The following is a 1,054,469-nucleotide window of genomic DNA, read 5'->3' as shown; positions in this document are numbered from 1 at the left end:
TAAACGTCTGTACTTAATGGCGACTATTAAAATACTCCGATGGCTTCTATTCTTCTATAATATTGTGATTATAGTAACTGCGACTAATTGGTATTATAAGGCAAAAGGTGATAAAAAATTTGTAGAACATATCGAATTTACATTTTCTGTTTTGCAATCAACAGTGCAATGTGCTGCAAAGTGTAACGATTGGGAACCTTGTCGAGAATTTGGAGTCAGTCCTCGAATAGAGAATACCACTGATACTGATTATAACTGTATGTTGTCTTCTGGTAATGCTGGATGTAGAGGAAATGAATCGAATTGGCAAAGTTTTAGAAAGTATTTTACTGGAGTGGAAAAGGGAGTAAGTACGGATCTATTCTTTTCTCAAATTATAGACGCCCTAAGGAAACTATTTAATTTCTATAACAAAATATATTGAGATATAAACTAATGAAAATTTGATCAATATATAGGAATCGATATTTAAATATAACTATTTAATTTTATAGATTGTAGAAGATACTTGTAAATTCATTCTAAAGGAACAAGTAGCAAAGAATGCAGCATCCAAAGGAAAATATGCAATATTTTGTGATGGGTATAACAAGGTACCAAAAACTAAAACATTCTTTTTTGAGATCAGGTGATTTTTTAAATTTAAATATTTAAAACCTAATCATGTAAAAAAAATTATTTTTTTTTATTATATTTGAGGTTATCGTATTTTTACTGTTTTACATTTATTCATACACTTCACAATGTAATGTTTACTTACTTATTGAAAATAATATTTTAATGTAAAAATATTTTTGAAAATTATATAAAATATTAAAAACAATTTATAATATAATATATAATAATTAGTGTATTAGTAAATAATTTAATTAGGTTCGTTTTGATATTTAATTAAAAGTTATTTTATTGATACAGTATATTTAGTTTAAAAAGAATATATTTTACACTTTGTTTTTTCATAATATAATATACCCATGTACTGTATAATGTATACAGAATCGGATTTATATATAAACTATTATATTTATTACTACTTGATGGAGGTGTAAAGACACATTTTATAGAGTAGGGACATTACAAATGTTAATTCGGCCTACAGTATACCTCACTTTAAAACCTACTAGTATTTAGTGCTACTTTTACGTCTAGACAAATGGAGACCCGTAGGTTTAGAAGGGCTTGAAATTATCTAAACTTCTAAAGAATTAATTTTTACTATTGCAGTATTAAAACTTTTCAAAGAAATGCTCGAGATCATCGGTTTGCTGAGATTCATCAACGTGTAAAATTAACACTTGTTTTTAATCAACTTAATTATCTTAATCGTTTTATTTAGACAGCCCATGATTCACATTATTTTGTTGAAATCAGCTTAACCTAACCTAACCAGATTATCACCGTAGAGACCAAGGTTCATAACACAAAATGTTTCATAGGTAGTACGATTCGAAAGTTGTTCTCCATTCCCCATATATGCTGTCTAATTCAATTACTGATCAAGTACTCTTAGATGGGCGAAATTGTAATTGGTCTTATAACTTTAATGTATTGATTCTCTTGTTTGTACAGTAAAATCTTGATTTAACGGGCAAAATTTCCGTCTGTTCATTACATTATCAGAAGAGTGAGTACGGAGAGTACATAAGCAACAATACATACAGAAAATTTCTGTGAAATTAAACTTCTCATACATGTTTAATTACACAAGTGTATCTAATAAAAAACCAGATAAACTTGCAAGCTTTGGCAATCTTTCGATACACGCATAATCTATTATATAACGATTTTTCGGCTTTAATGGACCCCTCGATCGAATTACTCCGTTAAATCGAAATTTTAAGTAATTTAATCAATCTTCTTGATATAACAAAGTTTAACAAAATTAGTGTAGTGTAATTAGAAATTAACTCGACATAATTTATGTAGCTTAAATTTTATATAAATAATAATTTTAAATCTTACGAAAAAATATGAATGATATAGTCTATATATTTTTATTTTAAAATTGAGAACCATTTTTCTCGATTATTCCTTACAATATTTTAATTATTAATTTGTGATTTTTTTTTAAATTCATTTCTTTTCTTATACTTAATTTTGCTTTATTTCAGGTTTCTAAATTCTGCTTCTCGAAAGGTTGATGCGTATAATTTTGTCACCGTTGGCAATCACAAAATATATAATATAAGTGCATCTAGAGATAATTTCAATTTTGACAAATCTGAAGAAACAAGTAAACTAGTGTGTCCAGAACAAGCTGCCGTCGTGGGTATGTTTTATATTCTTTATTAAACTTCTGTTAAATATGTGTACAATATATAAAGAAAATTATAAATTTAAGCAGCACACGTATTGGTTAATCCCATTATGTGTCATGTCTACTCGTAATAATCGAAGTTATGCACATAATTAAGAATATTGAAATGAACCAAAATTTTCCGTAATATGAAATTCATTTTACAGATAAAACGAATAGAAAGTTATATGAAAATATAATAATTCTTATAGGAATATATTTTTTTATTTATTAAAGGTTAATATACTAAAAGATATAAGAGTGTTTTCGATTAATTTTGAACGCGAGCAATTCCATTAAATTAAAGTTAGCAACACTGAAGAAAAAATAATACAGTAATGTATTTTCCAACTACATAACATTATAAGTACAGTACCCAGACCCCGAATCAGATAAAAAGGTAATGTATAAACTAGTGCCGCCTTAGACTGTCATGGAGGTCTAAAAAAGTGCACATAACGCGGAGATTGTTGTGTGCTGACTATTTCTGTTAGCTATTTCTGGCGTAATTGCTATTTATTTAGTCTCGGGTATGCGGGAATTGTCACACGAGCATAACAGGAATGCCACCGAGTTGCCGTACAGTTAATTATAAGGCATAGTATGAAAAAGGATCCGATATAACGTTTCATCGGTAATTTAGATATAGACCTAGTTGCTCTGATACTATATCGTTGGGTTTCCATCAAAATCTCGTAACTCCTGAAGAAATTTTTCTATAGTAACATTAAACTTCCTTCAGAAGTTCATTATTACCCTATGTTGATTATTTTTATTTATTTATGTATTAAACTAGATTTGACTTGGGACCTACGAGAGTTTTATAGATCATGGGAAACGTGTTTCGTTATTCACTAATTCTGTAATTCAAATATGAGTTATGATTATTCTAATTGTTAATATGAGTTATGATGTTTTGATCGCCGACCGATGATATGGAATTCTCATTTGAATATAAAACAATCACACGATGGATATTTTGTTGGCAGTGTTTCCTAAAAGCAAGTAACACTTCGGTCGGTAGTTGATAGAGCGTTACAAATGGAAATAGAGCAATAGTAGTGTTCTTTGTAGTCAGCCCTTTGAACCTGACTGTTTATACATACAGAACGGAAACACCTATTTTCATGAAACATCGGTTCTGCAAAGTTTGATTTTTTTTTGGCATCTGCAGAGACAGCCAGTAGTGTCACGAAGATCACTAATGCGAACGTCTTTCGCTAACATAGATGATGATACCCAAGAAATTTATGATACCTATGAGAACGGAGTGTGCAGCAGCAAGATGAAGCTCAAATGCCTGACCCACCACATTTGATAATCAGGCTCATTGTGGTGTTTCTGTAAGACAAATGTACACCAAACTTGTTCATTTTAAAGGTCAATAAATTACATTTATCGATGGGTTTACTGGGTTTACATTTTTCTTGAAGAGAGGGGGTTACGCAAACTTGGACAAACATATCCAGTTTGTCCAAGTTTGCGTAACCCCATCCTCTCTTTGGACGTCCAACAAAACTCAACCCTCCTTAATTTATTACTTTATGAATGATAGATGCCATAAGTAGAACCCCCATTGATCGATATAATTTGAAGATTAGCATTAACATTTCTTTGATGTTTTCATAGTTATAAATTTAAATACAGATACCATATACATTATCGTATTATCACTCGTGTATATACTGTATATACAGTACATACAGGGTGGTTCATTTTTTACCATCCCTGGAATAACTTGAAAAGTACGCATCCTATACTAAAAATACTTTAAATCAAAGTGGGGGTGTGAAGATCGAGGGGTGTCGTGTCATATTTCGAGAAGTAACAATATAACCTTTCGAGTTTTTGAATATATTTTACACTTTATTTTTTCATAAGAATGGGACATTTTACAGATGGGTTAACAATATGACATATATTGTTAACCTATCTCGAGAGGGATGGGATATTAGGTTGCCGTATTCCACTAATGCTACTTTCCCGGCTGTTATTAAAATTTTATTTAAAAAATAACTTTTATTTATTATGATTAATAATATAAATACAATTGTGTGTGGCGTCATCTGTTATGATATTTTGTTATAAAAATTTAACTACAATATTATAAAATGGCAAAATGACAAATTCATTACAATATGATAATTTGATCAATTATAAAATAAGGAGGAACCTCAGAAATTTATAATGGGTAATCCATCCCAGATAGCTGGGTCACGTTTCTCATTACTTAGGCCTCGATTGTGGGTCTATTCGAAAACATAAAGAGTATCATTTAAAAGTGCCTTTTTTAAATGCTCTCCGGGTAGAAAGAGTCAAAAGTAAAAGTGAAAAATAGTAAGTTTGTTTTAAAGAACTTATCATATAGGAACACTCAGGCAATTGATTAAAACAGAATTTAATAAAGGAATGCATATTCATATCAGGCATGTTTAACGTGACCAGACGTCCCGTTTTGAACGGGACTGTCCCTTTTTAGAGTTACGAGTCCCGGTGTCCCCGAAATGAACTCTGGGACGCAAAATTGTCCCGTTTTCTGAAACCGCGCGAAAATTTGAGTAGTCGAGCCGGCCGGACGGCCGTCGCGCCGGCGGCCGGACGCGATCGGTGTGCGAGAGCAAACCGCGTCGTCGGTTGACGCGACGATAGCCGAGAGTGGCGAAGACGTCATCGCTCGCGCTTTGTTGACTAATTGTTTGGCAGATTTTTCGTTCGCCCACTTCTCGATATTTGTTTTGTTGTTGTTTGATGCTCGTGTACCTAGTAAATAACTTAAACTTCTTTTGTTTTGGAATCATAAGTTAAAATGCCGAAACGCAAGTGTACGTTCAATGTTAACTTACAAGCAAAATATCCGTTTATCAAGCAAATAAATACTCCCTCAGATGTCAGATGTGAAAAGTGTCGTACAGAATTTAGCGTTTCCCATGGTGGTGCCAGTGATATTGAACAGCATTTAAAGTCTGAAAAACATAAAAATGCCGATCGTACCGCCGCTTCGAGTTCTTCGATGTTAACCTTTTTCAAGAAATCGGACGCACCAACTTTAAAGGATTTGGATATCGCCGCGGCAGAAGGCGTCTGGGCTTATCACACGATACAAGAAAACCACAGTTTTCGCTCTAATGATTGTGCGTCGAAATTAATTCAATCATGTTTTGATCCCAAATTTACATGCGCGCGTACGAAATCAGAAGCTATTGTAGTAAATGTTTTGACGCCTACAGCAATGAAAGAATTAAAAGATGATCTTGATAAGTCCAATTGTATTACAATACTAAACGACGCTTCAAACCACGGTAACAAGAAAATATACCCTATTCTAGTGCGCTTTTTTCAACCTTACGTAGGTGTGCAAGTAAAAATTTTAGATCTCCAAGACCAACCAGGTGAGACTTCTGACATCATTGTCGATTATTTAAACCAAGTGTTGACAGATAATAATTTGACAGCAAAAGTCGTGGCATTTTGCGGAGACAATGCCAACGTCAATTTCGGAGGTGCGGCTAGGCGAGGAACTAACAATGTGTTAACGAAATTGCAATCATCACTGAAAAAGCCATTGATAGGTATTGGATGTGGAGCCCATGTAATTCACAATGCAATAAAATCTGCTGCAGACAGGCTACCCTTAGATTACGAAAGCATTATTGTGAAGATATATTCATTTTTTTATATTTACACGATTCGAGTTGAAGCTCTAAAGGAGTTTTGCGCCGAAACTGAAACGGAATATCAACAAATGCTCGGCTATAGCAAAACTAGATGGCTTGCTCTTATGCCTGCCTTGGAAAGGGTTTTAAAAATGTATCAGCCATTAAAAAACTACTTTTTGAGTATTGAAAAATGTCCCCTGTTACTAAAAAACTTTTTTGAAGATCCCACATCCGAATTGTGGCTTTATTTTTTACACGCTCTGTCAGCAAGTTTTCATCAAGCTGTATTGAAACTGGAAGGTCAGACTGTATCGGCAATTGAAGCTGCAAAAGAAATCAATCAACTAAAAGACAATTTGACTCAGAAACAGACCAATCAGTTTCTTCCATTTATGGTCCGTCAATTAATAGTGAAATCGAAAGATAATGTTACTGACATAGATGAAGAGTTTGTGAAAAGGGCGGCTACAGAATTTTATCAAACAAGCCGTGAATATCTGGAGCAGTGGACTTGCTTTCTTACCAAAGAAATGGAGATATTTTATTGGGCAGATTTAAAAAAGGTCCCCGCATGGGAAGACGTTCAAAAATCTCTGGATGTATTAATTGAAAAGGAATATATTGACTGTAATAAAGATGCAGAAGTTTTTGACGAATTTTCGTTCATTTGTAACTACATTACATCGGATAAAGTAACCGAATGGAATAATCTAAATGTTTCCACGGAAACTCGTTGGGTGGAAGTATTCAAACACTTTCAAGCCAACAATCTTCAGCATGAAAACTTTTCTATTTTAATTGAATATATTTTATGTTTGCCTGCTACAAATGCTCCAGTAGAAAGAGTATTTTCTATGATGAACAAATTGTGGCCATCTGAGAAGACCCAGTTACAAATTTCAGTTCTAAAGGCGATGTTGATAATTAAGGTGAATATAAAAAAAACGTGCCAAGAGTTTCATTCTTACTTAAAATCATCACCAGCTATATTAAAGCAAATTTGTTCCTCTGATAAATATAAATATAACTAAACGTTCCGGGTATATATATATTTTAATTCGTAACTTTTAAGCTAACTGACTTTTTCTGAATAAATAACTTTAAAAAAGTGTTTTTTTTATTGAGTACTTGTTAATTAACCTAAATAAACCAATGTCCCGTTTTGAGTCAAAAAATAAATGGTCACGTTAGGCATGTTGCCCTTTCCTTAAGTTAATAAATATACGGCAAGATAAAATTATGGCATAAAATTATACTTACGTTTGAATACAAAAATGTTGAATTCGTGTGCTTGATTTAAACAACTTTAAACAGAACAACAAATTATTAAAGTATCAAAAAAAATTGAAATGATAGTTGTCGGGATTAGAATCGTCTGGACGTACGATTCCCGCCTTTTTCTCTACTTCAAACGAGCAACGGTCGACGCTGGAGAAACGACCGTTAGTTTTGAAAGCAGGGTCGCTGATTGGCCGCCTATCATCGAAACATCGCCGGACCTCCGACAGAGCTACGAAGCGCTGATTGATCAATAAAATCCTATCTTCAATCCATGAATGCGTTCTTTTATTCCTCCGCGTAACTCCGCACGAGCAACATCCGTTTAAAAACTCCTGCGGAACACGTTCCTAAATTACGGTCGGAGTGCGCGCCGTCGAACGCCAAAAACGGCCGCTTGTAGCAGTAGTTTACGGTGGAAAGCAACGTGGCGTCCTCCATGGCTCAGATAGTTTCGTTTCAGGGTTCATTATGTGGTTTCATGAATGAAAATTTAGAAATTGTGAAAGCGCAAGTTAGTGCACGCGGTGATGTAAGTGTCTTTTCGAATGGTAGCCGGCATTCTAACTTTTTTCGTGGCTATTTTGAATGCTCTTTCAACAAATAATCCATTTTATGGTTAAATTTTACAATTGGGACCCTTCTTTTGCCTTTAGAAGTGCATATTTTAGAATTATAGATTCCTCCATCACGATACTGTCGATAGTACGGGCGCCGCCTATCTTTCTATCTTTCACAGTCGTTCCTAAATGCCTACAAACAGCAGCGCACTCCCGTAGTAGCGGAGACGCAGAGCGACCGCTATTAACGAACGCACCTCATATAAAAAGGTCGAGTTTTGGCGGGAAAGAGAGGTTGGTCAAACGAAATTGATTAAGAAGGTTGTTGTCGTCTCGCTGTTTCATCGCCGGACGTCGAAGGAGTCTACGACTAGCTGAATCTCAGGGAATTCTTCGCAAGGTGTTTTTCCGACGGACCTGTAAGGATTTTGGTGGACTATTCGAACTTTAGTTTATTCTTGTGTGTGGAAACCTACATTGTAAATATTTTAACGTTGTAATTTTCATCTTTTGTAATCATCGTTGGTTTGTAAACTTTAATTGAACTTTATAAAGTTTCATCATGAAACTTTCATGGTAAACTTGACTATTTATACTAATAAAGAGGAAATGTTTGTAAGTTTGTATGTAACAGGTAATCTCCGAAACTACTCATCCGATTTCAAAAATTCTTTCACGAATATTTAGAATGGACCTTCAGGGTGGGCATAGGCTGTATATTATTCCGTTAAACATTCGTATAAATTATATAAATTAAAAGATATCATCTAGGATTAAGGCTTTTATGTCCAACAGATGGCGCTAACTCCGACGATCTAACTTTGCTTTACTGTGAAGCATCATGCTAGCTGTCATGTCTTAGTGTATAGTCAATAGAATATACACTAAAAAGGGATTTTTCGATATTCCCGCGCGGGGGAGAGAAACAGGATTAAGGCTTACCGTGAAGAACTCGGTAACTATTTTAGATGCGGTTTTTTGCGTTTTAATAGGGTATGTCAAGATAATGTATACTAAGAAGGGATTTTTTGAAATTCCCCCCACGGGGGAAGTGTTATACATTTATATTAATTACATTTTGAGCCACAACAACGCGTGGCCGGGTCTGCTAGTAGTAAATAAAGAAACTTTATTTATGGATATTTAAAATTTTAGGAGCAACACGTCTTTTTGAAAATATACAACCCAATTGTCTTTAATTTATCATAGATAATTGTGGATCGATCCTCATATCTTCGCCCATGTTGGTCAACCCGTTTACAAGTCAGGCCTAGTGATTGCAAATTTACCGGATATTACGTTACCGGTAATTCGGTAATTATATTCGGAATTACCGGTTTATCGGTAATTTACCGGTAAAATCGTATTAAGAAATGATTTAAAACGAGACAGAATTATTGAACAACCATTTATTTTTAAGTTTTCTATCAGTTTAGACCAGCGGTTCCCAACCAGTGGTCCGCGAAAGATTTAAAACTTTTATTCATTTTAAATTATTATTCCCACATTGATACAAACTGAATTTAATTTTTACTAAAAATGTTATGTTTTCTATTATAATAGTACTGTTAAAGCATGTTACTCTCGAGTTTAACGATTGCTTATGTTAAAAATTTTGATTAAAGTTTATTTTTAGATTGAAACAGTTTATTTTTCTTAAACCTTGTGGTCCCTGCTAACAACAAAAGCAACATTACTTGAAATCAAAGTGATCCCTGGTCAAAAAAAGGTTGGGAACCGCTGGTTTACACAAACAAGATTCTTATAATAGTAATTATTATGACATAACAGACATTGAAATAATGTTAATTATTAATAATGTTTTTCTTTATTTTGAAAGTAAGCTCTTAAAAAACATAATACATTTAGGCTCTCGTCATCTAATCTAGATCTAATTTTCGTACAAATGGCAGCTGCATTAGAGAAACCTCTCTCGGAATCAATACTAGTTGGACGTACTGTCATTAGAGCATTGAAAACCTTTTTAAGATGCATTCCTTGTATTTTTTGCTCTACGAAATAATTCATTTCTTTCTTAACTATATCTCTCACACTTTTAAATTTACTAATATTACTGTTATCGGCGTCTACGCTTGTTTGATGTTTAATGAATAAATCCAATTTCTCTTTCATTGTTAAATTTGAGTTCTTTATTGTAGATTTTGTTCTCGCGTCGACGTGAGAAGTTGATGGCGTGGTAAGCAATGAACACCTCTCAAAAGCATCTGAGTCTGAACTAATTTCAGCGACATCGACAGGTCTTGATTCGTTTTCGTTTTCTGATAAGTGCTTAATTATCTCTACAATTCCATTTAAAATTGTATTTTTGTTAACATCATTGAATATTTCGTGTGACTTATGTTTGTTTAATTTTTCTGGGTTATGTAGATACATTAAAATATCAGAGTAAACGGTTCGTCTCTCTTTCACATGAAAAATAATTTCTTTCTTTAGTTCGTTACACAGAAAGAAATCCTGCTTTGATAGTTCTTCTATCAGAAATTCTAACGTTAGATCTGCAACGTACAAATTTGTGTATTCGCAACACAATGATTCGACTGCTACTTTTATAGGTTGTAATGAGTGTATTGTATTAGACAGCGATTCAAGTTCATCTTCAGAAGAGGTTATATCTGAACGAATATCAATTAGACTTTTCTGACAGAATTTCGGACCTCTGAAAAACGTTCCAGCATGGTCAACATACTACTCCAACGTGTTTTTGAGTCTAATAGTAGAGATAATTCTTTTTCTAATTCAACTTTAATATGCTTCTGAAGAATGTCGTTTTTGAGTGGTGATTTTCGAACGTTTTAACTACATTTCGTATTTTCTTAATTAAAAGATTTAAAGTTTCATTTTGAAAAACATCCTTGCGAAACATAGTGTCATCAAGGCTTTCCTGTATTACTTCAAATCCTCCATCATCAGATTCATTGTCTGAGGTTACGGAATCTTCCTCATCCAGTTTCGAATGTATGGGTTCAGTACTGTTTTCTTTAACGTGGCCTTTTTTGTATAGAACTTTCGCTACTGCTAAGTGTAAGCCGTGAGCAAAGCACACTTGGCTGTTTACATTGATTAATCTTGACACTTTTTTCATCACTGCAGCTCCGTCCGTGACAATTGAAATTAGGTTGTTATAATCGACATTGAATTCTTTTAATCTGACATTTAAAATTTCAACGCATTTTTCAGCACACATAGATCCACGTGCGAGAATCAAACCAAGATTCCAAAATTTGTTACTTGCATGGAGATTGACATTCATGTATCGACGGTTGTTAAGTGATGTCCATTCGTCACAAGATATACTGAAAGATTCTCCTCGAACTTTTCGTTCCGATATATCTTTAATAATCTCATCCTGAATTTTTTTTCCAAATTCAGTGATCATTTTTTAATCGAATGAGGAGATTTAGGAAGATTCACATATCCGCTTGCAGAGAAAAGTCGTCTTAGGTCTTTCGATGTGCAAAATTTGGAGAATGGCAGTCTGTCAACTGAAGCCATACGAGATAATACTATAGGCAAAGACTCGTCATTTTCTTTCTTGAAAAACGTAGTTATTTTTTTATTATATTCATTTTGTGCACTTTTTCCGGGTGTCTCCTCAGATTTTCTTTTCAGTAAGTTTATATCATGACGTCACATGAGGTGATTATGCAGCCCGCTAGTACTTCCTCCGACTGCTTTGATTGTTTTAAGAAGGAACATTCTAGAAGGGATAGAACAATGAAACAAAGAAGAAATAAAAGGAGCTATATACTCAACTAAAAAAATATATATATATATAATATGGCGTACTGTCACAAGCTTCATAAGGCACAAACCAATAAACAAGAATATTACTTACTATGTAAGTCGTGTTTTCAGTCAGCACGTATTTGTGAGGACAGAGGTAAACCGGCCAGTCCGATTTTAAAATGTTCTTGTTCGAATCCCCTCGGGAGATAGAGATCAAAATCGGAGATAGCGATCAAGATTCAAAGGATGTGCAGCCTTCCGCCGTCAAACACGCTTTCCTCCTTTCCGGATCCGACTACTGAGTCACGGAGATCGACTCATCACCCTCCGTCGCGATTGGTAATCGCAGCGGACGAGACCTGGAGTATATAAAGGGGGGGAGATATCTGAGGACGGGGTCGCTGAAGGTCCGCATAAGACGCCCGACCCGTAGGATCAGTCCCGAGAATCGAGGGCCGAACCCCCGAAGCCACCGAAGCCCGCCAACGACGCGTCGCCCCGACCGATCCTCCTGCTTACCTCCACGACCGGAGATCCGAGACGATTTCACCTTCGATTCCAACCGAGATATCAGAAGACGAGATATGATCCCCAACCTGTGTAAACTCTCTCTCCCGCGATTAGGGCCGGGACGCGTTAGATATCTGTATTTTGTTTGTCCATCTAAATAAATCGTCATGTGTTGTCATCCTGGGTCCGTTTATTCGAATATCGCCGTAAACTTATCGACGAACCCACACACTTCCTCTACTCGACCTGACAATTAATTACCCGATCCCGACGAGTCGGGATATCATAAAAATTTTCGCCATCCTTGACAGTGGGGTGAGTCTTGCCGACCTGTTCGCCGAAGAAAAAGAGGTACGACTCCGTCCTACCTTCCGGCGTTCCCACATATTTATAAACTATCAAGACTGTAAAAAGTTTCCTTTTGCATCTCAGCTATTTTGAAAACAAAAACAAGACCCGTTTTGGAGTATAATATAGGGAATCAAGTTATAAACAGACTAGAAAATTGCTTTTAGTAACCTTAAATTACAAATGGAATGACCCATTACAACCTGCACTGTTTTCTCGCTATGGTATGGGGTGAAAGAAAAAAGAAATCTTCCCACGGGAAATATCCGTGGGAATTTTAGAAAATAAATATCGGATTAATTAAGATGGTTTTTTTTACCGAAATACCGGTAAAAAAAATTAATTACCGGTAAATTTACCGGGGTATAATTTTCCTATTTTACCGGTATATCGGTAAACCGGTTACCGGTAATGCAATCACTAGTCAGGCCCACCCGTAATAATCGAAATTATGGCTGGACAAGGCCCATGCAGAGAAGTATTAAAAGGGTGGGATGTAAAAACTACACATTTGTTTTTCAAAACGTAGTTTATTAATTTTTACAGTACGGGTTTATAATACGGAGTAACACAAAACACAGTCAATTATTCTAACGTATACTTATTAATTCATTATAATTTCTATATATACAGTATATAAGTATTGTATGTTTTATAAAATAATTATTTTTTTTCAGAAATCGTAGTAAATGCTAAATCGGAATTTACTAGTATGGCTTGTAGATACGTATTGGAGAAGTATATATTAGGAAAAGAAGTTGAAATAGAAATTGTTCAAGATACAGATACCGAAGAATGGTTTGCAAAATGCCCTATTTTTCGAAATGGTATTCATGTCTTGGTCGGTTTTCAGTTTGACGGCAATATAATGACACACATCTTATGCTCTGTTATAAAATATAAGTAATGTAAGATTTCACACAGACCTATATATATATATTGTTTATTTGAAGCCAATTTCTTTCTTTTTCTACTCTTTTTTCTCAAGATGATGATATTAATTTTCTGTAGTTCAACACTTAACTAGTCTTGATTCAATACAGTTGTAAACTTTAAATAAAATTTGTTGTAGATATCAGACCATTTTTACCTATATAAATCTGAAGTGGTTCCATTGTGATAGGTCCACTTTAGAATCGTAACTAAACAGCATGAATTTCTATGCGACTTCGGAGGCCGAGTGGCTTGTCACCCCAGTAGTAACTACTGGGGTGACAAGCCACTCGGCCATTGCCACGCCACTGTTCATCCATTGGCATTTCTTGCATTTCTTTTAAAACAAAAGTGAATTGCTTCCTGGTACAAGGTTAAGAATATTTGAATATTTTTAATTTACAAAATTAATAGATATACGTCATCTAATTGGTTAATTAATTAATTTTTTTCTTTGTAACTAGTCAGATATAAGTTATGTACGTATATAACATACATACGTGACTGTTTTACATTATATATATATATATATATATATATATAGCGTGTAATGAGATTAATAGTTTGCTTACTTTATTAATAATTTCTATTAAAAATAATTTTACGTGCTTTACATTACTGTAGGCTTCTTTTTAAAAACGAATTATAAAAACAGTCATTTTGAGAAATTTTAATTATATACTAATTAATAATTAATTATTGTTAGCCTGTTATAATTAAAATATAATTACATTAAATTAAATTGTTTTGAATGTAAATTCAAATTTTAAATACTTTTATGAATTTAAATTGTGTATAAGTACTGTACAATCAGAAAACACTGTAGATTTTAAGATATAGTAAAATATGTATTAATGAACAAGATAAAAAATATATCAAAGCACCCAAGTAGATAAAAATCTTCAAAGTTTAATATTAAATAATTTACAAATGGATAAAACTCAAGATAAATGATCAGTTTGCATGCTTATAAATTTTAAAAAATGAAAATATTTGATTGTATTTCCATTAAAATTTATAAAAAATCAATAATTAAAGTAATTATTAATCATTTAGAAAAAATTATAGTTTATTGTGTCAAAAATTAGAACATAAATTGAATTTATTGTAATTGAATATAATTAATAATTAAATATTTTAAATAATTATTAATTAAAATAGTTAATAAGTATTTGGAAAACTGTGATTTATTGTTTAAAAACTAGAAAATAACTTGAATTTATTAGCTTTTAATTTATGAAAAAGAGAAAATGTTGGATAAGAATTCAAATATAACTTTTATAGTTTATAAGAAATGTTTATAAAAATATATATATATATATATATATATATATTGTAATTTATATTAAACTATTATATTATGTTTGATGAATTATCACCATACAAACAATGAACTATTCAAACAAATTCTAAGCATATCGTGACATTTAATGTATTTTATTTTCTAACGTGTGATGAACAGATCACTTGCCACAAAATGAAATATTTAATAACATATTTACATATAGCATTCGATTTATACGTACTTATTTAATAATAATTAAAAATGTTTATATATTTCCATCTTTCTGTTCTATAGATTCTTTAGATACTTAAATTTATGAATCATTAAATTGTTATTTTATTATTATCGATTAAACACATTAAAGTTTGATTGGAAATTTTTTTGTGAAGAGATTTATTAAAAAATAGTTTGAAACTTAAAATGTCAAGCCGTTATCTTTGATATTTTGATCTCTAAATAATATACGAAGAGAGAATGTGAGAGTTAAACGAAGAAAAAACTTGGGAAAGTCAACATCTGCAAATATCATAATTCATTTATAACAGAAATCTCATACAGTGTGTGCATGAAAGCCATTTTTCTTAAACGTTCGTACTTAATGGCGATTGTTAAAATACTCCGATGGCTTCTATTCTTCTATAATATTGTGATTATAGTAACTGCGACTAATTGGTATTATAAGGCAAAAGGTGATAAAAAATTTGTAGAACATATCGAATTTACATCTTTTATTGTGAAAACATTAGTGCAATGTGCTGCAAAGTGTAGCGACTGGGAACCTTGTCGAGAATTTGGAATCAGTCCTCGAGTAGACAATGCTAATAATACTGATTATAACTGTATGTTGTCTTCTGGTAATGCTGGATGTAGAGGAAATGAAACGAATTGGCAAAGTTTTAGAAAATATTATACTGGAGTGGAGAAGGGAGTAAGTACGGATCTGTTCTTTTCTCAAATTATAGATGCTAAAAGGAAACTATTTAATTTCTATAACTAAATATATTGAAATATAAACTTTTGTTTGTTTATTTATTTATTTATAAGTTACAATAATCAACAAAAAATGAAATTCTTATGAAATCTAATATTAACATATAAATTAATATTGATTTGTAAAATGTACTTAAAATATCAACATTTAGCTTTTATAAAGTATTGCTGACTATTAATTGGAAATTTATATTAAATAGTTGATACATAAATTCATATTTGAATATAAATTTTTAATTTTATAGATTGTAGAAGATTTTTGTAAATTCGTTGTAAAGGACAAAGTGTCACAGACTGCAGCATCCAGAGGAAAGTATGCGGTATTTTGTGATTCATTTAACAATAAGCCAAAAACGAAAACATTTTTCTTTGAAATCAGGTGATTTTTTTTAAATTTAAATATTTAAAATCTAATCATTAAAAAATTTCATTTTTAACATTTGTTTTTAGTTTTACAATATTTATTTATTCATACACTTCACAATATAATATTTACTTACTTATTGAACATAACATTTTAATTAAAAAAAATATTTAAAGGAAAATTATATAAAATATTAAAAAAGTTTATACTATTAACAAATTGACGTTAGATTTAAAATACATATATTAGTTATATCAATTAGCCTTAATATCTGTTTTCATATATAATACAATATACTTATATAAATACGTAGTGCATAATTTTATTGAAGGGTTATCGTACACTGTAGGAGCCGAAATGCATTTTAGGAGGCATATAAGGCATTAAACGTTTCAAGCGTATGATAACCCTTCAATAAAATTAAGTACTACGTATTTGTATATTTGTATTATACATATATTAGTTGAATTTTACATAGTTATAGCTTAGGTCCTTGCGACCTGTAACATTTATTACTACTTTATGGAAATGTAAACACACATTTTATAGAGTAGGGACATTACAAATGTTAATTCGGCCCACACATTTTAAAACCTACTAGTTTTTAGTGCGGCTTTTACGTCTAGACAAACGAAAGCCCGTGGTTTTAGAAGGGCTTGAAAACATCTAAATAATTAATTTTTACTACTTTCTAAACTTTTCAAAGATTCGATATCATTAGTTTTCTGAATCCATAAACATGTAAATTGACACTTATTTAATCATTTTATTTAGACGGCCCATAGTTTAGAGTAGAATAATTGTTATTTTGTCGAAGTCAGCTTAACCTACTCTAACCACATTGTTGTGATAAAATATAAGCTTATCGCTGTAGAGATTCGGGCTCATTTTTTGTCCATAATACAAAATATAACATAGATAGTACGATTCGAAAGTTGTCCTCAATTCCTTAAACATGCTGTCTAACCCATGTGTCTAATTTATGAACAAAAATTAGTATAATTAAGAATTAACTCGACATAATTTTTGTAGTTTAAATAAAAAACAACCTTTTTTTGATACTTATTTTTGCTTCATTTCAGGTTCCGAAATTCTGCTTCTAGAAAGATTGAAGCGTATAATTTTGTCACCATTACTAAGAAAATATTTAATATAAGTGCATCTAGAGATCATTTTGCTTTTGGCAAATCTGGAGGAACAAGTAAACTAGTGTGTCCAAAACAAGCTGCCGTCGTGGGTATGTTTTATATTCTTTATTAAACTTCTGTGTTAAATATGTGTACAAGATATAAAGAAAATTATAAATTTAAGCACATGTATTGGTTAATCCCATTATGCGTCAGGTTTACTTTAATGATCGAAATTATGCACATAAATAAGAATATTAAAATGTCTTTTTTTTTTGTTATACTTTTTATTTTAAAATATCTCATTTTAAAGTTTTTATGGATTTATAAAGTTATTTAGTTAGTCACTACTAGTGGTGGAGAAACTGTGGCTATTAGGATGACTTTTTGTAGCCCGCAGTGGCGCGTTGTCCTATGGGCAACCCACCAACAGGAGGTCCAAATTAATCTTTTATATGAAAATTTTTTTAAAAAAATTCCTCCGCGTTATAGTTTCATGGAACCTCCAAATTCAAATTTGTCTGGGCCATGTGAAGCTATAACACGTTACAGGTAGCAGTTAAAGAATACCGTACTAACACTAATAAATGTACATTTTTTCCACTGTTCTATAACTATTATAATTTCATTGATCAATATAATTTTAAGATAAGCATGAACATTTCTTTGACGTTTTCATAGTTATAAATTTAAATATAGATACCATATACCATATATATCGTATTGTTAATTAAACCATGGGGAGAATTCCGCTTCTCCAACCCTTCTATTGGTGAAGCTTGCTGTAATCTCAGTCACTAATGAAAATAGGTCAATACTATCAATTGCAAAGTAGTAACACACGAAAAAATGCATACTATTACTTTTTAATCTTATAATATCTAATTCGAAATATCAAATGGGATTCCGGACACAGGCCGTCAAATATAACGGGTATATACTTCAGGTATAGCACACAAGGATAGTAGTGTATCGCTGCATACCACAAATGCAAGAGTGGTTCAATATACGGTAAGGTTAGCAAATATCGCGTATAACACTCTCCCATAAAATAAGACACTGACGTACTATAAAATAGTAAAAAAAAACCGTGATGTTTTAAATAATATTACATCAGTTATAAAATTTTAAGAATTTTTACGTTGATTCGTTTTGTTTGATCGTTTTACATTTTACAAGAATTTGGACCATAAAATTATACGACTAATTTTGACCTTATTAGATACGAGGAAATGTTAGCACTAGTTTATGTTAGTAAACCAGATTTCAATCCAAGAACTAAAATAATAACCATGGCTTTTGAGAGCCTTTTTTGCCTTAGTACGCTTTGTCATTTTGTTTTTATTTTTATGAAGAAATGAAATACGTAAAATCTTTCTTATTAATAAAAAGCAGTCCTAAAGATTTTATTTTTAGTTAGAAAAATAACATTAACTTTATACGAGTAGGAACCATCACGAGCCGTAAGTTTTCTCTCGGCTCGGAAAAAATTCCCAGGTCCCTCTTTCCGACACCCTGATGATAATTATTTTTCTTTATTTAAAATGTATAGATGTAGGATCAAAACAAAAGAAGTAGATGGTAAAGGATGAACAACTTTCGAACACTCTTCTTCCTTGCATCTACTTTCTTTCGCTACGACTCTCCTTCCTCGCGTACCCACGGATTTTCTTTCGTAACTAATAAGAAAATGTTCTTATTAGTTACAAACTAAGGGCCGAAAGTTGCCGAAGCTGCAAAGATTCGAGTCTGAATCAGAAACCTTAGAAATTTATCATGGACGTCCCATCTCAGTTAGATCTGTCCCATTTCTCATCACTTAGGCCGCCCGATTGTTGGTCTGGTCAAAAACATGGAGTATAATTTTAAAGGTCTTTTTAATGCACTCCTGGTAAAAAGAGTTCAAAATTAAAAATTATAAGATGATAATAAATAAAAGCAGTATTTATATACATTTTAAGAGAAGTACATCTTTCTGAAGATATACAACCGAATTGTTTTTTAGTATGTCCTAGACAATTATGAATTGATTTATCATTCCTTATATCTTTTGCACATGTTGGTCAACCCAACAAGTTAGGCCCATCCGTAATAATCGAAATTATGGCTGAATAAGGCCCGTGTATAGAAATTTTAAAAGGGTAAGGTGTTAAAATTACACATTTGTTTCTCATAACAGTTTATTAATATAATATGCAGTAACACAATATCAGTCAATCAATTATTCTAATATATGCGAATATTAATTCATTATAATTTATATAAATGAGTATTGTATGTTTTATAAAAAAAAATTTTTTTTCAGAAATCGTAGTAAATGCTAAATCGGAATTTGCTACTATGGACTGTAGACACGTATTGGGGAATTATAAATTAGGAAAAAAAGTTGAAGTTGAAATTGTTCAAGATGCGGATAGTGAAGAATGGATTGCAAAATGCCCTACTTTTCAAAATGGTATTCATGTCTTGGTCGGTTTCCAGTTTGACGGCCATATGATATTACGTATTATATGTTCTCTTTTAAAACATAAGTAATATAAGACTTCGGAATTATAGCTGGTTTTTCTCGGTTTATTTTGAAGTCAATTAAACTTTATGATTCATTTCTTTCTTTTTCTGCTTTCTTAACGTTTTACCTGAGAAAAACAAAAATGATATTAATTTTCTGTAGTTGAACATATAACAAATCTTGATTCACTATACAGTGGTTGTAAAATTTAAATGGTATAAATGTTCTTAACTCCATTTCCGAACGTTTCACTTTTAATATTTTTTTAGAATCATCCTTTCTAATTTTTAACGTTGACATCTGCTTCCTTAAGCTCGCCAGAGAAATTTGACAGCATTGAGATAATATGATCTGTATCTTTTTTGTATCTTTGAATAAAAACTTTCGTATCCTATAGATTGATTTTTAGTTTAATAATTCAAAGAATATTGTAGGACTATTGACAACATTGTACTGTAATTAAATATATTTGTGCATGACATGGGCGTCTTTCAGGGGAGGCAAAACGTGGAAACAAATAATTACATCAATATATTTTTATTTAATTATTTAATTTTTGAAGGTTTTTCACAAGTAGATTATAGAACGCAATATTGCATCCATACAAAGGCATATAGCATTCCATGTTTGAGGGTGTAAGGTTACTTATCTCAATCACTTTTACGATTATAATTTATATAATTTTTTATTCGATCGCAGGGGAAAGTAAGCGACCCATTTGCCCCTCTCTATCGATACTCATAGCGCCTAAACTTGTCGATAGAAAAACCTTTTTTTTTTTTTTTTCTCAAAGATGCAAAAATCAGAGTCTACATCCTCAATCCTGTCAAATGTCTTTGAAAAGCTTACCTAAGCAGATCTGCACCTTAAAAACAAAAATATAGAGTCTTAAAAATTATTGAAATTTAAGTAACATTTAAAAATGTAAATCACAATAATTAAATTAATGGAAATTTATATAAACTTATAGCAATAAATAATTGTAAAACAGCAGTATAATTTAAATTTGCTTGTCTGTTGTAAAATTCACTCCAGGAATAAAAATGAAATTTACTTTATTACAAAAATATTAAAATAATTAAATATTTACATTAACAATTAATTATTTTAATATATTTTACAAGTATTCATATCATAATACAAATTTCATGCGTTCAATATAAATGTTTCTTAAATTCCTACAGGCCCACATATACGGAATGTTGCATTGAAGGAAAACGCCGCCATGATTAGTCCTTTTTACTCTCCAAAGTTTACTGTTTTCAGCTTTTAATATGTATTTGTTTGTTCATTTAATTGACCAATCATGTAATTTCTGATATATCACAATACGTAATATGAAATGAAAAACATTGTAACTGGATTAAATATGGCGGACAGTGTTATTTGCGCGGCTCGAATGATGATTCTCTACAGATCTATTTCATTGGTTGGATTATAACACATTTTAACATATTTTTTTAAACGAAAATTGCCTATCAATCAAAATATATTTCGGCTATATTGCTCTCGAGTTGACTTATAAGATAGATCATTAATATTACATTATTATTACATTACAATTACAGTTTTCGATTTTGGTATATAATTATCACCAGTATATATCATTGGTACATAATTTGCTGTATAGGTATATAATTATATACATATACTGCATGCATTCTTAAAATACTTCAACTACAATACATATAAATTTAAAAATTTTCACTAATACTTTCCATTTACACTTGTCATGTTCTGTGTATCTAAAATTAAGATTACTTACATTATAATTCATTTTCTTAATATATTTAATTATTTATTTTATAATATTTTACTATATACATTTTCTTTATTTTTATTTATATTATCTATATAAATTTAAACATTCTTTATTTATATTTATTTATAAAACACCCAAAAATGTTAAAATTATGTTAAAATGGTAAGATAAAATGTAGAAATATAAAATAAAATATCTTAAATAAATTATTTTATATATATTTAATAATTTATTTAAGGTAGAAATTAGCTAATTAAACATTTTTATGTACATAAAAAATTAAGAAAGTTAACATTTTATACAGGAAGAATTAATACAATAGAACAGAATAACAAAACATGTAGAAAGTTAATGTTTAATGCGTTGTTAAGGAGATGAATTGTTTTTAAAATGTTATAATAAAATATTAAATAAATTTTTTCAATGTCGTTGAACATCTAACCTTATACAATAATGTAAGAAGTTTTAAAATTTAAAAAAAAAAAATCTATTTGATGATGATTATAATGAAATTTATTCCTTAATATAGTTATGAATATATAAACGAAAAAATCATTTTGTTTGTCCTTTTATGAATTTTAAGTTAAACTTGTTATTTATTAATAATTACAGTACAAGAATAAAATGTTCTTAATATTACTATGGTTTTACATACATACATACATGCGTGCTAACATCACGCATTTTCCCAATGTAACAAGCAAATGGGAGAATTGAGCTTCCACAGTAGCTTACTCTATATCACTCCATTCAAGTTTGCTTCTTTATTTCTCTAAGAAGGCCCTCATTTTCCTCTTTACACGTTTCCTTTTATTTCTTAGACTACTGTAATAATATCTTTCAAGCATTCTTCCACTTGTCTAACCCTTTCAGACTTGCCATTGACAATTCTTATACTCTGTGTATGTATTTTCTGTTTGTTCGTTGGATTTAAAAATAAATTACAAAATATTATTGTAAAATTTCACTACTTATTTTTTTAAACAATTTGAACGATTTTAAATCTTTGTTCACTTTATATTAATTTATAATTTAATTTGTATATATATTTTAAGTTAAATCATATTTTGTTTATAATCTTTTTAAGTTCTGTTTTTACATGATTATTCTTTTAAGTTTTATCTAATCTAAATGAAAACTGAATAGGTTAAAAATATTTAAAAATTTAAGATGATGAATTTTTCTTATTAATTGCAAAATCTTTGATATAATTAAAAGAATTCGGTAAAATCGATGTTTTTAATAGTTAAGTTTTATTATTTAAAGTAATTTTTTTTAATTTAATTCTTAGAAAAATAGATAATTTTTTAAAAAATTAAAGAATTGTTTTTTTTCATGCAATAGTAAAAAAATAAAAGTTTGTTGTAGTTACCATACCATTTTTTTCCATATAAATCTGAAGTCAAGATAATAAATTCCTTATAAATGAGGACAATATATAGACGTACTTGCTGACGTTTTTCAATGTCACGATAAAAACATATTCTTAGTTTTGACACGAATGACTATTCTGAGAGATTTTTTTCTTTCTTGTTAAATAAGTTTAATATATATTTACTTTATTTATTCCTCTAAAGAAACGTATTTATAACAATGACTAATCTAACAATGACTAAAGAAATGAAGAACCTAGAACAGTATACTTGCCTGAGTGCATTAATATAAATGTTAATGCTTTTCATTTGTCCAGCTTGATGTGTTTATTAATTGTAATGAAGATACGGTACTTGTGAAAAGAACGTTTCTGAAGACTCTTCTGCAGTTTTTCATACTCACAGCTTCGGTTAATAAATATCAAAAAGAAAGCTTTTGCGTTTAAATCCTAGAATTTAGAAATGTCATTTTAATGACTGTCTTTAAACAATATTTAGTAAAATGGTGCTCGCTTCCACATTATACAAAATTATAAACGTTTATAATTTCTACAAATAAGCATTAAAGAATTTGGTGATGATGTTTGAAGTCATCATATTGTATTGCTGTATGGCTTCTTTTAAATAGTTTCTATTCATTAGAACATTGAAGGGATAACCTCGTGACATATAGGTACAATACAAAGTGGTAGATTATCTATTCTTCTACCTATATAATTTGATACTGTAATAAAGATGTCTCCAGTTCTGCAGAAACTTCACAATCATTGATCTAAATGTACTAAAACAATAAGTTAGTAGTACAGAGTAACTAGACTCTTATTGAAAATAGTACAACCAATCTATACTGGTCTCGTGCTTTAAATTTATGGTCGTAAACTTATATTTAATGCAGTAAAATTTAATCAACATTATAACTAATTGTTATCAATATGTTACAACACGTTATAGCTTATCTTAACATTATAAACAGACAGGCCTTTCAGAGATAAATAGAAGCCCAAATCAAGTTGGTGAAACCTCTGATCGCTGGTAGTTTATCACTGGTTTGCGCCTCACCAATAGGCTGGCCAGAGTTTTCTGAGTCTTCACGTGTTTAATACTCAAGTAGGGGACAATTTCCCCTAGAAAGTCCTCCGGAAGGCACCTCCCTTGGTAGATCGCCCATGTGTTGCGTTACCTTATTCCATCAAACCTATCTTATCCCCTTATCTTTCTTTAGTCCCCCAGCATATTAAAAATATATATATATAAACTAAAGTAAAAACTTATATAATATTTTTGAAATAATAAAATTTGGCAAAAATACTCTTAATATCCAAAAACTGCAATGAATAATTTGTAACAAATGTTTTTGAGGATCTGTAAATGTGAAATTAGGGACAAACGGACTGGATAGTTCTGCTGTGATAGGTCCATTAACACTTTAGATTCGTAATTAAACAGCACCGATTTCTTTATGTCAAAGGTCGGGTGACTTGTCTTCCGGTTGTTAAACTACCTGTTCATCAATTAACATTTTTGGCATCCGTTTTGACAGGACTCTACAGTTCCTTTAAAATAATGCACGTATAACGCATATTATAACGTCATACGTATAATGCATATTATAACTCCGATACAAATTACTCAACTACAATGAGTTCATTAATTATGTAATAAATAACGTTTTGAGTGACGTTCGTGATGTCATTTACGAAATAAAATGTGAAATTATAGGTCAAGGTTTAATGAAGAAATACCTGATTAATCGATATATTAAATAATTTTATTAATTATTTGGCATGAATTGCAGCGTTGCTCTGTGGCTCAAAATGTATCTATTATAAATGTGTAACACTTCCCCCGTGGGGAAATTTCAAAAAATTCCTTCTTAGTGTATATTCTTTTGACGTACCCTATTAAAACGCAATCAAAAACGCATCTAAAATAGTATAATAAAAGCCGAGTTCTTCACAGTAAGTCTTAATCCCGTCACTTTTCCCGCTGGGGAATATCGAAAAATCCCTTTTTAGTGTATATTCTGTTGACGTAACCTATTAAAACGCAATTAAAAACGCAAAAAACGCATGTAAAATAGTATAATAGAAGCCGAGTTCTTCACGGTAAGCCTTAATCCCGTCCATCTCCCCCCACTGGGGGGAATTTCGACATGTATATTATATAAAAACACGTGCGTATTCGAATGCAACGTTGTGTCAAAATTTCAAAGGAATCGGTAGGAACAAACGAACGTTATATTTTATTTATATTAATATTTATATTAAGTAATAATTTTAATAAAATAGGAATAATTAATAGTTATTCTCCTAACCTCACTCAGACTCTATTACACTGTAAGACAACAACACCTTGATGCTGAGAACCTTTAACTTTAATCATAAACAAACGTTTTCGGCCCATTCCATGGCCATCGTCAGGCTAACAACATTCGAATACTGTTCCGAATAACCAATTTCAAATTTAAATAAAATACAAAAGAACTCACGCGCGATGCTAAACAACGTAAACTAAAACTAATATAAACAACATAGAAAAAAACAAACGAACGTTATATATTATTTATATAGATAGATAGAAAATGATCTGCTTCAGTCCATTCTCACAGAAAAGCATAATGCCTGACAGAAAAGCAAACTTAGTTCGTCGGAAGGTAGCGCCATCTGTTGGACATAAAAGCCTTAATTTATATATAAATATATTTTTGAAAGGAGGGAGATGGTGTAGGGGTATGAAAAATAGATAGTAGCCGATTCTCAGACCTACTGATACGTGATGTCATTTACGAAATAAAATGTGAAATTATAGGTCAAGGTTTAATGAAGAAATACCTGATTAATCGATATATTAAATAATTTTATTAATTATTTGGCATGAATTGCACGTTCCTCATAAAAAGTAATCAAACACAATAACAACTTTAACTCAAGGAATCTATGAAAATGCTCATACCATTTAATTAATTAATAAAATATCTGTTTTTGTTTCAAAATAAGTGATGATTTAAGATCTCAGACTATCGAGACATCCACTTTTTTTCAGTACTTAATCCTTTATACATTTGTTTGGCAATGTGCGTTCAAGATTTTACTTTTCTTCTATTGGCTAAAATACAAATTATTATTATTACATTTATGTACAGAGTTATCGAATTTTATAAAATTGTAGACCTATAAATTCCCACCGTCGTCCGTCCGTCTGTCTCTCTTTAATCTTAAGAACAGAATTATACAAATGAAATTTGGACCAGATATTGAAACTTTAAGGACAGGAGGCTCTGATTAACTATACATGAACTTTCAAAACAAACCGTGAGTCACGTTATTTTAATTCAAAAATTTTTCCCCGAAAGGTGTCAGATAGACGACCGGCACGACTCTATTGTTAAAAGAAAAGTATGATGTACAGGGGCAAGCCGCTGCTGATTTGAGGTGGAGAGCGTATATTTTAAATTAAATAAATTAAAACTTGCAGCCCGGCATTGTGCGATGTCACAATGAATAATTGTTCGTTATCCTTTAAAATATTTGTATAATAACGGAACTCGAATAAAACGGAAACCTGCCAAACAGGAAAAAAATATTCAGTCCCGTGCGATTCCAGTTTACGCATGTTTTACTGTATTGAAATATCACATTATATTTTATTTATCTATTTATTTATTTAATTTGCATATAATTTATTTTACATGTTCATTATTTACGTATATTGTTACATATTTATTTACTTATTTTATTATTTAACTTACTTATCTATCAACTCCACATAGGCTATATATCTGCATATACTACAATATATTTTTTATTTACATACTGTATTTACATTTCTATATATACTTTACCCTTTTACACTTGTATTGTCTAGAACTTTATAATATTGTCCCATCTTTAATTATAATTAATGCCCTTTTATATTTACACAGGTTTTTTTTATATAAAAAATCTATCCAATTATCGTTTAACACTTAAGTTTTCATAATTTCTATACTTTCTTTAGATTTCCTATTATATTTTTTGGGGGTGATTATTTAGCATCATTTTTTTGTTATATATTTTTATTATATATATTAAATATATTTATCTTTATATATATAAATAAATATTTTACTGGAAGCTTATTACTTTTTGTATATTATTTGGTTTTTAAATAAGTTTTAAACTTTAATTTGTCTTTTCTCCTTTGTACAGTATGTAAATATAGTGTGATCGTAATTGAAATACCCCTATTCAATGTGTTCTGGAGGATATACAGCAGTCCAAACTCAACCAAATTTTGCATACTGACGTTTCCGAACATGTGGAAGAGATTGTCATGAGAAAAAAAAATTAGTTCCAAAATTCACTACTACAGAACTTATGGCGCTATGAGCTGTGATATAATAACCTCGGCCCAATTTCTTACTGTGTCTAACTCTCGAAGCGCTCTCGCAGCATTGGCATCGTTTTCATTAAATAGAACAAGAAAGACACATTCAAGCACGGTCGTAATTATTGCTGCTAATTTGCATTAATACAAATGGTATTTTGCACGCTTAAGGTTTCTTTATACCCTAAATCGTCTAAAGCATGCTTACATTATGCATATGCTAGGTGTTTTTTAATCGCTCCCAGCGCCACAAATCCCTTAATGATGGGTTTTGGAACTGAATTTTTTTTTTTTTTTTTTTTTTTTGCAGAAATCCCTTCCACATGTCCAAAAACATCAGCACACAAAATTTGGTTGAGTTTGGACTGCTATATATCCCTAGGGTGTTGAATAGAGAATACTTTATGATTAAGCAGTGCCTGGTCCTGTCTAACGCATAAACGGACAAATTTCTAGGTAGCAATTGCATAACATAACCTAAATAAAACGGAATTTTTTGGCATAACACTAGCTAAATTTTAAATTATAATGCTGTAACTTGCTAGCTCGGATCATGATTAATGCTATTAAATTTTGGTAGTTAAAGTTCGAGGGGTGGAGAGATAAAGAGAAACGAGTGTATCTCCAGTAGGTTCGGGCTTAATAACGATTTTACTCGTTATTAGCATCTACAATTTTTTATAAAACCCATTCCTATTTTCAGTGGCGGATTTAGCATTTGAGAGGCCCGAAATGCAATTCAATTTTGAGGCCTCTTCTAAATATTTTCACTACCCCTACACCCCATAGTGTTCATTCTACGCGCACGTTTTTTACTCTGGTAGGCACTATAAAAATGGCGGAGACATATGGAAATAACATTGAAAATTAACCAATATAAAATTACAACTGATTGGCTGTATTTAAAAGGTTACTGATGTTCAGGTTGTATTAATTATGAAAAGCCAGACAGTTGTAATTTTATATTGGTTGATTTTCAATGTTATTTCCCTATGTCTCACTTTTTCGGACCACCGGTATACGGCTTATTTCAAAATAGGGTTCTTTAATAAAAAGAATACATTAATCAACATATGTTTATTAAACATAAAAAATATATTGGAATATAATAATATCAATAACAAATTTTTTTTTCGGAATATTCAAAACAAACTACATCGAAACTTTTCTCGCTTTAGCTTCAGCAAATTTATCAATTAGACTTTCATCATCTAATAACATAACTATATCATTTTCTATAAACATCATAGACAAGTGACTTAAATGGAGTTGAGATAAGGAATTTCTTAAATAATTTTTAGCTCTTTTAAGAAGAAAATAATAATAATTAAATAAAACAATTTTTTTTTTAACTTTGAGGCCCCCTTGATTTATGAGGCTCCAGGCGCGCGCTTCGTACGCCTGTTCGGAAATTCACCACTGCCTATCCTCAAAGTTAAGCCTTTTGCCTTTTTATAATAGTTAAAAATATTTTTTAAAAATTTTAAACACAATATGATAACAGATGGCGCCACCAAATGTTTCCGGGAAAGTTAGGCAACTCGTTCCTGAATTTTTGTCAAAACGGAAAATTATGACCATTACCGTCGCGTTCCGTTTTAGACAGGTTCTATTGAATTATTATACAGTATATATATATAAGGTATAATGATAATTTAATATATATTATAAGTAATTTTGTAATTTAGTGTTTAATATATTACAAAAAAATGTTATGTTATGTAACATTTTTCAAAACACTAATAATTTCTCACATCGTGAACTTTTATTCACACTTATTTATTTACTTAAAATAAATGAATATTTTATGTGTAAATTAGATAATTTATAGCAATTCATGTAGAGGATGGTCAGCAGGCCATTTGGATCGAGTTATAGACATGGAGATGCCCCCAAAATTTAATGTTTTATGTAAAAAGAAAAAAAAAATTTAACATGATTGTGATTGAAATGGTTAGTCATTTGTATTATTGATTTAATCCATACATTTTTATTGCTTTCGGATAGGGTGGAGTGTCATATTTATGATTCATTCTGACTTCATTTCACTTTCCTCAGTCTTTGATTAATAGTACGGATTGGCTACTTTCTGCAGAAATCTACCGAAATTAAACATAAAAATTAACTTGGAGAATTTAAATTAATATTATAAATCTTTAACCAGACTAAAATAGATTAAATTTAAGTAAAGAATAAATATAATTTTGTAATATTTATCTACAAGAAAAGTGTAGAAATATAAATATTACTAAGCATTGCTTAATTTAAGAAGAATTTTTGTAATATTTGCAATGATTTTTTGTAATAATTTAATATTTGCAATTATTTAAAAATATCATTACTTAAGCCAATATATGACATTACATTCATGAAAATAAAGTAGATATAGCAACAAGAAGGAACCAAAAGGCTCTTCATATTCATTTAACTGACAATAATGACTTTGAAATTCGAACATAAGAATAACAATTGTGACTCTACATTATTTCACAAATTTTAAAACTTTACAAAAACATTAATAAAATTAATAATAAATGTTTTTTTTCAATTCTTCAAAGAAACAGAAAAAAGGCTTAAATAAACAAAAAAAAATTGTACATTTATATAGAAAAGACCTTTCTAAATACAGAAAGTCCTTCCCTGAGTGAGCCACTACAGAAAGAAATTCTAGATACTGCACTGTAGATCAAGGGTAAATTGCAAAATATTAATACAATGATTAGTCTACTTTTATAATAATGAAGTGTTTAATACTTAATTACTCTTTCATAATTTATTTTTATTAAAAAATAATAATAATAATTTAAATAAACTGATGAAAATATTTTCGAAAATTTGCAGTATTAATTTACCTACTAAAGTTTTAATTTCTTCTAAAATTATATGAAGAATTACTAAAGTTAAAACTACATAATCAATTCTAAAGTCTTTTTTAATTGTTTATTTGTTGACTTTTCAATGAATAAGTCTTTGAACACAATACAAAGGTTGTATAACTGGTTTAATCCTGCCTTTAATTGCAGATTGGGCAACAAATGCGGAAACATCTGGATGCAATGTTTGAATGGAATATTCCATAAATGAGTTTTTTTAGAGATTAATTATATCAGTACTTTTGAAGATGACACGATTTCAACACACTGACTTAAGTTTAGAGTGAAGTGGACCGTCGATAAGATACAATATTATAAAAAATTTTTTATTTCATTTTTACTTAAAGTTATACTTAATAAATTATTTATAAAATAGATGAGAATTATAAGCATCCTCGTGTAAATATGATAGTTTATATAATTGTTTGGGTTACACAACTTTAGCCCCTATATACAAAGAACATATTACATAACAAATTCTTCAGATACTCTTACACAACGATCAACACCTTTTGATTAGTCATTGTTATAAATTAAACGACCAAATATAATTATAAAATATACTATAAAAACGTATTAGTTTTTATAAATACAATTTAAATGGTGAATATGTGTACAAAATGTACTGTTGTAGTGTTATTTATATATAAACCTATATAGGGTGAGATTTAAACGTTGTTGTGGCCCTATTCCTAACCTATAATATATATAAGAGACCCTTCTACATTAAATAATCATGAATATAAAAGCTTGAAACTAAATTTTGCCTTTAAATCACGAAGCCATTTAGCCTTTTGTGCAAGTCTGCCCATGTATATGGTGTTGTGTGTGGTGATTGCATATTTTTAATAAAACAATTCCAAAAATTACAATGAACAAGCATTTTTCTACTTGTGATTTCTAAATTCGTAATATTTAGATTAATATAAAGGAATTTTTTATGATTAGCACACAATTATTGCCGTAATATGTCTGAATAGATGAACGAAAACTTAACCGTTTCTAAGATATTAACAATTTTGTACGTTCATATCATGGCTGATTTATTGGCTTATACATGGCGTATACGGCATGAAAAGACAGTATAATATTGCCAAATATTTACCTCAATATTTACAGAAGGGTATTCTACATGTCGTCATTCCATTTCCATGTATGTTTGTTATCTTTTTATAGAGTTGCAAACTCTGAAATTCCAAGTCTTTGTCAGATTATTTATCTCAAACTGTCGAGTTTTTGACCTACGTTTACTAAGAAGTTTTTTACTCAATATGATGTGTAATATCTACCAAATAATAAATGCTAAATACTTTTTTAACATCAAGTATAACTCGTAACGTTGATGTGAGATTCACATAACGTGAATTGAATAAATAAATATTAAACGAAACATTCCAAAATGAGGAAACGTTATTTAAAATAGTTTTAATCTTGAGAATAATTTTTAAAACATTTTAAAAATGAAAAATAAGAGGACAAAGCGAACGTTACAATTTGACTCCCGTCTGCAACACACATTATAGTCAAAAAACTGTTAGTAACTTCTATATATAATGTTAAATCATTTTAAAATTTATGGATTTCATTGTATAAATGTGAAGAATTTTTATATCAAAATAGTTTAATTTATATTTTTTTAGTTAGTGTTGAAAGATGTGTAATGATTCCTATATTATAGCTGAAGCTAATCAAATTTTGCTTAATATTTTATATGTATTTATGTATATATACATATAAAAAGTTAAGCAAGATATATAATATGTTGTAAATCAAAGGTTCACAACCTTTACTATCAACTTTTTCCAAAAACCAAATTTAACTCGTCGACCCTTTCTAAGTCGATACAAAATAATTAAACATAATTAAACATTTCTGTATACTGTCTACTAGGACATAGAGGTAAAAATAATTAATAATTAAACATTACTTTAATAAAATTTTTATATAATAATATCTGATATATCTTTTATTTCTATTATATTTTTAATCCCGTAGTAATTAAACGAACTGCCAGATAAATCTATTGATCCCTCGTAAAACTAGCAAATAGATTGATAGCCCCTATTGAGAATCAATAAATTGATAAAATTCTTCAAACTTCTGCTTATTATTGTAGAAATAATATAAGATAATTAAAAATATATACAGTTATTATCTTTCAAAAACTAATAGAATCTATTGTTATTTATTCAAGGAAAGAATAAAATTCATTGACATTCTTTAACAGAAACGAATATTTATTAGCCTATATAACATATAAGAGGTCTTTCCCCATCAAATAATGATTTAAAAGCGTGAGGTTCTAAATTGTACAAACTGTACTCTCATAGCATGAGAACCAAGCTGTAACTTGCTTAGTTTAGATCTAAATCAGGCTCTGTATAGAGGTATTTATTTTTAAAAAATAAATAAATAAATAGTATCAAGAACAGATTTAACTATTTAATAACCTAATTTTTTATTTCGTCTTTTTGTTACGACGTAATTATGCATAGTTATGCAAGGTTATTATTGTATACGTTTAACCTTGTATATCCATAGAAGGTTAAATATAAATATAATAATTTGGAAATGAATACAATAGTTATATCAATATAAATAGGAGTCTTCTAACCGAATTTAAGAGCTTTTTGTCTTTATTTCACCTTCATCATTCCCAAAATCAATCATAACTTTACACTTAAGTTATATCGTTTATAATGCATGTCCAAATAATTTAAATTTATCATTAAAATTTTATCATTTCATAATATTACAATTAAAACATATAACATATGCACTGGAGAAGAAAGAGGTAGATAGGCCTCACCCATCTCCGAAAGCCCTAAAAAATATGAATAAAATTAATAAAAAAAAGATTTTTTTTCGTCATTTTTTAAAAGAATCTTTAATTTATATCATTATATATATATATAAGGCTAATGACTATGATCTTTATTGCCTGAGGCCTGCACCAAATGACCTGTATATCTTGGCCTGCATATAAACATCTAACAGTCCGACAATAAAATTCCATACAGCTTAAACGTTTTTATGAAACTACATCTTGTATTTTACGTTCCAGCAATTTATTTTACTTTCTATTTTCTATAAATTCCCTAAAATATTAATTAAATTATTATTAGAATAATATATCTTTAAGCTAGTCGAAAAGAAAAAAAAAAGTAATGATACGTTAATGAATTCACTTCTATAAATTATAATAAATGATAAAATTTCAAAATATTATATATATTTTAGGAATTTCTATTAACTTTATTTATAAAAATATTGTCTTTTAAGATTTCAAAAAACGAATAAAAACCTTACACAAAGCTTGCGAAAGTATAACTTACAAAATAATGTTTGCAATATCTCATCGATCAATAAACTATTTCATAACTTAAACAAATATCTTAAATTTGATAATTTATTGTCACAATATGTATCATAGTATAAAAATTAATAATTCGAAAAGTGTAGAAGAAAATAACATCCTTGAAAGTCTAAAAGATAATAACATCCTTGAAAGTGTAGAGTCATGGGATGTGAAAAGTCAATATTGTAGAAAATGATTACAAGCATAAAAATGACATCTAATTCAAGTGTAAAAGTTCTTCTGAATTAAAAATGAACTTACATATCTTATAAAATTTTAATAAAATTTCAAATTTTACACAAAAATTCATTTGGTTTAACAAAAATGTGAGCTATAGAAACAATATGTGTGTGTGTAAATCGATATTTTTTCTATGTAAAGTTACATTAAATGACTTGTCATCAATTCCAAGAATTTATATGCTAATGTAAATATTTTACAAAAATGAATAAATAAATTTTTGCTGATGTGTGTAATTTTTGTTTTCTTGTTTATATTTAAATTTTAACAAAGAAATTTTTATATAAATTCTATAGTATAAACTGTGAAATAGATACGAACAAAGTCGGATTCTAAGCTCTAAACAAAATACGCCTCGCGCTTTTAAATTTATGAATATTTAATGAAAAGACTTCTTATAGTTTAGGGCCACAATGTCTAAATCCAACCATGGATATGACTAATTAATATTTATTGTATGTGATTAAATACTTTTAGTAAAATATTCTTGTTTTCATTTCCTCTTATTTCCTTTTACTTTGGCTTCAGTACAAAACGTTTATCTCCGGATCTTTTATAACTTGGCACTTAAAATTTTCAGGATGCGTTCTAATTGTTTAAGAATAAGTATATTGTTAACTTTTGTTTCTTTATAGTAAGTGTAAATATATATATAAACCTGCAATTTTTGAAAATTCAGACATAAAATATTCAGTTTATAGAGTATTTCATTATAAATCTCTATTTTAAAGTTTAGGGCCGAATTTTATATAAGTTAAACAAGCTACAGTTTAGAGCCCCAGGCTTTTAAATTTATTATTATTTGTTAGAAAGAGAAGGACCTCTTACTTGTTAAAACTTAGTCTAAATCTTACTTTTTAGTTGAATAGGTTTGATTGAAGATATACAATTTATTAAAATATACAGAATATTTCAAAAGTGGCTATTTATTAGGTTAAAATTAAAAATTTTATATATTAGCATAATGAAATGCACAAATTTATGTCTTTCTAAATGTTTAATTTATTTTTATTTCCCTTTCACACCCATATCAGTAACGATAAATGTACAGGAACGAGTTTGATAATAACATACAAGGTAAAAAGACTTGAAGAACAATGAAACTTGAGAAAAGTTTAAGAGAAAGAAACTGACTCTACCGACAAAGAATTAGTAAACAAATTTCTGAAGATTCTATCTGTCTTTAATGATCAGTTGATCATCAAGTTCTCTCATTTTAGCACTCTTGGATTTTTTTTTTTTTTTACCTAGGAATTTATTAAGTCATATACTGCAAAAGAATTATAGATCTAGCTAATGTTCGAAATGGTGCTATTGTAGCTATTGAAAAGATAACATCAAATTTTATAGTAATTTTTATAGATTTAACGTGAATCTCAAGCAGAAAGGGGAAAAAAAGTGCAAGATTTACTACGCAAATTCATGTCCTTCGTACTGTAGGCCTATACTTGTTACTAAAACATTAATTTCATCGACTAAAGAAGGGCAATCATTAAATTTTTATATTATAATTTCGTTAAGAAATCGTTTAAATTACATTATTAAAGTTTAAAATTTTACCACGAATACAACAAACATCAAAATTTCAAATACAAAACATAGAAAACATAGCTCACATATAAGATTTCAGCATTAAATAAAAAATTTCTAAGAAAATAAATTAAATTTATAATAATTTTATGTGATTTTAAACTCGTTTAAATAATCAAAAATGAATTAATTAAGTAGATAGTCTATATTTTTATTTATTTCTATATTTACTACGATATCCCGTTTACGCAATTTGTAATTCTGTAAATAGCTGTTTTGAATGTCAGCTTTATAGGCCAGACGTTAAACCGTCGTGCCAATTTTATAATAAATGAATTAACCAATTACATAACAAAACTTTAAAACAGTGAAAAAAAATCTATAGGCCTACAGACATTTTTTTTCTACACGTGTCACGACCACGCGTTAATAAATGAATCAATTTCGCTACTACGTCAAAATAGCCAACTTTCCGATTGGTTCGATCGTCATTACGTTACGGCGCGGCACGTTGGGAGTTTATTATTGGTGGACACATCCCACGTGATCGCACACCTATTTCTTCTTAGCCTCTCGCCGTTCGGAAGTCTTTTTAATTATGGCCATGTTATGTGGCGTATCGGCAACTTCTAGATACGCAAAATTTGCTTTAAAATGCGGTTATAGATATAATTACGCGATTTTAAGATGTAAATCAAGTTCGGCGACCGTTGTAACGTCAGAAACTACAGTTGTTTCTTCGCAGACGGAAAGAATCAGGCAGCCAGACCCACTGGACCTGACATTTGAAGACACCAAGTCGGCCTACAAGAGTAAAACAACATGGGAGTTATTCAGAGCATTTTTGGTTTTAAAGTTAACTAAATATGATTATCTAGTGGAAAATCATCAAAAGGTGAGTAATTATTGAATGGAAAATCATCAAAAGGTTACTTAGTACACGTATTGTATGTTATATATATATATATATAATACATGTACTTTAATTATTACTTTATGGAAATTCTTACTTTGAACGTGAAAATATTGTACCTTTTTAATTGGAAAAATTTGCGCTTTACTTAATATAAAAAATAAATATTTAATATTTGATTAATTATATTAAATATTTAGCATACTTTTTGTATACGTAATGCTTTAAAAATGTTTAAAAAAAGCAATTTTTTTTTATCTTAATATATATATTTACTGATTTTATATTTGAAAAAAAATATATAATTTTTTAATAATAAAACCTCCTGACTTAATAAAAACTTAAGTTTTTTTATTAAAAAAAAATAAAGTTTAAAATAAAAATCTCTTAAATTTTTATTTGAATAATTTAAACAGAAACTACTAAAACACGACTGTGTTTATATTTGACAAAAGTCGTAACTTTATAAACTGGTTTTATGTTCAAATTTTTGCAAATGATTGTGTTTTTCTCAGTACATGTAACCTTGAAACAGACTTTATACAAAGGTCGCCAGTTCTGTTTCATACTGGCTTTAAAAATATCATTTTGTTGTAGGAAGACCCGCGTGGAAGTAAACAAACAGGCGTGTTTGTTATTCAAGAGAATCCATTCATTTGCTTTAAGCTGGCGATGTCTTTACCAAATTGCTGATAGATTTTTTTTAAAAAAGTGATCAAAATAGAAGCAATTCCAATAGAAAACAACAGATTTACTTCTAGAATAATCATCATCATGCCAGACTTCCTGCTGTGAAAATGGCGGTTGTACCCCACATACCTATAGCTTGTTGACGTTGGTTTTTACATTTTTAAACTCACAAACACTTCTTATCCCTTATTACATCTGTAGTTTATATAACATTTAAATTGTTAATTATTATATATAGCAATTTTATGCTAAAACTGCTATAATGCTAGATTATTGTATAGTGTGCAGCAAAAAATTATGAATTTTTTAATAAGTAATGATTTATTAGAAACAAAATTAAATATTTTTAAGGTGCAATTATCCTACATAAACAGAATTAAATATGCTTTAAAACTTGTGTTAAAAAAATCTATAATAATATTACATAGGAGGCAAATAGGGCAACAAAAACTGTACAGTTTTAAAGCAAAAATAGTATTTTAAAAATGTTTTGGAGAGAACATCAATAAAAACACGTGTTTGCTATAGTTTGTATGTAGTCATCCCGTGTATTTTTAGATAAGAAAATTCAAGATAATTGTTATAAAAATAGACTATTTATCACTTGTAACTGTCTGTGCACTGATATCAACAGTATCATTCTAATTAAATGCTGTACTTCTGCAGGATATGATTTTATAATACTTAAACTATGGTATAATTTTAAAAATGCAGTTACTTTTATTAAATATTTTACATAATAAATATGTAATATATAATTTATTACAAAGTGTTTCAACATCAGGAAATAGAGCTTATTGAATTACTACATCTTAAATGGTATAAATTATGCATATGTATATGTCTTTAAAGTTTGTAATATTATTAATTATTTAAAAAATAAAACAAATTTTAATTGAATTTCCTAGTTATATTATTACAATTCTATTTTTTTTTTTTTTTTTGTTTTTTTTTTGTTTTTAAGGAGAAATTTTATTCCATAAATATAGAATCTGTAAAAAATAGAATTTATTTTCATTATATAATAAAAGTTTCCAGTAAATAGGAAATAAAAGTTGGCCTAGTAATGCTAAAAAATCTAGTTAAATGATAAGATATTACTAATATTGTGAACTAAAAAGAAAATATGAATAATGAAGCAAGAAGTAAGTAAAGCAGAGTAATTACTTAACAAATTCTTTCATAATATTATGTGTATATGTTTGTAACCTTCATAAATGAATTATTGTAACCTGTTTTGGGAATTAAGGTAAATTTGTTTATCAAATTAGGAAAAATTGTATGTCATTGCCTTACGGAAGTTCAAAATTCAGACTTTGGGTATGGCAGCCCATTAGTTGTTCCAGCAATTCAGCTGTCAGACATTACTTCATAGCAAAGTGCACTCACACTCTAAGTAAAAATAGAAGGAGAATCTGATATAGTGTTTTGGCTTTGTAGCATTTTTTTAAAATCTTTTTTTGGCATGACCTCAATTTTCTAATTAGAGAATTGGCATAAAATTCCATGAAAGTAAACTTTTAAAGATGTCTTTTTGAAATAATTTTGTGTAAATAAAATCAAAACGAAATTTGTCTTGAAATTTTAAATTATATCTTATCTACAGAATTTGCTTTTTCTTTCTTTTAATCACAAAATGATAAATCATCATTATTTTATAAATGATTACATTTAATTTTTTATCTTTTTAACCTTTTTCCCCACTTTCTTTATAATAATAATCTACATTTAACTGATTTATGTTCTACAATATTTATAAACATTTTTTTTATGTTAATATAAATTTCAAACTAAACATAATTTAAAAAATTAAAAACTTTATATTTTATTCAGTTAAATGTTAAATAATACTTGTTATTAATTTTAATATAGGTTAAACAGAATTTTTAGAATATATAATCATATTTTTTAAAATTTATTTAAAAAATTTCAAAATATACTTTTATGGTAATTAATATTACATTATGAATATTTTATTGAGATTTTTTAAACTAATTATTATTTAAAGTAAGTTTTTTAAATTTTAAAATGAATTTGCACATTCTGCCAATTGGCAGCATGTGTTAAGGTGTTGTTTCTAGTGTGAATGTGTTAAGGTATTGTTTCTGGTTTGCCAGAAAGCATTGTTTTGAATTCTTCTTGGGGATAGATGTTTGTGATCATCACATTTAAATGCAGACTTGTTTGGAAGAAGCCCTAAAAGCATTAATATGGCATTGCATTAAAAAGAAAACTACAAAACATAAAATACTAATTTTTTTTATTTGACATAAATCATAAAAATTGCATATACATTTTCATATTTTACATTTTTTCTTAATTGTAAATAATAAATACAGTAATTAAAATAACTTTTTAAACTTATTCGTGTAATTATATAGCCTTTGGAGTGGATGGAGTTCCTGTGACTGATTCCTCCTTTCACATTTCAGTGATAATTATTAATAGGATCCTCAGTTCCTATTAATAATAAATTGGTTTTAAAATGTAGAATTTGTTTTAATAATTTTAACTAGTTAGCTGTGATTCATTTATTTATTTTGTAGTAATATTATATTTGTGTTTATAAACAGTATATATATATATATATATATATATATATATATATAAACATTTAGCATTGTTTATATATATTTATTTTATTGAAATGAGAGAAATTGTAGTCTAAGAATTTTGAATTTGGTTTACAGTTTTTAACTTATTTCTTAACCAAGCAAATTTTTTGATCAGTTATAGAACATTTTAATCTTTTTTAAATCCAAAATAATGTTTTAAATTGAATTTCTAATGGTGTCAAACAAAACTGGTCAAAGCAAAGTCCTATGAGTTCATTTAAATGTTATCAAAATATGTTATTTTATTTCTAGGAACTACAGTGTTTCTTTAATCTTGTTATTCTAGGCATTAATTTAATTTTTAAATAAAATTTTATTTCCGGTAATTAAAATTTATCAAAACATAAATTTTATTTTTAAAGATAAAACCAGCCATTTCATAATGAAGTAAAGCTCAAATTTTTTGAAATGATAAATTTTTATTTGTAGTTTATTCCCTATACCATTATTATATTATTAATAATTGGACTGCAATTTGAAAAAATTGTAGACCTCTAAATCCCATTGTCACTGTCTGTCTGCCCATCCATTCGTCTGTCTTTCCTTAATCTTGAGAACAGTTAGATAGATGAAACTGAGACCAGATATGGAAATCTTCGGCAGGAGGCCCCGATTAACTATATACAAACTTCCAGTTGCACCAGATGTCACGTTATTTTAATTCAAAACTTTTCCCCTGAAAGCAGTTAATAGATGACTGACACAACTCTGTTGTTAAAGGAAAAGTACGATGTACAGGGGTAAGACATTACTAATAATTTTGAGATGGAGAGCATATATTTTAAATTAAATAAATTAAAAAATATGATTGTCACAATGCCGGGCTGCAATTTTTAATGTCACAATACATAATTACTTGTTTCTTTTAAGAATATATTTTTAATATGTATAAAGATCTATTCTATATATATATAGTAATCTCTCGCTACTTTATCGCAGCCTCAGTATATCGCAGATTTTTCAAAAATATTCATCAAAAACTCAAAATTGAGGAAGTTGCTTGCACGCTAGCAGAAGGCAGGGAGTGCCCACACAATTCAAAATCCACGTCTCTGATTGGCTGGCTAGCATCACGCCATTTGATATCCCTCCCGACTCGGGAATCTCGCAAGCTGATTGGCCTAGACGTTTCTTCCACCTTCGCTCTCATACCCAGCGAAGACGACCACGCTCATTCAAATCAATGTTTCAGTGATGCTTAGTCTCGAGGTGTGCTAATTTTTGTTGTTTTCTTGTGTCTTTTTGTTCAAAATAGTGCTTGTGATGCCCTTGAAAATGGCTCCTAAACATCCTCCACCCTCTAAATCCTCTAGTGAACCCAAGAAGAAGAGAAAAATGATGACATTGAACGAGAAAGTTAATTTATTGGACATGCTTAAGGCAGGCCATAGCTATGCGTCTGTTGCATGCCATTAAGGATTGAACGAATCGACGGTTCACTACATAAAAAAGGATGAAGTGAATATCCATAAAACTGCCTCGATATCGTTCTCCAAGGACACTAAGTGAGTTTTGACTTCTCGTAATAAGCGAATTGTGAAAATGAAAAATGCCTTATCAGTGTGGATATCGGACTGTCGGGAAAAGAAGGTTAGTCTCGATACCAATATGATTCGGACTAAAGCCAAAGCCCTGTATGATAGACTGGTTCCTGAAGGAGAGTTGAACGAAGACGACGAAAATGAACCTCAGCCTAGTACCAGTGCCTCGAGTGATCCTACCCCACGAGAAAAACGTGATTTTGTTGCCAGCAAGGGCTGGTTCGAGAAATGCAAGAGGAGATTTGGCCTTTGCAGCGTTCCTTTGTATGGGGAGGCCTCCTCGGCAGACCAAGAGACAGCTCTTTGTTACGTCGAGGAAGAGTTTCCGAAGATAATTGATGAGGGTGGTTATCTCCCAGAGCAGGTCTTTAACATGGATGAGACTGGCCTCTTCTGGAAGAGGATGCCAGCCCGGACGTTCCTTTACAAGGACGAATTGAAGAAGCCAGGGTTCAAGGCCCACAAAGATCGAGTGACTCTCCTCGTGTGAGAATGCTGCAGGCTTCATGCTCCAGCCCGGCTTAATTTACAAGTCCTTGAATCCTCGGGCTTTGAAAAACAAAAACAAAGCCTTGCTGCCCGTCTACTGGATGCACAACAAAAAGGCATGGATAACAAAAGCCCTCACACTCGACTGGTTCATAAACTGCTTTATCCTGCAGGTGAAGCTGTACCTCGCTGAAAAGGGGTTTCCCTTTAAGGTTGTCCTCTTCATGGACTGTGCAGGAGGACATGCAACCAGTCTCCATTATGACGGGGTCCAAGTGGAGTTTCTGCTCCCCAACATCACTTCCCTTATACAACCCATGGATCAGGGGGTCATTCGGGCCTTCAAGGCCCTCTACACGAGGTCCACGATGGAGGGCCCATTGCATATTTGCTGTTCTTAGAGATTTAGGTTTGAATGAGTCAAATGTTAAGGAATTTTTTCAGGATAATCTGGTTCAAATTTATCCTTAATTGTTCCTTGCCTTTCATTATGTAGCCATCCCATTACAAGCCTAACCAAATCTATAATGAGAATGACTAAATGTCCTTCAAAATTAAACCAGTGAATATTGGCTGGTTTAATTTTGAAGGTTTTGTTGGTGTTATTTACCAATATATAACCATCTGTGGGAATATTTAGACTAAATGCCCTCTTAATACATACAAGATAGAAATACAGAGTAATACAAGAAAATAAAAACTTATAAAATTTAAGTAATGATGTCCAAGTAATGTAAATTATGTCCAATTAATATCATTACTTGGACATAAATTTACAAAAATGAGACGGTTTAGAAAATATAAATTTATTTTTGAATAATACAAAAATATTACACATGCACATATATATATATATATATATAAAATTTGTATACACCAATACACACACCATGATTCAAATCATTAAGATTTAAACCTAATATTTGTTTCATACTATAAAGAAATAAATTTGATTTCCTTCCATAATCTTAAATTTATAGATTTATAAAATTATAATTTTTTCTTTTTGTGCATTTATTCTCAAGTTATAAAATAATTTTAATGTATCAATAGTTGAATAAATTAAAAGTATCTCAATTTATTAATAATAAGATTATTGTAATATTTAAATTATTCTTTATCAAAAAATAATAAATTTATGACAGGTTTATTTATTAATGATAAATTAATTTTATTATTAATTTAAAAAATAGAATTATTTAATTGAAGATAATGAAATGGTAATTTGTCAGATTTTTAAATTAATGCCATTGATTTGTATAAAATCTTTATTTTTTATTTTTATTTATTAATATCAATAAAAACAATGGTCAATAACTCTTTAATATTTGATTATTAGTGTTATTGACCATTACTATCAGGTGATATGGATATTCCAGATCTTACCATAAAGTAATATTTAAATAATAAATTTTAACAGTTAATTCATTTACAATAAAAATGTGTTTACTATATACATTTAAATATTATTTTCATAGTTGTTAAAATTGGGAAGAAAAATCTTGGGACCAAAACTCTTCAGACTTCTCATGAAACACACAGTTTATGGTCATTTTGTGGCAGGAGAAGATTCTCAGAAAATCAAACCAATTATTGAAAGACTTCATTCATTTGGTGTCAAATCAATATTAGATTATAGTGCTGAAGAAGATTTAAGTGAAGAAGAAGCTAAAGAAGCAGAAATGAAGTTAGTATAAAAGTTTCAGAACTAAATTTTTCAAATTTTAAAATTTTATATATTTCTATAATGCTTTATGTAACATTAAGGATTTTTATTAGAAACAAAAAAAAGTTTGATGCTATAAAATTCATTAATTACTAAATTTTTATCTTGATTTCAGGTTTTAGTTTATAATAAAACAGCTATAAATTTAAACTACTAAAAATCCAATATTGTATTTAATGATTGTAATCTTTAGAAATATAAAAATTTGGGTTAATGTTACCTATGGTAGCAAACATGGCGGCTCGTCTCTGAAACAGTGGGGACACACATTCTAACCTAACCTAACCTATTTTAATAATTTGGTTGGCAATAATTATGGTAATTTATTAAAATAGGTTAGGTTAGGTTAGATTAGAACGTGCATCTCCACTGTTTCAGAGACGAGCTGCCATGTTTGCTACCATAGGTAACATTAACCAAAATTTGTATTATTCAAAATTATGATAGTTGTTCAAAATTAACCATAATTAATGTTTAACCAAATTTAAATTGCTGAAGTAGTAAAAGATTGAATATTTTATTGAAATTTAATTGCAATTTAACTGATTTCATAAACTAATCAAATGATAAACAAATGATCAATTTTAACCGCTATTAGTTAATTATTTGTTTTATTCTGATTTTTCAAGGATATTGTTAAATCAAGAGAAACAAGTTAGCTTAAAAGATTTCATAAAAACTGTCCTGAACATTAGATTCTTTTTACAAAATTGAATTTTTCTGGAAATTATTAAAATGAATTTCAGTTGAATGAATTGATGATGTAAGATTTTTTAATTGGGGTATAATTATAATTTTTATAACAAAATGGCATACAGAATTAATATAATTATATAATTATCTCAAATATTATTGTGTAATTCATATACTTTTTATTCTGAACATAGAAAATTTCTCTTCAGAAATCTAAATGTCTCATTTGTGGGAATATACTGTACTCCACTGTTATAATGAAAGTTTACTGTAGAAAATATAATGAAAATTTTTTATATGTTTAATATGAGAATATGGCATAAATTTATAGTTACTTATGCAAGTTATGGGTGTACTATAGATTGCACCCTATGGAATTTCAGGACTTTGAGTATATATTTGAACTCGGGACTGAGACGAGTTCAACAGTACCCTACTTTTGGACCAGAGGCAAAAAATAAGAAAGTCATCATACTTTTTAAGTTATCATACTTTTTTAATGCTATCATGCAGACAGCACTGAAGTTGCTAGTACCTCCATCTTGTGGTAAAGTCTGCAAACCATGACGTCTGACTATGGTCATCTCTCGGAGGGATAGGTTAGGTTTGTTGGACAAGCCGCGATAGTGGTGCATAGTATTAGTGACCGTGCTAGTACTATGCATTACTATTGCGACCGCAAGCAATAGCATGCGTGTCGGCCGCTGAGGAGCCATAGGCCCCAAGGTCGAGGAGCACAAGGGTGTGCGAAAAGGACTTAACTCCAACTGCAGATGATCAGTGTGCTTGTGGATCAACATCTGCCTCTGTTGAACGTATATATGGCTGACTTGCTGGACTGTTAAGCCTATTGCTGTTAAACACGCGATAGGCTTAGCAGAGAGAGCAACACGACTCCTAATCATCGCACGATCACCAGAAAAAAGTATGGTAACTTTCTTATTTTTTGCCTTTGGTCCAAAAGTAGGGTATCGTTGAACTCGTCTCAGTCCCCTGAGTTCAAATATATACTCAAAGTCCCAAAATTCCATAGGGTGTAATCTATAGTATCCCCCAAGTTATTTATGAATCTAATGGACTTATATCATGCAAACAATTATTCTCACTGCATGTTTATATACATCTCAATTTTTTGAAATAAATAAAAGTAAAATATTTATAACATTTTAGTTAGTTGAATAAGCAAAAATAATGCAATATAAATTTTTATGAATTAGAATGAATAAAATGTTTATGCTGAGATAATATTTAATGTGATGAATGGTAACTGGAATAAATCTCCAAGATTATAATTTAAATGTATGTTTTAAAAATGGATACTATAAATTAATATATTAAGTCAATAGGAAATATTACTCATGTGAAAAAACTATTGTTTGCATAATGTTTTCTAATATATAAGGATTATTAATAAATCTTATCATTGTAATGCTGTTTTAATGTAACAATGTTGTTTTAAATTTTTATTTTAAAATTACTTTGCAATTATGATATATTGTATAACAAATATAAAGCTTCTTGTTTTTTTATCTAATATTTATTAAAAATAAACATAAAGATTTTATTTTGATAATTATATTTTTCTTTAGAGGTTGTATATCTGCTGCTGATGATGACCAAGAAGGTAAATTTTATTTATCATTTCTAGTAAATAAGTACTAATTTCTTAAATATTAGGATGTTCTGAATATTCTTTATTAATAAAGCATATTTTATTAATTTTATATACAGTAGAAAACCTATCAAAAATGCAGTATAAAATATTAACACATGGAAATACAGTAGTTGTCCATGCAAACAAATTGAAATTATTTCATAGCTGAAATTCAATACAAATATTTGTCTTCTATACTATAAATAGTTCTAAAGATTAAACGGATTACTGAAGATTGAAACAATGGTTTTTCAACAAACTATCTTCTCAGTTTCACAATGAAACAATGCATTATTCAGGCTAGGATCCAATTTTCAGTTGAAACGATTCATCTTTTCCCAATTGAAAAATGTCTCCTCCTAATAAGAAGTTATTTCAATTACTTTTCAGAGTTTTATAGAATATAACATAGGGAAAGTATAGTGAGTGATCAAATTTTGATCCCCCTCGGTGTTTTGCATTTCTCAATGTTTTGAAATTTAAGGACCCCAAAAATGTAAAAAAACTTTTTATTTCATTATATCTGTGTCTATTTTGCATTATATCTCAAAATTGGATGAATCAAAAATTTATAAGCGTGGCAGGATTACTTCTATGTATGCTCCATTGATGCCATTAAATTTTGGTAAAGATCAGGGTATGGGGAGTTAGAGGCAATGTTGAATGGGGTCAAACTTAATGAAAATTTCTCGTTATTGGCATTTACAATTTTTTTAAAAACATCTCTACTCTCAGAAGTAAGCCTTTTCCTTTTTATAATAATTAATAATATAAAAATTATTTTTTAATAAACTCTTATAACAGATAGTAACACAGTTTTAACTTTGAGCTGATGTTTTAGTTTTTTTTTAAGCTTAAATATTTTTTAAATAAAGAAATTTATCATAATTTAACAAAATTATTCCTTTTTAAGCTTTTGTTATTTAAATTTTACATCATAATATAATTAAAAATTTATCAGATTTTTTTCCCTGATCTCCTTAATCTCCTGTTCAAGTGTAAGAAAAGCTGAGTTGGAGCCCTTTTAGTTTTTTTACATTTTATAGTTGAGAAATTAGTTTCATAATGCTTCTTCTTATATAGAACATAAATAGTTTTGAGACAGTGGTTTCAAACTAAACAGATTATTATTGTAGTTCTGAAATACACTGTGATAACTTTGCATTGTTTTAATTAAAGTTAAAGAAATTATTTTACATATATTATTATATAAAATAGTTTCATAAAAGATAATGAATAATATGAGATGTTAGTCCATTCATGTCAATTAATTATGCATTATATTATTTGGTAAAACAAGTGGTATTGATATGTAACTGGTTCAAATACTGTTATTCTCTAGGAATTATCACATCCACAGACTCCAATGTGTATAGTCAAAGAGAAGAACACAGGAAAAAATGATTTTATTATGGAAATAGAAATAAACAGTTGGAATATTGAAATATTGTGTAAGAGTATCAAAAAAGTGTTTGTGCTTGATTTGGCTTGTTTGAAAGAAAGCCCACTGATGAGGGAAATATTGTAATTTCTAACATGCATCTGGGCAAAATAAAGTTATTGATTGGCTAGTATTTTTGGAGTTTATGGATATGATAATTACTAGAGAATAACTGTGTTTGAACCAGTTACATATTGATAATTGAAAAATAGAATAGAAGCGGAAAATTAAATTAAAACTAATGGTGATAATGGATTGAAACAATTATTATATTTAGATTCCTCGTATTTTCTCTGGGAAAAAATTGTAGATGCTTGACTTGCAATGCTAGCTGGCAGTGAAGATCAATTTTTTTTATTAATCTCAGTTAATATTGACAAAATAATATTTATCCTATAACATTTAATTGGACTACAGACTAGTATATAAATGAATAAAATACATATTTTTATTTTTTAAACTGTCAGAAGGAATACTTAGCTGGTTGATTGACAACATAAAACTAGATTAGGAAAAACACTGCATTCCTAATTTTAATCAAGTATAATATGTCTTTCAGTAATAATCTTTTGTATTTGCATTTAAATACCAACAATTTTTTAATGACTTATCATTTATTAGGGAAGCTAAAACAGTATCGACCATACAAGGAGTTTGCTGACAGAAGAAAATATCATGTTACTGCAAGAACATACTTTTACTTAAGTGAAGCACAGTGTGAAAAAAACATGGAAACATTCCTTAAATGTATAGATGCTGTAGCAGGTAATTTTATTTTTAATATACATATTTAAAGCAAATGTTTAATAAGAATTAATAAAATAGTTTGATTTAGTCATAAGAATATAATAGTTTTAGCTTACTTGACTAATTATTTTATGTTTTTAAATTAAATGTTATTAACAGTCAGAAATATATGCATATACATACATATAGCCTTTCAAAAATAAAACTTTTTTTTAGAATATATTAACACCATACCTTTATGTGCATATTTAACTTAGAAACTTATACACACATCTACAAAAGGTGATACATTCATTATAGGTGATACATTCATAATGAATGTATCACCTTTTTTCCATCAACAATTAACATAATCAAAAATACTAAAAAATACTCTGAATATATTAGGATTGATCAAATGAAACTCGTTCCTTCCATATCAAGTGGTCTGGTGCAAGAAGAGGGGAATGACGTCACGTGTGGCATGATAAGCATACATCAATGAACGAGTGGGAAGAAGATCAGTCATCTTGCACTTTTTTTTTTCTTTTTTTTTTTTTTTTTGAGTAGAGTAGTGAAAACATGACAGTTATTCAGAATTTATCCAAGGTCAAAACGTGGTACCACCACTTTGAACCAACTAGTAGACAAGCAAGCATGCAATGGAAACATCCTGGCTCACTAACACACAAAATATTCAAGTCACAGGCCTCTGCCTGTTATGATGAATTGCATTTTTTGACATTGTGGAGCCTTTGCTGGTGGACTGTAAAGACCCTCACGTGAGCATTAATGCAAACAGCTTCAATGCAACATTCGACAAGCTGCATAAAGCCACAAAGGATAAGCAATCAGGCATGCTATCACTTTATGTGATTTTGTTGTATGACAATGTTCAACTACATGTTGCCAACACTGTGTGGGATGCTTTAGCACAAAAAGGTTGAGAGATTCTGCATCACCCTTCCTATAGCCATAATCTGTCACCATGTGACTTTCATTTGTTCAGTCTTTTAAAAAAAATATCTTAAGGGACAATGCTTTCTCTTATCTGGAAGTCAAGAGTCAAGGAAAAGTCATCCAATGATTCACTGACCAATCAACATCATTCTTTGAGAACAGTATCCATCATCTCCCCAAGCAGTGCAATCCATGTCTGAATGCCTATGGTAACTTTTATAATGAACAAAAGTGTTTTCTGGTTTTCTCAAATATTGTTTAGTTTAATTATGCCACACTGATGCATATACTGTTTTATTTGTCTCAATAAATTTATTTGAACAGGTTTCATTTGATCAATCCTTGTATTTTTCAGTTATTTGATAGCATATTTTCATTATCAATTGAAGTAGGATCAAAGTAACCATTTACAATAACTAAGGGTGAAACCAGATTATTTTCAGGATTGCAATCTTTCTGATTATACATTTTAAATTTTTTCTGTAAATTATATTTTTTAAATTTTTTTCTGTAAATTAATCATTCCAATTTGATTTCAATGTTTATGGATAAGATACTGCTATCACTTTTCAGTATGTAGTGCAATTGAATTTAAATCAAATTAATTAATAAAAAATGTATTAATTGACATTTGCATAATGTAAATGACATCCACAAATCTGTGTTTAAAGGTGCTTAACTCAAATTAAATAACAAAAAAATTTATTAATATAATATAATATATACTGTATTATAATATTAAGATTTAATTTAATATTTATTAATACTAGGTAGCTCACTAATTAAAACTAAAAATAATAAAATTAAAACTCTGGTTTTGAAACTGAAATTAAAAATAAAATTATTAAAATTAAAATCAAATCAATTGAAACATAATATTTCAAAAAATGTGGATAATGTACTGTACTTGTTGTCCATGTTGATTTGATTTTTTTATATTTCATCCAGGCAGAGTGGCGTTTATAGCACCACTTTGTAAAGTGATGGTTTCGGTTTCAGTTAGAGGTGACAGAACATTTTGCTTTTAATATACATATAAAATGGATATAGATATATATAATATTATATATAAACAAACTTCAACTTATAATATTATATATAATAATGCATTGCATTATGCATGAAATACAGCTAAAAAAGTTATAAAAAAAAAGAGAGAATCTTTGTTTTGGGGGTCAGAAACAGATTAATCCATTTTATATTGTTTCTTATGGCAAAATTTGTTTCAGTTTGAGAACAAATTGGTTTTTGAATTAAGTTTGAAAACCGATGTTTGACTGTAATTAAAACATGAAAAATGATTTATCAATTAATTTTGAAAGATCTCCTAAGGTAATCAATACAAAAACTGTTTTGAATGGTATTAGTAATAAATTAGATTAGTTTTTATATTTCCCATTAGGAACTTTTAAACTTATCAATGATTACAGGATTGTCCAAAATTATACAGTCGAGTGAAGTCCCCAAAATAGTCTTCTTTTTTTTTTTTTTTTTTTTTTTAACCCTTTTAGCTGTATTTTATGCATAAATATTCCTACAAATAGAATAATATAATATATAATTATATCTATATCCATTATATATGTATACAGTCATCCCTCAGTTATCGTGGTTAATAGGGACCAGAACCGGCCGTGATAAGTGAAAAACCGCGAAGTAGTGTCACCCTCTCATTTTTAACACGATTGTCGCAGGCAGCTTCGGATAGAGCTGGATCGTCGTGGGCAGCTTCGGATAGAGCTGGGGTAGCTGCAGGAGGCAGCGTAGAGGCAGCAGAAGGAGTTTCTGCAGAATGTTTTTGGCGCACAAGGAACATCGTGATGGGGAGTTGTGACCGTTGTTTTTTCTTCTGAGTAAAGATGCCCTTGTACAATGCCGTTACACCGTCAATATGGTTACTGAATTCTACGGCTCTGGCCATGTTGTCGTTGATTTCTTGGGCCCTTTGTTGCAGAGTTTGTGCTATGTTGCAGAGCTCTTGCAGGTTTTCCAAGGTAAGGCCACGTTCTTCAGCTTCATTGTCGTCACCGTCATCAGATACCTCCTCTTCTTCCTCACTCGCCGATCTTGTCATTTCGACGAGTTCCTCGTCGGTTAAGGGGTTCGAGTGGCACTTGATCAGTGTGTTCACTTCTTCCATCGTCATGTTGGAGAACCCTTCTTTGGCTACCAATCGAGCCAGCTTCACAGCCTTATCTACGGCGGAGTGGTGAACTTCGTCAGGCGTAAATCTCTTGTAGTCATGGGTGACGTTTTTTGGCCACAATTTCCTCCAACTTGCAATCAGTGTCTGCTTTTTTTTCTCATTAAGAGCATTCTGAATGTTGATCAGGCACGTTGCAATGTTGTATCCCTGCCAATAGTTCTTCAGGCTGAAGACCACGTTGTCTTCGTCGATGGAGGAGATGAGGCCCTCCATTGTGGACCTCGTGTAGAGGGCCTTGAAGGCCCGAATGACCCCCTGATCCATGGTTGTATAAGGAAGTGGTGTTGGGGCAGGAACTCCATTTGGACCTCGTCATAATGGAGACTGGTTGCATGTCCTCCTGCACAGTCCATGAAGAGGACGACCTTAAAGGGAAACCCCTTTTCAGCGAGGTACAGCTTCACCTGTGGGATAAAGCAGTTTATGAACCAGTCGAGTGTGAGGGCTTTTGTTATCCATGTCTTTTTGTTGTGCATCCAGTAGACGGGCAGCAAGGCTTTGTTTTTGTTTTTCAAAGCCCGAGGATTCAAGGACTTGTAAATTAAGCCGGGCTTGAGCATGAAGCCCACAGCATTCCCACACATGAGGAGAGTCACTCAATCTTTGTGGGCCTTGAACCCTGGCTTCTTCAATTCGTCCTTGTAAAGGAACGTCCGGGCTGGCATCCTCTTCCAGAAGAGGCCAGTCTCATCCATGTTAAAGACCTGCTCCGAGAGATAACCACCCTCATCAATTATCTTTGGAAACTCTTCCTCGATGTAACAAAGAGCTGTCTCTTGGTCTGCCGAAGAGGCCTCCCCATACAAAGGAACGCTGCAAAGGCCAAATCTCCTCTTGCATTTCTCGAACCAGCCCTTGCTGGCAACAAAATCACGTTTTTCTCGTGGGGTAGGATCACTCGAGGCACTGGTACTAGGCTGAGGTTCATTTTCGTCGTCTTCGTTCAACTCTCCTTCAGGAACCAGTCTATCATACAGGGCTTTGGCTTTAGTCCGAATCATATTGGTATCGAGACCAACCTTCTTTTCCCAACAGTCCGATATCCACACTGATAAGGCATTTTTCATTTTCACAATTCGCTTATTACGAGAAGTCAAAACTCACTTAGTGTCCTTAGAGAACGATATCGAGGCAGTTTTATGGATATTCACTTCATCCTTTTTTATGTAGTGAATCGTCGATTCGTTCAATCCTTAATGGCATGCAACAGACGCATAGCTATGGCCTGCCTTAAGCATGTCCAATAAATTAACTTTCTCATTCAATGTCGTCATTTTTCTCTTCTTCTTGGGTTCACTAGAGGATTTAGAGGGTGGAGGATGTTTAGGAGCCATTTTCAAGGGCATCACAAGCACTATTTTGAACAAAAAGACACAAGAGAACAACAAAAATTAGCACACCTTGAGACTAAGCATCGCTGAAACATTGATTTGAATGAGCGTGGTCGTCTTCGCTGGGTATGAGAGCGAAGGTGGAAGAAACGTCTAGGCCAATCAGCTTGCGAGATTTCCGAGTCGGGAGGGATATCAAATGGCGGGATGCTAGCCAGCCAATCAGAGACGTGGATTTTGAATTGTGTGGGCACTCCCTGCCTTCTGCTAGCGTGCGAGCAACTTTCGCGCCATAATTCCTCAATTTTGAGTTTTTGATGAATATTTTTGAACAATCTGCGATATACTGAGGCTGCGATAAATGAAACGTGAAGTAGCGAGGGATTACTGTATATTAAAAACAAAATGTTCTGTGTTCTGTTACCATCAACCAACTGAAACTAACTCTTTACAAAGTGATGCTATAAAATGGAGACTCCACTCTGAATAAAATATAACCAAATCAATCAAAACAGACAAGTACTTTATTCACAATTTTCAAAATATTATGTTTCAATTGCTTTGATTTTATTTTTAATTTTACTATTGGTTTTAGGTCAAAATTTTAATTATTATTTTTAGTTTTAATTAACTGGCTACCTAGCATTGATAAATTTTTATGTAATTTGAATTAAGCATTAAAGGTGCTTAATTCAAACACAAATTTGTGGATGTCATTTATATTATGTGAATGTCAATTAACAGTTTTTATTAATTAATTTGATTTAAATTCAATTGTGATACATACCAAAAATCAGAAGTATTATCTTACTTGCATGCGCAATGTAATTTGAATAACTGTCATTAATGGTTCATATCACAAATGTAATGACATGAAGCAATCTCGGCACCACTAATTGCTGAATTGGTAGTCCTATTGTTGATTGGTCGGGCCATCAACTTTCTTTAGCACAAGGAAGTGTAGGGAATTGATCGTCTGCAGATGACTCTTGCCAAGTAGCTTGTTCAGCAACTGGAGCATATATGACATTCAAAATTTTGTTCTTAATTAGAAGTGTTTGAAACCCAAAGTTTGACTGTAATTTGTAATATATCCAAAATATAAAAGTATTAAGCATAAATACAGTTCATTAATTATTGCAGATTAGCACTATCCATTAACAAATGTCTACACAACATATTACATTGTATTTACAAACTTGTTGACGATTTCGGACAATATTCTCAATTTATTGGATATGACTTGAACACAGTGGCGTAGCATAGTGGGGGCGGCAGGGGCGGTTCATCCCAGGCAGCACTTTAAGGGGGCAGCAAAATTTCACAATAAATAATAATAATACCTAAATAAGGGGCGGCAAAATTTTCCTCTGCCCCGGGCGGCCAACACCCACGCTACGTCACTGTTTGAACATTTCCTATAAGCCTATAATCATTACACGATCAACTGGTTATTGCTACACTGACAATATAATGTATTATATTCTATAATAATAATAATAATAATAATAATACTTCTCTGAATTTTTCGTCGGATTGGAGAATTATTTTTACAATATTAGAACAACGTCTGTCCAAAAAAGAACCACCATTTATTTCTTGCGTTCGTAGACAATTCACACATTCGGCAACTGACCTTTCTTTTTAGGCTGCTTTGTTGCCGGAAGTTAAAAATGTCTATTTTTAAAACACAAAAAACGTTCAATTAAAATTACAAAAATTTCTAAAAAAGAACCGGTGACATACAGACTGTTGTAAACATCCATCCATGCTTGGGGTTGTTGCTGCTTTTATCTACTGAGAAAAAGCGCTGGAAAATGTAGATTTTCGGATTTTCGTTTTTTGTGTTTTAAAAATAGACATTTTTAACTTCCGGCAACAAAGCAGCCTAAAAAGAAAGGTCAGTTGCCGAATGTGTGAATTGTCTACGAACGCAAGAAATAAATGGTGGTTCTTTTTTGGACAGACGTTGTTCTAATATTGTAAAAATAATAATAATAATTTTTTTTCCTTCTGTATTAAATAAAAATTTCATTATTGCAAATATTTATTAATATTTTATGTTTGTGTATTTTGATGCAAAAGCTAATGTACATTTAAAAAACATTAAAATATTACTGTCAGTTATTAGCATATATAATAAAATGAAATTAATTTAAATAATATGTTCTTATAAGGATTATATAATTTAACAAAACTTTAATAAATTTTTAGGTACTACAAAAGGTACAGGCTTTGCAGCTATAAAAATGACAGCTTTGGGCAGACCTCAGTTGCTGGTAAGTAACATCCTAAAGCATGCATAGTCAAGCTGTGCAAAATAAATACCTGTACTCCTTTTTTAATAGCATGGAAACTTTTTAATTTCATTTGGAATTTGGAATTAAAATTCAACAGTTCTTATTTTTGGCATTGTAATTTGTCTTTTAAGATTTAATTGAACTTGAATTAATTAATGATTACGATAGCTGCTAGTTTCAATTTTGAATGGCATGTAAACACATTAAGTGTATTATATATAGTAAAATCTCATTAAAGTAATATTAAAAAAAATTCTGCTTTATAAAAATACAGGATATATTTTATAAAGCAATTCTGTATATTAAAAAATTATATTAAACGTATAAACTAAGTATATTTTATGCCAGTTATAAAAATTCGCAGTTATGGTTTAAAACATTTTTTAATGCCACACATTTGATAAACAATTTAGAATTGTTGTTAGTTTATTAATTTCTACAACTTTATAAGATAAATATTAAGAAATTATCTTTTTATTAAGATAAAAAAATATTTATAAAATAGTTTAACCTTTACATGATGATTGATTACAATAAATCATATTATAAATATTAAATCAATATTATTGTTATTTTTTATCAAATATAAATTAACAAGTTTATTTAATATGAAGGAGTAATATTAAAAAAATTACAAAATATGCTAAGAATTAACAAGTTTTAAATTATTATTCATAAATATTTTATGGTGATGAATACAATGATCTTCAGAAAAGACCTTTACGAGTATTTTGTATAAGATCTGTTCTAATCAGTCCATGAATCACATCCTGTATATTTTTACTCTTAATTATAGGCTACATATGGGAAAACAATTCTATGCCAGACATAAATACATGAAGTATTGATTTATGTAGTTCTTGATATTGAATATACTGTAACAATCTTTATTGATAACTCTTGTGCTTATGATGATATACTAATAGTAATACTACTATTACTAAATTTACTAAAGATATTTGGTATTTTAATATCCTAAATAATTTCTAAAGAAAAATTGAATGAATAAAGTCAACGAAAATGAATTAATATTTAAATTATGTGTAAATATTGCTTTTATAATCCCTGGCATAAAAATTAATAATATAAAAAGCACATATTGGAATCATATTGCATTTCTTTTGTATGATCTAATTCAATTAACAGTTGATTTTTGTAAAAAAAAAAAATATATTATAAATTAAATAATAATCAAAAAGTCAAAATTTATAAAATTAATGTATTTTCATTTAAAAATTTTTTGTATAAATGAGATTTTGCTATATATTTCATAATATGTTCCATTATGCAAATAAAAAATCATTTTCCCAACTATTATTTACCGAATATGTATGAATAAGTCACTATTATATTGAAAATTCAATGTTAATAATTTATTTCAGCAATTAAGATTTCGATTATAAATAAATGCTTCATAATAAATAGTTTAAATAAATTGATATACATTTTAAAATATTTGTTATTTAAAAGAATCTTAATATATTCTATAATTCTTTGAATTATATTTTACAAAATATAATCTAAAGTTTTATTTTTACATTACACAATATTAATAATGTTAAAGGAAAATTTTTATATCAAAATTAATAGGTAATTGGAACTTAAAATAATTATTTGAATTTAAATTAGATGGCTATTTTATCAGTAATTATAAAGTATACATTCTGATAAAGTAGAGTAAATTTTAAAAAAATTATCTGACACTTAATTTGAGTTAGCAACTTGCAGAATACAGTTTTAACATCTAATTCTTGTATGAAAGAACTAAATGTATTGTCATAAATGATAATGAAGATGATCATATGATGAACTTACTTAAATTGGAATTGAACTAAATTCAGATTGAATTCCACAGTGTGTCAGTGTTTCATTTTATTGTGCGATAAGCACTAAATTAGAATGTATGGTAATATTGAATTGCTATATTTTTGTTTTGCTTTATATAAAATATAAAGTTAAGATATATATAATTGATTATTCTATATTATATTTGAAAACAGTTGATACAAAAGATAATGCTTATGAAATAAAAAGCAAAGTTACTTGCCATTTTCTCAACATTTTTATAACAAAGTATATACTGTATTCTTAAATTGGAAAGACAAACAAACAATGAAAAGAAAACAATTTTTTTTTCAATTTTATAACATTCAAATGTTTTCATATAAATATTTTATATTTAAAATAATAGCTGGGAAAATTAGATGATAACAATTATAAAAACTTCTTTTGATGAATTCTAAAATGCTTAAACTTACTTTATAGAATAATGAGTTTAAGCATTTTAAAATTAAATTTTATTAAAACATATATATGTAATAAATTTTAAATTAATAATTCATGTTAATTGATTCTATACTATAATTGTTAAATAATGTAAAAATCAATGGCAGACTAGAATTTGTATATTATTCAAAAATGTCAGTATGTAAATTCAATCGTTAATTTAAATAAAATCAATCATAATATAAATTTTTATCGAAAATTTTCAAATAAAACAAAATTCTAGTATGTCAGAGATTAGAATTTTTGATTGTAATCAAATTAATTGTAAAATATTCTCATAATTATTTTGCTAATATTTTTTCATTTAGTTAAATACAGGAAGATAAAGTTAGTAAAAATTATAAAATTTATAATAGTTTCATTTTTAATATATTAAAATGTTACATTTATAATTATGTGGATCAAAACAAAAGTGAATGAATTGAATGAGCAAATAATAGTACTAATATAAAAAAAACCAATTAATTTAATATTAAACAAATAATTTTTAGTAATTTTCAACAAAATGGTTCATAGTACTATGAAAATATTTTTTAAAGAGATATATAATATGTTAATCTTAAATATTGTTTATCTTCACAATTGGAGCTATTATTTAACTAAAATAAATAAAAATCTAACTTCTGTGGAATCTATTTAAAGTTTAAGTATAACGTAAATAGACTTTCTTATTTGGTTATCAGTTCTTTCAAGAAGGGTAAAAATTATTTTTAATACATTAAAAAAATTAAGTTTTACAGTCATATAGAGATTATTCATCTAGTATTATTTTATGTTTTACTTTTTAAACAGAAGTTGCTCCTTACTTCTTAATATTAAAAAGATATTGATTAATATCACATTTCTATACAGTTATTAAAATCTTCTAGATAAACGAATATCGTAATTATTAATTTGATTAATTAAAATATAATTGTGAAAACAACAGAGGCATTCATTCTTACCGAATTTCAAAGTGGAAAATTGATTTATTTATTAATGTTAATTAAAAGAAAAGTCAACGTAAAACCAAAATTTCAATTTTCTCACTCATATTGTAAATTCTCAGCATGTAATAAATTTCTGAAGGCACTTATTTACAATACTTCAACAAAACATATATAGCTCTCGCTTTATGGCTGAAAACATCATTTGTTCAAATTTATACTTTCAATGGTGATTTATATCTTCAGAAGCATATTAAATCAAAAATGAAAAATTTGATTGTCTATCTTTTCAAATAAAAATAATTTAAAACGATCATTATTTATATGAAATCGTTGACTTTTCGATTACTATTACCGTTCTTGTGTAAGATTTATTGATTCCGTTAGTGTGTATAAATATAAAATCTTTGCTATCAAATCTAATATCAAATTCAATGACTTGATGGCCTAATTTTTAAAGACAAATTATATTTCAAATGTACAAATAGAAATTGTTTTATAGCAAGTGCAAAACTAGCATAACTGATGCATTGTGACATGCCATTTTATTATACTGTATATCGTATTTCCTATCTGTATCCTTAAACATTCGCAGTCCATTCTGTTTAAGGAAAAATTTAATATTATATAAAGAAATGTCGAGATTGAAGTAGAATTGAATATCATTATTAAAATTTGTGATATAATTTTCATCCTAAATATTCATTATTCAAATATTAAATTATTTTTACATTTGTAAAGTTTATGAACTTGCACAAAAGATTTTTGATTTAAATAATTATTTACTTTTTTGATCCATATAAATATGATTTTTAATTTTTTTATTTGCTTTTCATATTCATAAAAATTAAAAATAAATTAATTTTCTAAAAAGATTCCTTTCATTTCAAGTTTTTTTAAATAGGAATGATAAATACCTATATTTTATTTAAAATTTAAAAAATTAATTTTAAAAATAATTGAAAATTTTGATAATTTTAATATAATTTTTTAAGAAAAACTGAAATTAGTATTTTCTACATATAATAATAAATTAAAATTGGAATCTTTTTAGGATAAAATACTTTTTATAGAATCATTTTGTCATTCAAAATAGTAGGGAAATAATTTATTGTTCAAAAATTTACTTGAAAAATATATTTTAAAAAAATATATTATGTATGTAAATTTTATTATAAATTCCAAATTTTAAACTGAATAGAAATTTATTCCATGCGTCGTATTCCGATGGCATTGTGAAAGTTTATGCTCAGTTCATTATTTTGAGACGCACAAAATAATGTATTTATTTGCGTAGACTTTCAATTTCCATATGTTTGCAAGAGCACAGCTTCATGCTGGATGCCAGCAGCCTTTGGCAATGTTAACTCAGACTGCTCTTTTCCAGGTTCCATCGCAACAGCTTTCCTAAGTGGACGTATTGAAGTTATTCTTTCTTAGTTACAGTATTGCCTTTAAGGGTTCTTGCTGAAGAGGGGGAACCCAAGAAGGCAGTGTTTCCTCAGGGTGATATTAAATCCTCCTTTAATGGGGGTGGTCAGGTGAGCATGGGATCTGATATCCCATTGAAATAAGCACACCTGTTTGTTACAGTCAATACCAGTTCTAAAATCTGGTTAGGTAAAAACAAAATGTATAAATAAAAAAAATATGAAGCAAAACTTGATTTTTTCATCCTATGTGCTTTTTACTCAGCTTTAGTTATATTTAAATTAGTTTTGTAGAGTATCTTAATTATTAAAAATAAATAATTTTTTAAAACATTAAGAGTAATTTCTTTGGCTAATTTAAAATTTTAAATATTGCAAATTTAATAAATTAAAATAATGCATTTTTTTTTTTCTTTAAAATTTAAAAATTAAATAGCATGATTTTTATTTAATTTTTCAAAATTAAAAATACTAATTTATCTAATCAATACTAAATAGCTAATGTTAGTTTTATATTATTTCTAATTGTAATTTAAAATAATAATTTTTTATTGACTAATTTTATAACATTAAAAAATTTCTTTTTTCAGCTTCAGTTATCTGAGGTCATTGTTAAAACTCGAAAATTTTTCAAGGAAGTTACAGGAACTGAAAAGAATATGGCTTTAGCCAATGTAACCCCTTCAGTAATTGAACATAAATTGGAAGATTTTAATATTAATACAAATCGTGACGAAGTTAAGGAATGGTTGGAACATATGGATTATGATCGGAAAGGGTAAAGACATTTTTACTTACAAAAATAAATCATTTATATTAATATTCTTGACGTGTTGATTGTTACTGCATCGTTAGGTAGATTGCTTCCCTCAGCACATCTCTCAATTAAGCATGTTATTGTGTGCAATTCTCATTTGTAACATTTATTCATCCAAATCCATAACAGAAGCTTACTTAATTTTCTGATCTCTTGCTTATTCAATGATCGGCGTGAAGTCCAACCATTATTACAGTTAAGCTTACTTTTGCCAAAACTATCTGATTTGTCTTGTAGTTGTCATATAAAACAAAAAGCTCTTCAAATAAACTAACTAAAAGATAAATCTATCAGTTCAGATAAAAACTAGTGACAGGACGATTAATCAGAATTGAGAAAAATCGGACATATTCTGGGAATTGGAATCGAGAAAATCTCATCACGATTTCCAATTCTTAAAAACGATCCTTAGCCATTTTATAAGAAAATTAATTATTTGTTTCAGTTGAAGATTAAAAATTTGTAAAATACAATATTAACAATTAAATATTAGTTTATTGGAAACTTTCACATCAATAAAGCAGAAAGTATGCAACGGCTCATGCAAGAGGTGACCTCCATCGTGGTGGACGTTTCTTTTGTGTGGTCAGAGAGACAACAGATTGCATTTCAGTCAGTTCTAACTGTCTCCATTTTAGGGAAGATAGGATGACTTTAGGGTTGCCATTTGGCTGGCATTGGGCCAGCTTGACTGGAAATCTGTATTCTATATATCTATATAAATATTAAAAGTAAAATGTTCTGTCACTGCTGCACACAAATAACATAAATTTTAAAATTAATTTGATTAAGATAAGTATGTGTAAAAGATAAAAATACTACGAAAGTACTATTGTTCAGCACACCAAGAGAAGCCAGTTAGTGTGGAAAAGTGTTCAATAAAATAACATCAATAAATACATTGTATTATTTTTCTGCTAATAAATATATGAAACAGTGTCATTAAAACTCATGAAATTATTGTTTTCTGGTGCCAAATATATAGTATATTATTTATATTTTATATTTATTTATCATGAATATACATACTCCTTTCTTATGCCAGTGGCAAGAATACATTTTACAAGACATGTAGGTGGTGGTTAGTAACAGATTTCCAACCCATGATTTAACTCATTTACAGAAATCATTTGTTTAATAAAGTCACTCTTTAAACATATGACAATGTAAAAAAAGAATATCTAAAATAGTATCATTATTCAGAAGTAAATTGAAAAAATAAGATTAAGACAATTTGTCAATTTAAATACACTTCAAGTTATTTGATTCATCAACAATTGAAGAAACTTTCAAATTAGAGTAATGAAATTTTTTAATTAAAAGATTGTTGTTCCAATGACTAATTTTCATAAAGTTCCTTTGATTGATGACACCTAGGGTGCATTCTTTTATGCAGCGAAAGCGTAGCAAAATGATGTCACGAGCAGCGTTGGCCATTTAGAACCGGGTTTCAGGGGATTAGCTGTAAAGCACTTCTCGAGCACTGCATAAAAAAACGCGCCCCCTATTGATTGATCAAAATGCAGCTATTATCAGCTTTCCAATAAAGGATAAATTTAAATACTGAATCATTCATTACTCACAGTAAAACCATTTTAAAATATTTGACATACTTTTGAAAAAATAAAATATAATAGATTTTTTTTTTAAATAGAAAAATATTATATTATATTCCCATCAATAAATCCAAAACTATTCTATAATTTGTCAAAATGTTTTAACTTGTGTAATGATATAATATGATGTATGATATTTTTATTTCAGATTAATGAATTTATTTTCATGGAGTGGATTAGTTGACATGAACTATCTTATATCTGAATTATTTATAGTGCCAAACATAAAGGTAAAATTATTTAAATATTAAATTAACATTAATAAAACTAGTAAATAGCTGAGGCAATAATTACATTTAAAAAAAATTTTCACAATAATTTAATTGAAGTAAACACAAGAATTTGTCCATTAACTTTCATCCTTTTTTACACTTCAGGAACATGCATTCTTGCAGTTGGGTCAACTCTTATCTGCAATAATAAGTAATCTACCTGTGTTTTCTTCAATTAGTTCCTTGTGAAAATTTTTAAGATTTCCTTGTAAATTTTTAAAATTATTTAGTTTATTCTTTTTAGGTAAAATAAATATGACTAAATTAAATTCTAGAATTTTATTGGTTACTATTATTAATACAATAAAGCTAACATTGCAAAATAATAAAATAATGTAAAAAAATTCTTTAACAGAACAGAATAACTTATAAAATGATTCCAGCACCTTCTACTATTAGTTCAAGAGTTTTCTGATGATTACCTAGTATCAAAAGCAATTGAACCTTTTTTATAATCTATTCTGTTCCATAAAAACTGTTTTCTTATTATATTAACATAATATATCTGATATTAAATTTTGGTTAGTTTGATCATATATATATATATATATATAATAATAAAAAAACAGGAACATTAATACAAAAAATTAGGAACATTTTACCAAACAGGAACATTATTTTAAATTATTTGCATCTGCTTGCAATTTGAATCTTCTATGAAAATAGCAATTGATATAATCTTAATACTTTACTTACTTACGGAATTTAAACTTTTAAAGAACTAATGTTTGTGAAAAATCACTAAATCATTTATTATTGTGCTTTTTACTTGTTGTATTGTACTTTATATTTTTATATATTACTAAATTCTTACGTAATTGTATTGTAGAAAAATACACGAAAAATCAATTTTCTTTCCGTTCTGACTTACAAAGGGCAGATAACTTTAAAACTCTTATTTCGAGTTTTAAAGTTATCCACAGTCCATAAAGTAAGTCAGAACGGAAAGAAAAATTGATTTTTTGTGTATTTTTCTACAATACAATTACGTAAGAATTTGATAAAATAATCTGACTCCATCGTTTTAAATAATTAATTTTTGATATATTTATATATTACATTGTGTTTAATTTAAAAACAAATTGGATAATAATTTTTAATAAAACTTATTATGTGAATTAAAATTTTTTTAAATGTAAGTTTCTTTCAATACTTATGATTTTAATTAAAATATTGCACATACATATTTTAGTCAGGTAGAATGGAATCAATCATCTCTCCATTAACTGAAGAAGAAGAAGAAATGTTCAAAAATATGATGAGACGTTTACATCACATTGCAAAGGTAATTTGAAGTTTTGTTAATTAGAATTATTATTAAAATAGTTTTTATTAAAAATTTTAAATGTAAATTTATTTAATGAAATATATATTATAATATATATATATATATATACAGTAGAGACTCGATTATCCGACCCCCAATTAACCAACTTATCGGTTAACCGACCGCGTTCTAGTCGGCAAATTCAAATGTCCGCTAGTGATGTGGTGCTACAATATTTGGCTATGTCTTGGCTACTTTAACATTATTTTTGTTAAATTTTTGCATGTTTTAGCTGGCAACACTGGCTCGACCATGAAAGGGAGGCTAGTATTTAAACCAGGCCTAATACACTATACTAATAATGTATTTTTTCATACTTTTCAGTTATCCGACCAACCCCAGTCCCCAATTAAGTCGGATAATCGATGCTGTACTGTATATATATATATTGAGTTATTTCATAACCCTTTATGTTGCAAAACATTTTATAAAACATTACATTTGTGGGTGTTCTACTTCACTTAAATGAGTATTAATGCAAATTATATAAGGAAAATATATAAGCATAAATGTTATTAAATGTATATATAGATAAATGTTAAAATACAAACATTAAACAAAAATGAAAATAAACATAAGGATTCAAATGTAATTACAAACCAATAAATTTAGAAACAAATTAAGAATAAGGCTGTTTTGTTTCCTCTTTTTATTTTTAAAAAACCTAGTTGAAGTTTCTTCATCTTAGCTTTAACTTTAATCTTTAACATCACAAATAAATTTAGTAAATAACTCTTGTATAAGTCTATAGGGTTTTATTTTTATTTGCCATGTGGGCAGTAAGATGGCCCCCATTTATTTCCTTTACTTTTTGGCTGAATCTACAATGATAGCCAAGGTTTAATGTATCCAGGACTCATCGGTCAGTTCTCAAACTATAATTTAAAACTTTTTTATATTATAAAATGTTAATTTAGTACAATTTAGAAGCATTTGTATAGGAAAAAATTTTTTTCTTTAATTTATTCAATTAAATTTTAAAAAGTTTAAATTAAAAGAATGAAAAATGATATTGTGAGAAACATTGGTTTATCAGATGATATGTTGTTAGGGCTTAATTAAAAACTGATGGTAATAATTTATTTTTTCAACTAATAAAAAAAATTATTATACAGTATATGTAAGTTTATCTGGTAATGATATGGATAAACATTTAAAAAGATTGTTTACAAATTAAATTAATAAAACCAATCTATTATGAGAGCCATCATTTTTAGTCTCCTTTTTAAGAGACTGATGATCTCATTATGATGATGATAAATATCTGACTTATACCTTGAAAGAAGTAATAAATCAACATTTTTGAAATGAAATGTAAATATATAATTATAGAGAATACATTTTCTTTAGTTTTAAGAGACTAAGTTGTAAGAGATGCAAATTAGCAGAATCATATTTCAATAATGATTACGATGATCAAGCATTTTTAAAATTAAGATTTTTTGGATGATTTATATTTTTAATAATTTTTATTGTATTTAAATTGGAATAGATTGCAAGAGAGAGGGATGTGCGTGTTATGATTGATGCCGAACAAACATATTTTCAACCAGCTATTAGTAGAATAACTATGGAATTAATGAGAAAATATAACAGAGAGAAAGCCATAATTTTTAATACATATCAGTGCTATTTAAAAGTAAGAATTTGATCATTTTGATTTGAAAAATTAACATTCTTTTGTATTATTATGAATGAATTTAAGTTCTTGTTTTTTTAATTTATTTTTTAGCATGTAACTGTATATAATATACAAGACTTCTAATAAATTTCTTTTGTTAAATTAGATCAGAATAAGAAAATATTTTATAACTATTTTTACTCATTTAATAAATATTTTTCTATATTATAACTTATATATATATTATACATTATGTAAACTTATATTTTATATAAATTTGTTATACAAGTTGTCACAAAAATTTCAACAAACAGGAAAATCTAACACTTAGTTTTAAAAAGTCACATGTTTAAAACTCTCTACATGTTGGCTGGCAGTCCTGCAGCAACATCTTTTTTAATGAATAAGATTGAATGTGAAGAAAGTCTTTCTTAACACACTATTGTTCGAAGGTAGTTATTGATCAAGTTTAGCTTTGAAAATGAGTGTTCTGCAGATACAACCAATACCAGTACAATTAAATCATCAAATCAGTAATTATTGAAACTATAAATACTAAAATATACTACCAAATTTGTAAGGACCTAGTTATTATTTATTTTGCCTCTGTGTAGGATCACTTCTGATGACGACATCAAGCACTTCATAAACTTGGAAATTGATGATCCAATTTTTCTGTTTACTGCAACTTTTTAGACACCATATCCACAAGTTTCCTGAGAAGATTCATGTATTTTCCTGTACTGTAGCATCATTAAGGTACTGCAAGAACTACAGAACTGCAGTACTATAGAATTGAGAATATAATTGATTTTGAAATTACTAATAGAAATTTGTTCATAATGCTCACTTTATTAGTAATTGTAAGGATTTTTATATTTGAAAATACTCTCTTTATAATTTAAATCATTTTTACACACGTTTAGATTTTTTAACGTAAAGATAAAAAGCATACTATATGCATCGTCAGGAAATATCTTATAAAACTGATAAAAATTTAAAATAAAATTTAAAACGCCTGAATCCTATTTTTTTGTTTCTAGAAAATAAGTGGCAAAATTGGCTTCTGTAATTTTACTAATATTCCATTGTTATTATCTATCAAGAAATATTTATATTGCCATTTAATTCATAAAGTAGTTCAAAATATTCACAGAATATAATAGAATTAAATCTAATGTTCAAGTGGTAAAGTAGGTAAAATTTTAATTAATTAATAAATTGTCACAATACACTTGTGTCCTTAGGATTTGTAATGGCTCTACATTTGTCTTATCTGCAAGTAATCATTCTGTATGGACTTGTGCTTGTATGTCTTATGATGGCAATTTATCTAGCTGGATGTTCATGCATGACTAGTTACCCATTCTCTTCTTAAATTTTCATCACATGGAAATGAATGTAACTGGAACAGTTTAATACATGGACAATCTCAATGCATCATGTTTTTGTGTACATTGCCACTTACAAAGAACACACTGGCCATTATGGCAGTCAACCACTGCACAATATCTACTCAAATTGGTTTTATAAGGCATGTCACCAATGAAAAACTAAAAGTTGCAGACATACACTAACAACTAGCAGTATTTTAATGGCTGCCAAGACCTCGTGTAGCAGAATTCAAAAACATGTTCTGGAAACTTGCGGATAAAATAAATTTTATACATTCACTTTAACTTTTTTATATAATTTAGCTTAATACAAATTTCTATAGTTCATTATAACTATTATGTTAATAATAGTATAATGAACTATAAAGTTAATAATTAGTTAAATATTATAAATAAAATATTTAAACAAAAATTATAAATTTTAACTATTTATATATCTATCTTCAGGAAGCATATAACAATCTTGTTCTTGATATGGAACTTGCTAAAAGACAGAATGTTTATTTTGGTGCGAAACTAGTCAGAGGTGCTTATATGGAGCAGGTATTTTATCTTTTATATATAGTTTCATGTTTTTTGTAAATTTAAATATAAAAATAGGCAATATTTTAAATATTATTATTATTTTTGAAGATAGATTTCATGCTAATTGTAAATAAGGATAATTATTTCATTGTAGAAAAAATTTTTACTGTTAGTAAGTTATTAAATATTATCTCAATGATAGTATGCCAATTAAAGATTTGAGAATGAAAAAGTTATTAAATATATAAAATATTATTTCAACTTTGTCAATGAAAAACTGCTATGGAAGTTTTGAAAAATATTTCTGCAAATTATATAGTAATGAAAATATAATAATGTATGATTGATGATCAGAATTTGAATGAAATTATTTTTACTATAAATTCTGATATTTCAAATTTGACTTATAAAAGGAACAAACATATCCAGGAAAATCTTTACTGAAAATATATATTTTTAATATTTTGGCAGTTAATACTTTTATCTAATTTATGCCTGTACTTAATTCATATAAGGTAAATATATTAGACATATATATCAAATTTTCCTACTTTATTAATTCTGATTACAAATTTAAAGTAAGCATGTTAATTTATTTTTATGAATACAAATATTTTGAATTTGCATTGAATAAATTTGAAAAGTAAATAAATAATTTATAACTAAATTAATTGTTTGAAAATTATTTCAAATTTTTTTTTAATATAGGAAAGGTTGAGAGCAAAACAAATTGGATATGAAGATCCAATTAATCCATCATATGAAGCAACAAGTGACATGTATCATAAAGCATTAACCGAGGTCATGAGACAGATTATTAATGGAGGAGATCGTAAAGTTGCTGTAATGGTGGCATCTCATAATGAAGATACTGTTCGGTTTACTGTTAATAAGTAAGTAAATAATCTTTCATTTTTGTATATTAAACTATAACAAAAGTAAATGGTTCACTAGGTACACTCTTTCATCACGAGAAATATTAATAAATATTTTAAATAGTTTCTATATAAAAGTATAAATTATTAGAAATAAAATGATTTATTTATTATCTTTTAAAATTTAAATATTTAATTCTTTAGAATGAAAGAACTAGGAATCAAGCCAGAACATAAAGTTATTTGTTTCGGACAGTTATATGGAATGTGTGATCAAGTCAGCTTTCTGTTAGGTAAAATATAAATTATTTAACTACTAATTTTTTATGCAATTCTGAACAGTAAAAAATAATTAAATTTTATTATTTTTGATTATTTTATTTTACTCCATAAGATTTTGTTTTATAATTTAGGACAAGGTGGTTATTCTGTTTACAAATATGTACCATATGGACCAGTGGATGAAGTTTTGCCTTATTTATCAAGACGAGCCTTAGAAAATAACGGATTACTGAAAAAAGTGGATCGAGAATGTATATTATTAGGTAGAGAACTGAAACGCCGCATTTTAACTGGACAATTTCTGTACACGCCAAAAGGAGATTACACAGTTGTGTGAATATGAAACTTTTTGATTCCTAAGTTGTAAGAAAATATTGTGAAAGGTATTTTTGTCTGCTTGAATTGAATTTTCCACAATTCACAGAATTTTTCCTTTCTTGTAAATTAGCACAAAACAAAAATAATAGTCATTTTTAATTACTGAAAAGTAATTTGTATATATCGTTTTGTAACTTTGTATCATTTCTCTATTTTTTTCAAACATAAGAATTAATACAAAGAATCTCAACTATGTGTTGTACATGTTTGAAGAATCTCCAGATTGTTTTTAAATTAAAATATAATCATTGTCAAATAAATTCAATTGACAGTTAATTGTTTTTAGATTACCTCTTCATAGCTTTAGTGTAAATTTGTAAATTGCTTAAATTTCTTTTTAATAAAGATTATAATTCAAACTTTTATTTCAAAAGTTTTATATTACTTCCATGTGTTTATTCTATACACATTTAAGTATAAAAATATATGTAGATTACTCAATAAATTGCCTTATGATAAATGAAGTAAATACAGTATTTAAAATCTTGGCAGACAGTATTTAATTTTTTTTAAATATAAAAAGTTTGTGAATTTCTTTGCTTTCTTTCTGTCTTTCAATACAGCGACAGTCCAAAACAGAATTCTTATATGCGGAGACAACATTTCCTTTGAGGCTACGGTCCTGCAACATCATGTAAATGGAAATTTCATTTACTTCATTTAATGTATTTTATTGTGAATACATTAAATGAAGTAAATGAAATTTCCATTTACGTGATGTTTCAGGGCCGTAGCCTCAAAGGAAAAGTTGTTTCCGCATATAGGAATTCTGTTTTGGACTGTCACTGGATTGAAAGACAGAAAGAAAGCAAATAAATTCAAAGTTTTTATATGCTTTATGATAACTTATGCAATTATTTTTATGCTAAATCTAGAATCTTATATAATGATTGTATGGAAAGATATATATTTTATGGCTTTTTTTTTTTCTTTGTCATCTTTTGAAACAAGGAGGTATATGTCTTTGTAAAATTCATTCAGTATCTGTCAGAAATACTTCACTTTAATAAATCTCATTCTAACTTTTCACAAATGTAACTCTTTAACTAATCAGATGATCTATGATGAATGAGGCAAAACTATTTAATTCAATTTAAATAGCATGTGTTGATCTCAAACCAATATATCATGCAAAAGAAATATTATTTAGAAACATTTTTTAATATTATATTCATCAGGATTAGAGAAAAAAATTGGTTATTAGAAAATTAACATTTGCAATTTGTTCTATTATAAACAAATTAGACAATTTTTAAGATTAATATATACTAAGGCTTTTTGCAAAATTGTTACCTTTTAGTCACTTATTAATATTATCACAGATCCTAACTCTAGAGCTAAGCAGATCCTACATAACAGATTTTTAAGAAATGTCATAAATAATATATATTGATCTTAATATATTTGTTCATAAAATTAACAAGCATTAATGTGGCATTAACAATAGTAAATATAAGCATATAATATACATGGTATACATATTATAAATCTAAAATAGATTTTTATTGCATTTACTTAATATTTAGTAACAAAGTAATGACAAATTAACTATTCTTAATCATGCTAATTTATAATTTGTGATGATTTTAAGTTTAGTTATTACTTTTAATATTGATTAGTTTTCAACACTAGATAAATTTAGAAACTTCTTCATAACAAAATGTTACTTTCAGTTTAAATTTATAATATTTAAAAAAGAAAGTCAGATTCTATTAATTTTGAAATTCTTTTGAGACAATCTTAGCTCCAATTTTAGCAATAATATACTGTAGCAGTTACAAGTTTTATTGGGACTCAATTTGAAAAAATTGTAGACCTATAAATACCCATTGTTGTCTGTCTGTCTCCTTCCTTAATCTCAAGAACAGAGTTAGTTAGATGAAAGTTGGGACCAGATAAGAAAAGCTTAACGGGGCCTCTTTCCCCTAACTATATATAAACTTCTGATGCAAACTGGAATTAATGTCATTTCAATTCAAAAATTTTCCCCTGAAAGGTGTTAGATGACTAGCACGACTCTATTGCAACAGGAAAAGTATGCTATACAGGGGCAAGATGCTACTAATTTGAGGTGTCATTGTGTCAAAAACTTTCAAGGCATCTGTCTATATCAAATTTAATACATATACTTGAAATTTGTGGATTTATATTAAAGATAAATGGCATCTGTTTTATTTATTTGCATTAATTACAAAGTCAAAGTATTACAATATTTTATATTTATTTGTATAAACAGTACATAAAAATTGAAAAGAAATGTTAGATGTTAACAAAATAAAAGCAACAATCAAGTAAATAATTGTTTAATATAAACAATATAAAACATGTAAATTAGTAAAATAACTCAATGTTAATTGTTAATCAATAAGAAGCTGCTAAAAAATATAGCAACATAGAAAAAATACACTGATACAATGTATCTTTGTTAATTTGGTATCTTACGATTGTAGCTTTAATTGCCAAGCACTCTAAATTTTAGATGCTGCCATAACAACTCTCTCTCTTTCCTAGCACCTAATAATACTGATCTGTTTTCGGTGGCTCTTCGAGCAAGGTACGGTAATACCTCTTCCACGGTTCCGTAGGGAACGGATTTATAAACAAGATAGCCCATCGAAGCTAGTTTAAAAAAAATCATCTTTAGTATGTCTTATAATTAAATCATACAGGAAAAGTAATTATATTTACCTAGAGGATATGTTATTTGGTCACACATGCCATAAAGTTGGCCAAAGTATACACCACCAGTTTGTTTATCAATAGCCAACTGATTCATCCTGTTAAGAATAATTTTGAGATTTACTGACATTTAAATTTAGTTTTATGATAAAATGCATTACTTTTTAATTGCAAATTTAATACTCTCTTCATTGTGGCTGGCAATGATGATGTTGCATCTGGGACCAACATTTGAAATGTGTTGTAGAAGATAATTCAAAATGCTAAAATAATTTTTATAATTATTATTAAGATAAAATACATATTTAGTTATTTTGAAAGAGAAAAATATAAGTTCACTTGTTATAATTCTTGCTAGTTAATTCATAGCTGTCGCAGATGGGATATGGTAGACCTTTCTGTAGCGCATAATCGGTTTCTCGAGTTATATACGCACCTCTCACAACTTTTGCACCAAAACAAGCACCAAACTTATTTGCGATATTCATTTCCATTTTTAAATTTTCCCAAGTTTTCTAGATGTGTAAATATTTTCATTTAGTCCTCTACAAATTGAAGAAAATACAGAAATCAATATAATTCTTACCTTTAGATAACATTGATACGTATTCCAAACCAAAGGAGTCGAGGCATTATAACATAACATCATTGCCAATGCCAAAAGACTCAAACCTGGATTTAAGTAGGTATATTCTGCATCAATTAGTAATTTTACATTTTTTTCTTTGGCAATCTGTTGAATAAAAACAGAATAATATGTATCAAAAAGCAAACTTTTTATGATTAAAAATACACATGAATAGTTCTTTGAAATATTCTCATGCAGAAGTTCTTAAAACAGTTGCATGCTGAACATTTTCCAAGTTTTATACAAAATAAACTTATTAAAATAGCAATAAATTCTTCTTTTAAAAAGAGCATAGAGGATAATTTTTCTATAAAGTATCTTATACTTAGTAACAATTATAGAATTTTCATATTATATTTCGAATAGGATCCAAAATAGAAAACACTAAATCCCATTTATGAAACTATACACTTTACAACACTTATCCTCAATGCTGGATCTGGCTAATGTCATAATTCTTTCAGACATAAAAAAAAAAATATTAGCATTGGACGAATGAAATAAATCCGATACCACTTACAAACGTAGTCTTCTCTTCTTACACCTGAAACAAATGATATTATTTAATTGAAAAAACTGCTATAGTTTAAAGCTATTTTGGGACCAATACTTGTCAATTTTCTACCAGATATGATGAATAAATGTGTTTACATATCTGGTTTATCATCTAGATGGACTTATTCTGCTCATCTAAGATAAGTGTAGAAAATTAGACACACTTTCATTACCTCTGCAATTTCTCTCAAACGCTTCACTCCAGATTCTAATTTATCTTTCTGTTGAGATGTAATCTTATCACATTGGAAATCTTTCATCTAAAATACTTCTTTGGTTAGTAAAATATCTTAGATAATTTATTTATAAAAATTACTTAGAAACTTACACTTCCTCTAGTCATGCAATTGGCGATACTTTCTATTAATTGTTCCTTTCTGCTGCTAGCGGTAAATATGTTGCTTATAGTAATCTAGAAAGATAAAATCGCATGAATAAAGGATAAAATTTTCAAATTTTATAGCAATAAGATTTACCAGTAAATCTGCAGATAGTAAACCAGTTAATTTCAATTGAGTCATAGGAATCTTGATTTTGGTGTTTAATGTCATTTTCATACTGTCGAGAATCCTTTCTACGTTTCTATCATAAACATCTTCTTTCCTGATAAATTTAAATTACGTAAAAATCCTGAAAAACATATTGTAATAACCTTTCTACAATTATTATCATCTACGACTCACCTTCCTCCACAATCATCTTCTAAAGTGCATGCTAAGAGAGGTTGCACTCCTGCTTTTCTCAACTTTTCTATACATGATTTGATTTCTTCTGGTGTTTCTCCACCCACGAATTGACTATAAAACGTCGGTTTAATAATCGAACGAAATGCTTTCCTTCCCAAAATCTTCTGACTGTAAGCCATTAGCTGCAACAAGATCATTTGTAGATACAATTTAACTTTAATATTAAATCTGATTAATCGCTAGTTTTTAACTTTATCTTAGGATTAATTCACCGATTTTTGCAATTTTTGCCTCTTCCCCTTGTTTACTATGGATACAGCGCGATTCCTTTAAGCTCTAAACAGAATTAAATTTTGAGATGATTGATTCGTGATTCATTTTAATTACGTTATTGATAGATGCAACTATCTACAAAGTAACTTATCTCAAGTTTTTGTAAATGTAAAATATGTTTATTGGCAATATATTGGCAAATTACATTTCTGTCATGGACGGTGCGTAAGTTAAACATGCTATAGACACATATAGCTTAAGGCCTCATATTTTATATGTATCAATATTTGGTAGAAGGGAAGGATCTGTTATATATTACAGCTTAAGGCTACAGCAAGTCTAAGTACAGCCTTGATCAGGCCCCTGAAATCGAACCCAGAGCTCCTGCTCTGGGTTCGATTTCAGTTTTGATTTTGCTTTGAGCGCGTGTTTCTTTTTCAGAATTCCTAATTTTTTAACTTAAAATGAGATTTTAATAGATAAAAAAACCGCAATTTTCCTTGTTTATACTATTTTTAATGTTATAATTAAATATATTTACGACATGAAAAGTTCAAACTTCTATATCATACGTTAATATTTAAATTTAAAAGACTGTTTATAATCATTGCTGAATTAATTGCCTTGATAATTTCGAAAACACGATAGTTGTCAGGGTTTATTATTAAGTAGATATCCTTGAAGAGAGTAGTTTTATAACTAAACGGCCTTGCGCTTCTTACATAATATCTAATACTCCAAGAAGTGAATATTTTATGTTAAATAATATATACTGTAGACTTTATTCGAATAAATAGAAGAAAAAAAATAATCACTAACCTGTTCGCTATTATCCACAAATTTATTGCATCCACAGAGCAAAAGTATGGCTAAGGAACGTGAAATTTCCCAAGAGGATTTCCTCTGGAAAGCTTTAAAATGATTTTCAAAATCGTTTTGCTCTTTATGATGACGTATTGGTGAATGAGAGGGGTCGACAGATACAGTAAATGCCCCTCCATCTTCCACTTGTCTGTTAAGCAAACGAGTGAATCCTCTAGAGAGCACCTTCGATCTCATGTTTATAATGATGCCACGCTGTTTCTCTACCCACTTATATAAGTTGTATGTTGTGTGAAAGGTCGAACGAACCGGTTCCAGCTGGTTTACCGACTTAAAATGGATAGTCACACCCGCTCATTAACCAATAAAATTTAGCCACCCGGTAAGACGAGACGAACGACAGCAGCGAGTGCTCCAATTACATTCTTTGTTTTTCTCTTAAGCTCCAATCTACGACTCCGTTTTTTTAAATATTTGTTTCTGAATTTAAACGAACTTCGTTTGCATTTATTTTCTTCTTATAAAAGTCACGAGAATGTCAGAAAATTACGTCATTTTTCCTTATTGTGAAATTAAGGTTCGTCTTAGTTTACTCAAAAGTTCATGTTTAGGCTGGTTTATAGATAGGAAGGAAAGTTTCCACCCGCTAGAACTTTTTTTTTTTACGTAAGAATTGCAAGAACTGAGTAATATGTTTGTATATATAACATCATCGACTGAAGAAAGAAGAATGCAGACAAAACATGTCTGTGTTTAGGGTCCGTGTTTCTAAGTGCCAAAAATTAGCAGCAGTTCTTCGCGACTTTAGGCAAATGTCCAATTTTACTCCGACTTCCGGGAAGAAACTAGTACAAATTTTATTTGGTTTTTTAACCTTCCAGCGTAACAGTTGTTTAGATTTTATTGATTCAAGTTTTTTTGCTATAATTTAACCAGAATTTTTTGCATTTTTTTAAAAAAAATTAACATGGAAATGCTAATAAACAAGTTTGAAGTTTCACGCTTTGCATAAAACGTGACTAGCTTCTAGATTGTATTTGTATTTACTAATGTGTGTTTCTTTTTTGTATATTTGTTTACTTTCTCTTTGCTTGTCTGTTTGTTTACATACATAGGCTTGATTTTTGTTTAACAATGATTACAAAGATATATACAGTCATAACCTCTACAGAATATGCTGTAGAATATAGAGAAACAATTTGGGGCGTCAAAATTTATATAGGCTACATAACTGCACACGATGTCGATGGGAATAGAATTACAAATAACATCTTCCTACGAAAATATGAGGGCATAATTGATTATTCGTTATGTAATAATACATAGAAAACATCATTTCGTAATCGTGTCTTCATTTTAAAATGAATTGCTGCAATTGGAATTTTCTCTTAATGAAGTTTATATATATATATTCTTCTTTAACTGCACTTAATTACTAATTATGTATCGACACACAACAACCTTTATAATGCAGCCTTTTAATTCAAATTTCAAACGTTTTCGGTCTTTTTGAAAGACTTTCGTCGGGAATTAAAATCGAAATGATTCTTGCAACCGACAGTTTGTTCTGGAACGTTATAAATTTTTGAATTTTCTTAACTACGCAGGCTCGTATTTAAATACATACAATCGGTGATGGTACTTGTACCAATATACACAACAAATATAATACATGAATAAATAATTAGCTGCTCTGCTCGTCCCTTAATTACTATTCAAAATTAGGCTCGCTCTCTACGCGGCTGATATTTTACTGGACTCTCTAAAATTTATTGCTAGTCCTTCTTGGTACGTCTTATATATCTGCCACGCTTCCGCATATTTCAAGCGCCTCTTGTCCTGGATCTTTTGTATTATTTTAGCCCTTTGCAGATCCACAGTGACTTCTGTCGGGTCTGCAATAGCATACCCTGACCGGTGCTCATTCCGCACGTTCCTTTCATGCTCTTTTCATCCTTTTGAAATTTATTTACTGGAATACACATTGACATAACCAATTAAGTCATTTAGTTAAAACTACGTCAAAAAACTTCTACGTAAACAAATACAGTATTACAAATAATTAGAAATTACTTCATTCCTCAAGAATAAACAAAAAACCGATGACGATAATTCATTTTCTTAACAATTAATCTAGACTTTAAATTCTAAAAAACAAAAAAAAAAAAAACAAGATTTTAGAATTGCAGATTTATCTTCGTTACTCTAGAATTTTGCACGGGACATTACTCTAAAATTTCCAGATAAATTTGCAAAAATGTTTCCAGAATTCAAGATATTCTGCACTTTATAGCATGATTTTCAGATTTTATGCAGATAAATCTTCAAATATCTTCTTCTATGTGTTCTATAACGTCTTGTTTCTATGTTACATATAAATGCCAAATATAAATTTTTTCGCAATAACTTCCTTTTATCTCTAAAGCGATTGACCTTCTTTTTTTGCATATTTTTTTCACTTTTTTGTAACGTAAACTTCAAGATGTCTATGACGAAACTTTGAGACGGAACCATATTTAATCTCTAAAGTAATTTACGACTGTTCAAAATGAATCGCATGCAATTTTATTGTATTCATTTTAGATAATTTTCTAGAAATTATCAAGATTATCATCAGCAGATAGGAATTATGCGCGTTGTTATGTCTTTCGTCATCTGAAAGAACCACGATGATGCTAGAGATGAACTTTGATGGCCGGGTTAATGTCAATATTACAAAATTTTAATTTCGTCGTGAGAATTGCTGATAAATAAATAAATATATGACCTCTTTCAAATCTCACGTATCTAATTTCCGATAATTTTTATTAAGTGATTATAAAAATAAAAATATATTTAATATTATTCATTATAATAATCGTATCCCGTTTTGAGAAATTCTGGATGACTTTTTAGAGAAAATGTCTTATCATCATCATCATCATCATCATCTTTCAATGTTTATTTTTAAGAAAAATGTTGAAATATTTTACTAAATTTTATTCCTTTTTTATTAATTTATGTAATGGCATAGTGATAACCCACTTATATATACTTTTAATTACTTTTACTATATATTAAATTACCGTAATATTATAATTTATAACTTTCACTCAATGCTTTTATGCAGATTATTCATATTATCAAAAGAATTATTTGCATCTAATCAGTTAATTTAGTCTGTCTAATTTCTGTTATAAAATATCCAAATTATTTATCCTTTAAGCGTAAGAGGATTATTTATTTGTCTAAAAAAATATTAAATATAATGTCAGATCACATCTTTATTCACTCTTGTATGTTAATATCCTCTGGCTACACACTGATAAACACCTGGCATTATCAATTGTTTTCCATCCCTTCAAATAAAGCAGTATATACAGTATATTACTTATGAATTAGCGGTCGCACGATGTGGGAATTTTATTGAATTGGTATTAACAATTTTTGGTTAATGTTACCTATGGTTCCAAGATGGCTGCTGGTGTCTGATTTCAGCAAGGAAACAGTGGGACGCACGTTCTAACCTAACCTAACCTAACCTATTCTAATAAATTACCATAATTATTACCAACAAAATTATTAGAATAGGTTAGGTTAGGTTATAACGTGCGTCCCCACTGTTTCCTTGCTGAAATCAGACACGAGCAGCCATTTTGGAACTATAGGTAACATTAACCCAATTTTTTTTTTTTTTTTTTTTTTTTAAATCCTGCAACTCGGCCTCCCCCTATTATTAAACACTGATTTGGAGCGTACGCATTGAATTTTATTCCACAATTTATTTGCTGATATGTAAAATATAGAAAAATTGAATTTAAAACAGAACTGTTGTGGGGATTGCAGTGTTTAAAAGATCAAACATCAGTCCAAAATAGAGGTTTGTGTCAAACAGGCTATATAACATTTCGGTGATCGAATTTTCGTTCATTTTCGTTTCGGGTTCCAGTGAATTGAGAAGACTTTGAAAGGTGATCGCGTGATCCCGATTTGCGTGTTTGGAAAATCAATTATACGAACAGTTTTCAAAAATTAAATATAAAAATGGCATCCGAAGATCGTGATATTTGATTACGGAAGGAAATCTTGTTTGATTGAATGCATTTGCCTCATCTTGTTCCTCGTGAATTTAAAGCAATTTATACAATCATTCGTTTGTTTTATGTGAAGGCATCTTGGCATTTTGTGTCGCCGATCCATGTTCGTGTAATGTTTTTCATTCGTGGCTGTTGAATGACTATTCCACAGTTTCATCACTGATATAATTTTAGTTTATTGAACTGTATTATGTCCGGATGAAATTGCCGATTCAAGTTTTTCCCGTAATAGCGATTCTGTCTCGTCATTACGAAGTTCTTTTTGGTAACGAGCTAGGTTATTCTTTACGCAAAACAAGAAGATATTTCATAAGTTATTGACATAGAATAAGATATAAATCAGACTAAATGAAGTTTATACGCGAATAGAAACTATGTAGCAATTTTAAAAGCGCGGCAATATTAGTGACAAGTTAAATGACGTCACTATTTGTAATTGACGTCATTATGTTCGTATCATTGCATTTGTATCTATACACCAGACAGTATCGGATGATACTGTTTGATGTCGATACAAACAGACCGACAGGCAGTATCATCCGATACTGCCTGTCGGCAATCGAATGACTTCAATTATCGATAAATTATATAATTTAATCAATTTTCCAAATTTATATTTAATAATCAAATTACGAACGTTGTGTGTTATATTTAATATTTCAATATTTATTCTTATTTACGTTAAATAAGATCATAAAATGTTGAAATTTTTCTCTTGTTTTCCGAACTTCGTCGGATCTATTTACGTGCTACTTCCTTACTCAAACTACATTTAAATGACATTTATTTTAAATTTTTAATATGAAATATTTAACATAACAAACCTAGTGAGGAATTTTACAGTGTTTTCTAAAATTCAGATTAAAAACAATAGTAAATTTAAAAAAAACAAGTTTTACTGCTCAAAGTTCTACAGTAAATATCGCCATTGTCATAATTTTTGTTACATAACAATGCTTACTTTTTCTATAAATAATAATGATTAAATAATATTAAACAAGATGGATTTCTCCAAGAATATTCTGAGAAGTAGCTCTTGTCACAAAATTCCTGAACAAAAACATTCGAAACAGAATGCATTTACTCACGTAATGGCTTCTGATTCAAAGATTCGACAATATGCAATCAACGCGAAGACTCGAACAAAAGATTTTATTTCTAAAGTTATTGAAAAAATATTTGTCAGGAAATCTCAGTAAGTAAAATTGATTTACGTCGTCAATTTTTTTTTCAGTTTAATATCTTAAAATTACATTTCAGGGAAGAAAAATGCCCACAGACAAACCTGCCAAATCTCGTTTCAGACGATGAATCATCGGCTGAACAAATTGCAGATAATAAGACACCAACTTATAAAAGTTTAACTTCTATTGTCGGAGCCTTCGATAATATTATTAGATTAAAAGAAAATGATTTGTTGGAAGATGATGGATCTGTTAGTTCGTTTACAGCTCAGACTTTATTTCAGAAAATCAAAATTTCCAAAAGCAATGTACAAATAGAAAAACAAGTAATTGTAGAGCCTCTTCGAGTAAATCACGAGGAATCAGTCAGAGCCACATTTTCCAGTGAAGACGTAAGCGAACAGCATCTCTCATTTGGTACTCAAGAAGTAATTTCTCCATTGAATAATAAGGCAGATGAAATAGTCACAACTGACAATCTTACGAACGAAGAAAATCAACAAGTAGAACTGACAAACGATAAAAATGCAGAAACATTTATTGATATATGCAAACGAGCCATTTTGGAGTCAGATTTTTCCTTAGATATGAAATCCCACACATCGTTTGATTCGCAAGAGGAAAGGAAAAAAGAATACGGTATTGCAGCACTTTCGAACAAAAACTTATCCGAAACAAGTCGGGAAAATACGAAAATAACATCTTTGCCTCAAGAAATCAACGGGGAAAAGCAATTTCCTGAAGACCCTGATATTGAATTTCAATGCAATAGAGTACATACTTTACTAACATGAAATTTTTTAAATTTTTATACTATAATACTTATTCAGGTATTAATATTTTAGTCTATAAAAACAACCCAAATATTGGATAAATTACCAGGAACTTACGAAGATAAAAGATCTGAAGATATGGGATTATCTAAAAGTAGTCTTTTAAATCAAATTTCGTTCTTTGAAAAACCTCTCCAAAATAATGAATCTCGATATACAATTGTTTTGCCGGAATCTATTGAAGATCTGACCTTCCCAATTATAAGAGTTAAATCATACATATCGAAAAAAAGCTGCGAAGAATGGCATTCTGTAGATTCTTTATCTGTTGAAAGATCTTTTACAGAACAAAATAGTGAAATTACAAGACAGGTCTGATTTTAAATTTATTATTAAAATCATTTTAACTATTTTTACTAAAAATAACTTTGTATATTCAGTGTGGGGATGACTGTAATGTATCTTCTGAAGTTTGTAGAAGCAAAGACAATTTGATCGAACCAGTCTTACGCCATCACGAATAATGAAGAAGAAATAAGGATTAAAGATTCTTCATCACTTACTAATACTATGATTTCAAATTGATTCGTGTAATTTCTTTCACCAGTTTTGTTATGAGATGCAGTATAATGATTTTAAAATAATTTAATTAAAATTTTAAGGTCAATGAATTTTTTATTGTAATTTAATGTGTGTTTTTTAAACGTAGAATCTTCTGTGAGGCTGCAGAGGCGTCAGCTTTATTTCAAATTCCTTGGATCGAATCAAGACGATCGATTTAAATTCCAGGAATTTTTCTGTGTTTTTCATTCCTGCTTTGTCGGACCCCATTCTTCGTTGTGGACCAGGGTTCGGCCAGGTCCACAATGAAGTGCTTGATGTGCTTGAAAAACGGTCTCTTTCTACCGCATCACTGTTGTCTTTGTTAATGTTTCGAGAACAATGAAACTATTTAATTATAGAGAAAAAATTGAAATAGGTTATGAATTTTTATTAAGGGAAACTAATTACGTTTACATATACGATTATTTTTAATGAAAATAGTTCTCATTTTTTCCAAAATGGAAGACAGCTGCATGCTACTTACACGCTCCTGTCTTTTGGAGGAGAGTAAAGAATGTTTTTGATGTTGTTATTGTTTTTTTTTCTATGCACTTGGGGCGATTTAACAATAGGAAATGTCTCCCGGGAGGACTTTTTAATAGACACTGGCACAATTTAGATGCTAGGAACATGAAAAAAACACGGAACACTTTAACTACTCGGGTATTGGCGAGGCGCGAACACCTTTCCGGTGTTCACTGGTTTTATCCACTCGTCCACAGATGGCACTATTAAGAAATTAATTGTCGGAATTTTCTTTCTTTTTCTTTTTTTGTTTCTTATGCCGAAGTGGTGCTAAGTGGAGACGGGTAGATATTTGTTTTTAATTGTTCAACTCGACAGGAGTGTTTGATTTTGACGAAATGTGCCAAAAACTTCAGTAACGTGTCGCAGCGACGGGACTGTAAAAGATCTATAGCCTGATAGCTTTATACGGAATATGTCGAATGACGAATATTATGCGAGGTGAGAACTTGAATATGAAAACAGCGTACAACTGCAATATCGCGACGCTGAGTGAACCTTTAAGCATTATTTAAACATAGCCATGGTGACATAAATAGGAAATATTTTTATATGCGATAATGCAGTATATTTTATGATCGATACTAAATACAAAGAAGTGTGAGGTTTCGTGACGAGGTGTAACGGTTTCCGCGAACAGACCGACACAAAATAATAATTGACACACGTTACTTCTAACGAATGTACGATTTTATTCTCGTCAGAAAGAACAGAAGCCGGTTCTTTATGAATCCCAACTTTACAAAAAGGCCTTTTTTCTTTTTCTCAGTCTAAAAAAACCGCGCTCGAAGCGGAACCCGACAAAATTATACGCGTGCAGATCTTAAAACTAACTTATCCTACTTATAATTATAGGGAGAAACAATATATACATGTAGATAAAAATAGTTGAATATTGAAATACTTGGTGGGATACCACTCTTGAGTCCTGTTTGATTATTTTATATCTTCCCGTGTTCTCGGTGAATCTCTCACTTCCCCGTCGTATCCTTCCCTTTGTCTTTGTTGCTCGCTTGTCCGCCTCGGTCAGGAGCTCCCTTTTCACCTCTTCGGACTGGACTGTGGAGAGTGAAGAGGTAAAAAGGGAGCTCTCGACCGAGGCGGATAAGTGAGCAGCAAAGACAAAGGGAAGGATACGACGGGGAAGTGAGAGATTCACCGAGAACACGGGAAGATATAAAATAATCAAACAGGACTCAAGAGTGGTATCCCACCAAGTATTTCAATATTCAACTATTTTTTATCTACATGTATATATTGTTCCTCCCTGTAGTTATAAGTAGGATAAGTTTAGTTTTAAGATCTGCACGCGTATAATTTTGTCGGGTTCCGCTTCGAGCGCGGTTTTTAGACTGAGAAAAAGAAAAAAGGCCTTTTTTGTAAAGTTGGGATTCATAAAGAACCGGCTTCTGTTCTTTCTGACGAGAATAAAATCGTACATTCGTTAGAAGTAACGTGTGTCAATTATTATTTTGTGTCGGTCTGTTCGCGGAAACCGTTACACCTCGTCACGAAACATCACAATGGCGTCCGCGACAGGATCCCAACTGTAACAAAGGCATCTTATTATTGTTTCAAGTATCCACGTGACGTTTTATTGTTAATTTGTGTATAGCAAAATTGCAAATTGTATTGTAATGGCCACGAGTTGCCAAGTCGAGAGTTCTAATACCAATGATGGGGTTGGTTTCAGTCCGCCGTTAGTAGTTACGGGTTTTCTGGGCATGATCCCCATGTTCTCAGGATCACCGAATGATACCGTAAACGTAAAACAGTTTTTTCAAACTGTCGAAAATATAGCGCGCCTAGCCAGCTGGAATGACGAGGTAAAGGTAGCGGTGCTACAATCCAGGCTGAAAGGTGAGCCGCTGACCACTTTTATGTGCCTGTTGGAACAATACCCCGGTTCTTATAAGGATATAAAGCGCGATCTAATCAAGTGCTTTAGTAAAAGAGAGGCTGGCGACAGGGACATCGTCGACCAGCTCTTGAATCTTAGGCAAGGAAGTAGCGAATCTGTGACGGACTTCTCAGTACGAACAAGGACCTTGCTAGCAAGGGCGGTAAAGGATAATGAGAAGCTAAGTATGTTGCGCGATGATGTGATATTAGAGCGTTTTATCAAGGGTTTAAGGGGAGGCCTTAAAAGCAATGTGCTACGGAGAGCCCCGAAAACATTAGATGAGGCGTTTGAAATTGCCGAGACCGAGGAGTCAATAGAGGTCGAATGTAACGGTCGTTTCGACCGAAGGGGAGTTAGCATAGTGACGGAAGAGAGATCTGACACAGTGGTTGGGGGGTGCGATAGCATGGAATCACGAAAGGACAAAGGTGATAAGAGAATTATAGAATTGGAAAAGAAAGTCGATACGCTAGTCGAGGCAGTAAGCAGATTGTTAGATGAAAGAAAAAGGGAGAGTAGGGATACTTCTAATAAACGATGTTACGCATGCGATAATGTAGGGCATTTCGCCCGGGACTGCCCAAGCCGCAAGAACCCCCATTTAAACTGGTAAAGGAGCGTCAGAAGGGTCAGCATAACGTTCCTTACATAAAACTCAGTCTGACCAATAAGATAGTCAAGTCGCGGAATGGCCTTCCCATCGCTGAGGGGAAAATCGGGAATACTAAGCTATATTTCCTGGTCGATACCGGCGCGGAGAGATCAATAATAAGTTCGGCTGTGATAGAGGGCTTGTCGCGGAAGGACGTAAGGGGCGCAACAATAGAGGGCGAGAATGTAGGAATCAGGGGGATAAACGGCGCTGTTACCGAATCCGAGAAAGTCCTAAGGGTTAAGATAAGTTACAGCGACCAAGAATGTAATGCGACGGTAGCGTGCATGCACTTGCCCGACCATATTGATTACGACGGCATTTTAGGAATGGACGCTGTCAACAACGCATACAAGATCATTGATGGTGTGAGGATGGCTGTGAAAGGGATTGCCCCTAACCATAGCATAGATAAGGGGGAGTATAATGAATGCCTTAATGTCACTCCTGTAGACAATTAAGGGTCTGGAGGGTTTGTGCCAAGAGGAGAAAAAATGGGTTTACGAAATATTTGAGAGACACCCGGGATGTTTCGCCGAGTCTATTGAGGAGCTAACGGGTATGATTGGGGTATCACACAAGCCAGAAATTGACCAAAGTAAACCGGTGAGTACACGCCAATACCGGATTCCGGAGTGTTATTTACCGAAATTAAAAGCATTAACGGAGTCTTATTTAAAAGCAGGGATCATCGAGGAGAGTTCGTCTGCGTGGAACTCGCCCATTCACATTGTAGAGAAAGATAATGGGGAAATCCGGATGACCCTGGATCTCCGACGGGTCAATGACCTCACTGAGACGCAAGAGTTCCCCATCGCTCGCGTAGATGAAATCCTGAGCAAATTTCACGGCAGTAAATTTTTCTCAGTATTAGATCTGAAATCCGGCTATTTCCAAATAAGCTTGGATGCATCTGTTAGGCATGTTTATGCTTTCTCCACTCCGTGGGGCAAATTCCAGATGTGCCGCCTCCCACAGGGAGCGAAAAATAGTGGCCGGTTCTTCCAAGCCGTGATGTCCAAGGTGTTGGCCCGTTTTGTAGGGATAAATTGTTATATTTTCCAGGATGATGTTGTACTATTTTCCAAGTCCCTCGATGACCATATAACTCTATTGGGTGAGGTCATAAGCACACTCGATAGGAGCAACCTAAAGTTGCATCCATCAAAAAGCCGCTTTATCGTAAGCGAGGTTAAGTATCTGGGGCATATTATAAGCCAGAGTGGGATACTCCCGGACGAGGACAATGTCAAGGCAATACGTGATGTGAAAGCCCCCCGTAATATAAAAGGCGTCCGGAGTTTCCTAGGTATGGTCGGTTTTTTTAGGTGCTTCATACCACGTTTCTCCGATTTGGCATTACCTTTAACCAATTTGACTAAAAAGAATAGGAAATTTTTATGGGATAAGAAGTGTCAGGAAAGTTTTGATGAATTTAAAACCATGTTATCAAAGCCCCCCCTCTTAAGACACCCCAACTTTGACGCCCCATTTCACCTATATACCGATGCATCGGATAAGTGTGTTGGTGCGGTACTGGGGCAAATGGAAAGCAGTGATTTCTACCCGGTGGGATACTTTAGCCGGAAGTTCAATGATACCGAAGAGAAGTACTCCACAATCGAGAAGGAGTGTTTGGCGATGGTTTTGTCCCTGCGCCACTTTAAACCTGTTGTGTTAGGATATCCGATTGTAGTACACACTGATCATAAGCCACTTGTGTTTATGAGCAATATGAGAAATCATAATAGGAGATTAATGAGATGGTCGATGAACTTTGGCAGAAAGTGGTTGAATCTCAAGGGGAAGATGAATTCTTAAAAAAAATACGGGAAGGCCACAAACATCAAGGGAAAGGCGGATGGGTGCCTAGTGGAAGAGATGGATCTGAATTCCAGTTAGATGGTGATGTGGTCGTACACGTAAAGCCCGGAAAAATGGGGCTCAGAAGGTGGACTCGCATATGCGTAGGGAAGGACATGACCGACCAGGTGATATGGCTATTCCATAGTTCGCCGCTGTCTGGTCACCTAGGTGTGGAAAAAACGTGTGATCTTATTGACAGGTATTACTACATCAAAGACCTGAAAAGCCGCGTTAAGCGTATAATAAAAGGGTGCAAGACCTGCCAAAGGTACAATCTACACGGGGGTCGAGCGCCGTTTCAGGAAACGGAAACTGCAGAGTTTCCCTTCCAGAAGGTGGCTACTGACATAATTGGTCCTCTCCAAACATCTTACGGGGGGAATAAGTACATCCTTACGGTCGTCGATTTATATACTCGGTACGGGGAAGCAATGCCTGTCCCAATCAATCAGCCCAGGTTGTTGCTGAGGCGATCTTTAATAACATCATTTGTAGGTATGGGTGCCCTGAGGTGATCGTCTCTGACAGGGGAGCGAACTTCACCTCCAGCACGTTCCAAAAGGTGTGCGACGAGCTCACGATTAAACATAATGTGACAACCGCATATAGACCGTGTTCCAATTCGGTGTGCGAACGATTTAACAAAACCATCTGTGGTATAATTGCAAAAATATCAGGAGGTAACAACCGTGATTGGGACAGATTCATCAACACGGGTCTATTTGCATATAATAATTCAACCCATTCCGCTACGGATGAGTCTCCTGCTTATCTATTATATGGTTTCGATCCTCGGTTCCCAAGTGCTTTTCCTGAAGAAAACCTAGAAAATCAACAAGGCCGAGAGCACGGCCCGAGGTTTATTGATAAGTTAAATGCAATAAGAGAAGCGGCATATGAACTGGGAAGGAATCGAAACTCGAGAAATAGGGGGCGGATAAATGAGGGGAGGAAACAAAGCGTGTGGAAGGAGGGTCAAAGAGTGTGGTTGATGCGTAAAGGAAAAAGGAAAGGCTTGGGGAAGTTTTCCCCCAAGTACCTGGGACCGTATAGGATCTCACGCGTCTTAGGACCCGTCACGGTGGAGTTGAGGAGCAACCGGCGGAAAGGGAAGTGGGTGGTGCACACCGATCGGATTAAGCCATGCTACTCCCCAATATATAGGGAGAGCAGAAAAGTATCCTCGCACCATCGCAAAGATGAGGAAGTACGGGAAGAAGCCGATGACTTAGAAAGCGGTGAACCGGAGGAATACATAAGGACTTGGATTCCCCGACGGAATATAGGGCCAGATCCGACTTCACTTCAATCGAGAAACGAGGAGAGGGAGGACACGGAAAGCGACCCCACTACCGTGAGAGACGCGGAACCTCAACACCGTTATAATTTAAGGAGAAATAAAGTAAACTACCGTAGGTTGCACTACGGGGTTTGATTCTTCGGGGGGGCGTATGTGGCCGTCGGCCATGTTATTCGCGTATTTTATATGTTTTTAATATGTAATATAACTAGTGTTAGAAATTCCTTTGTTTCTTTTGTATTATCTATCCTCCTTCACTTTCCCCACCACTCCTTTTTACCCTTCGGGTGGGATTATCGTTTCCAAGAAAGAGTCCAGTCCAAAAACTGATTCACCTTTCGTTCCTCGAGACCCACGGCGCCGTCCCTTCTATTGTTCTCTACGTTGACTCTTTCTTGGAAACGATAATCCCACCCGAAGGGTAAAAAGGAGTGGTGGGGAAAGTGAAGGAGGATAGATAATACAAAAGAAACAAAGGAATTTCTAACACTAGTTATATTACATATTAAAAAACATATAAAATACGCGAATAACATGGCCGACGGCCACAGAAGAATACCGACAATTAAGGACATCAGATAAGCACAAAAGACGCATTTAACACTAGGAATATAGTATTTGTTGAAATAAAAAACCTTTTATAATATCACGGGATAGGTCCTGTATATTGTATATATTTATATGAAAAGAGTCCCGTAAGTTAACGATCGTCTAGGGCCTAAAACCTTTACTGCGCGGATTATTCGAGAAAATAAATATACTGATTTTAATCGTATTTAATATTAATTTAAAAAAAAAAACAGCAATAAAGACACAATTCTTTGTTTTTTGAAATAATTTGATGCTAAATCACACTAAATTTTTTATTAATTTTATAAATCCAAAATTGTTTACAGACAGCATGATTCTAATTACATATATATTACTTATGATCTCTTAAACTTTCCTTTTTTTTAATTGAATTATTTCCATTTTTTAAGGATGGACACGATTGAGGAGGGTCGAAACTAGAGCAGTCACAATCGGGAAATGTCAAAATTGGAGTCACAATTGGTAAAACAAGTCAAAATTCGTGTTGTCACAATCGGGAAATGTCAAAATTGCAGTCACAATTGGTAAAACAAGTCAAAATTCGTGTTGTCACAATCGGGAAATGTCAAAATTGCAGTCACAATTGGTAAAACAAGTCAAAATTCGTGTTGTCACAATCGGGAAATGTCAAAATTGGAGTCACAATTGGTAAAACAAGTCAAAATTCCGCTGGAGTCAACAGTTGGTAAAACAAGTCAAAATACGTGGAGTCACAATCGGAGAAATGTCAAAATTGGAATAAATAAATAATGACGAAATAACTATGTACAATGAGATGAAAATCTCTTAAATTCTTCTGTATTCTGTAAAAATAAAATACAAATAATTAAAATTTTTATCTAATAAAATCAATTATTTTTAAATAATTTTCAAATCAATAACTCTATGTTCTTCCAAGATACAAATGTGTACGATTGAAACAGAAGTATATTACTCATGGTAGAGCAGTGGCGTATTTACTATGAAATTAACAAAGCTTATGCTACAGGTTTTCTAATCCCGGGTGGTCCGAAGCAACTACATTTTCTGCAGCTTGAACTGTTATTGGACCTCTCTGTAACCAGAAACGAAGGGTCCCGTAACAGTTTAAGCTGCATAATACCGAAAATGTAGGGAGGCATTGATTGTGAGCAATTATGCGATACCGCGACGTGTAATTTATAATGTATCCAATTATATTACTGTCAATTCATATTCACATCACATAAAGTTACTGAATAATCTTTCTCTATATCCATTTATGCTATTACTTTCGCAGTGTCGCGAGACTACAACTCTGCAGGATTTTGTCTTAGAGGGAACACATACATAATTTAGATCAGTTAACCAACTAATTTACTAAAATTGTGTTCCTTACACACTGGTTTAGACATATGAGTCTTATACTTTATACATCTGGATAAAACCACCGAACACTAGTTGTTAATCATGGGTTCGAATCGAATGTATACACAGATTAATTGATATATAGAAATTCAATCAATATTTTGGAGTGGTTTATACGACATTATCTAAGTTAGAAGTATGTTAACATAACTACCGAGTTTCATAGCAATTTGTCGAACGGTCTATGTGTGCATAGCGAACAAATATACTCATTTATATATACATATAAGTTAAAGATACATACCAGAAGAAGAATCTGAAAAACTTCCTTAATTTAGAAAATCTTTTCTTCTTTGGTGCATGGCCCATTGATTGATTGGCGTGCACATTGGATGTCGTATCCACGATTATCCTATTATATCAAAATGAAACATGTAAATTAATTGAAAACTATTCATAACACATATTTATCATTATTAATTAAAGATTAAAACAGTAAACTAGAATTGAACGTTTGAATGTAAGAAGGAATCGATTTTTCTGCATGAGTGAAAATATTATGTAACAATGGATGTTATTGATATATAGTCTTTCAGACAGAGATATTCGGTAGATAGAGGAGTTGTGTTAAATTGACTTAATGTTTTCAAATGAAAGAACGTGACATGGGCTGATGCTATCTTTTTCCCTCAAACGTTCTGTCGATTCAGAAACGTAACACCTTCATCTATGGTAACAATGTTAAAAGTAGTGTAAAACCTGACTATCATACAATGGCAGTTTTACATTTTACAAGTTGGACATTAATATAATATGCTGTCTAGGACTAAAAAGCTTATACAGTTTGCGCTGGAGTCTATGGAACAGGGCAGAAAATAATACAAATACAGAATATATTAATCCTATTTAACTTGCAAGAACCAAATGGAAATGCCTCTTCTGCAACTTAGCAGTTCTAAAGGATTCTATCTCAGACAAATCTAGTTTTACTATTTGCGAATTCATGTGATAAGGACAAAGCTATATACGAAGGGGCAGAGAATAGTGGAGCAAAGAATAGTGGAGGTACAGAGGATGGAAATTCTATGCTAACTGCTAAGGTCCTACATCAGAAATATAGATCATTTAATAACAGAGAGTGATTTATGGGACGGACAGAACAAGAATTTTCAGATTATTTATCTCTTTTCAGTATCTGTTAGCAAAAGGCTATTTCAAAACTACAGAAGTACAAATCATAAATTTCCTGAAGATAGGTTACTGCTATCTACTTTTAGAAAAATTTCCGATGAATAGAAAATGTTCTATGAAACATGAAATACAGGATAATGATCATTGACGAAATCGAATTTTATCATCAATGGAAAACTTGCCCATTATCATTAAAGTATAAAAGAAATAGCAAAATTTAATTACGATTAGATCTTTCATTTTATTACTTTTCTATAATTATCTAGATAAAATATTTGCAATAAAATGTTATTTTTATTGTGAAAAAAATAAATAAAACGCATTATGTTAGTGAATATATGAATATTAAAATATTAATTTTAATAATAAATAATATCTTTTGTTTTTCATAATATATTAATAAAATTATTTCATTTCAATAATATAACACCAATAGAGGAAACGATATAAAAATACGTATTAAATAAATATAAAAATCTTACCTATTGAAACTATCTTTAATAACTTCGGGCTCAACTTCCTCATCACAGGATACAAGATTATTCTCGCATTCATCGCAAGGAGAATAAACATCCTTTTCATCAACCTGTTGCGAATAATTAGAATCGTTGTCGTTGAAACAATCCTCAGAAAGATCGCGAACGATTTCCAAATAGTCTGTTTCTTGGTAATCTTTAGAGTCCCAACTGAGGAAATCTTTCCACTCATCATTATCCGTTGGTAATTTCATACTGATGTCAGGATCAGGAGGATCAAACCGCTCCTCACACAACTCTGGATTTCTAGAAACAATAACAGAAAATAAGATAAAAATATATATTAAATACGTATATACGTAAGATTTTCATATTTAATCTTACCTATTAGGACAATGATTGACAGCTTTCTGAGCGCGCAATTCATGATGATTTTCGCACTCATCGCAACGAAAGTAAACATCCTTTTTATCAACCTGTTGCGATTTAGAATCGTTGTAACCGAAACAATCCTCGGCAAGATCGAGAACAATTTCCGAATAATTTGTTTCTAGGTAACTTTCCAACTCCCAACTAAAGAAATCATCTCGATCATCATAATCTGTTGGGAATTTCATGCCGAGATCGGGAGGATCAAATTGCTCCTCACACACCAACTCTACATCTCTATCCATATCTGCATCTTCCACAAACTCATCCATGTCGAAATCTGAAAAAAAAAAATCGTGAATTATTTCGGTCTTATTTCGGTCTTCGGTCTTCTCAATGTTATTATTTACTTTGACTATAGTAACAAAATATATTCGACTCAAATCAATTTAAAATATGGAAATTTATCTTAAAATTAATTTCTTATTCTACTTCTTTGCTGTTAGTTCAGTTTAAGAACCTTAATTAAGAACTTAACGACAAGTTTCTAGATGGGTAATTCCATTTTTATAAAATATTTGTACAGTATATTTTGTAGTCTTTCAAAATATTACTCACATTTACATCCAACACAATTTTTCTCAAAAAAATCAAGCACAAACTCGCGAATACGTCTTTTCTCTTCGAAAATATCTACTCAACAAAGCATTGTAACAATTGAAAAATCTATTGTTGCCCACATTGTCACGTTTTCTCGTGACGTGAGCTGACGTAGTACAAATATTCGACATTTTTAATATCCGATGCATATTTGTTTCGACCATCCTTATTATAAATAAGTGTTGTACATTAATTGCTGTGCGTTTATAAACTGTAGATAAATATATTATTAATGCATAAGCATGCATTTTATATTCATAAGTTCTTTTTTCTTCCTTCTTTTGCATCAGTTAAAAAAACATTGTTGAATTTAAAATTTACGTAGAATTTGGAACAAAAATTTTAATCTAAACTAATTTTATAGCAACATTTTGCTTTTAATGGAAATTTCTGGCAACTTGACAACATGGCGGAAGCAAACGGCGCCATATTGGAATTTACAGACTTATTTTGTCAAAATAACTTTGAATTAATACAGATGAATTGTAAAAGTGATGATGATAATGAAATATTTTCATTCACTGCTACTATTGCTATAATGAAGCCTAAAAGAACTCTCTCTATAAAAAAAGGCGTTCCATACTCCATTTTCAAGCGTAGTCTTCTATTTACTACTAGCGACACAGCCGTTATGTTTCAATTAGATATATTTAAAAAATTTTTAAATCATCGTGGAATAATCTAGTATTTAATTACAACGTATGGGATTAAATAATATTACATGCTAGCCATCTTATTCAATTTTTGTGATTATTTTATAAAGTCGCTAAATATAACTATGGTTACTAGATAAACTGGTTGGGGAGCAGAGCAGAATTTTCTGCCTAGAGTCATTTTTTCTCACTAAAAGCGCTGAGGTTAAGATTCGGACCAAGATCTATAAACATAAGGTCAGGATACCAATGTTCCCTATGGAGCCGCCATTTTGGATCTGCAGTTCCAAGGTCACAGTATAGATTTCATACTATCTACGTGCAGGACCCGGGATCGAATCCGAACGGGTCGAAAAATCCCCAGGAATTTTTCGGGGGGTGGTCCGTTCGGATATGTCGGGCCCCGTCCCTCACCACCCGGTCGCCCCATTGTGGGCCTGGCCGAACCCATAATGGGCCTACTAAAAGAGGCCCTCTTAGTGCCCACGGGGCGGAAAGAGTTAAAAAAAAAAAAACTATCTACGTGCTGTAAACTGCACGTTTCTTCTAGTTTGATCCACTGAATTCCGTTTATAATTTCAAATATAAAAGGAATGTGATAAATATATTTTTTTAAACCTGAAAAAGCAGTGTTTAATGTCCTAAAAACATTTGTTAAACCAAAGCTGCATTTGGAGGTAATTTGTAATTTGGAGGTAATTCCCTTTCTCTAGCCCTTCTATGATCGTCTGGCTTCTGTGGGAAGCCCTCTGGTCGTTATTTTCGTGGCATTTTTCCTGAAATTTTTCAAAAAATTTCAAAAAATTTAAGTTCTCCAATCTTTTCGAACGACAAAAAATGCAATAAATAACATTTTTATTGCGCGCCGAGTTTACTCAGAAAAAAATTCCAAAAAGTGCCGGCTTCTAACAAGCTTCCACGCGACTATGCGCAGTAGCAAAAAATTGGGAAAAAAACGAGTTCGCAATAATCACTATCGTCGATCGCGACCATCGACAGCATCTTTTTCGCTATCAATTTTTTTCTCTCAATAATTTTTTTTTTCACTAAAAAGATTCATTTTAGCCTGATTTTGAACCGGGATATCGAGATTTATTACTAAACTCAGCGGTCTTGTTATACTCTGCGAGAAATCGCGTTTGTCCGCGCGAGAAATAACAACGACAAAAATTTTCAAAATTAATATCTTTAATACAAATTACGCTAATTGTACAATTTTTTTTCTTGCGTAAGAATTTCATATAGGTATTGTTGCAAAGGCATTTTTTGATGAAATTTCGAGAATATTTTTAGTCATAAATAGATTAATTTACTCATTTGACATCATGTCGTGAATTGCCGAATTTTCAATGGTCCACACATCATTTTTTTGATTGCTTCATTTCATGCACAGAAAACATTTATATCTATACTATCAACAAAGAATTTTGATGGATTGAATAATATTTTGAGCGATGTCAAGTTTTATATTAGATGATCGAGTTAAGCCTAACACACGACTATATCATATTCAAAATTAAAAATAAAATTCATGCGTAGAAATATAAAGAAAATATCTGTTAAATCTTAATAAAACATTTTATTCGAGACTTTGTTTAAAGTTATATTTAATGCGCAGCCATGAAATACAAGTTACAAATTAAAATGAAATTTGTCTTATTTAATATACAAATATAATACATACGTATGTGTATATAATAATTTATTTAAATATGAATAGTTAAATTAATAACGTTAGTGCGCATCTCTTTGTTTATTTAGATTAAGCTGTAATTTAAAAAATTGTAAACCTAAAATTTCGTACTGTCGTCCATCCGTTAGTCTGTCCTTCTATAAAACGATTATTGATGCTAATGTGTGAAATTCTGTTTAATCCATGCAAGATGTGTAATTACCAGAGCCCCTTCGGCCGCCAATTCAAAGTCTCTTAATCTTTAAAATTGGCATTTCCACTTCCCGGGACGAGGACCCAGGGGTTGGATTTGTGGGAAGCGAGTGTTCGGGTTGTTTCATTGTGTGGAATTACACAGAACGAGGCGCTTGGCGTATCAGTGCGTGAGTGCGAGAATTCGAGTAAATGTTAAACGGTGTATATCTTCGTGTACAGTGATGTTATGTCTGTGCGTGTGCGTGTGCGTGTGTAATCGAAGAACATCTTCGGCATGTCTATAAACAGAAAAACAGTAAATTACAATACGAAAATAAGATGTGTTAAAAAATGAAACGAAAGAGTTCTTACCATCGGAGATTTCGGAAAATATTCACTTGTCCACTTGGTCCTCTTGGTGGTAAAGTTGGGGAGGGAGATTCTTCTCCCTCCCCAACTTTAACAACTTCCCCAAATGTTCCTAGAAAACACAAAGGCAGTGAGAAAACGAGAAGTTCATTCATTTATTACCTAAGGTTAATATTATTAGCTTTATCAGACAGTCTTTCTTCCCGAACAGTGTTATGAGAAGAGCGACAAACCTGACCTGGCCTAGCTTAGCCTAATCTAACCTACCCTAACCGGAAGCTCAATCCTCATAACAGCTGTTTGGGAAGAAAGGTCGGCCGAATGTCGCATCCGGTGAGTAGAAGTGTCAGGTCCGAGTGGTCACAATCGGGAGTCATATCCGTTGTTGCCGGACTTGTCTCCCGAGTGTCACGTTCGGGAGACAAGTCCGTGGGTCACGATCGAATAAGAAAAGTCACGTCCGGGAAAAGGTGTCGAGTCCGGGTGAAAAGTGTCGAATCCGGTAAGAAAGTCGCATCCGGGTGAAGAAGAGGAAATCGAAGAAGATCACCGCCTAGGCCAAGGGAACCGCAGCCGTCCGCAGCAACGAAACCACGGACAGCACAGTCCCTCAACTTCGGCGGCTCTCTCCTCCGATTCCTCCCCGTTCTGGCTTCGGCAAGGCGGTGGCGTCGCCGTCGCGGACGAACGGGCAGAACGCGACAAACCAGAAAATGTCAACTCGGACGAGCTGTCATTCTCTACATCCGCCACAGCAAGGTCTGTGGCCGGATGACCCCCGAAGACCTTCGCCAAGTGCACTGGACCCAGGGTGTAGCGTCGCATCATCCCGACTCCGGGAGGATGCCACGCCACGCGCACTTGGGGAAGGTCTTCTTCACCCGTTGCCTCTCGCTCGTCGAGCCCCCGCTCCTCCAACGGCACGGAACGACAGACTCGTTCCGCGTCGTCCGAGGAACCCCCTCCCTCCGGCGCCACCGTCTGCCTCCGCCGGAACCTCCTCCAAAGCCGCACCAACGACGCCATTCTGTAAAAAGAAAAAAAAAATTGCAATTAGTCCGGTGAAAACAAAAGCTTAAATTAATGCTTAAATTCTTTCGAGAACAAAATGCCTTTTCAAATCTAAAAGATTCGAATCCGAAGCGCAAACGGCCGACCATCGAACGATGTGCCGAGATGTCTTCTGAGACCGATCCTTCAAGTAATATTAAATAAATTCTTACGTCTAAAGTCAATATGGACTAAGACTTACCTGAAAAATCTTTAATCTTCTCTGTAAAAGTCTTCAAACCGCAAAAAACAGCACGCAATCGAAGAGCACAACAAAAGCACGTCCGACCACAACAAGAAACACAATCGAACTGCGAATCGTCATGCGTGACGAATTTCGAACAAACGTTAAAAGACGCGTCAACAATGTTCGAATTACGTAAAAATTCGAATTAAAAAATCAATTTTATTTTTTTTAAAATTAATTTATAATTTTTTTTTTTAATTTTGCTTCAATCATTTTATTGTGTTTGGAATTTGATAAATAAATTATCTTCTGCATTTACATGTTGCAGAATGGCCACCGTGGAGAGGTAAAAGACGATCTTTTGAAATTTTACGTCTCGAAGCTCGACAATCTCCGAAAATTGCCCGAAATACGTTTGAATACGCTGATAAATATCTTTATCGTCCGTTTTCGGCCGAAAAAGATATTAATCGCATGAAATCAATCAAATTCTTAGGATTTCCATTTATTTCGCCCAATATTATTTCGCCTTACGGAAAGATTCATCGGTCGCCGTCGGGGTTGCGAGTTTCGCGTATTAATGCAACGTCAAACTAAATATAGTTAATATTAAAAATACCGAAAAACATTCTTGGTAATACCTAATTATTTGTTGATGTACATTTAGGCAAATCCTTTATAACAATATATCCTAAAGGTATTAACAGTGCCTCGCAATAAATAATGTTGGTTAATAATTGTTACAAAAATATGTAATGCGTATTTTTATCATGTAAACTAATTCTTTAAGTAATACTTGTAAAAAAAAAAAAAAAAAAAAAAAAATTACCGAAGAACCTTATCTCTAAATATAGAAACTTATATATGTAAAACTACTTAAATAAGTTCTCAGTGATTTGGCACGAGTGTACAATTATTATTATTTTTTTCTTTTAAATCGAATTCAACATATAGGTTTATAAATGTAAAGCTTAATTATTCAAATATTCGACTTGAAACAGAAGAATACATTTTTATTTACACTAAAACAAAACCCAAAATTTTTTTACTACTGTATTCAATAGTCCCGTCCCTCGCCATCCGAAAAACTCCTGGAAATCTTTCGACGCGTCCGGACTCGATCCCGGGTTCCGCACAGCGTAGACTGCCACCTCGATCGCTCGGTCATCCGACCGTCGAACTGTTCGGCATTTGTGTCTATCAACCGTTCCGTGGGACCTGGTTTGGATTAGAGTACCTAGATATGAGAGTAGCGACATACCAGTCATCGTCGCCATGTTCTGTCGACTGTCATCACGTGGTCTATGGGTTTACATTGAAAAATGGCGATTTTTTTAGTTTAAATACAACATTTATATGAGTAAAACAAAATAAAAACTTTGCCAATTAGTGGATCGATTTACAAGTCAGAAAGAAGCATTTGAAAATAGGGTCATAAAACAATCAACGTTTATTGACTTTCGCGATAGGGGGTATAGCGAGGTATATTGACAAATTTTTTCGCAGTAGTACGAAATTTTTACTGACTTCATTTGAAAGTGTCATATTTCTTCCCCATTTACAAACAAACCCGATGGCGATCGGTGAAACATGAGAGAAATTACGGCGAGTTGAAATTTGATATGTTTATTTTTTGCGTTTTACGTATCAAATTACATTAAATTCGACACAAATAAAGCATTTGTGTCAATAAGAAAATATTTTACACTGTTTAAAAGTAGAAAAAATAAAGAAAACAAAGATGTAATAATAATTTTTGAAGCGAAGCCAAAAATTTTACAATTTAAAGATAAAAAATGGATTCTGTTAGAAGCTGCGCGATAAAGGGAGGGTGGCATAATCACGTGACTATAGAAGTGCTAGTTGTTTTTCTTCTTAATTGCAGACGGGGTGGAGGATTTGGAACATCAAAAAGGATCGGAATTGCATTCCATTTCAATAATTTTCTTCCATTCGCTCTTTTAAGTTCAAATTGTGACTCCTGAAATTTATTTTAAGTTTTAAGCAAAAGTTATTTTAAACACTTCGTAAATTTATATTTTCAGCATTATTTTATCCACTAACATCACACAGCCTCGAACTCTTAGTTGGTTTCCATTTATCTCTCCTGAATTTGTCAGCGGGAAAACGAAACAATCTTATATCTTTGGCTGTCGAATTTTTACAATTAGGTGCTGAACACCAAGCCATTTTAAAATAAATATATTATAACAAGAAATCCAATTAATTGAAATCGAAAAAAACAATCAGCTTCGCTCTAGAAACACCGTACACAAAACCTCAAAAGGATCCAAAATGGCGACTGCCGCGATGCATCACGATATCGTGTCTTATGTAGACCTTATGTTTATAGACCTCGTTGAAACTAAAAGTTGGTCGAGTACCCACATTTTAATATTTAAATTTCTAAGTATGTACGAGAAAAAAACAATTTTTAATGTAATCGTTTTTAATTTATAGAAATCTCCCATTTAAAGTCTAAAATTTTAGTAAGATCGGTAAATTGGGAATGGAGCAATGTAATGGAATTTCATCAAACATTATGAAAGTTTAATTTTACGTTTATATTACGATTTTCTTCCAATAGAAAATAACATTTCAAATGAAATATAAGACAGAAATATATTTTCATATTTTTATTTAATCAAAGCATAATAAATAATTCAGTTTATATTTACGACGCTAGGGGGAGAATGCTCCGGTAGGCTTGATGGAGTTTGAACGTGAGAGGTGTTATGACATCTGTAAGGCCGTTTTTTTCAAAAAAATAATAATTTAAATCTAAATTAAGCACTAGTTTTATCGCTTAATTAAATTGAAAGTACTGGTTTTAACTTCTTACAATACATTTAACAATTTTGCGCTGTGTTAATGTTATAGCTAAGATTTCATGCTTGAGAGTTAGTTATTAAGGGTTTTAAGGATTTAATAATTAAAACTGTTCTTTCTTAATTCATACTTTCAGGAGCCAACTACTCGATCCGATAATGGTGTAAGAACTTTACCTATACCTACTGCTGCTATCCTTATTCTCTGTGTCTCTCTTTATGTTCTCATCATTTTTATTCTTTACCTAATAAGAAGATATCTAAAGGTACCATTTATATGTTTATTAGAATATAAAATCAATAATATTTCATTTAAAGTAGTAAAATTAAGTATATTGCTGACATGTGCTGCATTATTTTATTCCCTTAGTCGAAAGGAATGTGCAACAATCCCTGTAGTTCCGGTTTTTCCTGCGGATGCGGATGCTGCAATAAATGCAGTAGACTCTGCGACTGTCAGATGATGTCGTGTGACGACTGTTTGGATGTTTGTTGCCCGAGAAAGGTGGGCAAAAACTACTTTACCGCCCATTTTTATAAGACATACGCTTGCCAATGGCTGGAAAAATAACTAATGCCGAATGTGCATTTTTTAAGAAGGCCTCTTACGAAGAGTGGTAGAGTATTGACTTGCTGCTCCGAGGAATCTGGGTTTGCGTCTCGATTGGATCCTCGAAAATTATCACCATCGGACGTCACTGCGGGTTTGACGAAGACGATAATGAACACCAAAATTGGCCTCTTAAAAAAATGCATATTTGCATTAGTTATTTTTTAAACCAATTTACAAAATTTAAAAATTTGCTCTTTTAAATAGAAAATATTGATTGATATCTTTAAATAGTTTTATTTTGAAATAGTATTCATCAAATTTTACATATAACTATTAAAAAATATACACATTATTTTTAGAAACTTCACATGATTGACATCTGTTTCTGTTTAAATCCCGAAGGAATTTGTAAAAATGTAAGTACTTCATCTTAAATTCGGTTTATCTTTAGCATTTCCAATAAGTTAACATTAATTATAATCTGCATATAAATTTATTAAAAGTCTTATCAAAGAGAATTCTTTTTATTGATAATTTCTTCCATATTTTCAAAGATTAGTTTTATTTTAATTAAAATTGAATGCAAACTTTATGAAACTGACTATTTGCTAAGTAATTGATAATTTACGAACAATTAGCTTCATTGTGTGACAAGTTTTTACACTTGATTATATCAGTTCCTACATTTGATAATACCATATTGACACTTTTGCTAATCATCATGTTTAGTTATGAGCAACACTTTTCTTGCTGGCATGATTAGATGTGTCGAGAATTTTTTAATGAAAATGTGGAAACTTACCATTGACTTTATATAAAATATCTTTACAAATTTCTTCTGTAATCATGAGAAAATTCCTGGAACATAATATGGATATATTAAACATTAAAGTATTTGTTAGAGCAATAGTGTGTGAACACTGCAGTTGTGTTTGATATCATTGCAAATTCATAGCAAGCATAAAAGTTAAACCAATATCACCAGGCATAAAATTGTTTTAAATCAGTGATGTTAGTATTTTGATGTCCAGTTGAATGAGAATCATTATGTGAAGATTTGTATTATTTGTGGACAGTTTGTATACTATTTGCAAGTACGGTACAGTACATTCTATATAACTTGATAATACTTGCAGATAATTAATTAAAGAAACACTGTTTTTTTGGCATTAAATACTTTAATAATAATATAAAACAGTTATGCTAGTACTTTTGACATTGTACTGTTATAGTCAGTTTTTCAGTCCTTTTTCTTTGCCTGAAGATGACATTAATACAATGTTGAAAGTACTAGTGTAATTGTTTTTTTTTTGTTACAAAGCACTTAACATAAAAAATAGTGTTTCTTCAATTAATTATTTGCAAGTATTATCAAATTATTGCTTTCCATCAAAATTCAAACTAAATTGCTGTAAAATTCTTGTATTATATCTTATAGACATTATTTCAGTAAAAAGAAATCAAAGGTTTATGAGTGATTCTTTGTGAGATGGAATCCTCCAAAATTTATCTTCTGTAGTGTGAATGATTAAATCACATTGTAGAAGATAAAATCAGAAATAAGTCATAAAATTAAAATAATGTTTTTCACTATATAAGAGAAGAATAAAAATATATTTAGACAGAAGTTTAGACTTAAAAGATTTAGACTTAATAGTTTTCTAGATATCTCTGTAATCATTTTTTGAGCTTTTGAACTGTTGATCACAGTTAATGGTGCACTTTTATATTGTTATTTTAGAACAAACATCAATGAATGTAAAAAGGAGCAAACAACATTATGAATAAAATCTATTTTATACCATTAAAAAACTTCAAATAAAACCTTTGCTTTATTGATTCGATTGCAGTTCTCAATATTTCTTTACAATAAAAATCACACTGATTAATTTAGGTCCTTTGGTGATTATCAAAACTTTTTCAATACCAAAATAGATATTTTTATATTGGAATTTTGTATTAAAGCCATCAGAAATTCTAAATTTCTTAAAAACTTGTTACTTTTTTAAAATCATCAAATACTAATAACATCAACTAATAATTATTATTAGGGCCGGATGGCCGAGCGGTCAAGGTGGCAGCCTACCGCTCTGGGGGACCCGGGATCGAATCCGATCGGGTCGAATAATCCCCAGGAATTTTTCGGGGGGGTGGTCCATTCGGATATGTCGGGCCCCGTCCCTCACCACCCGGTCGCCCCATTGTGGGCCTGGCCGAACCCATAATGGGCCTTCTAAAAGAGGCCCTCTTAGTGCCCACAGGGCGGAGAGAGTTAAAAAAAAATAAATAAAAAATAATTATTATTAAATTTATTTAATGATTGAAACTAAAAAATCAAACCTTCTATTGTTAGAAACTAAATATGCTTACATAAACATCTTAAACCCAATGATCGTATACTATTTTACTATATGCAGCAATGTCAATTTTGTATTCAATAATTTAGTCATTACAAAAGAAATATTCTTTAATTCAGATTTACCTTCCTATTAACATCTTTGTCTGTTATAATAAGAATTGAAATTATATTTAGATCAATATTAGTTAGATACAGTTAATCCTCTAGTTTTGAACAACTTGCTCTTTCCTACACAATACTTTGGTACCTGCAATTCACCTTTTCTTTTACCAGATTCATGTCATACACTTTTTGGGCAACAAACAAAAATCTTTAGCTGTTGTGCAGGGGTGATTTCAGATAGTTTTGATATTGTATCAAAATAATTTGCAAAAATGAATTTTCATTCTGTTTTCAGTTTAATTGCACTTTTAATTATTTAAATAAATTTATACTTTTCATTTTTGACCATTTATGCCCTGTAGGCATTAACAAGGCCTTTTAATCAACCAGGCTCACAATGGGAGTGGCTGTGTGGTGAGGGATGGGGCTTGACATTTATGGGACAGACCACATCCTCAAAAAATTCTAGAGATTTTTCATCTCCTGGATTCAATCCTGAGTCTCCCAGAACAATAGAATGATGCCCTTAACTATCTTGGCCATCTGGTTGTCATAGTTTTATACTTGGTTTTCCAAAAAATGAATACAAATCAACAAATTTATAAAATACATATATCTTTTCTCATCAATTTGATGAAGCTATTTATAAAATAATTGTTACATATTATTTAGCATGATTTTCAGATTCAACAAACTAGTTTAAAAAGTTATTTTTATCTATCACACAAATTTTTTCAATACTTTTCTCCAAAAATTAATAATTTTTGTATTTATTTAATCATCTTATTGCATTCCATTTTGTGTTGCACTTATTAAAGTCAGATAAACATGACCTGGAGATACTCTAAGATATTTTTGGTTGCACAACTTATTGTTCAAATATATTGTCAGTTATACTGCCCAGACTTCTGTCAAATCTTTGTTGCTTGACCAATTACTTCAGAACAGTGATGAACAGTATTTTGTGGGCTGCATGTATTTTTAAATGCTTTTAGTTACTTTGTATTGTACTCAAATTTCATCTATTTATAATTAAGATAGAAGGCTAAAACTTTGAGGCAGTGAATTTTATTTATTTTTTGTGTGATAAAAAGTAACATACATGATGTTTGTTACAATGTTAAAGTAGTAAAAATATTCTTTTTGATTAATAGTAATGGCTTTACCATAAAGGAAAGATATTTAAAATTAACAAAGTTAAATAATAATACTTTTGTTAAGTGGCCAAACCTTTATGAAAGGTTTTATATACACTGCTGGCCATTAAAATTGCAACACCAAGAAGGAAAACAAATAAAAAAAAAGATATTTATTGTATGTAAACAGTATGGCATGAAGGCAAAATGATTACATTTGCAAGCAGTTTGGGGGTTTACAGGGGTGTGAAATTAGTAGAAACAGTTTCCACCCCTGGCAGCTAAAATGGGCCTTATCCAGTTAGGCATGGAGTCAAACTGGGCTTGGATGACAGAAACAGGCAACTCATTCCATGCTGCTTCAAGTCTATGCCACACTTCATCAACCGTATTAGCTGGAGAGGGGTGGCGGGCCAGTCTCTCAGCAACCCATGACCAGATGTTTCAATTTGTGAGAGATCTGGAGACCGTGCAGGCCATGGCAACAATTGAATACCCTCTGTATTGAGGAAGGTCAGAACATGACATGCAACATGTGGCCTTGCATTATCTTGTTGGAAGATGGCATTTCGCAGGCCTCGAAGATACGGCACAACCACTGGACATAAGATGTCAGAAATGTACCAATCTCCATTCAAATTACTGTCGATCTGAACTAGAGATGTGCGTGTCGTGTACCCAATGGCTGCCCATACCATCACACCAGGTGCAGGGCCCCTATGCCGATATCGAATGCAAGCAGGCGACGAGCGGTCTCCTCGGAGCCTCCAGACACGTATATGGTCATCAGAATGCTGCACACAGAACCAGGACTCGTCTGAAAAGACAACATTGTGCCACTCCTGTATCCAGCTTTGTTGTTGGGAGCCCCAGAGTTGCCGTCTCTCTCTATGCTGCATTGTCGAGGGAAGCCGAAGTAATGGTTGTTGTGCTGACAGTCCATGCTAACCAGCTTCACAATAACGTCAAGCACAGGTTTCATGTCCAAAGCAAATTTACACAGGGCTTCTTGATGTATGATGCAATATAGAAATATAGCATTGTTATCTGGATATTTTTCATTAAAGATCCCAACAAATCCAGATTTTTTCCCTGACATATTTCTCGCTCCATCTGTTGTTATACTACATATGCAATTTATAGGTACTTTCAAAGTTGAAATTCCTTCCACAAATTCATGAAAAATATCTGACCCTGTTGTAGTTCCCTTCAACGACCTCATGAATACTAGTTCCTCTGTAATACAAAATTTTTCGTCAACACCTCTTATAAATAATAGCAACTGTGTAGTATCATTTAGATCAGAGCTTTAATCCATAGTAATTGAGCAGAATTTAAATTGGCCAATCTTTGATTCCAACTATGATGATGTTTTTATCTATTGCTTCGATTCTAGAAGTCACTGTTTATGCTTTTTGTTTTCTTTCTTCTTCGGTCATGGCTCTAATCTTGACATCGTTGCGCTTAGAGTTGAAGTGTCGTGAAATGTTACATTTTTTGTACACTGCTACAGTTTTGTTGCAGATGAGACATAGTGGTTTATCCCTAAAAACTGTGAAAAAGTACTTCCAAGTCCATTTATCTTTAAAAACATGATAAACTTGATTCTGAGTGTCATACTCAGAATCAACTTTACTTTTCTTAGGTAACATCTTAGGGCTAAAATTTTTCACAATATGCAGAGTAAAACTAGCAAACCGCCAACGCTAAGACAGGTCTGAATCAAGAAACGTGTTTCGATATCTAGCCGTGTTGCCAATTTTACTTTTCGCTACAAAGTTACCAGCAGCCAGTGCCTCTCACTCTCAACATAACATTGCAATATCTAGGATAAGTCAATAAATCTGTATGTCGTCACTGATATAAAACGAAAGAGAGGAAAAAAGAAGAAAATATTTATTTTTCTTATAGCCTGTATTCTTTTTTATTCGTCAGATTAGGAATAATGTCACGCGGGCCGGAAAGAACATTTCAGGGGGCCGCATCTGGCCCGCGGGCCTTAGTTTGCCCATCACTGGTTTAGAGTATCTTATTAAGCATTAAATAGGGGAAATATGGACTTGAACTTGCATTAAGATCTTTTTTTTGCTTACATCATTAACCCCTTTATTGTGTTTCAGGTCTTTATACAAATTTTTGTATTACCAATTATTTTCATACCTTGTCATATTAATTTAACTTACTTGTATAATAATTTTATGAATTTCAAATTTATTATTAAGAATTACATCTATTTTATTTTATTTACCTAACAGGGTGTTTCAGGGTTTTGCAGCTGTCAATCTGGATGTGAAAATATCAAATGTGGATGTTGTGAAATATCTATAAGGAATACTTCTACGGGAAGATAATTTGTTACATACAACTGTACAGTACAAAAGTTAACAAATGGTTGCTTAGCAACTATTTTTACTCATAGTTAATAAGAATAACAGCACACTTAAACTTTCATAATGTAAGCCGTGCCATTCTGTTTATGTAAATACTGATAAATCGTGAGCAATACCGATACGGTGATTAATGTATTGATCCAAAATCCGTCCACGTTTGTTACTTATACTTTGTCGGTTGGCATTCAAATCGGAAACACGATTATTTTTCTCCTTTAAATAATCAATTTTTGAAATTCAATTTAGTTTGCTTTTAGATATTTTATATATTTATATAATAATTTATTCTTTTTAAATGCATTTTTTAAAGATTGAGAAATTATATAGGGTGATGCAATTAAACAATTGATAACTGGATTGTCACATAGTCCAACATAACATTGCTTTCGACTTGTTTCGTAGGCTCACAATTAAATACAGTATTACAGAAAGCAATTATTTTAAAGATTGAATAAATTATTTCCAATATGTTGACTTGGAGCCAATTTCCTGAACAAAATTGTTATATATTTTTTAATTGCACTGCCCTATATAATTAAATTTATGAAGCCGAGATTATGCCTTCTTAAATGATGATCATTTTATTTTGTAATGCTGCTACAATTTCAACTGATATAATAATGTGCAAAATGATCAAAGTTTGATATTAAAATAACTATTATGTTTGAAACTATAAACTAAACAATTTATAATTCTTTTAAGCTTTTGAAAAGTCTTCATTAATTACTTCCAAACTATATCTGTATTCAATACCTTTAAAAACTGATTATAATGTTATATTTTTATGAATAAATTCTAATCTGAAAAATTTTTTCTGTATTTTTTATAATACGTACAAGAATAAACACACACAAAAAACATCTGGAACATTTGATTTTTGCTGCTGAATGGACTGTCTAACCAATATTAGTTTTCCCTCGTATGTATTCCCGTAATAGTTAATAGAATCACCGCTGAAATTCCAATCACTGTTTTATTTAAAAAATTTTTTTTTTATCAGTGGTTTATAGTGAAAAAAACTCTCTCTGTAATGGTGCAAATTTGTTGTAAGAAAAGTTTTTGGGTTTGGTTAATTAAAGGTAATATTTTAACACTAAAAAATTATTAAAGCACGTATTTTGGGTAAACTTAAGAATCATTCTCTGGTCTATTTTATCGTGACGGTCTAATGTGATTGTAAAAATAGTTTTTATATTAATTCACTTAAGTGGATTTGCATTAAAAACAAATTTATAAACATATATGATACATTTAATTTACAGGGTGAATATTTTTTCTTATAAAAAAATATGCTTTTTTATGATTAATATATAGTATGATTAAATACAACAATATCACAAAGTTTGCTGAATGATGTTTTGATAGTTTGCGAGAGATAAGAATTAGAAGGCAACCTCTCTAATACATCTGGTAGTTTGCCATCAGATTCTTTTAAAGAAAAATCTGAAATAACAAAAAACATTACATTAGACATGAAATTTAACAGTGCCCGAAGCAGTTTAAAATTGCTTAGTTAACTAAATGTACACACAAATTTTGAATTATCCAGAGTTTAAAGAACTATAAAACAATTATCCAAACATTATAACATACCTGGACAATATAACAAAACGCTGTTAATTACACAAGAATGAGACAAACACACTTTTCCTAATTGCAACAACAAAGTTGCCACATCTTCACATAGTGGAGGAAAGGCTTTACACATTCTCACTAGTGCCGGTAGAGCAGGAACAAATAAGACAGGATGCTGTTCGCTTGGGATAACTAAGAAGAAATTTTCGAAATTATCATATTGATTTAATAATGAACAATCATTTGAATATTCTTAGTAATCAGTTGTAAGTTTTATAAATGATCATTAAAGTTTATATGATTATTATGTAAACTTTAATGAAGATTTATGTATGAAGAAATTATTAACAAACTTGTAAATTAAACGGTCTTTTTTTAATTGTTAACTTGTGAGAACATAATTTTTATTAATAATACAGCAACTTTTCTTATTTAATTTAAGTAATACTTCATATCATTATAAAAATGTAATGCAGGATTTCATTTTATACTTTCGATCAGATGTTTGTTATAATGTACAATATAACAAAATTTATTTTTATACTTTGAGAAGAAAATTATGTCATGTAGACAATCCTTGACTTTCCGAAATTCAACAGCACATTTTTCACATGTTTTTGGCTGAAACACAAAAATTTTGTTCATTATCATGCAATGATGCATTAAACCACTTTTGGATTTAGTGACATAGTAAAAATTAATTTTTGCCTGTTTCCATTTCATCTATGGTTTAACAAGGTTAATAATTTTTTATGCATTGTAACATTCACTGTAAAACTCTAAAATCTTCCTCTGATTTTCAGCTCTTTGGGAACAGAACTCCAATAAGCCAAACAACTATTGTATTATATCGGGCTACTGTGATTATATTTAATTAATTTCTAAATAATTTGTCCTAGAGGGAGACGTTAGGTACCATCTCTAAGACAAATTATTTAAAAATTAATTAAATATGATTGTGAAAAAGTAGTCAGATATAATCCGGTAGTTGTTTAGCTTATTATAAATTTATCTAGTTTAGAGATGTTTGTGTATGAATGGAACTGCCTTTATGATATGCAACTCTGTATTAAAGTCAAATGTCCAACAGTTGAACAATATTTTTAGGAATATATTATGTCAAAATATATGCTGTCTCTATCTTTAATATACAGTACGGAAAATTTGGAAATTTTTGGATTCCATGAATTTATTTTATTTTTTTCTGTACTATTAAAAGCATTTAACTTAATTTCATATTTTACCATTGTAATTATATCATAATTATATAATCAAGAACAGAAACACAAAATGTACACAGTAACTTACCTCCTAACAGAGTATGTGCCACATTTATACATAATTTTGCTATGCTAAGAGATTTTGGAATAGCATATTCAAGACATAAATATGATGCGAGTTCTATTGCAAAGACCTTCAATAGAAAATTTTTGTGTTAATATTTTTCCAAATTGTTATATTATTTATTTATTTAAAAAGAAAAAAACTAATTTACCTGCTTTTCTAAATGAGGCTGACTAAGTAATTCGGGTATAAAATCTAAACAGATATGCATGGATGGAATAGATGAAACTGTCACAGAAAGCAGTTCACTAGGATAACCCTAAAATATATATTACATTGCATAAAATTTTAATTTTATATTGTTAAATTAATAAAAATAATAGTATAAAGGTATTAAAATTCTTATAAGTTATAAAATATGAACTACAATTTCAATTATAGCTGAATTATTATAATATTTTAAATATATCAAGAATCGGTGTTGGAGCAAGTGTCGTGGCTCTAGTGAAAAAATTATTTATAGGTCAGCATAAATTTTGTTAATTTATGTGTGTTTGCATATATCCACACTGTATAATTTTATTAGAATTCAGTTTATTAGATTTACATATCCCTAATAGTGGAAAATCTAGCTAAAACCAGGCAGTGCAGAACACAGGGATATTATGTATTATTATTATTAAAAATTATGTAACTGAATCTCCAAAGACCCGAGTCTTTGGAGACTCAGTTACTGTACTTAATAAACTTAGCAAAGAAAAATAACATTTGTAAAAGTATGAAATTTTTGTATATCAATCTGAAATTCTTCTGTGATATGGCAATATGTTCATCCATGTTATTTCTATTTTTGAATTTTTTGAGAAACTAGAGATGAAATTATTTTGCTTTAAGATGAATGATTTCCATGAATTCTAATTAAAATATTATCAAACTGATATCTTTCAGCATCTGTTAATTATATCTACACTTTTGAGAACATGCAACTTATGCAGAAATACTTGAAGTAATCACAAACATCAATGTAATTTAAAACAAAAAAAAAAAAGAAGAATTATGAAAAATGTTGGTAAGGTTTTAATAAATATTAATATAAATTTAAATAATATATAAGATTTTATGATGTACATGTGTTAATTTACTATAATTAAATAGTTAACTTTACCTGAAAATGTACTAATTTAGCTAAATGAGGATCTGATATGAACACTTGATGTACATGAGAACAAATTAAACTTTGAACTTCACGTAATTCTGTTAAAAGGCCATTTTTCTCCTGAAACAAATTAAAAACAATTTATTAAAAATTTTGTTTCCAAATATCCTTCTAAAATCCTTTTAAATAATAGAAAAATATTGAAATTGTTTAACATACCATAAAATTTAACAATTTCGGTGGATTATAAGCTTATATATTCTTCTATTTTAATCAATATAGTCTTATAATTAATGTAGAATGAGTAATTTTTCTAATTTAACATTTATTAATATGTATGCTATTATACATAGCTATGTGGAAGGCATTGATTAATAAATCATTGAGATCATTATCATTCTACATTTCTTGCTGCTTCATAATTTTCAGAATAAAATTTATGACTTTATTGCTTAGAGTAAGATTATACATATATAGTAGGTACTGCTTATTGTAATTACAGATATCATCAGAAACAACATAAATAACTTTTTCAAAAAATGTTTTTTCATAATCAGAAATTTTATATTTACTATTATGTCATTAATGTAACTTTAATTTGCTTAGATGATTAATAACAGCCAACTGACAAAACAAATATGGTTATAAGCTATAATACTCAATAAAAATGTTGGCACAAGTCTGAATCAATTTAAAACCATCCAATCATACAATATATTTACTCTTAATACATTAAAATGTTCATTATAATCTTGTACTCAGTACTGTAGTTTAAATTTAGACTTCTGGCATTTGTTACCTCATTTATAGGCTATTGTTTGCTGTCGTCGAAGACGACGATCTTCATTGCTGTTTAATTAAAATACATCTTTGAATCTCTTATTTGCTTTTTCTATTAAGCTAAGATTTTTGCACAAAAGAACACTATGATACGTTGCAAAAATCAGTCAATTCAATGCAGAGTAAACAATTTCATAGCCAGTACTATGCAAAATTTTGAAAAACAGACTGAATATGGAAATCAAAAAATAAGAACTAAAATCACAAGAGAAATTTAACTGAAAAGTTAATAAAGTTTAGTTAGATTTGAAACTTTAATTTACTAATATCTGTGAAAAAGATTAATCTATTAATGGACCACTAATATGCCATAAAGCAGCAGAATTAGTTAAAAATATGAGAAAAAAAAGTTTTATTGCAATCTATGGGTGATTTAATCTGTAGAGAAAATGAAAAAAGATTGTGGACAAACTCATTCGTGGTGAGGAGAAGAGTTCTGATTCTGCATTGGCTGAATTGTCGATAAAGACAGAATGACCAAAAATTATTTCTAAATATTCATTGAGGAATATCTACAATGCAGATGAAACAGCACTTTATTTTTGTGCAATGCCTGATCTTACTTATATGTTTAAAGTGCTTAAGGATTTAAATCACTAAAGGAACATATTACAGTTCTCATTGTCATCCTAATATGCAAGGCCAGAAACAAACTTCTAGTGACTGGAAAAAGTGAAAATCCTAGATTATAAATCCATGCTTACTGGTGAATTACTGTTCAAATGGAAATGGCTAAATGACATTTTTAACAACTGCTTAGTTAACTGGGGTGTAAACTTGAAACAAAAGATTATTTTGATGGTAGACAATTGTACAGAACATTCACAATTCATATTGACAATGTGTTATTAAAAAACATTATACAGTAGAGCATCAATTACCCAAATTTCGATTAACCGAAAGCGTTCCAGTCGGCAAATTTAAATTTCCACTAGTGCTATGGCGCTGCAATATTTGGCTATGTCTTGGGCTATTCCAATATTATTTTTGTTGGTGTGCATGTTTTAGCTGGCAGCACTGGTGCAACCATGAGAGGGTACTTAAGGACATGCCAGGATTTGAACGAATTTCAACATGGGATAGGTTAATAGATTTTTTCATACATAATTGGTTATCCAAAAAATCAATTATCCGAACAACCCCAGTCACGAATTGTTTCGGTTAATTGATGCTCTACTGTAATAATACTCCTTCCTGCAAATACATCATCACTGATTCAACCAAAGAATAATATCTGACTTAAAGGCATACCTACAGAAATGAAACATATGCAAAAATTTTAGAACTAGATGAAAATCAAAGATGAACTGATTAGTGAAATTCTAGCAGTAGAATAGAAGTATATCTTTTGGCAAGGTCATGAGATCGTGTCTGAGAAGACTATTGAGAATTTTTTTAAATTAGTCTGTTGAAGTTTTGTCTATTGAAAAGGAGATCATAAATAACACACTAGAAGATATTACAAAAGAAAAGTTTAAAAACTGGTTGGTTACTGATAGGAAAATTCTACCATCTGCTTTAATGGCATCATTAGAAATACGCCAAACGTTTACTGAAGAAGACTGAGAATTATCTGATAAAATTGAAGGAAATCAAAATGCAGATAGTCTAGATTAGTGGAGCTACCTTTTTTGGATGATGGTCACAAGTGGACTTTAAAGGCTTCAGCAGGTCACATAAAAGCCTGCTGAATATCAACATATTCCATAACTGCCAGTACTCTAGGTACTAAAATAATATAATTATGTTAAGAATATGAAAACTAATAATATATAGGTTATTTTCATCTTTTCACTGGTCAACTTTAACTTGAATATCCTTCATCGTGAATATCAAATTAATTGAGTTGCGTAATGGCTCAAGGTAGAAAACAGGAAATTACATTGCCAAATTCCCAAGGAGCCATATAGACCAGGTATAAGCAACCTGTGGCCAGCAAGGTCATCTGTTGATTTGTCTAGATCCTTCAACAAATATTCAGATGTGAAAAGCTCTGCAAGTGCTTTATAGTGTACAGTACAGATATATTGCATTTTGAAAATATTATGAAAATGAATATTTTATTAATAAGACATTGCCAAAAAATAACCAGTAAACAATGCTGGATGAACTACTCAAGTAAATTATTATTAGGGTTGCCATGTGTCCTACTTTTCGGTAGGACAGTCTTACAATTACAATAGATTGTCCTATTTTACGTTTGTAAACAAATAAAAACACTTTTATGTTCAAAAATTAAGTCATTTTAAAAAAGAACCAAAGAACATTCAATTAACTTCTGAATGCACATATAGGATTTTGTGAATACAATAAAAATCTTCATTGACAATAATATTTTCCTCCAACAATGAAAGCTTTCATTTTAATACAAACTTCTATTTTTGGTCCTGGTGGGAAGCACTGTAATCACCATTGTATTTTGTTTAACTTATCAAAGCAGAATTGCTTACAAGCATCAGTAGTAAAAGCAGTTGCATACAATTTCTTGAAAAGGTATAGAATGATGTAGAAAACTATTGAAATATGCAAACAATGACAAAAAGTATAAGTTCAGACATAATCAATGAACAATAGATATCTGTATATACAACATTATACAGTGGGTGATCGGTTAATGAACAAATCAGATAACGAACACCTCACAGAACAAACACAAGAAAAAGCAATGTAAAATAATGAATACCAATTAATTAAGACCAATCCGTATTCATTATTTTACCTGTTGCCTGAAGACAAGGTCTTCCCTTGTCTTCAGGCAACAGGCAACAATTCGAAACTTTTTGGAGTGCAGGAGACGTCAACATCAACATTCAACCCAGTATATACTGATCAGATAGTATTCCTCCAAACTTTGTAATTCCTCTTTTATTTTTCTGACAGAAACAATTCTTTTATATTATTCGGGTGGGCACTCATTAAGTTTTGTGTCAGTTTTTATTTTCTAAAGGTGAGAGTATAATAGCAAAGGTAGAGTGGACAGAAGATGTCCAATGTTGTTGTGCAGTATGGCTTGAACAGGTCTACAGTAGGCTGCAGTTCAATCTTATCTAAGAAAGATACTAAGTATAATCAAAAAGACTCAAGCAGCTAAAGGAGTAACAAAAATCACATTTGAGAAATAAAGAACATTGAAGAACTCATAATGGAACTTGAAACGGATCTGATGACAGAAGAATGCCAAGAACTCTTAAATGAAGAACACCAAGAAACTTGGCGACATATGTTTTCTTCTGAAAAAGAGGATTAATGCCAATATCTGCTGTTAAACATCTTTTGAAGTAGTGAGAGGATGTCAAAACAACGGTTAGAACGGTTAGAATGGCATCCAAACCAGGTTGAGGTTAATAGGCTTAGGGATCTCTACAATTACAATGCTATTAATCACTTCTGAAAAATCCTGAAGAAGAGAGAAAAGCAATCAACATTAGACAGATTCTTTAACCCCCACAAACAGAAAACACATGACTAATAAAAATGCAAGACTGTGTATATATGTATTTTTATTATTACATATAAATAAACATAATAAATAGTTATTAGTGTATATTTTTTATTTTTTGGGGTCTCCAGAACAAATTAATCAAATTCCCATAAAAACCTATGGTAAACTGATAATCGGTTGACGAAAAATTTGGATAGCGAACAGTCTTGGAACGGATTATGTTCATTAACTGATCACCCACTGTATTCAATTATTGATAATTATTACTTAAATTATATAGTGTTATGTTAAGTTATTGTAATTGTCACCTAAATTTATCTGAAATAAATCATAATTTTATTATTAATATACCATATATCTCGGCGGATAAGACGACCTTCAGATAAGACAAGGTATACATTTTCGTCAAAGTTTTATAGTTTTAGCATATATCTGTCCTATAAGACGACCCCCAAACTATCAATGGCCTATGAATTTAGTTTAGATCAGTGATCATCATCTGAATAATAATACTGTATAACGTATACGAAATTATAAACGGAATACGTAATTTTTCAAATGAACAAATTTATTTTCTTGCATCTGGCAGCACTGCCTTGTGATTGTTGCAAGCATTCACACTGATTTGGCATTCGGGAATAGCCCATACGATGTTTTTGTGAATGACCTTGCCTATTCACAAAAACATCGTATGGGCTATTCTATTTTGTGGACATGTCCTACTCTCTACTAGTAAATAATTACAGTTTGTCTGTTTTTTTTTAATGGTTTTAATTTATATAAATTTCATTCTAATTTTTTGTATCTGTCCTATAAGACGATCCCGGATTTTCGGGGCCTTTTTTTATGATTCAACTATCGTCTTATCTGCCAAGATATACGGTACTTAATTTTCTTTTATTAATTCCTTTGTTTTTGGATGTCAATTTATCCTACATAGAGCATCTCAATATGTGGCAACCCTAAGTATTTGTTTAACCCTAAGTTTAATTGTTTTAACACATTTTTAAATTATTTGATTCAACAAAAGAATTTCCACTGTGGTCTATTTACATTCACCACATAAAGTTATCACTCAGTTAACAGTATGGGCTATGTATCAAAGTGATTACAATAAGAATCCTACTGTACTGTACATGTGAGCACACACACGTGTACATACACAATTTTTTTTAATACTAAGAAAACTATGTAATAAAAAACTACATACTATTTGTAACATCTTATATAAAGAGCATAGTTTATTAGTGTATACATTTCTTAAACAAGTCTCTTAAAGTGACCAAGCATTGTCCCTAAAATGCTACATTTGGGTGAAAAGATATACAGCCCTCCCTATTCATGGCCAGCTTCCAATAGCACTGAATATCCCTTAGAGATCACCCAATGAATACCTGGTATTCATTGGACCTAAAGGTACTAAAGGAGGCTGGATTATCTTCATACTTGTACAGACCATGAGAGGTAGACTCTACACAATAACAAATTTATAAATTTGATTATGAAACCTATGAAGCAGCATAAAGTTTAAGATGAAATAACAGATTTGTCTAATCATATTAAATAAATTTAAAAATTTACTTTATCTTCAGGAGATGGCCGACAGCATTCCAATAATATCTGCACAGCAGCACTTTCTTGGGATGCAACAAGTGCTGAGCGAAGTTCTTCTCGATTCTTATCGGTATCGACTTGATTCACTTTGTCTATCGATGGATGCTCTAACATGTGATGAGCCAAATGTGTGCGTGATGCAGCTAAAAAGGCTTGCAACATATGAAGAACAATTTCCAATAAGGGAGCACATCTAAAATTTATTTAAAAATAAAATTATAATCAATATCAGAATAATCATAATTAAAGAGTAAGTGTTCAAAGTTTACTGTAGAAAGAACCATTTGGCAAATTTCAGTCAAACTTGGTACATATACTGTCCTGAGTATCCAGTTTTGAAAATTCCCCCAAAATCAGTACAGTGTATATCAAATATGGTTAAAATTTGCCCAATATTCTTTCTTAGTTCTTTCTACATAGAACTCTGAACACCTATTGTTTAATTATGATCACTCTATGCATAAATGAAATATATTTACAATACGAAAGAAATTACATTTAAAAATGATTAAATTACCTAAATATTCTTTCATCACATCTTAAGACATGCAATGGATCTAAAACAATATTATCCAAGGTTAAGGGTTTAACTACTGTAGAAGGAAATCGAGGAGGTTGCAATGCATTAACTGTTATGAGCCAGAGACGACGAGGAAATACTCTGTTTAACTTCCACCAAAGTCGCTTAGATTTTTCCAGAATTTCTCGAGGTACATTGGGTTCGAGTAATTTTTGTAAATTATTCACAAAAGGCAGAGCAAATGGCCAAAGTTGATACAATGGCAAAGTTAATAAATATTCTAATTGCTGTAACAATTTATATGGACAATTTTGTACATTCTGGAAAGCTAAAAGCAAAATAAATAAATTTCATCAGAATAAACAATCAAAACCATGCAAATAATCAAGAAAAATAATTTAACATAATCAAGACAAAAGATTTTAAATCTTTTTGCAGTTCAATATTCAGAAAGATTCAATGATAAAAACTAAGAAAAGTAAATGCTATACAGATTTACAACATTGTTATAATATAATTAAAAATAAACTACAATTAATGAATTGTACAAATTGAAAATTATGATCATATTTTCAATTATAATTATATTTAGTACTTTCAGCTAACCAATAACAGATGGTAATATTAATACATGTAAATTAATTTATATTTTTATATAAAAGATTATGACTTCCAACAAAGCAAAAAATCTGAAAAATAACTTATTCTTTACTCTTAAAAGAAAGTAGGATAAAATCATCTTGGTTTAGATAAGTTTAAGACTTAGAAAGCAATTAGTTAAACAATATTTAGCCTGAGCAATTTTACTGAAGTTATATGAAAAATTCCGAGTGATTTTTGGATGAATATGAATTATAAAATGCTTTTGTTAGCATAATAAAAATTTTGCTAACAAAAATAGTGTTGTATTACAACAAAATAATAAAATTTATTATGAATTATGCAACTAAAATTTTGTTTGTTTTGATATTAAAAATTGATAATCAAAAAATTTCCAAATCAATCATTTTTAAAATTCAAATTAAATAAATTTATTTTAATTCGTGAATTTAAAAATTAAAATTCAAAATAAATTACTCAATTTTTAAAGACTAAGGTTTTTAAAAATAATATGAAATGTTTAATTGTTTTATTTTTTTTATACATTTGGTCAATTCATATATTTTTAATTATTTCTATAGGGTATAACTGAGCTCAGTGCTCATATTCTAAGGATAGATTCTAAGGTTAAAAATAAGCCTAAAATCCTGTATAAAAGTTTTTAAAATCCAATTTTGGAGATATGGCCTACCAAAACTTCCCATCTTATTTATTATATTTAAACCTCTCACCAAAAAGACAAGGTATTTATTTTTCACTTGTGTATTACCGGCATGTACAAACTCAATCTTTTTATTTTAATGTTGAAAATTGTTTTTCTGAATACATGTTAGCAAATGTGCATGAGTCACTGATTTGTTGTATGCAATTATGCATCCACATCTGCAGAGGACATTTTGAGTAGTTCTTGTAAAATTATTCTATTTAAGGAAAGTTGTTCTAAGTTTTGAATCCTGTTTTCAATTAACCTGAAGCAGACCTCGGGTGAGGCCAAAAACATTTGTTCCCAAAATTTTAAGCATTACCGGAGATAAAGGTTTGTTGAGTGGGAGTGTTTATTCTGTTTAATTTTGCAAAACACCAAAATGTTATTCAAAGTAAATTTACATTGAAAAACTCTTGCTATCCAACTATTTTTTTTTTTTACTGTAAAACACACAATGCAAAATCATAAAGTGGATAAGGCTTTGTTAATATTTATTAGAGTAGGCCTTACCTTGGCAACATTTTCTAGCCTTAATCAGTTGACAGAAGCATAAAAATATACAAAATTACTTTAAAAATTTGACAATTCTAGTGTTTGTACTTTAGCAGGCAAATTGAAAAGTATGTTTTCTGGAAGGCCACATCCTGAAACAAAGCAATTTTGAAAAATCTTTATAGAAGATTTTAGGCTTATTTGTGATCCTAGAATCTATTCCTAAAGTATTGACACCAAGTTCAGTTACACCCATGTTTCAAATATAAAAAATATTTTTATATTTGAATATAATTTTTAAATCTTTTTGTTGGCCACTATATTGAAAGGACAATATAATTACAAGTATCCCTCGTATAACATGATAGTTACATTCTGAAAAAGTGCCATGTTATGTGAATCTGTGCTATACGAAACAAAGAACTAATGCAAAACATAGAGTTACATTCCAGAAGTTAGCAAAAGTATACTATTCTTTTCATTACTAAGAGAAATACATTTATTAAAGCAATTGATAATTTATTTCCAATTAATAACTATCTAACAATCACAACTGAAAGTACTGCATTATGCATTAATATTAATTTTAATTAAACGAGGGTGTTTTCTTTTTACAAAGTATCATCATCAGCTTTTTTCTTCAATCAGAAGTATCAGAAAATTTTCATATTTTTTATTTTTATCATAAAAAATTTTTTATGGATGACGAAATAAAAAAATGTTATTAATCAAAAATTTGTTCTAGTGGGTCACGTTTGTTTGGTTGAGTACCGAGTGACTTTTTCCACAATTTGTGTGTGAACACTGAATTGTTGAGTACTGAGATACCGCTGTATTTTGTTCGCCATTTTTACTAATGAAGTAATCATTCATAGGCAATTAATACCTAGGCTTAAAAAAAAGACTAATAATAATAACACTTACCTAAAAATGTTTAAACAAACTTTAATAAGTACAAAGATTAATCTATAAAAAGAAAACACAGTGACAGTCTTAAGAGCTAAAAGCTGAAAGTAACTACAATGGCACCTGGTTGATAGGAAAGTTAGTGCAAATTTTTTCTTCCCTGTCCTATCAGTTAACCTCATTAAAGTAAACCTGACAAAAAGCACAAAATAATTTGAAAATTTCAATATTCTAAAGTCAGTAGCAAATTTGCAACAACATGGATGCTTACTTAAATTTAAAAAAATATATTGAATAACAAAGTTTACACTTAAAAATTGTGAAATTTTGTATGGAGGATTTCCAAAACTGTGTTAGAGCAAAATTGGAAGTCGTGCTGTACGGGGATATCCCAATTTTCAAATTGTGTTAGAGTGAAATCGTGTTGTAAAAGTACTGTGTTGTACAAGGAATACCTGTAATTTAACAGTTTATAAACAATTATTTATACCTTTGTCTAATGTTTCTTTAGTGCATGGAGGCCATCTTCTCTTTCCTCTTATGGTAATAAAATCAGTACCCACTTTATTTCCTTCTTCTGCCAGCCATGATTCTACAAGACACAGATGTGGACAATTAGTTGCTAATAACCTCAATAATGGCGAAAATAATCCAGCATACATCTGCTGATCTTTCTGTGCTTGCTGTAATAAATAAAATATTGGTAGCTGAGACATAAATTCAGATGTGTATTTCTTAACTTTTCTTCCACATGATATGATCATTTTCATGTTTGAGAGACGAGTATCTTCATACAAAAGTAAATAATATAGCAGTAATAACTGAGATGTCAATGAAGCCGGCTTTTCTTCTTTATCAACATCCATAGCTTCAGAGTCAATTTGATTACCAATTTTTGATGAAACATCATGGGGTATAAACACAGAATTTTTAAAAACCGATAAAATTTCTTCTTCGGTGATTGGTTCATTTGTAGTGTCATGTGTACCCTTTGAACTTGGTATAAGAACAGAATTAACATAAACTTCAATTAGGGCAGGAAGGACTGGATGGAGTGGCGGAACTGTATTGCATATTTGTTTATAAATCCAATCTTTAATAGGTACCTATTTCAAAAAATTTAACATTTTGAAGAATTATCTAAACTTAATTATTATATACCTAGATGAGAAATTTTAGTTTCAGAATATTACCTTATGCTTTGTAAATGCCCGACTTTTCAGTAACTGATGTATGCAATGAACTGGAAGAAATCCAGATGTATTTCGACTCAAGTTTGGAGTTACCGGTACTTTCACAGCATGTGCAGTGACAATCTAAATAAAATGTATTATTTAAAGTTAAACTATAATCATTACAATATAAAAATATTTAAAATCTTTAATGATTATACAGTAAAACCTGCAAGAAGTGGAACTTCCCTAATACACACTTGTGAAAGCTAGAAAATTGCATTTATTTCAGTACTATCATCAAATTTTTTTCACAAAATAGTCTGTCTAAGATAGAACATGTGAGACCCAAGTGAAAAGCTACATGTATTATTCTTCTGTTATAACTTGCAATAGTTAGAACCTGTCATGGGCAGAGACTTAAACAAGTACAGTACAGTAATACCTCGGTTTTCATTGACTTCGGTTATCATTGGTTTTGGTTTTCGTCAATTTTTTTGCAAAAAATCTGTCTCAGTTTTCATCAATTGCCTTGGATTTCGTTGGCGTGCCCAAGTGATATTGCTGCTAATTTTGCAAAAACAAAGGGCGACCCATGCATTTTCCAGCTCAGTATGATGTTTTCTCATTGTGTGAGCATTACCCCTCGATGGCCCACCATTGGCCAAAGTTTCCATTCCCTGAACATTGTGAGTTCGGTCGTGGGTTTGTGCTTCACCAGGACGGGCTGGCCGCGTGGAGTTTTCCAAATTTTCTCCATGTCTGTAATGCCTGAATAGGGGCTAGTTACTCTTAAACAGACCTCCTGGAAGGCATTATTCCCTGTGATACGACCATCATAAATGCATACAACTACTATTACATGACAATTACATCACTTTGCCACGAGGCAATATAGGCTAGAAGCTCATGTCCAACTAGCTTCCATAAGACAAGGCATGTCTAACCCCACATGTCTAGCCAAACAATTCTATCGCTTTCCTTTAGTCTTTTATATTAATTTCTTATTGTATTTAACATTATGTTAATTCTCTATAAAATGTGTTTTTGGTATATATTTTGGAGTGTCTAGAATGAATTAATTGGATTTACATTGATTCATATGGAAATAATTGCCTCGGTTTTTGTCGGTTTTGGATTTTGCCAATTGCTTTCGGATGGATTATTGAAGAAAACTGAGGTATCACTGTATTAAATTGAAAAGCCTAACAACAACAATAAGTATGAAATTGATTCTATCAACATTTATTTTGCTTATATAATGATGAATTTTAGAAAATATTTTAGTTAAATAATATAATTGACATCAACAAATTCATAAATTGTTCAAAAGCATGTCATACATGATTAAGGCCTTAGACTTCTCTTGGCTGTACTTAAAAATTTTCCAGTATGCAAAAAATAAAAACTTTGCTCTATTCAATTCTGCCTGACTTCAGTAGAAACTTCAAAAAATATTATTTTTTCTGTTTTAATGTTATATTTTATGTATTTCCTGGCTTAGGTCTGCTCTGGTTTTAAAACAGCAAAGGATTACTCTGTTTTTCCAATCACTTTTAATGTGTTAATCATTACAAAATAAAAACATATTATCAAAAACATTAATCATGACTAAGACAGAAGACAAAAGGAACAAACACAGAAAGGGCTCAAGTGCAACAAAATTCAAACAAGATAGACACCCAAGATAGCATCTAAAATTCTATATTTTGTGAGAAATCAAATAAATTTTAGTTAAAATATGTGCTTTTTTTCAGTTGAGAATATATACATGAATATACATGAATGTACATTTTATTTTCAGGGCTTTTTTTCTTTTATTTTGAGGTAATTTCAATGAATGTAGCAAATACTATGTCTAGATTTAAAATTAGTAAAAATTACATTCATATTTTGAAACAATGATGACTCTCTTATTCAAGCCTGCCTAAGATAGAAAACTTGACTAAACCTGAAAGCTTATAGAGTCTTGCACAATTCTCCTTTCACAGATTCTACTGTAATAAGGAAATATAATAAACTTTCATTTTAAAATTTATTTTTAAAAAATAACCATTAAAGAAGAAACTTTATTCTAGGCACTAAAAACTATGTCCCCAACACTCAAACTCTATTATGTTCTTTATTAGAGACTTTCAGAGTGTTTATTTTAACTCCTTAGTATTTTTTAAGCTTCTTGGTCCATCATCAATGATCAAATTACCATAGAAACTTTGTGAAATTTGACAATATCACACAATGTTATTCGTTCAAGTTCAATGATGTTTGATTAAAATAGTTCGAATTTGAAAACTGATGACATTCTATCTAATATTTGTGAAGTTGACAAAGTTTCTTCAGTAATTTTATATTAATACCAATGATGAGCCAAAAGATTTGAAAGTACAGTACAATCTCAGTAGTCCAACCATTTGCTAGATTGACACATCCAATAATCCGACACTAATCAACTCTCAGGTACACACTGATGCCAAGTTACAGACAAGCTTTCCACTAGTTCAAACTCAATTCCTACTAAATTTTTCCACCTTTCCATTAAAGTGACATGATATTGAGCCTGAGTTTGAGCATGATATTAAACATCATTACATTCATCATCTTAGGCTATTCAAAAAAAGTACAAAATCTTAAAACACAGTAATATATAAATGTAAAAATATATCCCTCAATATTTTCCACTGAAAATACCTTACTGCTACTAAATTTCCTACTAATTTTAATGGAAATCATCTAACTTGGCAACACACTCCACTACGTGTGTGCTCAAATGACAAAATAGCAGAAGACAATTGAAAATTATTTTAAAAGGACTGATGATTAATTTGAGAACTCTAAAATACAGTAACATATGATTGCTCTTTCATATATTATTATTCTATATGTGATTTTGATTAGTACAATGTACTTGTATCATGCAAATGAATAAATGTTTTTCCCCAAATGATTAAACAATTGAATTCACCTTAGTTCCAATAATCTGGCAATTTCCTTAATCTAGCATTGTTCTGATCCATATATGTCAGATTACAGAGATTGTACTATATTTAACACTTCTGAAGATCTTTAATAAAAGTAGAAAATAAATAAATAATAGTAGTGTATAAATTTATTATTTGTTAAATGGATATAACTACAAAAATTCTGAAAGACTTTTGTGAAATTTCATTTTGAACAAAATTTTCACAAATTTATATAAAAATATCAAAATTCTTACCTGATCGGTAAATATTTCTTGGGTAAAAATTGTTTTCATTCGAACTAGATTATTAGAACGAATAGGAATTCTCATTCCTAAAGTAGAGCATACCAAATCTGCAATGGAATTGATCTGATTGCTATGAAAATGTATAGCAATTAACAGCAGCATTTCACCAAATGATGCACTAACTCCACTTGTCCTAATAATATAATAAATTAATTCAAAAATATTTACATAATAAACAGTGTTAATAAGATATATTTGTTTAAAATGTTTCCTATAAAACATGTTAAAACATTTTTAATTTAATAATTTTAACTTTTCTCATTAATATTATTTTAATTCATTAAATAACACAATAAACACTTTATAATTATGTTTTAAGGTATTTAGTCAAACTTCCATATGATAAATTGCCTCTGGGTAAAAAAGAGAAATTTGTTAAATTTTACAATTAACAAATTAGTAAATTTGTTAAATGGAAAATAAATTCATAGTAAAAAGAAACTATAATATACCTTAACACAATGAATATATTCTTGTACTTGCAAACTAAACAGTATTAATGTAAAAGTATTAATGTTGTATACTTGAAAAATTTTGTTGTAAATTAATAAATTTATTAAATAAATTTTATTTGCTTCTTTATTTTCCCTATTTATTTGTAACTTAGCAACAATTTTTTACAGCAAATATTTTGCTGAGTATAACTAGTTCATACATATTTATGTTAAAAATAGTCAATAATTTTGGACTATCTTTTTAATTGAAAGTTATTTTACTAAACAAAGTATTTTTAACTTTATTTAAATAATCAAAAATTCAAATCAATCCGATTGTCAATCAGTTGTGGAAATAAGAATCATAATTAAGAAAACATGGCAAAGTTTTATCAAAACTGACTGATCAAATTTTGAGAATGAAGGCAGTTTTGTATTCCACATAGAAGAGACTTCACTAACACTCTACCTCAATGATACAAAATTTATTAATTCAATTTACATTAGATGAAAATCTGAATTATGCCATAGCATGACTAATATTATACAGGGAGAGAAAGAAAATCACTTAACACACTTGCTACAGAATATAGAATGTCAGTAATCAAAAGTTAATTTGCTCATCTACCTGGCCATCAAGACTATTGCAATTTGCCTCATGTGGCAATATCACCAATGCTGCCATCAACCACCTGCTGGAAGACAACACAACGGAGGAAAACATCAGCATTGGGTCCTTCCACCAACCTACATATGGCCTATCTTGTGTGATGTTCCTTTCAGTGACAGTGACATTTGTGTTTATACTGATGGATCTAAGCTAAACGACAAGGTGGGAGTGTGCATTTGTGGTGTACAAAAGTGGTGAGGAAATTTTTCACAAGCAGTGCCATCTAAATAACAATTGCACTGTCCTGCAGGCAGAGATGTGTGCTATCCATCAGGCCCTGGTCTGGTGCAATGACAATTTTAACCATCAAGCTATCAATATATACACTGACTCAGCCTCCTCTACTCACATCATCCAGAATATCAAATGTACTCTAACTACTGTCAGCAATGTTCCCTCTAAGCTGCACGACTGCGCACTGTTCAAGTTGTTGCCGCGCACAAGAATTTATGTGCCGCACAGGCAAGCATGCACACTGATTTGAATTGTCGTTTACTTATTTCTCGCTTTGTCTGCAACATGATTATTGCTATGTATATTTCGATTAAATACATTAAATCATTGACAAAAGATAATATTTTGTATGGAAGTATGTTTTAAAATAAATTTTAATCTCTACTTTATAATTAATTATTTTAATTTTTATAGGAAAAAATAAGATCATATATATATATATATATATATATATATGATCTTATTAAAACATACTTCCATATAATATATATATATACACACACAGTCGAATAACTCGCACCCTCGGTTAAGTAGTCAGTGGTCCCAGCCAACTTACATAGGCATTAATGTTAAAAAAACTCCGGTTTACTCGACACCGTTTAACTCATCACCACTGGATAAGTCTACATACTTTTGCTGTCCCACACTCTGATAAGTCGTCACCCCTCCTGAAAAAATGAATTCACTCCGCACATGTGGTGCAAACTCATTTTTTCAGGAGGGGAGTTGATTTATTTATTAATATATATACATATTATTAAAAATGCCTTAACATTTTATGTATTTTTATGTATAAAATAATAACAGATAAACAAAAAGAAAATATACAATCTACATCAACGTCACACCAGAATCCAATTTTGCATTTTCTCATGCCAGAGGCATTAAGAATCCTTAGACGTTATTGCCAACAATTGACAATTGCGAAGATGATGTTTTAAAGGCATTCATGATTGTTGAAAAAGAAAGTCAAGACAGTTAAGTGCTCAAAACAAACAACACTAAACGAATTTTTCAATTTTTCGTCTACAGAGTAATTGTAAATGGAGAACACAATGTATTGTAAGCCTATACTACTGTATAACGCACTACTGTATTTTCCTAATTGTAATTTTGTGGTTTTTTCCAACTTTGCTTTAGTCGTTACATCGGATAACTCGACACATTTCCACTTCCTCTTGGGGTATCGACTTACGCAGACTCGTCTGTGTATATATAATCTTATTTTCTGAGCATATATATATATATATGCTCAGAAAAATTTTTTGCTCAGAATCTGCTCAGCAAAATTATTTTTTTTGCTCAGAGAATTATATGTTCCACTCATCTACAAAAAAAATTAGAGGAAACATTGACTGTCAGCAAAATTAATCATTTGGCATTGGAGAGTAACAACAGCTACACCCTTTCCTGGGTTAGAGGGCACCAGGGCCTGCTTGGGAATGACAGAGAAGATGCTCTGGCCAGGCAGGCTGCTGGGGACAGTAAAGGTGTTTATGCTCACAGTGCAATAACAAAGAATAGTGTTAGAGCTATTTTCAGGAGAGAGTAACTGCCCTTGGGAACACAACTGGAACAACAAAAACACAGGTGCAACTACTTGCCTTTTTTCCCCAAGTATCTTTGACAACATAGGCCAACATAGATGCTTCTTTACCCATGAGGAAGCCCAGTTTCTGACTGAGCATGGGTCATTTGCCAGTTACCTGCAAAGATTTAAAATTCAACAAGAAGGTAACTGCACCATTTGCAATATGGAGGATGGGGAACTGCACTACATCTACCAGTGCCCAGTGACTGAAAGCAATAGGCTGAAGCTCCAACTTCTTACTGGTGTGGCTGGCATACATTGGCCTTGCCCTCCACGAGTTGATAAGGAATGACACTTTGTTTCAGGAACTGAAAAGCCTCATCAAAGATTATTTTAAGCATATGGGCAATAATAGAAGGCCTCCATAAAAGTACTATGTTTTCTAGCCTCATCATATTGTCAAAAGTATATATGTAATCTGTATGTTTTGTAAGTGCTACCTTTGCCTATATGTGTGTATATTCATTCTGTCTTATTAATAGCCATGTGTGTTATTCTTTGTCCTAATGTCATTCCACTAATTAATTCAGATTATTATTGAATTTCTATGCATTATCTTTTACTCCTAGGTTACATAGCATATAATGTGCATTGTCATGTACTTCACCTGTTAATTCTTATGTTTTATTTTATAATTCACCGCACTCATTATTTTGGTAAATCTACCTCTCAGGTGTAAGTATATTTTATTTTGCTAGTAGTATTGTATTGTATCAGCTGTGTATATAGTATGCTGCGATGATTCCTGTATATATTTTCTATTTTATAATTGTATGTATGTATGTATCAGTAATTATGTAACCCTTCTGTCTTATTACCTCATTTATAGTTGTATTTTAACCTCTGCGGTGCTCTGCAGGGCAGAAGTCTTTGTAAATAAAGGTAATATAAAAATGAAAAAAAAAAAATGCACATGTCAAGAAAGCAAATTACCCAAAGTTAATTTGCTCATGTCAGGAACACATTAGACCAAGGGGAAATGGATCAACATATGCTATACACATGTAAGCCCTCTTAAATGCAATTCCGAAACTGTAAATGGAAAGGGAACTATGGCATACATATGGCATCATTTAGAGTCAAAATTTCACAAGGAATTGATTGCTGAAAGATTTTATTAACCTTCCTCAAATGGTTACAGAGTTATACACATTACATGATATGCTCAATGTATGTTCTTTGGATACATTGTACATTCTGTAGCAGGAATGTTAAGTGACTTTCTTTCCCACCCTGTAGTATGATAAATAATGAAAAAAGACCAGAAGAACTTTGGACTAGATTATCAGAACACATGCAATCAATTAAATATGGTTATGTAAACTTGGTAGTGGCTATGCATTGCAATAAATATGGCTGTGAAATAAATAAAACATCAATTAAAATATTAAAAAATTAAAATTATTTAATAGATAGACAATATTATGAGCATTTAAGAATACTAGCTAGATGTTGATGAAAAATACAGAAATAATAATAATGAAGGAAGAGTAATATGTAAATCCTGGTTGTAATTTTTACCCAAAAGGGGGAGGAGTAATAATTTTCGTTTTAGATATTGTAGGCGAGTGTTTTTTAAACTGGTGATTGATATATAATTAAAATGTTTGTAATGGGACTTAAATTATATTAATTTAGGCCTCTTTATGATGTAATCTTCATAGTACTGTGCAGTGTAGGGAAAATAAATCTTGAACAGGTTGGTTTGTAAATTGGTATTATATGTATACATTTATAGATTTTTTAAAACTGTTTTTTAAAATTAATTTAGGTATGTTTTAAATTGTAGATTGTAATTAATGTCAATTTCTCTACAAATTTGTTCTACAACAGATTATTTTTGAGAAATTTTCATTTGTAATAGAATCTTAGACTTTTTGGGTTATTTCAATTGTTTATAAACATAATATTTTTTGTTGTAGATATCTATATATTTTTATGTACGACTGATAAGGATCTTGTGTACAGAAATGCATACCAGGAATAAAGTTGCATTCTGTTAATAGAAGTGTCATTTTGATGTTACCAGTAGCAGTGTGATAAGTCTCTGTTATCTCTACTATAGTATTTTAGATATTAGTTTCAACAACTTTTGAGACAAGAAGCTCTTTTATAATGCAATGATAAATAACGTTTATTCATATAACTACTGTTATAAATTAAATAATCTGAAAAACAATCAATTACCTTCCAAAATAACTTTCTTCTTTCACCAACCATTGAATCCACTTTTTGCTTCGGTTTTCATGTTCAACAGTATTAAGAAGAGATGGACAAGCCATCAACATGCAGAGTCCTAAAGATACAAATCTTATTCCTGCTGGACTAGGAGGAGGATGAGATGTCAACAATTCCAATAATAAATTGATTTCGTCTTCATTAAACCTTTTGGGAAAAAAATCACATTTTAATTAAAAAAAACTTAAATTACTGATTATGAAGTAATCAAGATTTATACTATTGATACAACTATTGTTACTAAAACAACTTAACTCTATTTAAGATTTGCTCATTATCAAATCTCAAGTAGATTCTAACTAAAAAATTATCAAATCAAAGATTTGTGGCCTTTAAGTAATACCAGTTTAATATAAATGATAAAGACTGAAAAAAGTAGAGCACTACTGAATTATTTAAAATAAAAAAAATTATATAACACACAATTTTTTTTTTTTTTAATTTATTTAATATAACATCTGATTTTCCATAGTAGGAATGTGAACTATTGTAAAAATAGTAAAAAGAATATATGTGGTGCTTGTCCCTCATGCTGATATGACTTGGTCAAGTCCGATGTCGTGCGCAGGCATCCTGCGCAGGCTGGAAAAAAGACAAACCATCAAAGAAAAGAAAAAGAGAGAGAGTATCTAAGTAATTTAGTGAATATAAAGTTTTGCTTACACATAGTGTTCCAGTCAAAACCAACCAACTAAAATCAACAAAGGATTTTATGTGTGGTTTTCTTTTTTGTTAGACTAAATGCAGACTCTTATTGTCATTAAAAGTGAGATCCTTGTGAATTAATACATTGTTGTGCATATGTTGTTAACTTCAGACACATCTTAAACAAAAAAATTATTTCAATGCCTCAACAGCACTCCAAGCATTCTTCCTCACTTCATCAAGAGTGGGAGGATTTGAGCAATAAACTTTGACCTTTAAATATGCCCACAGATAAAAATCCAGGGCTGTGGAGTTGTTTTAAAATCTACTGATTTGACCATCCCACTCTGACTTCAACTCCAATCAGGGGCAGACTTGTTACAAAATAAACCTGGGAATTTTGATGTCATCACATGACCTCAGAATAAAAGCTTCAATAAATAGAGTTATAATAATGCTAGAACATAGAAACTTTTTTATTCCAAAGCTAAAAGACTCCTTTAAGTAATGACATAGTCAATATATAAATATATATTTGATAATTTTTACTTTCCTGGGGTGTCCATAAAGTCCATGTGCAATTTAAAAAATTTATAACTATTTGTATTTGTGATAGAGAAATTATGTAGAATGTATTAGAAATAAGAAAATAGAAAATCTATTATGTACAGCAACAGTAGATTTCAGTTCATCAAACCAAAGTACAGAGTTTACTTTTTCTTCAGTTTAAGCCATGGATCACACACAATTCTAAAGAAGAAGTATTTTTAAAGTTTCAAAAACTTGTTAAATTATTGTGTTGAAGAGTTACTAAATAATTTTACTTAAAACTAGGTACATTAAGCTTTCTAATACATTTTACAGATTTTTTTTACCACAAATACTAATAAAGTTATACATTTTTTAAATTGCACATGAATTTTACGGACACCCTGTATATAACAGAGGGAAAGTGTAGCAATCAGTCAAAAACGACCTCCAAATTTTTACATTTTTGGACTCAGGATACCTTGAAATGTCAAGATATGCAAAAGATTCAGGGTTTTATTTTCTGTATGTATGAACGTTATAATGTGTGCGTGGGACACAATTTTGTTCGCCCTGTTCGAAGCTTAATAACTTCTATCGTTTTTGAATTAGAGTCAGTGGTTTAACACAGGAGTGAAGCTTTAAAGTGGGTTGAACTAAATCGTACCCCCCCACACACACATGCAAGTCAGCAAAGTTTGACAACTCCGACTCAGACTAAAACACCAAAACTCGACAACTGACTCCACAGCCCTGTAAAAATCACACATTCACAAATCCAGAGTGCTACAAACATTTGTTGGCAATTTGTTCCTTTGTGAAAAACCCATAAAATTGAGTCATTGAATCATCAGATCTATAAAGCATAGCACTATTAGAAAAGGTTCTCATTCTCATGATTAGTTAATTAAGTACTGAATTGTTTGAAAATTTCTAACAGTTTCTGCCAAAGTGTATATTTAGTTTACTAAAAATAAATGAAGAAAATCGTTTCTTGATTTTACTGTGCAAGTGGATTGATTTTAAGTGGAATCTTAAATCACAAAATTAACAACCATTCAAATTATAGATAAAATTATTGTCCATTTTTTAAACATCACTATGATCTTTCAATGGAGATTTTTTAACATTGGTAATTTTATCTTAGCCTAGTAATTTTTTTACAGCTTTAGACAATTCACAGCATTATGTTCAATAGTCTACAACATTGTCTAAAATGGTGAGAGACAGGCCTACAAAGGTAAGACCCTGGTCTACAAAGGGATGGCTGGATACCCAGTCATCCCATTGTAGACATGGCTATAACAAGCTTGCTAAAGAGTCTTCTTAGTCCCCACAGAGCAGAAAGTGTTTAAAAAACTGTATAATTATACTTAAATATATAATTATCTGTTTGTATATGTAATATTTTTATTTTTTTTTTTTAATTTATAAGAAACTTTTTAAAAACTTTTACAAGAAAATGACTAAAGAAAACACCGAAATTGTTCATCTTTCTTGATCTTTCATTCGTATCACACCTCATGAACAGTCTTACAGTGAAATTAATCTTTTATTGTAGACTCTTATTCACCTCAATATGTAAAACATACAAAATAAAATCCTTCAGCAATAGCTAAATTATAAACATATTTATTAACATTAATAAAACTAGTAATAATCTAGTAAAAATGCCATCACAATAATTATATTTTTAAAAATATAATTATTATCATAGTTTTATTAATGTAATATTTCTTTTGATATAATTTATCAGATCAGTTAATTTGCACTAAACTTATTATTCATATTAATTTTATTTTCTTCCTTAACAAAAAATTCATAAAAAATCTTCAATACAAAATTTTTTAGAATATTAAATTATTATATATATAACACATCATCATCACCATGATAAAAATTTCTTCTTTAATATACTTTTCTGTTTGTCAAATTATTTTTAAAAAATGCTTAGATAGATTCCTGATATTGAGTTTCAAAATTAAAATGATATGAAAAATATAAAAACTTAATACATACTTTAATCCAGCTATTCCTCGTAAAGCACAATATAATCTTAATAAAGCACTAGCTTGAACTACTTTGCAATCGGGTAAATTATGCTGATCGATGCTAAACAATACAAGATTTTGTAGTCGCTGCAATAATTCTTCACGTAACTGATGCAATGTCGAGTTTCCTTCTTCAGTTCTCTAATTATAAAATTTAGGAGTGATTCAATAAAATTAATATTTCCAATTACGTTTACAGTTAAAACTTTAAAACAATGTATAATACATTTTCCATTCCAGATGTAACTTTATCAACTTCTTAATTAAGCTAATAAAATTTGTTTTCAATCTTTAAAAAAGAACTGAATTTATCAATTAAATATAAGCAACTTAATCTAAAACTTGTTAAGAGATATTTTTGACATTTAATGGATCATTTATATTTGAAATTAAACCATGAATTACGTAAATCTTGATAATTATTTTTAAAATATATTAAACTATAGTTTTTATGCATTCTGTTTAAATATATAGGTTTGTCACATCATATTGTACTGATAGCTATTCAGAAATTATTGGCAAAGAAACTTTTAACTTTCAAGATGTAAATATTGAAATCAGAATTTACAGAAGAGTGTAGTACTAGTCATTAATTTTCTCTCTTTCACACTGAATCTAAAATCTCATATGAAAAACATTATTAACTTAATAGAAATCTGATTACTTAATAGTTTACCATGTTTTGCCTTTTTATTATTTTTAATTTAATTGTGAACTGCTTACAGAATAAGTTAATCAAGAATAATGTTTTAAAATCATATATAATAGTCCTTCAATTTAACAGACTAATTGGAAGGTGTCTTCTATTGACCTATAATAATGTATTTTTATACGCACAACTGCTGTAAAATTCAATTTCTGCAAAAAAAAAAGTATGATGATAAAGAGATTACTTAACATTAATTAAATGAGAATAAATAACAATGATATTTTTAGCAAAAATATTACAGAACTTTATTTCTAACACACACAGTTTGTTTGTAATCAAAACATTATCATAAAAATTAATACAGCAATTTGTATTTTATATTAAATGTAAGAAAATACAAAAATATCAAAGCAATATTTTAATTTTACATAGTTCCTAATTTAATTAAAGCATCATATTTAGATTTAAGGGAACTTTAGTAATAAGATAAAACAGGAATTACTGCTTTATTTCATTTCTATTTTGTACAAATGCAATGTTAAATTACATAAATAAATTTTATATGTCTAAACAATCATATATATAATTTAAAAAACAGTTATTCATAAAATATTTTATGTATGATATTAGTGTTTCTGTAAATTCTGATACCTAGATTCTCACAAAACTCTTGTATTCATATTCAATGAACGAATAAAGTTTAATTATGGTAATAACAAATCAAAAATCAAATATATGTAGAATATTTTTAAAACTATTTCTATAACAAAACAAAAGATATATTTGATACATATGAATTATAATTATGAGGTATTAATTGATTATATTTGATTAATTGAATATTTTATATTTTATAACTGAAAATATTACTTACCTTCTGACAATTTCGAACATACTGAGCAAACCAGGACCTGACTTTATCATCACTTCCAAGTAGAAGTCCACTAATAAATGCAACTAAATCACCCACAATTGTATTAAAATCTGTCGTATCACCATGTTCGTGACGACAATGGTCTAATGTTAACTGGACAGCCAAGCCTGGCATGCAACACATTTCGACCTATTTTTAATTATAACAAATTAAAACTTTTTAAAATTCTTATAAAACAAAAATAAACAAAGAAAAATGGCTTTAATAGTTAACAGATAATTAAATCAAAACTTTTCTAATAAATTTTCTTAATTATAATAGTCGTATAAAAAACATACTGTTTTTGCACGAATTGTTAATGCCTGTGACATGTTCATCTGACACAGCATATGTAAAGTCTGCATTCTTATTCTTCCGCCAACAGTTTCTTCATCTTGTTTCTCTCCATTTGAAATTAAACCGAAACAAACTGAAAAAAATTTTTATACGATGAGTATAAAACAATTTATTAAAAAATCTGTCTGAATTTTGATATAAATATACTGTTGATCCTCAATTTTATGGAACCTGACATAACAAATTTTGGAAAAACAGACTAAATATCTGTCAGAGTGGAAATATAATATTTGAGAATATCAGACTGTGACTGTCAGTGTGTGAACTGTTTCACATACTAAAATTCTTCCTGGACTAATTTTTATGGATAAAGTAACAAAAATGTATACCTGATGACTCTATTCACCGAGTTTATAATAATTTCAAATCTTGTTTCTTCCAAATTCAACATCACACTTTATATTCCCCTTTAAACTGAGATTCTTTTTCCTCAATTGGCATGTCCTTTTCTTTTGAGACTGTTAAGAAGGCTATTACAGATTTCTCCAACTCTTGAGGCATCCCTGACCACATCCCTGCAATTTTTTATTCTAGTGTCGCTCCAATTGCTGCTGCTGTTTTATCCCATCTTTTCTCTGAAAAAATTAGAATGACAATTATCCCAGATTGATAGAAGGTTTCACAAATTTTCACTCTTCCTAAAAAGATGTTTAACTCTTAAAGACCAATATTCATCTCCTCATCTGTGATGAAATTATTCAAATTTTGTTTATTGTGTTACATTTCTCTATTTGTTCAATCTAAAATTTCCAACTTTCAACATTGAAATTTAAACTGCCATTCTATATGCATGAATTTACTAAAATTACAATCCATTATCATCAATAATTTTGAAGACAAAAAAACTGTCTTATGTCATGTATATTGATATCAAGCAAGCTTTTTAGATTCTATGTTGCTTCAAAATTAACAGAAATTCTCAAAATTTACAACAACATTCATCCCTCATTCAATTTCATGGTTCAATAATTATTTTGTATTGCTTGATTTTTTTAACAAACCTGTGGAATTTCTCTTTTTGTCCATTCTCTCCAGCTTATGGTATTTCTCAAGGTTCAGTGCTCAGTAGTTTATTTTTTAATTCTTATATAGATTATATTATTAACAGTCTCAGTATTAATTCTCATATTTTACCATATGTGCAGACAATCTTAAAATCATTAATTCCAATCCAGCAGAATGTGTGACTTCTGCATTTGAATCTTTTAATTTATCCATTATCCTTCAAAAAACTGTTACAATGTGTTATGCACTTATTAGGAATCCCGCTTCAACTCCTTTATTTTATTCATCAGAATCTAATCAAATAAGTCAACAGTATTAATGATCCTGGTATTGTTTTCAATCAATGCTTAACATTTAACTCTCATATTAATTGCCTAGTTAAAGGTTTGGCTATTCAGAGAAGGATTCTTTGTCAAGAGTTTCTTTATGCATAGCCTTTCAAGCCATTTTTTTTTTCTAATTTTCAGTCATTAATTAATTACTGTCTACCAGTTTAGTCATCTGCAGCTCATAGTCTCCTTCAAAATATTATTTCAGAGCTTAACAAAATTTACCTTCTATTTAATAAACTTTCCAATTTGCTTTTCACCAATTCTAGAGAAGTTGCCAGGTCCAGACTAGAAGCTCCATTCTTTATCTCATTGTATTGAATATTTCAAGACGTCTTATAAATTTTTTATGGATTATTGCCACCTGATAAATTAGGTTTAAGAATTCTTACATGTATAACTAGAAATGACAAGTACAGTAATTTATTATAATCAGTTCTTTACAGAACTTTTACTGATCTTTAGTACCTTTATACTGTTAAATTTACTATTACAAGAAATGAGCTCAAGAGATTTCATGACAGCACAGTATACAGCAGTGTTTCCCAACCTTTTTTGTGCTATGCCCCACCTAAGTCTTTCTAAAATTCTTATGTCCCCCCCACATATACGTTGAACTCTTTTGGAAGATCTCTTGTCGTGTTCGTTAAAGTTTTTCTTGCACTTAATTGCCACACTGTTTTATGGTAACCACGAGAAAACCCGATCCTTTCATCAAAGTCTCTTGCACTTTCCAGTCGTTGCCAAACGCGATCTGAAACACCACAACTTGTGTCTGTCCACCTCGAGGTCTGGGCAAAGAATGTCCTTTCTCCTCTTTCACCAGCCTAAGGGCCTCGTTCATCTCTTTGTTCTCAGTGGTTCCCAGAATTGTTAATCCTACCCAAGGGAAAAGGGTTATAAAGGAAAGTTCTAGAAGGAATGGGAAACGAAGAACAAAGAAAACTAAAACTAACTAAAATCAATATTTACAATAAATATGGCGTACAGCGGCTATATGGTTAACTTTAACTCTGGACAAGTGCATTTTCGAATTGCCCCCCTTAACAATCGAATTGCCCCTCTGTGGGGCGTGGGCCCCACGTTGGGAAACACTGGTATACAGCAATGCACAGTAGTAATTTACCAACTACAGTAATGTAATGTATGGTATCACAAAGACTTCTAGATATCAAAAACATTCATTAATTATTGTAACATTTATAATTATAATAATTATTTCTTAATTATAGTTTTTCTATTGTCAAGAAATTTTAAATTACTGTACAATTTTCAAAAAACTTTATGTTATGCAAAGTCTGAGTTAGCAGGGTTTACTGTATTTTAACACAAAGAAACTCACATTTTAACATAGATGTTGAAAGTAATATCTTTGTGCATCTGTGAACCTTTTTGAACATGTAATCATATTCAAACTGACATTGCATAAAATACTTGTCAACAGCCTCAATGCTTCAGTAAATGCCTTTTAAATATCTTCTATAAAATTTACCTCATTAACGTTTCATAAAAATTTTCCTGTAAAATTTAAATCAGTAATGTTTCATCTTCTCAGTTAGACACCTGTAGGAAAACTAGTAATAAATGCGAAATGCTTTTTTGATTAAAAACAAAACTAACAAATAGTATTATTCATCACAAAAGTTGGTACCATTTTTGCATTTAAGCACTTCAAACTGCTTATTTAATGAAACCAAATTCTTTATTTTTCTTTCAAAAACATTTTCTACTTCTATCGAGTCATCCTCAGTTTCAATTAATGACTTTTAAAGAACTTCTCAACAAAGACCAAACTGTACCATTACTATCATTCTAGTATATATGGTTTTAAAATAACATTCTTTAGCATTTAAATTCACCATTTTACAAACTAGATTGTTCTTAAATTTTATAATATGTAATTTTAAAATTAACACATTAAATACTAACATTGTAACTTTTTACAATTTAATTGTGATATAAACATAAGCCCTTTCTGAAATACAGTAGAGAGTCGTTAATCGGAACATTGGTAATCGAAATTGCCGGTAATCGGCACGATTTTCAGTCGGACTGTGTCGTGCTGAATCAAACGTTTTTGATACTAAATTTACTTCTAAAGTATAATTTTCACGTTTTATATTCTTCAATATATTTATTTTGTTTGTACAAAATAAAGAAATAATTTTTAACGATACGATAGCCTCGATTATTATTATAAAAATTTTCGTTAGGCTTAAAATCGACGAAAATTCAACACGAAGCGACACGCAACGGAGAAAAATTCAACACGAAGCGACACGCAATGGAGAAAAATTTCAACATCGGACAGATTAATATATTTATTCGTACATAATGGGTAATCGGAACAAATGACTAATCAGAACAACCCCAGTCCCCAATTGATTCCGATTTTCGACTCTCTACTGTAGTGCTTTTATAACTTATATCTTACAATCCAGTGGTTTCCAACCCGGGGTACACGATCGGTTGTTTAGGGGTACAGAAAAAAGTTGGTTATTATGGCAGAAAAAATAATATATTATGTATCACAAATTAATAGTATTAAAAAATTATTAGGTAAAAATGTTCCTTGCAACCAGTGTGGTAACTAGGATTTTGGACGCCTATGGCCAAGAATAAAAATAGCATGCCTTTTTAATTTTTGTTATTAAATAAAAATAAAAATGGTGGTTTATTTCTGAAATATATGTTCATAGAAATTACAGATAATAAATACTATAAAATATAATTGTAGAAGTTTTTTGTGTTATTAATTTCGAATACACATTATTCCAAAACCTTCTCATTGGCGCTTTATTAAATCAGCACCTATGGCAGAAGCCACGTTGGCCATACCCTAGTAACGGCTCTGCTTGCAACAATTACAAACTTTATTGAACATTTCAAAATGCTAAAATAGAAATAAAAACTTATGCCGCCAATTGTACAATGCAACAGATCAATAAATGTTGTGAGGTCAGTCAATAGTAGTGAGGATACCATTATGTGTGATTAGTGATTATGCTACAAACTTTTGATGGTGGGGTGTGTTACCATTATTATTATTATCTCTCAACAATATTCCCACATGTTGTTTAAAAAGTATTTTTTATTAGCGAGGTTAAGAGGAAAGAGCTTTTTCTTCCTATCTATATATTAAAAATAAGTATCACAATAAGCTGAAGGCAGTTCCAGATTTGAGATTATACCTCACAACAGTCAAACCTGACATTAAAAAATTATGTGAGAGTAAACAAGGACAAGGTTCACACTGAACTCCTTTAATGCGAAATTAAATACTTTTAAATTAGTTTTTTTGTGCAATTTTATTTTTATTATAATTTTTATATTTGTTATTATATTTGTATTGTAAATGTATTGATTTTTAAATGTATAAATATATTCTCTTTATCAACATTATAAATTAGCTTTTCTTTTTAATTTAAAGTTACAACGTGTAAAATTAACAATATGGTTACTCACTAAATTTCTTAAATGAGGGGTACATCTAGAAAAATGACATGTCACGGAGTACGCTAATGAAAAAAGGTTGGGAACCGCTTTTACAATCAATATACTACCCTTATTCTAATTCCTTTTGTATTCTTTTAGTTTTTTCTAGATTTATTTCATCTAACAGCATTTTCCAGCTGGTTTGGAGCTCTACTGTGTCATTCTAGCCAAAAATTTAAAAAATTAAAAAAATAAATAATTTAGTTTTTTTAAATAAGCAGTTTGAAGTGATTAAATGTAACATATAGTCTTTTGAAAGTGGTTCATAGAGTTTCAAGTATATAATTTGATGATAATTATATTAAACTGTTTGGGAGTAATTGCCAAAATTGCTATGTAGAACTTATCACAAAGGAATACTTTTTGATAAATAATGTAAACTTTATTTTGTAAAACAGAAATGCATTTCAGGCTATTTGCCACTCTTCAGTCCTTCCTGTACAATTTGATAAAAGTAATCTTTAGCAAGTTTTAACTTTTGTTTTACAGTTTTACCACTTATATTTTAAAATATTTAGTTACTCCAGTAGTCAAAACTGAAATAATTTTTAATACTATCATAAGTTCTATGTACCAATTTTATGCTTACTCCCAAAGAACAATAAAGAGAACAAGAAACAATCAAATACTATATTAAACTGTTTCATACGTACCTTCTCTAAAACAATCAGGAGAATTTGCAACCAATCGGCATAGTAATCCTGGTCCATTTTTCACACGTATTAAAGCTTCAGCAATATCAGTAATTTGTAAAAGTCCTGGTAATTCTAAAGAACGAATAAGCATTTGTTGTACAAATTGGTGTTATTTAAATTTATAAATTTCATCAGATTTGTAATTGAATTATATAAATTTTTGAAACTTTTAAATTCACATACTGCTTATAATTGGGCTATAACTCCACTAAAACAAACAATTATAATTATTAATTTACTTAAGAGATGGTGCCTAATGTCTACCTCTAGTAGCAAATTACCTAGTATTAATTATTAAATTTAGCAAAGTTATAGCCCAATTATTTAGGCAATCATTTGGTGGTGATGTAATTTATATTTTAGTGATACAACAGTCTTTGTTTATGTAAGAATATGTTGAATAACAATATAAGGGCAAAAAACAGTTATTAAAAATTACAGCTATCTTACTATGCAAACAATAATTGAAGCATGCAATGCCATAACGTAGTAAATATCATTTTTCTCTAAATACATTTTATTGAAGAATTGAATTCTAAATGCAATGTTTTCTGCTACAAAAAAATATTGTAGTGATATTAACACTGTAAGTGTCTGTATTTTAAAGTTGAATTTATGTAAAGCCATAATGTTTAAAGCACCAAAGGGCAAGTCAGATGACTTTGGCACTTAAAACGTTACAGTTTATATTTACATCATTTTCATATTCTAAAGAATTTGTACCTTATGAGTTTTTTACCATTTTATTGTAAAATTGAAATGAATTCATTAACTAGAAAAAGTGCTTTCTACCTCTCCTGAAAACTTTGTTTTTTGGCACTTATAACATTATGGCATTGCATGCTTAAATTATGTTTTCAGATAAATTTGGCAATAAAAGACAAAAAAATATCTAAAATTCATGTCCTACTCACTGTTTGATCTTATAATAAAAAAAAAAAAATGTATCCAATTCAAACTACTTTCTTTGGAGCAATAACTTTTTAGAAAACGTGAGTGATTTTGAAAATATGACAATTGTTAGAATTAAGAAATTGTTCTCCAGTTGAGTACTGACAATATGCACACAGATCAAAAGTATTTAAGTTTTCTAAAAATTTATTGTTTTGAGAAAAACAATTTGAATTGAATTGAATTTAAATTTGAGAGTGTTTCTTTAATAAATATGCTAAAAGACTTATAATCAATATGTGAATGATACTAGGATATATTAAAAAAAACCAAAATAATACCAGACTAGATTTAAAGTCAGAAGTTAAAAATTAAAAATTTTTGATATTGTATCAAATAAGAATCATCTGAAAATTTCTTTGGATTATGCCCTTCAGTAGGTATGCCTTTTAGAGTTTTGTGAGAAGGATCATTGCAACTATTACACCACATCCATAATATTGCTTTATATCCTCCAATAGTTTATTTTTTTTTAATATTAATAAAATAAAAGAGGGAATTAACCTTTAAACTTTTTATTGAAAAAATGCAGTTATAAGCATCTAGATAATTAAAAATAGATCCCACCATCTCAGTCTGTGTTCCACTTCACACATGGCACATTTAATAATTATATGACTGTTTCTTGAAGACATTTTTACACATTCTTGACAGATGAATTTTGTTCTACTATTCTTATTGTCTATAAAAAAAAGTCATCTGTCTAATTAGCCAATTATTTGGACTCACTGTCCTGATTATATTCTATAATCTCCCAATCTTCTGACTCATTTTCAGTGTCATAATCAATCTCTCTGGCTCTTCTCTTTTTCCTATCAATATCCTGATAACATGTTCCAAAGCATCATCCAATTCTTTCTGGATCAAAGCTATAAGAGTATGAAACATCACAAAAATCTAGGCATCCTGAAAGATGATATACTTTCAAACTAATATAAGTCTAAAAATTTATTGAAACCTATGTTGTTGTTAAACTAAAGATATATGCAATAGATATGCAAAAAGTAAGCAACTCTTTGAAATAAATTTAAAAAATACATAAAAAGTAAGCCTAAGTTATATTTACATTGCAAGGCATGTAGTAGCAATACACTGCAGATACCATATCATCCTAATTCAAAACAAACAAAACACCTGTACCAGCATATATATGCTGATTCAAGTGTTTTGTCTGTGCTTTGAATTAGGTTTTGAATATATTCTGGTTTCAGATCATTAATTACTAGAGTGCATGTAAGGCAGATTTCTCATCAACTACATGGAAGTCACCATATAAAATTAACAAACCACAGATGTGTTTGTTATATTTTAAAATTTTTGAAATTTAAAAATAATAATTTTAAAGTATCAAGATTTGATTGGTTAATTTGCATTTAGGAATAAGTACTTGTTAATGCAGCCCTGGATTAGCCAATTTCACAGACTTCTCATTACTTTATGTGCAAAACATTGTTAAAATTTTGAATTCTACATCATGCAATCAGAGGTGTAATTATATTCAATAAGAATCTTCGACTTTATAATATCATCACAAATAAAAATCACATAAAATTAAACATGAATAAAGTCTCCAGATTATAATTTCAAATTAACAAAGTTTGACTTATTGAGTACTACTGTATATTCCATGTTACAATGTATATTTTAAATATGTATCCTATAGCATATATTTAAATAAATTTCAGAGATTACATCAGATAAAATGATACAAAAAAATTACATAGCTATTTACACAATCATCTTTTAATGAAAAATTGTAGAACTTGGAATGCATTTGTGTGCGCATTATAGAAGAATAATTAATAAAATTATAAGGTAATATAGATATGAATAAAAGATAACAAACCTATTAATTATCTTTAATATAATCATCTAATCTAATTTCAAAAATTAAATGTTCATTCAGTGAGTTTATTAATGAAATTTATTTTTAATTAATATCCATATTGAAACATTTTGAATATTTAATTTTAAAAAATAAAAAAAAAACAAGTAGAAATATAAAAATCCTTTCACAAGTTTAAAAAATCTCGTCAAAATTCAAGAAAAGTCAAGTCTACATAACATTATAAATCCTAAAATACTGAAAATGTTAAAAATTTACAAGGTTTATAATATGATTATTTTAATTGTTTAATAAAGTTATTATATATAAAAAACATGGAAATATGTAATATGTTTATAATTTTTTAATTTAAATTTTAAAAAATTGACTAAATATATGCAAAACTAAAATATTTTGAATAAACTAAGATTTTATGATATGCTTTTAACTTAATCATAAAATCATGATCATTAGTCAATGAAAGATATTTGTATTTTTGCACTTTTTTTTGTATTAAATATCAAATTATACTCAAAGTAATGTGGATAAGATTACATTTCTGCATTTTTTTAAATGTATTGAGTGATTGTACTTTTACACTAAATAAGAACATGAAATAAAAATATACTATTTAAACAATACTAGATAGATATATAGTTAAAGCAAATAAATGTTTTGACTCTTTGAAATAACTATCTTTAAGCAGTGAATTAACAAAAAAATTCAGGTTAATAATCTTTGAAGTTAATGGTATTCATGATTAAAACCGTTATGTGTGTTTAAATGTTATTCCAACATATATATATATATATGTATGTTAAATGTATTTTCTCAATGTTTCCATTGAGAAAATACATAAAAATCATGGTAGAACATACCTTTTTTTAAGAGAATATTTTTTCATGGACTTTCAAAAATTCTACCATACAGATTCATTTAATAAAATTTTCACATTAATTTATTACCTGCTTTAGCAATACAAAGAACATCAGATACTTCTTCAAGATATATATCAGTATCGAAAAGTTCTGATTGCCTTACGTTAACTTCAACTCGTCCATCTTTAATCTGTATCATAATATATTAAAATAAACAATTAGAAATGTTTTAATATAACAAGAGTTTACAATATTTTACTAAAAAATTAATCTAAACAATTTAAAGTAATTTTTTAAAATTATCGTTAATTACCTGTGACATAATAGCTAGTAATTCACTGAGTAGCAAACGTAGTTTTCTAGCAGCATCACTTCTCTCAAATTCTAATGTCAATCCATTCTGTAGAGAAGATACTAAAATACTTTCTCCTAAATGGCCTCCAAGTTTCATTCTATAAAAAAATAAATAACAAAAACTCTAAATTTCAAACAAAACTGATTTTATATAATTTTTAAATTAATAAATAAAAATAAATCAGAAATTATATTGGAAGAGACACCTGAACAGAAACTTTATTTAAAAAATTTAGTATAGTATTACTGTTACTTGTATCTGTTAATTAGTTCACAATAATTATTTCTAAAATATGGATGATTGCATCTTGAGAATATCTGCATTCATCTAAATATTCAAATAATAATGTTTATAGAAATGCCAGCATAAGTTTATTTAAAAGATTTTGTTGTTATTAAATGAATTATGATGATGAACTAGCCATTACTGAATTACTTAATGCACTTTTAAAACAGGATTTCTAAGTACACTTTTGCATATTTAAAAATTTGCACTCTTTATTAAATGATTATTTTTATTTCTAAGATCAAGACCTAGTTGCTAAAAATTACAAGTTACAAGCTAGAAGACTTGCAATATTGACTTGTAGCTTATAGCAAGTATACTTGTAGCTTGTTACCTATTGTACAACTGTGTAATATTTGATGTATAAACACAAACAAATATTGCACTGACCTTTAGCACATTTCCAGAAATTCATTATAATAAGAAGCAAATGTTTTTTGCCTCTTATTATAATGATATATAGTTAAAGCAAATAAATGTTTTGACTCTTTGAAATAACTATCTTTAAGCAGTGAATTAACAAAAAAATTCAGGTTAATAATCTTTGAAGTTAATGGTATTCATGATTAAAACTGTTATGTCTCTTTGAATGTTATTCCAACACATATATATATATATATATATATATATGTATGTATGTTATATGTATTTTCTCAATGTTTCCATTGAGTCAATGGAAGTTACTGTTACTTGTATCTGTTAATTAGTTATCAGATATGATTGTTATGCCTTGCAATGTAACAGTTACAGTAACAGATACAAGTAACAGTAGAACTTGTCATTGAAAGCCTGGCCAGCATCAGGCTTTCAATGACAAGTTTTAAGCCAAAGTTTTTAGAACACTTTTTTAAAAGGAAAGGAAAATCAATTGATCATATTAATGAAAAGAAACAAATACACATCAAAGCTAGAGGATCATATCAAAGAAACAGAATGCTAACTTATTGATAATGACTATGTGAACAGACTACAGAGAAGAGTTATCAGAATGACTAATACAAGCCTAGCAAGAATTCTAAATTTAAAACACACTGCTCTACAATCTCCAGACACCCCAAGGCTCTTTGCATTCACAAAAATGCATAAATCAGGCCATCTTCTCTACGATAATCAACAAAGCCTGATCTCCCACAATTTGCATAGAAAAAGTAGTGCACAAGCTATTAAAAGACCATCTTAATGGGTAAAACTTTACCATCCAGAATTCTTTACAACTTATAGATAAATTTAAAAAAACTAAACTACAAGGAGAAAAATAAACTCCTACTAAAACACCAGATTGTAAATAAATCTTCAACCAAAAACCTAATAACCGGTGCCAGTCCACTTAAATTTTTATGGCAAACGTTTTCGGACACTTCACTTTGGTTGGCACGTGCGTAGCGGAAGCCTTCTTGTCTTCTTAAAACGATTTTCGAACAATCGAACTCTTATTTCCGCTACGCACGTGCCAACCAAAGTGAAGTGTCCGAAAACGTTTGCCATAAAAATTTAAGTGGACTGGCACCGGTTATTAGGTTTTTGGTTGAAGATTTATTTACAAGGAGAATACATTACAGTTCTTAACTTTGTCTCAATATTCCCATCAGTCAAACTGGAACCATGTTTTTGTGAGTTAAGAGACAAAGTGTCTTTTCAGGATTCTACAGGATTTGGGATTATAACATCTCTGTAAGAATACCATCAACATATACTAGAACTAGCCCACATCCTATGCTACATGTCATTTTTTAAATTAAATGGCAATTCCTACCTACAATAAAAAAAGAAGTACCAATGGGCAGCCCGCTATCAGAGACTTATGTGAACTTGTAATAAGACTCTCAAGGCTAAAATCATGTGTGAGTATCTTCCTAATATCCTACTATGTATACATTATATAGACAATGTCTTAATCATATGGAACTCACAACCAGACATCCATAACATCCTAATAAGTTTCAATGACAATCCATGTGGGCTCATAATAAAATTGGATGAAGAGAGCAACAAGGAAGCTTACTTCTAAGACATACAGATATTCCTGCAGGATAACGAGATGCATACTTATATATTCCACAAACTTCCATACATCCCATTTTTATTCATGTTGAATCATGTGATCCACCTCAATACAAGATGGCAGCATTCAGATCACTAGTAAAGAGAGCTTTTATGCATTGTTCAAACATATCTGACACCAACAAAGAGCCGAAGTACATTACAGATGTAGATATAAGATAAGACACAGCTTTAGCAAAACTCTAGTGCCTGCTTTGGCTAAATGCTATATAATGGACGGACCAAAAAACATATGCCATACAAACAATAGAAATCAGGCAACACAAGAAACAAACAGGAAGCAAATTGTAGTAGATTTCATCCTAGATTGATTGCTACATACAAATAGTTCTTTATACCAAGCACTCAGTGGCTTTCAAACATAGCCCTACAATATTCAGACTCCTCATGAACACAAAAGATAATTATATTATTAACAGATCACCAGGAGTCTACTCTTTACCACTGTATGATGATGATGGTAGATTTAACAATAGCCTCATATATATAGGATCTAGCAACAGGACCTGGACACGAAGATTGGCCGAACATAAATACAACATTTCATCAAAGAGCAAGACGACTACCACTCTAGCATAATATGCAATGGAACCCAAAGTGTCAATACTATAGGAAGAGGCCAAATTGATTAAAAATATACTAAACTCAGATAAGCTGAGAACACTGGAGGCATGGGAAATATATAAAAGCTCATAACAGAAAAGATGTATAAACAGTAAGGACACTGAAATTATTTCTAACACATGGAAAGTGCTTATAGACGATCTGATACAGGAAGATAGGTTTTAAGAACATACATACAACATTTATAGTTCCACAATACTTTTTATGTTGGAGTCATAATGTATAATTTTTCTGTGATAACTTACAATGAGGATGTGAAAGTAGTCACATTATGAGCGTTTGGGCGTTACATTCATTGATGATGTAATCAAGAAAACAAATGCACAATTAATTTAAATACGAACTTGTTCTAAATGATTTTCCTTTCCTTTTAAAAAACTGTTCTAAAAAAGTTCAGCTTAAAACTTGTCGTTGAAAGCCTGATGCTGGCCACTGAAAGAGGCCAAAAACGTTTGCTTCTTATTATAATGAATAGCATTTTCAAGGTTTACAAAAACATTTTTTGAAATAAAATTATAAATATTGTTTAATATTGACCTTGGGAAAGTTGAGATTGAGTTCTTAAGTCAAGAGCTTATTAGCTGAAGAATAATTAGGAAAACTCAAATTGGAAAGAGATGGCGAATTCAAATCAGAATAGTAGTAGTCAAAATCTCGATTCCTACAACATCAAAACAGACACAAATGACACGTAATAACCTAATTGGAAGATACTGAATCAGGTTAACTCTGAAAACAAGAATTATTTCAAATGTTGTAGCTGTAATCCATAAGTAACAGTCAATAAATGGTTTTGACAGTTCAGGAAATCTATGAGTAATTAAGTTATTTTTTTCAATTTTTATCCACTCATCTCCTATTGCAAGATGATAAACCCTAGTCTCAAAAAATCCACGAGTCTTCAAATAAATCCCATGGGTTTTACATACAACTTTAAAAACAAACCCTCTAAGGCTAAATCAATGAAATATGGTATATAATTTTATAAGAGAAATACAAAAATAATAACAGTTTATAAACTGTCAAAAAACACAACAAATATCAAAAACAAAACAGATCAAATAATTCAAACATAAATATTTTCTAAACTACAATCTTCAAAGATTTTATCAATCTTATTAGCTATTGTTTTTATTTTTGGTATAACAGTCTATTACACTAAATTGGGAACCAATAAAAAAGCAAACAAATATATAAAGACAAGATACAAAAATAAAAGCGAACAGGTTAAGAATTTATAAAATATAAAACAATGTACTACGTGAATATATGTTGATCTATTAAAGAGACCAGTAATACTGCCAACAAGTGCCAGTCATCAAATTTCCACAGACATAAACGATTCAGAACTGGCAGGTATAAATGCACATCTAAACCAGGCAGTTGGCACCTATCAGTTTTATTTAAAGTCTGTATTAGTTATACATGAAGGCTTATCACACCAGTGTATAATGTATATACGTGTATAATTAATACAGACTAAATAAATCATCATTAAGGATTAGCAATAGATTATTAGCAGTTTCTTTGACTGTTTAACTCCTATAGGCACAGTCTACCCTCCCAACTGACTCATTCTAAGCTGTATTTGTACCAAATGGTGTTTGTTTATATGTTAAATAGCTCCATATTGAATTTACAAGACACAATTCCTAACTTTTTAAAGTATTATAACATTAAATATGTTACATGCAGGAAAATGTATATCCAAATAGGTCTATAAACAATGTCTACCTGAGCTGTTGTTCCTTCTTGACATCAATCTCTAAACCATGAAAGTCAATGGAAAGTAAACCAACCACATGATTTACCAATTCAATTCCCGATAAGAGTCTCAAAATGATTTTTCTTTTCGACGACCATTCGCTGCTTTGATCCAGAGGAGAACATAATGCCATTCGCACTAAACACGGGAGCAATGGTCGAATTTCCTTCTCCGACAAATTTTCTAATTCTTCGGCATTCACCGTTTGGATGGAAGAAAAAGCTTTTGGCAACACCAACAATTTCGCCATACTTTATTAATTAAAATACTTCAACGATCGCAGCTCATAAAAACGTACACCAGACCTTACAGACCGCCATTGTCTTTAAACTAATAGACAATGCATAATTTTTAATTTGTACTCGGTTAGCGCCATCTGGGAACACTCGAGAAAACTATCTACGAAAATAAATGTACTGCGGTACTGTATTGTACTATACACATTACCGTGTAAAAATGCTTGTATTTTTATTGCTTAAAAATTGAAACGACATAAAAAATTATAAAATATAACCAAAAGTTTAAATTTATGTTTTAATATGGCCAGACGCTTTGAATTTTATGTCATTTTAAATAAATTATAAAATTCTGTCATTATGTCATTTGCCGTACGTCCTTTCTTTGGTTTTTCCTTTATAGTCAAATAAAGTGAACCGTAAGAAGTCCGGTAGAATAGTGAACCGAAGAGGTTACACACTTTATTTAACTATAAAGAAAAAAATATATAAAACTCTGCACAACATGTACGATTTGAACAACTCAAATTACTTGTCAGTTGTGATTATTTTAATAAGATATTGTTTACACCCCAGGAATACAATATTTCCTGCTAAATTGAGGCATCTGTCTGTATTTGTTATTCAGTGGATAATTATAATATAAAAGTAAAGGTGTTTTTAGCAGCTCTTGTACAATTTAAATATATTCTATAATTTTTACTCTATTAGAATTTTCCTGTTGTCTATCTTAAAAATACACTTATTTACATTGTATCAATGATAATTTTACTTAATTTGTTTAGGATAGCTGCTGATTAACACCTAAATAGGGGACAGTTTCCTATAAAAGATCTCCCGGAAGGTATTCCCCTTGACAGATCGCTTTTGTGTCGCGTTGCTGTATACCTATAAAACCCAGGAATTTTTTGAGAGTAGTCTGCTTCAAATATGTTGGGTCTCGTCCTCACTGCGCCGCCCCATTGTAGGTCTATCCGAACCCAACGTGAGCTTGGAAAAAAAAAAAGTCCTCTTAGTACCCATAGGATGGAAAGAGTTACCTATATTACTTTTAAAGTGTAAAAGGCTATTGGTAAGTAGAAAAATGTGCGCATTGCTAGGGTAAAGGATACTGTTGTTGGCCATTTAAAAACATTTTTTCTTTTAAAAACTATTTGGCACAACAGAATGATTAAATCGGAAAATGTTATACTCACTGACGAATTCGGATTTTCGTATCCTTTCTACTGTCAACATTTAGAAGAATTTCCAATCGTTTAATTCATAATGTGTCTTGTTTTACGAAGATGTAAAACTGTATAGTTATTGGCCACATGCAACGACAGAAAAACCCGTAAAATATTTTGCAGCAGCAGAAATTTTTATCAATACTGCATGCAATATTTTCAGAATAACTTTTATAGATTTCATTAAAGAGATTTAAATTCGAGAATGTCAATTACTATCCGTTGGCCAACAACTGTATCGTTTACCTATCATAAAATCTGATACTCTAATAACGTAGATGAATGGCATGTTCTGTGATGCCTAAAACTAGAGTACCTAGATATCAGAGTAGCGACACACGAGTCATCGCCGCCATGTTCTGTCAATTGTCATTACGTGGTTTATGGGTTTACATTAAGAAATGACGATTTTTTTAGTTTAATAAAGTATTTTTACAAATAAAATGCTTTATTAAACTAAAAATATTGTCATTTCTTAATGTAAACCCATAAACCACGTAATGTCAGTCGACAGAACATGCCGGCGATGACTCGTGTGTCGCTACTCTGATATCTAGGTACTCTACCTAAAACCATATCAAATCCATACATCTGCATTTTTTAACTGACCGGCCTGTGGGCACTAATAGAGTATTTTTAGCAAGCCCATTATGAGTTCGACGTCACCCACATTGGGGGATCCGAGTGGTGAGGGACAGAGCCCAACATATTCCGAGTGAACATCGAAAAGTTTTTGGGGTTTTTTTAGTCACCAATCGCATAACACATTCCTTTATGAGATCATTTCTGTATTTTCTTTATGAGATAGACAAACTCTATGTTATTCCTTTTATTTAAATTGAAATTTGCTCAAAAATGTGTACAAACTTAGTTCTTTTTTATAATACTCTTCGAAAAATATAAATATTAAATTTGATAAAATAATAATAATTTTTGTTACTTGTTCTTTCGAGGATCGATACCATGAATTGAAGAAAGAAGAAAAATCATCTCAGAAGGAAAAAAAACAGGCAATTTTTCTTCATCTCGCTGTTGGTGAATAAAATAACAGAAAAAATCGAATGAATTCTAGAAATTCATATTTATTTTCATATACGTTGAAAACATATTCAGTCTACGAAGTTGAACTAACAATTTTTTCAATATCAACAGTAAATGAAGTTGATGATTGTATACGATAAAACAACACACACCGCAATTTATTAATATTTTTATTTAATTTCATTAAAATATAATTTCAAAAAAAAATTAATTTAGTTTAATATAATTTATTAGCTACATTACTTAGTAATTTTTTGTTTTGTTTTTATATACCAAACACCAGAGGGCTTGTCGTTCTGTAAACAAAATTGTTAACGATTGAGTGTGATTAAAAGTGATTAATTATGCAAATTGAATATCATTATCTTTAAATTATTGCTTCAGTAAATAAGGCTATTGAAAAAGATAATACATTAACTTTTTTTTATTTTTACTTAAATAACCGAGCCTTTGTAGATGACGTCATATAATACCATAAAGTAAATTCAGTTGCAACCAGCAGTTCTTATATATTTATATTTAATTTGTGTTTACTTCTTTTTCTAGGTGTTTTATTGTTTGTCATTTCTTCCTTTCTTTCTTTTATATTATGTTACTGAATTGTGTTACTGGTATTTAATGTTGGGGTCCAATTGGACAACTTATTGTATTCGGGAATGAATCAATAAAATCAGATTTTGGCAATTTTAATTTATAATCATTAATATGCTTAATTAAAAATTAAAATATTGAAATAATTTTGAATTTAATCATTAAATTTTTAAGAAATTTGTTATTCATTTATATACGATTTTATAATTTAAAAATTTATTTACAAAGTAATTGTATTTTAAGACTGATTTCTGTGTCTTACATTAACCCATATCAATTGAATTGGTTAATCATTATTAAACTTTCAATTAAGTTTATTTAACTTAAAAGAAAAAATTATTAAGCAATTTCAAATACCGTAGATCTAAAATAGATTCAATTGCTACAGTTGCCAACTACAGTCATATTTCGAATAGTGTGCGAAAACCAACTCATAAAAGCGATTAGTAAAACCTACAATTAAACTTGAGAACATTCTTTCCGTTGATGATGAGATAGCCGGATGGCCAAGGAGGTATGGCGTCAGCTTTGGGAACTAAAGATCCAGAAGAGCAACCCCAGGAATTTTTCATGGGCGATTCGTTCCGGATATATCGGGTACTCATTCTTCGCAACTCTTCCTCTCTCATTGCGCGCCTGGCCGAACCCAAGGTGAGCTTGGAAAAAGCCTCCTTAAAGCCTAGCAGAGAAGAATAAAACAGACACACCCCTTCCAAAAAAACTAGCGGGTATGAAAATAATTCTGATTACAGTTAGGGATGCCAACTTTTAATAAGGAAAATCGAACGAGCTAAAACTCCTTCATTATTTTTCAGAACATTTCCGAACAATTTTTCAAACATAACGGAAATTCCGAATAGTATTTCCGGATTTATATACTCGCATTATGAGAATACAGTTTAGGTTCTCACGTTTTTCAATTTAATTCAAGTCTGGTGAAGAGGAATAGTTTATACATTGTAGCTTAGGATCACAAGTTTAAACCTAGATCTGCATTATAAAGATACAGAGCTGAATATTTTATTCATTTACCAATCGATTCAACGTAACGTCATCTACATGTGACTCCAGATTCGATTTCTGATTAGATTGCCTAGAATTGCTTCAAACAATGATCAATATTCTACCAACACGGATATATATGTATACATTTTATACACAAATTTTCCATTTAAAGTTTTTCTATCCTTATAGACGAAGTTTTATTTGAAGTTTTAAAGTTATAGATCGGGAAATTAAATATTTTGAAATAATTTTACACTATATTTAAGCGAAATTAAAGTTGTTCAAAGCTGTTAATTGCCATATAATGAATTGAAACAATTCGTGTATTTTCTAAGTGAATAAGTTTAGATAATACAGTTTTATTCACGCATAAGTAACGATATTTGGAGCATAGCTAATATCATTCATGTTAGGAGTTAAATGAATATTAAAGTTTTAATTAATTTATTTGACCAGAATCGTTTTAGAGGAAAATATTCATTTTTCATGCTTTATTTGCATGATAAATATCTGATCATTAAAGCTATTCTCATCATTTAAATGATAGGCATTAAACACTTATTCCTATTAATTAGCATTACATTCAATAATGTTAATGTGCTACATTTAATTAATTGCTTGAAACTCGGGTATTTAAACATTTTGTTTATCTTTCTTCTTTAATTATTTCTTTAAAACGATTAAAAAGAAAAACAATAATGATAAAATTTTGTAAAGCTCGATATTCTTAATAATAATAATAATTAATATTAAAGCAAATATAAATAATTTTCTATATTGTTATTAATTAGTTTATATATGTTTAAAAATTTTAATATAGATCGTATAAAGCATAAATCTATATTGTTCAAGCTATAGCTTATAGAATATACACATTTTACTTATAACATTTTCTTTTTTCGACAGTTAATTTAGGTATGTGTAGTAAATATAAGCAAAATTTACGATGAGTAACGTCTTGTTTATAATAAAAGACCGAGCGGTTAAAATGGCAGCTTACTATCCTGGGGGACCCGGATTCGAATCCGAACGTATGGAGAGATTGGCCCGTCCGTCACCATTCGGTCGCCTCATATGGACCTGCTAGAAACCCATAATTGCTTGATGAAAAAGGCCCTCTTAGACGAAAAAGACTAAAAAACAAATAAGGGTCCGGAATTGAATCTAATTTGTTTTCGCGATCTATTATTATTCAATATTTAAATTTGCTTAATGATTTATTTATGTGTGGCATCAGTTTCTTCATTTATACAGCAGAATCAAGCTAAGATGGAACGGTCAGATTTTCGAAGTGTAAAAATATCATCCTACTGTTCTGGTGGATTTCAGTTCGAGTCCAAGTCAGCTCAGAAATCTTCGTGATTGAGTTGCCTTGGGTATTTTGAGCAATGTCTCTCACTACCCAGCTGTCTTCATTGTGAGCCTGACCAAACTCGTGATAGGTTTTTTTTCACTTTTGTCTCTTTCCGCTTTGTATTCACAGGGCGAAATACTAAGAGACCTTTTATCAAGCCTATTATGAGTTCGGTAGGCCCACAATGTGGCGGCTGAGTGGTGAGCAATCCAAAAAGACTAAAAAAACATTAAATATGATTATTTTTTCAGTATAGTGAATGAAATTCGTTTAGTACGGTGTTTTACACTGTAAACATCAACGTAATACATAAAATTCATTATAAGTCTGTATACAAAAAATTATATTAAAAAAGTTTAATTTGAAGACAGTAAAATTGAAATAAAATTCATTCTATAAGAAAAAAAGCGTATACTGTAAATGAGAAAGTTGACCTAAATCAAATTTTATCTCTCAGAACAAAAGAGCTTTTTACTCTTTCTTTGGATCTCTCTCATAGCAAAATATTAGCCCGCTGTAGTGGTGGATCCAGATTTAAATCTAGTCTAGATTCCCCTCTAATTTATCACGGATAGTTTGGGTTGAAGCATCGTTCCTCATCCATTACCAATGCTAGTCGATCCCATTGAGGGTCTACCTCGTTCGTAATGGACATAACTATAGCATCAATCATGTAACCAATCTCTTCAAAAAAATCTAGATCAATATTTAACAAACATCATTCGTTGTAAAAATGGTTGATTCTTGTAATAAAATAATCCTTTTGTAGATGATTATGAGAAATGAAAAACAAAATCCTGGATTTTTTCTTTATGCATGGATGTTAGTGTGTGGGGGAACACAATTTTGTTCACCCTCTTTGAAGTTTAATAACTTCTATCCTTTTCGTCGAAATTTTCTGAAATTTTGCAGGGAGGTTTGTGTATTGGGAGAATTGATGCTATTAAATTTTGATGGTTAAAGGTTGACGTGGCATCTCTCGAATAGGGTCTGACTTAATGACGATTTTACTCGTTATTAGTATTTACAATTTTTTATAAAACCCATCCCTACACTCAAATTTGCCATTTTATAATAATTAAAAATGTAAGAAGTTCTTTTAATAAAATATGGTAACAGATAACATCTTCAAGTGTTGCCGGAAAAGTTAAGCAACTCGTTGCTGGATTTTATCGTTACGTCATATTTCGATTCGATTGGCCGATTTAAAATTTCAAAAAAAAAAAAAAATATATATTCAAATTTAAATGGCTTCTGATATATTTATTATATATTTTAAAATCAGACAACTACGAAAAACAATTTTTAACTGAAAATATTTCATTAAAAATCCTTAAATTAAACGAAAATAAAATTATAATTTAAAATTTAAAAATAAGAATTCATAAATTTTACATAACTTTAATAGAATCTGAACTAATTTTCGCTGAATTTAAAAGAATAAAAATAAAATAAATCAATTAAATACCGAAGAGTGTATTTAAGAAAAATCAAATAAAAATTTTTTAAAATTTAATTATTTTATAATATAATGAATTAATATAGGCCTACTCTTTATAATGCTTTAAAACATTTTATATTAACTTAATCGTAAACAAATACATTGAATCCCCTATTATCTGCATTAATTAGTGCGTGGGTATGCTCGGAAAACAGAAAAATAAGGATAATCTAAAATAATCCTCTAAACCCCAAACTTTTCAGAAGGAAGACCACATTACTAATTATACATTACTAATAAGTACAATTTTCTACACTGATGTGTTTAAAACTTCCCATTCTTTACACTGTTCCACGGAAAAATGGGCACAATATTTTGACGATCAAGGACAATTTGTGTTCGGATAATTGGGAGTTTCGTTATACATGCAGTTATATATTGTAAGGGTAATTGCTGACGTCAAATTCTGCAATACTATGTACAATAAGGTTTAATTGAATCACTAAAAACAAAATCAGAAGTTATAGCTAACTGCAGCTAATGATACTTCTAAATTGTAAATAATTGTGGATAAATAGTCGCAGCTGTGTACAGCTATGTACAGTACAACTGTAGCTGTAATTGTACTATGGATTAATGTTACCTATGGTTCCAAAATGGCGGCTGGTCTCTGATTCCAGCAAATAGAAGAAAGGAAACAGTGAAGACGCACGTTCTAACCTAACCTAACCTATTCTAATAATTTTGTTGGTAATAATTATGGTAATTTATTAGAATAGGTTAGGTTAGGTTAGAACGTGTGTCCCCACTGTTTCCTTTCTTCTATCTGCTGGAATCAGAGACGAGCCGCCATTTTGGAACCATAGGTAACATTAACCGTCTTATGGTTACAAGATAGTTGTAGATAAATGTAACTAGAGTTCTTCCAAATAATGTGAGCTGGAATACCGCTCAGAATTTTGACAGTCAGCTCAGCTCTCGGCTGAAATCCAGGATGGCAGATCGGCTCACAACTCAGCTTATTTTGAGGTGAATCTCTTTACCTTACGCCTTACTTTTGCTTTACCTTGCTGCTTTTGTTTCTGTTACTATTATGCATTTCCGTACCGTACTGTGTAATAATGAATATATTTAATATGTACATAAAAATAAAAAATGTAAAAATTTGCTTTAACCTCGGTCCAATCGAGTAAAAGGAATTAGTTTCTTCCCATTTATATGTGAATGCAAATCAGTTAAATGAAACATACATATGTATTCGTTATTACAGGTTCAATTTAGATCTAATTTCGAAAATAGGCTTTGCTTACCCCAGTTCAGCATGAAGTTCGCCTGTCAAGACCACAGCTTAGCTTAGTATTTCCAGATAACTTAGTTGAGTTAAGCTGAGCTTTGCCGAATTCTAAATGGATAGTTGATTCTAATGATAGTTGTAACTTTATATCCAAACAAAAACATCTCAGATGTAAAAATTTATGAAATTTAGATGACGGTCAGAACTTTTCTTAGCAGTTTTTCCTTGGAAAAGACAAGCTTAGAGCTTGGAGGCGATATGTAGAAAACAATAATACAGATAAAAATCTTGTGGGTACTCTTTCAAGCTCCAAGTTTGTCTTTACCAAAGAAAAACTGTTAAGAAAAATTTTGATTTTCGTCTAAATTTTTACTTGGTCAAATTTTTTTACATCTTAGCTGTTTTTGTTTGGATATCAATTGTTTTTGTTTAATAATTGTATTATTACGGAGATGCGAACGAAAAATCGTTATAAAAAGTTTTAATTGGTATAAATTTAAGCTTTTGTAATTCTGAATAATATTTTGAATAAAATTCATTATTTTCCATGCAATTATATTCTTATAAGCATAAAATTAAGCCATAAAACTGAATTAGCTCTTTGGGAAACCCCCGTGAACTTTATCGATCCGAAAGTTTGGCCAGCATTTTACTGATAACGAGAAAAGCTTAAGTTTAAAATTTGAGTTTTCTAGACTCAATAGTTTTTTTTTTTTTTTCTAAGAGCATTTGAAGTGCCGGATGAAGAAAAAGGAGAAAATACAGCTTTTTTGGGGGGGCGATTTTTGCATTTTCAATTGCTTATATTTCGGCAAGCACTGTATAGAAAATCTTGAAATTTTGCACACTACCTAAGAAAACAATTTTCTTTCGAACGAGACATTCGGAATTACTTCGGGTGTTTGAGGGGCGGAGAAATCGATCCCCGAAAATCGGCAACTCTGATTCCTGTATATGTAGTCAGTCAGTGAGTTTTTTTTTACTTGGCGGGGAGTCATTTCCGTGACTCTTGATATATAAAGATAACTGTAGCTACCGATAACTGTAAGAATCGATAGTTGTAACTGCTTATAGCTCTGGATACCAACAACTGTAATCAGTTACAGCTTTACAGATAGTTGTAACTATATGTAGCTATCGATAACAAACTTACTTATAGTTAAAACTATTATTTGTAACTGTAGTATATGTACAATATATGTATGTATAGATAACTGTTACTAAAATCTGCAGACAGCTGTAGTCAGAGCCGGTCCAAAAGTTTTTGGCACCTTTTTACTACTAGACGCCTTGAATAACCTGCATACCTTTATGCGATATTCTGAATATATACATAATATATCTAATTAAAAGAATTTATAAATACAGTATTTCCCTTTAACTGATGCTGGCTGTGGCACTCCTAAATTTTTGCGACATAGGCTACTGCCTAATCCACCTGTAGCTCGGGCCTGGCTGTAATATCTGCTACAGTAGTCTGCAGCATTTAATCGGCAGTTGTATCCGAACAATTGAGCTATAACTGATCGAGTTAATAAATAACCAAAGGATTTACTTAGTTATTATACAAAAAATTTAATTTTGAAAAGTTTTTCAATATATTCGACTGAGAATCGATGGAATTCTACATATTTTTTAATAGACGACCTCAATAGAATATTGTCGTTTAATATGATTAATAATTTTCATATAGATAAATTATGAATTATAAATATCGACAGGAGAGAATGTACATATATCGCCAGGTTAGGTACAACATGTCATTTATCAAAGACATTCTGATGAATGGTGTCGCAGTAGAGAGGCGATAATTTCCTGATACCGCTGGATAATTTCTGGTTATTGTAAGCTTATTAAATACCCAACGTATTCATTATAGACATGTTATGTAAAATATTCTCATAGTCTCACCTATGGCTAGTAAATGATGATTTGTGTTCGTCCAAATATATTTATAATGATAATTAATATATTTATCCTGATAAATATCTTTAATTAATTATACATATGTTATTTTTTTCTACATCTATTACTCTATTTTAGATGTCGATCGGTGATTTTCTTCGTAATATATTAATAAAATTATTTTTTTATTTTAATTTACTTAACTAAGGAATAAAAATGGCTTCCTGTCTTTAAGGAAATGTTCCAGAACGCGCTTTGTTTTTTTATCATTAAATTATATAAAGTATTTTTTATGCAAAAATTTAAAATTTACATTATTCATTCATTAAAGCTCGTATATTTATTTAGATATAGAGAACGGCCGTCATTTTATTTCAGTGTAATTAATGACATTTATCTACAAAGACTGGCAAAGAAATGTGAAAGAAACTAAAATATTATTCAGTTTTGCTTGAGATTCTACAGTTTATGATAATATAAAGCATTAAAATGGTTACCATTTTGTTTTAAAAATGGCAGTTGTTATAATCTTATTTTAAAATTAGAACACAGATAATTTTATTTGAAAATATCATATTGAAACATGGTTATCCACAGAGGAGACATAAGGAACGTGTCAGAGATCTCTTGAGATCACAGATTCTCTCACATGTTTCAAGTGACAGAGTGAAACTTTAGTAGCCTACTTTTCGTTATTCCCTAGCCTCTTCCAATATATGTCTTAATAAGGTAAGTACCCACAGTGAAAGAGTGCTGAGGAAACAATGAAAAATACTAAAAGCATTAATTTGGAATCTCTAAATTTGAAAAGCCAGGTATAAAAATTGGGTCGGGACTCAATTCTTATGAATAGTCAACGAAAATAAAACAGTCCGCAATATGGAGAATAATATAAGGTAAATGAATGTATATTGATTATTTTTATGAAACAATAAATTTATTTGTGAAATATTTCTTTCAAGAAGTAACAGATTCTTATAATTATCTTATCTTATAAACACAATCTCATCATCATTACTGCAAATTTAGGTCACATCATTCTGTCCTACTTTCTGCTCTGTTCTAATTATCACCAGTCGTAAAGAGATGAAGGTACTGGATATTCCTAGAAGAGAATATGATTAATCATTTAAAATATATATATATTTAATAATAAATTAATAAATAAGTGATTAACTTTTACCCAATGACGATGCAATCGTAACGTAGTTATTATTTTTCTATCATTTAAATCTTGAATTGATCGGGAATTTTTTGTAATTAACTTTTCAGGTTTTTCATCTTTCTTCGTGCTTCTTAACATACGTAATTTTGCTAACTTTTTACAAAAATAATTATTTATATTTAAATTGTTGTGATTATACAATAATATATAATATAATTTAACATTATTTTTTAAAAGTAAAGTTTATAGACAGGAAATCGAAGTAAAGCATAGAAAAATAGCAGTAGTTGCATCTCATCGCGTCGCGCCGTGTCGCAAAATAGAAGCGAAACACTATTCAGAAGCATAAATTCCCACTTATTTATAATTTCCTCCATTTTCTTTCACGATATTATATTAAAATTATAAATTTTATAATTCTTCTTGAATCAAAAATAATGCTACAGGAACGTCTACGCGATCGATCGCGTCGCACTGGAGGAAACGAATCGATCGAATCTTTCATTGACACTTAAGTAACACAACTAAACAGACGCCAAACATTCACAATTTGCACAAGACAGGATGTACAACGAGACAAGTCTAATGAAGGAAAAAAGGGAGAAAAACATTTATCAAACTTAATTAAACGGACAGCTAAAATTAATTGTTAAAAAATTCTAAATATTGATTTAAAAAAAAGAGGAAGAGAACCTGTTTGGCTCTTGCTGATTGGCATTTATTGCAAAAATGATTTATCATCTAATCACTCACCTGGTTTTCGCTGACGATGTTGGAGTGGCGGAAGACAATCCACGTGATTGCTTGGTGACAAGGAGGATGTAGTAAAGAGCCAAAGTATTTTATATAAGAATAAGGATTTCGAGGAAGTATATCCTTGATACGTAAAGATGAAGATAATGTTGAATTTTGGCAAGCGTATTTAATATTTTTTAAATTATCAAATAGGGGATCTAATTTCTCATTATCATCCTTTTTTATCTACAAAATTAAATTATAAAATATAATTATTAAACATTTAAAAACTGGGCTCCAAAACTCAATTTGTACGCAATTTACCTGGAATAAAACACTCAGCGCTAAGCCAGCATCTGGTTTATTTGTTGGTTCTTTATATTTTTTATTAAGATGAATTAAAATTATCTAAACGAGAAGAAAAATACCACTTTAACGAGGATAAATTAAATAAAATGTGTCTTATTAATAAAATATTCCTTACCTCTAAAGGAAAATGCTTACTGTCCACGGAATGTTGTGATCCCTTAAAACTGCTATTGCTCCAATACATTTCGATTCTAATTAATCTAAATTTACCTAACCAAGGTATTTCTATACTTACTTTATCATCCTCGGGTATATCAATTTGAGCTATTAAAAATAAAATGATAAGTAATTAGTCAGCGTCGTCGCGTTGCATCGCGCAGCGCTCAGTTTTATAACCGTGCAACTCCTAATTTTATTTATATTTTTACTATTAAGAAATTATTTAATGTGTTAGGTATTTATACATTTTGGCATAAAAAGCAAATTTACATTAAAAAATAATAAATAAAAATTCTATAGTGTAAGCGCCGCGCGACGCGACTATTCGCGCGCCACAGATTTGAATCTTATTAAAATTCGGTATATAATAATAAAAATATCTGTAAATTTTTTAAAATTTATAAATTTACTTATTCGTTTTATATTAGAATAATTATTTTAATATATTTTAAACGTTTTTAGATAACAAATAAAAGTTATATTAATACCTTTCTATAGAACTATACTTAAATTATTATTATCATAAATTTAAAATACATTTTATATTTAAATCAATACCTGTATATCCAGTATTTTTAATGGGTAAATTTTTTAAGGATTTTTTATAATTGTTAAAAACAAATTTTTGGCTTGATTTATTCACTCGAATGACCTCTGTATCTATATTTATAGGAGATTGCCTATTTCCTCTGCATTCTTTATATAGACAAGACCACATTCCTGGATCTAAAAATTAAAAATAAATAAAGTTTTTCTGTTAATTTAATCAATCACTGTATCTTTTCTAAGCGTTATATATAGGCTAACTTATAAATAATAAAAATCATTTTAAGATATTATTAAAAAATTCTTACCTTCGTTGCCTTTATATTCCCAATCATCAGTTGCTAAATTATTAATAAAAAAAATTAAATAAATATCAAAATATAAGATAAAAATTTTTTAAAACTTCTATTATAGTTACTTTTTATTGTAAAAATTATGTTTAAAAACTTTTCTCAATCTAAAAGAATAAGATAGATCCCCCTTTGTAGAGAATTTTTCCTATTTTGACAGCCTAGTTTATCAAAGATGAAGCATAGAGTTGCGCCATACTAAATTTCCTCCCTTTTTTTTATTTTATTTTTTATTTTTATTTTATTTTATTTTTTTTTTTTAAGAAGAAAATTCTGAACTAAAGGAAATTGCTGATGGCAAACTTGTCAGCATCAAAATCGGTTCAAGTTGTCATATTCGATTTTTGTTGAAATGAAGACGTTTCAACTTTCATACAAAATTTTCTAGATGACAAATGCTTTAGTACGAAATGAGTTTTGCTAGAATAAAAGTTACAAACGTCGGATGTTGTAATGTAACTTTAAAAAAAAATATATATATATATTTTAAAAAAAAATACATTCGAAAATTAATATCTTGAACATTTTTATACGATTGAAATTAAATAAATAAATAGATAAAAATATTTCTCGTTCTTTTTATATTCCTCTACTCCTTTGGTTTAAATTATCTTCGACAGATGGCGTCCTATTACCGTGTCGCGAAACAAATGGAGCGATAATTGTCTACACACGTAAAAAAAAAAGAAGAAACTACTACACTTGGCAACATCAAATTATGATGTCATAATACTGAAGTGTGACGTCACACGTCACTTTTACTGACAACGGAGCGTGGAAGTGACGTTAACCTGACGTCAAATTGTACGTTGCTTTCAACAGATTTTGATAATTATCTCATTTATTACTTTATTAATAAAAAGATAAATTTTGAATTTTAATATTTACATTTATCGGGTGGGTCGGGTGCTTCCGTAGTTGCTGGAATATAAATAAATATTATTAAAATATTTTTTTAAATAGCTTTATTTAAATAAAAAAAAAAAATTACTTGTTTAATTTTTATCTAATAAATTTAATTTCATAAACTGTAACTTACTGTCTTTCCACCATACTTTTGGAACATAATCTGAAATATATATATAGATATATATATAATTAAATTTAAAAATTATATTTTAAAATTAATTTTAATTTTTTTCTCCCATATTAAAGATATCTTTAAAATTACCGATAATATAATCTTCTTCTGGTTTCCATGGTGTTTCTTCCACTTAAATTAATAAATAAATAAAATTATTTTTAAAAATATTTTATGTTTTATTCTTCTATATTTTAATATTTAAATATACACACATTCATTAGCGCTTGCATATACACGCATTTCGCATCGCGACGTAACGTGTTTGGTAAAGACGTTATAGACTTCCTGTATTTTTAATTTTTAATAAATATTTTTGAAAAGTATAACATGACATTCAATATTTTAAAGTTTCTCAATCAGTAGGTCATGTCTTCTCTGAGGTTGCAAAAACTGTTTTAAGTGAGTCATATTACACAGACTACCAATTGAAACAGGTTGAGAAATGATCTATTAATCAGAATGTAAAGCTATTTTGACGTTTATTTCTTTAAATAATAAATATAATTTTAAAAAATTAATATAAATACAGTATTTTAATGAAGTCTTGCCCTTTTATCCTTACCTGTAAGCATTTATATATTTTATTTATTTTTTATCTAACCTACATTAAAGTTAATAATTTTTTAAAAAAAAATCATATTTATAATTATTTTCCTCTTATGCAAATAGTTTTGCCTTATTAATTTTCTAAAATATTTCTTAAATAAGTTTATATCTAAATATTAAAATATAGAATGCGATAAATGAAGTTATATTATTACCTTGAATAATTTTATAAATATAAATATAATTTTAAAAATAAAAAATTTAATTTAACTCACCATATTTAGGTATTTTACTAGAATCAATTAGGGACTCTTGATTTATTTATTTTTATTATTATTGAAGAGAAATGACATGGAAAAATGAGAAAATATTATCAAACAAGTTAATTAATTTAAATAATATTAAATTATAACACAATAAATATTTTTAAAGAAGAAAGAAAGCTCTAAATGGCCAACAACATCGTCACTTTCGAGAATAATTTTGTTAAATCGCTTAGAAAATTCACTAAAGAAAACAATTGTTTTAGGTTGTAGAATATATACAGTACATATAACAATATTTTTTAGTGCTTTCGATTTTTTAAGAGATAAGTATTTATTGCTTCTCATAGAATACAGTCAGATAAGCATCACTACGTTGTAAAAATCAGTTAGTAGCTTCTTGATTTTTTAAATTTTTAATAGAAAAATTTTAACAAGAAATAATATGAAAAATGAATATATATATATATATATCAGGAAACAAATTAATTAACTTAGATAACATTATAAAATACCTTAATAAATTTTTTAAACAAAAGAAAACCCCCGAATGAGAAAAATAATTTCGCTTTCGAGAATGATTTTATTAAACAGTTCAGTAAATCCACTAAAGAAAACAATTGTTTTGGATTATATAATATATATATATATAACTAAACTACTTATACATTATAATATTTTTGAAATGTTAAAAACGATAAATATTTATTTCTGTTCGTTTATTTATCTCCATCACCAGATAAGTATCACTCTTCTATACGACTCAGTTATGATCTCTTGAATTTTTATTTTATTTTTTAAAAAACAAATAACATGAAATATTAGGAAATATTAGCAAATAAACTAATCAATTTAGATAAAATTACATGATAAAAAAAAACATTTTATTGAGTTAACAAAGAAGAAACCCCCTAAATGGCCTACAACATCAGCACTTTTGACAATGATTTTGCTAAACGGTTTAGAAAATCCACTAAAGAAAACAATCATTTTGGATTGTAGAATATATATATATAAGATTTTTTTCTAATGTTTTTGGGTTGTTAAAGGATGAGTATTTATTGCTGCTCGTTTATTTATAGGCCATCGCCAGATAAGCATCACTCCGGATCTTCATTAAGAATTAAGGTTGCGTGATACTAGAAGTGGATCGTTTTTCAAGCGAGTAATTTCATCAAGCAGAAAAGATTCTAAAGCGAAAAATGCGATTAATGAATATGCAAGTCAAATGGACACGTGTTTATTCTTTATTAAATTGAAAGAACTTGGAAACTCCAAAGTACTGCATGTAATTAAATTATTGGCCATAGTAGAGAAGGTTAAAAAATAAAATTTCAAACATATGTATATAGTATATATATATATATATATATATATATATATATATATATATATATATTAATAATATCTTCAGGTGAATTGAGTTATTATTTTTAAATCTAAAAACAGAATTAAATTTAATAATATAAAATTAAATAAAATATATTGTAAAGTTTATGGTTTCTTCTTAATATCATTTTATTATGTTAAATATATATTTAACTTATTAAATAGTAATGAAGAGTAATTTAAAATGTTTTTAATTTAATAAAGCATAATCGGATTTTTAATTCATTTTAAGGGATTTATTTGAAATATAATCTGTATTGTACGTTTTTGGCATCTTTGCTTGCAATGCGACGCGACGCGTGTTAACTTTAACGTGTTAGAATTAATCATATACTTTTTTTTTTAAATTTAAAAACATCATTTCTTAAATACCTTCATATAACTTCACTTTTTTCTTAAATTTTTAAAATACTTATATATTTCTTAATGTAATAAGAAAATGCTATTAAGTAGCGGATACTGACGCGACGTGACAAACACGAATTGTATATGTTATTAATATTAAAATCCCTCCTTTTTTGTAATTTTTGATAAAAATATAATTTGGGAAATGCCGGTTTTAAATGTTATACTATTTCATTTAAAAAGTACACAAAAAATTTAAGAGATTTATGCATTTCTCAACACAAATAAAGTAATATTTCAATGCACGAAGCGACCCGAAGCAACACGCGGCGCTGAATTAGACAATATTCTTTTAACAAATCATTTTATTAAATAAAGTTAAACTATAGCAAAAAAAAAGTATAAACATTATCTTTTTCCACTAAAGAATACACAAAAACTTTTAAAAAATTTGTATATTTTTAACACTAATAAACACTATTTTTTAAAGCGTGACGCGACGCGACGCGAAGCGACACACACTAAAAACATGCAGATAATTAAATTATATTTAAAAAAATACTCACTCGGATAGATTTTCCATACATCTGGATCAGCTAAAAATAATATTTTATAACTTTAAAATAATTATTTTATTAAAATATTATAAAATAATGAATTAAATCGTACTTTAAAAAGTCGTAAACAAAGTTATCTCCGCATTCTCGACATGTATAAGAAAAAAATAAATAAATAAAATATATTATATTTTTTTATATATTTAATATTTTAAAGCCTTGATTAAAGGTTACAGATAATAAATTAATTTATTTTTTTTATATATCTATAACCAGTTATTGTATAGAGGACAAACAAGAGGGGTTAACGTAGCAAAATAACCCTTAGTATCATTAAAAATAATCTTAAAAAAAATGAAAAATTAAGTAGAAATGACATTAATTACCTTCATTTTTTTAATTTATACGTCACGCTTTTTAAAAAATTAAAGTAATGCTTTTAATTCTATTAACATTTTTTTCTACGCGTGTAAAAAAATGATGAATTAAATACCATTAAAAAAATAAATGTAAATAGCTTAAGTTACGTTTTAAAATTTTAAAAATTGTAGTTTCTTCTTTAAATTTTAAAATATAATTTGAGTTTCTTTCATGCACTTAACTGTTTTTATTTTATTACAGACAAACCTCTAGACAACGACCATTGTCGGGAGCATTAAAAAAAAAAAAAATGGCCGTTGTTTGGAGGTTATTTTGCATGCGTGTAAGTTCAAAAAATAAATAAATAAAAATAGGTCGCTGTTTACAGATGGTGGCCATTATTTAACATTTGGCAGTAACATTTTTCCTCCTATACATGTGAAAAATTAACAATTATAGGGATTTAATTTATTTGCATGTGTACATGTAAATAAATTAAAGCCACGAAAATTAACTGTAAAAATCTCAAATGTTACTTTAAAAAATTTAATTCAAAAGTTACATTTTTTTTAAAAATTAAATTTAAATTTATTTGCTTTTTTAATTGTTTTTAATCCGTTAACATTATTTTTATATCCACATGAATATAAACTACCTATAAATTTAGATTTTTTAACGGTTAAATTATGTATTAATTTCACCTTTTTTTTTTTTCTTTCTTAAATTTTAATCCTAAATTTGAGTTATTTTATATCTTAAGTTTTCTTCTTTTAATAGCATTAATTTTATATTCATCTGTGTTAAAGCAAAAGAAAAAAATAGAGAAAAAGAAATTCAAATTATAAAAACATACAAAAAACGCTTTTTTTAAATTAAATTTTAAAATATAATTTAAATTTCTCTCTCATTTTTATATCCGTATAAAAAAATGACGAATTAAAAAACATAAAAACTACTTGTAAAAAGTTTTAAAAATTCTAGAAAACAAATTACATTTTTTTCCCTTCAATTTTAAAATATAATTTGAATTTTTACTGGCTTAAATCGCTTAAAATTATTAAAACTCTTACTATAAAAAAACTAAGTGTAAAATTCCCAAATTGTTTAGGCTTATATATAGGCCCTATATTTATTTATTTATTTATTTATTTATTTAAATTTAAGAGAAATGATATTTTTTTAAAATAATCTTTTAATAAAAAAAAATTAGCAAAATTTATAAAATAAATCGATGAACAATTGAGATTTTTATCATCCTAAATGTCATCTATCGTAGTAGAAAATGACACTTACCAGATCCAAATTTATCGTATGTACTCCAATGATCCTTCTCTTCTAAGAATAAAGAAAAAGAATATCATCAATGTCATTCTACTCAATAATAGGCACTGTCAAATTTATCCTAAAGCGGAAAAATGCTGTTCTCATCTATTAAAAAGTAATTTACTTTTTCAAAAACGAATATTTTTCTATAAACGAAAATCTTTAATCCTTGACTAATCATAAAAATCTACAAAAATTCTTCTTTTTTTTAATACACAAGATAAATCGAGGAATTTAATTAAATTTCTTAGAACACTTTAAAAAAAAAAAATAAAATTTATAATTTTTATATTAAATTTTTCTACTCCTGGTTATCCTTTCGCTTAACTTCAAGCCGAATAAAAAGCTTATATGTACAGATTTTTGGCTTAAAAAATTATTTTAAAGTCGTTTTAATACGTTATTTAACGAGTTAAAATCTATAAATTATTAAGGTAACTTAATTATAATTAAATATTAAAATCTACACACCTGAATCGTCGTCTGATGGTTGCCATACGTAACGATATTTATCCCCTAAAAGTAAGGGCAAGAAATATATTTTAAGCACTCGAATTACGTTTATAATTACTGTTTAATAATAACTACAGTAGTATAACTGTAATAATTACCTCTTGCCACAATACACGTCGATAACAAAACCGGTAGGAACCACATTTCAAGAACTAGAAGCATTCAATGAGGAGACTTGTTTTATATATAAGGAGTCGCAGATACTGCGAATTTTTTTCTCAATAACTCTAAAAATATAGGACACAAGAGAAAACTCTTTTTTCAGATAAGTAATAAGGACAAGAGTGCGATACCCGGAATAGAGATAAACCTTATACAGAATATTAAAATTTAATAATTTTTAAAATAATTATATTAAAACAGAAATTATTTTTTTAAAAAATCGAGTTTTAAGAGGTTGAAGTCTTTTTATATGATTTTAAAAAAGTTAAACCTTAAAATATGTAAAATCTTATCAGATATGAGTTTGAAAATTTTTCATTTTGTTCGTCTGTTTGTCTGTTCGTATGTGTGTTAATTTATTTGAAATTAATAGTTTCAGTTTTTCGGAATATTTTTATAGTTTTTAAATATGTAGAATTTATTTCGATAGTACATTTAAAACAAATATTTTAATATAAGTGGTAGCCCGAAACTTGGTTAACCGTATTTCTCGTTGTTTAGGCCTATATTTGTGTGTAAAAATCGTAAATTAAATTTAGAGCAGCGTGTTTTCTCACAGAATTGAATTATGTTACCTATGGTTCCAAAATGGCGGCTCGTCTCTGATTCCAGCAAATAGAAGAAAGGAAACAGTGGTGACGCACGTTCTAACCTAACCTAACCTATTCTAATAAATTACCATAATTATTACCAACAAAATTACAGTATTAGAATAGGTTAGGTTAGGTTAGAACGTGCGTCTTCACTGTTTCTTCTATTTGCTGGAATTACAGACGAGCCGCCATTTTGGAACCATAGGTAACATTAACCCAGAATTGTTAGAAACGTGATGAAAAGGTAAAACTGAATTAGGCTATTAGTATTATTTTGTAAACATGATTTAGTTAATCGGCTTTTGGGCCACCCTGTATAATGAAGAATTTTGAACTGAATCGAATTAAATTCTAGTATAATATGTCAATAATTAGGTCTTGTTTCAACAAAATAGCGGCTTTTGTTTTTTGTTTTTATATTAAATTCATGAAATTTCTATAAATTTATTTTTTTTAAAATATATATATATATATAATAAAATTTATTTAAAAATTAACCTAAAAATTATAAAAATATTATTTCAGAGAATGGTTTTATAGTATTTTATTACATTAATCTTCTAGCAAAAGCAATTAACATAATTACTTTCCATTATAACAGCAAAGCATTGAACGAGCCTTTTCATAGTATACAAAAGTATAAGGCAATTTAAGAATTTTTAAATGTTTTTTATAACCCTTTATATTCCTTAAATTTATAAATTGATGCATATATACACGCCCTTCTTCTAATGAAGTCCTCAATATAGAATAGTTGAAAAGATGTTATTGACAACGATCAAAGTGGAACACTGAAATAACAAGGTAAACTAATAACCTTTCAAGAGTTCGAAGAACAAGCTTCTTTCTAATTTGTAGATATTTATCAGTATAGTACAAATGTACAATCAGAAATTATTTTAATCCGTAACTTTAATATAAAAAAAAAAAATAGCGATATCAAATTAGAATATATCCTATAACCTTTATATTTTAATTTTATTTTCAAATTTAGTTATAGTATATAAATAGTGATGACTTTCGTTTCCGTTAAGCCCTAAGTAAACGCAAATGAAAGGCCTTTTATATAATATGTAACCCTATTAAACAGTACTCGTCATTGACGTCCACAGAGGGGAGCAAACGGAACACTTGCCCTCACTTGGGATCGAGTAAAAAATTCCCAAAATTATAATCGTAAAAGGGATTGAGATGTATAACCTTATATCCTCGTCCCATGGTGGGGGGGTGTAAAATTACGTATCATATGCTTTGATGCAATAATGTGTCTTATAGTCTACTTGAGGGAGGAAAAACCACAAAAAGTAAATAATTAAATGATTTTCGATAATAATGGGCGCCCATGGTACTCGCTATCATAGAGGCCCTAAAAGCACCAGACCATTGAAAGTGATATCAAATAGATCCTGTAAGTTTTATGTTTAAATTTAATTAACGTATATAAATTTACAGTGATGGTTTTTAGATTTTGCAAGGCTCTGTATAGGGATAACTTGCGAACTCCCTTTTATTTAGCTTTAAATAAAGTAAAAGCATATCATACATTAGTCTACTTCATAATACATACTATATGATCTACAATTTTAGCTAATACTTGAATATTGATAAGCACATATTTAGAGGCCCTCAAGAGCACAATACCCTAGGCAAAAGTCTAGATCCCTTATACCAAAACCGCATTCAATATAAATATTTTAAAAAAATTCGCCATTTTAATTACACATCACTAGTAACGTTTACTTCAAGGATTAACTTTAAAAAGTACGTATAACTTTGTAAATACATAATTACCTATAAAAATTGGATTAGTTATACTTGTACAAATAAAATTAAATTAATCCATTGTGTATTTAACATAATATATAATTAAAGCAAATAAAAATCTCTAAATTATCTTCCATAAACATTCATAAAATTTGAAATTTTATTGAGGTAATAATAATAAAAAAAAAATTATATCATACATATGTGCATCTAGTATGAACATTTTGAGTAAAAAATAAACTATAAATCTTGAAGAATATTTTAAAAAAATATGGAACAAACTTCGAAAAGGTAATATATTAACAGAAAAATATAAAAAAAGATAGTTTTTTCAAGTACCCTTCCTGTTTACTAGTCTCGATCTTCTGCCAAGCTTTGCTTTCTTCGCTGCTTGTCTTTATTTACTACAGCTTATGTGTCGAGAAATCCTATGAACTTGTTTCTTTTTTTCTCTTATTTTTTATTTATTTTTTCTCCTTTGCATGCTTTAGAAAGCTATTTGAAAGATTACTGTTTCATCTGGTTGTTAACTACCCTGTTTAACATTTTTCTCGCACTCCTGCAAATTAGTAATACTGATGTGTTGCTACTTTTGGACGACCGTTGTCTGTGGAATTATGTTAAAATTAGAATAGATCACGTGGCAAAAAAACTACCTCCAAATCTAGTATTTTTGTTAAGTTTAAACATTGGTAAAATAATTTTCTTTTACATTATAAAATTCCATCACGCTTTTTAGCTTATAGGTTGATAACCGTGTATTGTTTATTCTATTAATAAAGCATGTTAAAACAATTAAAAGCTTTCTAAAATTATTTTTTTTTGTTTATGTAATTAATTAATAATGATTCAGGTTTATCTAGTCGATAAAATATAACAAATGAATAGCTGATAAAAATCCACAATCTATAGTCGACCCTCGTTATAGTGAAGTTTTGTTGATCCTCCTCTTCTTTATGTATATAGTGAACTACCGATATAGTGAATGATTTAGCTCAGTTCTTTCTTGAGTTCACTGTATTTACTCAGTATTATTGGAATAAATATTTTTGTTTATCATATAGATTTATTCTGGAGAATTAAATTATTATTATAATAAATTAATAAATAAATAAATCTTAATTGTTCATATTATTGACATAAACACTGTTTTATTTTGTATTTAATCTGGAAAGTAAAGTTATTAGCAAATTAATTAGGCTAATAAGTAATTCATTTTAATTGCATTTAACATTATTTTTTTATAGATTTATTCTAGAGAATAAAATGAATAATTACTGTAATAAGTTTTCACTCATTGTGTCATTGAAATAATATTTTATTTATTTCGTAAATTTATTCTGTACGATAAAGTAATTAAATAATAAATTAATAGAACTTAATTGGGCTATTGGAATAAACAGTGTTTAATTTCAAAGATTTATTATGAAGAATAAAACTAATTTAATAAATTAATGTTTTAATTGCCATTATTATTGGAATAAACATATTTTTCTATCATAGATTCACTCTTGAGAGTAAAATAATTAAATGAAACAAATAAATAAATATTCTTTTATTTCCTAAATTTATATTAGAGAATAAAACAAATAATAACTTTGAGCTTCTTCCATTATTAAAATACAATATTTCATAGATTTGCTCTTGAGAATAAAATCATTAATACAATAAATGAATAAAGAATAAAAATAATTGAGTATAAACAAGTTTAAATTATATTGATTCTATTCAAAAATTCAAATTGTTAATAATCTGTAAAATAAATCTAAAGAATAAAATTAAATTTATTCCTTAGATTTATTCTACAGATTAAAGTTATTTTACAGTTATAAAAGGAAGATTGCTATAAAATTAATATAAACATATCTATAAATAACTTTTATAAAATATTTTATTACATGGCATTCGTTTATTTTTACTACATTTATAAAATAGTTTATCTCAAATATTTAAATTATGTTTATACTTTTTACTATATAACCTATATGCAATGAACTAAATTATCTAATGTATACAGAGATAACATGTGTCAACATGTGTCAATGTGTCAGAAAACTCTGTCTTGTAATAAATCTGCTCTTACGTTTCTGTTTAAACAGAGATAAATTCTATTAAGGACTCTAAAGATAAGTTTCGTTGCTAGTTGTCATTCATAAATATTTCTGAAGATAATTCTTCGCCATTAAACTGTATTTATAATCATTTTACCATCTTTTTTTAGTTAGAAAATTCATTTAATTTTATAATTTCTTTATTTTATTGAAATAAAAAATTAAATTTTATTTTTTTTTACTTATTTCTATTTTTATAAGGAAAAAGAATTAAATAATAATTTTAAAAAATTAATTTATTTTTCTTCAATTTTCTTTATTATTTTATTAATTATCTTCATCAATTTTCATTAATTTATTTTTCTTTTAATAAAAATATTGATTTTTCTTTAGAAAATCAATATTTTGATTGTGATTTAGTGTATTTTTTAAATTAAAAATTTATTATGTTATTAATTAAATTTTTTGATGTAGAAAATCCAAAGAATGATTTTTTTATTTATCAATAAAAAAAGTTTTAAAAAACTAATTGATTTTAACTTAATTTAAATTTTTTTTGTTGTTATTGTTAATTAAAATTTTGATTTTTTCAAAATTTATATAAAAGAATTTTGAAAAAAATCATTAAAATATAATTAAAATTTTAATTATATTTTTAAATTTTAATGCTTTTTAAACGAAATAATTATAAAGAATACAATTAAGTTATATATTTAAAAGATAAATTTTAATTATTGTTCTATATTTAAAAAAAAGTGGATTTAAAAATGCCTTCTAACAATGATTATTATTTTTCTTAAAAAAATAAATAAATAAAATTTTTGATTTTATTTATAAGTTATTTTTCAAAACATTTACTTTTTTTCCTTGAAAAATTTACTTTATTTTTGTTCTTAAAAAAAATAAATTTTTTTTTTAAAGAATTTTCTTTCTCTCACAAAAAATATTTTTTTCTTCTTTCAAATTAACTTAATAAAAATATTTTAAAAAATATTATTTAAAATTTATATTTCATCTTCTTAATCACATAAAATAAATTAATTTACAAAGTTTTATTTTTAATTTTTTAAAGTGCTTTAATTAATTAATTAATTAATAATATTCTAAATTTAATGTTAAATAATCTATCAAAAATAAAAAAAGGAATTAAATTAGAATTTTAATTAAGAGAAATTTAAAATAATAATAATAATAAAATTAAAAATGTCTTTTGATTTTTTCTAATTTGTATCATTATATTTATAAATAATATGAAGTGTAAAAGTACAAAAGTGAAATGAAAAATGAAATTGTTGTGAACAAGTAACTGATATAAAGACGTAATTAAAAATATTGGCAATAAATTAAATCTCAGGAGAATTAATTAAAAGACAAGTAATATAAAAGTAATTGGTTCTACCTCATAAGGCAATTATTGAGGTCTATAGGAAATTTAGAAAATATTAATCAATGATGATAAATGAAGCAGATGAGATTTTGACAAAATAATAATTGCTACACAAAGGTCTCTTAAAAGTCATACGTCTGACACAAGTTCACTTTTGCGACATTGCTAATGAAATGACATTAAGAGGATGACAGTTATTGCCTCAATAAATTTACAGCAAATTGCTAGGATTATTTACAAGTTGAAGAAAATTAAGACAAATCACTGAAGTTAGTTTGGCAGGAGAACCTCTTGTACAAAGTTACCTATCTCTTTTCAAGGCTGTAACATCTTTGAAAGCTTTCTTTAAACGTTACTTCGCTTCTCTTATCTTACATCTAAACTCATAATTAATGCATTCTTAGCTATTGTTAATACTGTGAAAACATCCTTACAATATTGTCTTTATTATACACTAGCGAAAATTATGTGAGAATATGTTATAAAATCTTTATATCTTAAGGTATTAAAAAGTCGTATTTTTCAAAGTTTTTAGAATGAATAATTAAGAAAAATAAATTTTTTTAATATACTTTTAGATTTGTATTTTGTATTTTAATCTGTATTTTCCATTTAGATTGATTTGATTTTTGTTGTATTTTTACAAGCTTAAATATATAATAATAGTTCAATTTTTAAAATTATTTTTATTTTACTTTATTTCTTTTACTTTTTTCTTAAGAGATAAACTGCAGGTTAATAAAAACGTTCGACTTCAAACGTCAAGAAAATGATTGCTGTTCTTTGAAGATTGTATATCATTGTGGATACAAGGATAGCTTGAAAGGTTTGAACAGAGATTAGAACTTATCCTCGTAATAGAAAAGCAATAAGTGTCGCTTTATGGTTAATACTTTTGAAGACAAGAAATAAAATCATAAATACTTCAATACCATAATAAAATATCAATTTTTTTCTCTCTTATTTTTGGATTAAAAGTATTTTTTTTTTCCTCCATTTCTGTGCCATACAACGTTTGATTTACTGGTAATTTAATGCAGAAAATTTATAATTCTCTTAGTACTTAAAATTTTATCTAAATTAATTTATTAGATACATAAAATGATTGATTTTTTAGTAAATTGTTTAATTGTGTACGAATTAATTTAAACATTATAAATTATTTAATTTATTGGAAATTCTTGGTGTCGTGATGAGAATGCGAAACTATTCACATTCTCATCATGACACATCGCATTTCGATTCGTTGTTTCAATTGAAATATTTAATGTCAAATAGCACACTTTTTGATAAAATTTCACGAGAAATTAGTCAAAAATTTCACATTTTTCTTAATGTAGAACAATGAAAGAGGCGCCATTTTGAAACAAAAGGGTGCTTCCTTTGTTACTTTATATTATCGAAAATTTAATAAAAATAATAAAAAAAGTTTAGTAGTTTGATAAACTGGTAATTCAAGATCCGTTCATATTGAATGCGAAATATAAGCGAATAAGAAAAGAGATGCGAAAATTGCATCATCAATGACGCGTATCAGTTACATTCGAATATTATCGGTTATAACGTCATTATTGACATAATTTTCTCATTGGCTTTCAAATTTTGTTTACTTTTCAAAACATAAATTTCTAAACATACGAATAAAGATTTGTGTAAAGTATGAATTAATATAAATTAAATATTTAATAAAATAATAATTAATTTAAAAATTATAGTAGTTCTATTCATATTATGTACTTTTCCGGCTGCTGTATATATATAACAGAAGAAAAATATGGCGATAGTGGCGTCAAAAATTTTTGCATTTTTAGGGGACTTAGGGGACCTTGAAACGTCTAGAAATGCAAAAAAAAATTGGTGGGATTGTTTCTATGTATGGCAGTTGTATGTTTGTGGGAGGCATTATTTTTCACCCACTTTCATGCTTAATAACTCCCGTGCCTATTGTAGAAAATTTCTGAAATTTTACAGGGAATATATTAGAGGATTGATGCTATTAAATTTTGGAGATTAAAGGTCGAGGGGATGGGAAGGTAGAGAGGGGGTCACTCGTCATATCTCGAGTGGATCAGAACTTAACGAAGATTTTACTCATTATTAGCATTTGTAATTTTTAAACTAAAACTTATCTCTACCCTCAAAATCAAGCTTTTTGCCAATTTATAATAATTAATAATATAAAAAGTTTTTAAATAAAATCTCATAACAGATGGCGCGCCTCACAATTTTAAAGTTTAGCCTGGAAAATTCCGCAACTTTAGATTTTTTAAAATATTTATTTGAAATTAAAACAAATATATATTATAAAAATTCAATAAATTTTTATACAGGTTGACGGCTTTCATTTAATTAAAATGATTTAAAAATTCTAAAGAATTAATTATTACAAAAGAAAAAACAAAAAATACAGTATTTATTTAAAATAAAAATTTATTTTCCTTCATTTTAAAAACTATTTACATTAGATAAAAGCCATTTGCAATTTTAATTAAATCGTAAAATCGTATCATTTTACAACAAAAGAAAATCTGAAGCAAAGCAAATATACAATTAATCAATTAAATTATATATATATATATATATATTTAATGATTAAAAATATATAAAAAATAAAAGCATAAATATCAAAGAACCCAGTAAAGATGGAAAATATCTGTACGGAATTCTCATAAATCGAAAAAAAAAATCCTGTGGATACAGTCCATAATATTTTTCATCACCAGTCGAAACTAGGAGCATACACCTGAAAAAAATGAATCAATACCACATTGAGAATCAGTCAGCAAACATGGCAGAATAAATAATGAAGCTTTAATATGTACCTTGTGGGGATAAAGTTTATGGACATAAGTATTACGTGGTGGTGGAGTGCTTTCGATAGTTCGATCGTTCAAAGGTTGAATTGGACGAGCGTTGTTACTAATGAATGTTTCAACACTGGCTCCTTCTTCGCTACTTCTTAATTGGCGCAATCTTTCCATCTACAAAGTAAAATAAAATGTTGAAGATGAATTCTGTAAACATTTCTTTCGCCAAAACACATTTATAATTATGTATACCTGGCCTTGGCTCACGCTGTTAGCATGATGGAATACGATCCAAGTCCATCCTTCGTAACATGGAGGAGCGAATGCAGAACCTGTATAACGCACGAAAGAGTTGGTGTCGTAAGGAAGGAGGCCTCTAAGACGAAGTGGTGTTGAGACTATATTAGTTGATGGAAAAGTGATGCTTTCTAGACTATCGAAGATTGGGTTCAGGTAATCGTTATCGAAAGGTTTGATCTAGAAAAAAAAGGAGGGGTTTCAACAACTCGTTGTGTTTCTTTTATGTTTAGATTTAATTTTGAAAGAAAAATCGTACTTTTAAGAGGACACTTAGAGCTAAGACGGCACCGGGACGATCGACAACAGTTGTATATTCACTCTTCAAGAATAATAAAATTGCCTGAAATGAAATATATTGAATTGAACGAATCTGTGCCAGAGAATAGATGGATATATCGGGTATAAATAAGTGCACTTTTTCTCCTTTGACCTTACCTCCATGGGAAAGTATTTGCTGTCAACGGTATGTTGAGAACCTCTTTTGGTAGTATTACTCCAAAAGAAATAAATAGCATTCAGTCGATATGTACCATCCAACCATTCAGCAGTAGCTGTTATATTAGCCGATGCGGGAATGCGGATATTAACTGCAAGTATTTACCAAATATAAAAGTTTAAAAATATAGTAATATATGTATCTAAAATTTATAAAATTAAATTTTAAATTTTAAATCAATGGATTTAAATCAATGATGCGAAGCTAAAAATAAAGTACTTGAAAAAATGCTTATTTTAAGTAAATCAAGTAATTTTTTAATGTATAAAACTTCAAGAGGCTCGAAATTACTTCACAGAAAACTTTAGAATATTTTGTTTGATATGAATGTATTAAAAATAATAATAATTTAGAAAAAAAAATGAAAAAATTTACCATCATAACCGGTATTTTGTATGGTGAGATTCTGAAGTGGAACATTGAGATTGGAAATGGAGAGTGGAGTTAAACTGTTGTTGACAACAATGGCTTCTGTGTCAATGTTGATTGGAGACTGATTCGCACCACGACAACCTCTATACAAGCAAGGCCAAGTCATTGAATCTGTGTGAAAAGAAAAATCCACAATAGAGTTAATTAGAAAGAGGAAAGAGAGAGGGGGAGAAAAAAGCCAAAGAAATTCATTAGAAATCTTCTCTGTTTAATTACAAATTATATTTAAAAGTTTAAAAACCCACCTTCTCCACCTGTATAAGTCCAAACTTCTTCTTCGGCTTTGTGAAAAGTATTAAAAATATTAATTATAAAAAATTATTTAATTAATTAATATAGGCTATAAAAAAAAATGCTTACTCATTGGTTCTTCGGTAGTCGTTGGTGCTTCAGTAGTTGTAGTCGTTGTGGTTGTTGTAGTTGTAGTTGTTGTTGGTTCTGAATATTAACAAATTTTAAATAAATAAATAAATTGGAAGATTTATTTAAAATATAATTTTTTAAATGTTACTGTAAATATATTATTATAATATTTACAATAAAATATACTTTTTAAATTATTTTTTAATAAAAAATTATTTAAATATTTATGAGATGGTTTTATTATTTAAAAATTTTAATTAATTAATTAATTTAATTAAAAATTTTAATTATTAATAATAATTTTTTAAAAGTTATTATCCTTACTTTCTGTAGTTTGTTGTCCACCTAAAAATAAAATTTAAAATTTATTTTTTAATCTTTTTTTTTGATATTAACATCATTTTAAATCTAATTATACATTTTTATTATAACAATAATAAATATTACAAACTATATTTTAGAATAATTTCCTCTTCATTTAAATTTATAACAGGATAATTTCTTAATATTTTTAATTAAGTAATTTTAATATAAAATTTTCCAAGTTGAAATGAGTTAAATGTGAATTTATCACGAAAACATTACAAGTTAATAGTCAAACAATTAAAAATGTTAATTAAAATAAACTGTAAGGAAAATATAATATTAAAAAGCACAATAAACACTAAAAATAAATATTTTTCTTGTTAATTTACTTTGTCTATTAAACGAACAATAGCTAAGAAATTTTTTTTCTTAATTTTCTTAAGGGGGAAAAAAATCATCTTTTTTTATGTTAAATCTTTTTCGATAATTGTTTCCTCGATATAATATTTTTCTCTTTCAATGTACTCTATTGATTTATATTTTAGAAAATATTCTCTCCTTGTTATTATTTATGCTAACGTCCATTATGTGTAAGAAACAGGTAAACGAACCATTTACTTACTTGGATAAATCAATCTCCAACTGGAATCGCCTAAAGCATAAATAAATCGATATTTGTCACTTTTAAAATTGCAAATATATATACATTATATTCTATATAAAGATATCTTTATAAACTATCAATTGCTAAATTACTTTAGAAACTATTAGTATGATAAAACAAAAGGTACAAGTAAAAGATGATGTTTCGAATCATTATATTGTACTGTTCAGCCAGCTTTGAACTTTAACACCTCATAAAACATTAAAAAAATAGTCTGATTCACAGATTAGGGCCTTTATTATTAGAAGGGCCTAACAAGTCTAAATGTGACCTACATTAAATATTTGGCTTCTTTAAGATTTCTGGTTTATTAAACTACTTTATGTTATTTTAATTAATTTATATAGTTAGTTTCTATATCAAGAAGGTAAGTTATATTTACCTTCATCGTCCTTATAAGCCCAACGAATTTTACTTTCTAAAATAATAAAAATTAAAAAAAAAATCTTTAAAAGGATCTTAAAATCTTATTCTTTAATCTTTAAACTAACAAAAGATGGAAATTTATTTATATATTTTACTTTATATATCTTCTTTTTATCACATTTTATAACAGGATAGCTTATGTTTGCTTTATCAATCGATAGAAAGAAAATTGTAAATATATGTATTATGAAAATATTTATATATTTTTTGTAGGAAAATAAATATATGAATATAGATTTTAAGTTCTTCTTACTAGACTTAAGATATTATAGGAATTGAGATATATTAAGACATTTATTACTGACCTGGGCTTGGTCGATAACTCCAACTTCTAACAGCATCTACCAAGAAGAAAACATATTGAGTTTATATGAAAATTTGTTGATAAAAATAATATATTTTTGTTTATTTCGTTTTTATTGAGCTTAAATTATATTTCTTTCTCCGTTTTTCTTATTTTATTAAATTTAGCTCTCAAAAAAGTCTTTTTCTACACTAAATAATTGATAAGTTTTACTCGATTTAGTTATTTAAAATTAATATTTTTAAATTATTATAAGAAATAAAAACATTTAAAATATACTAATACATTTAATTATATTTTTGTTAGAAAAACTTATTTAATAGTCGAAGAGTCTTACCATCATCGTAATTCCACGGTTTGTGTCTTCCTCCTGAAAGAATGGGTTAAAATGTTTAAAATAAAATATAATTTTTAAGATCAAATTTAAATTAAAAATTAGTAATATTATAAAGTATATAAATGTTCTTAAGAATCTCAAGATCTATACCTGAAGTAAGAGTTAAGATTCCACATAAGGCTAAGATTGCTGCACTACGAAACATATTTGAAGATAGTCGAACTAAAACTGATGATTTGGACAATATCCTAACTCCTTATATACTAATTGATGCGGTTCGAAATCTCAGAAGGGAGCCAATGATCGGTTATAGAATTTCGATTGGCTAATACGAGAGCGCCTACAGCCAAATGTAGTTTGGGCAATGACCTCTAGATGAAGACTCATTCATTAGTACGAACCAAAGGAAAAGTTGGGGAAGTCGATAACGAATTAAAAAGTTTTTTCTATCTATCACCCTCTATCAGAAATAGCGGAGTCGTTTGTTATGAGGGGTATAGATCTTGAGATAAAGCATAACAGGTGACGTAAGGGAGCGAAGAAAGCAGTTTTTTTTTTCTTCCTTAATCAGGATATTCGACATGCTCCAAACATAGTAAAAGTAACTATTATGAAATCCTATCATCGATAACATCTATATAATATTAGTATAGACGAAGTTATGTATAGAAATAAGCAAAAATTCCTAACATAATCTCTATAGATACTACAATGATGCAATAGAGTAAAGATTATTCACAGCCACAAATAATACACATTATAACTTAAAATTTAATTTAAAATAAATATAATAAATCTTTAATTAATTTTTAATACAATATCAAATTGTATTATTGATAGATAAACAACTAAGATTAAAAATAGAAGGAAAAATATTTCCCTTTAAAACTATATAGCACGAACGAATACATATCTTTTAATATATTAGATCAGGAAAGAAATAAATAAACATTTTCCTGATTGGATAAAATATATTATGTCTATCTTAGCATAAAATGCTAACTAGTTTCAAACGTTTATCTTCTTATCCTTTCTTTATATGCATTAATATTGCCTTGTTATCAACAAACCATTGTTTTCACCATTATCTAAGCGATTTTGTCGGTTCTATTTAGTCTCAACATCATTCAAAAAGATAGTTAATGCTTACAACAACACTTTCAAACAGATTAGAATAAAATATAATGCTTAAGAATGCTTCTATTTATAGAATTTTTAAGTACGATATTGATAAATTTTCCTGTTTGTATTGTAGTCCCCATAGACACTTTCTTTAAACCGTATTTTTAACTTCTAATTATTAAAATTAATTAAGTAAATGTAAACATTAATTTATAAAAAAATTTATTGATGAAAATATATAAATTACATTAACAAAAAATTCTTTTTAGTACATTAATATAACCAAATATAGAAGAGAAATTAGATTAGTGATAACTGATACATTTACTACGCTTATGTGTTATCAGATAACTATAATTAATGGTCTATTATTGTTTTAGTTTTTAAAATAACTTCTAATTAGTCCTACAATGCTCTTCTAAGATATATTTTCTGATTTTTTAGTTATATGTCTTATAAATAGGTAAGCTTACTTTGGAGAAAAAATACTAAAAAAAAAAATAGAGAAAAAATTCCCATTTGTATAGAACATAAATCATTTTGAATATTGAATATTTAAAGCATAATTATATCTAAATGAAAGTAAACTTGCTTTCATTTAGCTTCAATTATACTTTAAATATATACTGACAACTCCTAATCATAACTTTTGGCACTTAGATTGATGTAATTAATCAATTTTATAGATTATGTTATGACTAATTAGATATAATCATTTACTATTTTTTTTTTAGCTTTTATATCTTAATATTCTTTTTTATATAGAAGAAATACAAATGTAGAAAAATCAGTCATTTTTACAAGTAAAAATCAGTATAAAATTAAATAAAATATGAGGTAAAAACAGCTACTCTATAAAAGAATATTACCAGTTATTATATTGTAAATTGGATTATTTAAATTAAATAAAATGTTTTAAATTATATAAATAATAAATTTATCATTTTAAAAATAAAATATACTTTTGTAATTTTCTAAAAAATTATTTTAAAATATATTAGTCTTAAACATTAATTTAAAAAAAAAAACTGGTTTTATAAACGATTTTTAAGAGCAAATATACAACTTTCTCGATAAAGAGAATATTTTTTTTGTACAAAATCTTAAATGGTAGTGCAGGAGGTCACGTGATAAGAGAAAGAAACAACATATGGGCATCCAAAAAGTTTTGAACAGGATCCCACGAGATAAAACAAGACCAAGAAAGTGTCCCCACGGAAAGATGGAAAAGATGAAATTAGGAACTTTGCTGAAAACACAGAAAACAGATAAGATAGGTAAGAAAAAATGAAAGTAGCTTAAAAAGACCTTCATCCTGCACTAAAACAAACAAAGTTAAATATGCTGATGTTACCTGAATTAATTTTTTTAAACAGTTTATTCCTCCGCATCTTTCAATATCCGTACTTACTGTTGAAGGTTAATGAGATTTTTAATTATATTATTTCCTTTATATTTGTTTTAGTAGAATTAAACTTAAATAAATGTTAATTAAAGAATTTATATGATTAATATTTTTAAAAAAATTATAAATTTACTCTTCTTTTTATATAAGAATGGGTCTAATAAAATTTAATAATGCAGTAATAATAATAAAAGAATTTATCATCAACTATTTAAATTTTCCTTTTATTATATAATTATTATCGATAAAATAATATTCTATATATACTGTACTTCAATTACTGTTAAAATTACACAACTGGCAGTGACGGCTTTAGGCATAGGCGACTTAGAATTTTGCCTGGAGCCTCGTGCTTTTAGGAGCCTCTAAATATATGTTTATGGATATTCGAACTTGCTCCAAGTAATAGTTAGAATCTACACCTTGTACGATATAAAATATCATTGGTATGGCCTTTCTACAATGTAACTTTTTTTCAAAAAGGGCCTCAGAAGTATGGACTTGCCCAGGGCCTCGTACAACCGAAAACAGTTGCTTGAATATATCTTTTTGTTGTTCAAATCAACCTAAATAATAAATTTTTACTGATAATAAATGATTGGTTTATATATATATAAGTGTGTTTATTACCAATTAAATTTATTATTAAATTTTTTTATAATTTTAATAATTATTAATCAATCAATCATTTTTATATACTTTAAAATAGTAAATTTCATATTTCCATGTAAAAATTTATTTATTAATAAATTATTAATAAAAATTATTATTATCATCAATATTTTAATTAATTTTATATAACTTTTCGGGATAAAAACACTTATACAAAAAAAAACTTAAGAAAATATATTAGAATTATTTATAATTTAGTATATTTTTGCATAATAAATACGAATATTTTATTCTAAAAATTATTTTTCCTATTTTCACTTTATTACATCCAAACGATTAAACTTTAATGATATATTTTAAATACATTTAAAAATAATAATAGCAATTAATTTAATACTAAAAAGATGTTTATTTACAAAACAATCTTATTATAAAATTACATTAAAATATTCAAGTAAATTTTTATTCCTTTATTTTCAATCGAATTATTTTTCTAAAAAAGTAAATAAATGGACAAAAATAAAATGTTATTTTCTTTTTTCCTAAATAAAAGAATAAGGAAATTTCCTTTTAAAAAAAATTCCCTAAATTTATTTTAATGTATGACATTTTTATTATAAAAAAAAATGTTTTTTTCGTGATCAAATCAATTTTATAAGAAGCCAATTTTATTATTTTATTTTATATAATAATATAAATTTAAAATATATTTTAATAAGTTTATTGAATAATAGAAATTTTTATTAATACAACTAAACCTGCGAACAACGGCCACTGACGGAAACATAAAAAATGGCCGTCATTCGCAGGTTATTTTGTATGCACTTTTGTTAAATGTAAAAAATTCCTGAAAAAAAAATGGCCGTTATTGGAAGTTCTAAATTTATTTCAAAATTATGGAAATTAACTTCAATTATTGATTATAAAACACTTTATAATCAATAAAATTAATATCGCTACATTAAATTAACATTAGAAATATGCCAATATTAGCATTAGAACTAGTATTAATTCTTACTTAATTAGTAGTAATTATACTAGTACTAATAGTATTATTTTTATTGAATAATCAAGGAATGTTCCTTAGAAGGAAGGGTAGAAATTTAAAATAATTAAAGATTATAAGAAAGGAGTTACACTTTCAACTTGAAATTCTTAAATAGAATCAAACGTAGCTTAAAATAAATATTTTTAAGCACAAAAAAAAACAAATAAGGAAATAAAATTTTAATTATTTAAAATGATTAAAACAATAAGAATTTATTGTAACTTATCTTAAATCTGATATGAAAGGAGGTAAGTAACTTAAGCATATTCTTAGATAATAAATTTTGTATGTACTAAATCTACTCTTGTTTAACGCTATAAAATATCCTGTTTACTTTCAAAACAATAAGAGATTTTTATCTTTAAAATATTTAATATCGATAAAGCTTAAGTAGTTGTCACTTGCTACAGATGATTGAATAAAACTATACTCTTGTGTAAAACTATGGCAAGCTTTGAAGTTTTTGTTTTGTTTTTTTCCCCTGTAAAAGTTGTTACATTTATTAATTTAATAAAATTCTTTATTAATTTTTATCTACATTTTACGATAAATTTATCAATAAATTGCTTAAATACATAATATTAAAAAAAACTTTAAAAAATGCTTAATTTTCTTCCATAAAATCTTTGTTAATTATCTTATAAAACATCAAAATTAATTGATGTAAAGTAACAAATTATTTGAATATTTTAATAAAATAAAATTTTTGAAAGAATATTTATAAAGTAAAAAAAAAATTTAGATTTATTAAATGTCATTTTGATATAGTCTGTATTAAATAAAGTCCATTAATGATTAAATTATGCATTAAGATTCTTTTAAAATGTATAAAAATAATTAATTAATGCATATTTTAATGAATAATTCGCATATTATTCTGCAAAAAAATCAATATTTTATTACTTTACTACTTTTTAAAAAGCTTAAACATTAAAATTTCTTTAATTAAATGATTTAAAAAATCGTTTAAATTTAATATAATTGGTAAAACTAAAAAATTAAATTGATTTTATTTAAATACTTAACTTAAATAAATTTTATATTCAATTTTCTAACGTTTATATTTTTATAAATTAGTTGTTTTACACATAAATTACGTTATAAATCAAAAAATAGAAGATAAAATATAAAATAGAAGTTCTAATATTTGTAAATTTATATTAAAAATTAAATATTTAAATGAATTTTAAAGTCAATTTAATTAAGAATAAAAACTGTTAAAAAATCGAGAATGAACGATCCTCGGATAAATATAATTATATTCAAAATAATAATATTGGGATTGATATGGTGACAAACTGTCTTCAGATTAGTTTTTGGAACTGTCAGGGCCTTAAAGGAAAAATTCATAAGCTATCAACAAAAAAACTAATAAATTCTAATACAATTATTGGTTTGATGGAAACGTGGATAGAAAAATTAAATTTAATTATTTAAACTGTCTAAAAATCATATTCAAATCAAATTATTTTATGATTATTTATAATCTTTTAAGTAATAAATTAAAATATATAATTTTTAAAAAAAATTAATTTTAATTTTTAATTAACCTGTGGTAATTTGTATTAGATTTAATAAATATAATTCGATACAATTATAAATATACAATTTACTACATAAGTACAGTTCAGCAAACTTGTATAAAGATACAAGTATACTGAACTATATTTATGTTGTATACTGTATAGATATAGCCCATATAATTATTATTTCAGGAACTTTAAATACAGTATATACATATTTTAGATATTTTCAGGCGTGCGAAAGATGAGAACCTGGCCAGCCAAATTATAGGACTCACCTTTCTCATCAGGCTGTAGGCTCACCTTTCTCAATCAGGTCAAAGGCTATAAAAATATATAAATTATCAAAAGCAATTTCGCTTTCATAGCTTTTTTAATATAAAGAATAAATTTTGCATCTCCTTTATGTCCGAAACATGCATCAAACATTTTTAATCTCTCATCAAGGTTTACATATTTATTATAAACGTAACAAATGTAAGCTTCCTGAAAACATCAATGCATCAAAATCCTATACACTTATCAACTGAATTTTCGTTAAATATACTTTAATTTACATAAAATCAATAGTATTGATTACAAGTCGCAAAAATTGAATAGTAATTAAACAGTAAATTGTTGTTTCAATATTAAAAAAAAAGTGAACAAATCGGTTTTTTTTTCCTTGTGTTTGATCAGTTTTTTTGTGCAGTGAAGTATGATAAATCGCTTAATAAAATAAAAGTATTAAAGTAATATTTTATTTTTATTATACAATATTATTTTTATAAATACTACTCGAATAAAAGTATTAAAATTTAATTCGAAAGTGGTGAAATCACTAATATTTCACGCAAGACAAAGGCTAAATTAGTCATTGTTACTAAACGTTATGATTAATTTGAAACAAAGTTCCAAAAAATTTTGTAATTTTGTAATTTTATGTTACAAACCGCAACACAATGAAATATTAAAGATCAATATAGACAAAAAGTGAAGAAAGAAGCTGTCAAACTTAAGATATTAATTCATATCTAATGGAAAAAATATACACTTATTTATTTAAGATTATTCACGTGTAAATATAAATTACAAAAAAACTAATTTAAAAAAAATAAAATAAAATATATTTACTTTAAAATTAAAAAAAAATGTATTTATTCATTTACTTAAAATACAATTAAAGTTTAAAAATAAATATTTTTACTTTAATATTTTAAAATAAGAAACTGATATTTAATTCAAATTTTAAAAAAAATAATTAGAATATTTTTATTATTATTTTTTTAAATTATTTAAATTCAGTATTTTACTAATAATAATAATAATAATAGTATCATTATTTTCATTTATTTATATTTGAGTTAAAAAATTGATTGATTTTTAATAGTAAATAAACTATTTTGATTGATTAAATTTTGAAAAGCTAAATTACTCAACCGTAGTTAATTATTTAAAAAATATATTCAAAGTTTTATCATTTTTAAATGTAATCTATAGAAGAAAAAATAGAAAATATTGATTTAAAAAGTTTTTATTTTTTCTGATTTAATTCGATAACTATATATTCTCTAAGAAATTATTTGTATCAGATTGAAAATATTGAAGCGGTTACAAAGTATTTTTTATCATCTATTTATGATCCTCTTTGACAAATATCTTCTGTTGACAATGTAACTACTTAGGATCAACTTCACATAAAAAATATTAAAAAATAAAATAAAACTTCCAAAAAATTTTATATTGAAAAAAATATATATTCTTTCGCATCCACAAACTTTATAACAAATTGAAAAAAATATATATAAATTCTTCAATTGATTATACTATAAAAACTTACAAAATAATAAGAAGAAAAAATTTTCTAGTAAGCAAATACGAAAGAACGTATACTTTAAGAAGAGAAATCGCATTATAAATGTTTTATTTTTTAGAATGATACAAACCTCTAAAGAATTTTAGACTAAAATTATAAACTTCTTACTATGTTTCCGAATAAATAAAATAAAAGTTATAAAAGTTATTGAAAAAGTAATTTAATATAATAATTTTAATATACAGTAGGAGCTCGCTTTACGACGGTTCGTTTTATAACCCTCCGGTTTTACGACCGGTATAAGTTCTCTCTTATGATTGTATTAAATGGTGTGTGTATTTTTGTCGAACTTTTGTGTACAATATTATATAATTGAAACTGTAAGGACAATTTATACATTGAACATAGGAAAAATAATACGCTCGCTTTACGACGGATTTTTTAAAAACCAATTAGAACGTTAAGGAGATAGACTATTGTGGTTTTTATTTACGTTCTGATTAATTTATTATCCTCTTCTAATTTTATTTATTCTTATTTACATAAAAAATAAATTTACAAGTAATTTAATCTATTGTTTATTTATTTAGTTAAGATTTTTGTTACAGTATTATTAAAATCAAGATTACTTTTAAAAATATAACAAATATATTTGCTATATTTATGAATTAGTTAACTATTATATATATAAAGTATATAATAGTTAACTAATTCAAATTGTACGCGTCTAAAGTAGGTTTGGTATTGTTATTGTTATAACTAACAATTATTATGCAAATATCAGTAATCAGAAAAAAAATTATTTCAGAATTAGAAATGTAATTAGAATTAAGATTAAAATTTCATAAACTTTGTATCCTTTAATATTCTTTTGTCTTCTTTCTAGATAATTAGATATTCATTTTTTTAAGATTTAAATAAATACACGAGTAAAACAGATATATATATTCACAATATATTCAAAATATTTTTCAATATTTTGAATACGAATCGTAACTTGAGTTACGATTCGTATTCACAAATGTAACAAGATAGCAAGTTAATTTCTTCTACATGAACAAGAAAATACAAGAAAGATCTCATTTTAAATAATTTTAGTAAAGTTCATAAGTAATGTCCAATTTCTATGTACAGGGTGGCCCTGTACATAGAAATTGGACAAATCATTAAAAAAAAATTTTAATAGAAATTTTGCTACTCGTTTAAAATAATTTTTAAGGTAAATATTGGCTATTTATATACATAAAGACTAGATTAAAAAATCATTTTCAGATCGTAGCCTTTACAGTTTAAAATTAATGATTTTAATAAATTTTTTAGTTAATTTGTTAAAGAAAAAAAAAGTCTCATCGATTTATGTAAATGAAAGTATAAATATTTAAATTTTAAAGAATATATGTAACTTCTTATATCATTTTTTTTATTACAACAAAGTAAAAGAATATAATTGAAGCAAAATGTTACAAAACATGTTGACTAAATTACATTCTATATATATATATTTATTTATTTTTAGGCTCTTATAAGAGAAATTTTGTCAGTTTATTCCTAAAAAATCAAATAAAAATTTATATTTTATTATTTATTTATGCTTTCAATATTCTGATAAGAGGCAGAGAGTTTATCTGTAGACTTCCTCGTGGTTACATCCGTTGTATATATAATGCTGTTAAGTGCTGGAATTTTCCTGTCTCTAGTGTATCAAGTTATAAGTAGATTGAAATTTAACTTTTTAAATTTAGTTAAATTTCTAATTATAAATTTATGAGAAAGATATCTAATATTTTGAATTAATAGAAAATTAGTTTTGTAGTTAATGTTATCGTTCAGAATAGTGTCTTCTCTCTCCTCTTAAGTAATGATAAAATTTATATTTAAATCAAAAGAAATATTATTTTTATATGTTATTAAGATCTTTTGATTATATTCTACATTAAAATAATATATATAAATGGGATTTTATGACTATAAATCTTCCATGTTTTAATGAAAAATCGTTATTATTCATTACGGTATTCAAACAGTTGAGTTATGCTATTAAAAAAATCTAAAAGCTCGTTAGAAAAATTATTGTAAAAGTGAAATCGCTAAGAATTCCGATCAGAGTTAAGACCAAAGTTCTAGATGATTTTATATGAGACTTGAAGATGATACACAATAATTTGAATGAAACATGCTTAATTTCCTCGGCCGTCGAGAGGGAAGAGTTGGGGATTCTTCCCGAACCCTGAGAAAAACTAGGGGCCATAATGGTTTCTATCCCTATAAAATTAATGTCCATTTTTACTATCAGAAAATAAAAATCTTTAAGACTGCTTTTTTATTAACAAAGAAACATTCTACGTATTTCATTTATTCAAAAAAAAATGGCTAAAAGGGCCCACTATACCTCATACAAGCTCTCGACTGCTCTGTTAATTTTATCAAGCAACATCATATCAGACCAATTCCAGAATTTCCAAATTATTACAAGTACATTTTAAATATTATTAAAAAATATTATCATTTTAACAAAAAAATTGAGTATAATAATAAATATTGTAAAATTATTCTCGCTTTATTATATGAAGAAGGAAGTGGTTCAAAAATTCGGCCACATCAATTCTATTATACTTATATATAGGCCAGTCTGTGTACTTGATGTGGACATTTGCTCTAATCACGCCGATTGTACTGTACAGTACAATTCTAAACTTCTTTCGACACAGAAATTATGAGATCAAAGAATAAATCGAAAGGTAAGAAAATAGCATCAGCTTAGTTTTATGTAGTGTTTTACTTCATGCCATATACTTATAATGGCAGACTTTAGGTTGTTCGAGGCCTTAGGCAAGCGTGAAATTGCGAGCCTCTTATACATAAGTTAATGTATTTCAAAGCATGTATCACTCAATATTTAATATTATACAAAGTTCTAAAAGCGAGTATCGATAAGTATATATTTGTGCATGTTTGGGACCCTAAGCAAATGCGAAAGCTGCCCACGTTTAAACCACCATTGAACAGCATAATCTTAACATATATTTCATATTATATAAATCCTTAAAAAAATGCATCCTTATACAGGCTTAAAATACATAATAAGTTTATTAAAAAAATTAAAAACTGAAATAATTATAAAGGCATGAGTAATTAATTATTTAAAAAAACCGCAAAAATAAAAAAAAATATATAGGCTTATATTTTAATAAAAAATTAATTTATCTTATATAATAATAAATATCGATTAAATTTTTATAATTTAAAAATTTATGTATAAAAATTTCGAAAGTAAAATAAAAATAATAATTTAGTTACATGTTAAGAATTTTAAATTGCAGAAGAATGTTCTTATCTTTACTGAATTCTTATTAGTTTTAGAGAAAATTAATTAAAATGAGAAGATAACATTTATCAAAGTTTACCGACTCGTTAAAATTTTAATATTGCTCAATTTAAAAAACAAAATTAAAAAAAAAAATAAAATAAAATAAAATTCTTTTTAACAATGAATAAATAAGAAATAAAATAAATTTTTCTGTTAATAAATAATGGATCTTTTTTTTAACTTTCAGTATTTAAATAAATGAGAATAAAATTTTATTATATAAGCTTTAATAATCTTACGTCATATACATGACATTTCCAATTGTAAAAATTAAATAAATGAATAAAAAAATAAAATGTTTTTGTTTTATAAAAATCAATATTTTCTTCTTCTTATAAATTTTTTTTCTTTTTGCATTTTTAACACAAAATTTTATTTTTATTTTTTAAAATTATAATTAAAAAAAATTAATTTTTTCATATATTTTGCTATTTATTTCTTTTTTATTTAAGATAGTAATAAAAAATAATTGTATTGTAAAATGAGATTATTTAGTTTAAATATGGATATCATTACACTTATTAAATTAAGTTTTTTTAATATTTTAATTAGTTTTAATTATATTAAAAATAGTAAATATACTTTAATAACTTATTAAAGTAATTTTATTAAATTAAATTGTTTAAAAAAATTTTTATGAATATAACAATATTATTTTAAAATAATTTTTTAAATATTTTCAAGAAGTTTTAAATTTTAGTTAATTCTTTGTTATGTTAAATAAATGAATAAAAATACATTAAGTATATCAATATAATAAAATTTATTTAATTTTATATAATAATATCTCGAATTTTTATTTATAAAATTTACACGAAAGAATGCACATCTAGAATTTTTTTTAAATTTTATTTTACTTTCATATGAATATTTAAAAACGTTTTATTAAGTAATAATTGCAATATTTATACTGTATAAACATGGAATTTAAGTGCATAAACATATATGTATATATATATACAATGCACACTTAGTACATATAAAGTGGCAAATTTAGGGCTTTGAGGCTCGTCTCACAGTAAACAATGGAATCTGGAGCCATTTTGTAATTAAAAACCGTAGACCATCTGAAACTATAACAAGGGACAGTTCGTTTTCTATCCGAGCACGAACTACGAATTAAGTCGAAATGCTAGCTCAATAATATTGTTTTGGGGAGCCATCTATGACGATTACTTGACTCTACCACGGCAGTGACGTCGCCGCTGGCATAAAAAGAATTTAAAAAAAAAAAAAAAAAATTGCGCGCGCTCGTGTTAGCGACCTTGGACATAGTTACTTTGACCCCATAGTATCTCGAAAACGAAATCACGAAACCCCGATTTTTATTACATTTTTAATTTCCTCGTCTCATACTATGTCAAATGACAAAGTTTAATCATAATCTACCGATCAAATTTTGAAAACGAAATCGATTTATAAGCCACATAGAAGAGTCTTCATTAACGCTCCATCTCAACTAAACTTCTTTAAGATAATAAAAATAAAATTGATTTTGTTTTTTTTTTCCCACTAAAATCACCTTACAACATTTAAACTTCTCTTAATAAATGAGTTTTTTTCAGGGTTTTTAAATTATCGTTTAATTAAGTAAAACGTTTCTCTTAAAATTAAGAAAAACGCCAGTTTGTTGGGAGAAAATGACGATACTTTGTCTCTAAACACTATATTTTATTGTAATATATTTACAGCTGCAGAGATGACTGCACGTGTCTATACATCAAGAGCTGCACATCTGAATCCGGTCCTTTGTTCCTTTGTGAGTATGACGTTTTATTCAGTGTTGCCACCTTACAATTCGTTAACTTATTTTTTTGAGGGATAATTTTGCTGCTGTTAATATATAAACAGTAATTATTATGTATATAAAATTTTTTAAATTCTTAAATTAGAAAATTAATTTATAATTTAATGTTTTAAATTAATTAATTTGTTTTTAAATATTAAATTAATTTATTTTTATCTGAAAATTTTCAAATTTTATTATTTTTTTCAATTTAATCAAGATTAATTAAATTTAATTTTATATTATTAATTATTAATAATTTATTTAAAATTTTAATTAAATTTAAAAAAATATGAGATCTGTAAACTAAAATTGAATTTAAAATAATCATAAATTAAAAAAAAGCAATTTTAAATAGATAAATTTTATATATTTTTATAATAAAAAATAAATATATAATTAAATTTTTAATATAATATAATAATTGATAAAATAATTTAATAACATAAATTAAAAAGAATAATTATTATAATTATTTTTGGTTTTAATTTATGGAATTTTTAAAGGTCATAAATTTTTTTAAAGTAAATTAATAATAATAATCTCTTTTTATTGTTATTTAAATAATTAAAATAAATTATATGAACTTTTTAATAAATATTTTTCTCGTTATTAAAGAAAATTATATTAATTATAATTAATTTTTTCCCCTCCATCAAATTTCAATGTCACTAAGATCAAGATCGATATTTTCAACGACGAGTCGTTAATTAACCAATTGATCCGGTAGCATTAAATTGTGAATATAATATATACCCTTATTTTAAATTTTAAATGATTATTAATTGACTTAAGAATTAAATTCACTTTAATTGAATTTTATGATCAAATTCCTCACCAAGACTCTCTCGTATCGCAAGCCATTGACAGAAAAGTTACAAGATAACTTGCTATGCAAATTATTTTCATTTTCTTGGTTTCCATAGTCAATCAACCAATTATAACAATTAAATATAGAACTATTTAGCTTATTCACTAAGTAATTTACCTAATTAACTACATTTATTCCAGGTTAATTAATGTTCTAGCATGTTACATTTCACTACAGTTCAATCAGGCCAAACATAAGCACGAACGCATGAGGTACTAGCCTGGGGCCCTATATAACTAACAGTTTCAACAAACGGCCCCACAAATTTTACTATGTAAAAATTACAATATTAAATATCAGGATCATAAAAATCGGAATCTAATTTTATTATTATTATTTTTTTTTTATATCCTTAAAGGGCCCCCCATTAGAGCTTAACGTCTCAGAGCTATTCAAAGAACTATACTCGGACCCCTACGGAACTATATTTCTCTATCATACTTCATATTTTACTACACTTGAAGGGGCCCAAGACGTTAAGCTCTTACGGGCCACTACAGAACTATACTTCACTGTCATAACTCACACTTTACTATATTTGAAAGGGGCCGAGACATTAAGCTGTTACAGGCCCCTTTAAAGAAGTATGAGTATAGTTCCGTATATGTTCGATACACGAAAAAACGATAAAATTACACATATATTTAAATAAATTTTACATAAAATTAATTAAAAATTATAAATAATAGATAATTTTTCCAAAAATTACAATTATATACATAAATATTCCTTTGAAAAAATTAATTGAAAGCGATTTATCAACAGTGAGTTTAGTAATTTTAAATATTGAATAAACAGAGATTGATTGAGAAAGTTACGTTATTTAAAAGATTCTTGGGCTTTAATTTACTTCAATCTTTAATTTCACTGTTCACAAAACTTCGTTTTGTTTGATAGAATGAACCGTGTTGCCAACAACATTACAGAATTTGCATTTTCTGCAAAAGTCGTTGAAAGGATTGATTGACTCAGTTGTAATTACTGCATCTGATTACATTATATTAGTCTGAATCTCTCTCATCGTCCAGAAAATTGAAGACGTAATTTATACCAAAAGATAAGAAATTTACTTATACAATATAAATATATTGAATAAATCGAAAACTTATTTTATTTTTGTAAAGAAAATAAATTCAAAATATTTTCTTCTAAAAATAATACTGGAAAAAAAAAATAAAATAAATAAATATTTAATTGAGTTGATAGAAAAGTTATGCTTTGTTTACATGTACTCGGCCATTCTGTTATTTTTTTTTTCTGTTTTTCTTAAGAATAAAGTCGCTTGTCTGTTTGTTTGTCTGTTGGACTTTTATCTCTTAATCCACTGAAAGTAGAAGTTTTAAACTTCCGGAATTACTTTGTAATTGTTAAAGGTAAAGTGTTATTTAGATTATTTTTTTCCGTTATTTATTTTCGTTTCAAAATCGTTTCAGTTTCAAACTTGGCAAATATTCAATTTTTAAATCATTCGAATTTAAATTCGTTACATTCTCTTATTTAAAATATATCGAATTTATTTATTTATTAAACGTATAATTTTTAAATACTGGCATAAAATTTAAGAATTTTGGGACAAAATTAAATCAAATTTCCATTATATATCTTTTTTCTTTTCATTACGATAAAACAAAAATGGCAACTAATTTTCTACTTTTTAAATATTATTAATTGAATTTAATCAAAATTTTGAATAAATTTATAAAATTATGTATTATTAATTGTTTAACTTTATAATAATTAAACAAAAATGTCTCCAATAAAATCGCATATAATACATTTTTAACACAATTTTTCAATTCATTAACAAATAATTAAAACGTCCTTATATTCTAAGAATGTATGAAATGATTTAAATCTAATTAAAATTTAATTTTATTCGCATAATTTTCTCATTTTCTTTTATTTTTGCTGATGTTTTAAGGAGAAGCAATGAGCTTCATGTCGCATTAATTAATAAGATAGCTTCATAATATTTGTAATTTTAATGGAAAAATATAAAATGTCACAGAAATTCTATAATTTCCTTCTAAAAAAAAACATTTTTAATATAAAATAACTGGATATATATCCAGGGAAATTTATACATAATCTAACCAAAATACAGTTTAAATCCTTTAGGGCCTCACCCTATTAAAATTATTATTACCGTATATAATTGAAGGGATAGGGCCTCTTATACGCTACAGTTTAGGGCTGTAGTAAGTTTAAATAAAGCCCTATACAGCATTATAACCAGACTTTAGTATGCAAAAGAGAAAATCAGAATGATTAATTGCCGTAAACTTTGTAAAAATTTATTAAAAAAAAACTAAAGAATGAATTTAAATCACTTTTATTTACATTAAAATAAGAGATTTTATTAATAATTTTACAATTTTTTTGAAAATTTCTAAGTACTTTTATCTAGAAGTATATCACATCATTACAGATAATTATATAGAACACCCATTATCTCATTTAACAGTCTATATAAATATAAACCTTTATAAATATTTAAATATGTAATAATTATTATATTAAACATTATTAATGTACGTTTTATAAATTAAATTTCACCGTTCTCGGCAGCCAGTGACACCATCCATTAAAATTAATTGAATTTGTAAGCAGTATGGGTATTTAAACCTATATTATACATGGTCAGTTGTTGACTAGAGGTTCATTCTAGCAAATTAAAATAATCTATAATCTCTTCATCGTAACGTACAATATATATATAAAAATATCGTTGGGTATGTGTTGTACTGACGTGTATAAACTGATCGGTAGGACCTCATAATCTCCTCGTCAATAAATTAAGATAAGTCTATTATAGGTGAGCGATAAGGTCGTTTATGATACTTAGGAGGCCAACCAAAGGTTTAACAAGTAAACAGCTCCATAACCTCACAAAAATTATCATTAAATTCATTCGAAAGTTACAGATACATTGTAACAATCCGTAAAATTTGTATTATACTTTGTAAAAGTGTTATAATAGTTTGCGAATCTCCTCGTAGAAAATCCATAAACTGCTTTCTAAATATGACAACACAAATTTACATCCCCTAAGTCATAAAAAAGTCATTTCAGATAAACTAATGATAAGCTTATAGTTTATAGTTTTTGTACTAAAGCCGTGTCTAATGCCATAAAATCATCCTTAATTGTTGTACAGAGGGGACGAAACAACGTTACTCATTACTAATAATATAACGTTACTTAAACACAGTTTGCATTATTTATCGTTTTACATTAAAACTATTACACACAATATAGATTTCAAGTTACAAAATAATTATTAACATTAATCTATTTTTATAAATAAATAAAATTTTCCAATATATTATAAACGGAGGTGAACGTGTACAGTACATAAGTTCATATACAATAAGGCTATCGTATTAATGTTTATATGCGTGATTATACAAATGTAACTTGTGCATTTATATAATAATAATGAAAACTAGAAGATCAATTAAGAGTTATACAATAAAGAACTAAGTGACATTGACATTTATGACAGTTACAACTAAGCTTTATGCATGTTATTAGAAGATAATGTAATGTATTATCAGATGTAAAGTTGTAAAACGAGTTTAAATATAATATACTCTGACAAAAGCGTTATGAAAATGATGTTTACTTTTTATTTTTCTTTTCTTTCTAAAACTTGTTCTTTCTTCCGTTATAACAAAGAAAGAAAAAAATCAGTTAGATCATTATTGCATAATAATTACATACAATTCTTTTAACTAGAGATTCTTGAACTTTGTACTAAATATGTTAATTTTTCCATTCAAAAAACAAGAAAAAATCCATTTTTCTTTTCCTGTATATAATGTTTTAAAATTTAATTTATACTATAATACATAAAAATAATAGTTAATATATTTAAAAAATATTTTTAAATTTGTCATAAAAATGTTTTTAATATAAATTTCTTTAAAGAATAAATATAATACTTTTTTTTATTTATATAATTTTTTTAGATAAATAATAACAGTATAATTTATTTATCTACAGTATTTATTTATTTAATAATTAATTAATAACATTAAAAAAACATTTATTTCATTTTTCGAAAAGTGAATAATTTTATAAAAATATTAACGTTTATTTTCATTTTTTATTACTTAAATAAGTTTTTTATTTAAATAAATAAATAAAAAGTTTCTTCGTTATTTATTTAAATAAATGAATAAATCGAAGAATTTTTATTAATTCAAAATTTTTATTTACTTAAAAAGTTTTAAATAAATAAATAAATAATGTTACTTAAATAATTCGTTAATAACATTTTAAAATATTTAATTAAATTGTTTTTTATGTATTTGTAAATAAATATAAATATTAAAATATTATTCCATAAATGTAGAATAAAATTGTCTGCTTTTTTTTTTGCAATAAAAAAAAATTTTTTCTTCTTCTTTTATTAAATTTATTCAAATATTTAATATTAATTTTTAAAATATATTTCAAGAGAAATTCATTCTTTTCTTTGTTTCTTTGCTAAATTTCATCCTACATATTAAAAATTTAAATTATTTTAAATATAAAGGCATAAAGAATATAAAAATATATATAATTAAATTCTAGGAAATAACGTGTAAAAAATAAACCAACTTTATGTATATTAAATTAACTTTATATAATAAAAATTAATTTAATCATATTATAAATAATAATAATAATAATATAAAGTGAATAAATAATTTATAATGTTATTTTATGAGAAAGTTTTAGTATATTTTTAAATTTACTTTATTTTATTAAATAATTAAATTATACAACTTTAAAATATTTATATTTAAAATGTTAATACAATCTTATTATTTAATTTAATTGTCAAATTTTATAATAATATATGTAAAAGTTTTTAATATTTTTACTAAAGAAATTAAGTTTTAAAAATATATTAGCTATAAATTAATTAATGTTAAATTGTTTTAAAAAATTACTCTATAAGACAGTATTTAATAATTAAATTTTTATATAGTAGTTTTAATTACTTATATTATAATTATTATAAAATTATTCGCGAATATACTCTTAAGTTAATTTTTAAAATTTTAAACAGAAATTTCCATTAAAAATGAATTAAATCTTTTAAAATTTTAATTATTTTATAATTAATTTACAAATTTAATAATATAAAGATTTTATTTTTAAAATATTCAGTTTTTTACATTCAAATCTATAGATTTATTATTAAATTTTAACGATTTTTACTTTTAATAAATGAAATTTAAAATTTTTTAAATCGATTTTTAAGATAGATGTTCTTAGCTTTTTCCTGTGTGTTTGTCTGTCTACAAGTTTTAGACAGTTGAAACTATAAAAATGTTATATACACAAGAAAGATTTACTTGAAGAAAAATTTAAACAATTTTGATCATTTGGGAATAAACAAAGCTAGAAATTTATTTATTTTTTAAATTCTTTTTACAGTTTTTTCTTTTTAATTTTAAAATATATTAAAACATGAAATGAATTCATAAGAGAGATTTCTTAAATAGAAAAATTAGAAAATCAAAAAGAATAATTTAGTTTTATAATAGAGGGAAAAAAGTGAGAGCAGAGTTTAAGTTTTTATTTTTTAGAAAAAAAAAATATTAAAATTATCAGAATGACATTGTTTAAATTCATTATTCAAATTTCTGAACAGAAACAGAAGGAACTTAAAAAAAAAAAAAAAATTTACTCGAGAGAATTGTGAAAAACAAGAACACGAATTTGTTTCGTTTCGATACAAATTCTTTCAAACAAAACGATGAAATTTTTTGGGTTAATTTTACTTTTACAGTCTTATCTTTAATGATCTTTAAATGTGATGTATACAAGAAAATTTACGTTAATTAATACATTTTTTTAAATTTAATTTCAACTTGAAAGACGTGGGTTCAGTTCTTTTAAAGTATTAAACATATTTCTCCCAATCAAACTTTTGTTTCAATTCAGTTTTAATGGTTCAATAAATTAAATCCTTAATAATAGAACTAAACTAAATTAACGTACCGATCTAAACAAAGAAACTAATCGAGTAGGAACTGAACCCATAGTTATGTATCGTACAATTGAAACTCCTAGATTATGTTTGAGAATATGTGTGAATTGTGTAATCTTCGAAAATATGTTTAAAAATGTGTAATTTAATTTTGATAAGCGTAGGTTCAGTTCTCATAGTATCAAATACATTTTTTTCCATTAAACTTTTAATTGTTGTAATAGCTCAAGAAATTTTTACCCAACAGGATTGTTCGAAAGTAATGTATCAGAGTATGCTTCCACGCATAGCACATATGTATGTGCCATACGGGGAAACAATTTATGGTGTCCTTTTCTAAGTTACACGTTCATTAAATAATTTACAATAATTAACTGTACGGTATACCTTTATAATTTCATGTAACGACGATTTATACCACAAATTACATATTCCCCTGATAGAATCTCTCATAGTACTGTACGTATGTACAGTACATATGTATACTGTATATATATAGTACTATGCTAGGAAGCATCCCCAGGCGCGTGCTATGCGTGGAAATATCCTCTGGCAGTGATGTAATAACGTACAGAAATAAATTAATCGAATAGGAACCGAACCCACACCTTTTTATATAGCAAACGATATGAAACACACTTGAAGCTTAAGTTTCTAAAATTAGATACTGTATATAACATACAATATTATTTAACATGTAAATAATATAAGCAAACATTTGTTTAAAATATATAATTTCGTTTTGAAAGAAGTGGGTTTGGTTCTCATATAACACTTTTTCTACCAAATGCTTACTTTATTTCTTATTTGCATATGCGATATATAATTTAGACATTATTTATTATTTTTTAAACAAAAAAAATTATTTTTTATAACTAATAAATTACTTTTGTTATATGATTAAATCGTTTTACATATTAAATATAACATATAATTAAATTATTGAACATATTCTTTTGATATAAAACTTTAATATTTCAAATTTTTATAAATTTTTTGAATTAATGAATTTTAAATTATTTAGTAATATTTTTTATATTATACAGGTCTTTTAGCCTGTTCAGGTATACCTGTACATGTGTAGCCTGCTTTAGCCTTCAACCAGTATTGTTGTTGACGATAATGATGCATCAGATCATTCTAAAGAAACCACAGAATGACACCTTTTATTGTTATTGATGAAGATGACGATGCATTAAATTTTGCAGTGAAATCCTTAATATTAAAGACCATGCAGCATACTTCACATAATATTAAGCTAACATAAACACATTAATTGAAATTAACTTCATCTTATTAGCATCAATATAATACTGTAATTAATGTAAGTAGAAATATATTTATTCTAAGCGTGTAATAATTTCGTATTTTTGAAAATTATATTGATAATAAATTAATTTATTATTTGGTATTAGTTAGTGTTTCGTGTAAATTATATAATCAAGATTATAATTTACTACAAAATTATCATTTTCATCGTTTATACAGAAGAGTAATGAGATAATTTTCTTAAATGAGTTCTAGATATAAACCATACTCGCTTAGAAAATCACATTATTTAGATTAAAATTCTAATTAGTCGCATTCTAAAAATCGTAATTTAAATGATCTAAACTACAATTATACAAGTTTAAGATCTCAGAAACCAGTTAAATTAGAAATAAATAATAACGTTGAACAATAATTAACCATAATAACAGTCAATTATTAAATTTATTTTTATATATTAAACACATAACTATTGTCATAATTAAATCCAAGATTATAAATTGATTAATAATTTTAAAAAATATTAGTTTATGTTGTAAGATATTAAAAATCTCTCCTCACTTTGTGGATCATTGCAAAAAGATCTGATGCATCATCATATCATTATGACGTGAGCAATAAAAGTGCTCACTCCATGAATCGTTGTAGAGAGATCTGATTCATTATCGTCATCAACAATTCCGGTTCAGATCTTAAGACCAGTTTCAAAGATCTGATGCATACTTTTTAATGTAAATCACTACTTGCTTTACTGGTTAAACATTTTTTCTCAGAACTGATAATCATCTTTTTTAACAATAAAGAAGCTTTCAACAGCCTTTCAAAAATCACAGCTTACTGTTTATGAGATTCCGTGACTGACTACACTGTTTTATTTGATAAAATTGACACGTACAATCTACATTCTGCTCTCTTCACGTTCTCCTTTCAACTTCTTATTTACTTCTCCTTGTAAAACTTTATTAATATTTAATTTTCGTCTTAAATCGGGGATTTTTTCCCTCAAATTTATTAGGAGAAAATGGAATTGTAGTCAAATTAAATATATTTGATCTAATTTGTTTCAAATCATAATGTTCTATAATTAATTTCTGTTGTGTTTACTGTAAATTTAATTCATTTCAAATAATAATTTTGATATTTCTACATTTGAAATTGCAGTTTAAATCAATGTTTTAAATTAGAAAAACCTTTTTAACATACTAGAACACCTTGACATTAAATGAGAATGTAGTTAGTTACAGGTTCACACCCAGTAGATCGTGACTTACTGATTGACAAAAATTATTTTCTCAACCGGTAAGATTTACATAATTTTATCAAATCTTGACATACTGAATTATACAGATATATATTTTTTTATTAATTGCAAATTAATTATATATTTATTAACATTTTTATAACATATTCTTATCATTTTAGACCCACATCAAACAGGAGCCATATTGGAAATTGTATCGATTAAAAATGTAATATGTCTGATAAAATATAGAGAAAAATTTTTTGAATATATATTTATACAAAGTATTTTTTTAAATAATTTATATAAAATTTATTAATATGTTTCTTATAATACATAGCATATGTTTCTAGTTAAAAAACTGTACTACCTCTTTTCCTAATCTCACTAAAAATAAATATAAAAAATAATAATTACTCTATAAAATATTTTAGATGTTTCTAAGTAGAAAAAATATAGATCCAGATACGATTTAAAGTCTTTTTTCTTTAATAGCCAAATTATTTTCCTCTAAAAATATCGAACTTTTTCTGTCAAGTATAGGATCAAAGATGTGATTAATGTCTATCTTATCGACACGTTTAGCACTCTAAATGTGTTATTTTTATATATATTATCGTACTGATTGATAAAATAATTATATAATTCTTTTAAAGGAATTCATTTTTAGACAAGGAACTTTTATTTCTATATTTATTAATAGTCTAAGAAAAGCTATATAAATTTTTTCTAAAATTATTATACAAGCTTCCTCTGTAGAACTGCATAGAAAGCCAGATATATGAGCACTTACTTTTTTCATTTGTAAATTATTATAAATTCTCTTAGGGATAAAGAATAATTCAGATATTTTTAATAACTCTATAAATTTTTTTTTTATTATTATGAAATTTAATTAGGCTAAATTTTAAATCTATTTTAAACATTTTTAAACCCAAACCTCAAGGATTTAGAAGAAAAATTTCATTGCCTAAATAAAATAGATTAATAGAATAAACAGGAAAAGTAGTTTTTTAAATTAAGTTCATAAATTTTAATCAAAATAAATCCATAAATAATCACAATTGAAAATAATTAAAATTATGAATAATTCATGTAATAATTTTTGAATTTTTATATAAAAGATAATCTATTATAAGATTATTTTATTTAAAAAAAATTAAATTGGAAGAAAAGATATAAATATAATAATATTTAAAAATTTATTACTTAACTTTTCTCCATATTTAAGTTAGTAATTTATTTTCTAAACTATAAAATGCAGCAAATAATTTAAAGTGATTAAAATTAACTATATAGGCCTATAAATTAATCTTTATACTATATTTATTAATTATTATTTTTTAAAATTAGAATCGTCCTTGTTATATTCAAAAATTAACGACAGCAATTGTTTTAAACGAGTACTGTACTCAAAAATAACAATATACATAAATAGGAAGATGCTTGAAGTAACAAATATTATCAGTAAATCATAAAAGACTTTATTAAAAGAATGATAATTTGCAACACTGCTCGAAAGATATAAAGCAGTTGAACATCGTTTTATAATAAACAATGGGTATTGTTTCATAAACAGCTTCTAACTATAAGGTGTAGTTGTTTGTCTTTCCATAGTGTCACATTGCACGCGAATTATACCAAAAGATGTTGATAACATCTAAGCTATAGGTTATATCCTTAAACAATCGTTGAACAAAGTCTTTTCTTTATTTTTTTCTATCTGTTTTTATTTATAAAAGGAAATTTAAAAATATATGTTAAAGCCTGCAAGCTTTGCATTTTGCTTCAAGTCTTGTACTACATTTAAATTCTAAGTACCGTCGGGTGTTTTAATAGATAAAGACCAGGAAAAATAATAGTTTAAATAACTTTTTGTATTAGAAAAATTGTATAAAAATAAATTTAATTGCCAAATATTGTCGTGCGCTTAAAATAAAGCTTAATTAAAGTAATAATAATAATAATATTCATTTTTTGTGTTTTTAATTTAATAATTATTCATTAAAATATTATTATTTAAATTAATCACTTTTATTCTTTATAATAATTTAATTTGCTTTTTACATATTTTTTAAAAAAGCAATTTTTATATTTATTCTGTAATTTATTTATTTTTTAATTTTTTTCTAATTTTTTTTAATTGTTAAGTAAAGTGTAAATTTTAAGAATATTTTTAAGTGTTAATAAATAATAAATTTCAAATATTTTATTTTATTACTAACTTAAAAAAATTCTATTTAAACATAATAAACACATAAGGAAAATATTATTATTATTATTATTATTATTATTATTTAATTCTAATTTAGTTTCGTTTTTTACTTAATTTAACTCATTAAAATTTACCATACTATTGAATTCACAACGTACAGTACATTCACAATTTAATATATAAATAAATTATAAACTGAGTAGTTGATTTAACAATAAACAAATACATTAAAAGTTCCAAAGTATAACGCATAAATTATTTATCAACGTCAAGAATAAATAAATAAAAGTTTAGTTTCAGATCAGATGCGAACCTATGTCATTATATTACTATAAATCAAATATTTAAATCATCTTAAGAAAATGTTTTCTACCTTTATTCTGGATGCAATTAATTTTAATTATTCCAAATTTTCATGTAATAAATATCTCATTAGACTTATAACTGGGTAATTTTCTAGATAAAAATATAAGTTTGAAGCGTAGGCTTGATACAGAAAACGTAGGTTCGGTTCACTCTTATCAATATTTAGTTTATTTGTGGATAAATACTGTAAAATTATATATGTAGCCTATATTATTTATTTATTTTATATAAAGTTTTTAAAATGTAATTAAAATTAATGTTTATCTATAATAATTATATATTTTATACCTATTGTAAAATATTTATGATATGTGTATTTACATTACCACATTAAATATACAAAATACAAAAATAAGCATTTCTTAACTATTTGATTAATTAATGTATACGATAAAAGCTTAATTTATTTAATTGTTAAGAGTCCTATCAATACAGAAATCGAGGTTCTGCAAGGCCTCACATTTTTACAAGCATCATTATTTGATGAAGAGGAAGGACCTGTTATATGTTTTAGCATAGGACCACACAGGTCTAATACAGCCTTGTGTTAATAAATTTTATAGTTAGATACAAATGATTTAATAAAATTATTAAAATATCTCTTTATAACTGAATGTTAAATGTATTTCACCTTAAAAATAATGTTAATAATGCATATAATTATAGATACTAACTTATAAGGAAAATATTATTTAAATTATATAATAAACATTGTAAATTTTTCCTTATATTCCTACATTATTTTTCTACAAAAACATTATAAATGTGTCACTAATAATAAATTATATATGTATATATTTAAATTGTTTATTATAAATTCCTAATAAGTATTATATATATTTTCAGTTTAATGTAGAAAACTATGGAAAATTATCAAAAAATATCTTAAAATTTATTGCTTTTTTTAATATAAAAAATATATTCTTATTCACGTCCTATATTATAATTTTAAAATAGTTATAACCTGAAAAAAAAATAAAATATTAAGTTAAATAAAATTTAAACTAAAATAAAATATATTGTTATTTTGACCTGATATGATTTTATTTATTATTATACGAATTATTTTATATATAAATATTTAATTACAGTATATAATAAATAAACAAAAATTAAAATTAAAATGGCAAAATTAAAGTAAATAAAATAAAATACTTATTAAAATCTTAAAATTGTTTTTTCAAAAATTTATAAGACTATTCTAAGAATTTAAAAAATATTTTTTATTATAATTTATTAAATATAATTACTTTATACGTAAATATGTATAAATATACAGATATAATGGTTAAAAAAAATTGATTAATTATCAAAATTGAAATTGTTTTGAGTAGTTTAAATTACAGTTAAATTAAGTAATTAATTTTTAACAAAAAATATTTTTTTTTTTCAATTTAAAATAAAATTAATTAATCAATTAAAATTTTAAAAATATTAATAAAGTATTTAAAATTCGATAAATAATATCTTAAAATATCTTTTTATTGTATTTTTAAGATTAAATTAAAATGTTATTAAATTTAATTTTTAGTTTATATAAAGTTAACAATGATTGTTAATATGTTACAGATTTCCATCTATATAAAACTGATTTAAAATATTCGTTGATTAAAATTAATTACTCAAAGTTAATTATTATAAAGCTATATTTTAATGACTAATTAAAATGATCGTGCTAATTAAAATTGAATTTTATTTGTTTTTAATTATAAAATATAACATTTTTTGCAATTATTTGTAAAAAAAATTATTAATTTATAATTGATATTATTTTAAACATTTTTTAATGATAATTAATTATAAGACTTTGCTGTTATTTATTTTTTATCGATTTTTTTGTAATTACATAAAATTAATAATAAATAATTCTTAAAGCAATTTCAATTTATGCTAAGTAATTATTATATATTACACAATACAGAATGCAATTAAGATTTCTTTATTATATTTGTTAAATGTAGTAAAACTTTAAATGATAATATAGGAATTAAGAAAACTATAAGGATTCTTAATTATAATACTTCTTTAAAAGTCCTATGATATCCATTCTACTTCTATAAAAAATCAATATAGAAATCCTTCACTATAAAGTTACAGTATAGTTTTTATACAGAATATTAAAGGATTTCTACAAAAAATCTTCATTATCATGTATAAAAATCCTTATTCTCCTTACGTAAAAGGATCTTTGTAGAAAATCCTATACCGTGAAATTCAAAATTAGCTTACAGAAAATCAAATATACAATTTTTACAGTATAAAATTACAATATATAAATTTTGTATTATATTTTTTTAAATTTCTACCGTAAAATATTTCTATTATTTTACATTTACAGTATAAACGAACGTGTTTTCCTAAACATTTACACGAACATAAACGATATTTAATTAAAAATAACTTTTTAAACGATATCAATCGGTTTTACGAAGAGGAAAAACATTTTTAAAAAATCGATAGGAAACAAAAGAAATGATGTAAGAGATATTTCGAAGAATTCAAAAATGGCGACTAGATATCAATCTTCAATAGTCAGTATTTAATCAATAATTCAAGCGTGCATTCAGGCAATAAATACTCATGTGACAGTTCATCAACCATCAATAGAATAGATACAGCTCGAAGTCGAATCCATTACAGGATCGTCTCAAGAATAAAAATTTACAGATTTATTTCGAATATTTTCCAATCATTAAACTACATAAATCGATTATTAACCTTGAGAATTTTATGTATATTTAAAAGTTATTATACGAAAATCGTAAACAAGAGGTTGAAAGAGGTCAATAATTTTCGAGTGCTTACCTCTCGACTGCAACAAAGATTATAAATCTATTTCGGTTCAACTGACTCAGCTTGTATTTGGAGAGGTTTGCCGTTATTCAATACGCCAGAAGGCAACCAAGCTCACTGAACAACTTGATCATTTAATGACATCTTGTCAATTTGGAACGGGAGCGAAAAAAATCAAAAAATAAAATAAAAAAAAAGAGTTGAATTTAAGTGACGTTTGACAAATTCTAGAAGCAACACACTGTACCAATGTTTAAAAGGGGAAATGTAATTTTTTTTTCCTTAAGATTAATTTCTTCTTAAAAAAAAGCGTGTTGTGGTAAAATCTTGATTAAATTAATTTATTTTTTATGATAATTTAAGTAGGAAATGCCGCTTTTTTTAAATACACATTACGTGATTTTACCCATTTTTTTCCCTCTTTTTGTGCCTATGTATGTGTACTTACATATTGTAATTAAATTAAAACTGATGTTATAGTATGTAAATTAAATGAATTAAATTTTTTTTTTGGGATTATTTAAGTAAAATAATTTTCTGTTAATAAATATTAAATATTTTTTCCCCTACGTCCTATATAAAGGAGAGGATCTAGATATTATCGTTAGGAGGGTATCAGGATTAGGTTTGTGCGTAAAATTTTTTATAGATAAATCTAAAAATTGAAGATAAGAGGAGACATAAATCCTCTGTCCCTCCCTAAATAGACCACTTTATATGTATATATATATATATATATATATATATATAGGACTATAATTTTGAAATCATGTTATGATAAAATCTAGATAAATTAATAAATTTTTTATATAAATTAGATAAAGGAAATCGAGTTTTTAACGTATATTGAGCGATTCTATCGATTTTTTTTTTTACTTTACGAGGCTTGTATAGTAGCTTAAATCATACATAAAAATCACGTTATAATAAAAAATCTATATAAAATTTATTTTTTAATAATTTAAACGTTTATAAAAGAAAACTCCGATTTTATATTAGTAAATATTACACGATTTTATCGATTTCCTTTCCTGATATCCATATATACACGCATATATTTTACTTTAACTTTTCACTATTCCCAACAGGGCCTATAGACTCTATATATATATGTATATATATGACATATGAATTTGCGTATGAATGAGAAAGAGAGGAGTCTTTTTGAAAAGAATTAATTTTTAAATCGTTCCCTTTTGGCTTACATTCGTGTGAATAGAAGCTATATTGAAAATTTGTCATCAAATTGCTATTAAGGATGACATTAATGGATGGTGCTTATCGCGAATTATGAATAATTGTCAGCCACTTAAATTAAAAAAAAAGTATAAAAATAATGTCTTTGATAAAATAAAAAAAAGAGGAGAAAATTTAATATTAGTTTTAAAACAGATAAAATATTTAATTAATAATAAAAATCAACCGAGCGATGTTTTAAGAAATAAAAATTTCTTTTTTTTTTTTAAAGGATTGCCATTTACAAATGATTTTTCCCCCTTTCTTTTATATAATAATATATGACTTAATAAGGTATTTTTTAATAATAAGAAATTAATATTGACGTTAAATTGAAATTACTTTTTTAAAGATAGATTTAAGCAATTTTTATTTGATTTTAGAAAATCTACATTCAAGAAGTAGAATGCATCAGTGCATGACTTAACGATAATGGAAATTCTAAAGTATTTTTTTTTCTTTCTTTTAATAAATTAAGTCATAAAATTGAATTTTAAAAATAAAACATTTTATATAATATTTAAGATTTTATTTTACTTAATATTTATCATTTTCAATTTGTATTAATGAATTAAAGATTTTATTAAAAGCAACATTTAAGAATAATTTTTATCATTGAAATTTTTATTTTAAAAAATATTTTATATAATTATTTTATTTTAAATTTATTCTTTACATTATAATTTAATAATATAGATGTACATAAACTTACATAGACTTATACATTAAAAATAAATATTTATTCTAAAATTTAGCTTTAAAAAATTCACGAAAAAAAAAACAATTATAATAATTTAAATTTTTAAATCATATTTTTAAACTAATTTCATTTTTAAATTAAAAAAAAATATAAGTAAAATAGAACAATTCCTCCTCCATTTTTTTCAAATTAAATTAAAAATTTAAGTGCCATTTTAACAATTTTTAAGTTAAATTTTTAGCAAATTAATTATTAAAACACACACAAAATAAATGTAAAATTAATTACTTTTAATTTTAAAATATTTTTTAAAAATATTCCTTAATATAAAAATTGAAAGGAGAGGAGATTTCCTAATAAAAATATTAAAAAAAAAAAAAATTCTAAGCAATCGTAAATAAAAGCGACATATGGTATATGTGCATTAGATAAAAATCTTGTTTATATGTCAATCTTGCAACAAGATTTTTCCGTTCATCTTTGTGAAATTTAACTGAAACGACATTTCGCTCCAATAGTCTGCCATGGGAATGACTTAAACGTGATCAGATCGATCATAAAATATACTTTTTATATATATCAAATAGGGTCGAAGTTTAGAAATAGGAATGGGATTCTTTCCTATCCATCTGTTTCGTGTCAATACGTTACATCGTTCTACGACTGCAAAACTAGTAGAGTATGTAACATGATTCGCAATATACGAGCCATACTTGTCAAGCTTCAGTGAAAACTTCGACCACATTATATCTTAGTCGGTATCGTGTTCTGCGGCATTATAATCTATCCGACAGACCTCCATTAGCATCACACAACTCCATTCTTTATCGCAAGTGATCATTATTCTGACAAAGCACAAGCTCAACTTTCTCCATCACAAATCCGTCAAAACAAAAATGGGTGTATTCTTAGCTTATTTTTTCTCTCCTATTTTTTATGTATTCTGTAGCCAAAAAATAAATGAATCGGTAGCCAAATTTAATATACTGAAAAAAAAAAATCAAATAAAATTACGACAGAAGAAAATCTCAATTCTTCTTTTAATAGCATTTCTCTTCATATTTTAACTACCAACTATTATTTCTTAGCTGTCAATGGACTTAAAATTTTCAAATAAAACTAATTTAATTATAATAAAATAGCCAAAAATTAACTACCTGGCCATTTTATAGATATAAGTAAATTAATGTAAATTTAATTATTCGTTCATTTATTTTCTGCATGTAGAATAAAGTAGCCAAAAAGTTAACTAAATTTTTAATAAAAATACTAAAAAAGTTAATATTTATATTTTATATTTTACTCCAAAGTATTATTTTGTTAACTGTTAATGAATTTTAACGTTTTTGAGAAAATAAAGGTAATTTTATTGGATGTAGCATTTTGGTATTCTACTCTGTTCTAAGATTTAAAACACTAAATAAATAAATAATCAAATTTTTATTTAAAAAAAAAAAACAGGAATAATAGAGAAAAATCTGTTTATTTCTTGATGAAATTATCGTTTCTTTTCAAATTTTATTGGAAAGCATTATTGGTTCTCAATAAAGTTTTGATGAAAATGAATCAAATTCAATCAAAAAATCAATTAAGTAGAATATCTAACTTGTTTAGAATACACAGTGACAATTTTTGTACAATTTTGGTACTAGGATGGTTAAAAATTAATTTTTTTTTTGGCTATTTCACTATATAGAAGAGTGCCTACCAGTGGCATAGTGGTCACGTGGAGTTTTATTCACGTGTCTAACAGAAACCAGTTTTCTATAGAAGGTCCTGTTGGGGGGGTACGTATCAAACCGAATTCTATAGCCAGAAAAATGAAATAACTAAATTAATACTTAAAAAAAAAAAAAAAAAATCAGGAAAAATTATGAAAGAGGAAACTCCAATTCTTTTCCTACTGAAATTAACATTTCTTTTCATATTTTACTGAAAAGTTGTCAATGAACTTTGAATTTTCAAAGAAAATAAATCAAATTTAGCATTAAAAACCTAAAGGCATGTATAACTAAGTAACCTATTTAAATATAGATTTTTATAGCTTATTGTTTAATGAGATAAAATAATTTATTTTTCACTTTTTGAATCTAAATATCTTTGGTTTTGTAAATTTATTTTTGAATTTTTAAAAAAATTGTATCAAAGACGATAAACTGTTAATTGAATTTTAAATTAGATGCAATTCACATTAAAGATTTAAATTAATTATTAACGAATTCATTTCTTAAATATTTTTATCTACTTAAAAATTAATAACAACAACAAATTTCAATTTAAAATTTATTATATTTTTGCAAGAATATTATTATTTTAAAAGAAAGTAATTTTAATAAAATTAAAAATTTAATTATTTAAAGTCTTTTTTTTAAATTTTAATTATATATTATTGAATGAAATTATTTATTTAAAAAAAAAATTCCTTTTATTGCTGTTTTTAATTTATAAATTAGAATATTTTTTAGATTAAAAGATTTTTATTTAAAACATATAAAGTGAAATAAATAAATTTAAACATTTTTCTTAAATTAAAAGTACATAAAAACGCAATAATAATAATATTTGAAGAAATAAAAATAATTTCTAGTAAAATATTTTATATTTTTATATATAGTTTTCGACAATAATTATTTATCTAATAAAATTTAAATAACTTTTTAAAAATTAATTCTCTGAAAATTATAAAACTTATTCTACAAATTAGAACAACAACATAGGGTGGCCCAGGCCTAATTTAACCACAATAAAGCTTAAATTTCTGTCTTATTCATATACTTCAATACATATTTATGTTTTCACAGTACATTTTAACGCTGGTCCACTTTGATATATCGTCCGGGTCAACCGCTCTAATGACTAAATTACTATCTTATCCAAACATTTTATTAGTTACGAACTTTACAAAATGAGATCATTCTTGTTCAATAAACAAATTACGATGCTTCGATACACTTTTATAAATTGTTTGGGATGAATCTACGTCACATCTCATTCTTCATACTCTGTATTCTTAATAATTCTACCAATACTAATTACATTACTTAATTATACAAAATAATGTTTAAGAATTTTGTATTTTATCTTCATCGTAATGGATAATCTATGAAGAAACTAATTTTTTTTTTAAATTTCACAAGTGTAGAGAAATTTAAACATGATTTTAATTAGATTCTAGATGGTATGTCAAAAGTTAATGTATCAACTTCACATTATTTTTCAATGTACAGCATACAGTAGACGTTTACTTCTTTATTTAAATAAATGATTGTTACATAAAAAATAAATTCTTTATTTTTAAGCGGTGACATTTATTGATTTTTACATAAAAACATGAAAAAGTTATCAAAATATTTTTCCATAAATCTACAATAATTGGTGACAATGAATGGAGCAATAGGTTGATGCAATACAACGTAAGCAAATATAGAATATTCATTTAAAAATACGGCTTCAAGCTGATTTTATGGAAGATATTTTCCATGCAATGTTTAGGGGCCCTTAAGTTGGCTTAAGTATGTTGTCATAAGTTGGCATATAATGTTACCATTATAAAAATTTCGTGGGAAAATATGGTTCCATAAACTGTTTCAATTAATTAGTTCTACAAGCATGTTGCATGGAAGAATAAAGTGGCTTTATGTAATGTTTTATGAAACTAACTATAATAAACTCTTATGTTTTAGATAATTACATTCTTTCAATTTAAACATTTTTTTATGAATAATTTAATTAAAAATTGTTATTTTTATATTAAATAAACTAATTAGAAATATTATTATCTTCATTAATAAATCGACTCATTAATTTTAAAACATATTTTCAAAATTTAGAAAAATTATTAACGCATTTCTGCAAAGATATTTTCATTTCTCTCAAGAAAAATATTAATTCTAATCAATTCCTTAACAGTTAATCTAATTAAGTTTTGATTTCTCGTATTAGTAATATTTTTTAATGTTCAATTTATTAAGAAAATTCCAAATTAAATATGCAATTAATTAAGTGCGCGCAATCAACTTCGTTTCCAAGTATCTTATTCAAATTAAATTTAATTTTAAAAAAAACATTCTAATTACCAAATAAATTTTAAAAAATTAATAATAATGTTATAAATGTTTATATTTTAAATGATTTATATATAAATTTTTATTTTCGTTACCCTTTTTAAAAGAAATTTATGTAATTATTTAATTTGTTTTCAATTCAATTCAGTTCAAATTTATTAGCAAAAGGAGAGATCGTTTACACCTGTAACAGGGGGTGATACACACAGATGTATTGTTATAAAACAATCGTTTTACAGCCCTGTTAACAGGGGGTGATACACACAGATGATATTAGTTAATAAAACAATCGTAATTTAACAGAACCGTACAGGTAACAGGGGGTGATACACACAGATGATATTAGTTAATAAAACAATCGTAATTTAACAGAACCGTACAGTCATTTCGCCTTATAGATATGAACAGAATAAGTTAAAAAATACCGTATTAGGATTGACATAAACAACAATGGGTATTTGAAAAGTTTATGTAGGTATTATTGACAAAGAGAGAATATTTGTTAAGACGTAGCTGGATTATTAGTCGTTTCACGTTCAAATCAATTGGTTGCCACATATATGACTGGGAAGACGGGATTTCAAATAAGTTGATGTACAGTACCAGGGATGATAATTACTATGGTTTAAAGAGAGTTGGTCTTTATTTATAGATTGAGATATGGCAGAGTTTAATAGAGGAGTATAACCGTATTTCCAATCCTGAATGATATCTTTAAATAATAGTTCTGATACGCCAAATGAGTTCAAAATTTTACATAATTTGTATTGCCATAGCTGCTTGTAATTTACGTTTTTGCTCTGCTTGATTATTCCTTGATGTAGGAAAGTTATATTATTGTCACTTTTGAATTTGAATCTATAATAAAATTTAATTATGCGTTTTAACAGCAGGGGAAATGGTCAGATACGATTTGTTTCATGTCGGAGAGCATAACCGGGAATTGTTCTTTTTAGATGGAATAATTTACGTAGGAAATAGATATGAAAGGACTCGAGTTTATATAAATAATCCAGACTCCAGATAGGGCTTGCATAGTAAATAATAGGGTTGATTATAGAATTGTATAGTTTCATATGGATATTCAAATTAGTGGTTTTCAGGGTTGAGCATAGGAATAGAAGATTGAAGTGAACTCACTCAGCAAAATTAAATCACAAACAACCAAACACCTTAAGTTGCTGAGAAAAATTTAATAAATAACAAACGTTTTCAGCCAAATCTGTTGGCCATCATCAGGTTAAACAAATTCGAATGCAAACACAAAATGGAACAAAAAATTTAAATACAAATAAATAAAATAACGGATAAAATATACATATAAGAAAGTAAAAATTAAATATAAATAACAAAAATATATAAAAAAATATGTATAGGTTAAATAATAAACTACACGAAACTCTAATAAATGCAAGAAGTGCATTTATCAATAAATTATACGAAATTCTGACAAATACAAGATATGCAGTGATAACAAAATCAAGGCATTAAATTAAGAGCTATCAAACCTCTTAATTAAATATTTCCATGCCGAAGGCAACCCTTCAGCATCCCTGGCATTAATGCAGGCATTATGTAATCTGCTCTTAAATATTTCAATTTTTTCGGCGCAAAACGCTAAAGTCGGTGAGTGTACAGGTTTAATGATGTCTGCTTCACCCCACTTGACTACCGAGCCTTCAACCTGTGCCATCTGAGATAGAATTGTGGCGTTAGATCTTTTGCTGATGTTGTATTTGTGCTCCCTCAATCTAATCCCTAAGCTTCTATTAGTAACTCCAATGTAGTTTTTATTAATGCCTAGTTCTTGGTTTTCATAAGGAATTTTGTACACTCCAGCATTCTTTCTTTATCAATACGGTCTTTGTCGTTCACTAATAGAAGCTTAGGGATTAGATTGAGGGAGCACAAATACAACATCAGCAAAAGATCTAACGCCACAATTCTATCTCAGATGGCACAGGTTGAAGGCTCGGTAGTCAAGTGGGGTGAAGCAGACATCATTAAACCTGTACACTCACCGACTTTAGCTTTTTGCGCCGAAAAAATTGAAATATTTAAGAGCAGATTACATAATGCCTGCATTAATGCCAGGGATGCTGAAGGGTTGCCTTCGGCATGGAAATATTTAATTAAGAGGTTTGATAGCTCTTAATTTAATGCCTTGATTTTGTTATCACTGCATATCTTGTATTTGTCAGAATTTCGTATAATTTATTGATAAATGCACTTCTTGCATTTATTAGAGTTTCGTGTAGTTTATTATTTAACCTATACATATTTTTTATATATTTTTGTTATTTATATTTAATTTTTACTTTCTTATATGTATATTTTATCCGTTATTTTATTTATTTGTATTTAAATTTTTTGTTCCATTTTGTGTTTGCATTCGAATTTGTTTAACCTGATGATGGCCAACAGATTTGGCTGAAAACGTTTGTTATTTATTAAATTTTTTCTCAGCAACTTAAGGTGTTTGGTTGTGTTGGAATAGAAGATTGTCGATAGCCTGCTTTACTTTGATGTTGATTCTTGAGATTTGAGCTTTGAAGGTTACGTTCCAGTCAAAGACGACTCCCAGATAGTTTACTTCATTAACTGTTTGTAGTAGAGTATTGTCATGATATATTTTGGTTTATTTTTCAGATATTTTGCTATTATTGCGAAAAATAATAATGTTGGTTTTAGCCGGATTTATTACTAAGTGAATTGATTTAAAATAAAGACTTAGCTGGTTAATTTTTCTTTGTAATGATAGAGAAAGAGTTAGAGAGGGGGAAAGGATCTTGCCTTGTTTGATCTTTATGTTATAATTTGAGAAAAGCTTTTTTTATAATAGATACTAATAGGGTACTTGCACCGCAGGCTTTTAAATTATTTACTAGTAGTGGGATGTAGATTGAATCAAAAGCTTTTTGTATATCAATGTAAACAGCATATACTTTTCTATGTTTTTTTTAATAGATGAAGTTGTATTATCATTAGTAATATGAATATTGCTGATTCAGTTCCTTTATTTTTGGTAAAAGTATATTGAAATTTAGCTTTATCAGTAACTTTAGTCCATTGTTGAAATTTATTTGCCAGCATTGAGGTGAAGCATTTTCTTAAAGTTGATAGTAATGCTATTGGTCTGTAATTACTAGGGAAAAGCTGATCACCCTTTTTATGGATCATGGTAAGGATAACTGGATTCCAAGAGTCTGGGTAAGAAGTGGCTTTGTACATGGTGTTAAAGAGATTTAACCTGGAGCTATTTGGAAGCATTTTTAGAAATTTAGTAGGAATATTATCATTTCCTGGGGTTGAGTTATTCTTTGTTTTCTGAATTTCTTCATTCAGTTCTTCAATAGTAAAACTGGAGTCTAAATATTTGTTATAAGCATCAGTGTTTATTATTGGTAGTAAGTTTGAATGAATTTTTGGGAATATTTGATAAAAAATTTTCCAAGTATCGAAGACAATGATTGGTGAATTTTCAGTTAGGTTTGATTTAAAACGGAATCTTCTTATTGTAGACCAGAATAATTTACCGTCTTTACTATTTTTGATTAAGTTTGATTCGAGTTTCCTGAAGTACAGTAGTTTTCTTTTTTGTCTTGAGTAAGTTGTTGTAGGATCGTTGGCTTTCTTGTAATTAATAAAATTAGTATCATTAGAGTTTAGTCTGAAAATTTTTAGTTTAGATTCTTTTCTATTTTCATTTTATGACAATCGAAATCGTACCAGATTTGTCTGAATCTATTATGGAGGTTTCTTTTTTAATTATTATTGTATATATAATCATTCATTATATTTGTCATTAATTTATAAATTTCTTCATTATTGTTTTCAGTAAATCGATTTTCAATTTCTGTTGAATATCTTGAAGTTTTGTATTTTATTCTTTGACTTTTAATTGATAAGTTGTCTGATTTCTTAGTCGAAAATAGCAAAAATTTTGCTATTATAGGTAAGTGATCGGAGACGTCGAAAGTAGTTGTGGTGAAGTCCAGACAGCAATCCAGTAGTAAGTCTGAGCAGATTGTATAATCAATAGTAGATTTTCCGGCATATGTTAAACAAGTGTATTCTGCAGGAATACCAGGCTTGATGCGTTCATTTATTATGTACATGTTAAGATCCGTTATTATTTCTATTAGTTTTTTCCCCAGTCTATTAAGCTGTTTATCTTTCGATTGACGAGTATTTTGTATTAGAAGATTAGGTCCATCATATTTAGAGTCCATTGTTTCACCGATTCTTGCATTAAAATCTCCTAGTATAATAGAGTAAGGAGTCGTAGGTTGCTAAATATCAATTAGTTTGGAGGTTTCATTTAGGTTTGTTAAATCATTAGGAGGGATATAAACGAACATTAGAGTCATTAGTTTGTTAGTTATATTTGCAAGGATGGGTTTGTTGATTGCGATAAGGAGCAGGATGTAGTTGTCGGATTTTTTTGTTTGTATTATTTTATAAAAATCTTTTATTATTAATATACAGAGACCACCGCTCGGACGATCTGGGCCTATTGGTTTATGTGCCATTACTGATTCTATTACAAATTTATCAAAAAAAATTTGACTTATAAGTTAATTCAGAGGTTATCCAAGTTTCTGTTATAGCGAAGATATCGGGTTCAAGCTTGGAATAAAAAGAGTTGATTAGAGAAATTTTATGTTTAAGACCTTGGCTATTCCAGTTGACAATAGTAAATAATTGGTTGTTCAAATAAGTTTTATCGTATTGAATTTTACTTTGCTTCTTAGTATATCAGTTTGTTGTATTTGTTAACCTAGAAGACGGAAGAAAGGTATCCACATGTACTAATTTCCCAGTATTTAAACTATATGTTAATTTTTCACGTTCAATTATTAAAGTGTCATTACGTAGTTTGACCTGAGGATTATGTTTTCGCAGTTCGTAGAAAGTTGGGAGTAGGTATTTTGTCTAATCCTTGAGTTTTTTGTTAAGTCCGGTGATATTTGCATATTTTCCCATTCTTCTAGCAAATTCTGTTGTTTCTTCCGTATAAAGGTGGAAAAAATGCGATGACGAATATGATTATTGCCAAAAGTTAGTCTGACAGTTGAATTTGGTGATTTAGTTAGTTGAACTATTTCCAGGATGTCTTCTTGAGCTATGTTTTGCAAATTTAATGAAGTAGTAATAAAATTATGAATTTCTAGTCTAGAAATAGTTTCAGAATTGGGATAATTATATTATTGTGGTGATGATCATTAATTAAAGAGTCCATTTTAAATTGAATACAGTCCTTATCTACTTTAATTTGTCGACCAGTTGTTTTAGGTTATTTATTTGTTCTTCCATTTTTTTCTGCTGTTCTTTACTTTCACGGATGTTTTCATGTATAAGGTCAAGATCTTCGGTTAATGTTACCTATGGTGCCAAAATGGCGGCTCGTCTCTGATTCAAGGAAACAGAAGAAAGAAAACAGTGGGAACGCACGATCTAACCTAACCTAACCTAACCTATTCTAATAATTTGGTTGGTAATAATTATGGTAATTTATTAGAATAGGTTAGGTTAGGTTAGATCGTGCGTTCCCACTGTTTTCTTTCTCCTTTTTCCTTGAATCAGAGACGAGCCTCCATTTTGGCACCATAGGTAACATTAACCAGATCTTCTTTTATAAGAATCATTTGGCTAAAAAGTTTATCGTTAGAAGTGTTAATCAAGTTGGAGATTTTGTTCCATAGGACTTTGTAGAGGTGTCTGGTAGATTGTCCGGCTTGTGAAGTAAAGTAGGGTCGAAGTTAATTGACTCACCTGAGAGACTTTGGGTGCTTAGTTGTGGCAAATTCAGGTTAGGATTCACGTCCTCTGTGAAGTCTTCATAAGAGTTTTTTTCGAAATTTAAGTTAAAATCCGTTATTAGCCTGGACTTTGACGAGGATAGTTGATTCTTTTTGCCGTCTGGTTTAGAGCGATTCATTGGCGGTCTTCCCCGCTTTGGTGGAGAACGTTGCATTTTTACTAATATTATTATTACCTCTGATGATATTAGTTAAAACAAATATAAACTTTTTAACACTTTAAGTTAGTCAGAATCAATCAACACTTAAACTTTATGCAGATAGCAAAGTGCTCAGAAAAAGTCGCCAGCATTCTTGACGGTTGGAACACGCCTCCATAATTATTTAATTTTAATATTTGCTATTTATTGCATATTTTATATTTAATTATATTTTATTATGCATATAAATTTTATTATAATTGCATTACATGCATGTTTATACTGGATCAGACGAAAGGGCCGTTTAAGAAGAAGGGCCCAAAATTGACTTTTTTTAAATGTAAAAAACATGATATAAAAGTAATTTAATTTCGTTAAGTGATGAAAAATGTGTTTTTATTTGTTTTATTGGTTTTTTTTATCTGCAAGGTGTCAGAGCGGCCAAAAAGTCCGAATTAACTGACTTTTGGGCCTCCCTGACACCTTATATATGACTTTTTTTTAATAACTTTCGAATATTGATGGGGCCTCACATTTGTAGCTGGGTCAGACTCTATCTCACTTCAAGTCTTACACGTATATTTAATTATTTGCATATTATAATAAAAAGCTTATATAATTTTACTTATATAAAAATATAGCCTATATAATAAATATTTTAAAACTTAACAAGTAAAATTCTCTATTAATTAATCAATTTTACTATTTAAATTTTAACTGTAAACATTTAAACTGAAAGAGTAATATATCTAATAAAAAATAATAATAATAATTAAAATCCACATTAATAAGAATTTTAATTAATGTTTTCATTTTTATATATTTTGTTTCTTCGATGAAATTTTTAAATGAAATATAAACGAACATCTTAATCATAATTAAATGATTATAGTTTATCTTAATTTAGCTAATTGCTTACTGTATAAGAAAAATATAAAATATAATTTTTAAATAGTCGTAATAATAATAATTATTACTGTTATAGGAGTTAACAATAATTATAAAACTTAAAATTTATTCGATAATTTTGTAGTTTCTTACACCAATAAAGAAAATGTTTAGTGGCGCGTTATTCTATGTGCAAAAAGGGCAATTCCTGTGGCCCCCACCAACAGGGGGGTATCAAACCAATCTTTCATAAGATAATATTATATATGTATATACAAAAAATAAATAAAATAAGGATTTTAAAGTTTAAATCAATAAGAAAATGTTTTAGAATTTTCTATCATTCCAAGTAACAGAATAAAATCATTGACCGGAAATAATTACATGACTAGGATTTTAAAGGTTATTTCTATTTTACGTAATACAAAATTGCTTCGAGTAATTTTGTATTTGAAGAAACTCAATCACTCCTGTGGGGAGGATATAAAAATAAAAACACTAAGTGAAGAACTCAAAATAGCAAATATACTTTTAAACTCTCTTCTATTACAAGCTTATTTGTTTCTTATAAAAAATCTAGAGCAAATTAATAAGAATAAGCTGAAAAAATGAAATGTTCGAATATACTAACAAATAATTACAAGAATTGCTTCAAAATATGATACACAAAAGTCTTCAAGTCACTTGAACGAATAAACTTCTTCGAGTGAAATTTGTTGATTGCATAGATGGATAAGTAACAAATGAGAAACGGAGACAGTCAAATAAAGATATATATAATAGATTTTATGAGGTAAAGAATTCAGGCTTATTGAAGGTGAAGATAGTCTATCCATACAATTTAATACAGTAATGTATAAAAGAGCTTATGGAGTTAGAGTAATAGAAGGAGATAGTAAAAATAGGCTTATTGTGTAAGCAGAGCAAAAAATTGAGTAGATTTTAAAACAAAACGGATAGATACGAATCAAATTTGATAGGATTTAAAGGAATATGATTTAAAATCATAATTATCATCATTTTTTTTAATGCTTATGTAGAAAGGTATAATTGTAATGTAATGTGTAGGATGCGAGATACACCTCAATTTGATTCAAAACCGTTACTTAAAATATGATTTACAAGAATAATTTGGATTAATAAAAACTAAAAGTAAATAAAGAAAAAAATAATATAAATCACAACGAAATTATTTATAAAGTATGAAAATTTTTGTTCGTGATTCTATATTCTTAAGTCCTGAAGATTTTCTGTAGATAATTTGTTTATTGTTGAATTATTGGGCTTCAATTTGAAAAAAACTATAGACTATAAATTCCCACTGTCTTCCTTATTTAATATCGAGAACTATGTTAAATAGGTGAAAGTCGATACCAGATAAGGAAAGCTTAGGTGTAGGAGGCCCCGATTAACTATATAATAACGTTCGGTCTAGAACAAAAGTCACATGATTTCAATTCAAAAATGATCCCTAGAACGGAGTTACATATGACTATTGTTATCAGGAAAAGTATCATGTACAGGGTTAAGACACTACACCAATTTGAGGCGAAGAACGTATACAGTATTTTAAATTAAATAAATTAAAAATTGCAGCCCGGCATTGTGACGATTTCACAATAAATAATTGTTTCAGAATACAGAAAATTTTAAATAAGATACAGAAAAGAAAAGCAAAATAAGCAAATAAAAAGGAAAGTAGATTAAATGTAATCTAAAAGAAACTCAATTTGAAATACATCCATTAAAATAATTTCGCTGATTCAATGAAGACATTTCGTAGATAAAAGTAAACTGAAAAATAATGTTAAGTAATTGATAAAAGAAAAAAGAAAACGAATTTTTCCATCGTATAGAAGTTTAGATGACATAAATGGTATTTATCAAGATGCGTTAGTGATCCGAAATTGCCAAAAGATATTGACTATCGTAAAGAGAAAAATATGTACAGAATATACTAAGAAAGTAATGAGAAATACTAGAAGAATGCACTTATAAAAATGCCGTTAATAACCATAAAATATAAAAAAATATATATAAATTTTATTTACATTCCAGAATAAATAAGCATTTATTTTGAATGTCCAACCATCTAAATTAAAAAATAAAACTCTTTTAATCCAAAATAACTTGATTGTAATCTATTCTAGACTTGATTTCTTATAATAAGTTAATTGTTTATTTAGAAATAATAATGAAGCTTAAAGTATTTTTTTGTGTTTACAAATGCTTAATTTAAGAAAAACAGTTTAAAAATGAGACGAATAAGGACCTTGTAGTTTTCTGTGAAGTACAGTACCTTATATACTGAATACTCAGTACGAATGGAGATTGATTTGGGAGTTTCTTTTTTAATCTTTTTCATTTTTAATGTAAAATAAACAATAGCAGTGTTTAACATGTTGAACATGCCTTATTGCTTTACAGGACTTATGTTAATGATTTTCAAAAATCCATACGGAGTACAGTACCAAAGAACTGGGAAAGCCGAAGAATAAGAGGCGATTTCTTTCAAATTTTGTTTAAAAATCATTTATTTTTTCAACAAATGAATTATACCCCTTGTTGTTTTTTACGTGGCACACCCTGGTAATCTTTTAGAAGAGTTTAATTACCTCTTGTTTCGTTGTGACACAATGAGTGCGTTATATGTAACCCGAAATGTAAGTGTGCTGTTCGCTTATACGTTCTTTGAATAATGATTCACACCATCGATACTGATTGACACGTATTTATTAGTTTAAATTTTCCTGTACCCAACCTTGAATCATTCGTCATTTTTTTCTTGAATGTCTGTTACAGCTTGCGCGTATTATATCCTAGTAGAATTCTGAGAAATGACTACCTGTACTTGTCCTTTAGATAATAATCGTGGTAAGAATTCCTATTTTATTATCTTGCGTGGTCGTAAAGAATTTCGATCGTTTCTTTTCCTGTAAAGGTGAAGAACATGCATTTGATGTGACCACGGAGTGGCAATGTGCTGTATATAATTTCAATGTTTTATGCAAATTATAATTTGAGAAAAACTGCCATAATTTTATCTTTGCATCATAATATCATAGTTCCTGGTACCATAACGCAAAATTGACAGATTAAAATTACTGGATTGAAATGGCATTTCATTAGTTTGCGTTGGAAGATTTAAATCGCTGGATTTTTTAGCAAAGAATATTTAATATACAGGATAACTGATTTTTGGGGTATTCTGTATTTAATATTTTCGTACATAATTTCATCTATTCATGAATTTATATGAATTATCATCATTATAAACAATTCAGTTTTGTTCTTATAAGCTATAGTAAATTAATGAATTTATTATTATAAACTATCTTTTTAAATAAATATTTAATCATATATTAATATTTTAAAATATATATTAAAAAGTTTTTGAGTTTAATATATTACTAGATAGATATCTTTTACTCATTCATCGTTTTAAAGGATTAAGAACGATCATAGAATGGACTTTCTTAATCCCTTAAAACGACTTAGTCCATTTTGGACTGACAAGATCCAAAATAGGATCAATCTTACGCATGAAGAATGACGATCGTAACCATCAAATGGTTAGCTGAAACTATCATAAAAAATCACTCTGGAGAATTTGGACGAGATTTAATCCTGAATCCCTAAGTTGCAAACGAGATACATTGTTCGGTTTACTATGGATATTCATTAAATAGAAGTGCAAAACCTATAGAAAATTGTAATTAAGTTGCCAAGGAACAAACCCTTTTTTTTACTACGTATAAGTAGAAACCTCTCATTCATTTAGATAATTTGGCCAGGACCTTACATTAACCTTAATTATCTGTCAAATTTTTTTTATTTAAAAAGTATCGTACAATTTTTAACGCCTTTTTTAATATACTGGAAGGCTCTCTTTAGACCTCTGAAAGGCCCGGTATACAAGTAAAGTGTATGGGATGAAAGTTCTACTCACATATGAAGAGTACTTTATTAAAAATAATTTAGTTCCAATATGAATGAATTTAATTTTAAAATTTCTATTGCGATAATAATATTTATTTCATATGATATTAAATTTATATTATTAGAATATATCTTATAAAATAAAAATGTACTAATTGCTGAAAATAAAGTCAATATATCTACTCAAAAACTACATTTCTTTTATTAGATTTTAGAAGTCCAATTTAGAAAAAACACTCCTATATACTATAAGACATACTTAATTCTTATATCGATTGTGATCTATGTTATGATCTCCAGCGATATCGATCTTTACATTGATCGAATGTGATCGATTTCTACATCATTGTTGAGCACTGTCTACTCACAATGAGTAACTTTGAAATGTTTAACATACAAGGAACTTGTTTCTCTCTCTTATAATTAAAAAAACAATCTAAACATTTTATAATTTTAATAAATTAGTGAATCCAGTTTAATTAAAATAAAATAATAATTACTTTAATTAAAGTGTTTGATTATAATTAACAAATTAACCAACTTGTAGATACTAACTATTGATTGATATGGCAGCAACTGTAATAGAAAACAGTAATTGTAGATTCTGGTTTGACAATTATTTTTATTATTTTAAGATTATTATAATTAAGATATCAATTCGTTTAATATGCGTATGATACTTTAAAGACGAAAGAATAACAACAAAAACAAAATGCATCTTAAGACAAAGATTTTATTTTTAAAGCAAATTTATCATTTAAAAAATAAAGAAAAAGCTTCAAATGAATTTGGTAACAGGTAAATTTTTAGTAAAATTATTTTAAAAATTCTTTAGAGTGGTCAAAAAGTCAGTTAATCCTAATTAAACTGTAAGTCATTGATTACTAGTCATATATTTTTTTCAAGAATAGCCAAATTGGCTTTGACCATTCTTAAAATATCTCTGTTAAACTCATATTCTGATTTTCAGAAATAATATTTAGTTACTAGAAGCGAAAAAAAAAAAAAAAAAACTGTATTTAGAAAACCATATGCTGCAAGTGGCCTCACAGATTAAATATTTTGTAGTAGATTTTCATGGCAGACTGGCTTTAATTCTCATCTGGAAACTATTTTTAACAAATCCCATCTCGCAATTAATAATCTAGTTCGGCTGATGGCAAAAATGACGACAAGAATCAATGCAAGCTACACACAACTCCAATGTTATGTTATGCTTCACCAGTTTGGTCTCTAGAATTTACATACAAACTAGAAAGGATGCACGTTGCATTTTTACGTAAAATACTAAGAGTTGATCGTGATGTCCCTAGCTACACCCTCCGTCATGATACAAATAGGGCTTGGATTTTACCCTTTCATATTAAAAGGGACTACGAATTTCTACCAAAAAGGAAGAGACACTCGAGATGATTTAGTAAAGAAAATCATTAAAAAATATTAGCAGTTTATGGTGTATCTTTAAATCTGTTCGACATGACTGAAGAAGACAGCTACTTCGAGTTTAATCTCTTAATACAAGATGCGTTCAATTCACGTATATTAAAGGATCAAGACTTCTTGATGAGATCAAACTTTCACCCTTGGTACAAGGAAGGTTCCCTCTGAAATGGCGTATGTCAAAAGAAGAAGAAATTTATCACTAAAAAGACTTCTCGCCTAATTAAGAATTAATAGATACTCTCTAACGATCCCTAAATACCCCTGACTAATAAAGATTTGAATTTGATATCTCTTAACCAACTTTTGGGCCGTCCTTTGTAAATAAGGAGAAATCACTTTAAAATAATTTTACATGAGAAAAAATTCAACTTTTATGAAGATTTTAATAAAATAATAAAATTGCATGCATAAAAATTCTAAATAGTTTTATTTTCAACGAAAATAAAACTATTTAGAACGAAATTTTCAACGAAATAAAAAATTTTGATCTGATCTTGATTTATGATGAGATTTATATAAAGAAATTGATAAATGGCTCGATAAATTTTATACATAAAATAAAATAGAAAATTCAATAAAATAATTGGTTAAATTTACCTATGGTATACAAAATGGCGGCTCGTCTCTAATTCCAGCAAACAGAAGAAGGGAAACAGTGGGGACCTAACCTAACCTAACCTAACCTATTCTAATAAATTACCATAATTATTACCAACCAAATTATTACAATAGGTTAGGTTAGGTTAGAACGTGCGTCCCCACTGTTTCCCTTCTTCTGTTTGCTGGAATTAGAGACGAGCCGCCATTTTGTATACCATAGGTAAATTTAACCAAATAATTATTTTTATAATTTATAAATTAAAAATAATTATTATTTTTATACTTTTTATATTACTTTTTATATTTCTTACTTTTATAATTATAATAATTATAAAAGTAAGAAAATAAATAGTAATATAAATTCTAGAATCAAGAAAATTCTAAAATATTTTCAGTGTAATAACAAAATGGTATAATTATATTACATAATCTAATTTACAGAAAAGTTTTAATATATATATAATGAAATCCAATTTTGCAATAAAAATAATATATATTTACTATAATTGATCTAAATTAATTCATATATAAATTTAATTTATTGATTTTTATACGAGTTGTCTCATAAGATGACCTACATTTTTTCTGTGTTTATAACAAAAATAATCTTTTTAAGAGCAATTTCTTTTTATTTATCAAAGAAAGACCAATTTAGAAATTAATCAAGAAGAAATCTGATATAATAAATTTAGTTAAAATAAATAAATAAAAATATTTACAGAAATGCAAGGAAAAGACGGCAGACGTTGCGCTTGTTTTCTAGTTTGATGTTGCATTACGTTTATTTCATCCTACTTATTTTAAGTTTCTTGCTTTATTTTATTTCTTTAAAAAAAGTGATTAAAATGTTAAATTAAAACATTAAAATTCTTAATTGTAATTGGAAAAATAGAATTCCCAATTCATATTTTCATCTTTCTCCTCCTCTCGGAAGAATTGCAAAGTTCCAACTGATTTTCCTCCTGTAGAAAGGAGTTCTTTTGCTGGAATTCTTTAAAAATTAAATAAATATATGTTTATTAGATTAAAATATTATTAAAAATTCAAGAAATTATATAAATATTAAAATTTCACAAAAATAAGATAATAGTATTTTAATGAATAAGCATACAATCATAGATATCAATTTCGTTGTTACAAAAGAAGTACTCATAATTCGACGTCTTCTTCCTCTGATATCATTTCCTAATTTGAAAATGATAATTTTAGAAAGACGAGAAAGTGCAAATTAAATTTAAATACAAGAAGAATAAATATTTTAGTCGATATTACTTTATTACTAAATATTAATTTTTGCTATTAACATTACGAACAACATCAAGATGCGATTTCACTTAATTAAGATATTATTTTTCCAGTTAAGAACAAAGTCTATTTAATTTCTGTTTGCTGTTCGGATTAAATAATAATAAATTCTGTCTTGGATAAATGTAGTTATTATTCCGTAATTGATATTACTTAGGATCATCATCATTGTTTTTAATTTGTCCATCCGAAACAGCACAAAATGAAGATTTTTCAATTCTTCTTAATATTATAATTGTACTTACTTTTTAAGGGGGTAATTTCAATATTTTGTGTGGAAAACTTTAATTTTAAGCTCTAATTTTTGAACGATCCCGTGACTTGCTCATTAACTAATGGGCAAGCCATGACTAACCAACCCATCACGTGTTAGTGATAATAGTCTATTCTTCCAAAATTTATCCAAAAAAAAAAAGAAGTGTTATAAAGAAAACAATGTAATTCCAGTTAATAAGATAGTTTAATTTGTTTTCTTTAAATAATGGCGTCCATTACTTAAGATCACTAAAGCAAAGTGTACTGTACAGCACTTCTATTGCTTCACATTACTTTTATAATATAATATTTTAACTATTTATTATATTAATCTCTTCTTTATTAATTTGTAAATTTATTTTTTTTCTGAATAAAAATTTTAGTGAAAAAAATAATGAATACTTTTGTTATAAATACAAGAAATATGCCATCATATTCATACGCGAGTTTTATTGTCCCATAAACTAGAGTTACCCTTAAAATGGAAAAATTAAATATATATCAATTAATTTATACATTTATTATAATCAATATGTCATTTTTATTAAGTTTTTTTTTATGAAAAATATGATCGAATTCTACGTCAAAGGACCGTTTCGAATCCAACACAACCTTATTATTATTTTCGAAATTAATTATATTACAAAATCATATTGAGAGAAAAATCAACTGTATAAAAACTTTTCTATGTTAGTGGAGGAACCTTTATTTAAACAAATTAATTGTTAGAAGATGAGAAAAGCACCAAAGCAACATATAAATAGAAGAGTGGGAATAATTTTAATATTACACTAGAGAGTGATAAACAAGTTTTTAATGCTTACTTTAGTAAATTAATTATAATTATCACACTTTGTGCACTTTGTACTTTTTCACATTAATTAATTTAAATAACATTAGCGTTACATTATGCTTCGGACTATATAATATTAGCATTTAATTTAATTATTAATTAGCCATAATGCGTTGGTGTCTTGCGTTAACAAACCAATCAATCAATCATTAATTACTTTTTGCGTGTTTATAGCGTCCAATTTATTTTAAAATGAACATGTAAAAATAACGTGTATAAAGACATTTTATACATTATTTTGCTTATTTTTTTAAAGTACAGACCACCATAATAGTCGTCTTACTCTCTCTCTCTCTCTTTCTTCGTTATTTCTTAGGGAGTCCCTCGAGCCCTTATCTCTTCCTGCTTGACATTAACGACATCATGGACATTTTCAACAATGATCTCTGTTCTGTACAATCAGGTTTTCGATGATTTGATATAACCTTATTCTTATATAAGCAAAGATATTTATCTAGAAAACATATTTACAGTGCAAACCTTCTTAGTATCAATGTGAAAAAACAAAGAAAAATAAATGATGGAAACTGAAATTGGATATATTATATCTTTCTTTCTTTGTTTTATAACTTAGTTTCTTCAAGCAAGTCTAAATATTTTTTTAAAATTTTTCATCTTATAATTATTTTTCAATTTTGATCTTTAATTGTGTAGGCGTAAAGAAAGAACACTTCGTCGTAAACAATTATTTCCAAGTAAGGTTGAAGAATAAATTACATTAATCGTTGCAATATAACAAAGATGACTGAGTTTATATTTTAAAATAAACCATCTTTCTAACTAGAATATACTTAAAGAGAACCACCCAAAGCTTATGCTCGAGTTAATCATGTGGAGGATATCACATGACACAACTCGTTCAGTAGCATTGGAACAACGTTTTAAATATATTGAGTGGGCTCAAAGTGGGAGTAAAAATTTAAAAGTAAAATAAATATAAATCAATTATATCCTGTGTTAATATTATACGTTTGCCTAAAAAACATTCAGATTAAGTTACGAAATATAATTATTTAACACTAAAATATTAGTGATTTAGTAACAACAGTACAGTTTAAATCGCCACTAAAACAATATGGTGCTATAAAGAAAATTTTCACAAACTAAAGTGTATCTGAAACCTTTGCACCTTTATTTTACTAAACTAAAATATTAAAACTATAAAACCATTACTAATGTACTAAAGAATGATCACTCATTATTGATGTGTTGCAAATGTGTTTATCCCAACTGCTCTTCTTCCTATAAATTCAACACCACAGACTTCTTTCGGGTCCAAACTTTCATCGTGGCCCTAGTGAAAATTCAAAATAGTCATATAATTCAAAAAACGAACGGAGAAACAATGTTAGTAGTCTGTCCAATAAATCATTTTAATTATTTCAAAAATTATTTAAATAAATTTTTTCTTTTACAAGTGTTCAATATACAGTAAAAACTGCTTAGGCGACCACCTGCATTCGACGGGCACCTGTCAAAACGGACAATTTCTGGCAGGAAATAGTTTATATAGTCTTCGTATAAGTTACCTGTATTTAAACGACCACCTATGTAACGTGACCACGGGCATCGATTTTTGGTCCGAAACAACATACAACAACTGTAATAAGCGACCCGCGTCTAAACTATTGTTCGAACCCATCTCAACAACGTTTCCTCCTCCTAATATAATGAATTAGTCTAAACTCTTGTTCGAACACACCTCGGGAAATTCTCTCACCCTTGAAATTAGGTGCAGGTGTTAATGAATTAGTCTAGCAACAAAGGAAATTCATTTCAGTTTGTTCGAAATTGTCCGAAAAACGAAAGAAATACAAAGTGCTGTCTCTAAAAGATCGGGTTAAAGTTATAAGAGAGAGTGAAAATGGTTTATCACAACGGCAATTAGCCGTGAAAAGTTTAACTGTGGGAAAACGAAATTTATTTTACCGTAGACGTACTTAGGGGTATTAAATATTGTATACATGATACAATTAATCGGCTGATCTCATCGTTTGATGAAATTTATTTTATTTTATTTTTTTTAAGCTCATTTACAATAAATAATTTCTGTATCAATCTACTTTATTTCCGCGATATTTTTAGAAAAACAATATTCAAGTAATCTTCGCACGTAAACAATAAACGATTTAACACAAAATCAGTTTTACAGGCAAACTTCCTTTTTCGATTCCGCGATTGTCATTGATGTAATGAATTCGTATTATGAGAAGAAATAATAGAATAGTGTTATTATTAATTAACAATTTTTTTATTGTACTGAAGAAAATATTAAATATTTAAAAATACAATATTTTTAAAGTTAAAATAAGATTAAACTAACGAAACCAAAACCGAAGTGATGGAGATAACTGAGGAGCAAACGAAGAGAACCAACTTGCATTAATTTTCTCAGAAAAAAGAAAATGTGCATTATAATCGAGAAAATGAGAATACTGTATTAATCTTTAACATACTGGTATTAAATCCGTCTTATAAAATCACGACTTCTGTTAATCGAGTTATCGGATAAGAATAAAATACAGTACCAATATAGTTCTATCGTTGAAAAAAATTCGCTTATTTTTGCTCACCTCGAGTTTTGCTTAGTATGTATGGCTTTTAGCCATATCTGTGCGCAAAATACGTGCGGAAATACGATATTACAACACCACCTGTATTGGACGACCACCATTGGAAGACCACTTTTTGATGGAACCGTGGGTGGTCGCCATAGACAGATTTTACTGTATTTATATTTCCACTCATCAATGCTTTATCCACATTTACAATAAATCGTCATATCGTTTTATATTCAGATATATGAAGTTATTTAATAACCTTATCAAAATTTTTCTTTTGTTTTGCATCGAAATCCCCCCCCCGCAAGGGAGAGAGACAAAATTAAGGCTTACCGTGAAGAACTCCGCTTATATTATAACTATTTTAGATGCGGTTTTTTGTGTTTTTGATTGCGTTTTAATAGGGTACAAGAGAATGTACACTAAGATGGAATTTTTCGAAATTCCCCCTTGCGGGTGAAGTGTTATACATTTATAATTGATACATTTTGAGCCCACAGCAACGCGTAGCCGGGTACGCTAGTTATAAATAAACGGTAAACACATCTAGTTCTGGTCCTTTTTTTATGGTAATGTGAAACGTGTTTGGCCAACTTTTAAATTGTTTCATTTAAAATAAAATTAACTTATTTAATGTTTAAAAATAAAATAAACTGCAGAAAAGTAAAAAAATGTCAGTAGAAAAATTTTAAGAGTTCGCTGACAGGCTTCACTAGCAAAGACGATCACGCAGAAAATACGATCAGTCACGCGCGATAGAACAATATTATATACTGTAAATTGTTTTCAATCTATAAAATATCTTCGGCTGTTTGATTATTGTTGTACTCATACCACATCAAATTGTTTATTGTCCTCTAATCTGCTTATATATCGAATCAGATAAAACAAAATGGTAGTCAATAACAATTCGAACTTTCCGTAAAGTTAAAAATCGGAATTTCAGTTCAGTTGCTTATCCTCAACGCGAAAGATTAGGTTTTCTGCAACAACTACTTTCAACTAAGTTTCAAGAACAAGTTTGCTCTAATCATTATCATATAATGAAGATAAAGGTGTTCTTATTTTAAAGAAGAACTACTTTTCAACTGGAATATATTAAAGAAAATTATTCAAAACTTGTTCCCGAGTTGAAGGTGTCATATGCAGGATCTAACTTAGACTTGTGGCCCTAAGCTATAACATATAAGAAGCCTTTCCATGAAAAATGACTTTAAAAATATATTGAATGTAAATTGAATAAGCCACATAGTTAAAGAAGCTTCAGTATTACAAAACTTCAAGTTTAATTTGTAAATAGGCTATTTGGAAATATAATTCAAAACTTACACACATATAGTAACGATTTAATGAACAGTATGAATTATTAATTTTTTTTAGGATAGAGCAGGATTCTCGTAGAATAAGACCCTAAGTTGAAGCTCGTTCGGTTTATCTATAAATCTGGCCCTAGTCACATAGTTCAGTAAATATCTCATTGAACATATGACATCACGCCGTGTTGATGTTGTATAAATAGAAGCTAAATTCCTAAAGAAGAGCAACCAAATGTCTAACCAGAATATTCCTGATAAAAGTCTTCTCTTTACAGTCTCTAACTAATCAACAACTCGTAATTCTACGACAAGTAACACTGATGAACACAAATGTTCATTAATAATGAAAATAAATAATGATTAATGATTTTTCATTAGAAAAATAATAATTACATTCACATATATTTACAACAATCATTAAATTTATAGCTGGTATATTTACAGCAATCAACATTAATGAACATTGATAAATGTTCATTAACGTTGATTGATTATTATTATAACTGTAATTTAAACAAGATTATAATTAAAAATCATTTATAAAATAGAAAAACTTTTACATCATTTCTCTATAATAGGATAATATTTTAACTTAATTTTTGTCTATTTAGATTCATAATAAGATAATATTTTATTCTGTGCAATAAAGTTATAAATAAATAAATATATTTAACATTCATCTCAAATTATTTATCATTTTTAATGATTGAAAATGATAAAAAGTTTAAGCAAAAAAAAGCTAAATTTAATTATTTTACTGAGTTATAGAAATTTTTATTAACCATTTCTTCCAATTTTACTAAAAAAATTAATTTATTAATAATTAATTTAATCAAACTTTTACTTATAATTTTAATAATACATATATAAATATGGAAGTTCATATTAAAATAGCATTATTTAATTTTATAAACATTCAAATTTTATTATAGTAAATTTATACTAAAAAATATTTTATAATTAAAAATCGTTATTGTTTTACTAATTGTTTAAACTATCTTAAATATAAATTAATTTACATATATTTTTTAATGAGGAAAAAACTTTGAAGATAATAAATTAAATTAAAAAATTTTAAATTAATTTTAAAAATCAGTTAATATAAACTAATATTCTTATATAATTTAAAATTTTAATACAATTCATATAAAATATATTAAATTTTTTATATTAATTCAATTAAAATTATTTTTAAAATAATTAATAACTTAAAAATTAATGTTTTATTCAACTTTTAAGACTGAATAAATAAATAATAATTATTATTATTATTCAATAAAAGAAAATTAGTCAGAATTTTCTACAGTAGTCCTATTTCATAGCATATAAAATATGACGGATCAAAGAACTCAAGTCTCTGACTAAATATAAGGAAGTTATAGATCATTTTAAAGATTGCGTGATCTATAGCTACTTGTATTTTGACATAATATGTCATCGCAAACTTCGTAAAAATAATGTCATATTTGTCTGTATCTTTAATAATTTAGGAATTGAAGGGGGAAAAAACTTAAAAAAAAAAGAAATTTTCTTAATAAATAAAAAATATAAGTAGGCAGGCCTCTGTACCATTTATTGCTCTTTAAGTTCTAGAATTTGTTTTTTATTAAGCAAAAAAAAAAGAAAAAAATTGGTGCCAAATAATTGACTTTGGGTAAGGATTTATGAGAATTAATACACGCATCAAGTCGATATTTTAAATTGATAACCTGTTTTAAACTCTTTGAAAAATGTATAATTTTATCTCGATTTTTTAAAAATTCCTGAAATTGTTTTAAAAATAACATTTTATTTATGATTTATATATGATATTTTAAATATATTATCAATCTAGAATGAAGTATGACTTCTAGCTTCCATTATTTGCTTAGACTTTTGTTTACATTTACTGAATTATAATTAAATACAGAAATATATACATACATTTAAATTTATAGTTTTAAGGATTTAAGTACTATTTACTCCTTATTTAACGAAGGATTTTTGAAGTGAATTTTACAAAATATTATTATTATTATTATTATTATTATTATTATTTCATATGTAAATATAAAGTAAAAACAAAAATAATTATTTGTACAGAAAATGAGTGGTAAAATACTAAATTTTGCTTGCGTAAATTAAAAATCAATAAAAATAAAAATTATTTATATTCTAAGACAAATTATGTCAAAAATTAAAATTAAACTTATCGTTTTTAGTTGCTTATAATCTTTCTTAAAATTTATATTAATATATTTTAAAATAGGCCCATTTTAACTCTTTGTATAGTCCCTTATCCCTCATTCACATATTTTACTTTTTAAGGGATTTATGAATTAGTTACATAATAATATTCTTTATTTTTAGATTTAATTATAAAATATAAAAATTAATTACATAAAAAAATATTTTACAAGAATTTTAATAAATTTATAATTTATTCCAGAAAACATTCACAAAAACTTCGAAAAATCGGACGGGATTCAATTTCGGATCCCCCACTCTCCATTAAGTGTAAATGATGTAAAGTATTCTTTCGAGAAAATCGAGAATTAATTGAACAATTTTGCATAATAAAGCTACAGAATAATAAAAAATACGGCAATTTTTAGTTCGATATTCAGAAAATATCAGATATAATGAACTAGAACTATAAAATTGATCGATGAAGAAACCTGCTTCTGATGGACTACGTTAAGAACACATTGATGCGTAAATCGCTTTAGGCATCGACATGAAATTCAAATGTTTTTGATACAAAATGAAAAAAAAAAATGCTTTTTTCAGAAATATAATTGAAATCAATCGAATTGCCATGTGTAAATTTAATAATTCAATACATTAAATGCTAAAAAAAAGATTAAAATTCAAAATTTAGACTGGCAGCGGATCAAATTTAATCGCAAAAAAATCTAAATTTATTTCTATCGTTTCGAGTATTTCAACGAAGATTTTATTTTAAAATATTAATAAATTATTTATTTATTTGCTTTTATTTTCTAATATAAAGCATTAGAACTCAACAGTGTCGAGTTCAATCAAATTCTATACAATGAAGGATATGTTATGAGTTTATATTCTTTTTACTGGTTTACTGGTAAGATATAAAGATTTGTAAAATATTCAAAACGAAATATAAATTTACAATAAATTTGTTTATAATATGAAAGCGAGAAAATATAGAAGAAAAATTTTACAAGATAGAGTTAGAATGACTCCTTTGTCGATAGTTTAAGCTAATAAATCACATCTACTTGCACATCAGCTTCATCCAACAACCAAGAGTTTACAATAAACTGGTTTTGTTTGGAAGCGAACATATTGTTGAAATATATAGAGCTATATATCATTTGATGCTATTATAGGTCTAAAAGTCTATAAGGATTTAAAGAACCTTTTTTGAATTCTAATTCCATTTATAAGAGAAATGAATAAAATGTCGCATGTGACCTTCAAACTCGACATCGATTTTTTGCTGTCACACGTGCATAAAAGTGTCTATAATTCATTCTTTAGATTAATAAGTTTAAAGAAGCTTAGAATTTTAATCAGTTCTAAATAAAATTGACCACTTTTAACATTAAAAAAAAATAAAATAAAATTCTAATTGATAAATTGGGCAAATAAATGCTGAAGAATGTTTCGAGATTTTTTAAGCTTTGTAATAAATTATTCTTTAGATAAATAAGTTTAAAAGAAGCTTAGAATTTTAACAAAATTTATATAAATTTTACCATTTTTAAAATTAAAAAATAAAATCCTAATAAATAAAATGCAGTAAAAAATGTCCAAGAATGCTTCAAGTTTTCAATTTCAAGATTTTTTGAAACGATTGATTGGAGCTATATTATTCAATAATTATATAAATTGCTATAAGTAAATTTTATATATCTGTATATATTTTCGTATGTTTATAAAATAATAAAATTTACGATAACTTAAAAGCATTAAAAAATAAAAAATAAATAAACTTACAGCAATTTAATCAAACTTGAATTGCCGGCTTTGCCTAAGAGCAACTTTTTCGATGTCTTTGCTAAAATGAGTCATAAATCAGAGGATTATTCTACAATAGGGTCGATCAATCTGTAGCTTGGAGTCATTTTGTTTGAAGAGAAGCTATATTACGTTTATAGTGTTCATTTTATAAGAGATTAGGAAAGAGAAACGGTAGAAAAACATTTTTTTTTCTTTTTGTTTTTTTATTAGTTCAAAAAATGTGTTTCGAATTTTACAACATACCAAAAACATCACAAAATATTGTCCCAAAATTTCTTTATTCTATATTTTGTATGAATAATATATAACATAAAGAGATATAGATCAATCCTATCGTAAGAAATTATCTAGAAAAAATACAAGAGAAAAACTGTTTTTAGAATAGCAGGCAATTTTTAGTTCCGGTCATAATAGGTTTTTCTATTTTTTTTCTTTTTATTTCATCCCTCAACAGTAAATTTAGAAGGAAAAATAAAAAAAAAAAAAAACAAATGGACAATCTTCTCTTTCAACCGTAACGACAGTTTAAGAAGAATAGCAATAATATATCGCCTGCTAATTCGTGAAACTGAAGTAAACTATTTATTTATTTATTTTGTCTTTATAGATATTTTATGAATAAATTTTAGTTTAAAAAATTAATTAATATATAAACTTATATCTATTTTTAGTGTATGTGTAGTACATATTTTTCAGAAAAGTTTAATATAAAAGGAAATTTTTAATTTTAAGAATAATAATTGTTTTAGTTTTAGGACTAAAATTAATTTTTTTAAAATTAGAATTATCTAATTTTTTATAGTCTATAGTTCTATAATTTAATATACAGGATGGTCCAAACGTCAGTTAACCGTTATAAAGTCTAAATTCTGTTAATAATTTTAACTGTATTTTTAAAAATCATGTTTCCACCAATTCTGTAAAAGAAAAGCACCATAGTCTATGATATATAGTCACTTGAAACAAAACAAAACGTGGTTAAAAACGTGTTTTTGGGCCTCTGTCTATAATCAACTTCTAATTAAAAATATCATTTAATATTTTTATGCAAATATATATTAAAATAACACCAATAAAAAGTTGTTAGTTAAGATGTTTAAACTGATCAATATTTAAATTTAAAAATATATGCATTTACAGATATAATTTATAAATATTAAAAGTTTATTCAGCTAAAAAACATTCTGATATGAAAATTAAGAACTTTCAAGTTTTATTTTATTTATTTATTTATTTTTTAAATTAAAGTTAATAAATATGAAATCTAGTTTTAAAAATTAATAAATTTTGTAAATCCCAAAATGAATTTTAAATTAAAAAATAAATTAAGTGAAATTTTTGTAAATTATTAATTAATTTAAATTTAAAAGTGTATAAACTTTTCAATTTACTCTTCATTAAATTATAATTTTATTTTTCCTTCATTTATTCTTTATTTTTTGTCAATAAATATAAAATCAAACATAATAATTTAATAAATTATACCTTTTTATAGATAAATATATAACTAAATATTAATTATCAATTTAAAAAATAATATTTTTAATTAAGACATTTTATTATTTAGAATTATCTTCCAAAGCAAACCATCTCTTTTCTCCACTCTTAACCTTTAGAAGTGGAATAGCAACTTTTCCTAGGAAGTCACAACGTTTATCTCTGTCTTCATCATAAACAGTTATTTCTATAACTGAATGAATATCTTTTACCTGGAAAACAAAAATTTTATTCCATTCAGGAGTAAATGTTTTATATTCTGTGTGAGTTTGAAGCCTTGCATTTACTAATTCTACAATACAAAAGGGATCACTTTTTCTTCCAATATTTGCAGATGCTAATCCTTGTGCTTTGAAGACTTTAATAACAAGATGACCAACATCCCCCAGATTATTGAAGGTTTTGAAAATACTATATTTATTAATAAGAGATTGTCTTTCCTCAGGATCAAATTCATAAGCTGTTAAATCAGACACGGTATCGGGTTTGTGCATACCACTAATTGTGATAAGAAAGATATATAGAACCTGCTCCATCTTCAAGCTCTTGCCAAATATTGTGTGTTTTTTTCTGGAGTAAGAATGATAAGATCTATTGTGCATCTGCCCATAAAATCATCTTTTCCATGATAATCTCTATCCCATACAGAGACTTCTAAAATTTTTAGATGTTCTGCATACATATGCAAATCAAACTGTTCTAACCATTGAGGATTTAGAGTTTTATTGGAATTTTTGCTTTTATATTTTTCTGTACCCAATCGAAATTTAACATATGGGTCACTTAAACCATTTTCATCCATTGACAACAAATTTTTACCTTCTACTAACACTATTGTCACAACACTATCACAACACTATCCCATACTTGAGTTTTTTGCTTCTTAACAGCACTGTCTAAAGAGGAATCTAATCTTGATGATTTGTTGAAATACTGTTCTTTTTCTTCTTGAGTTTTTGGAATGAGCGTGAATGCTAACATTAAATAGCCACATGACTTATCATCATCGGATTTCCCCGATTCCGTCAGATATAACGTTACATCTGTAGTTTTATTTAATTCTAATTTAGTAAGATCAAATTCTGCAGCTCCCATAAAATCGTCGGATAAACCAAAATCGTAATCGTAGACGCGAATGAGAAGGGGTTGGAAGACATCTTCAACAGGAAGATGAAAAAATTCATCCCAAAAAGGTTCTAAAGTTTTTGGAATGGTTCTACTTTTATACAATTGTCTTCCTCCTATTTTGAATTTTACGTACGGATCGCTAGTGCCTGAAACAAGTAAAAAACAATTTGTTAGAATATATACAGAAAAATTTCTTTTATTTGCCGGCCCGGGAGATGAATATCCAATTGAAAAAAAGGCATGTTGACGAAGAGCACCAAATTTCTGTCTGCTCAAAGCACTGTTCTGTGTCCATCTTTGTACGGACTGTAGGGGAGATTATTTAGAATTATAAAGAAAGTCAAATAAAAAATAAAATTATAAAATTAAATTAATAAAGTATATTTTAAAATAATATATTATTAATTTTATATAATATATACTAAATTATAATTTTATTTTTAATATAATAATTTAAATTTCATATTAAAGAATTTATATTCAGGAAAACAATTTAACTAAGAATAATAATTGTGAAAGGATCGAAAAAGAACAATACTCGGATAAATATAGTTATATTCAAAATAATAATATTAAGATTAATATGGAATCAAACTATCTTCAGATTAGTTTTTGGGACTGTCAGGGCCTTAAAGGAAAAATTTCATAAATTCTAATACAATTATTGTGTGGATACGTGGAAACGTGGATAGAAAACTTAAATTTAATTGATAAAAACTATGTAGAACAAGAGAATATCTTGATTTCCAGTAACGCTCATCGGTTAAGTAAATTTGGTCGACCTTCGGGAGGCATACTTCTCATCATGAAGAAAAATTTTGGTGAAATCATATATTAAAATATAACAATGTACTATATACTAGCTATAATTAGAATAAATAATCAACTCAAATCCGTGTGGAACGAATCTTACTTAGGAGTTATTGTAATATATCTCCCTCCATCGGTTAATAAGAAATCGATATTCATGAAAATACAACACTGTATTGATAGATGGGCTTTTTTAATACAATTCTGGTTGCTCGGAGGAGACTTCAATTCTCGAATTGGAGAGATGTTGGACACAAAGTTATATTTAAATTATGAAAATATAAACAACAACAGACAGTCTAAAGATAAAATCTTAAACAGTGAAGGTAAAACTCTAGTAGAATTTGTTTACGAAAACCAGCTTATTATACTTAATGGTAGAATGAGAGGTGATGTTCCAGCAGAATACACATACATATCACAAAATAGGAAACCAATCGTAGATTTCATTATATGTTCCGAGAAGCTAATCGAACATTGTCAAACCTTAACAGTTCTTGATGAAGACACATCGGATCATTTTCCAGTAAAACTCACATTATTAACTGAAAAGGATATAAGAAGTAACATTATTAAAAAAGATTATATATCGGAATTCAGCAAAAAATGTGAATCCAGGATTGATAAGCAAAAATGGTTAAAAAGAGTTGATTTTATAACAGCTGAATTACTAAGGCTGGAGGAAAAAATAAACCGATTGTCAATTACCAAAGACTAGTTTCTAAAATAGTAGAATGTTGTGTCATGCGATGTAATCACGCCTCCAAATTAAAATCTAAAATTCAATGGTTTGACAACTCTTGTTATCACCACAAACTTATTAAAGAATTTTTAAATTAATCGAATTTTTATTTAAATAAAATAAATAAAACTTTAAGTTATATAATTATATGCTTCCTTTTAAATTATAATTTAATTAAATTAAAATATAAATAGAATAATAATGATGTTAATTAAATGATTAGGACAATTCCCATAGAAAGAGAAGTTATGTATAATGCAAGTAAAATGTTATTTGCATTATATTATAAAATTCTTTATTTTTTAAGATCCAATTAAAAGTTTTAAATTGTTATTCTAGTGAATTACATTAAGATTAATTAACATTAAATTATATTTAAATACTGATGAATATTAAATAAATTTAATCAATTCTTCAGATAAAATATTACAAAAATTTTCTTATGCATTATCTTTAAAGACGTAAATTGAATTATAAATTAGACTTTTATCATTATCCTTTTTTGACATTTTAAATAATTATAAAACTTCTAAAACGTAAAACATCTTTTATTATAAAATGGACTGACATTATTTGTTTAAAGATTATAAATTTGATTTAAATTAAGAAGAGATAATTGAATAGAAAAATATTCTATTGTGCAGTTTAAAGTAGTTTTTATGTATAGAGTGGCCCCAAAAATCAGTTAATCGTTATATTAATTGAATTTTATTGTACTTTCCAATAAGAAAGTTTTAAGAAATTTAAATAATGCAATCCGTGTTCAAAAAACCACCCTACACATTTTACTACAGCTTGATGGAGGTGAAATGGAAACCCAGACCAATCACAAATGCGAGACAATATCACTTCCCGAAAGCCATAAAAAATATATGAATAAAATCAAATTTGGGATACTTCTGTGTCTAAACAAGGCCAAACGATGCTGTGGCTCCCTATCTGGGCTTGCATTTTACAAAATGTAATATCAATTATGAAAGCTGAAATCAGTAATTCCTCATCCTTGTTGGTTACCTGAATAACGGTTAAAATGAATAAATGCAAGAATAATTTTCAATTATTGCGATAGAAAACTAATCAGAAGATGGAGAAAATCGATGATCTTGATGTTCTTAGCTATTATATTATGTCTTGCATGTTGTACGTATCGAGAAACTGTTTTAACATTTATGAATGATTCAATAAGAATTGTTGTGTATTATAAAATGAAGAGCTTATCAGAAATAAAGCATTCTAGAAAAAAAAAAAAAAAAAAAAAAATGTGGATCCACATTGAAAACATTCCAAACCGAATAAGTGCATAGATATTCAAATAGATAAGCAATAGTAAACTGTGTACATGACTCTAGAATTAAATAATTTAGAGACAATAAAAAAATATTATTGTTCTTGTAAGCGAGTATAGAGATAAGATTAGAAGTCGAGTTAAAGTATAGGATCTTTTATGAGGATTAAAGTGAAGAACGACGCCTCTAAGGAGTTCATATTGTCAGACGCTTCCATTGGCTTGAAATCGAAAAAGACCTCAATTTCGAGCCAATAGAAGTGTACTCAATGTACACTACACGACAGATTTCTAGAGTCTACACATTTCTTACCCGAAAATTATACACTATTTATACTTACACTGTGTTGATAAGTAAGTAGGAGCTGTATGAACCAAATCTTTTCTGTAATATGATAAATGGATTCTGAGATAAACCAGGTTAGAATGTAAGTTAGTATTTAAAAATTTGCAATGTTACGTTCACGAAGAAGATAAATAGGTGCAGACTAATTGGATCTCCCCAAGGAAGGCCCAAAAGAATGTTAAAGGATTTCGAGTAGCTTTATTTAGATAATTTAAAGAAGATAAGTTAGAAAATAGATTATGTAAACATACCATTTAAAATTTTTTTCCTAGAATCACACACGATGCTTATATATTAAAATTACTATCTAATAATTATAGAATTATAAAAAAAAAATTATTTTTACTTTGTTAAATTTATAATTTTATTGTCATTGAAGTAATATTTATATAATAGATGTAGGCTTATATATTCCAATATATTACAAATAAACCTATATTTACAAAGAATATTTTCCAATTTAATTGTTTATTAATTATTTTAAAATATGTAATTTAAATAAATATATTAAATTATAATTTTCCTTAATAAGATAATTTTCTTCCTATCTAATAAATAAAATTATGTAAATAAAAAATAAATTATAATTCTTTAAAGAGTTGACGATAAGCTTTACTCGATTTTTTTCCTCTGTTTCAATTAATATTAATTAAATAACTTATTAAAACTTGTAGTACATTTAATTTAAATTTTAATTAAATTTAAAAGAAGAAAATTTATTTATAAATATACCGTATTTTAAATTAGATTTTATTAAGATTAATTTTTAATGCTCGATCTCCTGTAATTAGATACATCTTAAGTTTAATTTTTTTTTACATATTTTTACGTAATAAACTATCGAAATTTTCTTAATTTATTATTTTATTATATAAAATGCATCTTTTAAATTAATTAATTAAGTCTAAAATGTGGATTAATATAAAAATAAGCTCAGTAAATTCCCTTCCAAAGAACAAATTTGTTGTGATTTTTAGAAAAAGGGATCAAGTATAAAATAAAAAGTATAAAGTAAAAAAAAAAAAAGTCATTCAATTTAAATAGTATATTTCGAACTTCAGATTCTAATTCCATCACACGAGACATGTCACTTCGCTCGGAATGATCCATTAATAACATGTAAGGATGCCAGTACTTCAGGCCATGTCTCGTTCTACTATCCATATAAGTGATGAGGGTTTCCAGCTGTTTCTCTTGGATTAGAAGCTTGTTTTCGAGAATAATTGTATACTACAAAACTAAACTATTCTCGAAGGAAATTATGTTTTGAATTATGGAAAATATATCTAATCGTCTTATTTAAATAAAAAAATAATAATAATCGATTTAAGTTTATAACATTCTTAAATACTCTATTACTTAATAAAGATGATAAATAATACATACACTTGATAATATTGTTGATATTTTTGTTAATATCTTTAGTAATACCAAGCGCGCGTGTGTAATTCATCATCCTTATCAAGTGAGCTGACGACTAAATCGAAGAAAATGTGGATTCTACAACTTAAAAATATCATTAAAAAGCGAAATAAAATATTTAAAAAATCTGTTTTATTTTTAATTTTTATATTATCATATTGTAATTTTTCTCTCTTCTATTAAAATTTATTTTAAAATGTTTAAATTTAATTATTATAATAATTAAAGTGTAGAGAATATATACATATATACATATTTTTTTTTATTCTTAAAAATAAAGTTATTTATATAGAAAGGATGTATTTAAAAGCTTAATTTATCTGTAATTTTAATTATTTTCGGATCGTTAAAATTTCTAATGAATTATAATTAAATTTTAACATAAAAAATAGGAGTTTGCCTGTGTTAATGCTATGAGTGAATTATTTTGTTTACAGAACAACCTTGAAGATTTATTCTTCGCCATACACTCGACTATAAAAGACCGAAAAAAAAAATTAAAACAGGAATTATGAATACATTTTTGTCTTTTTTATTATTATAAATTATTATATAAGTTTTTATATAATCAGTAATTACATATAATAGATTGTTTACGAGTTATAAAATCCCAAACACGCAATAAAGCTTTCCTTCGTTCATTCATTTTGGCTTAATATTTTAACGTCTTTTTTTTTTTTAATTAATAAATTCAATTCTTTTTTAATTTAAAATGACTTAAATATATTTAAAATCATTTTAAACACGGATTTGAAATAAAAGCGAACGATTTTACTCGTTTATTTTTGCTAGAAATCTTTATATTTGCATGATCATTTGCCGTCGTGTTAACAAAATCGACTGTAAAACAGTTGCGTGATGGACAAATGTCTATTTTCTTCAATGGTTAACTACTGAATTTACATAAAATTACATTGACATTTTAATATAATGGATGACGATAAACGATGAAGTGTTTTTAACACGATCATTTTTTGTTTCTTGTTTGTTTAAACCCATTAATTTTAAATTTAAATATAAAATTTACTTATTTATTTTATTAAAAAACTAGATTTTTATTTTAGTATTATTTAAATAAAGAATATGTATATATATAGAGAGAGAGCCTATGTAAACCAGTAAAGTAATTTATTCTTTTTTTTCAATGTCATTAAAGTAGGTCAGACGATTAATTGATCTAATGTGATAAGTTGGCCTATTTCAATGACAAGTGTCAATTGGTTTTGTCAGAACAAATAGTAAAAACAAAGCAAAAAAAAAAAAAATATATTGATTACAGAAAAGTCTCTTCGATCGTTTCGTGCAGACCTAGATTTTACTCGGGTTTATTTCTTTTTCCTAGTTTTTTTTTCCCTATAATAATCTTAGTATCATCCGGTTAAGTTTTTTTAAGATTTTACTATATACCAATAATAAGACAGTGTTAATAATATATTTTAGAATAACCTTATTATTAATTTATGTCCGCAGTTTAATTTAATATAAAGAATTTTTTTAAAAGTTTATATAAGTGTGTCCAAGTGATTAATCGTTTATACTTGTATTACTTAACTTTTTTTATTACATTTAGTAGATTTAATTCAAAGAAAATTCTTTTTTGACGTACGATGACCTTGTTTTATTTTCACTAATTTTATATTATTATTGTGTAATTTGTTGGTTCAGATAAAGGAGAACAACGGAATTATTTGGACAGGGCCTTAGATGCAGAAAGCCCCAAAATTTTGTCTTTAATATATATAAACGATTAAATTTTCTTATGATAAGTGGTGAAAAATCTGTTTTTGCTTCTTTTATTCATGTTTTCTATTCATCTCGATAGGAGTGGGGCCTATACTTGTAACCCCAGAGTCCTATCTATATAAATATAGGCCCCACTCCTCTATAGGCCTTGATAATTTGCACTTATATATATATTTATAACTTATCTTAAAACTATATTTAATCTGAATGAAATCATAATTGAATTTTTAACCTTTTTTTCAGCTATTCTAATAACTGTAGGATTGTCTATCTATCCGTAAAAACTGTCTAAAATTAGAGTTACAGTTAAAATAATAAATTTAACTTTTAAGATATATTAAAAAATAAATAAATGAAACTACAAAAAAGAATAATAATTATTTTTTCTTATTAAATTATAAAGAAAAGAAACTAAATTTAATTTTGTTTTATAAAAGATTATTAGGCTATATAATAAATTCTAGTTACTGGAAATTTGATGCACTAATGATTTTGAATTAGCAGATCAAAGAATAAAGTTCAAACGAATTTATATTATTAAATTTATAAGTCAATGATTTCTCTATTTAACTTATTTACTTTATATTTCTTACCTCAATACAAATCAATTTTATACATGAGATGAAACATATTTATTTACCATCATTTATTTATTTATCAATAAATATTATAATGAAGAATAAAGTATAGTAAATAGTTTATAAGATTTTATATCTCTAAAGTAGGCTCCTGAATTAAATATTTAACAATAATTTAAAATTATCCTATATATTTAAATCATTTATATTAATAAAGTAAATAAATTTGTTCTGTATAGATGATGTGAAAATGTGTGTTAAGTAAATGTGTAGATAATAAATCAGTCAGCTATGCTATTGATTTTATATAAACTTAATAAAATATATAAAATTAAAAGCATTATGCCCAAACCTTAAATTTTAAATATCTTATTTAAAAATAAATTATCTCACTTTATTTATCATTTATTTTAAATACATCTTACTTAAATTCTAAATATTGCTTCATACAAGTTTATAGTCCACTTATAAAGATAAATTTCAAATTAAACTAAAAGTAAAACCACTTTCCCATTCTGATTAATTTACATTTTATAACTTCTGATACTTTAATCACATATCTTCATTTGTTTATAATAAAATTATAACTATTCAATAAGAAAATGAATGTTAACTTTTTAATGGCAAGTATTTTCTTATCTTAGAAAACAAAGAATCTTAATGTTTCTTCATCTCCATGCTTTTAAATATATTAAAATTGTCCTTCAACAACGTTAAAATGTTTATAGTTTGATTAATATCTATCTATCTATATATATATATATATATATATATAATTGATTAATAAGCAGTTTTGAAAAGCTTAATGAACAATAGAAATTATGGATAGGAGATAATAATTAAAGATAAACATGAAAGTGCAACAAAATCATTAATATAAATATGATAAATAAAAAAGTAAAGTACACATTCTAAAATATATTTGTTTAGTAATGGAAAAAGTTACAAAATTTGGCACCATCAACTTTATCAAGCAACAAAAATTGATTAAGTGACGAGACAAAATTAAAGTTTTCGATCAAAGTGTACAGAAATAAACATCAAACGAAATTACAATTATATGTTAATAAAATATAGAAGTTAGTTGGAAGATGATCAAACTTTGATCGAAGATATTTCTTACAATAAATTTTAATTCGTTATTCTCGATTTTAAGTAGTTTTTGTTAATGATAAAATTAAAAAATATGGATGAAATATGGAAAATTGATAGTAATCAGCCTACATAAATTTATTTTTAGCGAGTAAATTAACGCATATTTTTCTTAGATTTCTCAAAATTATAATTCTAGAATTAACCTTTACGTATAAATTTTAAATGTAAATCTGTTTTGATTCCAGAATTTATTCTAGAATTATTTTTATTTTTCTATATCTTATAATAAATCTATTACTGTTTACATTATACAAGCTATATGTATACGTAGGTGTATTCTTATAAAGCAATAGCTTTATAACTCATATATTAATAACTGAACTATATAATCCTATATGGACAGTAATAATATAAAGTTATGTAGTTATATGATTATTAATATAATAGCTGCCTTATTTAATAGTTACGTTTATTTGGTTATAAATAAATTCATAGAGACATGCGTAAACAATAATAATTAAAATAAACTAGTTGATAAATTCAATTCATCGTGATAGTAATATGTAAACGTATACAATTTTAAAACATTATTATTACATAAATTTACAGGCAGCACCATAAAATGGCTGCTTGACCTCTCCAAAATAAGCAATCATACACTCCTACAATCACAAGATACAACGTAAAACATTGTAAAAAGAAAAGGATTCCCCTTTTCCTTTTTTCTTATGAATAAAGATTCGATTTACAATTTATTTTTTAATTTTAAAAATATATAAAAGCAAGTACGTAAGCAATAATGTTATATCTATACAGATCTACATAAATGCCGTAGGATTTTTTTCAAGGAGGCAAACCGGGATCGTGTCTGTTACATGTTTCTAGATGGAGATAACCACTTGCCTAAGTATTAACCGGCAAAGGAGGGTGTAATTGCCTTTCTTGTCCCTCCCTCGCCGGTGCCTCTGTCTTCAAATTTATCACAGAAAATAATGGATATATATACGTTAAGCTTATATATATATATATACACACGAAAGTGTACTCGAAACAAGATTATATAATTACAATCCTAATAAGGTAACGAATCAAAAAATAAGCCAGCTAATATGTTCAATTCAACGTTATAAAGAGAAGCTCATTTTAGAAATTTAATCTATTCACGAGAGAACGTTCATTGATATCCCTTTTAAGCCATCTTTTCTTCTTTCTTTCTTCCTTTTTTTCTTAGCAACAATTACGGCATCAGGGTGAAGAAATCATTAGAAATTTACATGCTGCCGATGCTTTCGCAGCGAAACAATGGAAATTCCTGTCGTTCGGTGGCTTAATTGATTTTTTAACGTTGCAGAATTGAAAGACGTTCGGTATGGCTTCATTAACTCCCCGTTTTATTTTTCGTTGGACAGAAGAAAAAAATTAAAAAAAAAAGAAAAAAGATAATCAGAAAGTTTGCTTCTAAAACCACAATCACAGCACCATCTATCGACAATGGGAGGTATTAATAAGCCCAAGCTGTCATTTAGAAAATCTAAAATCTAGAAAAAAATAAAAAAAAAAAAACTGGAAGGTGATTATAATCTAAACGAGTTATCAATAAACAGCGGCTTACAAAGTAGTAATAATAGAAAAAATTTCGATTTTTTTTTACATATCCATCTAATAAAAATCAGCGAAGTTAATGATTGATGTCATGATCTTTCAGTTTACATTCCGGGCGAGATTCTGCAAAAGGATTATCATTTTCGGAATGTGCGTACGTATGTATATACATTACTTATCTAACATCAAAACGAGCGTAAGTTTAAAATTAACTACATCCAGGAACGGAAGCGAAATGCCCCGAAAGTAGCAACAGAACAGTTTCCTAGCGATCTATCCATGCGATAAATTTTCCCTTTAGCTTTTCGTCGAACGAAGCAAGCAACGTTATTAATATCAAAACGTGACTTAACGCCCGAAGTACTTATACAGTCAACGGATCTTAACGCAGCAGCTTTGGTGATTTATATATCGAACGCAGCGACTCAGGAAATGTCTGAATGATCAATTAATTACACGAGATCCACTTGTGCCTCGGGATAGGACCACTTGGAAATCTGAATTACTCGCTACTTAAACGTCTGTCGATGAAGTATCGATAGATAACGCTTCTCCTTTTATCCCATCTTTCCACTTTTCTATGACGAACCGCAACACTTTGAAGGTTTTTCTTTGTTTATTTATTTGGCTATTTTTAATTATAAGTGAAAGTAATAATGGGATCCGCTTAGATTCGATTCGTGAAAAGTATTTCTACGAGATTTTTCCAGTGATGGGAACTTATTGGAATGTGTAGGTAGTGCTTAAAATCTGAGAGATGATCTTTAATGAATCGTGATCGCACAATTTACATGGGTTAATCTGTTTGGTGAAGTTATAATAGCATTATTTATATAGGATCATTTCAATAGATCCTTTCTAAGGATCACTTATGAACGATCATTTCTATAATTCTTCCAGTCTTTAGATCATTCTTAGGTTTGTTTTTATAGATGACTTATAAAAATTGATCTGTAGAAATGATCCTATATAAGCCATCTACAGAAATGATTCATAGAACTTATAAAGGAATCTATAAGCAGTCCTTAGAAGGGATCTATAGAAATGATTCTATATAAAATAGTTTCTATAGATCACTCACATAGGATCATTTCTATAGATCCCTTCTAAGGATTGCCTATAAAGGAACCATTTCTATAGGTTCTATAGATCACTTCTAGGATCATTTTTATGGATGACTTATAAAGGTCTTATAAAGGTTACTTTTAGAAATGATACCGTGAATAATTCTATAATAAATATATAAGGAAATTTGTATAAAATTATTTGTGTTACTTTTAAATTTTGACGTATAGCAGGTTATTTCTTTTATTACGGTTATACTACATTATAGAATAGTCAAGGCCTGCCTATAACGTAGGTAGGCTTATAACTACATAAGTACAGTTGAAAGAAAGGAAGGATGTCGATTAAAGTAGTAGTTTCACAAAATTTTAAGAAGTGACTAAAAATAATTAATGTTTTTACAAGAAGTTTTACAGCTACAGAATTAGTAGACGATCAATTAATCTTTCAATTTGAAAAGCTTAAATAGAACGTCAAGTAAGTATCTTAATTGCAACTTACTGTATTCATTGAAATCTTAAGTTACAGTAAATATTCGAAACAAGTTTATAGTTTAGATCAAAAATAAAGCAAATATCATTATAAATTAGCGGTATAAATAGAGAAATTATAAAATTATACAAATAATCTTATTTTAAATAAAAATATTTACTCTAGTTTCTAATGGTAAAAAACATAGTTACTAATTGTTAATAACTATATTTCTCACCTTAAAAAAGTGTTTTATATTTTAGAAAAATTTAATATAAATAAATATTTATTTACCGTTATATTAAATTATTTTTTCTATTGCTTGTAATAAAGGATTTACATAATTTTATACATTGTACAAGAAATTGTGTGTACGCTGAATAGCAAATCAAAAATTACATGGTTTTTTCCAACAATTCGAGTATAAAAGTATTTAAATCAAAAAAACTAAAAGTATTAACTTTATATTAAAACTACACCTTGTATGTTACGCACAAGACTTTCAGCAAGTTCAAATATACAAGCATAGAATAAATTAACCATTTAACCCAAACTTCTAAGCGTAATGGTCGGAATTTTTTCACTGTTTTACTCTGTAATTCTTAAATTAAACATCGCGTAAAGATATCTTGTAAAGTTTCTTTAAAAAAAAAAACAAGAAAAATTACTTAAAACGAAAACGTAAGAATCCTGGCCCGATCTATAATATTTGAATAATAAAAGTGAAACCGGAGCCATTTCAACAATGGTTGGATTTAAGAAGACTCAAAAAATTTGTGAACGAAATTATGAATTTGAACAAAGTGTGTCAAGATGTTGACATCAATGGACTTACTCGAGACCATTTTCCAGTTAAATCGTACATTTTTCAACAGGAACTGGCATCGTGCCACGCATCGAAAGAAGGCATAAGATATTCGAATTTTATTATTTTCAAAATTTTGGGGGAATGAAACCGGATACCATTTAACAGAGTGTTATGTCAAGTAAAAATTGCATTTTATTTATAACATTTTCTTTCTTTTCTTTAAAAAAAAAATACTGTAGATATTTTTTTCCTATTCTTCAAATGGAATAATTTAATAAATTTTCACCCCATTTTAAAAACTTGTGAAACATTTTTACCCAAAAATATAAACCTTTTTCAAATATTTAAATTAATTTCTTTTTATTTTAAAAATAATAATAAAAAAGATTATTAACTTTTAAATCGAAAATTTTAATTAAATTATCAAACAGAATTTTAATAAAAATTTTACAAAGATAATAAACACGATAAAAGTAATAAATGTAAGATGAAACTTTTATTAATTATCTTTAAATATATTTTATTACAGAATCATTAACTGGTAAATTTAATTATCGTTAATTCTGTTGAAAATATGTTTTTTTCTTTCTTTCTTTCTTTTTAATTTTTAACTAAGCAAAATATTCATAAAAATTATAGGAAAACTGATTATACAGTGTTAAGCCTCGATCTAATGCTACCCTTGTAAAACGCCAATAAATACAACCAAATTTCGATATAGCGCTATGAATTTGTTCGTGTCTGAAATTGGCACTAAATCGATTGTGACGTTAAACCGAAATACCACGAACAACAAGAATTTTACATAGTAACCAAGTCTAGACACAAGTTTCAATTTGACAGTTTTAAAGTTGAGAATTTAATATTTAATGAGAAAGATCCGTTCCCGAGTAGTCGTTGGCGCTATTTAGGAGAATACTGTATTGAGGTTTGACTATACTTATGAATATTAAATAGAGAATACTGGTATCTCTGAATCACTAAATGTGCAATTTTTCGTTGCAAATGACACTCTTCTCAACAAATTTATGTGACTTTTAAACTCGTACGTATGTGTAGACATCGTTACTATATATTTTTATCGTTCAAAATACTTCACTTTAGCGCCACACTCGATTTAGGGCCAGTTTCAGAGACGAACAAAATTTATATTTATTAATCGTCGGTTTACGAGGATGATACTATTTACGATGGCGTTAAATCGAGGGTTGGGTATACATAATCCATTTTTTTAAAAAGAATTTAACAAGGTTTTACATCATATCTGCTTCCTTTCTTTCTTATCAAATAAAATACTTCATAGTACAAGATAGGTTGAATGCAGTATAAATAACCTTTAAATATTGTTATCGTTAAAACAACATTAGAACTGATAACAATGAAAAACAATGATAAGAAAAACAATTATAAATATGGCCGAATGACTCTATTATCAACGTTCTTATAATAGTAATATTCGTGCTTAGAAACTTGATTTCTGATAAAATTATACTGATTAACCTTATATTTTTATATGAATAGATAATAATAGAAGCATTAAATTATCCTGTTACAATTTTACAAGACCACAAAATAATAATAACAATAAAAAATAAATCTATAAAAATGTTATTGAAGATTATTAATCAATAAAAGTAAACAATAACAAATTTTTTTTCTGGTTTTCTTCAGTTTAAAAAAAAACAGGATATCAAAAGTTATTGTTGATATTTGATATTTTTCATAATTTTTTTGTTGAAAAGTTGAAATAGTGAAAATGCTTTTATATATATATATTTTTGATAAAAAAATATATAAAAAAGTAAATGGAAAGAGGAGCGAGTTGAGCTCTTAACACGGAGATGACAGCAGGAAAGTAATCACTTCCTTTTATATCGATGCAATCTGATCGGAGATAATATCACTGATTAAAAAGTACACGTGCCTTGCATTCTGTACTCTTAATGTAACCTAAAAAATTGTTATTAATAATATAAAAAAAATACTTTCTGAATTAAATATATCTTCGTATAAAAATATGGAAGGGCCTCATTAATTTGAGATTTTAATTTTTTTCATTAATTCATTGTTAACGTCTTACGTTTAGGAGTGAATAAATGCATCTAAAAACAAATTAAAATTCATAACATTTATATATTTTAATGTAAAAATATTTAAATTATTATTTTTACGTTAATTATAAATTTTTTTATATCATAAAAAATATTTTGAAGTCACCCTAAACAGCGCTTTACCTTTAAAGAAAAAAAATAAGCTATTTAATGGCAGTCAATCTTTATGACAATAACACAAATACTACACAAACAATTTATTAAATTTATTATTAAAAGTCCTTTTACTTATAAAATAGATCCAGCTTTATAATTTTTTTTAATGATTAAAATAAGGGTATAAAATTTTCTTTGATGTTGCTAGTTAGCTTTACACAATAAACAATCTAACTATTCCAGCCTCAATAAACAAATATTTACGCTCGAAAGCACAGAGTGGATTTGACAAAGATTAAGAGCTAACTAGAACGAATCTTTAAAAAATCGCCTGTGGTTTCTATAATAAAAAAAAGAAAAAAAAAAAGAATTCTAAATCGAAACCTGAGATTTTTTTATTAGAGAATTTCCTATAGAAAAATTCTTATAAAGAATTTTTATAAAATTCCAGGCTCGTTCATTGTTTTTTGTTCTTTTATCTCGGTCAATCTCATTAAAGTCTGATCAGGTGATGTTAAGAAGATCTATTCTATTACTGTTCTTGTTATAAACCTGACAGCAATTATAAAGGTATTTGACCTAAATAATCAAATAGCATTTCCAAACGGCTAATTTTTTAAATAAAAATTACTAAATTAAAACTTCAATTAAGTGATCTTCTCCGTCTTCAGCATCTTTACGAGATGAAAGGATCTAATGAGATAAATTCTTTAAAATTAGTAGCTTATATTGAAATTGTATTTTTCCATTAAAATATTGAAAATTTTAATCAGTTCTTTAACTTAATTTATAAATTTGTGACTCCTGAATTTAGTACTTCGCGATTGAAAATTTAATCCCAATTATGTACTGCATGATCTTATATAGTAACCACTTGAAATCGTGTCGTGCATGCAATATTTCGTAAATTATTCAAGGCAGAATAGGCTATCATCATGAAGCTAGAATAGTATAATTGATCACTCGAGAAGATCCATCTAAAGTTTTTTCTCGAGATCGATAAACACTATTACTCCAATTTAAAAGAAAACTATGCCAAATATAAGGTTTTTTTTTTTTTTTATGCACTTAAGTACCGGCATTCTAAGAAAAGCTGGCTCTGAAGTACCTTTACATTGAAATCGGTAGTTTTCTCATCGGTGACATCCGTGAAGGACAAAGTCGTTTCCTTATTCTGTTGAAGGTCATTAAACTACTTCAATATTCACGTTACCGGATTAGTTTCGTTCCAGTGAGAAGTGAAACAAGTAGAAACTAGATCCTGTCGAGTAAAATGGTTAAACTGAGAAAACGTATTCGTGCCAACGTATCGAATTAACTTACAACATGCATAAACTAAGTAACAGCTTACAATTACGCTTTTTCACGTTCTAAGTAGTGTTATTTTCGTATAAATTCTATATTGCATTGAATTTTCTATCATTTTATGAATCATGCCACCGTCAACGAGTGATTCAAATCGTAGTTAACAGTCGAGTAGAGAAAGTTGTTACGAATCATAAGCAAAGTATTCTTTCTAGATAAAATCGTAATTTTTAAGTTACGATGAAACGTTATGGGCTTGGCACGATGCGCTTCACTTGTCAAGGCAAACCAGGAAGCAAGGGTGGTGCCAAGTTCACAGCGTTTCATCGTTAAAGTCAAAAATTACGATTAATTTATTTAGAAAAAATTTTTTTTCTTCTCCTCTTTTGCTTGTTGATTTTAACGCTTTCGATGATAAACTAATATTTATAGAATAACATTTTACATCGATTTATCATTATTAAACTTAATTAATTTCCGGTAATAAATTGAGATTTTATCAAAAATAATAGCGAAATTGGACACCAGTTTCCAGAATAGTAATTTAATCGTTTGAAAATTTTTTGAATTTTTGATTTTACGAGTGAATTTTTTAAGATTTAAAACTGTATTAATGAAAGATTTGTATCTGTACTTAATCAAAAAATATATTTTTTTTAAATGTTAATGTAAAATACTACATATTAAAATAATATTACCATTGTTATATTTTGTGAAGTATTAAGATAAATTATTTATAGTTAAAATAGTAGAAAAAATCGTGTATTACAAATTCAAAGAATAATTTTTATACTGTACGCATATTTTTAAATATAAAAGTAAACAATTGGCATAAAGATATAAAATATTAGGTTTTTTCCCTTACACTTTTCTACAATCTAATGATGATTATCTGACAACATTCCTAATAAATCAACGTAAATTTCCTTCAAAGTACACTGTAAAAGTTAGTTATATACGAAAATAGAAAATAAAAACCGAAAATTAATTTCTACATTTTATAAAAAAAAATTAAAATTTTCAAAAATAAATTGCAATTTAGGTAAGAGAATATATGTATATAAAAATATACATCCTTTTTTAATTATAATTTTAAGCTTTTTTTGTACTAAATGTCATAAAAATTATGTAAATTATATATAAGAATCTTTACAAATTTCGTATGGATGAAAAGAATAATGATTAATCATTTAATGATTAATAATTATGCTATTCTTTTTACGAAAGTAATGTTATGATATAAACAGCACCTGTTACAAGATTATAATCCCTATAAATGTTTCCTTCCTATTTATTTATTTATTTGCCAAATCGACCTACAGAAATCCCCGATTACAGGACTGTTTAACATACAAGGAATATAATATAAAAATTGAAACATAATAAAACATAACATAACTTTGTATACATACATACAAAACATTTGAATTGAATTTAATACATAACAAAACAAAAAAAAATTGAAAAATGAAAAAACATATTGAACATGTAAGAACAATTTTCACATTAATTTTAATGTTCAATATTAAATAACTTAAGCAGTGATGCTTGAAACTGTCGCTAGAACTGAACAAATCTAGTTGTGGTCCAAAGTGATTATAGAGTACTGCAAGTTTATAAATAGATATAATATTTTGAACAATAATAGATTTATACAAAGGAATTTTAAATCCAAAATAGTTTCTTGCAGATGTAATTGTTCTAACAAAGCAGGAGCGTCAATTTCAGATTGTAATAGAGATCTTAAAAACTGCGTACATTAGAAATAGTGTCATTAAAGGTAGAAAATATATTTCAGCCTGTTCTTGATTTAACATAAATTTCCTTCTACAATATCATCTAATATGGTTATTAACTGTTTCTACTCTATGTTCAATTGTCACCAGTTGTGTATTCCAGATCACTACCGCAAATAAAATCTTCGAACAAGTAAGAGCCGAATACAAAGATTTTAGACATTTATTTCCGGGCGTGGTCTCAAAAATCTAAAAAATCATTCATTCCTAAAGTTCTAATAGCAGTTGTAATTATCTTTTCCACATGCATTTTAAAAGAAAATCTGGTATCATAATACATCCTAAGTCTCTAATATTCTCAACTCATAACCCTGTATGTAGTAAACTGCAAAAAATCTTGGAATGTAACTTGACAACATTACACTTCCCAAACAATTATGATGTATAAAAGCAATTATACACCAATATATTATTGCTGTATAATTGCATTTATACATCATAATTGATAAATAAATAGATACATTCTTAATAGATTGATACATAAATAAAAGTATTGATTAAGTATATAACAGATATGTTTAATATATATTATATAATAAACTTATATTATTATATAAGTTATATTAATATATATAAATACAACTTATATTATAAGTTGTAGTTAAGATAAGATGTAGCTTTATATTATAATATAAAGCTACAACTCATCTTTAAAATGTTTAAAAAATACAATGTTAAGAAAATTGCATATAAAAAAAAGCGAAATTTAGTAAAAAATTATTCTTTTTAAACATTTTATTTCAATAAATTATATCAAGAAACAGTAAATTATAATAAGCTTTAAATCTAGATCATAATATTCAATGAACTCTATCTTAAAAATGTCATAACAGTTTGTATTTTTTATTATAATTTAATTTTCTTCGAGTTAGTCTCCCAAAAACTACAAATATATATATATATATATATATATATAGTGTGTATATATATTATGTTTATAAACACGCAATAATGTTAAATAATCATTTTGAATATTTAAATTGAATAAACAAAGCATCCGAGTATAATCAATTTAAATGATAAATACTAAAATATTTAAGCAAGACATTAAATCTTAAAAATTACTTAAGCGACAGAATTCAAGCCGTGCAATGGTAATGTTAATGATTCATGCAAATGGTTCTTTTATCATCTCGTGAATCATTAATATTAATGTAATTAAATGTAACTAATTAGTAACATTTTAGATAAATTATAATTTAATTATAAAACTTCAATTTAAAGATTTTTATAGTTGCAACATGAACAAGAAGAGGAGGAGGAGGAAGAAGAAGAAAATTCAATGAAGTTGTCGTCTATGGAAACTTTAGCAATTTTAAATTTTAGAATAAATAAAATTTAAAATATTCTGAAATCTAAGTAAAACAATCCATTTCGAAAAATTTTTCATAGAAATAAAATTTCTTTTGTTGATCAAAGATTGAATGCAATATCGAAATACATTTATTCCAATCTAAAATCATTTTTTTAAGAGTAAAATAATATATTAAAAAATTAAATTCGAAGTTTTTTAATTAAAAAATTCTTATAAAATTAAATTTAATAATATTTAAAAATAAATATTTATTAGTAATATTTAGTAATCGTTTAATAAAAAATTTCTATTAAAAAAACTACCGGTATACTTTCAAAGACAATTCTTGACATAATTATGTTAATAAATAAATGTTTATTATATTTAAAAGTACTTTTATTTATTATTATTATTATTATTATATTTAATTTAATACTACATAATATTAACTTTTATAATATTATAATATAATGTAATTTTAATATCATGCGTAAAGAGTTACATAGAGTCTAAGTTGAATATTTTTATCTTGTAATTTTGTTTAATAAAATCTATATTTTGATTTAAAATTAAAGACATAATATATATATTTTTTATATTTTAAATATAAAATACCTTTTTCATGTATAATATTTATAATTGTATATGTGCTGATAATTAAATAAAATATTTAAAAATTCATGCAAAAATATCTTTCTCTCATATTTCATATGTACATATTTAAAAATTTTATCGACTGTATTTCAAACGATCACTTTAGAATATATATATATATATAATATTATTTAAGTAATATAAGTACGAACATAATAATATTTTTCGATCATATTTAAAATTTAATGAGTAAAATAAGAACTATTTACAAAAAAAAAAAAAAATTTAATCTGTTGAAACGACTCAGATAATTCATGTTACGTGAATGAAGTAATATAATTACAAGAAGAGCAATATCAAGAATAAATGGAATCGGATAGAGATTATAATCAACATGTTTCTTCGAATAACCAAAACATTTGCCTAAAGGGTTATGAAACAATGTATAAATAAATGGTAAAATTCATCTTAAAGATAATACTTTGCAATATAAATGATTTAAAAATTTAAATTTATCACAGAAATTAATGTTAAACGTAACTCAAATCCATTGACAATACTATAAAAACAATATTTTTGTTTCCAAAAGCTCCGTTAAGTTTAAATTAAATTTACTTCAATTATTATTATTATTTTTTTTTTTAATTCTAAAATTTAATAGTATAAAAGAAAGTGTTTAAAAATGTGTAAATAAAATAAAATAATATACATGTATAATTAATTATATTATTAGCATAAATCAATTATTTCCTTTTTAATCCTCACTCAATATATAGGAAAATATTTAAAAAATAAATAATTAAAACCAAACCTGTTGTTAGTTTAATCGATTAAACCTTTTAAAATATTGTTAAACATCACACAAGAATAATGGAAAACCTGTTTGGTAGGATCCAAATCTAATTTATTTCACTTGTTGACACACTAAAGTCTAAACTACAAATCATCTATTAGTTGGATAGATAACGTTCACTTGCTACTGTAGCTGTAGGCTCATTTCGAAAGTTTAGCTTTTAAAATATTAGAATTAAATATTATAAAAAAATATGTATCCATTAATAATAATAATAAAAAAACTATAAAGTAAGCTACAATTATTCAATGACTAACCAGTTATAGATATAACGTGTTACAAAGTCACTTATCACGAAAATATATCCTAGAACTTTATTCTATTAAAATGAATATATAAATTCGAGATTTATTTATAATAATTAAAACATTTTTTTCTCAAAATAAACATAATGAATGCTGGAAAAATGCTCCAAATAATAAATACAGTAGCCTGAACATATAAATTAATACACCGTAAATAATAATTCGTGTAAATTGGCATGATGCCATTTAGTGTGAACAAGGTCAAATGATCCGAATGATGCGAATAATAACGACTTCAGCTTTCACAATGATTTTAAGAAATCTTTTTAAATCTTTTCTATAAAAATTACATTCAATATCACTATAATTTTAATGTATAATGCGCCATTTTCCGGTTTGAAAGTAGGTTATTGGGGCATTTCTAAACTTAAAATGTAAAAATGTTTTAACTTTAATAATCTAACTTAAAAAATAAACAATTTAAAAAATATATCTACAATAGTTTAATAAACTATTAAAAGAGTTATTTTATATATTATAAAAGTAAACTATTGATAGGACAATAAACAGAATTTACTACAAAAACTACATCAATTCTCGCCAAATCCTTTTTTCATCTTCTATAAAACTGAAAAACAATTTTCTGTATTTCATCTAAAGAAACTAGATGACCCGAACCGAAAATCTAAAAAAAACCCCCTCTTAAAAAAACCTTTCTTGTCGTTCGAGTATTGTTCTTTCTTTTATTATTGTCGCACGCTTCTTTCATTTAAACAGCTGTTATCTTTTACATTGAAAACAAATTTTAATTATCAAACAAAAAGCATTGTTTCTTTCATTTTTTCCTACAGTAAATGGGGAAAAAAGTGCTTAGAAAGTCGAAAATTTCATCAGCACGTCCACTTCGTTAAGAAGAGCGAGAGAAGATAACACGCTCCCTTCTTAAAAAGAAAAGAAAGAAAGAAAGAAAAAAGAAAAAGAATTTAAATAATTTGGTAATAAATTATTTTATGATTTATTCGACTAATTCGGTGGGTTGATATTTATTTTATCTGGCTACATATTGTGACGGAAACAGGAAACATTGGCCTTTTCTATGATACAAATCTTTCTTAAGACGTTTTATCGCCTCGACGGTCAAGTGTGTTATGGCGTCTCATCCAAAGTTTTGGTAGAATAAAGATGCTCAAGGTCAACAACTTGCAAGGTTAACTTTTATCGAAAATCATTCATTGTCGTTCACTATGGCTAGGGGCTTTGAATAATTACTTCAGTCATCGATCGATTAAGCTTACATACAAGCGTAAATTTTACAGCAAAGTATATTCAAAATTGAAATAACATATTAACCTGAAATCTATTTAAAGTTATATTTGAAATTTAAAATAGCCATTTAAATTTTAAGATTTTTCAATCTGTGGATAGTGAATCCTTTTACAATGGCAAAGAAATTCGACGAACCTGCTAAGTTATAAAGTTTATAAATGAGCAAATTAAACCAGCTTGCTTTAAATAACCAAAGAATAATGATTTAAAAAAATTAATCAAATTTATGATTTATAGATTTTTAAGTTCAATAAAATAGCTAATATATAGAGATTATTTCAGGAAATAATATACGATGTCCTAAAATGAATTATTTCGGGCGATTATATATGTTATTATCTTAAAAGTATAAGTCTAAGGAATATTATATATTTTTACTTAAATTTATATATAAATTTTAGTGATTGACAGCATCACAAAGTTTGAGAACTCCAGAGATAAGGGATGACCTTATTACGTTCATATTAATCTCATTTAATTTATCAGCTGCTTAATTAGTAATTTATCGAGCGAAAATTCATACAGTCGCCATATTCAAAACAATTTAATTGTAAATTCATCAAACTGCACTTTATTAAAATTATAACGAGATCATTATTAGCAAAAAACAAAAGAAAAGAAAGAAATGTTTATAGTGTTTTCGAATAAATAATAAATATCGAAAATATGTTTATATTAACGAAATAATTTTTTTTATATGCATTATATTAATGTTAGGGTTTATAATAAGGACTTAGAGAATCGAAAATACTTATTACAAATGATAGATCACAATTATTATCTCGAGAAAGATACGTTTCAAAGTAATACAAGTTTCTTAGCGCATATATAAAAAACTTATTATTTTCAAGCGGGTTATTTTCATTTATCTATAAGAGGCAATAAAGATGATTATTATTATTATGGGATACGATAAAACCAGATAATCCATTCTCATCAATCAAGCTATAAAAATACAGGTTGACTTTGTAATACGAGAAAAGACATCCAATGAGATCTTAAGCGGTAGAAAGTAATATTAAGAAGCATATAAAACATTTATTAAAAGTAGGAGTTAAATAAGACAAAAGAGAAAGAAAGAAATAATAATTACTCTAAAATTTATGTTAGTAAAGATAATTAGTTATTCTTAACGCGCAATAAAGAGTATTATTGTTAGTTAAAGAGATAAGAATGAATAGCTAGAGCTAGACAAAAAAAAAGAGAAGAGGACATTATTCGAAGATTTGTCATCATTACGACCATCTGCCCGACTCTGAACAATCTGATCTACTCGTTTGCGCTCATATGATCACTCTCTACATGTTACTAATTACGTTGTTTTCCTCATTGTTTCTCCAATCTCAACAAAAAGCAACACTTGGCACGACGTCGAGATAAATGACGGCATAGCTTGATTTTAAATTAATTAACTCTTCTATACAAGTATATATTTAAACAGTTTTATTTATCGATTCTTTTCTCGCGTTATTAAATGGCGTCCGAATAAGAAGAGTAAGAAAGAAGGAAGAATAAAAGAAAAAAAAACAACGTTTAAAATTTAATTACGTTAATTATTCCATTACATGTCAATTAATCCGAAATTAGTACCATTATAGTATCTTATAAACTAACCGTTAATATCCTTTTCGAGATTCAAACTGGCATTTTTCCAAAAAATTTCTCGCAAACTTTTGTTAATAATTTACTAAATATTCTTAGATTATTTTATTTTTAAGTTTAAATTGTTTATAACTGCTGAGATTTTTATTTTTAGCTAATGAGACGAAATAATTAGAAATAAAGCAATTACATTCCAACTCGTGATAGCATTGTCAATATAATGAGTATTCTCCATAAGTAAACAGTCATTTATATACCAGAAAAATACCATTATATCTGATAATATTGACGTGTAGGCTTAGATAATTAATTTATTAACCATTCAGTGCTACTCGGAGCATTGTTAATTGCTCCGAATTTACTTTAGCTGATGCGTTGCACTTGATGAAAAGGAAAATCACGAAATCTGACAGAGTCTTTAACAATTTCCTCAGTAGGGTGTCATCAATTCATTCGTCTTACATGCGCAGGGCTAGTCAATAGGCGGCCCAAGGGCTACATCCGGTCCTCAAAGTTCCTATTATTGGCCCCATTATGAACGGTTGATTCCCCTTCAAACTACCAAAATGACCGAGTTCTTGAAATTCCAATTTACTTGCAAAGGGAATTTATTTTATTTTTACGTTAAAAACAGTTCATTTTCTAAGAACCTTTAAAATTATCTCTTTTTAGAATTTTATTTATTTATTTATTATTTTTTTCCTTCTTAAAACTATTGTTCTTAACGAACGAGTTGTGATTCTGTATTGTTTAAGCAATCTACCTCTACACACAACTCGACCGAATTAGCGTAATGGAAAGAGCATGGATTGTATACGTCACGAAGCAACGTACCATCGACGCTTGAGGCGATAAATAGTTTTAACAAAATTCTAACTCTAAATTGCATTACTTTAGATGATTAGTATTCTGATATTTATCATCAAAAACCGTTTGGAATTCCGAATAAAAATCCAAGAAAGAATTACGTAAGAAGAAAATTTTCGAGTGTGCTGCAGCAGCAGCAGCTTTGGTTGAGTTCTGAAGAAATGAGCTGGCAACTATAGGGATAAAAGAGGTTAGGAATTGATGGTGGTTTTGCTCCGCCTCTCAGAAAGGACGGGTGGATTTATTGACCATACTGACGATGATTCACTGGATGACTAGAAGCTGATATGACAAGCATGAAACTTTTGGAATGTAGAGAATCGTCCACGCCTTTGATACGAAATTCTTCAAATAAAATAAACATTAATTTACCAGTTTTAAAGTAAAGGAAGTACAGGTTATTAATATATGACTCGGCATTTTATATGAAATTCGGTCGATAAGATGGCGGCTTCCCCCTCGACGTACACTCTCCTATAGCATTAAACCGTTAAGGAAATTAGATTTGCGAATGAATAACATGTATTCCATAATTCGACAGTTGGAAACTATTCATGCAAATGAACAATTACATATCTATTCAAAATATGAATGTGCGTGTTATCTGTAGTGGATATAATCGAGCTTAAACGATAGTTGAACTATGGAACCTTCCATATAAACTGTAGCGTACATCACGTACTCTCTAAATACGTTAATGGGAATGGATTACTATTATTTCTAGTTAAACGTTTATAAATATTTGTCATTTATTATAAAGACATCTTAAAATATTTCAATTTTAATTTTATTTAATAAATGAATAAATAGTAAATCTTTAAACTCCAATTGCTTATTTTTTTATTAAGAATCTGTTAATTTTTTATTTTAGAAAGGTTCTCTCTTGTTATCGCATAACCTATGTATTTTTACAAGAAAAAATATTTTTTTAAATTAATTTTTTATAGTAATTATACAACAGTTCAACAGTGTAAATTATAAAGTATTTTTTTCAAATAGTGGAATTTTTTCTAAAGCAACTATGTATATAATTATTTAAATATTTTTTATATAATAAACATATATAAAATATACAGTCTGTTATTACTTCGAATTCTTTCACCCTTCAGTAAATAAGAACTTCTAAGTATTTTCGACAAGAATTTAATGATTTTATATCAAAATTTTTAAAATTTTTTGAACTAAATATATATATATATATATAATTTAATGATAGATGATAAATGAACTGATCGTTCTTCAGATAATTTATATTTCCTATCATTTAATGATATAAATAGAACGAAACGCAATAATTAAACTTCACTTTTATTTTTGTAAATCGTCGTTACAGCAATTAGATTTTTAAAAACAATTAAATTTACTTAAACAGAATCGGTTAATTATGGGATTTATATAAATAAATATTAATTCCGATATATTTAATCTTGCCACCAAGTAGAATAGTATATTCAATCGAGTTACCGATAAATCTACACTTTGAACCGAATATATTTACGACTTTCAATCCTATTTTATGAAGTGTACGGTTTAAACAAGTTTGCTGTCACTTCCAATAAAACAACCTGTCGAAAGAGAAACAGTTAACCGGACAAGCATACAAAAGTTTTGTTTATTTTACTTTGTAGTTTATGCAATAAGTTGATAAGTCCTTCAATCCCTCAGCAAACAAGATCCCGATAGTTTCTAACTATTCTTCGATGATGTGATATAAGTACTCACTTAATGGTTTTGTAGGAGACTATTTTTCCTTTGATACGCAAATGAAATGTGAAAGAGGCATAAATCATTCGGGTGGTCAAAGCGCCATCTATTGTTATTTAGCGAAACTAAGCACCCAAAAATTTGTTAATGATCCACACTTTAAAAAATTACAATCATTTTTTAAAAAATTTAGAAGCGTAACACGTTACTCTTATCATAAAGAAGCGCTATGTGTACGTATCTAGCTTAATACGAGGGATGATTATTTTTAAATATTCAAGTTTTTCTATGTTTAATTTTTATCTAAATCTAAGAAATAAATTCAAAAGAGACAAAGAAGAATACATTTTAAACAATTCTTTACGTATTTTAGACAAGGATTACTTACAAAGTGGGAGTTTTGATTTGATTCATAGTTCGATACGGATGATGTTTTGTATAGACGAGACGTTTTCGAATGTCAATAACCTCTAATACGATTCCTACAATGTAACATCCGTACTTAATTTCAATCAGTTTATGTGCAGTGTTATTAATCAACGAACAGATCTTGGTATAACAAAAAAAAAAGAAGAAGAAGTTGACCTTGACTGCGATATATCAATTAAAATAACAGCATCGACTACAACAATTTAAAATAGTAAAGATGGCGAAAAAAAAGAAAACATTGAATAGAAATGTGCTTAAAAATAACAGGTGCAGACTACATTTTTACTTAAGGATGCCATGTTTTTTGTTTCGAATTGACAAGAACATTTCATCTGCATTCATTTCATCTGATAACAGCTCTTCCTGTTCTGCCTATTACAAGCACCTGTTTCGGCCATTATCATTAAACGGATTTTTCTTTAACACGATATTATTTTAACATGAAATATAATTTTTTTTTTTTAAATTCCCTATTTTTACAGTTTATAAAATTATGTAATTATATTATATATTAATTTGTTTAATAAAACGTTCTTTTATTTTTATTGCTATATTATATTACTTATTTTCTAAATATAATGTAAGGCAATTTACATTCATCTAAACTTCTAAATGCCGCTTTAATTTTGATAAATAAATGATTATTAGCCTATGTAGAATAAATTTAAGATTATATAATATTTAATATTTATTTATATAAATCCAATTATTTCTAAAGTAAAAAAATAACAAGTGAATTTTATTTACTTAATCATTAAGTAAATAGAATTTCCTATTTAATATAGGCCTATACATATATATTAACATAAAAAGATTAGCCTATATATATTTTTATTTAAAAATTAAACATAATAAGTTATTATATAATAAATAAATGAAATGTTTAAAATTCTTCATTTAATAATTTTTCTTGAATAAAATAAATAAGAACATATTTGAGATGTATCCTTAAAATGAAGATTTAATAGCAGGTTTTTAATATTTTTATATAATAATTTATTATTGTGTAAAATATTAAATCTCTATAGAATATTATTGAAAATTTTATACTTTAAATAAATATTTATTTATTTTAAATTTTTGTACAGAGAATCAAGCAGCTATAAACGAAAAATTGATTGTTATTCCTGACGAAAGCAAAACTAAAAATAAACTTATATTAATAAACTCATTATCATTCGAAACTAATTTAATATATGTTATATAAAATAATAAAACTAAATTAATTTTCTTATATTTTTTTAAATATAAATTTATTCCAGATTATAAATTTCTGTGATTTGAATAAATTATTAACAAGCCTTATCATAGAAAGGGCCATTTGACTCGGGCCTCACAATTTTAGAGGCTTCAAAAATATTTGCTACAAATTATTCATTTCGTTGTATTTCTTTTTTATTAAGAAAATAGTCTTTATTTTTTCTGTCAAGTTTTATTATTTGAAAAGTATAATACAATTTTTTAAACAACTTTAATGTACTGAAGGCCTCAAAAAATTAAGTGATCTGATCCTCTCTTGTTTTGGATAGGTTCTAATTATTAGAATAAAACCTTAAAAAATTGTTTACTCTACATTAAACTTAATTTAGATAAGCAATTTATAGATAATAATTCTAGTGTTTAATAATAATTATAACTGTAATTATTTTTCTTGCAGGAATTTATTTCATTTCTGTTATTCAATTTGTAAACGATCTCGTGTAGATGTATATAAAGAGTCAAAAAGAAGAAAAAAAATATATATATATATATATATTTTCCGAAGAGTTTATTTGATCTTTTCTTAGAGGAAATGTTGACGTTAACATTTAATACCAATGGCTGATGTATCGAATCTCGATGAGTTTATAGATCCAGTTCTAAGTCAAGTGCATGAGTGGATATCTGAAATAACAGAAAAGATCTGCCATAATATACTTTCACGTTGATATATGTTGTATAATATATAACATCGGATGTATATATAATTTTTTTATATTTAAATAACCAAAAATGTTTTAACTTTGATATTACACAAAATGTTTGATATTATAAATTAATTTGTGTATAAAATATCTTTAATATGCATTAAAACTTATAATGTTAAACTATTCAAATTTAATGTTAAAATATCCTTAATTTTATTAAAAACATCATTATAACAGACTTGAAAAGTTTATCTTAATGCTGTTTAATAAATTTAGTTTCTTTTTCATATGGGCTATATTCATGCTCTAAATTCAGTTTACAATTCACAGGTATATTAAGAACATATAAGACAAACCACGATTAACTAACTTCAGAGCAACCATGTATAATTTTAATAAATAATTTCAGAGAAATTTTTCTAGAATATTATATTCAAACACGGCAAATATCAATGCGCCTTTCAGGACTTCGCTTTATGTTTGCAGGTAAATAAATAGATAAATAATTAGAAAGAAAATTTATATGTTTAGAATGTATTTTTTAACTTTAAAAAATTTTACGCTAATTTATACATTTCAACTATTAAATTAATTTATAAATAATTTATTAAGAAAATCATAAAAATTGATCGACTAATTGATAACAAACAAATCAATTCCATAAATCAAATGATAATTAAATTGCTGAGAGTCTTAATATTGAAAATGCTTTAATGATGACTAAAATATTGCAATTAAATCAAGTGAAATAATCCTATACATCTCTCACAAACAGGCTTTTAACGTATTTAATATTAAATAGTTAGATATACAAAGATAAAAATAATTAATATTAAAACTAAAAATTATCTTAAAGATCGATAAGCCTACGGATATATACTTATACCGTATATATATAAAGGTGTCCTAAAAAATTATATATATATATATATTTGCAAGTCTAAAAATATGAATTTTTATTAGGAAAAGTTTAACAAAATGTAATACATATTTACAGCATAAATTTTGTTTTTTCTGTTGTAAATTTACATTTATCCATTGTTGTTATATATATTATATATAAATATAATATTAAAACTTTAAAAAAATATATATATATTCTATTTTTTTTCTAAAAAAAGTAATCATTTGCCATTTAATTTATTTTACAACAAATTAAAGAAATAAAAATAATCTTTTGAGGTTTTATTCGCTTTATAATAAACTAATATTTTTCCTTATTTCGTGACTTACATAAAATTTATAAATTAGGAAAAATAATATTTAAATTCTAAATTCCTGTTGCTTATTTTAACTTGTAAATAGTTTTTAAAAATTATTTTCTTACAAACATATTTATGAATTTATATACTGTATGTATATAAATATGTAGGCCTGTATATTATTATGTATATTTATTTATTTTGTAAATACGAGACAATGATATAAAAGCATAAAGTTATCTTCCCATTTAAAAAAATAATAATAATTATAGCAATATATGGTAAAAAGTGTATAACACATAAAATTATACAATATGTATACGTATATATATATAATATAAAATATATAAAATGGAAAGCATCACAAAGTAAACCGTGGCAGTCTGGCTGCACTTACATCATACAGTTTCTGCACAAAAGAAGAAAAGATGGTCTTTTTCTTGCATGGAAGAGCAGAGTACAAAGTATTCACATTGATTTTAGCTGTTTATCCAGTCAACAGGAATAAGAAACAAAAATTTACTAACATAATTGAAGTTTTTAAAAAATTATCTAAGTCATAAAAAAATCACATATTTGCATGAGCAATCATAATTAATGTCTCGGTTAATATTGTATAATTTCATTAAAAAACAAATTAAAAATTTTTAAAAATATTTTTATAGAGTTAGATCCATATTTTAATATCAGAAAAATCAGTTTTTAATAATTTTTTATATATATATTATTAAAAATATAATAAAATTAATTAAAAAATATATATGTGTACATATATTAAATAATATATTTTTTTAAATTTTATAGTATAAAAAATATAAATTTATGAGATAAATAAATTTCAATAATTTGATTTTTTTTAATAAAATTCAAATTTCAGAATGATAAATTATACCTAAAAGATGTCAGTTATTTCGATTATTAAAAATTCGATAAATACTATATATACATATATATAAAACGATAAAATATTGAAGATATAACCTATATTATAGACCATAAAAATTTGTAATAAAATATTTTATATAAACCAAAATTGACTTAAACTTTAATAGAATGAAAGTATATTTTAGAGGACGTAATCATTAGTGAGTAAAATATAAAAGTTCTTTATTAAATATTAAATAAATAAATATACATATATATATTTATACAATATTTATTTTATTTATTTATTTATGTTCTCGTATATATGTATATTTTTTTAAATTTTTATATAAAATATTCAAATTCAAATAATTTATTATCATGATATGGATTACTCCAGTCATAAGGGGCATACATTATTTTTAACTTTCTACATTTGAAGTTAATGATAAAAATAAAATACAAATTTCTTATAAATTAAGTTAAATAAACATAACAGACAATAAAATTTTAATTATAATCTCGTTAATTATAAAATATAAAACAATATAAAATGCGTCTTTAAAATATCATAAAATTTTTTGGGCCTTCTTTTAAAATAGGGTGTGATATCATTTGTACCTTGATCAATAGATACATAAAATAAAATTCTTCATATTAAAAACACAGTATTATACACACACATCATGAAATTTTAATAATTATTATCTATTACATCGTACAAATTATATAATATGTAAATTAACAACTTGAACTACATATACTGTTTTTTCTTTATTTTTAAAAGTAAAACAGGTATAGTTACTTTAATTTATTAGCATATGTTGACATTTAACTGATTTAAGTGGTAATGTTTAACTCAGTTAAATGTCGAAATTTTTAAATTTTAATTTTAAAATTCAAATTATCAAAAGTAAACACAGGTGAACATTTTTATTCTTGTTTATATATTATCGTGGTTTTCTTTAATTCCTGTTTATATGTTATGAACTCGTTTCATTCCAATAAATTTTTATAAAGAAATTGGATTTTTCGAAGTAAGAGTAATTTCATTTATAATATATTTTACACTAGACCATAAATAATATTCTATTTTGAATGATCAGCTGAAAGGCTATGGAATTCATGGCTACATATAACGCCATCTATCTATTTCCCATAATACTAAATCATTCCCTTAGTTATATGTTATGATCATATTCTTACTTGTCAGTACATAAAAAAAGAAAAAAAATCACAAAAGAAACTACGAAAAGAATGAAATAAAAAATATTCTACTAATTTAGTTACGCTTTGAAAAACATTTTACATTTTAATACTTATATATTTCATGGAGGCCCAGTTGACAATTTTTCTTTTTCTTTTTTTTTTGTGACATTCATAAATGACAGTAGTGAAGTAGGCTACTATTATGTGTCTAAAAATAATCTGGAGATTTATGAATAAATATTGAGTGATATTTTGTAGAATAAACTTGATGTTTGCTACCCGATCCTTCCTACGTATAAAATACCGATAATCCATAAAACAAACATAAGCTGTTGATATATGGTAGTACTAAAGAAGTAAGCAAGACTTACCTTTACAATACGATTCTTTTATTTAATCTAGAATAGATTCCAACGTTAAAAAATCTAAAAAATTCTAATTCTTTTTAAGTTTTCCTTCTGTTTTTCCATAAGTTATATTAAAAATGATTCGCAATAAACTCTATGTTAAAGATTGTATATTAATTTTAAGAATTACAACGTCTAACTCTAAAATTAACTCTAAAAATATAGAATTTAACAAGACTTTATGAATTACTTGTTATAACATCCTATAAGATGAGATAATAAATTACATCGTGTAAATATTTAATTATTGTATACATATATATTTTAATTAATAAAAAAAAAATAAGAAAATATTACTTAAAATAATTTTAAAATTAATAATTAATACTTTCGTATAAATTTTCGACTAAAAGTAACAGATAAATTGAAAAATATACCTTATAAAATTTTAATATTTATTTATTAAAACAAAATTAGATAAAAATCTGACGTTTAAGTTTTATATTTAAACCTGTTCTCACTTTAAAAAATATTTTATTAATATTAATTATCTTTAAAGGTGTAATTATTATTGAAATTATACGTATAATTATATATAATTTACTAAGAAGTATTGAATATTTTTTAAAAGAATAATTTTAATTAATATTAATAATATATTAGAAGATATAATTAATTATTTTAAACGTAATTTCTAAAATAATTGCAATGTTTATTTTTCTTTGATTTATTCATTATAATAGAAAATTTTTAAAAATTACGATAATGATCACATCGATATAAAAATATAATTTCTAGAAGAATAACTCAAAATTTTTATGCATTCATTTTATTAAAGATTGTTAATAATATATCAAATTCATTCAGTTAAGAAAATTCAATCCATAGAGTTAAAAACTCTTATATTATAATGGTATAAATATACATTTCTCATATATATATCTGTGCTTTTCTGATAAAAAAATTATCATAAAATAAGCTAAAAGAAGTTGCATGATAAAATGTAGACTATATTAAAAGTTCATAAAGAAAAAAAAAAGAAGAAAACTTTAAATTCATTAAAGGATACAACCACTTTAAAATGTATAGATAGCTGTAAGCAATATAGGCCTATAAGATCCGTTAAATATATTGTAAAGTTTCAAGAAAATATCACGAACTAGTAATTGGTTTCATAAATTTAATGGTTAAATAATATTAAGAAAGGGAAAAATAAGAATTCACCAATGACACACACAGTCAGTTGAAGTTGTTGGTATTTTTCAATTTGTTCAGATACCAAGTGTTTTTCCAATTCAGCGAAGGTTTGACGAACTACTTTTGATGTCGTCATTTGAATACCGAATTCATAAAACCCAGCTCTATTTCGTGATATTTTCTTGGAATCTTTTCAATACATTATCTAGACTTATACATTTTGCTTTTCTTTTTTTATTTCTAAATTTTTAAAACAGCAGCTTCAACTTAATGAAGAATGTTTTTTCTCCTACGTGTACATCGCCAAAAATGTATGCAAGTCAATATTTATTCCTTATTAAAACTATTTTTCAATAAATAAAATTGATTTGTGATAAGAAACTTTCTATTTGAATTTTTTAAAAGTGAATAATAGCTATAAAAATTTATTTAAAGTACTGAGATAAAAATGATTGAATTCTTTAAAAATTGGGGTTACTCTCCTTTATTTTATTCCATTTCCGCACTACTTGCTTTTTATATTTTAATTTTTTCCTGCAACTTATAATAATTGCATTAATTTCCTCTAAGGACATTTTAATAACCGAAGCAAAAGGGGTTATGAATTGACGGTCACATCCTTATTAATATGTTTGGATGTTAAAAGTGGATTTATAAATTTTCCCAAGATCGATAATAACTGAAAATATTCGTTAATCATTTTACTTAAGATTCGGATTTACGAATATAATTATATAGTAATTGACATTCAAATCAAGCGGGAATTGAAAACAATTGTAATAGTATACACGAACGACAATTTTCTAACTTTTAAGTGCAGAGTTCTGTCATAACAATAGCAGTAAATCGAATTTCCGTTTATAGTGCCGTAATGGTTAAGATATATTGTATTCGTCCAGCTTTCCAAAACTATCTCTTCTCGAAAATAATAAGATTTAAAAGATATCGACTGATAAAAGCTTACTTGATATGATAATCAAACAATTTGTTTTGGTAAGAATGTTAGACAATTCATCAAATACACGGAAACTGTATTGTTCGAAGCAAGTAGTAACGTCTGAAAGGAGTTATTAATCCCAACATTTCAAAACGAAACGCCTCCTATCATTTTAAGTACAAATTACTCACAACTTGAGGGTAAGCAGTCTGTTTCACCATAATATTCACTCCTTACTGCAGTCCTGCAGAAGTAGTGGGGCCGTATTGATTTAACAGCGACGACGCCAGCCACATTTCTCTCCGGTTGTGTTCTAATTCCTTCCTAACATCCCTTCCGGGGAAACCTACAGCCAGCGACCAGCAATATATCTTCCTTTCTCGTTGCTCCAAGCCTCCTCGCCCTGGCCTCGTGCAGCTCGCTGCTATTCCATGAAAAATGACTCTGTGTTTAGCCACCAGTAGCATGCTGGGAGCCTTATGGTTCCACTAGCAAAACTCTATCCATTTGATAACTAAGATTTCAAACTATTCTTTTCGACTGAGATCACTTAATAGGCTCTTTATATTTAAATCTAATTGTTAAGAATTTAATGAACATTTATGTTCTTCTCTGCGACTACATGCGTTTATTGTTCTAAATCCTGACTTGTTCAGTATCTAAATTTAAAATCTAGTTCCTTTTTTCCCCCTTCCTTACTGATTAGATAAAAAATGAATAGAACGAGTTATTAAAATGATACTGTAGGCCTATATATTTATAATAAAGTATATTAATTAAATTTCTAAAAAAAATTAATTAGATTATCTTTTATCATTAATTAACATTACGTGTCGATTTTTATTGTCATTTTTAAATGTGTTAAATAAGTAAACAATAAGAAATCCAACCATTTAATTTTAAAAGAAGTGTAATAAAATTTAATTAAAACTTTTATAAATTAATTAAATATATTCAATTTTTTCTCTCCTTTATAAAAACTTTAAATCGTTTTTTAATAATAAAATAATAAAAATAATAATAATAATTTATGGTTTACATTAGCGACGTTGCTTGACTAATTTTTATTTTTATTTTTTTCAATCACTTAACGATCATAAACTAATCTCTTTAACCTCAAGTTGATTCTTTCAAAGTTTTAATTTTATTATTTTCTCTTTGTAAAGTTAACTGGTAAATTAAATTTGATGACTTACCTTATTAATTTAGTCAAATTGCTTCATATCATTAGGAGTTAGTACTTTATTTTTTAAACAATCAAAAGCTGTATATCTCCTTTCGATTAGGTAAACATCCTGTAATTTAAACAAGCACTGCTGAAAGAATCAATTATATTTTTTTTAAAAAAATATCCCTTTAAATTGCCAACGAATATTTGAATATATATATAATCTATGTAAACGATTAACAAAAAAAAAATTTTTTTTCGGTTTATCATCTTAAATCTTTAACTCTAAAATACTAATTTTGCTGATTCATCGGGTTTAAAGTATTAAAGCTTGCTCGTAAACATCCAACAAAGTTGTTTTCAGAAAAGGATTTGCTGGCAGTTTACATTACACTATGATTTACAGAAACGTTAAAGTATGCAACTGGAAATTTTAGCAAGTTTAAATCTTAAATCATTCTCTATTTACTGATTATATCTGAAAGGTGAAGAGTTTTTTGAAGAGCTTGTATATATCATCGCCTTTGATTCTTAAATTTTTTATGATATTTTTTCATATAACTACTGGTTATCAATATATATATTTATTTATTTTTAATAAATTAATGCTTATAAAGTTCCTGAATAAATTGGAATATTGAACAATTCTCAATTATCCTATAAAATCCTCGTAAACATGAATTAAGATTAGATCTAAAAAGTATTGAATTTCAAGAGATATCATTAGCATTTTTATGTTTTTTGTGGTTTATTATAATACTATTTTTTGGAATTTTATATATATTTTTGAATATCATGTTTGATTTTCAAGTTATATAAACATGACTTTACTTAATTCATGAGTTTGAATTGAATATCTTATTCAACATTGATCTGATCTGAATGTAATAAAATTGATTGTGGCTATATTCAACAAGCAATCTCATTGATAACTTCAAGAAAAGATTTATATAATTGAATTGCTCACATATTAACGAGTAAAAATAATAAAGAAATGTATTTTAGTCCCAGAACACGAATAAAAATACAAAAATTCAATTAAAGATCAGATCTAAACGTGAAAAGTAATATTCTATATCCTTTAAATATTATCAATTAATTCACTATTAACATGGAATTTTAAATTATTTGAAACAAATTTTTTATGGTTTTTTTTTCCTTACAGAATTTAATTTTTAAACTTAAAAGACAGAATTATTCACCATTTTAATAATATTGAAGCATTTCAGTTTTATTACCAAAAAAATGAATTTCTCTTTTAAAAGTTAAACTTTTCTATAATAAAATATTATATAAAAGAATATATTATATAGAAATTTGTTATATATACTGTAATATATTATACAAATTACTGTGTTATATATTATAAAAAAAACTATTTCCATTAATAAGAAATAAATTTATTGAAAATAATTTTTTAACTTCAAAACATATTTTAAAATTTAATATCTATAATTTTCAATAAGTACGTACAGTACATTTTATCAATTTTTATTTATAAAATAATACTATGTTTAATTACAATGAAACCAATTCAATATATTTTACTCAATAGAGACTGTTTTGAAATGTATATTCATTTCTGATCACTAATTTGAAAGATGATTATTAATAATCATTTCGTCGAAGAGAATATTTAAGATTTTAAATATATTTTTATATCTGGATACAATACAATAATGCTGTATTACAATTGTAATTATAGAGAACAAAAGTGCAAGTAAATCTTATAAAGTAATGATAATAGGTGTGGTTTCCTCAAGTGGAACCTATAAATTATATGAAACTAGTAGCCAGTGAATAAGTGATTTGAAACAGTCTAATAAGAAGGGTGGAATACATTGAAACTGATATCTTCAGTATTATTTTTAGATATACCGAGAATGCATTTACTGTCAATTGAAGAAAAATGTTTATTTATTTATTTAGTACAAGATTTTAAAAGGTAATGCTCGAAAGGGCATGAAATTTCCCCCTTCACTATAATGAGTCGGGTTAAAAATAGCGAAAAAAAACTATTTATAGAAAAATTTTAAAATAAATTTATAATATTTATTTATTTTACGTACGTAAATATATGTACGTATATTATGTACAGTACAGTATTGTGGGCCACCCACATACACTATTAACTCAAAAGTCAGTTAAACAAGTTAAGTAACTTAATTATATCTGAGTTAATTGGCTTTTGGGTACTCTATATTTAAATTTTAATCTCCATTAAAGTATTAATGTATAATTATAACGCATATGTATATTATAACATAAAATATAAATAAATAAAAGCAATTTTTATTAACTGTTATCAATTAAATAAATTAACAATATCTAATTTTTTAAAATATTTTTAAAATGTTATATATATATTTCTTAATCCGTTCTGCTTATTTATAATGAGTAATTTCATTTATAAAATAAAAAAAATTTTCGAAATTATCTATCTGCTTGAAAACAAACAATTGTAATTACTGTTATTGTTAACAATACAATATAATATTTGAATGGTCCGTGTTGGCGCAACATAATTCAAACTTGACCCGATTTCGTGACCAACGTTAAAGTCCTACATAAGCAACGATGAGCAAATTCTTATTTACAGAAGTTCCTCTACGTTTGACAACATAATGAAATGCGTGCTTAACGCTACTCTGATTAAGAGCATCGTTTCGATTTAAAACTTTTTAATTGCTTTCCCATTCTCTAATTTTAATACTAAAAAGTACACACATTCTTTTATAATTCGACAGTTTTAATTTTAATTTTTTGTAATTATTATTATTAATATTTTATATTAATTAAAATAAAATTACAATGTCATGTTTTAAAAATATGCTTATCCCATACATAAAACAATTATTTTTAATAATTTAAATGTTTCTTAAAATAAGTTATTTAAACATTTTTAAATATATATTGATGAAAAATAGTATATTATTTAATCATTTATCACTAATTGTGTGTCCTTTTTTCATATATTTAATGTTTTAAAATATCGTTAAACTATTAGTGTATAATTTTTGTATGGAGATTAAAATTTAAATACACGATGGCCCAAAGTAAGTTAACCAAGATGTTTAAAAAGTCTACTTAGCTCAATTAACTAACTTTTGGGTGATCCTGTATTTTAGGTCACGTAATAAATAAATACGTAAATATGCTTATAATTATAAATTATATAAAGTGTATGATCATTTTAAAAATAATGATTTTAAGATATAATTAGCCTATGTAACATTAGAATACATTTCCTGACTTGTAGCGTAAAGTAATAGAAGAGAAATAGCAATATTTCAATTATAAAATCATTTATACGCTTTGTTTAATTTCTTTTTTTAATATTTAAGCATCAACTATAATAAACAAGTAATCTATATATTTATTATATATTTTTTTCTTTTTGTTAACAGATAGGATCGAAAACATAAATTACAATGTATGAACTTATTCAAAACAAAGTCCTAGGTCAAAAACTGTGTTTGGCCCCAGGTGGGAACCGAACCTGGGTCTTTAAATTAAAATTCGTGTGCCGAATGCACTAACCAGATATACTACTGCGACATGTTCATCCTGTTTTTATGATGGTATCACTTAAGTTTATCTTGGGAATAATAAAACATCTTGTTAATAAACCATTAATTTGCTTAGAAAAACAAGTCAATAATCTGTTTATTAATGAACAAAGTTTCTAGTTTAAAATTTTGTTATTTTTACATTAAGATGTTATTTAATTTTTTTATTTTATTTTAAAACTGGTTGTTATATAAGTGAAGCAATGTGGATATTTATTGCCGAATATGGAATGGATAATGCCGAATATGGCATGGATAACAGAAGCTTTGTAAACTTTACTCAGAAATCATTTATAACTCTAACACGAACAAATACGTATTGTTCAGACTATAAATTGAGAATTACAATTCCCAATCTCCATGACTACCATTTTAAATTTCCTTGATGCGAGTTTTCCTAAGTCTTCTTTCTACATTATAAACCTATAGGATCAAGTAGCTGAATATGCATTTATCATAAACTTTCTATTTTATAATACAGATATGTAGATTTTTCTTAGATTTATTATAAACTTTATTGATATTTTTATATATTCACCGGCGTGTAAAGTTTACATCAGAATTTATGAGTATGAATAATAAATGTTTCAATCTAAAACAAAGAAATATAAGCTTAATAAAGTCAATGTAAAAATAATTCCGAGAATAAGATTGATATAGCATATGGTAGCACAATCCGACACTAAAAATCAACCTATCAAAGTAAAACAGCATTAGTTCCAAGAAGCCAATCTAGATAGCAAATGTCCGAATGCCATTGCAATTGTATGAATGGATATTTTACATGCGATAGGAGTACATTAGATATTTCTCTTATAGAAGAATCGAAAAATCGATCGTTGTCTGACACGTGTATGTAAAGATAGTCTACTCAAGATGATGTCTGTCAGTAAGTTAGATGTTATTATTAGACTGCACTTTCTTGTCAGATATATAAGGTAATATTGTAGCAACTTAGACAAATAAAACTTTTTTTAAGTCATAATTACTACAACTTTTTAACTAAACGTATAACCTTTTGTTAATATAAAATCATTCCATTATTTCAAACGTAATTACTGTAGACAGTTAACTGAATAATCGTTAAAAACGTAACTAAAATGTAGAGTTGTAAGTTATAATTTAATCAATTAAGAATACTTCTATTTAAAGATATTTATATCTAATATTTATTTACTTGTAAATTATAGAGATTTTTTAGTAACGAAAATATCAAAGAATCGAAGAAATTTAAGCTAGAAAAAAGAGAAGGAATGAAAGAAAAACCTTAAGTGTCAAGAGTGTGAAAGTACAAGAAATGGGATGACTGGCTTTCTCTCTGTTACTGTCTGACGGTTGAAAAATTCACGATGACATAACAGAAGCAGAGTTGTTTTCTTGAACTAGAGTGAATCGTGGAATCAGGAAAGGAAACATCGCCAATCCAAAACAAACATAAGCTACATAAGAAAAAAGAAAAAATTGATTTTTTCTCCCCATCTATTAGTATGGACTTCATTTGTCTTGCAGATTCTACCAGCGTAACCAGTTGAACTATAAAATATATGGATCTTGACCATTTTTCGCAAGAATATTAAATAATTTATCAGCAGATAAAAAATATTTCGATTTTTACAACCGGTTTACAAATAATTTGTAAATTTTGAATTCGATATTCAATTTTTAAAATTTTGTTTAGACATCATTTCTATTTTATTTTCTAATTCACAAAATTTAAAATAGAATATATGCACAGTAATTCAAAATATTAACATTTAAATAAATCTATTCTTTTTTTTCAGTCTACTTAAAGTTAATTAAAATTAATATTCAGCTAACATTCTCCGTTATTTATTCTAAAGCAATTATTATTATTATTATTTATTTATTTTGTAAGTAAAATAATTTATCAATTTTAACACAAATTATTTATTCAGAAACTATTCAAAATTTAATTAAATTAAGTTAAATAAAGTTTAAAAAGAGTAAAATATTTCAATCATTGAAATGAAAGTAGCGTAGTATATAATAGATAAATTCATGTAATATTTAATTAATTTTCGAAATTTCTTTTATCTTTTTAAAAATGTATATTAATAGTTAAGAATGATGTCGTTAACAACTTAATTAAGATGATAAGAATATATATGTTTTATGAATTAGTACAGGGCCGTGTCGTACAAATTAACAGTAATTTGAATAATTAAATATTAACATCGACTTTGATTAAATCTTTAACATATTCTAACAATAAACATGAAATATAAAGTGGATTATTCTATATTCTTTCGTCTCGAATACTTTTTTATGTACATATTATTATTGTAATTACATATTTCACCATTCACAGACTTGAACTATTAACTTAAGTGTTTCTATCAACCTTTAATTCAGTCAACTTGTTAAAACAACAAAACTTGATTTAATAAATACAATTTATTCATTTTAATTACCTATTTAAAATATATCCCTCTCAATTGGCATATAAAATAACTTAAACGAAATTTTTTCCCAACGTTTCGGGCGTGTGGCCAATAAGGTTAAGCAAATTTATGAGTTAAAAAATCAGTCTGGCCTAAAGCCAAATACTTAATAATACAAACGGGTTTTGATATATTTATATATATATATATATATATGTATGTATAAAATTATTTATAAAAAATTATAAGTTTACTAAAGCGGAAAAAAAGTATTTAAATTAAGATTTATTATTTAATAAATATTTATAAAGTTAATTATAGGGTTTGTTTATAGGAGGTATTACACAAAAGAATATTCTAATATGCTTATTTAATCATATATTTTAATTTTTCATTGATTTTATTCTTCTTATTATTATTATATATTTTAATATTTATTTTCGATATAATTTTCTTCAATATTCTCCAATAACTTTGTTAAGATTGTAAACGAAAGCCATCAAACTAATATGGTTATAATCGTGGTGTAATTTTCGAATAGCGGTGGCCGTGATCGAGTCGTTATGACCAGCCCTCCTAATTATCATTGTTTGTCATCAACTAATGACTATGTAATAACATACACCTTATCTAAAACTAGTTCTCTTCCTATCCCAACCACACACAGCTGCTGGCTTTGTTCGAACAAAAGATTTTCTAAATTCCCCCTATTCTAACATGTTTTTATTTCTTTGTCGATTCACAGACAATAAACATCTTTAAAGTTCTAAGTTTCTTGTGTTTGTCATTAAAATTTTATTCAATTTTATGTATACATTCAGTAATAACTGTATTCAATATACACAAAATTTGCTTGAATTTTTATATAATATACTCAATTATATATATAATAAATATTATTGTTTATATGTCTTTATATAATACTGTGTGTATATATATATATTAATATAAAGACTTTAATAATTTAATTTAAGTAATTCGTATATTATTTATAAACTGTTCACTTAAAACACGAAAATTATAATTTATAAGTTGCATTTAAAGTAATTTTATTGATTTTCCAACTTAATATTTTAATATAACTATAGAACGTTAAAAATTTAAATTACGTGCATAATATATTACATTTTTTTAAAACAATATTTTAAATATCTTAAAATAATTCTATATAATAGAAACTCTAAATCGCATTTTAAATAGAAAAAAATGTCTAGTAAATAAATATATTTATGTTTTATTTAGAAAATGTTTTAGAAATGCATTTTTATAATTTATTTATTATTGAATGAAATCAATTTACTTGACGGTAAATTATGATGCGAAATTTTAGTTTTATATTTAATAAAAGTTAATAATAAAATTTGATCGTCATATTTATTGAATAGATAATAAATTATCGTGATAAATTATTTATAGGTAAAAATATTGTTGACTTTTAATCGTTAAATAAAATCATAAATACATTATTAAGTCATTCTGCATTCATGTTATTAAAATAAAGTTTTAATTTAAATCATCCATTCATTAAACGAATTTTTCGGTTTTAATTACAATAAATTTAAATAAAGTGATATTTCCAATATTGTAAAGAGTTGATTTTAATTTCATGAATAATTAACCGAACAGAAATTTTTATTATTAAATATTTTTAGAGTTATTGTCAATAGAATTTAAAATAGAAAATAAAAAATTTAATTAATTAATTTTGTAACTTTTAATTAAAAGATATTTTATAAAAATTAAATCAAATAATTTATTACCGTAATATCGATTACCCCAGTTACAGGGGGGATACATTGTTTTTAATTCTCCACATTTGGAGATAAAATTTATGTATTATTTTTATCCTTAATTTAAATAAACATAATAAACAATAACCTTTTTATAATAATCTCATTAATTATTTTAAATTAATAAATCCAGGAAAAAATTTAAATGACATTTTATAAAAATTGAGGAAGTTGTTAATTTTATAAAATCGTTAAAAAGTAGAATGATTAACAAAAAATTTTAAATATAAAAATAAATGAAATGTCCTTATATTGATAATTTCTTATAGATTTTAATTGGAACAACGGAATAATTAATTCAACTCGTAAATAAAATTTAAGATTTTAAATGCAAACTTAAATTAAAAATAAGCAATTTCTCATCAAGAATTTTATGAAAAAGATATGTAAAAATATCCAATACTAAAAATAAATATTAAAATTATATAAATTCTAATTTAAATATATGGTATACATCAAAAATCAGTTGAATCATGCGAGTTAAAGGTTTATTGACTTCTACAGAAAATCTTAGCGATAGATTCTATTAATATTTTATATAAAAAAAAACTTTAAATAAATGTTTAAAATTTATCAGGAATTGAATTAGAACTATAGAATTTCAAATAGTACAATGATTTATGATAACGTTCCCAATTATTGCTAAACCGTTCGAAAGATCGATAAATTTATTAATTACTCCTATTAGTTCGAATTTATCGATTAAGCTTGATAATAGGATTTAATTGTCACGAAAATATTAGGATAGTGATTTATTGTAAGCTTTAACTTTTCAAAAACTGCTACTGATAAATTGAAATCTAAAGTACAAGCCAACATTGCTTGAAACTTGGTTCAATATGTAGTTGGGTGGATTTCAGTTCAAGTAAGTTGCTTTTAGATCCATTACAGGCAAGGTTGATCCACGATACGAATGTGAAAATGGAATCGACGCCCTTCAACCGTTCTACCATTAAAAATATATATTGAAATATATATATATATATTTTTTTTTCTGAATACTAAGGATGGATTATGTCTTCTGTATAGAAAGAAGTGTATTAAAAAATTCGCAATCGCACTTTGTAAAAGAAATTTGAAACGTGATAACACGTAAATAATTAAATAAAATTACTAAAATATTCAACTAGCTGGTGTATTCTAATAGATTTATTTTAAAAATATATTGTGCATCCTTATTTTTATTAAAATTTTATTTAATATTTTTTTATTAAATTAATTATTCTGAAAATATAAATATCTTCCGATTAATGAATATCACATTATTAATGAATATCGTCGATACATATAGACACGAGACATCTTTTAGTGATATAAATAAACATTTAAAGACATTATAATCGTGATTAACTTATTTATTTATTTTTTTCAGATTTAAACATTTAAATTTATCTCAAAAAAGTGGCCTATATTAAAACTTGAATAAACCTATACCACGCCAAAAAATGCTTTAATGTAGCATATCTTTGTTATAATATAGTCAAGTATAATTTAGCATAATTGCCTCATTAAAGTTTTTTTTTTTTTGTTATATTTCTTATTAGTTTGGAGTATTGATATGTATATTACTTCATTTAAAAATAATAAAAAATCATCTTACTCATGATGATTAATTGAAATTATTAAGAATAGAACTTTTTAAAACAAACATCATACAGAAATACTGTAAATTAATAACATCTTTTTACATTAAATATATTTTATAATTGTCATACACCTCACAATCTTACTTGAATTCGTAATAAAACAAACAATTAATCTAAATCAAAACGTCCAGAATATTGTATGAATATTTTAAGACGTTTATCTTAATATCACCAGAAAATAATTTTTAAAAATACAAATGCAATTCAAAAATATCAAAATAAATATTAATAAATTTTCTTCTTTTTCAGCATTTTAATAAAGGGGAAAAAACCAAAACTAAGCTTTAAAGCGGTCGTATATTAATCGTGTCATATGTGAATGAAATCAAGTTCTTTTGCTAGAAATTCTTGTAAACAACTTGATATATCAATCTGAAAAACTGATTATCGACATTTATTATATTAATCAGAGTTTATATTTATTTTTATAACAACTAATATCAGAATCTAGTTCACGACTCTTTTATTTTTAAACAGATAGATTCTGTTTCAAGATTAAAATCAAGACTATTTAAGTGGTTTATCTAAAACCAATTAAGCGTTTATGATCTTGAATTATCTGTTTATAAATTTAAAAAGTTTTAAAACACTCCTTGAACTTTAAAAAAAAATTATACGTATATTATAATTACAATAATACAATAATATTCAATACACTGTAATTATTTTGGAATGTACAATTTTTTAATTTATAAATTTTTTCTTGGCATTGATATCAAGAAAGACATCTTAAATCCGTATCCTTAATACTGGATATAGAAGTAAAAGAACTCAAAAAGCAAGTAGAATAAAAGAATTATTATATAGCAGATGTTATTTACGATATGGACAGAGATACAAGGATCTGGTTCCTAATACCATATTGAGAAAGAGCTCTTGTTTGACATTTTTACAAATATTTGGTACACATATCATCCTAACAAGGCAATTAGATTAGAATTTTTCTAAGTTATTATTTCAATATTATTATTTTAATATTTAAAAAAATGTACGTATTAAAAAATAGAATTTATAGAAAAATATTAATTAAAAGTATCTATAAATTCTATTTAAAAAATCTGAAAAATAATGTATAAATAAACACGCATAAATATATAAAGTAAGATATATTTTCAGATATTTCATTTTTAATTCATTTAAAAATGTAGAAATTAAAAATAGATCTTATATTACATGTATATTTTTAAAGCTTTGCATAAATATAATTAGTTAAGTCAATAGATTATTTATAGATCTACTTTAGAATGTTATTATATGAAAGTATAAAAGCTTCCCTTTTATTTATTTTTACTCCTTAAAATAAAATAACGTTCATTTTTATTTTATATATTTAACTTACTTTTAAATAAATTATTTTAAAAAGAGTTATTTATTATTTAAAATAAAATGAATTTTTATATTAAAAGACTACGTAAATCATTTATTTTTTTATTTGCTAATTAAAATTGTTTATAAAATGTTTTTTATCATGAATCATTTATTTACTTTCTATTAAAAAAGATGACAATGTTGTCATTATAATTGAAGACATGACAAAATGAGATGATCAGTTACAAAAGAAAATTGTATGCCTAACTGAAATTATCATTTTAAATGTATAAACTAAACAATGTTATACTTATTAAACAGTTTCTCATTAATAAGTTCATGTTAAATATTAGACTTAGGCCTACAACAAATAACCCGAAGGATTATATTGAAATTCAACTTTAATAGAGACAAACAGGAAAATCAATATAGTTATATAGTAACATTGATTTATATGTATAATATTCAAAAATTAAATCATTAAAGGAATATATATGTATATATATATATATATACTTATGTACAGACCTAATACTATAATTAAAATTTATAATATTTTTAAAAAATCTTTCTAAATTAATAATCTAATTTTTCAATAATCTAATTTTTTCAAATAATTTTTAAAAATTCATATCAAAGTTTCAGTTTTTTCGTTCGAATAAAATGTAAATTAATGAGAGAAAAACGTGTTCACGTATTTACAATGAAATAAAACTAAATGAAGTTGTCCTATTTTACCAAATATAAAAAATGAAACGTCAATTAATGTTTATGTTGAAGCATTTATATTCATTTAACAAGATATATTTATATGTACCTTTTTAATCGAGTCTAGCTTTTTCGATTGATAATATTCCCAATGAGTCATTATTTATAACGTATATTAATGCCTATAATTAATGAAGAACTATTCTATATTAGTTATTTTCATTTTAAATAGCCTGTTGATATTCATTTATAATACCTGATTTTCTACTTCGTTCATTAATTTTTAGTTTTCCTCTCCCTCTTTTCTTTTTTAAATAACGATCTAACTTGCCTTTATACAATGCTAACTCACCTTTATACTGTATAAAATATGCTTACTAAAGTAAATAAATACATTTCTGGTATTTTAAGACAAATTATGAATATTTGTACAATACTTTAAAGGTTTTAGAGTAAAAAAACTTTAAGATATTTTTATAAATAATTTACGCATTTTTTAAAATGTTTTTAAGCGGTTTATTCTGTTTACAAAGAATTGTTTTTAAAAATATTTGTTCTTGCTTAATCGAATTTAATTTTTAAAGTAAACATTTTCTAATAATAATATAGCTTTAAAATTTTTTTGCAGATATTAATTAAAAATTCGACAACATATTAATATATTCATAAATTTACTTTACAAATACTATTTATTATATTAAATAAGAATAAAACAGTTAAAAATACATGATAAGAGTAAAATAAGTATAAAACGACTTTAATTACAATTTTAATTATATATTTTTTTCACTTTTGAAGAAAAATTATTAATAAAAATATAAAGTAACAACAAAAAAAATCATCGTTAAATATATGTTATTGGCTTATATGTATATAGTATACAGTAGGCTATATCTTTCATAAATCATTAAAATTAAAATATTAAGATTAAATTAAACGAAAATGTTTAATTTAAACAGAATTAAAGACTTTTCTACCTAAATAGATATAGACTAATTTATATAATCTGGTAAAATACTCGGGTTCTTATGATATTAATACAGTAGCAGAGAGGCTAATAATAAAATGTGTACCGATTCATAATAACAACTCAAACACATTATGTTATTAATACTAGAAAAGAATATCGAATAGCCTGGCGCACACACACAAAAAAAAATTAGTGAAGTAGAAGTGGAAAGTCCCTATTGTTATGACATATTTAATCCTTGTACAGCTTGTCATGTGTCACACTAGTAGTCATACACGAAGACGGCCTTTTGAAACAGTGGTTAAAGAAGGGTATTAACAGGTTTTAAAGGACGACTACGTAATTTAAAAATGTAAATTTCTCGATGACTATTCTTACATATCGCAAAAATATAGTAAAAATATTAAGATTTTTGCTTTAAATTTAAATAATTTTCCAAAAATTTAAATGGTATAAAATTATTTCTGTTAGACTTTAATACTTTAATTAATAAACTTAAATATCATGATTTGTATGATAATTTAAGCAATAAATTATCATACAAATAAATAACAGTTATTATTATCATGGCTAAAAAGTTATGATAATAGCAATAAATAAATAATGTAGAAATGTAAATTATTTCATAAAGATTATTTCAAATAAATATAAATTGTAGTTATATTATGTTTATTATAAATTGAATTTAATTTTATAACAATACTTATTTTAACATAAAAATAAAAAATAAAATAAAATATGTAGGGTAGCAAACATGAACTAAGTCATTTCAATCGAATTATTTTCCAACATTTTAATAAAAAAGAAAAAAAAAATAGTAGTTATTTTGTTCAATAACTTCGCAAAATTGTTTTATCGATCGAAAATATAGAAAATATCACTAAAATTGGAATAAAATATTATCTTTCGAATTTATAAATTGTGTTATCTTGTGTCAAAATTGAAAAATCTCGAAAATATCGAAAAATACAGAGCAATGATTTATGTCGAGGTCAAACTCGCAAAAATTATGTAAGTATTGTTTGACTTGTGATTTAAGGCAATGTTATTTTTATTTAAATAAATAAACATATATATATTATTTATTTAATAAAGTAACGATATGTATGTTGTACGCTGTAAAAATATAAGAAAATAAAGTTAAACTACAAATTCCTGTTCTATAATGTATTATTTTGTAAACAATTACTCAAGGTTAGTTATTAAAAATTACAAAAGATATGTTTTCAGATATGATTTAATCATCTGTACAAATAATAAAATTTTCAAAATCTTTCCAAAACATCAAGATTTTTGAAAATATTTGCTGTAAAATTATCAAAGTCAACAAAAGGATATTGTTAAACCTTTCGTTGATAATAACATTATTTAAGTTATATTATTAAATAAAGATTTCATTTTTTTCGATATTATTATTATAATTTAAAAAAATACTGATTTAATGTCAAAACTATAGAAGAGAGTTATAGATTTCTTAATATCTCTCCCATATATAGTTCCAATAATGAAAAAAAATCTATTAAAAATATAAGCTCCAAGTTTAAATTCTACAGAGCTTTTTATAAAATAAAAATGTTCTTAACTTACATATTAGAATTTTAATAACTTGCATGCAGACTTATTTGTTTATGATATATTTAAATGTGACCTTTATTGATCCTGATTCTCTCTCTCTCTCTCTCTCTCTCTCGCTCTTTCAAAATAACAACCTACTAATATTATTTGCATAATATGTTATTATGGTTTTAATAAACATATTAATGTTTAAAATAATCTTTCTATTTTTTAATAATTCAATATTATTTTTAAAATACTTTTTAAGTTAAATTGTTTACAGTATGCCGCAAAACGCTTCCCTACTCGAATGCAATAAACAATTATTTAATATTAATGTATAATATTTTAAAACTTTAAACTTGTTTACAGTATATAAAAATTACTTTACTGATAGTAAAATAATTTTTATATACTGTAAACAAGTTCAATTTTTACAGTATTGTTTTTGTTCATTACTTCCTCTTAAGGGTAATAACTCTTAATTGACTAATAATTATAACCCCTTTACCCATTAAAAACCCTTAAGCGCTATAAATGGATAACAACCCATTACTCATTACAATTTTTCTTCATTACTCTCTATAAGGGTTATTACCCATTACAATAAAGGTTAATTGATTGGATTTTACAAAAACTTTACAACTTCTGAAATAAGTTTGTATTATTCTCCCTTTAACACAGCTTTAACTTCCTTTAATATTTAAACAATTAAATCTAATAGTTATCAGAATTCAGTGTAAGTTATATAGGTTTGTACAAGTCGGAAGGAAATGAATCTTTGATAAAGAGGTTGAAAAACAATTACCTCTTCATTAACGAGCTATCACTGTTCTATAAATAAAAATAAAAAGAATATTTTTAAATGTAGCATAATTTAAAATATATTATAAACATATAATCCCAAAAAATATATTATAAAATATTAAAAAAATAATAGAGACAGATTTTTTCTAAATAATTCACAATCAGCTGCAGTCATATATAATACGTAATATATTATGTATATTATCCTATTTAAATATTTTTCAATGCTGAAGTAAATTCTGCTTCGTTGTAATGTCAAATTTCATAAAAACAGGATATCGTATTAACAAAGTGCTTACTACTCAGTTACATTTGAACTTTACATTTCATCAAAGAATCACTTCCTTTCTGTCTTTGCTACCATTTACGGAAACTATACGCTTACGTTAAATTGATTATATAAATTAATTTAATTATAATTTAAATTATATATAAAATATAATTATTTTTATATAATAAAAGCATAAAGTTTCCTTTCATATAGAAAGGAAACTTTATGCTTTTATGCTTTATACTTATATAAATAAGAACGTAAATAAAAATAAAATGTACATAATATATATTTTAAAATAAATACAAATAGAAACATTTTAAAAAAAAACAATGAATAATGGCTGTTAATAAATATTGTTTAAATGATCTTTAACCAATTATTCAATAATATACTGTTTAGAAAAATTAAATTTAGCTACTGAAAAGGATAAAATCTAATATTCAGTACCTCTAATTAATTAATTAGAATTAAAATTCCGAAAAATTAAGTCTATATTATAATAAAATCATTAACTTATTTTTATTTAATAAATAAAAAATTAACACATTTAATAATGGTATTAAAATAATATATTTATTTATTGACGGATATCCATTTAATAAGTCGGTAAGTCAAATTTATAAAATAAAAATGCTTAATTTATAATAATGTAATGATTTATTTATATATTTTACGTTGAATGTATACTAAAAAAAGTAACATTTCTTGCAGTCTTTTACGATTATATGTGTATTTATGCCACCGAATCAATATTATCAACGTTTAGAAGTAGAAACATTACGTATCTGCAAGGGGATCTCGGAGTTCTGTACCCGAGTCTTATTAATGGAATCAGACCATTAGGATTCCCAAACTTCAGGGTAAACTTCTGATTGCCAAAGAATTTCGGTTCTTCTATTTAGGAAATTCCATATTTTCGAAATACATTAAATAGATTTATAATTGTGTCTTTCAATACAAAACATTATAAAAATGTAATATTATGACTTCATTTTATTATTTTCTTTTTACATTTGATTTATCATGGTTATTGAAAGCCAATGATATTCTTAAGGAGTTTTCAGTTACTCCATATAAATATACATTTATTTAATTATCCTATTTAATTCTTAAATAGAAACTCAAATAATTAAATTAATTCGATTTTTTAAAAATTATGTTACATTTTAAAAATTAAAAATTTTCTTGGCCAAATGATCCGAGATCGAATCTGATCCGGAACTTAATGTTTTCTTTGTTGGCCTTCTTCCAGACAGTATGAAAATACTGGAAGGAGAGTAGAGAAACAGGAATGTTCCTCTTGCTGCAAAGGAATTATGGCATCGGCTCTACCTGAAATGATTTAGAAGTTTGTAATGACTCAGTACATTTGCCGCAGATAACATTCTTTGCTTTCATCTTCGAATATAAAACTGATATGTAACTTCTTTAGCTTTTATTATTTTACTAATAATTCTGAATATATATATCGATTTGTAATAGCAAAAATGTTAAAAAAATAGAATTGAATTTTCATCTAACACAGATTTTTATTGAAGACAACAAAAATTTAATAGATATAAGCAAGCTATATCGGTTATATAAAACAGTTATACAAATATAACTAATAATGAATATAAATAAAGTAACATAATATATTGTACATATATAGATTAAAAAATTATTCTAATTCAGTTAAAACAAATAAAAGAAAATCGAAATTAAATTCTCTCGGCGTTAATAAATTAATACATTATCGATTATTATTACAGTAATTAATAATTGTATATAAGAGGATGACGGATATTTTATAATTCAGTTTAATATAAATATTCGAAAATACTATCAAGTATTGTATTTTTTTTAAAAAATAATTACTTGAAAAATTAATCTTTCTCATAGCAATGTATGATACACGCACACACAGACGTTATCTGAGATTAGAAAGATGTAATAATAATAGTTCCATCTTCATTTAATGCATTTGTAATTATTCTTTACTCAATATTTATATTTATTTTAAAAACAAAACAATTACAATGTCATTAATACACAATTGTATATATTTCATTGTTGCTATTTCCTCATTAATACATTCCATGTGTGCGAAGCCACGTACCGAAACTTAGCTTCGGATAAATTAATTAAGTAGAAATATCATTAAAATATAAACAAATCATTAATTCTGTGAGTTTAAGCATTCGTGTTTTAAGCTACTAACGTGCAAATTTTACGTTTTTACTTACTCTAACATGAAAAAAATATGTAGGTCTATGTACTTTACAATATTTTGTAATTATTTTCAGTTTGTTCTAATTATTGTCACGTATGTTTTATACTTTCTTTTCGTTGTATATGTGTGTATTTATATAACGAAGGTTAATTAAAAATATTTAGTTAATATAAAGGTTAATATATATATATTTAAATTAAACCTTTATTCTCTTTGCGTATTTTCTATTTTTTTATATTTATTTATTAGAGTCTACATTGCGTATCGCCGTGCCGCAGGGTTTACTGGTTTTAAAGGGTCATTATTTTATTCTAGAATGTCAAATGAAAAGAAAGAATTATATTCTCTTAAAAATCTCCTAACGTATAAAAACAAAATGAAGGTAAATTTTCAGATATAAAGATATAAGAATACGGACAATCCGAAAATTATATAGATTTATATGAATAGCTCTATATATAAGGAATAAAAACTTAATTTTTTTAAAAGCTTAAATTATGTCCAATGATTTTATCGAAATATTTATCGATTTTGAGTAAGATAATTTCATAATATAGTATAGTTAATATACATAGAAAAAGATAATTTCAATTGCTGACCAGAATATTAAAAAATATATTCTAAATTTTAAACGAGTGGCGTGATGAATATATGAGAATATATGAATAAACAGGAAAAATTATAGTGAATACACGCAAAAAATGTAGATAAAGCGTAGTAAAATTCAAATTATGAAGAAACATCAGTTTATAAAGTAAAATATATGTTAAGGAATATAATGAAGTATAAACTATTTATGGCGAATATTTTAAGATATCCACTAGAATGTTTAGATTTATAACTTATTTGAAGTCTGCAAAGTTATAAGCCTATAAATACGGCCATAATTTTGATTTGTTTAGGAAAAATCTACCTTATTTCGAGGGTCTAAATTTTATGAACAAGAAAGAAAAGACTTACCCGACTCTGTTTATGTATGCTATGTTGTGATAACTGTCAAATATACCGCAGTAAATTATTAATTAAAGTGAAACACGCCCATTATTCCAGAAGTGTTTGAATATTTCGAAATAGTCCGGACACCTGGACCATCCCTCTGGCTATGGTCTTACGTACAAAATAAGTAATTTCATCGGTCTTTTTAGTCTTTAACATTAAAAAAATTTAACAGTTCATTAATTTCAATAAATTATCACAACTTTGAATAATAATAAAATAAATAAATAATTTTTTAACATTAAAAATCTAATTTTATTCGTTTGTATAAACTGATTTTCGTTGTTAAAATAAACGATTAAAGTCTATTACGGAATGAAAAGAAGGTGTTTGCATTTAAATTTTGAATTATGTAAAAATTATATTTGAAAATTAATGATTATAATAAATGTTTTAAAAGATACAATATATCTTATTATCAGTAAATAACTCTTGTCTAGGAGTAATAAAACAACGAGAATCTTTAAGAGATTAAAAAAACTTTTTCTATTCATGAATCATAATAACAACTCTTTAACTGAAAATATTTACCATAATCTTGATGAAGAAATATGATACGTTATTACCATCTATTCTTAGCAAGCATTAAATTCCTTAATGATTCATAAAGAAAAGAAAAGAAATATATATATATATATATTTTATCACTTTAAAAGCCTTAAAAAGATTTTTAAGCAGTGAATGATGTAATCCAGATACGTATCAGAACAGATGGCTTTTGTGTAGACTGTGAGCATTATTACACGAATTTGTTAAAGATAAAAGGAAATTAATATATAACGCAAGAAATGATTCATTATTCTTATACACTTGCTCATATAAAATTATAATAAACCAAATTAACATATCCGATTCACTCTCTCCGCATATTATTCTCATAAAAAAATTAATAATTTTCGTATAGATTTTGATCATTCAAGATATTTTTAAAGAAGAAAAATATATATAATATTTTGTTATTTAAATGATTGCACGGATGCAAAATAAAAACCATTGACTCTATATCAGCAGAGAAGTCTTTCGAGTAATAAACTTATCTAACATTTTACGATGACTTCAACTGCATTAACGATCTTTGCACCTAACAAGTCTTCAGGACAAGAGCTGGAGTGCTGTGCAGAGTGTGTTAAACACTCTGCAAATCGAATATTTCATATGAAAACGAAAACGAATTCCAACTTATATTACATAGATAATAGAATCGTCATTTATAAATATTGCATTATTTACATGAAATTTCCATTATTAAATATTTTAAATAAAATAAAATAATTATATGCCATCATTTAAAAATTTTACAAGTTTTAAGTAAAATAATTGCTTTTTAAAAATGTTATATTGATTTATAAACCATTTCCAAAACAAAACCTCAAAGGCAAAATTATCCAGGAAATATAATTATATTAAAATAAATTTTAAAAATTTAATATAATTATTTCTGTATATAAATATTAAAATAATGAAAATAAAAATTTAAAAAATAATACAAATTATTTGAATATTCTTCAAATATGGATAATTTTCAATAAGAGTATTCAATAAAATAAAAAAAAGTATAAATAATATATATTATATTAATAATTACTACAATAAATATTGTAACATAATATTAAAATTAAGTCAATTTATTATTGATTTTAATTTTATAATTATTAACAAACTAATTTAATGGATCTAAACATGAATAATTAAATACCATATATATTCTTAATTATTTTTAAGAGAGGAGGAAAAAATTATTAAAAAGTAACAATAATATAATTTGAACTGTACCGTTTATTTTCTATATTTTATTAAAATATTTAAAGTAAAATTAAATTAAATCATTTCAAAAATGTTAATGAAAACAAATATTTTTCGATTAAAATATTTGCAGTTGTTATAATGCATTCGCGTTTGAATATTTTTTTAAAAAAAAGAAGAAAAACTAAAAAAGAAATAATAATAATTTCAGTTCTTGCAGTTTTAACGAATATCTTTCATCATTTTTATTTTGTTAAAATATTTGAAATTTTAATGAACATTAATGATGTATTTTAAAAACCAATGATTCTATGTTAAAAAATCCCATTAGCGTATTAATTAATATTTCAATAAAAATTTCCTTATATAAATCTAAATTTAAAAAAGTGTTTAATCTATTCAATTAATTTATTTAAATAAAAATAAAAAAGCCCAAAATATAATAAATCGAAAATGTAATTTTTTAAACAAAAGTAAGAATATTGTTGCATTATTCTTCGTATAAATATACAGGTATTGCTATTGTTTTAATTGACAAAACCTTGTAAAATAATAGAACAAGTTAAATTAAATATTCAAAATTTATTTCAATCTGTAAACAGCATTCATAATACAAAAATAAAGAAGTATTATTAATAGTAGCCTATATCATTTTCAGACATCTAGGCAACGTTATGACTAAAGAAATTTAAAAAATAAAATAAAATTTTAAATAAATTAATATTGATTTGAGAAAAGTGACTAGACATTCTCTCTCTCTACTAGATATAAATCAGTCTAGCTGTAATCAGTTTTATTTTATTTATTTATTTATAATTTTTAATAAAGGATAATAAATAATAAAAATCATAATATGAAAATTTCGAAATTTGAAATGTTAAATATTGATTATAATTTATTAAATTTTAAAATAATCAAGCTATTTATTTAATTTAAGGCATGAATTAAATTATAGTAAATTAGGCATTTTATTTAGATTTATCGTTAGTTATTTTTACTATTTTATTTTTTAATTAAAAAAAATAAAAAGTTATCTTTGTTTTATTATTTTATTTTAAAACTATTTTATAAAATAATACGTAAATCAAATATTTTATCCATAAAAATACCTCATATTTTAATTTTTGTTTATTTGTAAATACATACTTTAAAATCAAATATTAATTATTAATAAATCACTAATATACATATATTAATTAATATAGCAATTAAACTATATTAATATATTTTAATTAACGTATACTATATTAATTAAAATTAATATAGTATGTGTTAATTAATTAATTAATATAGGCCTATACTATTTCGTAAAAATAGTTAAATGTATATCTTTAATTCTAACATTTATTTATAATTTTAATTATAATAAAAATATATAATATATAGTTAATTCCATATTAAATTTGCCAAGAAATATAAAAAAATATATATTTTTTTAAATCAAAGTTCGCATTTATAATTTATGATATGAAGTTGCGTGATAGACATAATACCTTTACTAATTCTTTCTGTTAATTCTTTCCGTCTAGATTACAATACTTTCCCTTCAGTTAAACTATTTGCTAATCTTTTATCAGAAATGGAAATAAATGGAGAGCCGAAATGCAAATAAATTATTAGTAATCCGATATGATTTTAATATTTCTAATCGGTAATCATTTCTGTCTTGTCAGAAAATTGCTTAATAATTCTCTTCAAATTTCTCAATTATTAAGAATTAGATAACACTTTGCAGAATAACTACACCTATTTATAAATTGATTACTTAATACTTTTTAAATTTACATTTACGTTATTTTCTTAATTTTATTTTAAGGATTTGAAAAATAAGAATTTTGTTATAATTTATTTGAATTCTTCTTTGCTTAGAAACTTATAAATCTATTTTGAAGTAATTTATTAGATTTTTATTACGAATTATATTATGAATTAAATGCTTTATTTACTGTATTATTAATTAAATTTTCTAATGTACTGTATTGTTTTTCTTATTTTATATGATTTTATTTATAGTTATTACACTGGAATAAAAAATCACTGACTCTTGTAACTCCGAGTTTCTATCTTTATTACGAGGAGATAATTAAATAAATGCATTTAAAAATAAAAATAAATAGTTTATTAATTAAATATATTATTAGTCAATGTATAATTTTATATTACAATCAATAGAAGTAGATCTGATATATGATACACATGAGATAAGCATTTGATATATCTTATATTGATTTCTCTAACTGAAACGAAAATTTCAAAAAATTTGTATAATTAATAAGCCATTCTTGTTATAGTTAAGCAGAGAAACATAAACAAAAAAAAAATATATTGTATTTTATAATAAATAGACTGTGATATTGCATAAAATATATAATAAAATAGTCTTAAAAACATTTTTCGTGCTGTTATATAATAAACTAATGGAAAAGAAAATTTTTTATAAAGAATTGAAGTTAAATTTTACAAATTATATATCTATTGAATTTTAAAAATACATGAAAGTCTTTTCTAAATATTTTAAAGCATATTTTATATCCAGACGGTTTCTAAGATATAAATTATACTCTGTCTGCATGAAATCGTTATTGGTTTCCACAAAAAGGATCCCGATTCGATTCCAGCACCAGGTGTAAACTATTCATCCCAGAGGCTAATTTAACATCCTTCTCTCCCCAGAATGGAAGAAAAATTACCCGCAAAAAATTAAGGAAAAAAAAAATCAAAACTCATTTAGAATATTGATGGTTTCAACGATATAAATTATGCTCTGTCTACGTGAAATCGTCATTGGTTTCTACAAAGAGTTCGATTCCAAAAATCGGGTGTAAACCATTCACTCCTAGGGGCTCATTTCTCTCCCCCGAGGTGGAAAAAAGATTATTTGCTAAAGAAATTAAGAAGAAGAAGGAAAAAAAAACCATCAAAACTTAAGTCGTAACTCATTTAGAATATTGCACATCTTATCGATGTAAATAAATTTAAAAGAACAGCTTAATGATTTTTGCCAGCATCTTTATTATTAAATTTCATCAAAATCTGTTCAGAAAGTTCGTTTGCGCAGATGGCTAGACGAACAGAACGAGAGCGTTAATAGGTATTGTTAGCATTGATGTTGTAACTTGCCAAAAAAAAAAAGCTTTGATGTAAACCTGTTTATTCTATTATTCATTCGTTTTTGGATAGAAGCCAAGTCATAGAAACTTCAAGTGTATATGAACTTAAAATGCATATATCAAATAAAGTTTAATTATTATTATTTATGATTAATAATTAACGCATTTATTATTATTATTATTATTATTATTATTATTCAAAACTTTTAAATAACGCAACGTATGTGTACTACACGTTTCATAATTCAAAAATTTTCTTAAAAATTTATAAAGTGATATTAATAAATTTCATTACTTGAATAACAATCGAAGTTTGTTGCAGAAAAAATAAATTTATTGTTATTTTATAGGAAAAAGTATTTTTTATTGATAATTAAATTAATTTAATTATGAAAGAAATTATTAATTACAGCGTTGTATAAATCACTTTGTTGTCAACTTGTGCCAACTTTTAAATTACTTATGCAAATGTTAAAAATATCAAAACATAAACCTGTGTAACGTTTATTGCGAAATATATTCTAATAAATAAATATATTATGAATATTTCTGTAGAAATGAAAGTTTAATTGCAGTTTTAAATTTATTTGCTTTATTTATTTTCATTTAACATTAATCTGATTAATCTGATTTAATTGGTTAAAAAAAAAGTAAAAAAAGAAGAAATTTAATGGAGTTCATAACTAATTTTTATGTATTATTATTAGTAACTAATAATAAATTTAATGAATAAATATGCTGTATTTAATTTCTAATTATAAGCAATAAGATCTGCTTTCCTGTAAAAAAAATGAAAGTAAAATATTTCTTGTATTAAAGAATGTATTCATTATTATTAAAATCATTTTTTTAATACCTTTAATCCTTTCTAAAACATATTTCTGTTATCTAAATAAATTATTTTTTAATTAATGAATTGATTTTTAAGAGTTTCTAAAATTTTCATTTTATAAAGAGAGGAAAAACAATTATTTTTCTTTGTATTTAGAACTGTAAATACTGTAAATAAAAATTTTAAATATTCAATTTGTGTTTTTTGAAATAAAATATAAACAGATATTTTAAAATGTTAATTTAATTATTATTATTATTTTTTTAATTGCAAAAACTAGATTTTATCGAAATTTATTTGATATAAATAGCTATAAAAATAATACATTTATCAAATAATATATTCAATATAAAATGAATCTATCCACCATAATATAAAGTAGCTGCAGATTAATTTTTTTTTTAAAACTCGTATCTAATTTGTATAAATTTTAATAATTCGAACGAAGTTTTAGTGACGAAATTCGTTACAAATTAAATATCGATTAACAACCTTCCGACAAAATGACATTAAATTAATTTGTTGTTCAATTGTTAATATATAATTATAAATATTTTATTAACTTGTTTACTGGATATCTCTAGAAGTGTTTGCTTCAATATTTATTATTTCGATTAATAGTATTCATATTATGAACGGATTTCTTGTATTTTCCAATATTGACGTGTTTATTTAGAGGGCAAAGTGAGTATATGTCCCTCCTTTACCAAAAATTTAAAAATAAATACGTAAAAAACATTTGCGATAAATACTTAATGGTCTTCTAATAGTTAAATAAAGATAAATCAATGAAATATTCTTTACGTGTTCATAAGTCTTATTAGATTTACAGTATCTGTACTCAAACCTATTCCCGATGATACCTGGATATGCCATTGACCACGAATATTGTGAATAAGCATTAATATAAATAAATACAGTATACATTTTTTAAAAAATTCAGGCATACAAACTAAGATATTTTCATATGTTCAGTGATGATTTTAGACATACGTAGCCTAGGCTTTTGTAGATCCCCGCGCCTTTAAGAGTCCCATACACGCACAAATACGGTATATGCTTGTCGATACTCTCTGTTGGTTCAGTACTCGGAATCCAGTACTAGCTAGCATTCTAGAATGTGTATGATATAAAGTATCGTGTGATAAGGCTTTTACATTATATAAAAGGTGTCTCGCAAGTCACGCCTAGCATTACCTAAACCTGCCAGTGTTTACATCGTAAAAAATTATATTTAGAAATTTATATATAATAAAACTAGTTATTTTATTAATATGTTTTAATTATCACTCTTAATTTTATAAATTATCAGTAACAATAATTATTAAATAAAATATTTTTAAACGGAATTGTTTTGAAGGAAACATGGTACACTGTAACAAGCTTTTATTTTAATAGTTGGTTCGCCAGTCAAAATATTAAAATTTAACTGTCTGTATATTTGGATATATAAGGAAAATAAACTTATTTATATGAGAAATGATATTTATCTTTGAATAATCGATTGTACAAACATGAAAATTTAATAACATATTTTGAATTAAATATGTCGTATGATTCAAAATTGAAACAATTCAGTAAAGATCAGAAACTATTTTTAACAAAATGAAGAAAATCTATAGACTTAAATTGTTTTTAATGTGAACACAGTACAAAGGAAAGTTTTCGTTTGCGGGAGCAAACATCCAATATATAAATCGATTTCTCTAGTAGCAAGTTAAATACACTTTTTTCGGAATTCTTGAAAGTCGCTCAGAACGAACCTCGAGCCATCAGTGAGATAGGTTAAAGCTATAACATCTGCTAAAGTCACAAAAGTAAGTGATATATTATTCATCTTCAGTACGCTTATTTACTTGCAATAGTCAGATACAAGTAACAGCTCACAAATATATGGTGAGTTCATCAGGTTACTGTAAAGTTAGATATATTACGAACAAGAAGTCTATCGATTAATTTTTGTTCATGTTATTTATATTGTTTACTGTTTATAAACAGTATGCTGAGTACAATTATACATGCGAAATTGAAAGAAACGACCACCTACCTACACAATAATTGTATTTGTAAATTAAGTTTCCTGTATAAAAAACATTATAAAGAAATAATAATTAAATTTAACTATTTTTATTTAAAAATAATGAAGTTTGATTATTTTAATATATTATTCTATATTTCTATCCGTTTTATTATTTGCTGAAAAAACAAGATATCGAATGCTTTCTCTTCCTTTCAAAAGCACTTAGTTTTTATAGCAAAGCTGAAAATAATTTAACTTCCATTTGAAATCAAAATTTCATCAATAGCCATTTCTGTAAGCAATTGTTCATCTAATAAGTCTTTTCGCGTCATTGCGTATGCTGTTGATCGTTAATTTAAAGCAAATATTAAATAATTCTTTTCGAATTTTTATTTATAAAAAGGAATACTCGTTTTATTAAAAATATTTTTCTCCAATTGTTTAAATAATTTTACTTGATTTAAGCAGAGATCTGCAGCGCATTTGTTTAAATGGTTTTTTTTTAATATTTCTTTTGTTTAAGATGACAAAAGAACACATGAATAATTTTTCTGGTTGACTCATTTGTAAAAACGAAATATTTTTTAATGAATACTTTTCGAAGCATACAGCACATCGAAAAAAATAACTGTGATAATAATAAAAGGCTATAATTTCTAAAGTATGTTTACTATAACTTAACATAGTCGATAGAATATCGAGGTATCATCGTAATGGAGGCATCTTATATAGATTTTTGCATAAAATTACTTTTGCAGATAAATCTAATAAGACCTATACACAAATAAAAAAAAATGTTTCAATTTATTTATAGTTATTTCAATATTAAGAGATTACACGAATAAAATCAATGAGCATGTATGGAAAATTTCTTTATATCTTTATTTTAAATTTTTGGTTTAAAAAGGTATATGCTGTTCCCTCTAAATACGCCTATGAGCATAATATGTCAGTCTTTATACAACATAGTATTTTTTTTTTTTTTTAACCAAAAGTGAAGGTACTAATAGACATTATAATTCTTTATTATATTGCGTAGAATAAATATTAAGTTTTCAAAAATTTTTACACTATAAATATTTTGAAAATTTGATATAAACTCATGTAATAGTATTAGTATCTCATTATTAATATGCTTATCATTTTCAATACACACCAACTAATAATCAACCTATTGATCTATATGGCGTTTATACCATATTTTGATAAGCGCATTTAATTTCCATTATAAAGACAAATTATATTTACACACTTATATTACATTTATATAATTTAGAACAATTACCAATTGAATTATATAAATTGAAATGTAATATTTTTAAAATATATTTAATATCATTAATCCAATTTAATTACATTTAATTAAATATAAAAAACAATAGATCGGATAAAACAATATAGATATTTCAAATTTAACTTTATTTTAAAAATTCAGCTAACATCCCACCAAAAATTTACGAAAATTTTTTAAAAAATTTGCGAGATTTTACACGTCCGAATCACAGCAACTCTAGAGTAGTTTACGAACATTTGTTCGTAAACAACTGGCAAGCATGTTTACCGACTACATCAAAACCTCCATTCCAGATACCATTACGTGAACTGCACGCTTCAAGTTCCAATCATGCATAAATATATTGTATTAGCAAGTGCGTGTTTTACAGCAATAAAATTGTTATTACAAAAAAAAAGTGGTATTTCTGAGAAAGAGCTAGTTACAAAGTAAACTGAGATATGATGAAACAAATCTGCTACAACAGACCATTTTTCTCTATGCTTCTTAGTGTCATTGTATAATTTCTTTGAGATGATGTTGATTTTCAGACCAATTCTTATAAGATTTAAATTAATTTAACATATTATACTAATTATAATAAAAATTATTTGTGATAAGTTTCAATCATTTCTAAAACGCGATTCCTGATCGTGCTGCAGATAGAATTTATGTCCATATCAAACTAGATATTTACCACATGTTCATCTGCTCTTCTTTAGGAAATATCGACTCAAAGTCCACAGTATGTCGTTAAGAGTTGTTCTCCAACACCACTTGCGTGTAGCAAATAGTGTTCGAGAACATTTCGTATTCTCAATGTTTCACAACTATTCATGCTTAACCTCCATATAAAGCATAATAAATAGCTTAAGAACTTAGAAATAATGTGCCTTAATATATTTGTCTATGCTTTTATTAAATGAATACGCCTAATACAAATAATTAATTAATGGATTTATTAACTAACTAAACTAAAGAATGACTATCTTATTCATAATATTTATTATATTTGAAACAGTTATAAATAATTTTTACCGTATAATTTATGTAATAAGTAATTATTTAAATAAGTAAATTTTAGCAAAATTTCAAAATGAAATCAATCTGTTGATGTAATTCACAGATATGTTTCTATAAAACTTGAACTCCGCTTTTGACATAACAATAAATAAATTTATTCTATATCATAAATTTCAAATAGTTCAATTCGAGGAAACAAAAAGTTATTTATGATGTGGCGGACAGGCCTCGGATATTTTTACATTTTTAGAGACAAGGTTTATGTCATTTTCGCAAATATTTCAAATAGAATGATGATGCTGATTGCTGAAATCAGTACTATCGATTTTTTGGGAATGTTATTGATGTAAAAAAATATTTTTTTTTCCGTGTATCATTTTGCAATTTATTTATAAGCTATTAATAAATTTACTTCTCGTATTTTTAAAATATTTATATTAAGATTATTCGAACTACTACAGTTATTAATCACATTAAAAATTAATGTGATTAATTTTCATTCGTAGCATTAATTATTTATAAAAACAACTTTGCACATTTATTTTCGTATCATTTTATTTATACATGATTTTCATTCAACCATTTTTTAAAAATTTTTATTTAATTAAAATTGACTAATTTCATATTAATTTTATAAAATTAAATTACTTTTTCTTCTTTATTTTCCTCAGTTTTAATGCCTTATACCTGTATATATTTAAGTACACTACTGTACATGTACAGTACGGTCGCTAATACTTATTTGCTCTGAAATTGGCACTAAATCGAATGTGGGACTAAACTGAAGTACCTCGAACAATAAGAATTATATATAATAATGAGGTCTATACACAAGATTGAGTGTTTGAAAGTCTCACGATCTGTGATAATATAATTTACAATATAAAATTGTATAGTGCCTATTTAGAAATTTATAAATGCCGATGCGTTCTCTATTTAATATGTACCGATACGATCCATTTAAAAGTATTCATTGGCGCTTTAAGAGGGTGGGGCTATTTAGAAGAGCGCTGTATCGAGGTTTGACTGTATATTGTTTTAAAAGTATACGGAATTTATAACTATTTATAACAATTCCTTTCTATATCAAATAAAAGATTACATAACTTTGAAAACATAATATTTTCAAAACAATAAAAATGAAATTATATATATGGTTGTATTTATTAAAAATTCAAAACAATAAAAATAATATATACATGGAGTAGATATATATATATATTTCAATTACATTTAAATATTGATAAATATGAGTAACAATCACCAGGAATCAAATCAGGAAATATTAGTTCCATAAAAAGACATGCTATGAGACATTATGCACGACATAAATGTGGAACATGTCATTCTATGAAACAGATTTGACGGTTTGGGAAAAAATCGTGTCTGAATACTGAAGAATTTCATAACAACGGTGACAGATGTTCTCGTTGCCTAGACTTGATCATACAAAATTTAAGAAATGAATACTTTAAGATATTGACTTTTTCCTCTTTTCATAAAAAAAATCTATCGTTGTCTTAAATAAATAAAATCATTATTATTATTAAATTCACAAATAAGTTTATTTGCGAAAATAAACATTATTAAATTGGCAACAAATATAATTAAAATTAAAATAAATGATGATATTTTTAATGAATAATTTATTGTCAATTCGTTAATTTAAATTTCCAACGAATAGAGAAAATAATAAGAGAGACAATTTATTGAATTTGTTCTTCTAAAAAATTAATTAAAATGGTTCAATATTTATAATTTTTGAAATAAATTAAATTAAATATAAATATTTAGTTTTAAAATTTTAATAATTTATCTGTATGAGTCAATTAAAAAGAAAAAAAAAACAAATAGTAGTAATTAAAACTTTAACGAGGAAACAAGTGAACAAAAATAGCAGGAAAATTTGTGATCAGCAATTAATAACTAAAGTAGAAAAAATATATTTATAAATTATTGTAATTAAAATATATATTATGTATTTTTTTAAATGAAATAATTGTTCAGAATATTCCAATCGATAGCTTAAAAATCTTGCTCAACTTTCACAAAAAACTGGATATTTTAACTAAATATTTTAGAGAATTATTTTAAAATTTCAAAGTAAAATAAAATCTGATTTATCGTGTTTATTTTCTTGCTTAATGTTAATGATCTATATAAATAATACTGTGTATAACATTATCTTTATATAAATTTTTTTTAAAAATGTAAAATATTTATTTGAATAAATTTCATTAATAAGAAAATATAAAATATAATTTAGGCAAATTTCTCAAACGAAAATGAAAATCAATAATTTAATTTTGAGCAAATTTATTCGAGTTATTTACTTGATTTTTCGTTGTATTTTCTAAATAACGTGGAAATTAGTGAGGTCAAGAAGGAGCGGCGAGTACCGCACCCTGAATATAAGTTGAGGGTCCAGACCAATACCCCCATCGGCTAGTAAGGCATGTCGCAGAGGAGTCGGCTGATGTGGTTGAAGAGTGGAAATCAACTGGGAATCAGTGAGGTGAAGCGAACGTTATTCAGCCACCCATTCGATCATCCCATATCCCTTGAATAGAATATTTAATAGTCTAATAACTGGCTCTCGTAGAATTTTAATTAAGCATTTTAAAATTATTTTAAATATATTATTATTTTGATGGTGAATACGATTATTAAAGGATCGTATCTCACTAGATATTTAATTATTAAAAATCAATTCAATGAATAAGAGCTTACGAATTAATTAAAAAGTCTTTGCAAATATATTGTTTAATAAAAACATAATTAATATTATATATATTTAATTTTAAGCATTACACTTATATTGACATTAATGATGATACAGTTGAATTATCTTTGTATTCTAGATACATAGATAAATATCAGATTTGTATATAAAATTGTAATATTAGGTAATAGCGAATACTTGCTTAATATTAACAGAAATTTATCACTAAAAATTCTTATGCCTGAAATAAATCTTTAATATATACTGTATGTATATAAGCAAGCATAACAGTAAGTAATCTATAGGAAATTTTAATCAATATAAATATAATTAATAATTTTTTTATTATTATTAAAATATTATATAACATTAATTTAATTTGTAATAATATTTTAAAATTTTTATAATTTATTGCAATAAATAAATGCAAATTTTTATCTAAAGTTAACATGTTATAAAATAAATAATAATTGTTTTAATTTTAATATTTTACATGTAATTATTTGCTTTAAATTACGTTTTTATACAGGTATTACGATAAATATTACGTCTGTTCAATGCTCAGATGTGCGCCATATTGGACATATGCAGACTAAAATGATAAAAGATGCTTGTACTTGGATAAATACAAGTTGACAGCAACGAACGTTTTATCGATTTTCATGCAAAATTAGGATCTTTGATTGCAATAAACAAGAATTTAATTATTAAATATGCACACATTTTTTAAATTATGAGTTGTTCTTTTACATGAAAATTTTTCAATATTTTGTGAAAAATTGAAATAGTTATTTTCATTTATAATAATAATAATAATAATAATAAACATGAAAGTGATTTATTTAATTCCAAAAAATCGATAAAAGGGAGAACCTAGTAAATTTGAATTCTCCATTTTGTATTATTTTATTTAAATAATGAAACATGAAAATATTAAAAGATGAGAAATTAAAAGTAAATAGAATAATTAGTTTTTTGCACTTTGTAACAAAAACCATCTCCGATTCTTCATTTTCTATTTGTGATATCAAAAGATAAGCTATTTAAATTATGCAACTTGTAAATATATATATATTTACACATGACTTTATAATCCTTATAAAAAGTTGTGCAAATTATAAAAAATCTTAGAATAGTTTTTGTGATATTTTTACATTTTAAATCGCATTGTAAGTTTTATATTTGTAGTTTATTAAAGTTAGGGCGTATATGTTGCCATTTCATAGATTTTCGATATTTTAATTTATCATAGTTGCAAATAAATTACTTCAAAGCTTACCTTTTAAAATATTTATAATACTGATACAACTGAGATTTAATCACGATCTTGTCATTTTGTACATTATACTAAATCACAACGTTAACTCCTTCTTTGGCATATTGGAATCATAGTGATATATATTCATCCTTCGTTATAATTCTTCTTATCATTCCTTTCATTCAGAAAGTAAATATTTATATCTTTAAAAAGTTTTTAATATATTTTACAAAATTAAATCGCAGAGATACATATGGAATATTCAAAGTACAATAAATTTTATTTATTCAAATCAAAATTAAAGGAAAATGTATTCACAAAATGACTTCGGTTGTTATTATCCAGCTGTTACCAATTTTTTTGAGGATTATATATTATTACATTATTGTAAAAGCAAAGTACTTTCAGAATAGTATGAGAACTTATTTAAAACTTTTTGATTTTAAATATATTTTACTTGAAAAGTAAACAATTTAAAAAATGGAGATGATAATTTCGTGTTATTTCCAAATTCAAATATAGAAACAACTATAGATCATAAAATAAACACTAAATCTTATTAACAAAAAATATATATATTTTATACATCAATTATAAAAGTGTATAAAAATATTGATAATAAAAAACATTTCTGAATATTTTTTATTAATTTTTAACTAAACATAACTTTGTACAAATAAAAAAAAAATAAAAAAAAAACACTAACAAATGTAATCTTTACATTGAGTGCCTGAGTTCTTTCCAATTTTCTTCAAAGTTATTGATTTCAAAACTCTGTGAATTGCTAAAAGGAGAGGCTTTATTAAGAAATGAACAGACTGCAAACCGAATTTTATTTGTTAGATATTTTATGAATAATCATTAAATAGCTATTATTCTTAAAATTATAACAAGTAAATGTTTGTTTTATTAAACCAAAATTATACATGTATAATTTTAATTTAAAACTTTGAATTAAAATTTATATATTTTATCATAAATAAAAAGTATATATATATATATACTTTTTATTTATGATAAAATATATAAATTTTAATAATATTTAATTATCTACATATATATATATATATATGTAGATAATTAAATATTATAAATCTATGTGGCCCCATGCTTATTAATATGTATCTCATAGATAGGAAACAACTAATACATGAAATAATAAATAGTTTTGTTATAGATCTACGTCAAACGATCAGAATTGAAAACAAATGAGACTAATTTGTAAATTCCTAGAAATTAAAGAATGTTACAAGAAATAATTATTTGTTCAATATTTTTTTCCAAATTTATAAACCTATTTTTCTATCTAAATACCAAAAATTGATTCTGGTTATCCAGATAAATATTTTTAATTATCATTCAATCGATTAATCAATCAAAAATAAATGAAACTAAACTATTAAACTGAAAAGGGTAAATGTTAATGATTAACGTTCATCGAATGACCTATTTATAAAAATGTATATATTCTATCTTGATCTTATAAAACAGTTTAATTCTGTTGGGAAGTTTGTCGGTGAAATTGGATAAATTGAGCCAGCAAGGATAAAAAGGGGAGACGGATAAAAATTTTATACGTGTTTATTCATCGAAGAGATACAGTCATAAGAACGTTAGAAAAGGGTAAGGTAATAAGTATACAAAGGGTCATAGGTAACGAGAGTAAACAGTGTCATCGTACACCACATCCTGTCTTTCATGCGGCAAACTTTCGCACGTGACAGCCACATTCCTAACAAATTCTACGTAATTTTAACTTTATAATATTAGTCAAATAAAAACGATAAAGTGTATTTTTACAGAAATATACAGTAAAGTAAGATTACTAAATATAAACTTTATTATTTCATTAAAAACCTGAAGATCCTATTTAGCAATGTACAGTATATTACGGTACATTGCTATACTTCTACACAAGTCCTAGAGAGCAAACAGGAAGATTTGACTGTAACATCAAACACAGGGAGAACCCAAAATTTGGCCTTTTATATTAAAAAAATATGATACGAAAGTGACATAAATTAAAATTTTGATGATATTATATAAATTGATATAACTTTAAATACTTGTTAATTTTAATATATTTAAAATATAATTATTAAAAGGCATTTATTTTAAAATTCAAAGAAAGAATGAAACTCGCATAAGTATATCTATCGATAATATACTTTATAGAGTTTTCCCCCCCCTTTTACCGGAAGAAAAACGAGCAATTCGTTTGATGAGAAGCACAAGAAACGTTTACCGTTAAAGTTCTTTCGTTTAAGTTGTCTAACAGACATATTCTTCCTTCAGATGAGCATTATCCGACTTAGCCAAAACTGCTTTCACTGTCTAAAAATCTATCATCTGTCATCTTCGCTTCATTGTTGTACTTTAAAATTTTTTTATGAGTTTCTGAAATTACATACGCTTCGATTTTTTTTCTTCAACATACGAAAAAAAGACATAAAAAGTGATTTAAATTTTATGAACAATTTAAATGAAACGAAATGTATTCTATCTATCTAAAGGAAACTAATTACGGGTTAATTTAAAATAGATTAATTAACATTGATAGCAAAAAAAAAAAAACTGTTTTGGGGATTATAAATATTAAACATTTTATTAATTGAAAATTATAGTCGGTTTATTTATTGAGGATAAATCTTAGCGGATCAGAAGAATGCTTTCCATTAGCTGAAGCTGTGTAGAGGTTGAATAGGATCAATGGATTGAATCTAGAATCTTTTTAAAAATCGAAAAATGAAGTTTAGCGGAATCTGATTTCAGGTTTTTCCAAGAAACAAAAAGCAAGAAACATTAATTTTGAATGATTGTATAGGTAATAAAATAAATTAATAATCTCAGTTTAATATAGAGATGATTAAACTTATGAATAAAAGATGAATAGCATTTAAAAGAAATAAGCACAATATTGTAAATACTAATTTACAATATTATATTAAATATAGAATTGTATTTATATGATTATATCAAAATTTAATAAATAAAAAATAATATAAAACATTATATTGTATGCATTATATTTAATTCATTCGAAATATTTTTAGACATTAATTTATGATCCTAATATTTCATAAAGCCGTAAACTTAAAAAAATATGCTTTTTTTAAATTATAGAAATGATTTTTAATACTGGAAGATAAAAGCAATTTTTACATTATTTATTAAAATATTCAGAAAAATTGTTTTAATTATAATATAATAAAAATAAAAAAAAGTATGTGCTGTTAGTTTGCTTTATGAATTTTAAAGCAGCTCAGTACAGTAAAATTTTTCTATGATCGAATATTTATTATGATACAAAAAATATATGTAAATAGGCCTAAATCTACTTACGCTCTATTTAAATAGTTAATATTATTTTGAACGAATTTTTTTCATACAGTTCAGCCTAAGTAAAAATAATGAATAAATAAACAAAAAAGAATAGAGTTATTCGCTAATCACCTTTATATAAAGCGCATTATTAAATTAGTTACAGAAATAAATGCATCTTTTTAATGCCATTTGAATTTTATAAAGTTATTTTCAACATTCAAATATTTAATATTCTTTTTAAATAATTTATTTAATCAAAATCTCATTTTAAACTATATGTTATAAGAATATTATCACTTTTTATACAGTTTTAATTGACTTATATTGAAAAATAATAATCTTATTGAAATAAAACTGTTATTTAAAGTTCTTTATTTAGAAAAAAGTGGATTATAGAGTTTTAATTATCAAAACCGGCATCATGTTCCTTTAAATTAATAATTTTTTAAAATTAATATTGTTCAATCTTTTATTTAAAATATTAAAAAATTATATTAGGTACTAATTAAATATCCTCATTATTTTATTTCTGTTTATTTTATTTAAAAAAATTAACATTCTAAATTATATATTAATTTATTAAACTTTACAAAATTATTTTATTTTTTAATTAAAATTAACATAATGAGATTAAACTTGAAAAATTTAAATAATAATAATAAACACTTTGTATCTTATTAAACTAATAAAAATGCGTTTAATATTTTATTTACAATTATTGTATCAAACCTATATTATTTATTAACTTTTTATTTATTATAAACAATAAGAAAATGTAGTCGACAAGCAATCACCTAAAACTTCGTAAGATGATATTCCCCTTTCATATCGATTGTATGCTTTAAATTGTGTGTTACTTTATGACATCTCAATTATTTATTCGAGTATATCTTTTACATTTATTGATTTAATTAAATCCTATACCATTAAACAAGAGAGAAATTTAATATTTTAACATAATTAATAATAAAAAGAAGTTTAAATATCCACATAATTTATTTAAAAATAATATCTTTAATAAAATTTTATTAAGTAACTTATTTACATATAAGTTATAATAGAGAATATTTAATTAAATAAACAAGCTGTACAATTTTCCAAATTTATTATTAAAGTATTTATATATTGTCTCCGTTTAAATATATACCTGTATATTTAAATTTTTAAAGATTTGAATGTTTGTGTATGAGATAGGAAGGATGAATTATTATTTATCGAGATAACAAACAATGCTCTTTTCAGTCTAGCTAATAAATACCGATCGTTTATTATTCATTGGCAATGGGACGATGAAAGAGAAGGAATCAGTTTGTCTGGATAAATCCGAGTGACAGAGAAGCAAGTTTAGTGACATTTCCTAATCAGGTTAGACCAATAGCCACTATTTCAGTCCAAATCTTATTTGGTATTGGAATAGTTATTGTCTAACGTATTGCAATTATTATAAAATATAACCGTATTTAAATGTATATAATTTTTTTCCTTAAATAAAGCGTATTTTATTTTAAATTTATTTATTTATTTTCATAAAAGTGAAAAGTCATTCAATAATTAGTAATTTTTTTTTCCTCCCTTGTCTCCATTCTAACGATAATGATTCTTTGCACGAAACATTTCACCAAATTGGCATTCTTGGGAAATAGAAGTTGTCCAATGAATTAAACGGTAAACCTTAGAGTTCTTTTATTGATCTTGATTGCTATGTAACTTGTCAATCTTGTTTTACCAAAACATTGACTGAATCAAGTTTAGTTTTTTTCTTGTTTCTAAACGTGATGGTTACAACTATTGATTAAATATTTTGCGTCATTTTATGGATTATTAAAAAAAATATAAAAAAAATATAATACAATGCAATTATTATCATTTACTATTATTATTTTTTTATTTAAATAATTTGATATTCTATGCATGCTTTAACATATCAATATTAAAAGTATTAATTTTTCAAGCCGATGAAAATAAAGCTATTATTATATTTTTAAAAATAACAAATAACTAGTATTAAAAAATATAGGACATTAAGTATTTTGCAACGTGTCCTTATTTAGTTTTTCCTTCGTAGATTTAAAATTTAAAAATAATAAATTTATAATAGAAGTATTAGTAAATAATAAAAGAAAATAAAATTTAATATTTAATAAATAATTAAGTTACTTTATTTTATTTTTATTTTTCAATAAGTTAGTATACAGTAAGAAAATATCAAATATAAAATTTTATGTATAATAATATAATAATAATAATAATAATAATAATAATTTATATTTAGAAGTGACAGAATCATACCGTACAAACTTCATAAAAATTATTCAAAATTATTACAATATATATTCTATATATATATATTTGAAAATCGAATCATTAAAATTATGTATAGACCTATATATTTTTGTGTTATGACACAATATTATGATTTTAGAATAAATTTCTCATTCCAATGTGTGAGTATCCTAGTAAACATGTTAGGTTTATTTTGAAACATTTTATAAAAATCTTTGATTTAAAAGCAGATAAAGTAATAAAAACCTACTTTGCCGAAGTTTAACCACAAATAACGAAAAAAAAAGGCGTCGTCTACAACATTAGAGTGATTAGACCGTAATTTCTGTTCTTTGTTGCGATTGACTTGGCCGTTACAGTTGATTTACAGTGGTAAAGGAAAATTCATTGCAATATTCTTTTTCTTTTTTGGATTGTAATAACAAAAAACAAAAAAAAACCAGCATCTATATAGGAAGTCATAATAATTTAATACAAGTTTTTATTATGTAAAATACAGAGTATATTCATATTAATTTGAATTTAAATTTAAATGTTGTTTATTTTAAATTGTCTAGAATTTAATCGTTTTTGAAATATTTCATTTTGTAATTATATAACAAAATTGAATATTTAAAAAAAAAGTATTCTTTAAAAGAAAAATGAAAATAAATATATTTTTCTATTTTAATAGTTTCATCCATTAGATTCATTAATTTTACTCAGTGTATTGTATAAAATTTCAGTAATCTGGATATGTTATAGCTTTATATACAGTATGATAAAGTTGTCAAATTAACAGGTTTTTGAAGTAAAAACAAATATTTGATTTAATGCAATAGAGAATATTTAATGCTTTATTTATATTCAGGGTACTTTGAAGTAAAGAAAAAATATTATTATTCAGCCGTTATTCTCGAATATAGGAAGACTGAGAACATCGATTTTTCTTAAAAATTAGGTGTCCGTTGAAAGGCTGAAGTACATTTTGTCGTAGATAGTAATAAAAAACAATGAAATTAGCTATAAATTTATTACATAATCTATTTTTAAAATTAAAACTTAATCAAATTACTCATATTCTTCTTTAGTAAAAACCATAAATAAACTACTACTTATTTCACACAATATATAAGATATAATCTTTGCTTTTATATTTAATAAGTTAAAAACATTGTACAATAAGTACATTATATAGGCCTATACTATTTGTTTTACATCGTTTTGTCTCCCCTTTCGATACCATCATTAAAATCATCTTTCCCTTAGGCATATCAAATGTAATTGCACATTTGCATAATAGAAACCATTTACCCTATAGTTCTTTTGAATAGTCAATAGACTGTAGACCTATTATGTAGGCAATGAAAACTGGTTGCTGAAAATCCTGTAAAGCTTATAACTAAAAAGATATTTAAAAAAAAATAATTTTTGGTTTATTTGAATTCTGCATAATTTCTCTAAAAATAGAACAATGTGTAGGTTATACGGTTATTATGTTTATAAAATTATCGTTCTTTATAATGCCTATGTCCTGTTTGCAATTAAAAGAATATAAAGTCAAATCATTAAAATCAGTCTGAATGATAAATTATAAATTTATTATAAATATAATATATAAATTCTCATTTCATTCTCGTAAAAAATATTTTTAAAAAACTTTCATTAAATAAGCTTCAAACGAATGATTCTTATTAACGATTAAAAATTTATATTCAAAATAATATTAAATTAATTTAATAAAAAGTTGTTTAATTAATTAATTTCTTATAATTTATAAAATATTTTACATTCAATTCTTATTTTTCATAAAAATACTCTATTTAAACTTTCAAAATTAAAATTTTTCCCTAATTTTCTTAATAAATTTAAAGTAATGATAATAGAATAATTAGATTTTAAATAAATGTTATTCTATTTACTATTTAAAAACCTTTATTAAAATACAGAATATAAATTTACATTTATTTAAGTACAATTTTGAATATGATAAAATATAATATTTATAAAAACACGGCGCATTTCGCAATGGAATGTTTCCTATCTTTTTAAAAGAAATCTTGTATCGAGATAATATTTAAAAATTTAAAACTAAGTTAAAAATATTTTATTCTTTAATAACCTAAGAATGAAGTATCACTTTATACACACTTATATTTTATAAGGACTTAAAAATAAAGTTAGGAAAAAAAAGGCTTTATCAAATTAAGTTTAAATTTTAATGATATAGTTTTTAAAAATATGATCAAAGTGAAGTGAACGAACTTTTATTTTAGACAAATTAAACAAAATGTTATTAAGAAATTGTTTAAGATAAGTAGTTAATATTTATGAAGAATTAAAAATAATACATTTAATTTTGATATTATTTATTTGTATAAGAGAATGCTTCTTCTATTTAAGTAAGATTCAACAAAAGTAGAATCTTGCCTGAGGATATAAACATAAAAATTAAATTATCAAAGAGAAAGCGACAAATAAAATATTTAAAAAATGAGCAAATAAAGAAATACGTAATAAAATATAATAAACATTAATTAGAAACGTAGTCATAACAACATACTTTATTTTAAAAAAATGTATAACAAGACAATCTTTCAATATATCTATGGTTATATTTCCCGTTTTAGAGTTGAATAAGAAACGAACAGGACTTCTAATTTCCTGTATGGAAGATGTTCATGGGGATAGCACACGCAAGTGCAGTCAAGCTAGAAGATCTAGGACTATTATCATCGAGGACGGGGTCACAAATAGCATGTTTGGTCGGTGTCAGGGTCTTTTAGTTGACACGAATAACTGCAGAACAAGATTTCTTTTATATTCTCTAAAAACGATCATTCTCATTTATTTGATTCGGATGCAGAAAATTATTTTTTTACTCATTAATTATGAATAATAATAATAATAATAAGCCTTACAATACTATACAATTAATCTTTCATTATAATTTAAAATATTGTATCAAGAACCAAGTTTTATTGAAGAATAAACATAAAAAAACATTCTAATTAATTATATATTTTTAAATTAAGGAATAAAATAATTATATAATAGGAAATTTTATTCTTTGAAATAAAAGAATTTATATTTCATCGAGTAAAATGTATTTAGTATCCGTTTGAGAAAATCGAATTAATTAATCCTGTAGTAATGAACAATTGATGTAGCTTACACTAACTAGTATGGATCTAATATTGCAGTTCCGAATCCAATTATTTAAGCGAATTCTCACGTGTCGTCGTACAATTGGGAAATAACCTTCTCTTTGCTGATAGTCCATAATGCTTCCATGCTTAAATAATATGAAAATGGTGAATAAATATCTTAATTATATTGAGTTTTGTTTGTATTTTAACATTCACATTATGAATTACAAAATAATGATATATGTAAAACAACTCATATTTCCTATTGGCGGAATCATTTACTAACGTAATGAATCTTTCACAATGAAGCTTTAATTAATTGTTGATAAATTTATTTAACGAATCACAATGATAATTTGATTAAACTCTTAACATAAAATTTTATTTTATAATTGGTCATATATTTAATTCGAATTTTCTAAACATTCAGTACAAACATTAAAGCGAAGAAAGATTAATTATAATTAATTATTGAAAGTTTTTTTTAACAGTCTAAAAGGAAGTATAAATTTATTAATAATCTTTAAAAATAACTATTGAGAATATTAAATAAAACTAAAATTAGAATTTTAGCGTATTTAGTTAAAATGTTATAATTATAAGTAATTTTAACGTATAAAATAAAATAATAGTTATTAAAGTAATTGCACTTAATAGTTTCTTTCTTTTTAAATAAATTACTAAAATGGACACAAACGTATACGAATTATACCGAAACCGATTAAGGTCAAAGTTTAATCAAAATAGACTTAAATGTCAATTTGATCTCATCTATCATTATTTTACAATTTAAATATTTAACGTAGATAAATATTTACAAAGCATCCCTTCTATTAATAAAAGGTTACATGGTTTCCTCTGTTGACTATTGACTATTTTACTTAGCAAACAAATATATCTCTGAATGCATTCCGTAAGAATTAAATCTTATGGATTTATTTTAACATATAACTTTTTATATGCTTTAAATCTAAAGATATTGTACAGTTGTTAATTCTTTAAAAAAAAATCAATAAAATTATTTATTATCAAGACCATACAGATATAACACGAAACATAGTTTGTAACACTGAAGATAAACATAAATTTATTTTAAATGAAAACATTTGCGATAGAAATCTTTTAAGCAAGATAAGGGGAAAAAAGGCAGTTTATCGATTAGGATATTAATAAAAAATAAATTTTAGTGTTGATAATGATATATTTATCAGTCAGAAGATATCAAAATGTACAAACAAACATAGTTATGATATTTAAGTTTACAAAAAAAATTTCAATTTTTAGTTTTTTTTTCAAGTAAAGTACTATATAGATTAAATATTTAATAAGAATTATATTTTATCGTGAAAAAATATAGTTAAAAATTGATTTTCCATTAAAAAAATAATAATAAAACTATTTCATTTTTAAAATGCTTCAATAGAATGTGAACTACTTTAAAGAATGAAGATAATTTCCTACCTTTTAAATCTATCTAAACTTACATATTTTAAATTTTGTTAAAATTATTTTTAATGAATACTTAATGATATTAATTATTAAATATAATTAATCTAGTATTAGCAATTTAAATATTAAAAGTTATGTATTAATTAAAAACATCTTTTTTCAATATTGAAGGAATATATTTACATATTTAAAAATTCTTCATGTTAAATACGGATGAATATGCATTATAATTATTTTAATAATATTAAAATTTGAATAAAAATGCTTAACTAATAAATTTCATGTATCATTTACGCATTAAATTATAAATAATATATTGAGAATTAAAGTGTATATTATTTGTTAACATAATTTACGAACAGATGACAAGATTTCAATTGGTTCTATATTTATTAATTATAATATTACCAATTAAATAAAAATTACTTTCTCTTCTAATATGCCATATACGATTATAGTCCAACAAAATGCATTACTTTTATTATACTTATGAAAATAAAAGTATATTTTATTTGCTTATTTATATAAACTAAGTAAACTAAAATTATCTTTTAAAAGAAAAACAAAATAAATAAACAAATAAATATATATACATATATATATATATACACACACACACACACACCTTTTATTTAATTATATATAATAATATTAATAGTAAACAAGATTTATAAATATATAATGCCTGTGTGTTAGAATTTCTACAAAAGTGAGATAAAATGAATGAAAAACTAAAAATATGCCGCAGAATAAAAGTTTTTTAGACAAAAGATTTTATTAAATGATCTCATTCTTTTACTTTAAAAAAATTATTAAACTCATAGTGTACTTGATTTTAATTAATAAGTCCATGGTTTCTATAATGAAAGACTTGCATTAAAATTTTAATAATCGTTAATGTGAATTTTTATAGGGACTGTGTTTATTTTTTATATTACAATAAACATATATGATAAAAGCATACACAAGTGTTTGAATACAATGTATATTTTTATGTATATTAAAAAAAATCAGCAAAAATTATACAATCGGTTTAGCTTTCAAGTAAAACGCGGAACCGGTTTAACCAAATAAATATTCTTGTGGGATACGTGGACCTATGTTGATCTAATTAGGGACATTATATCAGATAATCTTACACATCTAATAAAATAGGTTCTAAAATAAATATAGGCTACCATTCAGAAACAATTAAATGAAGGCTTATGAATTTTCATAGCTCTTTCGCAATAGAGTAAATATCTATTCATCTCTTGAAATTAAAGTGCTAATTTTAAGTATTTTACATAGACTAAGAGATGTTAATTTAATCAGTGTATTTTAATACCATAATTATCATTTAAACTCATAACAGTAAAATAAATTTACGGACCGCATTAATTTTATTAACGATAGAATGTAAAATTTTACATATTATCGATGCGTATATTGGGTCAAAATTATTAATTTTAATATAAAATTGAATTTTTTTTCTATATATTGAATATTTTTAAATGGTAAGTTCAATAAAATTTTTTTCGAAATAATTCGTGTAAAATCAGAATCGTTAATAAAGAAAAAATATAATCAAGTTATGTCACCACAATAATATAATAACCTAATTCGAATAAATAACCTGCAATTTTAGACGGATTATTTTATGTTATTTTACGATCGTGAATTACATTCTTATTAAAATTACATAACAGAAATTCAAACTAGAAAATTATTATTATCTTAAAGAGTAATTGATGATGGATATTTTACGTGGTTACATGTAAAGTTCTAAAAGGGTAATAAATATTAAAGAGGATATTAATTAGAATACTATATAAAGAGACTGAGAACATACAAATCTGAGATAATCATTTTAAAACATGTTTCTAAAAGGGGAAAAAAAAAGTTAATAATCTCACTCCTTTCTATTGATCAAAGAATGTAATTTAATAAAAAAAAAGTATTATTGAAAAATAATATAATTAAAACTGATAAATTGTAATTTCTATAAAAGTAACTTAGAATCATAAGAATTTCTTCTATTAAAAGAGTTCTATAGAAAAACGAATAATTTCCGGAGATAATTCTTGGAGTGGGATGAAATGAACAGGAAACAGTTTTAGGAGAGCATGCGCAATAGTGTTTTCCTCTTTTTTTTCTCCTCTCCCCTTTACGTTTCTACAACGACTATCGCTTAACGATATAACAGAATTCTTCTACTTAAGAAAAAGTAAACGCTTGTTGCTGTAACAAAACCAAACTCGTAAAATTACTACTACCCCAACTATTTTTTTTTATACTTTTATAAATTATAAAAACATCGTCATATATATAAGAATGTATATAAATATTTCCTCAATAAAATTTGAAATTTGAACAATTTAATAAAACAAACATTAAAAAGAAAACCTTACAATATTTTGATTATAATAATTTTATTAATTTAAAAGTGTATTTACTTTAATATTTTATTCATTCAGTTATTATTTTTGTGTAAGTGAACTTATGAATACATTAAAACTTAACACACACACACATATACTGCATATATAGATATATATTAAATAAATTGCATATTATTTACAAGTAGATTTTAAACTATTCATAATGACAATAGAATATAAGATACTAAAATTAATGAAATTTTATTCATTACATATTTATGTAAGATTTTAAAAAATAAAAATTAAAGTATTGGTATAATTTTCTTAAATAAATATTGATTGAAATATTTAAAAATTTCAAAAATTTTTAATTCACTACCGTGAAACAATTAATGGATTAATTATGATTTAGGTAAGAGGCCATAAGAACGGAATTATAAAGATGGATAAGCACGATTACCTTGATACTTACACAAAAATAAAATTCTATAAAAAATTATGAGGAAAAATATTTTAAAATATTATTATAAAATATATTTATATATTACTTGAAATATTTGTATTAGTTTAGTTTTAAGCTTCTCTACAAAATTGATAAATATTCTAAAAATAGAAAAACCCACGACAGAATAAATCTTTTGAAAATAAGTAGAAGAACAACAGATGTTAAAATATATTTTGAAAATATATAATAACAATAATCATAATAATAAATAATAAGCTACTTATTTTAAAAGATTTAAAATATATTTTTCAATTTGTATAACACAAAATAACATTAGAAAAATATAAAAGCAATTATTTTCGAATCGAGGGAGATGAAAATCAAAACGTCATAAATTGTGTTTATATTATTTGAAAATATTTGTAAATAAATTTTGAAAGGTTGTTAATTATAGATTAATATTGTAATACTCATAATAGAATATATTCCAGTAAGTAGCCAAAGATAAATGCTGTTTCACAATTCTAAAACAAGTCATCCGAGTGCAACATTAATTATTGCATGAAGCAAACCCCGCCTATCTCTTCGCAGTTCAGTCAAAGTTTGTTATTAAGGTGCAAATGATATGCACATAACGATAGATGGGAATATGTATTGCGTGGTTTTAATGCGATCAACGAAACGACGATGTCAAAACTACCCACTCTACACATTATCGTTGTTAGGCGTTCAAATACATTTCCTTCCTATATCAGAAATTTCTTCCTAACAGTTTATTGAATTCGTTTTATAGATGCACATCCTCTCAAAGGCTACAAATATACATTTATCCTAAACGACTCCCGACTTTCTTCAGTATAATAATACAACTAATATACATACAATACATATATTTGCCGTCAAATTAGGACTGGATATTTAGAATACAGCAAGTGATTTAATAAGAATAGAAAATTTGAATTATTATAAAAGCGTAATAAATTTCTTTTGATCGAAAATGATAGGAAATTATTAAAGGTGATTAGATTTTTAAAAAACACAACTGTTTCCACTTCCAATTTATATAAATAACATTCTTTAAATTCTTTCCCTTAAAGATTGCATAGGCCTACATGTGCACACCCGAATCTGGTTAGGAAGAAAATAGATCTGATTAAATTTAGACGGATAAATATGTAGTAAAGGTAAAATAGCGTTAAATGCTTAATACAAATTAAAAGATATCGCGCAATTCTTATTAAATCGAGCGAACTCTTTTGTTTGGGTGCAGTGCCACGCGCAGTCACATCCGGTGCTTGTCTAGAAGTGTGATGCGGTCGGGCTGTATTCTCCGCCATTGCATCGGGAACAATCACCGAGTGTAAGGGGTGTTCTTCAAAAAGGTGGTTTTTACCATTATTCTACTTACGGATTGTCCTAAAGGGATATACAGTGTGGCCAGGAGTGCTCTGTGTGGTTAATCATGGGTCGCAGCGGTTCTTGAAGGGTATGGATAGCGATACGAAGCAACGAAATCAAAGGACCAGACGTCGGGTGAAAATGCAGAAGGGACGGGACCGTTCCGATCTTGGAAGTGGGGAGGACGGGGATGAGTCTCCCGGTCGACACAAGTCACAACGGCCGCCTCCTACGAGAAAGAAAAGGTGTAAAGAACCACTTTTTGAGGAAGATGTCATCGATGGATTTGCAATCCTCAGTTTTAAAACCTATGAGGATTTAGAGGTGAGTTTAGCTTGTTGTGATACGGCAGTGACCCCCTTTGACGCGAGTCAATGGATTCTCCCTAGTTACCGTCGTCTTAAAAAAAGATGGTTCGTTTGACTTATTTTCACCTTTGAAGATGATCATTTCTTCAATTTATGCATATCGATTTTCGGATAAGAAATTGGAAAGTGTGTGGATATTCCAGCATTATTTGCATAAATCATTCTCTTGGAAAATTGCACATTATGATACCTCTGCATCCTGAATATATAGATTATCAGTTTAAGTAATATTTCACACGAATTATTATACTTTATAATTCAAACTATATCCAAACTGATCATGCATATATTATATAACAAGTTGTCTATAAACGATATTTAGAAGCAAGATTTAAATTGCATGTGTTTCCATGTAATTTGTTTGAACACTACTGAAAATAAGCTTCTACTTTTCTTCCTTATTTCAATTCTTACATTCAATTGCTTATAAAATCATATTGCTCGGAGTTTAATGACTGATCTCATCAGATAATGCATATAGCTTGTAATTATATATCTTAAATATTAATTTCAAAGTAAATTTAATTGTTCAAAACAAAACATTACTTTCAGTTAATCAATAATATAAAATGTTATATTAAACTATTAAATTTCTCTCTTTTTAAAGAAAAAACAAAAGCTTTTTTAAAATAAAAAAGTATATACATACAAATAAAATAAACTATTAAATATTAATTCCTAGGTGTAGCCTATATATACAATAAACAAATTATAAACATTTCAGATTTTTAAAATTTTCAAGTCATACCAATTGCAGTAATAATATGGATTGCATTAATGCTCAAAATTATAATATATATTATTATTGTGATTTTTTTCTGTTAATTATTTAACTCTGTTTTTAATAACTTACCTAACATAAAAACCTATCTAAAAAGTACATTATCTACTGAATAATTTTTAAATAGTGATTTATATTAACAATATATCCCATAAATAGGATTCATTTTAATATTAAATTTCTTCACTCCCGAATAATAGTGTCTGTAATTGTTTTTTAAAGTACTGTATAACCGAATGCACTTATTAGGCCTATACAATAAAACTCGAAAATATGTCTAAAACAAAATATAATGAAAATTGTACTTAAAATTCTATCTCAGATTTATCTGTAGTGTGTATTTTAATTTTATCATTTCATTAGTTAAGAGATAATATCATTTAAAATTATAATTAGATTAGATTTAATATAGGCCTAAATGAAAATTTTATTTAGGCTTAATAATCATATTTTCACTAATAAATCCTTTAAATATTAAAGATTTTTAAAGTATAGTTGACATATGTAATAATAATAGATAAGAATTATTTTTAATACAAAAAAATAAAATATGTAAGAGTTACTTAGTGATGATTAGAGTAATGACTTAAATAGATTATCTTTTTAAATTATAATTTAGTTTCTTTTTTGTATAAATTTATAAAAGTTGCTAAATATTTTTATTTGTTGAATCTTTCATTTCAAACAAAATCATAAAAGAATTGAAAATTTTAAAAAATTAGCTATTTATTTTTACAAAGATATATTTAATAATTAGTGGTTACAGATGTAAAGCTTAAAATTTAATTCATATATCTATCAAAAATTAATCATCTCACTGTTATTTATTAATGTTAAAATACTTGGATAATGAAGATATAGTCAGTTTATGAATTGAAGTATAGTATTACTAATAATTTATAATTAACAAAAATTATATATATAGCCTATATATTTTAAAATATATAGTATCTATATATATATATATATATATATTTAAAAAATTTAAATAAACAAAATCAATTTACTTAATTTAAAACCACTATATTCTTATATGTATATAATTTAATACATTTATATATTATAAAGTATTTTTTATACAAAATATATTTTTATCTGCCTAACTAAAATCTGGTCATTTGTCAAATATAAACAGCTGTTACACAAATAGATAAATTTATGTTCTATATAATTTTCATAATATAATTTTTAAAATATCAAAAAATTATAATTAATTAATTTAAAACTCTTAGAAATTAATAAATAATAAACTGTTATTAATTTAACTATTATAAATGAATTTATAATAGTTTTTATATTGTTTAAAATTCTTCTTTGAAAATTATTTGTTTCTTTTGTTTAGTGATTTTGATTTGATATACATATCAAAATTCTGCTACAAGAAGAAAATTTATTGATTCAAACAGTTGTGCTTTCCTTTTATTTTGACAGAGATGCAATAGGAGGAAATGTATTTTATTTCTGTTGTCAAATGAAGTGGTTACTGTACTTAAAAATAAATCTTGACATGTTAATTTTAAAATCCTAAAATTTACTTTTTTGTTAAATAATAAGTGAAAGTAATAGTAGTAGTAAGTTAAGATGAAATGCTTAGCTTGATTTAAAAAATAGATAAGACTTCACTAAACATTAAATCATAGATAAATATATTAATTTATTTTGGATTTTATATTTTATTTAATTCCAATCATATATAAAACTCCCATAAAAATGAATCTATTATCAGTATTCATTAAGTAGTTCTAGATTAAAATTTCAAACATTATAGGGCAGAGAATTTTTTTTTTAATAATTTTATATTATTTATTTATTTTATTTATTTAATTAATGTATTTTCAAAACAAGAGAGATGTAATTAGAAATACATAGTACATTTTAAACAGAATTATGCAATTATGTTATATGTGATAATGTCAGGAATAATTAAAAAGTTAAGATCATCAATTACTTTTTCATGCAATTCATTAGCATATAATCATGTTTTAAATATTTTTGAAAGAAAAAATTTATTTGATGTTAATATTTCATTTGTAGTAAAATACACTGTTAATATTGCATTAACTTTATTAGTTTAAAATCATAGAACTGAACTACTACTACTACTACTAAATTATTTAGAATTATATAATTAAAAAAATTTCTAAATTTCTTATTCAAATTTTAAGTTGTGGAATTAGCAATAGATAAAAGATTCATTAATTTTATGTGTATTAGTAATTCATTCAATAAAGTTTTAAATATTTCTTGACAGAATTAAGATAATTCAGTTTCTGAAATGAACATTTAATTGTTGAATAATTTAACTTTCTTATGTAAGAATGATTTTCTTCTTAATAATCGTGAAGAATTAGGTCTTTATTTAATTCTTCGATTTTCTTGTCAGTTGCTTGTTTTGTTCATGTTGATAATCATTTAATGAATTGAGTTTTAATAATAATTTTATTATATACAAAATTTTATGAGATATTCTTAAATAAGATTGATAGGATTGTATTTCAAAGTATGTGAATAAATATGATTTTGTGAATAAATATATGATTTTTTTTTAATATTCTGAATGTTAATAGTACTATATCTTAAATGTTAATAAATATTGAAAATTATGTATTTTATTATGTAAAATATTAAATACTACTGCCAAAATATTTATAGGGATCATATTAGGATAATATTTGAACTTAGCTTTCCAAAATTGTATCGTCATATTTCTGAGACCATAGATGGAGATCATAAGAATTAAACCTTTCACATATCATAATTATATACAGATTAAGCACAAATTAAATTTATTTGATATGGCACTGAACTTAATGAATTATTATAATAATATAACTTTGTCTCAATAAGAAATGAGATAATTTATGACTTGCAATAACTGATTTTTTAAAAATTTATTTGCTTTAAAATAATAATTTAAATTTGTTTTTAGAGCATGATTGTTGTTATATTTTGTTGATATTTAGTTGTTATATAAGTATTTTGAAACTGTTTTCTTATAAAACCCTAATATAAAAATGTAAAATATTTTAAATTATATTAATTATCTTAGTTTTTCCTTAACCATATTTCGTTATACTAGCTACTAAAATTAATTCAAAATAGAAGAAAATGTTTATTCAGTTTATTACAAATTTTGTAAAATAGTAATGATAGAATAAAAATACATTTTATAAAATTTATAAAAATTTATTGTTTATTGGACGAGTTTCAGTCCCAGACTTTTATGTCCTACAGGTTATCATTAGTGTAACATGAATTCAGAAAACACTGCTGTTTAAAAAATATTTTAAGATGAATGCTAAACTTGATGTGTGGCATTATGAGTCTGTAAATGTTATTTTTATGGATTCATATTGCCATATAATATTATGATGAATTTGTTGGTAAAATATTCACTTTTACAATACTTTAGAAGAAAGATTTAGAAAATTAGATATCTATTTATGTTATTGATGCAATTGATATGTCAAGTAACTAAAATGTAAAATTTTATTAATCTTGTAAATTAAAAACTAATATATAAAATTTAAACTGATCTTATTTGTAAAGTTAACTAAATAATTCTTAAGCAGCAAGATAGCAAAACTGTATTGTATATGGATTAAGATAATATAGAAAAAGTTTTAGATTTAGTATTTAAATAAATATTGAATATTAGTCTAAATTTTGAAAACATTTTATTTAGACAGGTCTACATTATATAACAAGATGTACAATAAAATTTATAGTATGAAAGATATTTAATGAGTTCAAAGAAAATTTTTGTAAATTGAGTTTTTTTAATGAATGATTACAGAATTTTCTAATTTTATATAGTTAACAGTGTTTTGAATTCATAATACAAAAAGTATTTTAAACTTTTATTTGAAATTCAATATAAAATCTGAACTATTACTGTTGACTAACCAAACTCCATAATAATAGGATTTAAAGTATTTAAGATCTATAAATTAATACAGACATAAGTTTTTGATACGTAAAATTAATTTTATGGATTATTGGATTGATATTAGAAAATCTAGTTTTTTTAAATTTCCATTTGAAACTGTTTAACTTAAGCAAATGATAAAATATTTTAAATCTTATATTAAATTATACAATAAAAATATTTTATCATTTGAAACTTTACTAATATTTAAAAATATTTCTGAAGTAGATTAAAAAATTAAATTTAAGTTTTATAAAATATTTAAAATTAATATGTTTCATTTGTAAGAAAATATCTAACATAACGAGTAACATCTTTTATTAATATTAACTTTTATTAATTGATATTATGATTCATTTTCATATAAATATTTATTATTATAATTTTTTATTTTCCTTGCATGTTTAATATATTTTCTGTTTGAAATAATTAAAGAATTATTGCTCTATGTATTTGAATAACTGTTTTATGTTAAATTATTTTATATTTAATATTTTAAATACGGTACTAAAACATTAATATTTTATCATTAATTTAATATTATATAACCAACTTCTCGCACAATCCCTGGGAAGGATAAATCGACACACTAAAAATATGAAATCAACACATTTTTAGTGTGTTGATTTCATATTATATATTGTAATTTTTGACCCAAAGTAAAGGAGAATTGTAAAAATTTAATAGAAAATTGAATATTGTTCTCTAGAACAAATAATTTAATGTTATATAGTATAAAATATATTATTATTAATCTATGAAATATAATTTTAACATATTTTAAATAATTTTAATTCAAAATGAAATAGTTACAAAACTAGAAATGGAATATTAATTTTTAATTTAAATTATTCTGTATACCAAAATTACAGTATGTGTGTGTTTATATATACTGAAAACTAAAAATCTTAATAAAGATATTTTACTGTAATAAACATTTCCTATATATCTAATTTATTACTAATATTACAATATCAATTAGAATAAAAAATAAAGTAATATTGCAAAATTTATTACCATTAGTGAACTATTATAATCTAATATTACATGCATATGAAATGTATATAATAGTTTTTTAACCAAATGATCAATTTTTAAGGGAAAAATTGCTACTTTTTAAAATCCTATAGAGCACTTTGTGGAATACAGATCATGTCTGTCATATCAGTGAACATATGTGAAGGAAACAAGCTATATAGAGTTAATGCAAATATTTCTTAGATGCATATTTAAATATATAGGTATAGGAATCATTTAAAAAAAAATGCATTTTAATATTTATATAACATACTTTCAAAAAACTATAATTGTTTAGTTATATTCTTCTTTTTAAATAAACGTTTTTAATTCTGAAAGTAAAGAAATATCTTGTTAATATTATTGCTAGATTGGAAAAGGAGTTAACAGCAAAGGAAAAAAAAGAAAAATATATGAACTGTTTATTGGAGCAGACACTAATAATAAGTTTCTTAAATGTAATAAAGTACCTGTTTCAATAAAGTAGTATATATATTTGTTTTATTTAAAGAGAGAATACATTTATATTTGGTTTTAAAACTTATATTTATATATAATTAAACTATTTAAAAATTTACTCATGAGTATGTAAATAAAAAATTCTTTTACATTTAAAGACATTCAAAAAGAATATTTTATAACATAAATTATTGATTTCATGATATTAAAAAAAACAAAGTAATAATAATGTGTTTGTTTTGAAATAAAATAAAATTATATTATATCAATAGTATTTTGTAAAAGTGTATTTACAATATTCTCATTTGGAAATACTGCAGATATATATCTATATACATTAATAATATATATGTATATATAGATATATTAATTTATATATAATTTTTATTAAACAATCAAACTTAACAAATATAATCACAAATGAAACAAACTTTTATTGTTAACTGTGTGAACAGTTAACAATAAAAGTTTGTTTCATTGGACAGATTTGAATATGTGGTGATTATAGTATTTTGTAAAAGTGTATTTACAATATTCTCATTTGGAAATACTGCAGATATATATCTATATACATTAATAATATATATGTATATATAGATATATTAATTTATATATAATTTTTATTAAACAATCAATACATATTAATTTCCAATTGACTTTTTCTTATTATTTAGCAAATTAAATGATTTTATAATCTTATAAAAGTATACATATTGATTTTTGTCTACTTTTAAAAGTGACATTGACTAATACTATATTTCAATATTTAATCATCATTGTAATTATTACAGCTCAATCACGTAATATTCTGTATAAACTTCTAAAGTCTAAATATTACATATTAAATAAGTTTAATTAAGTAGGCATTTTTTAACATGGATTGAAACATTTTTTGATTAGAAGTTTATGATTGATATTTGATTTACTTTCAAAAATCTGAAAGGATGTTATTAAAGAGTTAGGACTATTACTAATAACTAAAATTATTTATATTGTCAATTAAGATAATTAATATCATTTAATTGCAAAATGGGTGGAGTTTCACTTACTTCATATGTTTTTGTTAAAGAAAATTGGGAATTTTGTTGATTTTGATTATTTAAGTAATTAATGATATAGCTATGTAATTATCTTTTACTTAAATCTCTTAGATTGATTTGGTTTTAAAATTATGGATTTATGTTTTATCTTCATTGTTTCTTAATTTAAAAATGTGTGTTGTTTTTAATTACATAAGCTTACTTTTTAAATAATTTGATAAAATATAGTTTAATTGCTAATTTATTTTTGTTTCTATTTATTCAAATCTTAATGTATGGTCATATCAGATTTACTCAATTGGGCTTAATCACCTTTATTGTCTTAGAGACTTAATTGTGAAATATGCAAAGTTAATAATTATAGGAGAACTTACAAAGTTAATTGTTGTGCTTCATTTTAGCTTCTTTTCATTGTATTGTTAGAAACTGATGTTTTTCAATTTGCAAATAAGTATACACATTACTACTAAGATCAAGTGCATTTTATTTGGATTAACAATTTGTAAAGGAAATAGTCTATTATTAAACAACCTTTTCTTTTTCATCTTTTTAATTTGTAAAGTTTATAACAGTGAGTATAAGGAAAAAGATGAGAATGTAATGTAGTTTTACTGATAGTATGAATTTCAGAGATTTTATTTTCATATCTTTTTATAAAATTTATCATATTGTAGCATAAATTCTATTTTCAGTTTTTCTTTAAAAGATATTTAATGGTTACTATACACTATATATTTATCATCATGAATCATGCATTAGTTAAGATATAAAAATAAAAAAAAATGATAAATTACTTGAATTTCCCAATATCTCATACTGCTGACTAGAATATTTCTATTTGCCAAATAGTATAAAAATATTTAAACTTACTTTATATTTCAATAATTTCTTTTTAGAGGGGTTTTATTAAAAATTAAAATTAGTTTTAAGAAAATGAAGTTCTAAAATGTACCTGAATTTTATAGTTCATATAAAATTTGTATAGGTTTTTAATCATTCTTTTAACTGTAAGAAAAATAACTATATATAAAAGTATGAAAATTTTATATAATATAATAATGAGTTTCATTTTAAAGATATTAAATCACATTCAAAATATTTATTTAATAGACAACTTTATTTTAGAAAATATTTCGTTATGTGGCTTATTTTTCCCTTGGAAAGTTGAAAATAACATTATTTTAAGAATTTGATATAATATTTAACATTGATTATTTGTATGATTTTGAACAATATCTTAAACAATGGGTATCTGTTAGTATACAGCCTTTGTATGTATAATCCTATAAGTTGACACAATGTGACCAATAAAAAGCATCTCGCAAAATAATGAAATTGGATCTATAAATCTGGTATTATTATCCAGTTTTTAATATTTTTAGATTTAGTTGAAATGTTATTCATAGTTAGATCATTAGAAAAGTGAATAGGAATTTCAGAAAAGCTTCAGATAATATAGTATAAATATAAAATATTCTCATTTATGTAATCTAGTGATTACTTGACAAGTCAACAGAAAGTTACTTTTATGTGATAATGATTTTGATTATTGTTTAAGGTTATTACACAAATTAACGTATTTCGTAATATATTAATAGTTTTCAGATATTTAGGAGTCATTTAAAAATGTAGGTAAGCTATCTTTAAAATAATTTTTAATTTTATTTATTCAATATATTTATATTATAATATGTATATAATAATGCATTATATTAATTTTACTTTGGTAAACATGTAATAAAAAATATTGCAGTTAATTTAGTCTATATGGCCTAGTTATTTTTGAATATTGTAATTTATTTAAATTATATATGAAATTTTATTCGTAAGTATGTATATCACTAGTCTCACTGTGAGCATTTGAACTTTTGAAAGTCACCATAACAATTGCACATTAGGAAATAAAATGGTTTATTCGAACAATCAACAATAGTAATACATTTTTATTTAGTTTTAGTTGCTAGAGTGTTGTTATTTCGAAATATAAATTAAGCAAAATACCTTGTTGTTTTTGATTGACCACAACATTTAGGTGAGATTCTATATTATCAAAATCTAAACTAAATGAAAATACTATGTAAATAAAGAAACTTGTTAAACTGTTGGATAAAAAAATTTGAACTTATTTAGAATATCTAGAATATTGTTCTATATTACATATAAAGTAGTAATGAAGTCATCTTTTTCAAATTGTATACTAATAGACCAAGAAGCTTTAAACAAGACAAGTTAAAATTCCATAAATGTTATCATTATAAAATGGAAATTCCTTCTGTGATTCTGTATATTAGGATGCCAATTGGTCAATAAGTGAAAGGATTACTATTTCAACTTAAATAAATATTCAACAGCCATCAATAATAAACATTTTTATTCCCTAATACAAAAATGTCAACTATGTTGTAGTAACTTTAAATCTGCATTTCATTACATTAAGGAATGCAAAGCCTTAGCTAATCTGCAGAGGTTTGAAATAGATTTAATATTTCATATTAATACTGAAAACAATTACAGAAGTCATATAAATAACTTAAGTAAACAACCAATGTATACCTTCTATAATTTCTTTCGTAATATACATAAGGCAGGTAAATTACCACTATCAGATTAATAGCCCTAAAACAGAAAAAATCCTTAGTTCCCTAATATAGACAATATATTTTGTTTATATATTTGCTTTAGATTTTACTGTACTCAGAATATAAAAATTATGAAATGATGAAGGATTATCATGTTTATATGGAATTAATTCATAGTACTTACAAACCAAAATTTCATTTAAATTATGTTATTAATTAATAATGATAAAAATTCTATATGTTAATACTCTCTTTGAAAAGAAAAGTTGGAAATTGTAAATTAATAATAAATGAAAATGAATGAATTATTTCAATCATTTTGAAGGAAATAATATTTAATTGATAATAGGATTAATTTGAAATTTTAAAATTTATTGCATTATATCAGTATATTGTTTGTCAGTATATATCAGTATATCAGTATGCTGTTATTGTTGTAATAGTTATGTGCAAGTAAAATAGATTTTTATTTCAGCCTATATACTATTATTATATTATATTATATATTTAAATGTAATGAAAAAATAAAATGAAAATTGAAGCAGTTATACATTAGAGCTCCGATTAACTGAGATTTCACATTATTTGAGATGAACTTATAAGTAAATAACACTACTTTTTTATACTCAATTCATAAAAGAAGGTTAATATGATAACACGTATTACAAAATGATTTGTTTTTGTTATCTTTTATCATTTAACTTTAGTGTGAGATAAGTCATTCATATTAAGATGCAAGTACAATAATATACATTTTTATTCTTAAAACTATTGCACATGTATTAACTGTATAATAATTGAATTTAAAAATATTCATATATAAGATTAAATTCACTAAGGTGTAGAAAGAGGCTGAAAAATATATCATATAAATCTTTTATATTTGTAATTTTTAATCTGAAATGGTCATGGCCATTCATTTTCTACAAGTTTTCAATTAACTGAGGTAACATTATTCCACATACCTTGGATAATAAGGGCTCTATTGTATTCATGTAATTCTCATAACTTGTTACTAGTTTATTATATCATGTTAAAAAAGGTTTTATAATTATTTTTTTTTCCTGTTTCAAAATTGAATATAAGAATGTTGTTACCAGTTTAATATGATGTTGGTTTTATTCAAATATAAATTTGTTTTTAATTTGAATTATATTGACCCTAACCAAATACAAACTCTGTTCAGATATATTTAAATAATGTAATGACTATTTCAAAAAATCTTATAAAAATGCTTTCTAAGTAGTAGTAGTTCTTCAAATTTTAATAAGTTTTTATTTTAGTTTTAATTATGAAATAAATAAAACATTCTTTGATAAATTATATAAAATCTAAAAAATATAAATACAGTATAAAATAAAAATATTAAGAAATAAAAGGCATTTTAAAATTAAAAATAATAAATTAAAAAATGATATATGAAATAAATAGTTTAGAATTTGTCAATTTAATTTATGTCTGAATCATATTCTTTCTACACCATGATTTCCTATATTGAAGGGTGTTGACTAGAAGGAGCTTGATATTTCACTTCTCTGGATATCCTTATCCTTCTATCTTCAGTGATAAGTAAGATAAATAACAAAATTAAAAGAAGCATAAATAGCTACCCTTGCCACAAATTGTTGTAGATGTGTGTGTTCTTGTTGAGGTTAGTACACCTGTAACTCATTAAAGCTTGATCCAACTGGTTACAGTTGTTTATCAGTTGGAAGACAATAGTGAAGAAGGGGGAAGTTGTGATGAAATTGTTGTAGTGAAGTGAAATTGCAGGAATTCTATTATTGTGGAACTGACAGAAAAGAAATGTTAAACTGAAAAGTTTGTAATAAATATTTTTGTAAGCTGAAAGATTTTTTCCTAGTCCTATGGAGGTTGAGTCAGGAAAAATTTAAACTTCGTTACTACATTACAGCAAGATTTCATTTATTTGTTTTTATGTTATTTATTTCAGCATTATTTCATTATATATTTGAGAATTCAAAAGAATCTGATTTCTTATTTATCAAAATGTTTGTGTATAAGATGATGAAATATATAGTTGTAAGGATTTTTATATAAACTTAGTAATCTAGTTGTATTAGGAAAAAGTAAAATTATTTCATCAATTATATTTTTTCAAAAATAAATATTTTAAGAAGTAATGAAATAATGAGAAAATGAACAACCATTTCCCTCTTGTCTCTATGTTTATTATTTGTTTAACTGTCTCGACAGTGCTTTGCTATACATTTATTATTTATTTATAGAAAATTAAATCTAAGAAATTCAATATACTTTTTGATTTTGAAAAAAAAAATGATGACACGGATCTTTAAACTATTGATAACTATTTTAGATAAAAGTAAATTTGAATTAAAAATTGGAGTGATGAGGTTTTGAATAAATTATGATTGATTAAGAAACTTCTAATAACAACTATATTTAGAATATTTGTTGACTTAAAATAATAAATTAACAGTTTTAAAATCAAATTTTTAATTTTAATATATACATATTAAAATTTAAAACTTTGATTTGAAACTTAAATTGCACTGAAAAACAAGTATATTAAATTGCTATAGTTTTAATTTTTTTTAAAAAGTTATCAGATGCAAACTTTTAAACTTTAACAAATTCATTAATAACACTAACAAACAATCTTTAGATAAAATTAAATGATTAATATTAGATATTTTAAACTTAGTTAAAATATTCTTAGAATAAACTTGATGTGATACAATGAGATACCAAAAACATGCCTTATTGACTTTCAGCAATGAGTTGAATACATTAAAACATCTTGGACCTATTCATAGGTTTTCCTCAATTAGAACCTATATAAATGGAATAAATGGATTGAATACAAAACTAACATCTAAAATTGAAACCTAAACCATAAACTAATGTTTCAAAACCTGAACTTTAACATTTGTATTACTTATAAATTTGTTTTTGTATTAAAATTTTAAAATTTAAATATTAGTAATCTAATTTTTATTTTTACATTTAAACTTTAATATGTATTTTGTTCTAAAAGAGAAAAATATACAATTTAAAGTTTAAATGTAAATTTAATTTTAAAACATTAGTTTTGTGAATTTATTCATTTATGTAAGTTCTAACTGAGAACCTATGAATAGGCTGAAAATGTTTTTAATGTATAAACTCATTGCTAGAAGTCAATAAGTTGTGTTTTAGGATCTCATTATTTTATACTTAATTTTTAGTACGAATAAGAATGATATGAAATTGAATCCAATAATTCTTAATTATACATTAAAATAAATTTTTAATTTTTTAAAATTCAACTTTTGTATCATTATATGACTTGAGAATGATATATTAATGCTGAAAACATCAATGTTAACAAATGCAAATTTATTCCTGATTTGTAATACAATGTATTTTATGCTTAAGATAGTTTTTATATTTCTGTTATTAAGTATTTGAAATTAATCATTATTATTGTTTTTGTATTATTACTTTGATGATGATGATGACATTATTATTGTTATACAAATCTTATTTTAGAAAGCTTGGCATATTTAATAATTTCCAACAACTGATTTTTAAGGAAGCTAAATCTTTAATCTTATCAAAATAAGTTTTTTGATAAGTTTAAAGATTTTGCTTCTTTAAAAAGTGGTTATTAGAAATTATTATTATTACTGATTGTGTAATTTAAAAATGCTTTTTATTATCAAAATATTTAATATTTTACATTGAATTAGGGATTATTTAAAATAAGAGATTAAAATATATATAACATTAGTTATTCTCATTATTATATTTTCCAACAGCTCTAAAATTTTTATGAAGAGAATTTTTCTAGTATAATTAAAAAACAGCTATACATCTCATTTGTTTCAATTATACAAATTGAAATATTTTTATATGTTATGTAATTGTTACTGATTGAACACAAGAAATGGTGTTCACACAACATACACAATTGTAGACAAAAACACTGCCCTCAAGGCATTCCCTGAAGACTACTTAGTCTCTGGGCACACCCTTACCCCTTGCCTTTATTTTTAACAACAAACCCAAACAAACAAATTTAACAAACAATGTGTAAAGTCTCAACATTCTGTCTTCCTTGAAATGAAGTTTCAAGAAAAAAAATAAAAAATCAAAATAATTATTACAGCATTAACAATTCATTTTGACTCAGTCTTTGTTTGTCCTTCAATTGGTAGTTTGTTTAATTGACAACTGGTATTCCACCATGTGTCTTAATTGTCACTACTGACTAAACCATCACTTCCAGGATGAATTTCAATGGCCGTATTCAGGATCCATTTTAAGGGTAGTTGATTTTCTACCTTTAATGTAAGACCATTTACCTTTACATTTATGGTTACATGTTGCCATTTGCTTTTCTGTTGTAAAGTAGATAAATACTTCTTATGCCATCTCTTCCAAAAATGCTGAGATATTTGTCATTCCAGTTGCTATCTAGACAAATGGTTTCCTTGAATATTCATTAAGTTGGTCCAAGAGTTGTGATTAAACTTGATCTTACTAAAAATACCATGGTGTTAATGCTTGCAAATCTTGAGTCATTCTGACAATAGCTACAATGGTCAGGAATTGCTTCTTTTTGAGATGAAACTATACATAATTCTTCAAGTAAAATAAAGTTAAAAACTCACGCCAAGTATTTAACTGGGTTCCTGTAGAAAGATTACACTGATTTCGGCATTAAACTATTTCTTTTTTATTTCCACTAGCACTTTCGACGAGTTTATAATCGTTGTCTTCAGGTGAAAAATTCACATTCTTAATGGAATTACCGGATGCCGGTTTTGAATTCAAATAATTCTGTTCTCCTTAGAACATTTCTGCACGTTTGTTTTTAAAATCGTTCTTTTTCACCTGAAGACGACGATTATAAACTCGTCGAAAGTGCTAGTGGAAATAAAAAAGAAATAGTTTAACGCCGAAATCAGTGTAATCTTTCTACAGGAATCCACATAATTCTTCATACGTCAAAGTAGTATTATCCTGTATTCTATGCAAATGTTGTTTAGTTGACTTAATTGACTTGTTTAGTTGCTTCCCATAAACCATTCAAGTGATGTCCCTAGATGGTATAAAGTTCCAATTAATATCTTGTTCTTTTTTATACTTCAAAATGAATTCCTTATGTTGTTCATTGAGAAATAATCATCTCAGTTCCTTTAATTTCTGTGACGCATCCACAAAATTAATTCCATTAACATTATAAATTTGAACTGATTTATCTCAGTAAAAAACCTTGGCAAGGTATAAATTGTTTAAGGCTACAATAAATGATTGATAAATCCTGACCAATTCAAGATCTATTTCAACCTTGGTGTTGAAATAGATGAACAAAGTGTATATTTCTCTGATGGCTTGCTTCCATGATCTTTATTGGCTTTGATTATATATGGTCAAGCATAATGTACTGTATGTCTGGTGTTAAAAATGGTCTTGTTTCAACTATTCTATTTTGAGATAAATCACACATTTCTTGATGCATTGTATTTTTATCTCTGAAACATCTCATAAAATTTAAGTGTAATGACACTTCAACCATTATTTGAAAATTTTTCTCAGAGTGAATAACTATGAACCTGGATATAGTAATTTATAATGATAATCTTTTATAATAAGTTGACTCAGCTTATATCTCTTTTGCAGCAGTATTGGATGATGCTGATTTCTCTTGTAATTCATCTTCCAACTCTAATTATTCCATGTATTATGTGTGAATGTGATTTTTCAGCCTTGTTTTTTAGAATGTTAATAAAATTTTGGAAATGGCTGTTTTGAACTTTTTTACATAAGAGCATCATTGATTTCTAGTGCATTAATGTCTTCAATGGTCAGATTTCTTTTGTGAGTTACATACTGTATAAAAAGTTGACAATATGATGAACTCTGAGTAACTTTACTAGTGAGGAAAATTTATTAAGTAATGTATTTTGAACTATGGTTTAGAATAAGGTAGTTAAGTAAATTTTTAAACTGTTTCTCACTGCTGAGTATGTAATTTAGAATGTATTCTGAATAATCAGTATTGGCAAACTTATTTTTATTCTTAAATTTATCTTTGTATACTAGGGTAGATGTACCAGTTTTGGCCAGTGTAGTACCAGTTCTGGCCAGAAAACAAATTTAACTTAAAAATATAAATCACAAATGAAACAAACTTTTATTGTTAACTGTGTGAACAGTTAACAATAAAAGTTTGTTTCATTGGACAGATTTGAATATGTGGTGATTATATTTTTAAGTTAAATTTGTTTTCTGGCCAGAACTGGTACACTGGCCAAAACTGGTACATCTACCCTAGTACATTTATCAATTAACAGGACTTATTATACTGGAAAATTATGGATGCAGATATTTAGTCTTACTGATCAGAAATAATATTTTTCATTTAGTTCACCTATTAGTTCACCAAAAATTATTTTTATTCTCTTCTCTTTTAACGAAGTTGGTTCAATAGCTTTCAATGATATTCAAAATTAAATAATACATACTGATATCCAGTGTGTAGTAAGTAGTCTGTCCTATAAACTCAGGACCGTTCCACCACAAACTATAACTCAACATCCTTTGTAAATTTCATTGAAGCAATATATGCATGATTGGCCTTTGATGGTATATATAGCCAGTTTTCAGGAAGAACTGTATTATGAATTTCACTCACTTGGTTAGCTATGAAAATCTTCTATTTACTGGGATGATTTCTCATCCAAGTTAGTATAATTGTTGAATATAGTTGAATTGTTGAATAAGTTGAATGGAAACATGGACTTATTTAACAAATCTTAATGGAATGTTTATATGTAATAAACTTCTCACTGAAAGTAATAGTTTAACTAGTAGAACAGCTCCAAATAATTCTAATCTAGGTATAGAAACCCTTTTTACAGTGCTACTCTTGTTTTAGCATACTATAATCTTGTTATAATTTGATCATTCTGTTGTGAATGAACATATATACATATACCATTTTTGATGCATCACAAAACCCATGTAATTCACAATTTCTCTTTTGAAAGTAGATTTATTTAGGTACTGCTAAATCTTACAAATAGGCCTACTTGAGTTGCTCTTTTAATAACACTCACTCAGCTTCAATCTGTGTTTATAGATACTGATCCCATTCAAGTACACTAAGCCATAATTTTAGTAAAATAATCTTGGCTCAGATGATCACTTGAAACAGTCATCCAATTGGATCAAACAGCCCATCAGTGTCAGAGAGAATATATTGCTTATTTAACTGCTGAGTTGTTGATCTTGTAGTTATTTTAAGGCAGAAAGTATTTGCCTTAAGATTTCATAATAGACCTAATGTTTTCATTGTTTGTTGATAATTGATCTCTACTTGTTCTTGATTTGCCAACAAATCAGGTGTCAACATCTTCAACATTTCTTGACAAGAAAAAATAAATTTGTTTAATATTGCCATAACTTTTGGTTAGTTCATCCTGAACATTGTGCTATTATTAACAGGCTATTTCTTTAATTCAAACCCATCCTTTCTTAACATTAAAATCAACTGCCTTTGAAGAACACACACTTTATCAAGGGCATTGTGATCTGACATGATAAAACTTCAATATAAAAGTCTCTTGAGATGATGGGTGCTACTATTGGAAATTTCCTTTCTTCATCTTTAGCCAAATGTTATAATGCTCTCATAGCCAAATAAAATTTAGCTGCTGAACAGTAAATAGCAGTGTTCAGTCTATAAATACTAACTAGCTCTTGTGGATTTGTTCACCATACAATACATTGATAATTTGTCATCATGATGAATAGCAATTTGGCAATTCATTTTTGCTATGTCATGCTGATGAAACCAAAATCTTAACAATACTGCAAAAATATCATAATGCAATTAAAGCCCTACCATTAATGTATCACTTAAAAATACCATTGGTATAGTCTTCATAGATGCATTGAAAGCAACTCATAATTTAGTGCTTGCACTGTCTTTCTTAATTACAAAGTGATGTGATTAATAATTAGCTATGTCTGATCTAAAGAGATTTTGGTCATATATTCCAGTTGTTTGTATTCTGTCATAAAATCATTGTGCTATTTTTATAATTACACTACTGTTGTTAAGCAAAGTTCAGTAGCTTTCAATCTCCTTACAGTCATTTCTCTTGACTCATTTGGTTGTTTATTATTTTCTTTAAACGATAGCCTGACAACATATCAATCACTTGATTCATGAGTATGTTTTATAAAAATGCTTTTTATACTCTTGATCTTTTTTAGTAAGTTGTTGATCTAATTAAGCTCCCAAAATCATGTCAATTCAAAATGTCTATCTATTCTAACTAAAATTCTCTGCTTGGTGAGCTGGAATTTACCAATAATGAGCAATTATTTATTGTGACAATGCCAGCCTGCAATTTTTAACCATATTTTTAATTTATTTAATTTAAAATATATGCTTTCCACTTCAAATTCTGCAAATATAGAAGTTATCAAATTCATTATTTACCTTAATTCAGGCTGTTGTCAACACTACATCTTTATGTGGATAATCATTGACATCATGTGTTATGACTACATTTTGGAATTCTTGATGGTCACCTTGATTATCATCATCTATTGTTGTATTCTGTTGATTAATGTAAAGAAGCATGTTATGATACTTGTTGCATTTCCTACATTTCAACTTGGATTTATGTCCTTAATTATGCGACAAGTACACAAACAATTAAAGCATAAAGATCCTTGTTTGACCATTGTTACACACTAAATTGACTTTGATTTCAGAAACTTATTATACCCAAATATCTGATGTGTCTCATTATTTACTGGAGACTGTATGTTAATTAAATTGAAAGATCTTACTGGAATGAGTTGTGACTAAAGTATGTTTCATTTAAGCCAATGCTTCTCAAACTTTTTTGGATCAGTGGCTCCCTTGGTTGTGACTGTTAGTAATAGTGTTACTTGTTCTATGTACACAGGGACAGGGCCTCTGTGTACACAGAACTGGAATAAGAGGCAACAGTTGAGAGAAAAAGAATAAATGAACAGAAAATGGCATTAAAGAGCTTTTTAGTTCCTTTTTACGCACTTGGAAAAACAGGAGTATACTGAGTTCCGTTGAAAAATACATCAACGGAAGCACATACCTGCTACATAGGGGGCCACCATCAGAATGCAGGCTTCTCGATTAGCCGAGCACCAGCACTCCATAGTGGTGAGAAGGTGTGACATCGAATTGTCCAAGATGGTTGTGCAACATAACCACACCCCATTCTGGGACTGCTTAGAATTATTTAGGAGCTATGGTGATAGGAGCCTTGTATTCATTTGGGAGTCTTTCCTCACTACGTTATTGGTCTCATGCAACTCCCCACCCTTGAGTTTTCCAATATTTAGGTTGAAACTATTCAAAAAATTTAAAAATTTTAAAGTTTTTAGAATATTTAGGTTAATTTATATAAATGCATAAGTAATAATTAACTGACTACTCGTTTCTAGTTTCCTGCATGTTTTTCCTCCCATGTGATTGGCTACACATCTCTATGTGCATGCGCATAGATACTATGTGTTCATAAAAATGTTTTCAAAAATTTCACGTTAAAACATCTATGTATCAAAGTCTGGTATGAAACTCAAATAAACAACGAAAAGAATGAAAAAAACAGTACTTCACAAGCGTTTTTGAACCAGAAATGGTTCTACTTCAGGTGAACAGTGAATTTCCGATGAAATGCAACTAAATAAGAACACGACAATTTAAAAGTTCATTCGAATACGTGTTTCTTGATGTCATCCTACTGGGCATGTGTGCTCTAGCAGGTAGCATTTGTTGAGATTTACAGGTTGTCCATTAGTGCTTGCCACGCTATGGACAGAGTCAATTCCTTCTTGTAGTTGATACATGTGTTGGTGAGGCTAGATCTGTAGATACAAATGGCCTCCTACCACCTTAGATGTTCTGTGCGTGGTGAGGTGATGATGACCCTTGTCTGGTTAAAATCCAGCTCTATGTCTGGATCACTGGTGTAAACGGCGAGAGTGTTGGTGGTCCTTGCCTGTTGTATGTCAGCGAGGTGTTCTTTCATTCTAACCCCAAGGAGTGCTTAGTGGAATCGATGCTTACTGTTTTTTCATTCTTTTCATTTTTTATTTGAGTTTCACATCAGTAACAGGTTTTGGTATGTAGATGACTTCACCCCAATGTTGTTTAGTGTAGATATTCATGTTAAAAATTTTTTTATTTGATTTACATCGTTCAAAATCTGTAGTTCAAAAGTTTTATTCTGAAAAAGCATTCTATTTATGTTGCCTGATGATGATATATGTAGCAATATTGAAAGTGCTAGCAGAAAGGAACTAAAAAGCTCTTTAACACCATTTTCTGTTAATTTATTCTTTTTTCTCTCAAATAAGTCTGTTGGCGTGCATTCTACAATACGTTTTTATGTTATTTTGTAAGAGGCAACAGATCCTATTGCCCCCTGTTGCCTCCTATCATACCTAACATTCCCTTGGATAATTCAAATGCCCCCAGGGGGTGATATTGCCCATTTTGAGAAGCATTGCTTTAAGCAGTTTAGATGTAGAATTCTCCAAAACAACAATTACCCCTAGAAAAACTTGTAATTCTTCAAATGATGGAAATTGCCAATCTGTGATAGAAAGCTCCTGCTGTTGTATTGATTTCATATTCAATTGGTCATTAACTATACTAATGTATGATCCCAATTCTCAATAGACACCCTCAAGACCTTTAGTGCATGAACATGTTTCATTGTATTATTCAACAGTTTCTACAGATCAAAAGGAAACCTCTTCTGTTCTTTAGAAATTGTTGGATATATCCATAATCATTGAAGACTGTGTAAATAATTTTCTTAGATGGCAAGTGATAATCTATTTATCATCTTGATATCTTTCAACTAAGAGCCACCAACCTTCTGCATAATTTGCATCTGTGGTATCAAAGATTGTAAGAGTGTTTTAGCTCTTCCACGGAGTGAATTTTTAAGATGATAAAAGCTTTTGAGAATCACTAATTTGTTGATGATTGTGGAGAATTGAACTAAATAGATCTATAAAGGAAGTCTGTTCTAAATAATTGCTTGTAAATATTGGTAGTTCATTTTTGGAAGCTTGATGTTTGCTTTAATCATATATTAACTGGAGTTTAAACTAATCATTTCTGAAGATAGATATTGAATTTTATCTATAAGGCTTCTCAAATTATTTTTTATCAATATATATTTTGATTCTACCATTTGTTAATCAAATTCATGACTTTCAAGTTCTTTTTCAGAATCCTTATTAATTGTTTCCATACTTGAATTGTTATATTCACTTCATGCTGCTGCTATACTTTCTAACATTGTGTTGATTTCTTGTAGAGACATTAGCTTCAACTATTATATTTTTTATGAAGTTAGATGCTCATGTGATTTTTTTCTTTTTATTACCCTTTCTTTGTTTCTTTAAGAAATCCATGTTGATTCTTGTTAAGCCTAAACTCTTGCTAAGATATGGAACATAACTGATCCTGATATTCACAAATGTTTATGTCTTTGCTAGGCTACTTTTGATGCAAAATCTACTTTGACAGACCTTGAAATATGTATATATTTTATGTAATTGTTACTTGAAATAAGAAATGATACCATACATAACACACACAATTGCATCTAGACAAGAACACTCTAGCCTCAAGGCATTCCCTCAAGAATCCCTAGCCTCTGGACACACCACTACACCTGCCTTTATTTATTTTTAATGAACCTGAACAAAGTCACAACACAAATTAAAAATACAAATGTTCATATTTATTAAGTGAACATCCAAGAGTAATTTGTTACTTTTTAGTTGAGTTGCTAATGCTCTGAATTTTCTTAAATTAACATAGTTAAGCAACAATTATACTCTGACTTTTCAATATGAAACCTGATCAGTTTGAATGTACGAATTCTCTAAATAAAGCTGTCTGTTTTAGTTTCATTTTAATATAGTTATTTTTTTAATTGTATGACACACTTATAAAAAATTATTGGTTTAATACAATATAGAGCAACTTTTTTCATTTGATTTGAATTTTATATTTTATTAGTGGAACAGATTTGGATGTTTTTAGTTTTGATATGGTTGATTAATAGTAGATTTAGCTATTCAGAATAGTCTGAAAATGTGCTATATATCATTCTTAAGCTATTTAAAATAAATATATCTCTAAAAATTAGGCCAAAAATATTTATTTGTATGTAATAAAAAGTTATATTGAAGAAGATATTGTGGTTTTTATTTCATATCCTTTATAATTACTAGTGTGTGGCATAGATTGATAGGAAATTTTATTGACAAATATAAAAATATTTTATTTTAGGAATTCAGAATATTGGGAAAATAAGAAATTATGAGTAAAAATTTCTTTTTCTAATAGTGAGACTAGTGATCTTTATTGTCTTTCTTAAATATCCACAATAAACAGAAACCAAGAACTCACTTTATTCACCTATTTAACAATGCATTTTGGATTGGTATTATCCAATCTCTCTTCAGGCTACAAATTTTAAATTTAAAAAGCATATTCTTTTTAATTAATAATTTCATAAGAACTGAGGATGTTGACTAAATGTCTTTGTAAATATTCTTACATTATTGATGAAATTTGAAGTAATATTCAAAAATGTGATAGGAAGTAATTTTCAACAAGAATAAGATATTACTTTTCTAAACTTTCCGAATATAATATATAATATTTTTGGCCCATTTTTGTAGTTAACGGAAAAAATATATAAAAACATAATAAACGAGGAAAAATTTTTGATAAACTGCTGATTGTTTCATAGTGTTGTTTTATAAAAATTTATCTTTTTATATTATTATTGACATTTTAGATGTGTGTATCATTTTCACAATAAATATTTCAAAATGTTTTCAAAGTGTTAAAATATTTATATTTCTAAGTTTGGGTTTTACAATTTGTAAAAAAACAAGTTTTGAAATGGCATTCTGCCAAATTCATGTAGGAAAAAGTCCTACTTTCATCTAAAATGATAAAAAAACATTTTTAAAATTATGATCCAATATACTGATTTAACAATGTTTATAATTTTATCACGTATTCTTAAACTTCTATAAAAAAATGTTTATGAATGTATGGAACAAACTTATAAAAATTTATTGTCAAATCTCGTATTTGTTAATATGAGATTTGACAATAAAGTTACAAAAGTTTGAACTGTATTTTATTGTATTTTAAAATGATATAAAGATACTGTATGTAAGATGATTAATATATGATTAATTGAAAATTGAATATAAAATTTATAAAAATTAAAAGTTTTTGAAGATAATCTATTAAAATGAAAGAAAAATAAACTATATAACTTAACTGCATACAAAATTTAAAATAAAACAGTTAAAGATATAAAATTTTTGATTCTATGTTGTTAGTACATTTATAATGCATGTTTGAATTTATTACTGAAATTTGATATTTTTATTTGATCAAATTCTCTATTGGTTTCAATAAAGTGTATATATATATATATATATGATTAAATGTTTGCTGCAAAAAAAGACATTATTCTAGACTGTTTTGCAATTCATTATTACATGTTTTTTAATTATTGTATTTTGTCCTCTATTCTTTCAGTCATATATATAAAAATCTGACACATTGTAAAAAAACCTTTTAACTAATAAAGTAATCATCTGATTTGAATGAAATTTTACAGAAACAAAGCTTTTATTTAGACCTCATTATGACTTTCTCCTTTTTATACAAAGCTCATATTGAGCTGAAACTGCATTCTATATAATTTACAGCATTCCAACTGAGTGAATTGTACCTGTAATTTTTCTTTTTAAATAATTTTTATTTGTTGGTTACTGTCCATAAATGATTCCTTTAATATGCTCTCAAGAAAAGTTGGACGGTATGAGATCCAGGGAATTTAATGGCCAGTTTATAGGACCTTCTTGCTTGTATCAATTTTTGTAGAATACTCTATTAATAGGATGTGAACATCAAGTGACCAGTGTGGTGGTGCGCCACCTTGTGATCTGGTGAATATGTAATTTTCAGCATATCCGTATATGCATCCCACCATATCATTTCTAATACAAAGAAAAAGGGCTTGATCACTTAATGATGCATTATGCCACATCACGCATTTATCTTGATCACCCTTCTACTGACATGGAATGTAATCATATCCATGAATACCCAGTGATTCAAGTAGGTAGGTTGGTCTTGTTGATGGTTCACACTTTTCCATCAAAACTTGAGATGCTATGCATATTCTGTTACTTTCAGAGCTTGAAATTGTTGAATCTGGTATGGCTACAACCTTAGATGTTTCCTTACAATCCTCTGACATGTTGAATGGGGAATGCCTATTTCTTGTGATAATTGCCTTTTCCTGGACTGCAGTCCATCTCTGTGCCTATTTACAATTTTTTACCTTCTTGATTTGGTGCTTCCTACTGCTGCTTGGTTTTCTCAAAGTATCAGTTTCTTCAAACTGTGAGAACCAGATCAAAATACTATACTGGTTTTTAACTGTGCAATTTTTTGTCTTATGTACTTGTTTAAATTTGTGTTGAACTGCCAAAACACTAAAATTAAGCATACCAGATAATACACTTTGCTTTCTGCTGAACTGATTCTGCCATCTTTTTTGATTGTTGTGTTTATACATAGAAAGATAGTTTGATGTTGCTAGATGGGCCACTACAAAAAGTAATGATTTGGATTGCCTTCCTGCATTCCTGCAACCATACTTTCTTAGTTATAATATTTTAAAGTGTGTCAGGATTTTTATGAAATTCCCTGTAAAACTATATTTTAAAAATAAATGTATCTGAAATTATTGAATGGCTCAAAAATGAAGGAAAATGGATGAAAATTAAAATCATTAAAACAATTTCTGCATTCATTTATTTGCAAGAATTGTTTTATATGATATAATGTTGATGCCAAAGTTATTAAGATATTACTTGTTTGTTTTAGATATAATAGCAAAAACTTGTTCTTGTGTATTATTATTCATGCTTGCATAATGAATATTCATTTAAATCAATGATTCATATGTATGTTCAGAAACTTAACTTGTGAATTTAGCTAAACAGCAGTTCTGTACTTAAATATTTAATTAATAAAGTCAAATATTTACAGAAATTCTGCATTTTTATATATAAAAAAATTTTAACTATTTTAAAAATAAAATATTTAGATATTTATTTTTATGTAGACTGATACAGGATACTGATTTATTGTTAAAGAAAAACATTTCAACCTATATTTTATTAATGTATTAACAAGTTATTTCAAAATATCAGTTTTTTTTATAGTTATTTTTTTAATTCAATAAAGTTTACAGGAACATAATGATTATATTAAATTCTGAAATATTGTAATTATAGCAGTTGTACAGTATTTAATGTATTAGAAATATATTTAATAATATAACTGAGTATTCACTATTATTAATATGTAGAAATTTGTTTTGTGAATACATCTAATAAAGTTTTAAATTTAAACATTAGTATTGTTGTTATTAGGATAGTGAAAGAAAATATGGAAACTGTAACTTATTTATAAAAAGAATGTTATAAAAGATTTTTTTTCATTAGTTTTAATAAGTATAATTTGTGCTGGATATTTCTGGTATATTTGTGTGCATTGGAAAAAATTTTCATTTGCTGTAATTGAATGGCATGTATATATTTTTGAGATAGTTTATTTGAATAGTTGTTTTAAAACAACTATTCAAATATACTACTTATAGCTTTGATGATTACCTAACAAAATCAAAGCTATTTATTTTAAAATTTTTATGTATTTCAAATGTAAATATTTCTTAACAACATCCATATAAGATTAAATCGTTGTATTGTATGTTGATAGATAGTCTTATGAAATTGGGGCTAATTTTGAGACTAATAATTATTCATAAACTACATTTAAATACAATTAACCCAAGTATATTTTTTGGTGTATAACTTGCAGTGGCATATACCTCACAGAAAATTTCTAGAACTAAAATAAAACATGTACATAACCCTTACCATTATATATATCCCATGTTTATGGATAGTATAATGGAGCAACCACTATTCCATAACTGCAAGTTTGTAATTACAATTAAAATTATTATATGATCCACTCCAATGCATCAATTACACCCCTTTCAACTTATCTTTAAATGCAAATAATCCATGTGTTATAGGCCAGTGCAGAAAAATACAATGTAATATAATTGTTTCTTTTATCTAGATATTACAGTATTTACATATACAGCATTTTTAATATAGCTGTATAATATTACATTTAAATGTTGCTTAATATTTTAAAACAGTGTAATAATTCTTCATTATTTTGATTTTGAATGTATTACTTATATGATGATGATTTTCAAAAATTCAGTATTTTTTTCCAGATATTTTCATTTTAAAATGAAATGATTAAGAAATGAGACTTTACAATTAGTTTTTGTTTAACTCAGATGTTCTTTTCTCCTTCTAAGTTTGATGAGCAGTCTTAATGTTGAATCATAATACAGTTTATGGATATTTTCTGAAAAGTTGCAACATTTATTCTCTATTCTTAAGAGAATTATTACTTACAAAATTTTAACCTTAATTATTAATGAGTTGTAAACATACATCAAGAGTTTTTTTTTAAGTTATAAATTTTACTTCTTCAGTATTGACTTTATAAATATTTTATCATCATCAAGATATATCTTTTACATAGTTCAAGTTTCAAAGATTTATGCTATAAACAATGAAAATTATAATTATTATTTCTAGTGAATAGAATTTGTATGTGTAAAGATATAATCACCAAAAATAACTATAAAGAAAAGTAGAATTTTCTGTATATACAAGTCAATTTTTGGACCTTCAAATGAAATTGGTATGGGCAATTGGACTATGAATTTTGGTCTTCTGGTTCTAATTTTAATGTTAAGAAATTACAAATCACTGCATGATTTTTAATTTGTTTATTATACATAAATTTCTTGTTTAGCTGTTACTTAATACTATAAAATTTTAGATGATAATTGCAAATATTAAATCAATAACCAGCTAAACATATTCTGTGTAGATCACTATTAAAATATTATAATTTCTTAATTTTGAATTAACGTGATTATTCATATTATATATATACTAGTAGCCTGGGATGCCTCCTAGTGGGTGTTCTAGCAGCAGTGGTGTCATTTCGTGGTATAAGTAATAAATTCCTATTACAAATAAAAATAATAATATACTGAATTTCTCATGGTGTACCCTACTAAAACGCAGTCAAAAACCCCAAAAAAAACCACATTTATTGTTATTTTAATATTGTTACGCAAAAAATGAACTTATTGTTAATTTAAGTAATAGCTAGGTGTGCCCCTAGTGTCCTTTTTTGGCATACCATGACAGAGACTGCCCAGTTTTTCAGTTTTATATAGTAGCTATATTAGTAGTTATATATCAGATTGTAAAGATAAAATTTAGACATTTTGAAAAAAATTTTTATTTACAATGATTACAGTTAGCCTGGTAAGTAATTACCACAAACGTCAATTACATATCTCCACCATTGCTGCAAACTTTCAATCTTGTGAGCATAGAATGACAGGTATTTCTTTGAAGAAAACCCCAAGTGTTGGATATTGTCATTGAACTGTATATTGGGAATATGGAACTGCAGGGCACAAAATACAAGGTAGTCAGTTAATGCTGAGTCTGGACTTAAGGCGGATGAGGCAGAACTCCCAGCCCATAATAGCCAGCTTCTCTAAGGTCGTCTTTGCTCTGTGCTGGCATGTTATTGTTGCAGTATTGGACTTTGTGAATTTTTGGATAAAGTTCCTTTATCTTGGTGTTAAAATGATCCAGTTCACAGCAAAGCTTTTCAGGACAGTGATGGTCAAGCATTTTCCAACCATCATGGTGCAGAAGAAAGCAATGCAGATCATTGCTTTCTTCTGCACCATATTCTCTTCATTATTTTCATTATTTGCAATGGCACACAAATATGTACTTTCAAAATTGTCAGACATTGCTGATATGTCTATTTCCAATGAGATATATAATGAAATGCCCTTTGGTTACTTTACTTATATATACACATTGAACATTTTAGAACATTATTTTCTAGTCATCTAGAAAAAAAATTAAAATGTTTAAATTTTACCTTTACAACCTGATAGCTATATATTTATTCATTTATAATAATGAAAATTCAGTATTATAAATGTATATAAGAAACATGTGTTCACCCTCTGTACTAGTAATTTTTATTTTTTAAGAATAGTTTACAAATTTTTTTATAATTTGATACATCCTAAATTTATATTTTATTTGTATTTTAAATAATTATTTTTATGCAGTGTTGTTATTAATTGTAATTTTCTATGAATAGCATTATCATTTGTTCAGATTATATAATCAATCATTAAAAAATAATAGAGAAATATTATGTTTCATAATCTGTTAACATAATTGGTTGGATTGCATAATTTTTTATTACTTCAGCATTTTAATATTTATTTTTTAGAAACAATAATTAACAATTATATTTTTTATATCGAGATTTATGTATATATTAAATTTGAATTATATATGGTTGCCTCAATAAGAGATTGCATTTCATCAATACTAACTGTTCCTGTTTTAGGGGATATAGGATAATTCTGTGGTAATTTTGCTACACCTGCAAGTACTTACATTGTACAAATTTTATTGGTTATAATATATATTTTTCTTTGAAAAGAGCATTTGTAAACAAAAGTGAACTCTCTAGCATGGGTGATAATTGGGAAAGTAGGAGGAGGTTAGAGGGAATGATCTATGGATTTAATAGTCAGTTACACATATCAGTTAACACTATTGGTTCATTACTATATTATCATAGCTTTATGAAACATGAGCTAATAAAATACCAATAACCAGAATACAGAAATGGGAAATTTTGTAGAATATTGTAGAAAAGTTAATGTACTCAATAAAATATCAATGGCAGGAATAAACTTCTAATGAAGGTGTTGAAGATAATGTTGGATAATATGGATGGTAAGGTTTGAGTTCTAAGAGAGGTAAAAAACTCAGTAGGGAAAAGTTTTAATGCAGAGAATACTACCCTATCCTGTCACTATATCTTCCCTAAAATAGGCAGTTAGAATTGACCAAGTACAATTTCTAATATATTTTTCAGTCAGTAAAATTATAATTAAATATGATTTTATACTTATTGTTAATTTTAAAATAACAAGGAGATATGCTTTACAGTTTGTGTAATTTAATGTAATATAGAAGTTTGAAACTAGTTACCTTTAACTAATTGAATAAAATATTTCTCTGTAATGAATGACGATAACAGAATATGATTATTATTTCCATTTGGATATGATATACTTATTTTTCATATTCTAATTTAATATATTTTTAATTTAAAATTAAAGAAATATATTTCTCAAAGTTTATTACTAAATAATTTTTTCTATTATTAAAATTTTAAAAATTTATTACTATTTTCCTCTTTTTTAAATTTAATAATATGTGAGGATGTACAATAGTACATCAACAAAAGTACAATACAATAAATCTCACTTCTTCAGACTATTGGAAGAGATTGTTCATTAAAAATTAGTGTTTGTAGGGGTGTGTTTTAAAAAGTGACAAAGACATCAGATATGAAGAAAATAAAGTATTTCACTAAATTGGTTAATATAACAATAGAGCTAATCTTGTAAATTATTAAAAATTTGGAATCCATATTTAGATTTGATATTTAATTGAGTACCTGTTATATTAATTTAAATAAAATTTTGCTGGTTTACAAGGTTAGTTCTTTTAGATGCGAGGAAAATTTTTGATATAAAACTCTTCTACTTCTGTTTGATCACTTAGTATCATATGATGTTGTAATTTAATATCACTGTATTTTATGTAACAAAATGCATTTGATGTAAAGTGGATTTTAGTTAATTGGGACACATTTTGGACCAGTTACTGTATTTGGATCAGCATATAAGATGCAACTTTTGTCCAAAAAAGGCTCAAAAAATTTCATGTCATATTTAAAGTTGCAATTTGCCATGTACTAATGAATTCTCCAAATGGCCTTCAGTAAGCTACAGGTAACTAACTAATCCAACTCTTGAATAAAAATGTTATTGTTTAAGTAAACATTATTATTTTGCTGTAGTCAAGCAGCTTTTGCATGTATTCATGTAAATATTTTAATTGTAAATGACTTATTTTAATTTTTTTCTCTGATAAATAGAAGTATGTATTCTAATTTTACTTTTTTTAAAACCAGTACAGTTAAAAATAATGGTACCAAGTGCCAAAGGAATGGGATTGCTTAATTATACAATACTTTTTTCCTAAATATTCTACACTGAAATGGCTATGTATGTTATATGACATAAGATATGATTAGTGTCTGCCTTAATTATGCAAATCATCATGCAGCTATGTTTTTAAGAAAAATATAGTAAAGAAAAATACATTTCATTGAGCAACAAATTATTTATTCCTTTTGAATTAAAGAATAAATTACCAGCAAATACTATAAATACAGGCAAATTACAGACAAATAGAGTGCTATTTAAATGTTCTTTATGATGCTCTGTCTAAGGATACATTTGTTGTTTTTGAATTCTTTTTGTTCATACTATTAAAAATTATACAAATACTTTAAAAATAGTAAATTCTAGAAAATAGTTGATATTTAAATCTATATGAGAAATATGAATATATTTACTCTCTTAATTTCTAGTTTCTGGTAGTCATTGACAAAGGAATTTGTCTTTTTCTTTTGCTCCACTGTTAAGTTAATGAAAGCATAAATATTGAAGGATGTTCATTATCTGCATTAGTTTCCTTCTTGCATAAAATATCTTTGTAAGTCATCAGTGAATTTTTTTGACATATGTATAATCACTCACTTTGGTTCACATATGTCATCTTCACTATTTACTTTTTATTGTAACAGTCAATATAATTATCTGTACTTTCAAAGCTTCTAACTTTTTGAAGTTCTGGAATGACTTCACATTTAGTGTTGACTGTTTCTGAATGTTTAAACATGCAATGAGAAAAATAGTTTTGTATTGTTTGACTTGCTTATTTATTGCCAACACTCTGAGAGAAAACTATATTGCCTTGAGAAGACTAACTTTTATATTTACTTCCTTGACTGTAGAAGACAAATGCCCGATTATTTTTTTTTTCAGTTGTTTATAATATCTGATTTGCTCAATTCCACATAACAGCATTTTCAAAATATTTATTGTTTCCATATCCATCAGTAAGAATGTATTTGCATGCAGGATTCCTTTTCCAAATATGAACATTTAGAACGTGCAACATAACTGTCAAGAACCAACAGAACTTTTCTTGAGTTCTGCAATTCCAAGTTCCATCTCATTGACTATTTCATAAATATTGCCGAGTCATTTGAGCACTTTATTAGCCTGTGACTTGGCTGGTAAGCTGTTTATGTATAGTTGTTTAAAGCATTTAGGCTTAGTACTTTTAGAAATAACTAAAAGCTTCTTTTTGTCATCTCCTGTCATGTTAGAACAACAAAAATATAGTTATCTGATCGTTGTCTTATTTGAACCTTAAAGAGTTTTGTGATCGTAGTACAGAGAACCATCTGATGTGATAGGCCTGTTTCATCTGTTTTGTAAATGCATCTGCAGAAAATTCTTGAAGTAATACAGGTAATCTCAAGTTTAAACACTTTTCTGTATCTTAACATCAGAACATCACTGCTTCCTGTTGCTGTGTACCTTCTTGAATTTAGTCCAATGCCTATTTTGCTATTGAGATAACCAACCATCAGTCGCTTTAAACCAACAGGATCCAAGATCATTGCTAACTCTTCTAACTATTCATCATTAGTCCACTGATAATCACTCCTCATTCAGAACCATTGATTTAAAGCAGTAATGAGCAATATTGTTTGGATGATAGCTGCATAGACTTCCAGAAGACTGTATGCAATTTTTATTAAAGTTAGACTTGAAGCCTGCTGAGTACTAACATATAACTGGAGTATGTTAGTACCAACCAGTACACTATGTACTAAAATAATGTATGCTAATGATATCAAACTATTCTGTAGCTATATATAATTTATTCTCATCATTTTATTGGCCAAGTTTAATTTATGTTTTTCATCTTGAATATCAACTTAGGTTTGCATAATGTTGTAAGGCAAAAACAGGAAAATATTATAAATTTTCCTCGGCTCTGGGGCTTTATATTAGGATCTCATGGGCTGCTCATTACTGATTTAGAGCATTATCAATGTTAGGATCTCTACTTTTACATTTTATTTTTAGGGATTTTCTTATTTTTCAATGTACATTTGTTTCTCACTTTTGCTTCCTGATGAATCAAGAAATAAAAGATTTTGATAATTTTTTTTGCTAGATGACAATGACTGGTATTTGGTGAATGGCTTTTAACTTGATCCACTTATGAAATTCTTTGAGCTAATGACAAATCTTTGTGTGACATTTGACAAGCTTTTTGAATTTCAAAGAATAAATTTATAAAATATTAAAGCCCTAAATCTTAACACAATCTTTACACTTTCATCTAACAACCACACTAAACTGAAACTTTACATAATTTTAAATTGTTCATTATGTAAAGGGATTGTTACTAAAGTGTTACTTGAATTAGTGATGAGTCAGTCATTCATACAAGGCAATTTGATCAGTAGAAATTTCAAGAAATGAGATATTAAGCACAATGTGGCTTTTTGTCTGTTTAGGTTGTATTGTGAGCATAAGTGGATAATTTTAAGGAATATTTTAATTCTATCCTGATTAAACAGAATCATATACCAAAAAAATGAAGCAAAGTTTGATTATTTTCTCAATTTGTTTTTATTTTCCTTTAGATTTGTCCCAAATAAATGGTTGCTCTAATTAACTGGAATTTACTTTATGTCGTATGATATGATATATGAATTGGGAAATATACAAATTGAATTTGCATTACTGTTTTAATTTTTTAAATTATGAATTTCATTTATTTAGGAGTGTAAAATAGTGTTCAAAATTAATATATTAGTAGAATTTACAACAATTTAAAGCTGAAATGTAAAAAAGATAATAGCCCTCATTATAATAAAAAAATATCCTATTAATTTATACTATATTTGAAGAATTTTTCTTTATACAAAGTATATAAAGTTTACTGTCTATTTGTAAAATATGAAGAGAATTTTCATTTTTATAGTTAGATTTACTTGAACATTTAAATATTATGCTTTACTTTGTGATTATTATGCATTTATTATTAAAGTCAAATTACATTGTTTTATTTTAATTGAAATGCTTTCTTGTAAAATTGATTGTAATTTTGGCAATTATAAATTAAAATTGTAAAAATATAGTAGACATATGAGGAGGAATCAAAAAGTAATGCAAATGAACATTATAATTTTTTTTGCAGACTGGGTGACTGAATTTCTTTGGTGGTGAGGATGAGGAATGTTTCTACATCTTAAGGCATTTAACTTCACATCTTGTCTAGCTATTAAATTATTTGCAAAAATTTTCCATGCATTATTTTTTGATTTTTCCTCAACATTCCCGAGCAAATTTTATATGGTTTTACTCTTTACTTTTCATTATTAAAGATGAAAGCTAAACTTCTTTATATAAGAAGGCTATTTAATCTTTTTAATGCATAAAAATATATTTGTTACCATACTATTAAAGTAAAAATATTGTTTAATCTGTTTTCAATCTTTTTAGTGTAATTTAATTTACTTTGAAGGAGCTTTATGCTTCTTTTTGAATTGTTTATTTACTTTGTAATATATTTTTTGCAATTTTACCTTTTTTTTTTATTAATTTAATCATCATAAATCACTGAAATTATTTGAATTTATAATGATTAAATTAGAGAAAAAACTCAAAGCTGTTTGTCATTCTGAAGGCTAGTGAACTGATATTGAATCAACTGTTGTATTACTTCATCATCATATTTGAATTGGAAATGTTAATGACTGATCAGAAGTCTAAATTGGAAATGTTTTTATATATGAAATGCATAAAAACTCCATATTTTAACATATACATATAAATTTAAAATATTGATTTATAACTTAGTTATTATATGTTAATATTTTACTATTTTGTTCTTGCTATTGAAATTAAAATAATACAGCATAAACTTTCAATATGGCACACCTCATATTGATCACATAATACATAATTTATTATAAACTTTAAATAAAAATGTTCAAATTTTAAACTGTTCTTAATTGTAAGTGTTGTTTGTTGATTGCTTTCTTTAAGACATTGAAATTAAAATCAACAAAACTATTTGAATTTTACTTGTTTATTTTTACTTTAACACCTGAAAAACAGATGGTATATTACATAAAGTCTAATCCAGCAACTTCAACCTTTAAATTTCCGGTACAAACGACGAAAATTAATGAAAAAAACTAACGTTTTCGAATCTCCATCGAGATCTTCCTCAGGTTCGTTAATTTATTACATAATTAGTACAAACTTACTACAAAATTACATTTAATATTAATTTCAGGAAATTATTATAAGTTAAAGTTAGAGACAAAGAGATGATATCTAAAAATAAAAAATTCTAAAATAAGATAATATTAACTCCTTCTTCACCGTGTTAATTCACTGGAGTTATGTCATATTCTTATTTCTCCTTCTTCACCGGAGTTATGTCATATTCTTATTTTAGGAAATGTTATATAAATCTGTTTTAGATGTTAAATTCCTTAGATGCTTATGTTTTGGTTATAATCTTATTCAACAACTCAAACTGGGTATATGTAAATAAGCAAGCACTTCATATAAAACCAATATCTATCAAGATTTTGTAGCTTTTTGTAGTTTATTTCTGGATATTGGTTTTATATGTAGTGCTTATTTATATTATAATCTATTTGGTTTCAGTTAAATGATTATTAATTTTTTAAATTATCGTAATGTAAAAAAATTTTTTAAACAAATTTAATCATAGCATTTCAGTTTTTGTTTTTTTTAAATTGCTTCATTTATATTCTAATAATTTATGTTTCTACTGACTTAAAATTATTACTGAAATGAAAGCAATAACCAATGTGAACACATTGATAATTCCTGCATTTACTTTATTTGAACACTACAGTTTGTGATAAAACTTTTTAAGCTTATTTCTGTAAATAAAATCAGAACATATTAGATATAGCCATTACTGCTTATTACTTTGATTTTTTTTTTCTGAGAAATATTACATAATGCAAAAAGAGTCCACTTTTACATGGAACATTTTACAGTGTCATTACAGTGAAATATTATTGTTTACAAATAATTTTTCAATATTCAAGGAATCTTTAGCATTCTAACTTGTAGGCAAAGATCCATTAACTTTGAATGACATGACACCATATAAATTGTTATGCTTGGATAACTTTACATTTTTGCAGCTTGGCTGACTTTTCTATATTGCAGAAATGATCATTTTTTTATTGACAGTATTTCAAACAGGTGAATTTATCTTGTGCAGTTTACACAAACTTTTTCAAACTGAACAGTCTGCTCACTCATTAGAAAATAATTATTGAATGTAATAGAATTTTCAGCATTTAAGAGACAATTCTTACTTGAGTGACATTATTTATAATTTGATTGAAACTGTGTACAAAAAAATACAAGATCATAGTACTCAATGCATTCGAGATGCATTGACAAGTGTTTTCATACTGAAATCTCTATTTCCTGTGAATATTTTAGTTACTGCATTAGTTCTAGGTGTTTCTAGGTTGATGACTTCAGTGCTTCTTTTTGATTTGATTATGATTTGCCAATAATTTAATATAAACTATCAGATATATAATTTTTGACTTGATTTCTTGATTTTTAAAAGGAATATATTGTGGTTTTGTTTTTCATTTAAAAAAAATTCTACTAATACAATTTTTTTTTAAATTAAACAAAACCCAAATAGTATTTATACTAAATATTAAGAATTAATAAGAATTGATAAATTATTAGTGGAGAATTAATAAAAAAAATATTTAAAATGTTTTAAAGCCAAAAATTTCATACATAATACTAGTATAAAATTTTAATTGTTAGTCAAGTTTATTTAGGTAACTTATGTTACATATTTGTTATTTTTTTGTTTTTTGATATGCAAACTACAAAATGCATCACGTGTCTCAACTTAATACACACAATAGAAATATTAAAACTTACGACTCACCAACCAATTAACCAGTGTGAATAATGTTTAAGTGACGAACATTTTTGTTACCCCTTTTGGGCACTTCTTCAGGTCAGTTCTTAATTCAAATAGGCTTGCCGTTGACATTGGTGAGTCTGTAAGTTTTATTTACATCCCAGTATTGTGCAGTTAAATAAATAAGTGAATAAAAAAAATATATATATATATATATATTTTTAGCTAAATATATTTTTAGCTAATAAAAATGAAGGTAAAAGAATAAATTTTGTGTTAGTTTTATCTTGCAATGCAATGAATGAAATGTTTCATATCATTGCATTGCAGATAAAACTAACAACAAAATTTATTCTTTTACCTTCATTTTTATTAGCTAAAAATATATTTAGCTAAAAAAATATTATATATATATATTTTTAGCTAAATATATTTTTAGCTAATAAAAATGAAGGTAAAAGAATAAATGATATGAAATTGTTTGAACAGATTGGAGTTATAACTTTTAAATTTGAAAACTAATTTGCAAAAAATGAATATGAGGAGGCTATCTTTACTGATAAATTTTATTCAATATATGGTTTTGATCTTGAATAAATACTTGTATTGCTCTAAATTAATCATAATCAATTAAGAAAAAGTGTGAATTTTATTAAAACAATTTTATGTTTAATTAAAATTAAGGCATGAAATAATATTTAATCTGTTTTTTGGCAGATTCACATTTTTCGTAAAAGGAAAATAATTTAACAAAATTTTGAGGTTTTCAAAAAACCTTTAAAAAATATGAAAACTTTAAAAATGAAATAATATATTTAATTTAAAAATTTTTAAGATCTTATTTACAAAAAACATCAGTTAGTTGTTTTAATGATTTTCATTTAAGATATTTTTCTCTAAAAAAATTTTTAAATGTGGAATAATATTATACATACATACATATCCTCACACTCATAATCCAAAAAGGGTGAACAGCAGACAAAAGAGGACTACAATCTTACGAACTATTCATTCAGCAACTTTCTCCACACTGTCCTGTCCAGACACACCTTTGCTTCAGACACACACGTCTCTTCTTGCACACTTTCTCACATTCTCTTGTTGACTCAACACCTTACGGTCTTTCAGATATTCATCCACTTGTTCCAACCAAGACTTTCTCAGCCTTTTCCTACTGCACTTCCCATTCACCTTTCCCATGTATACTCTTTTCAACAGTTCTTTCATTCTTTCAACATGGCCAAACCATCATAGGGTGGATTTCCCCACCTTTCCAACCACATTCTCTTTTACCCCACACTCTTCTGCTACTTGTTCATTTCTCACACAGTTTCTTGTTATGCCACACACTCCTCTCAAATACCTCATCTCATAAGCAGTAGTGTGACTCTTCTGCCATACTCAAGTTTCACATACTCCCAATTGTGAACCACTCAGACACTGTCATCCACATGTACACATGCTTTGCAGTTTTCATACATTGTTCTCACACCTGTAAATAGTTTACTTTTCACTCCATAATCACATAATACTTGCCATAGTTTTTCCCTATTTACTATCATATGCAGTTGAATAACTTTTCAACACTGGGATATAGTACACACATACAACATACCTATACCAGCATACTTGAAATTGAATTTGTAAATTGTTCATAAAAGTGCGTTCAATTCTAATGTGTTCATTATGTTCTGTGTTATATACGAATGAAAATGTTAGTATAAATAAATGTTAATTTCATGTATGCTAGTATAGGTGTGTTGTATGTGTCTATTATATAGTTTTTCTAGATCATCAAACACTGCAAACACTTCATCCACATTCAAACATTTCTCCACAATCATTTTCAACATGAAGATTTGGTCCTTACAGCTCTTCCCTTTCATAAATCTTCATTACATTTTCCATATTTGTTTGCAATCGGCTTTTCAATTCTGTCAATTAACATTTATGCAAAAACTTTTCCGGGTAAGCTCAGCAAGCTTATGCCATGGAAGTTTTTTCAGTCTGTTCTTTCACCCTTTCCCTTGTATATTGGAACAATCATAGCATTTCTCCAATCACGTGGCACTGTGTCTTTATCCCAACATAAATTGCAGAGTTGGAGCATTTATTCTTCCACATTTTTTCCTTCATATTTTAACATTTCTCCAGTCACACCATCCAGACTAGAAGATTTGCCATTTTGCATTCTTATTGCATTCCTAATCTCAGTTGAATAGGGCTGCATCAATCACTATCTTCATTTATCTATGTAATTGTTCCTCCATTTATGCTATCTCCACTGCCCCTTACTAGGCTCTCAAAATATTCACACCACCTATTATGCACCTCACATTCAATCACAATAATTCACCCATTTGCACTTTGTACACAGGGTATACTTTTCTTTCTATTGCCATATATACTCTTCATTTGCTTCTAGAACAGTTTTCTAATTTCCTCAAATGCCCCTTGTAAATGTTGGTCCTTTCTTCATTCATTCTGTCCTTGCTTTCCTTAATCATCTGTGCAGCAGCTCTTCTTCACTCTGTACTCCTCACTCTCACTGTCATTTAATCTGCCCATGTATGCAGTCTTTTTTTCTTTCACTGTTTGCTCAACTCTGTCATTCCACCAGGCAGTCTCTCTCTCACAGCCCACTCTTGTTACACTACATACCTCTTTGCAGCTTCTATCACACAATATTGGATATGCTTTCAAATCTTCTCCACATCACTGAACATCTCATCTCCTTTCCTTAATTTCAACTCAATGTGCTCTCTATACTCCTCTTTTCTACTCACCAGGCGCACTGTTTTTACTCACTGCAGAGCCATTGTTTTCTTCCTTTTGTTCCACCACCCAATCTTCAGTTTCACCCTCAATACCACTAAGTAATAGTCTGAGCCACAGTAAGCTCATTTCATAACTCTTGTATCCTCCCTAAACCTTTCAATCTATCATCATCATACACAACGAAATTATTATACTCAGAATAGTGTTATATATTTTATAATAATATTAAAATTATTATTATGTATTGCTATAGAAGATCTATTTTAAAAATTGAAATATATAACTTTAATTATGCTGATTATATTTATGATTTAATTATTAACAAATATGAACATCTGTGAGATGTTTGTTTCTTCATAAGAATGACACCCATAAAGAAAAACATTTCAACAGTTTTCTTACATATCTTTTGTTCAGTAATTCATGGAAATAGATATAAAAATGAAAGTACCTTAGAAGTATGTAAAGGTGTTCTTTCACTTTTGGATATAGTATATTCTAAATGAGCAAAAAAAAAAACGAAAAAAAATTGTTACAATGCTTGGCTTCAAGTTTTAATTTTTTAATTTAAAATATATTGTCTCAATTTTCAGTGTCTTATCCTTGTACATCATACTTTCCTAATAACAAGAGACATACTGGTTATCTAACTAATTCCATTCTGGAGAAGATTTTTGAATTGAAATCATATAACTTCCAGGCCAACTGGAAGTTCATATGTTGTTAATCAGAACCTCCTGCCCCTAATCTTTCTATATCTGGTCTCAACTTTCATTCATCTAACCGTGTTCTTGAGATTGAGGAAGGACAGACAGGCAGATGGATGCCAATGAGAATTAATAGGTCTGCAATTTCAAAACTGTAGCCAAAAAAAATGTGATAAAAGTCAAGCAATAGAGTTACATGTTGTAAAGAATATTATGTTTCCTAGAAAGCTAAAAAGAAAAATTACAAGATCTCTTGTTAAGGGATGAAAATTTTAGTTTTCTACAGTGGATATATAACAAAATATAAAATAAAATTAGAAAGTGTAAATTAAATAAAGGGTAGACAATAAAAATTAATTTTTTCCAAATGATTTTATATTACTGAAACCAAAATTGGCAGAAAATAGTTCCAATGTATTAATATCTTGAAATTTTTATTTATTAGTTAAAAATATCCATGAAAGTGCAAATTTAACACATGAAAAATAAGTTAGAGGCATCAAAGTATCCTATGAGAGATCTGTCTGAAAATTCATGTCTACTTGTAAAATAGGGATGGAATCAGAGGAGTGGGAATTGGAATTAGTGAAAATTGACTGACTCTGACTCCTGTTTTTTATTACAAACTTTAAGCTCCTACTGGAGGCATTAACCTCATATCTTGCATTTATAGGAGTTTCCTGTAATGCAAGATCTTAGTTTTATAATGATTCTCAACTTCATGATCTTTGCATATCACAAATTACTGTTGGTTTTCTTTTCAGAAATTTATATTTGAATACATTCTGTGTTAGCTAATTCTAAATTTATATTACCAAAGACTCATGCAAAATAGCTAAGACAACTCATGATAAATCTAGTGTTTTAAATACTTTAATCACAAATGGAAAACATTTTGTGCATCAGTGTTTGGTTTCAGGAAAATGTACAAATTGAACTACAAATCTCTACTGTTATGATATTTTACGTAGTCTTCTGCAGTGGCAATGCACTTCTTAGAGTATTCACACAATCATTCAAAGCTATTAAAGTGGTCTTTTTCTGTAATGCTTTTCAGTTTCTTTGTCATGCTAGACTTGTTTTAAAAACATTATACCAATCTCTTTTCATATGAATTTTGAGCTTTGAGAACAGGAAAAAGTTTGCAGGGTACAGATATTGTGAATAAAGAGGATAGGAAAGTGTTGGAACTTTCCTAAGAGCTAAAAATTAGGCAACAGTTCCAGTGAATGTGCAGGAGCATTGTTATGCAAGAGGAAAGTCTTTCTTTTGGTACAGGTCTGGTTTGACTTGCCAAATTTGTTTTAAAAATTGATCCATGACTTCAATATAGTACTGTGACATTATTGTCACACCAGTGGGTACAAATTTACTTTGAATCAAATCACACAGAATCAAAGGGTTTTGACCCTTTGATTTTGTGAATGCTTTTGATGGTTGACGTTCTCCTGGTTAATCCACTCAGCGCTTTCTCTTTTTGTGCTTAGTTCATATTGATAATATCATGTTTCATCATCTATTTCATTACCTGTTACATTTTTCCAGAGCTAGTTTTATCAGAATCTGCCATAATGCCATCTTAGCAAGCTTCTAAGCATTGCTTTTTTATTCATGTGTTAATGTGTGAAGCATAAACCTTGAACATGCTTTTTGTTTCTATAACTTCTCTTGAAGACTGGTATATACAGAATTTTTCTGATATTCAGTTCTTCTGCAATCACATGGAATGTAGTCTCTGACCAGAAGAAAGCAAACTTTATCAGTATTTTCATTGGTAATGCTTGCTATTGGACATCCTGATTCTGGATTGTCTTGAACTGATGTTTCATTTTTATTGAACCATTGAAACCATTCAAAGACTTATGTATAACCCAGGCACATCAGCAATGTATGTTGGTTTCATGGCAATTTTGACAAGTTTGAAACACAACTTAATTGTTACATGTTGCTCTATTGCAATGATCATGATTTGGAAAAATGACATTAGTGCTTTGTGTCAAGACTGTTCAATAACAACACATTCTGTCAAGAAGAAAAAAATTTTATACACAAATTATACCACTAGCAGGTTTTATATTTATAATATATTCTGCATGGCATGCAGGGTCATTGAAAGGAAAGGTGAGTTGGGATTTTTCCCTGGACCTGGAGAAAAATTAGGTGTTCATAATAGTTCCTACATCTATAAAATTAATGTTGCATTTACTAACAGCAAATAAAATCTTTAGACTGTTTTTTTTTTATTAATAAAGGAACATTCTATGTATGTATTTACTTGTATGAAGAAAACAATGGTTAAAGATGTCTCAAAGAGGAAACCCACTCTACCTTGGATCTTATAAAAGTATTCAGTAGCTCTGCTGGCATATATGCTGTTCACTAAAAATATTCAGTCAGGTTACCTTTTATGCAGATGGATCCATATCCAAAGTATGAAGCAAGAATAAGATCATAAATCTTGTTCTTGAAATAAATTTTATTATAAAAGACCATTTGTTGTCCATATTTTAATGATACAGAATCCTACCAGATATTTCTATGGAAGATAAATTGTTTGTCTTCAGAAACAATGTTTCTTAATTAGGATTCTATAGAATTCCAAAGTTTTGTAAAACATTGCCTAAAATAGTCTTCCTAAAAAGTTTTTATTGATAGTATCACTGCTAAACCTTTAGATTTTTTGGTAAGAAACGAATACACAAAATGAACAAACATATTCGATCTTAACCAAGATCTTAATTCCATACTGGTTAAAATTAATTTGTATTCAAAACATTTGAAATCTTGGCATTCCATATTTGGATGATAGTGATTCAAGAACCTGAAGCAGATCTCGGTTAAGATTGAAAATGTTCATTCATTTTGTTTATTCGTATCTTACCAGAAATCTAAAGGTTTAGCAATGATACTTATATATACTGGTATTTACTCTAGAATATTGTTTTTATTGATAATTTCACTCTCAGACAGAAATTTGGAAAAATCCTAATTATATTTTTGTTTCAATTATTCAATAGTTAGAGTTCTTGCATTGAAATCTAACTAAGCTTTACAATAGACTAAAATTATATACAAATATAAACACCAACCGAAACCCGATGCTTAGCAAATAGACACCTACCACTGCTGTAAATAATCGGGCTATATTTTTGGAAATAATAATTATGAATTACAAATGAATTTTGCACTAGAGGAAACATTAGGCCCATTTTGTATTAGAATTAATAATTTAATCTAAATTAATTAATTAAATATTATAACTGGAAGAAAAGAATTAGCCCAAAATGGGACTTGAACCCGCAATTCCTTACCGTGCAGTTGCATTGCCAGTTATGTTACCCAGACCTTCAGTTCAATCTCCTCTTCCAGTATAAATAGGTTTAAGTGCCAAATTCATTTGTAATTCAGAATTATTATTTCCAAAAATATAGCCTGATTATTTATGGCAGTTGTGGGTGTCTATTTAAAATTATATAGTAGAACAAGCCATAGTAAATCTAAATATTAATATTCAACTAGAGAGACTAATACTACAATTAAAATTAATTAAAAATTTGATTTCTTATAATTCTAAATATTTTTTATTTGATGAATCTCAATATAGGTTATGTAAAACTAAGTTTGGTATTGTTTCATATTTTAAAAGAATTTGTAATCTTGCAATCAATCAATGATTTGATATTAACCAATTTTTTCAGAATTCTTCTAATATAAACTTATAAGTTCATTATAAGTTTAAAAATTGTACTAAAATATTTATATACAATATGCTCAATTTTTTATTGAATTTAATTTGTGTTTCCTCTTGTAACAGGAAAAATCTTCTATCATAAATAAAGGATTGATTGACTGATTATTCAGTAGTAGCATAGTGTAATGTTTGCATGGTTTACATGGCTCTAAATCATATTTTATTATTTTTGAAATTTTTCTTACAATTGACAAAATTTTTTGTGGTTTTTTTGGGGGAATTGCAGGCCAATAATTTGCCTACTACTAGTTTCTAAAATTTTGTTATAGTTTTGTTAAAATTCATATAAAAAATAAAAGAAATTGAAATATTGCAAATCTAAATATTCTTAAATATTGCATAAGTGTTTCTTTTGATAATAATCAATAATGAAATAGACTAAATGAAGTAAATTGGCTTCATTTTTTACATTGGTTAATTTGTCTTTAAATTTAATTTATTATCTGTATTAATTTTTTATTGGAACCTCACTATTGATCATTTGTTTTATATAGACTGAAGACAAAAATTATCTGTTTTCATTGTGCACTCTATTCTGTTGTGCAGGAAAAAAATATATCAAATGTTGTAATCCCAGCAAAGTTGATTCTTCACAACTAATCACACTTACTGAATAAAAACATTGATTAGTTTCAACAATTTTTTTTTTGTTTTTCATTGATTATTGCAATGCTGTTGAAAGTTACATTTTTAAAATTAGAAAATACAAATTTCAGAACATGAAATAAATCCATTTTTTTTGTCCTTGAAAATTTTGTATTTTGTGCTATTGTTGACCACTGTTCTTAAATAAATTTCTATATGCTCCATTCTTGTTATGTCACCTGCCTTGACTAATATCTTTTTTTGTCATTATAAATGGTTATTGAAATGCTTTGTTAGGATTGTAGTAAGTATTCAAGAGAGGAACAACTTACTATATCAATGTGATTTACTTAAAAAATAAAATCCAATGAAGCACTATTTGATATAATTTCAGTAGGAAAACAATATCTTAAGATTTCAACTAAAAATGGTGAAAATGTTTCAGTTTTAAACAACTAATTTTTTGAACAAATACTTTCATTTTTAAAAAAATTCAAAATTTGAAGAAACTAAATCATCTTTCTGCCATGTCCAATCATCAGAAAACAATAGTTTGTCTCTGTGAAGAAAGACTGTTGTTGTTTTCTGATGATTGGACATAGCAGAAAGATGATGATTAGTTTCTTTAAATTTTTAATTCAAAAAATTCCTGCCAGCCATTTTAATTAAAAAGTATTTTCATGTCTGACAGTATTAAAAGCAAGGAAAGAAACGGTCTGATTTTTATCGAGGAACAACTGTACATAATGTATGTTAATTCAACAACATTAGCATAAAACAAACTTAAGTATTACCATTAAAAATAAATTTGTTTATATATTAAATTTAATTTTCAAAAATATTAAAAAAAAGTCAAAAACAAGATTAGATAATAAGAAAAAGAAAAATGTTTGAATAATTTTTTAAAAATGTAAGTTGATGATAATTTGTGTAGAAACTTACATATTTGCATACATCAGTTTGTGTTTTTTCTGTAACTTTCCATAGCTAACTTTTTAACAAGAATTCAACAGAAATATAAATTTTCTACTTTCTATCAAAAGTTTTTGGCTTGTGTATATTTCATGCCTAAAGGATTCTGTAAAAACTTTTTTAAAGGATTTATTCTTAATTTATTTTAATAATTTAATTTAACAAAACAGAAAACAAAGTTTTTTATTACTTATCTTTAGTAATATTAGTTATATAAAAATCAGGTAGCAAAACATAAATGATGATCATATTTATGTATAGAAAAAAATTATTTGAATGATAAAAAGGAGTTAACTGCAAAAATTCTACACATTTATTAAGTTACGTTCTTAAATTGACAACAAATTTATGTGATAAGTATATGACAGTGATGCTACCAGTGCCTTTGTGTTGCAGTCAAAAATATTAGATTTTATTCTACAGAATGTAAAATAAAATTTATTATTATTACAGATATTAATATTACAATATTTTATATACATATATAAATATACTTATTAAATCACAACTTTTTGATTTAATATTTTGTGGATTTATTCATAAGAATTTGTTAGTTATTTTATTTTTTTGGAACAAAAGCCTGTTAGTCTAAATTGTGTGTTTAGACATATGTTCATAATAGATTTTAAACTAATTTGTTAGTAAATAACACGTGAAAAGATGATATAGATAAGAAACACGGATAGGAAAACTTACGAAATTGAAGAAGTTATATTTGATTTGATATACTTTAAAAATGGCAACAATAATGTTTGTTAATAGCCAGATTTAGTTGTATTATAATTAACATATTGAATATATAATAGAGATTTTTCAAATCTTAGAATATTTATTTTTGTATGGTACTACGTTTAAAAATATAAATTAGACAATTATATATTTTATGTAGTTTGGATTTTGAGAAATTGGTTCAAGATTTTAGGCAAAATGTAAACAAGCTATTTTACAAATATATCAGATATATTAAACAATTTGTTTTTCAGCCAGTTCTTTATAATCTTTCAATAAGAGTAATGTAAAAAAAAGTTTGTTATATTAAAAACAATTATTAGCTAAAAAATTAATGTAAATGTTTCCAATATTCAATGAACATTTATTAATCTTAACTGATTAATTAATGTTTTTATATTGATTCGTCAAGACACTCATATATATGACTGAAGTGAAGGAATATTTGTAATATTCAAATATCATGGATAATATAAAGATTAATTCAAGGAGTTCTGATCTTTTAATATAGAATGGATATTGCAGGATTAAACAGTAAAGTAAATCTATATTTCCGATGTTCCCAATTATGGTCTTCAGTTTCAAATAGAACTTGAGAAATTCTGAAGGATTGAAAAAGGAAATTATAAAATTTTTATAAATCTAATAAATACAAAATTGAAGAAATAAAAAATAAACATTTTCTAATCTAATAATATTATCAGTGAGTGTTCTAATTCCAGTATAGTAAGGTTTGCTTTGTTAAGCTGTTCATTCATTCATTCGTTTGCTCATTCGCTTACCTGACAGTTTGCCTCAATTTAGCCTTATGATATAAAGAAGAGTTTTATTTCACATTTATAACAGTATAAATATCCATTTTTCTAATTTTTTTTCCATTTATCATCATCTGAATGACATTAGATCTGTTACTAATTATTAAATTGAATTTATTAATTTTATGCTTTGATTTATTAGCTATAAAAATTTGAAAAAACTTGACAGTTCGTAACTTGTTTAATATATATAATTAACCTGTTCTGGTCAAGACAAGTTTAAAGTTTGTACTCTTGTACTAAAATGCTTTTACAATGAAAAATTTTAAGATCCTTTGAACGAATTTGTTTCCTAGTACATTTATACATAAAATACAAAAAGAATACAATACATGTATTAGAAAATGATTTGTTTCTGTTACCTTTTATCATTTTCCTTTAATGTGTGACAAACCATTTATATAAAAATGTAAATGCTGTTTTTTCTTAAAACTATTGTTTATGTTCTCATTAGATATATAATAAATGGTAAAGAATGTTTTTCTTAATTATGATTAAATTTACTAAGACATAAAAAGAAACTTAGAAGTAGTATCATGTACTATGTATGAATATAAATTCAAATTTATTAGTCATGTTTTTTGCTAATAAGAGCTCTAATTTTTGATCATATAAATATTTCTGTGTTTATTTTTCTTTTGGATCTTAGTTTGAATTATTCTAATGATAGTAAATATATATAATAAGAGTTTTAATGCCCTCAACAAATTATTACATAAAACTAGATTGTTGACTACAAAGATTTACTGTTTTTATAGTACAGGAAGGACCTATCTTACTTTTGAAGATTACAATGATCCATTTACAAAATAGATTGATATGATCAAGAATGATAGATACCTTTTGCTGAAATTCTATACAAATGTCAAATGTTATACATATATGTATCCAGTCAAACGTAATATATGTTACATGGTAATGCAGAATATTATGAAAATTATAAATGTTATTGGAATGTATTTAATTTATATTGTATGATAACAATAATCTCATTCATTGTTTTATAATTTTTTTTTTGTAATATGCAATATAAAGTCTAGAAGTTTGACCATATGAAATATATTAGAAAATGCATTGTAAATTAACCTTATTGTAATTTAGTCTGGCTTCATTTTGAGTCTTTTATACGCAACATATAAATATAAATTCAACCATAAAAACTGTCTATTGTGGTGTTACAGGTAAAAACATTTAATTGACGAGTGCTTTTGACAGTATATAACTGTCTTCTTTGGGTAATATGGTGGATAGAACATTAGATAAAAAATTTCATTTTAAGAATGATGAAATCTTTTAACAAAAATCTGTGTAAATTTATTAAAGTTATTTGTATGTATATATAAATGCACTTAAAGAATCTATTATATATATTGCAGATGCACTTATATCCACTTATTAATTTTCACATTGATGTATCTGTGGTTATTATTTTTGATCAAAATAATTTTTTATTCTTATTCTTATATAGACTTGTTTTATAAATACAGTGCTATAGTAAACCATTTCATTTTACTGGTAGTTGTGTTTATAAAGTTAGACTGAAATGGTGTAAATACATGAAACAGTTTTAGATTTGAAGAAGAAATTGTATTCTATGTCAGTAAGTCACAAATAGAAATAGAAACATACAGAGTATCTACAAATGCATGAAAATTAAATGTTATCAATGTTTAACTTTTATTATATTTTGAAATAATTAGTATGATCATCTTCAATTGGTATGATCAATTCAATATTTATTTGACTAATATAATTTTGTAAATCATTTCTATGAGTATAAATAAAAATATTTTCATTTATAATAATAATTTGTAAAAGTTCAAAGATACATTCAAATAGTCACCGATTAGAAAATATTAGAGAATTAAATGTGTTAATAGACATACTTCTAATTTGTGTAAGTATTTAAAACTGTGAAAATAATGTTTAAATTATTGTAAACATTGTTTTTTAGTTTTAAATAAATTACAAAATTAGGAATTGTGATTTTTTGGTTGTATGTTGTTGATTTTATTTACAATGCAAGTATTAAAGTAAATTGGAATAGACAGGAATTTTAAATAAGAATAACCTTATTTTGTAATATTGAAAGTTTTTTTGTTATCAACTGAAAAAAGATTGATTTTTTTGCAAAGTCTAAATGAATTTTGGACTATTTCCTGGATTTAATTTTACTTGTTATGGTAGATCTGAATATCAGTACAATTAAGAAACTTAGATGAGAAATGACTAATAAAATTTTGAATAGTTTGTGAAGAATTTTAAAAATCATAGCCAAAAGATATTTCTAAGCAAAAATGAAACATTTTATTAAATGGAGAAAGTATTTAAAAATGTTTCGTATATCCTACAGAAAAATTCAAATATATTAGATCAGGTGATTGATTTAATTATTAATGTATTTCATTCTATTTAGTTGCTTGTATCAGTGAATCTTTGAAGTTATTGTATTTATAAACGTTAGTCGTTTTATCTAGGTAAGGGTGATGCACTATATCACCTACCTGGGCTTGATTAGTTAATAAATTTAATGAAAAAATGAATTTTGTGAGATCTTAAAAATAATTCTTGCACTTAGATTCTTAACAGTTGATCTTACTAAGAAGTTAATTATTGCTTTATTGTTGAACATTAAACTAATCAGAATAGTTTTATCATTTTTTACTCACTTTTAGGAATGCACAATAATACTTTTATATACATAAAACAGAAACAAACAATTGTATGTGTACACATTAGAAAAAAAAACTTAAAATTATTGAAGGAGTTACTGCTATTTTATCAGCTTAAACATTTTTTGGGATTTTACAATCCCATCTTCAGATCTACACATTCAACATCAGTATGCTGATGATTTGAATAGAGCAACTGCAAATTTTTGAACCAACTAAACAAAAGATGTAAGTTGTTACAAAATTCTTTTTATCCTTATTTTTGAACACAGCTCTGCCTAAGTCAGAAAGTGTTTTGTCTCTGAATAAAGTTTAAAGCAACTACATAACCATTGAACTTGATTGTTTGCAAATATGTACACTTGGCAAGGCTGTGATATGTACACTGGCAAAGCTTTGATGTTGCAACAAAGCTGGAAATTTGATCTAGGGTCTGAAATATTCAAGGTCAAAATGCACCATGTAAAGTCTGTGGGCTGATTGCCAGTTGTAAGCTGGTTGCATGCTACATGTCAGTTGAGTTTCTTATTTCTATCAATTTACATTGATCTCTATAACAGTTTTTTTTAATTTTAGATTTAGATCAGTTTTAAATCCTTTTTTGTACAGCTTTAGTTTTCTGTGTCCTGTGTTCTGTTATTCTATGGATCTGTTTTGTTCTCCAAGAAAATACCTAGTTAACATTATTTTATTTTAGTTTTTATATACTTTATCCAATATACTTTTAATTTTTGTTTTATTGATTTTTAAGAAAAGTCCTTCAACACTGCTGTTAAGACAACCAACTATTTTATGAACAATGTGAATGAAACCAATTTTCAGCACAAAATTGTAAGACAGCAATGGTTGAAAATGTTTGCTGTCTTACTATCTTGTGCTTGAAATTGGTTTCATTTGCCTTGTTTATTAAGTGTACCCAGTTTTGAGTTGTTGATTACAAGTATTTTATTTACAAAAAATGTTTTCAGTTTTCTTTGAGTCATCTTCAGTTTTATTTGCAACTTGTTCTAATAAACATGTGGAGTGATAGAATTTAAAATTATTTAAAAATAAATTAATCAAAAGAGTCAAGAGCAAAACAAGTTTTTAAAAATTGACCAAACCTTTACACTTAGATCAAAGATTAAGTAAAAATTAAATTATTTAATGTAGGGGTATCCAACATTTTGGCTTTCTTGGGTCATGTTTAAAGAAAAAAAATTGTCTTGGGCATCACATAAACTATAAAACTATTTGTAAAGATGACCGAAACAAACGATGAAATAATTTGTTGCCAAAAATGTAGACAATGTATGAAGAGAATTTTTTGGGTTTTCAACTAAATGAAGAGTAACCTATTTTGGCACAAATTAGCCAAATCTTTTCATTTGAGATACAGCATGTAATATGCATATAATTTATGGTAACAGCCATCTGAACTTGTTTTCAGCACTTGTGAACCTTGCTGCACTAGTGCTATAGCAACTAACTTAAATTGGAAAAAGCTTAATTGTCTTTTAACAAAGTGGCTTTACTAGGAAATGTGTCCAATGTATATTTTTATAAACTCTATATAAGTGTATACTTATGGCATCTTCTTCAATATTGCAAGGATAGTTGATTTTATGTTGGGCTGCATTCATTACAGAACTGGGCTGCAGGTTGGACAGCCCCGATTTAATGATAACATGATGTAATATTGTAAAGATTAACCTATAGGGAGAATTTTTTTAACAACAAATGATTAACTAGTATCCTTAATTATTTTGTTAACAATTTTTTCCAAATTGGTGTTATTGATTACCAGTTTCCAATTGTTATTTAATTCTCTAGCATTATTTCTAACAATTTACATTTATGGATTATTGAAATATTTAAAAGTTATAAACACAAATGATGATAGGGAACTAAATAACAACTGAAAACTAGTAATTGATAATGCCAATTATTAAAAAATTGTTAACAAAATAATTAAGGACACTAGTTAATTATACACTGTTAAAATTGTACAAAGATTAGCACTGCAAAGATTAATCCCTTCTTAGGGGTTAATCTTTGCAAAATAATCTTTGTATGTTATTGTTAAATATATTAATTTTCAATAATCATCAATCTAAATGTAACAGTTTTGCTCTTGACTCTTTTGATTAATTTATTTTAAAATAATTTTAATTCTATCACTTAAAATGTTCATTAGAACAAGTTGTAAATAAAACTCAAGAAAGCTGAAAACATTTTTGTAAATAAAATAGTTGGTTACCTTAACAAGCAGTGTTGAAGGACTTTCCTTACTACAATGGTGACAAGATTTGTGGATTTCAAGGATATTTATTTTGATGTTTTTTTTTACTCTTACATAATGCATGTTTAATATTATTTCATATTAATTGTAATTTTCTTGTACATCTAAAATACAGATTGTTTTAAAAATACTAGTTAGTTTAGTGATTTCTTGTTTTAAAATTTTGAATTTTTCTTTTGTTCAGTTTGGTTTCAAAAATTTGTAAGCATGAGCAGTTGTTCTATTCAAATTATCGGAATATTAATCTGATTAAATAGTGGTGACTTTTTCAATAGTTGAGTTTTTTTTTCTAATGGTTATATTATTTGGATTTTCATGTAGTAATTGCAAGTTTTAGAATTGCATTAAAATGTACTTTCAAATAATATAGCAACTACTTATTTACAGACAATAAACAGGATAACAGACTTGTTTGTTATCTTATTTGGATTTCTAATAGACCTAACATATTCTGTAATTGTATGGTTTATCTTAGTTTGAGATGTGGATTTTTTCTGTAATAAGTTTAGAAAAATTATTTCAAGATTATTGAAATAGTTACTGCATGAAAACTAGAACATATAACATTTTCTATTTTAATGATATTTTCTGTAGTTGATCATTAGATGAACAATAAATTGCCTTACACTATGTATTCTAACTGGAATTTTGTTAAGTTAAAAATACTTCACACCTTTTTACACCAGCAATTTGTAATGTTTTTTGCTAATGTTTCAGACACTTGTCTTCAGGCATCTTAACATTGAAAGTCACCACTTAAATTCCAAAAAAGAATGCACATTCCAAATGTTTAAACATAATGTTTAACCAACAAATCACAAATTCTTTTTAGAATTTGTGATTTGTTGGTTGGATGTTAGAAAGAAAGATTTCAAATGAAATTTCATGTTTTTAAAACAGAAATGAGAGAAATAGCAATAAATAAACATTCTGAGTCTTGTAGGAATTTATCAAAATTATTCATCAAAATGATTGTTACAAAAATTTTTATATAATCATAAAAATATTTTAACATAAGAGTAGCAATACCTTAACTTGCTATTCTGATGCTGTTTTACTCTTCTTACAAATATCTTTGGTTTAGACCATAAGCCTGCCTCAGGTTTGTGTGTTGAAATTTGTTCCAGCTTGGATATTTTTAATAAAAGTATTTTGTAACCAATAAACTTCTTGCACATTTGAGAATCAACTCTAACTAGTTTTTATGTATTTGTATGTTTGTGTGTATATGTGTGTCTTTGAAGTAAATAAGTTGCATCTTTAGAACAAAAATAACTTTTGTAAATTACTTTATATAATTGTAATGGTAAAAAGTTTGCTGTATTATACTTAATTTAATTTTATCAATTATAATACAGTTATAATTGATAAAATTATAATAAGCTTCCTTTATTATTAATAAATAAATAAAAAGTAATTACTTTATTGGATAATTACAAAACTTTGAAGAAATTTAAATAACAAATAAACAAATTCTTTTATGTTGAATGTAGCATATTGAAATGTAATCAAAGAGAAAAACTGTACAAACTATACAAAAGAACTATAATTTTAGAACGTAAGATTCTATTTAAAGCTCTGTCTTTTATAATTAAAAATAAATTAGAGTAATAAATGACTACAGTATTTCATATGTATAACTTTCATTGAAATATAAGCTACAGAAAATTGCTAGAACTAAAAATCTTCACATAACTTTGCATAACTTGCACCTCAAAGCTCTAAGAGCAGACATTGCTCTATATGTACAAAATCATAATTGCAGCATAAAATTGGCATATAATCTGCAGCTTCTTTTAACTGTCTTTTAAGCATGTATAATCTGTGAATTATAAGTATGAAAATATCATACATAGAAATTCAGAAATATTGTAATTATATTAAAAAATCTTTTCACTTTTTTCTAAGTTTTTATTGGTAAAGAAATGTAAATTTGTTTTTTACACATTGTTCAAGATTTTTTTATGGATTAAAATTTAAAATAAAGGGCTTTTTGTTGGTTATGTCAGTAGCCTCAGAATGTTTTTGGAAATATATTTATTTCTGGAATTGGTTCAATATAAGGAACCTTAAATAATATGTTCTTTAAAGTGTTATGCTTGTGCAACAACACACTTTTGCCAGTGCTTGTACGACATCTCAAAACACTTCCATAAGCCATCTTTCTCCTCCTAACATGGTGGCCATTGTAATCTGAATGTTTTTATCCTTCACAGAAGTGCTAATGTTACTAATATATGCCAGTTTTTTCATTAATGATTCACCATATGCTTCATTCAACATGTTTAATATTTCTGCTGGTGTCTTGTTCAGTAAAAAACAAAATTTGGTGCTAGTGCTAAAACTTGTAACAATGAGAAACAATGAATTTTTCTATGGATCATTCTGCCACCTGTCAATGGACACATATACAGTAATATCCCCTCCCCCAAAGAATGCTACTGTATGCTGCAATTTTGTTTTTATTTGGTTGGTGTACTCCATTGTTCTTGAGCATTCCTGGGAAATTTTTGACACTACTAGTATTTATACATGTTTAGTGATTAGTTGAATGAATTGTGGTTGATTTGCTTTAATGATTTTATACCAGTATTTATGGTATATCAATTGTATCATTAATCATATATTGATTATTTTTCAGTTTCTATAATGTGTAGAAATTTAGAAATAAGCTAGCTTTCTTGAGTTCAACAGTTTTACAAACTTATACATATATAGTTGTTTTTATGAGAAATCTAAAATGGCATATAACATAATCACAAAATATATCCTATCAGTAGCTATCTATTTCTAAATTGAGTAATTTAAGTACAGAAACTTACTATATAAATCTTAATTTTTCTTTTTAAACAATCTTTAGAATGTTATATTTACTTTTATTACTTATGAACAGACTAGTATTATTATATTCATAATTATATAAAGAAGGTTTTATATTGATAACTAAATAAAAATACCACACTATTAAATCACCCAAATATATTACTCTAATGATAAATATATAATTATTGAAAATAATTTTGATAATGTCATTAGTACAAAGTGTACGGAATAGATTGATAGTCAGAAAGTGTACAAACTTTCTGACTCTATCAATAGTTTAAGTGAACAAGCAATAAATGGGATTAAAAACAGTAATATCAAAATAAAATAATTTATTTTTTAATTTATGAAGAATGAAAAAGAATGCACTTTATTAAATTGGAAAATAAAAAAAATAAAACTCGCCGTTGATACTGTTATTGAGCATTTGCGTATTCATAAAAGTTATAATGATGATTTGCATTATATATTGCTTATTCAGATGTCTATAACCTCACATTCTTTTCTATTATACGGTATAATATATTCAGAATATAGAAGATAAATTTCTAGAATTTATGTTAATTAAAATTCGTTTTAAATTTTAATAATAGAAATTTATTTTGAACATATTTTATGTTGTTTAATTATATTGCATTAGTTGTTTCATGTATTTTTGTAGTGTTAAACTATTTTTAATTTTATTTAATGTTTTGAATTTATTATTTTAATTAAATTTATTAATTTACATTATAAATTTGGTGATTTCTTTCATGTCTATTTAACTATTATCTACAAGAATTTTTTACTATTATTATTATTATTATTTTTACTTTTATTAATTATTTAGACTATAAAACTGGTAAACTGTTTTCATTTTTGAAAAGTAGTAATTTAATAATGATTCAAGCAGACATTGCAGACAAATAGTCAACAAAGACTGGTTATATAAGACAAAGATGAAACAAGTTTCCAGTCAGAATTAAAAAAGATTAAAAATTGATTCTAAAGAAAACATCTATTCATAACTAGACAAAGATATTGAGATTGTTAATTAAAAATAAAAAAAAAATTATTAAATAAAAAAAGGAAAAATATTAGATAATACAGTAGTCTTCTAAATGTTGGATTGAAAGTACATAAACCAAACAAAAATCAAAACCATTAATTATTAAAAATTTTGTCATAAGCTTAAAATATTAAAAATTGCAACAATAATCAATTAGTAAATAACAAAATGAAAAGAAAAAGTCCATATAGATTTTGAGGAAGGGTCAATTGATCAGAAATGATTATGGTAGATGTCAACTTAGCTTTTCATATATACATTATCATTTGTATTAGCTAATTCTATTTCAGAAGAGAGGATTGATATGTTTGTATAGGAAATTTTTATCATATCTATCATCCTTTGTTTTAAACTGCATACTTATATCATTTTTGAAAACTTTGACCTAAGGCTGTTACATGTTATTTATATTAAATATAATATCTTAAGAAATTAAATTTATTTTTAAAAAGTTTCTTTTAGGTATTCCATGAAACTCTTGGATATCTGCAAATAGTCATATAAATAAGAATCATAGCTAAGTCAGGTATACTATTTAATAATGACAGATGAGAAATAGTAATGGATAAAATGATTTTTTGCCTGGTTAAAATCATTTCAAATGATTATGACTGTTGTCAAGAGAGATTCTAATTCTAAGCTTCTGTAGTATAGCCAGAAATTTAGCAAGGGGATGCAATGTTTTTAGTTTTAATTAATAAGTATTGAATGTTGTTTAGATAAAACTGCAACACAAAAAATATACAAATTATGTGTTATATATATTATGGTATGTGATTGGTTTATAGCAGTGGAATCTATTATATAAATAATAATCATGTGAAATCCCTGAAAAAAATCATTCACACAGGTTTGAGACATCGGTTTTATATGAATGCAAAAGGGGGACTTCATATTTTATAAAATTTCTAAATACAGTCAACTTGCCTTAAAACGAACACTGATAATGCAAATTCTTGTGTTAAAGTGAATTTTATTGTTCCCCTGGCAAAACTTCATTGTCACAATGTTAATTTTTGTGTGATAAAGTGAATAAAAATAAATAAATTCTGGTAAAATACCAGAATTTGTTAAACTAAACTGTAAATTACATTCACATCCCTAAGAAATAACCCTATTTCCAATAATGGTTGCTCTTTATACTTTTTGATCTGAACAATAAAAAGTGGTACTGTAGAATGTTCTGCTTTGTGTAAGAATAAATTTTTTTCTCCCAGTAAGCAAAGACTGGTTTGAACTCAGATTGTTGAGCAGTTCAAACATCTGGTTTTAGTAGACCATTCTACTGCACTCAGAAAATAGGGGCTAAAGTTTAAGGACACCTACTCCTTTAAATGTATGGAGTCTCATGAAAACACATGCAAATTGGCATATCTGAGAGTGCATACATATTGCCATGTTTGGCTGCTTTGTGTCACATGTGGCTCTTTTTTTTTTTTTTACTTGTGTGGCACCAAAAATATTTTCTACTTTTTCAAACAATCTTGAACAGAAAAAAATCATGAATTTCTTTTAGCGTATTTTGTTTAGCCACTCTGACATATCGCTGCACACTTAAATGATGAATACCATCTCTTCATTTTGTTGGACTGCAGTTTGAAAAAATTGTAGACCTATAAATTCCCACTGTCATCTGTCCATCTGGCCTTCCTTAATCACAAGAATGGAATTAGATAAATGAAAGACAAGACCAGATATGGAAACCTTAGGGGCAGGAGACCCTGATTACCTATATAAGAACTTCCAATGCAAACTGGAAGTCATGTTATTTCAGTTTAAAAATTTTTCCCTGTAAGGTGTTTGTTAGATAACTGGCATGACTCTATTGTTAAAGAAAAGTATGATGTACAGGGGCAAGCCACTACTAATTTAAGATGGAGAGCATATATTTTAAATTAAATAAATGAAAAGTATGATTAAAAATTGTAGCTTGGCATTCTGACAATGTCACAATAAATAATAGCTCATTTGATGTGAAAATCATTTAGAACATTAAATTTATTTACAATCACAAATTAATTTTATTTAACTTTATTTAGTAAATTAATTCAAAATATTATAATTTAGGGATTGATTGTCTATTAAGCCTCAACTCTGTAGATTATATGATTGTGACCCTGAAAATTGTTAATATGATTTTTCTGTAAAACAATCTATCTACTGTTGCCTTAGTAATTCATATCAATGCAAGTTCACTATGTTTGAAAACTATGGTTTTATGGTTTAAATTTATATTCATGTAGCAACTAGCTTTAGTTTACTTTTACACTTATGTATACATAATTTTCAATTGTTGAAAAAAAAAGGATAATAGTAGCAGGGGTGCAATTGCTTTCTTGTATTCCCTGGACTGCACCACTGTTTACCTTAAGAAATAAAAGTATGGCTTAGTTACAAAAAAATGGATCCTTAATTATTCTGAAAGATCAACGATCTATGTTTTAGCTTGTTATGTATTAAACATGGTCAGTGTGTTATATTAATGACTTTAACAATAAAGACTTGAAATCTTGTAAAAAGAAACAAATGTCATCAGTTGTTATTTCAATGGAAATTGTAATAATAATAAAAAAATACTTTTAGCATTAAATCAAAAATTAAAACTTTTTGCAATGAATATACTCAGGTAGGTGAAAGAATTAATTACTACTATTTATCAAATTATTGAAGAAATGGGCAAAAATTGGGAATTGATCAATATGAGATCGGTATCATAACCAGGAATAAGTAATTGAGGCACTAGATTAACAAATGAGATACAAGCCAAAAAAATTGTATAGGACTATAAATAGGCCCAGTATTTGTAGGACTACCTATATGAACACCTTCAACTTCATTTTAATTTTCCCACTTTGTCAAGCTTGGTATGGGTGATTATTTATTAATTTGTCTATTAGCTATTTTTCACAATAATAGATATCATAAGCACTCTTATGTTAATGATCTACTTTTAATATATAAGTATATATTAACAGAGATATAATTAGTCTAGATGTAATTAGAATATCATTTACTTCAGTTTTTAATGAAGTAAATGATATTCTGTTTGAAAAATAATTCAAACTACTCATTTGCTAATGTAATAAATAATAAGATGTTGCAGTTACTTTCAAACAATACAAAACAAGTTGCAAAACATTTCCAAATTTATTAATATCTATTCGTTTTTCTATTGTTGTTTAAAAATAATTATAGAGAAAATGTTGCTAGAATCAATGCTTGTGTACCAGGCAAAAACATTAGAGAGAAATTTTCATAACAATAGGATATATTTAACAATTATCTCAGTGTCTAGGGTTGCCAGATTTTTATGACTAGATTAAAGGACACTTAAAAAATGATTAATGCTATCACTCTTCAACTTTCACTCTACCCTGTCCCACCCCAAAAGAAGTAAAATTGGATGATTAATGATTTTTTAGTTAACTAAACCATTCTGTGTATGGTTTTTACATTTTGATTTACAAAATATATATATATATATATATATATATATATATATATATATAAAGTCTATATTGAACAATGCTTTTAAATACTTTTTCAGCAATACTCTACTTTATTTAAACAAATGTTTCTGACTCCTTTCATAGGTGTGTCAAGTTTTAACATATAAAATTAAAAGATTTGAACTGACAGTTCTAATTAATGTTTTTACAGCATTTTTAAAAAATTTGAAATGTGATGTCTTTGTCTTTATAGAAACCTTGTTTCAATAAGGACAGGGATAGTTTAGCTAAAATAAAGGTACTATACATTTTGTTTTAATTAAAAATTACATCATGCATATCAGCATATATTTACATTATAAGTGGTCAAAGTTATGTATCTGATGTAATTACATTATTCAAATTATTTATCATTGTTTATTTATGTAGATAACTTAATAATTAATTATAAAATATTGCAATATTTAAAATTATTTACTTTTATTGTGAAATTTTTATATTATGCCTAGCAATTTTGCTGCCTCTCAAAAATTTTCTGTTCTGTGCTTGTCCTGTGTATATTTAGAAATCTGTCTGTGATAGTAAGTAAATAATAATGATCATTTGAGCCATAAATTAGTCAAATACCAAAAGTGAATAAAATTATACAGTAAATTCTGGAATGTGTTGGAATGACAATTCCAGTTAAATCAGTTCCAGTTAATTTGTTGATATCCACAGACAGATATGTTTAAGTTATCTTATAGTCATGATCATACATAAAAAGTGTAAAGATTTTTGGAAAATACAGTCTGTCAAATACAGATGTTTGTCTTGTGAATTTCTATGAGGTTTTTCAAAAGATAGACTACATAGAGATGAATATTTTGATTTGTATTTTTTTCATAAAGCTTTTATTTTATTATTACTGTATTATAATACTTTTCTTTAATAATAATTTTTTATATATACATTAATCTTTACAGAATTTAATTTATATAAACTCCAAATAATTTTAATTTTGCTTTAGGATATGTTAATAATAATGTTAATTATAATTTTAAAACATGGAAATAGTCTAATTTTATTAGAATATTAAGCAAATATCTTACTGGGTATTAAGATGAGGGATTTTCAGATTTTTTTAAGTAATATTTTTACATTGAAAACTTAAATGGGAATTATATTTCTTGAAAAATGTATATTTTGTAAAACAATTTATTGACTAAAGCAATTTATAGTAGTTTAAAAGAAACAAAAAACAAATTTGGTTTTTATCCTGAAGATTAGCTATCAGTAATTTAAGAGAGTCAAAGATAATTTTAATCTGATTTTGACATTAAAGAGAGAAGTTTAATTCAAAGATATATATACATCAGTTGTTTTCATAAAATTATCACATAAGTATAATTGTAACAAAAATAAAGCTATAAATTGATAAAATTGAAACTAAAACAGATTTTATAATTTCAGTTTTGATCATACTAATTTTAATGTTAATTTTAAATTGAAATTAACATTAAAATTACTATTTCAGTTATCATTTGTTTCTACAGCTGCTAAATAAAAAAGGAATATAAAGTTATTGAGAAGGAAACATTTGATTTGAAATAGAGAATTATTTATTGTGATGAACAAAACATTAAACTTTATTCACATTTCAGTATGTTATTGGTTTTGTCATTTGAAATATGAAAGATAATTTGACTAATAATTATGCTGTTTATTATAAAGCAAAATATAATTGATATCAAAAGAGCTACAAGAATTTGCATTATTAATTGAGACAAAAACAAATGGAAGAATGACTGTGCTTCCTTAAGTTGGTTGATCACAAGTAAAATGAATAAATGTTGTCATTTTCTAAGAGGTATGTTGACCATTATTTAAATATAAAAATGTCATTCAGAGATTCAAGTACTGTGCAATTAAAGTGGCTAATGCTTTTGATAATGATTTAAAGCAATAAAAAGTTTTGAAACTATCTCTCATGTGAGAATAGTGTGTCAGTGAAATAAGCAGTTTTGAACAATCTACACTACCTAGTAAGTAATTATGAATGCTGCTTTTTATTATAAGCTGAAAGTATTACTATTGTTGATAACAATCAACTTAAGAATATAAAGGAATAATTGGAAAAATTTTGTATTTAAATTTGTGTTTTATAAACAACAATTCTGACAATCCACAATCTTCAGAAACTGACAGTTATGATAGAGACTTAATTGAAGTGATTAAAATAATTATTTTTGTTGCAGAAATTTTTAGAATTAGAAACTGGAAGCTCACGAGAATAAGTTGGTAGACTAATTTTATGATATAAAACCATATATGGATAGTATTAAATTCTAATGTAATTAAACTATATAGTTATCTATCCTCAATATAGTTAACTATGTAGTTTAATTACATTAGTAGTTGATTATTGCCCATCTTTATATAAAACAATATTCATAATAAATGAAAGTACTTTCAGGCTTCTATGAACATGTTTTAAAAGTATAAACATATTTATACTGTGTTTTCCATCCTATAAAAGGGAATAAAAGAAGCAAAAAGGAATATGCTTTTCACTTCTTTCATTTCAGTAATTTTTATTTAACAACAAAAATAAAATTCTTTGTCTTGTAGTTGTAGTTAAGAGTATTGCTAAGTGTTCACAACAAATCCAAGCAAGACTATATAGATTGTAGTAAATATTTATCAACATTACTTGACAGTGATATAATTCAAATGACTTTAATTGATATGGCATGATCAGAATGTGTAATAAATAAATTTCTTAAGAAAAACTTCACTCAATTTAAAAATACTTTTAGAAGAAAATCTTAAATTTAGTTTGTCTTAAATTCTGCATTTGTTAAAATTACACAATTGTAATAAAATTTTCTTTTAAAATGATGATAATTATAATAATAAATAACATTTGTCATAGAGATAAGTATATTATTATGAGTTCTGCATAAATACAAGCACTGGAATATCCAGGGAATGGCAGGCCTCCCTTCATAATGAAAAAGTTAATAAAAATGCTAAGTATAGGAAAAATAATTTGTGGAGTTAACCTAATAATTTATATAATTTTTTTATATATTACTGTTTTTTTATAGTCCATTATATAAGTACTAAAAGGAAAAATTTATTCAAATGTTTGTGATTTATATTAAATTTTAACTGGCCACCTTTACATTGGATCTGGTTACACCAACAAATATATAAGCTAATCTAATATATTCTGAATCAGAAAGATCTGCAAATATATGTTGTAAGTTTAATTTTTTACATATAGTTGTTGTTAAAATTTATACAAAAGATTAGTAAATAGGAGCATTTGAAAATTATGAAATAAATTTTAAATTATCACCATATACCAGATTAATAACTGAATTAAATATAACTTCTTGAAGCTTGGATGCATAGAAAATTCATTGTATTCATTTAGGAAATAGATGTCAATATCCTCATCCTTGAAATTGTAAGGAATAAGACTATTTCATGTTTATTTGATATGAATTTTGTCAGAAAATTAAAATATTAGTTCTGAAACATGATATAATAAATTATTTATTATGCCATAAACATACAAAAGACAAATAATGAAGTTGATTTTACAATAATTTGTAATAATAATTTGGGATTTTTCAAAGTTTGATGAATAGCAATTTGATTTCATGATTTTGATTCATGAGTTTGTAATAGTTTAGTAGGTATAAACAGTGCATAGTTAGCTTTTCATGTGCCCTGTGCAAGATTTTATTTTTGGCTCCCATTTTTTTTGGAAAAAAAAAAACAATAGAAATTGGTTGGTTAATTTTTAACTTTCGTCAATTCCTGCATCAGCAAAATTTAAAAATGAATATATAATACTGATAATTTTTTGATACCTCATTTTAGGGACCTCTTTATCTTGGGCCCTAAGCCTATGCACTTGTTTGCACCTGTCTAGTTATGGCACTAGGGTGTGAAGGATATTTTAATTATATTTATCTATGTTTCACAACCAATATTTATAAATTTTTATTTAATTTAGCTGTAGAATTATTAATATATTTCAATTTCTTATTCTTTCATAGTTAGTATTAAACTTCAATATGAAATATTTTAAAAAGTGATATTAAGACAATTTATATGAAATCTACTGAATTTCCATGAATTTACTGAAATTAGATAGAATAAACTGTTAGCAATTCAAGTGTTGGTTTAAAAAGGAACATGCAAGAAAAATTTTAATAATTATTCTCCAAAGTTTATATTCAGTTTCCATGAAATTCTGACTACCAATCAGACTGTCAGTACGAAAGAACATACTGACGATCTGATCTAAAAAATTATACAAATAATGTCTTTGAGCAATTTTAACTCGTAGACATTAAAATAATTATTGTTGATGTAGATGGGAATTGAAATGAATGAAAATAGAAAATATAAATTTCAATTTAAAAACAAACATTATATAATTTTAATTTGTGCTTAGAAGAAAGATAATAGGGGGTAATTCTTTCTCCAAGTACTTTTATAATTAGATGAATGCTGGATATAATTAATTTTCTTTATTGTTATATTATACTTATTCATATATGTTATAAGAATTGAAAATCAAATTTAGTCTTTATGAAAAATATGAATAAATACACTAATCATTTATAAATAGTTCTTTCTGAGAAATATGATTATTCATTTATTCAGAAATAGAATTGCATAAAAACTTTTTGGACCTTGAAATTAATTAAACAGAAAATATATTTAGTGATTAGAAATTCTCTAATATTAAAAATTTACTTAATAAACCTGCATTTTCATCTGTAAGAAAATTCTCTTATTATTTTAAATTTGGTAATATTTTATTCCTGAAGCTTTTGTTTTAGTCTAAAGAACATTACTTGCAGTAAAGGTTGTTTCTCTGTTGATAGATAGTCAATGGTGTGCAGAGAAGAATCTTTGAGGGTAACATACAAAATCAATACTGGATTCTGTTGCTTGTAGGAAGAAACACAGTGCACAGTTTCTGTTCAGAATAGTAATGGTTGATGAACAATATTTGGAGAGTGAGAGTTTAATGTTTTGATTTGCTTACAATACTTTAGTTACGAAACAGTCAACCTAATTATTTTTAGTTTGGTTTTTCAATATTAAAATATGCATAATTTATGCTGTAAGAATTTAGATAAGCATTTTGTTTAAAAGATTATTTGAATGTGTATTAAAGTTTATATATAACATTTATATACATTTGATGTATGTAATGTAGAAAAATTTTACTTTGAATATTATCATCATGAATTTTATATGATTATTATTTTAAGTTGATGTTATTTGTTTTTATTTTATTATAATAAAGAAATAAAGATGTTTTTAAATAATAAATAAGGTAATAATTATTTTGTAACATTAATTAAAATAAATGTTAAAAGTTAACATAGTTAAAATCTTGTGTTTTTTTGGTAAAACAATTAACATCATTATAAATATTTAATGATAAAGAAGAGAAATTATATATAGTTAGCATAAGAGGACTTCATGTTAAGACAACTTCAGTATTATACGTACAGAATGATATAATAAACATTAATATTATCATTGTGTAGTTCAGTCTGAAGAACAGTTTAAGTAATTTTACCAACTGTTTTTTCTTTTATTATTTCAAGATACGAGTTTTTATTGACATCTCTTATGATTTGATCATATATGAGAGTCTTGATCTTGTATCATTTTTTTCTTAAGAGGTGTCTTTACCAGGCTGATATCTTATTATATGTTTCATCAACTCTCATCATTTTTATGTTTTTTTTTTTTAGAATGTTGATCTTTTGGAAAAGGAGCAATTATTTTAAAAATATTTACTTATATAAATTTTCAAAAAAGCAAATGTCAAGAAAAATTATCTGGTAATAAAAAGTTACAAAATTAGTAATTGTAACAATCTAACAAACTGACTCATAGAATATTGTAATTACTGTTATGTTTAATAGAATAACTTTAGTTTTTCTTTTTTAAAATTTGAAATAGAATTAAATTTCATAATAGTTTTGACAGAGGAATAAAATAATTGATTATAATGCTGTCAATAAATGAAGTGAATATAGACTTTAAATTTACATTATTTTTAATATGAGTATTTTATTGATGCAATATATTATTTAAATATTTGTGTTCATAGATGTTAATAATGATTGCAATATTTATTTAACATTCAGAAAAAACCGGTATGAATAATTCAATATTGCAAGTGATTAATAATTAACTATTGTAATATTTAGTAAAGAGCAGACAAGAAATAAACAATGAGAAAAAATTTGACAGATGATTTCTTTTGAAGTTTGGATATCATGAATTACAATCAAAATAAGAATTAGAGTAGAAAAAATACTTTTGAACAAATTACCTTATCAAATCCTTTTAGTTGTTACTAGTTATAAGATATAATCTTACATTGTTTCATAATTCAGTAATTTTTATGATTTTATTGATTCTATTGGCATTATTAATTTTTAAGAATTTTAGTAAATAAAAATAAATGCAGTTTGCATAATACAAATATAATTTTTCCATTTGCTATTTTAATGTACTGGAATGATACAGTTGACAATTAAATACATGATCTTCATTTGATATTTTTTTGTAATTTTATATTTAATGATTAAGTATTATTGAAAAAATATAAGTATTCTTATTTAAACATCAATATAACATGATTAATCAGAGCAACTACATTGAATATTTAAAATTCAAATTGATGGAATATTCAATTTAAGTCAAAGAACTCATAAATTTTAAATAATAGTTTTGTTTTATTATAAAAATTAAGTTAAATAAAATATTAAAATAATAATATACAAAATCAAAAATGAATACAATTTGTGATTATGATAGTTATCAGCTATATGACTTCCTGTTATATTTGAGTTTTACAAACCCGAAAGGATAAAATAAATATTCTATAATGTTCAGTTATTCATTGTAATTGGATTAAAGAATATATATTAATGTAAACATCATAATTGACTTACTATATTCAACTGATTTATATTCAAATACAAAAATAACCATTTAATCTATATTCAGGAAGTCAGTGAAGAGTATTTTATGTTTTAATTTGTTTAATTTTATCCATTCTGTTGAATTTTTTTAATCAAAACATTAATTTTTAATAAACTGTACTGATAAATCATTAGGCTATGTAGTTTGAAACATTGGAGTATTTTATTTCAATGTTCTTTGAATTCAGTTTTGGTTTTAGGATCAAAACAAAGTAAATGAAGATGAACACACAAATGTTAAGAAAACTATTTAAAGATGCATTTTCCATTTATTTCATATTAGAATGTAAATGCTGTTTTTTTTTTTTTATAAAATGAATTACAACATAATTTTCAGTACTTCATATTTTATTTATTTATGTAATAGTTATTTACATCTAATGATTACGTAAATTAAATTTTAAACTGTATCAAATGCAAAAGTTTAAATGCAAATGCAATTTCGTAGTTTTTTTTTTTTTTTTGAATGTGATTTCTTACAAATCTGAATTATAAGTTCTAGATGTTGAAATTTTATTATTTACAAGTAAATGTGACAGTAAATAACACAAATTTTCAATGAATTCAATATTTTATTAGACTCCATGTAGTTATAGAAGAAAGTTTTTTCTTATTAGAAGTTTACCTTCTTTCTTTGAAAAACTTTAATTTCAAAATTAAACATTCAGTAATGCAGTGATGTGTTTTGGAACTACTGTACATTTTTTTTATTTCAAAATATAAAATCACTTGTTTTAATAATTAATTTTCTCAAATATTGTTTTTGTTAAATGGCTAACTTCTGACCAAACTACTGAACATAGTCTTCATTCTGTTTTAGTGCATAGTAATGAAATTATTGAAATTTAGAAAAATTAAATTTTAGTATCTTTTCATATTATTGAAGAGAATTATTACTATTTATTTAGGGAAAAATTGGAGAAAATTCATAAAATAATTTTTATCAATATTAGATTTACAAGTATAATAATTTCCTGCATTGATTGTAATTCCGTTATGTATTACTTGAATATTTTGTAGTTAACAAGCTGCATACTATCTACTAATTATCTTCAAAGCTTAATAATAAACAGTTAAATAACTATCCATCAGTTAATTAATTATCAATACCAATTATTTAATTAAAAATTGATATTAAAATTAATTAATGAATGGATTAATTATAAAAATGACAATGAATCTAACAGATATAATTTATAATGCAGAAACAATAAAAACATACTTAACTCATTTTTTATAATTAATATTGTTTGTTATGTGATATTGTTGTGATTTAGAACTGATTTTAACATGAGAAGACTTGTTTAATGAATATAAAACCAAAAAAATGGAAAAATGCCAATTGTTGGATGATAAATTTGAACGAAATGATTCTATTTTTTAACGTGTTTCAAATCTATCAGATTGAGAAAGCAATCCTTTCTGTTATGAACTAATTCATCCAAATATTTGATAACTGTTCAGTTGGATTTGTTTCATATTAAACTTAAAAGAAAAATTTCTTTTGAGAGTTTAAGTTTTGAAAATTGTTGAGTTTTGTATTGAAAGTGTTGATTTATATTGTTGTTTCAGAAATTCAGATTGTTAAATATAAAATTTATTGCAAGATAAATAATAATGAATTTATTTAGATTTTATTATTTTATTATATATTTATTTATGTTTTGTTTAAGTAAATATTTGCTATTTTGAAGAATAGTGTTGGGATAAATAATTCTTATTTTATATTACATGAGCAAATTTTTACTTCAAATAATGAGTTTAAAGTTTATATTCTGTTTGTATTTGTTGTTGTTTTATTATTTCTTAAAAATTATTTTAAAATTTAAATACTTTTGGTTTCCGAAGTGTTGAAGAAAGAAAGCATTATTTTTATAATAATTTCTAGATTGCCATATTTTATTTTATTTTGCCTTATTTTCATTGAAGTTTTAAAGCAGAGGTCTCCAAACTTTTTTGATTGTTGATCCCATCAAGAATTTCTTGACCTTTTTTTTTTTTTTATTAACCTCTTCATTCGATGATGATTATGCTGATGCTGATCATAATAATAAAGTCTAGTGAGCCAGTTTTAATCCATATGCTGTTTTCATAGAAAATATTATTTACAGTGTTCAAATTTCAACTGAACTGTTATATGTGTAATACATTGGACTAATAATTTTTAATGAATCATTTTCAATGTATTCCTAATTAAGCTCTGACTAATTTTTGACCCCAAAAATGTCATATTGACTGACTCCTGTTGTACTGTACAGTACAATTGATATAAATAGATCTGATTTATGAATTAAAATTTTTTTTGTTAGCTTAAATGAAATAAGAGCTTCATTCTAATTAAACAAATTTGATTTAAACATTTTGATTTAAAATTAAAAAAAGAAATAATTTTGGTTTTTTGAAGGTATATTTGGAATTAATTCTTGGATATGTTATAAAAATAAAAGAAACAAGACTTAACATGACATTGAAATAAAACTGCTTATTAAGAAATCAAATATATACATTTATTAGAAATGTTTTTGGCTAATGTTCTGACAATTTTCAGTTTACAAATACATTGGTCAGCATGGAATAAGAAATTCAAAACAAAGAACAAAAATTGAAGAACTGTTAATAAACAAAGTGCATGAAACTAATCTTCAGCACAATTTTACAAGAAAGCAAACATTTTTGACCATGTTAAACAGACATTGCCAAGCTACCTTATGATGCCCATTTAACATGGCCGAAAACACTGTTGTAAAATTGTGCTGGAGATTGGTTTCATACTCTTTGTTTATTAACATATATCCAGTTTGAGTAGTTGAAGAACTATTAATACTAGAATAATAGAATTATAAAAAAATTTAAAATTTTAAAATGATGTTACCCAAATAGAACATTAAATAATAAATTCTACAAAATTTGAAATATATGTATATAAAATATAAAAATAAAGTATTACTGCTATAAGGTTATTAGAATTTGGAAATTAACTGATAGTAAATAGATGAAGATAATACAAGATATAAATGCAAATAGTTGTATTTATACTAAAATATCTGTTTAAAATATAAGTGATATCATGCCTATAACATCAATACTTTGAACATAAATTTTGAGATTATAAAATTTTTCTTCTCTTTATAACATGTCAACTTTTTAAATCTTATAGCTTTACAGTGGTAATGTTTTAATTATTTTAACTTTCATGCAATTATTTATTGAATTTACTTATAAATTTTATATTATTATTTCAAGTGTGTTAGCTATGCAATATCTTTTTAAAATGTTAAACTCTTATATAATTCTACTTGTTCTAATATCAATGGTTCTTCAATTAATATTGTTTGAAGTTTTTGTTTCACACTGTACAATGTATTTTAAGCTGAAGATGATTAGAATAACAATCAAAAATATTTTTGATTAAATTAGTTTATTATTTTTTTTTATTTAAGGCAAGAAAATCTAGTTATATTTTTGATAAAAGAAATGGGACAAAATCAGAAATAAGAGGTACAGTACATATAACAGAAGTTTATACTTTTAAAAAATAACCAGAAAGTCTAAATGCTTGATTTTTACTTTCGTTTTACATGATTATTTTTAATACTTTGTATACATTTTTTTCTAACGTGATCATTCTAAATGAATTCAATACTGATTTATTTTAAAAATAGTGAGATTACTTTTCATTTGGTCATTATTAATTTTTTTTCTTTGCCTTTATCAAAAATTATTTTATCATATGTTGTTGTATGTTATTTCTTACAGATAATAATCAATAATTTTTAAATGCTAGTTGAACATTATTTATCTTTGATAGTACATACTAAACATATTAAAGTTTGGATATTTTAAATATGGAATTATATTATAATCTTTTTCCCTGAAACACTTTTTGATTCAATTTTATAGTTGTATTATTTATTCTTTTTGAAATTATTTTAGGTTTCAGTTAGCTTCTTTTGTATGTATATTGTCCATTTTTATTCAGGCAAATTAATTGTTTTAAAATTTTGTATAATTGTATTTAATTGACCTTTATTAACACATAATATTTAAATATTTATAACAGAAGTTAATTTCTTAATTTATGAAATCAAGCTGTACTAATTTACATGAATATCAATTTTTGTTAAGACTTGCACATAGAATTAAATTAATTAAATTAAATATATTTGATTTATTTTAATTTTCTTTCTGTTAGTTTTTTCTTTTTATTGGATTAGATAATGTCCCAGAGAAATTAATTGTTTTAGTTATTTGTTTGTAATTTTTATACATTATTTATAGTTTGTTAAACCCTTGTATTGTATATCATTAAATACAATAGTGTTAGCAGGACCCAGAGCCTGTTGAGAGCTTGTACAGAGCCCAGGGGTAGAATGAACTTCTTTTGCTTCTTAGCAGGTCCCTTCAGCCATTTAGCCAATAAAATGTTTAGAATGTTTCTCTTTTAATAAAATTCAGTCTTAGATTTATTTTGTTAGTAAAAATAAGATTAATTTTATAGGGTTTTGAATCATTATTAGACCAGTTTTTTATGGCCCCAGGAAAAATCTTCAGCTCTCTAACTCTCTGACAGTCCTGAATATTAGTAACAATACTATTGCTATTTACTAAATAAATTAAGATTAATATCTTCAGAAAATATTTATTACCGTTAGTTATACAGAATACTTTAATAAGAATGCTATTCAACAGAGTCATTTATGTTAGTATTATAAGCATTTCATATCTAAAAAGAAAGTTGTAAAAAGGTCACTAAAAAACCTAATATGTAATATCCAGCAGAGAAGTTGAGAAGTGCTAATATTTTCACCTGTGTTAAATGGGGATTATCAGACAAACTAATCCCCCCAACTGCTGAAGGGAGGTGTTGGGAAAGTTGTAAATTTTTAAAATAATTTTTGTGAATATCAATAGATGGTAATGGTAATTTTTAACAAAAATGTAAATGTGTGATAGTTTTAGAAATATTCTCTTAAAAATATGAATGTATTATTAGAAATATACTGGAGTCAAATATTTTATCTAGTTATTGTTGATTTTGATTAATTGAGTTCTTGAGTTGTGACTACTAATATGATACTAAAATCTCAAAATTATTACTACTAAAAATTATCCCTCCAAAAATTTGAATTATTGCAGTTTTTTGTGCCAAATGAAAATTTTCATTTAATTTTTTTTTAGCTCAGAAATTGAAATGTTGGACAATGCTTTTTTAACGATTTCAGTGTTTTATTTTTTTCTTTTCCCACATAACACATGCAGAACCCAAAAATTATTTTTGTTATTATTCCAAGATGATGAAATGTTTTAACAATGCTTATTTGTGATACATTGAGATTTATCACAAGTTCCTGAGTAGGTATGCAATGTCTACCTGTAACATTTTGTTCATTAAGAGCTTTTTAACTCTCTAAGCTCTGAAAACGTTCTTTTTCTATGTACAGTACCTAGAGACAACTGTTTTTACCTCTCAGGCCGAAAGGTGAATATGTATGGCAAAACCAGTCAAACAACATTTCCATTGGCTGATTTCATTTTGAATGGACTAAGCTGATTTTATGTTTAAAGGATTAAAATGTAGTGGCTGTTCACTCAGTACTCTTTGAGTCACTTAGATCAAAATTTCAGGATTGAGTAAATTTGAACTGGCAAAATCATAAAAAGCATGCAATTTGTTTTGCTACATAAATCTCAAATTTTTAATTTTGTTAATTTTAGATAAAGCTCTTGGTCACTCAACAAAGAAAAATGTTTGATATAAAAAATGCTTAAGTCATTTTTTATTGCCAAATACAACTTCATTACTCCAGCTTTGTGAACCAGGGGAATGATTTCAACATATTAAAGCATATTATGACAAAAATTTTAACCAGACAATTGAAAAAACAAAGAGAAAAGAATTTTTGATATAATTTTGGGAAATTTTAGCATAAAAAATGCTGTTGAAAACATGCTCTTGAAGCATAGAGAGAAGTTATGGTTACTAACATGTGAGCTGTTTAGCAAAAACTTATTCCTGAATGTGCAAATGATTTTGAAGGATTCAATTCTGAAATTAACAGTATCTTAGAAGAAATTAAGCAGCTTGTATTGCATCTAGAGTTAACTAAAGTTAATAAGATATTCAAGAATAGCTCTTTCTCACGATAGTGATCTTACTGATGAAGAACTTATGCTCTCATTCTACATCCAGATTAATGAAGCTCAGACTGATAGCATTGGAGATGATGAAATTAAGACAGAAACAAAAATTCATAGTAAATGAACTTGATGAAATGTTTCATGTCTGTGAATCTCTTAACATGAAAAAATGGATGGTGAACTAATATTAATTGTTCAATGAAAGTGTGCCAAGGAATAGAAAATGCAATTCACTGTTATTAAGTCATATAAGAGAAAAAAATAGAAATTTTTAAATCAAAATATCTTCTACATTATTTTTCTGAAAAATAAAATCTCATGTTTTTTGTTTAATAATAAAGTTTTAGAACTGAAAGCTATATTTAATTTATCATCTTTTTTCTTTACATATTTATTTATGTATGTATTTTAATGTAATATTTAATATTTATAATTTTATGCATGATTTTAGAAAATTCTTGGCAACAATCTCCTATTTCCCATACAGTATGTTATTCTTGATTATTGTAGTTTTGATTATTGTGGTGTTTTTTGTGGCAGCATTAAGCATTTTTCTGAGATATCACTGTGTTTATAAAGTGGCTCTTTCTTTAATCTACTTTGAGTTAGAGAAAAATGAAAAGTTAAGTACAGTCTTCAGAAAGTAAGAAGTATCAATATCTGTAAGAATTTCATATTTAATTTTAATTTAATTAATTTTTAAATTTAACACAATTTAAATAAAATAATTTAGTCTGTAGATATAAAAATTTTTATCATAAGGTTTAAAAATATGTCATAAAAGATTACTTTCATTTATATTTATTAAATGCATATCTGTGACATACATGTATATGCGTGATATATTTCTTTTCAAGTTCAAGTTGTTAAATTACTTACTCATTTAAGTCTTTTTGTTCTTGCCATCAGCATTATGTTTAACTTAATCAATATTTATTGGAATGTTGTTTCATAAGCAATAAAATTTTGAAAGTTGTTAATCTATGATAATGAATAATGTCAAGTAGAGTAATAATGTTTTGTAAGTTGTTGAAAATATTTTTTAAAAAGCATGTTAAATTATGATCTACTAAAATTACTTTGCAAAATGGATACTAAACAAAATGTAAGTTATTTAAGATTATCTTCAGAAGAAAAATTCTAGATAGACAAATAAATTCATAAACAGAATTAGATTTTTAATCACTCAATTAAAAAAAATATACTTTAATATATTTTTTGATATACCTTACAGCTAGGTAAAGAAAAAACTAAAATCTTGCAAATTTGAATATTTTAAGTTAATGGTACATATACTTTACTATATGCCATTCACATTTGATTTTAATTTGCTACTCTGATGTAAATGAACTAAAGTTAAAAAGTTCTTGGAATTAAAATTTTAAAATGTCACTTTCTTATAGTAATTCAGTAATTTAAGTATCAATTAGCATTAGTTATATAAGCCAAAATTTAAAGTATTGAATATTTTCTATACGTATTTTTATATTAACAATACAAATTTTTTTTAAATCTTGAAGAATACAAATAGTCAGAATTTTTTTAAATAATAAATCAAAACTTCATTCATGAAAAATGTTTGTTGGATAAAGTTTCTAAATTATTTGATAATTAGCTGTTTGAAAACAGGTTATTTGTAAAAACATAGTGTAAAAATTTATTTACATTTTATTAATTATATAATTTATTGTTACTTAAAGTTATTAAATATAACAATAATTTTTGCTGTGGTTTTTGTTTAAAATTGTAACATCAAAGACTGAACTTTTTTTGTTTATCTCATCTGTAGTGTACACAAATATTATTTCTTAATTTATTAAATGTTAATTTAATAAATATATTTATAGCATGAATTTTTGATATAAAATTGTGTAATTGTTTTGCTAATGAATCATTAAACATTTGTTTCGAAAATATTTATAAACAATTTATTTTTATGCTTATCTTGTTTCTATAAAATTAATAATTTAAAATATAAATAGACTTAATTTTCACAAGTTAAATTTGTTACATTTGAAATTTTTAGATTAATTTAAAATTGTTAAGTTATAGCATAATTTGAAAAGTCTTATTAGTGTATTATATTTGAAATTAGTTTCTCTCAAGGAGAATTAGATTGTATTCTTTTTTCTCACTTAATTTTTTATCAGCTGAGTAGTTTTATCATTTTGTTCAGTTTTTTAGAGCATTGTTTCAAAACAAGCATTTAATATATTCTTATTTTGTTGCATTTAAATTTCTATTTTTGTCTTCTGTTTCATGATTTTATTATGGGGAAAAGCAAAAGATAAATTTACATAGCCCTGTGAACATTATTATATTTAAAGAGTATTGTTATATTATTAATAAGTAAAATAGATAAATATTTAAAATTTTCATATTTTGAAAAATATCATTTCATTCATTTAAAAAAATTTATTGACTTATTTTTTAAAATAAATTTACTGTTATTAAATATTAAACTATTATTTATTGGGTAGTCAGAAATTCTTGTAATGGCAAAATTTCCTCTTGGTAGTTGCAAAAACTTCTCAGTTGCATTTAAAACATTTCAATAGGATTTTAACAATGCCCAGCAAGATTTGAATGTAAACCTCTATTTTCACATAGTTGCACAGATTTCAAATTTTTTGCAGCAAATTATTTTAGATTAGAATAATAAAATTTTAAATAGAAATTCATTTCACAGAACTTCTCAAATGATTATTTATAGAAAAACATATGAGCAAGTTGTAAAGTGAATTTTGTTACCTTATTTTATATGATATAAGATGCAACTTTTGTCCAAAAACTAGCTTTAAAAATTACCTTGCATCTTATATGTGAAGTTACAATCTCATATAGGATAATGAATTCTCCAAAGGCCATCACTGAACTACAGGTAATTTCTACCTAACTTGACTCTTAATAAAAACATTATTGTTTAATTAATCACATTAATATTTTTTATCATCATTTTCTATTTCCCTGATAAATAAAAGTGTGAATTCTAATTTTGCATTTTTTAAAAATTAGAATACAATAAAAAGAAAAAACAAATTAGGATTAAGTACCAAAGGTACAGGGTGGCTTAAATACAGTAAATACTTTTTCTTGTAAATATTTTGTGTTGAAATGGGGTGTTTCTTAGATGTCATAAAATATACTATCGTATGAATGCATTATTAAAATTATTACTTTTATAAATCATTTGCAATTCAAAATCAAACACGCGTAAAATTTATATAGATTGAACATTCCATATTCACAATTTGTTTTGCATTAGTTAATATGAATAAACAACAGAGTCTGAAAAGAAATAATTTTCTGAGAATTTTAAATTTAATACTAATTTTATTTAATTCTACAATTTGTTTTTAATTTGAAATCATTATTTTTTTAAAACAAATTAGTATTATTATTGTGTATTTATTTAATAAATTTATTTATTTTTACATAAATGTAAACTTTTTCTTGTGAATTGACATCTAAACATACAGGATGATTCATTTTAATCAATTCACTGAAATAACTTGAAAAGTATGCAGCCTATAAAAAGCCATTGAACCAAAAATGTTAGCATTCAAAGGGGTCACAAGATGGGGTTATCAGTTTTATAATAAATGGCCCAACAATTAGTGAAAATGGGGTCAATTTCATTTTCTTAATGGGAATCCCTAGTTTTTATTTCATATTATGATGCTACATCAAAAACAAAAATTTTTATCTGAAACATTTTTTCAAAAGATGCACTTGTCAAAAGTTATGAGCATTTTAAGTTTTGTGCAGTCATTATACAGTTTTGGCATGAATCCGCAGATATATGTGAAGTTCATTGGGAAAAAAGAAAGAAAAACACTAAAAATAATTATTAAGGAACTATTATTACTTGATGGAATCATTCTTTTTCTTCAAAGAATGAACAGATACAAAAACTAGTACCACAATGTGTTAAAGCCATAAAGCTTATGATAGAGGAGATGATGATCTTGATTCCACCAAATAATAATAGTTTCCTAATGATTTTTTAAAGTATTTTTCTTTTTTTTTTTCCCCAATGAACTTCACAGATATCCACAGATTCATACCAAATTGTGTAGTGGCTACATAAAACTTCAAGTGCTCATAACTTTTGACAAGTGTATCTTTTGAAAAAATGTTTCAGATAAAAATTTGTTTGTTTTTGATGTAGCACCAAAACATGCAATAAAAAAATAGGGGATTTCCATTAAGAAAATGAAATTGATCCCATTTTCATTAACTGTTAGGTCTTCTATGATGAAACTGATAATTGAAGTCTAACATTTTTGGTTCAATGGTTTTTTTTTGTAGGATCTATATTTTTCAAGATATTGCAATGAATTGATTAAAAAGTATTGCCCTGAATTTGATATAGATATATAAAAGCAGTTTTAATAAAGTTTTGAGATGATTCTTGTTTTTATTATTCTGATAGTAAGCTGATTATTTTAAAATGAAATAGTTTTAGTACTGGTACATTGTATGATCAGTTAATAATAATTATTAAAGAGTAATTTTTAGAATAAAAATTTTTTAAAGCATTTGGCTTTTGATTTTTATTATTTCAATTAAAGACATGATGAAAAAAGTTGCTTAATATATATATATATATATATATATATATATATATATATTTATTTATTTATTATGCAATAGGAAAAAGATTAAGCAGTACTGAAAGCTTTTTTATTATTGCTTTGCCATTGTGGTAATATTTTGCGTGAAGTTGTAAAATTAATATCATAGTAATGTTTTATCACAATTAGTAGATTAATGTTAATAATACTTGTACTAGTACAAAACATATTAGAAATGTTTGCATTATGTCTTATTTAAGTAGATGCAATATTGAAGTTTGTCTGAAATGAAGAAAACAATTTATAGCCAAATTTTACAAAAGTGATCCATTTAATAACACTATGCTATATATTTTATAAAATTTTCAAATTATTGCTAACTTCTATTCAAAAAAAGGTACACGGTATGTAAAAAATTTGTATTAATAACCCATGCTTTTGCATAATAATAAAAAGATGACAGTCATACTGCTAAATATACTTAAGTATTGTTTAAACATTATTTTGTAATCAATGATATCTAGGTTTAGGTAACAAATAAAAAACTTTCTTACTTAACACACAATCTTTTAGTTATTAAATAGTCCTTGTCTTATATATTTGTGATTATTTATGAAAAACAAAATATAATAATGTATATTGAATGAAACAAATTACGAAAGAAAATTAGAACAAAATGGTTTGCTTTCTAGTATATGATCAAGGTGAGTGAATTTTATCAAAATCCTTTCATTTTAATATTCTGAACTTTAAATGGTTGTCATATAGTTTTTTTTTAAGAATTATAGCAGTCTATTTATTTGTGTATAGAATATTCATAAAATTATCTAATTTTACATGAACCAGTATGATGTATCATTTATCAGTGAATTTTTATTGATTTTAAACAATGGATTAACCAAAAAAATTAAACTTAATATCCATTTCTTGAAAGTTTATGAGAAACTATTTTCTATAATTGCTTTCCTCTGTATACCAAATCTATAATTTTACATCATATTTTGCATGAACTTTTCATAATATATTACCATAATGTATAAAATTTTATATTATCGAACACATAAATTAATACACACAGCCTGTTAAATTAAATGTGTTTTAAAAGTATATATTAATAATTAATTTAAAATGTACAAGATGTTTTAAAATATTATCATCATGTATAAGTATGAATAAAATAATAATATGTACATTCAGTACATCATACTCCTTGACTCATTGTACAAATTTTTTAGCATTCTCTATTTGTAAATAAATAAGGCTTTAAATTTTTCCTGCAGGACAAATTTTTGTCTGTTAAATCTAAACTTCATTAAATCAGTGTCTGTTAAATTGGGGATTTACTATATTATAAAAATTTTATATCTAAGAGAATACTATTAATATTTATTGATAAAATCAGTATATTGTTTTTTATGTTAAATTTAATTTCATATATCTAATTTATATTTTATTTATTATGGCTTTAATTAAGCAGTGATTGTTTTTTACTATTAGAATATATAAACAGATTAAAAGAAAACCTCATTTAAAAAATATATATATATTGTTTGTAAATAGTAGCATATTTTAAACCAAATATTTTCTCCTAGTGACAATTTCCAATTCTATCCATGTGCTAATTTAGTATTAACATCAGGCTAATTGAAAATTATTAACAGAAAGCCTCAAAGTATTAAACTAGCTAATTCAATTATGTAGCTACTGATTATCTGACAATTCAGTATCTTTTGCCTCTGTTGTTAACTTTTGATCAGAAGATATGTGTATATTTTGAAATTCTGCTATTTAAAAAAATACAGAATTTTAAATAAATATTATGTTTCTGTAAAATTACAAAATTTATTATAAATTTAGTAATTACATAAAAATTGATTTTCTATAAAAGTTTCTGTAATGTTAAATTTATTATTATAATAATCAATTTTTTTTCAATGAGAAAATATCAATTTTTTTACTTAAAGATAAATATGAAATATTCATGCTTTTGAAAAAGTAAATGAGTTTTAACATGTTAATATTTAAAATTAATAATTATCATTTTGAAATTTGAATTTAATGTCTTAAACTTACATTATATTATATCAAGTTGACAGGTTTAAGTTGAATTTATAGGCTGTTGGTTTTTAGGTTTTACTGTTTCTTAACCAATATGTAAGTTTAATATGTTCTTATTTTGAATATTAGAAGAACACTAACAAGTCCTATTTTATACTTGATTAACATGCTTCTATAGGAAGATATGAAATATTAAAAATATTTGATTTTAAATTTATTCTGATTTCTTTGTTGATTTTTTTTTAATCCAAAGTACTTGTTATTACAGGTATAAGAAATATGATTTTTGTTTGAAATTTGAATATGATTTTGTTTTAAAAGCATCACTGCAGATGCCAATACATTTATGTTGGAAAGTTTAGTCTTGAATTAACAATATTAAATTCTATAAATTATTTTAAAAAGTTAATCAAAATTATTAAATTTCAACTAAATTTTTATTGGCTATAAAATTTTTTGATATTTACATTTTAATAATTGCACCCAAAAAAAATAAAATTCACATTTCTAGAAGATAGAGTAAATTATTTTATTCATAAAATTTATCCTGTGAATATCTTTAACAGACTGGGATAATGAGTATTAACCATAATGATGAAAAGTTTTATCATTATCATCAGATATAACTTTAAAATTTTAAAAATATTTATATTGTTAATAATAGCATTAATTGGTATGCTCTGATAAAATTTCAATAATGTACTAAATGTACTGTACATACATTAAGAGAATTTTGTAATTGTGTTTATACTTGTTATTAATAGGTAATTAAGATTGTTAAAATTTATGAAAATTTTTGATGCTATTTAATTCTGTAGCATGCTTGCTAGATTTATTGAACTGTGTGACATTTTATTATTAGATTCAAAGATTGATTAACTTTCAAATTAAATATATTTGCGATTGAAGAATTTATATTTGTCACTTCAGTACTATTATATAAAATAGTAATTTGATTCCTTATTCATGTATCATTTGATCAATATTTTTTAAGGTGATTGATAATGCAGTTTTTAAATGAATAACTTAATATGAAAAGACATTAAAATGCATATTTTTTTTCTCTCTAAGATCTCTGCCCAATTTAATTTGTTTGATGTGTTGTTCTATGTTAAATTTTATATGCCATGAAGACAATACAGAATTTGAAAGACTTTTGACAGAAATTCAAGAGAAAAATCTTGTTTTGATTAGTAAGAAGAAAATCCATTTCATTAATTGAAGTACAAAACTTGTTTACTTATAGAATTATCATGGTTTTTTTCAAATGTTTATCCATATATGAATAATTTGTCAAAATTCATGCTTAATCTGATTTGTATGAGTAATGTAATTTGATTATATGAATAGTTCAACAACTGTAAATCAACTGATGGACTATTTATTCTGATTAGAAGTCTCATATATCTTATTTAAATTTTTTCAATGTTGTGTAATAAAATGGTTTTTCTTTTATGAAGCTTTAACAATGAGATTTTGACCATTAAAAATAAAAGTAAAAAAATACTACCAGGAGATAATCTTAAGAATATTAGAATATAAAGCAGAATTTAAAAAAAAAAAATATTAATGGATATAAGAATTTCTGACTTGTGAGTAAAAAATTATTTTTGCAAATAATGGTTAATGCTATTGATTTTTACAAATTTAAAGTATATATCTCCATTATAAAATATTTTAGAAAGTAATACTGGAAATAGTAGTTTATAGTTAGAGAAATGTATTTTTAAAAGAAATCAGTAGGAAAGAAATAAATTCATTCATATATTTAAATCTATGAACAATTTATATTCATGCATTTTGTATAAAATTTTTATGATTTGCAGATCAAAAAAATTTTTGTCTTGAATTTAATAATTTTATTGATAAAATAAGAATATCAATGACTATAGATGATTTTTGATTTTGTAAGTAGAACAAAGATCTTTAAAACTAATTAAAGTATTGCACAATTGAATTAAGTTTTAAATAATTAGTTTTTTTGGTTTAATGAAGCTATCAACTATTAATTTTCAATAAGCAATGATAATTTGAGAATTTAAACATTGTTGAATTTCTTACAGCCATATTTACAACCAAGGATCAAGAGTAAGATGTTAAGTTTAGTGTAAAATGGGACATTAAGTTTATGTAATCAGCAATAACACCTAAAAGTAAATAACATTTCTAAATTTCCAAAAGATATCCTTTAAAAGAAAAATAGATATAATGACATAGATTAATGAGGAGTAAAAATCTAATGGTTAAAATGTATTTGTCAAATTACAATGGAAAAATTAGAAATATTTGTTGTAATTCAGTATATAGATGATTCATAAGACTTTAATGTATAAGGCATGATCAAAAAGTTTCCATTTGAAGGCTGTACAGTCCAGATTTGGTATGCCAGTCATGCAAAAGTGCCATGACTATTTAGGCAAGCATCCCACTGCTTCACCAGGTTGAATATACCCCGTTGGTAAAACTCCTGTTTCTGCTGTTTGAAGAAGTCCAAAACTGCCTGCTGCACTTCTACATCTGACTGGAACCGTCGACTTTTTAAGGACTTCTTTAAGGGACCTAAGGCGTGAAAATCGCACGGGGAGAGATCAGGACTGTGAGGCGGGTACTCAAGTGTCTCCCACTTTAGTGCATGTAACTTCTGTGTTATGACATTTGTGGTATGGGGATGTGCATTATTATGAAGCAGAATTATCCCATTTTGAAATTTTCCTAGATATTTTGCCTTAATTACACGTCGTAATCTCTCCAGCATTTTGCAATACTGTGCCCCAGTGATGGAGACACTTGGTTCCTTGAAATCAATAAGCAATGGGCCCTGGTAATCAAAGAACAAAGTAAGCATCACTTTTCCAGCAGATGACTGGCTCTTGAACTTCTTGGGACAAGGGGACAAAGGATGACACCACTGCTTGGTTGCTGCTTTCGACTCAGGTTCCCAGTGGTGGCAGCAGCTTTCATCGTCAGCAACAATGCATTCAAGGAACGTGTTGCCTTCAACATTGAAATACATCAGGTGTTTCAGGGAAACAACCATCCAGTTTGATTATTGTTTGGAATTTAATGCCCCGGGTATCCACTGGCTGCAGACCTTACGGTATCCTAACTCCTGCCAGATTATGTGTTGCATGCTACCGAAGCTTATGTCAAGATCTTTTGAAAGTGCACGTATGGTAATGTGATGATCCGCCCTAATCGCATCATCAGCTGCCCGCTTGTGGTCTGTATTGCATATTGCTGGCCTCCCGGATCGACCTACATCTTGGGTTGAATCGCGATCAGCTCTGAACTTTGCACACCATTCCACTACGGTGGTTTTTGACAGGCATGCTTTTCCATACACATTCTTCATTCTGCGATGAATGTTTACTGTTGTGTTTCCTTCAGCAGCCAAAAAAAGAATCACAGTACATTGGTCCTGTTTGGACGCATATGGTACTAACGTTGCCATTGTTCATGTTTCAGCATTTTCCACACAATAATCCCACATCTCACTGTCAGTGCTTATATACCCCACATCGGCAATGCGCTAATTTGCATATATGCTGCAGCCACGTCCTTAAATGGAAACTTTTTGATCCCCCTTATAGATTCAGTGGAGAATATTACATCACTTGACAAATATAGGACAGCAAATCTCTCAATTTTACAATAAATTAAAAAAAAAAAAAAAAAATCAATACATTTTTGATTAATTTCAGTAATGCCAAAATTCATGACTTGTTTTTAGTTTTGTTGGAACAAAGCTTGTTGATGCATTTGAAGATGAAGTTTTGAAAATGTTATTGTAGTATTAAATTATGACTTCAGTTAATTAAAAATGTTTTATATTTAATTTTGAGATGCCAGAGTTTTACTGTATTATAAATAAAACAGTTTAATAAATTGAGAATATTTATTCAACAATACCAAAGATTTGTTTTCAAAATTCATCCTCATAAGATTTCAGAAATATAACAGCAATAAAAAATGTATCAAGGAAAGAAAATACTAATTAAAAATGTAAATATTTTCTGACAAAACTTTTTAATTAACTTATTTTTGCTTAAATTTTTTATGCTTTTTGTATATATAAAATTCTTTGAATAAAAATTTTATGAAGTTGAAAAATATTTAGCTTGTCAAATAAACATTTTTCTTCAACTGATGTCTGACAGATTATAATCTTTTTATCTTTTTATTGTGTCAGAAACCAATGAAAACTGAAATTCTTGGAATCTAGTGAATAACTTTTTAGTTTCAAAAATATTTTAACATTCATATACAATAAAAATCTAATAGAGAATGTAAACAGATTTATTTTACTAAATAAAGGAAACCAACTTATGATGATTCCTACTTTTTTCCTAAGGCTGATGGAGAATCATTACATCATTCTTGATCTTCATTGACCTTGTTGATTTCTAAATTTTTTTTCTCTTCAATAAATGATATATTTTTATTAAAACAGATTAAATTGATATTTTCTAACTATTTACTGTTAAAAAAACACAAAACTTAAAAGATTTCATCAGTTTGAAAATTGAACACATTATCCTCTCAAAAAATGGGAATAAAATTGAAATATGTTAATACTTTTCTAAATTATTACATAATATTCATTTTATTTTATATTTTACATATAAACAAAAAACAAGCGTATTACTAATCATTTATATTCAATAGTTGGTTTGGAAATCCTAATTCTATAAGATGTTTGCATTAATCATTATATTACAAATTTGTTTGTTATAATTATCATTTCATTAAATTTTTAAACTGAAGTAAATCTTGTGTTATCTTTTATATTCCACCAAGAAATTATGAGACCTGCTATAAATTTGAAGTTAATGAAAACTTTAAATTAAAAGCAGTCTTACAGCTTCTTGATGAAGTGTAGAAAATACAAAAATGAAAATTTACAATGTATTGATCACTTAAAATTATGCAAGTGTTATTTTTTTTAATAAAATATTAATTACAATATTAATAAATATTATTATGGAGATTTTTTTTTTCAAATTTGTAAAATAGATGAAATGATAAAGCAATTTGTTAGAACTTAACATTATAATCATAAATATTCTTTAGTGGCTTCATTTTTTAAAAATTCCTTTAATAATTCCAGATTTGTTTTATTAATTTGTTACGTGATGATTTCAGTTAATTTGTTAGCGGTGTGGATTACTGTTCATAGACTTTGAATATTATTGTTAGAATGTATGAGATTCAATTGAATAATGAATAATAATCAAAAGATTAAATAGGTTAAATTTGTTATGTAGTATTTGTTGATATGCAGAAAAATGTATGTAGAAAATTAAGATAGGAAAGAGATGTGAGAGAAATTTTTGTAGAAATGATAGTGATGAACAAGAAAAATGATGATTCTCCAGCTTAGGAATTTAAGTTTTATGAACCAAAACAGAGAAATGGAAGTCTATTATATGTTATATCTGAGTAGGAATATTTCTTATTCAACTTTTGAAATTTGGAAGGTTTGTTATTTTATTAAATAATAAAGATTTTTTTGGATGCTTTGAAAGTGTAATATAATGAAATAAACAATAATGATAATTAATGATAAAAAATTAACAATGTTAATAATTGAAACATGTTTGAGTATAATAATTCTATAGATGTAAAAGTAATCAACACAAAAGAAAATATATTTCAGCATATATTTCAGAGTAGTCATACCTTAATAATTATTTAAACAATTTTTGAAATTAACTAATTTTGTTCTCAGAAAATCTGTACTGATTTAAAAATAATAATGGTTTATAATAATAATAAGGTATAAGCTACAGCATTCTGTAACAGATAGTTTGTTTACTCTTAAATTTAAATAAGGACAATTGTATTCCTTTTGACAAAGTATTTAAAAATAGAATTGTATGTTAATTTTCCTTTAAAACAAAACCTGAGATGTCTGCATTGTTAATGGTTAAATATGTATAGTATAAGGATTAAATAATAAAAATGGTTATTAAGTAATGTTAATCACTTGTTAATTGAGTGTTTAAATGTTTTTTATTACCATATTTTAAGAAGTGGTGAATGTTATATGTTGTTCTATTTTTTTTTAATTGTTTATAGATTCTTGTAATCTGTGAACAGTAAATATTATATTTTTTAAAATTGGGACTATTATTACGGTGTAGAGTAGTCTGAAGTTTAGAATATAAATTTTATGTAAAATATCAAATTTTGTTTTTCAGTAACAGTTTTTTTCCCACTCATTATTTGTAACAATAGGAACTTAAAGGCTGTCTGATAGAAACCAAAAACCTTTCAAATTGTTATAAAAATATTTTTATAACAAATTTGAAGTTATTTTGTTTTCTATAAATAAACACTTTTATTTGCTTTAGTCTTAATAGTTAATATTTAAAATGCAATATACAAAATCTATTAATTAATTACAAATATAATATAAAGTCTTGCAAGTTTATTTGAATTTTATTATTACATTTTTTTATCAAGTAAACTAATAAAATAAGAATATGTATATTTATAGATGTCTGAAGAAAAATTTAATAAAATGAAATCTGAAATATACACAAAAGCTTTAAAACTTATTTATTATTATAGTTAATAATAAATTTATTGGTATATAGTATAATGCACAATTTATAATTTTTGAACATATTTTTATTTATTACCAGTTATTAAAAATAGGATGTATTATCACTTATGAAATAATATAATAAAAAAAATCACAAGTTCCACATGAATGAATTGCTATAAAATATGTAGTATCTTTCATGATTTTAAACAAAAATTCATTTCAGAATTTTAGCATTTATATTTATTTATAATTCTATTCAACTGAATTTAATTTCTAATAATTTTTAGAATTGATTGAATGTGAAATATGAAAGAATTGTGTAATTAAGTGCTTGTAAAGTTGTTTATAATTCTAAGTTATATAGTTATAATTATTCTTTGTTCTTTCAAATTGCTTCTAGTTTGTTATTTTAATATTATTATTTTTACATTATTTATTAAAAATTTCTTTTTGGTTCTTTCTTAAAAATTGCTAATATAAATGTCTAAGGATAAAAAGAGAAAATATGTTACAAATGAAAAGATATCTACTAAATAGGCTGTATCTTTAGTACTTTCAGCAGATTACAATTGTCATTTTCATGTGAAATTCAAATGTAAGAACAGTACCTTAAAAATTTCAAATTTGTTGGAAAGGAATGCATATAAAATAAAATGAAATAAAGCTTTAAAGTTTATAACACAATAAAAAAGTTAAAGTAAATACAATCATGTCTAGTAATGTGACAAAATTTTGCATTATTTGTATATTATTTTGATGTTAGGTGCTAGATGTACAGCTATTTTGAATCATATTTTACGGATGAATATTTTAATTTAATTATAAAATATATTTGATATAAACTAGCTTTTGAAATTCCATAGTTTAGATTATTTTGATGATTTTACAAAAATTGCATTTCATTTGCAGTAAGGACAGTTTGTGTATTTCTGCTTCATTTTTGGAATTTTAAAGAGAGTTTTTGCATAAATAATGATTAAAGAAATTTATTATTTAAGAACATCACAAAATTTAAATAATATATAAAGTTTAAATCAGTCTTAAATATAATAATCTTAAATATTAAATGAAAATTTTTAAAAGTTTAAATACAGGAAAAAATTAAATTTTATTTATAACATAACTTACTATAATATAAATACATATCAAAGTTTATAAATTTAACTAACTTTATGTAGAATAGTTTTTACTTATTTCTTTTTACGGAGAATTCCACGTAGTCATTAAGTTTAAAATAAATTCTCTAAATGTTATGAATGCATAAAAAGAAAGAATATGTTAATGATTGATAACAGGAAAAGTGTTTTCATCCTCTGTAAGGTGGTGCCATCTGACTATTGAAATTTGAAACTTGGGCAAAGCATGTTATTAGAAAATTATTCTAAATTTAAAGATATAATAGTTTTAACATTGCTGTAGAAATGATTCCTAGAAAATTCTGTATAATAACTTTTTATATGATTTACAAAACTGATTCATATTATCTTATAAGTATTCTTATTGATATGATCTATAATTACAAGACATGAGTGTTCCATTTAGATGTCATTTGCCATAATATATCATTTTACTTTGAAGAAATTCAAAATTCGAGGGTTTATCTTTCACAATTTTTTCCTCTGATGGTAGAATTTACATATTTCGTAAATACGTCTCCCAGTTTTATAGTTGAATATAGCAATTTCGTTATTGTCTGTCATCAAATGTATGTAACATTAAAATTTCTCATAAAATATCAATTAAGATTCTTATTTTATGAGAAATTTTATTAAATTATCAAAAAATATTTTTAAACTTATGTCAATTCATATGAGAATTTTTGAAACAATTCAAACTTAAAAAAGAAAGTGAAGAAAATAAAATAAAGAAAAAGAAATTACAGGATAAGATTCAATTATTTAGATAATTTATATTAATGGGTAAAAATTTTGTTTTTTATTCTGATAGTAATACTTTTATTAGTCAATAAAAATATCACTATCAAATTAAAAAAAATGAAATTTTAACATAAATACTGCCAGAGTAAAAAAAAAAGCTACATTTATTAATTATAAATTTATTATGATTTAACAATTATTTGACAAAAAAATGTGATGAAATAATGATGATAATCACAGTATAATAATTTATCATTAGTTTATATATATTTATCAGAATCAATTTAAATTACAATTATTTTTAGTGATAGTTTTTTAATTACACACTGTTAGAAGGAAGTATTTTTTTAAATTATTCACATTTAATATCTGTTTTCCTAAATATTGAAATAAATATTTGATGTTAATGATTTTCTTTTGTTATTTTTAAGTGTAAGTTTGCCTTTGTTTGTGCAATATGCTTAGAATAAATAGTTTGTGGATGTGTAAAGAGATTTTATAATATATCTTTGTAAACAATGAAAATCAACAGCGAAGATGAGGAAAAGTTTTTTGATTTTGAATTGTTGTGTGATAAAAATGAAAAGAATTAGTATTTGATCTCAGTGTAAACTCTCTTAGAAAATATTTAAACTCTACGACAATTTTGAATTGTAATAATAATATAATAATAAAAACTTTTATTTTAATCCTTAAATTGATTTAAATGTTAAAATTTGAATAACAATAATAATAATGATAGATATGTACTGTACCTGAGGTTAAAATTTTCTCTTTTGATAAATGGTGGCATACATTATTAATAAACTGATTAATTATGAAAATATAGCAGTTTGAAATGAAAAAATCTTTTTTTATTAACTATTTTCTAGAATATATATAAATTGAAAATAAACATTTTAATGTGTAACAAAACAGAATGAAGTGTGCAGTTTTACAGATGAAGTTAGTATTTACATCACCAGTTCTACAACTAATTTAAAGCTTTTACTGTCATCTGTGAAGAATATTTGAATAGCATATATAACTTTTCAGTGTTAAATATTTTATTCTTACATTAAAAAGTTTTTTAAAAACTCAAAAAAATACTACAAATAATTTATTTCATTAATTTTGTTTAAGAAAATATGTCTAAATCTTTTTTGCTATGAAAAAGTTTGACATTTTTATGTTTAAAATTTTGCACTGTTAAATATTTTATTTTAAAATAACTAATGTAAAGTATTCCAAATATAAATATTTATAATACATTATTCCTAAAAATGTATAATGTATATAATAAAATTTTCTTAGTCTTTTGTAGCTTTTTGTATCCATTATGTAATTATCTTTAATATCTTGATGAATATATTTATATTTACATTCATTACTTTTTACACTGGAAAACTTATATGAATTTGAGATGTCTTGGAAGGGTTATGTAAGGTTTCTGGTTGAAATTCTAAGGAATTATACGAAATATGAATGAACACACACACACACACACAAATATTATATTAGTTTTCACTAGTATGCAGTTAGCCAAAATCAGTAATATTGAGTAAAAACATAAGCAAATTTATTCAACAGAAATAGCTAAAAATATTAGCTATAAACTAGGAAGATATAAATTTTATATTTTATAGAACCATAGATTTGTATTTTTATATGGAATTACTTTTAGATTATTGTTGTTATTATTGTAATATTTTAGAGCTATGATTGTATCACAGATAACAGTATAATAAATCAAATTTATTATTTAATATTTAAATATTGGTATTTTGTCAGTTAGTTTTGAATTTGTATGTGTTTTATTGCTAACATTTTAATTTTTTGCAAAAAATTTTTTTTATAAAAATGTTCTAAAGTAATTATTTGCTGTTTTCTATTATCAAATAAAACAACTTATATATTATGATAATAAAAATCTTTTGATTTGATATGAAAATCATTGATTAATAATGCGTTTGTAATATAGGACAGCATTGATTTTATTTTTATAGCAAATTCTGAATGTATATGAATAATAATTAATTCTAAGTCAAAAATGTAATTTATTTTTAAAAAAGAGCTGTTTAATTGTGTGTAATTAAAATTTTTTAAAAAGGATCCTCATAACTGGGATGGCTTTGTAATTCATTTGATTATCTAAATAATTATCAAACTCCAGCCTATTACAAGTTAATGTGATTTAATGTAGCACATGTATGCTCCTCAAGTGATTTGAAAGTGGACAGCCTGCACAATTCATAATTTTATCTATATAAATTAACATGTTGCCAGATATACATTATTTACAGCATTCTCACAGTTTAATTTAGCACTGAATAACAACAGAAAGATCAAATGAAGTTAAAATGTAAATGGTATATTTTATTTAAAAAAAAATAAATAAATAAAAGTAAAGGCATGGGAACTATTATGTTTAAGTCTGTTTAATGTTAATATTAGTTTGTGTGAAAAATATGGTTTATGGACTTATAACAGAAAATTATATCCTTTTTTTGCAAGATTTTTATGTATTATTTTAAAATATAATCTTGCTGTTATTAAGGACAATATAATCAATAATTGAATAAATCTGTGCTGTTGAAAGTTATTGTAAAGAGAACAGATTAAAAATTAATCCATCAAAATTGAAAAAAAATCTTTCATCAGGGATGTGTTCCAGAAAGAAAAAATTTTTATTTGGAGGAAACATTGCTGTAAATTGTATCACAATTTAAATATTTGAAAGTTATTTATGCCTAGTCTTTCTTTGGATAAACATTAAAGAACAGAAAACCTTTGGGATATAACTGGTAGCTAAGTCTATGATGTTATGAATAATATAAATGAATTTTGAAAGCGTACATTCTTTGTGAATCTATAGCAAGTTATGACTATTTCATTTAGAAAGAAATTGTTTGTTTTTAACAACTTGGTACATAAGTAGTATTTGTTCTTAATGTTGTTTGAAACTGTAGATGGGAAACTACAATTTCTAAATTATTTTTAGAAAGACTCCGTTAAGATGTATTTTTAACTTAAACTGAGGTATTTATTTTAATTCTTTTAGCAACAAGCATCAATCTTATGTTTCAGCGACTTGACATATTCAATTGTGTCCAGTTTAGTTTACTTTTAAAGTATTGTTTAGAATGTTGTTTCAATGATTCTTTAGTAAACATATTCGTAATCTTATATACAGAAGTATTTTAAGTTAAGAACAGGGAGCGTTAGAAAAAAAGACTTGGTCACAATTTCAGAGCCTTGTAAGAGGGCCGCGTCTTTCATCGGCAGCTGTCAGAACATTCAAAGAAACCCTTAGGAAGGAGAATGTGCGGGCGACAGAGTGGAAGGTTTTTCTCCCCATATTTCCGGCCAACTCGACTTGGATGTACCAGGTTCGCTGCATTGTGTTGTGTGTGTGTGTTGTAAGACACCTGTCGATGGCAGGTCTTTGGTACTGGGGGGTTGTGATGTTGTTCAGAGTTTGGTCACGCGAACAGAGCCGTCCAGCCTGAGGCTCTGTAGATTGGATGAAGTAAAAGATATAATTTCCTGATTAGTTAGTTATTAATATCTAATCGAGTGTATAAGATGAATGTCAATTCTACACTTGAAAACCGCTTTCTTAACCTATACGCTTTATCGTTGAAAATTATTATTTTAACTATTTATAGAAAATATGGACAGCACTTAACGGAAAACTCCAAATAATAAACGAATGGAATGTTTTATATAAAAATTCAACTTGGAATATATTGAAATATTACGCATTGAAAGTGCATAAAAGCTATAGCCAAAATGGAGGAAAAACATCAATTTTTATTTTAAATGCAATATTTTGTTCTCATTGTATATTATTATTGCGGTTATAATTATATTATTGCGATTTCGGATTAGGAAGCATGATTTATTCAGTTTTGAAATTGTCATCTATATTAATTCATTTGAATTGTTTAGAAATGAATATGTATATAACGTACCAGAATTGTTAATTCTGACATGCAAAATATCAATTATTGACGATTCCAAGTACAATTTTTACAATAGCGAATTAATAATCAGTAATATATACGAAATAGATGTTCTCCAGATAAAAATTATAATTTGCTTTTTACAATATAATAATGATGATGATGTGATTTGCATTCTAAAGAAATAATTAGTCATTAGTTATTCTAATTTCTATGATGATTATCGTGTATCTTATATATAGTAAAAATAAAAATAAAAAAAAAGCAGACTTATGGTTGTAAAAATCTTAGGTCATTGCTTTTATAGATAATTCACGTTTTAAAGATATATATGTAAGAAAGTCTGTTTATTTCAAACATTTTTTAATAATTGTTTAGCCTAATTTTAACATTTTACTGAACAGAATGAAATAAAGAGAAAATGTGATTCTTCTTGCTTATGATGTTGTTCATATAAATTATGAGTCTTTTTTTTTAGTTCAAAGTTTTTTAGACGACGATACAATGCAGCAAGGTTTCATTTCTAGTTCGCGATCGAAGTTGCTACTTCCGACGAATGCACTTTTATCTTCCGGTTTGTTGCTGTTTGTGCGAATAGGCTTACATTTTGAATTTCTAGGAGAATGGAAGGCGCTACTTTTGCGACAGTCGCGCTCTGATAGTTGAATTATCCGAGCATACATGCAATATGTCAGTGGTTACTACACTGTCGGATGTACAGTTTTGCAGCTGCTGTGCGACGGATTCAACATTTGTGCGTTCTCTTATATTCAGCTCTGCATGAAAGAATAGAAAAATTATATGTTACATTTTCGCTGTTATTATTTAAATTATAATTTATGTAATAATGTCCTTATAACTTACTGCATCAAGATCCGATGCATTGCTATACCATTCCATTACTTTTTCGATCGCTAACCGGAAATGATATCACACAGCATTCTGTTTCTCGTAAACTAAGGCTCCAACATTAAAATTGATTTTGGATGTTTACCTTACATTTTGACGAGAAATAATGTTCTTGTGGAAGAAAGCATCCATATTTGTACCTTAAATATGCCTAAATAAATAAATAAAAAAATTAAATGATTGAAGGATTATTTTAATAATAATAAGTTATTTGATCCTTTAGATTTATTACATTTTTAAATTTCTTATCATTATTGATAGTTCATATATAAAATTTCTTTTATAAATATTTCAATTAAGATAATGTGAAAAGTCCATTAAATTATCGCACTTATTTGGATTATAATTATATTTAAAGGATTTTTCGGAATTATTATTTAATTTTAAAGAATAGAATGAATTATTGTTTCTTTAGTCGTGACAATCCCTTTACCAAACTTATTCATCAAAGAGGAATTCGAAACTATTTTGTAGATTGTCATGCACCCCGTAGAGCTAGTAATACAACTGGAGTGGAAGTGTGCTTTATCGTTAATGATAAAAGTTGAAACCAGCTTCTTTCACTAGTACTGGCTCAGCCAATGACTGTCCTTGCAATCTTCTTACGGTGACTGCCCTGATGGAAGTGGAACAAACCTCATAGGCAATTGACAATATATAACTATATGTAGGAGAAGAAGCTGTAATTATGAATTGTAGTATATTCAGTACGCTACATTTTTTAAGCTTATAAATTTTTAAAAATTATTTTAATATATATATTAATAAAATTTTTAAAATAATTTTTAAAAATTATATATTATATGTATACAGGTTTTAACTTTGTAAAATATTCCATATGTCATACGTCTTTTGGATTCTGTTCTGTTGCTATTACTGCTATTACTCATATACGATAATTTCAAACAATTATTTTCAGTCTCTTAATTGTTTTATGAAATTATTTATTCATGTATTTGATTAATGTATTTAATTAATACGAATATATTTTTATCTTAATTTATTAACATTTAACATTTTATTATCGATTTTAATTAATTTTAAAATTTAAATTGCTTATGTTAAGTACGCAGTGTAACTGGATGCCACCTGTTTGTTTAAATGTTAATTGTTAACTTTTTTAGTTATTTAGTTTCTTTGTTTTATTTATTCCAAGTGTTTAATCGTTGCAAACAGATTAACAACGATTCTGTCAACATAATGTCTGCCTGGCAAAACTATGTATGTAGGATTATCACTTGTGGCTAATTAATTATTTCTGAGATGTCTATCTATACTGGCTCATATTTCTGCTGTTGCTTGTAACTTACAACGGTCGAAACTATGCTTCTCAACAGCCGGATAACATACCACATCTTTGATTTTTTTAACATTAAATTTTTTTTAAACGTCACTGATGTGATAAATGGACACATGTGGGTGCACGGAATGATTAGATGATGACTTAAATTATTTCAAATATTTTTTCCTCTTCACGAAAAAAGAGATTATTTTAACTTATCTAATTTTGCCTTAAGCTATATTCCTCCGCCCTATTGGATTTGACATAAGTGTATATTGGGAATCATTATATGAATGTGGAAATATCCATACATACATATATAATGTTTTATAGAAATAGGATACATTAATAATACATTTAAGAAATTATATATTTTTTTCATAATTTAATTCATTAAAAATAGTTTAAAAATCTGTATTTGAAATTTGTGCGGATAATGTTAAAAATTATTTCCATCATCAAAAATAGTGTTTAGTTAAAGTAATTAAAGATAAGAACTGTGAAAAACTCACTCGAAAATGATATGAATAGATAGATATTCTTAAGACTAGTTGAGAACGTGATTATTATGAGAGACAACAAATAATAATGCAGTAAACTTGGAAAAGTCTTTATCGATTTTAATATGCTTGAAAACACACGTTATACTTATCGCATTTTACGATGATCAAGCTTGAATTTAAGTGTAGAAACATAACTGTTGTTAGCTTCATACTTACGTAACGAATAAGAACAAATATGAGATTTAAAATTATTTTGTCAAGCTGTTTTTAGCCTTATATTATTAAATTCTTTAATATTACCAAATTAGAATCCTTATCATTTGGTTAATGATATTTTATGCTTTAATAACTCCAAATTATTTAAATATTTTTCTGAACTGAAATCATCATTATGGAATTAATTAGTAGATAGGCCTATAAACATTTATTGATTTACGAATTTATTTTTTAAGGAAATGTAATACGTATAAATTATCGTTTTATGTGAATACAGACTTTAAGTTATTGTAAAAATAAATTTTATTTTTTCACTTTAAGTAACAGAAATGTTTTAAAAGAATCGATTTGGAAGAAAATTTCAAGTTAAGAGTTTTTTGTTTTTTCAATTACGATTTTTCACTTTTTACGCTTAATGTATGAAAATATTTATAATATTGATTATTATAATTTATCTATTTTAGGAGGTGCTTGAAATTATTTTTAAATATTAAAATTAACAAATAAATAGGCAAAAACATGTAAGCGAAATAGCTAATTACTAAGTTTTATTTTTAATAAAAATAATAATAAAAATTCTTTCGTACATATCACAGGCTTTTAGAACTTTCTTCGTCTCACTAATTGTGATTACTTTATCGTTTATTAATGACTGCTTTTTAAAAGTTAATGCATTGCAATGGTGCAGCGAGCACTTTGCTTTTTTGTTTCTTAAATAAAACATTAAGGATAAGTTAACATGATATAAATATTAAATTATAAAGCGATTGCTACGAGTAAGTTTTAAACAAACATAACTTATTCTTCTTTTATATTATTGAATAAAATTTTTTTTTATATAAACATAAAAAATGCGAATTGTTTAGAAATCGAAAAATATATATGTTTTAAGACCGTTGAAAATGTTCTAATACTTCAGAAGTATAAATATATATATATATATATATATACCCCGGAAAGTCTTAAAATACTTTCAGATATGTGTGCCTGTGCATATTGTCTTTTTCTATTTGGTAGTCTTGCGAATCATTCCGATATACGACTGGAGGATCTGGGATCAATTCCTATTTATTCCTCATTTTTTGCTTCCAAACTTTTCGATCCACTCACAACAGATGGTCTATCGCAGGCCTAGGCAAACTTTTCAGTTGAAGGGTCATGCACAAATCTGAAATGGAAACCCAGCTACCAAAGAAGTATGCTAAAATGTCATATAAATTTTATAAATTATAATAGAATATATATATATAACTATTCATAATATATTGAATGTAATATACAGTATTTGAAACAGTAAATATGTTAAATGAGGTCACATTTGTTACACATATACTAATTATCAATTTAAAAAAAAATAGTAGCAAATAGTTTGTCATGTTCTCTAAAAAAATGTTTCGGTAAAGCAAAAATAAAAACTTTGAGATGTTATGTTCGTTAAACCACTGTATTTTTCGTAATTAATATAAGAATAATATCAGGATAAACTAAATCTCAAAACGAATACTGTTTAAAAGCCATATAAAACAGTTTTAAAAAATAACAAGATGTAATTTTTATTTAAAAAATTGGTTTTATAGTTTATATGAATATGTTTGTTCACATTTTATTTTTTACTCGATGATATTATATGTATTCTCTCTAACTAATATACGTTCAACCGAACACAAAAAAATAATAAATAAAATGTTTGTTTTTAAGTCGTGGTTCTGTTCTTTAGGAAAGATAGAACTGTTTTTTCCCTGTAAGAATGGAAAGATTGAAATTTTCTTTTTCAATTCTTATATTTGAAGGAAAATGATAATTAGATTTCTAGTTAACATTTATTTTTGTTCTGAGGATAACTTATATTTTCTTTTTAAAAATGTATTTGTGTTTTTAATCTAATAATAATTTTATCCTATCAATTATTTTAAGTTTATTTGCCTTTAATATAAATTATTTAAAAAAAAATGTTTGTCAAGTTCTTCAATGGAAGCATTTATTCTTATTTTTACGCCATAAATAACCGTATAAATTATGTTTATGCTGCGGTAAGATTTACTACATAAAATTAAAATTTTATTCGAAAAAAAATATGTATATATATTTTACATTTAACACTAGATATATTTTTAAATTATTAAATAAATGACGTTTGAATAACATTTCAAAGTTAATATTTTTATTAGACTAAATTATTTTAAGATGGATTCTATAGATTAGAACTATTTTTGTTGTACCATTATAATAGTTTAAACTACTATAGATGATAATTTATGAATTTGCTTTTATTTACTAATTTTCAAATTAATAATAAATTTATAATAAGAAGCTACGTGTAAAGTTACGGATGTTATAATAATACTTCATTAAGTTACTGAAAATTATATTGTTTATTTGTGTAGAATCTATTATTAAACGAATGCATAAAATGCAGTTTTGCATTTCAAAAATAAGAAATTGTTTTGTCATTTAGTTTGTATTAAACTGTTTCTTGCTGATTATACAAAATTATATATTTTAATTTCTTTATTAAATAAGTTTTTTAAACTATAAAACTTATTATTTCGTTATGTGTATAAACGAAAGATAAAAATAAAAAAGTGTATTTTTATTGTTTAAACAATGCAAAATCTTGTTTTTTCCTCTCTTCTTTTAGATAATAAAGTTTACTTAATCTTTCTTAAAACGCTTTGAACTAGACTTCAGCCACAGCCGTTAGCTTTGCTCTAGTTATACAGGTGTAATCATCTTGTAAAGGTCTAGTTGTAAAAATAACATGTTTGTTCTTTTTTACTCTAGATTTACTGGGACAAATAGTGTGCATATAAAACTAAAAAGAACGTTAAAAACCATTTTATTTTTCAATTTCGTGATTGTTCAATTAAGTTTTTATAAGAAATTATATATTTTTCTTAATCCAGAAGTTTGATCTATATGATTACGAAACTGGATATTTTACAATCCATTTAAATATATAAAGATTGGAGTAATAAAATAATATTATTTGATTACTTAAGATTTTAAATTTTTATTATATATTTGTATAGTAATAATTACCATCTAAATATGTTTTTATTTGTGTGAAAATAGTTATATAAGCTTCGTTATGAAATATTTTTCGATGTATAAAATAATTTATTTTTATGTTATTGAAATATTTAATCTTAATATAAAAGTTTTATAATTTGCTTTGTTAGAATAAAAAGAAAAGTACTTTAAATTTTAAATTTTGTAGAAGTTTATTATACCAATTTAAGTAAAATATTCGAAAAGTAGTGCATCCTTATATAAAATAGAATAAATTTGAATTTGATATTTTAAAATTTTATCCAGTAATTGTGAATTAATGATTGACTAATTCTTCATTTAATTATTCATAAAGTTTCTCTATAAGATACCTTTTTCTTCTTAAGTGAAATAAGAAAGTGATGTGTTTTTAATCATTCAAAAACTTTTTTCCTTTGATCGTTTTAATAAAAAAAAGTTCATTGTTTTTTGAATTTTTTGTGTTATTCTTTCTCTGCAAATCTTTTTTCTTTCCAGTAGTAAAAGATCAGAGCTCTAGAGTAGGAACATCATATATTGATCTGTTTGATGCTTTTTCATGCCAGAGATGAGACGTTAAAGGTTTTCCCATTTATTGATCATTTATGTAAACATTTTTATTTAATAAATTCTTTTGTAACAAATAACTAATAACCAGTTCGTCTGCTTTACAGCTATTTAGCTGTCTTCTACTCCAGCTACACTTATTACGATGGCTATATTTCGAACGTTGCTTTATCAATTGGATTCGTCCGATATACAATATAGAGAATTGTTTGTGTTCGCTATCTCCTTGCGTCGAATGTTCAGTCAAGGTGAATGTCCTTGCCAAGCGAACAAGCAGTAATACAGTTAGTTACAGCTAACTGACAGATGCCATGCACCTGTAGTTTTTCCCGAAGGCACGTACAAGAAACGTAATATTTTATATGTGAATTAGAAATATTCAGCTTTAAACCATCTATACGAGAAGAATCAAATGAATTAGTGTTTTTTTTTTAATAAATCGATATTTTAATAATCAATGGTTTCTTTTGCAAGAAGAAATAAAATCTCTAATATCAATATTTACCGAGATCTCTGAAATTTAATCTATTTTACACAATTGTAAAAGATAGATTACAATAACTTATGTTGAATGAATTTATAGAACTTGTAGAAATTTTTAGTAAATTAAAATTATTCACTTTACATCTTGTGTGTTAGTTAAACGTATTCTTTAATCTAACTGTTTAGATAATACAGTAAAATATAAAAATATTAATATTTATATTTTTGTTGGTTTTAAATTAGAGGTGTAGGATCTATTTTATATAAAAAACTCGGTTTTATAATATTAAGTTTTTAGTATAAGTGAATGTTGGCAAGTAAGCTTGTATATAGGTAAAATTCCTCGATTCGAATTGCTTATAAAAATTTTTAAAATAAGTATCCAAGTCTAGAAAATCATTGAAGATTTAGTGTATTTAATGTTGCTCTATATTCACAATAGACAATACGGTTTTGTAAATACCGTTCATGTACTTTTTTCTAATGCTTTATATTTCACTTTATAATAATATAATAAAATATACTCATCCCTTCAAAAAAATGTTTAAATCGTTGACAAAAATACATTCCCGTTCTCTTCTTATATCAAAATATATTTCACACATCTAAATATTATAGTTATAGTGTAAGTATTTTGATTATTCAGAAAGAAAAATTACACGTTTTTTCTTAATTTATTATTAAAATGCATATTAGGAAATAAGTTACGTAGGTATTGCCAACTTATTGTTTTCGTCCAGTGATGCACCCGATTAACAAATACAGTATGTCATTTCATTTTAATATTTTCAACTGAAAACAATTAATTTGTTTTATTTATAAAATTATATAACGATCAACATTTAATTTTAATTTTACGTAAACTTTTAAAAATACCGTACATAGATTAAAGTTAATTTTTAAACTTTTTGTTATGTAATAATTTATTATGACTTGACAATTTATTAGGGCATTGTGACAAGTTTAATTGCCTAAATAGTAATTTTGAAATACTGTTTTTTTTTTCATTCTTGATTTGTCACTAGTGAATATAATTTATCTGATTTTTATCTGAATATGTTTTATATAATACGATTATGAGTAAAAAAAAATATTTAGTTTTTACCACGATTATGAATTTTCTTTTATAATTTATGTATATTTTCATCGGTTGCTTGATCCTAATATTTCGGGATTATTAAATTTGTTAGGTTTTGTGATATAAAGGAAATACTCAGTCGTGTAATGCATATATCCTTGATGCAATTAAATCAAAGTTACTATGACGCATACTGATTCTACATTGAATGGAGTCGAGTTTAGTTTTAAGGTTTGCACGCCGCGGGCTTCTTTAGACTTTGCCAATCACTTAACCGGGTTTTTGGCTGAGTCTGCAACTTCTTTGTTAGTTTAAATTACGTTGGCCGTAGGTTGCTGTAGGAAGAATGCCATTGAAACTGCTGTATATGCTATGTTAACTCCGCTACGCCGCTGCTACAAAATATAGAACAAAGTTAATCGTTTCAAATATTACATTATTACAGTTGATAGATGCTATAAAAGAAGAAAAGGTTGTTTCCTTCCTCTACAAAAAAGAAAGAAAGAAAAAAAATGTTTTGTCGTCGATATTTCCTTTTTCGGATTTTTTTTTCTATGAATGTGGTTTATTTTATAAATTATTTAATTTTAACGATGTTCTTTTATGATCTATTTTAAAATTATTATTATTATTTTTTTCAATTTGAAATTTAAAATTCTAAAATACCATTTTCTTGAAGTAAATTTATTATTTAAGTAAATAGTCGGTAAAGCAAATAAATAAATAAATCCTTCAAACTGTCGAAATGTACAGAATAATTTATTTGAGTCGGTTTAAAATATTTCGTTCTCGAATGCTTTAGATTTAGAATTGCACTTTATATATCAGCTACCAAGCTAATCTTGATCTTGATAATAGGGTTTCAGGATGTAAAGAGACAATATCGAACGATAGATGCAATTCTGTGGAAGAAAATATCTGATTTCTAAAATCCAGTGATTTGGCTATTAGGATTTTTTCCCCTTTCATCTCAGTGAATAATTTCACCAATAATTATGAATTTTATGATGATTAAACGACTTCTCACATTAGTTACAAATTTATTTATTTTTTTATATCTCGTTTATTTATTTAAAAACGCCGTTTTCAGTTTTGGTTGTTTTTATGAATGAATGAATTCTCTCATTGCCTATACCAGGGATGGGCAACCTTTTCCTATGTAAGGCCACATTTTAAAACTTTTGAACTGACGTCGGGTCGCATACAAGAGAAAAGAGGGGGAAAAATGCCGGTAAATCACAATTGTTTATTCATATATAATTATAAATTAGCATATGTATACTTAACTTAGCTTCTGGAACTGATGTAAACGTAATATATCGGAAATATTTGGTTAAATATTCGTCACCCCTAGTTTTAAATTAGTTTCGATGTAGCTGTTAGCCAGTTTCTAGTTTTAATATTTACTAAATTCATTGCAGAAAAAGTATTCACATACATAAGTTGTAGAAAATAACGTTTGAATTTTTGCTGTGTACTTCCTTAAGCTGGGAAATTGATATATTTATTCATATTTTATGCCACTCGGGCCGCAAAAAATATTAAATGGGGGCCGCCGGTTGCTCATCCCTGGCCTATACGATACGGCTGTAATAAAGTTCTTATCAGTTTATAGATAATATTGTTATAACTTAGACTATAAATAATTTTATAAAGAAATAAAATACGATTTCTGAGAGAAATAATATTTATCGCATATAAATTAAATTATATATTTATATATATATACTTTATTTCGCGTTTATTATGCAAATTTACTACATCTAATAAATTTTCATTTCATTTAAAATGGGGCCACAGATTCTTTTTAATTAGTTTTTAAAAATGATTCTGTATAGAAAAACATGTAATATAGAATCAAGTTTTAATAAATATTTTCAAACGATTGCATTGGGAATCAGATGATGATCTCGACTGTGGATGCTTAGAACGTGTAAAAAAAGAACTAAGGGAAAATCGATGCTTTGAGTTTAAATATGGCAGTCACGTACTATTCTATTTATTTACCATGCCAGTCACGATTCAATGACAGATGACTTTAACCTATCTCTCTCTTCTCTTCCGAACTTCTATTATTTCATAACTGTTACAATGATTAGATTCTTTATCCATTCTTGCGTCGTATCCTTTTGACGGTTCTTTGAGATTCATTCTATTTTTAAAATTGAAAACATTTCATATATTGCATATAATTTATAAATGAGGTGTTTTATGTTATTGTTATCGAGAATCTATTATGGATAAACGAAAATTAACAGATTTATTTTCCTATAATTTAATTGCAGCATTAACCTAAGCATGGTCGGTTTCATAAGTTGTAGGTTTTTCATTCGACTATTTTTTACTCAAAACAAAAGATTGTTTATAAAAAGCTTAGATACTTATAGTTAATATCGAAAACCACTTTAACCTAATTTAAGTTATTTTTGATTCCTAAAGATTAAAATTATTTTAAAAAATATTTTTAAATATGTAAAAAATGCTTTTAAAATGTCAAAATTATTTTATACAAAGTTATACCTAATAAAATTTCTTATTTTTTACATTATTATTATTATATTATTATATTCTATTACACAATTGAATTTCATTAGAAAATTATAGAAACTGATTTGACTGTCATTTTAATTTGCAATTTTATCAAGTTGTGAAAGTTAAAATAATTTTATATAGACACACTTATTCTGAAATTTAAAATTGTATTTTGGAAATAATGAAAATATGTTACATTCGATAAAACCATGATATTTCGCAACTGAATTTCTAATAGGCCTATTTTAAATTGTTAAACTGAAAAAAAATAAAAAAGGAAATAATTAAAATTTAAAAATTAACAATATGGAATGAATAAGTTCTAATCTTAGTTTTTCATTTACATTCGCTTTTAAAAATTTATAGTATGATGATCTACTTTCGTAAATTTTATTTTTAAATTTTTCATTTATTTCAATTGAAAGTTTCTATTTATTAATGTTTGATTTAATTATTTATATACTACTATTATATTTTTGTGTGTTAATAAATTATGAATATAATTAACATTCGCATATTTTTATTTATACGGCATAAAATATTCAAGTTTTATGGAATGAATTTATTATTTGAACTTGTGAGAAATGCAAAATAAAAATAATTTTAACGATTGACTGACTTATCGATTTTTTACTTTGTTCGTTAAACGTACTAAAATATTCAAATAATCGTCAGATATTATTAGATTATTATTATTATTATTAGAAATGAAATTTTGATTTTTATTCTTTTTCATATTTTTTGAAGTTTATTATTTAACATTTTACATAAATTTTAATAAATAAAATATATTAAAATTATTTAAGCGAAGTCACTAAGTACAATATTGCCCGGAATATACTTGATTCTGAAGTTTTTTAAAAAGTTATTTAATGTTTGCATTACTACAATATATATTGAGTTTTGCAAAGAAGTTGAAAAAAGTATTTAATAACCGACAGACCATTCACTTAAACAATAGACAGACTCTTTTTAAAGTTCGTATTATAATTGCATTTATTATACAAAGAAATATATATATAAAAAATATCTAATAACCCATTCACTATTAGTGTTCTGCTTAAGGAGAATTGGTTGTCTCACATGGACAGCATTTAGCTTCTAGCAAGGCATACAAAAGTGAAGAGTTCAAGGTCGGATACATTCATAGTTTAAAAAAAATCTTGTAGGAAGCACATCGTTGAATTGACAGTGTCCTCATTCTCTTAAGGTCATCCGTTTGGTAACAGCTGTTAAATAATGCATGATTAAAGATATAACATTCGTATAGGTATTAAATTGATCGTTACTCCTATATCTTTGTTTATTACTGAAACATAAAACATAAATAACTAATTGCTATTTCTATTATAATGAGCTGTCTTTATACTTTAATTCTGAGACTTAGGCATATATTTAATTTTATTATTTAATAAGCTCGTACTAAAATGTAAAAGTAAAGAAAGAAAATATTCCGTTTATAAGGAATTAGAACTCTTTATAATAATAATTCTTCAATAATAAATTCAAATAGGATATCCTCGACTCGTAAAATGATTTTTATTTTTATTTTTAATCATTATAAAAACATTCAAATTATGCTCATTTTAAAACCTTTTAAACGTTTTTAAATCCGTAAAGACGGGTTTAACAGATTTTTTTTCTAAACTTTTATTTTTATGTTTTAAACCGCCAGGTAAATCATAATTTATTATTAATAATAAATATCGATTTTATTTATAGTTATTTGTATCAGATAAAACTAAGAATTACCGTTTTAATAGTACTACTAAGTACCATATTCTCTATATATATCGATATATATATAGTCACAGGATATTAATGAACAGATATTTAAAATTACTAGCCGAAAATCCAAAATATTAATGCATATTATCTTAGTAGAAAGTAGTGGAGATAAAGGATTGCCAAACGGCAATTAATACCTCAATGACATCTTCAGGCTAGAGTTTAGTACGAATCGCTCAATAACATTTGATTATAAGAATCACTCGTTACAAGTAAATTATTCACCTACAGATCCTTAATATTCTCGTTTTCCCCGCGAGACGAAAACAATGAAGATTAGATCCGCTCGTTTATCAATGAAACTTTCTAGAATTTCTATCTAAATTGATTGATGTTTTTATCGAAGGACTCGTATATTAGTCCCGGTCTATAGCTTACTACAATAGTAATCTATAGAACACTACATTAATAAAAGGCTGAGTACCGATGATTAAATAGTAGTATTAACAATCGGTACTTAGGGTTTTTACTAAAATGTTGTTTCTATTGAAAATAGCTCACAACTTTACATCTTGCAATCTTGCATATGTATTAAAATATTAAGTTATTTTTAAAATTTGTCGCAGTTAAAGTTTTCGTGTAAGTAACTGCTGCGAGATAATTAGGATTGCTTATTTTTTTCAAACATACATTTTGCAATTATTCTGCTTATGCATTAGTCCGCAGTCCATTTTGAAGTTATCTTTAGAATTGCAATTTGCATGTATAAATTCACGAATTCTTTTTCTTTTCTTTCGTTCTTTTTCCCTCTTTATCAGAAGTGAAATATGATAGTGTTGGTCAATGGTTTGTTGGAAGAGACGATTTAAATTTTGATTACGCAATTTTTATATTTCGAACCAACAGTTTATTTTTTTATTATACATTTGGTGTTTTAAAAAGTTTCCGTAAAATACTTTATATGAAAATTATATGTTCACAACAACTTTTTTCATTTCTTTTGGATTTTGGAAATTCCCAGTGACCAAAAAAAAGTTTTATCAAAAAGAAAACTAATTCTCGATATTTTATAACAAATAAATCCATTCATTCTTATTCTCAAAATATTTTATTTCAATATAATAAGTAAAATAACAATGTTATACTTATGTATCATGTTTCATTTATCAGAAATATTCAGTAATGATTTAAGATATTTAATATAAACTAATTAATTAACAATATTTTATTCTTTAAATCGATCTCGTCAAGAATATTGCAGATTATTTTGATGTAAGACACGTTAATCCGGTTAAAAATAAACTAAGAATTTGAAGACTAAAAGAAAGAAGAAAGAAAAAGCCTCTTTGATCTTGATTCAGTATGGAAGTAAAAAAGAAAAAAAAAAGAGCATTAGCTTCATTTTTTGAATAAAGTTTAATTTGATAGGGAAATTTTGTCATTCAATCATCGTTTAAATAAGCTGTTTCCACTACGCTTATCTTCAGATTTACTTTTTTTTCCATTTTTTTTAATGCTCCGTCCATTGATTAAAATTACTTTTCAATATGCACTTAAATAACTGCAGGCATTTATAGTTATATATTTCTCACTGTTTAGTGAAATTTTAATTGTATTAAATGTAATCTCCAGTGATTTTTTCTTTATATTTAGTTTTTTATCGTTACTATTTAGTAAATCACTATTCTTATCTATCAAATATATAAAGTTTTGTTCGCGTTTGGAAACTTTTTCCTTAAAATCATAGTTTATTCTTTGTGTACAAATAGGTATTTTATTTACATATTAAATAACCTTCATTGCTATAATGCCTTTTATCTCGCGAATAGTATTTAGGATAATTCTTACGATTCTATTTAAATTCTTACAAAGATGAATTACTTGGATCGTCTCACCATTTAATAATACACTTTATATATTTAAAAACTTACTGTAAATGGCAAATAGTGACAGAAATCTGACAATCGAAATATTTTAAAATATAATTTTTAGTTCAGTTAATTAGACCAATCTTCTAATAGTAATATATTAATTTTAAACATTTTTTTCCATGTTTAAGTAGCAGTACTATTTTACAGATGTATTTCAATATAAATCATTTGTAGAAATGTCTTTTTTCCAAAATGAACAAATATCCTGCATAAACAAATTTAATTTTTGACATTACCGTATAAACAAATTTTAATATAGTTCTTAATTAACCAGAATTATTAATTAGGAAGAAGAGAGTTATAATTAGCTGGCATGATCTTATATTAGATAAATTAATACTCACTGCAAACGATATTCATATAGGCTTAATACAGACGAGAAATATTTGAAGAAGTTTGGAAAATTTTTGATTAAAAATTAACGTGCATTCAACAACAATCGAGAAGTAGGCTGTTTACTAGATGAGGATTTGATTTTCACTGGAGAAAACCTTGTTATTTTTCTAAATTAGATTTCTTTCTTGAAATGGATGTGCTTATGCAGTCATGTATGTTTTGAACATGATTTTTTTCTCTTCATTCGGTTGTTTCATTAACATGTTTTATGATTAAAATTAGCTATTAGTTTCATCTTAATGATGAGTATATTAATAAAATATTCATACAAGCAGACAAGATCAATTTGCTGTAGAAGCATACGATTAAAGGTAATTATGCAATTGGCATAATTTTGTAGAATATGGATTCATTTTACGCTGGAGACAAATACTTGTTTTCTATTTGCCTTCAATTTTTAGAGATAAAAAAACAAGTAATTTTATCCACCGTATTTTTATATTCTGGATTGTATTGATTTAAAATATATTTCGAAATATAAATATTCGAGTTTCATTTTATCAATTCATCGTCTGATGCCTTCTATAAACTGAATTTTCTATTCAGTTTATGGAAGGAATCTCCCTTTACTACTTACGAGCTTGAGGATAGCGTGAATAATTTGAACAAATTCAATATAAATTTTCAAAATCCTAAAATTTAAATAAAATTTTTTAAAGACTATTCTAATATATAAATTCATATAAAGGGGGTTTTTTTTAATGTTAACGCAGAAGCATAACGAGGGATGGGCAGTGAAGTATATTTTTGGAAGCTAAATTAGAAAAGACATTATGAACTCTCTTAATAGATAATAAAGAATTAAATTAAAAAAAAAAAAACGACAAAAAGTTAAACGTTACATTTGTTTAAGGGAATATGGTATGTTTATAACTATTATTGGTAAATTATTGAAATATTGAGGTCATTATGGTTGTATAAAAATTATGAGAATTTTGATTTAAGAATTAAAGATTATAACTAAAAATTATATATTCATTGTATACTTTTCAACAATTATTATACTTAAGTAGATTTATTGAAATTTTTTGACGTTTTTTAATATCGAAGATTGCTCTAAAAAATCCATTCGTATCTGGATTAAGTACTATGTAATACGAGTAGTTCTGGTATTAGTTTTTACGATAGAATACATCCAATTGAATCAGAAGAAGGGATTAAAAATTCCCGAAGTTAAGAACACGCAAATTCAGTCATTTCTTTTGAAATTTTGATCGTTTTAATGATCAGATAACAACGAATTTAAAAGTTGTTCATATTAAGAAGTTTTTTCCGTCAGTAATTCCCATATCAGATTTCATCAAAATTTATTTCGCAGGCAACGACAGACGGTCAATTAACTTTGATGTAAAAGTGTTGTAGTAAAAGTGTTCAATAATTCTTGTGTCACATAGCCCACTTAAATTAGATATAATTACTAGTATTTGAAAATGAATGAAGATTATGATGGATATTTTATTAATATACTTCGTTATTTTTCTGTAAATAAAAGATTTTGTAAATTTATTCCGTACTTTAGTTTATGCATTACAACGAATATAGTATTAAAAAATTGAGTGGTAATATTCATAAATTGGAAAGAATGCATCAAATTTTAACGTTATTTTTAGTTAAAAAATAATTTTTTAATCATCATACTTAATAAAAAATCAATAAAACCTAGTTATGTTTGTTTTTTAGAAAAAATTATTAAATTATGTATATTAACGATTAGAATTAAAACGTTTTTGAATAAAAATAATCTTATTTACGTAATAATTATACGCATTAAATACTTTTTTACTAGTCTAGTTATATATTAATTTCGATAATGGAAGATACCGAATGAATGCAATGTAAAATGATAATATCTGCAGCGATAAATAAGTTCGTGCCACCACGAAGAAACACCTAATCATCAGTTGATCTGATAAATGCACTTTAAGAGTGGCACTAAAGCCAACTTGATAAATATCGGAAACTGTCTGAATTCACATCAAATGCACTAGTCTAACGTGAAAGGCCTCTTCAGGAGCAAACAAGTCGTCCACTGAGGCAATCGAAGAAAAGTAGTATCAATGACAACAGTGCATTTCATTTCTATTTTTTTGTTTTGTTATCTTTTCCAGGATTCGTTTTTAAATGTATGTAATATTCATAATTAGATTTGGTCGACTGCATTTTTTGATGGTCGATGTTACTGTGGTTGTATTAGAAATTTCAAAAAGTTGCAATTTTATTTAACTTAATTAAAACAGAAAAAGTTATTCGTAAATAAATATTAAAAAACACTTTACTAAAATTTTTTTATAGTTTAATATTTCTTTATGATTCGACTGCTGCCTTTATCAGTAAGAAGTTTATATATTTCATTTGAAAATATAAATATCATTAATTTATAAAAATATCAAGAATATAAAATCTTCCTTGGGATATATAATGATATAGAATAAATTATTCACAGAAATTTAGATAGAATTTCCAAGAATGATGTAAATTAATTCTTGTCGATTAAATATAAAACTCGTTACGTTGAGCAGTTAGAAACTACGTGCAAAAAACGTTTTGAAGTTCTGTTTGTATTTGTGTAAGATTCATGCATCACATTACAAAACTGATGTTGAACGCATTTATTTCAGTAAATTTTTAAATTCGTAATTGAGTCCATGGAAATCCTTTGTTGAAACAGTTTTATTTTGGTATTTTGAAGATACACTTGGTTTGTCGAAAGATGGAATAATCTGATGCAATTCTCTTATAAGAAATTTTTTGCTTACGTTTTATTTTTTTTCCTTTTTTTTGTCTGTTTCTTTATTAAGTTTGTTTCCAGAAGATGTGGAATGTTTACCAAGTTTTATTTTTATTTTGCTGATATCACCATCTTTCAGAGAGTGAATTCTTTTCTATATCGTTCATTATACAGAACATTCAACTAAATATCGTTTACCAACAGATGTCATTCGTTTATTTTCGTCAGATTAATAACTACTTTTATGTTAAATTTCTTCGTTTTTTGATAAACACTTTTTTTTTTTTAAATCAGTGGAGAGCTAACTACTGTTACAATATGTGTATGGAATCATTCGTAACATAGTTATTAGTACTTTAATTTTGTTTAATATAATATATATTTAAAAAATGACACATTAACATATATATATATTATTGAATTAATAATTAAAATAACAATCTTTACGTTTTGATAAGAGTTAGATTAATCGATATTGTAAAATTTTTAAATTTAGCATAGTCTATATCTTTTCTATAATTTATTTTTTTATTTTTTGCTAGAAAAAGTAATAATTTAAATTTAACAATTCGTCTAAATCAACAAGACATACATACATACTACATACATACATACATACATATACATATACATACAGGGTTATTACAACCAGTTAATGAGAATAATTAACAAATTATTTAATGATTATTAACACCTTAATTAATAATAAAAATTTACAATAAACTGTGGCTCCTTTAACACATACATAATATAGAACACTCAAAATGAATTTTGGACATAACAAACAGTCCCTCTTCAGTTGGTGTTCATACGTATAAAATTATAAAAATAAATTATAAATACATTTAAAAGGCAATAATTTAAATTCCACTTTCTTACATCAATAACTAATAAAATTAAATTCCTATTTTAATGTGCTAACGATACAAACGTAATAAAAAAGATCCATTATAAAAAAACATTCAAATAAATTATCGAATAACGCAGAATATATCTTGTTGGAAAATAGCCAACATTATTTACCAAACAAGTTAGAACTTTAGAAAAAGTATGACTAACGACGAAACTTTATTGATAATGAATTGATAATGGTTAGTGATTCTGAAGGGGAAAAAAGTCAATATTTCACAAGTGATGAAGTCTTCATTATAGCATGTCGAAAGTCTTGTTATAAGCGTGTTTACTTATCTAGATCATATCGTTCAAACTTGTCAGATAATTTGGCATTTGCTAATCATTTACAATAAACAGTACGAGCAGATCGTCTTTTAGATAGTTAACAGATTATGTTGCGTACAAGATAATCTATGTTAACCATCTTAAAGACGATCCATTCGTACTATAAATAGCAAACTTCGCAAATAGGATTATATTAATTTATAAATATAATAATATGTTTAAGGAGTATTTTTTTACAGGTTATGCAACTTTTTATGAGAAAATTTGGCTTCGATTTGACAATGCTGTAAACATCATTTAGCCTTTGCTATGCAGTGATGCAACGAAAAATAATTACGTATTATAAGGATTATAATCCTTTCCTAACCTTTTTTTCCTTTTAAAAAAGTTATGTACGCTGTTTCGAGAAATACTTCAAAATTGTTTCTATATAACAGCGTGTATTTAGAAAATTCGATATACTTTAATTTCTTAGAAAAGATGTATTTTTACAGGAAAGGAATATTCTCAGAAAAAGAATGGTTTCGGCTTATTTTAATTATCTATAAGAATGATAAAAGGTCAAATATTTGCAATAATATCTGTAGATAAGATTTTCTTGCTTGTGATATAATGAAAGAAGACCGTGCATTTGCATGCCTTAAACATTGCTCATTTGTATGGTGAATAACCAGAGCAAGGGTAGAGAAGAGGGAAAGACAGGATTTCTGGAAGGCCACAAGAATGTATATTTAGACCTGTAGTGTGTATCTTTGTAATTATTCAAATCGAGTTTTATTGCAAATATTTATTTTTCAATAAATAATTTGGTAATTCACAATGTATTAAATTTATCTAAAATAATAAATTCACGAAACACATTTAGATCATTATTTTTTAATTGAAATTTAGACTTTGTATATTATAAATAAGAAATAGTTGAGAATTAGACAGGAGATTTCTAGATTTTATTACGAAAAATAATGCTTCTGACTTATATCATTAATTGTAATGACACACTATTTACGTTTGTAATAGTGTAAATAGTCACGATTATTTCATTACATTGAAATAAACATTTTTTATTATCTCTACAGTTTAAGCCAGATATTTGGTTATTATTTTTTTATTAATTTTTGCAAATTTTACATTATTTAAATATTCCACACAATTTTAAATAAATAAAAATGCTATATCAAATGAATGAAGAAATGTGTTATGATTTTATCATTAAACTTATACGTATTTAATTTTATAAATGTAAAATTATTGATTTTTCTTCTCGCTTTTTACTTTGATTGATCAAGAGAATAATATAAAGTTTCATTCAAGGAAAAAATACTTCTGTTATGAAATAATTCTTTGATGTAATTTTGCATTTTCGAGATTTTCAAATCTTTTTTTATTTCTCTATTTCTTTTCCAATTTTTACTTTTCTCTCGGTAAGAATTTAGTTTATTGGTTTCACTTGAAATAGTTTATTTCGTTTTGAGTAATAGGTTACTTGATTGATTCTTTTTATTCAACATTCCAGCTTTTCGGTGTTGGATTCTTAAATTCGACTCTTGTTTTCATTGTATAAAATATATTTTCAGCTATTTTTGTTAATAACTTATAACTGTCATAAAGTATTAGAGGAAGCTACGCAGATTTGGTAAATAGTATATATCTAGATTTACTGATATATTGAAACTGATCGATATACTACGACTAGATATATACAGTGATTTTTTTCCTTTTGTATTTTTATGATTTTCCGCTGATGAAATTGTTTAAAATATTTAGTTCAAGTTTATGAATTCATTCGACTTTCGATTTATTCTACCACTAAAACATCTGTCGTATGTGCGCCGAAACAAAATTTCTCGCATTAACTGCTGATTATTATCTACACAAATTTTTTGGTATTGGATTATTGATTACCCATTTGAAGAAGGGATAAATCCCCATTCTGTCATATAAATTTTTTACGAACTGATAGAACTATTCTACATACTCGTGCGATAATTAATTAATAATTAAGTAAATAAAATTTAAGAAAATGTAATATTTTAAAGTAAAAAAAGATTCTTTTCTTAATATAGAATTTACTTGTCATTTAGTATATGGAAACGAATATAAAACAACTGTACTATAAATGATTTAAAAGTTTATTTGTTTGAACTTAAAAATAATAACAATAAAATAACCAGGCCAATAATTTCAATTTAATAAATATATCTATTTTTTAAGACAAGTAAATTGTTCTGTTGTGCATTGATTATTGATTGTATTAGATAAGGAGAATGATCGATCTGAATATATACATATGTATACAGATGGAGATGTATATGTATACATATATAATTCGAGTTTCAGTGTGTCTGATACTAGACTGATGTCTCTCTCTCTCTATCAGTTTTCTTTAAATGCCGAAGTAAATAACTCGTCACGACAGGAAACTGATTTTATCGATACTTGTCTAGATACTAAGCATACTTGTCTAAAAATATTGAAGTATAATTGATACTTTGAAAGTTGTATCGTCGGAATTATGTCTTAGTAATTTCTCTTGATATTTTTATATTTCGAAAGGATTTTAGTTTAAACGGTTTTCATTTTTAGTATTGATTTTTTTCTTATAAAGTTTATTAAATAATGCGCAAGAAATTTAATTTCCAAAATTTATCTTTCTAACTTATAACTTCACTTATAAACATAAATACTCTTCTGTTTGACTGAAGTATTAATGTTTTTTTTTTTGCAAATAAATTTTGAATTAAGTTTAATATTACGTCAGTAACAATAGTAAAGCAGTTTTTATTACTCTGTAAATTTTATAGTTTTAAAAATAAATTATCGCAGTAAACGTAATTCTGGGAAGAAAAAATTATTAACGAATTTGTTATAAATTTCGTATTAAATAGAAATATTCCAAATTTTATTATTCTGAAATAGGTCTTAATCTGTCTTATGCAAATATCTTTTACATGAAAATTTGTAGTAATTATATTTGATATAAATTTCGAAACTGCTATAAATTCAACAATTATTTAGTTCGTTCTTTCTTAGCATTGTATTCTTTGTATATTATTATTTTACCAATTATTTAATATAGATTTAAGTTTTATATTTGTAAACGAATGGTTCTTCTATTAATGGCGTTGTGATTTCTAATAATGGAATGAGACTCTTTTTATTCTTAATTTTTAAATTACTACAAGCATACAGAATAATAAACTATGACTCAATATTTATATCTACAATGATAAGAAGGATAAGAGAGTCAATATAAATGTTTTCATTACTTATTTAAAAATTAACAAATAAGCAGAATATTTTTTGATATAGAATCTTAGTTTTGTTTTTATTGATAAGTTGTTTAATCTATATGTTGAGATATGCGTTAGTTTTTAGTATACAGATTATTTTATAAAGTATAATTTATCATTTTCAATTAATTATATTAATTGCCTTTATAACTATAGTAAATTTGTGGTGAGTAATTTAACATCAAGCGAGGATCTAGACATTTCAAAGAGAATTTTCATTGTACTTTGGAAAGAACAATGTTTATTCACAGGTTTTGATTGTTCATAACATCAAAGTTGGATGGCAGAAAAGCGAAGTTACTTGTCTGACTGACAAAGTTTCTCTTTATTCACACACACCTTGTCTCCGGTAAAATAAATGACTACGCTCTTTTGTCGACAGATTGCCATGAGTGTGTATTCAGAGCCGCGATCGACTGATTCAGTTGCTATAGAGACGAAGGAGGGTAATTCCCATTCATTTCACCCCTATTCTTAGACCCGACGCCATGTTGAACACAGAAGTCACCATTTAAAATAATTTATGAAATGTAGAAAAATGATGGCCAGTTAAATATTAAGATTGTCTGGATTATAATGTATTGATCTTAATTAATCATCGGAAGACAACTAAAGGCATTAAGATACTAATGTTTCCATAATGTAATCTTTCATCTTTATTCTTCAATACTTTTCTTTTTCCTTAAGATTTTATTCAATTTTGTGCTTTGATATAACAGAATTAATTATGACGATTTTAATTTATGTAAATTTAAACTTGTAATGGTAGCTAACTATAAACAATTATATCTAAAATTTAAAATATTTTTGAAAAATTATATATATAAACGCATTTTAATATCATTTTTAAATTGAGATAAATGTGAATATAGCATTTATTCCTAGAATAAATTACAATACTTAAGTGGAATATTTCGATAGGTAAATGATAAATTGAAGATTATTTTTATTCTATAAAGTTAACTATAAAAATTAATTACGAAATAAATCTTTTTCTGGTTATGCTTGTGTTGGAGAGAGAAGATTGCCTTGACCGTGAAATTGTCTGGCCTCAGATAAACATAAATCTGTGTCTGAGGCCTCGGGCGTCAGGTAATCGAGCTTGTGACCTAATAATTAAGTCAAAATTGATGCTCTCAATCATATTTTTCTTACGCGATCTTAAACTTTACAATTTATTCATCGGAGAACTTGCGCATGATTATTAATTTTGAAATTTAGTGCATTGTAAATTTATGTATTTGTAATGTTTTTCTGGAAGATTATGTGGAAGTATTATGTAATGTTTTTCTGGAAGATAAATGTCTAGTATGTGTGCAAGATATTAATTATTACTTAAGATACTTAATAAATTTTCAAAGTTGTTATAAATTTGAAAATTAATTCTTTATTAGAATATTTATCAGTAATTTAACAATACATTTTTCATTTATAAAATTTAATTTATTTCTGGGCTAGATGCTGCAAGTATTCTTTTAACATATCAAGTGATGCTGAAAAATTATTTTATAAAGATATAAAGTATATAGCAGAGTACAGTCTAAATTCCGGATAGATTGTAGTAATTGTAGTAAAAATTAAAAATGATAATGAATTTCTCAGAATTTCGTTTTAATTATAATTTCATATGAATAACAACAAATACATAATGATTTTTCGTAATTGTCGAATGAATAATTCTTATTTAAGACATGATTCATTTGAAGGAAGAGAGAATATTTTTAAAAATAGTTTTAAAATCTATTAACTGATTACTAAATAAATACTGGCGATTTGAAATTTCAACTTGCGAAATTTCATCTTTTAATTTAATTAAAAATGATAAAGTAATGAAAATCCTCGAAATAATTTCGGAAATGCAAATATTTTAATTTAGAATTTTGCAATGACACTTTATTTAAAGTATTAATATTTCCGTTGTAATATTTATTTTATTCTTTATATTTGCATATTAATAAGTTTGGTAAACATTTACATAGTATTAATAATAATGATTGCTGCAGTGTAATAGTATTAATGAAATATTTGCTCAATTCAAATAATTTAAAAGATCTTCCAAATAAGATTTTGCATATGTTCTGTAAATTAAAACTCCGAAACTCTCTTATGAACTGTGTCTTAAAAGTAAAAACTGTATAAAATACACGATTTCATGAAAAACTCTTCGTTTTATTTACGAACTATTTATTTCTGCTCTAAATTATTTATTAATGCCGCTTGTAATTTAATTTTTAGTACTATTTGTTGATAAAAATTTGATTCTATTTGAAATGTATTTGATTACTTAATATAATTCGAAATACGAATGTGTCACAAATAATGATGTAATGTGTAGTAATTAAGTAATTTCAGATTCAAATATCACTATAAATTGATTTAATAAAATTAATATATATAATCATATTGTTCAGGGTGACTTTTCATTAATTTTGTAGATATTTTCTATAGCTGCTGTTTAAATATTTTTTCTTTTAGTTTTGTGTATAAAACGAATGCAATATTTTTTCATAAGCGTTTTAATACTTTTTTGTGTGTTAATTTTTTTATAGTTTATTTTAACTTGAATTACTAATTTATATAATTGAAGAGATAAGCAAACAGTCAGAGTTAATAAGCTCTGTACGAAATAATAAAGTATCACGTAATTTTAACTGACGGCATCTTAATAAAAGGGAAATAACGCAAAGGATAATTTGGAATAAGAAGAGACGCTTTCATAACAAAACAGTTGAAAGGAATTAACGATATATCACTGCCGAAAGTTTTAATATTCGCTCTTATCATAATAGCGAAATCAATTAAGATTACATAACGATTTAAATTCCTACTTGAACGTGTAGACAATAAAAATAGAAAGTCTCGATAACATTGTTATGAAATTTTCCATATATAATTGCAGATAAATTATTGTCTTTATATCTTTAAATAATTGAGCGGAGGGAATATTATTTACTAATCTGTCAAATAAAAATTAAATTAGAGATAATTATTTTATATAAAAATATCTTTTATCAAATTTCATTATTTTCTGAGTGAAAATATGGACGTGAAAATTGGCGAATTATTTTACAAAATTAGTCGTAATAATTTGATTTTATAGGATATGAATTTGTAGATCCTAATATACGAAACGAAACTCTTATATTGTACACATTATTAAATTATTAAGAGAAGAGAGGAAAGGGTCAATAACATGCTTCCTGCTTCAGTCTAAATTTTAGTTTAGTGATCAGTAACTGACTTCCTCCGAGGGCGAATTGATACGTAGCATAGAGAATTTTACTAGAAGTAGAACCATTATTCACACGATAGATAATGCTAATATATCGTCTATCGAATATTAACATGCGTGTGATCAAAATAAGAAATCTCTCTCTCGTATTTTAATAACGTATAAATTTTCTTTTTTGAGTGAAGGAATTAATCGTGAATAATTTTTGTTACTGAGATAATAGAGTAGCTTAGCATTTTTGATTAAATTTTTAACGAATTAATTGCAGAATTTAGATAAACAGATAAAATATATTTTTAATATAATAAAACGATTAAATAAGTTTTTTTAATAATTGTAACCTAGGCAATGCAATAACTAAACTTCAGGTATAAAAAAGTAATCTATCTTAGAATTATTTTATCAGTTTATCAGAAATTATTCCTGTCGATGATAGGTAATTGTGGAACCGAAAGAAAAAAAAAACGAAAGAAAAAAACTGAAATTTCTGATGGAATAAGATTTTCTTTTTTGATTCGTGAAACTTTGGAAGTTATTTCAGGTCATAAAGTAAAGATTTTAGAACACATCTTATTAAAAATCCGAAATTACAAGCCAATGTAGTGATGCGGAGAAATTCTAGCCTAATTAGAGTCGATCCCCAATCTGATTTTCAAATATGCGTGTAAATGAGCATTTTAAGCATTTTAAACTCCAAATAACTACAAAGTAAGTTTAGATGTTCTAAGTTAAAGCCAGTATTTCACAAAGAATGAAGGAATACTTACTAAGATTCAAAATATAATTTACAGAATCACTATATTTCAGCAAAGAATACATTAATTATAATTTCAGAATTAAAAATTTTCGAATTCGGCACGAATGTTATCATCAATAAACAAGATCGAAAAAAAAAACAGTAACAATGAAGTTACCATTGAAAGGGGGTAAATATCCAATTTTTGAAGGCCGAATCCGGATTTTAGAACGCTCCACTGTAATTGTAATTTTTTCATTGATAAATATCGAGGAGATTGTATATTATATAACTAGAAATTTTTATTATGTAATAAAAAATATTTCCGAAATGATTTTTTTAAATATAAAACTGGTATATATCATTTGTACTTTTTCATCACAGCTTCGAGAAAATTGCAAAAGAAGATAAAAATTGCAGCCTTTCTTAAATTGAGAGATTTATTAATTCTGAGAAGTTTAATTATTAAAAAAATAATAATAATAAAATTTAATAATAATCGGTTAATGTTTTGAAAATAGATTAGTGTTAAATTCTTTTTTATTCTGCAAATCGAATTTGTAGGCAATTACTTATAGTTATTTTTATAACAAATAATAAAGTTTATTGTCTCGGATATTGTAAGATAGACAGTTAAAAATAATTTGTTCTTGATAAGTTTGTTATTAATTCACGAGAAATCATTCTAGTTTATATCTTATTTACAGTAAAAAGAAAAGGTATACGACCTAATATATAGCCTATAAACAATAGGTTTATTAATCATGACATACTTACTTGTAATTTAACTGTCAACAGACTGCATTAGTCATTTTTGGAATTCTCTAAAAGAAAAGGAAAAAGAAAGGACGAAATAAAAAATTACATTTCCTACTTTCATTGAATGTAACAGTAATAGAATAGAAAGTTTCAGTATTTTCCCACTATACTTGAATGATTTCCATTGTTATGCAGATATTCTATTACTTATATACTGTATGTATGCGCGCACAAACAAAAACATACATACATATACTGTACATATTAATGTATACACATGCATACACACACACACATATATATATATATATATATAAATATATGTAAAAATAGTCAAAAATAATCTTATTCTAATTCTCCTGAATTAAAGTTAACTAAACTTTAAATTATTCTTAACAAACTTATAAATAAAATTTTCATTTTGTTCTTTTAATTCTGTAAACCAAAATTACAGATTCTTATCTTCGTAAAATGAGTTATAAAAATAGTTTATGTAACTCGTTTTAAGAAGATAAAAAAAACTTATAATAAATCGTAATTATTTCCTTATAAATAATGTTTCCTTGTATCTTTAAGTTACTTGAATTAAACATTGGTATAAATGATAAATCCGATAATTTTTATAAATATTAGGATATTAATCCCGTGTAAATATTTAAATACAACATATAATGACATGATGATAAACGTAAGCTGTACTGATTAATATTAAAGTAGAATTTTTGTAATATAAGAACAAAATCCGATTTTTAATTTACATGAGACTAAAAAATCGGATATATTTATTAGAAATTATGTAAAATACATTTATATATGTATGATATACATATTTATATCCTTAGATCTCACGAACGACTGTTTAATATAAAACTATTATAATTGCTATATCATGAATAGAAATGCAAGTATTTAGTAAAAACTTTTAATATATACTTATTTATTTCCTTCTTTGTTTAGATAAGCATTAAACATAAAAGACTCCATACCACACTTGTAGTTTTCCATTTCTAAAGATTATTTTCCATTTATCAAGGTTAATTAACTTTGAGAAATGAAAATAATAAAGGATAATCTCAAAATTTACGAAAACATTATTGAATAAGTCTATAGAAATATATATTTTTCTTAGTTTGAATTAAAGTCTTTCTGCAGCCTGCATTTTTATTCCAACAAATTGGTTTGCCTTCCATAACATTAGGCATCGCAACTCATGCATATACGTTTTTAAATTAACGCAAAATGAGGTTGAATTAATTTGAAAAAAAAGATGAGAGCAATTCGAATGACGGAAAAAAATATATGGAATTTTTTCTTATGCGATGTTAAAAGGAGTCGATTTTTTTCCCTCGACCTGTTCATTTTCCAGCAGCAATGACTTATTTAATTGAAAAATTAATTTATTTTATTTCCCTCTCCTTTATTTTTTTTATTGACAACGATTAATAATAGTTTCTATTTTATGGTCCTCCTCAGAACATTTTATCAGTTATTAATGGTCGGTTATATAAAAATTGATGAATAAATTAATTACATTAATTAATTTTTATTAATTACAATCCTTGATCTTTCTATTCATGTACTTTTAAGAATGATGCTTTTAGTTATTATTAATCAGAAGCGTTAGTTCTAATATCTTTCGAATTTTTTATATCAGAATATATTAAAGATGTTATCTAGTACTGTAAATTAATGAAATATTTAATAATTAATAGTAATGTGTTGCTAATTATTTAGATAAGTTTTAGCTGATATTGAGTGGATATATATATTATATATATAATATATATGTTTGTATTCAATCTCATATTATAGATTAGCCTTATTCGATTCAGTATTTTATCATGAATAGTAAAATCTGTTTCGGATTATCGCGATAATCTAAGAGATATTTCGATAACTCAAAACGTCATGATGGCATGATAAGATATAGGCTATGACCGTAAAATCTATAAAAGAAAATCATTTAGCTAGCCCAATTAACATTTAAAAAAAAATCTTTATATGGATTTCTTTATGATTCTATTGAAAATTAATCAATTTGACATTCGGAATTGTAACAATCTAATGAAATCTAACTGCATAAACAATAAAAATAAAAAAATAAAAAATGTAATATGTTTAAAAATGTAAAACATTTCAGTTAAATATTGAAATGTTTTGCATTACTGAGGAATTAAATTGTGTAATATTTAAAAAAATAATACCATAAATTATTTTCTTTTTTGGAGTTCCAAAGTCAAGAATTCGTCATAGAAAATTTAAGAAATATAAAATAATATTTTTAAAATTAGGCAAATCGAATGAAAATCTAAAAATAACTCTTATCTAGTTTACATTATTATCTTAAAAAAACATAGTAATGAATAGGAAAATATATATTACAATTTAATTTATTATAAACGTAATAAATTATTGTATAATGAATATAAGTGGATATAATAATCAGATTTAAAGTTATTGTGTTATAATATGAAATTATTTTAAACTGTAAGCTCGAAATTTTTAATGATAATGCTTACATTTTGTGGTTTGTAAATGACAGCTCAATGCACTCTGTTGTAATAATATAATTACATGTCATCCTAAAGATTTTAAAAGCAGTGACAAAATCCAGTCCACAGTTCATCGTACTCTCTTACAGCAATTTAATTGTTTTATATTAATAGCTGTTGTGAACTAACCATATAAGATCTGCATTGCCTTTATATATATAATCTTTAAAAACTGTGAAATATAGAAAGAAGATATACAGTAACTTTTAAAGTTTACAATAAAATTCAACATGGAAGTCAACATAAAGTATATAAGGTTTAAAAGTATATAAGATTTCATTTTTTAATTCATACATCACTGAATTTAATTATATTTGTAAATTTTTAAATTGTTTTTTACACCGATTCATTTTCTAGGTTTTTAAATATTTCCACTATTTTTTATTAAAAAGAATAACAATTTTCAACCTTGTTCATTTTTAGATCGATTTTCAACATTTTTTTTATTGTTTTCATGCTTTATATAAATATAATAAAGGATAAGATTATAGTTTGCTTTATCAAAAATTCATTTCCCGTCTTGCTTGTCATTGTCTGCATGAAAGCACTTGCAGTTTGGAGTGTCTTCAAGTCTTTAAATGTAGATGGTGTCACAACAGTCACTCGTGGCCGTGAGTTGTTATACTGCTTCTAAATTGCTTTCTGGTTTTATCGGGACGTTGAAAAGAAAAAGTAGATGTCTGGAGATAAGAAACATCAGTATTGAAGTATTTTTCCCCCCTGTTTACAGAGGAAATATAAAAGCCTCTTTATTGTGTAGGGAAAATTAACTACCTTAAACTTGGGATAATAATGCTCAGTTAATATATTGATTTTTATGATACAATTATTGTAATATTAGATGAATTAAAATTAAGTTTTTATTGTAAATTGATCTGTGTAAGAATAATTTTTGTTTGAAAATAAATTTATTTCTTTGTCATTTTCGGTATACAGTCGAGTTTGCTTTTAATGTAGATGTTGCACAATTATGTGATTATTTTTAAAATTTCCCCTTTTAGTTTGGCAGCTGAAATGCGAAGAATTTACGGAAAAGTTATTTAAAATTTCATAGCATAAATTGTTTTGTTTTATTTTCAAATTTGTGATTTTGACAAATCAAGAATATGATATTAGAGGTTTTCGTGTACAGTTTAAAATAGTTTCCTTAATAATTAAATTTCAAGCACAAATTATGAAAAATTACCTTTTCGCAACATTCTTCTTTTAAGTCAGAAATAAATTGTGACACAAAAACTAACGATAGACTTTCATGAAATTAGATTTATAATGGCTCCAGTTGTTTATGTTTCATTGGTTATTTGGCAATATATAATACTTATTTTTTCAAACAATTTATTAAATTGAAATTATAATACGTTTCTTTCGAAGTTCAAAACTTGAAAGTGTTTTAATTTCAATTATTTATTTCATAAATTATAAATTAATTTTGTTTAGCATTACTTAAATATTCATATTTTATAAACTCATCGATTCATTTATTGTAAGTAAAATCTGATAGAGAATTCATACGATAAGTGTGATATGAATCATTGTATTCTATTAGTAGATTTGGCGCAGTAAACAGTACAGAGACCTGAAATCAATAAGAGTCGAGAAGTTAACAAACCACCTGGCTCATCAGAAAATATGGCGTTTATTCAACTCTGTAGCATGGCGCCATCGTCTGTTGGTTAAACATTAACATCCTTTAACATATTTAATAATCTATTTTTATAATAATTACTGTTGTTTATTCTACGGTGGTTTGATTATTTATTTAAATTAGTCAAAGAAAAACACTTGCAAAGTTAATTTCTTTTGTACAGTACGTCACAATTCTGAAGTTCAGAATACATTAACTTTCTAATATTTTTCTCTACACATTTCTTCGGTTTTTTATAATTGAAAATTATTAGTTAAATTATCTAATTCTTATTAAAATTGAATTTAATCTTAGGAAAAAATCGATTTACATTAAACGAAATAGCTACTTTCTTCTTTTCGAAAGTACTTTTAATATTGTGTAATTTAAATTATTATTTACTTATAATAAATAAGCGGTTACTTTTTAAAACATTAATCGTTGATCTCATAATTAATTTGGGATGTTTATAGAATATGTGATATATCGAAAATATAGACTTTACCACAACTGCAGTTCCGTTATATTTGTATTAATTGCTTGCAAAATTAGTTTAGAATTCTTTCAAATTATTATTCTATATTTCAATGTAAAGATTGCGATTTTGTATTATAGCTTGCTTTATATTCTGTGCACTTTATGCACAGAATATAAAGTAAACTATTGTGATACATAAAGTGAATTATAATAAGTTAATAATTAGTTAATCAATAAATATCCTGAGTTAATGGTTAGTTAAATAGTATTATTTTTACATATATTTTTCGGTAGTATAAGAAATAAGGAACATATCAAACCAGTTAAAGAAAATAATTATTGTTTTTCAATATGACAGTGAATGAACTTTGAAATTTACTTAAAATATTTAACAATGATATTCACGTACTGAACTAATTACAGACGATTAAAGTATGAGATGTCTAACCATTAATTTATGTGAAAAGGAAAAACTATTTTCGAATGATGAAAGCTATATTTCTCTATATTAGAACAATATATTTGAATAGTGCATAGAACAGTTTAGTAGTTATCAAGGATAAATGACATGAAACACACACAAACTCAATGACAGTATGATCAAGTCATACATCACGTAAAAGGATCTTTATTGCCTACGAAATGGATATCCGAATGGAATAAATATAATATTATAATTCAGATATGGATTTTCTGAATTTTAACCTAAGGATATCGCACATATAGATGTAAATTTATCCTTTGAAATTTTATGCTTAAAATATAATAAAATAGAATGACAGTCTTACACTCAGGCTATGTACATATATAAATGTATTGATTCCATTTAATTTTATACGTTCACAAAGCTCATTTTATCGAGAAAAGATATTTCTATATCTAGAGATATTTTCTATCAATAAAGTAATTTGTCAGAATTGTATCAGTTAAATGTATTCATTATCTCTAATGATTCTAAATATTTATTTATTTCCGTTTTTTTTTTTTTTTCAAACTGACTTTTGAAACTTTACCAAACTTCAAAAGAAAATAAAAACAATGAAATATGATGAAAGCAAAATTAAATTTAGAAATTATCCAGAAATATCTCATCATTGATGACAGTATAAATAGAAATGTCTTTACTATTAATTATGTACTATTTACTATCAGTTCTTTCTAGAAGAAAATAAATAAATAATGATAAAATTTTTGATATTTTAAATGGATAATAGTTTTAAAGTATGATGATGAAATATATTTTTAAAACTTAAATCTGTTCTTATTTAAATAAGAACACAAAATGAATCATAACATTAATACATTGTATTTCAGTTTTAAAATTATTATAATATCTGTTAAGTTTTTGTTAAAAATGTTTAAAAAGTCAAATATTAAATCTCGAAATTAATGAAAATCTTTTGTCAGTCATCTTTCGAATGAATTAGTTTTGCACTAAACCGCAAATTTCCCCTTCATATTATAAATAGAAAGGCTCAGTTCTGGAAATACGATGATTTATTAATACAGAATCTATACGTTTCCGTGTTATTGTGAGAAAGATTAGAACGAATACTTTTATTTTATGTATAGTGCTAAATGTAGTTTTTTTTAAATGTTTAGCTATGCTTTTTAATACAGTAAGAAAAAAGTAGGTCATAATCTTTAGTATTAAATTCTTTTAAATTGTGTGCTGAAGATAATCTGTAATTTGTTAACGTTGTTGTAAATTATTATGATTTAAATTTATTTTATTCTTGGTTGTAAATGTATTGCTTCTTTATTTACTGTTACTCTTATTTTTTGATTTTAGATATTTCACTTAAATGTGTTATAAGTGGATAAAGAATTATGTGGTTTTATTAAATGCTTATTATTTCTTTTTATATGTATATGATTCGAAGGCTATTTCTATTTATCATTTTTTATTTCAAGAATAATGTAGTGTTGTATTTTTATTTCAAGAATAATGTTTTTATCATTTTGTTATATATGTAACAGTTCTCGTATTCTTCCATTAAATTTGTTTCGAAATGGCGAAGGAAACGAGAATTGTTTTACAAAGGAGTTCTCTAACCTTTTTTGAATAGAATGAAAAATACATTTTCATCTCGAACTTTAAATCGTAAATGTTATAACTAAATAATTTATCTTTAAATAATAATAACATGAAATATAGAATATTAATCGTTATATAATACAAACATTATATAAATATATAAACGTTTATCACTCAAAATATTTGAAGTTTTTATTTAAATAATTTAAAATATAAGTTAGTGGTAAGGTTTAAAATATAGTATTTCACTTCCTTATTATGATTTTGTATGTATTTCATATTCTAAAATAATATGCCATCGGTGATGAATTTGAATAATGATGAAAGAAATTTGGTAGAGTTAATTATGGTTATAGAAGTGAACTAATTCGAATCGCAGATGCGATATATTTATTCTCGTAATTGATTTCTGAATTAGTAAAAAATTAAATGAGTTTCTTATGTTAATTGGATCATTAGTTTTAATATCACAGCAAGAAAGTTTAGATACAAATTTGTAGTACATGTAGTTTATATATGCATGTAAATTTAAGTGTAAAAATAGAATTTCATCACTGTTTTTATTTCAAAATGTAATATTAACGTTTATATCAGTCTGCAGAATTTGTTTTTATTCTCTAGTGGAAAATAGTAAAAATGTTAAAATTAACAAATAAAAATTTTCGTCGTAATCACTCTCCGATCCATTATTGCTTTTTAAAACTAATTATGAGTGAGAAATACCACGAAGAATTGATTATTTAATTATTCTCCCAACGTTTATAAATCAGAAGAACAGGACAAAACGAACGAGATAAATTTACAAAAATTTAATGGTTAGAGAAATTATAAAAATAAATCTAAGTAAATTGCTGTATGTAACGAATACTAGTAAAATAAGATATTTTAATTATCCGTAATCAGCTGTCGTTAGAAGAATGCTCAAACAAAATGGAGAATAGTTGACCTCCTGTCAAGTATCCGATTTCACTACTGGATTTGAATTATGATTCTTTGTTTTCGTTAAAAATTAGCTTCTGTATTATATCGAGAAAATAAGCTACTGTTTATAATGGACGAGTAGACAGTACGTTGTAATAAAATGTTAGCTTAAAGTAATTTTTCTCAGGTTTCTACATGTACGAGTAGTTATAAAAAATAAATACTAATAAAGAAATTTATAAATTTAAGTAGATAAATTTATAAAACGAAAAATATTTTTCTTCTTATAAAAATAAAAGGTCTGGTATTATATACAAAGCTACTTGGCATCATTTCTGGTCTCATGAAAAAAAGTTTACGAAATATATTTACTTCTTCGATACATGTTTATATATTTTATTACAATAATGCATAAACGTGACATGTACTGTACGTTACATTATTTTAAATCATTTCTTTCCTTCCCGCTATGCACCTGTGTTGCGTCGTGCGTGTTTTATATATGTTAGTGCCGCCATTTTAAAATTCTCTTACTCAAATTAATATACTTTTTTCTTATTCTTTTATTTATTTCTGTCTGTGGCGATATGTTGAAACCAAAGCTTGTAACGCATTGTATAGTAGTAAATATAATGAATTGCTACTTTATAAACGCCTTCAATATGTTTTAATTGTCAAGTTTGTTAAAGTAATCCGAAGTTTGTAAAGCATTTTTAATAAAGATAATTAGACTGAAATTAAATAGTTTAAATAAATTATGAATTAAGCACAATAGTAAAAATTTTTCTTCGAAAAATATACTTTTTGTTACTTTTTCCGTTTTTGCAATTAGTAACTCGTTGATTATGTAACTTCTTTGGCGACGTTCCATAATCTAATAAATGATCTATTTAATGCGGAAAAGCAACAGTTTGCGTTAAAAAGATTTTATATTTTATACGCTACAAAAAGTTTGTCAAACAAATTATTTTTGTAATGCATAAAATATAAAAACTTTAACGAACGAATTCTTTAATTTTACATTAGTTTAACTGTGGTTATTCGTGACTGCTTTTTAGAATTAAACTTTTACATATAAATATAATGCTTTGTATAAGCTGTATTTAACACCGTCTTGAATTTTTATGTCATAATTTCATGTAAGTAATGCTATTGTTTTATATTTTGTAAAGCTTTGTTGGAGCGTATAATAGTGCTCCTTTTCCTGTAAGATTCATGTAGTTTGTATACTACAAATATTGATATATAAAAGCGAGACTAATTTAAACCTAGTCTATCTATTATCTTTTGTGTCGTTAAAAATTAATTATATTCCGTACTTGAAAATTGGGAATTATGATAAATTAATTTAAAATTCTTACTTTAATAAATTTTTATGATGTTTTATGTCATTAAAACTATAGTTTTAAATATTTTTTGACAGTTTAGTAACAAAAATTTTAAGTTTGTTAATTTATAGCATTATTTTATGGTGAGAATTTTATATTTTCCATTCGGAAAATTTAACTTACTCATCATTATAAATAATTTTGTGAATATTCTTATCATTATTTTCTTATCTGTATTTTGTTTTTTAAAACATAATAAGGTAAGTTTTAATTAAATCGATAGTCACGCATTGTATTTACGAACTTGATCCTGTTAAGATCGATAAATAATAATTTAGAAGACCTGGACTACCATTGGTGGCATTTTATAGGCTGCGGTTATTCTCCGCAGCTGATATCAAGATGACCGGACGTGACATCACTTCCGGGTTGATAACACGCGAGAATCGATCGCTCTTACCGAAGGGGGTGCTTCCGGTCACATGAATACCGGTCATATCTAAAAGATGGATGAAACACGTTCTATTACATGTCGGGCTTGTCAGAATCTTTTAGAAATAATATTGATTGTATAAAACGGAATTAATATATAATATGCACGTAATATTTATTTATTTTTTTTTCCTTCTTCAATCAAACGATTGCCTATATTTTATCTAGAGAAAATGAAAAAGTCTATTCGGGCGTAAATGTAGAGCCACAGAGAAAAATCTGCCTTCAACAAAACACCAAAAAATACGACATTGATGAAGTAGAAAGTGGGGAGCCCACTGCTCTCTGACAGGTGCTCTTTCAGTTGCTGACAGAAAAGTTGTATCGATTGCTGCACATATACACTTCTTCCTCTCTTCTAGTTTGAGTGTTCTCTCTTCTTTGAAGTCGCTACGTGATGGCAACGTTGAGGTTTCTAGTTGAAATATTTGTATACAGTATTTAGATTTAGGTTTTTAAAATGAAAATTCGAAAATAAACATACTTGGGTGGCACCGTCGTATAATTTCCAATTTAATATACCTGTATCATAAAAAAAACCGCTGTACAAATGTGAAAAATGACAAAATATTGAATAAAATACTTTTCCTCCCCTTCCTTTACTTTGTTTTCATTTATAAAAACAAAATGAGTTTATAAAGTTATCTAGTGTGTAATTTAACTAATAGTAAAATTATTCCACTCTGATTCTTTACAGTATTTTGCCTTTTAATTTTTTAAATTGGACTTACAAAATCTGGGTTTTGATACATTTGATAATTTGTGTACGTATTTTAAATTATTAAATAATAACATGTACTATATGTATGAAGCATGGATTTATTGGTATTTTTTCATATCCTAATTTAATTAATCGAAAAATGTGACTTATTATAAACGTAGTTATTGAAAGTAAATAAATTTATCACATTTTACATGTAAAGTAAATCATCAATAAAAGAAATATATTGTAGATTGAAGGAAAAATGTATGAAGATATAATCGGAGATTACATTGTACCTGATCAAGGAAAAAAAAATAATAATAATGAAAGAAGAGAATGGATGAAGTTGTTACGGTATATTATATGGCATATAATAACTTATTCATCCCTCCCTTTCTTTATTTATAAAATGAACTGACGGCATTCATTTTTTATACAATTAAAGGGATCTGCTTTTTTCGAGTGTATCAAAAGATAAATTTTCTTATATGCAATTGAAATTATTTATTTTAATGTGCATAAATTACTCAAACTTTAGAAATAAATGTGATTTCAGTAAGATCACAAGATTTTATAAATTTAAAAATGACTGCATATTGTAGTAAATAAAAAAAGTGACAATGGTCAAAATCAAAATTTTAGTAAGCTCAGAATTTATAATATCGCTTTCAAATTACTTATTGCAATTAAATAATTTTACCGATCGGCTTTTGTAATAATACATTGCAATAAGCTATAGTTATTTATTCTTCGGTGATAAATACATATTTCTTTTTCATTCTTCGATATGGGCTTTTTTATGATTTACATGTTCAACGAAAAAAAAACTCTTGCCAATTGTATCAGAATTTCTTTCGCGAACGGTAATAGGCTCTTTCGCATTAATGCACTGAAACACTTAAAAAATCCGATCGAAGTAAATCCATAATTAAATAATCTTTTTGGAAATTAGGAAAAATATAAAAGTTTTAGTTATTTACATAAAAATAGTAAATCCTTCCATTACAAAAACTGTTGTTGAACTCATTCCTCATGAGCTTGTTTTATCTGTAGCAAATTATTTATTGTTTTAAATAAAAGTAATCATTAGGTTTTTAATTATATTTTTTCCTTTCCTTTCAACTTATTTCTTTTGTACTTTTTCAGTCTTTTGTTATCAAAATGATTTCTAAATTTCTGAAAAAAATTTACGGAAATGTATGTACAAAACGTAGCATTCAATAAATAGAGATATCAATTTTATATATTTTACTGTTTATACGATGAATGTTGAATTAATTTACAATTCGAACCTTTGAATTTTGTAATGTATTTAAAATTTCTAATTCACTTTATAAGTTTAATTTTTTAATTAAAACTATATAAATTTCTATACTCGAAATTTTACTTTTCCGTATGACTTGCATAATTTGGTTCTTAGTTTTACAGCACCGGTGTCATTAAAATTTATTATATTTATCGATGTTTTCAGTTATATAGATAACTGAAATTCAACGATTATATTTTAATTTTAAGAGCTTAATTGAACATTTATAATAAAAATCGTTCACTTTCGTATATTTTTCTTTCCGTAACTATTTAGTTATTACGAATATATCGTTTATAGATGCATTTTTAGTTGAAAATTTCAGAAATGTTATGAAATTTGTGAAATTTAACAAAATCTCTCCACTTAATTTTATGAATTTTTCTTGTCGATATTTCTTGATTGAATTAGATCTAGCTGCTTGTACTCGTGTCACTTGCCTGCTATAGATGAAAACAAGCTAGCTTATATTATTGATGTTGTATCCTTCTCATAAGAAAACAGATTAAAAACGTACATGTAAAAATTTAAAGTTTTATACATCGAAAATTGTAGAATGAACAAAATTTTAGTATATGATGTATTTAGTGTTACGCCTGACAAAATATATAATTGATCGAAACAAATAAATGTCGATAGGTATTACAATCGAGCAATTGTCTTTTCTCATTTGGTTAAATTTAGAGGAAATATTTTGAAGTACTGTATATGTAAGCCAAAGGCGACCAAATATTAAGAATTTTATCTAAATTTGACATTTAAAAATTGGTTTTCCTTATGGTTTCGTCTCTGCAGGAAGCATGCAGTCAGTTGGGGGACAATATTACAGTTAGTCTGGCTGTCTACTGCATGTTGCACTGAATAAACCTGTTTCCATGAAATTTTGATAGTGTAATATATAACCTATTTAAAATTAGGTGTTTGGAGTGTTAAATTCCGCAAAAATTTTCTGTAGTTAAAAATAGACAACTCCTCCTAAAGATACAGTGTAACTATCTTTTAAGAATTTTAAACGTTTATTGTTTTTGTTTGTTAATATGTAAGTGTCGAAGTGTCGTCTTATATACTATTAATGAACTTTAATGAACTTTCTAATTTATTTAATTTATACCTAAGAATGTATCTATATTAATATAGCCTAATTTAAAGTATAAAAAAATTATTAAATATTTTCAGCTTTAATTGATTAAGACAGGTTTTTAATTTACCAAAAGTACATTTGAATTAAGCGTAATATTTACTCGTTTTTTTAAAAAAGTCAACGTTGTTTGATTAGGTCTACGTTTAAATTGTTTAATATTTGAATATTTAGTAAATCATTAATGACTATTTTGGTACATGACTTTAATACTTTGAAACATTCAATAAAATGCACATCGATATAAAAGCGCTAGTTATATTTTTTAAGAACTTATTTCTATCTGAAATATTAAACTTATGTTAATATAGACTAATAATGGAAGCTTAATGCGTCTATAAAATTTTTTAACATACTTTTTAATACTTTTAACAAATTAGTGTTTGGTTTATAAGATTAAACATTAATTCGAAAACTTCGAATACTTTCAATTTAATTAGATTTTTTGTAAAGTAATCATTTGTTTTATGAATTCTTTTTATTTATTTTGCAATAAATTATAAGATGGATTTATTTTTTTAAATTAAAATTTTTAAGAAAACAACGTTAAGTGGGAAGAAAAAATAAAACAACTTCTTTTATTCCGTAACAATTCTATTTTGCAAATGTAGATATATTGATTTAAAGAAAGTTTTCATTTTAAATTCTTAAGGAAATTGGATCTTTATTACATAGCAGATTGCATTTGTTTGTTGGTTTTATTTATTTATATAAAAAAGAAAATCATATTCGTTTAGATTTACTCGTTTATCTTTAGTAAGTGCAAAATGATGAATCGATAATGACAAAGAAAAAAAATTGAAATAAATTTATTATAAAAGTTCTTAAAATGAAATGAAAAATATTTAAATGAAAAAGATACCATACAAGATTAAATAGAGTAAGCAGTATTAATGGTCTTTTGAAACATGATTCTAATGCGAATTTTTTTTTTCGTATGTTTGATTATTTAAGATTGTTTTTATTATTATTACGTAGTATCTTAATACAGAAATCGTTATTAAGTATTATATATAATTAAAATGAATAATTCAGTGTAAAGTTTATTGACTAAAGTAGCTGTTTTAAGATAACTCAATAACTTCTTTTCGGTACATTTCAACAGAATCGAGTCAATAATCGTAATATATTAGAAGCGTAACGTGATGTTTCGAGCTTATTTCACCGACGTTTTATACATTAATAATTTAAAATGTTTTGATAATTCTTATAAATTAATTATTAAAATAGATCATTCAATTTATAATCGTTTGAAGTTCCGATAAGCAGATTATTAATGTCTAGAGCAACTTATATTAATAGGATCTAGGTGCTGTTTTATATTTATTAATGTCATAATTAATGAATTTCTATTCAGGATTAACGTTTTTGATAGTTACAAGAGCAACTGTCTTTTCTTTCTTCTACTTCATATTTGATTTTTTTTTATAATATCACTTATTACGTGGCGTTAATATTAAACAACAGCGAAATAAAGTACTATATTGCGATACGTGTTTTTATTGAATAGAACTTTCTGTCTCCATCATCTGAAGATTGCGTGACCTTCCGCTTGTATCTAGGATACAGGCTGATCTCATTGTTAGAGAGAGGTAAGGCATGATATATGGGAAGAGAGGCTTATAAAATTGTGTTTTATCTGACTTTTTTCATGTTTTATATATGATGCGATTTTAGAAGAATTTTTGAACGTTTTAAATTTATTATATGGTACAGTATCTGATTTTTCGAAATTAAGTCCTATATTATTGGAAATAAGTGGAAGTTTAATTTCAAATCACTAGTTTTGAATTTAATATTGTTATTACAGTCTTATAAGATGGGTTATTAACGAGCAATTTTGTTGTGATTACTAATGAAAATATTCAGTGTGTCTTTAATGTATAAATAATTAAATATAGAAAACAAAAAATTGGAAATAAACTACAGGTGAAATTGTCAAATTTAAGTTTATTAGATAAAAGAATTCATAAAAAATAATTAATTTTAAAATTCAGTTTTGATCCGAATCGAGCTCTTGTTTGTTCTGTAATATGCAAGAGTTAAAAAGGAATTAATCTTTAACTTAGTAGTTAGTTTACATGTAGATTATGAGTAACTCGTAAATGTTTGCATCCATTTATAAAATAACAACTTTAATATAGTATATAATTATTGTTTAAAAACCATTTCGTGATTTTAGTTCGAAATTTTATACAATAAAAACAAATTATTTAAAATTTCAGTCTAATAATAGACCTGTAAATATCAATAAATAATAATTACAAAAACTCTTGTTAAAAGTTGAAGGTTGACACGTGAAACGCATTAGATTATATTCGATAAAAAAAAATTTAGAATAATGTGAAAGTGATGCATTTAAATAAATGATTTATAAATTTTATCAGTGGGCTAATTAGTTTTTGACAGTTAGAAACACGTTCTCGAAAACCAGTAGGATTAAAGAAAAATAACTAATTTATTTGCATTGAAATTAAGTACAGAGGAAAAAAGTCATAGAGCAGCGAAACAGATTTTTAATTGAATAATCATGCATAAGATGAACTTTTTAATTTAGTGGCGAAACAACCGATTTCTGGAAAATGCGTAATAAAATTACGATTGCGTTCACGCCATCTTTTCTCTTCTTTCGAAATGACGTAGAGTTGTAAATTTTGATTGCCCGATCTACAAGTACTGTAGTGTAATGAGAAAACGTTAGATCATGCACACAACTAGAATGAACAGGAAACTGGTAATCGACAATGCTCTGTCGGCCACGGGTAGAATGAACACATGGCTGTCGTTTTATTATAGTTACAACATATGCGTATCCAATCTGGAGTTCTCTCTTCAGGATGGACAATACTATGATCATAAAGAAATAAATTTTTAATGGCTTTCAAAAATGCTATGCCATGCTAGTCGTCGTAGTAGGAAGAAATCGATCGTTCTTTTGCTACATAAGACAGGATTTCGTGCTTTGTGATGAAAATGATATAAGCGTTACTTTTTTCCCTTCTTCCCCCTCCTTACATCGTTTCTATTAAACCCACAACGTATTTCTTGATCGTACCTTTTTGACAAGTGTTTCTCCAGAATTGTTTATACGTTTTCTGAACACAATCTTTGAATGTGCTGTTCGAAATATTTACTTTACTGATAATGGCATGTTTCCGAAGATACCGTAGGGCGATATCTGTTGAGTTTTCGATATGATACATTGCTTACAAAATTCAAGAAGTATATATTGATAACAATAAAAAGAAATCGAAATAACTCTGGAAGAATATCATCTTAAAATCTATATTTTAGTTAACATTTGAGTTTTTATATTCATTTAAAATATATTAATTTTACTAATTAAAATTTAGTTCAGTCGCGCTAATAATGATCATTTTATATATAAAATTTTGTAGACCTTGTTTTGTATTTTAATATGTTAATTAATATTTTAAAATACGATTTTAAACGATATCAGTTTCATAATTATTTTTAAAAATGTAAATTATGCAAATCACGGCAGTTAACGTATCAAATACCAACGTGATAGATAAATTAGTACGTTTCGAATATCGAATTAAAATATTTTTTACAGAAATAAATTTATGATTTGTGAATAACTCGAATAAAGTTTATTACTAACTATGAGGAAAAATATTTTAGTTTTATCGAGATAACTAGTTTATTCCCTAAGAATATTTTTTAAAATTGTCTTAAATCGGAAGAATTATATATATATAAATGTATTTATATAGTTTAAATATATAATTAAAAAAATTTTTTTAATATTTTAAATATTTTGAATACTAATGATCCGAAGATTACAGATTGTTAGAGAATATACATGTATACTTCGAATAAAAATTAAAAATGAAAATGTTTCAGCCAAATTTCAGTAATATCATATATATGATTATTGTTATTATCTATATAAATACTTCGTAAATCTTCATAGAAAGATAATATATTCTCATACCCACTTAATGTAATAATACGATATCCTTAAACTAACATTAGCACTTATTTTTAAATCTTATTTATAAAATTTGAAATGCGTTTCCTCCTTAATGCTGTCGAATTTTGAATTTTTAAGACTTTATCTTCTAAGACGAATGAATATATTTTGTATAGGATTTTTCACATATATAATTTATTTATTTAAAAATTAAGATTTCAAAATGCGGAAGAACGTAAATATTTGTTTCAAACAAATAATTTAATTTACAGTACGGTTTTCTAACGTAAATTAGTATTTAAATTCAGAAAGTCTTCTCCATGTTCTTGATATGAAAATAATTATTTACATAACAAACAAAGCTATATGACAATTATGTTTTGAATGTGTTAAATAGGTTTTGCTTATTAGAAATATTAGATTTACTTTTAATAATATAGTATAAGTAAGATGGAATAAATAAATATTTAAATTTAGATATTAATTATTAAAAATTAATGTATAAAATTCAAATGTAATTATTCCAAAATCAGTTTGTTTTTTGGTGTGTAAATTAATGTTGTTTTAAACAGATATTATATAATAAATTCTTGTGTAAAATCCATAAAAATTAATTTTTTTTAAAGTGAATTCGATTAAAAAATAACTTAGTAGTAGTAATAGGTTTGCTGTCAAATTTAAACTCTGAAAGCTTGGTCGAATGTGTCATGTTTATTAGAAAGCCTCGGTCTCTCGTTGGAGTAGTTGGAGTAATAAATGCTTCGAAAGAATGAAAAAATTCCGTGAAACTTGATTTATGATTCGTAAATTATAAAGTGCTTTATGTTTTCTTATCATTTGAAAACTGTAAACTAAATAAGGAAACAAAAGATATCGAATCTCTCAATTTGATTTTGAGTACATTTTTCGTGTTTAAAACTCTTAATTTGATAAATTCATTTACATATTTTTCGGGTGTTGATACATATATAATGTATTTTTTTCTTTCTTTTTTTGTCTTCGCTTACAAATTTTTAAGTGTCAAATTTTCGTGTCGATGCCAACTTTCATTACCGATGACAAATACTTGTCCGTTAATTATGAAATATATGGTGTCTTATTTCCGTTCCATTCACCAGAGAGTTCTCACATAATATATTCTGCTGCCGAATATCAACACAAATTTAGAAACGAAACTGAATTATGTTAAAGAAATGTTATTATTTTTTAACTTATGAGAATAGGTTTAATTTGACAAATATAAGTGTTTAAAACAGAGATGTAAACGAATTCTGTTTCTAGATCTTTGTTTGTATTAACAAACAACATTCTTTATTAATCTGTACACATGTCAAAATAATTATTAATGATAAATTAAAATGATTCTAGTCATGTTTTTGGCCCTCAACACGGAATGTACAGTATTTAATAATAATAATGGAATGTCAAACTGTTTTCAAGAGCCATATCTACATAAAGGTTATCAGAATAATTGGAAAATAATATGAAAAGTATTTAGAAATTATTAAAGATGTGTTACCTTGATGCTAATGATTATTTATTTCTTTTAATATATTGGTTAAATTAAAACTATTTTTCGATTAAAAAAATCTAATCAGTGTTATAATTGAATAAAACTTACTTATATATATTTTTATTAATTGAAGTATTTTATAGAATTAAGAAAAATAAGTTTTTGATTATTATTTGCTTTTATTCAACATTAAAACATTATACACGAGCATTTTATGGCACATAAATCAATATTATTCATCGTACGAAGGAATTTCAGAAATAATTTACGGTGTTAAAAAATATAACGTTAACATGAGAATATCATTAAACAATAATTAAGAAACAATATTAGAATCATTGGTAGAGGAATGCTTGAATGCTCAAAATAGTTGTAAGCCTATGAAGAAAAATAACTGAAACATTTTGAATATCAGTATTAAATAATATAATATATAATAAATTTTTATAAATTATCAGATGTTTAGTCTAATTACTATTTCAAGTAAAACGGGCAGAATTTGTTGCCGTAATTTAGTCGTTGAAAATTAATTTTTAATTTTACAGCGAATTTTTCTAGACTTATTAAAAGTTAGGAAGCAGACACAATTATCTGAAGTAACTTTTTCGTTTTTAGCTAAAGGTAATTAGAAATTTTGATAAAAATTTTTTATATTTATTTTTATGATAAATAAGCATATCCTACTTTTAATGTATAGTTCTTTCTGATGATAGTAATAAACTAAATTTTTAGATATTTCATTTATAGATTTAGAGATTTGATCCTGATATAAAATATATATATTTCTGAACTTTAGTCACTCAAGAAATAAACTTTGAATATACTTTAATTATTTTTTTAAAAGCTGTTAACGTATTGAAAACAGAGAAAGAGTGTATTATAAATATATAGTACTGTACATCATTATATTAATATACATTTCTCTAACGACTTTTTAAACAGTGAAGTGAAATTTTTATAACAACAATTATTTCTGTAATTACTGCTATAAACTTCACGCATGCACGCCTATATCAAGATTACATATAAAAATTGTATATAAGTTTATAAAACATTTATACTTCGTATTTACGAAAAATTTTAATATGTTAAGAATTTAGTCTCCATTTGTGACTTTGATTTACTAATATAATTTAAAAGCCATTACCATATAGAAAATCTTTAATAATTTCACGTAAGATAAAGTTAGCATATTTTATTGGAATTAAAAAAAAAACAACTTTCTCTAGCAGTTTTATTTTATTTCCAATCCGAAAAGAAGCACTTAAATACAAAAGTTTCGTTAAATGTATTAAACGTTTAAGCTTTTAGTGTCTCGCAGACTTAATATCGATCCTTAAAAAAATTTTGCACTTACCTTAAGTCGAACAGAGAAGAAATCATATTGGCATCAAACACTCGCTAATTCCTGCTGCTGCCTTTTCGATTATCCAACTGAGGCGATCTCCCCTTCTCTCGCCTTAGATCTACCTCAAATGTTTACATGAGATCGTCCGTGATCATGCGCGTCAAACCATTCCTGTGTTCTGACTTAAACGTGTTCAGGTTATTACTTTTTTGTCTGGTGGGTCCTTTTCCTTGACTAACGCTTTATATATTATTCGCCAACGAAATTGCTTCGTCAGCTGTGTAATAAGTCTCGTAGTTTAATAATTCGTAAATAAAAACTCGTCTTAGTGTATTTAACTTATATCTGTATCGATCATTTTCTTTTAGTAATTGGAAATGGTGGTATATAATCGCATTATTAACAGTAAAATATTAAAACTAATTATAAAATTATAAAAATTATTATTATTCCAATTCCGTGCAAATTTGTATAAACATTTATCAATTGGAAAAATTTAGCTTAAAATTGATGAAGTCTTTGTTAGAATAAGACGTATCCATTACAAAAAATTGACAAGAAGAACGTATTAACTTGTAAACAAACGCGTTGAGAACATAACAGATTGGAGACTTATCGGGAGGTTAGTTGTACGTAAGAGTCTTCGGGCTATAAATATTCTCCCCCTCTGAGGAATGGTGTGTTGTTATTTATCCCCTCCCATTAAGTGGACTGTGTTACAAGATTACTCTCTCTTAATGTTTCAGTGACGTCACTTGAGAGTTTAAGTAATAAATACCAATTTCTTCGAGTCTGCAAACTACTTGAATTATAGAATAACATACGAATTAATTTAAATTTACATCACGTTCAATTAAATGGTATATTGAATTTAACTCTACGGGATATATAGTAATTTATTATTTGTTTAAATTAATTTTTGATTTAGATAGATGTTTTCGTATTAGGAACCGTTACATTTTGTGCTAGATGAACCCATTGACGATATTGTCCCTATGCACTCGTTATATTAATACGGTTATGGCCAATAATAATAAACGTGAAACTACATAACATTATAGTAATTGTGGTGACTTCTGGAGATCGAATAGTCAGCATAGCTAAAGTAGATTCTACCGAATTAATTGCTAGTAGGTTATCTTTCATTTTTAGATAAAAATTTTCTGTTGAAGTTAAATAGTGTATAACAATCTTATAATTTTATTTAGTTTTAATAAAGTATTTCTTATCACGATTCCGTTTCTGTATTGATAACAACAATCAATTCAAAAGTCACTTCTAAGAAATCATTCATAATCTAAACTTATAAGAGGAATATCTATTTTAATTATGCTGTTTTTTTCTCTGAAGAATACTCAAACTTGTATCAATTTTTAATAACTTTAACTTATGGACGAACAAAACGAAGATTAATTCGTATTTAACCAGTTCTTAGTGAAAAATTTCTTCCATTCCTCTTCTCGGACGGTCGAAGTCATTCGTTTTTTATTTTTTGTTTTAGGTAAATGATCATTACGGATTAGGCTTTTAGCTATATTTTGAGACGTCATACTTTAGGTTTGTTTGTTTTCGAAATTAATGCTTGGTATAAAATCATTGGAAATTTAAAAATGCGATTAAAATATAAATTTTATGTTTAAAATTATTTAACAGTAAAGGTATTCATAAATCGCATGAAATATTAAATAAAATAAATTTTCTAATCATTAAACTTATTGGTTAGATTTTTTTTTATATTATGTACTGTACATATTAAATATGTATATTTTATGACAATATTTGCTAAAAATTTTAACACCATGATAAACAATATTAAATTACTGTTTAATTATGTTTTAATATATTTTATTGATTTACCTTCCATCGAATACTTTTTAAAAATATTGTTATATCACAAGGAAAAAACTATTAAAAAAATAAATAACAGATGGTTTGGAATTTAAACAGTAGGTTAAATAGTCAGTATTGAAAGAAGGGTAAGTATATAATAGATTTTTTAAATATATGAAGTATATAAAATTCGTTTATTTTAATAATTTATCTTTTCGTTGTTATTTTATTAAAAGGCTACAGTTTTTTTAACGTAATTTGTTATAATCCTGTTGATAATTGGAATATTCTTTATCTTATTTGAGCCAAGAATGGACATGAAATGGGAACTTACGCTAATATTTATGGCGAAAAATTCATATGTATCTAAAGCGATTACGATCTTCGATTAAACACAATAGATAAATGGAAAATCATTCAGGTTCGATAAAAACGTAGGGATGTAATACGTGACGTCAAAAGCAACCTCAATATTCGAGATGTGTAAAAGTATAACGCGTGACCTAGTTTTGAAGGCTGAGGAAAAAACGGTGTAACAATGCATTAGCAAGTTGACCTTCAATTAAGAGGGAAAATTTAAATAAATCGGAATACATATCAACCGTTTTCGCATGAGAAAAACTTCCTTGTATACAGTATAGTATTTGATTTATTAATGTGTGTATATGTATATGCAGCTGTTTCAAAATGATAAAATTATTTATGGGTACAGCTGATTTTGTAATCACTATGTTTATTTTAATGTATTTAATTTTTTAAAATATTAATAAAATTGTACAAAACTATAATTTCATTATGCTATCTCAATGATATATGAATTTATGATTAGATTATTGTAATCTCCAATATAAACGAGAAAATATCACATGGTGAAAAATAAGACATAATAAAAAAAAGTCATTTTTCTTTAAACTAGCATACTTCATTTTTATATACAGTTTTAACGATAACGATTTAAATATGTACACTTATAATTATTGATATTAAAATATACAATGTAATAATACTTAAAAGTTTATCGCTGAAACTGTAATTATTTTTATTTATTTATAAACATAATGAACTGTTTCATTGATCGGTGATCTGTTTGTTTAATTAATGTCTATTTCATCATATATCATCATCGTTTATAACAATAAGAACAATTAACATTTGAATAAAATTGTCTGTATATTATCATTATATAGAATGCTTTTTATTTTAATTTCTTCGTGTAAAGAGAAAATAGTTTTTAAAAAGGATCTTTACAAAAGAAAAAAAAAATACTGAAATAATTAGAATACTCTTCAGCTATTCGTATTTTAATGTAGAAGTATTATATTTAGGCTATATGATTAAATATTTCACACTTTTCAATTAAAGAAATTTCGAAATATTTAATAACAGATATTTACAATCCGGCATAATTAATACATTCATTTTAATTATTTTTGAATTTAGATTGTTTTGTTTTGAAACGATTATGAAATATATATTAATACTAACTTGTAAGTGCTGATACAAATCATACCACCATGAACCTATTTAATACATTACATATATTTACTTTATAATCAGCCATTTGGAAATGACTGACTAATAAATTTTGTATGAATGTTGTCGAAGGTTTATATGATTTCTCGTTGTCTTCCAACGAATATATTTAAATTTTTAAGTAGCAGAGTCAGGGAAATCAATTCACTTCAAAATATTTTTTATTATACGCGGATTTTCCTTAAATCGCTTAGTTTTTTATTTTTTTATTTTGTTTTATCTGTCTTTGGAGAATAAAGTCAATCTAGAATCTGTTAGATTATATGCTTCAAATTTTTATGGTATGCAATAATTGCAAAAGGTAAAAGTTATTTGAAATTCTTTTCTACTGTTTGATTTCGAAATGACGTCGTTTTCAATTTTAGAATTGATATAAATCCGAGAGATTTGAATGGATATGAACACAATTCGCATTTATCAAGATATGTCGTTTTGTCATAATGATACAAAATTGCAACGTATCGAATCTCTTATTTATACTGAATTAGAATTAAAGAACGATGCATGATAATAAATTTGTTAATATATATATATTTATAGAAGGAATGTTTACAGACAAAGTTTTCTCATTATTAATCCTTCATGAAGTTGATAATTACTAAAAAAAGTTTTATTCAAATCGTGTTGAAATTATTGACTTTATTATAATAATCGAATGACGTTTATATGTTTAAATTTACATAAATATGTAAGTGCTAGTAATTTTTTGTTTTTCAGCTGTGTAAATTTGTTACCATATATTGAAAAAGTGAAAAAATAGAATTCTCTTTCAGTAAATTTATTTCGCATCATGGAAAATGAAATTATTGTTCTTCATTTTTCGTATCTAACAAAAGTTGCAGCTGTAACTAATTTGACCAATTTGACAGTGTTTACCTTAGAATCACCACAACTGTTCTAAAGATAGTGCAATATTCCGGAAATCCATGACCTCCTTTCTACAATTTTACTTTTAAGATGTCATAAAACTATAAGTTATCTGTAGCTCGTTAGGTTTTTCAGCCCTGCTTGTGTTGAAAACCTAAACGGATAAAAAGCAATTTAAGATTAGATAGCGACTAACCAGTTAGATAGTATAGTCTGTATCAGTTAAAACGATGAAAAATATTTAACTGCAATCAATCATTTCATTGAATTTATTTTTTTTTAAATTAATCGAACGATACTAGTGAGATAAAAAAAGGTTTCACGGAGAAATTTTTAATGGTTTTGTGAAATTAAATTTTAAAGTATCTAAATATATATTTCAAAATTTAATTTTGACGGTGTTTTTAGTTGTGACTTTCCCTAATGAAAATAATTCATTTTTGAAGGAGATTACAAGAAATGATCTGAATATTACTTATATAATATCATCTGGTTAATTATATTTTTAATTATATATCTGATTCTTTATTATTTCGTTATACAATTGTAAGTTTTTATAATTTAAATGCTTCCGGTTGTAGATTTCAACTCTTATTATTTATTTATAAAATCTATGTCATCCTCTTTGTATGTATTGCATGCAATAGTCTCTATGCACACCACTTTTAACGATCTGATAATCGCATGATGATTTAATCTCGTGTGTCAAATACTTCTTTTGTTAAAAGTAATTCATATATTTTTTAAATTACAAAAATATTTTGGATTATTATTGTTTTCTGAACCTGTTCAATATGTAGGCTATGTTTTATGTCTCTTCTGTTAGTCATAAACTATTATTTATGCAATAATTCTCATCATTCCTCCGGTTGATCACGCTGTTAAGTATGCAATAAGTGACTAATTCTCATTTTGCCTGAGTTATAAATTTGCTCTGCCGTTTTAAAGAACATTGCTACCAAAAGATAACTCCGTCTTTCAATTTATATACGTAGGTAATGATTTGATAGATAACGTACAGTACTTTAGGATTCCATTTCTCAAAATGGCATTGTCTTTGATGTTCGTAAATGGACAATAGCAATCGTTACTGCCATTTTCTTCCCACACCGTCTGTCGGTATATTGATAAGATCCAAAATCACTACACCCCTCTCTAATTCGTACGTAACTACAGCTTCAGTAATTTATTGCTTCTCTATTTACGATTTTTCTCACGAATGGTATAATGTGGGGTAATTGTATGTTTCTTATCTGTAAGCTTATGTATCAAATTCCTCTGCTGATTTCGAATACTTTTAAATTGCATACTACTTTCTCTTTGACTTGCTCTTACACTTCAGGTTATGATTTTATTATATGTAAATTGTTTTAAATTTCGAATACTTTTTAAATATTACACTCTGCAAATAAAACTTTAAAACTAGTTGTTTAAAACATGTAGACTACTGTAATTACTATTAAACCTCAAGTCACAATCACTTCTGTAATGAGACTCACCTCTGCAAAGACCAAATTTTTCATTAAGAGTTAAACATAGGCGCGGATTTTTTTTTTTTTTTTTTTTTTTTTTTTTTTTGTAATTAAACCTGCTTAACACGACTATTTAAACAAAAGAGTCATCCGACCGAGATCATTTTCCATTTTATCAGTTTGGAGATTCCCTATTGTATTATAAGCACTAATAGTTAATTGGTCACTTACCTGACTGCACCTTTAACAATTAGTCTTATCTATTCTTAAATTTTGGTTTTTCAGTCCTATTGTAAGTAAGAGATAGTAAATCTGCTTATAGTTAGGTCAGTCTCATTTTTCTTATAATACGGTTTTCCAGTCGCTGGAATGGAAAATACGGGGTTAACTGTACGTGCTAAATATAAATATGAATCGATGTACTGTACAGTGAATATTTATTTTTCTGTTTCTTTATTAATATGAATCGTTTCTTAATAATTATTTATTATGATTTTTTGAAATATCGATTTTATTTAAGAAATATTCAAATTTTCATTTCTTGTCAATTTGTTTAAAAAAGAAAGAAAGAAAGAGGGGGGGGGGAACTCAAAGAATGGATTTGGATTGATTTTTATAAATTTGATTTATATATAAATTTTCGTACGGCGTAATAATATTGATTAAAAAATTTCTAAGTAATAATTAAATTTCATTATTAAATCAATATTAGGATGTATCGATATCGATAATAATCAAGTAATTGAACTCGAGAGAATAATGTTAAAAATATATTTGACACATTAGATAAAAGGCCTATACATTGGAAGTTATATTTCGAATTCGATATATATATATATATATATATTTTTTTTTTTTTTGTCAAAATCAAATATCTTTCCTTTTTATCACAAGCAGAGACAGGCGCATTAGTTGTGAAGGAAGTATATTAACATTCTTATTGCATCAGGAGCGAGACAAGTCGGAAAGTGCTAATATATTTCTTTGCTATGTAATGCGTCTTTTTCGTCTGTTACCGGAAAATCGAACATTTGTTTTTGGGCAAAAACCATTTTGAAACGAGATGTACATGGCTCGTACAACATAGCTCCTGCATATTTTTTTGCTTTCTGGCACGAATGGTTGTAGGAAACTTTGCTGCGATATATGTTCTAAAAATGATTGTTTTCATTTTCTTGTAAAAAAATTAAGTATTTATTATTTTTTTTTTTTAGAAATCGTCTTACAGTAATTTAATACTGTACACTAATAAATAGGTTATTATTAATCTCGTTTTTCCCCCCTTCTTCTTCGCTGGAGCAGTGAACGGAAGACTGACCCCGGGGATAAAATGGGCGGAGTTCGCCACGGGTGAAATGGAACCCCGGTTATTCTATGTGACATCCTAACAACCCACTGTGCCGTCAACCGAATGCAACAGAAATTTGGGTAAGATAAACCATATGTGAACGACAAGTACAACAGCGCTCATCGATATCTTTCTATAAATCGTTTTGTCACTTCTCGAATACCAAATTTAAGATGATAATAGAGTACTTAGAATTTGCTGATAGTATGCATTGATAAGAGTTTGTTCTATTCTATGAAAGGTGTTCGTTCGCTTATAAAATATGTAATAATTATATAACAATAGGCTCAAGTTAAAGTTTTTCCATTAGAAAACATTTTCAAAAAGATTCAATTCATTCATTCTGTTTTGTATTTTATTATAAATATTTAAAAAAAAAGTAAAAGAAGGAAATTTGATACGCTACTGTGAGTTCTTTTAAAAAGTTCCAATTTTTAAATAAACAGCACAACTTTTCTGAATCTTATCTTTGTTTACTCGAAATTCATTGTTTGACACAGGCGCGCACATTATACATTCAATCAAATAAAGTATTAAATCTTAAAATAGATATTTATCGTTAACTAAATATTCTAATCAAATGATGTGAAGTATACTTTTTGAAATAAAATATTGTCGTTAACGATAATGAAATACACTCTGGTGCTTTTCCGAAAGATATATGTTTTTCTTCCTTAATTTTCAACCGTATCGACAGTAATTATAACTAATACACATTATTAAACACTAATTAAGATGTGGAATAGTAATGATATTAATGAATCTTTTCACCGGAAGCGCTTAGAGCTGTTAGTATAGCCACTTATGATCCATTGAATTAACGGTATTAATATGAGATGTCTGATCAGCGAACACCTCGTCCTCGTTTTCAATCTTCCTGTATATTGGATTACTAACTTAATCTTCCATTATAGTGTTAGGCCTGTTAAATGACAAATATAACCATTCTGTAGTTTGAATAAAATCGCATTTAATTTTAAATAAAAATGCTATTTTGATTGATGACCGAGTCTATTAAATGCACTATAATTCTATATAATATAAATTAAATTTATTATTATTGAAATTACACGAGGATGGTTACTTAAATATTAGTTTCTTAGAAGTTAACCTGATTCAAATAATAATTCTATAGAAATAACAAAATATATTTAATTGAAGGAAAGAAAGTGAATAAATGATTCATTATGTATTTGTTTTTCTCGTACAATATTAAAATTTTTTATTAAATCTAATGAGAAATTACAATTAACTGTTGAATTTCACAAGTTAAATTATTTCATTAAATAATCTTGAGTAAAATTTTAAAATGTTTTTTGCTTATGGCAATAATTCGGATTTAAAATTATACAGTAGTCTTTCAAACATAACTTAGTTTTTAAAATTACTTTAGAGATACTATCATGTTATTAAGAATTTCCCTATGTTTTCTTCTGAGAGAGATAAGCACTTATCTAATGTATGCAAATAAATTTCAATGCCGAGTTTCCTCTCATTTTCGTATTGTAATGCTGGAAAGTGTCATTATGAGGAGTACTAAGATAAATGTATATTGAGTTAAAAACTTAAAAATTTCATCCGTTTTATTCAAGAAATTTTTTAAAACAAATAGCTAAAAATCAAATCAATCATCCTGTAATCATTATAGATTTGCAAAGGATTATGCAAGGGTGGAGTAATTAATAAATGCGCGGATAAGATATACACAGCAGTTTGATTACGAGATTTGATTGTTTTGATAATAGGAAGCGTATTTCGAAGAAGACGAATAATGATTAATTTCTTTTTAGGTGTAAATTATTTTAATATGAAGTATTCGAATTGAAATACAGTTATCATAAAGTTTTCTAGAAAATTACTTTTATGAAATCATTCGTGTTAAAAGTATTTACTGAGTCTTTTAGAGCTGGTAATTTATATATCTAGTTGTTAATTTTTTAGTGTAGCTTTGATAAAATAAGAGATGGCGTTAGAACAATTACATTTGAGAAATCTGACAAAAACTTTCGAGTTGCCAAAAATGTTTTGCTACTCTGTCTAATATCCAAATATTCAATCTTTTCTAACATTGAAATATTTCAATTTAAATTTTTTACCAGTTGGTGGATATATATACTGTATATATAACTGTTTATTTCTAAATTAAAAAGTACTTTTTCGACTGAAACATTAACACGAGAGAAGAGGAGAAGAGCATGGACAAGTGGAATCAGTATGGCTGCCCCAAGAAATTGAGAAAAAGCTAGGAAAAAAATTTAATTGCTAGTTTCTATGACGATTTTTCGAGTATAAGCATGTTTTATGTATCTTGATAAACCGAACAGATAATGATATTCATTATTTAAAATTTAAAAGAAATCACCATCTAGAGATTGAGTATGATGATCTACAGGGATGTGATTTTTGTTCGAGAAAACATACTTTCGAGCAATAGTTTTTATCTTTATTCGTGTGAAATCATTAGATTACGATATAAGCTGCTACTACTAAAATTTTATATTAAAATATTTTAACTTTTATTAATATAATAAAAAATTTTTAAATATTTAAATTTATTTTTAAAATATATTTTTGACAACTGTTCACATAGATCACGTTAATTTATCCTTGTCAAAGATATTCAATATTTAAATATAGGGCCTAATCTTCAAAAATGAAAAAAATAGATAGATAATTTACGCTTCAATTATTTATTAAAAAATATTTGTTATATTGACAAAAGTCTATACTTGTTATAGGGAATGGTAAAATAAAATTGTTTGTTCGGATAACGAAACTAAGTACAGTAAAGAATTAATATAAATTACGACTTATTTATTTAATATTACATCATATATCTATATATGATGCGAGCTTCATTTAAGTGTTCTATAGGCGTAAACGTAAATCGGCGAAACTTCAGGCGTAAAATTTTTATGAGAATAGTTATAGAGGGTTAGGTCTATACGCTAACATTTCGCAAGGACCCATTTGAAGATAAGAGTGACATAAATGTACTTACATTAGCATAGATGTCGATTGTTTCTGTCCATATTTTTATGTAAATATAGAACGTGATCGAATTAATCATTTGGTTGGGCATCTATTTAATAAGATTTGTTTTTTTTAAATATAGAGTTAAATAAGCCCGTTTAGTAAAAAATGGGCTTATATGTAATTCAGTATTACCTTAATTGATTTATTTTTAAATAGATCTTAGGATGATAAATTTATTATTATAAGAACTGAATTGTACCATATTTTGTTTTTTTAGTAGTTTTTATTTTAATGAACTATATAATTTCAAACGGAAATATGATCATTGAATATTAGGCGTGCTTGAACTTATATAAATATAGGTTGTTAATATGATTGTTAATTTATTAATATATAAATGTTATTGTGTTGGATTATTTATAAAAATAATTTTGAAATATAAAATTTTAGTTCAATTAGGAATTATTGTGACAAAAATGAAGTGCTAAATGTTGTTAAAAACATTTTTCAGAAATCAACTAGTCATATTTTAATATTCTTGAACTTTTTATTTCAAACTTTAATAAGTGTTTGAAACATTGACTTAATTATATAAGGCATTTCACCATAATTTGCCCTTTTATTAAATATAAGACAAGTTTAATATAATAATAATAATAATATATCCGCTTAATAGTTTTGTAAGGGTAGAAAATACTATTTCTAAAGATATATTTATACGTTTTATACAAAGTATTTGAAAACGTACACACACTTGTATAGTCTATATATATTTATATATAGTGAAGAATCCAGTAACGTAATAAAATTTTACGTTTTCACAAGACACGAAAAAAGATTTATAACAGCTGAGGGAACGATATATTTATCTTGAAAGTTTTTGTTTAAAATAAAACCTTTTCTAGATTCAGCCGATATATTCTTAACTCTAGTTTGTTTGTTAGGAAAACATGTTATAAATGTGTAGTTTTTTTTGTTGTTTTGTTTTTTAAATTGAAGTAAAACTTTTTGCGAAATGCATTTTTATGCAATTTTCTTGCTGTATGTCTTGACGAAAAACGTCGTGTTAAAATCGACATCAAACAGATATATTTTTCTTTCTTATTGTGACTCGACGATGGCATTGCAGCGTCATGTCGATGCCATCTGCTTTGTGGATTCCATTACTGCGAGAATCACGATATCGAAATATTTGTCCAGTTCGAGAGGTTTGATGTTTATAAATTTCTATTTCCTTAAAATTAAACTCTAGAGCACAAATTTTGACAAATACTTTAGGAAAGATTTTGAATTCTTTACATTTCTTGGATGCTTGTCTTTTTTATTATTTCATCCGAGATATTATTGATTTTTGCATATTCTTAATGAACAAATATGCTTTGTTGAATGTTTAATTTTCACAGGAAAAAAATGCATTACATTTTAAATACAAATTACTTTAAAATATTAACGTGGAAGAATTAATTCTGTTAAACCGTACATCATTTTTTGAATATAAGAAAGGAAAAGATATTTTAATTATTTTATTCATAGTTTAAATAAATGACAGACAGAGAAAATAATGATTCGAGAGAATAGAAGTGATTTAATTTATAATCGTACGTTTGTTTTGATTCATATTTAGAGTAAGGTATCGGTGCTTACAAAAGATAAAGAAGCTTTTACGTTTTTTAGCAAGTGATAAACGATAAAGGCAGATGATAATTACACAGACCTTTCACAAGCTACCCTATGAAGTCAGTAATCCATGAGAAAGGAAAAAGAAAGCCGGGAAACCTTCCACTTTATACACAAAGCGACAACGCTTTGTTCACTGGGGAGAGGGGAGGTATATAGTATTCAACACCACTGGCCAAGCTTGACGTTCCGAAATTCTCCAGAGAAGGAAATAAATGGGGAAAAAAATTATGCTTATTGAAGAAACTCTATAATTTTAGTAATGTTTGCATGTGGCACACGAATAACACTCGCAGCCAATTTAAAGAAAATTGACGTATGATGAAAATATCAATATTGTGATGTATCTTATTTTATTTTTTTATTTTTGTGAAAGAAGATGAAAGAGCGATGATGATGATGTCGTTGAAGACGAATTTCCAAGTTGGTAGCTGCTTCGATTAAGTACCGATGCCATAAATGACCTTGCCTTTAGAAGTACCGCAAATGTTTTTTCCCCCTCGTTTAGTGATGTAAATGCTAGCAAAAGTATAGTTTTATGCTAATTAACATGTATTATATACGTCAAAGTAAATTATATCATCAATATGTTTGGCGTAATATACTTGTAATTCTTATCGCTTAACGTAAAAACAGTTTAACTATTATTTAAATATTTAATTATCTATAACATAATAAGATTAATGGATCTAAAAATCATAATAACGATGTTAATTAGTAATAATCAATATTAAATATCATTATATATTTTTGATGAAATAGGTCTAGTATAATACGTAGATCTATGAATTAATTTTATTGTAAGAAGTGAAAGATTATTTAAAAATGAAAGAAGAAAGGAGAAAACGTGGAAATTCGTATAAAAATTCCTGTTTAAAAATAGAAAAATTTATTAAACCTTGAAAGAACGAGTTAAGATAAATTTTAATAGATTTTGAAATTTAATATGAATTGTGTATACGTATGGAGGAATGCGATAGGGAAAAAATGGTTTGGCCTATTATAGTTACTAATAGGTGTACTTATTTAATTAAAAATTAATTTACAATATATATAATAATAGTAATAACTTAAAATTTAAAAAAAAAAATACCTTTTTCTCCAGAGATCAGCTTGCCTGGATTAAAAAAAGAAAAAAATCTACATAATAATCTAGAACATTGCAACTAACGTATTCAGTTACTATATATAAAATTTGTATTGATCTTTTTATACAAACATAATTATGTTACGTTAGTAATACAACAATTCTGTTTCCATAAAATTATTTATAGTAGGCAATCATTATATGCTTTTAAATATATAAAATAAAAATTCATTTCTAGAAGCTGTCATTCTGCTGAACTCAGTAATTTATTTAGTTCGATTGGATACGTAGGACGAAATGACATCTTTTTAAAAAGTTTCATTTTTTTTAAAATTGTATAAAATAGGTTGTATCGATATTCTAATTATAGAGTAAGTACAGCATTATTATTTTCTTTGTTCACTTATTATTAAGTACATTTATTCAATGTTCAGAATTATTATTGATTTATTCTTTTCTTGTATATCCGTAGAAATATTTAATAATTTTATTTTAATCTAATTTTTTAAATCTGAGAAATATTAATTTTTGATTAGTTGTTTAAATACGAAATTATTCTTTGAGTTTATGGAAAGTTAAAGATTAAATCGAATTTATCTTTATTATACTGCACAATAACTGTTTTACATAATTGAAATTTTTATAAAGTTGTCTGCGGTGAATTCATATAACGATATGAATATTTATATATTTTATTGTTGAGCTCTATCATTAATATTTCTTTTTCTTACTATTAATTATTTTTCAGACGGAATCTGACGTTTATGATTTTATTTCTTAACATCGTATATTAATGATAATATGATAGGTGTATTTTATTGTAGTAAAAACACATGTGAAATAATGCTAATATTGTATAGATTCACATAATAATTTATAATTTTCAGCGAAGAGTTTTTATCATTATTATGTAAAACGAATAATGTTTTATGTTTATCCATTTTTTCACTGGATAAAATTTCATTGCTTATTTCATGTTATCTGCGCTTTATACTGTCACTGTTTTTCCCCCCTTTCTTAAGCGGCAATATTTCTTATCTTAGAAGGGAATCGTGATGCATATGTATGCGTTAATCCTCATCAAAATTCAAGACAAAAAAATTATCGCTTTTTTTTTCTTTGATTTGGATTAATTTCTGAATCACGAAAGGCTTGTTTACGATAACTTTTATTAATTGCCAGCGAAATGGGACTAGGAAGAATGAAATGAATAAATTAGATTTAGGAACATTAAACAATTTATTTGTAAGCTGATTTTGTCACTTCTGATCATAAATATTTTTAACTCTCAGAACTTTGGAATTCAACTTAATAGAATAAGGATACTGAAATATATATTATATTCGGAATACTGAAATATTTACAAATTCGAGCAAACGTTAGTGTAATTAATTTTGCAAAATTATGATAATTTCCTTATAATTTTTCAGAGGTGACTTATTGCGAGAGTTGATTTGTGCTTTAGTGAATCGAGGTTTGGGCTTTTGTAAATCAAATATGTCAGCTACATATTTATGATCTTCACTTTGTAATGCTTGTAACAAATACTTCGAAAATTAAAATCTCCACATAACTAACTGGCTTCTTTTCATTTCATTTTTTTTTAATTCATTCCGTATCAAATAAAACGGATCAAAATGTGATCCGAAACGGATCAAAAACGTTAAAATTTATTGTTCTCGTGTATATATAACTATCTATAATATTTTAAATTAAAGCTGGATACGAGATTTAACATCAGTGAAGAAGCAGAAAGATTTGAGAATATATAGAGATTAAAAAATTGTGTTAAGGATTAAAACAATTACTCTACTGTATATTTCTTAATGCACGAGTATCACAATAAATTATTTCATTTGAGATTTATGATATCAGAAAATACATTTAAAAAAAAGAACTGTCAGCTCTCAGCTTTAATGACTAAATATCTTATTTCCCTGCTAGATAAATATCGTGCTATGTTTGAAATAATTATGATAACATTTTAGTAATTAGATAGAAATATTTGGCAGTCACTTATTCGTGATACTAAGCGGATTAATTGTATTTATTTATTTATTCTTCCAGTCGCATTCTTAACTTTAGTAGAACAGCATAGCAGTAAGCTTATACGGTAAAGTGGTTCAGATTTTTTTTTTTTATATATTTTTTTTGGCTTACCTATTATCAGCCGCATCTGTTAACAGTTCGATATTCAGGATCAGATATATTTCTATCTTTCTCCTCCGTTAATCACCTCGAAAACAATTACAGGAACACTCGATTGGCCTCAATTCTGCTGTTAAAAATAATGTTCTCCGTCTTAAATAATAGCTTCCAATTTAGTATGCAAATTTAATGCCTTAAATTTCGAATGTATATCGCGTTGCTAAAAATGTTAGTGTATAAAATAAATAAATAAATATAAATAAATATATATATATGATTTTACTGCTTATTTAAGACTAAATTTTATGTATAATCAGGAATTATAAACGTAAAGAAAAACTCAATATTATTCTTGAAATATTTTTATTGTTTATTTAGTTTTCGTATACAATATATTTGGATTTTGACATATTTCAGTTTATAGAAACATATAAATTTTTGTACAGTATAATTAACTTTTTCAGAAATGACTAAGTTTGTGAGTTGTTATTATTGCTCTTTGAATTTTAATTTAAATTTTGTTAATATTCTTAGGTTTACGTATGTGCTGCAATTGTATTTTTGTTGCTAAACTGTTAGTTCTTAGAAGGTGAAGATATACAGTAGCAATTAATGCTTAATATTCCGTTGTTTTAATTCAAATAATATGTTTTATCTGAAATATAGTTTAGTTGAAAACCTTGTAAAATATCTAAGAGAGTAATGGTTTAACTAGTAATTTGATCTATTTAGTATTTGACTTCTCGTATTAAAAATTTATGCATCAAAATGCTTGAAGTATATTAAGTTTACTTAACACCGCCGATTAATTATAAAATCAAAAATTATCTGGAAGAGTAAATGACGAGGTCAATCCTCTTGCCAATATCAATTCGCGATTGTTTATTTTAGACCATGCTTCAATTCAACTTTTAAATTAACTAATATTTAGAGTTAACTGGCTCTTTCTATCGTATTTATTAATTAAACTTTATTTAAGACTAGATTTTATTTTATATATTTTGTATTATTTGTTAAAGTTGATTGTTATAAATAACCGAGAGACGACAAACAGTTTCGAATTTAAGTTCCTTTGAAAAGATTTTCAAAAGATTAGTAAGATATGTCCCATAGAAATAAAATATTTACCCTTTTACTTGACTTTTATAATAGGATTGAAGAATTTTAAATTTAGTAGACAGTTAGGATTAGACTTATAGTATATTAAATTTTGTTCGATAAAATTAAATGTCGACCTTTTAAGTCGTGTTATGTAAGTTATAAACATTTTCGAAATATCTAGGTAGGCGAATAATTTGTATTAAAAGAAATTAAAGTGTTATTATATTCGATTTATTTATTGTTTGATTTTTTTAACGAACTGGATTTTTTTTCGAATATTATCGCTTAAATGTAGGTTACAATGTTAACTGTATTTAGATGTCTAAAAAATAAAACTTTTACATTATTAAATAATATAAATTTGTAAAGATAGAATGCTTTTAGTCTTACAGCCTTTTTCGATAAGTTTGTTTTATTTTTAAAATATTTTATAGATAATTCGAGTTGTAACGACTATCTGATATTTTCATCTATTGCTGAATTGATTTAATTAAATTTTTAAAATTCTAAATGTTAAATGTTCTTCTAAAATCGATTTAATTTTAGAGTAATAATCCTTTTCTGCAGCAGATTTTCACATTTAACCGTAAAATTTTTACTGCCAGATTTGAAAATATGCTAGATACATACAATTTGCTTTAGGTGCTGTGTATTTCTTATTATTCGATACATGTTTTAACATACACGTTGGAATCTAATTTCTATTAAATAATTAAAAATAAATATTTGTATTATTAGATTTAATTTAAATTTCATCTTTTAATTTTATTTTGATATTGTTTAATATAATGCATCAGAAATTCGGATAGCAGAAAAATTTTAAAATTTTTTTTATGACTATTTTGCATGTTAATTTAATGAATATATATAAAATAAAGTTTTTATGGACTGCAAGAGCACGAAAAATTGAATCTTTGTTTTTACCACTACTAAAATATTAAAAATACGAGACGACAGCATTTCAGTAAAACGATTTTGACAATGTAATAAAAAATTTATATAATTATAAATGAAGTTACAGGTAAACGAAAAAGCTGACGTATAAATCAGTTTCGTTATTGATAAATCTATTTACAGTTTTATAGAAATAAAATTTTAAACCACGTCGAACTTGCTTACGCCGAATGACGAGATATTCAAGTTGTAGTTTTTCATATTTTTATCGAATTTGATTAAAATGTTTAAGCGCGGATGAATGTGTATTAAAAAAAAAAAAAGATTAAAATTTGACATCTTTGCGATGACATAAATAATTATTGATAGGATTATTTTCTAATTTAACAGGGAAAGCCGTACTTAGTATTATAAAGTTTAAAAATTCTGTTTGTGAGATGTTTTAGTTTATTCGTGGATTAGATTAATTGTAATAACGAATTTTGAAATTAATAATTTTTAAAATAATCCTACCCTGAATATAGGTTGAATTTATTTTTTATGCTAACGTAATGAATAAATTCCGCTTTTACTCTATATAAATACAAAGGATTAAATTATGTTTCAGCATAACCTGCAAGACTTTTAAATGAAATTAGTAAAAACGTGAAATATTAGAAGAATAAACTATAGTTGATAAAGATTATAGGCCTAATCTTAGTAATGCGGTAGAAATGCATTTGAAACGTTATAACTTTAAACAGTGTTTTTTTTTTTTTCTTTCTTCTTTGCTTTGTCTTTCGTTAATATATTTTTATACCGGAAATATATTAGCTCTTAGATTGAAAAGCGATTAGTTAAAATTCAACTTAACCTTTTATGAATTACGAGTTAAGTTTATATTAAATTATAAACGTTGTTTCATATCCGAAGTAAAAGATAATCCTTAAATTAAGTGAATTTTAAATAGACTAATGTTGCCTTTATACTTCATACTTGTCACAAACAAATTAATTTCCGAATGGTCATACTCTAATATTGTATAAAAATAATATAAAATTAATATTTTAAACCAAATTAATCTCTTAAAAGTAATGAAAAACATGTTTCCTTTTTATTTATAATGCGCGACCTAAATATTCGAATTTTATTTTACATTCGGCTATTTTTGTTAACGTGATTCATTTATTAAATGGCATTTTAAATGAAGTAGTTGTTCAGATTAATCGGTTTTATCGAAAATGCAGTACTTGACTTCATATCGTTACATAATATATTTTCGTCGTTGCCATTGATTAATTAATTTTCACTAATGATAACATTGAAATCGTTTATTTTCGTTATTGTTATTAAAAGACGAGTTTAATTTTCACTTATTCAATATTTTTATACATATTTTGGGTATTTATATATATTATTCATTTAGATGTATACATGGGGATTATACAATAATGAATGTATTTATTGTCAGTCAGATGGCTTTCCTCTTGTCGTCCGGCGCACTCCACTCATCACGCTCTGCTGGTAGAATAAACATAGCATCTGGCAATAGTTCACTCTGCCCTCCGTCTCTCATCGATCGGTTCTTGACAGCTAGTTATAATGCACTTCATTTACATGCATATGACAGTCGTCGAGTATGTAATAGGCGGTTATAGAAAATCATTCGGCAAGGGATTTGAGGTTCTCTCTTCTTCATGCCTTTCTCTATCTAAAACTAATTAACCGTCTCAATTTGTATGATTGAACTTTTCTCAATTGGAAAGATCGGGTTTGTTTTGTTAAGAATTTCTATTCTGTGAAGATTGTTGATGCAAACGAGATTATTGAAACCGGTCGTTAGAAATTACTAGATCCATTTATAAATTTCCTGAAGTTATAACTGTTTCGGACTATGTCGATTTGTGAATTTTATCGATACTATCACTATTAGGTAATAGTGCTTAATGCTTATATGGGGAAAAAAATGCAAACGAAAGGTTAATAGATTATCGATATATATGTGTGCAACTTATTGATATGTTCGTAAGCTGTGTTTATACATATATTTTATGCGCACGTAATAGTTTATTTTTATATTTGTATGCAACCCTTTGCACCTTTTATTTTAAAACTAATTACTATTATCGAGTTATCATTTATTAACATCACGACATTAAAGAAAGATATATACAAATTTCATGTGAATGAATATAAGAAAATGAGAAACGAATTAAGAATAAATAGAAATATTTACGCCCCGATTTACAATTTTTTTTTCTGTTGTTTTATGGAAATGATGTCTTTGTTAGTGCTTTTCCGAACTTATTGATAATTGTGTTTAATAACTTTGTTACAAAATTGCATTTCATTTCTAAAGTTCTAGTTGACATTTTGAAAAAATAAGAATATTGTTTTATTGTGGTATATATTAATAGTATCTAAAGTAGAATTGAAATCAATCCAACAGATTTTTATCTGATCGTAAAGTAGTTCATTGAGTAATTATATTAAACATTATAGATGTAAGCAGTTAAAAGACTATATATATTTTTGCTTGTTTGTGTTGATAATTTTGTTTAATATTGAACGTAAATTTTTCGTTATATTTACCAAAATTTAGCAAATGCCATCAATTATTTATATATTAAGAAATGTAAGCTTATATTGTACTTTGCATTGTACTTTTAATGTACAGTTATAAAGTACAGTATAGCACCGAATATTCTAGAATCTAGATAATGTATACCGATGTTACTTCGGATAACCGAAAACTCGGTTAATACGGGCGGCCACAATCATTTCGTATTAAAAATAACAAATACAAAAGAATTTATATCATTTTACGCTTTTTTATGCCTTAGTATGAATTTAATCACATATAAAAACAATAATTTTTACATCATTTATTATACAGCTAATATACGTAGCTTAGTTTAAACTACGTTTTGCACGCTTGTGCAATCGAATTTATACAAGTAAATCGTTGCGTGTAAACAAACTTGAAGTTTGTGCAAGCCAAAAAGTTTGACTCGAATAAAATCTGTTCTGCCAGATATTTTGCATGATGTTGGCGCATGCAACTGTCAGTGTAAACGGTATTATTTTGTTTGTCAACGTGTTAATAAAAGAAAAAGAATTTAGTGCGCTATATATCATTTCAGTTTTTGAAAATTAAATGCAAAGAGTTTAGTGATCAGAATAAAAAATCTAAGGCATATAAGATTTTAAATGGACCCACATGCCTATATTTTGACCAGCTCCTAGCAAAACTAACCAGCAAACTAAATTTAATTTATAAACAGGGTTATCAGCTTTTTTTATTTGGGCAAGTTTGCATGCACAAGATAGTTCGTGCAATTTGCATGAGCGTGTTAACTGAGCGTTAAAAATATGTATTATTATAGTTACATTTTGATATGAATGATTTGTCTCATATTAATCTTAAATTATAAAAAGTAATAGAAACAAACCATTCTGTAATACATGTTATCGTTTTAAACTTTCTTTTATAAAGTACAGTGTAAGAAAAGTGGTGTGTTCACTTACAGGTTCGCCCCGGATAAACGGTTCTACTGTACTACATTATACTCTATAATGTACTGTACAGTACGTTAACATTCAATTTCAGAAGTACATTTTTATGTAAGTTTATTAACATTAAAAAATGTTAGGAAAATTAAAAATTGTGGAAATATTGCATTATATTTTATTTATTTGTTAATTCTGAAATACATTTGAAAATGTCAGTAAAAGTTGTTTGTTTATTTGTTTTCATCACATATATTTAAAATGGATATTGTATAAAATATAAATAAACTTAAAGCAAAATTTTCGCAGAATTTATAGGATATTTTCTAAAACCATTTGTAATGAATGTATTAATGTATTAAATTTCGAAATAATTAATTCATAATATTTTATATATGAAATTTAATTTTAATATAATTTTAGATTAAAATTTTAATGAAGATTTTTTTTTTTGCAGTTAGTGGGTATGCTAATTATGTTGAAAGGTTTTACAGTAAATCCTGATTTGAAATTTAATAGTTCAAAATCGATGCCAATGACAACATTAATATTTATCAAAAAGCTAAAGTATTAGGAATAATAATTTTTTTTTTTCCATAATTTAAATGCACGAAATGCACGTGAGTTAAGTGAGAAAAGGTTATACGGGTTGTCATATTACACAATTTAATGTAGTAACGAAGCTCATTAAAAAGAATTAAACAATGCAGTGTAGTTCAAGATTTATTAAAAAGGATTAATAAGTATTACAGTATACATTCTTGGGGTCATAATATATTTTAAACTAGAAAAATGACATAATTTTATACATAGATACATGCAGAAAATATCCGAAATGGTTGTAAGGATATGTTTAGAAGCATTACTATGAAAAGAAACAAATACGATAATACGGAAATTTCGAATTAGATCATTTTATAAATTACGGATAAAAAAAGCTAGCAATTGAGTGATTAGATTTTTAAATGCAAACTGAAATAAATAAAAAAAGAAGAAAAAACAATTAAAACTATGAAAATATCAATATATAAAAAATATCTTCATGAAAATAGTAATTTGCTAATTGTTGTTGTCTAATTTTTCATAAATGTTAATTTAATAAGTGAAACCTATATATTTCTTAATATATCTGTTATAGTTTTTAAATTTAATTTAATTATTGTTTATTATTTTTGAAAAAATTTTCATAATACGGATAATACTCGATCCTGTTTGGAGTCGCTTAGAATGGCTTTCAAGGTGATATACTGATAAGTGTGAAATAAATAGGATTTTTGATAACTGAAATAAGGAAAAAAAAAACCACATTAATTCTGGAATGATTCCCAAATGTATTAGATTTATTAGTCAGAACTTTGAACTAAATATTTTAAAATAAACAAGACGCATATATTCATTCAACTTTACCGGATATTTTGTATTTTATTTTTTTCTGCATTATGTTTTTTTCTTTCTTTTCTCGGAAATATTTTAAAAGACCTTAATTCGGTTTATTTTTCAAATACTTTTACACTTTTTAAATATTTATATATTTAATATTTTAAGAGTGGTTATTAGAATTCACATATTGATAAGAAATAATAAAAAGATAAGTAATCTTGAGTCGGTTTGTTTTATCTTATATATGGAAATAAACCTTTGTAAGACATAATATTTCGGAGAAATAGCTTCTTTATCAAACGAAGAAATAACAATACTTATCTGTATTTCTTTATCTGATGTAAAAAAAGCGAAAATAAAGTATACGCATTAAGTCATTTCAAGTATAAGTATTAAGTTATTTATGTATATAAATGCGATTCAAGAAGAGTTTTTATTTATTTATTTATTTTAAAAGCTGTTTTCTGTATTAATATTTTGTGTTTCGTATTTAAATAAAGCTGAGATTAAAAATAATTTATTAATACATAGACGGCAGATTTCTACGTTAATTGTAAACTAAATTAAGATTTGAAATAGAGCTCGGTTTTTATTATAGTTTTTGGTTAGACTAGGAGAAAACTTAAAAAAAAAAAAAAATGTTTTATATTTCGCCTCGTAATCGTAACAATACCTCAACACAACGACAAAATTGAACAGAGTAGTAATTAGAAATCAAAAGTCATCTAGAGTTCAGTAATATATATTATTTCCATTGAAAAGAAATAGAAAAAAAGTTATCACAGAAAAAATCTCAGTCTTGTATTAATTAGAGAGTACTATATAATTATAATGACAGCATAAAATAGATGGATTTGCCAGTTATATCAGCTTGGATCTGATTAGACGAGAAGATAGTAAAAAAAAAAAAAGAAAAAAAAATCAAAATCTATTTTTGATATTCGCGAGTCATAATCAATCCATGTGAACCAATTTAGAAAAAGCCCTTTCGCTAACTTTCTTATCGAATTTTATTATATCATCTTCAGTAGGTTCGACAGGTTTCAGGCTTTTCTGTGACGATTTATTTGACTCGGTCATTGACATATCACAATATTTTGTACAATATGCTTATATATCTGTTTACGTAATGCTTGCGTAATTAAAATGCGCGATTTATTCAATATATTTAATTCGTACTTAATGTAATAAAAATATGCATTATTCATTGAAATGCTTGCCCTCTTTTTGATGAAATAAATTTTAATTTCTTATTTCTTAATGTACACTAGAAAAGTTCCTTGAAGTATTTACAATGTTAAAATTAAAAGAATTAAAAGTTTTAAAATTAAATAAAATATAAAAATTTTGTTTTATTAATGCGTGTATACTGTATTTATTGATAAAAAAAATCTTATCGACAATTATGTCTATATTATAAAAAACAATAGAATACAAAGATAAGAAATCGGGTATAACGGAATCTTGCGCCATCTTTTGAGAATACAACAAATTAATCAAGTATTTACTTTTTAAATAATATATTAATTTCGGCAATTTTAAGCTTTGTTGTTATAATTTAGGAATGATTCGCTTTAAGATGTATTAATAAAAATTACAGAATTTTAAATTAAAAAAATGTCACGTTTGCTATTGATGAATTGTTCGAAAATGACCTCCTTTTCTTTTCTTCCTTTTCATTTAGTAAAATGTATAGTTAAGGGGAAAAAAAAATTATATTTTTCTTTTCCTAAATGAAGTGAGAATAACAATTAAATATTTTAAATGTTTGATAAATAAATAAATAATGCTGAATGGTAAACTACTAAAATCATTTATAGAATTCTATTATTTAAAAAAGTATTAAGGATAATTAAGGAGTTACTCACGTTTCATAAAAAAATTCTTATTATATTGTTAATGGTTACGAAATTCGATGAAAAATTTCAAACTGAATTTGGACATTTCTTCGAGATAGAGTATATCGGATTTTATTTTTCGGGTATTTTAATAAACAATAAGTAATTCTTAAGTATCATTGTCATCGTAATTAAACTCGTTCGATATTGAATTAGTTATAATACAGCCGCTAGCAAAAGAAGCGATTCTCGGAATAATACTTTTTCGTTAACCTCGAAAGCTATTCTGGACAACTTATTTGCACTGACTTCATTCGCAAAGTGGATTTCTGTCCGTCAAGCGAAAGAAACCCAAATAACATTTTATATACGATTTCGAAGCAGTAAATTTTCCTTTTCTTAAAGTAGAATTTTCTGAAGCAGGATATAAAATTATCGTCATATTTTAATGCATATTTGAAATACTAAGTTAGATTTTAAATAAATTATTATTTATTTAATATTTCAATATTTTTAGGAATCTTTTTGAATATTCATAATGTATTCATTATTGATTTTGCAGGAAATCTATTATTGGTTTTTACACCAAATGTAAATGATACACATCTGTGATGTGTAACTGTTATACAGTATGTAAGTGACACACTTGATTATGTCTTTACAAAAGTTTTTTAGATTAATTGCAATTTTTAAATACGATCTTACTATATTAGAATAAGAATATTGTTACAGCAATTTCAAATTATTTATTCACTGTTTAATAAATTCTATAACTAGTTATCGATTTATATAATGTATAGACTATATTTTGTAGGCCTACAGGGTATAGCATTTTTTAGCTCCCTTCAGAAACAAAAAGATATAAATTTACGCATAGAAACTACAATATAAATGTAAATAATATATCAGATATCTAAGAAATTATTTTCAGTATAACGTTTTATAATAAATTAGATAAAAATCAAACTTCTTATAAACTCGAGTTTCAAATGTTTCTCTTTAACTTAAGCAAATAATAATCAACATAATAATAAGTCTTATCAGAAAGAAATATAGAACACCTATTACATTTTAGTCTATTTATTTTTCGTAAAAGTATTAGTTAAAATTTTATTAAACTATTACTAATATACATCAACATCGATACAGTATGTTATAACAGGAAATAATCATCATAATTAACAATTAGTAGATTATATAAAGTAGAGAATATTATTTAATAAACAGCTAATTACATCAATTATAAAGTTTCACTAAATATCAAATTTCATAAAAATTGCTATTCTTAAAGCCTACTTAAGAATAAATTGTACAAGTAAAATTTTATGATTACGTAAAATGATTTTCTTACAGTAATATTGTTTGCCTCTACTCTTCAAATATTACATTATTTACGCATTCATAAGGAGAAATCCATTCAGTTTCAACACTAGGATTTCAAGCAGCTTACAGTACAATGAGACAAACTGTAAACAGCGTTTTATTATGATGTTATCCGTATCCTAAAATAACTTTTAATGTTGTTTATATAACCTCTTTGTAATCGAATTTTTTTTTCTTTAACGGGAGTTTTTAGAACATTATATTTTAAAGAATATTTAAAAAATGTTATTTTAGGTATTTCGTTTGTAATTTATGATGATGATTTTATAACTGAATATGTACTTTTTTATTTATTAAAATTACTTTATTACAAAAAATATCTAGAGAAGTAATTTATTTAATATTTCTATAATTTTGAATTCTAACGCTCGAGATCTATTTTTAAGTAATTAAAAATGCGTTTGATATTATTTTAAAAATGTTTTTGGTTATGGGAATATATCTACATTTACATTATTTAGGAATAATATAAATTAGTTTTATTGTTTTATACCGTATGATTACGTCAGTTTACATTAACGTGTGTTTAGTCAGTTGAGAAACGTTCTTTAGTATACAGAATATATTGAGAGCCAAGAAAAAGAATAAAAGATAGTTTACACCCGACCATCCGTAAAATTATCTTTTGACAAGTGAGAGAAATTAAACTAGGCTGTAACAGTCTATATTGTAATATAAACGAATATTAAAGTTTGCATCGCATAATTTTAATTAGTTAAATAATATTTTAAAATATTTCAAAGTTCTTTTTGAATAAAAATATAATTTCTTATAATTTTTATAATTTATAATTTTTGTAAAATATAATTTATAATATATAATTTTTTTAATGTAATTCTTTTTGAATAGCTTACGTTTATTGAAAACAAAAGTATTTTATAATAAGTTAATAAAAACCTGTAGATATTCTTTATACTTGTGATTATTCAGAGTTAATCTTTTTATTATAATAAAGATGCTTATTAGTTACATCAATATAGAAGTGCCCCAAGTTTCTTGCATATCTTTAGTTAAAGGTATGCAAGAATATATTTCATTCTTACTGCTTGCAATTTATTTTTTACAGGAATATGCACAGATATTCGAACAGAATAAAACGTCGTTTTTGTTTGTATTAAACGATACTTCATTTAAGTTAAAATCGATTCGGATAAAAAAAATTATCAAACAAAAACTGCTGGTTGAATTGTTACTAAGGGAGTTTTTCTATTCAGATTGACAGCCACAATAGCCGTTTAGTCGGTTTTAAAAATAATATTTTGGATAGACATTTGATCTCAACAGTAAAAGTTGGAAGAAGAAAAAAAGGGGGAAAAATCCTATTTAACCGTACCACCAGACTGTAGTGTGTATCTTCTCTCTGTACTAACTTGGCTCGTTGCCAATTGGGAACAAATCCCCTCTCCCACTTCCCGACATCTGCTGTAATAATAGATCTCTTGTATACAAGTCTGCTTCAAACGATCCAATGTTGACATTAATGAATTAGTTGGAGAATTGATTGCACGTTTTTTTTCCGCTTCCGTCTTTAGACCTTGGTGTTTTACATGAACTTTTTCCGCATACTGAATTATGTTGTTTTATTGGAGATAGAAATTTTATTTTATTCGTCGATGATTTAATTGACGAAAATTATTTTATAAGTGTCTGTTTGCTTAATTAATTTGTAAGGTTATGTGACACTTTAAAGTCTATATGCTAAAAATACGGAATTAAAATTTAAGATAATTGATTGATGGACACATATTATTAAATCGAGATGTCAGGATGGAATTATGTTTATATGTGTATAAATGTGACAATAATTAATAAACGATAAACTTAAAAATTATTTAGTAAAAACTAAATTGCTTTAACGTGTTTAACTATGTAAGATAAACTACTAAAATTTGAAATTTCTATAAATTTCTAACAAATTTGTTTGCCGTACCTCGTTTAGGTGTGCCCCTTGTTCATTGACTACGTTAATAAATTTTGTACAGTACATATAAACCGTACTTGATGAAATATTGCATATTATCCTGCTTAATTTAAGTTTGTAAACATGTAAAGGAATGGAGTTAAATATTTAACAATCAAATTATCGCGTGCAAGTTAATGACTGTTCATTTTTTTAGATTAATCTGTCATCGAAATAGATTTAAGTTAAAATTTTTAATATAATTTTGTAGGATTCTAGTTTGTTGTTAGATGACGATATAACTTTTCTCCATAATTTTATACTTGAAGTTATTGTTAAAAGTTTTAGAAGAAGTGTTTTGCATTATTGGCATTATCCATCCACCCAACGAGAAAAGTGTGCAACTGACCACCGGAACAATTGCGATTTTATTGCAATGGGCCGTATCTCGGAAATGGTCTTACCGATTCCGTAAATACTTTGTGATTGTCGGATATTTAGTGTAGAGCGTGACGAAAAGTTTATCCGTTTCGCTTCGGAACGTTTCGAAAGTACTGCGATTTCAGTCGGCCGATTCGTAATTTGATTGATCTTCTTATTAATCTGTATTGTATATAAGTTCGGATGTTCTAGAAAGATTTGAAAAACTTATTCAATTGTTTTTATCTTAAGCGTCTCGTTTTATTTATTTAATTATAATTAAAATAGCAGACATTATTTTTACAATTTAAAAAAAAGTGTAGAAGAGACTGAGTAGTCTTCAATTCCTTCCTGTTCCGGTGATTGAACATGATTTGAAGATGACTCCGTTTCTTTTAGAAGTATTTTTATAATTTTTTTAAAAAATATGTCATTTTAATTATAATTATGCATTTTAAAAAATTATTGGCTTATCATTAGTAAACGTTTTAACTGTTTTACATGTTCTTGCAGAGGCATGGCATCTAATAAAAAGTGGTCTCTACGAAGAAAGACTTGGTTTCTTCTATATTAAAAAAAAATATATATTTAATTATTTACACTATGTTATATCTATTTTATTGAAATTTCTACAAAAATCTTAAAATGAAGTTTAGTAAAAGTTTAAAATGTTTTCATAAACTCAGTTTTTAATTTCTCTAAATCCTTAAACTGGTCCTCAAGAGTGATTATGCCAGTCGAAACTGTCGATCGTTATCAAAAATAGTTATTAAAGATAGATTCTCAGTTACGATCTTTGCTAATGAGAAAAACGCTATAAAATATTTGCGATGCCATTTTAAAAAATATTTAACACGCAATATTTTAAAAATTCGACACGCCCATCCGTCTTTAAAATAGTAATAATAGATATTTAAGAGCTAAAATGATTAAGAAACGATGTTTTTCATCTAGCAAATAAACATATGAATGATAGTAAATAAATAAATAAAATTTAGCAGTATGTATTTATCTTTTTTAGTTTATCAAGAAACCGCTTCCCTAAACAACAAACACCCGTTAAAGTAGGCCTATATTAAAACAGAACAAAACATTTCAAGAATTTTTATGTGGTTCTTTATTTATGGTTTCCATGTTTTACTGCAGTTCTGAAAAAAAAAATGAAGTTCATTCTTAATGTCATTATCGTTCAGTATCAATCCATCAATCGATCGAAAGGAAATTGTACAAAAATGAGTATAAATGACAATGCCTAGTCGTAACGGGTAGTTATTAAATACTTTGTCTTAGTACAACTTCTTAGATGCCAATTACGTTCGTAAATTCGGTATTGACCAGTGAAGTACTGCAATGTTTATTTAAAGGAAAGAATAAGTAATTTTTTATTATTGTTCTTTGCAATATGTTTTTAATGTTTTATATGGCTGAAATCAAATACTAGTTGAATAATATCAGAACATTTTAAAGTTTAAATTATTTCATGTTCGGTTTTTTACAGAGATTTCAACAAATATATAACAAATATACAGTAAAACCTGTGTGAACCGGACTCGCATAGTACCGAATGTATTTTTTCCGGTTTGGCAGGTTTCCGTTTTGAACAGGTTTCTTTTTAACATAAAAAATCGGTTTTGAAGATTTTTTTTCCCCTCTAGGCAGATTTCCGCTTTATAAACGTTCCGTTTTAGACAGGTTTCAATCTATTTGTAAAACAAGAAATGAATATAATAGTTTAAAACTGTTTTTACTTATATCTTCAATTTGTTTCTATAATCGTGTTTTAATATTTTATTACATGTATAATTATGTAAATAACAAATTTTTATAGTTTATAAATGTAGAAATAAATATTTATGCATAAGTAATTTATAAGTTTTTCACAAATATACGTTTTTTTTAATAATGCAATTTTTTAAAACAATTGTAAATGCACCACGAAGAAATATTTGTGTGTCTTATATATATATATAATTTGAAGATTTATAATACGAGTAAGAAATAATATATTTTTTATAATTTTTATGTAAATTATACTCTTTTTAAAATATAGAATTTCACATGTATGATATATGATATAGCATGATATTGTCATGATTCATATTTTTAAGACTTTTATGTATAAGATATTAATTATACTGTCTGAGTAGCAAGGTTATAGAACTTGTAAATTATATAGAAACTTGTGTGTCTGGGATTTTTTCTTATTTAAAGACCTTGAATCATATCTTTTCGTTTCTAATCTATTTTTAATAACATTAGTTTCGTTGTAAATGACAGTAAATATTTTTTTGTTAGAAAATACTTTTAAAATTATTTAATCACAGTTAGTTTACAGTTAAATTACGCTTCAATATTCTTTATTATAATGCAGAAAATTTCTTTAGTCATTTTATTCCTGATAGTTTTTAGCAAGGTATTAAGAATATAAGAAAAAATTAATATATATTATAAGTATAGGAACTAAAATTATTTAATAGCAAGATTATACTGATGCTGTTTGAATTGTAATTACATTAATACTAATAAATAATGATAAAATAATAAGATTGATAGACTTTTTAATATAAAAATATTTAAATGCAGCATATTAGAACGATGCAGCAGAAATGATCAATAATTTATTATTTGCTTTGTAAAATCTTTAATACAACGTATGTACTTCACGTTAAAAAGTAAAATAAAAAAAAGTTCATTTTATGCCTTTCCTATTGATTATAGCTACATGATGGATTATTCATGGACAAATATTTAAACACCAAATAAAATATATTTATCGATGGTTATGTTGGGCATTGGAGAATCAAAATATATTTATACAGTTATATAAACAAAGAAATCGAGGAGTTTGTTCCGGTATTTATCAACCAGATTCCACAGACATTTGCCACCAAACCTCAAAGTTTTCTTTGTTAGACCTCGTGTTTACTCAAATTCCAATGACTGTAAAAACTTTTATTGTAGCAAATTCGTTACGTCGATATATATATATATATATATAGCCTATATAAAATTTGATTTCAAAAATAGCTTATATAATAGAAGTGATGACAGGTTTTTCAGATGAAACATTGGAGTTAAATATAATTTATTTAGTATTTTCCTTTACCAAAATTGAACATTCATTTATCTGTACTTATATCGGAATTTCGCTTTAAAGTACATTCATATCAAAGATTATGGGTTATCATTTCATCAAAAGCTATTATATACGCTGTTTGATTGTTTTATTGTTATTTTATAGGAGAATGATTTGGTGAAAAACCACCGTATAGAATCCATTGTGCACGCAAAGAAATGAAATTTGAAACGTTTTTGTGTAGCTTATCTTATAAATTTTTCAAAATATGTAATTACTCCACTAAAATTTCATAACTTTATAACTAAATCCTATAAGTAATTTCTTTCCTTCCATAAAATATTGACTTCACGTAGCTTCAATGAAAATCGATTTTTTTTCCACTACATATAATACCAAAATTGCCTCGTTAAGTGATTATTGAATTAATAAATTTCTAATAGAAGTTGTTAATACTGCTTGTTTCAAATTCTGCTATTAACCTCTATTCCTAAGAGACATGAAAAAATTTTATGAAAAATTGTCATTTATTTTCTCTCCTGTTACAGAATTAATACGAATGACCTAGAAAAGACGACATTGCGTAACAGTGAAGCTTGATATTTAGGATTGCAGCGAATTTTAACGATTTTTATATTCAAAATTATACTCGTAAGAAAAACAGATAGAATTTGAATTTTATTTTCAATTGATATTTCTTTACAAAGATCTACGCATTTATTATTTTTAGATTGTACAACATAAGTTATTCTATAGTCTTAGTGAAATTTTTCCATAATATTTTTTAATACACAATGGAATATATAGCTGATGCACGTTCAGTAGTAACTAGTTTCAGATGCGTACACAAAATTGAGTGGCTTTGGAAGTCATGTGATTTGGTGATAACAATGTCGTTTGCAATACCCAAATCGTGCGTTTAGTAATTTACAAATACGGAAGGTTCTCTTTAATATTTATGAGGAAGATCCGTTCACAAGTATTCCATTCGTCCTCATAAAGCGCCATTTATTGAAATTTTATGAGGATGGTGCTATATTGAGATTTAATTGTATTATAATTTAAATTAGGAGTAAAAGAAAGCGAATAATTTTGATCTAATGAAAAGAATATATATATATATATATATATATTCTTTTCATTAGATCAAAATTATAAGCTATTTCTGAAATCAAATTAATATATATATATATATATAAATTTGATTTCAGAAATAATAAAGTGATGACAGGTTTTTCAGATGTATAATAATAATAATAATATATATATTACGTTATACTATATATAAAGCAATAAAAGATAAGTGAAGTTATCTTATATGAAGTCATCTTATATTAATTTATATTTCATCTTAAGTAACAAATAGAAATTATATCTTCCAGTTATTTAAATTGCATACATTTTTAATTCTTACTTATTTAAATTCCATCGGTTTCGTAATAATTTTGCTTGATTTTTCAAACATTTTTAGATAATTTTAATAAATATACCATTTATTCATTATGAATAAATGACAGCTATCGAAATGAAGCAGTTAATACCTTATTTATTGTAATGCAACCGAAATCATTATTAAAATAGCGTTACGAAATGTATTAGTAATTCTGTATGAGAAATATTATTTCACTATTGCATTAACATTTGCGACGTATTTTCATTTAAAATTGTATTATGAAATGCATAATACATTATTGGTCTCATGCATTGGTATATAATGTAATGTAATAGAAAATGCCGTCTTTTTTTTTTTTTTTTTGCATGATTAAGCGATGCGTTTATTCAATAAAATGATTACCTAAAATTAATTCTATCCTTTGAAAATGTTAGGGTTTAAAAGAAAATTAAATATTTTAAAAATATGAAGTTTTATTAATAATTTATTAGCTTCTATTAAATTTATATTGATCGAATTAATATGTTTGAATAAATTTAATATCAGAAAACGAGGTTAATTGTCAATTATTCTAAATTGTTCGGATGAAAATAAATTTGCTTTTATTATTAAACACTGATTTAAAGTATGTTATTTTAAAAATTTCTAAATGTAATTTTCTGTAATTAATTTATGAGTTATATACTGAAATTTTTAACGATCTTTAAAAAATACAATAATAATAATAATTTATTACGATGTGGATAAGTAAATTTCATGTCTAATTTTTCTTATCATTTTTAGTTTGATTAAAAATTAAGCCGAGAAATGATATTTAAACGTTTAATTTATGAGTCTGAGTTTTTCATGATTATTTCGAACCAATTGTTTACGATTAATAGGAATAAAAAAAGGTGATAGTGATTTATACTAAGCAATAAAATTATAAATAAATGAACGATTTTTTAGTTAATAGTTTTTATAGTGAACTGAGGCAGATAATTAAAAGAAAATAATTTTTTTTCTTTTTACAGATTTGTTAACGTAATTTTAACATTTCGTTTAAATTAAACGATAAACAAATTTATGTATTAAATTTCCAAAATTAAATATTTCACTTATGTTAAATTAGTTGTTTTTTTAATTTCAGATTAATCAGTGTAAATGGTTATAGCTATAAAATAGTTTGAAAAGAACTCCGTTTTCACAATAATAATTATTAAAAAATTCATTATTTTATTAAATATAAGAGTTTATCATTATTGTTAATTTAATTTTTAATAACTGATTTCAAAGTTTGAATTTTAGATACAATTAAAAATTATGAATACTTATCGATTCTGTATGATCAGAATTCAAAATTTTGATTTTATTTTGAATCCCACTTAATTTCTAGACTGTTTTATGCACTTGATTTAAAGGAATCGTTTGTTTTGAATTAATTACTCACGTATATTGTATATACGTATCATATACTGTATATGAAGTTACAATTAAAATAATTTTTTATAATAGTTTTTCTCTCTAAGGTAAATAACTTGCATGTCTAGGAAATATGCAAATCATTATTATAAATATGAAAGTTATTCTCAGAAGTCTGTATACTGAAAACGAATCACGATTAAAAAATAAAAGTAAGTTTTCGTCGTCAGAGAATATTTACGATGTTTTTTAGTTTAAATGATAAAGTCTAGACTACTAAATAAAATTTCAGTTGCCACGAACATAATAGATTTCTGAAATCAAGCGAATAGGTTTAACCTTATTATATATACGAACATAAAATATAGGCTTATACACACACACACTGTATAGAACTCTTGCTTTAAAATATTCGACTAAGATATTTGATAAATTTTAAGTAATTTTTCATGCTTCTTTGTTTTGATCATAATTTATTTTGATTTTTAATGGTTTACTAATACATTTTTCTTTATGGCAGTTTTTTCATTTTTCATGTCTTATCGGTTTTTTTTTTCCTTTTTATTTCTTCGCCTTGATATTCTGTCGTATCCCTTTACTCTCGCCTTATTGGCGTTATGCTTCTTTTTTGTCGCGTCAATGTTTTATCGCGACGCCCTTATGTCGCTTCTTCCTTCCTAGTTCACTTGTCGCTTTCTCTTTTGTCAACGCCCTATTCTTTATAATTGAGAAAACGTAACCGCATACTGCATTCATATAATATTAGAGTTATTTTTAAGTGTAGAATAATGCCTGTAATTTTTACCATAAGAAAATTAAATAGGATTAATAACTTTTTTTTTAATATTTCAGAAAAAAATTCTGTCTTGTATAAACATTAAATGTCTGTTTTTAACAGACTTAAAATCTTACAGCGTTTAGCAACGTTTTAATATTTTTTGTTTTGTTTTTAAATTACTAAAAATTTTCTTAGAATATCCGAAATTAAAATGAAAACACGAATAAAATATTAAAAGAAGAGAGCAGTTAATAGTTTAAGAAAATTAAGTTTATTGCATTATTTATTTCACTGGCTTAATTATTTAGATAAAGACGATTAAACGAATAGCAAAATATTTACACAGACATATATTTTTCTTACTTTTTCGAACTGTTCGAACGGTTTCGAAATTTTATTCGTGAATTTATTTTCTACGAAAAGTATTTATTAATATCCGTAGGTCGAAAATATATAGATATATCTTTCTGTATCTCGGATATAAGGGAAAAATTTGATGTATTGATTATCTGTCTAAAAAATTTATAGAAGTTATAATTTATTAAGTATGTTTTTAAGAAAAGTGCCGTCAAAAAGAATAGAGATATAGAAAATTTATCATTATCTATTTTTCTCAGAGGACCAACTAATAAGAAATCAATCAGAAGGGGAAAAAACGTTTTGCTAGAGGAATCTTCAATCGTTAATTTTATCCTTTCAAATATCAGAAATTCAGATTGATAATGATAACTTTAAGTTATCGACTTGATTGGCAGAGAAAATCTATTAGAAAATTAAAAATTTTTGTCATATGTCCACATTCCACTATTCAATATGCCAAAGATAAGCTCAAAGCATTTAGGAAATGAATTTTTGAATTTAAGATTTTGTAAATGATGAAGATATTGAATTGATCTTAGATAATCTATATCGCTAATTAGTATTTACTGTTAAGACCCTTATACGGTAAAATATATTAATAACACTGTACGTAATAGATTTTAATGGATATGAAATCTCATATTACAAACTATATATTACAGAAGTATTAATCGGATGCTAATGCTTCGTTACATAATATTGACCAATATGATAGCATTTAATAGACTAATTGCAACATGATTGCCGCATTTATACTAATTGTAATAATAAATACACAAATACAGTACATTAATTTACTCGTGTACGGTTGATTCCATGCATTTTATAAATAAATCATTTGAGCAGAATATTTTGTGTTAAATATCATTTTAAATAATTTTATTTTAGAAATCGTATAATATTTTGCATATACAGTATTTTGTGCGTAAAAAGATATAAATACGCTGATAACAATATAAAAAAATAAATTTCAGCACTATTAATTTTTACATAATAATTAACAATAACTAATTATATAAATTTATTCAAATTTTATTAGAATATGTCTGAAAGCGAATTAATGTGCGTAATGAAATTTTTATCCTGTTTGGATTTGGAAAACATTTAAACGAAACGATTTAATAACATATTACACTTGAAAATTTATTGGTTTAATTGATTTCATATAAAAAATTCAAGAAATTTTGTTGCTTTTATCTTTATTTTATCAAGAATAATTTTATATAGAATCGCTATATAACAACAATGTTATGTTAGAAATTTGAGCCAGTCACTCGATCGATCAACTGTTTTTTTATTGGCTACTGAAATTTATAAAACGATATTTTTATTTTCAAATTCAGTAAAATAATTTTAATAGTCAGATATTACGACGCAATTGTATTTACAATTAATTACGATTATAAATAAATCAATAATGGAAGCGAATTAACACATTATGATTTTTAATATAACTGATGCAAAATCGAACATAAAAGGTGCTTGTATTAAATAAGGCATAGGAGCATATTTGTAATTAATTAAAAGATCTAAATAGAGTTCATTTTGTATTTTTTTTTTTAAAATTTTTATTTGAATGATAACAGAAAGATCGATCTCTTTTATCTTAGCAGTCACAGTTACCAGATAGGATTCTTCTTTTCTTCTATTTTCCGCCAGCAAAAGAGAGAAGTGCACTAGAGATAATTAGATCCGGCAAGACACGTAAAATGTTCCTTGTGTGGGAATGGCGATGAATTATTCACGGGCCTCTCGAACTTATCGCTGCTATCCACTGACATAGCCATTTGTCAATCTCTGTGTTTGTCTCTTGTGTAGTTTATACTTGGCAGGTAGGAAATGGAAGCTTTCAAGCGTTGCTTGCCGTATTAGATTTAGTAGTTGTAAACCATCGACAGAATTTAGTTGACTTTGCTACACATTTTTTTTTAAAAATGATTTTATGCTTCATAATCACAAAAACTAATTTGCAAAAGTGTAATCTAGACGTTTAATCGGTAAAGTCATTTCGTAATAATTGCTTAAAGCTTAACCAAATTTCGTAGCAAGATTTCTCAGTTAGGAATTAGAATTATATTGATTTTTTTCCGAAATAAAATAATGTTATGAAATCAAATTAAATATGAGCTCGTGAGTAGTATGAGAATTTTTTTTTGTACACTTCGTATTGGTTTTAGTTACACTTGTCGTATTTACTCGTTTTACTCTTAGTTTTTGTGATTATTTTGTTGTATATCAATTGCTCTTTCAGTGCTAATTAGCGTATACTAGTTAGCTTAATTACATAATCCATTGTTCTAGTATTTCATTCTTTCAAAACATCAGAATTATAAATAATGATTTTAATAACTAAATAAATGAATATTTATTATTAATAAATTATTTGTGAATGAATTACTGGATAAGTGTCTGAATTCGGAAGTGTATATATCTAGTGTCTATGTAAATTAGTATAATATGACTAATATGTCTTATCAAATTGTGTTAAGCTTTTCTGATCAGTTATGAACGAGTTAATATTAATGTATTTAATAATGAGTAAAATAAGAACGTATACTATGGAAAACTTAGAAATAAAAGAAAAAATGAAATAGTTCATTAGTTAGATCTTTATTATAGTATAACATACTAGCATAGTCTGTCTACAACTGTTTTCATTCTGTCATATAAAAATAGATTTTTTTCAAAACAATTTTTTGTGTCTAGCCTCAAAGTAACTTACATTAAACTATAATAAGGAAACTACGAGATAGAATTGTTTAAGTTTTTACGATCTGATATATTCAGGAAATAAATATAAGGTAATGATTGCATTCAAATCATACTATTAAAGTTTATATTATTGCAGAACCAAAGGCTTTCGTTTTGAAAAAGAATTTTATTTTAAGTAAATTTTTAAAAAAGTTGTAACCTGTATTAAAGTAAGTCCTTTTTGGGTGTCTGCCTGTTACGGTTCCATTAACAAATCAACGTTTGAGGTGTATAGTTTTAAAAACATTTTTTAGCTACGCACTTGATCTTATGTATTTTTCAGCCTTTTTCAATGACGATTGTTAAAAACTTCTAAACTAGCCACAAAACATAAAGAAAGGATAAAAACCAATGGATGAAAATTAGAGGTTGTTTCAGAATCAGCCACATTCGCAACTCTTATGTTTCAGATCCAGAAAAAGTGGAGTTTGTCCGTTTTTGAAACTATACGCCTCATCTGTCGAAATTAATTTGGATAAGGATTGAATATTACTGTAAAATTACAGAAAACTAATCTCAGCAAATCGTTCTATCTGTAATAAATTTTAAATAATGGTATATTTTAATTATTAATTTATTATCTAACGTTTCAATAATATGGCGTAGTGTAAACAGTTTTCTATTGTGTTTAATGTTCAATATTGTTGACCTTTTGTCTGCGCAATATCTCGAAAGCTAATGTGCGCTATTATTTTGTCTGCCTGAGATACAAATGGTTAATATTGATTCGTGAAAAGATTTTACGAAAGATAGAAATTTTGTTTTAAATAATGTTTTAAAATTTTTTAATAGTTTTCAAAATGAATACACGAATTATGCCGAGAATAGATCAATTTTTAAAATTAGTATTATACTAAAATAATTAAAATAATTGCTTTTAAAAAAGAAAAAAAATGTTTTGTTTGATGACTATTTTTTTGTTTTAATTTTTAAAGTTACAATAATTAATTCTTGGAAGTGCATCTCGGCAGAGTTGAATTTCACTTAATAGAGTTTGCATTCTTTAGCATCGAAATACTATTCAGACTCTTAAAATGTAAATTGTAGTCGGATAGATAGGCAACAGATCTTGCTTACATGCCGCAGAAAAGTGACCTCTTTCATTGATTAACTGATGATTAGTTCAGGAACTTCTGATTAGAATCAGAGTTTCCTAAGCTAATCTTTTACTGTCAAATATTTTTAACAGAAAAGTTCCTTCATAGACGGAATGAATATCTTTACAGAGTCATCATTCACTACACTTTAATAACAGTAATGTTTATCATTTCCATTGTTTTAAAACACACGCTTTAACTATTTATATTCGGCTACAGTAACTAACAATAATTCAAATTATTTTTCGTAAAATTAATTAAATTTTACGTAATTTTCTTTTAGTTATTTTTCATCAAATATAGATTTTAAAAAAGAATAGTTTAGAGTATGTAAAAAAGTCAATATTAAATACCTAATGAATAATTTATATATAAATTCATATTCGTTAATTAAAGTGCCATATAAGCAATATATTAAAAATATATAGGCTATATTTGCTAATTAATGATCACACCTTAAATGACGCGTAATAGAATTAAGATTTAAATTTGATACAAACGTACTGTACATATACGTATACATATATTTCAGCAATAATTTGAAGGCTAAATTAAGACACAAGATATTTTCTATAAAATATTAAATATATAGTAGAAGGAAAAACGGTTCTCGGTTAAATATATACATAATTATAAGTGGTCGCTGATGATTAACTTTCTATTATATTTTCTCTCTCTATTCTCTTCTGTATTATAGACAATAAATTTCCGGATGAAAGAACTGTGTTTTATCCGGATGAGAATCGAATCCGGGAATTCTTGGGAGTAATTCAGTGACACGTTTCTCCACTCGGATAACTCTACCATCCGAATGGCGGAAAACATACATTAAAAGTATTTTTTAAGATTAATCGAGTAGATTTTTAAGATAATAAATACAAATTTTGTTGTTGAATCTTAACATAAATGAAAAGTTCTTTTAAATTTTTCTATTCGTATTTATAATAAATGTTGAAATTGACAACAATAATTGCAAAAAATACTTTAATTGTATTTCGTAGATTCTATTGTTGTAATCGAATGCAAAAGTGGATTAAAAAAAGAAAAATAATGACATACAAATGAAATATTTTTTGAAGGGGGAAAATAAATACTGCTGAACAATTTCTTTCCATTGCTGTGAAAGAAATGATTGAAGATAGAGGTTGCACTGCTGTTTGGATTTCCTTTATGCTATTTTCCCGTGCTTCTTACTTTTGCCGTTTGTTATAAAAAATATATAGTTTAATATTTAAATAATTATAAATTAATACAACGTAAATTTGTGAAAATTAAGCTATTTTAAGGCTATATTGTGTAATAGATTTTGACTGTGCTATTTTATGATTAAACGGATAAGTGATATATTACGTCATATTTTCCAATTGTTAAAATAACTAATTTATTAACATTTTGAATATAGTATTTTATTACAGAAGATTAAAATTGTAATACATTAATTAAGAAGCCGAATTATAAATAGAAATTGTATTTCCTAATAAAATGAAGAATTTGATTGCTTGATAATTCTACGTAACATTCTGTGGATCTTCGTTTTAATGTAAAATTGTTTACTACATCACTTTGATTTCTTAATTGGAAAATTTATCAGTAATGATTTAGTCTTCTCTGACATATTTATATTATATTTGTTCTTGAATACGTATTAATATTGTTTGAAGATTCGCTTTGTAGAAGTATAAACCACTATCTTAAACGGTGATATGTTTTCGTACTATTTTTTTCGGCTTAGTTTATAAACCATCTTTAGGAGTTTTTTAATAACGAATCTTTAGAACCTAAAAATTCGCTGTAATTCGAAAATCTTAGAATATTTGATAATTAGTAATTTATTTTCTGCTTTGATATAATTTTAATAATCAGAGATGCATTTATATTGCATTTATTTGCAAATATTAACTTGCAAAAAGTAAAGCATTTATTAAATGTTACTTCGATAATTATCGAGAATTACGAAATCTTTATACAGTATTTGTTTCTTTCTTTTTTTTAAATTTCAAATTGTAACAATATGAAAATCGTCCGCATCTCATCATGCGACAAGGTACTGTTGTAGACTGCATTTCAGAAAATTGAGTAATCAGTTGATTTTTCGTTTTTCACAATTTAATTAATAGAAACATTAGCATAATCAATAATTTCTAATGTAACTTTTTTGTATTGTAGTATTATAAAGTTTATTGATATATTTGTTACATATATATTTTATTTACTTGTATAATACATTTCGAATCTTGAGACTGTATTTTATTTATATACTTTACATATTACAGTCAAACCTCGATATAGCTTCATCCTCGTATAGCTCCAATGAATATTAATGAAAGAGCCTTCTCCGTTAATATTAAACAGAAACGAAAATACAATATTTTCAGAATATAGGCCTACAGAAACTCTTTACAATATTTGAGAATTAGTAACTGCGCGATTTTGCATTATCGTTATTACTACAACCAATCACATTACTTTCAAACTTGTAAGTAGATCTTGTATGTATGTATGTATGTATGTATGTATGTATATATATATATAAACTCATCGATGTATTTCGGTTTAAAGTCATACTCGATTTAGCGCCAGTTTCACAGGCAACAATTATTGACGTTAGATTGCCGTGACTGTATATTTATTTATTCCACAAACTATAGTTATAATGCATTCTCTCCAAGTAGCAATCCGCATTAAAATTTGACAATGATTATAAATAATGATCGGATACACAATTCAAATTCGCGATTCATCGAATTAAGAACGATATTGAAATTCTGCTGTCGAATAATTTTCAGCAATGGCTGTAAAATATTACTTCCTTATTTTAACCAATTTCTTTTGAACGGTTTCAGCTATATTACATATGATCATATTCAGTTTTCTGTTTTTAGATTTTAGTGCCATGTTTTATTAATATATGTTAGTTCCAAACAGTCTTAAACTTTGATATTATCAATAATGAGAGATGAAATTCTTTTCCGAAAATGGTTATGTTTCTATATGATTCCAAGGTAATTTTCAATCTATATTCAGTATTAAAATTACCTTCATTTTTATTTTTTTCACGTCGTCTTGAGTAACCTATCGTTTGCTTTCGGTGGAAGAGTAGAAAAATTTGAAACCCGTACAAATCATCTATCACTATGTAAGAAACGTGAAAATATTTAAACTATTCAATATGCAAGAAAATACAATAGTATATGAGAAATTTATCGTTGCGACGTCGATTTTTTAATACATCATAATAAGTCAGAGTGCTTTTAAGTTGTAATGATGTAAAAATTTTTTCTCTTCAGCATTTTAGATTTTATGCTTATTATTTCTACGAAAAAAACAAACTTTAAAAAATGTTTAGTCAGATAATCGAGTCAGATTATTAAATACATTATATTAAAATTGATTTTAGTATAGTATCATGAATAATTCGCAAATTTGGTGATCATCACGTATTGCCAATCATGTAGATGATTAGAATTAGTGAGATTGACGCATAATCTAAGAGTAAATGATAATTCAAATTGCATCTTACATGGGAATTTGTCGTGAGATTTGCAAAATCAATATAATTTGAAATCGCGTTAATTGTCCAAAACTTTCACTACATGGAAATCTAACTAAAGTACAATTCATAGAATGATTAGAATATTCTTTATTAATAATTTCTATATTTATAATTATACGCATTAATTTTATGGCTTACTGTAATAAATAATTCTCAACATACTAGATATATTTAGTAAAGCCTACTAATTAATAATAATTAATGACTAAACGTTTTTCTATTCTGTTTCTACAACATAATAAATAATGAATTAACCATTATAATATGTTATAATGACATAATATAAGGTACTTAGGGTTTATATTTGAATAAATGATCATCTTCATGGAAAAATAATAAATTAATGACTTAAATCTTGATTTAAATCGATGCCCTGTTAAATCTATCTTGTTATTTTTAGTTGCATATTTTATAACGAATTATAAATTAAATAATTAGTTACGAAAAAAATTCTATTAAAATATGCATTAACTTAAATTATCATTATTGTTAATATATATATATTAATTATTATTATTTTCTTTTTTAGGTAAGTGAATTTTTTTTTCACCTATCATCAATCGCCTTACATTCTCGGTAAGAATTATTTCTTCATCTTTACTTGTATGTTATTTCTTAGCGAAACTCTGTAATATTTGTCGATCGTTATACAGTTACGTGACCAATTTTTTTTTCTTTTTTTTGTTGGTGTTATGTGCGTGACATGTTTAGATGTGAAGCGCGTATAAAAGATGTAGGTTATATGATTGAATGCGAACATCGTGAATAAAAATACTGTTATATTCGACAGTATAACGATTCGTTGAAAGCAACTAATAAAATTACAACTTAGGTAGATATAGAAAAAACAATTTTTCCCCCTCTCTAATTTCACTTCAAATATTTTGACAAAAATTTTGTGTGTCACGAAAAGAAACAGATGCTTATTGGATATTGCGAATCTCGCATTCTAAAATAATTTTCGTTATTTATATATTTTTCGCTGTTTGTTATAGATAAAAGAATTGCAAATATTCTTACGCAATTTTTGCAGTTATTATTGTGTGTAACTGTTTTATGGTCGATGAGTTATGAACTTCATTCTACTATTTCATGATTGCCACAAAAGTAAAGTGGATTTTTCGTGTCTGGAGTTTATTGAGTGTTGAGTACAGAATATATTGATTTTTCTTGACTTAGAGATCAAATCAAAACTGAAGTATTAAGATATCTAGAACACTTGTATGAGATGAAAACATGTTTACGTCTATAAAATTTTTGTTGATATTTTATTATTATTATAATTTTCTACTTCGTATATCGATTGTTATGAAATAAAAACATAAAATACTTTGGAACAATTCATTTTTATTTCCCTAAAGAGAGGACTTGCGACATTGAAATAAAAATTTTAAATATTTGGCAACTCGCACCACCGAAATTTACACTTTATATAGAAAAGACTATTTTTATTTCACTAAAATATATAGCCTAATAAACTGTGTGTGTGTAATTATGAGTTAAAAGTTTGGAAGCATTATTAAAAGACTTTATACGTTGCTTAGTGATACTGTTTTAGTTTTGTTATTTTGTTTGTTTATAATAAAGCTATATAAAGTGCGATAATATTTGAAAGTAATTTGTAAAGTTTATTGCTTTAAAAATATAAACATTTACTCGAATAAAATCTTATATTTAAAAAAAAATATTTTACTTTTTAGAAAGTTATAAAATCTAGTTAGAACTAAATAGTTATCTGTATGTTTTGCATTTATGTATTATATGGTGAAAACTATAATTTATTATATAGAAATATTATCAGGAGAAATTGATTTTTTTTGTCACCATTTTATTTTATATATAGTTTTTTAATACTATTCGGACATTGAAAAAAGGCAGATTTTCTTTTTGCTATAATAGAGGGTGCGAGGATGTGAGTATGATGTATACACATATGTAAAAAACACAAACACAGAATTTTTACAAACAGTTTTTTCACTTACAATAGGCAACAGTGTTAATGTTTACAAGTTTTATTTCAATGCTGCAAATATTACGCAAGGGTTGTGTGATAATATCTTTTGTGAAAGAACAGCCGAAAATTTATTACTGCCTATCAGTAACTTCAAAGATAAGAAGTGGTAACGCTGTATCACTTAGTCCGTCATCATAATCAAATCGTCAATACAAAAAGATTACCTACAAACTCGGATATAATCAAATAGTTGAAGTTATTCGGTAAAACTTATCATAAAATACTAGATTCGATTTCTGACAAATCCTTTTCTTAAATGTATTTCAAGTACAGATGGATTGTGCTTGTTTTTAAAGAATAAAATAAATTGTTGTATTAGTGAATTAAATAAATTAAAACAAAATAAAATACGATTTTTAGGATGCTAGAAAAATTACTCTCTATCTTTACCTAGTCATTAAGTTTTAATTAGTTTTGAAAGAAATAATTTTTTGTTATCTATAATTATTTAGCAAATATGAGTTACTAACTGATGATAAAATACGTAGTTAATTAAATTCATATATATTGTTTTAGTTTGTTATAAAGATCTTTCTTCTTTTATCTCTATTATATATAAATTAATTTTAAAAAAATCGTTTCTGCTCATACTTCTGGCAGAAATATACCGATAAAATAAATAATTTTTGAAAATTTTCGGCTAAATGTTAGTTACATTTGAAAGTATTTAATGCTTGTTTAAAAATGCAGGATTCAGAAAATGATGATGGATTATTTTGAGAATTAGTGATAAACTAATGAGTAGTTTTAAGAATAAAAATCTTAATCTGTACGATATTATTTTTTTAAAATATTAAAACTAATCTGTTAACGTAAAAATAATTACTTTATTTTTTAAAATTTCGCAAGAATTTCCCAATTTTGTTCATCACAAACTCTCCAAAATATATAATAGTAACCTCAATTTTCGATAAAAGTGAATAAAATGTGCCTTTCAATTCAGTTTTTCGTATAGCACTTTTTGCTTTTCGACACCGAAATAGAAGTTTTATCAACAAATCGTTTTATCTTATCAAAATTGTCGAGGTGATAAATGGCATTGATTCACTCAGACCATCCAATGATTACCAGCTTTGGGAAAACTCAAATCAGTTCTTGTTGCAGTTTTTCTTTCTTGTCCAAACGGTATTTTAGCTTTAAATGTTATCTTGATTTATATATAAAAAAGAAATAAATTCTATCTTTCGGGTTGTTTTTATTTATCTGCAAAAATTAACTTTAGTAAAGAATAATAATCGTGAATGTAATTGTTTTAGGTCACACTATGTGACAATAATTTCCATTTTATTATATTTACATTCAATAGTTCGAAACGAATCGATACTTAAATGATAATATAGTCGGGTGTTAGTTAAATATATAACAGATTCCCAACAATTGCTAAAGCATTTAATTTTTAGCTTATAGTTTAAATGATCCGCCATAATATTGATAGCGAACTGTTGTAATAATGACCTGGAGAATGACATAAATTGCAATATCGCATAGTTTTGTTTCGGTTATTAGCTTTGTCTCGAAATGCTAATGGATTTAAAAATATATTGTAATAAATTTATTCAATAACGTCGTTTCGGGTATTTGCTGAATTCCCTTGAAACGCCAAGTCCCTTCGTATTTCGACAAAAATAAAAGATTGCAAATGTACATTCTAAAGCCACCAATTGTGTATTTTTCTAAGCAGTAAAATTTGAATTTCCCCTTAGTTCATTTCCCTCGTTACTGATTTATTTCTCTGGAGTTTAGTAATTATGTATGTGAGGTGGTTTCGTTTTCTGATACATGTTTGATGTCGTCATTTACTTTCTTTTTAAAATATTTGCATAGCTTTTCAAATTCTAAACATCATGTTTTTAATCATTTATTTTTCATCTTGCTTAATTTACGCGCACATGAATTTTAACACAGTAAAGAATGAACAAACGAAACTTTATTTGAAAACAAACAACCAACAGTTTGAAATCTCATTAAAGATACGATTAGATATCCTATATTTTAAAGTTTACATGAATATGAATTTTAAACAATAACTTTGGTTAAAGAATGCTTATAATATAATAGTTATCTTAGTATATTTAATACCGATTAACACATTTTGATATATTTATGTTCATATTTAAAAATACGTTTATTAAGCTTTTTTAAAAATAATGTAAAATTGTGTAAATACGCGAAATAATGGAGATTATGAATTATTCATAATTCTACACGAGACTACCGTTTAATTAAACTGTGTTTATAATTTTATAAATTCTGAATAATCTCAATGTATATTTATATATATATATATATTGCTAAACCAAGTTTAATTTGAATAATTTATATTAAGATATCTTTAAATAAGAAGGGTCCTTCGATGGATAAATTTTTATAAAAATAAGTTTATGTATAAATTAATATAGCTGCTACTTTTCTAAATGAAATTATAGCAGAAACTAAAAATTATTCTTAATATTCAATATTGAATTGATCGATCTTTATATTAGATTTCATAAATTAAGGAACGTTATGAATCCTGAAAGTTTTTCGAAAAATATAACCTATTTGTCATAAGCGTGCAAAGTAATAACATAGGCAAAAATTTTTTCAGGTAGTCAATTTCAAGAAAATTTATTTATGTAATAGCTATAACAAAAAGTAAGAAATTATCAAACAAGAATAGTTTAAAATTACATTATGAATATGATTAATACTAAATGTAACTGATGAGCACCGGCAGAGTTTCATGTCTAATAGTAATGTTTTATGCTATACGACACTCCGGTTTTCTCAGAATAACGCTCACGTACTTAAACACCTTTTAATTTCCCCTGTACCTTAAGTTGAAATTGGAAGTAGCATTAAGTCGTCTAAAATATTTCGTATAAGTCCTTAACACGTACAGTACGTAACATGTCTTTTGACCTTACACAATTCTAATCATTAGTAGTTATTTCCAAGCGTGCTCAGTAGAATTGAAATCAGAGGAAAGAGCCGATCACTCCATATACAGATGCTACTTGCCTCAAGGTTTTAATTAGCCAGGCCGATTTGATTGCGAAGAACATTATCATTCTGCTAGATAAATTTATTCGCACAAGACCTTACGAGTTAATTCAGACCTCATTTCTATACCTTGATAAATGAATATTCATGAAACTGGTAAAGTTCGGGCGTCCATTCAAACAAATAGTTTTCCTAACCATAATACTGTCACCAGCAAGTGTTCGTTGAAAGATGTTTATGCGTTGATAGCATCGTACAAGATGATAGCATCATACCGGATGATAGTATGGTTGTTCTCTAGAATCACTTTGAACATCTCCGGATTTATCTGTAAAGTACACAGAAATTCTTTGAGTCCTTTTGATACGGAGCCTATACGAGACACTATTACATTAATAGAATGTAGTCAACATACATTGGTTTATTAGTGTAAGAAGTGCTATTTATGAGGCGTTGTACGTACTACAGAAGATACTAATGTTCCTATTGCTACTAACAGACCAGAACGTAAGCTTTTCGTTTTGAAATATTGTAAATTCTAATCTAAACGTTTTTCCTTGAAGTAAAGAGATAACGTCCACAATTATATTAAGATATTTATGTTAAATTTAGTGTTACGGTATATGTCTGCTGAAGTCCCCCAAAAAGTATGTCATCATCGCACGATTTACTCTGTCATTTGATTAGTTTCACTTGTGTTTTCTCAGTTATGAGATGAGCTTCAATACGTTCCATTTTATTCTTTAGACATTTCATAAAATTAATTAACAGATAATTAATTTTGTTTTTTCAATATTATTTGATTGCAGTTTAACATCAACTCTCTTTTTTTCCTAAACTGTTTTTATAAAAATGTGACCATTTTTTTTCAGAATTGTCCTGCATAAATTTTTTTTTATAAGAATAGAAGACATTAATGCATTTTTCTGTATATATTAGTAATTTATTTATACTGTAAATATTTGGAAATTATTTTGAATTCATTTTACATCTTAATTGATGGTGATGTAATATAAAATAATTTGATGTAAGGAATTTTATGTATATGACAGTTTGTTTTGTTAAGTTATGGCAAAGCAACACTTGGGCGATCTGCCTAGGGGAATGCCTTCCGGGAGGTCTTTTAAGGGAAACTGGCCTCTCTCTATTTAGGCATTACAGACGTCGAGAAACCCGGAAAACTCCACGTGGTCAGCCTGTCCGAGCGAGGCGCGAAACCACGACAGAACTCCCAGTGTTCAGGGTACGATGACCGCTTGGCCACTGGTGGGCACTTGTATATGACAGAAAACATTTATTTGGAGTTGATAAATAAATGCATTTCAGTTTCTTGTTTTATATATGTTTTATATAATTGTAGGATTGTATAAAAGTGATATACAGAAGTTACCAATTGTTAAAAGTTAACGAAGTTATTTTTATCATGCAATTGAAGCAAATCAATTTTATATTGCTCTGATCCAGCTTTGTTCTGGCATTAAAATGCCCTCTCCATGCTTTAAGGAAAAATTTTTTGAAAAGAAATACTTAATTTGAAAAAAATCGTTATTTTATAACAACACATCACTATTATTCGTTATTCACTCTATAAAATAAAATAGCAGAAAGTAAATCCTCTTAAATCAGTGGCTCTTAACCTTTTTATACTCGCGGCCCACCAAATATTTCATAATTTTTTCGTGACCCCCATTTTTTTAATAATAATTTTTTATTTATTATATTATCTATAATAAATTGATATTTTTATTATTGCTTTATTTTTTATATAATAAATTAAATCATAACTTTATTATTTCATTATCTATTTAAATAACATTCAAACTTCACAATTAAACATGAAGACTCATTAATTTTTAACAAAAAATAAAATAAGAAACGTCGATAAATCGATCCAAAGTCGATGCTAAAACTAAACTAAAACTAAAACACCCACAACTTGTCGTAAAGATTTTGCATATCTTTTGCAAAAATATTTAAATTTACAAAGCCTACTACTGAGCCTACTATTTTTCCTAATTTTTAAAATTCCAAGCATTAATAGTTTCTTAGAATTTCTTTGGAATAAAAGAAGTAAATACTGCGGTGTAAATAGCATATTTGCATTTATTTCTTCTGTACTAACAAAGTTGTATGTAGGAAGAAATAAAATATAAATAAAGTTTTCCTATTTAGTTTTTTTTATCTTTCTTATTTCACTTTTCAATACGATATTCGGATTATACATCAATTTTCTTTCTATTATATTCTGAAGGAAATTTTGCATAATTTGGCGGCCCCCCGGCAAACTTTATATGGACCCCCCCAGGGGGGCGCACCCCCGGTTAAGAATCACTGTCTTAAATGATCATCGACTAAAAATTTAATTAATATTAATTTTAGAGCGAAAAAAATTGTTCCACACTTGCTTGAGTAGTAGGTATACTTGATGCAACACAAGCGGCTTGAACGCTCTTTGGGTAATTTCAAATTGCCTCAAATACCGATTCTATTTTGAGCCTGCTCATATTTTCCATTGTATTGCGATCTTCACGAAAATGTCGTTCAAATTATTCTTCACTCGAACTGTGTAGTTTAGAAACTAGGCCTGCGTTTTTCCTGTTTATCGAGTTGTTTTTCGAAATCGTCATTATCTGAAGTGCTTTTGGAAGTATCATATTTTTGTTGCGGTAATTGAAAACTTGTCTGAAATGGTTCTGTTGGAAATTCGAATCCTTCACTCATTTGCGCTGTATTAAAATTTGAAAAATCTTTTGTTTTTCAAGTCGTCTGGCTATATCTAGGAGTCCTTCTTTGCTTTCATTATTTGCTGTGGACTGAGTAAAATCCTATAATGTAGATCGACGTAAATTCCGGCAAGAAAATATACGTTTTCAAAGAGTTTTTCTCCTCCCGTTTTCGGTTGGAAAATAAAATCCCCATTGCAGTTTCTCCTGCATTGTCTGCAAACTTTTAGCGAGTTTATGCCACTCTTTCATGAAAATTTTAAGAATTACGTCATGAGGCTTGAAGTGCGATTGTTGTATGGTTCGACTTTGTCAAGAGATTTTTCAATTTTTTCACTCTTCCAATTCAGCTTTGCTTAACTTCATTCTATTGTCCCAGCAGCAGCTACTTGTTCACAATAAGAATGAAAACGAAAGTTGTTCAAACATTCCCTGTGTGGAACGCCAATGAGTTAGTGTTTAGTGGTTGAATTAATACATATAATTCAAGTAAAATACTGCGAATATTTGGTGTTCGTAATTTGACAGCGACTTATTGAATTTTTTCAGGAATTTCTATGCACGTCTTTTCTTTAAGCCATCCCAGATTGCCAACTGAAGGATATGTATGCCACATCGCATCACTTTGACTTTCGATTTCAAATCTTCTTTAAGTGGCCATATTGGTAGTATCAGACTAGGATCCTCAGCCCACTGTAGGATCATTATCTGTGCTCCGGCTTCGCTCCAGCTTCGGGCAAAAACCTATTGTTCCATTGCTTTGGGCTCCGCTCCAAAACACTGATTTTTATCAAGATTTTATTCATTATTTAAAAGGAAATTTTATTTTATCTACATTTTATTGACAAAATTCAGCGATTGAGACTATAAAATTCTCCACTCGTATTCTGTAGATTTAGAGAATAATCCCCAGTTTTCATATATACTCATATTAAATGAAATACATTGAGAATTAATGTGTAAGAGCTTCTTAGTGTGTGTGTGTAAATATATATATAAATAAATATATATATATATATATATATATATATATAATCAGAAAATGAAAGTTTATAATAGTAATAATCTGCGCTGTTTCGTTAAAGCATTTTAGTTACAGGATCATGTAGATTCATAAAACAAATATTGATAACACCTTTTTAAAAAATTAGCAACGAGTTGCGTAACTTTTCCGGCAACTTTGGCGCCATCTGTTGTCATATTTTATTAAAAAACTTTTTATATTTTTAACTATTATAAAATGGCAAAAAACTTAATTTTTGAGGGTAGGGATGGGTTTTATAAAAAATTATAAATGCTAATAACGAGTAAAATCGTCATTAAGTCCGATCCTACTGGAGATACACAAGACCCTCTTTATCTCTTCACCTCTTGACTTTTAATTACCAAAATTTAATACCACCAATCCCCCTATTAAACAACCTCCTTGCAAAATTTCAGAAATTTTCGACAAAAAACACAGGAGTTATTAAGCTAAGAGTGGACAAAATCATGCAAAAACACTAACATTCATACATACATAGAAGAAGAAAAAAAATTTGAATTTGTTGGCATTTCACGACGTTGTAAGGTCCCGAGTCCAAAAATGTAAAAATTTTGGGGGTTATTTATTGACAGATCGCCATACTTTTCCTCTGTTATATATAACAGGCGGGAAAGTAAAAATTCATTTTTGTTTTAATGTAACAAGTAATAGGTTTTAATAATAATAATAATCTAGTAGTAATAACCTATAGGTTTATTGATTTTTTATGCATGAATAAACGAATAAGTACCGGTATGCACTATGTACTGTACACGAACGTGCGGTCACATATACGACGTATACTCACAATTTAAATAAATATTTTTTTTATCTTCTTTGTCAAATACAGAAGTATTAAAAGTTGCGAATTTTTACATAAACTTTAATTAAAAAGTTTTCGAAAGTTTTAAGTTTTGTTCAAAGTTAAGTTTTCTAAGTTTACTTTTTAATCAACGTGTTTTTTTAATTGAAGACTTGAAATTTTCATTGCTGAAGTAGATTCCAAATACGCATGGCAATTTTTATTCCTTTGATAGCATATTTTACACTATTATTATATTAAAAATTATTTTGAAAAGTCAGGAGAAGCTTACATTTTAGTATCTTCTTACTTTCAGGAAGCGGGTGATACATAATCTAATTCCATTATCTTCTTATCACAGTTAAATAAAGTATTTCCAGATAACTCTTGTTTATATCTAGTGCGAGATAAAATACATTTTTAAATCTCAGACTGTATATTATAAGTAAAACTTATTTCTTAAATAACAACGTTTTCTTCTAATTTTTTTTGAGGAGTTATCTAATGTTAAATTACAAAAATTTTCTTATTTTTATGTAAGTTAGATTTTGTTATTTATTTCTATATATATATATTCTAAATATATTATTATATTTTGTTATTTTTTCGTCCGATGGTTATTTTTAAGTTTAAATAACCATTTTATATTATTATAATTGAATAATATATAAAAAATAAAAACAAAAGTTAGTAGAAAAGTTTCTCCAAAGTAGTTTACGTGCAAAAATAAATTTTCTTTCGATTTTCACTTTCTGAATTTATCTTGAAGTATGCAAAGTACTACATTCCCGTAGGGTGTGGGTGATGAACTGGCAGTCTTGCGGTTGCGTGTTATCAATATTGTGACCTTCAGTGCAGTCTTTTTTTTAAAAATTTATTGATACTTATTTAAACAAAATATAAACTAAATCTAACTTAATGTAGTGGACCTGCGTTATATTTAGATTTCTTTTTCAGTAATATGTTGATAATTTTATTTCTCTACGAATTTATAATAATTTATTAAAATAAAGGAAAAGATGCAAATTTTTTATAGTAGCAAAAGCTTATTATTAATTATTAATTGGTAAGTTCACTAGAGAAAGTATATCTTTATATATATTTGTTTGTTGTTTTTAATATCTATGCCAATTTATTAAAATTTAATGGATGATATTTAGATTCTAGTTCTATTATTTATTTGATAGTGAAAAATTATTTCTGCGATAAGAATTAGTTATGAATTTCTATTTAATTTTAAATAGTAAAATAGTGCGTTATTTGTTAGTTGTAACATAACGTATAATGTAATTACTCTTATAATTTCTTAGTGATCCGGAATAGGTAACAACTTTTATGAGTTTTCCCTTCTTCAAATTTAACTGTTCATTGGAGACTAATAACGGGCAGTTTCCAGTGATAATTTTAGTAATCACTCAGCAGTGAAACCTAAGGTTTACAGTTTATAGTCGTGATTCGAGAGAAATAGTGGGGTGGTATTTGGGGTAATGACAACTATATCACTGCAGTTGAAACAAGTTACTGTTACTATCGAATGTTTGTATTACAGAGAAAATACGTACGTTTAAAGTACAGTTAAATTCTAATTTATATTCTTGTTTATGTGATAAAGTATACGATGAAAACTGCAAAAACTAGCAAAATTTTTGCAGTTTTCATCGTATTTTTAATATCTAAATTTAAAAGATGGAAAATTGAATTTAAACATTAGATAATGAGAACAATTTCTGCTTTAAATTATTAACAGTAAATATGCAGAGTTTTAAATTTATCAGGCGAATATATAATTTTATAACTCGCATAATTCGTAAACATTGGGATGAGAAATGAACTACACTTATTAATTAATCTAAACACACATTTTAAATTAATAAGCAGGGTTTATTTCTTATTACGAAAAGTTTAAATAAATAATTTGGTGCAGTTCTGTTTTCGAGAAAGAGAAAATTGATTGATTGACTCGACTAAATAGTTTTCGTAATGACAAACCGAATAAAATAATTTTTTAAATGCCTTCGATATAATATAATTTAGTTTTGTAGTTTTATATTAATTTTACGGGTTTTTTTAATCTACGAATTCTACATGTCTTAAATACATTTTAAAAGAATCAATTTAAAGTTTTTCGTTCTATAAAGAGACATATCAAAAGATTTCAAAATATTAAACAAGCAATATATATATAATTATTAATATATATTTAAAACTGTGAAGAAGCAAGTTTGACTCGTGTTTAAATTTAATAAACTTTATAAAATTTTAAATATTCTGAATTCGCAAAATTCTTATTTTTACTGAGAAACTTTTAGTTTCCTATTTTTTTAAAATTTTTATATCGTATAAAAACAGTTAAATACACAAGTTTTTAATACACTGATTAATTTTTTATGGGATTCTTATTTTTTTCGTATTAATTTATTCTATTCGTATTTCTTTAATTAAAAGTATCATTTAATAAAGTGGTTAATCTCATAAAAGGTTAACCAATAGCTGATTTTATATGATACAAGAAGCTAGTTTATATGATACAAGAAGCTAGACAACTCGATTATAAACAACACACAGCGTTTTTTTATTATAGTTCTGTAGTAGTGTCGTACTTGATTATTAATTTAAAGTTATGTAAGATAAACGGTTCGTAATAAATCAATATATACACACACGCACATAGTACAAAGTGTATCTGATCAATCAGAATTCTAATTATTGTAGTAATAATTGAATTTTATTTCATTGAAAATTAAAATTCGGGAGATTCTACTCCGAGATAATATTGTATGAATTAATTATTATAAACATTGTTTTTGAATCTAAATGAAATATAATGTAAATTTCACGTTTTCTCCGTACTGATACCTTTTATATTCGCAGTTTCTGTTAATTGTCTCAAATCATATTATTAACGATTGTTGCTTCAATTGAAAATTGAAGATTTATTATAATAAATAATACTTATAATCTCTTGTCTTTGGCAAAAGTGTAATTTTGTTTGAAATGTATTTTTCTTCATCGTTGATATAGACATTAATTACGATAGATAGCAGTACCGTTAAATTTCGCTGTACTTCTAAGTGAATTTCTCTCTGTCTTTAATTTCATCTTAGTAGTATTGAATGGTATATTTTTCGATTATTTGTATTTTTATAAAGATAAAATAAGTAGAAAAATCTTTATAAAATTATAGTAATTATTAATATATTTAAAAAAAAAACCTGAAGTGTTTCTCGGTTGTCGGAAAATCATATTGATATTAACGTTTTATGTGTAATTTGCAATTTGAACTATCAACCTGAACAAAGTAATGCGATCCCTTAATTGTGATAAATAATATAAAAATGAATGCAAAAGTTAAAAGAAAGGAAGATGAGGGAACGTTTAGTGGTAAAGAAAAAGATTTTAGTTTAGAAAATTCGTAACTTGCTGTATTAAAATATCCGTTCAGAGCACAACTTTTTCCATGTTGAAACCTCTTCAATGTTTAAAGTGTGCTCTGGCATTTTATAATTTTTGTTTTTTTTTTTTTTCATCAAGGGTTATCATATTTTCTTACATATATTCTACCCTAAATACAACATTACTATGAAAAATGATCTTACCAAAAACACACTCAAAAATTGTGCTGGCACAAAACTTAGATGTAAAATTCATAATTACTTTTAGAATTGAAATAAGGTAAATAAAGACAATTTAAGAAATGTTTCATCATAAAATTTCTGTCCCTAATTAGGTAATATACGTTATATATTATATATATTTAAATATATTTTTATATAGTGTCTCACTCGCTCACAAAAGTTGTTTCACATTGCCATGTAGGAACAACTGATATAGAATATAATTTAACACGATAAAAATGTTAAATAAAGTACATTTTATCATAGTTTATTCTATTACATTTGAAAACAATATTTATGTTTATTTCATATTTACTATAATTTAATTTAGCTACAGACTGACTGTTCTATATATTTACACGCTACTTTTTATTTACTATAAATTAAAGACATACAGAATTAAAATTGACAAAGCTACTAAAACGTGAATTAAGGAGACGCATTTTATTTCTTCGTCTAAGTAATATGAAATATATAAATACTTAAGAACTAGATGAAAACAGGTTGACAGCTCCAAATGCATTTGCTTCATTAATCCGTTTTTGTAGTAAAATCATTTACTTTACGTTTTGTCTTCGCGTTCTTTGTCTAAACTAATGCTTCAATTGAAACTGGATTAAGTTTAATTCATTTAAAATTAAACTTAGTAACTTCAATTAAAGTTCTTTTTATCGAAAGATTTCTCTTTTTTAGAAAATGTTTCTGACAAATGAATGGATGGAATTACTTCAAATAGCTTACATTGTAAGACATATTCTCTAAATAGAATCAAGTTTTAAATAACATTTATAAATGGAAATTGCTTACGGATGTTTAAAAGTAAATTTATTTGAAGTCTTGTCACGTTGAATTACAACTTCAATATTTAAAATTCTTAGGAAAAAAAAGTTAAAATAAGGAACATTTAACACTGTAAATAGTGATACCATAGGTATTGTTGACTATCGTTTTCTTCTTTCTTTCTTTTATTTAGCCTCTTTATTGTAATCCAAAAGACTTTAAGAAATTTCAATGTAAAATACATTTGGTCGGAAGTTGAAAAGGAAATTTATCGTCTGATTTCCTGTTGCGAAACTTTCGTTTAACTGGAACGGTACGTTAAATTGTACTGAAATTTATTAAGGTTTGCAATCGACTAAAACAAAATGATTTTTATACCAAAACAGAAATCGCCATGATTTATAAAATACCAATCGGATGACTCCTGAACGATATTTGTTTGTCTAACTTTAGTTAAGTTTTACTCAACTCTGGACGTCACCTATGTTCCACTTCCGTTGATGGATTCCAGATCTATTTAAATTACTTTCGGAATTTGGAATTTATATATATATATATATATATATATATATTTATATATATATATTCGCGTAAACAATTTTCGCAGATATCCGACATATATATTTTTTCTATTATATATATTTAAAATAGAAAAATCACGAACAAAATTGCATTTTTTAAATTTTTGTTTTTAAATTTCGTAAGACCGATTACAGTTACGTCCAAATTTTTCTTGGGGTCTTTATGTAGTCGGTTTTTAAAAAGCGGCCGAATAATTGGAATGTGAAATAATACATTTTTTATTTTATTTATTTTTATCTTCATCTACAGAGTTATTAATAAGTCGAAGTTTTATCTTGTTCATACAATTTCCTATTTATATTTGTGTATATCATTCATTGTCATTTATGAGTATCTACGAAATAGAATTTTAAACTTATTCTAGCGGTTACAATTTTAATTTAAACTTTCTACGGAATGATTCGCATCAGATTTTGTGATGTTTCGAAACGCGATGAAGATATTTACTTAAATTAGTTATTGAATGAAATCTTTATAAATGATGATAAAATAATAATAAAAAATTATTAAAGTTAATAAATATAATAAATCAGATGTAAGTTTTGAAAGGGAAGTTGTTATATAACTGATGCTGGAAAAGTCTTGTTTGATTGTTATAGTGTTTTTATTTCAATCTGATTTGATTGGTCGACTTACTTCTTTACGACATTCGACGAGTCGTCTAAGGCAACTTAGACCGGGAATATAAAAGCAGAGAGGAAGCATAATCAGAAAGTATAAAACACGAACATAATAGAATTTCCGTTGCTGTTGTAACGACAATTATATAGCTAATGACTCATAAATATGTGGCTAGCATAATGATGTAGAACATTCTTAGAATTTGTGTTTTGAGTATAAAAATGACAAAATGTCTATTTTATGTAGTCCATGATTGACGTAGAACAAATTCCATTATTTTTAATAAAATTTTATAGTAATTCAGGAAATTTTAAAATTCTAAATGATTTTTCTTTGGCTTAATTTGGGAGTTAGTTCTTAAATATTGTATATTGAAACCTACAGTATGAATTAAATAGAAAAACACTATTTATACTTAGATGGATTTAAGCTTTGAATTTTTTCACCTAATAACGATTATTATTGAGAAAAATATTTATTTTTTGTGAAGTTTTTAAAATAAGAAACTTTTAATTTTTGACGTTACCTCTCACAAATATATAATAAATACAATGGTTACTTTATATTAACATTGATGTATAAAATTTGATTGTTTTCGTTACTTTTCTAGCCATTTGGTCCTAGAAGTTCGAGCAAGAATCGATTTTTGCATTATGTACACGGATTAATTTATTGCTATTTTTATGTGTAACAAATGCTAAGATTTAATCAACTGCGCAAATCACTTCCTCGTTTTTTATTCAACGTTAAACGGGTAACCATATAAATGTTAAGTTTTATTTTTATTTTTTCAGGTATTTGAATAAAAATTATCGTGTTTCTTTTCTAGTTTACAATAAAAAATTCTGTTTACAATGAGAAATCTTGCATTTGCTAAGAGAAATTATATTTCTCATAGCTGTAAACTCATTGATTTAGACGATCCCATCAGCATAGTTAGTGGCTTTTACAACTGATATGGACAGCAGCCCTTTCTGTCTTCGGCAAATTGGAATTGATTCACAGAAAAGACATAAATGAAGAGAATGATACAGACCTAATGGAATTACAAAGTTAGTTACACCCTTCAAACAGATGAAGCTAATTTTGATTCATCGTCACTCATAAAAATTATTTCTATTTAATGCTCCCAAAATCAATTATTTTTCACTACTCACATATTATTAGCAACGTCCATTCTTTACATTTACAAAATGTAGTAAACAGCAATTAAAGATATATATATTAATAATTTTTTTTAAAATGCATGCTAGCTTTTGTATTAATTTCGAATAGAAAAGAATTTATTAATAATAATGTTTATAAAATGATTTAATATAGGACTGCATTCTGTATTAAAACTTTAAAAAATTTTATGACAACCTTTTTTAATTATATATTATTATCAATTTTATTTACTTAATTTTAAAATCATTTTTAAAGCATTAAAATTAAAATTATAACATATTGAATGTTTTAAATAAACGCGTAATAATTATGAATTATAAATCAGAAATGTTTAAACATAAATTTTTTTTGGGGTATTTAATTATTTAACAATTTTTCACATTAATGAAAAATAACATTAACTGATTTAAACACACAGATTTTAAATAACAAATAATATTCTGCTTAAAGAAAATACACAATTTTATTGCTAACAAATATAAATAGTGGAGGGAAAAAAAGCAGAATAAAAACAGTTGCTGATATACTAGTTAAAATTTTACAGCATCTTGTTTAAAATAATAAGTAAATATTTTTATGATTGAAAAATTTTATTTATTTATTTATAGCTTAAATCAGTATATACAAATTAATAGTAAAGAACGAATTGCTTATTGGTTTTAAATCGCAAATTTTATCTTATACATTAAAATATTTAAGATAAAAATAAGCCGTTGACATAAACATTTTTTTAAAATAAAAAAGAACTAGAAAGAATGAAAAGAAGACGTATTATTGTGTGTTTTATGATAAAGTTTTTGTATTTTAATTAGTGACTAAACTTTAATTACAATAATCAAAACTGTTTTAAATACGTTCTATTATGTTATATATTTAAAAACATTCTGATTTAAATTGTGCTTTTTTTACTACGTAATCTTTTATTTATAAAATTAATCGTTTTGTAGTTTTAAGTGTAAATTGTGTGTTAGTAATTTTATTTAGAATTACACAATCATAAAGAATTACATTAATATTTTCTGCGTATTAACAAAAGGATTTTGTGCTCCATTTACTCAAACATATAATTATATAACAAAACTTCACCAACATGGATTTCAGATTCAGTCATTAAAAACTCCCGATACTCAGATTATTAATCTTTATGTGTATTTGGTAAGTTAGATACATGACAGCTTAAAATTTAATTTATATTGTGTACAATATTTTCAAATGTTTATAAACTTATTTATTAAAATAATATAACAATTAAATTTATTCAAAACAATTATTAGGAATGTAAATTGATTGTAAAATTTGAAATGTCATTAAATTTTTAATCTAAATCCTTACTTTTTTTTGTAGTTACACCGTTGTTTACGAGAATTGTTTGAAGAATTTTTTTAGAATTTTGAAATTAAATGAATATATTACGTATTCTGTTACGTAACACTGTTATGCGGATCTATAATTTTTAAAACTTAATAAAATCATCCTATCAGAACTGATGGTATGCTTTTAAAAATACAGCATAAAGTTGTTACAACATTTTCCCGTTCTAATATATTTTAATATTGATATTTTTATGACAAGAAAATTTGAATAACTTGTTATGCAGTGAAAAACGAATTGTTAGATGAAAATAAATAAAAATAAAAACTTAGAAAGAATACATAAATTTATTTTAGCGTTAAAATAATCTATAAAAATAATTGAATTTGCTGAAAAATAAAAGGGTATAATAGTGGAAACTTCAAGAGATTATTTGGGGGAAGTAAAATAATGAGACTTCTCTATTAATTCGTAATTATTGAATATATTAATGACGGTTAATTTTTTGGTTTTTCTCTGATTTATAATGTTTTTGTACTGTACACTGTTTAAGTAAGGTTGCTGTTATAGTTATGAGTTTAAATCCTTTAATTGTATATTATATATTATACACATACACGTATGCAAACTAAAGGTTAAGGTTTCTGTGTGATTGATTGTGTTTGAAGAAATCTCACATAAATGATACTATGGATCGAATTTATATACGTTCGTCTGATAGATTCTTCTTTTTAAACATTTAATTATTCATGCGATATGCTCTGAAGATATTAACATTATCATCAATAAATGAAATAAATCGTTAATTTCAGGCGGAGGTAGTTTATTTTTTTCACATTTAGTTGTTGTTTTAAATTAAAATCGATAACTTCGAAATAGTTGTCTTAAAAAATTTATTAAGGTTTACACTTTGTGTTCTGTATATTGCAGTTCGAATCCCATTTTGAAAATGATTACTTACATTGAATATTCTTTAATGGGAATTTGTTCTCGAACTACTTTAGTTTGTGGCATCATTCATGCCCGGTGTGCAGTATGCAATTTTGGGAATTCAATAACGGCTACCATTCCCGGCTAACATTGAAAAAACTAGACATTTATGTTTAGTCCGGTAAAATTGGCCATCAGGTAGACCGCGGCTCTATTCTCAGCGTGTAAATGGTTACGGTACTTTTCCAACTATTTGCCATTTGTTGAATTAGCTACAGATGAACTTATTTGTCGTAGTGTGTTTCACTTGTCATTTTCTGTCGTGAAAATATTTTTATCAATTAAATGAAACTTTCTGAATTGCTGTAAGTTAATCTTATAAATTTTTATAATTTATTTGTAATACAATATACGTAAACAATTCGTATAGTACACAGAATAATTTTTTTATGTTCTCAAAAAGAGGAAAATCGTGAACGGTGGCTATTTTCGAATCTTAACACGATGGGAAATGAAAAAAGGTTTTAAATTTTATAAAATTCAATAACATTGATACAATTTATAAAACAAAAAACATCAGTTTGCTTTATATTTTATGTTCAATGCTTTTTTCGTATACTCAAGGCAGTTTCGGTGCCGAACTTTTCCATTTTGATATGTTGGTGTATGACTTTTTCCGTTTCCAACTACATCGGCCACATATATTTTCTTTCTCTTTGTAAGCTTAGGTTTGATCACGATGAACAATATTGCAATCGTTCATTGTAATGTACTGTACTTCATAATTCCAAAAATAAAATATAGATACTATCTTGTTTGATAATTAAATTTAAAAAGTTAACTATTATTATTTTAGTTATTCTACAAAATTTATTTGTAATTTCTATAATATATTTTTTAAAAAGTAGTTTTCAAAATATTATACTCAAAAATTGAACTTTCTATTTACCTGTTTTTCAGGATGCAAAATCGATTTTAGTAAAATATTGTCTCGGAGATTATTCTAACAGATCTTAAACCATAAGATAGAATCACTGATATTATTTTTGATCGTTTAATGTTGTCAGAATTAGCGATTCCCCCCCAAAAAAAACATTAATTCAAAATAAACTTGTAAAAGTTTCCTTATTGTAATTAAAGTTTTAGTTTATCAACAATTTGGGGTAAATAGGCATGTTTACTTTCCCGGCTCTGTTATATATAACAGAGGGAAAGTAGAGCGATCGGTAAAAAATAACCCCTCCAAGATTTTTTCATTTTTGGACTCAAGACACTTTAAATCGTCGGGGAAAAACAATTCTGGTTTTTTTTTTCCTGTACTATTTGAAGCTTAATAATTTGTGTGCTTTTTGTCAAAAATTTCTGAAATTTTGCAAGAGGGTTTGTGTATCGGGGGATTGATACTATTAAATTTTGGTGGTTAAAGGTCGACGGGGTGGGGAGATAAATGGGATCATGTGACGTATTTCGAGTAGCGTCTTAATGACGATTTTACTCGTTATTAGCATTTACAACTTTTTTATAAAACCCATTCCTATCTACAAAACTAAGCTTTTTGCCATTTTATAATAATTAAAAATATAAAAAGTTTTTAACAATAAAATGCTATAACAGATGTCGCCATCAAAAATTGCCGGAAAAGTTAAGCAATGTATTGCTGGAGTTTTAAGCTGTCTTTCTGTTCTGTTGATTCCATTATGTAGCTGATAATGCTCAATTGTTATCAGTTTTAACAAATACTTTAAATGTTGATCGTTCTAATTGTCATTGGCTCGCATTATAGTGTTTTAAACTGCTGATATTTCTTATTTTAGTTATACACCGGATGAATAGATATTATAATTAATAATTTTTCAAATCGCACATTTTGTGTGTCTGGGACTAAGCATAGGACGAAAATCGATTTTATCGATTTTCGTCCTATGCTCGATTATCGATATCAATAAAACTATGGAATTCAACACTAGGAATGATAATAAAATAAATATATAAAGGATTACAAACAAGAAACTAAACGGCTATTAATGAAATCACAGAAATTTTACGCATAACTGTTTGACTTTCGATTTGCTTGTGTGTGCTTTTTTAAAGTAAAAAGGATCTCTGAAAAAGACTTTCACACGAGATTCTTGGCATCTGTATTTTTTTGAGATGTTAAAAATAAATAAAATTTAAATTTAGTTATTTTAACGTCGTCTTCTAATGTCAGATTCAATAAAATAATAAATTTCAGTAATTATAGTCCTACTTATTTAACCGTTATCATTATTGGCGTGTCTCAAAATGATTACGGTAAACGAATTCTACTTTATTAAATATGTAAATATAACGGATAATACCTACCAGTAGAATTTAAAAAAACATTTTATAATTTAGGTTTATATTTGTTTCGTTTTTTATAATTTATATTGAATAAATTATATTGAATATTGATATATGCTATTGTTTAAAGCTGTAGTTATTGTTGTTCATTTGATTTAAGCGAATTCGTAAAAATCTGTATAAGATCAAAAATCTAGTCAGATATATTCAAAATTCTATATACTCTGTTAATAAATGAAACAGCTGTCAGTATTAAACAGAATGATACGCGGAAACAGAATTTTATGCATTGTTAAACACCGTATAACACGGAAATTTCATAGTTTAATCTGAATTCGATTAAAAGATAAAATTCCGTAAAAAGTATTTTTCAAATATATGGCATAATTAATTACCATAGTACGTAAGAATGCCCTCTTCTATAGATGTAATCTTATTCATCCTGGAACGTTTTTATAACTACTGTATTTGATATAGGTATTGTTTGAAAATGCTTCCTTATTTGGTTTCGTTGGATTTTTTTAATGTAGCTATTCTACCGATGATGATCTTGGAATTATTAGAGAACTAAACATAAATTAGGCACAAATAAGATCCTTTTGACATAGATCTGTACAATTTAAATTTGTGCGAAAAATTACTGAGAAATATCTGCTGATTATGGATAATGAAAAATAATACATTTATGAGAAATAACGCTCTTTGTAAGAGAAACCGACAAAATTGAGAAAAATCTAAACTTTGAATACCGGCAACGCATTTTAAATATCTACAATTTCGATAAATGCAAATTTTACGAAATGAATTTAAGTTTAAAATTAGTGCAAGCGGGTCATAATAATATCAAAATTCGAGTTTGTGAATTTATTAAAATATAGCTACTTAATAACACATATACATACATAAAATAATTAATAAATGAAATTATAATTATGTAGTGAAAAATTCTTTCGTGTTTTAGAATGTAACTATAAAATTTTAAATTCTCTTTTAGTATGAAAATCGATCGTTCTCATTACATGGTATTCATATATAATGTCATGCATACGATCGATTTTCATCACATTGTAATCGTAATCGTTCTTAATGGTTAAGAGTTAAGAATGTGATGGAACTACACATATTTGGGTTTCCCACTATCCATAAACTGACCGATCTCAATATAAATTCAAATTAACAAACTCCGTTCCCATCAATCAAAATTTATTATCGGCAAGATATAGCAAGCCAAGAGATTTAACTAGTCATTTAATCTCGATGATGATATATACTGTATATGGAAACATCAAAAATATTTCCAAATTCATTTAATTAAAGTTATTTTGATTTAATAACTAGTGGCTTGAGCTTTTCAACAGAGTTGTTGTTGTTAATTTTTTTTTCTAAAATAGTTTTTCAACGAGTTCTTCAATATATATATGTTAGTCCTTATTGAACTTATTTTTTACTGTAAATGAACTTATTTAGATATTAAAGCTTTCGATCGAAAATTCGATACTGTTACGTTGAATGCGATTTCCACTTCTTAAACTTTAGCGTAAACAATAATGTTTAATACTAACGTCTACTTTATAAGAAAAAGTAATTCACTAAGATTTTCTAGTGAATTAACCTGAATAAATAAATAGATATATATTTACTGATATATTTTAATTAATCGTGATAGTGGAAATAATGAAAACGAATTTAAAAATTAATCTAATATATTTAATTATTGACATATTTATTTCATAAATGAAAACTTGTCAATAGCGAACGTTACCATTTGAAATTAGGACGTTTAGATCATGTTTATATATAATTTTTTATAGTAAAATTAATTACTAATATGATCCTTTTACTTAATCTGAATCTTTCTAGAGGAGGGGTGTTATTAAATATTCGTATATTTTATCATTGCAAATGTTGTCTGCCAAAGCATGTGAACTACCCTACTTATTATTTATTTATATATTCATTTATATAATCCTTCATTTATATTACAGGGCATCTGAAAGAGACAAATGTCAAGGTGCCCCTCGGTCTTTTTTCTAACTTGGTAATTTCTATATATGGTAAAATATGAAATTAAATTAAAATCGACGGTTTGATAAATGATGAACAAATCCTTTCTCCTATGAAGCAATTTTATATTTATTTATATTGAAGATACTATCGAAATCGTAAATTTAGAGCCATATTTTTTTTTTAATTTTAATAATTGAGTTAATTTGATGCCAAATGTTATATATTATATAACTTAAAGTAATAGTTTTTTTATATCAAACACGGATAAAACAATTATTGTGTATAGATACAAAAGATCAATTAGATACAAAAGACCATTGATCTTTTGTATCTATAAACGTGTAATCTTCATGTAAGTGATTACAAATCTATAAATTCCAATGATATTAATCTCGATTTTTTGGGGATTCGTCTTTAATAAAATTATAAAACTATTGTAAAGTAATTGTAAATGTAAATTACATCACTTTGTTTCTTTTCAAATAATTGAAAACATTATTTTAATAAACATGAAAAGTTTTAATCAGTTCTGATCAGAACAGCATGCAACGTTATATATATAAATAAATATATAACATACACGTAATTGAACTGAAATTATACGGTTATAAATTATAATTAAAAAATTTACAAAGGTTTCGCTAATAGCCGAAAAAGTATACATAGAATTATATTATTAAAAAAGACAATGTCTTGGTCATCCAATTCACTTAATCTTCTATTAAATTATTTCGATAACGTTTAATTCTAATGGTTACAGTTAAAATCATAGAAAATGCTATATGATTACTCAGCTTTATTTCTGAATAATTTATGTGTGAAAATCTTGAATTTCTGTTAAGTATATAAATGATACAACGATTTAATTAATTTCGATACTTTAAACGGAATCATCGAAAATATTTTAATTATGTATATCACGCTGTTAAGTAAAGTTGTAAATTTAATCATGTAAATAATTCTAAATTATAAAATACGTTTTCGAAAATTAACTAACGAATCAGATGGATTTAATAAATAATAATATTACATTTAAAATAAAATGGATATAATTTAAAATTATTAGCACCGATATTTATTCGTGGAAACAATGAATGTACGATGACAAAACGAAATAAAGGTGTCTTTTTTATTTTCCTCGTTCTATAGTTTTGGATTCTTGTCATTTTATTATGATCTACAAATTTTAAACACAATGGCTACAGACTTGATGCATTTTTTCTTTCAACAACAACAAAATTCTTCCGCAGTATTTTAAGTAGTAGCCTAAGTAGTGCTATGATGTACAGTACATACAACAGATAAAGTATAATATACATCTTTATTGTATTTTGTTCGAGTAATGTTTATTTTAAATTCACGATATTTTAATCCTAAAATAATTAAAACTGGTGTTTATTATTTTATTTAATTTTAGAAGAATAAGAAGTAACTTATTTGTTTATTCTAAATTACGTCAGTAAAATCTTTAGTATAGAGATTGATACTAAAAAGCAAACATATAATTCCCTTTCCAAGGAGATGTTTTAAACACATCACCCATCAAGAAAACTACACTTTTGATAGAGGAATAAAGGTCGAAAAAGTACGGAAGGTTGTTATTAAATATAACTTGTTTCTTTGTCGAATAATTTTTGTAACGATTTATTTCTGCAATAGAGGATAATTCTGCAACAAAATTTATGGGCGTTCAAAGTTTATGCGACGTATTTTATTCTAGGTCACATTTCCCAGACGGTCAATTTAAACTAAAACCACATTGTTAATGCTTGTTGTTCTACAGTCGATTGACCAATGTAACACAAAAACTATTATTTATTATTATTATTATTATTATTTTAAATACGGAAACTATAATTTAAAGATTGGAATGTGCTGTTTACATATAACACGTTATTGGAAGAGTACAATAGGACATTTTCATTGAAAATATGCATACAATAGCATATAATAGTGTTTGTGTTAGACCTTTTGTTTTGTTAATAATTTGTCTTATGTCAACACGCTTTGGTCTCTGTTATTTGATACTTAATGTTTTTCTATATGATTTGCTTATATATGATTTAATCAAATAGTATCAAAGTATCAAGTTTGTGTGCTTTTGTACTGGTTAATTTATGACTATATTCGCAATTGTTTTTTTTTTAATAAATAAAATGTGTTAATAATTAATTTTGTTTCACGTTTTATACAAGCAATATTCTGATGAAAATGGATTAAATGTATCCTATTTTAATTTAATAATCTAATTATAGTAGAAATAAAATTTATGCAAATTAAAATACCAGATTTACCTTTTTTTTTGGTGATAGTCGTATTGTATGCGTTTGGGCGAATTCGGTGATTTAGGTAATTCGGGAACATTTTTACGAAAAGTTTAAGAATTATTAATCTGTAATACAGCATAATATAGTAATTAACGAGAAATTAATTAATTAATTAATTATATTTCTTTCAATTGAAAGTTTTAATGAAATATTTACAAATTCAGAAACAGTATACCAAAAGAGAAAAAAGAAAAAAAAAGGCATCCACTGATGAGGCTAACAGGCACATGGTGAATAAAGTAAGAGATAATTGGTAGTTTCAAATTGTGTGTCCATCTCTGTGTTTAATTCTCTCGAAGACGGATAAAAAAGAGTGATTTTAACTCGTTTATTCTTAAAATTTACAATTTTTTAGAATTATCATTTTAACGTATACAATAAACCGATCCCATTGTTTTAATTTTTATTTTATAACAAAAAAACAGATTTATAAATTTTTGAAAATTATAGTGTTTAATCAATATTTTAGTTATTTTCGAAAAATGTTCTGATTTTTTAAAATTGTCTTATGAGTTTCTTTAATATAATCTGAACATTATTTTAGATGAATTATACTGAGAAAAATTCCAAAAATTTTCTCATTTTAATACATTTTGCAATAATATTATTTAACCAATTTAAAAAGATTTGAAGTTTCGACATTTGTCATTTCTGTAGTGCTTGAATTCTGTCTGTATTTATAGAATTTCTGAAAATAAATTTTTGTTATTTAATTTTCATTACAGTCTTATTTATATTGTTACTTACGGAATAAAAGTATGGAATGATGCATATCTTTGGCATGATATTTTATTACTACGTAAAGCAAAATGGCCATGAAAACCAATGTTCTAAACTGGTTTTACATAGAGTAGACGGAACAATGGCACAGTCCAATAAAGCAGAACATGTCCGATAAACTCGTTGGCGAAGAGAACAGAAAGCAATAAGTTCTCGACTCTACTACTCAATACTTCTCCCTGTTCAGTTGCTATAGAAACGATTGATCGAACGAAGAAGGTGGAAGGGGAAGTGATACAAATTAAGTGGCTGATGTCACTTGCTGTTGGAGTATATCATGGGAAAAGTGTCTACTCCACTCGTCAGATGATCAAGAAAACAGATTGTTTTTATCCGTCAATAAAAGATTTTTTTTTATGTTCTTAATTCTACTCTTATATATTGAATAAATACAATATAAATTTTACTCTATTACATTTGAAATTAGAATAAATTTAATACGTTTGTACATATATATACAAAGAGTTCGGCACATACTTTTACAGAATGGGAAAAAAAAAGTATTTCCGCAATTAAAAAAAATTGGCTGAATAATCTTTTAGTAAAAAAAAAAAAAAAAAAGAAAGAAAAGATACCTTTACTTCATTATACTTTGGTTCTAAAAGTGCTAATTGCATCAACGATGAAAGGAAATGGCTAGTGAAAGATTTTTCGAGTCAAATCCTGTGATTTTAAAGTAGTGAAAAAACAATCTTTCTGAAGAATGTGATGATATTTGAATAGAGAATTTTTTTTAAACAATACTGTCCATTTTCAAGTTTGACATTGGCAGTTCAACATTTAGTGTACTTTTTTTAATATCATAATCCTCATGAATGAGGAATTTATGGTCCCTCATATCAAACTAATTGAAGAATAGCAAATAAAAGACATTTGTATAGTTTGATAAAAAATAATAATAAATAAAATTTTACATAAAATATCTTAGTTTCAATTATATTGGTTACATTTTTTTATTTTTAAGTTATGCCTGACTGGAATTACTAATATTATAATTTATTCATTTTTTTAATATAATTTTAAATTTTCATGAAAGGCATCATCAATAATTACTAATAGTCACACAATTAAAATAAGTCTTTACACATTTCAAATTTTGTTTTCCAACATGGAAAATACTGATAATGTGAGAACATTTTATCAAGGAAAAAAGAAAAAAAAAATTAAAATGATATTTGGTCTGTCCCTGATATATTCTTGCTGCTATTACCAATTATATTTTTAAAATCAGTATCTGTCAAAACAAATTCTAAAATTAAAACATGACTAGTGACCTCCATTGGCTGAATAATTAGGATTTTATCTCGCTATTTATTTATATTATTATTATTATTATTATTAATTTTGAAAAATTGTATAAATTTGTGTCGACGTTACGCCATTAATTAAGCAGTTAATGGAAGAATATTTCCAATTTTCTCCTTTCACATATTGTTTTCGAAAATCATTTCATTAAATAAATAAGAAATTTGAAACAGTTTTTTTTTAATATTAAGATCTTATCATTTTTGATGTATTCTAAAAATGTAATGATGCCGTAAAAAAAGGAAATATAAATTAGATGGAAAAAAACTATTGATAAAAGAAATTGTATCTTATGTATTAGTTTATTTTTATTCTTCTGTTTGTTTGTTTTCGATTCATTGAACAGCTCATTTCATTTCTCAATTTATTGCTTTAAAATGTTTTATTTTAGATTAAAGTTTTTTTAGACAAGAGATATGTTTTCTATTACAATTTTGAAAATGTTTTTAAGTTTCAGTTTTAAGATCTTGTACATAAATTCCATTAAATTAAGGAAACTTTATTTAGCATTTTATCATATTCAATTGTAATTAATGGTTTTAAAATGATTTTTACGATGTTTTTAATAATACGCCTAATGATTCCTAAAATTAAAAAAAAAAAATTGCAAATTATAAAAAAGCTCATTAGAAGAAACGACGATTTTCTTCTAATTGTCAATATTTGAATTTAAAATAACGCAAGGTTGTTTAACAATGTTTAATACATTGTAAACCTGGATAATTTAGAAATATGGTAAAAATAAATTAGAATTTTTACAAGAAATTTATTTCTTTGCAATTATGTAGCATTTTACTGCCTGTAAATTAGGAGTTGTTTGCTTTAATTTCCATAAATTGAGGATTGTTTAGCGTAATTTCATTGGATAATATTAAAATAGATAATGTTGACAAGTAAAATAGATCAGTTTAAAGATCGATTTAATTATAGGTCGATTAATTGATCAATTTAAGGATGCCGGTCTTTAATTATCAATTAACTACTGTTACGACTGAGTCATGACTATTAAATGTTCTTTGAAAGATCTTGAATAATAATGAATAAGTTTGGGCATTGTGTGCTTAACATCATCACATAAATAAGTTAGAAATTAAACGAAATTATCAGAAACTTTATATATATTAACGTGGAAATGATATTTAAAAAAAATCATATCTATTACCAGTTTTATGTTTAGAATTATTAAAATTTATATTCTTTGGCGAATTTAATATTGTTTAATAGCAGTCAAAGCAGAAAAAATTTTTTATTTAATATTTTTCATCGATAGAACATAAATAAATATATAAAGTTATATTAAGGTAAAGCCTATCTTTATTGCTTCGTTAATAAATATAAAATATAGGATTATTTAAATAAAGGTAATCTATACTTCTGTAGAAACAAACAATAGTAAAGTTACTATTAACGATGGAACATCATACTTCACTAAATCGAGAATAAAATAATCATAACTGTTAAATAAGGGATAAATTTTGTTTACGCTTTTACATTAATTGCAGTGCTGTTAATTTCAGATTAATTTGTCGTTTCTGTGTCACTAATAGAATTTTGGATATAATCATATTAAAAAGGGTTACAGAAATCAATATTTGGGCATAATTATTAGTTAAAGACAGCCATATTCACAATGTGAAAGTTACATTGAAAATCGACTGGTAGGAGACGATTTTCAATAATCCTTCTATTGTGATTTCTGTATTCTGTATATCATATGAGGAGTACAGAAGATACCTCTGATGTCGTTGCAATATATCAAGAAGTTGTATCGATATTATTTTTTGCCCTTGGCAGAAAATACCATGCTGCTCTTCGTATTAAAATGCGGTGAATATGTTGAACAGTTGATGCCGAGAATTTTCTATGTAACACATTTTCCTTTAGTGCTTTTTCGGGAACAGAGTCCCTTCTGGTTATCATTGAAATTAAATAAAATTTCCACGCTTCAAAAATCCACAACTTGCAGAATATTTTGATAGAAACTGCATTCCTCAGCCCCGCTATAAATCTCCCGTAATCGATTTTTAATTTTTTTTCGCTAAATTTAGAAATATCTTTACTTTTTTGAATTGAATTTCTATATTGTTGCCTTTTTTCTATTTTCTTTACTCCTGAAAATATTTTCTGAGAGAAATTTCAGAGTGGAATTAAATTATCTTATACGAAAGTTTTATGATTTTATGTAATTATTTTTTCTTAAAAGAATATCGAAGTGTGAGATCTTTTAATATATTATATCACAATAAATTTTGATAATTCAGAAAATTAAAAATAACTAATTACGGACATTAAAATAAATTCTACGCTTTAAAGTTAGCTTAGATTCTAATAAATACAAAGAAATTAAATGAATATATACATATTTTATTTAAAACTTTAAAAATTTTTTAACATAATTGTTTACAAAACGTTATGTATGTCGATGCTCATTTAAAAATGAATATAGTAAAAATAAAAACTAGGAAATTAGAAAATGTAATTTTGTATTATGAGTTCTATAATTTGCAGAATCATTATTTTCGAATTAGATTCATTCACAAAGTATTAGATGTAGTGAAAGAGAGGATAAAGTTAAATCCCGATATACTTATCCAAATATTTCAATTGAAAAAATCAATAGAAATATTATTTAGTTTCTTATTCCTGACTTTTTCCCTCTCCAATAACCATTTTCCATCCTTGGAGCGCATCCGGGAAACAAGAATGGAATATGCTTCAGGCAGGAATCAAATCCGGATCGTTCTAATAGTAGCTTGATTTGCTTTCACGACACTGTTTTTGATTTGTATCCAAAGACGACGCTATGGCAACATTTTTTGCTTTAAATGAATATAATATTTATAATGATAAAAAAATAAAATAAAATCTCCAATTTATAAAAGTCTAATAAGTACTAAGTTAAACACTTCACAGATTGACGTTTTATTGAAATGTTTAAGAAAGAGTAACTGTACGGCCGTTAAAATCTGTAAATGATGATCCGTTATCAGAATTTTATCGAGTGTTAATTTTCTTTTTAACCAATAAAGATTCGTTTGGAATATTCAGACAGGTGACGAGTTGCAGTCCAATTATGTTAGCCTAACTATCTATCAGATTAAGAAATGGACACAACGTAGAATTTCCATTAATCATAACGTTCATTATGGTTTAGTTTATTAAACAGCGTGTTCTTTAAATGGGAATTCGCCTTTATATGTAAAAATAATAATACCGTATAAATACAAAAGAAACACATTTCTATGTATATGTAATTGTACAAATTTTAGAATGTTTGTTAATGTTTTGCAATATATAAATAAATAAACGTGTGTTTATTTATTTACGTATTGCAGAATATGAATAACATACAAATATGTTATTTATTTATTTGTCATTTGTCTAAAGCTGAAACGTTGTCAGTGACAGTTTTCTTAGTTTATTTAAGGTTGAATTACAAGCATTGATTTTTATATGAATGAACGTGAGATATGCATCGTGTGATCGGTTTTTGTTTATATGAACCTTTGACAAAAAAAAGAGCATAGTTATTTTTTCATTTTCAGGAATTCGTATATATGTGTACATTGGGAAACTACTCGTTACGTTTCTGATTCTCTATAATTTATTTATTCAAGCAAAACAGTTTATAATACAGTAGAGCGTCGATAAGTGGAACGTCGGTAAGTGGAATGGCCGGAAAGTGGAACGATTTTCAGTCGGACTGTGTCGTGCTGAATCGAATGTTTTTGATACTAAATTTACTTCTAAAGTATAATTTTCATGTTTTTTATATTCTTTAATATATTTATTTTGTTTGTACAAAATGCAGAAATAATTTTTAACGACACGATAGCCTCGATGATTATTATAAAAATTTTCGTTAGGCTTAAAATCGACGAAAATTTAACACGAAGCGACACGCAACGGAGAAAAATTCAACAGGAAGCGATACGCAACGGAGAAAAATTTGAACATCGGACAGGTTAATGTATTTTTTCGTACAAAGTCGGAAACTGGAACAAATCATTAACTGGAAGGACCCCAGTCCCCAATTGGTTCCACTTTTCGACGCTCTACTGTATTTTCATTTTTTTCGTATTTGAGAGAATATCATAAACACTGTAGCTTAATCAATTGGATTAATGAATTTTTTTTCCTATCGAAACAAAATTCGATTGTCATATTGAATGATGTTTTCACGTTTATAATAATATTATAAGTTTTAAATATATTACTAAAAGAGATTTTCTTGTGTGTAATTTTAATACACGTCTGAACAATAATGTTAGATAAATTACTTCATTATTTTAATAATTTATCTAAATTAATCTGTTTATTTATTTTATAATGAAGTTAACAACAGGAAAAGTAAATATACTAAGATCTAAAAAATATCTAATGTTAAATATATATATATATATATATATATTTAACATACCTTATATTTTAAAAATATGTTACATATCTGTAGAAAAAGAAAAACTCTACAGCATTATGTCTGTAATCTCTCGAATTAGGGTAAAGAATCGAAATCGATGGGAATTTTGTTATTAATTGTCAATTTATTGATTTAGTTTGTGTACCTAAAATATAGTTGTGATATTTTTTAATAAAATAAATTAATGTTTACTATATTGTGTTAAATGTGATAGAAATAAAATTTTAAATACCACCTAGTTGCTTGAAAAATTGGATGAAAATTCGATCAAGTATTTTGGTGTAATTCAAAATTAAATCCAGTTCTTTAGGAGTGACTTATTTACAGTGATTGGTTGAGAATATATAGCTATGCTGTGTTTTAAATAATTAAAAAATATATATCTCCTAGGATTGTTTTTCCATTGAGCATTTTTCAATTAGATTAGTTAGTTTGAAAATTATTATTACTGAATATTTAGTTTTTATGTACTGTTACAGAAAAAGTTATTTCAAAATTTTAACAGTTACATACCAGGTGATAACCAAAGAACTTGTTTTCGAAAAAGTCGTTATGAAACAGTTTCTCGTTTATTGAAAGGTTCAACGACCAGTTTTTTAAAAATTTATCACAAAAGTTGAATTAAAAATTTGAAGACTTTTTTTTATTTATTTAATTTTTCTCTTGATAAAATGGTAATTGAATTCTTTCTTCGTTTCGGTAATTGTATTAACGATGAAGAACATTTAATGTTTCACTCCCATTTTGGTTGATGTTAGTCTGTGTTTTCTTGTTTCATATTGCAATGTTATTGGTTTTATGGAGGTGAACCAGTGAAAATGCTTATTGATGGCTGATTCGATAAGTTCGCCAGATGAGAAAAGAGGAACAGTAATCGATAAACTATGATTGAATTTTCCTAAAACTAAAGAATGAATCGAGATTCGATTTGAATTCTTTAAAATAAATATTAGGCCTACTCTGTCAATCATTTTAAAATCACGAAAGGGTTTTTTAGTTAAACTTTTTTGAAGATAATTTTCTAATAAATTCATTAAGTAAATTCGCTTAATTTGTAAAATGTGTTTGTTTAAATTATTTAATAATCAGTAAGCTAAATATATTTGATTAAAATAAATTAATTTCGCTATTTTTATAAATGCATTGCTGAAAATACAGACAGGCGCATTATATTAATTTTATTTATAATCGAGCAAACAGAATATTAAATTAACCCATTTATAAAATAGACTTTTGAAAAGACATTTATAGTAGTAATAAGACAATTTTAGTTACAGATTTTGAAACAATCTGTTATTAAATAAATATCAACAGATTATATGGAATTAAAGTTCGTAATTCTTGTTCTAGCTTTCTCAAAAATTGAGGAATGGGATTCTCTAGATTCTTCCCTCACGTCTTATCGATCCTCAGTCCTTCTCAGCTGACAGTTTCGCAGCTCCTATAGTTTATTTCTTTGTGACTATAATATTTTTATAATTTATTTTAATATTAAATCATAGTTTTACTTTTTAAAATTTATATCGTTATAAATTCGATTAACGATATTGCATTAAACAGAAAAAGAATGAGATTTGAAATACGAACTGCAGTGTAAACTTACCGTTTCTTTTCTTATTTCTACACGCTTCGCTTGATTAACAATATTCATTGATCGGATTTTTCTCAGTTAATTCGATTTGGCCAATTTATATTTAAATATTTAATATATAAATTGAAGAATAAAAAGATAATCTGATGTAGTTATTTTTATTTTCTTGTGTAAAATTCAAATAAATAATTTATTTGATTTAATAAAATTGCATGAAACTTTGTTCAATTTTTTAAATCAATTATTTATTGGAAATCATTTCGTGTTTTCGAAAAATAACTATAATATTTAATAAGTTATGTAATAATACATTAGTATCAAAAATTTATTTTATATCTAATTAAATCAACATTTTTAAAGCTCTGTTTGAATATGCGGAGTGTTATTTAGTAGAAAACAGTCGTAAAGTTACAACCTGAAAATTATTATAATATATATATATATCGGTATATATTTTTAAAATACAGTTCAAGCCTTTTGTTATTTATAATTTTTAAGTGATAAGTATTTCGAAGATGTCGAATGTACTCTAATGAAAATCCTTTTTTCAAGTTTCGTCTACAAAATATTTAGTTGTCCGCATAGCAAGACTTATTCATAATGGAATAACTTTAATATCCGTAATTTATCGAATCAAATTAGTTTTAAAGGTAAAGAATAAAATCATTTACTTTACTTTATCTTCCCAGTAATATAAGCATTATTATTATTATTAGAATGGTGTACTTTCTATTGATTATAATTTGTATACCTAAATTATTGGAATTCATTATTGCATTAATTAATTAAATTTTGAAATTTATTTATAAAATATTTATTAAAAAATCTAAAAAGATTTTTCACAATCCGTTGTTAGTATTTCGAATTTTATTGAAAAAATATGAGTTAAGTTTTTAGAAATTAAATGATAATAAATTTAGTTTGCTTTAAAGAAATTTAAATAATTTAAAATATTTATTTCTCATCATTACATTCTTCAGTATTAATTGGCATTATAATTTAAATGATTTTTCTGGATAATGACTAATTAATTATTTACATACGACGATAATATATCGTCTTTATATGTGACAGTAATACGTGAAAAGTCGACAAGTGAATTAAATAAACAGTTGAAATGCAATGACAAGGGTATTTTCTTCTTATTAGAATTAAAAAGTAAAGCTTAATTTATTCTTCCACAAATTATATTTACTTAAATATTGGCAATATATATTTATATTATCGGAAGTAATTTAAAGACTAACTTGTCTAAATGAATGTTTTTCTTTTATCACTCAGTCGAAACACTTATTAGCGAGGTTGAGGCCGAAGTTTTAAACGCAAAAACGTGCCAGTCGGATGTTCAGCGCCGCCTTCCTGTAAGCCTAGAAGTTTGACAATGGCGTTTGGAATGTCGAGCATATCCACTGACTTTCTAAACACTATTGTCAAACTTCTAGGCTTACAGGAAAGCGGAGCTGAACGTCCGACGTACACGTTTTCGCGTTTAAAACTTCGGCCTCAACCTCTCTATTGTGCATCGTTTATACGAGTATTTTTATATTTAAATTAGCTACTTGCTATTTAGTAGTTAACCTTCTTTAGTTCTTTAGTAATTCTCTGTTCTGTTTACAAAATATTAGTACAAATGTCAATTTTTATTACTTCAAAATTTGTTATAGCTCCGTCGCTTGTTCGTCTCTGAAATTGGCACTGGATCGAGCGTGGCGCCATTTAAAATAACCAAGCACCTCAAATAACAAGAATTAATTATAGTAACAAGTCTATACGCGAGATAGTATTTGAGAGTTTGGAAGTCACGTGATTTAGTAATGATAACGCCGTTCGTAATGCTAAATTGTGCATTCAGTACCGTAATTTACAAATACTGAAATGTATTCTATTTAAAATTTACGGAGAAGATCCGCTCATTTCACCAATGTAGCGTTACCTACGTAATGCACTCACGAAGATGGCGCTATATCGAGGGTATTGTTGCTAAACTTCCTTAATATTTTATTAATTTTCCCACTATATAAAGTTTGTAATTATCAATACATCTTTCGTGTATCGTATTAATTCAAATGCTATTTTTCCTATGTATCTAACTTTCTAAATCTGTTGAACTTGAGATAAAATCGACTATTCCTGACTGATACGCATCATTTCGGACGAAAGAAGTTTTATTAGAAAAATCGATCATCGAATTATACTTAGTACAATCATTTTGTAATTCGTGGAAATTTTCGATAAAAATAACTCGGAAAATTATCACTTATAGAGTCCTCTTATCTGACATTCGATATCATCGGAATACAATTAAGCTTATATTCTTTAAATTCTTAATTTGAGTACTTCTAAGTATTTTCTTTATAAGATTATATTGTAATTAATTCTCGTCTTTTTAAATGGAACATTTAAAGTTATTTTGAGGAAATGCCAACTGTATATTTCGATGGAGAAGATTCATATTTCCGAGTTAATGCTAGCTGTTTGTTTTTCCTTTATGAAAATTGGATATGTAATAATAATTCTGAGATGCAGTTTTTAGATATTTACATTAATTTTTTATACTAATTTTTCTTATTTTTTTATCGATAAAAACTTGTATTTTAATGCTGTATTTTAATTTAACATTTCCTCCACATTGTAACAAGAATATACATGGACGATTTTTGAGAAAAACTGATGCTGAAATTGTGTTTAGCAGAGCCCTTGTCAGTTATCAGTTATGAAGTGTCTCAATGAGATTTGATTAGTTTCGAATCTGTGTTTAGCGATGTCCGTATGCCCATCACTATTAAATTCGATTAATCAAATAAAATAATTGATTATGCTAATTATGGTTTATTACATTCGTGCAATGAGACTTATTTATATTCTTAATTAACATCCATTTGTACTCGCAAGTTTTTTATTGCGTCGCTTAGCGTTACATCGCGCCTGTGTAAAATTTATTTGTAGTGTCCAATTACAAATGTTAATTAAAAAATAAAATAGGCCTACTGTAATTAGAATTAAAAGAGGAAATAATTTATTCTATGATATTTATTAAAATTTATTATTTTAAAATAGAACAATAATAAATAGCCTATTATTACTGTTTATATTTTTTCATTTTTATATAATTTATTAGATTATTTTTCTGTGCTGGATTTTATGAGGAAAACCAACTTTTGTATGTTCGAGAATCTTTCTAAAATAACTATTTTTCTAAAATATTTATTTTTAGATCTATAAAATCTGGAATATTTTAGTATTTTCAATACGCTGTCAAGTAATTAGTAATAAATTATTTCTAATAGAAATTACTTTTATAAAATAATTACGTATTTATTTATTTATTTTTAGATATTTTTGTCAGCACTGTATTTTGTAAACTATCACAATTTAATTCTGTAAAAAAATCCAGAACGTTTAATTTAAATAATAAGAACAAACGTTGCGAGATTAGCGTTAAGGTTGAACTGGTTTTGAGGCAGTTGTTTACGAATTATGTATGTTTAAGCTAACTTATACATTTAGATTCAAATGTAAAATGGTGATTATCTATAATGCTTATCTAAAGATTGAGTTCAAACCATTTAGTGCTTGCATAGATATGTATTGATATGATCGAGCTTATGTAAAGAATAGATTTTAAAGTTATATTCGAAATCGTATTAAATTGATGCATTGACATTTTCGATTAGGCCTACATTAGAGAGCTCCTAAATATACAGTAAGATCATACGTCTGAAAATTATAATTATATATGCATTTAAAAAATATAACGTACTATATTAATTCTTCTATTTTTGATGATGATTAAAATTTATCAGTAGAAATTAGAACAATTTAAATTTAAGAATTATTATTTTGAATTTAAAAAAATGCATTTATCTTATCAAAGCATCTGTTAAGTACTTAAATTTAGTAGCTTGCAATTAAAGTTTATATATTTTGAGAAAAAATTTTATGACTATTTCCCCCCCTCCCCCGTTAAATAAAAATAACTTAAGTACAATGTTTGTTTTACTTTACAAAACTCCCGCTGTTGATTTTGGTCCTCCTTATTTTGAATAATTATATTGTTAATGTTAATTTGAGTAATTTTTTTTAAAAAATATGTTTCGGATTTTTATGGCACAGATCTTATATCTTATGCGATGTAGTTTTTCTACATATTGCAGTTGTTAGAGTTTACTTGCACTGGATAAAGTGTAAAAGAAAATATTTATTATTTACGAATAGAATAGACCGAAAAACTTGTACGCATTTCATTTTATGATCGTTTCTTGTACAGAATTAAATGGATTGTGCTTCTATGCATTGGATCGATAATCCCACTTATCTTCGCAAATGAAAGGTTTCAACAGGCAGAACGATAAGATCGGATGTAAATGGTTTTTATGTCATTGGGGTTACTTTTATCGTGCACGATGTTTAAATAGCGGGTGTTTTCCTATTAATCTGTTTAAGACCGGTTTGACAGCTTAATACGTTACACACATCTTTCATGTAAAGTGCTTAATTACTTATTTTAAGATGTCTATTATTGAAATTATGTAGGATTCACTCATGCATAATAGAAAGTCTTACGAAGCACATTTGCATTTGCTTCAATGTATGGTTCACTTTTGCAAAGATGGAAGGAACTTTTTATCCACGTAGATAAATGCTTATTCGTGTTATGTTTGAATCTGTTAGCAGAGTCAAGGATGTGTTTACGTATGCTATACTTTTTCATTTGAAATATTCGCAGTCTTTCAGACATTAAATGTTTAAACAAGAGGAAATCATACAACGTGAGATAAATTTATTACATATCGGGATTATTTTAGACAAAATCGCAGTCTGTAACCGAGCTTTGTTTGTATTCATCAATTATTGTTTTAAATATTATATTATTTTAAAAATAATAATTTCTCATTTTAATTTATATGAAATATATAATTGGTTTATTAAATCTGATCTGAATTATTTTCTTTTTCTTTTAGTTGAAGTATTCAAAATAAGTTAAAGATTTATTTTTTGTGAAGATCTTAGAAAATTTATTAAGGAAATTCATATCGATCTTATCGTGATTTTTTAAAATGATGCTTTCCGTATTGTTTTTTACTCCTCGTTTGAGGAGTAAAAAACATTAAATCAATTGAGTACTTAAAACACACACACACACAACAAAAATGCACTCTGCACAACATTAAATATCGAAATAGAGTATACTTTACATTTCTTACTTAATAGTTTCTGTTGACAATTGTTAGTAAAATTGATAATCGTTTTTTTTTTTTTTTCTTTAGTTTTCTACACAGTTTTACTCGTTAACAATAAAATATGAATTGTCTTATTATTCAAATGGTACAGATTTTGTGAAAATCGCTAAAATTACTTTTATACTCTACAATTCTATAATTGTCATGAATAATCAATAAAATCGCATCTTAAACATATATGAAAAAATTATTCGTAAAATTTTTAAACAAAGTTTCTCGAAATGTCTTTTTTTGTTTTTTTTTTAATACTGAATTTTTGAATAAGAACAATTGAACTATGTAAAGAATAGACATTGAAGTAAATTTACATATTGAAATTTAATGTCGAAGGAGTATTTGCGTTGTAGTGAAATTATACAAGCGACCAAACCTCGAATGACTTATCAACTTGACACTTACATAACGGTTAATGACATTCTTTGTTTTCTGCTTCTAGTACAGGAATGACTATCTCTTTTTTAACGTATTTTTTATTGTTTAATGATATTTTCTTGTATGCATCCATTTATATCGAATAAAATGACATGTAGTGACAGCGTAAAGATTCTTCAAAATCTTAAATTTTTTACATTGAAGTATTATTAAAAAATTGCTTTTGTATCTAACTATAATGTGTATATATACATATATAAATTTATACAGCTTATTATATACTGTATTGAGTAAATAATAATAACCGAATTAAAAGTTCTGTCTATTTTGCAAAAACATTTAGGGGAAACTCGATTATCTGGAACTTCAGATTATCCAAAACGGTTTTAAAAGGTATAACGTTATTCTGTACGTACTTCAGAGATTAAACTCTTTATGCAACTGAAAATCACTATATCTATCGAGTGTAGTCCTGCGAAACTAAGTCGTATACGTAACATTATGTTAGATTTTGAGTAAATTAATTTACCTTCAAATACAGCAATTACATTACAGTATTTATAGTTTATGGAACTTTAAAAGTACAGTTCAATTTTGTTCCTAAAGCACAAGTACAAGAGAATTTCTGGATTATTCAAAATATTGTTTTCCATTATGAAAAATGTAATACATATGTATTTATTTACTTATTTCTAATTGAAAACCGCTTTCTTCAAAGAAAATCAATTTACATATACCTATGCATACAGAAACAAATAAAATTTCTCAGTTGCACGCTAGAAACATTAATACTTCAATAATCCAAATTATTACTCTCTACAATGCTATGTCTATCACAGCCGTACAGTTTTAACTTTAACTCAACATAATAAATATATAAATTATATTCAGATTACAAATCATATCAAAAAAGATAAAAAAAAAGTAGATATTTGGAATATTTACTCACTGAAATGAAATAAGAATTTTATTAAATAAAATCATACTAGATTTTATATTATTGGTATATAATAAAGTAAATCAAAGGTAACAGTAAACTTTCAATACAAGATTATTAAGAGGAATGTGTTGTGAATTTAAAATAAATATATACACACACACACATATATATATATTCTGTATTCAAATGGATTCAGTAATTGAACCTGTTTTAGTAAATTGAAATAATAAACAAAACTATAACGTCTGAATTGTGAGCTAGTTCGAATTTTATTCTAACTGTAGATAAAAAAGTCATAGTAAACTAAGAATTTTCTTTTCCGTTTTCTATCACTTTCAATACCAACTAAATAGAGTAAATAAAATTGTAAAGCTATTTCTACGCAGGCATTCAATGCTGCTGCTAAAATTCATTTTTTTAGTATTGAACCGAAGTAATAAGGAATGATAGAACGATACAAGAATTAAAATGCAATGATCTGTGTAAATTTCCGTAATTTTTTTAGAAAGATCCGCAAAGATACATAAGTAAATAAAATAAATCTTTAGAATAAACATTCAAAATAAAAATTATATAATAAAAAAATAAATATATACAAGTATCTTAAGAAGTACTTACGATTTATTAATAATTTTCTTAAAGAAATCAGCTAATTAATCATTTATAACTTTTTTTTCTGTTTCCGTACGAACTGAAAGAAAAGAATTTTAATAAATGGATATATAGTTACCAATTTATTAAAATTCCCAATAAAAGTTGTTTGTACTTAGGATTTTTACTGATTAGAAAAACAAATTACATTAAAACATTGAGAGAACAAAAAGTTCAAATCCTTAAATATTTTAAAGAGAAACTTAAATAATTAATATTTGTAAACAGAAAAATAATAAGAATTAGTAAAACAGTTGAAAAATAATAATATATAATATATTAATATCATCAGAAGTTCATTAACACACAGAAATTGCTGTAACGAAAACTTTGGGATTAGGAGTGTTGGTTAATATTGTTAATCGATAGAAAATTTTTCCAGAAAATATCTGAATCCATATACTGCATTAGAAATAAGCGAGGAAGTGGCTTGATTCTTATGCTTATAAACCTTATATACATACATACATTCAGTAGTTTATATGGAATTGGGGTACATAATGAGACAAGTAAAAATGTTCCAAAGGTATTAACAGAGTGCAGATTTACTACTAAAGTGAATTAAATCTTTCGAAAATGATATAATTAATTAACTTTTAACTACTGGCAAAATAAACACCGAACTTCTTACATAATTAACAAAAATATAATAATCAGAAATATTCGTTTGTAGCCATACTTTGATTTATTTGTTTAATGCAAATTAAGATTTACGGTAAAACGGAACAACTATAAGTTTTATGGTAACATCAAAAGTAATTGTTAAATATTTGAAAACAAATAAGCTATTGCAAGAAATTGCTATACATTTTATCAATATAATTCTATCATGTAATAAGAATTATGATGTTATAGAAAGAAACGAAAATTTGAAATCCTGTGATTATGACGAAAAGACATGTTTACTCATACTTTTACATGAATAACAATGTGAGTAAAAGTAATGAGTAAACAATTTACGAAAATCGCGAAAAAAATGGATCTTTACGATAGAATTTAATAATCTAATATTACAGTAGTTATCTTTATTCGTCTGTATGTAATCATGGTATTGTATATGCACGTACGCACTTACAGTATATACATATACAACCAATTGTGAAAATTTAGATCAAAATCTCGATAAATCTTTAATTTTTTCAAAATTTTGAGCAATCTCGAATTACTATTGAACATTTGCTTAATTTGCTTTAATTGAAGTTTAAACGAACTTTTTAATTTAAAATAGATAAATTTATTAGAAAGGGGTCATTAGTTCTATCGACTTACTGATTTTAAAATGCCTGTACTGATTGAATATATTGATTATTATTATTTTTTAAAGACATATAAACAATAAATCCTCGCTTCCTGTGTTCAGTAATCACGGATCGAAAGCTATCCGGACGTCGTGATTTCAGTAGAACAGGATGGATTGGTCAGTCCTTGTCCTTCCCCATCCTGTCAACTCCATCAAAAGTTACAAGTTGTCTGTGTTACCGAAAGCTGTTCGACTTGTAAAAGTCTTATGTAACTAAAACTGTTTAACTCGCTGTCGTTTTAGACAAACATGTAATTTTAAAAAATTATTTACTTCTAGTTTAGTTTATATTTAATTTTATATATGATAATGCTATACAGTTTTATACTTTAAACTCTACGATTTCAGACAATTCGAATGAAGCTTTCACACCATGAAATTATATTAACTTCGCAAAAGAATGAAATTTGACTACTAAGAAATATGATGAAATATTATTAAGTATTTTTTTTAAATCATTAAATTATGGCAAATAAAAATAATTCGTGTTGAATTAAGATTTTATTAAACCTTAATATTAGGTGACCATAACTATACATATATACTTGAAAAATGATTGATTAAATTTAAGAAAAACAAAGCAAATAAACAAATGCGAAATTTCTATTGCTTAATAAATTTGTTTTGGAATTTTATTTTTATTTTTTTATTTTTGCATACAAAAAATATAAATTGATTCTACTATTTTCAATTGAAATAGATTGTTTGTATGTTATGTTATAACATCTTTTAATATTTATATTGTTACTATAAAAAAATCATAAAATGCATCGATGTTTTTTTCGATTGGACTATTTTCAAAGATATCGATCCTTTTTTTGTTGTTGTTCGAATCATATATGTTTTCTGTTATACGTCGATGCTGACTTCACGTATCACTGGTGTGTGTGTATATATATATATATATATATATAGTAGTTTCATGGATATACACGCTTCAAATTTTATAGAGTGACTTTCTGTTTATCGATGATAAGTTATGATGTGTAAGAAAGTGAAAAGTAATATATATGTTTATTTCCTTGTATATTAAATATTTCACATAGTTTGAATTTGCATGTTTGGTAAAAAAATTTAATCTCGTAAAATGCTTCAAATGCATTCCAATTTAGCTCCGGAGAACAAAAGAACGTCAGGTTTGAAATACTGTTTCCTCAGTATAATTTAAATGTAATTTTTGAATGTAAACAATGGGATTTTTTAAAGAATTAGATTTTTTCATAAATATTAAGAATTATACTTAAGTATATTTCGATATGAATCACTGAAGAAAATGTTATAATAATCAAATTCAGAATTACTTACGAAAAGAAATTAAATGAAAATATAATAGTTCATACGTAATAAAGAAATGTATCTTAGCGTATTTTTGTTAAATTATATAATAAAACACATCTAAACCTAAAAACTATAGAATTAAATAATAACTGGTATAGATAATTGGTGAATTTCTTTCGTTGAATTTCTCTTGTCAAATATTTCTTTTAACTTAATACTGAATTCTGTATTATGTAAAACTTGGATATAAACAAATGACATTATTATATTTGTTGCAAACTTAATTTCCAAGTTTCCTTTATTTTCCGGTGACGTTATTTCTATACATCCGACGAAAATCATTTATCATAATGAATATTTAGATTGGAAGAGATGTGGTTAATTTAAAACAAGTAGTCGAGATTGATGCGTTGGCGTTTGTTAACTTTCAAATTTAGATCTTCTGGGGAAGATGGTTTAGTTTATTGGTTATAGATGAAGGCGGAGGGAAGTGGAACTAGAGAAGTTGATGGATGTCGCCAGGCTATTGTGATGGTCGACAGGTGGTTGGTGCTCGCTGACAGCAACACGCCAGAATGAAGATTAATAATGTCGCCAGCAACGGTTGGGATTTTCATTAAACAGCAGTGTTTTATTTTAGTGAAGTAGTGACTCAAAGTAAAATTTTAAGCTTCAGTTATTCGTTATTTCCAAAATTATTACATGTTAACTTTCTAATAGGATCGCTTATATTTCATATTTTATTAATAGAGAAATCAAATTTTTACGAATTATCTACATAATACATAATAATTTTATTGAAGGCTGTAGAAAATAAAATTCTAAATATAGAGAGATTATTTTCTTGTACATAAAATTCATTTTGTTAATTATAAAAATTGTATCTATTAAAAAAAAACTTTTATAATAATATTTTTTCTTCGTTTATAGTTCTTACGTTTATTCGTGTTGAAGCGAAAATAGTAAATTATATAAATGCTGTAGAAATATAATACTAATTTTCTGTGAATGAAATACTAGCCCTGCAGATAATTAAAATGTTTTCTTTCATAACTTTTGAATTACATAAAAATTAGTAAACTATTTAATATTTAACTAGATTGATACATATGTTGATTTTATACGAAATTTTTATAAGACAATAGGAGAACAGTAAAGAAATTTCATTGAATTTATTGCCAACTTTTCATTTTTGTAATGGTAAAATTGTTGTCTCATGTTTTAATTAATTTAAGACAATAAAAATGTGATTCGTTGCTATTTAGTACAATTTTCTAATCTTGTCATAATGCCAAAATTTGATGATTTAAAAGTAATTTTTTTCTCTCCCTTAATGATTTTTGAAAATTCTTTTATTGGTAGATATGCTAGATTAGGGGAGAAAACTATTGAACTAGTGCGGATAAAAAATACAGTTTATAAAAATCCTTTGTTGTTCCGCGTTGCAAATTGATCGAGATTTATAAAAGGCATTTGAAGTTTTCAACTAGTTTTGGAAATTTTTTAAAAATATGCATCATAAAAAAGAGTAGGTTCTGGTAGGCTTATGAACTTATTTGATTAGAGATTGTTGTGCACAAGATTGGAATTTTTTGGTTTGTTTTTTAAAATCAGTAATTCATTTCTTTAATTTTAATGTTTAAAAATTATGCTAAGCATCAAATTTGCAAATTAATAATTGTAACGACCACAGAAGATATAAATTTACCTCATATACGAGAATACATTTCTTGTTTGAGAATATATTAAATGCGAACTATCAGTACAAAAGATACCGTAAACGTATGAACTTTGTGCAGGAATTACTTCTAAAAGCAGAGAATGTTGTGTCTATTGCACATTTAACTTTATTTTCTCGTACACGCTACTTCCTGTTTTAATACGAGTATTAATTATTACGGAAACAGTTTCATTTTTTATTATTGTTTTTTGCGAGGATTATCACTTTGTAAAAGTATTAAATATAAATATTTTACAACGAAGAAAATTATAGAGAATTTAATTTGATTACAACATTAAAAATATTTTGGAAAAATAAAATTGTGTTGTGTTAGTTTTTTCTTCTATTGGAATTGGAATTACAGTTTTGAAGTACTCTGTCATAATTTTTACTCATTTATTTATAAAGGCTTGAAAAATATATTTTAGAAACAAAACATTTACGTCTAGCAACATTCCTTTAGATTTCGAAGAACTTTTGAGTAATGGAAGTTGAATTATTAGTGTAATCTTATGCTATAATTTAAAATTAGAATCTAACTAATGGATTCGGAAATAAATAGATGCTATTATCACAAATAACAATGTTACTTAATAACTTATATAATTTTTTAAAATATCAAATAACTCTTTGTTTATTAGAGTACAGTAGAGCGTCGATAAGTGGAACGTCGGTAAGTGGAATGGCCGGAAAGTGGAACGATTTTCAGTCGGACTGTGTCGTGCTGAATCGAATGTTTTTGATACTAAATTTACTTCTAAAGTATAATTTTCATGTTTTTTTATATTCTTTAATATATTTATTTTGTTTGTACAAAATGCAGAAATAATTTTTAACGATACGATAGCCTCGATGATTATTATAAAAATTTTCGTTAGGCTTAAAATCGACGAAAATTCAACACGAAGCGACACGCAACGGAGAAAAATTCAACAGGAAGCGATACGCAACGGAGAAAAATTTGAACATCGGACAGGTTAATGTATTTTTTCGTACAAAGTCGGAAACTGGAACAAATCATTAACTGGAAGGAGCCCAGTCCCCAATTGGTTCCACTTATCGACGCTCTACTGTAATTCATTCTAAACATTCCGTGCATTTTATGTAACTCACTTATTTGGCCAAATCGTTATCAAACGATTATTCTCCGAAATTTTTTTGATTTTTCTCTTACAGATTTTCTGTACTTTTTACTATAAAACCTATGGGTGATGTCACTTGTTACGTCACAAGTTGTATAAATAACTATCTCATGATGTAATCGATTTTACGTCATCACGGCCTTTTCATAAAGTGATAAATCGAATATCTATTAATGTATGTTTATTTTAAAATTCTTGTAATCCGAATTAATAGGAGGAGGAATTTGGATTAAGGAGTAATTCGGATTATCGAAATAAAATCGTAACTTTGCAGAGCCCCTCATCAATATCCTTGGACAAAGCCTGTATGTGACGCATTCCACCATTCTATACTAGACGGTCTAATTAATCTCTGGTAAATTGACAATTGAACCGGATGTATCTAGATAAACCAACTGTTTCTCAAAGGATTTCTTCATGTAATATTTTAAGTAATTTTTTAAAAATTGTTGCAAAGTTTTATTGCATTATTTCCAATTAATAAATGTATATATAATTTATATTGTATAATACTATATCATACATGTATAAATTTTTTAATTTTAACAGCTGAAAGTGTAGATGTTTGTAAGGTGGTCTCAGTTCTTCGTCCTCCTGTAATCATCAAGAAATCAATGGATTTGTCATTTCTCATAACGATGTCTCATATCTAAGTTTATCACATTGGTTGTATTTTCCCGTAGCATTGAGCATACAACAAAATTTTGTATTTTAAAAACGATAGAGTAATATGACATCGCGAGTGTTTTATTAATATTTAACTATTAAAACATATTTTTTTTAAAAACCGTAATATTAAAATTGCAAAAAAATAAATTATTGTTGTTTATTATAAACGTAAATGATGAATTTTTTATATTTGATTATTATTTTCTTGTAATACATACGACGCTTCCAGTACATTTACAGCATTTTTAATAAAATCAACAAATACAGAAATATATTTTTAAAGAATAATAATAATAATAATAATAATAATAATAGTAATAACTTAATCCAACGTAATAATAATAATTAGGCTGCTAGAATGTATTACAGTACAGTTTATGAAAGTTATTAATGTACTATTTGACTCTTGTATTTTAAACATCAGAATTTAAATACTTTTTTTTTAATACTGCAATAATGGAAAATGAAAACTTTTATTAAAACATTTCACTATTATTTTTCTTTGCTATATAATACTTTTTTAATATTTATTTAAATTTATAAACACTACATTTCTTTTAAATATGACTATCGTTTAGCTATCATTCAATAAATAAATCGATCGATTTTTTTTATTTTATTTTTTCTACTTTATTGTAAATTCATTTAAAAAAAATTTAGGTAATGTGAAATAAGTGAAAAACTAGTGGATGTAATCAATTAAATTACATATTTGACTATGAAATAATAAGGTACTGCCAGTAAATTACGTAACGCAGATATGAGTGGATGGTTATGCAGGCTATCGTTACGATACGCTACAAGGGGGTGGGGTGCTTAAGTTTTGTAATGCTAAGTCTCAACTCTTGGGTAAGAATGATTTTTTTTTTTTCTGAAGTATTGCATTGCGAATCGCACTGTCCATGTTGTAATTAATAAAATAATGTAACATTCGGTACCCCGTACTGTGCATTATTTCTTAGTACAATTGATGGGATGTTGAATATAATTGAGGATATGCGTTACGTAATTTTGAGAACGGCTGTATATAACTGCATTACGGAACGTTACAGGGGGTGGTGGGATGGTAGTTGAAAAGTACAAAAATAGTGTTAAGTACTTTATGGACAATCCCCTTAATTTAAGTAATTTTCGAGCATATGATGCCATGTTATATAATTCTAAATGTTTTCATATTCTGTCAAGTCATGTTACTCTGTAATTAAATCTTCTACTTCTAAAATATTACTTTCGAATGTTTTCATCTCTATGAAAAAAGCACATTGTTTTTTTTAAATTATACTTATCAGAAATGTCCTAAAATTTATTTAAAAAGTTATATAAATGTTTTATGAATTAAATATAAACGTGACTTTTAATGTAATGTTTTAATAAAAAAAATTTCTCCAAATTATATGAATTGAAGTTTTTAACTAAAAAATTTAAGATGTAATTACTGTACTTGATTTCTAATTAAATATACGTATGTCCATCATTTGCATTTTTAACTAATGAATGGATGAATTCTGTTTAAGTTCGAGCGATTCTCAGTTTTAATATTTCAATCAGATTAAGTTTAATTTCGATTTAAAAGTTTACCATAAATTTTCGGTATCGACGAAAAAAAAAATTATAAATAAATGTAAAATATGAATCTCGATTTTTTTATTTTTTTGGATTTTCTCATATAAATCCAATCATTTTCTGTAGTATATTATCGTTATATATTACATATCAATATTATATATTTTAAAATGATTTTTAGCTTGGTTAATACAGTCACTATTTGGGAACATGTTTTTAGGCTGTGACTTCGAGAAAAATTGTTTTGCAAATGTATGTATGAAGACAATGTTTTATGTTATGTTTTGAGTTTTATTAAAATATACACTGCGAACAAGGCAATTTTAACATTATTCGCATACGAAGCAAATGAAATGAAATACTCTTCGTGTATACAACGAAATAGTAAACATGTATAAAAAAATGAAAAACGATTAGTTAAATAATCTAGCGTCGAATGTTTAAATTTTGTATAATGAATTTAAAAAATCTAAAGTTTTTTTGTGCTGCTGACTTCGCTCGATTTTTTTCAATTACGTCATTCATGATTATAAATGAACTTCTCACTTCAGTTGAGCATTGTTTTGCTAGCCAAGTATTTAACGAGGATTACAGTATTTACGACTTTCTTATGACTAATCCTTTTTTCTTCATTCATTGTTCCGATCGATTTTATTAAGTTAGATCAATTGGGTATTAGAATCGTTAAAATCCATATTTTCCAGGATGTTTTCATCTCTGTATATTAGTCGACTGTCATTGATCATGAGTAATTTTATTTTTAATATGTTTCTTTGAAGTTTATTAGAGATTTTGTTCTCATCCGACTAATGATCTTCTCGAGTTTCTACTGAAATTATACTCGTTTTCATCAATTTGCAATAGAAGTAGGACGAATTTCATTACAAACTTCAATAGTGTAACGAACAGCATCAAGAAAGCTAATGCTGGAATTAATGCCTCCGGAGCCCGAAGGATCACTCTCAGTTTGTTCAAGTCGATGCTTGACAAACTTTTTCCAATAATGTTTCTTGAATGCAGCAATTATTCCTGCGTTTAGTGGTTGGAGAACGTTTTGAAGTATTTGAAGGAAGAAAATATGATCCCTTATTTGCCAATTTCAGTCCATTAATATTATGAGAAGTTGCATTGTCCAGAGGCAATAGAATTTGGCGTTCCTGCCTGTATATCTTTATGAAACTGCTGTATCCAGCAGAAAAATTTCACAGCCATTCAAGGTTTTTGTTCCACTTGTACTGAATGCTGACGCTGTGAAATTCACATGCTTAGAGCATCGCGGACTCTTAAATGTATTAATTCTTAATGAGATGCATTTGTCGGTACACATTGTATTTTTACACAAAGCAATATTTATGCGATTTTTATTCTGCTATCGTGTTTTTAGAGGCTGGTTCTGTAAGGATTAAAGTTTATGAAATAATCTTATTTCGTTAAAAATTGCAGCATCTTCAGACTTGTATGTAGAAATTTTCAAAATGAGGGAGAACTTTAATACTGTTTAATTTGATCTGATGACGATTCTTAAACTTGTTAAGCCATCTATTTGAGAACTTTAAATCTCTAATGCTCAGTTTTTTCCGAAATAGATTTTCCTTTTCGGCAGTCATTTGATCACTTATTATAGTTAAACTATCATACTTGCGAAACTATTCTATGAAGTTATTCTCTAAGTCTTTATATTTTAATGATTTTTTTCTTTTCATGTTTCTATCTTCTGGTCTCTTCAGTGGCAGTTTCATAATTTTGCAAACGATAGAACGGTTACTTGATGTTACTTGCCAGCTTGAATTCCGTTATAGGCAAAGTTGCAAATTGCTCGAGTCCAGAATGGCTTATTTTCGTGCTTTTATTATAGTAGCGGTTTTCCCCTTATAAATGTGCAATGATTTTTAACCTTTTTACTCATTTCCTCACAGGAAGGAAAAAAAATTGTTAAAATTTTTTAGCTTAATTTGAATTTTAATAGAGAATATTTATTTAAATATTGCTGAATTTGACTTTTCAGAAATATTCTTTTAGATTAGGATTATTTATGAAATATTAGACTAGTACATGTAAATAAGTTAATCGCAATATTATAGTTAATATAAATAAAGTGCTTTACTGCATCAACAGATCTAAACGAAAACAGAAATGAAAGTCATGTGGTTTTACTTTATTTTTCCGTGGGAAAAGAAAAAAAAAAAAGCATTTTTCACGTGGACAGGCTAGAGCTGTATTAGATGCCTTCGCAATCTATAATGTGAATTTATGTAACATAAGATGGTAGTGGAAGCAAATAAAATCAAGTCATAATGTAAGAGGTGACTAGCTCTCATTCATTTATATAGGTCCAAACTTTGAGATCGGCCTTTTGGTGACTTTAAAAGAATCGTAACTTTAGGGTGGTGACTTCAGAAGTCGCATTGTATTTTGATATTTAAAGAAGTTTAGCGTATTACGTGTTTTGAATCTTTAAATTCGTATCTTGACATATTTATCATCAATTACTTTTAAATGAGCGGAAACAAATGACTATAACGACATTAATTTTTTATTTTAATTTATAATCGTTTATTTTTTTCATTGAAAATGATGTATATTCTCAATATGTGTGTTGTATATTCAAAAATTGTGTGTTGGAATATATATATAGTGAAATCTTAACGAACTATGCTTTTGAGTCTATAATATCATTCAGATTTGATATCATGTGTTTTTAGTATAAGTATTAAGTCATTTTTAAGAGGATTCGGTAATTTCTGAAAAATGTCATCTTAAATTTTTACTATAATGCCTAAGGAATCGAGAGTAAACATTAAAATCAATTCCGTATTGCGATTTTACTTTTATATAAGTTGTCATGCACAAGTTTTGTAATTTACATGTTGACGAAAATACTTTTGAGTGTTTTTGCTTCTTTCCTTACTTTCGAGATTTTATTATATCTACAAAATGTAAACATTCGGTCTTCGTATTTTACAAAATATTTCATTTCACTCTATATAAGACGGAGTGAGAATTGTATTTTATTTTTTCCATTTTCAAATATATTACTATAATACATTCTTGTGTGCTGAAGTTCAACTTTGTTTCGAACACCTCAATATAATTCTACTCAATGTCTTTTGTTCTTTCATGCTATTTATATATAATGTGCAGCACTATTTTTATATGGTTAAACTGTTTCTCATGAAGTATCTCATATCTCCATAAATATTCCGATATTTATGAGATTCGACATTTCAAAGGATCGACATACTTTTGTAGTTTTCTGTTTTTCATACTAAAAATGCAACAAAACTATATCGATAAATATTTTATTATATAACCACTTTCAAATGTAGACTTGGTAAAAACTTTATTTTCGCTTGTCCTTTTCGATTACTTTTAATTGTATGTATTTGGACTAATTACTTATTGTGGAATTTATATGAATATTGATTTACATGTATATATAATAAAAATGCATTTCAGTATGTAATATTATGCAAGAATATTGAGAGGTGATGGAAAAAAGGATGGAATCAGGCGTGAAAATCGAAGTTTGATTCTTCTAACGGATGCATAACACGTTTTCACATTGCTACTCACGCGGTTGCTTAAATTGTTATGGCGTAAACTTTTTACACGCCAAAACAAATGCGGTGTTGCAGTGACGAAGTTCGAATTTCAAATCTTGTTTTTCCTTTTCTAACAGAATATTGAATTTTTACGATGCTGACACTTTCTTTTTACAAGATTGGGTATGTATTAAGTATATGTTATGCATTGTGTTTATAGCTGTATTTTCTTCAGGAAGTGTTTTAACGTTAGCGTTTTCAACGACATAACTAATAACGTCATGCAGTTATCTATTGTTAATTCATCACGTATCTTAATTTGTTAATTGGGATGCTGTACGTTTAACTTTTTATTGATATTTCAAATGATTATTTTTATACGAAGCGGTAAAAAAATTTTTTAACGAGTGGTAATGTAAATTACACTTACAGAACAAAGGTTAAATAAATTTTCTTTATTCGTATCACTTATTCTCTTTCGCGATCAATAGAGGATAATGATATGCAACGTGTGTTAAAATGAAGAAAATGATTAGGTTAAAGAGAGATTTGAATAATCAGTTTTTTTTGTTCGAATGTCATTATTTTATTTGAATACATTTTCTAAAAATTAAGCAAAGCATGACGTTGAAATATTTTAAAAAAATTTAAAGAAACTCCATTGCGGATGAAATGGTGAGACTATTTTGAGATCAACATTGTATTTTTGGAAATTTATATTATTTCGAATTTATACTATTATGCAGAGATATCACTGAGATAAATATAAATTATAAAGCCAGCAAAATAATTTTAATATTTACAGTTATTGATATAAAATAAAATTTGTGAAATGACTATTTTAATAACAGAAAAATAAATTTTCTATTATTAATTTTGAATGCTACATACTTTTTCTCATTAATTAGAAATAGAAATACAGTATATATCATTTTACGTTCGTTAATAAATAACTGTAGCGTCGAAAAGAATAACTAGAAGATTGAAAATACTTCAAAAAATAAATAAAAGCAGGAAATTTGAATAATTTGGGTAATTAAGATCTTTCCCACCTACTCAGTCTCTCTTAAAATTAATAACAATTTGCCACGGCGGAATCTGTCAAAGATTTTCCTGAGATCCGCAAACATCGTGTACAATGTTTCCATGGCCTTTTTTTCACTAAAATGTTTAATTTTATGATTCCCTGTTTTGTTTGTTTGATTTTTTGTTTCATGCAATGTAATAATCTGTTATACTGTGGCTGCTGCAATATAGAACATTTTTCTTTAGTATGGGAGTCATTGTCAGTTTTTAAAATCTTTTTGAGCATTTATAGAAGTATTTAGGCCATTGGTTGAATATATAATGAATAATTCAAAGTTATTTTTAAAAAGTCGACATTAGTTAGTATTTATAAACTCAGAAAACAAATACTTTATGGAAAAATAGTAATATCAATATTTGACAGTTTTAATTCCAAAATCTATGTATACATATTTTACAAATCTAATTAATACTTAAGGGAATAACTACGATCATCAGTTTAAATGTTATAGATTTAGTCACGAAATAGTTCGTGATTGCCGGAATAACTGAAGGTTACTTATGTAACTAAATCTAGCAAAGAAACTACGTTTCACTAATGTCATTTAAAGTTGATGGAAATGGACAAGGACGCAAAATTCCCCGTAGTGTAATTTTATTATTATGGCTTTTTAAATATAGGATACTTCATTTAAAATGTAACAGCTGTTACTTTTCTTATTTTCAAATTTAAAATTTTTCCGAGAAGAATCTTTATATTTCATAAAATTTTATCTATCGACTCGAAATTCCTGGAATGAAAACAGCTGATGAAAATCTTGTGTTTAAAATATTTAAAATTGCTACTAATGAAAAATACATTATTATGATTGGGAAATTAAGTATTTTTATTGTTCGTTAATCGGATTTTGTAAATAATCAGTTGTCAGTATTTTCAGTTCTGAAGTAATTAGTGTAAAATTTTTTTTGCTGTACTGAAAAAAAATTATTGATTGAAATTGTGATATTTGACTTCTTTTCTCTCTATTTTCTATTTTGTTTTTATGCTTGGTTTATTTGTTTGTTTTTTTAAATTTGGTAAAATAGTTTATGAAAATAACTTGGATTACAATTGAATATTAGTCTTTCAATGGAACGACTTCTAAAGAAAGAAAGAATTAAGTTTGCATTCATTTTTTTTAATTCTGAAGGCTAGAAGCAAAGTATCCTTCAGGCAAAAGCTCTGTCTTCAAAAAACTTGAAAATCAAGTTGCGCATTTAAGATCATACCTAATTAGTATAATTTAGATATACTAATTAGGTATACTAAATATAAACGTTCTGTAATAATAATAATAATAATTACAGAACGTTTTTCACGCTAGATATTGGACGGTATGGATGAAGTATGCTAATTAGGTATAATCTTAAGTGCGTGGCTTGATTTTCAACTTTTTTGGAGATACAGCCTTTTTCCTTGGGGCGATAGACTACAGAAAATTATTACTATTATTTTTTAAAGAACTTTGTGTCATATAATAATTCTAAACAAAATTTAGTATTCAATTTTCACTATTAGATTTGCTGTAATGAAAGTTAATAATCCGTCGAAACGAATGAAATATTTAAGCCTTTATTGGGCAGCTTATAGAGAGAACTTACTTTTGTATGTACGATTTTTAATTATATTTTTAAGGCGATACGGTTTGTTTTTCTCAATTTTTTGATATTTCATTTGTTTGATAATCCTATTAGTTTGTAACTATGCGATTAATGCGATAGTAAAGTATGACAACATATCTTGGCTGTCGATATCTGTGCATTATCTGATTACTCTGATTAACTATACCTATTGATTTACAGTACAAATTGAGAAAGATAATGATCCGTCTGCTTTGCAAGTAATCGGTTATCATTGACTGTTATTAGTTAATGAATATCAAAACTGGTTAATTTAATAACATTGTTTGTCATCTAACTCGGTGTAACTGGATTCCATCCCCGATTTCTCAGTGAGAGAAACGAAGCTCTACTACTCGATCATCCATCTTCTAATATATACGCTTATATCTAATTACTAATATATATTAATAAATTATAAGATTTCATTTTTCATCGAATATATATGTAATTATATTTGCCTGTCATTAAGCTATACACTACAACAGATTGTCTAGAAAATAACCGTGGCTTTCGAGCAATAAGACTGTTCGTTTTCTTATTACAGGGAATTTAATATCAGTTGTTTATTTTGCATATAAAAATAAATAATCGAATAGAATCTAAATATTTTTTTCAATCTTCTAATATAATCTTCGATTATTCTACGTAAAAGACTCGTATTACCTCAAGGAAGAGTCAATTGCAATCTGAAGAACATTAACTTCTCCTAGCGCATACGATTTAATGAGCACATTGTATAACTCGTTTTGTGTAAATATATATTATGTTGATTTAGTTGTTGAATGAAGCAGTTAATGATAGATATTTTGTTTATGGTTTTTATTATAAGAATACTAAATGGAATATTGTGAATCTGTAATTAAAATTGGCAAGATGGATTTTCTAGTAAAATTATTTTTCAGAAATTGATAATTTCAAAATTGCACTTAGATTGATTGTTGCCAGAATAGAAATAATAATAATAATAAAGGAATATAATATTATAAATTTTAAAAATGACAGTGAAAAAATCAAATTTATTTTATTAATAATGGATTTTTGGAATTAAAAATAAGTTTATGGTGAAATAGTGTAGAAAATCCGATATGTTAACAAAACAGGCGAAGTTTGTATGAACATTCAATGTTTATTCGAAAAAAATAGCAATCGAAACAGTATTGATTGGAAGAAAAAAACTACATGGAGCCATGTATACATATTGAAAAGATATAATAAAGATAGGAATTTATCTCTATCCATCAGCGGACAACGTGATCGAACATTAAGATTTATCGTGAGATAAATGTATCACTCCCGTCTCTGTTGTTGCGAATTTCTAAAGAAAGTTGATGTTTAATAATAGGCAAAGTATTAGTAAAACTTAGAAAAATAATTCAAAATTTTAATGCTAATATCGCGATTTGATAGTGTGAATTAATTGTGTATGCATGTTTATTTTAACAACAATAATTGCATTACGTTACAATAATTAAACAGATTTTTCTATGCTACGTTTATCAGGAGCTTCCAATATGAAATTCCTTGTTTATTCCAACAGACTGTAGATCTACAGAACTTACAATAGAGCTCATATTTGTATAGATATTTTCGGTATAAGATCATTAGTAATATTTACCATACGAATTTTTAAACAGTCGCATTATTTATATATCTTGACTTATGTACAGTACGTGTATATTCTATAAAGAATGTAGTGTATAAATCAAAAATATAAGATATATTGCACGTAAATTATTATAATAAAATATAAGCAATAAGATTTATTAAACTTCCACTAAGGATGATATACTTTGTCGATGACACAATCTCTTCCAAATAAGCCATTGAAGGAAGTACGTTTTCTATTTAAACAACAAAAGCACTTTCTATTTTCAAGTTAACTGTTACGAAAAGGTAATACTGTATATTTGTTACGCTGTTGAAAAGTTATTTGGAAAATTCGATCGACCAAGTTTTTATTCACATTTTTTATAATATTTAGTGATGCGAGAAGGATGACTGTATAGGTAGCAAGATGAAGACTTCCTATTGATAAAAAGGATGAAGAAAGGAAGGTTATTTGTGTTGTATGAAGAAAGTTTTAATATATCATTTTCAAGAAATAATTTATAATAAATCACATCTTATTTGATTTATTATAAATTCGAACGCATTTATGACGATTACCTGAGTTAAAAATTTAAAATACGATACAATATTGTTTAAATTAGATTGCACTTTAACCGAAGTTTAATTTATTATCATTAGATTAGAATTTTTCTGCGAATTTGATTATATAGGCTTGTGTTTTGGCGAAATTTTGTTTTTAAATTACAGTAAAAATAAATGTTATGATATTGCGAAAGATATATTTGGGATTCTTGTTTAAATAAGGGCATCAAAATCTATTATTTTTGAAAAGCATTGTCAAATATCTCAGGTAATTTCTAATGCGGTTGTGTTAAAACGTTGTATAATTTTTATTTATTTATTAACTGAAAAATGCGCATGAAGTTTGAATTTCCATCAAAATTGATGACTCGTGAAAAGCGTTATTTAATTTGATCAAATTCTACATTTATCTTCTACTTGTTACCTGAGATATTTGTGAGATAACGAAAGTGGACTCGTATCTGATACTCATACACTGATGAAAGACTGGCTTCCCTCAAAAAAAAAAAAAAAAAAAAAAGATATTGAAGCTTTTTCTTTTTTGTAAAGTTCCGAGCTTGAAAATAGAGACTGTATTTTTTAACGATTTTTTTTTTATGAATGTCGATATTAAAAATGAATGTGTGCGTGTTCGTGTGTATATATATATATATATATATATATATATTTACTATTGGTTTAATATAATATTTGTTCATTAGTTAAATATATACAGTGAACTTTTAGTACAGTGATCTCTCGATATTGTGAATGATTTAGCTGTCCTTTAACAGTTTATTAAATTGGGAGTCTGCTGGATATTGAAATGTTATTAACATTCGAACTGTAGAGTGAAAGAGATTATTGGTCTGCAATTTGAAAAAAATTTAAACCTATAAATTCCCACTGTCATCCATCCGCCCGTCTGTCTTTTCTTAATCTCGAGAACGGAGTGAGATAGATGAAAAACGAGACCAGATATGGAAAGCTTAGGGGCAGGGGACCCGATTAACTGTATACGAACTACCAGTGCGAACCGGAAGTCATGTTATTTCAATTCAAAAATTTTCCTCCGAAAGGTGTTACATAAATGACCGGCATGACTTTACTGTTAAAGGAAAAGTATTCCGTACAGGGGAAAGCTAGTACTAATTTGAGGTGGAGAACATATATTTTAAGTTAAATAAATTAAAAATATGATTAAAAATTGCAGCCCGGTTTGTGATATGTCATTAGAGAAGAAAATCATTCTAAAAACAATAAGTAAATATTGTGAAGTGTCCATTTCTTCGCAAAGACTGAAAGGTTAGATTTGATTACGTTCAGAGAGAGTGGACTCATTGAATATTACACCATGTACATATACAATTGTAAATAAACTGATTTTGTGTAAAAATACATAAGCCAAATTGGTCTCGCACATAACAAAAGAACCACTTAATGGAAAGATATGTTTGTTTTTGGATTTTCATCATTCCATACAAATGCATTTTAAGTGAGGAAAATTTTCTGTGGATATTTCTGTTGTCAAATTTGAATCAACCTTTATTCTTCAAAAGCTGTTTTTACAGGCATCGAATGAGTTTACCGATGATAGAATTTATCTAAAAAGAACTAATATACAATATGTAAAGTGCAGAAAGCTACAGCTGGCACGTAACCAAACGCAGATTATGACGTATCGATGCTAATCAATCATGCCTATTTCATTTATTATATTATTTACCTTTTGTCGATTACGAGAAGTTTAATCACAGAAAAATTAAGCTAACTAAAATAATACACCGAAAAAGTTTTTAAGATCATTTCCCACTTCACGGCAGATACATTAGCGATTAGTTTTTTTAATGCGAGATCTATCAATGGAAGATCCCAGAAGGCGCTTATTACATCGATTTGGCATAAGTTTTCTATCATCTACAGATGGTATGCAAATTAAAAATACACAAATATAAATTCTTGAATTCAAAATCTGTTTTCGATTAGTAGAAGAATGGAATAAAATGCGATTAAAGCCATCTCGCTGCCAGTTTATAACATACTGCCGACTTATTCAAATACTTTTGCAGTTTCCAAGTATTTTATTGTTTTCATAAATACAATTTATTTTAAATGTAAGTGGATGTTTACAGAGAGGATTGCGATCGGCTCTTAATGATATAAATAGCAATATATTACGTAATGGCGTTACATTATCTTTTTTACTCGGACATCGTTTTTATTGCACTCTCCCCAATTGCCTTTGGATTCGTCGAATGAATTACTTACGAGTAGTAGGACGTCCATTAAAATCTCTTAAAATAATTACTTGATTGTTGTTATCAGCAATCAAGTTAGTTTGACCTTAGGTCAAATCGAATTATCTAAATTCCAGTCTCGTCTTAATACGTTTTACCGACATGGATAGATTTCGGTTAGTAATAATTAGACGTAGTCCATTATAACCAGAAATTAATGATTTTATTAACGTAGTTAACATACTATTTATTTCTTCAAATGATATTGTATGAGAGCTTAAGTTTGCAAGGAAAAATGGACAAAAGAATATTGATCAAATAGAGAAATAAAATGCAAAAACAGATCCGTCGGCGTGACAGAAATCATTAACGAAACATCCAACGTCAATTGTGTCCCATTAATCTTTCGTCTGCAGCTATAATATAATCAATATTTTCGAGAGTCGAAGAGCAATTTAATAAATTACATTTAAAAACTTCAAGTCTCCTTATATCAGACTACAACACGCAGCCAGTCTAACAGCGTAATTATCACAAAGTAGTTTAAATAACGCGTTTATAATAAATATATTGATTTTTTTTTAAATGTTTACTTTCCTTTAAAGTATTTTTTGTAATTATTTAAAGTGAAGTATGGTTCGTATTTTGACAGAATTGTCTTAAGGTGAGATCTACTTGTCGAGACGAAAATTTGGAAATTGTTCCGCTCGGAACAGAATATTATGAATTCCACCACTTGTTATGGATACGTGATCTCTCATACAAATGCAGAATTTTTGTGAGAGATTGTAGGACCATTTAGTATTTTTAGCTTTTTAAATATACTCTTTGCATTAATATCATAATAGTTACGATTATGGATTTACTGTATATTTGTAAAGCAACGGCTAATTACAATATACTAGTAAAGGTCAGTATCAATATCTTGAATTGGTGTTTTTGTATTGATGTTAATGTTTAAGTTTTAAAAAAGCTCGAAGAAGCAGAGGGAGGGAAAGATTTAAAAGTAAGTTATGTAGTCATTTAATTCCGACGTCATAATTGACGAGTTAATCGCCTACAAACTTCCAGGATTATTTCAACAAAATAATGGATTCATTTTTTTTAATAGGAGAGGCGATAATTTTTATAATGTTTACCGAGTAAATTTTACTGAAATTATGTTTCTACATTATTTATTTCGTTAAAGTATGACTTTTAATACAGTTTTTTTTTTTTAACGCTAAATCTGCGGCTTTTTAATAGAAACTGCACGCACAAAATTAGCTTGGGTTTTTATGATAGGCTATTATGTTATTAAATTTATATTGTAGCTTTTGTTAATAGAAAAAAATTTATTATATGAAAAAAAAGCGATTTAAAATCTCAGTGAATAAATTATCATCTTGTATATATGCTACGTGATTTAATACAGTTTCGTTTTAAACCGTATAAGATATTTGTATATAAAAAATACAGCCTCTGTTTTGTACATAATTTAATAAAAAATTTTCTCTAAAAAATGTAATTTTATTAAAATTTCGAGAAAATTTAGTTTTTAAAAAAGTATTAACGTAGAATTTGTGCGTTTCTATTTGTTTATCTTCATCGTCTCATTTAAACATTGATTCTTATACTTTTCCCGTTTGGAAATTTAAAAAGAATCTATCTATGGCTGACTCTTTTGCTGTTGATTACTTGTAATAAACATAACTGGTCTCTTTTTTTATATAGTCAGACCATTCGTCTTCCTCTGAAGTTGGCCCTAAACCGAAGAATCTCGAGCAGAATTACATATAGTTACGAGGTGTACTTACTGTACAAGATTGAATTAATATTTGAAAGTCACGTGATTTGGTGATAACATCATTTGCAATGTGAAATCATACATTTAGGAAATTATAGACACCGAAGAGATTTATATTTAATATTCATGACAAATAATTCGTTTACGAGAATTTATTGGTGCTATTTAGGAGGGCGCGATATCGAGATTTGATTTTGATTTTATATATATCTATATATATATTATTAAAATATATATATATACAGTATATATATATATATATTAACATATTCAGAATTTTAATTTGCTGTTTTCCTCCGTTGTATTTTAATTAGTCTACTTTGTTGATTTTATTATTAAGTTATTATTTTTAATAAAATATATATAGTTAAACTCGAATTTCTGAAGAAGGGTTAATTTTTTTAGTGAAAATTGTTTTAAATAAGCTTTATATAATGCAAATGTCTTATTGCTGTTGCTAATTAATCTCTGATAAAAATGAAAGTTAATATTATCGATCACAATAGATGTATTATTTTATTTAAATTTTGATTTTTTTAACCGTATTTAAAACTTTATTGCTTTCTGATTTTTTTTTTTTTTACTATAGTCCATTAAATGAATTTAAAAATTATCATATTAATAAACATAATGACGTCTGGGAAAATTTTTTATTATTATTTAAATCAGATATTAAATTGCTTTTGTTTTATAATCGCAGGTGAATATTGGTTTAATTACTCTGCATCACTGGTCGTGATCTCTAAATAACAATAACACATTTAAATATTAGAAGTCTCATTGATTTTTAATTAGATTTTTTAGACGTTTTTATTGTTTAAAATCTGATTTAAAATATTAATTAGCGTGGTATTTACTTTTTTTAAATATTACTATCTGATTATGTGATTATTATTCTCCAGATACAAATATAAATTGTTATAGAAAGGATAATCATTAATCATATTTTTAAATGGAAGTAAGATTTTTATGGATAGTCATCGGCTCTCAAAAATTCAGTTGCTTCTATCGACGATAAATTTAAGTTCAAAATAAAATTATATTTAAATATTTTTAAACTTAAGACATTGTTTTCTCCTGTTAAATTAAGCTCGAAATTCTTTCGAATTTAAAAAAAAAAAAAAACTATTCCGTGAAACTAGGCATTTTCAATAATATAAAATTAAGAAAAGTTCGAAATATATTTAAAAGTAGTTTTAACGTTTCGTATTAAACGAATATGAAAATTATCATTAAATTGAAATTCATATTTGAAAAATTATTGTATATTGTCCGAACGGATACGTCGGGACTCGTTGAATTAAGATTACTCTGTAATATTTAAATGATTCTAAAATGCCATAAAACATTGTATTGCAAAAACTAGCTTTTTATTAAACTAGTAGTTTTTCTATGAGTGTACTTTATACATTAATATAATATATAATAATATTCTGTTATATATATTAGCTATATATATTAATATATAAAAGCACGCAATCTAATTTTTTTCCTAATGAATTGTGTTAATTTTGATATCTTTCACTTTCGTGAACCACGGCAGTTCATTGGATTTTGAAAGCTCAGCATTTCGTAATTAAATTGCCAAGAAATTTACTCTATTAGTTTTGTACTTATGTGAGGTTTATTTAGTTAATGGAGTTTTGTTTTTTGCAATGATAAAATAAAGCGTAGATTAACAGTAGTTCAGATTAAAATAATGTTTTCGGTTTAATTCGATTTAAATTCATCAGTTATATAATTTTAGTTTTTTCTTGTGCAATTTTAAAATTACGCAAGTTAGCTTTTTTTTAACTAATTGTCTTGAATATCTATAACTGACTGATAATTTATTCAACTGTTCAATTCAATTTAGTAATGACATCGGAAATATAGTGTTTCTACTTGAAACATTATATTGATTTCTTTTTAGAATTAAAAGTTATCTTACATAATTAATTTGTATATAAGATTATGCAGAAATTATATAAATTTTATCTTCTTACGTTTCATTATAAAATTAATTAAATTGTTTTTATGCTTATTCGGTTTGTTTTTTGTTTGTAATGTCAGTTTTTGTCAGGTTAAAGACACTAAAAAAGTATCACATAATTTTTATTTAATCGATAAATATATAAATGTAAAAATAATGAAATTTTGAATAGATTTAACACGAAATTTTGTCATATATAACTTACATGAAATTTAGCCGGAAACACCGTGAATATTTATAATTTTTTGTAATAAATTATGTGTTATAAAAGTTAATATAAAGCGTAATTTTACCTTTTTTTATATTTATTCTAATTAACTAAAATGTATAAAAAGATATTTTCATATATTATTTCAGAATTTTTCCTTGTACATTTCTTTTTAAAATCTTATTTTAATTCTTTGGGTGTTATAACATTTTATTAGTTACATTTAATTTTTTTTCACTTGAACAACCACCATTGTCTAAAAGGACAAACAAACACGAATACATTTTTATCGATATTTTAACATGTCGAGATAAGTAGTCAGACTTTTAAAAATATAAATATTAATAACAAGTTTTTTAGATTATTGATTTGGCTGGTTAGTTGAAAATAAATTTAATAATCTATTTAATAAGAAAAGGTTTAAATAAATTATGATTATTATTTACAGAAAATATCAAGATGTATAGGGAGGGTATTTTATTCTGTTATAGAAAGCATTTAATTTACAGAGGAAAAACAGTGGAAAAACAATTAACAATATAGCGATTTAGTTAGGAACAAAAATAATTATTTTTATTTAATTAAAATATTTTCCTTTTTCATTTTATGTTCGAGGTAAACACGAAGATAATAATTCTCGGGTTTCCTAACGTTTAAATATCCTTAAAGTGGTCTTAATTATTGTTTTCTATAATGTTTTAAAATCTGTATGACAGTTAAATAAAATATTTCAGTGATAATTTACAGAAAATGTGATCATTTCCGTAAAATTTTACACACAAAACAAGTTTAATATGCGTTGTAAATATTGATTTTTCAGTATTTTTGGATGGGCTTTTTATCATGTCATATTATCAGTAATATTTCTGAGCATTATTTGTTGTTATAAATAATTGATTGTGTGTCATGTTAACATCAGTCTGATGATGATTACTGCAATTATAAAAAAAAAAAAAGAATTAACCAAAATCTAATCAAGATTAAAGAAAAATGTTTACGCCACGTTTATTATTATATACTAATTACTCTTTTAATGATGTTAAGTACTTTTTAAACTGCGCTTTTTTTTCTAATTGGTTGAAAAAATTTGCTGATGAACAGATAAGAATCATTTTCGTAACAATTTTTATTTTCTTTAATTTTATTTAAGAAAAAAACTGTTTAGAAGATTTAATTTAGTAGAATTGAGTTTTTATTCGTTTATTTTTTAAATTTTTGTACAGATAAAATTGATATACGGCAGGTAAAACTAATCATGTAATTGATATTTATACGCCTCATTCTATTTAGTATTTCTTCCATATAATAAGTCATTAATATTCAAGCAATATCATTTATTTCTGAGAATAATGACGTCAATTATAATTATGTTCAAATTAATCAGGAAGTGGTACACTTCTCTACAATGAACTATTCTATACTTCATTTAATATTTTTTTTTAACGAAGAAAAAATTAATTAATTTGGTTTAACAATGTATCCTTACACAAATTTAATTCTAAAAACATTATAAATTTCAAATGGCTTCATTAATTATACTTATCTATTATATTTACTGCGGTAAATTTTTAGTGGAAGAAAAATACAAGAGAAAAAATTATGGACGAAGCTAACAAATCACATTGGGAATTTTTTTTTTTCTGTAGCTTATTGGAAAAAAGAAGAGCAAAGCACGTTTTTCAGAGACTATTTATAAGTGTCTTGAGATAAAATAGACCGATTTATTTGAAATTATTTTAATTTCGGTGGAATGCAACAATGAATAAAACATTGAACAGATTTTTTTTTCCAATAAATAGAAAAATTGCGAATTTATAAATAAGTATTTATGCCAAAAAAGAAAAGAGTAAAATATTGAAAAATATTAACAGAATAAATTATAACTATTGCAAAATACACAACTTTTATATAAAATTTTGATCGTGAAATTAATATGAATTCAACAGTTAACCTATATTTTTATAAATTATGGAGATGTGATATGACTGCTAAGAATAGTTTCCTCCCCCTTCTTCCTCTTCTGCTTTAATAATGCATGAAATAAAATTTAAATAATAATAGTAATGAAATATGTCATAGAAAATAGAAAATTGATTTGATAAAGTAAGTAGTGATAATAAAATAGAGAATAATTTAAGAAATATTCATAATTCGATCTCTTAAAATTGTACACGATTTTACTAATTAGATAAAGTACCATATTAACTTTTGACTTTATTTTGCTATCATTAGTCTCTGTACAATCGAATCTAATATCTCCCTATTTCGAAAGTTAATTATAAGAGACTTAATGATTAGCAGCAAACATTAATGAATTACTCGTATAGTAGAAAAAAGTCGCAATTATTTTGTTTAATATTTAATAATTCGCTTTATTATATTCATTAGAATTTTCGAATTAGGTCTGTCATTTTCTATTCAAATTTGGCAACGATGTCGCATTTGTACTGGGAAACATATAATAAATTAGCTTGAACATAATTATTCTCTTTAACTGTCATCATAAAAAGCCATTATATGAAATACTTTTATGGTTCCGGTTGAATTTTAGTATTTATTTTAAAAATTGATGTTTTCATATAAACGCATATAAATTCAATTATTCTGAAGTTGAAAAGTTTAGAGTGGATATTTAAAATTTGAAGGCGTATTAATTTCTCAGCATTTTGCACATAGGAAAGTTATTAATGAGATAGACTTAATATACTGAATAAAACGTCATGTTTGAAGTACTTAATGATTCAATTTAACTTTTATCTCTGAAGTATCCTTCGTTTTCTTGTTATAAAGTTTAAAATGATAAGAACGGGATTAAAAACGAACTATTCAAATTTAAAAATTTTTTTTCTTTTACAGGACTTATAATGTTCGTGGTAAGAGCTTTGCTACATCTACATCATCGAAATGCTTTTCGAGCTGATCCTTGGCGAAGCCACTTAAGTCTGACTCTTCTTATTTTTATTCTCAAAACAAGGCTCTTTCCACGAACTTTGGAGTCCTGCACTTAATGATCTTAAGATGATTCTTTCCTAGTCATTCGGGAATAAGTTGTAGTAATCGAGCATCTTCTGTCGGTGAATAATTTTTGCAAATAGAATTTAACGTTATTTTATCTCGAAATAAAGAAAGAGGTGAATAATAGACATAAATCGATATTTTTATATGAAAAATTGTTGTTAAATTGGAGAATTTTAATATTTTTCTTAAATCAGATAGCTACGAATTTGATTGTTTAAAAAAAAATATAATATATCTATATTCGTATATTATATCAGTTTTGTGTTAACAGTAAAAGAATTTTCTGTCGAAAGATGTTATTTCTCTAAATGAATATATTGGAATTTCACGAGAATATGTGAAGATGGTAACGGTTTTTTGTTTTTGATTAATCAACTTGAAGATTTTCAATTGGAAATTTATATTATTGTAGGAGTTAAAGTGAATATTTTCTTAACAAAAATAAATTGCATTTGAGTTTTTAATTTAAAAAGCATTTCTAAACAAATTATATTAAATAATACAATTTTCAATCGAATTTTAACTTTCAATTACTGTTGAAGATTTGTAATAATTTTTAAAATTTATTTTTAGGATTACAAAATACACAAATGCAAAAATAGATTTTATTTGATTTTAAATATATATATATATTTCATTTTTTTTATTATTATTTTTAAAATTTATCAGACTTTAACGATACGTTTTGTCACCTGTTTTTGTTTAGATCTTTATTTACTATATCCACATTTATTTTTTCTACATTTAAGTGCATAAACGTGAAAACGAAGATTGAATTCAATATACAATGGACACTCGATACAGTGAAGAATAGAGTTGAAACCTTTGGCTATTTCGTGAGTTCACGATAACGCATAAATTACATAAACAATAACAAGGACCAACAGAATTGTTCACTCTATCAAGATTTAACTGTGTATATAAACAGTTTAAGACGTATTTTGATTTTACAGTGCTAAAAATAAAATTTAAATTATTTTTAGCTAAATATGTATATTGTTTCGTAGGAATATCAGTTGTTAGTTGTTTTGCCAAATTAAGTTTTGTTAGGTAACTGGTAGTCAGGAAAAAAATTAAAAAAAGGAGAAAATTTAATAGAAATGTTTGCAATTAGATTATTAAAATTTTCACTATGATGTAATCAGAAAATATCTCTAGGGAAATGTTTCTCAACCCTTACGCTTCTTTGGCTAACTTTTTTTTTTAATTGACCCAGTCAATATTTTAAAATTGTATACTTTATATTTATTATTATTTATTAACGACATTTAAAGTTAGTTATTGGTTTACTTATTTGTTTTATATACGTCCATTATCTCTTGACTGTTACATTCCTGTCTTGTAAGGCCAGGAATACACATGCGTAAAATTGTTTGGCAGGAAACTGAATCAGAAATCAGCTTTCAGTTCAGTTTCTGTTTTACACTTTTATGCCAGAACACATACGTAAAAATTCTGGCCGAATAGGAAACACCATTGCCACTAACAGTGCTAATTTTATTAATTTTTTTCCTCTCATATATCTATTCCTTTGTACCTTTTATTTTTCTTCGCTTCCTTTGCTGTAATATAGAAAATTTAAATTAATACACTTGTATTCCGAATTCAAATAATGAACGTGTGATCTAAATACTAGGCCTATATATCGATTCTACTAGACCTATGTTGTTTGAAATTTTGCACCTATAGCCATCTATAAACGTTGTTTAAATGCAGTGTCTTTCTTTATACATGACACTGATGTGGTCGAACGGATTCGATAAACCCCTCCATTTCATTTATTTTTCGTTTTTTCGAGACCGTCACAATTATAGAGTTGACCCTCATTGCCGCCGTTGTTAGAATAAAAACCACGTGCTACTTTGACGTCACAGAAAATACCTCTTTATTGGAGGAATTTTGACGTAAAAATTTTACGCCGATTTTTACGCATGTGTGTTCCTGGCCTAATTCTCAATATCTATTTACGCTTAAAAGTAATTTTCGTTTTTCAAGAGAATTATTTTTGATTTACTTCAAACGTGCTGTAGTGGAACATGATCTTGCAATGGTTAAAACACTAATGAATCTGGAAAAAATACTTAGGCCTAAAAATTATTTGAGATTAATATCCGTTCGATCGTATTAATTTTACTATTAAAATAAATTGTGATATCGCAATATCCTTTAATTGAAGCGTGAAATCAATTCTTAGTAAATAAATTCGATATTTATTTCTACGTTAAAAGAAAGAAGATTATTGATTTAGCTATTTTTTCCGAAATAATTATACTAGAATGTTATTGTGTAACTACTTTTCATGCTTTATAGAATGGTATAATTTTGATGAATTAAAATATCAGTTGATCAGTTAAGTTAAAATTTAGATTGAAATTCATTCTTAAGAATTACTAGATAAATTATTTATTATTTGAAAGAATAAATTCGTTGTAAAATACACAGTTGAATGGAAATAAATAAAGGAGGAGGAAGTCATTGATTTTAAAGATTTGATATTTTTAATGCAAAAATATAATTTATGCTGCATTGAATTTTTAAAATTTTATTATAATCAGTTTAATAATGATCATAAAGTTATTTTAAAATAAAAGAAAAATTAATTAAGCTTTTACCTGCTATCAAACATGAAGCGAATCGATAATCGTTATAATTTTCAGATTATATTACAATAATAATTTCGGACTTCTAATTTTTAAAAATATTTCAAAATATCTCAGAAAAATTTTTTAAATAAAATACTTTTATTAGATTAGCCTTTATCATACGTTTATTTTTCATAACTAATAACCAGAGAGAGGAAATTTTCGGGGAAACGATGAATATATGCAATCTCTCCTGCATAATTTCGTATCGAATCGCTTAGATTAGTATTCCTAAACATAAAAGTATTAGCTCTCTAAGCGCTTAAGAACTAGACAATTGTCTATTGTAACAGAGGATAATTACTTTTATCGAATTTCGTGTACTTATCCGAAAAAGAGAGAGAAATTTAACCGTAGTATCAAATTTCACTGATCTAAAACATTTATAATATATTTAAAATACACCAGAAAACCATTAGGATTATATCATTCTTTAATGTTATGAAAGAAATCTTTTATTAAAATATCCTAATTTCTCGGTAGCTTTTAAAATTAATGCAAAATTCAAAACTAACTCCTTAAAAAAGTACAAAAATGCTGTTATGATTATTATATCAAACGTAATATTATATATTATATACATAATGTATATGGAAAACAAATATTATTACATTATGTATATATATATTATGTTGTAAAGAACGAAGAGATAAAATGTATTTATGTTCAATTGCTCCGATATTCGTGCGTGATACGTCGTCGTTTTAAACTCATATATTTATATCGGATTCTATTTATTTCTTCTTTTTCTATATCATATAACGCAATATTATTTATAAATATAAAAAGATGCGATTAAACGTTTAAAATATATTTTCAGAGTACTCTTTTCGAAAATAATCGAACGAGTCCCGAACCCATGTTTAATTGTCAACCGAAATGTGAAGAAAAGATCACCAAAAAGAAAACTTGTAATCTCGCGAAAGTCAACAATAACAACAAAAGAACTCTTACTCCAAATAAGGTAAACCCTATTTTCTGTGTAATAATAATAAGCACACAATGAACATAAACACGCAGCATTTTTATTGTAGACAATTTTTTTTTTTTTTTTTTTTGTAAATTTCTGGATCTCTTTCCTTTTGCCACCGACAGATGGCGACAGATATTTATTCATTATAAACTTTTAGAGCTGCAATGTTTGCTACTGCCATCTGTGAACGGCAAACACTACAATAAATTATATATAATATAATTAAAATTAAATTAGTTTTACTCGAAATTTACATTTAATCGTTGTTACATTTAAAATTCAAAGTAATTTCTTGCGACATATGAATAATTTATGTTTAAATTCCTCTTAAATGCATTGTTTTTATATTTTAAATCTTAGGCTATAATTTCGGAATGTATAATATAGTATTTTTCAGAAATAAATAAATATTTACATGTTTATATTTGTGAAAAAAATTACAACGTAACGTACATAAATAGAGATAAAAATTTACAGTATATCGAACGGTATCTAAAAAAATTTCAATAAATTTCCAACCGAACTCGTCATAAACTTAATTAACGTTTAAAATTCTAGTTAATGATAGAGATCGGAATTAATTACAGTGTAAAACATTTATTTAAATCTATTTGTATTGTGTATTTACATTTTATTGAATTTTATACCAAATTAATTTAAAACTGTTTAAATTTAATAATGGTTCGTTAAAAACGTTGTTTAATTAGTTGTGTTTAGAAATAATACAACGATGAAGATTATATTATAAAACCCGATTGAAAATTATTACACATTGTTTGTTGAATAATTAATATTTTAATTTTATGACTTACTTAATGAAAATGTTTTGAATAATTTTTTTCCCAAACTCTATTAAAATTCACGCCATTTATTATCTAGATTCTAAAAATATTTTTAATGGAAGCATTTTTTAAAGTAAGGATTGATTTATCAAATTTTATAAAATATTTATCTATCACATTTCAGTGCTCGATCTTATAATATTACTTAATGACCCTTGAATCTTATGTTATTAGATAGTCAACGGTAAAGTGTTGTATATGTAATATCAGGCCTACAAGATAATTTATGAGAAATAAACATTAGCGATTTTTTTTATTCGTCTAAACAGTTTATGGATTCACACGATAATATAACCATCTTCAGGACCGTCTGTCATCTATTGATACAGATGCCAGTAAGAAATTCTATTCTAAGCATAAATTTCGAACATGGTAGTGTTAATGGAAGAAACTAGATATTAGAGCAGATTTTCACCACCAGGGGATTGCTGAAGATGTGCAATGTGTCCCTTCTATATTGCTGATGCGCTGCCAGATATAAAAGGTGCTGCACCGAAGATGACTGTGACGATAACAAAATACTTATCGCTTTATCGGAGTGTGCATTAATTGTGAAATTGTTTTATGACAATAGAGAACGCTACGACGGCTATTTGGTTAAAATCGCCTTCGAAGTACTTGTGGAGAGGGACTTTAATATTATTTATTATCCGGTGCGTAATAGCGTTGTTTGCAACGTCATTGATCGGTCAGGAGCGGGAGAGAACTGTTTCCAACTAGCATAAACTGAAAGATTGTCACGTCAGTAATGGAGTTGCCGCAGGATAGTTCTTCTCGGTGTCATTGCTGCAAATGCTGTTTATGACAAGAAGTATTTTTCTCTGTCTGATGCGAAGCAATAACTGTACTATTTGCTAAATCTTTCTCGTATTTGTGAAGCTACATAACTATTGGATTTCAGTATCCTTCAAGAAGACGAATATTAATTATGCGAATGGTTTTTGAACCCGTTGTTTCAGTTGGTGTTAGAAAATTTTGTAGCGATTCTTGTTTTTATGCTGTTGGTGGATTGGGACACAACGCTTGTTTTCTTTTATTAGTATATTATTTCTTTCGTCGAAAGGATTTTTATCATATTGCCCGAAATGTGGGATTTACTGTTACTACGGATTGTACAAGATGACAGTTTTGTAATATGTGTATATTCAGGGAATATTGCGATAGTATTTAGAGAAATGCCGTTCAATTACTGCTGTTCGACAATATGATCGTCTCATTTGTTGGTGTAATTTCCTACAACTTTGGTCATCAGAAACTCAATGTGTATTTTAGTTTCTATTGAATGTTAGTCTACGAACTTTACACAGCTTAAGGAATACTATCACACATCAGTGCAGTTGCGCCCTCCATCCTTCCCTTGATACTCGTGTAATCATTGGATACACGCAGAATGGAACATCACATGCTTACTGTAGGCAATATATTTTATTGAATGATCGTCAGCCAATGGTAGCAACATTGATTTTAATTCGGAATGAAATATCTGTTTTCTGTTGTTGTTTTCATTTGCATGTTAAGAATCATATTCGTGTCACGTTTTGATATGACTTTGATTGCTATGAAAATTGAATAACTAAACACACATTAGTGAATATCTAATGTAATAATATCTTGAGTATATACTTATTGTCAACAATATCTATTTGTTCAAATGTCTGTATTTAATTGCTGGAATATATAGAAAGTATTGGAGCAATACACAGTTAGATAATACGACGACATATAAGTTATACATAGTTTTTAGTATACCGGTATATAATAAAGCGAAGTATGAAGTTTGCTTTATTATATATATTAAAAAGTTCGTAATAAATCGTCAGATTAATTTATTCTTTGTTTGTCTTCGTTTTTAAATTTGTTTTACATTTTATAAAGTTTTAATATATCAAAAATTTACCAAATTTTAGTTTATTTTTTAAAAATATTTTGATTTGCATGATTTCGTGAATTTAGATTTATTAAACGAAAACATTATCAAGAACAGTGGATATTTTAATATAAATTTAAATAATAGTTTTTTCATTAAAATATTTTAAAATATGTTGGACGACTATGAATGATTCAGACAACCCAAAATTAACATTAACAAAAAGAGAGTTTATTTCTAGTCTAAGCCATTTGAGAGCAGCAGAGAAAGTGGGTGAAAAAAGGAACAAGTGTTTATATAATCCATTCCTAAATTTACCAGTTTGGGTTCTTCATTTAGTTCGCGAGCCCTTCTGATATGTTTATTCCAGTTTTCGTCCCTCTCCATTTTTAATTTCGAGAGCTTTGATCGACACATTTTTCGTTTAGTGTCTAATCGATCTTCGTATCTTCGTTCTAGGTCTTCCCAAACATCGCGTGCAACGTCTAGGTTCAAAATTAAACTAACCTCATGTTCTTCCATTGTGCATGTGATGATTCTAAGAGCTTCCTTCGCTGTTCTTCTTTCGCCACGTGTCATAGGCTGCCTTGTCTTCGGGGGTGGCTATTTCTCCAGAAATTTCTGGTCTGGGTCTTTCGATCACGTGTATCTATTAGAAGGTGAAGATCTGATGATCGTGACCTTCTAACAGATTTTTTATTATATATTTCCATATTAGGTAGTTCAATCCATTTAACTTGGGTATTGAACTCAATCTTTTAGCTTTCTCGGCCATCTTTCTTTTGTTTTCTCAGTACTTTTCTTCGGGAACCTTAGTCAAAAACGTATGATATCACTTGGGTGACTTATTCTTTAAACGTTTTCTGCGTTTCCTGTGCCCAATACCGATTGTTGGACGACTATGAATAATGATTCAGACAACCCAAAGTTAACATTAACAAAAAGAGAGTTTATTTCTACGTCTAAGCCATTTGAGAGCAGCAGAGAAAGTGGGTGAAAAAATGAACAAGTGTTTATATAAAAGTTGTGAGTTATGTCACCCTTTTGACACCTGACCAAAGTTCACATACTTTTAGTAAGCAAATACAGGGTGACAAGAATTCCTCCACGAAACTTGCTACAAAATAATTATACACACATTTTAACCTTAAAATAACTCCGTAGAGATGCAATTTGTAATTATCGATAATAATAAATTATCAAGTTTATAGTTTACAAGAAAACAAGAAAATATTTTTGTAAAGAAACTATGGGTTTTCTTATGATAACTATTTATATCGATTTTCATTTTCTATACTTTTATTGGTTATATACTAAACTAACTTTCGATAAAGAAATGGGAAAATAAGGCAAAAGATAAACTCATATTTATCAATTTATATGCTATTATTAAATGTACTGTATTATGATTGTTAGAGTCTATATATTGTGTACAAACACGAGATTCAACTGTAAATAGCTTTACTTCATTTATCAGATTTATTTAATTACGTATAAGGCTGTTTTGCCTGTTTCGTGATTTTCAAAAATAAAACCAGGCAAAATTTCTTTTTATAATGTAGTATTCGTAAATATACATATATTCTCTTCTAAATAAGATTAATTTTGAGGATGGCTAAATTTTCTCAACTTAATAAACATTAAGTTCCTATACGAGAAAGTCCCGTGTTAAGGAATTACATCTTTTACATTTGAATTTTTTTTTTAAAGTTATATTTAAATTATACTTTTATTGTATAAAATCTTTAAATTTTGTTGCGAAACACTGATTTTTTTTGTTTTTTTTTACAAGAAAGGCATTGTCAATTACGGAACAGCACTAAAAGCATCAGCATTAATGGCATTAGTCCAAAAGAAACCGATTTTCCCAAGAAAATTCTCATAGCGCGACATTAAATTCTTTGTCCAGCTTTTGCTTACTACAACAAAAACTTTTTGGTTATGGAAGTAGAAGGATAAAATAAAATAACATTTTAACACAACTTTTTTTTTACTTTTATTTTATTTGTAGAGTTAAAATTTCGATCAAACAAAATAATACAATGTAAAATTTTTAAAATGCACTTAAACTAAGGATTTCGACAAAGTTCATATAAAAAATAAATGAATAATTTATACGAAAACACTTGACAGTTATAAAATTATTTATAAATTTGATTTTATTATTGTTAAAATTGTCTTAATTAAGTTTTATGATGATGATCGATTCGAAATTTAATTCTTATTTAACATTTCTCACGCAATATTACTTAAAATGCAATTGATGTAATGATAAAAATTATTTTCCCATAGATTTAAGAGAGAAGATTATTGCTTTAAACGATGTGATTAATATATAAAAACGACATTTGAATTATTTATAGATGTTAGTTAAACGAGGAAGTCCTTCACTTAATAGAAACAATTTAGTGTTGAGGAAGAAAAAAGTAATACAAAAAAAAAAAAAAAAACAAGATAAACAAAAGCTAGGAACAAGTGATTATATTTCCGATCAAATAACTTATAACATAATTACCGGATGTAATTTCTCTTAACGGTTTTTCCTAGTATATGTGTAATTGTTAATATAAAAAGTGTTTAATCAGTTAAAAAAAAAGAGGAGGGAGTTAGTATATAACGATCGGTTTAAGCTAAATTGAAATGGAATTTTTAATATAGTAAAAGTTTTATTGCAAGAAAAATAAAAACTGGCAATTCGCATAATATAAAATACCGAAACTTGTAATTAACGTTATACGAAATATATTGCATAATTTTGATTACAAAAAAATCTTATAATGGAAATATTTTTAGTTTTAATTCATCAGATTACTAAGGCAGGTAGTAATAGTATTTTAATAAACTAATAGTCGTATAAATTCAAATGAATTAAAAACTGAATATTATTTCTAAAACGTAATGCTTTTAACGTGGAGTATGGTATATAAAAACTTGATTTGAACATAAAATAGAAAGAAAAATCGATTAATGTGTATTTATGTTAATATTAGTCGAGTTCTTAGAAGTTCCAAACAATTCATTAAATAGGAAATGATTATAGGAGACATAAATATAGACATAGAAACTTACGTCTGGATTCCTATATAGTGATCCATTTCTATTAAGTTTCTGGTTTAATTGTAAATTATTTACCTAGTACAACTGAATATTTTTATATTAAATACTAAATATCTTCGGTATTTATTAAACTTATAATAGTGTGTAATGTATGTAATATAATAATCAATGTTTTGTGAAATTTTTATAGGAAGTATTTTCTGTAGGTTAAGTTGTTTTGGACTTGTAGGATATATATTCATTCATAATATTTTATTTTCGACATACTTTAGTAGACTAATTTTGACACTATAGTTTGTTTTCCATTTATAAAGGCTTTTAAGATTTATTTTATATTTTACTGATACGATTTGAAATCACAAACGCAGTTTAAGCCCATAGTAAATGGTTACAAGAAATGTGATATGGCTTGTAAAAGCTTTTAAATTGACTGAATACCATTTTACTGCGAGTAAAGTATTCTCTCTTTCTCTCTCCCCTCAAAAAAAAAAAAAAAAAAAAAAAAAAAGGAAAGAAAAGGAATATACATGATTGCTTTTACCGAAATTTGAACAGTAGAAGGTTATAAAGAATTTATGAACACGAACGAATGATTTAATTAATTTATGTTTTGGGAGTAATACTTGTTTTTACAGCTACAAAGTTTTTTCTATATAGCTATTTGAACCACCATTTTCATATATATTTATACCAAACTGAAATCTTAAGATAAAATATCGAGTATTTCTTTCTATAATATCGTATTTAATTTTCTAATTATTTATTAAAGTGCACATGCAGTATTTCATTTTATGAGAATTTACAGATTATTTTATTTTTTATTGTTATGGTAGAGGTAACATTTTCCTCCTTTTCTACATACACAGTTAGGTAACAATGTTTATTGGTTTAAAAAGTTTATTTATGACGTTTTTTATATTCGTAGAAAATAATGGTTATAGATAGCTAGAACTGTACTCGCTATATTATGTTAATAAAGAAACAGTTTGTTTAATTATTTTAAAATAACTCGAAACTTTGTTTTTTCGTCTTTTATTATTATAGACAACTTATAAGTTGTTATTCTATATTCGTCACGATTATTAATAAAAGATGAAGTTTTATTTCCATATTTAAGTATCATTTAACAGAAGTAAATTGATTCTACAGATGGTTCGATTATTATCATAAATCTGCTTTATATATGCTTAAAAGACCGATCGTTATTGATAGTATCGTAGCATTTATAGCTCTTACCCACCTGTCCAATATCGAAAGATAGATAGCAGCTGCTTCTGATCGTTGCATGATAGCTATCAAATATGGCACAAAATAGGAATGCCTTGATATTTAGCGGTTTATTTCCTCTCTTCTTTACAGTTACATTTATTAGTTTACTTTTAATTCGATCGTTTCGGTTGTTCTGCCGATCAATTAAATGGGTCTACAGGTTGTTTAAGATGGGAATTAGCCAGCTGCCAGTCTGTTCGAATGTATTAATGAGTAAAATAAAAAAAAAACGCCGTAACATTAAAGGCGATTTTTTTTTGTTTTTTTAGAGAATTATTATTTTGATGTTTAATACTATTTTTATGGGTAAGATCTATAAATAAATATAATTTTAAGAAAGTAATAATAGTTATTATTTTCGTAAATTAGATAAAAGGATATTTAAAGAAGTAATAACTATTAACATTCTCGTAAATTACAATATTAAAGTAATATATTGTTATTATTGCTACGCTATGATTAAAATTGTTATATTATTATTTGCTAGTAGATGATTTTTCATTAGTATGTCGACAGTGTATTTTTTGTTTATTCGGAAGGGAAATGTAAGATATGAATCAATTTGATTCAGTAGAAAATTCGAAATCTTTGAGGGAAAAAAAATCGAAAATGAATTTTAATGTAAAGTTTTTTTTTAAATTTTAATTATTTGTTGATGTTTGTCAATATGAGAAGAATATATTAAAAATAGAAGGAAAAAATATTCCTGCATCTGCCTTAAATTACGAAGAGGAGTCGAATTATTTTTGTCAAATTTTATTCTGTTTTGTTTATTCTTTATTTTTTGCTTATTTCACTCGAAAATTACTTTCAGGGTTTCTACTCGCCATTAATATCTATTCTGTTATATGAATTTAAAATAATTAAATTTAAAAAATTATAAATTCTTGTGACTCTTTGCTGCTGTTAATAGAAAACAGTTTGGTACTGTATATTTTAATAGAAGGTGATTTTAATAGGTGCCAATTTTTTCGTGAGGGGGGATGCTGCTAATATTCGCTCGAAAAACGTTATATTTCGAATTTTTAATATAAAAAGATAATTTTTAGTAAATATCAAAGCTGTTATTTAACTGGGAAAAGTCATTAAGATTGTATAAGAGAGTGTTCTTTTGTTTAAGTGGAATTATTATCCGACGATTTTATAAAAGCAGATATTATGTTTATATTTAAAAAAAACAAGGAAAAAAATTGATGGCGCCGTATGGCATATATATAGATATAGGGAAGAGAAAAATTTTTAGCGATCTTGGCTCCTTTTAGGTGCGCGGCCTAGGAAATTACTTTTCCTGGGACCGGGAAACAGGGGACGGAATAGCTGTCAGAGTGAAACCGACTCTTTCTTACTTTCCCTCCGGTCTCGTATTGATCTTACCGCCTTGATTCATTGAAATGCAAAAGTTTCTAGGCTTTGAGTTTCAGAATAAATCCTGCTACTGAAATAGGATTCTTTATCGGAGCTATAGAAAGGCAGAACAAGATGGATGAGACGCCATTTGTGTCCCCCCAAAAAAAGTACTATCAATGGCAGATGCTCGCCGCTCGCTTCTCTCATTCAGCTTTCTCTTTTCTCCGCAAGGATTCGCTAGTGTCATTGATAGATCGGTGACGTCGTCTTCCGGTCGTCCGAATGATGTCTGAAGTGGTCGGAAAAGATGGAATTGAGGTTGACGGAAACATAGTTATTAGGTAAAGAGCTATAGTTTCCGCTTGTGATCATAGTAGGGTTTTCGCTTGATATTCACTACTTGGACTGGCTTCCACCGTGTCCATTATATGAACTCTTTTGTTGCTGCTCTTTTTGTAGGATATACTGATTACCAGAAAAATCCCAATTGATAACCGGATAAGTCTGTTGTTGATCATTGGCTTTACTTTTTTTTTTATTTTCTTTTGAAGATTTCGGTTTTTCAAAGGGTTTAGAATTTTCACCATCGAAAAGAAAGTTATGTATTAATAATTGTAGACACGATTGTTGAAAAAATATGATTGCTAATGACTAATTTTGAATCTATTAAAATAAAGTATAGGTTAATTAAAATATTCTGTATTAAAGTTAGTAATTTAATATTAAAAAATTACTCGCTTACAATCAAAATAAGCCTACCGAATTGACTCTCTTACTCGAATTTTGTTTAAATTTCTTTAATTTATGGCCTCGGAATTATTATTATTATTTTTATTATTTTAATGATAAAAAAAGGTATTTGTTAATTTTACATGTAAAAATGTTTATATGATTCGTTAAAACAATCGGCAATAATTATTTTTAAAGGTTATTTTTTACAAGTCTAGAAATTGTTTACAATAAACTTCATAATATTTGATGACATTTGGTAATTCGATATAACAAAGAATCTTGTGGAAAATCCATTTGTATTCTTTAGTAATTAAAAAAAAAAATATATATATATATATATATATATATATATTAATTTGGAATAAGTCTTCCAGCATTAAATATTTATAAAATTGAATAACAGTTATTAAACTTGTGTAATTGAAATTTAATAATTAAAGCATCTAGAATTTAAAAGAATTTAATTAATTTGATTTTGAAAACAGTTGAATTAAATGAAGAAAAATTTTAATTGCTGACATTATTCGAATATTTTCCAAATTGAAACACGTTGAAAGGATGGAAAGAAAAAAAAATTTGATTCCGTGTAATTCTGTGATGTGATCATCAAGTTTAAATTGAGAGGAAATATTTATAAGGTCGTAAATCTTTCGTTTTTAGCCCGTTTAGAATAAACAGCGTATTTTTTCATTATTTTTGTTGAACCGTATTTAATGGAATGTGCAGTTTTCTTTACCTCCTTATTTCATTCGGTATGAAAAAAATTTACTGTCACGTTGGATAAAATGTATCCATAACCTCTGTTTTCTCTATACATTATTGAAAGCACTTCTGCCCAACCAACCAACTGTATTTTATAGACTAGAGCTGTTGCTTATTGATTTTTTTTTTCTTTCTTTCTTTCTTTCTTTTTTTTTATTAGTCTGCCACATTTAGGATTCTTGTTTCCTAAAAATTTTCTCAAAAGGTATATATTTAATTATAATTTTTTATTTATTTTCTGTGTAAAAAAATTTGAAAAATGCATATTATTTATGCCTACGGTTCTGAATTTAAGGGATATGAATTCTTTATAAATAAATTAGGTTAACAATATTTATCCTTTCAAATAAAAAGTTTTAATATTAATGACTAAACATGTTATATATTTAGAATTAATTAAATCTGGAAAACTTCAATAAATAATTAGCAGTATATAAATAACTTTTGGTACAAAATAGGTAAAATACATAAATGATCTATGGCAGATTCCTTTATGCTTTGCCAGGAATTTCTAATCTTTTGATCTTGATGAACTTGTAATGATATACAGTGAATTCTTGATATAGTGAATGATTCAGTTCAGTCCTTTGAGAGTTCAGTATATCGGGAGGACGTCCACTCTATTGTAATTTAATTATTATTTCAGATATTATTATGAGTTTAGGACACACAATTTAAGTAATTGACTATACACTTTAAATATTAATTTCATTTCAATCGTTTATTTTGCATATTATTAATCTGGTAGTTTCTATAAATATGTAAGCATAAATTTATATAACTTATACGAAGTGTTAAAATAAATAATAAATGGGTAAATAACTTCAAAATTATAATTTGAATGACATTAGGTAAAAAGTTTTCTGTAATAAAGTCTATAACAATCGCTTGATGAAATTAAACCATGTATGATCAAATATATCTTTTTAGAAGTTTAATATGTGAATAGAATGAAAACATTTAAATCTGCTGACAGAGAATTTTTATTTAATATTTATAGTATTGTAAAGAATAAAGCTATTCATCATTTCACTATAAATTATACGCAGTATAAGGTTTGTTTTTTTCCGCTAGATATTTTACATAACATCCATTATACCTGTATGTAAGGACCATTATTCTAAGGAGATTTTTGTTCCCTAAACTCCTCCTAGATTTCTGAGCGGATGTGCAAAAATAGGTGTTTTCGGATCTGTTTCGGAGACACCGGGTTCTAAATTTTCTGAAATTTCCCTACCATTTTTTTAGGGAGTCGATAAGAAAGTTTTTGCATCATTGAGGTTTTGTAACAGTTCAATGCCAAGCTTACTAAATTGTTTAGCCACTCGACCAAAAACAGTTTGGTTGTATATTTGATTTACCACTTTAAATGTGGCATACAAAGAAATTTTGTAATTCATTTTCGTAGTTGGCGTTGGGATCGTGGATACTTTTCACGTAGTCCAGACTACAAGTAACTTTTGTAGACATTAAGTTTCAATTTTAAATTCTAAATTAATTTTGTCTATTTGATGACTTATTCGGCGGGTTGTCCATTAATTATTTGTGATAGATAAACTTTTAAAATATTTCCCTTTTTAGGATAGAATATAAGAAATGATTTTAGAAATATGCAATATGAATAACGCAGAAACATAGAATATTCCTTACCTAAATTTCTAATTGTACAGAAATAATGATAATTGACAGCGTAATTAATGTTGCGTAATTAATAACGAACTAAAATTAGATCTTTTTAAAAATGATTTGGGTTAGTCGGGTTGAAAATATCTGTAGAGACATAAATCTCTAATTGTTTCATCCTTTCGTCTTTTAGTATTTAAGAATTTTGATTAAATTGTTTGCAAATTTGATAGTTATCCAGTTCATATAAATTTACATATAATAAAAATAAAATATGCGTGGTCTTACTTATTAAACTAAAACTTTCTTACATCTTCTATTCGGGACATAACTAATTAATTTAAACATAATAATATGGAATGTACAGAATACACATCGTCGTATGAAGCCGAAAAGTTATATGTAGATTAAGGAATGTCATTTTTCAAATAGATGAAAAAAATTTATTTTATGTTATTGGCGGAATGTAATATTGTTAAAGTTAAAGAATATGGATGAAAATATCTATCTGCAACCTTGTGAGCAACGATTACTGAAACTAAGAGTATCCTATTTTATCTTTTTGTACAGAAAAGTTCTTTAATTAGGAACGTAAAATCACCTACAGTTATTTACTAATTCTACCTGAATAATTATCAATTTATAATTCAATAATATCTACTTATTTACAGTACATATTTTTAAATTCTGCAAAGTAGGATAGCGTGAGACAAAAGTTTAGCAATCGCTTTTTCCAGAAATAAAAGCTTAGGAGAAGCTCACCAATTACACCCAATACGTTGAGTACAATAAACCAACGTCCCCTTTAAATTTAATAGTTACCTCTAAATATCACTAAAGCAAAGTTATGCAAATTTATGTAAATAACTGGACATTATCTAAAAGAAAAACTCACATAACTCCGCAATTCTAATGTCATGCCACGAAATAACAATTAAGCGATGCAACAAAAATATGTAATAGTCATGCAAAAGTAACAACGGCGACGTGAAATAGCCAAAGAGTCAAAAATAAATCCTTTCAGTGTTTACGAAAGTAGGTTACATTGCAACAGGAGACTTAAGTGTGTCAAAAGGAATGATCAACCACGAAAGCAACAAAAAACTGATGATCGACGTTCCGTTCATATACTGAGCATGATTTTAAGGCAATAGACATTAGGACAGATAGCACCAATGGTCTGCGCTCTTTAAAAAAAAGAGAAAAGAAAAATTCCATCTGCAAAAACAACAATCTGATATCTGAAAGAAAGGGAAGGAAACTCCTATAAAATGAAGATAAAGCCATTTCTTACACCAAAAATAAAACTTAAGACTCAAATGGACAAAAGAACACAGACTTATCTCTAGAACAGTAGGAAAATGTCATATTCAACGATGAGTGCAAGATCTTGTCCAAGATCATCAAGGTTATTTGAAGGTGGAAACTGCCGTGTCATCCGAAAGAAAGATGAATCCCGGATTGGTGCTTGTATCTCCAAATATGTGAAACACTCCCCAAATGTCATAGTCTTAATAGTAAAAAGACTGGAAAGTCTGTTTTATCGAAGGACGCCTAAATGCTGAGGAAACACCGAAATAATGGAAGATTGTATTGTTTCGTCTCTGTAACATTATTTTCCGGATGAAAGTGATGTTTACTAACAAGATGGTACCCCAGCTCACTCTGTAAGAAAAACTAAAAGATGATTTGAAATTATGAACATCGATGTTTTAGACTAGCCAGACAACTACCGGACTGCAACCTTATACTTTTAATGCATTCAAATCATTGTGCAGACCTTTAATTGAAAACAATTCTAGATAAATTATATGAAACTATTAAAAAAAATGAAATGAGTTCGTTGACATTTTCACACACACACAGACACACACACACATATACACATATATATATCTAGTTTATTAAGAATCCTAAAAAAGAGAGACAGAGGGAGTTGGTGATCAAATAACATAAACATTTATCAGATAAAATCCTACTTATTATATAGAGCAATACTTAGTTTGTTTCTGGATTATTTTATTCTTAATAACATTCTGCATAAATTAAAAAAAAGTATTAAATCACATGATATACTTATTATTCTTATAATATGTACAGAAATAGTAAATCTTAACTTTTCTATATTAATTATAAAATTTCACAGAAATGAAAAACTACATTCATAGTTTTTAGAGAAGAATTTTCATTTATAAATAATAAATATTACCTTCAGATGATTCTACAATTAAGAAAAGCTTTGTTATTGGTCCAAGAGTACAGTTATAATATAATGGCATCATCAAATATCTGTAATATAAGTTTAAAAATCTCTTGAAATGATGGAAACAATACATTACTTTTGAAACATTTCAAAATCATTTGAATCAATAAAATTAATTACGACAAATAATTGTAAAGTATGTTTGGATTTGTTGAAAGCTTCTTTTTTAAAGTGTCTATTTATTTAAAGTTTATTAAACAAAATAAATTTTATTTTTATCTTTCAATTTCTTTATGCTTATATCAATTTTGATTAGAATGACGCAACTTAATTCACAAAAGGAAAAATGTGTTTCGTTCGTTTTATATGAAATTTATTAATTTATGATCGTTCCTTGAATAATTAAATTTTCTTTAGAAGTATTTTCGAATTGGAAGAATTTAAATTTTCTGACGCGAAAAATTCATTTCTGTGACAGGAAGATGAAATTTTGAAATTATATTTTAAATGTAAATTTAAAAAAAATTCTAGCGCTCCTATAGAAGTTATTAAGTGTTAATGTGAAAATAAATTATGCTAAAATCTATAAATAAAAAATTGTAATGAAGTTTATTGTTTAAGATTCCATAAACAAAAAAGAAATGACCTGTTTTTGGACCCTAAAAATTCTCATGTCAATTATCGTGAATTGAGAAGAGAAATTATGCGATAATGAATATTTTTAAGGAAAACGACTTTTTAAAATTTATGACTCGAAATTAATACTCCTTAAATTTAATGACAGTCGAAGCTCGGGGAATACGAATTGTTATTAAATTGGGAATATTTAATAAAATATTAAACATTAAAATTCTTACGCCGTAAAGATTTGTTAATAATTTATCTGCGAATTTAGAAAACAAAGTAAATGGACGAATGAAAGTAAATCATAACAAATATTCATATAAAATTTTGAGTAAAAAATTCAAAAATTATTGTTATATGAATGATCTTGCATATCTTGAGCAAGAAGTCTAGAAACTTTGATAAATTATATGTAAGACTTTCCTAGTTTGAATATTTTCAAAAGAATTCTTAAAAATAAAATAAAATTTAAAAAAAAATTATTTATATATTTTGCAGAAAATATTATTACAAAAAATTTATAAATTTTACATTAATTTATTATGTATATAAATAGGCATTAAGTTTTCTCAGTCATGCATTCTTCGTTTTCGATTGCAAAAATACCATTTTAATATAATTTAAGCTTTTTTATTTATCTCAGCTCTTTCAATTTATAAAATTTATTCCTTCCAAAGTGAATTGATATATTGAAGATTAACAAGAGTATGGAGTCATGTGTGTTTCTGTTAATTTTGATTTTATTCTGGACATTTTGAAAAAAATAAAACTTAAAATTAGAAGTCAATATGTATTTGTACTTGTGTTTTCACTCATTCTAGTCAAAATTTGAAGGGTATAAATTTTACGGTAGAATGAATTGTAAATATTGTTTAAAAGATACAGTTCAGACTTCACATATTGTTTTAAGTCAGTTAAAATTAATGAATAAAGATTATTTATAGTCTATATTCTTATATAAAACTTAACCTTATATTCCATTAAAATGAATTATAATGTCTGTAGAAGTAGTCTTTGTTCGAAAGATTTGTTGTAATTGTATATTAAACTTATTTCTGTATAGTTCACAATTATTTTGTTGTATTTGTTTAGTGATTTGGCAAATTATATGAATGTATTTTGCTTGTAAAACGATTTTTATATGTAAGATTCGCCTACACTAATTTATATATTTGTATATTATATAAAACACTTTCTCGAAACAAACATAAAAGTATCAACTAATTCTCGCGATTTATAAAACAGTTTTGCTGCATTTTCCTGAATCAATAAAAAAAATATTGCATAGCAAATATTTCAAATTCTTGACGATTCTGCACTTTTGTTTCGTGAATTTCCTTTTTACAAATAAAACTTTGAGGAAAAATTCAGAAATTCCAAAATTGGATCATTTTCGAAATTTTTACATTTTTTCATTTGTAAAAACGGTTATTTTCTTTTTTTAAAAAAAACACTGTTTATTGTACCTTAATGCTCGGGATTCATTATAATGCCATTATAGTGCTATTATGGTGAATGTAGTCTTTCTGCAAAATATCCTCGTTAAAAGGGAAGAACAGAAACATCTAGGTCTAAAGTATTATTTGTAGCCTACCCACGATTCTGCAGATAAGGATCGACGTTTTAACATAAGCTACCCTACCTGTTCCGAGCGGAGTTTATTATGACCTAATCTTATCTACAAAATCTCATTTTATGCTCAATTGTATGTGAATCGTTTAACATTTTTGACATTTGAATAAACAAAATCTGTTACTTTCCAGATATTTCAATGTTCCTCATACCCTCGAATATTTAAATAATAATAATTGTAGGATTTCAGAAATTGTTAAAGGTATAATAGACAAATGAATTCTTTAAAATGTAATCTCTTAAAAAAATACCTAAATTGGAATCTTTTGTAATATCCTTCTCTCGAGATAATGACATTAAATCAAATTCAAGGACTCGTTTATTTTTTAAATGCAAAAATATATATTGTTTATTTGTAAGTCACCAGGAACAACGTAATTTCATGACGTTAGTCTTCCCTCATATAAGGTAGCAGCACATTTACTTATAATAAACTAGAAATAGTTTTAATTATTTGCTATGCAGTGAATTGTTATTAATTCGATTCTTTGCCTTGTTTTGTTCTAAGTAATTTCTTTGTATTTTGGAAAACTGGTGATTAATTTCTAATTATAATGACTTTTAATATGTTAATACTTTCGATTTAGGGATATTGTTAAAAGTAATTTCTATACTTTTAATTTTAAAATTTTATGCTTAATTTTATTAATTATTTCATATTTATAAAGAAAAATTAAGGCAATGTTTTCGTTAATTAAAGAAATCATCATAAATTTCTATTTATTTTTTTATTAAAATTATATTCGGGAAATTTTTAAATTATTCAATTTAAAAGAATTCTTAATAATCCTAATTGAAATTTAATGAAAATATTTATTTAAGAATAATTAACTTTAATTATTTACGAAATAAATAAATAATTTAATTGAATAAATGCTGTGTTCGTTTTTATTTAAAACATTTAATTTAATGTTTAATTTTCGAATAACATTTTATGCGAGAAATAAACATTTTTAGTTTATTATTAATTTACATTATTTAATTTAGATGGCGAAGAATAAAGTATTATCTATTTTAATTATGTACCGTTTATTACTGGGTAAAGATATGCTATTAAATTTACGATTTAATGTATTTTTATAAGCTATAAAAATTTCAGGTTATTTTATCGATATCACGGGTTTCGAAATTCATTTTTATATACATGAATATTAATGTCCCGTGAGAAAATTTATTAAGCCATTTTATATATCTTCGAATTTTTACACCAATCTCATATACACTTTTAAGAATTTATTAGAATTTTTAAGGAGCATTTCAAATCAGTGTTAAATAATTAAAAACAATTCAAGAAGGTTTAAAAAACAATTTCTTTTTAAAATTATTAAAGTAAATTAATATTGTATTATTATATTTAAAAAGATGTTATTTTGATTTGCTACCGAAATGATTTTATTTTTATTTACTTATTAAATATAATTATTAATTTAATTTAATTTGATAATAAGTAAATTGAATAGAAAATTAAATGAAATTTATTCAATTGTGAATTTATTATTTTTAAAAAATTTTTAATTAAATTCTATTCTCTATTAAAATTTTAAATATATATATATATATATATATAGTTGTATACACTGTCGATTATATTATTGCGTACGGTAATTTTGAAAATCATTTTTGCTAATTAACTCAGATAGTTTTTGTTACTCAATTATAATTTAAATTTTATACACTTAAGTCATTAAGCTTCATAAAAATTTCTATTTAAATAAGACTTTAATTAAAGTTTAATTTTTCTCTTCCCCCGATTTCCTTCCGTGTAATTCAGTTTGTATTTTTAACATCTTTATCATCATTAATATCAAATTTATTGCAGGAAACATAAATAAGCGGATTTAATTATTTATAGGCTACGAAATATTTTTCTAATCAAACTGGTAATTCCACTCCCGTACTTAAACGTTCGCATTAATGGAGATGTCCGCGATTCTTTTTACTATAGATTAATTGATACTGCACGTTTGTTTATTGATTATTAACAAGAGTTTTGCTTTGTAAGGCCATCAATGGTGGCATTAAAGAAACCTCACCGCTTCTGCTGACTCACTGTTCACAATCATAACTTGATCGCCATAAAATGGTTTGATAACTTTCCTCTGGCAGGTGGTCTCTCGGTAAGTACTTCTTGAGTCATATTGTTGTGAAGAGGCGATAAGCGTATCACGTTGTTAGACGAATATACAGTAAACTATGCGGAATTTTAATGGGCCTTACTGTTTATTGCCCCCTTTTTTTAATTCGGAAGGACAAAAAAAAATTTATGAAAGATTTTTCTGTTGTTTAATCGAATTCAAAAAGCAATTTTGCGGATTGGAAGCAATAAGAAAGTTAAAAGGCTATCGTAATGACTTTTACTTATGTAATTTTTTAAATTTATATTATATAGCTTTATTATATTATATGGTCTGAATTTATATACAGCCTATATTATTTAAATTTAAACCATAAAATAAGCATTTCTTGACCTTTAATGTTATAGTGTTATTGAAAGGTTTTTAAACTTTTATTATTAAATGTTTTTATTAACAAAAGGAAAATTAAATTTCCTCGCATGTTAATTTTTGACGGTAATATTGAGAAATATATTGTGATAGCTTATTAGTTAGGTATTTATTTTAAAAATTTGTTTATTGGAAAATTTTCAAATATGATTAGGAAAATGAATTGATCCTTTTCTAAAGGTAATCGAATTATTAGAATTTTTGAGTCAGTAGACTTTTTTGTTTAACCTTGTTGGTTTAATGTGTTGTAATAATGTTTTAAATGCAAAATTTATAACATTATACTTTTTCTTCTTTTTTTAAATATCATGTTAAAGATTAGTTGATGTTATAAAATGTGTTTTGGTGTTAATTACGCTTATAATCTTTAAAATAGTAAATATTCAATTTTTCCCTGTGGGAATAGTGTTTTAATGGTGATATTCTTTGCCATTTACTCCCCTGTAAATTCTGATATTTTCTCTCGCTTAAATAGATATATAACTTGATTGTTTGGTTAAGAATAGTGAGTGACGCGTCGAGTCATTGTACTACGTTACCGAATAGTCCGTAAATACTGTACTTTCTCCGTACAGCTGTTTGGGTGTATCCGAACCAGGGCGCTGAACCACAGATTTAGAAGGATTACTGTTCTAGCTTTTTGTGTCATTCATTCTCTTTGATTTTTATTGTCTTGCACATAGTCTGCTTTTGAAATTAATGTGATAAATTGACAAAATAGATAATAAACCGAATCTGTGCTCAGAATTAAAAATTTATACGGGTTTCAAAATTTAAAAAATTGATGTTTTAATTACGAAATGGTGTTTTTAAGTGGTGTTTTTTTTTGTAAAAGTGAAGAAGTTAAAAAGTATTAGACGCAAATTTGAAAATGAAAACAAAAGTAAATAGTTATAAAAGATTTACCCGTTTTACTAGACACAACAGCAAGCATAAAACTTATATCATAGTACAAATAATGGAAATTCATGCTATTAAAATTCTAAAGTAATGCTAGTACTTAAAAAAAAAAGAAGAGGAGGAAAATAATAGTAAAAATGTTTAGCTTTTAAACTCTTGAAGTTTTGTTCGTATTTTGGTTCATTGTAAATTTCTCTTTATTGAAGGAAAGTCCTCCCAGGCGGTGCCATTTTAACACTGGCAAATAGTTGCCATATCTTTATAGAATCGAGTATATTTTACGGCCGGGCGATCTATTTCTCGATAGTGTTCATCAACCAAACTCCTCCCAACCTGACGATGATTTGGCGGATTGCCAGCTATCTAGCCATAAGCATTGCTGTTGGTGTGGTCGGTTGGTTTTGTAGACAGTTTGTCAACGGTCTTGTATAACGGCTTAAGTCTGTGTCACATGTGGGATTATAGGAGACTACAGTACTACTTCGGCCGGAATAACTGTTGTGTTTGGTGGAAAGCTCGGGCTGAGTGAGGTGAGTCCTGCTTTTCTTTGCAGCACGACCGATGTTGATGTGCTTTGTTGCCTTTTATCTGCAGATTATGACTCGTGCTTCTATTCTTTCCGTTCCCCGTCTGTCATGTTGATTGAGTGGCTGCACATAGAGAAGGAACGAAAAAAGATGTCTTTTGTGACTGCGGTTAAGCAATTCGTTCTTATCGTACTACCGTGTATTGAACAGCCAGGAAAATAAATACAAATGTTATTCGGCAAAAGAAAAAAAAATGGATTTGAGAAAATTGTTTATTTATAGTGTGGAGTTTTTATGATTAAAAAGATTTTAATGAAGCGCGCACTTATGTTTTAAAGAACAAATATGAAAATATATTTATACAATATTTACTTATATATACCGCATATACTTAGATATAAATTAATGCGTATATTTAAATTTTTCTTGTCGTTAAATTTTATTTACTTTATTGTAATAGAAAATATTTGCTTAGAAATTTTTCTTTCATTTTCTAATTCTAAAATTTTATTTGAAAATATGTTTTAAATGGAATTTAATCTTTGGAAGTAATATTTTAACACCAATATTAATACTTTCTTGTGTCTTGGGATTTCTTTAGAAGTTTAAAAATGTATATTGGTTTGTTACGAACTTTACCAAATTTTTATTAAGTTACGTACTCGTTCAAGCTCTAAATTATCATAGTTGATTCCACATATGTTTAAAAAATATATTAATAGGAATTATTAAATTGCAAAAAAACCTTTACATCGAAATTTAAACAGAAATAAAGTCGATCGAAGTTGAGCTATGTAAAGTTTTCAATAGGATGTTCTTTTTCTACGTTAAACATTATTTTTCGTTTGCTTAGACTATTTTTGAATGAAATATGCTATTTATAACTGTTCGTATCAAAAATGTGGAAATAAAATTTATTATTTTTGATTTATGTCGCTTATATTCTGCATATAGGATGTAACAAAACTTCGTGCCAATATTTTAGGAATAGATTCTAGAAGAGAGTCAAAGAACAAGCTTAAAATCCTATATAAACATTTTAAAAATTCCTCTTCGTTTTCGAAATCTGACTTACCAAAAAAAGGTACTTTTAAAATTTTCCCCAAAGTTTTAAAACATTGCAGTTGCCAAGTTTTTTTAAAAGTAATTTTGTACTTTTGTTAAGGGATTGAGGTATGCAGGCCTTATTGTAATAAATGTAAACAAAGCCTTGTTTACTTTAAGATTTTTCAGTATCCATTCGTTTTATAGTATATTAAAAAAAATAGTTGGAAATCGAGGATTTTTAATGTAAATTTACTTTTAATAACGTTTCGTTTTTAGAACATTGAATAATTTACGAAAATATTCGAAATGTCCTCCGCGGTCAAGAACGTTTACTTCTTTTAAAAACAATTGAAGGCCCAATACTCATATTAAAACAAGTTCAATTTCCATGTATTAGAAAACAAAAAAATTAACATTGAAAATAACGTTTGAATTTGTACGCGTTGGCATTTCTTTATACAGTATAATTTTATATTGAATTATACTTATGAACCATTAATTTCAGATATATAATATATTTAAACTGCTCGAATTAGTAGAAACTAATAATGGGATCGATGCATTCCACCGTTAAATATAAAAAATTTATTTATACCGAATTCGGTATTCGGATTACGGAATTACAATTTGGTATTATTAATAATATCAAATTGGAAATACCAAAATTAATACGAATATTTTATCGCCACAATATGTAACTACTATTATATTTATCTAAAGAAATTCAAAGTTGCGTTAAAAATAATGACGAACACCAAAAACTTATACAGACTAATTTTCTTTTAATTCAATGAGAATTTCATTATTACTCTAAAATTAAGTTGCAATGTGCAGAAATTTGGAAAAGTGGGTTGAAAGATATTTAGAAAGCCGATTATATATATATTGATATTTATTCATCGTTTTGATCTTGTGATAAATTGAATTATGTTTTAATTAATTTATATTTTTGAATTTAGGAGCTGGACTTAATTTTATACCTATTATAAAAGGGCGGATGTGAAATCTAAATAATAATTGTGTAAACTGCTGCGGGGATTAGCGATCGATATCGTCAAAACTAACTAATTGGCCTATAGAGAAGTTAGATATCGTTTTAAAGCTTTTTAGGAGTGCATTATTAACCTTTACTTGAGCGAAGGATAAAGTGCACTGCAATCAATGAGAGAGCAATTAACTAAATAGATAAGATAGATGCAGTTTAGTTTCTATAGGTCATTATAACCTATAAATCTTCACGTTTATAAATATACACGATAAACTGACGAGATACAGTTTAAGATGACCTGTAGGGGTGCGATAAATACATTGAAACAGTTTTGTCTTGCTTTAGAGCCTTTAAAAGCTAAAAGAAAGTATAATTTCAAAAAAAATTTAAATCAGTAATATTTATCCTTTTAATATTAATTTATCCTTTTTGTTTCTAATGTCTTTTGACTGTAAATATATACTTTTGTTTTTATCGTATTACTTTATAGAAAAAAAAAGTTAAAATATTAAAAATATTGTCATCGTGAATAATTTAATCAAATTTAAAATACTCAAAGTAAGAATATAAAAAATAAGTAATGAAAATGCATATTTTATGTTGTGTTATATTCTTACATTATTTATATCTTGTTATAAGTGCTTTAAAAAATTATATGAGCAGTTCGTAGGATTAACTTAATTTACGAAATAAAAATAAGTTTTCATCTCATCTTCCCTTTTTAGAAGGTTTTACATATAATATTATTTAAATAATAATAATAATAATAATAATATAATAACGAAGTATTATTATGATAGCTCGGAAGAGAAGATATTAAATAAAATAGAAAATATCAGTTCCATAAACTTATAAATGAAGATTTTTAATTACTATTAGTAGAGTTTATATCCGAATTAATTTAATAATTATCTTTTGTTTTATTTTTTTTTATGTTATTCAACCACAGTTACTAAATCAAAATTTTAATGGTCTTAAAAATTGGTTCTTCCTTGTTAAAATATTTATTTAAAATAGTTTAAATATTTTATATACATATTTTTGTTATAAACAAACATCAAGCTCTTTATTCAGTCGTTTTCTTGCGTGTTTAAATTTTTTAAACTATCGAAATTAAATTCTGAATTTAACCCAGACTTCACAGTATTGTAAAGTTTCTATCGCAGTTATTTTATACTTGCAATATGTCATTTTTATAAATGTAACTTATTTGAATATAGTCTATTTTTATTTTTCTCGACTGGAAATATAGCAAAGGAATAGGGAATAAAATAACTTTATGAAATATTTTTACGTCTTATTTTGCAAATAATCTAATATAAAATATTTTTAAAAAAATATTATTTATTCACTGTGCATATCACGTAATTTGGTTCTAAGTATATTTTCATGTTATTTTTCTCTTTCTTTATAGGAAAACATATTTCAAAATTTTGTTTATATCTTATTATCTTTAAAAGATTTCTATATAAGAATATAAATATTCAAAATTCTGTTGATGTAGCCATCGTTCCGGACAAGTTACATAAATGTAAACAGAAATCATCTGATCAACATATCTTTTCTCTATTTTCACTTTATGAAGATTGAACTGCTAAATCGTATAATTTTTATATTTAAACTTACATAGAAGTCGAAAGTTTTTGGATGTCGTCAAAAATATTTCTAGTTTGAAATAAAGAATTTAGTCTTATCTTTCATTTTATTTAGCAGGTAAAATTCTGTTTGTCAGTTGTCAATTTTCATGACGAAGAAATTTGGCCGAATATTCTTTTAAGATTATTATTCTTAACATTTTTCGTATGAGAATTTTTATTTAGACTCAGTTATAACAAGGTTGAATAAATTTATGCATAGCTATTATTAGAACATGGAATTTTATAAAGTAGTATTGTTAAATATGTATTTTTATTTTTTAAATCGATAACATGATCATACGCGAACGGATAACATCTCGCCAAATTTGTGAAATAATTTAAACAATATAATTTTGAAAATTTCTTATTTCATATTAGTATAAATTTTGTAACTTTAAAACTTGTTTATCATTCTTTTGATGAAACTAAGATTTTTGTAAGAATGTTGCTAGGTGTAACATTATAACATTGTAAAATATTAAAGAATAATCGTTTTTAATAAATTAGACGATTTTGATTCGAAACATTTAAGAATTAAAAAAAGAAATTAATGATAATTAGTGTTTACTATAATCGAAAATGGAAAAATCTGAATGTTTAACGCCATTTTTCTGAAGAAATATGTATAAAATAATTATTAATTAACCTATGATTTAATGAAAAGGTATTATGATTCAAATGAAGACATCTTATTTTGATGTCTTCTTCTGAAATTGTTAACGAAAATAGTTATTTTTCTTCATTGAGGATAATCTATGAGTAACATACCCGTGTGTGTGTGTATATATACATATAAGAAACGAATTTTTTCCTTAAATTTAATGAGAGAAAAAAGTTCTTAGACGTCTTTAAATAATTTTTTTTAATTAAAACGCAAAAAACCACGAAATTGGTACTAAAAAAACAGAAAAAAATCGATATATGCGTTGAAATATTTCGTTCTTTTATTAAAAATTTAAAATTATTTCACTAAAAATAGCTAATTAAAAAAAACTGCTAATAATTATTTTTAATTAAAGTTAATTTTTTAAGCGTTTAAAATATTTCCAGAATAAAGTGTTTCCATCTTATCATCTTATTTAATAAATAATTTTTAGGATGAGCAAGTTTTTATTGGATTTTTATTGATATAAAAAAATAATTTTTCTATTGTTCAAAAAATGAATTTCGATTTTCGATATTTGTATATAAAACTTTACGAAAGCAAAATGTAGAACTTCTATTTGAATGTAATTAAAAGAATGGTTTTTATTTATTTATTTATTTATTACGTTGCTATTTTAAATTATGAAAAATCTTATACGTGTTACTTCACAGTTTTATATATTTATGAAATTTTAAAATAAATTTTTGGAATTTCCAGAATTTAATTTATTAAACGCAGACAAATAGCTCAAGAATGACGAATTGTAATGTATAAATTGTACGTTAATTACTTCATTCAAAAGTGATTTTTCGGAATATTAAAATGTAGAAAATGTTATTAAATTATAACATCATTTTCTGGATTTTCAGCTAATCCTCCCAAATGAGTTGGAAATGTAACATTATGGAAAATAGGAAACGAAACAAGTTATCCGTCATCGCGATTTTGGGTTTGTCATTTCATGAATATTGTGGAATTACAACAGGCAAAGCATGATGACTGATCATTTTCTACTGTCAGAATGACAGTCGAGACACTAATCTTTTGCACTTTCGACATAATCGCCCTAATTTACACGTTTCGGTTTAATTAAATTAATTAAAATAGAGCATCGAATTCGACGGATAAGATTATGCTATTGTTTTATTCAAGCTTTGAATATAATTATTGATTTTTAGCCGCAACGCTTTGCCAAATTTATTAAAATCGCGTCTCAAGTTTAACTTTACATTTTGTCACTTTTGGGATAATGAATGTGCCCTGTTTTAATTATTAATTATTAACCTAAGTTTGTCTTTCTCACTTCTGATTTAATACTAAAAGTTTGCATTTATAAGTAACTAATATTCTAAATATTTTAATATATATATTTTAGAGAAAAGGAGGGGCTTGCTTACAATCGGATTAAGACATTCTTACAGATTTTCTATGAATTTTTTGCTTATTGAATGTTTTATCGATCATTATATATAGATGCTGACCGATGTTTTCTTTGATGTCGATATTTTATCGATATTTACAGAAATTCAGTCTAGACTATGTAATTCGATTTTTATTAGTCTACTCACAAAGGATGTGTCTCGTGTATTTTCTTTTATTTCTTATTCCTATTATCGTGAAATTATAAATAAATAATTTATACACAAACTTACATCTAGAAGAGGTAACATAACATGATTTTATTTCAGTACATAATGGGATTGTAATTCCGTTAGATCACCGATTCTTTAGTAGATTTGCCAAGGATTTGATATTATCTGGGGGCGAGCTTCTTTTAATAGGTTAAATCAACCCGAAGGTATCGATTAAGCATGCATTTTGATGATAATTTGGCTAAGCTTTCATTTACATTTGCGGTTAGTCATCTACTCATCCAGACATACGGTAGCTTTAATGTTTATAGCTTTACAAACAAGCGCTTATTTATATACTCCTTTTATTGATAATCGACATTAAATTCGTTTTAATTATTAAAATAATCTGTTGGAAAATAATGAAAGGAGATGTAAAATTATAAAACGAAATCTGCCCTTTTATTGTCGACGTAATTGCGATTGTATTGTATCAATAATAAAATACCAGAATCGTGTTGACTTTTTTTCTTTTCAGTTTATTAAATATTTTTCAAGTTAATGTCGTGTTAGAAAATAATTTCGAGTGTGTTTATACTGATAGGGAATTCTCGGAAGATTTTTTAAAATGATAAACGTTAAAAATTAAATTCCAGAATCTGACATTGTTTATACGATGAAGCGAAATATTTCGTGTGTCGAAAGTTTAAGGATAATATTGATTGTTGTCTAACGAAAAACAAAGTTAATCCTTACACAAAACAAATTTCTATATTAGAAAGAGGATTTTAAAAAATGTTCTATCGTTAAATACATAATGTAAAATTTAGGAGTAGAAATATAAACGAATTATTTATAAATATCGCAATTGAAATGATAATATTAAAATACACTGTACAATTGTTAAGTTTGAACGTTCTGATTTAGTAATTAATCATCTGTCTGTCCTTAAAGTTCATTCAAACCAAATGAAATTTTCATCAATTGAGAAATTCGAGGAAGTAAGTGTCGCCATCTGTGGGAAAAAGTTAAAGTTTTCGTATTTCATCCTTTTACATTATTATTATTATTAAATGTTTAAAATATTCCAGGAGTTAACTGTCGGCCGTAAATTTTAAACCTTTGTTGCCTTATATTTTTATTAATGCGGATTGATTTATTTACTTTATCCAGAATTTTATTACGAGGAAAATTCACCATAAAAAATATTATCAAGCTTAACATCTGTCTTTTTATTCTCTATTTATAACTGTTAAAAAGTAATGTAATTTTATACTTCTTAATTTTAATAAACGGAAAGTAATTAATTTTGTATATTTGGTAAAACGGTAATAATTTTCACTTAGAGATAAAGGAATTAGCGTTGTAGATAATGACGTTAATTGGTATATATTATAAATTAATCGCGCAGGACTCCTAAAATTAAAAAGTAACAAGCGAATATAAATTTTTAAATATATTAATTTAAAATATAATAATTTACGTTCATTATTTAAAAAGTCAATTATTTTACTTAGTATTCGTTATAAATAAGAAAAATTCGTTGCGAGTTTCAAATGAGTTTATTTGTTGTCTTAATACCATAAGAGGAAAATATCATTATTTTAGTGTTGCATGAAGTATAGTAGTTTCGATAAATTTCTCCCTGCTTTCCTGGAGACCTATCATTACTCTTATCTAGGGATCCATGACCTATTTTGTCTCGAGATTTCTTGTCTACATTAATGTAATTCTCCTTGGATGGAAGAGAAATGAGGACGCAAAATACATTGTACGCAAGATAGATACATACAGCAAATGAAATGAAAGGTTGATATGAAAATGTAAAGAAACTAATGATGTCGATTACCGTGTTAACGATATAAGTTCTCGTCTTGAGGGATACATTGACCGTCACTAACTGAGCCCACCGACTGAAAACGGACTAGAAAACTATTAGAGATAATAAATTACAATGTTATAAAAGCTTCATCGTAAAACGCTTCATAAAATTCACATTTCGAATTAACTACATAAATTTCTAGCCGCATGTTTGAAGCTTCGTTCGTATAAATCCAATATCGTTCGTTTTGCCATCATAAAATTTTCCAATTGATTTTGTCGCCTTTTACATTATTACATTCTAATACATTTCTGTATTTTCCTCCATTGTTCTCCTTCGATTTAGCGTATTAATGATCTCTCTGTGCAATTTTTTCGTGTTAAAATTTGATATTGATTCATAAATTTTCTCTTTTTTCAATCGGTATTCGGATCTGTCTACCCTTTTGTCATTTAATTTTACTTTTCGTGTAATTTATAATGACTATTTAACTCGGTGAAATTTGCGATTTACAAAAGATATAGATACATATAAGAATATATAATAAAAAATTTATTGGATTGTTATGTGAATTTAATACACGTTTCAGTTTTGAAATCAATATCGGTATTTTATTTTATTTATTCTATTAAAGAAGTTTTAAGATGTAGAACTTTAATAAATTTCTCGCTTTTTAGAACTTTTTTTTAAATGTATTTTTGCTGAAATAATTACACGATAATGTACACCAATTTATATTCATGTTTGTATGTATCCTTAATTATTTAACAGGAAAATCTGGAGATCGAATGATATTGATTCCAGTTTACTATCGTCATATCTGAAAGGGTTTATTAAACATTTTTTTTGTTTGTTTGAAAGTTCGATTAATAGAAGGTTGTCACGGAACGAAATTTCTGACATTGCAAAAAAATTGATTAATATTATTTATAAATATTTAGTTTAGTCCTTGAATTATGTTAAAAAATTTGTTACAATGATTGAAAAGAATTAATTAAATTTTTTTTGTTATTGCGTAGTAACTTTTCCTTATACAGACAGAGGCGTGATAAAATATTAAATAGAGAATTGTACCTTTTTTTTTTTAATTTAAAAATCTTTATTAATGTATAATTGATATTCATATATTATATATCTCTTTAGATAGATAAATAAAAATTTATTAAATTATTTTGACAAGATTCAGAATGCGCAAAGAATCGTAGTGATAAAATTTAAATCATAAATGGAATCGGAGAATAAATCAAATTGTAACCCACACACGATATTAGATGTCGTCGTAAATAAAAAGTCATAACCTTAAATGGAATAAAATAAACTTATAAGTGAGAAGGCTCAATTATTTTCGAACACGTTTTATTCGAAGGGCAAAATAAAATTCAAATTAAACCCTCGTCGAAGCAGATTTCCTAATTGACAACGATCCAAATTCTCTCGATAAAAGTTGTTTGCCGCACTTCCATCCTACCAACTAATTCTCTCCTATTAACAATCATGTGACACCGATCCGGTAAGGGTGAAACTGCGTCTGTCACTAATTAGAGGAACCACGGGAGATCCTCTAATGTAATTTTAATGAATCCGGGAGCAGGAATATTAATGAAATCATCATGCGCCCTGGGATCATTAAGTTTACATTAGATTATTACATATTTGTCCGCTAGGGTGTGCTGTAATTACGAGTCTCAGTCCGCCCAATCAGGCGACAACAGTTCTCCATCCCTTTCGGTGCCCCCGTCCTTAGTTGTCTTTTGTCGTCCTAATTGTCATCTTGTCGTCTTTGCCATCCAAAACGCTGGCATCGTGCGTGACTCGAACAAGGCGCTCCACTAGTTCTATCGTTTCGGAGATGCTAGAAATTGGTTCGTTGTCGAATTGTTTGTTAGCTGCCTTACAGATCATCATCATCATTATCATCATTAATCCGAGGACAAAAATATTTTGCCCTGTTTAAAAATATATAATCTTTTATCTGGGCAATTGTTTATACAGTAGTAGAAATTTCTGTCATTTTTGATATGTCAGTTTGGCTTGTTGTTCTAAACATTGTTTCGGCTTTAGTTTTTCGTTTATTTTACATTTATAAGGCTTAAAAACACGCGTGTGAATATTATTTCTGTTGTAATTAGCCTATAAATAAATCGATGGCTTATTTTAGGTAAATTAATCTAAAATTCATAATTAAAATTTTTACGGGACGCAATAGAATTTTCATATAGAAATATCCCATGTCTGTCTGAATCTATGCGAAACTCACGACCGAAGTAAATTTGTTGTTTAGAAAGTTTCAAGATTCTCTTTGAAACACTCGAAAAACTGTTTCCATTCGACCTTGTAGCAACGATTCGTGTTGCATCATATTGTAAGGCTGCAAATAGAGGAAAAGAAAAGTCGCAGGCCTAATTTATTCGGAAATGGGAAATTTCTCTACTGTTTTATCTCTTTCCCGATATATTGAGGTTAATCCAGATTTATTTCTCGACGATTCTTTGCCACTGCGGAAGGACGGCGAAATGCACATAAGAGTAGTCTTATTCTATTTATATAAAATTATTTTTGTATTTGAAATTAGACACTTCTTAAGTTGGAGCGAATTTTCTCCTCTCGCTCTATCTCTGGATTTCCCAAACCGGGTTGCGGGATTCCTTGGGGTTCCGCCGGAGATATGAGAGACCACCATTTTATTCATTCCCTTTTTTGGCCCCGAGGGTACCGAGCGGTCTTTGGAAAAATACAAACCGATAGTGAATCTCTTGGCGAGAGGGTAAAATCCAAATTCATAAATCGATATGATAGATTTTTTTTTTTTTTTGAAACACGATAAACTAAATTTAAAAAATGTTTCTGTATAACGCTACAGTTTATCACTCTTCACCACCCCGTAGCTTTCAATTAATAAAATATCGACGTGCCCTCGACGAGAGAATTTAAACGATTCGTTTTATATATGAGATTTTTGTCTCAAACGAATGCTTCGTCTTCGCGGTTCTTTACTTTCTCTACGAAATGGCAAATGCTTAACGAGTTAACGAAAATAATAAGTTAGAAAAATTTCGATTGATCAATATTTTATTTAGCACGATAAAAGTAAAGTTAAAAAGCATTTTTCATATTTTTTAATCGTCTATAGCCTATTTTTATCCACTTGGAGACAATAATTACAGAAATTTACGATAGATGCCTATGTCTTCGTTTATCTCATTTTGCTTAATGATTTTAATTTAAATACTTCCGAGATGTTATTTCATAATGAATATCAAATATATTAATGTAATTAGTACAGAAATTTGAAACATCTCAAAAGATAATAATTATAACGCAGTTTACTAAGGAAGTCAAATACATTACTCTTTGTCAGGAAACTCTTTTATGTATTGTTTCTCGAAGAATGATGATTGATGATTAAAAATAAAGTGATGTTTTACTAACGAAAATAACATTATCAACAGCGTAAAGAATATAATTCTAGTATCGGCTGTTAAATAAATTTTTTTTTCCTTTGTAAAATTGCATTTTATATTAAGCCGTTTTATCGGGAATTAATTATAAAAGATTGGTTTTGTAATTTTTTGAAAAGATTATAGATTCCTTCCCTCGCCCGAATAGAAATATTGTTGATAAAAGAATTGAAAGTAAAATGTTTTCCATTCATTTAATTATTTTAACAAGTACTTACAAGTTTTAATGTTTTATAAATAGTGAAGTTGAGCATTTTTTATGAAATGATATATATATATATATGATTATTAAATATATATATATATAACTTTTATAAGATAATTTATCAAACGCTTTAATCGCTATAATAGTCGTTATTCTTAACATCTGATCAGCTGTCAACTAAACTTTTCACGATAATTTGTAAAATGATTGAGTGAGTTTCTCTCTCCCTCTAAAATCAACCCATTTGAATTTTTCCGATCTATAATATATATATATATATACTTTTTTTTATATTTGAAATATTTCTTTTACTAACAATAGATGATTTTTTCCCCTGCCATCTATTTTAACGAAGCGCAGCACGTCTGCTCTTAATTGCTGACTTTCTCACCTCTGATTCCATTAACTGGGTACGACAATTGGGGTGGGGTGGTACTCTGTGCACGTGCTGGAGGCGTGGAGAGAATAGTTTTCTATTGTCACGTTATACACGACTCTCTCTGACAAGGTGGAAGGTGCATGGGTGATGTGAAATTCAGAGGGGGAAAACTTTTTTTTATTTTCTTTGACGTTTACCTTTCTCTCTCTCTTTTTTTCTTATTTCTAAATGCATACTGCTGTGTATATCAACTAAACATGCGATTAAACTTTTCTTTTAAAACATTATCTTTATATAAGTGTGGTTTTTTTTTATATATTTTTTAACATTTCTGATTATGAACTTCAAGTATGAACTTTATATAAATTTATTATATTAAATTGAATACCAAACATTGCTTTGTTTTATGGAAGAAACATGAGAGAGAGAATTTTTTTATACTGAATTGAAATATTTGTAGTTGTTTGTATTGTTTTCTTTTTTTTATTTAAATATTAAAAATCGGATTTTTTGTACGTTGAAATATTTATTTTATTTATGTATACGATATAAATTTCAACGTATATTATATACACGTTCAAATTTCTCTTTGTTTTAACATAAGAATTTGTAACTGTTTTTAACTGCAAGAGAATTGTAGAACAAAAGATCATTGTGGTCGGTCGGACTCAGATAGGGTGGACCGTTGTGATGAGAAAAGGGGATCGATGGGCCCAACCCGGATTTCCTTGAAAAAATCTTTTCAAAGAATGGAGTCTTGGGATTTGATCCCGGATTCCTTTAGCGTTAAGCTGAAATCGAATCCAGGATTTTGTCGGTGGCTTTACCACCATCGAGAAATTTTTATTTTATTTTTTATTTTTTGTAAATTGCAAAGAACTAAATTCTACAAGATGGCGTCATTCGAATTAATTATTTCATATTTGTCATGAGGAAAGGCGAAATTTTAACGACTTATTCATTGCGTGTTAGATATCACGTATACCATAATTTTTTAGTTCTGTATAATGATTTTAATGCTGATGAATTATTGCTTACTATAATAATAAATCATTAAATTTTTATTATTTCTTTATTATAAATGAGAAAATATTAGTAAAAGGAAATTTCTGGTATAAATTATGAAATATTTTCTGTGATTAGAACCTTAAAAAAAGCATAGATAATTTTTATTGTTCAGGAAATTAAAGAATATATAAAATAGACGCTCGAAGGATTGTTTTGGCTAACTTTTTTTTTGTATATTAATTGACATTGCATTTTATATAACACAGTAAATTACGTAAAAAAAGTTCTACCAATTTGTTGCGTTTGGATCTCAAAAGCACAAAATACATTCACAATTAAATATTGAAAAGCAAGATTATAATGCACTACTTGATCATTAATATACGAACGATTTACATTGCAAAAATCGCATTTTTAAAATTTTAAACAGTCGCGAATTTTTTTACGGCTGCTCGAGATTTTTCATTGAGTAAAACGCAATTTTATGGACAGGTTTGAATATTTTATTATTTTTAACTTCTTTCTTCTCCATTTGTACTTATCGACTATTTATTTCTTATATAAATATATAATAATAATAATAATTTGAATAATTTATATTATATTAAGATAAATCTAAATGAAATGTAATATGTTTTGTAGATCACAGACCTCTTACACAATAATACCAGCGTTGCAGAATTGAGTAATGAAGAGAACTCCAGGCCGAATGAAGAACTCACCCGACCCCAAAGGTGTACATCCGGAGACCAGCTGAGTGATGTAACTGTCAATATTTTGTTATTCCTAACGATTATAGTAGTACACGTTAATCATTAATGGGATTTTTTTGCAATTATAATAATAATCTTATAAGTTCCTGTTATTTTTTTCGAATTTAATCCAATATCTCGACTTCTGCCGATGTTCTTTGATTCCATATCTCTTTTTAGATGATTAGATTTCCAATATATATAAAAGAAAAGGGCAGTAATGCATCTAATCTGCTGAGAGATCTTCAATTTTTTAAATTTCGGGTCATCCAAATTTTAGCATTTGAGGAACGAGAAATTGAAAATCTGATGATACAGAGTAGATGCTGTCACAGAATAGATTAGTTGTATGTTTAAATTTGTTTGAAATAAAAATAAAATTAAAAAAAAAACAGTTTATTTTAGTTTTTATAAAGTTAATTTTGTCATCTGATTAGAATATTTCGTTAGTTACGAGTTTAAATTCTTCTGATAGCTTAATCTCAATAATTATGAGAACAGAATTTGTATTATCACAACGGTGAACGGGTGATAAATTCTGTATTTTTCTCAAAATATAGAATTTGTCGTGCTTCCTGTTGTGATAAAATAAGACGTGTCAGAGATATGTGAGACATTTATATTTTCTTAAAATATAGAATTAAAAAAATTATATATAATTTTAATATATATTAATTAATTAGTATATAATTTTTAATATTTATATTTTAATTGCATATTTAAATTTTAATTGTTAAAAAGTATATTACATTTTTACCGTGTTAACAAATACTGAGAATTCTTTAAGAAATATTTTAATTTTTGTAGCATTAATGTTTATAAAATATTTACTAGAATTAAGATAAATATGTCGCATAGTACATAGGTAATTTCTCTCCGGTGGATAATTTTACCCGTAAAAATTTACTGTAATTTTAATAAGACTTATTCTTAAATACAACAAATGCTCGTATATCAAAATTTTAACACTTTAAACCTTAAATGTTTCGATGAACTTGGAATTCGCTGATGTAAGTAGTCGTTAATCTAAATAGCATTTTATTGTTTTTAGCTACAGTGTACACAACTAACAGTTCTAAATTTTAAGAAATACATCTTACACTGATCATCATTAAATAATAATCTTATTCCAGTTTACCTTAACCTACCAAAGTACTTGATAATACTTCACCTACATACTCGGTTTCTTATAAGTATATTCGACCTTACTAATGGGTTTTTTTTTTATGTGGAGTCAAAATCATAATTTTATACGAACGCTAGTTTTTATAATTTTATATTGCATTCATTTAAATCGACCTGTAGTACGAATATAAAAGTTTCTTTTATTGCATGCTCGTTATATTAATTTAAAAGATTTTTATAGTTTGTGAAAATGTAACCTGTTTACTTAGAAACAACTTAACTTCTTATTTTTTTTCTTGTGAATTGAAACCAGTTATTGTTAAGAGAATTATTATGGACCTTAGTAAAATTTGGGTTTATTGAGTCATGGTCGTGGAATGAATACACGAAATCATTAATGTACAAGTTAACAGTGAAGAATTCTGGAAAATATAAACGAGAGGGGAAAAAATTGTTTACGTTAAAAACATTTTACATTTAAAACTATTCGCAATTTTTCGAAATAAATATTTTGTAATGTTAAATTTAATTATAATTATTGTTTTGTTATTTTAAAATTGTTTCCTCTCCTTATATAATAATTGTAAAATTATTATTATTTTTTTTAGTAATTTTCTGTTTTATAATTGACGTAATCAGAAAGTTCTTTTATTAAAGCGCATTTAATAAAAGTAATAAAATTTAATTAAAATTTATTATTTTAAATAAAAGAAGCATTAATTACATGAAACATCTAAACGAACACATCTGCAGTGAGTTGTCTTCGAAATTTATTCGAATGCATTTTTATACAGAATCAAGAATATTTTCAAACTTAAGATTTATTTATTGAATATTTTAAGTAATGAAAAAGTGTACCTTTTCAACTCAGCAATGTAAAAATGCACGTAATTTCATTTCGTAGTTCTAAAAAACGGTTGTAGGTAGAATTCGTTCAAAAAATGTAGTCTTTGACCGAAGGAAAATGTTTATTTCAGTAAAAACTCTTTCGATATTTTTATTTATTTTTTGACATATCTAATATTTCGCTATTTTCTTTTGAGATAAAAATTTAAATTTTCTCTTGCATTGTATCGATTTTTGTAAAAGGCACGTACAATAAACGCATTTAATATAATATTTGCCATACAAAATAGAAAAAAAATCCACTTTCGATAGTGTAAAATACTTAATTTTACTTAAAAGTTGACTGATTAACTTCAAAAGTGTTTACCTTAACATAGCTTTAAGTAAAGCTTATTTTAGATTAATTCAGACAAAATAGTTCTACACGTCGGTTAAATACTATAACAAAGTATAACTAAAACATTATGGAAACTTAGTTATCAAGCGCTTTGTATTAATGTTAACATAAAAATAATCGTTATGTCTCAAACTAGACGATTTTAGCAGTTCATAACTTTATTAAGAGTTATGAACCGCTAAAATCCTGTTTTACTTAAATAATTATACAATACATATAATTTCTTTAATTTACAAAAAATAAAATAAATAAATGACTGAGTCCTCAAATCACGCTTATATGTGCGAACCCCTAAAATTGTAGGAAATCATTCCACAAAAGCAGCAAGAATTATCAATCTCTTAGATGAAGCGTAATGAAAATAAGCAACAACGTAATAGTATCTTGAAGAAGAATAGCTGCAGAAGAATTAGCTAAAAACAATATGTCAGACCCCAGTTACAAATATAAATAAATAAAATATAACACTAATTATATTGCGCGGTTGAATCAGCTATTAGTTTCATTTTAAAAATGCTTTAGACTGTTTGAGTCGATTATTTTAGGGAATCATTGGGGTGTTTTTATCCAAACATACACACTCAGAAGCAGTATAAAGTCTCCAAAGTATAATCTACATCAACGGTCGCCGACCTTACGGACCCCTAAACTCACAATTCTGAGCCGATCACTATCATGAATTTTTTTTTAAACGATACAAACATCTATGGAATAAAATTTTACTTTATTAATATGAAATTTACTTGTTTAATTATAACAAATAAGTGTGAAGTTTGTTGCCGCTTGTTCGAAATAAGTTTATGAATTCTTGGCTCTGTACCACGAAGAACGACAATCACACTCACATTATTTACTGTTGATTATTTATTGATAAGTAATTTCGTGTTTGGTTTTAGATTCGAATAAAATAACTTCCAATAAGTGAGGAAAAGCAACCAAGCATTTTGCATTTCTTTTGTAATACTTCGCGTAACCTTGAGTTGATCAATGTCCAAATTTCTTTGCCCACCATCACAAATTTTTCGCGGACCATCGGTGGTCCACGGACCACCGCTGATGGACTACCGCTAATGGTTACGATATTTAGATATAAATATAAACTTTATAATTTTACTATTTTTTTTTTTTTAATTTTAACTTATGGTTATCTTTATTCTAGACTAAACAAGTGATTGGGAGCTATCTTTTCATTGATGATAAAATAGTTTTAAATGTAAAACATGTACTCGCTTATCAAACTTTGAAAACAGAATTTTATATAAATATATAGAGATTCTGCGAAACGATATTTCAGAAAAACAAACTCCGTTTACTTTCATTCATCTTGATGATGGATAAATGAAATTCTAAAGTTCTCATTTATCTATCATATTTAAACAGAACTAAATATATTTATAGAAAATAGATGATTCATGTACGTTTTATAAACGTTTAATATTATTTCTCAGAACCGACTTTAAATACATTTTAATTGTAAAATTACACTTATCGATCTCAATTCTGTATGTGTTAAGTTTGTGTGTAAACTTAATTCCTTAATTATAAAGACTGAAATAAATAGTAAATTTTTCTAAGCTCCTTTTGTATAAAAATTCAATTCCAATTTTTCGATTTAATGCTTTGACAGTTGATTCGAGTTCTAGAAAATAAAATTTATCATTTATTTTCTAGAATAATAGATCGAATTCCTGCTCAAATAATCACTTATCGGTTCTCGATTTTGAGAAAACGGCATTTACTAATTAAATAGGTATAAAAAGCTAATAACGTTCCTCTATTAATATAAAGAGGGTCGATTGTTGGAGTGATTATCTCATCAAAATTTATCAAAAATTAATACCTGCGAGATGATTCGCTTAACCTCATAAGACTGTTTATTGATATGTAGTAATTGTTGTGTCAGTCAAATAACATGTTGCACCGTGAGATGGCATCATCCACTTAACACCTCTTTCTCTGGCTGACATCCAAGGTCAGGGATTACTTGTAATCTGTCAGATCGATTTAACAGTTCTTTTCTTTCGCAAGAACTCTTCTTCAATTTTAGTTGATTTAATGGAGCATACGTCTATTTTCCCCTTAATTTCTAATTGATAAGTTTGCGAAACCATTTTATAATTCGAATCATACGAATTCTCTCTTGTCCCTCGTGGATGCAAATGCAGTAAAGAAAATTGCGCGACATGAAAAACATCAATATTGCACTACTTAACATTTATTTTTAATCGCATTTTAAAAATATTTTTGCTCTCGACTCTGTGATTTGTCGTTTAGGTGTAAACCATGGTGTTTATGGCTAAATAAATCCCGTTTGATTTGTATCGTGTTTTTAGAGAATTTTAAGAATAGGAAGCCGTCTTATTTGGTGGAGAAATTACAAAAATCATTTGCAAAAAAATAAATGCTGTTTTATTTTATTTATTTATTTATTTTTCCTCCTGCAGAATAACTTGGTGGGAATCGTGTTCGATCATCGAACGTGACTTGTCTATGTAGTTGTTACCGAGCAACCGTCGGTTAGTAACTACACGGATTTCTTTCTTTTGTTCTTACGTCGACGTAATGGAAGCGATGTGAGCTTGCGGGATGCCGTTGTCATGACAATACTTTTCGACCAATCGGTAGCCACGTAGGCGGTATCGGTGTCATTGTAATGAAATAGGGCGAGACAACTTGTTATTATAGTGTCATAGGTATGGCTCTATTGACAAAAGCAAATATTCGGCGTGTCTGGTAATGCACGGAATATACTTCGGGACAAATCTTTTTTTTATTTCTCTTACTAATCGAATGGAGTAGCATTCGACGTATAGTTTTGCCACGAGAGCTTTTTTAAAAGCCATTCTCGTACGACTCGATTAAATTTATTTTAAATGACTTTTTATCTCACCTGCCATTTAAAGAATTTTTCACCGTTTTTAGTCGCTAAGTAAATAAATTTTATCGTCGTTCCGTCGAAATCCGTGATGGAATGCCACCCATCGTCGTTCTTCTACACTTTGCTTTTTTTTTTTTTTCGAAAAGAATTTGGGTTCGGTCCGTTAATCCTTATTCTATGAGACGTCGAGATTCCAATCGTGGCCAATGCGATCGAATGGATAGAGACTGGCCCGCTAAATGGATCGTTCTGTTAATCCTGTCAACATATTAATTATCAAATTACTTAAGGTTTCATTGTCAGAGAAATGCTTTATTCTAACGTCGATGATTTGATAATACCTGTATTCGTATAGTTAAAATATTTTCAATATTGCTACCGTATCTGCTAAATCTTCTACTAAATTATGTCTACTAAGTTTTTCTAGACGAATCTCCGAGAATACGTCCGTAACTTCGAGTTGCCGTAAAATTGGTAAGATTTTAATGTTGAGAAGTAGTTTTGACAACTCGAATAGTTTTTAAACTTTTAATTACACGTTGCGTTAATTAGAATATTATTATATTTTTGTGTAAAATTTACAATCTGTAGACGTAGGGCCTATATGCAAGGTTGGTTTTCTGAAACTTTTCACGTAATATGTCCTTTGTGATTCGTCGGAGATTTGGAACGATCTTGTTATTCTTTCCTATTGGCATGGCCGCAGAGCTTTTCGAGTTGTGTTGGTGACTCGGTGGCCGGTCCCGTTGGGAACCATGCGAATAGCCCAGGTGTCACAAAATCCACTTCGGGAAAGCGCCAATCTATAAGTTCTTTTCGAACTGGCTTACAACTGATCTATAACTTGCTTGTGGCTGATGTTACTCATTTGTTAGAAAAATATTTATATAGTATTGCTTATTATGAAATTTATAGTTACAGTGGGAAGAATTGGATGAGAATTTTTCAATGATGTAAAGTTCTATATTGTCGAATTTATCTTTACATCTATTTGTTTGCGATTAAAAGCTTGATTTAGTTAAATTCTCTTTTACCTTTGTTTACTTTTTATTATTTAGTTAGATTGTACTTGATTTTCAAATAGATTATTACTCGCTCAGTATCTCGGCTAAAGATTTTTATTATTATTATGTTGGGTTAAGTGAGATATACTCGTATTAATTATTACCGTATTTTACGGACTATAAGACGCACTTTTTCTTCGAAAAATTGCCTCCAAAATTCAGGTGCGTCTTATAGTCCGTAGCGTCTTATAGGTATTTTTTTTTAAAAAATTGCTTAAAAATTAAGGTGCGTCTTATAGTCCGTAAAATACGGTAATTATTTATGAATTTCAATAAGTGTTGTTGCGAATATATTCTGTATCTGACCGAAATTATTATTACTCTTATAAATTAAATGCACTTTATATTAATTTACTGAGCAAATCAAGAATCAAATAACATTATGACCACTTTTTCTTATTTTTGTCCAACAGTTTTTATTCTTTCTGGCAACTTTATTACTAGTTTAGTGTGAAATCGTAATAAGCCAACGCGTCATTAGATTTAGAAATTTCAAGAATGTTTTGTTAGCTAATTATTCCATTTTCATTAGTAGCAATTTTGAACACTTGCTTTTGCCAAACGCAAATGTTCAAATTTCGAATTTTAGTCAAAGTTATAGCCTATAGATGAATAAATGAATAAAAAGTGATCAAATTAGCAGTCTCCGTAATAATCGAAATGACAGTGGCAGTATTTATAAATGTTTATTCTTCTGTTTTGGTACAGCTCAACATTGTGAATAACACTAAACTATAAGTAGAATATAATGGTAGAGTAGAAATAACCAATCGTCTGAAATTAGAAATGAAATTTTGGGAGTATCTTTGATCAAAATTACATTAGCTTTTCTTTAGTAATGAATCCCTTGGTTTTTAGTGTTTATATTTGAATAGTTGTAAAATCATTAAGTTACTATAAAAATTGGAAAGAAAGAATTCGCTCAAGCGGAAAGAACAAGCGAAGCTGTTACTTAAAAAGCAGCGTTAGATTTAGGCCCTAATATTATTTTATGAGATATCTAATTGATTGTTTTTTTAATTAAATATTAATATGTAGTTAAATAAATCTGGAAGATTTAAAAAAATTACGAAATTGCATTCAATTGCAATTCGAGTGCAATATGAATTTATTGGAAGCTCAATTTCTTAAATATTTTGAGATGCACAAAAAGTAGTGTTTCTTCATTGATATTCACATTTAACTATTGTGCTTCGTTATATTTTGATTTGAAAATAATGTTTTGGAGGCAGAATGAAACATATTTATTTAATTTAAAAGCATTATTAAGTAAATATGCTTAAATCATGCTTTCGAAATTTAATATATTTTTTATGATGTTATTTGAATGTTTAGTCTTGTTAATTTGAAGACGATGAAGTGATGATAAATATTAATATGTTCGTACATTTAACATAATTTATTAAATATTTTTGCCTAATTGGCATGATTTCAATTTTTTATTATTTTTTTAAAATGAAAAGTAAACTATATACTCGCCGTTTTATTATTAAAATTGTCATAAGTAACTTTCAAGTTCAATTAAAATGTAATAAAACACAATTGTTGTTATAAATTTTTTTTTATCGTACTTAAATCTCGATTTTTCTTACAGGTAAGCAGCCACACTAGCTCAGAGCGTGGATATTTGGTAAGTTATATTTAAAATTTATTCGTTGAGATCATTTTCTTTAGATTTATGAATATTTAATAATGCTGTTTAGTTTTGAGAGTATATTTCAGGAGGTATCAAAATCACATTAATGAATTATATTCTTCTTGAACTAAAATTCATTTAACGAGTAAATGACATTATATTGAACATTCAATTATTCTTTATAAAATTTATGAAAAATCACATCTAAATAAATAAATAAACCAAAACTTAAAAAATGGCAGCGAAGGATTTATTTAATACATATATTTATTAGAAGACGACGTTATACTTTAGCTGTGTAACAATTTCCACGCTAACTTTCCGTTTAAAACGTAATACATACATATTATTGTGTGTCTGACCGTTTCCATCATTTCAATTTATATTCGTTATAGGCTGTTTACGTTATAAATTGAGTATAAAATACTCATAAAATGCATCAAGTAAGGTTAGTTTGTCAGAATTTATAAATATATAAAGATAATGAATGTAAATCTTATTTAATAGATAAAATAGCTTTTTGTTTATTTTATACATGTACAGTCATTTCCCCTTTTATAAATATAATTAAATAATTGTTAAATTTAAAAGTATTTTATAAATACCAATATTTTAAAAGTAAACAAAAAAAAAAAAAAAAAATAATATATAAAACAGGAATACTTGGAACTAACAGTATCGACCTTAATTAATAGATTATTCCTCTGTTCTTTTAACGTCTACATGCCTAAAATTTTGTAAATATAGAAAAAATAATATAGTATATGATATAATATATTAAAAGGATCCTACTACACTACCTCCATATGAGCGAGAATAGAAATCCAACACGATAGGGAATGATAAAATAATTATTATATAATTTCTATATAAATCTGAATGGATGTATCTGTGTTACCAAAGTTTAAAGTTTCTTTTGTCAGATAACAAGAATAAAATTATATTAGCAGAAATTTTAATATTTATCCTCCATTGCGTGCTATTTTAAGTTGTCGGTGTACACTAAAATATAATAGAACAGCCACATAATGATTGAAGAAAGAAATTCCAACGGAAAAAAAAGAAATTTCTGTAGTAGAAATTGTTCCAGAGCTTTTATTTTTTAAAAAGATACACCGCAAATTCTACAAACGTGAATTTATGATAGCATATGTTAAAAGTTTGAAAGTACTTTCTTCCTTGGGAAAATGCTATATTGAAACTGATTCTTGGTTTGGTCATTGAAGTGTTTCTTTTTCCCTTCGCTGTTTAACATATTTTAACCAATCGTGTTCGATTTCTTTTGTCGAGTTCACTGAAATAAAAGTTGATACAGTTTTTTACAGAACATAAAATTTCGCATTTAAACTACGAATCAATCGATTTAACTTTCGCTTCGATTCGGTGAATGCCCTTAAAAATGTAAATCATGAAAATTTATTCAAAACTTAAGTAAAATTTCGATAAGATAATTAAAAGAAATATTAATAACGAATTTCTTATTAGAGTTTAAGTTGTATTTACAATTGCATTCGATTATTTAGTGTGATTTTTCACCGCTTTGTTGTGTAATTAATTAAGATTCCTCGTATATATTTCTTTTAAATTCGTGACTTAAAGCAGAATAACTGAGAAATTATTTATTTATGAATTTCGAGTTGAATAGTTTTCGTCTTAAAAGTAGTTACTTATTCGCATTTTAACTCTTTAAAATTTAATGGCACATAAAAGCAGCGTATTAAATTTTTAAATTGATATGATATATTTAGATAAAATGTAGAAGTGAAAGGATGTTCAATCTAAAGCACGTTTTCTGCCATAACAGATTTCACGGTGAGACTCTCCTCAGATGACAATATTGTTAGTTGCAAAGCAGTCATTTTGGAGAACGTGTCGTCGTCTTAATACTCCTAAATGCTACTAACCGATAAGATTAAAATAATAATTAAAGCTAATTAGCTCTTGAAAGAGTTGTTAATGGTCAATTAACCTCGTTTCAACTCATTTTGAAAATTTGTTTATAATTTTTAATTTTCGTTCTCTTTCGCCGAATAAATTCTGTATTCTTAAATTAAAATTAATAAAATTAAATAAAACTCGGTTGATCGATTATTATTGCTACTCGTTTTAAGCCCTTTCTAGTTTTATTGAGAAGCCATCTTGTGATTTGTTGTAGTAATGTTTGTAATCTCCAGGCTGTCATTAAGTTTGACAGATATGACGATTGGTTTCTGTACGATGACTAGGCTCGAAGGAAAATTCGAATTTTGTATTGTTTTCCGTCTTGAAAATTAATGTATTCGTTAATATATTCATACTACGCGATTTTCTACCCTATATGATATGGATTAGAAGTGCTAGGAAATCCCGTCTTCATAATTCCTAAATTTTTAATTGACAGGCTACAGCTTATTCGAAATGTATAGATGTGTCGTAATTTAATATACTAAATTAGTTCTAGCCGTTTCTCTGTTTATCAAATTAAATTATTCAGTGGATTATAAACATTATCATTTACCTTTAAAGTTATACGTTTCAAGTTTGCTCGGTATTTCTGAAATTAAAAAGAAATGGTATTAAATTTAATAGTGTAAAATTAGCTTTAAATTTAAAGGTACGTAAATGCTAATTTGTTTAGTTGGCTGTACTTTTTCTTTTCATTTTTTTTGAAATTTTTCTGAACACTTCAAGCACACAAATAAATTATTTTCGACCATTTTAAGTGACTTTGAGACAAAAGGTATTCTAGATAGCAGTATTTTTTAAACAAAAAAAAAAAAATGTAAAGTGTGAAGTAGCTGTTCTCTCTCTGATCTAAGCAAATAGTACACGTAATCACCATTCCGTTAATGCTGGAAAATACTAATTTTCTTCTAACAAATGCTGAATAATTTAGAATTTTTTTTTTTCAAATTATATTTTAATTTGTATTATATTAGTGTAAGATTTTTATTAAAATTTAATAATTCACATTTAAAAAGAAAATTACTGTTCGAGAAACGTTCGGAACAAAAGCATATTCAGAAAACAATATTTTTATAAAAATAAACACGATTAGAAGAAACAATAAAATGTCTTCATATCTTCTCCTTTTTGAACACCTTGTTGACATTTATTGTTTTTTCTAATTGTGAATATTTTTCTATTTTATTATTCTCCTGGCCATTATATTTATTAAATACAATATTTGTTAATAATATTTTTATAAGTAGATACATTTTTGTTGATTAAACAATTTAGTTAAAATTTAGAAGAAGCACCCGAAATTCATAGCAATTACTTGAGGAAAAATAAAATAAAAAATTACTCGGAATATTTAAAATTATTCGAAAATTACTCGGAATATTAAAATCAAAACAAATTTCCGAAAAATAAACTTAGATATTTCGCTTTGAATGCTAAATATTTTTAAAATAGACATTTATTAATGAACAGTCGAATTATATATACTGATAATTTATAATTTTGATTATATAATTTTCTTAATACTTCCTTTAAAATGATTATGCAATATGAAAAAAGTTTCTAATCCTTAAAGAATAGTTCTATTACTTAAGGATTAGAAACTTTTTCATATAATTTTATATCTTATAATATAATGATTTTCATCTGTGGATGTACGTAGCAGTCTGTGATTATATCGAAAATTATATACAGTACTAGAATATTGTGATGACTGTATTCATTACTTTTTTTCCTAATTGCTCTGTCGAGTTTTTAAATTTTTTAAACCCTTGTTGGTTCGTATTTAGTAAACGCAATACATTACAAATCTCTCAATATATAATTTGATTTATAGATTTAATTATTAATTTTCAAATTAGAGGAGTTGAAGAAACTAACTTGTAAGATAGACAAAGACACAATAATTCTTAACTTTTTTTTATAGTTTCTGCAAGTTTATCATTTTCTTCTGAGTAAAGAACATTATTACAATGCATTCTTACTAGTCCAAATTAACGAATACGTGATTGTTCGGATTAGCGAAAAATTTGAATCGCCAGGGTTAGATATAAAAATCAGGATATTTATGTTAAAATGCGCAATATATATTAATTTTACAAATTCTTGGTGTTTTTAAAAAAATTGCGATTTAGTTTAGTTTTTAGTTAGACTATTTAGCGAAAAAAACGAACAAAATTGATTCTAATCAGCGAGAGTTCATTATAGTTGTATTCAGAATTATTTAGTATTTTCTTCTATATTTTTATTACAATTTTCTTTTATTTTATTACAATGTCATGAAATGTTTTCCATTTCTTATGAAATCTAATATATTTATACAGTGTTACTTCGGAACTCGAATTCAGTTCATTCCTAGAAGGGCGTTCGAGTTCAAAAGCAATTTTCCCATAAGGAATAATGCAAAGCGAATTGATCCCAACACAAAATATAACACAAGTAAATGCCCTAATTAATGCATGAAACAGTGAAAAAAAAAGTAAATAATGCAGATGAACTGAGCCCGGCTGGGCTCGTATCAACTAATTTAGAAAAGTAACAGATTTTCATTGTTTTTAGCCCGGGACACGTATCTGGGAACACTGCCGCACAATGCGTACCCATAGAAATATCATACACCGTACACTATAGTCGTCATTGTTTGTGTTCGGATTCCCAAGTTGTTCGACCTCTGGGGCGTTCGAGTTCCGAGATACCAGATATATGAGATGTATTATATATATGAGAAAAATGTAACAGTTTCTATGCACGAACCAGTAAATTAAAAATAATAATTCGGTAGCTTTTTGTATTCAAATTAATCAAGTTTTTGTACTTAATTATAAAAATAAGTATTCAGTTTATGACATTTTTCTCGATAATGTAGCAAGAATTCATCAAGTTTTATATAGTTTGAATTAATATAAATTATGTTGTCGGTTAAATAAATGAGCATGAAATTTAATTAATAACGGGCCCACGATATTAATTCAAGGTAAACGTGTTAAATAGTAAGCAAATTAAATATACGAGCATTAAAATTAATTATTTTAATTGCATCATTTAATACTTTAATTTCTTTCTTTGAAAATTGTTGACTTTTTCCTACAATGAATTTTACTTTTTACTTTTTTGTTTCTGACTCGAGGAAAATTTTAATATTTACTTGTGTAGAAATATCAATTTTTCTATAATTAATGCAATTGTTACTTGTTAAATAATATATAAAATTTTACTGCTACAACGGAGTTATTCAAAATTGAAAAGTGTGTTTACTCTTTCATGTTTATACATAAATTTAATTATTATAAAATTAATTATTATATTGAAATTCGTCTTTTATTTATATATTAAGTTATTATTAATATATTTGTTAACTAATGGACTTTAACAATTGATCTGTTTACTTAAATCGATTTCGAAGAGCAAAAGCTTCTATCGTATAAAATTAATATTTAAACAAAGGAGATTAAAATAATTTATTCATTGTGTAATATTACGAGACGATAATAATTAATTAATTAATTAATTAAAAATACTTAAAAATAATTAATTTATTCTTTCATACTTTATATGGTTCTTTTAAAATAAAAATTATCCTTAAATAATTATATACGTGATATTATATCATCTAAGTCTTACTTTTTAATGTTTTATAAATACAACATTAATTATTGAGATTTGTGAATAAATAAAACAATAATTTAACAGAAAATGTCCTTCTTCTTGTAATTATAAATGATGGGGAAAAATTTATATAATTACTTTACAAAGTAGGCCTGTATTATGTTTGTAAACCAAATTCTCTTCGTTTTATAGATGTTATTATGAACATATATTATTATAATTAATAGTGATTAATCGAATAAACACCAAAAAGTTTTTATTACAATTTACATTTTAGTTATAAATAAAATAAATAAATAGAATATTTCCCTATAAAGGCTGATAATGTACAGTACAAGGGTTGTATATTCAAAAAACTTAATAGAATGGATGAATAAAATGAAGTTAATTATGTGTAAACAAAAAACAATTAGTGGAATTTATTTTTTACGGTAACGAATTATTTTAGAAAGTTGATTATTATTTTTTTTAAAAGAAAGATGAGGTGTACTGAATTACTTGCGGTGAAATGTTGCAGCAGTTTTATTCGCAGGTTGATTTTGATAGTGAAGTGTAAAGAAAGTATGTTCGTTTAGGAATACGATTTTGATGGATTCGGTTTTTCTGAAATGACGAAGGAATTGGTCATTGCCCTTTCAGTCGAGTGGAGAATTTTCACTCCCATCAGTCGTAAGATGTAAAAGAGTGAGTGAGTTGGACGACTTGCATTTTCATGAGACGATCACAATAGAAGCGTCTTGCATATTGATTCCAGACGGGTGGGAATGATATAAGGTTTAGATGGTCCTCACTTGGCCAATGCGGTGAGCTGCAAGTAATTTGTCGGAAAGCTCTTTGGTCGTTATCTGGAGCAGAACACAGTTGGATAGAATCCCCATCGCCGAAGAGAGGAAATTAAGTAGGGGTGACTTTTCTTTCTCACGCCGTTAAAGACAACGTGCGCACACAAACGTTGCAATTTAACGTCGGTTGTGAGAGCGTGTATGTGAAACGTTAGCCAATCAGTAGAATGGAAACAGTCGAATTGTTAGATCGATGTACCGAAAAAACATGCTGTGCATTTCTTGTTAAAACACAAGTTTTGTTTAGTCACCTTCTTCACGTTCTCTTATATTTCCATTCTGTTGCCGATTTAATACAGTATCGTCACAACGTTCGTTTATTTATTTACTTTATCTTCTCGGCCAGAGAGAAAAATCTTTCAAAGTTCAGTTTCGAATTAAACCAACTTCTATTCAGAATTATTGAAAAATCGATTTTTATTCCGAGTGACTATATATCACTTACTTTACTTCGGTAATAATTTAAATAACTACTTTCGTAATGAGTTCGGAGGCATTTCAAGATGGAAAAACTCAATTTAAATAACGATTTTATAATTTAATATATTTTATTTTAGAACGTTCCTATGCCCGTCTCTCGAAAGAAACAATTTTGATTTAAAATAATTTAATTAAAATTTTGTATTCGTACTGTGTGTACTCGTTAAATCTTGATAAATATTAAATGTCATAAATTAAACACATTTCGGCATGTAGCAAAATTTTTACTTTAGTTATGTCATTTTTTGTACGTCGCCGATCTATTATACTTAATAGAAAATTCATTATTAATTGAATTATTGTGTAATGAATATTAAAACGATTCATTATTAATTATTTAATGTCTGTTTAAAAAGTGTAGAAAAAATGGCTGGCGTTTAATAAATCGGAAAACAATCTCCGGGCGCCGTTAATGCATGCGATATCGTCTTAACTAATTTGAAAACTATTAATTATTGATTTGCATATCGCATTTAATTATTTGTTGCGTCATCGAAAACAAGAATAAAAATGAAAAAGTTCCGGAATGTGTCTCTCCGTCAATTAATTAAGTCTCTTGCTGCTCCATAGAGAGCGCTAATGTAAATTAAACCGTGCTAATTGCGCTCCGGCTTAAAGGTCGGTGATGTTCTCATGAAAGTGATTATGTTAATTATACGAGTTGAGTTAATGGATGTAGGCGAGGAAACTGTTTCCACGTTCCACATGGAAATTTGACTTGATGGGATTAATACATGACTCTACACCACACTACTAGATAATGGCAGGTACCATAAACACGGTTTTATTGCGTCGTCATAACATTGTACGCGTCGTGCCGATGGAATGAGGGAGTTCTGATTATGACTGCCTTTAAAATCGAAAACTGTTCGCGCACAGATTTGTGAAATAGAAGAAGCTTTGTCCTCCAAATATTTCAACTAAAGTGAAATTCTTAAAAAGATAAATTCCGCATTGTTTCCTCTAATTTATTCCAAACTGAATCATTTCTATACCTTGCATCTTTTTTGTTTTATGCCCTATTGTGCGGATAATTACTTTAACGTACGTTTCATTGTTTTAATATATATATATATTCTTTTATAATTGTTTTTTTTATATCATATACTGTTTTTTATAAATGAATTGATTACATAATTTAGCTATGATATTTAGTCATCACGTTTCTAAAACTAGTTTCTTTATTAATATTTTTAATTATATAAATGTTATAAACAATTTTCTGTACATGACAATTTTGTAAAATTTGTTGTGATGAGGAAATCCCCAAATTTTCATTTATAATAGAGCACTTTTAAATTATGAAACGAAATAAAAGTATTCTTGCCGAGTGAATTGCCTAATCTGTTTAAAAAATGATTATTTGAATAATTCTGTTATGGTATACGGAATGAATCACTATATTAATGGATCATTGGCTAGAAGTATTTGCTGTAGATTATCCGGAGGAGTCTCGGATCAATTTTCAGTTAACCTCGCCAATGCCATCAGCTTGTCTAGAGAACTTGGAAATTTAGCAATACGTCTAGACTTGATAAAAGAAAGAAATCCTATAATTCTGTCGTGATTACATAAAATAATGGCGTTCAGAATCGCGACACAGTTTATCGGGAGCATTAATTAAGGATGCTTGATTAAATCTTATCACGAAGTAAATAGTAATAATTATAATAATTTTTGGACAGAAATATAAAATGCCGAATTTAAAAATAGAACTTATTTTTTATTACTAATAATAAGGAATGAAAATGATGACTAATTTTGTTATTTTTACATTTAATAAATTTAATTATCTGTCTTTAGTTGGTCGTATTATTTGGGTACATTGACTGGATTGAGTAGAATCAAAAATGAAAATATTAAAAAAAATATATTTTAAAAGAATTTTTAAACACTTTAGTGTATAGGCTATTGGGTTGTTTAATAATAACGGGGATATATAGAATTTTAAAATAGTCTAGACTAATTACTCTACGGTACATATAAGTAAGATATAATCATTTTTAAATATTTAAAAATTTACCCTGAACTTGGAATTATAAAAAATTTAATTAATAAAGTGAAAATTAACTTACGACATTAAAATTTATCTTGTTAAGATTTCAGTAATATTGCAACAGAATAAAATAAGTTTGCAAAGCGTGACGGATGAAAATTCGCCTTACCTCTAAAGTACAGTTTAATTCAAATTCCTTGGCAAAAGCTTTTAATTATTTTATAAATTAGAGAATTTTTAAAATCGTTTTCGTGCAGAAAAATTACTTTTTTTAAACGCATTACACAAGAAAAAAAATTTTTCTTCGTTTTTTAGGTTTTTTTTTTTCCAAGTCGCTGTTAATTTAACTACGGACTGTAACATTTATCCCTTATCAGCAATATTTATAAAGTAAAATTCGAGCGAATATAGAAAGTCTTTTACCTGGTTTTATAGTGCCATAAGAATATTTTGAAGACGGAACGTCATGCTATCTCCGCTGTCGAATAACGCATTCCGATTTTGAGATATCTGAAAGCGAAAGTATACCGGAACAATTTTATACTTTTTCCGATCTGAAGATTCCCATGTACGGGAAATCGCATAAATTTCTACTGAGATGTTACCATACAATGTACCGTACTAAACCTCCAATGCGTGTTACATAGAAACAAGATGACAGTGAACATTTGTACACCTGTTCTTGTTGTTCCCTGGAGTTTCTGTCGCGTCAATTGCATAGCCGATAGCGATGCCTTCTGACAGTTTTCTTTTTTCTTCTCTTCTCCCCTGAATTCAACTCATATATTTATAGAAATTCTTCGGTTTATATCTTTCTCTGATTCATCCGCTTGCTATTATTATTATAATGCTGTTTGAAATGGCCGTAAACTTTCTAACATAAAGTATTCCAGATACAAAAATTATGCTAGAAATTGTTGGGATATTGTATATCTGTAATGAGTGAAATTCTTGAAAAAGTTATATCGAGAATTTTAAAAATTATTTTCCTCGTATTTAAATAAAATTGTGAATATTATAAAGCAAGTATATCAGTATATAATTTAAAAATCAAAATTTTAAATATTTTAATACATCGCAATATTTATTTTATTTATGTAATACTATAAATATTTGTATTTCAAATACAAATTAATCTAGCAATTTTCCAATTGTATTTGTTTTGCTAGTATTATTTTTTTTTTTTTAATTTCGATTTGCCTATATTTGTTTTAGACAACAAAATATTAGTTTAGCCCCTTTTATGCTTAATTAAAATTTTAAAAGTGATTAATTAGACTTTGTATGGGTCAGCTGATTGAATACACATACGAGTTTTGTATCTATTGTTTATTCTGCATTAAATTGAAATATTCTTAATATTTCTTTTGTAGATTCTTTATTATTTTAACCGGAAGTTTCTAGCGAAGTCCTAAAAGTTTTGCTTGCTTACGCTATAAATGACTGTACTGAGAAATAAGCATATTGTTCTAATAATATTATAAACTGTAATTCAATCATTATTCTCCCGAGTCACATAAATCCACAGCGTTACCTCCGGCTATATAGGCCTCAGAAACTAATTTAATCAATACGTTATGAAATTTTTCTTGTTTTGTTTGTTTGTATTTAAAGTCTGGCAGACATCTTGTTCATTTATATATACATAGATCCACATAGTTTTGAATAACATTTAACATTATTAATTCTACATATTAGAAGGAAATTGGGGGTATTAAAGAGATTCTTCTAAATTAATTAATTGTTTTATATGATAATTTAATAATTCGTCGTAATGTATTATTTATAGCAAATTTAGTTTTTAATCGTGGCCATTTTTAAATTTTTTAATTGTTAGATAATGGATAAAATTGGCAATATTCCAGAATTAAAATATTTATCGATATTGTTGAACTTTCATTAATCAGAAACAATAAAAGTCTAACCTCATTTGCTGCAGTTCAATATAAATGAAAACGTCGGATATCTTAAATATTGACACGCAGTTTTTTAAATAAATTAAAAAAAAAAGAAACAAAGAAGGTAGTAACGAGACAAAGACTGGGCTCATTCTAATTTGCACATAAATTGCAAAAGCGCAGAAACAATCGACTGTACTTCAACGGTTTTAAGTGATTGCATTCTATATTTTGCGACAGTTTCCAAATGGTAGAATTGATTGAACTGCAGACGTGAAATTCAATTGCACCCTTCTAGACAAGAAAATGTGATTAAGAAAAACTATTGCATTAATGAAAGTAAATTGCAACAAATAATAGACGTCCGGATATTATGTAAATATGCACTTATGTGTATATGTGTATAAAGTATAATTACTTGTTGATTGTGTGAAAATGCAAATAAAATATCGTAATTCAGATTTGGAACGATTTACGATCGTCCGAAATGTGATAATTATTCAGATAGAATCTAATAGATTCTGCTTCAGTACTTTCAGCATTAAATTATACGAAATAACTTCCAAAAATAATTAATTATTAACAATTTTTTAAGTTTTTAAAAGATAGAAATCTAGTGATGAAAGTAAATTTATATGTGAAAAAATTAAACAAAAGATACTCGAAGAGATTCTATTGTAATCATTGAAAAATAAGAAAAAACTTAAAAAACGTGGTCCAGTTTTAGAAAAATAAATAAAATTCTTATTCTTATTTGAAATGCATGCGTAGCAAAAGGGGGGAAAAATAAAGAAATAAAATTGAATTTTATGACGAAAAAATATTTACATTTGGCTTTCATCCTGCAGACTGTTTCTCATTAATATCAGTATATGCAGAACTAAATAGAATATCCTCTCAATTTAATATATACTTCGGTGATTTTAATATTGTAAAATTTTCATATCGCAACAACGGATTAAATAATAATTATTGTATGACATTGCAATAAGTATAAAATAGTCTGTATAATTTTGTAAAATTCTATAGGTTTATTTTTATCAAATTTATATAATTATATTATTATATTTACATTTTATGTTTTCTTATTTTTATTGCAGTCTATATTGTCTGATGATTTGATGTATATAAATTATAAATATAACTGTTGATAATTATATATAAAAATTTTTATTCTGTAAGGGAAAATGATGATTTTAAAATGAATTTTATATGAATGTATTTAAAAATAATAATAATTATTATTATTATATCCGGAATATATACATGTTAAATATAACGATTTAGTAATGCAATAAAATTTTACTTGGAAATTAGCAAAATTTTTACAACTTTTAAAAATTCATGTTATATTTTCACATTGTTTCTTTCTTTGTTAAAATAAGAATTGTGATATCATCCTGTTGTGAAATACAGTATTAACTAGCAGAGTATTATAAACTGGAGAAAAATATGAGTTTATTTTAAATTCGATTTCGATGGAATTACACTTTTGAATAAAAATACTAGAAATAATTGAAAAGAATATTATAAATTCTTCATGAAATATTAAAAATGTTTTTTTGTTATTAATTGAATTTTCGTTGTTGTTATGCGCTCTTGGCATATTTCAGTACTGTATTCAAATAATAATAATAACAATGTGTGTATGTACTTATTTTTTGAAAGCTATAGCATTTTCATGCATTTGGCATTATAAATATTTACAATTCCTTAAATACATCTGAATAATTTGCATTGTAAATTATTACATTTTCCACACACTGTCCATTTAATTGAAGAAAAAAAAATTATTGGTTAAACATTTTTTTTTCTCACCAGGTTTTTTAAAAATTACGTTCCAAGTTTAGGGTATACAATATTTTGCATTTAAATTATTATTCTATATTATGTGATATTAATTTAAAGATAGTAAATATTTTATAATTTTTTTTTTCTAATATTTTAAAACTAATTTTATCGTTCTGGCTCGACTATACAGCCAAAATGATCAGATTGTTAAAAATATTAGGAATTATTATTTATTTATTTTTTGTACTCGCGACATTGTTATTTAAAACACAAGTGACGCCAGTTGTTGAATATTTATATTTTTAATTTTATTGCCGGTGTGATTTTCTTCTACTACTTATGAATTTGTTCCCCAACCTTGGGGAGAAAAAGCAGATCGGATGATTTACTCGTCTCAAGTGAATAGTGACGGTCACGATCGCATGTTTCCTCCTGAGTACTGCCATACATCATGGAGCGGTAAGAAGAAGCTGGCGTTAGCGTTGACAGATCTTGTCAAATCCCTCCTCAATCCCTAGCGTGAAGAACAAGAAGGGAGCACCATCGGCATCCCACCGTCTTTCTCATAAATGATGGCAACGTATTATCAAAATACGAAATCATATGTAACAATAACTACATAATAAGAGGAACAAGGGGGAAAAAATTAAAATGATTACAAATTGATGATGATAAATTCGTTTCCAATAAATAAAGGCTTGTGTGAAAGATATTTGTTTATTCCAACATATCTTAATAATGTGCTAAATATATGCAAATTATTTTTTTATATCAAATATGTCCGTTGTTAACTAGCCTATTAAGCTGTTTACATTAATAGTATTATACTTAATATATAACGGTACTCTTGAACTCTTAACAGTTGTTTACATTTGAAACATTCTTCTGATAAAATAATAAATTCCGGATGTAATTATTACGTACAATTTTTTTTACAAAAATATTTTCTTAGTCATTCGTGAATGGCAAAATTATTTTTTGTTATAACAGTTCCATTTATGTTTTTAATTTTGAGATTGGAAAAAAAATGTATTCTCGTTTCTAGTGCTGGTGATATTTAGATGGCGATGATTTAGAAAAAAAATATATATATATATAGTATATGCAAGTATCAATAAATGAAACTGATATTAACTTTATGATTTCAAGTATAATTTAAGAATTATAAGATGTAAAAGTTCGACCATTCGACGATAGGTCATTTGTGCATATTTGATTTAATAGATTCACGCTTTATTTGTGAACAAATTTATAGAATTGGCAGTTACTTGTAAAAAGGTTAAATCATTTGATTGTTTTTCATTCGTTCTACGTGGCTGAATCTCAATGGCGCCTGTCAGCCGCATTCATCTGTTCCGCTACCTTTGTTTCATCGGCTTACAGAAACTCCGAAGTCATTAATAGAGTCTTTCCGGGAAAGTTGTCTCTTCCATCAATCAGACCACCCCTCCGATGAAGAGTGCAATCTATCCGTGGGGATTTTTATCACTTAGGGCAGAATGCAGCCCCCGACATCTCTGTTACGTATTAATGGCGATTGACGGCTCTCTGCCCCCTTTGAGGATTAGAATCAATCGGACAAATTTCCTCAATGGATCGATTTGACCAGAAAAATCAATTTTGACTCAAGGCTACGAGCGTTTGAAGTTCACCGCAGATTCCGTAAAAATGACCGAATTCTAGGTTTCCTTTATTTAAAAAAAAGTACAAGAAACAATAATCCATGTTCATTTTTGATACCTCCTGAAATTGCCTTGTTTGTTGATTTGTTCGTGTTATGTATCTGACTCGTTTCTTTATCTTTCTTTTCAGTGCGATAGTGAGAGTGACAGTGATAGGGTAAGTCCGTTTCTCTCTTTCTCTCTCTCTCCCCCTCCCTCTCTCTCTCTCTCTCTCTCTCTCTCTTTTTTTTTTTTTTTTTTTTTTTTTTTTGTTTTATTTCCTACTAGGCTTATAGCGTCGGATAGCCAGTCTGACTCTTTTCCAATATATCTCGGACAGGGAACAATTGTTCTTCCAATCTCTTTGGCCATCAAAAAAACCCCACTGGCTTTCCGACCATCTGTAACCAGCGATTGTTTGGATGTAGTCAAAGGGACTATTCGTCCTCAGGTAAGTTCAATGGACATTGACCTCTATGCCAGCCTAAGGTGATTGATAGAATTTTAATATTTAATATTTATTTATGTTTATATCATATTTAACCAATATCGTTAATTAAAATTTTTAATGAGAAAATATGCGATAGATAAACATATTTTCTCATTGTAATTCATGTGTTTAATTTACACATCCGGGATGAAGTTATAAAGTAATACGTATTTTGGATATGGTATTTTAAAATTTTTAAGCACATTTATTTTAAATTATTTTTAAAAAATCTTCTAATTAAAATTACAACTTTTCTGCGATTGTAAATATTACTATTTTTGTTAACAGATTGATGAACGTATTTATAGAATTTTATCATGAATTTATTATACTTGATTTATAGAAATATTCATTGTACGAAGAGTATTCGAAACTTAAAACCGAATGGAAAATATTGTCTAGTTTCAATATATATAATTTAAATATTAAATAAGTTTTTGATGGGAAATGATTGATTTGTGGGCACCGGATATCATATAAAAGTCGAATCAGTTTTTATAGTAATTTTTCGAACGATCCGTTTTATTGGATCGATTATTTAATTTCAATATTGCAAAGAAAACAATGTTTGGAGAATTGAATTTTTTTCCGAGCATTTTCAATCAAGAGAGAATAGCGTCATTCTGGTTAGAGGGAAGACAACCAAACCGAATTACCTTTTGCTGTTAACGTAGTTTGCGGTCGTGTGACATGAAGTCTTCTAATGACCGCAGTCCGAGTTAAAAACTTCATGAGTCCTAATGGCTGTGATTTTCTTCTCTCTCGGTTCGCTAATGGTCGGGTAACGAGATTCTAGATTGATGGCTTAGCTTCTCTCTCTAATTTCTATCGCAAGGTGGCGTGACTGTTTTTGATTTTTCTCTTTGTTCGCGCGCACGAGAATATAAACATTAGAAGTTAGAAAATATTGAGACGTACAATTACAGTTAATATTTTATACTAATCGCTTTCCTTGAAATATTTCTGTGTATCTACCAATCTAGAATTATGAGTAGTGGTAGTATTAGTAGTTGTGCTTTTGGTTTGTTTCTAATTAAAATAATAATATATTGATTAAATATGGAATTAATTTACTGTTTATTAAAAAGAAGTAATTGGAATTTATGTTCGACTAATCTCGATAATAAAACGTCCATTTAATATTCGGGAAATTTTGAATTGTCAGAACTCAATACGAGGAACAATAAAAATTCTTTTACGCGATACTTTTCGTGCCAGCATAATTGGAAAAAAGTTTTGAAGCAAAATTCATAATAAACTATACATAAAATTGTTTTTGATTTTCAATAAGAATTTTGGTTGTTTTTATTCGAATTTAAAAGATATATATAAAAGTATAGTAAACTAAAATTAATAAGATCAGTGTTTTTCGAAGTTACGTTCACAGTATTTTTTTTTTTCTCATTTTCACTATTTTTGTGAAATTAAATAAAAATAGTTATAAAACGAAATGACGGAGTTTAAATGCATTTATTTATTTTAAATTTTAGACTGATGTAATAAGAGAAATACAATAACAAACTTTGTTCGTAATCGTTGCGAATAAATGGGTTTGTGGGACGTTCTGGAGTAATTTCCCGACTGGATTTGCATTGCCAGTCCACCCCTGGCACTAAGTATTTAAATGACGATGAAAAACGATAGTAATAAAATAACATGTTGTTAAAAGACTTTAAAGACTTTTGAAATAGTTCTATTAACTTAATATATAAAATTATGAAATTTTTTAAGCAAAATCTCCTAGCGGTCCAGTAATAAACTGTTCGCGATCAGCACTAGTCCTTGGACCACAATTTGTGTAGCACCGACTTAAAATGGTGTTTATTTAGGCTACGTAATATCCTAGCTTGTAATATTCATTGAAATAATTCTCCATCCCTCCTTAAACAGCAAATTGTTTTAGTTTGCGCTTTAAAAAAAGCATATTTTAGTAGTATTGTTATATTTTGTTTGAGGTATTTGTTCCATGTAGGCCTACACCTTAGTGTTTTGAGATGGAAAATTCCAATTCTTATAGAATTGTTAGGGACTAACATAGGCTTGTACAGTTGCAATAAGTTTGGTCGGAATCAAAAATTAAGAATAATTACAAAAATTTCAATTTTACGATTTCAATTATATAAATACACAAAATCAATAATAATAATTTAATCTAAATTTTGAATAATTTATTTATGAATTATAGAATAATAAATTGGTTTGAAGAAATTCGATACGCTTGCTTCTTTGAGATTTCGTTCATTTTATTCATACATAATTTTAATTTCTTCATTAATTTACGTCATAATTGAAATATTATACTTGATATTTAATTCTGCATAAGAAATAAAAGCAATTTTATCGAATTAGTGGACTAGTAATTAATAATTTAAAAGAACTGTTGTAGTTGATACGGTTTGAATAAATGTAGTTAAATTATAAATTTTTCTATTCTTTTTGGAAATTTTAAGCCGTCTTTTCTATAAAAATATCTTGTAGGACGATCATTTTTCTCTAGTTTCCAAGGCAACTATTTTCGTCTCATTTGCCTGCAGAAAAAGTTCGACGTGTTACTATTTACTTCCCTCACGACCTCACGTCCGATGAACAGACAGATTCAGAGCTTTAGAAGTAGTGATGTCTTCTCTCCTTTTATTCACATTTCACTTCAGAGCAATTTTCTTCTCCTTTTATATTCTTGACATGTTCCAGCACATTGAATGTTGGTAGTGCAGTGACATTGAAATAGGCCCGCATAACATTCAATATAATGTAGGCATATTTATAGAAGTTTGATGTATTAAATATATATATTTCTTCTTTTTTTGTAGCGACAGGAATATCTTTATAATAATACACTTATTATTTTTAAAATTATAAATGTGGCATTTTAATTAATTCTGCATAATCATTCGTTTGTATGTCTGAAAATATTATTGCACTGTAATGAAATATTTACAGTTAAATTTCGTGAGATCTCCTCTGATTTGAAAAGAGGAAAATTATGCAAGTTTAAATTTTCTCACCTGTTTAAAGATTTAAACAATTGTTAGTTTGTTTCAAATGGCAGGTGAACACACCAGTTACGTTTTACTTTGTTGAAAATTCTACATTACAGATGTTTCATTCATTAATGAACTGTTATCTCGCATTGGAATTGCAGTTCAGAATATAAATTTTGATTTTTAGAGTCTCTCAAAATTAATTTAGTCTTATTCATTTTATATTGGGGAATATTTTCACGTGTTTTTATTTCAAGTTATTCAAATGTTTTTTAAGATGGCAAATATAATTAAAGAAATTAAGATAGTATATCTTAATTTCTTTAATTATATTTGCCATCTTTTATTCTTACTGTTAGGTTTACCCTGTTGTTAGATTGATTTTCCTTAGTATTGATACATTAAAAAATTTGTTTTAATTATTTTGTTTAAGGAAAAGTGTGATATTTTTTTAACACTTTTGTTTTATTTTTTTTAAATAAAAAAATTTAATTTCTTTATTATTAAATTAAGTAAATCATTTTTTATATTTGTTATTTGTCGAAGAGAAATTCAGAAATTGAAAGTAGTTTACTGAAATTTATTTTTTTTAAAATTCGAAGATTTTAAGTTATATCGATGTTTGGCTTTGGATTGAACTATATTCAATATCTGTCACTAGGGATTTGGTAGATATTCATACTAAGTTGAATCATAAGTTAAGAGCACAAATGCTCCGAATCAAATCATGATTTTACAGAGAAATTTCTAAGTTCATCATAGGGATTAAATTGAGATTAACTGGAAAATGTTCATAATGAGCAGAAAGAGAAATAATGTGAAGAAGCAAGTGGGTACAGAACACGTAATAGTAAGTATCGTACACCATTAATTAAGAAGATCATTTATCATTTAAATTGGGCTCTCCTACACATCATTTTCTCAGTTGATGATAAATGTTTCAATTCATCTTCCATTCCTTTTACACAAATAGTTTTAGGCGCACTGTGTACTTAAAACGAGATTTTTAATAAGAACGGTAAATCGAAATTGAATTTAAATATTTACACTATTCATATTTCTTATACTCCATTAGTCGAATTTTGTTGTTTTCATTGTTTATTATTTCCACGCGGTATAGAATATACATTCTGATGTTCAAGGATCCAATTGGAATTATTTTTCTTCTTTATATGTCAGAATTGTTAGAGGCTCCCTTCTAATAAGTAAAATTGAGATTTGCAGATAGGGCTTTTATTTTTATTTTTGGTTCTCTTAGTGTTTACATAGCAAAAAAAAAAAAAAAAATTGCTTTGTGAACACTAATAGGATTTTTTTCCCTGCATCTATCGTGTTCTTGAACGGTTCTAAAATAATTTAAAAAAATTTTTTTTCATTAATTTTTAAAATATTCTATTATAATTAAAAGCACGAGATCCATTTCACCCCGCATGCAAACTGAGTATGATCCACTCACCCTTACATTGAGGAGAAATGGAGGAAATGACAATATCGTCACTTTCAATAAACTTTGTTTTCAACATGTTTTCGAATTATAGTCTTTCAATCACTAGTTACGATTGAAAAACCATAATAAATTCTGTCTTATCGGTGTTTAAGTCAATTTTTCAGATAGTTTTACATGATGATTTAGGATTAACAGGATAATATCTTACGGAAAGTTAATCGTTAGCATTGACTTTTGATCCTAAAGAAAGAATACACCATTTTCCAGATTTTAAATTCAGAGTTTTCTATTTGGTATATTCTATAAATTATAACATGAATAATTCTTCTGTTAATAAGTGAGAATTTTTCTAAAATCTTCATTATATTTTAATATCAACTCAATAATATTCAATATGATAGTTATTTCCTTAATTATTATTATGAAATAATTAGAATTGTAAGTGGTGTCATCTGATCATTGCAGGAAATTGTTCATTTTGATATTAAGTCAATGTCAAGTCATATCAGTAATTTTAAACGGATAGACTTATTAGTTCCATGCATCCAATAATAATGATAATAGAATCTGATACATAATACAAATAGTATTTCTCAGTATACCTGCAATATAAGATTCTTCGTGTACTTCTGAATGCGAAATTTTAATTTATTATAAGATTTTGATAATTAAAAAGTTTTGAAAAGACAAAACTTTAAATCCACTTATTCATGTTTTTATCTGTTGTATCTACGAAGATACACTTCATTTTTTTCATTGTTAAATTAAAAAATAGAGCATTTTTATATTAATAGTGTTAGAACCTTATATCAATCGTGCGAATAAATATCAGGCATAAATTACTTTTAAGAATAGAATGTATAACTTATTGTTAATTACTGTATTAGAATTTATTATTTTTACATTTATAATAACGCTTGGGGAATTTTTTATATGATGTAAAAATTTAATTAAAGGTGTTATTGTCTTTCAAAATTGTAGAACAATGTGGACTATTTTACATTGTTTTAATTATTTTTATATAAATAAACCAGATACTAAGACTTAGAAATTTATTTTATTTATAGTGAAGTAAATAGCATGATATTTAAATAAATGAAACATACGTTAACTGCAATTCTAGCAGCATTTTTCAGTTACGAAGTTACCAAAATTAAAGATATCCGGAATATTTTAGGGTTTCTTTACCTATAATCGAAAGTGTGATTTACGTCCAATTAATTTATCTTATAATAGAGACAAATAGGCATCAATTTAATTTTCTCGTAAAGTAAATAATGGCATAACAACGAAGCGATAATTATTTACCATTTCATCGTTTCGGTAATAATAATTGGTAAAGATGATTCGGCAGAGTTGCACAAATGGAAAGTCATTTCCTCACGACGGCGGTATCTAATAAAAACCAATCGAATTAAAAAATAAACCAATTGCAGTTAGCAATCACCGTCATTTTTGAAATTTTAGGAATTTTTCATATATACTTAATGTACAAAAATAAAATAAACAACACTGTGAAAAGAATGCTTGGTGATAAAGTTTTATAGACCAAAGTCGTGTATAAAAACGTGAAGAAAAGTTTTATTCTAATTTACTTAGTGTTTTTTTTTTCACTATTCAGTCGACAAATTGTTTATCGGAAGACCCGAAATCGTCGAGTTATCTCGGTCACTTTTAAATTCAGATTGTTTATTTTATTACTTTACTTAGATAATTTGGACAAGCGAATCCAAATGATCCCAGATTTGGCGTCGTTTAAAACACATTGACCTATTTAAATAAATTTCAATTCGAGCTCTAATTAATTCGCTTCGAGTACGTGGGAATTCTTTGCTCTCCATCTTCGAAAATTTGATTAAAAGTACATTTATATTAAGTCTAATATGGCGTCATCTGGAGCAGATTCTCTCTTTCCTTCGGTAGAACCAGTTTTAAATTAGTGATTTATTTTTTTATTTTTTGACATTTGCGATCGACTCCATTGCCGATTAACCAGCCGTAGCTTCGGCAGTCGATTGACCAAATACGACGTAACCGGAATATAATTGAAAGCATCAAATTTCCACTCGGCATCCGACAGGCTTCTTCCAGGAATTTGTAAATTCGATATATTGGTCAATTAAACTTTCATTTATACTAATAAAATATATCTAGAAATCCTGTAAATATTTATTGCACATTACTCAGATCTAATACAATCACAAATTAAATTTATATATGGAATATATAACGGATATATTTGATTATTATTTTATATTCGCGCATTAATTTGTAACGTTTGAAATTTTCAATGGCCAATAGTTAGTTTGCAAATTTATATTTATGAAAATACGTTTGCAGTTAATAACGCCTTTCAAATTTTAATGTTTTGAAGAATTAACTTATGCTGTAACAGTAACTGCTATACCAAAATATTAATTGAAATGTAAAAATTATATTTCGCATTCGTTTATTTTTCTTAGCAAGTTTAAAAGTTTTATAATATTAATAATAATAACAATGTTTCATCCGAACTGATAAATTGTTCGTCAATATTTAACGAAAATTAAAGTCTAAAAGTGTTACTAAATTTTAAAAAATGCTTCGGTTCAATTAAAATAATTATTAATGAGAAATATTATGAATAAAAGTTTTCAAATTTTCATTCATAATATTATTCATTTTTTTAAATTATTATTATTTGGGGATTTGGACACACCACATCTATAGGTGAGTTAGTAATGATCATTTAGTATAATAGATATTTTCAATACCTTGAAAATAAAAATGGTCAAATAATTTCGTACGGGAGATCGGGCTGATTACAATTTCAACTTACAAAAGCAAAATTATTAAAAAGTTCTATCTGATATACTGAAATTTTCAGTATTGAACCAGTATATACTTGAATATATTTCGGTTAAGTATCCGTATATTGTGAACTTAAAATCTCGCACATTTGGAACTTTCAAATGGATGTTACAGATTACAACAGATATCGTGAAATTTAATTTACACCAAATTATTTATGTAAAAATAGTCGGACGTATAGGCAAAATATTGAGAGAGAAACTATGTAACGACTCAGAAAGTTTATTTAATTAGTAAAGATTTCTTTTTACAAATATTAAGAATTTACTTGCAGACACACGACATAAACAACTAACAAATGAAATTGTCATAATGTAATGAATAAAGTGAAAAATCATACGTTTTCATCATTGATCCTATATGAGTTTTTCCTTTATGTTCGTATCATTCTTTAAAGAGAGAACCGAAAACAACGACACGACAGAAGTGTGGAGTAAGTTTCAATATAACAGTGTGCCCCGTTCGAGTTGTAAAAATTAGCCTCGAGAATCGCTTTTACCTTTAGCCTGGTCCTCGTAAACTAAGCAAACAAACTGATCTGTAACAGCGTGAAATTAAAGCTAAATAAAAATAACAAACGTGTACAATAACAGAAACTTACTTTCTGACCCTCGAGCCAAAACCACAGGTGAAACAAGCAAAAGAAATCATTTTTAGAACAAAATGACAAAAACCCTTTCTACTTTAGCTCACTTGCCATTACGAACTCGAAACTTTACGTGAAATACACTTGTTCAATGGGCTGCGTGCTTTGTGGATAGCATAAACAGCTAAAAATCCGTAGTTAGAACTTGCCTCTGTAACAAGAAGCTCCGATCTCTCCCTATAACGTATTGTATAAATAACCTAAATACTCCAATCAAAAAGAAATAGCAGATAATTAAAAAAAATTGAATACGTCTAGGATCCTTATTCTTCCTTTTTTTTAATATACTGTATAACGTTTCATTCGTTAGTCCGAATAATTTTGGACTAGCGGGAGTCCAATGCGTATTAAGTTTTAACTGATCTAATTTTCATTTTAAAATTTTGACGTTAAAGTCAGACATTTGATCGTTTTTATTTCTTCTAAAATTCTTTAATTTATTTGGAATCTCAAAACAATAATTTTAAACGGATGATGATATTCCGAAGTATTTACACACTATTATAAGACTTCGAGAAAATAATAGTTCAGTATTATGTAAAGTCATGATACTCAGTAATAATGAAAGTTGAAATATATTCCGGAAGCCGGCAACATTATGATTTTCAGAAAATGCAGATGTAGATATAAAACTGCAAGTAATAATTGACTTATTAAATACATTTATTATAAATGAATGACATTTCATTTAATAATAATACTCATCACTTTTCAGATATTTTCATCCTTTTTTTAAAATTGATGACATGTAATGTAAACTTTAAAAAAAAATTACACGTAACACTATTGTTTATAAGTAGTATTTATTTACTATTTTGTTAAATCTACAACATATTTCACATTTTAATACGAAATGTTCTGCAAATTCTGTCTTGTTTCGTGGAAAATTTAACCTAAACAGGCGTATATCATCTAACATTACAAATTTATCGCCAAAATATGCTCTTGTAGGCCTATTTTATGTTCGGCTCCAGCAGAATTGCACTTCGTACATCATCGAAATCTTTGCGATTCTTGCAAAATTTTATGGTCATGATTTTTATCTATGTATTTATTTTGTTGTTTTCATTAAATAAGCACCGCCAATAATGACAGAAAAGTGTAAAATATTTAAATTCTTTTCGTATAATCTCCGGAGCAAATTATACCATTAGCTAACATTTTATGGCTTTTTTCAATATGGGATACACTTATGATAATTGTGTTTATTTAAGAAAATGTCAGTCTCTGATGGAAATTATGAATTTTTTTTTTTCAATTTTAATTATTTTTTAAAGAAATCGTTTATTTTCTAGATAGACTATAAATTGTATTATAATTAGTTTATATTAGAATTTTAGTGAGATTTAAATATAAGTTAGAAAACTTGTTAGCGAAATTTTTGAATTTTCTTAATCGAACTGATGAAGATAAGATTGATGTAAAGTTTCATTAAAATTTGATTGAGAAAGAGTTTTGGATTACAGATCTTTGAAAATTGAAGAAACTGTATTTTTGCAGGCTTACGTATTTTTGTAAAAGTGTAAATTAAAATTTGTTTAATAATTTTTCTTACAAAAGATGGTGAAAGTATCTTGTTCCATTATTTCTCGTATCTTGTATCCATTCCATTGTATCTTGTATTACTTTGTATCTTCTTAAGAGTAAATGAATAATTGAACAATACAACGAGCCAGTTCATATTTAACATATTTTTTGTTTTATTTAAAATTTATAAAACTTCTTTTTTAATTTTGAAATTATTTTAGAAATTTTAATACGACGACTTTATATAATCTTTCCAATAATGGAAAAACAATTGAGAATTAAGTTAATTATAACCCTATTCATTACACTGATTTCTTGGGATACATTGATATTAAATTTGTAAAAAAAAAAAAAAAAATTAAAAATTGTAAGTAATCGATTGTATGTTTCATTGTTTTAATGAAACTAGAGGTTTGGAATTGAATATAATAGCTGTATATATAAAAATATAGGTATATAATTAACCAATAAAGTGCAACTTACTTTCATTATTTTACATTCAAGATATAAATCTTAGGAATGGTAATTATCTGAATTATTCCCCGAGGATCTGTCCTTGACTCTTTTCGAATTCTGTTATCTATATGAAATTTTTTTAGCTTTAAATATTCAATGTTCTTTAGAAATATTGTTGCACCTTTTTATTTTATTTAATTTTTTAGATACATTGTGATTAGTATCGAATAATCGATATTAAAAAAATGTTTAAAATTAAATTATATGATTCTGCTCGTAATATTTAGTATCCAATATAAACCCGATTATATAAAGAATACACTAAAAAATGTGTGAATAATATTTTAATCGTGAGAAATGAAAAATTGGAATTTAGAAATTCTGTGGTGATGAATATTTATTTCATTATTTTAAATATAATCCATTATTTTCATTTTTCTGCATTTTTCGATTAAAAAATTATCAAATAATGTAAAGTAAGAGAATAATCCTTTCATGATTTCATTGTAATTTTCTATTAGTATCCCTACAGACAAATATTACATAATTACAAGAATTGTAGCATTTGACTTACTAATTTATATAATTTAAAACAATTATGTAATTTGTTTCTGTTTGTATAAAAGTTTAAAATGGTTAGGCCTATATTCGCCTTTACATAACCATTTCAGAAATAGCGTTACAGTTAATATTTATCAGCAAAGAAACGAAAAGAGTAAGGTTTTTTGCAAGACAAAGTAATTCATAACTCTGGATTTATATTATTTGATTATCCTTTAGTGTCTAAAGTAAAGGTCAAAATAAACTTAAGTTTTTTTCCTTTCAAGTTATATTCTCCGTTTTTGCAGGCCTGTAGTAATTTTACGTTCAGACGGTAGAATAAAATGATTATTTATACTTTTATTTGTAATTTTTCCCCCAATGAAAAGAGAATTACGTGAATATCGGCGAGAATGAAAGTAAATTTTTTTTTTAAATTTAGAGTTTTTACAGTTGATAGAACATTTTAGAAATTTTTGTAAAGAATTAATAATTTATATAAGAAAATGGAGGAAGTATTAATATGTAATTATTTTTAATAGGCTGCGGCTTATATTACATGGCAAGGAAGAATTTTTTAACAAAAGTTCTAAAAATATAAACAATGAGTATGCACATTTTTCATTTTTCGGATGACTTGGCGAAAGGGCTTTTTTAAAATAATTCTTTCTGCTAATATTTAATTCTTTAAACTGATATTTTATAAGCAAAGTTAATTTTTATTCTATTTAAATATAAATAGAATAAAAATAGAGCTTTGTTTAATTTTTTTTGTAGAATAAATTTGTTTTTATAATTGTATAATAAACTTTTATATTTCGAATTAGATTAGTCAAAGCAAGTTCGGGTCAAAATCAAATAGTTAATTGTTGTTAGGAAGGAAATGAAAATATCCCCACTATTACTATGATAACAACGTGGGTGTAACAATGTCGTAATTGTATCGCTAAACTAGTTAGAGGATTTAAAAAAAAAAAGAACTTAAATATATGTATGTTTGAAAGAAAAGAAACGTTCAGCACGCAAACTTTTGTCTGTTCCGGGAAAAATCCCCTACGTAATTGTCGGATTAATTGATGGGGGTGGAGTGTGTCACGTCAATCGGCCTGGCTATGCATCACTTGGAAAGGAACCAAAACAATAGGGTTGGTTGGAGTATCATTGTAATTGAAACTTTTTCTAACGGTTCGATATAATCGTTTCTGTCGTTTCTAGAGTGAATCTTTTTTAAATAGGCCTCGTCGAACAGTTCATTCATTGTATGAAGTTGGCTGTTAAACGTAGCTATAAAAATTCATAGATGTTTTCTAGATTACAGACTAAAACTTTTAACATTTTATGCATAAATCTAAAAATTAACTAAATCTATAAGTCTCAGATGCACTTAAAAAAAGATTCCTAATAAAAGAAATGTGTTCGACTGACCGCCGAAATGAAAACCGAACGTTATGTCCTTCGCTTAAATAATTTTATTGACAAAATTAGATCGATATCGATAGTCTTATCCTGTGTTACAGCTTCATGAATGTGTTGTTGAATTATAACTGGGTGACATCAGGAGGTGTTGCGTGTTGGGAGATCACAGCTGCATTACTATTGAAACGGTAGATAACGAGAAAATAGTCGATTCTTCCTTTCTGAAATTATGGAAAATATATTTCTCTCGCTTTTGTCTCTCCTATACATTTATATTTACTTATGATCTAGTATTAACCACTAATGTTTATTCTAAAAATTAAAATTGTTTATTAGTCATCTATTTTTTTTCTAAGTATTTTCCAGATAATTATCAAATGTAGTAAAGAACATTTATAGACCAATTATTATTATTATTGTTTGATTTTATATTATTTGAGGTACTGACAAAAACTAAAAAAACATTCATAATTTTTGTTTTTTTGAATTAAGTCTTTTAAAAATCGACAGATCATATTGCAAAGAACGGAATGATTTCTTGATATCATTTTCATTCTATAAACTATCTTTTAAATAGAATATATTAACTAGATATTAACATATATACGCTTCTTTGAAACTAGTTAAAATGTATTTATAATATTTAGAAACTATAAATGTACATCAATTAAATCTCAACAATGATAACATATTTATGAAACCCTACCGTTACATTATTTTTATTACTTATTACAGAAAAAGTAAAATGAATACGTATTAACTTTTATCAATTACGATTTCATTCGTCTTTAATTAAAATTATAATTTATCTTACTACCACGTGTTAGTGTCTTTATTTATCGCGTTAGTTTAAAATTTCGTATAAACTATATAACTTCCAAATTATCTTCTATTTGCGATGCTTACGTCGTGTTTGTAAGTAAATTTCATGGAATGACATTGTTTCTAAATAGGACATTCCGAGAAAATTACTTTTGAATTCTTAGCCTGTTTGAAAACAAATTAAAATGATCATTCTTAATTTCTCGGTGAAAGTTCTCTCATAGTCGCATATTTGAGGTGGTAATTTTTAGATTCGTAGCTATTTAGGTATTGAAGGAAGGTCTACAATGTACAAAAATGATTTTTTTTTCCCCTGTAAGAGAAATTGAAAATTCTTTCTATTAACATTTCATTGAAATTACGACGAAAATTTTGCTGATTATAGAAAAATGAAATGTCAGAAGATAGAAATTTGTTTTTTGGTTTGTAACTCTTTTCACAGATAAGAATTGAAGGGTGGTGCCATTAAAAATGTATAATCTCTGCATCGCCAGGCCTTAATAGCGTGTAGCTGCAGTGTGTATATGTATATAGCCTACTTAATGAAGAAACTTTATGTATATAATAATGACAGAAAATCGTTGCTATTTGGATTATTATTTTAAATTAAAAAATCGTAAATTTATTTCAAAAGAAATACAGATATTAATGAAATATGAAGTAAAGCCTAAATGAAATCTAGTTTAATATAAAAATTAAAATATTTTTATTTTAAACTAGATTTCATTTAAGTTTTATTTATTTTAGAATATGTAATTTGATCTTACTACTGCACTTTAACTATTTTCTAATATTTTAATATTATTTACACGTCTGGAATTGACGAAAATGTTCGTTTTTTTCTTATATTTTAGTTGTTTTTCTCATATTTTGATTTCATTTATTTAAAAAAAAATGAAAATTTCGTTTTATTATACTAGTCTATTCTTTAATATGTAATTGAAAGTTAATAAGAATATTCAATGTGGTTTTTGATAGTAAATGAAGTGAAAAGATTCCAATGTAATCTGTATGCCGAAGTTCGTTTATACGGTTGGGTCAGTTACAGAAACCAGGTGTAACTGCTAGTCGCGTGTTTAGATCTGCTTATGCCTTGCTCCGGGTCAAAGCCAAGCCTTTGACATAGCGAACAATAGTTAACAATAGTCAATCGCTTGTCGAAAATGAGATTATATGACCCAGAAGGCGATCTGAACTGTGGCTTTGTTACACTGTGTTTTTGTAGCCAGATTTGGGTTTGTGTATTAAAAAAAAGATTTCTTAAAATGTGGAGAAATACGTATTTAAAGAATACTTTATTTAGCTTCTATTCGAATTGACGACGTGGTAACATAATTCTATATTTATAAAATTACCATTTCCTTTGAAGTTCTGTTTATTATTCTTTCTCTTGTTAATTTATTTCTATAGGAAAGAGCCTATATAATAAAATGTGATAAATATTAAATAAAAATTCTGATAATTCAAAACAGGATAGTTAAATAACAATACAATAAATAAATAATTATTTTATAAATTTTCCAGATTTTCCAGAATAATTATAGAATTCTACGAGTTTTCATAAGAATTAGCGTTGTATTATAATAATTATAGTCACGCTATGTTTTAACGCCGTAATAATGTTATATACACGATTTATTTTGCATAATAAAAAGAATCGAAACGTTTAAAAAATAAGATCCTTAATTTTATTTTTTTCTTAATTAATATTTGTATAATAATTTCCTCTATACACTAATTGGAGTTCCTTGTCAGGATTTTACTTAAAAGACCTTACTCCACGAGCAACTATGATGTATCTGCTAAATGATGATAATTATCTTTTAGCAACTATTCCATGAAGTTCTTTTTTTTCGAGTGAATCATTATTTCTTGTTATTTTAAACAAATTATGTAAATGTATTTTTATGTAATGAACGAAAATATTTAATGTTTGAGTTCAAAAACATTATCGATTTTGTCCAATTAAAAATTATTTTGAATACGAATAATATTTACTTTTCAAAATTTGATGTATATTCCTTTCGGTTAAAATGTCTGGAATGATGGGAGTTAAGAGATTTCAATGATATTGTTGGAGAATCATTCGGCTTAGAAAGGAAATTTTCACCACGCAACTGTAAAACAATCTACAGCAAATGAAAAGTAAGAAGTTGGAAATACATTCCTTAATGAGAAAATAAGTTTAGAAATCGATGATGGTGTCTCGTGATTTATTTATTCCCCTTTACTTCTATAGCTAAAGAATTTTAAAAATGCAAGTTTAATCAATTTTTTTTTTCTAAATAATTTTATGTGACCATCCTTTTAATTTGAGATGAAATATTTGTAACCCGAATAGTCGGCGACAAAAGAAAATTAAAATATATTTAAATTTTTTCGTAGAAATGTCATTTTTCCCATCGTCTGCGAAATAGAGTAGTGTGTCCACTGTGTAGGAAAGATGCGAAAACACTTGTCAGACAGCAGAGTTCCTGGGAGGGGTCAGACAATCAGATTGTGGCACAGGAGGGATGGATGTTATTGCATTAGAGAAAAGGCTATCGATCGTCTCTAAGGCCCCTCGGGGCTTAGCGGGGGACATCATTAGTAGCCTGCTGTTCCGTCCGATCAAGTTAGCGTGACACCCTCCCCGGGCCAGAACAGCTCGTGCATAATAATCTCTTCCTCTCTCAGTTTCCTGGCAACGCTAGTCGATTTCTCTCCCTCTGCAGCTTGTCCTCCATTTTGGACATAAAAGGCCACACGTTAAAAGGAAAGAAGACTAACTTATTAATATAAGTTTTGACTGCTCTCAAAACTTAAAATTGTTTTCGTCTCTTTTCGGGAGTATTTTTATAACTTACTCTCCTCAAAAAACTTGCTAATTTAATAGGATTGCTGATTAAAAAAAAATTGTCAATGTAGCAGAGTAAAATAAAGGCAGACGAAGTTCAATAATATTATTTAAATTAATCGAAAGGATTCTTGAAAGAAAATTAATAATTATAATTTTATTAATATTAATTTATATTTTTTATCACCGTCGTCTTTCGTAGGAAATTCTTACCATTGATACTTTACATTAAGAAATGGATTTAAATCGTTCCATGGTATTTTCGAATTATACTAGAAAATATTTGGATGATAGAAACAGTTTAGTGTTCAGATATTTCACTATTAAAGGGAAGCAATAGTAAAGGCGATTCGGAATTTAAAAGAAAAATTGGAGTGTGACTCTTAAGAATCTCTGGCAATTTCTGTATCTAAATGAGAACTTTAGCGGATCCTTCATTATTCTATTATCTTTGTAGCGACGTCTAAATCTCTTCCTTTAGATAATAGGATAGAAAGATACCAAGTAAGACTCCGCCCTGCGGAGGGCGTGGTGCTCGCAGCACCGGATAAGCAGCAATGCTGATTTCTTCTGGCACGATAGCTTAAATGTGAATGATCACCCGTTTATCCTTGTCAATCTTGTCGATCACTTCGATCATTCTCGCTTAAATTGCTCTTGTTTAGTAGGCTTACAACTCAACACACAAATAATAATAAAAAAGAAAAAAAAAATCAAAGTTTAGAAAAAATCTTATCCGTCTCTTTTTATGCCATATAAAAGTTATTTTGTCAATGGCTTATCTGGCGTAAAATTACGTTTTTCTCTTCCTTTCGCAATTTTTTAATATTTTTTTTATAATAGTCTTTCGTATATAATTTTTACGGTTATTATATATTAATTCGCAAAATGACATACATAAACTCGTATTAAATATAATGTATAGTCTATATTATACATTATATTCTTGTATTTTAACATATGAATGGAGAAAACGGAATTTTTTTTTCATTATTTTCAAGCTAAAAATAGCTTTATTTGCTCTTTTATAGAGCTCTAATTTCACCAGAAATTTTTATTATCTTGATACTTACAGACGTCATTTGTCTCAATTATTATTATCCGTAACGAAGATGAGATTTCTTCAAAATAAAAATAATAATAATAAAAAATTTCATTTCACAAATTGTGCACGTAAATTAACTAAATCATATTCTAAATTAAATGTAATATTTCTTGATATTAAATATATTTTTTCTCATTTATTTTTAGAAATATTTCAAAGTAGATGTTAGATATAATAAATGAAACTTCTCTCCGTTTTTTAAGATATAATTTATTGTGTTAAATATTGTAAACGATCATGTCTGTTATTGTGAACATACTAATTCTTATTGTTAGATAAATCATTATTTTTACGAATTGAGTTAAAAATTTTAAACGTTTTGCCGTTAACACCAATTAAAATCACTAAAATTTATATAAATCCGTGTAGATTCGTTCGATTTTTACCAGGAAAAAAAAGCACTTATATTGTAAAATTCTTTCAAAAATACTTAGTATTTGAATGTTTAACGCAGTCAAGTTTTCATAATTAGTGCCTAATTATCCTCTCGCTTTTCATAATTGATGCGCCAACTTTGATCTCTTTAAGGCATTTAATGAACGTTACTTTTAATTTCACATAAAATTCATTTAAGATACTTAAAAGATATCCAGAATCTTATTAAAATTTAACATTTTCATAATGAACATTTTATTTTATTTGTATAGATATTAAAAATAAAAGCATTTAATTTATTCGTCACTGTTGTGGTTGCAACTAAAAAGATCTTACGAAGTAAGCAAATGAGAGTTTTTTTCCTTACTGTTTGAAGGATATTTTGTTAAATTTTTAAAATAAAATTATTGATGAAAGTTTTGTTAAATATTCTGTTTTCATTCTAAATTTTACTTTATCATCGCGTAATGTATGGCTTACGTCTATACTTACAGCCGGTTTTAAATGTGTAAGTCTTTGAGGAATATTTCCATTATTTTAAACGTCACAAGTATAATTTGTTGAAAGTTCTCGGAAGTGATTTTCGATTTTGTCGAAAGGAAGGAAGGAAAAAAGAAAAAAATTAGTATTCTGCAACATTGCATCTGCACGACAATCGGTGAAAGAAAGGACAACAGTAGACCTTCTATAGCGAGTTCTTCAATCTTTGTAAAGGGTCCCAAATCTCGCTTCAGTATCCCAAAGGAAAGCTTTTCTGCCAAATGGTGTGTGAGAGAAGAGGAAAATGATTCTTTCCTTCATTCGTTCGAGAATAGATCCAATTCGGTTTCATTTTTGCTCTTCGACTCTTCCCAACAGAATTTTCGATTATTCGTAACTCAACTATTTTTACACTGATTAATTTTCTCGGTTTAACGACAAAATAATTATAAACGTCTTCTAACTGATCTAGAATTAGTTTAATTCCGCGAGGAAACAGAAAAACGTCCATTAGATGGAAATAAAGTTGGACCTTTCTCCATCGATTTCCTCACTCTATCATCTGAACTCTCGAAGCGGAAGTTTGTTTTCTTTACGTTAGAAACAAAGTCCCTCTTGATAGGGACTGACTCTCCCTTGATACGAGGAAAAAGTCGCTATGCCCCGTACCCTTTTCTTTCGCGTATTTGCATTTAAATAACTACATTAAAATAATAATAAAAAAAACATATACAAGCGCCTGTGCGGATGCGGAAAGAACTGTTTGGTCCGGCACTTGGCGAAGAGAAGCCCCACAAGGCAAAACATTCAATCGATTATTTCTCTCCCCCGCAGGATTAAGGGGGGAATGTCGGGGTAGTAGAGACGCCCTGTGATTTAACATCCGGAACGGTTCCGGCCGCTCGCACGCGGTCGGGCTCCGGCTGCCCCAGAAAGAATAGTGAAGGAAGAAAACATTACTTTCTTTTTCTCTTCCTTTTTTTCAGGGGAGAGATTCTGCGGAACCGAGAGCTGGAATTTCAGTTTAATGGTTTAGTTACGTGAGGGAATTGTGGCCGAGGAGAGAGAGAGAGAGAGAGAGAAAGCAATCGAGCGATTCGCTTCGCAATTATCCCCCCTCCACGCCAGCAGTCTATTTCTCTAAGTAGGCAGAAAGGGAGCCAAGAGATAGGTCCCTCGAGTACTAACGAGATACCCGACATTGGTTGAATAGTGTTCGTAGAACTGACCGGGAGGTCGATTGATTCATGTCCACTTTCATTTTTTTTTTTTTTTTTTGGTTTTTCCTCGTCCTTCCTTTCTTTCTTTTGTTGGTGATTTCTTATATTTTTCTACCGCTTGTGCGTTATCTTTTTGATGTAATCGTAGAGAGTAGAGCGTTGCGGTTAGTCTTCGTTGTAACATTATGGACTTATATCGTTTCGCTTCGTAAAACTTCTTCTCTTTATTAATCTTTAAATGTTTTTTCGTTCCGTGTTCCATTAGATGATCGATACTCGTACGTATTCGGTCGAAGGCGAACTCGGCCACCGCGTCTAAGTTCTCACGTTTTCCCAGTGGTTTAAAGAGAGTTACAAAGTGAAAAAACATTGAAGTTGGTGAAGTGTTGATGGTGTGTTTACTGTGTTATTTACACGTGCCCTCACTTTACTCAACTACGACTAAACTTCTTAACGAAAAAAAGTCTGGCGGGAGTTAAAGAGGTTTTTTTCGTTGCAGCTTTTAAGAAAGTCCTTGGCTTGTTTGATTCCTTTCTTTTCTTTTTTTTTATATAAAATATTATTTTAGAAATAGACTTTCTGAATTTTGTATTCAATTTTTACTATCTTAAAATTCGAGAAGACCTTCGAACGTTATTAACTTCATGTATAAAAATGAATCCAGCTATATTTATAGAAGGGAGAAATACAGGAATTTCTGAAAAATGGAGTAAAAATTTTTATTCGAAAATTTCGATACTTTAAAAATCTCTTCTGGATAATAATTTGTTTCTATTCTGATGAAATCGACGAAATAATATCAATAAAAATCCGATTTTCCATTTATGAGGATTGTTTTTAATATAAATGTCCATAAACTATCCGGTTGGAGTTGGCGTCAGTTTTATACCTTATATTCCCATTGTACGGGATTGATCTAGAAGAAAAGTAGACGCTTGGCTCCTTCTAACAGATTATTTGCCATTATTTCCACAAAAAGTGGTGTTTATGGACCTCCCGAGGATCGGTGTCCTCGTTTAATGGTTCCATTTCAACATAACTGCTGTAGGTTCGCTTGACTGCTTAGGACACTTTTTACCAATGCAACACGATTCATCGCTATGTTTGTCACTTTTAGTGACGACGAACTCTGTTTTTTACACCTTTCGCTTAATTTCTTGACTTTTTTTTAAATAAAAAAAACAGTTGTTCATTTTAACAATTTTAAAGTATTTAACTATAGAAGTTCAACGGTTATAATTCGATAGAAATAATTCGGAATTTTAATTAATTTTTTTAAATTTAATTTTAATACAATTTAGAAGATTATTTTAGCGTTATGTGCTTCAAAAACCAATGTATTAAAATTAATTAAAAGAATCTTTTATTGTAATTAAGTTTTAATAAAAACGATTCTTAGAAAGAATAAAAAAGAGACTACAAAAACTCTGGAGAATCATAAAAAGGAATACAGTTTTTTTTTTTCTTGTTTCGGTAGTTTAAATGGATGAATTAATTTATCTGGCATAATTTTTATTTCTGCGCTTCAGCATTAATTTCTTATTGTCTCGTTTTGTTTGTCACAAATTGAAGATTTTAAAGGACAAATGCTTCAAATGTTTGTAGTATTTTGGTATATTTTCTTTCTTTAAAATGAAATGCGCGAAGAAAGGCGAACATTTTTACGATAGAAAATTAAACTAATACTCTACAGAGTATAGACTTAAGCATGTGGAAAAAATAAATAGGCCTTATCGTTGAATATCTGTATCATTGGTTCCTGTGTAAGAGCTCTTAAATATACGTCGGGTAGTTGGCCCTCTGCCATTTTAGCGAGCGTGGCAAAGTCAAAGCTTTAAATCCACCGGTTGGTCATATATAAAAATTAAACAACCAAAATACGCCAGTTATCTAATCGAGATTTAGCAATTATTTGAATTATTTCTTTCCACTTTTTTTTTTTACTTTCGAATTTATATTTTATAGTAATTATCTAAAGATTGGAGAGCGAATTTTCTGTTTAGTATACTTTCCTTAAATTAAAGAGTAAGTCGGTGGGTTTTTATCCAATCTTGCTGATTTGAAAAGTCGGGCAGGCTATTTTTTTCACTTTAATAATTGAAATAGCTATCGATATAGTTTATTCTGTTGCACGTAAAGTAATTAAATAGAATTAGTTGACGAATAATAAAAATCACCGCTAGAAATAAATTTTAATTAACATAATATTAAATTCGAAAAAGAATAAAATTTATTTAAGTGTAAAAATGTTTTATATTACGTTGTTCGAGGAAAGGGAAACTAAAATAGATTTCTCTTTAAATTGCTGTTAATTAGGATTATATCTACAATAAGAATATTCCAGTTTTGTTTACTGTATTCCAATTTTTAAAAATGTTAATTAACAAAAATTCCTGTAATAAAAATATAATAATATACAAATTCCGTATTGTATCTATCTGCAATTTTTATCTCGGTTTCATCAATCTCGAAAGCAAGAATATTTTTCCTTCTACAGTTATTCGGAAATTTCTGTTCTGTAGAATCTCGATTAATTTAGTGTAATATGAAAACAGATTTTTGCATTTTAATTTTTTTTACATTTTTTTTTCTGAACAAATTGTGTGTGATCAATTCTATGGAATAAAAAATGAACGTTAAATTTCTTGTCGATCCTCTTTGATCTACTTTACTTGGGAACGTTATATGTTAGATGGGTAGAGCAGTGTTTTCCTTTTTTCCCCTTCTTTCATTTTCTGTATCAGTTTTGTCGGATTGGTTCTAGCGTGGAAAACTACAGAAGAAAAATCCGTATGTCATAGAATTTTACATTTTATACTATTGTGTAGAGAATATAGGCTTTGTATAGAGGCAGGAGAGATTACGGTAAAGGTCGCGACAATGTCAAAAGAAAACTTTGTAGAATATTAAAGATATAGCATTTTGAAATAGAGACAAGTTGCAGAAGAAAATCTCATTTAAGATTTCGAATGGAAAAGTTTCTACATTCTTATTGTAATTTAACATTTTCATATCGAAAGACGAACGAAAGAATTTTTCGAATATGTGTATATATCCTATATATATATATATATAACTTTTGCATATATTAATCTGGTTGATATGCCGATAGACACGAGGTGTGTTACAAATTAAGCGTCTTCGTGCCGTAAGCGAAGTTGCAGATTTATTATTATACGCTAACAAAGTTTGATTTGTCGTGGCGAGCGTGTGTACCAACTTAAACTAATTATTTTGTCAACATTCTTAATTACCTTCGCACAATAAATAGTAGTTATCGTTGTTTTAATGAAGTAGAAAGAGAAGAAAAAGATTCTTCACTATTATCTGTAGCCGTAGCAAAAAATCGGGTGAATACTCGAGAATAAAGCATTTCTAATAAGCGGTGTTTTATCGCGAAGAGCGTATCATTGTCTGTTGTTTCGATAACGTCCTTTCGTATTGTGCAGGTGCGTACTCCACTTGTCACTGCGTGGAAATGACAAGGCCAAGAGGCAATTATGGAAGATATCTAATTAAATGGATCCATTTGCTTAATCTGATTATTAGAAGTGTTAAAGTAATTAAAACGCTTAACTCTGAAGTAAGACGACAAACATTCGGTCGCAAGCGCCTAATTCCCTGGCTTATTTTCTAGACGCACACCTCACCTAATCGTAACTTTATTAGAGTTTTTTTTTAATTTTATGTTTATTTATTCGTTAAAAAATCCACATAAATTATCGCTTTTCTTAAATTCGAAATAATCGAAGAAATGCCGGACAAACCGGCATGTTCCTATTTACGATAATTAAGAAACAAAATAAAACACCAAATCAGTAAAATAATTTATATTTTTCTTTCGCTTTTATCGAAAATTAAAACTTGCTATTTTATTGCAATTATTTTATTATTAAAAAAATGATTAAGGGCTGATATTTTATAACCCGTTCGACTGTTGGGTAACAGTAATATAAGTAATTTATTATTTTTCTTTTTTTGTTTTGTTTTTGCGGTCGTAATATTTTTACACTCAGATGTCAACGATAAGGAAAGTGTAATTATGCAATCAGATTGTTGGCAAATTTGGATCGTATCATTTTGTCTCGACTTATTAGGCATTATAATATCCGTATAAATCTTGTAGGGACTCGTCCGACCGGTTTTTCCTTTCTCTGGAGTAAAGTTTTGTTAGGGCAATATAACAGATTTCGGTAATTATAGAAATCGTCCTCTCTCGATTATCGAGGTTCTGCCAGTTTGGTATCTTTCGAAAATCGATTCGCCCGAGGTTCTAACGTATATAATACTTGTTTCTTCGGGGGGAAGAAAGAACTATTAAAATTTTATTAAAAATTGACTATTATTCCGAGATAAACAAGAGGCGAGTAATAAAAAGTTACGCGGTAAAGTTATTTTCTAAGTCGTTCCAGTCGAAGACGTATTGAAATTAGATGTACTTGAACGACAGTTGGATGATAATGGGAGAAATGCCGCGTCACAGACCTCTAGCCAGCTAAGAAGAGGGGGAAAAAATTCGAGAAGGAAAAAAGGACGCAGCGTGCAACTGTGGCTCCCTCTGGCGACGATAGAGAGCAGCAGACGGTGCGAGTCAGCCACTGATATTAGTCGAGCGGCATTCGTGTTGTCTGCAAGACCAGTCCAGTAGCCACCCAGTTCATGTGGATGTACATGTTCGTTTCATGGTTTATATGAGTTTGGATTGATATACGATAGTGTTATCTACGCAACGCTTTATGCAAAGAGTGGAACGTAATTTTGTGATTACTGCGACGGAGTTTTTTCAAACACCGCCCTCGTCACCGATCGAAAAGAACGCCGTCATGGCGTCCGGCCAGGGAGCCACCAACTAGAGTGCCGGTTGGGAGTAGTAGTGTTAGTTGTGGATGGTGTGTGTGTGTCTGTCCCAGCGGCTGACTGCTGGGACAGAGTTTGTCTCTTCGATCGTCAACACAGGATTGGATTTTTCGTCTTGAGGATTTCATTCGTTACTTGCTGAAATAACGCCGATGTGTTTGCAGACGACAAACGGTAGGTATACTGTCCCGACTCGAGTCTTGGACTTTTTTTTTACCCTGCTACCAAGTTTCCACTTTGTCGATCGTACGGCCGTATGGTTGTGGGATGTGAAAGTGACCGAGTGTCTGGAAAATTTGCAATGAGTTAATTGCCAAAAGACCGTTTCTGTCGTTATAGTTCGATAGTTTTCTCTATAAGAAATAAACTCACCATCCCTTATTTGCATTAAATGCTGTAAGCGCAAGATGTCTTTTGATTACTTTAATTATAGTTTAAAAAAAATTGATCGAACAGTTTCTCGTCGTTTTCCTTGGGAATATAATAAGCTAGACGTATGAAAGAATTTTTCCTCTTCTACTTAATCCGTTTAATGTTATGTAAAGTATTTTAATCGTAAAAATTACATTTAGGCGCATTTTTCTCTTTGCTGAAATATTTATTGAATTACAATGTACATTAAATAACACGAAAATGCAAATTTCGTCTCGGTTACAGCAGTCGGCGGAAAAAAAGTGCAGCGAAAGACGAAAATTAACAATCATGACTTTTAGTTTTTATAATGTTGTATCTTTTTGCTAATTCGAATTTGTTTTAAAACAGACACTTTCATTTTATTTTTTCGAGAAATTACTTAAGTCCGATTTAATTTTGTAGAAAGAAATTCGGATAATTCGATGCGAATGTACAGTACTATACTACTATTGACAATAATTATAACCAGTAGCAAACAAATTGAAGTCGTATAAAGATACAAAATATAATAGAGGATATCCACTTGACTAGCTTTACGAAATATTGCAAGTGAAACGGCTGTCAATCCATGTATTGTTACACTGCAGCTGCTGTTTATCCAGTCAGACTTATTGACTCGGCATTGTTTGTATCAGTTTTCTAACTTTTTTTTACATATAACCCGGTATAATTTTTTTTAAATAGCGGGGAATATTTATAATGAGTTTTAGAATCTACCAACGTAATGCATATATGCATTGTATCACCTCGCATTCGTAAACGAATATAAATAGGCCCATTAACTTACATAAAAATTTTATGGTAAGTTCAACACGTACTCTTTTTGTTTTTTTCCTAACGTCTCTAGCCGTTAGGCATATTACGATTCCACGAAGTTACGAGTCGGGGTTGAGAAACTGATCTCTATCTATGTGTTGACTCGAAGATGTCTGATTCCAGGCTCGATGACTAGAGATCAGCCATAATCTACTTGGAAGTGACTCTTTAAGTGGCTTCTATTGTTACGATACCTATTGGGCCAGTTTGGTGGCGTTTTAAGAAGATTGTTTCGACTGGCAAGCGGGCAGAGAGACCTCCCTTACGAAAATCCGGAGATCGATGGCGGCGATAGTTAAAAGACTAAGAAGAGGGGTGGCCATCGTCTTCCACTTCTTAATCGTCGTTGCGGTGGGTGCGGTAAAATGGTTTTAATCGTCTCTTTGCCCCCGCCGCACAAACATCCGCCGAATCATTTTTCACGCCCGTCCGGCTTATCATTGTCTTTTAGCGCTGTCTTAATTACAGCAATTTGTATGACTTGATTAAGCTCTTACCGCCCTTAATAATCTGTACTGGCTCACTGTGTCGATGCTTTTCCCCTGGAGGTTGGGGGAGGGAAGAACCGTGTAATGTCGCGCTAACAGTCGCTTAATTAATTCTCTGCTCTCTGTCAATTAGTATGCATGGGACGTCGCCTGTCTCTACTCGCCTCGCATCGATAAATCTGCATTCCTTCGTCTCCTCGGGCTTCTTTCTCTTCCCTGCTTCTTCTTCTTCGAAGGCTTACAGTTTGGCGCCTGTCTTTCTCCTGGCTCGACGTCTAAGCTAATTGTGGTTGTTAATAGTTTATCTGTTAATGAATGCGTCACGTTTCGTCATTTGTCTTCGCTCTGGCAAATAGCAGTTAGAAAATTAAAATATTTTATGCATCCTACCGCGCTTATAATTTTTGTTGGATTTTTATTAATTATTTTCTGATGATCCCAAAATTATTCCTTTCTCCAAAACTTTCCATTAGTTACACGTTTTTAACGTTATTATTATTATTATGAAAGTTTTGAAACGAACTTCGTGCGCAAGAATGAAAGGAAAAAGAAAACCACAAGAAGGATAGTTTTAAATGTTTTTAGCCTGTCTAATGACTGTTTGTGAAAATTAGATGCTTGGTAAACTGTGATAAGTACTATAATCGATTCCGTGTCTAAATAACCCGAGTTTGTTTTCCTATAATTTCTTATTTGATATAGATTATAGCTTTTGTGTGTTTTTCTGAATCATCTATGGAATTATTTTTAAAAAATAGTAAACAAAAATATGTGTCTCATGTTACTTCTTTTATAGATAAGATTCCCCCCAGATCGAAGTATGATTGTTTTACTATAACGCGCGGTACTCGGCTGTTTTTCTTCGATCAAGCAATTTACTTTTTATAAACATTTTGCATCCAATTTTAAAAAAGACACGTCAATAATTCGTAAGAAAATTTAAATTATAAATTCATTAATCTAATTAAATAACTAATGTATAAGCTTCGTGTATATTTACACGTAAGATGTTAAGTAAATATTGAATTGTATTATATATATAATCTTAGATGTTTTATCAGAGTAAACACGTCTGTTTATAACTTTAATAATTTGAGTTTAATACGAAACAAGAAAATAAGGACTGGTATGAATATTAATTAGGTCAATAAATAAACTTTTCGACGCAAATATTAATTAAAATCTTTTATATTATTCATACTTACGTACTATTTTGTTAACGTTATATTGAATTAAAATTGATAGAATATTTGTTAAATAATAATTATTTCGGTTTGTCTTTACATTTATCGAATTCTTGCCTCTGGAAATATCTTTAATAAATGATATAAGAAGAACAATTTTTTACGTCATTTATAATACAGCTAATAAATAGAACAGTCTTCATAATAAAAATATAGCCTATATTATTGTAGTTATACTTTGATGCGAGATATTTGTATTAAAGTTAAATGATAAAAGTTAACGGAAACAAATTATTTTGTAATAAGTGTTATCGTTTTAAACATTCTTTTATGAATTACAGTGCAAGAAAAGTATTCATGTACACTCCTACGATACAAGTCAATGAAAAAGTATGTTTGTAATATTAAGAAGAGATATCAATGAAATTCGATATTTAATTTTCCTGCCAAATATACAGCGCATATTTCTGTCGTTGAAGTCTAATCATAAAAAAGTATATAAGTAAAAAAGCAATATAAGAAAAGCCGACTTTATTTATAATAATGTCAAATAAGCGATGATCGGAAATCATAAGACAAATTATAGCAAATTGCAGAGGAAAAAAGTATGTAGTATATTACAATGATAATTTACGTGATAGAAATATAGACCCAGATGGTACTTGTTCGACAATGTCATCACAATTGTAGAACAGCGGGAGAGAGACTCTGGCTGTTTGCTTTTACCGCGTCTTTATCAATAGACGATGTGTAAGCACGTCTCGGCTCCACCCCGCCACACACCACAATCTTGTTCCGACCATCTGGTGTGAGATAGACTCGCATACCATAGGTGTGCATATGATACTCCCCGCCTTTTTCGCATCCTCTTTTCTTCCAATCGATTTAAATCTTAACAGCGGTAGCAAACTCGCTAATGATTCCTGAATTAAACACGAGTAGGCCTCGGTTAAGGCGTAAAACGGTAATAATAAATTTTCGTCCTTTGCGAAATACTTTGCTACTCAACGCTAAATAATATATTCTATTCCCAGTTTTCGAATTTATATAGACAATTCTGTGATTTAAAAAAATCGTATCATTAAATACCGTATTTTAAAAATATGAATCTATGTATTAATTTACTAATAGACCTACGGTTTTTATATTTTAAGACATGAAGTCGTATATTATTATCTAAATTGTCGAGAAGACTGTCAATGTATACATATATAAGAAACCTGTATTTATATATAGAATCAGAATCGAGGTCTGTAATTTTTAAATGCGATTTCAATCTGTTTTGATTCAGTATACTGATTAGACAATTAGTTCAGTAATTTGGTAAGGAGAGATTTGAAGGACGGGCCAATTTATGTTTGAATTTCATTTAAAAAAACAGTCTGTCGATAACGATAAATTTGATCTAAAACCAAAATTTTAACACTGAAATAGAAAAGTAAATATGTATAAATTTTAAGAGAAGTACCGCACTCTACTTACTTAAGAATTCACTTTGCAAATTTTATTTTAAGACAAAGAAAACTCTTAATTATTTTTTTGTACCGTTATAAAACTAAACATTTATTTTCTTTTTCTACCAAAAGATTTTTTAACGCTTCAAATAAAAACTTATCTGCTTATAATAAATGAATTAAAATCTATAAGCGGTATTGTATGCCCATATATGGACTACCGTGCGTAACATAACAATCTATTGATTACTTTTATAATTATAAAACATTTATTTTTTTCCCTTGCTCAGATCGTGTTATGAGGGCCTAAAAAATAACGATAATTATCTTTATATTGAACAATTAGGAAAAAATTTCATAGAAAAAAACTAGATACAAGCATAATAAAGAATAAATTACATGTTACTTAATTAATGTTATTTTATATCCAGTAATTATATTGTACAGCTTGTAACAATAAATATAGTGTAAGAATATGCATTAAATAAATAAAATAGAAATACCGAGGCCATTTATATAAACTCTTGTGGAAAACTATAAAATGTGGAAGAAATTTATAAAACTGTTATCTTGATTAAGAAATGCCTAAGAATTACTAAGTAAAATTGAAATATTTAAAAATAACGTTCTTGTTTAAATTAAATTTTTGCAGTCGATAATTAAATGATGTAAAGGAACGATTCAAAATTATTTTTAAAATCAATATATACAACATAATATTTTATCCGCTCTTATTTTTTATATTGATATGAATCAATAAAATTGAATATTCTTTTGTCTACAAAGCATATTTTTGAGTAAGGAAAAAAATGAAGATTATGTTAAATTTTGAAGTTGTGTTTTATATGTTCATAGGATATTTTGTAAGGGTTTGATAACAAGGCAATTGATATTCTCAGGTATATTTATTTTCTTTATAGAAATTGAAACATAAGATACAATTCCAATCTGAAGGAAAGATATTGAAAAACAAAAACAAACAAAAAAATTGTTGAGGTATCGTGAACCAAACATTTTCAATTTGCTGAAGAGTATTTGGTGAAAGATGTTGGAATATGATCTAATCCTGGAGTGTTTTCAACGTTGATCTTAATCATTAATCTATTTCGATTTTTCCGAAGAAAACGATTGATCTTCGGATTCGGATATCGAAATGTGAGAAGTGTAAGTAGATGTGTAATAAAAATTGGAATTGACAGGAGCAGAGGAAGCCTTATATTTCTAGAGGAAATAATTAGACCAATTTTCGCGAGAGATACCAACAGAGGTATCGAAATTTGATTATATAAAGCGATTAATAAGTTTTCAGAATTTAGAAGAATTAAGAATTATCTTTAATTCTTAATTGAGGCGTTGATAATAAAATTACATGGATAATTTGCACAAATTGAAATAAATTCTAGGATTGCTGTAATTCTACAGATTTCCAATCAGTTTTACAGAGAGATTTTCTAGTGTGCTGCTGTTTTACCTTTATAACATTTTCTAAGAAATCACGGTTTGCTAACTTTTTGCGAAATTGCAGGGTGAGCTAGAGCTAGTGTGAGCTGTTTAGTTATTCATCTTTAATTTCTAATTATAAATGTAAATTTATGAAATTGATTTATGAAATTTTGATAAATTTCTTCCGCATATTTGGAATAGTTAGACTGAAATATTTTATTCCAATTATGGTAAAAGGCAGAAGAATGATGTGATGGAATAATATCACTAACATTTTAAATATATCATTGATGATGGAATATTTAGAAGTGACCTGTTTCTTTGAGATTCTAAAAAATATTCATGGTGAAAGTCTTCTGTTCTTCTATGCATAATATATAAAGAAGTATCCATAGCATATTGAATCGTTTCTTCACTTCAGTTTCATGTAGGAGCTTTATAAAAGGTTTATAATTATAATATAAAGAATTTGAATTATGAGTTTAGAGAATTGTCAAATATACTATTTAAAATAAAATGGTTTTAATGACATTCTTTCAGTCTTTTAGTAAAAACTTCTATCTGCTTACCCAAGTAACTATAGTAAATCAGTATAAGTAAACCTTAGGTAAAATATATTTGATTATTTCATGTTAGTTGCCATCGGAATAAAGTCAGAAATTTTACAGATTCAATATATTTTCTGATAAATAAGGATAAACCGCTGAATGACCTATAAAAAGTTGATTTATTAGCAGGAAAAATTCAACAGAGCTCATTCATTTATAAAGTGATAAGTTTAAGAAATCACGTTTTAGCAGTACTAAATATATCATACGTATTCACCAAGGAAAGAAATCCTGGATGGGTGAATTGATATTAAAATCTGAATGCTCTAAGTACTTTTCTATATACAAGGAAGTCTGATATACAGTTTCAAAAGTAAATTCGGTTGAGTTTTTAAAATCTGAAGAAGAGGTGTATGATTTTCATCAAAGAAATATGGTTGACTCGTCAATGACCAATATATTTTACATCAAAGAATCTAAACTTCACGATGTCAATTTATTAAATTTTTTATTTTAATTCTCGATTCTTAATTATCTACAGTTTTGATTTCGAGTATTTATTTGATGGAAGTTAGGTATGCATGTTTTATCTTTTGGAATATGACGATTTTATTTCTAATACTATAGAATATTACAAGAATCAGTATGTTGTGAATATCTAAGGAAGATCAAACTTTGGATTCATAAGTGGAATTACCAAGTGAAATATAAATATGTTACTAATGAGACTTAAAAATAAATGAGTAAATTCCTTTCAGATGGATTATAAATTAATTGATTTGTACAACTGCGTATTATGTAACAAGGAATTGTTATTGCAATAGTTATTTTGAAGTTTTCAATCGAAGACTAATATCGTAGAAAAGCAATTTAAACTGGTAAAATTTTCTTTAATATTTTTTAATTTTCTTTATAATGTTCCAAACTTAAATTTAATAACTCAAATTTTATTATTTAAGAAAATGATCTTTGTTAATTTTAGTTCTCACGGAATTCTTTTCCAATTCGATTTGTATATTCCCATACTTGTCTGCCTAGTTCACCTAAAACATTTGATTGTGACTTATTTTTAACTCTTCTATCCAAGAAGGTTCGAATTGCCATATAGAAATGCCACGATTTAAGCTTTGTCACAGCAACTTTCCTACCGAATTATCAGTAATAGAGAGACAAATGCTTTGAGTAGAATTATATTTTAAGGTAAAAAGTTTCTAGGGCACTAACCTGAGTGAAAGATTTTGGTAATGACTTTTACAACCATTTCGAATTTATAGGACACTTTTTGTTATATATTAATAATAATATACAGTATTCATCTGTGTATAAAAAATTCACACCTGTTACTCTTTTACGGAAGGTTCATTGAGTATAAATTAAAGATATTACAAATGACCATAGTGAATTGCATAAGAAGAAGAAGAAGAAAAAAAAAAGATTTATAAATTCAAGGATTTGGAACACGTCTGCCAAGAAGGGAAAACTAGTGCAACCTCTATCAGGTCGAAAGAATATTAAATTTTGATACACTTCAGTGATTTGATGATGGATGAGGTTGATTTCTTTCACATTATTTGTTCTGGAATAGGTCCAGTAACGCTGTTGAGAATGGAATCTTTACATGTATGGCCTACTTGTAATTTTTCTACGCTTTTTGTGTCCATTCTCTTAACGCTTGTTATTCTTAGACGAAGAGATATCATGTTTAGAATAATTGAGTTTGAAAAATTACTTTTGCGATAAACAATATGAAAAACAAGTTTTTCTTGTTAATTTGAATTAATATCTATGTTTTTAAAATTTAGTTTCTCGCCCCGAGCAAAATTAAGAGATAATTTCGGCGCACGAAATAAATAACGAAATGATTACGTGTTACGTGCTTAAAATAAAAACATAATGAAGACATTTTGTCTTTGGCATTATTATTAACGTAACAAATAAAGTTTAAAGTACATTTATTCAATTTTAAAACAGGCTTAAATTATATATATATATATTAGATTATATTTATATTTTACAGATTTGAATTATTTATATTACCGTATTTAAAATTACGCCGTACGTAACATAAATTATGTATTGATAATTATAATACATTTTATTAAAAATTGACTACAGTGAAACGAATTTTTTAAAATCTTGAATACGCTTTAATGGATAGAGAAAAAAATATATAAAATTACAGAAATACCGTAGATTAACTTTTAATTTAATTAAAGAATAACTAAAGATTCCATTCTATTAAAAAATAAGAATATTTAAATAATTATTTATTGTAAAACTTGAATAATGAAAGAGCCTATTTTTATTAAAGAATAAAATTAATTTACTTGAAAATAATTTTATTCGAAATTTTAAATGTTAAAATATTCAGGATAAAGAAACTCGACATCAATGTTTGGAACTGCTGGAGATTGATGCGAGTTCCACAGGCATGCTTACAATATATTAATTCTATACAATATATTGCAACAGCCAAACTAAACATCCAAAATATCTGACATTCTTATTTTTTTCTCTTGTTTTCGTCAACAGTTTAGTATTTATTTGGAGCAAAATAATTAATTACTTTGCATCTCACTCGTGACAAGTGGTACTTCGAATATAATCACAGCTGAATATAGAAGAGAGAGCGAGAAACTCTTAATGTAATTAAATAATGCAAAATAGATGCATACGAGAATTATTTATCTATATAACAATAGCTCATATTTATTCAGAAATATTTATTTCCGATCATAAATTTAGAATTTATAAATGTTTTTTAATTTTTTTTAAATTATATACAGAAATAATATAATTTATTCGTCTATACCAAGAATTTATTAGTGATAAAGGAAGACAAGAATGTTTAGTTTTATGTTTTTAATTTATTTAATAAGTTTGCATGGAGTTTTCTATAAATAGTTTATTTTGTCGAATAAATATTTAATATTCGTTTTATTTTATGAAAATACTACAAATGAATGACCTAACAAGAAAAATTTATATAAACTGAATGCATACTCTTGTTAAACAATTGCACAGTGTATTAATGAATACTCACACAGTAACAAGCACAATAAGTGTAGATTATGATTGAGAATAATAAATAAATAATTTTTGTTTAAATACGTAGTAAGTTTCCTTTAGTAACATCTTAATACGTTCAATGCATTTAAATTTACTAGTCTCTAGATGCGTTTGCAGGAAATTTTACTATTATTATACGTTATATAAATTAAAATGCATTACATGTAAGCTATCGCAATCACCTTGCGAGAGATTCTACCTCGTACCAATTTTATTCACATTATTTTGTCATACAATGTCTTAAATAGATGTTGCAGAATTGTTTCTCTATTTAAAACTTCAGTAGGTGAATTGTCTGTCTTATAGATGAATTCTTCTTTTATTTTTGTTCTTTCCATAGTCGTCTTTAATATTTTCAAATATAAATGGTGAAAATCGATATTTTAAATTATTTTGATGTCAGAAATCCATAACCCTTCAAAATAATTTTTTTTTTTTGCTTATTAATTTTGGTATGGGCGTGATTAAATTTCTTTCTTAGATAATAAAAGGGGAAGGAAAAAAATTGTAATTTTACAAAATATATTTTCAAAAGGGGATCGTCATTACTACGTTTTGGAAAAAATCAATATGTTAAATTTTTTGCAGGTTCTTCAAATGCTTTATTCCAGAAAAGTACTAAAGTCACAAATAAAAATATTTATATTATATTTATTTATAATAAATGTAGTCTCACCTGTGCTTTTAATAAATATTTAATTAATTAATTAACTACTGAAAATATGGAAATACGAGTGATTTAGTATCAGGATATTTCAACAAGTGGATTTAATAGTGGTGTGATTTTTTAAGTACAGAAGACTTGTATTATTTAATATTTAAATAATGATATGTTATAAGAGTTTTTAATTATTCCAAGACTCTCAAGAACATCATTTAGCGATAATACAACGTAAATTATTCTCGAATCCCCCGAGGCACTGCCGTCTGTAGTTTAAGAATTTATTCAATAAGATTATATACCATTTAGAATTCATATATTCATAAAATGACTATATGAATTCGAAATTTGTATGTTAAGAATTCCGAGAATATTGTCAGAGGAATATTCATAAAATTCATTTGTGAAATATAATGAATAATGCATGCTAACTTTATCACAATTGTAAGTGACTATTGAATGACAACAGTTTTCTGCTAGTCACATCGTCGGCACCATTGTATTTGTTCATACGACCTGATTACACGGCCCAGCTCACCTGACACCGATCATTAAATGTATTTAACATGGCTCTCGCCACAGGCCATTTGTGGATAATTATAGTTGGAAAGACCGGTAGTTGTTCAACAGCTTCATACCTTATATATGTGTGCGGTCTTCTCCTGGATGACTTTTGACCTCTCTCGCATTCAGGTCATTTCAAATGTCCTTATTTTCCTCGTTATTAATGGATATCAATCCGAAAACTCGGAATATATTGCCTAGTATATTAAAGTGTAAATAAACTTTACATCTTTCATTTAATTAACATAATAAAATCATAATGTGTAGATCAACTATAAGATACCAAATATAAGAATATCATTAATTAAATATTTTATATTATTTATTTGTATGTAGTCATACCTGCTCTAGAGCTTTAAAAAAACTTATAGAATTTATATTGATTTATCAGCTGTACTTATTTTTTTTAAAGCCGTTTAAAATTAATTGTAATCATGATAGTATTTCGAATTTTAATTTGTTTATCTCTGTTTTTATTTAATCTCAATAATAATCTAAAAATATCCAGTAATAACAAACTATCCAATTAAAAACAGATACTAATCTCGGTTTTTCGCTCAAATCATGATGATAAGCGAAACTGATCTCTCAATCGCTTTGTCACCTGCCTGGATTCTTGCACCTGCAAGTTGCAAATGATGTTACATTCTTATACGCTATATGCCGATGAAATGATAAACATTCTTATTTTTATTTATATTCTTTACATTTGTCTTCTACTACGATTATTTCTTGAAAACCTTGATATAACTGGCTTCATTATATTTAGTTTATCTGGCAATTAAACTTGAGGTAGCCAGCTAAAATGAGACTAATTTAACTACCCTTATTAATATTTTTAAATAGAGAAATTATCTTTAAAAATTTTAATACTTTATCATTAATACTTATTTTTTCCATAAATATTTTTTTTGTTTATTATTTTTATAAATCGCTATAGTGGCCTTCACGTGGACCGGTTACGTTCCTACCATACTTTTCCTTTATGTAGCATTTTAAATTTGTATTCTACACCACCTAGACGCGATTATTATTTTTAAAAATATCGAAAACTGATAAAAAAAAAGAAAAAAAAATTCCGTTAAGCGGACGTCTGACAATGAAACTATAGATTACTACTGCTGTCATGTCCGTACGTTTATTGTTCGTTCTATACAATTCTCGAAATTTACAAAAAAAGAACAGGTGTTTACTTTTAATTGAGTAGCTCATAATAATAAATTTTAGAAAACTAATATATAATTTTTTTCCATTATTACTGCTGTTACGTAGATGTATAAACATAAATACATATCTAAGTGCATAATTACATACATACAAATTCGCAATATATGCATGTGTTAATTGCAGATAATATATATATATATTATTTATAATACTTCATGAAACATTACACACACATTGAATACGTGTTTATGTAGTGTTCTATGTAGTTAATATACCATTTTTTTTATACATATGTGCTGTTTCGACTCAAGCTTTATACAAGAAAATTTTTTTATCTTTAAAAAAAAATAAAAAATTATGGCTTTTCTTTATTGGTTACAATTGCAGTTTTACCATATCGAGTGTGCAAATTTATTATATAGACATGGATCAAAATTAGTATACTTCTGATAGTAATTTTAATGCGTAACATTACAACGAATTTAATTCTCATTTATGTGTTCGTGATTCGTATATCAAATCATTGTAAGTCAGATACATGTTTCGGAGGCCTAGGTAATGGAATTTTATAGTACTGCTTGCGGGTACCTATTCTATTATAATGTAACCCCTTTACAAATTAAAGTCGGATACCACTCGGGATACATCGGATTTCAAAGTCGTAATTTTGACTAAACAATATTAATCTAAACTAATATTTTCGGATCAGATGTTGAACGTTTGCTTTGTCTCTGAGCATAGGGAATTGGTGATAGCCACGCTATCTATTTTACATATAATGTTATCGTGCTCTGTTACGAATAGAAAGTGTAGAATGCGCCTTTAACTATTACAGTTACTGTTATTACAATATATAACCACATTAGTCTAACGGCAGCTAGCGAGCCGCGTGCGACTCTTCTAGGACCTTTATTGCGGCTCCCGAATACTTATAAATTTTTAAAAAATATAAATTTTGTCATATAAAACTGTTACATATGTTTAAATAGTAAGTTTTCTGACTGTTATGTAATGTAATGTACACACGGATAGTAAACATAACTCGCAACATCGAACACGCAACTGAAAGCTAAAGGATAAGTTTGTATGAACCAAATTTTAAACAGTTACTCTCTCAACTACAAACCTTCTACTAGTAAGTATTGAGGGAGAAACATTTATATGTATTTCGATTTAAAAAAAGAAATTAATTTAAAATAATCCTATTTTTTCAAATTTTTGGATAGATATTTTCTTATGTACTTATCCAAATAGACGCATTTTTAACCTTTACAGTGATATTTACTGTAGAATGATAATAACTTTAGTATTTTGAACTATATACGTAATACCATTTCAATAGAGGATGCCACTTTCAAGTATTTCTGATAGTCGATGTATGGCTCCTGTGGTGACAAAGTTTGGTCACCACTGGTTTATAACAATAGATAAAGGTTATCACCTTTAAGTATTATTATATAGTGTAATTCAAATGGTCGATTACGTAACTTAACTATGCTCCATAACAGTAAAAAACTGGCACTAATATTTTATTGTTTAATTATTTCGATCGTTGTTGGTAATAAACCAAAAAATAACTTATCGGTTTGTAGATAATGGCGCCATTTTCTGAGAATGGTAAATTATTAAAAGTTGTAATAAAAAATTTTATTTTTTAAGTAATGATTCGAATTAAAAATATGCCTTAAATGTTGTACAATTTAAAATCTATATATTTATTTTATAATTCGAATAAATCATAAATTTTGTTTTCTTTGTAAATGTTTTGCTATTAGTTTTTTTTTTTTTTTTTTGTTATGTAAGAGTAATGTGGTTGTTAAATACGACGTTTTAACTATAAATACCGTAACGTTATGATTCATATTTCTTATATAGATCGCCTACAATTAGAAAATATTTTATAATTATTCTGAAAATACCTGTATGGCTATTTTAATGCCGTTGCACATACTCAAATTATAAGATTGTAAACTGTAGTTAATAGTTTAAAATGAATTACACATTTTATAGTTTATCTTGCACGTTGTTACTGGTAATTCTAGAAAATTTTAAAAAATTATTCGTTTAAGAAGAGAGCTTATTTCTGTTTAATGAGAAAAATAAATATTTACGATACATAAATATAATAGAAAATAATTGTAATTGCTACAGATGGTAACTGTATTTCACAAATATCTGTTGTTTCTATTTTTCCATTAAAATTTACATTAATATTTTATTTCGCTTTTATTCTTTCGAAAATAATGAAAAGTTTGAGAGTTTTCGTATTATATATGCCTAGGCCTACAATTTTCATTATTTTTGTAGTTAATTTATTTATCTCCAAATGTAAAAATAATAATTACCACGACTTAACATGAAATTTTATTACATAAATTTTTAATATATGTTGTTCTCAATTTTTAAAATCATTTTTCTTTCTTTAAATTTTACTAAACTATTAATTAGACTATAATCGATATATGAAATTTTATAACTTAATATTATAAGTTGCATTAAGATTAACTTGCATAAAATTTCGGACCTTCAGAAGGTTTAGTTTATAGGCTATCATCAAATAAATAATTTGACAATGAAATATTTTAAAATTAATTTAAAGAATTTTGTTTAGAAGACATGTGTTAAAATTGTCTGTACAAAGAAACATGTTCATGTGCATTTAAACAAGGTGTAAGGATCAAGGTAATGATGATTTCGACTTGTAAAATGAAAATTTTATCGATGGATCATTTCATTTTAAATTCTTCATACTTCGAGAAATTAGATAATGTATAGACCAAAAATGAAATGAAAACTGATGAGTTTGCTGTTCGGTCTAACAGCAAATATACCAAATTTAAGAACAAGTTTTGATCAATTTTTTCATAAGCGAAAATATAAAAAAAAAAGGAGTTCTTTTACTATATAATCAGTGCTGCATTATCATCTCTGATTATATAGTATGACGAAATTATTATACAAAAAATAAATATTGATTATAATTTATGTAAATCAATACGAATATTGAAAGTAAAAACAAAAAAATTGTGTAACTCGATCTTATTTCAAAGATTTTTTTAAGAAACGAATTCGTGTTGAACGAAAATATTCGAAATAGCTTAATCTTAAAAAATTTCGAGATCATTCAGGATTTAATGGAAAAACAAAGTATGCGGTCCTTACGGTTTTTAGTTTATTACATTCTAAAAATATTTTTTTTTCTTATAGAAAAATTTACATATTTATTTTTTAAGTTTTTAAAAAATGTTGTTGTAAAATTGCTTGAATATTTATTATTCTAACGATAGAAATTTCAGAATATTGTTTTAATATGTTCATCTCGTTGTGCCGCTAAATTTGTAGAAATGCATGTGGCCGGCGCATTCATCAGAGGTATACAGATAATGCATTTTTAGTAGAGATCTTTCACCTGGATACAGAAATCTTTTGTGTTTTAATTCGTACATCATCGCCATAAATGACTTTTATTTTATTCCACATAATTTATCACGTACTCGAAATATATATTTAAAAAAAAAAAACAGTGCAGAAAGTTTTAAAATAGACTTATTTGGACCAGTCAATTTAACTTTTTTCTGGTATTTCAGAGTTTTCGATTAGATTGAGGTCAAGTGTATAGCACTACCCTACGGTTACACTGCGGGTGTTTTTCCTTCTTTTCAATTGGTCGACTCTCGGGTGAAAGGATATCGACACCTCTTGCCTGACGTTGTCATGGTTACTAGCATGGCGGCAAGCGGTTTGATTGATTGGAGGGAGAAAGAGGAGAAAAAGAAAAAGAGAGCTCCTCTTTCTGCACTGCTTATTTTCTTCGTCGTGTCGTACTCGCTTGAAAATTTCTTTCTCGGTGAAGGCATATGTCTCCTGTATCTTAGAATCGATACTAGGAAGTCCCGCCATGTATTTAAATTTAACTCCCTAGACTCAATCGATGGATCCTGTTTTCCATTCTCGACGGCACCGACATAAAAAAAGAAGACTGGCAGAAAAAACGATGAGATGCAAAATTATTCACTACGTAAGGAATTTAAAATTAATATTGAACTGTTCATTATAAACTTTTAACTTGCGTCAAAATAATCTTCGTCGTTATTATTTATCAGAGAAAATATATTATGACGTAAATCTGTCTGCTATCGATTTACCTTATATTTTATTAATTAATTTTGATTATTTTTATAAATTTTAAATGTTGTCTTATTTTTGACAATACTTAAAATTAATATAATGTTCGTAGAATACGAAATCGTTTAGGAAAAAAATCCATTTTTATGCACGGCAATAGCTTTTACAACTACAAAAATATATATATATTGCTTATATATGTGGATCTGAATACCATAGATTTAAAACTTCTGAGGGAAAGGGAGCTTTTTATAATTATCAAAACGAAAATAATAATAATTAGTACATTATAAAAGTAAAACGTTAGGATTTTGTGGTTATAATCAGAAACTTCTAAAATGTGAAGTAATGCTCTTTTTAAAGGTAGTAAAAAAACCGGCACTAGTTAGTGATAGTAAGCTGGGCGTGGAAAGTTCCACAAGCCAGAAATCCCACACTAGTTCACGTAATAGATAATATCTGGTTTGGCGAAGCCCTACCTTTTATTTCAGCCCCGAGGGAAAAAGAGCAGGGGGGAAAACTTGGGAGTTGCTAATTGCACCATTTCTGACACGTACTCTGATAGTTATCTACGATTTTTATTGTTATTTACGAGCCGAAGTTTTATTTCATTGCACGAATAGCCTGAAACAAATCGTTGTAGGCCAACCGAGGAGCGCTAATGACGTGGACCCGTTAAATTTCTCTTCCAATGACGTATTATTATTTCATTTGTCACCTTAGCGCTTCTTACATTTATCAGACCTTTCTGTTAGGAAAGAAAAAGAGAGAAGAGCCAAGCGTCGCGTTATAAAGAGAGTGCGACTAGATATAACGTCCGCTTTTACTGCTATTTACACGGACTCCGGGTAGAACCATAATTGTTTACGGGTCCCACTTTTACTGCCTTCCAGACTCGGCATTCGTGGGAGTCGTAAAACTTTATAGGGGCCAGGAACATTTTTATTGTCTTCCCCTCTTCCAGAATTATTCTCTTAACTCGAAACGTGAGCAGTTAAAGCCTCTGTGTATCTTTTGCTTTCTAAATGCAATTCGTATTATTCCGAATATAAAGAATACGGAAAAAAGAACTTTTATCGTGTTAGATTTCTATCACTGGAATATAAATATTTTATAATTTATTCGAGAATTTTTGTTTAAAAAAAATTGTTTGTGTGTGCGTAAAATGATAAATAATCAATTGTGGAATTTCGGAATTGGATCCTACATCCTAAAATTTTATAGGTGAAAATATTCGATTGGTTCAACACAGGTGGTCGAGCGTAACCCATCAGCATATGTGACGAGATCTGCATCCGCTCGTTTCTTTGTCGTTTGCCAATGATGCATGACTATTTACAATTAGGTTGTTGTATTTAGGAGAATACGTGAGTTTCAAAACTGTCATTCCGAACACTTCTCGACGTCCACAAGAATAACAATTAGATAAAAACTAGTATAAACAATCGTTTAGAATTCACCAAATCATTCTTCTAAGCCATTAATTTGCATTATAATAACGTTTGCTATTTATTAAAATGTTAGATTTTGAAAATAATTATTTTATTCAAAAATACATGTATATGTCGGAGATTAAGCTATTTAATTTGATTTGTTAAGAATTTAATTAAAGCTTTTTTTTACTCCGTTATAAAACATAATAATGAATTTGAAATGTTATTTTGTTCAATGACATTGTTCCGGAGGGATTAATTTAAATGCATTATCATTGAATATAATCGACGAGTATTTGTTTATATATTTTATTGCTGTCGAAATGTTAGAAAAATAGGAAACGTTTAAAAGAACAACCAGGAAAATCGTATTGTTTAGAATAATAACCGTTTCGAATTGTTACCTACGAAATTAGATAAAGGAAATTAAATTTTTATATCTTTATTCATTTGTTTTATTTTTGATTAATAACATTTCTAACTGCTATTCCCAGCAGTTACCTGTTGGTATAGATTTACTTAACTTAGAACAATTTACAATGTTTTGTTATAATTCAAATCAAATAAAATAGTCCCCCCTCCTAAAATTACGGATTAAATAAGTGATATTTGAAAAATATTAATTCGATTCTCAAGAAAATATATCGCAAAATTTTTAACACTGTTTTTTTAAGATTATATAAATTAAAACTGAATTCGTATAATGTTTACTAATTAAAAAAATTACTTAAATTCATTTGTATGCTCGTTTTTTGTTTAAAACGTTAAGGATATTTTACTACTTCGATTTATAAGAAATGAATAATAAATTAAAGAAAATGTCGTGAGCTGTTGTAATGAGACTGTATAAATTATAAATATTGAAAATTATAGAGAACCTGATTGTGTTCAAGGCAAGTTAGTTTTTAAAATGATATAAATGTACAGCCTGTTTTGAAACAGTTCGGCTTTCATTTTTCACTATATACATTCATTTGTATGTAAGCTAACTAACTACTGTATATAATTAACTAACTTTATTGCATTATTACGACTACATAAACAAGAATTTTAAAAAGTATATATAAATTAAATATTTATTTTTTTGCAAGTTTTATTTGTTGACAGTGTTTTAACTTTTATAATTTATATATATTTATTTATTTATTACCCACATTAAATATGCAGTATTAAATTTTTAGTAGGAGATTTGGTGGTTATAAAATGTTCTGAATTTTAATGTTATCGGTGAGTTTATATGATTTACGTTTCGAAAATTTTGAAATTTTTCTTATCTATAGTTTAAATTCACGCAAGAATATATGAAGATATGGTAAGTTTTATTAATAAGGTAATTAGACAAAGCATTGTCGAAAGGTAACGAATTACGTTTCAAAAAGTATTTTGATTTTAGTCTAGAAAAATCCATTGATCAAAAAGATGTTGGTAATCCGTACTTCTCGATGAGCTGACAACAGTTGATAAATGAAGTTTGTATTTGACCATTCGTTATCACTTTGCGAAAAGCATCTTGCGACTGTTCTGACCAGCTCCAGATTCATTCCAGAAAAGATTATCTACAACAACAATTAAAAAAAAAGTCATCTGGAATGATTTCTGAAGTAAAACTTTTCTGAATTTTAATCTCTATTTACGGTTTATTTGTTATGACAAAAATTATGTTAGGCTTGTATGAAGAAGGGTAATAATTATCGTTTATGTTGTTTCTAAATCTCGTAAATTTCTTAAAATCGAGGCGAATAAAAATAATTTTCTTAATACTTATTTGCATAATTTTATAGAAAATAATTAAGGTGATTTATGTAAATAATTATAATAATATAGCCTATACTAGAGTCATTCCTACATCAAAATAAAGACTGAAGTTACAAAATAAATCCCGTGAATTAAGAATTTTTTTTAGAAAAAAATCGTTTTTCTGTTGGGTCGAAATGTTGTTGATTACAATACATCATATTCTCCCGATCCACTTGGAAAACGAAAATATCGTCACATTTCCTAACTGATATCTTAATTAAAACAAAATAAAGCATTATAGGCGTAGTGTATAAAGTAAAAAGTGCATATTATTTTGTTACGTAATATGCTGAATTTAGAATTGAATTGACTGAAAACTCAGAAAATTTTCATCAGACTTTATGGTAATTTTTTACGAAAATATTTAATATTTAGATTGGCATTTACTTATTAATGTGTTTTCACATTGGTGCTAGAAAACGCGAAAACAAATGATTAATTACAAATCTTATCTACAAACGAAGGTCACTTTACACACGCGGTTTATTACCATTGTACAATTTAGTTCTGTTGAAAACGGTTTAGTCTAGTATTCATTTAAAAAATTAAAATTTAGAAACGATTGGGGGATAAATATACAGAAAGCAATCTCGGCATACAGTAAGACCCCGCTTAACGCTGATTCGATATAACGCAGTCTGCTCGAAACCTGAAAAAAAAAAGCTCAAAATTTACGCTGATTTAAATTATCGTGGCATTTCATTGATTCGTATATAATACGATTATTTACGAACACGAACCAATCAGCAAAAGGTGCCAAAAAGGTGTACTTTCTTTAAATCTGTTTGGTGCAATTTTGGAAAAAAATTAACATCATGGATCCCATAGGCAATATCGACTTCGCTTGGCAAGAATTAACTGATAAATGCACGAACAAAGTGTGGAAGAAGTTATGGCTGAAGGTATCCAAGAATTCTCAACGAGTCGCTGTAGGTTAGATTGACAATTTAGTCAACCTAATCGATACAGAAGGACTAGGAGATGTAGACGAGCAGGATATTGAGGAGTTACTGCAGTTACTGGTGAGAACCTTGCCAACGACGACCTTCAAGAACTGGCAGAACAAAGAATTCGTGTAGAACTGGAAAACAGAGATTCTGAAAACGAAGAACCCAAAAAATTTCTCTACACATTTCCTTACTAAAAGTTTGGTAACAATAACCGAAATCGTTAATCAAATTGTAGCGAATGATCAGATTTTGAAAGGAGTACAAAAGCAAAACGAAGCATTTTGGATGCGATCTTCTGCTACCGACATTTGCTTAAGGAAAGAAAAAAGCGACAAATGAAACTTCACGACTTTATTGCAAAAAAAAAACAAGAATTTCAGAAAAGTCAGGATTTTCATCGCAAAAACTAAACTTTACATCACTGTATTTACCAATGATTTTTCATCCGAAGCTTCTTAATTTATAAAATAAAAACACAGTTCAACTACATACATTTTAGGCCGTTATTTTGAAAGAAATAACTTCCGACTGTACAGTATTGAAATTCTAATTGCGCTCGTCGAATATTCGAAATTAACGGCCGAAAGGTCGAAAATTAAAATTGGTTTTTTACAACAAGCGCGTAGACTCTTATTGGGGATAATTCATTTTATTTTCGTTCTCGTAAACCGGCGAGTATTGAAGAAAGTAGGCAAAATGCGATAGATTCGACGAATTAGATGCCGTAAAGCCAAAATCTAACTCAATCGCTACTACTTCCTTACATTTCCGTCATTGGATTAGGAGTTAGGCTTTCGACATGACATGAATTGCCAATGCTCTCTGTCTGTTGTGTTCGTCGCCATTTCTATTTCTTTCTACTTCTCTTCAATAATATCCGCGAAAAGTGCTGTCAACTAACATTTATTTCAGGCCAAGAAAATGGGAAAGAATGATAAATTTATATTTAAAAAAAAATTCGTGTCACTCGGAAGAGATTTAAAAATGTCGCAGAAGTTTAAAAAACAAAAGAAACAAAAAATTTTAAATATAATTTATTAAGCTTTCCAAATATGAAATTAAATTTATTCCATTTCGTTTTTAGATTAAAAAGTTCTTCTTTGTATGGTAATTTTTTAAAATCTTGTTTTATAATTCGAAATAACATTCATTAATAAATAATGGAATTTAAGTTGGTTATTGTTTTTAATGAGGCGAGCAGTTTTATAATAACATAATTCAAGACGTAAAAGCTCTTATTGATTCCTCAACCTTTGATGAAGTAAAAGATATTTATCTTATTCATTTTCTTTTCTAAAATTTGGATAAATGAATTCGAATTATTTAATTTAAAGAACCACAAATATACATTTAAAAAAAAGCGAAAAAATCGTTTGCATTCTTATAATTTATTCTGTTCTAAAATTAATGAATAATTTAAAAATTGACCAGAAACTGAATAAAGTAATTTTTAGTCATTTCGATTTTTCTACAAATAATAATTAGTTTTATATTATAAAATAATTATTTTTCATAAGTAACAATGATTTATATTCAATTAAATTACTACTTAATTATATTAATAATGCGTTAAATGATGACAGCTTTATTGTTGAAAATATTTTACAGTAAAATATTAAATATTTAAATTTTAATTATTAAATCGTAAATGTTAGACATGTTAGTTGAAGACGATTTCGTGCTTAATTTTTTATTAATTGCAAAAATTATCACTTGGATGTGTCTTTTTCATAAGTAACTTATGATTAATTTAAAATTTATTAAAATTAATTATAATTAATTTTAATAAAACGTCATTAAATCTAGATTACTAATAGATATCAGAAACTAGATTATTAATTATTCTTAAAAACAGAACTAATTTATTCTGTTTTTAAGGATAATTATTAATGAATATGTCGTAAATATTTCAGAATATCGGTGGTGATTTTAGGCATAGGCATGTTAGGCTTCTGTCTAGAGCCTCGCTTTTTTTTGGGTGTCTAAGGCACGCGCAGATACTTGTCAATACTCTTGGTATTCTCGGAGTACTTGGAATCCAGCACTAGCCAAGATCCTAGAACTTATACAATGTCAAGTATCGTAGGATACATGTTTTATATTATATAAAGTAGGCTACTGTTTATATTTTCTTTTATTAAGAAGGCTATCGCACAATCTAAAACCGCTACTCATTGAACGATAATTATTCAGTTGTATGTATTTGAAATATACTTTCAAGTGCACTTCACCTGTATGTACAATGCGTGCAATAACTTCACCTGTATGTACAGTACAATGCGTGTAATAGAAAATATTCTTGTATTCGATCGGAAGGAAACTTCAATTTCCAAAAATGATGGCCGGTTTAAAAAAAAAATTGCATGTCTATATATAGCCGAATGCAGAGGCATTTTTCAATACCGATGTTTGTATCAAAAAATTAAATATTTATAATCGCTTTTTTTAAGGCAGTTTTCTTATATTAATAAATTTTACTTATTTTTCCATTTTGTAATAAGAAATTATTTTTATTTATTATTATGACTTACAAATTCCTATCCGTAGCTAGAGATGCGTCTGTATATTTATCTGTCGACAATAGATTTCGAATTTCAAGGTCTTAAAAGCAAGTTATAAAAGGAGAATTAAATTATTTGAGGAATTTTGACAATTAGTGTGTAAAAATTCATCGGAATACCTTGGGGAAGTGGGACGACGTTCGTGCATAGGAAGGACAGACTAATTGACCGACGCTAATAGATTCTTCGGCACAGATGCTGGAACACGACATTGATTATATCGAAAGCTGTTTCGAAACCGAACAAACGCGCCGACATGGAAGTAAAATTCGACGGCATCGATTCGTCACTAAAATTAGGTAATCAGTTTTCTAATTAAAGCATAGATCTGTAATAGGATGCAAGCAATAGCCTACACTCAACCCTGACAATGGAGCGTTTTATGGCGCCAGAGATTAGACTTCAATTGTTTCGGGACTGGATAATGGAAGGCGGATTTCTGTCTCCGTCGTTATTCTCCCCACAGGAACCGAGTAAAGCCTTTAAACGGCCAACCCCGTTTAAAGCGTTGTTGCTACGAACTATTATCTCGTTATCTGGGTCGGAATTGTGGCAGGATGGAGTTAAAGGATTGCTGTTCTGCCAAGTACTACTTTAACGCTTCTCTCTCTCTAGAAAGAAATGTATCGAGCACCGTCTTTTCTTTAAATGTAGTATTTATAATGTTAAATTTTTTTTCCTTCTCTCATTTTTTTGCGTTTTATAAAGACGGGATTCTAATTTAAAAATTGCCATATTGAAATATTCACTAATTGAGTTAAGAATGAAAGCCGGTTTTTAATTACATTGGTTTTAACATTTTTCTGAATAACCAAAGCCGATAATCAGATTGTTTATGAAACTGTACGAAATTTTTTATGTAATTAGGCATTTACGCGAGAGAAAATAAGCATTTATTTAATATCCGTTTTTAAAATTGCATTATATAATGTAAATTTGAAAGGGGGAGAAATAATTAAAATTATAACTAGAATGCGATGTAAAATTTCTGAACAAATAGATTTAAATAATTCAATTAATGACTTTGTTAACCATCGTCTTTAATTGAATTATCTCGGCTTAATTGCTTTATTTGGACTCATTTAGTTTTTTTTAAAATTAAACAGATAAAAATATAGAAATTCAGAAAAATAAATGAATACTAATTTTGAATTTTATTATTAAAAAATGTAGAGACACAGTTAAAAAGAAAGAAAAGTCGTTTACTTAAAGGGAAAAAGTCTTAAACATCTCACGAAATAATGAAAATTTATGACAAACTTTCCTTTTAACCTTTTCGAAAGGAATTGAATATCCTATTAATTTATTTAACTCGCTTTTTATTTGTCAGAGCAATATAAATTCTAATTATAAAAATTTTTCGCTCAAAAGTAGCATGAATATGACGCAGCTCAATTAAAACTGTAAGTGATATTTTTCCGCATGACCTTGATATGACATTATATTCGAAGCCGCATAAAATTTTTCTTATATTCTTAATGGTTCTCATAGGAAACAGAATTTTTAATCTAAAAAACAAAAAAAAAAAACTACTACTACAGTTAATTTATTATTTTAGAAATAAGACGTCAAGTCGACCTAAAATAATTAATTAAAAAAAGCTTTTTATTTTCTAATTTTTAGTAAAAAAATTACATTTATTTTTCATTCTTCTTGTTGTTTTTTAAATAAAATGTTAAATCATATAAATTTAGTTTCGAATAAAATATTAGTTTTTATTTGATATTTTTTTAAATCGTTATTTGATTTATTATTAGGAAATTTATTTAAAAAAAAAACAGTCGGATATCGTAGATTTCCCATTAAAATTGCCTTATAGATTTCGAATTTGTCCGGTATCTGTACAAAATTAATTAGAATCGTATGTCTTAATGACGTTTTAGCATAACTTGAGTATGGAGCGCTTTGGTTTGATTTGGTTAATCCACTTTTAACCGTATTATCGTCACATGCACGACCAGCTTTTGACCCCGTGGCGGGCAGACGTGACTCGACACACGATGAGATCGGTTGGGTGATGAGGGATGGGGAACGACAAATCCTGGCGGATCCACCCATGGAAAATTACGAGGGTTCTGAACCCCCTGTGTCAAGAAATGGCACGCTAATCTCCAGCTGGTTCTCACTACATGTATGAAGACGTTTCAAATTTTCACTTCAAAACTATCAAATATATCAATTATCAAATTGTTGGTAATTTATCGAGATGTATATTGTTTAATTAATTTACATAAATGTATTATCATTTTACGTAATTTCTAAGAAAAGCATATTAAAGATTGTAATTAAAAAAACTGTTTTAATCTACAGCTGTTTTATTTTGTAATATTGTATATGCTTAATATGGGAAAATTGATTCGACGTTTATATTATTTTTTCGTTTGAAAGCACACACGTATTATTACATAACGGTCGAGTAATGAATTATCAATAAATATAGTGTAAGTTTCGATATTTAAATCGAATTAATATATAAATACGCGTAAATTTTGCAAAAAAATTTTTTTAAAAACGAACGTAAATTGCATGTATTTCGTTGATAGACTTTTAAGATTTCAGCGTATGGAGTTAAGTATTATGATTATGGTTTCGAATCTACAGAATGAAATAACATGTTTGAAGAGTTTCAAGATCCAGTTTGGTATGTCGATCTTCATTCCGCGATCCATCTTTTATGATCGATTTCATTGGATTTCTGCTTATGAGATTTTTTTCATGCAAATTTAATGGGTTTGTTGAACGGTGAGAAATTATTGCATCCAGTTTACCGAAGCATCTACGAATGTTATTTTTCAATTTAAACAAACAAATTGAATTGCTCGATAAAACTTTAATTATTATATGTCTTATAATAAATGTAAAGAATTTCGCATAAATTTAAAACCCTAAAAAAAATTGTCTCGAGAAAACTAGCTTTAAAAATAAAAATAAATAAATTTAGCTTTTATGCACTTCCAAATATTATATAAAAGTTTTTTAGCAATGCAAAATTTCACTCCCTGTTTCTTTATATTCGAATTATTCGGAATTATAACTAAATAGAAGTATATATTTCTCGGTTCATTTCCGTCTATTTTCTTTGTTTAACATCTTTTCCCAACCGGCAAATTTTCTGATATATCTTGCTTACATAATGAATTATTCATGTAGTTTCTTCCAAACTTTCCTTAAATTATAGAATTGTAGCTGCATTTAAATAGTCCCTATCGTTTTCCACATCTAACATTTTGTTTTCTGCGAATACATTCCGTCAGCATTACTTTCATATAATTTTTCCTCCTCCGTTTTTCTTCTTTTCAAGGATTTTAACTACAAATAATTATCGTTATGTCGATGCCATAGTTATAACTTATGATTTCTAAATTTTTCCTACAAACAAAAATTAGTCCGAGTCTGTACCTCGCGTTTTACGTCGAAGGATATTCGTTATTACATTTTTTGTGAATTTTTCATATTTCCTTATTGGTAAGATTCCAAAATTTATCTTTTGGGTTGGCAGGTGGTACAATGAATAATGATTTATAAAACAGATAAATATCTTTTTTAAACTCGTAAATAGATTTTAATCGAAAAATCGGTTAAAATGGCAGAGTAATTTATTATTAAATTATTCTTTCGAGTTTTAGAAAGGTCGTATTTTCGTAAAAAGTATGAGGAAAATATTCAATTTTTATTGAAAGCGTTAATAATTCAAGCTTATTCGTTTTTATTATCGAAATTGTTAATATAATTTTCCTCTTGACTTACAGTTTATAGAATTGAGAAAATTGAAAGAGTAAATGATAGATTGTTACAAAATAAAAACTTGTCCGTCAAAATCTCGCATTTGTTAATGTGTTTCCGGTTAATCAAATTTTAATATTGTAAAATATTTAAAACTTTGGTTAGTTGGCGCTTGCCCCTCCCCGGAATCGAGTAAAAAATTCCATAAATTATAATCGTAGAAGTGATTGAGATGCGTAACTTCACACCCTCGACCGTGGGATGCTTTGATTCAGTCTACTTGGAAAAAAACCCCCAAAATTTGTTTTCAAGCCCTCTTCCCTCCTGGAAAATTTTCTGCGAATGTCCATGCCGACTCAAGTTATTTAGCACGTCAAGAATGTGCATACTCGTTGGTTTGAGAGAGAGTGGGGAAACGTAGGTAATTTTATTTATTTTTAATAAGAACAACGTTTCTTCGGACTAAACCGCCTTTTAAATACCAACATCAACTTTCAAGTCTTTTTGAAGAAGGTTTGGAAGTTTGTTGTTGCTGGTATTACAAGGACGGAGAGAGACTCGACACTCCACTTATTGTTATTCTTAACGGGAGCAGTTCCAATCAGAATTAAAAAATTGGTTAGATTGTCTACTGAAAAATGGCCGCGAGTGTGGTGGTCCGATCGGAATTACCGAGGCGAACGAGATTGTAGGTGGAAATTTATACATCTAGTTTCTCATTCGGAAATCGTGCCATAGAGGAAGCATCGTTTCACGACCCTAACGAAAACACTTTGTAAATAAATTATTCCGGCCTCGTAAACGTCATCACCGGAGAGCGGGCTGCGCATGCCCCGACTGTAAAAGTCGACCGTAAAACTGCGTGCGCCAAATCGACGAGACATTGTTCGTTAAACGGCCGAGATGCCGAGTAAATTTCCTCTCCTAATGCCATGTTAGATTTTTTTCCCTCTCCTTCGTGGCGCTCACTTTTCCCGGCTTTGCAGACGGCACTGAAACGGGATTATTTCCTCTCCTCCCACCCCGCAGGGGACATGGTTTATGGATTCCGGGGTTTTATAGGGTCGTTGTTATCCAGAAATACGATGATTGGCTTTATCTTCCCCTCTTCCCCTTATCCCGTCCGAGCGGATTTTAATGCGTTTACCATTTTTACGAGACGCGCTCGCCTCTCTCTCTCTCGCCCTGCCGTCACTACGAGCGTGACGTCACCGGCTGACGTCATTGCTACGGCTATATATCTATCCGTTGATATTCTAGCGCCGGAATTTTACGACCAGAATATCGTAAAGTTGGGCCTGGCTGAGACGTAATGACGTACCGTTACTCTGATAGAGTGCTCTTGGGAGCTGTCGTTACAAAAACTCTACTTCCGAGTCTGATTGCTAAATCGATGTGGCCATGGCTTGGTTGTGTTTATGATATTGTAATTGCACACTGTCTAGTGTCTATTATCTATAGGCTATATGAAAGTATATTCTTCTTTTGTTTCGGATAAAGGCGACTAAACAAAAATTTCCTTTATTTTTTTCCCCAAAATGCTTAAGAATATTCCTCCAGATCGGGATCGTTCCTTCCGTTCTTCCATTATTTAACGCTGCTAATCATCAAAATTTTATTAAGGGTGTAAATTTGTTTTGTTATAGAATTTTTCACTCTTTTCTCCCTTACTTTTGAAAGTCAGCCTATTTTATATATTTGTTTAATTTAAATTTTAATTAATATGCCTATTAGGCAGCTTCACGCTTCTAAGGTTTAATCGCAACAGATCGGATTAAATATTTAAATATACGATTTTATAATCTTAAATTAGTTTATTTTCGTTAAAGATTATTCCAGAAAATTTAATATTTGTATTATATAAAATAATACAAATATAATTTCCTGTTTTGGAAAGTCTATTAAAATTTATTTCGTTTATTCAATGTTCAGTGATTAAATAATAAATTTAATCTATTGTTATCTTCTTTACATTCCGTCTGTTTAAATATTAAAATTAGAATTTCGCTTTTAACTATTTCTAATAAATAAACTTTGTTCATTTTCGTGTTGAAGCGCGCCTTTTTCTGTTTTTCTTTTTCATTTAGGAATAAAAGAAGAAAATTTTGTAAACTTTGTGCTGTTTTGAATTTTGCTTCGATTTCACCCGTTTCAGTAATCATGCCGATAAATTAATTTAGTTTACTGGCTAAATTAAAGGCGTTTTAATTAAGATTGCATATGTTACGTACGCGTGTAAGCTTTAAATCATTGAACTCTCGCTTTAAAAGGTTCTTAACACCGAACCAGTTTACTTTGGATGTAGAAGGTAGACTGACAGCCAGACGCTTGCCAAAATAAATATTTTGTATTATTACACTCATTATTTTTTACTTGCGTTTGTGTGTCTCTGTTGCTTTGTTACTAATTTGATTTCTAATTAAAATTAAATATTATAACGCAGATATTTTAAATTATGAAAGTTATAGACGAAATGTTTTTGTTGTATTTACTAAAGCTATCTATGGAGTCGGTCTATAAATAAAAGACGTTTCGTTTCAGTTATTTTAAAGTCTCTTCGCGGTAAATACATATATTTACATTTAAAATTTAAAATTCCACAAGCCTGCAGAATAAAATGCGTCATTAAATGCGCAAATATGTACTGTACTTGTTATCCAAAGAAAAAGAATTGAGTTTTTAATGTTTACCGCGTTTGAATACTTCTTTCATGAAGACATTATAATTTTATTCGTTTTATAATAAATTTCCTGTTACGGAAGGAAATTATAACAAAAATATTTATACTAATAAAATTAATGGTAATTTAATATTTGATTTAGTATAGCCTAATGTTTTCGTTGTTTCATTTATTGATAAAGTTTGTTATTTACATTTAGTGAACTTTGTCTTGAACAAATAAAACTAAAAATATAATTTATATCGTTTTATATTTTTGTTACTGAGATTTCTAAGTGCTTTATAAGCTCATACGTGTAATTTTTCTTTACCGACTTACGATAAAAAAGGAAATTGGCTTGTAATGCTTTCGTGCAATTTATACTAGTTTGCCTTTTTTATAATTATTAAATTATGTGAGTTTAAATATTAGACATTTTCTATAAGTCTATATGTTATATATTAATTATATCTTGTAAGATAAAGTTAATTTATGACATATAAACACATGGAAATGGAAATTGTCTAATATTAGTTATGTGTTATAGGCAACATAAGAATACTGTACTAGCTGTAGGTACAGAATGGCGTGACACTTCCCTAATTACGTGAAATAATTTTTAAAGCCTTAAAAAGTTTACATTTTTTTTTTTTTTTAAGTTAAAATTCAACTTTTTCCTCCTCCTTTAATTTTTTTAAAAATCGAATTGCTATAATTAAATAATATTTTTACACTTTGATCTATTTTGATTTCTATCTCAAATATCAGACACAAGTATATGTATTTATTTTCCGATAAAACTCTACAAACATTATTTCTATCATTATCTATTAGATTTTTAATAATCGAGATGGGAGCGCTCACATAAGGAAACTTAGCATTATTATTATTTTCATTAAATCAAAAATTTCCTGTTATTTTATTAAATTATTTTAAATGAAATCCCGTAAGATTTATAATAAACTACATATAATTGCGGTTATTATGTAGGAAAAAGAGTATTAAAAAAATTCTCGTTTTATTGATTTGTTTTTTGTTTTAAAAATGAAACGATTAGGCAGAAGGAAAAGTCACAAATTATCACCGATAGCTTGTGCATTTTGGCGATCTTTCCTTTGCAGTAGATAGCTTGCACATGCATAACACGTATTGGACTCACTTTAAAAACATCCATAAATTGAGAAAGAAATAAAATAAAAAATTTTTGTTGTAGCATTTTAGTTTGTATGAAATCAGAAGATTGTCTTAAGTTTTTAAAGTTCCTTTCACGTCTCTTCATTAACCTCTCTTATTCCTGTCCTCCTTCAGTTTTTAAAATACTCTTCTGTTTCATTCAAACTAAGAAGTCAATGGATAAAATTAGAAATAGCAAATGCTTTAATTCTCTGTCTTGCAAATAATATTTTCCCCATTGATATGATACTCAATAGACAATAATTAATTAATAATTATGTCTATTGAGTTTTGAGTAATTATTTCTGAAATAAATGTGAACTTTTTTAAGGGATGTTTACTTACGTTGTTTAAATATTTTGATTTTTTACCATTACTTTAATGTAACTTACTACTACTTTTAGTGTGATATTTTTTATTTATATAAATTATACAAATTTTAACTGTTTGAATTCTTTTGGAATTTATAAATAATTATTTTTTAAATTCGTATTGAATACAATCGCTTAAATCTTCTATTATCCGCTTATTTTTGTAAATAGAAATTAAAATTTTCATTCTGAAACGACTCCTTATAAAACTATTAGAGAATTTGATTCCTACGTTTCACTTGTTTCGTATTAAAGCGTGTATTTAATAACCATTTTCATTAATCAAAATCTTTTAATATTCTCTTTTACAGTTTAATTAAGTAGTGGATTATTAGAATTTTAATTGATTAAAATATGTCGAGCTAGCATTATAGATTGTATATTTATTTAGCATATCTCGTTAGCGATAAGATAAAATATCTTAAAAAATAACAGTCGTGTTTCATCTGGATGATTATTTATATGTATAAACTATACTCTCTTAGAGATAACACGGCAGAAAGGTTTAATCGAACAATCATATTACTTAAATGGATATGTGCTATTTAAAGAATTATTCAACAAAATAATCTGATATATTCTTTCCAGATAATATTTATACTTATCGGCAATACAGTAGATTGGAATTATAACGTTCTTGAGAATAATTGACTGAGAAATAAGATCTTATCTTTAGAGAGCAGATGCAATTCACTATAGCACATTCAAAAATATGATCTTAAACTAAAGTGTTCTTAGTATTTTCGGGAACAAAAACTCATTAAAATGATAAAAATCTCGATACAGATGAAACGAAATTATATCTTGGACTATCAATTAATACTAAAACTCTGAATATAAAAGATGGATTTTGACAGTGGCTTAATTAAAAGGAATTAGTTGCAACGACACGATGCACTGAAAAAGGCATCATTTTCATTAGTCCAGGATTTACTCGTAAATGCCTTCCGTAATAAGTTGATGTTTGTTTTTATTGTAGTTCTAAATCGAGGACAAAGTCGAGCTTGACAAGTAAATTTAGTTTCGGAGGTGCCGAAAGTCTTGGAAGAATGGTCATCTTATCTTAAATAAATACGCATAGTCACAGAGCACGGGATGTAATATTTATCATGTCATCTTTATATGTTCTGGTAACTGGGGATTGCGCCATCAATTCTTTGACTACTATGAATTTATATTAAGGAAATGACCTACCATTTCTATTTTAGAACATCATCATCAATGATAATTATGGATTTTTTGGCATTTTTAAATATTAAAATAATGATAAACAGGAAGCTTCAACTTAATAAAAAATATAAATGGCTGATTTCTCATTCTTTCATTTTCTTAATAATGATAGGATGATTCGACATATTTATGTAATTTATCATGTCATCCGACGTAATAAAATATGCTTTCTTGTATAATTAATTAAGTCCAATGATCTATTTTAAAATATTTCAATTTTGAAGCGAAGTGTTTAAATTTAGGTCCAGTAGTTTTTCTATACGAGAGAGAACACTAAAAAATGGCTTGTTTTTCGATTTTTTACGCGTGGGAAGCTGATTTCCCCCCTCTGTACTGTAAAAATCCATGTTTTGTTTCAATTTAAGTGCAAAGAAATAGAATCAGATTTTTATATTTAAATCCTAAACACGTGCAATTGACAATGATTCATTTAACCGCATTCTGACTGCTGCGGTACTCTTGTGTACGAGTGAAATGAAGATAAATTACCACTTCACCCAAGCGCTCGTCAAGAGTTCTTTAAGATAGCCGCGTGTCGAACTTCATTTTCTCATTTGCTCTTTGATTAATTTCGCATGTATGGAAGTAAAATGTAAATTTGAACTCGTAGCGGTTTATTAATTATTTGTTAATACTTTTCTACGGGCTTAAACGCCGATGTGCCATCTTGTAAAATATTGCATTAATTAAATGCATTGTTGGAGCATTTCTTTCTTCCTCGAAATTAATTTTTTTTCTTTAATATTTAAAAATGTAATTAGATCTAATGTGGCCTTTAAGCGCGATATATTTTTCATTAAAATGGCGCACTCTAATGCGTAGAATGTTTGCGCCACTTCGGAGTGTTTAAGGTGTCCAAATACGTTTTTAATAAACTTTCGACTATATTTTAATCTCTGAAGTGTGAGGCTTTATAAAAATAAAATTAAGTTTTAAATTGTAATTAATTTTCTTTTTTAAAAACTGTCAAAAATTCGAAATCTTGTCGGAAAATATTTACATGTATATATAAATTTTAATAGCCGAGTTTAAATGGTCGAGGCGCTATAAATTCTTCGAATTAAAATGGTGTAATAAACAAAATATGCCGAAAATACAAAATTCAAAAAACGAAGAGGGAAAAAAATTAAAATCTTTTCTGGATTTTATGTTCATTTTTATTTTTCCCATTTGAATTTTGACAAGTTTGGAACGGAAATGACGCCATCAATTCCTGTTAGGAAACACGCCATTGTGTCAGAAGGGACGTTTTACAACAGTTGCGTGACCACATCCCTTCACGACACGTAACAGGCTCTACTCGTCTGTCTGTTGTCTCTCCCGAGAGGTCGTTGGGAGGGGAACCAGGAACGCGCTTATCGTAATCGCCCGTCACACCTAGCGTTTTACATCGACCCACAGATCATAAAACGAGCTATCTTCCCCCCTTCAATTTTACCACCACCGTCCGAGACATCTATCTAACCTAATGACGTTAACATTTCGGACGATTTTACGATGCCATAAAAACGGGCCAAAGGGGAGGAGAGGGGAAGAAGTTCATTAAAAAAGGGACGATGCATCATCGTAAAGTGAGGCACGAGAACGACCGGGATGTTGCTTTGGGGCAATTATTCTTCTGGGAATGACTGCTTTATTTTGCTAACATTAATGGTATAACAATTGTGGCAATTAAAGATTTAAAATTATGTATATAGCTTTTCATAGAATATTGTATGCTTTAAAAATTGTGTTTAATATGCATTACCGAAACGTTTTGTTTGCTTTTTTTAGGAATTTAAATGAACTACGCGTCAGAATAGGTTTATATCCGATTTTTTAAAATGTGCATCTATGCCTTTATTTCTTCTGTGCAAAGCGGTTTAACTAGAATCTTGCAACATCTTCGTTTAAGACTGGTAGGAGAGTAACTTTAATATTATAATGATGCCAAACAGTTAACACTGGAAATTCTTAAGTAATAGTTATCAAATAGTAAGTTGTGGAACGATATTCCTCAATCAGCTGCCCTGTTTTCTTGATATCGTGACTGTATCTAGGACATTTTCATTGCTGGAGATTGTTTTATCGAATATCTACCAAATGACTCCTTTACGATCAAAGATGCTTACCTTACCTTGGCTTCTATTTCTTTTACGACCCTAATTAATTCTATATCTCATGGTCTACGATGTTCTTTTATTACCCGAAGTCGTTTTGCCAGCGCTTATTCACTCCGTTTTATCTCTTCTGCTACCTGACGCCATTTTGCCTTCGTCCCGGTTTCGTCGAGACCAGCTGTTCTAAGCCAGCGACTTCACTAAATCAGGCACGGAAAGGGACGTAGCTAGAAAGAAAAACTATCGGGCATTTCCACTTTGTAATTTGTACGGTCTGGCGAGTTTTACGACAACCAGTTTTAACTGGTCGTTAGAAACTGGCAACTCGAGCAAGGTTTGTAAATTTTTAACTGTTCTGTCTGTGTATTGGCGGCTGGTTGGCAACGACCGTCTTTATGTTTGGTATAGTCGCACTAAACCCTCCGTTATCGCACGAAATAAAGTGGTAAAATTCCGAATCGTATCCTCTCTCTCTCCATTTTCGTTTTATTATGTGAGTCGAAAGTTGTATCTTTTCTATACTCGTTCGGAGTTATCAATTTTTCACAGGCTTAAAATTTATTTCCATTAAACTTTATTTTCCGATTTTTATGCCCGTGATTAAATCCGAGCGCATGACGTGTATATCAAATATCGAACGCCGTTAATAATAGCCAAACGTGACGTTTAATTATTAATTAAATATCCTCTTAAAACCGCTCTCGCTTTGTCGAGTGTAAAATCCCAAGGAAAGACCATTGTATTCATTAACTGGAATTAGTGAATTGGCAGTCACGTGAGTGGAATAAAAGTTTCCCGCCCCGAGTTATCTGTATTCTGCAAATGCGTCCACAGCAACAGGAGTGAGATTAATCCAACTGGAGGTGTTTTAACAGTTGATAGATCGCGGTCATTAGCTGACGTGCGGCATTTTTGTCTCCTCCCTCGGTCCCTATCTGTCGGTCGTCCTTACTTATCTCCCTCCCTCGGTCTGCCCACTCGGTTCGTCCCCCTTATCGGTTCGACGTTGTGGCTTCCAACGTACCACTAATGATGTCGTCGATCGTCATTAGGAGGAAGAAGAGAAAAAAGATGCTCATTTTTCTTTTCCTCTTTAAAGTTAGAATCTTGAAGAAAACGTCAATGTGGAAAAATATCAATCGATATTAGTCGTTAATATCGGTAATGGTAATCGTCACCAGAAAATCTTTCTTCTAATCGTTACGCTGATGACTTAATAAAGCCACAGCTTTGTATCAGTTTGAAGTTGCTATTAAGAAACATCGATTTTACTTCGGTTAATGGCTACGGAAAATAGATAAATATTTACGTCTACGCAAATTTATCATCTTTGACAAGAAATTATTTTTCTAATTAATATAAATTGGGTAGAAAATTCTCGTCGAATTTCCACTTTCGTTCCGCTCCGACCTTAAACGATGCTCTCCGTAGTTAATTAGTGCTTAATGGTTTGCTTATTAATTAACGAAAAATCTTAAAATTAGAGTTTTACTTTTTTTCTCTTTTCGTATTAAGATGTTTATCTTAAAAATTAGAAAGGTATAAATATTTATATTTTGATGTAAGCCGGCGCAAATGGGTCTTCTCGGATTAATTATATATAAATAATAAAGAAAACTGTTAAACAAGGCATAAATCGGCCTACCGGCTTAATTAACGCCAGCGGAATGTTGTTTGTTAAACTAGTATATAAGTTAAATAATAATTCTAATGTTCTTAATAAGTAGGTTATATATAGAAAAAATTCTCAGACAATAAAAGAGGCATCGTACATATTTTCGCACAACAGTCAGAAGTCTTTTTTTCCAAAATACGCCTATCATAAAATTTAATTGTCTGTTATTTATCATCTCCTGGAAGTAAAAATTAGACGTTCCACCTCTTTTTTTATACAGCGATTAAAGAGAAAATTATATATTATATCTACGTACGCAATTATTTTCATATTTTATAAGCCGAGCGTAATTAACTGTATGGAATTTGCTATCCGAATTCGATTGACATTGTTCTAGCCATAAAGCTATTCAAACCTGCTAAACTTGAACGTCATTGGAACATGTAATCAGCGTTAGCTTTATTTGGTGCATTTATGGGATGACAACAATTTAGTTCTGTATCATCGCCGATATAAACAATATCCAACAGAATGCTTTATTTAGTTCGAAGTTAAGTATTTAAGAAGTGAAAAAAGAAGAAATGTAGCAAAATTATAGCCCAATTTTAATGCTAGTTTTACCTTGTAAACGAGAATAATTGTTTCGTAGTTGAATGTCGTTACTGCAATTTTAAAGTTGCTTTTTGAGTTGGCAATGAAAATTAATCTCTAGTAAACTCTTTTATAGCTGGATCGATTTATATTTAACTAATCTATTCTAGTCGAGTAATTATATTCTTGAAGTAACTAGTTAATTCGAAGACATAACTGCCGTAGTTTATCATCCAAGAAAGATTTTTCTCTGGATAACTGATGTTGAGTGTTGCGTGCTGTCATGCTGCCTTTCCCAATGAAAATTACTAAGTTACTAAAAAGTATCCTTGTTATACGCAATAGTTTTCGAGATAAATATTATTTATATGCTTATTGTTAGAACGAAATAAAATACTGAAATAAATATTAATATATTATTATTATTATTTCTAGTGTTGTTTAACCCAGCCGAGAAAAACATAAAATTCTTCTATCGTCATTTACTTTTATATATTGTATATTTTTAAGATAAATGACCTTCGAAAGGGCTATACAATAGAATGAATGATTCTATTGACGAGGAATTAAGTAGTTATACAAATCATATTGAGTGCATCGTACCGTGAAGAAAGCATCTTTTAATAACAATAATTTTTTACGTAATTCTTACCAAGAGGATTTTTTTAAGCTAATGCTAACCAGTCGTTCGTATATTAGCCTATACTAATACACAGAGAAATACAGGTTACGTAATAGTAGGCTGCTTTAATGATAGGTAACCACTATATGAGTTTAACTTGTGATGATGAATTATCCGAACAGATGTTCGTATGCATTCTTCCTATCGTTGCTTTCCGATCTAGTTGTCTTTTTTGCCTATTGTACGATTTTTTATTTTTAACTTCACGCTGAAACAAGACACTACGACTCACCTTTTATTTTTTATTAATCCTATAATTTTAATAATTCTTATGGAATTATTGTTTGATTTGTTTCTTTAAATTTCACTTAGAAACAGACCCTAGTGAAAAGATTTTACTAAGGTTTGTTTTACCAAGACTTGAATATTCTAGATTTATGACTGCACAAATGTATGTTTGTTCACTTTTTGGAATAATATAGACTAACGGAAATCTGTTTGCTAAAAGTATAAACAGCTGAAAGTAATAATTTTAATATATCTGCATAATTTATTTTACTCAAGAAATTTAATATATTTCTTGGTTTATATAAGAACATAAACCGTTATATTGTTCGCCAGTATAAAACACAATCACTTTAATTTAAATACAGTTTGTCCGGTGAAAAAATCTTCGAATAAATCTTTATTCTGACTATAAATAATTAATTATTAAATTTTCTCAGTTCAATAATCTTTAAATGCTAAATCTCTCTAAATACTTAGCGTTAGTCGAGTTTACTGTTGTTCAGTTTACTGTCAATAATGTCTGTATTATTGCAAGTTGAATTATTGAGTTTTTAAGTATAGTTAGATTTTTTGCAGTTGAAGTTACAACTGCAAAGAACTCAAGAGAATGAATCTATTCAAGTTTTTAATAAATTTATTGAACGAATTTATTACTATGAGAAACGGAGTACATTTTTTTGATATAAGTAATATCAAGCCCGAAGACTTCTATAGGTGTATATTTAGACTTGTGATAAGTAGAATTTAATATCACGAATTTAAAGGACTATTTTTTTAAAATTTTTTGAATTTCTACTTATTTTTATTAACATTCTGTATTTTTATTTTGTGAGAGACTCTTTTTAACGTTTCTTTTCTCCCTCTCATTCTATTTATCGTGGAGAAAATTGTGGTTTTTTCGCTTTCATTTTTAACTTTCAGATCATAAAGAGAAGCTTAGACGTAAAGAAATTCTTTTTCATTATCACTTGGACAGTTTTTACAACAAAAAATATTTAATGGACAGATCCGTGTATTACGACTCTATTATCAGACATTTTTAAAAAATATATTTTATATTTATATATCAGTCGAAATTCGCGAGAAGGCTGAAAGTTAGTTTTTAGACCTACGAGGAATTAAAAAAGTATTTGATAATATTGAAGTGTGTGATTATCGCTTCACATTCTTAAAATATATTAGCGTAAAAACATTCGTTTTTGATATCAGAGAATGATTTAATTATAATAATAAATATGTATAATTATTTTCTCATAAATACTGTACATAGAAAACGATGTAACGGAGATAGAAACCGAAAATTTGAATAATAATAAAACAATGTCAGAGTTATCATAGATGTTAAGGTTAACATTTGAAGTGAACCCACTCAGCAAAAATTAAATCACAAACAACCAAACACCTTAAGTTGCTGAGAAAAATTTAATAAACAACAAACGTTTTCAGCCAAATCTGTTGGCCATCATCAGGTTAAACAAATTCGAATGCGAATGCAAACATAAAATGGAACAAAAAATTTAAATACAAATAAATAAAATAACGGATAAAAAATATACATATAAGAAAGTAAAAATTAAATATAAATAACAAAAATATATAAAAAATATGTATAGGTTAAATAATAAACTACACGAAACTCTAATAAATGCAAGAAGTGCATTTATCAATAAAATTATATGAAATTCTGACATATACAAGATATGCAGTGATAACAAAATCAAGGCATTAAATTAAGAGGTATCAAACCTCTTAATTAAATATTTCCATGCCGAAGGCAACCCTTCAGCATCCCTGGCATTAATGCAGGCATTATGTAATCTGCTCTTAAATATTTCAATTTTTTCGGCGCAAAGCGCTAAAGTCGGTGAGTGTACAGGTTTAATGATGTCTGCTTCACCCCACTTGACTACCGAGCCTTCAACCTGTGCCATCTGAGATAGAATTGTGGCGTTAGATCTTTTGCTGATGTTGTATTTGTGCTCCCTCAATCTAATCCCTAAGCTTCTATTAGTAACTCCAATGTAGTTTTTATTAATGCCTAGTTCTTGGTTTTCATAAGGAATTTTGTACACTCCAGCCATTCTTTCTTTATCAATACGGTCTTTGTCGTTCCTTAATAATTTGTACAAGTTGGGAGCCCTCTTGAAAATTAACTTGGTATTTTTGCGGGCTGAGATTTCCTTCATGATAGCTTCTTTCTTTCTGTCATACGTGAACTTTGTGAATTTGCGGAAATCCCCTCCTTGAGCTTTTGTTTTGTTATTCTTGTAGTTTTTGATTAGTGTGGTTAACATATCCGCCCTGTACCCTAGAGTTCTAGCGATATGCGATATCCTGTAGATTTCTTTTTGTCTATCAACCACACTACTGCAGTAGAGAAAAGCCCTGCGAACAAGGGCACGGAAAGCAGCCATTTTGTATTGGTAAGGATCATTCGAACGCGATGGAATGTACAAAGGGCTATGCGTTGGTTTTACGTACACTTTAGTAATCAAATGTCCTTCCTTGAATTCGATGTCAATGTCTAAAAAATGTATCCGTGAGGAACACGTCTGTTCAATCTTTAGCATGAGGCCGTCATCGTTGTTGTTGATTCTATTAATAAATTCCTCGATTTTCCGGTCATTCTTCCATATTACAAGGACATCGTCCACGTATCTTTTAAAATACATAATGTCATTTATGAAGCCACAAATAACACTCTTTTCTAACCTTCTCAATACAAGTTCACACAACAATCCTGACATAGGACTTCCCATTGGGACTCCCCTTTTTTGTTTGTATTGACGGCCATTAAAAGCGAAAAAAGATTCATAGCAGACAAGGTTAGCTAGCTCTATCAAATCATTACTGTAATTTGCCAAATCTGGGCTTTTGCTGCGCATGAAATCCAAAAGCGCTACCTTGCATGACTCAATTTTTATAGAGGGGTATAAGCTCTCGTAGTCCATTACGGTTCCAACCTCATTATCCATTAAAATTAGATCTTGTATCTCATTAACCACATCCCTTGGATCCTTTGCCACATATACGTTATTTTCGAGCTGAGAGGTGAGAAACCTATGTAATTTCTTTTCAAGAAAAAAGGTTGGTCCTCTGCATCTTTCAACTATGGGTCTTACTTCCTTGCCCTCTTTATGGGTTTTGGCAAACGCAAATAATCTCGGCATACCTTGTCTGCTATGAATCTTTTTTCGCTTTTAATGGCCGTCAATACAAACAAAAAAGGGGAGTCCCAATGGGAAGTCCTATGTCAGGATTGTTGTGTGAACTTGTATTGAGAAGGTTAGAAAAGAGTGTTATTTGTGGCTTCATAAATGACATTATGTATTTTAAAAGATACGTGGACGATGTCCTTGTAATATGGAAGAATGACCGGAAAATCGAGGAATTTATTAATAGAATCAACAACAACGATGACGGCCTCATGCTAAAGATTGAACAGACGTGTTCCTCACGGATACATTTTTTAGACATTGACATCGAATTCAAGGAAGGACATTTGATTACTAAAGTGTACGTAAAACCAACGCATAGCCCTTTGTACATTCCATCGCGTTCGAATGATCCTTACCAATACAAAATGGCTGCTTTCCGTGCCCTTGTTCGCAGGGCTTTTCTCTACTGCAGTAGTGTGGTTGATAGACAAAAAGAAATCTACAGGATATCGCATATCGCTAGAACTCTAGGGTACAGGGCGGATATGTTAACCACACTAATCAAAAACTACAAGAATAACAAAACAAAAGCTCAAGGAGGGGATTTCCGCAAATTCACAAAGTTCACGTATGACAGAAAGAAAGAAGCTATCATGAAGGAAATCTCAGCCCGCAAAAATACCAAGTTAATTTTCAAGAGGGCTCCCAACTTGTACAAATTATTAAGGAACGACAAAGACCGTATTGATAAAGAAAGAATGGCTGGAGTGTACAAAATTCCTTATGAAAACCAAGAACTAGGCATTAATAAAAACTACATTGGAGTTACTAATAGAAGCTTAGGGATTAGATTGAGGGAGCACAAATACAACATCAGCAAAAGATCTAACGCCACAATTCTATCTCAGATGGCACAGGTTGAAGGCTCGGTAGTCAAGTGGGGTGAAGCAGACATCATTAAACCTGTACACTCACCGACTTTAGCGCTTTGCGCCGAAAAAATTGAAATATTTAAGAGCAGATTACATAATGCCTGCATTAATGCCAGGGATGCTGAAGGGTTGCCTTCGGCATGGAAATATTTAATTAAGAGGTTTGATACCTCTTAATTTAATGCCTTGATTTTGTTATCACTGCATATCTTGTATATGTCAGAATTTCATATAATTTTATTGATAAATGCACTTCTTGCATTTATTAGAGTTTCGTGTAGTTTATTATTTAACCTATACATATTTTTTTATATATTTTTGTTATTTATATTTAATTTTTACTTTCTTATATGTATATTTTTTATCCGTTATTTTATTTATTTGTATTTAAATTTTTTGTTCCATTTTATGTTTGCATTCGCATTCGAATTTGTTTAACCTGATGATGGCCAACAGATTTGGCTGAAAACGTTTGTTGTTTAACCGAAAATTTGAATAATAATAAAACAATGTCAGAGTTATCATAGATGTTAAGGTTATCCGGTTTTAGGTAGGCTAATGGTTGATGTCATGTCTGTTTGCGTATTTGTTATCTACGAAGACATTGACTAAGATGAAATCGTATTTTAATGAAGACAGATTAGTAATGTTAGGCAGCCGATGTATCAGCTTATTCGCATTTATACAATATCATTTCACTTTGCCCTATCACGCTTTATTATTATTATTTCTTTCAATATCTTCACCGTGTTTGCTTTTAACAATCGCATAATTTGACATTTAGTCTGTAATCTGTATACTTAGTAGTATATTAATACGTATGTATGTACGTTAGTATCTTTGTCTGTGTTATATATATAGGCTTATATATAACGTGTTCATTTTTCATAATCGAGGGACGTATAAGAAGAAATAGTTACATTGTTAATTCATTCGTGTAATTACGTTTATTAATTGTTTTACTACAAATGTTACGGGTTTTTACATAGTTTTTGTCTTTCAAATCTGTTAAAACGATAAATCTGTGAGATCGAAGTTTAAATTGTCGGATAAGGCTTTCTTTTATGTTTCGTTCCACTCGTTTCATGCGCTTGTTTATTAAAGCAACGAATGTTTAATTATGAAAAGATGATTTCGTGTTTACAATAATAATTAGATTTGTCTATAAAGGTGGTTTGTTATTCCAACCACGACCGAATGCTTCAGAAGTATGCTTAAACGTTTAAGTTTATATATATATATATATATATATTTTGTTTGTTTGTTTGTACCTCTCCATTGCTCAAGCTTGCTCGAATTAGTCGAAATTTATAAGACAAGATAATAAAAATACCAGTATATATATATGTATAATTTGAATTGCTGTTTTATAACGAAAGATTATCTTTTAAATGTCTAATTACTGGCTAAAACAAGTTGTTAAATGATGAGATTAAATTGATTATATTTATAAAATTAATGATTATGGCTATGAAGCGAGACAAAAATTTAATAATTGAAATAATAAAATTGGTGAGATCAGAAATAAAAAACTTTCAACTTTTTTGTGCAAAGGAACATAAATTTTCATTTGACATGTTATTGTAGGAAGAACTTAGTTTGATTTCTCTCAATATTCTGTAAATGAAACTGTTATAACTATTTTAAAAAAAGGAAAAATCATATCGAGAAAGTATACATAAGTAAAACTTTAGACTATAAAGCTGGTAGCAGACTTATATGCCTGTATTAACACTATTTTCACAAAATTATTATTATTAATCCTTAGCTTTTTTCCTGACTAATTCGAAAGTACTGTATTTGACGGCATACAAGACAACTTTTGCTCAAAAAAGAAGGGTTCAAAAATCGACTTGCGTCTTATATATGTAAGTTGCAATCGACCAGAGGATAGTGAATGTTCTAAACTACCTTCAGTAGGCTACAGGTAACCTCTAAGTAGTCTCCAGCTCTTGAATAAGAATTTATTTAATTAAACATACTATTAGGTTTTTTTTCTATAGCTAAGCAGCTTTTTTTTAGGTATTCATGTAGAATATTTTAATTGTAAATGACTTTTAAACTCTTGCTTTTTCCCTGAAAAATAAATAAAGTATGCATTCTAATTTACAATTTTTAACCAAAATACAGTAAAAGAATTTTTTTAGGGGCCAAGTGCTAAAAGTTTAAATACACTAAACACTTTTTCCCTCAGTATTGTGCAGGAGTTGAGTCTTTAAAGTGGAAATTATTTTATTGTAATGTTTAAAAATCTCACTTCTTCAATCACACGAACGAATTGCAACTTACCGATAATGTCATAAAAAACGTGACAAAATTTATCGATTGCGGTGGGAGATTTATTGGAACAATCGCGTGTTAACAAGGCAGACCAAATCATTACGTTTAATTAACGTTATGCACGATAAGGTTGTAAACTGCCGTCTTTGGGTATCTAGTATCTCTCCGAACGGATTTACGGTCACAAATCCCTGATATAGCGCTCCGGGGACACCTGATGCACCCAGCTATCGTCTTAATGACGTCCCGTATTTCCCACCGGGGAAATTTGTCTTCATCTTCAACTGATATTCTCTTAACGGGCCAATTCCATTGAGTCTAACTGTTCTGAATCGCAACTCGACTCCATTGATTTGATTTACTCGCTTTTTTTATAGTAGCGTGCTTTCGGTTTAATCAAAATCACGCTAGATTTCTCTTAATGTTACTTACGAGATCTTTGTTTCCACCATTATTAAGAAGGTTTATTATCAATCATTTTCCTTTCTACTTAATTTCAGATCAACTGGATACGTAAATTAACCCGAGTTCTTTTTTTTATTAAGTCTATATACATATAGTCGGCTCGCTTTTTATTTCGTCGTCTTCGACCATTAATCGTTTCCAATGACATTGGTTCGCTTAACATTGTAAATGACGTACACGTTATATCCAGAATAAAAATGCATCGTCTTAACAATTACGGACTTATAAATCTCGACATTCTTTAATATTTCTTTTGTATTGCATTTTTATGGTCTCCTTTTCTAGAAGAGATCAATTCGTTTAACGTTTTCGTTTAGAATTTCGCATAAAACAGATGTTTATTTTCCGCGTTCAAAATAGAAAATATAAAATATTCTTTAAAGAATTTAACGATGATTAACAATCTTACCTAATTAATATTTATTTCTTTCTAACGATTATAGAATATTTTAAAATTTAATGCGATAGACTAGCTAGAGAAATCATTATCTTGAAATTATAATTAGATTATCGCTAGGATTTTAATCTCGGTCTACTGATCCTATAACTCATTTGGTTTTAATAAAGCCAGTTTTTATCGATCTGTTACAACTTATTGATATAATGCGTGTTAATTAAAGTCAAGTCTACTAATGGAAAAATTTCTGCTGTTGGAAAAGTAGAGCGTCAATGGCGTCAACTATTGTGATATAATTCGAGTCAGCTGTACTAATGCTATGACCTTATTCAATATCCGTATTTGATTTAAATATCCCGAGATCCTCTCAACAAAGGTATTCTTATATACAGATGCTATTTTTATTTTAATATGTCCTACGCCCGTACTCGATAATTCTAGAACTTCCTCGGGGTCTTCAAACTCTTGTCTCGTCCAATTCTTCGAAACGTCAATTTCGCCAAATCGTCTACGTTTGATGAATCAGATAATGGCAATACTTCATCCATGCGAAAAAATAATATAACTCATCTACCCTATATTCAGAAATCCTTATTACTATAAAAGTAACAAATTCATCCAACTAAAATATCCGTTTCCTGTTAAAATATGTCATTCGTTCAAATTTTACAGGCTATCTAACATCACGAAAAGCGTATTCCGTGTTCCACAAAAATCAAATCGATACATTGATATAAGGCAATAACTTCATTAATAATAATAAAATGCCAGTTGTATCTCCTTTCTCGTTCTTGCGTAATTTTGAAATAAGAAAATTTCGATGCTTATGCACGTTACTAGAGTTAAAATTATTCGAGATATTTAAATATAGTTTCGTGTAAAACGAAATTCGTACTGTAAATAATGTTATTTCTTGGAATGGCATTCGAATAACTAATCGCAAAACTCGAAATTCGGGAATATATCCATCGTATATTTAAAGAACTGCAGGAAAGCTAAAAATCCGGTTTTGCAGATTTTATGGACGGTTTGGACATTTTTAATGCGTTTTATTGGACTGGGCGCTTTCTTTCCAACGTCGGACGATTTATTATCTCGCACGACGTCACGACAAAATAATTATTTCGGATAATAAAATTTATCTCGAACAATGCTTAAAAATAATCATCATTTGATAACTTTATCAAGCCAGATTTTCATTTTTATTGTAGTTTGATGGAGAAAAATTTCTGTAGATACATTCAATTTGGTTCGTAAAATGAAATACGACCATCGTTTTGATGCGAAGGTTTCGACCTTGAAAAATATATTCGTTTATTATTGGACACGAAAACTAATGGAAAACTATCTATTATCTTTTATGGGCAATCAATGTACGGCGATAAATCAAAGCGCTATTTTCATAAGGACGAATTATACGCACGACGTGTATATTAATAAAATCGTGTAATTTGGGTAAGTAAATCATTATGCTTCCTCTTAAGTTCTGCAATTGTATTTGATGTAGGCAAACAATTTTTGTTTTCTTATCACTAGTGAATTTCAGCGAAACACTAATGGATATTTTTCGTTCTCTTGTCTTATTTCGTTCGAACTCTTTCCAAGTTCGGTCTTATTACTAAAAGCTCTCCAGTGGTTCAATTAAATAAGTCAAGTTATGAGCCAAAGGTATTGTTTGATTTATAATTATAAGTACTCGTAAATTTCATTATTTTTTTTCGCTGATTCTAATGTAAAAGTGTTTATTCTTTGCGTTTAACCTAATAATAATAATAAAAAGAGTAATCTTAACCAGTCTTAATCGCATAGCAATTTGTCCGGACAGATTTCTGTTCCCAGTCTGTTTCAACCGTCGCTCCAGTATTTTCGCTAATTTTTCTAGCGAAAGTACTGCTCTAAAGATTAATTTATTCCTGCTTCGTTCGTAAAAACTTTAATAGCTATGCATAATTTATGCATATATTTAATGCATATAAATCAAAATTTTAACGGAAAATTTAAAATATATTTACATACTTATGCTATAAAAAATTAAGAATTTATTTTTTATAGTTTAATTTAGTTTCATACAGTTTAATTTTTAATTCCCTTTTTTAAAAAACAAGTAACTGTAATCGTGAGCAGTGCATATTGTATAATTGATGCACGTAACATTAATGCATTATATAACATTCCTTTCAGCCATTCCTGTTTTATTAAAATAAAAAAATAAAAACAGAGCGAGGAGGGGTGAAACAACCGTCGTAAAGTAGATCTAATTTAAGTTTAAACGCTATAAAATTCGAATTTAAAAAGTAGAAAAGTATGCGTTACATTTTTAGCAGATTATATTATCGTTCAACTTAACCTTTTTATTTTAGCCGGTAAAATGTTCGGCCCGGCATCCCGCTTTCTCTTTCAGTCAGCCGTAGGGAATAGAGCGACACGTGACTAGCAAGAGTGATGCCTGGTAGGTCACGCGCCCTGCCCTAGTCACGGCAACCATCCATTCGTCAATCCGCACCCAGTCATTAGAGCGTGCGACGTCTGCGGGTATCCGACGCGATCAAATTATTTTGCTCCATTGTACACAGTAGCATTTACAGGACTTCTAGCGTGTCATTATCTCTTAGCTAATGACTAACGGACAGTGTGAGATATTCGTCATTACCGGATCAAACGTGGACCCCGTCTCGGAAGCTACAATTTTAGTCGAGGGGGGAGAGAAGCGGAACGGAATAAAGTGCGGATCGACCGTTAATTGTTCGTCCGAACGGTTATTCGAAATTTTCCACCGTGGAAATTGCGGGAAGCTTCTTGCCAATGGAGAACAATCGAAGAAGTTAACCGGCCGAGGCGGTCGAATGCCGGATCGTCCTCACTCCTGTTAATTACTCTTATCTGGTCGACGGGGCGTAACTAAGTGATTAGTAATGGGCACTTGTGTGCCACCGAGCGTGCGTTAACGCCTTCCGTTTACGTTTTTGTTTTCCGTTTGGCCTGCGTCGTAGTCCTCGACCTCTCTGACTTCCCTCTCGGTCGTTTTCGGCGCTTTCGGTCCGTAATGCGTCCGAGATTGGTTACGGAGCGAGTGAAGTGTGCGGTGGCGTCCGTCCTTCCCATTAGATTCCTAATTGTTTCGAGGTTGGGCGTTGCCTCGGTAATGATTCGTGAAGAAACCGGGGAGGTTTCCTTCCCCCCTTCCAAGGTCGCCCGGGCGCCCGTCTATAAGAAATGGCGATCTCGCGTGATGATAAGAGATGTTGTAAACGTCGGTGTAATTCGTTTAGAGAGGGAGGGTACCAATTCCCTCCACGACTGCCGTGGCAATTTATTACCGTTCCCCGGTACGGCAGCAACCCTGTCATTACTCTGCCGTAACGTGATACGACCGGTTTTTCTGGTTTTCCGTGCGTGCGTGCATATTTGTGTTGTTTCATTTCCTCTCCTGTCGAAAGTGATCGCTTACGTCCACCCGACGTCTGATTGTTGCTATGTTCCAAGATTAATAATTCCTAAATACTCTTTTCGTCCCTTCGTTTTTTATTGTCTAAAAATTTTTTCCCTTTAATGTTTCCTGTTTAATAGATTTTTCCTTCGGTAAATTGCATTTCTAATAATTTTCGAATTATCAATTTTAAAATGTCTGATTAAATAGATTTTATCTTCGTTTTTAAAAATACGCATAAAATTTTTTATTTCCTTTCGAAAAAGCTATAAAATTTTTATTGCTCCGCTTTTTTTTCTTTATTGAAAAATTACGTTTCTTTCATAAAAGATTGTTATTTATGTTATAAATTTGAATTACATCTGCCTAGAAGTTACGACTACATTTTAAAAAAGAAACAAAAATCTATTTAAATTTTGTCTGTCGCCTAAATTATGATACGTCGAATTTGCAGTAAAAATTTACATTAATTAAAGTTGCGAACGTCGTTGGGTGTAAGTTGTGTTCGCCGTGTTTAAATGCAGGATATAGGGCCTATATATATAGTACGTGTGTGTATATTATAGGCCTATTCTTCTTTAACTTTTCCCAATGTTTTGAACTTGCTATTCCTAGAGGAAATGCCTGCGTAGGCCTATATACCTAATATTTATCAGCTTTTTTTTCTGTTGGTGTAATGCTTTCTTTTATTTTTAATTACTCCGTCGACCCACTGTTAGTTGCCTTTATAAATGCAAAAAATACTTCTCGTATCAATCCTTTTTGCTCGTGTTTTTCCTAAAATTCGAAAGGTTACGTGGGTTTGAGGCACGCCGATGCCCTGACACCTAGCTCCGGGTAGAGATAACATCACGAACACCTTCGGGCCTCGGGTTCACACGCGAACCGCTGTACTACTAAACCCTCTATTTAGTCGGATGAGGCGATAAGAAAGAGACGAGACGACTTTCATCAATCACCATTATCACTGATTACTAAGTGGACAGTACAACTTCTTATCTCGATTATAAACACGAAGCAGGAAAACCGCTCCCACTCTATGTACTGTGTTTCATTTTTTTTTTCCTTTTTTTTGCCCTTCTTTTTCTGTGGTTCTAAGGCGTGGTATCACGCAGACTGCCACAGGCAGCATGAAAAAGCGTAGGTTATAAATGATATCTTTAGTTGAAACAATTACGATGATTCATTAACTTTCCAATTTCGACTTTATGTCAACACCTGTTAGAAATTGGTGGGGTAACAGGATAGTAATAATTGACGATAATTTTATAAGACAAAAATTTTTCTTGGCAAGTAACGAGTATGTCGATATCGCTTCGATTTGAAAATTTATTCCAGGATTTAAAATATTTCCTTTCGTTTTAATCGTAAATAACTAAAGTGTTCCGGAGTTTTGAAATACAGTAAATATATTTTTATCGTCGACGTGATGTACGTAACTTCGATAAAATTTGCAAGTTTATAAGTATTATAAAATGCAATCGATATGTCTTATGAGAATTTTATTAATATTTTACAAAAATATGAGAGGTTATAAAGTAAAATTTCAAGTTACTAAATATTATATAAGAATAAAATAAAGTATAATAATATACAGTCTACTTATAACTAAAGTATACAGTATAATAGTAATGCATCCGACGAATATTATATAAATTCTTATGTTTTAATTAATTTACTTTACCATTCGTTGATTTAAAATTTAAATATTAAAATAAAGACTGGTAAACTGTATTCATTGTCTTATATTATATTCTTGTGTTTATTTATGTTAATATTATGATAAAAATAATAATTAGAAATCTAAATAAAGAATAAAATTTACCGTATAAAAACGTTCGATATTCTTTTCGACATTAGGCACTTGTTCGGAAAATATTATACTGTAACTCATCAGTGTGTGCATATCTTGTTATGAATTAAATTGTTTAGACGTGCAAAACTTGTAAATAAAATATTTTGTTTTCTTTTCTACTTATTAGTAACCGACAATAACATCGAACTTGTTAATAAAAAGTTTAATTTAAACTTTTACAACGTAACAATATAGGTCAACAAAAAAAAGTTGTTAAATTCGAAACGGTGGTGGGCGCGATACTATATGTGATCCGAGTGACGGATTATTCGTTACTTCGATCATCATTTAGATCGAATTTTTGCCTTTCTCCTCTCCTTCACTTCGTTTCGAACGGAAGAAGGAATGGACTGAATATTTTCCTTCTCTCCTTTTATAATTTCGCTTTCGTTCTGTATAATATCAAACGGGATTATTCTATACGGTGTCTACGACACGAATTAAAACTGAGGTAATTTATTTTTTTAAATTGAATATTTTTTAAATAAAAATTTATCATATAAAAAAAAACTAGTTTTTAAAAAAAATAACTGATGAAATTTTATCCTGGAAATTAGGTTTTTTGTTTTTTTTTTAATTTTCGTACGTTCAAAAATTGAATTTTATTGTTAAATTATTATTAAAAGAAATGAAAAACAATCGCCGTGCTCGATTGGTGCGACAGGCCTTGTATGTGTACGAAAAGATCTGCTTTTGTATACATAAGGCCTAGGCCGTTTGTAAACGGACGAAATCTCACGCCATTTGTAAAATATTTGTTATTTGATATACGGTTTAGTTTGTTTATAAAAGACGTATGACGCAATAGTAGTATATTCTTTCGAAGCAACGTGTTGTTTTCTTTGGTGTTCGTTGATGGTGACCGTCTGGACTGATTCTGTAAACGAACTGTAACATTATCCTTCCTGGCATCTATCATATTGTTTGACATCCAGTTGTAAAATGGCAGACGGATAGAATTACATTTAATTACAACCTTAAGTAGTTAATACAGTAATTAAAAAAATATGTATAAAATTAAATACGCTGATCCACCGACGAGAAGACACTCGAAATTTGCTAGTTTCGAAGCCGTTAAAAACTATTGGTAAGTTATTCTTCCAAATTAAAGAACATTGCGGGATGACGTATATTACACGAAAGCACGATAATTTATTTAAATTCTTTGAAATGTAAATATTTTTAGCTTTGGTTGAGAGATTTGATAGCGATTACTCCGCGAAAAAAAGCGCAATATAAACATAAAAATATTGTACGCACAGATGTTTACGTATATAAACAGAACGAAATAAAAACATGAAAAAAATTTGACCTATAGGTTTATGGCCTTGATTTTTCCCCTACAAACTTTATATGATTGATTGCTTATTTCATTAAAATGGAAAATATTAGTTTGTCCTTGTGTAATGAAGATCGTGCGATCGATTTTTTTTACTTCTAAAACCTGGAGAATTAAAAATGCCGGAAAAAAGTTGCTACTGTTTGTTAAATATATTGACATTAATTGAAGATCAAAAGATTCTTTAGTTGCATACTTATCTTGAATTATGTAACCGTTTAATTGAAGAACTACCACGTTAACTGAATTTAAGTTGGTAGTCTATATTGTAAGCTGCACGCCATGAAAGAATAGGAAGTATCGTAAACATGTAACACAAATAAAATGGACAAATAGGGCGAACGGTTTATCCTATATAAATTATGAAAAAACTTTGCACTCCAGCATTTAAGAAAGTGGAAAAAATGTTTAAACAGTTGTTCGACTGTAATTCTAAAATTCGTCCGAAAACATTGACTTTTACTTCGTTTAACTACTGTTTGCAGTTTATAAAATGAAGAAAAGTCGATATAAAATGAATAGAAGTAATTATTTTCACCGAATTTTTTTTCTATTAATTAGTAAAAATAAAATATTTTACATTTGCGACGACTTCGTTAGAATATATCTGAGATTACTAAAAACGAAAATATCTACGATATTTATATTTTAAGAAAGATATTAACTATAGAAGAAACGAAACCTGTGACGGATTATATAAATATTTGAAACAGAAGAAACGGGAGTTATAAATTGCGTCCTAAAATAGACGTTCAGACTATTGTACGAGTACCTGTATTAGATATATAGACCTTGGACGAGGTGATTTACATTCAGTTGTAGCAGTATTTACCGAAACAACACAGGATGGATTTTATCGTCTCTAGTTTTTTCGGCATTTAAGCATATCGTAAAAATATTCTGGATAAATATAATAGGAGATCCGAATTCTGTCCATGTTCTATTAATATTTTTTGATAAAGGATGGCTACGAGACAACAGATGCGTTCTTTAGTACTTTATTCCCTGTACGACCTCGTCTAGATACAGAAACTGTATAAAATTCAAAATCTATATTTAAACTTTGTTTAAAAAGGCAGTCGTCGTCCAGTTTTTGACTATAATGACAAATTTTATATCAATTCAGTATGCTCTGTTTGCAACTATAGCCTATATACTTTCAAACTACGAATATACTGTAATTACTTTCCTGACTCTATTGTATATAACATAGGAAAAGTATGGCGATAGGTCAAAGAATAACCTCCCCAAGATTTTTACATTTTTGGACTCGGGACTTTGAAACGTCGAGAAATGCCAAAAAAATCGGGTTTTTTTCCTGTATGGATGTTAGTGTGTTTGACACGATTTTGTCCACTCTTAGCTTAATAACTGTGCTTTTTGTTGACTTAAAACCTCTAAAATTTTGCAGGGGGATTGATGCTATTAAATTTTGGTAATTAAAAGTTGAGGGAGTGCGGAGATAAAAGGGGTCGTGTGTATCCCCAGTTGAATCGGACTTAATGACGATTTTACTCGTTATTGCATTTTTTTTCTTTTTTTTAAATATAAAACCATTTCTACCCTCAACAATTAAGCTTTTTGCCATTTTATAATAATTAAAAATATTTTAAAAAATTTAATAATAAACTATAACAAATGGCGCCCTAAAATTTTAAATAATACCGGGAAAGTTAAGCAACTCGTTGCTGGAATTTTTTTCCTAGTTTTTAAAACAGCTTGACAGTAATATTACATTGAGTTATCGATAAAGATTTGGTTTTCTCTCACAAATTAACAAAATCTTGTAAGGACTGTAACTGTATACGCTTAATTAAAATACCGAAAAAAAAAAAAAAATAGAAAAGATCGAAACTTGCAAAAACTTGTGTATTTATATTGCTAAAAAAACTGGTTTTTTTCAAATTAAAAGATTAACCTAATGTCAATAAATTTTATTCATTATCGTAATTAGACATTCGAAACGAATGTGTTAAAGTAGTTTAATGGGATAATAGAAGAAAAAGTAAATAAAAACATATCGAATTGCATAATTCTATCAAAAATCTAAGATTAATTTTAAAAATTGTCGGTAATACGAGATATGACTCCGCCACTCATTAGGATATTTCATTTGAAATAAATAAATAAAAAATACTGTGTATACAATCGAATATTATCCACAACTTTTAAAATTAATTATGTGTATATATAACATAATTGAAATAATTTTCTACAAAATTGATATTTAATACATAAACGTTTGTTTCGTCGTCGTAAAATTTTAACTAGAAACGTGTTTCGAGTCGAATAGTTAAATATATTCTACTCGAATAAATAAATATTAAATTTTTACTATTTACGGTAAATATTTGGTCTTTGTATTAATATTTTGTGACAAATTTACTTCCAGACAAAATAAATATTCGATCGCGCGATAAGAAATCGGGTTTTTTTATTTACTTATTTATATTTATTAATCACATATTTTTTTTTTTTTTTTTGCATGGAGTCTAGAATTTCGAGCGATCTTATCGGTCGAAATTGTCCGAATGTCTTAAAAATATTAAGAATTTTGTCGTAAACAAGGAGGAATTTTCGATTTTATAATTACCTTTCGGAGAGTGCTTTTATTTAATAAATTATTTGGTTTATTTCATCTAATTTATGCGTATATTTCTATACATTTTAATCCGTTCTTACGAGACGAAGCCATTAAATCTGTGAAGGCAGCCGGAATCCTCGACCATAGAATTTCTTTTTTGACGCTCTTGCCGCTTTGGCAATTGCTTTATCGAATTAAACGATTTTTTAAGAGGAAGATGGGGGAAAAAGAAGGAAATTTTGTAAAATGGTCGGTCGGCCATCTTTGTTGCCGTCGGCGGTAGTTTAGAAAATTGCTGGATGCATCCAGCTTCGAGCAACGTCCGAACGTTAGCGAGTAGCCATCCAGGCGGACGATTACGGTCGGTGGCATCTCCGCCATCTCCCTGGGCGATTTTTTTTTCACACTTCATGCGTTTAGCCGGCAGAGGCACGGATTTGCTTTGCAGTTCCAATAATAGATCGTTCCCGAGAGTGTTGTTCAAAACCTCGCGGCACTCGGCAATCTGCATTAACACTTAGCAAATAATGCCTGACGGAATAGAGGCACGACGTCGGGACGCATGCGCCGCCAGGAATTAATAAGAGTCCCGCCGGAAACGACTCCCCCGACGTCGGTACGTCGTCGTCGGTTAGGACCGGACGACCTCTAACCTCCGATGACGTCAGCCACGCCGTAGGAAAAGGTGGTCCATACGTCTTCATTACCGCCGGATCACATTAGAGGGGGAAACGATTTCGCTAACGAGTCCCCGGCGACCGAACGTATGGGATTACCAGACGTCTCGCTTGTCACTCGCTCTATCCCCTGTGGGATCGTCGCTTGTCACCTCCCGACTGTCGCACTCACTCGGTCACGTTCGTTGCCTTGACGACCGCTCCGCTTTCTCCTCCCGTCTTTCGGCATTACGTTGGAAAGCCGAATTGCGTTCGGCTGCATAAATCGCGGTTATTAAAGGCATTCGGTTCGAAGAACGAGACGTTTCGCTTTCTTAATGGATATATTACGCGATTAATTCCTTTCGACGCCACGTTCCACCCAAATGTACCGTACGTTGTCCGAGTGGTGACGAAAAATTTCGCTTCAGTGCCGGGTCCGAGAGAAAATGCATTTAAAAAGTAGTCGACGAATATGATTTTGTGTAGAGTTTTATTAATGGAAGAAATATTTTCGCAAATTCCCGTTTTACCAACAATTTCCGTAGCTATCTCTCTCTGTTGCCAAGTAATTAATAATCGAGATGTTTTTCTGCCTTGGTATTCCTATGTCGGTCGCTTTTTAACGTCGTTTAGACTGAACAAGTGAGTATGTTGTTTTTTTTTGCGAATTTGTATTTACTTATTTTTAGTCTTCTCCGGAAAACTAAACGGCGAATTACATTCTCCCGATTAGGATAGATGTAGATTGTACAGGTGGGGACAAAGCCAAAAGTACTTCAACTTAAAAGAACAGTGCGCGCTAGGTTGGTATACCGGGGCGTATTTTCTCCAGAGAGACACGCTTCTTTAGTTTCGTCCATCAGAAAATTAAACATATTTCATATAAATCGAACGCGTGGAAGATTTTTCTGCAGCTTAATTCAATAATGGGCTCTGTCTACTCAGTCCGAAACCCTGTGTGTGAATAATAATAATTTTCCATCGAATGATAAATCTGCGACCGCTCCGATCGAAATAAAACTTTATGGGAATTTTTATTATTCGGTACGAAAATATTTTTCTTGACAGAGGATATGTATAACAATAAATAAATAAATTAAATGATCGTAAAATATTACCCGGCGGAGATATCCAATGTTCGAATTGGTTAGGAATGTTTCCAATGCGATAAGGATTTTCAGACACGATTTTATAGCCGTCGTGAGGTGACGTAAGTAAAGTAGTCAGTTTGAGACGAGTGCCGAAAATATCTCTGTCACACTGTCGTCTTTATTAGTGAGTAAACATAATATTTATCTATGTCGTTCTCGGTTGACTGTCTCGACTCTAAACTTATTTTTCTTCTTACTTTATGTAAGCGGTAAGAAAGTACTAGGACGTTTTTACGAATAGCGATAATAATCGAATTACTAGTAAATTTAGTAAAGGAAGCGAGTAAAAGTTTTATAATATACATATTCACAGATTTGATTACCATTATGTAATACAATCGTAATCTTTGCTTATAATTTATCAAAGTGATAAATTGTGCTGACGTCACGTTTAAGTTATATAAGTCTGTACCGAAATCGCTCGTTCATTCATAAAATCGCATTTATCATCCGCGTATAAGAAGTTAATTATAGAACGTGCCCTTTGTCTTGTAATGTAATCTAGATTATATTTTTCTAGAATATTTTTATTTCTTCATTTAACCGAGTGCGTGATTATTAATATACTGTAGAAATTGTTTTCGTAAGGCAGTGTTTTTACTATTGGAAATCTTGGTTTGTCTAGAAAGAACTAAGCTTATTACTACAATAAAGCATTTGGAGGAAGTAAATTAGTAAAAACGTCAGTTTTTATTTGGTGTTTATTATTAACAATAAATTTTCTACTTAAATAATTTGAAAACTCTCTCGTATATTATTTTCTTTAAAGTAAATTTTGTTGCATTCTTATATGAATGGTTTATATTCAATAGATACTGTTAACTATTAAAGTATTTAATTACTATAGTAATGCAGTAATAAATACATTACTGTAATATTAAATACAATAAATTTATTATTCTCTTCTCTAACTGTAATTAAATATACGAAATAAATCGTTCTTTTGTAACTATATATATAATAAAATGAAATGATAACGAAATATTTCGTATGTTGTAACAGATGAGGTTATAAACTATTCCATTTCAGAAACTTGACTTCGGTAGGCGTATTTTTGATTACTTTTGACACGGAATATAACCATGACTGAGATATTTCTTCCGTCTTAATTATGTTGTAATACTTTCGTTTAAAAAAGGCCATATTGTTAATAATTAGCTTTACATATAAATTTATAAATGAGATTTAAAAATAAAAAAAAAATAAAAAGACAGATTCTCGGTTTTATGACTTGGTAGATTTTTGGAAAATCGTCGTAAAGCGATCCGTCACCTTTCCTTTAAATAATGTGATAAATTAAGTTCTTCAAAATTTTAAGTTTTAATTGTGTAATACAATAAAGAAATAACAAAGAGAAAAATGCATTTCATATATGGTCATAATTAAAAATTCCAGTAGTGAAAGCTGGAGTTGCAAAACGTGAGGTCGTAAAGAGGAGAATGATCTGTTTCAATAATATATATATATATATATATATATATATATTCCATCTATCTCGAATATAAAAAATAAGTATTATTATTCTCTTGTAAAACAAATCCTGTTGTCTGTATTTTAAAAAAATTGGAAACAATTGCAGTAATTATTAAATTAGGATACATCTTAATTTAAATTTATGTATGAAGATTTGTAAAGAAATAAATCACACGCCGACTTAATTACGTAATAATATAATTAAAGTTTAATTACTTACATTATTTTTTAGAAATGAAAGTAAATTTTGATATAACTCTATTTTAAAAAAAAATTCAAATTGTTATTTTCCTTTCAGGGTACTGACGCAGAGTTGGATGTGTTCGAAACTACAGCGCATAAAAGTAAGAAATCTCTCCTTTTCAATATTAAATTATTATTACTTAAATATATTTACTCATAACCGAAATGACAAATTTTAAGAGGAAAACACGCATTGATATATTTTCCTCCCCTCTATCAATTAAAACTGAGTCGAAAATTTGTTATCTGGGGATGCCAAAATGAGATATTCAACGGACAATTTCTTGACGAATATATTGTCGAATTTGTGCGCGTACCAAATGAAAAATAGCATTTGGCCTCGACTAATCTTTAACAACCGAATCGAATTTCAATTAGAAGTATTATCACGTTCGAAATTTCGTCGCTGTCTAAAAGTCGTCGATAGAATTTTTAATATTTAATAGCTGTTAAGAGTAGTAATTTGTAATTTTAAAAACAACTCTTTTTCTGACGTTAATAAGTGGATAGCACTTATAATTTATTATCATTTCATTTTTTTATGCGTCTGTCTATTCATTTCATACCTACTTAATTATAATATATTCCTGTTACGTCCGAGTAGTAATAGCTAATTCTAACACGTATCGAGTTTCCTTTATGTAAAAAGAAAATGTATATAAACTATAATATATATGTAATACTTTTTCTACAGTTTGTTAATAAGTGTACTTTCGTATAATTTTTTACGTAAGTGTATACAAGCCGAATGTATACTTTATTCGCGTATTTTTCTATTATTATTATGCCAAGGGGATATCGAAAGAAAAATTGCTTTATTTATCTCAAATTAGTTTTTTAAATGAAATTTTTACTGGAAAAATAAACAAATAAATAGCAAGTTTTTAAAATTTGCAAGTTACAATTAATTAAAAATTTTAAATATTTGTTTATATATATAACGAATGTTATTAATAAATGTTTTAAAAGAAAAAAAAATGTTTGAAGAGATGAAAAAATAATCATAATATTTACTTTTTATGAATCAGTTTTTTTAAACATAACCTCTAAAGTAAAAATGATAAAGTAAGATAAATTTCTCTATTTATCTGTATTTTTTTTTTTTTAATATTTGACAAAAATTCTGCGATATTAAGAAAAATTAGTAAAAGCATTAAGATCAAAACAACTTTTTATTACGGTAAATTAATGGGGGAGAAATTTTTAAAGTAACGCCATTTCTGTTGGTTTGAAAAATCAGAAACGAACGTTTGTTGTGGGGATGGCCGTCGCTCCTGCAATTATTGGAAAGGGCGGATAAAATTTCTCTCCCGCAGATTTCTTGCTATCGTCAACGATAAGTCCACTCGAAGTGCCGACGTGCTAATAAAGAGAAGAGCAAGTTGTTTGTCCTTCATTTAAACATCGAGATAAGGAACTGCGGGTCAAGTGGCTGTGAACAACGACTCGATGAACTTACCAGCGATAAGACGCCTCGTTCTCTACGTAGTTATGACAGATGTATACTTTTATTTATATTTCCTTCCAGAAGAAAAAAGTCCTATATAAATCTTCGGCTTTTTAAGGCCGTTATGGGGGAGGGGAGTGTATTCATTCCATTCCTTAATTAACGTCCGTAATTTTTGGTATTATTTAGATACACAAAATGAATTTTAAATTAAGCAAAGCCTAAATTTTTTTGGCGATTTATACATGTGTATATAATTTTAGTTTATATTGTTGCTAACGTAGGAAACGTTGCGGGTGCGATATTGGCCATTCATCCGCTTATTCTCTGGCTTTTCGTATTTATCGGCCTTACGTATTAAGGTCAGAGTCGACAATTATAACGAGTCTACGAGCTGTCAGTATAAATAGTGCCAGACCACTCGCTTTTAACACCAACACTTCAAGTTTTATGAGCTTAGTGTCAGGTTACGTCGACGAGCCGAACGGGAACGTCGCCAGCTGGCTTGACACCCAACCTGCCATCTGCCGGGGTTAATTCTAATTATGTCACGAGTCGGGATCATGCGAGATGATTTATGATTTATAACTATGACAAAAGCTATTCGATATAATATTTTTTGTCGTATTTCCCATCGAATAAAAGATATAATTAGTAATTTTTTAACGTATGCCTTTGACGGGTCGACTCCATCAATCAATTTAATTAGACTTACGTGCCAAAAATACGGGAAGTGTCCTATCGGTTTCGTCAAACACTCGATGCGTTTTTCGTTAATAAAAATGTGTTACTATTACGTTTAATGGTTCCGACAATTTATAAAAACGAAGCTCTTTTGTTCCGTTTGTCTTTCGGAAATTTCTTTTTTATTTATTTATTTCTTTTTTTTAATTTTAATTACGTCGTCGTTCTACCAGCGGGAAAACCGCACGAAACTCGAAAACGCAATTTTAATTTTCGTATACAAGTCGTAACCATGTTTAACGGTCTTATGTTTTTATTTTATTCCTCGAAAAAACTGTTATTCGTGACCTATCGACTCGATCCACGCTTTTGCGTTTTTGAAACGATGATTCTGACTCGGAAGAAAAAAAAGGAATAAAAGAAAAAAAAACTAGTCTTTCCTGTTTTCGACCTTCTAGAAATAACCCCGGAAAAAAAAGTAAAAGAAGAAAAAATGCGATCGGAGCGAAAATGGAAAAAAAAGGCAAAATGCTGGCTCTATCAAATTCATGGCGGCTTCTCTTCGGTAAGCAAGTAAGAAGGGAATCCGATCGATAACAGAACATGCACCACACTCCTCCCTCCTGCTCTTATCGATCGGGGACAGTCCCTGCGGCCTGTCCACCGGCGACAACAAGTCAAGTGTATAAGTTGTTATTCCCCTTCTTTCCCCTCCGCTGGTTGAATTGAGAAGCAGTCGGGACTTGTCTTGTGTGTGAAAGAGAAGTTATACACCGTCGTTATACCTCTAAATAGAAAGTAGTCGGTAAAAGCATTGAAACTTATAGAATGTCATCCAAATCTCTTCTTTTTTTTTAATATTATTGCTGATATTAAACTGCTGGTGGAATAGCATTCTTGATGAAGAACATAACCTAATGTTCATTTGATGTTTCTTCTAATGTTTAGTATAATAATAATAATAATAAACATTTGAGATTTTTACCTCAATTTTTTTTTTATAGTCTATACAGCTACAATAAAATATTATTTAAAATTGTCAAAATTAATTTAATGGAACTATCTACTGATATATTTTTTTAATCCTTATGTATATGTAGTCTTATAATACCTTTATATGGCTGCACTAAATATTCTGATATATACTACTATTCTTTTGTCACCAAATAAATATGCTTTTGCTAAAATTAAGAGTTTGTAGAGAATATTCAAGTGTCATTTCTTTATTTCTTTGAGAATTTTTGGAAAACCTGTAAAATCAATATGCATTTTTACACTTGGAAATTCAGAAACATTATAACAATTCTGGTTTTATAATTTTATGAATAATGACTGAATATTTAAAGCACCAATTAAGTTGAAAATGTATAAGTAAAAAATTAAATTTAGACCGTCTGCATAAATTATTCAAAAGATTTTGATACCAATTAAATAAAAAACTAAACTATTCTGCTTAACTACTAATAAACCTTTTGTAGATGTAATATTAATATTTCAAATAAATGATTATCAATTTACTGTTTCAAAACATCTGTAAAATATGCAATATCTTGTTTGTATCAAAAATTTAAGCTTAAATTTAAATTTTCGTTAAATGAGAGATTTTTAGTTTCTGCTTTGGACATCCAATGAAATCTATCATGCTTTATAATTTGTCAAATCTTTTTTAACATTTTCTGCTAATTTATTCGCATAAAAATCTTTTAAAAATAAAGAATCAATGAAGTTTCAGTTATTATATTTATTTTTCTGTAATTAAATTGTATTAAAAAATGGGTAAATAAACTTATTAATAAGAAGTTGATATATGATATGAAGCAGATAATTTTGAAACATTAATAAAGTAAATAATATACTAATTTGATAAAGTAATATTAAAAAATTTTCAGATTTTAAAAGATGCATTTAATTAATTTCTCTCATTTACTTTACTTTACTATCGAAGTTAATCTTTACTATTAGAATTGCCCATAAATATTTTTCAATACATTTATTCTTATCACTTTGTTGCGTATAGTTATAATTCAAGACAATGACATTTTTTTTTATTGGGGACAATAGTTATAGATATAATTTATTAAATATTTGAAATGTTAAAATAAATGAATAAATTATATAATTTTATGTAATAGTTAAAGGACAAAAAGAAATTGAAAATACATTTTATGACTTGAACCATATGCTACTTTTACATTTCATTCCTTAACATGTTTATCAATACTTTTAGTGTTTAATATACTTTACATTTTCTCTCTGTTTCTAATAAAATTCAATTGTAAAATTTTATAAAAATTGTTATTTATTTATTGAAAAATGACTTAATTTGCTAATGTACAAATATCAGAGGAATCCTCTGATATTTGTACATTAAAATTTCTACGTGTAAAAATTTTAAATCGAAAATCATTTTTAGATATAATTGGCTCAATATTTTGTATCAAATCAAAAACATTAGAATGGGCATTTATAATGATTATATGGTCTTGTATTTTTAGAATAGGAAGATGAGCTCAAAAATTAGTTACAAATTTGGTAACTAATTATTTATTTCTTAATTTATATAACATTTTGAATTTCCTAGTAGATAAATTATTTATTAATAGAGAAAAGGTATGAAACTATCAAAAAATAATGTTGAAGTTGAAAAGAATCTCTGCTCACTTGTTTAATTCACAAATCTCTTAGAAGGATATTAACGATCGTGTTACCTTCCTAGTTTTGATTTAATATTGTTACTAAATCTTCTGTTTAAATCTCGTAAGCTAGTCTCAGGTTATTGCTTAATTAGAGTAAAGCTTCTACACTTTAAGTAGAATGTAGATAATTTCTGTTTCTGTACTGAAATTTGAAACAGTTATACTTGCAAATAATTAATGTTGACACATGAACTCTCCATTAGTATCAGTTTGTGTTTCAGAAGCTCTGCACTTAGTAAACAAGCAATAATTATCTAATTATACTTAAGAAATTAAATGAAATAACCAAAGAAGTTGTAAAATATGATATTTTTAATATCCAAAAGGTATTCAACAATTTTTCTTTTGAAAATGTTACTGTTGTGAAGGAAATATGTTATTTAAATTGGGAAAGCTAATAACTCAACTGATTTATTTATCAAACATTTTAATATTTAAATTATATTCATAAACATCCACTTTTTTTAATAGTAAATACATTATCAGTAAATATAATTATTGAAGTTATAAATTGAGAATTTTATAGTACATATCTACTTAAAACTGGAAGCATATCTAGAATGGTTTGCTTTTAGTAATCATTTGAAACTAAATTAAACATTTGAAATTAAAATTATTTATAGAAGAAATTAGATAGTCGACAAAATTAGCAAATACAGATATTCTGAAGACAGAATATTTTTACAGTAAATATGACAGATATTACTTTTGAATCTTGTAAAAAATTTTTCTGCCACTTCATTGAAAATATAATTTTCTTAATCTCATAGTAATAGCTAAGATATTTGCAAATTATTATTATGTCAATTATTTGGTTGTTAAACATAACATTATATTATTGTTAACATTCTACAAAATATCTGGTTACTGGTGCTGAATATCATTTTGTCAATATTGACAGACTTAATCTTTTTCACTATTTATTTGTAGTTGAAAATTGCCATTTTTACCATTTTATTTACAGTAATTTTGTTTTAGTTTTTAGTAAAATAGAGTGAAAACTATAAAGGTGTTTTTATTATTATTTTTTTCATGCTGAGGAGTAATATGCACCTAAAGATGATATTATAAATTTGACAAAAATGTTTACATAAAAATGAAGGACAGCACCATTTTTATTGCTTACATTATATAATATAAACAAGATTGTCGTGTATTAACTCTTACGTAATATTTATAATAATCAATGTTCTTATTAAATTTTTTCAAAATCTCTAAAAATGAAATTAATTAAAATAAATCTTGCATGCAACACAACTAACACTAAAATAGTCTGTATCATTTTTCTTATTAGAACTGATATAAAATGTATACATAAAATAAGTCAAAACATAACAATTTCTGTATCAAATTCAGTAATGATAAGTGCTTTATCAAAAGAATTATTTTTTTAACAAACTGTTTATGTTGAATGTGGAAGTTTACAATTTTTAAAAAATAATCTAGTGGGTCAAAAGTTTGTATAACATAGATGCTTGGTCTGGTTTATACAATCTTGCATTCACAACTTCAGAACCCAAGACAGTCTGAATAAAAATACTTTACAACTTTTGTTGTTAGAAATCTAATAAAAATCCAACTTATTTGTCCATTAGATAATTTATTTTTTTATTTTTCTTCATCTTTTTTTTAGTTTATGCTTAAAAACTGTAACTTGCATATTGAAAAATAGTAGTGTTTATAGTGTTTGCGGCACCTCATTGATACTGAAGCAATCAGTTTTTTTACTTTAAAATAACAATAAATATATAGTAATGCATATCACATGACTTCAATGGCAGATGGTAAAAAGCAGAAAAATTTTAAACTAATATTGGAAACATTTCAAAAAGTATAGAGCACACACCAAAGATAATTACACATCAAAATTAGTTATATTGAATTCATAATTTCTAGTGAAAATAAGAAATGTAATCAGGGTTGTGGAGAGGGAGCTATATATTTTTCCCTGGGCCTAGAGAAAACAGGAGTTCCTATCCATATAAATTAAGGTTTTGACTAACAAAAACTAAAATCTTTAAAAGTACTTTTTATTAATAAAGAAACAATCTGTAACATTCTATTTTATTTGAATAAAATAAATACATAGAGAGTTTCATTTATTCAAAACAATAATGGCAAAGGGGCTCACTCTACTCCTGGATCCCAAACAAGCTCTCAATAACCCTGAACTTAGTGATTCTATACTTTTTCTATTCTTCCTTTTGGAACAACATCAAGTATAAATCATACTGTAATTTGTGTAATTTGTATTAAGTATATCAATTAAAAATTACCAATTACCCATTTCCCATATTCCATTTAACAATTTTTGAAAAGCTAATGAAAGAAGAATGGTGTAAAACATTAGGTAACCAAAGTAATTGAGTAACATTCCTTGAAAAACAATGGGACACATGTTTTAGAACCCCAGAATCTGCCTTGAGCAGCACCCATATTCTCAAAATCCTAGATACACTAGATGCATTACTATTCAACTTTTTTTTTAAAGTTGTTTTTTATTCACATTTCTAGTGCATTTTAACTCAGTACTAATTTTCACTTTTGGTTGGCAAACAAGAATCATAAATCTTAAAATATAATTTATATAAATTTTGTAAAAATACAGAAATATGAATCAATATTACCGAGTGAGTTAAAAGTCACTTAACACCCTGATAAAATCAAACTGAATTAGGTTGGGAAAAGTTTGACATGATAGAAACATATTATGTCTAGAAGCAATCTTCTTTGTGTATCAGACAGCTGCCATCTTGAATTCATCACAAAATTTATAAATGGGAATGAGATCATGAGATACATGAAATGAGGAAATGAGGCTAGAATTTCAAGAGAAATGCAACAATTCACTTGTTTTCTGCCTAACTTAATCTGTTATGATGAAATGAATCTAATCAATTTCTCCTTTTATAGGCATGTTAAAATAACATTAGGATGCCTCTAATGAGTGAGGAACGAATTCAGATTACCCTGATTTCTGGGGAAAGAAATTCACATGGCACGTAAATCACGACTTATCTTTGACTGGTCAGTCTCCCAAAACTTTTACAGCAATTGTGCAAATGCCGCATGTGACACAAGGGTCTATAGGGATGATATTGATTAAAATTATTTGCAAAATCATATGAGCATCTCTCCTCAACCAACAGGTTGATCTGGATTTGTTCTTTTCTCATAGGTGAATGCTAATGCTATTTTTTTACACCTAGAAAAGGAGACATTGGTTAGGTTAATTTCTTCATAATTCTAGCCTCACTTTATGTATTGTATAACCCCATTCTGATGATGAATCCCATTTTGAGACGAATTAAAATAGTGGCCAACTGATTGACACCCACAAAGTTGGTTGCTTATGAGCATAACATGTTTCTATTATGCCAAAATTTCTTGTCCAACTCAGTTTGATTTTATAAAGGTGTTAAAGTGACATTTAACTCACCCTGTATATTAGTTTTGATCAAATTTCACCAAAGTAAAAATCTGAGAGAGGGTTTTCAATTTAATGGCAATGTTAAATTCTGTTTCCATGGAACATCAACATGAAAAATATCAAAACAACAAGGAAAAATACATTTTGCAAGTTTACAAGAAGTTTATGAATTATTCAGATAGTTAAAAAATATATATATATTGATAATTTTTGTTAAAACACCAGATGCAGGTAAAGAACATACTGATTCCACATATAGGCTTACTAAATCTATTTGAATTGATACTAATAAATATTAGTGAGTACTACTTCACATATTGCAAATTATTTGTATTAAAACACCAGATGCAGGTAAAGAACATACTGATTCCACATATAGGCTTACTAAATCTATTTGAATTGATACTAATAAATATTAGTGAGCACTACTTCACATATTGCAAATTATTTGTATTATGGGAATGAATTAAACAGTACTATAGAAGTATTTCTAGACTAAATGATGATTATCCCATTATTTTATGTTTGGATGATGTGTTTAAATAACCAAAAATGATTAGTGGATGGGTCTACAAGTAAAATCATAAATCAAGTTGCTGCTGTCATATTTATAAAATGATAAAGTTAGCAGCTGTTGCCCTAATAATTCTTCTTACTAAAATAAATAAATGAACTTATTAAAAAATTCAAACTGTATAGATGACATCCTTGAATTATGATAATCCCCTGTTTTGTAGTTTTAATATTTTTTATTTTATAATAACAAATACAGTTGTAAATCATTACAAAACACTGTTCATTAATAAATATTAAAGTTTCTTAAATAAAATATGTACCAACAACAATTTTCTTAATAATGAAATTGATATAAATTTTTTAAACAGATTAAATTTACTTATCAGTTTTTGCAGATTGATTATTTATAATAAATTATTTAAATTAAACCCTTAACTTTAAAATATTGAGTAATATATACAGATAAAATACATTACTTCAAGTGATTAAGATAAATTTTGTCAGTGTATAGTTATTTCTATATTTTATCTTTGATTAATTGAGAAATTTCTTACATACTCTCACACTTACACACTCACATACACATGTAATTATTATGAACTTTTTAAAATTCTAGTAGGAAAAAAATGTGTTAAATTTTTTAGATTTATCAGAAGTGATATTAAATAGCTTTTCATAATAACTTTAAAATAAACAAAATATCACATTATTAAAACAAACTAGAATGTGGACATCTGTACAAACACTTACTTTTTATAATGGCAAATGTATACATGTGCGTGATAAGAGAATAAATCATATTCAAAAATTAATTATTTTGCCAAATGGCAAAAACAGCTTGCAGTTAGTTACCTGCAGTAAATTTGCATACTGTCTAGTCAATTTGTAAATTTCTACTGTTCTTACTTATTAGTATACACCTGTAATGACTAAGCAGTTAGAATTTCTGCAAAATGTTTAAATAATAACTGTTGTTATATGCATTGTGTAAAACTACAATTAGTAATTCAGTATTAAATTCATATATTATACAATAGTATAATCCATATAGTACAATTCCATCTTAGATAATTTTTTAAAATTTTCTCTAAAGTCATGTATGTATTGAACTGTTTTGAATTATTTGTAGTATTTTAAATATTTTGTGTGTTTTGCAAGTTTCTTACAATCTTTTAAAATGTGTATCATTAAAAAAATATCATTAGAATTATACTAATAATATCTTGACGTTAAAAAGTGGATATGCTATATATATTTCTGACAACAATGAACTTCTATTCAATTGCATTTGAACAGTTAGTTTTTTTACATTGGTAATCATGCTTTTATTATAAATTCAAAACCATAAACGGAATAATTTAAAAAAATTCTTTCTTTGGTTTGTAGTTTGAAGTATTAAGACTTCAAACTACAAGATGCAAGTATTAAGGAGACACTGAATAAAGTGGACTAATTTTATTTATACTTTGTAAAGCTATTGAATAAATATTTTTAATATTTACTTGATATTTATGTAATACATACCGTATTTTACGGACTATAAGACGCACCTTAATTTTTAAGCAATTTTTTTAAAAAAAATACCTATAAGACGCTACGAACTATAAGACGCACCTGAATTTTGGAAGCAATTTTTCGAAGGAAAAAGTGCATCTTGTAGTCCGTAAAATACGGTATATCTTTATTAAAGCAATGAAATCACTTTAATATGCAATAAACAAACATTTAGGATTAAATTAACTTATTCTGTGGTGTGTATTATTAGAGATTTGAGTTGATTGTTTGTTTATTTTTTTACAAATTTTAATTATTTAAAAATAAGGTATTAATAAGATTTAAATTTTTTTTCAGATTTTTCTGCCAATAATAGTAGTTGTGATAGCCCAGCCTTCCAGTCAAATCAGAATAGTAGGTCTTCTCCTCCTCCTCTTCTTTCATCACTTCATCCATCACTCAATGGACCTTTGCATCCTGAGCCTTCTGCTGCCGTGGCGGCTGTCACGGCCACGATAAGCGTGGCCAATCCTGTTGCTGCCACGGCCATACCGACGGCTACGAGTCCAAGGGAGCCATTGGTCTGTAGTCCTCCTCCACCTGTATCGGTTGCTTCGTCAAATTCTGGTGGTATTTTGCAGCATTCGCCTCCTTTCTTCCTTCCTTCTCATAAGGGAGATCATTCTGTTAACAGTGCTAATAGGGAAAATAGACAACATCATCCACCATCTAGAGTTTTCAATCATCCCCCTGTAGTGAATAATAAATTGACGTCAAGGACTCACGATCATTTTCTATCAAACCACACAACTGTGCCATTGCTGTCAAATTGTCTAAATCACACTCCAACAACAGTGACGGTAAACAGTACTCCAAAGCCACCGACTATTTGTATCAATAGTGGTAAAACCACGACGATTACTGGCACCGAAGTGCCATCTTTATATACTCTTCCTCATCCGACAACACAGCAACAATATACTCAGAGGTCGCCGTCACCGTCCATCCCTTCTGCGGTCGTTGTTACATCGTCGGTGACACCATCCTCATCTGTAACTCCCGTTTCTACTCGTGTATCTGTTACTATTACGACTACGACGCCATTGGGACATAGAAGTGCAAGTCCTTTGGTTGTGACAACACCTCATCCAAATACACCTACACCAAACTTGGGCAGGGACAGTCATAGTGCCCACAGCAATAGTAGTTTGTCTAGTCTCAGTCAACTGAGTCAATCATTCCACAATAGTAACAAAGAGGGTACGAGTGGAAGAAGTCGTAGCAGTTCGCGTAACAACACACCATCCATCAGTGTGGCCTCTACCTCATGCTGTACTTATAGTGCTGCTACTCTTACTAGTCTCGTTTTCTCCAAACCTCATTCGTGGGTCAGGTGAGTAAATTAAATTAGTAATCTTCTTTATGGAATGGTATAGCAAAATTAGTTATCATTAAAATATAAATGAAATTTTCATAATGTACGAGTATATTGTCTAAAATGATTTAGGTTCATCATCATATTACTAATTAAATATATTTTTTTAATGAAAATAGCTGATTAAAATAATTTATAAATATGCAGTATGTTCAAAACTGAAATGATCTCATAATCCTGAATATGTTGTAAAATAATTATAACAATCATTTCATGGTAATTTTTAATATAAATTTATTTTTCTAAATATTCATAATATGACGTAAATAAACATTTCTGATAGGACAAATGATTGCATCTTTTACTGGGACAAATGGGAACCACAAAACTGGTTGTCTTTTTTCAACATTCTCAACATCACTACTCTAAATACTTTATGGATACATATGAACCAAAATTAGAACGGAAAAAGAGGTTTAGAGAAAAAACTTCCTCTAAACCTCTTTTTCTGTTTTCTCGTATCTCTTGGAAGTAGGAAAAAACCCTGGTGAGGAAGTTCGAAAAAATACTAAAACTACTGCACTACCAAAGAAGGGATGAAAACTTGGCCTGTGCATTATTTGACCTAGGTAAAAAGACAGGAAGCATTCAAGTCATTTTTCTAAATGTACACACTTTATGTTCTGAACATTGCTTTGTATTGAATGTGCTCAAAAATACAATAATGAAACTGTCAAAAAGTATCTTCTTGACAGGACAGTTCCCGAAATAGTTTATTAAGAGTGATTATGATGAGGAAGAAGAAAGATTATATATCTATATATAGATATTTTTCTATTTATATATAATAAAACATAAATATGTAACACAACATTTTGTAATTTCAGTGTAAATCAAAATTTAAACTGTAAAATCAAAAAAAAACCACTTAAATATATTTTTAGAAAGTATTGGGATCAGTCTAGACCCCATGGTATTCAGTGTAACAATAAAAAGTTGGCAGTGATGATATTCGAAATAGTTAACAAAGGGTTCGCTAGCAGAAAATTTTTCCCTGACAATCACCGACAAACGAAATGGAAGTTTTGGCTAGAAATAAATACAATACCTTTTCTTGCAATATATCTAATAATCAGTGGCGTATTTGGAACGTAAGGGCCCTGGGCGAAGACCAGGTAACAATAGTATATTAGTGCTGTCTACCTTTTTTTTTTTTATTATTATTATTTTAGGCAGAGAAATTTTTCACCCCGAATGGCACTGCTGATAATAGACAGAAGTCTTCGTCTCTCGAAATACAATATCCTTTTTATTTCGCTGTCCATAGCCCGACATGTCTTCCATGGCCAGCTTGTATTATCTCGCGCGCGTGAGATTGTGGGATCTCTCTTATGACTGGATCTAGTTTCGAGAACTCTCTCGAATCGATTGCGATTAAACCTCGTTTCAGTCGAGATTGAAACGGTCGAGAGAGATCGCACCAAGACATAGTCCCCGACCTTGCTCACATCTAGATTGAAATGCTCGGTGTGAACGGGGTATAAGGCTCTAGTTTAGTAGTGTTACAGAGTATAATATGTATATTTTAATATATTTAAAAAAAAAAAAACAAAACCACTGAGAAATGTTCTGTGTGTTTAACAAGGTTCGGGAAACTGAAAATTTTAACAACGGGTTCGGCCGAGCCTGTGCGAACCCGCTGAATATCACCACTGAAAGTTGGTAGTACAAGGGTTAAGATATGCCACGTGACTGTCTTTAAGTCTTAAAACGTTCTGTTGTGAAATTATTTCAAATTTCACAAACATTAATGTGGAAATATTTGAAGAATATTTATCTTTGTCAAGAATTTTAAAATACTTCTTTACAAATATAGGTGAATTATTTAAAATGTTTTTGGACTATCCAAAACATCTGAGAAAATTTTTGCCCATTTTAATTATTTTATTTTGAAAAACAATAAAATGAGCTATCAAAATGTAATATTCCATATTAATCAATCAAAAAGGAAACTTGCAAATGTTTTAAAATAAACAAATAAAATATAAAATGAAAATCCATAAACTTAAAAGAGGTATAAGATGTGAGGCAAAATAGATGACAGATATGCATGAATCTGCAAATATAGGAAATCAGCAAATAGCAAGTCATCACATTGAATGTGTACATTGGTCTAGTTCAAATATTAAATCATTGATTTTCAAATAATCCATCATTTTTTTTTCTATTTTTTTCCCCTTCATCTTCTTTATTATATTTAAGTAATTTCAATAAATCATATTATAGATTTTTATTAAGCTGCTATAGAGCTGAATTTTTATTTAAATAAATTCTTTATTTTGCTAATTTTTACTAATAGAAAAATATCAAACACAAATAATGACAATATTTCCGAATAAAATTTTTATTTTGATATAAATTGTCTATTTCATATCAACTTTATTAACCTTGTATAGAGAATTCATAACAAAATAAATTTACAGAAAGAAAATCTTAACAGAATTCTCAGTGAAGATTTCAAGTAACATTGGCTGTTTTTATTGCTTATCTCTTCTAATATAATTATATATGTTTATAAGTCATTATTTATTATAATGTTTGCTTTATTCAAACTATTCATTTGTATGTTATAAATGCAACGATAAAAACTCTTTTGATATTTTCAAGCAATGTATTTAGATAATTTGTACAATTATCTTGTTACATTGGAACAAAAGAATCATTTTTTTCATTTATCTGATTTTTCAGAACAATTGCAATATCATCATCTGAAAAGAATAAACATTATTATAAATAGCAAATTCTTAAAAAAAGCTGATCTCATTTTAATTACGTTTACCAAATATAATTTTAAAGAATGCAAATCATTATTATTTCGTGTTTATGATTTTCTGCACTTACCTTGCTCTTAAGGGAACTTTACAAATGGCAATGGCACTTGAGTGGTTTTCTTTATTATTTTTATTTTTGCATTTTTTTAAATTCCTAGTACTATTATGTACTTAATAAATGATGCAAATATGTTCAGATTTTTATATACAATGGCAATTGAAAAGGGGTTATGATCTGCTAAGGTTATGTTATCTTTATGGCAATGATTTGGATCTTAAGCCACAATATTAGTAAGGTTTACCTATATTAGACAGTGCTAATTTATAAATATTTAAAAAAATGCCAATAATTCAGAATAACAAGAGAGTAACGGTTACTATAACTTTATCTGATTTATTATTCCAAGGCAAAACGAATTAAAATACAAATTTATATACATATATAAATTTTTTCCTTAAAAACAATGAAATTGAGTCAAGAATTCTCTTAAATACATTGGTCAAGTTGTTATAGTAATTAATGACTTTTTAAGAGGAAAGTTAAAATCTGATTAATATAAATATTTATATATTTCTAGTTGAAGTAAAAGTAATAAAATTTTAATACTGATTGATTTATGCAATAAGTACAAAGAAATGACTATCATAAAAGTATATTCTTAATTCAGAAGAATAGATATAAAATTGTTCTTTTTAATAATTGTAAATTTTAGATCAAACCACCACTTTGTAGACAATTTTTTACATATTTAGGCAGAGAAGAGCCTAGAAATAAAAGCTGACTCTACTGTGAAATATTGTTGTTCTTTAGTGCTAAAAGGACAAACATTGATGGCTTTTTGTGTGTCTTCTAAGCATGAATTTATTTGTTATTTTTGTTTAATGCTAGAAGTGGTTTTAGGCTTCATCTAGCATATAATGTAAAATTTCTATTATTAATATATTTTTGGCTCTATTAGGGTAAATATGAAATTAGTATAAAGTAGATTCAAATTTTTTTATTTTTTAACCTGAAATAGCATTTTTATAAGTTTATTCTAAAATAGTCAATGTGGACTTATCGGATTAATAGGACTATTACACTGGTGTATTGGTTATTAACACAAGGAGGAGTTAATAACCAGTACACAAGTGTAATAGTCCTATTAATCCGATAAGTCCAAGTTGACTATTTTAGAATAAAATACGAGTTAAGGACACTAAGGCAAGTAAATTTAGCATTTTTATAAATTTTGATCAGAAATTGTCATTTAAATTTAAGCATTTGTCTTCATAGATAGAAATTTTTATTTTTATCAGTTAAATAATTAATTTTATATTAATTTCTCTATATAAAATCTAAAAATTTTTGAGTAATTTTAAGGTTCCATAAAATTCAGTGAATAGAAATACCTTTATCTCGAAATGATTAACTCAAATAATAATAATAATATGACTAAGTTATGTAAAAATCCTCTAACAATTTCTGTAGGTAATATACGAAGTAATCAAGTTCCTCATTTTTTTTTCACCTTGTTGGGTGAATAGAAACTATAACTTAAAAGTCATGTTTGTTTCTATTTTACAACTAGAAAATTGAAAGAAAATGTTTTTTCTTTGAAAAAACTATTTATTAGTTACATAGGTCTATTATGTGCCATTAGAACTTACACAGAAATAAAACAGAGTTTTTACAAAACACTGCTCACTACTCACTTGGATAATCTGGAAAACTGATTATGTGAATATTTTTTAAAAGCTCTTTCATTTTTACTTAAGTAACTAAACTCGTCACAAAAACTTATCATGTTTTTGAAGCATACTGAAGAGCTGGAAATGGGTAGTGTTTCCTTAAGACATCTCCCACATATGAAGTAAAATCCATCACATCCTCAAAAATCTTGCTGTCTATGATATTCTTCTGTAGAAAGAGCTCCAAATATACACATTTTTCTATTTTTCAGACTTTGACAATATACAATCTAATGGAAAAGACAGTACACTTTCTTCATTATAATATATTTAGCATTGTAAGTGAGCTTATAAATTTTTACAGTTATGGAAACTGCTGGAATCTTTTTACTTTGGATACTCCATTATAGAGATGTCACCAAGTTTAAGAGAAGTGTCTTTACTAATACAATGTAATATAATATACAATAGATATTTATCTATTTCAGAGCTAGATGTTAGAATTCTTCAAATTTTAAGCTATTGGTATTAAAAAAAGTTGCATGAAATGAATAGAAACAGCCAATTTTGTTGTGTTTCTGTTTATCCCGTGAATTTAAAATCATTACACTGCAAAAATAGATCATGTGAGCATTTAAAACATGAGTGATTTCAATGAAAATTTAATGAAACAATACTAGGACAACACTCTAGTATAATTTGTTAATAAAGTGAGTTTTATAATATGACACTTATCAAATGTCAAAAACGTGTATTTAACCATGATAACATGCAAACAGGCTTGGCATCTAGAATACAGGACATATTCTAACATGCAACTGGACACAAAATGTATAATGGGAATTGTGAATTGTGTAGTGGGAATCCCATATTTGTGCAGTAATTGTCCAATTTCAAGTTTTATAAGTATTTGTCTTCTGGTTATGGTTATATTTCAAAGTTAAAATATTCACCTAAATTACGCAGTGTATATATTTGTCCCAAAAATAGAGTTAGAATGCTGGTAGGATTTATTGTTTGTATTGAATATATATAATAGATATTTTTTATGCAGCCGCAACATGCATACTTATCATCTAAAACTCTAATCCACAACCAAAGTGCACTGATTGTATACTAAATCATATCACATGCCGGCATACATTCCACACTGCATGTCTGGCAATTAAGATTGAACAATGATTGAAATTAATAAATAATTATGCAGATATAAGATTTGTATTATCATCTTTATTTTCCATTTATGTCTTCTAAAACAGCTCATTAATGCTGGGATGTGTCGACTCAGCCAAAACAAAACTGATATTTGTACTGTAGGAAAAATCCTTAGAATGAAGCTTGCTAGAATAGTGTTGTTGTTCTAACAAAAATATATTATCCACACTTCGAAAATGGTCTAAAGAGATAGCATAAGGAAATTTCTGCTTTGTTGGTTAATTTCTTTCAGTCTGTGACTTGTGACTGTTGAAACAATTGACAACCAATAACTGGTCTCCTGAGATAACTGACAACCCAGAAGTTTTTGTGGTTTTAGTTGCATATCTTTTCTTTGGAAAATCAGAGATTTTATAATACTTGATTTGTTTTATGTGATTAATATGGACACAGAGGCAAATAAAATATAAATCTTAGAAAATTTTCAAATTTATGTGCAATTTTCAATTCTCATCAGTATTTGAAGTGAATTATTATTATTTCTTATTCCTGAATGACAGAAATAAATAAAAGTTTTCAGAAAATTTGAATAGAATATTAGATAAATATTTGGTTGCACTCAAATACGTTGGAAAGCCAAGTAAAGTACATTTATTACACTTAAATATGTTTGTTACACATGAATATAAAAAGAAAGAAATGAATTAAATACAATGATGTAGAGCCGGGTAGCCCACATTGCTTCTAGACAATTAAAAAAAAATATTTATTTATGTTAAACAATTTGAATTGAAGGCAGGGAGAGTAAGCAAAGGATCATATTTACTTAAAAACCAGAGGTCCCATTTTTCTCAGAAAATCCACAACTTGGATGATTAATTAACTGCTTCCCAAAAAAAAAATTATGTTTTATAATGTATTTTATCTGTGTTCAATGCATTTTCTTAATTCTTAATAAAGTTCTATGTTTATTACTTTTTAAATTTACATGCATGTACAGTTGAACCTATTTATCTTAAATATCATGGGAATGCAGATAAATAAGATAACCATGAAATTCAAAAATAACTGGAGGTAAATAGTTAATAAAAATTAAGAACGTTTTTGACTAGTTTCACTGATCTTCCTCAGTTACAGAATATAACAGAATAGCAGAATAAAAATAATGTAAATACAAATGAACATAAATATAAATTCGAAAGAACAAGCATTTGAATTTCAGGACGTTACATTAAAAATAATAAAATACATTAACAAATAAATAAATAACTACAAATACATGTAAAATAAATAAAAATAAAAATCCATGAATAAATATGTTTGTTAATAAAACGACTACATAATTAAATTTCATAAATGGACTGCAATACATTAGACAGATTGTCCACATCTCTATGGTTGATGCATTTGGATTTTTTGTGAGCTTATAATTTTCTATTTCTCTAGATAACCTATAGTATGTATATTAGATGTGGTGAGTCTGATGATTTTTGCCTGCTTCCAGTTTACTTGTATGTCCTGAGTCTGCGTGTAAACTGCCAGTATTGTTGTGTTGTGATTTTTTTCAATTGCGCACTTATGTCCCCTGAATCATTGTAAATTGCATCCAATGGTACCCACATAGACCAGTTTTGAGTTGAAACATTGGTCATCTATTGGGATGGATCCCTGAGGCAGAATTGCAGTTATATGGTTTTTTTCATTCCTTGTGGGGTTATGTCGATATACCAAGGTGATATTAGCATTGGCTGCTTTCCTATGTATCGTCTTTAAAGTTGGGATATAATTTAATACAACTCTTCATTTCTGGTTTACTGCTGCATGCTTAGATTTTGATGCTTTAAAGGTTGCGATCAAATTTTGCACTATTTTAATTGGATAACCCTGTCAAATAAAAATGGACAGATAGAAAAGACAACTTTTCTATGTCATTCAAAAATTGTAAAACTATGCTAAAGCCTGCATACATGCGAATGGATTACACTTTGAATATACAAAAACTTCTAGACACACTGTAAATTATCAGCCTTACTTCTACTCAACGTTAGTGAAGAAAGAAATATAGCGAAATTAGCACTGTTCGGTTTGAGTAGAAGTACACTTTGAATAAAAAAAAAACATATCTTTTTCTCATGTGTTTGATTTTTTTTCATATTTTCTAAAATTTATGGGTGCAGCACTTTGTAAGAACTCAACTATTATTTGTATTTTAATTTAGGATGAATCTGATGTTGAAATTTTGAATTCCAAAAATGTTTATTTCGAATAAATGTTTTCTTCATATAGGCTTTCTAAAGTTATTTAAATTTTTATTTTATATTTTTTGTTACAGTTAGCTTCCATCATCAAGTTATTAATTTGTTTTAGAATCTTATCGAGTTGTACTGAACTAGCTATTAATTGTAAGTCTAGACCAGTATTTTCCAACCCATGTGCCATAAGAGTGCCTCAGGTGTGTCATGAAAATATCAAATATTTTTTAGAATTTTGAATAAGTTCTCTTTTAAAATTTCATTTATCTTTCATCTTTTTACTGTCAGCTGACTGAAGTGAGGAGGAGATATTCACTAAAATGCTGATCATTGCAAAATTTGCACCATCAGCATACTCAGAAATGTTTGGGTCTATGCTTATGCCATCATACCAACTCTTTGGAGCTTCTATAAACATTGCAGTGTACTAGCTTAAACACTAATACTAGCTCTTTGAGTATTGATTCAAATAGTCTTTTTATTTTTGTAGTATGCTAGATCAGTGTTCCGCAACCTTTTTCTACTTGCGGCACACCCATGACTCAACAAGGCACACCAAAATGTTATTCCCGTCAAAAACGTATGATATGATACTATTAATAGAATTACATAATGCTACTAATGTATTATTATTATTATTATTATTATTATTATTATTATTATTATTATTATTATTAAACAGACATGAACACCTGTGAGAAAATTTATTTTATATTTAATTTCTTAGAATACATAAAAATGTGTGGCTTGTAATAAAGAATAAACAAACGTCATCTTATTTCATCAGTGCTGCGGCAGAGAATGAAATACAAGCATAAGAAACACAGCAACTGTGATAAAAACATAAATAAAACTTGACAATTAATAGAATATGTAAAAGTTCATGTCACACCTTTCATCTTGTGACAGCACACCAGTGTGCCGCGGCCCACCGGTTGCGGAACACTATACTAGATAGCCAGATAGTTAAATTAATGTTAACTCTCTTAAAATCAAAATTTTAAAAAACTTTTAAAAAGCAGACAAATTTATAAAACAAATGTTATTACTATAAATGAAATTACTAAAAATATTAAACAATGCTAAAATAATTTCTATAGTTATGTCTCAAAATAAAAAAAGAGTTGTAATTAATTTTAAAAATTGTAATTAAGGGTTCAAAAAACGTAGGCAAAATGAAATAATAAATAAATAAATGTTAAAATTAATTATAAAAACTAAAACTAAATTAATACTAAATAAAATTAAACCTAAAAATTAATTAAAACTAAAAATAATAATTACAACTCTTGCCTTTACACCAAAACCGAAACTAAAAATAAAATTAAAACTAATTAAAATCAAATCAATTGAAAATTAAAATGTTTTTATAAATTGTTTAGAACTTGTTTTGAAATTTTCAATTTGTAAGTCAAATTAACTTTTACATTTATATTATTTGTGTGTGGCTGTGATGGAACATTTTGTTTTTATTATATATACAGATATAAAAATTAAAACTAAATCTGTATTCTGTGTATAACCAAAGGTTATTATCCAAAAATCAAAACTTAATATTTGCTATGGGAGCAAGTGAATAGCAGTCTCTTCAACTAAGTCTGAGTCAAAAGTGTGAAGCAACACAGTGGACCTACTTACATGCTGCTTCTTTGTAAAATGTTTGTTTCAGTTTTGGTGGAGACAGAACATTTTGCTTTTAATATATATACAGATTTGTAAAATTGTGTGTTTTTATCTTGGTAATTAGAATTTACTATTATCAAAATTTTTTAAAATCAACCATAATTTTTTTTAAATTTTAAACATTTTTACTTTAAAAATTATGGTATGCTGCAGGAATCTTCTTAATTCAAAATATCACTAATCCAAAAAGGTTGGGGAACACTGATCTAGACTAACGAGCTTGATCAATGCAGCAATATTACAAAAACTAATTACAATTCTACTAGTATATAAATAAAATAATCTAGATAGCTTGTAAAATTCAAACCTGTTTTAGTAGTTCATTTCCTTCCAGAATTTCAGTTTTATTCTTCTTTCTATCTACTTTTTATAATAATAATTGTGTTTTATAAACATAGATTTTATAACTGATTAGCTATTTATGGTTTGCCCATTTCCTATCAGTGATTAATCAGCCGAGATTGGCTGAAAAATTATAACAATTTATCATCAACATTTAAATTAAACTTGATGTCTGTTCAATTTATGAAATTTTGAGTTCATTCATTGTTGTAAATATGAGCTTTTTGTGATTTTGGTAGAAGGTGTTGACAGTGATTGAATCCTAAGCTCTAATAGGTATGAAGCTTTTGATATTAGTAAGTTACATCTCTGCAATAAAGTTAGCAGTATTGTTTATCGTGTGTGTTTTAATACACAGTTTAATTTCCAAACTTGTTCTAAAATATTTACTTACCTAATACCTTTTCATGGAATCAGAAAGAGAAAATAACCAATTTGACACACTAGTGAGAATTTTAAGTATAAAAAAAATATTTATTTATAATTTTATGTGCCGGACCTTACACTATTTTTTCAAACCAACATATTCTGCACATTGAAAGAATGTACATAATAATAATAATAAAATGTATAACATTTTAAAACAAGTATTGAAAATGGCTATCCATACTCAGATAAGAACAAATCGATGCTTAGCAGTTGTAATTATGTAGTTTGCTTAGATCCGACTTCAACCCTGATTTTAGGAAAACATCTGAATAATCCATAATAGTATAGAAAAATTGCCAGATTGAGAAAATCGTTACCAAATCATCAACTGGCTGATTTGTTCTCCCCATAGTTCTCAAAGCACACACAAAGTAGGTGACCCATAGAGCAGACCAAGTTGGCACTCATGAAAATCGATGACAACTGTATATCAAATGGCTATCTGTGGCAAATCATGTGGGGGGATGATGCTCTGTCTACTGTGGGTTAGTTTTATAGCACAGTAAAGTATATCCATTGCCATGTTGGAATGCCTGCTATGGCAAAATGATATGTAGAATGTGTAATAAAGGATTAGAGTATCAGATTGTAAAATGAATGGAAATCAATATATTGGAAACATTCCAATACAAAGATATATTGGTATTGGTTATATTTCTAATTATTATCTAACTAAAAGTTTTTTACATGGTTAAAAGGTAGTCAATTAATGGAATAAAAGGTTAAAAAATTTTGTTTTTGATGCAAATGTCCATATTTACATAAGCTTTGAAATTTCATCAAGACAAAATTTTAAATCTATTGCAATGAATATCAAGAAGTTTACAAAACTCCAAAAATAATTTCAAAGAAGAATTATCCAAAAAGAAACAGACTGATAATGAAACTATAATAGAACAACTGAATATTTTGAGTGACAAGGATAGTAAATTCAAACCAAATAGAAAAAAAGATTGACTGTTTTCGAATGTAGCACTGAAAGCAACAATGAATAAAATTTCAACTTGTTTTATTGAATTTCTACTATTTCTTCCATATAAATATCAGTGAAATTAATTTAAAATAAATATTTTTACAACATACCTGATCTTTTCTTTTGTATATTTTATTTTTTTTTATTTTGTAAAGGCAGACTCGATCTATGCAGTTTTCATCTGTGAAAAACTAGGTGCTTAAATCTATATTGAATGTGAATCTTATATAATTAAATATGTTGATTGCACTGGAAATAAATAAATTTGATTAAAATTTTTCCACTTAATAAAATTATTATTAATTATAAGACTGGTACTATAAGCAGTTTCAATAATTAAACTAAAGTATGTTTATAATTACATTTTTATCAATATGTTCAGGATCCTATATTTAGTAAACTAGTTTACTATTAATATATATACATGGTCCTGATAAAATTATGAATAACTAGTAATACTGTTGATGAAATTATTAATTTGTATTTGGATTGATGTATTTTTAATAATTTATTGATATAAACTTCTGCATGAACTGTTTTATTTAAAACAAATTTTAGAATGAAAACAATATGGAAGAATACAGATTTTGTTTAGAGAATTTAATAAATATCTGGTAAATCGAAACAAATTATGTTCATTTCCATGTGAAAATTATCAGTTAAATAATTAAAGTAAAAGTAAAAATTTGAGGGTTGGTTGGTTGTTAAGATTTTTTTTATAAAATTATTTTGAGATAAAATTTTATGGAGAAAAGTTATTATGGGATATAATTTTTATCAGCTTTTAAAATAATAAAAATCATTCATAATTTACATATTCATTTTTCAACATAATATCCATTTAAAAAATATGACACATTTTTTCCTTAATCCATTTCTGTACAGCAATTTGAATGTCAGCATCTGATGGAATTGTCAACCTTTTAATTTGTTGTTTAATTTTGGATGCAATCATATGTCTGTTGATAAGCCAAGTACACATGTATCAGTATCTGAATGTGTGGATGAAAAACACTGACTGTTTTGTCCTTTACATATTAACGGAATACCAGTATATGTACCTGGTTTAAGGAAAGTAAAAGAGAGCTATCAAGAGCTTGTATGGGCTTAGGGCTAGAGTTAGTCTCCTTTAGCTTGTTAGCAAGCCTTTTTATTATTTTTTAAATAAATGAAATACATAAAATGTGTTTTTATTAATAAAAAGCAGTCTTAAAAAAATTTTAAAATAACATTAATTTACATTGGCCTGAAATTTTCTACAAGTTTGGAGAAGAATCCTAGCTCATAGAAAACTCCCTTTTTTATGATGGCTTAGGGTGAAGAATAACCTTTAACTGCAAGTAGGGTTGCTGTAAGTGAAAACCAGAAATCAGGACATCGGGGTAAAAATTGATGGATGCCCAGCATTAGGTAGATAGTAGCTACATGCATGACACTTATTGCCTACCATTCTTATTTGCCTTTTTTTTTTTTTAGAATACAAATCTGAGTAATTTTGTAGAAATGAACAAATTGGGACATTTTGGGAAAATTTTCCATTGGGAATGAAACGTTTCAAATCAGGACAATCTTGGAAAAGTGGGACATCTGGCATCCTAAACTTCAGGTTATTAAGCATCTTTGTTGTTTCCTTACTGCAGTGCAGTTTTGTATTGTCATGATGCAAAAAAAATTTTTTTTCTGACCTTACTCTTTAAATACATCACTTGAGTGCTTGTAAGGTTTTACAATACTTCACTGAATTGATGGTTTCTCCCTTTATGCACAATCTTCCAACACAAAAACTTTAGCAAATGATATATGTAGAAACTGGATGAGAATCACAGAAATAAGAGAGACATTTGTATCCAGAAAATGAGTTTAATGAATTAAAAACATTTTTGATCTCTACTTATAGGTCTTCAGTTACAAAATAGAATGATTTAAGAAAGTGAACTATTTAATGGAATCAAATATACAAATGATATTCAATGTTGAAAAATAATAAAATACAAAATTTTAAAATTTAACACAAACCAATGAAAAAATAACATAAAATTAGTTTGATTTCTTAAATCATTCTATTTTATAACTGAAGACCTATAAGTAGAGATCAAAAATGTTTTTAATTCATTAAACTCATTTTTTTAGATACAAAACTTTTACTCACTGATCAAATCTTTGTGTGCATTGAGCAAGACCAGTTTTTGTTCAAACATGACTGATGTAATGATGCAATATAACAAACTAAGATTTCATGTGTATACACTAGATACTCATGACCACCATCATTTAGTAGTCTTAAGTTTCTATCCTTCCATTTGGTATAAAACAGACAAGAAACCTTATTTATCAATCAGCTCTCATATTATTGAATATATATTTTGAATTAGAAAGATTATTCATTTTCATTTAAAACAAGAATAGCATAAAGATTTCATGTTATAATATTTGAATGTACTGTATTATCATGTATATAACCTATAATAATATATTCCTACAGAAAATTGCTAGAACGAAAGTAAAATCTTTGTCCTGCTGTATACTTTGTGTGTATGGAGTAGGCATTACTCCATAGCAGAGTTTGTAATTTAAATTACAGTAGGTTATATGTAACTTGCACTATTGTCTTTTAAACACAGAAAACACACAGGTTGTATCCATGAAAATATTGTAATTGATTTTCAAAAATCTAGACAACTTGGAAATAGCTTTTAATTGTTAGAATTCATTTTTGAAATTCTTGTAATATGTTCTGAAATATACAAAATGAGAATGTTAATAGCATCTGGATTTTTGAGAATCAACTGTATCATCCTACATTTTACTTAAGTAGATATATGACTAACCAATTTTTTTTATTTTATTTTTTTTTAGCTCCGGAACTAGTTCTATTCTTGCAACTGCCAACGGACCCCATCCTACCCCACCTCTTCCCCCTCGTCCTACTCCGCCGTCGCCCAATCCCAGTGCACTATCTCTACCACCATCTTTACATAATAGTCACCATAGCTCCCCATTCAGTGCCCACCCAACATCCCTGCACCCTGGTGCTGCCCATTCCGGGATGTTTGCACCCCCTATCCCACCACCCGGGTCATTAACAACTTCCAGCCTGTCCCTTGGGGGCAGTGCGGGACCTTCACCATTTACAGGAGATTCACTGTTTGCCCAGCCAAGTAAGTATTTTCAATAATTTGATTTTTAATTTAGAAAAATATCTATAATGTCCATTTGGTTTTTGTATTCTAAATGCAGTGATTTTATTTGGTTATCAGCATAAGGCTTCAGCGCATTAAATCCAATATGATTGATCAGTTTTGCCAATTATAGATGAGTCTGAAACAACTGTCAGCCAGCATAGGTGAAATATAGGAACAGTGTTCCCATCTAAATTGTCTGTGATGTAATGAATGCCTGGATCAGATTCAAATCCATTTCTAATAGCAGTACACTAATTCCTTATTGCATGACTATCTTGCCAACACTAATTATTTGAAAAATATGCTATTAATTTCTGTAATTTTTATATAACATTATAAAGTGAAATTTGATTCTTAATAAACAAGCACAAAGTCAAGAAGAGTACATATAGAATATGGTAAAGTAATATTTCAGTGCAATTGCTGTAAATTCCATCTAACTGTAGGCTGAGTTAGATTATAAAATTGGTGTTAATGTTATACTAAATATTAATAATTTCATTAAATACTTGGTATTTCAGTTTTGGGATTGTAATAATCTAAGAAATAAATACTACAAATAAAATAAAACTTTTAACTATTTCAAAACATTAACACAACTAATATAAAGCATATTATTTGTATTATGACTCTAAGATTGCTGTTTAATATCAGACTTATTATACCAAGACAAGGAGACACTTGCAAGGTGTCTCCTTGTCTCAGTATAATGTCTGATATTATAAGTTGTCTTAGAGTCATAATACAAATAATAATGAACAATCAGACAAGCAGTTCCAAAATAATTTACAGCAATTAGTTAAATTGAGCAAAATTCAATAACAAGTGCATTTGGTAAGATCAAGTTATCAACATGCCATAGAATAAAATAAGTAAAATAACTTTAAAAAAGCCAGCAATACTTTTTAATTGACTGAATGACATGCTTATAAATTTTTAATATAAAAATGCAAATATTTTGTAAGTCATTCAACTGCAACCAGTGGGTTTTTTAAAGGTTTTCCTATTCCTTGCATGTTCCTTTATTCCATGACCCTATGTTAATAGTTTGTTACCCTATGTAAATGTTAAACTTGATTTTATCAAAAGTACCTGTTAAATTTTGTTTTGTTTAATTAATTGCTTTAAATTAATTCTGTTATCACCTGAAACTGATCAAACTTTTATTTTATTGCTATTATTATAACGTATATTTTGGTAAATCATTGCAGTGATATTGTTTTTTTAACGTTTTTATAAAATTCTGTTTTTAAATTTGGCTTACATCAGATTTGAATTGTCAAATAATTGAGTTTTTTTGAAGGAATGATATAATGTAGTCTACTTTCTGAATGATTTATTCATTAAATTTATGAATAGTAATAAATAATTGCAAAAATGTAGATAGATTTTTAAATCAGTTGAATTATTTATTTTTAATTGAAACATAGAGTAAAGATTATTTTATAAAATATTTAACAATGTACCTAACAAAATGATATTTATCTGAAGTTACAAAATTTAATTTAAACATGAAAAATGAACAAGAATTAAATAAACACAAGTGCATTCAATATCACTTTCTTTATTATCTTTATTCTCATAGATTTTCTTTTGGGACTTGTCACTATAACATTTTAATTTGATTTTATGTAATTCTTGTAATATGGTGTAAAGCCATGTTGAGATATATCATTTAGTATTTAGGAAGTTCCTTCTCATTACAGATAAATTCTGTGTTAAAACTTCTGCAGTTTTCTTAGGGTTCATGATATCATCACAGTGGCACACGCGGGATTTATCTTGGGGAAGCCAAGTTGAATGAATAAAAAAAAATTTTTTATGCAAATTCAATAAAATTTTAACCTCATGTGATAGAAATAGAAGACATGAGACAATATAAATAAAAATAAAAATTTTAATTAGGTAAGCATTTTTGAAAAAATTTTCCAGGTTATAAATTTTTAATAAGACTGTGCCAGGGCCCTTACCTTCCCTCTGGGTGTCATAAATTTGATTCATTACAGTTAATGTCTTATAGATATCTAATCAAAATTAAAATGTAATCTAATTAAAGTTAAAGAAGGGTTTATAGTTTATAAAAAAATTTTGCAGTATCCATCTGCTTTAATCTAAAAAAATAGTTGGAAAGCAAGAGTTTTTCAATGTAAATTTACCTTGAATAATGTTTTGTTTTTACAAAATTAAACAGAATAATTCACACTGTTCAAAATGTGGACACAAAAGGTATTTTGAGCAGTTCAATTTCCGTATATTCAAAAAAAAAAAAAAAAATTTTTTCAGCATTTAAAATAAAGCTTCAGTTTGTATGTGTTCAAATACAGAAGTAAACAAACAATGATATCCTTTTGGTGGGAGGTTTAAAACTGGTTTCTGGTATGATTTGTTGGGAGGCTAGATCTTGAAAAAAAGCTGAATTTGAAAAATGTTTATTTTAAGCTATAATCTTTCATCCTAGAATCTATTCCTAAATTATTAGCAGAGTTTCATTACAAGGTGTATAAGCAAATATATATTCTAAAATATACACACAAAACTGAATACATACTTTTGTACACACAGACTTATTAAATTTACATATTAGGATATTAAAAAAAAAAGGTATGGGTGGACTTTTTTGAATAACGGATATTATATTCTCTATGAAGATGTTTTACATCTTCTTTTCTTAAATGTCTGTTGTGTTTAATTACTCATTAATTACTTAAATAAGTTTTACACAAAAAAAACGTTGTAAAAATATTTTTACAATCATCAAATAATTCTTTCAAATACGAAAAAATAGGAAATATAAAAGAATTAAACCAGTCTTTCATATGTAAAGTTACAAATTGATTTTTTTTTTAATTTTTTTTTTTTCAATTTCCATACTATTCTTTTGCTATTTCATCAGGATTATTGTAATAAGAATATCAAATTATCCTAATTACACTGTGTGACTTTTGAAAATATCTGTTGAAATACAGCATGCGAGAAACACTACAGCCCTTGCCACATACGCAGTCGATCTGGACATTGTGGCAGACTTGAAGCGAGAATGAGCCTCACCCGATTAATCTCCCACGGAACATCTAAGATGGTTGGAGGCCATAGACATATTTAAATCCAGCTTCATTTCCACCTGCATTAATTATGAGGAGTTGGTTCGTCAGTAGCCTGGCAGGTGCTGATTGACACTAACCTTTAAGTGTTATGCTTTGCTTGGCATCTGAATGCACACGTGCAACACGATGTTTAAATATTTCTCATGCGTTGGATTCGAACGATTCATCGAATGTTCATATTCAAAAAGCTTTAACATTCCATCAGACATTCGTTTGCACCTGAAGAAGAACTCAGGAGAGTTTGAAAACATTAGTTGTGAATTTTTCTTCTGTTTGTTTTTCTGTCGCGCACCGGTCATCGGTTCATAGGGTACATTACTATTAAAATGTTATATTTAAATATAAATTTATACTAAATTTTATTCTTCAGACAAAATTTTTATCATCATAACTTTGTTCTGTCATCACAGTTTTGACTAATTGAATTAATAACATGTTAAACTGCCAAATAAAAATTAGCTGGTTTTATAAACATTATTCTATTAGTTATTAATGCCATAAAATGTTGTTTAATTAATTTAAAAATTGTATGTTAACTGAATTGCTACTGCAATGATAGTTTTAGTTCATTAAACTGAAGATTTGGATCAAATCTGGTTTAGTTCACAATTGACAAAGAATTAGTAATAAATCTATAACTGTCTGGCTGTAGATCACATTGGATGACTAGACTGATGCTAGTTTGATCATATGTAATAACATATTGGATCTGTCAAACTGTCTTTCATTTTCAAGCTGATCCAGACTTAGTAGGTCAGTGATGTAATATTGATTATACCTTTTATAATTTAGAATCAAAAATTATAAATTACATATTTTATCAGATAACAATAACAATATATAATTTTTATTTTAAGGGACACAATACTAACAAGTTGAAATAAATTCATCTAGCTAAAATTTAGAATTATAAATAAAAAATACTGCTGTTTATTTAGTATTTTTGGAACGACTTCTGTAAAGTAATTTTATATCAAAAAACCATTTTTGATTGTTTTCTAAATAACAGCAGTAAAAAACTATTTATTTAGTACTTTTGGGAAAAATTTAGAATTTAAAAATCAAGATGTCCAAATTTAAGCCTGATTTGTTTACTTCGTCTGTCACTTACAATAAGATGAAATAAATGAAGAGTTGTACCAAAAATTTTTACTGGGTTTAGAATACAAACTTTACATTTTAAAAATTAAATAATTGAATCTTATTGTAAAAAATGAAATAAAATTTAAGACCACTTCTGAAGATGAAGACAAAGTAATTTCTAAAAATATTAAATTATTCATGAAAACTACTTTTTCAAATAATTGTTTTACAATAAGACTTGATTTATACAGATTTATATATAGTTTTTAACATGTAAAAAATATTTGTTACATTTTTTTTATAGATCAAGATCTGTTAAGAAGAGAGCTGGACACAAGATTTTTAGCTTCCCAGGATCGTACTATAAATATACCTCCCCCACCTTATTTAAGATCAGAAATGCATCAGCATCAACACCATCATCATCATAGCAATCTTCATCAACATGGACCATTCCTTCCTCCTCCTCTTGGTGGATCATTGGTTCCACAAGCAACAACACATCTGGTAAATGTTTTAAAAATTTTAATTATTTATTCTTTTATTTGAAACTAGAATCTAAATTAAATTAAGTGAAAGAGAAAATTTATAAGATATATGACTGCATAAAAAAATTCTTGTGGTATTTATAACCAAATAACATTATGTTATTACTTTCTTCTTCATTAATGCATCAAATAGCGATCTTTGGCTGAATAGTAGTCAACAAAATATCAATTAACAATGATGAATCTTTGACCTTCAAATTTACCAAACTGTTAAGAATGTAAATATTTAAAGAATTGAATGTGTGCTATGATTAGTTAGCATATATTAAAAAAATTCAATACAATTAAAATTTTATTGATTTATTAAAACTATAGAAAATGGCATATATGAGATGGCAAATAATGGCAACTACATACTGCTAAACTATTGTACTTGTATATGTAAATTAGTATTATCAAAAGTAAATTAAACAAAAATTTTCAATAAATAAATATTTTTTTTATCTGCTGCTCAAGAAATTTTAAGCTTATTTTTGATCCTAGATCTATCTCTAAAATATTAGTATGGAGTTTAATTACATCTTGTATATTTATATATCTTTTGTATGTTTCATAAATTCAGAAATGTTTTAATGAATTTAGTTAAGCTAAACAGTAAGCTAATCTTTATGGATAAACTTATTGCCAATAATAATCATCAATGCTGAGAACTGCAGACTTAAGTTTTTTACTAGCAGGTATTTTTCTCGTTGATTTGACAGAAAAATTTGTAAAAACTGTTAGGAAAGAATTCAAATCCAGTTCTTCAAATTATGAAAAATGAATTTGAATAGTATTATAGCTTAATAGATTTTAACAGAAATATTAATAAATAAATTGCAAATATACTTAAAACAATTTTCTTAAATTAAGCAATAATTGGTAAATACAGGATAATTTTTATAATGCTGTTTTAAATGCTTTATGTAAATTTTTAAAAATTAACACTTATTAGTCTATTTTTGAAATGAATCAAATGTACAGTATTTATAAATTTCTTTGAAAATACACTACAGCTTAGTCAACAACTATTTATTATTGTCTGTGCAGTGAAAGAGTAGACATGAGTCAGCTTGAGCTTGAAGAGTCTATATCTGATGAAAGGGGTGCAAAGACACATGGGAGTTGACACATTGATCGTAGTAATAAAATTTGTAAAAAAAAAAGGTAAAAGAATAAACTATTTATGATAATGATAATATGAAAACGTTTTAAAACTATAAGAAACAAAACAGCTGAAAGAGATTAGATCCATGTGTTAACTCCCAAGTCTCCTTCCACCCTTTTCATCTGACATATAGATGCTTCCAGCTCAGGCTGACTGGTGTCTACACTTTCACTGTGTGGACTAAAAGTCTACTGTATGTCAAAATATTGTTTACATATGAGAAAAGAAAATTTATTAATTGCACATAATTGTAAAACATCTGTCTAGGATTTTTTGAATGCCAGAGTATATATAATACAATTATATACAATACTGAATTCCAGCATTTTTTCATAAGAAAGCTTATTCATTGTCTTTTTAATGTGTCTTCAGTGAGTTTCTTAATATTTGAAACTTAGTACTGGTAAAATTGAATTAAAATTCAACTCATTTATCATATTTCTTAATTTTTTTTATAGTATACTTCAATTTTGAAAAGGGTCTTTCAATTGTAACTGTTGTCACATGAAGAGTAAGAATTAACAATAGGAAAGAATACAATGATGCTGATTGTTTGCAATATACAGTAGCTATTCTGTATTATTAGAAGCATTGCCAATTTATTTATTTACAGAAGTCTTTTTGTTTTTTCTTTTAAAATTTGTCAAACAATAACAACTATACAATGACATGTTAACAATTTTGGCAATAGCAGTTTTTTCAAAATAATTAATGTCATTATAGGCAGAGATAATATATTAAATTCCTAAATATGGAAATGTGAATCATATTTTATTTTTGATTGTAATCACCCTACCAGAAAATGGAATCCTTCCAATAGGAGTTCATAATGGATTTTAATATTTTTCTTCTGTACTGTAATGTATTCAGAAACAATATCTTCATCATTGTTTCAGAAGTCAAACTTTATATTTTGTGAAACAATTGGATACATAATCATCATAAAAATGAATGTTTTTGAATGCCTTCTACTTTTTTTGGATATATCACACAATTATTAATATCTTATTAAACTAGAGAGATGAGAGTTTGATGTTTCAATCAAACATGCAATTCTCTTATAGCCAATATCATTTATAACTGTGATATGCAATTATTAATTTTCCAATTAGAATTTTTTAGAACTTTTAAACTGAAAACAGATATTATCGGTCATATTTGAATTAATAGTGAGGTTGAGACTGAAGTTTTAAATGCGAAAACGTGTATGTCGGACATTCAGCGCCACTTTCCTGTAAGCCTAGAAGTTTGACAATGGTGTTTGGAAAGTTGAGCATGATTCCACTGACTTTCCAAACACCATTGTCAAACTTCTAGGCTTACAGGAAAGTGGCGCTGAATGTCTGACATACACGTTTTCACATTTAAAACTTTGGCCTCAACTGTGCTAATGTACTGTACTGTATGGACTGTATTTAACTGTTGCTTAAGAACCTTCATAGAATGTAATTTCAAGAATATATCTGATGAGAAAAATTATCAGATTTATTTGACTTTATCAAACAGTTCAGAATAATCAATGGATGGATGAAATTGGAAAAAATAAAGCAGTTTATCATTACAGTTGTATATCATGATTAAGGCAACCCGCAATTGCTTTATTTTAAAAGAAAAAAAAAATCTGCTTTAAAAAATAAAAATTCTGCTATATTATGCTTTAAGACAGAAATTTTCTGCTTTATTCTGCCTAATTTATTATTTTTTAATTACACTTGCATTCTGCACCCAAATTTTCTTTGCATTTATATTGGTTTACCTGATTCTCGATACTACTTTTACTGTATATTTTTGTCTGAATTCACCAGATCAGTAACTGAACATGAAGTGAATGTGAATGTCCAAATTTTCCTTGGTAAATGATGATCTCTTTTGTGTCAAATGGTTCAGGGTAGAAAAACTTTTCTCCAGATCTGCACTGCTAGCAGGAAGTAACAGAGCTTTTAATGCCAGCTGACTCAAAATTGGTATTTCCCACATAGTGCTTCCAGAAATTTGTTATATTACTTCATACTACTCTGTTTTCATTGTTGATCAAAGTATTGTAGTATGCTATCTCTTCTTTCGGTATCTCTTTCTTGGAGAATTGCATAATTGAGAAGTTATACTGTCCATTGCTTGGTTATGATTTGGATCTAGGAGTTCAAGCTCTTTTCAGAACTGCCTTGCTGGGTGTTTGCTATCTAGATAAAGTTGGAGTAGAGCTTGGAACCCATATCAAGTGGTACCAACAGTTCCTGAATACCTCCAAGAATTTGCCAAATATCACTTCCTACAACACTGGATTTGAATCCAAGCTGTGACTCCAATTTCTTGATCAGGTTGCATAAGGCTTCAGCTTGGCTTACAACTGCACATTGCTGTTCTTTAAGTTGGGACTGATCAAGTAACTTGCTGAGCTCTTGCAATACTGCTCTTTTCATAGTCTGATTTTCTCTGATCCATGTCACTGTAACATCCCACCTCTTATGGTAGTACAAAACTGCTTCTAGTCAGTTCCCCTGTCAAGTAATAACTGGTACAAGTGGCAGTGCTAAAGAGTGGTTCTTGGCAGATAGCGCTAGCTGCAACAAATGCCTTCTGTTTGCTGCCTTCATCCTTGAGATGAAACTGTTTAGGATGCTGTTCTTAGTGAGCACTTCTTCTGCAACTAAATGTGTAACATGTGCTCAGCATGTCGTGTGGAACAATCTCATGCACACTGGCATGAGTTTCAAAGCAGAAACATTCATATACAGAGTGTCATCTGTCAAAAGTCCAACAAAAGTGTCTAACTCAACATTCAAAAGTTTGAGAGATGCAAACACTAGATGGGATGGTTTATAGGTTCCAAGGCACACAATGAATGCATTCACAACTTTCTTGTTTTTCACATCGACTCATCTAGTATCAGCAAAATGTCAGCTAAATCTTTGTTTCCAATATTTTGTGACAGAAAATGTTCAAGGGTATTCCCACAACAGAATATGGAGACCATTTTCTGACATCTTGAAGGTTTACTGTTTCCAGAAGCAGTAAACCTTTAGGCAAAGAATCTTGCCTTCAGTAGCTTCAAGAGTAATAGCAGAAAGCAAAGAATCTTGATTCTTTGCTTGCTGCTATTACTCTTGCCCTTACAATGTTTTGTATTTACAATTTGTGTACCCACATTGAATTTCCTTTTGTAGCTGACCATAGTATTGTATTACTCACACTGCAAATTTCCATCTTCCATTACAAACCCTTCATTGGGAAATCCACGTAATCAAAGAGCTGCTGTAACTGGTGTCTTGGGCATTATCTTACGATACAATGAAATACACTTAATTAGAAACTTTGTTTATTCAAATCTCTACAGCAATATATCAAATATAACTAATGATTACCAGATCCTGGGGAGATGGAAGCCATATTGCCAATTGTTTGGAATGAAAGTTGCTACATTTAAAGTGTCATCTTTTTCAGGGCCGGATTTACCAATCCAGGGGCCCTGGACACACATTCGGTGGGGGTCTCCCCTTTAAGAGTAGGCAAATTTGATGATTTAGAAAATTTACACAAAATACTGTACTTTCAATTAGATTTCAACTAGGAAGTTGTAAATTTCATTTAAAAATAAGGTTATTATAAACATACATATATTTTATTGTGTAAAACTAATTATAACTGAAAAATACCTATGTGAAATTTTTTCCCGAAATTTTCCGATGTTTCATAGGTTTTTTCCCGGGTTTGGTTTTCTCTGCCTGTGGCCCTCATGATTATGCCACACTAGGCTGTCGCGGTAATAGAAAAAAATTATGTTTAAACATAATTTTTTTTAGTTTTGTGGGGGCCCTGGGCACAGGCCCCAAATGCCCTTATGTAAATCCGGCCCTGATCTTTTTTGCTACTTAATTGAGCAAATAAAAAATACCAAATTATCCAACGTAAAAATTTAAAAATAAAGAAATATTTTATTTAACAAATACAGTATATTTCTATTTAACATTAAATACAAAAAACACTGCAATTTTTCTGAAAGGAAATGATTAATTTTTCATAAGGTATGAAGATGAAGTAAAAACTTCATCTTCATACCTTATGAAAAATTAATCATTTGTAAAAATGATACCGACAGATGAAAGTATGTAAACTTAATAGAAAAAATAGTTGTTAATTTGAAAAGTATAAATAAGAACAGAATATGGTAAACAAGATTTGTATATTGTATTTTCATGTGCATATATAAAAATGAGAAAATCTCTGTTTTTGGCTTATTTGGTCACAGCTGCTACAGCCTTCAAAATACTTGTTGTCTTGCTGATAAGTTGCTATGGTTAATAATAAGGAATGGAGAGACAAGATATGGGAGTTAGACTGGGCTGCAGGAAAAAACACAATGGACTTGACAAAGTTCCTTAATTTTGATTTATTGCTTAATAACTTTTGCGTAATAACTGGAAATGATATGGTGTGCATTCATTTCATGGTTTCAGTAAGCAACCCATGGTTGTATTCAGATATTGCTTTATCTGTTTTTGAGTTGCCTTAATCCTGATTTATAAATAATTTTATAGCTATAATTAGATGTTATTAATAATGTGTATTTATGGTGTAAAATTATGCGGAGATACTCCCAATCTTTTGCGCTTGGCAGTCTCAGGAGATCTTAATCTACCAAAGAGAATACTAATTAGAAATGGCTTTTCCATAAAAGTAATAATTTGGAAAATTACAGACAACTTTTTGTATGTAGTTTTGTCTCAATTTATTAGAAAACTTGTTTCAAATGAGAAATTTTTCCAGAATTTTCTGTTTGGGGCAAAAAATAATAGTATCAAGCATGATATATAGTGTCCAATGGCATATTCTATTTTTGTTTCCAACTGTTTGATGAATATATCACAATAATTTAAATTATGCTTAAAATTCTCCCAGCTTTCAGAAATTGTACAATACCAAATATATTAATAATGAGTGATCAAGCAAAAGTAGAACTTAAGAGAAATACTTAGAGTTTGGCAATGCTGTGAGTCAGAGCTTGTTGCATTGCCTACTCACAATATCAAACTTGCTTTACTTCTTGAAATTTCTGCTTTTGTTTGATCACTCTACATGAGTAAAATCTGTCAAAAAATATCAATTTTAGGATGATTTTATATTTTCAACAGTGGCATAGCGAGGGGGACAAGGGGGTGTATCATGCCCCGGGCACCACTCTCAGAGGGCACCAAAATGGTCTCCAAGACAAACTATATGTGTTTCTGGAGAAGGGATGGGGCCGCCAATAAAGTGTCATGCCCCGGCTGCCAGTTATGTTCGCTACGCCACTGATCTTCAAAGTTTTCTGTTTTGCATATTAGTTTCAATGATTAGCGGATTCAGTGATTAGATGTGTTCAGTTATAAAATAAAATCATATACTGCATACAATATTTTAATCTTTCCTTATTTATAAAATATAATAGATTATAAAACTGATTATTTTGAAATAAAATTTTGTTTTATGAAACTACAAATGCAAAAAAAGTACTGTATAGTGCTTTTCAGAGTAGAGAAAATCCTGTAGTCTTCTAATCATTTGGGAAAGAATAAATTTGTGTAGTAATCTGAATGCAAACTTTAAACATGTGAGTTAATTTAAAATAAATTTTAAAAATTTGTAAATAAGGTTTAATAATTGATATTTTTATTTAATCAACAGTTCAATTAATCTAACGTTGTTTTAATATATTTAAGGACTCTACTATATTAAAAATTAATTAAAACAATTTATAAAACTAAAAAAATTCATAGTTGAATTATATTTTTTTTTGTTTAAAATTTGTAGAAATGTTATTATATATTTTTAAAAGAATTACATAAATGACAAATTTCTACAAAGCAATGTATATACATTGCTCTTGTGTTTTTCATATGGTTAAAAAATAGAAAAATATTTAATGATTAATATCTTAAATTCCTCGAAATCAGTGCAGCAACATTTTTATGAAATATTTAATTTATAATTATTGTTACACATCGGTGATCCAAGGGGGTTAGCCCTCCTTTTGGGTTCTTCTGGATCCACTACTGGTTACACACAGTAGTAACTTATTGAGTAGCTATTAGTGGCATGCTGTCCATGGAAGCACAGCTTCCCTTGTATTTTCTAAAATATAAATACATATTGTGTGATTATTTTCATATTTTAATGTACTTTGAATTACTTAATGTGGTTATAATAAAATATTAATTTGATGTATCTTTATTACAAATTTCAATACTACATGTGAAAAAATGATAAAATTACTATTGTATATTTGAATATAATTTTGTATATGCATATTCCAAAGGAAGCACTATTGTCGAATACAGGATAGCTTCCATGGCGAAAACATTCGAATCTATCCAAGACCAGCACACAGCTTCCCTATCATCAAATGTCACCGCACGCCACTGCACAACTATTACTAAGAACTTTATTTCCAGTTGTCTTCAGCAGAGTTTAATCCAAGCATTTTGTGTCATTTCACAATACTCTTCATATTCATATTACAATTTACAGTAACTCTCTAGATAAACAATATCAGTTATAAGTATTTATCTAAATATATAAAATTACATGTCGTGACTGAGTGATTCATCATCACCCAGAGCAAACCACTGAACCTAAAGAGGTGAAATTTGGTACACAGTTAGGGTACGCAATGAGAATGCACACTAAGAAGGAATTTTTCAAAATTCTCTGCAGAGGAAGAGGGAGAGAATTAAGGCTTAATCCGAGGAACAATTTCTACTGTACTATTTTAGATGCGAGTTTTTGTTTTTGATAGTAATAACTTAATTTCCAAATGTACAATATTTATCAAATCATCCAAGTCATTTGCCCAAGCAATGCCAGGCTGATTTGCTAGTTACAAAATATATCAAAACTGGAACAGATAACTTGTAAAATCAAAACTATTCACTCTTTTCCAGCAAATGAGTTTAATGAACAAATGTTTTCAGTTTATTTTATAAACCTGTTCAGATTTCAAACTTCAAAATTTCAAATTGGAATGTTTCAAACATTTGATGACGTTATTTATAAAATTTTTAAAATAAACCTCCATTTGCTGGAAAAGTGTGAATGGGTTTTGATTTTACAAAAACAAACATTAATGTTTTCAGTGAAATTTAGAATTTAAATGTGGGTAGCTTTTTGTTTTTTTAGATCAACTATCTATTTTTATTTTGAGATTGCCTAAAGATGATCATTTAAAATGATTGAAAGCATGTTTGCTTGAATAAAAAGTTTTTGCTGTTGGAAAATCAAGGTTTGTTGATATCTTTGAAAAAGAATCTAGTTTGCCACTCAGTCATTATAACTATTAGAAAACAATTTTTAATTCAGTAGAGAATAATCAATGATAAGACAAAAGAAAATTTTGTAATTTAAAATAATGTAGAGAAAATTAATAATAAGAAACTCCTTTAAAATTAGGCAAGTGATGTGTAAATTAATTGCCAGTTCAGATTCCTTGGCATAAAAGGTCAAATTTTGACAACACAAAACTTCTAAAATATTTTGATTTTGGATTTTTTGTAGCATATACAATGCACTCTTTTAATCTGCACTAATTTTATTTTACTGTAAGAAGTCTACTTTTGCTCAAACATTTTATGTCACTAAGTGAAGCAATGTCACTTTCTTATATTAGATATAAACTATTTAATCAAACAATATAGATATGTGGTACATTCAAAAAGTTTCAACACCGATGCTGTATTGTCTAAAGTATTGATAAGAAAACATTTTAAACACAGCCAATTTTTAAATACTCTGTGTATCTGTAGACACAGTTCTACTAATGGTTATAGAACTATTTATAACATTTCTGGAACTATTTTTTGATGACCTATTCCACAGCATCTTTCATAGATGCTTTCATCTTAAAAAATTTTTAACAGTACCTTTATCTCTAGATAAGGTGAAAATTGCAAAGTGTGGGGTCAAGCAAATAAGGAATGTGTGGAGGTAATGTTGTTCTATTTTAGCTAAATAATCTTAAGTAAGAAGTGAGCTGGAGCATTGTCATGAATGAGTACCCAATTTTTAACTCACTCAACATTCTGAGTGCTTTATTCAAATTGCTACTTGTAAACACCACAACACTTGCAAAAAGTGCTTTGTTGTTGTTAACAGCATCTTGCAGAATAAACCTATAATGAACAATGTCTCTCAGGTCAAAAACACCTCCATTATTACCTTATTCTTTGGGGAATCCAATTGGAATTTTTTGATTTTCAGAGAGACTTCCATCTCTGAAATTGATGTTTGGTTCTGAAGAAAACACTATTTCATCTCCAGTAATGATTTTTGCAGAAGCTTAGGGTTTTTATCAGCTGCATTGATGAGATCACCACTGATACTTATTCCTTCCTGGCACTGGTCTGTGTTAAAGTTTCAAGAAACAATGTAGTGACCCAAAAAATTCTTGTATGGTCATTACTGTTTAATAATCTATTAAGCATGAACACTCTTTTACTATCTGTGCATGTTCAGGGCATCTGTTAGAATTTCATTAGAACTTTTGGTCAAAATTCCAACCATCTCTGTTTCTGTGTTAACTGTTATATGCTAATCTGTTACCACAGTTTAACACACACTTCATATTCTCTTCATTTTGAAATATTGGCCATCCAACACAACAGCTGTCTTCAAGTGATTCTTGGCCTTCTTGAAACAGCTTACACATGCTACATGAAACTGCTTGAAACACTTTTGATTGAGGAAGTTCACTTTTCCCATAAATTTTCTGTATTATTTTGAAAGTTTCAGTGGCAGATTTTTCTAAATACTGGCAGGATTTAACTTTAACTCATTGTCAACTAGATATAAATACCAATGAACCAGCAAAACAAATGTTTTCTTCCATTTTAAATAGTCTTCCTAACAGGAGAATGACCATTTAAAATGGAATAAAACATTTGTTTTTGTTTTATTTCTTTTATTTTAGCTGGTTCATTGGTATTTACATCTAGTTGCAGTTATTTTTATTAATTTATACCAGTAGTTTTGTAGAGATTGTATTAGATTGTGCAAAATGTAACACCTTTTCACTTTAATGAACATAAGAAAATTACATTCCTTTGATGTCTGCAGTATTCATCATATAATCATGTGATTGATGATTCCATTCTTAGAGTAAAGGAAAGATGTTCATTGAACATGCCAGAATTTTTAGACTAGGCTTTAGTCTTATGTAATTGTTTAAAGAAAACAGTCTCAGAACTTTATGAATTTACCATGTGTACAAATACATAAACATTCAGATTTATAATTGAAAAATATATTAACAGAAATTTTTTTGGATCTCTCTTTTTTTTTTTTAATAATTAGTTAATGAATGAGATATGTGATATTATTTTTTTATTAAAGAAAGCATATTCTATTGTATATAATTTTAGTTTAGAACTTTTCTCATCTTCATTTTCTTGATTACAACAAAATGGTTTTTTTTCTGTTTTACACAACTGAAAAAATTAGCAAAAAATATTATGACTTGAGATCAAAAAATTGTAAAAAACATGACTTTTTAATATTTTTATTTCTAAATATTAAAAATAATTAAGTCAAAATTGTTTTGTAATTGTCATTTTCAATGCCTGATGCAATGAAATTTTTCTTTCAGTATGACAAGTTTGCCAAGCTAGATTCCTCATCATTTTACAGTAGGAATGCAGTAAGTATTTTGTAACTTATTTTTGTCAAATAATTTTGGAAAAATGAATGTTAAATATTAATCTGAAACTATTATTGTTAAAAAAATAATAATTATTATTATTAGTTAGTATTTATTATTGCATTGTTCTGAATACAGAACAAATGATATTTTTTTCCTTGAAATTTCTTCTTCTAAAAGTAATGTATCACACTACATGCAGGCAAGTTTTTTATCCTGCATATAGTACAACCTATCTACTTAGCATTATTACAGCATCTTGCCGATAGAGGTCTGTTTTATTCTGTTGAAAATGAGGCCCAACACCTTGGCAACTAAACAAAGGAATTAGAACATTTTTGAACTCAGATTTCAAATATACTGTTCTGAGATATTCTCAGAATCACAACAATTATGAAACAGCATGAAAATTTGGAATAACAAAAACAAAAAATGTGGCATTGAAGAAGTTGATCAATAATTAGGACATGAGGCTTCCATATGTAAGGCTCTCAGAGATCTGAAGACTGGCAGATTCAATGGGCTTGGCAGGATTCATCAAAGAGAATTGTGCCAAGAATCTAACAATCATGAAACAATCAGTTAAGTTGAAAGCATTGAAAATTGCTCAAGAGAACGTTTCAAGGTTAGTGTTTTTATGTTTCCCATCTTTAAGAAATTTCCTTGATGAAAAAATACCAGTACTTATATGCCCTGCAATTCTTAACAGTAGGTCAGTGTTTAAAGCAAGCTTTGCATGGTAACTGAGATTTATGCACCAATTTAGATTTTCACTCTGCCATTCATGCACTTCATAACCATTCAGTGTTTGCTGAATGATGATGAAAAAAGTTGATGGCCTTCCAACATTGTTATCCAACTGTCTAAGGAATGTCAGTGTTTGTTGAATCAAATCACAAATGTTGGTGAAACTCCAGTATATTTCAACATGGCAGGAAATACTACAATAAATGACAACAAAACCAAATCAGTTTTGATTAAAAAAAAAAAAAACAAATGGAAATGAAAAAACTTGAACTATGTTCATTCAGTATTAAGACTAGTTCCCACTGGCATAAAACATGATGCAAATATTGTAAAAAAATATGATAAGTTTAAAAACTATTCAGTGGGATCGGAAATGGAATGATGCAAATATGCTGGTGTAATGATACAAACAATGTCACTTTTCTGGTGTAGAGATGATGATTGTTGTACAGCATTAAAGTTGACTAGAATTCCACTTTCTTATGCAACATAAAGCAGTAAATCTGACAAAGCCAGCCAAGCATACAACAAAAATCATTATTTAACAATGTGGCTACCGAATGTATACAATTTGGCAGCCATATTCTATCAATGTCCTAATCAATTAGGTTTGATTATGACTGATACATATGCTGCATTTACAGTTTTTTTTTTATTGATGCTTGGAAGTGCAACTGTTGTTTAATAAGTCAGATATATCAATCGATACAACTCAATAATGTAAAAATCCTTGAAATTTCATAAGAACTGTTAACAAAAAAAGCAGTTTTGATTTTATGCATACCTTCCCTCTTTGTATGTGAATTGGGTATGTCAGATGTACAATACAAAATATAACGTTTTTACATCAAAGTACTTATGTCACATTTATGCCAGTGAGAACCACCTTTTAGGTGGTGGATTCAAGTTACTGCCATGTGACTTTTAGGCAGAAAACAGTGCCAAAGTTGATATAACAAAGGGATCTATATCTTCTGTAATCCAAATGACTGGATGATGATGAACATGTCTAAAGACTGGTTAGATGTTTATACACAAGCAGACCAGATGCTTTATTGAGACAAAAAGTCATGCTTTATTCTAGATGTATTCTATGATCATTTGACCAATGATCTGAAGGAAGCTATTGCAGAGAACATAGATCTTGTGCTTATCCCAGATGAGATGACAAATCCAAGTTTTGGATAAAAGTCCTATGAACTGGGTCTAAATAACCTGAGATGGTAGGAAAGACAGATAGACAGGGAATATTTATAGAAATAGTTATCTACTTGAACTGGACACACTGACCGCTTCCTATCAATTGTGTGTTTCATTTTGGATGTGAAATCTACATTCCATCATTATGCTCCTCATGAAACATTCCTTTTTGTTCTAATCTCTCTTCTTTACCAAGTAGTTGTCGTCTTTTTTTCACAATGACCCTTTCATTGATCCAAGCAAAAAGATACCAACTTTTTTTCCTTGAGTTTTTCTTAAAACAGTCCTTTTCCAAATAGTATTGTTCTTCACTTTTGACGTAAATACTTTCACTATGAAAGTGTATCCAAACACATGTTCAAAGACAGGCCATCCAATCCAGCCAGTCCAAATCCAAACAAATTAGGAGACGGGAAATGCATATTAGCATGCTGTACAGACATTTTGGGCTCCAAGACCCACATTATAACAGGCACAAATGTAGTAAAATTATAATAAGATTGTAGTCATTGTTTTTCATTTTGTATCTACTGTAAAAAGCAGAAGTCACAAAATAGCATTAAAAACTGGCAAATTTTTGGAAAACAACAATTGGTAAATCTTATTTCATACACTAGTATACGTGTCTATTAGCAGGACTTATTACACACATACTAATGGACAAAATAAGATTATAATAAGTTAAGGACACTGAGGCATATTAATTTAATAATTGGTAAATTCTGATTTATTAAATTTGCTCTCAGAAATAAATGTTAAAAGAACATATAATATATATAGATCACAATTTACCAATTATTGTGTGTGCACACATTTATATATACATACACACACTTTTTTTTTAACTTTCAATTTAGCTACATTTGAATGCTTTCATGTCAAAAAAAAGGAAAAAAGATTTGTATAAAATTACACAACTCTAATTTTTAGTATTTATTTTGTAAATGACTAAAAGGTTCAGATATGAAAATTCGATATTTTAAAATATTAACCCATGTCAATGAATAAAGTTTACAAAAGCATTTATACATAAAATATGATCAATATACCAACACATGATGGTTTACATTAGATTTACAATTTCTTGTGTTTAAATTACTTTTAGAAATAATGGATACTGCAAATCATTAAGTTGTTTTGCAGTTTATTATAAAAGAAAAAGAAGCTGTGGTATAATAAAGAACAACTAATTTATTAAAACTACTCAAAAAAATTTTCTTTGATATTTGAATTACCATAAATGATAAAGTTTGAAATTTAAATATAATCATAAACCTAAATAAATTATGTATTAGAAATGATACAGGCATACATACAATTCTTCATATATGCAGAGGGTGTATTGACCTGTTATAAATTGAAATATTGAGAACAACTTTCCATTTCTCTGTAGTACAAGTAAAGCTTAAAAAACTTAGTGTACTAAAGTAAATTTTTTCATTATCTTTAATGGGTAAATGAGTAATTAAACATATATCTTATTTAGTTTTATATTATTCACAAACTTGGTGTATAATTCATTTATATCATGTCCAAAGAATTGACATCTGTTTTAAGACTCCTTTTTATTCAGCTTTTAAACTAAAGTCAAATGTTTTGACTAAATTTTTAAGATTTTTAGATTTTTAATAAATTTTTAGCCTACATTCAAACATGATAATGGCAAATTATATAGATGAAAATATTCATTAAAAATTAATGCTGCCTTTTAAAAGTTTTATGTAAATTATTTTTATTATTTCATTCAGTGCATGTGATTTTAAAAAACAAAAATGATATCATGTGACATAATGTTTGAATTTTTGAAAATTTTATTCTGTTGTATTTTATTACTACTTACTACTGTGTAGTGTTGTGTTGTGCTAAATCAAAATTTGATATTGAAATTCCTTTGGTATTTTAATATTCTATATTTTAGAATATTGATATCAACATTGTAAGCGTGTATGAATTGGAGTTTGATACATCAGTTATTACACAGCATTACTGCTGCTGTAACTTCATTGCATAGCTATGATTACAGAATGAGATGCATTCAATATTTAGCACATCACTTTCATCCTTATTCTGGGAAATCTAGACCTACAATAATGGCGCACAATTGTTTTCATATTTTATATAAATAAAAAGAGTATTATTATTAAATAAATATAATTCAATAAATTCTGATAAGGGAATATTCAAATTTATATTTAGTATAGTTATTTTTGTGCAAATAATAATAATAATAACTTTTTTAAATAATAACTGTAATGTAATTGCTAAATAACTTGTATATATGGAGCCAATCAAAAACATAAACAGAATCAAAATGATTAGTAGTGAAAAACAAGTATTAAATAACAAAAAGCACTGCTTCATTAGTCTAAGTAATGAAAGGTTTTGCAATAAATAATAAATGTCCTCCAAAGTATAAAATAATATGTTGAATATTGGAAATGTAATAAATATTTTAAGTCAACTAAAACCTAGTCAAGCAGATTATTTTGGGGTTGCAATATGAAAAATTAAATTAACAAATTTTAAGTAAAGATAAAATAAATTTATCATCTTATCTTACCATCTTGTCTTAAGATCAATGATTAAAAATGTAATTTCATTAATCAATTCATTTAGAATGATACTTATGATAATATTTGAGACGGGTAATTCTCAGTTAGAACATCGTGTCCGTCTTAATCGTAATACCAGAAAACATTGGAGTGGTCTTGCAAGATTTTTGAAATATAAAAGCCAAAAACAGTTGTCAATCTTTAGCAGATAAATTACAACAGTAAAAAATATAATTATGCAAAGAAAATTCCCAAATAAGAGAATTATTTTTTTATTAAAAAAATATTTGTTGAAGAATTTAATTAATTTTGAATGAAAAAATTTAATTAATTTTGATAAAATAAATTGATTTTCAGTTATTACTTTTTAAACTGTGTGAGAAATATTACAATATAAACAACAAGTTAACTATACTTTTTTTAAATATAAAAATAAACAAGATTTTTATTTTTTTTTTTTAAATTTCATGAATTTAATGTGAAAATTGAAATTAAAATAAATTTTTCTAAGAAAATGAATGCCTTATATTCTTGACATTCTTTATAATTTTTTAGGCTAAAAAATCAATTGTAATAATAATTTAGTAGCTTTGTATATTTGTCAAAAGTGCTTTTTTGATTATCTTAGAACAGATTATAACTTATTATTTAATAATCTCAAAATATAATAATTTATCTCTCGCCATAAAATTAGAAAATGAGAATATGTTTGTGAAATAATACAAATTTTATAATTTTCGGAAAATAAAATTTACGTTCAAGTGAACGTTATTATCGTAAACCAAATAAATCTTTGTAAATCTAAATTGCTTTACTAGTAATAGCATGGCAATTCTAATAAATCAAGATCTAATAATTATCATCTTTTTACAATTATTAGACCTTAATATATTAGAATTGTATGTTAAAACTAAATTAGCAATAACCACAGTTCCATCATTTTTTGGTAGCAGAATCTTTCTCTATTCACTTTTTATAAATTCAATATAAATGAATATAATTAATTTTTGCTGCTTTTAACAACCAGACAAGGTATTTGGCTAATTCAACCTTTTAAAAACTCCTTTCAGATTATGTTAAATATGAGGGGTGTCCAGAAAATTAAGAATGTTTGGCTATAAAAAAGGAAAAAAAAAACAGTAATCATAAAGAAAAAGTTTTATTAAGTAATTATTACAAGACCAGTTATTTTTATATGTAGTCACCATTACAATTTAAGCACTTGTCGTATCTGGAAATGTCCCAATACCACAAAAGTATCAATACTGGTATCACGAGTAGCTTTAAAGCAGCGATATCGGTATCAGTTTTAAAGTATCGATACCTGCCAGTATAAGTATCAAAAGTGGAAATTATACTGGCCGTCATTGTTCGGCCTGTTTTTACTGCCGAGAAGGTACATCTATTCGTCTTTATGTGCAGTGGATACGTTCCAAAGAACGCCGTGTAAAAAATATTGCATGAAAAAAGCAGAGTACGTGCATTCCGTAGAAAAATGCTCGACGTAGATTATTATTATTTGTGTGTTAGGTGTATCCAGACATTGAATTTGGAATGGAAAATTGTCTGAGATATCTATTAACCAAATATATTTTAGCTAAACAAAATAATGAGATTCCATAAATTATATTGAGGATCATATTTTCTATAGCTATTTACTTGAACATTGCTAATGAGGATTTTACTGATTTGATTATCTAGCTTACTTCCTTTTTATCAAAATTAAATTAGCAAAACAGGATGTGGGAATTAAATTAAATAAATAACATAATTGAATTCTCTCACTTTGTTTTACTAATTCAATGAACAGTTTTGGTATACAATTTTCCATAATCTCTAAAAATCATTCCAAAAGGGATTTAAGATATTTTATTTACTCAATTTCATCACTATTAATTGTAATTTTTAAAGTGTCTTTTTTTCTTTTGCTTTTAAACTTATATTGGTATTTGTTTTCTAAAGTTTTTGTTAGTTTAGTACAGTTTAATGAAGTTTGAAGAGTGATAGAAGTCAGGAGTTATCCACAGAAGATTATTCTATAATCCTTCAGTAAATTTAAAAAATACCTTATCTACCTAATTCAGATTGACCAGATGATCCATATTAATAAAAAATCAAAATTACTTATCGTGACATTGTTACAATGCAAGATATAATTTTTAATTATATTCTAATTGAAATTGATTGACCAGAAGTTTGTATATAGTAAATTGGGGCATCTAACCCCTATCTGGTCTCAATTTTCACTATCTAACTCCATTCTTGAGAATAATGAAGGACAAACTGACACAACAGTGGGAATATACTGATATGCAGTTTGAAAATTGTAGCACAATAATTGTGGAAACTTCATATTTTTTCACTTTTATTTAGATTCGTGCTTTGATGTAAATTTAGGATAAAATTAACTTTTTTCCCAATCTGTTAATGATTTTACAATTTCTGTAGAGATTTCATACAATCTTTAACAAGCTATGTCCACTTTTATATTATTGGGCTGCAATTTCAAATTGCTGACCTCCAAATTCCTACTGTCATCCATCTATCCATCTGTCTTTCATCAATTTCAAGAAAGAACAGATGAAAATTGAGACCAGATATAGAAAGCTTAGGGACTGAGGGACCAAATTAACTATATACAAACTTCTAGTTGGACCAGAAGTTACATGATTTTTTAAAATATTATTAAAAATTGCAGCCCTCCATTTTGACAATGTCACAGTAAATAATTGCTTGTTTCTTTATAAAAAGTGATTGAATCTCCAGAAATATATCATTTTTATAGTAAATAAAGTTCAGTGACAAAACTTGATTAAAATTATATTTTTAGGTGATCAAATTATTATACTAAAATCATGCTGTCCTATTTTTGATCCAAAACATCGTCGGGATTGTATGTATAAATGTTGGGGTTTGGGGGGATTGCTCAATGACAATGAATAAGAAAAATTTCTCATTATTGAATATTGAGTGGATACACAAAATATGGTGTAATTGTTGTGTACAGTACTCATTTATACTTTTAACTTTTGTATATGTTAGGAACGGGCAATTTGAATATTGGGGGATGTCCCCCCTCTGTCCATGGGATCACAACTCATGCAAAATTCATATTTTTTGTTCAATCCCAACTGACATTTTCTATTCTCTTGTGTTATTTTCAGTATATGATTATATTTTCATTAATCAGTATGATTCATTTTCAATTAATATGCATTCATTTTCACTTTCTTTTTGTTTATATATAGCAGACTTGACCAGTTTATAATGGGATGTGATCAACTTTCATGATTCAAAAAATACCAATGTACAGTACCACAACATTATTTTTTTTAATAAGAGTGTTGTTAACTCGTTCCTATAAAATTATGCTGCAAAACATAGTTAAAATGTATTTATTGGACAGTAATTGATCTTCCAAGTTAATTTTTTTTTGTTTTTTTTTTTTTTGTAAAGATACTATGGTTACAGCAGCATTTATTATTCACCATAACAAAACAAATTTTATTTCCATTTACCATGCAAATCATAAGCATTGCTTCTCTTTGGTATATTCATTTTGCACATAGCTGAAAAAATTTATGCGTGTACTTTCAATAGTTTATAACTGCCATTTTCAGGCAATATTATCATGCACAAAGAACAGAACATTACTATTTGAAAAATGGAATACAAATGGTAAAGGACATTTTTTAAAATTGTTCCTCGTGCATAAGCATTGAAATACTATTGAAAGTATTTGCATAAATAAATCTTTTCTGTAATGTTGATAGTGTGTTGTTAATTTTCTAACATAATGAAATTGTTTAACTCACAACAAAGCAATTTATAAAATAACAATATAACTTGGATATTACCAAAGGGGGGCAAGTTCCATTTTCTTGTGTTTCTCATTCAATTTCTGTACATGTTCTTTTTACTGTTCTTCAATTGGAACCAAAGACACTTGTTATCTCATACAGCACAACAATAACAATCTGCAGTGACGGTTAAAATTTTTTGGGGATAATACAAAATTTATATTCCCATAAAAAGAACTATTGTTTTTCACATTTTTAACAAGCTGTATTATTTGCAATCAACCAAAAATGATGCCACATCAATTAGATGATCATGATCCATGCCCATAGGAACAATGATTACTTTTCTACAATCAATATTGTAAATTTTAAATGCTTTAATGATGAGATTTGTTTCATTTGTTTATTTTTATTTTTTTTTTTTTTACAATTCTTGCAATTAGATTTTGGAAAAATTTTGTATTTCTAATTAATTTTCAAATATTCTTGAGATTGTCATGTAGACAATGATTTGCTATGAATTTTTTTATTTATATTTTATATAATTTATGCATTATAACAATAAAATGGATATATTAAAAATTTTTGTACTTCATTTAATTAAACAAAAGATATTGTAAGATAATATTTGTATAACAGTTTTTACCATTTTCTGTTGTTCTTGTTGGTTTTCCATTTTTATTATAAAGTCATTCTCTCTATAATTACTGAAAGATAGACAATAATTACAATAAACTCCTCATTAACTATATATTTAATCTTACCTACTGAAATTGTTATTATTTCTAAAAGATAGATAGGCAAGAACAATTTTGAGAAAAACAAATAAACTAAAGGATGGTAAACTTGTATGTTTTATTCTGAAATGTTTTGAGAAAACTCCCTTTTTTACAAATTTGAAATCGTGTCCTCCTGTTTTCTTTGTTTCTTTAGCACAGTGCTGAAGAAACAAACAAAAAACTACCTTGTTATTGTTTCAGTTCATGAGGAAGGAAGGTGATAAAATAGATCTCATATGGTCACCAGATACATCTATTATCATTTTAAGGGCTATAGCTAAGCTCAAATCACTGCCACTTCAGAGAATCTTTATCTTTATATATATATATATATATATATATACAGGGTGGGCCAGCGAAAACGAAACGGCAGAGTGTTCGTGTTCGTCCAAGCAAAGCGCTCGGACAGGTCGATTTTAATCTCGAGGGGACATCTTTTGCAATAAAGTTTTTGCGATTCTGAATGCAACAGACAACAAAAAATTTTAAAAACTTATTTATTTTGTATTAACTAAAAAAGCATTTATTCGAAAAAAATGATTGTTTAGTTAATATTCAGAATCGCAAAAACTTTATTGCAAAAGATGTCCCCTCGAGAGTAAAATCGACCTGTCCGAGCGCTTTGCTTGGACGAACACGAACATTCTGCCGTTTCGTTTTCGCTGGCCCACCCTGTATATACATACACATATATACACACACACTTTTTTTTAATATATGTGTATTAAAATTATTTATATATATTTTTTTGCTATTATGAAAAATGTAATTGGCTATTTTGACTCAATGATAATTTATTAATGTTTATATTTAGCTTATTTAATAACATACATAAATCAATTGGCAATATACTTTTACTGCCAAAAATCACTCTTACCAATGCAATTTTATGATAATATTAATAACAAAAACCATATTTATAAATTCATAAATGAATGAGTCTTATAGATTTCAAATATAGATTCTTTAACATGAAAAGAGTTTAAAATATAACTAAAACTTTCATAATGATTTGGATTAATTCTAAACTCTCAAAACCGATTTTGAATTTTAAAAAATAGATAAATGTTCGATAAATGTTAAACAGTAATTTTGTTTTAATTTTTATATCATACAATAACTGTTAATATTTTTTTTATTTAGTTGGGTTTAGCTGGTTATCCAGGATTGTCACCCCTATTAGCTCCCAGTGGTGCAGCTGCAGCTACTACACCTTTTGCACCTCCTGGTCATTTAGCTGCATTTCAACCAAAAGTAAGTTGCATTAAAGTTATTTTTGATAGATATCACGTCGATAGAATTAGAAATTATTGTATTTGCAGTTTGTCAATTTTGTTTTTATTTACAAGAGAAACTGCAGTACTACTACTCTGACCTTTAACACACAGTATAATTTAAATTTTCAAGCATTTTTGATTATCTTAAATGACTTTTTCAGGACCAAATGAAATCAATTTCAATTTAAAAGAAGAATGATACCTGGAATGCATTCTGGAACAAGTTGATTTCAAATATTATTGTTTTAGAACAATGAAAATTTAAATGCACACGTTGAACTTGTATATAAATTAAAATATGAATATACAAATCAAAACCAAAGAAGGTTGTTTCAGATGACCAGAAACATTAGAAAATTAAAATTGTACTGCGTGTTAAATGTCTGAGTAGTAGTATTGTGGTTTATTACAAGTGTAGTTTTCATAGAAACTGCAAATATACTGTAATGTGTTTAAATTATTGAAAAAGGTTAAAGATATTTTTTACAAATATAGATTCATTTGATCTTTTCAGAAGTTTGCATAGAAAAAATTTAATATCTGTTAATGATGATATTTCAATAAGTAACAGAGTTCATTCTAACATATCATAATATTAAAGTTATGACAGAACACTAGAGTATCATTTCAAAACTAGATATTAAAAAAAAAAGGTTCAAAAATAATTTTTTGGCTGAAGCTTATATGACAAGTTAGGTTCTTTTCAAAATTATTTTGAGTTGAAGGCTGGAAAACAATAAATAATAGGAATTATTAGTAGATATATAAGTTACTGTATTTTCTCAATTCTGATGTGCTATCAAATCTAGTGTGCATCCATTTTGGAGATACAAAAACTAGGAAAAAAAAGTTAGTTTGAGAATGTAATGTGCTCCCTTTTCAAAAATGCAGACACAACAAAAATGAATGCATTTGTTGAGAAGTGTTTTATTTTGACATTTACAGAACTTCATGATATCCACATTTTCAAATATATTCATTTATGACTCATTATCAGGTACAAAAGATCTGCAGACCAATGTGAAATCACAGTCAAAATTTTCATAGAAGGATTTCCTATCAGTATGCACAAGCACGAAATTTACCAGATACTGCTCTGGTATAGATGTTCTTCAGCAAAATGGATATCTTTTCTTAAACACAGGTTCATAGATGATTTGTCTTCTGGACATCATTTGCTCAACCTGCTGTAGTTCAAAATTGTTTCAAACCTTCTAAATCATTCCAAAACCAAAATTATAATTAAAGTATTGGGAGGGATGTGTATGATGTCTCTACTGATGCCATAATACATGCAACTTGCCAAGCAGAATGAAGAGCAGATGACACAAATGAGATTATGGTCCCAATTTTTGAGACCAGAAGAGTCCAAAAAAGGCATGCATTAGAATTGAGAAAACATGAAAGGTAGTTGAGAAGATTTTTTTAAAAACACAATCTGTATCTCTGCTTACATCACTGAGTATTTCCTTCTTTCAACTTATGAGAATAAAGAGTAAACCAACCATCTAAAAACCTTTTAGTAAAAAATTATGATGGAAGTTGATTTCACTAGTTTAATTATTATGCCTTTGTGTCCTTTTTTAACTTAATTTAAAATTTATTTTGTATACTAGTACTTTCTATATATTAACCATATTTTCCAGTATAATAACTCCTGTTAATATATAGAAAGTACTAGTATACAAAATAAATTTTAAATTAAATTGATTTCACTAGATTTGTAAAAATTTCTATAAATGATATGAAGTTTTGTGCATTATGTATACTATTTTGCTTAAATATAATTTTCTGTACGCAGTCTAAATTATAAAATTAAACAATATTTGAAAAGAAAATAATAAATATATTTTAAGTTTTTTTTTTTTTTTAATATTCTAATAATACTTTATTTTGGTATATATACACTTTTCAGTCACTTCAGTCAGTATACACTTTTCAAAGATACAGTGAAAAGATATATTCAAAACACTTAATCAGGTTGTTAATTACACTATAGATAATTATAATACTTGTTATAAAAAATTCTTTATTTAATACACATTTAACAATTGTGATATTTCAAATTAAAAACTGTAATTAATTCAAAGAAGAAACTGCAGTTTAATTTTCTAGAAGTCTTATTTTTATCATCATAATATTTTTGGGCTTATAGCAGTCATATTCATAAGCTACAAGAACATAAGAAAACAGAACATATTTTGGTTTATTCTGGAAGCATCTTATTCTGTCAGTTCAGTTAAATAGACTGAGCATGAACAATAAGATTATTTAATTTCATTTTCTTTTAGCATGTAATCAAATATACATTTTATTAATTCTAAAGTAAACTGTAAACATTTTTGGTCTAAATCCAAGGACATTTAGAAGTAAAAATTGTAATTTTGAAGAGATAGTTTGTATAACAAAAATACAAGCTAAAGTTTATATTTAAAAAAATCCTGTACTAAAAGATACTTGATCTAAGCCTTTTACAAGATTACATTATAATTCAGTTTAGAATATCAATAATAAAATTATTTAATGTTAAAATATAGTATATATAAAAATTTCATTACTGAAAATATCAAATATTTAATTACAAGGTTAATCATTTGCTATGTATTGTTTGCATATTTAATTTTTAATAAATCATGATGTTTTTCCTCTTAATTTAATATTTATATGAAATTAAAATTTTTATTTGTAGATGAATTCTCTTGTGAAAAGCAAGACTATGGTAAGCTTTATTTTATTAGCATTTTCGATTAGGTATATATTAATAGTCCTGTTCAATTCTAAAATTGTGAAAATGATTTAGTGTAAATGAATGTCAAATTCCATTTCTCTCTAACTTTAAAGTAAATATAATACATCATTTAAGTAGAAATGTAGCCAAATAATCAATTAATTTAGTACTTTTAAATCGTATGGATCATTTAGAGAATTGTTCAAGAAATCTTCAAAAAAGTCTGAGGTTATCAGGTTAAAAAAGCAAATTTCTGAATTAATTGGTGTAAATAATAACTTAAAAATTAGATTGCTCATGTTTTGATAACATTCAGTTAATTGTTATTATAGTTAGAACATTCTGTCAAATAGTTTTAAGTGATTTTAATTTGACATATTTTTGTAATATTTTATTTTTTTTATTAAAGTGTTTATAATGAAAAAAACTTAAACTTCAATTTTTTTAAAAATATTTCTCCTATTATTGAGATATCTAAATAATAATAATATCTTTTTATTGTCCAACATATATTAAGTTTACTTTATTTTTAACTAAACTAATAAAACATATGGAATAAGTCATTTAAGCCATATTAATAAATCTGATTGCAATAAATTGCTTCAGATGGTGATACAATTCTTAGTAGTTTGTTGTTTTAAATTATTATACCAGATGTCATATCATATATACGTATCATCAATTCTACAGGGTACCAACAAATTAGAGATAAATTTACACAAGTTGTATTATTGAAATGGTTTAACTTGGTGTGAGATACTAGAATTCATCATTTTGTTATTCTGTTAAACTTTCTACCTTGATAAAGATGTCAGACAGTTGTAGTGCAATTATTGAACTTTTTAAAGGTGAAATGTGCCAGTTTGATGTCGGTTGAATACTTGGTGTTTCTCACCAGACAGTTTCAAAGGTGGTAAAGCAGTTTCAGAAGCTTGGGCATAATGGGAACCTCCCAGGAAGAGAAAGAAAGTGAACTGTCACAAAACTTGTGAGTTCTAATAAAAACCCACTGGTTTTGTGACAATATATGAAAAATAATTCTGCAAAATCCAGTTTCCATGAGAAAAATTGCAAAAGAAATGGACATTGAGAAACTGCATAAGCAATAACTAAGAAGGATCTTCAACTGACCCCATACTTAACTACAAAGAGGGCAATATCTTACAGATGAGAATGCACATATATGGCTGGAAAGATGACAGCAATTGAAGTAATGCACCATTGCTGGTCAAATTGGAAATATCTCTTCCACTGGTGAGAAAATTTTCGCAATTGAGCTAGTCCACAATCACCAGAATGGTGAGAAATGATCTAATGGATGTCCAGGATCATCTGATGTAATCAAGCATCATTAGAGTGCATTAACTATTGTGATATGGAGAAGGATTTGCTCATCAGGCAAATCTCCTCTTGTTTTTTGTATTTGAAAGACTCAAAATCAATCAAGGTGTATATTGGAAGGATATTTTGAAAGCTAATATCCTACCTTAGGCTCAAGAACATTTTGGAGACCAAATATGGGCATTCCAAAAGGTTTTGGCACCTGCTCATGGCAGGATTGACACAGGAATGATGCAGGGAAAATTTTCATGATTTCATTATTGTCTAAGAATGGCTGCCATTTTTGCCCACCCTAAACCATATGGACTAACTACAGTGTCTGTAATCCATTGGACCACTTTTGAAGGCCAAAGCCCGTGCAAAATCCCACAGGAATTTGCAGTTGCTGAAGCACACTCTTGTAGCATAATGGGACATATCTTGGTAGAATTTTCTTTTTCTAATTATAGTAATTTTAATTATAAGTATTTAGGATTGATTTTAAAATAATTATTATAACTCCATCTTGTAGACCTGGTGACTATATGTAATCAGTATGCAAATAGCAAGATTTACCAATGGTGATTCATATTATGAGTATACATAGTAGTTAAAATGTAATTTTTAACTGCTATGTACACCTGTAAATATATATAAAAAATCTGTAGATTGAATCTTGTATGTATAAAATGTCATGGTTTTATCTAAATATGAAATTTACAGAACTTCACACAAAAAAGTAATTGATGAGGGATTTCAGATCCAAAATTCATTAAGTTCCAAAAGATTTATATACTAGAAAATATTTGAAACCCTAATCAAAAAATAGTAAACAAAATACAGTGGAACCTCGGTTAACGAAAGCCCTGGTTAACGACCAAATCGGTTAATGAACTTTTATTTTTGAAAAAATTTTGTCTGAGATAATGGACAAAATTCGGATAACGAATTTAACAGTTTTTTTGTGTCAAATTTGTAAGCTTGCTGATTTTTAGGGGGTAACCAGTTAATTGCACATCGGTGATGATCTAGGGTCCATTTGTATGTTGGTGGTGGCAGAGGAGACAAAGATGACAAGTATTTTACAGTGAAAATTGTTTATTTAAACGGGAAGATGCCTCATATTTGAGGTAGTTGGAAATGGTTTATCTACAGTATTTTTTCCCCGGCACTGAGGAGTGGCATATCGCTGGTCCTACTTATAGTGCAAGCTGATCAAGCTCTGGAGCGGACAAGATGGATTCGCTCGGTCACAGAAGCGATGGTAGATGATGGAGCTGTGGCAACTGGATTGGCCCGCAAGACACAACACAAATTTTAGCAGGCACGACTTCAGGCTTAATCCAGATGATGACAACACAGATTAATTGCAGTAGAATTTTTAGGAGAACTGCATTTTGACCTTGAGATTTAGGGTTTTTGTAGTATTTCTTCCTTGAATCTCACCTTTTGATTGGTCCTGCGTCCCATTCCTCGCTTTCCAATTGTTTTCTTCTTTGTCCCCAGGTGATAACCGAAACTAGATCAGGTCACGAGAAAGGTCCATTCCGATGCATCTATTTGACACCTGTTCGTCAAGTCTGATCAGAGATTGTTGATAAATCTATAAGCCTTGCGCTCATAATTTAGCCCGTCATTTCTGTTATCTGTCAGTTTGGAACTTTAATGATCGTATGCAATGTTTTTATACCTGTCAAATCTTTCCCCTTTTCCAAAAATTTAACCTAGATCAACTGTTTATGTGTGCATTTTCCTATATTTTCATCAAAGAAAACCCATTTTACAAATAAAATTACAAAAATACCGGCTGCTAGAATGAATAAATTGTATTTGCACTAATTTCTAAGGGAAAAATTACTTCAGTTAACAAACGAAATTGAGGAACGGATTAAGTTCATTAACCGAGGTTCCACTGTATAAGCTTATGGAAATATAAGTTAAATATAATATATATAAAACTAATTTACATTATCTTATGAATAATTCAATATCACATCAGTATTGATGTCATCAGACAATAGGAAGTTTTTAAGTTTGATATTATCAACATTATAAAAATCTAACCTTAATGCAGAAACCTAATTTAATGTATATCAGATATTATAATATGTGTATAGAATAGATTTGATAGTTTTATATACATTTATGCAAAACAGAACATTAAAATATAGAACATCTTTTAAATATTACTTTTATTAATTATAATGTATTTATTGTTAACAAAACAAAGTGTGTTATTTTTTTTATATTAATTAAATGTAACAATAAGTGTTGTTTTATAAAATAATATTTTTAAGAACATGCACTTTTCAAAAATGTCTCAAAAATCAATGTTTATCTAATAACATCAGTTGTAGCAGACCTAGGAGTCGCATATGACATAAACCCCAAATGTTTTAATTCCCCACAATAAAATAAATAAATCTAAATTAATAAAGAAAACAAAAATAATTCTTATATATAAAATTGATAATTGTTACCCTGAAGGAAAAACACTCAATATACAGTAATTCATTTAACTTTTTTGTTTCCGGGTACTAACTAATTATTCCAACTACTTACATCAGTTGTTTCTTTGTCACTAATCTTCAGTTCATATCAGCTTAATTAACTTTAAATTTATTAGAGTAAGCAGGACAATGGTAATGGTACAGAGAGGTCATTATTCTTTTTATCATCATCATCAGACATATACAAAATATGGTGTTGTCGTCATTGTCATTCATGAGTGTTCACATTAATAAAAAAAGCTAACACTCAGGAATGCTCTTGGGAACCTTTCTAAAATGATTACAATATGTGTCTCAGTGATAATCATCTTTCTGAATTATCTTTCTGCATTAGAATTTCATATCTCAGTTCTTCAAAAATATTGTTTCTCTCTAAATATCTTTAGAAGAAAAAAAATTTTAATTTAGTAAAGATTTTTCCAAAATATCTATTAAGTTATGTATACATTTTATAGATTGGTGTCTTAAAAGGTAGCGAATAAATAAATTACTTTTTGATTCATATTTACATTAGATTCAACTTAACGGTGCTACATTATAAAAAATTTCAAACATTGCTCCATCTATGTTCAACTGTTGTACAGTACATAGGTTGCTTGGAAAGTTTTGTCCTCTAGACTTACTTTTTAGTCTTTTAAAATATTCTCTACCATCTCAATGCATCTTGCCATATGCTGAAACTGGGCCTTCCACTTTTATTCTTGGAGAACAGCACTCTCTTGATTCCATAGTGCCAGAAGCTTGTCATCACTGGAAAAGTGCCTTCCTTTCAGACTTTTTTCTAAACCTGAAAATAAGTCAAAGTCATAAGGGGTAGCATCTGGACTATACTGTACTGTTAGACCACTTTGACCAAAAAGATGACCATGTCCTATGACTTGTGCAACCAGAGCATTATTGTGATGGCGGAGTACATATTGAGTCAGGGTCTTGGTCAGATGTTTCAGTCATTGAAGGATTTTTCACAGATATGTCTGGTTGTAACAGGAACTAGTGACTGTGCATTGTTTTTTTAGTAGTACTACTCTCCACAATACCATGTTTTCCAAAGAATGAGACCATTTGTTTCTTTGTCAAGCATGTGTAGTGCTCCATCACTAAATTGTTTTTTTGTTTTTTGTAATTACAGTGGTACCTCAATATACATCTGCTTTAGAATATGTCCTGTTTGGATGAAACAAATTTTGCTCGGTATACGACTTAATTATATACACCATCTATGAACAAGTAGCACTATCAGTGTACTATACCAGACTAGACATTCGCGGTGCCACGGTTTATAACTTTGTTAAATTTCTTCTGATTTTAATTTGTAAGTAAAATTTTATTGTTTTTATTAATCGTGAATTGCAAAAAGGCAAATGTAAAGCAACAGAAAACTTAAAAAAAATGACTATCAACAATCTCTTTTTTTCAGTGCGATTCTAAATATGAAGGTGGCATGCGTGTTCGAGATTTAACTGTTGCATACCGTATTCCGAGAACGACGATATCGACAGTCGTGAAAAATAAAGACATTATTAAATCTGCTAACGTTGCGAAAGGGGTTAAATCAATTTCTAAACAGAGATCGAAGACATTAGATCATGTTGAGAAATTGCTTTTTGGAGAGTTTGATTTGATTTTGATTTAATGATTTAAATAATATAATACAATATACTGTAATAACTTTAAAAATCTATAATAAAATTTATTTTTTTATTAATGTGCTCAGTGTTTAAATTATTTTACAACCCCATTAATATACCATATCAAGACGGGATTTTTTTTACATGAGAATGGATTAATCATTTTTACATTACTTCTTATGGGAAAGGTTGGTTTGGTATACATCCAATTTGGTATAAGTCCAAACATCAGGAACTGATTAAGGTCGTATACCGAGGTTCCACTGTATATATTTTGTATATTGGTTTTGTTCTGTATCGGATTTTTGTTGTCGCAATACCTGTTTACTTGTAAACGTTTCGTTTGTCGCATGCCTCCTCCTTCGGCAACCACTCACTGGCTCGTAGTTGGCTGTAATGATATCATGTGACTAAGGAGTAAGCCCTGGATGGCGAAGGATATAAAAGGGAGAGTACAACATGTGCAAGGACTTACTTTTTGTTTTTCATAAGAGGATTCATCAAGAAGACACGAGAGGAAGGAAGGCTTTGAAGGATCAGGGCACGAAGAGGAAATCTGTTTGCATCGAGAGTAAGGTTGTGTCTAGAGTGGAAAAACTGTTGGTTAAGGAAGAAAGTTTAAGGAAAGAATTCATACTTGTATATAGTTCGCCTTTTTATTCATGTTTGGATTGTATGGGATTCAATGAACTTGTTGGTGATCCCAACATGTACTCGCCTTGTATGTATATATAGTAAATATTGTTATTAGGTTAAGTGTCGTTCTAATCTTAGTAATTAGTCTACTAGTGTGACAATTGTCAAACCTTTGTGAGATATATAAATATTGTTTTTCATTACTTTAATTTGTATTTTGTATGATTCTTTCTTTTGTACAGCTCTTGTACTCCTTACTAACGTTGGGTCTGAATCTTGGCGATTCTTACTCACTACACATGGTCTTTGGATCTCTCTACTGGAGTTGCTTCATCTTCAAAGATCCAAACTTTGCTCTGAGATTTTGTTGACATGTCACAGTAATACAGCTGATTCTCATCTGCTATTATAATGCTTAAACATTGAGTTCAGGACATTCAAGGATGTTATCAGCATTTTTTTTTTTTTTTGCACCATTTTACCTTGTTGTACTTTTGCCTCTCATCAGTAAGTAGGGCACCCAAAGCAAACAAACATTCCTTAATACCAGGTATTTGTGCAGAATGTCATGAACAGATGATGTACTAATGTGCAATAATTCCTGAATCTGTCATTAGATGATCTGCTTATCTTCACTGAGAAGTTTCTCCACAGAAGTTGTTTTCTGATGTGTCTGCTGCTGGCTGACCTGAATGTGAATTATCCTCTACACTAAAATCATCACTTTTAAATTTTAAGTCACTTTTTATCATCATTTTTTTCAAGGAAAGACAATGTTCTCCCAAAACAAGAGACATTTCTGCAAAATACTCATCTTTACTGAGATTGTGTAGAAAATTGTAATGGATAATCATGTGACATTTGGTTTTCATTCACATTGCCATTTTCTGATGTTTGCTTAGAAAGTATCAGAAGCAGGAACTTGACTTGGATGTTACTCCTCTTATTTTTCATATTCTTTTGATTGGTTTTGCTATAACCAATAGAAAATATTCAGGACAAAACTTCCAAGCAATCTATGTATGTATCTTTTTCATAAGACACTTTTGTAGGATTTTACAAATCAAAGCAATAAGTTGTTGTGTATACACTGTGTTAGATGCCAAGTAATACAGTTCTTGCCATATTTGCCTGCGTTCATCTACAGTTCTCTCTATTCATGTCCAATCTTAGAATGTATATTTGACAAAGTCGTCAGAAAATATTCAATGATGGCTTATGAGCTGAATATTTTGAGCATGTCAGTGTTGTGTGCAGCATGACCTAGAGTTGAGAGCTTATCAGCGACATACAGATCACTTTTTCACCCCACAACTGAAGCAACAGCAGGTAGTAAAAGCAAAACATTTGATACAGTGTTGTGCAGACAATTGTCACAAAAAGATTATTTTCACTGAAGAAAAGATTTTCACTTTGAAGGAAAGTTTTCAACTTCCAAAATGACAGGGTGTAAGCATCAAGTTCACACAAAGCTCAGGAGAAAGTACCAAGGATCATGATGGCCTCTGCTTCTTTTATGGTTTAGTAAGAAGTCTCCTATGAGGATACCACTGTGAGAAAAAGAGCAAAAACATCTGTCAAAGTTTATCAGGAAACAGTTTTGGAACCAGTGGTCAAGAATTTGAGTGAAAGCCTATTCAAACACCAACAATGGAGCATCCAACTGGATTTTGTACAGTACCTGTTTACAAGACCAAGTCAACCCAGGAGTGGCTGCAGATGAACCAGAGCATTTCTCTAGATAATTGGCTTCCAAAAAACCCAATCTTAACCTGTTGGACTATGATTGGTGCTGGGGGATAAGGCCTGCAGAAAGGAACTCCAGTATTGAGAGTATGAAATGCTTTTTGGTGCAGGTAGTAGCAGCTTTTCCTCTGGAGACCCTGCATAATGCCATTGATGAGTGGCTACTTAGACTGAAGAATTGTGTGAAGACCAAAGGAAGCCATTTTGAAAAGTAATTGGTGCTATGTATTCACAAGTTCTTTACTTATATTTATAACAAGTTTAATAAAATATCTTTAAAATTCTTTTATTTCCTTGAATATTTTAAAACAGTATTTATTGTAAGACTAGGTAGTGCAGAATGCCCTAGATAGTGAACATCCTTATTTTTGGATTGGTTCTGGACCTGTAACATAACCATATAAAATAAGAAAATTTATACAGTCAAGACCATGTGAATTCATGCTAGTGGCATATGCTATGGCATAATGTCACTAACAATAAAGACCCAACAGTCTATCTGTGCCATGGGGTTAAATTCAAAATGTCGTTCTCTGTGTTAATTTCCTCTTGTCTTCCATTTCCAAAGAAAATCAAGTTTCTCTTGTGATTTATACAATGTGATTTAATGTTAGACATTAATCATGTCTAGTATTAAAATGATGGAATGCAAAGTTGCTAATTCTAGATTTCAAATAGCTTTTAATTCTGTGATTTGTCTAATCATCTGTTAGTCTAACAGTTTTCCCAGGAAACAACTTGAGACTTTAAAACAAGACTGTAAATTACTGACTAATATATACAGTAACAGAATAGCAGTTTAATTTACAAATCACATACAGTTCTCAAACAAACAGTCTGTAAATGCTTTATGCAAAAACTAAAAAATTCCTGCAGGAAGTGTCTTCATAGTAATTCTCAAAAGTTTCTCCAAATTGGATTCTAATAAACTGCCTCCATACTTAAATCCTCTTTTCAATTCTACATTTGAATGTTACTGCAAGACTACACTGTAGAAAACAAAACCTTGCATTTTGCACAGTACATTCCAAAAAATGTAATGTATTGCAAATTCAAATTGTGTCTTTTGTTGAATTCAAACACATGGAAATGAATCATTATTATCCTCTTGAAACATTTTCTATAAAGATTTCTGTCTATAGACTACTTTTTCCAAGTCATGAGCATCTAATAATTTCTGTTTTGTTTTTTCATTTATTTTTTTTTTGAGTTATTTAATGATTTGTTTAATATTTTGTATACCACCGTGTTGTTCTTACAACTACAAGTATAAAAATTGATTCATTTTGTTGTCTTGCTTATGTGTTCAATCCACTGTATTTTTTATTAACATCTTTAAAGATTTTAAGTAAAAATTAAATACAAAAACATGGCCGGCATTATTCACATTTAATAAATATAAAATATATTTATTAAATGAACAGCGGAAGTAAAGACAAGACAAAGTTCCAACTTTGTAAAGTCGTATTTATATTTTATATTTATTAAATCTTTAAAGATGATTTGAAAAACTCTAAGATGCTTTTGTATTTACTTTTTTGTTTTAATATTTATTCCCCTCTGTTAAAGTCCATTTTGTTTGTTGAACTTATTTTATTTGTAAGTAATTTAGTGATACTTTTAATATATATTAAAATAATATATTAAATCAGCAAAAAAATTTTTAATTAATTTAACATTTTTGACTTCTTACTTCTTATAACTATCATTAAATTAAAATCGAATGCAAAATGTACATACATATATACACACAGATACATAAGTTAATTTTTTAAATTAGGGTTCAATTTATAGAATGGGCATAAATCGAAAACCTTTCCATAGAATGATAAATTAGTGAAACATTGCATTTATCAATCACTGTGCATCTCTTATCATAACTCCAGAAATCTGCTACAAATATTTTCAATAAAAACTTGGCTTTAATGAACTTATTTAACATAGAGGACAGTATATGGTATATTGGGCTAGGAGTGTAACAGATCCATAGTATTGGCAGATTGTTTACATCATCAGTGAAAACAAATAAAAGCAGAATATTGTAAAACATCTTTGCATATAACAGATCACGAGAAAAGGCATACTATAGTATTCTGATATCAAATAAGTTAAGAGTATGTAGCAATATTATCATGGTGCTATGCTGTACAAATTACTAGCATTTTATTGGAGGTATTGATTGTTTTTAATTAATATAGTCTAGTGTACAATAGAGTTTTTACAAAACAACTTACTGAAAATTTTTAGCACTCAATTTAGCAATTAGGTTCTTTGTAATATGTTGTTCTCATCCCTTTTTGTATTAGTTGTGTAATGTATAATGAAAGCCGTCATTGATAAGGTATTACAGTTAGTATTTTTATAAAAGTGATACAGTCTCAAATGTGTCTGTATGAAAATGATGGTAAACAGGTAAGTTATGGCAAAAGTCATAAATTACTATATATCATATCCACATTTCAGTTCTAGCCTACTGTATGTTTGTATATCAGACACTGGACTATTCTGAAGATTTTAATTCAAAATCCTGGATCAACTTATGTACAATACATTACTTTAAGTAACAAATTAGAACAGCATCATATATACTATATGCATAAATTATATAGAAATATAAAAGAAACAATTAATGAAAACTTAAGGAATTGTGATATAAATGATTTTGCAAAATTAGAAAACACTAAAGTATATTGAGACAAAACATTTGTGAAGAAATTCATAATATTTATAGAGAAAGTAACAAACTTGAAAAATATTTAGATCTGTATGAACCTTTAGTCAAACCTTTAGTTTTTATGTACTGTCAGATAGTTAAGCAAAAACTAAAGGTAATAATAATAATTAAACTAATAATTAATAATTATAAATTATTATTATTTATAAAAACTAAAGGTAATAATAATACCTTTAGTTTTTGCTTAATAATAATAAAAGGTAATAATAATAATTATTATTATTATTAATATTATGTTGTGAATGTCATGCTCAGCTGATACTGTTATCAATTGCTTTGCCAGACTAAAGTCAATGCATAGTTACCTAAACAAGTGTAACATTAAGCTGTGTTACTAGTAAGCCTGTCAACATCTAAAAACTTCCCAACAATGTGACATGTGTTCAATTTATTATTATTATATCATCACCAAAAATGAAGTTTGAAGATAGAAAGTCTGCTAATTTTGTGCTAAAAGATATATAATTAGATAAATATTTTAAGATGTTTGTCTTGGAGTTAGTCAGTATTTTATTTTAACTATATGACTGATAGATTAGCAGTAAAATGATTATCTTCCCTCTCATATTAATGCGTAAAAATCATAAACCGTGTGGAATGACTACCCTATGTATTGTACAAAATGAAATTGATTTATTGAAAATGAATTATACAGTAGAGAATCGTTTATCCGAATCAGTTGGAGACCGGGGTTGTTCGGATAACCGATTATGTATGAAAAAATATATTAACCTATCCTATGTTGAAATTTTTCTTCGTTGCATGTTGCTTCGTGTTGAATTTTTGTCGATTTTAAGCCTAATGAAAATTTTTATAATAATAATCGAGGCTATTGTATCGTTAAAAATTATTTCTTTATTTTGTACAAACAAAAGAAATATATTGAAAAATATAAAAACATAAAAATTATACTTTAGAAGTAAATCTAGAATCAAAAAAGTTCAATTCGGCACGACACAGTCTGACAGTTCGGATAACCGACATTTCGATAACCGGTGTTCGGATAAACAACTCTCTACTGTATTTTCTTTGCATTGTCTGAGATATAAATATGTAACTATGAAGGAAAATTCCAACAAGAAATCGAAACATAGTTTTATCACAATTTAAAATTAATTTTGTTATTACTGTTAAGTAAATATACTTAATCAACATTTATAATTTTATTTTCAGAAATCAGGAAAATGGTGTGCAATGCATGTTAGAATAGCCTGGGAAATCTACCATCATCAACAAAAACAACAAGCGGAGGCTCACAAGGCTTCTGGAGCACCAAATGCAGCGGCTGCAGCAGCCGCTGCCGCAGCTGCCAAAGCTACTACCGATCTTCTTCGACCTCCCAATCACCTTTTTTCATCGTTACCAAGACCTCATGACTTATCAACATTTTCACCATCATTACTCGGTGCTACAGGTGATTTATTTAAATTTAATTATTTATTCGGGCCATTCAAATTGTATGCATTACAGGATGGATTATTGAAATTATAGCATCATAGAAATATTTGATAAAGACAGTTTGATGATATTCAAGTTTTATCAATTTTCATTAAATTCAATATAATTTTGATACTAATCATATCTTGTACATAATCAACAATAAAAATACAATTATGACAAATAAGCTTAACCACCATTTCACCTTTTATTTGGATGAATTTTCAGAACCTAATTAAAAGCTTAATTTGTTTCGAATGAAATGTTTTTACATTTATCATATAAAATATTTGATTTTTATATAACAACAAATATTTAAAAATAATTTTAGTCAACAATTTTTTAAAAATTATTTATCATCATCTGTTTTAGTCGGAAAACAACAATTATTTTCAAATATTTTCTTTATGTTAATTTTTCAAATTCTTTACTCAGAAACTTGTATTTACAAATAAACATTTAGTAATGCTATACAAAGCCAGTGTAATGTTGTTATAATCCAGACAGAATCTGAAAAAATAGTCAGTCAAATTTATTCTGTTTATTGGTTTAGACTTAGACATAAGATGGAATCTTCTAATTGAGGGTAAAAAGAAATTAACAAAATAAGTTTTAGCTAGAAAAATATTTTACTAATAAGAGTTAAGAGAAGTGCTTATTTTGGGATATCACAGCAAATATTTTATTACAAACATTTGTGTTCTAACATCAGAATAGCTTCAGCTAACATTCAAGTGTGAATAAAGTCCATTTATTATGCATAAACTTTATTATTCATATTTGAATGTTAACTAAAGCTATTCTGATATTAGAACACAAATGTTTGTAATAAAATATTTGCTTTGGTATTGCAAAATAAGCACTTCTTTTACAGAGATGGATCCAAGAATGTGTGAAGATGTATATGAACTTCCTAAAATTCTAAGTAGAAAAGAGTTTGCTATAGTACAACTACAAAGCTAGATTTACAATTGTGTTATGCAATAATGCAAGTACCAGCTTCAATCCCATGGTGCATTGCAAACTGTCTTATAATTTCCCCAGCAGGTGGCATCCCAAATTTGCAAATCCCTTATTGGAATAATTGTGATCTGTTCTTAATGGCACTTCTCCTATTGTCTAAAAGTGTATGAACATGGGCTGACTGATAAGCCAACTCATCACTGATGACATAGACCAGTGATTCTCAAACTTTTTCGATCCACCGCCCCCTTTGTTCCATAAAGTTATACCCAACGCCCCTAACCCATTTTCTTTTGTGTGAGAAAGGATTGAGAATATTCTTAGGAAAACTTTTCTACTTGAATCTCACACTTTGTGCCCTTACCGTACATTGTTCTCAACATCTGGAAACCATTAAATGCAATGTTTCCTCTTATCCGTTTAACAGAGGAAATGGAACTGCTGTCGGTGACCCCAACTTTTGCCTTTGGTCACCGTTCAGTACCCCCCTCCAGCGCCCCCTAGATTTACTCACCGCCCACAAGAGGACATTATCACCCACTTTGAGAAACGCTGACATAGACTGTCAATTAATCATTGGCCAAAGTACAATTTGCACACAATTTAACTGCTATGATTTAAGCAGAGCTTGAGCCAATTTCAGATGGCAATAAATTATTGCTCTTATATCTGAATAATAGCATTAAAAAAAAAATAAAAAAAAAAATACAAAAAGAAGTTACTGCTTTATATGTAATTGAGAAAGACATTTTGCTTTCTGTGACATGATTTTTCTGATAAAATAATTACACTTGTTTGCAAACAAAGTAACTGTGATATGAAAACGAAATAGTTACAATGTTGCTAGATCTGATACTTTAAAAGTAGCACAAATTTCAATAATAATTCTATTTTCTACATTTGAATTAAAATTCTAGATAGTTTAAAAATTTATTAATATAAATAAGCTTAAAATTATTTGTGAAATATTTTCTATTTTGTTGTCTTGATACTAAAAATAATCAATTTGGATATCGATATTTACATGAAGTGCACCCCTAAATGAAATTCCTGGATCCACCCCTGTTTTAACTTTCATTATCATGGTGTTAAGTTCGCATTCAAGAAGTTTCGTATTCTGTTCATTTTAAATGCTATAAAAACATGAATAAATTATTTGATACATCTTGGTTAATGGTAATTACAATAAAATAAATCTAAATGGCATCATATTACTATTTATAAAGATTATTGTTGCTCTACATATATTCAGAACAAACTAATGTGTAATCGAACAAATCTTACAATTTTCAGTTTTTTCTGGATTCCTCTAATGCATTATTTTGTCAAATATATCAAATTTAAGATTTACTTTATTTACTTGAATAATCCACATATTTTTTCCAAAAAATTGTTACAAAAAGTCAGTGTGTGCAGTTTGTTCAAAAATAAGTTTGGCAATGCAACTTGCAAAGCCCAGGATGCTTCCAGTTATCAAATGTTTTGCATACTTGCTAGTGATAGATTTTGCTTATCAAATGGATGACTACTTAATGTGACTGTCTATAGTTGATAGTTACAAGCAATATTTTTAAATGTTTCTGTATAACTAATTTCTTGAAAATGAAGATAAATAAAGTAAGTTAAATATACAACTGAGAATGACAGTAAATAATCATCGTATCTATATTAACTCTTAGTTTAAGCTATTGGTTTTTAGTGGTTTTTCACTTTTGATTCAAATTAAACAATGTAAAGAAGTCTTATTTTCATTTAATTAGTAAGTTGATTCATTATAAAATACATTACTACAAATTACAGATTATTTGTATTTCAGATAAAGACAAATTTATTTATTTTTTTTTCATACTATTTTTATATTCTAATACCACATGGTCTTGTAAACTGAGTGCTGCCACATTGAATGCTACAAAACAGTGAAAGTGATGGTTGATATTGTGTTACATCCATAAATTAGTAAAGTTTGTTAAATATATAATAAATCATTCAAGTTTTTTTTTTGCCTTTTTCTAAACTAGTATCTTAAAATATGAGGTGCATGGATTACTTGAGGATGTGGATTATTCAAGTAAATATGGTATTTTACACAATTTCGTGTACATTTTCAATAACAAAATGATGGAAACCGGAATTATAATTAAGAAAGTTAAAATCAGACTTAAGTTCTCAATTTTTTAATTTAGAAAATAAATTAGTTTCACAATTATCACAATTGATAAATTGCAAAATATGCTTCAGTTCATATTTCTACATTGAGACAACTTAATTTCATTTTTTAAAATGTCAGTAACTAAATTATTATTATTATTATTTCTAAGTTTGCCATGAATACTAACTGAAACTTTAAACTACTATATTTTCATGCATGTCATGGTTATATGTTTAAAAGTCAATTTGCAAGGGAATGTAGGTTGTAGAGTGATTTCAAGTTGTAATCGCAAACTCATAGCAATATATTGAATTCAAAATAAAAATTTTATTTTATTGGATGTAATGTAAATTATTTTACTCTAAGATATATTTAAAAAAATTTATTATATAAATTAAAAATTGTTTCTTTATATATCAGTAATATTATTTTAGATTATTTATTGTGCAAATTTTAAAAATAATTTATAATTAAAAAGAAGTAATATAATTTCCTTAATTAATAAATTAATATTATATCTGTTTAGAGACTATAAAAGAATTTTAAAATCCAAAACTTGGAAAGATATTATCATTAAATTTCCTTATAATTAAAAATTAATTTTGTTTATAATATAATGTTATATCTTGCATATCTTGCTGTAGAATATTTAAGTATTCTTAAAGTAAGATAAGCAGTTTTCACGTGAAAATTTTTATTTGTAATGAGATTAGACATTTGGATGGCTACTTAATTTAGTTCACTTAAGATAGCTCGTTAACTAAATTGTTGAAAAATAATTTTGTTGCTTCATATTTAAAAACAGAAAATTTATAAATTAGCAATAAACACCATTGTAAAACATTCCATCAATATTCTGAAATTTTTAATAATGCTACAACTGTTAATTTAGAAATAGCTTGAGATAGCCAAAATTTATTATATATACTAGCATATATGCCTGGCATCTTATTTTTTGGCACTGCCTGAGTCAAAAAGTAAGAACAATAAAACAAAAACCATATTAAGAGTTTGATTATTTTAGCTTACCATTGTAATGTTTATCATAAAATGTTAAATTATAATAAGAAAAAAGAAACTGTTACAAAACAGCAAAAAAAAAAAAAAAAAAAGACAAAATCTACTTTGGAGAAGAGGAAATCAAATCAATCTTATTTTAATTCATATAATAAAAAATAAAAACAAATGAACAATCAGATTTTGAAGCAAACAGATCAAAGATTTGCACTTGGCACCATGGAAAACCACAAAGTACATGTTTCGTGCTTGCTAAGAATGCAGTACCCAAATGGTACAGAATGATGCAATTTTATTGTTTGGATAGACAGAAATTGATATTTTCAGCAGAAAATAGTCATTGACTTATGCCTGCACCAAAAGATAATTTGAGACATTCAAATTTTTCTAATGTTAACTCTAATGTGTCACTCACATCTGAATATGAAATGTTAATCAGCCAACCAATCAAAATTCATGAAAAATGGATCAAATGTTTAAACTCCACTCTCGAAACCCCCTAAAAATGTCTTTTGTGCTTGCTCATAATTGTATATTAAGTAATTTTCCTATTTGAATGCCACAATCTCATTGGCCAGAGAGCAAGGATTGAAGTTAATTCGACCAAAAGTAGCCATTGACCTCCTGGATGAGAGGATGGTCCCTGAAAAGTTTCGTTACATTTGCCCAAACCATATTAAAATGTATAAAGAACCTAACAAACAACTTTATATTACTAGAGATAGAGTTGGGAGGATTCAACTGGTTCACATTGGTACAGCAGAACTGCTTACTAAAATACTTTTAGCTCAGAAAACTGGTTAAAATTGTATTTGTAATATTTGTTTAAGCAATTGATTACAAAAGCATATATTTGTATCAGACTGCCAATTTTTAACAGTCCAATGTAGACTGGAGCAAAAGAGAGAGACTATTTAAATAGAATGAGTATGAGTGAGAACTTGTTGCTACTCTGAGTGTGATTGATTTACAACCACCTATCACAATCAAGCATCTGACATTTTCAGCTCAACTCATGGATACAAGTGTTTAGCTCTAGGCACAGATATCTATTTCTGGATCTGGAAACTGCAAGACAATAAATGCATTTCCAGGATGATTTTGATCAATATTAAGACTGATTACTATTACTAGATAATTTTGGATAAGGGAGTAAGGATTAGTCACGCAAACAATAATCCTAGGATAAAAACAAAGCAAACCACAAAAGATTATGTCTATCAAGAGGCAATGTGGAAATATCTTAAATCTTAGTTTTAGTGTTGCTTATACTGTTAGAGATATTTGAAGTCTTGTGCAATATTTTTATAATCCATTTTGTTACATTAGAAAATATTTTTAACCAATTGTTGGCTAAATTGATTTGTTCTTATCTGGGGTACTTGCAGCTAGTGGATTCGATGAGATTAACCATTTCTAATATTTGTTTAAACATGTTATATTGTGTGTTTTAGTTTGTTTTTACTATTATTACTACTGGTTTGCAATTTTCAAATTGCAGATCTACACATTTTCAATATTATACACATGTCCTTTGTTAATCTCCAGAATGGAGTTAGTTAGATGAAAACTGAGACAAGATATGGATACCAGAGACCCAATTAGTCATACTAATCAGGTCCTGGTTAATATAAATTTCCAGTCTAGACTGGAAGTCACGTGATTTCAATTCAAAATTTCTACCTTACTATATTGAGCGATAAATTTGGTATAGAATCGGTTCTTACAATAAATTGAGATTAATAATATTTCACTCAATCCTCTAAGCTGTACAGTATTCACATGATCTCACATTTTCGTCCAAAAGTAATATGAAAAATAACATTGTCATAGAGAAAAAGTAATCATGGTTTCGGATTTGGCATCAAAAGTGATATTTATTTAAATTATGATTGTCACAATGCCAGGCTGCAATTTTTAATGTCACAATAAATAAATAAATTTTTTTTTCCTAATGTGAAGGGCACACTGGTGTGAAGAAATACTGTTAGGCCCTGCATGTCTATTCTACATATATAAAATACATAACTAAAATTATCACAAATTCTTTTCCATCACGGGAAAAAAAATAAAAATAGCAACATCGGGAATTAATTAATTATCTCAACATTTTTGAACAAGTGGATGACGCCTGTGGGGCAAGCAAGCAGGAGGAAAGTCCACAAATAAACTTAAAATAAATATTATGTTTTATATAAAACAGACACTAGTGCAATGAAAATTGGTTGTTAAATTGTTTGAATTCCACCACAATATACATATTGTGGTGGAATTCAAACAATTAATTATGACATTTAACAATTAACATAAAACTATGAAACCTTAGAAATTTTTAATTCTAGATTCTTTTGTATCATGATACAAAAATTAATTGTCATCTGCAGTGTATTGAAAAATTAATACAATTTTGTTAAATATAATGGTATAAGTTTTAGGAAAGATATATTATAAGTAAAAAATAGATGTATATACTGTTTATAAAGTATTTTTCAATTATTAAAGTAATCATTGAATTTGACTAAATTCATAACAAGTTATATGCAGATTTATTAAAAATATGTTTTTCTTTTAACCTATTAATTACTTTAAAAGTCAATTCCCAAACTATCTGAATTTTTGAATCACTTATGAATTTGCATTTTATTGATGAAAGCATTTATAAAATTTGTTTGCACTTATTAATTATATTTTTTCGTATCAAGTTTTTATTAGGAAAGGATTAATTTGGATATTGTATCAAAATATTTTAAAAATTTTTAATATTTATTTTCTTCATTTCTACAATATATCTAACTTTCATTCAAAATATGATTTTGTGTGTTATAATTTAAATCATTTAATTTAAACATTATTCAGTTTATAGCATACTAGAAAGTATAAGTTTTTTTACAGTAATTAATGTGATTTGAAATTTTTTTTATTTTATTGAATAAAGAATCGTTTTGATTTTTAATTTGATTCAATGACACATTAGTTTAATAGTTCATTAAGCATTTTCTTCCAAGAATAATGAATTTCAGAAAATTGAAAATTACAAAATATTTGTCAAAAATTTAAAAACTAAAACTAGAATCCTGTTTCAAATATAAATAAAGTTTTACTTACTAAAATAGTAACAGGATCAGAGAAAAATACAAATAAAATAAATATTATGTTATGTATAAAATAATTACTATACTCAGACATTTAGTATTAACATTATGATCACAGATGAAACCCTGTTTATGGGGTTTTGCTCTGGTAATTCTTATGAGTAAGCATAAAATTGCTTGAGAGAATGAATCATACAAGAACACACATTCCTCGTAAACCAATAAAAGCCTGTGTTTTTATCGTAGTTGTGTTCCTGCGTGATTCATTCTCTCAAGCAATTTTGTGCTTACTCGTAAGACCTCTATATGGGATTTTATTGTGATTACTTAAGAATTACTATTTAAAGAAGACGAAATTGTACTTAGTTATAATATATCACTATTATAGAATAAAAATACTTTTTATCAATTAACTGATTATTATGTAAATACAAAAAACTTTTACTCTTATTTAGAATTAGAATAATCGTACATCTAGGTTGTTTTCACAAATTTATTGATTGTGATTTATTTTTAAATATGTAAAATCTCTTTCTTAAAAGCCATGTCATATATACAGTAAAACCTGTGTAAATTGCAATTGCAAAAATTCAGTTTACACAGGTTTTAATGAATTTTTTTTGTTCTGTTTTAAACAGGTTTCGGTATTTTTTCTTTTTTTATTTTTAAACTACACCAAATAAATGTTAGTTATGTTCATTTTTTTATAGTAAAATTACTTTTATACATATAAAGAAATGTTATTACTAGGCTTAATCCAAAGTGATGCCAACTAAGGATGGTAGTATTCGAATGCAAGAATTGAAATTGTTCTATTGCAAAAAGTTACTGTTGTTTCCAAGAGCTTCTGCTAGGTATTTGAATTTGAACTCACACAACAGCAAACAAGTCAGTTTGAGTTCCAAAAACTGATGTCTGGTTTTGCAGATGGAAATTTTAATCACATTAATACAGAAACCTAGTCGTCGTGATCTGGCATCTTCGGGAAGTTCTGTACTCTAATTAATTGGTTACTTCAATCTCTGTAATTAGCAACATGTTAATTAACTTGTTTTTGAATACTTGGTATTAGTTAGTTACTATTCCAATAAGGCAAACTGGCACACATTGTTACCATGATTCACATTTGAAATTTTGGTATAAAGTGTAAGTAAAAACTTTATTAATATATTCACATTGTCTTTACTAATTACATTTATTGCTTGTTCTTAAGAACTTGATTCTCAGAAATTTGCTTGATTGTTGAGAATTCTCAATTCTTAAAACATTTGATTCTGCCCCTGCTTAATTCCAACAAAGACTAATATTACTAAAGACCTTGTGTCCAAATATCCCTTTGTCATATAACCTTTGTTTCTTTAACATGGTTTGAAATTGTTCTCGGAATAGAGCTTGTCCTGCTCTGCAGTGACAGTTATTTGTGGAGACAATTTTACTTATTTCTTTACAAGTGGAATCTTAACTTTCTGCATTATCCAGGTTAACTTATGTTCTTTGTACCCAAAATCTTTTATGTTTCTCCATTTGTCAGGTTTCTGGCTTATAGTAAGATTTAACATAGAAAATCACTTCATTTTGAAGAATATTTTCTGTTTTACTATATTTAAATTTGTTTCCTTCTTGAAGTCACTGCATAATTTGTAAATTGTTCTGTTTCAGTGCATTATTTACACTGAAAAATCGTTTTTATCATAAACTTCATTTGACTTAGATTCAAATTTAGAACTTTTTCCTTTTCTTTTATTAAAAATTCAGTATTTGATGGGGGATTATATAGATTACCACCTATGGAATCTCGAGACTTTGAGTATATATCTGAACTGAGGGGACCGAGACGAGTTCAACGATACTCTACTTTTGGAGAAAGACAAAAAATAAGAAAGTTATCATACTTTTTTAATGTCATCATGCAGACAACACTGTAGTTGCTAGTACCTCCATCTTGCGGAAAAGTCTGCAAACCATTAAAAAAAAGCACTGTGAAAGGCGAGAAATTGCACAAACAGTCGAACACCACTTCCTTTTTTTTCTTTTGTTCAAGAACTATCGTGAATCAATAACTAGTGACATGCCCCTCCGGGAGGTTCATTGGGAGCACAAACAGTCAAACGCCACCTAGTGGAAAACTAAAATGGTGTAGAAGGCATTGTGAAAGGCAAGAAATTGTAAATATGATAACTTTTGTATTTTTCGTCTCTGGTCCAAAAGTAGGGTGTACTGTTGAACTCATCTCGGTCCCCTCAGTTCAGATATATACTCAAAGTTCTGAAATTCCATAGGTGGTAATATATAGTACAGCCATTTGATGTAACATTGTGTGTTTATTTCTCTGATCAATTCATTTCAAAAACAGAAATGTAATTGAAATTTAATACTTTTTGGAAATAAAAATTCTAAAATTTTCTGAAATTTATTATATATATAATTATATTTTCCAGTGAGTTTTATGAACTTTGTAATTATTAAAATTTATATAAAATAAATGAGAGAGAGACTGTGGTATACAGACTTTATAATTAGTATTAGATTTGCTGACATCAAAAATACAGAAAGTTTGGATCATTGATGATAAATTTTATAAAGAATAAAACAATTTAACTTTTATATATCAATCTTCTCTGTGTTGAAACTCTGTCTTTTTTTATGTTATATTTTGAGACACCATGAAGTGTTGACACTAGACACTGAACTTTTTCACATCCACTTTATTTTCTTATGTGCTTTACTGTCTTTAAACTAATTGTTCCAAGTGTCAAGCTATTTTAAATATTTTCAAATGTGTGCAATGCTTCAATTTTCATTCAATTCAAAGAATGACAGAGACACTTATACTATATAATAAGTAAAACTGATCTGTTAAATATATACAAGGTAGAATCAAAATTGAATTAAACTTTTGGTGCTGGCTTTATTATACAATAAGTACAGAAGATCATTCATCATGCTATCTTCAAAGTAATTTCTTCTTACATCTATACACTTCTGCCAGAAACCATAATCAGTTATCAAAGCAGTTCTGGAAGCCATTTTTGTGATATGTAAGGATTTTTGTTGGTGTATCTTTCATCTCTGCTAGCAATTGGAACCTATAACCCTTCAGTTTCTCTTTCATTGTACAAAATACATAAAATACTACAGAGACATATTAGGAGAATGAGATGGGAAGCATTGTTATCTTCTTGGTCAGATATGTGTTTACTATGAAAATACTATGAATATTTGATCAAGAAGGGTATAAGAATAACTTCCCAATCATCTTACTTCCATGATCTCACCACTGTAGTGTTTTATCTGATCCCTAAAATGAATAAGAAGTTGAAGGGTTACAGGTTTTAATCATCAGCAGAGATAGAATATGCAGCAAGAAAAATCCTTAGATATAAAAAATAATGGTTTCTAGGACTTTTCTGCCAGAAACTATCAATTGACAAAAAGTGTAGCTGTATGACAAGCTTATTTTGAGGGTACTTTGGTGTAAGATATTTTTGTGTTGTAAAAAAAAACCAGCACCAAAAGTTCTGTTCATTTTTTATTATACTTTGTATATTATGGTATTATAGAAAATATGCTTCATTATTTTTAATATTGTATATTATAATACATATTGCATATCTCCAAACTTTAAATTACAAATCAAAATTCAACTTGACATATATAAACTGATTATTTATTATGATCATATACAATAGTACTTTGTATCTCAAACATTCTAGAGTTTGGATGGTGCTTCTACATTCAAATTGAGCATACAGTGAAAAAAAAAAACACTTGCTGCATAAATGGCATCTATTGTGTCTTGCTCTTGCTGTGAAAACATTTCTTGTGTTACATTTGTCTGTTTTCAATGCATTTATTCCTTTATTTTTGATGTGTTTGGTTATCTATGTAATTTTTACCTATTAACCATGCCATAAGTTATCAAAATAAAAAAATGGCAATTACAACTGCTAATAAACTATCCCATACCTTTCCATTACATGAAGATACAATGAAAAGATATGGGATAGTTTATTAGCAATGTAATCACATAAAGATAACATGTTAGAAAGTAATTGTTATAAAGCATAAGTAAAAGTTGAGACAAGGTTTGCTAAGTTGTATACATACTAAAACAAAATACATTATTCAGATATATAGCAGATTAGATTTTAAAATGAGTTACTATAATATTTGATTGACCTATATCTTGTTATTGACATGAAAGTAAAACAATATATAATATATCATTCACATCACTGTCAATGTTAGAAAGTGAATGTAACCTGACTTTTTAAAATTACTGTTTGATTAGTAAATGTATTAAATAAAAAGGAAAAAAATTTCTGCTATTTATTTTTAATACATTTAAGAATTAAAAATGTGGATTTTTTCAATACTCAATTTTACATAAGTCTTTATTTTATGATGATTTTAGTAGACAAATTGGATGAAAACTAATAACATAGCTAAATTATTTATGAAAAATTAATTTTTAGATTATTTCAAATAATTGATAAGTTTGATATTTTTTTATGATATAATTCTAAATTTTAATTTTATATATTAAAAATGATGCAAGATATGCAACAAAGGTACAAATTTTAAAAAATCTTACTGCTTTTTCTTAATGTTTATTATATTTAAATAAATTCTTGAAATCAAAAATAAAATGGGCAGTTTATAATTATATTCTAGTCTCGTATCTATATAGGAAACTAAGCTAAAAATAAGAATTTGTATTATAAAAATTTATTTCTTGAAATATTTGTATAAATGTAAATTAATTATCATTAATTATATAATTATAATAATTAATTTATATTTAAACATGAAGAGACTTATTTTTATATTATAGCATCCACACACTCACGTACTCCATTCGAAGCATCTCCTCATCATAACAGTTTTCTAACTCCTGCTGCATCACATTTAGGTATATTTATTATTGAATATTTTTATTTTCAAATTTTGAATATATAAAAAAATTTTATAAATTTTTTTTACTTAAAATTTGCTTTCAAATTGTAAATCTAAAATTATTTTGAAATTAAAAACAAATTGCCCTATTTATACAAATTTATTGATTTTTTTTTTTTTTTTTTTTGCTGAAATTTGATAAAATTCTTTAACAAAATTTTTATTAAAATTAATGTAGCAATATACTTCAGCATAAAATAAAATTGACTTTACAAAATTCAGAACAGCTGAAATTGATGTTTTTTTATAAAACTAATTGCCTTTATTATATATAACTTTTTTATACTGATTAATTAAAAAATGTCTATATTTATTACTTTTAGTATAAAACTGGATCAATTTAAATTCTTAAAATATGTTTATACGTATATAAATATACAATGATAGTTCTGAATTTTAGAGTCAAATATTTTCTAAATATTCTTAGAATTATGTAAATGAAATAAGTCAAATAATTAATATATAAAGATAATATCAATATATAAATTAGCTGATTAAAATGTACTCTTCAAAATAATTTTCTAATTTTATAGTATGTAGTTTTTCTGTATAATATATTTCTTAATTTAAATTGAATTGAAAACTAATTTGCCATATAAGTAAAACTTTCTTAATTAATTCAAATGAGTATGTTTAGGTGAAAAAGCACACTGTTATTTTTACTAATTAAAGTTTTCCATTAGCCAAATTTAACAAGTTAAATAATTTTTTTAGATAAGTTATGTAGTAGTTACTTAATAAAATATTATTATGGAACATTTTGTAAAAAATTAATGTAATTAATTATTTTATATTTTAATCAGTTCTAATCATGTGTTATAATATAGTCATGTTCATCAAAACGTTATAACAGAAAATATGTATCTTTTAGCTAAATTTTTGGTAAATTAAAATTGATATCAAATGTTATATTGAATTAAAAGTAATGCCTACTCTGACAGCCAAAGCAAGCAAGATATTTAGATAATAAGCAATATGATAAATTAGTGGCATCTAGACATACCCAATGCACAATTTACAAAATTCAAACTAAATTTCAGCTATAATAAAATTATCATTATCAGTTTTTTTGATATACAGTAATTGTAATAATAATTGCTAACATAAATCAAAAGGAAAGAGTTTCTGATAGAATTTTAGTAGTTCATATAAAATTTTTAATAAATTGATGAGCTTAGAAAATCTTGTTACCAAAACAATGATTATTATTCAAAAATTATTTGATTCAAATGTCATGTTAATGAAATGTAAATCTTATCAATACAAAATAAATACAATTAACAACACAAAATAAAAATTGAATATATTTCATGTTTGAAGTTTTTATTCAAACTTCAAACATGGAATAGATATTCAAAGAAATTCATAAATATTAAGTTACAGAAATATTTCAGAAATAGCTTATTAATCACTACTTAATATACAAACTATGTATGTAATTACAGAAAAAGGTATCAAATAAAACATGTTTTTATGCATTTGCAAAACTTCTATTACATTTACTATTAAAGATATGATACTAAATTTTAATTCCTATTATTTTCTTATAAAAATTTAAAAGGAATCTGTCATATAGCATTTTTTCAAATTAATCAGCAAAATATTTTTGCATTAGAAATTTTCATTTAAAACAGTTTCTGCAAATTTATTAAAATTTTTCAAGATAATTTTGGCTATTCAATATATTTATGATTAATTAAAGAAAATCATTTGATAATTTCCATTATCTATAAAAATGATAAATAACAATATACTATACATAGTATTTCACATAAAAAAATTTAATATCAAGAAATTTTTTTTATGTTATAATAAAATCTAGAACAGTGACAGTTTGTCTTAATAATAATTTTGTTATTTAAGATGCAATGAGAAAGCAAAGTTAAAAATTTAATTTTTAGTGAAATTATTTTATTCTAGTTTTAGATGATTTAGTTAGAGAAATATATCTTATTAAAAAAATTAATAAATCAGAAAAAGTAAAATTACAACATAAGAGAGTTAAAAAAATAATTTAAAAAATAAATAATAGTAATGTTTTGATTTATTAATAATAATTTAGAAGAATTAATAAACTTCATCTTAAGTTAAAACTTTTTCAAACATCAATTAGAAATAAATTTTAAATTCAAAATAAATTCATAACAACTTGTATGTTAAATAGTAAAAACTATTCATTTATCTAAAATAATGAATACAGTATTTTTGCCATTTCAATTAAAGAAGAATTTATAATAATTGTAAAAATAAAAAAATTTTACTTTATGTCCAATTTTATTGTTATATTTTGAGTTTATTTACAAACAGAAGAGAAAAATAAAACAGTTGTTGTTTTTTTTATTTTCCCAAATTAAAGATTCTTCAAACAAAATATATTTCAATTAACATTATTTTAATATATATAATTCTAATATTGTTTTAAATATATGCTAATGTTTAAAACAACATCGTCTAATAACTAATAAAACAAAATAATTTAAGATAAAATAGAATGTATTATTATATCTGCAATTAAATATTATAAGTGTTTCTCATTTAATTTTTATATGGAAACATGATTGTTTTTATTATTTGTTTTTTAAGTATATGTATAAGAAATAAAAAATATTTGAAAGTGCATTTAGGTTTTATCAAAAGTTAGAAAATGTCAGTATTTATCATTTCAATACTTCGATGTCTCAAGATTAGGGCCAAAAAATATGATTAATATACAAGTTAATAAAACTAATGGAAAAAATACATTAAATTTAGAAATATTTACAGTTTTAATTAATAAGTTTATTTGATGATTTTAAAATATTTCTTTAATATGTTATAAAATATTAAAATTTATTTTTATTGATGATTTTTATTTTCACTTAATTAATTTTATTATTTATATTATTACTTAATATTTGTTGCTTTATTGTCTCGATTAAATTTTTTTACTAGCGCACACCATTCTTTTATATTATAATTCTTCACTATATTTCTGCATTTATAAATTTTTATTTCTTTGTTAATCTTGTTTGTTCAGTATTTTTGAGTTAAAAAGTTGAAATTTGAACAAACTATTTTTAATTTATAGATATTATTTATTAAAATTTTTTTATACATTGGCAGTGATTCTATTGTTATAATTCAAATACAGTAAATAAAATATGAATTAAATCTAACAAATTTTAAGAACAATTTCCAGTGTTATTACTGTCTCATAGCCAATTTTTACAGAAGAAAAATTTTTATTTTCAATTTCCATTAAGAACACAATTTATAATTTAATTTTTAATTTTTACATGTTGATGTATAATTTAAACATAAAAAGTATTATTACAGTATTAAAATATATTCATACACAGTATTTCTGTAAATAAATATATAATATAAATTTTTAAAATCATTTATGTTAATTATTACTTAAAATATATACATTAAATAAAAATATATATATAAAATCCTTATAAATAAATAGAAATAAGAAAAATTAACGTATTTTTAAAAATATCTTTATCAGTATCGATTAACATATAATGCAAAACTATAGTATTAATACAATAACAACAACATAAATTTACACAAATTAATCTTATATCTTACATAATCTGGAACAGAAAAGTTTTAGTTACATTGCCTAATATGAGCAAATGATTGTATTTATTATTTTTATAAACAACTGTAATTAAACATAGTGTGAGGGAAAAAAACATTTTTCTAATTAAAGTAAATATAAATTTTAATTAAAAGTAATGAATATAATAAAAACTACTGTACAAGGAGAGTTCAGTAATGTGTTCACTTCTTAAATGGAACCAGGGTATTGTTTTGTATTAAATTTAATTTAATACAAAACAATACCCTGGATTGGAGTAGGACTGGTTTCACAATAGCATTGGTAGGATTTTACAACAGTAATAAATAGTATTATCAATTAATATATTAAAATATATATTTAGTAAATTTGTATATATTTTTTTTAATGAATATTATTAATTTTTTGATATTTTCAATGCTATTGCATTATGATATTAATTTTTATAATATTAATTGTGTAGATGAAAATTGGTAAAACAATATAAAATGATATCTAGATCTGATGATATATTTTGTTACAGATTACAAATAAAATTTTGATAAACTGTTGTATGATAGTTTATTATTTATTTTCTTATTTTTTCATTCCAATTCCTCTCTTATTCAACACACAAAATTATTACTTAAAGAATATTATTGTTTTTTTATCTTATTTGAATATTTTCAGACTATAATTTCAATCTATAAATAGAATTCAATGTGCATTACATTCTATTTGTAAATAAAGCATTAGAAATTATTGGTAATGCAAATGTAAGAATAAATCTCATATTATTTTACTGGTTGTCTGGCACAGTTTAGCTTTATATAGGCCCTTGTGCCAGAAAACAATAAGTAAGGAAGTATCTCCTTCCTCTTTAATACTGTCAGATGTTAGGGTTATTTCTACAAAGTTAGATAATATTAGAACAGGAAAACATATTATTAGTCCTCTCTAATACAAGATTTAAGTGATTTTATTGCATATTTCTACAAAGTACTGTACATTAAACATCAAAATTCAAAATCAGTCAGAACCTGAATCTTCCTAGTCAAAAATGATCTAAGTAAAACTAAACTAATTTTAAAATATAATTTCTTAGGGAGAATGCTTTGTTTAATTGTTTTAATAAGTATAATTTGCAACATTAAGTTATCCTGTACACTTTCTAAGAGAACTTTACTATGTCAAATGAGTTTGGGCACTAAAATAAAAAAAAATCTGGCAACTCTCTTGTCTGTACTGATCCCTACTGATCAAAATTAATTAAAATTTAATTTATTGCATTTGTCATCATTGTAGAAAAAGGAAAATACTGTGTATTTTACAAGTACAGTATAAAAATGTATCACTGAACAGAGATTGCAGTAGAGGATATTGTTCAATCAGGAGAATCTTTTAAGTTAATCTAATATAAATTTCATACAGAACTATATTTCTTATTGTTACATCAATAATTGCTGTACTGAGATTTGACAGTATTTTTTAAATCAATCATTTTTAAAAATTTTATTTATTTAGTTATTAAATGTTAATATTCACGTAAAAGTGAATCTTAACACTCCTATAACATTGAGAATAATATACAACTGTATTATTTAATGAAATATTTTAATCTTGTTTTATTTTTGATATTAGTTTGTGAGAAAGTTGAATTAGTACCAAAATAGTTACTGTATCTTTAAACACTTTTATTTAAATCTATTTTATGAGCAGTTTTAATCTCAGAAATCTGTTGTCTTCTCTGTGTTTTTAAACTGATAGAGTAGTTTTGTAGTAGAGGAAATCATAGTATTCTATAGTCACAGAAAAAATTATAGAAATGCAAAACCTGTATACATGTATTTTAAACTAAAACTTTAGTTTATTTTTTTGGTGCATTAATTGACTAACCATTAACAGTAATAGAATTAACAGAAAAGAAAGTTTGATTTTTGATTTTTACATTTTGTAGACAATAAAAGCTACAGCTTTGAATCAGCACTGAAAATTCACTTTTGGTTCAGTAAACTTTAGAAATTTAATAAAAATATAATATAAAACTAAGCTAATAGAAAATTCACTCGTTTTACTCGTAATTTTGATGTGTTACAGATTAATTAGTACTTACAGATGTTTTAACCTTTATTATTCTTGTTAATACAAAAGTAAACATTGTTAGGTTAAAAAACTTTCCTGTTAATTGGGTAAAACAGAAAACAGACTTAAATTTTTCCAGATTATTCTGAAATAATCTGTTTTTATATATAAAATTGTAATAAATTTATTGTATCTCTCTTCAGAAATATTTGTTTCTGATCAGATCAGATTTCTTAATTACAAGTATTTGAAATTTATACAGTAAAATCCTCACTAAGTTGAACTGCGTTAACTTGAAACCGTCGACATGTCCCGGACACAGTATATAGTGTTTTCTGTATAATATGATCTTGTTAACTTGAAATTGTTCAAACTTAAACCTATTTTGCTGCATATCCTCCATCCTTTGATAGGTTAGTGATCTTTATTTTCTCTTACGTTCCACGTGAAGACAGACAATTAAGGTAAACAAATGCTATGGCTCCATGCCGAACAGAATACTCTGATTGCTGACTCTGATATACTCTGAATACTCTGAATACTGACTCTGATTGCTGCTCTGGCAAGAGAATACCTTGACAATGCCCTCAAAATTGCCATAAACTGGATGCAACTTTGTAATCTATCTGTGAACAAATTCTTGAGAAATGGTTTGATAACAGAAATTTACAGCCAGAAAAAAATTTGAGAAAATCACATATTAAACTTGTTAACTCAAAGATGGGTTTTTTACCCCTTAGACTTTGACTTAATGAGGTTTTATTTTATTAAAAATTATTGCTAATGTAGCTGATTATAGCTGTTTTTTAATATAAAATGTTGTTGTAACAAAATTACCCGAGAAACTATTTTTTGTGATTTTAACAAATCAACAGAAAAAACTATATTTTGAAAATATAGCATTTATAAAAGAGAGAGATAATTTTTGTTTTCATAAGACTTAAAAATTTAATAACAGTTGTAATATAGTCTTGTAATAAAGAAAAAATTTTCCTAAAAAGATTTTAATAGTGATAATTTTTTTAAATGAACATTTGTTGTTTTTTATAACTCAAATAGTATTGTATGATTTGAACTTTCTTTTTAACTCAAAGTTCTAGAACTATCAAATTCAAATTTTTTGTACAAAAATTACATTTGAGTTTAATATGATATGCCCAATATTTAATAACACACAAAAATTGCTCAATCTTAATTTAATTTATTATAATCTGATAATTTTGGCAAATCATTACATTTTATTAGTAGCTGGATTAGTGATTTTGTTTTCTATATCAATTTGTCATTTGAAAAGTATTATTAATTCTTCTTATTAGAACTATTTCACACAGCAAATGGAAAAATTACAAAAATTATTTAAACCATTTTAATATTAGATAGATAGATGTTTTCATAATGCATTTTTCACAAAACATGAAATTTTATTAATATTATATTAAATATTTGTTTTTATAATTAAATAAAGAGATTTTATTTATAAATGAAATTAATTATTAATAAATAACTCATTATTATCATTGTTTGCAATTAAAGTTTCTCAAAATAATCTAAACAAAATTTGAAACTAGTTTTTAAACAGTTAATATTTTGAATGATATGACTTTTTGTTGGCTTCCTACATATATATATTAAGATACATGGATTTTGTGAAGATGTTTTTGAGATATTGTTATAGTCTTAAATTATTATTAAATTTATTTTTATTTCATAATTAAGTTTTTTTAATGCAAGTTATTTGATAAGTGAATTAAAATATTTCTTTAATAGGTGTGCCTCCATTTGCCCGACCTGGTTATCATGGATTTGGAGCTGCAGGAAGCAGTTTTGGAGGTTTAGGAGCTCTGAGTAAGTAGCTTTTTTCTTTTTTAATGTTCAATGTATCTTAAATTACATTTAAAATTTTTAAGTAAGAAAATTTTGGTTTTCTTTAATTTCTGTAGTTATTTTTCTTTTTGAACAATTCTTATTATTTTCTTTAAAAAAAAAATTATTTTGACCAGATATTGCTTCATTCTAGATACTGTTAATGTTCAAAACCTTCATAATTAACACACACACACACACACACAGACACACATTACAACCATTACTTAACGGTTAATCATGAATTTTAGTTAAGTTAAAAAGTTATGTTTTCATATACATTTTAATGTCATAAAGTAGATATAAATCTTTTGTCTTAACTCAAAATTAATAAGTTTACATTAAGAGATCAGACCAGAGGTCTGAGTAGTGTAATTGGCAAGGCATCCATACAGTAAGCAGGAGTTGCAGGTTTGAGTCCTGCTCCAGGTCTATTCTTTTCTTCCAGTTTAGTCTAAAATTATCAAATTAAATTATTATTATTATTAAATTTAATACAATATGGCACGTAATGCCTTCCTCTAGTGCCAAATTTATTAGTAAGTTATAATTATTATTGCAAATTATAGCCCAATGTTATACGGCAGTTAGAGGGTTATAAGTTTACATGTTTGTTTGTGTGTAAAGAAGGATTTACGTAATATCAGGTAACCATAAAACTTTCTGCAAAAGCCTGGCATAATTTTTGGGCTGCATGCACAGCTTTTGTTCAGAGTTTAAACTAATACAGAATACAAGCATGAATAACAGAGGTTTGAGTACTCATTTCAAGGCACTTGATATGCTATTCATGCACACCTTTTCAACTTTTTTGCATATCAATATACCCTTCAATACCTCTTATTTTCTTTGTCACTAAAATTATAATTCTATCTATAAAGTGATTTGCAAAAATACTCTTTCAGTTTGTATGGAAAAACAGCATAACTTTCTTGGTTATCTGATATAATGTATAACATGTAATAATCATTTATTATTGTTTATCTAACCTGATGATAAAGTAATTCTTGAAGTAGTAATAAATAAAATTAAAAATTACATGAGAGTACATTAATTATTCAATTGTTTTTTGTCTGAGTTCTAAACAAGTATATATTTTAATTTCTTTTACTTTTCCTGTAGTTATGTTAGTATTGCACAATTTTTGTATTTTATGTATTTTTTATTCGAAATACATTAACATTCCAAAATGCATTCGATTTCATATAGGCCTGAGAAAGATCTTGTATAGATTGAAAACATTTGATTATCATTAAACAGTACTGGAAACAAAAATAAGGCTCTAAGTTGAATGAGGTTTTTATTAGTATTACTTTCTAGTCTCATTTGTTGTGTAGTTTTTCTAGAGCTAAACAATAAGAATTTAATTCAGAAATAAGACTAAAAATGAAAATCTGCCTATTATTTTAAAGAAATTCCACTTTTAACATACTATAATTTTGTGCACATAACCCATTATAGCCTATACCCTACAGAAATTGCTACACTAGAATTAATATTGCCATATAATCTGCTCCTCTTTATACCAAAGCCTCTGCACAACCATTTAATACATGGCACTGGTATGCAAATTTTTTTTACTGTCTGCTCTATGAGCACCGAGAGAATTTTTTTCAATCCGTGGGTTTGGCCAGGTCCATAACGAGGTAGCCAGGTAGTGAAAATAAAAATTTCCTGGGGATCTGGAAATTCAATCCCAGGTCTCCCAGGGTGGTAGGCTCTTTACCACTTCAGTTATTCAGCCAGCAATATGCAATCTGGAGATTACTAATCTCAAAAGTTAAAATGTTTCTCAATTCCATTTCATTATAGATGTAATTATAAAATAAGTGAAACAAAAAATAGAATAGTGAATCTACCTCCTAAACTGCATGTGTCGAAGATACAAATGCCTATTGAACTGCAGAATTATTTTTATCATATTGCCTCTGTTTTATTTATCAATTAATATTAATAAAATATGTAATAATAACTGTTACCAAAAAAAGTTAAATAGAAAATAATTGTCTTAATTTTTACTCTTAATAGAGTGAATAGTGATTTATTCTCTGTATAATAAAGACATATTGTGTCAGCAGTGTCATCCTTTCTTGCATCACTGCCAAGTTAATACATACATACACAATATAGCATCAATTGGTGATCAAAACCTCATAACTGTATTTCCTAAAACTTTACAGAAGAGCTTTAAAAAAACATGATTTCATTGGGGCAAAATTTTGAGTATGCGATTGGAAATTTTTGAGTGTCAGAAAGAGGACCTAAACATTCACTTCACTTACAAGGTTTTGATAATATATAGAAATTAACTTTATAACCTCATTAATGCAAAAATGTGCTTTTGACCCATTATTGGAGATATGAGGTTTTGATCACTAATCAGTGATATACACATGTATCTGATTAGTGTTAAATTCCTTGTGTTAAAGCCAAATCAGAGCATTTGAAGAAAACATTTCTTACTGTGGACAGTTATAGATAAAAGGAAATCAGCTTTTGGAAGACATTTTCTGTAATTATTAAATATTTCAATTTGATGGCCAAGGCAAGACCAAGACATAATGTAATAAAACTATTAAATCAGTTTCTATATAAAAAATAAAAGTTTCCAGCCTGTCCCAGCAAAAATTTTCTAATGTTTTCAGCTATCTACACAGCCATCATCAGGAACGAACATGGAATAGGCTGGAACTTTTTATTTTTTACATTTATTCCAGTTAAGAAATTTTATTATTAAATTTCTATATACTCAGAAAATTTTTGAAAGAAAAAGTATGCATGAGAGATTTGCTGAATATAACTGCAGTAAACAACAAAAGATTTTAGAAAAATGAGGAAGGAAATAGTGAAACAAATTAACTAAATTTAAATAAATACAGAAAATTTTTAATTTTAAAATATTCAGAAATAATAATTTTGCAAAATTAATAATGCTAATCAAAAGGAATTTTTTAATTATTACTGATATCTGTTTCACTTTTTAAATAATTACATTTCATCACTTGCACATACAGGATTTTAAGAATATAGATACTGACTGCTATAAGCAGATTTAAAAGGGACCATGGCATGTGCCTCTATTGTTTTTAAAGAATATTACTCAATTACCCTAAATTACTTCAGTTACTCAATTGAAGTCATATGATATTTATTTTTATTTTAAAGTAACAAAACCAATTGTTTTGGTATCCAGGAAGTACTTATGGTGCCATAAGTACTTCCTGGAGGATGTGTTTATGGTGCCATAGCACCATAAACACTTCCTTGATAATACACCCCTCTTCTGTATAGTGTTGTTAATATATTTGTATCAATGTTTTGAAGTTTATGCTGTGGTGCAGAAGTCAAATGATAGGGTTGAAGATGAAGTAAAAATGTTGTTAGAAAGTTAATAAAATTAAAATTTCATAAAAAATATATTTAATATTTTAAATAGAACACAGATTTTAAGAATTTTTGGAACTATTAAACTAAAAAAAACTAGGCAAATATATTTTTCTTTTCCTTTTGCCTTCTTTTAACAGGAGGACGTTTTTACGTGATGGGGGTGTTAGCCATACACACAACCTGGAAAACCAATAATTCCATTATATTTTTCTACTTCTTCATTTCACATTAATGTGAAGAACCATATACTCATCATCAGAGAACTGATTGACACTATTGACAAAGACCTATGTATTCTAAACAGAGTGTTTACTGGCATTGAAATCTGATATTTCTTATATGATCTACAGAGCAAACATACCAAAATCAACCTCTCTTTAAGACAGAAAAAATTTACCTCCGTTAATCGACAGGAAGATAATGCTTAAAGCTTTTTTTATTTCTGTAACTGGATAATGCATTATGAGTTTATTTTTGATGGTAGACACATTAAAAGAATCGAGAATATTGCTGTATTGATATTCCCAGTCGCATACATGACAATAACAATTAACAAAAATAGCCTTATAACTTGCAAGGAAAAAGTTTGATTCTCTACCCTCTCTCATAGCTAAAGAATATCTGGCGCTTCCACAGCCTCCTAACTCAGAATCTTGCTTCCACAAACTTTCATGTCTTTATCAAAATGAAAGTTGCCAATTAATAAATTGTGATTTGAGATGTTTCCTACAATTAACATTTAAATTTATCAGTTGCTATTAGAAATAGATTTCAAATTCTTATTATAAATTGGCAAAATAATTATTTAAATTATTTTGAAACCAAAAAAAAAAAAAGATTTTCAGAACAAAAATCTAAATAAAATTGCAAACATACTGAACCGAAATAAATTGACAGAAAAATCTGCAATTTGAACTGAAACCAATATTTAAAATGGGTTCTAAGCCCTTTGTACAGACAAGATTTAGCATTCATTTTTACAAATGGCTCATAAATTTTGTTGTCATATATTTTAATGATAATTTATAATACATTTGTTTTCTTTTAAATATCTTTAATTTGAGCTTATCATTAACATTATGATATTTTATAGTTGTATTTTATGGCAGAATCATGTTTCACTATCTAAATTTATTTATTCTAAATTTTTGTTCTTGGATCTCTAATATATGAATATTTTTCTGTTGCTAACTTCAATAGAACAACCATGCTTCTGAAAGTCATATTTGTATTGGTTTTTGTTCACAAGGTTTACTAGTGTTTCTGAATGAGAAATGCTATTTATTCTTTTGAAGAAGGAATCTATTGATTAAACAAAAATTTTTAATTTAAGTGAAAAATAACAATGTGTATAGTAACTAAGAGAAATATTAAAATAATGTATTTTCATAAATATAAATTATTAAAAATATAACATACAAGATATAAATTACATAACAGTATATAATCTTATTTAGAAAAAATTATATATGCTTATTGAATATATTAATTTCTCGTGGTATTCAATTCATTAAAAATATATTTCATATTCTATATTTTATCATTCATAATCAAATTTTAAAAATCATCTAAAAAATATTTTAATGTGTATTTACAGGTCTAGCTGGAACTAGTATGTTTGGAAACAGAGACCTAAGTGCTAGCAGTCTTGCTGGATTAAGTTCTGCAGCTCAAGATCCGTGGTCTCGTTTACATAGAGCACCTCCGACATTTCCGACTCCGGTGGCACCGGGTTCGACAGCACCATGGGGAGGTTTAAAAGCCGAAGCAGAAAGGGAACGTGAAAGGATGCAGCGGGAAGAACAAGAAAGAGAAAAAGAACGTGAAAGAGAGAAACAAAGGAAAGGTGAAATGGATAAAGAAAGAAGAGAAAAGGATAGTGATAAAATTAAAGATATAGGAAGGTAAGGGTTTTATTTTTGAACATTAGATATTCTTATTACAGAAAAATATTCACTCTGATATTGTTTGTTTTAAGCAGAATAAGTTATGAAGTTTAATGCATTTTTAAAAAATAGTTAGATCAGTAAACTTTATTTATAAGGTTTATGATGTATAGTTTTAATCTCTCAACTACAGAAATTCATTTTGCTAATCTCAAATCATAAAAATGCTTTATAATTTTATGTGAATAAGATATCTGTATATACTTATCTTTTACAATGCAAGCATTTTTCACAATTAATATATTGCATAAATTTTAGGCTCTGCATTTTTAAGATAGTTTTATGAAATACTATTATTTTTGAGGAGAAAAATGTTTTTAATTTGCTTTAAACTTTAATATTAATCTTTAGAATAAATATTATGGAGAACTCTTACTAATGTCCCTTTCTTTTAATAGTAGTACATATTGCATTTTATGATCTGAATTTATGCCAATAAGCATAATCGGCACTTGAAAGGATAAAAAATAAAATAATTTAACCAATTCCTATATTCAAAGAAAACAATTTTTTTTTTCTAATTGCTTAGTTACAAAACAACAGTTATTGTAATTAAGCAAAGTTCTGTATAAGTCAGAAAATGTTTTGTCTGTGATCAAAGTTTAAAGCAACTACATGATCATCAAATGAGCCGCTCAGTACACACATCGATTAACTCCATAAAACGAAAAGTTGAGAAACGCGATGATGTAATGTATATTGTTTTTTAAAATTCCTCTGATAATATGAATTCAAATATATAATGTAGAATGCATAATTGCAGATATAGCTTTCATCTAACGGTATATAAAATTAATAAGAAAGAATAGCCAACAAACAATCGTCAGTAATGTTACAGTTTTTATGTGACTGGTGGAGTTAATCGATTTGGCAACTGAAAAAAGTAATAAAGTTAAATTTAGTCTTTACATTTTTAAGTTTTTTATTACAGAAAAAGTTAGTTATTATACATTTTTATCACAGCTTTTCCATAAAAATGAATGTTGGCAGTTCGGTTATAATATAATTTTTGTAATTAATTCATAGCAGCTTTATGTTAGCGGCATTATTCTTTGGGATGATTCAGCAATATTATAAATAATGTCTTCTTCATCAGCTGTATGCGAGGATTCGTCATTTCGATTTGTTGACAAGTTCTTATAGTAATCGTGTTTAACAGGAGGAATGAATTTTAGCAGGTCCATCATGTCTCTCCATTTTTCCTTTGTCACAGTTCTACCTTTAGGATATAATAAAGGCTGATCTATATTTTTCAAACTTTGCGGTCTACCCACTAAAGATTTTCTGATATTAATGGCTTGAAATTCTGTATCTTCATTATAGTCACATTTGAATTGTATGAGATAGGGTTTGGACCTTTCTAACTTTATCCAGCGTATTTTAAGCCAATTTACTGGAAGCCCTGTGACGGTTACTTTTCTGTTAATGATAGACTGTTCTAAAGGTTTTGTTGACAAAAAATCTTGGTGAGTCATTTGGATTAGATGAAATGGCGCTTTCTTTTTACATGTTTTGATTATATGGTACCAATCATCTGGTGAAAAAATGTTTTGATTTTTTTTTCGCACATGACTCAATAATGGCAAAATCTGAGTCATTGGGCAAATAGCTGTGTCCACTTACCAAAAATTTCATGTCAATTGATTCAGCTTTGATTTCCGTGCTTTGAACAAGTTTCAATAAACTTAAGACGGTTTTAATATTTCTGTTTTGCCCGGTACACGAATCCGAATATGTTATTATTTTTTCGAAGTTTGCAGCGTAAGTCTTTATGTACTTTATTAGACAAGATGAAATTTCTTGAGACCCACGAGATCCTTCAGTTTCTGGCCAAACAAACATGTGGCTTATATTTTTATTGAATTCATGACATCCAAAATTATAAACATATAAATTTCGCTTATAATAAGCTACGGATGTGGTCAACTTGGGAAAGGCTAAAGCTTTTTCCAAGTCAAAAGAAAATACGAACAATTTTTCCGATGTTGCCATTCGATCGGCAGCCATTTGACTGCGAGCCCGTTCAGCCTCTTCTAAGTGAGTTTCCTTTTCAATTTTCGCCATCTTAATTCCCTCATCGTCTGAAGATTGAATTTTTATTTGAAAAGCATCACAAGTTTGACACGTATCCTTTGATGGTTGTTTAAAATGTAAATTAAATTTTGTAGAGAACACATTATAGTAATATTTTTCTTTCACTGGTGCTACGTTTTCCTTTTCACATTCTGTGACGTATAGTTCATACATCTTCTTAATATTTAAGTCAGGATTTAAATATTGTCGTCTTGGATTATGAGCTCTGGTGTAGTGACTACTGTAGGCTGGAAATGACTTTATATGCTTTATAACATTTGTATCATCTATTTTATTGCTTGCAGCGCGGCCTTTGCGCTTATCAATCAAAGATGTAACTTGTTCTTTAGAACAACAATCGTATATCCGCCCGTCACTCACCTGATAAGTGTCTCTAAAATATTTTTTACAAACGGGAATATCAAGTCTCTCTTTTCGAAAGTAATATGTAAACGAATGTGATCTTCGTTCTTTAGTTTCATTCGTAGGGCGCCTTCTTTTTATTTCGTTAACTTTGATACAACCTCTTAAGAAAATATTTTGGTCAAGTTGACTATGTAAACTATAAAATTCTTTCATGGCAGCCTCTCTCTCATCCGAAAGAATTTTTTGATTGCAATTTTGACGGCATCTGCATTGTATATCGACAAATGTTTTTGCAGGTATTAATTTTCCTCCCCTATTCCTGTATGCCAAACCTTTTATCCTGTTATGCTTTTGTAAATTTCGTATCCATTTAACAGGATTACGACTTCTTTTCCTCCCAATCAATGTGTTTGTTGTGTTTGTACTGTTGCAATCCGATGAATCCGAGGAAAACGATAAACGTCTTCTTGGACCAGACTTTCTGTTGATAAATCGTATTGAAGAATCATCACTGCTTTCCTCACTCACATTATTAGTCTCACTCATCTTGATTATAACGGTATAATACAGTCAAACCTGTTTTTATGTGGTCAATAGGGACCGCATAAAAGAAGTCTCACATAGAAAATAACTCAAAACCGTACGAAATAGAATTTATTGACAACGGATGTCAGCACTTGACTGCATCGTCTGGTCTATTGTCTGTTTTACATATTTTTGTCCAGGTGGTGTTTTGTTGACTTTAAAAGTAAATTATTTCATTTTTCGCATATTCATGCAATAATGTTACTATAATAAGTTCATTTATGCTATAATAAGTTTATTTAGCTATAATAAGTCAACGTGAGACATGACAAATCGCACGAGACTAGTCGCCAACTATACCGCACAAATAAAAAAATCGCACAAAAAAAGAGCGCATAAAAACAGGTTTGACTGTATTTATTTCTTTAAAAACAATCTGGGAGTAATGTTGAAAAGACTAAGAAGTACACAGTAACATTCAGCGTGCGAGATCACTGCTATACTAACTACCGTTTGCATTGTGCTTCTTTTTATCTGTTTACCGATGCAATTTTGTTACGAATATTATTGAGAGGGAGAGAGCATCTTCGGCTGTTTAAAAACAAATAAGCGTCGATGCACGGCCAGAACAGATACAGCGTTACTGAAACGATTTACATTAGAGTATGGAGTTAATCGAAATGGCTTCTGAAATAAATTACTTATTATTCAATGGCCAAAAAAATTTGCCATTTAACGGTGCTAATCTTTATTATTCAGGAAAGTTATTATAAATATAAAAAGTTATGACTATACCAAGGGCTTTGACACTTAAATTTAAGATTTTTCAAAAAGTGGAGTTAATCGATGTGTGCACTGAGCGGCTCAAATGTGATTTTTTGCAAATATGCACAACTCAGCAAGGCCAATGTCATGACAAAGTCAGAATTTTGAAATTCAATCTATGGGCCGAAATAATCAAAGTCAAAGTTTGCCATGTAAAGTCTATAAACCGATTGCCGGTTGTTTTTTTCATATTAAAATGAGCTTCTTACATTAAAAGCAGTTTTACACTGAATTTTTTAAGATTTGTCAATGTTTATCACTTTGAATAATAGTTTTCTTATTAATATTTAAGTTTGAAACATAAAATCATTTAATATTACTTTGAATTTATAGAAATCTATATTTTTTACATGATAAATTATTTTTACTTATTCAGGGATAAAAGGGAGCAAGAGAGGCAAAAAGAAAGGTATGTCTGTTTTATATACTGTAGATTAAATAAAAGCAATGATAAATTTTTAAAATAATTTGTACTTTTTTCTTCTTGAGAAAGTTATATTTTTGACATAATATCAGCTAATAAATAGTTTGTTTTCAACAGTTATAAACTATTTAGTAGTTGACAATACTTTATATCATGAATTAATAAACTGATATTGTTATGAATTAAGAATAATCTATAACAAATCATCAATTATTAAGTTATTCTTATAAGTGGAATTCTTATGTTAGAATAATAAATATTTTTAAAATGCCATTGATCTTTTTTCATATGAGAGAGTTTCATGAGAGAGGAAAAACAGATGAAAATGGTTTGGTTGTTTTTAATTAACTAATTAATCATATACAATTATATAAAAAGGAGAAGCATTAATATAGAATATCATTAGGATTACTTTATTAATTTATAAAAAGATGGATAAAATTGAATTTTTAAAAAAAATAATCGGTTTCAATTTGAATGCTCTTTTATACTGTAATAAAAGATAAATCCATTTCTTTTATACTCTTATAAGTTATCTTCAAGTGAACTAAACAGTAGTAAAACTCCTTGGAGTTTGCTCTACTCAAGTCATTCTGTGAATTTATAACTGTTTCTTTCTTAAAAATTTGTGGCTGTTAATAGTATTGATAAACAGTAAAAATAACTTGTAAAGAAAAAATCTATAAGTATTTAAGTTTTTGTATTTTATGTACAAAATGCACAAAAATCAATAGTTGCTCATCTTAATTCAATATATAATATAATTTTAAATATTTTTACAATTTGAAACATTTGGGTTAGGTGTATAGTAGAACTCCGATTATCCGAGGCAGGGTTTTTGAGAGGGAAGGAGAAGTGGGGATTTTTCCCCGGGCTCAGAGTAAACTTGAGGGTCTGTAGTGATTCCTACCCTTATAAAGTTAATGTTATTTTTACTAACAGAAAATAACATCTTTAAGACTGCTTTTTATTAACGTAGTTAACAGTAATGACTATTAGTGGATAGTATGTTCCGAGTATAAGTTATGTTCTGCTTAGGGCCATTGGACTTATCTATCATTAAATAACAGTGATAGATTTGTTTAATTTGTTTAAGTTTAATTCCAAAAATAACAACTTTATGGACCACTTTCCTATATCTATATTATATTCCTATATCCCAATATTTATATAGACAAATGCCAGAATTAGATGATGATTTTTGCATTTAATATATGGCATAACTTGAATTGTTACATCAGATTTTTTTTGCAGATATAAAACTCATATTATGTATTAGTGTGAGATTTTTATCATGTGGTGTTTAAATTAAAACATTTTTTTTACTTTGTTGCATTTATTTAAATTATTGCACTTATTTTAATACATAATATTCAAGATATATTAAGTCTAACATCTATATCTTTGTGTATTATTATTAATATCAAAGAATAATTTTATAGAAGACAATATTTTGTTTATCTGATTTATATATGTAAATTTATACATTTTGAAACTACTGTATATATTTATCTGTAAATATTCTATATTAATTGAATAGCAATGCTAATGATGTTGCTTTATCACCTAACATAAGCCTAGAGTTTTAAGTAAGCTTTTCTCTGGCTGACAATTGATTGGTTTTGATGAATCAATTGCTATTTGATCATGTTATCTCTGAATTTGCAGTCAAACTAAGCAATTGAATTTTAAATCTGACATTATATTTTATATGTTATGGTTATATAGCATTATTATCTACATCATCAAATACATTAAAATACATTACTTAAAGCAATTAGCGATATCACAATATCAATTTATTATGAATGTTTTAAGTAATATTGTTATTCATGAAGAATTTCTGAATTGGCATATTAGTATTTCAGTTACTTTGAATGTGTCATACTACAGTTTGTGAAGAGACCTTATTATACACTAAGACCTTATTTAACACTTAGGATGCATTCCTAGACAGCAAAGCGCTAAATGAAACAGCATTAAACAAAGTCATTTTAGCACAGAAAATAGGGAAAGGGGAACATGCAACCTAACACAAACAAATTTTACTTTAATTTTAACTTATATTATTATGCAAATTAATATATAAATGTTATATAACACGTAAAAATTTATATTTCTGTGTGCATATATTATTTTTGTAATGAAAGTCCTTGCTCTTCTGAAATTCTTGATTTTTTTTTTTTTTTTTTTTCCCCTTGTGATGAACTCATCTAGTGTTATTTGTAGGTTTCTTTTTTTTTTCTCGTTAAGCAAATCTCGGTAGCAGAAGATCATATCTAAAACACTTTGTCTTGCTTTTTCACTCCTTTCGAAATCTGGATCATTCACTATAATTTGATCAACAATTTTGGTTATTGTAACCAAACTTTTACTAAAGAAATCTTTGGGTTCTTCGTTTTCAGAATCACTATTTTCCAGTTCTTGAATATTGTCACCAGAAACCTATAGTAACTGCAATATCCTGCTCATCTACATCTACTAGTCCTGCTGTATCAATTAGGTTTACAATTTGGTCAGTGATAGGATCCTTGGCTACCTTCGGCCATACCTTCTTCCCCACTCTGTTCATGCATTTATCAGTTAATTCTTGCCAAGCAAAGTCAATATTGCGTATGGCATCTATGATGTTATATTTTTTCCAAAAATTGCACCAAACAAACATAAATTTAGGGGAAGTACAATACTAAGATGAATTGCCACCTTTTGCTGATTGGTTCATGTCCAAGAATAATCGTATTATGTATGAATCAATAAAATGCTGCGATAATTTGAATCAGTGTAAATTTTGAACTTTTTTTAGGCTTTGAGCAGACCACGTTGCATTGAATCAGTGTTAATCGAGGAAGTGCTAAACTAGGTCTTACTGTACATATAAAGTTTAATAAACTGTTTACAATAAATTTAATAAAGGTTTCTTTTATTGTTGTTTATTGCATGTTGCATGTCAGGTTTGCATAATGATTACAATACTAAACTGATATTTCAATAAATTTAATTGTTTTGAATAGTGTATTTTGCTATAATTTTCTTCCTTTTTTTAATATACCCATTTTGAATCTGAATTTAGTAATGAATTATTCATATTTCAGAAAAACTTGCCAATAATATATTTTATTCTGAAATGTAGATTATTGGAACTCTTATTTTTGATTAACATTCTTTTGTAATATGATTGTAGCTTGTGAATTTTATTTATGGTATATTTGCTATATATTCTTTCCCATGAATTTCTGAGTAGGCTATATTTGCAAATTGAAAGGATAATTGGTTTATGATTATGAAAAACAAGAGGTCAGGTAAAGAAGTATTATCAAAACATATCTGGTTGGTGTTTAAGATTTTCATACCTATAAAGTCTCTCTTCTTTTTGAAAGAATTCCTATGTGGCTGCTTTTTTGAAGGAAGATAATAGAAGGATTCTTTGGAAACTATGCTTTAATGGAAGATTTTTGTAATAATCTTATAGTTCATTGAAATTTTCAGTTTTTCTTTAGACTTTTCTTTAGATCAAAATCAGTTTGTGTCTATTGTATTATTGCATAAAAATGCAAATTATATAAGTATTCCAATGACTTTTGTTTTTATTCAAATATGTCTAGTTATGCACTCACACATTAGACAAATTTCTTTCTAGATCAGATGCCTTTGGTATATTAAATTAAATCAAATTTCTAACATGCATTGACAACTATCTACAGTTTAAGATTTTGCAAATCATTAAATTTAATGTTAGTGAAATTTCTAACTTCTTCTATATTTAATGCATTATTTATATTCTTGTTTATTAACTGCATTATAATTTTCATGTAAATTATGGAATCTTTGTTGATATTTATCATTCATTTCCTGCTATTGTTAATTTTAATCTATTAATATTGTTATTATGTATATTTTTCTTATTTAAATAACATACAAAAATGTGAACTACAAGGAATTCATTTTGATGATTTTTTTTTTCCCCCTGAGTAAATTTAAACAATTTGTCTTGTATTTTAGATATATTATTCAATCATTTATCTCTGGATAACCAGTAATCTCTAATGAATCATTATTCACTGGAATACTATTGAGTGTTAAATTAATTTAATTTTAACAAAGTCTGCATAAAAGATCTTCAAAGACTTTTTATTGAAACTACAGTATTTTGTTCCCATTACATATTCTGCTAGTTATTTTGTACGTGTCCTCTGAAATTTCTGCCATTTGTCTTTCAAGATATTCAATTGTTCAATTTATCAGAGATTCTCAATGGGATTAAAAATCTGAATTCTAGATAAACCAATCCATTTTTTAGGATAACAGAAGGTTTTCACTTAAATTCTTAAGTTATCTGTAACTGTAATGATTACATTTAGAGATATATAAAGTATTAAAATTTGCTGTGAGTTCTTTTGGATTGGATTTTTCTTCTGATAAAAATATCTAATATAGATATTTTTTTATATGATATATGCTTTGCAGTAGAACATTTTCTTGTCTTCTATAAAATGTATTTGTATTTGGACTTGAAACGTTACAAGTTTTAATTCCAATAATTACATAAGATAGTTAGTTATCCTGACACTTTTCCCTGTTGTTTATTTTTGTTTTTCAAAGTTATTTCTAATAAAAAAAAAAGTATAATCAATATGAAAACATCTCCAATGTTTACAACATTTCAAATTATATTTTAGTATTACGTAAGGTAAGGTAATTTTGTGTTGCAGAATTCATCTAATAGAAAAATAATTAAGAGAAATTTTAACTAAGATGTTCTAATCAATTCTTATCAAATATTTACTGTAGCCTATCCCATTAATTCTTAATTTAGTTTTCAAGTTATTGAAAATACAATAATTTATTACATAAGTATAGCATCTAATAAAATGTATGATTACATTAAAATTATTATTGGTTATATGCTGGGCTGGTCCTGGTTATACACCACCTTTTCTATTATAATCTTACTATGAATACAGTCCTATTGCTGTTTGCACTTTACAAAGTTATATGGGTACTGTACACATACAATATTAATTAAAATGTTTATTATGTAATTATTCATGTCATAAATTTTTTTAAATCTGGGGAGTCTCAAAACTTTACAAGGTTTTCTGGAAATTTTTAAATTTAGGACCTGGCAGTGCTGTCAAGTGTAAAGTTTATTGCATATTTGCTTTGTACACAAGAGACTTGAGATCAGTTTTGCTAGATTCTTAACAAGCTTTTCTCTATATGAACTACATTTTTCCACCAAAATAGTTCAACATATCCAAAATTTTCAATACAGATACATGTGGTCAAATATTTGCCCCAAACAGACATTATGCAGTGCATAACTGTACAAACAAATCAATTTTGGTGCATATTTATATGGAATTTTTGTGGATATAAAATTTTAATTCATTTAGACGATCATACTGTCATCTAAATGAAACAGCAAAAAATAAGTTTTTGAAGTGAATATTTTTCTTGGATTTTTTTCCTATTCCAGTGTAATTAAGAACCAAGATTAAAAAATTGATTAAAAAAGTAATTTGAAAATACAATTTCAAATTATTATAGATTTTATCTTTATCTTGGTATCAGTAAAAAGTCTGGACAACATTTTTAATATTAGTTTTGAGTAGTGTCTGTAACAAAAAGGCATCTTAAAATAAATAATATGTTGATAGTTGAAAAGGAAACTGTTTGATCCCGTTCACAAATAAATTCTCTATCAATCTTTCAATTGTTTTTAATAAAAATTTTTGAATACTTGATTAATTCATAAAATTATTTAGTAAGTGAAACACATTTTAAAGCTATGTGGAAAAGCACTGTTGTATTATAATTTTTCTGAAGACATATATATATTTATGGTATTTGGGGAAAAGTGCACAAATTTGAATGCATTCTTGGATTCATGATATCTGTACAAGAATAGAATGAAGTTGCTCGCTTTCAACTGATATTAAATACGTGGTTATTTTTTCCAAATTATCACAATGAGATATATAGAAAACAGTTCAGTGAAAATTAGAGATGTTTTATGAGCTTGGTCCAAAAACAAAAATAATCGAACGTCCTTAAACATTTTGTGACTGCTAGTTTCAAGTGAAAGTGGGTTTACAAGATCCTGGATAGACTAGAAAAAGGTTGTGACAGTACAAAGACAAGTGCAACCTTCAATACCAAAGTTGTTTTCAGCATCAACTTGTCTAAAAGATATGGGATGTCTGACTATGAAAAGGATGGTGTTTGACATATAATAATTGGTGAGGAGGCAAAAGTCTGCATCAGAAATGGCCAGAAGTCTAGGTTAAGAATTGAGGCAACAGCAGAATGTTTACTGTCTTCAAAGGCACAAAAGATATCCTTTCATATTCGACGTAATCGTGGATGACACCAGAATTACTATCCTTTCCTTCCTCCTCATCCTACGGATTACTTTGTAAAGAAGAGAGAAATACTCAATGACAAGAAAAGTTGTACTTCAAGGCAAAATTTAGACAGAAGTTATACAGTTGGACCAAAATAATCATCAGAACCATTTTTCAAGGAGTCAAAAGGAGCTAATCAGGATTCACATAACTAAATGCATTGAGAAGAAATTGGTACCTTATATCATTTTTTGGTTCTATCTAGCCACTGCTCATATGCACATCAGATTTAAGCAAAGCCAATTGGGTACAAAATTGATGCTCAACTCAAAGAAAACAATCCTCCAAACCATAATCCAAAATTTTTCAATTGCTTGGAACTGGGGTATCAAAAAAGACTGGTCTGTGCTAATGGATGGCATACAAAATCAAGTTAAGCACTGTATAACAAGTGAAGAAAAAGTTGGTTGAAGTTCCAAACAGCTATTGGTCAAACTTTATATCAGGAGCTGATTCTAGAGTTTTGTTATGTTGCTAAACAAGGGCATCTTCATTACCATTTAAACATTAACAATGTGTTGGCAATAAATTTTTTTCACATGAGTAGTCTTATCATTTTGCATTAATAGTAAATAAATTATATTTTGTGATGAGAGTGCATGTTTTTCCCCAAATACCATATTATGTAAGAAAGTCTGTTATACTGTACGTCAATTGCAAATTAGATAACAATAAAATAATATGAGGAAAAAACTTGATAATTTCAAATTTGCAGTTTCACTTTCAACTCCCAGCATATTAACTTTAAGTTTTAATTGCTTTTGCTGTAGCTTAAATTTTTATTTGTAGAATTTTGTGTATTATCATTTCAGCAGAATTCAATCTATCAGAACTTCAATACTGATTTTTACTGTTTAATTTATAATAAAATGTTTTGTATATATTATACAAACTTTTATGTGAAACATTCATAAACCGATTTAAAAAATGCAAAAATATTGTATATGTATATTATAAATTGAATAAGATTCATTCAAATTTTATTGTATTGTATTTTTCAGGGATAGGGAAAATAGGGTCATTCACCATCATCACCATCATCACGTCACCAATTCTGAAAGTATACGTAATGGTGACTTAGTTGATAGAGGAAGAGAAAGAGAAAAAGAATGGGAAAAATCTAGAGAAAGAAGAGAGACTTCGCGCTCTCCTATTCGTAGTAGTCGAGAACCATTGCCTGGAAGCCTGAAGAATGGTAGTGCCTTTGAATCAAGCAGTATTGCTCCTACAAAACAGGAAATTAAAGTAAAAGAAGAACGAAAAGAAGAAGATAACACATCAAATTCTAATTCAAGGGACTCGGCAGTCAGTGCTATTAGCTCGGTGCCTTCAGAAAGAGATAGAACAAGGCCTAGTGATACCCCTCAGTCTGAAGCCACAGTTGCACCTGCTGATTTTTCAACTAGGACTACAGTACCACCTCATTCTTCAACGTTAGGATTAAATTCCCTAGACAGAACACATGTGATGGGACCACTGGGACTCGGGCCCGATCGGCCACCTCATTCTCAGGTTCCTCATTATTGGGGTCCTTTTAATCCGGCAACAACTTCGGCAGCAATCGCTAGTTCTGGCAGTGAATTAAGAGACCATTTTCGAAATCTAGACTTTCTACAGTCTAGAGAAATAGAGAGAGAGAGGGAATTAATGCAACGATATATTGCAACTACACGATCCTCCATGATGGCACTGCCAACACATGAACGTTTCAGGGATGTGGAATTTAGTCGACAGATGTCGTCAGTTTCTGTATCAAATAATGATCCTTCTGTAAGAGATTTAGAACGTCAGAGGCAATTAGATAGGGAAAGACAAGCAGTTGCCTTTGATAGGGCAAAACTGCTTCCACCACCTTTAAGGCCTACAGATCCCCCATATGGTCATGGACCTGGAATCCCTTCGGTTACTGTAGCAAGTAGTATATTTCCATCTCTTGCAACATCCAATCCTTATCTGAATAGTCTGTGTGCTTCTAGTTCTAATCCTGGAAATACCAAGTCAAAAAGTGGGACAACTCCAGGAAATGGTATCCCACCACCTCTTATACCATGCAGTGTTCCTGTTAGTGTTGGTAGTGGTGGTGGAACTGTGGTTGTGCAAAATCATACGGGACAACATAGCAGAGGTTCATCGCCTCTTCTACATAAATTAGGTGCTGGTTCTGGCACAATTTTGGAAAACTCCCATGAACCATTCCACACTAAGGACAGACGAGAACTTCCAGCTGAACTAAATTCCCAATCCAGGTAACGTCCGAACTGACTCGTGTTGTGTATATTCTCTTCTATTGTAATATATATACTGTGTTATATATATTAGTTGCCTCCTTGATGGAGTGAATGAAATTGACATTTCCTACATTGTTTGTTGTACACGCAAACCAGCGTGAAGTGATTGTCTTGTCTTTCTCATGCACATATCCTCCTCCCCGCTGAAGTCCCATGCTGACGAAACGACGAATTTGTGCCTCTTCAACTGGCTGTGTTTGTAGATGCTATGTGCACATCACTCAGAACATGAAAAATCAGCACCACCCTAACCTTTCTACAATGCTATAGACACAAAAACAAAAAAATAACAGTCATTTTATTAGAAATACTAGTGATTGCACGTCTTTCATTGGTGGTTGTACAGCAACAAGTAGACTGAGAAGAAAGTATTATTTGTCTGTCAATGTACTTCTAGTGGCAACACCAAATGTTATGGATTTATATGCTGCATTCAAGACTTGCACTTTTTGCATATTTATTGTAGATGACAAGCTGTCTGTCTGCAGTATTGAGCCATTTTATTTGGTTTACAATTGCCAAGCAGAATCTGCTCAGATATGATCTTGCATTTTAGACTTCTTCATTGGATTTGTGATGGTACTGATACAGTATTTCACCAAATCAGATCTTTGGTGTAAAAATCTAATATCTGTAGTCAAAACAAAATTGCACGCAATAGTTTACAACAGATTTCCTAACAGATATTGTAAGATATGTGAACAGGGAAATACAAAATGTTTTTCAAAGTTTGTTTATCAATCTTTCCTTTGCCACAATTAACAGCCTATGTAAATGGACGAAAAAATGTTTGTCATCATGGTAAAACTGGGAGGGGGGAGCTGATTATTGTTAAATCATATACATCATCCCTCATTCTTGCTGCATTTGAACCAACCATCCACAAATTTGTGTCTTTTGGCTATATTGCAGTATCAACTGCCTAATTAAAAGACACTTTTTGTTTCATAGGGGGAGAACCACATTTAGAACTCAAGCCAATTGTGTACCATTTTAGCCCTGCCTGTATGTGCTGTATGTACATTGAATTTTATTTATAAAAGAGAACAGATTTTATAGGACAGACAGTGGTTCTCTGTTTGGTATTTCATCCCACGTGCATTCTCGGGGTTCCAGGTGATGAGGAGTGTACATGTACATTGGAAAAATGTTTCTATTTAGTGTATAGAGAAATAAATGAAATGGTGGAATGACTATGGACTTTATTATTTGCTCGATAATATATTAGTCAAATCTCCATCCTTAATAAATGGCACTGTACATTAGAATATATTTGTACTATTTATGCATTTTGATAAAATTTGCTCTAAATGTTCCACAGGAATAGTAATTTTCAAATGTACATAAAGTATTAAATATTGTTGATGAAGTAAATCATTTTAAAAATATCATATTTTATTTAATGAAAAATACTTACAATATTTTAAGTTTCAATTGATACTTCCATTTGAAATAATTTATAGTAAATTTATAAAAATATGACAACTTTTAACATGAAAATGTGCAGAAAACTATATAATATATTCTCAATAGACTTGTCCCACACATATATTCAATAAATGTTTATTTCCATATTCATTCCACAAACTAAATCAAAAGTATTATCAGATTCATATCACTAACTGTATTAAACGATTTTAATTCTCCCAAAATTAAAATTAAATCTCCCTCTCAATTCTATCAAAATTTAACAGTTTTAATCATTGAAAGATTCAAAAAATTAAGATCTTTGTTATTCTGTGTATAAATAAATATATATATATATATATATAATTTATAAATTTGATTTATAAGAATGGAATTTAAGACAAAATCTATTATAAAGAAATAATTTTAGTATTCTGAACAATAGGTTCAGAAAACAAAAGCTAAATTTGAGAGAAAAATATTAAAATGTAATATAAATAGAGATAAAATGGAAAACGTTTATAATTAAAATTTTGTACAAATGAAATATTAAATGTCTCAAGAAGTTATTTCATATTTACTGTGGTAATTTCTAAAAATTAAATCTTTTAAAATATGTGTGTCCATATATTAAATATTTAACAAATTATAAATAGCCTGTGATATATTCTGCTAAAATTAAGTTTTGATCATCTGCTATCAAAAAGAATTGATCAGAAAAGATAAAGTATGAAAAATGTTACAAGCTCATTTTATATTATGCAAAGCAATCACTTATAAATTTTGGCAAGAAATTTTTGATGCTGTTTTTTTTTTAAATTAGTAAAGTAATATGTTCGAAATATTGCACAATACAAAAATTAATTAATTACTACTACACTTAAAGCATCTTCAAAACAATACACGATAATGATTTTTTTCAATTCATGCCCAAAATGTACCTAACACACTTAATTATTTTCAGTTTTAGGACAGATTTAACATGATTTCGCGCGTATAACTTTTCAAATTACCATTATTAAATTATTACATAACTTCTTAGTAGTAATAATATCTTATTCTTTAAATTACGGCAATCTTTCATTGCATCCAAATATAAGCACAAAACGCATTAGGCTACTATTAATTGAATATATACTAGCATAAATAATATAAAAACAGATACTGATTATTTCGCAGATACTACCCTTGGTATTCAAGGATCAATTCTCGATATGTTTCGTTAATGATACGAATACGTAAAGATTTTAATATATAGTGCCCGATTTTGATGACTTTCGAAAAAGCAGTTTCAAATTTCACAACGATTTAGTCCGTTGTCATTCAGAAGTAAAAAAAAAATCTCTATCTGTAATCTTTGGCATACCTTTTCGTACCTGGCCCCTAGACTTGTCTTTTCTAGCTCATATGGTCCTTCTCGGAAAAGGGTTGAAGACCCCCTGATGAATAGATTAGTTAGCATCGTAGAAGAAAATCCAAAAAATATGAAAATAAATTTAAGTAGCTTATTATATATATTTTTTTGAATTTAGATTCGTTTCAGGTTTCTGAAACTAAAATTTATGTTAATGAAATTATTACTATTTTACTAACGTTATATTTTGTTTTTTAATGTATGCAAATAAGAAAATGTTTAATATCAAAATGGTTGTCATCTATAAATTTATTTTACCGAATGAATATTTCAGTTTTCATTGTGGAAAGAAATCTTATTTTAAATCAGATTCGTCAGAATTTCTCAGATTATATTTAAGTGGTATTGAGGTAAGACATGTAAAAACATAATTGCAAAAAAGGCCTCTGTAATATCAATGATAAAATCTTTGATCATTAAATCCTATTTTCAAAAAATATATCCTTAGTAAGTAATAGGTAAATAATTCTGTAATAGTTCTTCCAACATAAGTTAGCAGTTGTCAAACCATACTAAACCGTTTTTAATTAAACCATTCGTGGTACCTATTGCTCCAAGGTTGCAAAAAAACTATTTACAACTAATAAAGCAGTCTCGCCCTCCAACAAATAGTTCAGTCTGATTCAACAACTGTCAACTGATTAGTTTGAAGGACTATACTTACTTAGTCTAGAAATGAAAAAATTAATGCTTTTCCATGAGACTTTTTTTTAATAATGTTTATCACTGACTGCTTTCGAGACTAGATTATGAATGAATCTTTGCTTATAATAATTCACATTTATTCTCTTTTGTAACCATGAAAATTGCAAAATACATATTACTGCGGGTTAACTCTGATCGAGTCTTCGTTTCTGCTTATGCCGGTCAGCCAGATGGTCATACGGTAAGATCCGAATTCAGATTCAATCTGACTTTTTCCGTTGGATAATCCGAATCTAGAATTATTTCTTATTCTCTTTTTACGCTGATTGATTCTTTTGTGAAATTGAAAGTCCATAACCGTCAAAAATTTCAATTGTATTTTTCCGTCATTTTCATTTGGCACAATTAACGTTTATGGCTTTGGTGCCAAAAAAGTATCAGTCAGTCAAATCATATTTTATTAATGAATGGTTCCTATGATTATTATGTTTTTTATCTGCAGCTATCAAAATATTTTTAGTTTTATTAACTACCTATAATAACAATGTAATTTTATCACTATAACATTATTTAATAAGTTTAAAGATCGAACCGTTTTTAGAGCAATCCGGCCCAAGTTTCTTCACGCCCTTACTCTAATTTTAACAAATTTACTCAAAATTTTTACATTATTCAAAGAAAATTTACTCATTTGTATTTAATATCTCATCAATATATTAATCTTTTCTATTTCTAACAATAAAGTTTTCAATAAGCACCGACAAAAATTCGCTTTTCGATCACGTAAAACGTGCATTGCCACCGAAACTAACTGAAATTTAATTTCAGAATTAAAACCTTGTAAAATATACCAATTAATATCATATCTTTTTCGATGTAAGTTATGTTTTTAATACATAAATTAACCTTGAAATATATTATTAATAAAAAATACCAGTCAATTTACTTGCTTTTACACACAATGGAAATTTTAAGCTGACCGTGATGTCACGAAGAATACTTATTAAATAATTTTAATGATGAAATTTTTAGATTGATATTGTATGTATTGAATATAAATATATTGAAAAATATTTATTTTCGTCTTATTTGCTAGATTTCGATGGGGCCCAGGACAAGTATCTTCTTTGTCGTCAACTTTCGGCGGCTTTGACAATTAATTTAAGATGAAATTTTTTTATTTGCGGTAATGATTGATGTTAAAACTATTCTTAAATGTTTTGTGTAACTCGTAAAACGAGCAACATGTTACTTGTGTTACAAATGAATTATACCATAGCAGAATAAATCCATATTTTAAAAATACGAATCAATCATTGAAATAAAAATAATTTACATTTTCTTAAATACACAAAATATAATATGTCGTTTTATAAATCATTAGGGGAACTTCTTCCTGGCCGCCGTAGGCAACCTAACTCCCCCACTCGTTCCAAATATAGATTATTTGAAAAAATTTCAATAATATGATATGCCTTTAACTTCCTATGGACAGATTTTTTTTCCACCAATTCTTTTCATCTGTACTATATATGGAAAGTTGAAAAGAATTGTACAATTTCGAGTGAGGATTCAATAATGTAAGCTTAGTTCAGATTTCGTTTCGAAGTGCGCCTCAAAACTCAAATTAATTGGAAAAAGTTTTTATTCAAATCACATAGAAAAAATTCCTGAAAAGATTTTTTTTTTTTATCAAAATCAACAAAATAATCTTCAAATTCCAGAACTTTTTTTCAAATCGCTGGATTAACTGAACTTTCTTTTTACTCTTTCCTCTCTGAATACTAAGGGAATCTTTTTATCAGGGCCATCGTGGATTCGGTTTGATGGGAAATGACAGCGCAGCATATGGGCAATCTGCCATCGGGGTGCTCTTGGGGACTATGGAAATTTTTTTTTTTTTTTGCTCTTTTTTCCCTGTGAGCGCACACGTTCTCTTTTGTAGCAAGCCCATTATGGATTCGGTCGGGTGGTCAGGAATGGGGCCAACATATCCGGTCGGATCACTCCCCGGAAAATTCTGGGGATTTTTTAGGGGGGTTCAAATTCAGTTAAAGGGACCGGATGGTGAGGGACGGGAGCCCGACATATCTGAAATAAACCACCTATGAAAAACTTTGGGATTGCTCGTCAGCCTACCCGAGGTAGGATGATGTCTTGACTGCTTCGGCTAAAAAGCTGTCTTCTGAAATACACATGAATTTGATATGCGTTTATAAATTACAGAATTTAACTTCCCTTTAACACGAAAAATCAACAAAACGAAAAAAAACAGTTCATATAACTTAATACACGATAGAGAGCAATTTGTTTAAAATATTTCGTTCGTATACAACTGCTAGCGTAAACTGAAAAAGCTCAAGTCGTATATGAGCGAAAGGCTTTTAGTTCAACGTTCTTTGTTCTAAATAAACTGTCCGCTATCGTAATTGTTTTTCTTACACTTTTTAAATATTTTTAAGATCACTAAAGAACACATACAGATTCTTCAAATGTTTGAATGTTTAATTTAATTTTATACGACTTATTTTTAAAAATAGATTTTTTATTAAAAATTGCGTCACCAATGGCCGAGTAGATGAAATCACTAAGTGCTAGCAGTTGGTCGTGGGGTTCGCATCTTACCAACGAGCTGGCTACGTGTCATTTTCCTGGTTTTCTTCACGTGTTTAGCACGTCGTCTTCACAGTTTCCCATAGAAAATCTTTCCCTGTCAGATCGCCCATGTGTTACATTGCCTTATCCCATAAATTCTACAACCGACATCCTTTATTGAAAAATATTTTTTCTGATCTTCACTATATAGATTTCGTAAAACTAGACGGAATATGGGATTCAGAGGTTTTTCCAGTTTGTTTTGGACACCAGTTTGTGTTCACTAAAGAACATAGTGGGTTCGACCAGATCCACAAAGGAGCGGCCGGGCGGTGAGGACGGGCTCTACATATCTGAGACGAAGCACTTTCGAAATATTTCTGGGGTTTGCTCGACTCTTTCAGATTCATTCTCGAGTACCCCAAAACGTAGTCCGATATTTTAACCGTTCGGTCATCCGACCGTCATTTTTTTCAGTTAAAAGGACTTTTTAATTACTGCAAAATTCAAATTATTATTATGTTAAAATGTAAAACCTAATTACGTCAAATGATATATTTTGTGGCATAGACACGGAAACCTTTATATTGCATATACATATATATATACTAGCACGCTACAATGAATTGCCACCTACGATCCGATATGTTTAGTCCACTTGTTTTTGGCCTAGTCGCTGTTCTGTAAGTTGAGTTACTTTATATTAAGATATCCTGTTGGTATATGAAATCGCTTGAAATAAGTGAGCAAGCATTCTAAAATAGGAACTGCGAAGATTATATAGCAAACAGGATTAAATATGGCAACATTTTGCTTGAATGAAATGGCACTATAAGGTTTGGTTTGTTCAAATACGGCAATGATCTCAAGCTCAAATACAGCAAAGGGCCCGTCAGATGTATATCAGACGCGAGCCGTATTCCTTATTATTCGGTAAATCAAAACATATCGTAAACTAAAACGAACAATTATTTATTGTGACATAAAAATTGCAGCCCGGCATTGTGACTAATTTATTTCATTTCAAATGTATGCTGTCCAGCTCAAATTAGTAGCGGCCCCTATACATCATACTTTTCGGTTAGCAATGGAATCGTATTAACTGCTTTCAAGGGAAAAAGTTTTGAATTTAAATAACTTGACTTCCGGTTTGCATCGGAAGTTTGTATATAGTTAATCGGGGCCTCCTGACCCTATGGTTTTCATGGGAGCAGGAGGCCCCTATTTCATTTATCTAACTCCATTGTATAGATTAAGATGAGAGAGAGACGGACGACAGTGGGAATTTATAGGTCTATAATGTTTTCAAATTGAAGCCAAAAAACCTTTTGTTGCGAGACCTTTTCGACTTACTTGTTAAAATGTACCACAGAAGTTTGATTTTTATTTTCTGTTTTAATCCTAGCAAAATATTAGAAACATTGATTTTTAGAGAATAAACCATCAAGGCCGCTAGCTCGCGACCCCTGATATATAGCAATGCAACACATGGGCGATGCCTTCCGAGAGGTCTTTTATGAGAAAATAGTCCCTATTTACGTATTACTAACGTGAAGAAAACCCGAAAAACTCCATGTGGCCAGCCAGTTGGCGAGGCGCGAATCCACGACCACTGTGGCAGAGTGGATAAAACAATGTCCCTCACCATCCGGCCGTCCCATTATGCACTGATCGAACCAAAGATGCCCTTGATTAAAAGGCCTTGGTGTCCATAGGGTGGAAAAGCGTTTAAAAAAAGACAAAATATTCAATAAAAAGTTAAAATCAACAACAATTTGATTCTTTTGAACAGTTAAAGATAAAGTATTTGATATTGTCGTGTTTTTTGAATTTAAGTTAATAAATTTACGACTTAGATAAATTTAAGAAAATTGGAAACATCTAGGAAAAAAAGATGAGACGTTAATAAAATACTGTAGTTTATTATATTTTTTTCTTTATTAGAGATTTATTAAGAATCAGACCTTCGTTAAAAACAAAAATTAAGGCTGGCATATATATATTAAATTTATAATTATAGACTGATATTTCAATTCGTGATTACAACAGATACGAAGAAGCAAAGGGGCATTGCTATGCCCGACTTCGCCATCAAAATTATTTTACCTTTTTTTGTAAACAATGTAATTTGGTTTATTATTAATTATTCTTGCAATAAATGACCCCGAATCACAATCACGTTGTGATTTATGATCATTACAAATGAAAGGAGGTTCTAGTACACTGTTCGGTTACTTCTATGCGAACACGCAATGTGGGCAAGCATGGAGGCTTACAGTTGCCGTATGGTGTCCCGCGGCCTCTCAGTTCACAGTTCCACAGTTGCCGCAAGCGGTCCTCTAGTTCGGCCAAACTCCTAGGCTGTCCAACTTGGTGTCCCGAGTGTTCCCAGACATGTTCGATCGATGACAAATCGGGACCGGGCAGGCCAGGAAACATACCGCTAGGCTTTCATGGTCCCTTGAATCACTACTAGAGGTGACCGGCTGTCGTATGTAATGGCACCCCAGACCACCACACCAGTTGTGCGGCGGTGTGCATCTCCAAAGCGTAGGCAGGACTGAGGCATTCGCCACGTGACCTCCAGACACAAACACGGCCATCGTCAGTGCCCAAACTGAATCTGGATTCATCGATGTACAGATGATTGCAATTCAATTCCGTCGGGAGCAGCACACCACTCCAGACGGAGGCGACGGCGGGTGTTGTCAATGGCAGCACCCACTGTAATGGCCGCTGCGATACCAAATGTTCCTCACCCCAAGCACCTCGAAATGGTACGGACAGACATAGGGGCCTAGTAATGATGGCGCAATCTGCGTCCGGATTACGGACAACGATACGATCAGCTGTGTGCGTGATTGTGGGAGGATAAGTTGTCTCGACTAGTGACCTGCAGAGGGCGTCCCGATCCTGGACGCTGTGTGCGCGAGCTCTGTCTTATCCATTGATTCCAACACCTCTTCACAGTGTTGTCAGATCGGCCTAGTTGGCGGGCTGTTCGGAGAGATGACCATCCGGCTTCTCAATCTGATCCTTTCCCCACTCAAACTCGGTTAATTGTTCGTATGGTCTTCGATTGCAACGTAAAGGCATCTCTAGTGATATAGCGTTCCTCTTAAACAGGTAAACTAGAGACAAGGTGCCTTTGCGCGATTTTTTTATGTCAAGGGGACAGACTTTAATGCCTTCTGCCATCAAGCTACAACTCTATTTCCATATCTGCGCGAGACAGCTACATTCCAAGTTTCGCAGCGATACGACGACTCCTCCTTGGTGCGCTAATTTTTATGGCAGTGTGAGTACATACGAGTAGAGTAAATGTGTAGGTGTGTGTATTATGTAACTCGCACAGAAAATTCCCATTTATATTCTTCCATCTCAAGATTTTATATTATGACGTGTGTAATGCTCATCATAAAACCGTTTACACAAAATTTAGAAACCCTTCCACAGTAAACTACTAATAATTGTATTTTAAATCAAGACGTTAAAATGTACCACGGTTTCACTAGAGGGGGTCAGAGGATTGAATCTAGTTTTCGGAGCTTGTAGTGGCTTACGGAATAAAAATAGTACAGTGGAAAGTTACTTTTATACGAATATAGAATAATTAAATTTTTATAGTTATATAAGATACACCTCTAATATATAGCGTTACAGGCAATCAAACGATGGTAATGAAATCCCCGTTTCGTTTTTTTCTCTAAAAAGTTATTTCGACGTCATCTCTTCGAGTTTACATCGGGAATAATAACATACACATTTCGAATGGATTGAAAATGAAATTAATCGACGTAAATATCATACATTATCATAAATATATTTTACTTGCAATATATTCGAGATATTTGTATTTTTAAATACGATATTTATTTAAAAGCGTTAATATTTCGAGCTTTTGCAAACGTTATATGGAAGAGGGAATTATTTAAAGCGAAGATATCGATCGACGATTCTATTAACGTGAAAAACTTTGAGCATTTAAGGTTCACTCGCAATTGATATGGTATTAATGATACTTTTATTGATAGTGCTACAGATCGAAATTAAATAACGAGGCCGTAAATACGAGCTAAAATCGGTTTGATAGATCGATAAATGGTAAATTTAACGAAAACAACTTTTTCAATGACTACTTTTTTCGAAGAATAAATTGATTCGACTTCTCTCTTTCCACAATTTTTTTTGTCGTTTCCAATGTCCAAAGTATTTCGCATTACTACATTTCATCATCGATGTCAGCTTTAATAGAAATCGAAGGAGGAAAACAAATCTCGCCACCGAAAATCGATTCTAGTAATTGATTACTTCAAAATTTGCTTTTTAGCTGTTTAATTATTATTCATCTTTGAATATACACCACTTATTTTGAATTTATTCGTTGGGTTAAATCGAATATATTTATGATAATGGATTTAATATATTGAATTGGTTTTCAATCCATCCATGTGAATACCATTATCCTAATTGTATACAAATTTAAGTTTTCAGGCTTTCGCTTTGTCTGGAGACTAGGAAAACGAAGAAATAATAATAGAAAAGCTAGAAGCGTCGATTCGACGCTAACAACGTTAAAAAGTATAAAATGATCGTGTCTATATGGAATCTCTACAAAATTATACGATAAAAGTTAACAGAATTTACCCAATTTCGAAAACGATTTGTCCCAAAATACCACGGAGTTTATAGTTAATCACGTATGAAGCAAATTGCTGTAAAGCAGGTACTTTTCAGATTTATAAGTTTAATTGTTTTTTAAGGTGAAAGTGAAAGTGGGGGAAAAGCACCACGGCGCATTTGTTCACTTTTAAATTTAAGATTTAAATTTGCAATGAAATGAATTAGCTGATGAGATTATAATGAATTTGAAAAAATATAATTTTACATTTAAACTTCTAATTGCATTTCTTAATTGCTTGGTAGAATGAGTGAAGCAGTTAAGACACCAGCCAACAGTTTTGAGGGACCCGCGATTGAATCCCGACGGATCAAAACCCCAAGAATTTTTTAGGGTAGTTCCAGATCCATAATGGGAGGGCCAGGTGACCTCCCATTGTGGATCTGGCCGACTCCACGATGGGCATTTCTAAGAGGACGTGTGAAAAAATGAGGCATTAGGGGTTCCTAAAAAGACATTTGAACGGCCGTACCCAATTAATAGTCTGGCATACGATTAGTTTATCGTAATACTCACATTTCACTGTGAATTTTATCGTGATAAATATGAAAATTACAATGGTTAGCTTAATGCTTATTATCTACTGGTCTACTTACTAAAACGGAAATAAGAGTAAATTTCGGTGGTTTTTGGAGACTTTTACAAACCTCTTTAATCTTAATCAGAAAGCGATGGCAACTCTGAATCACTGACGTCGTAACTCCTTAACTGCCTCTAATGCTCACGGGGCAAAGAGTCCAAAAACAAGCCTCCGAATAAAACTATAACCACACAGTCTATTCTAAAGACAGATCGTATGCTTGGGCGCTTCGAACCGGCAAGGAATTCGTTCCCATTCTCGTCAATTCAGAATTTAATAATGACGTCGTTGGTCACGTTACTTTCAGAATATCCTCGGTAATTAAATCGGCTTACCGATTGACACCATAGTTTTCTTCTAGAAGTTACCGGTTTAATTGTCGATCGAAAAGCCTGTGTCCTTTACCTGTGGCCTTTCTAAATAAATACACAAGTGAAAAAGTTTAACTAAATATTTCATATAGGCCCTATTAAATTCCTGTTAACTGAATTGATGAGATAAGGCAACGCAATACGTGGGCAAGTTGCCTTCCGGGAGAACTTTCTATGGAAAAATTATCCTTATTTAGGTGTTAGATTCGCAAATCCAGGATCAATTACAAGTGTTCGGTAATTTTATCCAATCGGCCATTGGTGGGCAAATTCGTTACCGAAAATATTTAAAATTTCGAGAAAATTTCCTTCTTTTATATAGGTATGTAGTGCGTTTAAGTTATTACAAGTCGTATGCTTGAAATATTTGGGATCAAATAATAAATCTCGGAATTTCGATATTAAAATTATTATTAGCCTATTATTTTTGTAGACTTAAACATTACCATATACACGTAGACGTAGAGACTAAATGTTTGATTACTAAGGACTAGGCTAAGTGAGATTTTCGGTGTAAAATATATTGTGCGGAAGTCAGTCAGACTGGATTTAAAATGAATTGATTCAATATTAACACTCGACATTAGGTCGGATGCCCCAGTCATAACGAATTTGGGTCGGATCCCAAGAATTTTCCACCATTGGCTCGGCCCGGATACGTTAGGTCCTTTCCATCTCCATCCGGCAGACCAATTGCGGGACTCCTCTTCCTCTTAAAGGGCCTTACAACGTGTACTGAATTTGCCAACTTTCCACGTATTTGTGTCAGAATGACATCGACTGGTGTCGTAACCACAGAACTGACAATTTACTTAAGTAAGCGAAATTCATTAAGGGAGACTATTAAATAGCACAGTATAGGTCCCTAATGTAAGTGTTAAACTTCCTATTGTGAAATCAGATATTTTTATATGAATGTTAACGGGAGGTATGATAAGGATCTTTAAAAAATTAAATTTGAAATTTTTTCCAATGTTTCCAATTATTTTCATTTAAAGTGAAAACCTTTATTATTATTATTATTATTATTACTTGTTTTGTTTTGGCTCTTTCGATTCTGTTAAGTTTAGATATAAAACAAACGAAACAAATGTATACCTATAAGCTTAAAAAAATCTTTAATCGATTTGGAACTGGGTCAGAATTACCAAAATCGTTTTAAGTTAGGAAAACAATAGATTTATAAAATAAATTTGTTAATATCAATTGTCTTTAGTCGTCGGCAGACAGAAGAAGAAAGTATTGACTGATTGAAATTAAGCACTGAAATCGAAAAAAAAGAATTTGTTTTTCTCAAGATTTAACAATTTAATATGGTCCAGAGTGGCTCAAATTTGATTTTACTTTTATTCTTTTCGATAAATATATTCAATCGCAAAAGATATAAGCATGCAAATTTTTAAAATATTAATAATACGGGTAGCCCAAAAATCAGTTAGCTATTTTCAAGAAAGTGTTCAAAAGATAATTGTTCTAATTGAGATCCTCCATATTTAATAAACAATTTAATTCATTGCTACGAATTTTCAATTACTACATCTCCTAATATCTCGATCTTGGTTAACTGAGTTACGGACCACCCTGAATTTTTTAATTGTAACGAATAATAATCTTAATATACTGTATAATGAAACGAATTTTAAAGAGAAAAAGGAACATTTTTTTAATGAGTTGGCCAATCTAAGTCACGTCATTTACTGTTTTGTTTTTTTTTTTTTTTAAATACGGGCAATTGTTAATGAATGAATATTTTACATTAAATGTTAATACAATTTACGAGTTTACTAATAAGTTAATAAATATAAATGCTCGATTTGATTAATAAAATTCTCTGGTCACGAGAAATGTAGATAATATTATATTATATAAAATTATCCAATGGACAGATCATTTTATAAAAAGACACTCCATATTGGAATATTAATAGATTATCACGTATCTACAGAACACGAAAGTGCATTTGGTATTTTCGAAAAATAAAAATATATAAAATATTGAAATTTTACTTACCTGAAAATTTCCTTTTGTGTTATTTATGACGTACTCTTTGCACTTTTCATTTTTTTTATCGGGAATATAAGAATAAAATTGAAATTTACCACAAAATAACACTCTCGGATCCATTTTATTTATTACATTTTATTACCTTAAAAACAAAAAAAAATCTTAATTAATTAATGCATTAAATTGCGTGGTGCACGGGAGAGTAAATTTAATTTTCTCAAAAGAAAATACTTTGCGATGTTTCAAATAAAACTATTTCGAAACGAAGGGAATGATACATAAAAATTAATTTAAAAAAATTAAATTATTTATTTATATTTTTCTTCTTTTTTCATCCATAAACATAATAAAATCTAATCAAACGGCAAAGAATGTTTTTAAACTCAAAAATTTATAAATCAAAAACAATTTTTTTCCAATTATTTTTTTAATAAATATACTTTAATATTATTTCTTTTATAAATAATTTAAACAAGAATTTATTGCTTAAATAACTACTACAAAAGTATTATGTATTCTATCAATATTTTATTATTACTTCGATAAATGATTAGGAATAAAAACTTGCAAAATAATCTAGAAATTTTGTAGATAAATTTTATATAAAACGGCAATAAATAATAATATGTTAGTAAGTAGGGAATAATTTATTATTTTTCTTCACGAAATCTAATAGAAACGGTGTCGAAAGACGTTGAATTGTAAATCATTCTCCAAGATTTTCTTTCCAAGTGACAAATTCTGTTTTGCTCGCAAAATACTTTGCAATCGAAGTAAGTAACCGATCAATTAAATGTATAGTGTTCGGTCGAACCGCGATTTAGCGCCACAATTTTTTCAACGCTTAACCAAAGGACCTCGAACAACAGGAATTTTATGTAGTAATAAATTCTACAAGTTCTACGCTTAATGTCGAATTTTGTAGTTTCATGGTGATATTGCAGACAGTGAATACTGAACAGATGAGGAAGATGAATTCACGAGTATTCGTTGGCGCTTTACCGGGGTTGCGTTATTTATGAGGGCCTTATATCAATGTTTAACTGTATATAATAATATAATAAAAATATATAGTATACAGTATAATACATATTAGTACGAGTATATGGCAAGTACAAGTATTCTACACATATTTTACATTTATATATACAGTACATCTATGCACAGTATACATTACTTTTTCTGCATATGCAAGAACCAATTACAATACACATATGTGCCATATAATATTTTCACGTATTACTGTTTGCGCTGTAACCAATTATGATCTATGAACAAAAGATGATATATATATATTTTAAAGATGATCTTAAACATTTTAAAAAATATTTACCGCAGAGTAAAAGTATTATTATAGTCTGTCTATGGAAAGAATCAACTTGGGTATTAATCAATGAGGATCAGTCATTGATCGCTTAGTTGTGCAAGTTACTTTCAGTTTCTTCATTTGTTAAATACGCATCGCCATTATAGTGTTATAGAAGCTTCACATTCTGGTATTGGAATACGAGAAAGTTCGTTATAGTAGTTAAATGCACGATTCTTTTACAGCATGCTATAAAAAAATTAACGGAAAAGTCATTCTGCCATCTAGTGAGAGGAAATAAAATAAAATTCACATATGGCCTAACGTATTAAGCGAAAAGTGCTGACATAATTAGGGAATGTGCTGATTGGTTTAACTGAAGGGACATCACGTGTGACGTTACTCTCCAGTCGAATTTTTCCGTAGACAGACCCTAAATACATAAAGGATGTCGAATTTATCCATAGCTTAACAATTTAGAGAAAGTATTTCTTTAATAAAAATAGAAAAAGTTTATATGAACAGAGTGCATTACTTCATTTATTAATTAACACTACTGACATTTTAAAGTGGCAACGGTGCTTTACAGAAATCAGTTGTAGACCGTTTCTATCGGTCGGGCTACGACTAATTTAACCCGTATAATTATTGTTTATCTTATTAAATCTAAATGTGACGAATTCTCCATTTATAATGAAATATAATCAAAGATAGAAATATTTAGTACCGGTTTTTAATACATTCACTTATAAATTGACGTGCATATTATTGTCTGTTACGTTCTCAATTGTAAAAAGTTAAACAGAACTATCGAAAACTATAGTATGCTATAAGCCTACTAAGCCTCATCTTTTTGTTTTTATTGACTTTTTAAAATCGTTCGATTGCGAAATGTGTAAATGGTTAAATTAAATCGACTAGAATTAAGATCATTTAGCACTAGTATAGACCACACTACTCATTGGGATACAATTTGAAAAAATTCTAGACAAATTCCCACTGTTGTCCGTCCGTTTGTCTGTCCTTCCTTAATCTCGAGAACGGAATTAGATAGATGAAAGCCGAGAGCATACCTGGAAAGATTAGGGACAAGAGGCCTCGATTAGCTGTATACGAACTTCCGACGCAAACCGAAAGTCACCTTATTTCATTTCAAAACCTTTCCCCTGGAAGTAGTTAATGGATGACTGACATGACTCCGTTGTTAAAGGGAAGTATGATGTACAGGGGAAAGCCACTACTAATTTGAGGTGAAAAGCATATATTTTAAATTAAATAAATTTAAAAAATATGATTAAAAATTGCAGCCCGGCATTGTGACGATGTCAATTAAATCTTCATTATTAAACAATGTTACGAAAGAAAAAGACTTGAAATTTTTCTAAATAGTCCCTCGAGTGCAGAAAGAAGCAATTATTTCCATTGTTAGTATTGTTTTATTTATTTTATTACATTCGAGTTAAATTAATAAATATTAATGTCATTGAATGATTTCGACGAACCGGAAGAAGGTTCCTCGGTTATCGAATTCATACATAATTTGTTATTTGTCGAATGTAAAGTCAACAACGAATTTCAATGTAGTACTAGTTGCCTGCCAGACCCATATATTAGAAATATATAATATTTATCCGTTCGAAATCTTCTATTGTTTCTTATTGACTGTTTAAAAAACAAAACCGATCGATGTTTTCGAAGACGAAACCGTATCCGATTGATTTTATTGAGTTGGTGGCATCTTTTGACTTAGGACGACCCCAGAAATTACTACTGTATTTGTTTTGGCTCCATACGATTTTTTAAAGTATTAACATTTACTACTTGTATATCTTTCGCGCAATATTTTGTACCGGTATTAAATATTAGGTTGCGTTAACTCTCGTACTTGACAACAATAAAATTACTAAAATGAGACATTACTTTCTATACCTCGCGATGATCTCTTGATCTTTCATTTAAAATTTAATTAAACCAGCGAATCTGCATTTACTTCGAAAGATTTATACAAGTGTTTCCTCGGAATACAATTATCCACATATAAGAATTTCTAGATATAAATTTCCACTTTTCGACGTCGATAAAAACTTCGTTTATTTAATAATTTATCTAATATTTTCAATTATACTTTCAGCAGACTCGACGAATGTCGGTTAGGAAACGGACGGCAGATGAATTCGATAAAGTAGTATTCATTTCTGGTTTAACAAACAGAAAAATTAACTATTATTCTTAAAAATAATTCGATGTTTCGTTCGTAAATCTTGTTCCCTCGACGATTAAAATACTAAAATGCTTTTTTTACTTTAATATTTTTGAAAATTACACAAAAATGTATAAATGTTTTTATGTTTCTTCTAACTTACAACGTGCAAAAAGGCAGGAAAAGTAGATTAAAAAGGGAATAGGAGTTTTCTTTAAATAAAATTAGAAAGATTATTTGAATACTAAAAAGTGGATTGAAGTATCCTCCACTTACGGTGGAGAAACGAGTGTATATTGGAGACATTTTTCTGCGAATTGAAAGGTTTTTTTCCTTTTAACTAATCTGACATTATTTTTAAAAACCTAATAACGGCATTTTCCAGCCTAGCAAGGGCATTCGTGATAACGATAATGCGATCAGAAGTAAGATTTAATCATAAAGCAGTCTAAAAATAACCCGCTTAGCATCTATTCATTGCTGGAATTTCAATATCTGATTAAGAGAGATCGATATTCTAAAAAATGTAAGGCTGTTTGCTATTCGAGTCGAGTAACGGATGACCCGACTTTCGGTTCTCAAAAGTTTACATAATCTAAAGGAAAATGCGAAAAGACTGCAGATATTCTACCTTTCGGAGGAAAACAAATTATGCCTTCATATCTGGAGAAGACCATCCCCGGTTAGATTTACATTTCAAATAACGGCCCAGTCAAATAAGGCTATAGACTTTCTCTTTCCGCAACTGACATCGAATAAAGTTTGACATTTGATGTGCGGGGAAAGCAAATGTTACGGCTACCTCGCGCCTAAATTTGATACCGATGAGTTCTTCTTTCCCGACTTTCCAACCTTTTGTACTTGCCAGCGCTTATTTCCCCTTTCCGCTTTTTTATGCGCATGATTTTTACCTAGATCCAGATTATGAAATAAAAATTCTCCGTTCTGCAGGATGCGATCTGTACTTTCAATTTTTTCCCTGTCGTATACAAATAAAAGCATCGTTTTGAACTCGTACATTCGATTTTTTCCGTGTGTTAATAGTGTTTATAATTTATTGTAATCCCTAACGTTATGGTAAATCTGAATTACTATTTACTTACGAAACGTTTGTTTATCTCTTTTCCCACTCGAGTATATTGCATAAATAGTTTCATCTCGGGAGAGGAAAATGTTTGCTCCTGTCAAAGAATCGAATTCTTTCTCTCTTTACGGCTATCTCGTGCCATTCCACCACCCAATAAATGACAGATAAAGAAACTACGATATTAAAATAGTGTCGAATCATTTGTAAAGTTTACAGCTCTTTTTATTTAATATATTTTAGAGAATAATTCCCGGAAGTCGCGCATCCGACTCGAAGCCCATACGTCTTTAAGGCGTAATAAATATAATTTATTTTCAATTTGCAAAGCGAATGCCTGGACAAATTTTCAGAAATATATCAATGTTATAATACGAAATTTCAACCATTTCTAGTTTTATTCTACGGAGAAAACTAAACCTTTCATTACGGAAGGTGTGATACGCATCGATGACATTTACTCACTTTAATTACTTCGATTCGTGTAGAAAATTACTATTGTATGGAATACGGAATGAAATCTCCTGTAAATTATGCAACCCTCGACGGATTTTTTCTCCCGCATCGAAGTCACATCTAGCGTTTCTCCGATATTATTATTATTGTTGTTTGCAATTGCTTAATGCAATATGCAAACTGTTAAATACTGGCTTTTGAATGTTTCTTGCCCGTACTTTTGCCAATCTGCCAACGATAATTGGCAATTTCCACTTTACAACGCTCCCTTCACAACAGGTAATCGCTTAGTTCTCGATAGTTTTTCTATTTATCAGCACCGCGTGAAAAATTATTCCCCGGCAGATAATCTATTATCTTTGCCAGTGGCTATTATTTATCCCGCTGTTTCTCAACTTCGATAAAGTTCCTCGTTTTCCAGAACATTAACTACATTGACACATTATATAAAAGTCTTTAATGATTTTAAGAAGCGCCTGCATCGGTTCGGAAGGAAGGAAGGAATCGTTTTTTATAAACCCGTCGAGACGATTGGTCGGTTTATCAATTATATTTCTCTACGTCATCAATTACGGTTTCGAGGCACGAAAATCAAATCCAAACTTATTAAAATGCGCGAGTGAAGAATCCTCTGCAGAGAAACCCGCCCGTTTGGCCGTCTGTTGCGTCTCGACTTCATTTCTTCAGCACTCGATTACGATGGAAGCTGCATCGACTTTGGGCGCATGTTCTGACTGAAAAATGAGGAGTAATGTTAATAATGATTTTAGTCTAACTAGTTTGGAAACAAACAAGTCGAACGGAATACTTAACGAGATCGCCTCTCGCTAACCTCGCAATCTCTTTCTTTCGCCCTGGGACTTGTTAAAATATAATTATGCCGACACCGGCTTTCCAGACCAATCGATTCCAACAATAAACAGCATTATTAAAATCTCTTAGTGTCATCTTTTAATCGGCGGTAATATTTTCTCTCGCCGTAATCCACTTCTTCTAACTGCAGTTAATCGAACGGTGTAGCTTCTATACCGGCGATTTCCATGGGGTCGATGGAATTTTGAAAGGGGTCGATGCAAAAGTCAGATACTTATTGTACTTTTTCAAATAAGAATACAGCAATAACAATTACGAGGGAAGCTCCTTAACCGGTTTAATAATTTACTTGATAAATGGCAAACATTTTGGGAAATAACAAAAATCTTAAGAGGACGAGTGGAAAAGAATATTTTCTGCATGGGTCGACGTCGAGAATCCCCGCTCTATACGGTCGTTTACTTGTAAAAAATGTAAACTTTTGTTGGAATATCTTGTTTTTGTTACTAAAATACAAAGTAAGTTGGCGACAGACCGGTCCACGGTCGAAATTGGGGACAGAAGACGGAGTCGTCGTCGTCGTCGTCGTTTCCGGATTCGTAAATATTTGTTCCGTGGTAGAATAAGGGAAAGTTAACTCCATATTAATACCGTAATTTTCGAACGATAATTACCGACGGCACGCGTTTCATATTCAAATTCTTGGCGGTGCCGTAAATTTAATTAATGGACTTAATAAAATTTTACGAGTGGAAAGGGAAAGAAAAATTACGCGCGAGTTTATACGTTCTTGTGTCTTAGAGGAGAAAAAGTCGGATGTGGAATTCCCTTAAATTGATAGCGACAGCGCGGTGGGGAGGCCTCGGGCCCAAAGAGGTAGACGTTAAAGTCGAAGAAAAGTCGGCATTTTTATACGGGTCGTTAAGAGGTGCACGTCGTGGTCGGTAGGCCGTTACCGTTCTCGCCTTACGAGCACCCTGGGAGTCGTGTAGAAGAGTCTAGTGACTTTAATGGGCGGGTTTCCGAGTGCTTCTACAGATTTCTGGCAATCAACAGGATGCGCAACCGACACCGGCAAAAAAGATACAACCCGCGCTTTAATGCCGCATCCTTGCCAGATAACCGGAATCTTAAGTACGCTCGTCCGCGGTCTAATGCACTATTTAGTCTATAACTGCGGACATTAAGGTCTCCGGTCCCGTTCGCTCTCTGTGTTTTACGACCCTTTCCCGTTGGCAGACACCGCCACATAAACTGCCTACCACTCTCGTCGCCCAAACCAGAGGTTACGCTACGCGATATTAAATATACGTTAATTTCTTTTTTACAACGGAAAATAATTCGTCCGGGTTTATACGGCCGAGATAAACCTTTAAAAAAATGGCCAGACCCAGAATACGCCCAGAAATCGATAATGAGTTCGATGTTTACTTACTCAGTTGGCTTAGTTAGACGTAACGTCTACGTCGTCTACTATCGAAAGTAACGATTATCGAACCGGGAAATTCTTAATCCCGGTAAATTGTCTTAACTTGCAAACGTATTCCGGCTTCTTTTTCGGATTGGCTTAACATCTGCAGAAATTTGCACTCGAAAAGCTTTAAAATGACGGCAATTTCCTTCCAATCAACATACGTATGGCCTAAGGTGACGAGCGATTTCTTCAGTGTCTGCACGTACCGGAGTCTGCGAGTCATTTTTATAACCTGCTTCGAATAAAGAATAAACTCCCTTTAATGCCTCTGACATTAACAGAAGCCGTAGATCCTCTCTCTCTCCGCCCCGACTCTCCATGTTAATGTCCTAGAAATCGGAAAAAGTCGTGAAATCACCTAACATTCATTCTACTTTGTAAGAGGAAAACTATTTAATGCAGGCTACCGACTGTTACGTAAATAAACCCGACAGAATTTTAAAAAGTAACGCGCGAAATTTGAAAGTTAATTATAATAAAACGAGTGTAGCAATCATTTTTAATTATTCTACATTTTATAAGCTAAATACAAAAATAAGCGGATGGTCGCGTGCCGAATCGGTAAGATCTGCCACAGTCGTTTGTGAGTCTAGAAACGGTTTAACATAAAAACATAGAGCGATAGGAATCTGGGAAGAGAGATTAGACGCTGATCCACGTCATCACTCGGATGTCAAACAGTTCCATCCGATTTCCCCCCCCCCGGCTTTTGTGGTTGAAATGTAAACTCCTGTAGCAACTCCCTAAAGAGAGTAACTTACATCACCCGAATCGATTATTTGAAATGATGTAGTCGGCCTTCAAAATTCATAAAACGTCCAGAGGGGAAAATTTCTGCTCCAAGTGGACGAGACTACAGATGTAATCTCCAATAAAAACATCACATTACCCAAGATAACATCTCTCTATATTTTTTTATACTTTGTCCAAACAAAAATATGCGATTCTTATATAAAGTAAGTTCTACTCCATTATTTTAACGGATGGCGTTGCGCTATTAATTTCTTTTACGGTAATTGTTGGGATTTAAATATTTCTTCTCGTGTTTTAACACCTTTATATACTAAAATCCGAATATATTATATAGCCTATATTTAATATTTTTAACTTCTTTATATAAAAATACTTACATTGTCTACAGAACGACACTGGTAACGTCTTCGGGATATAATTTCGATATCGTAAGAGGTGGAGTGTTGTCCTACGGGCAAAAGGAGCAATTGTCCGGGGCTCTCACCAACGAATCTTTTATAAGAAAATAACTCCCCGAAGAAAAATATCCGCAGTCAATACAGTACGTGGGCCCCCCAATTCAAATTTATCTGGGTCCCACGAAGCTATAACGCTCCACTGATCGTAAGCGATATTAATAAGAAAGGAACGTATTTATCCTTAAAACCACTTACTTAATCCATTAGGAACTATTTAAGTTAATTGCTTTTCATTGTAACTATATAATGATGGCAATAAAAGTTATTTTGCATAAAATTCGATAATCTACCTCATATTAAAATTACTAAGATAATCAAAATGTAAGCCCCTTATTAATGAGTTGCGGATAACCTTTGTTAATTTAATGCAACCATGAATACATCTCTAATTTTAAACTTTTAAATAGGATATTAGCTATTAGATTGGTTTAATGGAATCACCGATAGGCCAATTTTATAATAAAAAATATCAAAATATATTTTTAAATATCTAAAAAGTGCTTACTTTAATTTTTCTCTTCTGAATTTCGTGCTAATTAACTGACATTTCTCAATAAAATAAATGAAATTTTTAAAATGTCTTTCTCATTAACAAATCTCGAATTTATATTTTGCATATATTATACGGCAAAATTAGATTCGCTCGTCAGAAATTCCCATTCTTTCCTTCGTCAAGATATCATTCATCTTCTTGTCATTAGCAGATCGTGCGGTCTGTGACCTATCTTCAACCATCTTTAATATATTATCTGTTATTGACTTTTACCGTATTTTCGTGCTTATTACTCGCGGATTATTTGCTTTTAAAACAAATTTGAAAAGGGTGGTGCGGGTTATACACCGATTTTAAATTGCCATTGAGAAACCTGCACATATAAACCAGTCATTATAAGGCGGGTTATGCCAAAATTTTAATTATATTCTAGCAATTTTCTGCGGGTTATATACGTCACGCGCGAAAATACAGTACATCTTGTTAACGATTTCGAGGCCCAGATTTAAAAAGCAGCTTAAGTTACTTTCTAAACAACTTCATATTTAACTTACACAAGATATACCCCGAAATGTTTAAACGAAATTCTATTTTAATTATAATTAAATTTCAGAGCTCGTTAACTAACGGATCTTAAGAAACTTCGATAGAAGAATGTTTAAACAAGTAACAAGTAAAAATTAGGATAGTAATAATAGGCCTAAATAGTTTTATCAAGAGAAATTATTTATGTTTAACGACTCAAAAAAGTATTTAAAAAAAATAATAATAAATAATTAAACAATTCTGAGCATTTCCGTAATTTCAAAAATATAATATCTTTTCGGCGGAAATTACATCTACACATCATCCTCGACATTATACGTAACTTTAAGGAAGACAATAAAGTTCTGGTACTGGAGCCATAAAAACATAACCGTTTCAGAAAAGAAAAAAAATATTTATTACTTATCACCTACGAAACAACAGTTTCTTACAACTACCCAGCGATTCCCAGCATTTATAAAAGTGGTCCAACCAATAGATTGAACAACTGTTTTCTATAATCGCATTTTCTACATCGTACATTTTATTTTGCTCCACATCAAGAAAATTTGACCTTTCTGCTTTGAAAGGTCAAATTTTCATTATCTTATCACACGGGAAGACGACGTTATCTTACAACTAAACAAATTACCAATAATTTCCAGAGCTAAGTTAACTACTATTAAATATTTCTAGTAACAGATCGACTCCAGAATTTTTTAAAATCATATTATATAGAGAGAGAGAGAGCTTAGCAACAGATAATCTCTAAACGGAATAGATAAAACAATAATATCTTGGCAAATAATTCATTAGTAATAAGAATGTTGTGTGTGTAGAAAATTTTATAATCTAAAATAACGTGATTATTTTTGTGATTTAATTCTAAAAGGTATCATGTAACGAGTGAATCATAAACCATACTATTAAGTTTATTGGGGAGTGTGATTCGTGCTCCATCAGTTGGAAAATCTGTACTAGTTTTTTAAGACTCCAGAATTATTCTTTAGATATTCTTGGGTTTTGCTGAGGATTTATTCAAAATACTAAGAAAAATTACTCTAGAAATTCAGAAATATCGATCTGACTTTCTTTAATATTACATTTACTAAGTGGCGCTATCTGAATCAAAAATGCAATTTCGTAATTACTTCATTAAAGATAAGTAGTAAGTACTTTTTATTAGATGTGAACTAATATACACTCTCTATAATAAGAATTTAAAACTTTATATCACAAACTTTATATCACAAACTCTCTCCTTCCTCGCAAAATACACTTATAAGCATTCCCGAAACAAATTGTTCTTCGCAGTAGCGCGTTATCCTATGGGAAAAAGGGCAATTGCTTGGGGCACCTAACCATTTTTTATAAGAAAAGATTCCCCTAAAAATCCTCCCGAAGAAATTGTTTGAAGTCAACACTAGGCCTACATGATGTCTCCTAATTCAAATTTTCCCGGACCCCTTAAAGCTATAACGCGCTACTGGTACTTCGTGCACTTAACCGAGATTCGAATACTTTTTCATCGTTCCCTTAGCGTGTCCCTTTACAGGCCACCCAAATAATATTTTTCGAATACTAAAAACACCTCATCGTGTCACTACGTAAGTAGCTCATTAATGGTAATTTTGGAATCCCAGACAAAATCTCGGACGTATGGCAAGCTTATACATACATCTATTATTTCATTGATTTGATATCGCCAAGCATCGTTTGTAAAAAGTACGCTCCTCAAAATTCCACTAATTCATTTTCCAGTGTGGACCGAAAAAAATAAATTCGTATCTGTAGTATTTTTGGTTAGGCCTGTAGAAATGCTCTTTCTTTAATAGTTTACTTCCACGACGAATGACTTTTTACGTATAAAGCGTAACGGACAGATCCTCCAGTCTTTGAATATCTTTTGCATCTCATTATAAGGCGTAGTTGTATATTTGCAATTGTATCAATAAATTATCGGTAAATTTCGTAATTCTAATTTTCCATCGTTGGACTTTTTCGAGCTTTCTCGTACTGGTGTCGCCATCTGGTGATAACTTATCCGATTAATTGTTTGAAAAATTTAAATATTAATACAATTAGAGATTATTATTGTAGAATTAAAACAGAAAAATTATCGTAAAATTACTTTAATAAAACAAAACATAAAGATTTGATTAATTAATTAATAAAATGTAAACTTTCGTAGCTGCACAAAAATATTTTTATACCAATTGAAGAAATTAATCGTTATTTCCAATTAATATAACTATCAATTAATGCGATTACGTGAATGTCTAAGTATAGTTATTCCTTTAAAATCATTTTATACGTTTATAAGGCAAGACGACATTAAAATTCGGGATGATCCAAAAGTTAGTTAACTGTGTTTTGAATCGTATTCATATACTGTAACTCGCGAATTTTGATCGTAAACTGAGATTATCTCATTTCTCTTCTGGTTTAAACACAAGAGAAAAAAATACAAAACAATTAGAAACAAAATTATTAAGGTTAATTGATTTTGAGTCATTTCCTAGGCCTATAACTTATAATGAAGTAAATGCAATTGATGCCGAGGGCAATTAAGAGTTGCATCTCGAGATGGAGACAAACAAAATATTAAAAATAATTCTTAAACTGCAGTAGACTTAGAGCGTTTTTCTATGGGCAAAAAGGGCAATTGCCTGGAGTCCCACCAACAGGGAGCTCTAAACCGATATTTTATAAGAAAATATTTCCCCGAAGAAAAATGTCTGATGTCAACACTGTAGGTCTACACGGGGCCCCATAATTCAAATTCTCCCGAACCCCACTAAGATATAACGCGTCACAACTTCAACGAACGTCTCCATTATATCGCGTGTTGTCTTTCATCACTTACAGAAATATTTCTCGACCGTTTTCGAATAAGCATATTAATTAAGCAAATTACTTTCTCTTATCAACATTTAACTGATATTTATATTACAGATTATATAGGCAAAGATAATATTTACAAACAAAGGTTTAAAAAATCGTGTTATAAATTGTAAACGCTCGAAAACAATTAAAATAAATTCTTGTTTTAATTGGCGTAATTATTTAAATAGTTTTCAGTTTTTCTAGCGAAAGCTTTAGTGTTTTCTTTTTCTTATTGTTTATCTCTAGCTTTTTCTTAAATATAAAAAATAAAAAATCTCTTCTTGATTAAGGCAGTCATTTAACTAAGATAATGCCCCAAAGCTAAGGAGGAGGAGGAAAAATTCATCCGAATGATGTAAAGATAAAAACAAAAATTCCGAAATATTATCTCGAAAATATATTCTAAAGATGCTTGAAATATCAAACAGAAAAATAAACGACTTACTCCACCCTTCGTATTATTATTACCGGGCGTGGTTAAAGTATTTTATGTGTTACTTCTTTCACAGAAAAGTCAACTTTTTATAAAATTTTATATAAGTAAATATACTTAAATTTAACAATAATTAATTAAATTTTTAAACAAAAACATCGCTGGTAATTTATATTTTTATGCACGAAACAGCAACTTACTTTCTTTTTTTGTAATTTCTCGTTTTGTCAATTCTTACAAAAAAACTGGAAAAAATAAGCTTTTGTATACATCTTTCGTTTCTTTGAATTCAATAAAATGTTTTCCGTGCCTGTAGGGTAAGCCATAGACATTCAAACATTTAAATCTAGTTGAAATCTTTAATATATATCTAGCATTAAAAAAAGAAGAAAACACGTTTTAAAAGTTGTTTCCCCCTTCAGAAAAAAAAGAAAAAAATAAATGTTAGTATTGTCTTTTCTGTCGGTTTTATTGTTTTTTTATATATGAGAAGTTGATAGAAAAGTACAGGTGTATTAAACAAAAGAAAATTCGTTTTGTCAAGAAATAAAGCGAAAGCATTAAATTATATAAAATGGAGGAAGGGAGCGCATCTAATTTTGCAAGACCGGGATTATGGAAAGAGAGTTGTCGAGTTTTGAAAGCATCGGAAAATTAGAATTAATCATCAAGAATTAAACCTGATTTAATTCTCCAGAGAATAAATTTATCTTAATATTTCTAAAATGAATCGATTCGAAATTCCAAACTGGTAATTCGTCGATTCTTATTTGTTTAACGATCTCCGCTTTCGACTAATTAAATGAAGTCGAGGAGTGAATACGTGAATGGCAATACATGATTATCTCATTATGTTCGTATCTAAATGTTTTAAAGCCGACATTTCCTAATATTTTCCAGGAGTAAATCTGTACTTTAATTAAAAACCATAACCCTCCATCTACAAAACAGTTATTATCTTTTCATTCGCTATCGTTCTACAGTAATTGAAGTTACCGCAAGTTTTTTTCTTTCTGTAACAAAGAAGAAAGATTCTATTTTATTTTATTTTTCCGTGATGCTCCGTTATTACCGAAAGAAATAGCTAATATTTTGTTAGGATAATTTTCTTTTTTCGACCTCTTAACGTCTCTCTTTATATAAAAATAAAAAATATATATATATATGTATATATACCTACTATTTATTTAAGTGTAATTCTCCAAAAAACACATACAAAGCTGTCTAAATAGGGTATTATTTACACTTGTAGATAATAAATTCTACACTTCTTTTTTTCTATAAGCAACTCCTTGACTTATTTGGGGAGGGGCCCTCTTTTGGGCTACAATTTTAAAACGCAGCCCAAAAGAGGGCCCCCTCCCCGTTCGGCTGTCCGTTGTTAATCCCCGAGAACAGGTGAAAATCGAGACCGGATATGAAAAACAGTATATACGAACTTCCGCTGTGGACCGGAAGTTGCGTGATTTCAGTTCGAAATTTTTTTTATTTAAATTAAAATATTATTAAAAATTCCAGCATGACGTCACAATAAGTAATTTCGATTTTTAACCAATAGGATACGTAAAAGAATATTTGCGACAAATCACTGGAGCATTCTTTACACGTGGATAAATTTCATTGGAATTATTTACAAAAGTGATTTCATGCGCAAATCTACTCTGGATGCTGGTGTTACTGGGATACACCAGTGGATAGCTGGAATTGTACTCGGTTAATGTACAAAAAATAAAAAAAAAAGGAAGGGGGAAAGAATAGAGTATAGAAAATTCGACTAATCTTCAAGAAACTAAGAATCTGTCCGTTTCTCTTGACTGAATTGAATCACTTCAGATTTAATAAAGTTTGTTCAATTCTTCGACATATTGTGAAATTTCAACAAATCTTTAACGGAAATCAATTCTTATAAACGACTCATCTCCGAGAACAGTTAAAAAGTTTTCTAAACTTCATAGACATAATATTTTTCTACTCTTTTAGACTGTGTAAAAAAATAAAAAAGAACTTTTCATAGAAATATCTAATAAAATTTTTACTTTATCTAATTTTTCTTTTGAGCTTTTTAAATTAATTTATTATAATTATTATTAATTTAAAACTTCATTATTAAATTCTAATAATTTGTAAGCGGTGATGATAATGATGATAATAATAATAATAATGGTAAATTCGAGCCTTTAATTTTACTTAATTATATTTGGAATGATTAGTAGGCAATTGATATTTTGACAATTAATCAACGATATTCAAAATTTGCCGAAGGTTTAAATCAGATTTATTCTATACCGAGGAGCGAAGTAGAATTTACAGCGTATAATTAATATACAATAATGCACTTACGCAATTAACATATTATATAACGCATTTCTATATAATTAATACATAATTAGCTTAATTTACATTAATTTAAGAATCTCTTAATCTATATTTTATTAATAAAATTAAGAAAAATTAATATTCGTAATTACGTTTAAAATCTCTTAAATTCTTATATATTTTTTTCCGTAAAAAATTAATCAACTCTAAGTAATTTCATTGATTTTTTAATTGAATTTTTTACGCTCCGTAAAATTATACGAATTAGTGAAGACGATTTAAATAATATAAAACTATTTTTTATATTCTAAAAAAATTAGCAAGTTCTGGCTTATTTAATACTTTAAAGTATTTAAAAAAGAAAAAAGTAGAAACCAATAGAAATATTCTGGATTTTATAGAGGTATCGTATGCACCGTTGCCAGCTTCATTAATGCAAATCAATTCATCCTGAAGGATGGAATTCTGAATTTCAACAGGATAATTCTCTTTATAATATTACATCGGCATTGATATGCATTGAGATCATAATAAGACGTTCGAGTAATGTTTGAATGTGGAATTCGAATTGAATAAATTATTGTTTTCTTTTAATGCTTATGCACATAATTCCGAAACAGCAACTCCAAAGTTTCATATATATATAATTTTTTTTCCTCTATTTATTACGACTTTTTCTCTTTCCTTTTCAGTTTTTAATCAAAGCGACGGAGCGTGATACTAGAATATATATTTTTTCCTTTTAGTATAAAAGCACTGTTTTGTAGCTCTCGAAAAATAAGACTTGATAATTAATTTTAAAAATAAAATTCTGGAAGTCCAATTCGAGGGAAGAAGGGGGAAACATTAAATGCATGCAACAACTCGAGCGATCTTCAGCGGGATGATTTTTAAATCGACGAAGAGAAGCGAAAACAGATAAGTCTCTTATTTTCCTTTCTTAATTGACTGGCATGATACAATATTTTTTCTTCTTTTTTTGTAAAAAAAGGGAACATCATAACATTATTTTTTTCCAACCGTTTTGATCGGAACCAATTTTTTAAATGAAAGTCTGGAGCGAAATCGATTTTAGAGATCAAACTGATGCAAAAGCTTCTTCCAACCATACAGACTACGAAACAAATACTCACTAAGAAGACAGATTGATCGTTTTTACCACTTATCCCGTGATCTCCACTCCTATTTTACTGCCTTCTGGTAATCGATAAAATAAAAAGTGAAAGAAAATAATCTGAAAAAAGAGCCCACTCGAACGAAACTACTAAAACTATCAAAAGCATGCTGCTAAATTTAAATGATTATTTTATAGAATCGACGTCTAATAACACCAGATAAATTTTATATCAAAGTAATTTCGCATTTTTATTTTAGTTTTCTTCTTTTTCTTCCCCTTGTAATACAGTTGATGATGTTCCAACTTTATTTTTCGATTCATTGAGTCAACTTTACATTTGTTTACAAGTAGATAAGACATTCTTTCTTGCGCTCGGATGATAAAATAGTTTTTCCAGTTTTTTATTTGTCTTTTAAGAATGCAGTCGAGTCCTTTTTTAGGAATAAAAGAAAACTTAAACGTACCCAGGTGGCCCAAATGTTGATGCTATATCGATCTTCCGCACTGCAATAACATTTTCAGTTGTTTTGCAGCATAATGCATGCAGACATGGAAATAGACTTTTTTTTTTATTTTTTATTTTTTTTCCTCCTTCCTTCTCTCTTCTATTCTTTTCATTCTAGCATCCCTCCACTTTTGTATATTGTATTTTATCAAAATTCAATTTTACTTTCCATTTTAAAATTTTCAATTATCTATGAAGTAATGGAAATATTTCTCTACTTTCTCTTCCTTATTTTCTTTTGAATTAACAATAATTAAATAATCTAAGGTAATATACTAAAAATGAATTATTATTAAAAAGGAAAATTTTTTTTATTTTACGAATGTTTTTCAATTTATGGGATTTTTCTATTAATAATTAATTTCAACTGAATTAAATATCAATTCAATCTTCTTTATTGCTACAAAAGCTTAAATTTTTTAAAAAGGCAATTTATAAGCTTCAGACTTAACGCAGACGGTTGAATTATTAATTTCGGCTTCGGAACTAGAAACAAAAACAATCTAACATATTAATAAACAAATGTTCGTCTCTACGCGACTAGTTTTAATTTAAATTATGTTAGTACCATTTGCCTTAAAAAACATAAATGTTTCTTCCATTTGAAAGCTGTAAAACCTTCTTTTATTTGAATCAAATTGAGAAAAAGGTGAAACAAATATATTTTAAAAAAATGAAAATTAAAGGTTTCTTGTCGGTTTAGGCAGCTTTCTGCTTGCATCACTCTCAGAATCCTCTTTTTACCTTCTTCTCAGCCTACTTCTAGGTCATTCCCGACCATAGGATTCTTGAAACAGTTATTTTAAAGACAATATTTTTAGAATTATTCTTCAGAGAAGCCATTTCTTCTTCTTCTTTTTATTTTAGTTAGTATCTTAAGGCTAAAAAATAATTGCATCTTCGCTAGTGAGGAATTTCGTGTTACCTTTGAAACTCTTCTCGCCATCTATCGGGATTATAAAAAACTAAAAACATCGATTTTTTTATATAAGCTAAAAATTCCAAAAATTTAATAAAATGTTCAGCGATGTATACATAAATCAAATGAAATATTTCGTAATTATTTATTTTAAAATAATAATTTTACTATTTTAGTTAGTTTTCTATGATTTTATCGAATCGCATTTACTTTATTCCTAGAAGACAAGACATTTCTATTATATTGATATTATTTAATTAAAAAAATAATCACATTTTCTTTAAGAACGATGAAAATATTCTGCTCTACGCTCGTAAATAACTTTCCATCAATAAAGTTGCCATAATAAATATTTTTTGAATTATCTTTGATTTTTTTCATAGTTGCTTGAGCGTATGAAATTAAGAGAAAAGAATGTTTAGAATTTTTCATGTAAAAATAAGTAATTTATATATACAGTCAAACCTGTTTTTATGCGGGGGATAGGGACCGCATTAAAAAAAACGCATTAAAAAAAAATCTCACGAAACTTCACGAATGGCTGGTAAATAATAGTTTTCGCAACACAATTAAAAAATAAATTTTTTTTATGCGGTCAACAGGGACCGCATAAAAAAAGTCTCACATAGAAAATAACTCAAAACCGTACGAAATAGAATTTATTGACAACAGATGTCAGCACTTGACTGCATCGTCTGGTCTATCGTCTGTTTTACATATTTTTGTCCAGGTGGTGTTTTTGTTGACTTAAAAAGTAAATTATTTCATTTCTCGCATATTCATGCAATAATATTACTATAATAAGTGCATTTTATGCCTATAATAAGTTTATTTAGCTATAATAAGTCAACGTGAGACATGATGAATCGCACGAGACTAGTCGCCAACTATACCGCACAAATTAAAAAATTCGCATAATAAAAAAATCGCACAAATAAAAAATCGCACATAAAAAGAGCGCATAAAAACAGGTTTGACTGTATATTATATTTATTTATTTATATTTATATTTATTTATTTATTTATTGTTTTTTTATTTCATTTCAATATAATTTTCATTCTTTTTTATTTCTTTTGTGATGCGTGACAACGTCAAGTTTTCTGGTGAGCCTTTCAAAAGATTATATTTTTAAATAAAAGATATAAAAATGACTTTCAACTGACGTAAAAAACAAAAGAAAATATATATTCTAGTAATATATTTAATTAATTAATTAATTATTGAGACACAGAAAACGAGAAAGAGAAATTACATCTGTACAGTACATATTTTGTCGATTAAATATTATAACACAATTAATCGAAAGCAATCTCAAATGTTTCCCGTTAAGCGAAAGTCATTTTGAAAATTATGAAGCTGTTTTCAATTTTTAATTACAGATAAATATTTTAAACATCGATTCTTGTATCTACATTAAAGGAGAATAACGAACTCTGGTTTAAACAGGACGTCCAATAAGCACTTCAGCTTTCAGACAGGCCTATTGAATATATCCTGTATGTGTCATAACTGTAGTCTATATCCTGTAACATAAGCTGCGATAAATCATACAAATGTACGTTATCTCGTCCAGTAAACTACATCCTTTCAAATTACACAATAATTATAGTCTACGTGCGTCTAGACGTGTGTAAATTAAGCACCCTTCGGACAGAAAAAAAAAAAAAAGAAATAATTTGATCAGCTTCCTCGATATTTTACGTAGGATAAATTATAAATTGTTTTTAATAATTAAAAAAAAATGCAGATACTTCCAATTAAAAGTAATTAATAATAATTTATTAAACGGATAATTCTAAAAATGTAGGAAACTTTGAGATAATTTTTTTTTCTACTGCGTAAAGTGACTAAATAGGTTAAAAGTGGGAGCATTGACGGATGGTTTCTATCATCCATCATTCCTCTGACATTAGTAAAGTTGAATGATTGATTGATCGATCTGATTGAATTAGTAAATGTCACGGACATGACTCGGCCGATCAAACCGTGAAAGCAAACCTATTACCCAAAGCGTTATAAAAGTATAAAATCGGAACTGGTTTCTAAACTCGGAACTTTATGATGGAAAAGATGTTTATGGCTACTCTCTTCGGGCCGCCCGGCTTAAGCGACTCCAAGGAAATGTTCTTTTCTATCATAAAATATTTGATCGCGACTCGATTTTATACTTGGCTATGCTCCGCTATTTTGGAATATGAGATGTGAAAGTAATGCCAAGCAAAACTATCTCCACTTACGAATTCCGCATTTCGACTCGGCAAGGAAATGTCTTTCCGTCAAATGCGTTTGACAGACTGCTCCAAAACATTTTTCTAAACTAGATTTACCTATCACGGCATTACCTAAGCTTATTGTTATATTCAATTCCGTCATTTCGATTATTCGTAATCTAATTCCGATATTTTAAATCGCTCCTTACATTAATTAATCCCAACACTCATAGGCACGGGCAGGTGAATTTTTAAATATTAAAAGGTAATTGGATTTTATACCTTTGTAGATTTAAAAAAAAATTATTAGCTATTAACTCAAAAAATTAATTATTTTTTCGTCTTATTAATAGTTCATTAAATGGAAATATTGATTTCTAAAAGTTCTTAATTAGCTTAGATAATTTTTTCTTTTATTTCGAGAGGGAAAAACAACCATTCGAATTTTTTTTTTTCTTAAGTGAAACTTCATTAACTCCTCTCTTTCATCGCGGTATATTTGATAAACGTGACTCTTATCGACTGGAAAGTTCGAAATTTTCTCTGGGAATTTTTAGGCATTCTCAAAAGTATCAATATAAATAAATTTCGAATCCTTATATGAGTAAATATAAGGATTCGAAATTTAGTGATGCAGATAATAATGAAAGAGTAATTTCATTATTATCTGCATCACTTTGTATCTAATAGCTAGTGAATAAATAAAGACATTCGTAATATTAAATAATTTACAACTAGAAATAATATAATTATTAAATTTATTTAATTAAAATTCGGAAATAATATAATTTATGTAATTAAATTACTGAAATAGTAAAACGAAAATTAAAAAAAAAAATCTGATAAAAATATACTTAAACTGTGGCTCAGAATTTTTTTCTCTACCAACAATTCAATAATAAGGCAAGGAATATTAGATCCTAATATGCAATTGTGATAAGTTTGTAAGTATTTTTTTTTTAAAGTTTTAATTGGTTTTAAAATTAAATATAAATAAGAAAATGCATTGAATATCGGATGCAACTTATGTACTGTACGTATACCGTATATAAATGTGTATACTGTTTATTATAAGCATGCGGTTCAACATTTATTCTTTTTTTATCTATGCATAATATCTATATATTTATGTATAGATTTAAAATATATAAATTTATAGTTTTAAATTTATAATATAACATTTTTATAGAATTCTAGAATTTAATTTTTAATAGTTAATTAATAATCAACTGTTTAAGAGCTACCATATGATTCTTGGGGTAAACCTCAAAGTCCATAAAATAAATTACACACACAAATCACATTTTTAAAAACCATTCAAAAATCTTAGCTCTGAATAATATAAAGAAAAGAAAAATTAATCTTTTAAAATAGAAGGAATGTTGAGATTACAAAACAGTATCTATCCATTAATTAGGAAATAAAATCTTTACACAGTCAGACTAGGTTGAAACAGTAGTCAAAATACACATCTAAAATTTAAATTTATGTCTTTAAATTAATTAGGATACAGAATATTTTTATAAATAAAATAAATATTTTCAGTTAAGTTACCTTTGTTGACATAAAACATGTAGGAAAGAGAACCAAAAGGCAATTTCTTTATTATATCCTAGAAAAAATATAGTATATTGAATCTATAATCTTTTACTTATTTAAAATAAATCTCAAAATATTCTGTCTTTTAGAATTAGGCAGAGCTTTAACAACTTTTAGAAGCTTTTAGAATTCTAAAAGCAGGCTTTTAGAATTACAGAGCTTTAACAACTGAATTCTTGATCTGAGAAAGAAATCCAAAATAATGGAATCAAAAATAATCTTTGCAAATATTTAATAATCATTTAAAAGCTATCTTTGATATTTCTTTACTCATAGAATAAATATGAAATCTATTTATCAAAATATATGTTAAAAAAAGAATATTTTACAAGTTATGCCTAATTTAGTTACAATGTAGTTGATTATTATTAGATTAGAATTCTTTCCTGTTATTGTTTAAGATTCCTATTTTGTTGTTTATGCATTATTTAACACGAGAATTTTCCCTGTCAGAAAAATTTATTTGCTAAATTATGTATTAAATTAAACGACAACAATCCTCCAAATTACTTCAAAAGACTGTTTAAACACTAATTGTTTAATTCTATTATTAACGTTTTAGTTTTTATTTAGAAGAAGCTACATTAAGTTTTGATTCGAGTTCAAGTAAAGATTCAGTAATTTCTAAGTAATATTCGCAAAGCTGCAGAGAGCTTATATGGGGCCCTATGATAGAGCGGGCCCCATATTTTGCCAGTTATTTTGTGAATAAATGAAATATGTTGAATATTTGTTTATTAATTAAAGGAAATCTTAAATACTTTATTTTTTGTTAATAAAAACAACATAAATTTATAGGAGTTGAAACCGCCACAGGCCCCTAAGTTTATTCCGGGCGCGGAGAAAAATCCTCAGCTCCCCTCTCTCTCGACGGCCCTAAATATTTGTCATATATTTTAATTAAAATTGTCTCCAAAAATATATATTAGTTTTGAAACGTTGCTATATGTGTTTTAACAATTCATTTTTTATTTCTTCATTGCAATAATGTCATATTTATAATACAAAATAAATTGAAAATTATAGGCCTATCTATTCTAGAACTACTTTAATAATTAATTCATTGAAAAAGTATTTATAATAAAGTAAAATAAATGTATCACAATGCACAAGATTTCTTATAATTTTAATAAAATTTGGCAATAAAAAAGTTGACGCTAATATAAATGAATGCATATATAGTAAACTTCGCTTATTGTAATCACAATTAAGTTAATTTTTATTTATTTATTTATTTCATTAAATTCACAGGAAAAGGTTGGATAGACATTTGATTTCCGCCCCCTTACAAAAACATATCTTAAAAACAAATAACACCCCTTAAAAACAACAACAAAAAATAAATAAAATGAAATAAAAACACGTAGCAAATCTTAAATGAGATACAATGCTTTTTTACATTTCAATTTAAAATCAGAGAGATCAAGATGTAAAAATTCATCAAAATTATTAAGGTTTTGTGATATACGTGGAAGAAAGATCGTTGGGATAGATTTAGACGATAAAAAGAGATAAAAACGTAAGTAAATGAGCGAAGTCTTTTCGGTAGAATTTGAAGTGAAAGCCAATTTTGATAAATAAAACCACTAAAATATTTGCAATATATTAACCGATCAAAATATTTAATTCTCTCGAAAAAAGATTGGAAGCTCAGACGAATTATAGCAATATTAGTCAATAGTAAAAGAAGATTAGACATTTTGTTAAACGTGAGGTATATCTTATTAATAGCAGAAGTAATCTTGTGTAAAAGGGAAGGTGCAGCCATTGACCAGATGGACAATCCATAATTGTTGCAAGATTGAAAATTAGCATAAAAAATGGCCAATAATGTTCTTTTATTAAAGATGGACTTAGAAAATCGCCATTAAATTCCAAGTCTAATAGTCAGGGATTTAACTAGTTTATCAATATGATTTTTGAAAGTAAGTTTAGTGTCAAAAACTATGCCTAAATCGCTAATATAACTTACGTAATTAATTGGATTAGAATAGATGTAAAAAAAACAGGTAATGGAAGATTAAAAATCGAAGCGTAACACATAACCTCTGTTTTTTCTGAATTAATTTTCAGGTTTGCAGATTTAAACATATTTATTAATAAATAGATATCAGATTGAAAGATAGACGGATCAGAACAGATTAATTTTATGTCATCGGCATAAGCTATAATATGAGATTTAAGATGGCAGAGAAGTTGATTTAAATATTGAAAAGAAGAGACCATTAAGAATAAATCCTTGTTGGATATCACATAAAGGAACAAAATCAAAAAAAATATAATCGTCTATTTTAATTTTATAAGTTCTTAATAAGAAAATTGTTGAACCAAGAATGAATCGCAGGATCAATATCTTATTCACGTAGTATATTAAGGATATTAGGTAATACAGAATCGAATGCAATGCTTATATTATATCGGTATATACTATGTAACACGGCTGCTTATTTTCGAAATCGTTAATTATATAAGTCAAAGTTTCTAATAAGTCGTCGAATGGTGGCGAATGCCACAATGTTGAAAAGAAAGAAGTTTACTAGATAAAGGAGAATAGATTCTACGGTATACACAGTTTAAAAAATCTTTAACATTGTAGGAGAAAGGGTGATGGGTGGAACAGTGTTTTTATCCTTTTTTGAAATTGGAATAATTGTTGATGAGATCCATTGACTGGGAATATAACTAGATTGAAAATAATGAGAAAAGTTTGGAAAGTATAACAGCAGAAATTGATTGCGCAGATTTATAAAACGCATCTGGACTGAAAGTAGATGTGTTAGGTAAATTAATAGCATACGAGACTTCTGAAAATGAGAAGGAAAAAAATTTGCGAAGAAAAAGAGGCAAAAGAATCGACTACTCTATTAAAATAATTATAAAAAGACAATGAATATTCCTTATGATATCGTTTTTGTATATTATTACAAATTGTCTACGTGGACATAACTTATTAACAGGACTTTATACCGGTGTATTGGTTATCGACACAAAGATGAGTTCATAATCAGAAAAATCAAAAATTCTTTATTTTATCACCTGTAGTAGTTTTTCCTGTTTGCAGGAAAAACTACTACAGGTGATAAAATAAAGAATTTTTGATTTTTCTGATTATGAACTCATCTTTGTGTCGATAACCAATACACCGGTATAAAGTCCTGTTAATAAGTTATGTCCACGTAGACAATTTGTTATAAAGTATAAGAACTGTAAGGCAACTAAATTTATCATTTTTGTATAACTCGATGTAAGTATAGGTCTCTTGGATTGCCAATTTTTTCCACTTGCACCATTGTTTTCTAAGAATATTACGTAGTAATAATTTTCAAGATGAGCAAGAAACCATTTGTATGAAAAAACTTCGATTTTGTAATTTTAAATACTTTTCAATGTATTTAAAATATTATAGGTGGGATTGATAACAACAGGAACTGGCAAACGAGATTCTAAGAATGACAAATCAGAAGAGCATAAATAACTGGTAATAGATTTTAATTAAATTGTGACCAAATAGGAACGTTAATAAAACGTTTAGTTTTACAAGTATCAGAAAAAAAATTGAAACGTCTAAACAAATAGCCGAGTGATCAGAAGAGAAACCGATGGTAAGGGAGGCAGCTATGGTGCATTTATTAAAGAATGTCAGATCAAGATAAGAATTACCACGACGAGATAAAATACCTTGAGGAAAGTTGAAAAAATAATATATTTCATTAAAAAAAGGCTTCAGCAGGATTAAAATTACAAAAACTTGGATCAGTAGTAGTCCAGAAAACATTGGATAGACTAAAATCGCCACAAATAATAAGTCTCTGGTTATGTATAGATCCGAGGGAGCATAGAAAACGGTGTAAAGTTTGAAAAATACTCATTCTTTTAGGATGAGGAGCATAAATAGAAATAATAATCAATTGGAGATATGAATGTTAATAGCTAGAATGGAGTCCCAATATTCAAAAATTTTGAATACATGAAGTGATACAAGGAATATTAATAATATGCCACCAACTCTTTGATTTTGACGGATAAGAGAAAAAAAATTGAAAACCCATTTGGTTAATAAAAGTGGTAATGTCATATGTTTCACGGGTTAATGTTACCTTAGGTAGCCAAGATGGCGGCTCGTCTCTAATTCCAGCAAGGAAACAGCGGGACGCATGTTCTAACCTAACCTAACCTATTCTAATAGGGGCCTTTTTATGCTCTCTATTGAGTGGTAAAGGGCCTTAAACCACAAATAAAAAAAAACCTATTCTAATAATTTGGTTGTTAATAATTATGGTAATTTATTAGAATAAGTTAGGTTAGGTTAGAACGTGCGTCCCACTGTTTCCTTGCTGGAATTAGAGACGAGCCGCCATCTTGGCTACCTAAGATAACATTAACCGTTTCACGAGATATCCAGCTTCCATTTTAATGGTTAATTTTTATCATTAACTTTGTGTAAATAGGTGTTTTTAAGCTCTCTTTTCGTACTGTCAGACTACTGTGTCTTAATCAGTGTTTTAAATATTAATTAATGTTTAATTAGTCGTTGTAATTGTCATTAGATCGCAGTAGAGTATGTTAAATTGCTATACCTTACACGCTACCATGTTAAAGGTGGTTCAGATGATCAATACCAGATAATTTACATAATAATAATTATTATTATAATGAATAAATTTTAAAATAAAGTTTTGAATTGTTTAAACGCATCCTTTTAATGCAAGGCTCGATAAAACCAGAATTTCCACTACATTCTTATTCCATTATCCCGTTTATTGGTATTTTTACTAGTGTACGAGAATCCTAAAGTAATTACATTAAGCGGATTCTACTATAATAAATGTCATGTGTTTTATCAATTAACGTTTACAGAAATTCTTTTCAATACTCACCTATTGTCATTAATGAAAATTATTTTTTTAAAACACCAAAAAAAGTATAAGAACAACTAAAATAATCTTTATATTTCATTGTAGCATATAGTACCGTCACTGGCCACCATTTTAGCTTGCTTGCGTCGCGAATGTCTTCCGCAACAAAAGAGTTCGGTGTATAAACTAGAAACAGATTTTAATAATTAAAAAAATATATATATATTAATAAGTGTGAGTAAAATATATGCAAACTTTAATTTAAAATTATTAAATCTTTCAAATATAAATAAACGTTATTGTTTTATATACTGTACGTTTATCAAAAAACTTATTGAATATCATTACGCATACCAGAACTATTTTCACAAATGTCGTCTGTTATTTATCATCGACTAATTTAACACTATTAAATGATAATTTAATAAATTAATATTTTCTTTTATCAATAAAATTTTAATTCAACAAAGAAATAAATATAAAAATATTTAATTCTGAATTTTTATAAAAAATTAAACAATATACAGTAAACTCCGCTGACTCCGATTTCGCGTAACTCGGAGAAATTTTACTGTACTAAAGACTGTACCTGTACATTGCTGTATACTGTACTTTCATAAAAATTTTTGAGCTCGTTTCCTGTAATAATAAATTTAGCAATATAACCTCAGCCCAGTAAAACTTCTGTATAGAACTAATCGTAATAACTTTACTGTATATCTGCGTATTCCCCATGGGAGAAAACAATACGCTAATTCGGACAACCTTCACTACGTATAATTCCGAGTTACCGGGGGTTTACTGTAGTTTAGTTGTCAGTATAATAAATAATTTTCTGAAAATTTTCTTTATTTATCAAAAGATGTCAGCTATTTAAATCTTTTGATAAAATAGGAATTTCTTTTATTTTTTATTTTAAACAAAATTTGACCTATATTAAATTGAAAATGCATATGAAATTGAAATTTAATATACGTTATTACCAAATTAATCAGACCCTAAGAGCTATTTGGTCCGGGCATCGCCGTTCTTCTCGTTATCAAAACTTTATTTATATTTTTCGAGTTTTACAATTTCCGCTACCTGAGGTATTCGGTTTTATTTGGAAAAAATCCCCAGAAAAGGGTGAAGTTGTGCCCTGCTCACCCCCTTAAATCAGCTCTCCCAGTTTCAATCGAAACTACCAACGTTCTTCACTCTGTATCTTGTGAATACAGCTTTTCACGGACACAGGAAATTCTTCATCCGGATTTGAATTCGAACTAAATGAAAATGTTTAGAAATGTTTACAGAGAGGTTTAGCTCATGAATGCTACATACAAAAATATCGTATAACGCTTCCAATGATTCTATCCAGGACCGGCACAGCTTCCCTATCATCAAATGTCACCGCACGCCACTGAATAATATATATACTGTACTTGACTGAAAATACTTAAACATTACTTAATATTAATTTTTACTTTTCCGGTTGTTATATATAACAGAGGGAAAGTATGGCGATCGGTCAAAAATGACTCCTTCCAACATTTTTATATTTTTGGACTTAGGACACCTTGAAATGTCGAGAAACGCAAAAAAATTCGTGGGTAATTTTTGTATGTATGGATGTTAATGTGTGTGTGGGGGGGCACGATTTTGTTCACCCTCTTTGAAGCTTAATAACTCCTGTGTCTTTTGCCGAAAATTTCTGAAATATTGCAGGGAGGTTTGTTTATTAGGAGGATTGATGCTATTAAATTTTGGTGGTTAAAGGTCGCGAAAGTGAGGATATAATGGGGGTCTTGTGTATCTCCGGTAAGGCCGACTTAATGACAATTTTACTCGTTATTAGCATTTACAATTTTTTATAAAACATTCCTACCCTCAAAATTAGGGTTTTTGCCATTTCGTAATAGTTAAAAATATAAAAAGTTTTTAAATAAAATATGATAACAAATCGCGCTACCAAAATTTTAAATGTTGCCGGGAAAGTTGAGCAACTCGTTGCTGGTTTATTTTATTTTGAAATCTTTATTGAAATTATCTTTAAGCATATTATTAGAGAATTTTTCAGATTTTTTTCCCTGGTAATTATGCTTATTGCTCTGGAATTTAATTTACATAAATATAAAAACAACTAAGCAATGTAAATAATACAAACTATCTTTCAAATTTTTATAATAATAATAAGTATTAAATTAATAAAACGAAACATTGAAATTTTGATTATCATAAATTTGATTCCACATCAACTTTTATTATTTAAATATTCAAACATTAAAAAAAATCCAGCAACTAGTTGCGTAACTTTCCTGGCAACATTTATATTGTGTGTGGCGCCATCTTATGACTTTTAATATTATTAATTATGTCAAATAGCTTAATTTTCGGGGGAGTTTTAGAATAGTAGAAGCGAGTTTTATATATATATAAAAATTTTTATTTAGAATATATTTTTTTTTTTTTGTAAATGTTAAACGATTAAAATCTTCATTAGGTCCGTCCCCACTCAAGATATGACACACGATCAACATACTATAAGTCTGTTATAAGTAACAGCAAGGAAAGTAAAAATATTTAGATCAATTGATAGAATTTCTCTTTTGATTCAATAAAGATATGTGATAAATGCTTAAACTTTTATAAAAGAAAAGGTAATAAAAAAAACCATTTTAACACCTAAACTCAACGAGTTTAAGGAGTTAAAAGGAGATTTAATAACAAGAATCACTTTAGATGCTTCTCTGCTAGGGTAATAAATGTAATTGATAGTTATTTTATAATCTTTTAAGTTCATTGAAGTAAATTAGACAGATAAACTGAAAGTATCAATAAATATATTATAGGCCTTTGTTTTTAATTTAACGAGTTTTATACACGGTATTAAATCTGCGATAAGAATTTTAAAAAAAGAATTTAATTCGAGATATCGCTTTAGGAACAGGAAATAAAATATGTTCTAAAATAAAATCTGTTTCGAATATTATTTTACTTTCTTCTGAAAGTAACAATAAATTTCTTTGAAGATATTAAAGCTGCAATAAATAAACAACAATGTTTTGATTTTCATTTGTTTTTGCATTAAAAGTTTAATATGAGTCTTTAATTTTTTTTATTATGAACAGTACACTTATATAGTTTCTAGTGATAATCTGCAGTTTATAATTAAATTTAGATATGTTTTTAAAGAGGAAAAAAAAAAAAACATTTCTTTGTACCCGAATGTAATTTTTATGTACAATAATTTTTTTTAATATTAAACGTAAAGCTATAAAAATTGAATTAGATAAATCTAGCATAGTGTTAAAAACTTTCGACTGTTCTTTATTACAGCGTAATGTCATACGGTAATATTAAAGTAACTTTCGCACATTCTACTGCTAAATATTTATGCCTAATTAACAAATAATTACAGTATTTTTATCAGTGAAACTCATTTCTTGTCATATTATTTCAGTAGCACTGAAATTCGCATTTTTAGGAAGGGACCATTTGTTGGACAATTAAAAACGTATTTTTTAAGCATTTATTAAATGTACATTTTTCATACACCTCTAATACAAAGCCTCGTACCACTGAAAAAATGTTTCCCCACTTTCTAGGGTGCAAGCGGTCCACATTGAGAGACCTACTGTTCTAGGGAAACCACACTTACTACATTATTTTACTTTTTCCCCATATTCTAAAAAAATTCTCGTTAGTCTCACCTTTTAGTTCGGTTGTTGATAACCAGATTTTAAGTAAACATAATTAACTTACAAGAAAATTTACCGTATTTTCTATTCATCTCGGGAGAGTTCGAGTCCAGAATGCCATTTCTACGCGCTTGTAATTAATTGCACTTCATATTCATTTATAATATATGGATTAGTAGAAGGATAGTACAGAATCAAATTTCACGGAGACCGATTTTTAATTCGTATAATAAAATAATTTAATTATATCTTATAACTATTAAAGAAAGTTTTACCGCTCTCACGCTTCTTTTCTTTAAACCCGTGTTTCTCATGTTTACGTACGTTAAATTTTCAAATTATCGTTGCTACGGTTAACAATTAAAATGTTTTTAAAGCTTCAGAATGATAAAATTTGATTTTCTAACAATTTCCATTGTTGTATTGTGTAAATATGAGTGAGAGAGAAATGATGATAAATGATAATTTTCACTCAAAGTATTGTTGATTATAAAATATTCCTTTGAGAATTTCCAGAGAAATATCACATCAACTCCACATCTCATCTATTCTCAATGAGATTTTTCTGTATTATTTTTTAAACTAAATTTTATTATAGAAAGTAAACTGCAAACAACAGAATCTTTTCTTTATATTGAGAGATTTGTAAGGATCGATTTGAAATTAAACTATGTTATTTTGATAAATTCAATGTAATATATTTTTGAAATTCTAAAAGAAAATTGTTTTGTATTTTCAGAAATTAGGTCATAATTGTCTGCATTAAAGTAAAACTGATCTAAAATTAATCAAACATTCACTATTTTATAGGATTTTTTGTTTTGTATCAATTATAATCTACATTAATTTGTACACAGATGGATATGAGAAATTCTAATAATTTTTTTCATCAATTATAGTATCATGTTGAAAAAATTATATTATGATTTTAAAATCATCAGTAACAAACTCGACATATTTAACTAATAAAAATCTAATTATTATGATAATTATATGCATGAACGTAAATTATAAAGACCCATATGCACGTATACTTGACTCGGTGGTGTATGAGACAGACTATCACGGACTTTTGGGTCTCATTTTGTATGTTTATATTACCTCCAGGAAACGAAAAATAAGTTTATTGGTGGCAAAAATTCCGATTCATTGTATTAATTGGGTGTCACTCACATGGGATCATTCAAACATGACGTCGCACTAGGAAGACGGGAATATGCAAACATTTTGTGACAGGGAGTGTTATAATATCCTAAAGATTCTCAAAATTTTCCTATTTAAAATAATCTTTACCAAAATCGGGAGTATTTTGGTCAATGATCACGCAACAAGTTCTTGCTTATTTAAATAATTACGCTTTAATAGAAGCGCTGTATTAAATTCGCTCCGTTTGGAAATACTATAAAGAACTTTTAATATGAAAGGATAGTGGCAACAATTTAGCCTTTACAGATACACATTATAGATAAAAACAGTGCTAAAATATGAATAAATTAATGTACTGTAGATCTATTTTATAGAAATGTTTAATTTTAATACCAGGAGGATGGCAGATCAGTTGCTTGAGGACATCATTGGTGAGAAATGTAACATGGAGGAAAAAGGACTATAAATTGGTGACATTATATTTGAATGGCTTCTGTCCGTTGTAATTCTTTTTTTTTTTTTCTAATATTGATAACACGAGTAACTTTAATATATTATTTAAGAGTAAGTGCTAATGTATTTATTACTTAAATTTAATTTAAATAATCTAATCAAATTTTTGTTCCGTGTTAATTATTTTGTTATTACTTATTCATTGCATGCAATATTTATGAGAAAACTTTCGTGAGAAATAATGGCTTCCTCTTAATAAATTGTAAAAATTCTGATATATATATATATACATATATATCAAAATTCGCGTATAAATCGCCTTTTAATTATGACAGATACATTAATTAAGTCACAAATGGCTTTCAAAATAGAAATTCATACAGGAAAATTTTGTGGTAGAAATCTGTCATTGCGGGCAACTTGTTAACTTTTCAATCGTCCTCGCCTTATCACGTCTGAATTTCTTTAATTAAAATACCCCCGGAATGTGTGTTAACTATGATTTAGAACTTACCTTCTGTTACGCTGAAAAATCTGCTTTGCTCTTATGTTATGCAAGTTGTTACTGCATTATAGTAAGTCCTCTACTTACGAACTTAATCCGTTCGTAACGATCGTTCGCAAGTCGAAAAGTTCGTAACTCGAAAAGAAGATGTTTGGCGCAAAAACTCAAATACAACTTTGTTTTTACAATTATGTAATGTTTGGGCTACTTGAATAATGTCGAATTAAGATTGTTAAAGGGAAGTATAAATTCAAATCAATCACATGTACAGTACATTATTTATTAAAATTACTCATTTAAAACAACTACAAATGTACATATGTATGTACTGTAAATGTTTTAACGTAAAACTTCAAAAATAAACTTGACTATACATAAAAAATAACCAACTGCACTTTAACCCGCCATCTGTCGGCTTTGTTCGTAACTTCGAAAGTTCGTAAGTCGAATGTTCGTAAGTAGAAGACTGCCTGCACTTACAAGTCAGTGTTATGCATGGCCTTACATATCCGTACTAAACAGGTTTTTGAATTGTAATCAGTGGTTTGTCGTTAGAAAAAAAGCACCTTAAGACAACGTATGTCTGTATTTATAGGCAGTGGTGATATTCAGCGAGTTCGCACAGGTTCGGCCGAACCTGTTGTTAAAATTTTCAGTTTCCTAAACCTTGTTAAACACACGGAACATTTCTCAGTGGTTTTGTTTTTTTTTTTAAATATATTAAAATATATGTATTATATTCTGTAATACTACTAAACTAGAGCCTTATACCCCGTTCACACCGAGCATTTCAATCTAGATTGTGAGCAAGGTCGGAGACTATGTCTTGGTGCGATCTCTCTCGACCGTTTCAATCTCGACCGAAACGAGGTTTAATCGCGATCGATCCAAGAGAGTTCTTGAAACTAGATCCAGTCATAAGAGAGATCCCACAATCTCAGCGCGCGCGAGATAATACAAGATGGCTGTGGAACACGTCTCGGTCTATGGACAGCAAAATAAAAAGGATATTGTATTTCGAGAGATGATGACATCTGTCTATTATCAGCAGTGCCATTCGGGGTAAAAAATTTCTCTGCCAAAAAAAAAAAAGGTCGACAGCACCAATATACTATTGTTACCTGGTCTTCGCCCAGGGCTACGTTTCAAATACGCCCCTGATTATTAGATATATCGCAAGAAAAGGTATTGTATTTATTTCTAGCCAAAACTTCCATTTCGTTTGTCGGTGATTGTCAGGGACAGGGCTGGATTATCGAATAGGCAAAGTAGGCAAATGTCTAGGGCCCGTAATCCGGAGGGGCCCGGCTTCAGTGCAGAAGACTGCTCTGTTTCAATTTCGAAATTCGATAGGACAGAAAAGGCTGTATTTAACAATTCTTACTAAGCTCCGCTCGACTAGCCATTATCTAAAAAAAAAAAAAAACAAAAAAGGTCAACAGCCACGGAGAATGTACAGTAGTACGCCACGGGATCTCTCGCGCCATCTACAAATATTCCTACGGCCGCGTCTCGTGGTAGTACTGATGTATGGATGGTTATGATTTATTTTCTAAATCTACACTTATACGTCGCGACATCGCATATTCGATGTAGCGTTCAAGTTGCTCGAGTGCGAAGATATTACAATTCAATAGTGTTTTATAAAAGAGTTAAAAAGTTATGGGGTGACACCACGATATCCGCACCGGGTGTCACCCATACTAGCTACGCTAATGTCACTTTATATAAGATTTGTTTAGATGCAACTTATTTAAATGGGGCCCCAATTTAAATTTTGTCTAGGGCCCGCTAGAGGCTTAATCTGGCGCTGGTCAGGGAAAAATTTTCTGCTAGAGAACCCTTTGTTAACTATTTCGAATATCACCACTGTATATAGGTAAATCCGTTTCCGAACGGGTATCTTGTACTAAAATATTTGCTATCATTTCTATTTAAATGCCACAGTCTTGCATATAAACGAAGGTGTGAAACTTGGATTAGGGCGCGACGAGTTACCCTCTCGGCCATCCGACCGTCGTGTTGGACAGGTTTCCGGTTTATAATAGAATTTCACGTAGAAAATCGCGCCTTTCCGAAGATTTTTTTTTTTTTTTTTTTCATTTTATTCAAGTTCCGTTTTGGACAGATTTTACTGTATTACTTTAGTATCAAGTGTACTGGAGGTCATCTAATATGTTTGTACTCGTCAAGCTTAAAACCTGCAACACCTATAAGGAAAAATTGAACGAGACCCGCCAGAAACCTACAAAATTAACTTGCGGCCCGTCCCGAAAAGATTACTCATCGTTGATTTACAGCAGCCTCTTCTAATAATAGAAAGCTCACTACCACAATAAACTGGGAGAAGTGGGAGGAAGAAGATTGAATCTTCCGGAAAGATTTAGAAAAAAATTAGTAAAAACATCGAAAGTTCGAATCAGGTCGGATGGCCAAGCGTTTAAGATGGGGCTAAAAAAGCCTCAACAGAAACATCCTAGCAAACCAATAGCATAGTCCATTATATATGAAACGGACTACGCTATTGGTTTGCTTAATTAGCTTGTCTGCTACATACAGCCACCGTTGGAAAGGCATTCAAAATATAATACGCTTATTCCAATCATTTCTAATGTATAAAAACCGCGGGACAAGGATTCAAACGTGAAGCGTACGTATAATTTGATTTAATTTGCAAGCTGACACGTACGCTTCACGTCCCAGGACTATATACTGTAGTATCTGCCAATCAGAAGAGGGATTAGAAAGAGTAGGGGCGAAACAAGGACTATATCTCGCTCCTACTCTTTCTAATCCCTCTTCTGATTGGCAGATTTTAATTAATAAATACATTTCGTATATTCAAAAATTACAATTTATTTACGGTAAAATAAATCTAACTAAACTAAAATAAATCGAAATCCATCCAAAAACAATTTTATGCCAGTTAAAATAACATATTCGTCATATATTATAACGATACATTAAAAATGATAATTATAAAAATTGATATTTTCGTTTATCTTTTCTTTATATTTAATATTAATTTTAAAATTATTTCACTGTAATTTCTTTTTAATATTAGGGATTTTTTGACATTCGGAAAAGTGCGGGATTGCTATTTCAAAATGGTTCCCTGACGAATGTTGTTATTGTTTGTATGGTGCTATACGTTACGTCAGTCTCGACTAATTTATTAATTAAGGCCTATTAGAAGTAAGCATAGTTTTTACTGATGTATTTACATTAATATAAACTTATCAAGTAAACTAAATTAAAGTAACGGGGCGTTAATATCCTGTAATATATAAAACGAAAGAGACGAGATTGGGAGTTGGGATTTTATTATTCAAATTTTACAATTTGATTGGGTTTTTAAGTTTTAAAAACACCTTTTATGCTTTCTATTAACTTATTTTAATACTTTATTATTTATAAGTATTCAAGTACACTTGGTAGAAGCAATTCTAGGCAATTCGCATTAATATATACATGTGTTGGTAAAATTGTAGTTCTGAATGAGGGATTTGGACTCCCCCCAAATTTTAGATCCCCCTACACCTATGGGCATGTCTACAGCTTATAAGGTTCCAACCGCCTCCTTCGGAGTTTCGGTTGTACCCGTGTATATTTATATATGGTAGAACCCGTTAAAGAAGTTCCTGCCCGAGAGATTTTCCTGCATAAGAAGTTCGATATCTCCGACCCTGGCATTTACACCGTAGGAGGTGTGTTAAAATTTCCTGTGTGACACATTTTCTTGTATAAGAAATCCCAAAATATTGGTCTCGTCGACAATATTTTAACTGCTTAAGAAGTTTCCGTTGGAGACGGATTGTCATCTTTTTCCTTGCCTTAAGTTACCCCAGATGTTTGCCGTATTGTACGTCAAACATCTGCATGCCTAAGGTGGTTGCTAAATTAGCTGGGATCTTACCGTTTTGACTGTACTCCCTATCTGGTACTGTCTGTTAATTGTTGACACCGGTCAGTACGTCTTACTTATCTGCTACATTACGGTATGGTATGTTATATTACCTTGATACTGAAATAAAATTGATTAAACAGATAATTAATCTTTTATCTTCTTTTATAATTCCTGCATAAGAGGTTTTCCCGTTGTCTTAAGATTTTTCAGAGAAGTCCCTTCAAAAGCCACTTAACAGGGTTCTATTGTAAACACAAATTACCTAAAATTAACTTTTACCTATTGAGAGTATATAAATGAAATTGGGATATTTTAGAATGTAATAAATACTCTTGTTGCAGATTTATTAAATGACCACTATGAGAATTAATGAGAGAAATTTGATAAGTTTTGCAACGTCTAAAACTCCGATCGACAGGGAAGGATTATTAGGAAAAAAAGGCGAAGTGAATAAAAATTTTCAGAAGAGATGGTTTGTGTTGAAAGGCAATTTACTTTTTTATTTTGAGAGGAAAGGTGATAAAGAACCGATTGGTGTCATTATTTTAGAAGGATGCACGATCGAATTGGCCGAAAATGAAGAATACTTTGCATTTAAGATCGTTTTTCACGGAAATGGAAATAGAGTTTACGTCCTTTGTGCGGAGAATCAGGAAGATATGGAGGGATGGATGAAAGTTCTTTCTTGTGCTAGCTACGATTACATGAAATTGATGGTGTCCGAGTTACAGAGGCAGCTAGACGAAATTAGCGAAGCCGAAAAATTCATAAAAGCTGGCCAGTCTCAAAAATTAAAGATGGGTGCTTTGGGCCTGCCGATGAATCGTTCGGATAGTTGTCTATACAACCAAGGCCAGACGACAAAATCTCGTTTCAATCCCTTCGATAAGTGGAAGGTCGACAGAAATAATTACGGCGACGGTACGGCGGAATTAATCGATATTTCTTCGGATTTAATTCCTAATGCCGAGGTCACGTTGAACGTCGGAAACACGACAAGAAGTCAGAGGTATTCGTTCAAGCAGCTACACGAATATTACGGCCAAACATTTCGTAGACTGTTTGAAGATATAAGAAGGGAACGTAGATTTGAAAATTCTTTTAAAGATAACAATATACTTACACATTTAAAGTAGTTAAAATATGTGTTCCACGATTACAAATTTCCTGATGTATATTGGCTGTTTGATTGGTTAATTGTCTTAAATGTATATTTATTATGCAAAATATTTATTGTTCAAATATTTCTTTGAATATATATTATGATATACAATATGATTATCTAAAAGAAATTGTTATAATCCTTTTTAAAAAATTTCTAAGATATGGTCAGTCATTTTGTTGTAGCTCAAGAAACTAATAATAATGGGATAATTTAAGCACAAAATAGTAAGCTTCAATTAAGTAGTGCGTGTTTTAACAGTTTGATCGGTGTTTTTACGGTTGCTTATACATCGTCAATTCAAATTCTTTCGTTGTTCGCCACGTGAAAAATATACACGTATATACACACGTGCTTAATAATCACGGGTTAAGCTGTTAATAAATTTGTATTGATTAACGAAAGCTTATTATTTTGTATTTTGTATATTAGCTATATGCTAGTTGTAATATAGTGAAATATGCACTTACATGTTTTGTATTCTGTACATTTAAAATTTTGTTGTTGAAAAGTATTCTATATATGTTAAATATTCAGAGTCTTAAATGATATGTGTATAATTAATAAAATACCACAGAAAAATCTATAATTCCTAATTTATGTATAACATTAAACTTTTTGAATTTTATAAATCAGATAAAATATGAACATTGTTTTAAAAAAGCCAAGGAAGAAACTATCAAACTTTTTCGACTTTAGATATTTGTATTCGGAATTTTTGAAGAAGAAATACAAATCCACAAAGTAGTTAGTCTTGGAAATGATGTCTCAAAATAGAAGAATTTCTAATTATTTATATATTTACAAAAATGTTTACTGTTTAAATTTCTTATGGAGTCTTTTGAAAAAATTTTTTAAATTAGAGATTATGTTTTTTGTTTATTCAGCATCAGTTTGGATTATCATGGTAAAGAATAGAATATTTTAAAATGTTTAATTTTATGTAACACTTTTCTAAAGTTTTTTCTAGTCAAAGTGTGCAGATGGGTGTTTACAAATCATTCCATAAGTTTTTATAAGTATTATAGTTATCATTATATTCAAAGATTTCATTTTGTTCGAACGATACTCATACTTTTTAATGTACCTAAAATTCACTAGAGTACAGGTTTAAATATTCATTTTATATACAGGTTTTGAATCTTAAAAAGTTTTTAAACATGATTTTTGACTGAAATATATACTAACATAAATGTGCCATTTATATTTGTCATTCTGTGAATGTAAAATTTAAAGAAATTAAAGTATTAATAATAACAACATCCATGTGTTGTATTTTTTATTTACTGCCGAAAAATATGTTATTTTACTTCAGTAATATTAACTTTATAATTAACAAAAGTGTCTTAAAACTGTATTAAAACTTTTCTGATCCAGTTTTATTATACTATAAATATTTAGTCTCTCTGTGATAACATTTACTTATTTACAAAACACATTTTATTTTTGTACAGTATTAAATTTATATTTTTAGTTTATTAACATTATTAACTGTGGTGGACTATTTTATGCTGTTTCCAAAATAGTATATAACTCATTAGTTCAAGTAGTCAAGGAAATAGTAGCTTTACACATAGGTAACCATGTGCAGTCTCGATTCAGTATTTAAAATCGGTACTGGCTACAATCCTAAACTTTGTCCTGTATCAAATGTGTAAACAAAAAGAGAGACTAAAACCACCGAGTCAAGGATATACGTGCATTATGTAACACCATGGATACATATGCAATATAATTAGATCTCTGTTAGTTAATTAACAAACTCGACATATTTGTGTGTTCTACAAAATTTGAACTTAAAACATTTCCTTTTAGAAATGTCTTAATAAATATGCATTTCAAATCTCAAACAGAATTTAAATTTTAATATTAGATGTATGTATAAACACACATGCACATGTATATATGTTGATTTTAAAACCATAAAACAAGTTTTTCAACAATACTATACAGTAATGTTGAAAAAAATAATTATTGATGAATAAAATTAGAATCTCATATCCAGCTATGTACAAATTAATGTAGATTATAATTGATACAAAACAAAAAGATCCTATAATACAGTGAATGTTTGAATAATTTTAGATCAGTTTAACTTTAATGCAGACAATTATGAACTAACTTATGAAAATTACAAAACAATTTTCTCACTTTCTACAAGAACATTATATACCGTATTTTACGACTATGAGACGCACTTTTTTCTTCGAAAAATTGCCTCCAAAATTCGGGTGCGTCTTATAATCCATAAAATACGGTATATATAAAAAAAAACCAAAAATCTCATTGAGAATAGACGAGATGAAAGTAGATGTGATATTTCTCTGAAAATTCTCAAAGGAATATTTTATAATCAACAATAGTTTAAGTGAAAACTACAATTTATCTTCATTTCTCTCTCACTCATATTTACACAATACAAAATAGAAAGTTAGAAAATCAAATTTTATGATTCTGAACATTTAAGAACATTTTAATTACTAACTATAGCTGAATATATAATGAAATTAATTACGTAACAATATCCATTACTATTCTGGTATCTTTGAAGTGAGTTATCATTAAAAAATTAATTCAAAAACATTTTCAATATATTACAAGATAAGTTACTTGAAATTATATATATTAAAATAGTCTAAATTATGAGCAGTTAAAGTTATAGCATTTGGAAATATTGTAAAAATTAAACCATTTCCTATGTCAAATCTTGAGTTGGAGTTTTTATTCTGCCTATACTAGTTGAAGTTTTATTTTTTAAAAAAGTATAGAGTAGCCACAAAATCCCTATGCAAGAAATTGTGCCCCGAGCCTCCCAATTTTTTGTACTCTCAGCCCTGTGGTCACTAAGAGGGCATCTTTTAGCAAGCTTTTATGGGTTTGGCCAGGCCCACAATGGGGTGGCCGGGTCTCTTCAGCTTTTCGAAAAGTTTATTTTATCCCTCAGTATCTCAAAATAAACTGTAGTCTTCAGCATCGCCAAAATTTTTCTCTTCATTTTTTCCCAAATCTGATCTTTGGTAAGGGACGGGGCCCGACAATACAAGTACTATCGAATTACAAAACCTGTTATGAATGTACTGTACACATGTTCTCTAAGCAACAGCTCGTAGATATTAATACAACTGGATAAGCAAACCAATGACATAGTCCGTTCATTTGAAACGGACTACGTCATTAGGTTGCTTATCCAGCTGTATTAATTAATGTCGCTTTACTAGGAAACGCGCTCAATTATTTTCAGTAATTATGTGTTTTGTTAGAAACTAGTAGATATGTTCGTGTGAGGACCCGAACGGGGTCGACTGGGAGGTCCGAATGTGGGGTATCAATCGAGAAATTAAAGATCTTTTCAGACGCGAATAGGAGGAATTGAATGCCTCGATTGAACAATAAATAGTTTACAAAAAACTTCCAAACAATAGAAAAGCTTGCTATAAGAGGCCCTCTTAGTGCCCACTGGGCGGAAAGAGTTTAAAAAAAAAAAGTCGCGACATTGACCTCTCCCGCGCCCTCCACCGGGTTTCGAATTGTCACCAGGTGACGACGAGAGACCAATGGTGAGGCGACTTTGGATGAAAAACTTTTAAACCGCGAGTTTCAAGGACATTCAAAGTTCTTAGTTCAGAGTGCTCCGCTCCTGGAGTTTTGCTGCTATTCAGCGACGAAAGCTTTGACGACGTTTCGGGACTTGTCTTCGACATCCGCTCCCGGCAAGTTTCGCCCAGGTACTTCCCGTCGACGAAAAATCATCCCTTCAAGTTGTGCTGTGCGCCCCAGGGCCGACGCTCTCCACATCACCTTCGCCGGAAGAGAAATCGATCGTCGGATCAATCAATTGAACTTTTTGCACGAACTGGTTCACCCTTCGGATAGGCCTTACGCCGAATTTTAATAGTAGTTGTAAGCGCCATTTTTATATTTAATAAACGGTTTAAGATGGAAAACCTGCCTCAGTGAGCCTTTCCACTCCCACAGGACGGTGTTGACCACTCGATTGTCGTGACATCTTTCCACCCAATCGGCGAACCTCACATCCGGCATTGCCCGGCCAAAAGTAAGAAAGGTAAACGTTTAAATGAAAACCATACCAAAAGTTTGGTTATTTTAGCGTACCGTTGGCAAGTTTATCACGAAGTGTCAAGGAGATCAAATCGGGAAGAATGAGATGTCCGGATTTCACGAAAGTCTATATCTTTCTCGGAATCCCGGTGAATAAGTATGAAAAATTTGGTGCAGATCGGACAACGGGTTTAGGAGTTAATAACGAGGGGTGGATGTTTTCCTCAGAGTCCGAGTTAAGCAAAAATAATTTGCAGCAGATTGACCAAACAGCTGAGAACGAGAAACGTCCGAGAACACTTCCATGAATTTTCTTTCAGTGATTTGTAATCGACCATTGCTATAGTCTAATAATTAAGAATTGAGTGTATACCTTTTGAATCCATATTCCACAAAAATTTGAATTTGGTAAAAGCCATTGGAAGATTTCACTGTTACTGAAGAAATCTTATTCGATCTTTCCTCCCAAGAAATATGAAGAATCGCTCGTTTGTTTTTGCAAGCAATCTTCTTAATAGAATCTTAAGTGTACCCGTTGAGTTCCCATTCTAACAATTTTCCATCACCGATATAATTTAGTCCATCCAGCTGTATTATGTGCGCGGTAGAATGTCTACTTTAAAAAGAATTTTAACAAAATTCCGAATATCGGCAATGCTTGTATTTGAAAAAGTTGCCATTACAATTTTTTCCGTACGGGTTCTCCGACAAACAAAAAATCCACGGAGGAGGGCGAGACCTCGACGACGGTTCCATGATTTCCAAAGGAATTCGACTTCATGACAATTGCACGATTAAACACCATAGATTAATAGTAGGATATCGTACTGCTTAAAAATTCCGTTACTTGTCACAAAGCTTCGGTGCTGTGATCATAAAAAGGAAAAAATCTTATACTGTAAATCGTTCTGTAGCAACGCCATTTTTGACTCAGCGAATCAATGGCGCATTATCCTATGAGCGAAAAGAACAATTGCTCGGGACCCCAAACCAATCTTTTATCAGAATATTCCCCAAGAAAAACGTCTTAAGTCAAAACTACATGGGGCCCCTTAATTCAAATTTGCCTGGGCCCCACAAAGCTATAAACGCGCTACTATATCGAATTATAAAAATTACTGTTCGCACGTGTTTTGCGAATTCCCGTTTTGTTTCATTTCCGGTGATTGGGCGCTTTTTATTCACTAAGGCCGCACGTAACAACGAGAGAATTTCTCTACGTAACAGCGTAGCGTTTAATTTAGCATTCAGAAATTGGGTGTACGACCAATTACACGGGCAATTGAGTAGCGTTTCCGGTCCCGATTATCATTAGCAGCGAGCTTTTCTTTTCGGTCACACTTGACTACTTAGCTGTTGTCGCGTGTTTACTGTTTATGATAATCTGCTTTATCCTAGATTCATTCGAAACAATTGTTTGCTTAAAGGGCTTCCATAAATTACGTAACGCGAAGGGAGGTGGACGAATGTCTATACCGGCGTTACGGAGCGTAATGCGGGATAGGGTGTTCTTCGTATAGCGTTACGTGGCTCTATAGTGTCTGAACTTTCAGATGTTTTAGGAAAGTCAAGAACCTTCCGTTCTCCAAATAATTAAGAAGAATCCGAATCAATTATCTTGCATATTCGTAAACAGTGGCAGGAAGACAGTCAATTTGAATTTACTTTTTGTCTGCCCAATGAAATTGATGACTTACGTGCGCGTGTTTTAAAGCTGAACGAAAATAACACCAATTAAAATTTCTCTCTCCAACGGATAAATGAGCAAGAGTTGCTCATTTAACCGTTCTCTCTCCAACCTACTGTGCTAAGAGTTCTTGTTTTCATAACTTTACTACGCGTTTCGAGGGCGCGGGAGGGTAGTAAATATCATGAAAAATAGCGTTACTTGATGGAAGCTTCATAAGCCTGCTTACCATTTAGCTAGAAACACATTATTACAACATATAGAAGAAATAATTATTGTTTAAAGCATGGTGTTCAAAATTTTCGATTAGCGACATAAGTCGTAGGTAGGCGGGCACAAATATTTCGTAATTCCATATATTAAAAAAGTAGGCCTATTTCTATCATTTATAAGTGATGTAGCAAATATGTTCGTGAACCGGATTTGGCCATGGAACCATAGTTTGATTATTTCTGACTTCTTATCGAAAACTCGGGAATTTTTCGGGATAGTACGACGGGATATTTCGGGCCCAGTCCCTCATCCATTGTGAGCCTGGCCGAACCCGCGAAAGGATTGCTAAAAGTCCTCTAAGTGACTCCCGATTGAATTTTTTAAATTTCTGTCCTATAGAGTTCCCAGCGCGTAAAAAGAAATTTAGTGCTTTCAATACTGTATTTAATACTTTAAAAAATTGTTGGTTGTGGAGGATAATGAGTGGCCACGTCACCATACATTCGTACTAGCCTGTACATCACTATAATGCACATGGTTAAATTTACATTTGGTTATGTTTACCGGGTTGGGAAGATAGGGATTGCATTTACTTAACAAGTAAAACATAATTAAAATGCATTGTCATTGGATTTAAAAGGCTGAAATTTTGAGGACACACTTATCTTAATTATAAGTGGATGAAATTTGAGCTGCAAGATTTGAGAACATGTTACATTATACAAAGCAAGTTAAATATATCTTGCTTGTAACAACAATGTTGATATTGTTGATACAAAGCAACGTAGTTTGATGTTGCGCGCGTATTGGTGTTGGTTGGAGACGATTTCATTTTGGGGTTTCACATTATGGAAACCGTAAATATATCGAAATCATGCTTCTAGCATTAAACCAACCAAATTGTTTATGCTGGCTTTATTTTTTTAAAACTTCTTCCCGTTATTTCTATACGTTCTTCATAAAATGGTCATGATAGACGGAAATAGATAGGATAATTCAAAAACGTCGCAAGTTTTAGCGAGTGATATTTTAAGAACTAGATTTAAGTCTATTCGATCCGAACTCTAAAAGAAACTATTCTGTTTTGAACCTCTCAGTCCATTACTTTCTTTACAGTAAACCTTTCTTCTAAAAATTGCCTCCGAAGATTTTAATACTTCTCACTAGTAACCTTTTCATACTATTACAAAATATTCACAGTATGAATGAAACCCCGATCATGGCCGGTTTGACTAGTGTCAACCCGACCCTGTATATATTCCTTATAAATGATTCATAATTAGCATTATTACAATTAACAAACAGCAAGTCATATCAAAGTATTGTAGAAAATTTTTCAAAATACTAATGTTGAACATTGGGTAGTTTGATTGCCCGCTAGGCTACTGAGGCACATACCTATAATCCATTTATCGTAAGTTGGCACCTACTGTAAAAACTACACACATTCCCCTTTGTTTAATGGTTTAAACCTCCGTTCATCAATTAGAAACCGCGCTGCATCTCATTCGTCCGCAGAAATCAGCAATTAGCTTTTGTTTTCCATCCATTACAGTAACAATTGTTGTTTCAAACTTCTGATACAGATGATTGATGAGGTAAATTTACACTATAATTATGTTTAAAAAAGTTTTTAATTACATAAACATCACGTAGGTAATTCAGACATTACCATAGCGTTTTCATTTAGAGGTTTGCAAACCATCTTTAAGAATTGCCGGAAAATTTGCTGTCTTGTTTTATATCTATTTAATTAAATAATTGTGTAGATAAAAATTCTTATGTATGTCCAACTACACAATTATAAATAAATTTTGAGTAAGTAAATAATACATATTTAAACGGCTACGTAAAAATGTTAGAAGTTATTATAGCCTACTTTAAGTATTACCTCGGTGCTTTTTAAATAGCTGTGACCACTCTGATCTACTTTAACACGTGCAGAGAAAGGGGCTTAACTGGTCAACACGTGTCTAGCCACTTCCGATTGTGATTCACAAATGAAAATCTCCGGCGAATTGATACCGATAAGTAGGTGCCAACTTACGATAGACTGCAGGGACCTCGAAAATGGAAAAAAAAAATTAACGTCATTAGTTTGTCGTAAAATTATGTAGAAGGACCCTTGATTTTCAGTGCCTAAGGGCCTTAATCATATCGTTTTTAAAATTACTTCTTATTCTCATAACTAATACACGAACTCAAGTATACTGCCAGCTATAAAGGTTCCAACTGAAAACTAATTATCGTCATCTTACTATAATCTCGTAGTTTATAAGCATATTCCTGTCAATTAACTAAAATTTAATCATAAATTCTTCCCAGTACAAATTATTTATACGTTTTATAGATATTAATTAATATTAAGAAATATATTATATAGGAATTAACTAAAATATTAACGTTTAAAACATCATATTGGAAACTGATTTTTCCAATTTTTTTCAAACTACTGATCTATGTCTTAAAAGTCAATTATTCCAATAAACAAATAAAACATACTTCGAAAAAACAAGAAACAATACAAAATTTAGATAATAAATTAATTAAATTAATTAATCGTTACCACTTATTATCGAAAAGTATTACTTAATTTTTGGAGTTTGATCTTTCCATATCACTTATATTGAATCTATGATGAGCTTCATTTACTTTCTGCAAGTATTATTTTAATTTTTCTTCCTATTTCAATTCTTCTATAAAATTTCTGTTCGATAAACCTTATGCCAACATTAAAATTTTTTCATTTCAATCATTTGTTCTTTTTTAAACGTCTTTCTTCTTTAAATTAACTGTAAAATACCCTCTTAAAAAATCAAATTATTATTAAAATCAGTTCAAATTAACTAATTTCAGAACTAAGAAGTGTTATTTAAAAATAAAGAATTTCTTAATTTTTTTATACACTATTTGATGATGATTCTATATTAATTAAAACTGTATTAACTTAGTTTTTCATAACCATAGTTAACAAACAGATTATAAAATTAATTCTTTTGACTGCCTAAGTTCGTATATGGAGAAGATTATAATGAAATAATGTTAAAAATAAGGTCATTTCCTTCGATTATTTAAGACAGATTTATAAAAGTGAAGGTAGGTTTTCTGTAAAAAAATTTATAACTTTCAAAATCTGTCTCATTTTTATATGAATATAAATATATAATTATATTATAAATTCATGTTCTACTTTCATTGTTTAAAAAAAAAAAAAATTCTTACAAGATTTTCACATACTAAATTTTTTTTTTTACATATTTGTTTACTGTATAAAAATTTCATATTGTACATTGTTTTAATTAATAAAATTATTTACATATTTTATATACAGAGATCTTCCACCATACTGTTATAATTATTATCTGACATGAAATTTCCATAATTTTTTTTTAGTTCTTTAATGTATTGATTGTATTTCTTTATTTTTCAAATATATAACAAATGTCATTTAATTAAAATTTATATTTAAAATGAAAACTTTTTTTTTTAACAATGTTCTATGATAAAAAATATCTATTAAATAATTTAGATTCGAATTAATAACAAATTATAAAAAAATATATTTTGTTATATAAAATCCTATTTTTGTCAATATTTCCATATCTGAATTTATGCCGTCTTCATTCATAAACTTAGTCCGTGAAGTGAGTAACTGCGAAATTTTCTGCTGAAAGGAAAACATAAAAGAAAAAGAAGAAGAAGAAGAAGGAAAAAAATTCTAAATATAATAAAACAAAGACTTCCATAGTTAAAAATAATAACTATGAACAAAAAATTCTTCAGTTTTGATTTTGATTTGATTTCCAAATTAAAATAAAATTTATTTACATTCAGTTCAGTACAAAGATATTTAACTGCAAATTTTTTTTTGTTTTTTTCCATTCCCTACTCTTTGAATAGTATAAACACAAGATAAATAAATATGAAACAAAATATTTTTTCTTTTTTTCATGCTGCAACATTTGTTAAATTCAACATAAAAAAAAAAAATTATGTATTTTAAAAATGTTCTTAAGATCATTTATGAAATAAATTTTCAGGAGACATCACTAGAGCGTAAGTATCGATAAATAAATATATATACATATATATTGTATACGTCAATATGCATTTTGGACGAACGCATATATTGATATACATATATATCTATATATAGATATATAATTTATATAAATGACTATCAGCACAACTTATATTATCAACTACAATGCTTATTTGGAGATTTTTCCCCCACATGATTTTTAAGTATGTTTGACATCTGTTTGGCAAATATTGCTTACTCAATTAGCAATAATTATTTTAGGTTTTTATTATATACATTTGAGGGAATCTTCATGTACTTTTTTCTTATAACAAGGAAATAAAATGTAAATGTTCATGACTGGAAATGAAGACAATTTCTTACAAAATGGTATAAATTACTAATAAGTCAAAAAACATTTAATCGGACTACTATGATCATCCAAAAAGTGCTGGTAAGACATAAGCTCTGTCTCTTTACTAAAAGATGAATGTTTTGTGTTTGGTGCATATATATACATACATATATATATATATACATATATTATAATATATATATATATATATGTAATATATATTTTATATACATTCAGGTTATATATATTAACAGTGTTTTTAATTGCAATGTCTGTCACAACAGGCAGCATATATTGCTCCTCCAAAATGCTCATATTGCTGGTTTGTTGATTTGAAGAAATTGCTGCAAAATTGACATTCTTTTTATCCACTTAGAACAAAAACATGATCACTAGAGATAAATATCATAAATAGGTTTTAAAAAAATTATATAGAAGTGTAATGATTAATATAAACATGTGTACCTTTTTTAATATATAGATTTTACTGTGGGCAGGTCCATAATCCTTTTTTATAATCTATCGATATAAATATATCAAATATAATGGAAAATGTTCTCTGTGCATTTCCAAAGGTATTCATAGTATAATATACATAATATATATAGTTTTCTGATTCTGTAATGAGCTAGGTGAAAATACATAATGATTGTTTTATATCCCTTTTTTGAGTTATAGAAAGGAGGTTATATCACTCAATATGTGATGTTAGATTGTACAAATGCTTTTTGGGATGATATATCTTCACATCTGATGTTTCTTTTTTTACTTTGCAACAAATGGAACAAAAAATGATATTTTCTTTTCTGCTGAATAAAATATACATAAACTGTCTTAATTAGCAATGTTATAAATTTTTCCCTTGTTATCAACATCACATAAAATAGTCTGTCGTGCATCTGAGTGATACTGAATGCAATGCTGAAATTAATATATTACGTGCTAAAGATCAAGAAACAAATATTTGTCAAATACTTTGTTTCTTATTTTCTGCTATATGTGACAGCCATGCCTAAAAATTGGCAATGGCAATAACTGATATACAATGGTAAGAGCATGTGTTATGTTCACATATGGATACATCTTTTGCCATAATGTAATCAAATTTCTAAAACATCAGCCTTTGTTACAGCGTACATAGTGATCACTCAACAATTATAACTACATGATTAATAGAAGTGTCAAATTTGTTCTGTAAAAAGTCAATCAAATTTGATATATACTGTACAATATTCTGTACAAATTTTCAAAAAGAATTAATGCCTCTTGAAGATCAATGTCCAGACAAACTACAACAGTTGCTTAAGTGAATGTTCATTTTAACAACATTCCATTTGTATAATCAGCTTATAAGTAGCTAAGTTTTGAAATTTGGTAGGAAGAATGTCAATACAAAATGTACTAACAAATCTGTAGTTCTTTCCTTGGTTTCCAGCACAATATATACAAAATAAATAACACTGCATTCTTGATAAAGTGGTTGTACTTGGCATTAAATAGTTTACAGAGAAGAACAAATCACATTTGTGATTAATCTGTTGAGCCTTCTTTCTGAATGACATTTGCTGATCGATTCTGAGGCATCAAACTCTTTGTTACATGATCTTAGACCAAGAAGGCAAGATTGCCTTGTTAACAAATCATTACATATATACAACAGTTTTATCTGCTTAACAGTTTCCATTGATCCTTAAAACAATTGAAAGCAGATATCACTTGCAACTTTTTAAATTTGCACACGAAATTTTCCTTGATAAGTTAAAATGAATGATTTATTTTTGCTCTTCTATTTTCTGGGCAAAACAGTTGTGATCTCTTCACAGTTAAAAAACAGATCATCCTGATATGTCAAAACTTGATTTCTGACAGGATTTCTGTATTCAATAGTTTCTTTCAACAATGTCCAAAGAAAATAAAACACTTATAAAACTGGTAAGAAGTCTTTCATTAAGACCTTCTGTTAAACAGTGTGGCCATAAAACAAGAGGCTCACATTTGTGATTAATTGCAAAATAGATGTATAAAAACCCGGGTACCAAGTTGTTCCCTGAACTGCTTGCTAACTTTTATGTTATCTGATGTCACACAAGTGCTTCAACAGCATGATAAAGTTGTGTTAAAACTTGTATATGCACGGGAAGGCAAGATCGACGATCGTGTGTTGTCGGATCAAGAGAAAGCCAAGACAATGCATTATAGCCTTCTAGAACATACCTATAGAAAAATTAAATAAATTATAAATTTAAAATATTCAAAGAATTTCTATAATATTAATTACATTAGCTTTAATATTAAATATAACATTTTTAAAATGTAAATGGAAACTAACCAGCTGTTAAAATCATTTAGAAAATATAAAATTTAATTATTTATTAAAGAGGTAATATAGACATTTTTAAGTCAATAACTGATCAGTTTATATAACAAATATAGGAAAAATATGTCAACAATTCATGACCCAACTATTATTTGTCTTCTAATCATTAACAGATTTAAGATATTTACATATGTTACTTCTAAATAAACTATTTAAAACAATGGAGTCAGAATGATGGATAATTGTCGAAACTTGAGAAATAACCCTACTGAAGAGGCCAGGTTATCTGGCGAAATGCATTTAGGGAATATGTTAAGGTAATAAAAGTGTTTCTCTCTGCAAAGCAGGTTTGTTTTACCTTTTTAATTTTAATTTTCTCATTGCTTACATAATGTTTTTTAGAATTGAAAATTTATTTATCCTCCGTAAGTCAGAAAGGAATGAAAATTTGAATTTTCGTGTATTTGTCTACAATACAATTATGTAAGATTGTTAAATATGTTAATTAAGAATCAGAAACCATTTTAATTATTCCAAGTAAGAATTCTTCCCAATATTTCTGAATAATCAAAACTGTTTCTTGTGTTATTTTCACGTGTCTTGACTACCAAAATTATTTAAGCCAAAAAATGTAATAACTTTTTATTTTTTTAAAATTTAAAAAATGTGCACTTTGTATTCTTAAATTACTTTTGAAGTTTGCAAACAGACTAACAAACTGTATAATTAATTAACCTAAATAATTTTATTACTGTTATAATATGAATAAAATTGGCAACATTTCTAAGTACAGTATCAAATTATTGTAATTCTATGTAAGTCAACAGGCTTTGAAACAGAAAATGACTTCAAAATATGCAAGAATAGTAACTCCCAGTAAGGAAAAAGTGACTAAACAGCGACTGAAATAAAATTGGTTGGCCATGATGATATATGTTATTTGTAAGGAGTCGAGTCCGAATGTTATTTTATGTTTATGGGTTTTTTTTCATTTGACGTTATAATTTAGTTCAAAAACATTTTCTTTTGTTTAAAGGACAATGACTTATTTTCATTATTAACTAATAGTAATTACAGGGTTCCTACTCAAATTTTTGTTTTGAATTTTCTGACTTTCCCTGACCAACTTTGTCCAAATTCCCCGACCCTCACATTTCTTATGGTGTGGAATATCGACACAATAAAACAGCATTTTATTTACTGCGAACATCGAGTATATCTATCCTCTTTTTGCCTAGTTGTATGTTTCAAAGACTGCCACATTAAAAAAATACAGTATGCATACATCCTGTAGAAAAGTGTATGATAGAATCCACAACTTCAATGTAATGAAAAAATAAGCAATTTACAAATGGAACATGAGCTTTTTATTTTATCATCATTTATCAATATTATTTGTATGTAAATCTAGTAAATACAAGATAGCATAAAATCAACAAACAGTATTCTTTGATATACAAATAGTACTGTACTATGCTTAAAATGAACTCTTGACTTAGAAACACATAATTTTAAAATCTTTCAAGAAAAAAAGAAACTTTTTTAAACAGCAACATAATTTTAACAAAAAGTTAAATTTAAAAATTTTCAAATAAAGCATTTTTTCCTTCATAAAAAATCAATCATGTAAAAAAAAAAAAAGAAATAGTTTTCTTTTGTCAACCACGTTATTTCAAAATGGCGTAAAAATACATTGTATATAAAGAGGGATAGGTGTAAGTTTTTACTATAGCTTCTCTAACAAATCCACTAAATCTAGCAAAAAATTAGCTGAATTGGCAACTCATTAACTCCTTGGGCCTTTTTCTGCAATCCCTAATGGGGGAAAAATCCTCTAAGAAGTTTATTTTTTATATTAATTATTTCCACTTAAATACGAATCTAATATTAAAAAAATTTGCCGGGAAATAATTCCCGCGAAATAAACACCCTCCCAAAAAGTGGTTTTACAGAAAAACTATATAAAAAGTGAAAAGTAATCGTTAAAAAATACTTTTATTTGATAAATATAGCTGCAGGAAGTGTTGTTCTTTCATTTAACACAATATTTCCGATTTTTATGCTATTAAAATACGAGGGGACCGAAAAAAGGCGAGAAAAAAATTTTACTGAATAAAAAATGAAAAAAAATTGATGTCATAGAAAACATCCAATAGAGTTTTAAAAAATTTTACAGAAGTCAATTATGTTCCAATTTGATTGAAATTTTCATATACCGCACAAAAACAGGTTTGAGTGTACAGAAATAAACATCAAACGAAATTACAATTATATGTTAATAAAATATAGAATGTAACTACAAATCTTTTTCTTTTGCAACATAACTATAAAAATTGTTTTGTTGTTGTTTCGCACAAAAGATAATCAAATTTATTTGAAATTTTTAAAAATTTACCAGCTTTTTAAATTTATAATTAATTATAAGCAAGTTAACATTGGTTAAACTATCGGATTACCTAGTTGATTTTCAAAACGATAACTACAGTATATCTGTTACAAGTATGATGCCTAAATTTGCCAAAATCAGTGGATATTTGTTACCCAACATCATTTCTGTTAAACTATGTATCGAAGTTGCGGAAATTAACGGGAGAGGGGGAAAAATACGCTTGCAGTACAGTTCTTTTCAAGGAAAGTCATAACAACAAATGTAAAAAACTACTAGTCGGTGCCAGCATTTTATTGTAAATGTCGGGTAGCTATTTATAATTTTTTATGTTGTGTAGTAGTGTTTTAAACGTGAAAAACAATTAAATTATGGATTTTTACTGATCTATTTAGCTATTTTGAAGTGAACAATCTAATAAATTACGATTTCAAGTTTTAAAAGTTTGTAAACTAATTTTTAATTAGTTATTTTTTATTCTAATTAACAAATTCATATTTTTATAATCGCTGAATTATTAAAATTAAAAATTAAACACTATTACATAATAGTAGTTTATCCTGTTATTAATCCACAACTGTAAAATTATATGGCTTCAGAACGGTGAAAAGAGCCATTTCAGATTCAAAACGGATTCTGGTATATTTTCTTATTAAAGATTGCAGCATTACTTCTTGCCGCCTGCAGATGGCTACGCTTGGTCAGCCATATTCAGCAAACGAAATCAACAAGGCAATTAAGGAGACAAATTCCCTGACTTTTTGACAGTTTTCGACAAATTCCCTGACTTTCCATGACTTTTTCCGAAACTAATGAAAATCCCTGACTTTCCAGGTGTGTAGGAACACTGTAATTATGAATAAAGCAATCATAATTTGTAATTATGACCAGAAAATACCATAAATCGAGCTTCCGGCCATTGGTGCTTTTTGCTGCAGCGACATAATTTAGAACTAATGCTTGCACAGGGTCTAGATGTTTGTGTGCATTTCTCATATGTTTGCACAAGAAATTTGTTTCTCGCTTCTGCATAAACGGTGTTGCAATTGTGAATTCTGGTTCAAAACATTTGTTTTCGCGTGTTTTTCCCCTCTTCTCATGTTTGCACAAATGCATCTCTACAGCAAAGACTCAAACAGACTCCAGTCTCTGGCAAAATCAAAACTGGAACTTGAGAATTTCTGAATTCTGGTTTTGAGTGCATCAAATCCCAGTTGGTTGATTTTGTTAAAAAACAACTTTTATATAATTAATTAATAATTACAAAACTGCAAATAGTTTAATTTTGAGAGTAGAGAAGAGTTTTATATAAAATTATAAATGCTAATAATGAGTAAAATCTTCACCGACTCCACTCAAGTTATGACACCCGACCCCTTTCTATCTTCCCACTCCTCTATCTATAACCATCAAAATTTAATAGCATCAATATCCTTTATACACAAGCTACCCGCTAAATTTTGTTTCTTAATCATTACCCCCTCCTGAGATATTAAACGAAATAGATGCCAACACGAAAAACTCTGAGGATCAAATTTGACATGATTCCAATATTTTCCTGTGTTATATACATAACATGTTGGGAAAGTGTTTTTATTATTCATCAATAAATTCTGTAATCTGTTACAAAGCTATAAATTTATTAAACTGTCCTTAATAAACTTTCCAAATTTTATAAAATATTAACAAACTTGAAACAAAATTTCATTGGTATTTTTGTTACACTATCAAAATTATTAAAACAAAAATTGAAAAATGATAAATAGTGTCATTTTAAATTATGTTTATCATTTTTTTGCACTTGGTAGACTTTGCACCCTCAAACTGAAGGTGTGAAGGTTAATTGTGAGGGGCTCAAAAGGAAATATACTGTATTTCGAAAAAAATTTTGTCAACGTTAGACTGTGTGCTCTCAAATTTATGATACTGCATAACTAACATTTTTAAGACCTGAAAAGTCGTGTAATAACATTAAGTTTTCAATGTGCAACAAGAGAAAGACGTCATGGGCAATTTAAGTATTCAAATATTAATGAATGAAGTGACGTGTGACAGCTTGGCATCACAAAAATGCCGTTGCCAATAATGGCAGAAAAAGCGAGAAATAGTGATACACTCAAACCTGTTTTTGTGCGATTTTTTTATACGTGCAATGTGTTTTGTGCAATTATTTTTGTACAGTATACCAATTTGATTGAAATTCATATACCGCACACAAAAAATCACACAAATAAAAAAAATCGCACAAAAACAGGTTTGAGTGTACATTGCTGAAATAGTTAGAATAAGCAACTAATTTAAAAATAGTGATCTAGTCCGAGAGCTAAAGTCAATCAATAATCATTTCTTTAATCTTTAGTTTTGAAATTTAAATAAAAACATTTTGAAGAAAAAAAATACACTAGATTTTACTTAAATAAAAATATATACAGGTTAGCATAAATATTAGAATTAAATACAGTCCCATTTATCTATACTAAATGAGACCAGATCCAATTAATCAAAATTGAAGTCTAAAATTCCATACTGAAAGTACTTTTTAATGATTGAAAATAAACTTACATGCTTTACTGACTTGAAAACAATAGGAATGTTAAAACTACATACGTAGGTACATAAAAAAATTACTCATATACCATACTGTTTGTATTAGGTACATACAAACAGTATAGTATGTATTTTTATCCTTGCAAAACATGAAATTTCTACATAGGTATTGTACATATTAATTAAAGTTGTAAATGTTTCAATAAGTTCATAAACATTGGACAAAAATAATAATTTTTTTCCATAAAATATGTAAAAATTTAAAAAGAAATAACTATTTAAACCAATATGGATATTCATAAAATCCAAATGAACAGGATCTAAATAAATGGGTTGAATGTATAATAAATTTGTTAATTTAACATTACATTATTCTTTCCCAAACTGTTTAAAATAATTATATAAATTTTAAAAAAGTCAGTTTCTAAAAGTAACAGAAACCAAAAGTAAGTTTGCATATCTATGCTAAAGATTTAATGTCAAATTTAATAGAAATCATTAGAGAACCAGAATATTCTCTGTAAAGGAAGAGTTGCTATATGAGACAAAAAAGCAACACTATAAAAATAATTTTTTTAAAGAAATGTTGATTTTTAACTCTAAAACCTTTAGTAAATAGTTACTCTATATTATGAATTACTATAATTTTATGCAAGTAATCCAAGATGGCATAAACCCAGAAAAATTGATAGAATGAAAATGAAACTTTTGCAAACTCATACCACTATTTCCACACATCTCTGATGTGAAAACATATCAGTATGCAATTTAAATGATACTGTCTCAAATACCATAAATCCCCACTAACTCAAACTAATAGGAGGTGAAAGTTGTCAGAGTTAGTATGTTTTTTTTTTTTCTAATGGTGCAAACGCAAACATAAGGCAATGGATTTACAGTTCAGTAATTTTTTATAACCAGCTCTATACAGAAGTTTTATTGAACTTTTAATAAGCTATATAGGTTATACTGCTGAATTTATTATAAGAAATAAGGTCAAAAAGTTTTGTGACAGTACAGTAAACAGTCTTATTAAGTTACCATTTACAGTAATATAATGCATGGTAACACAAGGACTTCCACTTATTGAAAATTTTAGTTAATTTATAATTCTATCATAATTATAATTTTTTTTTGGTCAAGAAAATGTTAAATTGTTGTACATTTTTTGAAAAAATTTGTCTGAGTTATGAAAAACCCAAATTGCCAAGAGTTTAATGTGTGTCCATTACTTCTGCTTCATTTCCATTAACACTTTAACTGCCATACGACACGCCGGCGGTCGTACTAATTAGGGCCGTACAGAGCCATCCGACGCGCCGGCGGTCGTACTAGTCAAGGCTGTACAGAGCCATCCGACCGCCCGTCGTCGCTATAACCAATGTAGTTTCACTCAAGGTTAAATTATCCTGGCTTCGTAAGACGTTGTTTTACATCCTAGTGGTGGCCTCTCGCGGATGTCTATGAAGTTTGTTTCCGACTGCCGGCCGTCGTATGGCCTCAGAAGTGGTCCGACGGCCGGCCGTCGTAGTTTTTTTAATAAAAAGCTATTTTATATCTAATAGTGAATAGTTAAAAGGAAAAAATATCGAAAACTAGTTTAATTATTCTCTTTTGTTACATATAAAGTAATTAATATTAAATATTTCATGGTCTTATAGTCTCCGGTTTCAGGCCATACGATGGCCAGTCATCTGTTGTAACCTGATATATTTTTTTTATCTTCACTCTACCGACTGTTATATAATGACCCTTTTATTTATATCATAATAAAATATTAAATATCAAATTTTCTCATTGTGGCCTGAAAAAATGGAAAATATCATATTACAGTTAGCCTGATAAAACGCAAAATATCATATTACAGGTGGCAGTTAACGTGTTAAAGTTCATTGTAAATGTAGTTATAAAGTAAAATGGAATATTTAAGACAATCTTGTAAACTGAATAAAGTGTCAAAAAATAAAATAACTGTCAAATGCCCAGATTTTTTATTGTTATGATTCATTTCTAGTTCAATTAATTTATCAACTAATATTAAAAAAATATATAAAAAAAATTAAATAGAAAAATTTTTAATGCAAATAATATCCAATGAAAGGGTTCAAGAGTCAATCACTTAAGTCTTACTCACAGTGAAGAATTAACAAACAATAAAATTGGCAGTTGGCTTCTAAATAGTCCTCTGAAAGTCATTACATAGAAAGGAAAAAGTTACTAGAAACTTATCACTTTTCAAGATACAAGTTTAGAAAATAAACAGGAAAGAACTAAAGATGAGACATACATATGTGTTGGTCATTATGAGAAAAATTGCAATGACAGATGAGTATGTCTGTCCTGTCACTATTTAACTCTAGATCTTTTGAACGAAACTGCATTATTGGTGTCCATAGACAGGCAACAACACAACTGAATCAAAATGTCAACATCAGCTATAAAGTATATTAAACCACTGAGGGTTCAATATACTTTATAGCTGATTCAGGATCATGGAATGAATGATGTGTGAGAGAGAGAGAGCAACAGATCATATGAGCAGCCATTATGTCTCCCCACAGTTCATCAAGAACTATTTAATGGTTGATTCAGAGGTTTTGAATGGACCATTCATTGATTATTGGCCTCTGCAGGATGACATGCATACCAGCTACTATGTTTGATTACAAGTGACAAATGTGGTATTCACCAATAAATTCTGCTTCTACTTGGGGATTGATGTCTGTTGGTAATATGTCTGATAGAAGTGGTAAAGCCTTCAGTGTACCTTCTTGCAGAAGGTGCCATACAGACCAATGTCTGAAGTAATGATATGGGATGCCATTAATATGACAGATGATGCCACTTGTATTTGTCAAAGGTGTACTGATGATCACCAGAATCCTACCAAATGAGTTAAGCTGAGCTACAGTTCTAAATATTGAACGTCAGCTCAGATCTCAACTAGAGTCCAGAATTACAATTGGTTTACAGCTTATTTGAGGTAAATTTCCTCACCTAATGTTTATGTGATCTATGGCACAAGATAACATTTTATTTCAACTGCTGCTTTTATTCCTGCTATTGCTATAATGCAGTGTCATCATGGTATAACTTTTTCATACCATCCCATGTCATAATGAACATGTTCAGTATTTACATAAAAATAAAAAAAAATTAAAAACTGCTTCAGTCCTCATGTAACAAAACCTCAGTCCAATCAAATAAATGAGACTATCTTCCCCATCTATAGGTAGCTTTGATTTTTTTAACATTAAAAGCTTTTTTATTCATTAAAGTACATCAAATTTATTGCATAATTTTTAATGTAAATATGTATTATTTTCTTGTGTGTCTGATTTTTCCTGTTATTCTGTATATTTCGAGATTTTTATAATTTGAAATAGTCTCAGTCCTGTTCACATCAAATTACATTACCCAACATCATTTTTACCAAGGAAATAAAAGCAGTTTTGATTAATTCTAATGCCTACATTTTGAAAATTGGTAAAAAATGTCACATTACATCACAGTTTTTGATATTGAACTCTGTACATTTGTACACCAGATATCCAATTTACCAATGTAACACCACCGATATTAGGAATTAATACCACAGGATATACTGTACTTTCAGTAAAATAGAACAAGCAGGAATTGAAACATGAAACTCCTAACCCATGTCCCTAAACTGAATGTATTGTTTAAAGCACTTAAACTACAACTGAACATCCTTGCTAGATTTTGGAATAGTTTGTCAAGATTCCTCTGACATGATATTCAAATAATATTAATCTTCATTTAATCTCCAGAACTTAATAAGACTCTATAGTAGCTGTATTTGGACAGACTACAGTAATTTTTGCTATTTGAAATATCAGGTATAGTCTGATCTAATTATGATCTATTGGGCACATGTGAGACCTGATGAAACATTTTATATGTGCACTAAGACATCTGATTTAGAACATTGCTGCCTTTGAGTGAAGGCGTGGAGAAGACTTGGCAAGACATTTAACCAAGACATCATACACAGTGCGGCAATTAAATTCCGGGACTGAAGCTATATCTCAGCAACCAGTAGCGACATCTGTTTAAATTTTATGTCATATGAAGTTTGGACATATATGAACATAACCTAAAACTTTTATTTAAATCGGTTGACATTTATCATTGTTTTTGATATTTTGTTTATCAGTTTATTTTGTTACATGTCGGAAAACAATAATGGAACAACGTGCTGTTATTAAATTTCACGCTAAACTTGGCACAAGTGCCACAGAAACGTTCAAAATGATGCAAAAAGTGTATGGAAGTGAGTGTTTATCACGGTCAAAGACTTTTGAGTGGCACAAGCGATTTTTGGAAGGCAGACAATCACTGGAGGACGACAAACGTGTGGGAAGGCCAATAACAATTCGAACAGCAGATTCGATTCAAAAAGTGCAAGAATTTGTATCCAACGATCGCAATGCGACACTGAGAATGATGGAACAGGCATTAAACATTAACAAAGAGACAATACGACAAATTCTTAAAGAAGATTTGGGCAAAACAAAAGTCTGTGCTAAATTTGTTCCGCACACACTAACCCAAGAGCAAAAATTGATGAGACTAGAACATTCCAGAGAGATTGTACGAACAGCAAATAACAGCTCAACCTTCCTCAAATCAATTGTTACTGGTGACGAGACCTGGTGTTTTCAATATGACCCACAAACAAAACGTCAAAGTGCCGAATGGAAGTCAAAATCATCACCTCAAGCCAAGAAAACACGAAAAGTTCCATCAAAAACCAAGACGATGTTCATTGTTTTCTTCGATAGCAAAGGCATCATCCACCGTGAGTTCGTCCCACAGGGTCAAACAGTTACTGTTGCTTTCTACTTGGGAGTTTTACAACGATTAATGAGAAGAATTCGTCGAATTCGTCCAGAATATCGCAATTCTGATGACTGGTGTTTGTTACACGATAGTGCACCGAGTCACACATCATTGATTGTTCGTCAATTTTTGGCACGAAATCAAGTCTGTGTGTTGAATCATTCGCCGTATTCCCCCGATTTAGCACCATGTGACTTCTCTTTATTTCCAAAAATGAAAATGAAGTTGAAAGGACGCATTTTTAATGATATTGAAACCATCCAAAGAGAGTCTACGCGCATATTAGAGGCAATACCGAAAATTGAGCTTGAGCAGGCATTTGAATCACTATTGAATCGCTGTAAAAAGTGTATTGAAGCAGGAGGAGAGTATTTTGAATAATTTAATAAAAGGATTTGAATAAAATTGTTTTGTTTCATTTTTATAGATCCAGTCCCGGAATATAATTGCCGCACTGTGTACAGCATCTATATGATAGGATGCTCCAATGTATTGCTGTTGGCAATAAGAAAGTGATTAGTTTGGATATTGATCCAAACTACACCAGATCACATTTGAAGTCTGTCCAAACCTAAAGGGTTGATTTTTTGATCAATTATCACTGATTATATTCTTCCACTGTACCAAAAGCCAAATAAAAATCAACAGGTATAGTGACTGTTGGAATTGCCATAATTGTGTCTATATAAAATTTATGTGAAACAAAAATCAGCTATTATTATTTAGATCATGTTACTTTATAGTATTTAAACTTTTTTAATATAATATATTTAAGATTTTACAATCCATTACTATCCTTTGTTCTATCTTATAAGACTATACAGTAGAGCGTCGTTTATCCAAAAGCCAATAAACCGAAATGTTGGTTAACCGAAAGCTTTCCAGTCGGATTGTGTCGTGCTGAATCGAACGTTTTTGATACTGGATTAACTTCTAAAGTATAATTTTTTTTTGTTTTTATATTTTTCAATATATTTATTTTGTTTGTACAAAATAAATAAATAATTTTTAATGATACAATAGCCATGATTATTATTATAAAAATTTTCATTGGGCTTAAAATTGATGAAAATTCGACGCGAAGCGACACGCAATGGAGAAAAATTTCAACATGGGATAGGTTAATATATTTTTTCATATATAATCAGTTATCTGAACAACCCCAGTCCCCAATTGATTCGGATAAACGACGCTCTACTGTATTAATATTTGTTTCCTATTCCTTCATTTTTATACAGTTCATTTTCACTAATCCAAACTGATTACATCTAATCTTACTAATTCAAAATTTGTTCAATATTTTTATGTACTTACTAATTCAAAATTTTCAGTAATCTGAAAATTTTGATTTAGTAAGTACATAAAAAAAAAAGGAAGTCAAGAAGAACTATCCACATATACATATTAATTTTACAAATTGCTTGTGTTTTAAAAAAACTATATGCTATTTCTTTTTTGTTTTGGCTGGAATATTTAACTGCAAAATGGATACAATTAAGTATTTAAACTAGCAAGAGTTACACAGTATTCTCTGACACATATTTCAATAATCACATTACTAATACTTTTTATTTGAGCTGAAATAATGGTTTTGCTTGATTTAATAATGTATGAATATCTTAACCATTTTAATTTAGCTGTAAAATATTTTTGTATTTATTTATATACAATTTATCCTTAATGTTTATCCTTTTTGCAAAAATTTGCTTTTACAAGAAAGTATACCTTGGAACATTTTTTTTCTTGGATGAAATGTCACATAAAGTAGTAAAGAGGGAAAGTATAATGTAATTTTTCCACTTTTCCATTTTTTTTAAAACTCCTCATTATTCACTCCTTTTTATTTTCTCCAGAGGATGCTAACTTTCCAGTTATTATAAATACATAAGCATATAAATTAATGAAAAAAGGTCATAATTTATGTTATTCATGATGAAGTAACTAATAGTATGTTATAGCATCAGTTTTGTTAACATTTTGTAATGAATTATGATAATTATTATCTTACACTAAAGAACAATGATACAGAATTTTCTTTATATATCTATATTACTTTATACTTGTGAAAAAATATGAATCCAAAGAACAGATTATACTTTTAACTACTAAAAGTAATGGTTGTACTGGTTCTGATTTATAAGAATTCATTTTACTAGAAATTTTCAGGAACTTATTTTGCTCATAACTTGAGGAAGGTTGAATTATCAACTCAATTTTTTACTGATATTCCTTTTAATTCATTATAATGACATTTCTTTTCCATTTTACAAGAATTTTCTGTTAGTCTCCCTGGGCATTTTTATTCAAGTACAAATTGTTGTAAAAATAAGTAAAAATGTTTTTCATAACACTATTACATTACTGAAATAGTTTTATGACACATTTTAACAAAAAGTCATATTTGTGAGGCATGTGATTGCTTGTACTGTTTAATTTACATTGTAATGGTTAGTTTTATTGTTAAGGTTTGACAGGTTTACATTATCCTGCTTTATTAAATAAAAGATAAAAATACCAAATATGCATATTCAATATTTTTTGCTCTGTTTCAGAATAACAAATGTAGTTTCAATTTACACAATTTAGTTCAGAAATCTCAAATTTGTCATATCAATTAAAAATAAAGCTCTTCAACATCTTTGGTTCTTTTTCCAACATTGATGAAATAGAACAGCTTCAATCAGTTTAAAAATTGTGTCCAAAGTATTCTATTTATTAACAAATTTGGTGTTAGATCCATCTGAAGAAGACTAAACTTCATCCTATTCGATACTGAATACTATAAAATTCTAATATTTTAACTAATTCAGTTTTAGTATATATTGTAATCAAAACTCCAACATAATAAGTAACACGATAAACAGGATTTATAAGCAGAACTTGCATAAAACATAAACATCTAAGATTTCTATGAGAAATGTTTATCAAACTGTTTCATATAAATAAATAAAAATTACTTAATCATATACCCTTTAGAAATACTGTATTTTGATACAGATTAGTTTTAATCATATATCAAGAAATCAATATCCATATGTAAAGTTTTATTTATATGTTAGAATTAAAAATTTAAACACAGTTTGCCCCAGATTTACGATTACCGTACATCTCTGCAGATAAGACGAGGTATAAATTTTCGTCGCAGTTTTATAGTTTGAGCATATATCTGTCCTATAAGATGACCCCCAAACTATCAATGGCCTATGAATTTAGTTTAGATCAGCGATCATCATCTGAATAATAATACTGCATAGCATATATGGAACTATGTTCTATTTGTTCATTTGAAAAATTAAATGCAAGAAAATAAAATTTTATTTTCTTGCATCTGCCAGCACTGTTTTGCAATTGTTGCAAACATTCTTACTGATTCAGCATTCGGGTAATGACCTTGACTATTTACAAAAACATCGTACGAGCTATTCTATTTTGTGCACATATATTCTCTACCAGTAAATAATTATGGTTTGTCTGTTTTTTAATAATGGTTTTAATTTATATAAATTTCAATCTAATTTTTTTTGTATCTGTCCTATAAGATGACCATGGATTTTGGAGGCTTGGCTATTTGATAGCTTAGGTATTTGCTTTTCTCATTTCATTGGTTGATGGATAAATACGTATTTTACAAAATTTTAATGCTATTTGAGAACATAAGTAAAACGACTAAGTAATGTTGGAATGAAGTACGAACTTTTTCATAAGAAATAATGAACAGCTAAGTCTCTATTGCAAGATTTTGATTTATGAAGGTTGTTTGGGAGTAAGGTACACCTATAAATTAGAATTACACTATGCAATAAAATGTTTTTCTTTAAATAACACCAGTATAATAATTTTTTACTTCTTAATATGTAAATAAAATCTTTATAAACTTGCAGAAAAAAGATTTTATTTACATATTAAGAAGTAAAAAAAATTATTATTCTGGTGTTATTAGGAAATCAGTTATTTAAAGAAAAATATTTTATTGCATGATGTAATTCTAATTTATAGGTATACTTTGTTCTCAAACAACCTGAGTACATCATAAAATCCTATAATGGACAGAATAAGTCTATTACTTCTTATGATAAAAATTTGTACCTTATTCCAGCATAACCCAGTCATTTTATTTATGTTTTCAAATAGCTGTAAAATTTTTATCTTCAGTATTCATTTGATATAAATTCCATATCAGCATTTCAGTAACATATATTATATATAAAAACTCATATTATTCAAAATCATCTAGTTGCTTTATCTTTTAGACAAATGGAAAAAGCTAAATAATTACATTTCATGAAGATTGAAGCAATTGTATATGTTTCTAATAGGTCAAATGAACATGTTTTTGATGTAAAATATATAGTAACAGTTTAAATTATTAGCAATTTAATTATCTACAATTATTTAAACTTGTAAATAATTCTAATGATATATACTGTCTAGACAATTTAAATACTGCAGAGAATCATTAAAAAAACTATATTTAATGATTTTTATGTAAAAAAAACATTTCTACTAAAGGTATATACTCAAAAAGATGAAATTGGAAAAAGCTACATTTTTATTATTACTACAGATTGAACAAAATTAGCTTTTAAAATTCATATAAAATATTTGATAAAAGTAAAAAATTCACTTAATTTGAATTATTATAGATATCATGTTTTTAACTTGTATCAGCCATAGTTTAGCTATCAACTGTCCAATAATTAAATCATTTATAAATAGTAAGCTTTTAAATTAAAACTTTTCCTATACTAGTAAATACATTTACATACCTGAGTACATCAGTCGTTAAATTGGAATCCAAGGGATGATAATTACGAATGTGTGGATTTGCATGAAGTAAATCATCAGAACTTTGTTGAACAGATGGAGAATGTATAAGTAATGCAGACTGCAAAGGAAAAAAAATTAATTATTTCATTCCTTGGATTAACTCTCATCTTTTTTAACCGGTGAGGTTCTATTTTTAGAATCGCTTCGTTCTATTTACAGATTAGCAAACGTTTTCACAGCCCCTCCTGGGCTCTTCTTCAGGCTTCGTCGAATAGGCCGTTAACATTCGAAAATATTCAATTTAAATTTCTTTCCGGAATATTATCACGTGCAGGCATCTGGATATTTGTACTGCGCATGCTCGATGCTCCTCTCCTTTAAACGCTGTTTTCTAGGACAACTTGCCATGCGCTCGATAGGATCATTTCGTCCTTATGATTAACGCAGGTGTTACGTAATCCAGCCTTAAATATCTCTATGGCTTCTAGCCATTTCAATTCCGGAAAGAAATTTAAATTGAATATTTTCGAATGTTAACGGCCTATTCGACGAAGCCTGAAGAAGAGCCCAGGAGGGGCTGTGAAAACGTTTGCTAATCTGTAAATAGAACGAAGCGATTCTAAAAATAGAACCTCACCGGTTAAAAAAGGTTAGAAGGGTTTCTTTTATTGTTACAAGTTCCGGTGAATAGAGAGATTATATATTAACTCTCATCAGTTGTATTTTACCAATTCAATGTAAATTTATCAAATTTCATAACTAGAGTCAACTTTATTGCATCATTCAAATAAGCAATAAAAATAAATGATTTAAAAAAATATAATTCAAATTTAATTAAGAATATGAATATTTTATATGACATTGTAACTTGGAGGAAAAACAATAGTAATGAATAGAATACAAAATGAGATTGCCAATGATTACTTAAAACTCCAGCAAAGTATTTAATTTAAGCTTACAAAAAAAAACTTTTACTTAAAAAATAAATAAATAATGAATTACTCCTTATTTTGTTATAGAGATACATTATTATTAGAGATTTATTTTATTAAACAACAATAATGCAATTTAGTAACTATGAAACTAAATTCTGGAATATTTTAGCTAACTAAAAACATTCCAGTATTTATTAGTAAAAATTTTTAAAATAACTAAGATTGATGACAAATTTCAGTATTATTTATTATTATTAGTGTCATAAACTTTTGTAAAATCTACAACTCCCCTATTTTTTTTTCAAAATATTTATTTAAAATTTTAAAATAAGAAACAAACAATATATAGTCAATTATTTATTTAGTACCAGCATTTGTTTACTGTGAAACAGACAGTAAATTGAATATGATGCTAAACCAAAATATCAAGCTCTCACAATAAGAATTATATGTAGTAATGATATCTGCACACAATATTGAGTTTGGGAGTTTGAAATTTGATGATTTATTGTTTACAATGCAAAATGGTACAGTGTCCAGATAAAATTTACAAAAATTAAAGCAATATTAAATGAGATCTGTTAACTCCTACATTAGTAAATGTGCGATTTACCTTTATAAATATTGTTTTTATTGTCATCTGCAAAATAACATTTATTAACTGTTAACGAAGGAGATACTGAAGGTTGTCTATTTAATACTTATGAGAAAGATTTGACTGTGAGTATTCATTAGCACTTTATGAGGAGAGCATTGTATTAAGATTTGATTATAATTTATATCACTTTCTAATAATATATATCAGGAGTGACCAAATTTTGTCATAATGGGAACTCTACAGTATCTATCGGAAATACACAAGTGCCACAATCTCTATTGGAATGCCTACTGAAGAGCTGCATCTTCTGTTTATAGTATTTTAACTATACATATACATATACATATATATATACATATAGTCATCATAAAGTACCACTAATCATTTTACTCCTTTGACTTTATGAATATGATCTATGCTCTCAATTGCCTATTCAAGATTAAATTGTAAGTTTTACTTACCATTTCTATGTATATTATACTATGTAATAGTCAAAAAACTTACAAAAATATTATATACAGGACATGTATACAATATGTACCAAGTTCATAAAAAGAAACTGTGTAAGTATATGGGAGCAGCAATAAAAGTCTAGAAGAGCCACTGTTTGGCTACTCATAATATATATGCAATTCTTGAACAAGAAATACTAATCATTTGATATAACTATATATATTTTTTAAATTCATTTATGACGGATGATGAAAGGAAATAAATTTACAGCTTGACTGAATTCAGTTTAAAAAAGGCTAATATAAAATATACATCATTTGTCATCAGAGGAATTATTGTTAAAAAATTACATTTAGAGTTATGCTTCTGAAAATAATTATACCATTACAAAAAAAATAAAATAAAAAAACCAATAATACAAACCTTTAAAAATACAGGACATACTTCTTCTAAATGTGGACAGGATGACCAAAACCATTTTGGTAAAGGACCTGTTTTTGCAGTTGATACATAATAGCCAAGAGCTAAAGGCTGCTGTAATAATTGTAAAGGTTCTTCTTGGGATTCAACAGTCATTCCACTCAATCCCTATAAATATATTAATAGCTTTGATTAAATTAGTTAATGAATATTTTAAAAAAAAATCATTTTAAAAACTTTAATTGTAAAATTAAAATTATTTTTTCATCTATTGTTTTAAATATGAATCCAGTTAATAAAATATTGTTTTCAAAGTTTTAAAAGAATGTAATTCACCTTATTATGCATACAAAAATTAAAATAAGATATTTAAAATTATTGGTAAAGTAATTTAAACTGGAATGCTACTATTGAATATGGAAAACTAAATGCAACCATAGTGATTACGTTGCCACTTCTCCAGATTTGAAACTGTATTAACAAGTGCCTAAGATGTCACAGAACTAATGTTTATTATATTGCTACATCATGCACTCTCATGTCAGTTTGTCAGTTGCACATTGACGTGTCTTGTTTCTAGTTGAATCATTTTGCAAAATTTTATTTCAGAAGCCCAAGTAGTTATGAGAAAAGAATAAGAAATGAAGCCATGGTTATCAGAATTAGCCATTACTATAAAAATGTAGCTAACTATAATAATTTAAGACCTATCTTCACTTTGCATAAGAAGTTGCAAAATCATCAATCTATCATATTATTATAAAAACATTGAAGTGCTGAATATATGATGATGTGCAATTACCCATTGTTCAAAAACAGCCAATGAAGTTATCAACCATCTCTCAAGTGTTTAAGCATAATCCAAACTTATTAGAGCACTGTGCTGGTAATGTGATTGGAATTCTATATCAACCATAATATTAGTTAAAGATGAACAAGTTAGTAATAAAATGTACTGTTAGAAGTACTGTATCTACTTACAACAAAGACCAAAAACAGTGCACAAAAACAAACTCTCACAAGAATATTGAAAAAACAAGTACTGTTAAATTCTGGAAAATCATTGTGCTGGATGACAAAAGCTGTGCACCTACTAACCTAAGTGATATACTTGGCAAGAAATAATATCACTATATTAATAAAATTCACACAATACAGTATAATCTCTGAATAGAAACTGTAAAATTGTTGTTAGCATCACAACAAGTGTACGTTTAGTCATGATTGGCACACTCTCCTAATCCAAATCTCTTCAAAATTTTATAGAATGATGTAGAAATAGCCAGAAAATCACACAAGATTGTTTGAAATAATAAAAGAAGAAAGGAAAGTCATAAATATTCACTAAATGTGACAATCACACCATTCAGTGAATATATATAACTTCAGTAGACTGCATGCCACAAAGACTGTGCTGCAGTGATTAAAACTTTTGGTTATCCAATAAAGCATTAAGTTCCTCAAAAAACAAGTTATAAAAATGTTAAATAAAAAAAAAAAATATTAAGCCAGGTAAGAATTACACCTCAATGCAAAATTTCCAGCAAAAAATTCAATATTCAAATGTTTTTGGCCACTATTTCATTGGCCCTCTTCGGGAATGTAGAATGGAAAAACCGTCCTATAAATAGAATGCAGTTGCGTTCTATTTATAAAAGTTTCAAATATGTTCGAATAAAGGCTGTGACGTTAAATATTAAGTCTGTTTTTGTTAAAGTACAGATGTCACTAAACTTTGGGTCAAGAGTATTAATGTTAATTCACACACAAAATTATTTATTAAAGAACTATATTAAATAATGTTACAAAATTTTTTAGATTTGTTTGTTATCCAATGTGTGAATGAAAATAAATGTTGATGTTGCATTTATTAATTTAAATGAATTCTAATGTAAAATTTCATTTTGCCAAACTATAATTTAAAGAGTTATTTTCAATATTATAAGAGTTTTTCATTATTAAATAATAGTAGTAATAAAAATAATTATAAAAGCATACTCTATTTGGTCCACCAGGAGGAAATGGTGAATGTCTTCCACCACCACCACCACTTGGGCTTCCCGGCTGTGAAATTGAATCCAGATGTGGTGAATTTCCAGGACTTTGTGTCGGACTCTCACCCCAACGTAAAATGTCATGAGTAATATCATTTATGTCATGTGTAATATCATCTTCATTTAATGCTTGCAATAAATCTTCATCTCCCAAAGTAGTTGAAAGTGGATCTAGAATTGTGGCTAGAGATGACTAAAAACGAAACGAAAAAAACCATTACATACATAATTATTTGTCAAATTATTATATATAAACGTGAAATACCTGTGTAGTTGCTGAAGTGGGGAAGACCAGTATGTGTGTACAAGTAGCATCTTCAGGAGTACTAAGATCACAAGAATTACAACTACTACTAAACCTGTCATCAGGCGTAAACTGATCGGGCATTATGCGCAATGCGGAATCAGGTTCTAAAGAGATCAAACATGCTGACAAAATGGATGGAGTATCTATAGGCCCTAAAACAGCACATTGTTGACACAAATCTCTTAACTGTCTACTATAACAGAGAAGAGACTTGCGTCCCAATAGCAATGCCCATTCTCTCAGTTCACCATGTCCTAATCTCCCTAGTCTACCTATTACCAAGCGCCATGGCTGAACAGATGTGGAAAGAACTTCTAAGACGAATTGAAGTAATTTATGTAAACCAATTTTGCAAGCAGAAGCCTTTTTTCTCCTAGTTCTATTAAAAATAAACAAGTGAATTAATAAAAATAAATAAATATGTGACTTTGCAATCTATAACAATTAATGAAAAATATTTACCGATTAGGAATTTCAATATTTATACAACATGTTTCCAGCATATCACCTTTATCATTTGTACAAGTAGCTAAAAGATACCTCTGGTCTTCAGTAAGACAATATATACAATACAGGATATGAGATTTTTCTCTGCGATCACCAAACATTTCACCTAATTCTGTCTGTTTATCCTTCAATGGAGCAAGGATAAATGGTAAACTGAACATTCGTTGTGGTCCAGAATTTCTTTCCTGAAAATTAAATTATTCAGCATTACTTAAAAATCATGTTAATATATAAATAATTTCAAATATTAACTGTAAACAGTATTTATAAATAAATCTTTACAAATGTAAATCAAAAAACAAATACAGAAAATTGTAATTATTATTGTATATGCCCTAATAAAATATAAATATATTTTTTTTAATAATTAGTAAAACTTGGCACCATACTAAAGTACATCTGTAAAAATTTGCTTATTAAAGCAACCAAATTTCTTTATTTTTAAATTTTTTCAGCTCAACCTTGAGTCGTGTTCAGTTCAAACAACTTTACATAAGATAATCTTAAAAACAGGATACAAAACAAAGATTACAAAGAGCACATTCATATTAAACTTAAAACAAACATTTTAAATTTAACTTTTGTTCTTAGAATATCTCATATAAAATAATTTGAACTGAAGATGGCTTAAATTGAACCGAAAAGGTTTTGAAAATAAAAAAAATTAAATATTTAGTTGCCTTAATAAGCAAAATTCATAGACGTATTTATGATTTTTTTAACATTTATATTTATATTCAGTATTTATATTTTTATTCATAATTCTATATAGTTTATGTATTGTCTTCAAGTCAATTAATTTTTGCACATACAACTATTGCATTTTTTGCATCATTATAAAGGTATTTAAGTTTATAGTGATATTCCATTATTGTAATTTAATGTGGAAAACTTGTATGGGTTATCTGCATTTAAAAAACAATTACAAACAGAGTGCAGATTATATGATGGAGCATTTTATATACAAATTTTAAATTACAATTATAAGCTTAAACAGCTTTCTGTCTAAAAATCACCAAGACTAAAAAATGTAAAAAAAAATCCTTTGAGCACAACAGATATATTCATCTGCCATTGTAATTTTTCCTAAAATCACCAAATGCAAATATCTTGCTTTTAGTTCTCTCCATTCAGTTTTTTACATCCAAATTTAGGTTGGAATGTCAAATTTCTGGTAATTATTATTTCCTATCAAATATACTGATGTCATTTCAAAAGAACTTTGATGGTTTACGTATGTAATATAATAATTATCATCTTAATAAGCTCATTATTTTAAACTTATTGTTATTTTTATTGCTATAAAGTAAATTTTGATAACTAAAAATAATTATATGAAGGGATTTCAATAAGTAATGTCTTTTATTTCTTTAAGCAAAAGTTTTAATGCATATGGAAAATACAGAATATACAAAATATGTGGTTAGGCTACTTCTTGACATGGGAACCACTCAGGTTCAAGCACTTGTCCCAACAGTGCCCATGCTTGAAGATGCCTGCATTGTAGAATGTTGTTTCCTGGCCATACAACCATCTGTGAACAGCCATTTTAACCCTCCTCTTTGGAATGGAACCTCTCTCTAGCCAGGAATTTCTTCAAAGGACCAAACAGGACACTGAGCAATTTTTCCGACAGAATCTTCAAGTGAATGCGGCAGTTGCTTTGAATCGTTCAATCAACAGCAGCGACTGTTTGAGGGAAGCTGCACTTACCAGACGACCCGACCTGTGCTTATTAATCACACACTGAACCATTTTTAAACATTTCACACCATCGATGGACATTTGAATAGTCCATGCAATCGTCACCATACACTATCTGCATTTTTGCATGAATTTACTAACATTTCTTGCCCACAGAAAACAAATAACACTTCACTGCCCTTTTCTTTCCATTTGTCAGAAATGTCCAACAGGTAATGCAAGTGTTCCTATCATGCAATAGTGTTGCCAGAAATTCAAACTTTATTTACTATATTCACGTTTTTGCATACAAATTAAAACATTTGTTTAAAAAAAATTAAAGGTATTACTTATTGAAACACCTTCGTATATATTCGAAATGATAGCTCTAGCTTAACTGTACAACATTTTAGTTTATTTACCCATAACAATATTATGCTATTTAACTAATGAAATCAAAATTAAAAATGACATCATTAAAATTTTGCTTTATTTGCTTCATTTTTTAAAAACTTTTCAGCATAGAAATTCATTTTATAATAATTAAAAGCAACATTCACATACAATTTAAATCATTATTAAGCAATTTTCAGGCTAAAAAACAATAATAAAATAAATTCTTACAATAATACTTTTCTACTTTATTTTACAAATTTGAAACAACAATTTCAGTATCCGATTGGATGGCCTGATAATTACAATGCATCAATAAGAAAGTATATATCATTTGTTGAACAATCAGGAAGAAAAATTTAATAAAATATCATTTCATTTTTGTTTTATATATCAAATAAAAATATAATAATACAATAAATGTCAAAATAAACTTGAAAAATCATATTAAAATATTTTTAATGCCTTAATTTTAAGCTTATTTCATACTGTGAACAAATTGCTAGTGAAAGGCAGAAAGAAGAATAAATATTGCATTGACAAGAACATTTTTTCTAATAAATTTTTCTGTATGTAAACAAAGATCACATTTTAACTCATTAAACTTTTCCATTAGCAAACAAACATTTGCCAGAAATTAAAATAACAAATTTCTGGAGATAAAAAAAGACATTTAAATATGGGAGTTGAAAAGATTATAAAGTTATACTCATTATTATTTAAAAAAATTTTTTTTTTTCTGATAAATGGATGAAGCAAGCATAAAAGGCAATTTGCTGTTATCATTTGCTGCCTTCTTTTAATGATTATATAACAGCAGTGGAAATCAAATTTGCTATATGAAAATAAATCATTTTTACGCTTTCTATTTTTATTTATGTTAGTGAATGTGAACTGAACTTATAATTTGATACAGCAAATAAGTGCAATTAACTCTGGAATGGATGTCATTGGATATTATGGACATTAAAATTATTTCCCACTTTATTTTTTCTGTATTTATTTTAACAATTATTATTATCGGTTAATGTTACCTTAGGATCCAAAATGGCGGCGGGGGGATTTTTTCCCTACTTCGGAGACTACGACGGAGAAAAAAATTTTCCCTAGAGTCGTGACGTCGACGCCGTTGAGAATTTTTCCCCGTTCGGTTTCGACCCTGCGTTCGACGTGGCCGAGTTTCCTGTAATCTCGAAACGGATGGTAGTGTGTATTTGCGATGGTAGAGGAAGCTTTTTCGTAGCGTCGTGCGAGAGTAAAATCGGCGGGAAATACGTAGGGGTGTTATGAACGAATATGCAAATGCATGATCTACGACGTGATTCTGTTCCTTTCCGGGCAATTTTATGCAAATCGACTAGTTTCCAGTTGGAATCGTTTGCTGTAGTGTTGCGACGAATTGCATATTGGAATAATTGCTGTTTTATTTCGTTACGATATTTCATTCTCGCACAATTTATTATCGGTAAACGTATAGTTTATTTGCAATTGTTCGATAATGAGTAGTTTTGCAGATTTGAGTTGCAACGACGAATTTTGGTCGAAATGCACCACCCGTGATTTCTCCACGTTAATTGAAGACGACTTTTTGGAACCAGGTTTGCCTCCCAGTATCGATAACGCATTGAAATTTGCTGTAAAATTAGGCATACAGCCGACCGAGTCCGTTTGCATTCATTGCGATTCTTTATGCAAATTATACTATCGGAGTAATAGAGAAAGCTGTTTCTTGCAATGTAGTAAGTGCGGAACGAAGACCTCTGCCTTTGATGGAACATTTAAAAGTAAATTTGGCCACATTTCTTGGAGTTGCATTCTGTCGTTTATATGGCACTAACTATGTCTGGAATGTACGGCGACGACCTCGGCGATTGCGGCGGGCAAATCCAGAAAAACGGGAGTCGATTGGTCCAATCACATACGGTTGGTATTGCTTATAGCTTTGAGTAATTTGACATCGTTTAAAAAAGGAATGCTGAATAAAACGGTGGAAATCGACGAGACCGTAATATGTAAAAGAAAGTACGAGAAAGGGCGTATATTTAAAAATACGTTCGGAAAGGAAAAAAAGATAGGAAGAAGCAGGCAACCACCATCAAAAAGTGAGTAAAAAAATTCTTTTTTTTTATTGTTTATTTTGGTTAATATCCGCGGAGTGTGCAGAGAAATTCAAGATGGCGGCCGGAAATGCAGCCATCTTGAATCGAGGGAAAATTTTTTTCCCCGTCACAGTCTCCAACGTAGGGAAAAATTTCCCCCGCCGCCATTTTGGATCCTAGGGTAACATTAACCTTATTATCATATATAAGGAATGATAAAAAAGTTGTCATTTGACCGTGCTGCAGTCATGCATTTGAATTGTATCATATCCAGAATGACTTGACCATGGCTTTAAATATGGCCCTTAAAAAGTAAAACTTAGCACCATAGTTTTTATGTTTTATACCTTTTAGTTTTACTAAAAAGATAGTCACAACCAAAATTATAACAGTGCCACTTCCATTACACTTATGCTGGCAAAAATGTTTTATGCCAATAATACTATACTGATAGTTCATTCATCTTATTCATGATATGACAAATAAGTTTTGAGATCAAAATGCAAACATAATTATAAAAATGAGGAAGTGTTCTAAAAATGATTAAATATATTCATGATTCTGTAGTAGTCAGTTGATCAGTACAACAAATTTTAACAATGTTTCTTTTTTATACCGACATATTCATTGAAATACAATGTATTAAATTTTACTTCAATGAATTAATTTTATAACATAAAATTACTTCAAAAAACATTAAACTTTAATGTGAAAAATATAATAAATAAAAATACTTACATTTCTGCCTCTTAAAAAGATATTTTGGGATGCAGCAGGACCAAAACCAGTTAAAGACTTTACTGTAGAATTATGAGTAAGTAATCGACGGCACTGAGAGAAAACAGTGAATGCCAACGCTTTTAACTGTTCTTGTCTTTTGCTACCATTTTCGTCTTTCCCAAGCCACATAACTGAGTCAAGCGTCACAAGCTATATTAAATAACAATTAAAAACTTAATTTAGTATTAACAACAAAACCATGTAACTTGATTTAGGATAATTAACATAATTAGATATCAATAATTTCATAATTTATAGATTACCTGTAAATGTATACTGTTTTGTATTTGCTCAGGTAAAAAACGCAACATGTGAGCGTAACAGCGTAAGAGACCAATAGTAGACAGACGATACAGATCGTTATCTAGACTACCGTAAGTAAATGGTTCGACGATATAAATAATCAATGCTGGAGGTTGTTGTTCATCCTCACCATCCACAGGATCTTGGGTACCTCCACTATTATTTGTAGTTGTTCCGGTATTTTGATTTGCATTACTTCCAGCTGAACTTGGGTCATGAGTATTTTCTAAAATATCAGAAAACAATTTATTTAGATTAAGAATACTGAATATACATTGTACATTAATAAACGATAGTCTATCCAACAAAAAATAAACTTTCTAAGATCATTTTTGACGAGCAGTTAGTTAGTATTTCTGACTTTTGAATAGTTATTAACTTCTGACATTTCATAATAAAAATATAATTAATACAATATCAAAACTTTAATTTATTACATTTACAAATGTTCATGGTAAAATGCTGATGACAAAGAAGTATAATTTGATAAGATGTACCTTATTTAATAAACATAAATCCACTATTAAAGTTACCTGTATTTTAAAAAATATTATTTATCTATATTTTTCAGTCTAATAGTGTTGAAAAGGATATAAAAAAATTATTTGAAAAACATAAAAATTTAAAAAAATGCCATTAATAGATTAAAAATTAATATGCAAGTATAAAAGATTATTTAGATATATTAATTGTAATGCTTATAAACACAAAATAATATTGATTAATTACATTGACAGTTTGTAAAAAAAGTGTTTTAACTAATATTGTTTCTAAAATTATTATGCAAGTAGAAAATATTAAAACATTATTTTAATATTACCTGAATCTGCAGGTTTAGGTGTTGAGGCATGATCTTTTTCTTGATTTTCTGGTGTATTGGGTGGCATGGGAGAAGCAACTGTGGTAGCAAGTGGTTTATCTGGAGGTTTCATTGGAGGTGGACAATTATCTAAAAGAGTTCTATCTAATGGTTGAGTAGCCAAATGAGGTGCTATTAACAAAAATAAATTATAATTAATTTTCTATGACAAAGTAATCAAAATATATTTTTACAGTTACAGATATTTAATCATTAATATAAGAAATGTATTTAATTGCAAACTAGTAACATATGGTTCTACAGTCTGTTTGTATGAGGAAGACACCTGACGACATAGGTAACATTTGATAAATGTACAGTACATAGCTACAAGAAATTATTTATTGTGACATTGTTACAATGGTGGGCTGCAATTTTTAATCATATTTTAAATTTAAAATATAGGCTTTCCACCTCAATTTAGTACTGTAGTGTCTTGCCCCTGTACATCATACTTTGCTGCTAGCAATAGTTGTGCTGGTCAACTAACACCTTTCAGGGGAAAATTTTTGAATTGGGAATAACATGACTTCCAGTGCAAATTGGAAGTTTGTGTATAGTTAATCAGTGTCTCCTGCCCCCAAGTGTTCCATATCTGGTCTTGACTTTCAACTATCTAAGATTAAGACTACAGATTAAGGAAGGACAGACAGCTGGATGACAGCAGAAATTTATACGTCTACAATTTTTTCAAATTGCACCATAATTTTAGAGAGAATAGCTTACTTAAACCTGAATATTTTAATATTTTTATTTAAATAGAAAGAATTATCAACACTTACATTTCTTACATTATATCAATATATTATGTTGATAATAAACAAAGCATTTATACAAGGTAGTTTCAGAAAGTTCCCAGAATTGGTTTATTACTCAAAAGTATGTATGCTATTGACAAATCAGGCAGACACTACTGTATATAGTATTAGATTGTATTTTTTTGTCTTGAACTCCTTTTTCTAAAAATCTAGCAAAGGGTGGCACCATCTGCTTTCTTAGTTTATTAAAAAAAACCTTTTACATTTTTAACTATTATAAAATGGCAAAAAACTTAATTTCGAGGATAGGGATGGATTTTATAAAAATTGTAAATGTTAATAATGAGTAAAATTGTCATTAAGTCTGACCCTACTGAAGATACACATGACTTCCTTTATCTTCCCAGCCATTGACCTTTAACCCATCAATCCCTTAATATACAAAATTTCAGAAATTTTCAGCATAAAGCACAGGAGATATTAAGCTTCAAAGAGAGTTAACAAAATCGTGCCCCACACACCCATACATACAGAAAAAACTGCCATATTTTTTTTTTGCATTTCTTGACATTTCAAGGTCTCAAGTCTAAAAATGTAAAAAGCCAGGGAGGTAATTTTTTGACTGATTGTCACACTTTCTCTCTGTTATATATAACAGCTGGGAAAGTAAAAATGAATTTCTTCCACTTGACGTGATCATATTCCTTTTGGGTGCCTTCCTCATGCACACCACTTGTAATAAATAAAACCAATTTTTTTTTTTTTTATGTCCAGACAACAGTATTGTTCCCATTGTTTTATGGTGGCATGGAATCAGTTCAAAAATTCTTGTTAAAAAAATTTCCTTATATAGTTCTAAATATTAATTTATTGGGTTGTTTGAAAAGTAATTTTGTTTTTTTCGTGGGGGGAAAAATAATTTTCTTATAATATATAAATATTTTATTGAATTATATATTGACCATTTTGGTCCAATACCTGTTGCCATCTTTCTGGTAGTAGTATGTTTCCACGTTCATAAAAGTTTTGATCTTTGCTTACAAAGGACTGATCCAAGTGATTTTTGACACCTTCATTTGAAGTAAATGTTTAAAAATTTTTGTAAAGACCAGAACAAGTAATAATCTGAGGATGCCAGATCTGGGGAATATGGTGGATGTGGTAGCACATCCCATCCAAGCTGTAACAGTTTCTGATGAGTTACCAAACTTGTGTGAGGTCTGGCATTAACATGGTGAAACACTATACCTTTTCTGTTCATCAATTCTGGCCTTTTCTGTTTGATGGTATCACTCAATTATTCCAGTTGACAGCAGTACACTTTTGAATCAATTGTGAAATTGTCTGGTAGAAACAAAAAAAAAAAAAAAAAAAAAAAAAACCCTTAAAATACCACCAAACAGAGAGCATCACTTGTTTGATGAATATTGGCTTTCGAAGTGCTTTGAGTTGGCTCATCTCTTTTATTCCATGATTACTTGCATTTGACATTGTTATAAACAACCTATTTTTCGTTGCCAGTTATGATTCGCTTCAAAAATAGATCATTTTCTTGACGTTTCAGAAGCAAATCACAGATGTCAATGTGACAGAGCAAATCACTTTATTTAAGAACATGTGGAACCCATATATCAAGCTTTCGATTTTCCATATTTGATGGGACACAAAGAAAAAAAAAAAAAAAAACAATTGCACAGAATCAAACAAAAGTTTTTACAAATAAGCCTTGAAATGTCAGCTGTCAAAATATATAATGACAATATGGTTTAAAATGAAGTTAGTGGATAAAAATACAACAAATCCCCATAGTAAAAAGAAGTAAAAAACAAAACTACTTTCCTAACAACCCAATACATTTATGTAAGATTTATTTAGATATAAAATTTCTTATACCATGTCTTGTAAAAAACACAACAGCTTTTTTGTTTACAAGATATTTGTTCTTGGGCATCTACTAAAATTCATCACAAAATATGTCAACATGTGGAATACAACAGACAGATATTTCAAATCAACAAGATTTATGAGATGTTAATCTTGTTTAATTCACAGCACTGCAGCCAACTAATCAACAAAATATCAACTGTGTGTATATCTATGCTATTGACATTATTGATTGATGTTTATGAAATTAAACAGAAAGAAACTGCATTGAATTTTCTTTATGAAAAAGATAACTAGAAATTAAACTATTATTGAAAACAAAGCCGCAGTGTTTTGTTTATAATCCTAATTATCGACTCATGTCCAATAAATAGTAATAATAATAGTTCAATTCATAGATAGAGCAAGAAATAAACAAAATAAATTAAATAGTTACCAAGTTTTTTCTATTAAACTATAAGCTTATGATGTATTAAAAAAAGAAAGAAAATGAAAAACAACCAAAATTTTAAATATACAGACAAATTATATTCTATCTGCTCCATTCCACACATCTCTATCTTCCCAAATTTTCTAGTTACTTATAACTAGATTATAACTTTATTATTATTAATCAAAAATTTGAAGTATGTTTGCTTACATCATTTTCTATTAGCATTTTACTATACCATATCAGATAGATATATTATCTTTTAATTTATTTACTATACAGAACAATGACCATAATTAGGAAGGAAGTCTTTCAAACTTTGCAACAGCATGGACAAAATATAAAACAAGTTCAGCTGGAAATAAACAGTGGAAGGGTTTAGGCGTTTCTCAGAAGAATAAGAAAATGATTTTTCTGTTTTTTCTGGCACAAAGTCACAAACTGTTAAAGCTCATAGTGTCCCAGACATAGTCATGCCCCAGTTACACATGATATCATGATTACCTCTTGCAGCAATTACGAAACCTCCGTGATGTCATTAAAAATGACATCAGAGTTAAAACCACCTTATGCATATAATCATGTAACAATACACAAAATTGTACACAATTGCATATGTAAGGTGTGATTTTTATTGCAGTAGTTTTTTTGATGGCCTGTGATAAGTGAAAAAAATGTTTTTTTTTTAATTAAAATTTTTATACAATTAGATGGATAGCATGTAGCATGAGGACATCATGGAAGCTCAGATAAGTAAGACAATTTGGTGAAAAATGCCTGCAAAAAACTAGTAGGTGCGGAAAATCACCACTACTGCAAGTGATCACAGTATTTCTAGTCAATGTCAATGCAGTTGTAATTTATCTTATTTTATTATTATACAATTCTGAAAAAACATGATCTTATAAGTTTTGATGATAAATAAATCATATTACACATATAAAGACTAAAATTACTTTTACTAGTATACATTTATATTTACAGAATTACACTCTTCCTGAGTTTCGTGTATTTTTTATAAGTAGTCTTGCATAAATTGTAATTGTACTGTACTTAAATTTACTAAAAACAGATAATTAATATTAAATATATTATTAAAACAATTATCTTTTAGTTTAACTATTATTCTAACTTTAATAAGAATGTTATCATCACTAAAAACAATTAATTTATCATTATTTTTACAAGAAATACAATAAATAAAATAGCCTTTCCAATATTTCTGTAATCAAAATTTCTCATATTCCATCCAAATGTACATTTTACTTATTGTATTAATTAAAAAAACTTTGAGAACAGTTCTTTTAAAATTGCTACTATATTTATATTTAATTATAACATCAAGAATATTGCAATATTTACCTAAATGATGGCGACATGCCTGTGCATATAATTTTAACTTGCTGGCCACAGGACCATTGCCTATCTGATTAAACCACTCGTCTACTGGCTCGTCTGCCAATTTTTTTGCCGCTATTTTTCCGACTCTCATTATGCCATCTCTTAAAACTTTGGTAATCGGACAATGCCTTCCCAACTTGCAAAGTTCGTATATATTACTGAGCTCTTTAAAAAATGTTTTCACGTGACCAAGAATAAAATCATTATCAGGAGCCACAACTATATAAGCAACATCCCTTGTCATTGAGTACGGTTCTAGTAGCAATTTATCCTAAAAAACATAATTTAAAAAAAGTTATATTATAAAATATTTATTAATAAATCTTTATTTTATTTAAAAAATTAAGGCTCAGTTTTTATTAAGATCTGACTTGATATAATAAATAATCAGATATGTACACATCATGACTTACAATCATTTATGCCAGGTGTGGCAACCTTTCTATAATAAAGAATCAGACAAGAAGTGTTTTGATATGATATCAGGCCAAAAAGTAAAACAGTCTAATTTTATTTAAATTATACATAATATTGAATTATAAGAAATAAAATTATCATTTTTTATTCATTTAAAATTACAGATGACTTAAAATAAACACAAGGTAACAACTTTGAGTTTGCAAAATTTTGACTGATTTTTCAATATTTAAGGAAATCTTAGTTATTACAACTCAATTAAACTTGTTAATTGCAATTAGAAGTTTGCACAAATTGTCATGTCTATTCACTAATAAGAATTAACTTGCTTAAAATTTTATCAATCATTTTACATTAAGAGATTATAATTTCAATTTATAATACTGAGTGTGTATGGATGATTTACTTAACAGATTTCCAGAAATCAGTTAAACCCTAAAAACCATTAGTCTAACATATAATTTTCTTGTTATTTAATTTAAAAAAATAAATAAATAAGTTATATCACCACACTTACCCAAAACTTTACTGCAAATGGTGATAATGCAAGCCAGTCTTTATCATATCCAACAAGTAAAGATGGAATTGGTTGTGGTTCACACTGATCTTCTGTTCCTATAAATAAATTAAAAATGAAATATAATATTGATAAAAATATTTATTGAAAAATTTTTAAATAATGATATAATAAGTCAGCCAGTCTCAGGCTTATGATATTGGTACTTAAAATGGCAAAAAGTAGCATATTAACAAATTATTTTAAAACCCAAACACATCACATTTGCTAATCACACAGTAAAACAATTAAGTATTGAATATAATATTGTAATGGGCAATAAACATGTCCAATATAGCACACTGATTACTTATAGGAACAAATTACCAATTATCGATAGAAATATTTTTTAAATAAACCAACCAACGCCTAAATAATCGGGCTAATAAATAGCTATAATTAAATAATAAATATAAATGAATTTGGTATAGAGGTAAGTGTTAGGTGCCATCTCATATCTAAATTTGGTGGGTTTATTTAATATAACTTTGGGCTTTGAGATGTATTATATTTAATATTTTTTAACTACTATATAAATAAAAGTTTTGAGAAAGCAGTTACCTCTTCCAGCTAAACGATGAAACTGTCTCCATGTCAATGGACCAGAAACGGTATAAGTTATTTCCCACATTTGAGAGTTTTCCCGATGAGAAGTTTTCTTCTGAACTGCTTCTTGTAATAATGGTTGAAGAAGCCTTAATAAATGAACTGTGTCATGACTACTGACTGGAAGTTTCACTAAAAACAAAAATATGGATAACAATAAATATTATATAAGATATTTATAATAATTTTCAATTCTAATTTTGATGTTTGACAATATATTCAAGTATAAAAATTATCAGTATTTATATATAATTTTAATAACTTTCTTAGATATAAAGAAAACTACTAGAAATTGTTAGAAATTAAGTACTAATTAGTTTTTTTACTAAAATGTTAATCTTAAATTTGGTTATGTAATTTCAACATTAAAAGTAACTGTAGATGAAAAATACAAAATTCATCTTTTGAAAATAAAGCTTTGGATTATCAGCTTGGAACAAAAATTTGAATAATGTTAATGTTTAAGTTATGAACATTATCATCATCTAATCAGATAAAAAATGAATAAAGAGGAAATTATAAAAAAACCTGTCTTTTTAATATATAGTCATATTAATTTTGAACAAAATATCAATATTAATTAAAAATAAAGGCACACTACTTGCGAACAGGTTAGGATCAGGTGTGGTCAAAAGTCAAAACCATAGAAAAGTACATCTGCACACAGAATAACCATGTATTGTTAGTGTTTGATCCTTCAATGTACTTAGTAGAACACATTAAGCTAAATAATCTGCATTCAATGCAGATTATTTTTTACCTAATGTGCTTAATTTTGTAAGGACAGGTTTAGTTTTCATGGTAACAGAGTGACACTTCTTGCATTTATCTCCACTACTAGATTTACTATTACATTTTTGATGCATTTCTGAAGAATTAATTGTAAAAGTTTATAAAAATTGCAAACAATAGAGAAAAATGCTGTTACTTCAATGTTACCAACTTCAATGCCACTTCATGAGCAGCAATGGAACATCATAATTTGCGTGAAAGCAAAAAACGACAATATGTGATAGAAATAAAATCCACACTAATTATTTATTACTGGTTAAAGACTGAGTTTAACATCACCCAATGACCAGCAAGAGAATATCCACAAATTTAAGTTTTAGACATACAGTCAAATTGTTTGTAAGTCTGAAAGTTCATAAGTTGAGGAGCTCCTGTGATTTCAATATAAATATTTAAAAAATTAAAAATTTACATTTACAATGCTTGATCCTAAAGTTTGCATATTACTATGCGAATAGTAAACTAATATACATTAAATAAGTTCAAATTTGAATATATTATTCTTTAACTAGAAAATTGTATAATTAGTAATTATAAAAAATTTATCATTTACCTGGTAAATAAGGCCACTTATGTAGAGAAGTTGACTTTAAATTCTCATCTAATTTATTGGTATTGATATTGTCTATAGCTTGCTTTCCCGTATCTAAACCAAGAAAACAAATTTCGCAACCATCCGACATTTCAAGAGCATTATACTGAGGATGAATTCTTTCGGTTGCATGTAATTGAACGGCTTTAAAAAACAATGAACACGTAGAGTATAAAGTGGAACACTGAACGGTCATCAAATCAATAATGGTACATGGAAGTTGGTCCACTTGTCCGACGTCTTCTTTGTTCTCACTTGTTATTGTCCGACTTTCCATATTTCTCTTAACAGAAGTTTCAACAGAGGAAAGATTACGCCTTCTTCTATTTATCGCTTCGTAATGAATACCAGTTATTTCAACTTCATCTTCATAAAATAATCCCGAACAATGACTGAGATTACGATTAACAACTGCACTAAATCCACAAGTGCATTTCTCCTGAGGCTCTTCAGTACCAGATGGAACAAGATAACTTGGGAGATATATACCAAAATCTGCACCTTTGATATTCATGTTACAAACACACAAGGTGCAGCTGGCAAAGTTATGGTCTTTAAAGAGATTGAGCATTGAATCTGACAAAACTAAGTTAACAAGTAAACTATGGGCTTCAGGTATGGCAGATATAGTGCTACTATTATCAATAGAATTCAAATGCTTATTCAGATATGATGAGGCACTGGAGGCAGGTGACTGTAAATCATAATTTGATGACAAGTTTCTTTGATCTAAGGTTGACTCAACAGGAAACATCATTCTCTCATTTTCTGATGGGGGCATAGTTTGATATTGATTTCTGTTCAAATTAAAATAAATTAATTTAGACTCAGTTAATTAAAGTATTTTTTTTATTTTTAATGATTTAAATATCATTCTTACCTTTTACACTTTAACATCCATGCTGTTGAAAGTTGGCCTTCATTTCTACAAACACTTTTCATATGGTCAACATATCTATTAATCAAAATATTAAAACAAGTATTAGTTAATTTATTATATGCTTTTAACTTGCAAAAAATAATGAGAGAGAAAAATTAAATGATCCTTACACTGGATTTGGATGCCTGTCTGCAGGTGTTGTTAAATTCCCAGGTCCACATATACCTGTCGAAACAGGAGTGGTCATCGGATGCTGTTGCCACGATATTTTATAAATACATTCCGATGATAATGATATAGGAGGCAAGTGGCTGCTTGGCAGTATTAAAATTGGTGAATATCTTTTAGAGCCAACAAATTTTTGCTGTACTGCTGGCTTAAATACGTATGACCAGTCCTACAATCGACAATAATAAGTTAAAATATTTTTATATAATATTCAGTCATTTAAATAATAAATTCTTAGTCAATGTGCTAATTAGAATAATAATAAATAACTTGTTATACTGCAAAGTAATGAACATGTCACAAAATTAAATTATTATTATTTATTTTTTGACATTCTGCATACTGTGGAAACTTTTTTGAAGTTTTTTACTGTAAAATTAAAAAATCTCTAATATGTATTTAAAGGAAGAAAAAATAATAAGTATAAAATTAATTTACAGGTTATTTTTATTTTTATTTAATCAAGTAGAATATAGTAATATGAGATATCTTTATTAGCTAAAAATAAAAATTTATAGAATGTCATTAAAAATAAACACAAAAATATTTGCAATTTCATGTGTTAACTGTAGTACTTAAAAGTTTATTTTTGAAAGTGAATACAGGTTATCTGCTGATTTTAATTCATAATTACAAATTCATCAAATATCTTTTCTTTTGTCTAAAGCCACCAATTACGTCTTAGTTGTACAGTGCAGTACAATAGACCCTTGGTAATCCAGCCCCTGTCTAATCTGGAACCCCTTATAATCCGACATGCCTATATGCAGTTTGGTATGCAACAGTCTGAAGAGAATGATGGTGCATCGTACAACAAACTTTTACTTCCGAGGAGACTGAGAGACAAGGCCTTACTCTAGCGTTTAGACAATGTAAAACAATAGAAAATTGACGAATATTTGCATGCACCATAAATTTATTTGTTTATCCATTTTCAAATTAAGATCATACATAGTATGTACCTTGGAAATACTTACATATGTTGTATGTAATTGATTGACATCAATATGTTTAGTTATTATTTTTTTGCAAGTGCTACAGCATTAATGACGTTAATTTTATAATAAACCCTATGCTATCTATTGTGTTGTTTAATTCACTAAGTCCCATATTGTATATTATGTAGTACATGTAGATTTGATCTTACCATTTTTATAAGTATGTAATTTGTCGAATTACAAGGTACTCCTTTTAAAAAAAGTTTCAGACTACAAGGGGTTGGTGGCAGTACTCTATAGTCCGACAAATTCGATCATCCGACACCGCCTTGCAAAATGTTTGTTGGATTACCGCAGGTCTACTGTATTTCTCAAATTTTTTGCTCACGTGACCTAATATATTTGTTTGTAATAGTTCTGTAACCCAAATGCTAATACTAAAATTTTTAAAAAGCCTCATAAACAGCAGTCACTGTATATTGTATAACAAAAATTATGCATTATTGATATATGTATGTGTGAAATGTTACATTTGGTTTGGGCCAATTTTGATTCATCACAAATAACTTACTTCAATTTCAGTTTTTATTGAAATTTAACTATTAAAAAATGTAAGACTGATGATTGTAAATAAAACAGACCGTTTCAAAATTATTTGAGAGATCTCAACTAGAGTCTGAAACCAAAAATCTGTTTTAACTGGTAATATTTACAATCAGGTTAAAAACGCTTGACTCTGAATTACAGGTGGATTCGCACCAATTCAATAAACATCTTCGTCCAGTGTCCAATCTCTGAATTCTGTCTGAAATGGCCCTGGCAACAAACTAGGGACCAATCAGAAAGGTAGAAGATGGAGATAATGACCAACCAGAATGTCCGATTGGGAAAGCAAAACCTTTGAGAAGCCTGAATTCAAGGACAGAGCACAATACTCCCCACTAAGACAGTAGAAATTTTCCCATCAAGTCAACTGATAGGGATTTTTCCTTGAAGACAAAGCAATTACCCAGGTTGCAATTGGGACACAACTTGTATCAATTTACTTGCCTGTCTGACACACAATTGTTACAGTAATCTTGCAGTAATTGCACAATTCAATCTAGGTGTGTAACTTCGTAATGAGTATATAGTAAGTAAATCTATAAAAACTAATTTGTCTAGAATCTAAAACAAATTTTAACATTAATTACTTACCTTAACTGGTTCAATATTGGGACTTCCATAAGTATCTGGATAAATATCTGATCTATCTCTATATGCATATGAATCGGCACTGTCCAAAACAGTCATATCAGTTCCTCCCAAAGGTCCAGATGGTGATGGAGCAGCATTATGTTCTAGAGATGGCGGTGTTGGAAACATGCGAGTCAATTCTGCTGTACCTAGATTAGATTTTATCATATTATTCAAAAACAGAATCAAAAACATTTTTCTAATAAAACAGTATGAATTTTCTTAAATATACCAAATAGGTCTAGGATACACAATTTTATTCATTAATCACATATATAATAAATTTATTTCTAATATATTAAGAGCTATTGAAATATATAATTATAAAACATTTCAGTTCTATTGGGACCTTGAATAAGTTCTCACTGTTTTACAGCAGGTGGCGTTACTAGAACTGTGTGCGTGTATTTTTAGATGGTGATGCATCTGTAAGGAAGTACAATAAGCGACCTTGAAAATCAGTATATGTCATTTCACCAAAGTGTTAACAACTTTTTTTCTCGTGGTGTTAAAAATGTCGCATTTTGTGCCAAAAAAAGAGTATTTGCGGGGAATTTTATTGCACTATTTTATTCAAAAAAAATCTGCAGCTGAAGCATACAGAATTCTTGTTGAAACTTACGGTAACCATGCTCTGTCGGAAACAACATGCAGAGATTGGTTTAGACGCTTCAAAAATAATGATTTTGACATTGAAGATAAAAAACGTTCTGGCGCACCGAAAAAGTTTGAAGACGAGGAATTGGGGGCATTACTTCATGAAGACTCATGTCAGACGCTAGCTGAACTTGCAGAATCATTAGGAGTTGATCATACAACAGTTTCAAAACGTTTGAAAGGATTAGGAATGATTCAAAAGCAAGGACATTGGGTGCCGCACGAGTTGAAGCCGAGAGACGTCGAACGGCGTCTTTTCACATGTGAACAGCTGCTTCAACGGCAGAAAAGGAAAGGTTTTCTGCATCGTATCGTGACTGGGGATGAAAAGTGGATTCACTACGATAATCCTAAGCGTAGAAAATCATGGGGTAAGCCTGGCCATGCATCAACATCATCGGCAAAGCCGAATATCCATGGCTCAAAGCTTCTGCTCTGCATTTGGTGGGATCAGCTAGGTGTAGTTTATTATGAGCTGCTCAAACCGAATGAAACCATCACAGGAGATCGCTATCGACTACAATTGATGTGTTTGAGCCAAGCATTAAAAGAAAAACGGCCATTGTACGAGCAGAGACATGACAAAGTGATTTTGCAACATGACAATGCTCGGCCACATGTTGCACAACCGGTGAAAACCTACTTGGAAACACTTAAATGGGAAGTCCTACCCCACCCGCCGTATTCACCAGACATTGCCCCTTCCGATTATCACTTGTTCCGATCGATGGCACATGGCCTGGCTGAGCAGCACTTCCATTCTTATGAAGATGCCAAAAATTGGGTTGATTCTTGGATAGCCTCAAAAGACGTATCATTTTTCTGACGTGGAATTCAAATGCTGCCAGAACGATGGGAGAAAGTAGTGGCTAGTGATGGACAATACTTTCAGTAACATGTTTTGTATGACTTTTTTTAAATAAAGCATTAATTTTTACGAAAAAACAGCGAGAACTTATTCAAGATCCCAATAAGTAAGTCAATCAGTTCAAATATATTGTCTAAACAAATATGATTCTACATATATCATCATTTTTATTCTTAAAATCTCATCTTGCGATAAAAATAATCTTCTGATTTTATTTTGAGTATGATTAAAGAAGTGTTACTTGAGGAATTGTTGTAAATATACATTTCTTTAATTATAAAATTTAAATAAAATTTCTCTAAACTAGTTTAAAGGAAATTATATGTCCATGTAAAAACTGATTGCCATGGCCAAACATTACGTTGAACCTTGTAAAATTATCATCTTTTGATAATTTAATATTTCATGATAAAAATCATCAATATTCTTAATAATAATTTGATACTTACAATTCATTAGATTAAGTAAAAATTATATTCAGGGTTATAATTCTAAATTTATTGTTGTCATACTTTAAATGACTAACTTCAAATGTTAAATTTGACAAAAATTTCACTTTGGAGGAACTGCATATGTAGTCAAAAAATTTGCTCAAAGCAAAAACTCAATCTATTGTGTGCCCAAGTTGTCTGTCGCTCTTGCATTACATTCATATGTTTTCAATGTGCTTTTTTGCTTTATTTTTGGAGTGTTTGGTTATATATATATGTTATGATATTATGTGTTGTTCATTAAATTTGAACAATTTCTTCCTGCAATTTTTCTTTGTTGACAGTTTTTGGTGCTCCTTATGTTTTGTATCCTTTAGTTCAAAATTTCCCAAATGGAACTTTTTAAACAACATTCGAAGTTCATGTATGAAGTTTAGCAGCATCATATTCGAACAAATTACAATTAAAAAAATTGTTTTTACTGTTTGTATGACATTATATCCTTACCGAAATTCATAAAGCATAATACAACCAATATGCTTTTTACCTGAAGACATTTCAACTTGAGTTTATTCAAACAAAATATGAAGTAAAAAGTTTAAAATAAGCTTTTAAACAAAGAATACAATCTCATCTTAGCAATAATATATTAAAGTGTTATAATTATATCGCACATCTATGTTAAATAATGCCAGATGTTAAAAATATGCAAAAACTTTCTACTGTTCAACCCAATATAATCTTCACTTATAAACCAAGCATTCGAGAAGTGTGGGAGCAATGAAGTCTAAAAGGAAGGTTTTAATACCAATGACTGAGGTAAAAAGAGAACTTATCACAAAGCATGAAAGCAATATGTGTGTGGTGGATATGGTGGCAGTATTTAAGATACCGAAGTCAGTGGTATGTAACCAGTAACTGAAATTTTCATTTTATTACATTTTCTTTTTTTTGAAAACATGAATTGTTTATTTGTTACAATCCATTGGAATTTGATTTAATTTTGTTTAAGACCATTTAAATTAATTACAAGGATTTTGGAAAATAATCAAAATCATAAGTTAGAACTTAACAATTTTGAATGAATTCAAGCTAAAAGTAAAATAAATAAACAGAGGTAATCAGCAATATTTCATTTGAAAATTAATTTTATTTTGTTTAAATAAAATTAATTTTCAAATAAAATATAGAAATTATGTTACAATGAAACAATCAGTAAATCAGGTATTTTTCATACAATCTGAATTATAGTACAGGTATCCCTGCACAACAAGTACTTCTACAACATGGTTTGAAAATTGGGGATATCCCCTGTACAACACAACTTCCAGTTTCATTCCAACACAGTTTTGGAAAACTTCCATACAAAAATTGACAATTTGTAAGTGTAAACTTTGCTATTTAATATATATATTTTTTTAAATTCAAGTAAGCATGCATGTTGTTTCAAATTTGCTCATGGATTTTAGAGTATTGAAATTTTCAAATTATGAAGTGCTTTTCATAAGGTTTACTTTAATGAAAACTGATAGCACAAGGAAGAAAAAATTATACTAACTTTTCCATCAACCAGGTATTGTCGTCTTTGCTTTCAGACTTTAGCCCTTAAGACTGTGTTTTCTTTTTTATAAATTAATCTTCATATTTAGTAAAGTTTATTTAAACATTTTTAGGTAAGTGTTATAAAACTTTTTTCAAACAAATTAAAATTATATAAAGATTTTTCACACATATATTTCTTGAATGATATGTGATACAATTTTTATATTAATGTAATTAAATTGGACAAAGTGTACAATATAAATAATGATTTATTAACTTACCAAGAATTCCTGTGCAACTTGTACTATTTTTATTTGCTTTTCCTGAGAAGGGTTCTTCTGGTGTATTTGCCATTTTTGTTGAACTGGGTGTTGAAGGAGGTGGAAACTGTAATAAAAATGTTTAAAATTTTTATATTTAATTTATAAAAAATAATTTATAGAATTAAAATCATTCAACAATAATTAACTAAAACTTCATCTTTAAATAGATAATCCTGTATTAATGTACATAAAATCAAAAATTGCTAAAACAGAAATAAAATCTTCATGTAATTTACACCTCCGAAGAGGTTGTTGAAAGCATGTTACTTAGCATGTACTGTACAGTACCTTCTAAACTACATATTGATGCAGTTTAGAAGGTACATCTCAAACTTCAAAATGTTGTTTTTTCTGTTTCACTTCCACTAACCATTCATTTTAGATTTAATTATAAAATAAGTGAAATAGGATAAACAGAATATGAAAAAAAACCTCATTTTGTAAGTGTTGAAAATACAAAATTGCCACCAAAACAACAAAACTATTGTATCATTTTGTTTATTTAATGTTTTTATATATCTTAATAATAATAATAATAATAATAAATGCCAAATATTCTGGAAAAATGGTAGAAAGTAATGATGATCGACATTACATTACACAGTAAGCTGGAACTATTTTCTTGTTTTTAATGATTTTCAGAGCCTTAAATGTATAATTATTTTAACCTTTAAAATTCACTTTATAGCAATGAAAAGAGCTTTATAAACCACTAGCATTTCAATTACTAAGTCATGTTTCTTAATTGTCATCAAAAATGACTTTTGAAAAGCTCATTTTTCATTAGAGATATTATAAATATATTATAATAATGTAAAAGAAATAATTATTTTGTCACATCAGATTCTTATCAGATAAAAGTTTAAGAGCACTGTATATCAGCATGAATAAAGTCTTACTTTATTAACACCGATAGACAGTACTCTTAAACTTTTATCTGATAATAATAGTGATACGCCAAAATAAACTATAACAAATTATATACAAAAAATATGACGACAATGAGATCCATTCACACCACAAGTTTCAAGGTCAATCACTCAGCTTCTAAATAGTTCTGTGATAGTTATTATATAGAGTAGAAAAAGAAATTATTGAAAAATTATCAAATTTTAAAATAAAAGTTCAAGTAGAAATGCATAATAATATCAATGAAAGAATGGACTGATGCACAAAAAAGAGAATGAAGGAGAACTAAAGAAAAGATATGCTTATACATGTCTTTAGTGCTTTTTGGGAGAAGCTGCAATGATTAATGAATTTCTGCAGCATGTGAAGTATTTTTAACATTCTCTAAAGATATAATTGTTGGCTTTAGATGAAAGAAAAGCTATTTAACAAGTTTGTAATTATGAGTTAAATTTACAAACAACATGCACCCACTTTCAAACACAAACAGCACTCAGAGATTATCAATACAAATTATAGTATTTACATTATATAATTTTAGGATTTTGTCTATTTTTTGATAATTAAATTTACTAATTTATTCACAAAAAATTTTTTATCTTACCATATCATCATTGTCATCAGATGATGAAGTATCAAAAATCTGTTCAAGATCTCTGTAAGTCCCAGTCACTTGTAAATCTTGTTCTCGAGTAAAACTTGAAACTTGGTTTCTTGGAGTGGGAGGAGATGCTACACTTAACTGCTCAGTAATAAAGTTTTGTTTAGGAATGTCTTGTGTAGTTGGAGGTGGTGCTTGAGCTTCAGGAGTTGGTGGCATTACAGAATCCTTTGGTTTCTCCTCTTCCTGTTAATAAAACAGGAAATATATATAAAAATTCTTCAAATTAGACTATTACAATAATGGAATAATTTAATTTCTGCAATTTCTTTTTTGTCAATTACAATAAACATGCCTGATAAAGTTTTAAGTGATAAAGTGATAAATGAAAAAAAGTTGAAAGTACAGTTTTTTGATTATATTCAACATTTACATGATATTGAATATAAATAAATAAAATTTCTCTCTCATGCATTTATGTGGATAACAAATTATTTTCTTTTTAAAACACCTCTCACAAAAAGTTTCATCATTTTCTAATTTTTACACTTCATTTGAGATTTATTCAATGGTAATTACTAAAAATATTTCAGCCAATACCTTTTCTCTTTCATCTGAAAAAAGTCTTGTGACAAAGATTTTTTCAGTGCTTCAAAAAATATAGAATAAAATAATTGCCTATAATCATTTTATTGGACTAATTAATTAGTCATTCCTTCTAATCAGCTACTGACAATGATATGTATATCACTGGTGGCTTCTTCCAAGAAGCACAGGCCTCCCAAAATAAAATTATTTGATTAGTTTTATTAATGTATATACAGTAGAGAGTCGTTAATCCAAACGATTTTCAGTCGGACTGTGTCGTGCTAAATCTAACGTTTTTGATACTAGATTTACTTCTAAAGTGTAATTTTCATGTTTTTATATTTTTCAATATATTCATTTTGTTTGTACAAAATAAAGAAATAATTTTTAACGATACAATAGCCTCAATTATTATTATAAAAATTTTCGTTAGGCTTAAAATCAACGAAAATTCAACACGAAGCAACACGCAACAGAGAAAAATTTGAACATCGGACAGGTTAATATATTTTTTCATATATAATCGGTCATCTGAACAAATCACTAATCCGAACAACCCCAGTCCCCAATTGATTCGGATTAATGACACTCTACTGTAATGTAAATAAATAAATAAACTTATTTCAATAACTTTTATAATACAGTAAGCCTCAATCTGTTTTACCTGGCAACTTGACCTGACTGTTCTAGCCAAGGATGGGCAATCTTTTTAAGTGTACATGACAGAAATCATGTACCAATGAAATTTTTGGGAGCACATTACTATTTGGTCTAGCAGCTAGATAATGCTACAGGAAAGTAAGCAATTTAGCAGAAAATCTGCTAAATTGGCAAAATGCTTACAAGTCAGTGATAGATGTCTTGGAAATAGGATGTTTGTTTCATTTTTCATTACTTATTATTACTACAACAGTTAATAGTGTTTTTTTTTTCCTTTATTGCATTTTTATTTAGTATTGTTCTACTAAATAAAATTATATTCTATTAAATTAAAATATACAACTTGGCAACTATATCAAATATTTATTTTTTAAGGCAAGTCCAAGGTTGAGTGTCAGAAAAAAGTTGTCAACGTGTCACATTTGATACACGTGATAACAGTTGCCTACTTCTATTCTAGTTAATCACGTTGCATATAACAATTTCAAACTCTCTTAAACAATGAGTTCTGTGTCTGATATCATACAAGTTATCTACATAATTTAGTCAATTTTAGGTATAGCTACCTAAAACTTACCTAAAACACTGACTATAAAGCTGATATTCATAAACAATTAAATAGTGTGTATCTTGAAAACATTACCACTTATAATGAAAAGATAGATATATATTACATTTAATAATGTGTATTAAGTTCTGTGAAGATTTTGAATTAACACTGTATGGATAAGATAAAAGTAATGCATCACAGAATTAAAGCTTATTTTGAGGTTTACTTAACTTCACATCTGAATTAGACTCAGTTTTACCAATTCATTTTAAAAATATGATTGCATTTAAAAGAACCTCAAAGAAGATTTAAAATAAGCTTTTAGAGGCAGACTTTAACAAATCTGTTAAAGACAATTTAAATAAGAAAAAAGAAAAAAAATAAGATTTTGTTACAATTAAAACTGATGAAAAAACTTGCTTAATCAACAACAGCATGTTACGATATTTTGATATATTTCTGAAGGAGAAATTTTTGAACAGCTTTTATAAATTTACTAAACTAGAGGGTTATATGGCAGATGATACAGTAGGAGTTAAATACTTAAGACTGATCATTTTGCCATTCCTATAAATTAATTAATTGCTCAACACTATGATAAAGCATCAGTTGTGAGTGGAAAAATAGAAGGCATTAAAGCACTCATCAAGCAAAAATAACTCAATGTCTTTTACATCTATTGTTATGTCTATCAGTTGAAACTAATTCTGGAAAAGGATGCATCTTGTAATAAAAAATTGAGAATATTTTTTCCTAGCACTTTTGTTCACTTCATTTTTTTCCTCTATTAAGAAAAATCATTAGTTTTGGATGAAATCAAAAAGCAGAAGTTTTCAAAGACTAGACAAAACTTCAATAACTAGATATAATTTCAAAGCAAGAATGAACCCATTGTATAAAAAGAAATAATTAATTTTCAATGTTTGGAAACATTTATAAACATTGGGAATTTACTCAAACTGTTTATTAAATCACTATTAAAGACCCTACCTTGAAACGAAGTATAGTAAATGTGACTGAAATTAAAGGGGTTGTGGCTAAAGGATATCACAATGACTCAGATTTCATTTTATTGGACATTTGTCTGTAGCCAAACTATTTTCTTCAGAACTGTTTCCTGCTCACAGAAAAAGTACACTGTTGAAGCTTATGATTTCACCAATAAAGAAAAATAAAGAACAAAACGATTTTATCAGAGGTATATGTGCTGTGATTGTGTTTTTCCTCTTTGTGTTTCTTAAGACAATGAATTGTGGTATAAAGAAATTCTGGGATCATCAAATTATTTTCATTAGAGTGAAATTTTGTTGTATTGAAGCACAGTCAAAAATGAAAATGATGAAAAAATTTATTTGTAATAAAAAATGCCTACATTTTGAAAAAATAAGGTTTTAGAAATGCAATCTATCTATTAACTTACTTTTCATTAAAATTAAAATTTCACTCTTTCAGAATAAAAGATTTAAATAGAGAATATATATTTATTATTCTCTATTTATTAGTTATCAGAAATAATATAAGGAAACAGTTAAAATATAGTACAGTGGTGCCTCATATAACGTACTTAATCTGTTCCAGGTGCACGTCCGTTAAGTGAAACGTCCGTTATACGAAACGCATTTTCCCATAGAAATACATGTTAAAACATCTAATTCGTTCCGCAGCATAAAATAACCGCACTGTATCATAAAAAATGAACATGGGGTGCGTTCTTTTATTCCTCCGCGTAACTCTGCGCGAGCGACATCCGTTTAAAAATTCCTGCGGAACACGTTCCTAAATTCTGGTGGGGAGTGCGCGCCGTCAAACAGCAAAAACGGCCGCTTGTAGCAGTAGTTTACGGTAAAAAGCAACATGGCATCTTCCGTGGCTCAGATAGTTTCGTTTCCGGGTCCATTATGTAGTTTTATGAATGAAAATTTAAAAATTGTGAAAGCGCAAGTTAGTGCACGCGGTGATGTAAGTGTCTTTACGAATTTTTTTCGAATGGTAGCCGGCATTCTAATTTTTTCGTGGCTATTTTGAATGCTCTTTCAACAAATAATCCATTTTATGGTTAAATTTTACAATTGGGACCCTTCTTTTGCCTTTAAAAGCTCATATTTTAGAATTATAGATTCCTCCATCACGATACTATCGATAGTGCGAGCGCTGCCATCTTTCTTTCACCGTCGTTCCTAAATGCCTACAAACAGCAGTGCACTCCCGTAGTAGTGGAGACGCAGAGCTCCGCTACTACGTCTCCGGTTACGTTTGTTTAATATGTTAGGAAAACACTAACGCACCCATGGAGCAGTCGCCAATTATGCCAGAAGAAAGTCCGTTGTTCGCAGCGTCCGTTATTCGAGATGTACGTTATACGAGGCACCACTGTATTACTAATAGTTGGAAGCTGCCTAATTGCTATTACTGGTGCCCAGAGCCATTATTTTCTGTTGAAAGAAGTCTGTAAATTTTGTTTGTGTTGTTTAACCAAACTTATTTCAATACAATCATGTACCATATTACAGCATTCTAGTGTGCCATCAAATATGAATTTTTGTTTCATGAGGAAATGAAGTCATGTCATGTTGACTGCACCCAAAATTGTAATCTTAGATTCATCTACAAATTCATCTTCCTCTTCTTGTTCATCATAATCATCTTTAGAATCATGTTCTGCCACAATATCTTTGTTAATCACTTTTCTTCAATATAAGTGGCATCTTTAACTAATTCTTTCAATATGTTTAACTTCTCACATAAATGTTCTCAGTGGTTTTAAAGTATCCATATATAGTCTTTATCTTCAGTTTCTTTACTGATTGCCACAACAATATCTGCTTTAGAAAAACAGTTAGAAATTGCCATTATATTTAGCAACTTCCAGGCTGAGCAGAACATTAATGTCCGCATTTTAAATGTCATTCAAAAGTTAAAGTCTACTGTAACGTTAGCCAGTATTCTTTACACTAGCCATGTTTGATAGTGCATTTTAACTGCATTTATTATTCCTTGATAAAAAAAAAGTTGCAAAATGAAAGTGTGATTTGAAGAGAAGAACGATATTTTATGTCCAATATTTTTCAGAAGACTTTTGTGCTTTTGTGCACTCAACAATTAATAAATAGCAGTATCTTCCTCTTTCCTCTTTTCACATGTTTCTAATAATAGAATCCAATCATAGAAAATGTTGCTCTTTATCCAAAATTTTGTACGATGTCAATATTCACATGGAAAATTGCACATATTTTTGAAACAATGTAAGTTTTTTATTTCCTAATAATTAATGGTGGAAGTTTGTTGGAACCTGAGAATTGGAACACAACAGTTATTCTTTCCATTGAAAGTTTTCAATGTTTGCCTTTGAATACAAGAGTTTTGTTAGGCATCAATTTATAAAACAGAGATGACTGTCTCATCAGCATTGAATGTATCTTCTGAGAAGTATTCTCAGACAAATCACTCAACTACTGATCTATGTGCTGCAACATCATATGGTGTGTCATTTTATTTACTATAAATTGTTTTATAGTTAATATTATATTGTTTCCTGAATCTATGTAGCCAACCGGTACTTCCCTAGAAATCATTAAAGCCAAATGATAATACAAAAGACTATGCACATTCACAAAGCATAAGATTATTTACTGGTATATTCTTAAGCTTGCATCAACAAACCTCTTATTTACAGTTTTGTTGTCTCCAGTAGGAATTCTTTTCTTCTTTGACCTTGGGTCTTCCAAATCTATATTTTTTACAATTCTTTTTTGTAATTTTTTAAGAAATATAAAAAGTGTCCACACCACATAGCAGCATCTTTTTTTTTAAATCCTTTTTTGTACATCTTATATTTTTTCTTCTCTTCCGAAGAAAATTGCATTCACTTTTTTTTTGTTTGTCTTCATTATCACTTGTAACCATAAAAGAAATAACTGTACAACAATAGCATCATGCAATAAGAGAAGCTGAAATAAAGGATTAAAATTAGTGTTGTCAGCTGAACTAGACATTAAAAAATTAGGTTGCCAGATTGTTCAATATAACAGAACAGTATTCATTGATTATGAAAAGTAAATAATTTATGCATTTATAGATTTTCTGTTATATAGAGTGTAGCGTTAGGCACCATCTCTTGCTAAATTTAATAATTATAATTTAGCCATTTCCAGCCCGATATTTTCGGCTTTGGTTGGAGATAGCTTTATATATTACGGGTTGGCTGATGATGTTTGTTTATGATTTTCTGATAATAAATCTTTTCTTCTATAACAGATGAAATTTTTATTATGTTAAACCAGAACATTTTTACATAAGAGCTGAATAAGAAATTAGCAGAAAATTCAAAATAAATTCATTAAACTAATATTCATTATACTGACATTTTTCATTCTAAAAATAATTTATAAATATATTATATTTGTAGTATACCCATGAGTATGAAAGATGATTACCCACGAGTATGAAAGATGTCAAAAAAAAATTGGTTCAATCAATTCCTGAACTTTGACAAAAGAAGTGATAAATATTCATTTCATTTATTCATTTAAAGGCATTTATTTTATTAGGTAAATAAAACCTCCTCCATATATAATAACAACAAAACCCATTAAAAATGACAATAAACTAAGAGAAATTAAAAGGATAAAATTAATATTAAGAAAATATTGTGTTACTAAATGCTTGAAGTAGAATGTCTTTAAGAAAATACAATTAATTTTTGGTTAATATGCAATGTAATTTTGGAAATACAGAATACTTTTCTTTAGACAGTTAACTTTTATACTATTAATGTGTGGCCCATATAAAAAATAAAAGCCACTACTGATATATATATACACACACATACACACTTAAGAAAAAACTGAAAAATTGCTATAATGAACTTTTTCTAAGTACAGTAAGACCCCACTTAATGCTGATTCAATATAATGCAGTCTGCTTGAAGCCTGAAAAAAGCTCAAAATTTACACTGATTTAAAGTATCGCAGCATTTCATTGATTCGTGTATAATATGATTATTTACAAACACAAACCAAACAGCAAAAGGTGTACTTTCTTTAAATCTATGTTTGGTGCAATTTTGGAAAAAATATAACATTATGGATGCCATAGGCAATATCAGCTTCGCTTGGCAAGAATTAACTGATAAATGCATGAACAGAGTGTGGAAGAAGTTATGGCTGAAGGAATCCAAGAATCCTCAACGAGAAAAGCCTATCACTGTATCGTTAAGTTGACCAAAGTCAAACTAATCGATACGGCAGGACTAGGAGATGTAGATGAGCAAGATATTGAGGAGTTACAGCAGGTTTCTGGTGAGTGTCTTACCAACAACAACCTTCAAGAACTGGCAGAACAAGGAATTCATGTAAAACTGGAAAATAGAGATTCTGAAGACAAAGAACCCAAAAACTTTCTCTACAGATTTCCTTACTAAAAGTTTGGTAACGATAACCGAAATCATTGATCAAATTGTAGCAAACAATCCACATTTTGAAAGGAGTGCAAAAGCAAAATGAGGCATTTTGAATGCAATCTTCTGCTATCAACATTTGCTTAAGGAAAGAAAAAAGCGACAAATGAAACTTCACAACTTTATTGCAAAAAAAAAAAAAAAAAAAAACAAAAAGAAAAACAGGAATTTCGGAAGAGCTAGGACCTTCGTCACAAAAAAATAACTTAAAGTTAAAGTAAAATTTGTTTATTTTTGGTCACATGTTCCCCTATCCATATTTACTCATATTAAAATGACCTCATTTAACACTGTTTCGTTTAGCGCTTTGTCATCTAGAAATGCATCCCCGCGTTAAGCGGGGTCTTACTGTACTATATTATTAAAATATTTTGTGGATTTTAAACAAATGTTTTGATAAGGCATTTAAAACAAATATTCAATAATATTAATTATTAAAATATTTATTATTCTTAAGAATAAAAGACACCATTGCATATTACAATAAAATTAATTTTAGATTTGGTTTATTATTTATATATAAGTTGTTTCTGACAACTTAATCAAATACAGTTTAATCTGATTAATTCAACATATTGGATAAATTAAACTTACTATTAACTTATTTTTTTGAAAACTGGATTCAAATTAAAGTTGAAAACTTTTCAGTATAAATTGGAAGGTACAATATATCAAATATATTTTCAAAAACTCGAAGGAGGAAAGTTAGCATGAGATTTACTGATTAATTAATGAATACTTGTGTTTTGGGGATATCCTGAAATTTGTGTTCTGGAACATGGACAAAATTATCAAGAATTTCATAGTTTTAGTGACAATTAGATCTAGATATCAGAATTATTTAGTTATGTTTTTTATGATATTTAAATATGAAACATACACATTCAATAAGTTTACCTTCAGTTATTAAAAGAGTGGAAAGAAAGTAAAGAAAAAAATGTGATATCACCAAACAATATGGAATATTAAGGAACATTAAAACATTTGCAGAAAACTCATTTGATGTTAACAAATAAAAAATTTGCAATTTTGATAATGTAAATGCTTTGGATTCCTCCCATTAAAAAAATTGGCAATATTTCCTTGCATAATTGTAGGCAACAAAAAAAAAATTTAGTTGTTTCTTGAAGATTTATTTCATATAGCTATTCTTTCTTCCATATATTTACAACATTAAGCTATTTCATTATATATTATTTTAAAAAAATCCAGAACAGAATGATAGATATAAACTGTAAATAATGGTTCCAATATTATTGTTTCTTACTTCTAAATTTGCACAATCAAACTTTCTTCAGTTATAAAATTATTAATCATCATCAGTTCAGCACAAAAATGAAACAAGATTTTTAAAGAACTTCATTGGAATAGAAACAAATTTAAAATATAATAATCATCTCTGTATGATACACATGCACAACATTTGTTTGGAAAGTTTCTCCACAACCTGATAAAAATATATTTTGTTGCAGTATTAATTACATCCACCATTAATACTATTATAATAGTTTAATGACATTTCTAATGCATGTTTTGTAGATATTAAGAGAAAGGCAATAATTTTCTTAAATAAGAAAAATAATGCCTTAAAGTTAAAAGTTAGAGGACAACAGTTATTTATTGATTCTAGTACAATAAGTTGTGAATACAATCAATACGCATGTAGCATGTGAATACAATCAATAAGCATCAAAAACAGTATTATTGTAAAGAGAAGTATTATTTAATTGCAAAAAATAGCAAAAAAAATTTAAAACTAAAAAAATTCTTAATTTACCTTTACAAATACATCCACTCTGTTACGAAATACAGATGTAGGACTTTCTTCATCAAATTCATCATTAAATTCATATGGATCTTTTGGTTTTATTGGGAGAGGGTCAGAGTCTTGATTTTGACCTTGACCTTCTCTATTATAAGAACTTGGAAAATATGATGATAATACGTCATTAGTATTTTTTCTGCACACTGGAATAACTCGCCTTCTTTTTGTAGTAGTAGTATCCCTGTTAAAATTAAACAGATATTTATTTTAAAAAATCATTTTTAATATAAAAAGTAATTCATATTATTATTATTAAAGATGTTGTTGAACAATTAGCAGTGTAGAACTAAAACTGTTAAGTTAAAATTTATTTTTTACTCTTATTTTATCTCAGATAGTGTGGCAAAAATTGCTCGCCCAACTACAATTTCTATTAATGTGCAGAGCCAAAAGAGTAGTTCCCAAATACATACAACTTAAGCGCAAAAAGTTTCCGGAGTGCATTCGAGGGACGCTTCTGAAGGTAGAACAGTCCCTTTTGACCAAGCTAATTAGAAATAAATGCAAGTGCATCCCGGAAGCGAAGCAAAAAAAAAAAAAAAAAAAAAAAACCTATGTGGCATATCTGGAGTTTTCCAAGGTATGTGACCCCTCCATGTTGTACACTCAAATAGGCAAGATACAAAGTATGGCTTCGGTCGCCACTCAAAAGACTAAAAAGAAGCTGAGCAAAAAGCTCCAGTGGCTACTCGATTCTTCCTGTGCGCAAAAAATGGAGGCAGTAGCCACTCCGTATCATAACTACACTGAAGAAAGTGTGCCAATAATTGTGCACAACACGCTGCAACGGGGTCCGAAGTATATCCCCCCTCCCTCAAGCTCCAACTTTGACCAGCTGGTCCCAGCCGCCCTAGTGGCCTTAAAGTCCTGCCAGTCTACACCCATGCATCAGCAAATGGAACTAGAGGTCTTCACGAAGCTTGCTACAACAAAGCGATCATCTGGTGCACCAAAAACCGTGGAAACCACCAGGTAGTAACACAATTCCTTGCCATGAACAATCTGAGGCTCTTAGTGTCAGATAAAGACAGAAGATTTGTTTTGTGCAGAGAGAATGACTTTATCTCTAGAGCCAATGACTTTCTGTTGCAATCATGTTCTGTGGAGAGGGACAGAGACCCAACACCAGCGGTACTGCGAAGGGCATAGAAAATTATAAACACTACCAGGAATAGCATTGACTTTATCTGGTCACCTTGATCCTACAGCAAATGTTGCCTGCCCTAGGCTGTTTTTTCAGCCCAAAGCGCATAAAGAGAACTGGCCATTACGACCTTTAGTAAACAAACGGTCACATCCAACTTACCACCTGGAAAAAGCCCTTGCAAAATTTCTACGAGAGCTGCTTCCGGAGTCACCACTTGTCACTCTCTCCTACATAGACGCCAAGACCACCATTGGTGCCAACATGACAAGAGCAAACATTAATACCTGCACCTTCTACAAAATGGATGTGATATCTCTATACCCTTCCGTCCCTACATTTGAAGCCGTAATGCTAGCCAACACTATGCTCCTTAAGAAAGGTTTCACGGTTCAGCAGGTACTGGATATTCGTGAGGCGCTGATCTTCGTCACTGAAAACAACTATTTCCGCTTTAACCAGAAAATCTATCTTCAGAAACAGGGTGTCCCCATGGGCTCCCCTCTCTCTGCAGTCTTGGCCGAGCTCATTATGAGAGACGTGGAGCAAAAAACTTTCAATGCCCCACTCACTATTTGCTACCCTCTGTTATACCTACGCTACGTAGATGACATCCTACTAGCATGGGAAAATTCGGAGGAAGAATTCATCTGGTTTATGCAGCAACTATCAAGCGTCTATCCCACCAAATTCACTTGGGAAAAGGAGCGGAATCAAACTATAACGTTTCTGGATATGCGGATACAGAAAACACCGAAAGGACCACAGTTTGCAGTATACCACAAGTCCAACATAATTCCCCACATCACACCGGCTGATGCCTTCCAACCATCACGGTATATCAATGCCGCCATAGCAGCTCTCATCAGAAGGGCGATACTACTTCCTTCATTGCAAGACCTAACAAACGCTAAATTGGAAATCATATGAACGGCAGTACATCACGCTGGGTTTACAGGCGCCAAATTTACGCATGTAATGTGTAGAGTGAACGATTCCATCCACCCGTTCACTACACTACACAACAAAAAAGAAACGTCAATAGTACAGTCAGCATTGCCGTATCTAGGAGCACGATCCATACTCATTAGCCATATATTCCGGCAGTACGGCTTTGTGCTCCCCTTAACCCCTTTACCCAGCCTACGCAGAAATATATGTAACGACTGAGACAAAATCAGCGCATTAGAAAAATCGGGGGTTTACGCAGTGCCACTAGAAAATCCAACAACAGGAGCAATAGAAAAGTACATAGGGGCAACAACAAGAATGCTCGCATGCCGTATCATGGAACACCAGGATGATATAAATAAAGGAAGACAAACAACAGAGTTGGCCAAAAAAGTTCTGCAGCAAGGATACACTCCGCTATGGTCAGAAACAGCACTGCTCAAGAGCTGCAACAATAGAAAGATTACATTCATCTGGGAAGCGCTCCTCACAATGATATCAGATGCATGCAACATCCCCACCCTGGACTTGCCCGAAATATGGGTTACTCTTTACAAGCGCCTAAACACCCAAACATGCCGACAGTCGCACACTTAGCACGTTTGCTTTTCAATGCATGCACCGTCAGTCGCACGGATTTAAATCTCTTCAGAACCGGCAAAGTTACTGAACGCTAAAATTTATTTTTTAAAAATTCGCCAACGAAATTCTTCCGTTTTCTGCTTGGAATGCTCAGCACATGCCACTTTCAAATTTGTTCTTTCCTTTTTCGCCTGAGGACGACGAAAATAATTTCGTCGAAAGTGCTTGCAGTATAAAGAAAATTTACTTTAACGCTGAACTCAGTGCTGTTTATCAGAAATATTTTATCTCATTTAAAAATGCTAATACTATATTAATAAACTATATTTCTTTAGGAAAGTCAACATTTACTTATTTATATTGTATTATTAAGTTATAAATTAATTTTATAAAATAAATTATAAATAAAAAAATTTGATATTTTATTTTGTTAACCTTATATTTTTCATAATTTATTTATTTAATTTGTGCAGTTTTAAATTTGTTTTTGAAGTCTTTTAAATGTAAAATTTGAAACACAGTGTTCTATTTTTGGAGCAATTTTTTAACTTTAGTTCAAAACCTGAAGACAGTTTATGGAATAGTTGAAAATATCTGTTAAATAAAGAATTTTCTCTCAGCAAACCTTAAGTGATGTAATAAGATTGTAATACCATTGAAAATCAGTAATAATCAATAGTTGAGTCAAAATTCTTTATTTCACAGACATTTTCAACTATTCCATAAACCATTTTTTGCTGTTTTATTCAACAAATAATTAATTATTTGTTGAATAAAACAGCATGTAAGAGATGCAATGAGAAGGGCACCCCTCAACAGCAAAAGGAAGAGTTAGTGAGTCACGCGACTGGAGAGTTGATGAACTGTTTTCGCGTGCTCTTTGTACTGATGTTTCACTGTTAACGGTGTATCCATTTCCGAACAAACAATAAAGTGTATTGTTCTTAGTCTAATCCCTCTCTGCATTATTGCACATAGTCACAACACAGCAAAAGCTAAGAAAAAACTGTTTCTTTGATGAATGATCTATTAATAAAATGAAGATTTCACTTAAAAAACAAATGTTGAAGAAAAAAAAACAGAGAGGGGAGGGAGGGAGAGAGAGAGAGAGAGAGAATCTCAAAAACATTTATCACTTGTTTTCAACAGACTCCTGTTGAAAAAAAGCTTCAGTTCAAGAAGTACTTTCTTATTTCATTTTAAATTTATTTATTTATCATAAAGTATTGTAAAATAATAATGAAAATCACTAACTTGTAAAAAATAGTTTTGAAAATTTTTATTTATTTAATAAAAGTTTTAAAATGTAATTACAATTTTCTTTAGTTATTTTTCATAGTATTCTATAATAATAATAATAATAATGAAGCAATTTAATTTGTTTTGAATAAACAAATTTTTATGCTCTCTTCAACAAATCATTATTATTAAAATAAATAATTTTAAGTCATTCCCACTTGACTTTTGATAAATTGATAAATAATTCATCAAATATTCATTAAAATGTTAAACTGTTTTCCTAAAAAATTAAATTTCTCTCTAAACAAAAATTTATCTATCACTAATAAATATGCTTTGCTGAATGAACTATTATAAGTTTTAAATGAATTTAAGGTTTAATTAGAATCTAGACACTTAAAATATAATAATGAATAAGGTTTAACTGACATAATATTATAACTGCATGTTATACTATATTCATCAAATATGATAAAAATCATGTCAATATAGTGATCAAATGGCAAAGTCTAAGGAAATGTATTGTCTGGATAAAGAGTGAACCAACCCAGAATGGAAGTGCATAATTATAATAGTGTTTATTCTTGAATATGCTTTTAATTTATGAAATAAATACCTTTTTACTTTACTTTTTTGGTTAAAGAGATTACTAAAGTTCTACAAATGATTAAATACATCTAAGAATGACAATTTAAAAATTTTGAAAGGCAAATGTTTAAAATTTAATTTAGTTTGTTTGCAGTTCAATGAATGTACATTAATTTTTTAAAATTAGTTGTATTTCTTCTATACATAACATTGTGTTTTTTAAATATAATTTTATAGTTCTAACACTGAGAACCAAATAAAAATTAAAGTAAAAATTTTATTATTTAATATTTATTAGAAAAATGACTTAAAAAAATACAAAATGTAATCTATTAATATTAAATTTTAATACATACCACAAAGATCCATTAAGATCTGAATAATCATATAATAATCCACTTCTAAACTGTTCATCTGGATCATCATGTGTAACTGTAGGTAAAAATGGTCTTTTAAGACCATGGGGTAAAGTAGTAGCCTGAGTAGTTGCAACATTTGAAATTGCACTAGACTGAGTTGAAGTAGATATTCCGGCTTTAATATCTTCTGACTGCGTTACAGGTATCCATTGATTGGATGAAAGACTTGGTGAACTATCTGCTGCTTTTCCACCATCCAGTAATGATGTTAAGGGACTCTAAAATTTACAAATAAATTTTTTTTTTTATAATATAGAAAAGTTTAAGAAAATTTTTTTAAATAAAAAAAAATTTTAAATTTGTGTCCATTCATTTTAAATAACTATGACAACATTTGCTTTTAAACATCAATGATTTCCAAATTCATTGTTTGTTTATTTTTTCTCAATAGATCTAAACAGATAAAAGCAGGGATGGAAAGTTGGAGTCAAAAAACTTCTTAACTCCCAAACTCCTTACATCTTGTTAATGTGTAAAAAATTTTAAAAGCTGTTATTTTTGATTTTTTAATAATACAAAATGCAGCCCATGTTGTTACTGCACTGCCGCCCTCCCAAGTCAGTGTCAAACGATTATTTTCAGCTCTGCATTTAATCAAATCTCATTTGCATATTAACTTGAAAGAGGACATAATGAAAGCTAGTCTTTTTTTGAAAACAAAAAATTCTCCTTCATTAAATTTCTTTCAATCTTCTCAGTGTTAATATCATTATGTATAGTATTAAATATTAATATATTACACTCTTCTCTAACTGCACTCAACTAATACTCACGCCTACTTTATTTATTCACGTATTATATGCATGTATAGTTTATCTGTAATTCTTTATGTACGAGCCTGTGCACCATTTAGGAAAATTCAAAGTTTAAAATGTTCCAAAACAAATGTTGTTATAGAAATCGGAATCATTCGATTTTTCTGCTCCTGATGAAGGCCATTCAAACTGGCCAAAAACATTAGAAAAGTGAATTAAAAGGCTGCATTTTTAAAGGTTTTTGGTGTTGAGGTATTAATATTAGTGATGTAACGAATATTCGGTTACTACCCGGTATTCGGCCTATTCGGCCTATTTTTCACTATTCGGCCGAATACCAAATATTTAAAACACTATTCGGCCGAATACCGAATATTTAATTACTATTCAGCCGAATACCGAATACCTAAAAACAGGAGTAAGAAATAACAAAAACACAGTAAATTAATCATTTTGGTAACTTTTATTAATGCTGAACGTTAAATTATAATTATTAAAGTTAATAAGAAATGGCATCTAACTCTAGTATTAAATTATTTCGTAGTTAAATAATATTATAGCCATTATCTAGCCCAATATCTTATGGCATTGATGGCGTGTAGGTTAGAATGTATCGAGCATTAATGATGTTGTTTAGTTAATTATGTCATATTCATATTCGTGTATATTTTGATATTTCTACAATATTTTAAAATGAGTTACGAAACATTTTATTGAAACTTATCGTATTTAATGAAAAAATTATTTATCTATTTCTAGAAGATGAGTAACTAATATATAATTTATTTTATATATAAAGCAAAGAATGAGCATTTTTCATTATATACAAAAGATAACATTTGAAATCATGTTAATTTTTAAAATATTGACAAAAACAATAGCAACAAAATATCACAAAACTTCACAAATAGAAACTCCCCAATAATATATTTGAACTGTTCCACAAATGGGGAGAAACTAGACCATATTATGTCACCACTAAAGTATATCCTTAGGGTACTATTCAGTCTACAAATACGTAGTAAAAACAAAATTTTAGTGTTTAATTAAAGAGTTAAAATGATCGATTGCAAATAAAATAACTTATAAGTTATAACTTACATCTAAATACCAACAACTGCCGAATCATAGCGGGCTATTTACGGCTATTACATAAATTATAAACCAATTTGGCACTAGAGGTAGACGTTAGGCTCCATCTCATATTAACTTTAATTAATTTAAATAATTTAGACCTAATGGAAGAAAAAATCATAGTGACAGCGGGCCAATAGAGAGCGCGGTGCGCGATCTTTGCCATAATGCGGTTTGCGCGCCAATTTTCGTTCGTGCGTTAATCAAGCCGAATAGTTTGGCCGAATATTCGGCCAAATATCGGCTCGAATCGGCCAATATTCGGCCGAATATTCGGTATTCGGTTGAGGCCGAATATACTATTCGTTACATCACTAATTAATATATTATTATATATAAAATAATAAAAATTAAATAAAGTCCTTCAGTTTTTTATAAGAGCAAATTTATATTGTTAGATATGTATTATGCATATGCAATGTCAACAAGACTCAAAAATTAAAAAGTGTTCTTTATTACTATTTTCATATAAAATGGTTGAAATTTAAAAATTCTATATTCAAAGTCAGTACTTTCTGTTTTCTTGCTACTTTTTAATTTTTATTTCATTTAACAGTTTGGAAATTGTAAAGAATCCTACTATACGATTAAAGTATTATATTACTATATAAATTAATAAAAATTATTATTATTTTTTTAAAATTTAAACATTCTTCTTAAATATTATATTTTTGTATATATTAAATAAAAATACTATTTTTATCAAAAAGCTTATTACAATCAACTTTACTTCTATTAAACATACTACCGATTTACTTGCAATGCATTAGTGAAAGGAATCAGGAATCAAAAGCAAAGTCAATTTAAAAAAAATATCGAGTCGGTAGTCAGGTATTTTTCCTCAGACTTCCCATCTTGGGATAAAAGCATACAATCATCAATATTACAAATCATAATCAACACAATTGTTATTTATTTGCTTCCTATATACTATATTATTAGTATTTGCTAATGATACTGTTTAATAGAATTCCTTTATGCAGCTATTAAAGTATTAAAAGATAAAAATGTTTCATTTAAGTCAAATCTGATATTTTTAATTTTGAAATAAGCCAGAATTGTCCTCAAAAGCAGATTAAGCTAGATTGCACTGGGAGCCCCATGATCAATTGGGTCTCAAGAAAACTTATTGAACAAAAATAGTTGGAATTTTTTACTAAGCAATTGTTTACATAATTTTATATGCTTTATTGCTTGAGAATAAAGCTAAACACTTTAAATAAATTATGATGTTCATTATCACAGAAAAAAAGCAATGCCCATGCTATATTAATAAGCATTAAATCTCTATCGAAATAAGTTTAGCATGATTAAATGTACTGTACGTGAAAATAATTTGCTGCTTTATTACATCAAATGAAAGATTGATGTTTTGAGATAAAGACTACAGATTGGAAATTATGACTTATGAATATTTTGGACCTTCTGACATATTTCACAAAAATGTAAATAAAAATATTAGATAATGCTCAATAGGCACTGTTTATAAATGAGATAACAACTAAAAAAATGAAACAATTCACAAAAATTGTTAAGCAGTTATTGTGGTGAGTTTAGAACCAAATTGAAACTGTTCAACCATCCACATGTCAAAGACCAGCTACAATGCATCATTTGTGATAAGTCAATTAATGCAAACCAGCATTATTCATCAAATAAACATCAACAGAAACTCAAGATATGAAGCAATAATTGCAACACCAAAAGTACAGCAGCAAATTAATAACTGTTTTAATCATGAATCAGAATTTAATTGGCTTTACTGGAAGCTTTTACAGCAAGAGACATGCCACTTTACAAGATTAACAATCCAAAACTGAAGAAATTTAAGAAATGGAAATGAGAGAGAGAAAAGCATAATCCATCAAATTTGACAGCACTGCAAAAATATTATTTTGGTAATTTGTACAAACAAATAGAATCTTGCATCATGAACAAATTGAAGAAAAATAAACTTATTTGGTTGATGGCAGACAAGACTCCTCATTGTCAAAAGCAAATAATAATTAATATTTTAGCTCGAAATTTGGATACTGACTATTTAAAACTTTCCATAAACTGGAATAAAAATACTAGAAGATTGGCAGACAACCTCCATAAATTCCAGCAAAATTATTTCATTAAACATTTCTGGTCTCTCTAATTGGCCAGCTTCAGATTATATATCATAAACCAACAGAATATGATGTTCTATTAATAGAATGTGTAGGTGTTTGATAATTTTACATTATAAATTTTGAAATTTTAAAATTGTGTTAAGAATAATTTTTAAAGTTTTACATCAAAGGTTGTTATAAAATATCATAGCAAGTTAAATACACAAAAAAATTATAGCAAATTACAAAAGTTATAAAATTAAAAACAACAACAGAACAAATTAACTTAAAACTATTTAGTTCCCATTTGGTTGTGAAACTTTTGTGTGTTGTCATAGAAGGTTTGCCATGCTGCTTATAGAGATTGGCATTTGATAAAATTTAGTCATTCAACTTTATCAGATGCCTTGAATATCTACAAGCATGCCAAAGTTTTGATCTGAACAATGTGACACGTCTGTTGCATGAACTTGATGTGATCTAGGTTAATTGTTACTCTAGGCTAATTTTAAAATTTTATGTATAACATAAAATTATTAAATGCCTACACATTAATAGAACATTGTATTCTTTTGTTTTATGATTTATGAGATTAAGCTGGCTTATTAAGGAGGTTAAAAACAATTGTCTAATTAAATTGTTTTGCTGAAATTTATGAAGGATTTATTTCTTACTGGATGCTGACTACAAAAAATAATAAATAAATAAAGACTTTTTGAAGCATACCTATTATTAATCTAAAAGAACATTATTTCAGAAACAATTATTCAACTTCTTTAAATAGTTTATGGTAAAAGTATTATATTTAAAAATATTTTATTGTTTGTCACTGATGCACCTGCAAACATGAAAGTGTCAGCAAGATATTTAAAGGTTTAAATCTGAAGCTTATTTATATAACTTGCTCACTCATAGTGTTAATGTAATTGCTGAAAAATACCTGGTTTCTCTAATGTTGATGCATTCATCTTGAACATAAAGAAAGTGTGCAAGAAGTTTCCTTATTTAAGGAATTAAATCCAAATTTATCTTTACCTTCAAAGTCAGTAATTACTTGTCAGTGTACCTGGCTTAATAGTTTAGATAATTACAAAACAAGAGCTTACTTCAAAACCTCAAACACTGAACTAAATATTGATTATTTCAACTCCTTTTTCATTTCTTAGTGACACAATATGTAAGTTCGAAAGTAAGAAGCTATCACTATCATAAACAATGGGAATGATTAAAGATATTCAGGTAAAGCTGTCAGCATTTCTTCAAAGAGATAAGAAAAATTATTCAAAATTTAAGTTGATTATAGAAAGCAATCCTGGTTTAAAAGAGCTTAAAGACATTAATGCTGTCAAATAAAGAAATGCAAGCATTGAAATATGCCATTACCATGAGTATTCATGTTGAGCAGTAATTTTGTCTGTATAAAGCTATTTAACACAAGAATAGGGAAAGTTTTTCAACTAAGAACTTGTCTTGTTATGTCATGATTTATTCAAATTTACGAAAATATCTGTGATGAAACTATTGACTTAAAATTCTTAAAAAATTGTAATAAATCATTTTAAAACACATTTTGGTTTTTTTAAAGCAAATATTATTTGCATATTTTAGCTCAATTTCATGTCATAATTTCCAATTTCTAATAATGACATTTAGTAATTTAGTTAAGCATAAGAAAACAAATTAGAAGTTTTAAATTTTATATAATTTGTCTCTCTCATATCATTACTTTTATTATTTTGGTGTAATTATGGTACTTTTATATTATTATTTACTTACGTATTACTAACTTATACTCTTAAAATGTATTATACTCTGTTAATATTAGTGTCAAGTACTATGCTACATTACGGTCAAGGAATAGTTACAGAATAAGCTTTGCAGTAATATGATCTGAAATCAGGACAGATTTATGTAATACAATCAACTGGGTAGATACAAATTGGGGCACCATCTTTAAATTCTCATCTCATTACAACTAAATATAAAAGTAATAAAACAACTTCTCTCATAATCACCGGAAAGGATAATCAACCCACAAGAATCTTATTATATCCCAGTAATGACAAATTTTAATCAAAACTAATGTTTTCAACCATATTCACAATCTACCTCAGGCTTTTGTCCAGTACATATTCATCAAACAAAAATTGATGCTTTTTCTCCCTTTTGTCTTTAAGAGAAATCTGAAATTTTATTTAAAAAAAAAATCTTTCCCCTTTATTTCCAAATTCAAACCTTTCTCTAATCTCAATATTCTTCAGATTACAAAGAGCATATTATAATCATTGTAACAGAAAAAACATACATTCAAAATTTTTAAAATTATTTATTGAAAATAAGTTAACTGATTCCTGTAGTAAGTTAAGTTGATTAAATCATTCAAAGAATTCTACTGACAATATATATATAATACTTATATAAAGAGTCTGCTGTCCAAAGTTATTGGAATATAAAATCACCAGTAACAAATGACTGAAACTGACTTTAGTACTTTAAGTGTTGCCACATATAAGATGTCTCAATTTAACATGGATCTATGTTCACATTCCTGCTCTTTAATGAATTAAATAATCATTAAAAAATATACAAGGGAGCACATTCCAGACAAATCTACTTTAAGAAAATCTTATCTACCAGAAAGCTAACATGACAACATTGATAGAATGTGCTGCGAGGTAGAAAAGAAAAAATATGGGTTAGTATTAATAAAACAATGGATAGTGTATGTCATGCTTTCAGCATATGTGATAACAGAAACTCTAGACATGAGAAAACATATCTGCTTGTGATAAAAGTTTTGGGAGTCATTAATCATATAACAATTGCAAACTGTTTAGGGGCCGTCCATGAATTACGTAAAGGTGATTTCGGCCATTCTAGACCCCCGACCCGCCCGTGTAATAAACCGTAATATTTTCTTTGATCCCCCCCCCCTTCCCTATCTTACGTAATATTTAGGCATAATTTTAAAAAAAAGATTTTAACAAAAAAATTTTTTTATGAAACCCTAAAAATCTTAGGTCTAAAATATATAATTATTAATTGATTAATTAATATGTACTATTATTTATAAAGACTTTATGTGAACAAATTTAAAAATATAAAAATTTAATGAATTTGAATAAACAATTTATTTTAAGAACTTTATTTTTTAATTATTAACAATCTTTTCATTATTATTATCATTAATCAATGTCATAATATTCATTTTTATATTAATTTTAATTTTCACAAAAAGGATGCAAAAAACTTTGACAGGTCGACTAGCTACTATATGTGTAAACAGAAACGTCATACAAAACAAAGCAAGAGAGAGAAACCACCACACTGCCTTTCTCCCATGATAAAAAATGTGTAGAGCGTGAGTCTGCTAGCATTATTATTCTATCACGTCACACGAGATGGTATTGGTACAATGAGCGTTCTTAACAGAAACCGCCAAATTGAAGCCAAATTCAAAATTCCACCACTCAACGAGATCAAAAAATAAAAATAAGAATATTACGTAAGACGAGATCTATTACCCCCACCCCCGAGTAAGAAATCCTTGACTCCCACCCACCCCAAAATACCTTACGTAATTTATGGATGGCCCCTTAAGCATTCCATGAGTGTGTTGTGGAGAAATGGCATAGATTACAATGCTGTTTTGTTATTGATGCTGCACCTAACACGAAAAAGGCTGCTCAAGAATTTAAAGTACTTTATTCTAAAATGATAAATATTTCGTGCCTTCTGCAAGTAATGAACAGAGTATATGAAGAAGTGGGAAAAATACTATGAAGTGGATAAACTAATTTCATATGTGTATAAAAATATTTCCAAAAGTACCTAAGTAGTGAGGATTGTCCAAGAATTTATCAGGTGGTCTTTCACTCCCATCACAACCTGTAATTAAGCATATAGGGCTCCTGGCTAAACACTTAAATTTTATACAAATAATTTTGAAATAAAAGCAGTTACAGAGCTCAATGAAAAGGAAGCTGCTGTTACTATATTTTTGTGGAATGATGGTCTATCTGGGGAGACCATAAGATTAAATATTTCCATATGGTAAGAACCAGCATGGAAATATTTGATCTTATACAGGCATGCTGGTTTACGTGAGGTTATAGATCCTTCTCTAAAAGGGACATTTAAAAAAAAAAAACAAATAAGTTTTTTTCTAAAACTGTGAAACTGTCAGCTTTATATCAAAAACTATGGTTATATGTTCATTTTGTTTTTTTTCTAACCAAGTAAAATACTCTTAGAATTCCAAAAGTGTTTTTCTTTTAATGTGTATTTTATTGTTATTTGATTCAAAAATGCAAAAATAAACATATTAATTTAAGAAACTCTGTAAATTAACTCAGCTTATACTTATTAGCAATGGCTGTGTGTGAAATTTAAGAGAAAGATGTTATTTTTAAGGTCAGGGTAGTATAACCCACAGTGATCAACAACAAAAAACAACTACTACTACTGTCAATAAGTTAATTGTTTTAGTGTCTTGTAAATGAAAACTCTCTTCCTGATTTTAAGTTGGTCAAATTACAATGCTATTATTTTATTGTACTGGAAAGAATGTTTTCTTTAACATTTAATTAACAATTAGTTTTGTTAGATCTGATTAATTTTATATCCTAGTCACAGTTTAACCAGCATGCTGGTAACTGTGGGGTTTCCAGCATGCTGGTTTCCTCTGTTTTTATGTGGCATGCTGGTCATTCCAGAAAAATACAATATATGTACAGCACAAATGTTGTCTGGAAGATTGAGAACTAAGATCAATTGATGCACATTTGAACCAATTTTCATTTTCTTTGTGAAACAATTTTACAGTTCAAAAAAACATGGTAATTGACTGACAGATGCTTTGGAAATAGTTGAGAAGATAAAACACAGTTGAACAACTAATAAAGATGCTTTTGTAGATGCTATTTGTAAAAAAATGTATTATGTATTAGAGAAAAATGAAAAATTTACAATTTTTAAGTTCATTGCAAATGCATTAAGAGGGAAAGAAAATGTTTCTCCATAAACCCTGGAAGAACTAACAGTATAGGAAGCTTTGTATTTTAATTATGCTCCTATTACCTCTCTTGATGTTCAGCATTCTTTATCTGGATACAAATCTGTACTAGCAACCAACAATGTTTTACTGTTGAAAACCTTCAGCACTATTTAGTATGTAAGCTAAGTAAATGTAATCTTATAATATATAATCTTGAAATTTAAATAAAATTATAGTTTTCCAATTTACAAACTTGTTACTTCATTTGCTTATTAATTATTATTTACAAAAAATGTGTGTTTTATCATTAATATATTTTGAAAAACCTTGAATATGTTTCCCATATCTTTCGAAACTTCTAGGACTTATTTATTTCTCATAAATTAATTAGCTTGAAAGCAAAACTCAAACGACAGTCCAGACAGAATAACTGACACTGGATCTGCATGATAAGCAAAAGTTAAAAGTTTGGGTCCCATTCCAAATCATTCTTTTCTTCCAGAATAGATTAAGTTAATTTATTTATTTCTAATTATTAAGTATAATATAAAATGGAAGAATAATTGCCTATATTTAGTCCAAATTACAAAATATCAGTGTAATTAAGTAGCTAAGTTCTAGTCCAAGAGTTAATCCAGTTCTATCATTTAATTATTAAACCTTTTTAAAAAGAAAAAAATTATTTTTAAAAATCTATGTGACACAAACACAGTTACCATTAAAACTTTATATATTTCTCAGTTATTTCTGTATTTGATTATAAGTTGAAAATAGAAAAATTATTAAAAATTTTTTAATTACAAACAAAAAAGATTTACCTGTTCAGGATGAGATTTTGTTTTCCCATTATTACTTGAATCTTGTATACTATTTGGACTAGTAGTTGCTGTAACCTGCTCTTGTGATTCCGACCTTAATCCTTCTTCCTCCTTCACAGGAGGTGGATGAGGAGAAAGAGTTGGCATGGCTGGATCAGATGATGTTATGTGAGAACCAGATCCATCAGGAAGAGGTGTAGCAGGATGAGGTGAACCCACAGAGGACGGTTGAGTAAACGAATTTTGTAACTGAGGCAATCCTGTGGGTGTAGCTGCCCTAATTGAAGAATTTATACCAAGTGTTTTGTATTGATTTGATGATGAACCAGATACTAATACTGATGTATTAGTGTTAAAGTTATTAGTAACACTTGGGATAGCTGGTGGAACATAATTATCATAATCAACTATAGAAACTGTTTCTGAAGAAAGATTACGTTTATGGAAAGGCATTAACCCTCGTATTCTTTGTACATTTCGTTCTTTTTCTAATTTATCGTTTTTACTGGCAGTATTTGTAGTATTGTTTATATTACCACTATTATTTCTATGAGAACCTGTTACTGTCCCTGATGGTGTCCCAGAGAATGTAGCAGGGTTGGTATTTGAATTCAGATCTACCTTGTACAGTACCTGAGATGATGACTGATTCTTTTTACTCCTGCAGAACAAAGAAACAAAATAAATTTGTATTTAAAATTTGTCTAATAATTCATTTATTAGAATTCAAAAAATTAAAATTGTATCTTAATGAACAAATGGAGATAAATACTATATTTTAATTAATATTAATTAAAATGTCATAAAATATGACGATATATAACTGTTTTTGTGTTATATTTTTCAGTTATAAATATGACTAATAAAAATTATTTTAATAAAATCGACATATAACCTTTACAGGAAATTTAAAATTAATGTATGTAAAAAATTTTTAATTAAAAAGCTGGCAAGGGCTTTTGCTTGACTTCCCTGGTACTTGAAAAGGAGGTTAAGGGAACCAGGGAGGAGTCCAGTAATTTTCAATTATACTCTATATAAAATTTAAATAATGACAACAGCTTAAGAGGAACAATTTTGTTGAAATATGAGAAATTTCTGTATTTAAAAAAATATTTAAGTTTAAAAATACTAAGGCACATTAACACAGAGTTAAAATTGTGTGGGGAGCCATCTGTTATTTGATTTTATTAAATATAATTTTTAAATCATTATTATTAAAAGGGATTAATTTTGAGAATAGATATGAGTTTCTAAAAAATTGTAAATGCCAACAAGTAAAATTTTCATTAAGTCTGACCCTACTCAAGATATGGCACATAACCCCCCTCTATCATCCAACCCCCTTTTACCTACCAGAATTTAATGTATCATTGCCTCATATAAAGAAATAATTCTGCAGTTTCATAAACTTTCTTTCATACTCTTTGATGCAATTTTCATTTAATTTTTATAGAGTATAGGAAAAAAATAAAACATTTTAAAAGTTTCTTATACAGAAGAACAACAACATTAAAAGTAATCCAAAAATTTACATTTTCATAAAAAATTAAATTTGCTAATTATATATACGTAATGATGCTTTCGCTTTACACAATTGGTAAATCATATAAGATATAAGTTAAGATTTCAGTAAACTGAAAAAGAAAGAAGATTAAATGTTTTTGCAATGTACTGTACAAAATGCAAAATTTGTTTTAGAACACACTCTTGAGACTACATCTGAAGAAAAAAAAATTTGAATGAGAAAAGTTCAATAAAATCAAATTTAAGAGAACTAATAAAAAGCTTCTAGACTCCCACCAAAAGTTTGTTTGTTTTATACAATTAGCATATCTCCTCAATTAAACCTTAGGGTTCGAATAAACCCCAGGGAATAAAAGTGCTGTTAAAAATAAATCCCAGTTTCAAACTCTGGGTATAAAAGCATGAGAAATATGTTAAAGTTTTGCACTGTAAAGGGTAATGTAGTTTAGAGTGACAGGTAAGAAGTAAAATTCTACCTTGTCAAATTGTCTAGAGTCGTACAGCACTATAAAAGTCAAATAGATTTTAGAATTTTTACTATTCACAATAGAAAATCAATGACATTTGAAAGTAAATTTAAAATTTAACAGATATAAACCAATACAAAATTAAAAAAACAAATAACCAATTCTAAACAGTTAATTCAAATTTCTTATAAAATGAAATTGATTCTTTTTAAAATGTTTCAGTTTAATAATTTCCACAACACTTTGTGAATTATTGGAAATTATCCATGCAACTATTTCACAAATAAAATTTGAGTAATTCAACTGACCACATACTAACAATATTCATTTATGAAGATATATTGGCTTTGCTTCAAGCCAATGTTTTCATTGTACTATAAATAGCTTAATTGCTGGTGTGAACTAAATGTTAAATTAGTTTTTTAATTCAAATATTAACTCTCTCTGATTCTAATGGAATCATTATTGTTTTTACTAAAATGAAAAATTCTCTGAACAACATGTTTTGTAAAATAACTAAAGTTAGTTATTTAACTACGATTAAATAACTAAATTTAATCTTCAATGAACTCAAAACATTTTTTTATTAAAAAATATCTAATAGCTAAATTCAAATAAAAATTGGTATTAAGAAATATAAAAAGGAAATTTTTACAGCTTAAGATAGAGCTTAAGTTCTTCACAAACATTATTATTTAAAAAAAACAAACAGCAATAATTTAAAACACTGGAATATGATTTTGTGTCTTTCAAGTTAATTGATAATTTCAAAGGAGGATATCAGAAAAATTATTACAGACCAAAGAAGACCTATAGAATTTCATTAAGTTAAACTGACTTATGAAATTAGCATAACCTATAAGAGATGTAACTTTAAAAAAAATTATACATAAAGCATTAATCAATCTAAAATTTCATCCATATACTAATAATACAAAACCACTTCTCGGATAATCAACGCAAACACTAATAATTTCAACCTTTTTTCAGAAAACATTACTGCCTATTGTCTGTAAATATACAAAATATGAAAAAAATTGCTCTTAAAAATCAATTTAGAATGTATTAAGTTTTATTTAACATTAAAAATTGTTTATAAAATTGCCCATATATCAGGATTTTTAAAGAATATTTCACTCAGGTATATTTAAAGCTGGTAGAAAAAATATTACATCATAATTTTTTTGCTGCTTTTTAAAATTTTTGTAACAATTAAAAATGTTAAAGTTTATTGAGATTTTATTTTAAAATCCTGATAAAGATGAATGTTAATTTCTAATCATTATTTAGTTAATAAATCATATAAAAATTGGAAGAAAAACATCATTCAGTTACCATGTTATAATATCTCTATTAATTACAAAACAGGTTTTGTAATAAAGATATTGGATTCATATTATTTTTTGAAATTAGTAAAAATAAATGTGGTGCATCCAGAAATTGAGTTTTAACTGCACATCTCAACTTGCAGATCTTAGTGATCAAAAACTGTCTGCTGACTGTCACCACAGAAATCAAGCAGATTACAGCTGACACATTTTAAGTTTTCATTCTTGGGTTTGAGATTTATAATCATGCATTGAAAGGTCTGCTAAAGTTGATTGTGAAATACACCCACTAATCAAATTTGTAAATTCCAAAAATGTTCCAGCAGATATTAATGTTTGACCATTTTCATGTGCACTTATTACTTTAATTTTCTAATAAAAATCAATTGCATTATATTAAAATTATACAGAAAATATCTAAGAACTCTATCAAAAATATTTTTGTGATATGAAATTATATAACTCAGGCTTATGAAAGTAAGACTAAATGTATTGATTACCATTTACAATAAGACAATGTATTTTATATCAAATATCTCAAATAAGATTCTAAATAGTGAAAAAAAATTTAAACATTATTTCTTATTTATAAATTTAAATTATTATTCTTTTTTTTTTAAATATAATTTTCTTTGAAAATAGAGGGAGAAAAACCAATAGGTCATTCAACAACACATTAAAAAATTTGCATTAAAATCAACAATCAACCAATTATAAAATATATTCTTTAAAAGATTACTGGTGGAGAGAGAAAAACAATAATCTTACATCAAGTCCCAAGCATTTTCAAGCTTCCCAGATCATCATTGGGAGTGGAAACTACAAAAGTTATCCATACACAAATTCAAATTCTAAATCAATTAACTTGTAACCAGGCAACCATTTTGCAGATCAATTTCCTTTATTCCAAAAAAATTATTTTATTCATTACTACTTAACAATCCTTGACCAAGTGCTGTAGCTACAGGAAACTATGAGGTGACTAACCCCTAAAAAATATAACAGTCCTTAGTTTAGTGGAACAGTGCCCATATGCAGTATGTATGTTACCGCTAAAGCTTGAAAGCCGTTAATGTGTACATTACCTAGCTAATCTCCAGATTAACTAGGGTGATCTGTTAAAGTTTCGAAAATTGTTCCATTCCTCAAATTACCTAGGTAATGCGCAGATGATCTAGGTAATCTGAACATTACCTACTAGGCACTCGGTAAAGTGAAAATAAGATCTTTGCTGGAACAACAGCAGCGTTTCTGTACGCTTAAATTAACATAATGTTATTTATTTAATTTTTGATATCTAAAGAATCAAGTTAATACAATCAAACAATCAACAAATTAGTTGATAGAATCAATTATCAATCAATTAAAAAACTGTAATACAAAAAATCAAACAGTTTAAAATATTATTACAATTAGGGAAATGAATTTGCAAAACATATGATAAAAGTGTGCTTACTTGTGCAAAAACCAATTGCTATGTAACTCAAAGTGTCACCAATCTAAAGATTGGTGACACTTTGAGTTACATAGCAATTGGTTTTTGTGACAAGCACACCTATTTGTGGTACATTTAGATTTGCAGTTACATTTTCTGAAACCCTGCCCAGTACAAAGGTATTGTTTTATTGCTGTTTGACATAAAGATGTTTCTACAGTAGGGACATTGTCTTTCATTAAAAATCTCTCTTTACAAACACTGAATTCAGATTTTGCATACAATTGTTTTAAAATACCTGTTTTAGTACCAAGTTTATAAAAGCCATCCTGTTTTACTAAGAACCACAGCTAAAATTGAGCGTGCATCAGTTTTTGCTTTGTCTTCTTCGGAAAGTAGTAGGGAAAGGAAATGAGAGAAAAAATTTTCAACTTTAACGATACGGAAGTTGTTAATATGCTGATTATCTAGGTAAAATGTGGAAAACTCTTGATTCCGCACGTTAATGGATCAACCTAGTTAATCTGGAGATTAGCTAGGTAATGTACACATTAACGGCTTTTGAGCTTTAGCGGTAACATATATGTTTTCGTTTTCATCATGTAAATTTAGATTACTGTTACTTTTTTAATGTAAACTGTAGCTAATAGTACTAGCTGGAAAAGAGAAAAATACATCATTTGTCACAATCTTGTTCTCTTTGTGACAGGTTTATGTCTTAACGTTTTATTGTGTCCAACATTATCATATAATAAAATCTATATTTAACAGATTAAATTAATAATAATCTCCCACACCAAGCTGGGAAAAATGAGAAAATTAAAATGATAAAGATGGTGTTCAAGTAAGAAGTTCTACTAATACCAAGCCTATTTACAGAACTATACAAGTTTTTTAGTTTGCCTCAATAATACATTCCTGGCTATGGGATTACCCTGATGACCTTTCCTCTCTCTCTGTCCCTGATGTCATCTTATCATTTGAGAAAACTTCTCCTCTGCCTGATCAGATAGTGTGGAAGTGGATGGTTACTTGCTTTTATACTATCAGGAAACAATATGAGAATGAAGAGGCCTCTTCATTCCTGATATGAACTACTCTGGCATTCAAACTTTTTCTAAAATCAACAACCTTCCTGCTGTCAATTTGTTCTCTTCCTCTTTTATCTCTTGAAACAACTATGTCTCTTCTCATTTCACTTCTAAATCCTTCTGTAATGACCTCTGCATAAGCAATGTCATCATCGTCTTTACCCTAGTCTTTTAGAATTAGTAAAATTTCAAAAACTTTAAATTTTTGAACAGACAACTGTTATAGTTTCACCCCTCATGAAGAACAAAGCTCAACAGTGTTTGAAACTTGATGTAAGATTAACAGAGAAACTAAATAGAAAGCAAAATAGTTTTTAAAAAATTGTCATTTTATAGAGAATGATCTAATATATGCAGCTGCAATAAAAAAAATCAGTTTACAGTTCATACATTTATGCGAATAGCTGACATAAAAAGAGTTAAATAAAAAAAGAAGCTAAATAACAATGATCATTAACAAATATTATGAATACTAAAGAAAAAAAAAAAACATAATGAAATATAGGAGGAGATTATTCTAATGCTTTAGCCTTAACATAATTTTTTTTAAATTAAAAACTTTCTCTCTTGAAAATTATTTATTTTGAAGTTATTTTCTATATATTCTAAAAACAAGTAAAACAGCAAAGCTGTATTTGGGACAAGACTATGTCTCAAAGACTGACTACTAAGCGGGATCACTTTGACACTCAAGGCGGGTCTCATTCTCATTCTCCAATCTTCTTTGGTATCGCTAGTTTTGAGTGCAATCGTTCAAACTTCGCCTGCCATGGCCACAAGATTGTCCACGAGGCATTTTTGATGAAATTAACCTATCCAATGTCGAAATTTCTCTCCATTGTGTGTTGCCCCAGGTTAAATTTTTGTCGATGCCTAATGAAAATTTTCCATTTTTTGAAAAAATAATCGTGGCTATTATATCATCCAATTTTTTTTTTATTTTGCACAAACTATATATATATATATATATATACATATACATACATACTGTATATATTCAAATTTAAATTATCTTTATTCCTAATAGGCCATAGCTTGTTACATCAGGGAGTTATAATTACAATATAATAGAAATACATTTTAATATAATTCACCTATACACACCGGGTTAATACTAATCCAATCTCCCGAAAAACCTTGAAAAGGGTCCGAAAACGTTTGCGTTTTCGGACCCTCACTAGGTCCTTCTTCAAGCGAAATTTTCTTTTTCGACCGTTCCATCGAATACTATCCTCCCAACGGATAAAAATTCGAATCGTACGAATTCCGACTATCCAATATTGGATAGCACGCGGTTTCCTTAGATTCGGAATTCGGACGATTCAAATTTTTATCCGTTGGGAGGATAGTATTCGATGGAACGGTCGAAAAAGAAAATTTCGCTTGAAGAAGGACCTAGTGAGGGTCCAAAAACGTTTGCGTAACAACTTGGACTGCACCGGTTACAAGGTTTTTCGGGAGATTGGATTAGAAATACATTTTATCAACACAATAGACAGTGGATTTGTGTAACCTTTATACATGTGATAAACGTTTTCTTTATATATCAAAGTTAATTATCCTTTAGTTAAAACAATAATTACAAAATTTTTTTTGCAAAATTGTACAATTTGTATATCGTACCAGTATTTGCTAAATGGAAAAATCGATACATTTGATTTTCCTCTCTAAATTTATTTAGCTGAATCAGCCCCATTTTAATTTTTAATTCTTGACCCTCCCTTGCACTCACAGAACATGTGAAATTTAGTTAATATTTCATTACATCTTAAGCAGTGAGATCTAGAAAATTTATAGATTCTGTTATTATATATATATTAATAACTGTAAAAAAAAAATATTATATTTCGGAAGTTAGTTTTAATATAAAATTATAATGACTCGCGCCATCTATCAGGTCAGTCCAAAAGTTCATGCACATTTTGGCGAAATTTTTAAATGGTGTAAATAAAACACAATTTAACATTTTAATCTATGATATATTTTCCTCCGCTATCTACAATATTTCGCCATCTTTCTGGTAGCTTTTTTATTCCATTGGTGTAAAAAGATTCTGGTTTTGAAGCAAAAAAACTTCTGAGTTCATTTCGTATATCCTGTTCAGAATTGAACTTTTTGCCTTGGCAAAAATTTTGTAAAGCACGAAATAACTGAAAATCACTTGGGGCAATATCCGGGGAGTATGCAGGATGCGGCAAAAGCTCCCAATTCAGTTCATTAATTTTTTGCAGCGTTGTTCGAGCCGTATGTGGTCTAGCGTTATCATGGTGGAACAACACTTTTTTCATATTCACCAATCGCGGGCGTTTTTTAATCAATTCTGAATTTAAACGGCAAAGTTGTTCACTGTATACATCTGCATTAATGGTTTTATTTGGTTCTAACAATTCATAATAAATGACACCATACATATCCCACCACACACTTAGCAGAACCTTTTTGGGATGTAAAGACGCCTTTGGTGTTGGAATTGGCTGCTTATCTTTGTCTGTCCACTGTCTTTTTCTGGTGACGTTATCATAAACAATCCATTTTTCGTCACCTGTTACCAAACGGTCTAAAAATGGCTCTCTTTCAAAGCGCGATAGAAGGGAAATGCAGATGTTTACTCGCTGCTGGCAATTGGCTTCGGACAGCTTGTGCGGTACCCACTTTCCAAGCTTGGATACTTTTCCAATCTCCTTTAAATGGCGAAAGACTGTCCCATGAGATGAATGCATCTTTTCTGCGATCTGATCCACTGTTAAATGTGGCTCTGAATCCACAAGATTTTTAAGAACGTCATTATCAAAATCGCCAGGATGTCCTGAACGGGATTCATCATTAATGTTGCTTTTTCCAAGTTTAAATTTTTCAAACCATTTCTGGGCAGTCCTTACACTAATAGTATGTGCACCATGTACTGTACACTATTAATTTTTATTGATGCAGATCTGGCAGTTTCACCACTCGAAAAGAAAAAACATAACACAGCACGTTTATATGCGTTATCGATATTCATTTTTTTATCGGTACTAGTATGCGTCTGTTCTTTACGAAATTTGGTGACAAACTGACAAATACATCATTCAAGCGATGACAAGTTTCGACAGGTTCGGAATCTTATCGATCTGGTAATGAGTTATCGCGAATCCCATACATGCTACTAATGCGCAGGAACTTTTGGACTGACCTGATACTTTCAAAAATGTTCTGATGCTGAAATGAGATACCTCAGGTCAACCAGTCAAGGTCAGCATGTAGCGACCAGAGATATGTGAGGAATAACACAGGACGAATAAATGGGTTTTTTCAAAGATTCATTTGTCAAAATTCGATATTGCAATGTTTGCATTTCCAACTTTCCAACGAGCAATGCATGCGCAAATCTCGCACTAGTGCCTGTTTGTAGAAAGAGCGTTGCCATTTTGTGTTTTATTTTGATTCAATTCTCAGTCCCCTGAGTACTTATAAGTCTGGTTTTTTTGTGTGTGCATGATTTGGGCACCTAATACTCTGTGCCAAATTGCAACTCCTGACATGTACTCCTTCATACTTCTAAGCTGGTAAGCAAGGCCAGCACCGCAATTTTATAAACAAGACATAGTCTTGTCAATAATGACATCTTTTTGCATCAAAATTGGCAAATAAATTTTTAATTTTTAAAACTAAAAACCAATATATGGTATTTACTTGCATATAGGCTGAGGTATGACTTTAAAAATCAAAATAAAGAAAATTAGATTTATTACTACAATTCTAATTGTATTTTGTTTAATCACAAATAAAATATTATCAAATGCACGTATTACGGCAGACAACCATGTTTCCTTGACACTATCACCTCTTGTCTACTCAAACTCGCTCTCCAAAGCTTCATTACAACTCTCCTCTTTTTCACTCTCATTCCACAAAGTATTGTCCTCTGATCTGTCAAGTGAATTTGAAATGCAGCATTTCCTGAATGACTTTGCTAGCAGCTTGAGAAATGCTCTTCCACACAACTGATACCCATGTAGCAACCTGTGGAGCTTTAGCTCATTTGATGTGGCCAATTTAGGTCACTTCAAAATTTTTGGAGATAAGCTAGTCAATACAGTTTTCTCATAAATTCTTTAAATGGCTCATTGATGCATATGTCCAAGGGCTGTAATTATGATGCCATTCCCCCAGGAATTGTCACGAGAGCGCTCTTTTTTTCCCCTAGAAGATTTTTAATGTCATCTGTGGTGTCCCTTGAATGCATCCGTCACTAAAATTGATGATAGTTTTAACAATGCTCCTGGTCAACATAGCCATACCGTTGCCTTTCTCGTGACATTGAATAACAACGTCTCTTGGAAAAGCTTCATCTTTAGGGATTGTTTTCTGCTTCAGTATAATGTATGGTGGCAACATCTACTGTGCATGCCAGCATGACCATGATTATTTGCTGTCCATTCCCCCCTGACCTAATTAATACTTGCTTTTCTCCTTTTTGATGGACAGTTGTATTGCTTGGCATATCAAAGCCTTTCTCATCTGCATTCCCAATTTGGCTTATTAGGAACTTAGTTTGTTTTCTTAAATTGATGCATGCCCCTGAAACTAGACCAGCTTGGCTTCGTAATTGGTGGGTAATTTTCGAACAATGGAAGTCTGACATCTTATGGAGAATCCTGCTCTTTTCATGAAGTGAGATATCCAACTGTGACTGGCTTTGAATTCTTGCTGAGATCTCTGGCTTTTGCTTGGAGAATTTCCATGGGCATACACCTATTGCACATGTGTTTCACAAAATTTTGTAGTTCTTCCAACTTTGGATATTCATCAGTTTTCAATCCACAAAATGATTTTCTTGTATTTTCACAATTAAACAATGAATCTTGCTGATTATGCCATTTTCATGCACACACTTCTGATACACTAAACTCATGACCAGTTATTGCTCTTTTCTCCATGCAAAAGTACTTTTCTCTTAAAAGAAGCTGTGTACTGTGTTCTCCTTACTTTTTCCATTGTCAAAAACCCACAGTATCTTTCCACTACACAAGCTAATAGTAAAATACCATAATGATGAAGAGTTACCTGTCACTAGACCAATATTTGATGAGTCAGAAATAGCAACTGGTCATTCTTTTCCTCAAAGCTATTTTTGGACAGTCTCTGAAAGTGACATTCACCTTGACCTTGATAGCACCCTGCTATAACAGCAGAATGAACTATACACAGTTCACAAAAATTATTGCAAAAACACAAAGAATCCTTTGTCATATGTATAGGATAACCTATGTTTTTGAAGCAGTGAAAAATAAATAAAAACCTTGTCTTATATGTGAGTAAATATGGTAATATCTGACTCAATTATACTCTTTTTTTCATACATTAACTTTTACTTTATTCTTTTCTTATGATAACATCAGTTCTGTTGCTAAATATAGTAAAACTTTACCTTGTGGCACCCATAAAATTTCCTTGTAAACGTGCATGAGTTTTAATATAAATCAAACTACCTTGGTGGCCACTGGCCACCTCACATAAGTGGTCAAGAATGGTCAAGATAAGTGTCCTAAAATGACACTTACCTTGTTTATGTGGCCAACAGAACAGAAAAATCCTACATTCCTAAATTCAATCTATTGTTTAAAGCACTTTAAACAGAAATGAGCTTTGTTGCTGTATTAATTCATTTAACAGGATTCAGTACAGTACTCTAATTATAGTTCTGTATGTCAATTTTTTCATAATCCCATTTAACTGACCACATTTATGTGGCTAGAAATTGTATATCCTGAAGGTAGCCAAATAAGTGTGGTTAGATTTTACCAACTAGACTATTCTCTTAATACTTATTAATTGATAATTAATCTAAAATATCACCAAAAATTGCATAATATTCTGAAACAATATAGAAATTGGATACAATTTAATTAAAGGAATAAGATAAAAGAAACTATTAAAATTCATTAAATCATACTATGGCTTTTAAATTTTATTTGAATCAAATTTGACTTCATAATTCTTTACAGCAGTAATTTTCTAAATAAATATATTTTCTAGTTATATGCTTCTAGCCTCTAATAAATTAAATTAGATATTTATCTCAAATAACCAATTGGTAGAGATATATGAGACTTATCAAACTATAATGGGGTCAAGTAATCGATTACTTGGCTCCATTACAGTTTGATAAGCCTCATATATCTCTATCAATTGGTTATTTGAGATAACTATTTAATATATTTTCTGTTTGTGATATTAAATGCAATGCACAACAACACTAACTTTATAAGAGTACATTGTTAATATGACAATATGATAACACTATGAAAAGGGTAAACAAGAACCACCTTAATCAATTTTTATTAGAATTGTCTATTCTGATAATGAAAATTTACAAGAAGCACTTTTTGTAAAATATTTTTATTCAGATCAGTTGATTTAAAAAATATTTAATTACAATAATTTCTAAAATTATAATTCAAGAATTGTATGATTCTTTTATCATCACTATTTTTTCTATAAAATAATAAAATATTTGCGCATGTTAATTAAATAAAAACTACATTGATTAAGTTATAGATAATTAAGGAAAAATTATTTATATAAGCCATTTAAAATTAAAAATAAAGTTTCATTTAATAAAATATTAAATGAAACTTTAACCATTGACAAATGCATTTCTATATCACTGACCAATTTTACATTTCCTCTAAATGCAAAATACTTTGTCAAATACAACTCCATTAATAACAACAACAACAACAAATTATATGCTAATACTGGATCCTAATGTATGACGATAAAATGTTTTTCGAGACTAAGTTTGTTTCATCTTATAAAAGTTGCCACTACATTAATGTTTAGCATATAAATAAATAAGTAAATATCCACAATAAACCCGATACTTATAATTAATATTGCCAAACTATAGCCCGTGTTATAAGGCCTTTTTGAGTAGTTATTGTTTAGCACATAATTATTTGTTTGTTGATATAAAATACTTTTAAAAATAAAAAAAATTTAATTATAATTGATTTAGAGTAAAATCTTGTAATGAAAAATTTGCAATATTTCAGGAAAAACAAAAAAAAAAAAAAAATTGGTTTTAAACAAAATGATTGAAATGCTTAATAGTTTAAAAATATCGGCTTTTAAATAATTTTTTAGCGTTAAAGCATATGTATTTTCGAATTTTAAAGGTAAACTTAACATATAGGTCAGAAAATAATTTCATGACTTGAAATTTTTCATTCTAGACAAGGGATTCCAACTTTTTTTGTATAATCATTCCTTTGAAGAAAAATACACACATTATTTTTTTTCATAAATTTTTTATATTTGGAAAGTTCTGGAAATGATAGAGAAAATATTTTCAAAATTTTTTAAATGATTATATTTACTAAATAACAAAAAATTATTAAATTATTATATATGCATGTAAAATATACATCTAATTTGTTCATTGACCTCCTGCTAAACTTTCATCAATCCAATTGGAAGCTCTACTCTAGATCAGTGATTCTTAAACTTTTTTGAGCCATAGCTGTGAGGAGAACAGTTATAACTTGTCCTCCTGTTCCATTGAATAAATATGTTTAATTTTTCCTCTGTGTAATATTTTTTTTATTTCCACTGCACGATCACTTTTTATGTTTAATTTTTCCACGTCATATAATAATAATATCATATTACACCCAAATTTTATTTAATGAAAATATATTGCCTTTGTTCCTAGCCCCTGAGGCTATCCCACAGACCTCCATTTTAAGAAGCTCAGCTCGAAACCATTGTTATATATTGTACCGTGAAATTTTAATAGAATTTGTAAACTTAAAAACTACATAAAGGTGCTTACCTGGAACAATTACATCTTGACTGATTTGCTGGATCAATAAAATCCCACTGACCAACACTTTCATCAGCATTCCCTTCTGACTGACTCACTGAATTATGGCAATGATTAACAGTACAGTCTTGCCAAACCGCTTGTTTAGTTTTATATGAAGTTTTAGAATGTTGTTGAACAGATGTTTGTGGCTGATGACACTGATTAAATGTATCAGATAATACCACTGTTGATGATTGAGAATTAAATCTATGAGATTGATGATTGAGACCAGATGGATCACATGGTGACGTTGGTGGTGTAAGAACACCCATTGTTTTATGTGATGACTGAGGTGGAACAGTTGCAATTCCAGCAGAAAGAGGTACATATGTCTGACTACTGTTTATTCCTGATAATATCCTGTCTTGACTTAAATCATCACTTTCAATAAAAAACACATAGCAAGAAGGATGTCTCATTTTCACACCACCTAAAAAAATGAAAAGTATATCATAATGTAGATTTCAATAGTTACTTTAAATTTAAAAAGCACAATTGAATATTGTAAAAATAAAACAATTAGTTTTGAAAATAGCAGACTTTTCTGTTATTATACCATTAAATAAAACGTTACAAATAATGCATGATATAATTTATTATTCAATTTTTCAACTTGTTTACTAGTGACTGAATTTAAAATAATAAATTAAGTTAATGAAATGAAAAGGATCAATATCTTAATTTAAAACATTTATGTTGTTATAAGTATGTTATTGCTATTTAGTTTAACATTATTAAAAATAATGATTAACATTTTTAATACAAATGTCAAGACTTTTATTTAGTTATGTGGGTAAAGTTTTACAACATAATTAAAATAGAAACAAAATAATAAAGACATAAAACTCCTAAAAACTCGATGTATTTAAAATCTAAATAAATATAAAATTGAAAAGTAACTGCAAATAATAGATGTTAAATCTTGTGGACTCTCCACTATTTGAATAACCTCAGAAATGTGGTCTGGCATATTCATAATAAATGTTTTGAGTATGGGACAGTGGTATAGCATGCTGTGCCTTCTCCACTGCAACATTTAAGTCTTTTACTGAACTGTATTGTTTGCCATTAGCTTTATACAGTTCTTGAGAGCACACCCCAGATATTCTCAATTGGGTTTAGATCTGGAGATCAAAGTGGATGATCCAACAGTTGGACTTGTTCTTGCTAAAGTCAATTTTTTGTAGTGTAAGATGAAATGGACAGGTGCATTGTCTTGCATACAATAAAACTTTCTGCCTGCTAATTTTAGTACATTTGTGAGTAAAGTAGTTTCAATCAGCTGTTGATACTTTTTTGAATTCATTTGTCTGTTTATGAATTTAACAGGTGATTTTCCCTTGCCATAAATGGCACCCCACACCATAATGGAACCACCATTCATCTGTCTAAGATAAAATCCTCTCTTCTTTGTGCAAATCATGAAGTTCAGATCATCTGGACCATCCAGATAAAACTTTTTTTCATCTGAAAACATAACATGTTGTCATTCTGTATCCCAGGACATGTGATCTCATGCATAAGTCAATCTTACAGTTTTATGTTCATTAGTTAAGAGAGGTTTTCTTTTCAATTTTTTTTAAAGTCATCCTGATGATTTTATCATTCTTTGAACAGTATGAGGATGAACTTTTAACTCTAATTGAATCACAATTTTATGCTGATGTCACACTGTTGCTTGCAACCCTTAAAATTTGCCAGTTATCTCTTGCATTAAACTTAGTTGTACATAATAATGTGACTCCTTCCTATTTGGGCAGCTACAGGCTGATAGTTTTACAACTGTGGCCATAAAATATCAATTTCCCCTTATTCTTTCTCTAAGTTTCACACCTTTTCCCATGTTTGACAGAGGACTTTTTGTACATAAATACATGCAATCTCTTTAATCATGTACAAACCCTTACTTATTTACATTTATATGAAAATTTACAGTTATTTTTTCAATTGTATTTAAAGTTTTGTCAACATAAATTACCTGGTTTTCTACTTTTTGGAAGAACTACTTCAATACTATTCTTTCATTATTGTACAATCCTATTAATTTATGAGGGTTGTCCCAAAAGTAATGCACAGCGCACTCTAGCAGGTGTTGTAGGCAACGTAGACAGCTGATCGAAGTGTCAGTGTGTAGATTGAAGTCTTAAGAACACGTTGGTATCATATGGTAGTGGAATTTGTTTAACGGGAAAAATGCCAAAAATTCGAAAAGACAACAAGAACAGTCTGTCGGGTCGGATTTCAGCAAGAGAGCAATGTGCATATATTTGCATCGAAACAGTGCGTAGTAAAAAAGTGCCTGAAATTCATGCCGCGTTAAAAGAAGCATGTGGAAGGTTTACTGTGAATTGTAGCACAGTACAGAAGTGGGACACAAAGTTTTAAGAAGGTCAAACATGCATTGAACATGATCCACGCATGGGGTGGCCGTTTACTGTAACAGCTGACAACACAAATGCTTCAATCATTGCAACATTGCTCGACGAAGACCGGAGAATCACGGTAAGAGAAACTGAGGTGGAGACAGGAATCTCAAAAACGAGCGCGCATTGTATTTTAACACAGATGCTAAGTAAATGAAAGGTGATGGCGCAGTCAATCTATTTTTAGAATTGCAAACGTTTTCACAGCCCCTCCTGGGCTCTTCTTCAGGCTTTGTCGTATAGGCCGTTAATGTTCAAATAAACATTTGATTTGAATTTCTTTTCTGAATATTATCACTGCAACAGCTGGATATTTGTATTGTGCATGCTCCATGCTCTTCCCTTTAAACACTGTTTTCTAGCAAAACCTGCCATGCACTGGATAGGATCATTTCTTCCTTACGATTAACGCACGTACTATGTAATCCCGCCTTAAATATTTCCATGGCTTCTAGCCATTTCAATTGCTGTGGGTTATAGCTGGGTATAATGATTTTTGCCGCATGCAGGTCTGCCATTATCTCCTCTTCCGACGCGTACGTCGCCAGGGCCGTAGTGTATCTACCGCGCTGTATGTCTGACTCGTGCTCCTTTAACCTCACTTTTAACGCACGTTTCGTGGCACCAATATATGTTAGTTGTCTATCGCACCTGTGGTCTTCTAGTGGTACCATATATACTCCCAGAAGCCTTTCGGGGTTTGGTGGGTCTTTGCCGTTGCTTAATATTCTGAAGAGAGTTTGACATCTTCTGTATGCGATGTTAATTCCTTGTTGCTTGGCCACAGTGTTGTAGATGGATTTCAGCACTGGATTGTATGTGATAGATATCCTTTCATTTTCTTCCTGTCTGATATTCAATGGTTGTCCTGTTGGATTATTTGCCTTTTGGGAATTCTCATGTCTTCTAGACAACTTTTTAATGAGAGCTTTGCTGTATCCATGGCTTATAGCAATATTTTGGATATGAAGGAGCTCCGTTTCGAGCACTTTTTTTGGAGAGGAGTGAGTATGAGCCCTTCTCACTAATGCTCAGAAGGGAGCTATTTTGTACTGAAAAGGATCATATGAATTTCTTGGGATATATGTGTGGAACGTGCTAGGCTTTTGGTATACTGATGTGAGTATATTAGTTCCTTCAAAATTTATATCAATATCCAAGAAGTGCACCCTCGATGAGTCGTGTTGCTCCACCTCTAACGTTAGCCCGTATGGATTACTGTTTATGGCTTCGAGGAAAAATTTTGCATTGTGCATTGATAAGGGAGGGGATTATTTTGAAGACCTGTTAATCACTTGTAACTTCTTCAATAAATATTTTTTGAGTTAGAGCCAGCTGTGCATTACTTTTGGGACAACCATCATACTTTTTCAAAGCATACGAACATGATCTACTTACATTGTGCAAACTGCAACATTCTGAATTGTCATATACACAACCCACTGGACTTATAATTTTTAATGAACTGTTTTTCAGTCAACCCTAAAAATGTCTTATTGACCACTTGACCCATGATCTAATGTATGGACCAACCACAAGACAAACCACTAACCAGAAAAAAGGATAAAGATGGCCACAGTTAGTATATTTTTGAGATGATCTGTGTGTATGCATCTTGTAACCTAGCAATACCATATATCAGTGATAAAAAAATCTTTTCTGAGTGAGGTCTGCAAGTGAACTTTGTAAGCTTCTGGCAGGCCTTATGCAATTTTTCTTCTGGAGTTTTAGACTTTAACCCTGCTTTGTACCAACATATTCCATAAGTGCCAGTAGACCAGATACTAAAATAATATATAGCCTACTAATTAAATGCAAATTAATAATGTTTTGTCTTATTGTGTGTAGGTAACCCTGCTTTGTACCAACATATTCCATAAGTGCCAGTAGACCAGGTACTAAAATAATATATAGCGTACTAATTACATGCAAATTAATAATGTTTTGTCTTATTGTGTGTAGGAATGATATAAAAAGGAGACATACTCACTACAAAGAACACAAATTTGAAACTATAACCATTAAACTTTATTCTTGTGCCAATAACTGCAATGCTTTTATTTTGAAAGTATAAATATCCTTGAGCCATGCTGCTAGCTCTTACAAGTAATATACTATAGTTTATTCTCATCTTTTACTGGTCTAGTTTAATCTGACTCTTCTTTGTCATGAAAATCAGGTTAATTGGATTGCATCATGACATGAGGAAAAAAACAAGAAAATAAAATTAAAGTCCTAAAAGCCACATATTAAAACCTCATAAGCCACATGCAGCCTCCAGGTCATGCAAAAAATAATTTAAGAATTTAATATCTTTAGAAAATAAAATTAATGAATTGTTATTCACACTTAATTAATTTACTCTTACATATTTAGAAAACTTTTATTCAAAAAACTTCATTTTGTAATGGTTAGTAACTATATAACTTTATTCATTGACACATGTAAACAACAATTGATTTATAATAACTTAAATTCCAATAGTTGATACCTTCTAGCTAAACTGATTTACACCTAATTATTTACTAACCAATCATAATGCAGCAATTTGTTTAGAAACCAGCAATACCATGCTAAAATGAATCAGCTGACGTCTAATATAACACAGAACCTCTATCACTGTGCACTATGCAACAAATTACATCAGCTGGGTTTCCACAGCAGACATCCTTTGAGAATGCTTTTGATAAAACCTTACCACAAAAGTCTACAGACACATGGATACATTTTCATTACAACTGAACCTTAGACATATGGAGAAAGATGTCTAGACCAATCAAGCAAAATTCCATTTCAAGTAGATGCATAGTATAAACAGCATGAGTCTTTAGTATCAGAATGCACTTCAGATACAACACAGGCTGGTGGAAAGAATGTTATAGGTATTGTACATCAAAATCTGAACTGTAAAAGATATTGTAGCCTCCAGGAAGACTAATTAAACCCTTTGGTTCAAATTATGTAACCTGACGTGAGTCAATCTTTCAGCAGGAAAATGCACCATATCATTGCTCCAAAGCAGGGAGCCTACAACCTTTCTCTGCAAAGAGTCTGGTAGGCTAGTACATAAGCTATAGTAAAAGGTTAAAATTTTTTTTATTTCTGAATAACAACAAATAAATCAATGTAAAATTTGCAACTGCTTTTTCAAAAAAAATACCAACTTGGAAAGTTGGGAAATAAATTTTCTGGTACCCAATATTAAAATCTTGTGATATATATAAAATCAAAATATTGAACTTCATTATCAAAAAGATTTATTAGCAAAGGTATATAGAAGCAAACTTAGAAAATATCCCTGTGAAAATTTCCCAAAAAAGCTTTAAAATTCTCTTCTGGCAGAGATTTATGACAATTTAACAATCACACTTCTTTAAATAGCTTTTTATAAAATCATTTGCAGCAAAGTTTATTAATTCTAGTTGACTTAAAAAATTTATAATTATGCTTTGAAGTAGTTCAATGTTGATAATTAAGCATGTCACTGAAAAGAAGTTATGTGGGCTAGATAAATATACTTTGGAGACCATATTTGGCACTGCATGCTGTAGATGTTGGAGATTCCTGTTTCAAGGTTATGTCAAACTGATTAGAAGAATACGACAGCAAATTTTCACTCTCCTATGGCTACCTAATTTGCCTAACACAAATGTAAGGAGCAGAATGTCACAAACTGTGTGCCAAAGCACCCTAAACCAGCAAGCTCACAGGGGTGCTATAGAGTCAAAGCTATTTTGAGCACTTTTGAGTTCTTGGCCTATTTCTTTAAAAGCATTATACAAATACAAAACAAGTTTGAAAGAAGATGGTAACAAAGACTGTTACTCTTGTTACAGCAGTTTGTTACATCCAGTTAAATTTTGACATATGAACTGAAAACTGTTTTTGAAAATCACCTAACATAGTTCAATGACTGTTAGTGACTGGTGGTATATTTCCACTGACTGGTTTCAAAAGTATTTTGATACCAGTCACTGGAAATACTAATACCTACAACACTGCAAAAACTTATATTTAACATTCAACTTTAACTTATTACATAAAAAAATTACAAAAACTAACCTGCTTTATTTTAACATAATTATTAATTATTATGTGGACATACACTATTAACTGTCCATACAACCATCCTTACAAATTCTTCCACATAATCTACCCAACAGTTCACATAGATGAGTCTTCATGTGACTGTATTAAGAGGATCTATAACAGTGACTCTGATTGATAAGAATTGATAGCCAGGATTCACACACTTTACTTCCCAAATTGTCATAACTTTCATTAACATTGTAGGTATGTATGTAATGTCATAGATATCAGTATTTATAGTAATAGCGGCTGAAGGTCTACTGAAGACCAAAATGCATCCCATAAATAAAATTAGTCTTTTATTGATGTAATCTTGATTTTCTAACACTCCAATACAGTTTGATAAACTTCCTATATCTCAATCAATTGGGAGTTTGAGATAATTAAACAATTCATTGGAGGCAAGAAGCTTACAACTATATGCATTTCTAATGTTTAAAGTCTCCACCATATGCTTTGATATAACCTTCATTCTTGGTCACCACTCTTCTATAATTGTACAGAGGCTTTCCATAGGAAAGGCAGTCCATTTTCAGCAGAAGGAATTTTTTGAGTCTCAACATTTGTGTCAGATTTAAAACAGACCTTCAGTTTAAACTTTGACCATATGGAATAATATAGCAGGCTCAGGTCAGGTGATGTGGTAGCCATTCTTCCTTCAAAATTAAATCTGAAACACTCTTTTAACCAATCACTTGGTTTTGGTATGGTATACCAGAGCTGAGTCTTTCTGAAAATTGGACTTTCAGAAAGACATTTTAATAATTTATTTTTGTATTACGGGTCCCTTTAATGTAATATTGCATATTGAATACATTTATTTGTATTTTATTATCTCTCCTGCTGTTAACTTAAAACAAATCAGAGAGCTCTACATCAGTTTAATTTTGTAAGGTTTAACATGTTTCGTTCTAATTAGTTATACTTGCCTGATAAAGGCATTTTAAGAAGGTTGAAAATGTTTGATCATTAAAGTTTTGCTACTTTTAGAAAATTTTAGAGTTTCTAATATTTTGCTTTTTATACTGTTAATAAGTGTTGTCAATGTTCTGCTTATAACACATTTTTTTTGTATATTACATTATAGGATAAATAATTGTAATATTAAAAAAATAATAATAAAAGTCATTCAAGTAGAAATTGGAAAATATATAGAATCCAAACTATAAAACTGTTGGCAATAATTTGCAATAGATGAACAGCATTTCCCAACTTATTTAAATTGTAGAACCTTTTTCACTTTGATAAAAAGTTTTGAAACCTAACAATTTTTACTGATCATAAATAAAACAAAAAATGTAATAAAATCAAAAATAATTTACTGAACACAGATTACATTAATAATATTTGCTTTTCCATTATTAAATTAGTTAATAATTTTTGTAAAATGATTTCATCAGCAAATGTAATGACAGCTCAACTAGCAATGGGATATCAAATGCACTTGATTTTTTGAAAATCACTAAATAAATACTAAAGTATTCAAATATTGCTACCCCCAGGCAACAGTTTATCAAACAGGAATTAATACTTCAGCAATCAAATACAAAGAAATGAATACTTAGGAAAGAATCAAATAAGCCTACATGGTATGATTTTAATCATTAGACTAAATGGATTTTCCCTCCCACAAATGTGAGCTGTGCAGAACTGAGCACAAGTCCCCTTTTCCTATAGAATATTAACAGGTTTTAAAACATTAAAAAAAAATTTAATACAAATTTTGAACTTTTAATTAATGCTCAAAAACTACTTTTATTATGAAACCTAGAATTTTTATCAGTGGAATGTTAAGGATCGTAGAACACAAGTTGAGAGCTCCTTGTTTAGAAGATTAGGTCTATTGACAACACTGCACAGCACTACAAAAAGCACTATCTTGTGATAACTATTGGGATTATTAGTGTATTGTGCACCAAACAAAATGTCAGATTTCTTCTTGTAGAAGGTTTCAAATCAAAATTATAAATGTATATTAAGCATACACAGTATGTTATGAATAACGTTTAAAAAAGAAATAAAAGTATATAAATGAGCTAAGAAATTTTAAAATGGAATGCAAAGTAGTACTGAAGATTCTCCTTGACCTGAACAAACACATTATCATAATGCTGAAAGTGATTGTAACCATAATATCAATCTCTGTAGGATTTGGCCAGCGTAACCATATTACAGCAGAAACCCTATCCCGAACTACAATATTCCCAAACATAAAATCCAAGAAGAAGAATAGAAGTTAGAAAAATAAAAACATTTAATGAAGAACAAACTATACATATAATACTACAAAGTATTGTAGTTTCTGCTGCAATATGACTATGCCGGCCAAACTCTACAGAAAATCTTTTGTTTATGTTGCATAATCAATCTCATACAGAATTGACTCATTACTTGAAACTTCTATTGCAATCTAGCACCACTCTCGCACTACAGGACCAGATTGATGCTGGATTATCAAAAATAGAAAAAATCCAAAAATTTGGTATTTTCACAAAATTCAAATTGCATATAACTTACTGAATTTTTTACCAGTGCAAACTACTTTATAATTTCAATTTGTTTACACACATCCTTTAATCAGTCTGACGATGAAGTGCATGGTTATACTATGTTTAGATTCATTGAAAATCCCCACAAAAATACTGATGAGAACATTATTACACAAATCAACATTCACATGATTCATGTACTGTACAGTACATGAGATATTAATTTCCAGACATACACTGTATATGTTTAGCTTCTATGAATCATATGTATAATTCATAAAAGCTAAACATATCCAGAGTATGAGAAATTTGTTTTAGATGCACTGCTTCACACTGATCTGTAAGAAAAAATACATGTTACTGAATACAAAATGTTTATGTTAGCACTAATGTGTCCAAACAAATTCTGATTTGCTAAATACTAACATGCCAGATCATCATCAGAGTGCACCAGATTAGAAGACATTCTGGATTAATGAACTTTTTGCTGTATAATCAATGAAATTGCTATGAAAAAGAATTTGTACTGATTCTGTATACAGAATTACAAAAAGAAAATCAGTGCAATGACTTAATCATTTGAGAACAGGAATGAAAGAATGGTCACAGGCTGTGTGTTCTTTGCTTCTTGTGTATGAGAGAAAACCTTTTCTGCATTGGGTAATTATTGAAGATAAACAACTAAATGCATTAGTTTTCACCAGGAAAGCAAATGCATTAGCACAGAATCATGTTATAACAGTTAGTTCACTTCAGCAAAAGATAGTTAGAAAATTGTTATTAACTGTTTTCTGGAATTTTAAAGAAGTAATAATTAAACATTATCTGATGCAAATAAAAATAATTAACAGTCAAAAACATTATGGCATTCTGAAGAGGGCAATTCAAATGAAAAACTGAGATTTATCTTCGGTGTATGTATCTGTAGAAAGACAATATCCAACTTTACATAATCTAACCTTGCATCATATTCAGAAGTTAAAATTTAAAATGTTATAGCATTTGCCATATTCATCAGATTTTGAACCAATGATTTAAACTTCTTTTGGAATTTCAAAAACACACTATGTAGGTGTCACTGAATCAAATATGAGGTAAAAGAGATAGTGTTAAGATTATCTGTAATAGCCAAGAGGAAAATTTCTTCTCTTGATAAATTCATGTCTTATCAAACCATTAAAGGAAGTCTGTAGAACACAACGGGACTGTATTGAAGATCAATTTCATTTCAATGTGCCTATATTTATAATAAGTTAACTTATAATACTTTTCCAGTTTCCATTTGAATAACTTTTATGTAATGAAAACATTTTCACAATATTCATTTGAATTTTAGATTTACATTCATTGAAAAATAATAAATGATTATTATAACATCAATTTTTTATTTAGAAATTATGTATATACTAATTTCTAATACATAGTTTTGGATTTGAGTATCAAAAACTTACCAACTATAACTTCAACTGCACAAGGCATATCATCATCTTCATTTCCAAGATCTCTACTATTATGGTCCCATGATGGTAAAGGATAAAACTGCTGCCATTCACCCAATAAACGTCTGGTTGTCATATCAGTATCTTTATAACTTTGTCCAGTTAAGGTACCAGCCATACCAAAAGGACTGAGAATTACTAAAATTAAAAAAAAAAAAAAATTTTTAAATAGATTTTAATAATATAAATAAATAATAAATTTCAAATTATATTTCATAATATTGTAGTTTTTATTATTCATGCTAATATTAGTAATTACCCTAGGTGGAAAGAAATAATAAATTTCCAAATTTTTTTTTAGAATAAAAAACTCCAAAATAATTCAATTTAACAATTCTTTTATAGGCTACATATGTATATCATGCAATACAAATGACTGTTTCTATAGGAACATTAATATTTCTTTTATTCATCATTGATTTAATTTCTACATTAATAAGATGTAAAAATTATTCTTTAAATTATACTATGCCTTTCTATGTATAATTGTAAAAATCAATAATTTTACTACACCTTTAATTCCAGAATGTGAACTCTGAGCAGCCAGCAAGTGATGTTTTGTCAGACAATATACTGCTGGATGTTGCCTGACATCCACACTAGCACAAACTGTACTATCTCCATGAACAAAGAAGTTAAAAGCAAATGTAAGCTGCGGACTAAAAGAAATTTAAAAAATTCAGTTAAATAAATATATTTTATGTATTTGTCTATGTTTAAAAATCAATTTTTTACCTTCTTCCAGGTTTATCTAACCCATCATATGGATGAACAAACCATTTACCAAGACGTGTGATGCCTCTTGATAACAAGCATCTACAAAATTTAAAGAGTTAATTAAAATGTAATCATAGCAATAAATATCATCCATTTTCTGTTATTAATACTAATTGAAAATGAAGTTTTATGCAATACATTGTACTAAAACTTGCTTTCTATTTTGTTTAATACTCAATGTTAATATTTGGCTTGTATATATGTTGGTTAATACATGTATTTTGTATATAAAAATAAAGCTATTTTCTTTTTTCATAAATAAAATGTATTAGAGAACTTTTATATTTTCATATTTTCAAAGTGTTATTTTCATCATAACAAAAGTATTTTATTTTTAATTAAATTTATTTAATAAAACTTACTTTCATCAAAGCAATAATATCAGAATAAATAATAAAGCATACTTTAAATTATTTAAAATTATATATACACTATTTAAACAACAAAAAACTTCAAATTGTTTTTCTTTATTACCGAAAGAATTGTTTCTTTATAAAACTAATTTGTTAAATAATCATCTTATACACTCAAACCTGTTTTTGTGCGGTCTTTTTTTGTGCAATTTTTTTATATGTGCAATGTGTTTTGTGCAATTATTTTTGTGCAGTATACCAATTTGTTTGAAATTCATATACCGCACACAAAAAATCACACAAAACAAATCGCACAAAAAAAGACCACACAAAAACAGGTTTGAGTGTAATAAATATATTATTCAATTATTATAAATTGCCAATTTTTTTTTAAAGGAAGATTGTTACATAGACTAGTAAATAACATTAGTGGCATTACAGTATTTGGTTTGATCACATTCAAACAGATAAAAACTATTATACTTCATGTATAAGTATGCTTATAAATTAAACTTTTTGTATTTTTTGTTTATCAAGAACTATAGCAATTCAATAATGATATTTGTTAGGGTAGCATTCCTTGTTCACCATATGATGAAATTCAATAACTACATTGAAATCGGGATTAATTTTTATCAATTTGTTTAGAGTGAAAGTATTTAGTCATAATAATAATAATGTGTTTTACAAAAATATATGATAGTAGTAGTTTACAATATATTCATATTATAATATTTATAACATACCTTATCACATATTTTAATGGAGTGTTGCCAATATGGAAAGAAAGTGAAATAATTTTTTTTTTCATTTTATGCATCTGCATCCTTTTTTATCAAAATATTTTTGCCAATTGATGCTGGAAAGAAATCTAATTGTTTGGAACAGTTTGCTCTCATGTTGGTCATCTGAAGATATGGTATCTACAGATATTACTTGCCAGAACCCACATACCAGGAAGTCAATACTATAATTCTTGCTATTGCTGTTATGGAAGAGTCCTGAGGCTGACACATCAAGCAAAGATCAAGACACCTAATGACCATCACTCTGGTCAATGTTTGCCTGAACAACTGTCTGACATGATGAAACTATTCATGAACAAACTTACAAACTTTAATATTTGGAGTCAGACACTAACTGAATAAGCTAATGTTGACATAAAACACTAAATCCATACTGGAACCCTTCAATCAAACAGAAACCAAAATGGATCTTACCAGCCAAATGAAAGATTACTAATGATGAAGTCAACAAAATGTTATCTCAGAGCATAATATAAGGGTCTACGATGCCTATGCTATGGGCCTTAGATGGAACATATGCCTCAGTTATCTTAACACAGCTTTGTTTTTCTCTATTGTTTTAGCTCTCCTGCAGCATCTATCAATAATCCTCAAACGTTTCTATTGGATAAATTTGCATTTGAACCCAACATAATGACTCAAAACCCAAAGCCTCAAAATTTACACTATAATATCAATGGAAAAAGGATTCCGCCTAACCCTGATAAACTATCAATACAAATGGCCCTCAAGTTTCCCACACCAACAACCTTCAGCAAGTTCAAAGATTCCTTAAGTTTCTGTTTTTAATTACAAATTATTATTGAGTAAATAACTACTCACCACACCAAATTAATGATAATACGCGCTCAGAACCAAATTACGGTGTGATACAAAAAACATTGAAAAAATGAACGTTTTTGAACCCCTTCTGGGCTCTGCATCAGGTTCTTAACCGTTCCTTGATGGTTATTCGATTATGGAATGATGTTTAAATAAGAGTTCAATTATAAGTTCGGAAAAAAAAAGATTACAAAAACCACATCATGCATGACAGGCAGGCCAACTTGCTGTGCATGTGTAATGTGGTTTTTGTAATTTTTTTTTTCCATAATTGAATAACCATCTGGGAAAGGTTAAGAACCTGATGCAGAGCCCAAAAGGGGTTCAAAAACGTTCGTTTTTTTCAATGTTTTTGTATCAAACCATAATTTGGTTCTGAGTGTATCATTAAATTATTATTGCTTCATTGACCAATTTGCCATGATCACCAAGTCACTTTTCTTACTCTGGTGGAATCCTAATTAGCTAGAGATTTCCAATCAATTGCAAGCTGTACTTGCTTCAGAACCTGAACTGCAGCACTTTGATCCTGATGCATCAATCAAGTTACATACAGATGCCAGCAGTTATGAACTTCCTGTCAGTCTCATCTGAACCCAAGCTGACTATCCCATTGTTATCTCCCATGCAAGCCACATCATAACAAAAGCAGAATCAGATTATTGACAATAAAAAAAATACCTCACCATTATCTGCTATATTTATATGAACATTTTAGTTAACTGACCAAAGATGCTGCTGGCTCTGCACATTATCAAGTGTTTGACAAAATTCTTTATCAACAAAGCTATAATCCAACAAGCCCACCTTGAAACTGCATTATTTCACAGTCTCTCTGCTGCTCTGTTTTGGAAGTGGACCATGACAATTCAATGACAAAATACATTGGTTTCATCTGCACCTATGAACACATCATACACAACCACTATTATTGTTATATTGTCTAATATGGCAATTTATTCATTGAGATGAATAAACTGCCATATTAGACAATATAACAACGACTACCAAGAATGTTATGGCCAAAGCCTCGCCTATAAACACCAACCAGGCAACTTGTCCATATTCCTCTGCTGAGAGAACCTTTTTACATCATCAGCATTGATTACTTGGGATATTTTCCTACATTGTTATCAGGCAATAAATAGATTATTGTTGCTGTTGATCACCTGAGCCACTATATGTCGTCACCAAAGCTAAAACCAACATATACAGCTGTTGAGTTTAAATGCATTTATCCTTACATCTCACTAACCTTATATAGTTTTGCAGATAAAAATTTAGAACATATCACAAACATTTTCGACCCACTTTTTAGGGTCTTCCTCAGGTGTTCTATAAATATTTCCTGGTTTTATTCTAATTTTTAAAATTTCCAGTATCCAATGTTTTCTATCTTCAAAATTTTCAAATTTCTTAAGATTTAAATATTCGAAAGATGTGCGCTTGCACTAGTTGTTACAGCGTTTCGTCATAAATCACCTGCCATGCTCTCGATAGTTGTTTCTCCTTAAAATTAATTGACAGGCCTTTGCAGTCCACTTTAAAAATTTCCAATGCCTCCAGACATTGCAGCTGATTATATTGGATTTGTGTGACCATTTCCACTTTCTGTAGATCTGGTATGATGTCGTTTTCATTAGCGTATATTGCTAAAGCAGTACAGTTTTTCTGTTTTTCGATGTCCATTTTATGTTCACGGAGGTGTTGTCTTAGTGATTGTTTTGTAGATCTGATATATATGAGATCTTTATCAAAACTGTTATCTTTAAGCAGAATTTTGTATACCCCTGGCATTCTTTCGACTTCCAACGATCATACAAAGTTATCAGGTTAATAGAGTGGATGTCATGATGCCATATAGTGTATACTTGGACCACAACATGTGCACCTAAGTTGTGAGTTTCTTTAAAGAAGTGTAGACCAACACTTGTAATCACTGGATGTTCCTAAGGTTAGCAGCAGAAGGATGTCATGACTATAGAGACTACAGCAGGTCAGTCATAGAAAAGGAAAAACAGAAAGTATCTAATTCTCTCTTGCTTGGAGTTGTTATACAGGCAAAGATGACAAAGGGAAATGAACCTATTGGAGATGGTTAACATTGACATATATGACCAGCATGTCAGCCAGTGTCTGAATCATTCCATAAGACTATTAGTTTTGAGTGATAGCAGTCATCATCCAATGTATGATGCTGAAGATAGAGATCATCAAGAAAGGCTCTTGTATTTTGGCCATGTAGTGCAAGCTCATTCATTAGAAACATCCATAATTCATGGAATCGTCAATAGCAAAAGAACATGTTGGTTAAATACCATCATAGCCCATATCAACATGAACATAAACAGCAACACGATCTGCCTAGGAATGCTTTCCAGGAGGTTTTTAAAGATAACTGGCCACTATTTAAACATTAAAGATGTGAAGAAAACTCCATGTGGCCAGCCTGTGCTGGTGAGGTGTGAACCCAGAATCAAACTACCAGTGTTCAGTGAACAAAAACTGGTTCTGTTAAGTGATTCCATTGGGTGGCCTGCCTAGCAATCCCCCTAAACAGATCACCCAAGCATTGCTGCAACTAACAAAGCAATTTATAATAAAGCTTAAATGAACATCAACAGACTCAAAAAAGTCAGTGCTTAACAATGTAGAGAGTTAGGATCTAGAAAATGTCCTAGAGTCCACACCAACTGCATGAGCATTTACCACTATCATTAGTTAATGTTAATGAATTAGAAATAATGTTTAATCATGAACAATAAACTAAAATAAAAATTTTTTCTACCATAAAAATTATTGTTGCATATGTTACACATTTCATTGGCCTGGGTTTCATATTACCCGAACATACAACTGAAAATGATGCAACCTCTGGTTGTTTTTGCTTTCAATTCAGCAGAAACTTGACTAAAAACACAGTTTAAAATATTTTAAAAATAATGAAATGTTTTAAGATAATGTCAATAAACTAAGTTGTTTCATAGACCTCCTTCTCAAAAGGTAGCAAAAATTAATGCTGAACAGGTTACTTAACACTGATAGACTGATATGAACAGCAAAGCAATTAAAGCTTTCTCTATTTTGAAATAATTAACTTTAGCAAGAAACATTAAGTAGGGCTTAGAAAATCTTGTTTTGTATTCAGATATTATGAAACTTAGCCGAAACAGAAATATTTCAGTTCTCATTATCCATTTCAGTTTTCATGTAACATGGAGCCCAAGCATTATTCAATAAATAAAAAGTTTACATGAATAGTATTAAGTATTTTCAACTTCAGAGTAATATTTTTAAAACAAAATATATTATATTATAATAAACATAATTTAAAAAGTATTTTAATTAAATTGATTTCATAATTATTTACTTATTTCACAAGATGTAAAATATATAAATTCAATAATTAAAAATAATGGGATCGGTATACTTAATAAAATACTAAAAATAAAATTATTTTCTGTTTTAAAACAAGTAAAAAACTGAAAATAATTTTATTTTCAGTATTTTATGTAAAATATAGTTTTATTTTAAAAAGTATCAATTTTTTAAACCAAAACTAAATTCATTACAATTTTGTTTTGACATAAATTTTTAAAATTTATAACTTACTGACTTATGATTAGCAAATAAATATTCATTAAAATAAAAAATTTTCAAAATAGACTCTGTATAATATTTTCCTTTATTTCAGATATCTTATTTTTCTCAATGTTTAATCCGCTGAAATATAATATCGTATAAAATAACTAAAAATATTATGATAAAATTTTATACCTCTCAATTAAATTATGTAAAGCTTTGAAAAGTAATGATCTGCATTCGTACGAAAGTCCACTTTCCCAAGAACCTTGTTCACTATCTGCTGAAAAAAGTAATATACAATATAAGTAAATTAGCATAAAATACCATTTAAACAATATATGTATTATCAGCAATTACTGGTTTCACAATTACCGTATATCTCCGCAGATAAGACCACCTTCAGATAAGACAAGGTATAAATTTTCATCAAAGTTTTATAGTTTTAGCATATATCTGTCCTAAAAGACGACCCCCAAAAATATCAATGGCCTATGAATTTAGTTTAGATCAGCGATCATCATCTGAATAATAATACTGCATAGCATATACGAAATTATGTCCCATTTGTAAGTTTTTGAATGAACAAATTTTATTTTCTTGCATCTGGCAGAACTGTCTTGCAATTGTTGCGAACATTCACACTGATTCGTCATTCGAGTAATGACCTTGACTATTCACAAAAATGTCGTATGGGCTATTCTATTTTGTGCACATATCATACTCTCTACTAGTAAATAATTATAGTTTGTCCATTTTTTTATAATGATTTTAATTTATATAAATTTCAATCTAAGTTTTTTTGTATCTGTTCCATAAGACGACCCCAGATTTTGGAGGCCTTTTTTTATAATTCAACTCTCGTCTTATCTGCCGAGATATACTGTATATATTTTTATTTTTAATGCATTACATAAATATTAACATTTGTTTAAAAAACAAATAAGAAATTTTTAGTATAAAATGCATTCAAAAAAGTGATCTGTAAAATAAAAAATATCAAATGATACAAATTTTTATAATTTATGCACGATCTCTGTCAAGCAAATTCATAAAACTTCTCACATGTATGCAAATACTAATTGTTCTTTTCATAAAAAAATTAAAATAGTAAAACAACTTTTTCAAAAATTTATCATGGAAGATTTAGAAGAACAGAATATGCATCAACTTTTTTTCATTAAATTCGAAAAAGAAATAAGAAAATGGTAGAAATGATAGGGAGAAAGCTCTAACAAAATCAAGACATCATGAATGTCATAAACAATTCAAAACCAGACAAATTGTTATAATCAAAAATCAACTATCCATCATTAATGCAATAGACCTTGGACAGGAAAACAGAAGTATCACAGGACAAACCTATTTTAATTTTAGAAAATAACTCTAACTTATCCCTCAGATTTCTAGAGCAATTACACAGGAAATATGCTTTCAGAAATAAATTAATATAATGCTTATATTTTGAAGAAAGAGAAAAAATTACTCTTAGTTAATAACCAAACCTCTATTCTTTCTGATCATATAAATCTAAAATTTTTTAAATTAATTTTTTCAGTTAACTTTTAATTTTATTTAAAAATGCCTACACTTAATCTAATTTCAACAATATAAAACTTTTTTGTCTATTTTACTCATACATATTGTGTGCATGTGTCAAATAAGAATTTATTAAAACAATCATATAAAAATTAAACTAAACTTTTAAAAATATTTTCAATAAAAATCAATGTGCTTTATTTTTTCCAATTTATCGTATCAAACAAAATCAAATTTCTCATTCTTTCACAATAATTTTTAAATAAAAATATTTTCTTTCCTTCATAAATTATTAAGATTACTATTTAAAAAAATTAAAAATACACTTTATTGTTAATTAAAAGCATATTCAAATCCTATTTTTAAGTATAAATAATAATTCAAACAATTATATAACTTTAGCTATAATGTTACTAAATGTTTTGTATTTTAAACTACTAAATTCAGCATCATGATTAAAGTACAAATGACTAATGTTACTGGGAATAGTAATAAATTTATAATTACTAACTTCATTATAATTGTGCAAACGTTTTTGCCAAGAACTGTGATGAAACATTCTAAATTGTTAACAAAAAGTTTAGTAATATTGGTAATACCAATAAATCTATTTTCATAATATCAGATTGTGTTTCAATAATAGACTGCATATTAATTCTGAAACATTTTGTAAACTGAAGTTTGTAATTTAACAATTAAATAAATGATTAATCTTCTGACTGTAATATATAGAATTTACATATAGAAAAATTTGCTCTATAAACTAATCTTACATTTACTTCTCATAATAGCAGCTATGTTTATCAATTACTTATTGAATAACTTATTAAGAAATCATTCAGTAACTTATATTAATAAAGTATTCAATAAATTATTAAATAATTTTTAAAAAATTTTAGAGAAGCACAGAAAATATTTGAATAAAACATTCATATTCTTTGATATTTTAGGACAGTTGTCCCTTGATAATCCGACAGGTATGGGACCAAAAAGGTGTCGGATTACCAAAAGTGATTACATATTTGGCATTGTTTTGCTAGCAGTAGCCTATAATATTCCTACATGTTATGAGTAAAATGCTGCCTAGGTGAATATGGAAATGAAACACCCATTTCGGTTAACTAAAACATGTTTATTAAAAGAAATATGGAAGCCAATAAATGTACAGTACACAGTATGTATAGGCATAAATAATACAGTACGTACAATAATTTATAAACATTATAACTAAATGCTACAACGTAGGTAGATTAATTATGTACATATGTACATACTGTGCTCACACTTTGAAGACAGAGACTATGGTGACCTTGACAGGAGGTGCGTCGGACTATCAAGGAACAACTGTATTTATAAAAAGGTAAGCTTTTTTAAGTCTTGCATTTGTTAAATACTGGAGATACTTTTGGACTTATTAAATATTTTTATATATAAGAGACTTCTTGAAAAAGAAAAATATTTTATTTTAAGAATTTAAAATTAGTACTTGTTACACAGAATTAAATGAGTTCTTATATATGATTATTCTTGAGTATGATTACAGTGTATTTGTAAATGATATATATGTCTATCAATGGAGTGAATTCCAAATCTGACAATTGATAGTTTATCCAACTATTTTGTAGGAAGAACTTTAGAATATATCATTCTAAAACATTGTTCTCTATATTGTATTCTGACAACAATTACTATAATAATTAAAAATGTTTCTTTAGTTAACAAATTGTTGGATATATATTATACTATTTTTGTAATAGTATTACTTAGTTGCATAAATTAAAATTATTACAGCACTGATGCATGTAAAATATTAAGTAGAACAAATGAAGACCCTAAATCTCTTCTTATGTAGATATGCAAAGTACTATTTGTGCACCTGAAAAGAATTTAATCATGTCAAATTTCTAAAAATAGGATGTGTAAGATTCAAAACAGAATAGTTTTTGTACTAGGCTTACAATATTTTTCATTTTAAATGAAAATTAATAAATAATGATATCTAAGTTTATATCTAAAGGAAAAATTGAAAATATGCTAAATCTAAGCATACAATTTATGACAGTTATTTAATAATTATATATATTCTTTATTTTACATATTGAACTGTTGACATTTTATAAATTAAATTGACAGTGTGATTTTTTTGCTTATTGCTAATTCTATCTTGCTGTCTCTACAGTTTGTCTATGCATGGAAAACACCTGACGACATATGTATCAAATGATCGTCAAACATTTTTGTTACTATTTTAGACCAGTGATTCTCAACCACTGTGCCGCGAGATTTTTGAAGTGTGACACCACTGCGAATATCCATACATAAGCTATGTCAGACAAGTAATTTAATCGATTTTACCTTCCTAGGGTGCATTTGGAAATTGTAACCGGTGTTGCCAGTAACTGCCGGTAGTTACCAAGGCATTTAGAAAATGTGACCTAAATAATCAACTGTTTAAAATCACTGTTATGACGTTACTGATTGTCCTGCTGTACTTACCGAAGTAACCGTGTGTGCCGCCAAATTTTTAAGTTATTAAAAGTGTACCATGATGAAAAAATGGTTGAGAATCACTGTTTTAGAGATTACAGCTTAAATTAAATTGCTCAAAACTGTGACTGTAGCAGCTATTCTTTTTTCTAGCTTGATAAATTGCATATAACTATTCTTTTGAATCTGTTCTTTATAAATACAGTGGGTTATCAGTTAACAAACAGTTCAGACTGCAAACAAATCGGACAACAAACACGTTCGGATAATAAACACCTCACAGAACAAATACAGGAAGTGATGCTGCGTTTAAGATTTGTAAAACTATATTTTAATGGCATATATACATGGTTTATGGAATGAGACTGTTACAGTTGTATACATAACCTTTTCAGCACTAGTTAATTTCTGTTCTCTGAGTTTTTGTAAGTTCTTTTCTGAACTTTTTATTTAAAAAAAAAAAAAAAACTGATAATATTATGGAACCTAAAAAGAGTGGAGCATAAGAACTGTGTTTACTATAGAAAGTAAGCAAGATAATAGCCAAGGTAGAGAGTGGACAGAAGATGTCCGATATTGTAGGCAGATGACTTCAATAGATTGACAGTAGATACAGCCTTAACTAAGAAAGATATAATCAAAAACTCAAGCAGAAAAAGGAGTAACAAAAATCACATCTGAGAAACAAAGATGTGCCATCCATGAAAAAATGGAGAGATTGCTTTTAGTTTGTTATTACGTGTAGATAAACATAGTAAGAAAGTATATAATTTTTTGTTTATTTTTTGGAGTCTTCACCACGAATTAATCAAATTCCCACAAAAATCTATGTTAAATCAATAATCGGTTAATGAACAATTCAGATAATATTTTTTCCAATTAGTAAACAGTAATACTTTATTAATGTTTTATCTAATTTCATTTAATAATATAAATTGGCACACAACACAATTTCATCATTTGAGGAGGTTATTCACTACTTCAAAAACTTGTTGGCTAAAGCAATTTAAAGTTTTCATTTGGTATGCTGATGAACAAGGATAACCCAACTCTAATTTAGGTAATAAAATAATATTTAAATTTATATAAACGAAAAAAAAATACATTTATTATTCATTTATTTTTTAAACTCATTCCATTCTGCAGACACAAAAAGTCTAAGCACATATTTATGACACAGTTATTTAATACATCTGAATAATTAAATTCAGAGAAATCAAATAGTAAAATGTAAACATTAGCATAATAAAAAAAACCTACATTAAATTAAATTCAATCAATACCAACTTATTTCAAATCCAGAAGTCAAAATTACTTTTCATAAATGACACAACTCATTATTTAATTCAACAAATAAATTCATTCATACTCATATATTAAGCTAATAATTTGATGAAATTTAAGACATGTTTTTTAATAGGAAAAAATTTATTATAATTAGCTAGTAAATTTGTATTTTTTGTTAATTTATGACTGAATAAACTGATAGTGGAGTAGTAAATTGTAACCTGATTAATCAATTATTACTTTACCATTAATTCTAAAATAAAATACACAACTTATCTTCCAGCAATTCATTTAAGAAGTAATGTTTTCAATCACATTAACCATTAGTATAGTATATTTAAAAACCAGTAGAGAATTCAAATAAACCAATTAAAAATAATGTAAATTTCTGATTCTATAAGCAAAAATTTTTAAATTAATTAAAATTTGCTATTAGTGTAATGAATTTACAAAATGCTAGATTATAAAACTTAGTGCTTATATTACATAATATTGGTATCAGCATTTTGAATTAAATTAAACTATATACATTGTAATTTCATAAATATAATCCATGGATTATCTGTATTTAAAATACAATTTGAAAGGATGCAATGTATGAAAAGGTTTTATTTCTAGCAATTTTGTACAAGTTACGATTAATAAATTATATATACACAAAAAACAGTATTTAGTATATGTTTTTCCTTTATGGTAGCTATGCTATCAGCAACAAAAAATAATGATTTTTAACAATAAAAAAAACTATTTTAATATCAAACAGTTTCTTTACAAATGCATTATATATATTATAAAAGATTTCTTCATACTTAACTGTAATCAGATATACATATAAAAAGAAAATCGTTATAAATACCATACAAAATGTTATATTACAGCATAACTAAAATAAGGAAAATAAAAGTAATGATACATAAGAATATAAAAAATCTTAGCTATTTGCTTTGAAGATCAAAATTTGGGAAAGAACAATTTTCAGAACATGTTAAGCATATGTATAAAGAGAGATTTAAATAAAATTGAAAATTCCTTGTGCTAATTATAGGCTGTTTAACAATTTTAAATACCACAACAATTTGCACTCTATTTAATGTGAAGATATAAATAGAAATAAGCATAAGATAGAACAAATGTTTAAAGTAGTAAAATTTTCAAACATTTCTGTTACTATTTTTTGATAGAGATGAAACACATTTTTCTTTTTTCAAAATGAATGATTTCTCAAACATTTATTGATTGCAAAAAGATATTACTTCTAAAAATTGCCTGATTCTATTAGTTGATAAAAAAACAAAGCTCAAATGATAACAAAATATGGTAAGTTTATTTGTAATATATCATATAAACTGAAAATCATAAGTTATCTAATTTTAAAGAGTAATTTTTATGCAAATTTCATTCAGGTATTATACAATAATATAAAATAAATTACTCAAAAATAAACTTTTATTCTCAGGTAACATTTCTGATAAATCCAACTCATCTTAAAATTTTGGTAAAAGTAATAAAAATTGAATTTATATTTCTTTCACCTTGTCTCAAAGTTACTGAAAAAGTCATAGAATAATTTGTCTTGTATTAATTCAATGAATCCAACCCAGGGTACTTGCTGGTTGATAAGAATGAAAGAAAAAAACCAAGGTCATTCTGCACTTTTTATTCAAACACTCAACTCCTTTTCAAATACACAAATTGAACTGAATGTGAATACAGAAAATAAAGCATTCACATTTCTAATATACCATCATTATGTAATATATATCTAAAAATGATGAACCAGAGTGATTATTACATTCAAAACATTTTATAATATATAAAGCAATAACTAAAAAAAAAAAAAAATAATAATGCATCCATCTTTAAATGTACCGTATATCTCGGCAGATAAGACCACCTTCAGATAAGACGAGGTATAAATTTTCGTCGAAGTTTTATAGTTTTGGCTTATATCTGTCCTATAAGACGACCCCCAAACTATCAATGGCCTATGAATTTAGTTTAGATCAGTAATCATCATCTGAATAATAATACTGTACAGTGTATACGGAAGTATGTCATTTGTAATTTTTAAAATGAACAAATTTTATTTTCTTGCATCTGGCAACACTGCCTTGCGATTGTTTCAAGCATTCGCACTGATTCGTCATTTGGGTAATGACCTTGACTATTCACAAAAATGTTGTATGGGCTATTCTATTTTGTGCATATACCCCACTCTCTACTAGTAAATAACTATAGTTTGTCTGTTTTTTTTATAATGGTTTTAACTTATATAAATTTCAATCTAAGTTTTTTTGTATCTGTCCTATAAGATGACCCCAGATTTTGGGGGTCTTTTTTTATGATTCAACTATCGTCTTATCTGCAGAGATATACAGTATCTAGAAAGCATTTAAAAATATTGAAGGATCAAAAAAAAAAGAAGTATCATGTAACTACTTTATATATATAAATCATGGCCTTAATGTTCTATATCTTCAATATAAATCCTAAATTAATATGCAATTTTATTGTGATTATTGCCAGTAGTTAACTTGCAGTTCAAGTTTTATGACTTCAATGCAAATATAGAAGAGTTTTTAACAATAATTTCAAAGTTAAATGTTTGAACAGATGAAAAAATGATTGCAAGTGATACTAATGAAAATACCCACCAGAAAAATCAAACATACGAAATGTTTAAATGATATTTTATAGAGAAAATGAAACTATAAACATGCAAAATAATTGTAATTTAAAAAAAACAAGAAAGACAGAAAATGCAAACTTTAATGAAATAAGCTACTGTAGATTCAATTTATTCTTTAATAAAAGACAGCAACAGATTCTAGGAAGAAATCAATAAAGTGACTTCATTTGTTTATATGCACTTGTATGTAACTTTACTTTTATAAAATTTATAATTAAATTTCATTTAATTGAAAAACATGATTTTAAGTATTAATATATAAGCAATGCCATTGTTAAATGTCAAAGTATTTAAAATAAATAAATACATTTATCAGAACATAAAATATATTGGTATAAATGGTAGACACGACAAATATACAAAGTGCAATAACCCCAATACTTATTATTTTGTTATTAAAAGTGATTTTTGAGAAATATAATCCTGATAAATTCAATATAAATATCAAAAATTACAAAAAAAAAAAAAAAAAAAAATTAATAAAAAAAATAAAGAAAATAATAACAAAAAAAAAAAAAAAAAAAAAATAAATAAAAAAAAAAAAAAATAATTAAAAAAAAAAAAAAAAAAAAAAAAAAAAAAACAACGTTCAAAACGAAAACATCTAATTTTAAAAAAATTAAAAAAAAAAAAAAAAAAAAAAAAAAAACACACGAAAACAGAGAAAAAAAAAAAATAAAAAAGAAAAAAAAAGAAAAAAAAAAGAAAAAAAAAAAAAGAAAAAAAAAAAAAAAAAAAAAAAAAAGAGCAGCGAGAAAAAAAAAAAAAAAGAAAAAAAAATTAAAAAAACAAAAAAAAAAAAAAAAAAAATATAAAAAAAAAAAAAAAAAAAAAAAAAAAAATGAAAAAAAAAAAAAAAAAAAAAAAAAATAAAAAAAAGAAAAAAGAACACAAATAAAGAACTAAAGAAACAACAAAAAGAAAAGAAAAAACAAAACAAAACGAACACGAGAAAATTAAAACAGACCTGCTACTAACCGCTAAATGATTAAATCGAAAGTAACGAACAAAATAAATTATTGCATTTAAGAAAGTTTAAGCTTCAAAGAATAATACATACATATAAAGAAAAAAAAAAAAAAAAAAAAAAAAAAAAAATTTAAAAAATAAAAATAAAAAACAATAAAAAAAAAAAAAAAAAAAAAAAAAAAAAAAAAAAATATACAAAACAAAACAAAAAAAAAAAAAAAAAAAAAAAAAAAACAAAAATAACAATATAATACACAACATAACACTAATGATACAAAAATTATAACAATACAACACAAACCAACAAAACTTTCGCAACAACATCACAACACCATCCACCGACCATAAACCTCTTTTTAAACAACACCGAAACACAAACAACTAACACACGTTATAATGATAACCACTATACACACACTAAAAGAACACACATACGCATATCAATTAAATTTCATTTAATTGAAAAACATGATTTTAAGTATTAATATATAAGCAATGCCATTGTTAAATGTCAAAGTATTTAAAATAAATAAATACATTTATCAGAACATAAAATATATTGGTATAAATGGTAGACACGACAAATATACAAAGTGCAATAACCCCAATACTTATTATTTTGTTATTAAAAGTGATTTTTGAGAAATATAATCCTGATAAATAATAAAAACATATATTAGCAGCTGAGCATTAATAACAACTGCAATATATTTTAAAAGAAGTAATAAAGTTATAAATAAAATAGTTCTAAATTAAGTCATCAGTTGGAAACCCTAGGTGAACCATAAAATCAACACCCTTCATTCAAGTGGAATAAATTTGGCATTTACCATACCTAATCTGACATTCTAAATAACTGTTTGGTTCACTTGTAAGGACAGGTCATTCCTGAAAATAATTTTCTACCACTACATAAATTAAAATAAAAAAAAATATATACTACTATTCTTTCCTCTTTTTTGAATATCTTGGCAATCAAATAATCACAAATATCATGTAACTTGTTTTATAAATATTACACAATATTTCTGCAAAGTTTATATTTAATTTGAAACATAAATTTTTATTTCTGTGTTTTAAAGTTAAAAATATATACCGGTATATATATATATTTTATCCACAATTTTGATTTTGTATTCAACATATTTTTAATGTAACATCAAAAATTGATGTAATTTTCGATTCGTAATAAATTACAAAAGAACAAAGTGATTTGAAAAAATATACATTTCTAAAGCATATTTATACTTTAACCATTTTAAATATACAAGTATATGATACAACAATTATTATTTGATTTAATTTAATGATGTCTCATTTCGAAAAATAAAAATAATTATAATAATAAATTTCTATTTCATGATTGACAACTGTTAGAAACAATTTTTTTTTTTGTTTTATAAATGTCTAAAATAGAGATTTTTTCCTTTTTGAAATGTTAAATTTTCATAATCCATGATTTAATACGACGTAAAAAATTAGAAAACTAATCATCTATATAAATTTTCAATACTATTTAAATTTTAAATTTATATAAAATAAATTCTATTATGATTATTTAACTGTTGAAAAACTTCAGTTTAAAATACAAGTTCACGACTAGTTCCACAAGATTAATCAACCAACTGATTTATTCAACTAGGTTTTGCAATCATTGGCAATTTGTTAAAATAAGTAAAGTCTGAAATCTATCCATATAATAATCCACCCATTAAGATTTATATATTTCAAAACTTGTCTAAGCATTTAAAATGTCATTGATACAGTAAAAAAAAAAAAAAATCAATCATCAATTTACTTTCTAAGCACAATTTTTTCTAGATAACTGAATATTAAATTAATATTCTGGCATAAATCAGCAAGCATAGTAATATGAAAAAAATATTTTAACGTTATTTTGCTGTTAGATTAATCTTACGTAGAAATGCTCAGAAGCAATGCAACTTTATAAAATACTTTTACGCCTATTAAAATAAAATACTAATAAAACAGACTTTAATGTAAAATAATTTTAGTTTTGTAAACATAGTACGCAATTTTTATTGACTAATCTACAAATGATACCTTACAGAATGCATAATCATAGAAGTTGAAAGAACAAAAATCTTAATTCGTTCAAATTTTTAATTTATTAAATTAATCATGCTTAACTTTTAACTGTTTATTTTAACATCTCTTTCTTGTATACTTCATAAATTCTACCATATAAAATAATAAGCATTTTCGATATTAAAATAACGAACAAAATAAAAAAACACTCGACCAAAGAGGAAAAAATTTATTTGTTCTTTTTTTCCATAACCAATTATTTTGATATTTATAACAGATTTACTTGTTAAATTTACGAAAAAAAAACCGATCGTTCGTTCGAATTTCGTTTCTTTTTGTTTCCAAATTAATTTTTATTCGAACGAAAGCAGTCAGGAATTAGATTAATTACAATAATTAGGTTAGATGTCCTAGATAGCTTAGCAATCCTTTTTCTCTTTCCAATCGGGATATTTGCTAATCGCATGCGTTCTACAGAACACGTAACGGCTTACAAAACAAACATAAAAAAATTAATCTAGAAAATCGAAAATTTAACTTCGAATTTAAATACATTTTAATCTTTCCACGTCGTCAATACCAATTATAATACAAGAAGGGGGGGGGAAACGAGAGTAATAGATCGCAGAGATGCCGTCCCTTCCAATTCCTACATAAATTTAATTTTTATTTACTTAATTAATAAAGGAAAAAGAAAGAAGTAAACAAATAGAAAAAATTCTCTATGCAACGAAACGTAGAAACCCTTAAACGTTTAACTTCGGAGAAAAATATTTTAACTGACATCGGGTAGATCCGTACGAGATCAATCACTGTACTAAACAGCTCTCCCCGCCCCTTTTTGGAGATGGTACAGTCCCGAAAGCTTTGTGCCGGACACCGAATGCTGGCCGAACCCAAACCGAATTTGCAAAATACGTTTGTCTAAAATGATTCGATACACAATACACCGCATCAAAAATCTCAGAAAAACAAAGAGATTATTTCCACCCCCCTTCCCGACGATAATCCCGTTATCGAGTGAACTCGATTGGATAATTAGTAACAACAGAAACGAGGAGGGGAAAAAAAAGGAAAGGAAACAAAAGCAGACAGACAACCAGACCGTATGACATCTTCGATCATCGAATAGGGTAAACACATCTTATAACACACGTCATTTCGAACGAGATCGTGAAATTTAAATCGCTAATTTTTAATAGATCGATACGTGTATTTATATATACATACACACACACACACACACACGAGAGGAGATGATTAATTAAGGAAAGTAGAAAAGAAACTAGATTGATGTTATGTATATATGTGCTGTACAGTACTGTATATATATTTATGTATGCATACGCGCTCCGTGACAGCATCACTACTACGAATATTCACACGCGATGCAGACAGATAACAAACGGTCGGTGGCAGACGCTATTCGTTTTCTCCACATTTGCCGCTGTAATCGATCGAACTTTACGATTGACGACAGAAGCGATAACGGAAAACGAGATTTTGAATCCGTGACCACTACACGGGTTACGACACAAGCGCACGGCGAATCACACGCTTCGTCTCTTTAACGAATCTTACTAACCGATAATTATCATCGCCACTCTCCGGAGACTTATTACCAAGAAATTAAAACGACGACGGCGACGATAAAACAAAAGAAATCGAAACAATAAAGGAAAAAATATATATATATATATACACGTGTAGCAATAATGGCGGGCGCCGTAAAAATTATATTTTTACAATAATCGAGAAACGTTTTCCGAGCATTACGGAATCGTCCACTTATAGGTATTTATCCGGTAATAAATGGAGTAATCGCGAAGAAAAGCGGAGAGACGGGAAGAGCGGTCGATTCGCTCTCCGTCAGTACGTTGAGCGTGTCAACAAACCGTTCGTTGCCTTCCGATCGCCATAGTGATGACATCCTTTCGAAATTACTATCGAATCGGCTAAACAATACATAACCTTATCGTTACGTACGACGTTAAATTAATTAACGTCACACTTAACCGTGAAGACCTAAAAAAAAACACTAGGACGAGATATCGGAGATTTTTTTAATCACAAATTTCCTTCATTACACTTTTTACTCGCGAAATTAACTCTTATGAACGAAACTGCTAATTATTAGCGGTGTTATAATGGAAGAATTTACCCCTTTAAAAATTCTCTTTCGTGTGGTATTAAAAAAAATCAATTCGGATCAAAGAATTACGATGTACTTATAAAGGTAAATCAATTTTTTTTTTTTTTTATGTATCGGCGGAATATTATCGAATCAATAAAACATATTCTCCCGATCGAAACATCTTGGTCGGAACCAGAAGAACGAAACTTTAATCGAAAGATTCGACCACGTTTTCCACATTAATCCTCTAAGAACGATATATAGCCGAGAATGCCCAAATGATCCAGTGATCCGTGACACAATCGTTCTTCCTTCTCTCCCTAAAGTCTCGTCGACATCGTGCATACGATTATAATGGACTATTCCAGACTCGAAGGCCGGAACTCGGTTCAACGCCCTGGGCAAAGACCTTCTCTTTGCGGCTAACTTTCATCAATCCTAATATTGTTATTATCTAACGATTTATGAAAAGTTAATTTTTAAAAAACGAGAAACGAAAATATAAAAAATTTGACGCCGTCTATTCGGCTCGCAATCAATTATTTGTAATCTGAATAATAATAATAATAATTCCTTTTTATCGTGAATAAATCACACACTATAATAAAACTATTCGGATATCCGAAATTTAATCTATCCTATTTAAAAACTAATTAAATGTTTTACTAATTTATCAATAGAAAGAGAACGACTGCCTGTTATTTTCTAATTCACACTTTTAAATAATTGACTATTTAATGGTCCAGAGTTGTCGAGATTACTTTATTTACGCGTCAAAAGACAATAGAGGTTAGTTGACGGGGAAACATATTTTCAAAAAAATCATCGGTCCGATTTGAGGAATAATTTTTAATTTCCCGTCCGATAACAATAGGATGTGTTGATCGGTACAAAATAAATTTTGTACCGATCAACACATACTATTTTACAATTTAAATTTACTTTCGAAAACTTTACGCGTGTTGTTATAAGAATTTAAAGCTTACGAGAAAAACATTTCTTAATTAAAACAACAAATTCCAAATATCAGACTAAATTCTATGCGATAATTTTCATTTTTCTTCAAGAATAAATTTTTCTAAATTATAAAATTCGAATTTTTAATTGAATTCTTGCAAAATTACTTTTATGCAAAAGAAAAGTTTCTAATATAAATGAGCTTTTAATAGTTTCTTTCTTTTTTTTTTTGTATTTAATTTAATCGCTACGGTATCGTTTTCAAAATATTGAGATCTACAGTGAAAAAAAATCAGGTATTTGCTGTTATTATATGTGGGATGATTTAAGTCTCTATACACAAGTAAAGGACTGGCTCTATTATGCATTCACTAATAAGTTACAGAATATGATTTATGTGGGTGTCATTTAATTGAATGAACATATAAATGTATTCCTTCCACTGGTGTGGCAAAGCCATGTTAATATCGCTGATGTTACTTGCACAGGTGCATTACATGTATGTACTTTCAGGAGTCTATTTTGTATAAAAACTTTTGAATCACCCTATTTAATATCTGTTTATGTAATTATGGCACAATATTTAGCATCACAAAATTAAATCTTCAACATTTTCATACTGGCGTAAAAAGAATATTATAAAATCCAAAATGTCAAAGTGAATATATTTAGTAAGTTTTAATTCAATAATGTTATATTGATTAGTCATAAAGATTCATGAGATTAATAAAATTCTTCTCAGAAAAACTAAGTATTGAATTTCAAAATAATTTTTTAAATTTTAAACCATTTAGTCAAATTATATCAATTTAAAAGATAAGAGTTAGTTAAATTTCCATATAAATTATAACTTTTAAATGATAAATTTAATAGACTATACAATTTTTATTCTGTATGTAACTACTTGTTAATATAGAATTGATAACATATTATAATTCAATAGAATAGTAAAAATGTCAATGAAACAAATAATTTTGCTTTTTATTGTACTAATGAATACTCAGAACTGTTCTGAGGATGAAACAAGAATATCATAAATGACTTATTAACTACTAAAAGCTTTTCTTACTTAAATATTATTTAAAACAGTAGAAAATGTTATTTTGTTCCACATAAAAATATTTCAGAGGATAAATGGAACATTTATAACAAACATATTAGCAATTTAAATTATATTTTTCAAAAAATATTCATGGTTACATTATTCTTATAACTGCTATCATAATCTGATAGATAAGCAAGACATTCATAATTAAATTCTGCCTTAAAAAGATGTTTAAATGAAAACAGGACTTTATTTTATTAAATACAGTAGAGCGTCGATAAGTGGAACGTCGGTAAGTGGAATGGCCGGAAAGTGGAACGATTTTCAGTCGGACTGTGTCGTGCTGAATCGAATGTTTTTGATACTAAATTTACTTCTAAAGTATAATTTTCATGTTTTTTATATTCTTTAATATATTTATTTTGTTTGTACAAAATGCAGAAATAATTTTTAACGATACGATAGCCTCGATGATTATTATAAAAATTTTCGTTAGGCTTAAAATCGACGAAAATTCAACACGAAGCGACACGCAACGGAGAAAAATTCAACAGGAAGCGATACGCAACGGAGAAAAATTTGAACATCGGACAGGTTAATGTATTTTTTCGTACAAAGTCGGAAACTGGAACAAATCATTAACTGGAAGGACCCCAGTCCCCAATTGGTTCCACTTATCGACGCTCTACTGTATATACAATTGAGAAAAAGCTATCATTTACTTTGTTATCAGTATCAGGTGTCTCTATCAACATCAGGTAGCAAAAGATCAATGTATGTACACACAGTTGAATTATCAATCATATCATCAGATTATGTAAATAAGCACACATCATATAACTACTCATGAAATTTTTGATTGCTTAATGTATAAAACAGACAGAAATCAATGAAATATTTCAAACATAATTCAAAGATAAAATGACACCATCTATCTAATACAAAATGTCTTAATAATGTAATTAAATGGATCCTAAAATTTGAGCAGACTGAAAATATTTGATGGTGCAATCATTAAGAAATGATATGAAGAATAACTTCAAATACTGGTTTCATTTATCTACTTTTATGACCACCAATTTCAAACAAATATAAAAGAGATTCTCATTCATATAAATATGTTACTTCTATTAATTTAGAAACGATTAAGAATTGGTAACATTATCAGTACGTTCATAAATATCTGAATTTTTAATAGATTATCTACATGTTAAATACCAAAATAATTCATTGCTTTCCATTATGACAACTTTTACAAAGATTTCTGAATTGAATCATTACATAAAATGAAATTTAAATTAACTGTTACAAACTTAAATCAAAATGCATTAGCAAATAGCAGATACATTTTATTACAGAAAAATCACCACTAACTGATTAAGTTATCAAAATAACAGTCAACAATCCTTTCAATCAGCAAATAAACACTTAATGCAACTAAGCAAATGTTTTCAGCTGTTTTAAACAGCCATCCTCAGGCTAAAATACAATTCAAATGTTCTTTAAACCAATGGAAAAGAACATATCATTTTAAAATACAAGTCAAAACTTAAAAATCAAAACAAAATACAATAATAATGATTAATTAAAAAAGTTTCTTAGTTGCATTAAAATGCTTATTTACTGATTGAAAAGGTTGTGTGACTTATTTTGAAACATTTTGATCACTTTACTAAAAAAAAACATAGATTGTATCAGCAGGCAAAATTATACCAGTTTAACAAGTGATGATAAAATTAGATTAATGATACTTTGAAAATATTTTTATAATTTATTTATTTTATCACAAATATATTACTAAACAAAACTGGATAAAAAATAAATAAAAATTATTGCCTATTAATCAGAGAAAAATACTAAAAATGTCATTGATTGTTTTGATAGAGAAACCAAACTGAAAGGATATTTCTATCAGTACAGATGCTGCCAAGGGTCATGGGTTGAAGTGATTTAACAAACATATACTGTTGGACCTTGATATAAAGGATTTTAAAAACAAACCAAATTTACTTGTTTTGAAGCATCTGTTAGAATGGAAATACAAAAGCTGAGAATATCAGATTGAAATTGTTAGCATATAAAATATCTAATTATTGGAGTGTGTAGGTGTTTTACTTCTCTGCTTGGAGAAATACATTTGTTTCTCCCTTATGTATTGCTTCCCCTATTAGTTCATTATACCAAAGGTCAGCATCATTGCTAAAATGATAATAGAAATATCTAGTAATCATGCAAGAACTGTAACATTACTTCCATGCACAAATAAATAGAGAAGTTATACTGTATTTCTAAATTGAAAATGTCTTTAATAGTAATAAAGGCAAAAGCACTCAAAAATAATTTGCTTCATTAATAAACATTAACATTGTTAAGTGGGAAAATATTATTACTAAACACTACCACCAGACCTAAAAAATTGTTTAAACATTAACATTTTCAATCTATTTAATAAATCATCATCAAGATATCTTTGTATTCAAACAATTAAAAAAAGTTTAAAATACTTTCAAAACTGTTAATTGGAAATGGAACAAAATAAACACACATACAAATGATAATAAAACAAATTAAAATCTCATACATAATAAAAATTAATAAAACTGATGAATTATTAATTAATAAATACAGTAGTTTAAAATTTACAAATTAATACTGGAAAAATTTAAATGACTAAAATAATATTTAAGTGGAAAATTGGCATTTAAATGGAGAACATGCACTCACTGCACCAGAGCTGAAAAAAAGGATGAAACAAAAAGATTTGTAGGACGATAATAACACTTTTTTTATAGACCAATGAATGACCATTTAGGGTCGATTTACACACAACAGTGACGTGCCGGCACAGTGACCGTTTGGTGCATAAACATCGATAAATATAACACATAGCCAATCAGAGTTTCATCTACGGCACGTGATCTGTATTCTCTCAATCATACGAGTGTCGTACATGAAATTCTGATTGGCTGTGTGTAAATCGACCCTTAAGGTGAAGATGTAGTTCAGAATTATTTTGAATGCTGCTATTTTTCCCAAATTGATGAGAGGCAACTTGAATTCAAGACTGTGGAGTTGGACCCAGATTCAAGAATGTCTCGTAATACGAGATAGTATCTCTCCAATATCAAAGTAATGAGAAACTAACAATATTTTATATTTCGCATTCACAAAACACATCACAGCACTTATGGTAAAACAGAAGAAATTGATAACAAGAGTGTGTCCTATGACATTACTAGTAACTGTATCCATTTTAATAGCCAATAGGAAGATGTTTCTTTTAAAATTTTCTCGCTGCACATGGAATTTAATCTGTGGTCTGAGGAAAGGCAGCATTTTATTTCTTTAGAATTAAAATGGATAGGAATTATTTACTTTTAGATTAATTATTTATATGTTTAATAGACGATGCATAAAAATGTAACCAATCTAGGTGTAAAACTAAATCAACCTAACATTGATACTGGTAATTATATTAATAAAAATATAGAAGAAATTTGAAATAAATTGACAAACTAATAGTTTCTTGGCCAAAAAAAAATATAACATTAAATTATAATGAATAAGATTTTTTCGGACAACATTCTATAAACAGTTTTATTCCACCATGAAGAATTTATCAATTTTTCGTCATTTGATAACAGTTTAGAAGTTTCAAATCAGGAAAGTTTAGAAGAAATAATCAGAAAAATGATCAAATCAATTATCTAATGACAGAACCAAATACTCGATCATCCATACCTAAACTTTACGAGAGCTCTTAGATATCATAGCAGTTACAAGACTTTTTACAGTATTGTAGCTTACGATGTGCTTTGTGAATACAAGATTTTTTGCATCTGCCAACTTATGACGAATTTCATTGTAAGTTACAAAACAAAGTGTTTGTGAATCTGGGCCTTGGTTAGATCAAGCTCCTGACTCCAACTCATTAATTTTAGAAAGACAGACTCAGATCTTACCTCTAAATAATAATTTAAAATATACTTTGATTATATTAATTTAACCAAGAATGGTGTTTCATCACTACCAACTGAATCATAATATTGAAGCTGATACTATTTTATCTTTTTTCTCTCCTAAACTTTTTCATTATCAGCATTATCATCATCAACCATACATTTGATGCAAAATGTTTTCCATTTGTATTCAATAGATATATAGATTCATATATTCAATAGATTCATATAGATAGTAAAGTATTCAAAAACACTAGATTTAATATAAGTTGTCTTATCCATTTTATATGGATCTTTTGACAATAAAAATTTAGAATTGGCTATCGCAGTGTATTTGAATATAAATTTCTGAAAAGAAAATCAACAATTAGTGAAATGCAAAGAAACTTCACAAAGTAGAGAAATCATCATAAAATAAGATCTTGCATTATAGAATGTTCCTATAATGCAAGATCTTATTTTATGATGATTTCTCTACTTTGTGAAGTTTCTTTGCATCTCACTAATTGTTGATTTAGGAGGTTAATCTAATATAAAGTACATAATAAAAATGCAGGAGATGGAGTCAGAGTTGATCCACTTTTTCTGACTCAAACTCCACATGTCTGCTTGCACATATGCTTTAAAGTATTTTGTTTTATAGAAAGATGAATCAATTTAATAATATGTCTGAAAATTAACCATGCTCTTATGAAGGCAGAAAAACCCAGTAAATGACAACCGCCTGATTAACCACAGATAGGAAGCCATATGCAATCATTTACTAGTATGAAATGTCTAAAGATTACTCTTGTTCATTCAGTGGCATAATTTTTGCATTGATTTGATGCATTAACTTAGAATTCCAGTGAATGACTATAGTAGTATTGTAGTCATCATTCATTCTGTTTCTGACAACCTTAGTATTATTCCAAATAATTTCTTCTTATGCTGCAATGACAAAATGTGTTGAAATATTTAATCAAAAATTAAAAGACACTGAACATGAAGAATCATCTCCTCATTCTTGAAAGTTTATGTTGCCTAAATCTTTGAATCATTATCTCACTTAAATGTTATTTTAGTCATTTTAATATTCTAGTAATGATAAATAATTAATTTTTATTATGCATATCAGATATTTTATTTTGTTTTGTTTTATTTCCATTTGACAGTTTTGAATGTTTATTTCAAACTTATTTTTGTTTGTTTAAATACCAAACTATCCTGAAGATATTCTATAAAAATAGATTAAAAACATTAATGTTTTTATTATTTTGGTAAATGTAGGCAATTGTTTCTTAATACATTAAATGTACTATATAAAATAATCTAACTTCAAAACTTCCTACCTTGGTATTCACCCAGCAGAATAGTACTGTACAAGTTCAGAAAAACAAATATTTTCTGTCTTCTAAGACCTATTTCAGGTCACAAATTTCAAATAGATGGAACATCTAACATTTTGGTGTTTGAATGTGTCAGGCACAGATGAGCTTATATGAAAATTTGAATTTAAAAGCCTTTAAAATCAACCAATAGGATGTGTCCAAATGTTGAAATTATAAAACTGTTTTCATAATGATGTATCAAAGAGGGCCTGCCATGCTTGTGAAAAGTGCCTCTCTTCTTTAAAATTTATATATTTTTCTTGTCCTTCTGCTTTAAAAATCTCTAGTGCTTCCAGTTCTTTGAGTCAGTCTGTGTTTGTCATTGTTCTAATTAACATAACCAATTGTAAATCTGGTTTAATTTCATCCCTTCTTGCATGTATTGAGAGAGCAGTAGTTTGTCTGCCATTATCTGTATTGGCAGTGTGTTTGATTATGCACTTTTTCGGGGACCTCACAGCCAAACCTATGTAGATTAATTCTCTCTGGAACCTTTCATCTCTCAGAGGTATCTTATATATGCCTGGTGTTCTGTTGTAGTTGATCAAGTCTTTTTCATTTCTGAGCAATTTAAACATGTAGGGACTACATCTGTATGTTAATCTTGTTGTCTGCATATGATGCTATTTCCTTATATATATTATGCATGAGATAATCATAAGTCACATTACGGCAAAATTTAGTTTCTCACATTGTCGGGTATCTAAGGGAACATTATTGGGTGTGCTTCAGTGCCTAACACATTCGAACACCAAAATGTTAGGTATTCCATCTATTTGAAATTTGTGACCTAAAGTCGTTTTTGGGTCTTCTAAAACCTTTTGTTTTTCTGAACTTGCATCATTTTGATGGGTGAATATCAAGATAAGGAGTTTCCAGAGTATAACCCAGTTTCTGGAGTATTTTACTTTTATAATCAAAGTGAAACCAGTCTGTCAGTAGAAGCTGGTAAATCCTATAAAGTTCTTATTGAAACTGTGTTTCTTTTCTTTTTTTTATTGTTTTCACTTCATAAATTTTGTTTCTATTTTTATAAATTTCTTAGTCATTTACTTTATCAAATAAAAGAATTACTTGATACAGTATTTGGCTTGCCTTTAGGTAACTTATTTATTTTCTGATAAAAATTTCATATATCTTTTATTTCAGCGTACTTATCAGAATGAAATGTTTTTTCTGTTTCTTTAAATACATTTACTTCTTTATTAAAGCATCTTTTTTTTACTTTTGATATCATTCTTTTATTTTACATCTTTTGAATTTAGAAATAAATTGCTTTATTGGAATAACTTTTAATAAATCACACATTCTTAGGTACTTTTGATGGCTAAAGCTCAGATTTTCAGTAGTTAGTGTGAATATATTTTTTTTCTCAGAACTGTTTTTATTTGTGTGCATGTCCCTGAAGACTTACTACTTTATTGATTCAAAATTGCTTAAAATTAAAAATCATATTAACAGTTACTCCAATAGTTTTTCCCTATAAATTAATTTCTTTCTATTAATTTTTAATTACAGTTGAACCTGTCTATCTCAAATCTTGTGAAAAAGAGAAATAAATTCCATATAAACAGTTTCAAGATATAGAGATTCCTACACAGTAAACAGTAATATCTTTGATTGGAGGTAGGGTATTTTATTAATACAATAGCAAGTGCAGTACCTACTTGTGATAGGTGTAAATAAAACATTTTTGACATACCTTAACAGAAACAATTTGTCTATAGTTTCTGATGCCTGACTTTCTAACAACCAATAACATGCAAGCCAAACTTGTAGCCAATCAGAGAAATGCAGTGATAATTGCAACTATGTACTGTATAGTAAAACCTGTGTAAACTGGAATCATACAGTACTGAATATGTTTTCTGGTTTCAAAATAGAAACCTGAATCTGAATTATTAAACACTAGTTTTATAGTGTATTTTGAAGACACCTGGCAAGTTTTTCATCAATTATCTTTATTTAGTTGAGTTGATATGGTACATCTTTTTTGTACTGTACACTTTTCAAGCCATGCCCCTCCTCGATCAACTTTAGGTTGCACGTTGTATAAATTAAAATCTTGTAAAATATGATTTTTAACTAATTATTTTAAATCTTTTTGCAGATAGACAGTTGTACATTACAATTTTAAAAAACGTTTTTTTAAAAATTTTCTTGTGGATAGAAGTTAATACATTACAGTTTTTAAAAAAATTAAGCTGTTTTCCCCCCTTTCTTCTCCACCCCTCTCTTGATGTTTCCGCTGGTATTTTGCTGTTGCCACAAAATGGAAACCTGAATATTTTTCAGATTTCCATTTTGAATAGGTTTTGCAAGAGATGTTTCTCAACTACAATTCATGCTATCAAAATTGCTTTAAATTTAGCTGAGCTTTAAATTTGTAATCGACACTTCAATCCATAATTTGAAATATAGAGGTTTTGGGGGGGAAATTATTTGAGATAAGTGTGGAAAATATATTGAATTTGGAAAAAAATTAATTGAAGGTTGAAAATGCATGGGAAAAAATAATTTTGAGACAAAACATGTTTGAGATACAGGTTCAACTGTAAAACAAGAAATCAAAATACATATATTTATCATCAAAAACTGTACACAAAAGTTACGTATCCAGAACCTCTGGTGTGATGAGTAGTGAGTTATTTATGTACACAGAAGATTTAAAAAAAATACTTTTTCTCAGTTTACATATTTATTATCCTAATTTTTTCATGTTCATGCTTTACATCTTAAAGAATAGTCAACATAAGAAACCAAAGCACAGCCTAACAATTAAAACAAAAAATAAAAAAATCATCACAAATTGGTTAAAATTGTACCTCAAGAATATTAATCATACTACACATAGCAGCATTTCTCAAATATTTTGCTCACACGACCCAATAAATTTGTTTGTAATGGTTCTGTGACCCAAATGTTTATTATATAAAATTTTTAAAAAATCTGGTAAACTGGAATCACTGTATATTATATAACAAAATAAAATTATGCATTATTGATAATAGCTTTTACATGTGAAATGTAACATTAAGTAGATTTTTATTAAAAATGGTTCAGGCCAATTTAAATTTGTAACAAATAATAAAAAGTGAAATTGAAGTAAGTTAATGAAATTTAACTATTACAAAATGTAAGACTGATGACCGATGATCATAAAACAGACTGTTTCAAAATTATTCAGGAGTTTATTTCACTTTATAAAAAAAAAACTTGTAGTATTTTTCAAACTTAATGAATCTTTTTTAAAATGTACCACTCAGATTGTAAGATTTTTGTCAATTTCATTTTGTATACACACAAAAAGAATTCCTTAATAATTATTTATTGATTCATTTCTGCCAAAGTTAATCTGTTGATTATTTTTTACAATTTATTGTTACCTAAAAGTTCGAATAAACAAGAAAATATTTTCAAAACCATTACAACTTAAATACTACAATTTGACACAAAATATCTATTTTGATATTATTCAAAATAGAAAAGTGAAATCAATTTTGTATATACACATTCTATAAACTTATTATAAGAAAAAAGTTATTAAAAATTTTCAGCACTTCAAAGATCCATCTATTGTTCCTAATTCTTAGAAAATATTTCAGTAAATACAAGTAATACAAGTATTTCTGCAAAAGGTAGTATTATTTTAGAATCCATAATTTCAGAAATGCTGTACTAGTATACATATCCATTTGACACACCATCTCTCAAATGAATTTGTTATTTTCCAATCAGTATTCTTGAGGTGCAGTTTTTAACCAACTGCACCTCAAGAATACTGATTGAAAATAAAAAATAATTATACATTAGTTAAAAATGTGTAATTATTTATTTATTTTTTGTTCTGTATGTTAGACTGTGCCTTTTACATGGCTGTTTTTTTAATCAACGAATTGTTTGAAACTTGGCACCACATTTTTTATGTTGACTGCCCCTTAAGATAGATTGTAAGAATTCAAAAGTGCTAGGATAATAAAGTTGTAATCTTTGAAAAAGTAGTTTTTGGAAAAAGAATTGTATATGTTTAATTAAAACACTATCTATATAATAAAGCAACACGAAACTGCAAACCCTAACTATTAACCTCACTTCATTGACATGAAATGTTTGAATAGAAGTGAAATTCTTACAGAAAACGAAATGGTTCATTCAAAAATAGATATCCAGTATATTAAAAGAAAAATCTGAAATCTCAAAAAAGTCAAATATTTTAGGTCCCGTAAGATGTGAAACTTTGACCTTTGATACGTCATAGAATGATGCAATGTCCATTCAACAATTAATTTAAGAGTAATTGCCAATTTTAACTTTATTAAATAATTTGCATTACATTATTTGAAATAATAGTATTTTCATTTTGTATTACTATCAAGTATTCTTTAGATTTTCATCAATTATTATCAAAATATTATTTATAGTTATCTAATTAAAATTGCTTAAAAAAATTATTATAAATTGCAATGCAAATGAAAATATTGTGAAGTGATGCAGAACTTTGGGGTTGGACTACTAAAGGTACTTTATAAATTCAAAATATGATGTACGACAATGTAATAAAATTACTTTGAAATACAACTATTCAACAACATTTATTTGCAGTTTTATATTCACGCATTTTTCTTTCATTATAAAAAAAGTGGCTCAATGTAGTTCAATTAGCATTATTTATATAGAAATGACAACAAACACCAGTATAAAAATAATCAGTTAAGAATCTCAGTTTGAATCAATTTATTGAGAACAAACACTTTTGACGAAAAACATAACATTGACATTGTCAACATACACAAAATATCTTTGTCAAAGTGGTGCCAAATAATGTATAAAGAGAATGCAATATAGTATAAAACAATGACATCAATGCATTTTTCATAAAAACAATAATTATTCCTTAAATTAACAAAAAATATCTTAATTTGGAATTAGTGAATTAATCATTTTAACTTATTTTGAATATTTTAAATATCACACAAAATGAAACAATATATTAAAAGTGTTTATTCTTAGTAACTTAAATCCATCAAATCAAGTTTCTTAACCGATTAGTCTCATTTATGCTAATATCGCATAAAAGATCAAAGACATTATTAAAAACTAAATGGCTCATAAAAAGTATTTTTAAAAAATTTTTAAATCACAAAATTGGGAAAGTATTTTATTTCAGATTCTAACTGGCACAATTTTTTTACTTTAGCTCTACTGTTTCAAATAAAGATTTCTAAGATATCTGTCAAACAGCTGTCATTTAATATGAAACCAACAAATTGGTTATTTTGATTTTTCTTAATCCTAACAGATACGAGAATGTATTATCTTCCTGTTTAGACTATCTTGCAGGATGTTCTATAATATCCTTTAATATTTATAGATTGTTTTGTTTAAAAAATTAAATAAGTCATTGACAATGTCCTAGCTTAGACTATTATCTCCAATGAAAATCTTTATTAACAGAAACAATTAAATTTTAAATTCTTCTAAACATTTGAATATTTTTAATGGCAAATCTTTTATCCATTAATATCTTACTCAAAATTTAGTATTTCAATTCCCTGGTCATAATTTTAAACACTACAGCTTAAATGATGTACCTTTAACAATAAAGAAATCTGAATAATGTAAACATTTTTAGCCCAATTAACAATCCATCTTTCTACCTTTGTTTATCCCTGATTGAGAATGGCCCTAAAATTTATGAATCTAGTATGATGTCTCAAGTGTAGAAAGCAAGGTGTGAATTTCCAATGGATAGAAATGAAATACATTTTCTATGATATACAAATTTGTATATACTCTTCAACAGCCAATCATATTGTTGTATTTGATTTTAATTTAAATTTAAGCTCATGTTTGAAAAATTGTATTCTATGTTCTGTTCAATTTTAGAACATTTAAAATTTATCATGTTAGCTTGAAGATAGCTGTTTAAAACAGCTTTAAAAGATTTGCTTAGTGCATTAAAGAATCATTTTTGGCTGATTTAAAAGGTTTTGTGTGTGTTATCATGTTAGCTTAATTAGTTTTAATAACAGTTTTTCTTCTTTTTGCACATCATTTTTACTTTAATTTTTTCCCTACATTAAAACATTATATGTTTAAACTTATTCAGTGCTTAATTTAACAAACTGTACAATGTTTAAGATTTACAATAATTAATTTTATATAAATTACAGAATTAATTTCAACTGTGTATTTTTTTTCTTCATAAAATATTGCTATATTATTTGAATATTTGAAATCAAGTTTAAAACATCCAAATTTTAAATATATAAAAACGAAATAAATAGGTATAAAATTTTACTAACTTTATGAAATCTGAATCGTTTAACTTTCTTAGCAATGATGTCACTAGTAAGAAGAAACCTTCATAAACACTGACGTCATGTTAATATTCGCTAACCGACGTTCCAACTGACCTTATTGTACCTGAAGAAGGCCATTCAAAACAACCGAAAATGTTTATACTTAGTGATTAAATTGCTAGAAACAAAATGTGAAAGGTTTTTGTGTTACTGATACATTTCAAGTTCAAGAAAGTGCAATTTTTTGCTTATTTATCTAAAAGATCAAAGAAAAAGTAATATAACTAAGTTATTTTTTCAAGAGATCAAAAAAAGATAACAAATCAAATGAAAACTATCTACTTATTATGTAGTTTAGTCATCTGTATACTCGTATATAAAAGAACAAGTCCTGATAGGATTATTAACGCAGTGTCAAAACTACGGGTGCTAGAAACTTAAAAATTTGAGGGTGTGTTCCTTTTGTAAAATTTAGGCGTGCTAAGAAAATATTTCCCATTTTACAATTACATGACTCATATCCTGGCAATAACAAAGAAAAGAGACAGATAGGACGTCAGTATAAGTCACAGTTATGATTTCACAGATTCGAGACAGCTTGGTAGCCTGAACAGCCCCAGGCTTTCGCCCATGCACACTAAAGCTCTGGTCACACCATGTGATTTCCAGCCGTGCAGGCGACCACAACATGCACGAGTCGAACACGTCTACTCGTGGTCACACATTTTCGCTGGCGTTGCAACTCGGAAACATGTGACCCTATAATAAACCAATAAAATTACAGTAGCTTGTTTTTGACTTCTTTTGTGAGTTTACCAACATTTTACGTTTCACTTCAGATTATTTACGAAATTTTAGCCATTTTTTTTAAATATTAAACTGGCAAGCAGTTCCTTTTCTGAAATGAATAAAAGAAAAAAGGCGATAATTTTGTTAAAGCTAGCGAGAATATACGAAGAGAAAAATAAGAGAAAACATTCATGCTGGGTTAAAACTTGGCGAAATGAAAATCAACGGGCTAAACAATCTTGCTTTCACCAGCTGATGAATGAATTATGGCTTTCGGATGCCAAAGGTTATAGGGGATATATCCATATGAATACGAATGCTTATATACTGTATAATTTAGGCGAAACGTTTCGTAGTTTGGCATATCAATTTAGAGTAACCCATAATTCGATATCAGTCATTATCCCAGAAGTTTGGATGCTATTTATCAATCTTATAAAAGTGAATATTTGGGGGTAAGTGTTGTTTACAGGAAAGCTTGAATGATTTAATTCATTTATAATCAATATATTTTTTTCTTTTATATAAGCATTTATTTTATTCAATTGTATATTATTAAAAGTAATCAAACTTTTTAAAATAAATCTAACAATAACTTTTATAAATTCAGATTTGATTTATATCAAATATAACATTTAAATGTACTGAAACTGAGCTAATACAAATGTTATAATCAAGATATGTTGACAAATATACAACACAAAGTATGACGTGGCACAAAGACGTTTTCTGATTGGATGCGTGTTTGCAATCGTCGCAAGTAGAACAAACTTTTTGTTTCTAGTTGCGGTTGCAGTCGTGCCGGTTTTCGAGGGGGATTACTAGTTAACGGGAACAGCTGTCGCAGTTGCAGTCGCCTGTGCGGCTGGAAATCGCATAGTGTGACCAAGGCTTAAGTGACCTTCATTACAAGCGTTTAGCTTTCCGAAGTCTATGAGAACAATTACTTGGCATTGGCGGCCGCAAATTTCGCACCAATAAGCTGCCTCAACTTGTTCGATTATGTTATCAACTCAATTTCATATTTATTTTCACATTTTCACTTCGTGGTCCTTCTCTGTTTTTTTTCCCGTTATTTACACTAATAGGTCATTTCATTGTTATCCACATTTGATATCATCATTTATCACATACTGCCATGACGCTTATGTGTGTTCACTACAACTGTCAAGAATTAATGCGATTGGCAAAGCGTAGTGACAGCGGGCCAATTTTCGTATGTGCATTAATCAAGCCAAATAGTTTGGCCAAATATACTATTCATTGCAACACTAGTATATATATCTTAATAAAAGTCTACATTCTGATTCAAAATTTTCAACATAAAACATTTAATTTAAGTTTCATATATAAATAAATTAAATTTTGTTTGCAAAATGAATAATAGTGAATAAGTAGTAGCAGTACTAGTAATAGTAAATAATTTTTAGACAATGCAATATATTATATCTCTAAATTTTTTATTTAAATGAACTAACTAAATTAATAATAAAAGTTCTATTTTGTCACTAAACCAATAAACCAGAAAAAGGACCATTCACTTTGGAAAACAAACACTTTCATCCATTTTTAAGAGAATATCTTCATGCTGGTGTTCTAAATTTGAATCACATGTTTTAAATGGGTCTTAATTTCTACATGCCATTGCTAATTGGAGGATATATATATATTTTGCTGATTTACTGGTTTAGTGACAGAGTAAACTTTTATTATTAACATTAACCAGTAATTGGATGATGTTTTTATGAACTAAATGGAAAACTCCTTAAATTTTATTTTTTAAAATTCATTTCAAATTTCAAAATGCAAATTTCTTGATATTTTGACAAAAATGCATTTTATTTTTCTGAAATTGACAAAAATCTATAAATCATTTCATTGAAACAAGATATATTTACATTATACCTAAATTGATGATTCAAGGTTCACTTGCATTTTTATGCATCAACTGAAATAAAAAAGCATAAATACTGCCAAAATTGCTTATTTTTTAATAATCATCTACTAGATAAATATATTTGTCTCAGTGATAAAGAAATACATTTGCATGGCAGAAGTCTTCAGAACAGATATGCATTACATAGACATAGAGAACTCAATGAAAGACATTCTCTTCCTCAAACTATTTTGAAATTCTTTAATTACTTTTAGCTAGTTTAACCCTTATAAGTTATTATAACACATACTATTATAATGACTAATAAAAAATATAAAACGGACATCTTGCAGCATGGTGCACAACTGAATTGGCTAAAGCAGTATTACATAATGCTTTCAATCGTGATTGGGCAAAAGTCTGATTGTTTCATCCTTGTTCATATCCTGCTTTAGTTTACATTTGGGAAACAATACCTATAATTACTTCTAGCCAATGCAACCAATCCAGTCTAACTATTGGAACATTGGGTTTTGCTAGTTAAAATGTTGAAATAATGAATTCTTCTCCCCTCACTCTACTACTACTCCTCTTCCTTTTTTTTTTCTTTGTCCAACTGGCTTTAAAAGTTCAATTGTTTTAAATTTGTAATCTGTATTCTGTTCCAATCACCTGATGAGGATGAACAGTTTTATTAAAAGTGCTTGTTTTTCATTAAACATTGTCTTTTATATTAATATTTAATAAATAACACCAGAAGACAATTGATTTTACATTTTAATGGTAGCTTAATCCTTTCATTCACTAAAAAAAATTGATAACCCAACACTGTTCAAACACAAGTTTGATTTTTTTGGTATGTATTCATTTTATCCACCATACATTAATATAAATTCCATTAAGTTTTAGTAATGTTGCTAGCCTTTGCTCACAAAGGCTAGTAACATTACTAACATAACATATCATAACACTAATATCTAACACAAATGATTCTTACAAATAAAAGTGCAGGTGAGCCTTGAATAATTAGATTCAGTAATGTAAGAAAATAGTAATGTGTAAGACAAACTCTTTTAACTTAGACATAAAATATAATTATAAAGGTTGCAAGAATATTATATATATATATAAGTAACAATTGGATAACATTTAAACATTAAGCAATAAATTATAGCACATGCTTATTATTATTATTAAACTGTAAATTATTTATTGAACATTTTTACTTTTCTACTTTAAATAAAATAAGGAAATGGTCTTAATGTTTCACTAAATTATATACAATTTTTAAAAATGTTCTAATAGTTCAAAATTTAAAAAGAAATTTGTTGCAATATTTATAATTAATAAAAATCATAAGCATTTATTGCAAAACATAGTCAATAAAAAATAGAAAATTACCTGTTAACTCAGGACTTATTAAGCCAGTTAATTCTGGTTCTTCTCTATACCAAAAAATCCACAATTCTTTATTAAAACTCAATTGATTTGTCTCATGCAAACTACTGTGTTGCTGTTCATGGCCACGAGAAATCACACGTCTCCATACACACAATATATTTGCTGCTAGGCACTTACTAAATGAAGACAATACAGGATCATCCAGCGGATCAACACAAAATACACTGCTAGCCCAAAGACGGCGCCACCTAATTCCAGACAGATCAGTCTATAAAAATAACAAAACAAAAATTAGTTAAAATTATAATGATAAAAAATTCAATTTTTCAATTATTCATGTTATGTTTTACAGATCTACTTATATTAAAAACTTTTTTTCTTTCTATAACTGAATGGCAAATCTTTAAATAGTGCTTATTGGTGAGACCATGGTTATAACACTTAAATTCAATGTAGCATTAAATGTAATGAATTGCATTTTTTTGTTTTATTGTTTGTTTCTTTTCTGTACTACATATGTTATCATTACAAATTGGATAATAGTTTAAATATGCTACTTTGCACATCTGTTGAATGCTTTTTGGTATATATCTAGATGATGAAACTTCTATGGTCACTACTGTAGATACAACATAATAAAATGCTTTCTACTAAGGTATTCCCATAAATAAATATCCTTATGAATCAAAACTGTTAAAAATTGCTGAGAATTATCAATGTCATTAAAATAACAGTTGCTAGCTCTAAAAAAACATACTTTAAGCAAAAAATATTATATTTTTGTGTAAATAATTTGTATAGTATTATAATTTCTTTTTAACAATAAATATTATTATAAAAGTATATTTAATTACAATTTCTAAACATAAAAAAAAAAAAAATTGTTTAAATTTTCTTATCTATTTTAAAATAAGTTTGTGTTCTTAAAAATTAAGTCTGAAAATGCTTTTTGGCACTAAATGTTTTTGTAATAATAAAGTATCTAAATTTTTACTTCTCAGTTTAATACGATATATAATATTCATGTTTGTTATACATATAAAACTAATTTATGAAATGCAATGTGCTTTTCTTCTTGTTGATATTAGCAAAACTGAATAATAATATATTATTATTATTTTTAGATACAATACATTGTATGTTTGTTCAATTATAATTTAACAATAAAAACATAAGTTTCCCCACACCGGGTCATAGAAGACAAAAAATGTACACTCCGTAACCAATATCCGGCGTGAAAAATCCAAACATAGGTTGGCAAATGCAGTAACGTACAACCCACAACTAAAAACAATATAGGTCCTATAATCAGATTTCAAAGAAAAGAGGAATTAAAATTACATACAGAAGAAACCCTTCTATATACAATTTATTGAAAAATGGAAAAGACGCCCATAACACAAACAGGCTTCCAGGAATATATACCATTCCGTTAATAGATGACAGATGGCAGAGGCAATTGATTTACATAGGATCCACCAAACGTCCATTAGCCACTAGGGTAAAAGAACATAAATCAGATATCACCCACAACAAATGTACAACAGCATTATCTACATATGTGACAAACCCGGACATAACCCCGATTTTATAATGAGGCAAGAGTTATCCACACCATCCGTCATCAGGAACACCTAAGAACTTTGGAAGCGATGGAAATATTCAAAGCAGATCGTAAATTAACCTGCATCAATTTTAAAGAAGAAATGAATCTCTCAACAGTTTGGCCATATTTATTGGATGAAAAATCGTGATTTATTATATGATACACATTATTATATGATGTGCACATCGTATCTCCACTAGTACAAATTATATAATTTTTTTGAAACAGAACGAAATTGCCTTCCATATTTGAACATCTAGAAGTGAAGCACACTCTGATTTAAAACATTCGATTGTAAGAATCCAGTTACAGCAAATTTGGCCTAAAGAAGAGCCTAGGAGGGGCATCGAAAGCGTTTGCCAACCTTTGTTTGGATTTTTCACGCTGGTTATTGGTTACAGAGTGTACATTATATAATTTAACAATATTAAGGCAATTAAAAAAATATATAAAATTTAAATTCATTCTTTTCATATCTGAAATTATCATACAGAACTGAAAATAATTTTTAGACTAATAATAATAATAAAACATGGTAACTACATTTAAATTTTTGCTACTCAGGACACAATTTATAAAAACACAGTTCAAGAAGTTAAAAAATAAAATTACATTTAATAATCTCTCGCAATCTTTATTTTTCCTTTCTCAATTTGATTTTATATTCTGCTTTGTATACAAACTGATTGCAATTCCATTATTCAATCAACATAGATAATATGCTTTACTTTCTATTTCCATGCAGCAGCTTGAGAAAATGTAACATAAAAAAAGCACCTTGAAACATTACAGCCAACTCATTTCTTAACTAAATATACTGAAATGATAACACAAGTTTTATTGTTTCTGAAAACATATTTTCAAAAGATAGTACAATTTGTATACAACTGTTTAATATAGACACTTCTATATTATACGTTTTGTTGTATATAGAAATACATAAGTATTTACTTGAATTTAAAAAAAAAAACAAACAAAACAAATTTAATAGTAAAAATATCTCGCTACTTATATTTTCAATAATAAAATTTATTTAAAAAATGGCTAGTTGCTATGTTAATGTTTTGTTTGTGTGTCTTTCTAGATGCAACAAACAAATGAAGGTTTCAAGAATCTAACTTTACTTAGGTTACTTTATATTTGTGTTAAACAAATTTTATACTATGATAATGAAATAAAATTTTTTCTTCTAATTCTTTTGTAAAATTTTATTCGTTTACAATATATTCCGTAGATTTAATACATATTACAATTTAAATTTGTGAATTTTAATATATTCTAATTTTTGAATTGTATCTAACAAGTAAGTTCTGTTTGAAATACTAATGTTAAATTGCACTAGTAAAAAAAATCTTTGTAAAAGAATAAATATTTCAGTTATGTTAAACTTAACAGAAAATTTGTTGATATTTGAATATAATACCAAATGTCACACAGTTCTTTTATAATTTTAATAAACAAAAATTCAGAAATTTTTACAAATTTTATCACAAAAGAAGCACACAAACAATTTTAAAAACTTAAATATTTATAAATTAATTTAATGTAAATGTAAAATAAAAATCATATATTTAAACAATCACATTTAGTCTCTTATTCTAAACAATAAGAGAAAAACATAGCCTATATTTGACATCATTCTTCATCAATCAACACAAGTCAAATTGTAGACAAAAGACGTAATTGTCATTGTGATTATCACAATCATTTTATCATAATCAAATGTGATGAAATGATGGCCTCATGATAACAGATAATTATTGCATTCAAAAAAGAGATTCAGCCTTCTAATCACAGAGTATTTCTGAAATAACTTGTGATAAGAATTCACTATAGAAGCAAATACCAGTTAGACAATTTGCATAAAGATATTTTTCTTATGCATATATGCCAAATAGTAGTTGAAAAATTTGAGTAAGAATTTTCTTGTTATGTTGTAAAAATTTAAGTTATTGATTTCTCTTTAAGAGACATCTCCAAATTATCAAGAGTAAAAATGCTTTGAATAGAATATACAAAAGAAAATTAATGAAACAGAAATAGAATATTTTTTCAATTGACTTTCTGCAGATAAACACTAGAACTCAAAACTAATGCTTAAATTTAACAAAATTGAATATTTTCTGAAGATGTATTATTTATTGTTAATTTACTGTTTTTCATACTCTCTTAAAAATATTTTTCAATTGTTTTTTTTTTAGCTTAAGTCAAACTGGTATAGGATGTCAGGAAAAAATCTGAACAAGTTTGTGTAAGAGTTTTTACTCAAAAAAAAAAAAAAAAAAGACAACTCTGAACTAAATAGTTCTTTAAAGTCAATGTGCATAGTAAGGTGTATAACCAAAATAATTGATTTACATGAACCTTAAATTGCTGCGTAATACGAATTCTCACTTAGAAATCAAATGTTTTTTTTAAAAAACATTTGATTTCTAAGTGCGAATTCGTATTATGAGAAGTCAATTATTTTGGTTAAATAGTTGTTTAAATAGAGATGAAAAACTGTACATTATCTTTTATTTTTGTAATTCTACAACTCTTCCATTATTAAACATAGTCAATTTGACTTCAGGTATGCAGTGCAAGTTTCTGTACATAACTTCAATCACATAAAATAATGTCTGAAAAATTGAATTAATCAACCAATCTGTATTTTTTATCTTTCCATCTATCTTTTTATCTGTTTTGTAAATGGCTACCTTGAAAATTGCCCAAAAATTCTTGATTGGCCTAATTTCTGACAGGTTTGCAAGACTGTCCTCCTTTTCAACAAAGCTGATGTTTTGTCACAGTGGAAACTTGCTTGATTTAGCCAGAAGACATAGTCTGCTAGAGAGTTGTTCTTTCAAATGTAAGGAATCAGGAAACGACACATACATTCATTTAAATATCATGACATTGATTGCAAAACTTTATTTTCTGACTAGAGCTTAATTCAACCTTTTCAGTTCCATTGAAATCCAAACCAAAACAGTGCCCTCAAATCTTTTTATTGGAAAAGTTACATCAGCAGGTGTAGAGGAGATATCACTGGTATAAAATATCTTTACCATTAATCATCCAAAGAGGGAAAAGTAATATTTATCATCCAAAATGAACTTTTCAGAGAATTTTCACAACAATCATAAGCATTTTATCTTTGTCAGTGATCTTTGCATATCCATTCCATCTGCAATTACCTGCTTCTTTAGATATTTAATACGAGTGTTTTGTTTTCAAAGCCTCATGAAGCCAACTATGTGAAATTTTCAGTTTCAGGGCTACAGATCAAACTTCTGTCTGCTTGCTTGTTGCTGTCTTCAAAAAGTCCTCTTAAATCTTTCCAACATTGTTTTTGTTAGAATTTTCACTTTTCTACTAGATCTTTTTCTTCTCTATAGCAGTAATCCATTCTTAACATGTTAGATAATACAATATCTAGTCCATTTTAAAATTCCTTTATTTATTTAAAATTTATTGAATATTTTCTGGACACCATTATGTGAATTAGCTGTTTAAAAGATAGAACAGGCAAGGCATATACCACAAATTTTTTGGTGTTAAATAAACAATATTTTTAATAACTCTAGTGTTTTTTTAGTTACCTTTGTACAAACTTTCAAATTTTAAATAAGTTCCAATTCATATATACTCTGATTTGCATTTTTTTTTATGATAATATTTTGAAATATCAAAATAAAAAGTAAAACAAACATGCCAATCCAAAATTTAAGTAACTTGTTTAATTCCATCCATATTTTACTTTGTATAAATGTACTTAATTATTTTATTCAATTTTCAAATTGCAAATGTAAAAAACTAAAGGTTCAATGTAAATGTAATTTTGAATGTAAAATATTCAAACGTATTTGAATTTTTTAAACCTCCATTCTTACACACAGTCTGTACTCAATTTAGAAGCCATCCTGAAAAAGACATTTTGTAACATCATAAATTCTTGAAAGGGAACAATATTTTTCTACCTTGGATGTTTGATGTTTTATATCATATCCTAAAGACTGATTTGTTCTGTAGAACTAATTAGTTCTACAGAACAAATCAGTTTTCATGATTTTACTTATGTTCTTTGCATCTCCTTTCTATCACTTTTTCAGAACTTTTAATATAACTAAAATTTAATGCCAATTTTGATTTTCTAAATCCAGTTCCAAATAACTTACACTATAAATATAAAAGGTATATGCATTATTTTAAAATAAATCCCATACACAGCCTTCTTATTAATAATTAAACATCAATTTTGCCACTTTTCACTGGAAATATTCCTATCTATTTTTGTATTGTTTCTTTGTACAAAGAGTTAATATAAAGAGAAACATTTATTAGAAATATATAGCTGTTATAAATTTAATATAACAATTTCTGTTTAATCAATGTAAATCAGAAGAATGGTACATAAAATTTCTAACAGATATGCAAAATTATACCATAACAAGATGATCAGACATCCCCAATTTCTGGTGATTGTCCCTGTTATTCCTGTTTTTAATATTTGATTGATCTATCAAAGATTGATTTTACAATTTTATTAACATGTCAATATAATATCACCATTTTTTAGATTAATAAATACATTTTACAAAATAACTAATGTTGCAACGAATAGTATATTTGGCCTGAGGCCGAATAGCCAAATATTCGGCCAAACTATTCGGCTTGATTAACACACGTACAAAAATTGGTGCACAAACTGCATTATGGCAAGGATTGCGCACCCTGCTCTCTATTGGCCCACTGTCACTACGCTTCACCAATCTCATTAATTCTTGACAGTTGTAGCAGACAGACATGAGCATCATGGCAGTATGTGATACGTGATGATATCAAATATGGATAACAATGAAATGACCTACACATGTACATAATGGGAAAAAAACAGAGAAGGACCGCAAAGTGAAAATGTGAAAATAAATATGAAATTGAGTTGATAACATAATCAAACAAGTCAAGGCAGCTTACTGGCACAAAATTCACACCCGTCAATGCCAAATAATTGTTCTTATAGACTTCAGAAATCTAAATGCTTGTAATGAAAGTCACTTAGCATGCATAGGCAAAAGCCTGAGGTCGTTCAGGCTACCAAACTGTCTTGAATCTGTGAAATCATAACTGTGACTTATACCGACGTCCTATCTGTCTCTTTTCTCCATTATCACCAGGCTATGAGTGACGTAAGCAAAAAACTGTGCTTTCTCGAACTTGAAATGTATGTTCAGCATTAATAAAAGTTACCAAAATGATTAATTTACTGTGTTTTTGTTTTTTCTTACTCCTGTTTTTAGATATTTGGCTAAATAGTGATTAAATATTCGTTGCACAACTAAAAATAACTATAGTTCAATCAGTTTTGGATCCAACTTTCACTGATTCTGAAATACATTCCTGGATTGTAAATGATATGGTCCCTCTAACTAAAATGTTGATATTATTAAAATGCATTGTATATTTCTAAATATTAGTTAATGTCAGTTGCATTTGAATAACTATAATTATTAAATTTGATAAGAGATGGCACCTAACTTCTACCTCTAAACCAAATTACTTAAAAATAACCACCATTAAATAGTAACCATCTCATTCTTAAAGCTTGAATAGTAACTGCTCCCAAATAATGTAGTAGCCATGTCTATTATTTAAGAATTTCTGAAAATCTAAGGAAATAAAGCAAAACTAATAAATATCGTAAACTACAATAGCTAGGTACTGTATTTATTTAAGAAATGAACTTTAATAAAAAAATTAAATGTGTAAAATGTATAGTATATGGGATGTGTATTTTTGTTTTATCGTCATTTTCTTATTATCAATATATAAAAAGAAAGTTTCATTCATTATAAAGAAAGATAACAGTTGTCATTTCAAGTATAATTTGCTCTAAAAATCAAACTTCCATAAATAACTATTTAAATACTTTATTAACAGCAGACATCAAACAGGTGCATAAAAAGAAAATAACCACCCTCAAATAATAACTGAAGAGAAAATATGCAGTTTGAAATAGCCACAGGTATTATTCAAATAAAACTGGTATTACACATTTTTTTTCTTAAATAACTTTACAGTTTTTGTCCATTCAATAACTAGTCCACAGCCAATTTATTATGACTAAATCATTATATAAGAATTGCAGTCATGCATTTGTTTTCATCTAACTTCAGGTTTAATTTTGTTGCTATATTTCTATATGTTTTCAAACATTAATTCTTAAAATAATTATAATCATTTATAAATAATAACTATGAGTAATACTCTTAACTAATATTAATATATGTTAGAATTTGGTATTATAGTCTGGGAAGCAAAAGTCAAATGGAGGTCTGAATAGTGTAACTAGTAACACATCTATATAGTAAGCAGAAGCTTGATAGCAGTGACATACTATTTAAATTGATAAACAATTGGTAATTGACTTAATTGGTTCTTTAATTTAAACAACTGCACAACCATTAAACATGATTTTTTGCAAACATGTACAACTTGGTAAGGTCAATATCATGACCAAACTGAAATTTTGAAATTCAATTTATGGGCCAAGATATTCAAGGTAAAAATTTGCCATGTAAAGTCTATGGGCCAATTGCTGGTTGTGCACTGTGTGTCAGTTTCTCATTGCTGTCAGTTTACATTAATCTCTACCAAAGTTATTTTTATTTTAGATTTACATCACTTTTATACTCTCTTCTCAGGTTTTTTCTCTATTTCAGGGGTTTAACAATCGGTAAGCCATTGGCTGTATGTGCGAACGTTTTAAATGCTTCTTGATGTTTTTGTCAGTCATGATGTTGAACACTCAAGTCCTCCCTCAAACTTACATGTTTTAAACTGCTTTAGACAGAATGTTAGAAGCATGTCACCATTCATGAAAAGCCAAAACAGAAAAACTTACACTATGGAGTTCAGTTCAGTTTTCCTGAAATATACCTAGTATAAGTATTTGCTGATCATCTTGTAAACAGATGAATGTATTTTGTCAATAACAGTAGTAGTAGAAATATTGAAAAGCAAATGGCAAGAAAGCATGTGACTTAATCTCTTACTTTCTATTACCTGCTTAATAAATTTTTGTTGCTTATATATATGCTTATCAGTGCATCACTATCTGAGAGTTCAACAGGACTGTGGAGTAGGAGTCAAAAGCAAATTCATTGCCAGAGAAGTTAGAATTGGTAAAAATGAACACACTCCTGTTTTTTATTACATACTTTATATTAAGCTCCTAATAGTAGTAACCTCCTATCTTGCATTACATGAACCTCATTTAAAACAAGATCTTATTTTATAGTGATTTCCAGACTTCATGAACTTTCTTTGCTTATCACTAATTGTTGATTTTCTTTAAATAACATTCTGCGTTAGCTAATTCTAAAATTTTTGCTGTCAAAAGACATATACAAAATTGCCAAGAAGGGAACAACTCTGTGGAAGAAAAAGATAAATAAGCACATTCGGTTTCAATAGGAATGTCTTATAATTCGCTTAAAAAATGGCTTAAAAAATAGCCTGATAATTCAATTGGTAGTGATAAAATGCCATTTTGGTTCTAATTAATCTTAACATAAAATGGTGATATAGCCTATCTTAGTTCAAATCCTGTAATTTAGTCAGTTAAAAATTATTTCAATAAACACTCATAATCTTTAATATATTGACACAACCACTTTATGTATCCGAGAACTAATATTTATTATCCTATGAACGTTTTCTACCTGCTCCACGGGTCATCTTCAGGTATTTTTTAAATTTTTGGATTGTTTCTTTGCATCAGTTCCAGTTTGAATGTTTATGTGAAACAAAATTCAAATTTCTATATCTCGGGACATTCCAATTTTCAGCGCTGACTCAACGCTGATCTCAACATTCGCTAAAATTTGTTCCTTTTTTCAACGTTGAAGTGGCACTGTTGTCAGCGCTGACTCAACACACTTGGCACTCAACAGATATGTTGACTGCTACTTTCCAATGAATTGTGGGTAATTGGTATGACATTTAAATAGAATCCATCTTGCTGAGAATGGAATTATGGGAACTAAGCACTTCGTACTCAAGTTGGAACACTGTTGTGATGTCAAATTGTTGGTTTCAACACTCAACACTCGTGTTGAAAATTGGAATGTCCCGTCTGTTTGAACAATTAGTTTAAATATAAATATATAAAAGATAAATAGAAAATAACTAAATACACGGATACAAGTAAATTAAAATAAGGTAAATTAACATAATACAATATATCAACACAATAAACATTATATGGGCATGGAAGTATATGACATATAATATTTTTAATTATCTTGCAAATTTATAATTTCTATTATTATTAATATACTTTACATAATAGAAATTTGAATATGAAAATCAATTAATTTTCATATTCAAATTTCAATTAATTTTAATGTATTCAGTCTAAATTACTACTTGACCAGCTTAAGAGTTAATGAAAAAGTTAAATCTTATATATAAAAACAAAATTTTGTTAAATTAGTCACTCATGTTACATTTACTTGTTATATGTCTAGGAGAGCTCAAGAATTATTAACAAAATTTACTTTTGTTGTTAAAATTTCAAATATGTATCCTCAAGATATCACAAACATGATGGACATATTTGATAGTCGTATAATTTTTCTATATTTAAGATCAGACAACAACATATTTTTATACTGCAATTTTTTATTATTAATTTCTAACAAATATAATAGAAATAATTCTAATTTTTTGGTTATCTTTTCAAAATTATACTTAATAATTACTTATTATATTTCTTCTATACTTTTCTATTATTTGAATCATATCATTCGACATTTAATCAGATTCCCTCTTCAAACTATAATAACATGTCTAGGGGAATTTATTAAGATCATAAATTCAGATATCTGTAACTGGTTCCTCATATTTCAAAACCAAATTGCTTCAATGACTAAATTCTATTCAAGTGTTTTAAATCTGTTGATAACATTGTCTTCTTAACTTATGAAAACTTCTTATTAAACTAAAACTAAAATAAATATTCAATTAAAAACCATAAATTCAAAATACTGCATAAATTCTGTAATTAAAATTCTTGTCTAATGTATAGAAAAAGTTGCAAACTAATCATATGCATCCAAGTCTTAAATGTATTAAGGATTAGATTTCCTAGTTCTTAACAATATAATTTTTGAAATCTCTATTTTGAATAAAATAATTTTTTTAATGTAGACACGTAAATTACTGTAATCCCATTATTGTTTCAGTTAGTATATTTATTTAAATTAAATTTATGCAAGGCTGTCATATGTATTTATATTTTAATACATATTGTATATTGAAAATTTTTATCATTAACTTTCTTCCAAACTTATAACTATGAATTATTTCTTACAAATAAGCTCCTAAGAAGTATTCTATATATTTATTATTACATTATAAATAAGCAGTTCTCTTATTAATTTTATACTTACAAAATTTGAAATTCCTATTTAAATTTCATAGACTAATTGCAGAAATGATGTCTAGACTAAAATATTCTCTGACATCTAATCCTTGCCTTCAGGCAAATAGTTGACTATTGTTAATTACTATTAAGCTATGTGAAAAGCTGTAGCTTCAACCTGAACAGAGATAAGTCAAAATCATGGCTTTTGGTCTGGACCTTATTTTTGAAACCAATTTAATAAGTTTTTCTACATATAAAACAATTTTAGGAAATTAATTAATTTACTTTTTAATATGACAATAACAGATTTTTTTATGTTTTTTTTTAAAATCATTATATTAAATGTAAAATGTTTTTACTTTAATTAAATATTCATAGATTGTTTTCATCAAAAAACTATATTATTTACTTTTTAAACTATTCAGTCTTAAAAACAATATAATCCCAATCAAAATGTAAAAAAACTATGATCTATTATACAGACTTATAGGATTTTCATGTAGTAATATTGTTTCTTAATGTTAAATATAAATTTCTTACAACAGTATTTCATACATTAATAATGATGACAATTATATGCTAGGTAACAGTGTAATTCTGTAAAATTTAAAAACTGATTAAAACTTGTTCATTATATTTTCAGTAGCAAATAACTTTATGTAATAAGATGTTTTTATATCCAAAGCATGTACCTATACCAGTAATATCCAGCACATAATATATTAACTAAAAATAGTAAAAAACAAATATTTTCAATGATTTTTAAATCTTCAGGTTAAAAACAGTCAACACCTACAAATTTAAACATTTAAAAATGCATGGAACAATTATTTCATTGGTTGGAAAAAAAAGAAAAGACTATTTTTATCCTGAAGATGACTATTTAAAAATTGTTGAAAATGTGTACTTTATTGTTTTTAGTTAATATATTATTTGCTGGATATTACTGGTATAAGTATGTGCTTTCAACTTAATTAAATCCAGTTTTTGTGTGTTATGTAGTTATGTTTTTAGATCTAAAATACTAATTTTCACATGGAATGTTTCTGTATGTGATATGTAATCAGGGCTATTTTCCAGCTGGAAAAATGCCCGCCGTATGCCATTCCTGCAAATATTTTTTTATGCTGTCGATAGTCAGTATGCAGTACTGGCAGTTGTCCAGTAAAAATAATTCTATATGTTTAGCATTCCCCATGGATAACATTTTTCTGTAGCAATTTGGCTAGATTTAAAATTCTTGAAGTCAAATCTGAAAAACAGCTGAACAAAATTAACTTAAAAAATTCAATTTTTATTTTTTAAAAATATTTTACAACTGAATAAGAATATTAGCTAGAGACAGCCTTGGTACTAACTGTTCTTTAAATATCCACACCCAAGCAGTTTTCTCAAAATCAAATTTTTTAATTGGTTGTCCCCTCAATTGTAATCATCATAAGTCAAAAGACACTAAACGATACGAAGAATATATGTGAAAAAAGTGTCTAAAGACACTTTCAACCAAACATTTTTCTTGGGGCTGTTTTTATTAGGTTCATTTGACTAAATCCTTTTCACAATCTACAGAAGTCAGAGGCAAAGTGACAAAGTGTAATAATACTAAATAAGTTATAAAATTTTTCCTTCATATTGATTTTAAATATGTAATATATAAATTCTGTAAAGTACAACATTATGATGTAATCACACGATGCCTGAACAGATTCCACTCAGGGTATTAAGTGAAAATAACTCTGCAGTGCGCTAATTGATAAACAGGACCACCTCATTCTCATACAGTTTGTAAATCAAAATCAGCCAATCAAAATCATTATTTCAATTTCTAAACATTAAATGGAGAGGAATTCAAGGATATCGGTTAGAAATCATTTAAGTAAAATTACACTTCACTCTGACACCGGGAATGAAATACTAAATACCGAACCTGTTACCGGTGTAATTTGCGTGAAAAAATCTTCTTTCCACAAACGTTTTCGAGCTTTCCAAACAGCTCTTCTTCAGGTAGAGAAAAAAGTTCCGACGAAACACTTCAAAAAAAGGAACGTAGACATTTAAATAAAAAACCGAATCTAAAAATAGAACGTAGATGTTTAAACAAAAAATATGGAACTCGCATATCAAACGAACATTAAGGTGGTCATGCACATTCGTGCGCTGATGTTACTATTTATAGATCGTTGTTTATGAGGGCCTGCCACGCTATAGAAAGATTAATCTCATCCTTCCGATTTATACATGTGGTCCGGTGGTTAGCCTTACAGATGGATATAGCTTCCCGCCATTTTAGTTGCTCCAGGTGGGGCGTAGTGTCGATGATGTCAGCTTTGTCGAACTCCGGTTCTATATCGGGATCAGATGCAAAGGTGGTTAGGGCTGTGGTGTACCGCCCGTGCCGAAGGTCCGCTTGATGTTCTTGCACTCTGGTATTTAAAGATCGCTTGGTTGAGCCGATATATACAAGGCTCTCGTTACATCTGTTATCTTTCAGCGGGATAGAGTACACGCCAGGAAGCCTGCCACGAACTGGACTGCCTTTTCCATTTCTGAGGCTGTCGTAGATTGTCGGGCCTCTTCTACAGGCTATTTGTAATTGTTATTTTCCAGCGATCTCAGCGTATATCGCTTTAACATATGGGTTAAAGGTGACTGGAGGCGTGTACGTTCATCCTGGTCAGTGTTGGTCCTCGTACGCGTAGTGGGTCCGTACGTACGCACCCACTATGCGTACGAGGACCAACACTGACCAGGATGAACGTACACGCCTCCCAGTCACCTTTAACCCATATGTTAAAGCGATATACGCTGAGATCGCTGGAAAATAACAATTACAAATAGCCTGTAGAAGAGGCCCGACAATCTACGACAGCCTCAGAAATGGAAAAGGCAGTCCAGTTCGTGGCAGGCTTCCTGGCGTGTACTCTATCCCGCTGAAAGATAACAGATGTAACGAGAGCCTTGTATATATCGGCTCAACCAAGCGATCTTTAAATACCAGAGTGCAAGAACATCAAGCGGACCTTCGGCACGGGCGGTACACCACAGCCCTAACCACCTTTGCATCTGATCCCGATATAGAACCGGAGTTCGACAAAGCTGACATCATCGACACTACGCCCCACCTGGAGCAACTAAAATGGCGGGAAGCTATATCCATCTGTAAGGCTAACCACCGGACCACATGTATAAATCGGAAGGATGAGATTAATCTTTCTATAGCGTGGCAGGCCCTCATAAACAACGATCTATAAATAGCAACATCAGCGCACGAATGCGCATGACCACCTTAATGTTCGTTTGATATGCGAGTTCCATATTTTTTGTTTAAACATCTACGTTCTATTTTTAGATTCGGTTTTTTATTTAAATGTCTACGTTCCTTTTTTCGAAGTGTTTCGTCGGAACTTTTTTCTCTACCTGAAGAAGAGCTGTTTGGAAAGCTCGAAAACGTTTGTGGAAAGAAGATTTTTTCACGCAAATTACACCGGTAACAGGTTCGATATTTAGTAGAAATCATTTAATTGTTAATACTGGAATCACACTTAAAATTTAAATTATAAATGAAATTTGTTGATAATTTCAAAATTCATTAACATAGGGCTGTTCAATTAATTAACTTTGTAGATTTCAATAACTTTTGACATCACTAAGATCAAAAGTCAATAACAATATTAGCCAGAGCTCATTTTTCCAAGTTTAATATTGGAAAAAATTACATTACAGTCAATTATTCAATAATATCAAACACCACTATTACCTGTTACAAATTACACATGCCAATGTTGCCTATACACAATGACTAACTTTGGCAGATTTAAAAATGTTATTTAATTACATCAGTTTTTTTTTATTTGCTACAGTTTATATTATTTTATATAGCATAATCAAATTTTTGTACTTATATTATAAATGTTTAAAAGAAAAACAGACGTTTTACAAAAAAATCTTTTTCTAAAAAAATATAAAGGACAATTTTTGTATTTAATTAAACAAAGTTAACAACAAACCTAAAATGTAAATAGTAAGTTATAGGTCAAGTATTTTTAATCATTATTGATCCTTTGTATACATATATGTTTGAAATTTTTGATGTTTTTATTGAGTTATTCATGCAGTTTACTTATAGTATACATAATGTTAACCAATGTTTACAGATTGCCATTTTACAACTTAGGCTTTTTTTCTGACATTTTTTATTGAAAAATTTTAAAACACTACCAATAATATAAGTAATAGTATCAACCCTTAATTTTTAAAAAGAATTTGTTTAAAGAAAAATATTTTAACATATTTTTTCTGTTTATGAAAATGTATTACTGGGATTTACTTTGTTGTCATAAAAAAACTCTTAATTAATAGGTTCTTTATATAATGTTTTGTCTAATGTCTAGAAATCAAAAATTCTATATGAATCTGCAATTTGGCCAATTTATGCTACTTCAGTGCTAACAAGAAGTTTTGGCAACTTTTTGCTTTGACTATCTGGCAGTTCTGCAGATAAAAGTCTCATGGAGTTACCACACAGTTACAGTTACTATAACTCCATGCTTCAACCCATCAAAATTTCACACTAATATACTTTATTGCAACTTCCTCCTCCATAGTTATGCCAACTCAATGTACTTCCAATGGCTATAAACATCCAAAATAATAATAAAGTTAGTCAAAAGAAAGTTTCACCTTTTGGCAAACATGATTATATTTCAACTCACCAAATTCCAATATTTTCCTTTGCAAAAGTGATTTGGAAACATTAGGGACACTAATGTTCAGTCACCATATATGCACAACTGGTAGTAGTTTTTTAGAAAAAAAAAGCACTTTATGTAATAATACTTGAACATGTAGAATAAACATTTGAATAAAAATACAATTAAAGCCTTATTTTTGGATTGATTAATAAGACTAATCATCTTAGAAATAATGAATAAAAGTCACATTTTTCCTTATTTTAAATGCCCATCTCCAGATAAAGATCTTCAAATATAAAATTATATTTTTGAGATTCCATAGTTAATTCACTTCAGATTTTAAACAACTTTTATGACAGTACTAATAAGTGCTATGATCTCTGTTTAAAAACATTTAGCTGATACTGATGATATCTTTTATTAGTATATTTCCATATCTTATTTAATAGTTTGATATTATTTATTAGTAGATAATATTCAAATTGTTTTATACACTTAAATTTCCTCTGTATCATTGAACTGCATTAACAACTTTACTTCTTCCTGATTTTTTTAAATTAATTTATTCATTAATATAAAACTTTAGCATTTTTTTTTCCCAGAAGCTGTAACAGATAAATTCTTGTGTATTTTAAAAATTAAAATACAACTACCTACAAAAACTCAAGTTGTCTAGTCACTAATCTATCAAAAAGATGGTTAAACATAGAACACTTTGTTTTTACTTTTAGTAACTATTTTCTGTTTGAAATTTGTATCACTTTCTTAGTCTTATGAAAAAACTACAACAGAAAAAAAATGAAAAAAGTGTTTTCAAGTATATATAATTTGAAAAGTCATTTTATTAATTGTATGTCAAATTCGTTATTTAAAAATTGGCATACAATCTATAAATTTACACATTTATTCATTAATTACATTTTTATATTAAATATTCAACAGAACCGAAAAAGTCACAGAAATTCCTAAATCTATCCTTTTGGGACATTCAACTATATAAGCATAATTTCTGCATTTCTCTCTCTCTCTCTCTGCTATATAAGCAATCATTTAAGATTAAGCATTAAGATGGTCTGTCTCCCCCCTTTTCTCTACTTATTACAATTAAGCAATTAAACTAAATTAGTAAATTTCATAATAGTGATTTCATACAATAAGAATATCAATATTTACAACTGTGATAATAAAACAAAAAAAAATAATACAACTGCCACAAAAAACTGGGTAAGTATAAACAACACAAAATTAAACCAAATTCTAGTAAAAAACATGCAAGGTTTACCAATAAACAAACATTTTCAAGAGCTTCAGCTATCATCGTCAGCTTAAGCATCAGTGTTCGAAAATAGAACCTAACATTGAATTGTCGAGCTTTAAATGATGGTAAAGTCCGATTGGTCGTTGCTGTAGTGATGCAGAAAATTAAATTTGGATATCAAATAAAGATCTCCAGGCCTAATGTAAGTGTTAGTATCTTTAAAATTAATTGCAACATTTTTCTTATAATTTTTATATATTTCCAATATTTTGAAGAGTTTTAAGAACAAACTCTCTGGCCAGATGTCGAAGTCAGGCCTCGTGTATGGTTGAATCTGGTATTCTGTGGATAGGAGTGGCGATAGTATTATGCCTTTGTTTACAGACATAAGATGTTCCTTTAAACCAAGTTGAAATACATAAAAAACAAACTTTCATTTAGATAAACATTAACTCTCTCTATTAGAATAATCATAAAATTTTGATCCCTCTCCCTTCAAATGCTCATGTAATACCTCCTGAATAGTCACTCTCATAAACTCAAAAAGTAATAAATAATCTATATGATCTAAATTCTAACATTTTTACAAAACTGTATTTATATTATCATCAAGTGAGCGCATATTATAACTTTATGTATAACATAATATAACATTAAATGTATAGAGCAAATTTTAATCTTCAAAATTTTTTGAATGATATTGTATATTAAAAAATTAAAATTTTAATGTTGAACTGAAGATAAAAAGTAGTTCACAGATGATATGATGTTTACTTATCACAAATAGCACAATACACTCAGCTTTACTTCAAAAAGTTTTGTACATTTATCTCATTCAGAATCTCATTCATTGTTTATTTAGTCATTCAAAGCTTCTAATTCTATTTACAAAATCCATTTTTGCAGAACTGTTTTAAATGAAAGGAAAATTTGAATATGAAGAAACACATAACAGCATATTTTTAAAAAAGTGTTTGATTAAATAAAACTTTTATTTTTCAAATTTCAAATAATGATAGCAAATTTTAAAGTTTAACAAGTATATCATAAATGAAAATAAATATTGTTAAAGAATTACTTTTTGCTAATAATCAATATTATAGTTCAAATATAACAAACATCCCGAAGCCCAATGCAGTGATACCAAACCAAACAAGTGTTATAATTAATTGGGCTATTATTTTGCTATTATTAATAATTAGATATTAAGTAATTTGGTATTAGAGGTAGATGTTAGGCACCATTTCTTATCTAAATAAATTATAATAATAATTTAATAATTTATTGAATAATTTAGAATAGTCTGGAAGAAAAGAACCAGCCTGGAGTGGGATTTGACCTCTGCCTGCTGTGCAATGAACTGCCAATTATGCCACCTGGACCTCCAAGCAATTCTTCGCTTCCAGGCGTAAGCACAGGTTGAGGGTTCAAATCCTATTCTAGACCAGTTCTTTTCTTTCGGACCGTTCTAAATTATTTGTTAAATTATAATAATTATTAATTTAGATAAGAGATGGTGTCTAACATCTACCTTTAATACCAAATTATTTAATATCTAATAATTAGTAGTATAATAATAATAAAGTATTAATAATAGTAAAATAACAACACGATACAGTGATCATTTGGATTAGTATTATAATTCAAGATCTTTAAACCATTCTTTAGTTTATGATTTTTTTTTTCTAATAAAATATTACTTATATTATTCAATATGCAAAATGATTTTTGGTCTAACTAACTAATTGATGTGGAAGCAAAGATTGGATGGAAAAAGTCCAGACAATGTGCTTTATGGGAGGTGTAAACACTACATGATAATCAGGTGTTACAGATTTGAGTTCCACTTCAGATCCATCTTTTCTTCCAAAGTAATAATCAAATTTCTAAACACTGGATTATTCTATACTATATGTTGACTAAGTAAAAGCTTGTTTAAATTTATAAATAAATGCACTAAATACTGGATAATATACAAAAAACTTACTCAACCAAAAGTCCATCTTGTGAAATACAAAGATGGAAAAATGAAACATTTTCAATTGCTTTTAGCAATCAACCTCAAGTTATAGAACTTTATTTTGATATACATTTCCAAATAAGTTCTTTAATTTGAGGATGATTGCTAAAAGCAATTGAAAATTTTTGTTTTTCTCCATCATTGTTTTTCATGAGCTGGATTTTTGGTTGTGTAAGTGCTTGTTTAACTTTAGTTTTTAAGCTGATTATTTGCTTTAAAAACCGTAAGATTTAATGATTCAATTAAGAAAATTGCAGAATGAGTCAAGTGATTATATTTGTTATTAGAAAATCTGTATGGTATTTTCTTTGGCTACATATGTTCTTAATTTATCCTTAGTCATTAGCATTAGCAAATTTTTATTTTAGTTTTTGGGAATCTGATTATTTACAAAATTTAACTAAAAATGCATGCATATATATATATATATATAATAAATATTATGCACACTTGTACATAAATTTCATCAGGAAATGTTAATTAATACTTAAATATGAAAATTCATGCTATTGGTAATAATATGATTGAATTGAAATAAGACCAAATTTTAAAAATATCTACTTAATCATTATCTTTAAAAGATGCAAATCATTACAAAGTAAATTAAAAACATACTTATTTCATTGATATTTTATATTTAAAATTATTTTGAAAATTAAATGGTAATTAATCTTAATTAAATAAAAAAAAACCTAATGCTGGTGTTGACATATTCTATATAAACCAGAATAGAATTTGCTGTAATTCTAACTTCAGTTAAACTGATGATAATGATGAACACTTGCTAATCATAATACTAACAACTGGAAAAGGAAGAAAAAACATTATCTCTTTGAGTGTAAAAGCTAAATGTATGTTTATCTTCAAGCTGTCAAGCATGGATCTCATTCCACTAATATCACCACAACCACAAATTCTTTCAGAAGAAACAAAGATATCTTTAATTCTACTATCAGCATTGTATTTGGCATAGTCTGCTTAGTTAAAATTTCTTTAAAATGATTCTTTCATTCTTCTAAATTTAAAACAAAAAAAAACAGTTTCTTACACAAAACAATTTAAGGCTTTTAATTTCTGATGAAAAACTTTTCAGTGTTATTTGTTAAATTTCAAAATCTATGTAACTTAATTTTTTTATTCCTTTCTGATTGTATTATGCTTTAAAATATCAACACGAACATTTTACAGAGTAAGAAACATTTTAATGCTAATATTTACAGACATATTCTATGACCATCATTAGGCTACAATATAACCAAGATCAAACACTATTTTTTGTTACACAGGAAGAACTTTATAATATAAACTATTAATTAAGGAATGATAGAATGGAGACTCAATTTGAATTAGAATCTCTGGAGTGGATAGAGTACCAGTTGAGGATCCAGAATTTGGACTTGCTAAGAAGTATATGTAGCACTACTTCTACGACTCTTGGCACAAAGATAAAGAATCATGAATGGAACTTTAGAAAGAGCTGTCCAACACTAATTTGGTGACAGTTACTTTTGTTCTACATATAAAGGTACATTGGAAAATGATGGAGTTGATATATTCTGCTCATAACATAATTGGATTTAAAGAACATGGAACTGTTGAGATATACAAATCTGCTAGGAGATCAAACCACTAAATTTTAAGATGCCAACAATATTTCTAATGCATAAAAGTATCGCTAAATCCATTTGACCTGTAAGGTTTTATTATTCTAATGATTTACTTTGATCATGCTACATTGTTTTGTGTTTATATTTAAGTTTGAATTTTCATTTAATATTTACTGTTTATTATTGTATACTAATTTAAATTTTCATAATGTTTATCATTTTATTTCTGTTTGTACTTGAACAATTTAAATTTGTAAATGTTATTCTAGTGCACCCATTCTGCAAACATTCCTTTTATAACTTTTATAATGTTCTATTCAGTACTCATTTCCTATGACTGAAAATGTTACAATTAAAATGTTTCTTACTGAATACATAAGAAGTTGTTGATTTTTTAATATAGAGTTGTTCCTATGCTTAACAAGAATCCACCATCATCTTAAATTACAAAGAAATTTTCAATTAATATAAAAAGAAAAGAAAATTATTATTAATAATACTTATAACAATAACAAACTTCCTGTATAATATAGCCATTTTAATTTTGAAACTTGCAACATTTTTATCAAATTTCTGTTGATGAGAAATGACTAACAGACTACCAACTCTTTACATTTCTATTTTTTAAATTTGATTATATTTGTAGCTATTCTTAATACATTTTAACAAACTGAAACATGCAACTAATATTTATAATAAATAAAATGTAAATTTTGAATCTCAAAAAATAAAAAAAATAGTGATTTGTTTACTTCTGAACTTAAAATATTTTTTTTAAAAATAGTTAAAAATATTAAAAATATCATTTTTAAGAAAAGAGCATACAAATAATTTAATCTCTAAACAGAAACCTAGGTTTCTACTACATAATTGGAAACATCAATCTGATAGATGTATTTTTGTAGACTTCATGTTTTGCATATTTGTTACTATACAAGAATTTATTGATGTTTTTTTGGGCAATAAAAAGCAAAATTATGACTATTAATCCAAATTTATTCAAAACTAATTTCACAGTAGTAAAATTGCATGTGATGCAAACTTTTCTGCAGCACTTTAGACAAATTAAATTGTTTCATTTGATCACGTGTAGGAAATTTTTCTGTCCTTTAAAGATGGATGTTTCGAACAATTTTTCTCTTCTCTAGCTTGTTGCTCAAAACTTGATCATCTCCAGCAATAGTTTCAAATTCTAGTATTGTCTCCCATATCAATGTCATAATCTCTCTTGGTAGATTAGGAATACAGAGCCATCTTTTGATATGTGGATCCAACAAAGAGTGAGCCAAGCATGTAATAAAATGGAAATTTTTGTTGACTGGATTTTCACAATTACACAAATAAATTAAGAGGCACACCGGTAAAAGGCTTATAGGTATGTGCATTTTAAATAAATTAAGATCTTGATGATTTACAAATACTTGTTGATGGATTATCCATAATAAAGTTTTAAAATTAAGAAAAAGCTTACTGCAAAGCAGCAAATAGCAATTGAAAACAATAAAAAGTATAAATATGAAACACACAGTCTTACATACCTTTGCATTCTATACATAATATGAAATACCCATTCAGTAAGACTTTCACATTTTTAAAAAGTTATATGAATCCTGAAAGAGTCACAAACTGAATAGTAACACATGCTTAGTGTAGATGAATGATTGATAGTAAGGTATTATGAAAGGGCAAGATAAAGCTCAAATGGTTCTGCCACACTGTAGAATAATGTAACAGCAGCAGTCTTACAGACTAATGTTTCTGTTTAGAGGTTAAATATTTAAAGACTAAACAAACATTTAAAGTTTTAAAAGAATTAAAAGCTACCTTTTCTAACTTTTTATTTGCTTAAAAATATTTTTATTTTTTATTATATTTGTGTAATATAAAAGAAACATTTAAGGATCACAACAAAAACTAAGTGATAAATGAGAAAACTTAGTTAATTATTCAATCATCATTTAAATCCAACTGTCATGTAATCAACATAAGTGCTTAGAGAATATTCACAATCAATAAAAATTTATATTTCATTTAAAATAAAATTTCATATAGTAATTCTTCCAATCCATTAAACACTTTCTTTCAAATGCAAAATTTATAGAATTATAATCTAACAGTATGTTCCATACAAGAAATTACTGATCAATGTAATACAAACAACTGCATTACTAAAATTAAACAAATATTTAAATAAGTATCAAACACAAATCCGTGTTAATAACAACCACTTGGCTTTTTTCCACCTTTATTTAAATAAAGGTAAATAAAGGTGGAAAAAAGCCAAGTGGTTGTTATTAACACGGATTTGTGTTTGATACTTCGAAGAATAATACAACACGGTTTCACAAAAATCAATCAAATATTTAATACTCAATAATACATAAATAGTGAGTGTGCCCTTTATAAACAAACATACTTTTTGAAAATGTTTTGTTTATATGCATACTTGAATATAAATAAGAAATTAAATATTAAAGTTACGATAATAGAAATGCTCCATATTTTATTTAGGCATATTTAAATTCTTCTGACCTATTTGTGTAGCTAAGGATTATGACAGTTTCAACAATATATCAAAGTATTTTTTTACTCGGATTTTCTAAGATAATCTGCAGACTAAAAACATTAATCTACAAACATAGTAACTCATAAGATCTTTCAATATTAGAATACTGAACATGTATTATTATAGGTTTTTAGCACATTTTTTCTATTTTCTTTTTGTATTCTTATTCATGATTTGCTAAATATTAATTAAAAGTATTAAATGATAATTCAATTTTTCCTGATCTTACAAAAATCAGTTTTAAAGAATTTGTTTTATTGTAACTTTACTTGATTTGAAGTGATATACTATGTTCAAGTTTAAACAGAATATATAAAATTTAATCTTTTTTTAAAAAAAAAAACTTAAAAATAAATTATATATTTCAAATTATTATTATAAACTCCTGTTTCATGTGATTTTCAGTGGACAGTGTTTCAAATTTTGCTAAATTTACACACACACAAACAACAAAGCCTGAACATATTACTAATTAAATCATTATAACATAAGATGATAAAAAAAACTTATAAAGCTTGAATTAAAATTTATTTAATGAATAAATAAAATTTTATTTTCCACATGAATAAAATATCTGCACAAAGAAAAACTACATTGAGTATTAGATGTATGAAGAATTCAATGTTGAAAAAGATATTTAATTAATAAGTGAGGATATCATAAAATTATAAATTACATAATAATTTAGAATGAATTTGACTTATGTTAATGTATAATTCCATACTTTTCATTAAATTAAATAAATAATCTAGTTTAAAAAAATTAAAAACAATCAACTTTAACTTTCAATTACCTATATAGTATCTCAAATAGCATGGCATTTAAACTAGTCTATGATTTTAATTTATGCAAATACATCAATTCTCCATTTTTATAGTTTTTTTTTTATGTTGATAAATTCTTTTGATATGTTCAGTTATTATCAATCTGAATTATCTAAACAAAATGTATATAATTTATCTTGTATAAGGTTATTAAACACCTTGCAAAATTATGCATAATTTTCTATTTTATTTCATTTCATAGCCTATTATTAATTAATTGTACTGTTAGGAACAAAATTATAAAACCTAGCAATAGCAGAAGTTGTAAATGTGCAACTAGATTTTTGTAAGTACAATTATACTTGTTTTACCTGCAAATATATAAAAATTGTATGACTAAGTATAAATACATATTCTAGACATATAAAAATCATTGTAAGTTTATATTTGCAAAAGCAATAAAGATAGTAAAAATTGTTTTGAAAACTACGGGTAAATAATAATAATAATATTGTACATTTTATTAAAACATAAAAATAAAGTGAGAAATTTAAATGACTGCTATTTATTCCTTGATACATATTCATCTTTATAACATTGAAAATGATAAGCAACCAGTTACAGCAATTTTGATATCTTAAAACTAAAATTTTTTAAAAAATTATTGCTGTTTTCTTGAATAGTAAATTCTAAATTTTCAATATCCATGGAATTTTTCTCAAGTCTGTCAGATTCCTAACAAACACCTGATGTTAAGAAACTCAGTATGGATAATCAAAACTTAGACATGTTCCAAATTTTATGCATTCTAAAATCAAAAGCCACACTAAATTAGGATGATGATGATGATATTTTATTACAATGTTTTTCTCAAATAACCCTATTAAAATTTGATAAATATAAAGTACTACACCTGAAATAGGATCAAACATGTGCTTGGCAAATTGAAAATAATAATTTAATAAAGTTTGTTTGGTTATATCTTATTACAGCGCCGACTGCGTCCCCAGTGGGCACCGTAATAACCGTGGATGGTTATACATGCTGGAAGAAGAGATCGGACCAAAGGTCTGAGTAGCGTAACTGGCAATGCATCTGCAAGGTAAGCGGGAGTTGCGGGTTCGAGTCCCGCTTTGGGCCGATTCTTTTCTTCCAATTTAATCTAAATTAATTAATTAGATATTATAATTATTAATTTTAATAAAAGATGGTGCCTAATGCCTAACTCTAGTGCCAAATTTATTTCTAATCTACAATCATTTATCCAAAATTTAGCCCGATCATTTACGGCAGTTGTTGGTGTATTAGTTTAATTTGCTTTTAAGTTCAATATAAATAATGTTTATTTTAGAGCTGCCACATTTTCTAAATGAAAAGTGCAATTTGACTTACGTAATTTTAATTTTTGAAAATTTGTCTTATTTCACATTACAGTGCAAATATTAAATACGTACACATTTTTTCCCAATGTATTTAAGTTTCATATAAACAATCACAATTATTAAAATCTATCTTCAATCCATTCTGCTATTTTTATCAGATCTATTTTCAATATCTATAAAGATAGGCAAATTCAAGATGTATAACAATGATTTTTTTTTTGCTTAAAAATCCTTAAGAAACAATGTTTAATTTTTTATTTTATAACAAATCTGTATTACCAAGAGGTGTTTCTAAAGATGACTAACCACATTCACAATTGTTTATTGAATGTTAAGCATAGCAATATTATGCAATCTTATTACAAAAGAGAAAAACTTATAAATCTTATATTAATGTAAAATTTCATTTTATATCAAAACATGTTATCATTTTATAACAAAATATGTTAAAAATTGAACATAATAATACAGTCAACTCACATTAATATGAATCACTAGGGAAATAGCAATTAGTTCACTTTATTGAAAATTCAAATTAATGATTTTTAGGTTCTTTCAGGTTGTAAAGATAATTTACAGTTTGGTTTAACAAATTCTGGTTAAATATTCCTTCACTTTATTACATGAAAATTAATATTGTGACAATGGAGTTTTGCCAGGGAACCAGCAAATTCACTTTAATGCAAGAATTTGCTTTATTGGTGTTCATTTTAAGATAAGTCAACTGTTCTTAATAAAACAATGGATACCGAATTTGTTTTCTAAAATTTGTTTTTGCATAAGTTTAAATGCCAATAAAACTACTATAGAGTTAATTAATATTATTATTACTTCTATTAGCTTTAAACAAATTATTCAAACAAAAAATCAATTTAAACTGTTCCCAGAAGAGCTAACTTTTGATTTTCTTAGATTTCAATTATATTATATTATGCTGTAATGTAACACAAATTGAACTATTTTATTAATTGTACAAATAAATTAATCTTCTAATAACAAGGCAAAAAATAAAAATACATACAACCTTAAATTGGCCTTGCAAATAAGCAAGTTGTTGTTTATAAATGTTTTAGGTTCAATTCTAAAACCTTCAACTATATCCCTTCTAAAATTGAATCTTTTGGGTAATAACATTCTAGAATAGATTGTAGATTTTCCAATGAGTTCAAATTCAAAATTTTTAAAGCATCCAATAGAATGCATTTATTCAAAAGACTACTCACACAGTCAACCTAAAACTAGCAATGAACAGTTGCACAAAGGTTTTCATCTACCTTCCAGGAGACATTTAGTTCATTTTTTCTTTTATTCTTACAAATCAAACGTCATCTAAATAAAAAGACTAGTGACAAACTATCAAAATACTAGACAGAGTGATGTCTTTCAAAGACAAAATTAAACTGCTAGATCATCTACAGGAAGAAGACTCAACAACTTCAATTCTTATGGTAGCTTTGTCGCAGGGATATGATAAAAGTGGGGATTTGGTCAAATCCCTAAAGGAGATGATCAATTTATTGAAGATGTTAAAATGACAATTCTATAGTCATTTCCCTAAAAATATAAGTGATTTGATCAAATCCCTGTACCATTTTAATGAAAAGATAAAATAAACAAGTCTTCATATAGCTACAACCACATTTACCAAAACTGTCCCACCGATAAAGCTAAGTTTGAGAGAAATTGCTGGAAAATTATCTTTATTTGGTGGTCAAGGGTTTAAGAAATGTTCCTGTGAAAAATCCAAGGTACAATGCAAAACAAATAGATATGCCTGTAAAAAAAATAACATCCTCTGTAACTCCAGGTGCCACAAACCTACAATGAGTTTCAATAAAAATAAATAAACTTGGCATTATCTCTACCTTTTTCATATAAGTACTTCTTACTTTGTTGATTCGTTTTTTGTCATTTCATGAAACCAGTTTAGAGATTTGATCAAATCACTTCATTTAATTAGGGAAATGTCAATATCAAACCTTTATTTTAACATCTTCAGTAAGTTGATCATTTCCTTTAGGGATTTGACCAAATCCCCACTTTTATCATATCCCTGCAAAATCTTCATTTACAACAACACAAGATACTTTAAGAATAAAGAGACATTAGAAACGTAATAGCAAGATTTACATTACAACATTTATAAAAGTACGCTTTCATTTTTTATTCGTATATTTTTTTGCATTCTTAATCTAAGTTTTTTCAATGTATTTTTCCTTTTCACAGTTGTAATTTCAAAAGATAAAAATAAAAAGCGGATATATCTTTTTAATTGTAATTTCCTTATGCTCCTAATTACACACAACGATTTTGTAGAATATAACTCATGAATATGACTCTTCTTCTTTATTATTAATAATAGTTATCAATTATAATAAATAATCTCAGTTATCAGTTTTAATATTTTTTGAATTAGAAGATAGATTTTTCAAAATGATACTATTTTCATTTTCAGAATATGTTCTATAAAAAAAAATTTTATTAATCTGCACCTTTTTCTATCAATGTTCATCAAATCCATTGAAGCGGCTGTTTTGTAAGGTATCTCAACACAATATAATTATGAGTAAAAACAAAAAATTAAATTCAATATTAAAAATTTACAATTTAAACTCCTTTTATTTTAGGCATAGAATTAGCAAAGCATTTTCTACATGGCTTATAAAATTGATTTTATTCTCAAAATTTAATCAGTTGATTTTCATTAAAATTTGTCATAATTTTACATAAGAAAATTTAAAATGTGATAAAAAAATGGGAGTCCATGATTTCATTTGAAATACAGTGAGGTTAAAGTAAAAATGTCCAAGATTGCTAGCATAAAGGTGCGACTATGCAGATGCAAATTTAGAGTGAGCGAGAGGTTGCGAGAGATTTAGTTTTCGCAAAGGAAAACCATGCACAAGCGAGAAGCGAGAAATAATGCTGGCAAGAGCAAATTTCTGGTTCTCACACATATCTGACAGGTTTTGATATTTATCGCGTCTCGCCTCTTCTCGCTCACTCACATCTGCATAGTCGCACCCTAAGTGGGTGCAAATTTTTTATATTCAAGCCAATTCCTAGTTCATGTTTGGATAGAAAACAAATTGTGTCTAGTGATATGATGATATACTTTGCCCTAATTTATGTCAAAATAATCAGTAATCAGTCATCTGTATTTTTCTGCTGTTCCCTGGTACTAGATGTCTACAACTGATCATTTTTATCTGCAAAACACAATTTAAACTACATGATTTTCTATACATTGAATGACTTCGTTCTGTATTATGATATATAATAAAATTATTATAAAATAGTAGTTTTTATAAGATTTATAATATTTCTTTTTATGAATACAGTTGTAATTTTTTTTTTGGAGTTTTGATGAATATAATATGTTAGAAAGTGTCTCACCAGTTTTTAAATATTCCATATATTTAGAAACATTCTGCTATTCAGTAAAGATTGAAAATTCTAATCTATGTTCTTTTAGCATTATTTTCTGTATAAGTTCATTTAATATTAAAGCAGCAATGTTCATTGTTCTGCAAGCATATTTGATTTATGATATAACTTACACACATATGGTAGATGTAAAGCCAATAATTGTACTGACTCCAGAAAATTCACACAAAAAAAGGCAGTTAAGTAACATTTTAAGGAACGTTTTTTTCTTGCAGCACTTTCAATGCAGTAATAGGCATCATCCTCAGGCAGATACAGAATTGTACCAATTTCAAACAAATTTTAAATTGAAATAAGAACGACATTAGTTGTTTTGGAACATAATGACATTTAGAACAAGAAAACTTAAAACTTAAACATGAAATACAAGTAACAACGCGACGCATGCACCTTAATACACAGAGTGGGCAGAGGGAGCTAATATTGATGTATTAATCTCTTGTATAGACTAATCCAAATTCCGGGCAAATCCAGAGTGGTGGAGTTGCAAGGTGACATCAACATGGTGAAAAGGGCGTCGCAAATGTACACTAGGCCCCTCTTCATCAATATGTATCACTAGGCCCCATGTTTTTATCAATATGCCATTGATAAAAACAATGTTTTATTAATATAAATTTTTAATTATTTTTTTAACAAACTCAAAATTATAATAGTACTTTTATGTTAAAAAAAATTAAAAATAAAGTTGTATGTATTTGATTTTTTTCTCGCATAAAACTTGCTTTTATTGTGGGTTTTACAAAAATCAAATCTAGTGCAAATTCCATGAATATTGTAAGTTTAAAAACAACTATTAAAAAAAGTGTTACTGAATACAATGATAAATTTCCAAAAATTTTACTTTCGAGATATCAAAATTTCTATAACCTACTGCTATTTGTCATTTTAAATATCATATACATGAATATATCTGAAAGGAATAGAAAATGTCATTTTGATTTTCACTTTTATTTTATCTATTTACTTTTGTTCAACTGGAATCCTTATATTTTACCAATCAACCAAATCAAAATAATAATAATTATTATTTGCATTAAGCAATACCTATTACTGGAAGTTTGCAAAACTTAGTCATTACATTAATCATTATTAACATATTATATTTGGTAATCAAGAATTAATATTACGTTTAAAATAAATTTTTTTTACAAATAATTAAATTAATAAAAATCAATTATATTTATGCATAAATATTAGTTGATGAAATACTTAAACTCGTAAATCAACTTGTAAATTTCTTAAAGTAATTATGCAAATTTAATAAAGTAACATTAAATGTATTATGTAAAAAAATAATAATAATTTTTCATCTGTAATTTTGTTCTAATTTTGTGATTTGATAATTCATAATCTGTAAGCTTTATCACATACAAAATGCAGGCATTTTTGAAAATCACATTAAAAACATCTCTATCCTTCAAAATAATGTAATCTTCTGACAAAAATCATTTAATGGCTATTCAACCTAAGTTGATTAAAGAGTTTTTTAACATTAAATGGTAAATTAGAAGACATATATCCATTAATATTTAGTTCATCTAAAATTAATTTATACTCTTTATGATGAACTATAGCCCTGTTTACTGTAGGGTATTCATTCCAATAATTTGGTACTATTCCATAACACCTTTATTGTCTTTCTCAATTTTCTTCAGACTTGTAAAATCTTCGTATTGTTATACTGATCTAGGCTTTTAACTTTAAGATCTAGCTGCCAACTCTGTGCAAGATTATAAAAACTGCTATTTTAGCAATGTCATTTTTCTGTTTTAAGAAAATTGGATTCTTTTCTTTTTCTATTATCTTAGCCAATCTCTTTCAATACTTAATATCAAGTGAAATATCAAATAATAGATAACTGCCTAACTCTTGGTGTATAGGTCAATATTTTACTTTGGGTACCTTTTAAGCTAGTTGTTATTTTTATCAGTATGTTTTCAATTTACAAAATTAAAAACATACTGATTATTAGACTCTGGTAAGGGAAAAACTAAAGTAGAAACTTTAAACAAATTTGAAGAATATCAGTAAAATATGTTTTCATGAATAGTACAGGAAATTCACAATGCTGCCACTTGAATATCTCACACCCACATGCTAGTCCTATTTTTTGCACCTTTTACGAATTAAGAATGTAAGGTATATTTGCACTATTTTTATGATCACAATCAAACTCTTTTAAATTAAGTTTGGATGGTATGAACATCTGGTAATGTTGTTATATACTAGTGCATAAAAATTTATTCCTTGCCAAGAACTATACAAGAAACTCATCACCAGGGTCATTTTTTGTTAACTGTTGTTGATCAGCAAACAATGTTTTTGATCAGTAAACAAGTACTTACAATAACAATGTAAGTAGAGTGTAATATTGTTCATTTAATGCTGGTAAACACAATCAATATTTTAATGCAAAGACAGAGAATGGCATCCATAAGTACATGGAAGCAAACGGAATGATGCATAGCGCATGTGCATTGCTACATTTGCTTCCACATATTTACAGACACTGCATCTTTGCATCAAAATATCACTCACAAGCACCAACACTTACATTGTTCTTAAGAATTTAATGCTTTATAAATATAAACATTTTATTTATTAGCTTTTGAGATAGGTTTTCAGAGATATATGTTAAGTTAATTCATTTTTTTGATAACTTCAATAAAACTAATAAAATAAAATGGTAATTCAGATAGTGATAGGTAGTTCACAAAACTATATAAATAAAGCTTTAGTAAGATTTCTTAGTTAATTGATTACACATGTATCTATAATAAAGCAAACATTATTCGAAAAGTTCAAAAAGTTGTATATGTATTTCTGTCTTTTCAAATAATTTCATTTGCAATTTCAAACAACGTAAGTAAAATTTAAAAATAATTTTAATTGTTTTAAAATCCTCTTTAACAATGATGTGAAATAATGAGTTAAATCAAATAATTTTTGTTTATGCATTTATCATCATTCTGGAACTTTTCATCAAACTACAAACATGTTTTTGTAAAATGTTGTTTATCAAATTTCTAGAATTAAGGATGATATATCAATTTTTACTATTAATAACTTTTCATTTTTTAAAATTAGAATTTTTGAAGCAGTCAAGAAAATCACATACTAGTTTTTAAATAATAAAAAACACAGAATATACATCATATATTTTCAAAATATAAACATCTATTAACTCAACTTTTGATTAAGGCCAAAAAATCTGCCAGATTATATTGTAAATGAAATAGTAGTCATATTATAGCCCAATATAATCCAGCAGATTGTTTGGCCATATATTTTCACTTGTATAGCAATAATCCAAATAAATTTATTAACTTTGAAACGTATACTATATAGCAGGGGTGGCCAACAAGTCGATCGCGATCAACTGGTCGATCGCCAAGCCAATTTTAGTCGATCGCTAGCGATGTCTTGACTTAATCTATATATATAAAAACGAATGTATGTCTGTGTGTGTGTTTGTCCTTCATGCATTACCACACCATTTATCTGATTGCCATGAAACTTTGGGAAGTTGTTTAATACATTCCCGCGAAGGTTTGTGGCATATGTGAAGATCACCATTTCCCCCTTTCAAAAATATATTTATATATGGATTAAGGCTTTCATGTCCAACAGATGGCGCTAACTTCTGACGACTTAAGTTTGCTTTTCTGTGAGGCATTATGCTTTTCTGTGAGAATGGACTAAAGAAGATCATTTTCTATCTATCTATATAAATAAAATATAACGTTTGTTTGTTCCTACCGATTCCTTTGAAATTTTGACACAATGTTGCATTCGAATATGCACGTGTTTTTATATAATATACATGTCGAAATTCTCCCTACGGGGGGAAAGGGACAGGATTAAGGCTTACTGTGAAGAACTCGGCTTCTATTTATACTAATTTACATGCGGTTTTTTGCATTTTTAATCGCGTTTTAATAGGTGACGTCAACAGAATATACACTAAAAAGGGATTTTTCGATATTCCCCAGCGGGGAAAGGGACAGGATTAAGGCTTACTGTGAAGAACTCGGCTTCTATTTATACTATTTTACATGCGGTTTTTTGCGTTTTTAATCGCGTTTTAATAGGTGACGTCAACAGAATATACACTAAAAAGGGATTTTTTGAAATCCCCTTTACGGGGGAAGTGTTACACATTTATAATAGATACATTTTGAGCCACAACAACGCGATGGCTGCGAGTCAGCTAGTGTATTATATTTGTAACCGAACGCAACTGTATGCATGCAGTTATGACTCGACTCATAAGCAGTGAGTGCTCTTCGTACTGAAACAGTGTATAAACATATATGTATTTCACACTTCCCCCTCCCCACTTAGACTATGCCTATGACAACAAGTCGATCGCGACACATTTTTACGATAAAAAGTAGATCTTATGTGCACAAAAGTTGGCCACCACTGCTATATAGAATACAAAAAAACAAAGTTGAAATTCAATGCTAATACTTAACTTTAATACATGGCATGTTCATAAATAAACAATTATAAATAACATTTCCGAAAAAAGGCTAAAAAATTAAGTCTACGTTATTTATAAAGCAACTCACAAGATTTTTTATTTTTTTCGATATCTTATATTTAATATGTATTTTATTTTTTGGCAACCACTGTGTATGCTAAACATAGGCCACAGCAGATAATCTAATTTTTCATAAAACCTTATTGAAAAAATTAGAAGAGTTTAAATAAATCTAGAAAATGCAGATACAATGCAAATAAACGCCAGTCAATCCACCATTCAGCAGACTGGTTAGAGTTCATTTGCATTTAGCCATGCTCATAAATCCATAATTGAGATGCAATACTACCATCTCATTTGTGGATGTATAATGGTACTCTTCATCATGATGGAAAAAAATATCAGATTAAAGAAATTGAATCACTAATCAAAACACTGAACATATCACAGTAGTTAATTATCAGATACAATAGAACAGATGGTAAATGTCATGAAATCATCTTAGGTGACAAACACACTGATTACTTCATTTATGATATTAGTCATCATGACAATTTAGCAGTTTGATATTTTGACATTACAATGGCTCTAATTTCTACCAAGTCCAGTAGAAAAGTGCGCTAAAATATTTGAGAATTCTGAGAATTACAGTTATTATTAGATGTTCTATAATTTTTCTGATCTTTCAGAATATTTATTTTATTGCAGATTGCCAACATTATTGTTGTCATTAGATAATGACATCATATAATATCACTGCTTCTAAACATTAAGTGATTGTTGATTAGAATGGTCACAAAATCATCAATGCTACAGTAAAATGAAACATGCTGTCTAACTAAATATTAACTTATTGATTAGACCTTTTAATTGTTATCCATGTCATCTATAAACTACCTTTGATATCAATGAAATAATAAACAGAGAATATACTAAACTGTTATAAGAAGTAAAACCTCTTGAATTGGTCTTCTCAGTAGCATAGATTGGATTTTTGTAATATATATATATATATTATTGCTTTTATCATACACTATTTATATCAGTCACTCATAACTCTAACATTCACAATTGTTTCTTAACATGTTATGTTCTGCTATATAACATAATGGCTGCATTCAGCAGACCCTACAGTTCTGGAGCTGTTGAGTATGTTTCTGCTGAACACCCTCTACAGCAGCGATGTTTTGGAACGTGTTTGGTATTTTGACATCACATTTAGTAGCGTCTTTCATTTATGCTACCTATTGCTATCTGAAAATGACCAATGACGGCTGCTTTTTGTTTCAATGCATACATCACTCATTGTTCAACAGATATAACTATATAACATCTACCGATTGAAACACCTTTGCTCAGTTACAACTGTTGACTCTGCTGAATGCAGCAAATGTAATATGCTACAATTCTGTAAAAATTTTTTTTTTTAATTTCCGTGATGCTTTTTTTTTATGGGACATAATGTACTAATGCAAAGAAGAGTTAACAGTTGTAATGTTATGTTAGAAAACTTGAAACACTATTTGCAGATTTGATAACACCATACACAGTGAGTTATATTTTGTATTTATTGAAACACTGATATAAAGAACAGAAAGTTATTAAAACTTGCCAAACAGATATAAAAAAAGTAAAGAATTTAAATCCAAAATAATTTTATGTTTATGAAGTTAGTATACAATCAAAAAGGAATTTCAGATGTAGTATGTAAAAGTATTAGTCTATGCTAATATAAGAGACTATGAATAAGGAAAATGAAGATATGTTTCTGTATTGTAAAAATAATTTTAAGAAACATTATTAATAATTGCATAATCACTAAAGAACTAATAATACACGTAAACATATTTAGATTAGGATACAAATACTAGTTTTAGGATATTAGTTGCAAATTACTAAAATTACTTCATAATCAATGTGTAACAAATGATACTTTTTCCAATTGTATTTAATTTAAATAAACTATATGTTCTAATTTTTATTGTGCAGTTTTAAAATTTTCAAAGAAAGAATAAAATTGATCCTAAAAAACTTTTCTTGATTTTGTTAAAAATAAATTTTTGTTTTTTTAAATATAGATATTTATGAACAAAAAAAATTCAGAATTTAAATTATTCTTAAATATAATACATCTCAAAGCCTGATGATATATTAATAAACCAACAAACGCCTAAATAATCGGGCTATTATATGGCTATAATTAATTCATTATATACCAAATTCATTCTTGAAAAATATTACCTTAAAAAATGTAACATTATATTTTTTAAATTAATAATTCTTTTAATTACATGAAACTGTTATTTGAAATAGTGTTTAGTTTTAATTACTTAAAACTAAACACTATTTCAAAAATGCAAAATACAAATTTTTAGTATAATTTTGTTTAAATTATTATTAGTTATTTATGGTCATGTAGCAAAGCTTAAATAAAACTGCTTTCAAACAACAATTGTTTGCATTTTATATCATTTTTATTAAACACACCAATTGATAAATAAAGAATTTACTTAAAGGTTAAATAAAATAAAATTAAATTTGATTAATTTATGAAATGGTCTGATATTGATTTAATCTGTAAATAAGAATATTTACATAAAATATATCTGATGTAATGTCTTACTATATTTACTTGTATTATTTTAATCTTTAATATGGTTTAGGAAAGTATTTAAATTATCAACATATATAATCTAAAATACTTTTAAAATAGTTATTTATAAAAGTGATAACACTCCTATTAGTAAACTTATCATCATCTTATAAATATATAATGTTAACATTTCATCAGTTTTTTTAATTTGACTGCATGAAATAGTACATTTTCTGATCACATAAAAAAAAAAATAGAAAAACCTGAACCCTTTTCTTCTGAAATAGCATATAGTTGTTATAGTACAGTTTATGAATTCAAAATGATTAATATTTTCTAAAAAAAAAAATTTAAGGTTATTTAAATATATACTAACTATTTTCATGAAGCAGAAACAATAATAAATGCACATTATGTATTTATGAGTGTCTCTTCAAGGACAAAATTAAGATTAAATTCATAACTATCCAATCCAGAATTAACAGTGATTTCATGATCAACAATTAATTATGATTAAATTATTTCATTATAAATTTCTAATATTTATGCAATAGTAAAAATGCAATTTAAAATGAATTGTATCATTTGCGCACATAGAAGAAACTTTATATCATCAACAATAACTTTAATATGACTTTTAAAATGAATAAACCTGAAAAAATTTTTCTCAAGAAAAAAAAAAAAAGCCTGTAATTTCTCTATACATAAATCTAAATTCAGAAATAATCATTAAAAAATTTGTCTCCAAAGCGTTCGTTTTATATTTGACTTAAACAAAACAAAAATATACAAGCTTCATGATCATATATAAAAAATAGTGAGACATGTAATGTACTATATACACATTGTTATCTTGCTAAAATATGTTATAATGATATATTTATAATATAAAGTAAGCCAAAGAACAAAATCATAAGTCAATACTATTTAAAGAATGGTATAATATAAAAAAAAACATATGATTGTCACTGTCAAACTTTGGAAAGTTTTTAGTTTGTCATTTAAAATAATTAAATATTTTTATACTCCCTTTAAAACATCCACTAACTAAAACTGACGGACGTTATTTTTTCGGTATACAAAAATTTTAAAAACAAAATAATTGACAGTTATGTATATATTTATATTAATTCTACACGCATATATATACATGTATAAGATTATGTAGACAAATATTTAATTATTATTACACTTTGACATGTATATATGATTTGTCGTTTAAAAAATTTATGAAATCAGTACTTTTACTATGTAACCTTTAGACAGACTGTTTTGGTAAGCCTAAACAAGTAGAATGTATGTTGAAAGAAAGAAAACATATGAAAATATTCTAAAATGTCGAATAATTGTAATAATGATGAAAGTTAAGATAAATTAATTTCGTGATTAAAATTAATTATATAAACTTGGAATAGGTAAATAGGGGGGGTGTTAAACAGATTGAGGTCATGAGTTTACACCATTTGTGAAACCCAGATGATTATGATGCAGTTTATAAACATAATTTATATGCGATCAAAACAAACTAGTGTACAATTATAAGTGCAAAATACACATGTATTTTGGACAAACTGAGGTCAAAGGTCGAATCGGAAAACATCATCAGAGTCCCGGACAAGTCTAAGGTGTTAAGTTTATCAGTTTATACGATTTTTCTAATTGTGATTGTCGCTTTTTGATTATAATAACTATGCATACGACTGAAGTTAAACGTCATTTATCGTATTTACATATACCGAAATCGTTTTTCAATCATTTCCGACTTAAAAAATGATTGTGAAGCATTAGAGGAGAAAAAACCCAACTTACCAGAGCAAAGAAATTTGTGTGGCAATCTTCAAGACTAGCACCGTTCGTAATGTAATTTGGGTGCGTCATGATTGATCCATGATCTACTTAGATGATGTCTCAAGTGATCTCTACTGCCATGTATGACTATAAAACCATTACAATCGCGTCCCGACGGAAATTCATTTAGTAAGATGGCGACTGCTATGGCGGATAGGAACAAGGCGCTAAGTTAGAAGCTCTATTATTCGTGGACTACCTGGTCACGTGCCATGGCGAATGACGGTGACGTACGTAGTCATGTGACTCCGTACGTAATGGTCACGTGGTCAGGGTGCTTTAAATTTTATTTGCGGAACTGCCACGTTATTTTGTAGCCATCAGAAAAGCATCGCTTTTTAATAAATTCACAAATACAATAATTTCCTCTTATCTTTAATCATTATTCATAAATATATTATCCTATTTATTTTTCTCAACGCTTTCTAATTTGAATTGTACATGTGTACTCTTGTAAAAAACATTGTAAGTTGTTTAAAATTTCAATAATAATTTGTAAAAATATTTTTTTTTCAATTTTAATTTGTATGTAATTAATTTTAAATAAAAACAATAAGATTTATTTTAATTTATAATTTAAAAACTATTTTAAAAAATAATAATTTAATTAAACATGAAAAAAATGTAAAATATTGAAAATATTTATTTATTTATATACAAAATTTTAAAATACATATTTTTCATTATTTGTTTATTTTTTAATCTAAAAATTTTTTTTATATATACAAAAAAGAAACTGTATATAATTTGAAACTAACATTTGCTATTTTATTCATATTTTAGTCAATTTCTCGGCATTAACTATTTTCTTCTTATAAATCTATTTTCAGAAATGGTATAAATATATATAAAAACTTCCTCTTATGTGAAAAATTATTCATTCATTAATTGATGATAAAATAAACATTGTTTATAATGTTATTTTCGGTTAACACTCTTTTAAAATTGCTTTGTTTTGAAATTGAAAATTATATTTCGTCTTTAAACATATTAATTACTTTCGTAAAGTATTTCCTCGTCACATAAAACATTAAAGTTGTCAATCGTCATAATTGAATTTATTATAATATATCCTGAATTTATCTGTTCTATTACAGAAATTGTCTTTGCCGTCGATAACTTTCGGTTGACGTCCCTCCCGTGTTGATCCCATCGTCGTCTAAGAAGTCAATGCTCTGGAAACTTGAATATTGATCCTACTTGAATTAAAATTATACCTTAATATTGAATTAAATTATGATTATTATGGATTTTTTCTTACATTAAGAATTATATATTTGTAATATGTTATCATTTCGAAATTGGTAATAATGTTTTGGCTGTTGGGGAGGAACAAATATAGTTTATTTTTGTCTAAATTAAGAATGCAAATTAAATCAATCAGTTGTAAATACAAATTTTTATCATTTTTAAATTGACTTAAAAAATTAGTATTCAAAATTAATTTTATATATAATATTGAAGATGGGATAGAGGTGTGGGGTCAAAGATAGACAAAGTTAAAATTAATAATAATAATTTTTAATTTCATCTAATTTATATTAATACAAAAATACTTAAAGTTTTTGATTTAAGAATGAATTTTGTCATGTATTTTGTTCTGGATTGATATCAGTGGCGTAACGAGGGAGCTGCAAGGGGGTGTATCGTGCACCAGGCACCACTCGCAGAGGGGCGCCCAAATGGTCTTCAAGACAAACTATATCGGGACATAGTTTTCTGGAGGGGGAGAGGGGCGCCAATAAAGTGTCGGGGTCCAGTTATGCCCCAGGCGCCAGTTATGTTTGCTACGCCACTGATTGATATACAATAAAATTGGTTTTATTGTTTATCTTCTCGTTGATATTTATCTTCTCATATTCATACATATTACATTAAATCAAAGATAATTTTTTTGATTTCTGATCAATGCTTAAAAATTAATGATGTAAATGACTGTTTTTACTTAAAATATTTTTTTATTGTTAACAAATATAATAAAATGTTAAGTCAAGCTTTATAATTTTCACAGTTATTTGTATTGATACCATGTAATACGATGATTAAATGTGAAAAATTATTATTAAATAAATAAGATGAAAATGTTTGGTATAAATTACGAGACATCATACAGTGTCTAATTAGATTGACAATATTGATTTTATAATATTTTTATTTGTGTATATTAATTTATCATTTATTATACTTATTTGTATGTCATCAACCAACATCACCATCAAAAGTTTTTTAAAAAGTTATTATTACTGTGGGGTATTAAAAATTCTTTTATAATACTTATTATTTGTTATATTAAGTAAGTAATGTTTTCATTTGTTTTATAATAAATTTAAATTTCTACATACATAATATAAGGTTCTTATTTTTCAAATTATGAATTGAATACTTTGAACTAATGAGGAGTTAAGAATCTTGCAAGCAGTTTTTTGTTAAAATAAATCTTGATCATAAAATCTTTGTACAAAATTAAGTAAACAAATATTATATTAGCAACAATTAACCTCATCATTTAACAAAGATTACCTTATTAACAAAATCAAAATAAGCAAATCTTGACAACATTAATTGAAAATGCAAGCAGACTGTGTTAATTAAGGCATGGATTAATCTTGGTTATTGGTTTAATACACAGTATAAAGAATGGTTAACACTCTTTGTATAGATCAAAGCTGAAGATGAGTAAATGTAAGCTGAAAATACTATACTATATGAAACTTATAAAAACAGATTAATCATCCTTTGGTTACTGGTTTATTGATAGATTTATATTAAGCCAAAATGCACTTTGTCTATATGGTCCTCTTCAGTCAGCTACAATATAACAAATGTAATTAGCTAACTGTACGGAACCATATGATTGAAATGCATTTTAGCTTAGCAATAGTGTAAATATGTCAACAAACTAGTAACCAAAGTATGATTAGTCTGTTTTTATGGGTCTTGTAATCAGATTAGTATGCAATCTTTTTGGGTTAGTAACATGCTTTGAGTTTAACAAGATGACTGCAACACACCATAATTTTAAAAATAAAAATGTTTAAAATTTAAAATAAATTATGATTGATTTAAAAAATTTTTGATAATATGAAAGTTGAACATACCAAGACAAACACTCACAATTTTACAAATACACTTTAAAAATAAAAAGGCTATTTGAATCAATGCATAAAGAGCTAGTATTGGTCTTTAAGCTGATGACCCACAACATTTAAAAAGCTTCAAAGAGTTAGTGCACCAGTATATGCATAGTACAGTACATGCAACTTCTACGAGGAGGGTATTCTGGTTGCTACAAATTTTACAAATATTGGCATTTTAGTGAATACTTCCCCTTTCCTTCAGTCAACTGGCAGTAAAAAGATGAAAGATAAATGACATTTTAAAAAAGAACTTATTTAAAATGCTACAAAATATCTAATACAGTATTTACTTTTGTGACCACCTGAGGCACTCTTGAGACACTGAGACACACAAGTGTATTGCAGCACATGGGTTGGGAAACACCAAAATAGTATAATCAGAATACAAACAAAAAAAAAGCAAAATTTTAATAAACTGAAAATATTTGTTTTTCAATAAACTTTTCCATTCAGTTGCCTTATAGTTTGCTTGAATTTTTAGTGATATAAAAAAGGACAAACTTGTTTAATATTCAAAACTCAACTCCAACACCTTACATATCCAGCATGAAACACTTTAATAATAACTTTTTCAGACATATCAATGACTATCATTAGGCCATAATATTCAAAAGGAACTGAGTATTGAATATAATATTTTAAAAATTATAAAATGGACATTTGCAGAACACATGAAATAGAATAACATATTTACAAATTCAGTGTTTGAATACAAATGGAAATAAAATGTTAATGAAACTTTACAAAAATTTAAACCAGCATTTGAAGAATATTATATAAATTAAACATACACATTCAAGCCCATAAGTAAAATCATTGAATATGTTATATTGTTTTATGTATTTTTTTAGGATTATGGGAATTAATTACAATTTAATCTTCTTTCCAAACAGCTAGCAATAACAAACAATTTATTCTTACTATAATATGTGAATTGCAACTATGTTGCTAATTATCAATATTATTTATTTTCACTTAAATAAAAATAATTATCAATAATACAAAATTATAACTAAAATTAAGACAAATATGTAATAATGTTTACATATTTTAGGCACTGGTATATTAAAATGGAAATTGTAACCAAATTCCCGATTCAAATCATTAAATATCGGAAATTTTTTAAACGGAATTCAAAATATTTTTATTAAAATGACGTTAAACAATATTTTCCTCTCGGGTTACAAATTATGATTTACAATCATAATTAATTAAAATGTATTATTTTTTAAAAAAATTACTACTACTAAAAATACTTCTCTGATATTTATCAGTTTTATTTATACTTAGCATGTTAATAAGTTCTGGTACAAAATTTACTTTAGTTTTCTAACATCTATGGCATGTGCATCATTTAAGTTTTCATGCATGTTCTATTTGCTGTTTGAACATTTTTCGTTTTCTAATTCTTTGTAAAGTAAATTACAGTCTTTGTTCTTTTAGCCACAAAGAAAATATGAAACAATTCTTCAGCTTTTTCCTTAAAGAAAGAAAATTGAAATTTATCATATGCAAAAACCTAGGAATGTCGCAATAAATTTGATGTGCCATACCATTAAGAGATGTGAGGAATCAGTTCGCAAAGAAAAACAGAATGTCATTTTGTATCAATTTTGGGTACTAAGAACAAGACAGAAACTCTCCAAGAAGTGGTAGAACTATTGAATATAACTCTGTTAAAAAAGTAAACTTGGACTTTTCAGCAAGATCAGCTCTGGTACAGTGCCAAAACCATTGGTTAAAAGAGAGTTTCGGATTTAATTCTGAAACTCTCTTTTAACCCTGTTTACCCTAATATAATAGGCTCAGATTAGGTGATATGGAAGCCATTCTTCATGAATGGCTTCCATATCATCTAATCTGAGCCTATTATATTAATCCATATGGTCAAAGTTTGAGCTGAAGGTCTGTGCTAAATCCTACACAATTGTTGTTACTCCATTCCAGAAAGAATTTCTGCTGAGATTCCTTTACCATAGATGAGTGGAGACTTTAAACATTAGAAATGCATGTTATCAATCTCATTACCTACTTGTTATAAAAAATTTTTATTGTAATATTATCAAATACACCAACAACTGCCGTAAATGACCAAGCTACAATTCCCTACAATTATTTGTGCCCGATTTAAGCTTGATCATTTATAGCAGCTGTTGGTGTATTTGCTTATGACATCAGGTTTCGTTTGATGTGTATATTTGTAATATTATCTTTTAATAAATTTGAACTGTAGACAGGCCTGCCGTAAGCAGGCGTGCAAGGCATGCACCGCACGTGGGCGGCACATCCAGGGGCGGCAAATTGGTATTGCTGGCAAGCTCAGAGTAGATAGTCGTAGTTAAACAGGGGCGGCATAATTGGTATTGCACACGGGCGCTCAAACAGCTAGCAGCGCTGCTGACTGTAGATATTATTTGTACCAGAACTTATTGGCATATTAAGAATCTTTCTTTCAATTTGTATGGTACATCTCATTTATTTTCAGGTTTTGCTTTTGAATATTTTCATTAACTTCTAAGCTCAGCTATTTTTTCTATAATACAACAATATTGAATTTTTTAAAAATACTTTTAGATATGTCTTAGAATCATCTTTTTTTGTTTGGACTGCTTTATAAAAATTTGGCTAAAAATCTTTTTTTGTACATACATGTATATAAACATACATTCATATAAATATATAATAATCAAAAAAATAATGAAAATAATAATGGCACTTATAAATTACAAGTTACAATCTATTGTTCTGCTCATTTTAAATTTCAAGCATTATGCATGTTTAAGCAAGTTTATATAATTGTAACTGTTAAGTCATCACCTTAAAATAATGTAAGCACTTAACATAAATATGAAATTCCAGAAGAAAGACACCTTACATTTTGTGAATGTCTCAGGAAAAACAATACTAAAATATTTGATGTAATGAAGAAAGCTTTTAAAAATGTTCTCTCATATGCACAAGTTTATGGATAGCACAAATAATTGTAGGGAAATGAAGTTAGCAAAGAAGTTTCACTCTGATATCAAATACAGAAGGAAATCATTATAAAATTGACAAAATTATTGGAGCACAATATTGTAGTAATGTTTTATTAGAGCTTATAATTTCAAAAATACAGAATCTGCAAGTTGTTTTATCGTAAAATTACACTGGGTCATTGCATATACACTATGCAGATTAATATTAACAAATCATTCATTACAATTATTCCATGCAACTTCTCCCACTACACTTATTAAGATGCAACTCTGAAGTCAATGATTCAAAAGTCATTAAAAACAAAGATGTTTTTAATGACTTTTTTCCAAACATTGTTCTGACCCTTATATCTTTTCTATAACTTTTAATATTAAATAAAAACTGTTTAGAGAGCTAATAAATTTTAAAATGGAAATCATTAGAGAAAAATGGCTTCAACATGTATCTCGAATGTCGCCGGGTAGGATACCTCATGCAGTTTTACAGTATCAACCATGAGGATGACGACAACTCGGATGTCCACAAAAACAACTCCTAGATCCTGTCTAGCTGAGACCAAAATGGGTCAATATGGCCTAAATTCGTGAATGGTGTATGATGATGATGATAAATTTTAAATCTTCAAACATTTTTGAATATTTAATCCAACTTCAAATTTCTTTTATCAGATATGTGTTTTCAGTTAGTCACTTAAAGACTTACTGAATCTAAATACTTACTCTTTACTTTTATATTTTATCTAATCCTTCCAAAATTTTTTAAATTTTTATATTCTGGGTTAAGAAATACATCATGGAGATGAATTAGCAGATGTAGAAATATTCTCTCTCTAATAGTAAACACTTATGTCTATCCCATTCATGATTGTTTTTTTTTTCATAATCATACCAGATTTAGGGTTCTAGTCTCAAACTTTTCTCATTACTTTTGTACTGGTATTGTCACATAATATACATGTAATAAGATCATATTAGAAACCTCAAATATCAGTCCATAAGCTTTTTTTGGTCTCTCTGATAAACTTAACAACATATACATATGTAACTAAAATATAATATTTCCTTGATTACAATGGCAGACAAATGTCATACTTATGTGTAACAACTCAAATTGCTATTATAACAATGTACAGCAAGCAAGGATGATGCCAGCCAATGGGCCAGAGGGCAAGATGATGTAAATTGATAAAGGATATGAATTGTATGTAGGTAAAATAAAAACAATTCATAAAGTTTTAATCATTTACTATGTACCGGAGAAGAAATCTCTTAATTAAAACATTTTTTTAACTTACAAGAAGCCTAAGAAAATTATTTTAATTAAAACTTAGCACTTAAATAATTTTTTCGAATTTCTAGGGGAGGGCAGCTGCCCCCTTGGCGACGTCTTTGACAGCAAGTCCTCATTTAATATCGTCGATACCATCAACTGGTCCTCGAAAACTATGATGTTCAGTTAAACAATGTATAACAAAACTAGTTTTACCAAAGGCTAAATGATATAAAGTTATAATTTGATACTAGTAATATTATTCTAATTGGATTGTGTTTGCAACCTTCAACATTTATTTTCCACTTCATAGAGTAAATTTTAATGTTTATAAAGAAAATCCAATAATAATTGTAAATGACTACAAATGTATTTGAATCTTTTCTCAATGACATTAAGTGAGGCCTTGCTGTACTTGGAAAGAAAGGTTTTTTAAAATGAAATAAATATTTTGATCTTGTTCATATAATTTTCAAGAAATTAATTGCCAATATAATGTATATAAATATGTAATAGTTAAAGTTTAAAACATCTAAACACTTATGTTTTAGTGACAATTACTTGTTTACATTATTAATAAATTAATTCATTAATGGTAAAAACAATAACACTGTTAGTTGCCTTGCATTTTTGTTAAGATCAATAAAATTTTATCAATTAAGACAATTTTAACAATAGTTATTAAAAAAAAATTGCCCTTAACAAAAAATTAAAATTGTCTCTATGTAGGATTGCCATACGTCCCGTATATACGGGACTCATTGTATTTCACCACTCGGTCCTATGTTACTATTTGTCCTGTTTTCTCCCTAAACTCTGCATGAGTTGGCTGGTGCGTGGCAAATAGGAATATAGAATGGAAATAGAAATGTACTATTGCATATTTACAAGTAAGAATCATCAATATTGGCAACACAGAGATTTTATTCAACCAGTTTGTATATCTAAAAGATTATTTAGAGAAAAATAATACCAACCAAAACTGCAAAGCAACTATGAAATTGAGTATGGAAGAGAAATGGCTGAAGTTTTTTGCAGATACAAAGCATTGATCAGAAGTCATGTCTAATAAAGCTATGTGACGTATTTGCCATTCCAGCCCGAAATGCAAATTTGGACAGAATATTTTCCCTAATGTCAACTCAATGGTCGGACAAAAGAACAGGTTGTCAGTGGAGACAATTGAAGCAATTTTGATTTGTCATTATAATTTTAAAATGACTTGCACCCAATTTTATAATTATGCGAAAGAAGAAAGTAAAATCAACTTTAAATATGACTGGGCTAAAAAGGATTAGCCTGGCATTTTTTTTATTATTCTACATGTTCATTTTATTAGATTGCTTGAACTTTATTGATTATCAGAGTAAAATAAACCATTATCTACCCACTTTTTTCATGTTATATTTATTTAGCACTTAAATAAACATCCCATATTAATGATTGGCAATTATGGCAACCCTATCTATATGAAACTTTGGCATACTGCAATGTCAAGTTTTAACATTAATGAAAAAAACTTTATATGTTCTCTAACAATATTCACACATTTTTCTTTATTCATTGAACTATATGTCAGTTTATTGTTAAAATATTACAGTCAAATAGAACACAGATGTCAACAAATCTTTTTAAATGCACTTTACCAATCTCAAACTCACAATGATTATTTTGTGAAGCATATGTATAGGAGAAGTATATTATTTGCTCAATTACCTCTTGATAGAAAAACAAGAAAATATTTCCTTACGTGACTTGTCTCTATGAAAGACTTTTATACTTTCTAATAGATGGCTTGTAGCATTTTTGGATGTAAAGAATATGTCAAGATATCTGTTATCATTCAGTTTGGTGTAGCAGCTGTCATTTTTCTTAGGTCTATTAACTGTTTCACTCAAAGTATTATCATCATCAGAATCACTATTTATATGCAGGTATACCTGAAAGGTTCTTGATATATTGGTTTCAATTTGATGTTTCTCCTATATGATTATCATTCAGGGTTGTTTCATCTACAGGAGGCAGAAAATACATTACATCAACAGCATCCACATTTTTAATATGTGAATATTTTTCTTCTAAACAAGCTGCTACTTGATGCATTTTGACAGGTCTGTTCTTTTCCTAGCTTGAAACCATGCTAATAATATTTACTACAATTTGAAGAAATCAAATTTATTCATTCAACATATCAAAAGTAACTCAATTCAATGCACATTTGTGATTTCACCTTCATGATTGTATCACAAAGGTGAAATCAATTTTCAATGCTCACAAATTCAGAGAAAAAATTGCATATCATAATACTTTCAGTCTACAATACATTGTGTTTAAGTTGTATAAGAACAGCAAACTGTATACTGAGACATGCAAGAAGCATTTATACTGCAATTGGCCAAAGGTGCATTGCATTTATGCATATAATAAGTTTGAATGAACATAAAAATCAAATTTTCAAAAATTGCAGAAAGCTGATGCATTATACATTCATCCTTTTGAAAGGTATGGTGACAAAGAATATTTTTTTTTCCTTTGATAGAAACTGATCACAAGGTATTGTATAAATGTAAAATCTGAAAAACTATGTTTATTCTGTTTAAATGTTGCAATCTTTTATTTTATGAAAATAGAAATATCTATGTACTCTGATTTTCATACACATGGTGATACAAACTTAATAAAAGAATATTCACTACTACTAGTGTTGCCACCTTTACAAGATTGCTGACCTGGACAGCAGGTCTGGTTTGTTCGAACAGAAGTTCCTGACGCATGTGCAATGTCATTTTACAAATGTGAAGAATAATATGCATGCTAGTTCTAAATCAGTTACAGTTAGGGACTAGGAACTTGCATAGGAGTAATGTAAGTAACTTAAACTAAGAAAGAAAGAACAGATAGTTTAGCTCCATAGCAGACATGTACGGACGTACAAGCAAATAAACAAAAAAAAAAAAAAAAAAACAAAAAGGTTGACAGGCAGGTTGTGCGTCACACATCGGCATAATCAGAGTAATATGGCAGAATGGCAGGTGAGTTTCAGTGAATGCGAGGTCTTTCGCTGTTCAAATGGTGTAAATTTATAAAAATATTTGCAAGAACTTTGTTTCATCATAATTTCACAATTTCCATGAAATTCCCAGACCTTATCTTATTATTCCTGGTATCCTTTGTTTGTTTTCATTCCTAATAATTCCTACCATTACATTGTCTTCAGATTTACATAAAATTACTAATACAAATGATTACTTGTAAAATAGGGGTCATTTAACTATTTTAAAAATATAAACATCTGTAAGCCTAATAGTTATATTAAAACCAAACAATTGTCAGAATAGCATTTAATTATTAATAGTAGCAGTTATAAAGCCAAATTATTGGTATTTAAAAATATTACTCTCCTCCGCCTCTTCAACATATTATGTTGAAGAGGTGGAGAATCTTTATATTATAAATATCATCGATTAAGAACATACAGAAAAAATATTTATCTCAAAGAATTTCATAAATAAAAATAGTTTTTTATGTTTTTACCCTGGAGCTAGAGTTGGGACTGGAAAAATATCAATTTCTCAAAACTATTTTATTCAATATGTATATATTAATAAAGTTGGAACTCAATTGGTTTATTCTATCAAAAGTTATAAAAAAAAAACATCAAAAATGTTATTATTGGGAGTGATTTGTTTCATCTTCCACATTTTACTGAATGCTGAAGAGGTTCTGTAATTTGATGTTAGGAATTTAAGTTTTCATGAAAGATCTCATCAGTAATTTTTGCTCATTGTTAATCATCATCATCATCATCATCATCATCATCATCATCATCACTCCAAGAATGCAAATGAAAACATTTAGATCACCTCAAAATTTTTTCATCATTAAACATAGGATTAAGGTATTTATATAACTTAATACCTAAAACATAATGAAAAACTCTGTAAATTGAATTTTTGTGAGATTAATACATGAGTGTATGTTTAAAATATATAATAATTTGGTTATAAACAAAAATTTAATATATCAAACACACATAATTTGTCAACTTGTTATCCTCACTACATTAATTGATATATAGCAGCTATGATCCCAGAAAATGGAATAATACTGTTTAACAACACATCTATCTCAGTGAATATAATGTACAGGTATCATAAAACATGGTAGTTATGTTCTGAAAAAGTGCCATGCTATGCAAATTTGTGCTATATAAAACAAAGGACTAATGCAAAACATAAGGTTACATTCCAGTATCATGACTTAATATTAATTTTAATTAAACGAGGGGGTGTTTTCTTTTTCAAAGTATCGTCATCATCTCGGCTTTTTCATTGATCTCAATCAGAAGTATCAGCAACATTTTCATACTTTTTATTTTTATCTTAATTTTTTATGGATGACAAAATAAAAATATGTTATTAATCGAAAATTTGTTCTAGTGTGTTGCATTTGTTTGGTCGAGTACCAAGTGACTTTTTTCCAGAATTTGTGTTTGAATACCAAATTGTTCAAGAAACCCGAATCCGGACATCATAGTGGACTTTAACCGGACCAAACTCATCCTCACTTTGTCCCCCATGGAACAAAGATGGAGGTCATGCAGATATTTAAATCTAATTTTACATCAACACGCATAAATTATAAGGAGGAAATGGTTTTGTCAATGGTCTGGCAAGAGTTAATTGGCAACACGGTTTAATCATTCATTGAGTTCTGGTCAGGCAACTGAATGTGCAGGCACAATGTGGATTTTAAATTTTCATGCTTGTATTCGAACACTTATTCAAATTTTTATTTTCCAAAAGCTTTTACGATGTTCCATTGGGTAATCGTTACAAAGCCTGAAGAAGAACTCTGGTGGAGTTTGAAAACGTTTGTGATAGTTTTTGTTTATGTGCACACTGTAATCAGTTCCGAGTTTGTGATTAACTACATCTCAGTGTGATGAGTGGTTGTTTACCCAGATACCACTGTATTTCATTCATCATTTTTACAAATCAAGTAATCATTCATAAGTAAGTAATAACTATGGTTAAAAAAGTTTAACAACACTTACCTAAAAATATTTAAATAAACTTTACTAAATACAAACATTATAAAAAGTAAATACAGTGACAGTCTTAAGGACTAAAGTCTGAAAGCAACGACTACAACACCTAGTTGATAGTGCAGTTTTTTTCTTTCTTGTTCTAGCTTTCCTGTCAGTTTTCATTAAAGTAAACCTGAAGAAAAGCACAACATAATTTGAAAATTCAATATTCTGAAACAACACACATGCTTACTTGAATAAAATAATATCAAATAATGGAGTTTGCACCAATTTGTTCAAAATTGTGAAATTTTGTATGGAGGATTTCCAAAACAATATTAGAGCAAAACCAGAGGTCATGTTATGGGCAATGATGTTATGGGATAGCCCTAGATATGTTAGAACAAAACCATGTTGTAGAAATACCATGTTGTACAAGGTATATCTATACTTCCTTTCACAAATAGAGTTTTTTTAATGGATTAGTTTTCAGACATGTAAACAGTGAATTGCACTCATATGTGTGATTCATTAAGATGAGGTTAACTGCAACAGAGAAATTCAAGACTGAATGATATACTGAAAATGAGACTGATAAATTTTGGTAATACAGTAAAGCATCGTTTATCCGAATCAATTGGGAACTGGGGTTGTTCGGATAACCGATTATGTACCAAAAAATATATTAACCTATCCGATGTTAAAATTTTTCCCCGTTGCCTGTCGCTTTGCGTTGAATTTTCGTCGATTTTAAGCCTAACAAAAATTTTTATAATAATAATCGAGGCTACTGTATCGTTAAAAATTATTTCTTTATTTTGTACAAACAAAATAAATATATTGAAAAATATAAAAACAAGAAAATTATACTTTAGAAGTTAATCTAGTATCAAAAATGTTCAATTCGGCACGACACAGTCCGACTGGAAAGCTTTTGGTTAACCGACATTTCGGTTGACTGGATTTCGGATAAACGCCGCTCTACTGTACTTTATTTTCTACGATAATTTTTCAAAGAAAAAATAACCATCCCTCATAAAGTATCTTAGCAAATTGAATTAATCACTTGGAACTTTAGTTTATGCACTAAATATGATTAACTGCAGTAAAATAACATATACCACAATAACTTTAAGAATATGAAAAAATGTTTCAGTTTTTTTATATTAATTACGAGTTTTATTAGGAAACACGAACATTGATTTCACAAGAAACACATGTTTTCACACAATACAATTTGTTGAATACAATTCATTTAAAATATATTCTAAAATATGTAATAAATTAATTATTTTTCTTTTCATATGCTACCTGAAAACATTTTTTTTATGCATTGAAAATTTGTGTGCTTCTTAATTACATCAAAAACTCAGAACTTTTTTCATTTTCTTATGATGATTAACAATATACAATGAAAAAATAAAAAATTAAATAAAAACATTTTCACAATAAGATCTTTAAGAAGTGGGAGGAATGGGACACTTTTGGGAAAAGTATGTCAAAAACATAAGCAAAGAAAAAAACACTTGAATCTTTCTCTTTTAGCTTGTTAGTTTGAACTATCTGTATCTTCTGAAAAGTACTGGAAGTTTAAATGCTAACATTTAGGTAGAAAAATTACAAGTTTTGTATGCTGTGAGAAGTGTCCCACTCCTCCCTAATAAAAGGGAGGAGTGAGATAGTAAATGGGAGAATGGTACAGTTCATAAAAGGATAACAAATTCACATAAAATTTGTATTAAAATACTTATTTAGCAAGTATAAATAGTTATTACTGATGTGTGTGTCTGTACAATGTTAGTTTTACTGAGATAGTCATACTATCAGTACAAGGTTTTGCTTTAAAGTATCTTATAGTATTCTACAACAGTATTTTCTTGAAATGCTTAATTTGAGGTATTAAAAGAAATTTTACTACATGATTATAAATAAACAATTTATTCAGAATACTGTGAATCAACATTTAACTGAGAACATAAGATAATGAACCAACAATCACTGCAGATATTTATTGGACATTGTATGCAGATAAATTAATATATTTTTCATAAATAGATTTCAGTTTGTCCAAGGAGTCATCAATATTGTTTTATTGAAGCTAATAGTTCTTCCTAAGCTGTGAATGACGTCCCATAAACCCCTTGAACCAGTGATATCCTGCAGTTTTATTGAGATTCCATGCACTGGGATATGTTTTATTCAAGGCAGTGGCAAACTCGTATGTCAAATTTCTTACCTGCACTGTTGTCAGGTCATAGTGCATTTTACTTGCACTAATCAAGTAATTTTTTAACTTTGCTTCTTCCTCCACAGAGAAAACCATTCCACAAATGAGGTTAGACTAGAATACTACAGACTCCTTGTCAGAAATGCCATTAAATTTTTTTTACATGTTTTGCTAGTGCTGATTTTGATAAATTCATGGATTTTGAAACTTTCCTTACACTTTTTCCCTCATCACCCACCATATTCACTGCTTGAAGAATCAAACTATTGGCTGGTGTTGATTTTGTTGGATCTTTCTTCTTCCATTTATGTGGCATTTTTCCTGAAAATAAAAACAAAGACTGTAAAATTTAACACCACATAAGGAAAATTATTAGAGGGAAGTAGAACACTGTCCCATTCCTCTCTATTATGCAGTGTCTCAGTCCTTCCTACTGGGAAGTTTTGTATTATACTTGCTATAACTAGACATATGGTGGAGATGGCAAGAAAGTAATACAGCAAAATTGTACTATTAAAATATTGCTTTCAATTCTTGTATTAAGCATTAAAAATTATCTTAAACATAAAATTTTAGATTATATCAGATATTGGTATTAATATTTACCTGGAGCATTGTAATGTAATTTTCTCTTCTAAAGCCTCCTCTGTTGAAACAATTCATCAGCCATTTTATAAGAAAATACAAGTGCTATCACTCTCACTTTAGGACAAATAAAGAATTACAATAAATAAATAGGCGATCAGAAAATTCAAGTGTCCCACTCCTCTCTTGTCTCCCCTGTATTCTTTCTATATAAAATTCTCGTAATTAAAATGATATATAAAACTAAAATTAAATTGGGTAGAGAAACTAAAATTTAAAAATTCTGATGCAGTGTACTCTAGCTTATTCCCACTATTGGGAATTAGCTGCTAATGTGGGGTCATTTGTATTGGTAAATTTGTATATACTGTATATACCGGCGTATAAGACGACCCCCGACTTTTACAGTTAAAATATAGTTTGGGACATATTCACCCTATAAGACGACACCCGACTTTTGAGAAGAACTTCCTGGGTTAAAAAGTCATCTTATACGCCAGAATATATGGTACATAAAGGCAAGTAAAAGAAGGATTACAAAATTAATCCAGAAATTTTTTGTTTTAGATGATATTTAGCAGAAAAATTAACAATGTTCAGATTATGTACCTACATACAGAGTATTTTATTACTAAATAAACAATAGAATGCTCCATTAAGCATTCTACTTATTGTTAGAGAAACTTTTAATTATTTTCATTTTGATAAATAATGTCATAGTTAATCAAAAGCTTTTTATTGCATTTAGATTATGAAATATTAATTTGTTGTTTTTGTGACTTAATTATGGCAACACTGATTATAATAAGGATTGGATGTTAAACTCATTATCTTATTTACAATAAGTACACCTTCAATATGATTATCAGGTGAAATTAATTACAGATTTTAGAAACTTTAAATAATTTGAGTTAAATATTTATTTTAAAAAAAATATAAAATGTTAAATACATAAACATCTTCATAAAATATTATAAAAATCATTTCAATTTTAAATTACAATATATTTGAATAATAATTTTATTGGTTCAATAAATCTTTAGTCAGTGGGCTTCATTTGATAAAAATTAAAAATTATTTTTCGTTACATTACAAACTTTGTACATAACCGACTTTTCTAATGTACTGTAATTTTCTATTGCATAATAAATGAATGAAGTATGTAAATTAATTTATTGCATTGAAATTATTGTCTTTATCAATCCGTACAAAAATCTTTCTTAATTAACTATTTAAATTTTCAAAATGAAATTACACTTTTCTACAAAATTGTAACTCACTTTAAAAAAACAAAAATTTTTGTTTCAAACATACAGATAATAAATACGGAGTCTTATTTTATATAAGAATAAAATCATTT

At 27.5% G+C, this 1,054,469-nt stretch overlaps 11 protein-coding genes, 4 long non-coding RNA genes and 1 pseudogene across 21 annotated transcripts; 7 read left to right on the top strand and 9 right to left on the bottom strand.

Annotated features, from left to right (window-relative positions):
* Positions 1-35,671: 35,671 nt before the first annotated feature.
* On the top strand, positions 35,672-68,503 carry slgA (proline dehydrogenase slgA). Of its 2 annotated transcripts, none has more exons than XM_067276177.1 (13): positions 35,672-35,999; positions 42,831-43,039; positions 45,361-45,395; positions 47,488-47,631; positions 54,304-54,368; positions 59,622-59,809; positions 61,613-61,694; positions 62,929-63,021; positions 64,556-64,702; positions 66,526-66,621; positions 67,312-67,496; positions 67,683-67,771; positions 67,892-68,503. In XM_067276177.1, the coding sequence occupies exons 1-13, from the start codon at positions 35,703-35,705 to the stop codon at positions 68,095-68,097; spliced, it is 1,836 nt and encodes a 611-aa protein (XP_067132278.1). In that variant the 5' UTR covers positions 35,672-35,702; the 3' UTR covers positions 68,098-68,503. The 2 variants fall into 2 exon arrangements, with proteins under 2 accessions (XP_067132278.1, XP_067132279.1); XM_067276178.1 differs by lacking the exon at positions 35,672-35,999 and adding an exon at positions 36,007-36,032.
* A 1,877-nt stretch (positions 68,504-70,380) lies between these two features.
* On the bottom strand, positions 70,381-74,135 carry LOC136980139 (hydroxyproline dehydrogenase-like). Its single transcript, XM_067276176.1, has 10 exons — positions 73,779-74,135; positions 72,684-72,868; positions 72,477-72,603; positions 72,329-72,412; positions 72,174-72,260; positions 71,404-71,550; positions 71,157-71,332; positions 70,979-71,080; positions 70,827-70,915; positions 70,381-70,757 (listed from the first exon to the last, which is right to left on the bottom strand). Exons 1-10 carry the CDS (start codon positions 74,016-74,018, stop codon positions 70,591-70,593), a joined length of 1,404 nt encoding a protein of 467 aa, XP_067132277.1. The 5' UTR covers positions 74,019-74,135; the 3' UTR covers positions 70,381-70,590.
* A 4,673-nt stretch (positions 74,136-78,808) lies between these two features.
* On the top strand, positions 78,809-80,466 carry LOC136980106 (uncharacterized). The gene is made up of 4 exons (XM_067276144.1): positions 78,809-79,052; positions 79,118-79,814; positions 79,887-80,186; positions 80,255-80,466. Exons 1-4 carry the CDS (start codon positions 78,859-78,861, stop codon positions 80,336-80,338), a joined length of 1,275 nt encoding a protein of 424 aa, XP_067132245.1. The 5' UTR covers positions 78,809-78,858; the 3' UTR covers positions 80,339-80,466.
* Positions 80,467-97,242: 16,776 nt separating this feature from the next.
* Positions 97,243-97,592, bottom strand: LOC136980229 (THAP domain-containing protein 1-like). The gene is made up of 2 exons (XM_067276322.1): positions 97,467-97,592; positions 97,243-97,383 (listed from the first exon to the last, which is right to left on the bottom strand). Exons 1-2 carry the CDS (start codon positions 97,590-97,592, stop codon positions 97,243-97,245), a joined length of 267 nt encoding a protein of 88 aa, XP_067132423.1.
* A 496-nt stretch (positions 97,593-98,088) lies between these two features.
* On the top strand, positions 98,089-105,578 carry LOC136980138 (uncharacterized). Of its 2 annotated transcripts, none has more exons than XM_067276174.1 (5): positions 98,089-98,146; positions 98,368-98,496; positions 98,601-98,735; positions 99,143-99,199; positions 104,636-105,578. In XM_067276174.1, the coding sequence occupies exons 1-5, from the start codon at positions 98,138-98,140 to the stop codon at positions 104,729-104,731; spliced, it is 426 nt and encodes a 141-aa protein (XP_067132275.1). In that variant the 5' UTR covers positions 98,089-98,137; the 3' UTR covers positions 104,732-105,578. The 2 variants fall into 2 exon arrangements, with proteins under 2 accessions (XP_067132275.1, XP_067132276.1); XM_067276175.1 differs by having other exon boundaries at positions 98,118-98,146; positions 98,368-98,394.
* Positions 105,579-105,982: 404 nt separating this feature from the next.
* IntS2 (integrator complex subunit 2) lies at positions 105,983-147,256 on the bottom strand. Of its 2 annotated transcripts, XM_067276184.1 has the most exons (18): positions 146,890-147,256; positions 142,144-142,282; positions 141,918-142,020; positions 138,135-138,248; positions 132,595-132,725; positions 132,257-132,445; positions 130,702-130,874; positions 127,459-127,656; positions 122,292-122,475; positions 119,099-119,221; positions 118,396-119,011; positions 115,199-115,529; positions 114,649-114,874; positions 108,795-108,905; positions 107,841-107,948; positions 107,654-107,759; positions 106,364-106,537; positions 105,983-106,213 (listed from the first exon to the last, which is right to left on the bottom strand). In XM_067276184.1, the coding sequence occupies exons 1-18, from the start codon at positions 147,168-147,170 to the stop codon at positions 106,074-106,076; spliced, it is 3,447 nt and encodes a 1,148-aa protein (XP_067132285.1). In that variant the 5' UTR covers positions 147,171-147,256; the 3' UTR covers positions 105,983-106,073. The 2 variants fall into 2 exon arrangements, with proteins under 2 accessions (XP_067132285.1, XP_067132286.1); XM_067276185.1 differs by lacking the exon at positions 108,795-108,905.
* A 10,722-nt stretch (positions 147,257-157,978) lies between these two features.
* LOC136980105 (carbonic anhydrase 6-like) lies at positions 157,979-160,485 on the bottom strand. Its single transcript, XM_067276143.1, has 8 exons — positions 160,406-160,485; positions 160,296-160,328; positions 160,000-160,167; positions 159,398-159,546; positions 159,238-159,321; positions 158,932-159,159; positions 158,197-158,331; positions 157,979-158,118 (listed from the first exon to the last, which is right to left on the bottom strand). Exons 3-8 carry the CDS (start codon positions 160,157-160,159, stop codon positions 158,083-158,085), a joined length of 792 nt encoding a protein of 263 aa, XP_067132244.1. The 5' UTR covers positions 160,160-160,167; positions 160,296-160,328; positions 160,406-160,485; the 3' UTR covers positions 157,979-158,082.
* Positions 160,486-161,376: 891 nt separating this feature from the next.
* Positions 161,377-164,565, bottom strand: LOC136980134 (uncharacterized). The gene is made up of 4 exons (XR_010881501.1): positions 164,531-164,565; positions 162,243-162,278; positions 161,509-161,550; positions 161,377-161,406 (listed from the first exon to the last, which is right to left on the bottom strand). It is a non-coding gene; the product is annotated as an uncharacterized lncRNA (long non-coding RNA).
* A 10,724-nt stretch (positions 164,566-175,289) lies between these two features.
* On the bottom strand, positions 175,290-179,568 carry LOC136980104 (carbonic anhydrase 2-like). The gene is made up of 14 exons (XM_067276142.1): positions 179,260-179,568; positions 179,110-179,142; positions 178,774-178,809; positions 178,425-178,460; positions 178,001-178,030; positions 177,397-177,417; positions 177,070-177,147; positions 176,955-176,990; positions 176,653-176,820; positions 176,217-176,368; positions 176,038-176,121; positions 175,734-175,958; positions 175,497-175,655; positions 175,290-175,417 (listed from the first exon to the last, which is right to left on the bottom strand). The coding sequence occupies exons 1-14, from the start codon at positions 179,312-179,314 to the stop codon at positions 175,391-175,393; spliced, it is 1,140 nt and encodes a 379-aa protein (XP_067132243.1). The 5' UTR covers positions 179,315-179,568; the 3' UTR covers positions 175,290-175,390.
* Positions 179,569-237,169: 57,601 nt separating this feature from the next.
* Positions 237,170-250,259, bottom strand: LOC136980227 (multiple C2 and transmembrane domain-containing protein-like; annotated as a pseudogene).
* A 69,516-nt stretch (positions 250,260-319,775) lies between these two features.
* Positions 319,776-814,173, top strand: tay (tay bridge). 3 transcript variants are annotated; one of them, XM_067276198.1, is made up of 19 exons: positions 319,776-320,183; positions 567,926-568,069; positions 601,371-601,490; positions 609,385-609,420; positions 623,793-623,819; positions 623,982-624,092; positions 704,753-704,798; positions 715,322-716,357; positions 730,532-730,833; positions 735,349-735,551; positions 746,353-746,403; positions 756,625-756,735; positions 759,448-759,477; positions 771,234-771,474; positions 783,553-783,630; positions 791,071-791,148; positions 796,151-796,457; positions 800,665-800,697; positions 808,118-814,173. In XM_067276198.1, the coding sequence occupies exons 1-19, from the start codon at positions 319,950-319,952 to the stop codon at positions 809,364-809,366; spliced, it is 4,437 nt and encodes a 1,478-aa protein (XP_067132299.1). In that variant the 5' UTR covers positions 319,776-319,949; the 3' UTR covers positions 809,367-814,173. The 3 variants fall into 3 exon arrangements, with proteins under 3 accessions (XP_067132299.1, XP_067132301.1, XP_067132300.1); XM_067276200.1 differs by lacking the exon at positions 623,982-624,092; XM_067276199.1 differs by lacking the exon at positions 783,553-783,630.
* LOC136980161 (uncharacterized) lies at positions 455,765-457,054 on the bottom strand. Its single transcript, XR_010881504.1, has 2 exons — positions 456,963-457,054; positions 455,765-455,999 (listed from the first exon to the last, which is right to left on the bottom strand). It is a non-coding gene; the product is annotated as an uncharacterized lncRNA (long non-coding RNA).
* LOC136980162 (uncharacterized) lies at positions 495,758-516,770 on the top strand. The gene is made up of 3 exons (XR_010881505.1): positions 495,758-496,374; positions 499,235-499,281; positions 516,359-516,770. It is a non-coding gene; the product is annotated as an uncharacterized lncRNA (long non-coding RNA).
* Positions 814,174-858,386: 44,213 nt separating the features above from the next.
* Positions 858,387-861,615, top strand: LOC136980137 (sesquipedalian-1-like). Its single transcript, XM_067276173.1, has 2 exons — positions 858,387-858,481; positions 859,535-861,615. Exon 2 carries the CDS (start codon positions 859,544-859,546, stop codon positions 860,327-860,329), a length of 786 nt encoding a protein of 261 aa, XP_067132274.1. The 5' UTR covers positions 858,387-858,481; positions 859,535-859,543; the 3' UTR covers positions 860,330-861,615.
* Positions 861,616-871,653: 10,038 nt separating this feature from the next.
* skd (mediator complex subunit skuld) lies at positions 871,654-1,038,056 on the bottom strand. Of its 2 annotated transcripts, XM_067276197.1 has the most exons (28): positions 1,037,845-1,038,056; positions 1,000,201-1,000,468; positions 969,543-969,630; positions 963,743-963,823; positions 963,521-963,666; positions 962,960-963,145; positions 952,475-952,937; positions 938,811-939,471; positions 928,949-929,229; positions 924,041-924,269; positions 915,014-915,256; positions 913,459-913,564; positions 909,641-909,828; positions 907,448-907,674; positions 907,278-907,352; positions 906,359-907,194; positions 904,969-905,145; positions 904,369-904,466; positions 903,396-903,705; positions 898,923-899,093; positions 898,063-898,328; positions 897,758-897,949; positions 892,800-893,029; positions 892,296-892,716; positions 891,975-892,223; positions 889,980-890,144; positions 887,570-887,688; positions 871,654-872,904 (listed from the first exon to the last, which is right to left on the bottom strand). In XM_067276197.1, exons 1-28 carry the CDS (start codon positions 1,037,911-1,037,913, stop codon positions 872,772-872,774), a joined length of 6,678 nt encoding a protein of 2,225 aa, XP_067132298.1. In that variant the 5' UTR covers positions 1,037,914-1,038,056; the 3' UTR covers positions 871,654-872,771. The 2 variants fall into 2 exon arrangements, with proteins under 2 accessions (XP_067132298.1, XP_067132297.1); XM_067276196.1 differs by lacking the exons at positions 871,654-872,904; positions 887,570-887,688; positions 889,980-890,144; positions 891,975-892,223 and having other exon boundaries at positions 892,246-892,716; positions 969,543-969,627.
* A 115-nt stretch (positions 1,038,057-1,038,171) lies between these two features.
* Positions 1,038,172-1,039,143, top strand: LOC136980164 (uncharacterized). The gene is made up of 2 exons (XR_010881506.1): positions 1,038,172-1,038,348; positions 1,038,981-1,039,143. It is a non-coding gene; the product is annotated as an uncharacterized lncRNA (long non-coding RNA).
* Positions 1,039,144-1,054,469: the final 15,326 nt, after the last annotated feature.

Source organism: Centruroides vittatus, unplaced genomic scaffold (assembly GCF_030686945.1).
Source record: "Centruroides vittatus isolate TY-2023 unplaced genomic scaffold, ASM3068694v2 contig_680, whole genome shotgun sequence".
Lineage (NCBI taxonomy): Eukaryota > Metazoa > Arthropoda > Arachnida > Scorpiones > Buthidae > Centruroides > Centruroides vittatus.
The sequence above is the reverse complement of the archived record's forward strand: the minus strand, read 5'-3'. Positions and strand labels throughout refer to the sequence as shown.

Coding starts and splice junctions, on each gene's coding strand:
- slgA (XM_067276177.1), top strand. CDS start 35,703: ATGGCCATGTTATGTGGCGTATCGGCAACTTCTAGATACGCAAAATTT. Junction 47,632..54,303: donor ATGTATAGATGCTGTAGCAG/GTAATTTTATTT, acceptor ATAAATTTTTAG/GTACTACAAAAGGTACAGGC. Junction 67,772..67,891: donor TCAAGTCAGCTTTCTGTTAG/GTAAAATATAAA, acceptor TTTATAATTTAG/GACAAGGTGGTTATTCTGTT.
- LOC136980139 (XM_067276176.1), bottom strand. CDS start 74,018: ATGAGATCGAAGGTGCTCTCTAGAGGATTCACTCGTTTGCTTAACAGA. Junction 71,081..71,156: donor ACTAGCAAGAATTATAACAA/GTGAACTTATAT, acceptor AAATTATTTTAG/CATTTTGAATTATCTTCTAC. Junction 70,916..70,978: donor ATTAAATTTGCAATTAAAAA/GTAATGCATTTT, acceptor TATTCTTAACAG/GATGAATCAGTTGGCTATTG.
- LOC136980106 (XM_067276144.1), top strand. CDS start 78,859: ATGGATTTCTCCAAGAATATTCTGAGAAGTAGCTCTTGTCACAAAATT. Junction 79,053..79,117: donor ATATTTGTCAGGAAATCTCA/GTAAGTAAAATT, acceptor ATTACATTTCAG/GGAAGAAAAATGCCCACAGA. Junction 79,815..79,886: donor TTGAATTTCAATGCAATAGA/GTACATACTTTA, acceptor TTAATATTTTAG/TCTATAAAAACAACCCAAAT.
- LOC136980229 (XM_067276322.1), bottom strand. CDS start 97,592: ATGGCTTGGTGTTCAGCACCTAATTGTAAAAATTCGACAGCCAAAGAT. Junction 97,384..97,466: donor AGAGTTCGAGGCTGTGTGAT/GTTAGTGGATAA, acceptor AATAAATTTCAG/GAGTCACAATTTGAACTTAA.
- LOC136980138 (XM_067276174.1), top strand. Junction 98,497..98,600: donor TAATAAGAAGATATCTAAAG/GTACCATTTATA, acceptor TTATTCCCTTAG/TCGAAAGGAATGTGCAACAA. Junction 99,200..104,635: donor CCGAAGGAATTTGTAAAAAT/GTAAGTACTTCA, acceptor TTTACCTAACAG/GGTGTTTCAGGGTTTTGCAG.
- IntS2 (XM_067276184.1), bottom strand. CDS start 147,170: ATGGCGAAATTGTTGGTGTTGCCAAAAGCTTTTTCTTCCATCCAAACG. Junction 107,949..108,794: donor CTAAATTAGTACATTTTCAG/GTAAAGTTAACT, acceptor TATATATTTTAG/GGTTATCCTAGTGAACTGCT. Junction 107,760..107,840: donor AGCCTCATTTAGAAAAGCAG/GTAAATTAGTTT, acceptor TTTCTATTGAAG/GTCTTTGCAATAGAACTCGC.
- LOC136980105 (XM_067276143.1), bottom strand. CDS start 160,159: ATGTGGTCTTGTCTATATAAAGAATGCAGAGGAAATAGGCAATCTCCT. Junction 159,160..159,237: donor CGCTGAGTGTTTTATTCCAG/GTAAATTGCGTA, acceptor TTAATTTTGTAG/ATAAAAAAGGATGATAATGA. Junction 158,332..158,931: donor ACATCGTCAGCGAAAACCAG/GTGAGTGATTAG, acceptor TTTTGTAAAAAG/TTAGCAAAATTACGTATGTT.
- LOC136980104 (XM_067276142.1), bottom strand. CDS start 179,314: ATGTTTCGTAGTGCAGCAATCTTAGCCTTATGTGGAATCTTAACTCTT. Junction 175,959..176,037: donor CTCTAAGTGTCCTCTTAAAA/GTACGATTTTTC, acceptor TTTTTTTTCTAG/ATCAAACCTTTCGATAACGA. Junction 175,418..175,496: donor ATAAACTTTATCCCCACAAG/GTACATATTAAA, acceptor CATTTTTTTCAG/GTGTATGCTCCTAGTTTCGA.
- tay (XM_067276198.1), top strand. CDS start 319,950: ATGGATAGCGATACGAAGCAACGAAATCAAAGGACCAGACGTCGGGTG. Junction 746,404..756,624: donor CATTTTACAGTAGGAATGCA/GTAAGTATTTTG, acceptor TTTTTTATTTAG/TTGGGTTTAGCTGGTTATCC. Junction 796,458..800,664: donor AAAATTAAAGATATAGGAAG/GTAAGGGTTTTA, acceptor TTACTTATTCAG/GGATAAAAGGGAGCAAGAGA.
- LOC136980137 (XM_067276173.1), top strand. CDS start 859,544: ATGACCACTATGAGAATTAATGAGAGAAATTTGATAAGTTTTGCAACG.
- skd (XM_067276197.1), bottom strand. CDS start 1,037,913: ATGACGCACCCAAATTACATTACGAACGGTGCTAGTCTTGAAGATTGC. Junction 907,675..909,640: donor CCAATATTGAACCAGTTAAG/GTAAGTAATTAA, acceptor TGTCGATTGTAG/GACTGGTCATACGTATTTAA. Junction 890,145..891,974: donor CTCCTGGTGGACCAAATAGA/GTATGCTTTTAT, acceptor ATATATTTATAG/GGATTGAGTGGAATGACTGT.